The sequence below is a fragment of the Eumetopias jubatus genome, unplaced genomic scaffold, assembly GCF_037043125.1.
Source record: "Eumetopias jubatus isolate StellerSeaLion01/CBP00866 unplaced genomic scaffold, mEumJub1_p1.0 scaffold_13, whole genome shotgun sequence".
Taxonomy (NCBI): domain Eukaryota; kingdom Metazoa; phylum Chordata; class Mammalia; order Carnivora; family Otariidae; genus Eumetopias; species Eumetopias jubatus.
This window is the reverse complement of record NW_028274819.1, coordinates 73,462,037-74,615,469: the sequence shown is the minus strand read 5'-3', so window position 1 is coordinate 74,615,469 and position 1,153,433 is coordinate 73,462,037. Positions and strand designations below refer to the sequence as shown.

General features: G+C 41.2%; 3 protein-coding genes and 2 pseudogenes across 5 annotated transcripts; 2 read left to right on the top strand and 3 right to left on the bottom strand.

Annotated features, from left to right (window-relative positions):
- The first annotated feature begins 10,095 nt into the window (after positions 1 to 10,095).
- On the top strand, positions 10,096 to 11,447 carry LOC114221510 (serine/arginine-rich splicing factor 10 pseudogene; annotated as a pseudogene).
- Positions 11,448 to 87,083: 75,636 nt separating this feature from the next.
- Positions 87,084 to 87,591, bottom strand: LOC114221578 (translationally-controlled tumor protein-like; annotated as a pseudogene).
- Positions 87,592 to 100,995: 13,404 nt separating this feature from the next.
- On the bottom strand, positions 100,996 to 130,866 carry MTNR1B (melatonin receptor 1B). Its single transcript, XM_028119636.1, has 7 exons — positions 130,644 to 130,866; positions 119,362 to 120,196; positions 119,158 to 119,238; positions 105,434 to 105,582; positions 104,163 to 104,303; positions 101,254 to 101,415; positions 100,996 to 101,120 (listed from the first exon to the last, which is right to left on the bottom strand). Exons 1-7 carry the CDS (start codon positions 130,864 to 130,866, stop codon positions 100,996 to 100,998), a joined length of 1,716 nt encoding a protein of 571 aa, XP_027975437.1.
- A 29,481-nt stretch (positions 130,867 to 160,347) lies between these two features.
- Positions 160,348 to 162,696, top strand: LOC114221541 (elongation factor 1-alpha, oocyte form-like). The gene is made up of 6 exons (XM_088017546.1): positions 160,348 to 160,494; positions 160,673 to 160,837; positions 161,099 to 161,390; positions 161,483 to 161,635; positions 161,974 to 162,453; positions 162,575 to 162,696. The coding sequence occupies exons 2-6, from the start codon at positions 160,817 to 160,819 to the stop codon at positions 162,694 to 162,696; spliced, it is 1,068 nt and encodes a 355-aa protein (XP_087873672.1). The 5' UTR covers positions 160,348 to 160,494; positions 160,673 to 160,816.
- Positions 162,697 to 191,056: 28,360 nt separating this feature from the next.
- FAT3 (FAT atypical cadherin 3) lies at positions 191,057 to 690,526 on the bottom strand. 3 transcript variants are annotated; one of them, XM_088017597.1, is made up of 28 exons: positions 687,226 to 690,526; positions 528,753 to 529,067; positions 366,991 to 367,052; positions 311,671 to 311,985; positions 308,901 to 309,111; positions 308,367 to 308,435; positions 299,814 to 299,953; positions 286,947 to 287,222; positions 284,301 to 284,511; positions 275,255 to 279,328; positions 271,725 to 271,921; positions 270,561 to 270,714; positions 267,958 to 268,191; positions 247,899 to 248,288; positions 245,104 to 245,318; positions 244,458 to 244,595; positions 243,349 to 243,492; positions 240,318 to 240,515; positions 236,369 to 237,167; positions 224,549 to 224,683; positions 222,567 to 222,724; positions 214,941 to 215,409; positions 201,326 to 201,479; positions 198,554 to 199,209; positions 195,048 to 195,161; positions 192,890 to 192,949; positions 192,327 to 192,362; positions 191,057 to 191,679 (listed from the first exon to the last, which is right to left on the bottom strand). In XM_088017597.1, exons 1-28 carry the CDS (start codon positions 690,515 to 690,517, stop codon positions 191,057 to 191,059), a joined length of 13,839 nt encoding a protein of 4,612 aa, XP_087873723.1. In that variant the 5' UTR covers positions 690,518 to 690,526. The 3 variants fall into 3 exon arrangements, with proteins under 3 accessions (XP_087873723.1, XP_027975420.1, XP_027975421.1); XM_028119619.2 differs by lacking the exon at positions 308,367 to 308,435 and having other exon boundaries at positions 687,226 to 690,517; XM_028119620.2 differs by lacking the exons at positions 192,327 to 192,362; positions 192,890 to 192,949; positions 308,367 to 308,435 and having other exon boundaries at positions 687,226 to 690,517.
- Between the last annotated feature and the right edge of the window lie 462,907 nt (positions 690,527 to 1,153,433).

Below are 1,153,433 nucleotides of genomic sequence, written 5' to 3'. Positions count from 1 at the left end.
CCTCTCCCCTATTCCCAGTGAGTTGTGTCTTCTTTCACGCGAGCAGATGACCTTGGGTTTATGGTCACACTTTCCACATGGTTTGGTAATCCAGTTTCTGTGTCTGTCTCTCTGCTACACTGGGAGTCCCGCAAGTATGCTATATGTATTCATTGCTTGGTTTCTTCTCTGTCCACCTTTAGAGAATATAAGCTCCACAGAGGAGGTGATTTTGGCAATTGTCTTCACTCCTGAAAATCCAGTGCCAAGAGGAGGGCTGGACACATAGTAGATGCCTGAAAAATATTTGTTGAATGAATGTATGAATTGAAAAAAATAACAAGGAAAAGCCTGTATTAGAGCCCTGGCACATACTAAACTCTTCAAGCAGAGGAGTAAACTCAGGCTTTTTATACAGACCTCTGCACCCATGCCTATTTGTTTAATGACTGGAGCCAGCCATCTTCCATATGCTAACCCAGCAGGCTGCAATACTGTAAAACAAAGACCACCAAGTCTGAGCGTCTTGTAAAAAAACCTATGAGTCAGTCAAACCTTAAAACCATATTCAGGAGCTCCTGGTAGTACATGTGAAGTCTAATAAAAAGGAAAAAACTGGAAATCTTTTCTCACAAGACTTGATGTATTCATATTTTATACAAACAGATTGTTTTATAGAAAAAAAATCAGAGGTTATACTTTCTATCCATTGTTTAAAAAATTATGTAAGTCCTAGAATGCAAATAGTCCATTTCTGTCTAAAAAGTATAAAAAGAAGTATCTGTCTAAAGTATAACATCTAGTCCTGATGTCTGAGAGTACTTTCCTAAATTTTTGATGCCTAAACGTTCCCTGCTTATAAAAGAGTCATACATTCAGTAGTTTGGGGGGACCCTCTCACAAAGGAGAGCATTCTCTAGCTCTTCTGAGAAGCTACCTATTGTCAAAGTGCGTCACCGTATATGCCATAAATGGACCTCAGTAAAAATCAAGAATGGGAATCTATAACTGTCTGGAAAAGTGACTGTCAAGATGATCATTTTGCAGAACTAGCTAGGAATGAAAAGTGAAAATAAGATTAGCAATGGATATCTGGAAATTGGAATTAATTTAAAGGAAGATCCATTGCTCCATACATTGTTTTTCATGAGACCTCACCCATGTGTGTTCTTTGCAGAGTGTGCTCTAGGACCAACCACGGTCATAGTTTTCACTATAAAATCAATGACTTTTGCCACTGGGGAAGGTAAGACCCCTCAAGTTTATATTCCTCATGTTGTCCAGATCACCTTCCTTAGGATGTGCTTGTACTGGTAGTCATCCAATGTTAATGACTCAATATTTGTATTAAAAGAAAGTGTCAGAACATGAAAAACTGCCCAACATCGCTTGGCATCAGGGAAATACAAATCAAAACCTCAATGACATATCACCTCACACCAGTCAGAATGGCTAAAATTAACAAGTCAGGAAATGACAGACGTTGGCGGGGATGTGGAGAAAGGGGAACCCTCCTACACTGTTGGTGGGAATGCAAGCTGGTGCAGCCACTCTGGAAAACAGTATGGAGGTTCCTCAAAAAATTCAAAATAGAGCTACCCTATGACCCAGCAATCACACTACTGGGTATTTACCCCAAAGATACAAATGTAGTGATCCAAAGGGGTACGTGCATCCCAATGTTTATAGCAGCAATGTCCACAATAGCCAAACTGTGGGAAGAGCCAAGATGTCCATCGACAGATGAATGGATAAAGAAGGTGTGGTGTATATACACAATAGAATATTATGCAGCCATCAAAAAAACACAAAATCTTGCCATTTATAACAACATGGATAGAACTAGAGGGTATTAGGCTAAGCAAAATAAGTCAATCAGAGAAAGACAAGTATATGATCTCACTGATATGAGGAATTCTTAATCTCAGGAAACAAACTGAGAATTGCTGTAGTGGTTGGGGGTGGGAGGGATGGGGTGGCTGGGTGATAGACATTAGTGAGGGTATGTGCTATGGTGAGCACTGTGAATTGTGTAAGACGGATGAATCACAGACATGTACCTCTGAAACAAATAATACATTATATATTTAAAAAAAAGATAGTAGGAAGGGAAAAATGAAGGAGGGGTTATTGGAGGGGGAGACGAACCATGAGAGACTATGGACTCTGAGAAACAAACTGAGGGTTTTAGAGGGGAGGGGGTGGGGGGATGGATGAGCCTGGTGATGGGTAATAAGGAGAGCACATATTGCATGGAGCACTGGGTATTATATGCCAACAATGAATCATGGAACACTACATCAGAAACTAATGATGTAGAAGGAGGAGCAAGATGGCAGAGGAGTAGGAGAGCTAAATTTCGTCTGGTCCCAGGAATTCAGCTAGATAGGGGTCAAACCATTCTGAACACCTACGAACTCAACAGGAGATCAAAGAAAAGAACAGCAGCAACTCTTTGAACAGAAAAGCGACCACTTTCTGGAAGGTAGGACATGCAGAGAAGTGAATCCAAGGCGATATTCGGGAGGATAGACGGCGGGGGAGGGGGGCTCCGTCGGCCGCTACCGGCAAGTGATAGAGCCACAGAGCACAAAATCGGAACTTTTAAAGAAGTCAGCTACGCTGAGGGATGTCGCTCCAGTGGCTAAGTGGGGGGTGGTACCCTCGTGGGACAGTGTGGTCTCAGGACCCTCGGGGTCACAGAAAGACCAGGGGTGCCCGAGTGCGGCAGAGCTCCCGGGTATCAGAGCAGGGAAGCCGGCTACAGAGATGGAGCCAAGGCGCGGGCTCTCAGCTCGGGGTTGCCATAAACTGTGATCCGCGGCCCAGTCGGGCCACTGCTCCTCCAGCAGGGACCCAACAAGTGGCAGATCCGGGGAGACTCCCCTTCCTCCCCTGGGAGGAGCGGCGTGGGAGCACACCGCAGGGATCTGCTGGGTTTGGAGACTCCACACGGGGTCGGGTGCCAGACATAGAAATGCTCGATCACAGGCCAGGTGAGCACGGAGTGCGGCCGGAGACCAGGGAGATGGGAGTGACTGGCTTCTTTTCTCTGGGGGCGCAATGAGGAGAGGGGCCCCGAGTTCTTGGCTCCTCCGGGGCGGAGATTCTGAGGCCGCCATTTTCACCCTCATCCTCCAAAGCTGTACGGAAAGCTTGCAGGGAACAAAAGGTCCCGAGAGCAAACCCAAGCAGATTACTTAGCCTGGACCGACAAGAGCGGGGCAATTCCATCTCTGGCAAAGGCATTTGGGAACCACGGCAACAGGCCCTCCCCCAGAAGATCAGCAAGAACAGCCAGCCAAGAACAAGTTTACCCATCAATGAGAATGGCAGAACTCCAGCGCTAGGGGAATGCTGCATATAGAATTCATGGCTTTTTTCCCCTGACTCTTTAGTCTTTCAAAATTAATTTTTTTTTAATTTTTCTTTTTCCCTTTTTCATCCAACATCTTGTCAATCCCTTTTTTAAAAAATCTTTCTTATTTTTCATTTTTAGACTCATATTCTATCCCTTCATTGTAGTTAACCTTATTTTTGGTATATATATATATCGTTCTCTCTTTAAAATTTTGGGATACAGTTTCTTCTAACAGACCAAAATATACCCTAAATCTCTAGTGTGTGGCTTTGTTCTAGTCTCCTGCCTGATCACATTCTCTCCCTTTTTTTTTTTAAATTTCTTTCTTTTTCAACCAACTTCTTATCAATTCCTTTTATAAAATCTTTTATAATGTTCTTCTACAGTCATATTCTATCCCTTCATTGTATTTACCTTATTTTTGTACATATATGTTTTTTTTCTTTAAAATTTTGTTAGGCAGTTTCTTCTAACAAACGAAAATACGCCCAAAATCTAATGTGTGGCACTGATCTATTCATCAGGCTGATCATATTTGATCATATTCTTTTTTTTTCTTTCTTTCCCCCTGGTTTCAGGTCTCTTCTGATTTCTTTAGTGTATATTTTCCTGGAGTCATTGTTACCCTGTTAGCATTTAGTTCTCTCATTCATCTGTCTCCTATGGAAAAAATGACAAGATGGAAAAACTCACCTCAAAAAAAGAAAAAAAAAATAAGAGGCAGTACCAACTGCCAGGGACCTAATCAATATGGACATTGGTAAGATGTTGGAACTAGAGTTCAGAATGATGATTACAAAGATACTAGCTGGGCTTGAAAAAAGCATGGAAGATACTAGAGAAACCCATTCTGGAGAAATGAGAGAACTAAAATCTAAACAAGTCGAAATTAGAAAGGCTATTAATGAGGTGCAATAAAAAATGGAGGCTATAACTGCTAGGATAAATGAGGGAGAAGAGAGAATTAGTGATATAGAAGATCAAATGATGGAGAATAAACAAGCTGAGAAAAAGAGATAAACAACTACTGGATCACGAGGGCAGAATTCGAGAGATAGTGATACCATAAGATGAAACAATATTAGAATAATTGGGATCCCAGAAGAAGAAGAAAGAGAGAGAGGGGCAGAAGGTATATTGGAGCAAATCATAGCAGAGAACTTCCCTAATGTGGGGAAGGAAACAGGCATCAAAATCCAGGAGGCACAGAGAACCCCCCTCAAAATCAATAAAAATAGGTCAACATCCTGACATCTAATAGTAAAACTTACAAGTCTCAGAAACAAAGAGAAAATCCTGAAAGCAGCTCAGGACAAGAGGTCTGTAACCTACAATGGTAGAAACATTAGATTGGCAACAGACTTATCCACAGAGACCTGGCAGGCCAGAAAGGCCTGGCATGATATATTAAAAGCACCAAATGAGAAAAATATGCAGCCAAGAATACTATATCCAGCTAGGCTGTCATTGAAAATAGAAGGAGAGATCAAAAGCTTCCAGGACAAACAAAAACTAAAAGAATTTGCAAACACAAAACGAGCCCTACAAGAAATATTGAAAGAGGTCCTCTAAGCAAAGAGAGAGCCTAAGAGTAACATAGACCAGAAAGGAACAGAGACACCATACAGTAACAATCACCTTACAGGCAATACAATGGCACTAAATTTCTATCTATCAATAGTTACCCTGAACGTAAATGAGCTAAATACCCCAATCAAAAGACACAGGCTATCAGATTGGATAAAAAAACAAGACCCATCAATATGCTGTCTGCAAGAGACTCATTTTAGACGCAAAGACACCTCCACATTGAAAGTGAGGAGGTGGAAAACCATTTATCATGCTAATGGACACCAAAAGAAAGCTGGGGTGGCAATTCTTATATCAGACAAATTAGATTTTAAATCAAAGACTACAATAAGAGATAAGGAAGGACACAATACCATACTTGAAGGGTCTGTCCAACAAGAGGATCTAACAATTGTAAATATATGCCCCTAACATGGGAGCAGCCAATTATATAAGGCAATTAATAACAAAAGCAAAGAAACACATTGACAACAATACAATAATAGTGGGGGACTTTAACACCCCCTGACTGAAATGGACAGATCATCTAAGCAAAAGATCAACAAGGAAATAAAGACTTTAAATGACACACTGGACCAAATGGACTTCACAGACATATTCAGAACATTCCATCCCAAAGCAATGGAATACTTTCTTCTCTAGTGCCCATGGAACATTCTCCAGAATAGATCACATCCTAGGTCACAAATCAGGTCTCAACCGATACCAAAAGATTGGGATTGTTCCCTGCATATTTTCAGACCACAATGCTTTGAAACTAGAACTCAATCACAAGAGGAAAGTCAGAAAGAACTCAAATATATGGAGGCTAAAGAGCATCCTACTCAAGAATGAATGGGTCCACCAGGAAATTAAAGAAGAATTAAAAAATTCATGGAAACCAATGAAAATAAAAACACAACTGTTCAAAATCTTTGGGACATAGCAAAGGCAGTCCTAAGAGGAAAGTATAGAGCAATACAAGCCATTCTCAAGAAACAAGAAAGGTCTCAAATACACAACCTAACTCTACACCTAAAGGAGCTAGAGAAAAACAGCAAATAAAGCCTAAACCCAGCAGGAGAAGAGAAATAATAAAGATCAGAGCAGAAATCAATGAAATAGAAACCAAAAGAACAGAAGAACAGATCAACGAAACTAGGAGCTGGTTCTTCGAAAGAATTAACAAGATTGATAAACCCCTGGCCAGACTTATCCAAAAGAAAAGAGAAATGACCCAAATCAACAAAATCATGAATGAAAGAGGAGAGATCACAACCAACACCAAAGACATACAAACAATTATAAGAACATATTATGAGCAACTCTATGCCAGCAAATTAGATAACCTGGAAGAAATGGATGCATTCCTAGACATGTATCAACTACCAAAAGTGAACCAGGAAGAAATAGAAAACCTGAACAGACCTATAACCACTAAGGAAATTGAAGCAGTCATCAAAAATCTCGCAACAAACAAGAACCCAGGGCCAGATGGCTTCCCAGGGGAATTCTACCAAACATTTTAAGAAGAATTAATACCTATTCTTCTGAAACAGTTCCAAAAAATAGAAATGGAAGGAAACCTTCCAAACTCGTTTTATGAGGCCAGCATTACCTTTTTCCCAAAATCAGACAAAGACCCCATCAAAAAGGAGAATTACAGACCAATATCCCTGAAGAACATGGATGCAAAAATTCACACGAAAATCCTAGCCAATAGGCTCCAACAGTACATTAAAAGGATTATTCACCAAGACCAAGTGGAATTTATCCCTGGGCTGCAAGGTTGGTTCAACATCCACAAATCAATCAATGTGATACAATACATTAATAAAAGAAAGAACAAGAACCATATGATCCTCTCAATAGATGCAGAAAAAGCATTTGACAAAGTACAGCATCCTTTCTTGATTAAAACTCTTCAGAGTATAGGGATAGAGGATACATACCTCAATATTATAAAAACCATCTATGAAAAGCCCACAGCGAATATCATTCTCAATGGGGAAAAACTGAGAGCTTTCCCCCTAAGGTCAGGAATGCGGCAGGAATGTCCACCATCACCACTGCTATTCAGCATGGTATTAGAAGTCCTAGCCACATCAATCAGACAACAAAAAGAAATCAAAGGCATCCAAATTGGCAAAGAAGTCAAACGCTCACTCTTTGCAGTTGATACGATACTTTATGTGGAAAACCCAAAAGACTCCACCTCAAAACTGCTATAACTCATACAGGAATTCAGTCAAGTGGCAGGATATAAAAGCAATGCACAGAAATCAGTGGCATTCCTATACACCAACAACAAGACAGAAGAGAGAGAAATTAAGGAGTCGATCCCATTTACAATTGCACCCAAAACCATAAGATACCTAGGAATAAATCTAACCAAATAGGCAAAGGATCTCTACTCAGAAAACCATAAAATACTCATGAAAGAATTGAGGAAGACACAAAGAAATGGAAAAACGTTCCATGCTCATGGATTAGAAGAACAAATATTGTGAAGATGCCAATGCTACCTGGAGCAATCTACACATTCAATGCAATCCCCATCAAAATACCATCCACTTTTTTCAAAGAAATGGAACAAACAATCCTCAAATTTGTATGGAACCAGAAAAGACCCCGAATAGCCAGAGGAATGTTGAAAAAGAAAAGCAAAGCTGGCAGCATCACAGTTCCGGACATCAAGCTCTATTACAAAGCTGTCATCATCAAAACAGTATGGTACTTGCACAAAAACAGACACATAGATCAGTGGAACAGAATAGAGAGCCCAGAAATGGACCCTCAACTCTATGGCCAACTCATCTTCGACAAAGCAGGAAAGAATGTCCAATGGAATAAAGACAGTCTCTTCAACAAATGGTGTTGGGAAAATTGGATAGCCACATGTAGAAGAATGAAACTGGACCATTTCCTTACACCACACATAAAAGTAGACTCAAAATGGCTGAAAGACCTAAATGTGAGACAGGAGTCCTTCAAAATTCTATAGGAGAACACAGGCAGCAACCTCTTCGACCTCAGCCACAGCAACTTCTTCCTAGAAACATCGCCAAAGGCAAGGGAAGCAAGGGCAAAAATGAACTATTGGGACTTCATCAAGATAAAAAGCTTTTGCACAGCAAAGGAAACAGTCAACAAAACCCAAAGACAACTGACAGAATGGGAGAAAATATTTGCAAATGACATATCAGATGTCATTTGTCAAAGGGCTTGTATCCAAAATCTATAAAGAACTTATCAAACTCAACACCCAAAGAACAAATGATCCAATCAAGAAATGGGCAGAAGACATGAACAGACATTTTTCCAAAGAAGACATCCAAATGGCCAACAGACACATGAAAAAGTGCTCCACATCGCTTGGCATCAGGGAAATCCAAATCAAAACCTCAATGAGCTACCACCTCACACCAGTCAAAATGGCTAAAATTAACAAGTCAGGAAATGACGGATGTTGGTGAGGATGTGGAGTAAGGGGAGCCCTCCTACACTGTTGGTGGGAATGCAAGCTGGAGCAATCACTCTGGAAAACAGTATGGAGGTTCCTCAAAAAGTTGAAAATAGAGCTACCCTATGATCTAGCAGTTGTACTACTGGGTATTTACCCCAATGGTACAAATGTAGTGATCCGAAGGGGTATGTGCATCCCAATGTTTATAGCAGCAATGTCCACAATAGCCAAACTGTGGAAAGAGCCTAGATGTCCATCAACAGATGAATGGATAAAGAAGGTGTGGTATATATACACAATGGAATATTATGCAGCCATCAAAAAAACCCTGAAATCTTGCCATTTGCAATGATGTGGATGGAACTAGAGGGTATTAGGCTAAGCGAAATAAGTCAATCAGAGAAAGACATGTACCATATGATCTCACTGATATGAGGAGTTCTTAATCTCAGGAAACAAACTGAGAGTTGCTGGAGTGGTGGGGCTGTGGGAGGGATGGGGTGGCTGGGTGATAGACATTAGTGAGGGTATGTGCTATGGTGAGCACTGTGAATTGTGTAAGATGGATGAATCACAGACATGTACCTCTGAAACAAATAATACATTATATGTTTAAAAAAAAAGATAGTAGGAAGGGAAAAATGAAGGAGGGGATATTGGAGGGGGAGACGAACCATGAGTGACTAGGGACTCTGAGAAACAAACTGAGGGTTCTGGGGGGTGGGAATGAGTTAGCCTGGTGATGGGTATTAAGGAGGGCATGTATTCAATGGAGCACTGTGTGTTAATATGCAACAATGAATCATGGAACACTACATCAAAAGCTAATGATGTATGGTGATTAACATAACATAATAAAATAAAATTTAAAAAAAGAAAAAAATCTAATGATATAATGTATGTTGCCTAACATAACATAATAAAATAAAATAAAAGTGTCAGAAATCACATAGTACCAGTGGTGTACGATGTGGAAGATATCCATCAAACAAGTTCACTATACAGCACTGCTGTATAGTGCATATATGAAGGAAGTACTTGATGACCTTTGGTTATTGTAATACAGAAAACTCGTAACAGAAGAGATCTTTAAATTAATTGGGGGACGCCTGGGTGGCTCAGTCAGTTAAGGGTCTGCCTTCAGCTCAGGTCATGATCCCAGGGTCCTGGGATCGAGTCCCACATCCAGCTCCCTGCTCAATGGGAGACCTGCTGCCCCCTCTGCCTGCTGCTCCCCCTGCTTGTGCTCTCTCTCTCTGTCTCTCTCTGATAAATAAATAAAATCTTTATAAATGAATGAATGAATGAATAAATAAATAAATAAATAATTTTGGAGCCATTATATAGCCTGGAGATACGTTGTGCTTAATTCTGACAGAGGCCCAGATTCTTACAAGATTAGAAGAGTAGCCCCCAAAGGCAAATCCACACACTTGCTTGGTTTTCAGAGATTAATTAGCCGTCTACCATAGGGCCTCCTGATTGCAATTTTACGTTTAAGGAAATAGTGAAAATTATATTATGATCAACTTGCAGTTACTGAGTGTACACATTGCTAGCATGTTCTGTCAAGAAGTGGGCAGTGAATATAAGACCCTGATTTTCTCCACTGACAAATGCAGAGGGAAATGTGCTCCTGTCCCTCCATGACATTGATAATGCCAATAAAAATCATTTCTATAACCGGATCCGCGGACGGTTTACTGAGCGAGTTAGTACCTCTGCCGAGACTCAGGTTGCCGTCATGTCCCGATACCTGCGCCCCCCGAACACGTCTCTGTTCGTAAGGAACGTGGCGGACGACACCAGGTCCGAAGATTTACGAAGAGAATTTGGTCATTATGGTCCCATAGTTGATGTGTATGTTCCACTTGATTTCTACACGCGCCGTCCAAGAGGATTTGCTTATGTTCAATTTGAGGATGTCCATGATGCCGAAGACGCTTTACATAATTTGGACAGAAAGTGGATTTGTGGACGCCAAATTGAAATACAGTTTGCACAGGGGGATCGAAAGACTCCAAATCAAATGAAAGCCAAGGAAGGGAGGAATGTATACAGCTCTTCACGCTATGATGATTATGACAGATACAGACGTTCTAGAAGCCGGAGTTATGAAAGAAGAAGATCAAGAAGCCGGTCCTTTGATTACAACTATAGAAGATCTTATAGTCCTAGAAACAGTAGACCGGCTGGAAGACCACGGCGTAGCAGAAGCCATTCCGACAATGATAGACCAAACTGCAGCTGGAATACCCAGTACAGGTCTGCTTACTACACTTCAAGAAAGATCTGAGAAAGCGGAAAAAGAACCAAAGAAGGGCAGTTCAAGCGACCAAAGGGTGGGTGGAAGGTGCTGCAGTATGAATACTGTACGAATATTTTGACTCTGGTCTGAAAAGATAAAAGAATGTTATCGAAACTACATGGAATAATTGAAGTCCCTTCAAGTTTGAAAGTAAGCATTTTAGGACAAATAAAAGGAAATTCAACTTTGTACTTGTGGAAACTAATCCCTAAATCTGAATAGGTTTATATTGATTCATGGGTAACAGGTCCATAATAAATGAATGGAAACTAGGATGTCTGAATATCAAGGAAGACAGCCATAGTCTCTTACAGTGCCTCTATTGGTCTGTCTCAAACTGAATTGGGTGAGAAAAGGTATGGTCCAATATAAACTTTTTCTTGGTTATCTCTTAAAATCAGTTCCATTTTTGCTATTGGCAAATCTTGCCTTTGTTTATTCCAGTGCCAGTGTTTTTCTGCTTAATGATTTGCTTTGTTGGCATCTGAGTTTATTTACTTGTATGCCATGTGCAGTTTACATCTTCCTTATGTTCTCTTTCCCAGGTAAATTCCAATTATAATACTTGACATCTAGCTAAGAGGGTCCATCTTGTCTCACCTCTGTCCTAAGTCAGTATATTCAACAAACATTTATTTACTGAGCCCTTACTGTGGGCAAAAATTGTACTGGGTAATTGGGGAGAAAATTCACTTATTTAATAAATGTCTACTGAGCACAATCTAGTGAATCATTACAGTATGGCCTCATTGTTTTGAGGTGTATTCATAACTCTTTTACACCATTCATATCTTAATGTAATTATAAAACCCAGAATACTATCAAAGATAATTTTGTGATTATCTGCCATTTAAAAGTATCCAGTATTTCTGTTTGCATCCCATTAATACAAATAATGAAAAAATGTTTTAATCTGTAATAAACTGATTTATTGTGCAGTGACTGTAATATACTAGAGTTATATTAAATTGTTAACTCTGCCTCCTCAAACACATATTAGGAAATAATCCCCAAAATAAGTATTTAACTTTGCATTAGATATAAAGGAGACTCTGGGTGCTATAATTAGATTATTTTGAGGCAGACAGAGAGCTGTTATCCCAACTGATTTAGTATGTTCTGTAATTGAGAAAATGTTCACCAGATTATACTTTTTAGTGATTTACATGTACATTTTATAGGGGACATGTTCTGTGTATAGTGAATAAATAACTTTTATAGTATCACAAAAATGTTTTGGATTCCTTAGTTCCTTATTAGGATATGAAGTTTATTATATGTTGACTCTTCCATCACTCACATTTGATTTTTGTCCTATTTCTGCCACACATTTTAAGCTTTTTGTGTAAAGTTATTCATCTAAAAATACAGAAGTGTTTAAGCCTTTATAAAAAAATGTTGAAAATATTGCAGAATACACATAACTATGGGAGATACGAAATGGAGGCATTTTTACCCCCGTTTGATTAAAAAAATTTTTTCAAACCTGCCTAAGATCAACAGCAAATAAGTGGCAGATCCAGGTTAGAGTTCATGGTTTTTTCATTTGGTGGTTCCTTTTTACTGTTTTGTGCCTTTTTTTTTAATCAAATGGGAAATTTTTTTATAACAGAAGTAATATAATGGACAATTCACGACGAAGGAAGATTTAATAGACTTAAGAAAAACTTAATACCAGAAAGTATTTTGTTTGTAATCTTTCTGGATGAAAAAGAGTTTAAATAGAAATCAAGATCTCACAGCTATTGCGACTCAGTCTCTCCATCCTGGCTTTCCAAATTTCAATCTCCTTGTATTGCGTTTTGGCCATATTCTTGTTTACAAAATCCTGAGATACTTTGAAAAAGGGAGGCTATGACTTAAGACAGTACAGTGATAGCTGAGGAATAATCTTAACAGCATTTCTACCAGAAGGTCAGAGCTTTTTAGGAGTAAACGTTTTCATTGATAAATGAAGTAAGCAGCCTATTTTCATTCAACTATTGACATCTATAAGATGGAGGTAGTTGCTAGAGAAAAGTTTCCTTCTCTTGGGTTTTTTTCCTCTGCCCCTCTCCTCCAACAGTGTTGGTTATGTTTATTGCATTTGTGTTTCTATGTATCCCTAACAGTTGTTTCACCCTATTGGAAGTCGGGACTCTTTTATTTGGAATAAAAAGCAAGGCATGTAAAAAAAAAAAAATCATTTCTATCATTTCAAATATGTGGGGCATCTCAGTAATACCCTCAATTATCTTGACAAGCTTGAATTTATCACCGCAGGGATGAACCATTGCCAGTTTTCAATGGTGAAGATAAGGTGTGAGGATTAAAACAAATCAAAACAAGCTGTAGTCCAAATGCCTTGGTCACTAGGAATTGGACTCATTCCCAATATTTGAAGATTCTCTTTCTCATTAGAAAAAAACAAAGTGAAGAAATCATGCATATGTTTAAAAACCACATCAAGATGCTGCAATGAGACATGAAGAATAGTTCAACAGAATGCAATGTAATCAAAGAGCAGATTAGGAATTTATCTGTCACTACCCCTAACTAGACCCAGTCAAACCACCAGGTTTTGATTCCCTTGTGGATTTAAGCGTTTTCAAGGTCCTATACTCATTAAATCTCTCCATTAAGTTCTGGGCCCATATTTGACCTGAATATCCAGAATTATCAGATGGAGCCATCAAACACTTGCTGGAATTCTCAATCATCCATAATTTTAGTTTTAATCCTTCAATTTAGTAACAATAAAGAGGCAGGGAAGAAACATACCACATGTAGAAGCTAATGCTTGAATTACTGAGCCAACGCTTAGTGAAAGGTTAGCAGTGAGATCATCCTTCTTCCACTGACATGAAACAATTATTTTTACCATTAATAGTATGTTCTTTTATAATTTAAATACTTATCATGTCTCTTTCTATTCACTTAGAATTAATGGTCTAAGACTACACTGAGTAAGCCATTAAGTAGTTTGGGGATAACGAAAATTTGAGAAATGCTGCTGAGAGATTGTTGGTAGAATGAGTGGCTAAGCGAATTGTCTAGGATACACAAAGCCTGAAAATGGCAAAAGAGAGCCCTCAAGGGTTTCTTTCTTGTCATGGCCATAGAAAATTGGGAATAAATATTGAGAACTTCTGTAAAGGAAAGTGTTACAAATCCTAGGATTTATGTTTGATAAATATGGTGATAATTGACTCTTTTCAGACTCTTAAAATACAGTAGTTCCTCTACCCCCACCTATCCGTGGAAGATATGTTCCAAGACCCCCAGGGGATGCATGAAAGCATGGAAAGTGCTGAACCCTATATATACTATGTATTTTTTCCTATACATGCATACATATGATGAAGTTCAATTTATAAGTTAGGCACAATAAAAGATTAACAACAATAACTAATGATAAAATGGAACAATATACTGTAATACAAATTATATGAATGTAATTTCTCTCTTAAAATATCTTATTGTAATGTAGTCACCCTGCTTGTGACGATGTGGGATGGTAACATGCCTTCGTGATAAGATGCAGTGAGGTGAATGATGTAGGCACTGTGATACAGTGTGCGCTACTCTGACCTTCTGACCATGTGTCAAGATCACTTGCTTCCAGGCCATGGTAGATTGCAGGTAACTGAAACACTGGAAAGCGAAACTGTGGACAAGAGGGACAACTATGTAAAGGATGGAAATGATCATATTAGCATAAAATAAATTGCATCATTTGTCATCACCTTTCAATAAAAAATGAGACCCTAACAGGATGACAACAGGTCAGAAACTCTTTAAATCCTAACCTCTTGGCCAAAATTTCAACCCAAACTATTGCAATTTTGCAGTGTTCTGGGCATCTTCTCTCATGATTACTCTAATAGAACTCAGTGAACTTTGGGGGAAAAGAAAGAAATAAAAGAACAACAATTTTTGGTATCCACATATTTTTGTGATCTTGAGGTCTAGAAGTATTGCAGCAGCAAGAAAGAAGAGAGAGATGGCCTAGATACTAAATCTGAAAATGTTGTCATTCTTCAATTCAGTCCATTCTCAAAATTAACTTCATGAAACTACACCTTGATGAATACAGTTGGCAGAAGAATATTGTTCTCATGGTGCATTAGTCAGGACAAATACTATAGCTGCTGTAACAAGCTACCCCTAATGTCTTAGTGACTTCACATAATAAAAATTTATTTCTTGTCCAAGTCACAGAACGCTGTACATCGGGCCCTCTCCCCCAGGTGGAGATTCCGGGGTCCTGGCTCTTTGCATCTTGTGTCACTATCATACTAAATGCATAACTTCCATGGTCACCCTGGAAGGGAAAGAGAAAGCATGGGCAACTGTGTATTTTTTTTTTTTTTTTTTAGATTTTATTTATTTATTTGAGAGAGGGAAGGAGAGTGAGTGAGAGAGAGCACAAGCAGGGTGAAGGGCAGAGGGAGAAGCAGACTCCCCACTGAGCAAGGAGCGTGATGTGAGACTCAATCCTGGGACTCTGGGATCATGACCTGAGCCAAAGGCAGATGCTTAACTGACTGAGCTACCCAGGCACCCCGCAACTGTGTATTTTTTAAGTTTTATGGCCAGACCTTTATCACTGCCGCCCACAACCCATTGCCTGGAATCTAATCAATTGGCCCTATGTTACTAATTGCACGAAATGCTCAGAAATCGAGAATTTCTGTATGCCCAAGAAACAGAAATGGGATTGGTAAACATCTAGCAAGTCTCAGCTGGAGATGGTAACTGAAAATACTATTTTATATTAAAAAAATATTATGCTATAAGATCCAAAAAAACATGTGAATTTTTAAAATATAGCACAATACCTTCAGGAAATTTTGAGTTTAAAGATTTCAAATTGGGTTAAACTACAGATACCTGAGAAAACACACTCACACTCTGCTGTCCTCACAGGTGTTTTGATAAAGAAGTTGGGGAAGTCAGTAGCCATGTTTTCAGACTGAGCTATCCACACATTGTCATTTTCAGCTCGGTGATCAACGTCAGAGAGAATCAGATACACAATCTGCACACTTTGGACAAAATTTCTTCTCACACATTCCTCCTCATTCCCTTAATGGAGATCCTTGACGCCTACAAGAGACCCAAGCAGCTGAGCTGCTGATCTGATTAGCACTGTGCTCAGAACCAGGGGGCCTCAACATGGGAACATAAAAAGAGACAGTGATTGAGGATTAACTGCCGTTATAAAAAGGGTGAGGGCGCCTGGGTGGCTCAGTCCGGTGGGCGGCTGCCTTCAGCTCAGGTCATGACCCTAGGGTCCTGGGATCGAGTCCCACGTCCGGCTCCCTGCTCAGCAGAGAGCCTGCTTCTCCCTCTCCCTCTGCCTGCCACTCTGCCTACTTGTGCTCTCTATCTATCTGTCAAATAAATAAATAAAATCTTAAAAAAAAAAGGGTGAAAGGAATCCAGTCTGTTCAGCTGTTAACATTAAACAAGGAGTGGAGATACATCAGCAATGGGAAGAATATGGAATGATATTTCACTTCTGAAATTTGCATGTACTTTTTCTCTTCCGACCTTAAGAGTCAGAACTGAGCAAACATCATGCATCGAAATGCGGCCACTGAACTAAATTAAAAAGTACCTTCTGAACACAGCAAGGTATCAAAAAGAATTTGATGGATTGAGGAACAGAAGTAAAGAATGATATTGCTGTACCAACAACTCCTGAATATAGCACCCTATCATTTTTCATTAAAAAGATAAAGTTAGTAATTAAATTCACGAAAGGAGAAATAATTTCCTGAAATGGCAATAGCATTAATATGTAATTATGATTTGATTATAAGGAAATAGTTATCAAAGCTTTGTATTTTTAAGCAAAAAGCATAGCTTAGTACAATATGAGTAAAAGTCTCTGCACATAATAGATAAAAACAAAAAAGCTACCAAACCTTCATAACAGAGTGCAGACCTCACCAAATCAGATTAACCCTAGGTGATTTGCACAGACTTTTCCCCCAGACTGTATGTTGCTTTTTCATCCTTTTAACAGGGTATTTTGCAGAGTAAAGTTTTTATTTTGATGAGGGCTAATTTATAAACTTTTTATTTTATAGATCATGCTTCCGGCCTCAAGTCTAATCACTCCTTGCCTAGACCTAAATCCTAAGGGCTTTCTCCTACCTTTTAAAAAAAGTTTAAAAATAAATAAATAAACAAAAAGTAAAAAAGTTTTCTATTTTTATGTTTTACATTTACATCCATGATCCATTTCGAGTTAACTTTTATTTAAGGTGCAACACTTAGGTTATGATTCATTTCCCCCCGTGGATGTTTAATTGCTCCGGCACCATTTAATGAAAAGGCTGTCTTCTTTCCTCCACTGATTTGTTTTTGCATCTTTATTAAACATCATTTGGGGTTATCTGTGGGTCTGTTTCTGGGTTCTCTATTCTGTTCCACTAATCTATGCATCTATTCGTCCACCAACACTCACACTGCCCTGATTTTTGTAGCTATGCAATATGTCTTGAAATTTGGTATACTAATTTCTACCACTTTATTTTCTTGTACAAAATTGTTTTAGCTATTTTACTACCTTTACTTTTCTATGCAAATTTTAGAATAATATTGTCTATGTCTACTAAAAATCCTTTAGATTTTTTAGCTCAGTTGTCTGTTCACAATTTCAGAAACAACAAATGTGAGAGGCCATTGTACAATCATTTTATGTTTATGTTGATTATGTTCCCTTATTTCTGGAGGGTTCCAGTTTTACTTTCTGGTTGCCAAGCTGGGCAGCTGTTATTATCAGAACATAAGCAACCCATCTCTGTGAGAGCACAGAGTGGCACCAGCAGAAAGAGATGGAGTTCCTCATTTTTGCTTCCAGTGTCCTCTCACCACCAAGAATTTGCCTCCTTTGGCAGCCTGACTATAGTGCTGTCTCATCCCTTGGATTTGTATCTTCCTTGCCACTCTATACTCCTACCTTGCCTCTCTACTAGGCTCCATTAACAGACATCCAATGCAGAGAAAAAAAATATTCTAAGAATTATTCCAATTTCTTCTGGTAGCTACTTTGTCAATGGTATCTGACAGTTGCTACCCAAAGAGCATCAATGCCTGATCTTTCACAGTGAGGCTCAGCAAGACTTAAGGTCATTTGACTTCTGTGAAATGAGCAGAGCCAGAAGTAATTGAGAATAAAAATTGCTTAAAGTTTGGGGCACCTGGGTGGCTCAGTCAGTTAAGCATCTGCCTTTGGCTCAGGTCATGCTTCCAGGGTCCCAGGATCAAGCACCACATGGGGCTTGCTGTTCAGTGGGGAGTCTGCTTTTCCTTCTGGCCCTCCCCCTTCTTGTGCTCTCTCTCTCTCTTGCTCACTCTCTCTCAAATAAATAAATAAAATCTTTTTAAAAAATTGCTTAAAGTTTGTAAAGACACTCAATGTATTCTCTCTTCTTCTGGACTTACATATTTTAAAAATAAATAAATAAACAAAATCCCCATCATTACGTTCAAGTTTGGCCACATGGAGTAACAAGAATGACAGATTTTCTCTTAGATAATTCAAAAGGATAATTATCTATTACATAATATCTCATTGCTCAGCTTTAATAAAATAGGTCTACTGTAGTTAATAAACAATAAAAACAAATAGTTATGGGCACCTAATATGTGTGGGGCCCTTTTTATAGGCAGTATCTTGTTTAAATCTCATAGCCATACAAGGGAGGCAGCATTATTATCCCAATTCACAAAAGAGGAAACTGAGTCCTAAGAAAATTAAGCAAAATACCTCAGGAGACATAGCTAGCAAGTGGCTGAAGCTAGGATGGAGATCCAGGTCTGACCAACATGAAACCCCATGCTTCCAACCAATATAGTACATATTATATTTGATTGCTTCTTTGTGGAAGGAAATGACACTGAACAGTTAAGGATCAAATTAATTATCATCTGACATTATTCAACTTTAATGATAATAGCTCTTGGCATCTTTTAAAAGTCAGACAATGAAGTAGTAACTTCTTTAGGTAATTATGTGAATGCTTCCAGGCTGTTCTACTCTCCTTAAAAATGTCAGGAGACAAAAGAAAGGAGACAAGCTCAAAGTGGAACAGGTCGGATGTAAAAAAGAAATTCCCAATAGTGTAATAGGTATGGAAATATTTTACTGAGAGAGGAAGTGCATAATCTTAAGATGTCCACAAAAGGTTTAAAGATTTCAGCCCAGAGCAAGAGGAATTGAGTTAATTACTTCTAAAAATCTTAAAGGGCTTTCATTATTAAGGACATTCTTAACCAAAGTTCAAATCCTTGGAAACATATGCCTAAAATTTTTTTTTTAGAGATTTTTTTTTTAGAGATTTATTTAATTTACTTATTTTAGAGAGAGAGAGAGAAAGAGAGAGCAAAAGTGAGGGGGAGGAACAGAGAGAGATCCTTAAGAAGACTCCCCACGGAGTGCAGAGTTCAATGTGGGGCTTGATCCCACAACCCTGAGATCATGACCTGAGCCAAAATCAAGAGTTGGATGCTCAACTGACTGAGCCATCCAGGTGCCTCTTTTTTTGTTGTTGTTATAATAAGGGAAGACCAAACAGTTCCAAATCTCTCTGAATTTGAGGATTATTTAGACAATTAAGATTTTGGTAACATTTTATTACTAATTAAGACCTCCAAAGAAGAGTGAAAAGTAAGTTTTGCAATAAGAATGTCTTTTTTTTTTTGGAACATTTCCATCTTTTTTATTGTTATGTTAATCACCATACATTACATCATTAGTTTTTGTTGTAGTGTTCCATGATTCATTGTTTGTGCATAACACCCAGTGCTCCACACAGAATGTGCCCTCTTTAATACCCATCACCAGGCTAACCCATCCCCCCCACCCCTCTAGAACCCTGTTTTTTAAAGTCCATCGTCTCTCATAGTTTGTCTCCCCCTCCGACTTACTCCCCTTCATTCTTCCCCTCCTGCTATCTTCTTCTTCTTTTTTTTTCTTAACATATATTGCATTATTTGTTTCAGAAGTACAGATCTGTGATTCAACAGTCTTGCACAATTCACACCACTCACCATAGCACATACCCTCCCCAATGTCTATCACCCAGCCACCCTATCCCTCCCACCCCCCACAACTCCAGCAACCCTCACTTTGTTTCCTGAGATTAAGAATTCCTCATATCAGTGAGGTCCTATGATACATGTCTTTCTCTGATTGACTTATTTCACTCAGCATAACACCCTCCGGTTCCATCCATGTCGTTGCAAATGGCAAGATCTCATTCCTTTTGATGGCTGCATAATATTCCATTGTGTATATATACCACAACTTCTTTATCCATTCATCTGTCGATGGACATCTTGGCTCTTTCCACAGTTTGGCTATTGTGGACATCACTGCTCTAAACATTGGGGTGCATGTACCCCTTCGGATCCCTACATTTGTATCTTTGTGGTAAATACCGAGTTGGAACACTTCCGTCTTAATGAAAGAAGATATTGGTTGAAAGAAGCTTTCTACACAGTGTTGTTTCAGAGTTAAGCATGTGGCCCTTTATGCAATAAGAATTTCAATGTTAATTCAATATGGCTACAACATCTTGGACACACACACAGAAATAAAGAGAAAGAATTTCCTTAAATAAATCGAAGGAACATTCTGGAAAGAATACTGCCACCTCGGTAGCCCTCTTCATTCTGATACTTGGTAAGCAAGCCAAATAGCCAGATCCTTGCCTAAGAACTGAGATTTGGGGGAGAATTGAATAGTACAAGACTTTGCAAACAAAACAAAACAAAACAAAACCCCCCAAAACCAAGATAAAACCAACGCTAATCTCAGATTACTGCCCTTCTTAGATGGCCTGCTCACATACGCAGAGCTCCCAGATAGTCTTCCCATTCAAGGGAGACACTTATTAGAAAAATGAATCTCCTATACAATGGCAAAGAAACTCACACCATCTACCTCAAGGAATCATTCTTAAATATGAGTGGACAACCAAGAGTCATCAAATGAGAAAAACATCAAGATGGAAGAAAAAGGCCAACATAAATAAAAGGGGGAAAAATGAACCTAGAAGACAGACAGAATTCTGAGAACAGATTATACTTAAAAAAAAAAAAAACTAGTCAGTGTTCTTTAGAAAGATTTAAAATACCACTGCCACAAATTGAGAACAGGATGTTATGAAAGATGACAAAGAAAAAATAAATTAAAAAATGATTGCCAAAATAAAATAATTCATCAGAAGGACTGCTAACGTCCAGTAAATCTCCCAGGCTATGAAGCAAAAAAAGATAAGAATATGGGAAATATAAGAGAAAAAATAAAATACATAAAAGAATTTACCCAAGGGCACTTGGCTTTCCCCACCAGGGACCCTGAGACTGAACAAAGCAGGTGATGCAGAGCTAGTTGGCATTCTCGATCCCACCATTCCCACCCCCATCAGAGAGGCCCATTGGAGAGCAGAACTTCTACCCTTCCCCAAAGGCAGTGAGGCAGTGAGAGTCAAGGCTTCAGTGTCACCAAGAGGTATCAGTGGAGCCAAACAGGGAGCTGAACTTCCAGCCCCACCTAGACTTTTACACTACACCTGAATGAGATGACTGCCTCCAAAGAAGAAAAATGGGATCCAGGATCTCATAACATAATAGCCAAACTGTCTAGAGTACAATAAAATCACTTGTCCAATCAAGAACCATCTCAACTTGAATTGGAAAAGACAATCAAGAAATGCCACACTGAGATGATACAGATGTTGGCATTAGCCAAGAAGGATCATTGAGCAGCTATTATAAAACGAACAATTACAGTCATGCTTGAAACAAAAGATAAAACAGCCTCAGCAAAGAAATAGAAGGTATGAGGAGAACAAATTGGCAGTTTTAGAACAGAAATATGTAACTGACATTTGAAAAACTCGCTGGATGGATTCAATAGCAGAATGAAAATGACAGAGGAAAGAATCAGTGAACTTGAAGACATAACAGAAATGACCGAAGCTGAACAAAGGAGAGGAAATAGATGGAAAACAAGTGAACAGAACCTCAGGGGCCCGGGGAACAATAGAGCTAACATTTGTATAACTGAGACCGAGAAGAGAAGGAAGAGTGGGGCTCAGAAGAGTTGAAGAAATAATAATTCAGACTTTTTTGAGTAAAATATTTCTCTTTTAAAACATCAAAAATTGGGGCACCTGGGTGGCTCAGTTGTTAAGCGTCTGCCTTCAGCTCAGGTCATGATCCCAGGGTCCTGGGATCGAGCCCCACATTGGGGTCACTGCTCAGCGGGAAGCCTGCTTCTCCCTCTCCCAATCCCCCTGCTTGTGTTCCCTCTCTCGCTGTGTCTCTCTCTGTCAAATAAATAAATAAAATCTTTAAAAAAAATCAAAAATTTCAGAGGCCACCTCCTTATAATTGCCATATTTCTTTTATCCACAGGGAAAATGCAAACAGCAAAAAACTACAGTAAATTCAGCCTTCTTAAGTATATTCAGATTGTGTTACCACAACTACCCAGGAAATTTGCAGACATGCATAGATGTGTGAAACACTTAGCCTTCCAAACCCTAGTGGATTGCACACCATGACTTGCCGATCCCATGACATAACTGACTTCTGAGGATGGTCACTGGTTTGTTCACTTGTTCTTCAATCAACAAATACTTCCTGTTCCTTATTCTGGCCCACATACTGGGAAGTGCTGTACTATAGCAAGATTTCTGCATTCAATCTTGCTGTTTAGCATCCTACTCAGTGTGTTCTGCTGTTCTAGAAAATGTCTCCTCTTGGTTCTGACCAGCCTCAGTTCATCAGAGTATAGCTTGCTGGAGAACTTACTTAGCCTTTTGTGTTTTTGTTTTCTGAAGTGCTATAAATCTTTTTGTATGGTAAGAACCATTTTTGCTCTCTGCTATTAAATGTTTTGTAACCAAGCTAACCTTAGAGTTGGTTTTATCTTTGTTTTGGGGGGGGTTGTTTTGTTTTGTTGCAAAGTCTTGTACTTATTCAACTCTCCCCCAAATCTCAGTCTCATTCTGAATGGCTTTTTGTTACATAAGCTCTTTCTAGCTCCCCATGACAATTGCTGCCTACTTAGCTGTTAGCATCACCGGATGGTACCATAGGCTTAACAGACAAGCCTGTGAATTACTATCAAATAAATTGGAAATTTGGGTGAAAGGAACTTGTCACTACTTGGACTGAATTTTAGCCAGCATCTTCCAGCTTTCAAGTTCTAAATATTTTGTGCCTATCTTGCTATGCCAACCAAAGTGGCAAAAGGCCACATTTCTATTTCACACCTTACTAATTACTGAACTCACAATTCGGTACAATTACTAGTTAGCTGAAAATCTGTGCAAATTAAATGTGATGTCAAATGATAATTTTCAAAAATTGATAATCATGGCTTTCAGATATAAGATGAACATGTGTCAAAGATTTTAACTCATTGTATGCACAAATTATAATGCAGTAAATAAGTGCTGAGATGAGTTTGCAAAACTTGTTCTGTGCATAGAGCAATAGTCAATTTTATTCCAATGGGGCACTTCTAATTTATGTTTTTATAGACAAGAACTGTTTGCATTGCTGTCAGTCTGCTATTAAGTTAACTTCTACCTCTCCAGAGTTGTAAAATAGCCAGTCACCTCCATATGGAATTAAGTGATTCCGGAGCCTTCAACCTTTCATTGAAAGGATATTCAGTAGTCTCTTGCTACTTCCAAAATCCTAAGTTTTTCTCTACAGTGATAAAAACTATAATGCTGCCTTAGCACAGTTATGGAAAGTACACAGAAAGAAATTGCATCTCTTTTTTCAATTTTAATTCCAGTATAGTTAGCATAAAATGTTATATTAGTTTCAAGTATACAATATAGTGATTCAACACTTCCACACGTCACTCTGTGCTCATCATGACAAGTGCTCTCCTTCATCCCCATCACCTATGTCACCCATCCCCTCACCTACCTCCCCTCTGGGAAATCACATCTCTTTATAGCTTGTGCTTAACTATTTTTTTTAACACATAAACAGAATAAAACAAATAAATGTTAATAATCATGAACAGGATATTGTAAATATCACCTCACCTTGGTTATCTAAGATAACAAACAAATGTAGTAACTATTAACTAAATGCAAAATGGAAACATGGTAAATATCATATATCATCTAGCAAATGAAAATAGGGATTTTTTTTTAATGATATGAATTATTCCCATCAACTATTTCCCCCTATAACGAAAAAACATGCTCTCCCATGTCAGTGAGTCAAGCCACAGAAGTGTAGGAAGGTGGACTGGGAAGGTGGACTGTTCTAATTTAATGTAAGTAGCCTAAAGAGGACATTCAATGGCATCTGAGAAGCAATTTCCTTAAACTACTGACATGCGGCTGACTTACTTGTTTTAGGATGAATTTATTCCTTTGTCTGCAATACAAGTCCAATGCATTTTAATTTTCAAACAGTAGTTTGTTCAGCAAGCGTTTATTTATGTCCTGACTGTGTGCCCAGAACCACGCTAACCAGTATTATCTTCTATCATTCAGTACTCTAAAAAATCCTACTATTAAATCTGATTGTAAGCAGATTTAGACCTCAAACATGAGCAGGAGTTGGGGGGGCTGCAAGAGCTAAGATCAAGGCACAGTGTTGTAGCTCAGCTGGTGGGAGAGCCAAGTGGGTAAGGCGGGGCTTGGACTCAGATTTCCAAAAAGGATCAAAATCTAAGCAGTTCTGTCTCTCCTGGTATCCTGACATACCAGGTCACAAGCTACATAAAGTTCTTTGTATAGTTCAGACAAATGTTTATTCACTGTTCCATAATTGTACCCAAACAGAATCCCAGAATCCCAAACCTTGTTGCATTAATTTCCACTGTCTGAATCCTACCACTACCTCCTCTAACATCCTTCCCTACCAGACTGAATTGTTTTGAGGGCAAGATTTGCATCTTGCACCTACGTAAACCCCTATATATATTCTTAGCACCTAAGGTAGCTGTGGTAGGTACAATGTTGACTGAAGGGTGAAAAAAAAGAAGAAAGAAGAAATTTTTTAAAAAATAAGCAATTAGAGATTTTTCTGGGTTATTAAATATCTTCCATAAAAACTCAAACTTCATGGAAAAAATTAGAGGTCCCTCAATGACTGATGCCTAACTGATTCTTTTCTAACACCTGGGTAAAATCAAGAAGACATTGGAGTTTTGAGAGAAGAGCCTGGAGAAGGTTGGAGATGTGATTTCCAAGCTGGGGGCAGGAAGGAAAAGATATCCTGAGAGAGGAGAGAACGAGAGAGAGAGAGGGAGAGACAGATGGGAAACTTTTGAGAAACAATCTTTCCTTCATAGCTCTGCCACTTACCCACCTGCCAGGGAGCTGATGGGGAACTATTTCTGCTTTGGACACCTGTGCCCAGCAGTAATGAAAGAAAGCTCCACTGTTACTCATCAGCCCATCATCCAACCTAGGAGCGCCAAGGAGGCCAGTGCAAAGACTAGGTTCTTGCAGCCTGTGTGAGGAACTGATTCTCTGGACCCTTCTCTTCCCATGGTTCCTGTCACCTGTGGTGGGGTGGGGATGGGATGGGGGGATGTCATCCACTAGGAAGAGCATGGATCAGCTATGCTGGGAAAGGAGCCCCCCCGAATTGTCAGCTTGTGTCTCGCAGGCAGGTTTGCCTCAGACTTCACTGACAACATGGAAATACCACGTGGGAACTCCCTCGGGTTCCCTCTCCTCCCTTCTTTACGCTCCTCACAGCAGCACTCTGCTGTGTTTCTTTCTCTCCTGGGTGTGCACGAGTTCTAGGCATGACAAATGCTGAATCTTGCAACCAAGATGTGCTTCAATAGGAGACTGGATAAATAAACTGGTACATCCAGACAAGGAGATATTCTTGGGCACTAAAAAGAAATGAGCTAGGAAGCTAGGAAAAGACATAGAGAAACTTTAAATGCATGTTACTAAGTGAAAGAAGCCAGTCTGAAAAGCCTACATCCTGTATGATTCCACCCATGGGACATTCTAGAAAAGGCAAAACGATGGAGACAGTAAAAAGATCAGTGGTTGCCAGGGTTTGGGGGTTGAGGGAGAAGACTAGGTGGAGCTGTATCAGGCAGGTATCTGTATGGTACCTCATGATGGCTACATGTCATTATACATTCACAAAACCCACAGAATGCACAACACCCAGAGTGAACATCAATGTAAACGTGGACTCTGGGTGATGATGATGTGTCAACGCAGGTTCAGCAATTGTTGAGAATGGGGAGGCTATGCCTGTATGGGAATCTGTGCACAGAGGGTGTGGAACTGAGGCACTCGGGCCAGGGTTTCCCAGGGTGCTTTGTGCAGAGGGCACCCTGTAGGGGACAGCTGGAGGACAAGTGGTGCAGGCCTGGAGTGTTCCAGATGCTCTGCCCCTGTCCCGTTGGTGCAACTGCTGGAGCTGTATGTAGCGAGTACTGACCAGGGGTGTCCTGGCAGGCACTGTGCTGAAGTCATCTTGGCGGGATGGCTTGAGCTGTTGTGGGCTAGGGACCCTGGGGCTCACTGAGGCTATGGTGCCTGGAACCCTGCTGGGTTGGGATTTCTCCCTCCAGTAGGGCCCCAGGACACACTTTGGTCCTTATTTTGGTGAGCATCAGTGGCACAAAGGGGTGGACACCATAGCTCGCTCTTCTCTTCCAGACAGCATTGAAGTTCAAGTTCAAATGTCTATCTTTAACATTATCTCAGAGGCCTGTGAAAAAATGCCAACAGGAAAGGAAAATTTATGTCCCCACAAAAACTTATGCATGAGTGTTTGTTCAGAGCAGCATTATTTAAAAGAGGCCCAAAGTGGAAACAACCTACATGTCCATCAACTGAGGAATGGATACATGACCTGTGGTGCAGCCTGACAGTGGGATATTATTTGTCAACAACAAGAAGTGAAGTACAGGGTACACGCAAGGATGAGCCTTGAACACACGATGCTAACTGAAAGAAGTCAGTCATAAAAAGTCACATATTGTACGATTCCATTTGTATGAAGTGTCCAGAAGGCAAAATCACAGAAAAGAAAGTAAATTAGTGGTTGCCTCGATCTGTAGGGATGGAGGAGCCAGGGGGATGATGACGAAGGTACAAGAAGTTTTCTTTTGGGGGGAAATGAAATTGTTCTAAAATTCGAAGGTGTGGTTGTATAAGTCTGTGAATATACTGAAAGTCTTGCAATCCTATGCAGCAAAGGGGTGAAGTAGAGGGTATGTGAGTTCTATCCCAACAAAGCTGTTGGGGGAAATGCCCGTTGGGAGGCCTCCTTAGCCCTTTCATTCTGGCCTGAAGTGGCTGAGAGGTGTCAGGATGTGAGCCCTTCCAGGCAACCCTGCTGGGCCATCTCAGGCCCTATCCGGATGCTTTTAAGACCTCGGACAAGTTACTTTGCTTCCCTGGGCTGTGTTTCCTTCTCTGTGATATGGGGACGGTGTTATACCTTCCCCATTGTGAGATAACACATAACATTTGCACGGTGCCTGGCAGATGGAAAAATTTGGATACACGTGGGCTAGCATTATTAGATGTGAAATGAGGATAATGATGCCTACCTCACAAAGTTGCTACGATGACAAAATGAGTTAATGTAAGGAAATTACTGAAATTTGCCTGACACATAGACAGTGATCAATAATGGTGGGCAGGAGAAGTAGCTATCATTAGCGTTGATCAGATTACTGTTTTCGTGTGCTTTAGGAACAGGGAGCATATGGGGAGAAGGAGCTTCAAAATTTCAGTCCTCACACACATATGCAAAATCTGTGTGAACAGTCCCAACAAAGAACCATGGTTGTGGTTAGCTTTAAAAGAGGGCCCCGGCATCATCCCACCCCCAGAGTCATGGCCAGTGATGAGTGCTCCTGGCTGCCCTGGAGCTCGGGGGCAAGAGCAACAGTGCTGAGGGTGCTTCTTTCTCCAGTAGTTCTTGGGTGGGAGCAGGGAGGTGAAAGCCTGGCCCTCATTTGGCTCCCATTGCCCTAGCCCAAATGAGCACTACTGGCCTGCAGACCAAGGAGTCAGAGCACCCTCAGAAGGCTCTCAAGTGGCTTTGAACTTGACCAAGCAGTTCTTCAAGGTAAGGTAGCCTGGCCTCCCCTCCTGAACTTGTTTAGCTGTGTTGGTTTGGAGGGTTTGTTTTGGCTTTTACTCTTCCTTTCTCTGCTTATACGACTCAAAAACCTGATTACTTAGTGAATTATTTATTAGAAAAAATGAAAAGATTCTTTTTCTGCCTCTTATTTCTGAATCTTCATTTTTCTCCTCTGTTTCCACTCCCATGGCACGGAATCAGAGCGAAGCCCTCCCCCCCCCCCCCCCCCCCGCCAGGGAGAGGGTTCAAGCTTCTCTGAGGGCTGCTGGAGGGGGGTGCTGAGATGCACATGTGGAACTGAGGTCCCAAGAAGCCCGGGCTTCTCTTCCAGCCCCTGATACACGGGGTCTCTGCGGGGCCTCTTATAACCCCAGAGCACAGGCATGGCGGGGTTGGAAGGGTCTAGAGAAATGAGCCTCCCCTGCCTCCCAAGCAGCCCTGCTTCTCTCTAAGTCTGGGCCATGTCCATTTGTTTGTATTTTGGTCCCTATACTCAACCATATGCAGTTCCTATTAGCTGCACTTAAAAACATGGCCCACATGTGGCCCCCTCTCAGCCACTGCGGTCTCACCAACCCACACTACCATCTCCACTCGCTTGGATTTCAAAATAGACTCATGAGGGGCACCTGGGTGGCTCTGTGGGTTAAGTCTCCGAATCTTGATTTCGGCTCAGGTCATGATCAAAGTGTGGTGAGATTGAGCCCAGCGTCAGGCTCCCTGCTGAGCATGGAGATGCCCTAAGAGTCTCTCTCTTCCTGTTCCTTTGCCCCTCCCTATGTTCACATGCACTAAATATAAATAAATAAATAAATAAATAAATAAATAAATAAATAAATAAATAAATAAATAAATAAAAATAGTCTCATGAGTTTCCCAGGATCAATTTTGCCCTCCAACAGTGGATCATCCAGTTACCAGAGCATTTTTTAAAAATCTGTATTATAGGGGAAGGGAGCAAGATGGCAGAGGAGTAGGAGACCTGGATTTCGTCTGGTCTCAGGAATTCAGCTGAATAGGGATCAAACCATTCTGAACACCTACGAACTCAACAGGAGATTGAAGAAAAGAATAGCAACAACTCTCTGAACAGAAAAGCGACCACTTTCTGGAAGGTAGGACATGCGGAGAAATGAATCTGAGGCGATATTCGGGAGGATAGACAGCGGGGGAGGGGGCCTCCCTCGGCCGCTTCTGGCAAGTGATAGAGCCGCGGAGCACAAAATCGGAACTTTTAGAAGTCGGCTCCGTGGAGGGATGTCGCTGCAGTGGCTAAGCGGGGGGTGGAACCCTCGCAGGACAGTGTGGTCTCAGGACCCTCGGGGTCACAGAAAGACCAGGGGTGCCTGAGTGCGGCAGAGCTCCCAGGTATCGGAGAGGGGAAGCCAGCTGCAGAGACGGAGCCAAGGCGCAGGCTCTCAGCTCGGGGTTGCCATAAACTGTGATCGGTGACAGTTGGGCCACTGCTCCTCCAGCAGGGACCCAACAAGTGGCAGATCCGGGGAGACTCCCCTTCCTCCCCTGGGAGGAGCAGCACGGGAGTGCACCTCAGGGATCTGCTGGGTTTGGAGACTCCACACGGGGTCGGGTGTCAGAGATACAAATGCTCGGTCACAGGCCGGGTGAGCACGGAGGGCAGCCGGAGACCAGGGAGACGGGAGTGACTGCTTTTCTCTGGGGGCGCACTGAGGAGCGGGGCCCCTAGTTCTCGGCTCCTCCCGGGTGGAGATTGGGAGGCTGCCATTTTCACTCTCGTCCTCCAAAGTTGTATGGAGAGCTTGCAGGGAAAAAAAGCTCCTGAGAGCAAACCCAAGCTGATTACTTAGCCGGGACCAGCAAGGGCGGGGCAATTCCGCCTCCGGCAAAGACATTTGGGAACCATGGCAACAGGCCCCTTCCCCAGAAGATCAGCAGAACAGCCAGCAAGCCAAGACCAAGTTTACCGATCAAGGAGAATGGGAGAACTCCAGCGCTAGGGGAATATTGCACACAGAATTCATGGCTTTTTTACCATGATTCATTAGTCTTTCAAAGTTAATTTTTTTAACTGTCTTTTTTTTTTTAATTTTTCTTTTTCCCTTTTTCAACCAACATCTTATTAATCCCTTTTAAAATTTTTTTTTTTATTTTTCATTTTTAGAGTCATATTCTATCCCTTCATAGTAGTTACCCTTATTTTCGGCATATATATATAAGTTGATTTCTCTTTAAAATTTTGAGATAACAGTTTCTTCTAACATATCAAAATATACCCTAAATCTCTAGGGTATGGCTTTGTTCTAGTCTCCTGCCTGATCACATTCTCTCCCCTTTTTTTCTTTCTTTCTTTCTTTCTTTTTTTAATCCTCTTCTTTCTTTTTTCAAACACCTTCTTAGCAATTCCTTTTTAAAAATTTTTTATAATTTTCGTCGTTACAGTCATATTCCATCCCTTTATCATATCAACCCTTATTTTGTACATATTTAAGTCTTTCTTTCTTAAAATTTTAGGAGGCACTTTCTTCTAACAGACCAAAATACACCCAAAATCTAGTGTGTGGCACTGATCTATGCACCAGGCTTATCATATTTGATCATATACTGGTTTTTTTATTTTGTTCTGTTTTTGTTTGTTTTTATCTATATCTTTTTTTTTTCTTTCTTTTTTCTTTCTTTCCCTTTCTTTTCCCCTGGTTTCAGGTCTTCTCTGATTTGTTTAGAGTATATTTTCTGGGAACGTTGTTAACCTGTTAGTATTTTGTTCTCTCATTCATCTGTTCTCCTCTGGACAGAATGACAAGACGAAAAAAATCACCTCAACAAAAAGAACAAGAGGTAGTACCGTCTGCCAGGGACCTACTCAACACGGACATTAGTACGATGTTGGACCTAGAGTTCAGAATCATGATTTTATAGATACTAGCTGGGCTTGAAAAAAGCATGGAAGTTATTAGAGAAACCCTCTCTGGAAAAATAAAAGAACTAAAATCTAACCAAGTCGAAATCAAAAAGGCTATTAATGAGGTGCAATAAAAAAATAGGGGCACTAACTGCTAGGATAAATGAGGCAGAAGAGAGAATCAGCAATATAGAAGACCAAATGATGGAAAATAAAGATGAGAAAAAGAGAGATAAACAACTACTGGATCACGAGGGCAGAATTCGAGAGATAAGTGATACGATAACACAAAACAACATTAGAATAATTGGGATCCCAGAAGAAGAAGAAAGAGAGAGAGGGGCAGAAGGTATGTTGGAGCAAATTATAGCAGACAACTTCCCTAATGTAGGGAAGGAAACAGGCATCAAAATCCAGGAGGCACAGAGAACCCCTCTCAAAATCAATAAAAATAGGTCAACACCCCGACATCTAATAGTAAAACTTACGAGTCTCAGAGACAAAGAGAAAATCTTGAAAGCAGCTCGGGAGAAGAGAGATGTAACCTATAACGGTAGAAACATTAGGTTGGCAACAGACCTATCCACAGAGACCTGGCAGGCCAGAAAGGACTGGCAAGATATCTTCAGAGCACTAAATGAGAAAAATTGCAGCCAAGAATACTATATCCAGCTAGGCCGTCATTGAAAATAGAAGGAGAGATAAAAAGCTTCCAGGACAAACAAAAACTAAAGGAATTTGCAAACACGAAACCAGCCCTACAAGAAATCTTGAAAGGGGTCCTCTAAGCAAAGAGAGAGCCTAAAAGCAGCATAGACCAGAAAGGAACACAGACAATATACAGTAACAGTCACCTTAAGGCAATACAGTGGCACTAAATTTCTATCTTTCAATAGTTACCCTGAATGTAAATGGGCTAAATGCCCCAATCAAAAGACATAGGCTATTGGATTGGATTAAAAAATAAGACCCATCGATATGCTGTCTGCAAGAGACTCATTTTAGACCCAAAGGCACCTCCACATTGAAAGTGAGGGGGTGGAAAACCATTTACCATGCTAATGGACACCAAAAGAAAGCTGGGGTGGCAATCCTTATATCAGACAAATTAGATTTTAAAACACAGACTGTAATAAGGGATGAGGAAGGACACTATATCCTACTTAAAGGGTTTATCCAACAAGAAGATCTAACAATGTAAATATCTATGCCCCTAACATGGGAGCAGCCAATTATATAAGGCAATTAATAACAAAAGCAAAGAAACACATTGACAACAATACAATAATAGTGGGGGACTTTAACACCCCCTGACTGAAATGGACAGATCATCTAAGCAAAAGATCAACAAGGAAATAAAGACTTTAAATGAAACACTGGACCAAATGGACTTCACAGACATATTCAGAACATTCTGTCCCAAAGCAACAGAACACATTCTTCTCTAGTGCCCATAGAACATTCTCCAGAATAGATCACATCCTAGGTCACAAATCAGGTCTCAACCGATACCAAAAGATTGGGATTGTTCCCTGCATATTTTCAGACCACAGTGCTTTGAAACTAGAACTCAATCACAAGAGGAAAGTCAGAAAGAACTCAAATATATGGAGGCTAAAGAGCATCCTACTCAAGAATGAATGGGTCCACCAGGAAATTAAAGAAGAATTAAAAAAATTCATGGGAACGAATGAAAATAAAAACACAACTGTTCAAAATCTTTGGGATGCAGCAAAGGCAGTCCTAAGAGGAAAGTATAGAGCAATACAAGCCATTCTCAAGAAACAAGAAAGGTCTCAAATACACAACCTAACTCTACACCTAAAGGAGCTAGAGAAAAAACAGCAAATAAAGCCTAAACCCAGCAGGAGAAGAGAAATAATAAAGATCAGAGCAGAAATCAATGAAATAGAAACCAAAAGAACAGAAGAACAGATCAATGAAACTAGGAGCTGGTTCTTCGAAAGAATTAACAAGATTGATAAACCCCTGGCCAGACTTATCCAAAAGAAAAGAGAAATGACCCAAATCAACAAAATCATGAATGAAAGAGGAGAGATCACAACCAACACCAAAGACATACAAACAATTATAAGAACATATTATGAGCAACTCTATGCCAGCAAATTAGATAACCTGGAAGAAATGGATGCATTCCTAGACATGTATCAACTACCAAAAGTGAACCAGGAAGAAATAGAAAACCTGAACAGACCTATAACCACTAAGGAAATTGAAGCAGTCATCAAAAATCTCCCAAAAACAAAAGCCCAGGGCCAGATGGCTTCCCAGGGGAATTCTACCAAACATTTCAAGAAGAATTAATACCTATTCTCCTGAAACAGTTCCAAAAAATAGAAATGGAAGGAAACCTTCCAAACTCATTTTATGAGGCCACCATTACCTTGATCCCCAAACCAGACAAAGACCCAATCAAAAAGAATTACAGACCAATATCCTTGATGAACACGGATGCAAAAATTCTCACCAAAATACAAGCCAATAGGATCCAACAATACATTAAAAGGATTATTCACCATGACCAAGTGGGATTTATCCCTGGGCTGCAAGGTTGGTTCAACATCTGCAAATCAATCAATGTGATACGATACATTAACAAAAGAAAGAACAAGAATCATATGATCCTCTCAATAGATGCAGAAAAAGCATTTGACAAAGTACAGCATCCTTTCTTGATCAAAACTCTTCAGAGGATAGGGATAGAAGGTTCATACCTCAATATCATAAAAACCATCTATGAAAAACCGACAGTGAATATCATTCTCAATGGGGAAAAACTGAGAGCTTTCCCCCTAAGGTCAGGAATGCGGCAGGGATGTCCACTATCACCATTGCTATTCAACATAGTATTAGAAGTCCTGGCCACAGCAATCAGACAACAAAAAGAAATCAAAGGCATCCAAATCAGCAAAGAAGTCAAACTCTCACTCTTTGCAGATGATATGATACTTTATGTGGAAAACCGAAAAGGCTCCACCTTAAAACTGCTAGAACTCATACAGGAATTCAGTAAAGTGGCAGGATATAAAAGCAATGCACAGAAATCAGTGACATTCCCATACATCAACAACAAGACAGAAGAGAGAGAAATTAAGGAGTCGATCCCATTTACAATTGCACCCAAAACCATAAGATACCTAGGAATAAATCTAACCTAAGAGGCAAAGAATCGGTACTCAGAAAACTATAAAATACTCATGAAAGAAATTGAGGAAGACACAAAGAAATGGAAAAACGTTCCATGCTCATGGATTGGAAGAACAAACATTGTGAAGATGTCAATGCTACCTGGAGCAATCTACACATTCAATGCAATCCCCATCAAAATACCATCCACTTTTTTCAAAGAAATGGAACCAATAATCCTCAAATTTGTATGGAACCGGAAAAGACCCTGAATAGCCAGAGGAATGTTGAAAAAGAAAAGCAAACCTGGAGGCATCACAATTCCAGACTTCCAGCTCTATTACAAAGCTGTCATCATCAAAACAGTATGGTATTGGCACAAAAACAGACACATAGATCAATGGAACAGAATAGAGAGCCCAGAAATGGACCCTGAACTGTATGGTCAACTCCTCTTTGACAAAGCATGAAAGAATGTCTAATGGAAAAAAGACAGTCTCTTCAACAAATGGTGTTGGGAAAATTGGACAGCCACATGCAGAAGAATGAAACTGGACCATTTTCTTACACCACACATAAAAGTAGACTCAAAATGGTTGAAAGACCTAAATGTGAGACAGGAGTCCTTCAAAATCCTAAAGGAGAACACAGGCAGCAACTTCTTCGACATCAGCTGCAGCAACTTCTTCCTAGATACATCACCAAAGAGAAGGGAAGCAAGGGCAAAAATGAACTATTGAGATTTCATGAAGATAGAAAGCTTTTGCACAACAAAAGAAACAGTCAACAAAACCAAAAGACAACCGACAGAATGGGAGAAGATATTTGCAAATGACATATCAGATAAAGGGCTAGTATCCAAAATCTATAAAGAACTTATCAAACTCAACCCCCAAAGAACAAATAATCCAATCAAGAAATGGGCAGAAGACATGAACAGACATTTTTCCAAAGAAGACATCCAAATGGACAACAGGCACATGAAAAAGTGCTCCACATCGCTCGGCATCAGGGAAATCCAAATCAAAACCTCAATGAGATACCACCTCACAACAGTCAGAATGGCTAAAATTAACAAGTCAGGAAACGACAGATGTTGGCGGGGATGCAGAGAAAGGGGAACCCTCCTACACTGTTGATGGGAATGCAAGCTGGTGCAACCACTCTGGAAAACAGTATGGAGATTCCTCAAAAAGTTGAAAATAGAGCTACCATAGTATCCAGCAATTGCACTACTGGGTATTTACCACAAAGATACAAATGTAGGGATCCGAAGGGGTACGTGCACCCCGATGTTTATAGCAGCAATGTCCACAATAGCCAAACTGTGGAAAGAGCCAAGATGTCCATCGACAGATGAATGGATAAAGTAGATATTGTATATATACAAAATGGAATATTATGCAGCCATCAAAAGGAATGAGATCTTGCCATTTGCAACGACATGGATGGAACTGGAGGGTGTTATGCTGAGTGAAATAAATCAATCAGAGAAAGACATGTATCATATGACCTCACTGATATGAGGAATTCTTAATCTCAGGAAACAAACTGAGGGTTGCTGGAATGGTGGGGGGTGGGAGGGATGGGGTTGTTGGCTGATAGACATTGCGGAGGGTATGTGCTATGGTAAGCACTGTGAATCATGGAAGACTGTTGAATCATAGATCTGTACCTCTGAAACAAATAATGCAATATATGTCAAGAAAGAAAAAGAAGAAGAAGATAGCAGGAGGGGAAGAATGAGGTGGGTAAATCAGAGGGGGAGACGAATCGTGAGAGATGACGAACTCTGGAAAACAAACTGAAAGTTCTAGAGGGGAGGTGGGTGGGGGGATGGGTTAGCCTGGTGATGGGTATTAAAGAGGGCACGTTCTGCGTAGAGCACTGGGTGTTATGCACAAACAATGAATCATGGAACACTACATCAAAAACTAATGATGTAATGTATGTTGATTAACATAACAATACAAAAATTTAAAAAATTTGTATTATATTAGGGGGCACGTGGGTATCTCAGTCGACTAAGTGGCTGCCTTCAGCTCAGTTCATGATCTCAGGGTCCTGGGATTGAGCCCCACGTTGGGCTCCCTGCTCAATGGGGAGTCTGCTTCTCGGTCTCCCTCTGCCCCTCCCTGGCTTGTGCGTGCATGCACGTTCTCTCAAATAAATAAAGAAAATATTTTTAAACATTTTGTATTATAATTTTTTAAAATGTGTATTATAGGGGCTGCTGGGTGGCTCAGTTGGCTAATTGGCCAGCTCTTGATTTTGGCTCAGGTCAGATCTCAGGGTCCTGGGATCAAGACTTGCATCAGGTTCTGCCCTCAGTGGGGAGTCTGCTTGAGGATTCTTTCTCTCCCTCTCCCTCTGCACTCCCCAAACTTGCACTCTCTCTCTTTAAAATGAATAAATAAATCTTTAAAAAAATTGTATTATAAAATCTATCATAAGAGTATGTATGACTTAAAGAATAATAATGAACTAAATACCTCATAGATACCACCCAGCTTAAAAAATAGAATAACCAACACTCTAGATGTCCCCTGTGTCCCCTCCCAAATTGCCTCCCCCACCTTTGAGATAACCTGCATCCTAAATTTTGTGTTAAGCATTTCTTTGCTTTTTATTTTTTTAAAATAAAATTGCATCTCTAAATAATAGATCCATTAGTATTGATTGTTTTTTAAATTAATTAATTTATTTATTTGAGAGAGAGAGAGTGAGCACAAGCAGGGTGGGGAGGGGCAGAGGGAGACGGAGAAGCAGGCTCTGCTGAGTAGGAAGCCACATGCGGCACTCAATCCCAAAGCCCTGGGATCATGACCTAAGCCGAAGGCAGACGCTTAACCGACTAAGCCACCCAGGCGCCCCTGTATTGTTCGTGTTGGACTCATTAATTCTTCCCTGATTTGTTTCTTTTTCAACGTTATGTTTTTGGGATTCATCCATGTTGATGCATTTTATTTTATTTTTATTTTTTTAAGATTTTATTTATTTATTTGAGAGAGAAAGAATGAGAGATAGAGAGCACGAGAGGGAAGAGGGTCAGAGGGAGAAGCAGACTCCCTGCTGAGCAGGGAGCCCGATGTGGGACTTGATCCCGGGACTCCAGGATCATGACCTGAGCCGAAGGCAGTTGCTTAACCAACTGAGCCACCCAGGCGCCCATGTTCATGCATTTTAAAGCTTAAATCAGATTGCATTATTCACCAGTTCAAAACCCGTCAATGGCTGCCCACCGCACTTAGGAATTAAGTCCAATCTCCTTTCTTGTGCCAGAAGGTCGTACATGATTAGCCATTGTTTGTTTCTCTTGCCTCGTTTCCTATACTCACGCCGTCACTTATTCTGTTCCAGCTCCACTGACTTTCTCATTTCTCAAACATGCCAACACTTTCCCTGCCTCAGAGTCTTTGCGCTGACTGTTCCCTTTGCCTGGGATTCCCTTCCCTATTTCATTTGACTTGCTCCCTTACTTTGTTCAGTTGTCTTCTCAAATGTCACCTCTCAGAGGGCCCCTATTTAATTTATTCTACTCACATGCTTCCTGCCACTCTCTCTACTATCTGTCTCCTTACCTTGATTTATTTTTACTTACAATATGTCACCATTTGTTCTTATGTTATATATTAATTTGTTTATGATCAATTTCCCCCATCAAAAGTTTGAGGGCAATTACCTTGTCTTGTTGCTTACCTATCAGGACCTTGCATATTTTAGGCAGTCAATACTAATTTTGTATTAAATGATTGAATGACTGGAGGAAGCATAATCTCTATTAGACCACACCTCAAATCACCCAAATGTAAGCAATCTAAATGTAAATATTGTGTTTGCTTTATAAATGCAGCTTTAACATAGACACCTGCTCCAGTCCAGGGCCCACCCAGTGTAGTTGTGCACATTGCACACTGCACAATGTTAGGGGTCACCATGAATATACACTAGCAATTTTGGAAGGGCCATCGTCTCATTATTCACTAGCATAGTTGCTAGTTGTTTCACATTCGTATTTTGCACTCATGTATCTTTAGTTGCACATGACAGAAAATGCGATCCAAACTAGGATCAATAAGAAGGGGAATTTGTTAGGGTCTGTGTCCCTGGAAAGTCCAGCAGAAGAGCAGGTATCAGGCTTGACTGATCCAGCAGCTCTACAAGGTTATTGCACTTTCTTTGGTTGCACTTTCTTTCTGCTCTGCCGCTAAGGGTGCAGGCTCCAGTTATGAGCGAATCACAAAGAGTTAGAAGCTCATTCAAGACTTGAAGGAGCAAAGACACAGCTTCTGCCCCACCATTCCAGCTGGAATCCTGATTGGTCTATAGTAGATCACGTGCAAAGTCTCAAGAAAATGAGCATGGTGAAGACCGTCTCACAGGTGCCTGTGCTGCTGAGCCTTATTACCCAGCCTCCCGGTGTCCTGGAGGCTAGTCTTCCCGCGTATTGAGTCTGCAAGGGGGCCCAGCACAGTAAGCAAGAAGGAAGGGTAGAGGGAGGGGCTACAACAGGTGCCGGGTGGACCCCCATAAATGTCCATTAAGTCGCCTGTATGGAAACTGTGAGATTGAGGGAGATCATAGATCTGGGAGTGCCTGAATGAAGCAGTGAGTATAGATAGAAAAACTCTGGCTGCGAGTTTTGTGAGCATTTCTCTCTAGAGTTGAGGGCAGCCGCTAGGCTGAGGGCAAAATCTTCGTTTTCAGGAGTCAGAGCTGAAACCGTGCCTTAGCTGAGTATGAACTTCGCTCCTGATGGGGTAGTTTCCTTCTGGGCTTTACACGCCTTGGATGAGAATGAGGAGGAAAAGAACGTTGTGCTCTCGGGGCTTTGATGCTGTCTGTGTTGGCTGATTTGCGTTCCTGGGACAGATCCTGCCTCTCTGTAGCGAAGTAGCTCACAAGAGGATCTCAGCAGTCAGAGAAGTACGTTTGCTAAGGGTCTGGCAATATCCTGACCTGGGAGAAGAAGCTGTGACCTGACCTTGGGGAAGGTATTTTTTCAAGAAGCTCGGGGCTCCTCCACCTGGTACCCACCTTTCTGCTTTGGGTCACTTGGGTTCCCTGAGAAGGACTTCACTCTGTCATGACTTCTGGGCTTCCTCATTGTCCTTTACTAATACATGAGGAGTTGCTGCAGAGGAGGGATGTTAATAAACGTGAAGAAAAGAAAAGCAAAGAATGGTTGGAGCGTGTGCCGGCACGTGCCCCTGTGTTTGTGTCTGTGTGTGTGTGCCAGTGTGCATGTGTACATTTCACTTGTGTGTGAGTTGTGTATGCATGTGTGCAGGTGGATATGTGTGCATGTGTGACTGTGTGTGGGTGTGATTGAATCAATAGAAGTAAATTGATAAATGACTTCTCTGCATCTACTTCTCAGCATATTCCAGAAAGTTCCTTGAGACTTTGTGTTTCCTTGGTCCTCTTCTGTCTGTCTGAAGAATCTGGTCTGCATATCTGAGTCCCCTGAACTTTAAGTTTCTAGAAGGGTGAACAGGAAGGAAGCAGATGGGGTACACCCCGTGGCGCCCACATGCACACAGTGCCCGCTGCGCACCATCACAAACCTGTGGAGGCTCCCGCCTTTCAGACCCAGCCAGAAAGCTGAACCATGCTGCCAGCCTTGAAGTCCCACCATGCAGGGAGGAGGCTTAGTCAGGACTTGGCCTACAAGGAGCGGGAACTCTCTCAAGTTTGCGTAAATAAGGAGGAATCCTCTGGATGCTAATGTAACAAGCACGGCTGTACCTTGTGGGGTCTGGAAGTTGCTGGACAGCTGCCCTCTCCAGCTTGCTGTCTGTGACCTCATGACCTCTTACCTGAGTTTGCTCTGCACTTCAACCCCTCTCCGCAAACAGTGTTTTCTACCCTCCCATAAATTCAGCTTGTAGATGTTTTCAGCTTATAGATGGTTTGGTGAACCACGGTGCTGCTTCTGATCCCAGCTCCGATGCCCAACACCCTTTGCCCACACTTTCCACGCCGTTAGTTAGTTAGTTAGCTAGCTAGCTAGTTTGTTATAGAAAGCAAGAGAACAAGTATGTGTGGCCTCAGTGGAGTCTCCTGGCACAAATGTGGCCACTTTGGCCCATCTTTTCAATATGGGCTATGGGGATAAGGTTGTCATGCAATATTTGGGGACATACTTATACTAAAAACTAACTTCTTATTTCCCTGAAATCCAAGTTAAATTGGATGATCTATATGTTTCTTTGCTAAGTCTCACAGCGCTCTCTGGGGGCACTCTGAAGGAATCCACTCTGGGGGCCAAGGAAGTGATAATGATTAACCAGCACCTTTTTGGTCTTTCGGTCCAGCCCTCAAATACCAGCTTTCCCATTCAGAACAAGTGTGAATCGTGTAATCTGAATATAAATTTCTAAGTGGGAATGATTATCTTATTGATTAAAAACAGAGAAGGTTATTATTTACATCCTGCTTTGTTCCAAAATAAAATATGAAATGGAGTGGCAAATAAAGCTAGTTATACCAGGTGCAGTAAGTCAGGCTCTTGACCGAAGGTGGAGACTTGGTGATTTTTGGTTCCCTTGATGGCTTCATTTTCCCCCTTTGTTAATCCACCCTTTAGAAGGAACAATTCTCATGGCTCTCTGATAAGTACCCACCACTTTTTTGGGGGAGCTTCTGATCAGTAACTTGAGAAATACTAGTTCATTGTTAAGTGCAGTTAATGTGTCTATGGATGATGGCTACCATGTTTTAAAAACTGCTTATAGGAATTACAAAGAAGATGCAAAAACTGTTAAGGTAATGGGATCAAGGGGGATTTCTTTTCTTTATAATTTCATTGTGGTTCATATAATGTTGTATGTGCAATAAAAATGTGAATTATAAAATGCCTTTCTAGGGGCATTGTATAAGACAGGACTGTTTATTCAAAACAAACAAACAAAAAAACCAACAAATTCTCTGTGTGCTCTCGTTTCTGCCAGTCAGTAGCAGCTAGTTTGACAGATAGAAATGCAGAAATTGGCAAGCAATGCCTTTACTTACAAAAAAAGATAGACTCCGCAGTTGTAAGACCAGAGCTGGAACAGGGACATGAGGAGGTCACTCCTGAGGCAGCTTATAACATCTGAGCAAACACAAGGCTGCAAGATGAGGAAACTTGCCTTTCAATCTCTCTGACTTTCACAGGAAGGGCAGGGATCTGGCGAGGCATTGGAAACATCCAGAGCCAGGGACTCAAACAACAACAGGACTTGCTGTCTTTGTCTCAAGGTTGTGGTAGAATTAGTGAGTTGATGTACATAGTGCTTTAAACAGACAAGTGTGTAGTAAGCATTGTGTAAGTATTAGCTATTCTTAATAATTACTGTATTGTGGACTTCATGTCAACCTTATTTTCTGGTGAGAACTGTATTTCTACATGGCAGGGATAGTTCTTTGGTTTTATATCTTATTATTTCACTGGAAGGAATTTGTGTCAAGTTCTGAATCCATTTAGGAAAATTCCACAGGTATAAGAATCAGAAAGAGGTAAACCAACCCTTGCAGGGGTTGAACACCAAATCCAAACCAACTGGATGACAAAGATATATTAATCTATGGAGTTGGATTAAGATGATCCTGATTACTAATGTCACCTGACACCTGACAGAAGCAAACAAAATTCTTCTCTGGAGGAAGATAACATGAGTCTAGGCTGTAAAATATTACTCAAATTTTTTTTCAAATACTATGCCTGGCACATCATCAATGCTAACCAGACATTCAAGACCACATGATGAGAACAAACACCAACTTAACAGTAGACAATAGAGACAGGCAGTGATTCCAGGCACTAGAGTTGATGCAAATGTTAAATTATGCTTACTATGTTCACAAAGATAAAAGACAAGTTCAAAAGTTTCAGCCAAGAGCTGGGAACTACAAAAAGTGACATAACCATTTAAAAAGGACCTTTGGGTCACCTGGGTGGCTTGTTTGGTTAAGAGTCCAACTCTTACTTTTGGCCCAGGTCACATCTCAGGGTTGTGGGATCAAGCCCCGAGTAGGGCTCCATGCTCAGAGGGGAGTCTGCTTGAGATTCTCTTTCTCCCTCTCCCTCTACCCCTCCCACCCCTCACTCTCTCTCTCTCTCAAATAAATAAATAAATCTTAAAAAAAAAATAAAAAGGACATCTACGTTTGGGTGGGATGAAATAACTAGCAATAGACCAGCAGCCCCATCCAGAACTGGGAAATGAAGATAAAATTCAAAAGTCATCTCCTGAAGGCAATAGGGAGCTGTGGAAGCAGAGAATTGGCAGGCCTAAGACTGAGGGTTGACTTCTCAAAAAAAACACTGAAAGTCAAAATAGGGAATTGGCAGAAAGAAAAGCTGTCAGTCTAGCATTCTATACCTAACACAAATTTCCTTCAAGGATGAAAGCAAAATAAAGGCATTTCAGATAAACAAAATGGAAAGAACAAATCACCAGCAGACTCTAAAGGCAAAAAGAATATCATCCCTGAAAGAAGTTTACAAATACTGGAATAAAAATGAGCAATGGGAAAAGGCAAATATATCATTAAATCTAAATGAATATTGTTTGTATAAAGTAATAATAATAGTAATATATTATGATATATATCCATGGGAGTGGAGAGGAAGCCTAAAAGGGAGGGAAGGGAAGAGAAAGGGGAAGGAGGAGAAAGGAGGTTAGATGGACAGAAACAATTTAAACATACAATAGCATATATACCAGCAAAAGCACAGAACTTGGGAGAGGATAAATAAAGTTAAATTATTTTAAGCTCCTTGCTTTATTGGGGAAGAAGATTACTATTAATTAACATTTGATTTTGAAAATTTAAGGATTCATAGTATAGTTTCTGAAAGACTAGTAAGAGTATATTACTTCTAAATGAACACAGGAAAATGAAAGAATTATAAAAAATAATGAATTCAAAAAAAGGAAAAAAGGGGAAAAATGAAGGAACATTGAATAGAAGGACAAATAGAAAATACATGCATATGTGTGTATATTAAATATATATGGATAGATATAAATTTGAATATATAAGGAAGTACATTTAATGTAAGTAGCCTAACCTCTACTAAAGGCAAAAAATTCAGACATTAAAGAAAAAATTCAAACACATGCTGCTTACCAGTGGCATAACTTAATATGTGCATGCAGAAGGTTGAATGTAAAAAACAAACAAAAAACAGAAAAAAGATGTGACTATACTAATATCAGACAAAACTGATTTTAAGGCTGCAAACATGACTAGAGATGAGAGACCTTTCATGATGATGGAAGGTTCAATTCACCAAAATATAGCAATTCTAAATTTGTATGGATGAAATAACATGGCCTCCAAAATACATAAAACAAACACTGATAGAACTACAGCAGAAACTGGTAAATTAATTATAATGGAAGATTTAGAATACTTCTTTCAGTAACAGGTAGAACAGACACTAATTATTAAGGCTATCAAAGATTTGAACATGATAAATGACTTAATGGACCTATCTAGAATGTTGCACATGACAGTGGCAGAGAGACCTTCTAATGGGTAGTATAGCAAGTTGCAACAAACTTTAGAGTGAAAATCATACAGCAATTCTTTCTCCACAGTTCCTAGGAACCCTGCTTCCACAACCCTGAGAATTTCCTAAGTGTTGAGAATGATAAAAGGTGTCTTTTGTTATGTTATCGAGGTGACTTTTGGAAAGTACCTAAGGATGGGGGCTGTTTGCCAGTGGAGTGAACCATAGGATTAGAGGATTATGACTTTCAATTTTACCCCTGACTTCTGGGAGGGGGGAGAGAGACTGGAGATTGAGTTCATCCACCAGTGGTCTATGATTTAATCATCATGCTCATATAAAAAATCCTCCATAAAAAGCCCAAAAAGACAGGGTTCAGAGAGCTTCTGGGTTGGTGAACACGTGGAGATTTGGGGAGAGTGGTTTTATACCCATCCCCTAAACCGTACTCTATGCATCTTTTCATCTGGCTATTCCTAAGTTATATCCTTTATAATAAACTGGTGATCTAATAAGTAAAAACTTTGTCTGAGTTCTGTAAGCTTCTCATTCTAGCAAATTAATCGAGCCCAAGGAGGAGGTTTGGGGAAGCTCTGATTTATAGCCGTTGGTCAGAAATATGGCTAACAACCTGGGCTTGTAGGACTGAACCCTTAACTTGTATAACCTGATGCTATCTCCAGGTAGCTAGTGTCAGAATGGAGTTGAATTGTAAGACACCCAGCTGGTGTCCAGAGAATTGCTTGGTGTTGTAGAGGGAACCCCACCACCACACACACATACACATCAGAATTGAAAGATATATATTGTATTTTCTGACCACAATGCAATCAAGCTAAAAATCAATAACAAAATACAAGTAGAAAATTATTTTATGTTCTGAAAGAAATAAACATATCTCCAAACATTTAGGATGTCAAATGCTAAATAAGGAATATTTTGAACTGCATAATAAAAATAGTACATATTGAAGCATGGGACTATATAGCTAAAGCAATGCTTAAAGAAAAATGTTTCTTAAATGCATATATTTGAAATGAAGAAAAGTTGAAAATCAATGAGCTCAGGATTAATCTAAAAAAGTTGGGGAAAGAACTGCAAATTAAAACAAAAGAAATAAAAGAAAAGAAATCATGATGAGAATGGAAATAAATGAAATAGAAAAAAAGTACTCCAGATCAACAAAACCAGCATGGTTTATGACAGCCCAGGGGAAAGGAACTGAAATATGCCTCATGCCTGTTATGCGCTTTACAATCTGTAGGGTCTTTAAAAATGCTATTTAATTTTATTCTTTTTAAATAGCCTTATTAAGATATAATTCACATGCCATAAAACTCCTCTACTTAAAGGATATAATTCAATGATTTTAGTATATTCACAGGGTTGCATAACCCTAATGACCATCTAATTTTAGAACATTTTGGTCCCTACATAAAGAAACCCCACCCTTTTGAGCAGTTGCTCCCCATTCTTTTTCATATTCCCCTCCGCCACCAAGCTTGGCTACCAGTAATGGACTTTTCTCTTTCTTTCTTCTTTTTTTTTCTTCTTGCCTTTTCCTGACATTTCATGTAAACAAAATCTTACAATATGTGGTCTTTTGTGTCTGGCTCCTTTCACTTACCATTATGTTTCCAAGTTTCATTCATGTCATAGCATGGGTCAGTACTTCATTCCTTTTTATGGTTGAATAATATTCTGTTATCTGGATGTGCCACATTTTGTGTATCTTTTCATCAGTTGAATGACATTTGCTTGTTTTCACTTTCTGGCTTTTATAAATAATGCTGCTGTGGAACCGCTTGTGCAAGTTTTTGTGGATGCATATTTTCATTTCTTGAGTTGAAAGGGTTCTTTATATATCCTGGGTACATGTCCCTTATTATATGTATAATTTGCAAATATTTTTTTCCCCATTCTGTGTGTTGTTTCTTGCTTTCTTGACAGTATTGTTTATAAAACAAAAGTTTTTAATTTTGACATAGTCCTAAGAATTGTTTCATTTATTTTGTGTATAATGTAATGTTTACATCAGCTGTGTAAGATGAGTACTGTTATAGTCATTTTATATGAAAAATAACTGTGACTCAGAGTCTAAATGAATTCCCCAAGATCAAATCAATATGCACTGAAACTGGGATTTAGATGTAAATTTCAGACCTAACCTAGACACAAATTTTACTTTATCACAAAGCCTAGCATTTCTATCACATGAAATCTGTCACTTTTGAAGCTGGAATTTGATTCAACAGTATATTCATTTAATGAAATGCTGTTTCATTAGGTATTTGGATTTGGAAAAAAAAATAGTTTGGCAAACATCTTCTGGGGCTACAGTTCATTAAAAAGACATGTATTATGAGATGAAAATACACATCAGAAGACCAACTAGACCCTCTAGAGCAAGTTTAATGAGTCTCATAAACCATATTCCATTACATTTCATCTCCTAATTAAATGCTACATAAACTATTAAAATACAGCATTTCTACTGTATAGTTAGCAAGTTCACTAATATCAAAGAATAGTAGATAGATCTCTTAAGCCAGCTTCCCCAAGGCATCAAGTAGCTGATGTTTTCTCTGGGTGAAGAAAACTCAAATGGAGCATGAATGAATAATAGTTAACAGAGGAAAGACAAAAAAAATAAGTGGGGGAGAAAAGAGTAATCATTTATTTTTGAAGGCAAATGATCTAAACAATGCTTGTTTATGAAACTGTCAACCTGAAATGAGAGTCAAGTGACCTGGCCACTTGGGGATACATTTTGCTAGAAAGTTTCAAAGTTCAGAAAAAAGTATGGGAAATTGTTAGTGTGTCACTTCTGGGGAAGAGGGCAGAGTAGGAGGACCCTAAGCTCACTTCCTCCTGTGAATAAACTAGATAACACTCACATTAGTGTAAATAACCCAGAAAATGACCTGGAGGCTGGTAGAATAAAATCCCCAGCTAAATGTAGAGAAGAGGACACACTGAAGAGGGCAGGGAGGGCAGAGATGTGGTTGGGAGCTATAGGGACTGGTCAGACTGTCCCAAGGAGGGAGGGACACTGTGGGCATGGAGAGAGGAGAGAAGTAAACCCCATGCTGGGTTTTACAAGGAAGATGAATCTCTATAACATCTGTCTTTGAAAACCGGATTTTCTGAGTTCTTACAACTAGGGGGACTTAAAACCTGGAATTTTTAAAAAATCAGCAGCTCAGCTCTGGGAGAGCTGGTGGGCTGGAGAAAACTGAGTCCCCACCCTTAAACAGACAGCACCACAAATAGCCCATAAAGGTACAGCATCAAAGCAGCAGTTTGAAAAGTGCCTGGGACATATGGGTGGAAGAGTTGTTTACTATTCTAGGAGAAGAGCATGTCCTGGAGGGAAAGAAATCACTGGGGAACTCCTTCAGGAAGGAAGGATCTGGCAGGCACTGTTTCCCTCCCATACCCCCCAGCATAAACACACAGACACTTGCAGGACTCACTACCTAACTTGCTAGCATTACCACCCTGCCCCCCACACTGTGCTTTCACTGATCCACACCTCTGTGTAGCCCACCTCAGTCCCAGTGCTTAAGAGCCCCTTCTACAGAGGAACAGCAGTGTTCAAAGCTTGCTAGCACCACTGCCCTGAGGCCCCACCCCCCATGCTTCAAATAAATTCTCTGCCCCCTTTTCTTTCTCTTCTCCTTCTGGGATCCCTATATTGCAAATGTTGTTACGTTTGATAGTGACACTGAGCTCTCAAAGTATATTCTCATTTTGCATAATTTTTTTTCTCTCACCAGCTCAGCTGGACTACTTTCCATTACTCTGCCCTCCAGGTCACTGATTTGTTCTTCTTTTTGTCTAGTCTACTATTTGTTCCATCTAGTGTATTTTTAATTTCATTTATTGTGTTCTTCATCTCTGATTGGTTCTTTTTTATCTCATTGTTAAGGGTCCCACTGAAGTCCTCCACATTTTCCTTAAGTCCAGGGAGTTTCTTTATGATCATTATTTTAAATTTTCTATCAGGAATGTGACTTATCTCCATTTTGCTTTGATCTCTTGCTATGATTTGGTCCTATTCTTTCATTTGGGACATATTCCTCTGTCCCTTCATGTTGTCTAACTCTCTGTGTCTGTTTCTCTGTGTTCAGAAAGACAACTACATCTCCAGCACTTGAAAGTATTAGCTTTATGAAGAAGTCCTATAGTGCCCTGCCATGCAGAGTCCCCTGTTCACTAGAATCTGGCACTTCAGGGGTGTCTCCTATTTTTGATGCATATGCCCTGCTTTGTGGTTGAGCTACATTTTCCTTCAGTCATTTGCTATAGTTCTCTTTGCCGGTTGTGGGCAGTGTTGGGTCTCTATGGTGTTAGTGGGCAGTGTTGGGTCTGCCTTGGGCTTGAGTTGAGTCAGATCAGGCGTTTGCCAAAGATAAAGTAGCCCCAGACCACAGAGTACTTTCCCTGTGTTATCCCCTGAGAAGATTTCATTGTTGGGCAGGGCCTGTAGTGAGACCAGTTGTCTGCCTCCAGCCCACTGATGGGGTCTCCATCTGACTGATGTGTGTGTGGTTATCTTTCTTCAAGACAGGAGTCACTTTGGAGTGGTACTGGCCACTATAGGAGATGCTTGCACACTGCTAGGCCTGTGGTGCTGCCCTGTATGTGCTCTGGCCAAGAGAGTATTAGAGGGTGAATCCACTGAAATATAGCAGAAGTAATAGCAGTAAACTTCCCAAATCTGGGGAAGGAAACAGAAATCCAGATCCAGGGGGCACAGAGATCCCCCAACAAAATCAACCAAGGAGGTCCACAGCAAGACACATGGTAATTAAGATGGCAAAAAGTAGTGATAGAGAATTTTAAAAGCAGCAAAAGAAAAGAATGCAGCCAGATACAAAGGAAACCCCATAAAGCTACAAGTGGATTTTTCAGCAGATACTTTGCCGGCAAGTAGGGAGTGGCATGATAAATTCAAAGTGCTGAAAGGAAAAAGTCTTCAGCCAAGAATACTCTATCCAGCAAGGCTATCATTCAGAATAGAAGGAGAACTAAATAGTTTCCCAGGCAAACAAAAGGTAAAAGAATTCATGACCACTAAGCCAGCCCTACAAGAAATGTTAAAGCAGACTCTTTGAGTGGAAAGGAAAGGGCCCAAGCAAGAGTAAGGAAAGTGGGAAGCACAAAAACAGTAAAAAAAAAAAAGCAAATACATATATCTGCAAAAATCAGTCTAGGGATTCACAAAATAAAAGGATATAAAGTACAACACCATATACCTAAAACATGGGGAGGAGAGAGGTAAAGAATGGGTTCAAATTTAAGTGACCATCAGCTTCATACACACTGCAATATACAGAAGATATTATATGAAAACTGAATTGTAACCACAAAGCAAAAACCAGTAAGGGATGTGCAAAGAATCATGAGAAAGGAATCCAAGTATATCACTGAGGAAAGCCAGCTACTCATGATAGAAGAGAGCAAGAGAAGAAAGAAATGGAGAATAATTACAAAAATGACCATAAAAGAAGTAATAAAATGGCAATAAATGCATACCTATCAATAATTACTTTGAATGTAAATGGACTACATGCTCCAATCAAAAGACATAGGGTGATGGAATGGATTAAAAAAACAAGACCCATCTATATGTTGCCTATAAGAGACAAGACTCATTTCAGACCCAAAGATGCATGCAGATTGAAAGTGAGGGGATGGAGAAACATTTATCACACAAATGGATGTGAAAAGAAAGCCAGGGTAGCAATGATTACATCAGACAAAATAGACTTTAAAATAAAGACTGTAAGAAGAGGCAAAGAAGGACACTATATAATCATTCAAGGGACAATCCAACAAGAAGATATAACAATTATAAATATTTATGTACCCAACATGGGAGCACCCAAATACTTAAAGCAGTTAATAACAAACAAAATACATAAAGCAGTTAATAACAAATAATTGATTGATGCAATCAATAATAATACAATAATAGTAGGGGACTGGAACATCCCACTTACATCAATGGACAGATCATTCAAACAGAAAATTAACAAGGAAACGGTACCTTTGAATGACATATTGGACCAGATGGATTTAACAGACATATTCAGAACATTCCATCCTAAAAAAGCAAAATACACATTTTTATTATGTGCATATGCAACATTCTCCTGAATAGATCACATATTTGACCACAAAACCAGTCTTAACAAATTAAAAAAGATCAAAGTCATAACCATGCGTCTTTTCTGACCACAGAGCTATGAGACTGGAAATCAACAACACACACAGACACACAAATCTGGAAAGAGCACAAATACATGGAGTTTAAATAACATACTATTAAACAATGAATGAGTCAACCAAGAAATCAAGAGGAAAATCAAAAAATACATGGAGACAAATGAGAATGAAAACACAATGGTTCAAAGTCTTTGGAATGCAGCAAAAGCTGTTCTAAGAGCAAAGTTTATAGCAATACAGGCTTACCTCAAGAAGCAAGAAAAATCTTAAATAAACAACCTAACCTTACACCTAAAGGAAGTAGAAAAAGAACAAACAAAACCCAAACCCAGCAGAAGGAAGGAAATAATAAAGATTAGAGCAGAAATAAATTATATAGAAAATTAAAAAAAACAATAGAACAGATCAATGAAACCAGGAGTTGGTTCTTTGAAAAGATCAATAAAATTGATAAAACTTTAGCCAGGCACATTAAAAGAAAGAGAAGGTGGACTCAAATAAATAAAATCAGAAATGAAAGAGGAGAAATAACAACCAACACCACAGAAAGACAAAGGATTATAAGACAATATCATGAAAAATGATATGCCAATAAATTGGACAAACTAGAAGAAATGGAGAAAATTCTAGAAACATCTAACCTCCCAAAATTAAATCAGAAAGAAAGAGAAAATTTGAACTGACCAATTACCAGCAATGAAACTAAATCAGTAATCCAAAAATTCCCAACAAACTAAAGTTTAGGACCAGATGGCTTCATAGGTGAATGCTATCAAATATTTCAAAAAGAGTTCATACCTATTCTTCTCAAACTGTTCCAAAACATAGAAGAGGAAGGAAAGCTTCCAAATTCAGTTTATGAAGCCTGCATTACCCTGATACCAAAACCAGATAAAGACACTAAAAAAGAGAGAGAGACAGAGAGAGTTACAGGCTAATATCTTTGATGAACATAGATGCAAAGCTCTTCAACAAAATGTTAGCAAACTGAATCCAACAATACATTAAAAAATCATACACCATGATCAAGTGGGATTCATTACCTAGATGCAGGGGTGGTTCAATATTCATAAATCAATCAATGTGATACATAATATCAACAAGAGAAATGATAAAAACTGTATGATTATCTCAATAGATGAAGAATAAGCATTCAAAACAATATAACATCCATTCATGATAAAAACCCCCCACAAAGTGGGTTTAGAGGGAACATAAACATACTTCAATGTAATAAAGGCCATATATGAAAAACCCACAGCTAACGTCATACTCAGTGGTGAAAAACTGAGAGCTTTTTCCTCTAAGGTCAGATAGGAGACAGGAATGCCCACTCTCACCACTTTTATTCAACATAGTACTGAAAGTCCTAGCCACAGCAATCCAAAAAGAAAAAGAAACAAAACCATCCAAATTGGTAAGGAAAAAAAAAGAAAGTAAAATTTCACTTATTTGCAGATGACATATTATATATAGAAGACCCTAAAGACTCCACCAAAAAACTACTAGAACTGATCAATGAATCCAGTAAGGTCACAGGATACAAAATCAATGTACAGAAATCTTGCATTTCGACACACTAATAATGAAGCAACAGAAGAGAAATTAAGAAAGCAATCTGATTTACAATTGCACCAAAAATAATAAAATACCTAGGAATAAACTTAACCAATTAGGTGAAAGATCTATACTCTGAAAACTATAAAACACTGATGAAAAAAATTAAAGACAACACCAACAATGAAGAGATATTCCATGCTCATGAATTGGAAGAACAATTATTAAAATGTCTTTACTACCCAAACCAATCTACAGATTTAAAGGAATCTCTATCAAATACCAATAGCATTTTTCATAGAACTGGGACAAATAATCCTAAAATTTGTATGGAACCACAAAAGACCCCAAATAGCCAAAACAATCTTGAAGAAGAGAAACAAAGCTGGAGGTATCCAGATTTCAAGTAATACTACAAAGCTGTAGTAAACAAAAGAGTATGGTTCTGGCACAAAAATAGACACATAGATCAATGCCCAGAAACAAACCCATGATTACATGGTCAATTAATCTTTGACAAAAGAGGTAAGACAATGCAATGGAAAAAAGACGGTTTCTTTAACAAATGGTGTTGAGAACACTGGACAGCTATATGCAAAAGAATGAAACTGGACCACTTCCTTTCACCATACACAAAAATAAACTCAGAATGGATTAAAGACCTAAATTTGAGTCCTGAAACCATAAAAATCCTAGAAGAGAACACAGGCAGTAATTTCTCTGACATTGGCCATAGCAACATTTTTCTAGATATGTCTCCTGAGATGAGGGAAACAAAAGCAAAATTAAACTATTGGGATTACACTAAAATAAAAAGCTTTGGCACAGCAAAGGAAACAGTCAACAAAACTAAAAGACAACTTACTGAATGGAAGAAGGTATTTATAAATGACGTATCTGATAAAGGGTTAGTGTCCAAGATATATAAAGAATTTACACAACTCAATACCAAAAACAAATAATCCAGTTTAAAATTGGACAGAAGACATGAACAGATATTTCTCCAGAGAAAACATACAGATGGCCATTAGCACATAAAAAGATGCTCAGCATCACTCATCATCAGGGAGATACAAATCAAAACTGCAATGAGATATCACCTCACACTAGTGAGAATGGCTAATTTCAAAAACACAAGAAACAACAGGTGTTGGCAAAGATGTGGAGAAAAAGGAACTCTCATGCGTTGTTGGTGGAAATGCAAAGTGGAGCAGTCACCGTGGAAAACAGTATGGAGGGTCCTGAGAAAATTAAATGTAGGACTATGCTATGATCCAGCAATCATACTACTGGGTATTTACTTGAAAAATAAAAAACACTAATTCAAAGAGATACATGAACCCCTTTATAGCAGCATTGTTTACAATAACCAAACTATTGAGCCCTAAAAAAGAATGAAATCTTGCCATTTGGAACAACATGGATGGAACTAGAGTGTATCATGCTAATCGAAACAAGTCAGTCAGAAAAAGACAATTATCATCTGATGTCATTCATGTGGAATTTAAGAAACAAAACAAATGAACAAAGAGGAAAAAAATAGACAAATCAAGAAACAGACTCTTAACTATAGAGAACAAGCTGATGGTTACCAGAGGGGAGGTAGGTAGGAGGTTGAGTGAAATTGATGAAGGGGATTAAGGAGTGCACAGGGTGATGTATGGAAGTATTGAATCACTATAGTGTACTCCTGAAACTAACATAACAGGATTTGTTAACTATATTGGAATTAAACATAATAAAATTTTTAAAAAGATTTTATTTCTTTATTTGAGAGAGAGAAAGTGCTCAAGAAAGCATGAGCAAGGGGAGGAGCAGGGGGAGCCTGATGTGGGGCTCGATCTCAGGACCTCTGAGATTGTGACCTGAAGCCAAGGCAGACGCTTAACCAACTGAGCCACCAAGGTGCCCCCATAATAAAATATGTTTAAAAGGTCAATACAAAGTACTGAGAAAGAGAGAGATAGAGAAGTTCGTAAAGGATGACTGTTTTCCCTGGTATGGAAAATTCAACCACTAAATCCTTGTTCCCTGATTTAGAGGTGGCCCGTAACTCAGGCCTCTTACGGCTCTCCCAAGAGATTAACTAGAATGAGAAATTGGCAAGGATGGGAGAAACGCGCCAGGCAGTGTGTGCGGACATGCCAAGTGCATTAGCAAGGACGCTACAGGAGAACTCTGCTTTGGGATTACTGTCTTAGTTCAGGCTATTTTAACAAAATACCAGAGACTGTGGGCTTAAACAACAAGCGTTTATTTCTCACTCTTCTGAAGGCTCTGGAGTCCAAGATGAAGGTAACAGCAGGCTTGGTTCCTGGTCAGAGCTCTCTTCCTGGTTTGCAGAGCAGATGTCTTCTCGCTGTGTCTTCACAGAGGGGAGAGATTTCACCTCTCTGGTGTCTCTTCTTTTCAGCGAACTAATTCCATTCAAGAGGCCTCCACCTATAGGACCCGATGGCCTCCCAAAGGCCCCATCTCCAAATACCATCACACTAGGGATTAGGGCTTTAACATAAGAATCTGGGGGAGACACTAACCTTCAGTTTATAGCACTTACTAATACATGAACAGCATAATATAAGGAGACACATAGGACAAATTGATGTAGATTTTGGAGTAGTATTGTTGGGGTCCGGAGCTGATGCCTAACAATTCTTGAGACGTCTTTGGTGCAAAAAGGTGGTTTTATTAAAGCACAGGGACAGAACCTGTGGGCAGAAAGAGCGGCTGCTTCCCATGCTGCCTGCCGCCCCAGGATTGTGAAGAGCAAGTGACTATATACCTTGGCTTTGAAGGAATTAAAGATAAAGGAAGTTCCAAAAGGACTTTCATATGCTAAAGAACACTCCCAGGATCCCAGAGGCCTTGCTATAATGTCAAGCCAAGGTCGTTTTTCCCTCTAGCAAAGCATTAACTTCAGACAGTTGGGAGTTCCCTGGAGGAAAGTTCTACTCTGCCTGCCTCAAGTATTTGTCAATGGGCTGCAGGTTACAAGGACATTTAATTTTATCTACATTTCCTTCTGCCTTTGTTTCCCATGTCAAAATTACTCAAGACGGATTTAGTGAGTTTCTTGCAAGTATCCTAGAGCAGTGGCCAGTGGCGGTCAAGGGATGTTTTGCTGTCGCTGTTTTAGTAGCAAACATCCAGATTTTCTAACAAAATCTTTCAATCTTTCCCAGAACTCCCACCCTGTATGTGCAATGAAGAAATGCAGTGCCTATCCGGTCTTAGTGAAGACAGTGGCCCAGAACCCATACGGCTCTGCCTTCTTCGCTTCCATCCTGGGATGCCTTCTGTAAAGCATATTGCTGAAACTGATGCCACTCAGAGCAAGACAATTTTTAAGCATCAAATATGTTTTAAATAAAATGATGGAATTAATGGACAACTGTTATTTTTTATTTAAGGCTTGGCTTGGCAAAAATCAAAACAAAAACTGGCAACTTGACATCAGTTTCTCAAATTAAAACCGTGCAAAACAAAACCTATCAAATTGTTATGGGTTGAGTTGTACATTCCCCACTCGCCCCCCCTCAAAGATGCTGAAGTCTTAACTTCTAGGACCTCAGAATGTGACCTTATTTGGAAATAGGGCCTTCAGGGAGGTAATCAAATTAGAATGAGATTATTAGGATGGATACTAATCCAATATGACTGTCCTTATAAAAAGGACATCCGCAAGCAAGGAATGCCTGAGCCTAGGAGAGTGGCTTGCACCAGAATTCCCTCCGAGCTCTCCGAAGATACCAACCTGCCAATGCCTTGAATACAGACTTCCTGCCTCCGGAACCGTGAGACAAGGGATGCCCGGTATAAGTCATGCAGTCTGTGACACCTTGCTGTGGCAGCCCTGGCAAAGTAATACACAAATAAAGGAGAAACTATTGATGCCTGAAATCTGAGTCCAAGGAATACTGGAGAAGCAGATTCAGAAGAAAAATAAGACCCTGTATTTTCCCCAGAGAAGGAAGATGATCAACCTTAGTGGAGTCCCTGCCAGGTACCAGGCACTGGGCAAGTTTGGTTTGACCCATTAGCTCATCTAATTCTCACTGCAGGGCTAAGACATTGGATATTGATCCATGTGTGGATGAGGAAATTAAAGTTCGGAGAGAATCATTTGACCTCATCCAAGATCGTACTAAGTGGCGAGTCTGATTCCCAAAAATTATGATAGCTAATATTATTGAGTACTTCCTATGTCTGGAGCTGCTATAAAGGCTTCACACATATTAACTCATTCAATCTTTTCTTTTTAAGGATTTTATTTATTTATTTGATACACATAGAGAGAGAACAAGCATGGGGAATGACAGAGGGAGAGGGAGAAGCAGGCTCCCTGCTGAGCAAGGAGCCTGATGCAGGGTTAGATCCCAGGACCCTGGGATCATGACCTGAGTCAAAGGCAGACACTGAGCCACCCAGGCGCCACTAAGTCATTCAATCTTAATAATAACCCTGTGAGGTAGCATCCATGAACGTGAACTGTTTCTCATTTTAGTCATTTTTAAGATTTTTAAAAAACAGAATTATCTTCAAGAACTTTTCTCCATAGTTATCTTTTAATTCTTTCTTGGATTAATTCCTCTAACCAATAGCTATGCGTCTGTTAATAACATTTTCCAGCTGGTTATTACTGGTAGAAATGAATTGTTGTAAGTTACATAACACTGTGGTTAGAGTCTGGGCTCTAAATCTACACTATCTCCAGTTTACCCCTTGCTCCATGACCTTGGGCAAGGTATTGAATCTCAGCTTTGTGCATTAGCCACTTTATCTGTATAATGGGGGTAATAATAGCACCCACCTCATGGGGTTGGTGTGAGAATTCAATGAATTAATATATTTATTAATATTAATATATTTAGATCATTAAAACAGGTCTAATTATAATAAGTATTAGCTCTCAGCATTGTTACTTATTGTTATTTTTTAGATTTTTAATTATTTTTTATTTTTTTATTATTTATATGAGAGAGAGAGAAGGAGAGACAGTGAGAAAATACAAGCGGGGAGGAGAGGGAGGAGCGAGCCCCCCGCAGAGCAAGGAGCCCAATGTGGGGCTTGATCCCAGGACCCTGGGATCATGACCTGAGCCAAAGGCAGATGCTTAACCAACTGAGCCACCCAGGTGCCCCTGTGATTTACTGTTATCATCCCATTTTACAAGATGATAAATTCTGTAAAATATAGGCTTTGCTTTTTTGTCCTGAAACATAGGTTTTCAAGTCAGGCTGACCTGGGTTTAAACTGCAAATCTCACCTACTATGTGACTTTGTCAAAATTTTTCTCCGCATCTTGGTTTCTTCGATTGTGTAATTTTAACTCTGTTTAAGAAGAAACAAAATTTTGTGCTGCCTTAGATTTTTGCAGATTTCCAGAGCAGAGATAATCAAATGGCTGTTATCTAAAATACCAAGATTATTTTGAGTTCCTTATGTTTTTTTTTTAATTTTATTATGTTATGTTAATCACCATACATTACACCATTAGCTTTTGATGTAGTGTTCCATGATTCATTGTTTGCGTGTAACACCCAGTGCTCCATGCAGTACGTGCGCTCTTTAATGCCCATCACACCCTCCCCTCTAAAACCCTCCCATCTAGAACCCTCAGTTTAGTTCAGCTTTAGGCAGGAAAGGGAAGGGAGAAGTAGAGAGACAGAGACAGAGAGAGAGAAAAGAAAGCCCAATAAATTCAGTTTAAGTTCAGTTACATCTAAAGGGATTGATAATATATACAACTTATTAATGACTTCCTACAATGATTAAAAAGTGTTCTACAATTCTTGACATCTTGTCAAACATGGATAAGGGCAGATTTTTTAATAAAACCATTTCAAGCTTTGCGTTGACCAGGAGGAAAGCATGAGGGTCAAATGTCCCATTGATAGAAGGAATGGTGTAGCCAGTTCAGTCCTACTTGGGATCAGCAAATAGGTTCTAGATCTCCAGCTTTGATTCAGCTGCTTGTCTGCACTCAGTAAGACCGTTAGAGCACTGACGGAATCTGTATGAGCTATGTACTCTCAGGAATTATTTTCCTCTATAGTTTTCCTTTATTTATTTATTTGTTTGTATAAAGATTTTATTTATTTGAGAGAGAGCACAAGCAGGGGGAGAGAGAAGCAGACTCCCCACTGAGCAGGGAACCCAACGTGGGGCTCGATCCCAGGACCCGGGGATCATGACCCAGGCTAAAGGCAGATGCTAAACCAACTGAGCCAGCCGAGTACCCCTAGTTTTCCTTTATTTAAAGCTGATTCCTTTCATAAAAGAACATTGCTATTTGAGATTGCACATTTTCCTTCCTCAAAAAGAGGCCTTATTTTACTCTCTTACACTTTATGGACTTGTTATAAGGATTAAATGAGATAAGTGTTTGCAAAGTTCTTAGCACATGGCTGGCAATGAGAAAACAATAACTCTCATAATCATTATACTTCTCTGGAAACCAAACTATTGACTTTCTATGAGAAGGAACACAAAGATGATTCTGTATTAGCAGCCAGTGTTTTTTTTTGGCAAATGTGTCCTTCTATTTCTCTACCTTTCTAACTATGAGCTTTAAAGCTTTTTTTTTTTTTTTTTTTATGGCTATGACAAGGTCCTTAGAGATTTTCAAAGCTTGAATTTTCATAAGCTTATTTTCAAATATAAAACAGGGAATAAAAAAAACAGAAGAAGGCTGAAAGATATTTGAAACAGTATTTGACAGTTTGATCATCAAAAATAGCAATGTGTTTGATTCATTTCTGAGTTGGGAAAATAAATGTCATTTATTGATGTTAGTATAGACTTGTTCTCTAGAAAAATCACATAAAAATCTCGGAGCTCAACTCTGCAGGGAGCCACCCCACCATCTCAGCTCATCACTTCTGGGGAAGTTTGCGATGCTATCTCCTGAATGACAAACGTGAAAGAACAGATGGCTTAAAAAGGAAGTTTCACAGAGTAATAAGAACAGTTCCTATTATTTTGAAGCAGCCCCTCAAAAAGGACTGCAGCCACCTCAAATTATTGTGTAATCATAACCAAACTCTGTATGAAAAAAATGTGGTTATACTCCACCTATTTCTTCAAAGGATTTTAAAGTAGCTCATAGTAGAGGATTTTCAAAAAGAATAATAAAATGAGAATAGGAAAAAAATTAATGATATAGGAAGAAAACTATTACCAATTCTCAGGAAATAGCACTGTTACTGTAATAAGCATAAAAGTTTGTTCTAAATTTCTTGGAAGCCAGGACAAAAAGGGAGCCTTATTTCAGAAAGAAAGGACCATTGCAAAGCTGTTAGAATTGAAGAATGGAAGAAACAGAAGCCACTGATGATTGCACGGTGCTCTGGGCTGGACCCTGTCATCCACTCATCAATCCTGGAAGGTCAAATACAATCCCTGGGTGCCCACTCACAACCAACTCCACACAACATGGCCAAAGACTGAAATAAAAAGGTGTGTATAGCTGCTCAATGAAGTGTTCACACAACAAATTTGTTTTATCCGTTTAGTTGATGGGGCTTTTTTCGGCTGAACTGAATTGACCAATTCATTTTATATGGCCAGAACCATATTCTCATTTTTGCTGATACATCTGCTTGCATGTAACAGGAACACAACTTACCCAACTAGTCTTATCCCCCCTCTCTAAAATAAAATAAAATAACATAAAATAAAATAAAATAAGGAAAAAGAAGTTTTGTTTGGAATTCTTATTCAAGGAAGATTAGTCTCTTCTCCCTTCTTTATTTATTCAATCATTCATTTGTATCATTATGGACTCATGGATATTTATGTTATACTTTGGGCTTATAATCCAATACTACTTTATTTTGTTGCTCAAATTCATTGGGACTTCTTCCGGTTGGCTCCTATGTCCCTTTCACATATCCCAACAATGCAGTTGTTTGCTGGTTGGTTGGTTTGTTTTGAGTACTTTCTTATTTTCTGATACTACAAAACATTACAAGCTCATCTTATTTCCTGCTCTAGGCTTAGAGTCAGCCATTTCTCCAAGGAAGGAGGGCAGGACTTTTAAGATATTTCTCCGACTTTACAACGGAGTTAATTGAGGCAGATTAGGTAGCTCACTGAAGTTTCCAGAACTAACTGGTAATAGTATTAGTAAAAGAACCCCAGGCCCTTTCCTCTAGACCATGATTTTTAACCGTTTATTTAATAAATCTTATTAGAATCACTGCAGAAATTTCAAGTAAGCACAGATTTCCACAGACTTTGGTCCTTAGTATAGAACCCCAGAGAACTGTCAAGTTGTAAACATTGAAACCTAGTGAATGGCATGCTCTAAAGGAAAAGAAGAAATATTGTGGGAATATTGAGAAGATGTGGGGGAAAACCTTGCCTAATCCACCGAGAAGCTATCCTTTTTCAAAGAAACAGGGTCTCTGTGGGCATCTGAGTAGTCATTGAAGCTGCAAAGGGCCCCTGATGGGAAGGCAATCTCTGTGGGCTGCCGGGACCCTGAAACTCAAGTCAGAGGGGCTGGGGTCACCCCTCAGGAAGCCGGATCCTCCTATACAGGATTCTTAGTCCTACAGGGAGCTTCTGGAAACCCTTGAGAGCGGCTAACATAAAAATGGCTCAAGAAAATTTAGGATGTTTGGGGCATAAGTTTAGCCTTTTGAATCAAGATGGGAATTATTACAAAAAACTGTGTGATTGAAGCCCTCGGAACTTTGGGGGGCACAGGCCAGTACCTGGAAAAGATATTAAAACTGCCACGCTGGGGATATAAGTGTGAAGTATGCTCTTTCCATGACTAAAACTCATTAATGTTCACATCCTATCACTGGGGGGAGAAAGCATTTGTTAATCAAAATGGACTGGTGGGATTTATCATCCTAGACTTTTCTCCATTGATTTCTTTTCTTAAAGAAATTCCCCAGTGTGCTGATCCAGAGTTCCCCCAAGGAACTCAATTTAATTTCCTGCCAGTCATTTATTGCTATACTTAATGTACTTTTCCTTTTTTTTTTAAGTTCATTTCATACAAATTCAGCTGCCCTCCTCAGTGTGCTGTGTTTGCCTGTTGCCTGCATCTTCAAAGACCCCACAGGAAAAGTGGGATAAAATTAGATGATAAATCATTTCCATCTTTGCTTGTACCATAGTCTCTATTTTATTTCCATCCATGATTTCACCATACACAAAAAAGTCAGATATGTTAACATTCTTGATAAATGTTACAGTTCCAGGAGGCACTTTCAAAGCTCTGAATGCATGTGATAATCATCTGAGTTATGTAGAATAAATATGCTCTGTTCTGCCTTTTCCTCTGGGGGTATTTAGCGATGAACTTTGTTAAGTACTGGGAGCATCTGTATTGATCAGGGTCTAGTCAAGACACAGAAACTGCACCAGTTACATCTTATAATAGAATTTTATATAAAGGATTGCTGGTTAGGCATCAAGAATTGTTTTTTTTTAAAGATTTTATTTATTTATTTATTTGTTAGAGAGAGAGAGAGAGACAGAGGGAGAAGTAGGCTACCTGCCCGACGCAGGACTCGATCCCAGGGCCCTGGGATCATGACCTGAGCCAAAGACAGATGCTTAACCAACTTAGCCACCTGGGCATCCTTAGGCATCAAAAATTGTTAACTAGGCTACTAAAAAGTCAGAAAGAGAACCATAAGGTATCCCAGAGGTAGCAAATACAGGAAGCAGCTATTACCTTGGTAGGGGGAACAAAGGGAAGAAGTTGGGATGCTTAAAATTTGGAAGCTTGAGGAAGAGCTCCTGCAAAGCCGTGACTTTGATCTCTGAGGAGGGGACACCGCTCAGCTGATCCTGGCATGTCTGAGTGTAGCAGAGGGACCCCATGGATCTGAGGCCCACGCCTCAGAGGAGTGGGAACTGGCCGACTGGTGCTAGAAGCTGAGGTGGTACAATAAGGTGGCTCTGGGAGTGTTGGAAAAGCTGCTGCTTCTGGAAAAAACTGCCCCTGCCAGGGACAAGAAGACACATGGCTAAGGGGACACTGGCAGGCAGGGAGACCAGGCTGTGTAGAATGGAGATTATGAGTAACTGCCCTAAAGTCAGAATGGCGGCTTTTGCATCCCTGCTCCACCACTTTTTAGCTCTGTGACCTTGGCAAGTTAGCTTCAATGTTCCCATACATAAAATGGGGCTAGTATTCTTTATCTGGTATTCCCTATCTGAGGATCAAGAGTGATCATCTATGGAAAGTGCTTGGCGAAGTACCTAGTACATAAACTCCCAATGCACTATTGCTGCTATTGCTATGAATGAGTGTTTATTTTATTTTCTTTAGTTCTTTTTAAAGATTTTATTTTAAGGAGTCTCCACACACGACACAGGCCTTGAACTCAGAATCCTGTGTCAATAGAGTCGCACACTCTATTGACAGAGCCAACCAGGTGCCCCAATGTACGAGAGTTTAAATCAGTGCCTCTTGATCCAGGGTGATTTTGTTTCCCAAGGGACATTCAGCAATGCCTGGAAATATTTTTGATTGTCATGACTTGGAAGCAGTGCTCGGGCATCTAGTGGAGAGAGGCCAAGAATGCTGCTGGCTATCCTATACTGCACAGGACAACAAAGAAGTATGTAGCCCAAATAGTGAACAGTGCTGAGGTTAAGAAACCCTGTTTTAATAAAAAAAAAACAAAAGCTATGTTCCAAGAACTATGAAGGAACAGTAATTCAGAGGGAGGAATGCTCAGCGAAGACCAGAGTAGTATGAGCACATTGTGGAGAAAGACACCCTGGAAGGATGAATAAATTTAGCTCAATGAGTAGAGGAAGGAGGGCATTCCAAGCAGAGGAATCACATAAGAAAATGCTTGACGGTGAGACCTTGTCGTCTTCTTCTTCTTCTTTAAAAGATTTTATTTTATTTTTTTAAAGTAATCTCTACAACCCAGTGGAGGGCTCAAACTCACAATCTTGAGATCAAGAGTCACACACTCCACCGACTGACCCAGCCAGGCACCCCAGGACCTTGTCTTCTTCACTACTTTTATTACTAAGGTGCACATCCAAACCCTCACAGAGATGGTGTAAATCAGTGACTCGGAGAGAGAATGCCAAGTATGAGTCTCCATTCAGGTTGCTTTTCTAACAGAAATCTCGCACAACCTCCTGTCATGATTATGAGGAAGAAGATGTCCTCACAGGTTATAGCCCAGACTTATCTGTCATGTCACTCAGCGTTTCATACAACCTACATTGCAGTCAGAAAAAACTCAGATGATGAGGCTGATGAACTACACAGAAGATGCTGCTACCTTTCAGAGTGCTACCTTCTAGATTCGTTTCTCCTCCAGAAACTAGGTGACCTTCTAGAGCATTGACCTTAACAGGAAGCCAATCATTCTACCTAAACCACAGCTTGGCAAATCAGCTGGGCTTTGGACTCCATACTTGAACTCATGCAAGTAACCTTACACAGTCAGTATTAAATAGGTTTAGTCTCACTTGTCTATTTTTGCTTTCATTGCCTTTGCTTTTTGTGTCACATCCAAAAAATCATTGCCAAGTCCAATGTCAAAGAGATTGTTCTCTATGTTTTATTCTAGGAGTTTCATTGTGTCAGGTCTTCTGTTCAAGGCTTTAATCCACTTTGAGTTGATTTTATCTGCACCCCCATGTTCAGGGCAGTGTTATTCACAATAGCCAAGATATGGAAACAACCAAAGTGTCCATCAATGGATGAATGGATAAAGAGGAGGCAATATGTATATATATATATATATATATATATATATATATACACACACATATATACATATATATACATATATATACTATATATATATAGTGTATATTGTATATATATGTGATATATACAATAGAATACTATTCAGCCACAAGAAAGAAGGTAATCCTGCCATTTGCAGCAACATGGATAGAAGTTAAGGGCCTTATGCTAACTGAAACAAGTCAGACAGACAAAGACAAATACCATGATATGAATTATATGTAGAATCTAAAAAAGCTGAACTCACAGAAATAGAGATTAGAATGGTGGTCATCAAAGCCTGGGGAGTGGGGGGAATAGGGAGATTTTGGTCAAAAAATACGAACTTCCAGCTCTATGATGAATAAGTTCTGTTGAACTCATGTAGAGCATGCTCCTTGTAGTTCATAATCCTGTATCATATACTTGAAAGTTCCTAAAAGAGTAGATAAGCAATGTTGTCACCACAAAAAAGAAATGTTAATAATATGACATGATAAACGTGTTAGCTACTGCCACAGTGGTCATCATTTTGAAACACATGAGTACCAAATCAACATGTTGTATGTCTTAAACACACACAGTGTTATATGTCAATTTTTCTGAAAAAAAAAAAAAGAAAAGATCTTGATCACAGTCAAGGTTATACCATAAATGAATTGCCCTAGAGTTGTCATGTTTTAGAAGAATTGAGGCAACACTCAACCAGGAGTCAGGAATGGGGATGAGGATCCAGCTCTGCTCCCAATAAACCATGTGACTTTCCTTGAACTATTCCATACACATCTCTTTGCCTTTGGTTTCCTTGCAATGAAAACAAAGTCATGAGAAAAGGTGTCCTCGGATTCATTCAGGGTGCAAATTTTGAAAGTTTTATCTTGCTTCTTTTCAGAATCTAAAATTCCCAGATCTTTTTAACTAATGTTAGGAAACATTATACAGTTGTTTGCTTGCTTGTTTGTTTGCTTGTTTGTCTGTTTGTTTTAACCAGGCTTTCCCAGCTAAAATGGAGACTCCATGAGGACAGGGATTTATTTGTTCACGACTGTATCCTTAGTACCTAGAGTAATTCCTGGCTGATGATGGGGACTCAATAAATATTTGTTGAATGTTCAAAGGTCTCAAGTCTCTGATAGTCTTGGGGTAAAGACAAACAAAACAAGGAAAGAATTAGGTGTTTGAGGATTCAGACTAGAGAGAGGGTAAAACAAGGAAAAGCTTAAAGAGATGTTACTTGAGCTGAGTCTTACAGCATGAGTAGGAGTTTACAGGGGACAAAGCAAGGAAGAAACATTTCTGAACAGAGTATTAGGTATGCAAAAGCATGAAAGAACAAAGTTCTTTCAAAAACTGCACCTTGCTGTAGTTTAGCTCTGGCTGGGCCAAAGATACAGGAGTGCAGACATCAGAAGATAATCTGAGAGAGGGGCCAAACAAGAGAGAGCCTTGTGTGCCTACTGGCTGACCATTGACAAAGAATGGGAAGGAACCAAAGAGTTGTGTCATGATGACCAGACTGAGATGTGACAAAGCTTTTACTGACAGCCAAGGGGAAGACAATGGGGGCCGAACAAGAGGTAGGGAGTGTGATGAGTCACAATGTCTGCCTGTGGCCGAGAGACTGAGAGTGGAGAGAATATGACGATCTTTCTAATCTATCAGATCATATGAATTAGGTTAGGTAGATCAAATTAACCATTCACCAGGGATTTCTCTGCTTGTCAAGACAATATATGCAGTTCTTAAAATGTTCGAGACTCAAAACACCCTGTGGTTAGATTAATTATTGGGCATATTCTGCTAAATTCATGTGAGATTATTAGTTGGTATTTCCATCACTTAGACTTCCCTGTTTGTAATGTGTTCCCTGGTTTTGAAGGAGTCTTACAACAGGTGGGTTTCTGTATTTAGGTCATTTTCTATACATTTCCTTGGAAATTTCAGTAGGGACATCCTGTTCATCACCACCATCAAATTGTCAGGTAGGTTTTTATAGAAGTGTATATGTGAACACTTGTTTTGAAATTTGAAATGATGGGGTAATTTTCTCTGCTACTCTCATCATTTTCAGAAAAGCAATATTTGCAATATAATCACTTTTTACCAGGCAATATTGATATTACCAAATGGGCTCAGGTGAAAAATAATGAAGAAAAGTTTCCTAGTTTTCTCTTTATTCTGAGACTAGACTTGTCCTTCTGGACAAAGGCATTCATGTTGCTTTTTAAAGCTTTATGTTTTCTTTTTCCTTTCACAAATACACTCAGGTCATTTTCAAGGTCTTTGTGTTCTCCCATTTCCATTTAACTTGTTTGTTATCTTTCCATATACACCTGTGTTCATATCAAAAAGGGAAGATTGGCCATTAGGGCCCAAATACCACTCCCATTTTCAGATTTATTCACTTTATGGACAGGAGGAGGCAGCAAGTTTACCTTCTTCTTTCAACATTTTCTTCCTGGGTGCATAATTGTGATGTTTTTATAATAAAAATGGTAGAACCCCTTTGTATTTAGAGTAAATGCTCTTCCCTGATCACAGATGAGACACAAAGGGCACCATTGAATGGATAACAATGAGTACCATACCATTTGTGTTTGGTTACCTCATTACTCTGTTTTAATTAGCCCCCTACTTACTTCCAGCTGCTGCTAATGAGCTTCAACTGTGGAAAGAAACACACACACCTCCCTTCCCCCAGTAAACATACTGAAAACTACAACTGCTCACCTCTTCGGGTCAGTGGAGGAGGTATATTAGCAGGTTTATGGGCAGTAGAAGTCATGGTGACTTTTCCCTTGTGGATCCAGTTAATCACATTGAACTTTTTATCAAACTGATCACTCCACCTTTTGGCTCTGGTTTTCCACGAGTTTTCTCTATTCATGGAGAAAGAGGTCTCAATCTATAGCTGAAATGCAGCCTTAGTTTGACTTCATTCCGTTCACAAAGATCTGGAGAGGTTTTAGCTGAAAGAATAATTCTCCTCCCTGGTGAGAACCTCCAGCTCATACTTTCTGAATGATTGTGTAGATTCTTTACAGACTTGGTAAAGCACAGGAGATATGAATAGTGTTTTCTTTACTAAAAGTACCCCCTTTCACCCCATTCTTTGGCTATTCCCTCCATATTTACTATTTGCTTTATCACATCACATGCCTATCAAAAATTTCTTGGTGGTGTTTCATTGCTTGTAGAATCCAGATCCAGACCCCTGAGTCTAGTATTGTAGGCCCTGCCAGGGTGGTTCCATTCCTCATCTTCCCTCAATTCCTACCAACACACACATACACGCATGCACACACACGCACATACACGCACACACACTCCAAACATGAATACCATTGCTTCTTTAGGATCTTTGCTTATGCTCGAGCTACTACATAGAGTCCCCCTCAAATCCCTGTATATCCTGTGTATACGGATCTTCACTATCTTTCAGAGACACCTATCACAAGGAAGCTGTAGTGTGCTGGTAAATATTTCACAACCAGCTTCCCAGGAACACACACACAAGCAAGCAGGCAAACTGATCTGTGACCTTTACTGATTTCCATAGAGTAAATATTCTCACTATGGCCAATTTCAGTCTATCAGTGTGATGTCACTGAATGAAGAGTAGGAAGAGACAAGTAGTAGCACATAGCTATAAATTATTCCTATCATCAGATACAATAAAATTAGGCAACCTCAAGAGCATAGACAATAGTAAAAGAAAGTGAAATAAGTCCTGTATTTATTACCTTTATTTTCAGTATAGTTGAGCTGTAACTTTCTTTAGCTTAATTTTTAATAATGGCTGCATTTAACAACTGAAAATTAGACAACTGTCTACTGTGGGCTGGTTTAAGCCAGCTCCAGCCGGCACACCCGTGCACAGACCCCACCGTTACTTCCCTAGCCTACAGAAACCTCCTCTCTGTGCAGGTAGTAGCTATAGAACTATTTTGACCATTCATTCAAGCAAGCGTGTGTTGAGTGCCTACTGTGCGTCAGACATTCTAGTTCAGGGATTTAGGCAAAAAGCACATAAGAAAATAAAAACTCAATTTCAGGTGTAATCAGTTCCACCAAGAGGACAGTGACTAGGGGTGAGTGGTACCATTTACAGGGAAGTGAAACGGATGAGCAGAAATCGGGAGGTGGGGCAGAGGGGCTGAGGCTCAGTTTTGGATAAATTAGGTGCAGATGACTGTTAGACATCCAAAGAAGAGATGCAATTAGACCATTTCATTATAGATTCTATAACATTTAGAAGCCAGGAGTTATAAGATGAATCATGTCAACCCTTCTCCCTCTAGAATTTTTATGTTGAAGTCCCCACCTCCAGTACTCCAGAACATGACTCTATTTGGAGGCAGGGTCTTTAAAGACATGATTCAGTTAAAACGAGGTCATAAAATGAGTGGTGAGAAAGTAACTTTCTCTTGTTTAAATCCCCCTGTCTGTGGTACTTAGTCACAGCAGCCCTAGCAAACTAATACACCAGGCAAAGACATCAACCAGGTTCCACCTGCTACGAACTTTCACATACGTGTATCTTCGTTCCTCAGCGGAACACTGTGCCCCTTGAGTGCAAGAACCACGTATCCCCCCAGCGTCTGTCACACAGTCATGGCCCACCATGGTTGCCCTTGCAGGGGTTTAATTGGGCCCGAGGGCAGCAGAAGGGGGCCTGGAGCCATTTTTTTAAAGCCCCAAAGGAGCTGAGAACACTGTATCTTGGTTCCATACAAAGCAGCTCCTAGGTATTCATATCATCCCCTGGGCAGTGAGCTGGTGTTGTAGGAATACTGGAGTACCTTTCGTCTGCATTCCACACTCACCACCCTGTCCCCCCGCCACGAACAGCCTGTGAGGCAGGCCCAGTAAGGATCATTGCTCCCATTCTGCAGCATAGCAAGCAAGCCCCGAGAGGGGTAGAGAGCAACGTTAAGGCCAGGTCACGTGCAGGGTGGGGACTGACCTTGGGTCTCCTTGTCCCCTTGCCTGTTCAGGCTCCTGGGGAGTTCTTGGTACAAAGGCCAATTGCTCAAGGGAACCACAGGACCCAAGAAAGTATTGAACTAAAAGTATCTTCCCGATTGTAGGGCAAAGACTTCCCCAGAGAACAGACAATGCTTAAACCCAGGAAGAAAAAGACAGTCTTGGTCCCAGAGTCGGAAGTGAACAAGTTTGTGTAATGCATTATTCAGAAAAGACATCCCTTATCCTGACCCAGAGTGTCATTTTACTTTACCAGGCTAGGAATTTATCATTTTAATAATAGCCTCTGGGATTCCAGAGGCAAGAACACTTTCCGCATTTGTAAACACAGCATTTCCTTTCTTCTAAAAAGGACTGAGCCACCGACTTTGGGCACCAACAAGGAAATGAATATAATTTGCTCATACAGTCTTTTTCTCCAAGGACAAGCCTAGAATACATACTCTGACACTGCTCCTGACCCACAGCCTCTCCCGACACTCCGAAGGCTGAAGGCTGGCTGACCTGGAGAGCAGGTTTCCTCACAGGTTCCTTTTTCATCTTCATCTGCTCACAGAATGAAATTCCTGCTCAGTGGGTGGACTCGCCAGTGCTCCTTGGGCTTCCGAATCCAGCCCTCCGAGCCTCTGTATTCCGTTCCACGGGGAGGACAACCCAGCCACCCGGAAGCCATGGTGCGAAACTGCCCACGAAACTGGTGTGACCATTTTAAGAAAGAACTGAATGTGCATTTACATTTTTGATGCAGTTTTTATTTATTTTTTAAGGCCATCCGAAGTTTGGTTTTATTTACTTGTCATCAAAAGCATCTTAAAAACAAACATAATTTGTAAACATGTTCTCCCTTCCCGTCTATTATGTACTTCTGTAACATGTGATTCTTTTTTTTCAATTTTTTTATTGTTGCAAAATACACATAACATAAAATTTACTCTCTTAACCATTTTTAAGTGTACAGTTGCGTGGTGGTATGTACATTCATATCATCCTGCAACCATCACCACCATCTACATGTGTGGATTTATATGTATTTTTATATTCTTTTCAATCAGCAAATGAGTCTTTCAATCAACAAGTCAGACATCAGCAGTCCACATAATGATCCACATACCTGCAGGAACAGAGGGGAAGGAGAAGTCTGTACTGTCCGAGGGGAGCTGCCAGATGAGGGGAAAGGCAGACCCAGTTCCCTGGGAGGCCTCCAAGTGTTGTGAGTGAGGAAGAGAGCAAGAGTATGGGCAGGGCAGAAGTTTGTGTTTAATTAGGAAGGATATGCAGTTTGAGATAATAGAGAGGGACAATTTCAGAAGAAAATGGAGCTGTGGCCTGAGAGGAGGTAGCTGAAGTAGAACAGAGGTGACAGTTACAGAATGGAGGAAGTCATGTAGCAAACTGAAAAGATAGAAAAATGCTGTACTGCCTGTTTTGGGGGGGACTCGCAGGGCTGTCCTCCTAGCTGTATAGACGAGCCCCTCCTGGGGTCCAGCCTCAAGGCTTTGTCAAAGTGCCACTTCCATCCATTGGCCTATGGCCTGTAATCAGCAAACGACGCTCAGGTTGCTAATCCCACCAAGTGGTGCCTCAGCCGTCCTTTGGACAGAGGTCTGGCGTGAGGTGCCAGGAAGATGCACAAGTCTGGGAAATCTTGACACAAGGACCCAAGGCCATAAAGAAGTCATGTTGGCCCACAGTCAAAACACACACTTCACCACATCGTGATTCCTGTAATGGTATCAAGTGCACTCGAGGTAATTGGCTTAGTGTCTGTGAGGCCTCTGACCAAACTTATTACAGCCCTTGAGTAATACTTGGAGCAATTTTAGGGTGAGGAAACAGGTCGAATATGAAAAGAGTATGTTGCTGGATACCTCATGGTTCACCCATAGGACACAGTCTTTTATATGCACAACTACAGTCTGAACAAGGCTCATATGTTTTTGAAATGAAATCTCCAGTCTCAAAATTTAGACCAGTGATAGGGGGTATGATACAGGGTGGGAGGGAAGAGGAGAACAGGGAGCCTGACCTAGTCTGAGGAAGCAGGGATCTTTCTCTGAGGAGATGACGCTTGAGCTGATATCTGAAGGATGAGTAGGTCCTGAGTAGTAAAAGGGAGGGTGGAGAATAGTCCAAGCAAAGGCCAAAGCACATGCAAAAGTCCTGAGGTGAAAGAGAGAATTAAAAATAAGTTCTAGGCACTTCGAATGGCTAGTTTGGCTGGAATCTAATGACGAACATCTAGAGTGACTAATCTTGAAGGGCAGATAGGTCTCGGAGTCTGCTAGGGCATCTTTGGCTGCAAGTAACAAAAGGCCCTCAGTCACTTTAGCAGAAGTCTGGAGGTAGAACAGGAGGCATGACACAAACTTTAAGGTCATAAAGGGCCCAGAGACCTTTCATCGACCTCATCCACATCAGGACCCAAACTGGGTCACATGCTCACCCCTACACGGGACCCTGCCAAGGGAATGGAAATTGTCATAATTCGCAGGATCAGGACGTACCTTGGAGCCATTAATGGAATCCTCTTCCCAGAAGTCAGGTTGAGAACTAGTAGACAGTAAATGAAATTGAGGTTCTGCTAGCAAGAAGTAAAGGGAAAATGCCAGAAGGCTACAGGTGGTATTTGACATAGCTTTGAGGCCACAATGAAACAACATCTTTAAGGCAGAAGGTGTTTGTGTAAACAATCTCCAATCTCCTTCTCTTCGGGAAACACCCCAGTTAGATTGCCGTGAGGCTCAAGATTGCTTTAAAAACGAATGAGCTTGTTCTGACTGAGGAGAATTGTGTTTCTGGAGAATTACGGCAAAATGAAGGCAATCTTTAAAACGTTTCTACATTTGCAAAAACTTCCTTTAGTAGGCACCAACTCCACTATGTAGATTTTTATTGCTTTTTAAAAAAACTATTTTGTATCACAGGTACAAATAATACAGTAAAATGTGCTAATCTTAAGTGTGTAGCTTATTAAATTATTCCACGTATAAATGCCCATGTAACCACCTTCTAGATCAAGATATAAAACATCTTCAGCACTCTATAAAATTCCATTGTTCTTTTCCTAGTCAGTGCTCCCACTCTTGCAAGCAGTACCATTGTTCTGACTGCTATAAGCTTTTATTAATTTCATCTGTTCTTGACCTTCATACAAATGGAATCTTACTGTGTGTTCTTTTTTGTTTGGCTTGTTTCATTCAACATAGTGTTTGTGAGATTCAGCCAACTTGTGTGTAGTCCCTCTTTGTTTTTTCCTCACTATGTAGTATTCCATACAATGAATATACACAATTACCCTTTTGCCTGATGATGGACATTTGTATTGTTTCCAGTTTGGGGAAATATGAATGTTCTTGTTGCTCTACATCTTCATCAACAACTGAAATTCTCAGGTTTTTTGTTTTGGTTTTTTTGTTTGTTTGATTTTAGTTTTAGTTATTGTGGTGGATGTGTAGTTGTATCTCATTATGATGCATTTCTCTAAAAAGTCATGAAGCTGAGTCTCTTTTTGTGTTTATGGGCCATTTGGATACCCGTTCTGTGAAGAGCTGAAGTCGTTGCTCATTTTTTTATGTGGAGGTGTGTGTTTTTTCCTTATCGACTTGTAGAAGTTCTTTATGTGTTCTGAATATAAGCCTTTGGTTGGGTATCACGATCCAAGTAAATGGCTTGCCTATTGCAGGACCATTAAGTGTGACAGTCAAGAAAGAATTCTTGAGATGTTTTACGGTGCAACTGAGTAAGTTTATTTAAGTAGCATGGGGACAGGACCTGTGGGCAGAAGCTGCACTTCTTGCTGTGTGAGGCTGAAGGTTATATACTCAGTGCTCAAGGGGGAGGGGACATGTAGGGAATAGTGGCTCATAAATGCCTTTGAATTTCTACTCATAAAATTACTTTCTCAAGATGTTTCTGGTGCTTATCATTTAGCTTGATATTAACTATGGGTGAGATGTACAGGCTGCCATGAGACCCTTTAAGAATGTAGCAACCAGCCCCTATTTGATCCTTCTGGAAACCATGCAGGCTATAGATCAGCCTTCTGGGCTAAAGGTGAACACTTTTCTGCTTCTATCCCTCATCATGCCTTTTCACTTTAATAGGGTTTTTTAAGAAACAGAAGTTCCTAATTTTAATGATGTTCCATTAATAAATCTTTTCTTCTATGGTTAGTACTCTTATGGATTATTTAAGAAATTTTTGTCTACCCCAAGGTCATGAAATTATTTTCTTCTAAAATTTTTATTGTTTTACCTTTAGAATTTAGGACTATGAACCATATGAAATTAATGTTTGTGTACAGTGTAAAGAATAGATCAGAGATCCAGGAACATTTATTTCAAGGACCATACTTTTATCCTCAATTGCTGTAGTATCTTTATTATAAAGTGACTATATAAGGATAATTTTTTTTCTGAACTCTCTCTTCTATTCTATTTGTCTGTTTGTCTGTCCTCGCACCAGTACATACTGTGTTCTGATGGCTTTATAATGAGCTTTGGAAGTTGGTAGGCAAGTCCTTTAGGTTTCTTTGTTCTTTTTTTTCTTCCAAAAAATTCTTTGCAATTCTCAATCTCTGCATTTCCATAAATACTTTATTTTTTTAAATAGCCTCCGCAACCAATGTGGGGCTTGAACTCAGGACCCCGAGATCAAGAGTTGCATGCTCTACCGAGCCAGCCAGGCACCCCTCCGTAAATATTTCAGAATCAACTTTTAAATTTTCAATAAAATACCTGCTGAGATTTTGATGAGGTTGTACTGAATCTATAGATCAATTTGAAGGTAATTAACATCTTAACAATATTGAATACTCCCACTGCTGATACTTTGGCACCATGCAAATATCCTGTTCCCCAACCAAAGTTCACCTACTGATTTTAACAACCACTGTCGATGCTTGCCTATATGAATTATCATAATGGAGGCTGGAAATTACTGGCTCTAATTCCATTTCTTTTTTTAGAGCGGTAGAAAGAGAGAGTGGGGGGGTAGGGGCAGAGGGAGAGTGAAAGAGAGAGAGAGAATCTTAAGCAGGCTCCATGCCTAGCACAGAGCCCTAAGATCATGACCCGAACTGAAATCAAGAGTCAGATGCTTAATCAACTGAGTCACCCAGGCGCCTCAATTCCATTATTTTTTCTACATTCATTAACTTTATATCTGTAAAGAAGACCTTATCTTATCCTTACTCCCCTTTTTGAGGGAATCTCTCCACTGAGTTAGATATAGAAATTTCTTTCATTATTGGTCAATAGTTTTCAGTCCAGTGGTATTGCCTATCTTTCATTAGATTTATTCCTAATTATTCGGTGGGTTTCCATGCTATTATAAATGGTATTTTCATTTTCCAATCATTCATTTTCCAATCATTTATTCCAATCATTCATTTCCAATCAGAAAACCATTAATTTTATATACTCTCCTGTGTTCAGTGACTATGCTAAAATCCCTAGTTAATTTTGATAACATGTCTAATTATATATTTATTTTGGATTTTTATGAAGAATTATTTCATCCATGATAATGAAAGCTTTCCTCTTTCTTCATGATCTTTACACTGTGTATATATTCCCTTGCCTCACTGCACTGGCTAGGAGCCCCATGTCGATGCGGAAGAGACAAAGTGTCATTTTCTCATTCTCATTGTGAAGATGACCCTGTGACTCCTGAGAGATGGGAATATTTCAGAGAAACAGATGGTTTTCTAAAACGAGGATGGGAATTGAAAACTGTAGCAAGGTGAGAGAGAGAGGACTCATGTTGGTTCCGAATGAATACAACTTCATGGAACCTCAGGGGTGACTGGGGCAAAGATGGGGAAGAAACTTCTGAGGCTTATTTTGAAAAGCTGTATCTCTTTTGAAAGGCATGTTATTTTTAGGCCTCACATGAGGACAGTTAGAAATTATGGGTATGAGTGGGGGACTGAGGAATGCTAAAAGACTGTGTTCCGTCAAGAAATTGATCAAAAGAGGAGGGACTTCTACAGAATGTGAAAGGAAACCTTATTAAAGGAAAAAAAAAAACAAAACACCTCAAACAAACAATGCATCAGCAAAAGAAGAAAGTGACAGTAAGCTATAGAGAATTGCCATGGAGGGCCACACCGTCATGCCATGGATTTTTTTCAGGATGCTTTGCACACACATGCACACACATCACAAATAGTGATTATAGTTTTTAAATGCATTACAGCTCAACAAATGAACCAAGTCAGAGGGACCTCTTGGAGAGAGTGCACACATACGTGCATTGAGGAAAGCATCTGGAAAGTACGACCTCCAGGGAGATCTGACCCTCCCGTCTTGAACTGTATGTAACTGGCAATGATAAATGTTTATTGCAATATGGATCTGTTCTTCCTGTCTTGTAAAATCAGGAAGATTTTAATGGAAGAGGTTCTGTGGGCCTGATCAATAACTCCATCTCTTAATTAAATGTGAGCCTGACCTATCAGCCAAAGCAACAGTTACCACCCTTAGGGACCTTTACTGAGCTGTCACTTAATTCCAGGGATCATCTATGCCCAGGTCTGTTGAGAGTGACGTGAATGCCAATTTTTAAGTTGGTAAGACTCTTGAAGTATTGAAATTTGGTACAACAGTACAAAGTTTAAGGCTACTCCTTTAAAAAGCAAAATAAAACAGGGGAAATTAATTTTAATAACATGTTTCATTTAACCTGGTGTATTCAAAATGTTATCATTTTAACATGTAATCAATATGAGATACTTTATTTATTTTTTATTTTTTTAAATGTTTTTTAAAGATTTTATTTATTTATTTGAGAGAGAGAATGAGAGAGAGAGAAAGCACATGGGGGGGGGAAGGGTCAGATGGAGAAGCAGACTCCCTGCTGAGCAGGGAGCCCGATGCGAGACTCGATCCCGGGACTCCAGGATCATGACCTGAGCCGAAGGCAGTCGCTTAACCAACTGAGCCACCCAGGCGCCCCCTTTATTTATTTTTTAAAAGATTTTATTTACTTATTTGGGAGAGAGAGTGAGAGAGAGAGAGCGATCATGAGCAGAGGGAAGGGTAGAGGGAGAAGCAGACTCCCCGCTGAGCAGGGAGCCCCAATGCAGAACTCCATCCTAGGACCCTGAGATCATGACCTGAGCCGAAGGCAGATGCTTAACCAACTAAGCAACCCAGGTGCCCCAATATGAGATAGTTTATACTCTTATCTCATATAAAGTCTTCAAAATCCAGTATTTTACATTTACTGCACATCTGAATTCAGATTAGCCTTATCTCAATTGTTCATCAGCCACATGTGGTGAGTATTGGAGAGTATAGTTCTAAGCTTGATTGGATATAAACATTTTTGGCCAGAATAGGTCATAGACGGTATTGTATTCTTCATATTTTATACTTTCATGTTGCATGACCGGGATGTCATGGCATCCCATGATTGATGATGTAAGCTTTATCATTTGATGAAGGGGGCAGATTCCTTCATTACAAAGGCATGTTTTCATCTTTACGTTAGCGAGGAATCTGTGGGCTGACACTTCGGCACCATGCAAATATCCTGTTCCCCAACCAAATTTCACCTATTAATTTTCGCAACCGTTGCTGATGCTTGCCTGAGCCAGTTATTATAATGAAAGCTGGAAACTACTGATTCTAATTCCATTGCTCCTTTCATATTCATTAACATATCTGTAAGGAGAGTTTTTTTTACCCCTCCCTCCTTTTTTGAGGGTCATTAGTGTTTATGGATTTTTTTTTACCTGATGTGTTATGATTAATTGGTTTTTTATATTAAAATTATTTCCAATTTTGGCACCTGCACGCTCATTTCTATAAAACAACTGGTAAATTTGTTTTTTTTACTTCTTTAGATGCTTGCCTAAATAATAGCTTCCCAAAAGATTTCATAATCTATGTTCAAGTAAAATACCGTTAACATTTCAGAATAGGAATATGTCACAATCTGTAACATGTGGCCACATCACAGTTGTTCTTAAAAAAATTTTTTTGAAGGTTTTATTTATTCACTTGACAGAGACATAGCGAGAGAGGGAACACAAGCAGGGGGAGTGGGAGAGGGAGAAGCAGGCTTCCTGCGTAACAGGGAGCCCAATGTGGGGCTCGATCTCAGGACCCTGGGACCATGACCTGAGCTGAAGGCAGACGCTTAACAACTGAGCCACCCAGACACCCCAAAAATGTTGATTTCTCATACTAACATTGGCAGGAATTATCTCTTATCCAAAATGTAAAAATATATTCCATCTTCCTCTGTCTAGATAGCAGGATGGTTATTTATTTATAAATCAAACAAGTGGTTTTGGTGCAAGAGTAGACTACGACTGCCAATCTTCCGCTCTCTACGGATACGGATCTCCAGAGAGGAGTTCCATCAACCACGGTAATAAAGGAGATTACAATCCATCAGTCATAAACTGACTCGTGGCATTTTGTTTGTGTTTCCATACGGGTGATTTTTCACCCTCTTCTCAAGCTCATGCATTCCCCCATGTTAATAAACTAAGTGTATTTCACTTTGTTTTAAGAAAAAAGAAAACCAGGTTGAATAGAAATTCTCTCCTTCCTCTGATAAAATGCAGGCTTTTCTTATATTAGCAGTTGTACTCTTTCCACATCAGAATCATTTTTAATTCTCCAGATTCATCAGACGAGCGTACTTGGGAAGCTGCACATCTCCTCCATGCCTCCGTGTTTCCTCAGGATAAACGATGGAATGTGTCAGATGATAAAACCATGACGGAAATGTCTGCACCTTGGGCAGGTGCCTGCCTGTGCCAGGTTGCATGGCAAAGCAATCCAGGTCAGTAATGACGTCCCCGATGCACTCCCAGAACCCCCTCCACCCCCCTACCTCACGGCTTACTTTGCTCACGTTGCTTATGGTGCTGCATCTAATTCGGCAAGAGCCTGGGGGTTTCTCTGCGGCCTTAGTTCCTGTTGTCCGACGTTTCTGCGCATGCTGTCCCAGTGTGGTTCTTCTACCATGCCCAGCTGGGCAGGAGGTCCTCTGGCCCCTGGAAAGGACTAGCTGAAGCATCTCCTCTTTTTGACCACGCTGCTAGAGCAGATAAGGTTTGAGAGTTTCCCCTGGCTGTTTTATCAGAGCAGGATGAAATTTCTTCACTGGTGCTGTGCAGGAAAATTTAATACGAGATACAAATGCAAGTAATAGATGGAATTTAAAGTTTGCTGAGAGTCATATTTTAAAAGCAAAAAGAAGGGGGAAAAATTCTTAAAAAGCAAAAAGAAACAGGCGATTAGGTGTAATGATATGGTTTAATTAATAAATATACCAAAAATTGTAGTTGAGCATATTATAAATATAAAAATTCATTAGTGGGGTATTTTATACTTTTAAAAAGCTGTATTTTTGAAATCTCATGTGCATTTTGCACTTCTATCTCATCTCACTTTGGACCAGCCACATTTCAAGGACCCAGTGGCCCCATGTGCTGAGGGGTTACGGCATGGACCAGCGCATGTCTAGACGGTAGGCAGAAATAACCACAAGGTTTTCCTCTGAAGAGGAAATAGAGGTATATTCTTCATTTGTTCCATATGATGACAGTTCGGATACAACTTCTTGTTATAGTCCACTCACAACCGGTCAGAATTCTCAGAACCAGAGAAATAACAGAACATGCTGACATATAAAGAATCTTATTTATTATAATTTTAGTCAGCATCTGCCTTTGTTTAAAATGTTGATCTTGGGGGCGCCTGGGTGGCTCAGTTGGTTAAGTGTCTGCGTTCGGCTCAGGTCATGATCCCGAGGTCCTAGGATCGAGTCCCACATGGGGCTTCCTGCTCAGCGGGGAATCTGCTTCTCCCTCTGCATCTGCCCCTCCCCCTGCTTTGCTCCCTCTATCAAATACGTAAATGAAATCTTTAAAAAAATAAAATGCAGATCTGGTTTGGGTTGATAGAAGTATTTTCTCCTTCAGGGTATCCAGGGCAATCCCCAAGATGATGGGAACTGGATTATTTGTGGTTTTGCTTTGTTTGGGGGAAGCCCACGTCAGTAAACGTCAATAAGTTCGGATCTCATAGCATGCCACTGGACATGGCCAAGGCTGCACAGTGTGGATGTGTGTGGCCACAGATTGCTACAGGATTACCCTCCGTGCAGGTTTCCCGACCGAGCACTTCCTTGAGATGCTCAGAAGCAGCCAAGTGGGTACAGACACTCCCGCTTTCAGTGGGACTTTGTTAAGCAATCCATATGTCGAGGAGACTCAATTGCATCTACTTCACCCAGAGGCCTCTGCAGAGACAACTAGGCAGCACCGTGGAAGCTTCCAGAAGGAAACACATATGGATGGAGTACATCTATCTGGCTTCTTTAGGTATCTGTAATTCATCTTAGGCAGATGATAGAACTTTGTATCTTATGATTACATTGACAGTGTAATTTTTCTTGCCCTGGTCAGAATACATTCGGAGTAAGTTTAAGGACCATGACAATAGCTAGCATGACATATTTGGTGAGACCTTTTTCTGACCTTCACTATTGTCCTACCAACCTGCTCCCAGAGCCCCTGCCTCTCTTCCTTTAATATTAAGGGAAGGCCTCCATAGATCAGATGAGTGGGAAAGAGTGGGCCACTCACTGTATAAAGACAGCCAGCTCCAAGCAAGTTTTAAGATACTTCTGATAACACCTTGACTCTCCATTCCAGTAGTTTTCTCTCTCACACACACAGAGTTTTTCCCAGATTTAAAGGGCCTAGCTAGTGTATCACTGCCTATCAAAGGACTTAGCAGCCACAAAGACAGGCTTTGAAGTCATCAGTGATCACACGCATGGGGCCACCTTGCCGTTTCTTTTCCACCTTTTTCCCTCATCCCGCACAGTCGTCAGTGCAAATGATGGCCTCGTGCTGCACAGCAAACTTGAGGGTTCATTTTCCCCTTTGGCAATAATTAAACCTGGGGTCCTTTCACCTGTCAAAATCAACTTTGCCGCTCTTCCCGAGGCCCTGTGTGATGCCACTGTCTCTGGCACTGTCATGTCTTCGAGTTGTAACACTCGGGGCCTGCAGAAATCATCTTGGAGTGTGACGCCCAGGCGGCAATTCCCTACGGTGTTCTCCTGAGTTATTACCTGGAGATGGGTCCTCCTCTAAGATGCCGAAGATCTCAGGGCCACACCTGCCAAAGATGCCTGCTCTGGAATTCATGCCCCAGGACAGCAGGCCCTGAAGATGTTTGCTCTCGTCCATGTGGGGGGTTTAGCATCCTTCAGACACCTCTGAATTTTCAAGAGGACATCCCCTAAGGAGGTGAAAACTGATCGTGGCGAGCTCCCAGACTTCTCACTTAAGTGATATTGGAGGGCTGGGACTGTGGTTCAAATCTGCCCCTCCAGCAGCAGTCTTATTAATATGCTGGGGGTTCAACGCAAATACTCTCTAAGGCGACAGTCCTCGGGGCGCCTGAGTGGCTCAGGCGGTTAAGCGCCTGCTTTCGGCTCAGGTCATGATCCCAGGGTCCTGGGATTGACCCCCACGTCAGGCTCCCTGCTCAGCGGAGAGCATGCTTCTTCCTCTCCCTCTCCCTGCTGTTCTGCCTACTTGTGCTCTCTCTCTGTCAAATAAATAAATAAAATCTTTAAAAAAAATAAAAAAAATAAAGCGACAGTCCTCAATATGTTATATCTACCGTCTGATAATCTCAGCCCAGCTGGAACGCTAGTGCCTCCTGCTGGTGAAGGAGGTGGTGCACGTAATCATCACAAAGCTCATTCCCACAAAGTGGGAATGCCTTTAAAATGCCAAACTCCACAAATTTCAGGAGCTTTATCTGTCCCTTCCAGCACTGCACTTTCTCCGACAGTATCCTACAGTACACCAAGAACCTTCTATGGCTTTATATACATAGAGAGGTAGAGCACACATGTTAGCCTTCCACCCCTCCCCCTCCCCAAGAGCAGGGCAGGAAAGCATATCCATGAGAGTGAAAACAGTTTCACCTTTTTCAGATCAAACTATGTTTTTCAGTATCTGCACAATGATCATAATTAATCCCTGTGTGTATTTCACCTTCTTCCTATAAGTAATATAAATGAGTGCTGTTGGAATGGACACGATCTCTCCAGGCTTCAAACTGTGGTGTCTGCAGGTAGCATTCATTCAACCTCCTGACCTCAGTCCCCAAAGAGGAATCCTTGGGCTCCAGAAGTCATGCTGCTCCAGAAGGCCCATGCTGAAGGGAACCCCGCTAGAGAATGTAATTATTGACCACCGTCCTGGTGTAAGTCATCCCACAGGTTCCTCCAACCACAGCACTGTGCTCACCCCTGAAGCCAGTGAAGCAGGCATGCAAGAGAATATCCATTATATTCACGGGTCACCTGGGCTCCTGTGATCGCAGCTCCCACTGCAGCAGAGGGACACGTCAAAGTGTCCTACTAGAGCACCCAAACCTCTGTGCTTGATCATCACGGAATGATGCTTCCGGCAGAGGTGGCCATCCAGGGGTCTCAGAGTCAGTGTATATATCTTTTTTCTTTTTTTTTTTTTTTTGAGATTTTATTTATTTGTTTGACAGAGAGAGAGACAGCAAGAGAGGGAACACAAGCAGGGGGAGGAGTGGGAGAGGGAGAAGCAAGCTTCCCACTGAGCAGAGAGCCCGATGCGCAGCTCGATCCCAGGACTCTGGGATCATGACCTGAGCCGAAGGCAGACGCCTAACGAGTGAGCCACCCAGGCACCCCTCGGTGTGTATGGCTTAACAGTGGAAACGGCTCTGCGGCACACACAGAAGCCAGGTGGAACAGAGAGAGAGATGACAAGGTGCCTCCCGAGAGGGTCGTGCTCACTGCGTCTGTATTTGAAAAGATATATGCAAGTTGTCAGAGTTGTCTTTACAACACATAATATCAGCCCTCTTCCGAAGCTGTGTGTTCTTACAGAGATGCCGTAACTCTGTCCATGGATCAAACAATGTATTCTCTTCATTTCACTGCAAAAATTCTGCTCTGTCAGCTGACAACGTCTGCTTGAGCACTACTATTTCAGAGCTATCATGGACCTGTATCTTTCTGCTTCTGAAACATTTTCTTAGAATGGGAGACTTGTCCCATATTCTCGGGAAGCCCCGAGCTCGGAGGCTTTTTCAGCAGGAGGCCATCTGCGGTAATGTACTGACCCTAAGCCTTGAGTTGTGGGTGATAAGTAGTCTTGAAAATCAGCAGTGATAAATTTGTTTAAGTATTATTAAAATCGGTCCCCAAGTTCTTTCTTGATTTTGAACACGTGTGCTGCCTAATTTAATATGAAACATGTAGCTTGGGTTCTTGTGTACATTCTAAGTATTTTGAGGGTCTAAAACAGATAGATACTTACCCTTCAAAACAACCTTCCATGATTCCACAGCAAAGCCTAACATTCATATTTCTTTAAGGAAACACATCAGAGGCACTGACCACTCTGTGTCTTTTCTTGAAAGCTAATCTGTGGGGTATTGTCTTTCAATGTGCCTTTCTGAAAGAGCTCAGGGAGGGGAGCAGGCTAAGTCACTCCTCACGCTGTAATGATGGACAGCTGCTAGAAGAATATGTTTACGATCACGTTGATGTTTATTCTTTTTAAAAAATTTTTTTAAATATTTATTTATTTATTTAGAGAGCATGAGCGCGAGGGGCAAAAGGAGAGGGAGAGAGAATCTCAAGCAGACACCACGCTGAGTGCAGACCCCAACATGGGGCTTGATGTGGAGCCAGATCTCACCACCCTGGGGTCACAAACTGAGCCAAAACCGAGAGTTGGACGCTTCACCGAATTATACAGCATTGGCAACAGATCTGAGTCAATCCAGAAACGTCCCCATATTTGTCATTCTGTTATAATGATCAGAGTATAAATGTATCAAAACAATTTGGGGCATTGCTGACACCCCCAGAAATGAAGTGTTCCCATTCACCATGGTCACGTGGGAGCCACATCCAAATGTTCATCAAATAACTCTCCACCTCTCTGCTGTGTCACTCTCTGGAAGGAAGACCCCCCGGACCTTGTGACATGCCCCTGCTGGGACCCAGGCAGTATCTTCCTTTTCTGTGGGAGTTGCGTTAAGAGCGGCACCAAAAGTACACGTGAGCCTCCAAGTGATGAAAATCACCAGGTACTGATCATTTGAGGACAAAGAACAGACTGAAAATTTCTCTGCACCCTTTCCCTCTTGCTTTTTACCACCATCACGATATCTTCACAATCTAAAACCAAAGAGGTCATGTTAGTCTGCAACAAGGAGACTCATAGCATTCTGGCTTACATGAGGATGGTGGCTATTGAACCTCTCTTAACAGTTGGCGGTGGGTCTAAACTTCCAGGCTCTGTTCTGCTGATGAGTCTGTAAATTCCCAATGGGCTCTGTAAAAAATAGTGTCCGGTTTGGAGAAAGGAATTCGTGAGTATATTTAACACTATGAAAATGTCACATAGGAATTCTCTGTTTCTTTAAGAACAAAAATCTTTTAAGGCTCCCCACCATTACTCTTGGCTGCTTTGGACTCCCAACGTGTTCTCGGGTCCCTGTACTTTCTCTGCACAGAGCAGGTCCCCAGAGTACCTTAGGAAGGCTGGCCAGCCCTAGGGCAGCTGGTGCTGCTACAGGCTGTATCTGTCTGAGGAAGATCTGTGTGATTCAGAGACACCCTCTTTGTTCTGGGAGCTCAGGGCTCTAGGGGATCAAAAAATAAAATAAAATAGTTAGCAGCTGTGCCCCAACCAAATCCTTGGGACTCTTGGACAAACACTTCCCAGACACTGCCATATTCTTTTTTTTTGAAGATGTTATTTATTTATTTGAGAGAGAGAGTGAGAGTGAGAGAGAGAGAGAGAGCACTAGAGGGGGGAGGCACAGAGGGAGAAGCAGACTCCCTGCTGAGCAAGGAGCCTAATGCAGCCTCCATCCTGGGACCCCGGGATCATGACTTGAGCCAAAAGCAGATGCTTAACTGACTGAGCCGCCCAGGCACCCATGCCATATTCTTAATAATCTGTGTTTCTAACTTCAGTTCTGTTGTTGTAAGCATCTAAGCACTTCCTTCAAGATGGATGATAGCCATGCTATGCTAATAGTACAGTGTCTGGGGTTTTTTTTTTGGTTGTTTCTTGTTTTACTTTCAGCCATAGTACACCGATTTTACAATCTACATACATACATTATATACATACATATGTTATATATACATATTTGTAACATTAAAATTTCCAATAACACATGCCTGTGTCACAATTTCAAACTCGTAACAGGCTACAAAAATGTGGCACCTCAAGGAAGGTTAGAGGCGGTATTCGTAATCTTTCCCATCTTTATTACAGCTTCTCATACGTTATATTCAAACGTTAACCACCCCTATTACACCGACAACAGGAATATATGTCAAAAAACATGGTTTCTTAAAAAAAGTATACATAACGGATTTTAAACTTATTTTCCTACTGACCCACAAAAATAAAATATTTTCACGTACCTTGTGTGGTAGGTATAATCAGATGGGTGAAAAAGTATAACAAACCAACCTCCCACCATTTCCCACCATGCATTATTCAAACATATAAGAACGGTCCCATATTCCTTCCCAAATGTTTGCTTCATGGGCACCTAGGTGGCTCAGTCGGTTAAGCATCTGCCTTCGGCTCAGGTCATGATCCCAGTGTCCTGGGACCGAGTCCCACATCGGGCTCTTTGCTTAGTGGGGAGCCTGCTTCTCCCTCTGCTTGCCACGCCTCCTGCTTGTGCTCTCTCTCTTCTCTGATAAGTAAATAAACTAAAATCTTAAAAAATAATAAAAATAAATAAATAAATAAATAAATAAAATCTTTAAAAAAAAGTTTGCTTCAGATTGCTGGCTGGTGAGATTCAGGAATTAATTGGGATGATGTGGTGGGATTACGAGGAAGGCACGCTGCCTCTAAAGTGGAGAGAAAAGGATTGGGCTCAAGTTTGCCCCATGAAGGCAAAAATGAAACATAAGTTGAGAGACACAGGGACACCTGGGTAACTCAGCTGGTTGGGCATCCATTTCTTGATTTTGGCTCAGGTCATGATCTCAGGGTTATGAAATCAAACCCTGCATCAGGCTCTGTGCTCAGTGCAGTCTGCTTTAGATTTTCTCTCTCCCTCTCCCTCTGTCTCTCTTACCCTCCCCCCAATAAATATAAATAAATAAATAAATAAATCTTTTAAAAAATTGAGAGGCATATCTCTCTTTCTAAAGGATACTATCTATGCTCACACGTTGACAAGTTACCCCTACATACTGTTGACAAAACATATTAATAAAAATTACTACTCCTTCCCCCCCAAAGTTGAGAAAAACAGTACTTAGGGTAGCAGAAATGAGACTCTTGGTAATGATTAATACTGTTGATGGAGTTAATGATGGATTAATCCTGCTGATGGAGTTGGTGGATTTCTATGTCAGGATCTATAGATTCCAAAACCATGTCTAAAATGATGTGTATGCTGATGGAATGTTTTGTTGGGTTGTCTCATTCTTTCTTTTTTGGAACATTTTAATCTTTTAGTGCTGTGGGAACAGGGAGGTACATGCTTGCACTGACAGCTGTGGCCAGAATCATCAAAGGTCCGAGGTGAGAACTTTTGAGTTTCACTTTGTGAACATGTTATACTTTGAAAAAATCCAGTATGTTTTCTATATGGTAATTTATTTTAAAATACTTCAGTACTAACAGTATGGTATAAATCCATTTGCAGTTAACCTTGCATCAGCCAGAAAAAATGTGTTTCCCTGACGGTGTCACTCATTCCAACCGCTTAAAGGCAGAACTGCCCCACTCCCCTGACCCCAATGGGAGAAAGAATATCTTCAGAAGTTTGTCCAGCTCCCGGCCTGATTCCCTCTCTCCACCAGGCCTCACAGCTAAGTGCTGGTTTCTTGCATCTCCTGGTGTTTGAAGACAGCTGTTCTCATTAGGACTTACTAGCTGTGATGTGAGTCAGAGGCCACAGGTCCCCTGAGTGCTCAGACGCTGGTAATGAAAGGGAAGAGGCACTCCATATTTCCAAAGGAGATATGTACCTTCTAGTACAGCTCATAGGGCAGCAAAAAGCATTTTTCAGAATAGATAACACTCTCAGAATTAAAGATCCAGGACACCACACTAGGACTCTGCCCATCAGCTCTGTATCTAGAGGGAAGAGAAATCTGCTTTGTGGGCCTTCCCATTCACCAACAGCTTTAATGACCTTTAGAATAATGACAACTCCAGATCTAGCCTCCCCAGCTGGGAACTCTCACCTGAGCTCCAGACAGGTCCAGCTGTTGTCGACCAGCTCCAATGTCTCACACATGTTCATTATGCTGTCTCCAAAACCTGTTGCTTGGTGCTGCCCCCCTCCCCTGCATCTGTCCCACCCAGTGTATCATTATATCATCTGCCATCTGGAAGTCACAGTGTGAGTCCACATACTAAAATGTGAGCAGCTTAATTCAATAAAATTGTTTAATACTGTGTTGTATATTTGAAACTTACTAAGAAAGTAGATCTTATCACAAGTTCTCATCACAAGAAAAAAATTTGTGACTGTGTGATAGTAGGCATTAACTAAACTAATTGTGGTGATCATTTCACAATATACACAAATATTAATCATTATGTTGTACACGTAAACTAATATAATGTTGTGTGTCAATTATATCTCAATTTAAAAAAGAAAGAAGGTACAAATAACAAATAATAGTAATAGAAAGAGATATTACTACAGATGCTGCAGATATTAAAATATAATAAGAAAATACTATGAATAATTTTAGGACAGTAAATTTTATATGAAATAGACAAATTTCTTTTTTTTAAGATTTTTATTTATTTATTGAGAGAGAGAGAATGAGAGATAGAGAGCACGAGAGGGAAGAAGGTCAGAGGGAGAAGCAGACTCTCTGCTGAGCAGGGAGCCTGATGCGGGACTCGATCCTGGGACTCCAGGATCATGACCTGAGCCGAAGGCAGTTGCTTAACCAACTGAGCCACCCAGGCACCCTGAAATAGACAAATTTCTAAAGAAATGCAATTTATCAAACCGACAAGAAGTAAGACATTTGGGTGAAGTGAAAATAATTTAACAAATTGAATCAGGTAGCAAAAATTTCCCACACAAAAAACTCAAGCCTAGATGATTCCAGGTGCAAATTCTACACAATATTTAAAGAAAAAAGAGAGAAGGGAGGGGAAGGGAAAAAGAAAGGAAGAAGAGGAGAAGGAAGAAGAGAAGGTAGGAGAGAGGAAAGAGAGTATAAAGATTGGAAAGAAATAAAATGGTTGTTATTTGAAGATAATATATTTATTAAAAATCTCAATGAAATCTACTGACATTGATGAAAGAATTTAGAAAGGTTGCCAAATTAAAAAAAAAAATCAATATAGAAGAGTGAGCTACATTTCTACATGTTAGCAAGAAAACTTTAGAAAATGACATTTTAAAAAATATTCAATTTACCATAGGATCAGGGTGTTAGGTGCGAACAACAGAACTGACTGCAGAGACTGGGCGGAGTTGGGAGGGCTCATGCTGATGCTAGGTTTCTAGAAACAAGCAGCAGACTGCCCTGAGGGAGAAAGGAATTCAACCACTACCATCCCACTGATGACAGCTCTGCTCTGAAACTCGACCACCTGCCGCCCTCTGACGCTGAGTGATTCTGCCCCAGCCCCCACCAGCCAGTCATTTCCCACATGGGGCCCCTTGCCTCAAGTTGTTCACTTCCTTCCCCGCCCCCACCCCGCAACTGTATTAGTCTCTTTTTATTCTTTTGGTAATCTCTTCCAGAGTTAACTACTTCCATTTGTAGGTGATGAATTGTATGAGGAATCCACTTCAAATGTTGGCCCAGCTATGAGCATGGTCTTTCCCTTTAGTTGAACTCAGAATGAAGACTTGTGGTTCTTGTTTTTTTATATTCCAGTTCCACAGAAGTTTTCACCCTAGAAGTTAGCTGTAGGCAGGCTTCTGCTTCCTAGCAGTAATCTCCAACCAGGCTCTAGCTTCTCCAGGACACTACGCAGGATGGATTTAAATATGTGTTAAACTAAGAGGCATTTTATTTTAGGCAATCTACATGACATGTTTTTTCTTTAAAACAATGCCTCCACTCCAAATAAATCAAGGTCAAAATGAAGTGCTCAAGAGGACATCAGTCCCATCTGTCTAAGTCCTGGTGTCGTGTGGATGAAGAGCAGCAACCGGTTCTGACAACAGGTGATACATCCAAAGTCATAGCCAAATTCATCAACATTTTTCCATTTCGAAACCATCCTTAAAGAAAATCACCTATGGGGCCACACCATCCTCGTGGGAGTCCAGCAGGACAACCCTGCCATCTGGATTCATGTTTTCACCAATGAAGAACTGGTAGTGTTTGAAATTAGCAAGGATGTGCTTGATGTGTTCTGCAGTCCCTGTCATAAAAGGTTTTAGTCTTTCTGGCCTCTGTTCTTCAAGTTTGCCTTTGATTGCTTTCATGTAATCTTTGATGTATTTCTTGTAAGCTTCTTTTGTGAAGCTGGTTTCCTGCAAGTGATGGTTTTTGAAAATATCAACACCAGTGATGACTGCTTTTGGTACCTTCGCCTTCCTGGCCTTCAGCGGGAGCTGAAGTGAGTCATCAGTGTTACCCTCTGTTCTACTGACCATCTTCCCTCTCCACCTCCAGGCACAGCCCGTCCACCATCTCCTGGATCTTGTAGATGTCGGAGAACATCTCATCCTGGCTGAGGAGGTCCCTGTAGATGATCATGGCGATGGCTGGAGAGAGAAAAGGCGGTACTATTTTAGCAGGAGCCGGGAGCTTTGAGCAAGCACGGTGCAGCCCGAATGGCCCTGAGGGGAGGGGTGAACTGGAGGAGGAAAAAAAGCTCAAGTTGTTCACTTCTAAATTAAAATCTCATGTAAGTGAATCTGGTGGGTGGCCTGGGTCACCTGTGCCAGTCCCAGGGGCAAAGGACACCGTGGAGCAGAATTTTCTGGGTTTTCCTCCTTCAGAAATATGAAGTATCTTGGAAAAAATAAACAACAACAAATAAACTGTGTTCAAGAATTTACAGAGAAAAGAATGAATGTTACTGAAAGAAATGAAAACAAACCTAAATAAATTGAAAAATCATACATGCAAAGACTCGGTATTGTTACATAGTAAATTCTTCCACAAACTTACCTAGACATTTTTGTAATTCTAAAGTCCTAACAAGATTTTTGTAGGATTCAACAAAATGATTCTAAGATTTTTATGGAAATTGCTAAGAGCCCCAAATGGTTAAGAATAGTGTAGAGAATTTGGTCTGCCAGAAATCAAGGCTCACTTTAAAGCTACAGTAGTTAAGAAAATGTGGTTTAGTGCAGGGAGAGATAAATAGATCAGTAAAACAGAGTAGAGAGCTCTGAAACAAATCTACTAATATATGGGCAGAGAAACAGCTGCAGAAAAGGTACTGCGGATTCATGGAGCAAGGTCAGTCTTTAGAGTAAATGGTGCTCAGACAACAAGATATTGTATATGGATAAAAATGCAGTTGCATTCCTACATTATACCATACACAAAGTCAATTCCGTGGGGAAGGCAAGATTCTAAAGAATATAGGATGATTCTTTCAAGAGGTGATAAAAGTAATAATAAAGGAAAAGTTTGATAAATTGGACCACATTAAATGAAGAACTTAAAAAAAAAACCCAGAAAACAACAAAGAGAAACAGACAAAAACCCCACAAAATAACAACAACAAAACACCGTAAAGAGATTAAAAAGGCAAGCCACAGAGAGGAAAAAGATATTTGTGTCACATAAAACCAATAACACACTAGAATGCAGAATATATGGTAAACTCCTACAAATCAATAAGACTAGATAAACAACAGCCCAATAGAAGACGAGATAAAAATCCTCAATAGGTACTTTGCAAAAGGGAAGATCCAAATGCAGAATAAATGCTTATCCTTCAACATATTAGTCTTTAGGGCAATGCAAATTAAGGAGGTAACATTGCATATCCTCCTGATTGGCAGAATTAATATCTTACACTACCAAACGGTGGCCAGGGCAGGGAGTATAAATTGGCACCACCACTCTGAAAACAACTGGATACTATTCAGTGAGTTTGAAGATGCACATAAACCTAAGACTCCACAGCTCCGCTCCTAGCTGTATTCTCTAGTAAAATATGCACACATGTAAACCAGGATACATGGATGATCACGGCATAAAAGACAACACACAGTATGATGCTTTCATAGTAGATTCAAAATAGGCAAAACTAAATAATGGTATTTGGGTTATATGCATTGGTCATAAAATGATAAAAGTAAACAAATAATTATTTACACAATTTAATGTAGTAGTTAACTCCTTGGGTGGAGAAGTTTGTGATGGAGAATGGGCACGAGGAGAGCTTCTAGAGTGTTGACAAGATTTTTTTCTTGACTAGAGTGGCAGTTACATGGATATTTGCCTTATAATTATAACTCAGTCATGCATGTATGCTTTATGCACTTCTTGGGCTGTGTTACGTTTCACAACTGAAAGAGGAGCAGGGCTTGCAATGTTTTCAATTTAAGCAATAAATTATTTTCTCTATAAAATATCATGGTAACATAATTTCCTTTAATATTTTTAAAGACTGATTCAAAGTCTAGGCTTATCATTTAATTCCACATATAGTAGGTGCTCAAATTTGTAGAACGGATGCATAGCCTGATATGGGAAACAAAGGCAGAAGAAAAATTATTAAATTTCCTTATTACCTACAGTCCATTGACAGGTCCTTGAAACAGGCAGAGTGACATTCCTCTAGGGACTCAACTGCTTGGATGTCGATGTCAACACCTTGCTAAGGGCAAAAGGCCCACCTAGCCTGAACCCCCCGTTCCCCCGCCCAGGATAATGTAAGTTTACTTTAATGTATAAAAATTCCTTTAGAAACTTCTTTTATCTCTAAATCCCCCAAGATACATGTTGGCAATTATCTGCCAAGCATATGGCCCACTGATATACAACTGAAGGTTCTCATGACTAAGGTTTTATTAGACGGTAATAAATGACCTTCCCCCTCCCCCCCAAAAAAATAAATGACCTTTTCCCAACAACAGCTAACCCTTTCAAGGTCCTGGAAACCTTGCTTCCAAAATTCCTTGGAGAGACTTAACGTATCCCTAAACCCCTCCCAACTTGAAAGTATATAATGAGCCACTCCTCATGACCGTGGTGCAACTCTTTCTGCCCACGGGTCCTGTTCCTGTGCTTTAATAAAATCACCTTTTTGCACCAAAGATGTCTCAAGAATTCTTTCTTAGCCATCGGCTTCAAACCCTAACGTCTTTCCTACATCATAGCCCATGCATATAATCCTTTTCAGTAAGAAGAGTCAGTGTCTTTTTTTCTTCTAGAAATTGCCCCTGTGATTTTAAGTAGCACCTGAGGCATCTTTGCAGACTTGTAAAATTGTTGAAAGTACTAGAAACCAGATGAATTAATTCCACTTTTTATGCAGAGGAAGAAAGTGGATTATGCAGGCCTCCAACAAGTATGAGGTGAATTCCAAGCAAGATTCTGGGAAAGTGTTGAAGGTGAGCATATTTGCTTTTAGTACTCTTAACAAAACAGGATGTGAATATTTTCTTATAAAACTGAATACTAAAACAAGGCTTTTTTCCTCCTGAGTACCCAACATGAACTTTTTTCCCCATTGTGATAAGAACTTTGTCATGTCTCAAACAGCTTTGGGCTCAACCTTATCAACTGTGAAAACCTTTACAGTCTGCATAGTTGGATTTTATTTTCTGCCCCTGGTCGGTTTTCCTATTCTGATTTAAAACTCCTCGGTCCTGCTGAATAGTGCTTATTTGTGCCTTACCATTATGTTGTAGGTTTCCCCTATAAGACACCTCAAATCCTTAATAAAACAAGACAAGGAAGAGAGAGGGAGGCAGGGAATATATACTTGGAAGAGGAAACCTGATGATAAGTTTCAGCATGGTTTTTCTTTAAGTAACAAGACATGGTGGACAAATCTAACGCCCTTCTTTAACAGAGGAGTTAGGTTGAACCAATAGATAAGGAGGGTAAGGGTTAGAGGTACCTCTGTTTGGGCAAGACCCTACATGAAATGCCATGACACCTTTCTACTCAACATGGAGAAATCTGTAGGAAGAGCCAAGTGCCAGGGAGGTTCAGAATGCCGCTAGGCCAAGAACGTGACCCAGAGGAAGCTTCCGAATAGCAGGGCTTATGCTCAGTCCCAGGCCCTGGCCCCAGGCTCAGTATCTCCATTAGTGGCTTGAATGGAGACCTCAAAGGTATCCTCATCAAAGTGGCTAATGCAGTGTATTATAATCTGGACAAGGATGGGCTGGGAGTGAAATATACTTGTGTCAAACTCTACCTCTAGTATGTCATCTTGGGTGAGCCGTTGATGAGCCTTAGTTTCATAGCCTATAAAATTAAGATGTAAATAATACTTACCTTTGAGTTTGTTATGAAATTAAAGGCGATCCACAAAGTACCTGGCAAGGAGTAGACACTCAGTAAATGTTGACTATTTTATTGCTTAATTAGGATCAGAAAAGATTTGGCAGGCTGGAGATGAATCGGATCTAATAAAATAACACTAGATGGTTTTATTTTATAATTTTGAATTTGGTTTGAACAAATAAAGAATAAATGAACAAAAATAAATTGCAAGAGTCCAGGGAGGAGAAGCTGTGGGAATAGCTCTCTCTACAAACCTGTCTGCACCAGACTCTGACGGTTCATGTTGCACACACCTTTTAGCCAAAACAGATCCTATGAGGAAACTGGGAGATTTTAGGCAAAAGCAACCCCCACTCCCGTGTGTCATTTGTGATCTTGCACTGTCCCCAACAACATGAGCTGGTGGTTTTAATGCTCTAGTAGTCACTACATGGCAACGTTCCAGTGGTTGAGCCCACGATCCTACCCAGTAAGTTACAGACCCCCGCCCCCAGCCAACAAATAGGAAGTATTCCATTTTTCTTAAATCTGTCGCTTGACTGCTTTGAGCATATCTGAGGAAAATTCTGGCCCCCTTTAAAGAAGTAGAACTTATTCTTCCTGAGAACCAGAGATATTTTAGATTCTTCTTGTACCTCGGAAGATTAACAACAGCCCCCAGTGCATAAAGAAAAGAATAAAAATAATCTCTTGAATGTCTTTCTTTATGCCTGTAGTGGCTAGGAGGGATAAGAACTTCCCACCAGTTCTCAGGAGAAACATCAAGTTGATTCTTTGGCTCACTAGACTAATCCATTCACTCAACAGAATTTGGTGAGTAGCCACCATGTATCAGGCACCACGTTGGAAACGTAAAAATAAATAACGCTCTCTCTTTTTGGTTCCTCAGCTGGTCATGGCTCAGTCTTGCCAGAGGCCACAGACATCCCTTAAAAAAGTTACTGCTCATACCTGAATTCTGGCTCCAAGTCTCCGAGTTCCTCTTCCCTCCATCCACTGTGCTACCGCATGCTGGTTCTCTGAAATTCCCCACCTGCTTGCTTTTTAACCCCTCACCCATTCTCATCTGATTTATGGCTTAGGCCCAGACTGCTACCGAGGCTCTGAGCCGGAAGCCCACAGAAGGTTGCATCTAGTGGTTGCCTCTCCATTCCGCATGCTGTTCCATAGGCCAGTTGAAGACAGACCTGGATCATTGCAGGCCCAGCCAGCAGCCTCCCACCCCTTTCCCACCCAGGAAGAGGGAAGGGGCAAACCTTGGGGGATCTGTCCACTTGCCAGGCCCTCCTAGCCCCTGCCCATCCCACAGCCAGCACCACGTGAGGGCCTCTTCGCACACCTCCCAGGACCCCCACGGGCAGAGCGGGTGGTCTCTCTGAACTCCCCCGGGGAAATAATCTATGCAAATGCACAGTCATATAATGGTGGGGTGAACAGTATTCCAGGACCTGAGCGACACAGAGAACCTGTTGGATCCCCGCTTGTCTTCAACTGCTGTCTGATGCATGACAAGCCTCTGCCCTGCCGCCTTCAAATTCAGCCTTGCCCCTGCTCTTGACATCCCACAGCTTGGCAGCTCGGCTAACTTATGGTCCACACAGCTGGGCCCCCGGCTTCCAGGTGACTTCGGCTGTGAGCGAGCCGCAGCTGCATATGCTCCTGCCAGAACTGAGGAGCCCTTCATAGGAGTTCAAATTGTGCCTGCATTTCCCAGCCAGGAACTGTTCTGTCATCAACATAGCTCGTCAAAAATGAGAGTGTTATTCCCCGGGCTGGAAGGGGCTCGGATATTTCTGTTAAGAGAAACAGCAGAGTGTGGCCACAAGACCTCTAAATTGACGGGTGAAAACGAAAATTTGCGGAGCATCTAGTCTTTTCTGCTGATCTTCACCAAACCCAATTAGCTAAATACTTTTATCTTCATTTCACAGCTTATGAAACTCAGAAAATTAAATAACTTACTCCATGCCCAGTGGTGAATAAATGGCAAAATCAGGATTCGTACCCAGACCCATCTGGAAAACCCGTGCACCTCCTATACCAGCAGCCTCATGGGAGCAGGGGCCCGTCGTGGTCACTTGCTGAGCCCAGAGCCTCCTCTCTCAAATGGGAGTACCTGACCTCACAGTAGACATGATGATCAAATGTGGAAGTGGATGTGAAGGCATTTTGACAACCCTAAAGCCACTTGGCCTGAACTACACACGTGAGATCAAGGAGGTTAGCTCCAAGGAATCTGCATGTGCCTTCAGGGGCTGGAAAGTGGGCCACAATTTAGAATTGAAAGACAAGTTTCTGGGCACCTGGGTGGCTCAGTCAGTTAAGTGTCTGATGATCTCAGGGTCCGGGATCGAGCCCTGCATCAGGCTCCCTGCTCAGTGGGGAGTCTGCTTCTTCCTCTCTCACTCCCCCTGCTTGTGCTCTGTCTTTCTCAAATAAGTAAATAAAATCTTTAAAAAAAAAATAAAAGGCAAGTTCCCCACAGAATGGGCACAGTGAGGGACAGTGTGAGAAGCTTCCATGTTTTCTTCCCACCTGCTGTGGATGTATCTCAGCATGAGGACTGGAGTCTGTGACTCAGAGTCCTTCTTGCCTTAGCTCCTGGGCTAAGCAGCTCAGAAATAGCTGATGTTACTGAGGTCTGAGGATGAGCCTTAGGGACAGTGATTTTTTTCCTTTCTGAGAAAGGGGGAAAGAGGGCCCTGTAATCTTCGGGAGAGGACAGTGGCAGTGGTGAAGGCCAATGGCACTACAAAGGCAGTGGGCAAAACCAGAAGGAGCCTCTTGCCCGCGAGAGCCAGGAATCGTGGTGGTCCAGGAGAGCAGACCCCGGCATGAGGTCCTTCCGGGAGTAGCTGCGGAAGGAGTGAAAGTAGTGAAACATAGGAACCCTGCTAGGGACTCCCAAAAGGGGACCATTGAGACCCCACAGTGTCTGGGGCAAGGGCACAGGAAGGACTGAAGGGTCACCTTTGGATTGGACTCTCCAGCTTAACTATGCAGAAGAAATTCTACTCATTAAGGTTGGTTAGGACTCACCTGTAGGTTAATTTGTTGGGGAAACTGGACTTTTCTTTTTTACAGCACCAAGGTTCACTTTATGTCTACACTTCATGTCCTGGACATGAACGAGGTCAACCTGGACATGAACGAGGTTGTGAGGGTAGCAACCAGTTTGCATACAAGTATAGGACACCAAAATGAAACAGCACCTCCATCTTTTCAAAACAACAACCTTGCGCTAGCATAAAAACAGAATGCTGTGTATACATTCCAGATTACCCCCAAATATTTCTGGGTTTCTACCTGACATAAATCTTCAAATTGGCATTTTAAACAACCCCTCTCTTTCCTTTAATGATTGGTTAAAATTCCTGGACTAGAGGAAAATTATGGTCAACTATCAATGGGCGTTTTTATCAGGCTTTTTTTTTTTTTTTTAGATTTTATTTATTTGAGAGAGAGAGAGAGGGAACACTAGCAGGGGAAGGCAGAGAGAGAAGCAGACTCCCCACTGAGCAGGGAGCCCCAGGGGGGGCTCAACCCCTCAGGACCTGAGCCCAAGGCAGATGCTTAACCGACTAAGCCACCCAGGTGCCCTTTTCTTTTTCTCTTATTAATCTTATTTTGTTGTCTTTTCCTGTGTCTCCCTGACTGATACCAAGACTCCTTCGATGACATAACTTCCAGCTGATGGATGATCCTTTCTACTCTAGAAGGTTCATATATGTTGTCTGTGTTGGACTCAGCTGCCTCTGCCTTCATAACTCCCCTATATGTTCCCCAACTGACCAATATTGACCCATAGGTAGGGACATCTCTATATCCCTATTCCGCACGAATACATTACAGAAGATTAAACCTTCCACCTTCAACAACCTTAAGGATTTAAGGGTCAAAATTGTTCAGGGGGGAAATGATGAGGGAGCTAAAGGCTAGCTGAAGACAAAGCATAAGCTGACACACTGCAGCCTCCCCCACACTCCCCAGTCCTGGGTGGGGTATGTATGATAATCCTCCAGGAAGCTCCCAACTGTCTTAACGTTATTGCTTTGCTAGAGGGAAAAACAGCTTTAACTTGACAATGGTAAGGCCTCGGGTATCTTGTAGGTCCTCTTTAGCATATGAAAGTTCTTTTGACAACCTCTCCTTACCTCTCCCAACCCCGTAGTATATGATCAATTGTTCCTCACAGCCCCAGTGTAGCTCTTTCTGCCCAGGGTCCTGTCGCCATGTTTTAATAAACCACCTTTTTCACCAAAAACAAAGTCAGTGCATATTCATTGAAGAAAATTAGGAAATGCAGACAAGTAAAAAGAAGGAAAAAATACTACTATTCAATGACCCAGAAATAGCCCCATGGTGGAATTTCTTGTGGAATTATCCTTCCACATATTTTTCTACACACGTTTTCTAAAAATAAGATCGGTCTACTCCTGCTGATTTATTATGTGCTTTTTATTCACTTGGCTAGGTTTTTAAAAAAATACTGATAATATTCATTTCCAACATAATTTTTGATGGTGAAATAGTATTCCATAGTATTGATGTAACTATTGGTTGAATATTTAGTTAGTTGACAATTGAATTCTATAATTTGGGGGGCATGTTTAAAATAGATCTAAAAATATAAAGAATAGCACAAAAATATCCATGTAAAAATTACATTTTGACTACTATAAAAAAGGATAATAAAAATTCTTGTAGCTCTTAAAAAAAAAATGGGGCGCTTGGGTGGTGCAGTTGGTTAAGCATCCAACTCTTGGTTTCAGCTCAGGCCATGATCTCAGGGTCCAAGACTGAGCCCTACATCTGGCTCCACACTCAGTACAGAGTCTGCTTAAGACTCTCCCTCTCCCTCTGTCCCTCCCCACTGTGCTCTCTTTCTCTCCAAAATAAATAAATAAATCTTAATTTTTTTTTTTTTTTTGTAGTTACATCTTTGTGCTTATCTCTGGTTACTAGAGGCCAGTTGAACCCAGACCTGGGTTCTGTCAGACTTAGGATAAATCCTTGGAAGGTAATTGCTGGCTCAAGTTGCATGCCCATTTCCTCCCAAATTTTTATTTTAAAAATATTCAAATATATAAAAAAAACCAAAGGAATAAAACAATAAACACCTAACCACCAAAATTCATTTCATCACATTTGCTTTATCTCTTTCCATAAATTTATGTTGAAAAATATTAAATAGTACAAACATCATGACATTTCGCCAAACTACTCCAGCTTGCATCTCCTAAGAACAAAGTCATTAACCCCCTTAACCACAATGCCATTATCACACCCAAAAACTTTAACATTGATTCAAAAATGTTATCCAAATTTCCCCAACCATGTTCCAAATAAATATCTTGTTAGCGGTGCCCCCACTTCCAGGATTCAATGAAAAGCAATACCTTACCCTTGGTTGTCATGTTCCTTTAGTTCTCCTTTAATCTAGAATCATCCTTTTGCCTTTTATTTTCTTTCATGTTGTATTAGCCATCTATTGCTGTCTAATCAAATAATAAATTGCTGCATAACCACAAAACTTAGTGGTTGAAAACAACTCTAAACATTTATTAGCCTGTAGTTGCTGTGGGTTGGGAATTTGAGAAAGGCTCAGTTGTGCGGTTCTGATTTGGGGTCTGTCATGATGCAGTCAATAGTTCACCTGAGAATTCAGTTACCTGAAGGCTTGTTTGAGGCTGGGGGATCACTTCCAAGGTGGCTTACTCAAATGGCTGACCAGATGGTTCTAGCTGCTGGCAGGAGAGTTCCTCACCAACAGACCTCTCCACAGGAATATTTACGCATGTGTCCTTCTCAGGTCATGATGATTAGCTTCTTCCAGAGCAACTGATCCAGGAAGGTGCAAGGCAGAAGCCACAATGTCCTTTATGACCTAGCCTCAGAAGCCATACACAGTTTATTCTGCAAAACCCTAGTCAATGTGGGAAGGCACTATACAAGGGTGTGAGTACCAGAAGGCTAAGATCATTATGGAGCCATCTTGGAAGATATATACCATACTTACCATTGACATTTTTTTAAAAGTCCAGGCCAGTTGTCTTGTAGGATGCCCAGGTTCCAGGTTCATCTGATTGTTTCCTACTAACTAGATGCAGATAATGCATATTTTCCATTGGATTATGCCAAGAGGTACTTCTTGTCAGTTTGGTCTGTTATTGATCATGCTAAGTTTGGCCACTTAGTTCAGGTAGTCTGGTTTGCATACCAAGTTTTGGATTCACTATTACCACTGGGATGATAATAGTGGCCTGGGATGATTTCTCCAGAGAGAAACGGAAGGTTTTATTGCAGTTTTACACTACCAGTCTTTTAGCGACAACAGCTATGTGTGTGTGTGTGTGTGTGTGTGTGTCTGCATGTGTATGCACATTTGATGTTAATACTGATAGACATTCTGAACTGCAGAACGCAAATTCAATAGGCAGGAGGGAAAGGGCATGCAAAAGGATGAACTCATTGAGGACAGAAACTGTCTTATTCTTCTATGCGTTCTGATTGCCTTACACAACGTGGAACAAATAATAGGCATTTAACAAATAGGTGTTGGGTAAATGAAAGAAAAAACCAAAAAGGAAAGAAAGCCAAAAGAGTAGAGGGGCACTTTCTAATTTATAAAAATGTAGAAACCAAAATACTACTTTCTGTCAAAATAAATGTGTAAGTCCCTGGGAATCTCCTGCCCTCCCAGTCACCTCTCGGGGTGGCCTTGGGGGCTTCTGGTCCTGTTGTCTTCAGGTTTTGTTGCCACAAGGCTCCTGACAGTCAAAATCTCCAGTCTCCTTGGTTCCTTAGAAAGCATGTTATATTCTAAACCAAACTTTTCTCTTTCTTACCATGTTGATAAACTGCTTGCATGACAACTTGAGCCTTGCTCATCCACTTAGTCATTCTAGGAAGGAAGTGAAGTCCGGAGGAATGATACTTTGCTGATGGTGAGGGCCGTGCTAAATGGAATTGCCTGAGCTAATCTGAGTGCATTTCTGTAGAGCCTCTCACATTCAATTCCATCTTCACTTTGTTTTCTCTCTGCCATATTGATTCATGAGCCCTCCCTCTGAGATGCATGAAACTGTGGTAATGTGTCCCCTGGTGAACAAATAATTAAAACAATGGGTCTCATTTTTTAACTGCCTTTTCTAATATAGCAAAAGGGCTTGGAAAAGCACTGGGCACCATGGAGGTAAATGCCCCCCTCTTCAAGCCTGCCTCAGTGAACACCCTATTTATCCAGCTAAGCCAGGACAGAGTAGAAAGAGGAAAGGAGAAGGAGGGTGGGAGGGAGAGGGATTTATGGGGAGCCCACTGTGGCCGGATATGGGCCAAGCACTGTCCCACAGGCAGCCAGGAAGTATTGGGTGGGATTCTAAAGCTAGGTGAAATAAGCTAGATACAAATACAAATATTGCATGATCTCACTTTTCTGTGGAACATAAAATCATCAAACTCATAGAAATAGAGTAGAACTGGTGGTTGCCAGCCTTTAAGGGGAGAATGGGGACGTGTTGGCTGTAGAGTACAGAGTTTCAGTTATGCACAGTGACTAAGTTCTGCAGATCTAACATATAGAAAATGTGACTCTAATTACCAGTCCTGTTTTACACACATGAAATTCGCTGAGACGGTAGATTTTAATGGTTCTCACAACAGAAAGTAAAAAAAAAAAAGAAGGAACCCACCTCCCAGTTTCTCTGTGCTGAGGCAACCCATGTGTAACTTTCTTGTGCTTTTTCAGAGACATTTTTTTGCATACATTACTGAACGTTTATATTTATTTTTTAGTCTGCGTTGTCCACTTTATTTATAGTAGTCTTCCATACCTGCTGCTCTGTAGCTTGTGCTTTTCCTTAGTAATACATGTTGGGGATCAAGAGCCTTCTCGTTCTTTCCTGCTACCACAGTGTTGCATTGTGAGACTCTGCTGAAGTCTATTTGCCTGGTCCCCTGTGACACACACTTCAACTCTTTCTAATAGTTGGCTAGCGCAAACGATGCTACAATGATTGACATACTACAATTTGCCCGAGGATGAGTATATCTCTAGGACAACTTCCTAAAAGAGGAATTGCTAGGTTACACACAGGTGCATTTGTGATCATGAGGATCCATCTGCCCAGCTGTCCTCAACAGGGCTTGGACCAGCCTCCACTCCAACCAGCACTCTAACACTGTTACCCACACAGTATCTTGTACATCTTTTAATCGTTGACAATCTGATAGGCAAAGAATCAGACTATGCATTCCAGGCCTCTCCTCGTTTCCTTTGCATTTCCGCACCTCACTCACCCTTCTCCCTCTGATCAGTGACCTTCTATCTAATCTGAGCACTGCCTGAAGGCGTTGTTTCTGGGGGGACATCTACAGTTCCCACAAGCTTGCGAAACACTCCCACAGCACTTTGTTCTTGATCTGTTACTGTACCTTCCACATTCTCTGTTTAAGTGTCTATCTCCCTGACCATGAATCTCTCCAGGACCAGAATCTTGACTTGCTCACCTTGGTGTCCTCAACACCTACTAAGCTTGGCAGCTATGTACTTGTTTAATGAATTCGAAAAATATTTCAGTTGCATATCCATTGGTAACAAAATTAGCAAACTAGATTTTTGCAGTCTGAAGGAACTTCTCCTCTCTGACATACTTGGGTGATGCCCTGCATTCTGAAATCTCTCTAAGTCAGGACGCTTCTCTGCTTTGCCACGAACACCCATTCCTCACAGAGAACAGGGAGATGGTGACTAGGAAAAAACTGTGGACTTGATCATCAGACCGGACTCTGTACTTCCTAGGGATGGTTTGGCTTTGACTTCAGCATGCACATGAGCCAAGATGGAAAAATACCAAATCAACTGCTGTCATGTGCCAAGCTTCAAGGGAGCTCATTCCATCCAGGACTTGACTAGAAAGGTGTTAAAGCTTTAATATCTCAGCCATTGAAAACTTCCTCTGATCTTCCATGCAAATTTGTGTTGCTAAAATAAAGGGTTATATTATTGCCAGATAGAACAAGCCAGATTGCTTTTAAATGAAATTGTGGAGCTTGTTTGTACACTAAATATGAATTTTAGGTTCATGAAAACAACTCCTGACAACTCTGAAAAGGAAATGAATGTAAATGTATTACCAACTCTGCCCATTTTTCTCATTTATGCAATGTGTCTTCCTCTGGCCCACCTTTCAGCTGGATTAAATGAAGAGGAATGATGATGTATCACATCTACTTTCCTTAATTTCATTGTTTCTCATCATAAGCAATTTATATGAGGACTGACATTAATTAATTCAGCTTCATTTATCATGTAGTTCAACATTTAATCTAGTCCCGTGCATCAGATAAGAATATAGTATTCTGAATTCTGGAGTTCTTACCTTGAGTGAAAAAAGAGGTCATAAATCTAAAACAGCACTTGTGTCTCTTTTGCTTGCTACTCCATCAATTACAGGTAGATACTGGCTTCCGGAAAGTTCAGGAGAGACAACCATCAAGATTGATGGGCTTAGACCTAACGTGGAGATGTGTGACCAGTCTCTCAATGCCTAATGACCCTCAAAATAAGAAGCTTCTTCTGAGGAGTATTTATCAGAAATTCTAGAAATCTTCCATTTGAGTCAGCACTAGTTCTAATATTTCTTCTGATTGTGTTGTGGAGTTCTGTTTTTGATCCCCAATCTATACCAACACATTCTGATTGTACAGCTTTGGAGGGCCAGCTAAGGGGCCAGGGTCCACAGCACTTTCTGTTACTTGGAATGGCACCAACACCGGCCCGTTTGCCTTCTCCACAGTCTTCTCACCTAGAGTTCAGAACGTGTGGCCGAGTGGTCATGTTTTATGTGAACGGATAGCTTACCAATGTTCTAATACTGGAGTCTGCCTTTCTCTTTACTTTTTTTTTATGGGTCCATAGCTTTGGCTTTGTCACCCCACCTGACTCAGGTTGATGTATACTCGCAAGGTTCTCCTTCGCTCTTGCGATCTGCCATGGTTCCACGTTAGGGTCTGAGGCCCACCCCCTGTACTCCAGGCTTTTGGCTAGGCCTCTGATTTCTGCTGCCAGCCACATTCCAGTTTCCTTTCCTAATTTGCCACCTGGGGAGAGGATATCCTCTAAATCTCTGAGACCGTGGACACTGGCTGTTAGCCTTGACCTGTATCTCTCACCATTGTCCCTGAACACCTGGTTCTAGGTGTTGGGTGTACTTCTTCCCAATCTTAATGTAACAATGTCTGCCTCTCTCTGCCCCTCCTTAGCACCAATAGCCTCAGAGTTCATCCAGACCCTGTTCTGTTCATCTTCTTTTGCTGAGGTTAAGCCATCTTTGTTCAGTGATACTGTGATAGATGACAAGAGTCCTAGCTAGTGGTACACTTACTAAAATTTTTTATCTTTAACTGTTATTCCCCCAAATAAGACATGTTCAATTTGAAAACAAAAAACAATAAAGGGGTAGATAAAGTAAAACATGGAGGGTCTCTCCCTACAATAACAGTCCATCCGTTTCCCCAAAGGTAAAAATTAGGTAAAAGTATCTGCAGACCTTGTATTATGTATATACAGAATATAAATAGATGAACATACATACATAGAAGATATAATATGGGGGGATCTTCAATCTGTTGTTTCTCACTTAAACCTGTGTAACAATCCATGAACACTAGTATCCCATAATTTCTATGTACTGCTTTCTATGTAACCATGATTCTGTTGATATATTTAAACTGAATCCAGTTTTTCAGCACTGCAAATAAGGAGGTGTTATATATTATTATGTCAAATGGTACAGATATTTCCACAAGTTAAATTGTTAGGTATACACGTTTAAAATTTTGATAAGCACTAAAAAAATTATTTTACAAACATTTTATAAAAACTTGCATTTCGGGGCTCCTGGGTGGCTCAATTGATTAAGAGTCTGCCTTCGGCTTAGGTCATGATCCCAGGGTCTTGGGATCGAGTCCCGCATCAGGCTCCCTGCTCAGCGGGGAGCCTGCTTATCCCTCTACCTCTGCTGCTCCCCCTGCTTGTTCTGTGTGTGTGTGTGTGTGTGTGTGTGTGTGTGTAAAATAAATAAATTAAATCTTTAAAAAAAAAAACCTTGCATTTCTACAATAGTGAATGGCAATGTTCATACCCTCCCCAATATTGAATACTTTCAATCTTTTATCAGTTCACCAATCTAGTGGGTGAAAAATGATATCACATTGGCATTTTTTTAAATTTTGGGGTGAATATTTTTTCAAATGTTTAACAGTCATTTCTATTTCTTCTTCTGTGCATTATGTCTATTTGACCTTTATTTTTACATTTTTATATTGTAAGTTTTTTTATAAACCATAATTTGGATATTATTACTTTTTAAGATATTACAAAGATTTTCTGCTAATCTGTTGTTCGCTTTTTAAAACTTTATTCAGAATATATTTTGCCAAGTAGTGGCTTTAAATCTTTACGTAGTTAAATCTGTTAATCTTCATTTGAGGCTCCTGGATTTCATACCATTCTTTAGAAAAGCTGTTCCTGCCCCAAATTATAAAAATGTTCTTTATTTCCTCTAGACCTCATAGTTGTGTTGTATGTTTTGTGCTATAATTCATATTTGTATATAGTGTGAGTAAGGGATCTTACTTTACTTCTTCCAGAATGAAGAGATCGCTATCCAAGTACAATTTACTAAATACACTGTTTCCGTACTGATTTGTAATAACAGATTTTGTATTCTAAATTCTAAATATATATGACTCTGTCTTTGGACTTGTTTCTGGTCCATGAATCTACTTACATATTACTACAGTGTGCTTTATGTGAACCCAAGATTAAATGGTTCATGCTGTATTAAGAGATATTAAGGTTGCCCTTCATTTATATTTATATCATACTAATGAATACAAGTTTAGTACTCTGCAAAAATTTTTAAAAGAGGGTTTGAAAGTGGTTTTCCTTAACACTAGTCCTTTGGGATCTATATTAACTTCAGTAGAGCATCAAGAAAATAAGTTTTGTGAATCTAAAATTTGAGGACGATTTAAAAGATTTATTGTCCAGATGCCCTAGAGTCTATCAAAAGATCCTCAAGACATGTATCATATGACCTCACTGATATGAGGAATTCTTAATCTCAGGAAACAAACTGAGTGTTGCTGGAGTGGTGGGGGGTGGGAGGGATGGGGTGGCTGGGTGATAGACATTGGGGAGGGTATGTGCTATGGTGAGCGCTGTGAATTGTGCAAGACTGTTGAATCACAGATCTGTACCTCTGAAACAAATAGTACATTATATGTTAAAAAAAAAAAAAGACGAAGAAGATAGCAGGAGGGGAAGAATGAAGGGGGTAAATTGGAGGGGTAGATGAACCATGAGATGGACTCTGAAAAACAAACTGAGGGTTCTAGAGGGGAGGGGGGTGGGAGGATGGGTTAGCCTGGTGATGGGTGTTAAAGAGGGCACGTTCTGCATGGAGCACTGGGTGTTATATGCAAACAATGAGTCATGGAACACTACATCAAGAACTAATGATGTAATGTATGGTGATTAACATAACATAAAAAAAAGATCCTCAAGAGTTCCATTCATTTATTCATTCAGTTTACATATATTGCACATTTACTATATACCATGTATACTGTATTAAGCACAGGAGAGACAAAACTAGACATAGACCCTGCCCCCAAACAATTTACAGCCTCATTAGGGGACACAGAAATATAAATAAGTGTTGGTTTAAAAGGTATGATGAAGGTAAATACAAGATAGAGTGGTGACCCGAAGTGAGAGTGGATGAGCCCAGGGGAGGGGAAAGGGGACATAGCTGGGTCCTAAAGGGTGAACATGAGCTCACCTGGTGGCCGAAGGCAGGCCAGGTGATCCAGCAGAGCCAGCGTGGACACAGGGACAGGCCACTGGAGCCCTGAGGTAATGGCGAGGGCTCCCAGGGGCTGGAGGAGAGAGGAAGAGTGGGCTGGAGCAGCGGATGATGCTGCTGGAGAGAAAAGCAAAGACAAAAATCATGAAGGGCTTTTGAACCTCAACAATGTAAAGAGACACAAGAATTATTTTCACAGGATGATGAAAGTACCATTTTTACATTTTGAAAAAATCACTTTGGTTGAAGTATGGACAATAGATTAAACGAGAGTGAGATTAGAACCATGGAGACATTCGAGAGATCTTCGCAACATCCGGGCAATTGTGAGATGATAGATAGATAGATGGATAGATAGTTAGATAGATAGATGATGCAGTGATAGATCTATGTATGAAGTGATGTATCTATGTATACGGTATATCTATACATGTATCTGTAGATAGAGAGTTGTTTACACATCATGTAATGGGTTAAATAGCCACGTTGTTTTCCCTTCAAGCCACCTTAATAATGATTCATTAATTAAAAAGGCAAAATAATCCATACATACTCTGATAGCCTATTAAGACATTTTTATTGATGATGGGAGAAACCAGCCAACAGAGTATGTACATTAAACAGAAAGTTGGGCAATAAAAGTGGCTTACAAATAAATTCCAAGAAAGATTTTTCTGAGTTATTAAAATAAGGGAGACTTAATCTTGGGCTACATTTTAAAGTCCATCCAACTTAATCTTCTCCCTGACTAAAATTTTGAGAGAGGCCATCTATCCTTTTGAGGACTAAAACATGATTTTAGGTCTAACCAGTTCCAAGCGATGGCTCTAACTGTGGTATGGGGTAACTGGTGAGGTAAACAGTATTCTTCAAGTAAGGAACTCCAATCAATCAGATAGGGGGTAGGGAGTGTTTCCCACTTACACAGCAGAGGTCTGGAAGCCAAGATGCTTAGAAAGAGTTCGTCCCTATTTCTCCCAGGACACAACCCACTGTCCCTCTGCATTTCCTTATGGGCTGAAAAAGAACATGTGCATTTCCTATTCTCTTAGAAATTTTCATCTTTGTCTTTATCCAAATTTATCTTGTATATTCATTTAGTATCGAGTTGATCAATTAATATTTGGAGAGGATCAAAGAAACACCCCTGATCTGGTTGTAAGACATAGAAGAAAGCCCAGATCCTGCTGGAAAGTTCTCAGTGGTCCACGGGCAGGTGTCATCTATCTCAAGATACAGAAGCTCACAGAAATAGACTGAGACTGGGAATTCCAGGCTAAAATGAACTGGGGAGTCATTGGGTCCATCTGGTTCTTCTGTCTTTCCCGAAGATGGCTCTGTCCCTTGTCCTAGGATGTTGTTGTTATAGTGATAGTGTGGAGGAGGAGGAGGGGAACTGTGACAATAGAGTGAAATACCAGGTAAGAGAGCTCTGGGCATGTTTGTTTGTGCTTATTTATCTTGTTCAAGTCTTGAGACGAGCATAGCCTGCTGCCGCCATGAGGCCAAGATCTGGTGTTGGCTCTTGTCCTCCATGTCCCCGGCTCTCAGGCATTCTTGCTGAGTCTGTACCATGGTGTCTGACTCATTGTACTCACTTTTGATGGTTTTTCTTTCAAGGTCCATCATCCCCTGATGCTATCTCGCTTCCATCATGAAACAATCCATCAATCTTTGTCTGTTTATGCCTAAACCCTATTTAGAAACAGAGTGTCTGTGCAAAATAAGGAATCCGCCTGGATACTGGTGATGTTCTGTCCTCCGCGCTCCCCCAGCAGCATGTCCAAACCTGCGCTTCACCCAGACAGGATCTCCACCATGTGCACAGAGCACCCAGCACAGCTCCTGGGGCACGTTTTTAGTAGATTCTAGGATAAGGGAAAGAAGTAGATAAATGTCTCAAAACACCAAACCGAAGATACAGAAGACAAAAGAGAGAAAGAAGACAGCTGTACCAACAAGGAAGGACAGTTCCAGTACACCTAAGCTCACATGCTTTGATGTGTGTGTGTGTGTGTGTGTGTGCGTGCGTGTGTGTGTATACTCATATGCACAGATGTGTGTGGGCTATACAAAAGGGACCAAAAAATAACCATCAAGCACTCTGAAAAAAACTAGAAGGAGCTTATTTTGCAAAGCCAAACACAACCCTAAATTATACCTGAGATCTTGCTTTTAGAATTTTGCCTTAAGGGAAAAAAGTTCATATTTTGCATTTCTTTTGACTTGTTCTCCTTAAATGCTTTGGAAATCTGTAAAAACACTTTTAGAATGAGCTTGGTGTGTCCCAGTCACGTGCAAGGCACAGTATTGGCATCTTTACCTGAAATATAGAGGGTACTACAAGCAGCAATAAAACAAATATGTAATACAGCTCTAGTCTGAGGCAAAAGAAAGTAAGTAACACCAAGAGCATGTGGGGGTGGGGGGGCAGGTGGTCAGAGAAGGGAGCGGTCTCAGCTCGAGGGCAACAGATATGACCATGCATGACCATGGTCTCCGAGAACAGCAGGGCTCAAGCAGGCAGTGCCGGCAAAACAGGAGGACTTGTATGTGACTGTGGACCTCAGTTGGTGGGTTTGGCTTGATGCTTGTCAGCTCTGCAGAAGGTCCCCAAAAAGCCTCTTGGCCCAAGTTGGTTATCAGGCTGGCTGCAGGAAGGGAGAATTCCTACTGAGTCTTGGTACTATCTCAGATGAGGGATCAGGGAGGGTATTTGCAAGGTGTGGGGGTCTGGTTTTAAGTAATTTAAGGTAGTCTTTTATGATGGATAACTAATTTTGGGTAATACGTTTTGTGACACAGTGGTTCAGAATGAACAATTCTTGAGAAGTAAACTTGGCTAGTAAGAAGCCGTTTGCCCAGATGAGCAAAATCTCTCCTTCCATAGCAGAGCTGTTCATCTGGATAAACACACTCTTTGTCTTAAACCAATCAGTTGATCAGTGTCTAAGGATTTGTGTTGTTACAGGTGGACTCAGCTCTGTGCTTCACAGGTGAGCCAAGAGGAGGCAGGGATGTCAGTTCCTTTGTTGGCGCTTTGGGACGGGGTGGAAGGTAATGGGACCTGAAGCCTGAGGGTGGGTTGTTCCAAGGCATGATAACATAACTTCCGGGTGGCAGAATGAACTAGTTATAACCTATCTGAAATCTGTAGATTTGATCCCTGCCATGTTGCTAGCTTTGACCACTTGCTCTCGATTTACACTGCTACTACCCCAAGTAGAGTTTTCTCTGTGCTTTTCCTGGAACTGAAGTCTTTCAAATGGTCCCTTGCTCTCCGGGCTTTCTCTTCCACATGTCCTACTAGAACACCCAGATTAATTGTGTCAACATATAACTTGGGCCATATCACCCCCTGCCCACCAGCTTAACACAGCTATTGAACTCCAGTAAGTAACCTCTGCTAGGTCCTGACCCTCCCCAGCTCCTGCACTGCCCTATGTGTCCATAGGCACCTGTCATGCCTTCAGATCTCACCCTGAGGTCTGACGCCTGGCCTTCAGACTCGGTGAAGCCTCAGAGCTGGAGGACACTGTAGACAGGGCCTGGCCTCCAAGTTAAGAGGAAGGGCGTAATTTACAAAGGCACACTCTATCAAAGTCTGTGAAAGAGTCTAAAATAGAAATCAGAGCAAGACGCTTAGGGTTTAGTGGACTTTAGATTTTGTTTTCTTTCTTTCTTTCTTTTTTTTATTTATTTGAGAGAGAGAGCGTGCACACACAGCAGGGGGATGGGAGCAGGGGAGGGCCAGAGGGAGAGGGAGAAGCAGACTCCCTGCTCAGCAGGGAGCCCAACATGGGACTGGATCCCAGGACCCCAAGATCATGCCCTGAGCCGAAGGCAGATGCTTAACTGACTGAGCCACCCAGACGCCCCAGATTTTGTTTTCTTTAAAAGTGGCTTTCTAAGCCATGTGGTCTCAACGTATTTAAAACAACAACAACCTGGTTTCAAGAAAGGTTGTGAAGCGCATGAATTTGCTTTTGATCTTGTCTACCTCAGTTTCTCCCTCAGTATATATGAAATTCTAGGGGTGAGACAACTACTTTGCTGAGCAAGGACTTTTTGCCAGCCACTTGACCAGGTGCAGTCATTCAGTGCCCTCTGGGACCAGTATAGGTGGCTATTACCCTCTGCATGTCACAGATAGGGAGCCCGGGAGTATGAGAATTTAGACAATGAGGCTAAGTTGTCTAGCCTGCCAGCGAGTGCCCTGCTGCCTTTGGGAAGCTACATTGGCAACCCCAAACTGTAGAGGGTCCCGTGGCACCTCCACCTCACTCCATAGCAACTTGCCCCCAACCTCTTCTTCCTGTGCCTTCCTCGGGGGACCAGCTTGCTCGTGTTGACCGGCTATGGCGCCTTGGAGAGGCCCTCCATTCACAGCTCTTCTCCCCCAGCTCAGCAATATCGCTATCAGACCGCTAACCACTACCAACACACTACTGAGACGGTTCCTCTCTCTTCCGCCACCGCCACCACCACCTTTGGCCCCAGTGATGAACACCTTATCTGGTGTTCAGCAAAGTCAGGCTCAGCAAAGCGCTCAACAAACATGACGACATTGAATGTTCGCAGCAAGCCTTGTGCGCGTGGCGCTGGTGAGGCATTTAGAGACGTATTTCCGTTTAAGCCATTAATGGGTTGAATTCTTCCATTTTTCTTGCAAGCATTTAACTTCATTTGCACAGAAGCTAAGTGTACTGTTTCTGGTTCTGACAGATCTTGCATCTCAAAGTTTTCTTGCTGCTTTCCCTTGCATCAGTGGATTTTCCCTAACCCTAGGGAAAGCACAGGCCCACTTTACTTTGGAGAGCCTGATTTGGACATAATCTTTGCGCAATCATGAACGGTTCCTTCTTTCATTTCCAAAAGCATTGGGTCATTCTACCTAAACCCGCCATTGCAGCTAAGGAGAAAGAGCACATGTTTTGCAAGGTGGTAAGACTCAACGCTGCTCCCAGAAAGCCTTGCCCAGAGGGGCACCTCTGCAGCCAGCAAGTACATCCGGCTTGCTTTCTTCTCCTGGCCCAGGTGGGGCTTTTTTCCTAGGAGTGATGTTGGCTGTGTATGTTGAGTGGCTTCCTCCATTCCTAGTGGGTCACACCAGCCCAGGATAGGAGGGGGCTATAATTTCTCTTTGTAGGATGAAGAAGAAAATGATGTGATTTGCTAATCCATACTAAGCAAGACAAATAGCCAAAGAAACACGGGAGTTTTCATGGCCCAGATCAAGATGGATTTCCCTGCTGAAGTAAAGCCTTCCTTAGAATGCATTCATCAACAGCAGTGTGCAGGCTCCTTCTGTGGGGTGAGGGAGATACAGGACTTGATTTGGAAATTGCAGTTTAGGCAAACATTAAGAAGGTTCTGTTTTTTAAACTTCCATATGCAATTAGAAAAATGTGGTATTGTGCTATTGAAGAGAAATTACTCCCTGATTAGGGGTTCTGGGGAAGAAAGGGTTCCCTTAGAGATGCTCTGATTGGATAATAAAGCAAAGTCAAAAATATTTTGAGGAAAAAAATGCTCGCTTGGAGACGATCTAAATGGATACTAGTATCACTATGTGCGTGTCAAACAAATAGGTATATTATGAGACGTTTACACAATGGGGCTTCCCATGACACAGACTTTCTTCTCAGGAGTCACCTGCTACCTCATAACGGATGCATGTCTAATTAGTGTGGTCTTAACACCAGCTCCTGCGGTATCGGGCAGATACAGTTGTTCTGTTTCATAGATGGGGAAACTGAGGCTTGGAGAGAATCCCAGATTCTCCACTGTGAACTCAGTTAGGGAGGGATCCATGTAGACACTGAAGCAAGTTACTTGAGCTTCTGTTTCTTCATCCATAAAATGGCCATTTATAACACCTACCCCGTGGAAATAATAAAGGTGATGAGTGGCTTAAAGCCCTCCCATGGGATCTGTCCTGCGAGGGTGTGGGTACTCAAGCACTGGTAATTGACTTTGTAACTATCTCTGTGGTCCTCCCCTCCTCTCCTTCACCATCACTGACCTTCTGTGGTAGAGAGCAAAATTATCCCGGGTCTAGCAGGAAAGCCTAGAAAAGAAGAGTTTTCTCCTGGCTTTGAAGTCCCTCCCCCAGGATGGTGAGCTGCTCAGAGGGAAGGGACCACATGTGACCCCCATCTGCATGTCCTTCTCCAAGCCCAGGTAAGGCAGAAAGAATCGCTGAGTGCAGCTGACTTGTTATGTGGCAAATCAATGCCACCATCCCTCCCTCTGGCCTGGCCTGTTGTTTGGCTGTGCACACTGGCCACCCAAAGTAGGTCAAGGGCAGACTCCTTCATTTAGCCAGGCTCTCTGTTGACCTCATTTCAGGTTGGGGTCAGACATCACTCACAGTTCGGCCTCATCCAAGAGCATTTCAAATGGCTTGTCGATCTCCAAGCTTATACCTTACTACTATAAAAGAAATTACACTGGTGCTCTATGGGTACATTTCAGAACATTTTTCAGATTTCAGATTACAACTTGTCACCATGAGATTTCCCAAAGAGAAGAAATAGAGAACTGTATTATTAGTTATAGTCTTTTTCATTGCCCCAAACCAGAAAAACAAAGAATTGTTATTACTTAGCCTACCTTAGAAAAACAGAAATGCATTTTTGAAACTTTTATATTTAACCACTTGAACTTATTTGCTAAGGAAATTAGGCCAGTCAAGTAGATCCTTTACATTTACATTGGCCCTCTGCTGTGTCTATAAATAAATAGGCAAACATTTGTCAGGAAATGCTCTAAAATGCAGACATTCAAATGTACATTATTCTTCACAATAGTCCTCTTGAGACACCGGACACTGGTTCCTTCAACCCTGTGGTCCCAGGGATGTGTGGAAATCCCTTTCTTGGGATCTACCTTAGAAGTCAGTCTATAAATTGCACAAGAAAATCAACCTCAATTCCAGCCTTAGTTTTTAACTCTGTCTGCAGTTCAGATCTACTGGGGAGCTTTAAAACCCAAACCAGGGGCGCCTGGTGGCTCAGTCAGCTAAGCGTTTGCCTTCGGCTCAGGTCATGGTCTTGGGGTCCTGGGATCGAGCCCTGCATCTGGCTCCCCACTCAGCAGGGAGTGTGCTTCTCCCTCTGCCTCTCCCCTACCTCCATTCGTGTTATCTCTTTCTCAAATAAATAAATAAAATCTTTAAAAAAAAAGATTAAGTATTTAAAAAACAAAACAAAACAAAGCCAATGACTATCTCACCGCAAAGCAATTAAGTAAGCATGGCTGGGCATTCACAACTTAGTTTCTAACTTCTCAGGTGATGTTAATGTGCAGCAAGGATTGAAAATTACACCTCTTCTTTTAACAAACAGATACACCCAGTTTCTCTTTGAATGATTTTTCACACTTCCAAAATTTAAATCTATCACCAAAAGACAGAAATGTATACCTTAGAAAATGCACACCAAAAAAAAAAAAAAAAAAAAAAAGTGCTATAGTTTTCCGAAAGCAACTCCCAAATTGTTTGGAACCATGGGATCTTATTAGAATAAACACGTACCTTCTTAGGGGACCATTTAGAAAAATACAAAACCTGTCACTTGCTCATTCATTCTTCCATTAATGAGCATTTGAGTTGTTAAGTTTTTGGTAATTGTAAATAAAGCTGCTATAAACATTTGTGTGCAAGTCTTTGTACAGACATATGTTTTCATTTATTTGCATGAATACCAAGGAGGAGAATAGCTGAGTCATAAGACCAATTATGATAAAAAATAAAAGCTATGTGTATTAATGTACGATTACAAGAAATTGTCGAATTGCTCTGCAAAATTTAATTTTACTCTCCATCTTGCAGTGTATGAGAGTTTCAGGAACTCTACTTCCTTGTCGACATTAGATACTTTTAGGCTTTTTGATTTTAGCCACTCTTAAAAGTATAAAATTTGATGTGATTATGGTTTAAATTGACAGTTCCATGATGATTAATGATACTGAACATTTTTTCTTGTTTTTATAAGCCATTCATGTATCTTCTTTTGCAAAGTGGCCAAATCTTTTGCTCGTTTCTTAGGTAAACTTTTTATTTTGAGATAATTGTGGATTCACATGCAGTAGTAAGAAAGAATACAGACGCCACATGTAACTTTTACCTAGTGCACCCCACGGTAACATCTTGTAAAAATATAGTACAATATCACAGCCAGCTACCAACATGGCTACAGTCCTCCCATCATATTCATTTGTGTGTATGTATTAGCTATACATGATTTTATAACACACATGGGTTCCTGTATCCAGTGTCACGGTCAAGACCCAGAATAGTTCCATCATCATGAGGATCCCTCATAACCATATCCAGCCATCCCTAAACTCTGCAACCATGAATTAGTCTCCATTTATAAAATTTGTCATTTAAAAAATATCGCAGAAATGGAATCATACAGAATATAACCTTTGGGGATTTTTTTTTTTTTTTCACTCAGCATAATTCCCTAGAGATTCATCCAGATTGTTGCTTCTAGGGATGCCTGGGTGGCTCAGTCAGTTAAGCCTCTGCCTTGGGCTCAGGTCATGATCTCGGAGTCCTGGGATTGAGTCCCGCATCGGGCTCCCACTCAGCGGGGAGCCTGCTTCTCCCTCTGCCTGCTGCTCCCCCATTTGTGCTTGCGTGCACACTCTATCTCTGACAAATAAATAAATAAAATCTTTTTAAAAAAAATTTTTGCTTGTATCTATAGTTTGTTCCTTTTTTTTTTTCTTTTGTTAAGTGGCATCCATGACGTGGATGTACCACAGTTTGATTAACCATTTACTAACTGAAAGATATCTGGGTTGTTTATGGTTTTTCACTATTCTGAACAAAGCTGAATGGATGATCATTCGTGTACAGGTTTTTTGCCAGGTCATATGGTCATTGTATGGCTAGCTTATAAGGAACTATAAACTGTTTCCAGAGTGGTGGTATCATTTTACATTCCCACTAGCAATGCAGTTTCTCTGCACATTCACCGACATTAGGTGTTAACCATTTTTTATTTTAACTATTCTGATAGGTATGTGGTGATATATAATTGTGGCTTTAGTTTAATTTCTCTAATGGTTAATGATGTTGAACATTTTTTCATGTGCTTATTTTCCATCTGTATATCCTCCTCAGTGAAATTTCTGGGTATTTTTTTTCCCCTACGTTTTAATGGAAATGTTTAGGCTTTTGTTGTTGAGTTTGGAAAATTCTTCATATATGTTCTAGATAGTAGTTCTTTGTCAGATGTGTGATTTACAGATATTTTCTCCCAGTCCATAGCTTGTCTTTTTGTCCTCTTAGCAGGGTCTGTTACAGAGCAAAACTTTTTCACTTCGATGAGGTCCAATTAACCCATTTTTTCTTTTATGGATTGTGCTCTTATTGTCAAGTCTAAGAACTCTTTACTTAGCCCTACATCTCAAATAGTTCCTATTTTTTCCTAAAAATAGTTTTACATTATATATTTAAATCTGTGATCAATTGACTTAATTTTTATGTAAGTAATGAAGTTTAAGTCAAGATTCATTATTTTCTTTTGTCGTTTTTTATTGAGTTGTTCATTTTTTCTTGTTGAATTGTATGTGTTCTTTATGTATTCTGGATACAACTCCTCTGTTAGATATATGTATTGTGGATATAATTCCCAATCTATTTTTTTTAAGATTTTATTTATTTATTTGACAGAGAGAGAGACACAGCGAGAGAGGGAACACAAGCAGGGGGAGTGGGAGAGGGAGAAGCAGGCTTCCCGCGGAGCAGGGAGCCTGATGCGGGGCTTGATCCCAGGACCCTGGGATCATGACCTGAGCCAAAGGCAGATGCTTAATGACTAAGCCACCCAGGCGCCCCCCCAATCTATTTTTTTAACAGTATCTTTTGATGAACAGAAAATTTTAATTTCGATAAGGTCTGATGTACCATGATGAAGACTATGGTTAGTTTTTATTCAGCTAAGAAATCTTAACTTACTACAAGAGCATGAAGACATTCTCTTGTGCAGTCTTCTAGAATATTTATCATTATGTCTTTTATATTTAAGGCTATAATCTATTTTGATTTATTTTTGAGTGTGGAGTAAGGGAGGGATTGAAGAGGGTTTTCCCCTCCTTTTGATATCCAGTTTTTCCAGCACCATTTGTTAAAACTAGTCTACTTTCCTAAATTATTTTTTAAGGACTTATTTATTTACTTACTTTAGAGAGAGAGAAAGAGAGAGCAGGGGAGGGGCAGAGGGAGAGGGAGAGAATCTCAAGCAGACCTCCTGCTGAGTGTGGAGCCTGACACGGGGCTCAGTCTCACAGCCCTGAGATCATGACACAAGCCAAACCAAAAAGCTGGACACTTAACCAAGTGAGCCACCCAGATGCCCCAAACTAGTCTACTTTCCTATTGAACTGACTTGGTGGTGGTTTGGTTAAAAATCAATTGACCGTATATGTATGGGTTTATTTCTCGATTCTAGTCTGTTCTATTGATTTATTTGCTTATCCTTATGCCAAAACCACACTGCCTCTATTAATGTAGCTTTATAATACATCTTGAAATAGATCTTGTTAGTTCTCCAACTTAGTTCGTTTTCAAGATTATTTTGGTTATTCCATATCATCTGCATTTATATATGTTTTATAAACAGATAGCCAGTATCTTCAAAAAAATCTTTCTAGAATTTTGATTGACATTCCATTGACTCCGTAGATGAATTTAGGAAAATAGGTATTTTAATAATATTCTTCTAAACCATGACATGGTATTTCTCTTCATTGATTTTGGTCTTCTTTAATTTCTCTCTGCCGTCTTTTGTAATGTTCAGTAGACAGGCTTTGTACATCTTTTGGTTGATTAATCCTATTTTTGGTTATTTTTGTGGTATTGGCATTGTTTTTAAATTTTATTTTAAATTTATTATTACTAGTGTTACAGAAAAACTATAGATTTTTAAAATTTACCCTGCATCCTGTGACCTTACTAAATTCACTTACTAATTCTGGTAGCTTTGTTGTTGTTGTTTTTTAAGATTTTATAAGGTTTTCTACATACAGAATCATATAATCTGAGAATAAAGAGAGTTTTACTTTTTTTTTTTACAGTATGTGTCCTTTGTTTCTTTTTCTTTTTTTTTCAACAATTATTTTATTGGAGACTTATTTTTATAAAAGAGACAGCAAGAGCATTGATTACAATAGAGTGAAAGACATATACATTTTTCAAGTAAGTAGCATTAATTACCTCTCTGAAACTATATTATCTTATTTTACTTTTAAGAGATGATTTGTTTATTCTATTAGCCTAAGAGATCATAGGTTATAACACATTCTCTCATCACTTACAATTTCAATTGCTTCACTTTCTGGCAAAACTTAGGATCAAGAAATACAAGCATTGATACTGCAATAGTGGTGTATGATGACAGATGGTAACTACACTTGTGGTGAACCCAGCATAAGGTGTAGAGATGAGTTGAATCATTATATTGCACATCTGAAACTAATGTAACATTGTGTGTCAACTGTACTCAAAAAAAAATTTTTTTAGGACATGTAAGTATTCTTGGAGTGCTTGGCTAGCATGCAACTCTTGACCTCCAGTTTGTGAGTCCAAGCCCCATGTTGAGTGTAGAGATAACTTACAAATAAAAATCCAACACCCTCTTCAGCCCTTTAGGAAGCTAGACTTCAGAAAACGGACTCTCTTTCATAATGGGTCTTCTCATAAAGAGTCCAGTGGAAGACCTTCAACCCCCGCCCAAGCCCAGGCAACTGAGCTGAGATCTCATGCACTTTTTTTTTTAAAGGTTTTATTTATTTATTTGACAGAGAGAGACACAGCGAGAGAGGGAACACAAGCAGGGGGAGTGGGAGAGGGAGAAGCAGGCTTCCCGCGGAGCAGGGAGCCCGGTGCGGGGCTCGATCCCAGGACCCTGGGATCACCACCCGAGCCGAAGGCCGCCGCTTAACGACCGAGCCCCCCAGGCGCCCCGTGAGATCTCATGCACTTCACTGGCAACCTGCTCTAGGCATCCTTCTGTTTCTTTTTCTTATTATAATGCTAGGACTTCCAGTAAAATATTGAAAGAAACGGTGAGAGCAAACATCTTTTTTTTCATCTCAAGGAAAAAAAAAATCCATGATTTCACCATTAAACATGCTATCATTTGGAGGTTTTTCAAAGATACTCTTTACCAGATTGAGGAAATTTCCTTCTATTTCTAGTTTCCCCCCACATTTTTTTTATCATGAATGAAGGTTGAATGGTGTAAAATGATTTCTTTTTGCAAATATTGAAGTAATTTTTCTCTCTTATTCTGTTAAAATTTTAAATTACAGGGGCACCTGGGTGGTTCAGTTGGTTAAGCATCTGACTCCTGATTTCGGCTCCGGTCATGATCTCAGGGTTGTGAGATCAAACCCCATGCTTAGCACAGAGTCTGCTTGGGATTCTCTCCTTCTCTCTGTGCACCCCCCACCCCAGCTCATGCTCTCTAAATCAATCAATCAATCAATCAATCAATAACACTGATCAAATTTTCAAATGTCAAATTAACCTTATATTCCCAGGGAACCCCCTCCCCCACCTTGGTCATGATGCAGAATCCTTTTTGTATATTTTTGGCATCAATTTTCTCACATATCATTACAAATTTTTGCATCTTTGTTTGTGAGGAACATAATTGTTCTTTTTTTTATGTGTAATTTTTCTTTCATTTAAATGACATTGCAATGCTCTAAGGAGGGGTTATGCTGATTCCACGAAATATGTTGAGAATTGTTTTTTCTTCCTCTATTTTCTGAGTGTGTGTAAAGTCAGTATTATTTCTTTCTTAAATGTTTGATAAAATTCATAAGTTAAATTATGTGGTTATCGTTGTGGGAAGTTGTCTTTGTGGGAAGATTTTTCATTACAAATTCAAGTTCTTTAATAGATATAGAGGGGGGAGGTAGAGGATGGATAGAGTTCCTGCAATATTGCAACAAAAGTGTCTTTATTTAAAATCAAGGCCTGTAGCTTGAGGCCACTCCATATGAGTATATACATGGCCTAATGTCAAGAGTTCTCCCTATGACCTTTCATTCTGTTGCTTCCTGGATCATCACCAAAACCTATGGAAACAAGAAAATGTCCCAGTTAGCGAATTGTCAGAATTGGCAAATCAGGTAACATCTGTGGGTCCAGCACACTGAAGGGAGCTTTTGTTTCTTCAATCCATATTTACCGAGCCTTTACCATGCACTCAGTTCAGAGTTAACAGATAGAAATAAGGGGAGCAGTGGGGGACACCCCGTTGCTTCTGAGTCAAGAATGAAAGGCAAATCCCTATTGTTGGTGTCTGGGGAGAGGAGGCAGAGAGAACAGAAAGCAAACATATGCCTGACCTGACGAGCTCAGGCTCTGCGCAGAGCCAAGAAAAGTGGCTGAAGCTCAGGGAGGAGCCTTATGTCTCTTGTCTTTCCCTCTCAGATTGAGGTCTGAACTGGGAGTCCTCCCTGGATGGGACTCTCCACACCCAGCAACGAGATCCCAATAAGCAGGCAACCAGGGCTGGAACCCCTGCATTCCTAACAGTTTGGTAAAGGACCTCCAGGGTCAGAATCAGACTCCCAGGCCCTTCCCCGGATCTCCACACTCAAAATGTTCTCGGTGGAGCCCAAGAGCACTTGCATGTTTAACAAGCTCCCACGTGACCAGGTGACTAGGCACAGCACCCAACCTAACTCCTCAAATGACAAGGGGAGGGAGAGCATCCAGAATAACGCTAAGAGGTCAGTATTCTGGGCCGGCTGGCTGGGGTAACTTTTCTCTCTTTTTGGAACCCCCCAGGCACCCTGTGTACTTGGGGTACTCACTCTACCCCATTTTGTTCCTGCCACACATTCCAGGGTGTGGGTTGTGAGGCAGAAATGGGGTGCTGCCGTTGGACAGACTTGGGCTCCGTGAACTCAGGAAGTCATTTCACTTCTTTGAGTTTTAGTTTCTTACTACAAATATAGATAAAGATCCCTTTTCAAAGAGTTTTGTAAGGATTACATGAGATAATGCTTATCAAGCATTTACCACAGTGCGTGGTACAAAGCAAACACCCAATGAGCATCAGCCGATACTATTCATTAACAGACTATGACCTCCAAGAGGGCAGGCAACACGCCTTTTGTTTCTCCTGCTGGACCTGGTTACAGACTAGTCAGTCATGTTTGTGGAGCTGAAGAAGGAAGCTAAATCTCTTGGGGTTGAATAAAGACCTGAGGTGAATGCACATACAAAGCGTGTAGGTATACGTGCCCTTCCCCCACCTCCATACACACCTTCCCACTCGCTTCCCTCCACTTCCTGTCTTTGTGCGTCACCCCTTCTCTCCTTCAAGATTATCTTTCATTCTGTGTAGTAGGAATAATAACACAGTTAGTGATTACTGAGGGCTGGCCATGGGTCCGGCACTGTCCTCAGAGGCTCTGCAGTTTATCATCCCAGTGAATCCTCACAACAGCCCTGGGAGGCAGCACTGGCATGATCTCCATTGTAAGGTGAGTCAACCGAGGGAGACAGAAGTCAGGGGCCTGCCCCAAGTCACACAGCTTGAACATGGTGGAGGAGCCAGGCCGACTTCGTGCTCCAGATACCTGAGGCGTGCACACGTGCATGTGTGTGCGTGTGTATGCTGGTGTAGGGAGAGTAGAGAACACGTGCCCTCTGCACCACACCAGCCTCCTGTGGCCCCCGCAGAGCTACTCAGCTCCCAGCACCACAGAGCTCATTCTCTCACACTTGCCAACAAGAAGCTATCCATTCTGGCTGCCCTTTGGGGAAGAGAGAAAAAGCAGCAAGGAGGCCCAAGCAGGAGGAGAGAGCAGCTCATAGGAAGTCATTGACTTCTTCTGCCCCAAGCCTGTCCTCATTCTGTCGCTTCCTTGGCTGAGTATGCACCAAGCCCCCCAGCGCACCGAGAGAGTCTGCCAGGGCCGGGGCTGTGCTCACCTGTAGGCCTCCCCTGAACAGCCTGAACCCATGGTGCTGACGAGCTTCTTGTCCACCCGATGAAGTTCCACAAACTGTGGGCTGTCACGTCAAGAGGACAGCGTAGTCCAACGGGCTGCCCGATCTCACCCTTGGAGCAGATCTCCTCCTACCGTTTCATGAATCTGGTGCTCTGCCAGTGACCCAGGCTAGAGAGTGTCTAACTGGACAGGGTGCTGGGCATTCCCCACAGGTGGAGCTTGGCTGCCCTTGGAAGCATTCTGAACACAGTACCGAGGGTTCCAGAGGGCTGAGACTATCTTTTTGTATTCCCTGTGGAAGTTCTGGTTCAGGAGCCCATAGACTAAGGCATTAAGGCAGCTGTTGAAATAAGCCAGGAAGTAGCTAGCCACAAAGAGCCCCTCCGGGACCTGGGGAGGTATTTCTTCTGGGTCGATGGCCACAGTGAGGCTAATGCCATTCAGTGGGGCCCAGCAGATAGCGAAGATCACAAACACCACGAACGTGGTCAGAAAGCTCCAGATGTCGCTGGGCTTCGGGCGCAGCTTGGTGTCTGACCTGGCCCTCCTGCAGGCCTGAAGCACCAGCGCCCAGATGCGCAGGTAACAGAAGGACATGACAGTGATGGGGAGGAAGAAATGAATGACCACCACTGCCATTGTGTACCGGGTGCTGGCCACCTGGATGAAGGTGCAGGAGTAGACACGCGGGTCATACTCCAGGGACCCCATGAAAAAGTTGGGCACCAAGGCCCCCACAGTGAGGAGCGAGACAAGGCAGATGTAGAAGGGCATGTGCCAGGGCTGGCAGATCTGGTGGTAGACCATGCTGTGGCAGACATAGCAGCAGCAGTTAATGGCAATGGCAGTGATGTTGAAGACGGAGCCAATGACACTCAGGCCCATCACGAAGGCACTGGCCTTGCAGTGCGCCTCGGCCAGGGCCCAGCCGTCATGGAAGATGGCCGCGAGGATTAGTGGGTACGGGTACAAGGCCGCCGCCAGGTCAGCCGATGCCAGACTCACCAAGAACAAATTGCCTGGAGCAGGAAAGAGGGGGCAAGAGTCAATAGGAGACCCCCCAATTCCTAGCCTGTAGAATATTCTACCCTTTATCCAGTTACCTTTATCTAGTCATGTAAAAGGAACCACGTTACCGTCAGCATTGGGGTTGGAGACCTAGTGGCTTTTCGAGACGCGGAGTTCAAGGCTCAGACTGCATTTCTGCTACTCACTGTGTGGCTCAGGCAAGTTACCCAGGCACTCCAACACTCCAAGCCTCATTTTTCTCATTTGTGGAATGGGAATAATGCCTCATACTTTATACTACAGCTGTGAGGATCAAATAATGGGACAAAGTCCTGGGGGCATCGTGGGTGCTCACGAATGATAACTATTTTCACCATAAACACAGATGCTCAGGAGCTTTGCATCACTCACACTCCGGCAAGGATTCTAAGGGAGAAGCATTTGAAAATCAGGAAAGTGGCTTCACTAGAACCTCTCCCCGCCCATACTCCCACCTTCCTACAAATCTCTCTGACAGTCTCTTTTTGCACCTTCTCCCACACTGGTCAACACGCTACTTTTTTTTTCTTTTTTAAAAGATCTTATTTATTTATTTGACAGAGAGAGCAAGAGAGCACAATCAGGGAGAGCAGCAGAGGGAGAGGGAGAAGCAGGCTCCCCACTAAGCAGGGAGCCCGACGTGGGACTCTATCCCAGGACCCTGGGCTCATGACCTGAGCTGAAGGCAGACGCTTAACCATCCAAGCTACCCAGGCACCCCAACAGGCTACTTTCTAAGTGTCTTTACTTCAGTTTTCTAAATGTGAATTGCATTTTGCAAGTGGGATGGAAGAAAGGTTTGGGAGTAGGAACCATGTGTTCTGGCATTCCCCGGCCTCCCTCATCTGGGGCCTACACTCACAGCCAGGCTGCCACGTTGGCAGAGAGTCTGGTCCTGTGGGGCCTCACAGCCTCCTGTGTTGCCTTACACCTTCTCCAGCTTTCTGAACTGCCTCCCTCCTCTGAATGGAGTGTTCTCTAGCCCGAAAGTGCCTCAGGAGCCAGAGGGACAGCCTATGGAAACCGCAACATCCATTGATTAATATGCTTCTGGCATGTTCTGGGCCAGAATCCTAGGGAAGAGCTGGGACTAAAGCCAAATTTAGAAATCCAGTATTTCTATTTCTAAAGCACTTGGATTCTAAAACACTGCCTCATGAAGAAGGCACCAAGAATCCAAAAGTGTGGCCAAAATAGAGCTCAGAGCATGAGAAGCTCCATCCCTGATGCTGCTCGTTCCATTCACCAAGGGTATGCTTTGAGCGCCTACTACATGCCCAAGAGCTGCTATCCTTTCTAGCCAGCAGAGGCCCCCAGGCATGCAGTAGGCACCAGCCATCGTCTTTCAAGTCTTCTGGCCTCTTGCCGCGTGGTAAAGTACGAGCTGCCAGCCCTACAGTGGCTGGACCCAGAGGGCAGGTGGAATGATTTGCAGGAGGGACTTCTCGGGGAGCTAAGGACGTTGGCTCCACCACCACCAGGCATGTGCTCTGCATACTGCATTGGCTGATGTGACCACTTCGGGGTCACAGCATCAGGCAGACGGAAAGGGTCCAAAAGACGCAGCAATTGGAGAGGCCAGGCTGCGGCCTGGCTTCAAGCGGGCAGAGAAAAAGGGAGGCTCAGAGCCACCCTGCTGGGGGTCCCCCCGAGTCAGGCCTTCAGGTGAGGTAGACTCCACGATTACAGTTATAAACCCACAAGGCAGAGAAAGGGCTGCTTCCAGCCCTCCCCTGTTCGCGCACACATTCATTCACCACACCTCAAAGAAGATTCCACAAGATGCACTCCATGTGGGGGTGGGAACGTGGAAGACCCCCCAGGCAGCCTTGGTTTGGACAATTAAAGTGCTTACAAGGTGGTGAGCTCTCCTGTCTCTCAAGACATTCATATAGAGATGGGGTGTGAAGGAGTCTGGCTTCAGGTTAAAATGTTGAATTCCTTCCCCTTCAACTATGTTTGAGATCTATTTACTGAGTGGGGTAAAGCCCCCTCACATTCTTTCTGTCGGGGACAGCCAGGCAAGAAACGCACATCTGAGGACCTATGCAAGGTACGGAGGGGGTCTCCCGCTTTTCCATTGAATTCCCAGTCTTGTTTGTTACCTCCACTGGTGGATGTCAGTCTCTGACTCTCCTACGCAGACCTCACCTGGTCTCAAGATGGGGGGCATTTCCTCTCTCAGAGTTCTTGTTCTCAGCTGGATCAGGAGCCCTTGCCTCTTCCCAGAATTGTAAGTGTCTTTCTGACATTGGGAAGTGGTGCTTGAAGGTGGGATGACCTGGGTAATCTCAGTTCTGCCACTTTGAAGTTGGGCAAGTTCCTGAAACTTCTTTCTCCATGACTGTTCCTTAATTGGTTCCCTCCTGTTCTTTGGGGGCCCTCCTTCCTTTTCTTTACACACATTCCACTTGGTTGTTTCTGGGAAGAAAATCACTTCTTTCGGATACAGGAATATTGGTCCCTGCAGGGCCCTCTGGCCTCCTGGTTGAGCAGCAAACAAGCTGTTGGCACTGGCAAGCGCGTGCGGAGAAAGTCAAGGGCTGCTGGGAGCGGGTGCTAGATCAGCCAGCTGTTTCCCCCGAAAGCCAGTCCAGCTCTGTGTGTTAATGTGGCTCATCTCCTGATAATGCCCCAGAGGCTGGCAAGCAGCTTGTAAATAGTGGGAAGAACACATTCAACTCCACGTAGAGAGTGATTCAATTACCCTCCCCTATTTCTCAGGTTGTTTCTAGAAGGCTGAAATCAGCCAGTTCCTGCTGTAGGTTCGTCTGCCCAGACATCGTACTGTCTCCCAGATTTCTTGACACCAATCCAAATTAGGCAAATAAAATTCTTGTTTTGTCTCCCATCTGTAAGAAGCCAGGTCCTGTCTGGATGGTAGTCAAGGGAGGTCTAGTTCTCTATCCATTTCTTCCCCAGACAGGTGAGAAACCCATCAGGATGCGCACAGCACTGCTCATCCCGCTATGCACAGGCGTCTAATGAATATTCATGTCATACATCCTGGCATGACTTATTTCCATCTGCCTCCACCAGACAGGGTGTATTAGTGGAGACAGCCTTCAACAAAAGGCCTTTGTTCACTAATACGTAATTCCCTTTTAACATTCCTACACAAAGCACATCCTTCCACAATCCACTCCCTCCTTGCTTCCTCTTTCCTTTTTTTCCAGGAAATCTATTTCTTGAGAAGGATCTGGTAACCCTGGGTTGGGGGGGGGGAGCCAACAAGCCTTGAGTGATCTAGTCTTCATCAGATAGGAGAATTCCAGAAGTTCAAGCCACCCTTGCCCCTCCTCCCTGTGCCCACCCAGCAGGCCCAGAAAAAGAGTCTGTTGAATTTAAATTGTCCTTGGTCACTGAGCTAAAAGCCAGTGTAGAAATAGTTAAGGAGTCATTTCTTCAACAAATATTTCTGAGTATCTACTAGGGACTAGATCTGCCTTTGTTTGCCAAGGCCGAAGGAAACATGGTGAGCAAGAGGCATACCCCCCTCCCCTTACAAAGCTCCTGGTCTCAGAGGAGTCAATTAAACAAATAAAAATAAGATGTGGCGAAGGTTAAAATCGGGAATTCAACAGATAAGCTATCATTTCTAACAGGGGTAAACTTCCTGTGCCTTGGGGTCTTCTTCCATCCTTTACCTATTCAAACATACTGAGTGCCTACCTTGTCTGGGCAGGGCACAGGGATGGGTCAAAGACATGGCCCCCACTGGTGAGATGCCAACAAGGCTGTTGGGTCAAAAGACAAGAGAATCAGCAGCTAGCTAGCCCTTCAGTGTGCTGAGAGCCAGGAGAGAGGCCAGGACAAGGGAACAGTGGGGAAGAGCTAAGAGGGCCTGGTGATGGGGCTGGCCAGGCAGGAAAGTTCACCAAGGGGCAGGACAACATCACAAAGACCCTTGCCACCGGCCTGCGTCCTTCTTAGAATGCTGTTTTTCTCAAAAGGGATTCGTATGGGAAAGGAAGGGCATAAGAAATACTAGTAATCTCCAAATGAAAGTGAAATATTTTTATCAGTTACTTTCTGGAAATAAGCACTGGAAATCAGTAGGCAGATTATTTGTTAAGAACTTGATTTCCTTACAAACACTAAAAACAAGGCACTTTTATATTAAAGTAAGCTCCTAATTTGATTCCCAAATTCCTTGAGGGCAGAGATTGTTTTCCACTAAAATCACATTATTTGTGAAAATCTTAGAGAGTGCAGATGAATCATATAAGAGCCGAGTTGAAATGTAACTCTGCTTTAATTAAAAACAAAAAGGCCTGCAAAGCAAGCTAATCGTGTAAACAAAAACAGGATGGGAGTATTTCAACCACTTAAAAGAAGAGAACGTATTTAAGAGCATAATTATCTATTTTTTTTTAAACTAACTGCCTATTACAAAATATCTTTCCATAATCATCACCAGAGATCATTTGGAGACTCTTACCGTAGCATTTTATTACTTCAATTACACTTAGCACTAACAACAAAACCACAATTGGTATAGCACTTTAAAGTTTATATAATGTGCCTTTACATAAATTGACTGAATTGTTTCTCACAAGAATCCTTTAAGGTTGATCCCGTGATTTCCATTTCAAGAAACTGACAGATTATGTGAATTGCCTATGGCCATAACAGAGAAAGAAGAGAAACAGGAGGAAATCAGGAAAAAGAAATGTCAAGGGCAAGGGTGTAGAGTTTGGGCAAGGGTGTAGAGTTTCTTAGTCATCCCCCAAAGCGAGAAAGAACAGGAAAGCGTGCCCATTAAACCTGGCAGTTAGAAGGTCAGGAGTGATATTAGCAAGGGCATGGTTCTGCCCAGTGTTGGAGGATAAACTTTTGTACTGTAGGTTGCTCTCCCAGTCGGCTTTGGCTTCAAGAGAAGGAAAGAAATGGAGTGGTACTTGCAAAGGGATATCCCTTTGGTGGGGGGTGGGGTGGTGTACAGAGTCTTTTTTCTTTTCTCTTTCTTCTAAATGGGAGAGATTTTATCCGGCACGTAATAAGCACACAGTAATATTAGCTATTATTTATTACTGCTGCTTTTATTAGTTGTGTCGAAAGAACAAGAAAGAGAATCCGAACATTGGACTACAATCCCTGGGAGATAAGATAGGAGAAGTCAGAGTGCAGGGCGGACCCTGAAGAAGGTAGGATGTTGCCTCTAGGGTGGAAACTCCCTGAATACTGGGGACTCTACTTCTCAACTCCCTAAATTCTACTCTTTCAATAAGAAGTATTTTAAATCGTAAGACCTAATTGTGGCAATGGTATCTTCAGAGTTTTGTGATATATTATGCTAAATACAGACCCCAATTTCTGGAGGAAAAAAGGGCAGTCAAACACGAAAGTCTTCATACCCCTGGGCTACTGAGAGCTACAGGGGAGGAACTGAAGAGGATTATGAGCTTTTCTGATTGTTCAGCTAAAGACATAATTATGGGATTTAAAATGTGTTCATCTTTGCTTGGTGAAGAGATAAGAAAGTATTCAGTGCAGAAACCTGAAGTTGGAGAGCTCAAGCCACGTCAGGGAGGGAGTCTAAGTTAGCCCAGTTTGGTCTTCAGCTGATAACAAGCACTACAAACCCGGCCAGCTGAGCGGGTCAAAAGACACCCGTCACCAAATGGCGTCTCCATGAAAACCCAAACGACGTGAGTTCCACCTTACCCTACAACGCCTGGAGCACAGGGACTGTGGGTCTATTAGGTATTTCCTCCAAGCCTTCCAAGAGCCTTTATCCGGAAAGAGTCTATTCATTCATCATTTACACCCTCAATCAGCTAGTCGAGGGAGAAGGTGGGCTCTGCTCCAATCTGACTGGGGATGCAAAACACCTGCTGGGCTGAAAATTCCCATCAGGAAGCCTGCAATGTAGTCGCTGCTTCCGGGCAAAAGATGGTGCAGACCGAGCATCACTGGGTTGCCCAGAGAACAGGGCAGACTCTGGACGAGGACCTGTGTGTTCAGCAACCAAATCCTCCACGTTTTTCTGGGCAATCCCAATGTCAAGTATTTCATATCCTTTCTCTTTACATATCACCCAACTGTCCGAGGTATGGCTTCGCATCCACTCACTCACAACACCTCCCCGACAGCCTGGGAAATCGGGCACTGTGCCCAAGGGCCAGGAATACCTGATACTCTTTGGGCTTTCCCCTCTGCTAACAGAGATTACCTCGGCCTTTCAGTAAGGACATGTTTCTCTCAGCTCTCTTCTGTGTGGCCAGCTCTCTGGATGGCGAAGGTAAGAGCGGGAGGCTCACATTCTACAGGCAGCCCAAACGAAAAGCAATCTCAGACCAGACCAACAGGGGGCAAACTCCCTAAGGCGGCAGGGAGGCACAATCTGGGGGAGGCCAGGAAGAGCTGGAGACCGCTATCCCCACGGGAGCAACAGGAACAGGCACACCTCTGTGCAAGGACAAGAGTGAAGTGTGCCGTGGGATTTCAGTTCCGTGAGGACTCTACTGGTCGCATGAGCAGTGCTGAGTGCTGTAGCTGAGTCCGCCCCACCTCGTGACGCACGATTCATTCCTTCTGTCCCGTGGCTCTCCTGGTGTCTTGTCGGTTTTCAGTTTGTCTCCACAGACCGGTGTTTATTTCTTACTATGTACTCGGCTCTGTGGACCGAAAGGGAATCAAAGCCTCGGGTCTCAGCAGACTCGCGGTGCGGTGGGCAGAGAGGGAAATGGACAAGCCCGGTGAGGCGGGTGCTGCTGGGGAGGGCACGGGGAAGCCGGAGGCGGGAGACGGTCCCCACGCTCTGCTTGCCATTACTAAGCGACATCAACCACCTCAGAGGGACGTTGAGGAAGGGGTCTGGAGGAGGTTCACTGGCAGAAAAGAGGCAGGGAGCTCCTCATCTTGGGCAGTGGCAGCAGCTCACAAGCAGGATGAGAGGAGGGAGACGAAGCTGTGGTGCTGGGCGGGTGCGCCGGGGCAGGGCTGTGTGAGCAGTGCTCTGAGTCCCATGCTGTACACACAGAGGGCAGCCACAGATGGGATGGCATCAGCCGCTGGAGGAGGGAGCAGGGAAAGCCGTCTGGACACTCCGGACAGAGTTTGTCCCAGAGATGGTGAGCATGGGGCACCTGGGTGGCTCAGTTGTTAAGCGGCTGCCTTTGGCTCAGGTCGTGATCCCCGGGTCCTGGGATCGAGTCCCGCGTCTGCTCCTTGCTCAGTGGGGATCCTGCTTCTCCCTCTGCTCCTCCCCTGGCTTGTGCTCCTTCTTGTTCTCTCTGTCACATAATCTTTTTTTTTTTTTTAAGAGAGATGGTGAACGTGTAAAATGGGGCAGCGAGAGGAGAGAGGGGAGGAAAGGGGAATATTGAGAAATATCAGACGGCAAACATCATGGGAACTTGGGGAATTAAGGAACCAGGAATGACGCCCAGGGGTCAGGTGTCTAGGAGAGGAAAAGAAGGCGACCCAAAAACTAGCATTAGGTAAGCCAAAGGAATGGAAGTTTTCGAGGGGGGAGTGGGCCTGAGGCTCACACACTGCACAGAGGGACATTTTGGAGGCCAGTCTCCAGAGCACTGAAGAGGAAATGGGAAGCAAGGAGGTAGTCAGTGCATGGAAATTGATGTCTGGCTGTGAAGGGAAGGAGAGAGTAGTGATGAACTCATAAACAGACATAAAATCCGGGCGTCTGGGTGGCTCATTCGGTTGAGCGTCTGCCTTCTGCTCCCATCATGATCTTGGGGTCCACTGATCGAGCCCGAGGTGGGCTCCTTGCTCAGTGTGGAGTTTGCTTTTCCCTCCCATCTCCCCCTCTACCCCGCTGCCCTGCGCTCCCTAGCTAGAGCTCTCTCTCTCTCAAGTAAATAAAATCTTAAAAAAAAAAGACATAAAATCAAGGAAAGATTTTTTTTTTAACACCAGAGACCCTTGTGTGTGTGTGCCTGTGTGTGTGGGTGTACATGTGTGGGCTAAAGGGAAAGAGACAGCGAAAACACAGAAGAGAGAGAAAGAACTTGATGGGGGAAGGTTCCAGAAAAGCAGGGAAAGGAAGAGATAAAAACCAGAAACACAGAGAGTATTATTGGCTATGTCTAGACCAGGGCAAGTGTGGCCATGGCAGGCACAGGAAATGTCCTCAGATGCTGTCAGGAGAGCCCTAAATACGACAGGTCCCCAGGAAGCACACATTAAAGAGTGAAACGCACACCTGGTCTTACCTTCCAAGTTGGGTCAATACCCTGAATCTGGCTCCCACCTTCCCTCCATCCCTCCCTCTCTTTCTCTAGTGCCATCTCTGAAAAAGTCAACCCAACACATGCAGCAACAGAAGCTACAGACAGGGGGTAGTCCTGGGAAAAAGGACGATTCATCTAACCACTCACCCAGCTATCAGTTTCACCCCTGTCATGGATGACAAGAGGAAATGCATTTGTCATAGTCAAGTGAAGGATACTGATGTCTGCTAAGAAGGGTCTATGATCTTAATATGGGCTGTGTGCCTTGGTTATGTGTCCTTCGCCACAGTCTTATCTCCTTATTAGCGATGAATTAAGGAACCAGACTTAATTACAGAAAGGTTTCAGATGAGGGTTTCTTAAAGTCACTCTAAACTCTCCGTAGAGCGGCTTGATTCCTAGCGGAATGAGTGCAAATTCCGAGGGCTCTCAGTTTTTAAGCATCTTTTGAAATCTCACTCTGCCAAGGTTTAACGGAAGTCAACAGTAGATTTTTCATGAATGTTATCAATAAAGCCAGCGGTCAAATAAAAGCTGGATAAATTGCATGACTGGAGCGGCCACCAATGTGTCAGGAATTAATGTCATTTAGCTCTAGTGTTAGCATTTGTTTCTGGTGCTGGGCTGTAGCAGACTCAACAGGAGGCAGGAAGGATAGAACAGGGGATGGGCCAGCAATTGAAAGCTCAGTACCCACCCAGGCCACGCTCCCAAATCAGTAAGGTTTCTGTGCCGCCCGCTAAGAGCACAGAAGAGGCCAGCCCTCCTGGGATGAAGGAGGGGAGAAGCTGCTTATCTGCCTCAGGTAAAAGGAAGCTGCACTCACCCCACTCAGCCACCTCTCCAACCTCAGGCAGCTCAAATTTTACTGACCAGGGAACCATAGCCTACCCCAACCGGTTAGTCAGGGAGAGAAGAGGCTGGGTGTCAGAATATGGGGGGCCCAGCCCTGCCTCTTCCCTGCCTCTGTGCAGTAGATGCGTGTTTGTGGCTGCTGCAAAGGGGCGATTCAATCGAAAATATCAACTACAACTTTCCCCTCGCCGTAACCTGCTCTTCCTTAATATATAAGCTTTTAGTCAAAGGACATGACAATATCTTAAAAAAGGTATTCCAGATGATACTAACCACCACTACTGAAATGACCGAGTTAGAAAGCTTGTTTCTACTTGATAGTGTTGTTTCCCATATTATAAACAGAAGCTCATATTTTTATTTTTTGTTTGTTCTGTAGATAAATATACTGGAGTCAGAGAGCCACACAAAGTATACATGCCCATTTACTACAATTGGCCTTTCTGAATGGTCTGGGGCTCCTTAGAAAAGCCTGGTTAAAGACAAGACAAGCCTGGCTTTCTGCTGTTGTCTTTTCATTGTAATTCACTCTAATATTTGAGTTGTCCCTAAGGCCCAAATTAGAAAATTACAAATTAGCAAACAAGCCATGAGCCTCCCACGTTGAAATGGTCAGCATGCTCCTGTGACCGCTCAGGGTCAGAGTTCAGAGACTCCCTCCCTCTGGTTTTGTTCCCTTGCAGACCTAAGGAATGGAAAAATTGAAAGGAGAGTGCACAGAAAGGGGAAAAATACTTTTCCCGATTGCAACACTATTTTGCCAAATCCTTATTTTAATCTTCATTTAATCCCACGAATTCCCTATCTTCAGAAAAGACCACGTTATCCCAAAGCAATGTAGTTCCATCTGCAAGCAGAGCCTGCAGATTTCTGCGTCTGCACTCTCTTGGTTGGAAATGGGTCTTCAGATCACCTGGAGGTAAGTTTCCGACACAGAACTCCCCCGGGGGCTTCATTGTCTCAGCACCCACTGCAGGGGGAGGGAGAGAGGTGTTAAAGATCCTGAGATTCCTGTGGCCGGATAGGGGCACCCTCTGCACCCGCACAAACTGGAGCGCCTTGGATGACGGAAGCTTCCAGCCGCGTGGGTTCCCACAGAGCGGGCGCCCCGCCAAAAAGTGCGCAGAAAAACTGCTCAATTCACGCGGCACAGACGCGCCCAGTGCGCCCCGGGCAGCGGCGAGAGGCGGGCGCCAGAGCCGCACGTCGGGGAAAGGCAGCAGCTCTGCCAAACTTTTGAGCACAGGACCCAACTTGGGGACGAGGTTCGAGAAAACGGAACGGGGCCCCAGGGACCGACCGCGGAGTCAGGATCGGGACCGGACGCCAGGGAAGGGTCCGCCCCAGCAGCGGGCGTGGCGCTCACCCGCGTTCCGGAGCTTGCGGTTCCTGAGCACTGACAGGATGACTAGGAGGTTGTCCACGACGTCCACTGCTGTGGTGACGATGAGCACGGCGGACAGCGCGGGCGCCACCCAGGGAGGACGGGCGGTCCCGGAGGACCGCGCGCTACCCGCCCCCGGCCAGCCCGGGCGCACAGCCGGCTCGCCCGCCTCGCAGCAGTTGGAGAAGGAGCCGTTCTCCAGCATCGTGGACCGTCCGGCGCCGCGCGCCAGCCACCGCGCCAAGCCCTGTCGCCGCAGGAAGCGCGCTGTCGTGCCCAGAGTTCTTGCCACCCGCACGGGTGCCCCGACCAGTAGGGAGGGACCTAGAGGAAGTAATTAAGCGTGGGCAGGGGGCGGAGAAAAACATCAGAATGGGAGGAGGACTTGGGGTGCAGGCGTTGCCAAAAGGAGTGCATCCCTCTCTCTCCCTCCCTGCGGGGCTGGCTCAGGAACATCTGAGACCCAGAGCCCAAAACTGCCTGGCCCAGTTCAGCCCTCAATTCCTGAGCGCACCTCCACGCCCAGATTCCCAGATTCCCTCCTCCCCCACCCCCAAGAGAAGCTGTGCCCAGGAAGGGACACCCAGATATGCGGACTGGAGAAGGTGTTGTTCGTGGAGACCTGCAGACCTGTTGTCAGAAGGGCAAGGTTTGAGGCCCCCATGGGGGCTGCGCAGCTCCAAAGAGAGTAGTCCCCAGGGTATGGGGACAGATCCCAGGGCAAAGTCTGGTGGAGGGTTACACTCCTGGCAGCTGCAGGAGAAAAGCAAACCCCTATTTATTGAGCACTTGTTGTTTACCCTGGGAGACACTGATGATGTCTCTGCCTTGTCCTCGTCATAAAACCAAGACATCTATTGATATATGAACATCTATTTAAATATGACAATTCTTAAATAGATGTGTGGTCAATACTGGGGGTTATTATAATGTGGTTTTGGAGGGCTTTTGAACAAAAAGAGTGAAATATGACTACTGGAAAGAAGGAACTTAGATGCCCTTTATTTAAAAGGTTTGAGCACTTGCTCTGATAACAGCAACAGCTAACCTCTTCTGAGGGTGAATTTTATGCCAAGCACTGTCCTAGCACCTTTCACATCACTAGAACCACTAAAATCAAACTGACGGACAATTTTAAATTTGAGGAGGAGGTAAAACGCCTGGATACATTGCTTTCATGAGAATGCAAAATGGTACAGCCACTTTATAGAGTTGTTTGGTAGCTTCTTATGGAGTTAAACATATATCATCCTACAACCAGAAATGAGATAAAAATGAAACATATGTCCACAAAAAAAAACTTGTGCCGGAATGTCCAGAACAGCCTTATTGATAGTAGCCCAATCCTGGAAACAGCCCAAATATCCATGAGAGGGTAAACAAATTGTGGTATATTCCTACATGGAATACCACTCAGCAATAAAAACTACTGATCTACACAACATGGATTAATCTAAAAAAATATTATATTGAACAAACGAAGCCAGGCACAAAAGAGTACATACTATACAATTCATTTATATGAAGTCAAAAAAATAGGAAAAATTAATCTACGGTGATAGACAATTAGAACAATGGTTGCCTATGGGGGTGAGGATGGACCAGGATAGAGCACAAAATACATTTCTGGGGTGTTATTTCATGTTATTTTATGTAAATATGATATGTGTATTTCATGTAAATTATACTCTCCCACCTCCTTCCTATCCCAGGCCCCAAGAAACAAAAACAAAAAGGAAGAGTGCAGTGGAGAGGAGTGATGATTCCGGAGAAGGATGTGTTAGAGAACAAACCCCTGGAGAAGTGAGCCTATCCTGAGCCCAGGGAAGGAATATTGTTGTTAGCAAGGAGAGGCTTCACCCCTATGGTAGAAGGGAAGCAGAAGCTGGGAGCCGAATTCAAAGTGTTTCTAGATTGGCGTGAGCAAATGAGGGAGCTGCCTTCTGGCTGCTCTGATCTCAAGGAGCTTGAGCCTACCTCGTTAGCTGGGACTGGGGGAAAGAATGTGGGAGGTTTGAAGACAGGAGAAGGTATGAAACGTCATTTCAGAAAATAGGTACACTAACTAGGATCCGTGGCAGATTTGTCAGGAGAGCAAGTACCCCTGAACAGTTTCAGATCGTGGCTCTGAGTGAAGCCAGTCAGCCTCATGGTGTGGTTGTCAGTCAGCCAACTTGGATCTGCTCAGGACAGGCACTGACGAGGCAGGAGGATCTTCAGCCAGGATTGGGGTTTGCCGGGGAGGAGTAAATAACGGAAGGAAGTGCAAGGCATGATGGGAAGATGGACCCTAGGATCTATATTAAATGAGGCATGCTGAGAAAACGGGAGGGGGCTGATGGATCATGAGATACAGATGGGATCAAGGGATCAGAGGGGCTGAATTCAAAGGATTGTGGTGGGTGAATGTGAACAAATAGGCTTTGATATTGAGAGAGTGACTTGTTTGAAACTTGTTTGAGATTTCTTAGGACGGCAGATTCTGTTGAAGTGGGGCCTCTGAGTGGGATGATGGGAATGGGTGGCTGGAGAGGGGCGAGGGGAAGTTCATCAGAAACGAGAAGGTCAAGGACCTGAGAAGCCCAAGCGTGGGTCTTGTGGTGGTGAGAGAAAAGGGAAACTGAGTCAGGGGGCAAATCCCAGTGAATAGAGAGGAATGACCAGCCAGTTGGTAAGAGCGATGCAGGAGTGAGGAGAAGGAGAGACAGTGGGATGGTGTGAAAATGTCACAGGCTGTTTCCAAAGAAGAGACAACTTTCCCTGTTCTTACACACACACGTGTGCAAACATACAGCGGCACTTCTGTGGCTTTCAGTGGCCCTCAGAACAGCAGGTGAGTCGGGTGCAAAACAAATGGCCCCCGTTCAGCACACCAGTAACACACATTTGGTTAACTGAGTACGAACCAGAGGAAGCAGCCCTGGGATGTGGTCATGCACACATCCACAGCAGTGTATCTCAGACCTTTGGGCACGAGCAAGTGGGCTGCTCTCCGCCTAAGCAGTCGGCATTATGTCCTAGCACAGTGGACCAGGCTGTGACTTAAAAGGGCAGGGGAAGGGTACTGCAGCTTTGGAAGACACTTTGCTGGTTTCTTACAAAACTAAGCATACTATTGCCATCTGATATGGTGACCACACTCTTGGTATTTACCCAAAGGAGTTGAAGTTATCTCCATACTAAAACCTACACATGGATGTTTATAGCAGCTTTATTCATAATTTCCAAAAACTGGAAGCAACCAAGATATCCTTCAGTAGGTTAATGGATAAATAAACTGTGGTAATCCAGACAATGGAATATTATTCCTCACTAAAAAGAAATGCACCGTCAAGCCACAAAAAGACATGGAAGAACCTTAACTACATATTCCTAAGTGAAAGAAGTCAATCTAAAAAGGCTACATATGATATGATTGATTCCAATTATATAACATTCTGGAAAGGCAAAATTATGGAGACAGTAAAAAGATCAGTGGTTGCCAGGGGTTAGGGGAGATAGAGAGAGAGATGAATAGGCAGAGCACAAAGGATGTTTAGGGCAGTGAAACAACTCTATATGATACCATAGTGATGAATTGGTGTCATTATACATTTGTTCAAACTCATACAACACCAAGAGTGAACCCCAATATAAACCAGGGGCTTTGGGTGATGATAATGCATCAGTGTAAGTTCAACGGCAACAAATGTACCATTCTGGGGTGGGGGCGGATATTGATAATGGGGGAGGTCATGCATATGGCAATGTGTGGGAACTCTTTGTACTTCCCCTCAATTTCGCTGTGAACTTAAAACTGCTCTAAAAAGTAGTCTACTTAAAAGGGGGAAGGAAAGGAAAGAAGGAGTATTGTTGCCAGGGAAGGTGAAAATGTCCCCAGGACTCATACAGCCTCAGCCAAAAGAGAATCCACACCACTTACTAGCAACAAGACCAAATAAGCAACCCTAGAAAGAAAAAATCCCAATGGTGAAGAGGTTGGAGCTAGGATACCGATGGTGTTGGGGGGGGGTGCCCTGATTTAAGAGAGAGGGTATCACATTGGAGAAACTGAGAAGACATCCCCAGAAGGAGTGAACTCAAGGCTGAGAGGCTAGACCGGGCTGGAGAAGTGGGCAGGAACTGGTCCAGGTAGGCCCCAAAGCCAGGAATCGAAGACTCTGGACTCATCCCCTCGTGGTGAAGTCTGTTGAAGGGTCAGACATCTGTGCTCTGCCCTCCTTTGCAGGCTGCCCTTCCAATGCAGAGTGGATGTCTGCCGCAGAAAGCAGTTCCCATGCTGACTCCTCCAAGTAGAGAAGAGTGGTGATTGCTTCAGTGTTCCAGGCTGATGGCCTCTTAACGGAGCAGATTCTTCTCACGATAGGCGAAACCCACAGTGGCTGCCAACAGTGAAATGAAATTATGGAGGAGGAAGGGGAGAGAGACAAAGGAGAGAGGTTCAAGATTCCCAGCTGGTTTCTCAACAAAATAAATCAACATATTGAACACCTACAGAACGTTCTAGTGTTACAAAAATGAGCAGGACTGGTGGCTCTTACACCTGGCCCCAAGTCCAAATGCAAATCAAAATATGCTCACAGAAGCTCAGCTTCCCACAGACCAACAATAATACCTTTCAATTTGGATAGTACTTGAAACCTTTTCTAAACCACTTTACACGGGCCATCTCGTGTCCCCTTTCAACAGCTCAGTGAGACCCGGGAGGCAGGTATGATTGGTCCAGCTGGAAAAGAGACGAACAGGCTCTCGGAGATAAGTCACTTGCCAAGGTTGGTGGCTGATGAGTGGCCAAGATGAGTCTGTAAACCAGCTGTCTAACAGAATCCATTTCTTTTATTGGATGTATAATGGCTCTTACTCCCTCTATATGAAATATACAAAGAATGTAATCAAAATTTTGTGCAGGTCATCAGTTTGCCACATGACTAAAGCAACCACTTTCCCTTTTAATAATACTATACATGCTAATGATAGCACCACAGCTAATAGGGAGTGTTTACTCTGTGCTCCACACATAAGACATGGATTTCTCACTTAACCCTTACATATCTATGAGATGGAGACCGTCGCTGTGCACCGTGAAGGAACTGAGACTCAGAGAGGTTAAGAAATCTGCCTTAGGTTGCCCAGCTAGTGGATCTAGGAGCTAAAATTAGGATCGGGGCTGATTCCAACACTGGGTGCAGTCTTGCTACGGCATCAGTGAATATTAAAACCTCTGGACTCTTCTCCATCTCAGGAGAAGGATGGGGAAGCTTGATGACGTTGGGTAGGTTGAACCTTGGGAGAGAATGGTTCTGTCAGTTTTGAAAAGGATGGGTTTTACATAGATCACTTAGAAGATATACCACCACCTAGCATCGGGAAGCTGCCCTAATCTTTTCCTGACATGAAGAATAGTCTGGAAAGATGGATATTGTGCAAGAAAAGAGTATAAAATAAACAATCTTCTGGGCAGTCTTCCTCCTGTTACCCAGCATGCAGAGACCAGTTGGGGACCCAGTGACCTCGCAAGGCGGGGCAGGGTCAGAGCCTCAAATTTTCTCTACTGCTGGTCGCATGATCTTTACCTTTTCTGACTTTTTCATTCCCTTCAGGGGAAACCTCAGAGTGAGAGTTGGTGCCCTGGTTATTTCAGACATGAATCTAATCTAACAGTTCAATGTTCAAGCACAAGGGGCTGACCCTTCCCTTAGAATCTGCTGAACACTAGTTCAGTGCTTTTTTTGTTATCATACACTGTCAAGAATAGATTATTTAGGGGAATATATATATATATATATATAATTTCCCCCTAAATATGTATATATATTTCCCCTATATATATATATATACACATAGACAGTTAAAATTGTTTAATATTTTTGCTTTATTAGAAGTTTTTTGTTCATGGTTTACAGTTTACCAGAACAGTATACTTTCCTAGCAAAGATACGTAATTATAAGCTGCAGATCATAAGCAGAAAGATTCGGGGGTAAGAGCTGCACCAAGGTTGTGATGGTTTTTTACAGAAGGAAATTTATTTTGGAATCTTAGTGCTTGTTTCTAAAACCTAGGGATGAGGGGACCCCGTCATAGGGAAATCAGTCCAAAGACAAGGTATTTGGGAAGGGAGGCTCTGGCCAGAACAGTCAGGTCCAGGGGCCAACAAGAACTCTGTCCCCCAGAGTAGAGGGTATCACCATATGGTCCTGGAGCCTCAGCTGGATTGGATGTGTAACCAGCCTCCTGCCTCCAGGGAGCACATTCATTACCAAAAAATACCCAGTGTCTTGCAGAGATGCTGGTATCAGCACAGGCCTTTTCCCCAGAGACTGGCTGTTATCAGTCCACAAGGGCCTCAGTCAATAATGTTGCACTTTTGTCTTTAAGGCCAATGAATAATAACCTTAGCCTAGGGCAGAATTTCATTTATTTAATTATTTAATTTTTTAAGAGAGGGAGTGGGGGAGGGGTGGAGGGAGAGGGAGAGAGAGAATCTTAAGCAGGCTCCTTGCCCACCACAGAGCCCATTGCAGGGCTCGATCTCACCACCCTGAGATCATGACTTGAGCCAAAATCAAGAGTCGGACACTAAACCGTCAGAGTTACCCAGGTGCCCCTAGGGCAGAATTTTGAACATGAGTGATTCATTCTAAGTTCTCCTTGTGTTTGCTTAACTAGAGCTAATTTTTTTTTCTAGCCAAGTTAATTTGCCAGGACCTAGCTTGGCCTGGTCCCCACACTAATGTCCACATCCACGCTGAAGCTTCTTTATTGTAGATTTGAGTCTGTTGCTCTGCTTGGAGGAGCCATTCTTAATAATGCCCGATGGGAATGTCTGTAACTTTGGCCCCAAAGCCACCTATCCCGGACGAGCTCTGTGAGTCACTGAGGAAGGTGTGGATTGAACATGGAAAGCCAGCTGGTCCATAAGGGCCTGTCATCACCTGCACCATCAGCCAGGAGCCAGAGCGTCACCACCCATGCATCGGTTGGTTGACTGCCTCAGATCTGACATTGAAGGTATGGATGGTTAGATGTGCAAAATGGTCCATCCTCAGAGGAACTGACCTCTTCATCCAGGCCCCGGGACACCATAGCAGTAGAGGAGCACTTGCTGAAGTCACTGAGGATTCGCTGCATGCTGTTTCATCCACCATGCCTGTGGCCCATCTGTGCCCGCCTCCGATCCTCTGGCATCCAGGACCTCCCTTCACCGTTAGGAGGAAGCAAAACGAGGTTGGTTCTCTTGCAGGCACTCTCTACCACACCTTTTCTTTTTCCTTCTGCACCCATGATCCCTGGCCTGGCTTCATCTAATCATAACCATTGTTTGTTGAGCACATCCAGATAATGTGTTACCACTTCCTCTCCATTACCTCAAAACAATCCTCTAAGGTTGATAAATTCATGATCCATATTTTACAGTTGAGGAAACAGGCATAGAGATGTTAGTTAACTTTCCCAAGGCCAGAGAGTTAAGAAGGGGGTTTGTCTGATTGCTCTTGACCATGACTGTCTTCCTGGTAATAACATCTCTGAGATACACAGTGTAGCTCTGAAGCCAGATTACTAGATGTGTGACCCTGGGCCAGCTGCTTAACCTCCCTGTTACTGGGGTGCCTGGGTGCCTCAGTCGGTTAAGCGACTGCCTTTGGCTCAGGTCATGGTCCCAGGGTCCTGGGATCGAGCCCCACATCGGACTCCCTGCTCCACACGGAGTCTGCTTCTCCCTCTCCCACTCCCCCTGCTTGTGCTTTCTCCCTTGCTGTCTCTCTGTCAAATAAATAAAATATTAAAAAAAAAACCCAAAAAACAAAACCTCCCTGTTACTTAGTTCCCTCATGTGCAAAATAGGGATAGTAAAGCTGAAATCACAAAGATGTTGTGAGGATGAAATGAAGCAAGATAGTGCCTGGCTCATAAGTTAGCACTAAGTAAATTTGGGGTATTACTGTTACATCTTCAAGGGCTTTCACATCTATAGCTCATTGCATCCTCAGATGCAGAGACAGGAATGTTCTCATTTTACACTGAGGTCCCTGGAGATGAGTTGGCCTGCCCAGGCCTTGACAGCCAGTGGGGAAGCCAGGAGCAAAACCAGATTTCCAGACCCCTCTGCTGGACCTCCCCTTTCTCACCTTTGGGAGCGCACCGAGATAGGTGGCCCACCCTGACTTCGAAAACATCTCCTCAGGATCCAACCTTGTGAGTCTGCCATGTGCTAGGTTCACAAGATAACCAAGTCAGCAGAACAGGCTGGCTCCTGCATCGATCGTCCAGACCCACATTCTACAGGCATGAAAAAGTACAACCAGTAAAGTTACAGATGCCCATGGCACACCTAAAAATGTTTCTGGAATCCAAACCTTGGAGTGATCTTGTCAGACGTGATGTTGAGGGTCTTGCCTACGGTAGGTCCCCCTTCTCACCTGAAAAGAAGACATATTCTCAGCATAAAGCTTCTGCTGAACCCCCACCATGCACCTGCCAGTTATTCTTCATTTTTCTAGGTATAACAAGGGTATAATGGTTATGTATCTTAAGTCTTAATCTTTTAGAGATACATATTAAAATATTTAATACTAATGAAAAGATACAATATCTGAAAATTGCTTTAAAATAAATGAGGGCAGGGGTACTTGGGTGGCTCAGTTGGTTAAGTGACTGCCTTCGGCTCATGTCATGATCCCAGGGTCCTGGGATCAAGTCCCACATCAGGCTCCTTGCTCAGAGGGGAGCCTGCTTCTCCCTCTGCCTGCCACTCCCCCTGCTTGTGCTCTCTCTCTCTCTCTCGCTGACAAATAAAATATTTTTAAAAATAAATAAGTAAAATAAAATAAAATAAGTGAGGGCAGGGCAATTGGGGAGAGAAATTGTGTGAGTGTTGATGAATTGGCTGTAAGTTGATCATTATTAAAGTTGAGTAATACACGGGAGTTCATTACAACAGTTTTTCTACACCTATACGTGTTTGAAATTGTCCATAATGAAAAGTACGAAAGAAAAAAATTCTTACATTTTCAGAGATCTGTCCTAGACATAAATTCTCTTTCCTGTAGACAGACACACACTGTATGCATTTCAGATCATGTCAACTCAAGCTCATCCTTGGACTGGGCTATGGACACCCTTTAGCCGCTGGCAAAGATGCACGACCCCCCTCCAGAATGTATGCACATGAGAGCAGGGAACTTAGGTGTAGGGCTCATGGATGTGCTCCAGGCCCCCGGACCAATGCCTGGGGAAAAACATGCACTCAATAAATACTGATAAACACATAAACAAATTACTCATCATGGTTCATGTCTTCCTTTCTTCCCAGTCACTAAGACTACAAGTTCAGGGTCATCACTGCAGCCTTCTTCTCTACACCCCCTCGCACGTGGGGTTCCCTTCTGTCTATCCCCACTGCCAATGCCCTTCATCTGCTTAGCTCCGCCCCTACAACAACCCAGTTGGGTCTCTTTATTCCAGCCTCCCCTCTCTAGAGCATGTTTTATATGCCACCAGAGAGCTCTTTCTAAAGCATGTTGAAAATTTTACTTGAAAACTTGGTTCCTCATTCTGGCCCCTTATTAGTAATAAGCTTATTTTATATTTTCACAATGTTTTATAGATGGCAAAGCTCTCTTCTGTGTCTTTTGATTTGATCCTTATGGCCCTTTGAGGCAGAAATTTTTCTCTTCATTTTACAGATGAAGAAACTGAAACTCAAAGACCAGAAATTAAAGAGCTAGTAAGTGACAGCTTGAACAAGCATTCAGTGCTCTGCAGAATAAAGAGATAAGGGGAAGGAAGCGATCTAATTTAATGCAATCCCTATCAAAATACCACTTTTCACAGAACTAAAACAAAGAATCCTAAAATCTGTAGGACACCACAAAAGACCCTGAATAGCTAGAGCAATCTTGAAAAAGAAGAAAAAAACTGGACAAATCACAATCCCAGATTTCAAGATATGCTACAAAGCTGTAGAAATCAAAACAGTATCGTACTGGCAAAAAAAATAGACACATAGACCAATGGAACAGAATAGAAAGTCCAGAAATAAACCCACACCTATACGGTTAATTAATCTTCCACAAAGGAGGCAAGAATATGCAATGGGAAAAGACAGTCTCTTCAACAAATGGTGTTGGGAAAACTGGACAACAACATGCAGAAGAATAAAACTGGACCATTATCTTACACCATACACAAAAATAAACTCAAAATGGACTAAGGACCTAAATGTGAGACCTGAGACCATAAAAATCCTAGAGGGAAACACAGGCAGTAATTTCTCTGACATTGACCATAACAACATTTTTCTAGATATGTCTCCTGAGACAAGGGAAACAAAAGTGAAAATAAATTATTGGGACTACCTTAAAAAAAAAAAGCTTCTGCACAACAAAGGAAACAATCAACAAAACTAAAAGACAACCTCCCAAATGGGAGAATATATTTGCAAATGACATAGCTGATAAAAAGTAGTATCCAAAATATATAAAGAACTTATACAACTCAATACCCAAAAAACAAATAATGCAATCTAAAAATAGGCAGAAGACATCCAGATGGCCAATGGACATATGAACAGATTCTCAACAGATGATGCATATCATCAGGGAAATGCAAGTCAAAACCACAATGAGATATCACCTCACACTTGTCAGAATGGCTGAAATCAAAAACACAAGAAACAACAGGTGTTGGTGAGGCTGTGGAGAAAAAGGAACTCTCATGCACTGTTGGTGGGAATGCAAACTGGTGCAGCCACTGTGGAAGGCAGTGTGGAGGTTCCTCAAAAAATTAAAAATAGAACTACCATATAATCCAGTAATTGCACTACTTACCCAAAAAATATGAAAGCATTAATTCAGAAAGATATATGCACCCCTGTGTTTATTGCAGCACTATTTACAATAGCCAAGGTATAGAAGCAGCCCAAGTGTCCACCAATAGATGAATGGATAAAGAAGAAGAAGAGAGAGAGAGAAAGAGAAACAATGGAATATTATTCAGCCATAAAAAGGGAGGAGATCTTGCCATTTGCAAAAATATGAATGGATCTAGAGAGTATAATGCTAAGCAAAATAAGTTGTCAGAGAAGGACAAATACCATATGATTTCACTCATATGTGGAATTTAAGAAACAAGACAAATGAGCAAAGATAAAAAAAGAGACAAACCAAAACATAGACTCTTATCTATAGAGAACAAACAGATAGTTACTAGAAGGGGGGGGTGGGTGGGCGAAACAGGTGAAGGGAATTAAGAGCACTCTTATTGAGATGAGCACTGAGGAATGTATAATTGCTGAATTCTCACGGAGCCATGTGGTTGCAGAACTCTTCAGGTTGTTGATAGTACCATAGTATATCATCAATGATTGTATATTCTCTGTTTGTAAAATGCATGTGTAAAAGAGAAAAAGAATCATCTAGTACTCTTTCTGCCGGTCCAGTAATGCCTGACTGCACTTCTACCTTATGTCCCAACACACCTCTCTGGACTCAGGCACACCGGCGGGGCCCATCCTCTCCCCTTGTCCCTGTCTCTGAGTTAAGAACATCCTTCCTACCCACTGAAAGCCACAAGAGTCGGGACGAAGTCAGATTCATCTTTATACCCCTTGTGTCATTTCCAACTCATTTAGACGCACATCCATATATGGTTCTTTCTAACCTAAATGGGGTCACATTTTATTTTATTTATTTTATTATTTTATTTTATTTTATTTTATTTTATTTTATTTTATTTTTGAGAGAGAGAGAGAGAGAGAGAGACAGAGCATGCAAGAGTGTGAGGGGGAGGGACAGAGGAAGAGAGAGAATCTTAAGCAGGCTGCACACCCAGCACGGAGCCCAACTCAGGGCTCAATCCCGTGACACTGAGATCATGACCTGAGCCGAAACCAAGAGTCAGATGCTCATGACTAAGCTACCCAGGTGCCCCTGGGGTCACATTTTTTTTAAACATTAATCTTCAACTATGATGTGAACCCCCCGAGGGCAGGAATTTTGCCTGAATTGCTCACTGCCATATTTCTTGCATTGATATCAGAGTTTGAAATACAGGTGCTCAGTAAATATTTGTTCTATGAGTAAAATGAATCAGTAAATTGGTTTTCTTGCTTATAATGTCTTAGAGATCTTTCCATGCCAGTATACCTATAGATCTATCAGATCCTTGTGAAAGGCTACTTAGCAGTTGATGGTATCAGTGGGCCATAATCAACACCCTATGGCATTTATAGTCTTTCTGATTTTTCGTATTTTAAACAGCATCATAATGATCATCTCCGTTTATATAAAATACACATTTATGCTTGTAATTCTTGTAGAAATAATTCCTGGAAGTGGACTTTATGGGGTCAAATGACATATTTTTAAAATTTTGAAATGTAACCACATGGTCCTCTTAAAAGACTATACCAATTTGTAGTTCCAACACCAGAGTATGAAAGTGTCTTTTTCTCTTTTGCCTTGCTAACCTTAAAAACTATCTATCTTACTTGGCCAAATGGATCTTAGCCCCCCTCTTTTTCAGGGGAAGAAAGGGAGGACAGACAGAAAGAAGGTGGGAAAAGAGGAAAGGAAAGTGGCACGTGAAGGAAGTGAAGATGTCCCTGGTTGGGTCCTCCAAGGGAAAACAGGCAAGAGGCATTTCATTTACTTTTATAAATTTTATAAGGTTAATGCTAAATCTAAAACATTTTGGGGGCTAATTGTGCTTTTCTCTGAAATACTTGTGGGAAAGTTATTGGAACACAGGAAATTGTTGCCAGGAAAAAAAGAAGGGAAATTATAATTTGATCTCCATTATATTGCAAGATTATCAACACATATGTGAGGAACAAAACATTTGTCAAGGCATTTCCACCTATATTGTCGTCATATTCACAAGAACTCTGTTGGCATGTTTCTCCATTATTATTGATTCTCTGAGGTACAAAAAAATCTAAGTGATTAGCCCAACATCACTCAGTCAAAGGCAAAGACAAGATTTAGCCCCCTACTTCTGGCTCTCAGCCTGATTCTCTTTCTTGCAGGGTTTGCACGGATAGTAAAGTGACCTTGAGTCAAATGGGGTCCACAGAAGCCCATCAGACACTTTTCAATGAATCTGTCCCAACAAGACACATTTGACACATCGCTGGGAGCTGATCATGCTGACCTTATGTTACGGCTCTTAAAAGGAGAAAATGGTTACTAAGAAAATAGCTTCTGTGTGTGCACTTGACTCAAATCTATCACATCTTAAAGGGCACAGAGCCTCTGGAATGATCATTGCTATCAGTGCAAGGAATCCATGTAGCCCTCAGATGCAAGGACTTCTCAACCTGGGGCCCTGTTTTAAAACAAAAACGAAAACAGAAACACTTGACTAGACTATGTTCTCAAGAGCAAAATGATTTTATTCACCTACATCTTGCCAGTGCCTGGCATGGTGCATGGCATATAAAAGGAGCTTATGTATCTGTCGGATAATTACAATGATAGCATGCATGTGTTTAAAAACATAAGAAGCAATTAACTTCTCCAGAGTTGTTGAAGACGAACACAAATATTTGCATAAAGATTCTCACATATGTGCAGAATCTCTGCATTTCCTGAGAGGCATGGAAAGTACAGTAATTAAGAGCAGCGACCTCGAAGCCCAGATTTCTACAAAAAGCCTGCTCAAGGCAATCTATAATTTCTCTCAAATCCTTCCAGGCTTCTGCATTGTCTATATTTCTACTTCTCTAGGAATATGTTACAGTCACACCTCATTTTTTAGGTACACACACCTCTGTTAGCTACCTGTTGCTGCCTAACGATTTTATCATAAAATCAACATCTTACAATAACAAACATTGATTATGTCACCGTTTCTGTGGGGCAGGAGTCCAGCGTTGTAAGCTGGGTGTCTCCGACTTGGGGTTTCTCAGAAGGCTGCGGCAGAGATGCTGGCTGAGGCTGCGGTCCTGGCAAGGTGTGGGAAGGCGTGGGAAGACCTGCTTCCAAGCTCACGTGCCCGCTTGTTGACAGACTCAGTTCTTCAGCTGTGGCCAGAGACTTGCTGCTGGGTCCTCCCTGTGGAGCAGCCCACAACCTGGCACCTTGCTTCCCTCAAAGCAAGAGTCAGAGAACAAGAAACGGTACTCAAGACAGACATGACAGCCTTTTGGTACCTAATCTTGGAAGTGACTCCCCATCACTTTTCCATATTCATTTTTTTAAAGGTTTATTTATTTGTTTTGGGGGGGAAAGGGCAGAGGGAGAGAGAGAATCTCAAGCAGACTCGATGTTGAGCTTGGAGCCCGACATGGGGCTTGATCTCATAACCCTGAGATCATGACCTGAGCTGAAATCAAGAGTTGGAGGCCTAAGTGACTGAGCCACCTAGGCTCCCCTTTTTCCATATTCTGTTTATTAGAAGTGAGTCACTAGGACTAGCCCACAGTCAAGGTGGGGGAGTTACACAAAGTCATGGACAGTAGAAGATGGAACTCACTGGGGGCCATCTTCCACAAACACTGTCTTACTACACATACTTTCCTTCTTTTCTGTCTCCTGTCCTTCCTCCATTCCCTCCCTACTTCTTTCTAGCACTCTCCGTGGGTCTACCAGGGTCCAGGCACTACACCGGGCACTGGGCATACAAAGCCCCAGAACACTGAGGTCCCAACCTAGTGAAGGAGAAAGGTCCAATAAAATAAAGGTTTCCCACAGTTCAGTCACTTACACTTTGGCCATAGACATGGATTTCCTAAACCCTTTCTTACTCCATGTTTTTAAGTCTATTTGCCTCTAAAATATGACTTCATCCTAAGCCAGTTCTTAACCCTGGCTGCCCATTAGCAGCACATAGGGAGGCTATTTAGCCTGCAGGGGAAAGAGATGGGGTTAACGTCCTCCGTGCAGTTCTTTCCACTGGCCTACAGGTGCTTTTTCAATATTCCCAAGTGATCATCAGGTGGTAGGTGGCAGTTTCCCAGGGAGGAACAAAGTCTCTTATGGTTTGCCTCCCCCTCTCTCTTTTGTTTTTTCCTTCTCACATGTTCATCTGTTTTGTTTCCCAAGCTCCAGCCCTGTGGCTTCAAGCTCTGCCTCTTTGTTATTTCCCCTCCCCACCCCCACCCCCCTCCCCACCCCCACTCCCCTCCCCACCCACCAGACCTGGCAGGGCCCTTACCCCTTCCACTAACAAAGAGGCCGAAGGACCTTGCTCCAGCCAAAAGGTAACTTCTCCGCTTTCTTGAAAAGAGATGGAGCATTATTGTGGGTACTTGTGACCCCCGGTGGTACAGAAGGGAAATACATGCGGTGAGGTCTGCGAGGTGGGAACGAAGAAGCTCTCACCAAAGCCAGGAGTCACCGCTTACACTCTATACAAAACAGTGTCTATGGGGAGCAAAAACAACACACAACATACAGTGATAAGACACCTCTGCATCTCACCTCAGGTCCCGAGCGTATTCACATCTAAGCAATCAGCACCTCCACCAGTACAAAAACAACCGGAAGATACAAATGCCCTTGCTGTCTCTGCATTTTGTCCCTCGGATCCTGGTGCAGGACGGAGGAGCTTCTCAAGCTTCCTAAGTACCCCTCTGGGCTGAGAGGGCTAATCTATGTCCCTGGGGGCCTGGGGATGGTCCTAAGCTGCAGTAGCAAAGACAAAGTTGTTTTGTTGAAGTTTTCATGTTTTATTAGAAACACTTACGTGAATGCTGCATTCCAGTGTGCTAATATCACTATGTTTAACATAAACATGATATATTACCCAAATCTCTGAATAAAATCAATACTGTAGAAGGATACACCATTTTTATGCAGAGCACCTTAGCCAGTACCCTGAACCTACGTGTCCCCTGTGTAAGGGACACGGAGACCATGGTCACCACCATGGGGCAGGACTCACTGCTTCCAATCCCAGCTCTCCTGCTTCCGGTGTGACCTTGGCAAATGAACTCACTGCTCTGAAACTGTTTTCCGACCAGTAAGGCAATGGTACCCTGCGAGCTCTGGAGAGGGCCAGAACTTCTGAGAAAGCTAACACCCTTGTCATTGTCGTAGAGAGTTTTGCAAGTTGTCAAGCATGTCCTTGTGCTACCTTATTTTGACAGGGCACTTTGGTGTGGAAGGAAGAGAGAGCAAGCTTTGGAAGCCATAAACCTCAGCGTCCACCCAGCTCGGCCACAGAGCAGCTCTGTGCTCTTATGCAAGTGACTGAACTTTCGAGAGCATCCGCAGGCTCATGCAAAAGAGAGATGTGATAATGATGTTGCAGGTCATTGGGATAATTAAGTATAATGATTATAAGGCGGGCAGTCCACAATATGTGGTAAATCTCCCTGGTGGCTGGAGGCTGCTGCGGTGGGTGGGTGAGCATACCAGTTCTGTATTCAGAGACTCAGCTCTTTTTTTTTTCTTTTCAAATTTTTATTTTAAGTCCTAGTTAGTTAACATATAGTATAATATTGGTTTTAGGAGTAGAATTTAGTGATTCATCATTTACATAGTGCTCATCCTAACAGGTGCCCTCCTTTTATTTTTTAAAGATTTATTTATTTATTTGAGAGAGAGAGAGAGAGCAAGCATGTGAGTGAGGGGAGGGGCAGAGGGAGAGGGAGAGAGAAAATCTTAAGCAGGTTTCACGCCCAGCAGAGCCTGACATGGGGCTGGATCTCACAACCCTGAGATCATGACCTGAACTGAAATCAAGGGTTGGATGCTTAAGCAACTGAGCCACCCAGGCACCCACTAACAAGTACCCTCCTTAATACTCACCACCCATCTAGCCCATCCCCCACCCACCTCCCTCCAGCAACCCTTAGTTTGTTCTCTATCATTGAGTCTCTTATGATTACCCCAGCCTCTCTATTTTTTTCCTTCTCATATGTTCATCTGTTTTGTTTCCTAAATTCCACATATGAGTGAGATCATATGGTATTTGTCTTTCTCTGACTTATTTTGCTTAGCATAATACAGTCTAGCTCCATCCATGTCATTGCAAATGGCAAGATTTCATTCTTTTTGATGACTGAGTAATATTCCATTGTGTGTGCGTGTGTGTGTGTGTGTGTGTGTGTGTATCACCTCTTCTTTATCCATTCATCAGTCAATAGACATTTGGGCTCTCCCCATAGTTTGGCAGACTGACTCAGCTCTTACTAGCTGGGTGACCTTGGGCAAGTTATTTAATATCTTTGTGCCTGTTTCTTCAACTGTCAAAGAAGGATGAAAATAGAACCCTCTCAGAGGGTTGTGAAGATAAGATGACTTAATATAAGATATGCTCCCAGTAGTGACTGACTCATAGAATATTAAGGATCCCATTAAGTATCTGTGTGTAGTTGACTTGCCATACTATTGTCCTCCTTAGTTAGGGAAGCAGAGGCTCAGAAAAGGTCCCCTCCATCAGCATGACTTCTCTTTCCCAAGTGGCAGATCTAGGATTTGGACCCAGATTGTAACTCCAGACCTGGTCATTTTTTCACTGTGCTCCAGCAGCGTCTCTTGGGAATAGGGGCTGTGCACGTCACTGCAATGTATCCTCCACTGGAAGCCTCGAATTCCTGGGACCACCCATGGAGGCCAATGCCCACACACTCTTCCCAAATGTAAACAGCAAAGATTCTCAGGCTGATTTTTTCCAGTTCATAAAATAATGCATTGTTGTTTCCTAGAGAGGTTGGGAAAAAGACAAAAGCCCTGTGTCTAATGGAATTTCTTTCTGGAAGTAAACAGATATCTCAGTTATCTTAAGATGTTATAAAGAGCCCACATCATTGTTCTGATACCTGCACGGGCCCAACAGAGTTATAAAATGTTGATCAGGAAATTGAGGTCATGTAGGAATGTAAAGATCACATTTCAGTCTTCACTTTATTTCAGCTTCGGTGGAAGCAGATCACTCACTCACTTTTGAAATATCTTGTCCTGGGCATCATTGTTCTTAAATGCCTGATACATCTCAGCTTCCTTTGAAGTTTTAATTTTTTTCCTTCATTTTTTTTCATTCAACAAATTGTACTGAAGACCAAGTATGTGCCAGGGACTCTTTTCGGTGCTGGGAAACCACAGTACTAAATAAAAAGATAAAAATCTCTGCCCTCACAGAGCTTACAGTCTAGTAGGAAGTTACATGGAGAGCGCACGATGTGAGCTAGAGTTGCTTCACGGAGAAGGTGACATGGATCTGAGGAGGCAAGCCATGCGATATCTGAGAGCAGAGCATTTCAGACAGAAGGATTATCCAGTGCAAATGCTCTGATGCCGAATAAAAGGGTGAGCAGTTAGGCATCGGGTGAGAGTGGCAATGGGGTGGAGGGAGGACAGACCCTGTGGTCCACCACAAGGACTTCGGCTTTCCCTCTGAGTGAGCTCAGGACTGTTGGGGGGGTTTGAGCCAAGGAGAGACATGATCTCACGTGTTCTTCTTTTTTTTTTTTTTAAGATTTTATTTATTTATTTGACAGAGAGAGACACAGCAAGAGAGGGAACACAAGCAGGGGCAGTGGGAGAGGGAGAAGCAGACTTCCCGAGGAGCAGGGAGCCCGATGTGGGACTCAATCCCAGGACCCTGGGAGCTGAAGGCAGACACTTAACGACTGAGCCACCCAGGTGCCCCTGATCTCACGTGTTCTAAAAGGATCACTCTGACTGCCTTGTGGGGAGCAGAGATGATGGTGGCTTGGACCAGGATGATGGAGGTTAAAGGATAAGAAGTCATGGAGTCCAACAGGGCATTGTGGAATTTTCCAGGGCTCAGCCAACTCTAGTCTCTTCTCCCTGAGGAGAGAGCCCTGTAGTGAGACATCACTGAGGGGACCCCCATCTCCTCCTATGGCTCCACTGCCTTCTACCTGCCAACAGGTCCAACCCAGGCATTGTCTCTCAGTTCCCTCTCCATGTCTCGACCTGGTTTCTCACCATCACTTAAAACTTGATATGGCTTGCCCCACTAGCCATGCACCACCCACCCAGTTGCTCAGCCAGACACTTGAAATTCATCTCGCATGTTTCCCCTGCTTTACCTCCACATTCACTTAGCTCCATGCCTTGGAGGTCAGGCTCAGTGTCAGAATGATATACACCCTCCCCAGGGGACATTCAGAAGCCACTGGAGGAATACAGGCTAGTTTCAGGCAGTGTCAATGTTAATCAACAATTTAGATCAATATTTTTGCATGACAGAATGTTTTTTATTTCAGTGTTATTCTCTGCAGTATATTTCAGAATAGCAAAAAATGGGAAACACCTTTTGAATTCTCAACCAATGTCAGTTCTCCTTTCCTCTGTCACTCTCATCCTGATCTTCCACTTCCAAATTTACAAACCCATATTTCACACGGTTGATATGAAAATGAGATAAAACATTTAACCCCTCAACACATTTGCCATTTACTAGTAATGACGATTGGGTGAAATGATGTCATGAGAAAGTTCCCAACACATGGTAAATGTTTAACACATTTGCTAAGGGGCACCTGGGTGGCTCAGTCGGTTGAGCGTCTGCCTTAGGCTCAGGTCATGATCCCGGAGTCCTGGGATCGAGCCCCGCATCGGGCTCCTTGCTCAGGGGGGAGTCTGCTTCTCCCTCTGCCTGCCGCTCCCCCTGCTTGTGCTCTCTCTCTCTCTCATAAGAGAGACAAATAAATAAATAAGATCTTTAAAGAAAAATAACATATTCACTAAAACCAAACCAAACATAAATGGTTGGAAACTGGCTTAACTGAAAAGGATGACACTCTCCCCTTCCAGGCTTCCACAGATGGGTTCCAAACCAAACCCTAGTGGTAGAAATAAGCCAGACTGCAAACTTGGGATATCCCCAGTGACTTCCAAGCAGGTAACAACATCCAGGCTTTGGCATCAGTTCTTCTAAAATGCAAACAGCACAAAGTTCTCAGAAGAGTAACTTCCAGTCCATAAAGAAATTGCCTACGTTCTCTCATGTCATTCAGAAGTCACATTTGTCCTGCCCCAGCGAGCACTCTGAGTTTCTACTCCTAGTGGCTATTTCCATAACTGAAACAGATCTACTCCTTGGCACAGTCACCTTACCTTTCTAGACTTGTTCTCAGATTTGTTGAGAAGGGAGGCATAATAAAACTATCATTTATTGAGAGTTTAATATATGCTAGACACCATTCTACGGATTCTTCCATGAAAGCATCAGAGTAAACGTAAGGGGGTAGATAACAGTATTGTTTCAACTTTCTGGTACAAACCAAGGCTTATGAGGTTCCGGTTCAAAGTCATTTCGCTAGGAAGTAGTAGAGTGAGGTTTTGACCCAGGCAGACTGACGCCTCCTAACTTCTAACAATTCTGCCCTGCAATCTGGAAGCCACAAGTGCATCTCACCCTTTACCCACCATCATTGTAAAGTACTAGCTAAGTCCCCTCATCCTTTTCCTTTATGTTTTTTAAATATTGCTTTATTTTTCCATATTCATTTAAAACTTCCTTTTTTCTCCCACTATTGCCAAGGCATTTTCTCCTTCTTTTGTTATGACCTTGAAATTGAAATCATTTTGTCAGGCGCCTGGGTGGCTCAGTCAGTTAGGCATCTGCCTTCGGCTCAGGTCATGATCTCAGGGTCCTGGGATCGAGTCCCGTGTTGGGCTCCCTGCTCAGTGGGGAGCCTGCTTCTCCCTCCTCCTGCTACTCCCCCTGCTTGTGCTCTCTCTCTGACAAATAAATAAATAAAATCTTAAAAAAAAAAGAAAAGAGAAAAGAATAATTTTGTCAGTTCTGTACCACAAATTGATAAAAGCATAGAGGGCAGAGGACTATTGAGAAAGTTCCCAAAGTTGACTTGATGACATTCATTTCAAGCTCAGAGGGTATTTTAAAGCTCCTTTTGCTTAGAGTCTTGGCCCATCCATTATGATTAAAAATATCCAATGTTCTCTTCTAGACCAAGAGGAAATTCCACCTCTAGCAGATAAGGAGATGCCCTTGCACTGTACCAGGATACTGGTATTCCAATGGGACTTCTGTATCTCAGTTGCTTCAGCTGTGAAATAGGGCTATTATAACTGTACCCAGCTCATAGGGCTATAGTGAGGATGAAACAAAGCAATACATGGAAAGTGCTTGAAACTGTGTCAGAAGGTCAACACATACTCTTAGTGACTCTTGCTATTTTGCAGGTAGCCAAGTCTTTGGGGGTGGCGACTATAGTGATGATCTTTGCAGTTTACAGTCGGGCTCTTGCTTTGTTCAATCCTCATCACAATCTGTGGGAATTATTAAGTCTTTTATATTCCCAGTCCAAACTCCAGGAGGCCAAGTGATGTGTGGTACTCACAGGTCGGTCCAGCCACAATCCCCATCAGTCCAACAGCCCAGTGTGTTTTAATGGTGTGAAAAAATGACAGTAATAAGTTTTTTTTAAAAGATTTTATTTATATATTCATAAGAGACAGAGAGAGAGAGAGAGAGAGAGGCAGAGGGAGAAGCAGGCTCCCCGCTGAACAGGGAGCCTGATGCGAGGCTCAATCCCAGGACCCTGGGATCACAACCTGAGCTGAAGGCAGAGGCTTAACCCACTGAGCTACCCAGGCACCCCAGCAATAGTTTTAATAAAAAGACTTAATCCTGTTGAAAGAATCACCGAGGACTAAAGAGGTCATTTGAATGTTCCAGTTGTATTCTTACTATGTTCTGTAGAAGAAATGATAGGCCATAGGTGGTCAGAAATCTAGGGATTCAAGGTCTGGGGACATCTCTCTTTTTTAAAGATTTTATTTATTTATTTGACAGAGAGAGACACAGCGAGAGAGGGAACACAAGCAGGGGGCGTGGGAGAGGGAGAAGCAGGCTTCCCGCCGAGCAGGGAGCCTGATGTGGGGCTCCATCCCAGGACTCTGGGACCATGACCTGAGCGGAAGGCAGACACTTAATGACTGAGCCACCCAGGTGCCCCCTGGAGACATCTCTTGCGATTAAGTGCCAAAGATAAACAGGAGCCTGATTTGTTTCTTTTCTTTCTTTCTTTTTTTGTAAGATTTTATTTATTTATTTGACAGAGAGAGAGAGAGCAAGCATGGGCAGGGAGTGATTTGTTTCTTATGAGAAATATGACCACTGTGGGACCACTCTTCTTTCCTATTTTTCTATGCTCTAAACCAGTATTTTCCAAAACACATTCCTCAGCACATTGGTTCCATGAGTGGTTAATAGTGTGCTTCTAAAAATGGGCTCCCCAACCAAATGTAGGTGGTGAACTCCAAGATGAGTTTTCTTTCTATAAAACCAGATTCCTGCAGAACTAAAGAGTGGATTGCTCTCTTCACATAGCTGATGAGCCTGCTGCCCTCTCCATGCTAATGAAGACACGATTCTCTCAAGATTACATTTTTATTGGCTTCTCAGGCACTTAAGATGTACAGATTATTGCTCAGTTGGGGTTGCTTCTCCAGAACATTAACCTCACCAATTACTAGTGAATTTTCTCATCCTTTCTTCTCTTCCAGTTTCACTTTCTGAGGGTTAGAAAAATAGATTTTTCGCCATGCGCTGATGGTAGCCTCAACTCATCTTCCTAACCTTAGCCCTTGCCAAGTCTTCTGACTTCTTCAGTGCTTCATCAGATGTTGTGACCTTGACCTTTTCTACTTCATGACTGCCTCCCTACCCTCATTCTCTGGATAAAAGCTACAAAACATTTATGGGCCTTGTTAAAATGCCACATCATTCATTCATTTGGTTGTTAAACATTGAGGACCTTTCATGAATTAGGCATTGTTGCAGGATCTGATTGAAGGGATTAGTGAATGAATGGATTTACTCGTCCCTGGGAGCTGGGAAGGTCTGTTAAACAGTACAAGGCTAGGTATGCTTATCTTTTGGGGAGACAAGTGATCTATAAATCAGGGAACTATTCTAGTATTTACATGCTGGTCCCATGAAAAATGATATAAGCAGTTTTCACTATGCTACAAATCCTGATAATTTGCATTTATATAGCACATTATTGGCACAACAACTCTGTCCCTTGGAGTAGCTTCATTTAAACTTGTTTTGCTTTCATTATCTCTCACAGAACAACCATAAAATGATTGTAAAACAATTTGCAAGTATGTGTGTTATCCATAAATGCTAAATAACAGTTAAATCATCAAACGCTGCGCAGTGGAAACTGACATTTCTCTGGATAATATTTTAAATTGCTCACCCGATGTATTGTCAACCCTGGAGCAGGGACATCTGGATTAGGGTACGTACGTGTGTGGGGGAGAGGTGAGCGTGAGCAGTGTACTTGCCTTTAAAAAGCATCCCAGAGGAAGGAGAACCGTGTTTCGCCTTACAATTTTTTTCCCTGTATCTTACTCTCTCTCAATAGACCAAATAAAAGTTATCTCAAAAGCAAACCGAAGTATTCATGAAACATGCATGTGTTCATGGGCTAACAGCAACAAGTTCAGATATATATATATATCTAGGTGCTTTAAATATTAACCAATGTATGGACACTGAATAGACATTCTGAGCACTTCATTGGTCTTTCATGAATGGACTTTGTGCAAATCACTGTGAATGGCGTCTTGGAAACAGCCATGGCTAAGTCTGTCATGATCCCTGAGCATCCATCAAATAAAGGAAGTCCCTGGTCCGACTTACATAGTCACTTTTCTCCTCCAGTGCTCTGGGTGTAATGTCCATTCTTGCCAGCACAGCAGAGTTCATTTCAAAGCTCTCGGTCTACTCCCTTTGATTATAGTTGCTCTGTGGGTCCCTCATGGAGCCCATGGATTCACTTCCGACTCCTTATCTGATTCTCCTAAGGACTGGTAGAGGGACGGGGCAGGAATGGTTATCAGTCCTGTTCTACAGGTGAAGAGCCTGTGATTCAGAGTATCGGTGGTGTATGGAAAGTCACACAGGGATACATGAAAGGCAGAAACTGAACTGAAATTTCTAGAATCAAAGGAGGGAAGGGTGCAGAAAAATATGGGATATCTACAAACTGATTTTCCCCATATCATATGCTTTACAGTGAGAAAAGGTAGAACTGGAAATATGTACTTTCCCATTGCTAAATGGATGAATGAATGAATGAATGAATGGGCAATTCTATGCTGACTTCCCTCTCCCGACTTCCAGACACTTGCCGTTTTCAAAAGGAAAAGCCCTGGGACATTTAACTTTAACTGTGTCCTTAGCATCCTCTTCTTACTGCCACCTACTACCATCCTCGCCTCATCCTACTTCCTTCTCTCTCCTCTTGAAACGCAAAGGAAAGGAGCCTCTCCTTTGCTCCAGTTCGTCCCCTGACAGATGCTTCTCTGGGCTGGAGGAGGGGCAGCCTTGACAGTTTTATCCTGGGCCCTGCCCTGCCTCTGGGCTGAAGTTCAAAATCCACTCACTTTTGGATTTATACTCCTACCTGGCCTGTGATCCAATGTGAATAGAGATTGGGAGCCCTAAAATTAACTGCAGTCTTGGCAGAAAGAGATGTTAACTCTAGAGCACCAGAGAAGGAAAATAATCATGTAAGTATTACCAGGGGCTTCCTTGGTTGGATGGATGCTGGCTCAGTTGAGGCACCTGTGGTTAAGTGACTAGGCAGAGTTCCCTGAAGGCCTGTGCTACCCCTTCCTGCGGACAGACCTCTGTACTGCAAGAGCATACGGAGTAGGGGTGCGAGGGCATCACCTTCGCTGGCCGGGGATTTTCTAGAAGCATGGATCCTCCTTGCTCGGTGCCTGGCACATAAATGTTTATGGTCTCAAATCAGATTGAATTACCCTTGCCCTGAACCTCAGTTTCCACATCTAAGATGGAGGTGCTGTACTAGAATAATGCCTAGGGGACTTCTAAAGAGGCAGTGTGCCCCAGCTGGGGTAAGAATGGTGTTGTTAAAAGGGAGCACATGGTGGTTTAAAGGTCATACCCCCACACCCCCACACTCCCATCTACATACTAGTTACGTGGTTTGGACAATTTGTTTTACTTCTCTGAACCATCTGTAAAAGGAAGGTTCGGCAAAAATACCCATCCACAGCACTGGGGTGGGGGTTCAATAGTGCAAAGTGCTCAAGAAATTTTTGTTTAATGAATGATGCTTGGATAGTTCACAGGAAAAGCTTTCTACTTTATTCGGGCTTGGCTAGAACTTCTCACATTGCCATGTTCCCCTGAAGCTGTCAAGCTCTGGGACATAAAGGAAAGACCCTCTTCCTTTGTTCCAGACCTGAGCAAGAGTTATTTGAGCAGAAAGATCACCAAATTAAGAGTCACTACAACATTGAGTGCTTTGTTTCCTCTAGGGCTTTGACTTCAGCTCCCGGGTATGGTGGGGACCGAGCCTGTTGACTCAGTGGAAGCAGATAATCAAGGTCCATCTCCTATTTCAAGGCCACCACAGAAAAGGCGTTTTATAGATATTCATTGCAAAGAAGTAACTCCTTCCTACTTAGGATTTGATTTCCTATTTTTGCAGGTCTAAAAACTAGATATCTCTTTGTTCAGATGATCAGACCCTGGGAACAAGTTGGCTTTAATCTACCTGTTCACACACTTGAAAACTCGGCTGAACTAAATTAAAACAATTGTGAAGTTGGGAAAATTCCATTTTATAAATTAGAATACCAGGAGCCCGGTCAGTAGAAGGAATCAGAAAAGGAGCCTTCCCCATATCTGCCTCAGTCTAACCCCTCATAGAAGACACCCATAATCTCACCAAAACTTCCCCCAAAGAGAATGGCTTTATACCTACCAGGGACACAGAAGATAGATCTATGATGAAGTGAATCCATTTTGTTCAAATTAGATCTAATTCCATGGCCCACCAAAACCAAACGGCTGGTGGTTCTTCTGACTTGTCGGTATTAGGTGTTAAACTTTTATCTTTAAAGCTCCCCATTGCTAACTGGTTCATTTCATTTGTTTGTCAATATACTGGCGCCATGCACAGACTTGGTCTGTATCTGCAATGCATTCTGTGTCTAGAAATTTGGACAAAGTAGAGGAATCTTTTTTGTTTTTGTTTTTTAAGATTTTATTTATTTATTTGACACACACAGAGAGAGAGAGAGAGAGCACAAGCAAGGGGAGCATTAGGCAGAGGGAGAGGGAGAAGCAGGCTCCACGTTGAGCAGAGAGCCTGACATGGGAATCGATCCCAGGACTCCAGGATCATGACCAGAGCCGAAGGCAGACGCTCAACCGACTGAACGACCCAGGCACCCAAAGTAGGGCAATCTGATAGCTATAATCTGCTCACTAGCTATAGAGACCAAGGGGATTTGTTTAATAGTTATCTAGATAGATAAATTACTTGATAAAGTATTTACTTCACATGCCCAAATTGGAGACATCTTCTAGTCCTTTAGGAATTAACCCTTTCGGCGTGGTGTTCCCCAAAGTCACCTCTCTCTGTTTACACAGTTGCCCAGCAAGCACATCTTGACCATAGAACTTCATTTATCTGCACCTCCTCACTGCATTGCGCTTGTCAATCTAAGTGATTTTATTTCATCCCATCGGAAGGCTGCATGATGGTCACTATAGATTCATTTCTAATTCATAACCATCCCATTCCAGAAACTCTGATGACTTTGTGCTTATGAATTGTAAATACTATTTCCAATAAACTGATAATGAATTGCCGGGTCCCTTCAAATTTGTAAATAAGGGGGATATTTCCCCTAGCAATGGCCAATTACATGAGGCAGGAAAAGTCATTCTATCAGGAACACTTACCCTTCAGCTTATTTCAGTCAGAAGACCTCTTAATTCTAATTATTCCTCCAGTTCTGAGTCAGCCAACACCACAGAGATACTATGTAAGTGGTTCAAATGGAAGAAGGGTAACAATAATTCTTAATGAGGAGACAATCTGGCTCAGAAGCCTGGAAGCCCAGAGACTGAGAGGTATCAACCTGTTTCTTCATTAATGTATTCTGTGACTTTGGGCAAATCATTTTGTCTATATAGGAGTGCTTCCCCTCTCAGTCAGAGGAGTCTGGCCACCCAAGAGAGGAAGAGGAAGACAGGACGCTAGTAGGTACCCATCATTTATCACTTGCCGTGCGCCAGGCACTCTGCAAGATGATCTCACGTAATTCTCTCAAGAAGCAGGAGGTAGGTATGTTCCCCACTTTAAAGATAAGGAAACTGAAGCTCAGAAAAGCTAGTTCACATAGCTCATATGAGTCGGGGAGGCAGGATTTAGACTCAGGCCTGACTCTGAAGTGGACTTACCTTATATGCTGAATTTGCCTCTGTGCTACTGCAAGGAGGCTGAAATGAGATGTCATTATGGTTTCCCGTTAAAGCTGGGGAATTTCATGTAGGGAGGGATCACTTCTGTCGCACCTGTGCACGGGCTGCTGCGTCAGGAAGGGGTCTAGACTCTGACTCCCTAGAGCTCACAGCACAGTCCTCCAGGAGCTGCTTCGAGGGTGTGAGCCTAACTCTGGGAGGAGGGAAAAGACACTGACCAAGTTGTGCTCCCCATCCTGATGGCAAGTGCTCCCAGGAGCACTCCTGGACTCCCTCCCTCCCTTCTGATCCCCTTTCAACTTGCATCAAATGCACATCAACCGCTTGGCGTGGCTAGGGCCCCACCACCTCCCTCCAGGACTCCTGCATTAGCCTCCTAAGGGGCCCCCTGCCTCCAGTCTCAGTCTCATGTAATGAACGGGTAATTTTCCCCCCGAGGGCAATAAAGAGTAATCAAGAGATTCAAGCAGGGGGATTACATAATTAGATTTACAGTTTAGGAAAATTAAATGCTGAGGAGTTACTGCATAATGATCTTTCCCTCTTTATCTCTTTAGCTACCATCTTCTCCAATCCGTTCCCTGCCCTCTGGGCAAATGGAGTATGGGCCTGGGTTCAGTGGATTCCTCTGCTTGGGAGTCATCCTCCCTACTACTCCCCACCCCCACTCCACTGCCGTGGGCCACTCGCTCACTGTCTAAAACCTGATAAAGTCTCTCCTCTATGAAGCGGTCCTCACCTCCCCACATGCCTGGACTCTCCTAAACCAGCCAGCCCTACTGACGGCACTCCTAGTCCTGTATCCTTACATCGAAAGAGCTTCTTGTGGTCTGTCTCCCTTACCAGAGTGTGAGCCCCTCAAACACTCAAAGACAGGGGCGGTATCATTCATATTTGCATCTATAGCTCCCGGGGCAAAGCCAAGCAGTGGTTACTCCTAGATGTTAGTGGAATGGATAAATGGGCTCTATAGCTCTGCTTCTTTCCTTCTAGAAGGTGAATGGATGAGGAAAATATACTGAGAGTGCTGAACAAGGGGTTGCTGAATCTTTGAAGAAGAATTTTATCACTTTAGACCTTAGATGCTTCTGCAAAATGGGGAAAGGGAAGATTTCGATGTTTCCTAGGGACCTTGCTTCTCTGACATTCTAGTTGCTTGGTTCTTTAGGAGCCAAGGTGGAAAATGGTGACTTAAAAAATGAGAAGTGGGCAGTACTCAGGGAGGTGGGCCTCAGTGGGACCAGGAACCCTGGAAGTCCAGACTCCCCATAGCCCTCCTGTCCTCCTGGACCCAAGCAGGAGCTGAGGCAAGGGGGTGGGGAAAGGAGTGAGCATTTACTGTGTGTGACTGATCTCTGCCAAGGACTTCCCAGGGGAAGGATGAGGGCATACTTGGCCGCAGAGAAGCCTCCAAATAGCCACAGCCAGTCTCAACTCAATCCAAGCAGCTCTCTAAGTGATTCTGGACTGCTGACTTGGAGGAGACCCAGAAGGGATTGCCATCTCTCCAGGGGCCTGAGAACTTCTCAAAAGAGAGGCCATGACTGTTTCCTAATTTGGGGGTCCTCATCCTCCTGCATAGTGTTGGGTGCTATACTCCTCAATAAATGCTGAATGAATGAATGAATGGCCATGACCACTCTGCACCTCAGTCTTGAGGGAGCACCAGCACAAAGTCTGGTACTATGCATATGTATTCTATATTTTCTTTTTTCTTATAACCAGTCCCTCCCTCCTCCTACTCCACACATCCAGCAAGTTTACTTAAAAAAGTGTTAGTGAGCCTCACACACCCTCTCTTCATCCAAACACCCAATCAATCAAGATAGATCAATCAAGATAGAAGTCTCCCAAATTGGGCCTGGGGTTAAGGAGTGGCATTTTCTAACCAGTTAGCTCTGGTTTCAGATTTGGTGGGAACCAGAAGGAGGGTCCAGAGCTAGCTTTATAAAAGCAAGAGGCAAGACGTTCTCTGTCTTAATAGCTGCTGTTGTTCTCACTGGTCCTTGGATCAAGTTTGCCTCTTTTTCTTTAAGGTGAGGCTTTAAGGGCACTGGCTGCAAACTACAGAGCGTCAGGGTCTCTTGCACTAGAAGTGAGCCAGAGGGAGGGGGGATTGGAAGGGTAGAGATTGGTTGAGACTTGGTGTTCTGGGGAAGGCCCACATAGGAGGAAGGATGAGCAATCCTAGGATTGCTTGGAAACATCCACCAGGTCTTAGACAGTGAGCATATCCACATCAAAATCTTCCCTTTCCCCATTTTGCAGAATACCCACCAGTCCCAGTGTGTGAGCCTAGGTGCGTCAGTGTTACTTGTCAGCTTATGCCTGCCATGTCCTGGACTCTGGGCTAGGCACTGAGGTGGAAAGGGGTGCTCTACCCAAGCAGTGTTGGAGGGAAATAAAGGAAGGAGGCAGGCTTGGAATGCTTTGGCCTCACCCACTCCCACTGTCTGTCCAGCAGTGACTTGAGAAGCTTCAGCCATGGGCAAAGAGAAGACCCATATCACTATTGTTGTCATCAGCCATGTGGACTCCAGCAATTCTACCACCACCGGGCACCTCATCTACAAGTGTGGGGGTACCAATAAGAGAACCATTGAAGTTCAAGAAGGAGGCAGCTGAGGTAAGGCACCCACTGTGGCTGGGAGTGGCAGAGGTTGGGGTCCGGCCCGTTTTGGGGTGGGTCTAGTTGCAGAGTGCAGAAAGCAAGGTGCACGCTGCAGGTCAAAGTCCGCTGAAGTTTTCTGTAATTTGTCTACTTGCCATCCGTGCACTCTACCCCTTAACCCCTCCCCGGGTGGGCAAGGGCTCCTTCAAATATGCCTGGGTGCTCGACAAGCTGAAGTCGGAGAGAGAGCGTGGCATCACCATCGACATCTCCCTGTAGAAGTTTGAGACGGGCGAATACTATATCATCGATGCCCCAGGCCACAGGGACTTCATCAAGAACATGATCACTGGCACGTCCCAGGTAAAGCAGTCTGCCCCCAGGGGCCTCCCTGGGCTCCAGGAAGGACTAGAAGCTCATTTGTGGGACTAGAGGAGAGTTTCACTGGGAGGCAGGACCTGTGGGGCTGGGCGGTGGGGCCTCCGTGAGTCCCCATGGGCAGTCTTTGTAAGTTTCTGGGGCGGGCTCCTCAGCTTTACCAGGGGATCTGGGCCTGCCTCAAGTGCTGGCCGGCTGGAGGGCCTGTCTGAGGCCCTGTGCCCCACCTGCTCGTCCGGCCAGTAGGCCAACTGCGCCATGCTCCTGGTGGCGGGCAGCATGGGCGAGTTCGAAGCCGGCATCTCCAAGAACGGGCAGACCCGCGAGCACCTGCTGCTGGCCCACACGCTGGGCGTGAAGCAGCTCATCGTGGTGGTCAACAAGATGGACTCCACCGAGCCCACCTACAGCGTCACGCGCTTCCAGGAGATCACCAAGGAAGTGAGAGCCTACATCAAGATCGGCTACAACCCAGCCTACGTGGCGTTCGTGCCCATCTCAGTCTGGCATAGCAACAACATGCTGGAGCCCAGCAGCAATGAGTGCGGGCTGGGTGGGCGGGTGCCGTGGGTCCTGGATGGGGCATGCCATGAACCGTGCCCCAGAATCACCTGTGCTCTGCATCCCCACAGATGCCCTGGTTCATGGGCTGGAAGGTGGAGGGCAAGGAGGGAAACGCCACCGTGGTGATTCTGCTGGAAGGTCTGAACGCCATCCTCCTGTCAACTCACCCAGTCAACAAGCCCCCGAGGCTCCCTGTGCAGAATGTGTACAGGATTGGAGGTGACAGGGCTGGGGGTGGGGGGAAGGGAGGGGAGACTGTTCACTCCGGAATGAGGAAAAAAGTTAGGAAGGAGCTCTGGTGTGTGACGGCCAGGGTTCGAATCCTGACTTGGAATCCACAGCTTCTGAGCTAGGATTCAAAGTGCAAAAGCACCCAGCATTTCCAACTTATGCAATAGGTCGTTTATTAGATAGATCCCGATCCATTCGGTGCTTCATACCGGTTCTGTAGGTGGCCCTTTGTCCTTAAATGCAGAACCAAGGGACCTTCTGAGAAGTCAGTTCTGGAGGCGGTGGGGGGGAGGTGTGGGGGAACAACTCTGACTTCTCTCCGACAGGCATTGGCACCATGCCTGTGGGCGGTGTGGAGAGGGGCTTCCTGAAGCCTAGGATGGTGGTCACCTCTGCCCCCATGAACTTTACCACAGAGGTCAAATCTGTGGAGATGCATCATGAGGCCCTACCTGGTGACAACGTGGGCTTCAATGTGAAGAACGTGTCCATAAAGGACATTCGCTGTGGATTCGTGATGGGAGACAGCAAGAACGACCCCTCCCCCATGGAGGCTGCCAGCTTTCTAGCACAGGTGATTGTCTTAAATCGCCCCGGGCAGATCCACGCTGGCTATAGCCCCGTACTGGACTGCCATACAGGTCACATCGCCTGCAAGTTCACTGAGCTGAGGGAAAAGATGGACCGGCGCTCAGGCAAGAAGCTAGAGGACAACCCCAAGGCCCTGAAGTCCGATGACACAGCCTTTGTGCAGATGGTCCCCGGCAAGGCCAGGTGTGTAGAAACCTCGGAGTACCCATCTCTAGGTAAGCCAGGGGTGGCTCCTGAGTCACGGGAAGAAAGCATTAGCTCCTTTGGGCGAGGCACAGGCTAAGGAACATTTCCTTCTGTACCACTTGCCAGAAACCTCCTTTCTCCCTCTTCCAGGCGGCTTTGCCGTGCAGGACATGAGACAAACAGTGGCCGTGGGAGTTATTAAGGTGGTGGATAAGAAGTCACCTACGGCTGGCAAGGTCACCAAGTCAGCAGTAAAGGCCAGCAAGAAGTAAGCATGCAGTTTCTACAGCAATCTTCCACTAGAAAAATAAAACTTTATGTATTTACTGAATAAGATTAATAAACTAACGTCACTGTCCTGGTTACTTATTTCTTCCAAAGAGGTGAACAGGGAACCTCTAGGTATGCTAATGAACTATAATTTAAGGCCCATTGGCTTCAAAGCATCTATGCTCCGGGCTGTGAAGATGATTCAGGGTCTCCTACCTCATTCTCAGCCATGGCTCTATCCCATCCTTTCTCATTTCCCTCAAACTTTAGTCACTTCCGGCCTGTCCTTCCTCTGGGGAAGCTGAACTGTTCTGGCACATGATAAGTACACCTACAATGGCGTAGGACAGGATCTCAGTAGTGCCAGTGGGTTCATCCCCCAACATGACTGTGTGGCTCGTGCTGCTAGGTGCTCTATTACCCAGGCCCTGATAGGACAGTACAGGTCAAGATCACTCAGCCAAGAGTGGGGTGGTAACTCCAAGCAGCTCACTCGGAAGCTTGGGCTCAAGCTGTTGCCCAACATGGTAGTCTAGGTCTGATTAATAATATGCCTGGAGGGTGAGGAGTGAACAGATAGAACTGTGGCCTTTGTTCCCTAACTTTTACGTGGAACAGGAAAACACTTCATGGACCCTAAGCTAAATTATATGCTCATTCAACATACACTGGGAGTTAGGTCCCCAAGGTCTGCTGGTGATGTGTTCCTTGTCCATTTATCACATACCAGCACTTAACCACATGTTGGATGCTCTTCTCACCCCATGGACTTAACTTTGTTAGAGATACAGGCAAACATCAAGTGATAAATGCATAAAGTGAGCCAAGAGAATGGTAGAGGTGGGGAGGAGACCATGAAAGACAGAATGCAGTAGAGGCTGTTCCAACAATCCAAGCAAGATGGTGACTTGGACCAGGGGGGTAGTTAAGTGGTGAGAAGTTCTGAATATTTTGTAGAAGTTCCAAAAATCTTTACAAACATGGCATTTCTAAAGACTGTATGTGAGGGATGTAGAAGTCAAAGCTGATATCTGGATTTGGGGCCTGAGGAGTTGGAATGGTAGAGCTTCTGTGAGAGGTGGGGGTGGATTTCAAGATGCTGTTGTGGAGAGAAGGGAGAGGCTCAAGTAATCTGGGGAGTCCTTACATGGAAGCAGAATCCCTTGCCCATAAGCATCTACTGGGAGGAGCTAGGACAAGTATATGGACCTTGCCTGCTGGAGGGAAGTAGTCAACTGCGTGACTGCAATCAATTCTCTATTGGAAAAAGCATTAGTCTTACACTTAAAATGTGTCAAGGCCTGAGAGTACTGGGGAGTCTTATTTTAATTCCAGTATAGTTAATATACCGTGCTATATTTTAGGTGTACGGTGTGATTCAACACTTGTATACATTACTCGGTGGTCATCACAGTAAATTACTATTAATCCCCTTCAGCTATTTCCCCCATCCCTCACCACCTTCCCTTCTGGTAACCAATAGTTTGTTCTCTGTAGTTTAGAATCTGTTTCTTGGTTTGTTTTGTTTCTTAAATTCCATATATGAGTGAAATCATATGGTGTTTACCTTCTCTGATGGACTTACTTCACTTAGCATTAAACTCTAGATCCATCCATGTTGTTGCATGTGGCAAGATTTCATTATTTTTTATGGCTGAATAATATTCCATTGTGTATATGTATATATGCCACATCTTTATCCATTCATCAATTGATGGACACTGGGCTGCTTCCATAGTTTGGTTATTGTAAATAATGCTGCAATAAACATAGGGGTGCAGGTATCTTCTTTGGGTAAATATCCAGTACTGGAATTACTGGATCATATGGTAGTTCTATTTTTTTATTTTTTTGAGAAATGTCCATCCTGTTTTTCCACAGGGGCTGCACCAATTTGCATTCCCACCAACAGTGCACGAGGGTTCCTACTTCCATCCTGACCCACAGTTGTTTCTTGAGTTTTTTATTTTAGCCATTCTGTCAGATGTGAGGTGATCTCATTGTGGCTTTGATTTGCATTTCCCTGATGAGTGATGTTGAGCATCTTTTCATGTGTCTGTTGGCCATCTGGTTGTCTTTGAAAAAATGTCTGTTCATGTCTTCTGCCCATTTTTTAATTGCATTATTTGTTTTTTGGTGTTGAGTTATATAAGCTCTTTACATATTTTGGATATTAACTCTTTATCAGATATGTCATTTGCAAATATCTTCTCCCATTCTGTAGGTTGTCTTTTAGTTTTGTTGATTGTTTCCTTTGTTGTGCAGAAGCTTATGTTGAGTCTCAATAGCTTATTTTTACATTTGTTTCCCTTGCCTCAGGAGACATATCTAGAAAGAAGTTGCTACCGTCAATGTCAGAGAAGTTACTGCGGATGCTCTCCTCTATGGTTTTAGGTCTCACATTTAGGTCTTTAACCCATTTTGAGTTTATTTTTGTGTACGGTGTAAGAAAGTGGTTCAATTTTATTCTTCTGCCCGTTGCTGTCCAGTTTTCCCAACACCATTTGTTGAGGAGACTCTCTTTTTCCTCTTGCATATTCTTGCCTGTTTTGTCATAGATTAATTGACCACAGAAGCATGGGTTTATTTCTGGGCTTTCTGTTCTGCTCTGTTCTATGTGTCTTTTTGTGTCAGTACCAGACTGGTTTTTTTGTAGTGTATCTTGAAATCTGGGATTGTGATACTTCCAGTGTTCTTTTTCAAGATTGCTTTGGCTGTTCAAGGTCTTTTGTTCCATACAAATTTTAGGATTCTTTGTTCTTCTTTGTTCTAGTTCTGTGAAAGATGCTGGGGATTGCATTAAATCTGTAGATGGCTTTGGGTAGTATGGACATTTTAACAGCATTTGCTCTTCTAATCCATGAGCATGGAATATCTTTCCATTTGTTTGTGTCACCCAATTTCTTTCATTAATGTTTTATAGTTCTTGGAGTACAGGTGTTTTACCTCCTTGGTTAAGTTTATTCCGAAGTATTTTATTTTTGTTGTAGTTATAAATGGAATTGTTGATTTCTTTTTATACTGCTTCATTATTAGTGTATAGAAATGCAATGGATTTCTATGTACTGATTTTGTATCCTGTGACCTTACTGAATTCATTGATCAGTTCCAGTAGTTTGGTGGAGTCTTGAGGGTTTTCTATATATCGTGTCATCTGCAAACAGTGAAAGTTTTACTTCTTCCCATCCAGTCCTTTCTGAAGCCAGGTTGGGAATATCTCTTCCTGCTCTTTCCTGAGACTTTGATGTCCAAGATTTAGACTAGGAGTGCAGTGGCCTCTTCTCCCTGATCAATAATATGGCCTGTCCATGCCTGTTGAGTTGGCTTCCTCTCAAGTGTGAATATCCAGGGAAACCCCAGACCCTGCACAAACCTAGAAATAATGGCAGGATGGCATATCGGAGCTGTCACCACATTGGGCATCAAGAAACTCGCTTGTCTGCAAGGCTGGGGAAGCTGTCAAGTTCTAGCTGTTGTCAGCACGGGACCTGGACCAAGCTCTGGAGCACCTCAAGCCTGTCAGTGTCATCAAAGGCCACCCTGCCTGGCTTGGGGAGGCAGGCATCTTCCGAAGCTGTGGTGGCGAGAGAATGCAGATCTGCCTGCCTGTCATTCCCCACCCCCTCCTGCGACCTTGCAAAATGACTAGTCCCTATTGTCCTCAGAACTCTTAAGAATTCTATAAATCGCAACCACCACTTTGCTTAAAGTGATCAGGGAACTGAGGTTGTAACTTTGCAGTGTCTGGGTCCCTGATAAGTACTCAATAAATATTCGTTGAAGAGTGATTGAATGAGCATCAACATGTTTGTCGAAATCAGTGAATGACTGTGAGTGCCAATTTACTCTTCATTCTCAAGAATAATCATGGTTCTGAAGCTAGTTTTTTAAGAATGCCTTGAAAAATTCGATTTGAAAAATTCAATTTGGAAAGAAAACTAAAAATATCATAATTAACCCTCCCAAGTGTTGTGTTCTCTACCCAGTAATTCCTCACCGGGTTGGGAGGAAATGTGGCTGGTAGGAGAGGGAATCTCGTCTCATTAGAAACTCCAAGAACATTTCTGTGCGGCACCGCCAAGAGCTGCCAGAATTAGCTGAGGTTTTGCACCTAAGCCTGGCTGTCGCAGTTCAGATCAGTATGTAAGAGCTGTGGCATTTGACCTGAGAAGTATTCTTGCTGGTCTAGGCCCCCCTCCTTTAGTCCTTAACACAATGTTGCAAAGGGATCTGAGGCACAACGACGAGGTTCTTTGTTGGCAGGTGTGGCAGGCGTCCCCTTGTTAGATCTCCCCGCGCCCAACCCTGAGACAGGTGGGTACAGTGAGGCAAGCCTCAGGCAGAATTCTCCCCCACATACTTCCGTTGGCAGGCCTAGAGCAGGCATGACCCCTGTGCGGTTTGGATTCTTAGCACTCTGCCCTTGCAATCTCCGACAAGCAGCTTGCACACAGGAAGATGATAGCATCTGGTGGTGGGCAAGGCTTCTAGTGGGAGACAGGATCCCCTGAAAATGACTCCATGTACGATGGATTCATGAGGCCCTGGCTGCCACTTCAAAGGGTAAACACTTCTGGGCTCCCCTGTTCAACCAGGAAAGTGCTTAGGTAGTAGCTCATATATGTTATGAGGCATCAGCTCGACTCATTTCACCGAAAAATCTTTACTAAAATCCCTTACTACAGACTCTCTGGTGCTAACTGGAGATAAATAGGGTTGAGGCCGGCCCGAGGCTCCTGGTGACAGCCATCCCACCCCCCCACCCACACCACCTCCGCCCCTGTGGGGGCCTCTGAGTACTCTTCCAGACGTTAAATAACCACCTTTAGAGGGCATCGTCCCAATTAGGGGACTTCAGATATTAAACAACCCATTCCGTTGTGTAGACTAAAACTATCCCACAGACCACAGATCACATCAGAACACGCCGTGAAGTCCTTGGGCCCACTCTCTCCTGGGCGATGATGCTGCCCGATTCAGCGTCCCCACCTGCTTCCGGGGAAATCCTGACTCGCTTTGCTGGTAGCAGCTTTCCCTCTAGGGGGAGATCTGTGCTGGGGAAGTTTCCTCGCTGTCCCTAGATCACCCTCTCAGGTGGAAGCCGGCTGCACCTCACACCTGTCTCTGTTCCCGGCAGCCCCCGCTGCAGAGCTGACCCAAGGTCTTAGACACACCGGGAGGCACCCTGGCTCCCAGATTTCAGTCTGTTCCTCCGTCAGACTCTTCCCGTCTGGGAGTCTGAAAGCCCATCTCCCCAGGCCCATTAGGGGAGGCTCTGCAGCTCCCGTCCTACTTCCTAGGAGGTCTGTGGTGCTTGAGGGAGGCTGCTTCTGGGCTGACACAGGGAGCTTACTGGGCCCGGCCACTCAGCAGCCTGGGCTGTAGCTGGTCGCTCTGGATCCTGCAGAATCCTTGCTTACCTCACCTACTAAGGCTGGGAGGGCAGGGAGTCACCTATTCATTTATTCCTCTTGTCTTTTACCAGTTGTTCACTGATGACAGACGTGGTTGAACTGGATGAAACAGTTAGTCCAGCTCACCCAGATCTCATGGTCTAGCAAGGAAGATAAGTAGACAGAACACTGTAATATCATGTGAGAAATCTGTGATATGGCTAACTCAGGAGGCTATGGAAGAATGCAAGGGGGCAACAACAGAGCTTGAGGGGTCAAAAATGCTTCTTGGAACTACAAAGCTCTAAAGAAAAGCATGTGCAAAGGCCCAGATGGGAGCAGGAGACAGGAGGACAGTATGGAGGGCGTGTGGATGGGGAATGCCAAGATGGCAGGCCTTGATGTGATGAGGGCAGTGGGGGGCCATAATGGGCATGTGTGAATGCCTTTCTTCTAAATGAGAAATGTAGGCTTTGAGCTGACTCAGAAACTTAAGTTGGGCCCTAATGCAAAACCTGTCAGTGGGTAGATGTGACCTGATACTGCCATTTGCTGCTAGGTGGCCAGGGTACTCTGCCACTTTCACTAGAGTTCAGAGGGCCTAGCAGTGAAGGCATTATGTCACTGACATGGAAATAAATGATCGAGACTCCACCAGATTGAGATGGTCCGGTCCCTGGGTAGAAGCTAAACTGAAATTCTAAAACGACCCTATTGTCGTTTGTCTGAACACAGAATCGATTTCTTCTGGTTTTATTAAACCGAGGCCCAGATTCCAGAAACAGAAATCCAAGCTGTCATTGCCCATTCATTTAAACAATTGGTATTTTGGCCTTGTAGGGAGAGGCACCAGCTCATGTTTACAGAGCTGTTTGCATTTGATGATGACAACACAATGCAACTGAGAGAAGTCACCCCCCAGAAAAATCTGCTTGCCTTCTGTTCTGAAAAGAAATACCTTACCCCACCAGACAGAGCAAGCATGTCCGTCATTCAGAGAAAGCGGTAGACTCAGACCCTCCCAGAAAAATCTGCCTTCCTCCTGTTTACCTATAGGCCACCTGGGGCTTGGAAATATTTTCAGAGGAAAAACTTCATCCCTTATGCACATTCCCATTTCCCGTCATTAAGCCAAGTCCTAATCATTCCCTGTATTGTCTCTGCCACATTAGCTTTGTGAGAAAATGGTATGTAAGACAATGGTGCATAACTCAAACACAGGGCCAGTCTAAATGAAAAACCGGCAGAGGGCTCCCGGGACGATTGCATTATTCATGAAAAGACATGAGAACAATTGGAGGATAGCATTAGATTTTAAATCACAGCAGCAATTACAAGACAATTATCCAAAATGGTGTAATTGCCACAGCTACAGGGTGGGTGGCAGAACCTACACAGCGTTTGTGCCACTTTCCTTTAATACCATGATGAAAACTGGTGTGTTCATTGTAAGAGGAAATTGTACAGAAGAAAACATTTGTGTTCTTCCCTCTGTGCCACATAAAGCTAGCAACCAGAACCTCGGTAACAAAAATGGAGCCCGAGGCCACCCTCAAGTCTTTTGGGATCCCTTGTCTGGCTTGCTCCAGAATGTGCTGTTCTCAGGTACTTGACCCTGTCCTTGTGTGAATTTCAATCCAAGCACAGAGGCTGAATCCCATTTTTTCCGGATGGTGTCTGTCAGCCAAGGACACCCCATACAAAGCAATGGGAGGTCACTTGCTCTGCAGGCAGCAAACTGGGGTTTACTCACTATTCCAATACTTAGTGACAGCATAATTTAGTATCTGCTATTACAAAAGCAGGTACCATGTACTGAGTGCCTAAGACGTGCAATATACTTTTCATATCTTATTTGCCTTAAACTCAGTGGGTCTTGGTTTTCTTTGTACCATTATCCAACAAATATTTATCTATCTGGCATCTTCTTTTTATCAGGCTCAGCTGGGTTGTATCAAGGATGAAACAACCCTGTCTTCTCATAGCTTACCTCATGGATACAATGTATCGTCTACAGCACCAGCTCAGCCAAATGCAATTGGTATCAAAACATTGTCTACCATCTTTCTTAATCTCTCTTCTTTCTTTCTCCTTCCTTTTCTCTTTCCTTTCCTTCTCTGCTGGTCTTTGCTTTAGAACTGAGTCTTTTCAAATCAACTCAACGAGCACTTCTTAAACATCTATTAATTTGACAATATCCAGCAATATCTCAAATGGGTATATCCTTTGATATAACGTTTTCACTATTAGATCTTTACTGTACAATATGCTTGCACAGGACTGCTAAGATATGCTCAACAATATACACTGCATTGTTGTTTGTGATGGTCCCAAACTGCAAATAATGCAAAATATCCATCAATAAGAGGGCTACTAAGTAAATTAGGGTGCTTCCATACAGCAAGATAGTATGCACCTGCTAAAAGAATGTGCTGATTATGGGAAGATGTCCAGGGACTCCCATGAAATGGAAAAGGCAAGTTTCAGAAGAGTGTATTACAAATTTCACACATTTACATTTCATTATAGGAAAAAGGCTGGAAGGATATGCATCAAATTATTATATTTGGGATTATTATTATATATTAATATATATCTGGGAAGTATGTTGGGGATAGGAAAGATTTTAGCTTTCTTCTTTGTCTTCTGATTTAAAACATGTATAGATTACTTTTACCATTAAAATAAAAATATATTTGGTCAAACATTATTTTAGTTAAATATTATTTTCTTTTTAAAAAAAATTTATTTTTAAGTAATCTCTACACCCACTGTGGGGCTCAAACTCACAACCTAGAGATCAAGAGTTGCATGCTCTACCAACTAAGACAGCCACGTGTTCCTCAAATATTATGTTCTGAAGGTGTTTTTGGATGAGGTTAACATTTAAATCAGTGGACTTGGAGTAAAACAGATTGCCTGCCATAATATGGGTGGGTCTCATCTAACCAGTTGAAGGCCTTAATAGAACAAAGACTGATCTCCCCAGAGCAAGAAGGAATTCTGCCAGCACACTGCATTTGGACTTGAACAGAAACTCTTCCCTGAGTCTCCAGACTCCTGGCCTATCCTACCCCCACCTCATAAGACTTTGGATCCACTAAACCTCCACAGTCACGTGAGCCAATTCCTTAAAATAAATCTCTATCTCTCTCTCTCTATATATATATATATACACATTCTGTTGGTTCTGTTTCTCTGGATAACCCTGACTAATAGAAGGAGCCTGTGGGTTTGTGGTCTAGTGACACTCCCAGGAAAGGGGTGGTTCCTCCAGACAGCCCCTGAAGCTACACAGGTGATTGGTGGGCACACCAAGGGGTGACTTAGGGGGTGTTTTGGAGCTCCATAACTTCCTTCTGCCACCCCCAGTAAACCGAAAACCTAAGAGTGTGCTGTGCTTTTTCAGCAAAAGCAGCTTCAAGAAAGTCCTCATAGGACAGCGATTGCCTCTGGAGAACAAGGCGTGACGTTTTGGAAAGCACCCATTCCTTGTGACCAGCAAGGACCGGGCCCTGGCCTTTAAGTCTTCCAAGGCCTTTCATTCTCTAACACAAGACCTCCCCTCCTGGTGGACAGGCCCACCATCTGGGGATGTCCCGGGCGAAGGGGTATTCCTTGATGCCAGCCTCAGCAGGTGAAGTATTCCCATCTTCTCCCCCATCAGCTCTCCAAGCTTAGAAGAAGCTCCATCTGCCTTGAATGCATCCATGGCCCTCAAATATAAAGAAAGCAAATCATTCCAACTTAAATATGATGACTTATAAAAGTAAGAAAAATACCTAAATACACAGAGTGAAAGAATAAGATTAGAATATAAAAATGATGTCAATACTGTGATTACAGCTGTGAAAAATTATGCAAATGAATGACTGTATTCCTGTAAAGTAATAATGGAAAATAAAATAAACGGAAAATAAAAACAGAAATCACTAGGGTGGTAGAAGGATGGTGACGTCTCCTCTTATTTAGTATTATCCCCTCTTATCTAGAGCTTATTCAGTACTGTTTTTGTTGCTTGTGAGTCAAAAAGTGTCAGTCAAAATGGAAAAATGGATGAAGCCTTTTTTTCAGAGAAGGACAGGGCTGTTTATCTCTACTGGGCTTCTTACGTCTAGGCCTCCTTGAACTGACGCTAGAAGCAGCACGCAGCAACACTTAGACTATCTGCACCTGTTGGAGGTGTCTCGCACAACAGCAACCCAGCTCTGTAAAGTAGATTCAGTTTGTTAAAGCCAGTTTTCAAAATCCAAGTGTCAGCAGGGTTGGTTTCTCCTGGAGTTTCTGAGGGAAGATCTGTTCTGACCCTCTCTCCTAGTTTCTAATAATTACAACAATCCCTGGGGTTCCTTGGCCTGAGACCCACCCCTTCAATCTGTCTCTACCTTCATATGGCATTCTCCCTCGTGTGTGTGTGTGTGTGTGTGTGTGTGTGTGTGTGTGTGTGTGTTCTTCTTCCTCTTATAAGGACAATAGTTACTTTGGATTAGGGGCCACCCTAATCCAGCGTCACTTTGTTTTAACTTGCTTATATCTGTAATGACCCTATTTCCAAATAAGTTCACTTTCATAGGTTCCCAAGGCTAGGACTTTTTTTTTTTGTTTAGATTTATTTATCTATTAGAGAGGGGGCAGTGAGCAGGCAGGGAAGGGCAGAGGAAGATGGAGAGAGAGAATCTCAAGCAGACTCCCCACTGAGCGCAGAGCCTGATGCAGGGTTTGATCCCAGGACGATGATCATGACCTGAGTCAAAATCAAGAGTCGGACACTGAACCGACTGAGCCACCCAGGCACCCCAAGGCTAGGACTTTAACATATCTTTTTAGGGAACAAAATTCAACCCACAAGAGGGGGAGTCAAACTCAGTCTCTCTGAAACCAAAACTAGGCTTTGGGTGAGGCCTTCGGAAATCTTGATAACACAATTAAAGTAGGGATTTTATGGTACAAAATGAGGCAATAGATATTTGGGAAATCACTGTAATAGCTGAAAATGCACACTGAATAATTGATGCATTAATAAAAAGCATCACAAGTGCACTTGGAAATATTTAAATAAGCAATGCCTGAAATACTGTGAAAAATGGATAATTCAAGAGCAGTAGATTGCAGCACATCTTCTATGAAGGCTGGGTTCATCAAAAAGTAAATTCAGCCCTTCACTTTTAACTCTATGAGTACTAATTGGTGACTAAAAAGTGTTGACAGTCTCTTCCTGTCAAAGAAAGTGAATGTAATTTGTTGGTAGCTTGACATCACCTCCATTATGTATAGGAATAATATATTCATCCCCCTTGCCCCAGAACATAACATCAAATAATGCAATAGATTCTCACACACACACACACACACACACACACACACACACTAATTACAAAAGGAGCAACATGGGCAGCTTAGTGTTAAGATGCAAGACTCAACTGGAATTTGTACATTTTTCTCTCAAATATCTTCCAGCTCTGACAATCATTTCCATGATTTAGATTCAATCATGTGATCCTGATTTTTGCTGGAAAATCAAAATCAAAAGAAATAGTTTAATTTGCTGACTGCACGGTATGAACACTCCTCTTCACATTACCCAAATTTAAAATCTATGCCACATGATGGGAAAATTAAATTTTCTCATTGTTAAAAATGATCAGAATAATTCAGCAGCATGCCTCCAGGTTACAGTTCCTCTAATTACCTTGTATCCTGAATTCTTAATTAATTATATTATGGGATGTGAAAAAGTCCCTTTGTGCTCAGAGCCTGAGCCTTTTCCTGTTCTAGGTGAATTATTTACACAGTAAATATTATTACGGCCTTTCAGTTTTGTCCCTGAAGTTGCTGCCCTTTTGGTCATTTTAATCTCATTCTTCTCGGAGTCAATTTTGTACCATTTAGAACAAGCATGCCCACCGTTAGCCTTCCCCCACACCAAGGTCTCGTCACCTGTCACTAAATTCCTCTGTGGCCCAGTTAAATGCCATTTCTTTCTGGGTCACAGGAATGATAGAGCCTTAAAATCTCTGCCTCAAGAAGTAGGACCTGGCATTGATCAGGGACTTAGTTTCATTAGGAAATGCCAGGACAAGAGGGATGATGAACCTTGGTACCGATAGGCGGCTGCATCAAAGCCCCGTCCCTCCTATCTGTGCAAAACACATTTATTTAAACAAGATGCTTGATCATGCCCCGAAGAGTGTTCTCAGAAAGCATGACTCCAGAGAACACCTGAGCTTGAACTCAAAGGATTTTTATTTTTATTAACAGTTTTAATCATTATGAACTGAACTGTTTCTCCAGTAGCCAGGCGACATGGGACCCCTGGAAATGATTATAGCCCCTTTTGCACGGTGGAACCTGGATGAAAATTAGGAAAAATAATATGTGGCTACCCTTTGAGTGCTTACTATTTGTCAGACTCTGTACAAAGCTCTTTGCATGCACTGCCTCACTGTTTTCTTGTAACCTACCTATCTTCTAGATTATGCAACTGAAGTACAGAGAGATTAAGTAACTCAGTCAAGTTCACATGGCTAGTATGTTTCAGAGTCCAAGTCAAGAATCCAGCTGTGCTTCTCAGACATTAATGTGCATACATATGAATTGCCCAGAGATCTTATTAATATGCGATTCCGACTCAGTGGGTCTGGGATTCTGTATTTCTAGCACACTCTCTGGTGAGATCGATGCTGCTGGCCTGTGGACCACAATTTAAGGAGCAAGGAGGTAGACCCTAAGTCCACAGCGTCCAAAGTGATCCATTACGGTTCCCCTCAGTGGTCCTTTGTTTTCGACTGATGAAAGCTCATATGGAAGGATTCCTTTGAGTTTTTCTGCAGCACAGAGATAAACAATTTCAAGTTTCAAGGTAAACAAATTTCAACAGTTGTGGAATAATGATCATTCAGACATGACCTGTTGTTACAAGACCCTCAGCATTCAATCTCTATAGAGTCTGCTTATGTTTTTCTTGGTAACGTCTGTCTTTCCTGGACAATCTTGTCCAAATGTAGGGCCTGAGAGCTGGACATTTAGTATCTCAGAGAAATGAGTTCTTAGTGGTTCTACCAGCCAGCTGTCTAGTTCTCCTCTGTGAGCCCTTCCCTGCAGATGAGTAGCACACGTGACAGTGTCTATGGAAGTAGAGACTTACAAGGTCAGTTCTCATGGTGGTGGCAACCTGCCATAGCAGTCTTCAACCTAGGATCTCCAGACAATCTAGAGCAGCAGTATGGCTTCTGGAACATGGAGCCAGCCCCATGGACTTGGTGGAGAGAGTGAGTTATATTGTTTTCTACATACTATGTACAACTACTGATAGGATTATCATTTGGTGAAACCATTTTGAAGGCAATTAAAATAGGAGAAATGCTCAGATTTCAAAAGGGACATACTGTTTGACTTAAAAATTCTGCTTTCAGTAATCTCTCCTTCAGAAATACTAACACATGGTCACATTGCAACAAGGATGTACATGGCAGCATTATCTGTAGTATCCAAACAGCAAAACAGTCCATCAATAAGGGCATGATTAAATAAATTATGGAATGACCATCATATGGAAAACAATGCAGCCATTAAGAACATAACAGTAGGAGGGGGCGGAGCAAGATGGTGGAGGAGTAGGAGACCTGGATTTTGTCTGGTCTCAGGAATTCAGCTGGATAAGGATCAAACCATTCTGAACACTTACGAAATCAACAGGAGATCGAAGAAAAGAACAGCAGCAACTCTCTGAACAGAAAAGCGACCACTTTCTGGAAGGTAGGATGTGTGGAGAAGTGAATCCGAGGTGATATTCGAGAGGATAGATGGCGGGGGAGGGGGCCTCCGTCAGCAACTTCTGGCAAGTGATAGAGCCCCGGAGCACAAAATCGGAACTTTTAGAAGTTGGCTCCGCTGAGGGACGTCGCTCCAGTGGCTAATCTGGGGGTGGAACCCTCGTGGGACAGTGTGCTCTCAGGACCCTCTGGGTCACAGAAATACTGGGGTGCCTGAGTGCGGCAGAGCTCCCAGGTATCAGAGCGGGGAAGCCGGCTACAGAGACGGAGCCGAGGCACGGGCTCTCAGCTCGGGGTTGCCATAAACCATGATCCGTGGCACACTCAGGCCACTGCTCCTCCAGCAGGGACCCAACAAGCGGCAGATCCAGGGAGACTCCCCTTCCTCCCCCAGGAGGAGTGGCACGGGAGCGCACCACAGGGATCTGCTGGGTTTGGAGACTCCACACGGGGTCGGGTGCCAGAGATAGAAACGCTCGGTCACAGGCCAGGTGAGCACAGAGTGTGGCCAGAGACCGGGGAGACGGGAGTGATTGACTGCTTTTCTCTGGGGGTGCACTGAGGAGCGGGGCCCCGAATTCTCGGCTACTCTGGGGCAGAGATTGGGAGGCTGCCATTTTCACTCTCATCCTCCAAAGCCGTGCGGAAAGCTTGCAGGGAACAAAAGGTCCCGAGAGCAAACCCGAGCAGATTGCTTAGCCCGGCCCAGCAAGGGCGGGGCAATTTCGCCTCCGGCAGACATTTGGGAACCACGGCAACAGGCCCCTCCCCCAGAAGATCAACAAGAACAGCCAGCCAAGACCAAGTTTACGGATCAATGAGAACGGCAGAACTCCAGAGCTAGGGGAGTACTGTACATAGAATTCATGGCTTTTTTACCATGACTCTTTAGTCTTTCAAAGTTAATTTTTTTAACTGTCTTTTTTTTTTAATTTTTCTTTTTCCCTTATTCAACCAACATCTTATCAATTCCTTTTTTAAAAAACATTTTTATTTTTCATTTTTAGAGTCATAGTCTATCCCTTCATAGTAGTTACCCTTATTTTTAACATATATATATATACGTTGTTCTCTCTTTAAAATTTTGAGATACAGTTTCTTCTCACAGATCAAAATATACTCTAAATCTCTAGTGTATGGCTTTGTTCTAGTCTCCTGCCTGATCACATTCTCTCCCTTTTTCTTTTTTCTTTTTTTTAATCCTCTTCTTTCTTTTTTCAAACAACTTCTTATTTTATCAATTTCTTTTATAAAATTTTTTATAATTTTTATCTTTACATTCATATTCCATCCCTTCATCATGTCAACCCTTATTTTTGTACATATATAAGTTTTTCTTTCTTTAAAATTTTGGGAGGTACTTTCTTCTAACAGACCAAAAGACACCCACAATCTAGTGTGTGGCACTGATCTATGCACCAGCCTGATCATATTTGATCCTATTCTGTTTTTTTTTGTTTTGTTCTGTTTTTGTTTGTTTTTATCTGTTTCTTTTTTTCTTTTTCTTTTTCTTTTTTCTTTCTTTCCCTTTCTTCCCCCCCGGTTTCAGGTCTTTTCTGATTTGTTTAGAGTATATTTTCTGGGGACATTGTTACCCTATTAGCATTTTGTTCTCTCATTCATCTCTTCTCCTCTGGACAAAATGACAAGGTGGAAAAAAAATCACCTCAACAAAAAGAACAAGAGGTAGTACCGACTGCCAGGGACCTACTCAATATGGACATTAGCACGATGTTGGACCTAGAGTTCAGAATGATGATTTTAAAGATACAGGGTGAGCTTGAAAAAAGCATGGAAGTTATTAGAGAAACGCTTTCTGGAGAAATAAAAGAACTAAAATCTAACCACCTCGAAATCAAAAAGGCTATTAATGAGGTGCAATCAAAAATGGGGGCGCTAACTGCTAGGATAAATGAGGCAGAAGAGAGAATCAGTGATACAGAAGACCAAATGATGGAAAATAAAAATGAGAAAAAGAGAGATAAACAACTACTGGATCATGAGGGCAGAACTCGAGAGATAAGTGATACCATAAGATGAAACAACATTAGAATAATTGGGATCCCAGAAGAAGAAGAAAGAGAGAGAGGGGCAGAAGGTATATTGGAGCAAATTATAGCAGACAAGTTCCCTAATTTGGGGAAGGAAACAGGCATCAAAATCCAGGAGGCACAGAGAACCCCTCTCAAAATCAATAAAAATAGGTCAAAACCCCGACATCTAATAGTAAAACTTACGAGTCTCAGAGACAAAAAGAAAATCCTGAAAGCAGCTTGGGAGAAGTGATATGTAACGTACAATGGTAGAAACATTAGATTGGCAACAGACCTGTCCACAGAGACCTGGCAGGCCAGAAAGGACTGGCATGATATATTCAGAGCACTAAATGAGAAAAATATGCAGCCAAGAATACTATATCCAGGTAGGCTGTCATTGAAAATAGGGGGAGAGATAAAAAGCTTCCAGGACAAACAAAAACTAAAGGAATTTGCAACCACAAAACCAGCCCTCCAAGAAATATGGAAAGGGGTCCTCTAAGCAAAGAGAGAGCCTAAAAGCAGCATAGACCAGAAAGGAACACAGAAAATATACAGTAACAGTCCCCTTACAGGCAATACAATGGCACTAAATTCCTATCTTTCAATAGTTACCCTGAATGTAAATGGGCTCAATGCCCCAATCAAAAGACACAGGCTATCAGATTGGATTAAAAAACAAGACCCATCGATATGCTGTCTGCAAGAGACTCATTTTAGACCCAAAGACACCCCCAGATTGAAAGTGAGGGGGTGGAAAACAATTTACCATGCTAATGGACACCAAAAGAAAGCTTGGGTGGCAATCCTTATATCAGACAAATTAGATTTTAAGCCAAAGACTGTAATAAGAGATGAGGAAGGACACTATACCATACCTGAAGGGTCTATGCAACAAGAAGATCTAATAATTGTAAATATCTATGCCCCTAACATGGGAGCAGCCAATTATGTAAGGCAATTAATAACAAAAGCAAAGAAACACATTGACAACAAAACAATAATAGTGGGGGACTTTAACACTCCCCTGACTGAAATGGACAGATCATCTAAGCAAAAGATCAACAAGGAAATAAAGACTTTAAATGACACACTGGACCAAATGGACTTCACAGACATACTCAGAACATTCCATCCCAAAGTAATGGAATACACATTCTTCTCTAGTGCCCATGGAACATTCTCTAGAATAGATCACATCCTCGGTCACAAATCAGGTCTCAACCAGTACTAAAAGATTGGGATTATTCCCTGCATATTTTCAGACCACAGTGCTTTGAAACTAGAACTCAATCACAAGAGGAAAGTCGGAAAGAACTCAAATACATGGAGGCTAAAGAGCATCCTACTCAAGAATGAATGGGTCAACCAGGAAATTTAAAAAATTCATGGAAACCAATGAAAATGAAAGCACAACTGTTCAAACTCTTTGGGATACAGCAAAGGCAGTCCTGAGAGGAAAGTATATAGCAATACAAGCCTTTCTCAAGAAACAAGAAAGGTCTCTAATACACAACCTAACCCTACACCTAAAGGAGCTAGAGAAAAAACAGCAAATAAAGCCTAAACCCAGCAGGAGAAGAGAAATAATAAAGATCAGAGCAGAAATCAATGAAATAGAAACCAAAAGAACAGGAGGACAGATCAACGAAACTAGGAGCTGGTTCTTTGAAAGAATTAACAAGATTGATAAACCCCTGGCCAGCCTTATCAAAAAGAAAAGAAAAATGACCCAAATCAACAAAATCATGAATGAAAGAGGAGAGATCACAACCAGCACCAAAGAAATACAAACAATTATAAGAACATATTATTAGCAACTCTATGCCAGCAAATTAGATAACCTGGCAGAAATGGATGCATTCCTAGAGATGTATCAACTACCAAAATGGAACCAGGAAGAAGTAGAAAACCTGAACAGACCTATAACTGGTAAGTAAATTGAAGCAGTCATCAAAAATCTCCCAAGAAACAAAAGCCCAGGGCCAGATGGCTTCCCAGGGGAATTCTACCAAACATTTTAAGAAGAATTAATACCTATTCTTCTGAAACAGTTCCAAAAAATAGAAATGGAAGCAAAACTTCCAAACTCGTTTTATGAGGCCACCATTACCTTGATCCCCAAACCAGACAAAGACCCCATCAAAAAGGAGAATTACAGACCAATATCCTTGATGAACATGGATGCAAAAATTCTCACCAAAATAGTAGCCAATAGGATCCAACAGTACATTAAAAGGATTATTCACCACGAGCAAGCGGGATTTATCCCTGGGTTACAAGGTTGGTTCAACATCCGCAAATCAATCAACGTGATACAATACATTAACAAAAGAATGAACAAGAATCATATGATCCTCTCAATAGATGCAGAAAAAGCATTTGACAAAGTACAACATCCTTTCTTGATCAAAACTCTTCAGAGTATAGGGATAGAGGGTATATATCTCAATATCATAAAAGCCATCTATGAAAAACCTACAGCGAATATCATTCTTAATGGGGAAAAACTGAGAGCTTTCCCCCTGAGGTCAGGAATGCGGCAGGGATGTCCACTATCACCACTGCAATTCCACATAGTATTAGAAGTCCTAGCCACAGCAAGCAGACAACAAAAAGAAATCAAAGGCATCCAAATTGGCAAAGAAGAAGTCAAACTCTCACTGTTTGCAGATGATATGATACTTTATGTGGAAAACCCAAAAGACTCCACCCCAAAACTGCTAGAACTCATACAGGAATTTAGTAAAGTGGCAGGGTATAAAATCAATGCACAGAAATCAGTGGCATTCCTATACACCAACAACAAGACAGAAGAGAGAGAAATTAAGGAGTCGATCCCATTTACAATTGCACCCAAAACCATAAGATACCTAGGAATAAATCTAACCTAAGAGGAAAAGAATCAGTACTCAGAAAACTATAAAATACTCATGAAAGAAATTGAGGAAGACACAAAGAAATGGAAAAATGTTCCATGCTCATGGATTGGAAGGACAATTATGGTGGAAGATGTCAATGCTACCTCGAGCAATCTACACATTCAATGCAATCCCCATCAAAATACCAACCACTTTTTTCAAAGAAATGGAACAGCTAATCCTAAAATTTGTATGGAACCAGAAAAGACCCCGAATAGCCAGAGGAATGTTGAAAAAGAAAAGCAAAGCTGGCAGCATCACAATTCTGGACTTCCAGCTCTATTACAAAGCTGTCATCATCAAGACACTATGGTACTGACACAAAAACAGACACATAGATCAATGGAACAGAATAGAGAGCCCAGAAATGGACCCTCAACTCTATGGGCAACTAATCTTCAACAAAGCAGGAAAGAATGTCCAATGGAAAAAAGACAGTCTCTTCAACAAATGGTGTTGGGAAAATTGGACAGCCACATGCAGAAGAATGAAACGGGACCATTTCCTTACACCACACAAAAAATAGACTCAAAATGGTTGAAAGACCTAAATGTGAGACAGGAGTCCACCAAAATCCTAAAAGAGAACACAGACAGCAACCTCTTCGACCTCAGCTGCAGCAAATTCTTCCTAGAAACATCATCCAAGGCAAGGGAAGCAAGGGCAAAAATGGACTATTGGGACTTCATCAAGATAAAAAGCTTTTGCACAGCAAAAGGAACAGTCAACAAGTCCAAAAGACAACTGACAGAATGGTAGAAGATATTTGCAAATGACATATCAGATAAAGGGCTAGTATCCAAAATTGATAAAGAACTTATCAAACTCAAAACCCTAAGAACAAATGATCCAATCAAGAAATGGGCAGAAGACATGAACAGACAGTTTTCCAAAGAAGACATCCAAATGGCCAACAGAGAGATGACAAAGTGCTCAATATCGCTCGGCATCAGGGAAATCCAAATCAAAACCTCAATGAGATACCACCTCACACTAGTCAGAATGGTTAAAATTAACAAGTCAGGAAATGATGGATGTTGGCAGGGATGCGGAGAAAGGGGAACCCTTCTACACTGTTGGTGGGAATGCAAGCTGGTGCAACCACTCCGGAAAACAGTATGGAGGTTCCTCAAAAAGTTGAAAAGAGAGTTACCATACGATCCAGCATTTGCACTACTGGGCATTTATCCCAAAGGTACAAATGTAATGATCTGAAGGGGTATGTGCACCCCAGTGTTTATAGCAGCAATGTCCACAATAGCCACACTCTGGAAAGAGCCAAGATGTCCATCGACAGATGAATGGATAAGGAAGCTGTGGTATATATATACAATGGAATATTATGCAGCCATTAAAAGGAAGGTGATCTTGCCATTTGCAAGGACGTGGATGGAACTGGAGGGTGTTATGCTGAGCGAAATAAGTCAATCAGAGAAAGACATGTATCATATGACCTCACTGATATGAGGAATTCTTAATCTCAGGAAACAAACTGAGGGCTGCTGGAGTGGGGGTGGTGGGAGGGATGGGGTGGCTGGGTGATGGACATTGGGGAGGGTATGTGCTATGGTGAGTGCTGTGAATTGTGCAAGACTGTTGAATCACAGACCTGTACCTCTGAAACAAATAACGCAATATATGTTAAGAAAAAAAAAAGAAAAAGATAGGGGAAGAATGAAGGGGGGAATCGGAGGGGGAGACAAACCATGAGAGATGATGGACTCTGAAAAACAAACTGAGGATTCTAGAGGGGAAGGTGGTGGGGGGATGGGTTAGCCTGGTGATGGGTATTAAAGAGGGCACGTTCTGCATGGAGCACTGGGTGTTATGCACAAACAATGAATCATGGAAAACTGCATCAAAAACTAATGATGTAATGTCTGGTGATTAACATAATAAAAATTTTAAAAAAAAGAACATAAGAGTAACCAATAAGATGTCTAAGGTAGATTGTTAGGCAAACAGAGCAAGTTTCGGGACAATTGGATCCCATTATGGCATTTCCTCCCATCTACATATATGTATTTGTACATATACAGGGAATCTTCATCATCTGAATCTTTTACCATGAGGAGGTTGAGCGGGGAAGAAAAGGTATTCATGCTAAGAATATATTCACCAGTGAACTGTAAATTCTCTCTTCCAATGTCTCTTCCTGCTTGGCACTATAGTTAAAATCTGTGCTGCTCTGGCTCGAGCTGATTGTGGGTCCCCTAAACTTACTGCGAATTCAGTGTCAGGCAGGAAGGGCATAAAACAAAAGGGCGCATTTGGCAAAGAGTGTAGGATTTCCTGAAGCCTGAGAAGGTGACAGGGGAAAGGTGCTTAATCTTGTAGAATCCCATGGGCCAACAGGGGGTTGCCAGATCAGAAAACATAAAAAAGAAATCATCAGGGAACATCACAAAAGGGCACTCAATAGAGGATAATTTGCCTATAAGGGGCTAAAAAATGCCCCCTACACATTTAAGGAAATGATATTTTGAAGGTAGAAGAGATGGGAATGTCAGTTGTGAAGTGAAGGGAACTTTCATGCTTTGCTTTGGATGCCTTTGTATTGTTTCTGTCTTTTCATGAGAAAGTAGTCATCTATTACTTGGAGTGATATTTTTAAAAAATTCCCAAAAGTTTATTCATAAAGACTTCCCTTTTAAAAAACATGTTAATGGGTATCTACATAGAATGGTCTGAAAGAATATACTCTGATAGAATACTTCCATTGTTTCTGGAGACATATATAGGGATTCTTTATGACCTTCCTTTCCTTGTCTTCATTTTCTTGTTTGTAATGAATTGCACTGGTTTGGAGTAAGAGAAAATGAGGAAGGGAGGAAGGAAGGTAGGGCAGTACAAATGATTAAAGGAACACTAAAAAAATGTTCTAGAATTTTCTATTTTTTTAAGATTTTATTTATTTATTTGAGAGAGAGAGAATGAGAGATAGAGAGCATGAGAGGGAAGAGGGTCAGAGGGAGAAACAGACTCCCTGCTGAGCAGGGAGCCTGATGTGGGACTCGATCCCAGGACTCCAGGATCATGACCTGAGCCAAAGGCAGTCACTTAACCAACTGAGCCACCCAGGCACCCTAGAATCTTCTATTTTTAAGCCACTTGTACCTGCTTAGCTTGTAGGCTGTTTTAATTTTTGTGTGTTTATTCAAATTATTGTTTATTGTTAGGTATTTAGGCTGTTCCAAATCTTCTTTTTAAAACAGTATAAAATAGGCATAATTGGCTAAAAATTCATTAGAATTTAACAAGTAAAAGAATGGACACAAGGGGTGCCTGGCTGGCTTAGCAGAGCATGTGACTCTTGATCTCAGGGTCATGAGTTCAAGCCCCACATTGCCGGTGGAGCCTACTAAAAAAAAAAAAAAAAGAATGGAGACAAAAATGGAAGAATTTTGAGAAATGGGCCAAAATGCTTCAAGATGAAGATGTAGGTGGGAAAGCTGCCCTGCTGTGCATCCAAACTAGCAGTTATCCAAAGCTAGTGAGTGGTGATGATAATTTTTGCTCAAATCGTTGAACAGCATCATTCTAATGACCAGCTTGCATTCACCCAGGATGTTGTGGCAGAATTTATGTTGGTTCAATCCAACATAATCCAATTCTTTTCAAAAAGAAAAGGCCCTTTTCTTTTCCTGTTTCCCCAACAGACCAGTGCTATTTCTTAAGTGACATCTCTGGATTGCTCTGTCATTTTTGAGGCATGGATGGAGATGTAAACAAATTCTCTTTCTCTTAAGGGTGGCCACATGAAAGGTACGGACATGAATAGTTTCCTGGTGCTCAATTCATGACCCTGTCACTGTGCCATTGGGTTAAAAGGCAGGAGACTTGGAGCATTTTCAACACCTGCCTCTCTGGAAATCCTTCTCATTGCAGTTACCAAATTCAGCAAAATGAGGGAGGATTGATGAGGTTCAGGGGATTTAGCGGTAGACATCATCGATGAAATTTTCAATCAGGAACATTCAGCAGAGGGCTGGTACTACACTGGGAACCTGGGAACCAAAGACAATGAAGACATGACTTGGCTCTCAAGTAGCTCATGGTCTAGTCGGGGGGTCAGAGATATGCTGGATTGGCTCAGACTGGCTTGCAAGAGCCATGGTTGGCTAGACTTTCAGGAACTTGTGAGCCCCTTTATATTACCTGAGTAGGTTGAAATCAGCCATGATAGGAGTATTACCACGGAAGTGGCCTAATGCACTAAATTGGTGCTCCCTTTCTCTTATCCAGTTGTTTAGCATTTACCCTTGGGGGAGCGGTAACCAGAGGATCACAGGACACCTAGCTCTGCCGGTGCACTGAGGAGAAACTGAATGCCTAGCCAGGGCCCATTCTACAAATGGCTCTGGGGTCCTGGTGAGGGTGGGGTAGGCAGTTATTGCAGGAGCAGGCAGGCCGGCAGGGTCGACTCCAATCCCACGGACCACGGAGGGGAGGGGCCTTGTTGCTGCTGGGGCTCAGACAGGGCTGATCTGCCAACAGGCCCCGGAGGTCCTCCCTCACCAAGGCAAGGAAGAGGGTGCCCTTCTGGAGTCCTTCCTGGTCTCAAGCTAACTTCTGGTAAGGTCACTGCCTCTTCAAAATATCAATTTGTCCTCCACCCCCAACTTCTGTATATATTTTGACTTTTGCTCGGTATGGAAAATTTTCTAGAGCTTTCTGGAGGAAAACTCAACTGCTAATTGTGTTCTGAACTCTAGGATTTTTTCTTTGTTTGTTTTTGTTTTTGTTTGGGGAGCCCAGTACTGGAGAAACTGCCTAGAAGGCGTGGGGAGGTGTTTAGGGGACATTTCTGCAGAGGTGGGGGGCTCCACGGCCCCTGTTTTTCCAAGCCTCCAGGACTGTGTTCATTCTCATCAGGGCAAATCCCTACAGGGTATGTGCCCAGTAAGAAGCTACCTAGGATTCCAACACATGTGCACCAGAACCAATAGAACTCTTTCTGGAGGTAGGAAGTCTCTGGAGAAACCACCATCCCCCGCAAAGATAGGACCACCCAAGTTCCACAGGAGTGATTAACTGAAGGCGAATAAAAGAAAACACTTAAAAAGGTCAACACAATTGCTAGTTTCATTTTTTTTCTTTTTACTTGAAAACTTGTTTTAACCATCAAATTTTGGCAATTACAAACCTGTACACTGTTGGTTTTTTTGTTTTTTGTTTTTTTTGGCCGTCCTTTTGTTGTTGTTGTTTTTCTTTCTTTTCTCATTTTTTTTTTTTAGAAAAAGAACACAAGACTGAATACTGCCAACAGCAATATATGCAGGAACAATCCAAGTCTGTAAGGGACAAGATTCACTTGAAGTGTTAGCTTTCCCCTTTGCATAAGGTTTGGTGTGCGGTGTGTGTGCAAGTTTAGGGGAGTTCTCAGGGGTGTGTGTGTGTGTGGGTGTGTGTAAAGAAACAACATACTTTATCTGAATCCGAAATGGCATAAAAATCAGGTACCTAGTAACTGGGCAAAGCACACTTGTTTTAAAAAATGTCAATACAAACATTTTCTTGGAAACAGAGAAAATTAAATGAAAACAGTAGAACCCAAAAAAGATTACAGTACATTTTGAAATGATTAAAAAACATCCTTTTCAAATCTAAGGTCCTGTGTGTGTGTGTGTGTGCGTGCGTGCATGGAGTTACCTCAAAAGTTTGTAGACCAACAGCATGGGTGACTTAGAATTATACTTGACCCCCCAAATTAAAGCATCCTGATAGGCATCAAATACAGTATCTACAAAAAGCCTGGAAAATTGAAACCATTATATACAATTTTATAAACATTTTAAACACCAAAACATACATCTTTTACAAACCAGCCTGTTTGTAACAGGTAAATTTACAAGACAATCTCTCTGATACAGTGCTTCCATTTCCGGAACACATTTGTCACCTCCTGAAATGCAGTAGTAAGGGCTCAGAAAGTTGTTAAGTAGTAGCAATTGTGGTATTTGTTTGCCGGAAGGGTGCTACAGTCCATACCAATGGGTCCAAACACGCTTCGAATGGACTGTACGATTCTCTAGTGCATCTTCAACACTGGAAGAGACTAATTATGGCCTTTGTGTAATATTACATACTTGTAATTATTGCTTTTCATTATTACATAAGGAAAGAAAATCTTACTCGTTTCCCAGCTCTTAGCCAGCTGGCTAAGTATTAACTGATGCCAAACCCACAAATAGTGACTTTAAACCCTAGAATTATGCAACCAGAAGCTTAAAGCCATTGTGGATTTCCACCAGAAAAATGTGCAGTTGAATGTTGCGGGACAAACACCAGCATAAACACGTAACCGCCTTCTCACAGACCACACAAAATGAGAACTCCAAAGCAGCTCCTCTTCAAATCTCCATTTCTCATGGTTTGAAACGAAAAACATAAAACATGCAAGCCTCACTACTTTTAGCGATATCTGTGCACTGGGGAGGGCAGAAGTGTGAAGAAACCAGGCCATTATCTGGGCAGCCCATGCAAAATGAACACTAGATCTTCCTGAACTCGTTCACAGGGAAGTGTTTTCTGGGTCTCACGTGATTCCTTGTGGTAATCTTGTTTCTCACTTCCCGACTTTGATTACGTAGACACGGCGTTAGTGGGGGCAGTGGGTGGGGGCGGGGGGCGGGGTGGGAAGTAAGTAGGCGTTGGCCAGTGGTGTATATCTTTTACTTGCTTCTTTTCCAGGTTGTGCTGGTGATTCCCAAGGGCAGTTCCAGGTAAGTCCCAGGAATGTATCCTAAAGGCCCTTTCCGGGCCTTCCGACTGATTGTCTGCTAGGGTAAACCTCAAATGCATAGACTTGACCTGCTCTTCCCACTGTCTTCTACAATGGCATTTCATGAATGGGCAGGATATGAGTAAATGGAAAGCTGGTGTGGAATGGAGCTCAGCAGCAAAATGCTTGCAGAAGAAAGCAACTGAACACCTGCTTTATTCATCTTTGATGGCCCCGTAGCTTCTGCTTGCGACATGACACACATCAACAGTCCAGTCCAACTACTCTCAGCCTTACAGGAATGTGTGTCATACAGGTAAAATGCCCACAACAGGCTACGGAAAACGACTCCCAGGAGGTAGCATGTACATGATCAAAAAAAGGGCAAGACACTTATCGGCTTCTATACTTTCCATGTGGTTCATCATGGCAGAGGGGAGAAGAACAAACACCAGGACCGGGAGGGAGGAAAAAAAAAAAAAGAAAAACAAAACTGCATCCAGTAGGTAACATTATAATCCAAGTTTCACTATAATTGATGCCTGGTCTGAGTTCCGTTCTGTAATTATCATTCTATCCTCATTTTAGAAAACATTCATTTGGTAAAAGCAGCATTTTGGTAAGTGTCCAAAGAAATGTGTGAATTCTGAAACTGCCTCCTTCCTAGGGGTGGCTACAAGGAAACTTGGGATCCTAAGGCTTCCAGAGAAATAATCTCCATGAATTCTCTTTTCTAGCATTTTCCAAAGCAGGAATGTGGGATGTCAGAAGGTCCAGCAGATACAGGCAGATACCATGTCCCAGGAAGGTCAGTGGAACAATGTTATATAGAAAGAATATCAGCCAAATGATGGGTTCTAATCCCTGTTTAGCTACTTCACTTCCTGCGTGAGCTTGGGCAAGTCCCTTCCCTTCTCTGGTCATGTTTCCTCTTTTATTAAAAAAAGGGGATTAGAAGCAGATCTTAAGGACCCTTCCAGCTCTTTGGCTCATCAGTGACCCCACTCAGTTCCACCCTGGCCTGACTGCAATCGTTTTGTAACCTACAGGGAAAACCAGCTATCCCCAAAGTGAAAAGATATCCTGTGTTTAAAGGTAATGAATCAAAACATAACACATGCTCGTCTGGTATACATTTAGCTGCAGAACTCTTCTGCAGAAACTCAGGGGAAGACATGCTGAAGAAAGAGGTATGTTAGATAGGTCAGGGCAAAAAGAGTGCGCACAGTTTTCTTGGGTGACTTCACAACTGCATTAGGGATCTATTTATTCCTTCATTACCGTGTCAGGCAGGCATTCTCCCTCGAGGAGATGCTGTGTAAGCAGCATCGGCATTAATCTCGTTCTAATATTTCCTGGGGGCAAGAGATGAATTGTTGGTTTTACTTTGATGGTTTTTATGTCATTGCATTATTAAAAGTGTAGCAGTGATTCTATTCTAGACCATTAGTTCATCATTTTCTCCGTGATTCTTGCACACGTGCTTCTTACATAAGAAAAATACCAGAGACTCTATTCTCAAAAGCAGCCTCAGTGAAATTTCATTTATTTCAAGACCACAGTGCGGGTAATGCTTCCACAAGGAGGTCCGACCAAGAGACAGGGAGAGGAGAAAAGCTGGAAAATCTGTGAAGTGTACCCTGAACTCTGGAAGCTTGGGAATGAAAAAGAATTTTTTTTGTTTTGTTTTGTTACAACGAGCTTCAGAAACACTGACTCCTACAAAGCAGTGGACTAAACACAACGGAAGCAACTAAAAATATGTCTGAGTGGATGATACACAGAATCAGGACAGACTAGTCGACACACCAATGCCAAATGTCACCAGAAACCGTGGACACAGAGATTTGCTCATGAAGCAGATAGTGCAAATATGCATTTATTTACCATGGCCACTGTGCACGCAGCCATAATCTGACTGAAGCAAAAGAGCGGAGTCACTCAACTTGGTAACTTTCAGCTTTGAGGACTGGGTTATTGTATTTCTGGTGAAGTGATTCTCCTGTCAATTTGTGAAACTCTGGGCCAAAGCCCACACGTCAGGAGAGAGAAGAACCCCGGGGTGTAATTAAACATTACACATCTTTCAAATAAGAGTTTAGTTCTGGAAAACTATAATAAAATATCATTTTTTCAAAAGCACAGTTTTGTTTTAAGTCACTATAAATGGCAGTACCAAAATAAAGTTAAGTGAACCAGAGCAAAATATGGCATTTGGTGTTTCTCTAACATTGTAGAGATCAGAGAAATTGGAAAGTCTGCCTCGCTGGCAGGATTTTTCAACACAGTCCATATCCTAAAACCTTCACGTTAGCTTTCCTCAAGAGCAGCCTTATTGAGTGCAAGCACATATTTGTACATAGGCCCAGACACATACGCTATTATAATTTATACACAAGAACTACTCTACTTTCTTCTTTTTTCAAACATAATTGCATTTATAGTGATGATGCTACCAATTTAAAATAACACTTAGATTTTATCTGCATTATCAAGAATTGTGATCATCCAGCTGAAAGTTTTGAAAGTATATTTCCCTTTTTTTCTCCCTGAATTTGAATTCTGCTTAAACCTCTAAATTCCTCTCATTGTAGAGAACAACGTGCCAAAGTACAACTTTTTTTTTCTTTTTCTTCCCTGATTCTCAGAACAAAAGCCAATTTCTGCAGTAATATTAAAATTGTAGCTATGGCCAGGAATATTTACTGGAAAACACAAAAACAGATAATCACATTCTTTCTAATGTTTGAATAACGTCAACCTTCTCCCCAGCCCCCAAAAGTGAGCCCAAATATCCTCACATTCCTCTCCAATGATACCCTTCTCAAAGATCATAAAGCCCAGCTATATTATATTGGATGATTAACACAAACAAACAAACAAAAATAACTAAGCATACAAACCATGTTACCCAAATCTAATTTTATAGCTGAAAACTGGACAGCTTATTAAAGAAAAATAGAGTTGATTTTGAAGGCTTCAGCCCATTTTCTTGTTTGTTTTTTTTTTTTAATAATATTTGTTTCTCTTTTCTTTCGCCTAAGAGACTAACTTTTCCAACCATCATAACTACTATTTTCATCCCCTCCCCCCCATTGGCTCAAAATGACATGCAACAATGCCTCTTGGCTTGTTGCCAGTTATTAATACTGCCGCCTTGGCCGCTATAACCCTTCCTGGGTCCTGATACTGCACAAAGCCATACAGGACGGGCTGTATAACCTAGCAGGTGGAGTTTATTCTGCCTGTAGAAACTCAGTGCCCCATCTTGGTTGTGAATGCAGGTACCTACTGCAAGGCTATCGACCCATCACCGCTAAGAAACAATCGGAAACTTTCCTTTGCACCCAGCATGACAGGAGCTTGCCCGTGACAGCAGGACTTGTAAAGAAGTTCCCCAGGGGACAAGTCTGTGTTCCCTTCGGGCCGCTGGCCGCGCAGACGCACGACCCCCGCCAGCCTCCTTCCCGCAGTTCAGCCACGGACAGCGCCAAGGGCCCGGGGCAGATGCGCCATCTACACCTGGGTCTGGTGCTGAGTCTCGATGAAGGGAATGTGCAGGCTGGCGAGGCTGAGCTCTCCCACGCTCTCGTAGTCACTCATGGCTGCTTCAGAATCGTCAAAGCCACAGCTGGCCGACACATCCGAGGACGAGGTGCCTCTGGAATTGTGCAAGGAGAGAGACACGCTGTCGGTGGGGCCGGCCGTCTCTGCGCCCTGGTTCATGCTCACGGCAAAAGTACTAAATTCACAGGCGGCCGGCGGGCCCGCCAAATCCGTGTCGTTGGGGAATGGGTGGGGAGGAAGGTACTGGCTGGGGTGGAACTGGGGCCTTCTCCTGCAGTCGGGGCTCAGCGTGCTGGCCAGCGACACAGGCTGGGAGGGCGGCAGGGCCTCGTACTGGTCTGGGAAGTCCTCTGGCAGGGGAGGGGGCAGCTGGTCCTGGTTCAGGAACTCCTCTTCATGGGGGGGTGGGTACTCGCTGTCGATGTCATAGCCGCCCAGGTAGTAATCGCTCTCCAGCTCCCGCGTGCTGCCCTGGTGTACAGACCCTCCCTCCTGGTTCTCATAGTTGGGCACTTCCTCTATGTCCGACAGCCGGGCCCCAGGCATCCAGTCGGAGGTGTCCCAGTGATAGGCTGTGGGAGAAAAGCTGTGACAGTCAATTTCCTCCAGACTGGAGCTGGGGCAGGGCTTGGAAAAGGAGCGGATTGGGCGGGAGGGGGGGGGGGCTGACATGCAATTAACATCCAAGAGACCCTAAGGTGCCGGGGTCATGTGCATGCTCCTTACAGGGCTCCCTCAGGGACCAGCCATGCTCTGGCCCCCGGGAGAATGAGGCGATGGTGACTCTGAGAGAGGGTGCCCGGTTGCTGCAGAGCCTCACACTCAGCCATGCCACAAGGGATGGCTAGCCAGGGCATGCGGAGTAAACCCAGTTCCAGCAGCCCCTCCCTGCTAGTCCTTCTTCCTTTCTATACACTAAATGCAGAGCCAGGCTGGCAACATGCTCCCGGAGAGAGGGCAAGGTATGGGCCGTACTGTGGTCCCCGGAAGGTAGGAGGACGCGCTGCAAATGAATGACCGACACACGCGGTGGGGAGGCTGGGGGAGGGATGCTGGGGGGACTTTCGCTTCCAATGCCAAGCACACAAGACACCTGGAACATGCAAAATGCAGATCAAAGAAACCCAGAAAGGACGGAGGGAGAGGGACCGGGTAAGAACGGACTCAGCAATTCAAAACGTGGAAGAAAAACGTTATGCTGGGGTTGTGGCAGAGTCACCTCGGTTGTAGTTCTGTCCTTGGTCCATGATAGACACTGTTTAAATACAAAGGGAGAGGTAAACCTGATAATCTAAGCTACGCGAAGAGGGTAAAACAGAACATTTTAGATAACTTAAAAACACCTGCTCCTGTTTCTCCTCCTTGTTCTTTGGGAAATAAAAAGATAAATCCCATGTATACCTGGTCCTAATTGTATTAAGTCACTAATAAAAGTTACCTGATTAAAATCAATCCCCATAAGAGTATAGCCTTGAATGCTTTCTTAAGTATGTTAAATATAAGAACAAATTTAGTAGTAACCTGGATTCCAGCTGATTGGGAACTCTTGTCTTAGAAGGGCTTTTATAAAAAAGAGTACCCCACCTATTTAACAAATTATGAACTAGGTTTTTTTTTTTCCTTTAAAATTGTAAAATTCACTCCAACCCCTAGAGAAACAGCCGGTGTCCCCTAGGTTTCTAGCTGATTAAAAGCAACCCCAGATCAAGTGACACAGAAGCCATACTTCCAAAAGGATAACTCTTTACACAAAGAAATGCTATGGAAGAAAAAAGTAAATACCTTCATTCTCTATAGTGTCAACTACATTGTTGACAAGCTGAATGACAGTCACAATGGACGCTTGTGGCCAGGAAAAGAAGACAGAGGAGAAGGGAAGGAGATTTTCTGGTTAGTCACGTAGTTCAGATAGAAGAGAACGTCTCTTCACAACGATGGCAACATCAAAGGTGCAGCATGCAAACACCCAAAGCCTCCCCAGTCTGCCTGTGAAGCAGCGCTCTGGTGAACGCTTTTATCTGAGGGTCCTGGGGGTCCTTGGAACAGAAGGGCCAGGGCAGCAAACCCAGGACCAGGCATGATCGGCAGGGAGTACTGGCTCATAAATTCACACCTCATGGCCCAGTGAAATCAATCTAGGAAGGCAGTGGCTCATCAAGCTCAGGCTAATTTCTCATTAATAACTCCCAAAGGCTCCCAGGGGAAGACCTCACTATTCCCACGGATAATTATTTGTCGGTCAGCCATGCTGCTCCAAGCCAAATGTCAGAGATGGAGGATCACCTTGCAGGGCTGATGGCCTCACACTCCCATGATGCCACTGATAGCCTAGAACAAACCCAAGGCCTGGCTTCTACCGGTAAAGCACAGACAAAAGTCAGCATCTGGCCTCTGAAATCTGGGAAGGAGAATTTTGTGCTCTATATGGGGTTGATTTAGCACCCGATACCAGCAGCTTGTGGAGAGGTGATCAGGCTTAAAATTTGTTTGTTGAAAATTCCTAACACTACCCACTTTCGTCAGGACCAACCCAGAAAGGTTAAGCATGAAAGGCCAAATGTGTGAGCTTAAGGGCACACATAGCAGAGCCCGTGAGAATAGTCAGCTAGGTAGCATTGCCAGACCCCTGCCCGGAGTGGAAACTACGTGTTCTCGGGTGTTTCTATATAAAAAGCCAAGGAGCAACAGCTTTTCTTCTGGTTGGGGATGAGGGAAGGAGTAAGTATCACGGCAAACAGATCTGGAGGTATGTCCCTGACCTTCCGAGAATGGTCAGAAGAAAGCCACTGTTATATGGTTTGTTACCCCAGCAGTCAGATACAAGTAGGCTTCTGCACCTCTCTGGAATGCCGGGTACTGGGGTGAAAGAGATTTGGGGATGAGGGTGCCGAAGGTAGACTATTTTACTTCCATGATTGCTTCTATGGCCTTGGAGCTCACCTGTTCCTCTATTTACCTGGGGGGCAAAGACTGTATCATTTTCGTTTTGTACTTCTGGGTACAAAACACTCAGCACGGGGTTCAGCATGTAGGAGAAACTTGGCATGCATTTATGGGTTGTATGATTACATTAATTGATACATATTCGATTTTTGCCAGTGGCTTACATATGGGGAAATGAAATAAGGTATTGACTAAGGGAATGCTAACTGTCTCTGTGGATGACTATTGGAAATGATTCTTGATTCACCGCTATACAGTAAACTCTCACTGTTTTGTGACCATTTCTGCTCCACCTCCTGCCCTGGGGAGACCAATCCATCCTCCAGAGCTGGTTCCTCAGCTCAGAAAACCCATTCCGGCATTTAGTACTCTCTCCATAAAGATAAGTTCACAAGAGTTGGTGGTAGCAGCTTTGGAGTGTCAATGAAGTCCAGGAACCATATGGAAATCGCATGCCACATTTTGGGTATATGTGCATTTTTCTACGGAATGGATCCATAGTCACAGTATTTATAGATTCTCCAAAGGCCCATGACCCCAGATGCTTATAAGGGGACTTCAGCTGAATGACGATGCCACTTCTAGGGGAAGGAGGTTCTATGGGAAGGAGGTCTTACCCCTAAATGAATTTTCTGACGATGGGGAAATTGGATATACAGTGAAGAGTGAAGAGATCACCAGTTGTAAAATAAAAAAAAGAAAGACCACAGTTTTCTAGAGTATCATTTGGGATGAGGTGGTTCCCGTAGGAGAAGAAGATGCATTATTGGAGGTCAGGGACCTTGGTCCACCTTTGACACAGACCCCTGGCCAGCCCACAGTGGCAGCTCAGCGATGACACCCAACAGCAGGGCTAGCCAAAAAGCTGGTGAACATGCTCCAAAGTCCATGATCAGGCCCAGAAACAGAACTGGTCACATCACCCTCCTCCCTACCCATGGACTTCTAGCACAGGAGGCAAAACCCACACAGGGGAACACAGCTGCCGAGTGCTTACCATTGTCATCGCCAGAATCCGACTGGAAGGAGCTCAGGGACTGAACCTCAGAGTTGCTGCCTTTATTACTGCCTGCAAAACAGGTCACTTCTCCGGGATCATCAACCCCTTTGTCTTTGTGGACAGCCAGAGAGAAAGCAGAAATGACACCGGTTACCTTGTGCATATGCCTAGCCCTCCCACCCCCAGAGTTCACTTCTCAGAGCTCTTTCATTTGCTTCGAGAAAATAATTTAGCTCCACAATAGAAAATTGATTGTACCACTGGGGGCAAAGGTCTGTCAATCAAGTGATTTACATTATGGATTCGAAACCCTTAACCCGTGGTAAATGAGCTTCCAGATAGCTGACAGCCGAAAGGAGCTCTTCCCTCCTCAAAGTAAGGCGACGAAGTGAAGAGTGAAGGCAGGATGAAGTGGCTGGGCTGCTCTTTGCCATTCAGAGTTAATTTAAATCATTTACATGAACCGACGTGGTGTCAACACCAGGTTAAATGAGATTACTTATAAAATAGGGGTATAAATATTTTATAGGCAAGAATGCCATTACATTCATCCCAACTTCCATCTCTGGGGAGCCAGTGGAGTTCTCCGCCTTGCCTTCTAGAGGGCAGCGTCACACCATTTTTGGGAATGACAGTGATCGGAGCTCTGTGTGGTAGGAGGGCAATCGGCAGTGTGGACGTGCTCTTGTCTCCCCACTTCCTTCTTTTGGCTCTGCAAAGACAGCCTGAACAACACACTCTCTCTCTCTCTCTCTCTCTCTCTCTCCAGGGCTATTTTCTTATTTGATGGACTAAAGGAAGCAATAAAAACAAGCCATATCTTGAAGTTGTCAAGTAAAAAAATGAATGAGTCGCCTAAAGATTGTCTCGCCAGCTAACTCTGCCTTGCTTAACAAAGAAGGAAATCTACTCAATAAAAGCATAACAATACTTTGGGGGGAAATGGGAGTTTTGGCGTGAGGTAGATTCTGGAAATTAAGTTGTCACATTATGAAGCAAGTGGAGGAAAAGGATCACCGGGAAAAGCTTCAAATCATCGCGTAACATGATGGGGAGAAGAGACAGGGACTTGTGATTAAGGGGACAGGTGTTCCTCTTTGTGACGGTGGAAATCACTGTTTCCTCCACAAAGGGTGAGGTCAGTACCGGGCACTGTGGCTCTACATCTGCTGTCAGATGCCAAAGCCACAGTGGGACCATGAACTGGATAAACAATTGATCTAGGTAGAGAGATGCCTGAGAGGAGTTCACCTCCTAATGGCCACACTGCCCCAAATACGAAGATGTGTCTCAGAAAAGCACCAGGTGAGGGCCGGGCTGAGCCCTGAACACTAGGAAAGAAACAACAAATGATCCACCCCGGTGAATGCCGTGCATAAAACTCCTTTCTCCACTTCATTTATTAGGCCCTCTCTTTTTTCACTGCTAAATAAAAGAAGAGCCTTTCGAAGAGCTGCTGGATTGGCAAGGCTTTAGTAAAGTCACTGGACAGGGAATGCATTTATGGTGAAAATCCAAGGGCGACGACTTACAAGAGTGTCTACAGAAAGACTCGGCAGATAGCATGGTGGAGGCGGCCCCAGAGAAGAACAGAGACCCTCCTCTGTCATCAGGGTTCCCTCTCCCTCCATCCTGCTAAAGCCCCCAAGAGCAGTGTTGGTAAGAGCACAGGCTGTGGACCCTGAAGGGCCAGGTTCTAGTCCTCACCCCTCCTTCTACTAGCTACTTGCTCTTAAGCTGCTACCTCACCCATCTGCTCCTCCACTTGGTGCCCACATGGGCGGCTGGGAGGATTTAAGAAGATCCAACATACAGCAAACGTTCATCTTCTGCTTCTGTTGTCTCCCCAAATCTCTTTGTCCCTAATGTTTGTGTTCTGGATTCTGTCTTGACGACTCACTGAAACACTCTCCAGATGACCAAAAATCTTCTAGGTGTCAAGCACAGTACTGTTGTTGTTTTTGTTTTTTTTCTTAAGCCTGTGTCCTTCCAGACAGTTTTACAGTACTCAAACCTGCTAACCTTATCAATAGCCTTGGCTTCTGCACAGCTGCCCTGTCCTCTGTCCCTGCTCTTTTTGTTGGCAACTGTTTGCCTCCATTCCTGGCCTCTCCCTTCTGCCCACCTCCCATACATATGCATCTCCAAGTTCTTTTGGAGGTCCAGTCTGGCCATCCTTTCTTTATTCTTGCTCCTCAGTGAGCTCATCCCCGCCCCCACCCCCTACCCCCGGCCACTCGAGATTCAACCATTGTGCATCCAGATGATGTCCAAACTTTCATCTCTAGCCTCCCCTTTCTCCTGAACAAGAGAACCTGTCAGGTAACCCTCATGTGCCCCCTACCCTCATCAAGCTGCTTCCTGCTTCTAGAAGGCCCTCTCCGATAGTTTCCTACCAAAATTGTACTTATCCTTGAAGACACAGCAGGAATTCCCCCTTTCTCCACAAAGATGCCCTTCACCTCCTCTGCTCATATGCTTTCCAGTTCCATTTGAAAGCAGCTTCCCCCGGATCCTCTACCCCAACACATATCATAGTACTAAAGCTCCAGCCTTTGGAAACTCCTGCTACCAGGGCATCTCTCCTGCTGAAATATAAAGCCGTTCGGCCTAACGGAAAGTCACAGGTTACTACAGAGCTTGCCTTAGCTTCATGCTGACCCGTGTTAGGACAGGGAAAGCAATCATCATTGCTCAATTAGATGTTCATGGAACCTAGCTAACAGCTCTGCTTTTTTTCCTCTTTGGTCCTTTTTAATCTGTCCTCCATGGATCAATCTGAACCATCTTTTGAAAATGTAAATTTGATCATGCTACTCCCCTGCTTAAAAACCTGCACTCATGTTGCCATTAAAATGCATTCATTTTCCCTTGTTGCTCACCAATCTCCAACTACCTTGACCTCCTTTCTGTTCTTCAACATGTCAAGGTCCTTCCCACCACAGGGCCTTTGCACCTGTGGTTCTTTGGCTAGGATGCTGGCCCATGAGGCCTGAAGGAGAGGGAAATACCACTATCTGGACTGTACTTTTCCTGCCTTAAGTCTCACCCTCTTGTTTCATGGACCCTGCATTCCAGCTCTCAAGTCTTCACCTTAGGTCTAGAAATACTCTCTTCTTCTGACCTTCCAGAACATGCTCTCAGTATATCACTTCTGTCACCACACTGCTTTTATTACCACCGATGGTGTGCTGTTGTGAGTAGAGCATGGGTTTTTAGAGCTGGCAGCTCTGGATTGGCCCACCTGCTTTGCTGCCTCTTCCTAGCATTGTGACCTTGGACACCTGATGCAAGCTCTCTGAGCCTCATTTTCCCCATCTGTAAATGGGGATAAGAATCAGAGCAAGTTTTCTGGACATTCAATGCCAGAACATGTCACAAGGAGTGCCCTGCCCAGGCGGTTTCTCTCTCCTCTCCCCGATTTCCTTCCCCAGTGCCAGGCACACCACAGCTCCCCAGCGACAGTAAAGGCACAAGCAGACACACTATGGCCTCCTACTCACTGTCGGTTCCTGCGTCCCAGCCATTCTTCCGGATGGAATCGCAGTCTGAGCGACAGGGCGACACGGCGGGCAGGTTGGGAGCCACGCTGCACACGACCACACCGCGCCTGGCCGTCAGGATGCGCGGGGACTCGGGGTGGAACGTGGTCATCTCCTGGTGCTCACCCCCCAGCCCGTCCACGATCTTATCCAGGTTGCTCCTGGAGTCGCTCTGGAAGCATGGCGTGTAGGCCATGGGGCGCACGGGCACCTGCGGGGGCCCCACCTCCTGGTAGACGTTGCGGCCGTCGCCGCCGCCACGCAGGTTCCGGAACGGGATGCCGTTGCTCTTGTTGAGCAGGGCGGCAGTGGCAGGGTCCTGCACCAGCGTGATGTTGTTGCGCGAGTAGTTCTTGCGGAAGACCTTCTTGCGGAAGACGATGAAGAGGATGACCAGGATGAAGATGACGAAGAGGACCACCGCGATGCCGATGAGCTCCTCCTTGCCCACGTATGAGTGGCCGGCCTGGATGTTGGGCACGACCACGGGGCGCAGCCCGCAGTACTGGCCCACGTAGCCTGGCGTGCAGTTGCACACGAAGGAGCCGAACACGTTGACGCAGGAGCCCCCATTCTCACACTCCTCCCGCTCGCACTCGTTGACGTCCTCCTCGCACCTTCGTGACAAAACACAAAGCCCCTCTCAGACAGCAGGCCCCGCAGCGCCATTCACGGCCTTCTTGACGAGGAGACACAGCACCCCAAGGGCACGTGAAGCGTGACAAAGAGTGATGGCGTGCATGAGTGCGTGTGTGTGTGTTGGGAGTGGGGGGTGGGTGGGTGGGCACCTCGGCAGGTGGCCCGAGTTGTCACGGTGAGTTAAGGTACTTCTCGCAATCAACAGGATCACTCCCAGATAGTCTGACCCCCTCCAGACGGAAGTAAGGCAAAGATTGGCGGGAGGGAAGAGAAGGAGCAGGAAGAGAAAAAGCAGATGCTGTTGGAGAGGAACTGGTCTCCAAATCCTCGGGGTCGGATGCATTTCAGGGATTAAATTCTTGCAATTTTAGAAACATCATATAGTACACGTCTTTCCTTTTCTGGAACATACCTGCCCTACTGCTCAAACGGGAGCTGCCATAGGACCCCAGAATCAAACTATACCAGTGCTTCTATAATAAAACACATGGATATTCACACTAAATCAGAGAAATAAAGACTAGAAATAGTCTCAGAGCAGTTTTGGCTGGTTTTGCCACCGAATTAGTTTGCCACGAAGTTATCCGGAACCCTTTTGGTTCTCCGAGCTTCTGGGATTGGAGAATTGCAGAGAAAAAGCAGTGAACCTATACACCTTATATAGGCTTTCCCGAGAGGAGGAAATCTTTGGTTCTGACATTTTCCTCCCAAGAGTTCCTGTAATTTTTGGTCTCTCTGGGAACTGGGTGTGTGTGTGTGTGCGTGTGCGTGTGTGCGTGTGTGTGTGCGTGCGCGCGCGTGTGTGTGCGTGTGCGTGCGCGTATGTGTGTGTGCGTGTGTGTACGTGTGTGTGCGTGCGCGCGCGTGTGTGTGCGTGTGCGCGCGTATGTGTGTGTGTGCGTGTGTGTGTGCGTGCGTGTGTGCGTGCGCGCGTGTGTGCGTGTGCGTGTGTGTGTGCGTGTGCGCGCACACGCACATGTGTGCAGGGTGGGGTAACAGAGTAAGCGGATAGCTGGAGGGCTAAAGATATATATATTTTACAGATTCTGTGCTACCACAAAGGTTAATACTAATGCAGATTATCAGGAAAGAATGATTAAAGCATTCTAATGAAAAATAATTAAATCATTTTTATTCTCTTTAAAGCAATCCATGACTCACATTGAGTATAATTATAAGGCAAAGATTTAAGTCTTATTCTTTCTTACTTTATCATTACGTGAGAACATAGGCCTTCTTTCTCCTTCACTTTTCTCTACTTCAGCAATTGCTCTGATGTGTTCATTTAAAAAGCGCAATCACTTATATCTTTGGCAATCCACCTTTTAAAATGTAGTCAAACATCCCTAATTTGAACAGATTGAGGCCAAGTCATTTGGAAATTAGAATCACAGAGTATTTAAAAATAAATGCAGCTTTATTACTTTAAATTACATCCAACGATTCAAAGTCCACTAAGTATTTCCTGGTAAAGTCCTCGGGAGATTTGCTTTAATGAATCCATAAGACTGATCTGTAATTAGAATATCACTTGCTTGAGATTACATATATATACTTCTCCAATGATCAAGGGTGGTTGGAAGTGGCATTTTACCAAGAGCTTAAAACATTCCCTTTCCATTTGGCTAACACTTTAATTTCCCTCATTTCTTGGGGGAAAAAGGGTTTGCAAAGTAAAGGTAGGTTTTAGTTTCTCAGAATGATCGTAAAACGTTAGGCGGTAGAGTCCAGTTAATGAGTTCTGGGGAAACGGGTAGTATGTCTGCCTCAAAATTATACTGAAAATATTAGGGCTCATAGATGATTTTCTTCAAAAACTGTTTTCCTAACTACAGAACACATAGTAATTATATAAAAATTTGCAAATGTAGAGAAGTATAAAGTAAGAAAGTATAAATAACCAATAACTCCATTACCCAGAGATGATCCCTGTTAACATTTAAGTCATTTGTAAGACTTCTTTTTGTAAAGATATTAACCCTTTGCCTGTTCCACTAGTGGCAAATCTTTTATCCCCATTAGTCGTTTACTGTTTTGCTTTCTTAGCAACAAGAAGCAGAGGAGAGAAAGACTTGGTTGCATAATCTCACTTACGTGACTCCAGTGAGCCCAGCTTTGCAATTGCAGATGAAAGTGTTCCCTATCGGGTCGCAGGAGCCTCCGTTCTGGCAGGGGTTTGGGAAGCAAGCTGTGATCTCCGACTCACAGTTTCTCCCGGTGAACTGTGAGAGACAGGTACACTGATAGCCTAGGGAGACAGAGGTCCTCATGAGCCACAGTGCCCTTGGCAATGCTCGGAGTGCAGGGACTCGGCCATCACGTGCCCTCCTGATTCCTCCTAAACCAAATCTTTGGCAGGGCCCAGATTCCAAAGATGATTATCAGATTGGTTATTTTGAACTTGGGACACATTTGCCACAAAGATGCCGAGTAATGGTTTGGATCCCCTGCTAGTCCACAAAAATGCACCTAATTAACCACATGTCTAAATGCGAGTGAGACTGGTAAGAGGCACCCAAGGAACAGACTCCAAGAGCAGAGGCCAAGATGGGGAGAAGATGCTTTCCCCAGCACATTCTTACCTAAAAGGCAGGATGCTTCCAGGGAGGAGCAGTTTACCATAGGTACCACATTAGTTCCTTTTCTGAACCCCCTCTCACCCCCATGCCCTTTCTCTCCTTAGGTGAGAACCTCAATTCCCGCCTGGAGGGGAAAAGAGAGGATGACAGGTAAAATGTGGATATATATCAACTCAAATGAGCCTCAGTTTGGCAGACGCACAGGGAAATGGAAGAATCCCAGCCTTCACCCAGCTCCTGTATTTGGATCCTGATTTTCACATCTTTGTCAGCTTTCTCTACTCATGAACGCATCATGAGGAAACAGGTAGTAGCATCCTTACTGCAAAGAATATTAAGTATCAGAGTAGGTAAGAGGACAATGGTATTATTTACCTCTCAGAGATGGAAGGGATGAATAAGGAGTAAGGGTTTTCTTTTGCCCTACTTTAAAAAAAATTTAAAATTCCTTTTCCTATTAAAGGAATTCCTATTACAGTTTGATACTGTAAATGTATTTTCTCTTCCCTATGATTTTCTTAATAACATTTTCTTTTCTCTAGCTTTATTGTAAGAATATAGTATATTATACGTAGAACATACAGAACATGTGTTAATCGACTGTTTGTTATCAGTAATGCCTCTGGTCAATAGTGGGCTATATTCGGGTGTTAAGTTTTGGGGAGTCAAAAGGTATACACAGATTTTTGACTCTGCAGGGGGTCGGCATCCCTAAGCCCCACATTCTTCAAGAGTCAACTGTACATATTGTTGATTAAGCACTGAACTCTTCATGGACTAGGTCTCCCTGGGTGTTGCTGTTTTGCCTGGTATTTTATATTTTCATACCCGGGAGAAATCTTTCCTCTAAGGCTTTCTGACTGGATCTACCCTGAGTAGTGCACTCTCGTCCTGCTGTGGGGCTACTGTCCCTGGGAATGCCCTCTCTGCTCTCCTGGGCTGGATCTAGTGTTTTTGGTATCCCCTATCTTCCTAATTTCTTGGCTTACTCTCTATTTCCTTAGGATCCATTCTACAGTAGCTTTCTGAGAAAGGGTTTGCAGGTCAATGTTGTGAGACCCTGCATAGCTGGATGTGTCTCTACTTCACCCTTACCCCCTCTTTTGTAGGCTGTGTCCAGAATTCTGAGCAGTACCTTCCATGTGGCCTTTGAGAAATCCAAGGCCTTTTGGTTCCTGAAGTTTGTACGTGACCTTGTTTCTTTTCCTCTCCAACAATGTGGAGGATCTTCTTTTGGCCCCCAGTTTTCTGAGATTTCACCATGATATGCTTTAATGTGGGCTTATTTCAACCAGCCCTGGGCACTCTGGAAATTCTTGTCCTTTTACTTTCTTGGGAAATTTAATTATTTCATTGATAATTTCCATTCCTTTGTTTTCCCTGTTCTGTCTTTATGGAAGTTTTATGATTTGGTCTCAGATCTCCTGGACCTTCCTCTAATTATTTTTCTTAGATTACATCTCCATGGGTTTTTTTCTGTACTTTCTGAGATTCTCATCTTCTGAAACTTTTATTGAGGTTTTCATTTATGTTGTCATTTTCCAAGGGCTCTTTTTTGTTCACTAAGTTTTCGTGTGTGTGTGTGTTTAAACAATAGCATCCTGCTCATGTTTTGCGGTTACAGTATCTTCTCTTATCTCTCTGAGGATATTAATATTTTTATGAAGTTTTCTCCAGGTAGTTTTTGTTCTGTTACTTTGCTTTGGTCTCTGCGATGGTGAATTTTATGTGTCAGTTTTCAGGCTATGGTGTCCAACTGTTGGACAAACACCAGTCCAGATGATGCTGTGAGGGTATCTGTGGATGTGATTAACACTTACAATCAGCTGACTTGAACCAAAGCAGATTACCCTCCATGATACAGGTGGACCTTATTTATTTGTTTGCTGGCCTTAAGAAGGAGGAATTCTGCAGCAACAAAGAAATTTTGCCTGAGTTTCCAGCCTGCTGACCTGCTCTGCAATTTCAAATTCAAGACTACAAAATCAATTCTTACCTGAATTTCCAGCATCCTGGCCTGCCCCATAAATAGCCGACTTGCCAGCCCCACAAATGTATGAGTCAACTCCTTAAAACCTATCCATCTGTCTGTCTATCTATTTATCATCTATCTATCCATCCTATTGGTTCTGTTTCTCCGAAGAAGCTTAATACATTCTTTATCTTCCAAATTAGAGGATTTCCTACCTTGTCTGGCAATCCTTCCTTATCACCTCAGATTGCAAAGTGGGGTGGTAGGAAATTAGAAATCTGATGGGAAGCTCTGAGCACATGAGTGGGGTTTGTCAACTGTGATACTGTGATACTGTTTCAGTTCCACTGGGTTGGTAAATTTCCCCACTAATGACCCTTATCACCTGCCCAGAGGGACAGCGAAAGCCTGCTTTCTAACATTCGAGAGACTGGGTTCTGGTAGAGGAGCGATGGTTGTGGGTCTCAGCATCCAATGACGACATGAGATTCACCTCTACCTGCCCCAGCACTGGCCGAGTGCAGGGCAGTGCTGGCGCTCCCTGTCTTCTCACCCCTGTAATCCACCATCACCTGCAGGCGTGGGGGGCGTGGTTGCCTGGCTGTGCAGAGAGAAGGTGGGACTCTAGGGTTCTGACTGCCTCTCAAAAAGATGTTTGACCAATTCTTATTTTAAGCCCTTCTCCCCATCGCTTCCCCTTTTAGCAGTGACTAAGGCCTCCAGTTCCTGAGCCTTCTGGGGATTCAGTTCCCAGATTCCCTTCTCCTGGTCAACATTTCAGCCTCTCGAAGCTTCACTTCTCTCTTCCTGACTACCAGTTAATTGGCCTCCCACCTCCAACCTTGGCTGGTGTTGTCTCCTTCTCAAGTCCCCTCACTCCTCGGGGTTTATGGCTTTATGAAAATGCCTTTACTCATGAGGTAGTGGGATTGTGTCAGCGAGCTGCCACCATTACCCGGAAGTGACCAATGAGACTTTCCTCATTTCTAAGATCTTTTGTAAATGCTGTAAATGACCACTCTCACTTTTAGTTGAAGGGTTCTTGGGCTAATCTCTGCTCCCCAGGGACTGATGTTGGGATTTTATAGGTTGATTTTTTTTTAAGTTTATTTATTTATTTTAGTAATCTCTACACCCAACATGGGGCTTGAACTCATGACCTCAGAGGTCAAGAGTCACATGCCCTTCTTATTGAGGCACCCAGGTGCTCCTATAGACTGATTTCTACAGGCATAACATAGTTAAAAAATCTCTAGATTGAAATAGCGTATGTGCTCATTTATGTGTACTCAACTCACACTACAGAGATCTCTGACGTCCAAGGGGACATTATGACTGTCTGGGTTGTTCATAGGTTCAGAGAAAGAAAGACTCACCTTTGGGAGGCAGGTGCAGGAGGCAAGAGAGAACTCTTTACATTCACAAAAGGAGGGGGGCGTGGGGTGCCAACCTCCCCAGCATCAGGAAACACAAAGGGCCAGAGATTGAGGCTCCGAGAGAGACACGGTGCTCTCGAATGCAATAACATTGAAACACCAGGGAACTAACTCTTAAGGAAAGACTGTTGTTGATGCAAACTGTGTCCAAAGGCAGCCAGCCTGATGTCTGTGGACAGGATGCAGGAGTCTGAGGTATGCTTGCTTTAAATTCTGCTGACTTGGAGTTGTTTTTTTCCAATTTGGGAAGCTGCTTGCCTTAATGGAATCGAATGGGATTGATGAAAGCAGTTAGAACTGGGAAAAATGCATCTTTGTGTCACCTGGCTAGTCGTTGGCCAGAAAAGCATGTCAGTTAGAGGTAGAGTAACTTGTGAGGATGAATTAGACTCCCTTCTTGACTAAAGGGAGGGGTGATACAATCACAGGAGGGGACTTGAAGGCACATCAATGAGGAGGTGGGAGGGAAGCCAGGAAGGGGAAATCTACGGCAAGGTGGGTCGGGGCAAGTAAAAATCTCACTCTCCAGCTCCTATTTGGCAAGCTTCGGACAATTTCCCAAATAATGCCATAGCAGAAGACATTGGGGGGAAGGACACACAAGGAAGGCCTGTCTGGAAATAAGGGGCATTTGAATTACTATCATGGAAACTGGATTCTAACTAAGGTCATGGGTTTGATTTCTTTGATTTGATGTCTCGGTGCCTTGGAAATCAGAATTTAAAATGAGGCAATACCTCTAGTGCACTATTTTACTCACACATTTCCTTCTGTGTTTTGTCATTTTCATTATCTTTTGTGGGCTCTCTAGTGTTGATGCGGCCGCCTGCCTGACTGATTCACCTCATCACTGACTTAGTGCCTAAGCCATAGGCAGTGGTGGGCTGGAGCGAGCTCACAGGGCTGTGAGAACGGAATGTGGCAGGCAAGTTTTAAAACCACTGGTAGCCTGACACGAGCCACAGTGGGAGTATTTACATCACAGAAATCAACAAACACTATAAATTGGGGCTTTGATTTTTAGAGAGCTGGTTCCCAGTACACCCTGGAAGAGGGACTAAGACAAAAATACACCGCCTACAAATGCAGAGACAGCTACAAAACCACCATGAGAGCAGGCACGGGTGTGGCAGGAGGGAGCTCGGAGCGGGCACGTTGGATCTAGGCTAGAGCAAACCAAGCCCGACCGAGGAGCTCTGCTCTACATTATCTGAAGATGATGGTGTCGATGACGGTGATGGCAGCTGACACTTGTATGTTTTATTTATTTATTCTGTGCCCAAAACAGTTCTCAACACTTCACATGTACTAACTCATCTAATTCTGAAAATAAGCCTCTGTCAGAGGTACTATTGTTATTCCCATTTTCTAGACAAGGAAACTAGGGTACAGAGAAGTTGATTTACTTATTCAAGGTCATGGAGCTAGTATGGATCTGGCTCCAGAGTCCTTAAACTATTCAATATCCTTTAATAATTGTACTTCATTACACTCTCTTTCTGGATTCTCTGCTTATCCAGAGACAGAAGGAAGCTGTCTAATATCTGTTCTCAGGATCTCAAGCCCATGGGGCAAAGGAGGCAGAGAATGTTTGGAAAAAATGTTGCTTGTAGAACTTTAAATTTGGAGTTTTTATGTTAACATGATGAGAGGGAAAAGCGACTGGATCTTATTTTGAAGTGGTCAGATTTTTCTTTAAATGAAAGAAGAGTGATATCTATTGTGAAAGAGGTTTGTTGATCAAGAGTAACCTGTTATCACAGAGTTTTCTTTATGATCTCATTCTCCTGGCCTGGGCCCTAATTAATAATTTTAGAATATCAGTAAGTCTGCCACAGTGATATGAGGGATCTACTGCTGTAGAGGTTTAAAGTCACTTTGAATCATTTTATGAAGGACCACAATAATCCTATAAAGGAAAAATGAAAAGCCCCATTAACATCTCAACTCCATGGAGGTTGGAGACATTAGTGGCTCGTTCGAGAACATATAACCGGTAAGTGATTGAGTTTGAGCTTGAATCCAGGCTTTCAGATTCTCAAACATTTCTACAAGATGGTATTGGCATTGAAACTCGTCAGTGAGTGGAAACTTATCACTTGCTAGGAATGAGGAGGGGATTGTACTTAATCAATGCTCCAGGGGGGTATGGAGATAAGGAAGATGGACAACATCAGACACCCCTCTGGGAGCCAACTCATCATTAAATAGTGAGATACTGGCATCATAAAGTTTCTGCTCTTCCCAAGCATTACCGTATGTTGATCTAAAACACAAATCAAGGGGGGCACCTGGGTGGCTCAGTTGGTTAAGCATCTGCCTTCGGCTCAGGTCATGATCCTGGAGTCCTGGGTTGGAGCCCCATGTCGGGCTCCCTGCTCAGCGGGGAGTCGGCTTCTCCCTCTGCCCCTCCCCCCTCCGCTTGTGTGCACACGTGCTCTCTCTCAAATAAACAAATAAAATCTTTTTTAAAAACCCACTAATCAAGGAAAGAACTTCAAGAGCTATCCAGGCATTATCTGACCACAAATAGTATTTTAACACTTTGTAAATGTGAAAGAAAAATAAAACACTGTGGATAATACCCAAGTGTTATAAAAAAGAGTAGGTTCTTTTTTCGGGGTTAGGGGAGAAGGTCAAATAAGGAAATTATTAGTAAGAACAACAGCTCAGGGGTGCCTGGGTGGCGCAGTCGGTTGGTTAAAGAATTGACTCTTGGTTTCAGCTCAGGACCTGATCTCAGGGTCGTGAGATCGAGCCCCGTGTCGGGTTCCGTGCTTAGCATGGAATTTGCTTCACATTGTCGCTCCCTCTTGTCCTACTCCTGCTTCTGCTCTCTCTCTAAAATAAATAAATCTTTTAAGAAATTTTTAAAAAGAACAACAGCTTATTATGCACTAGGAAAAATGCGAAGAACGTTCTATGCGTTATCTCATTTATTGTGAGTACTATTATTATAGTTATTTAGTTATAGTTATTTTAGACATACGGGAACTGAGGCTTAAATAAGATGGTTTGCCTAAAGTTACATAGTCAATAAGTGACAGACACCGCTTAAAGTAGTTCCCAGGTTGAAAACAGACAGTCATATTCTTAGCATTGAAATACATGTTACAAAAAAATAATACTGTTACAGCTTCTCTCCCCTGGAATCCTGTCAAAGTGAGAAGTGTATTTTTAAGCCTTGCCTCAAAGCTGTGCTCTTGTTTACAATCCTTCTAGTTATAGCAGATGCAGATGGCTTTGAAATCTGCACCCGGACCAACTTAAAATGCCCCCTCCTTTCCTCGTTCAAAGAACAATGCAAAACTTATTAAATGCAAAAAAATAGAAACGGTTTAAGCAATTACAGAGTGAATGTGGGCTGGGTAAGCAAATTATCAAGATCGTTTCTATCGGACTCCTTTGACTTATTAGTCGTTTTCGAAGCTAATTCATCCAGGTAGTGGTCTCAACCCTCGGCCCTGCTCCCCAGTGCAGGTGACATGATTCTGATCAGGTTTGGCTGCCTCGATAAGGCAACATCTGCCTTGTGCACAAAGGTGGAAGTAATGACAAATGTGAACTGGCATTTGGGATCTGAAGTCAGCATCAATCACTGCGCTTGCTGGATTATGGATTACATTTAGAGACTCCAAGAGCTCACATGATCTGGGGAGGCAGCTGTGAGGTTGTTTAGGGAAGTCCTGGGTCCTTTTGAGTTCTGGCTGTTACCCACCAGCCGGGTATGATCACAGCCGAGCCGCCTGGCCTCCAGGAACCTCCCTATTTTTATCTGGTAATTGAACCTCACTAATACCCACTTCATAGAGGATAATAAGGCTTTTGGATTCATCAGCCACAATGTAGCACACAAACATTAGGTGCTTTATTGTTGTAATTATTGTAATTACTATGGATTCTGAAATCAGCTTCGTTTCTGTGTTGCCCATCAACCAAATGACTGAAAGCCATGGGAGTTTCTTACTCTGACTTTTAGGCTGAATCTTGGGAAATCCTGAAACGTCTGGTCTGTGTGAATCTCAATAAGTATGAGAAAGCTGGTTGGGCCCATTATTGCACGAGATGCTGATCACAAGTAGGGGAAGCTTGGCTGTAGAGCATGGCTTCTGTCCTTACTTCCCATCTTTCACCAAGCAGGGTGCAGAACGACCTTTGAAGGTGAGACCTGTAACTTTCCCTAGGACAGCTTGCTCACATTTCATACATTGTATATTGGGCTGAGCCTCTAGCATTTTCTTTGAGGATCTGGAAACATGGAATGTGTTAACAACATCAGGCACACAGTAAATTCTCACCTTCTGGCATGTTCTTTTGTGTTTGCAAGTAACCTGACTGCTTTAGAGTTTTGAGGGTTTTTTGTTTTGTTTTGTTTTTTAGCAGAATCTAGATGATTAATGCTGTTACCGTGAGGCTTTTTCCAAAGTACCAAAAACAAGGTACCTCAGTATTTAGAAGAAAGTCACTCAGAAAAAAAAAGTTTCCCCATAAGCTGCAAAGCTCAGGGAAATTATGTCCACAGTAAGGGTGCCTGGTTGGCTCAGTCGGTAGAGCACGTGAGCCTTAATCTCAAGGCTGTGAGTTGGAGGTCCACGCTGGGTGAAGAAATTACTTAAAAATAAAATATTTTTTAAAAATGATGTCCACAGTATATCCACTGGGTGTCTGGCTCCTCCCTTCTCTGTCCCACTTTGCTCAGTGGGCCAGTGGGCTGAGCTCATACAGGAGCCCTGTTCAATTCCCATAAGCCAGCTGTGAGGGGAGGGAGGCCACAGAGTGGAATCTGCTGGTCACAGAGACAGCAGTGGGGCCCCAGAATCAAAGTTGGAAGGCCTGATTTTATCTAAACCCTTACCAGTTAGGGATGCAAAAGACTCAGTAAAACATCAGCCAAAGTATCTCGGGCAGCTTTGTTGCTGAAAACACTTCTATGCCCAACTATTGGCAACACCCAAGACCTTGTTGTTGCGCACAACTTACTTAGAGGGAGTAGGTAGACACTATCACTTTTCGGTGGGGAGCTCAGGGGGACCTCAAACTCCTGGCTGTCTGGGGAACAAAGTTCAAGCTTTACACTAAAACAGTGACAACAAAACCAGGTCGCGCACCTGACATTCACTTCCTGAACATCCCATGTCTGCTTACCTCTCCTGGACATCACTGACTCACATTCCGGGAAACAGAGTTTATTGGCATTCCCAAACTCCGGTGGTTCGCAAACTCAGATGTGCATAGAACTACCTTGGAGGCTTGTTAAATACAGAGATGTCTGAACTCCCCCCCTTGCAGATTCTGAGATTCCGATTTGTAGATTTGGGTAGTTCCCCCCACCCCGCAAACTTTGACTGAGAAATTCTTCTTGGTAGTAAGTTGAGCAATTTGTGACTATGACTCGGTGATCTACCAGAAGGTTCCTTTGACGTGGGCAGTGAATGATGGAGGCAAGTAGAGAGATTCTCCTTTTCCCTTTAACAATTGAGAGACTCTTCTATAACAAGGTTTCATTTTAATAAGGTCCTCAGGTGATGCAGATGCCTCTCAGAGATTGAGAACCACTATATATATATACATGTATATATGAAAACAAAAAAAGAACTAGTTTCCTTAGGTTTCAGGGCAGTTCAGAGACAGAGAAAGATATCAGTATATCACCTAGAGATCTTGTTAAAATACAGACTTGGATTCAGTGGGTTTGGGGTGGGATCTAAGATGCTACAGTCTTAACATTTGCAGTGATGCCGATATGGTTGGCTCCTGGAACATACTTTAAGTAACAAGGGTTTCAAGAGCACAGGCTGGAGGTGGGGGGGGGTTCCACAAACCTGGATCAAATCCTGGCTTCCCCACTGTACTAACTGTGTGACACTGGGCTAGTTACTTAATCTCTCTGGCCTGTGTTTTTAATCTGTAAAATGGGGTGGGGGAAGGGAAGACTCGGACTGACCCCAGCGTATTGTGAGAATTGTCGCAGTGCTTAAGCACTTACAAGGTAAGCACTTATCTCAGTACCAAGCACAAGGTAAGGGTCTAATAAACGGTAACACTTACCCATGTACAAATTTACCAGGTTTTCACTTTAAGAGTTAGGCTTCTAGTCTCATGCTGAGCTGACAGAATGGTTATTTCTGGCCTGGTGACTGCTGGCTTGCTGCATTGCTTTACCAAATTATAGCTTAGCTTCAACTAGGTTTTTCCAGGAATGGGCTTAATCTGAGCAGGATAAGGCAGGGAGGACGGAGGACTCCTCATCCAGACTGTGGGTGCTCAGTGGGCTGTTCCCCGCCCACGGGGCCTGGAAATGTAGGGGTCAGAATGGGACGAGGCCGTTTCTTCTCCACAGTGGCTGCTATTTCCAGCTCATGTTTATGAAATATATATAATTTCGAGGCTTTAACAAGAGAGAGCCTTCCCTCTGTGGTTGATTTACAGAGTCATATTTACACTCTTATTACAAGTTAGCATTCTGGGCTCGAACTCCCCTGGGGTTCCCGTGGCTCGTTCTCGGGACAGCCAGAGTTATAACACTGGTCAAACCCGCTGACCGTGTCATTCCCAGCTAGCAGACACGGCTTGCTGGCCGCTTCGTGCCAAGGGGTTTGATTGGGTTTGGAGGTGGTTAGAGCAGAATCCTGCCTCTTGCTGGGAATTGCCTGCTTAAAACACTCCAAATGCTCTGGAACAATGAGCTAGGATAGCCACAGTCTGAGAGTGAAGTCTGTCCCCAGGAGAGCCGATGACCAAAACTCCAGCATTCTTCCGTGGTCAAGGGGGTCATTATGCTTGAATAAAGTGTCTGGAATTTTAAAGCAACACACAGCACAGGGTTCAAATGGCAGCAAGATGTTCAGTCAATTAACTTTTGTCACCAGCATTCTCGTTTGCATGGAGTCACACCGGAAGCACCTCACTCCACTTTCTCTAGCCCTATTCCCCTCTTTGAATACTGCCTGCATCCCAGCCTTTGATCTGGGGAAGCCGGACTCTCTCTCTGTGATTAGACACCCCTGCAGCCAGAGGGCATTCTTCAAGGCATGAATATTCTTTCATTAATGACTGAGTCTTATTGTTCTTTTTAAACCATCACTCACAACTAGAATGATTTTTCCTTTCTTTTAAATACTCTTACAATTAGCTGCAGAATTTCACAGATAGGAGTTAAAGGCCAAATTATTGGTTGTTTCTTTCCTTGCTTTTATCCCCCAATTTTGGGCATTCGCAGAGAGGATACAGGGGCCTGGCAAAAATTCCTCTTATATTAACAGATAATGTGGCAAGAAAATGGATTCCCTCTCCTCTTTTTTAGAAGCCGAGGTCTCAGTCCTGATAGCCTGGAGTAGGTAGATACCTTCTCATACATCAGAGGAGGAATTCTGTGCCTTTGATTCCCTAGGGAAGAAAGAGAAACCCAGTTCTTGGATTTCCTGGCAGGTGGTGAGGAGTCCGCTTGCCCTATGTTCAGTACTGCTGTGCATGAGACCCTCAGATTGTCCCATGGGGGTCGCTAAGAACCACTGGGCCTCCTCAACTCAAGAGAAATAGTAGGCTCGAGAAAAGAGAGTTTTATAGGTGGAGATGAGGAAAGATACTTTGTTTTAGGAAAACATGAGCCTCCAGGCACAAAGGAGACATTTGAACTGATGGAAGGCTCTATTGCCTTGGAAGAAAGAGCATCTGTTGTGGAATCCCAGTCCCAAACCCAATCAGAGGGGGAAGCGGGGAGCAGGGGACAAAGAATATGAGAGAGAATGTAACCTGTAGGCCAGGTTGGGCCTCTGGGGAGAGGAAAGCAAGCTCCTGAGGCCATGTGAAAAGTATACAGCAGGTGGGTCCTCAGTGCTGAAATTTGGTTAAACCAAATGAGATTAAAAAAAAAAAAAAAAGGAGAGGACAATTGCTGTGCTGACATGAGTCACACTCACCTAATGAACATACCTGCACTGAATACTTTGCTCACGGATTTCAGGCAATTAAAAAACATTAAAATGCACGCCGAGGAGCAAGATTCCTTGTCTTTTTCCTTAATACGGTGATTATTATTGTTATTATTATTTTAAAGATAACCCATCATGGAAGCCCGTAGCTTTGCCAGCAAAAACAATGTCCTGCCATCGTTAAAAGTATGTTACAATTTGTGGCTAGGTACCCAGCATTTGACATGGAGTGGTGTTCTATTTCAACCCAATTTAATTATATGCTCCTTTTATATATCGTGGATGGCTCACACTAGCAGAATTGTTTTGCCTGGTGAAAAACTGGCCATGACTTGTCATAATGGGCTGGTTTATGGAACCACTGAAGTATAGTTACTGCCCATCATTCGGGAATTATGGCACCATAACAACCCTTTATTTACATATACTGCTGAGACAGTAAAAACAGCAAATAGATTTCTTAAATCGAGACGGCAGAAATTTCCCCCCAGGGCACTTGGCCCTCATTGTGGCAGTAACATATGCAAGTCTAAATAACTTTGGTGTCTGTATTTCAGCAGTGCATCATTTTATGGACAGTTTATAACATTCTAATAATAAAATGGACTCTAAATTTGGAGTTGGGCTTCACGAACATTAGATGGTAATGTGCACAGCAGAATCTCTAAGTGATTTGTGAGGAAGGTTTAAATTTGCTAATCACACTACTGCTGAGAGACTCTGCAAAGGGGCTCAAGTGTGATCAGTGGCTGGGCTGTTGGAAGGCAGCAGGGCCTTCAACTAGCGGAGTGCCTGACCTAGTTTATGTTAGCACAGAGACCGCATCTGGGGGAAGTCAGGGATTCTTTTATTTCCAGACTCCAAGGACTCAGATGATCTTGGCTTTGCCCTCAAACAATAGAAGCTCTCTATTCCCTTCCCCCGCCTTTTTCACCTACCTTGTTTTCTTTCTTTCTTTTTTCTTTCTTTCTTTTCTTTCTTTCTTTCTTTCTTTCTTTCTTTCTTTCTTTCTTTCTCTCTCTCTCTCTCTCTCTCTCTCTCTCTCTTTCCTTCCTTCCTTCCTTCCTTCCTTCCTTCCTTCCTTCCTTCCTTCCTTCCTTCCTTCCTTCCTTCTTTCTTCATGATATATGCTTGGGGAAAAGATTTATTGGCATAGAGCATCCTGCCCTCATTGACTGTTCATCTGTCCTGAGATTTCATGTAAATTGCCCTCTCTTTATTCCTGACCCTCTACCCCTTTATAGAATTGTCTCTAGATTTATTCTTAATGCGTACGTTTTAAAAGCATGCTGCAAAGCATCTCCACTGTATTTCCATTCCTGGAGTGGTGGGTTCAACTCTCCCCTCCCTTTAGCTTCTAGTGAAGTTACATGATGTGTGACAAAGGATTGTGTGGGGAAGTCATGATTCAGACTGCCACCAATTCTGCGGTGACACACAGGTGGCTCAAGAGGGCAGATACCTAAAAGGGGGTCTTATTCCTCCCCAGGCCTGGAAGAGTGGGGGGGGGGACAGGGGAGGGGGCCGCTGTGACAGCCATCTCTGGACTCCTGAGGTCACCGCCCTGCGCCGGTGGCTTGCTGCGAAAAGGACTGGTGAAACTGGACACTCCTCAAGCTCCCGGACCTTCCTACAGGGCAGTAGGAAGCCCGGCCAGCATCTGGGGCGACTACGCCTCCCAGCGAGAGCACTCGAGTGGGTGAGGCTTGTAAAAGCCAGTCCCTCGCAGGTCGATCCAGCCCCTCCGCCTCCCACCCCTGCCTGGCAGGTGCCCAGGCGCAGTGCACTCACCCCCGGAGGGCAGGCCGGCGCAGCTGCCCCCGTGCTGACATGGACTGCGCTCGCAGGCGTCGGGGTAGAGCACGCAGCCCAGCTTCAGCTCGGTCAGGCCCACCACCTCGGCGAAGCTGCTGCGCTTGTTCTGCAGCGGGAGCTCGTTGTTGTTCAGCACCACCGAGTCCAGGCAGCCTTGGAAGCCGCTCAGCACTTGCGTGACCCGCGTGTCCGTCAGGCTGCGGATGTTATCCGCCTGCACCAGCGCCCCGAAGTAGATGGTGCTCTCCGTGCTCAGCGTCTGGAAGTAGAGGGGCGCCCGGCGCCGCTCCACGTAGCTGTCGTCCAGGGACAGGCTCGTGAAATTGCGGTTGAGCTCCAGGAAGACCGAGTGCCAGCTCCCATCGTTGACCGCGCGGCCCGAGATGCCCAAGATCCCCGGGCCATTGCCGCAGTCCAGCTGGAACCACAGCTTGCCGTCCACAATCTGTGTGGGGAACCAGCACCGGAGCGCTTTTCAGTATGCATCTGGCAGCATGTGCCCGGACTCCCTGTTCCCACCCTGTGCACTGGAAGCCTCTAGGATGGACGTTTCTTTTGAGCCAGTCCTAAGTCTGGGGTGGTTTGATCTCTCCCCATTATGTGCTATGCAAATGCATGCCTGAAATGTCCCAAATCTTGTAATTAGTAACACCAGCACAGCTGTACAGATCCACAATTATATTTAAGAATGTTCCTATTCTTTGGATCTTCGCCCTTTGAAAGGTCACAGCAATATCTTGTTTAGGGGTCTGTTCATTCTCTGCACCCTTCTTCATTATTACTACCACAGGAATGATTTCTGTGAATTCAATATTTATTTATAAATATTTATTGAACATCTATGTGCTAAGCAGTGCTCTAGGTGCTATGGAAACCACTGTGAGCAAAAAGTTCTCTCTGACCTCAGGGGGCTTATGTTTTGGCGGGGGTGGAGTGGGGTGGGTGGAGATGGCCATAAATCAGATAAGCATAGAAATACATATGTACTCCACAAGTAAGTCTTGTGAGTGTGCTAAAAGGGAAGAAAGAGGCCAGGTAGAAATAAATGATCTTTTACTTCCAGCTTCACATATAGCTAAGATTTTAAAACCCTTCTATATTAAACACTAGCATATTCCTAAAGTGGTTCTTTAGGACGGCTGCTCATCATTTAGGTTACAATTATCCCACAAAGCGCCCAGGGCTTGGCCATTTGCTTAGAATATAGTTATGTATCTTTAATGACATCTGGGATTTTCTGGGTAACTGTTTCTGCCTTGTAGATGCTCCCAGCCCCCCATCTAGGGTCAGCTACAACACAGACCTGTCTGCTTTGATTGCACTGAGCAGTGCCTCCGAGGGGAGGGCATCCAAGTCCGTTCCGGGAGGCTAATGAACTGCAGGGGGACATTAAACTCAGAAAGTGTGTGCTGTTGGGTGATGGTGGCTGGCCAGGATCTGTTGGCCAGGGACTGGTCCTCCACAGAGACCCAGGTTCAACTCTTGCTGAGGAGTCGGGCTGGCTTTTGAATCCCCTGGGGTCCACCCTCCTCTGCATTTCTCAGAAACGCAAGGTGGCTGAGGATCCGGGGAATGATGCTGGACCCTGGTCCTGCCAACAAACCGATACTGGGCCATGAGAGGATTGGCAGCCAGCGACTGCGAAACAAAAGGTACTCTGCTGGCCTTTTTGTATGACCCAGCAAAGGGGTCTTGTGCGGGCCGGCATCTGAGTCATGCAAGGGCAGCAGGCCTTCATTTAGGATCTGCTGACATTGGTAGTCCTGTACCAGAACCTGGGAAGAGAACACAAACTTTGGAGAGTGGGAAGGGGAAGGGAAGGGAAGGCAGACCTAGATCTCTAAGAACGAAGGAGGTATACATGCCAAATGAATTCACAGATACAGGCAGACCCACTCTTTCCAACATGCGTTTGCTTTAGGACAGCCTGATAGGGATTTTTCACAGAATCACTCATTCTCACGAATGATGTATTTCTCTCCCTATGCTTCAGTATGTTCCACAGACAACTAATTCTTAGGGACTCTCATTTCTGCCTCTGTGGATTCTCTAGCACCTTCTCTTCCTGCATATAAAGTTATGCCATGGGAGCACGCGTACATGGAAGGCGGGGGGCTGTGTGAACCAGGCAGAACCCTGGGAACATACGAAAGAGGACTTTAACTCGGGCTTTGTTGTGTCCCACCCAGGCGACCTGGAGAGAACAGGCTGACCTCTCTGGGCTTGGGACCCCTTACATGGCGAGCAGAGATCGTGGCTATGGCTCATTTTCCAAGGAGCCTGGGTCCACTGCAGAATGGTTAGCTGCCCTGTACGCAGTATGTACATACTCCCACTCTGAAATCCAAGTGTATACATGTAAAGAGACCGGAGGCAAATATTTATGTTTTTCTCAAAGAGCTTTCTTATATGATCTATGCTATTGCCTTGGTCAGTTTCTTGGTTCCACAAAATGGACTGAATGGATATTGTAAATCATACCAGCAGACTTGTTCAGGAACAACTCCTGGGTAATATCCATATTTTTATTTCAATGTAAGTAATAAAATGATCAAATGCGACTTTGGGGACTTCCTTCCTCCGACACAGTCCATCTGCTGTTATGCTCCGTGGCTACAAAGCGGTGTCCCCAGACTAGCAAGGAAGATCTGGCGGTGAGGGTGCAACTCATCGAAGGTTTTATAAAAGGATGCAGTCAATTAATAGATTCCTCGGTCCATTCCCCTCTCCAACCCCACTCCCTACCTCTTGGGCTAATAGCCAAGTTGCAAATTCATCTGGGAGAACCGATGTAGCTCTAAGGTACTCAGGTACATTGAAGTTCCATAACTAAGGGACATAAAATGATCCCACAGTAACAGCGAGTACAGTTCAGTTTGCTTTCCTGTTGAGAAAAGTAAGAGCAGCAACCTGCCGAATAAGTAGGAAGCCTGGTGCCTTTGGAAAACAAAAGTGATTTATGTCCTCAAAATTCTAGGAGTTTGGAATGATGAGCCTTGTTTAGGTGACACACCAGAGTGCTGATGTCAGAGGCAACTTTGCAAAAGTTAATCTCTTCCTATGTCACAAGCATATTATGCTGAGGAGAGAAGAGAATAGTTTCATGTCTGAGTCTGTTCACACTGGAAACTCATGTTCTGATCATATTTAGTTTTTCTCTGTCTCCAAAATAGGGTAGACCCAGTTTGAAAGGATCTCTCTTAAGAGGACAATGCTTTCTCAAGTCAGAGGGCAAACTGTTTTAATAGAAATTCAGCTGTGCATCAAACTGTAAAAAAAGAAAGAAAAAAAGTCTGCAGCAATGATCTGAAATTATGTGCTGGGTTGGGGGAGGAAGGTAGGCAATTTGTTCAATGAAATGCATAATTCTGAGAGCAGGGCTCTAACATCACGAGGTATTTAAGTCCTCAGTTTTGTCTTAAATCAGCGATGGGCTTTAACGCGGTCTTGAGTGGCTTGGAAGACAAGATATCAGAGCTGTAAGAAGTCATCTTGTAGGAAAGTAGGATTTTGAGTGAAAAGGTAGAAATGATGGCACAAAGTCTTACTGCTTCAGATCCTTGGTGTGTGGCTCTAGCAAATGCACTAATGCCCCAAAACTTGTAAGAGGGTTATGAACTATTCTTTGTAAAGGAACTTTTTGAAAACCTGTTTTCAAGGCTGCCATCAGTGGTTATCTGGCTCAAAAAATATGCCTTAAGGGCGCCTGGCTGGCTCAGTTGGTTAAGTGTCTGCCTTCGGCTCAGGTTATGATCTCAAGGTCCTGGGATCGAGCCCTGCCTCTTTGGGGTCCCCGCTCAGTGGGGAATCTGCTTCTCCCTCTCCCTCTGCCCCTACTCTTACTCGTGTTCTCTTGCTCTCTCAAATAAGCAAATAAAATCTTTTAAAAAATTTTATTTTGTTAGTCACCATATAGTACATCATTAGTTTTTGATATAGTGTTTCATGATTCATTGTAAATAAAATCTTAAAAAAGATACCTTATCATATGGTTTCACTCATACGTGGAACATAAGGAATTGCATGGAGGACCGCAGGGGTAGGGAGGGAAAACTGAATGGGAAGAAATCGGAGATGGAGACAAACCATGCGAGACTCTGGACCCTGGGAAACAAACAGGATTACAGAAGGGGGGGGTGGGGGGATGGGTAACCTGATGGGTATTAAGGAGGGCCCGTGTGGTGATGAGCACTGGGTGTTATATGCAACTGATGAATCGTTGTACATCAAAAACTAATGATGTACTATATGCTGGCTAATTGAACATAAAAAAAAAAAAACCTTATATAAATAAATAAATAAATAAATGATCATCCCAGCCCTCTAAAACTCTTCTTTTGATAACACCTGTAGTACCCCTGACCTGCTTGCCCTGGTTAGAGGGCCAGATCCACTACTGACTAGTTACGTTTGGGCAAGCCCATCCATTCTCTCTGAACCTGTTTCCTCACAAGCAAAAAAGGATGCACTCCTGTCTGGGCACAGGAGAGTATAAGAATACATGCATGTATTTTGTAAAGTACTTTGTAAACTCTTAGGTATCTTATTATTATCATCCTGCAATTATTATCAGTTAACTCACTTCTCAGTGGTACTCTTACACAGATCCTTGAAACTCTGGAATCCTGTGGGGGCTTCCTTGTTGCTTTTCTATGTCAGAAAGATCTGGCTACTCCAAGTGGGCTGTTTTATAAACCAAATGAGCTTTCCCTGACCATCTTCTTTTTATCCCTGGGGTTTTAAGTTAGCTGTGTCTGAGAATCATCGAAATGAAGCCATGTGTTATCTATAACTTCCCCACAACATGAAATCATAACATTTCTAGATTAACAAGCAAGAACTTCTCGTGCTTTCACCATAATATTGGACCCGAAATACGGATAGAGGGAAAACGTTATAAATCTCTCCTGGTGATCTGACAGGTTTCTTTTACAGGTTTGAGAAGAGCCAGAGAACCTATCCCATCGTTTTTATTCTTGTTTTGGCTGCCTGAAAATTCAGAGTCATGGTTTGTGTTCAACTGATACAGCAACCCTTGGTCTAGATTTTTTAATGATGATATTATTCTTGTCCCCACTTCATTGGTTGGGTCTTAACCTTCTATTTTCATCTTAGTGGTATCCTGATCTTACTGCATTTTGGTGTTTATGGTAAGCCTGGAATCTCTTCTGGAAGAAGACAGGGCGTCAGTGGTCAACAGAAGAATGAGCGCCTTTGCTGCTGCTAAGAAAGAGTGGTGCTCCTTGTCCATGAGCATTTTCAATCCTTGAGGTCCCAAGCAATTCTTCAACTGTCTTCAAGGGGTGCCCTTCACCCCTATTGATTTTCTCAATACTTTTTAGAGAACGTGCTCTAACTGGGAAAATCTAAACAACCAGGAGGTGCAACTTAAACAAAGCATTTCAGTCTAGTCGTTGAACCTGAGTACAAGGCACATACTGTACCTAAAGTCAATGAAAAATCTTGCATGAGGCTGGAAATGTTAAGCAAACAGATTCAAATCCCCTAAGTGGATATTCCTGGCGACTGTAGGAGAATATCTGCTATAGTTCAGTACAGCTGTGTCCTGCTTTAGGCTAACTCAACATATGAAAAGCAAACGTACCAAACAGACAGACTGGGGGTGATTATTCACATCACAAAGGGATTAATGGAAGGGTTCCTTCAAATAGTGACCGTCCACCGTTTATTAGAATTCCATTTACAGAGATTCAATTTACACAACTTTCAGAAACACGCTTGTTTCGTGAAATACAATATACCTTAGGAGCCAGAGCCGCCTAAAAGGTTTAATTATTCTTCTTTCCCATCCCCAGGGACCTGCACGTTTTAGACCTTTGCCAGGAAAGTGTCAAATGACAAGCTCCGGTTTTAGGATCTGGCCATTCAGGCCCAAGAGTTTTGTTCTCTCTCAGATTTAATGCTAAAGGAGAGATTTGCTAGTAGAAAGTGCCTCCTAAGGAAGGTCTGCAAACCAGCGGTCCTGTTAGACCTTGAAGGAGGAGAGGAGGGTCAGTGACATTTCAGCTGAGCCCCGGGAGCTGGCAGCTCGGAAGGGCCAGAGCCCTTCCCCAGCGAGTATACAAAACCCCACCTCTCAGGGCTATTTAGAAAGAAGCCACCCAAGGCAGGTGGCTTCAGGGGCCAGGAGGTTAGAAAGACAGCACTTAGGTCTTTGCCTGTGTCTTCTTCTACCACGAATATCTAACTTGAATTCAGTTTGCTAAAACTGTGCCTCCAGAACTTCTCCTGTTTTCTTTCCCAGAGCTGAAATGATTCTCTGAGTTGAATGAGTGGAGGTAGCAGGCGAGTCCCCACGAAAGTTTTAAACCCCAATTGCCTGCTCGCTCCCTCTGGCCACCACGTGGTGCCTGGCAATTCCAGAAGCAGGTGAGTAAAAGTCTGTGTGATAGAAGCCACGGGCATTTAATGTCCTACATCCTTTTCTCCCTCAGGATGAAAGCCTGGGGCACCTCATCAACTTGGATGTGACCTATCAAATAATCAAAGGACAGAAGCTCTAAAGGCCCACCATGATCCCCATTAAGCCCAGTGATGTAACCCTAGGAAGGAAAAAACTGCCAGCCATTTCCACTTGCATGGGCACTTCCTAGGGGTCAGACTGCGTCTGCCTCTGAACGCACTTACAATGGGCTGGTACAGGAACCTTGCGGGAACGGGAGAACAGCCTCAGATTAAACATCTCCCTCCTTGTCCTCCTGTGCTGGAAGGCTTCCTTGGGTCGACAGATGCCCAGAATGTGACTTTGGATGAAATGATGATAGCAGCAAGACTGAGAGCTGGGGGAGAGTGTGCAGAACAGCAGAATGTAGCCAGAGAGACTGGAATGCAGGTCCTGGCCTGGGCGCTTGTGAGCTGGCCCACCCCGGGTAATGAACTTGACCTTTCTGAATCTCTGTTCTCTCCTTGATCAGATGGTGCTGATCGTATATAATAAATGTATCATATTAACTTTATAAGAGAAAACAAATGAGGTGCATAAAGCTGTTAGTATTTGTGTTGTCGTTGGTTTCACGAAGGCGCCAGGAGCTCTGAGCCGCATACAAATGCTAGACTTGCTCTCCAGGAGATCCGGCTGCTTCGGAGCCTTTCTGAGGCTGGCAGTGATTGCACAAGTGGGCGACTAGGGGCCATGACAGGACATATGGAGTCTCCTCTACCCTAGATCTCCAACTTCCTCCCCAAGTAAGAACAGAAGTCACCTTCAGGGGTCAGTGGGGCTAGGCCCGCGTGGGAGAACAGGACACAACCAATCTTTTTAAAGGACCACCCCTGCCGTGGAATTGATTAGGAAGTGCATCCTAATGAACTGTTGCATGATTACAGCTCCAAGGAGGGCAGCCCTTGAACCCACTCTAGAGAGAGATGCCCCAATATCCGAAGAGCCAATTCTGAAGCCGAATGTACAAAAGGAAATGGGGTGTTGGCACACCTCCCAGTACTGCGGCTGCCCGTCTTTGCCCTCAAGCCAGTTTCTGGTCTTCTGAACTTAAAAGACAAAAAAGATTTCAGGCCCCAATCTGAGAGCCAAAATATTAACATGAGAACTGACTGCAGGAAAAGATAACCCATTTTAATTACCTTCAGAATTATGCAGGGATTTGCTCTGGTGTACATTATAATCCCGTTGCTTTGCAGGGTTCGCAGACGCAGAGCTAGCCGGAAGTCCTCTTCTTTGCTATTTTCAGACAGCCGGTATTTGATGTAACTGTTTCCAGCAAAGCTGAGAGAAGTGTGCCCTGAAAAGACCATTAGGAGAAGACAGATATACTGGGAACATCCAGAAATGGTCAGGGACACATGACATCACCCAACAACCCACCAAGCCAGTTGATGAAAGACCATGGGAAGTTAATGAAGGCATTGAGGAGAAGCCGCTTTTGATTAAAAACGGGTTCTCTCCACTTCAGGCCACACTCTAATTCCGAAGTGAAAAAAATATTAATTCATCAGATACCAAAAAATCTCAGTGGTCTCATGCCAGGGGAAACTTGGTAAATTCTATAACCTGAATTTTCTTAGAGTCTCAACGCCCACTTTCTAAAATGAGCACTGTTAACGGATATGCCCTTCCTGCCCACCACCAGTCACTTAGACACTTAAACACTTGCCACTCCATGAAACAAAGAAGAGAGAAAGCCATTTGCAAAGAGTAGCCACCTTCCCCGAGTATCTTAATGCCAAATAGCCAACTGATGTCATTTGCACTAATGTTGAAAGAAGTAAGTTCATGTCTTGCTCATGTGTTGTCGCAATTCTACTTTTTGACCATGAATTTCAAGGCTTGCTTTTCCAGCATCCATAGTCCTATCTACATCACCCCATTTTGAGTTCACTGTCTTTTGTACTAACTCCAACTTTATGTTCTAACAAGCAAAATGATGCTGAAAAGCTGTCTTGCTGGGGCAACAGGTGGCAAGTGTGAAAATACAACCAGTGGATGAAACTCATGGACAATCACAAGTTTTCTACATAGAAAAGAGAAGGAAGATGGGCGGAAAGTGACATCTGAAGTCAGGAGACTTGTTGGCTTTGTTGTCACCCCTACAGACCCACCTGCTGTGTGCACAGGGTGTGTGTAGGGGTAGGGCCAGCCTAAGTATCTTTCAACTCTAAGCCCTAGATGACCGCAAAGGCAAGTATGCCAGGGATCTCTTCACTTCACGGGCAGCTCTGTTCTTAAAATCACCTATGAGAGAGCTTTGGCTTCCATGTTCGAGAACAGTGCTGCTGAATTTCTAGAACCCAAGGCTTAGCAAAGTGCCTTGCATATAGCAGACCTCATTGTTTTGTGTTCTCCCTATAATTGCTGTTATAATCACCACTTCATAAATATTTCTTGGGATTCCAAGAAGGGTATCAGTGTACCTGTATTTTAAATACATCCTCTACCAAAAAGAGAGGTCTATTGGTACCCAAAATGAATACTTCTTCTAGAGTTTAGATGTGATAGGGAATATGTGAATCATATTCTGCAGTTGAGGGAGATCAGAAACAGGATCATTTGGATCAATATAACATAAACAGGTTTCTTTCTCTTTTTTTTCCCTTTAGGACACAGAGGTGAGACATGCAGCACGTATATATCTCCAGCGGAGAGTCTGCTCACTTGGTGCTCTAGGCTTGGGTTTACCCTATGGAAGGTCAACTGGACTGGCTCAGCTGTACCTTCTGGTGAGCTCTGTTTTGTGGCTCTGGGTTGTGCAGCCCTCTGACCATCAAAGGCCATGCCACGGATACTCTTGACTCCTCTGCCTAACCAATGGCCTTCTATTTTCCATTTTACACTCTTAACATCCATGAGACACCATTGAAAACACATGTTGTGGTCTTCCTGTTATATAAGGAGTCCACGGTCATTATGGGTTTCCTGAGCACAGGCTGAAGCTGTAATGAATCCCAAGCACATGTGAGGGCGGATGTTAGCTGTGGTCCCTCCTGAAGGTAAATGTGGCATGCAGACAGAAATGCCTTTCGGAAGAGCTAGGGCAGAGTCATTTACCCAAGGGCAAGTGCTTCAGGAATATGAATTTAGACCCACATAATTCCACTCCCCTCTGCACCTGAGCACTCTCCGAGCTTCCCTGGTGGACACTGGCAGAGGTAGGGTCTCCTGCTGGCTTCATAACCGACACACTGCATGTCCCCTGGACATGGCTTCTCCATGCAAGGATCGCTTGACCCTGGGCACAGTCCTCCTGTGACAAAAGGGAACACACATGATCAGTATGCAGAGAATCACCTTACATTCTAGGGGACACTGGAATAGTTCCAGAGCGGGGCTCTACAGGCTCTGGGCTGAGAGACAAAAGGGCCACCCAGAAGCAGGAGCACCCGAATGGGCTTTACCTGGTGTGAGTGCCCATCAAATGTCCCTGCATCGGCCAAAAGCTCACCGCCAGCCTGAAGTAGTTTGGCTTCAAAGCATAAACAGAGCTCTTCGTTTTAGGTTCAGATATGCTAAGGTTGTAACTGGATCAGTATTAGCTGAAAGAAGATCACACTGCACAGGCTCTGGTCGTATTTACTGGAGTGGCTTCTGCACATGAATGCATTGCTGGAGTTTCCATTTGTCTTACACCCTTTTTCTTTCCTGCCCTGAAAAACTTCGGGGGTAGACTTCGGAAGATGTTAGCTGTTGTTTTTCAGAGGGGAAAGAAAAAGACATTTCTAAAGAAAAGTATGACGAATTCTAAGTCATGCAAGCACAATTCCCATTGTTTCCTAATCCCTTCTGCTACCTGCTCTTGTATCGATTAGCCATAAAGGTGTCCTACCACCTATCAAAAACAGTTGAATGATCGCTGGCAAAGGCAGTTTTCTTGCTACCTGTTCGATGCTCACAGCACAGTGAGATGAAAGGTTAATGCCTCAGAAAGAAAAATCCTGGAAAGCAGATTAACTGATTAAGGCAAAATTCAGGACCCAAGTGAGTCATTTCTGAACCGTGGTGAGGGCAAATGGGGGTCCACCCAAGGAAGTACAGGTTTCAGAAGTCCTGGATATTTCAAATGTGAGTAGGCCACTTTCCACGTAGTGAGAGTTTAAGCGGTAAGGATGATAGGAAAGGACACACAAATGAAAAATCGCCCACAAATGGGTTAGCGGTGGCCTAAAGGAGCACCTCCTCTGCGAACCAAGAATGTGCAGACATCAGCAGCTTCCTTCCTCAGGAGGATCTGACCCATTACCAAACTCCCATCCGTCCTAACTCTTTCCTCATCATTAAGCATACTGTCCCATTATACAGTCAATTCTTTGTCCAGGGGAAAGCAGACATTTAATGCTAACTACATGTAAACATTTAAAAACTGTAATCCTTGAGAAGAGCAATATAAGTGGCACCAGCACACTCAGAATTCATAAATCCTATTTTCCACCGGTTTAGAGCTCAGGCATGAAAGATACTCTTGGCAATGATCCAGCTTACAAAGTCTTAGAAGATGAAGGGATTTTCAACTGAAAACTTGGAATGATCTCTACAAATGGTTCTAAAAGACATTAAGTGCCCCAAAATACATCTTCTTATTTTCATCCCAAGAAATTTTTACTCCTGCCATGTATTTCTCAATATTTATGCATTTAAAACAGCTGTTCTACCACCTTATGATCTGCTTCAAAGTGCTTTTGATAACCAGTTTTAAGATAATTTTTGGTGCATTCATTCAGCAAATAATTTTTTTTAGGGTCAAAGAAGTGATAAGCCTGGACATATAGATTATTTGTTTATTTATTTGAAAGAAAGTAAAAGAGAGAAAGGGAAAGAGGGAGAGAGGGAGAAGCAGACTTTGCTGAGCAGGGAGCCCGTTGCGGGGCTCGATCCCAGGACCCTGAGATGACCTGAGCCGAAGGCAGACGCTTAACTGACTGAGCCACCCAGGCGCCCCAAGCCTGGACATACATAGATGACAGGAAACAAGGCCACCTCTTCCTCCCTCCGGGAAACAACCAGCAAACACATGAGGACTATACAATAAGGTAAGCGCCTTGATAGAGGTCCCAGAGAAGGGACAATTGTGTTTCCTGGGAGAATGTCAGAAGTCCTCACCAAAGAAGGGAACATTTTAAATTCAGGCTTGAAGGCTGAGATCCTTTTAGGAACAAGGGGTTGTGTTTCATGGGAATGAGCCAGCCATAGCAAGTGGCTCGACTGTTGTGTGGGTTAATGCTCATTCATGAAAAGTTCACAACTCTACCAGCTGACTCTTCACTGTCTCCATGCATGGCTACATGTCAGTTTCTGATGGTCTTGCACACTTCCAGGTTGCTCCTAAATGTGGACTCATTAGTATGTGCTCAAAGATGCTAACTCAGCCCAACACTAAACTTGGCCACATGAAGGTGGCCATGTGCATAGATAATCACAAAATGCATTCTATCCAATAGATGTAGTTCTGAATTACCTGGGCATCACCTTCCAATTAGACACAGAAACAGTAATTTACATAGTTAAGAAATCTATTTCTTCCCATTACACAGACATGACTTTTTCCGTGTCCTGCTTTCGCCAGCTGAAGGATATCTTTCTCTACATTTCTGTTTCTGAGACACAGCGGCATAGACCCCATTTCTGCTGTAGTGCAAGGCTCTATTGTTAAGAAACTGTGCATTATTAAAAGTCCAGTTTAAAAGCCACTAATTCAAAGGGGGAAAAGAGGGCTAGATAATTTCAGACTCATGACAGTAAAGGTATTTTCTCCTGGAGGAATTATGGTAAGATTAAAAAAAACAAAAACAGCTGTAAGCGTATATAATAAAAACGAAACACAGTATTTCATATTAAAACAGCATTTGACTTCCTGCTATCTTCTTCTTCTTTTTTTTAACATATAATGTATTATTTGTTTCAGAGGTACAGATCTGTGATTCAAAGGGCGGGGGAATTGGAGGGGGAGACGAACCATGAGAGACTATGGACTCTGAGAAACAAACTGGGCGTTCTAGAGGGGAGGGGGGTGTGGGGATGGGTTAGCCTGGTGATGGGTATTAAAGAGGGCACGTACTGAATGGAGCACTGGGTGTTATATGCAAACAATGAATCATGGAACACTAAAAAAAAAAAAAAAAACACACAAAAAAAATCCCAGCATTTGAGTACTTCTCCCTTTTATCCACATTTTTTTTACGGTTTCTCTTACCATCAGCCCTGCCCTGGTAGCTGGCACATGCTTCTTATTCTGTCACCATCTCTCTTATCTTGGGGTAAAGCCAAAGCCATTCAGACCAGCAGCTGGGATTCAAACTCAAAGCTTTTTCTTTTTTCCTCATGTCATAACCATAGAACCCATACAATTACATCCACTAAGTTAATGGATTATGTTAGATCCAGTGCCCATTATAAAAACTCTAGCTGGAGGATATGTAAAAAAAAATACATTAGTGTAAGTATTATAATATGTGCATTTAAAAAGTAATAATATTAATATACATATTAGATATATAATAAGTATATTTCTAGTCATTCTAGCAGCCATTGAGTTTGATAGGTTTACTTTTCTTTCTTTTTATTTTTAATAGGCTTTTTAAGGCAAAGGGGACAGTTCTTGGCAAGTGATCTATCTCTTGATGCGTTAAAAATCCTCCCGGGCCTCCCCCACCAAGTCTCAGCCCGGGCTGGGAACAGTCGTAAACATTCAGACTCCAGCTGCTTCTGTCAGCTCACTCTGCTCATGGTCGGTCCGCTCTCCCGTGGCTCAAGAGAGCAGGAAGGCAGATTAGAATCCAGAGGTCAGTGTAAAACGTAATGTCGTCCTTAGCTGGGGACAGATGTGAGCATGTGCGCAAAATGCGGTCTATTCCAAATAGAGAAAGACTTCTGGCTACGAGAAACAGGTTTCCCCAAACTAAATATTCCCCATGTACAATACTGTAGTTTTTCCTTCCCTATTAATTAGGAAAAGATATTAGGTCCTTTCTGACATATATGTTGTCAGAGGGACTTGACCTTTGTATGCCAATGCTGAACAATGTTGTGTGTCCTTTGACCTCAGATACACCTAGACGTTTGGGTCCTGGGGACACTTTCCTGGGAATAATAAGCCTCTTTCCAGCCAAAGCCCTACATTCTCTAGCAACATGAAACCCAGTGTGCTTTAAATGGATGCTGAGGGGTTAACTTGTTTTTAGAAATCCCACGTTTATATCATCCCCCTCTCATGGAAGTATAGACACCTACTATTTTAAGTCTGAAAGACCATGTGTTTCACGGGAATGGGAATGAGCCAGCTGTAGTGAGTGGCTCGATTGCTTGTGTGTGTTAATGCTCATTTTAAAAAATAAAATAAAAATTGCTTTCACATACATTAGCCGTAGCGCGTGGCTCGACTGCTTGCATGTGTTAATGCTCATCTTTCTGATGGCAGACGGTGCCTTATCATAGTAATAGTTACGAGACAACAGTGTCAAGTCCCATTGCCCTCTGGGAGGAAGTTTATCTTATTAACTATCATTAAATAATCCAGGTTTAATTAACTTGCGCTGTGATCAGCGACAACTTGGGGGGTGGAGGGTCTAGACCGACACGTTCTGCATCTCCCGGCATCCATCAGTTTGGTGCCAGAGTTAGCATGAAGGGAGAAGGGGCCCGCTTTATCCAAATGACCGATGCCATTTGTTGTGGCAGGATAGAAGGATCGGATGTTTTTAGCAACTCCGAGAACACGGAACAGGCAGAGAAAGTCTGTGCCCCACGCCCAGGTCCCCTCAAGAAGCTAGTGTATCGTAACAGGAAAGGATCTGCAGTGACAAGCTGCAGGCCTAGATCTTGGCTCTGAGCAGTTATTCCACTTATTTACTGTGTGGCTCTGAACAGGTCACTTGACTTCTCTGAGTCTTGATTTCTTTTTCTGAAAAATGAGGATAATAACTGTTCATAGAGTTGTGAGGATTAAATGGGCTAATGTATGTGAAAGCAATTTTTTATTTTTTAAAGATTTTATTTATTATTTGTGTGTGTGTGAGAGAGAGAGAGAGAGGAAAGAGCACACAAGCAGGGGGAGGGGCAGAGGGAGAAGCAGGCTCCCTGCTGAGCAGGGAACCTCATTGGGACTCGATCCCAGGACCCTGGGATCATGACCTGAGCCGAAGGCAGATGCTTAACCGACTGAGCCACCCAGGTGTCCCGTGGAAGCAATTTTTAAAGGGAAAAACAAAGTAAAAACAAATTATTACAAGGTCTCAAAACTGGAGACACTAGTTTGACTCAGCCCCATGGCAGAAACCTGAACTCAACTGTAATCTTTTTCTTGCTGTTTTTTTTTGGTCAAATTCGTGGTTTGTAAACTGATAGATGATATGAAATACTGTGTGCCTGGGAGGTACAAGCTAAAGCCTGGGCCATTTTATTCGTCTGCGTCCCAGGCCCCTGTGGGGTCAGCCCCTTGGCCACCTTGTCTCGGGCAGAGGTGGTCTTTCTAGACAGCCCTGTACGCAGCCTCGCACGGGAGAAAGGTGCACAGGATGTGGCTATTCTCCGAAAGAAGGTTTCCACGTTCTGAAGCGTTGCTCAGGTGGAAATTTAGGCCACTTTCTACAGAGCTGACAATGTACATTTCACTGGAGCAGCAGCTTCAGAGCTTTGGAACCTGCACAGAGGGGAACGGTGATCCTCTTGGGGTCTTGGAGGGTCTCGCTGCCATTCCTGCAGCCCCCGGGATTAAGTCTATGCCTTGAGAGAATACATCAGTATCTACCTGTCATTATTATCACCATCACTTGGAGCTGATTCAACCTCTTCATGTACATTTCTGCCTCATTACACTGTGGATCTGATAACTAACGGTAAATATCCTACACCCTGAATTCACACACTTTGCCAAGATGCCATGTCTTAGCAAATGCTGCACAAGTCAATAAGCTTTCCTCTTAATTCTTGGCCTGCATGAAGTTTTAAAACATATTCTCCAGAGGTCTCTTTGGTTTGAAGTGGTCTCTTAAGTGGTTCTCCCACAAGCACAGAATCATCTGGAATGGTGTTTGCTTGGCTCAGCCATATTTTCTGGATGTTTAGCTTAAATTTCATTTAAGACATCCTCTCTGGGGCGGTTGTGTGTGGGTGGAATAGATAAGGGAAGATCCACACATTGAGAAGCTGGTGTCATGGCTAGGCTAGACACCTCTAAACCTCTCCTGGCATGTTGGGACTTGTGTACTGGAGATGAAGATCTGCAGAGACATAGCTGTTATGAATGTAAAATAGAAACTTCCCAGTTTGCAGGTTAAGATTCAGAGACTACACTGAAGGTTATTTGAGGTGAGGACTATTGGCTTTCTTCTCTGAGCATTAGCCTTAACAAACCCCAGCCCAAGGCAAACCCAATCTCAGATTTTTCTCTGCTTTTTAAAAACTCATCAAGGCTAAGTTTTAAGTGTCTTACTGAATCACAGAAGGCTTCGTCATTTTATTTTATGATGCTTATTAGAAGTGCTTTCCGGGGCGCCTGGGTCACTCAGCCGGTTAAGTCTGCCTTTCACCTGAGGTCATGATCCCAGGGTCCTAGAACCGAGCCCTGCATCGGGCTCCCTGCTCAGCGGGGAGTCTGCTTCTCCCTCTACCCTCTGCCCCTCCTCCTGATCTCTTTCTCTCAGGCTCTCTCTCTCAAATAAATAAATAAAATCTTAAAAAAAAAAAAAAGAAGTGCACTGCCATGGCTGCCTATCACAGACTCCATTTACCTGTCCCCTGGTAATCCTCCCCAGGACTATCCTGACCCCTCAGCATCCTTGTCATTTGTCCAGTGTATGATGCTGGCTCGTCGTGCTCCCTGAGGACGAGAACGATGGCAGCCTCACCTACCTCTATACCTCCAGCACCCTGCACCCTGCCCAGGGCCTGGCAACGTATCCACATCACTGCTGAGTGAATGAGCAGATGAACGGATACCCCAAATCTCTGGGCTTTTCTCTTCAGTGCTCTCTCTGCTGACAGTGCATCCCCTGCCTGGCAAAGACCCAGGAGGACAAGCTTCACTGCTTCCAGTGCCTCTCATGGACTCCTCCAATAGGACTGAGGACTCCCTCCTTTGTCCCTCCTCTGTGCCCTAACTACACCACCTACAACTGTTTATAGCTTCTGTTTGTTTGCAGCCAAGGAACAAAGGAACTTCTGCAGTTTGCGTAGGAAAAGAGGATTCAAGGGGTCACAACAACTGCCCTTTAGTATCTGGAGGGCAGCTTGTATAGGAGGAGTTAGACGAGTCAGGTTCTGGGTGGCTCTAATGGATGAGCTGGGTGACGTTACAAGGAGGTGGATTTTGGTGCACTAGAAGGGAGAAGATTGTCTTGGTCCATCTTGGGAGGTTGTGAGGCTGGCTAAATTACTGTGCCAGGAATGTAGTTAACAGGATGTCTGTCGTGGGTGAGAGGTTGGATTGGAAACTTTGAAGGTCCTTTCACATGGGTGCGGAAGTAGTAGGGCGCCATGCTTGAGGCTACCCGCTGGGAATCATGGCGCCGGCCATTTGCATAGCTCTGTGACTTTGAGCAAGTCTGCTGAGCTTCCCAAGTCTTAGTCTCCTTAACTTCTGAGGAAGGTTAATGATACCCTGCCTTTATGGTTATTAGAAGGGTTAAATGCAATTATGTATGTTGGACAAACAGTGCAGTCACTGGTCACCGCTCAGTAAATGTTCATTGTTAAGCCTGTCCCTGCTTCTCCCCTGCAGGCCTTGGCTCTCGTGCTCCTCGGCCTAGAGCACGTGCCGGATTCTACGTACCCTTTCAGAGCTAGCTCAGTGGGCATCACCCTCAGTGATGTGCTGCAGTGTTGCTCTCCCCTCCCCGAGCGAACTCTGGTGACAGTGCCATAGGCCATGGCTGAGGGCAGGGCAGCTGTTGCTCACACTCTGCTTGGCCCCCACCCTGCTCCCCCACTGCCGATGCTCCCTTCAGCTCTGGCTGTCACCACCATCAACACCCTGGGCTTAACCTCTGATGGTCTCCTAGGGAGTCCATTCTCCTGGACAATGGGCTCTTTTTTTGATAGATTTTTATGACAGACTTTGGTCTCTTGTTTTTGCTTTTTTAAAGACTTCGATTTTTTGTCAGAGAGAGAGGGTGAGAGGGAACACAAGTAGCGGGAGTGGCCGGCAGAGAGAGAAGCAGGCTCCCCACTGAGCAGGAAGCCCGATGCGGGACTCGATCCCAGGACCCTGGGATCATGCCCTGAGCTGAAGGCAGACGCTTAATGACTGAGCCACCCAGGCGCCCCTACATTGGACTTTTGAAAACTCAATGACATTTTTACAAAAGGGACAATCAGCACAGCCCGGTGGGACAACAAGAGGACAGAGCATCAAGGACAGCCCACAGAGCACCCTTCATTCCCTGTGCGTTTAAATTGGCATGAGGCTTTCTTCCTGAAGTGCTGAAGTTCACTAAACTTGTGAAGTTTACCAGGAGTCATCTTGTGACATCAGAACTTTGTATCTCTTGAAGTTCAGTTCAAACATGATGCTCGACGGTGGCTGGAATTTAATGAGCCTATTTGGCACTAAAATTCAAGTCTGCTTCCATTTTGTCAAAGCAACTCAGCATTTTGGTTCAAGATGCTAATTTTGTTAATTGGACCCAAAAAACTGTGCAGGAGAGAAAGAGGAGTTGGAAGTGGGGAGGAGCATATCAAGGCCAGATCTGTATAAATATTGCTACACAGTTCAGAATAGGCAGCTACCTCTATTTATCATCGTAATTATTCCACCAAGTGGTGGAAAAGTCCATTTATTGTATCTGCCAAGCTCCCAGGGCAAACCGAGGCGCAGTCAATACTAGTTGTGCATGTGTGTGCGCACACACGTGTGCGCGTGTTTTTAGGCGGGCAATTACTGAATTCAATTACCTCTCCGTCCAATAAATGAGAAAATGCCTGAAATGCCTACTGCTTTCCTTAACAGTTCCTCACTGTATTTTCATTAGAGGACACTTGAAAAGAAGTGAGAGCTATTTCTATTTCTAACTAAGAGTTTGCCCCTGAACTTGCAGGAAATCTTTCCTATTTTATCTTGCTGTGGGATTTCTCCAAGTTTGTTTTCCTTGACTACCAGCATTAGAATCACCCAGGGCTACGTATATAGACTCCTAAGCTTCACCTGAATCTTACTGTTATATTTGCATGTGGGGCCGGCTGTGGGCATTTCTGGTAAGCCCCATTCATGCATGCTGGCATCTGGGAGCCCCTCGGCTGTCCTGTGACGGTACTGTGATGCTGGTCAGCAGTCTGCCGGGGAAAACAAGGCTATCTGAGTATTCCTACAAAGCATATAGCACTGGGGTTGTGATTCACATAAGAAATGGAAAAGCCCCTATTCTTAAGATGCAGATAATAAAAGAGGGGCCCAAGAAAAGCCTGAATTGAATCTGCATGCCACCCTCACCAGCCACACAGCCCTGGGCAGGGCACGGAGCTACCACATTCATCAAATGGAGATGGTCGTACATCACCTGCTGAAGATGGGACAGGGCCAGATGACTTTTCCAAGTCTTTTTACTACTAGAATCTAGTATTTTGTTTTACAGCTTAGTTACAAGAGTGACTTGAAGGTGAGAAGAGGCTCCAGGATGAGCCTGAATCTACACATACAGCATTCTTTGAGGAATTGTTCACTTTTCAAACCAAGAAGGCCTCTTTGTGGGATGTCTGGGGGTTGAATCATAAAAGCTTCTGGCAGGGCCACCCGGGTGGCTCAGTCATTAAAGCAGCTGCCTTGACTCAGGTCACGATCCCAGGGTCCTGGGATGGAGCCCCACATCGGGCTCCCTGCTCCGCGGGGAGCCTGCTTCTCCCTCTGCCGCTCTCCCTGCTTGTGCTCTCTTCTCTCTCAAATAAATGAATGAATGAATGAATGAATGAATAAATAAATAAAAGCTCCCGGCATCCTGGGTTTACCAGGAATCAATGGTTTATGGGGACCAGAGACTAGGAGTCCTGGGCAGAGACCCCCAACTCGAAACTCACTGCATTTAAAATATTAGTGTCTCATGAAAAACCTCCCTCTCTCCAACACAAATCACCTCTCTGATTTCCTACTTTGGAGAAATTCTGTCACGTCAGCCCTCCTCTGACTCCTCCTGATGAACTCATACTCATCCCTCAAGACCCAGGACACAGATGGTCTGTGGTGTAGAAACGTCACAGAAAGCCTCCCTTTGGCCGACCATATCAGGGATCTTGTCCTTTCTCTGCCTTAACATTTATTATAACCTTATTATTGCAAATAGGCTCTTACAAGCTGACCTCATAATAGCCCGCTCCTAAGGGCAGGGGTGGGCGGTGTCTTTTCCACGTTGAAGCTTTAGCGCTTAGCACATTGCTGCCACCACAGAGGTCTGCTGACTGAAATGCGTTCTCGGAGCACAGGGATTAATTAGCTGGTTTAGTTTCTCCTGCAGGCTCTGCCCTGCCCTATAGTGAACCTCTTTTGAACCCTGCTGTGAGTCGCTGCAGGAAGGCCCTAGCTGAGCTTTGGTGCATAAATCAGTTTGCCCACAACGGAGATCTAGGTAAAGCCCAGACAGCAGGCACTCATAAATCCTGCATGCTGGTGGCATCTGCCAGAAAGGCATAGCGTCTAGCTTGAATGCTTTGAGTTACTTTGGAGCTAATTTACATATTCAGCAGGTCCGACACCACTGCATCTACCTGATCAAAACACAGAATTCACTGGTACGGCAGGGTGAGTGGCAATCACTTTCTAGGCTTCTCAGAGGATGTCAAAATGTCCCTGGTGGGGTGGGCGGAAGCTGTGGTCTCAGGAGCCCTGCTCTGATGAGCTTATTTTCCAAGCCGCAACCAAGAACTTTCTATAATGGAAAGAGGCCAGGGGCCCTTCCTGTCCCCAGTTACCTAAAGGGATGCTTTACAAATGGCCTCTCTTCTGGCCACAGTCCCTTTGGGCCAAGTTCACACTGGTTAGAAAAACTCCGGGAGCAATTTTCTTGGAAGAGGGAAGTGAATTTATGGCTCCACATGTCAGAAAGGAAAAAAGGCAGAGAGCAATACTTCTCACTGACCACCATGGGCATGGGACTCTGGACAGCTATGGCCTCTGACCGGGAAAGGTCAAGGTTCAGCGACTCTCGTTACCTCAACAAACTCAAGCCATTCCATCTCCTCTGCTCTGAGGGCTGAATCCCTCCGAGTGGCCCGTTTTTCACTGAAGCAAATCGAACTGCCCTTACCCTCAGCAGTAGCTTCCTAACTTGTTGGCCTGCCTCTGGCCTGGCCCCAGCTAATCCATTCCCTTCTGCAGCCAGCACGCTCTTTGTGAAAGACAGCTGATTCTGTCACTTCTTCACTTCACATCAGCACACCACAGCTCCTCCTGCCTTGGGGCAATTTCTACAATTTTCATCCTGGCTAATGGCCCTTGTGTGAACCCTGGCCCGCTCACAGGTCTCATCTGTCATCATGCACGCCCTCCCCCCTGCTTCCAGTGACAGAAGATCTCTGTCACTCCCCTGGTATGGGCTTCTCTCCTACTCTGGACCTTCCTCATACAAGCTGCCCTCTGGCCTGGAATGTTCTTCCTCCCCTACCTGTTCTCATGTGTCTGATTCCTACTTATCCTTTATCCCAACCTGTCAGGAGACCTTCCCTCTTGGTGTGTCCTCCTGCGGGATTTTGTACTTCCCCTAGCAATACTTAATGCATGGGCTCATGCTAGCCTGCTGGTCTGTGCTGCTCGGTGAGCTGTACGCTCCACGGGAAGAGGGGCTCCCCTTGTCTTGCTTACCCCCAGCCCGGCATCTCTCATGGTAGCTTGGCCCGTCCTGGGTGGTCAGTAAACATTTTGCTGAATGAGCGAACAAACGAATGCATGCTTATCAGGAACGGCGGCCCGGTCTACCCAGATCACGGGTGGCACGAGGGAACTCCAACCCAGACTCACCGTTACAGGTGCAGCGCACATTCCTGTAGAAACGCGGGCACACGAAGCTGATGCGCGCCGTGCTGTAGGTCAGGAGTGCATGGGAATCCAGGGACAAGCCCTGCTCGCAGTGCTGCTCCTGACAGTCTAGACCTGAGCAGTTTTTCTCCAGGATGGCTGAGATGCGCATGACGTTCTCCAGATGTCTCCTGGCATTGGACAGCTTCTGGATCAGGTAGGCCGGCTTGTAGAACTCACTGCTGTGCATTTCCACGGCAAACAGCATGTCCAGCTGGTTGGTCCCCGCCACGGGCTGGATGCTGATGATGCGCAGGGTGTCCTGCTTCTGGGTGAGGACAGCGTTGCGCAGGGTGCGCCGGAAGCCATGCATGTGCAGCCCCACGAAGTCCTCGGGGGACACATTCTCAAAGCGGATGGTGACGGTGTTCTGCAGCATCTCATGCACCAGCTGCTCCACGTGCACGACCACATCGATGGGCACCTGGAAGCGGCCATCGCTCACGGACACGTTCAGCACGTACTTGCCGCTGTCCAGACCCCCCAGGGCGATGATCTTCCCGTCGTGACTGTTCACTTTGAACAAGCTTTTCTGCTCCGATTTCAGGGCAAACGTGAGCACGTCATACATATCTTGATCCGTAGCATGGATCTTCCCAATGACCCCCCCGGGAAAATCGTCCTCCATGGTGACAATGTAAATCTCCAGAGGGATGGCCGTGGGCTTGTGGATACTTTCCTCAATGACCCGCACGCGGATGTAGGAGTGAGAGACCTGCTGGGGTTTGCCCGAGTCTTTTGCCTAAAACAACCAAGAGGGAGAAAGGCAAGGAACTCAGAAAAAGCAGAATCATTTAAAAACCAACACAACTCAGAGAGGAGATGTTTATTCCTTTACCCTCGTTTGCTTCTTCCTCCATCCCCTGCTCCTGTTCGGTGAAATGCCAAAGATGTGCACCGCAGGCAGAGGAGTGATTTATCACCCGCGGTCCCCACGTATACACTCGGTTATGGACAATAAAACGTGTCCACACAATCTAGCCATTGGGGGTGAACAGGAAGGGGGACAGAGGGTGCTATGAGATCTGATATGCCTGCAACACGCTGGCCTGGTTTTCTTCTTGAACAGAAGCCGCCGGGGAACGTCATGCATAAAGTGGTGTTCTCACTCGGAGGAGTAATCTTTGCCCTCTTTGCATTCTTTCCTTTGGATTGGGCCAGGGAACACCTTTCTGTACATTCAAGAAATACCATGAGCTGTGAATTACACAATATGAAGGTTTAGAATAAAAGAAAATGGGATGTAGAAACGGGAAAAATAGGTAGCCTGAGAAAAACTTTGTCTTCCTTCTATATATAAGAATTGATAGGGGCGCCTGTGTGGCTCGGTGGGTTAAGCATTTGCCTTCCACTCAGGTCATGATCCCAGGGTCCTGGGATCAAGCCCTGTGTCAGGTTCCCTGCTCAAGCTGGAGCGGGCTTCTCCCTCTCCCTCTGCCCCTCCTCCCTGCTCATGTGCTTTCTCTTGCTCTGCTCTCTCAAATAAATAAATAAAATCTTAAAAAAAAAAAGAATTGATAGAAGAACCACTCTGACAGCAGATGTTTGCTGAACACCTGCCATGGGCAACACGGTGGTAGGCCGTGCTGTAGAGCTTCCGAGATGGGCAGATTGAGATTCCCATGGACTGGGTCCCCAGGGGAGGTGTCTGAGGATGGAGGGACGAGGTGGACCTTGCTGGTCAGATGGGGTTGGAGGAGATATGTCCTCGTAGGTGGAAGCCAGTGTAAAAGCAGGGACCTGGGCGTCACACAGACCTGAGTTTGAATCTCGACTCTGGCCCCAAGGAAGTGACTTAACATTTCTGAACTTCGATTTTTGTACCTTTCATCTGCGTATACGAGTAGTACCTCCTTCACAGGATTCTGGTATTGTGGGGATTAAAAGACACGGTGATGGCAAAGTGCTTAGCACAGGTCTGACCCCGGAAGTACTTAGTACATCAGAGTTAATGTGATCCACTATGGGAGCCAGAGATGCTGACAGGGAAAAGCCATGTAGGAGGAGAGAAGTCTAGCAAATGAGGTTGACCTTGAAGTCAAACTGTGGAGGGCCTCGAAGGACAGTGATGAGTGTGAACTTCATAGGCCAGAGGTTGCTCACTCAAATGTCAGAGAGCAGACAGGTGACAGAAAGGCATGAAGCCACTGGGTGTGAGGTGACAGATCAGTGGGCCTGTGGACTGAGCGGGACTGGAGAACCATGTTTGCTGAAGGACCCCGAGATTCAAAATCGGAGAGTATGGGCCTGGAGACCCCACGTTTTCAGGCACTGGGGAGCCACAGAGGCTCTAGCTCAGGGCAGGAGTTGGCACATCTATTCTGTAAAGGGCTAGGTAAGAAATCGTTTTAGGCTTTGGGGTTATACGATGTCTATCAACTAATCAACTATGTTTCCAGTGTGGAGGCAGCCGGAGCATATGTAAACAAACGGGTAAGGCCACATTCCAGTAAAATTTCATGTATAAAAACAGGCTGAGGGCAAGATGTGGTCCTGGGGCTGTAGCTGATCGACCCCTGGTCTAGGGGACTGATATAACCGAAGTGGAGTGATTAACCTGGGCGGGGAGGCGGGATGTATCAGAAAAGAATGAGGCTGAGGCCAGAGGAGTCACCCGGGGCTCCTGCAACAGTGAGCGTACGGGGCGGTACAGGATGAAGTGGGGAAAGGACAAAGGAAATGTCACTGATGCACGTGGGGACCTTATGAAGCCAGAAACTCAGCATGTGGTGGTAGTGTAACTTTAGGCACGAGGATGAGAAAGCTTTCTGTGGTGTTCCCGAAGTCTGAGATGCAGAATCTACTCTCTACTCCACGGGCCACACGGTGGCAGGCCGTGCTGTACAGCTTCCGAGATGGGCAGATTCCCACGGACTGAGTCCCCAGGGGTTGTGTCTGCGGATGGAAGGACGAGGCGGCAGGCAAGGAACCATACTAGCTTCTATGGGAAGGCACTAAACATCTCTCCTTGTTCTTGGTACCTATTCTGTGATCTAAAATTATTTACATAGTATCGTTGGAGGAGTGGGAGGCAACTGGAGCGTTCACTGACATGCTCAGAGCCAAAAGTCATTAATCTGGAAAGTTTCTTGGAGCACAGTTAGCCATAACTTACCCAAAGAAGTAAAGAACCCAGTGAAATGCTACCCAAATATAAATAATAATAATTATTATTACTGCTACCATTAATAATGACTTGGGTTGCCCTCTGTGGCAATTGTGAGTAAAAAAAAGTCACTTTGTCTCACAGATGGGACCCAAATCTTGGTGCGGGCAAAATTAATTCCTGGGAACTCTCTTCCTGCTCCTAGCCACACTCATTCCATAGCTGCCACTTTTGCCTCTTCGTCTTATTTCATTTTACACAGGCCACTGCTCTTGGGGAAGCTGAGATGTTGGGAGGCCATGGCCATCCGAGGGCTTGGCCCCCTCCTGCCTCCCTGGGACAACTCATCAAACTAAGGTCTCTTCAGAAGCAGAGCCCACGATACGCCTCAGTCACATTGGGACAAAGATCAGTAGCTCTGATAGGTGGAGAAATGTGGCAACTTCTACTCGGTATAGGGCAGCAAGCCTTGATCAATGAGCTGTCTCTGAGGGTCAGGTAGAAGCCCAGGAATTCAGAGAATGCAGATTCCGGCCCAGAGACTGTCTGCCTGGCACACTACAGGAATGTCCCTTCTGAACAATGATGCTTCCCTTCCTTCCTGTTCAAATTTCACACAAAGAGGCCGCTTTTATTGGTGTGAAATTGAATTTGAGATTAAAAGGGGAACATGCCTGCACGGTAATGAATTATGTTGACTCGCTCACCAAAGAAAACCCATCCAATGGGCGCAGAAACCAGCACAAGGGAAAGGTGGCCTGACGCGGCCAGAGGACGGGGCCGTACCTGGACACACAGCACGTACTCCGGGGACTCCGTGTGCCTGAAGACCACGGCGGACCGCAGGATCCCGTGCGGGTCCAAGACGAACTCCTCCTCTTCATTTCCCGACAAAATTGAGAAGGAGAAAGGAGGCCCATTGTGGAAGGAGTCTCTGTCTGTCACCACCAGCTGCAAGATGCTGGTGCCTACTGGCTTGTTTTCCTGCATGCAAAAGGATATTAAAAAGGAAGATAAAATTACACCTCTCTTCACATTGAAAAAAAACCCCATCATTACGGCTAGAAAACAGGGCATTCAGCAGAAGGGGTTCCCTGTGGTATTATCTTGTCTTCTGACAGTATGCTGGCGTCCACAGGCGTCATGCTCTGCATCCTTAGCTGCCTCCTCACAATCACCCCGTGAGACAGTGAGCTGCAGGTGAGCACAGGAGGGCCTCCCAGGAGGTGCCGGCTTCATCTTGTCCTTCACAGAATGGTAAGGCCCTGAGTTCACCTAAATGGCTCTCACCAGCCTTTTGTGAGTAGGTCGGAAACCCTCTCCGGCCAAGAAAACATCACCCTTTCGGGATGGGAAGGCACTTTGTCACACCCATCACAACACGATCACACTGAGGCCCAACGCTGTGACACAGTGTCACAACATGGAACTTTCTGGGGTGAGGGTGGGGAGACATCCTGGCAACTTCCCAGGAAGTACACAAAGGCATATGCCAGGTGGAAAATGGGCCTTTACACCTCACCCCTCAGAACACAGTTTTGCCGTGTTTCTGGAGGAAAGGGAAAGGGGGTGGACTGTTTCCCAAACTGAGAATGAAGAGAATGAAAATCCTTAAAGTCATCAGAATTTTGGGGAACGCTGATGTTATCATTCAAGCATTATTTTGCAGAACCTCTCTGCCTTTTCCCCAAAATAGAAACACAAAGGCTTTTGTCACTCCTCCTTGGGTCGAAGGTTCTCCTCACTCCGATAACGCCAAATTAAATTTCTCTGTAGCTCAGGCGAATTGGTTTTCTTGCCCCCCTCTGTTTAGACTTCAGCAAGACCACAGCTTGGGCCTGAAGTCAGTTTCATTAGTCAGGCCTGCTGATGACATCGATTCAGCATTAAATAAGTTAGGGTCAAAGAGATGGAGACCACGATACAGTGCCGTGTGGACGGGAGTCACGCACGGGGCAGGCACACTCAAGTTCTAAGTGCTGAATTCGTCTTATGAAAACCATGTGTTGGAATAAGGAAATCATCCTGGGTTGGAAAAAGGGAGGAACATTCCTTGAAGGAGAAAGAGAAAAGGACCTAAGACCTGTGATTTTGCTCCTTCTCTCAACTGGCCTTTTGGTCATCAAGGACTAGACACCGTTTCCCCCTCCCGTCAGCCACAGCACCCCCTTAGCCCAGCATAGATTTACTATTTCACGGTGACAACACACTCAGCACCACACAAAATAGAAGATTTATTGATTTGTTTGCTCACTTTATAAAGGCCATTTCCTGCACTGGAGAGAGAGAGAGGCGGAGAGAGAGAATGTGTGCCCCAGGGGTCAGCATCCAAGAAGGAAGCGAGAGAGAGAGAGAGAGAGAGAGAGAGAGAGAGAGAGTAGACAGGCCCCGGCGCTGATATGAGCCACGGTCACTGCTCATGGCTGCAGTTGTTTCTTTCACTGCTGACTTCCTGTGGTGCGTGTGAAACAGTCTGTCAAGCTGATTGATGTGTGTCATAAACCCGAATGTTGAGTAGGCAAAGCCCATTTTGTTTTGGGGCGAGCACGCAGAGGCTGGGCAAGGCAGACAGTGCCACCGTGGGAGGCAGACCAGGAGGACAGTGATCTTCGAGAAAGGAAAATGCAGGAAGGGGCAGACCCTGGGGCGGGGGCGGGGGTAGGGTGGGGGTAAGTTTGGTGGAAGCCAGAGAGGGAGAAGAAGGCAGGACTGCTGGAAAGAGCATCAGAGAGGAGAGGAAGACCGAAATACCACTGGGGAAGGAATCTGATTTCGCTAAGTGGGAGGCGAGAAGCAGAGGGGCTGCCTGCTCTCTGAGCAAGCCTCCTCTCTGGGCCTGACTTCTGGACACCTCAGCGGTGGAGGCAGGGAGCCGGCTGTAGATGGCCAGACTCACAGTCCTGATGTTATTCCAAAGAAGTCCCTCGAGAGCCCCGGCTCACTCTCACCTCTCCTTCTACCCACAAAGCCTGCAGACCCCGTGGGAGGTGATTCTGAGGCCAAACCGGATCAGGCAAGAGCTGGTGCTTGGGACTCTCTGAGGCCCCTCACAACACGTGTATCAATCCCTGTTGCCTCTAGCTCTTCCATGCCCACAGCATTCCTGGACTGGATTCCCTGACCCTCCTGGAGTTGGGAAGAAGAAGTAGCTGCCCCCCAGCACTGAGCTCATGAAACATCTTTTGAAAAAAAAATGGATGGGAAGAAGAGTCATGCCCCACCGAGAGCTGACTAACAGCCGTAAGCTACTCCATCCTGCATGTGGATCTAAAGTGCTAAACAAATTGCTTCTGGAAGATTGATTTTAATGCGTAGCAGCCCTTTCCTGATGCCCAACCTGTCTTGGACAGGTGAGACGGTTTGGAGCAATCGCCCCCCACCCCGATGACGGGACAGCATGGAGTGGCAGAAAGGCAGCCTGCCGCTGGGGTAAAAAGAGGGCGGTTTCTGCAGAAGACTGACCTGAGTTCAAATCCTCACTCTGCCACTTACCAGCTGCAGGATCGTGGGTGAGCTACTGAACCCCTCAGGCCCTCGGCTCCCTTACTGTAAAGTGGGGGCTGCCTCACCCTCCCACTTCACTGGGCTGTGGTGCATGCAAAGTGCCCGGCACTTGAAAGAACCCCACTGGCAACAGCGCTCATCAGTGGTTATCAGTCAGCTGCTGCTGTGGAAGTCAGGCTCTTGTCATCCCAGCCTCATGACGGGATGAGTTGATAAGAAAAAAAAAAAAAATGAAAAAATGATGAGTAAACCATAGCAGAGGAAGAAGGCTGAGTGTGTAAGGCCCAGTGCCTGGTGGGCGAGTTTTGCTCACCTGGATCACAGCGGTATAGTTAGCAGGCGTAAAGACTGGGCTGTTGTCATTCACGTCAGAAATGTCAATGTTGACAGTGGCCGTTGACGACATTGCAGGAATGCCGCTGTCTACTGCCTGGACCAGCAGGGAGTATCCAGACACCTGCCAAAGCACAAAGGACTGACAGTAACGAAGGGCAGCCTTTCCCTGCCGCTGCCCACACTCAGAGGAGCTGCAAGCTCGGCTGTGCTCTGCTGAAGATCAGCCACCCTCACTCTTGGTTCTCTAGATTGGGGTTTCTCAACCTCGGCACCCCCGACATGTGGGCCTGAGGTAATTCTTGGCTGCCAGGGCTGACTTGTGCCCTGTAGGATGTTTGGAGGCATGCCTGGTCTCTACCCACTAGAAGCCAATGTCATTTTCTGCCCATCTGAGACAACCAAAACTGTCCCCAAACATTGCCAAGCGTCCCCAGGAGGGGCAAACCCACCCCTGGTTAGAACCACAGCTCTTGGTCTTTGTTCAAACACAGCAGCTGTCACCCTGATCTTATTTCTCTGTTCCGATCCTTCAGAAGGTACGGGGATATACCACCTGGGAGGTTTTTCTGCTTTTCAGCACAACCACTGTGACATTTTTTCCTGTATTGAATTTTACTCTGAAGACATATATTTTTAGTCAAAACACACAATGTTTAGAAACTTAGTTTAACCTTGGCAGAGGAGGAGTTTTCTGGGTCATTCTTTCTGACCTAAATACCTTCAAATGATCCTTTTGTATCTGCACATCTAGGCCTAAAGCTGCCGATGAGACCAGGACCACAGGATGCCAATGCTGAAGGTACTTTCTTGCCTCCTTGCTTTAGGAAGGACTGAAATTCAAAGCATCCAGAAAGACACATCTTTGCTCTTTCTTTAAAACACCCATAAATAAGAAACTGCCAGTATCTATTGGCAGAAAATTCTTTCTAAGGCTTAGCCCAAATATGTCATGCTGTATTTCAGCCCATCCTATTTATTGTCGTTATTTGGAATGGAGAATCTTCTACTTTTATTCAGGGAGCCTGCATTCAATTCCAGTGAAGGGACTGGTGTCTACAGGAGGGGAACTGGCCCAAACTAGCTTACCCGTTCCCGGTCTAACTTCTTCTTAACCTTTACAAGTCCTAGGACAGGCTCCACAGCAAATTCATTGTCCCGATCTCCATTCACAATGGAAAAACGAATCTGTCCATTGGGCTGGCTATCTGCATCTTCTGCTACTAGCTTCATGGGACACAAGCAAAAAAAGAAGAAAAAAAAAGAAAGACATAAGAGACAAAGAAAAGATTTATTCTTAGGGTCCCAGGTCTTACAAATGGGCATAACTGTCCTACTGTCTGTGCGTGCGTGAGTACATGTGTGCATGTGCAGGGGGTTGGGGGGCGGATTTATTTTATCCTTAGCCACCTAATAACCTATCTAAGGTCAGAAACTGGTGAGAGTTATCATTAGAAATGTATTCCATGGTCTGTTTTGTTTTCTTGAAAAACATACACTCCAAGGAAGAAAGTAATTATTGGTCACTTATACCTTGCAATAGATGAATTTATCAGACCCTTCCAATGTACAAAAGAAGAAACAGTTGAAAGATTGGTGACTGACTAGCGTTCTTGGGGACAAAAAGACCCTGAAAAGAGAAAGTGTGACGAGAATCCAGGATAGATTTTGCTCACTTTTTCGCTCTCTTTAGGATTATGGGTCCCAGACATCTGGACCTCCCACTGGCACCTACCAAAATGACAGAGTCTCCGACCAAAGCATCTTCACTGATGACAGCGCTGTAGACATCCTGGCTGAACCTGGGAGGATTGTCATTCACATCTGTGAGGTTGATGCTGACGGTGGCCACGGCACTGAGAGCGGGTGTGCCCCCATCTTTGGCTTCCACGACCAGGAAAAACTTTTTGCATAATTCATAGTCCAGGACCTCAGAGACAGAAATACCCCCTTTGAAGAAAAATGGGAAGTTTTAGATTTGATTAGGGAAAAAAACACTGGTCAGCAGTTCCATAATCATGGAAATATTTACATCATCTCCAGCCAAGAATTGTAGATATTCAGGAATCTGTTTATTTAATGCCCCGCAGAAAGCATCTCAGAATCTGATTAATACTGTCAGTTAAAACACAGCCATCCATCAGATGCAACACTGAAGAAATAAAGTCTTTGACGGTTTCTCCAACAGTTTCTGAACTTCTCTCAAGCATCCCGAAACTCTCTGGCATCATTCGCCCATATGCTTCTAGGGAGAAGGGACAGAAACAAGCTTCCATGATAAATGTCTCCCGATGATCCCTTAATTGGACCCAGGCAGACAGAGAATGAGCTGAGATGTGGGGATGTGATTGCATGACCCCACCTCCCTGTCGGCAAGTCAATACCTGCAGACTTCGCTGATTTCAATTAACCACTTATGTGCCTTGCCAAGTTATAATGTGCTTATCTAAAACTATTACAGCACAAAGAGGGCAAAGAGCTCAGACAGCTCAAGGTACAGTGATCTAATGAAAAGGAAATACCTGGGATTAGTGGTCAAACAGAAAGTGTGAGTTGAGTGTCCGCGACTATAGGACGTGGTGTCCATGCCACAATGCGATTTAAGTTAAGCAATTAGAAAAGATGAAAACCCCTGGCTGGGTGCCACCCCTAGGAGGGGCTCTGTGAGTGCTTCTCCCTCCCACTCGATCCCTTTCTAGCGAGGTGACCCAATCCTGCACCCTGCAATTGGAAGCTGGTCATAGTCCTGCCTGCAGTGCCGTTCTCAAGGGCATTCACCTCTCTCCCCACTGGAAAACAATCATTAGGACCAAGGTCAGTATGTCACATCCATTCCCATCTCCAGACAGGCACCTTCCCTAGATGCTAAAGCTGCCCTTCTATTTAAGGTGAGAAACCAAAGTCATGCCTATGACCAGAGCCTCTTTCTCCCCATAATTAAGTTTTCTTAGCAATTACCACCCTTAGTGCTTTGTTTTGTATCCCAGTCTCGTTATCCAGTGCCAAATTTAAACAGCACTTAACCATTTCCCCATGGTGTTCATATACAATGGCCGTAACTAGACAGACCAAGTCTAACATGTATTTAAATGAGGGAAGCCCCATACATTTTAATTTGAAGTAACGACCTTAATAAATGGAGTTACTGCTAGGAGAAGATGCTAATGCAATTCTTCCATCAATATTTCCACCTTCCTAAACCTAAGGGCGGGGACCGTATCTCCTTCCCTTTTTTGCACATCCCCGCACCCAGCAGAGCAGTGCTCTATGAAGTGAGAGCGGGTATTCCAGAATCAGGAAGATCTGGGCTCAAATCCTGGATCCCCCACTGACTCTCAGTGGGCACTGGAGAACTTACTTAACGAAGCTCTGTTTTTCTCATATGGAAAAGGAGAGAAATAACTAACAATTTAATAAGAATCTGGCGTATTCACCATGTCAAGTAAATGTTGCTAATTATGATAGTTTCCTGTTCATGTTAACTGAACTGTCCAAAGGAGAATGCACCTCCTTTTGCCACCTTGCTCAGCAAGTGCATTTTCCTTGTGTGATGAGGGAACTATGTCCAACGGACAGGAAATGGGAGAGACTTACCTTTCTTATCTGAAAAATGGGCCTGCCTTTGACTATGACTATTTATAGGGGAATAGGTAAACGAAGGAGAATATCCATGAAAGTGCTTTGAACACATTAATACAAACACTATAAATACATAGTGGAAAGGTATATTTACTCTTCAAAGAATATCCAAATTTGTTTCTTGAATTACTATCTTTTTTTTATCACCATCTTTATGACCCAAAGTGCCCCCGATAGTCAACTCCCTAGTGAAAAGAAAGCCCTAGGGTTCTCTTTCTGTTCTCTTGATTTCTTTCTAGACGTGTTTTCCCTGGGTGACGCCACACTGTCCCTGAGTTTTGCAAAGGGCGTGGTGAGACACGGCAGTGTTCTGATGGAGAGTAGCGGACAGGACCCAAACACGGTGCCAGTTCCAGCCGACCGTGGTGCTGAGTTGATGAGACCTACGTGCCACCATGCACACCACTTCTCAGTGTCTACTTTGGTAGGTGACCAGAGAGTGGCAGCCTGAGCGTGGACAGGCACAGGTGCATGCTAATGTCTAGGGGCACTTCCACATACATAAACACATGATCCAGATAAAACAACACAAGATGAAACAAAGCCAAAATGGAAAAGACAGGGAAAGAAAGAGACCCTTATGCTCAGTATGCAAATACTCCTTCCTGTCCCCATCTATAAGCCACCTTGCTGCTCCTGAGTCTTCCTCCAAGACATCCTGGAGCCCACCTGGAGGTCAAGTGTTTGCCGAGTGAGCCCACAGCTAGGGGCTTTAATACTTGGCAGGGGGGCATCTGCAGAAGCAGGTGCCAGAAAGGCCCAGCCGTGAGAAGATGTGCTTCCGGTGGGAGGGAGGGAGGAGGAAAAAGAGCCCACCCAGAGGGCAGTTAGATGGAAGAGAAGCAGGATATACTGAAGCCATGAGTTCTAAGTGGGTTGCCGTGTACGCACCTGTCCTTGGGTTGATTCTAAATTGCCCTTGTTCATTCCCAGACCGGATGAGATATGTAATCTCAGCGTTGGTGCCGATATCTTTGCTGGTGGCAAAAACAGCGAGCACTTGGGTGCCTGGGGAGGTGTCCTCAGGCACGGTCACCAGGTAGTCCCTCCTCTCGAACACAGGGGGGTTGTCGTTAATGTCCAGGACGGTGATGGTGACCGTGGCAAGAGAGGACAGAGCCTGGCCGGGGCTCTGGTCGGTGGCCTGGACGCTGATGTTGTAGGAGGGCCGCTGTTCTCGGTCCAGCGGCTGCTCCAGGATGATGATGCCCGATGAGCTGTCGATGGAGAAGAAACCGTCGGCAGAGTCAGCCAGGGAGTACACCACCTTCCTGTTGATGCCTGTGGGAGATTCGAGAAGGTGAGTGACGAGAGCGTGGCTGGACGCTCTGCACTAGAATAGTACGGCTCTGCTGAATTAGGGGGCCACACACAGAAGAGCAGTGGTGACAGAAACCAACAGCTTTGGCCTTACAAAAGTTTAAAAAATGTATAACTAAATTAAATGGGAAGGAAATATTGGCAAGAAATATCATAAACAGTTGGGTATTCTTCACATATTAAAGAACACACATCTTTTAAGAAAAACTCTAAGATGCTGATAGATATGTGGGTAAAGATGTGCCACAGAAAGAGTAATACAAATTAATCCATTCCTTCAACAAATGTGTATCTGGAATTGATGAGGCAGTATTCTAGGTGCTAGAGATTTTAGCAATGGACAAGAGTCAAACATTTTTTGAGGAAATTATTACACTTAGTGGGAGTAAGCAAGAAATTAACAAACAATAAAGAGTCAGTAAAATAAATGGCATGTTACGGGGTAAAAAGGAAGAAAAATAAAGCTGTTAAGGGGGGTGGATGGGAGTATTGGGGTGGTGGGGAGAGAGAGCATGGGAGGTGGAGGGAAGGGTGGTAACTTTAAATAAAGTGATCAGGGAAGGCCTTGACATTTGCATAAAAACCCAAAGGAGGGGAGGGAGTGAACAGCGCAGATATCTGGGAGGAGAACAGGGCCAGCAGAGGGACCCACAAGGGCAGAGGTGGAAGTCCCTCTGGTGTGTTGGAGGGCACCGTCGAGAGGGCCCACGTGACCACAGTCAGGAAGAAAGAAGTGAAAGATGGTTTCCGGATGACAGCAGGCTGGGGAGCAGACCGTGTGGGGTTGTGGTGCTGAGGTGGGAAGGCAGCCGAGGGCTCTGGGGCGGGCAGTCAGGACACGGGAGTCGGATTTGAGCAGGATCACTCGGGCTGCTGGTTGCGAAGAGCCGGAGGAGCCGCGAGTGCGGAAGCCGAGACCGCTGGTGGACTCCCGCGGGAGGGCAGGCGTGGGGAAGCCGCGGCTTGCTCAGGCGCTGGCCTCCGAAGCCGTGAGACGTGGTCGGTGCCGGCCTGTTCTGAACACGGACGTGGTGAGAAAAGACTGTTTGCTGATGGTGGGGCTGGCAGGATACCGGGTGTGAGAGAGAGGATCCGGGATAACTGAGCGGCTGAAAAGAGGGAGCTGCGATCAGGTGGGATACAGGAGGACGGAGATGACAGGCCAGGAGCCCCATTTTGGACAGATTAAATTCCAGATGGGCATTTTGACACGTGAGTGGAGATTCACAGAGGGAGCTAGCACAGGAGGCTGGAGATCAAAGGAGAGGTCCACACTGAGCTATGAATGTGAGGGCTGCTGGTGCTCAGGTGCCTCGCAGCGCCAAGAGAATGGGTGAGGCCGTAAGGGAATGTACAGAGAAAAAGGAAATCCAGTGGCCAGTGAGCCTGGAGCACTCCATCAAAAAGAAGGGAGAAGATCTGCTCAGAGGGTGACCTCTAGCTCTGTGATTTAAAAAAATGCACTTACTTACCAAAAGACCATTTTACCTTGATATACACAAAAGCTAAAACATATCATCCAGGAAATGTCTACCAACAACCAACAAATTAGTGAATGATGATCAGATTGACTTCTGGTTCTGGAGATCGATACTCTTTTCATCAGAGTATCTTAGCACTTCAAAATGGTTTATGCACCCCAAATTCAGCAGGTATTAATATTTATAAGAGGCAAAAGGTAACAACTTTGTAGGCTGAAAAAGCATTATTTTGATCCTAAATGCTCTTAATGAAGACAGCCATGAATCAAGGGTCTTTAGCTGGGACCACCATGTGAAAATGCCTCTTGGGAATCATGGACTCCTAGAATGTAAACTCTTAGAGGGGAGAGCCTCAGTCTGCGTTGTTTTCCACTATAACACCTCACCATGGGGTCAGGCATTTGCAGTAATAAGAGTTAAGCACTTTATTCTCCCAATGTGTAATTTCCCTTAAGCCAAAATTCCCGCAAACCAATAAAATCATATATCTGGAGGGAATGACATAAATTGTATTATGTGGCTTTAACCAAAAGGTCAACACTGAGAGCTTGTTCTTGGTTCCATTCCAGAGAGTCCATTTTTCCAAAGTTTCATCATTTACTTTTATTTCTCTTTCAAAACAACTACCCTGTGATATATAAACATCAACTTCTGATTTTATTGGTGTGGGGATTAAAAACAAGAAGGCTTTCCTCTTCCCTTGCTGCCCCTTGACATAAGGCCCCAGAGGAGAGGTTTCAGGGATGCTTTCTGGCTCTTTGCGGGGTGGCTCCAAGATTAAATTCTTCAACAATTCCAGGGGTGAATAGACATAGGGTTGCATGAGCCCTGGCTGGGTGTCAGAGCTGGCTGTGTTGCCTCAGAAGCTGCCTTGCCTGCTTAGCTGCTCTCAGGACACCTCTCAAAGTCACAAACACAGGTTTATGGAAACACATCCGCGACTGACATTAATGCACCACACAGGTTTTCAAATCCCACACATTGCCTGCGGATTTGACCTCCATGCCCGGCATCTGGAACACCAACCACTCTCACCACTGATAAGACGGGGCAGGAAATTCCTGCAGGGTCTCTCATCTGAGCCTCTGCTGACAACTACAAGACCCACTTCGCTGAGGCGGAAACCCAGGACGGACGGATTTGCCTGCTGCCACTACTAGCATCTTCAGGCAAGCATGAGGGACAAAGTCCTGGGCTCCCCAGGCAAAGCCCCTTCAGGATTTCCAGAGATGTGCTCCCGGACATGCTGTTTCTTCAGACCCAGAGATCATTTAGGAAGCCGGGGATTTGTGACTCACTGTCCAGACGGCAGTGGCGCTCGGGACAAGCCGAGTGAGGGGAGGAAGGGGTTGGAGCTGCACACTGTTGCTGTCTGTGGCAGCAAGGCCTGAAGGGAAGGTGCCTCTCATGGCTGCCTTGTGTCTCCTTCACTGGGACAGACAGCTGGAATCTAATTAAAACTATCACCTATGTTCCCGGTCTGCCACTTTCTCTTCCAGCCCTATTCAGAGGCACCGGGCTTTGCTCCCATCCCCAAGCAGAAGATGCTGTGTTCTCCCAGCTTCCTGCTCAGCAGGCTAGCCTTGTGGTTGGAGCACTGCGTTTACAAGGCTGACATTAATCAGCCACACAAAGACCACAGCTCCCCTCTGGGCAGAGTCTGTTAATTTAAATTCGGTGACAGAGTTTTTCTGTTTTACCACAGCAGAAAACTATCCCCTCCCCTGCCCCCCACCGCCACCAAGTTGCTGACCCAAACTCCCCCCACCCCACTTCCCATACATTTTGCTTCTGACAGTATATTGGGCATTCACACCAGGAGGAACTGGGAGATTTATTGTTTCCTTCTCCTTTCTGTTACCAATCAGGCTGATATGGAAGCGAGACCAGAAAAGGGGGAGGGGGGAAAAAAAAACCCTCAAACCTACAAACCTGCTAAATGGCATCACTTATGATTTGGCAGCTCTCAAGAAAAGAGCAGAATATATTTTTGGAATATATTATAATTCCCATTTAGACCCAGTTGCAATGGATTTCAATGATTTCTAGAAATAAAGTCCGATGGGTAAATGCCAATTTGGAGGCAGAACTTTTGGCGTAGCACTTGGATCTTTGCTGTGTTACCAGGTGATGGGTGCTATCTTTGTTAAATGAATGCAGGTCATGTCACTAAAGAGGTAACTTTCTACCCAAGGGCGTATGATAAATGCCATGCTTCAAATCACCATCCCTTTGCTATATTCCCCAGCAGAAAAGATGAACCCGAGTAGAAAACTTGCTTGCTAATTGGTCTAATGCTCTTACTGCATGTCACCATGTGTTATATTAAGGTATAACATTAATCTATCATTTTGTGTCTGTGTTTTTAAGTATGTAATTCTCTTCTCCAATTTGAGCCTAATTTAATGAGGACAGAGCTACTTAGCTTCTCAAAATGCTGAAATGACAGGTTACCAAGAGAAGTATGACTTTCATTGCAAGTGAAGTTTCTGCATGTTAACTGTGGCAAATGCAGCAGGCAGGTCTTCAGAGGATAAAAATCAAGGAAAAGGAATGATTAAAATCCTGATTTGCTCAAAGGAAGTAAGAGGTAGTGGCATTTTGTGGGGTGGGTTGGAGGGAAAAAATAGCACATAAAAATTCCCAGTCTGGGAATGCTATGAAACTGTGGGCGGGGGTGGCCAAAGGTATCTATGTTCCCTTCCTTGGAAGGTTTCTAAATGGAGGTTAGTTTCCTCCAAATTCAGCCAAATGGAAAGACAGACCTTTTGGGCATGGGACAGCACATAAAAGTCAAAGTTGTGAAAGCTTTCAAATAAAGGCAGTGGGGTCCGGTTCTGGAAGGAGATCTTGCCTCTGGCCCACGGTTTGCCCAAACTATACAAGTGTACTTGGGCAGGTCACTTAACTTCTTCCCTGGGTCTCAGGTCTCTTCATTTTAAAAATGACAGAACCCGGGTCAGCTGAGGCCCAAGACGATCTTCCAGATTGTGCTTCATGTCCAAATTAAACCAAGAGAGCTAGTTTCATTTATATTTCCAAAAGATCATCCCCCACCCTCAAAATGCTCATTAAGTTGCCAGGCTTGGGCATATGTGGGCTTCATCACCAAAGTCCAAAGTAAGCCTCATCATGATGAGCTACTGGAATCTTCTGGATGGGAGGAAAACTTAGCACAGCCATTCATACCATTCAGTTAAGTGTTCAGAGTTCACATATACGGCTTAGAGCAAGGCTTTATTACCTCAGTGAGAAATAACTCACTGTTGGATCATTCCCAGGGATCTAACCCAGTGTCAGAAGAACTCAGCTTTATGTTTGAGATTGTTAAAGGTGTTAGAATCAGCACCAAAACTGAATGGCAAGAACAGTCAAACGCAGCAAGTACACAGATTTTTGTAACCTGGAAAAAATGTTTTCTGCTCTCCTCCTAACACCAAGCTCTCTAAGCTTAAGGAAACTGCAAGAGCTCTGTTATGTCTGCTTTGGGGTTTTAGGTTGGCGGCTGCTATGACTCTGTCAGGGCCTTGTTGGTGACATTCACGCTCATACCACCCCCAGCAAATGCACAGCATCTGGCCTCTAGGTGGCCCAGTAAAAATGGGGGCTCTGCTCAATTCCTATAAACTGGCTTTTATAAAGGGATTTGAATTCCTATGGAATAGATATCTGGGGAAGAAATGATCTGAAACAGTCTCAACAATCAGACTCTAGTAACCCTCTTAATTTTGGTTCTCATCACTTATTTTTTTTTTTTATCAACTTTACTGCTACCCTGAGGTGTCATAATTTATGTATCATCACAGGAAGACATTTTTAAGTGTCCAGCTCATAAATTCTGACACATGTATACCCCCATGGAACCATGGCCCTCATTGGCATCTAGAACAGTTCTATCACCCCTGAAAGTTCCTTCATGTCCCATTTCGGTCAGTCCCCAAATCCCACACCCCAGGCAATCTAGTAACTTGGTTTTGAACCAACACTTTTCCTGCTTTTGTTAATGCCTATTCATCAGTGCCAGAAATCCCACAAGTATATTTAATTTTCACAGTCTTTATGGCCCAGACTTGGTGACTAAGGCACGCTCTTATTTAAGCTAGAAGGATTATCCTTTGAAGAAAAATGATAAACAAAGTTTTGTTTCTTGAGTACGTCATTGCATTCTTTTGTGACGGCCTTATCCTTAAAAGACAGTAGTGACTTCTGAGAAGTTTCTCACAGGAGACACTGGACATGACCCTTCCATTTTATAAGGTTTTGCCAAGTGCCACCTGTTTGACTACTCTGGGCACTGCTCTGAGGGGAAGGGGACACAAAAGACACCATCTCTAAACCTAGGAGTGTTAACAACTTGATGAGGAATTATTTAAACTAGACCATTTAGAGTTTCCTGCATGTCTGCCCTCAGTTTCTGTCTCCCATCTGAATCAGAATGGTGGGTTCTTTTGATTCTGCCTTGGAGACATCTCTTGATGTCTTGTGGCCAGGTCTCACCGCCAGGTGAGGCTCCCCTCACTCTCACCTAGACTGTTGCAAGAGACTCCTGATGGCAAACTGCCTCACTTTCCCATCCTGGCCAAACCCAACCAGAGGTTAGCTCCTAAAACTCTTGATCCAGTTTTGCCTCAGCTGCTCAAAATAGTCACTGACTTCTTTTTAGGAGAATGTTTTTTTATTTAAAGATTTTATTTATTTGAGAGAGAGAGAGAGAAATAACAAGAAATAACGAGAGAGAGCACGAGCAGGGAGGAGAGGGAGAAGCAGGCTCCCCGCTGACAGGGAGCCCAATGTGGGACTCGATCGCAGGACCCTGGGATCATGACCTGAGCTGAAGGCTGATGCTCAACCGACTGAGGCACCCAGGCGCCTTGACTGCTCAGGTCTTATAGTCAGAGGTAGAGATGTTTGAGGATGGCTTTCCAATCCTTTGCCCTTTAGTCTCAGCCACCCTTTGAGCGTCATCTCCTGCTCCTTCCATTGTGTGCTGTCTACCCTGGCTACCCCTGAAGACTCCACACACACTTACCTCTCCAGGCCTCTGCTCATGCCTGTTCTTGTACTCAGAATGTTCTCTTCCCCTCCTTCCCTTGTCAAAATCCTACAAAGTCTTTGTAGGGTCTCCTCTGGACAGCTTCCTTCATTTCCCCAGTTACTCCTTTCTCTGTGCTCCCTTAACAGGATTTTTATAGTATCATTAGTTACGTCCTCTGTTCCACTTGATTAATGTAGCTTTTAGGCAGAGGGATTGTGTCTTCTGATTTCTGTAGCTCAGTGCTGAGTCCAGGGCCCCGCACACAGTTAGAAAGCAATGAACACTGAACTGCAGAAGGAGCAACCAGGGGACCAAAGGAAGAGTATGAGCTAACACAACACATGTAGGTGATATGCACACTGCACATAATGCCCACTGCAAATACATGTGTTAAAGAACTGAAGAACCCCAAAAGGGCACAACATGGAGAAGTCGGGAAGATTTAATATTAAAAATGTACTGGGTGGCTCAGTCAGTTAAGCATCCAACTCTTGATTTCAGCTCAAGTTATGATCTCAGGGTTGTGAGATCGAGCCCTGTGTTGGGCTCCACACTCAGTGGGGGGTTGAGTCTGCTTGAGATTCTCTCTCTCCCTCTGCCCCTCCCCTGTGCTTGCTCTCATGCGTGTGTGCACACACACACCCTTTCTCTCTCTAAAATAAATAAATAAATAAAATCTTTAAAAATGTACAGGAAACATTCACAGATATATAAAAAACTGTGGGGCGCCTGAGTGGCTCAGACAGTTAAGCGTCTGCCTTTGGCTCAGGTCATCCCTGCTCCATGGGAAGCCTGCTTCTTCCTCTCCTTCTGCTTGCTGCTTCCCCTGCTTGTACACACACTCTCTCTCTCTGTCAAAAATAAATAAAATCTTAAAAAAAACTGTTGCTAAATGGATATTTGTATTTATGAATAAAATTGGTAACTGCCCAATTTTCCAAGAATGAGGACTGGTTGAATAAGTTATAGTACATTCATATCACAGAATACTATATATGTCACCATGTAAAAGTGTAAAAGAATATATAGTGACACAGAAATATGTTTGTGAGCCAGTGAAAAAAAGAGGTTACAAAACAATATCTGGTTTTTGAGTCCATTTTTGTAAAGAAAAAATGTGGAAGGGACTTCATCCAAATGGCAACAGTGGTTAGAATTGACTTGTTTTTCCTTTTGCCTATCTTTCTAGGTTTTATATAGTGGACATAGATCACGTTTCTAGCAAGTGAAAGGACTATTATAAAAATCGCGTAATGGAAAATTTATTGCCAATTTGGGGAGCAGTCAAATTTCCGAGTTATTTTCCAGGCCAGTTTAATTCTCAACATACATGCCATTTGAAGTAACTGTAGAAAAGAATATTTATATATTGTATGAGCATTCTTTTTCTGGATATTTCCATTTCTCATTTTTTTCTTGTGCTCCTAAAGACTCTGACTTTATTTAGAAAATATTTTTTTTGTCAAGGTTTCATATAACATTATTTCAAGTGATACATTGTTTTGAACTATTTTGTATCCTTAAATTAAGCTGTGGAAGAAAATGGTTAGCCTCAAATCTCCTTTCATTATCTGCTGGAGGCAAGTAAAATCCCATTACAGCGAAAGACCTCAAACTGACCGCTTTTTTCTATCTTTAAAATTAAGGCCTTCAGATAATAGAAAATAAAAGAAAGTTGCCTTTAGGAGGTCCATAGAATTGCAATTACTTTTCAAGTTGGACTTTAGACTCTGATTATTTCCGTTTCAAGTGCCTTTTACAAGTTTTTCACTGGGTGATGACTAACCCTGGAGCATCTCCCCAGGCAAAATACCAACTGTGGGGTCAGGAATCCTGGAGCTTTTTGATTCCTCAAAAAGGACAGAAGGCAGCCCCGGTCACAGAGTTGGGGAGATGCTCCGCTGGGCAGCACTGGCAATATGATTATGAGGTTCTATGACAGATAAAAATGCAGGGCCCATTGTTTTAAAAAAAGTTGTGAAGTTCAGCATAATCCCAGCAGAGAGTTAAACCAACATGGTGCCCTTCTAAGCAAGGGGCCTATACACCTGCAAAGGCTGCACTCCCCTATAGCAAGCCCTGCTGGTGTGTGACACCACCTTCCATGATACCTCAAAGACTGCAACTCATCTGGACATAAACCCTCTCAACCATTTATGGCTTGGCAGTTTGCTAAGCCCGGGAGAGTCAAGTGTAGGTAGAATTCATCAAAGTACTCAAAACTCCACCTTTTTGGTGCATAGAACTTTTGTGCTGGACTACGCAGCAATAATACTAAAAACATTTCCTAAGTGGGTCGTTATGTATGACCACTGGATCAATCATTCATCTATCCAATAATTCACTTCCATCCAATAAATCCTCACAGGACCCCCACCACATCGCAGACACTGGGGATGCACAGAAGAATCACAGCCCTTCAATGTCCCCCATCCCTCAGGAGACAAACATGGATCTAGTTGATTATTGGAGAGGGACAGCCAAAGGACATTTCCCAGGGAAGGAAACAACTCAGTTGAGTCTAGAAGGAAAGGTGGGAGTTGTCAGGGGTACCAAGGTGGAAAAGTGATGAGAAGAAGGGGCATTTCTGTGATGCTAACACAAATGAAGTAAAGAATGATGATATTGGGTGCTCGGAGAAGGGCAAAGTGTTCAGTATTGCTAAATAAATTTAGAAGGGCAGGAGCTAAAGCTGTCTATTTTCAGGACCACTAGCAAATTACCAAAGCTGTTATAAACAGTTAGTGCTAGAGTAAGTGAAAAGTTGGGTGTAAGTGAAAAATTGGGTGTAAGTGAAAAGTTGGGCGTAAGTGAATGGACGAATTAGCAGAGAGAGAAGAAGGAAGACTGGAGGAGTAGGATGAAGAGGCTGTCCAAGTGGGAAGCATTTTGTAATATGTGAGAAGTTATTTAAAGAGCTCCCCACAGATGATGGATAACATAATTGCACCTGTCGAGGAGGCTTCACAGGGTGAAATGATAGTGAGTATCCTGTGGCAAAGCTGATGAACACACTCCACTGAGGCTCAACATACCCTGCAGAGGCAAGAAGCCAAAGCAGGGGGTCCATGGTGTCTGCACAAAATGCCCAGCCATAGGTGGAAATTCCCCAGGACACCAGCACTCCCGTAAACCCATCCTCCGAGTTGCTGCATGTTGGATCAGGACTGACCCACGGAGGAGCTCAGAAGCTGTTAACCAACCTCGTGGCACCCAGGAGCGAAGCAGTGTGTGAATGGGTGAGTGAGTGGGAATGAATCACTACTATCAACTGTTAGAAATCAGAATTCCCTGCATGTAGGGGGCGGTGCTAAAACCCTTCACTAAGATATTCTTTTCTGGAAGGAATTAGCTGTTTTGTTTGTTTTGATCCCCTACTTGGAAGAAATTGATTTTATTTTATTATTTATTCATTTATTTTTTTAAAAAGAGAGCATCTGTGAGCGGGGGTGGGTGGAGGGGCAGAGAGAGAAGGAGAGAGAGAGAATCTTAAGCAGGCTCCCTGCACAGGTTCCTGACACAGGGCTCGATTGATTCTCATGCTCCCATGATACTGAGCTGAAATCAAGAGTTGGATGCTTAACTGACTGAACCACCCAGGCGCCCCTGGAAGAAACTGGATTTTTAAAAAGCATAATAATGATAACAACTTATACGTGGCAAGTGCAAAGGCTTCTAAACCAGGCAAGGCATCACATTCAAAATGAGGGGAAAAAAATGTTTATCGAGCCCTACCCCAGTCTTTCTGAATCAGATTTTGGGGATGGAGCACTCGCCTGTCTTATCTATTTTTGTCTGTTTATTTTTAAAAACTCCCAAAGGGATTCTAATGCACAGCCAGGACTGATAACCAGTTTGTCTGATTCTTGTGCATTATTTTTCCTCTGGTGTTGGGTCCTGGAATTTGGGAGGGGGTAGTTCGTAGGGCTCTAATCAACTGAAGGGATCTTAATTTCTTAGGCATAGAGGGTCATTTCATGTTCCCAGAATAAGCCCTGTGTGACAGAAAGCACTCACATTCTCCCCAGTGGACACGGAGAGAGTAATCTCCAGCATCTGAAGCTTCCTCCATGGGGGAGTCCAGGATCTGTGAGTGAAAGCCCACATACGCACTAGACATGACGTTAGGAGTTAACGTGGAATGTCTCATGTTGTTCTCCCAACAACTTAACAGTTCAGCAGACAGGTATGGCACATGTATCGGGTGGGTGGTCCATGCCAGTGCTGGCGACACAGAAGGCTGGTGACCCAGCCCTCCAAGAACTCATGGTCTGGTGGGAAAACAAGGAATTTGTATCTCCATTTTTCCAGGGAGGAAGTGGAGTTCAAAAGGGCCGGGAAACTTATTTAAGGTGAGACAGTTAGTAGAGGCCGGAACTGGAATATTTAATCTGGTCTCCTCCCAAAACCAGTGTAGGGTGTTGCTTCCCAAAGTGACAGGCAAATGTGACAAGGAGGGCATGGGGTGGCACAGTCCACCATTGAGCCACTGGTACTGCAGAAGGTGTCCTGATGCTGGTGGGAGGGCAAGAATTCAGGGGTTTATGGGGCCATGAAACCTTTGCTCAGGACCACCCTCCATGTACCAAATGGCTTGAGAGAGCCACCTAACCTTTTTGAACCCCGTTTCTTTGTCTGAGGTGAGACTATCAATAGCTCTTCTGCCATAATAAAATCACATGTGTTGGTGTTTGAGGATCTCTGGAGAGAGGCTTCAAACATAACATTATATTTTTTGATATCCTCAAGAGATAACACAAAGGGTTTCAGCCACAACATGCTCCAGAAACGGCTTATGTCTTGAAGTCTTTAGGGGGATTATTTAATTTTTACAAAAATTTTAATAGTCCCTCAGCCACCTTCAATGATTCAATACTTTAGAGAATAACAGAGCTTTGGGGAAGAAAAAAAAAACATTAAATCACTGACCTAAACAGCTTAGAGGTGACAAGTTCTAAAGCATTAGGAAAGACATAGAAAAATGGTACTTAAGAGCAGACAGGCTGAGTCGGAATTGAATTCCTCTTGAATCATCTTCTGGTAGAAATTACTAGAATACAGAAAAGAGCCTTGGACTGAGATGTCAGGATATCCTCTTTTTAGATCTCACTCTGCCTCTAAGAAAGTCATCTTGGAGAAGTCTCTTTAACTAAGGGCCTCAGTTTCTTCCTCGGGAAAAGAAAGGTTTTGACTGGATTTTGTTTCAGGGCCTTTCCAGTGCAATATCCCAAGATTTGCTAGGGTACGATGCACAGCAGTGGGCCTACTGCCCCAGGAGGAATCCAGGAAGCCACGAGAACAGCAACAATAAGCAGCCAATGCTCTGGCATTACCACTCACCCCGCCACATCAAAGCAGCATGTTCCCAGCTTGGCTGAACCACTTTTCCTTGAGGGAGGGCCCTGTTTTAATTGTCACCGCTCTGCATGAGAGCCCTTCTTCCTCAGAGAGTAGAGCCTGTGGGAGGGTAATGGCTATGGCAGGGAATTCTTAAGGATATGTGGACAGAATTTAGAAGGCCCATACACTTGAGTTATTGTGCTAGTTCTCTATTGCTCCATGCCAAATTACTTGATAACTTAGCATGAAAAAACAAATATTTAGTATCTCATGGGTTCTGTGGGGGCAGGAATCCAGGCATGGCTTAGCTGTCTGGCTCTGGCCCAAGGTTTCTCATTTCCCTGTTGAGCGGGGCTGCAGCTTCATCTGAAGGCTCAAACGGACGTGGGTATCCACTTTCAAGCTCCCTCATCTAGTTGCTAATAGAGACTCAGTCCCTCATCATGTGGGCCTCTAACAAGCCTGCCTCACAATATCATAGCTCTCTTCCCCATGGTGAGTGACCCAAAGGAGAGTGACAGAGTGCTATGCACTGAATTGTGTCCCCGCCCCATTCATATGTTGATGCCCTAAACCTGAGGTGACTGTATCTGGAGATGGGGCTTTTAGGAGATATTAAGTTAAGAGGTCATAAGGATGGGGTCCTAATCTAATAAGATTCATGGTCTATAAGAAGAGGAAGACAGAGAGGACTCTTTCTCTCTACTGCACACACCAAGGAAAGGCCATGTGAGCACTCAGTGAGGTCCTTATAGATTGGTGTGAATGACACTCCCTCAGAGTTTGTCCCATGAAGATGCAGGAACCCACTAGCCTGGAGCTCTCGGCGTGCTCTTCTGTCATAGTTCCAGCACCTAATCCACAACACTTCGCTGAGAACTTATCTCCTCTCTTTGCTTTTCTTCCCAAGTCCCTTTTCATGGCTCTCAGTAAGTGGCACATACACAAGGCTAGGATGAGTCAGAAGAGATAAAAAAAACAACTGGAGAGATTCATTTAATGTGGTTTGGTCAGAAAGATCTCTGTTTAACAACCCTCACGGGTTATTTTTATGAACATTACTCTCAGATAAATAATCTCTTGCTCATTCATAAGGAGCTACCCTCTCAGAGCAAATAATGCTCCAAGATACTGGGCCAGCCATTCATTTCCTCTGACAAGGCTGGTGCTTTGGAAAATCAAGTTCATTCCAGCAACTGGTCCATGAGAGCACAGCACAGGAGTCATGATACCAACTCCCTCATTAAATACTCAGAAAATGAACCTCCCACACAGACAGCAAGTTTACATTATTACAGTGAATGACAGTGCAAAATTAAGAATTCTGAGGGCTGTGGCAATACAAACATTTGGGTAAAAATGGGAAAGTTCTGCCACAAGATCACTTTTCTCTGTCTCTTTCCTGTTCTTTGTTAATATGAGGACCTAACTATTCACTTTTGAGGGAAAGGCATCATTCCAGAAGACTCTGAGAGAGAATTTCTGTATTTTCTAACAATTCACTCTACCAGTTGCATCCACTCATTAATGTAATGCACTACTTACAGAGCCCTCAGTGAATGAGGCATTTCTCCTCCTCATTTCTTGGTGACTTCCTCTCATGTTTCTTCTAGCCCTTGAAGCAAACTCTCTGCATATTTCAATTATTATGTGTCATGGTGTGGACCTCTTTGGGTTCATCTTGTTGGGGGCTTTCTGTGCCTCCTGGACCTGGATGTCTGTTTCCTTCCCTAGGTTAGAGAAGTTTTTAGCTATTATTTCTTCAAATCAGTTTTCTACCCCTTTCTCTGTCTCTTCTCTTTCTGAGTCCCCTATAATGCAAATGTTATATGCAACATGTTTGATGTTGTCCCAGAGGTTGCTTAAACTACCCGCATTCTTTAAAATTCTTTTTTCTTTTTGGCTGTTCAGCTTGGGTGCTTTTCATTACCCTGTCTTGTAGCTCACCAATCCATTTCTCTGCATCATCTAATTTGGTGTTGATTCCCTCTAGAGTATTTTTCATTTCAGTTATTGTAGTCTTCAACTCTGATTGGTTCTTTTTTATATTTTATATTTCTTTCTTAAAGTTCTCACTCTGTTCATCCACTCTTCAGTCCAGTGAGGATTTTTTCAACCATTACTTTGAACTCTTTATCAGGTAATTGCTTATCTCTGCTTCTTTTAATTTTGAGGTTTTGTTTTATTCTTTCATTTGGAACATATTCCCTGGCATCTCATTTGTCGGGATCTCTTTTTTTTTTTTTAAGATTTTATTTATTTATTTGAGAGAGAGAAAGAGCATGAGCGGGGGGGAGGGGCAGAGAGAGAGGGAGAAGCAGACTCCCCGCTGAGCAGGAAGCCTGATGTAAAGCTCAATCCCAGGATGCCAGGATCATGACGTGAGCAAAAGGCAGCTACTTAACCAACTGAGCCACCCATGCACCCCTCTCTGTGTTTGTTCTTATGTTAGGTGGCTCAGCTGTGTCTCCCAGTCTTGAAGGAGTGGCCTTATGTAGAGGGTCTCCCACTGGTGCCTAGAGCCAGGCACTCCAGGGGTGTCCCCTGTGTGGGCTGTGTGGCTGGGCCGTGACAGCTGTGGGTGCACTGGTGTGGCTGGCTGAGAGGTCCAGCTGTGGCTTCTGCTGGTGTGCTGGTAGGCAGGGCTGCTTTCCTTTCACCCCTCCCCATTTCACCCCACCCCATGGGAGCTGCTTTGGGTGATGGCCATGCTCCTTCCTTTTAAATCCCAAAGCCACCACTCTAATTTTGGCCCTTGTGGTCTTTTTCAATACCTTCCTGGGAGCTTCCTTCACCCTCATTTTAGAGGCTTCTATCAGATTAGCATTTCCCAAACCCAGAATTGATGAGTTCTTTTCTCAAAAGTGCTCAGTGGCTCTTTTCCACTTATTGGTTTAAGTACATAATCCCTGGCCTGTGTGAACCACCACAGTCAGGCCCAGAAGACTTTTCTCATCTCATTTACTTCTCTCCATCCCAGATGACATGATACTCTCCCAGTTATTGAGTTGGGTCCACATGTTACAGCATTACAACTTTATCTTCATGGTTCCTGTCTTCCTGAATGCTTTCTTATCTCTGCCTGTTGAAATCCTATTCATTCTGGGAGCTCTGCCTTTTTTTATAGGTGTGTGTGTTCCTGCTTCATGTTCTTCACTCCTGCATATGACCTGAGGTCTGTCACTGCACATTCCTCATGTTTGAGAATCTTGCAGTACCTTCTGTAGTGTCTTCTACCTAGCTACTCACTAAATTTCTGTTAAATTGAGTGGAAAATAATTGTAACATGTGTTATGAGCCCCCAAGTTTTTCTGAAACCCCTGAAAGAAGTTCCAAACCTTGCAGGAAATATTTTATAGGCAAGAAGTAAGTGAGTTGCTTATTAGAACATTTCCTTGCTTTATGTCCCTGGTCCATAAGAGGAAAAATATGTCCTCTTGGATCTCAAATATCTGGAAATTGTCCTCTCAATAAATCATGAGCTATAGCATATTTTGCAGAGCATGTTTACATTTTATTTTCATATAACTTTGCCTAAAATGGTCACAGACTTTAGCTCTGATCTTCATCACTGCATATTTCCCTTGCTAGCTTAGAAAACCCTCAAAATTAGGAAGCTGGACACAAATCCTACCTATAAGAGGTAGACTAAATAGTAAGATATTAAACCCAATGAGGGAGTACAACAAAAGGTCCCCTAATCTTTACTCAAAGGATTACATTTTTAAGCATGTTAGGTCATAAAGTCATGTCATTAGTTTATGGGATTGAGGATATTTCTATTTTACAGGAAGACTAAGACTTAATTGCTAAAATCTAGACAGTTGCCATGCTATTTCTTAGAGCTCATAAAATGGGTGTTGAATTTATCTTGTCCTCTTCTGTTTTGATTTTGTTCCTAACTTAGGCAGTTACTCTAACATTAGTGTGGTTTTATTATGAATAATGAATTCAGCATAGGAAAGAGCTGTTTGGCTAAAAGCAGTAATAGTTTTTCAAATGAGAAAATCAGGATATGTAAGTTTAGCAAGTCCTTATAAGAGCTCTGAATTCATGAAGTTATGGAATCAGATTTCAGAGGAATATAGCCTTGTCTTTTCTCTGTAATTTATAGTGACTTAGTATATGCTGTAGCTAAATGGTGATGAAATAATTAATAATTTCAGGTAAGGGAATATGCTTAACAAAAGAAGTTTCATGAACCAAATAGTCCTGTTATTTACACAAATGGAGCCAATGTTCTTCACTAGGAACAAAAACCAATTGGGGTGAATCTCAAGGGAATGGACAACTGGGATGGATCTTTGTTCAGTGAAAAAAGCCAACCTCAAAAATGATAAACTATATAATTCCTTTTAAATAATGTTTTTGAAATAATAAAATTATAGATATGGAGATTAGTGGTTGCTGGGGATTAAAGATTGGGAAGGAAGTGCCAGGAGGAGGTTGGTGTGGCTATGATGGGGTGGCAGGAGGGAGCTCTGTGATGGAGGTTGGACAAGTCCTCACTGGACATGAAGCCGCACAAGTGATAAAATTGTATAGAACTACATACACGTGAATGCACACACACACACACACACACACACACCAAATCAGATAGTGTACTACAGTTACGCAAGATGTCCTCATTGGGGGAAAGTGCTGGGTGAAAGGTACATGACTTTCTGCACATTCTTTTTTTTTTTTTTTTTTTTGCAACTACCTGTGAACCTATTATTATTTCAAAATAAAAGTTTTTAAAAAATCAGCTATTTTCTTGTCCCAAAGGGGCCCAGGGGGTCAGGCAGTAACATAAATAAATGAAGTGGCTGGAAATAGGGTGGGTGAGCACTGGTCGTCATCAAAAAGGCACCTGCCGCTCTTTCAGCTCCTGCCACTGTGGGACTGTTGTACCTGAAATTGCTGAGTCTTCTGAGGGCTGTTGCTGTTTTTTAGAATGCCAGAATTTGAAATTTTTAATAAAAATCTCACTTACTGACGACTAAATCAAACTTTTGGAACACTATGTAAGCCAAAGTAAAGATACAAGAGCGCCAGATTCAGTCTAATGATGCGTGTGCAAACTCAGCTTCAGGCCAGAGGTTCAATTTGGCCCCAAGAGGAACTGCCCACTTGATGAGCTGGTAATCTCAGTACGCAGCCTCATGCTCCTCTGTGGTCCCTTACGAAAGACCGAGAAAGGAAGTGTTCTGATTGGGCTGCTAATGAAAATAGTGTAGGCCACCAGTCACTGATACCTGGGGACTCTGGAGGATGTTGGTTTGATGACAGCTGGGACTGATGCCTCTGTCATTGGAATCCCCCTGCAAGCTCTGGCCAGGACCGGCCTACCCACTTCCTCAGCATGGTGCCCGGGAAATCGTTAAGGGGGGGTGTCTAGTTTGCATTTTTATGGGTTCATTTGTTCTTCCTAGCTATCTTAGTTCTTTAATTTTTTTAAAGATTTTATTTATTTGAGAGATAAAGAATGAGACAGAAAGAGAGCATGAGGGGGGTGAGGGTCAGAGGGAGAAGCAGACTCCCTGCTGAGCAGGGAGCCCGATGCGGGACAAAACCCCGGACTCCAGGATCATGACCTGAGCCGAAGGCAGTTGCCCAACCAACTGAACCACCCAGGCTCCCCAGTTCTTTTATTTTTTAAAGCTAAACGAGTTGTATAAAAACTGAGAAAAGGAACCAGGATCTGATATCCTATGCTAGAATTTTCTGAGGCAGATACAATGGCCTGGGAAATGCACTTTATATGAGCAGCACTCACAACCTCTGTGTCTACTTGAAGCTCTGAACGTAAGCCTTTGGCTAATGAGTGCAAATAAGCAGAGGCAGGTGCTGATGAGATCATTATTTTGGTTTTGGTCCTTTCAAGGCTTTATCATCTCTGCCCAGCTGAAGGCCCAGAGTCTAGTTATCCCTTCTTCCCCAAATCCCAACCTGGACAGCTGACTCAGAAGAACTGAAAAGGATGATGGAGCTAACTGCATGTTCTTCACCACAAGCCACATCTGTGAGCCAGTAACATCTCCCTCTCCTCCACTGGCCACAACACCATGTACACTAATCAGGCTCCTTCTGTCTTCAATCTCTGGGAGACCCAACTCCTTCATGAAGGAGGTGAGTAGAAAAATTTCAATTTTTTAAAATTAGGATTTTAATTTAATTTAAATAAAAAATTAATCTTTAAATATCATCTGTGGCTCAATTACACATTCTCAAATTTAAATTATTAACAGATTTATTTGCATAATTTGTTTTCCCCCCTCAAAAGTCTGCTAATAAGAGTCCAGAGAATGTTTTCCTTCCTTCCATCTTTCTTTCAAGATTTTATTTATTTTACTTGAGAGAGAGAGAGAGGGAGAGAGCACAAGCAGGGGGAGCAGCAGAGGGAGAGGGAGAAGCAGGCTCCCCATTGAGCAGGGAGCCTGACACGGGGCTCAATCACAGGATCCCAGGATTATGACCTGAGCGGAAAGCAGACGTTTAACTGACTGAGCCACCCACACACCCCCAGAGAATGTTTTCTAATGCTCCTTTAAAAAATATTTGTACAAGACAGTGGTGGACCAAGCTCAGGGACATACATGAACCTGGGTGATCCTGGGGCCTATTTTGGAAGGAACTTGAAATACAGTTACAAAGAAAAAAAAAAGAGTATCTGTAGGTATTCCATAATTATAAATCAATAAATGACTCTTTTCCTGCTCACTGTTTTTTTTTTTTTTTTAATGAAGCTTTACATAATATGCAGACTTTTAAAGCATTGGTTTTCAGCCTGGAAAATTATGCTAATGAGATAAGAGCAATAATTTAAAGTAGCCACTGATTTCTTGAAAGGGAAATATGCAGAGAACCTGGGCTCTACGTTTGTTTTCAACTAATTATCATGTATTTACTTTTACATTAGTCCAATAATTTTTCTTTCAATTCAGAATTAAGCAATAAGACACTGAATTATATAAAGGCCTGTTTAGCATAGCAGACACACCCCATCATTCTCTAGTCCTCTGATTTACAGCTCTTAAAATGCACAACCAAGAGGCTGTCTATATGCCCTTTTGTATTTACATTCCATCATGCAGTCACCTCGATAACTTATGCATTCTGAAAAGGACTACCTAACAATTAACTCCAGTCATTTCTAACTCACCATCTCATTATGCAAAGTGGATTTGAACAAAAACTTTATTAGCAACTTTTAGTTTGAATTCCTTCTTATTTCCACCACCCTCATTCTGCTTAGTAACATCAGGATCTATGTGACCAAAAGACTATGGAAAATGGCAGTTAAGAAAAATTGACATTGGACTGGCAGCCCATTTAGTAATTGTTCTTTGCACTATGGGGCACTCCCATAAATTGAGATTGTCATATTTCAGCTGAAGCATGTGATGTAATTCTTTATAGAAATGGAAATGAATTCTCCCTGTCACACGACACAGCATTTTAACTATGTTCAGGAGGAATGGGCAAGTAAGAAAGCTATTATTTTTATTCTAAAGGTTAAAAAGGAACAAACAAACCCCAAACTCTTTGTTAAAAGGCAAGGAAATTCATCTTATCACCTCTTTAAACCCTAGAAAGAGGGGGGAGGACATCTTGCAGAGTTCTCTCACGCATGTGAAGTGTATCAGCGGAAGAGTTGACACGTGGTCATTGGTTGAATGCACATGCTCTCGTGCTAAGGAACCCAGGTGGGATGGTGACACCAAAGGAAAGGTGAAGATATGTCAAGTGCATGAAACATGGAAGCATCCCATCAATGCAACTGACTTACCAACATCAGGATCCACAGCTTGAACTCTGGTCAACAGAGCCTTGGTGGCTGTGTTCTCATAGACACAGGCATTGTAGTGGTCTGAAGAAAACACAGGCGGGTTATCGTTCACGTCCTCCAGGATCAGGTGGATGTTGGATTGGCAGAACCTGCCACCTCCGTCAGTGGCCCTGGCAATCAGGCTGTACATAGGGACCTTTTCCCGGTCCAAAAGAGCCAAGGTTTTTAACTCACCTGTGAAAATAAATGGCCTGGATTTTCAAAAAACTGTCTTTCTTTGAAGAGCAGAGAATCAAGTATATAAAGAATCCCCAACACAGGAAAGACCAATGACATTTAGTTCAAGTGCCTCATACTTTAAAAAACAGAACAAATTCAATGTCAAGCATCAGGGAAAAATTTATGGGATTCTCGATGCAACAACAAATCAACTGTGTGGCCTTCAAATTAATTAATCCCACTGTGAAACCTCTGTTTTCAGGATTTCCTTCTTTTGGCTACCTTGGAAGGCTCCATTACCCTTATGACCTTTCAAGACCTCAAGAACTAAGGGTACTTGTCCATTCTCTAGGCTTTTTCTGGAGATCGAGCAGAAATCCAGAGACATATATACCTGCTCTGGAGACCAGCTACTGGATTTCTGCTCGATCTCCAGAAAAAGCCTGGAGAATGGACAAGTACCTTTAGTTCTCTGATGGTCAGTCATGCCAATGATCCACAGACCCAGAAGGGGCAGTCTCTCTGCTTCCAGAGACTCAACATCTTTTTACTCCATCATTTAGAGGAAAACAATCAAAGCAGAGGCTGGGCTTTGGCAGAAAAAGGTCTCGAAGGAATCCTGTTGTGCCAAGGTAAATCGACTTGCCTGGCTATGGAAGGGCCTATGGTTGCTGGGGGAAGATCCTGGCAGGGAAATATTTGAGAAGTTTGGATCAGCAGGAGTTTAGCAAGGTGAGGTGGTAAGTCATGTCTGTACTTTAACCCCCGGGCGTCAGCCCCTGTGGAGATTGGCGGTGGTTGTTTAAATTTCAGACAATGGCAACCAGCAGTGACAGACCTGAATAAACGCGATTTGGTGAAAAGTATGACTCATGAAATATTATTATTCTTAAATGCAATTAGTAGACATTCTTCAGACCAAGCCATCTATGCTTTATAAAGCATTTCCTTCTATGGCCTCCTTGCTGCTGCCAGTTGTCAAACACAGCTTGGACTATTTCTTTCTCCTGCTCAGAAACCTCCAGGGGTTTTTCAGTGGGGCCTCTGAGACCCTCCATGACCGGCTTGAAGTCCTGTCTCCCGCCACGTTTCTCACCAGCCATTCCCCAGCTCTTCTCACCAGTGACAATATCGTATGCAGCCCTCCTCGGCTGTGCTGTGCTGGGCTCTCTGCTCCTGCTGCCTCCACAGCCTGCAGGAACCTGCTTTAGCTACTAGAATCCTGCCTCTGTTCAGATGCTAGCTCTTCTTTAAAAGTTTCCTCTTCCCCTTTGTCAGAATACTAGCTCCTTTTTCCCTTGTGCCCAGATATAACTCCCCTGATATCCTTCTTGGGCACTCATTTCATTCTGCCTTTTATTATTATTATTATTATTATTATTATTATTATTGTTATCATTATTATTATTAGCTTACTGGTCTGTCTTCCCCACTGGCTTACAATATCCCATGGGCATGGCTTGTTTTACTCATCTTACTACCACAAATATCCCATAAAGTGCTTTTACGTCTACTAATTACTCAATGAATGTTAGCTATTGAATAAATAATTGCTAGGTCTATGTAGCCAAGTAGTATATTTCTGTGTAGCTAAGTGCTTCCCAGTAGGACCCAGCTGACATGGGAGTGGGACAGGGAGGATCCATCATCTTTGGAGACTTCAAGAGTTAGTCATTATTCATTAGGACCAAACACAACATTGGAGATATGCAAATTATTCGATCTTTACACTTCATTTAAAAATTGCCATTAGATGAACCATCCAGTACACAACACTGAAATAATGTACCTCCATAAGAAATGTCTTTTCCATTAGCTCTGGCCTTCAACGTGGGCATCTGCCTTTAGCATACCTAGCCTTTGACCTGATAAATTTTGCCTGAATATAAAGGCTAATCTCAGGGCTCACAGCTTTGGGGAAACTAGGCAGGAAAATTTAATAAAAAACAGACAAGTGTATTAATAAGCATCGGGAAGACCCAAAAGGGATTTCGAGAGAGAAAAACTCCCCTTCCTATGCCCTGCTGTCTGGTTTGAAACTTACATTTATGATGTAACTCTATATTCTTTACAGAGCAGATGCTTAAATCACAGATATGAAAAACAGGAGAACCAAATAGACACATCTGATTACTTGATGCTAGTAAGTGTAAGTAAAGTCAAGGCAAATTTTACAGGCCAAATACAGTTTGTGTGCTCCAGAGCACCCATCTTCAGACACCATGTGTGATTAGTATTTCTTAGAGTCCTAGAGAGCAGGGCATCATACCGAGGATCTTGTACACTAACTACCCACAGGTGATGAGACCATGAAATGGTCTTCTTCTCTAACTTCTCTCATGGATTAACAATGGCATTTACCCAAAGAATAGATTTCACCTTACCACTTTCTGGATCTAGAAAAAATTCATCGTTTCCAGATCCGTAGAGTGAGTATCGTATATCTCCATTGGATCCAATGTCAGCATCCTTGGCACTGACTTTCAAGATGATTTTATTTGATGGAATGTCTTCGGGAAATAATGCTGTATATGCAACCTGGCAAAGGTAAAGAAAGGTAATGAAGTCATTAGTATTTGTGAGGGGATTGCCATATTTCACATTATAAATGATTTCTTTAAAAATGCATTCATGTAATTTAGCTCTGGCTATTTTTCCCTTCACCACAGAACCATCTTACAATATATGATGAAATGTGGTATGTCTCTTGCCCTGCTCCCCCTCCCCTCCGGCCAATCTCATTCATTCAACAAATACTGATGGAGTCCCTCTATGTGCTAGGTATGATTTAGATGCCAGGAGTACAACGTGAAGAAAACAGACCAAGGTCCCGCTTCTGTGGAACCATGACATGTGTTATGGGTTGATCGTGATCTTCTGTTCTGTTAAGCACCAGTGAGTCCTTGAGGCCCTTTCACTCTTTAAAGAGCCCCTACTCACATCTGGCATTTGTATGATAGATTCAATCTATTTGCAATACTTTTCTAAGCTACAGAATACCGATATTGTCTCTTGGTCCACATAGTAAGGAAAAGGTAAATTAACAGTGATTTAATTTCATTAAGGATGAAAATAAAATTTGCTCTTGGCACCTTGCACTGGCTGTCATGTTTTGTATTGTGATGGACAAGCTACTTTGTGAGTTGCCTGGAGACCTGGGTTCATTACCAACATTGCCACTAACCAGGTGTGTAAACTTATGAAAAAAAAAAACAATTTATGCTTTTGAGTGGTCCATTTTTCTTTTTATGAAATCAGTGATTTAGACAGAATAAGTTCTAAGGTCCTTTATGACTCCTTAAACATTATTTAATTTTAAGACTTATGGTTTGTTTTTGTTTTTTGGGGGGCGGGCAAAATTAGGTACCTGAACTTGCTACCTATGTCTTTTCCTACCCTCTTGCATCCAAATGGAGTTCACTAATTTAAGGAGAGAAGAGCAGAAAGGAGCCTGGCCCTAAGGAGAAAAATGAAATGGGTTCTGATTTAACTTTAGAGGGGTAGAGTAAAAAGTATCCATATATAGGAGATATATGTGCAAATCTCACCTGGTCACACACTGGGCTATTGTCATTCACATCACTGACGGTCACTTCCACCATGGCCTGTGTGACAAAAAGCCCATCGGTGGCAGTGATATTGAGCAAGTAAATGTCTTGTTCTTCTCTATCTAGAGGTCTCTTCACATAGACCTTCCATTCACTCTGCACCAGGCCCAGGGCAAACCTTCCTCGGGGGTTCCCTCCTGTAATGAAAGAAGCGTTTTTGAAGATGTGCAATGAAAAGCTTTGATCTACACCTCCAGTGAGAGGCCTGTATGGGGTCATCCAGCTGGTCCTCCGACTGTATCATTTACAAAACTGAAAAAAAAAAATTGGCAGTCACTTCCTTCTGATTCTCTTGCAACAAAGCATGATATTTATATGCTTGGCTTGTGAGGAATGTAAAACAGTAACTTTCCAAGAGAACAGAATGCACTTAGAGAAGCTGGAGATGATCTCTTGTTTAGTCCCCTTGAAGGACAATCAAATTCAAACTGCGAACAATGAATCCTCTTCCCGGGATGATACAATTGTCTTTCCACTTTGTCTCAAGAGAGGATGTAATACACTACAGCTCTTGTTACCAAGACAATTCCATTAGCTGTTGATTATGCAATCAAGGGAAGGCAGTGAGTTCTATTAAGGACTCGTTTAATGAAGGCTCTCTCATATAGCTGCCTGTGTCTTACAAGCACGGGGGTTTGGGGGAGAAAAGTTTGTATGACAAAGGAAGACCCATCAGCATTAAACGGCCCTAACGAGGGGTCACGGAATGAGCGAAGCTGGTGGTAGAAGAAGAAAAGGAGAAGAGATGAAGTAGGAAAGCTTCTCATGATAGGAAACCACTGACAGTGGTCCCAGCAATATTACTCCCCCACATCATTACATTACCTGGAGACAAAAGCTGCGTGGACAAGACAAGAAGAGGAGGGGAGAAGAGAGCTGCCTTGACCTAATCCTGAAGAGGGAAACAGTGTCTCTTGCAACATGGAGGAAGACTGGACAAGACAACTGGCAGGAAGCCCGGGATCCGGTTAGATCACTGCCGTTTCATTGGGCATTCAACAAGTATCTACCCCCTGCTCCGGGCCAGGCACTGTTCCAGGCAGTAGGGCTGAAGCAGCAGGCAAAACTGACACACATCCCCACTCCTGGGGTGGAGCGCACATTCTAGTGGGGGAAGACCAACCTTAAACAAATAAATCAGGAAAGCATACTGCATCCTGACTGCTTTTCCGCCAAAAAGGTAGAGCCATCTCAGCTTCTTACAGTGAATCTCTCAAAGAGCAGAGGGCAAAGACTCGGGTCCGACCAGAAGGACTGAGAGTGAAGTAGGGGAATTTTCGTGGCCAGGCTGCACTTTCACTTCTAAGGCGTGGGGGCGGGGTCAGTCCAGGGGCCTCAGCCATGGGGGACAGCCATGAGATAAATGGACCATACTGGGGGCAGATGGTGCAGAAATGATGAGGGTGGCATATTCCTCTAGGGCAGTGGTTCTCAGCTGGGAGTGGCTGTGTAACCCCCCACCCTCCAACCGGGACATATGTCAGCATCTGGAGATATTTTTGAATGTCACATCAGGGGTGGGGGTGGTGCTACTGGAGTCTCTTGGGTAGAGGCCAGAGATGCCGCCAGTCATCCATCCTACAATGCACAGAATGGCCACCTATAACAAAGACTCATCCAGTCCCAAATGCCAATAGTGTGGAGGTCGAGAAACCTGCTCTGGCGAGGCTCTGGGTCCTCCCTGGGATATCGCTTTCCTCCACCACTGGCTAGGATTCAATTATGCCTCAGTTGAATATTACTTTAGCATGCACAAATTTAACCTCTTTATTAAATGCTTTCAGTGCAGGCCCACATCTTTTGTTAAATAAAATGATTAATGGTCCTTTGTTAAACTGCGGTAGCACAGCCAAATTGTGTTACATCAAGAGCAAAAGTTAAATCTAATTAAAATCAGTTGGTGGTTGGCACTGCAATAGTAATGGTAGCTTTAAGCTACTCTGTTCTCATTACTTTGGTAAAGTTGATGGGAGGGTCCCTTTAAATCATCCATTGACAATTCAGAGACAAAGTATAAATAATTAAAGCTGAATATTCAGCAAGCCTTTCAAATAGAAAGTATCCCTCAGAATCTCTAAAAAGCTTTTTGTCTGGAACTGAATGCAAATAAATGTAAGTGAGGCTTTACTTAAGTTTCTTCCCTTGCGACTAGACTATCGCTCATGTCTTTTCTGCAGAAATATACATTTTAATGAAAAAAAGGGAAGGCATCAGATAACGCACAGATGCATACAGAGTTTAAACAGAAAACACCATCAGGAAAACGTTCCACGAAGAAACAGGAGAGGAGTAATGCGGAAGAGTGGCGCTCCCAAGCACTGACACATATGCTCTCCTGTGGATCTTATTCTGCAGTGATTAATTAACTTTCCCACTAACGTACTTAAGCAGATTCTGTGTCCTGAGGGCATTCTAATTAATTCATTTTTCACTTTGAATAATGTAGTTTTTCTAAAGGGAAGCCACCTGACTACAAGTATTGATGGATTCTTTAAAATCTTTTGGCACTTTGCTTATGTTCTGCCTTTGAATGTCACAACATCAAAATATTAGCTTTAAAACACTTAAATCGTTTTTAGGAAGACTGCTCCTGTCCCACCAACCTTCCCACCTGCAGTTTAAAGCCAGTCACCCCCCAGGAAGCTACCCCTGATGAGTGACACCGACACGAAATCCTCTGCCCCTCAGCAATAGTGACAGTTCTTTTTGGTCCACTCTGACTTCCTTGGTCTATTTTGGCTTTTCCACTGAACCACTACTTACTATCAGGAAAGGCCAAAAAGGGATCCAAGTAAACTGAGTTGTTGGGAGAAATACTCTTTGGTTTAGAGTTATAACTTAAGATTTTTAGCAAAAGGTCAAATCATGCCCTTTAATTTGGTACAGGTGTGTACGTGTGCATGCATAGGAATTTTCACTACCAGGCAAAACTTGTAAGTCAAGCTTAGTGGGCTCAGCTGGTTATTTATTTATTTACTTATTTATTAAAAAAATTTTTGAAGATGTTATTTATTTGAGAGAGAGAGAGTGCGAGAGAGCATGGTTGGGGGGAGGGCAGAGGAAGAGGGAGACGCAGACTCCCCACTGAGCCGGGAGCGCTATGTAGGTCTCAATCCCAGGACTGTGAGATCATGACCTGAGCCGAAGGCAGCTGCTTAAGCGACTGAGCAATGCAGGCGCCCAGGCTGGACTCCTTTTTAAATGATACAGTGGCTCAAGGTCTGTGTACAAATCTGGGTAATCTGTCACAGGCAAAGGAATGAACTCCAAACTAAGGCTGAGTTAGCCAACAACCAACAATTGAAAAACTGTGCCTACTCAGAGATCTTCTACCCAGCCCTAGAGAGCTCTTATTACTCTCAACCCCCATCTCATCTCCCTTCTTTTCTCTGACTCTTACCTCTTGCCACTTCCCGCCTTTCTTGAGAAAGCAGAGCACACGGAGTGAAAGCCAAGTGTGGCTGACTTACCCGTAATATGGTAGCTCACTTGGCGATTAATGTCGGAAGTGTCTCTGTCCCATGTGCTGAGGACAGCTACCACCTCGCCAGGAGGGTCACTCTCTTTCACATTCCCTCGGTACACCTCGTGGGCAAAGACTGGTGCATTGTCGTTTATATCCGTCACCCTGACAGAGACCAAAGCAGTGGACGAAAGAGAGAAGGCCTCTCCGAGGTCGGAAGCCACCACAGAGAAGGTGAAGGTGGGATCTGTCTCATGATCCAGGTCCTTCAAGGTACTGATCCAGCCTGTATTGCTGTCAATGTTAAAGGCTTCCATTACCTTTTCAGGCTGGGAATCTGAGTGCAGGGAGTAAGTGACCTGCCCATTCGCTCCCCAATCCATGTCGATGGCTCTCACCTGTGTGAGTTTGGTGCCCACAGGCATCCCTTCCATTATGATCGTCTCATAGTTGGAAGTTTCAAAGACTGGCTTGTTGTCATTCAAGTCCAGTACCTTGATATCTACATCCACGGTAAACACAATGTCTACCTTGTCCAGGGGTATAGTGGCTGCTACTTTAAAGTGGAATGCTGGGCTGACTTCATGATCGAGGCGTTTATCAAGCTTGATTGTGCCTGTTTCCTGCTCTATGATGAAGACACCCCCTTTGTTATTTTCTAGCCGGTCCCCATTAACTGTGCTGAACCTGACATTCTGACTGGGCAAAATCCTCAGGGTGTCCACTGTGCTCCCAATGGCTGTGTCTTCTGAAACAGTGAAGGAATACTGAGACTGGGTGAATGAAGGCAAGAAAGTTTCAGGGGGCAGGACATGAATATAGACAGGAATGAGGGAGTGCTTCACTGGAATGCCCCCATCCACTGCTTTGACAAAGAATGACAGCACTGTGTTTTTCAGTTGGTTAAAATTGCCCTTAGTGACCATCCAGCCATTGTCAGGATCAATTTCTAGGAGGTCAGCCACTGAGACCGAGGCCTCGCTATACAGAGAATAAGTAATCCTTGAGTTTGGTCCATCATCTGGATCCATGGCTTGAACCTGAGTGACCAAGTGGCCCCTTCCAACGTCTGCCCTGACACTGGCTCTGTATTCCACTGTCATGAACTGGGGAGCATTGTCATTTTCATCCACAACAATCACTCTCACGGTGCAAAAAGTCGTTCTCCCTCCGCCATCGAGGGCCCTCAAAAAAATACTAATGTCTCCCTCCAGAGGGTTTTCCCGGTCAAGCCTTTCCGTTGTGATGACTTGTCCATTGCTGTCTATGAGGAATCGATCCTTGGCAAAGTCATTGATGATGGCATAGCTGATCTGTCCATATGTCCCGGGATCCCCATCCGTGGCTCGAACGTGAATGACCTTTGTCCCAGCGGCTGCGTTCTCTCTCACCTCAGCTACGTAGGTACTTTGGGAAAAGGCAGGGCTGTACAGGTTAGCCCCGAGTACCCTGATATGCACCTGTGCGGTGCTAGTGAACAACCCATCAGAGACTGATACATTGAGACTGTACAGAGGCTCCATCCGCTGCTTCCGGTGGTTGGACAGGGTGATGACGCCGCTCTTGCTGTCCATCAGAAAGCTTGTCCGGTCATTCCCAGATAAAATGCTATATTCCAGGCGGTCAAAATCAGAGCTGTCTGCATCAGAGGCTTGAACGCAGGTTACAAAATGGCCCCGGGGGGCTAATTCACTCACATATGATTCATAAATGAGCTGATTAAAAACGGGAGGATTGTCATTTATGTCCGAGATATAGATATGAACCAGGACCTCACTGCTCAGCGATGGAAAGCCATTATCTGTCGCTCTGACTTTCAAAATGCAGTGTTGCACTAACTCGTGGTCCAGCATCCGCGCCGTCAGGATCAAGCCACTTGCACTGTCTATGTGAAAATAATCTGTGCTGTTGTAAGTATCCTGGACAATCTGATAATGCACCAATTTACTGTTTTCCGAGTCTGCATCAGTAGAGACAACTTGCAAAACAGGAGTCCCAATGAGAGAGGCTTCTGATAATGTTGTATTGTATGCGGGTTGATCGAAAATAGGGGGGTTGTCATTTACATCATTAACTAGCAAGTCAACGGTGACTTCAGCCCTGGCACCAGTAAGGGCATCACTGGCTCTTACTGTCAACTTGTAAACAGAGGTAATTTCATAATCCAAAGGGCTAACGACTTTCAGGACCCCAGTGTCAAAGTCAATGTTAAACTGTTTATAAAGATCCCCATCAATAATGATATATATGATGCCTTGGCCTTCTGGACTGGTGGCATTGATGCTTAGAATGGGGGTATCCATTCTGATGTCTTCATTGACTGATGCTGTATAAAAGGGCTTATCAAACACGGGCATTGCTTTGTTGACAATTGTGATGGGAAGTTCTACAGATGTGGATAAAGAGGGTTTTCCACCATCTTTGGCTAGGACGGTGACTCCATACTCAATGTTGGACAAGTCAGAGTTGAATGTTTCTTTTAAAATAACATTCCCTGAATTAGGGTTAATCTCAAAATGGCCATAGTCATCCTGTAGGATGTAGGTCACTTCTCCATTTGCACCTTTATCTTTGTCAATGGCTGTCACCTGGTAAATCAGTGTCCCGGGCTCAGCATCAACTTGCACAGCAGCATAGTAAGGGAGGCCCACAAAGACTGGAGAATTGTCATTTATGTCTTCAATGTTAACTCTGACCACCACTCTAGCCACACGCAGATGGTCCAGCTCACGGCTGGCTTCCACCACCAGCTCGTACAACTCTTGTTCTTCACGGTCAAAGGGGACTCCAGTGGTCTGAATGACCCCTGAGGTAGATTTTATCTTGAACTTATTTCCTGGGTTTAAGATGCTGTATTTTAAGGGCTCATTAAGGCGATTTCCAATGGCATTGACAATAGCAACTTTGGTTATATTAGTGTTGTTCTCTGAGATCGAGGTCGAGTAAAAGCTTTGAGTAAAGTGGAGGCCGCTATCCATGGCTTCTTTAACCAGGATGGTGACCATGGATGTACTGTAGAACTTTCCATCGGACACTTTAGCTATCAACATGTAGTGGTCTTTGGAGAGGTTATTGTTTTTTATGGTGAGCACACCACTATTTGAGTCAATTAAGAAATGATCCAAGCTACCTTCCATTAGGCTGTATGTCAGTTCTGGGGGCACCTCAGAGTCAGGATCCGTGGCACTAACTCTCAGAACCTCCACTCCAACATAGGTGGGTAGAAGTAAGACAGTCTCAAACACAGCCTGGGTGAAAACAGGTGGGTTATCATTCACATCCGTCACCTCTATGTTGACTTCAACGGGACTCTCTGCCGTCAGCTGGGGGCTGCCGCTGTCTCTCACATGGACATGGAAATGGAAATGGGCAATAGTTTCATGGTCCAGGTTGGCAATTGTTCTGATTGCACCAGTACTGGAGTCCACTGTGAAGAATTTCTTGGCCGTGGACTCCACAATCTGATACACCAGCAGAGCATTCCGGTTGCTGTCGGCATCAGTGGCTCGAATCACCAGAGGGCTGTTATCCAAGCTCCTGACGATGCTATTGACTGGGGCAGCCTCGCTGAGGCTGCCCGAATATTGAGAAAAGAGAAAAACTGGGGCATTATCGTTTTCATCAACAATCTGAATGTTGACTGTGGCATTGGAAGCCATACCTGCCATGTTAGTGGCCTGAACGATGAGCTGATAGGAGGAAGTACGCTCGTAATCCAGTGCCTTCCGGGTGGTGACAACACCAGAATACGGATTTATGGTAAATATCCCATCAATGTTTCCATCCTTGACTTCGTAAATGAGGGTAGATTGACTGATGGCAGAGATTAGAATGACTGATGTTCCAATATCAACATTTTCATTTACTTCTGCTTGGTAGTCCTTGTGAGTGAACTTGGGGTGAGAATTATCAGACATGGTAACAGAAATGCGCACAATTGCAGTGGCAGACATTGGCGGGGAACCCTGATCCGTGACTTTGACTGACAGGACAAACTGACCCGTTGTCATCATGTCTGGTTCTTTGGAAACAGTAATGATGCCCAGGACTGGTTCAATCTTAAATGTGTTCCCAGTGTTCCCTACAATATAGAGATAAATGGAGAAATGAGTTACATGTCATGTTTTGAAGATTAATTCTTCATCTAAAGGCTACTTTGCTGCAACATTGGCAAGTCGAAAGCAATTATTTGTATTCGTTCCATCTCATTCTGAAATAGAATGAAAGACTTCTCTTTTAGGGGTATTCAAAAGCAACAGAAGTCGAGTTTTTCAGTAAAACTGTGAATTTCAGATCAGTATCCTTTTAATTCACGTTAACACCACCACCACCACCACCACCACAAGATTGTGTACAATGCCAAAAAAAAGGAAGGGGGATTTTTACCTAAACCAGTGCCACAGTCTGTGTTCTGTGTTATGAGAAAGATGGTTGTAGGAGCTGTTTCAGAATATTATACCACAGATTATCCCAAAGGTAGGCTTTGCTACATTTCACCCTATCAAAACTGACTTCACTCTAAACACTACTTTGGCGAAGGGGGTCTTTAGGCCTGAAGAATTCTTCCCAAGTCACCATTTGCTCTGTAAGTTGTGAGGATACTTTCTGACCACTCTTCTGTTGTTCATTCCCTTTTACGCCAAGAGACACGTGCATACACAGACTTAAAACTAGGCATAAAAATTATGAGGCAGTCCCTCCAATCTGTAACCATCCCATTCACTAAGTACTGGAGAGGTTTCTGGTGAAGTAGTGAACTGCTGATCATCTGAACCAGCCTTAAAACCAAAAACCGGAGGCATCACCTTTCTGAGACCGAGGAACTGGCACCCCACCTTGATGTATCTGGAACGGGAAGGGCTGGGAACTGCAACACCCCAGAAGTTTAGAGCCTTGCCTCTGAAACATGCAGTGGTGTGAAATTTGAGATTGCTGAGGACGAGGATAATACAAGAGGAATAAAGAATGGGGAACACAAGGCTTGAAGAATGGAAAAGAATCTGGCTGAAAACTAGTGGACAGTGTGAAGCAGAATCCTTCACCAAGTTGCTTTTTGCTTCTCTCATCAGGCTTTCGGATACTTCTCAAAGAGCACACATGCTTGCCTGTCTAGATTCTTCAAAAGCAAAGTTCAAGATCTTGGTCATTCAGTTATATCCGCATTTTTCTTTCTGCTTGAAGTACTGCAGAATGGCAGACATAGAAACAGTTTAAATGTCATTATTGTTGAGACAGGCTCCCACACCAATAGGCACTTACACGTGTCTCCTGAAATGTGCAGCAAATACAGCTGTATACATACTACTTCTTACTACGTATTCATTAAATTTTTCCAAGTATAAGAATAAGAAATTCATGTTCCTATAAAATCTGCTTATTTTTAAACAATTTATTTTATTTTTTAAAAAGATTTATTTATTTTAGAGAGTGAGAGCATGAGCAGGGGGAGGGGCGGAGGGAGAGGGAGAGGGAGTGAAAGAGAGAGAGAATCCTCAAGCAGACTTCCCGCTGAGTGTGGAGTCCGACTCTCAATCCCAGGACCCTGAGATCATGATCTGAGCTGAAATTCAGAATCAGCTGCTTAACCAACTGAGCCACCCAGGCATCCCCAAGAATTAATTTAATAAGGAAGTAAAGAATTTGATTCCAACCCCCAAATGTGAGTATTGAACAATGTCATCTTTGGTGTCAGCATGATTTTTTTTCCTTGCCACCTAAACATGAGCACTTTGTGAGGTCAACATGAAGTTCAGTGATCTCATGAGCAAGACTGCAAATTTTCAATAAATAATGCAATTGAGCGTGAGTTTAACGTTTGATTCATAGGCCCTCGAAAGGAGTCAGGAATCATTTTACATCAGCATCTCTGAGGAGGAAAATGTAGAGATTGTAGAGATAATGGGGGCCAACCGGCAACGCCAAGTGATGACTGCAAGAGAGTCAAGTGTCTCTGTGTTCCTTGATGTGGAGTCCCACCGTGGAGTCTCCAGCCAAGTCCTCCCTTGCTGCAGACCCAGCACATTCCTTCATGCCCAGGAGGATATAATGGCAGGGACAAAGGGGAGCCAGCTTCTGGTCTCGACAGAACTTCATAACCCTGCTGTCCCACAACTGCTCACCTGCCCTTCACACCACTCTGGGATGCTGCGCTTGTATAGCAGGTCAAAAGTGGGCTTTTGGCTTCTTTCCCTCTTCAGCATACTCCCTGCCCATTTTCTTAGAATCCACCTCTTGCTTATTCTCTCCGGCTATCCTTGAAGCCCTGGAAACTAACCTCTGCTTATTTCCTTGGAATCTACAGCTTCTCGTAGACTTTTGGCAACTGAGCAAAGCTGTGCTTATCTTACATATCATGATTTATCTAGAACATAGCACAGCCTGGCATAAAGAAGGTGTTCAGTAAATATGTATTAAATGATTGAGAGAAGATGTAGATCTAAAAAAAGATTTTTAGTTCTCTATCTGTATATGCCCCTTGGGGTCCAAGAGACCCCCATTGTAACTCAATTCTTAGTCCTTGTCTCTCCTGTTTCGGAGCCACTCATGAGCCATTGTGGCACCGAACAGAAACCTGAACCAAAGATAGGAACTGAAGCTCCACACTCAAATATCACCTCAGTTCTTTGGGCCCAGATAAAAGCTTCCATAGTTACTTCAGAGGCCAGGCAGGGGCTAAGAAATGTACGGCCCACCAGTAAGCAGAGGAAAACCTTGCTTATCTGAAGTTTGGAAGAGAACCTACGTCCAATATGTCCACTCTACACAACCACCTGTCATTTGCTTCACAATGTTGCAGCATCTGGGTCCTCCCTCTCTCCTACCAGGATCCGGGAAGGAACTGACTTGGCCAAGAGCAGTCCAGGGCTTGTGGAGGTCTGTCTGTCCACAAAGGAGCCCCATGACCACTTGTGAATTACTGTGCACACACCGAAATCCTCATTAGCTTCTCACACAGACAATCAGAGGTCATTTTTTTTGAGATATCAGATCATTTCTGGGTTTCTGGATATTTCTGTTTCTGGAAATTCAAGTTTTTATATAAAAGATGTTTTAAGAAAATAACTTTTCTCTCTGTTTTTAGTCAGTGTTTAAAGGCACGACGGAATCCCTGGTCTACCCATAGCACCGGGCTACAGTGTGTGGCCGTTGAAAGATAAGGAAAGTGGTCTTGTCAGCAGGATGGGAAATGGCTCTCGTGTGACTCCTCAGAACCTCCAAATTGGCTTAGAAGTTATCGGCCTACCTAGGAGAGTGGAAGTAGTCGCTGTAACGACAAACACAAAAAGGAGGTAGACACCTCAGACAATGCTGAGAAAATGTTAAGTAAAAAAAAACAGAAATAAAACTCCCTACCTAGATGATCACAGATAGATGGAATAGTGTATGTACGTGGATGAACACTGGGAAAAGAAAAATATATGTAAAATTAGGAAAAAACTGTAGAAAGAGTCTGAAGAGTTGTTGGATCAGGAGACACTTTCTGTGGTGTTATTTAAATATTTGTGTTTTGAAAAAAAGAACCTTCCCTACGTTATTTGTGGAACTAGAAGAACAAGAATTATATAATTAAATACTTAAAATTTCCTGTGGTAAACAACAGATGCAAAACAGCACTTAAAAAAAGTACTGGTCAGGGGCACCTGGGAGGCTCAGTTGGTTGAGCGTCTGCCTTTGGCTCAGGTCATGATCCTGGAGTCCCGGGATCGAGTCCCGCGTCGGGCTCCCTGCTCCGTGGGGAGTCTGCTTCTCCCTCTGACCCTCCCCCTTCTCGTGTTCTCTCTCTCTCTCTCTCTCTCTCAAATAAATAAATAAATAAATAAAATCTTTTAAAAAATAAATAAATAAATAAAATCTTTAAAAAAAGATACTGGTCAGGCTTTAGGTTAGAAGAAAATTCCATAAATATCTAGGAAAGAAACAGGTGAAGTTTCTTGGGGCCCCTCGCTTTTACGAAACTAATGTCTTTTATTTCTTTATCTTATTATTTTTTTTTGTATAGATCTTAGCTTCGACTCCTATAAAATGTGGGCGCCTAATATGGGAAATAGTTTTAGATTATCATTCGTTGCAGTGGCTTTTGTATAAAGAAGATTGTTGGCTTTTCTTTCTCTAATATTTTTTAGTCCCAAACTGTCATTCTAGCATTCATATTTTAATTCAACCACTCACAAAAATGCTCCACATTTAAATCACGGGAAAGAAGTCTTTCCAGTGCTGGCATAAAAGGAGACAGCATTTGGCATTATGCACGACAGACATAATGTTGCAGAACAGTTTGGAAATATGTGGCTTGAATATTCAAAAAAAAAAAAGACAGAAGAGGGGAAGGGAAAATACAGCAGATAAGGGATATTGGTAATTGTTAGGTTCACAGTCCTATCCCTCACTTGGACAATCATCTATTCTGTTATAAATATTTTCTTCCTTTCAGTCTTCAAACCATCAGTGAAGTATGGTCTGACCTTATAGATGTCAAAATTGATTTTTAAAAGTCTCAAATTTAACAGGATGTGAGCCTGTATGTATTTATCTGTCTGGTTAAGCAGGCGGTTCATTATCTCCTACCCACTCTGCAACTCTCAATCACCTCCACGGAAATGCATTTGTGTTAACTGTGGGGTATAGATATTTTCGAAGCCCACAGCTCGCCCACTGACAGCTAAACAAAGACACGTAGGATTCAATTCACAGAACAGGCTGGCAGCCCTCAAGAGAAGGGAGACTTTGGTTATTTTAGTCTGAGGCCACAGCTTGTTGACCCATTAGGAAAAGCCACTGAGTTTACCACACACTTCTTCTCTCTCCTCCATTCCAGAACAATCCGAGAACACCACAACAAAAGGGAACTCCTTCCTCACTGTCAGTGATGGAAAACGTATTACCAAAAATGCCAAGAACTTGATAGAGCATCATCACGCAAATAGGGCAGTTGTTTGGCCAAACCATGCTTTTGGAGCCATTCCAGGGGTAACTGTGTGAATTTCACATGGTGACAAACACTGCTAAGGGTCAAAGGCCATGCATTATATTGCGATCTGTGCAACACCTCTCACCTGCTTCTATGGTATATATGAGTTCTGCATTTTCCCCTTTGTCTTTGTCCAGAGCCGTCACTTGCAGAACAGCTGATCCCAGAGCAGCCGATTCAAACACTGATGCTTCATACAATGGGTTGGTAAAATAAGGACTGTGATCATTAGCATCTTCCACGTTCACAATGACTCGGGCCAAGTTTCTTCGATAAGGAAACTCCTGATCTCTGACCTTTAGGCAAAATACAAGAAGCGGTAGGACTAAGATCTGAAGTTGCAAGGAACTCTCACACGGCTATGTCTGTGGCAAAGAGAAAATGAGGTAACTCACACAAAGTGCTTGATGCTGCTCCAGGCACAGGGTAGGGGCTCGGTAAGTGATGGTGCTATTGAGTGAGGACACTAATGGTGAACAGACTGAGAGTCGGGGCCACATCCATTTTACTGCTCAGCATGATGACTGGCCTATGGTTTGTGTTCAGCCTGTGTTCGTGATGCTGCCTGCCTAAGTATCTTTCCTCTGCATCACCGCCCACAGCTGCTCCCCCCTCATTTGTATATACAGCTGCTAATGGGATGGTGGATGGACGTTCTTCTGAAGGGGAAACTAAAATGTTCAGTGAAAAGAATTCATAAATGCAAAGCAGGCAATGCCTTCTATTCATTCATTCAACAAATATTTGTTGTCACCTATTATCTGTCAAGTCCTGCCTTCGCTCTGGGGGTTCAGCAGTGACTCAGATCTGGTCCTTGCCCTCCAGATGCTAAAAGGTGAGTGGGGGACGGAAATAAGCAAATAGGTAGGAGGCCTGGTGGTGAGTGCCAGAAAGTGAGTGAGTTGTAAGAAGCAGCTAACCCGGCCCCCAGCTTCTTTGAAGAGGTAACAAAAATAAGTAGAAATGGTCCAAGGGTGGCGTGGGCTTCATGTTTCAGGCAAGGAGAGCCACCGGAGGCAAAGGCTCAGGACTGAGAGAGAACCCTGATTCCCAGGAAAATAAACCAAACCTTCGTTTCTAAAATGCCAGAGCCCTCCTTGTGACTTCCCCGAGCAACCTGCTTTAAAGTTTCCCCTGGTTTGCATATGCCAGAAGCTTGCAAATAATCAATTCTTTAACCCTCACCGCATGATTTTGCTATAATTTTATGTAGCGCTAGTCAAATGTGTGCTTTGCGTTTGTTCAATTTTAGACTCCGTAACTTCAGAGAGATGTGGAGAAATTAGAAAATAGACCGAGGAGAGCCATCAAAGGGAAAGGGCTTTTCAAAAATAGTACCCGCAAGGAATGAGCAAAAGGACTAAAATGGCTTAGCTTGGAGAAAGGCAGCATAAAGGACATGTTTGCTCTAAATAATCAATTACAGCAATGATGAATGATACAGGGTGACCAAACTGAATTTTGAGTTTGTTAAGGAAAGAATGAACAGGAAATGACTTGAGTCATGAGAATGGAGTTGGTCTAAGGTTTCTGCCCCTGAATAAAACGCATGCAAAAGCAACCGGGTGAACGTGCTCAATCTTCCCACCCGTAGACTGGCCTGCCACATCCAGGGACCAAGCTGAACTCTGTATTTCCGGATTATTGAAAACTAGGTCTGTTCCAGTGGAATGTCCAAGGGTAGAGGAGCTTTGTCTCTTTTGCATCCTCAGTGCCTAGAATGGTGCTTGGTACACAGAAGGTGCTGATGAAATATCTGTTGTGAGGGTAGATCTGATGGTTCCTAAGAGTCCCTCTTCCTCCCCGGAGCGGGGGATGGGGTCTCAGCTGGAAACTGCCAAGGACATGGCCCTGGGGCTTCCTCTGGCCCAGGAGTGTTGCCAGACTTGGGAAGAAGGAAGAGTAGCACTTAGCGGAACATCACTTTCAGCTGCTAGGAAACTGGTAGCATCTTAATGTGTTTTAAAGGCAGTCAGTACCCAAGATTTAGTCTGTGTCTTAAGAAACTCAGGGGGTCTGTGAGGCAGGGGCTGTGCAATTACCCCCAGGGTTCTTGGATAGTCAAAGGGCCAGGTTTTAGGCCTTAAACTAATCAAGGATGTTTCTTACTAATCCCTACTTCCCAATGATGTGAACTAGGAAAACTCCACTTTAAAATTAAAGCAACTTCCACATAATTTGGAGGTCCCATGAACCTAAGTTCAGACCTGACGGACACTCTGCAGGCTGTGGTGTGTTTTGAGATCTGTTTTGGGTGGCAGTATTTACTACTAGGTCCAACGCCAGTGCAGTAAGTAATAAATTAGTCCTCTAAATGCTTCCAAGGACTGAACACTGAATATTTTGAGTAAATGATTGCCCTTGTGATTAACTTCTCAAGGAACTTCTTTTAAACTTTTCTACAGAATCTTCTGGATGTGAACCAATATCATAGCTTGGGAGATTTACTGAAACATGGCCTGTTCCTTCCCTCCCAAGTCAGCCTGTCAGCAGCCACTGTCTGCAGAACTCATCTACTACTTCAGTCTGGCAAAAATATTGGGTCACTCTGGAACAAAAGCAATTTTCCTCATGGAAATAAAAAAGCAGAAACAAAGACGACCCTGCTTTGAGAAGACCAAATTTGCTCCTACTCACAACATTTAAGGGCCCTGTACTTCTGAAGACCAAGGAGTGTGTCTTGAATGGTCACCAGCTGTGCTAGGAGAGCACATTAGCAGGGCGGTCCTACCATGACGTTGAGGATGTGCTTGTCCTGGGCCTCGTGGTCCAGCCTCTCGGCAGTGTAGAGCACGCCCGTGCTGGGGTCAATCCGGAACTTCCTCACGCTGGCCGAGTCGATGCTACTGTGGACAGTGTAGCTCAGCTTGTGCTTCTCATCTCTATCTGTGGCTTCAATCTGCAAGATCTCTGTATCTGGAAGCACGTCCTCAGAGATTGTGACATCGTAATTTGGCTGAGAGAATTCTGGGCCATTATCATTATTATCCAGCACTTTGATAAATACCTATAGTTAAAAGAAGACAAGAGTGATGACGAATGCCAATTCCACTCATTGCTAATAAAGAGCCCCCCCACCCCTCCCTCCACGTCCTTGGAGCCCAGCTTCCAGGAGCTATCTCAATATGTAGGAAGATCTCATATGAGAACACATTGTAATTAGAGGCTGACAATAAACCAGTAGTTCACGTTAGCAGGAACATAAACTATGAGCTAATCAATATTCCCACTATTAATTGAACAGCTGAGACAGCCCCCTGGGGGTCATAACGGCACAGACTATCTGAGGCATAATATAAGAGATCCCAAGGTGACCTTAGCTTGGTACGCTTCTATTAACTTAAGTTCTGTTATGAGCTTCTTCGAGTGGAGGCAGTGTGGAAGCTGTGATAGGATGGGAAGAGTAACAAAGAGGCAGAGAAACGGGACGCATGAACTCAGGTGTGAGCAATCAGAGCTCAGCTGCAGGGGCCCCACACAGTGGCTCTCCTTCAGATGGCAGATGTCTGGCGAAGAACATGGTACTGATGATGGCGAAAATACGATGTTCCCAAGTTGTTTTCTTTCTTTCTTTTTTTTTTAAGATTTTATTTATTTACTTGACAGAGCGAGACAGAGTGAGCACAAGCAGGGGGAGCAGGAGAGGGAGAAGCAGGCTCAATCCCAGGACTCCGGGATCATGACCTGAGCCGAAGGCAGATGCTTAACCAACTGAGCCCCCCACGTGCCCAAATTGTTTTCTTTTATAAGGCATTTTCTTATAAAACATTTCAGGCAGATATAAATAAGTAACAGTAATAAAATAACCAACTCATAGTTTAATGAACCCTCACATATTCATAACTCAGCTTTGGCAGTGACCAATTTATGGCTAATCTTGTTTTATATATGTAGCCATTCATCCAACATCTGCTCCCCATTTTAGTTTGAAGCAAATCCCATCATTTCAGTACGTATCTCTAAAAGATAGGGACGCTTACAATAAACACACACACACACACACACACACACACACACACACACACTATCGTTACTGCACCTAAACAAAGAAAACAATAATTCCTTAATATTAAATATTCAGGGTGTTCATATTCCTATAGTTTTTTAGGGTGTTATGTATGTTTATAAAAAGAAACATTTTAAAAAATCAGGACATGCAAATAAGGTCCAACCATTACATTTGGTTCATATGTCCTTTAATTATCTTTTAAGTTCTCCTTCTGTCTCCTTTTATTTCCTTGCAATTTTTATGTCGTTGCTGGTGGTGGTAAACAAACTGCACCATTTTCTCTTTAGGTGCCACAACCCAGATTTTGCTCATTGCTTCCCCTTGGTTTTGTTCTCCATGTCCCTCTGTTTCCTGTATTTCTTATAAACTGGTAGTTTGATCTAGGAAACTTGAAAGATTTCCTTTTTCGTCCCTTTTTTTTTTGACAAAAAAAATATCTCTAATGGGTGAGACAGTATATTTCCAACTGGATATATATAAATCTAGTTCTCACCCTTGTTATGTGGTATTAGCAACCACTGACTATCATTACATAAATAACATTTATTCATTAAAAATATGAAATGGTAATGTTTTAATTCTATGATTTATTTCATATTTGTTAGCTAGAGTAGTCCTAAAAGGAAACTTCTCTCCAATTGTGTGGTCACTCTGAAAGACAATTATGTAGTAAAGTCATAATTAATATTTCATTCTTTCCCTTTATTTACTATTTCAAAATAATGAGTTGGTTCTCCAGCTCCTCCTAAAGTGACCAATGAAGTATTTTTTTTCAAGCACCGGTACGAACTCATGAATTTAATCACAGATGATATATTTCTGTCTGTTGCAGGTACTATACTTCCTGATGCACAAATGGCCCCTCCTTGGCCAGTGGGAGACTCTTCAAGTCGACTCTTGAGATCTTTTGACACAATTCTTATAGTCTTTGATAGCTTCTTTGCTTCTAATAATTGCTACCGGTGATTTTTTCCAGGGTCATCTTGTACATTTTCTGAAGCAGTCTTATATTATCCATTTCTCTCTCCAAAAAGCATTGATTTCTTTTTAGTTAGAAATTGGTGCTAGGAATGATCATTGCTATTGGATTTGCTATTGTGTTTAGTTTTTTTTCAGTGGATGGTCAGCAAAGGTTTTTTGTTGTTAGTAATCATTTCATGAGTTCATACTGACACTTCCAATTCAAAATTAGGGCATCATGTTTTTTACTTAATCTCATTCTTTTTTATATCTGTATCCTGTGCTGAAACCCCATGCTGAAATTTCTCATGCTCAATTACATCATCACAATTATTTATTGTTTTATATGAAATACATACACACGAGTCTCAGAATTACAATACAATATTGATATTGCAATTATATTACAACTATGATCATTCAACAGCAATTTAATGTTATTTTTATTTCTTTTGGTCCTTGAGATTTATCCCACTAGGGATATACAGTCCCATTAATATGTTTAAAGTCATAGAAGAGTTCTTCTCTGTGTAGCTATGCCACCAACACATATAAGTTCATTTGCTTCCATTTACTTTCAAATTTCAAACTTGTTTTAATATTTAATTTTGTTTTATATTGTATGTAAAAGTACCGATGTCAAATTTACAAAAACGGTATAATTCAAGTAGTTTAGCTTCTATCTCTTTCCCCTTCATCTTATTCCTTCTTTTCTTACAGGTAATGATTTTTTTTTAAGATTTATTTATTTATTTGAGAGATAGAAGGGTGGGAGGGGGCAGGGGCAGAGGGAGAGAGAATCTCAAGCAGACTCTGCACTGAGCATAGAGCCCTGCTCAATCTCATGACCCTGAGCCAAAACCAAGAGTCGGTTGCTTAATTGACTGGCCACCCAGGTGCCCCCAAGTAATGATTTTTTAAGGATTAATGTTACATTTCATCCATCTTTAGTTAATATAAACATACCATATACATTTCCTCAACCCCTGACATACCCCGTCCCGCCCTCTGACATGCCATGTCATTTAACATCATATCAATGATTCTCAATTGAGGGTGACTGTCCCTAAGGGGATATTTGTCAATATCTGGAGATAGTTTTCGTTGTCACAACTGGGAGTTGGGGTGTTCCTGGAATCTAATGTGTAAGGGGCAGGGATGCTGCTAAACATCCTACAATGCACAGGATTGTCCCTCGCAACAAAGAACTATCTGACCTAAAACATCAATAGTGTCACTGTTGAGAAACTCTGCATTCTCATATTCTGAAGACCAACCCACAACAGTATAGAGATACTCTTTCAGTGGGTAGGTGGATCACAGTTAATTCAACCATTCCTCTATTGATATTCATGTAAGATGTTTCCAGTTTTCACTCTTAGAAAGAATGAGCACAGATGAGCTTTGTGCCCAGGTCTTTTTATATTATATTGTGAGTGCTGGATCAAAGGATAAGTGCTTATATAGTTTTGTTAGTTATTTCCCTATTCCTCTTCCCAAAAGTTTTATTAATTTGTATTCCCGTAGCAATATATAAGAATGGCTGTCTTCCATAGCTTTGCCAACAGAGTATGTACTCAAACTTTTGTATTTTTTGCCAATCTGATAGATAAAAAATAGCATTTCAGTGTACTTGTAATTTGCCTTTTGCTTATTATGAGCGAGGATGAGCATCTTTTCATATGTTTAAGAGTCATTTGCATTTCTTTTCCTGTGAAAATTATTTATATCAGTTCATTCTTTTATGGGTTAGATGGCCTTTTCCTTCTTTATTTTTGGAAGCATGGTGATATAAATTGCAAATATGTTTTTAATTTTGTCATTTAATTTTATTTTGCTTTTTTTTTTTTGGCCATGCAAAAACTTTTATTTTTATTTTCATGAAATTTAATACATCAATCTTTTCCCTTATTGTTTCTGGACACTGAGTCATAGTTTAGAACATTTTCTACACTTCCAGGTTATAGGTGAATATACTCATTTTTTAAAAATAGCCTTTACATGTTTCCTTTTCTAACATTTACATCTCTACTCCATTTGGAATTTTTCCTGTATCATGTGAGGAATGGATCCAGTTTTATTTTTTTCCACATGGCTTTGCCTTTATTTTAATGCCACTTTTTTTTTTTTTTTTTACAAGACCATCAATTCCCCACTGATTTGAGAGGCTTTTCTTGTATGTGAAAGTTTATTTCTGGATTTTCTATTGTGTTCCATCGGTTTATTTGTCTTTTCATATGTCAATATAAAAATGTTTCAATTACAAAGGCTTTACAGTATGTCTTAATTGGAAAAGTTAGGCCTTTCTGTGTTCCTTTTAAGAAGGTTTCCAGGCCAGGCTTGCTTGTTGTTCTTCAAAATGAATTTTATAATCAACTGGTATAGCACCTGACAAAAATTTGATAGCGTTTTAAATTGCATTATGGCAAAAGTAGAAGTTAGGAAAACTGATCCTTTATGATGGAATCTTCCTATCCAAGGACATAGTTTGTGTTTCTTCATTTGTTCAGATCTATGGTCTCATTTTTCAGGGATGTTTTAGTTTTCCCCAAATAGGTATTTTTTTCTTTTTAAGCTTTATTTATTTATTTGAGAGAGAGACTGCGTGTGCATGCGCGTGCAGGCGGACGGGCAGAGGGAGAAGAGGGAGAGAATCTCCAGCCAACAGTACTATAATACCTGAATGAAGCTCATCGAACACACATATTTTCTCTGTAAGGCACATCACATCCTTCTTGTACTTGAGAACACTAGATTGCACTTCAGTACTACATTTTGGGGTCTTTCAAATCATGAGATTACCAACAAAGAACACAATGCAAAAAAAAAAGTAGTACTAAATAGATTGCAAACAGGACACTTATATATAGTACGAGAGCTGAGACAAGAAGGTGGAGCATCACCTTGTTCAACAATAGCAGGGACAATATTTTGCTGCTCTGTGCATGTCAGGGATTGAACACAAGGGTGCTGAGAGCATTGATTTTGGGATTATAGATAAATTTCAGAGATCATCAATGTATACCCAGCATCTAGCTCAGGGCTGGACACTTTGCAGGCACTCAATATATGTCATAGTTAAATATTTAGTATCTTGGTATACGGAGTTTAGACATCGGTGATACCACAGATTTTATTCTATTATGCCATGATCCAGGCAAAATGATGATTATGAAGAAGATGATGATCATAATATTAATAGTATAATTTAACAATAACTACAATGACGACAATAAAACTATTAGACATTGTAGTAATAATAATAGTAGCAGCAACTAGATCAATGATGACATATTCCTTATATTTTTATAGTACTTAAAAAAAGCTCCTTTATTTTTCTTGAATTTTCTTGAATGTGAGGACCATCTTAATTATTAAAAGCATGTAGGGGTGCCTAGGTGGATCAGGTGGTTAAGTGTCTGACCCTTGATTTTGGCTGGTTGTGGGACCCGGTCCCGTGTCTGGCTCTGCGCTGGGCATGGAGCCTGCTTGGGATTCTCTCTCTCCCTCTCTCCCTCTGCCCCTCCCCTGCCTCCAGCTCTTGCATGGGACTGCAAGCACTCTCTGTCTCTCAAAAAAAAACCAAAAACCAAAAAACAAAAACCCACCCAAACTCATATATCCAAAATGCACAAACCCCAGGGAGTCCATGTTGAAGAATTACATTTGTTTTGCCATTTTCTTTATAAATTTTATAACACAAATTGCTTTATCTCATCTATTTGCACTGGCTAATACTTAGAGCACAATGTTAAATAGTAGTGAAGATGGTGACCTTCTTATTACTGACTAATGGGAAAGCTTTTACCAATTCTCCTCTAAGTAATATGCAGGCATTTGGCTGCCTTCTAGAAAATTATTCACTTTTTAAAATAAATGTGGTCAGACCACAGCTCTTCTTATAAATAGCTGCACAGTGATTCACTTTGGTGCAGATGAACTTTCCTGAGGAAGAGAAAAGGGCAGTGCTATGACCTCTGTGCCAGGAAGACTTGCCCAAAGAGTGAGTCTGGCATGGGAACAAGATTGGCCTGGAGTTTATGGTAACAGAAAAAGGGCTGAGAAGTGTGCCTGTGAGTTTTAGGCATTGTTTTGAATCTTCACTGTATCTGGAAGGTCATACTAAATTCTTTGATTGCCAATTCTTCCTTTTAAAAAGTTCAAGTTAACTTAGTCAAGATGCTAAAATATTTGTGTTCACAGAAGCAGTTATATTAACGGGATAAAAAAGCCTTTCCAGCCAGCAAGGCTGCCCTGACCTTCATGAAGTTTCTAAGTTGATGTGCTCCTGAAAAGCTTGCCTCTTTCTGCTTGCTTTGTCTTGAGCCTAATCTACAGTCAGAACAAGCGTTTCTCTGTCAAAGACTTCCTTTTCCTCATTTGCTTTTTATTTCCCACAGTTGGGGCCATTTGTGAGCTCCTGAACTAACAAACAAAGCAAAGTAACTCTCAAAGATGTTGTGCTCCAAATGGTAATTGAAAGGCCTAAGGAAGTACAATGGAATCAAAGCGGGAGGGAACCTGAATGTAGGAAGTCTCTTCAGAGCTGGATTCAATGCTGCCCACCACAAACACTTTGGGTTTTGCAGGCTCATCGAAGCTAAGTCTGGGTAGGTGCCAAGCCTGGCTTTACAAAGGCTCATGGAATGAAGTGTCCATGGAACGTGTTAGAGGGTAAGGCCTCCGTCTTTTATTAGAACCAATTAAGCCCTAAATTACTGAAACTCTGTTCTGCCTCTGCTGGCATTTCAAAACCATTCTTAAAATATTCTATGATTGTGATGTCAAGGGTAATGCCCCTTGTATATTCCCCAGGCTTACAAGTTTTGTTTTGAACATATAAGTAGAAAAAAATCATGTCGGTTTGTGTTTATTTAACAATGTGTAAATCCATATCATATACGTTTCTTAAACTTTATGGTCTCCAGTGTATCAATGGGAAAAATGAGAATCAGAGAAGTTAAGGGGTGTGCCCAAGGTACCAATGGCAAGGCCAGACTTAAACTAGGTCATATGGAGACAAATTCTATACTCATTCCATTATACTATTTCTATATGCACTTAAATTATATACACATTAATTACAAATGCAACTAACATGTATGTGAACAATTAAGTGTGCAAATATTATATGCCTTGCTATCCAGAAATCCTAATTGGCACAAGAGATAAGTGACATGACCATTGTCATTTCGGGAACATTAATCATAGGATTATTCTAAATAGAAAGTTCCCTGCTGCCTTTAAAATTGGAATCCATTTTCCAAAATTGATTTACTTGTAAGTTGTTAGGCACAAATCTATGACATACAGTGAAGTCTTATCATCATTATTTTTTTAACAGAAAGTCCCGCGTAGAGTTGGCTTGCTGCCTTATTTTATCTCTATATAATTGTACTAGTTCCAGCATTTTCCTAACGTAAATGTACAAGGGGGCTTGGGGCTTCTTCCTTTTTCACCTACTAAGAGGTAGGTGATGCTAAAGAAGATAAACGAAAACCCTTGACAAAGGATGTATACCTTGGGAGTTCCTTCATCTAGGGGATCATAGAGCAGCTTTGGCTAAAGTGATTCACTCTTACCCTCACCTGCCTTTAAGCAGGTGCAAGATGGAGGGAAAGGATAAGACAGAATCCAAATCTCCAAGACAAAGTCTGCTTTTTGAGGAAGGAGGCCAGTTAGGAACTCCCAACACATCCCTTAGAGACAAAAGAATGGAATCGCCATGGCTGGGGAGGGCAAGGCAAACCTGAGGAATTCAGGTCCCAGACCTCTCAGCCCCCATGCATACACATGCTTTGGCAGAAAACCTCTGTGGCTCATTAACTCAATTAACTGCTTTTGTGGGGCTGAAGAATTTTGGAGATTATCTGAAAGAGATTTTTAATCTCAGGTTTGGCTGTGGAGCATACAAATACAAGCTGATTTTCATATCTTTATAAATCAAAGCAAGACCTGAATAAGAAAGGCATACTGAAATCGCAAAAGCACATATCACGAGTCCCTGAATCAAATCAATGTAATTTTTAGATTTTTATTTGGGCATGAATATCTCTGCTGTCTTTCATGAATAACAATGAAAGGGACACACACAGTATTTTATAGTTATCAGGTATATTATTCCAATTTTAAGTTGAGGATGAGACTAATAATAAAAGCTGCATGTGTACAGCACATCACAGATCTCAAGATATCTTAAAAGATCTTATTTTATTCTTATAATAACCCAGGAAGTATGGAAGGTGTTATCCAAATTCTACAGAAGAAGTTGAGTCTCACAGAGACAGAGCTACCTTTCATGGTAACATAGACAGGAACCGGTTAACTGCTGACTTGAATTAGGGTCACGTGATTCAAGGTCAATCCTCCTTCCTTTATACCAAATGCTTCCCCTAATGAAGCATATATTCTATAGATATATAGACGTGTAGGGGAAAGTTTCTGAAATCTATTTGATTTTGAGAAGGAAAAAGTGGGTTGGGACCTCTTTACCTGTGTACACCCAGGATGGCCACCCAACCCATCTGTGTGCCAATTTCTCACTAGAAAAGTGAGTGTAGTGATAATACTTGATTTAATTATTCTCAGTAAGACAGGAAAATAAAACAAGAAAGAAGCTTGATTAAGTCTCATTATGCAACTATCAGGCATTATATATTACTATATATTTCCATCCATTGGTTCTTTGGAAGAGCCATGCTCTAGATTTATTTAAATTTGCTATGAAGACACAGTAGCTCCTATGGGTTTGATAGGTGTGTGGGGAAAGTTGTTAAAACCAGTAATTTCTCATCCTTGGTAATGTGTGTCCTTGTGGTGCATCTGGCTGAGCAGAGGCTCTGAGGAGATTGGGGTATTTTGCCCAGCATGTATGGTTGGCTCTGAGACATTCTAACAGCCACAGGTGATGCTATGTTCCCCGGGAACACTCTTAAAAAGTGTCCCCTTCATAACCAGTAGAACCAGGTAGGTTTCTCTTCCTGCCTTAGATTTACCCTTGCTTTTGAGAGGTGGTACAGCACAGTGGTTGAGAGAGCAGGCTCTGGAATCCAGCTATCTACCTCTGAACCCTGATCAAACCTCACTTTGCCTCAATTTCCTTTTCTGTAAAATGAAGATGACAACAGTTTCCTATTTCTAACATAACAAATGACCACTAACTTGGTTTAAAACAACACCCGTTTGTTATCGCCTAACTCCGTAAGTCAAAAGTTTGAGTACAGGGTGGCTCACTTGTGTTCTCTACTTAAGAGTCTCACAAAGCCAAAATCAAGGGGTTAGTGGGGATGTGTTCCCTTCTGGAAGTTCTGGGGGTGAGTCAGCTCCAGGCTCATTCAGGTTGTTAACCAAATTTAGTTCCTTGAGGTGAGAGGGCTGAGGTCCCCGTTTCCTTGCGGGCTGTCAGCTGGAACCCCTTTCAGCACCTCAAGGCTACCTGCATTCCTTGCCATGTTGTCCCTGCTGTACCTGAACTAGCAATAAGGTTTCAAATCATCTCACATTTGGACTCTCTGACATCCCTTTTTGCTGCCTCTCTTCCTACACCAGCTGGAGAAAGTCATCTGCTTACATGCTCATTCAGTACATCTGAATCTTTAGAACGTGAAATCCGCAGAACCTTTTTATACTCTGTACTCATGCTAGGGAATCTCAGTAAAGAAAAGGATGTTTATTTGCCACCAGATATTGTAGCTCTGAGGCACAAGAATCCTACAAGTTGGGACAACAGAACAAAAATGAAGATGAAGGAAGGGTTTTCATGTAGACACTGAGATCCCCGAGGCTCTGATATATTTGACATTTGTGAAGTGAAATTCAACATGTTGTTTCTGGCTGATTTGAAGCCCTTGTCATAGATGTTTTATGATTCCAAAGGAACAAAGTAGAGAAAAGTTCCCAAAGGAAAACTGAACAGGTGTTTTTGGGCTACAAAACATTTATTTAGTTATATGGTGAAGGGTATCTGTTTGATGGTAGAATCATTAAGTTGCATAGGGTCATGGGTTGGAGCATGCTTTAGTGATTTCTAAAAGAAACCTAGAATGCCTTTTCTTTACCAAAACATCTTTTTGTAATAATGTCCTTGATACTGAGGGCTTTGACTAAATGAGAGAACTGCTTCTGTCTTTGTTGTGAGCGGAGCTGTGGCAAATGTGAGCAGAGGCCTGGATTGACAGAGGCTGGGGGCAGAGGGTGGGTATTCAGGCCCGAACATAGCCTGACAGACAGAGTAATGGTGTTCTGGTGGTAATAATGACACGCACGTTTATACTTTGGAAATGGTTAGTTCTCACTTCTTGAGAAGCTCATGGCCCTGGAGACAGAGTGACTTGGAAGCTTTTGACAAGAAAATCTCTTGCTACCCTTCATTAACCTACTTAGCTTGGCCTTGCCAAAGGAAACCTCCTTCACCCCAATTCTTCCACTCTTCCTATCTGCTCTGGAGATAAGTCTAATTGTACATTAGCCCAAAATAAAATCAACCAAAGTAGCACTTGAACAATGTGTACATTCAAAGTCTTATAATACATGCTTCCAAGTTAACTTTTAAAGAGTATGTGCATATCAGTCATCTGGTTTTAAAACTCTGGATCACTGTGACCTCAGGCATCTAGCATAGCTCCTAGCACATGGTATGAACCCAAGAAATACTTGTGGAATACATACTGTTAAATGATTTCTCATCTGGTCCTAATGAAAGTCTAAAAGAAAAGTTTCACTGATAATTTTTTTTTTTTTTTTTTTTGGTTAACACAAATCAGTTGTGTGCTTTGAAGATCCAGCATATCTGCCATAGAAGCCCTGCTGACTATGTCCCACCTACTATTCATTCACTCACTGCAAACATATTTCATGTGTGTCTATAACATTCTGGGCACACTGACTTACTGTTTCATTCAATTGTTATAAAACCCTGGAGAAAAGTATGGAAATGAATATGGCTCCATGCTTTATTTGTATTTTACTCAAATACATCTCATGTTTTTAAGTGGTGCCAAAAAGTTCAGGTTGGCTATGCTAAGAACTGGCCAACTCCAAAAGTGAATGAGCAATAGAGACTTAGCAGTACAGCAAGTGGGTTGTTTTATATTAGTCTTTGGGGCTTGCTTTTAGATTGTGCAAGTCCCATAGGATCTCAACCATGGTGTCCTTTCCAGGCATCTGTATTTTAGTCTTGAAAGTCCCCTGAAGCAGTACAAATTTAAGTAGGGCGGCCAAATAATTTATTGTCCCAACTGGGGCAATTTTAAGAGTGAATGGGACAACTATTAAGAGTTACACGGGTGCAACAGGTGTAAATGGGCCTCTCACAGGTAGTTATAGCTGTATAGTCATCCTAGGAGAGGACATGGGTTGAAGGATCAGGAGTCACCACACACTGGCTGCCGTTGTCTCGTGCACATGATGTCCCCCTTCTGGGTTTCAGTTTATTTGAATGAAAAGGAAAAGGTAAAGTAAACAAAGGCAAAAAGTAAAGAAGTAAAAGTAGAAACAAACCCTACTGTTTCTTTAAAATTCCACCATTTTATGATTATGCACAGCCTCAAAGGAGAAAATCTCATCGTATTTTTGAAACCACTTCAAACTAAGAGCCAGCACATGAAACAATCCTCTTCTTTCCTTTTTGAGCCTACATAGTTACAAGAGCTTACATCACATTTTAAACAAATTGACACTTGCTAACTTTGGGGTTGGCAAAAATTTCATCTTCACGTCCTGAACCACTGTGTTGAGGAGTCTCAGGGCAAATTTGGGCTGAGCAGGAAAAAAGACCATGGTTGATGAGTGATGGCTTCTGGGGTCGTGAGAACAGGAGAGAGAAGTAGGGAGAATGGAAGAGGTATAGGGCAGGCATGTATGCCTGTCCTAAAATAGAAAACAACAAAAAAAATCTTCTCATATTTGGGGTAAATCCTGTTGGTCTCACCCAGAGATTTTCTCCTCGTCCTTGCTATCAATGCCCTTTCATCAACATTCACATGCCAGAGTCCAAGCAATGGTCCTTACCCCTGGCTGCTTGTTAGAGTCATGTAGGATCTCTGCTGGTGGGGCCCAGGCTTCAGTGGTTTTAACACCCCAGGCCCCATGACCAGGGGATTCCACAATGCAGATGAAGGCCCACTGGCATAGAGGCTAGAACGAGAGATGGGACGCACGGCATCTAAATCTCAGTCCCTGTTCTTAATGAAGGCTGTGTGACCTTGAACATATCACCCATCTGAGTCTGTGAAATGAACTTGGACTCCTAGGTGTGTCTAGCTCTAACTCTGAGACTGACAAGTGAAAAGGTGAAGAATATAATGGTGTGTTGACTCAGACAATATACACATCCTCTTCTTTGTAAATTCAAGGAAAGTTGACTTTGTTGTCAAAGAGATAAATCTACAGTCAATGATCAGGAAGCAAATACATATCACTCTTCCATGCATGAACAGTCACCGCTAAGTTATACAGTATCATTGATAGAATCCTTTTCCTAGGTTGTTCTCTCAAATGCTTTAAAAAAAAAAAAAACAGTAGAAATCCATGGACATCATTTACTACTTCCAACACATTCTTTAATCACTTGCACCATTGACATTAGCAGATCGTTGGGCATTCTCACCATTTAGTAATTTGACATCTTACCTGAGTAACAGCAACATTTGTTCCATCGGTGACTTCCACACTCATATTATAGATGGACCTCTGTTCTGCATCCAAAGGTTTTGCAATGACAATGGTCCCAACACCCTTCTCTGCGTCAAAAGAGCTGTCAAAATTCCCCCCTGATGATTTCACAAAAACAACATGAAATTAGCATATCTGAGAAGTTATTACATCTATTGAAACATATAGCTTTAAAGGGAGCTCTTAAATAGAAATACTTTTTTTGACAGGCATCCCTATGGCTCAATTTTGTACATCTTAAATGGGACCTCTTTATTTCCAACTTGATTTATATTTCCAAACATAGCCTCTACAATGCATAACAAATGTCACAAAAAGAATGTATTGCAAAGAAAAATCTCAGCACTAATGTTAAAGAAGTAAAGCATAAACTGACTTAGTAAAATATTTAGAAAGCTTAGGGGCCTCCAACCCCTTGTGGTTTTTCTGCTAATAATTTGTTGACCTTTCTGCTTTTCCAAAATAGATTAAATTCTAAGTAAACAAATAGTCCAATTATTATCCAAAATGTGTAGACACTCTTAAATCTAGGATTGATGGTAAACATTTGGTTGGTAAAGTTCAGATTCCCTCCAATAGATGTCAGAAATAAAAGTATAAATACTAGAAAATAAGAAAAAGCAAAAAAAAATTGAGTTTCATATCAAAAATTCTGTATCTGCAAGTTGGGATGTTTATAGAAAAAAAAATTCTTTTTTGCCATCTTGACAGTGTGAATTATTTTTCTCCCAAAAAGGTAGCAAGTTTATGGGAGAGTTACAAAATGAAATCTGGAAAGAAGTAGAACAACACATCAGTTTATGTGTCATCACTCATAAAGCAGTAAGTATGAAAGTTTAAAAAACTTTCCTCCCCCTCTGTTGGACCAAGTATAGCCCACAATCTGTGAATAATATGCCAGGACAACACAGGCTATTTTGAAATTATGTAGCTCTTTCCATCTCTGTGAACTAAAATGTGGTTTATGATCTTTCCCAAAATGGAAGTTTTTTTTTTTCTTTCTTTTTAAGGGAGAGAGAAGATAATGGTACAAACGCTGGACTGATTTTAATTAAATATCAGTACATGTTCACAAGCTCTATTTATTTTAGTCTGAAATTCCATGATGTCAATTAATTTTGTTCTTAGATAGTAATTTTATTTAGCCACAGCACATAGGGCAATGCGTTTATTGAATTTCATATTTTAGAAAAGAAATCTTGGCTTCTCTTACATTCACCATACTCTGCATTTCATTTTGCTGATCAGTGAACAATACTATATACAATTTCTATGATATTACAATTATAAATGAGTGAATGACTTAAGGGAAAGGAAGATTTTACCTGAATTAGTAGAATGTGATGTACAGTGACACAAAATAAATCATATGGTTTACTTAAAAAAAAAAAACCTGGTCATATATATTTCAAATACTTATTGCTTGCAGCTGTCATATACACTTACGATTATTTAATTGCTAGAGAGAACATAATTGCCCCTGACATTTAATTAAAGTTATGGAGATATGGGGGGACCACAGAATTACTTGGAGATGATATATTTTTCAAAATTTTCATCTAAAAAGAGACTCATCTTCCAATTAATATCTTTAACTGATTTACTGTGGAGCACTTAATGTTAACTCCAAAAAAAAAAAAATCTTTTGAAGAACAGGAGAAGGAGAAAGGAGAGGAAATCGGGCTGAATAGGGAAGCAAACCTCAGGTCACTGTGTCTCTTTCAAAGGGAGTGCTTCTGGTTGATAACTACATGAAATAAAACGTTAGGCTGATTCAAGCAGCTTGAATCACCATCCTAATAAGCAAAAATCATTTGCTATCAACTGGTACATTCTGAAAAGAAACTTTGCCATGGAAAGTTTCAAAGAAAGAACATAAAAGACGTCAGACCTGTGTGGAAGGGTAGAATGCCATTTCCTTGCTGTTTTGGGTGTTACTTCATATTTTAAATCACATTTAAAATCATTTTTTCGAATGCTTTCCTATGCATTCACTTTCTTAAATATGAGAACACTATTTTTTTTTTGGGTGTGGGCAGGTGTAGGATATAGGAAAAGGTCCTCTTTCAATGTCAATTATTTCAGAAGGTGGAAATTTGTAGGTCAAGGCAAAATAGAACTTATGCAAATTATAAAACTTTGGTTTGCTCCCATTTAAAGATGAATGAAAATGAAATGTAGAGAACGTGCAAGCAAAGATTTCCAGTTTCAGTTCCTGTTTAAATGGGGCAATCCTATGTGCTCTCTCTCACTGCCTGAGACTCACCTTTTCCTCAGGGCCCTCTGCTGAAATACCTAATCATTTCATGGACCGAGTGGCATAAAATTTACATATTTTACAAATGGCATAGAGGTTGTGTTTTCTTATTAGTCATTTTTCATATGAAAAAACATTTTTTGGCTACTTTTATGGTTGTGATTTTTTCGAGCTCTCTTCTTGCCTGTGTGTGTGTGTGTGTGTGTGTGTGTGTGTGTGTGTGTGTGTATCTCCCTCATCCACTGTTGCTGTTTCCAATACTCTGGACTAGAAACCTCTAAAGAGGTGGGGAGATAGACAAATGGAAAGCAGGTCAAGAGGAGCTTGAGAGACAGAGTCTGTGAGGTGTCTCTCAGTCTGTCAGTATGGTGAGCAGCCTCTGATAGTTGCTTCCAGGGCATGTGCTCCTAGTTAAACCACGATTTCACGTGAAACAAGGTTCCCAAAATCTTCCCTCAGTTTTAAAATGAATTTCTGACAAGGGACACAGAACCTAGACCAGCAGTTCACCATCAACCCTCACGCAATTTAATAACCTACCACTTAGGCATCCCATTTCATAAACGACTCCATATCTCTCCCCCAGGGCTCATTTCTCAGGCTCCCTTTTAGCCTGAAATGTGAGTTCATTTCATAGGAAACCATGTCCAATTCATCTGGGGTGAGACTATCAAATGGAAGGAGTCCATTTTGGCTAGCAGCATTCCGTTTAAACAAGATGTGCTTCCTCAGAGCCAGTAACACAACATGCAAAGCCAGAGTGTGCTAGGGCAGCAGCGTTAGGCTAAACAAAAGGTGGGGACAGGGGTGGACACTGCCGACCTGGTCGGAGTTTCAACAAAGTGGGAAATTAGAAAAGTCACAGCCTGAGCATTGCTGCGGGGGTGTGCGGCAGAGATGGTTAAAAGCAAGGTTGTGAACAGCCCACATAACAGATAGTTCATGTCAGGGACATTGCTCTGTGACCATTTTTGGTCAAGATGGGTGTAATAGAGTAAACAAAGGGCAGAAGAGGAGGGTTGGGTTTCTATCAGATTCTCAAGTTAAATGTAACAAGTCCGAATGTCCTAAAAAGCTTCAAAGATGGGACAAGAGTGAAAATACTTGAAGCCAGCAGCTACTGCTTGAATATGCTGGGCAGCAGGGCACTGGATCGTGATCTGGTCAAGTCTTTCTTTAAAGAAGGGTACAGAGTGTCACCATGTCTCCATAATGAGATCCAGTGGCGAGTACCCCACTGCTTCCCCTTTAGAGAAGCTTCCAGGCCCCTCCCCTAGCATATGATTCTGTTCTACTCTGTGTGTAATTGTAAAAACACCAACCAAAATCTAGTAGTCACCAAGGGGGAAGTGTTATGCGAGAAGCTTCCAAAACACTGAGCTGCTGAATCTCAATGAATTAAGGGAGTCGTTCACAAGCTGTTCATTCAAGTTCAGCATGTACATCGAACTTAAGGAAAAATGCTAAACACCGATTATGGTTTGATCATGAATAATTTTCTGTCTTGGAATGAAGCAAGCACAATATGGGGCTGAAAAGGATATTTACATGGAAGGCAGGAGATGCTGGGTAGAGGTCAGGAAACAGTGGGAAGGAAAATCCCTTCTAGAATCTGGTTAAAAATTCATTTTCTTAAAACAATGATGTACAAGGTACTTTTTAGGCTTTTTATTATTTCCCTGAAACCTCTTCAGATGTGCTCCTATGGTCTGTATTGTCGCTGTGGAGAAAAGGGAGGGCTTTTGGGGATCAAATTAGGGACAGAGTGCAGAGTAGGAGAAATGAAGTATTTGAAGTCAGTTGAATGTCCTTGAGCAAATGCCACTCTAATGGTTAAGCAAGTGTGTTAGAAATGGTACACAGACATGGCTTCTCTCAGGAAGGGTGGGTAAGAGTTTTGTGATAAGGAAACATGATCACTTGATTAGAAAAGACTCAATCTATAGTCAGAGACCAGGCCTGCTGCTAGTGCTACCAAAGAGTTTCACTTACCCACTTGATCCAACCCTAAGGAATGGCTCCACTTGGGGACAAGGTTCTAGAAGGACAGGTGTAAGCTTATGTGACAGAAGCAGCCCAGACCCCAAAGTCTGTAGGAACCTATGAGCACCTAAGAGCCAAGGTGATCTTTATATACCTGCAACATGGACAGATCTTTTGGCTAGAGCTGGACCTATGTGCTAGCTGGTACCATCAGAGAATTGTTTTCAAGGAAAATAAGCAAAGATATTGTAAGTACTTACCATCTACAAGAAAAACCATTTTTCTAACCGAAGTATCAGGTAAAAAGCTAGAAAAGTGGGTGGCAGCGTCCGCCATCAAACCCTGGGTGAAGAGGAATTGTTTAAAGTGTGTAATAAATGGTGGTCTTTACAATACAAATATTTGCCATTGGGATAAAGATATGGGGAATGAGCTGCGAACCAGATTGCGTGCACATTAAAAAGAATGTAAATCAAGGAGCTGCTGGGTTGAATCATAGTCTCTTGAGAAGTGTGAAGATATGTGATAAAGCCACAAAGGATTATGGGTTATTTTTGTTCCCTTCGTTTTCTTTCCCTTTCAACACAGAGAAGGAACATGCTGTGCATTGGGCTGTTTAAACACAGAACAGCTGAACTTTATTATGTTTCCTTTTAATTACAGCTTTCTTAACTGGGTTACTAGTCGGGCTTCTGTTTCTAGAAGCTTGAAGAGGGTCTCGCTACATAATATTGTAAACAGTGGTCTCTTTGGAGGAACAGGAAAGTGACTGGCAGATCCGTGGTACAGGGGTCCAGACTTGGGAATAAGATCTTGCTTGCCACAGTTTTCATGAATTTATATTACGGTGGGGGGAAAAGGAATGCAGTTAAACAAGAATCGGGTAGATCTGGAAATATGGAAATGAGGAGACTATACTCCCGGGGGGAAAAAGCATGCAGAAACACTATTTCCGCTTACTTAATGAGAATTCATTTGTAATGGCATCTGTAAACTTTGAGTGCTAGGCCAGGATGCTATATGCTCTGTAACCTGGAATGTCTGTATAGGTGTCTAAATGCCCTAGGTCTATAATGCAACAAAATCTTGACTTCCTTGGAAGCGTCACAGAGTATTTACCTAAGCAAGGCCACAACTTAAACCTGAGATCTCATTTCAGATACGTGCCGACGGTATACACCAGCATTCGACTATAATATACTGCCAAGTTTCTTAAGCATTGGGAAGCACTGTTCCCTATCTTTTCCCTCTGAGTTAGCTTGGCCAAGGAAGATGCTCAGTTACCAAAGGGAAGAGAGGAGAGTCTGGATGGCCAAGGATAACTTGCTTGAAATCTTGAAAGCGAGAACGAAACATCTGAATATGATAAAGAAAACAATAGATTTTTAGAGAAGGGGAAAGACACTGTCAGCAGATTGAAAAAAAAATGACTGTTCAATTAGAAAGCATTCTCAAAAGGGGGATTTGGTGGAAGGGGGACCATATTGATCCTGAGAGCAACCCCAGCAACTGGGGAAAAGATTTAACATCTGCGGTGAAACAGAGTCGGTGTTTCAAGATGTTGTTGGCTAGATGTGGGGATGGAAATAAAATCACGTTCTGTTTGGGCATCGGGCCCAGTAAGTTCAATTTGTAGGAGAAGCTCAGCAAGATGTTACCAGATCTACAGTGAAATCTCTCTGATGGAAGCATCTAGACTAGGGGGACAACGCTGTAGGTCTTCATTAAGAGAACTACTCCATGCGCTGACACCAAGAGGATTAGGAAGAGTGCAGCACTTAGAAGTATGAAGGTGGAGAAACATGGTAACTGGTGCTATGTTTTTGATAATGATTCCTGGATATGTATTTGGAGCAGCCCAAAGGGATTCCATCCAGAGAGGGTTGTCATCTGTAAACTGACCCCTCTTCTTGGACTGGTTCTCATTTTGTCAAAGGTGCCATCGTTGCTATGGCTGGGAATACAGTGGAAGGTCGTGCTGACTCTGGGCTGGTCTCAAGAGGCATTACTGGGGTTAATGCATTGGCTGCCTCCATTGGTTGCCACTGTTTATTCCACTCACCCTGAAGCAATCAACAGAAGCATGGGCAGGAGGAAGGAATGAGGGGACAAAGGCCTTGACCTTAAGGGTTAAGAATGGAGATTGGATCAACACAAATGAAAATACACAATAGCACTAATAATGCTAACAGGAAAACATGAAGGTAAGATTACATGCAGCATTACCAGGCATGCTTATCTACACACAGTCACACACACACACACACACACACACACGCACGCACACACACGCACACACACGCATGCAGGAATGCTGAGGAATTGCAAACTGGCTTGGATATCTGGGGTCAAATGGCTGGTTGGACTGAATGTCAAAAGGATTTTTGAAGTGGGGTACAAATGAGGGCTTCCTGCGGCAGGTGGGGATGGTAGTGGGCCGTGCCACGGGGCAGGAGGCTGCATGCATGGATCACACAAGGGCAAGAAGCAGTGCTGTTGGGTGTAGAGGAGCTTGCAAACTAAAGTGTCAGGGGAGGAGGGAGATAAACGGGTGGCTGATGAGAGACAGCAAATCCTCACATAGCTCAGGACAGCACGCCAGGAGCCCTGCTGCCTGCTGGGTTTTGACTGCACTCTTCTCTGGGCTATTTATTGTTTAAAAGATTTATTTATTTATTTCAGAGAGAGAGAAACAGTGAAAGAGAATGGGGGGAGGGGCAGAGAGAGAAGAGAATCTTAAGTAGACTCTTCGCTGTGCACGGAGCCTGATGTGGGGCTCGATCCCACCAGCCTGAGATTACAACCTGAGCTAAAACCAAGAGTCAGACACTTGACTGACTGAGCCACCCAGGCACCCCTGGGCCATTTAGTAGAAATCACTATTGCACATACCCCTGGAGGCCTGGCACCAGGGACATATGTAGAAAGTGAGATGCGTTTTCTATGACTCCAATCGGGAGTGACAGTGAAGGAACCACCAAAGGCCATAGTACAGACAACGAGGTGATGCACGCGTGACACTTTTGTTTTGCTAAGAAAGAAGCTGCATCAGATAAAAACTTAATGGGCTGAAAACTACTGAGAAGATACAGACTCAAAGACATCTTTCACGGATCAGAAGAGGTTCCATTTCAAATGCCTTAAGTGGAGATGAAGAAGGAGTTGAAAGCTCGGAATGAGGATGGCCACGTACAGGGATGGTATGATTAATGCCAACTAAGTAAAACAAAGATGTTCTACTGGCATTCCAGCAAAAGAAATATGCAGAAAACACACCCATTTTGGGGGAGTTCAGAAGACCTTCTACAGAGGTTTGACTGGAGGCCAGGGGGCATTCTTTTTCTGTGCCTCACTAAAACAGATGTGGACTGTTCTAAATGCTTTCTCCAGATCCAGCCATTCCTGGGAAGAGGGGTGGGTTCTTGCCCATCTGATCCAGGCAGGGACATATGGAAGGAAATGATTCCTGCAGACCAGGTCTCTGGATTCCTGGCCTCCCACAAAGAGTGGTGGGAAGTCAGCTCCAGCTCAACCCAGTGTCAGGTCTGGGGGCTGGCACACTCTCCCAGCTCTCCCCTCTGAGCTACAGCCTGTTTTGTTTCCTGGTCCTCGGCACTTATTTGCCCTGCCCCACCTCTCCCTGCCTGTGTGTGTGTGTGGGGGGGGGGCAGGGGTGCTGTTTTGCCCTCTCCTTTTGCAGCCTGCCGTGCTTGCTTGCTTGCTTTCAAGGAATGTAAAGGTTGGCTCCCAAGGTCTGTCCTGCACGCTTCCATCTGCTTTCTCTATTCCGTTCTTGTAGAAAGCGCTCACTGGCTATATATCTAGGTTCCATTTCCTGCCTTTCCTTTTGTGGAAGGCAGCCAGGGACCCTCTTGGTGGAGCTTTCTGGTCTATGAATGGCAATACTGCTGCAAAATAGAGGTGTTGGGATAAATTTCTCAATTGGAAAAGGCCCCGTCACATAACCCAACCTACAGAATGATAAGAACAAAACAACCAAAAGCCCATATACCTCAAAAGCAGAGAAAAAAAAATTTAAGTAAATCAAAACAACCCCTCCCCCAAATCCAAACCCCATCAAACCTCAAACAAAGGAGTCAGTGGATTCGAGTAATGCAATAGTTGTTAGAGGCATTGTATGAAATCTGTGGGCTGCACTTGAGCCTGTCACAGGCAGTTATGAAAGATGTAATTTAATTTGCTTAAAAAAAAAACCGTAAAAGGCAGATTGGATAGCTGTATTTTAGCAAATGTGTTTGCACTAAGGGTACCTTCTGTTGAACAGTTCTGCCCACAAGCTGTCTGTAGAATATAGAACATCTCTCGAGCATGCTTGCCACCTTGAAGCAGGGCAGTCGGGAGCAGAAAAAAAAAAGAACAGAATGCAGAAAAAAGGTGAAGAAAAAGAGAGAAATGAAGGACAGCAAGTCTAGTACCATCAATACATTTAGAAATGAGATTAGCCAAGTGTGACAATAGAATTTAAATGACACACAGAAAGACATTAAGATTGCAGTAAATAACATACTATGGAAAATCCAGCCAGAGAGCACTTTCTGTTCAGCTTAGCTACAGAGTTGGAACGAAAGCACAGGTCGATTATTCATTTTACTGGCTCTTTTGCATTCCAGCACTATACATCTTTTCATCTTAGCACTAGTCGTTAGTGGGTTGTTTTTTTATTTTTATTTTTTTGGTATTTTTTGTATTTTCTTTTTTTGTATTATTTATTTATTTATTTATTTGCTAGTTATTCCAGTCAATGATTACATTGCCCAGTACTGCTCTGGAGGACTCAAACTTACCAACTATGTCAAACCACAGAGGGGTGTTGGCTGGTTGCACAGACACCACCCCCACAATCTCGGTGACTCTATCACTTTCCATGACTGTGAAGTTATAAAACGGCTCATCAAAAGTCAGCGGTATAGGTGAAGGGGGTGGTTTCTTAATCCATTCAATGTGGAGGCGGGCCGTGGAGGATTTCTGTGGGCGCCCATTGTCCACTGCCTTTATCTACTCACACATGGAGAGAACATAGAAAGAAGTCTTAGAGCTCAGATCCCTGTGGAAATTTGGGTCTGTCACTCATCTGTTGTTGGCCCAAGAATCCATCCTCATCACAGTGCCAGCCAAGGGAAGGGAGAGTGGAGATCTGGGTAGAATGTACTCAGGAATCAGGGGACACAACTGAGTCATATGGGGGGTCCCATACAGCATTCACTGGAAGGTGATCTGAACCACCACCAACTTTACAGATGTGGAAAACTTGAAAAACAAAAGATGCACTTACCATTTTTAGTGTTTTATAGGCATGACTGATAGCTACATAAATAGGAATAGCTAATTTGATTCTTTGTACCTCTGGTGGTAATGCTTGAAGGGAATAAAGTGCACTGTGAATCCTTAAGTGTGAATGATGAGAGCGTGTGTGTGGTCATGTTGTGCAGCTCCTTCCTTCTGCTTTATTCTGGGGGAAGCACTGTGTTCACTCAGAATCCCAGGAAGGTGATGGGACAGGTATGGGAAAGGCAGCAGCCTTGCTTGAACTGTCTCAGAAGCCCCTCAGTCATGCCAACTCTGAAGGAGCAAAGAACTCTCTTGGTGAAAGCATGGGCTCCTGGAGACAGAGGGTTGGGGAGGAGGGTACTAATGACTCTCCTCTATGGTCTTTTTTTTTAAGACTTTTTTTTTAAATTTATTAGAGAGAGAGCAGGGAGAGAGGGAGAAGCAGACTCCCCACTGAGAGGAAGCCCGATGCGGGACTCGATCCTAGGCCCTGGGAGCAGGACCTGAGCCAAAAGCAGACACTTAACAGCCTGAGCCACCCAGGCGCCCGACTCTCCTCTATGGTCTTATATAAGAACTGAAGAAAGCATGTTTCCTCACTCAGCTGTGCAGGGTGAACTGCTATGTCGTCCTGGACTTCAATGATGGTTCAAGTTCAACAAGCAAAAACCACGGAGAGAAAAATTTTAAAAATCAATGAAAAAAAAAGGATTTTTAAAATACCACATCTTAAAAATAACATGTATAGGTGCAAGGCTAATTGTTATAGCCTTTAAAAAGAGTGACTACTCACAGCACCCAAATGCTATGTGATCGTGAATGACCACTTTGCTCCAGAAAATTCCTGTGAGATGGAAGACCCTTGGAGATACATGTCTTAGGTCAGGTTTCCTAGGAGCAGAGTCTGAGACAGGGATTTGAGTATCATTTTGGGGGTGAGGGAACTATTCTCAGGAGAAAGGGACTGGATGAAGCAGGATGAACAGGAGAAAGATAGTAAGCAAGGGTGTGGTCTCAGCTGAAGTTTAATCTCAGCCTGATGCCATGGGGGGGTTCTGAATCCTCAATTGCACTGCTGGGTTGGATCCACCTAGAGGCAAGGGGTTGGCCTTTTGTGTCAGTTAGTCATCGGCTATGCGCTGCTGGCCTGGGGTGGGAGTGGTCAAGAAGTTCAGCCAAGGATGGTTCTCTCCAGAAGGGGGCAGATGTGAGCTCTTAGCAGCCAACACTCACAGCTGTTGGGGCATAGCTGCATCAGCCTGGTAAAGGGGATCTGGGTGGAGCACAAACAATACCCACTATAGTCTGTCCATCCAGTCCTCAAAGACTCCCATTGTCACACAACTATAGTAGCATATATTACCTCAGAGCTGCTAATGGCAGAAACAGGGCCAGTTTTTTATTATCTTCTTTTCTCTGCCCACTGTTCTGGATATGTTACTGAGTAGGGAAAGAAGCCCAAGTCCAGACCATAAGAATGAAAAGACAAATCAAGGGACTCAGACCATCCTTTAAAATAATACAGGATACTCTGCATACTCTATATACAGCAGAGAAGGCTACAAACTAAGAGCAGGACAGCAGATGGAGCTGACTCTTGACAGCTGTTGGGACCCTGGCAAGTGCCCATCACTTGTAAGGATGACCAATCCCCTTTCTGACATAGGTGCTACCTTTCTAAAGTGGTTGGGGTTGGTGGGAGCATACGGCACCTTAGATATGGGAATTTTAAGTCTCTATTTGAGATAGTGTGCATTTTTTTTCTTTTAATTCTCTAACAATGAAAAATGTAGTCATTTTTTACTTAAGTTTTTTTCACTTTTGCAGTTTATGCAGAATAAGCATAGTTGAGATTTCTGTCTCACAATTTTCACAGCTAAATTCATGTCTTATCACACTGTCAACAATTACAAGAGTTGTTTTCTTTGGGAAGTCTTGGGGAAATAGTGAATGATAATGTTGGGTGGTGGTCACTCTGGTATTCTCCTACCCACAGTTTTCATCTATGCTGAGTACCTTGAAATAATTTAAGGCTGCAGGAAGTGTGGTTGGGTATGTGATGGAGCAGGCTGTGTACTGGGAACAGAGGAGGTTTGCTGATAGGACACAACCAAAGGAAATGGTCTCATTATTTAAAAATATCACTGAAGCAGAAAGTAGCCTTCCACAGCTGTGTGGCTACACTTATTACTCTAAAGATAAATTATGCAAATGAATATACATGAGTAAGAAAGTAACTCCCACCACCACCCCCATGAATGTTAATGAGGTTCAGAAAAATCTTACCGTTAGGATGTCATAACTTCCTGCTGTAAACTGCTTTCTGGAAGAAACCATGCCAGTTTTAGGGTCAATAAAAAACTTTCCGTCATCATTCCCATCCACGATACTGTAGGAGATTTCTGCATTGGGGCCTTCATCTCTGTCAAATGCAAAAGCCCTATAAATGGGTTCTCCCCTCTTTTTTCGGTCACGTTCTGGCAGCTTGATCTGGTAGACCTTCTCTGGGAACTGGGGTTTATTGTCATTTTCGTCCAAAACCTGAACCACCACCCAAATGGTGGACTGTTTTGGAGAGGAACCGCCATCTGTCACAGTCACCTGAGTTTTGAAAGAGAAAGCATTTTGCAATCAGAATGGAGAAGAACTTTTCTTGCCACTCCTCCCTTTGCTGCCCCACAAAAGGCCTATTCTGTGCCTTAGGGCATCTCAACTTTTCTTATTCCTGTAGTTCATGGTCAATGCGTAACTCTTCATAGTTCATCTGTAAAGGCAGGGAATGCCCTATATCCAGTAATGGAAATCACTGCTGAAAGGTTAGGAGGGAAACAGAGCTCTCCTTGTGCTGTGGAGTGGAGAGGGAGAGAAAAAGAGGATTGACGTTACAAAATGTACTAGCTCATGTAAACTTAGTGGACATAAAGTATGCCCCTCAGCAGACACAAAAAACAATATAATCATTATTATATGTTAAACAGTGGGCATTTCTTCTAATTCTTGGACAATGATATCACCATTTAAATTCTTTCAGTATTCATTTTCTTTTCCTTTCCATTCTCCTGTAAAATTTGTGAGTACATTGTTAATGTACAAAAGGAAAACTGAGATATATGCTTCAGAATTTTGATGGCTCATTGTAAGTACATTTGACAGTTTTAATACATTTTCAACAGTAACAAAATAATCCCCCCCACCCCCGCCCCGGGAAACTCAAGAGGGGATGGACACTTCTTCCTGAATCTCTGAAGTGCTATTCTTATGAGTGTCTGGGAAAACTGAGAGAGAGGAGAGAAATGAAGAGGAGACTCAGTGTGGGTAATCTTCTTGGTCATAGTGATAATAATTACTATCATAGAAATACTTGTACATGAGGATGGTTTCACTGTTTATAAAGCACTCCTCCATGCATTGTATCATTCACTTTCCAAAATACCCTCTTCACTCAGTGGAGGCTTATTTGTTCCCATTTTACAGATGAGTAAACAGAGGCACAGAGGTCTCCTTGTTACCAAGTGCTAAAGCCAGGTATTATTAAGTTTTTGGCAATTCTTAATGTTCTGTGTGACCACAAACCTGGAAGAACATGTATTTTATCTTTAAATCATTACCCGGAATAAGACAGCTTATTCCTACAAAATATATATTTGGAGGCTAGAAGGAACATAAAGACGTACTTGGCACCAACAGGAGAAAAACAACAGTGAATTCCAATACCTGGTCATCCAGTTTTTCACCTAATAAAGCAATCTGACAGGAATAATGGAAACAAAGGCCAAAAATGTGGGAAAACAAATTAAAGGCTTTTTGCAAAATGGAACTGCAATGCAGTTTAGTTTCTCTTACAAGCCGCCTAGGAGAATGGCTTTAATAGACTTAAGATAAATTTTCATAGGAGTCCTTGCTTTCTTTGAGAAATCAATCAAGTTTCCTTCTAAAGTTATTTTCCCAATTGGTTTGTTATGTTTCACAAAAGAAACACATAGGGACCAATATGTGCCAGGGCTGGATTTTGACTCCTGAGATTTTCCCAGACAGGCTGAGCTCTGAAGAGGCACATTCTGCTGTTGCTGCTGAAGTAAAATGTTATACTCCCAGGTGAGTTGTGTTGACCAGAACACATTGATTTCTTGGCTGCTCTACTTCCTTGCCTCTCTTTTCTCCTTGAACAGCCTCTTTCCGAATCCGGACAACTCTTGCTGTCTTCACCACGCACAATATCACCTCCTCATCGCTTCTCAATAAATGCCTCATGGTGGGCTCAGAGATGGGGTCCTGGGGCTGCTCAGGGCCACGTGGCTGCCAAGGAAAGGACCCTGGGCTGCAGTTCACCACTCACTCAAGGATCTTGCTGCTGTAAAGTGCTTTCTTTTGGGGCTGCCTGGGTGGCTCAGTCAGTTAGGCATCTGCCTTTGGCTCGGGTCATGATCTCGGGGTCCTGGGATCGAGCCCTGGATCAAGTCTGCTTCTCCCTCTGCTCCTCACCCCTCTCGTGCTGTCTCTCACTCTCTCTCTCAAATAAAAAATGAAATATTTAAAAAAAATGCTTTCTTTTGGAGTAGAGCTGGATTTACACACCCAGGTCCTTCAGGTGTCTGCTTAGCAGGGAAAGGTGGCAGTCGCACAGCTGCTCCCAGGTGTGTTATGGGGAGCTGGGTCCCTCATGGCCCCACCTCACCTCAAGCACCCAGCTTGGTTTTGCTCTCTCAGGCTACATAGGCGTCCTCAGGTCCTCAAGAGCGAGCGACAACTCTTCCCTCCAGGGCTTTTGCACACCCTACCCTCTCTCCCTGGAGGGCGCTCTCCATCCCTTCTCCTGGGTCTTGCCTCCTCATCCTTGAGGTCCAGCTGAAATGTCTTTTCTTCAGGGGTGCCTTCTCTGAGCCCACAGACCAAGCGCCAGCCCCCACACCTCATGCCCCTCCTGTAGTACACGCTTTACATTACCTGATACTTTTCTTTTGTAGCGTTTACTCTTGTGGAAAGTAACTAAATACATGACCCTTCATCTGAGCTGATAAAGCTGTGCAAGGGCAAAAACAGACTTTGCCTGATCTGTTCGCTGCTCTCACTCCTGTGTCAAGCTACACAGGTAGAACACGCACCACAAATGCTTATTTACTGAATTAGCCTCTGATACAGGTCTTACTTGGGCAACCTCTTGAGCCAAAGCAGTCTTACCTTATAAAACCTGCACAGACCATTAGAGGCCCTTTTTACAACAGAGGCCCTTTTTACAACAGAGCCCCCGGCTGCCTTTCCTGCCTTTTGGCCTGTGACTCCTCCATCTTATCCATGATTTCCAACACCACCTACAGCTGATCATTCCCCAACGTGTACTCTTGTGCCCGAAGCTCACTCTCCATACCAAACCAGTATGTCCAACTATGTACCAGGAATTTATTCTCTGGACCTCTCATGTCACAGACTGGAAAGCATTACCCTCAAACCTCCCCCTTCTCCTGTTTTGATTCTCTATGAAGGACACCCCCACCTACTGCCACACTGGTCTGTCCCAGAACCCTGGGCATCTACCTAGAGCCCCTGTTCTCACTATCTGCATCCAACCAAACTCAGAGGCCAATGGTGCACCTTCTCTAGTCACACTGCCCCAGGACAGGCCTCCTCTGAATCTTGTTTGGATTGCAACAGTAGCCTCCTGGGCTCCCTGCCTCCAGCCTTCATCTTTGTTGTAAAGTTATTTCTTCCTTAAAAATCGGATCATGTCACTGACCTTATATAACACCCTTCCGGCGCTCCTTGAGGACAAGGATCTGGCCAGACTTATTTATCACTGCACCTTATCCACACCTTTCCAGCCTCCATACCCAGTTACACTGTGAGCCTGGGAAGTTCTGAGTATGTTATGTTCTTACACCCTAATTCCACTGTACAGCTGTTTGTCTCCATGGAATGCCTTCTCTTGGGAATACACCTGACTCATTCTAGAAGCTTCAATTCAAACACTCCTTCTCCAAAGTCAATCCTGCCTCCTGCAGACAGATGGAGGCGCCCTCACCACGTTCCCCCTCCACTGTGTGCATAACTCCAGGACACTAATTACCATCTGCATTTTTCAGTGTCTGTATGCTTGTTGGTCTCCACTCAAACTTTCCAGAACAACCCTAGATCAGGGATTGTCTCTTACTCATTTTTAAGTTTGGTACCTGGTACAGCCCTAAATGTCAAATAAATGTTGTTAAATGAAATTAAGAATTAATTTACGCAAAACTCTTCCCTATATAAGTGGAGGGAACATTCAAACACTGAAGAATCTGTTTCTTCATCTATAAGAAATTAAGAGACTGATAACATACAATCCCTAAGTGCTTCTTGCATTATGAATCTATGAATAGGGGTTAGACAGAGCTAGTACAACTTTAACCCTGAACTATGGGGTTCACGCCCACCTGACATCATGGAGAAGATTACCAATCCCATGATTACTCATAATGATTTCTAGCCACTTCCCAAACTGTGCTGGCCATTGTGGACACTTACCTACAATCTACTGAAGTGATCTATTCATGTGTTTGGCTCTTTCAACAGGCTGTGAGCTACTCAGAGGCAGGGACCTTGACTTTTTCATCTCTGCTGGAACTCCGCTGGAACTGTACTCTCAATAAATGCTTCCTGAACTGAACTACGTCATTTCTGACCTCAGAGTCTTCATTTCCATTTTTATTTCTCTAGACCCACTCATGTGTCCAGCTATGTTTGTACCTGGAATATCAATCATTAAGAATGAAGTCTAAAAATCTGATGAAATCATTAATGGAGACTAGAACCACAACCACTGAAAATACAGTAGAGCCCATTTCATTTTTCCATGGTGTCCTTGGGGTCTGTGACTATCAGGCAGAACCAGAGGAAATCAACATGACCCAGTGGATTAGAACGATAAAACAACAAAGAGGAACATGTTTATACGCCTGTCCCTGGAAGATGCAAAAGCTTTATAAGACCAAAAATGGATGGGCATGGATAATTCCGGAGTTATGGCAGCTGGTGGAGGCTGCACTTCTTACTCACTGAAATTTTCTGATGTATTTATATTTGTGGTCTCTTTCCCTGTAGTAGAATAGAAGCATGGAAGCTGCCAGAGAGCGGAGACCTTGTGTCTTGTCCACGGCCTTGTCCCCAGGGATTATTGAGAGTATTTGAAAATATATTAAATATTTCTAGAATGGAGAGTTCAATTCTGGCATTCTCCTTAACCATTAATTCATTGTAGATGGCTATTTCCAGACCATTACACTTAGCGTTGTAAACCTCTCTTCAGGGATTACATATACATATTTATCCTTGACATTTTACCATTTTCAGACATATATTTAACTCATAATCTTATTTACTGCCTGTCTTCCTCTTTAGAATATGAGCTCCATAGAGCATCGGCTTTTGTCTATTTTGTTCACCGATGTATTCCTAGAACCTATGACAGCAGATGCAGTAAGCATTCAACAAATATCTGTTAAATAAATGAAATATTCAAGTGCCTGTATTTACAAAACTCTTTTCGAAGCAAATTAGGTGATACACCAACCAACAAACCACCCCCAAAAAAACCTGAATTCATACTACATTCACCCTTCCCCCATGCCCCAAATCTTCTGTAATATTCCTGACTTGCAATCCATTTGGCCTCAGTTTAGATACTTTCAATAAGACACACTCACTGCCTTAGGAAGCAGCCCAGTGGTTGACGGGTTCAATGTTCTCAAAGCTCTTTTTAATACTGCACCTGCATCTACCTGCCTGTCATTAGCTCAGGCTGCCTGTCGCTTCCCAGAGACTGGTTTTACTTTTTGTAACTATACAGAAAAAGTCAAATTTCTCTCACACCTTGTGTCAGTTATCTACTGCTGTGTAACCCAAAACTAAGTGGCTTAAATAACCCGTAATACTTTTATTATCTCTCCCGGCTTCAGAAGCTGAATGGGGAAAGTTCTTCCTTGGGGTCTCTCACGCAATTGCAGTCCCAGGGAGCTGGGTCTGCAGTCACTGGACATGTCTGTTGGTTGATAGTAGCCACTGGCTGGGACCATAGTTGGGGCTGAGCCTATGCTTCCTTGCAGCATGGTGGCTGGGTTCCTTTCATTATTTCCTTTAATTCCTTTAATTGTTCGAACAGTCTCGTGAGATAGGCACTATGATCGCACCTATTTGATAAAGAAATTGAATTTAAGAACTTGTCTTAGGTCACAGTGCTCCTAAGTGGAAGAGCTTGTTTTAACCCTGGCAGTTTGGTTCTAAACCAGGGATTGGCAAACTATAGCCCATGGGCCAAACCTGGCCGCTTGGGATGCAGCCACGCCCATGCATTAATATATTACCTAGAGCTGCTCTCCTGCTATAAAGACAAGAGTGGAGTGGTGGAGGCAGAGACCATATGAGTCACAAAGCCTAAAATACTTACTATTTGGCTCTCTACATAAAAAATCTGCTGACCTCACTTATTGCATGCCTGCTTTGCTTGGTCCTTTGCATGGTGATTTACATTGTCACTATTTTTCACAGGAACCTGGTAGACATTGCCACTTCGATTCTACAGCTAGAGAGATAGACAGTGGGGCTCAGTAGTTAAGGAAGGAATTTTTGCAAGGCCACTCAGCCAGTAAGTGACAAAACACAGGTTCGCACCCAAGTCAATTTGGCGTTACAGCTCATGCTCTTTTCCCCACCCTGCACAGCCTATGTAGAAGCATCTGTTAACCATCTGTTTCAAACTCCCTCCCCAAACGTGGCTCCGGATCAACATCGAGCTCAGAGCGGTGCTTCTAGAATCAAGCTTTTTCCTCCTTTGAAAATTGGGACCATCTTTGACAGGCTCTGGTCTTTTGGCACCTTTCCTGTTTTCCTCAATTGCTGAAAAACTGCCACCAGGACTTGGGCGGCAGCTGCGACTTCTTTCAGCTCTCTGACTTGAGACCCAACCTTCTTTAGCGCAGCTCTATCTCCTGCTATTTTCTTACACTTCTAGGTCGTCAGTTCCCGCTCAAAATCTGCTCTCCCCTCTTCTGTGATAAAGGAGCTGAGAGGTGGGGGGTGGGGTGGGGGGGCTTCAGCTTCCCTGTTATCTCTTATTTATTGGGCGCTCAGTGATTTTAACTCTGTGCAGGCACTCTTCCAAGTGCTTAACAGATAACTAACCCCTTTTTCCTCACATCAGTCCTAGGAGAAGGAAGGAGGGGGGATGATCCCCCTACTACAGGTTGGAAACAGGCAGGGATAGGTGAAGTAAAGTGGAGTCCACCTGGACCAGGGTCTGTGTCTCCAGTCACGACCCTCTGCTGCCGGTCCCCTAAATGCTTGCCCCAACTCGTGCCCCAACTCGTGGGTGTGGCCACATTCTCCTTCCCCTGAACACCATTCGAACGTACCATTCCAATGGCCTCAGCACTTCCGAGATGGAGTGCTTTTACTACCAGTCCATTGGCCACAGTCTAGGCTGATCACACCTCAAATACCACGTATCTCTGTATTCACACGTGGCTGCCACGTACTTTCTCCCCGTCCTGGCAATGCCCCTTCTTCTTCCCGAGTACTTGGTGGCCTTATTCTGAGTCTCCTGATTTCTAGGAGCTATTTTTGCACATGAAACTCTTCTAAGGCAGAAGACAAAGCTCAAAGGAGATTTATGTTTCCTTCCTCCATCTCATTATTGAAAGTCTCAGGAACCAGCTAATAGATTTGTATGAGGAAGAATTCTAAAGACAAAGCCTTTTAAACTAAGGCAGAGCTTCCAACCACAGGAGACAAGTAGGTTTCAGATACGCTGTGACATTGAACCTCCTAACTCTTGGGTAGATGAGTGTGACCTCATATAGCTGGACCCCCAGGGCTGGTCATCTCTGGCTGGGGTTAGCCTTTCTCTTTACCTGAAAGTACTGTACAAATATTATCATCTTCCGTGTGCACCATAATGGGACAAAGGTTATGAAGCCTGTAATAAATCACTAATAATGTTACCCTTGTCTTAGCTCTGATTACATTTTAAACAATATGCCTAGGGAGGTTACTGGATCCAAAGCATTCTGAACAATACCGAAATTAAAACCTCTCCAATATTGAAATCTCCATGCGTAGGACACTCTCCATGTGTAGGATTATAGATGCTATGGATGTTGACAATTCATTCCAGTGAGGATACCTATCTATTTTCACTCTTTTTCTCACAAGCCCAGCGTGGATAGCAGTGCTCTTACCCTTTGTCTCTATTCTTGGTCACTGCACAGGTAGGCAAACAGATGAAGGGGACCCACTATTGGGTATTTACTTTTCTCTATGACATTCTCATATGCGCTGAAGAACCTCAGAATAAAGGAGAACTGCCCTTCTCTACCCTTAGACTCAGCAAAGCACAGTCACTAGACATTAAGAGAACTCACGAGTAAGTGGGAATTTAGACATCATTCTGGTTCATTCCCCCTGCTTTGCAGATGAGGAAACAGGTCTAGACAGATGAGCTTCTTAGACCAACATCATATTACTGGCAATAACCTTAATCTTTCCAAGACATTGGCTCCAGAATTCCAAGCTGCCTTTTGAGCTTCAAATGACGCCTCGTGTTCATAACTTCTCAGCTGTGTGATTTCAATATTGCGGAGGTTTTAATTTTGGTATTTTTCAGAATGCTGCACGCTTAAGAAAGAAGAAATGTGTTTAGAGTAGATGCTCTGTTTACTTTTTATCTTCAAAAATGTTTCACAAACATTAAAAACTTAATCCTCTCAAGATAGCTGAGAAGTTGAAAACAACTTTATCTCCTCCCACAAATAGAGAAACAGGGAGAAATGACCTTCTCCAAGTATACTCTGGGGCTGATATTAATGTGGGGGCTGGAATTCAGACCTGTCTGCTCGTGGGCTCAGATGATTGCACTGCTGGGAAGACAAGTGCTTCCTGCCATTTCTGGAAAGAAAACTATGTACAAACACTAAATTAAAGGGTAGGTCTCAAAGGAGGAACAGCTCTTGAAGATAAACCTTCTGAAAGGTAAAATCATTGAGCTAAAATTAACTTGTACTATCACCCATATTTTCCATGGAGGGAAAGAAATAAAATGCCAGCTTTAAACCACCTGCCCTTGGTTTTATTACATGTAATTTCTTGGATTTGACCTATCAGTTGGCATTAAGAAATCACCTGGAGATGGGTAGGTGTTCTAGTCACTCACCATCCTGCCTTACCCAGCCCGTGCTGCTGTCTCCTAGGTACAGTTGAGGGACATATTCTCTGGACTGTAGAAGACTCGTGTCCCTGTTCTTTCTAGTTTTCGGGAAGTTAGATATTTCAAGAGGTGTATACTTAAGGGGTTGAATAACTTTGTGGAATGGTTTACTTTATATGGGAAAAGTCTTCATTTGAAATAAGAAAAAGGAGTGAATGAGGAATGAAAGGAAACAAGGGAAGAAGGAAGAGATGAGAGGAAGGAAACAGGAAAGGAGAGAAAAGGAACTACGGAGTGAGATAGGGAAGAAAAGAAACGAAGGCTATAGGAAAACAGGCACGTAGGTAACATCTTGGGAAGAGGTGAATCTAGGAGGCACGGGGCAGCTTTCTGAAGGGAATGGGGTGCATTCCCTTCCATATAACGAAGGCCATATACAAAGGCATGGAAACAAGAAAATATATTCACTAAGTGTTAGGATTAGCAATCTTTGGGGGGAACAGATGATATTAATCTGATGAGCGTTCACTCTAAACTATCTTCCAGAACGTTCGTTCGTCCTGAAAAGTTAAAAGCACAAACCAGAGGGGCGCCATGATCCATGGAACCTAGGTCTTGGGGCCAAGGAATCATGCCATTCATTTTTGTAATCTCTCTCTTTGCCCAAAGATGTCACACTACTGGGGAGCCCTAGGATAAATCTGCTCATGATCCACGCAGAGACCCCTTGTGAGCACTTTCGGTCTGTCTTCTGCAGAGCGTGGATTCCCACAAGTCTGTGAGCCACTCCAGGGGCTGGCCCACATTAGCACATAGTGGGCCCTTAATAAATATTTGTTGATTGGATGCATGTGGGAACCTTGCATCTCAGGACAACGAAGGTACCTTTTCTTTGCCATGTTTAGACCTAGCAATTTCTAAATGGCAGCTTTTTTAGAAAGATCCTTGACCAATTCACTTTGGCAGTGGCTGCTAAGATTATATAGCTTTGTCCAAATCTCTTCTTTGCACTTCAGGAAATAAAGTATTTCCCAGACTGACATCTCTTAAAGATTTTTTTCCCTGCAGAGAGGTACACATCAGCTACTAATCTCATCACATTTCCATTTCCTTCCAGGCTCATCTGCTCATCATTTTCTATTCATAAAACTTGCTTGATTCTAATCTTCCCGATCAGCAGGAACTAAACACCTCCTCAAAGTTTCTTTAGAATGATGGTGATTACCACACATGTGCCTACTCCCCCTTTCAAACAGATGGGTCCAATCTAGATGCTCACATGTGGGCCATTATGAAAGTTCTGCTATGAACGAAGATGTGACATCATATCAGCCCCAGGACTAAATCCCCCTGTACTATTTCGTAATTCCCCTGACATCAAGGCCTTAGTCCATATACTAGTCCACATTCCCCTCTCTGTGAAACAGAATCCACCAGGTATGAATTACAATGTGAGGTCTATATTGGTAGGCTCCCCTACTTCCCAGCACTGGACCTCACACTTTATGTTACTTCTATCCAGACAGACTCTCATGCCTTTGGCTCCACTGATGATGCTTTTTGGATTTCAACACTAACACTTCCACCAGACACCAGATTTTTGTCATTCTATCCACAATCAAGTCTTACTGCAAGAATATAAATACACTGTTCTAGTTACTAGCTCAGGAAAAAGCTTTGCTCCTCTCGCTCGGTAATTCAACATGGGTTTGTATGGCAACTCAGCAGGTCCTTTAACACCTTATCTACCTAAAAATATGAATTTTAAATATACCCACTTAAAAAAATTAGGCCTATGGGTACAGATGAGAGCACATGTAGACTAAGGCAAAATTCATGGAAAAATTGGTGGCCCAGAGATAGGCTTTGCCTGGGCCCATGCAGTGTAGTATAAAAATTTCTGCCAAAATTTATAACTAGATAGGTTTCATATAAAAATTCAAATTCCCAGCTTCTCCTGAAAACTCAGAAGGACTGGCCTACCCGTCTCTTGTGTTCCTGATGCTTCAGCCATGTCAGCATCATTCGTCAACAATACTGTGCAGAAATTTTTCTTGGCATGGAGAAATACTTCTCACTGTCCATATTCTTATCAAAAATGGTTATAAAAGATAGACGGAGAAGTCTTCATATTCAAAGACAAATGGAAGAGAGCACATTTCTTTTTGTAAGTGATTACATTCCTGTAAGCGTCGTATGCAAACACTCGGCCTGCTATCCCTCGCTCATTTATGATGCCGGAGTGGGCTCTGCAGACATTGGAGCCTGTAACACTGGGTTCAAGGTCTTGGTAAAAATCTCTCTGTAATGATAGGATGTATATTTTAATGTGTGGTAGAGATAAAACTGTAGCTTTTGGCAGAGACCATTCAGAGCAAGTGGAGTTGTACATATATCATTTCTACTCCAGGTATGATGATTTCATGTACCATGATTTTATAAAAATCAGAAGTTTCAAAAAGAAAAAAAACTGAAAGCATCTTTCGCCCTACAGTCATCTAAACAACAAATATGAGCCATCTCGAACACTTCTCTGGCCCTCCTCCCACATCTCATCAGTCATTAACAAGGGGAAATACCAGCTGTGAATCAGAAATAGGTGAAGATGGAAGCAGTTCTTCGCCGGGATGCAGAGCTTAGCATCAAAGAGCATGGGCTGGCTTTGGTGCTCTGTGACCTCCTCAGCCAGGTGTCCCTGAGTGGGCCACCACCTATGTCATTCTAACGGCAGCCCTGAGAATTCTACCTCTGAAGTGTCAGTTGTAGCTCTTGGTTCTTTTCTTCTCTCTTCTTGGGGTCAGGCTCTCATTATCTTCTGCCTAACCCGTTGTGTGGGTCTTCAACCTGGTTTCCCGGCCTCTGGTCTGGCCTTATCTCAGTCCATTTTTTAGAAAACCAGAGACCGGAGAATCTTCGAATATGAAATTCAGATGATGTCAGTCCCCTGCTGAGAGGACCTCACGGGTTGCCCACTGCTTAAAGCAAATCTTAGAAAATGTGTCATGGAGAACATCAGTCCTGAATGTGCTTGCCTTAAAAAGAGAGGGTCCAGGATCCCAGAAGTCTGAAGAACACTGTAGATAGATGTTTCCTGGAGTTTTACAATGCACATAAATCAGAGTAAAGCAAAAGCAAGGAATTTGATTTAATTTTGTTTAAATCAGTATTTGCCAAGCTTATGTTGACTACAAGACCCTTTTGTTGAGTGATGCTTATTAACATCCTTTAGATTTGCTATTTTAAGGAACATACTTTGGGAAATGCTGAATTACAAGATAAAGCCCACATTCTTCATTATTAACCTGTAAGATTCTTTAGTATTGATATAGCCTGTCCACTGGGTTACTCTCAGCCTCTAGTTTCTATCCAGACTATACCCAAAGTTTTAATCACAATCAGATCACTTAGTTCAACACACATATACCAGTGTTTTACAATGTGCCGTGTTTTAGACACTGGATATAAGGTGGTGAGCAACATGGGCTCCCTTCTCTCGGGAAGCTCATAGTCTACTTCTTCTTCCAACAAAAGACATGCACTTCAATGCCCTTTCACCTCTGATTGGAATTCCCACTGCATAGAATCCCCTTTATTCCCTTATTCTTATAATTCTTTTAAAATCCTCCAAGGCCAGATGCAAATGTCTGTTTCTTTATGACACCTTCTCAGAGACCACGTTCAGAATCCTTCCTTTTTATGATTCACTTGTCTTTATTCATATACTAACATCTCACTGATCACATATCTAATTATTATGTTTGTCCTCTTTAACACCCTTGCACTGAAAGAGCTTGTAAGCTCCCTGGCGGTGAAGACGATGTCACATCAATCACTATATTGGCAGCACTAGGCAAGATGTCCCAATACATAATAAATGCTAAACTAACATCAGTTCCCTTAGGTTTCACAAGAGGCATCAGGAATACAGCTCTGAATTGGTGAAGGAATTATTTATCCTGCCTTGTTTTCCTACTTCTAACAGTATGTTATTTTAATTTTAAGTCATAGTAAGGATCTTAGATTGCTAATAAATTAGAATAAATTAGGTAGATATCCTGTTGGTTGAAACAAACATTATTCATTATCCCATTAACAGAGCTATTAAAAATCCTGTGTACTCTTGTATTAATCACATAACAGATAAGGTTTGTTCTTTGCACATAATAAAATTAAAATCCCTGGGGAAACATGTCTCAGGATACAGCTACTAAAAGAGAAAGATGGGTCATCTTAGATACTTAGTATCTTAATCACTTTCACAAGACAAAAGGGAGTATATGTAGGTTTTAAATAAAGATCAATTCAGTAGACTTACATAGATTCGGAAAGACAAACTTGAGGATGACCATAATGGTCAATATGCAATATTTAGGAAGTATTTATGATGTATCCATATTCAGCAAATTTATCAGATGTGTATTTATATTCATCCAGTTCTTGCCTTCCAGGAGAATGTAAACATAGCTACCCAGTCCCAGGTCTAAACTACATTCTACTTCAGAATTTATGCTCATTTCTATCAAACTGCCTGAAAACTGTTTGTGAGTTCCCTGAGGGCAGGAATTTCTTTCCAATCTCAGGACCTAGAACGGGATGGATGAAAGCAATGTAGGGAAAAGTAAAGTGCCAAAGATTTGAAAACTCAGATATCACAAACATTAGCAATGAAATAATTCCATGCTGTATGCAGAAAAGGAAACCTACCACAAATATAAAATATAGATCCTACCCATCAAATGAAAAGCCTGGAAATGTTAATAATGTAGTAAGGAATTTAAAAAGCAATGGCATGGGTGCTCTAGGACCCCTTTTGTTAAAAATTCTCGAATACTTGAATCACTGGAGCAAAATAAAAAGTGCGACAGTTTTCTTTTTAATCATTTACATGTTTTGTTTTTTTCTTAAAACTCTTTTCCCAGAAATAAAGGGAGGGAAAAAAAGCCAAATTATCTTTTGACCCTGAAATCAAATAGACTCAGAAATCCAATAACTACAAGAATAGTTAGAAAAAATAAAAGCCTAAAACTTGGACTCTACTCCCAGTCAACACTCATCTGTTTAAATTCCATTTAAAATGATTCTTCACTTTTTACTTTTTCAACATTGGAGGCAGAGGGCTCAGCAAGTACATTCTCATCATCATGCCCCAGAGGCAGCCCTCACCGCCAAGCCTAAGTAATGTAAAAACAGTGGCTGGTGAACTTTCTGCCCACATCAAAAGCAAAATAGATTAAATGTGTTAAATCATGGAAGATAAATGAGAGTCACACTGCCCCAGGAGTCAATTAAAAATGTATAACTCAAGTTGTGTATCTGTAAACTCTAGAAATAGTCATTTTGCTCAGACAAAAATATTGAAAAGTCATTTGAAATGAAAGACCTTCCATAAGTACTCAGTTTCTATGCTGGATGAAAATGTAATACAGTAGTTTTTACAGATGACACTCTACAATCTTGAATTTTTATTCTCAGAGTATGATTATGATGATCAAATATGACTTCCTACTATGTGTTACATTCACACAGGCCAGAGTTGTCCCCGTGCTTAACAGATATACCCTCCCTGTTCATGTTATGAACCAGGGCGTAACATTGCCAGGACATTTCTCCCTCCCCTTCCTCCCTCCCTCCCTCCCACCTTCCTTCCTTCCTTCCTTCCTTCCTTCCTTCCTTCCTTCCTTCCTTCCTTCCACATCTCTCTCTCTCCTCCCAAAACTTTCTTCTCAGAAGATCAGGCTGACAAGCACCTATGTGTGAAAGAGATCCCTGGTGGGCAGCACTGGAAAAAAGTGAGTAATGAATAATGAATACCTCTTTGTAAGACTCTACTTAGCGGGCAGTGGAAACTATTTTGACTTTATGGCAAAAGCTCTTGGGGAGAAATATTCCCAAACCATGTTTAAATGCGTGAGAGGCAGCAGAGATTGCCAAGCACTTGGCAAGATTTACTACCACAACGCACACACAGGGAAGGCTGAGTTATTTGCTCCAATCATCCCAAAAAATCTCATTCCAGATTTTAACATGTAACTTTGTGAATGAGCATCTTTCTTTTCCTCTGGCTTTGTCAAAGGAGTATGTCAGGGATTCCAATAGTCGACCAATGTAAGAAACAATAATTCACTAAAACATACGGAGAATGTCCTAGGAAGCCTTCTATGACAGTAAGAGGAACCAGTTTATAAAGCTTCCAAACTGAGTAGATTTTTACCAGAATGAAAAACTCTGCAGAAAGCTTATGATAAAAATGGTTTTTGAATCGACTTAAAAGCGATGAGGACTTCTATTGATCATAAAGAGTTATTGGTTTCCAAGCTCCAAAGAACAGGCCCATTACCAAAACATATAGGCTCACAGCCTTCCCCAGAAATCTCTAGAAATGATACAAATAAAAGATGACATGAGACATCAGGTAATTGTGTTGGCTGCAGCTGAAGGCTACCTGGCAATGACATATGGCTGTTATCGAGGTTCTTTTCGGTTTTGAAATCCAATGTTCAGGGGCCCAGGACTCACCACTGCAATCAGGGCAGGCTCACTGTGGACGACCCGTGTGCCCTCACCCAGCTGCTCCCCTGACACACTTCAGATCCTCAGGCCAGCTCGTCTTAGTGCTTTCTCAGTGCTTTTGAGTTTGTGGGTCTGCCACCACAGGTGATCTATTACTGAAAACTACAGGGTGACAGGGACCTTTCATATTCTGGGCCCCCAACCCATTTCAGTAATAATATTGAGGCCACCTCATTCATGCCATGCCTTCAGAGCACTTTCATATCTGTGATCTCATTTGATTCTCCCAACAAATTGATGAAGGAAGTTGGTCAAGCAGGATTAATCCATTTGATACCTGATGGAAGACCCAGCAAGGTCAAAAGCTTTTCCTAAAGTCACTCGGCTCGTGGGTGACAGAGTGGTCTCAAAAGACATAGCCTTTTGTAAAATCCAGGCTAATGCTCCCACACCCTCCTAGACTCAGAGGGCATGAACTCAAGCTCACGGACACTCCTTAGAAAAACCAGCTAACAGTAAGGAATTAGCATGTCTTCACATATGAAAGTATTATATTGTTTATAGCAGAATACTTTGAATTCACTAGTCTCAATCTGAAATATGTATTTTTTTAAAGATTTCATTTATTTATTAGGGAAAGAGAGAGAGAGATCACGAGCAGGGGGAGGGACAGAGGGAGAAGCAGACTCCCCACTGGGCATGGAGCCCAATGCGGGACTCCATCCCAGGACCTGGGATCATGACCGGAGCTGAAGGCAGACACTTAACCGACTCAGCCACCCAGGTGCCCTGAAATATGTATTTTATGTTCAATAATTACTTCTTGGGGACCTGCAATGTGAAAGCACTGTGGGGGAGAGAGGGATGAACATGACCGAAAAGATGGTCTCTACCCCTACTTGAGGTAGAGGCATGCTTACAAATAAGGTAGGGATAATGGAAGTGGGAGAAGCTCTATATGTGGGTTGTGTACCAAAGTCCTCAGTCTAAAAATTCCTAATGGCATCATTGATGCTATGGTGCCATTTTAAATGCCACCCAAGTGTCCTGGGGAACCTGGTGTTTTAAAGGAACACCCTTTCCTTTTGGAAAATCAAAGTCCTGGAAAAGGAATCTGTATCATTGACTTCTCTTTTTATAAGGTGATTATGGAATTCAACCTCATAAAATGGGATGTTTTTAAATCTATCTGGAGTGATGTATTTGTGTTGTTTTGGAGGGCTGCCCAGAGGATTTCTCAAGGTTTTGCTTATCCTTAGGACCTATATTTCTCACAAAATGCTACGGAAGAAAAGATCATAGGTTTTACACATCTTTTTTCTGGGTTTATAGGATGCCAGGTTTATCTGCCACTTATTCTCTGCACCCCTGCCCCTCCCCCATCCCGGTGTCGATGCGAACAAGGGACCACGTAGTTCCAGTTGTTTCTCTTAGCCTTCTTAGAACCAAGGGGGATGCCGGCTTCTGGGTGACCTGACACCGAGGACAGCAGGGCAGAAGCACCAGGGTTCTCGGCATTGTCACACAGCTGAGCAATTCCTAACCCTGCATGGCTCCTGGACTTCAGTTATGTGAGTTATGTGAGTAATGCATATTCTGACTTTGAGTTTATTCTTCCCAAACTTCAGTAACTAATTCTACAGAATTTTAAAAAGCTGACTGAGACAGGCTGGGGATTCTGACTGCTTATATTTAGTAATTCTGTGTAAAAATTAAGTTAACCAGGTAAATTCTTATCTAATGTCTGGGTCATCCACTTCTGTTATTCACATGACTACCTTGTGTGTTCCTTTATGAATAACTTTCCTACACACACAGTGATGTAGGCGTGTACATATCCTCATGGTGGTTGAGGAAGATGCTTTGGATGAGGTCCTTAACCTGCTTTTGCATTGCTGTAGGTAGGGATTAGAATCAAATTACTTGCCTCTGACATCACCACATTATAAAAGAACAAAATGCCCTTTGCTCTTCTTTAGACCACCAGTCCTGTGGCTACCCACACAGAAAACCTGTTTGTAATGAAAGGACCCCATCTGAATGGAAATCAGAGACTAAAATTACGGGCTGGTCTATCCTCTTTGTTACAGAGTGTAATCAGTAGACCCCGCGGATTACTCGAAATTCCAATTTCTTCCCCCTCTGCTGACAGTACACTTCATCTTCTGCTTTTCCAAACATTTTGAATTGTGACAGAGAATTCGGTGAGGCATTACTGTTTCAGTCTTCTGAAAGTTGCAATTAAATACCCTGTAAATGGATGTCACTTTGCCGCCTTTTTGGAAAGGTATAAGAGAAAAAAAATTAGACATCAGAGGAAAAGAATTCATAGTTAAGACTCTTTCTTCTTCCTTAACCACATTTTGTTGTCTCTTTATTGCAACAAAGATTTGTAATCAGAGTCTGGTTCCAGCATTCTAAAGACATTGATGACATGGGCAGGGATGGGGGGGACTGAATCTCCGTTTTTCATGTAGGAAAGAAGGAAAAAATAAAAGACCACCCTAGAAGTGACTGAAATTGCATCTGAGTGACAGATCTTTTAAATAAATGGGACATTATAGCTCAAACACTAGGAATCTTTCCATTTCAAAAGAGGATGGTGTTGCTATATGTATGATTCTATTCATAAAGACAAAATTTCTACAGTATCAGTAGCTAAATGAGGCCTGGGCACTTTCTGGACAGGACAATGCTAATAACTTCTAGCAGCAATTCAGAGACAGAGGTGCAGGTCTCTGAAAATGAATTTGTTCTTTTAGCAGTCTTCTGAGGGGTCTGGCCAAACACCTAAAGGGTCAATTGGCATGATTTATTTTCTATTACTTAACAATTTTGCCTCCAAATGCCATTATTCTACTCCCTTTCACTCTTCTGCAGTGTATTGGGGTTCCACTGAATCAATGGAAACCACTTTCATGGATATCTGAATGCAGTCTGGTGGCCTGTGGGTGAAGAATTATGGGGTTTTCGGCAGAGGGTGCACATCTGGGCTTGGTGAGCAACTTGCCAGGCTGGGGTCAGGAAAGTCACTGTCTTGTTTATTTCACAAAGCAGGTGGGCTGGGGCTGCCTCAGCTCAGGCTCTCTGCTGGTGCTTCTCAAACGGCAGCTCCAGATGGAGACAGGAAACGTTGGAGTCAGCACAGACTAGCTGTGGCCAAAAAATGATGAGGCTTCTCCATGACCTGAAAGAGTAACTCGGTCCCCAACTAGGGGACTGTGCAGAAGTGTTAAGTGGGATCACTCAGTACCTTCAAAGAACCATGTTGGAGAAAGAAAACAATGCTTCTGGATCGTGTGGGTTTGTGTTCCATTCCGAGTTTTCCCACTATGTCCAAGCTGCACCACCCTTCGGCAAATTATTTAAATTATGCCTCAATATCAATGGCTGTTAAATGGGAAGAGCAAACATCACCTCTCAGAGAGTTTTCTAGAATTAATGAAATATTGTGTTCATTATTCAGCAAACATTTTTTAGAGTACCAACTACCTTCCAGGTAGGCACTGGGGACACAAAGGTTGCAAGATCCTCCATCTCTGCTCCCAGGAGCCTTTCCCCATTGGAAAATGATTACCACCATAGCTTAACCGCCCCCCCCATCACATCACATAATTACCATTTCTTTTTTGTGGTGGGAACATTTAAATTTTAGTCTCTCAGCAACTTTCAAGTATATAATACACTATTTCCAGAGAAAACACTCAAATGGCCAACAGGTGCATGAAAAGGTGCTCACTAATCATCAGGAAAATGCAAATCAGAACCAGAAGGAGCTATCACCCCATGCCTGTTGGAATGGCTACAATCAAAAAGACAAGAGATAACAAGTGTTGTCAAGGGTGTGGAGAGAAGGGAATGCTTGTGCGCTGTTGGTGGAAATGTCAACTGGTGCTGCCAAGAACTATGAGTCTAGTAATGTATGTAAGTGTCTAAAACAGTACCTTGGATGTAGCTGATGTTTAATAAATATAAGTTCAGGGGCGCCTGGATGGCTAAGCATCTGACTTTGGCTCAGGTCATGATCTCGGGGTCCTAGGATCAAACCCAGAGCGGGGCTTCCCACTAGATGGGGAGTCTCTGCTTCTCCCTCTCCCTCTGCCTCTCCCCCACTTCGTGCTCACTCTAACTCTCTCTCTCTCAAGTAAATAAAAAAATCTTAAAAAAATAAATGTAAGTTCACTTTTTACCAAATAATTTTCCTTTAAAAATATTTAAAAAATTTTTTTAAATTATTATTTTTATAATTTCCCTTTAAAATTGTTGACATGTCTATGGAAACAGAGCACTAACTTCTATTATTAATTTCTGTCTATCTCTATCTATCTATCATCTATCATCTATCTATCTATCTATCTATCTATCTATCTATCTATCTATCTATCTCCATCCATACATCCTTCTAATCATTCATTCATGTGTCCACCGGTTTAACACACAATCTCTGGAATGAACAGAAGATTTAGTATTCAGTGGACCTCTGGGGTGGGTGGCTAAGAATCTGAGAGCAAAGGCTGTATATATATAACGTTTTTGATGATAGTGGCCTCATGGAATGTTCTTAATGCAAATGGCTTTGTCCTTATAAGAGAGTGAAATCCTCTTCCAAGAAAGAATCCCGTGCCAACTGCGTGATTATTCTCAGAACTGCAATTCAATTTTACAGTCATAAAAATGGCTATAATTAGCCCCCTAGTGACCTGAAAGTGTTAATGCTACTTCCCAAAGTGTCAAGCAAACAATCTAGGAGAGTGTTGTGGTGCTGGAAAAATCCAGCAGTCGGGTGGGGTCAGACATGCATGCCCCAAGTCACACATGACTTGCTCAGACTCCACTGGGCGATCCTAAATGGTGGCACTCTAGAATCCTTGCCTGTTTATTCACACATTCCATCAGACACCAAGTTCTTTTCATTCTACCATCAAAATCTACCTCAAAGGCATCTCCATTTCCCTATCCCTACCTTAGGTCAGAGCCCCTTCATTCTCTTTTAGACGAGGGCCACAGCCTTCTGACTTGTCTGTTTCAGTTTGGTTTTGCTCCAGCTGTAATCCATACTCCTCATCCGAGGCTCAGGGAGCATTGTGTAAAACAGATATGATCATTCGCTTGCCAATGTTTTCAGCACGATCGCCCAGCAAACCTACACACCATGCCCACTCTTCCTCTCTGTTTTTGTACCCATAGCTTATTCCTTCTTTGTGTGATAAATGCACCATATTCTTTTTTCTCCTTGCCTACCTGGCAAACTTTTTTTTTTTTCATTTTTGAGTACTTACAATGTTTCAAGGAAATGAGTGTGTTGTTTTAAAAAAAAGAGTAGCCTTTACTTTTTTTACAGTAATGTTAGGCTTACAGAAAAGTTGAGAAAAGTATAGTTTTCACATACTCCCAGTTTCCCCTATTATTTGTATCTTTTATTAGTGTGGTGCATTTGTTACACGTGATGCAACAATATTGGTATATTACTATTAACTAAAGAACCTAGTTTCCATTAGAATTCACTCTTTGTGTTGTGTATTTTATGCATTGACAGATGAATAATGACATGTGTCCACTGTTACAATATTGTATAGATTAGTCTCACTGTCCTAAAACTTTCCTACGTTCTACCTACCCATCCCTCTCTCCTTCCCTGCAAGATCCTGCCAACCACTGGACATTTTCTGTCTGCAAAGTTCTGCCTTTTCTAGAAGGTCCTATAGTTGGAATCATATAGCATATAGCCTCTTCAGATTGGCTTCTTTCTCTCAGCAATGTGCTTTCAAGTTTCCTCCATCTGTTTTTGTGACTTGTTAGCTCATTTCTTTTTATCTCTGAATAATATTCCATTGTCAGGATGTACTACAGTTTGTTTATCCAGTCACCTATTGAAGGGTATATTGATTGCTTCAAAGTTGGGGCAATTATGAATAAAGCTGCTATAAATAGCCATGTGCAGGTTTTTGTGTGGCCATAAGTTTTCAACTCAATTGGGTAAATACTAAGAAGTGTGATTGCTGGATCCTATGTTTAATTTTGTAAGAAGCTTCCAAACGGTCTTCCCAAGTGGCTGTCCTATATTGCATTCCCACCAGCAATGAACGAGAGTTCCGGTTGCTCCACACTCTCACCAACAAACAGTGGTGTCAGTGTTTTGGATTTTAGTCATTCTGAAAGGTGTGTAGGGGTATCCCAATGTTGTTTACCTGCTCTTTTTCCCAGCTCAAGTGTTCTACTTTTGTGATGCCCTCAGAATTCTCTTATACCAAGTGTTGATGTTCCTGAACCATAACCTCTATGATTACTATGGGTTTCAGAAATTTGTATGCAATGCAACTACCATTTCTGTGCTGAATGAAGATTTTGTCAATCATGACATTGTCAACCAAGTTAGGTCAATAAGTTTACTAAGTACACTCAGATATAGCCTAGATGCTATTTATGACAGATAAACCCAGATTAGACATCACCAATAACTGTAACACCTCTGAATCTCAGTTTCAAACATAATTATCACCTCCTGTGTGATTATTACCTCCTCCCCCAGATGACTTCCTGCGTACTCCTGCTCAAACAGCCCTGTGACTCATGAGGCCACATCCATGGATCCTCTGCACATGCTTGCTCACTAGCTGCCCCTCCTTACTCAGCTTGGACTCCCCCCTCACCCACTCAAGGGCTTTGCTCCTGCAATTTCCTCTTCTTTCTCCTGAAGCACAAATGTTAACTCCTTCCATACTGGATCATTCACTTAGAAACAAAAATATGCCTTCATAGTAGACACCTCAAAAAAACAAAACCAAAAAAACCCCGAAATTTCCTTAACTCAAACCTTTTTGCTGTTTTTGTTGTTGTCATTGCCTCATTTGTTCACGCTCCTTCATAGCAAAACACCTTGAAAGATAGGTCTACTTGTTACCTCTACTTCCCAACTCTCCTGCCCTACCCCCTACCATTTAACTGGGCTTTTGCTTCCACAATTCCATGTTAACAGATCTTATCAATGTCACCAATGCCCTATACTAGCCAAAGCCAATGGTCTGTTCTGTCTTCATCTTACTTGACTTCTCACCACTTCTGACACTTCCGACCACACCCATTTCAAAACACTGTCTTCTCTGGGTTTCCAAGGCACCACTGCTTGCATATTCTCCTCCTGCCTTCACTACCTCCATCTCTGCAGTCTTATTAAGATGTTGGACTGCCCAGGGGCACTGGGGTGGCTCCATCGTTAGGCATTGGACTTCGGTTTTAGGTCATAATCTTAAGGTCCTGGGAGGGAGCCCCACATTGGGCTCTGAGCTCAATGGGGAGTCTGCTTCTCCCTCTCCCTCTGCCCCTCCTCCCACTGCTCATGCTCTCAATCTCTCTCAAATAAATAAATAAAACCTTTTTAAAAAAAGATTTTGAACTGCCCAAAGCTTTTAGTTCTTTCCTCTATTCTATCTACATACTTTGTCTCAAGGCTTCAAAACTTATCCATGGAGTAATGACTCCCAGCTTTAGATCTCCAGCCCAGGATCTTTCTATAGAGTGCCAATTCCCAGTGTAAAATCATTTAATGCCTTCCCATTACATCTGAAGTACAATACAGAGTTTTTCTACACCATGTCTCCTAAGGCCCCTACATACACTGTTAGTCCTTTACTGCTTCCCCAGCTCCATCACCTGCTGCTGTCTTACCCACTTACTTGTTTCTGGCCACTCACCATGGCCGTCTTTCTTCTTCACCCCTGAAACATACCAAATTCAGTCCTGGTTGGAGCCTTTGTTGCGTCAGCTTGTAAATCTTCTCTCCTACCTGCCTTCTTCTTTTCATTTAGGTCTTAATTTAGATAGGACCTCCTCAGAGAGGCCATCTGCTGACTACATTTGCTAAAGCAACTCCCCTGGTCACTCCAATACACCATTCTACCATTTTTTTTTAAGATTTTATTTATTTATTTATTTATTTATTTATTTATTTATTTATTTATTTGAGAGAGAGCAAGCTCCAGCGAGCACATGTGCAGGGGGAGGGGCAGAGGGAGAAGCAGACTCTTCACTGAGCCTGGAGCCCGACTCAGGGTTTAATCCCAGGACCCGGGGATCAGGACCTGAGCCAAAGGCAGTTGCTTAACCCACTGAGCCACCCAGGCGCTCCTACATTGTTCTACTTCTTAACATGTTTCCTGTTCATCTCATCCTACTTCAACCCAAGCGACATGAAGACAGGCATTGTGACTGTCTCATATCCACTATACCCTCAGTGCCCCAACAGTGCCTGGCAGAGACTAGATGCTCAGCATATGCATTCGGTGCCAGCTGACAGTATCTCATTTAACTGTTAAAGCACATGTTACTTAGCCTCGAGGGTTCAGGTCAAATGTTGATTTTTCTACCCCCCTTTCCCGGACAAGGGCGGCCTCTGCTTCCTCTGGTGCTTCTAAAGCCTTTGGCTCAGACCTCTCTTTGAGCCCTTATCCATGCCCATTGTGATTGCTTGCTTGCCTTGGCCCCATAAGAACTTGCTGTATCCTCAATGTTTAATCCAGCATCTAATCCATATAAAGCTCTCAAAAATGCTAGGGTTCCACTGACATAAGTGACACCAAAGGGAACCTCAGTGTGTTTCTCTCTCCCCACCAGAGATTGTCCTTTTTCCAGAAGAGGCAGGTCAATTCCCCTACACAGGGTCCTGTTACCAAGAGCTCTCACCACAATTAAACTAGTGACATTCCCTATGCATTAAAACATCTAACACTCAGGCAGGGCTTTGGAGGCTCGGACATTTCACACAGCTCCCAAAGGTGTCAATGTATCATGAGGGAGTTACATAAGGTAGTAGCGCTTACAGAAAGGACACTTCCAAGTGTTGCTCTAATAATCAAACACCAGCCTAAAGCAGCTATTGAACACTAGAAAAACTTCTTTTAAAAACTGCCATGAAGAACAGGAAGAAGCGTTTACTTACTCTTAATACAATCACCTATGATTTGATGATTCCTAAGCCGTAACTCCAGCTTCCATTTCTTGCACATATTCCTGCACATTCCAGGGCCAAATGGGAAGTTTCCCTTTTTTGGCTGTCTTGCTTCTAAAACATAATGCATCAAACTCAACTCACTAGCCTCTCTCTCAAACCAACCCACGTGTGCTTAGGTCACCCAGTAATCACCATGCTCTCATTCACCTCAGCTGAGAGGTACGTGTAGGTTCTTCCTTCTCCTCTTCAAGCTGTCAGTTCTTCCTTCAGGGAAGACTGCTAGCCATCCTTTCATTTGTTTCTGTTGCTCTCCCCTGCACCTGGTTTATGGTTTGATAAGTAAATCACCTATCCGGTGTCAAGCTCCACATCCGTTCTTCATCTAGGACATCATGCACATGGTGCTATAATGCTCTATAGCTTTGCAGCTAAGAGGCCACCATGACCACAAATTATATCACAGTCTTATCTCTGCTACTTATTCAAATCAGTTTCCCGAACTTTCAAACATGAGCCCAGGACCAACAATCCCAGAATATACCAAGTTCACCTGAGTCTTCATCCTGAACTTTCTGGAACACAGAATTATTTATTTATCTACTAGGTGCTTACCAGGCAGTCTGTTTCTTCCAGTGGCTCCCAGTTGTATTCTCTCTCATTGGCACACAAATCCTGTTGACATAGAGCTTTGCTCCTCTCTTCATTACTCTTGTGTTCCTGCTGTCCCTATCCTTTCCTGCACCTCGTGTTTCTCCTTCCTCTAGCTTCTTGTCAACTACCTACCCCTCAACAAACCTGCTCGGTTTTTTTTTTTAAGATCTTATTTATTTATTTGAGAGAGCATGAGTGGGGAGATGAGCAGAGGGAGAGGGAGAAGCAGACTCCCCACTGAGCAGGGAGCCCGATGTGGAACTCGATCCCAGGACCCTGAAATCATGACCTGAGCTGGAGGCAGACGCTTAACAGACTGAGCCACCCAGGCATCCCAAACCTGCTGCTTTTTTATGCCTGGAACACTCTGCTCAGTTTCTTCCTGGGACTGACTTCCGATCATTTTAAACAATAAATTCAGTACTTTTCTCCTCTGGGAAGCTGTCCTTCATCAGCTTTCCACCAGTCAAGCAAACCTGCTCTGTAATCCCTTGGATGGAACTTATCAAACTATACTGGGAGGATTATTTACTGTCCATTTTTTTCCTCACTAAATCATAAGCTCTTTTATTCACCTTTGTATCTCTAGACACATGGCAGGCACTCAAAACATGCTTACCTAATGAGTAAAATGAGTGAATGATGGACGAAAAGATACCTGTTCCAATCCCACCTCCCTTCCAGGAGTGTAGACTGAGTCCTTTCACTTTCACAAACTCCTCTGTGATTCAAATTCTGTTTCAGTCTTTCAGTGAATAGATTCCTATAGCATCCAGACATTCTCTATGTAATTGAGTTATATATTGTCTTTACTCGAATTTGCTTCCACATTCACGAAAGACAGGTCTCTTGCACCTTTCTGGCAATGCTGCCAGCACCTATCACAAGAAATAATTAGTAAATTGATGAATGGACTAACTGGGTGAAAAATAGATCCCCAGATGACAAAAATAAAACCAGTGGAAAAAGTAAAATTGAGTTCAGAAGACAGAATAATTCTGAGGAAGGTGACAGGAAACTATAGGCAACTGGAATTTATGATCTATAACTTGTATACAAAACTCTGAACAATACAATTAAAGTCATCCATTCAACAAACATTTATTATGTGATTTTTATGTGCTGTCATTATGCTAGGTACTGGCATTATGCTTTAATTTAATTTATGGAGGAGGAGACAAAAATGCCACCCTTAAATTATATATATATAAAAGCAAACCTCTATTCAACTAGAGATACAAAGAGAAGATACAGATGAAGGAGCAACCAACTGTACTCTTGGGGATCTTCTTATTGTCCTTGATGCTTTTCTTTTCCCCCAGAAGGCTGAAGCTAAGGGCTCACAGAAATCCTTGAACCACCAGAGAGGGAGAGCAAGCCACTTTTGTTACCCTAGATTGGAGATGATATGAAAGTCTTTTGCTATGCGAAGGTCACCAAGAAGTAAGAGTGAATCTGGATCACTGGAATAATACTGGACCTCCTGGTCTAAATGCACATGCTATAAAGCCTGTATCTCTATGCCCTTCAGTGAGAAAAGAGCTGGGAACATCTGCAAGATAGAAGTGAAAGATGGGGGCTGCTGACTTCTGCCTGTGTGTTTTTTTTTTAAGATTTTATTTATTTATTTGAGAGAGAGAGAGCTAGAGAGAGCACAAGCAGGGTGAAGGGCAGAGGGAGAAACAGACTCCCCGCTGAGCAGGGAGCCCAAGGCGGGACTCGATTCTGGGACTCCAGGATCATGACCCAAGCCGAAGGCAGACGCTTAACTGGCTGAACCACCCAGGCGCCCTCTGTCTGCGTTTCTTAAGGTAGGCAGTATTGACTTCTGAGCTCCATAAATCTCCATTGTGGGGGGGCTATCTTCTGAATTTGGGGATGTTTAGCAGCATTTCTAGCCTCTAACCACTAGACATCCATCCCCTCCAGGTTCCCACCACCCTTCAGTATGGTGACAACCAAAAAATGTCTCCTGAATCTGGTTGAGAACCAGTGATCTATGCCATGCTTCGGAAATATTTCTAGGCTTGAGAACAACTGGAAAGCAAACCATCAATTAGTTTTCTCACACACATTTCCATATTCAATAAAAATATTTTTCTTCTCAATGATTTTGACTAGGAGTTTTTTTTTTTTTTGGACATAGTTATTTATAGATAGGTATGGCTTAATCACACTGTACATATAATTTTATCTTTGGTCTTTCATTTATCTTTTCTCCCAACAGATCCTGAATATTCAAGACTACTCTTTTTTCCTTTTTTAAGATTTTATCTGTTTATTTTTAGAGAGAGAGTGTGCAAATGGGGGGAGGAGTAGAGTGGGAGGGAGAGAGTCTCCAACAGACTCTGTGCTGAGTGTGGAGCCCTACTCGGCACTCGATTCCACGACCCCAAGATCATGACCTGAGCCGAAATCAAGAGTTGGTCGCCCAATCGACTGAGCCACCCAGGAACCCCAAGACTTCTCTTAATGATATGGATAACTTGTCTTCTAGTATTAGTTAAGGTCAAATGTTCGTGTCCTCAAATCTAGATACTGACAATCCTCAGATTTCTAAAAAAGATTACCTGGGAATAAAAGCTCTAGAACACTGTAGTAACATGAAAACACTCCCTGGAAAGTGTCAGAGATCCAAAGGCTACATTTAATGAATTTTAGGGTTCCAATCCTCCTGTCTAGAGGCATGGCAATGGCCAAGGCCAGCATGTTCTCTCAAAGGCCGAGAACCCAGAGAAGTGCACTAGGTGACAGGTAGAGAAGAGCAAGAATAAAAACAGGGAGGACAAGGAAAGGGCAGTGGAGAGCAGCCTCAGTGGGGGTGATGGCAGGTGATCTCAGTGGGGGTGACGGCGGGTATTCTCAGTGGGGGTGATGGCGGGTGGTCTCAGTGGGGGTGATGGCCGGTGGTCTCAGTGGGGGTGACAGTGAGTGGTCTCAGTGGGGGTGATGACCGCATTTCCTATTTTACAGAATTTCCAATTGCAAGCCAATTAAAAATAAAAAGTTCTATCTACCAGGGCTTCCTCTATAACCCTCTCATTTCACACCCTGCCTTTAAAACAACAACAACAACAGCACTTATTACAACTCCAGCTAAATAATTATTTGTGTGACACTTATTTGATGACTATTTTTAACATTTTGACTTAAGCAGCATTTTTGCAAATGTTCTTTTTATTTTATTTTATTTTACTTATTTGAGAGACAGAACATGAGTAGGGGGAGGGGTGAGGCAGAGTGGGGAGCCTGACACAGGGCTTGATCCCAGGACCCTGAGATCATGACCTGAGCCAAAGTCAGGCACTTAACCAACTGGCATCACCCAGGCATCTCTAGTGAATGTACATTTTATTGGGAGTTTAGAACCAGAGTGATTTAGACTTCCACTGAATAGATTTACTATTAAGATAAGTTTGATAGTGTCCTGATATTTTGAGCAATCCCATCCTTATTTCCTTTCTACTGCATTGGACAGTTTTTACTTTTCATGTTGAATCTGTTTGCCCACTGCTACCGAGTTAATACATTCCATTTATTATATATCCCAGTTGCTAGATAATAACGAATGAGCTTATCATTTGAGAGGAAATGGCTTTAGACATTCTAGAGTTCTTTAGTTGTTTTTGAATGTCATCTTCTATTATTTCAGAGTTTAACGATTCTTCTATTTTCAACCAGAATGACTTATCAGCTCTAATTTGGTGCTTCTGGCAACTCACTTGTTAAATTTTATCATATCATGTGTCAAGAGGTTGTTCTGGGCATCTGAATATCTTCCTCCCACTGTCATTAAAAATATTTCAAATGTTAGGCATTTCATCACTCTTTTGTTCAAAGGGTAAATCAGCTGAAGATTTGTATTTCTAACAATAAGTAACCAAAACATCACCATTTTCCTATTGATATGGTTGCTCTGGATCTTTCCTCAGCAAATTCATATTCATGATGATTATATGGGAAACTAGTATCATCTTGAAACTGTAGTTGTGACTATAAAATATGTTTCTGAAGATTAAACATATTGATAAGAAATATTGATAAGAAAATTAAACCACCTGTAAAACTACTTTTAGAAGTTAAATATCCTTAAAATCCTGGATATAGAAAAGAAAAACAATGAACTAGAACTTCCTAGAATTTGTCAAAGCTTTTACAACAATTCCATCCAATGTGAAGTTCTGTAAACTTTATAGTTGGTATTTTAGTAAATTTGGTGAAGTGACTTCAAGCTCTAGACAGCAGAATTATTTTGGTAATTGATTAATTAAAAATTTTTACAAATAGAAATTTTTAAAAATTGAAAAAAATAAACTGTCTACTTGTAGAGGGATAATGGAGAGATGGCAAGTCTCTCCAGTGTGGTACCCTGGCAAAACTTTTGTCATTACTGTACTCTTTTTTTTTTTTTTTTTGGTGGACAGCAAAGCAAGGTTTATTGAGCAATAGCAAAGTGATAGTACAAAGCTCCCGAGGAGGGAGGGGGCCCGAGAGGGTTGCCCACTATTGCACTCTTGACTTGGGAGAGAGACATGTTGAAAAGGAGTCTCTATATAAATCTATTCACCCAAAGATTAGAGCACAGAAAAGGAATTTCTGTTTTGAAGGAAAAAAATAAAAGCTTTTTATAACCCTAAATTAACATGCTACTTAGAAACTTGCCTACTGCTTCTATTAGAAAAATCACAACCATATCTGAGATAAAAAGAAAATGGCCTTTAAGATACCTTTTAAAATACTAGACTTCCATAGCTGTAGAATCAGTTAAAAATTTTTCTGAAGGGCGCCTGGGTGGCTCAGTTGGTTAAGCGACTGCCTTCAGCTCAGGTCATGATCCTGGAGTCCCTGGATCAAGTCCCGCATTGGGCTCCCTGCTGGGCAGGGAGTCTGCTTCTCCCTCTGACCCTCCCCTCACATGTGCTTTCTCTCTCTCTCATTCTCTCTCTCTCAAAAATAAATAAATAAAAAAATCTTTAAAAAAATTTTTTTTTCTGAAATAAGAAGATTCCTTTTTAAAAATATTTCCCCCCCTTTATCATATAGCTTGGAAGCAGGCATTTAATTTGACACCATTAGGTTGGGAGTGGTGTTTATAGAAAATGGATGCCTAGGGATAGGAAATCAAACTGAACACTATACTTTAATGGGGCACCTGAGTGGCTCAGTCAGTTACGTGTCTGATTTTGATTTTGGCTCAGGTCATGATTTTGGGGTCCTGGGACTGAGCCCTGAGTAGGGCTCAGCGCTCAGTGGGGAGTCTGCTTTCTTCCCTCTCTCTCTGCCCCTCCCCCTGCTCCTGTTCTCTCTCTCTCTAAAATCAATGAATAATCTCAAAAAAAAAAAATTGAACACTATATTTTAAGTAGTTGGAAGATGGATTCTCCTGAGACTCAAACTTCAATGAATAGAATTTTCAGAGTTTGACTATAGAACCTGCTAATGGCTGTGGACACAGATGTTTGGTTCTGATGTAGCTAATGTCAAACATTTGTGGAGTTGAGTGGTTTTTCTGGCTAGACCCAGGAACTCTGCCCTTCACCTACAGATTGTCCTCTCTCAGGGACGACTGGCAGCGGGATGATGATCTCATGTCTTTAACAAGGTTGTGAGATCATATTTGACAATTTCCTACTACCTGCTGCTGATGTGCCTTATGATGGGATTTTATTAATTTCTTTTCTCACATTAGTCAATAGGGCTTAGGGTGTTATTTCCCACTCTTGTCTTGTGTTTCTTCTTGTATTCATATGAATGCTTTGGAACTACTCCTTAACTTTTCCCATTGCTGGGAGAAAAGTCCTAGCTGGCAAATGACCAGAATCGGAACATAAATCATAATGCAGTCAGTCCTCAATAACCCAATGTGTACTAACCACAGTGTAATTTTAATCACATCTTGAATTCCCCTTGCTCCTCTGGCTTTAGGCTCCTATTTAATGATGTGCAGTTTAGGAACACAAAGAAGCCTTGTTAGATAAATCGTTGGCAAAACTCAAAGGCAAAATGTAAACAATGTTAGCAATAGCTGCTATTATTACTGCCACTTCCGGGGGGGGTGATTAATCCAAAATTTAATACATGTGTAATATTATGACTATATTTTAACAACACTCAGGGCCAAATCATCTTTATCCAGACTTACTTTAATTAAAATGGATATGGTAAACTGGATAGCACCAAACTAGATTCAGCTAGATTGCTTGTCATGGCAGATTATAAACAGCCCCAAAACATTGCAGCTCCTTACATCAAGAGGGGAATCCTATTTCCCTACTTTTTGCAGTTGGGCTGGCTTGGTGTTCTAGATTGAATGTTTATGTCCTCCCAAATTCATATGTTGAAATCTAACCCCCGTGTGATGGTATTAAGAGGTGGGGCCTTTGGAAGGTATTTAGGGTGGAGAGCTCATGAATGGGATTAGCGACCTTATAAGAAGAGCCCAGAGAGCTAGTTGGCTCCATTTCCTTTACGTGAGGGTACAATGAGAAGTTGGCAGTCTGCAACCTGGGAGAGGGCTCCCACCAGACCCCAACCATGCTGGCACCCTGATCTTGGACTTTATAACCAGCCTATGACACTTTGTTATAGCAGTTCAAACTAAGACATTTGGTGACTTGGTTTGGCTAAAAAAATGCAGTGGCAGTGACACTGTGTAAGTTCTGATCCTGAGCCTCAAGATGCTCTGTGTTTTCCGCCCTTGCTACACTTAAATCCTGAGATCATTATGTGACCAAGCTCGAGGATGAAAGGTCATGTGGAGGAGGATTGAGCACTGAGCATCGAGCACCTGAGATGCCAGCCTGTCAACTGCCAGACATGCACGTGAATCTACCCTAGGTCGCCAGTCTTCTCATCAGCTGTCCACAATCTTTGGAAAAAGGCCAGCAGAGATCAAACGAGCCAGCCCAGGCAAGTAGAACAACCCAGCGATGCAAAACATTGTGAGCCAAATAAGTTGGTCATTGGTTTAAGCCACAAAGTTTTGTTATGGGGAAATAGGTAACTGATGCAATTATGTTTTATATTTTATACCTTTGGTTCTCCAGGAGCAGCTCCTACCTGTCTCAGTGGCTCGCAATAAATACCTGCCACTGGCATGAGCATCAAGGATGCAGCATCTGTATGTCATAAGATAACAACCACAGCCAAAGACAAGACACAACTTTAAGAAAATTCCTTGGGCAGTTGATGTTTACACCTTTAATGTTGCAATGACTAGTTGTTTCACCTGAAGGTTTATTGGGCTCCCTGATGACCTATATGTAAATTCTATGTATGTAAACATATGTGTAAAATATGTATATGTAAATGAGAGCATTATTTCAGGGGCGCCTGGGTGACTCAGTTGGTTAAGCAGCTGACTCTTGATTTTGGGTTCAGGTCATGATCTCGGAGGGTGCTGGAATGGAGCCCTGCATCGAGCTCCCTGCTCAGAGGGGAGCTTGCTTCAGGATTCTCTCCCTCCCTCTGCCTTTCCCCCACTTAAATAAATAAATAAATCTTAAAAAAAAAAGCATTATTTCATTCCTTTACCAGGACATAGCTTTTTAAAAAATCAGATTTACTGAGATATAATTTATATGCCATTGAGGTCACCTGTTTCAAGTGTGCAGTGAAATGGTTTTTAGTATATTTACAGAGTTGTACGATCACCAAAATCTAATTTTGAGTATTTTCATTCCCCAAAAAGGAACTTAGCTTTTTACTTCATATTTTTCTGTCATTAATAGCTGATAAGATACTTTAACATCCCACTTAATTTGTGCTAATGTATTTCCTGTATTAGCCCAATTAGCCCATATTGCAACACATGCAGGTCTCATTACTAAGCAATGCCACAGCATTTAGAATCCTGGACTCTTACACAGAAATCCTAAGAGGATAACAAATGCCTGAGTTTAAATATTTGCCTTAAAGAACTTATTTAGCAGATTTTGAATTTGAAGCCCTGGTATAGTTTATTTTTATTCAATGCAAAAAATTTAAGCAAACTTAGATGGCTATCAAGAAACTTGAAATTGCTGTGAAGGCGGAGAAGAGTTAGGCTCCAGAAGCTGGGGTGTGGAATCTAGAAATGAGGATGAAGAAAAACGGTCGCAGGAGCAGAGTGAGGGATGTGCTGCAGATTGTCAAGGTGTCAGGGACCCTTCTACTGCCCCCTTGTCCCCCAGGCTGCAACCTTGCCAAACCGCGACTCCTTCTTCACCGAAGGCTTCACAGTCCAGCATCTTAAGACATGTTTTTAATGAAAACGTATCTCCAACTATATGGTAAGAAATAGCAGGCAAACAGATTCATTTTATGGACACTATCTCTATAGTTCACTGTATATGTACCCAACTATTTCCTAAAGAAAAGGTTAACTGGATTATCTTTTTCACACATTTTAAATTATAGGTTAAAACAACTACATTAGGGGCGCCTGGGTGACTCAGTCAGTTAAGCGTCTGCCTTCGGCTCAGGTCATGATCCCAGGGTCCCGGGATTGAGCCCCACGTCGGGCTCCCTGCTCAGCGGGGAGTCTGCTTCTCCCTCTTCCTCTGCCCCTCCCATCCTCCCAGTCCTGTGTGCCTGCGTGCACTCTCTATCTCAAATAAATAAATAAAATCTTTAAAAACAACAACAACAACAACATCTACATTAGCAGTGAATTCTTGTTTCATTTTCAGTGTATCAAGCTGTAGGTAAAAGAAGACAACCAATCCCAAAGTTTCAAAGATATTAAAGTACTCCTGAAGCTCAATAAATAATGACTCCACAACAGCTTTTAGGGCCTAAGAGTCAGGCATTGTGTTCAGTAGTGACAAGATACAGATGAAAATCAACCTCTATGCTACTCAGAAGAGAGCCTCTGAAAGATCTCTGGAACATGGATGTATTTTAAATTCTAGATCCCTACATTTTATACATTCTGGCCATCAATGATGTTAATTCAGCCCCTATGGGATAGACAAAACCTCAAGGCAGAGTAATGCAGTAAACATTTATTGACCACTTAAAATGTGCTATGGGAGACAGAAGGGTGAATCACACCTTCCACCACAATGGACTGACCTGACAGAATTGCGCTCGGCTTCTCCCTAAGCACCAGGCTTCCCTGAAACAGAGGAAGGGCAATGGAAAGTGAAGTCTCTCTTGGACTTCTTTCCAGTACGTCTCCAGAGTAAGTGTCCATTTATTATATATATATGATATATATTACACATATGTTATATACATTTTATATATATATATATATATGATAATAGAAAGGTACAAAGACAAGAGCTGGGGGTATAAGCGTGGTAGGGATAATACTATGAGGAAATCTAGATTAAGAGAAGCTACTACCACTAGCACAGCAGCGAGTTTTATAACTCCTCATGTAATAGAGGAGATGCCCCTTAGCCCCACTGGTAAACTCTGAGATCCTGCTGCAAGGGTCTTTTCTAGGAAATAGTAAATAACTTGGAGGGCAGTGTTCAGAGCAGCACTTCTACAAAATATTCAGTGACAGGTGGATATGGCTGTGTAACATAACAACTTCAATATAAACCAAGAATGTAATGCTGCAAAAGTATTTCCATGGTAAGCTGGAGTAACCTGCTCCAAGTATATAGTGTTCTGGTAATCTGACTCGATACTAGGACATGGCTCAAAGCATTGAGAAGAACCAAAGACTAACATTTCTTAACCATTCCTTTGGGGGGTATCAACTTACCAGAGATGCAGAGCAGGATATTCAAACTTAAGATTGTTAAAATTACCTGCAGTACAACTGTTCTCCGATAAGGCTCTAAGCATCAGCATTGGATGCAGAGAAACTAATGTTCACTTAAAGAAGTTCGTTCAGACACAAATGTTTATTGAGCATCTACTATATGTCAAGCACCCATCTAGAGGTGGTAAGAGTCAGTGGAGAACGATACAGACTTGGTTCCAGCCATTACTCAGTTCATAATCTGTAGACAGTAGATACAGGAATAATAAATTACAAAGAAAAAGTAATTTCAGGTGTGAAGTGCTATGAGGACATCTACACTAAGGAGGAATAAAGAATTTGATTGCATTTTTCAGTTTGACTGCTGACAGCTTTCAGGCCCCACCACACTCTTGTCCCCTTCTGCTCCACATCCAGGCAAGCTGATAAGAAAGCTCAGGTACTCCTGCCTTTGGTGCTGGCAAGAAGTTCAAATCATGTTGCCCAGCTCCAGGGCAGAAGAGCTCAGCCCAGCCCCAACCACCATATAACCCCAAACCAGTCTCCTTTCCCTAACTTTCTCAAGCCACTTGTGACCCAGCTTGGGAGTTCATCCTGCTCTCCCCAGAAAGTGCATTACTCGAGTAATAAACCCTTTTATACCCTCTTGGTGTGTATGTGTGGCATCATGGGTTGATGTTCAAAGTTTGGATGGAAGGTCCATCTGGCCTCTGAAAAGTGATCACATCACTAAAACAAGCAAAGTCTCAAGATATACAAACACAGTAAAGATAGAAGCAAGGTCTCTTGGGGGCTAAGCTCAGACTGCACACCACTTCTGCTGGATGCTTTTAGTCCCAGCAAGTCACCTAGCCATGTCTCCACCTCTTGATAGAGAGGAACTGCAAACATCTCTGGCCATTTTCACAACCCACCATGACCATCTAGCTGAATCCATTTTGGCACTGCCTAGTTTACCCCTTTATAATGTGAGTAAAAATCTTTTGACGATAATCATGACTGATAATTTTGTCCTGATAGAGGGCTCCCCTACTCTGCAAGAGATGAGAGCTGGGGGCCCCAATGGGCCAAGTCTTATTCACCTTCTGGCCCTATCACACAGAGCACAGAAACTGTCTATCCTAGGCACTTAAGGAATTATTGCAGAAGTGAACTAAAACCAATTTTAAGTTAAAGAATAATGTAATAGCTAAAGCATAGGAGTAAAAGAAGGAAGTCTGTCATAAAACATTTTGAAAAAAATCTTCCATATATGTTCATACATCATTTCATACATCATTCACATTTTTTAGGCATTTTGAACACAGCTATATCAAACTTACTTCTCTTGTTAGGTGGGTGACAGAGCCATTCCAGATAATTCTGACATCCTAATAACATAATTAGCCCCCTGATCTGTAGGAGGGTGAGTCATCATGAGTCTCCTGACAGACCTGTGAGATGGGATAAGACGGCTCACCTCTAGAAGTGCAATACATACACCCACAATTATATAGGTGCACGTTAGCTGAAGTGCTGAACTAGGTTTCCTCGTTGGAAGGCAAATAGGGATATTTGACTATGGATACTGCTGCTCTTCCTAGTCCTCGAAATGCCCTTCTGCTTTTGTAACCATTGAGCAAAAATACCAGGACTGTGCTAGGTATGAAGGACAATGAAATATGCAGACATTTTTGCCTTAAAGGAGGAAACTAATAATAGTTGCTATATTGCTCTATGCAAGGCATTTTGCTATTCTCTCTACATAGGCTTTCTACACAGCCCTTACAACAAGCCAACGAGGTGGCTGTTATTATCCCCACTTGACAGCTGAGGATACAGAAACTATGATAGACTATGAATTTGCTCTAGATCGTTCAGCAAATATATGGCAGAATCTTGATTCAGACGCTGGTCAGCCTGAACTTACGTCCCGGCTCTTTCTAGCCTATAGCAATGGGCTACTTCCAGTTAAGCAAATGCACCATCGGTTTCTCTTCTCCATTAAGTTAGACCATTACTACAGTTACAAAAGGGAAACTTCCCTGCCTTCCCTCAGTGAATCTCTCTCTAGATTCCATCTCTAAACCACCACGATTCAGTTGGGATGATGGGTTCATCAGACAAAGTGGCTGTGGTGAGAGAACTGTCTATACCTCAGGGTCTAACCCCAAGTACACATGCAGCGAGAAAGAAAATTAAAACACTTGGACCCTAAGTCAAACTCATCTGTGCTCGAAACACTGCAGTTGTCAGAGTGGTCACAATGTGCAGAGTCAAGAACTTTATGGAAATGAGTAAAGCTGAAATATATGTAAATTTACAATAAAAAAGGAGGGACTCACTATTTCTTTTCAGAAAATGCTTATGAAAATCTTCTCTTTGTACAAGACAAGAGCAGATCAAGCCTGAGATCATATCTGATGGTGAATGAGAAGGGGCTAACCAAGCCTGGCAATGATGGCACGTCACTTCATCTAAAGGGAGGAAACACAGATGAAGCCAACCTTACGATATATCTACGGGTCTGCTACTGAATACCAGCTTTGGATATCTGTGGGAAATAACTACCCTTGTTCCTCCCCTAGGTCTCCCATTCAGTCCCCAAGTTTTGCCCATGTTCCCATGTCTCTTTTATCTTCCTGATTACCCCCAACTGTGATTGGGTCACAATTCCCTCACACCTGGACCCACCTCCCAACTGGCTGGCCTGATCCCAGTCTCTTTCTTATTCCAAGGACCCCTCCTACCAGATCAATTATCTCTGTATACAACTTGTAGCATGTCATCACTCTGCTCAGAAACCTTTCATTGCTCTGTACTCCCTCATGTTTCTAGTCAACACTACTACACCTCAGTCTCCCTGCTCCACTGCTCTCCAAATCCTATTTCCCTTGGCAGATAGGCTGCTCTTGTCATAGTCAGCCAAGGGTGCTATATGTAACCCACTCTATGTCTGCATGTGGCTCATGCATGTTCTCTTCTTTTACATTGCTCCCCCTCTGATCCAAAGCCCAGGCCATGTCTCTTGTCTTCCATGATGTCCTTTCTGATAAATCCAGCCCTTAACTCTTAAAGGACATATATGTTGTTTCTCACAATTAGGAATGGAATTTTATTATGTACTGCCCTACGGTTAATTACTGTTTCATGCGCTAGTCTGGTGTCTCCCAACTGCTTTAGGGTAACCTTGAGTCTCATTACCATGTTGTATGTAAGTATTCACATGTGCGTGTGTACGCACGTGCACATATGTATCTCTAGGTATTTATTGTATTAGCCACGGGCTGTTAAATAAATCTCATACCAAATATTTGCATATTCTCACAAATGATAATTTATGAAGATTTATTATCAATTTAGATATTCTTAGACCATTTTATTGCATTTATTGATAAAGTAGATTTCTAAAAAGTAGGCATTGAGCCTCAAATGAGATATAAGAAAAAATTAAGGATTTTGTCAGGAAACCCCAACAGTTTTCTCCTTTTAAAGAAGCAATAAAACAACCAAGACCAGGGTTCCTAGAACAGTTGGGAACTTCCCTTTATGGATGATTCATTCATTCATTCAACTAAAGAGATCCAGAATGCCTATCAGATACCAAGTACTGTGTCAGATATAAAGGATATTATTGGTATCAGAACTATCTGTGGATAGGTTCTATTAAGCCTAAAGGAAATGAAATTTCATAGGAAAAAAATATGTGGAAACTGTCAGATATTCCAAAGTCTAGTAATAGCTGAATTAGGCTGAGGGACAAGCTTAGTTGTCCTGATAAAAACTAAATTCATTCCAGTTTCATTTGACTTCTATTTCAACCTCTACCATGGGCACAGCTTGATTGAAGTTGGTCAGAGCTACTTAATTGTCATAGATATATTTATATTTTCTCTTTCTCTCTCTCTCTTTTTTTTTTTGGTCTGTCGGGGAATTATGATGTGGATGGCTTAGAAGGTAGAGACTGGAAAAGCCAGTACACTGAGCCCCTGAATTTTAGTGTGGGAAGTAAGATTTCTCTGCTTTTTAATGAATTCTGGAACAACCCAATGGCTTTGCTCCAAAACTGTCCTGCTGGAATGGAAGATTATCTCACATGGGTCATTACACTTCCAAGCTTTAAGCCTCAGAATGAGCATTAAATTAAAATTCCCTGCACCTAGTAGGCAGAACATTGTGACACTTAAAAGATGTGAAAGCGCTAAATGAATTCTGAGCAATAATGTTATCACCACCGCATATTTATTGAGTTCAACAGGGTGCTAAGTACTGTAGGGACAGATAATACAAGCAGCCAATACAAAAAAGCAACAGCAATACTCTTATAAAAACTCCCCCATTCATCTGCTTTAGGAACAGAGAGTGTAACTAGACTTGTTAGAAATAGTCTCCTCTTTTCAAAAGTATCCTCAAGGTTCTCTATGCTTTTGTTTGATTTGAAAGTGGCCGATTTTCTACAGTTACCATCTATGAATGTGGCCAAGTCTCCCAATTTCAAAATTACCATAAGAATGCTGCAGGCATTACACTGAAGAACTTCATCCTCTTGCAACTGGAAATTACAAATGGAGTTTTCTGAGAAATCTTAAATAAATCTGTTGTAAAATATGATACACATACCATTGTGTTTTTTATTCAACTGGGGAGTATGCATTTTCAAAATTAGTATTACTGTTCTTTTTAACTAGCCTTCAATTTTCCGGGAAAATAATGCATACATTTGAATGCCAAAAAAATTTAAATAGTTTAGTCTAAAATTAAAGAGCGCAACTATTCAACCCTGAGGCATGAAACAAATTTCCCATTTTTAACAAATCTAGACCTAAATGGAGGAAGAGTTAATGTACAATATATCCAGCATGTCTGTGCAAGATCCAGTATGCATGTGGATGAGCACAAAGAATAACTCTGCATATACAAAAACTAATTGAATTTCAGAATCCTGACTTTCTTTATTTAAATGCCAGCCTATCAGGCTTATAAGAAAAAAAATTAAGCACTTTAGAGAAAATGGGTTATAAACTGTCATTGTTGAGTTTAGGGTTCTGACAACTTTGAAAGTAACTATAATGTAATTTCCCAAGTTGGTAGCTAAAATAATGGAACATCTGGATGCCATTGAAATGGATGACAATCAAGGAAAGAGCAGAAAAGCAGAGGGAACAATGCTCTTCCTTTGCCTATCATTCTTCGCGGTTTTGAACTCTGGCTTCAAACCTCCATTGTGGCAGTCAAGGGCAACTCCCTTTGAGAAGGGAGTTCCGTCCTGGTCGTGGATCCATCCCCAGGCCGACCTACTGCTTCCGGCGGCGACTCTTTTCCCGGACTCGCATTATTACCTGCTGTTGGAGCTTACACCCGAACACCTGCATGAGGTAAGCAGCCTGCAATGTCATATGCACACAGGGCAGAGGGCTGCTGATGGCAATCTTGCACACTGTGTCTGGCCCTTTGGAAATGGAGGCATTTTCACATAATATTTATTAAGCAACCAGAGTCTACCACGTTCTGTCCTTCTGGGGACAAGTGACCCTATCGTGGACAACATAATGAAGTTGAACTGTGTAGCGACAAATGAGCAACATACATTTGTCTTTCCAACTGGCAGCCTCATATATGGTACCTTCGCGTACAGTTTCTGGGCTGGCCTTGACATTTGTCAGATGTTTAACATTACATATTACGTCACGGGAAATAGCCAGACATGGGCCTTATATTATAACTGAAGTTCCCCCTGGATAAGAACTCACTGTAACTGAGTTGGGATTCCTCTTCTCTGTCCTCTGTCTAAGCACAACAAAGAGAAGGGGCAAGAACAGTTTTTCAATCCAGTCCAGCCAGGAATTACTGTGAGTCTAGTAAGTATAACCTCAGTGTCAGGAGGAAGACAAAAACGGTCATTAAGGACTTTGTACTCTCTGGTCTCACAACAGATGCATATTCATTGATTGTATATTTATTTACATTTTTACCCTCAACATGGGATATTTCAGGGAAGCAGATTGTTTTTCCTGCCCTCTCTTACCAACCACCACATTTCAAGGTTGTTGGAAAATGGAGTCTTTCTGAGGACAGAGCTGACTGGTTCTTGGCACGCACGTTAGAGACTTTCCAGAGTCCCTTTTACAGAATGGCTCCAGGTTGGTTCTGCTGTGCTATGGGTAAGGGCTGCTCTGCTTGCCACTAGGTCTGTGTGCACATCTGATGGGAGTCTGCTTTTCAACATGGGAAGGCATATGTGCCCTCTCAAAGACATGTCAAGCCTGAGCCAGTTTGCTTTGGATTCTTTCCCTCTTTTTACACCGCACTTCGTCACCAGTGGAGAATGCAAGACAGCTATGCCAAATGTGAATGTTGCCCGCATGCCCACATTTGGCAAATGTTTGCTCAGATCTTTAATTTCGGATCTAAATAGTCCGTCATCCAGTAGACGATTTCCAAGGTACTATTTAATGCTGACATTTCAGGATTCTGTGGGATTTACTTGCACTTTTGTGAAAAGATGTTCACAATGTATCATCTTGCTTTCAGTGAGAAAGTGTTGGAAGGTCAAATATTAATCTGCAGTGCAAGAGAAGAAAGTAGTTCATATGTGTGGGTAAAATGTTCTGATGTCTACGATTCCATCTCAGGTTTTCACGATCAGGCTTCTCATGTAATTTTCCAAATGACATGAGTTAATATGCAGTAGGCCTTTTTCAAGTGTTTCAGAGATATTTATGTGAGGGTTTTCCTACATGGTATAATTTTTCCTTTAGTAAGTGAATGCTCTAAGGTAGAAGATCACAACTCCAGCCAAAGGAAGGATTTCTGTTCATATTTGTGTGTAGTCTGGTCAAGCACATGAAATAATCTGCTAAATGACATTAGATCATGTACAGGGTTTTTTGTTTCTTTTTTCAGTGGATCTACAAGCAGAGGGAAGTAAGTGAATACCTGCCTGAAAGTGGGCACCAAACCAACTTAGAGAAGTATGAACAGGGGAGCTAGGGGGCTGGGCTGTAGCCATGCAGTCTTCCAGAAAAAGGGACGGATGGTCCATTACTTGAGGTCATTAAAAACCAACCACAGACTGCTGTTTAATGCGATCTCACACAAGCAAAAAGGAAATTAATAATAACACATGGAATACAGAAAAATGCCCACAACAAATTGAAAAATGAAAAAAGGAGGTTATAAAACAATATGTATAGTGTTATTTTAATCTTTCTGACAGATTTTATACAGGATTATATGATCTCAAATATACATAAATGCAAAAAATGTTCTGAAAGTTCATACTCCAAAATGTAAAAAGGGACCGGCATGGCACGAGTAAATTATGAGTGTGAAATTCTTCTTCTGTTTTGCATATCTTGATGTCTCTTTATCTCTCTCTGTCCCTTCCTCTCCCCCTCCCTCCCTCCCTCCTTCCCTCCCTGTCTCTCTCTTTGTTTTACAGTGAATATGTATTATATATTACATGCTTCTACACACACAAATATGAATAATTAGCAATAACTATATTAAAAATTCTACTATTTTAGTAGGCTCTATTTAATTTCTAAAATAAGAGTTTTAAAATAGACCCAAATTTTCTTCTTTTCACTGAGGTGCATATACACATGCTTTAAACCATTAGACATTGAGTTCATTCTTCCTTACATACTGATATCCTTGTGATATGACAGGAACTTTTAAATGATTTGCTCCTGGAAGCATCATTTTTGAAGATGGGTAAATGGTTTTGTGCATGTATCAAGGCACACACCATGGGTCTGTCACGGCCTTGCACAGAGAGATTTGTAATTCTTCATTCCAACGTGGGGCAAGCATGTCTTGGCTACCGCTGATAGAGACAGAACAACATCTCCTGTTGTAAAAATGCTAAATAAAACACCCTCATATTCTCTAGCTGAAATCAACTGAACGCATCTCTAGTTCCTGCATTCCACAAGAGTATCTGCTGCAAAGGCTACAATGTTACCTAAAATTTAACTGCAGACTTTCTGACGTTGCTTTCATCTAATGAGAAGAGGTCTGAGGTCTTTGAACATAACGATGGAAAATATAAAGGTGAGGCTTTGTCAAACTTACTCTCAAAGTGGCAAAGAGGCTGTCCCCACACCGAGAAGAGAAAAATTCCGTCATAAGCCAAGGGATAGCAACAGTTGCTTTCACAGCATTCAAATTAAAAATAAGACAAGAACAAATGAGGCCCCTCTCTATATGGAGAAAGTTAGAAGAACACACGGCTTGATTGGTCAGAAGCCCCTTGCTCTGCAGGTACTAATTGTCTACTTTAGACCGTCTTTATAGAGCTTCTTAAGAAGGTTATTAATGAGCAGTCATACATTTTAAAAAATATTGAACTTTTAAAATTTTATTCGAAAGAAGTGTCCTAGAGGTAAGGGTTATCTCAATTACATAACAGCAAAGTATACATTAGCACGGAGCTTAGCCCCACATCCAATTTTAAGATTTATCAGCATCTTTAAAAGTGTATAGTGGCATGCCAGGAATTATAACAGGGCACCTTATGAAAAATCTATGATCTTCCTTCTGAATTATATATTTACGACCTAATGAGGATGATATATTTCAGGTAGGTAAATGTGATTTAGGAACTGCTTTTAGGCTCTGAGCACACTGGGGATGGCCAGCAGGGCCTCTGTAGGGACGGGAATGCAGTGGGGTGAAGCCCCTCCCCTTTCTGCATGCTGGCTGGCACGGCGGGAGGGCTGCCAACCTCTTGCCTGGGTGCAGACTTTCTGTGAATTTCTGGGCAGTACAGATCACTGTAACCTGGCAGGCATGGATTATCTGGTTTGTGGGTTACCTGTAGCCTTCAACTGAAAGTTTAACCCATTCACAGAGTGGCTATGATGTCCCAGGTATTGTTCTAGATGCTGGGAGTACAAAGAGCAATACTCCTCAGCTGTGGCCCTCCAGCCTACCACGGATCTTCACCAAAGGGAGGGCCAGGCAGGGAAAAGATGCAGACTCTCTGGGGAGCTCATCCTGCAGCTTGCTAACAGAGTTGAGGATAGCCTGAAGGAGGGGCAGAGCTTGAAATGTCTAAGGGCAATGAATTTTGAATTATGGTATCTGTCAACTGTGTCTTTTCTTGACGTCTCACGACCAGTTTACTATTTCCTATAATTGAGGTGTTGACATGCGAATAAAACAGGAAAAAAAAATCCCAGTTTGTGTTTAAATATTAAACACGCTTACTCTATTAGCAACTAAGCCCAATTTAAAGCCTTAAAATGGTTATAATTCTGGGGAAAGCTTGGGAGTTAGTGACAATACTAGGGGGGCCTAGAGGTAACTAACTGGAGAAATTAGCTTTCTGTCACATGCTAGTCTCAAGGATGATCACTTTATTGAGTCCTTGGATCCTTGGGAATGCTACAGCTCTGCCATATGAGTTTGGATGCCTCAGTTTCCTCTCAGATCCTGACTCAGAAAGCCAGGGAGACTGCAGAGCCTCCAGGAGAGGCTCAATGACCTTCTTCATGGCTGGGCCAGACCCATGGTTGACTTCTCATTCAGCCTACCTTAGGAGAATGAGCTGTTCCAACTTACTTGGTCACAACCCATTTAAATGGATATTGGCAAACAGAAGACAAGAAATCTCTGAGGCTTTGGGCTCTTCAGAAAAGAAAGGAAGGAATTAATACTCTCTTAAGTGCATACCATGTACCCAGGAGCTATGTTAGGTACATTTATAGATGCCATCTCATTAAAGAACCATAAGTATATTCAACAACTATGAGAAAAATTCAAAATACAATGCATAATACAATGCACTATGTGTTCTGAATTCTTCCATAAGAACACCACTTCAGGAATCCCAAGGAAAAATCTTAAGCTTCTCATCATAATAGCTAACATACATTAAACACCTAACAAGTGGAATATATATGCAACATGCATAGATGAGGTTAGATAGAGAAAGACAGCGCAGCTGGTGAGTAGTGAGGTCTGTCTCCAAATCCTGTGCTTTAACTGTCTCTATCTACATCTGCAGTACAAAGGACATTGTTTTATGAGACATGTTTTATTTCTAAGTCAGATTGAGGAACTGTAAAAATATGTACAGTGCTACATCCCCAAAGATGGAATAACCAAATTTACGACAGGTTTTCTCAATTTCAAAGGGACTGATGGTATTTGTCCTCACATACCAGCTTATTTTCCTTGGTTCTGACATCGAGGACTGCCCCCACTGACCTTCCTCACAGTGACCTGCATCCTGCTGGCAACACCTCTCAGCATTTCCCTAAAACGGTCTTGCCCCAAAATAGATGAGGTTGGTAGGCCCCGATCTGCCACCCAAGCAAGTTGCTCGGAAGGTCTTGCAACAGCTCACTTGAACAAAGCTGTGTGCAGCCAGCAGGAAGCAAGCCAGAGTATTTTTTGTTTTTTTATTAATAGAGGCACTTGAGTTGGAATCTCATGTTCTGAACCTGCTGTCATATTTTTATTTTCCCACAGACAGACTTAACGTGCTCAACTGGGTCATACGCATCTGGCATTAGGCACGAGCTTGGATGATTTCTGAAGGACCCAAATGAAATCAGACTGGACAGATCATTCTGTGGCTCAGAGAGCGGGCTGCACAAAATAAACTAGGAAAGCAACACAGGGGAAAACGAGAGAAAAGGAGCTGTGGAAGCCCAGGGCAGAGGGTCAATTTATCATCACTGCACTAGGGGGAGAAGTCAGCCTCAGCTTCTGGGAGGTGGGATTCGCAGTGGGGAGTCCTCATGATTGTGCAGAGCCATGCAAGGAATCTGGACCTCTTCTCTGAGAAGGGATAAGCCACCGATGGGACACCAGACCCTCGGGGTGAGAGGTTCTCGCCCACACCTCCCCTCTCCCCCAGGACCCAATCAGCACTCGCCCAGGAAGGAAGCAGCCACATAGCACCCCGTTCAGAAAGTATTCACAAGTGAAAAACAAAAGCAGAGCCTCAGCTCCCTGCAGCCTGTGTGCCCAGCTCAACAAGCTGTGACACCCCTGGAGCAGCTTATCTGCCCACCAGCACCACCAGCCAGCAGGCAGCAAAAGCCGGCTCATTTCCATTTCCAGGCGGGGCCACTGGATGGAAGGACCTTTCCAGGTCCAAGGGAACAGGTTTCATTTACTGTTGCTCCACTAATTAGTGTTCAGCTTTAAGGAGAAAGAAAACAAACGCCATCTTTCACAAACCGATAAATTAGAGGCGGCTATTTATAGAATCAAGGACTCATTCCAGACAACTCTCCCAGCGTCTAGGAGTGACTGCAGATTATTCATGGGGAGGCTAACCAGGGACACAGACAAGCAAAGCTAAAAAGTACAAGACTGCCAGGGACAGACAAAGCAGGCATGACGCCCTCGAGACTCTATGTCATCCAAGGGGCCAAAGCAACGCTTTCCTACCTTGGTTTGGGTGGAGACAGGGTGGGCGGGGGCCCTCAGCTGAGAGCCTAACCAAGTCCTCACATGCTGACATTCCCAACCTCAACAGGGTCTCTTCAGATACAGTCCTGGGCTCATTTCTTGTATTTCGAGGGATTCCAAAGGGTACATTGTGAAAAAAGTGTAGGGCAGAGAGACGATGAGAAACAAACTGCGTTTTACAATATATGTAAATTTCTCTACTGTGAGAGGATTACAAATTATGGGGCAGTAAGAAACAAAATATTCCCTCCTATCAGATCTTCTAAAACAGGAGCTCATTGGCTCATTATGGTATTAAAAAAAATGCAGGTGTCAACATTAGTGTAGGGAGGTTTGACACATAACTCTGATTTGGGTTTTTTTGTTTTGTTTTGTTTTGGAAAAAATAAGGCTTTCTGAGGAAACCAGGCCCGCCTACTTCCACATCTGCCACTGGCAGAGCCTCTGCAGAAGGGGCGGGCGAGACCTGCCATATTTCCCCTCTACACCCCCACCCATATCCATGGTCCTCCTCTGAGTTACCAGCCTGCAGTTCTCTTGTAATTTCTGTTTGGAGCAAACTATCTCTGAGAATTGATATTTGCTTGGAAAAATGTGTATGTGTCTGATTCAATATTTACTGTTTGGTCAGTTGGGAAAATAAAGTGGTATATATATGTGATATATATATATATATATATATGCAATTCATACCGCTGGGAAAATCTCACAAAATATCATTCTTCAGAGCTCACACCAACCTGGACTGTTCTGCAGGAACTGGAATGGCAACCCTTGCTCTTACCTCAGACACACATATTCCCACACACAAGTACCCACGCATGCCCACCACTCACCACTACCACCACCATCACCACCACCTTCACCGCCACCCCAGGACCACTACCACCACCATGACCACTACCATCACAATTACTACCACCACCATCATGATCATCACCACCACCACCACCACCACCACCACCATCACCACCACCTTCACCACCACCCCAGGACCGCTACCACTACCATGACCACTACCATCAGAATTACTACCACCACCATCATGATCATCACCACCACCACCACCACCACCACCACCATCACCACCACCTTCACCACCACCCCAGGACCACTACTACTACCATGACCACTACCATCAGAATTACTACCACCACCATCATGATCATCACCACCACCACCGCCACCACCACCACCACCATGATCACCACCACCATCACTATCATGATCACCACCATCACCACCATCATGATCACCACCACCATCACCACCACCTTCACCAGCACCCCAGGACCACTACCATCACAATTACTACCACCACCATCATGATCATCACCACCACCACCACCACCACCACCATCATGATCACCACCACCTTCACCACCACCCCAGGACCACTACCGCTACCATGACCACTACCATCACAATTACTACCACCACCATCATGATCATCACCACCACCACCACCACCACCACCACCACCATCACCACCACCTTCACCACCACCCCAGGACCACTACTACTACCATGACCACTACCATCAGAATTACTACCACCACCATCATGATCATCACCACCACCACCGCCACCACCACCACCACCATGATCACCACCACCATCACTATCATGATCACCACCATCACCACCATCATGATCACCACCACCATCACCACCACCTTCACCACCACCCCAGGACCACTACCATCACAATTACTACCACCACCATCATGATCATCACCACCACCACCATCATGATCACCACCACCTTCACCACCACCCCAGGACCACTACCGCTACCATGACCACTACCATCACAATTACTACCACCACCATCATGATCATCATCACCACCACCATCATGATCACCACCACCATCACCATTATGATCACCACCACCATCAACACCATCATCATGATCACCACCACCATCAACACCACCATCATGATCATCACCACCAATCCTCCTTATTTAACTGGAGTTGTAGTGCCAAAGGCCACCCCTGGCTGGCCTGCTTTAGTGCTCTTGGGGCATTATTTCAAACGTAAGAATGACACTGATTTAGAAAAATCTAAAGGGAGGGGTTAGTTCCTGAGTCAAGTGACAGGATTTCTGGGAAAGATGGGCTGGAAACCCTCACTGAAGAGAGTGGAGGAAGCAGGCCCTCAGAAAAGTAGGCACTTGAGGGGAGAGAAGCAGTTAGAAACCAGTGTACACTGTGAGGGAGCCTTCTGTGAAGAATTTTAGCTTGGGGATACTTTTCATTCATAGTTATGGAGTGTGGAACATGGAAATAACCAGATTTAGGTGGAGGTTTTTTCCTGCTATACTGTATTTGTAGTTGCCCCATCCTTCAGTAAATAAAGTTGGATCTGTTTCTATAGCCTTGTGAGGGGGCAGTATGAGGAGAAAGGGGCAGGGGTGGGCCCGTGAATGAAGTCTGCCTGCTGCAGTAGTGAGCTCGGATGGCCATGACAAATTACAACAGAAATTTATTTTCTCACAATCCTTGAAGCTAGAAATCTGAGGTCAAGGTGTTGACAGGGTTGGTTTCTTGAGGCCTCTCTCCCTAGCTCATAGATGGCTGTGTTCTCCTGGGTCTTCACATGATTTTCCCTCTGAATGCATCTGCATCCAAATTTCCTTTTCTGATAAGAACACCAGTCATACTGGATTAGGGCCCACCCTCATGGCTTCATTTCAACTAAGTACCTCTTTAAAGACTCCAAATATAGTCACCTTCTGAGATCCTGGAGTTTAGGACTTCAACATATGGCTTTCAACATAGGCGACTCAGCCTGTAACACCTGGTCTATTCTTCCACTGGTGTCCAAGCTGGTGCACACAGTGTGGCCACAGCATCCTCTCAGGTGGACTTGGCCCTGGAGCTTGGGGTGGTAGCCAGCAGGGCGAAGCCCTGTCCAGAGCTGGGCAGGTGGTGAAGGGCAGAGGAGTGGGTAAGGAGGAGCAGCTGAGGGAGTGGTAAATGAATAACCAAAGAGTCTAAGAGAAAACCTCCTCTTTTCATACCCATCCATGCTGATGCTTAAGGGTGGGCTGACCTGACACCTGGGTAAATCTGCTATGAACCAAGAGTGGGAAAAGATGATTCCATTAGCCACATTTCAATGTGCTGATGTATGTGTTGGGCCATACTGCTCTGTGAAGAGAAGAAGACCTATCCTGGACACTACTATGAAGTGATTGTGTGACCTTGGCTCTCTCTTATCTTTCCTGTCTCAGTTTCTGCATCTGTATAATGCGGGAGAAGTGTCTGGATGATATGAATGAAAAACAGCCCCTTGATAACAAGACAGCAGCCAACTACAGTAGCTCATGAATAAACAGCAGGTTAGACTCTAATGACCTCACTGTGAAAGGCGAAGAAAAAAATGTTCAGTGGGCAAAACATACTCGCTGTAGGAACAGAAGCTTGGTGTCTTGCCTGATGCCAGGCCCAGAATCAGCACATAATAAAGCTTTTAAGACAGGAAGAAAAAACAGTGAATTTACATGAACTCTGTCAAAGTAGGTACAACACAGGAAGAAACAGAAGTGAGGACCGACTCTCCATCTGATGCCAGTGTCTGCCACAAGTGCTGTTTATGTGCATGGGTGGACCATCTTTTTTCAAGGCCTCTTGGTACTTTCTGCAAAGTTTCTTGAAGGTGGCAGAAAGAAGAACCTAATGAGAGAAACTTCCATTTCTCTTGTAGTTAAATCATTAAACTATGGACTGCTTAATGGGTTGAAATAGGTCTGCAATTCTTCACCACCAGAAATTACCATCATTTCAAGAACAGAGGCTTACCAAAGGAAGAAACCACTAAGGATGTGCACTCACCGAAGAATTCAATTTACATCCTAAGGCAAGAGGAAATGTTATGAAAACTTACCAAAGAACAGTATTTTTTTTCCTCAGAAAATAAGACTATAAAAGGGATGAGAATTTCAAACAGGGAGGAGAGTCATTTGAGACGTACCTTACAGAGGACAATGAATGATATGCTAAAGGGACAGATAGTAAATAATTTACATTCTTATAGCTCTAGTGTATATCCCTCTGTAATGTGTTTTGTTATTTATACCCCTGCACTCTAAAATCTCGCCATGCTCTCTGAACTACTTCAAGTTATACACACACACACAACAAAATTTCCCATCCCGTCTTTATGCTGGTTACTGGGCCTTGTCATCTTTTCTGATTTGCAAATAAAATCACGCTCTCTGTTCTCTCTGGAAGACTTTTATCAGAACCATCCAGCCCTGAACAGAGAAGCATTTCAAGATCAAAAGGGAGGCAAATAATACTCTTTCAGCATGCAAGATAAAGATTCACACATAATTAAGCCGGAACTATAGGATTATTTAAGTGGCTATATCTTCTAAGAATAACTGAACTGCTCTAAGCTATTCAAAATACTGGGGCCAGGACTGAAAAAGAAAGGAAACTGACAAGGTGTTTGCTGAGGACAAGGGGAGAAGGGCAGGGACGGGAAAGAGGGAGGGACAGACAACGGTTTAGCAGTGTCTATGTGTGCCAGGCCCTCTGTGTGATTCATCGATGAGGTAGGGATCACTGACCCCTGCTTTACAGATAAGGAAATGGGGATCAAAGTTAACTTGGCAAGGTGGATGGAAAGAGGCAGCGTATTCCATTATTTCTGTCTCCAAGCCTATGAACTTCATGGTGTCCTAAACTGCTGTCCATCACCTCATCTAGGGTAGAATAAGGGTCTCTTAGAGTAGTCACTCATTCACAGGACACTTCTTGAGTACCCTGTGTACCAGGTACTAGAACAAATACTCTGAAGACAGAGAGAAGGAAGGCAGAGAACTGACAACAGCCGCCCCCGTTCACAGAACACTCGCTGTCTGACCGTCGGCGTCCTGAGCACTTTTCATCTGTCATCCCATAACTCTTCACACCAAGTCTGTGTTAGGGATTGTTATCCCCACCTTGCAGATGCGGGAACGGTCAACGATCCCTGCATTTATTGCCTGCAATGATTCCTTTTTTGCAGCTATCTTCTCTGATAGTGAGGGGGGCTAAAATCATAACTGTTAAGCTAAAACATTAATTCACTATTTAGTTTATGCATTTGTTATCACTTCCTGCATCTATTTGCCCGAATTAGCCTTCTACCTCTGCTATAATCATAAAAGGCTATCAAGGAATGTATATAACTTAGAGTAAGTGAGCTAAAAATCCCATATTTTTGGATTTTATGGTAGGGACAGAAGACACTCCGATGTTTACACATAACAGACTTCAAATTAGGCAAGAGTGAACACTTAGAATTCACCAAAAAAGAGTAAGCTGTACTTGTGGATCTTTCTACAGTTCTTCACTGCTCTTCTTTCTTTGGTAAATCCCTTGGATTCTGATAGTGACCACTGTCCTCCTATCATCAGAGATGGAAAGTGAATGCTTACAGATTCAAAATCCCTTACAGCCCATACCTGGTCATGCTAAATATCTTAATTCAATGTACAGGCAGAGTACCAGTGGTATACAATTAAAGCGCCTCCTATCATGGGGATAGCAAACCAGAAACAAATCATTAATGCCCTTCTGGGTACCCATTCAGAAGTGTACCTACCAGGTCAGCCTCTAAATGGGTCCTTTCAAGAAGAGTCAATTTTGTTTTATTGGGAAGGAGAGATATGAAATAGAGCCAGAAGGTTAATATGAGTTTAAGGGGAGTGCACGGTTATCTTGACAATTAAAGGCTCTCCAGGAGGTTAATTACCCACACCCAGCATTTAAAACTCACACAATACAATATACCAGCCGTTACAAAAGTCTGTGTACCTCAGAGAACTCTAGTCCGCATTCTGAATGATATTATTTTGCTCAGTTTTTGGAGGACTGAGTTAAAGCAATATCCTTTCCATGATCCATCCAGAAAAAAAGAAATGAATGTCACAGCAAAGTTATGTAGGAAAAAATAGCGTGACAAGGAACTGTACAATTCAGAAGGTGAGAGCAAGAGTTAGTGTGCATGTGAGAGACAGAGAGAGCAAGGGAGATGGAGAGACTGGGGGAGAGAGAGGGAGACTGAGATTAGCTGGTGTTTGAAAACCTCAGCCTCAGAGGTGACTAAAAGAAAGAGCACAAATGATGAAGATCCTGGGAGACGTTCAGAGCGATGGTGGGTGCTCGGGGCCAGTCAGATTGGTTCTGCTGACCCACGGTGTTTCAAAGCTCCATTCTGAGAATTCAGAAAAGCCAGCATGCTGCCTGTTAGCCAGAATCATGATGGGGTTTGTATCAGACCCCTTCCTTAGACCCACTGCCTTTACTGTGGTTAAAATAAATTTCTAGGCCCAAGATGGAACCACTGCTTTCTGAGGTGCCACCTCAGCAAACCGAAACTTAGATAACTTTTGTGCCTCCGGAAATGCTCTGCTTGACCAGAACCAAAGGATATCCAGTCAGTCAATCCCCAAATGCCAAGCCAACTCTGGGCTCTATCCTTACTTCTTTGTTCTTTCTCACCCCAAACAAGGTTGGCTATGTGGCCCCAGCCAGTCAGATATTTTTCAGTTTTTCTCTTCTTTGTTCTTTACTCTTCACCCTGTGAAAGCTTCCTGCCTTCCACCCCATTTTGCAGCTACTGAGTGGAGGCAGTCTGCTTTGTGAAGTGTCGAAGTTTGTTTCTAGAACCTTAACTGTCTTCTCTAGTTATTTTGTTAACAGCCTTCATCTGAACCCATCATCATGTCTCACATGGATCCTTCTAGAAAGCCCCCCGAGTCTCCCCACTACCTGTGCCCTGCCCCAGCCCATTTCTGCTCAGCTGAGTAGCTCACACTGGCAAGCATATCACATCACCCTGGCTTACTGGCTTTCTACTGCACTCATGGAAAAATGCATCATCCTTACTACAGCCCTGTTTGCCTTGTGCAACTTCACTTCCTATCATCTTTACCCACCTCCACCTTTACACCCTTAAATCACATGGGCCTGGGTGATCACATTGGCCTTGAACAGAATCTTGGCTTCATGTCACCAAACGTCACCTACTCAAAGGAGCCGTCCTGACCAGTCTATTGGATGTTGTCTACCATCCCCACTTTCAGGCACTATCCTGGAAATGTCTTTGAGTGGCCTCAGAGAGCTTGTATCTGAACTTACAGCCTTTATTCATTTATTATGTGCCCCCTGCCCCTCCCTGTTTACTCTGTATCCCCAGCACGCAGGGCAGACCCTGGGACCCAGGCCAAGTCCACTGTCAGAGCCTCCTTTCTGCACATCAGCTGCCTAGGAGCTACTCTCTGTCCTGGAGTGTGGAGATGAAGTTGAATGTTTGGGAGGTTTAGGTATCATGACACTATATGATAATAATTAAAACCGCAACAGGTACACACTTTACTGAGCACCTCCTTAGTGCCAGATCCCAGACCAGATGTTAGACACATTTTTCTCCCAACAACTCTCAGAGGTGGCTAGCGGCTATTTGGCACCACTTTCCTAGGCAGATTAATACCAGGTACTGAGAAATGATGAGCCAGATGCATTGGTGTTACCCTAAAAGATGGAAATATTTGGTCAGTATTTATGTAAGTCTGTAAAGGATGCAAAACAGTTAAGGATTCTTCTGGGAAGTAAATTCAAATGCCTGGAAAACATTCTTCCCTAGAGTCACACTCTGCACCACCCCCCCTCCCCCAAGAAACCACCCTTTCCAGGGACAAGGCATTAAGTGATCTTGGGCAGATTCCCCAGCTAATGAGACGCCCTCCTTTTCCCTGCGGGCAGGTAATGAGTTCAACTATCGGAGAACACCACTTTCCCAGAAGTCCTGGCCTCTGTTGCAAAGAAAAGGAGCACATAAATATATATAAGGTGTTATTGTTCTGGCAAATGTCCTCTAATTCTGGACTGGATATGAACTGCAGTCCAGTAGTATGATTTCGAAAAAAGAATTATAATAATTATTTTTTTGGCAGCCTGGAGTCTTTCATCTTTATGAGATGATAGCAATGTTTTAAAAGGATTATCACAGTACTACATGATAATAATAATACTCCTTTATTACGTATAATGCTTTAAGAGTTTTAAAAGTACTTTGATATAAAATATAAGGGTTGATCCTAATAGCAATCCTTTGAAGTATATGGAGTGGTAATTATTTGCCACATTTCACAGTAGGGGAAACTGAGGTCCAGGGCAATTAAACAGCTTTTAGTCACGCAAGCTAATCATGGCAGGGAAGCTCCAGGGTCCTTAGACACCACTCCCTAGTCCAGTGCTTGTTAAATAAATCACTGCTGGTGAACTGATTTAAAGGAAAACAACAGGAGAGATTTGAAGTGTGTGTGTGTGTGTGTGTGTGTGTGTGCGCGCGCGCACACACGCACGCGCACATATGTATGTGCGTGTGCATAGGACCTGTGGATTCCAGTAAGTGATTCTTCCGGACTAACAGACCATTTTAGAAGTGCGGATGTGTGAAAAAATCTTAACAAAGCCCTAACTTCCAAGCATTGTCATCTGTTCCGTATCAGACTGTCACACTGAAATCCCAGTGCCATACATACCATCCAGACTTCAAACTTCCCAATAAATATACTCGATATGTATAGAAAGAATGTTCCATGAAGCTCTTTCCTATCTATTTTCTCATCTCTTGCCTTACGGTGTTTTTTTTTTCCCCTCCAGAAATAACACTCTTACAGTTTATATTGTTGCTGTTTCTGTCTTAATGAATTATAGGAGTACATTTTATGGTTTCAGACACAGTCATCTCGAGCAGTGAATCACCTAGCAGGCTTCTCTTCCTCAACCCTCTCCCCAGAAAGGAAATGAGAAGCAAAGCAACTTGCGTCTCCACAAATGATGTACTTCACTCTGATCACAGTGCTTTTGCTTTCTCTCTTCGCATCCCAGAGCCTGGGAGGCTCCCAGGGCTCTGTTCCTGAATCTTCTTTTCTGATGATTGACAAAGGGGCCTGAAGTCAAGGCAGAGATGTTGATGCAACTGCTTGTTTTCAGAGGAAGGCAAAGGCTGCTCGTCCACCCCTGCTCGGCACAGACGAGCGTGTCCGGAGGGATGCACCAGAAATCACCACCTTCAGAACCAATCAGCCCAAGAGAGATATCTTCATTTTGGAATCCACAGTTCAAATATGTTGAAGTTCTAATTTATACTGAAGGTTAAAGAAGTTTAGTGAAAGTTGGTGTTCATGAATGTGCATTCCCTCTCCGCACTTACCTCCAGAAAATGTTCTGCCTGCTGTTCTCGATCCAATTTCCGTGACGTTGTTGTAATCAGACCTGCGTAGAAATGAGAATATTGACTTTTAAATATCCGGGGCAAGTAGCTTACTGAGCATGGGAAGCAAATCCAGTTAAAGGAAAAACAAAAATAACAGGGAAGAGTAACTCTCCCATCCCCAGTGACCATCAAGATGGTCTCTGAATTATTCTTAAAACAAAATAAAATTTACAAAGAAAACCTGAAAAATTTGTTTTGGTTCTGCTTACCTCAGTTAGGTACTGTAATCACTCCGGGGATGTAAAAACTCACTGAAGGACCATTGTTCTCCTGATAATGAGGAATTTCAATGATTCATTTGCATATGACAGAAATTCTACAGCAAGAACCTCATTAAAGATTTCAGAGTTCTTGAACACTAATGGGTTGTTGATGCTGATCAGAATTAGGCTATGAAACAGCACTTTCTTATTTAACTTTTTAACGCTGATATAATTTTTTGTTATCCTTGACAAAGAAGGTTACTTTGGTAATAGCTACTTGTACACATAATTATTTCAAATTTAATAACTTCTATACCGAAGACCTCACACTGTAATTTTATCATTTTGTTTTATGTGTTGAAATCTTTACACAAAATCAGTCCCACATGGGAAATATCTCTGTATCTTTCCTTCAAATGGTGTTTCCCATAAATGAATCGCCCCTTTGAGTACAAAGACAAAGAAAAGACAATGAGAAGACATAACCTTCAAGGCTGCCCAGCTTATTGCACCAATTTGTCTTTTGCAGGTTTTATTATTATTATTGTCAAATGGCAATTAGGAGGTCAAATTTATATTCCATTTCTGGATGCTATACTGTCCCTGAAGACAAAAGACTACGGATGGGGCTGATTTTGCCACCTGTGCTGACGGACGGAAAAGAGCAGGGAATATCACATGTCAAGCTCACTCCCCACACTAGTGAGGTATGGGAAGTATGGAAAAGGCATTTTACCAAGATCTGCTGAGGAACTCATGACCTTCAGCTTTTGTTTTACACGTATGTGGTGGGTGGGAGCACATGGACTTTAGAGAAAGCCAAGAAGAGGCCCCAGGAAGTGAAATGGCTTTCCAAATAAAATCCCACTGGGGGTAGCATGGCTCCTTACAAAGTGGCCCCAGTCCCCTTCACTCTCATCTGTCCACACTCCCCATGGGAGGGAAAGTTGTGTTCCCACTGTGCAAATGATCTGCCTTTCCATGAATTCTTTCTGGAACATGCCCCACACCCACTGCTTCACCTCTAGATGGTTCAAACTTAGCTCAGATGTTAGAGAGGTGACCTGTCTTCCAGGGTTAGGTGCCCATCTGGTGTGTCCCAACACAACCAGTGTTCTCCTCCATCATGGTTCTTTGCTCTGTGCTATAATCCATTGTTCACGTGTGTGTATTTCCCCACTAGACAAGTTGACAGAGTTCCTACATGGGAAGGGTCTGCCTTGTCATCCTGAAGCCCTGCCACCCTCCTAGCCACTGGCCTACAACAAAGAATAGGAACTTCATTAATGCTCAGTTGACAAAAGTTGCTGTAGAGGAGATTATTTATATTTTAGTTTTCAGTTTTGCTGCAGACTTAGAATGTGTTTGTTCAGGAAGGTACTGTTTTGTGTGCCAGGAGAGTATCTGTAGGTGGATCAGGGGTGCATGCTTCTTGTATTCATTTGAAACCACTTACTGAGTGCCTCTGCGCGAATGGCGCAGTGCTAGGTACTCTGGGATACAGAGATGAGCTACTGTCTGAGATTTCGGGGAGGAGACTGGTATCAAGAATTTCAAGTGGGAGAATCAGTAACTTCTCTTCCCTAGCTGCCCATAAGAATCCCCCCAGGGAAACTCAAACACTCAAATTCTGTGCCCCACTCCATTCCTCATTTACTGTGTCCAAGTCTCTTGGGTTGATGCCTGAACAGGTTCTCTAATCCTAAAAGAAGGCTCTGTGCCATTTCACTCTCCTTTGTTAAGTCTCAGCATGACTTTTTATTGACATTAATTTTTCTGCCCAGCCACATCCAGGAGTGAAATGCATCGAGCTACTTTAGCATCTGGCTCAGTGTGTACGGGGGGTCGGGGATGAATGAGGGGGAGACAGAGATGGTGTGAGTGCCCCGGTGGCTGAGGTGATAAAGGAGGAATAAAGGGGAGCACAGCTCTCTGGTTTGGATTGACTAAGGGTCAGTGTGGTCACACCAAGGGGCGTCTCACACACAAATCTGATGCCTTCACTTCCAGGCCGTTCTATCCGACAGGGTCACATATCATGATGGCACTTTCCAAGTGAGAAGTAACTGTCTTCTCAGAAAGGGAAGGGAGGCTTTCATGAACCTCCCCACCTCCTCAGGGGGCATGCTCTGTGAGAGGTCACAATGAGAATGAGAAACACTTGTTAGAGGGAAGCTATACATGGATGAAAGGGACATCAGCCTTCACTCTGTTGGGTGTCTGTTGCTCTTCCAGGCACAAAAGACCAGAAGCCCTTTGCCCTCTGTCCCTCCGAGGACACTTGTGTCCCATCCTCACTGGGTCAGGCAGCCGTGGCCCCCTGTGCACAGGGAAAAGGTCAGCCTTCCTCTCCTGATTCGTCTTAGGGTGATTTCTTTTCTTTCTTTCTTTTTTTTTTTAAGGAAAGCCACTTATTTGCACAATGCTTATGTGGGACCAAGAGAGCAGTGTGGCTCCCCTGTCATCGGCATCCTGTGACCAGGATGCGTTTTTCACATATTTATCAGCCAACTGAGAAAGAGACAGCCTTCCTGAAAAGTCTGAAACACACACAACTGTGAACCTGGAGCCATGAGAAAGCCAAGCAGTCTCTCTTCCTGGAAGAAAGGCAGGAAAACCTCTGTAGGTTTTAGTTCTCTGTGTTTCCGTTATATTTATTTTCACAGATCGATGATAAAAGGCAGGTAAAAAAAAATCTAAGTCAAAAGTGAAAATTGGTGGGAAATCAGATGAGGTGAGGTAGAGGGCAGGAAATGCTGTTTGTGGGGACAAGGTTTCTTCCAGGATGATGAAAATGCTCTAAAATTACAGACTGAGGTGATGGTTGCACAGTTCCATACACATCCTGAAAACCATTGAATTGTATACTTCAAATGGGTGGATGTCTTTGCATGTAAATTACATGTTGGTAAAGCCATTTAAAAATCAGGAGGAGATCATAAACTCTGCCTTTTAGATTTTAACAAGCCCCTCATGTTTGGAGAAGACAGACATTTAAAAATAAATTAATGAACGGACGGATAAGTTAGTTTAGGAATCAGGCATGAAGAGGGGTTGGGATGAATGGGGTAATCAGGTTTGTCCACAGGGAGTCAGGGACATAAAAATAATGAACAGGACGTTTTGGGGTTAAAGCCACAACTGGTAGTTATTTGTACTAGGAAATAATCCTTGTTATCAAGACAGGACCAGCTACACCAAGAAGGGGCAAGAGCTCTCTTCTCCTAAAGGGACACACTTAAATGAGCTCTGGTACTCAGCAGCTCTGGTTTTCAGTCAGAAAGGAATGCAGTGAGCCATCCTCATGGTCCACAGGAAATCGTCAAAATAGCCAATGCTGCATCTTCTTTTTTAACAATTCCGTGGTAGCTGAATGTAGCTGGGCCTTCAAAGAGGGGAGAGAAGAAAACAGAGCACCCTCTCTCTCTCTTCAGCTCTTCTGATGCATCACTGTGGAAGACAACCCGATTGTGTAATCTCTACAGGAGAGAAGGACTGTACATCACACATGTAACTGAAGACCCACTGGGCATAGTAAATTGGGGACTGACATGATGAAATTGAATTTCAAAGATAAATCATAGGCGAGCTTTTGAACGTGGTTTGGAGATATAAACAAACACATCATTTGATATAATTACATATGCAAACCTCCAATTTAGGAGGGGAATTATGCCAATCCTAAGTGAATGATACTCACTAAGGGGGGGGGGAGCATATGGCTGGAACCATGCAATTACTTTAAAAATGACTAGTTTTGATTTTTTGTTGTGGAGACAGGGGCTCTCACAATCTCTCTGAGAAACAGCCTGAGCACGAAAATGTCACTGCCTGTTCAAAAGAGAACTTAGAGTGTTCTAAGTAGTTATGGTCAGAGAAGCCATACTTGTGAGATGACATCTTCCCCTGGCTTTTTCTCCCTGTGGGTGTCCTGGGTCGCAGCTGTGTAATCTAACTGCCGTGACATTCACATTTTCTTTAAGTGCTACTTGAAGCAATGCAGGTCTTAGCTGCTTCAGCATAATTTTCCAGGACTGTTGGAAGCTGAGTTTAGTATCAAAAAAACACAACTAGAATTATCAACCCTGTGAGCTATAATTCGTACTTAGTCTGTCTTTCTCACTTTCATTTCCTCTGCTCTCCACTTCTCAGCGCCTACCCCCAGCTATCAGGTAAACCCCTCACTGTCCTTCCAGACAATTCACACGTTGCCTCTCACTGAAGCGTTCTCTGACTTTCCCTCTAGCGTGTTTCAGGTAACCCATCTGTGGCCAGGATCCCCTTCTAGACCACAGTTTCAAGAAGGCAGAGATTTTGGGGAGTTTACCAGTTGACCTCAGGAACCTAGAGGAGTACTTGTCATAGCTGTTAAACATATAAATACTATCATGGCACCCAATATGTGGCTCTGTTTATTAGTGAACTGTTCCTAATATAAGTAAAAAGGTAAAAAACAGATCTTATTCACTTCATGGTCTTGGTACGTAACACAGAAGCTAGCACCTTGTAAGCAAAACTTGTTTGAATGAACCTTCCAGAATGCTCAATGCTGTTTTATACAGAGTGGCCATAATGGTCCCAAACCATGGGAGCTGACGTGACCTGAATGCTCTATTTCATTCTTTGAATAATTTCAAGGTCTTCCCAATTTTTGGAATTCTCTTTCATGCTGAATGTTGGAGGTGTTTAGAACAATTCCTGACAGACTTTTATTTATTTTTTTATTTTTTGGCTGTTGATGACAGCTTTTTAATCTTTAATGTTATGCACAGGGGCTTTGTGACTATTCCACGGTCTTCCACATCCTGGTTTCTATCTAATTTATGCAGAAAGGTGGGCAAATGATCATCTTATAGTATCCCACATTTGTTGAGTACTATGTGCCAGCCACTGTACGAAACAGCTCACATGCACGCTCTCATTGAATCTCATAGTGACGAGAGACAAGAACTATTCTGACTCCATTTATAGGAGGAAATTGACTTAAATTAAGTTGCCCAAGGTCACCAACGATTAAGCCATCATTCCTATCAAGGATGCTAATTCTGAAGCCTCTCCACTGTCTCCCTAGCAGATGAGTATGTGCAGTGGTGGCAAAGCCCCCTGCCAAAACCAAAGCCAGGAGACCTGGGTCTTGGTCTCAGGCTGTCAGTTATTGGGTATGAGATTCCAGGCAATGACATGGTTTCTCTAGGCCCCTATTTCCTTACCTGGAAATGTCCTAAGTCTCTTTTCAGTGTAAGGAGTCTATAATAACACAAAAATATTAAAAGGAGATCATTCTATGATCTCTCACTGACCCCACTTTCTTCTTAGTGGACCTGAGCCCAGCTGAGCAGAACGTGGGTGAGTCACCCAAGCAGGAACAGGAGGGGCTGCATTCTGATTTTTATTTATCCACAACATTTTTATACATTTTGAATATTATCCCCTTATTAGATATATCATTTGTAAATATCTTCTCTCATTCAGTAGATTGCCTTTTTGTTTTGTTTATGGTTTTCGTTTGCTGCACAAAATCAACACTTAAGCACACATGTGTCTCTCAAAAGGAGGAAAATGAAAACATCAGTTAATTATGAGTGTGTGTTTTTAAGTGAAAAAAAAAAAACCCTTAGTTATTCTCATGTTTATCATCTCTCCATAAGATCCCAACTTCTAGAACTTCCGTTTCCACCTTTCAATTCAGCCCATCAGGAAGCCTTGAAATGTTGCCCACATTATTTACATATGGACATAAGACTGTGAACTGAATTTGGAGAATGAAATGGACACAGAATACGTGCAAATTTCAGTGCAAATGCAAATTCAAATGCAAAGATTTTTATAGGAAAAATTAAAGTAGGAGTGAAGACATCTATTAAGTTTGTTTTAAAGAAACAACCAGATAATATGTGTTCTGAGACTAAAGAATATTTCTTTTTTTTTAAAGATTTATTTATTTGAGAGAGCGCGGGAGAGAGTGTGGTGGGGAGGGGCAGAGGAAGAGGGAGAGAAAGAAGCTCAAGCAGACTCCCCGCTGAGAGCAGAGCCCAAGGCGGGGCTCGATCTCATGACTCTGAGATCATGACTTGAGCTGAAATCAAGAGCTAGACACTTAACTGAGTCACCCAGGTGCCCCTAACCAATATTTCTTTAAAAAGAAAAGAACCACCAGAAATAAAAAATACACAAGAGCTAAAGCATCGGTTATGACAGGGTTAAAAAAAAAGGTCTGGAAACTGGCTGGAGCAGACAAGCTTTTTAAGTAAGAGTTGCTTCATGAGGTGTAAAGATTTGGAGTTGCTTGATGGAGTACACAGTGCTACTATTAAATTTCCTTAAGAAAATCTGACAGGGAAATCTTGGATGTAGCTTTACTCTGCAACTTGAGCTTTTCTTTATAAATAGTGACTTCGAAGATGCCAGTAGAAGCTTTAAAACTGCATAAGTGAGGGTGCATCCTGAACCAAGTATGAAGACCCTGTGGGTCACACATGGTTCGGAGCTGGTAGTTTTCTGTAACAGATAAGTTTCAGTTTCTTTCTTTGCAAGCCAATGGATGGCATTTCTCAAGTCTGCCTGAGCAGCAGGGAAATCGCAGGCAGGATTCTTCTGCCAGAAATACTTTCCCCCTTGGATACAGGACGTGTAGTTGCCACAGGTAGAAAAGGGGGAAAAGCCAGCTTGTGCAGGAAGAATGTTGAGGCTGGTACATACCCTTGTACCTTCACTTCAGGCCCAGTTGACAGAGGGAGTTGCCCATAGCCTGGAGGGAGAGTTCTGAGGTTCAGGCAAGCCCTGCTCCCTTGCTGTACCACTCATTCCAGATGAGATCGATTAGGGGATCAGGGTCAAGGTAACTTGTCATCAGGGTGAAGGATAAGACAGTGGCCAACGAGGGAGGCATAACGAAGAAGATGTTGTATGGTTGAGAATATTCCAAAGACCTCTTCTCTGAATAATTCTCTCCTGTTCCACGTGTTCCTGCCACACACACCCACACATGCATGCACACACATGCACACATACATGTACACTCACACAGGACTAGAGATGCTGTGTATGAGTCTACTTTTGCCAGAATACCTGGATACTTACCAGTCCCATCTGTTCTTCCCTGAGTTTCTCTCCTCATCACCAATCCTCATGGTTCTCCCTCCTAATCTCACATAGCCCTCTGGCTCTACCTTCTGGTTTGGCCTAGATGAAGAATTTATGCACCTGAAGAAGTCTCTAGGGGGTTTAGTTAAACCTTGAATGCCATATTGGATTTCTTCAGAGAAATTAAGCTACAGATGGTGAACCAATATTAAGGATGTCGTATGAAATGATGCCATCTTTAGGTGCCATTAACATACCGCTGATGTGTGCGCTCAGATGTGCAATATGGTGCACATCTCCCCCTTTCTCTTTCTGCCAAGATTTTTCTTTGCATAATTCTGAATATTAGATGATCAAAATAAGAAGGAAGAAGTCGTGGCTGGAAATCTAGATGACACTATTATGGATGGGTCTCCGAGATGATCTAGTCTGGGAAGCATTACGGGGTACTGGTTAGCAGTGCACTGACCACCACTCAGGCTTTGACATTAGACTGGCCTTGCCTCTCAGTCCCACCTCCAGGCAACTGCATGGTCTTCAACAAGTTACTTGGCTTCTCTAAACAGCATCTTCCTTTTCAGTAACATGAGGCTTCTTAAATAATTGATTTAAAATGCTTAGTTTGGTTCCTGGTGCATATTAAATGCTCAAATAATGTAACTCTATGATGAGCTCCAAAAATAATGCCTGTTGTATCGTATGTGTTCAAGGGTCTAATCTGCTTCCTCCCCATCTTGAGATTTCCCTTCAAATGTGTCTAAACACCTGGGCCACAAAAACTGTAAAATGTCTACTACTCACGATGTCACCTGACAGATAAGGAAACTGATGCTTCCAGTTTAAGTAACTTGTTTAAAGACTTATCCATCAGGAGTCCTTCATCCACGCATTGTTAAATTTTATCGAGAAGGTATGATATATACTTGCTGCTCAAAGTGTGGCATGGATTAGAAGCATCAGCATCACCTAGGAGCTGCAGGCTCCTCCCAGACCTAGGTGATCTGTATGTACACTACATTTTGAGAAGTCTGGCTCTAGACCAAGGTTGGTTTTCACACTTGGCTGTGCTTTGGGAAGCATTAACATACACTGGTGCAGCGTCCCACAGCCAGAAGTTCTGAATATTTGGGATGGGCAGAGGTCAGAGCATAGAGATTTTTAAAAAGCTCCAGGTGATTCCGATCTTCAACCAAGGGTGAGAATCACTCTATAGACAGTTGTTATTGCTGGGTGATGGGGCTAAGGTAATTGATTTTTTTTTTTTTTGACTTATCCAAATGGTCTAGTTCTCCCACAATGAAAAATAATGCATTTTAAAATACAAAAGAAAACAATGAATCATGGATCACTACATCAAAACTAATGATGTATTGTATGGTGACTAACACAACATAATAAAATAAAAAAAATACAGAAGAATTTAAAGGCCAATAAAATGGGGGGGCCCTGACCCATAGTCTCCTGTGTGTCTTCAAAATTCTACAAAGTTCTCTTTAAAAAAAATATTTAACTTATTTATTTGAGAGAGAGAGAGAGAGAGCATGACCAGGGTCGGGGTTGGGGAGAGAAGGAGAAGCAGACTCCCCATTGAGGAGCCTGATGCGAGGCTCGATCCCAGGAGTCTGAGATCATGACCTGAGCCGAAGGCAGACGCTTAACTGACTGAGCCACCCAGGAGCCCCTGAATGCTATGAAGTTCTGTTCTGAATCCACCCAGCAAAAGACTAAACCCCATGGTTGCCAGATTTATTCTGATTTTAGATAGGACACATGCCTTTTATCTACCCCTAATACAATGGTTTATCTCAGCTACAGTTTGACTTCTTCATTCTGGCAATTTTCTTGTACTGTGTTATGCCTCTCGTGGCTCCATCTGGCCCTCAGGCAGCAGAGGTAAACATCCCCTCTGTGGCAACGCTATCTCTTCACTACAGAAGCATATCTGGACACAAGGCACATTGGGAAGAGACAAGAGGATACAACAATCAGCCTTTATGTTGGTCCCCACGGCATTCAGTGAGGGAGACAGACACATATGCAAATAGCGATGATACACAGTGTGATCTAATACATACCCTGGACAAGTCCAGGTGCCCCGAAGAAGGAAAGATGAATGCTGAATCGTGCAACTGGAAAATTTAAGGGAATAAACTGAATAATTGAATTTGTACTGGGCCCTAAACAGTGAACAAGATTCCAACAGACAGAGAAAATGGAAAAAGTTAAAGTAGCAAATTTGTAGCTGGGCCTGAGATAGATTAATGAGAAAGGTGAGTCTGGTTTTAAATCCTGGCTCTCTGATTTCTTAGCTGCGTGACCAAGGACAAGTTATACAATTTCTCTGATCTAAGTCTTGTGGTCTCTGAAATGGGGATAGATCTAACTCCCTCACAGGCTCTGGGTAGCAAACAGAAGAGAGGAAGTGCTTGGCATAGGACCTTGCACTTTAGCAGGGCTGTTTAAAAACAGAAGTACCATCTATAAAAAGCAGTACATTAGCTTTTATTTTTATTAGAAGTCCTAACAGCACTGGGATGTTATTTATAATTACATTCAAGAGGGACACCTTATTGTTTTCAGATGCATCACCTCCGACAATGTCTGAAAATGTAATAACCAAGTCCGTGAGAGTTAAGTTTCCTTCTATTCATTCAAATGAACACTATGAAGTTCTTTAATTCCTATACACTCCAGAGGTGTGAAAACCACTGCTGCACTCCCCTTAGAAATGATTTCACTGCAAATAATTTGTTTCTACATCTGTTTTCATGTGACAGATAAAATCAGAAGGTTGGAGAAAGTGCAAATTACTCAGAGGATGTGCAAAGTCTTGAAAACACATTTGTGCTTTGTAGGCATGCCATTCTCTTAAGATCATCTTTGCTCTGTGATCTATCCATGGTCTTGGGTAGGAGCAATGTTTTACAACTCAATTTTTAAAAAAATCTGGGAAAATCACTTGTTACGGAGAGCTTTGACTGTTATCAGAAGACTGACAACCCTCCCCCCTTTTTATATCACACATTTTCCAGTTAATTTCGACATAATTCAATTCTTCCCTTTTGTCCTAAATTTATGTATACACTATAAAATCTCATTATTTTTCATCCCACCTATCTGAGAATTTGTTATAGTTCTGGGGCTGGTTGAAGTTTGCCTTTGTTCTACCTAGGTAAATTAATAGGTTGGAAAGGTCCCAGGGGAATATTTAATGTACTTGAGACAAACCATTTGCAAAGCACTTTAATTTTAACAACCACCATTTTGATGTTCTAATTGCAAATAGCCTATGTAACTATTCATTAGAGTCTGACCAACCAGGTCTTTTGTTTGGCAACACTTTAATAGTTTGCATTAACCTTATGTGTTGATTTGAAAGCAGTAAACGCGTGTTTCCTGAAATATTCTAGAATCTGCATTTTCAACCGCTGTAAAATCCTCTTCAATGATAGTCTGAATTAGTGGAATTTCATGGTCTTTCTGTGCTTTGGGAAGAAGTACCACCTCTCTCAAGAATGAAGAAATTTGTGCTTAATCATTTATGAATGCAGCAACTTTGTGCAAGTCTCTAAAAATGTTGCATGTCTCCATTTCTTCCTCTATAACACAGTAATGATTCAATGGGGGAGCAATCCCCTTTTCCTCACTAGGAGTAACACATAAAATTTTTTTTCCTTTATAACTATAAGCGGAAATAAAGGAGAAGTTAGAATCTTTTAGAACTCCATGGGAAAAATTGCTGTATCAAATAAGTGAAGAGTTATATACTCCTTATGGTCTTTTATAGAGGACTTTATAAATAATTGCATTATAGCTTTATCACTGTATTCTGTTTACATGTTTGTCTCCTTCAGTAGACTGTGACCTCTCCAGGACAACTATGTTTTTATTAATTTAGTGTTCATTAAAAGAATATAGGAACCTAGGCCAATCTTTGTATCTTCCATGCCTAGCAAAGTGCCTGGCATATGGATGGGGATCAATCAATATTAGTCTATTGGATGGTAAAACTCTACGACTGAAAATGTGTATGGAAGTGTGTGTGAATGCATCTACACATACCACCACCCAAAGTAGGTGATGGCCCATATCTATGGGAATGATCACTCAGCATTTATATTACAGCTTGAAAAGCTCCCATTCTTTTGGAAAAAGCTTCCAAATAAATTCAAAATGGAATTATGTGCTGTGATAATTATTATTTTGGGTTTTTAACACAAAATGTTACAAGTTCATACAGCCATGTTTTTTGGTATCATATATCAGAGTCTGCAGTCCGTGTGGTTCATTGAGGTTCATGGGGGGAAATGGCAGATTGCCAATGCTAATGAGTTTTTCTTGACTCTTTCTAATATGTATTTTATTTCTCTTTTGCCTTTACTTTTTGTTTAACTAAATTATGTTATTTATCCAAGAACCTGTCACATATAAGTAGGGTTGCTCACTGCCTGTCAGAGAGGGCTCAGCCCATGTTTCAATTCCCAAAGAAGATTACAAGTGTCTATGTGGGGGGAAGCAGTCAGCCTCTGACTTTGCTGGGTCCACAAGGTGCTCCACAGTGAATATCAAAATGGAGGACAAGTCAAAGGGCCTTGTAGGATCACACTCCCAGCTAGAATCTGATGAATTAATTCTTCCAACATGCAACCAATAATCTAGTAAGGAGTGTGCTAAGGGGCTACCTCCGCCATGTCTTATCATGAGGGTGACTTAGGTGGCCATTTTAGCTTCTTGTTCAGAAAGAATCACTGAAAGAGTAAGGTTGGGGAAAAATCAGAGAGCAGCAAATACTGGCTCGTGGGATGGGGGATGGTGTGGCGAGGTGGAGGAGGTGGGCAGCCTTGAAGACACCACAGAATCTGTCTCTAGATCTTCTTTGTTCCATATTTACCCAGAAAATCAACATAAATACGTATCATTTATTGAGAGCTACACGACCAAGTGACCAGCTCTGTGGGACTCCTAAATTTGTGCCCTTCACCAGCATCCTGTAATTATTTGCTTGGTTTTCCTTTACTGGTTCCTTTAGGAGAGGTGGCAGAAGCTTGTGGAAGTTTTCCTCCTACTTGAGGGATGAGAAAGAGATGGCTGACCCTGGCAAACTGAAAATTAAGGGCTGCAGCTGCTGGGGGGTGTGCTGGGCACTTATATTCAAGTTCCTCTGTCTGTCTTTCTCTCCTCCTTTCCTTGATATCCCAATGTTGACCTCCAAGCCCTCCCACGAAGGCAGCAGAGGGGGCCAGAAGCACAGTTGCAAACGTTTCCTCCACATTTTTAGAAGTTTTGCATTCCGTCTTTGGGGATAACAGTTTGTAATGGGTGGGTACACAAGAGGGACCCCTTTAAAAACCCACTAGGCAAATAAACATGCCACCAAGCTTAAAAGAAAATGTCATCTTCTTTGTTGGAACTCTGAGAAATTCAGTATCTCCTGAAAAAAATGGCTGGGCCTACGGAGTCTGAGAGTAGGTTTTTAAGCCATTCACAACACCATGTCAGTCCTTTCTCAGTGAAAATGAGCTCAATTCTACTGTGGTTGTAATTAGTGGATAATTAGTACTTGTACATTTCGATGGTACATGTCACGGAACTGGCGCCTGGTTTAGCATCCATTCCACAAGATTATTTAGTTTTGCTGCAATTTTAATTCTTTTGAGTCACATTGGTGTCCTGGCGCTAGAGAACCTGGGGCTCATGCTAGAGAGACTAGGTTTGAAATGATATTAAAGGGTTTCAATTTCCCATGGAAAAGAAAATTGTCGGGAAGGCTTTGCATTAACGAACCAAAGCAGCGGACAGGAGAGTGTGCAGGATGAATTCCACAGTCTCAGCAGCCATTCTGGGCTCCGGGTTTTTAATATGACGTGAGGTACTGGCACCAACTGTTATTGGTGCTATTCCCACTGCTGACTTGGCACCAACACACCTGCCTTCAGAGAAGGATGGGAGTAAACGGGAGTGCAGGCAGGGAATACGTCATTATAGCCAAGCAGTTAAAGACTCAGGTAGAATTATGCAAAAAGGTAACATGGGACCCAGAGGGGTCTGCCTTGAACTCCTCCCGGGGGTACAAAGAGAGGCTTCCCAGGATGGGGTATCTTGGGTTGGAAGGAGGTCTGTCGGGTAGACGAGGAGGAGAAGGGCCTTTCACCATATTCTGGTGGAACAAGGACAACACGCAGCCTTTTGGTGGACTACGGTTCTGTCCCAAAGTTACTTCAGGAGGCCTTTGGGGAAACTTTGGAATTTTGTGTTATTTACGATACCTTTCCCCTAGGGACACTCAGCACCGCAATCATTAACATGGAAGTGTTTTTCATTTCTACACGCCATGAAATAGCACGGCAGATGCCGATGGCAACAGTCAGCTCTCCATTCCTGCAAGGCTCACAGCAAAGAAACCAAGAGGACATGATAAGCATGTACCTGAGCCTAACACATAAACAGGTAGGGGACGCCAGGAGAATTCCAGTCGGCCACCTCTGAAACAGAGCCCTTCCTCACCACTTCCTTTGCTCCCTCTTGGAAACAACACTTTTGTACGGCGAACCACCATCCCAGTTTGCCAGAGATTGTTCTTTTGCAGCACCGGAAATCCTAGTTCTCTGTTCCATAGAAATCCTCAGTGTTGGTCAAACCAGGATGATCGGTGACCCTAGATCATAACTGGATGCCAGGTCTCTGGCATTAACTTACCAAGCAGATCTTTGAGGCTGGGTGCCTGCGAGAGCGTTTGCAATCTTGCCCCGGCATCCAGTTTGGCTGGCAGATGGGGAAACCGAGGCACAGAGAGGGACAGCTCCTTGTCAGATTCCACAGTGCTTAGCTCTGATTGGTGTTCAGGCCTGTTCAAAAACACTCAGAACTGCTTTTTGACTTCTTTTTGGCTTCCTCAGGTAATCACAGATTTCTAAACACTCCCCTCAGCTTCTCCCTGACCTAGCTAACAGCTGATGCCATTTTCTGATTATTCTCTATGCAACCAGGGGTACGCTGAACACTTTACAGGCAACACTTCATTTAATCCTCCCCAAAATTCTAAATTTCTGTTACCGAATTGCTAAATACGGTTATTACCCCCCTTCCATTTTTCAGATGGAAGAGACTGAGTCTTAGCACGACCAGGAAAACTTGCTAGAGGTTACACAGCTAGTGAGAAAGATTTGAAACTTGATCCAACTGTCCGATTCCAGAATCCTTATTCTTACCACGAGGATACAAGACTCCTCTTCCTATTCAATTTGATCTTCTGCTATTTCATTTAAGATTACTCCATCATTTAACCAAAATATTTGAAAAAGGTACAGGAATGGCTTTCTCATTTTCCACATTTTATTCTATCTCCCACTGATCATTTCATTCCACTGGAGAGACGTCTTCAGGTAAGAGTCTCTACTTGCTTTTCAGTTCCCAATGGGCCTGGGGCCGCATCAAACCTTCCCAGTACAATACTGCTTCAGAAAAAAGCAAATTTGATGTGTGGACAGTGTTTTTGTCTTAAGCCATTGAGCTACTGTAGGATCAATCCAATTAAATGTCAATGAGTCCCCCATCAACTGATCCTAAAGGAATCCAACCGCCATGCTTCCCTTAACAACTCTGCCAAGACCTTCACCATTTGGATTTCCTAGTTCTTCTCTGAGCTCTTCTCTCCTTAGGTTATGTCTTCCTCCAGCTCTCCTCTTGCTAATCTTCCTTTTGAAAGTCTTCCTACTTAACAAATTCAATTCAGTTCATCAAAGTATTGATATTTATCACCAGATTCCAGCTATTCTGCAATTTTTTCTGTTCCTAGAGCATGTAAAACTTACTTCTGCTTTAGGCCTTTGTCTTTGGCCTTTCCTTGGCAACATTTTTTTCCATGCACCCCACTCCCATTTCTGCATGGCTAATCCCTTCTTTATCACATAGACCTCAGTTCAAATATCCCCTCTTGAGAGAGAACACTTCCTCTCTCTGGTCACCCTGCCGCAAGTCTCTCCCTCCTGGTTTTATTTTCTTCTGACCCTCTCTGTCTGAAATTATCCTGTTTGCATACCTGCTCATTTATTGACCATCTACCACCTTCTGTAGAATGTAAGCCTTACAAATATAGGAGCTTCATATGCACCTGCCATATCTGCGGTACCTAGAAGTGTGCCTGGCACATAGTTGGCCCTCAACAAATGACTGTTTAATGGAGAAGGAGTGACTTTATACAAAATTCTTATAAACATTATCGAAGTCCTCCTGTCCTTGCATTTAAATATTTTTAATGCTTTTTATTCTTTTATAATTTTCACAATAAATGTTTTCAATATTGCTTTTGACTCGATGACTAAAAGTTTCTAGAAGCTCTTCCATCTGGGAACTAGTCTGGAAGGACAGTCAAGGAAGATCCAGGTTTGTTTCCAATCCTCCCTGCTTCCCAGCTGAATGATCTTGAGCAGGTAACTCCAACTTCCTTGCCCATAAACTAGGAATGCTCCTATCTGTCTCATGGGACCACTGTGAATACGAAATGAGATGCACACCAAGGCACCTACCATGCAATAAGGATCTTCTCATGTCATTATTAAGTATATTTCACTTTTATAATTTCACCTAATAACCTGTAACTACTACACAATTAATTTGTTAATTTGAAAAATAGAGAGCTTGGAATATGTGGAAGTTCAGGAAAACCTTAGATTTCTCTATGCTTTTTCAAAAACCCAGAAGCCTTTAAGGATGGGGAAGGCAGTTAGAGGTTTGGTTGCATGGCAATGCAGGGAGGTCAGTGCCCTGCTGGCAGGAAATTCCAGGGAGATGGATGTTACTTCTACCACCAGACCAAAGAGGTTAGGTGAAGGTTAAGAGATCTAATCTTATTTGAGCCAATGGACCGAATTCAAATCTCAGAGTTGATTTCAATCCCTTGTAAATGAGATCATGAGAACAGCTCTCTGCTCCTCAGGGCAAGCATCTCTTGCTTCCATGTCCCTTTTGCTCAGTTGTATTCTTCCACCTGGATAGATGAGGCTCTTTTGTGGCAAGTCAACAGGCAGAAGTTTCTAGCTCTCTTCTTTTACCCTGTCCCTGTTTTGTGGCAAGGAATTTGTGGCATTTGGTAAGAAAGATGGCAGCTGAAGGTAGTGGAGAAAGCTCTAGAGTCCGGAGAACGAGGCTCTATGCCACTTTGTCTCCTTAGATACTCTGTGGTCTTATGCAAGTCACAAAACCACTCTGTGACTCCATGTCTGCACCTGCAACGGGATAACAATAACTACCCAACCACACGGCTCATCCATTTATCACCATCCGTGGTTGCCCTACCACCATGTCTTAGTAGCCTGTTGAGTAAAATCCCAGTTCAACCTGATGTCCAGGGCCTTTTGTGATTACGTCCCAGACTTTTTCTAGCCTTCGCTCTCCTGTGCCCTGTGCCTGGACATAGTGTTTTCACAGATACCAGTGGAGAGAATGAATGAAAATGAGAGGACAACTTTGAAAGAGCTATTTCGAATAATAAAAAGTACTTTAACAAAAATAGGATAATGATGAGAGTCACTCCTATTTCAGGTCTCAGTACAGAGATGTAAATAAAAAAGGTTGTATAATGATAAACTCTCCATCTGTTCCACAATTAGTCATGATTTGACTGATACCTACTTCTCAACCTTGCCCATTTCAAAACCCAGTTTAAATTTCGTCCCATTCATTGATTCAACAAAATGTCCTGAACGTATTGAATGATTTCAGACTACCACGAGAGATCATTATCTTTGGGAATTTTTCATGTGTGACCCTTTGGGTGTAATGCCTGCTGTTTTATGTGCCTGAGTGTGAAATGCCGTTATGGCAATCATGTTGACCTTAGCCAGCTCTACATTAAGATGACCAGAATCAGACAGACTAGATTCCCACCCAAGCTTTGCTGTTCGCTTTCTATGGGACATTGGACAGATTCCCTTTCCTCATCTGTTAGGTGGGGAAGAATACCAACCTAATATGATTATTAGACATATACATTACAGTCATACATATAAAAGCCTGTAGCATGAGGGTTGGAGCATCGTGGGGGATGAGCCCATGTGAATATCTGCTTTATCCTCGCCTTGGTTGGACCAAAACAAAACCATTCCTAGTTGTAGTAGAGTCTATCTTGGTGAAACACATTGTATTACAGCAAAGGTAACAGTTATTGTAAGCCGGTACATATATTTGCTACTCACTGCTCCACAGGCATTCCCTATTTCTTTTTTCTGGCCCCTGTGGCCTCAATCTCTACCCTCTTTGCCCCCACTCCTGTTATCATAACCTCTAAGGAATCTCCCAAAAGGCTGCTCCTCTCAAGTGATATCAGGATGAAAACAGAAAAGATCAGACAGCAGCAGGATATCCTTTTTACAGTTTTCTCATCAGGACAAGTGAGAGGCTGATGGCATCACCCCGAATTACCCAATCAACTGAAAGGGGGAGATCATTTGTTTTTCTCCGGCAGAAACTTTAAACAAGGAATAGTATGAGAGAAATGAATCTTGCTTTCCTCCTCTAGGAATGGTTCTTAGCAGAGAACCATCAAGTGAAATTTAAGTTCAATTTGACCCAAGTTCTTGTAAGATAAACACACCTCAAATGGAGGGTGATGGGAACCTCATTACTTAGAATTGGACAAATAACCCGAGGCAGTATGATTATAACCTGGCAGCAGCAATGGTTTGCTCAGCAAACTGCCTGAGCATCTACTGGGAACATTTAACACCACTTGTATTTTGAAATCACCGGCTACATCTACAGGCAATAAAGACTGTTATCTCTCCGATTCATTGCTGTTGCACAAACACCCAGTTAATTCAGCTACAACACATCTGCTCAGAGAAATATTTACTTTTGGAGCCTCCCAGGTATGCTTTAAATTTCTCCTAATTGCTATCCACTGAGTTCTAAGTTTAAGTGCTGTTGAGATGGACTTCAGGTCCTTATTCTGTACTGAGAAGTTCACCACTATACAAATGCAACGAGCATGTTCTTGAATGACCCAACTGTGCATTTAGGAACTACTTCCTTTCTCCAATTGAACAGATGAGATTCTCTCTGAACCTAAGAAGATGAGTTTTTCTCACTGCTCATTTGGCTTCTCAGTAGAGCAAATGGATGATAAGTGTTTCTCAAGGATCACAAAGAGAGTAACATTCATGCTTCTGGCCTGAGAATTACATTTCATGACTACTCAGGCTCTAGGAAATAAATTCTCAGGTCACCTCTTTACATTGTGAGGGTAACAAGCATTCTATACCATTAAAATGATAAGAAAACTTGAGTCAATAGAAGGCCAATTTCAGAGCAGGAAAAAGGAATAAAACCTAGCAGATCTCATTCCCAGAGGGAGGTGCTAAATATAAAGATATCTTAATGAACATAACTTATCTATCTTGCTTCTTCCAAAACCCTTAGTTATATATATTTTTCAGATCCTTTTGTGCCTTTAAGAAGCAAGGTAAAGTAACCTAATTCAGAACCAAGAGGCAGGGTTGGGTGGCTAAGGGGGAAAAGAGAGAGAGAGAGGTCACATATTGACTCTAGGTTTGCAATGTTTTTGCACTAAGATCCACATTTCCCTGTACACCACAGCACACACCAGTAAATCTCGTCCTTTCTTTCCTTGTCCTAAATCTTAGGAGCTCACAGTCCTTGGGAACACCAGTGTCAAGTGCTCTATGCTCTACATCTCCAAGTTCCTCGCCAATCCTCCCATCACAGCCCGCATCCCCTCTGGACAACAAGAAGTGTTTCTACTGGTAAATGTGGAAGAGTCTGGGAGAAGTCAAGGGATGCTCCTCACACCGCACCCCCCGCCCCCGGCTCTGCCTGGTTTCATAGCAATCTTCAGATTTGGGGCCGCACCCATCCCATCCCAGATTCTTAAGAATTTTTTTATTGCAAGACTGGAGTCCAGGCTAGGTTGAAAGATAATATACAGTGATTACATCATAGCTCAGAAAGGAAGGTGATAGTCCAACACAAAGAACTAACATAACACCTTGTGAATATTTAGGCATCTTCTGGATAAAATACCAATTTAATCATGGAGGGAAAAAACATGTCTCAGCCTTCTTTTCATCTGGGTACCAAGCAGTTCACCTCTACTTGCAAGCTTTCTTAACGTCGTATTCTCACACAGAGTGACTTCTATGCTGTTCTTTGCAAGCACATAGTGCCAGGGGCAAAAGTCTATCATAGCAATTACCACAGGGATTGTTACTGCTGACATACTTGTATGAACTTGACCTTGAGTTCCTAATGACAAGGTCTATGTTCTCATTGTCTAATACAATCTGGCCTATAGTCAAAATGCAATAAAGGTTTGTAGGATGAATGCACATAGTAGGTATTCATTAGCATTTGTTTAACCGAACATAATTGAATACTTAATAGTAATGGTACAAATAAAAATGACACTTGGAAAAAGATTTTTGGGTTATGATTTGTTTGTAGAGAACAGAGTATGAGCTGTTTACATAAAACTGAAGAAATAATCTAATTCCAATTTAATTCCCCTTTTAAATTAGTTTAGAAAACTGGCCTGACCTTCTGATCCTAAGGCCTAAATTAACTTAAATCCAAAGCTAAATCAAACTAATGGATGTTTTTAATAATAACCCCAAGCCAAATAAGAATTACTAACTCCTCAAGCTAGAAAGACCTCTAGAGCTCATCTCAGGATCAATACATGAATACTTTTTGCTATATCCCAACCAGACGGTCAACCAATCTCTATCCGAATTATCATGACAGTCATCCTTCACTTCTGAATCCACAAAGGGGCCATAAGTTCCTCCTTGTAGTGACTGAAATGCATATCCCTACCATGTTTTCCTCATTTGGCCCTCCAGCAAAACACAGGAAGATCTTCTTCTGTCCTACATACTCCTCTTTGAATGCTTAATGACAAACACTGGTTCCTCCTTTGTCTTTCAGGAATAATCCTTATGCTCTAGTTCCTCACTTTGATTCAAGGATTTCAGACCATGTTCCATTGTGGTCATCTTCCTCTTAACAAGCTCCCCAGTCTGAATATCTGGTAGATCACAAAAAGGCAAAGAAATGGGAACAACTGTGCTGACTGGCATTTTTTGTTTGTTTGTTTGCTATTTTAATTAGTACTGAGACCTGCCTTCCTGCTTGTAGGTATGTCTGTCACTGGGGACTAGACAGCAATATGGTTGCCAGAGACTTTCCGTCCATCATAAATCACAAGTGTTTAAAACAAAGGGCAGCCTTTGCAGTATTTACTTTCTTCAAGGTTTCCAATGTTTGGAAACACTGCAAAATCCATTTCTGCTATAAAGATGCTTGCTTCTGTTAGATTTTCCATCTAACAATGGGCAGGTTGTAGACAGGTGGATGGACAGCCTGACTCTAAAAAGTGTCTCTGAAATATAATAATGACACCAGGTCAAGTGAACCATGAGTAGATGGATGATAAGTCTGGAGATAAGGGGGTGCCCCTACATATTTCGTCCTGTTTGCTTCACAGTTAGCCCTGCCAAACACCTCATTCATTCATTAATTCATTCCAAGAGTTACTAATAAGCCATTATTGCTATAAGTGCTTTATTCAGATACAAAAGGGATATGATGAGGAGCAAAACTGATACAATTCCTGCCCTCAGAGAAAATGCAGTCTAGTAGGGAAGACACACATTAAATAAATAAGCACACAAATACAGGATTGGAAACCACAGTCAGTGCTTTGAAAGGAAACCAATGAGTGCATTACAATGGATAAAAGAGAACCAAATTTCAGTTGGAATGTACCAGGGAGGAAGATCAGTTTGAGTAAGAGGCCTTAGAGGTGAGTTCCGGAGGATGGGCTCAGTTTAGTCAACCTGAGTAGGGAGAAAACATCCTAGGCAGTAACCAGCATGTGGTAACAAGCTGGGGAGGGGGCAGGGGGGCAGTGGTGAGACCTTGCTGAACCAGTGGAAATTAAAGAAGGCAGTGTGGCTTCAGAAGAAAGAGCCAATGACTAATGGGCTGGGATGAGGCTAGAGGGCAGGCAGGGACTTTGTATGCTGAGCTTAGAATTTTTTTTTTTTTTTTAATAATTTACTTTTACAGCAATGGAAAGCTACTTAAGGGTTTTGGAGGAAGAGAGTGACATGATTGATTATCAGCATGGGATCTGGAGGCTTCCTGATCCTTCCTGTTGTCCTATGAGTAAGCTAGACTAGACACGGAGTGTTTCTGCATCCAGACACTTTGTCCACCCCAACCTGTCTAGCTTTCCTGCCACAGGTGTGACCCATTTATAAAAACCACTTTTTCTCTTTTGAAATCCAAGCCATTTCTTCTGCAGATGTTATCACAGTGTAAATAATCTAGTTCCCGCTTTGCTACAGAAACTTTCAGGCAATGGAATTCAGGAAACCTGTGTCATGAACCACAAGTCTGGCCCCAATTCCCAGGCACTAGGGCACACTGGCTCAAAAGGATATCTGATATGTCAACACAACTCATCCTCCTAAGCTCCTAAGCTCCTAAGCGAGGCAGTTCGGCTCATTAACAAAGTACTTCCTCCCAGAGGTAATTCGAGTATCCTCTAAAAGGATGCGATTTGCCGTGTTTCATTAATAAAGAAACATGCGAAGCGTTCGCAGATCCCTATCTAGAGAAGGCTGCACAGTGTTTCCGACTAATAGCGCAGGGGGAGCCACGGGTGTTGGTACTGATCAGCCTCGAGTCAAATGAAATTTGTGAATGGGACATCGGCTTTTAAGGAATGCTCCAGGATGGAAAGCAGTTATTTCAACCAAAATGACTGAAACATCCCTATAACAAACAAACTCACCGAAGGTAAGCTGGAGACTGCCCACGCCTCAAGAGCGTGTCTATAAAGCAGATGCCAAGCCATTAGGAACAAAAGCCATTTCTGGGCAGTGTCAAGAAGAATAATTAGAACATTAATAAGAATACTGACACCACGTTTCTGTTATTTCCTTTTAGCCAGAAAACACCACTATGGTACCCCTATGAGAAGAATTCTTATGCCTTTTGCCAGCTGAGAGAACAGATACGGAGGGGTTGAATGGCTCCTCTCTAGTCAGGTGGCCAGATGTCAGTAAAATTGAGTCTTGGATTTCTGATCCATTTTCCGTCTATAACCCATGCTGCCTTTTTGAACGACAGTAATACCAGCTGCCTTGCCATTCATTTACACGTTCTTACGTAATCTCCACAATCATACTGCAAGGCTGGCATGATTATTCCCACCTTATGGGTCAGGAACAGAGTTAAATGATTTGCCCTAAGGCCGGTAGCCAGTAAGTGATGGGTCTTGTTGGTCTCCAAAGCACATGCTCTCAACACTGTCATATTGCCCCCCAGCCTCTCTATAAGAAGGCTCGCCATCTTATCCTCAGCCACAATGGGCAAATGGGCTACTTGCTCATGTGGGCCATAACAAAGACAGGTTCAGTACTGAGGAACTGGTGATCAGTGGGTCCAAAGTGTAAATTCTGTGTAAGACAGACAGATCTGGGAGCAACGGGCACAAAAAGGGATGTGGTCAAAACCTCTATATTCACAATAAACATGGGCTTGCCTATGAAGTTAAGAAGGGGACTGTTGTATGCTGAGTTCTCCAACACAATGTGCTTGCAGAGGACAGGACACAATTATTTCATTTAATTACACAATAACTGGCCAATGTAGATTTTGTGCTCAGCACTCTAGAGGCTCAGCATATTGAGTGGCTATGTGAGATCACACGTGTCTGTCTGAAACCGAGCTCAAGCTCTGAAGGATGAAAGAATGAGTTCTACAGTAAGTAAAAGAAAGTATTATTTGAGATGGCAAGAGTCAACATAGACCCTTTATCCCAGGGCACAGAATACATCAAACCATAAGAAAGCTGACAAAGGATCTAGATAAATCATGGTTTGTTGGGACTGCAAAAGGTGTCTTGGAGTGCCAAGAATGTTTTACAGGACTGCCTATAATCTTATAAATTAAAGTCACTGAAGACAATTAGGTCAGCATGCAGATGGCTTCTGGTGCTGATGTCTCACTGGCCTATTTGGTTCATGACTTCCACATTTCACTCTAGCCAAGGGATGCCTTCCCGGGCTGGGGAATGTTTCATGCTTCTTGGACACAACCTCCTTTGAAAGTTGACACCAGGGCCAGAGGAGCACCATGGACGGTTAAAGCTTAGAAGGTGCTTAGAAGTCATGTGGTCCAACTCTCCCATTTTACAGAGAAGAGATTGAAGAAATAGGCCTCGTGTAAAGACAGACCTACTTTCTAAGCAATTTACACTACGTCAGGCACAGGGCTAGGAGCTCAACACACATATATTCTAAACCTCCCAATGATCCCCGAGGAAGGGACTATTTTCCTTGTTTATAGATAATGGAAAGCCATGTTCAGGAGAGTCAGATGACTTGATAGGGTCACACAGCTTGCTGGCGGTAGAGTCCAGATTCAAACACTTACTGTTTGAGTCCAAGGCCCATGGTATTTTCCATCCCGACCGCAATCTCTGTTTCTACCCAGGAGGCCCAGACCACTTGCTGAGGCTAGTGTGAATGAGAACCACTCGGATCACTGTAAATATACAGATTCCCAGGCCTACACACAAAATCTGACGTATCTGTCTTACTCTTCCCTGGGTCCTCCTGAGTATGCAGAATGTATTAAGGATGCACATTTGTAAAAGGCTCCAGTGTAACAGGATTGAGAGCTATCAATTTAGGTCATGTTCAGCCAACCTCAATCTTAATACAGGTTACTATGAGGAAGTCCTGATTGGTGACTTTCTAGGTTAACTCTGTTGTCTTGCCACCCAGTCATGAAAACACGCTGTGCTCCCAAACCAGAAAAGACGAAAAGGCAAAATAACCAGCCCAGCAATCACTGCGAGTCTCATGCTGCCCTGATGATCTTTCCTAATGGGGAGCCCAAGGCAGGCTCATGTCCCACTACCCTTCCCAGAGGCGGGTTCACTTCTGTTTGCGCAAGGAAAGCACACACATCACTATGCTGCTATTGAAGGGGCCTCGGTGGCGAAAGTTGCTCGTGATCGACTGTTATACGAGCGTCTGACATTTGGGCAGTAGAGAAAAAGAAATCAGTTCAAGCCAATGACATTTCTATGGGAAAGGCCCCAGCTCCACAAAAGAGCAAGTGAAAGTGGCAGTTAACCCTGTGGTCGCCTTATTGTTCCTCATTCATGACTGGAACACTAGGACCTTCTCAAGGAGCGCTCAGAGAAAGAGGGCTGCCACCTGTTGCTAGGGATGACATCACCACCCCAGCAAGAGCCAACATTCTTTGGGCAGCTTGTGTGTACGTCGTTAATCAGCACTGGCTCCTCTGCAGGCCCATTCACTAAGGTCTCAACTGTCAGCATCTCCCGCTTCAAAATTCCAAAGGGATCTGCCAAAACGCCTGGCCTCCATCCTAAAGGGAGTTGGCCTGCATTCAGAATTACCTTGGAGGGGAGGGGTGACGGCGACGTGCCGACGTCCTTTTGGTTTTCTGTTTCTGCTGTGTTTGTTTACAAGGCTGCTGGAGTTAAGTAGAAAAGGGGAAAGGGCAGAAGGGGTTGGAGGGAAGAGCAAGAAAAGCCCACCTCATCCCACGTGTTGGGAATAGGAAAGAGGTCAGATGGGACACTTCCTTTTAACACAAGTGCTGTTAGCCCACTTCTCACCAGTTCTTCTTCTTCTTCCCCTTCTCCTTCTTCTTCTTCTTCAATTTAAATATTTGAAAATTCTTCTAAGAATTAACTGCAAATGGCATGGCAAAATCAAGATTTTTCACTGAATTGGAATCACGGATGTTAGAGTTACAAGCAGAATCTTAGACATCACCCCTTTATCTTACAGGTGCGTGAACTGAAGCCCAGAGATGATGTGTCTTGGCCCGGGTCCTGTGTTGACAAGAGCTAGCTGCTCACCATAGCTGGTCTCCTCTTCTTCCTGGGCACAGAGTTGGGCTAGACATCTCAGCTTCCCTTGCAGCTGAGGGTGGCCATGGCATAGAGCACATGGCATGTGTGCAACTTCCAGGCTGACCCAGAATGACTTTTGTGCCACGCTCTGGACTCCTTCCCTTTCTGCAGGCAATGATAAGGCTGGACTATCACTCAGCTCTCCTACCTTCCCCCACCCTCCCCTCAGTGCTATGTCATGCTGCTATCTCTCGCTTTAGCAGAACAATTTACACCAGCAACCTGCCCCTTAAGGATGTATCTTGAATGACCTTCAGATTCCTCTTTAACTATGGATCAGGAATAAAATACGGATAAATTAACCTCCCAAGTCTTATCTATTTCTCGCCAAATTAGCATGTTTATCGATTACATCATCACACATAGACGTTTTACCCAGACTCCTCTCACCCTTGATGTTCCCGGTTCACTATTTTTACTATCTTCATAACTCAACTTTTTTTTGAGCCTCTTTTTAGCAGCAAGTTGCCAACAGGCAATGTCATAAAACTTGCATCAAATGAGGCAGGGAAGGTGTTTTAGAATAAAGTGCTAAAAGGTAAAAGATAAGCTTGGAGTGCAAGTGATTTTGAAGTGGAAGAAAAGAAAGACCCAATTAGAGCAACCCGTATCTCCCCACCACAGAAACTGCCAGCATCCTCATGAGATCAGGGATATACAACAGCACAGATGGCAGGTTCTCAGGGTGGCCTGGAGGAGAAGAACAGAAGGGAGGGCCATAATGAGTCAGAAAGGAGAATATGTCCCTACAGACCATCCCCCTGGGAGTCTGGAGCTCACACCAGGAAGTGAGGACCACTGAGCTCACGCTTGACTGATCTCTGGTCATTCTCTTAATTTTTAGGTTTCAGGGACCAGCAACTGAGATGACACCACTTCTGCTACAATTCAGCTCAGGCAAGTTACTAAAACTCTCTCAGAGGCTCTTTGAGAAACGTAGCTATTGCTATCACTAGCCTTTCCTATTTGGGGCATTTTCTTTCCTCTTTCTATTAATTAAAAAAGAGAAACCTTGCTGTCAGTACAACCAGATGAAACTAACTACAGCTGGTACTTGTTAAATTTTCAAAAATCTGTTATTTTTACTGGAGTCATTCTTCTGTACTTGACAACATCACGTCGTGAGACGCATCTGGTCAACCATTCCTCTCTGGCAATAGCACAACGGCAATGATGTGAGGTCAGGTACAGCAGGGCCACAGTGTTCAAACCAAGTGCCAACATGCATTCATGGGATGTTCAGGGGGAATCTTAATTTATTTCTGAGGCAAACAGAGACTCTTTAAGCTCTTCTGTGTCACAGTATTAAAATGATTTTGACTGTAGAACATAATTGGATAAAAATGACCTAACAGGCTCTTGGAGGAGTTTGAGCACAAATCAGCATGGCAACTGTCATGGATGACAAATGAGACAAATGTAACTCCTTGCTGGGGATTTTTAAGGTAGAAATTTCAGACCGAAAATATGACCAAATGCAAACGGTTCCCTCTTCATTAAATCTAAGACCACAAACAAGATCAAAACAAATAAGAAATCCACCCTCATTGGGAGTGAAGGGGGTAGTTGGAAAGGTTGGGGAAAGAACACTAACTACAGGAAAAGGATTAATAAAAATGCCCACATCAAATGGCAAGCAGATAAATAAACATTCAAATATTTGAGTATTTTATATAAGAAAGATACTTTCCTAAAGGCTCAAAAGTCAATCTAATGTTTAAAATTCTGGAATGGAAATATATATCAAATTTATTACATATTTCATGTTCTCTTTCATAAGCTACATTGGTCAATTGTTATTCTTTAGAGAAATATAAATTATCTCTTAAAAATATGTGCGTGTGCATGTTGGTGGAAATGACATGTTCACCAAGTGCAGACAATGTATCAGATTTTTTTAAAGATTTTATTTATTTTAGAGAGAGGGGTGGTGGGGAGCATGAGTGGGAGGGGCAAAGGGAGAGGGAGAGAGAATCTCCAGCAGACTAAGTGCTGAGCCCAGAGCCCGGCACGGGGCTCGATCCCATGACCCTGAGACCGCAACCTGAGCCAAAATCAAGAGTCAGATGCCCAAACGACTATGCCACCCAGGCGCCCCCAATGTGTGAGATGTTTGATTCTAATTCATTTGACAGAAAAATTTAAAATGTAGATTTCAAGGAGATTTGAGAACCTAGTTAAGAAACGGGACATCAATAATTATTCACACACCAAGATTCTGACTGTGGCCGTCCCTGTCCTTCATTCATTCCACATACATTGATTAGTGTCTCCTTCGTATTTGATTACAAAAGGAGCACTAATATCACTCAGACTGAGTCACTACCATAAAGCGGCTTACAGCCTGGTGGGAGAGACAGATATGGAAAACTAGTTTGTTAAATGCAACAGATTTAAAATGCTGAACTATCCACTCTGTGCACTATGCACTACTGGAGCATAGAGCAGTAAACGGATCACTGTCAAGAGGAAACAAAGGAAAGGATCCAGTTGGGTTTTGAAGGATGGGTAAGAGTTCGCCAAGCAGGGAAAGGATATGCCATGCTCAGCATGCATTTTATACAGAAGCAGGAAGATGAAAACAAGCATGTGCATATGGAAAACACAAGGCCAGACAAGTGTGTGTGCTGGTGGGGCGTGGGTTGATTAGAGGTGTCAGGCTTAAAAAGAGAAGAGGTAGAGGAGGCCACATTGGGCTGGCTCTTTCTGATACCCTATGAAGCATGATTTTATCCTTTGGTAGTGGAGAGCCAACAGTGATTTTAGAATCTCCAAGTTATATGAGCTTATCTCTGTTTTCAAATAATAACTAGCAGCCACACAAAGTTAGGACTGGGGAGGAAAACAAACAAACAAACAAACAAAAAGCAGGACTGAATTGGCTGATGTGGGCCTGCTTAAAGGCAGTGGGTTGGCAATGAGTAAGAGGAAATAAACAGATTCATGAAGTGGGAGTGAGCATCTAACAGATGTGATGACTGGTCCGATGTGGGAAGTGGGAGACAGGACACTTAAGGATGATGGGATTTTTTTTTCTTTTAGTTTGACCAACTGAATGGGTAGATGTGCTGTTTCTCATAAAGGAGGATTAAGTTTAGATTGGTCAAAAGTTTTGGATATGCTGGATGCGAGATTTTACATGAGAAATCCAGGTAGGGCTACTCCAGAGGCAGTTGGGTATTTCGATCTCAAGCACAGGAGAGAAGGCGGGGGTGGGGGTGGGGGTGGTGTATCTGGGAGTCCACCAGCAACTACTCTCTTCATGAACTGAAGGTCTGTCCCTCCCGTGCACTAACTCCTTTTAGCTCCTTCACTGCCCATAGAATCCAGTGCAGACTCCTTATCCAGGCCTTCTTAGGCCACTGTGGTCTAGCCTCGACCTCTCTTCCCAGCCTAGCACCCTCACCCTGGATACTCAAGCCAAATAAACCACACATCCCTTCCTGAACACATCCTTAGGATCAGCTGCCACTTCCTCAGCTTATCCTTCCCTTCTGGCCCACATTCACTCCACTGGTTGAAATCTGACCCATTACAGGTTTCAGCCCAAATTCCATCTTGGCCTTAAGTGCTCCCCCAAGGCACCCCCTCAATGATAAACAACTCCTCCTCCAGGTTCTCGGGACATGCAGCTCCCACCTCCGAAGCACGGCCTTACCTCCTCCAGCCTGCCCCACCATCATCTCCATAAGTCACTGTCTTGCGCTACACTGGGGCTTTATCTGGAGCAGGACCATCCCTAGAGGACATGCTCAAGAAAGGCAGGCTGAGTGGAAATGGTTCTCTCCTTGGGCTTAGAATATATAACATCCACACTCCGATCCTGGGTACACAGTCTCACCATCACCTCGGACGCTAAAAGCTTCAGGGCTGATCACTTGGGCCCCAGCGGGGAAGCAGAGAACTCAGGGTGATGTGATGGAACACGACAAATGACTTAGTGAGCTGACAAAATGGCACAGATTAGACCTTCCTTCTTTTCTGGTGTCATCCGGCTTTTCTACTTGTCACGACCCCTCCTGCCAAGCCCGAGGATCAAGACTTCCATGGGCAGAGCCCATGAAGAGAGGACATGTGTTTTCTTTGGCAACTTAATTGTGAGGTTTTCATGTTTCTGGACTTATTACACTTTTTAAAAATGATTATTGCTACTTTCATGAAAACACAAGCCTCTGTAATCCTGATTACGGCTAAATTCAGGCTGTAACCTCAGCTGTCGACAGTTTCCGATCTTTCCAGGCAGACAGCACAATTCGACCTCTAATTATAAAGGAAGGAATCAGGTTAAACTGGAGGGGACCTCAGAGTAGAGGCAGCTTCTTCTTTGTGAATTCTCTCACCACCCAGGAGCTAGAGATGCAGGAACAAGTAGGGAGATGCACTCTATCCCCCCGACTGTTTGCCTCTAGTTTCTGTTGTTTGCAAGGCTGATACCACACTTGTACCTGCTCCTGATAATGGCTCCTGGCATATGATGCCCTTCCCACTCCACGTTCGTTGACATGGCACTAGCAACTTGGATTCTAAGTGTCAACATGAATAGATAGGTCCTTAGATTATGCTCACAAAATACAACTCCTTTTATATTGATACGTTAATGTCATTCTAAAAATCACAGCAACAGCACTAAATAACATCAGTACAGGGGTAAGAGAAACACAGATCATCTTCCTGGATACCAAGAGAGCCACTTTTCTGTATAATAATAATCACCCACACTCACAGATGTGTAACGCATGCATCCTACATCTGCTTGAAGATCTTCCGGCTGTCAAACAAAATACAAAGATTCTTTGTATCTCTCCATCTTCTAATTCCTTTCTCACAATCTCCCCCTGGATTACATAAATAGCCAGGGCTTATTTTAGTAAAAAAATTAGATGCTGATTTATTGATCATTTGTAAAACGCCTCTCCCGTCTCTCCAGTTCTTTCTGAGACATTCGCTTTTTCCATTTCTAAAGACAAATGAGCTTTCCCCCCACGTGAATTTCTCGATGCTTCCAAACAGAGCAGTGGAGATGGGAACATTTATTTATTTGAGTGGACATGTGTCAACATGCTCTAAAAGAGAAAAGAAAAAAAAAGACACCAGTGCATTGTAGGAGGCTTGCCAACCACACACTTTAATGCCCATCCATTATGCCTTGGAACCCATATGTGAAACTGTCTTCATGACTCTAGGGGGTCCTTGCAAGCAGGATGTGGATCTTGGAATTGCATTCATTTCAAGGCTTTACCACATATGGTAACAGCATCTCCCCTCAGAGCGGCGGGGCAGTTCCGGACACATTATGGACCACGACTAAGGTTCAAAAGACCACACATCTTTCTGTCCCCTTAATGTGACCACATTTCATCAAATTTATTCCATGAATATTTCTTCATACCCTTGACTCGGATGTCATTGTGTACTGAATGTGAACATGGACAAGCTGGGTCTGAATAGCTTACCGGCTCCTCTTGGGTTCCCAGGCATTTCCGACACCACTCAGCACATTTCTCTGGCTCAATCTCATGACCGTTTCTGCTTCGTTATCAAGTACTTACATAACGAAGTGCCCGGATTAAAATACAGATGTGGAGATAGAGAAGTAGAATAACGTTTTTTAAAAGATTAACTTTTACCAGGTCTGTTGATACTACTCTTCTTGCCACTGGACCTAAAGGTGAAAGAAGCCCCACCGTGAAGACAGCTGTTGCAGTTTAAGACATAATCTAGAACAAGAGATACTTTATGTGTTTATGATTTTGGGGCAAATTTTAGGTGAAAGCTATATGATGAAAGCCTTTCACCCCATAAGGTCAGTGACAGCTGACTTTGTTATTTACCTTTGTCTACACACTGCCGAACCCAGAGCAACGGAAGGCTAAATCCACAGTTGAAGACCACAATTTAAGTCACAGCACGAGAGACCCAAACTTCTCATCCCCCATTCTCCTCTCGCATAATGCAAACTCACAATAATTACAGTGACTACCATGGGACACCCCTCTGTCATGTTTAAAACATGATTTCATTAGCACCTGGGATGCAGTCTGGGGCAAGCGGGACTGGTCTTGGGTGTAGGACTGGTTATCGCTCTTGGACATCCTCGAGGACAGACCTCTGCTCTGAGCCCCGAAGGATAAGGCCTGCTTATCTCATCACCCACCCCTGCTGGCTGCTGCCATCTTGTGAGATGTCAAAGAAGATGAAATGCTCTGGGAATCTTTATTCAGTCAGGGCTCTAACATTAGTTTAGGAGATGATCTCTTTCATGGATTTAAAGACACCTTTATAAACCCTGCCAGCCCCACCCCCACCCTCAGCACAAATATTCATCTATTTCAAAGCAGCAATTTACACCTAGGTTGGATGCTAAAACACTTTGTAAAAATAAATAAAACAGCAGTAGAAATCCAACGAGTTCTTTGGGATCTTATTACAGTATGCTACATCTATGTGGAGCTCCCTACAGTTTATCAGACCCAAAACAAAACAAAACAACAACAAAAAAACAGTCTGAAGTGGTGCACATCACTGCTACACAAAGCCTTGCCTCATTTTCCTCTCCTGTCTTTCCTGTCTGCCGCCTAGAAAGTATGACTACGCTCTTAACATGTGGCTTGAGTAAAAGCCCCAAGAAAGGGCTCTATGTCTTGGCAGCTGCTTCTGATTTTTTTTCCCCTAGAACATTCCAGTTCCTCAACCAGTTACTCTGTAAGAGCAGCATGTGTACATGGTTGGTGTCTACACAACCAGGAGGCCCAGTGTGATATTTCTGAGTGCTCCTGGCAGGTGCTCCATCATCTTTCCGGCTTGGCTGCTCCCTGCAGTGTGTCTTCATCACTGTCAATCAGCACGCGTCACTCACGTTTTGGGAAAAAGGCCATCTTCTACCATCGGCTTCATACTTTTTTCTGTTATGCTCCTGACTTTACAATAGGGAGTCTGAACCTAGGCAGCAAGCAGCCCTCCTGAGAGAGTATGTCTCCAGAAACCAATGTTCCCTCATTAACACTCGACTGTTTGTCCTCTCAGAAACTTCCTGAATTTTTCATGAGCAAAACTGGGGTGATTACGAGGAAACGATGAGGATAACCATGGGATAATATTTGTGAGCATTCTTAGGAAGAGAAAGTGAGAGCAGAGTCCTTATTTGATGCTCAAGGGTGTGACTTTATAACAAAGGGGTGGGAAGGTAATTTTGCCAGCAGCTCTGTCGTCTAATGGCCACACCCTCATGTGGGAGTAGAAACTCAGGGTGCAACACAATTGTGTGACAATGACGACTGGATATATTATTACTTTCCCTCAGAGTTATTCACCAATAGGGATGAATAACAGAAATGGCATGGACTCTTGGAGTTAATCTGAGCCCTGCTGTGTGGTCTGGGGTGAGCTAGTTCCCCATTGTGAATTTCAATTTTCTCAACTGTTCGAAAAGAGGGAGGGGAGAGCTAACCAGCCTTCCCTCCATGAGGGTTATGTAAGAATACCTAGTACCTTTTGTTTCTTGTCTCTTTTCCATCAACTCCGTAGTTGGGGAGGTGGTATGAGAGTCTAGTTTCCTTCACCCCAGAACAGGCGCTCCAGTTGGATAGGGAGGGCTCGACAGACTGAAAGGGAGAGAAAGGGAAGATGGCAACACTGATGACCATGAGAACGAGGAGGAGGAAGAGGAGGCGGATGAGGACAATGGCCAAGACAAGAACAACTCTTAGCCCCTTTACCTACAAGGTGCTCACAACTCCCTGAATAAGGTGTAGGCTCAGCTGATGGAACAGATCTAGCCAGCCGTCTCTCCAGAAGAGGGTTTATCTATTCAGAAAACGCAATGGGTCTTGAGGAGTGATAATCATGTCTACTTTTAGAGAAGAACTTGAGAAGACAAGTGGCATAGTAACATGCTCAGGCCCCGTTTTATTCACTTAACACTGAGGCAACGCCTCTGGGAAGGCAGCAAGTGAGGACCACTGGATGGGGGCTCTGCCAAACTGGATAAACTTGGAGAAAGGTAGCGGTCATTTAACTCAGTTTCCTTCCACTGTGTCCCGGATGGATGTCAAACAACTCCTTCTGCTCTGCCTTCTGTTCCTGATTAAGACCTTGCCTCATGGTGATGCCCATCCTGGAAAGGATTATGCATCTAGCCCTCGCTGTCCAAGAGGCGGGCCACCATCGTCACGTGGCTACTGAGCATGGGACATGTAGCCAGCGTAGTGGAGAAGTGGACTTTTAAATTCTACTCAATTTTTTTTTTAAGATTTTATTTATTTGAGAGAGAAAGAATGAGACACAGAGAGAGCATGAGGGGGGGAAGGGTCAGAGGGAGAAGCAGACTCCCTGCTGAGCAGGGAGCCCGATGCGGGACTCAATCCCGGGACTCTAGGATCATGACCTGAGCTGAAGGCAGTTGCTTAACCAACCGAGCCACCCAGGCACCCAAATTCTACTCAATTTTAAATAGTTTCAACTTAAATTTAAAAGCTGTCATTTGATTCCATTTTGGGAAAACTTTTAAAATACGTTTCGAACAACTTGGATGCATGAATCTATTTTTTTCAACTGTAAATTTTATGAATCCAAATAGAGTTGAAGCATTTCTTATGAAAACAGCACTGAAATTGAGATGTGCCACTAATGTAAAATGCACATTGAATTTTGAAGATTTAGCATGAAAAAGAAAGTAGAACTCATTAGTATTTTTATATACATTATATATCAAACTTGTGTTTTGCACGTTAAGTTAAATAAAATTAATTAATTACATTGTTATTAAATTCATTTTGTCTGTTTATTTTTACCTTTCTAATGTAGTTAGTTCAAATTTTTAAATTACATATAGAATTCATATTATATTTCTACTTGAGAGCACTGGTCTATGCACTCCAGAAATGGACATAAAATTTCAGATATTGTCTCATTACTAAAAATGTGCTGGGAATATCATATCCTTTGTGATGGATTTATCAGGTCTTACAGCATACAAGCTTTGGAGCCAAGAGCTGAATTTGAATCTGCCTTCTGCTAATTTGGATATCATCTGCCTCTTCTTGCTGTCCGAGATCTCCCTGAACTCTGATGCAATATTCAAAAGTATGTGCTTTCCCTTTTATCCTTATACCCTCTGAAAATTTGATAAATATGTCTTCTACTCTTTGGTTCAATGACAAAATGCTATGAAATTCATCTGGGAAGGCTTCAAAGAAGACGGGCAAATACCACAGCACATTCCAACTTCCCGCCATCATTTGTAACCGTGAAGACGTCTCCTCTCATAGTCGCACTGAAGGGGCTTTTCTGTATTCTGGATGTTGATTTCACAGCCCTCACCATAAACTCACCATAAACCTCAAAGCCCAGGGCTACACCCACCATTTCCTTTCTCTGTGCCCACAGTGCAAATAATAATCAAATGTTGCCTACTGAACTTTTACCATCAAAATTATTACTCAAGAAACATTAAATGAATAAATTTACCGTTTCAGGATTACCTTTACTCAGCAAAATTTACTTACTCTGCTTAACTGGAGGCACTACCAAAGATGTATTTTGGGGATGGTCAAAAAGGATCAGCCCAATCCCATTCTGGGGGTAGTAGTGGGTCTTTCGGTGATACCACTGGGAAACAGTGGTATCACAAAGAAACCTGAAAAAGGCTTAACAATGTGACTTCCCTGTGGAAATAGGGCCCTTGTTTCAACCCATCTTCTCTCTTAGGGCATGGTCTTCTCTAACTTTATTCTTGGGGTGGTCATCAAGTTTTCTGCCATAGTTACTCCTTACCTTTCTCCCTGTCCTATCACATGCACACATACACACACACATACACACACACACCCACAAACACACACCCCCACATACACACGCTGCAATCTGTAAGCCAGGTGTTTAGGAGGAGGAAACGTGGTAAACTAAGCAGCGGAAGAGGGAGTAGAGAAATAAATGGTAAGTGACGGAGCTCCAAGGGGCAAGTCTGAGTCAATCTGTTTCATTACCTCCAACTATAACATGGAATCCAGGCTGATAAAGTCTTCCACACAGGGATGCTGTATTAATTGGCTAATTAATGACTGTGATTCACTCTCAAAATTCCAAAGAATGCCATTAATGCTAAGTATTTCTTACACAGAAACCATTTAAAGTAAATAGCAAAACTATGATTGCTCTGAATTAGAAAGTAAATCTAAACTGGAGAATCCATTATGGGGATGGCAAAAAAAAAAAAAAAATAGCAGAATTAATGGTGGTCTAAGCCATCATAGTGGGAATTTTATGTCAGTATCTGGTGGTTTGGTTGGCTCATGACATCAAAAAGAGGGGCTATATGCAATGAGCACAGGGCTTGGGCTATAAAAACAAATACACAGGAAAAAATGCATGCATGCAAGGTGCAAAGAATAAAGTGAAAAAGAAGGCGTCTGTATGTTGGAGGCTGATGACCTAGCTCAGGGCAAGGAATCACTTCTGAGTCACCAGGTCACTAGACTGGATTTTAATGGAGCAAAGCAAATCATCAGTAGTTGGTCCTCTGTATACTACAATTGAGGCAAAGATAAATTTAACAACCAAGATCCATCTTCATACCACTGAGCACTACAATTTTGTTTCTATACCCAAGATGATCTAGCGATCCATGAAACATTCTATGTTTCCCAGTAGAAACATCTGTCAAAGGGAGGAGAGCAAATGGCTTGAATCAAATGTGCGGTCAAGCAACTCAATTCCAAACCCAAAATTCAGAGGTCTGTGGGCCTTTGCCAGTATGTGGGCAAAGATTTCAAGCATCTCACAGCCCAGTGCCTCCTGAGTTCCCAATAAATGCAGTGACGGACAGGAGGGAATAGATTTAGTGCATCTAGTTCCTTAAGATTCAGTTAAGACGATTCACTCATCCATCTATTAATTTAATATATATGAAATGAGGACTAAATGCAAGGTGTAATGCAGCACAGTGAGAGGTTACAGTGCTGGATCTGACCTACTTTCAAGGAACTTCCAGTCAAGCTTCAGAAAGAAAGCAAACAATAACCTACAAAAATAAATACCTTTGTACCCAGCACAGTGCTCAGTACACTGTGGGCACTAAAAGAACACTGAGTAACTGAATGCGAAGCAGAGAGGTAAATACCATGTTCAAGGTAAACACCCTGGGAAGTCAGAGTCCAGAGAGAGCATTTCCCATCTAACATGACAGCTGAGCCTGAACAAACCAGAGTAGACAGATGGAATGATGAGAAAAAAATGCTTCCAGAAATAACAGCAGAAATAACAAACATTTATTATTGCTTATTTTGCCAAGAGGTTTGTACAATTATTCCACTTTGTCCTGACAAGAGTCCCATTTATAGATAAAGAAACAAATGTAGTAGAAGTAAGCAATATATCCATGGGCACCAAGTGATAGAGCCAGTACTCCTTCATTGATTCTTTCGTTCATTCATCCAATATTTACCGAGTGTCTACAAAGTACCAGAAATTGTTCTAGGTGCTGGATATAAATACCTTTATGAAATGGATACTGTTGCTGCCCTTCTGGTGGGTTGGAATTCTGAAGGAAATATATAATAAGTTCATTCCTTATCAGTTTATCTCTTGAACGCTACAGAGGGTATAATACCTAGAGTTCCTTAAGTAAGTGGATTTTTGCCATCGTTGGCAAGGAAAGATATCCAAATTAATTTGAAAATATGCCACAGGAAAAGAAAGAAACGATGGCTTAAAATGGAATTATTTAGTAATTTATAAGCAATTTTAAACATAAAATATAAAAAGGCTTGGAAATACTGCAATATCTCCATAAGATTTATTGGAAAGCTTTGAGTACTGGTGGGCATTCTGTGTAGGAGTCATTTTTCTAGGGCCACCAGAGGCCTGTTTTAGAGGCAGCACAAATAATCTATTTTAGTGAAAAATAAAGAAAAGTGGATACATTTAAAATTCGCCGATGACTTAATGGTAATTAGGCCCCTACTTTGGCAACCAAGAAGAGGAGATGTAATTCGTTCGTTACGTTTGCTCACAGCAAGAAGGAGTAACAAGGAACCGGACTTTCCAACCACAATATATGGAAACAGTGACCAATGTAATGATTTAAGATCAATTGTGAACCAGACCCCAACGCTTCTTAATACTGTCAGAGCAACCAATGGCTTTAAAAGAGTTCTGGATGCTCTCCAACACATTTATATTTCAGTGCATTTTTGGAAAGCAGAGATCTGATCTGATAGCTTTACTGACCACTAATATATACAAGCATCATATTGGTGGGAAGAGGAGCTGCATAGATGATTCGGGACTCCTGCCTCTAAGGAGCTTACTCATCAGTTTAGAGTGGTGTTCAGGAATGAGCCATAACCCCATTGTTAATACCACAAGGCAGCAGATGAGGGCCCCGGGGGCACAGAAGCAGGTTCAGTAAAATCTGGCTTGGGGATGAGAATAAGCTGCATGAACAAGGAACAATTTAATAGGATCCTGAAAGACATATACACACACCCACACTTTATGACAAATAGAGAAGGAGACTGTAAGGGGCCTGTGTGCCCAAATATAGGACATGAGCACAGGAAATGAGGTAGGAGCCAGGACCAGAGAAAGTGGTTGTACTTCTGGGAGCATTTTCCCAACTCTTCTGTTTAAACGGAAGATGCAAAGCCACTACATCAATTCAAATATATCCAGGAGAACAGCTATCATTTCCCAGCCAAGCGCCTTCAGATCCCCACACCCAGTTTTTCTTTTCTGTTTCTGAGGAGCAGTGAGAGCAAAGGGAAGCTTTCATGTGAAGAAGACAGGCTCTTGGGGAACCGGGAGAGAACAGGAGAAGCCTGGCATTTGGATGTTCCTGATCGCAGGTAGGCTAGTCGTTTCTGAGTTTTAATCAAAGCCTTGTTCGTAGCTCTGAGGGACACGGGAAGGGTTTTATTGGAAAATGTGGGCCTGAGTTTTGCATAAGCTCCCCTCTTCAAAGCGGCTTAGGAAATTCTTGAAAGCAAAATCAGTTTGATTGCCTTATGAGCACAGTGAAATTAAATATTTAAAAATTAAGTTAATTTGAATATCTGACCTCCTTAACTAGACAGGCGAATGTCTGTGTATGGATGTCGGCTCTGATGAGAACCCAAGTCCGTCCGGTCTGGATCTGAGCAGCCACAGGCGGCCGAGTGGGACGGAGGTGGTCAAAGCACAGGCCTTGCGAGCCGGGCTTTGCGGTTTGGCCGCGCTGGCTTCGCCCCTGCAGAAACCACGGCAACTCTGGAGCTTTGGTGAGGACCTGGAGCCTGGTTTGTTGGCCTGTGAGAGGCATCACAACAGCACCACTACACGGGACTGCTGCAGAGGCCGCGGAGAGCCCACGTGTTCGTTAATGGCTGCTCTCCTTGGGGACCCGGCAAATCCGAGCTCGCTTGCCTACTCTCTAAGTGTTTCCGGTCCAGACAGGAAGACAGACCATTAAAATGAATAGATGATGCAAATTATCAGTTTCCATTTCTTTAAACCAGAGCATCCCCTGAATGCCAGATACCACATTTGCTGTCTCAAGAAATTCGAGAGTTGGGGTAGAAAAAAGCTACACGGACAGCTTTGGCATGGCCTAAGGGAGACAAATGCTGACCTGCTAGAGGTTCTTTCCCTGCACAACACGGACGAGGTGAACAGACCCGAGGAGAGCCTGGGGAAGTGTGCAGGGAGCCGCCTACTCTCTCTGCAGAGGCATCTCCTCTCATCCTCAGCATCATTTTGGCATCGTTTGTGTGCACCTCTTGACTCCAATAGGCTGGAATGGAACTCTTAGGGGTCGGGGCCGTGTGGTTCAATTCTGAACGAAAACAACAGTCCTCATTCACATTAAAAGACACCACCGCGTCTCTAGTCTGAAGCAATATACAACCCTGGATTGTAGGATTAGAAGAGCAGTGGGCCTTTTCCACTTCACACTGAGGCGGGGCTCCCACACCGGCAAAGCCCAGTCCACACTTTGCCTGTCTCTGAAGATGGGTGGGTTGACCAAGCCTGGCAGTCCTTTTGGAGAAGTCATCCCGCAGCACGGAGAGTGCTGCTCTGACTTCACTCAGCCCAGCTGGCTCCCCAGTTCTGTGTTGCTTGTACATATCTGCCTCCTTCCACTAGGCTGTAAACTGAGAGAGGTCTGCACCTGCTCAGTTATTCCTCCTCACATTATCTAGCACCGTATACTCTTTTGTGAAGAGCAATCGTTTAATAACCAAGAATTGGTTATTAAACAACATGATGGAGCTGCAGGAGATGAGCAGGGATGCCAGCCCCACTTGCTACGTGTCTCCCCTAAGCCAAGGGAGTTCAGTCCCTTTCCTCAACTGAAACAAACATCATGAACTGGGTTGGTTTACACTGGAAAGTTCCACAGAAGGAATGCTTATTCCAGAGAGAGAGAGAGAGAGCTGGATTACTGATGAGGTTAAGGGGCCCAGTGTACCTAGCTGACCAGGGATTCCTCACTGGATGATTAGGACATTCCCCTCCCAAGCTAAGTTCTATATATGAATTATTATCGAATCTCTCAATACCCCTTTAGGGCCATATTTTCATACCACCTCCATGTCACACATGAGGAAGCTGAGAATTAGAGAGGATAAGTAATGTTCCCCAGGGTTGGCAAGGGTTGGATCCCTCATGAGAAACAATTGCTCTCCTCTTTTCCCAGTTCTGTGTTCAGTGATTTCACTTTAGCAGCACGGATGTGGCCATGGGGGGAGTATTTATACCATGGAAATCAGGAAACACTACAAATCAGAGCTTCGTGTGTGTGTGTGTGTGTGTGTGTGTTAGAGAGAGAGAGAGAGAGAGAGAGAGAGAGAGAGAGAGAGAGATCCAGCTCTTACCACTGCACGCACCACCTAGGCCTGTCTGATTCTGACGTCCCTCTGCTCATGAACCACTACTTCACACATAATCAACAAATAATAGTACATGGATTTAGCAATAGCTGTCCATTGAAACAAGAAGGGAAATGTGTACTGGGTACAAACAGAAGGACGGAGGTATGTGGGGAGCCTAGACAAAAGAACACTGAGTATTAACATTTGTCAGGAAGTCCCCAGCACACAGCACACAAACATAGTATCTGGAGGGCCCAAGCCAACGGAAAGTTATGTTCTCATAAAGCAGAAGCAATAGTTCATTAGTTTTCACCAGAGGCTGGAACAAATCTCTCTCAAGATCATCCAGTGCCCCTTCTCTGTTTCCTAGCAGCCTTCTGATACCTGGGAGGAAGGGCAGACACCCGCTTCCAGCTCATTAGAAAAGTATGTACTCAATTGTAATGACAGAAAATGACATTTATCAGCTCCTTATGGATCTGGTCACTAGGTTGCTAATGTTTGATCTCTCCTCAGTGAACTAATAAAACTGCTCTTCTCCAAAAACAAAGATAAGAATCTAGAAGTCTCCTTGGAAGGGCCTGACTTCCTTCTCATTTATGTGCTGTGGAAGTGAAGGAAGAAGGGAGAAAGCAGAGGGCAAGACAAGGAAAGGAAGGACATCTATATGATGATACAAAGTGGGTGTTCAACAAATGCTTGATGAATAAATGCAGTAAGGTAATGAAGAAAGAACCCATGATTTTAATTTAATCGTTAACCATCTAATATCTGGATCTCTCGCATCAAGACAGACCAACCTGGCTTTATTGGGACGTTTTAAGGCCCATTTCCCATGTTTGGATATCCCTTGCATCACACCGCAATCTGTGTAGCTGTCTGCGATGAGGGCCTAACAAGTGCTCAGCTGAGATGCCAACATCTGCCTTGTGGCTTTGGAGAGGGTCCTCCCAAAACATGGGTGATGGATGCTCAGAACAGGAAGCTCCTGGCAATAGGACAAGGAGATAATTCTTCAACAACAGCTACAAGAGGGGAGTGAAGGAAGACAACAGCCAAATTTAGGAGAGTTCTAGAGCTCTGCATTAAACTCAGTAGTAGCCTCTGCCTCAATCAGGCTGGTATTGCAAAGTATGACTGGAGAACATTTGCAGAGAAAGCCCAAGCAATTTTTTAAGCTATAAACCCTCCAACGAGCATCAAAAGCTGATTTTTATGGCATGCTCTAGAGTCCTGCTGTAAAACACTGTCCCAAGGTATCTATACCTGTGCACTTCCACTGTAAGATTCATAGCTCTGCACAAGTTAATGGAAATCAATAGATCCAGCGATCTTCTATTCTTTCTAATTAGTGAGAAATGCCGGTCTTCATCACAATCCAGAATGAGACCCGTTTCATCATGTGTCCAGACACTTTTCCACACACTAGATATGAAAGACAAATATCACCTTTTATGCCTCACTGGGCAGGTACATGAAGCTGAATTATAAAGACAAATAGCGGTGGAGAGACTCAGAACACGACTGCCGAGAAAAGAGGATGGGAGACAGAAAGAAAGGAGAGCCGTGGTTCATTTCCGGAGAAAGTCACCCAGAGATGCTTGCAGCATTCCTGGCTGATCCCTGTTGTTTCTTGACAGCTTCAGACAGTGGAGTCGCCTCAGGCCTCACTGAAATGTGCATCTTCATGCCTGCCATGAGTCCCTGGCACAAAGCATAGGCTTTATCTTTGTTGGCTGGATCCTAGTTGTGGGACACCGTTTTGAAGACAGCCCATGTTTTGGGCTCAGCTCCCCCAGGAAGCAGACCAAGATAAAGAGCGGCATGTAGGGAGTTCACTGAGGCGCATGGTGAGATCAACAGTCGTGGGGCTGTGACAGGAGCAGGATTAGGCAGATGGAGGAACAGAAATGCAACAGAAGCCTCTGCTGATCCAGAGAGTGCTCTGGAGCTAGGATGACCCTGCAGAGTTGTTCGTCCTGAAGGGGGGCAGGCCTTTGTATGCCCTGGATGGGGACTGTCCCTGAAGAGGATGAGGTGGCCCTCTTCAGCTAAGACTATTCCCAGGGCTGGAATCAACTGAGAGTCATCAGCTGCCAGGCCTCCCAGAAGCAGGAGGAATGCTGTCTCAACCCGGAAGGGGCTGCAACAACACACCATAGCATTGGCCAGAGGCCGTAGTTGAGAGTAGTCAAAGATGTCACCCATGTGCAGTGCTATTAAAGTACCTCGTCTGGTTTTCAGTGGTGTCACTGACTACAGTTACCCTTCAAGTAACCATCTTCCTGTACTTTCTTTGCAGAAAGTCACATTCCTCCAAACTAACATATGGCTACTTGCCTCATCTGCTGTTTACTCTACAAGCCAGAAAGAATTTTCCGATTGCCCTACCCCCTCACTACTCCACTCACCAGAATACAGTATGGCAGACCAAACCATCAGAATGAAGATAGAAATGCCTTCTCTACCTCTAATATCCACCCTCCCCCCTCCCCAGCACCCCCTGGTCTCTTGATCGCTTCCTCTTCCTGGGACACAGCTAGGGTGAGTTTCTACTGAAATCTCCGTTCAGGCCATTCTATGCCTGGGAGGTGAAAGTAACCTACTGAAATTCGGGTGTCCCAGTGGAATAAGACTGGGCATACTTTGTCCCAGGGTGAATGCACAGTGTGGGAAATAAGCACATTATCATTTCATTTAGTAATTTCCTGTTCTGTACATGTAACATTAAGAACCCCTGCTCATGCTGGAGCAGTCTATTTCCCCCATCAAACCTACAATGAATGTCTATGATTTCCTGTGCTCCTTGTTTAGAAAGCCAGAGGAATGAAGCTCCAGAAATAGGATAGGGGAAATACAGCTCGATAGGCTGCCGGTTGCTAATAAACTACAGGGTTGTCTCCCCAACTCTACAATAAGCTTGCTGGAAGTATAAAATGTATTTTGCTGCTCCTGATGTTTCCCAGACCCCCCAGCAGAGGTTGCTGTTCATGTTGGGCCCTTAAGGCTGATGAACTGAAAAATGTTAAAAGAATTCTGACCTACTCTCTGAATGAGGAAACAATTTAGAAGAAAATATCCACTAAAAATTCAACTCCTGAGAAAAGGACATGTATCATTTTGAAATACTTTGTCATATTGATGTCAGAATTTTTTCAATTTTCCAATTAAGACAGGATCTTTAGTCTAGCACGCAAGAACTCAGGTGACCACAACTCACCTTGTTCATCTTATTTTGAGAAATGACCTCGTTGGAAGTCCACTCCTCAAATCTACTATTGTTCTTAACATCCTCCTGGATCCCTAGTTAAACTACGTAACTATGTAATTCTCTTTAGATAAGGATGTATATCGCTGGTTCCTAATTATTTATGTATCTTTTTTCTAACTCTAAGGATTAGCATAAACGCTCAGTAAATGTTTGCTGAATTTATTTGGTGGACTGTTTTGAGGTAGAGTAAAGAAAAACTTCATACAATGAGCTAGCAAAACAGGAGGATAATTAAAACATTAGGATCGAAGACAAGGAGATGCTGCAAAAATGCCAAATGGACGGTTCAACATAATTGCCTGAGTTTCAATTGTGGGTCTAAGCCTCCCAGAAGCCAATAGGAAAAATAAAATAGGAATTGTCTTTGTTCTTATCAGAGGAGGAAAGCAGAACAGACCTAACAAAGTTTATTCTTAGCACGATTCCGAAAGATAACTCTCAGCAAGGGATTCTATAAGGAGAAATGCAATCAGCATTTCACAAGAATGGCAATTGGAAATTGCTTCTAACCATGCCTTCCCCCCAAAATGGTGATGGTCACATTCTTTATCTCTAATTTACTGCGAACCAACAGCTGATCAACAAATGCCATCGGTGTTGACAATCCTGGTTCTACTCCCATATTGAAGCACAAAATCCTTTTCTGAGAACACCCTCCCTTCCATTAGCTTCAGGTTTGGAAATCTTATCCTTTCTTCTAGGCTCAGTTCAAAACTCATGCGTGACTTCCACAAAGCCTTCCTTCAGCATGCAGATGTTCTTACTCTGCATCCATGTGATAGTTACATATAAGAGATTCTCCATTCTTGTCTAAATAGTGCCTTAAGGTTGTTCAGTTAGCGGGCCTTTCTCTTCAATTCGATGGGATGGTATATTAAAGATGGCTGCGATTATTTTTGCTACTTCTGCCATTGAGAGGAAGAGTTAAATTATCCTCTCATTGAATCCGAGCTGGCTTTAGTGACATGCTTAAATGACAAAATATGGTGGAAATGACCTTATGCCTATTCCAGTCCTATCCTCTCAAATACTTGGCAAGTTTTGTCTTGCCCTCTTGGAACTCGGGGTTGCCGTTCTGTGGGCAGCCTAAGCCACATGGAAAGGTGAGGTTGGTGTTCTGATCAATAGTCCCAGTTGATCCCAGCCTTCTACCCATCTCTGTCAAGGACTAGGCATGTGATGAAGCTGTCTTGGACCCTCTAGATCAGTTTATCTGTCCACTGGACACCACCAAGTATGCTCCACCAACATTCATTCCCAGATGAGTCCTGCCCAAATGCCTCACCAACAAAATACTGAGATCCCACTCATGAAATGTTAGTTGTTTTAAGCCACTTAATTTTGGGGGTGGTTTATTATGTAACAATTGATAGCAAATCACAATCATCCTGAGGCTGAAATAATGTATTCTACTTCATTTATTTCAACAAATCACCTTGGAGTATCTACCATGTATCAGGTGCTATTGTAGGAGCTGGAGATACAGTAAAATGAATAAGACAAAATCTCTGCCCCTTTTAAGCTGACATTCTAGTGGGGAAGATGGGCACCGAACATGAAAACAAATAACATTACTTTTGTAATATCCAAATTGCCAGGGACAGTGCTAACTATAGAAAGTGACAAATAAATGCTATGCTTCTGTGTTCGTACCACACAGCTAAATGTGTCATTCTCAATTTTACCTAAAACAAAAGAACAACAACAACAAACTTAAGGGAATCCAAGTACCTGGAAGACTAAGTTACTAACAAGACAAGTCAGATAAGCCAGAGAAGTTGATAAACAACACATTTCTGGAACAATGGGTAAAATGAAAGGATGTTTACCTGTGTCTCCAAAGCAGTGTCTCTTTTGCCTGTGGAGTCCTAAAACTTCTATTACGAAAAAGGGGGCAAAGCCCCAGGTTTTCAGAAATGTAGGTTATTCCCTAACCAGGGTAGAACGTATTGCTCCATAAAATGTCAACATCAAAACAATATAGAAAAAATAATTACAGACAGAGTTAATGTTGTAAGCTGATAAGGACCAGATGGTCTTTTGTATTTATGGTTTTCCTTGTGCATACAAATGCTTTGGGGATCTAATTAGCCTTCTACAAAACTCAAACTGGGTAATTACTATCATTATCCCCTTTTCAAATAAATCTGAAGTCTAAACTGCAATTATGTTTTTTATCTTACATTTGGTATTCACACATTTTAAGAATTGTTCTTTGCCATCTACTCGGAAAACTTCTTCACATGGACCAAAGTAAATAAAGTGCAGGAGGATGATAAAAAACATTTTTTAAAAATGGATCACTCTGTTCGAGGCCAGTGCTGACACCCACTGACGCGCTTTCTAAGCGAAAGTCCTGTTTCTGTCACATTTTCACTCCAATCAAGAATAAAGTCCCATTCCCTGAGACTTTATATTTCCACTTATGCTTTGCACAGCAAAAGAGAAGAACTTCTACGTGGAGGCATAACCAGTCACGCACCAGTCACGGATTCTCTGCAAGATGCAATGTGGCAGCCATTTCAATTAACTTCCAACTCTGCCCCCAAAGTGCAATACCTGGGCTGTGGGAAAGTAGTGATGCACATAACAAGGCTGCTATGTCATCTTTATTGGATTTTTGGCCTCAGGACAGTCAAGTCACATGGTAACAACATCTCTGCACTGCAGGGCGAAGGAGACGTAATCGCATGCTAGTGAATTCATAATGGAGAATTCATCAAAATCTATCTCCAGTGAGAGGTCAGTGAGAAGGGGGGTTAGGAAGCGATCGTTTTATTTCAGGTGCAAGGCCAAGGATTAGAGGTTATTGGGGAATACATGTGTCTTCCTTGACAGGACAAACCATGGGCAGTGACAGGTATCCGAAATCACCTCTTCTGCAATAGCTCCCAGCGAGGAGGGTCAAGAATACGCAGAACGTCTGGCTGACATCTTGAAAGGTAGCATCCTGATGACTGGTCCAGAGGGCAAACTCCAAAAATAGTTGAGAGGGAGAAATCCAAGTGATAAACTGAAGGTGAGTTGGGTGCTTGGCTCTGGGGAGGCACTTTACTACAGAGGGATGCTAGATGTCAACACGGGCTTCAGGGGTGCCCCACCCCCACCCCTGGTCTGCCTGACAGAAGGCAGGCTCTAAGGCTGCTACCTTGGCCCTCCACCCCAGAGACCGCCCTGAGCTGACCTGGCAGGCAGCAGCTCAGGCGCCCAAGGCACTCACAAGGATGGCTGCAAGGTCAGCATGTTTTCCTCCCTGACAGGATCACCATAACTTCACAGCTCACTGACAAGAATCTCGGAGGCATGCACTCATTCTTCCATTCATTCAACAAATAGTTCCTAGGCATCGACTTAATGCTATGCCATATGTAAGGTGATTTATGCAAGCTTGGGTGTCAAGAAAACATTGGCCTTACAAACACCATCGTCCGGTTCCCACCGTAAAAGGCGTTAGAGACCCAGCCCAACACGGTGCCAGGGTCAGAGTGCATGGAGCGGGGCTGATGGCCTGGAAGGGTGTGTGCACAGCAGTGGGATGCCTTCTGCATCTTGGGCTTCTGGGCCAGCCCGGCGTGCTCACAGCTGCGATCGTGATTGGGGGATTTGTAATGCACCAGACTCTATGAGTTCACGCAACTCCTTATAATAGCACTTTAACATTTGTCCAGCAATGTTTATCTTGTATCTATACCACCATCATCTCTTGTTGGAAGCATGGAAGATGGTATTCTTCTAATTTTACAGATGCACAAGACCAGTCGCAGACATTGAGGGCCTTGGCCAAAGCCATACAGCAAGTAAGAAGCCTAAGCAGGACGCACACCCAGGTCTTTGCACTATAAACCCAGATTTTCCAGACACTGCACCGCTAATGGGGGCTTTTGCTAAAGCCTCTGAACAGAAGTTTGGGTGCCGAGGCAGCTTGCTGCAGGGTTTTTTTGCTGACTTAGGCTGTTTGACATCTCGAATGTCCCTCCTGCTTCTGAGGTTGAAGATCCAGAGTCCAGGAATCTGAGTCAGGACAGGCCCAACATGTCTGAATTCATTAACCCACAACCTGATACAGCAGAAAGAGCCAAGAATTTCAGTCGGCAAGCACAGGTTCAGTCTTAGCCTGGCCCAGGAGAGCTTCATCAGGTAACTTAACCTCTCTGGGACTTGGCTTCCTCACAGGTAATCATACCTGAGGGTAGGTAGCAATTGGTAGTAAATCAGTAAATCATAAGCACCCTGCTGCTGACATCATACAATTCGTACCACCCCACAGGGCCACTATGAGGATGGAATCGATAACACACAGGTGCAAAGCCTGGCACAGAGTAAGGGTTAATTTTGTTCCTCTCTCCATCAGACTCTCAGGTGGGTTTTGTTCTCCTCTGTAAAGGGGGAGGAGAATGTTCTTAAGAGGTCCCCCCATGGAAATATCCCTGGAACTCTAGGCATCTAGGGAAAGCCTTGTTCTGGCTCACTGGCAGGGAAGGTTCCAGAAGGAAATGCCAGGTATCATGAAGTCTGCTGCGTCCCAAGGAGTGAAGTGAGAGAAGCCATGGCCCAGGGCCATCCAGACATGTTCAGCCAATCCTCAAAGAGTCAGTACTGCTTCACTGCATGCCCCTTATTTAAAGATGTGAGGGAAAGGGGAAAAAATAATAGCAACCATCTCTGCAATGTGATCAGCATTTCTTGTCGGTTTAAATATAGTCTCAGTTCTCTGGTTAGAATGAAATCCAAATAACCTTCTAACATCCGCTGAGCAGAGTGGGCTTCCTGCCAGTCAGGGGGTTGTGTGAGGCCCCGGACAATAATTGAGATGACAGTCCAGTTTTGCACGGGAGGTTCAAGTATCCAATTGTATCAGCTCTGTGTCCTGATGGTGATGCACCCTGTCAACATGCTGGGTTTTGCTGAAAATAACTGAGGGGGCAGGCTGGCCTTGCTCCTGCACGAGGGTCTCCTTGAGTTGGGGTCCACATTGGCCCAAAGGCAGTCATGGTATATGATGAAGATGGGAAAAAGGATGAAGTTTACAGCCAGGGTGGATCTGGAGGGAACCTTTTCTCTGCCTGCATACTATGGCTGCCTCAGATCGGTTCCTGAGTTTCACAAGGGCAAATCACAGACTCATAGCCCCTGTATCAGATCTGTGCATCTCATGCCTTTCTATAGCTGCTCCCACTTGGGAGGACAGACATGTGGTCCCAGCTGGACTAGTGCCTTTCATAAGAATTCAGTCTTCCTCCAAGGACTCAAAGAGTGTGTTTTGTGATCTTCTTTAACCCCATGTTTTTCAGATCTCAGCATCTCAGTAGTAATCAGTAGGTTGAGACACTTTTTCAGTCAACTTAACAGCTATCTTATTTGTGCTTTAATGTAGTAATACACGTCACTGCCAAACTGAACACAAATGATAGAGTAACAGAATGCTTATAACGGGTATGAAGAATGGGTTAGAATGTGGATATACTAGGTTGAAGGCTGGCTCCCCAAAAGTTAGGTCCATATCCTACCCCTCAAAATATGTCCAGGGGACCTTATTTGTGAAAAGAATCTTTGCAACTATAATGAAGGATCTTGAGATGAGGGGCGCCTGCGTGGCTCAGTCATTAAGCGTCTGCCTTCGGCTCAGGTCATGATCCCAGGGTCCTGGGATTGAGCCCCACATCGGGCTCCCTGCTATGCAGAGAGCCTGCTTCTCCCTCTCCCACTTCCCCTGCTTGTGTTCCCTCTCTTGCTATGTCTCTCTCTGTCAAATAAATAAACAAAAATCTTTAAAAAAAAAAAAAGGATCTTGAGATGAGATCATCCTGGCTTACCTGAACCTTAAATCCAATGACAGGTGTCCATATAAGGAAAAGGTAGAGGGAGATGTGAACCACAGGAGGGAGGGCCATCTGAGAATGGGGGCAGAGATCAGAGTGATGTAGCCATAAGCCAAGGAGCTCTGGGAACCACCAGAAGCTGAAGGAAGCCAGGGAGAATTCTCTGCTAGAGCCTTCAGAGAGAACATGGTCCTACCACACCTTGCTTTTAGACCTCTGGCCTTTAGAACTATGGAGAGTAAATTTCTGGTGCTTTAAGCCATCAGATACGTGATAATTTGTTACAACAGTCCTTGGAAGCTAACACAGTATGTTTATAACATGTATATGTTCAATCTATATTTATGTCTCCATCTTTGTCTGCCTAGTATACATGTGTATTACATGGTGAATGTGTTGATTTATCACATAGGATATAAATTCTTCATCACCCTGGCTGGCATGAGGGGCTGAAAAAGAAGAGGTTGTATCCCACTGACCAACCACATTCTACAGCTGAGGCTTATGTGGGGGAAAGAACTAATTACATTGGGGCTCTAAACTGGGAATGGAGTAGAAAGAAAATAATATAGGGCTATCTTTCATTCAGAAAGAATCATTAAATACTAAACTAGCTTAGGCTACCTAAAAAAATTTGAGCTAGCGATATTAATAAAATATACATTCAAATGCAAAGGTGTAGTATGCTCAGTATTCAAAGACAGATGTGGCATGAAACATAGAGTAATGGTTCATATCATCTATTTTGCAATCCTGTGTCCTTATTTTATATGAGAATGAATTTAGAGTAAAACTTTCTTATATATTTCTAACCTGTTCTATAAATAACAATAAAATAAATAGCCATAATGTTTATAATTAATAATCACTGAGCATTTACTATGATTCTGGCACCAGGGGAAACCATTTATGTATGTATCTCGTTTACCAAGTCCAAGTAGAATTCCCGCAAGGAATGTATCATTATATCTGTTTTTCAGATACAGAAGCAAATGTCATGTTTAGTGAGATGAAGGGACTCACCCAAGCTGGTATTTGTTATAACAAGTAGGAGTGATAGGCATCTGCCCCTCAGCTGTTAGGCTCCAAAGCTCCTGACCCTAACAAGTACATAGCAGGCCTGCGGGCAGGTAGAGCTTAAAATCTGTTACAGAATTCTCTTGTGCACTCATAGTCGGTGACAGGACCCTGATGTGGTCTCTCCAAACTCCCTGTCCCAATTTATTTGCAGACAGAAAAGGACAAAAAAAAATCACAATACTAAAATGAAGACTTCCAGCAATGGGGAGGTATTAAAGAGATGAATAGAGTTTGGACAGGGGGAGTGGTGGAATGGACATTCCAAGAAGGAGGGATATGGAAGTGGAGTGTGCAGGCATGTCGGGAGTCTGTCCTGGCATCGACCATGGAAGCTTCCAATGCCAAAGTCATGAGTCTGAGTATAGCCAGGTCCTTTCCTAGAAGATGATTAAACTTCCACTCTAGAAAACACACTTGTAAAGTGGATAAGTGTGAGTAAAATCCATGTAGCTCATAAGGCAAAGTGGTAATTCTCAACAGCAACAGAGTCTACCTGTAAATAAACACCACTACTGGCTGGAAAAGAACTGAAGAGTATAATATATTCAGAAGCAGAAGTCTCCCCACAACCCTCCACCTCCAAGGCCCTCAAACTCATCCTCCTTTCTGGTAGAGAAGATTCACACAACTCTTAGACATTTCTGTTGCAGGGTTATTTCTATTTTCAGGTATATCATCAGGTACCATGCCCTGACATCTAATGGCTCCCAGCACAGTGGGGAGGCCAGGTGGGTTAGGGAGGGAGAGGGAGAGAGAGAGAGAGGAAGGAAGATGGGGAGGGGGAGAAAGAGAGAGGGAGAAAGAGAAGTGATACTGATTTAATTTTTTAAATTGTTTTAACTTCCAGTTAGTTAATGTAAATGTTATATTCATTTCAGGCGTACAATATAGTGTTCAACCCTTCCATACATCACCCAGTGCTCCTCACAGCAAGTGCCTTCCTTAATCTCCATCACATATTTCACCCATCCCCCCACCTACCTCCCCTCTGGTAACCACCAGTTTGTTCTCTATGCTTAAGAGTCTGTTTCTTGACTTGCCTCCCTCCCTTTTTTTGTCCCTTTGCTTGTTTGTTTTGTTTCTTATATTCCACATATGAGTGAAATCGTATGGTATTTGTCTTTCTCTGACTTATTTCGCTTAGCATTATACTCTCTAACTCCATCTGTGTCATTGCAAATGGCAAGTTTTCATTCTATTCTATGGCTGAATAATATTGTGCTGTATGCATGCACGTGCACGTGCGCGCGTGCACACACACACACACACACACACACATTTGTCCATTCATCAGTTGATGGACACTTGGGCAGCTTCCTTATCTTGGCTATTGTAAATAATGCTGCAATAAACATAGGGGTGCATATGTTCCTTTGAATTAGTGTTTTTGTATTCTTTGGGTAAATAGTAGTGTGATTGCTGGATCAGGGGATAGTTCTATTTTTAACTTGAGGAATCTCCATACTGTTTTCCACAGTGGCTGCACAAGTTTATATTCCCACAAACAGTGCATGAGTGTTCCTTTTTCTCCACATCCTTGCCAACTCTTGTTGTTTGTTGTATTTTTAAAGACTTTAGCTATTCTGATAGGTGTGAGTTGATATCTCATTGTAGTTTTGATTTGTATTTCCCTGATGATGGGTGATGTGGAACACCTTTTCATGTGTCTATTGGCCATCTGTATGTCTTCTTTGAATAAATATCTGTTCATGTTCTCTGTCCATTTTTAATTGGATTATTTGCTTTTTGAATGTTGAGTTTTATAACTTGTTTATATATTTTGGATACTAACCTTTTATTGGATATGTCACCTGCAAGTATCTTCTCCCATTCTGTAGGCTGCCTTTTAGTTTTGTTGATTGTTTCCTTTGCTCAATAGAAGCTTTTTATTTTGATGTCATCCCAGGAGTTTCTTTTTGCTTTTATTTTCCTTGCCTCTGGAGACATAACTAGAAAAAAGCTGCTATGGCCAATGTCAAAAAGGTTACTGCCTGTGTTCTCTTCTAGGATTTTTATGGCTTCAGGTTTCACATTTAGGTCTTTAATCCATTTTGAATTTATTTTTGTGTATGGTGTAAGAAAGGGATCCGGTTTCTTTCTTTTGCATGTTGCTATCTAGTTTTTCCAGCACCGAGGAGTGATACTGGCTTTTTCACAACCACACTGCAGAGCTATTTGCTGAGAACTACAGGTTGCTGTGGTGCCATGTGAATTGCAGGAAGAGGTCTATCCATCATTCTGTGTATTCATGATCCTTAGAGTAGAATTTATTAGATCAGAACAATTAGGTTCATTTGTTCCCCAACAGAAAGAGAACGGGGGCAACATTAAAGACAATGTCAGAGAATCTCGCTCTGGAGTAGCAGACACTAAATCTGAAGCTCCTGAGATTCTGTGATGGCAATTGCTGTGATGGCATTGCTGTTACTATCTCTCACCCCCACGTGCATATGCTGATTCACATATTAGGAGGGTGGATTCCAGGACGAGAGGGGATTTGATCAGGAAGGTACTCTGTGCCCCAGGCAATTAGCATAAATATACTTACCATGTTACAATAGCTAATTAATGAGATAATCTGAAGAAATGTTGGTACAGGGGGAATAAAATGTTGTGTTTGGGAGTATAAGATCTGCACCTTCTCAATTTGACACAGTTTATGTCCTACTAGTTGGGGGTCTAGGAGATTAATAATGAATCAATGAGTAAGTACCATTATAGTCTGAAACATACTAATGTCACTACCAGACCAATCATCATTGAGTTGCTTTAGTGTATCAGGTTGAACTTTGGGATGAAGGATTAAGGAGTATTAGAAACCAGGTATGTTGTACACAATTGGTTAAGTTTCCCTTACTCCTTCATGTAGATAATCCAGGAAAGCAAAATTCACATCAGAATGTCTTCATGACTTCTGAAAACTGTTATTGACACTGACATTTGCGGTGATGCATGTTAACAGGTTTCCAATTCAACTGCCAAGTCAACAGTGGGTCCAAATGTGTACAAAGAGGTAGAAGAAACCAGACTTCAGAACTGATGTTTGCTTGGATTTACACACCACAGTGCAGAACATCGCTTTCCTTATTTATAAAATATGAACTCCATGAAGTCCAAACTTATGAAAAGGCATAACTTACTCCATTCAGTTAGAGGTAAAGGGAGAATCACAGAGATGTTATCAAGGCTGACAGTCACCATGGGGCACACTTGAGACCTTAGCACAGGCAAACTGACATGGAAACAAGAGTTAAGAATGCTCAAGAACCAAAGTTCTGTGTTAGGATTCTGATTACCTTATGGCATTGAGGTCAAGATCATGTTCAATAGATCATGAAAAGACATAGGAGTTCAGGGTCATGTATACACTTGCATATACATGCCTATTTGTGGTCCATATTATTTAATGTAGCTTAAATTTAATAGGCAAATAGCCACCTTATCACCTAGTCAGATGAGTACCTCTCAACCTTTCAGAAAAGCATTTTAGTGATATCAATTGCAAACCGAAGACAATAAAATATAACGAGATTCTTATTTTCACATGACTGTGATCTGTGCCACCAGATGTGCCAAATATCACATGAAGCACATGGACTTCCCAACTCTCAACACTACCTGTTACCTGAAGGAGGAATTTGCAATATATTAAGGGAAAAAAAGGTAATATTCCTCCAACATGCAGCTTTTTTTTTTAAATTGCAGGTTTTGCTCAGAGTCACATTTATTTCCAGTTGCTTCCTATCCCTGACATGCTAGTTCATTTATATTAAAAACAAAAGCTCCATGTTCAATAAGGAGATACCATTATCTAGACACATAATAGAGTTTGAATTATTTCCACGGTATAGAAAATATTCCGAAGCTCAGCAAGGTAAGATAAACCCCATTATTCACAGGTACCTTGCTCTTGGTTTCTTGGGAGATTTTCATAACCACATGGAGGTGAACACTCACAAAATGCCTACAGCTCTTATGGTGCTTAACAACATATGCTGATACCAGACAGTCAGTTACTCGGCTCCCCAGTGAACATGAAAATTGTGTTGTTATTTGTCAAGCCCTGCTGTGAGGAAAGCATTGGTGACCCCAGTGCCATTCGTGAGAGATATCATACAGTCATCATCATTTTTTGCAATGATTCATTGCAAAAGTGAGAGAAAGTAACAATCTTTCCAGCAAGATAGGAGGCAGGGTACATGGTCATTATTTTGTTGTTAGTAAAACAAACGTCTTTACTCTCTTTTAAGATGACAGGACAACAGATTTGGATGGGGCTTTAAGAAGAAAGGACGTGCAAGAAATTTGGTATTTTGTCTTACTAGGATTCAGGGAACGTTGGTTGTTCAATCGAGCATTCCATACCTCACACCACCTACTCAGCAGGCTGTCAGCTTCACCAGAGCAGAGGCTATCTTTTCCTTTTCATGTCTCTTGCTTGGTGCCCTATCCCTTTTCTCACTTTGGTCCTGACTCTCCCAACATCACACCTGGCTCTGAATATGTGGACTCAGTAAGGGTTTGCTGTAGTTGAAGGAGAGATCCTTTGAATGCTGACAGAAATGGCCAGGTTGGAGAAATCACTCTGAGGAGAATATGTGGAATGGGTTGGCACATGCTGAGTTTGCTGTGACAGCCAGATGCCCAAGTAGAGAGACTAGAAAGGACGACCACTGAAGTCCTGGGTGATACTGATATTTGTAGCCAAGATAACTTAATTTTACTCAGGAATGGTCAGTAAGGCATTTGAAGAATGAAAAGGATACAGCTGAAATATCATTGTGGTTCTTCGAGAGAAAAAGGCTTATGAACAACCCAGTTTGCACCCTTTACCCAAACAAAAGGAAGAGGTTCAGAAGCCTGAAGTCTGTCCGGTTCAAGCACAGTCTTCAGTGAATTCCAAATTGTGCTATCAATAGAAACCCCAAGAGCTGTGTGAATCTTGCTGACATTATTATTTTTTTTTTATAACTCAATGATATCACCTTCATTGTTGGATCTTTGTTTCTCAGAAACTAGTACATGCCCAAGGATGCTTGTGAGAGCCACTAAGACTCACTGCCCAATACTTAGGATGATCTAATTGTTTCAATTCTACCTGAACCTCTCCAAGCCATAGTTGGCCCTGATGCAGTAAGTGCTTTAAGAAGATGTGATGACTAAAAGGAATGGTAATTTCTGAAGAACCCTGACAGGAATATGGATTATGGATAAGGTAATGACAAGCCTCTGATTTATAAAAAGAAGAGTCTCTGGTTATAACTTAGCTTCACCTTTTGCTGCTCAATCATGTATCACGACCAAAGTCAAAGGACACCTTTGCATCTTTTAAGAACAAAGAGTCCTCTAGGTACCGCTTAACATCTGTCTCTAAGGCTTTGTTACCAAACACCCGGTGACCCAATACACTCTTCCTAACGAAATTATAGCCACTTCATATTGAAATATTTATTTTGAGCTGTAAGACAGAACACTTTTCTCCAACGCTTTAATCTTCCCCAACACAAAAGACTGTAAGTATTTAAGTCACTCTAGTTACATCAAAAGAGAATAATCAGTTTCTGTTCAGTACTAGCTGAGTTAAATAGCAGCTCTGTTTCCAGAAAGATAATGTCAAAAATTAGAGCGAAAACAGCAGGCATTCTGGGGAATTTAACTGTTGAACAAATGGCTGGAAGGTGCTTCAATTTAAATAAATTTTTTAAAATTACACCCTGACTCTTTCTCCATATATAATTAAAACATAATGCTGAAGACTCATCAGACAGTGATTCCTGATATTTTAATAATAAAGTAGAACGCCCTCATGATATGGCTTACTATGAAATACATGTGAAGGGACTTTGGATTAAGCCAATTCCAGTGGAAAACTAACAACAGCATCCAGTAAAAGCCTGGTTCAACGAACTCTTCCATGTGATAGATTCCTCAATATCAATGACATGAAAATGTCCTGCTGAAGATTTTGTCTTCAATAGTCTGCTGGGGAAGTGGGTCAGAATGACAGGGAGAAGAAATCTAAGCGTCATGGTAGGCTCACTTGGGGACAAACTCTGTGAGGGTTGAGGCACAGACATGCGGTACAAAGACTGCCCAAGAAGTGCTTGTATCTCCCACTCAGGCTGCCATCAAAGGACCGCAGACTGGTTGGCTTAAACAACAAAAATGTATTTTCTCACAGTTCTGGAGGCTGGAGGTCTGAGATCAAGGTGCTGGCAGATTCTGTTTCTGGTGAGGACTCTCATCTTGGCTTGCAGATGGTCGACTTCTCACTGTGTCCTCACACGGCCTTTCTCCAGTGCCTGTGAGTGGAGAGAGCACAAGCTCTCTGGGGTTTCCTCTTATCAGGGTATTAATCCTACCAGATCAAGACTCTACCTTATGACCTCATTTAACCATATTACCTTCTTGAGGCCCCATCTCCACATTGTGTCACATGGAGAGTAGGATGCCGACATATGGGTTGTGAGAGAGCACACACATCTAGTCCGTAATGCTGCGCATCTCATTCCTGTTCTGTGTGGGGTGCCAGGTCCTCGGAGTGTGTATGACTGGCCCCAGCTGGAGAGGGCCTGAGAAAGATCTCCCCTGGCTTGCTGAGGCCCTGGAGAGCCCTGCAACTCTACTCCCTGGGGTCGATGAGCAATACACAATTCAAGGATTAGAAAATGAAACTTGTTTTTTTTTTTTTAAGATTTTATTTATTTATTTGACAGAGAGAGAGAAAGGGAGAGCACAAGCAAGGGGAGCAGCAGACAGAGGGAGAGGGAGAAGCAGTTTACCTCCTGCTCAGCAAGGAGCCTGACACGGGGCTTGATCCCAGAACCCTGGGATCATGACCTAAGCTTAACCAACTGAGCCACCCAGGTGCCCCAGAAAATGAAACTTCTGAGGAAAGATCAAAGGAACATGAATTGTATAGCTGACAGAAGATAGAGATGATTGACTGCTAAGCTTCAATACAGGAAGAGATACCACGCACAGAATTCTGACCAGCAATTCCCTACTGCTAAGGGTGTGTGTGTGGGGGGGGCAGCCAGGAGAAAATAAGCATAAGCTACAAAACTGGTAGAGATTTGAATGAGATATAATGGAGAGAGCCCTTGACAGTACAAGTTTGTTGCCTGACCGTGAGGATTACAAGGTAGGAAAACAGATCATAAAGGGGGACTTGAGCTCTCAGGAGGTGTAAGAAATAGGCAGGGGTCCAGAATGGCAGGAAGAACTAGTGGTAGGTCAGAAACAAAACAGAGTCTGTTATGCCAGCTCTTATCTAAGACACTGTCGTACTGAAATGCCATCTATTTAAGACTTTACTGTTAGGATCTCGGCATTTCCAAATCTGTCCTGGACTGTGCAGGGCTGCCATGGTCAAGAAGATGGCTGTTGATAATATTCTAGAAAGCAGGGAACAGAGGGCCTCAATTCCTTGGCAGAGGTATAAAAGGTTATGGGTATACCATGATCATTACATGCTCTTGTACCCGTCTCTGTTTTAGTCCAAGCTCCCTGAGAGAAGGAACAGTCCATTTAATGCCTGTATTCACAGCACTTGGCACAGTACTCCATATATCCAAAGAGAAATCTATCTTTCCCTCTGGGAGTAAAAACAGTGACCCCTACAGGCAGAGGATGAACACAACTGAACCCTGACATGTTCAATTTTACTCCATTTTAACCTTGCGCATTGAAGATCTCTTTGGGAAAACACCATTGGAAACGAGATCACCAGATCAAATTCCTATTTATCAAGTGATATATTTCCTTGTTTACCTCCAAGGCTAATAAGCAGCAGGATGAGCAAAAGCCTGATAGAACATGGTTTGCTGACCAATGTATTCTTTAAAAGGGGGAGCTATTCATTGCCTTTCATCCTTATGCCTAAAAATTAAACCTTTTGTTCTCCTTCCCCCATGTCAGTCTCCCAAATCTGAGCACAAAGAGAAAGAATGACACACTGTGGAACCATTCAACATTCTATAGACTATGTTGACCCTCCACTCAATCGTTGACGTTTGTAGAGTTCACAGGGGCATTATCCTGATTTTTAGGATGCTGGAAAATGAAGTATGCATTTAAAGTCACTCTCTGAAAACACATTTGTCTTATCTTGGTCTGGAAAATCTAACCATCACATTGACTATTATCTAGAAATACCCATCAGACAAAAAATGGCTGTCTGAGACCACATGGAGCCACGACTCCCTTATATCCAGCCTGTAGAAACTCTCTCTTTTAGATTAAAAACTCTTGACCCATGAGGGATTAAAACCCCCTCAACTGTCATCCTCTTATGGAGTGAAAAGTTCCTTTTGTTCGTGAAGCTACTTATGTATAGAGTTGGCAACACTGAGTCTAGCCACAAATGTGTCATAAAGTATCAGAGAAAGAAAGAAAATAAGCAGGAACATATACAACTAATTTATTAAGGAAACCCAGTAAATTGTAAAAACAAAGATTTCAGCTAATTACGATAAGTGAAGGCAGCAGGGACAAAAAAAGGAAGGATGTGGAGAGGATGAGCTGGTAATGTGCCGTAAAACATAAGACACGTGCTCAGGGGCAGTACAAGTAACTGTATATACTTAGCAGGCTGGTGCTACCACGTGCTCTAAGACATGTGTTTCTCCAAAGACTGAGGAATAAGCACTTGCTTTCTGACTTTAGGCCCAGAATAGGAATTAACCTCTGATTACACAACCACAGTGAAATTTGGAAGAATAAATTTACAGGCCAGAAGGTGAAATCCCATCAAGGCTTCTCTGCCTCCTGCCTCTGAACCCGTAGTACATGAAACTTCCCTTATGACACTGATCAGGGGCTGTGTTCTATTATAGGAATTTGTGTACAGTTTTGTGTATGTCTTGTTTACCTTCTTGACGTCTCTCCTCCTGGGTGCCCCTGACGGAACCTGGCTCTTAGGTGGCCTCAGTTAATGCTTTGTGGAACAGAAGTGACTGCCTCGCTTTCAGGAGCAGTCAAGATGAGTTTAATAATGCTTTTTGAAGCCGATTTTCAGGAGCTGATTATCCAGTTGTTGCCTTAGCTCATCCCCCGGCTACAGCTCCTTCCCCAGTAACCCGCCTGCCTCTTGGCCATTTTGCCTCTCATTAGCGCCTTTCATGAAAGCCTACTGGGAAGGAAGAGAATGTGAAATTCAAATGACTGCCTATTTGACAGCAGGAAATGAGAGATAATACTGAGTGACTCAAGATTTTTACATTATCTGTAGGTTTAAATTATCCATACCATGCCTAGTCCTCATTAGCATGGATAGTCAAGGTCTTGCTAGAATGGTTCTATTTACAACATGGCAGGTAATGCAGCAAACTATCCTACATGTCTTCACAGATGTTCCACGTTGATGCTCTTTCATAAGGAGTGGCCAAAACCAAGAAAAATACTGCAAATAGAATCTTAAAAACAGCAGCTGTAAACACAGATTTTAAATGTCACCCATCACCCATGGCTGTACTAATCATCACTTACTCTGGTTGGCATATTTCCTCCAAGAAACTACAAATGCTTTTATACATAATGCAGCTATCCAGTTGAAGGGCCAGAAAAGCCAGCAGGTTTTACTGATGGTGACACAGAGTCAGAGGGAAGCTGAGCGGGTTCCATAATGTCGAAAAAGAAGATGGAAACTCGCAGTGCTCCCAAGTCACCAGCGGATCGGGCAAGTGCCTACTGCCCCAAGCTCTGCTTTCCACCTGTGTGTGGTATATGGTAGGAACACGGAATGACGGCTTTTAATTTTTCTATGATATTTTATTACAGCAAGTATTCCTACTTTGTGAAAGATCTAACAGGAAAATCAGAGACTCACTTGAGGAGACTGTGATAGTGACCCTCTATGACAGAGAAGGCCCAAGCCACACTGAGCAGGCCTGCGATTCACTGCTAATATGAATAGGGCAGGAAAGAATATACAAAACTGTAAGGTGGAGAGTGGCGGCAATGAAGCCACACCTTCTCTGAAGTTAACTTTGTCACTTTTAGATGAAATAGCTGGCTCTTTCAGTGGGAAGGAAAGATCCAGCTGACCTAGTTTGGTGCTCAAGGCCTAAAGGAAGGAAATAAATTGCAAAATTCTCAGCTTAATACCAATACCAACCTGGTTGCTGGCAATTTGGGGTTTAAACACTATAGCCCTCAAGCTCACTGCTTTATATGTTTGATCTGTAAGTAAGAATTTCCAAAGAAGCTGTGTGCTGGAAGGCTCATGCTTTCATTTATCTCACTCTATTGATCACCTGCCAGGCATTCAGCTAGATGTTGAGAATAGAGCATGAAGAAGCCATATTTTCTAACTTCACAGAGCTAACCATCCAACAGGGGTAGCGAGAACATAAATTCCTGCTAGCTATCTGGGAGAACCTGTTAGAAGATTGTCACAGGGGTAATAAAGGGCTGAAGTCTGGAGGAAACACACACACATACACACACATATGGAGAAAAATTGCAAGGATTTGGTAATATTTAATGTCGGCGGTAAGAAAAATTATATAAGGGTGAGTTCAAGTTGTTGGCTTGATTGACAGTGGGATCTCACCTGGAAGAAATGCTGTGCAAGGTTTAGTGAGGAAGACAACGGGTTCAGGTTTGAACAAGCTGAACGCAAGGAGCTTACAAGGCCTTAGGACACAGTGTCCAGGACATAAAGGTTATCTTTATGAATCTGAAGCTTAGGTAAGAGATGGTCAGGTCAGAGACACATCAACATATCTGGTACTTAAGCCATAAGAATGGATGAAACTGCTCAGCATCTGTAGGGAAATAAGATTAGAAGGCTGAGCATAATATTCTGGGAAAAACAACAACAACAACATTTAAGGATAGGATGAGGAATCAGAATCCACAAAGGATACCAAGAAGGAACTGTCAAAGAGGTAGGGGGTATGATTGGGCAAGAACAGTGTCACAAGCACCAAATGGAGAGAGAGTTCCAAAGAGGAAGTGGCCCACCATGCCCAGCGCTCCACAGCAGGCTACCATGCCACTGAGCTCTGCAGTTGGGAAGGACCACGGTGACCTTGGCAGAAAAACAAAAACAAAAAACAAACTTTCGCTGACATGAGAGGGATGAAAGCCAGACGGTGGAGGGCTGATGAGTGAATAGGAAGAGAGGGGTAAAAGGCAATGAGAAAAGATGAGCGTTCCAATACCGGACAGCACAGCAGAATTACCCAGGGAGCTTGCTAAAAAAGAAACCAGATACCTGAGCCATACTCCAGATCTTCTGACTCAAAACCTGGAATCCATATTTTATCAGGCCCCCACCTCCAGTGATTCTGATGTAAAAGTTGGTTGGGAACAGTATACTATCCTTTCAAGACACATGGCCCCAAACAGAATGAGCGAGATAGGGCAGGAGTCTAATTTAGACGGGAGCTGGAAGCAGCGATCAACATGAGAGACACTCGAGCTTCTTTATAGGCTGGTGTCTCGGGGAGAGGAAGGAGAGGTCATGGTGCCAGGAGAGCAGAGGCAGAAGATCCTGGGCATGTGAACAGCTTATCACGTAGTAAGAACTCAATAAAATGTTAGTTCTTTCTCCTTTCATTTTCGCATTTGGAGAATGAAATTTCTAGCAGAGTTATGAGTAAGTGAATTCTCTCACTGCTACCACATCTCAATTCATTTCCAGTTACACTGATGAATAAAGAATGACCAGCTTGTAAGGAAAGATCTGGGTGCATGCTACAAATTAATCGGGTCTGCTACAGAGTGCTGCAGTTTTAGTAGCATCTTATGTAAGAAAAGCTGTACATCCTTCCTCTTGTCACTATTTTAATCCTGAATGATTGAGAAGCCAAGCTGAGAGCAGAGTATAAGTTCGACTAAATTATGAAAAGAAGACCGGATGCACTTTTCCCTTCAAAAAAGTCTTTGATAGGATCATTTCGAGGAAGATCTCTGCAGTGCAGTGTGTGTGTGTGTGTGTGTGTGTGTGTGTGCGTGCGCGCGTGCGCGTGTGTGCATTCGCCTCCTCGTTTCAGAAGATCTGGCTGCTAAGTCACCACTTTAAATAATAGCTCCACACACATGACATCATAATAGTCTCCACAGCAACCGTGAGTGATATTACAAACCTGTCTGGGATTAAATGGGAAAGATAAGCAAGAAGACAAGACTGGACAATCTCCTAAGCAACAAATGCACTTTTTCCATGGAAACACCACCTTGTGGAAAAGAGATGGAAACACAGACAATAGATATAGGTACACAATAGTTCCTAAATACAGCATTTCACTAAGCACTCTGTCAATTGCAATTTAAAGAACATTCAACCTGTGAGAATAATCGCTGGAAGAAAAGCTTCCCCTAGTTTAATGTTTCAAGAGAGGCGGGCAGAGGCATTTTTCTTGAAGTCAGTCATCACATATCACAGCTGCTCACAAAAGAGGGCAAATGTGAATGGAGCAAGATATTAGGAAGCTTTCAGGCTTGCTTCACATTAAGAAAACACTAAAGAACAGAAGCCAAACTTAATAAGCCAGATAAATTATGAATAGGTAATCAGCACTATAAAAATCCCCTTCTGAAGAGAACCGAGCTAGAGTCCTTTGAAAGAGTAAGCTCCCTAGTGAACATATGATAAAATTTACACTCCAAGACTTATTTAAACCCCAATCTTAGGGGCTATTTGCTAAACATGCCAATGACACAGGGCACATTCGCATTACTCGGAAGTTAAAAGCCCACTGCTGATGGCAGGCTAGGTGCAGACACCATGCTGTGCCCTGGGCATCCAACAGCTGAACTGTCCCAGTCAACAACCAAATGAGGAAGAGTGTGACCTAATTCTTGTTATTTATCATTGATAAATTATTTTCCCACGTGGGCATCTCTATCCCTTCTTCCTTCCCCTCTCTTCACCCCTTTCAGCTATAAATTCCTAGAGATTTAGGAGCCATTTTCTATGATAAAAGTTGAAATCCCAGGGAGCGGTTTCACAAAGGACTGCTTCCACTCTGCCGACTGCTATCCAGGAGGGGTTCAGAGGAGGCAGCTGCCTCTTCCCAGCCCTCCCCAGCCCATCTCAGAGTCGTACCTCTCAGGTTGTATTTCTCTTCTGGAAAGCAACAGAACCTTCCCCTCTGAAGTAAGCCACTGACTTTATTTGCTCATCGAGGGCCACTGAAATCACTGTTTGTGTCTTCCTCACCAACCTTTATTTTATTTATTTTGTTTTTTAAAAATATTTTATTAACTTATTTATTTGAGAGAGAGAGAGAGAACATGAGCTTGTGATAGGGGGTGGGGAAAAGCAGAAGGAGAGGGACAAGCAGATTCCCGGAGCTGGATCCTACAACCCTGAGATCATGACCTGAGCCGAAATCAAGAGTGGGATGCTTAACCAACTGAGCCACTTCCTTACCCATCTTTATATAAAGACGTTTCTCTTATTAATCTGTGATGAGCACTGATTCATGTTAACATGAGTTACATGCGTATCAAAAAGGACCCCAAAGATTCCACAGCATTCAGTTTTCTCTGAGGGCCTTTAAAAAGTAAGACATCAGTATATTACCTATCACTAATAAATGGGGATTTGCAGGCTGATTAAAATTCACAAGGTCAGGAAATCTATGCCTATTCCAACAATGTTGCAGCTTCATTAGTAAAACTCACTCATTTTCTTCCTAAGTATATGTCACTGGGTGAATTAAAAGTGTAGTCGTATCAAGTAACTCTTACCAGGATGGAGAGCATTAGTGATGGGGCGTCCTCTGTACCAGAGCAAGTACCATGCATAGTTCATGAGAAGTAAAATAAGCAACCTTAATATGTGGCAGAGCCAACGGAACAGAGGAGATCTGCCTTGACAGCCTTGTGACAGCCGTCCCATTTCCTCCACACTCTCCCTAGGGCTTTGTCCGCCTGGGGAGAAAACCCAAACCTCTTCACAATCATCCCAGCTCCTTGTGAAAACTCACTTCATTCCTCCATCAAGAGAAAGTTCCAGAACTATTGCCCATTCATTCTGAAGCTGCCACATATGAGAAACTTGAGTGTCTTCTGGGATCTAATAATCAGCCCAATAAAGGACCCAAGCAAGTATGAGAAACAGAAGTCATCTGGCAAATGTACTCATTAAGGAAAGCCTAAGGTTCTTTTTTTGAAGAACCAAAAAATTGGGCTATGCCATGACAATGTCAAACTCCCTTTTCCTTGACCTAAAAACACTTTCTGCCTAGCCAAAAATAAAACTAAAAGATAAAAAAGATACACATACGTTCTTTTTTGGGGGTACCTCTCCTAAAAAGTCCCAGAATGTTCTTTTTCTAAATTTCCTGATCAACTCAGGGAATTAAACCAGGTTACCAAATTTAATCCCAACTTTTGAAACTACTATCTCAGTTGTCTTTCTTTAAAATGAACTCTCAATAACAATAATTTAAGCAAATACAACTCCAGTGCCTTTTTTCAGCTGTGGAGAAAAACGACCTTAGATACATCCAGTTCAGGCTTCAGGGCTGCTCCAGGGGCTATCATAAAAAGAGTTTTCCAGAGTAATACTTGGTCATTTTCCAAACCTCAGGCATCTTCCAGCTAATCCTCCATTAGGACGTCATTTGTTTGGTTCACTTCAAAGCTCTAACTACTTTCTTGGATTTTTCTGAAAACAAGGAGTTATCTGTGGAAATCATTTTGTCAGGTAATTTGGCAAGTCACTTACCAATGCTCATCAATTTCAGTGCTTTAATCAAATCCAGGCAGTCCCTCTGCCCGATGTGATTCTCCTCTTTGGGTCACAATTCATCTCTGCCTTCGGCAGGACCCAATGTTTCAAAGTGACAGAGGAGAGGAATCACAGGCCTGGGGTTAACTAAGTATGCCTCCGGATTTGGGCAATACTGAGTATCTTGCTTTAAAACAAAACAAAACAAAACAAAACAAAACAAAACAAAACAAACCCAAAAATAACTGAAGAGCAGATACTTGGTTTACTGACTTAGGGGCTGACAATCTACCCATCCTACCTAGCCCCATAGAGCATCAAATGACCATAGCCAATGACAACACTGGGGAAAATAAATAATCAGTTTGGTGTCTGAGTATATTTAACTGCTAAATTTGACAGCAACATCTTTGCTCTCTGGGCTATCGTTGCAGGTTTTGTTGGGGGCTCCAGCTGACAATATGATTGTGGAGAGCTTCTAGAGGCTGGTTTTGCTGGCCTCAGGTGTCATTCTCAGCAATGACAGCCACTATCCTGAGGAGGGGGGATTTGAAACATGGATTAACGTCATCCAAGAAGAATGTCTCCAACGCCATAGAATCTGACAGCCCATGTGTAAGCTGGACAGCCTGTGGTTTTTCCACAGCACCACTCCTTTAGGCACTGTCAGAAGACTAAGCCAATAAAGCCAGATAAACACAGAAACGAAGATGCTGCATAGGCATAAAGTAAAAGTTGCAAAAGCAAGCAGCTTCTGTGACTACCATACTATAATATATTTAAACAAAATGTGGCATGGGCAGAGTAGCATGAAACCAATTTCATCCCCTTACTCCGGCTCCCACCGAATCTCCTTCTCCTCATTCTCAGCTCATGGCTCCACATCCACTGCTATGGGTTGAATTATGCCCACCCCCAAAAAATATGTTAGGGTTTCAACACCTAATACTTCAAAATGTGATCTTATTTAGAGGTAGGGTCTTTGCAGAGGTTATCAAGTTAAAATGAGGTCATTAGGGTGGCCCCTCACTCAATAGGATTGATGTTCTTTATTTATTTATTTTTATTTTTTTTTTAAAGATTTTACTTATTTATTCATGAGAGACAGAGAGAGAGAGAGAGAGGCAGAGGGAGAAGCAGGCTCCCAAGGAGCAGGGAGCCCGATGAGGGACTTGATCGCAGGACTCTGGGACTGTGACCTGAGCCGAAGGCAGACGCCCAACCATCTGAGCCACCCAGGCGCCCAGGATTGATGTTCTTTAAAAAGAGAGAAATTTGGATACAGAGACAGACATAGAGGAAAGACCATGAGAAAGGACAAAAGGGAAGATGGCCGACTACACACCAAGGAGAGAGGCTTTGAACAGATCCTTCCCTCAGAGCCCTGCTGACTCCTTGGTTTCAGACTTCTAGCCCCCAGAACTACCAGACAATAAATTTCTGTTTAAATCATCCAGTTTGTGGTACTTTTTACAGCAGTCTTAGCAAACTAAAACACTCACCAAGCCAAACATTGACATTTCCTCTCTCACACACTCTCTCTCTCTTTCTATCTTAAGTGTGCGCACACATGTGCGCATGCTAACTAGGAGCTAATGACAAGGACAGAATTGCTCCTTACAACAGAGCACCTATGAGAGAGAGAGAGAGACAGACAGAGAGATTTTCAGACTCCGTTCACTTTTCTCTACCTCACTGTCGGATTTCAGTTCAGATCACATCGTCTTTCCTGGGGATCACCACCACAGGCCTCCAGCTGTTCAGCTGGCCTCAAATCTCACTGTCTTCCAATTCTCCCTGTTGCCAAGGTGGTCTTTCTACAACACAAATCTGTTTCTCAACCTTCAATGCATATGTCCTGGTGTCAGGATAGAGAAAGTGCTTAGCCTATACTCTGCGTGCCAGACCCTTCAGGATCTGACTCAGACAACTTCTCCTGGACTTTCGTGTGGCTAATTTTACCTCCCTCAAATCCATGGGCCCAGACTTACCTGGTTTCCTAAACCTGCCAGGCTCATCCACCTCCATGCATTTTTTTTGTGTTGTTCTCTCTGCAGGGAACACCCTTCCCCTTATTCCTCACCTAGAAAATTTTGCCCAACCCCAGCCTGCTGTCATCGCTTCCAAGGACTTCTTTGGGAAGCTTTCTCTGACCCCATTTGGGCTTAGTTCCTACCCCAAACTGTTCCCATAGCACCTATGCCTGCCTCTGTCAAAAGACTTACTAGATTGTACAGTAATAGGGTCTTGCTTGTGAACAATTTAGGAGCAGGGGGCATGTCTTGTGTGCCTTTGTATCCCTTTTTATGTAGCACGGTGCTGGGCACATAGTAAGACCTTCATACATATCTGTTCCATATGGCAGAAAGTTTCAATACTTAAAAGCAGGTGATACTAATTCTACAACACTCTAAGTGTTATAATTCCAAAATAATCACAGTATCTTTCTCCCCCCACCACAATTTTGTATGCTTTGTAAAGCAGTGATACATTATTTTACTCTCACACAATATTGATATGGCATATACCCATTCTCTTACAGTATACATAACAAAAAACCCGAGTTCACATATCCTCTGCTAATCCATCTGACTTAAGGCTAATTAAGACCAATCTGGTTTAAGTCAATTCAGTGCAATTCTAACCAGCACATATGTATGGTGAGTCTTGCTGTATGTTGTACATTAAGGCACTGGAGGGTGTGGGAGTGAGGAAGGCAGGTGGTATGGGGAAGATTAAAAATACTAAAATGAATAAGACGAGATCCTCATCTTCAGTAAGCTCACGGATCATGCGGGAAGTGTACTTCCTTCTCTGCAATATTTAATTAGGCTGCTACGTGGAACCATGGAGGGTCAGCATGACAGAAACGGATTATATTTGGGTTCTTTTCTATGTTTTTAAGATGATGGCAGGGCTGAACACCAAGGCTTTCAAGAGCGAGTAGTGAAAGATACTCAGACTCCCTGGGACAGCCTTGTTATGTGAGGTGCCTTGAATCCAAACTTGTTGGGAGGCTGCTATTGGAGAGCACTCGGTGGGTGTCCTACAGATCACAGAACCACCCAGGAACAGGGCCGTAATTCTTTAAGAGGAAGCTTGTTCCCACAGCAAAAGCAGACATGCTTTTGCCGCCAAAATTCTTACAGGGAGTATCTGGGAAGAAGAGCCTAATTTCAGGCAGAAGATTTAAACTCCTCTTTATTAACCTTGGTGGCTTCACTCTGCAAGTAGTAGGGCTCAAATGAGAACTCTATGTGACCCTGCTCTCGAGAAGCCCTCCCTCCTCTTCTTTTAGCTGATTGTTCACTACTTCTTCCTAAATCTCAGGAAAACAGGTCACGTGTAACTTCTGACGTGTGATGCTTCCACTTGAAGGTTGATATATAAATACACACAGCAGGCCTGCTTCTTATCACAAAGGAAAACCTCAAATGCTCAGGAGTCAAGACCGAGGAAACAGCAAGATGGATTCACAACCAAATCTCACTCGACAACGATCTCACCCTCTGTCTCTCTGTTTGCTTGTGTAAACACGTGGTGTGGTACATACTCTGCCGCCTCCAAAGAACTGCTCAGCAAGGAAGTTTGGGGTATACTGTCTATGACCAATAAATAATATTTAGCACAAAAGATAACTGCCTTCATACGAGATGCCAATCTCAGGAACTCTTTCATACTTAAGTTTTACCAGGTTTTTTAAGGTGCTGGGCGAAAACTAACCAGGGGCCACTGATAAGGACATAATTGTTACTTACAATAGAGGACCTCCTCAACAAGCCCCTAAATCCATGGATTAGGAAAATTTCAATACCTGAGAATTATGTGGGTTATTAAAATGCAGATTCCTGGGCCACACACAAGCCAGAGCTACTGTGCCAAAATCTGATTTTTAAACAAGCATCCCAGGGGTTCTACAGATCAAGCTGTGAGAAACAACACCGACTATTCATTCAGGTTGGCTTTTAGTACATGCTCATACAAATTTAATGCCATTCTTATCATATGAACTCAACTCAAAGAACAGACTTTCGGAATCACAACATTCACACAATAGCATGGATTAAAAGGATGCAAGTAGAGGAACAATCCTGATCATTAATGGTAAAAGAAAGAAGATGGTCATGAGCTACATGTGTAACTAATGATGAATGTCACGAACTACAATTTGAAACTAATGATGTTGCAGCAGCATCTGGAGGGGTGAGCCAGCTCACACAGGGAAGCTTCTGCCAGAAGTCTTTGTGGGACACTTGATTCTCTCCATCTCCCCAAAAGAATTTATCTGGTTGAATGGGCTTCAACATCTCAAGGAGGAGGATTTGGGAATGAAATACAAGCCTGAAGGATAAGCAAGCAGTGCTGGTGACATAATCCATTGGGAAATAGTTGTTTTTCAAAGATCTTAACACTAATTTTTCTTTTCTTCTGACATTTTGCATAAGACAGAGTTTTTCTGCTCTTTCCATTTTTCTTTGTTTGGATACTCTTGCTTCCCTGATGAACCTACAGCAGATGTAAATGCATTCTCTGGTTGACTGGGAAGGAAGCGTTCTGATAGGGATAAAAGGCAGAGTTAAATTTTGGGACCAAATCAGGAAGTAGTTTTCAAGATAAAGCCTTGATTTAGGATGGTAATTGTCATCAATTGCACATTTGTATCCATCCCCCCCGAAAACTGCTATGTTGAAACCCTAATGCCCAATGTGATATTTGGAGATGGAGCCTTTGGGAGATGATGAGGTTATGAGCACGGAACCCTCGTGATGGGATTAGTGCCCTTATAAAAAGAGACACATGAGAGCCTGTTTCCTCTCTCTCTATTGTCTACCTTGTGAGGATACAAAGAGAAGATAGCTATCTGCAAACCAAAAGAGGGCTTTTACCACACAATGAATCTGCCAGCACCTCGATCTTGGACTTCCCAGCCTCCAGAACCATGAGAAATAAGTGTTTGTTGTTTCAGCCGTCCAGTTCATGGCACTGTTCCAGAAGCCCAAAATGAGTAAAGCAGTGATGGAGGGAAAAACCAAAAAAAGAGAAAAGTCAAAGTCTTTGATGGAAATAAAACCAGTAGACTCAATCTTTAATTAAAAATGTAAGCTGCAAAAAAAAATTTTTTTTTTAAATAATTGGGAATAAAGCTATAGGAGAGTATACTGAATAAAAGAAAATGACTAAATTTTCCCTAATTACCTTAGGAGATGGTCTTATTGAAATTTGGTTAAAAAAAAAGCTAAGACTATTGCTACAGGAAGATACTGGAGAGAAAAGTGAAAAATTTTAAAACGTGGGCCTTAAGTCAGTATGAAATTTATACTATTGAGATTTCTATGTCAAACACACACTCCATGGAGCAACAAGGCAAAAGATCAACCAGGAAACAGAAGACTTGAACAACACTATAATGCAAATAGATCAAAGGGACACCTATATAGTACTCGGCAACAGATTTCCAGAACACATGGAACATTCTTCAGGATAGGCCATACAAAATTTGATAAATTTAAAAATATTAGAATCATGCAAAATATGTTCTCTCACCAAAATGGAATGAAATTAGAAAACAATAATAGAAGGAAATTTTGGAACTCCTTCTATATGTGGAAAATCACAGGGAAGATTAGAAATACTTTGAGATAAATGAGAGCAAAAGCATAACATACCAAAATGTATGAGATGAAGCTAAGGAGTGCCTTAAAAGGGAAATTTATAGCTGTACAGATCAATAACCTAAACTTCCTACCTTAAGGAGCTGGAAAAAGAAGAGCAAACTAAACCTAAAACCAGAAGGAAGGCAACAACAAAGATAATAATGGAAATTAACAAAATAGAGAAAAAAACAAATTGTTTTTTGAAAAGATCAACAAAATGGGCAAACCATTAGCTAGAGTGACCAAAAACAAGAAGAAAGAAGGCTCAAATTACAAAATTCAGGAATGAAATGGGGAGAGCACATTACTATTGAACTTACAAAAACAAAAGGGCTTATAAAGGCAAATTATGAAGATTTTCAAAAAATTTCCAAAATTAAAGAAAAAAAATAATCCCCCAAATAGATAACTTAGAACAAACAAACAAAAATTCCTTGAAGGAAACTACAAAAATCTGACACAAGAGGAAACAGGCAACCTAAACAGACCTACAACAATTATAAAGATTGAATTAATAATAATAATAATTAAAAAAAAACCCTCATAATAAATAAAAGCCCAATTGCTCCACTGATAAATTCTACCCAAATTCTAATTGCTCCATTGATGAATTCTACCAACATTCAAAAAGTGATGTAATACCAATCTTTACAAACTCTTCCAAAAAATATGGGAGAAGGGAAAACTTCCCAATTTATTCTATGAGGGTATTATTACCCTGATACCAGACCATCATTAAGAAACCATTTACCCACCTCTTTTATGAATATATTTGCAAAAACTCTCAACAAAATACTAGCAAATTGAATCCGGCAAAGTATAAAAGTGATTATGCAACATGCCCAACTGAGATTTATCCCAGGAATACAAGGTTGGTTTAACATCTAATAATTAATTAATAAATACTCTATTTCAATAGATCAAAGGAAAAATATCACAGGACCATCCTAATAGACTAAAAAAAAGGGGGTTTGACAAAATCCAACAACCCTTTCATAATTAAAACACTGAACAAATTACGAATAGAAAACTTCCTCTACTTGATAAAGGGCATCTATAAAAATGCCTCACAAACTAACACAATACTTAATGGTGAAAGACTAGATGTTTTCTTTCTAAGTTCAGGAGCAAGACAAGGACATATGCTCTTGCCACTTCAACTAAACTTTGTATCGGAGGTTCTAGCCAGAGCAATTAGCCAAGAAGAAGAAATAAAAGACATCAAGGTTGGAAAAGAAGTAAAACTATCTCTATTTGTAAATGACATGATCTTATTTATAGATAACCTTAAGAAATCCACAAAGAAACATTAGCACTAATGAGTTCAGCAAAGTTGCAGGGTACAAGATCAACATACAAAAAAAAAAAAATTCTCTCTCTTTTTTTTTAAAGATTTTATTTATTCATTTGAGACACAGAGATACAGAGAGAGAGAGAGCACGAGCAGGGAAAGGAAGAAGCAGGCTCCCCGCCGAGCCAGGAGCCCGACGCAGGGCTCAATCCCAGAACCCTGGGGTCATGACCCAAGCCAAAAGCAGACACCTAACCATCTGAGCCACCCAGGTGCCCCTCAATTCTCTTTATATGCACTGCAAATGAACAATCCAACAATGAAATTAAGAAAGTAATTCCATCTACAGTAGCATCAAAAAGAATGAAATACATAGGAATTAATTTAACAAATAAGCGTATGACTTATACTCTGAAAACTACAAAATATTGTTGAAATAAATTAAAGAAAACAAACAAATGGAAAGATACATACTGTGTTCATAGATCAGAAGACTAAATATTGTTAAGATGGCAATACTCCCCAAATTGACCTAAAGATTCAAACAGTCCTTACCAAAATCCCATCTGGCTTATTTCTTTTCTTTTTTTTTTTTATGAAATTAACAAGCTGATCTTAAAATTCACATGGAAATGCAAGGGACAAAAAACCAACACAATCTTGAAGAAAAAGAACAAAGCTGGATAAATCAGTTCCCGATTTCAAAGCTTACTATATAGCTACAGTAATTAAAACTGTGGTAATAGCATTAGGATAGACTTACCCTTATATGGAATAGAATTGAGAACCTAGAAATAAACCCTTACATTTATGATCAACTGATTTTCAGCAAAAGTGTCAAGACAGGGGGTCTTAGGGAAGACGATGGGTTAAGAGTACACTAACTAATGGATACAACTACGTAACACTCACATCAGTGTAAATAACCCAGAAAAAGACCTGAAGACTCGCAAACAGATCCTCTACAGCTAAATGTAGAGAACAGGTGGCATAGAGGAAGGCAGAAAGAGTAGAGATGTGGTTGGGGGCTAAATGGACCTATCACACTGTCCTGTCCAGGGGAGGGAGGGATGCCTTGGGTGGGGAGAGGGGAGAGAAACAACTTCTTATGCTGGGGAGGCCACACAGGAAAGACAAATCCCCATAACATTCGGCTTTGAAAACCAAACTCCCAAATTTGGGGAGTTCTTACAACCAGCAAACTTAAAACCTGAAACTTTAAAAATTAGCAAGCTGAACTCAGGATGAGCCAAGAGGGCAAGAGGAAATTGAATCTCCACCCTTAAAAGGAGCCCAACAAACAGCTCTGGGGAGGTATAACCATAGAAGCAGCACTTTGAAAAATGCCTGGGGCTTACAGGAGGGAGATTTATTTACTAATCTCACAAACTGTGCTGGAAGGGCAGGGCATCTCTAAGAGACTTCTCCAGGAACAAAGGGAGCTGGAAGCACCATTTCTTTCCAACCCCCCCAACCCTAAGCACACAGCCTGTGCTGATACTCCTTACCTAACTTGCTGAATCACAGCCCTGCCCTTGCATTCTCCTGTGGACACACCCCCTCCAGCCAGGCCTCAGCTCCAGGTCTCCTCCCACAGAAGATCAGCTCAACATTGCTACCACCCTGAGGTCTCCTGCGTTCTGTGTGCTTCTGCAGATCCACCTCCTCCAATATACTCTTGCCCAGAGCCCATCCCAAGTGGTACTACAACCCTGGCAGTGTGCAATCAGCCATGACAGTGACCAGCACCACTCCAAAGTGACTCTCACTGCACAGAAAGGGAAAGATAACCACACATACAAGTCAGACTATGGCCCCAGTAGTGGGCTGGGGGAAGAAAGCTGTCTGACTGCAGGTCCCACCCATCCATGAAAGCTTCTTAGGGGACAAAATAGGGAAAGCTCCCCACATTCAGTGTTACTGTATCACGGGCAAATACCTGGTCTGACTCCACTCCAGACTGGCGAAGTAACAGCACAGGGACCAAACCCTGCCCATAGGAGGGAAGGAGAGTCACTGCAGATGACTGGACTAAAGGTAAAAGCAACTCAGTCACAAAAGTAGGGTGCATGCCACACACATAGGAGATCTCTCTGAAGTGCGAGGTTCTGGGGAACAGGGGACACTGCACTGCAGGGCACTACAGGACCTCTTCTTCATAAGGCCACTACTTTCAAGTGCAGGAGACATATCGACTTTCCTAACACACAGAAACACAGAGAGTTAGCCCAAATGAGGAGAGAAAGAAGGATATGTCCCCAATGAAAGAATGGGACAAAAATCACAGCAAGAAAGCTAAATGAAATGGAGATAAGTAGATGCCCGATAGAGAATTTAAAATAATGGTCATAAAGATACTCACTGGACTTTAGAAAAGAGGAAAGGACAGGACTGACACCCTTAACGAAGAGATAGGACACATAAAAAAGAACCCATCCGAGTGGTGCCTGGGTGGCTCAGTCATTAAGCGTCTGCCTTCGGCTCAGGTCATGATCCCAGGGTCCTGGGATCGAGCCCCGCATCGGGCTCCCTGCTCAGCGGGAAGCCTGCTTCTTCCTCTCCCGCTCCCTCTGCTTGTGTTCCCTCTCTCACTGTGTCTCTCTCTGTCAAATAAATAAATAAAATCTTTAAAAAAAAAAAAAACCCATCAGAGAATTAAAATACATTAGATGGAGTAAATAGTAGACTAGAAGAAGCAAAATGGATCAGTGATCTGGAGAAGAGAGTAATGAAAAGCAGTCAAGCTGAACAGGAGAGGAAAAAAAATGAAAATAGTCTTAGGGAACTCAGTGACTCCATCACTGATTTTACATTTATATTTTACATTACATTTACATGGCAGGGATCCTAGAAGGAGAAGAGAAAGAGGGGACGAACATTTATTTAAAGAAATAATAGCTGAAAACATCCTGAATCTGGGGAAGGAAAAAGCAAGCCAGATGCAGGAGGCACAAAGAATCCCCAACAAAATCAATCCAAGGAGTTCCACACCAAGACATATGGTAATTAAAATGGCAAAAAGTAGTGATAAAGAGAGAAGTTTTAAAAGCAGCAAGAGAAAACAGTTACATGCAAGGAAAACCCCATAAGGCTATCAGCTTATTTTTCAGCAGAAACTATGCAGGCCAAGAAGAAAGTGGCATGATATATTCAAAGTGCTGAAATGTAAAAACTGAAGCCATGAATATTCTATCCAGCAACACTATCATTCAGAATAGGAGCAAAAAATGTTTCCCTGATAAACAAAAGGTAAAGGAGTTCATGACGATTAAACCAGGCCTACAAGAAATATTAAAAGGGACTCTTTGAGTAGAAAGGAAAGACCATAAGTAGGAATAGGAAAAGTAGGAAACACAAAAGCAGTAAAAATAAGCATATCTATAAAAATCAATTAAAAGATTCACAAAATAAAAGGATGCAAATTATGACACCATACGTCTAAAATGTGAGGGGGAGAGGAGTAAAGAATGGGTTCCAATTGAAGCAATAATCACTTAATACAGACTGCTATTGCTGAAGATGTAATATACAAACCGAATGATAAGCACAAATCAAAAATCAGTAATTGATATGCAAAAAATATAGAGAAAGGAATCCAAGTATATCACTAAAGAAGATCAACTAATTGTGAGAGAAAAGAACAAGAGAAGAAAGGTCAGAGAGGAACTACAAAAACAACCATAAAACAAGTAACAAATGGCAATAAGTTCATACTTATCAATAATTATTTTAAATATAAATAGACAAAACACTGCAATCAAAAGACATTGATTGACAGAATAGATATAAAACAAAACTCATTTATACGCTACCTATAAGACACTCATTTCAGACCTAAAGACACATGCAGATTGAAAGTGAAGGGATGGAAAAACATTTATCATGTAAATGAATATGAAAAGAAAGTTGGAGTAACAATATTCATATCAGATAAAACAGACTGTGAAACAAAGACTATAACAAGAGACATAGGACACTATATCATAAAGGGAACAATCCAACAAAAAGATAAAACAGTTGTAAATATTTATGCAAACAACATGGGAGCACCCAGATACATAAAATAACTAATAACAAACAAAAAGGAATTGATAGTAACACAATAATAGTAAGGGACTTTAACACCCCACTTACATCAATGGACAGATCATCCAAACAGATAATCAACAAGGAAACAGTAACTTTGAATGACACACTGGACCAGATTGATCTAACAGATACACTCAGAACATTCCATCCCGAAACAGCAGAATATACATTCAAATGCCCATGGGACATTCTCCAGAGTAGATTACATACTAGGCCACAAATCATCTCAACGAATTCAAAAAGATTGAAATCATATGATAAATCTTTTCTGACCACAACACTATGAAACTAGAAATAAGCCACAAGAAAAAATCTGGAAAAAAAACACAAATCCATGGAGGTTAAATAATATGCTACTAGATAATGAATGGATCAACCAAGAAATCAAAGAGGAAATCACAAAATACATAGAAACAAATTAAAATGAAAACATAGTGGTCCAAAATCTTTGGGATGCAGCAAAAGTAGTTCTAAGAGGGGAGTTCATCACAATACAGGTCTACCTCAAGAAGCAAGAAAAATCTCAAATAAATGACCTAATTTTGTACCTAAAGGAACTAGAAAAAGAACAACAAACAAAACATGAAAGAAGCAACAGGAAGGACATAATAAAGATTAGAGTAGAAATAAATGATATAGAAACTAAAAAACCCCAATAGAATAGATCAATGAAACCATGAGCTGGTTCTTCAGAGAGATCAGCAAAATTGAAAAACCTTTAGCCAGATTCATAAAAGAGAGAGAGAGAGGGAAAAGTCAAATAAATTCAGAAACAAAAGAGAAATAACAACTGACATCACAGAAATACAAAGGATTATAACAAAATATTATAAAAAATTATATGCCAACAAATTGGGCAATTTAGAAGAAATAGATAAATTCCTAGACACGTATATCCTCCCAAAACTGAATCAGGAAGAAATAGAAAACTTGAAGAGACTGATTACCAGCAATGAAATTGAATCAGTAATCAAAAAAGCTCTCAACAAAAAAAAGTCCAGTCTCTTTCACAGGAGAATTCTATCAAACATTTAAAGAGTTAACACTTATTCTTCTGAAACTATTTCAAAAAATTAGGAGAGGAAGAAAAGCTTCTAAATTCATTCTATGAGGCCAGGATTACCCTGATACCAAAAGCAAAGACCCCACTATAAAGGAGAACTACAGACCAATATCTCTGATTAACATAGATGCAAAAATCCTCAACAAAATATTAGCAAACTAAATCTAATTATACGCTTAAAAAATCATTCACTCCAATGCAGTGGAATTCATTCCTGAGATGCAAAGGTGGTTCAATATTTGTAAATCCATCAACATCATACATCACATCAACATGAGAAAGAATAAAAACCATATGATCAGGGGTGCCTGGGTGGCTCAGATGGTTAAGTGTCTGCCTTCGGCTCAGGTCATGATCCCAGGGTCCTGGGACTGAGCCCCACATCCGGCTCCTGGCTCAGCAGGGAGCCTGCTTCTCCCTCTCTCTCTGCCTCTCCCCCTGCTCATGCTCTCTCTCTGTATCTCTGTGTCTCGAAAGAATAAATAAAATCTTTAAAAAAAAAGTTAAAAAACCATATGATCATTTCAACAGACAGAAAAAGTATTTGACAAAGTACAACATCCATTCATGATAAAATCCCTTAACAAAGTAGGTTTAGAGAGAACATACCTCAACATAATAAAAGCCATATTTGAAAAACCCACAGCTAACATCATACTCAATGGGGAAAACCTGAGAGTTTTTCCTTTAAGATCAGGAACCAGACAAAGATGTCCACTCTCACCAGTTTTATTCCACATAGTACTGCAAGTCCTGGCACAGCAATCAGACAACAAAAAGGAATAAAAGGCAGCCAAATTGGTAAGGAAGAAGTAAAACATTCACTATTAGTAGTTGACATGATACTCTATATAGAAAACCCTAAAGACTCCACCAAAACCTACTAGAACTGATAAATGGATTCAGTAAGGATGCAGGATACAAAAATCAATATACAGAAATCCATTGCGTTTCTGTATACTAATAATGAAGTAGCTGAAAGAGAAATTAAGAAAACAACTCCACTTACATTTGCCCCAAAAAGAATACCTAGGAATAAACTTAACCAAGGTGGTGAAAAACCCGTACTGTGAAAACTATAAAATGCTGATGAAGAAAGAAATTGAAGATGATACAAACAAAGGAAAGGAGACTCCATGCTCACGGATTAGAAGAACCAATACTGTTAAAATGTCCACATTACCCAAAGCAATCTACAGATTTAATGCAATCTCTATCAGAATACCAACAAGATTTTTCACAGAACTAGAACATACAATCCTAAAATTTGTATGGACCCACAAAAGACTTTGAATGGCCAAAGCAATCTTGAAAAAGAAAAACAAAACTGGAGGTATCACAATCTCAGATTTCAAGTTGTATTATAAAGCTATAGTAATTGAAACAGTATGGTACTGGCACCAAAACAAACATATAGATCAATGGAACAGAACAGAGAGCCCAGACATAAACCCATGACTATATGGTCAATCAATCTTTGACAAAGGAGGCAAGAATATGTAATCAGAAATCATTTCTTTAATGAATGCTGTTGGAAAAGCTGGATGGGTATATGCAAAAGAATGAAACTTGACCACTTCCTTATACCATACACAAAGGTAAACACAAAATGGATTAAGGAACTAAATGTGAGACCTGAAATCATAAAAATCCTAGAAGACAGCACAGGCAGTATTACCTCTGACATGAGCTGTAACAACATCTTTTTTTATATGTCTCCCAAGGCAAGGGAAACAAAAGCAAGAATAAACTATTGGCACTACATCAAAATAAAAAGCTGCTGCACAGCAAAGGAAACAGCTAACAAAACTAAATGACAACTTAGCGAGTGAGAGAAGATATTTGTAGATGACATATCCTATAAAGCTTAGTATCCAAAATACATAAAAAACTTCTATATCTCAACACCCAAAAACCAAATAATCCAATTAAAAATGGGCAGAAGACATAAATTGACCATTTCTCTAAAGAAGAAATGAAAATGGGCAGCAGAAACATGAAAAGATGTTCAACATCACTCATCATCAGGGAGATGCAAATCAAAACTACAATGAGATATCATCTTACACCTATCAAAATGGCTAAAATCAACAATATAAGAAGTGTTGGTGAGGATGTAGAGAAAAGGAACCCTTGTGCACTGTTGTTGGGAATGCATACTGGTGCAGCCACTGTGGGAAATAGTATGGAGTTCCTCAAAAAATTAAAAACAGAACTATGATATGATCCAGTAATTCCACAACTAAATATTTACCCAAAGAACACGAAAACACTAATTCGAAAACCCTTATGTTTATTGCAGCATTATTTACAGTAGACAAAAAAAGGAAGCAGCCCAAGTGTCCATTGATACATGAGTGGATAAAGAAGTCGTATATACATACAATGGAATATTATTCAGCCATTAAAAAGAATGAAATCTTGCCATTTGCAACAACATGTGTGGATCTAGAGAGTATTATGCTAAGTGAAATAGAGAAAGACAAATACCATATGATTTCACTCATTTGTGGAATTTAAGAAACAAAATGAACCAAAAAAAAAAAGAGAGAGACAAACCAAACTCTGTAGTACACTTTTTTTTTTTTAAAGATTTTATTTATTTATTTGACAGAGAGAGACACAGCGAGAGAGGGAACACAAGCAGGGGGAGGGTCAGAGGGAGAAGCAGGCTCCCCGCAGAGCAGGGAGCCCGATGCAGGGCTCGATCCCAGGACCCTGGGATCACAACCTGAGCCGAAGGCAGACGCTTAACAACTGAGCCACCCAGGCGCCCTCTGTAGTACACTCTTAACTACAGAGAACAAACTGGTGGTTATCAGAGGTGAGGTGGGCGGGGGATGAGTGAAATTGGTGAAGGGGATTAAGAATACACTTATCTTGATGAGCAATGAGTAATGTAAGGAATTGTTGAATCACTGTATTTACCCCAGAAACTAATATAACACTTTATGTTAACTACACTGGATTTAACAGGAAAATAAATAAATAAGTATAATTAATCTCCACATCAGTAAAAAAAAAAAAAAGGTATCAAGACAATTCAGTGGGAACAGAACAGTCGATTTAACAGATGGTTCTAGGCCAACCGGATCTCCACAAGCAAATTAATAATGTTGGCTCTCTAGTCACACTATCTAAAAAAAAAAAGGAAAAAAGACTCAAATGGAATCTTAGAATAAAACACAAAATTAAATCTTTGTGACCCTGGATCAGGTGAAGCCTTCTTAGATACAATATCAAAAGCACATGTGACAAAACAAAAAAGATAAATTGGAGATCATAAAAAAATTTTTTTAAAGATTTTATTTATTTGACAAAGACAGACATAGCAAGAGAGGGAACACAAGCAGGGGGAGTGGGAGAGGGAGAAGCAGGCTTCCCGCTGAGCAGGGAGCCTGATGCGGGGCTCAATCCCAGGACCCTAGGATCATGACTTGAGCCGAAGGCAGACGCTTAATGACTGAGCCACCCGGGCACCCAAGAGATCATAAAAATTTTAAACATTTGTTCTCCAAAGAACACAATCAAGGAAGTGAAAATGTAGTCTGGTGATTAGGAGAAAACATTTGCAAATTATGTACTTGAACTTGTATCCAGAATACCTAAAAAGCTCTTACAACTCAGTAATAAAATAACAAACAATGCAATTTAAAATAATAAAGAATCCAAATTGACATTTCTCCAAGAAAGAAATACATCAGTCAATGAGCACATACAATGACCCTTAACATCACTGGCCATGAGGGAAATGCAAATGAAAACCACAATAAGACACCACTCCAAATTCAGTATGGCTAGAATCAAAATAAACAGATAATGACCAGTGTCTGTGAGGATGTGGGGAAACTGGAACTCTCCTCATATACTTGTTATAGGAATGTAAAATGGCATAGCACCTTTGGTAATCAGTGTAACAGTTACTCAAATGTGTAAAGACAGTAACCATATGATCATATCCACTCCTAGGTATATTCCTAAGAGATGTGATAATACATATTCACACAAAAAGTTGTACATGGACTATTCGTTATAACAAAAATGTGGATACAACCCAAATGTCCATCTACTGATAAATGGATAAATATAATATTCCATACAATGAAATATTATTCTGCAATAAAAAGAAATTAAGAGCTGATACATGCTCTAATGTGGATGACCCTTAAACACATTTTGCTAACTGAAAAAAGCCAGTCACAGAAACCATATATTGCATGATTCCATTTATATGAAATGTTCAGAGCAGGTAAAAGTATAAAGATAGAAAGTAGATATGTGGTTACTGAAGACGGGATTTGAAGGAGGTAGGGAGTGACTGACAATGGGTATAAGGTTTCTTTTGGGGGTGATGAAAATGTTTTAAAACTGATTGTGGTGACAGGTACACAACTCTGTGAATACACTGAAGACAATCAAATTGTACAACTTAAAAAACAAACAAGGCACATACTCTATCATTCATTTTATGCCAAGAGTAGCAATTACCAGCTTCTTAGTGAAGTTGTCTGACTCCTCAATGACGAAAGTTCTTAGGGAATCAGCTTCCTCATTTTTCTTGGCCAGTTCCCAAACAGAGGCTTAAAGATAGGGTTTGAAGAGTAATCCCAAGGAGTAAAGAGAGAGAAGAGTTGGTGCATATTTAAATATGAGTGTGTGTGTGTGCATGCACACACATGCTTATGGGGTTTTTAAAAAAATGAATACTGAAAAACACTGATTAAAAGAAGAGTCATAAGCATTTTTTTCTTCTCATTGCTTTTAAAATCAATCCAAGTTTGTTTAGAAGTTAACTGCAATATTTGTAAACTCAGTTCATTTTTTTACAGTTCATTACTTTTGGACTAAATGTTTTCATCCGCAATGAGGGAATTTTGAAATAAACTTCCTTAAGTCCTGAACATGATAGCTAGAATGATTCCTGAATTCCACAAATGAGGAGAACTGAAGAAGTCAGAGGTAACAACGGAGAATGAACTTGTCTCGTGAGTTCCAAAGTCCTCCTGCCCAAAGAAGGCCAGGGAACATTATTTAAAAAAAACAAAAACAAAAACATTTAAGATGGACGGACTAGAAAGGCTGCACATACAGACCCAATTATATACTCAACATGACCTGCAGGAAACTGTTTTAGGATTGAAGAAGGTGATCCTTGACTTTGATAGACTATGACTTTCATTTAAATCACTTTAATGAGTCCAGATTTAGGAGATACTTTCAGTGTGGGAAGTAAGGACTCCATCTTACATTTTAAGCTCTATTACTCCGTCTTTTGCTCCCGACTCCTGCATAGTATACACCCATGCTTAATGGAAACATCGCTAACCCTCATATATCTTCCCAACTTTATGCCTGTGCTCACACTACTCCCTCTGTCTGTAGAGATTCCTCAGTTTTATCTTCAGCTGTCAAAACCGCATCCATCAGCCCCGGTCCATTTTCAAAGCCATTACCTATCAGGAAGCTTCTCCTGATTTCTCTAACCACTGCCATCACTCCACTTGTGAACTTGACACAGAACTCTATTTGCACATCTCTGATTTAATTTTGCGTTACAGAAAGTATGTACTTCAACTGTCCCTTCACTAGCCTGGAGGTTAGCGAGGGGTTTGGGGGTCTGGTTCAGAGCAGGCTCTCAGACATTTGTGAAATGGGAAAAACTGCCATCATGTCTCCAGCAGGATCTGTGTCATTTCTCTTCAATGAATCTTTATCAATTCAATGCCCCACATTAAGGCAGGCCTTCTGACAGAATTGCATTTAAATCCTGGCTTTATTCAGATAAAAGAAGGCCCTGCTCTCATTTCTTCCTGTTTTTCTTATCCTGCTGTGTCCCTATTCCCCAATTACCCAGAGTCAAAGTCCTGTTAGTCTCCAGCTTTCTCCCATTCCTCTAATTGAGCAACAATTCCACTGGTAAAACTATATAAAATCACTCCTTGCCACTGTCATTTTCTTAGGTGTGGACCCAGAGTCAATTTGCAAAATGGGGGTTTTTGTGGGGGTGGGGCAGGGAGCTAAGTAACTGGTTGTCATTTTTATGGTTCTTTTGGGACAAAGAAAATAATTGTTTATTATAAAATTGAAATGGTTTTGTACAGAAAAACCCTATGGTAGGTCAAACAAGGAAAGAAAGAGGTGGCGATGCTCTCACTGTGGGTGAATTCTAAATAGCTGGAAACAATACCACAGCTAATATTTCTTGACTGTCCCTGATGGACCCAGTATTGTGTTAATTAAGCACGTTTCAGGTATTATCTCTTTTACTCTTTTAACAATCCTATTAAGTAGGCCCTTTTGTTTTCCCCCATTTTGGAGATAACGAAATTTAGACACAGGAACGTTAAGAAACATGTTGAACGTCACGCAGGGAGAGCAAATGTGCTCCTCAAGCTTTCTCACACAGTCTCAGCTAATTCCTCAGCCCTTCTCTGTTAGGGGTGGGTACAGATGTTTGGCTTTTGGGGCCCCTTCACAATATTTTCTGAATAACCTCTGTTGAGACCATTGCAATGTGATCTCTTCCCTCTCCAAATTATTCCTACCCTATGGGAATATATCAAAAAGCAGAAAAGAAGGCAGTCACTCAACAGTCTTGTTTGGATGGTTACTACTTTTTCCTTGAATTAAGAAAAAAACCCATTAAAGATCTGAAGCAAAAAAAAAAAAAAGTCCAGCAGAATCGGACATATTGGAAATTCAAAGTCAAAGAGTAAAATGTGGTTCAATCCATTCTTAATTCTGGATTTGAAATACTCTCCTACTCAATGTGTTCAGACAAGAACATCTCCTGTGAAGGAGGCGGGGAAGCAAAGCCCATGACTGTCTTTGCACATTTATTCTCCCCCATAAATATCCATTAGGGGCCTACTACGTGGCAGGTCCTGTCAGTGAGCAAAATAAACAGGGTCCTTGTCCTGTGAAGCTTTTAGGATGGAGGGGAGGGAGCACCAAAGAAATACCTTTCATTATGTAATTTCCATCATGATAAGTGCTATAAAGAAACCGAGGGTGCTTTGAAATGGTGAAGAGGGAAACCCCACCTGACCTAAGATGCCAAAGAACACTTCCCTGAGGGCGAGACACTTGTACCGAGAATTTCATGGATACAAAGAGGAAGATCTGAAGGCTGTAGTGTAAAAAGAACAAAATTTAAAAAGATACTAAATAGGGGCACCTGGGTGGCTCGGTCGTTAAGCGTCTGCCTTCGGCTCAGGTCCTGATCCCAGGGTCCTGGGATGGAGCCTTACATCGGGCTCCCCGCTCCGCGGGGAAGCCTGCTTCTCCCTCCCCTACTCCCCCTGCTAGTGTTCCCTCTCTCGCTATGTCTCTCTCTGTCAAATAAATAAATAAAATCTTAAAAAAAAAAGATACTAAATAGAAGAGAAACAAGAGAAATTGGGCCTAACTCCTGGTCTGAAATACAGAAATGAATGGACTTTAGAATATTTTTAAAGGAGCACAGCTTAATACTTTTCAAATACCTATTACAGCATAAGTAAATGTCACCAGAGTGTTTTCAGAGACAGCACAGACTTGTTCTACGGACTAGAGAGAACTCATTCGAATTACTTTACAGAACCCCATTAGTATCTAAAACAAAATTTAAAAGATAACGTCTTTAGGAAGAATCTGTGCCTGACAAAAGGCTGTACACAGACTAGCTGCTCAGTAAATACCTCCTGAAAGGGTGCCTGAAACACCCCTTCTCATATGGTTTTTACTACTTAGTGTAATAATTTTAGTCAGCAATCCTTTATGCCAGTGCGATCATAAATGTCAGTTCAATCACAATGAAATTACCTCAAATTTTCACTCAACTTTGACTTACTAGAGTTTATATTACATGATGAAAAGAAATTCAAAATGAATCTGCTTTAAAATACTTTGTGCACTGTTAATATGGAAAAATAAGAATGAATGGGAATTTATTTCTAGAATTATTGACAGTTTCAAACTTAATAAATACTTTTTTGTTTCACTTACTAACACGAAGGGACAACTTTAGTCTGCCAATTTTAAGTATAATTCTATGTCAATTACCCAATGTCTGAACCTACAAACTGATAACAAATGAAATAGCTTCCAGATCCCTTTGTAACAGAGCAACTGAAAAAGATATCACTAGGACAGATGTGCTTAAATGGTAGACACACACACAAATACACACACACACTCTTATCTTTCTGGTGTGTCTTTTATTCACAAGATGAACAATATTTTATTTGCATCCCTGATAATTGTTGGTTTTCACTTGTGCATCTGATCTCTAGTCTTTTTTTAATCCCCAAACAAGCTTTGATATTAAAATATATTGTTTTGCCCACCACTGCATTCAGCTTTGACAGTACCTGAGCTATGATGAGCTTTTGGTGCACTTGTGCTTCATGAGTTCATAAAGCAAATCCAAATTTAGATTCAACCAGGGATTTGTGAAGTGCACATATAAAGCAGAGTTTACAAACACATGTGCATCACTCCAAACATATACACACTCTCGCTGACAGAAAACACATACAGCTGCCTGCAAGTTCCAAACAGGTCTTAACCCACACTAATTATTAACTAGAAACTCTCCCACCCCCATTTTGTGCCTCTGTACATGCTTTGCTATTATCGAGGAATTACTTCAAAGTTTATTTCTGCTCTGGAAGAGGCGGCAAGACACCGTGAAGCGAGAGGTGTACACAGTGCATTAGAATTCTGAGCCCCGAACGACCCACCGTTAATTATTCAGCAATCACAGACATCAGTGGGAAAGAAAGAACCTCCTTGCTCAGTCAGTGCTCAAGGATACACCCACCGTTCAAACTGTATGCAAAACAAAACAGCCATGTTCACAAACAGCGGCATTCATAAACCCACAGATACAAAAATGAAAAATCAGGAAGTGTCTCTGTCTCCCTTCCTTGCTCTGTGCCATGAAGCTGGGGCCTTGGCAACAGTTGGCTTCCCATCTTTCTACCAGGCTCCCGCAAAGGGGAGGTTTTCAAATGTCTGCTGTCTGGCTGGCTCTCTAAGATCACTTCCATGCTCCCTGGCAGAGATGCTGTTCCCCAGGCATTGATTGCTACACTGAAACACAGCCGGGTTGCATATGAGGCCTTTTTAATTCCTGAACTCAGGACTGTATTTTCATGGAGAACATTATCTCACTACCAGGTTCTTTTTAATTCTCTGATTGTTACAGGCATAATTACCCAGGAATACGACTGTGCAATCAGCTAGCCCATTCTAAAAGCTATATCCTGTTTCATTGTGCTGTCGGAAGAGAGGGGATAGGCTGGAGAAGTTTCAAGGTATGATAAAAGGAGAAGAAACAGGTCGAAAATATGTAACCTGCAAATTCACATATTTCACACCCAAGCAGGATTTTTTTCACTTAGTTTTCTATTAAAAGCTGAGTAATTGCAATATGAAAGCGTGAATGCAAGATTGAAAAGTAACAACTAACAGCATTTCATTCCGTAAGGAGTAGAAAATGAAAAGTAAATTAACTGAGCGTTGGCAAGTGTCAATGTCCTGGTAATATAAAACCCATCAGAACCCATGTGTGCAATACTGCCTCAAACAACTCACTGGAAATAGAAATAAAATACATTAACTTAACGTTTGAAGATTTTAAGGTCAGGGAATTGGTATTTGTTCACATCAAAAAGCCAGTGATGACTCAGCTCTTTCAGACAGATGTAGAAATTTGTTACACTTATCACCCATGGATCATTATCTTATGGTTCCTGCAGGGATGTCAGTTTTTAATTTCCTGAGCACACCTTAAAACCTCAACCGCGATGTTCGATGTCATGGTATTTCATTTTAGGGTGAAAGAAATAAGTGTTCAAAAACGGACAGCACTCTGTTTACTTGACCAACATACCTAAGGAAATTTGGGTAGATATGAGAGATGTGGTCCAAAGTCTTATCAGGATAAAGGAAATTGGACAGAGCTATAGAGAGTGGAGGCCAGTAATATTAAGGGTGACCAAACACATACTCATGTTTAGGCATAGCTATGTAGAAAGCTTGCCTCAAAAATGAATCAGCAAGAAAAGTAACCTGTTGCTTTTCCCCTTTAAAGGCAAATGAGAAACTGGTAATAATTTTTTGACTAAATAACATGACTCGTGTGCAAAGACAAGAATATAATAATATATAGTACATGAAATATCAGGACAATTTTAATCACGTGGTATTCAAAAGCATTCTCAACATCTGAATTGTTTATCTTACAGTTAAATACATGTTTAAAATATAGTTCTGCTTGGTTAATTTGTTTTCAGATCGAACAGCAAAGCAGTAATTATCCCTTCATATATACAAGAAATTCCTAAACATTTCCTTTGAAGCTGGTTGGAAAATAGTGGGGGAAAAACAGCTAAAGGTCCTGAAGGAGACAAAATTTCCTGTTATTAACCAAATGTTATATTCAATGTTCTCTAGAAGTTAATTTTAAGAAAATCGATGTAATTGCTGCCATGTTTCTTTGATCAAATGGATAACAAGCCAGTCAGCCCGTTGCATGAGTTGGGGCAAGTCATTTTCCCTGTCTTTCTGAGTCTCCTTTGTCAGCAGCCACCCTGCCCTGCTCACCAGAGTGGAGCAGGAGGAGGTGAGAGAGTGCAAGAGAAAGAACAGGTTTCTGTGGGAAAATATCACGAGGCAAATTCCAGTGAGTCCTTTCACTGATCACCAACGAAAATTCCTAACATCACAGAAAAGTCACTTGTACCAAAAATACGAACTGGGCTCTCCACTGAAATCTCTCAACCAAGAGGGAAATAAAACATTACGACAGACTACACAGGTGAAAATTACGGACATCAGTGGGATGTGATGGTTATGTGTCACCTCTTCATTGCTAATGGCAGGGTGGCTTGGAACAGAAAGGATGAAGACGTAGGAAGCTGCTAGAGCTGCTCTATAATATCAATGTGGTGGGTCCACTGTTATACCTTCCATTCTCCCTGCTTCACCATCTGGCTGGGAAGCGGTACCCTCGGTGACCCAGACGACAAGAAATCGCAGTGAGGTATGGATGGGTGGGTATTTCCCACTCCTATCTGCTCCAAAGCCCACACAAACCGACTGGGAACCAGGCTTGGGATTCAGACACAGCCAGGTTTGAGTTGTGAGCAAATCAGCCGAACCCCTTGAGTCTCAGTGCCCTCAACTCTAATGTGTGGTTTAATCAATAGTGACTTCAGAAAACTGTGGTGAGGCGTCAGTGAAACCACGCATATAAAGCAGCTAACAGAAGGACTGACAGAGAGAAAGCACTCAACAAATGGAAATGGTTGCATTATTCCTATTATCATCTTCAGCAAATGTTTCCTCATTGGTGAGCTAGAAAGAAGAGCTGGGAAGGCTGAAGCAGCCCACAGCAGACCACCTCCCCTGCCTGCCAGGGGTCCAGGCCATGCCCAGCTCCTGGGCCCTACGGGGTGCTACGTCTCTAACCTCCAGAAGTTTCCAATCTCCTGCAAGGACGGGTGGGTTGCACTCTGGTCCCGGTAGGAGGAGAGATGGTACGGTTCCGTCTGGATGAGAAGGAACAGATGAGAACAGAATTTTCCACTTGGTAATTTTTTAAAAAATAAAACCTCATTAGGAAACTCCTGGGACAGAATTAGGAGGCGCATACACGGCCATCACAGAAATCGTACAACTGGTTTGACGGAGAAAACACGGTGATGCTTTCTTGACTTTACAGAAGGAAGTCAACAGGAGGGAGTGGAGGACTGGGGATCAATCGCCAGTGGTTGACGGCCTAATGAGGGGAGAAAGCAGAAGCCTCATCACAGGACTAACTCACTCAGCTTGTAAATGGGGAGAGAACAAGTGTTCCTGGTTAAAGGATGACACTCGGGGCTCACTCAATTTCCCGTCTGCCCCACTCCAGCCTGCTTCCCTGGCTGGTCACCCATTCCAAAAACCGATGCTTGCCGGCAAGGTAGTGAGGGTCCCTGGCAAGGAGCATTACAGACTGATGGCTGACCCATGGGCCCATGGGCCCAGGACTTCACAGAGGTTGACTTCGGTAAGAAAGACTCTCCCTAAAGTTTCAGTTTTCTCATTTGTGAAAGGGGGATGATAGTAGCTCTTTGATTGCCTTACTCTGAGGTTTAATTTCTGTGATGTGTACAGAATACACCAAGTAACCTCCAAGTCATTTCAACTGTTGGTCTCCCATGTGTACCATTCAGGGGCGATTTGCTTGAATTTCCAAACCATACTCGTCCCCTCTCCCCTTATTCTTTCTCAAGGCACCCTCTTCTTTTCCTCAATATATACGTTAATATGTGATACTGAAGCACATTTCCCCCAGATGGTAACCTGTCTGAGGGCAGAGGCCGTGCCTGTTCCTTTCCCCACGGCTTTGCGGGGCCACACCCATGACTGGTGAGAGTCAGTGCCTGGTCAGTCCTGTGGGGTGAGGCCCAAGGGCCCCAGTCACTGCATAGCCTACCCCAGCGGTCAGAGAAACACAGCGACAGGTCCTCCAGAATGGCCTCCTTAGACACACAGGCTGCTGATATATCCCTGGCAAGAAGAGGTAGGATCACTTTTGTCATTTAGATAAGAGTCTGCAAGTTATTTGTCAAGTCCCTCTTGTCTGTCAGACAAGGGGGCATGTGGGAATTCAAAAGGAGACAAAATTCAGGCTTCTGCCTGTTAGGAAGTCCATGACTCAGATTCCGAGTGTGGGAGGGAGTTGGAGGGAGAACACACTAATGATGCTGGAGGCGCTGGGGAAGCCTTCACAAGCTGGAGCTTTAGATGCCAAGCACGGACGGTGGGCCAGGCACTGTGTTTGACGCTTTACATACTTACCTCATTTCCATCTTCATAAACATCTTGTAGGAGGCACCACATTTACAGATGAGGAGAACCAAGTTCAAAATGTTTAAATAACTTTTCACAGGCACTCAACTAGGAATAACAGAGCCCAGATGTGAACCCAGACCTGCCTGACTTCTGAATCCTCTGCTCTAACCACACCTTACCGCACCTCAGCATTTCCTCAGCTTGTCTGGGGAATGAGGCTGCCCTGTCAGTGAGGGGTGAAGGGGAGCAGAGTGAGATGATGTAGGATGGGTATGTATGTATGTATATAGGGGCCAATTGCCACACAGCAGTGAAAGTCAAAATCCCCACATCAGGTTTAAGTCATGGAAGGAAATTTCCTTCTTGGAACAGCGATGTGGTTATGAAGTATAGCATGGTTTGGCTTGGGGGAAAGACCGTGGGACTGGAGGCCCCCCAGGGAGGATTATAAACTAATCACTTGCAAAAAGGACAATTCTTGTTGTCATTGGTTTCTTCATGATTCTCAGCCTAGTACGGTAGGTGTAGAAGATATTAAAGTATAATTAAATATAATTAAGTTTATAAGGTTATTCTGCATTCCTCAGGCACAAAGTCATAATAAAAATGAAGAAAATAATCCTTAACCAGCAATTTGGTCCATATATATTAACACTTGCATTTTTACAAAGCATTGTTTCAACATTTTACTATCTTTTCAGCAGTGTTAATCTGGGAGATATACTCTAGTGGGAATATTGAAAACTCATCAGTACTGCTGATGGGCACACTCACAGGACAAAACAGAACCCTGAGCATATACAAACACTGAGGGGCACCTCAAGGAAATATGCACATGACCTCCATTTACTGTAAATGAAAACTGTGTTGGCCTCTTCCACATAGGAAAATTCTGGTGCATATCACAGCATTTTAAATACAAGTGGTTGGAAGGGTACTGGGCATTAAGGAAGAAATGAGATAATGTATCTCGGTTTGTTTTCAGGAGGCAGAATCTAAGAATCTAGTCCATGTGAAAACAGAGATCTAGGAAGAGCTAAAAGTCCGGAAGGAAAATGTATGTTGAAAGCCTAAACTGCACCTCTTTTGGGTACGACGTGTCCAATGCCAGTTATTTAAGTGCTGGTGAACTGCTCAAAGGTGTTCAATTTCACAAACATGTAGTAGATATGTACTAGGTCCCAAGCTTGGCGTTAGTTCCTGTGAGAGTCCAAAGATGAAGCAAGAACAGGGTGCTCAGAGAGATCAAGGAGGCCGTAGTAGACCCCAGTGAGGGCTCTGAGGGGAAAAACAAAAAGCTTTCAAACCAGATGTCTAATTTGACTTAAATTCAATGTATACCTTTATGAGAAACGTGGAACTTCTGAAATTCCAACTCCTTGTTGAAAATGAGGCACAAGTTTCTCTCATGGAGCTCTGATAAAAAGCAAAAGCCTTTTACAGAAATGACCAAGGAATTAACCTTGAGAACAGCAGATGAACACACACGGTGCATTGTTCTCCTGTCGTTTAGAGTCTGATGAGTTGAGGGCTCTTGGCCTAATTCATTCATATACAATCGAGTCATTCGGAAGGAAGCAGAAGTTACTATGGAAGTGTGCAGTCTTGGAAATGTTTTTCCCAGGGCAGCATGTGACAAGCATATAGTTATCCCAGGGGCTGAATGGTAGCAAGCAGAGTGCTGGGGAGAGCCGGCAATTCTCACTAAGGACTTGGAAGCTCAGTGAAGCTTACCTTCACTCCGGGAATTATTGAAATAACACAAGCCACTGCACCATGACTTCTGTACATTTAGTCTGATTAGCAAAGTTTGGGTTCATGATTTATCACCCCCTCTCACAGTGTGCACATTGAAAGTAATGAAGTCTTTGCAATATGAACTTTCCTTAGAGCACAAGGCTATTAAATCCTTGGTGAAAAGCAGGTAGAAGCTGCCAGGATGATTACTTTTATTTTTTGGCTGATAGCTGGCAGTTGCAACAAATATATGAAATTAAAACTCCCCAACCCTGGGTCTACTGAAACTTTTGTTCAAGGGGTCCAGAAAGTTTGCTCTATATTCTTCTTCTTTTTTTTAAATAAACCCAACAATGAACAGCTATCATACTTCTATTAAGGAAGAAGCCACGTTGGGGCCAGAGTGGATTACAGTAGTTGTTTAGCAACGAGAAAAACTCCCGCTCGTGCTCTCTCTCCCTCTCTCTACAATAAATGAAAAAATCTTAAACAAAACAAAGCAAAACAAAAACAAACAAACAAAAAAACTAGGGCACCTGGGTGGCACCGTTGGTTAAGTGTCTGACTCTTGGTTTTGGCTTCAGGGTCGTGAGATGGAGTCAGGCTTCATGCTCAGTGCGGAGTCTTCTTGAGATTCTCTCTCCCTCTCCCTCTGCCCCTCCTGCTCGTGCTCTCTCTCTCTCAAATAAATAAATAAGTCTTAAAAAGCAAACAAACAAAAAAAAAAAAGGAGAAAAACAAGCAGATGGGGGTTGAGCTGAATAGCAAGCCCTTCTCCAGAGCACTGAGTGGCAGCTCATGTGCATCTCTTGGATTTCCCACATGCTTTATCTACATTTGTATCCCTAAATATTATCACAGAAACATACCATCAGCCCATGAGGCCTGCGACTAGCATGGACTCAGAAGTCAAGCTGGCTGGGTTCAAATCCTGGCACACCCCTCATTTTCTGTCACCTTGAACAAGCTAACTAGCTGACTGTGCGGTCTCAACTCCTCATCTGCAAAACCAGGATAAAAGGGGATGTGAATATAAAACAAAATAATACACATAAGCACATGGGACTGTGCCTTGTACAACAGCATGAACTCAGTAAATGTAAGCTATTCTTATGGAGGGAGATGCAGAATCAAGTGTGTTCCCAATACCTGGCTGGAATTGGCCCAGATTCATTTTCCAAAGCCCCATATTCACATGCCAGCAGAGTTTAATAGTTGGCTATTTTGGAATGAAAACTGCGTGCAGTGTCATTTCTTTTATGTGAACTTTCAGAGGCAATCCAGTCTTGGTGCTAATGGCGTGAAGACCAACCCTACGCTGTTTTGCAGAAGGCTCAACAGAGACATGTGGCCCTGTGAGCTACTGAAGTTTATTCCACATGTAACAGATTCCATTCCAAGATTCTACATGCTGATGCCCCTCCTTCCAACTTTATATTCTTTGCCATTCTTCTCAGACTATCTGCCCACAACTCACACTTTCTCTCTCTTCCGCACACACACCTCATACCTTCCATGCTTTCTATGCTTTATTTCCTTGAAGATGCCTGCTTGGAATGGCTGTTTGTCTTTACACACATCTCCACTCCTGCTCCCATCCCCACCTCCTTCTCCTCACCGCAACCAGGCGACCTTTTACCAAAATAGTTGGTTTGCCTCTCTCCCACGTAAAACCTTCTGGCTTCTTGCTGCATTCATAATAAAATCTAAACCCGTATGTGCTCTAGACATCCCTCCCCTCCCCATCTCCTGTCTCAGCAGCTTTCACTCTGGTCCTGAACATTGCTAGATTTGCTTCACCCTCAAGGCCTTTGCATCTCTGTTCCCTCTGCTGGAATTCTGTGTCTCTGTTCTTCCCATGGCCTGCTCCTTCTGACCATCCAAGTTTCAGCTAGAACCTTACCTCTGCTGTGGCCTTTCCCAGCCACCTCCCTTAAAGTAGCCCATGAGGCCCTCAACTAGTCTATCATTATCTTTCCTAGTTGTCTACCCTATTTGTTTCTAGCAACGATGCCCCTCTGATACGCTCTTGTTTCTTTTTTGTGTACTTGTCTATTGTTTTTTTTTTTTTCTTACCTATAAGTTCCATGAGAACAGAAACTGAGGAATAGAGCTTAGTCCTGACTAAGGTTAGCCAGTGGTAAATACAGGAGCCAAGGAACAGAAACCTTCCATTGTCTGGGGAAGCTAAGCAAGGTTTCTGCACCTACAACACCAGCTTGCCCCTAAAGGCACTCTGTGGTTATTGAAGGAATGAATGAGTGAGTGAGCACAAGAGTGAATATACCACTCTAAGTGGTTCTTTGGGCTCTAGCTTAGGTTGACCTTATTCTACAAAGCCTTCTCCAATGGGTTCACTTAATCTGAACTCCTAATATACTTACTATCAAAATATAAACATATTTGTCCAATTTCAGCTGTAGAAATATGTCTTCTCGACCCAACTGGCTTTTACTCCCTTGAGAGCAGCAACCTTGACCATCTCAAATGCAGGGTAAGTCAGAAGGAGCCAAAAGTTCATGCACTTAAGTTGGAAGCGAGGCTGCCTGGGCCTCACTAAGCTCCTGCATATTCTTATTTTAGGAACAATTCCAGCAACTCAGCAGATTCTGACAACAAAAAGTGATAGCTAAGAATAGAGGTAAGGAAAACAGTTATAAAAAGCAAAAAGTGGGGTGTCTGGGTGGCTCAGTTGGTTAAGTGTCTGATTCTTGATCTCAGCTCAGGTCTTGATCTCAGGGTCAAAAACAAGTTCAAGCCCTGCATTGGATTCCATGCTAGGCATAGAGCCTACTTGAAAAAAAGAAAGAAAGAAAAGAGTAAGCATAAGAAGTTAAAGGCACAACTGTGTGTAGGGGGACAGCAATTCCTGGTCAGGGCCCACATCCTACCTACTGCAAGGATGCCTAAAGTGTCATGAAAGCTACTTTGTTACAGCAAAGTGTGATCCTTGATGTGCTTAATCATCATGATGAGTTTTAAAGAGCCCAGGAAAGTATCATATATCTTGGAAAAGTTTATAATCAAAGAAGATTCTCTGAAGAATAAGCAATTAAAGGTATAGATTTCCATTGTCTAGATTTCTTCCCTTTGTGTGGGGCACCTCTTTCCCAGTGAGGTCAAATAAATAGGGCATTCTTATGTTGTATGCTTAGCACAGACCTGGACACATAATTTTTACTGATGGAAGTATTTATTTGGGAAACCAGCCTAGAAAGTTAAATTTAATTCCTGTAATCAATAGTTCATGTTGCTAGGGGACAACAGTTTGGTCTGGTATTTACTGGGACAGTGATGGGCTGATGCTTGGTGATTGGAACTTCTGAACTTTATACTAAATGTTTCTTCCTGGGATTTTGAGACCATTCCCTTGGGCAAGAAATTAACTCCCTGGATAGTAACACCAAGCAGAGAGGTAAGAAATAGCAGAGGACTATTCTCATCTCTAGATATGAAGCAGTCCAGAGGGGATGTCTTGGAAGTGTCTTCTATAGCAAGCACGTGCAGGATGGTATGGAGGAACGCGCACAGAGTTAGGAGTCAAAACCACTGTAAGAGGAGCTGATATTCATTGTGTATTTTGTGCTAGGGACTGTGCTGAGTACTTTTTGATCCCTACCTCACCTAAGAATAGCTGTATTAGGTCTTGTCTATCACCATCATCATTATTATCGCATATAGAGGAAGAAACTGAGGGAGAGAGCTTAGTCCTGACTAAGGTTAGCCAATGGTAAATACAGGAGCCAAGCTCCACTCCACACTGTGTAATCCCAAAGTCCTTCAGTATACCTATTATATCACAATACCTTGTAAGGTCTGGCTTCTATTGTTCCTGCCTCTTTCTAGCTGGATGTCTTATGAATCACATAAACTTTCTGGGCCTCAGGGTTCTCAGCTATAATGTGGAAATAAGTATATACATTGTCTCTCCTTCACAGAGTTGTGTGAAGCTCAAATAATGTCTCAAATCCCTGTGGAAACTTACACATGGTACACAAAAGTGAGCTCTATAGATCTCATTATGCAGATGATTTTTTTTTAAAGATTGATTGATTGATTTTAGAGAGACCACGAGTGGGGGAGGGAGGGGCAGAGGCAGAGAGAAACTCAAGCATGAAGCCAGACTCGGAGCTCGATCTCACCACCCTGAGATCAAAACCTGAGCCAAAACCAAGAGTCGGATGTTTAACCAACTGCACCACCCAGGTGCCCCATTATGCAAATAATTTCTATGTGAACACCTACACAGCACAGAAAAAACACGTTTTTCTGAAACCTCAGAAACCCATTTAAAAAAGGAAAGTGCTACCCAGCCTTTAGACCACAAGTTCACATGCTTGACTATTTCCCCCCATCTGATTCTTCAATATGGATTTTCTTTTTTTTTTTAAAGATTTTATTTATTTACTTGACAGAGAGAGACACAGGGAGAGAGGGAACACAAGCAGAGGGAGTAGGAGAGGGAGAAGCAGGCTTCCTGCAGAGCAGGGAGCCCAATGCAGGCCTCGATCCCAGGACCTTGGGATCATGACCTGAGCCGAAGGCAGACGCTTAACGACTGAGCCACCCAGGAGCCCCTTCAATATGGATTTTCTTTTTTTTAAATTTTTTTAAAGATTTTATTTATTTATTTATTTGAGAGAGCGAGAATGAGAGAGAGAGAGAGCGCACATGAGAGGGGGGAGGGTCAGAGGGAGAAGCGGACTCCCCGCTGAGCAGGGAGCCTGATGCGGGACTCGATCCCAGGACTCCAGGATCATGACCTGAGCCGAAGGCAGTCACTCAACCAACTGAGCCACCCAGGCGCCCCTCAATATGGATTTTTAAAGTTGTACTTCAACTATGAGCTTCTAAGAAAAAGTTTTCCTGCAGAGATTGTTCTCTTATGAAACTCCAAATAAAATACAAATGTTTTAAATGAATGAGGCCACTTTTATTCCCATGGGTTACTGATGCATTTTTCTTTTTTTGCTTTAATATTTCAAACATTTTCCCAAAGGCCTTTCTCCTTTTGATTCCTATCAGTCTGGCATGTTGGACTTAGTTATAAACTTGAGACTAGTCATGCACCCCTGGGTCATTTAGTTTTGTATCCTGTTATCAATAATATATAATAGGAGCTACTTCAGATGAAAAGCCTACATTTCTCAGAATACAGTTTGAGTCTACCTTTTCCGCAGTCTCCCGGGAAGGCAAAGAATATGCCAAACTCTTTACTCCTATTTCCCATGCAACTAAGCAGTTAAGGAAGATTGCTTGAGAAATAGTCAATGGGCTTCTAAAAACCAAGAATTCTCCATCCATGAAGGGGCCTCTGTAACACAAATGGTAGGGCTTGTCTAAAGCCATAAAGACCAGAGTTTAAATCATGGCACTGTCTCCTCACCACTAGTTCTAGTCTAGGAAAAAGATTTAAACTCGGAGTCTCAGTTTCTTCAGCTGTAAAATGGAAATAAAGATATCCTATACGTTGCCTGTTACCTGTAGGTTCTCAATAAAATGTTAACATTTTATTGAGAAAAGGGGGCATTTATTCACTTCAAAAAGATCTGATGGATCATCATGTAAAGGCTATCAGTTAAGCTATAGCTTGAATTAGCTACAGACTCCCACAGAGTCTATTTTTAACCAGAACACTACCCATAAATGACCCAGGTATATGAGACATTAGACAAGTTTTTAACAATCGAGCTAATTTATGAAAACACTCTGAAAACCATCAGTATATCCAAGAGGATGCAATGAGACAGGTTTAAGGAAAAAGAATGTTGAGGAGGTTGTAGAAGGTGATAGAAGGGACGGAGGGAAGTAAGGAACAGGCACAGGGAGGAAAAGAAGAGCTAAGCTAAAAAGTGAAGGGAGAAAAAGCCACACAAATGTGAAGATTGGTCATTCAAGTGAGGGGAGGAGTGTTGGGGGGAAAAACTCACAAAACCTTAATAACACAGGGTGGGCACATGAGGAGAGACCTAGATGGTGACTGTGATCAGGCTTGTGAGAACTCAGTTGGCTTGACTGGGGGGAACAGGGCACCAGCAGCCAGTACTGTGACAGGCTAGATGCCTGACAGTTTTGAGGCCTGACCTAGGTTGTTTTGTCAAACCCTTTTGATAATCATGAGCACTAAGAAGTTTGGGAGGAAAGCAAGTTTGTTGTTCTTATAATTGGATACCAAAGAGCATGGTCTCTGACTCCATAGAATAGAGAAAGAAGCTCATTCTCACTGTACCCAGGGCTCAGTCTCTTGCACTGCACACGAGAGGGTCTACAGCAAGATGGCAATCTCTATCATTAGAGAGGTAATGGGTGGTGGCCTGGTATGCTGAGGCACGGTATCCGCAGACCACTCAGTTCAGAAGAGAGCTTCACCAAAACATGGTGCCCCACACCCTCCATCAGCCCCCTGAGTTGCCTTGAAGGTAATGCAATCTGAACAAAACATTGTGTTGGTTTCTAAAAATGTGTCCCAAGGCAAGTCCCCGGAGTCCCTACCAATCTGACTGCTCCCCCCAACGCATCCTATATCAAAATTCTAGAGCTGCTACTGGTGTTCCTCAGAAAGTGAGATTTGGTGGTGGGAGTGGGGTTGGAGATGGAGTTAGGTTCTTCAGTTCCCTCGAGGGGGAAGGCCTCATAAAGCATGCACAAACCATGACCTAACATGGTCAGGCTCGCCCCATAAAGTTTTAAAGACGAATATACGTTGAAATATAGTGGGTTTTTTTTTTTAAGATTTATTTACTTATTTATTTGTCAGAGAGAGAGAAAGAGAGAGAGAGGGACACAGCACAAACAGGGGAAGCAGCAGGCAGAGGGAGAAAGCAGGCTCCCCACCAAGCAGGGAGTCTGATGGCAGGGATCAATCCCAGGACCCCGGGATCATGACCCGAGCCGAAGGCACATGCTTAACCGACTGAACCACCCAGGTGTCCCATAATATAGTATATTTCTTATCCAAAAAGTGGTTGCCTTGTGGGAATTGTGTATTGAGAATGACCTGAGAAACATCATTCTCATAAGCCTTCTCACGCCAACAAGCTCCCCACCACCCTGAACCCCCAGTCTTTCCTGGGCCGCACACACAAACATTGCTCAATGCTCTCTTTTTCTGAGCTAATCAATAAAAAGTGAGTGTTGACTACCCTTCCAGACCCCAGGAACGTGGATTACAAGCATGAGAGAACGATAGTGGGGTGGGGGAGTTAGTCTAGGAGTTCCGACCAGCAATGTTACTTTATAACATTAACAGCATTTGAGAATAGGCTTGTATGTACATAAGGTGTCCATCTTAGGGGCGAGGCTTCCTATGAATGAGGTCATATTTATTCTTTCTAATGCCTGGTACACTACCACTAAGTACTTAAAATGCCCCCTAATGAGAAAGTATGTCCCGTACCTTGGAATCAGATGTGGGAATAAGCCTGCCTTTATAAAGGACTTAATTATAACTTCGTTATTTGGGTTACAAAGGTCTTGTTCTTTTCTTTCTTCATTCACAAACCAACAAAAGAGAGACCAAATTCAACAACCATGGAAATCCTGGGCCAGGAAGTACCCCTATAATGTTCAAGAAGGAAAGCAATTTGTGTTGTGGACAGAATGCATTTCTCTCCCATTATAACCCAGCCTGTTCAAAGTCTGTCAGGAAATAAATAAAACACTTTTTGTTCAGTTGCCCACATCCCTGTACTCAATTCAACAGATTCCAGCCTTCTCAGAAATTCAATCTAAGGTGAAGCCAAAGAGGACACACAGGCTGGGGCCTGGAAGCTTCTCAGAGGAGGCTCAATAGGGACATTGGCTCTGCCTTCACCACCCTCTTCTGAGCTCACCCTCTTCTGAGCTCATGTGCTGTTAAAAGTGGAATCAACCGAGAGGTTTGTGTCCCTGTCAAGTCCCATCCTTCCCAAAGAGAAGCATTCATCTTACAAGGGGATGGGGGAGTGAAATTAAAGAACCCACATGGTTTATGTGGAGTACACGTGGACATCAAGATGATCCTTATTCCTAGCTCCAAAGAAATAATAAATATATGAATGAGTACTTTAATCAAAGAAATAATAAATATATGAATGAGTACTTTAATATGGATGCTTTTTCTAATGCTATACTTCAAGTGAATCCTACTATATATATATATGTATATGTATTTTTTCTTCCTGTAAGCAATTCCCCTCACACCCATTTAGAAACACTACCAAAATAGAAAGCGTTCTGAAGTATACTGTGGATTTTGGCAGCAAATATCAAGGGTGGGGAAAGGGGGGCTGGGTTTTATGGTAAAGCAATCTGGGGTACTACCGCAAAATGTACAGGCAGTCTTTCAACTAAGAGGCTCTCTCTTATGAATAACCCATAAGCACTAGGAGATCCTAAGTGACATCGTGAGTTCAGACACTGTTATCTTTTTCACGACCATATCATCCATGCCCAGCACAGTGCCTGACCAAAAAGACATGTTCACCACAGCCTGGCACACTGACTAAGTGAAGGATGACTAAGGTATGAGGGGGAATTAGTACACAGAGGTGAAAAGTGGCCTTAGTTTCACATTCTGAACACCTAGGGAACAAGGAAGACTAGTAGAGCATTCTTTTATGCAGATATACAATGAAATGATCGGGATCTGGAAGTTCCCACAGCGCACACTCCCCCCACCCCCCCAGCTCCTTGACTCCTGCCTCTACACTCTTTGGGGCTCTAGTGCTGATCCCTCCCTGTGACACACAGCACTGCTTAAAAATAGGTGAAAGGAGAGTCAGGGAAAGGGGCTCCAGCTCTTCTTGTTTTTGTCAAGTGTGTGCATGCGACTCAAGCAGGGACATCCTGTTTCTGACATCACAACCTGCAAGTGGGAACACACATGACTGAAAGAATGCTTTACAATAAAACCTACCATACCTGATTATCATTTTTTGCTCTAGTAGGCTTTTCTGGCCTCTCCAGGCAATCAAATCATATGTAATATGTTCCCGTAAGAGATGAGGAAATACAGTTTAAGTATAATCTGCTCATCATGTTAGGACTCCTTTTTTTTTTTTTTTTTAGATTTTATTTATTTATTTGAGGGAGACAGAGAGATAGCAAGAGAGCACAAGCAGGGGGAGCACCATAGGGAGAGGGAGAAGCAGACTCTCTGTTGAGCAGGGAGCCCGATGTGGGGTTCGATCCCAGGACCCCAGGATCATGACCTGAGCCGAAGGCAGATGCTTAACTGACTGAGCCACCCACGCGCCCCAGGACTCCTTTCCCATGAAGTCTTGAGATGGGGTGTTAGTTCTTGTAACAGGGTCAGTGTTGCAGACCCCCTTAACCTTGTGTTAGTTACCCTTCTAGAATGTTCTAGCATGTAGAAGGTACACAATCCTGACTGTTGGCAGCTGCCACTAGGTAACTGTGAATCAGTCAACTGACTATAAAGGAAACATTCTCAGAGCTCCAGACGTCCCAGCCCAGGGTCTTTTGCCCAGTAGGCACTCCATAAACATTTGCTAAATGGCTAACTCAAATCAAATCAGACCACCTCACACCCATTATGATGGCTACTATAAAAAAAAAAAAAACACAGAAAATAACAACTATTGGCAAGGATGTAGAGAAATTGGACCCCTTGTGTACTGTTAGTGGGAATATAAAATGGTACAGCTGCTATAGAAAACAATGGTAGTTCTTCAAAAAAATTGAAAATAGAATTGCCATATGATCCACAAGTCCCATTCCTGGGGATATACCTAAAATAACTGAAAGCAGGGTTTTAAAGAGATATTTGTACACCCAAGTTCATAGCAACATTATTGATGATAGCCAAAATGTGGAGGCAGCCCAGGCGTCAATACACACATGAATAGATAAGCAAAATGTGGTATGCACAGACAGTGGAATAGTATTCAGCCATAAAATGGAAGGAAAGTCTGACTCTACATTCTGATGCTACAACATGGATAAATTTTGAGTACATGATGCTATGTTAAATAAGCCTGTCATAAAAAGACAAACACTGTATGATTCTGTTTATATGAGGTCTCTAGAATAGTAAAATATAGGAGACAGGAAGTAAAATAGTGGTTGCTGAGGGCCTGAAGGCAATTGAGACCCGCTTCGTGGGTATAAAGTTTCAGTTTTTCAGGATGAAAAGAGTTCTAGACATTGGGACCAAACAATGTGAACGCACTTAACACTCCTGAACTCTACACTTAAACATGTTTAAGATGGTGACATTTATGTTCCTGTATTTTGCCACAATTAAAAAAATAAACTCCATAGAAACAAAAAAGATATCAATAATACCTACAGACACAGAATTCCTTAATATCATCAAATATGTATCAGTAGCCAAATGTTCAATTGTCCCATAAATACAACGAATGTTTGAAATATAGCTATTCTTCAAAAGACATAATTATAATATTCCTGATCTGTTGCAGGCAATATTGCTGTCTACAAAAGAGTTAGTAATGAGACAAGTTTAAAAATGATACTCGTTCCTTGAGCACAAAGACTATAAAAGACTTGAAGGCAGGGGCTGTGTCTTATTTACTCTTGTGTCCCCGAAGCCTAAGGAACAATGCTGAATAAATGACCAGATCGTGCACTCTCTTTTCATTTAACTACTGTTGAAACAAGACAAGTCCAAAGAAACACAGAGAGAAAATGTTCATTTTCCTTTGCAACAATTCATATGTCACAAGCTAGATGTTTGCTATTCTGCCTGCAGCTAAAATGATAAAATTCTATGCCTTTTCAGGAGTAAAAATATTTTAAGCCCCTGTCACGGACTTTGTGAAACAGCTGGTATGCTTAGAGTATAGCAAAAACTGACTTGGTATTCCTTCTAGTCTCTGCAATAGTGAAACGGCTTTAAGCATTTAAATTCGGAGATGACGTTATAGGTGAAATAAGGAGATTAAGAGTGACGTCATTAACACGTTTACTGTCCCGGCCGCTCGGCTTCTGTCGCGGTGATGCGGCTGTTTATGTTAAGCTAATGGATTCTTTGAATTGTTGGAAACACAGGGATATGTTCCACAGTGTTCCTGAATATTTCCAAAACCACCTCTCCTGGAATGTTCCTCTCTGACAGTGCTCCGTTTCTGGAAGGCCGGTACTGCGGAAACCAGCCCAATGCGGAAGCCCATTTGTGCAAGCGTAAGGGCCCGTTCGGAACCAGCAATCATTCTGGCACTTCTTTCAGAGTTGAGGGATATTGAATTTACTCCTAAGAGGATCTGAGGTCACCCAAACAACATTTTCAAAGCCAGGTACTTCAGTGAGTTTTATCGTTTTGTTGCTACGGGCAGGTAAATTTACATTTGGCTTCGTAATAGAATTCTTTCAAAGGGTCCTGTGAATTAGCATTCTGGAGACTCCACCATAAAACGTCCAGGCCTTTGGCTTCCCCTCTTTTGTTTTTGATTTAGAACACACACAGAGGTAAGCTAAGTTGGGGCTTGTGGTGGAATTTTCTAACAGTGGAAATGGTGGGGTGGATGAGGGCCCCCAAAAGTGGGGCAACGGTCAGGTGGAAGGTGGTGAAAGAATTCACTGGAGGCAGAATAAAGGAGATAGAAGTTTACTGGATACACCACAAGGGAACAGGGGACAGGACAGCAGAGAGAGGCTGTCTGCAAGGAGGCTGTTTTTAACGGGGGAAGATGAGGAGGTATGAGGATGTATGGAATTCTCCTGTTGGTACCTGTGCCTGGCGGTAAGTAGCCCATTGGTCAGTTAGGGCCTCTGGATATTTTGAGGTGGGTCGCCCAATGGGCCTGTCTTTATTCAGCCAGGGGGTCGCTGTGGGCCCTCACTACCTTCCATCACTCAAGCCTGTTGCCTAAAAGTGGCCTCTCCAAATGGGTTGTGTTGATTCCTTCCCAATTTCTAGCCCATGTTACCTTGACACCAACATAGCACACTTAGGCTCTGTGTCAAAATCCTAGCGCTTCTGACCACAGAAATGGAGATGGAGAGAAGGATTGTCATTAAAAGATTAAGGAAAAGAAAGGACATAGGGAAAAAGCAAAAAAAAAAAAAAGAAAAGAAAATTTTTTTTTTACCTCATCAGCATACCATGCCCAGCATACACAGAGTGACAAGAAGCTTGCAGTGAATGTTCAATAGGCAAATGCTTTTGAAACATCTGCACCTGACCAAGCTAGAAGATTACGGTACAACACAGAGGACTAGTCTATTGATAAATAAAGATCAGTTTTCGAGTGCTCTTTACTCTAACCATTCTACATAAAGTCAGCTGTGTGTAGGGTAGCACAGAAGTAGCAATGGCCAGATACAATCCGAATTGGATTTTAAGATGAGAAATTGTACTTTTAGGAAGCTGACCACTTCGTCATACAACTTGTCAGATACTTGCCCATTTACAATCTGGCCTCTACCTACTTATGTAGTGTTTCTCACTGACCCTTTGCCACCACCGAACACACGAGAGCACTGTCCTTCTGCATGTTTGCATCTCTGTGGCTCATTCAGTCAGGCCAGTTACAGCCGACCTACTATATGTGCTCCTCTAAGGTTTAAAGGTCAAGTTCAAATCTTCCTCCCAAGAAACTTCTGCCACTTTCTCACTTTGAATTAATCTGTCTCTCCTCCATACTCCTATAGTACATTGTTTATATTCTGATTATAGCACTTATGGGTAAATTCCCTGCATTAAAAACAAGTTCTTTATGTGGTGGCCTTCATGGACGAAATACTGGAATCATACATGGCACCTGAATCATAGAAGCTGCTTTAAGAATATGTATTGAAATGATATGAAATGGCACCAAAACCCCACGATGAAGGAAAAGGTGAGGTTCCATAGGGAGAGTTTGTTCCAACTTAAAAACCTTATGGAATTTAATTTGGGATACATAGGAGCATCTAGGCATCCATTTATATTGGTCTGATGCAGCAGGCTGGTATTCCATGTGCTTGCTGATGGTACAAGATTGATTTCCTATATTTAAGCATCCTTTTTATGACAAACGGTGCTTGATATAGAGGTAGACAGCAGCCTTACAATATGAATAGCCTCAATTAGGCCTCAGTTATACGTGTCACATCTTTGTTACTGAGATCTGAGGGGAAGAACACCGTTTATGTGACCAAAGAGAAAGAGAGAGACCACCAAAAGTCGTTTGAAAAGATAAGCTTACTCGGGTAGAGCAAATATGATGTGTCCACTTTGCTGAGTAAGTGAGCAGATTTAGGCTTAAGGAAGCAACACAAATACATTAGGAGAAAATTGTGCCTAGATGATGTGTTTGCACATGGCAGGAGGGTTAGGACTTGGTACCTGTAGAGTAGAACTTGCCATACTTCTTCATACCTGAATCAGCTCATCCAGGGAAAATATATTGGGCGCCAATAAGCCCTAGTTATATGACATTTGACAAAACTTTCAATGGTCAAGGAGAAGTGCTCTAGGAAACGAATCAGTGGTGGGGATTACCACTGTCCACGACTATCTCTTCTCTTCCACAGTAATGGAAAATCATGGTCACTCGGCTGGAAACCACATACATTTCTCAGCCTCCCTTGCAGCTCGGTATGGCTAGTGCAGGCCTATGGGATGCAAATTCCAGGTCATCCCCAATGTTATAAAAAAAAGTCAAGCCATATGTCCTCAAGTTCCTGTCTTTCCTTTTTCCGTGAGCTAGAACATGGGCTTGGCATCAACCACGGAGATAAAGAATATACCCAAGGAGATGGTGGGTCATAAGATGGAAGATTCCTAGTTCCTGATTTATGACATGGAACAGAGCCACCCCATCTACCTGGACTGTCATCATCCCTGTTACATTAAAGAGAATGTAACTTCCTGTCTTCCTTATGCCACTGCACTTGGGAGTTTCTTTGTTATGACAGCTTAATTTGTATCCTAACTAATATAATTCCCCATTAACTCCCTAATACAAATTGCCCTAGAACTACTGGAAGGTGGCTGCATTTAGCCTTTCCATCTAGACTCAGAATGGGGACCAAGTTATGGTCATGTTTTATGGGAAATGCACCACATACTATTTGCTCTTCTGTAGATCTTCGTCTGCCTTCACCCATACTCATCTGATGGGTACCAGTGATTTGCTGAATGGTCTGGAATAAGTCTCTTAAACCTTTTCATCTGTGACAGAATACATACCCATTTTCCTCATTGTTTTGTTAATTAATGGCTTTGTTAATTAATGTTGGTAGAGCAGAAAGTGTTCCAAAGCAGGACTATTACTGTAAGACTCCTTCACTCCAACTGCATAAGCAACATTGGAACTAATCACTCAGGAAGTAAAATCAGTAGGAAGTTCTCAAGAGGGTCGGCCTGTAATTAATCAATGAGGTCACTGCCAATAACAATAGCAGATGTATAACTGGACTTAAGAGATGTACTTCACTAGCAAGTTACTGGAAAAAGAAAACATTTCATGTTTGTCCTGGGATAGCATCTTATTGCAAAAAAGCAAATGAAAAATCTGTGAGTCTAAATAAGAATTGAGACTTCTTCGAAAATGACATAAAAAAATAGCAATAGAGGCCATCCTCAGAAACACTGTATTCTAAAAATGGACTCAAGGTAAAGCAAAAAAAGCGTTCTCTAAGTCTTGAGCACAAATCTACTGGAAAAGACCAGAACACAGAGATCTTAGACCTCGATGGTCATCCTCTCAAGGATGATGCAAAGTGGGAAGCTGACTGCCAAAAGTCCTGGGAATCTTTAGGTGACTCAGAAAAGTAGTGAGGGATTTTCCAACAGACTTTGAGTAAGTGGAGGGTTGTTAGTCAGTGCTGCTGGACAACTCTGCTCCAATTCCAATGTTGGGGAAAAATAAAAATTTGTCCCTTATTGAGATTTGGCTTTAGAGAGACCTAGGTGAAGGCTTAAAATGGAAAGGGGGAGATTTGGCCTCTAATTTTAGGCCTATAACTACAAGAACAAAAAAGCAAAGACTTGGCAATAAGTGCCAAGTGTTTCTTTTTTTTTTTAAATTAACATAATGTATTATTTTTTCAGGGGTACAGGTCTGTGAATCAACAGTCTTACACAATTCACAGCGCTCAACATAGCACACACCTTCCCCAATGTCCATTACCCAGCCACCCCATCCCTCCCACCCCCCTCCACTCCAGCAACTCTCAATTTGTTTCCTGAGATTAAGAGTCTCTTATGGTTTGTCTCCCTCTCTGGTTTTGTCTTGTTTCCCTCCCTTCCCCTATGATACTCTGTCTTGCGTCTCAAATTCCTCATCTCAGTGAGATCATACGATAATTGTCTTTCTCTGATTGGCTTATTTTGCTTAGCATCATACCCTCTAGTTCCATCCACATCGTTGCAAATGGCAAGATTTTGGGGGTTTTTTGATGGCTGCATAATATTCCATTGTATATATACCACATCTTCTTTATCCATTTATCTGTTGATGGACATCTAGGCTCTTTCCATAGTTTGGCTATTGAGGACATTGCAGCTATGAACACTGGGGTGCACATGACCCTTTGGATCACTACATTTGTATCTTTGGGGTAAATAGTGCAATTGCTGGGTCATAGGGTAGCTCTATTTTCAACTTTTTGAGGAACCTCCATACTATTTTCCAGAGTAGCTGCACAAGCTTGCGTTCCTACCAACAGTGTAGGAGGGTTCCCCTTTCTCCGCATCCTTGCCAACATCTGTCATTTCCTGACCTGTTAATTTTAGCCATTCTGACTGGTGTGAGGTGGTATCTCATTGAGGTTTTGATTTGGATTTCCCTGATGTTGAGTGATGTTGAGCACTTTTTCATGTGTCTGTTAAGAAGTGCCAAGTATTTCTTAAAGGAAGGAGAATCAAACACACATGAGTCCTCTGGAGCCCTCTTCAGGAGTCGGAGCCTGCACTCCCAACTTCTCTGAAGCCTCCCCAGGAATGAGTTCTCTTCTCCAGCACTGTGATGTGATCTGGGTCACCAGACAGACTCCCCATTATAAGAACATGATGGAACATTCAAAATCAAGGTTTTATTTTGGTGAGTTAAATATGCTACACTTTAGCACTTTTAATATTGAAAATAATATAAATAGCTAACCTGAATGGGAGGCATTTTAGTTTTCATGACTACAAATAATTTTGCAACATTTATCAAAAGCCTCAAACAGGTGCATTTCTTTGACCTGCAGGTCTGTTTCTAGGAATTTATTCTAAAGGGAAAATAAAAACAGATTAGTTTACAAAGGTGATGATCACAGCACCTTTTTAATAAGAAATTAGGGGTGCCTGGGTGGCTCAGTCGGTTAAGCATCTGACTCTTGATTTCAGTTCAGGTCATGATCTCAGGGTTGTGAGACTGAGCTCCGTGTTGGGCTCTATGCTGGGCATGGAGTCTGCTTAAGATTCTCTCTCTCTCCCTCTGCTCCCCCCCTCCACTCTCACTCTCTTTCCCTCTCTAAAATAAAATAAAATAAAATAAAATAAAATAAAATAAAATAAAATAAATTTTAGAAAATAGTAAAAAGTTTAAAAACAAAACAGAACCAATGCTGGCTCTTGGATACAACACAAAAGGTGATACACGGGCTCTGCTATAATAAAATTCTATGAATAACCAATTTAGTATAATTAAATATTCCACTCTTTGCAGATTAAGATCCCTGCCTTGAGGATCCTAAATATAATTTAATGAATTCACTTGAATTTAAGAGGATTGTAAAAGTGAGCCCAATTTAACATCAAATAAAAAGATCCTTAAAAGTGAAGTAAAGAAAAGAAAACCAGATGTAAGATTCTCATAGCTACTAATCCAGGTAAACATATACTAACAGGAAATCAGTTGTGTAGCTTAGTACAATTCACTTCTTCCATCCCTCTTATATTTGAAATTATTCTAAGACAAGGAAAACACCTTTCCCTTAATTACCTGGAGCCTCTGTTCTAAAAAAATTGTGCAGTTAGTATCATTCAGAAACATGTTTTTATAAAAGTGATTCAAGGAAAGAAATTGCTGAAATGCAGCCCATTTCTTAAAAGCATGGTATTTCAGTGAATCAAAGTATGTTCCCAAAAGAGAGCATATAAAAATATTGCCATTTTCAGACTCATTGTTTTTAATTAACAGAAACTCATTGTAATCCACAATTAGTGGAGTTTAATAATCTCTGATTCTGGGGATTGGGTTAAGTTCTAAAATTTTAAATTTACTGACAAAAAGAACTAGAAAGTAACAACTATTACCCTGGCCATTATACTTTTTTTCCTTCTTTCAATTTTTATTTCAAAATTATTTCTAATTTACGGAAAAGAAGCAAGAAGAGTATGAAAAACTCTCACATATCCTTCATTTAGAGACCTCATTCAAATTTGACTAGTTGTCCTAATTATTTCCTTTATAGTAAAAGGATCCAATCCAGGATTACATATGGCACTTAGTGGCCATGACTCCGTCATCTTCTTCAATCAGGAAGACATTCTTCAGTCCTTCTTGACCTTCATTTCCTTATCATTTTTGATGATGTAGGCTGGGTATGCTTATTGCTACAGAGATGTCCCTCCTCCCAAGTTTTTTTTTACTGGACAGAACTAAGAAATATCGGGACAAATACATATACACACATCCTCGCATCTGTATTTTTTTCTGTAACTAACTATATACCTTGAAAACATACTGATACTTCTCATTACAACCCAACATCATAAGTCAGTCTAGCCCTCTTCTCTTATTCACAACACCTTCTTCTCTGACAGTATAAAAACAAAAACAAAAAGAAACAAACAACACCACAAAACAAAACTGGCTTCCTTTATCCACTTACTTATTTGTTCAATAACCTGATACATCACCAATCTCATCTACTGACTTGGCCGCCACTGATTTTCTCAGCACCTCCCTCCTTCCATCTTTGATCCCCTGGGGGATCTTGCTCAGGAACTTTCCTTGAGTGAGCTCAGCCCCACCCAGTCACCTCCCTTCACATGGGCCTGCTCGCTTTCAACTGAAATAGGAAGGAGGAAAGGAGGGAAGGAGGGAGGGAAGTAGGGAGGGAGGGAAGGAAGGAAAGAAGGAAGGAAGGAAGGAAGGAAAGAAGGAAGGAAGGAAGGAAGAAAAAAATTTGAAGCAGTAAGAATGGTGCATTTAATGTGGGAAGAGAAGGAAAAGAAAAAAGCTGAGAAAGAGAAAAGACGCAGCGGAGGATAATGACTAAGAGCATGGGTTCTGGAATCAACCTTCCTGGGCTTGAATCTTGATTCTGCTACTTACTAGCTATAAAAATGTGGGCAATTGGAGCACCTGGGTGGCCCAGTCGTTAAGCGTCTGCCTTCGGCTCAGGTCATGATCCCAGGGTCCTGGGATCAAGCCCCGCATCAGGATCCCTGCTCGGCGGGAAGCCTGCTTCTCCCTCTCCCACTCCCCCTGCTTGTGTTCCCTCTCTCGCTGTGTCTCTCTCTGTCAAATACATAAATAAAATCTTTAAAAAAAAATGTGGGCAATTGACTTTGCCTCTTTGAGCCTCTGTTTTCCCTTATCCTTAAAACACAAATCATGTACCTATTTTAGAAGACTAATGTGTTATATATGTAAAGCATTTAGAAGAGCATCTAGCACTTTGTAAGAACAATTGAACACTAAAGACTTCATTACTTATCTATAGAAGTTCATAATTTCTCTCTTTAAGATAGTACTATAAAAGATGTCACTGTGAGACAACCAGTTTTAGACACAAATCAGTTCAACCAGGCTTCCTACTGTACGATGTCCTGGCAAGAGTGCTGCTGATAGGAACCTCAGAAAGACAGAGCAAAATTAAATTACAGTCAGCAGAATTTGAAACACTGGAAATGAAACTCATTATGCTATCCACCCCTAACTCCTTCTTCTCCAACCTCTCATTTCTATAGAATGTCCACACCATAAGAATAGAGTCTGGCTTATCTTGGTTATCAAAGATTCGCAACTATTAATTACTCTCCCAATAACTTCCCCGTCAATGACTGCTATTACTATTTCCATCATTTTCTTTCCTACAGGATAAGGTGTATTTCAACAGTTAGTATTCCTAAGATGGAAAACTTTCACATAAGTACAAAGGAGTATCATTTTAAATTACAAATCTCTAGCTCAAATAATCTAAGTAAATTCCACAGACTATTCACAACACAGCTCAAGGCAAAATACTGTCCTCCAGCTGAGATAATGACTTAATTTTCCAATCAGTCTTTTTTTCCCCCCCAGTCTACTGAAACGATTCCTCGGCATGTTTAAAAAACGAAGTGGTCCCTAAAGAAATAGTCTAATTTATAAATAGTTACTGCTTACACCTCTGTGAAGATCATGGACTATCAAAGAATCAACATACATCCGTTCCCATGCCTTTCTAACATTTCCTTTGTACCATCAGCACCACCGTGCCGGTAGCCCATTGAAGACCTGTTTCAGCTTTTGTTTCATATTCCTGGACAAAACTGCTTCATAAAGCCACAGCACCAGCATGCCCACAGAGTGGAACCCTACCTAACCCAGCATACGCTCTCCCCTTTTGGTCCACAGATGGGCTCAGGGGCCGCTACTGACTGAACGTTTGTGTGCCCCCCAAATTCACATGTTGAAACCTACTCCCTCAGTGTGTTGGTATTCAGTTTGGTTGGTGATTAGGTCATGTGGGCAGAGTCTCATGAAAGGGATTAGTGACCGAATAGGAAGAGATATGAGAGACACCTTGTGAGGTTGCAGCAAGAAGATGGTTGACTATGGAAATGGGCTCTAACCAGACACTGAATCCACTGGCGCCATGATCTGTGAACTCGCATATTTTTTTCCTCCAAACTGTGAGAAATAAATATCCGCTGTTTATAAGTCATCCAGTTCATCATATTCCGTTACAGCAGCCCAAGCAGACTAAGACAAGCACATTCAGGTGATAAAATGACAAGGCAAGAAAGCCCCTAAATGTATTGCTTAGCCTTCAGAAACTGACTTAGCTCCATGTCAAGTGGCAAAAGAGGCTTTCTTTACCATAAAAACCAATCACTAGATTCCACAAATCACAGATAAGCCGATTTTTAAAAATGATTGAAAATACAAAGATTGGGTCTTCACAGAATCCCAGGACCACCACCACGATCACCCATGTTGTGAAAGTAGCGTAGCTGGGTCCTGGGCAGGAGGAGATGAGGCTGTGGCCGAATGCTGCTGAAGTGAATGGCATCCCACGTAATACATACAATAATGACAGCTATTATTTATGAGAGGCAAAACTAACCGAGCCTCCTTTAATATTCTCAGAACTCCAGAAAGGCAGCTGCACTGCCTCACAATTTTCTAGACAAGGAAAGGAGAATCAAAGAGTTTATAAAAATTGCCTGAGGCCACCCAGATAGCGCGAGGCAGAGCTGGAATTCAAACCCTTTTTTAATCTAAGGGTGATCCTAATAAGAATTGCATTTTTCTTTGCCTAGTACCAGTAAGAATTTTGTCTAACCTCGATGTCTCAATTAAAGTATTTCATCTACTGACTCTCTGGTTTTCAGTATGCTGTTTGAAACTGTATTCTGTAGGCAAGTAGTGTCAGGTAACCTCAGTTCCAAAATTCCTTCCAATGAAAGGAAGGAAGGAAGGAAAAAGGGAAGGAAGGAAGGAAGGAGGGATGGAGGGAGGGGGAGACTCTTCAGATGCTGAACTGCCTGGGATTAATTAAAACTTCAGACAAATGAGTCAGAACATCAGCTTCCGATATGGCTGATGACAGTGACAGTGGGGGTATGGTCTGAGTTTGAACAGTACATGAGGTCCTTTTGGAGCTTTAGAGACAGGACTGGGTAAATTGGGTAACTTTCCAAACCAAAAGTCATCACCAGAGCTGCTGGCAAAAAGAGGGGCAAAGAAGGGAGAAAGACTCAGAAGAGGACGAAGAATGCCAAAACAGGCATATCATTTACACTCTGCATTTTTGTTAAAGATCCTAAAGGCAGACTATGTGTCAGATGAACGCTGTCTTAGGTTGGTCACATCTGAGCTTATATATTAGTATCTTAGTTTCAGAGGCTCCAGATCTCCGTTTCTACAGACCAGCCCAGAGCAAAGCTTTCCACCAAATTCCTGCCTTCAGTCAACAGAAAAGAGGGAAAGACAAAGAAAGGAGAAGCCTATCTTGTAAAGCTCCCTAGACTTTTCCCCTGTTTTTCTTCGTTAAAAGAGAAAAGAGTTTCTCTATTCAAGGGGAATATTCTAAGCCCCCTCCATTAATGGGAAAGGTCTACGTAATGCTAATCAGATCCACTAAATGCAATGATATTTTCTCTTAGACAAGGGAGCCAGAATTTAATTTAATTTAATGTAATTGTAGGAGAAGGGTGGTTTTTTAAAAAATACCCTGCAAAGTGCTAATGTGATTTCACTATAATAACAGTCTAAGGAAACCGATATTTACCGGAAATATATTAAATGAAACACAAAATTGTTAAAGAGTATTTAAAAATGCCTTGTCATATATGATATGTATTATCTCCACTGCTTTCTATGGTACCTCTTGTGGCTAAGTTTTAGACCTAGGTTTTGCTTTCATGCTCACAAGAGGTCCATTCCAATGTTAAAATAATAATTATGGAAATGAATTTTCCAACTACTGAAAAGGCCTGTAATCTTTGCAACAGAAGATCTGAAGATGATTCAGAACTTATATAATTCATTCCTTTAAAATAAAGTGGAATTTAGGTAATCCTGAAGGGTGTCATGTCATTTTATGCACCATCACATCACTTCCCATTTACTAAGCTAAGAATAACACTTAGAGAACACATGCCTTTGTAGCCAACAGATTTCACCTGAAATCTAGCTTGGGGCAAATTACTAAATGTCACTGAGCCTCAATTTCCTCATTTACTAAATAATGGATGTGGTAAATACTGATCTTTCAGGTATGTGTGTAGAGGGTTGCTAGATCTAGCAATCTAGAATACAGGATGCTCAGTTAAACTTGAATATCAGATAAACAACAAATAATATTTGGGATAATCATTTAGTATTTACAGATTTTAATATTTGTATCCTATATTTTATCTGGCAACCCTAGTCGTGTAGTTTAAGTTAAATAATTCATGTAGAACATCTAGTATCATGAAGAAGATACAATGGCAAATGAGAAGTTCAGTGCATTATCTCCCCTGTGGGAGACTTTATAAACAAGCTGGTAAGATGAGTACCCTTTCCTGGAACAAACATAGGATGGCAAGTCAGTCAAGGCCAAAATCAAAAATGTGATGTGTAGGTGAGAATGGGGGAAAAATCAGATGGCCTGAATTGTTGGACAAAAAAAATCAGAGAGATCTTGAATTGAGTCCTAAAGGAATCGTTACGAAAAAGGGAGAGTGAGGAGGAGAATGTTCTAGAGGAGAGACCATGTCAGTGTAAGCAACTGCCCCAAGGGGAAATGAGGCTGCCATCCTGAAGGGCTACCAGAGTAGCCCAGCTGAGAGAAGGGGGCTGTTTGACAGAAAATGGCAGAGAAGCTTCCCCAGATAGGGTGAGAGCAGATTATACAGGGTTTTGGATGCCAATGTAAGAAGCTGACTTGCTACATCTGTGGGGGCCATAATTCCCCTTCCTGTAAGGAGGACAGTCAACCTCTGTGCCCCTGCTAGGATTTGGGGAATGCTAGGTGGTGACTTGTACTTGGGCTGAAACAAATGCAGGGAAAAGTAGAGCCAAGAGCAGTTGCTGGGCAGAACTGAAATGGAAAACAGAGCCAAGAGCTGTCCAGCAATAGCAATGACATGGCGGAATCAGCTGGTGGGGCCAAGCCTAAGCATGTGGGAACAGATTAGAAACTAGGAACCTCAAAGCAAACACAGGAAGATGGAATAGAGTGAAGAAGGCAATGGGTGGAAAAGTTCCCCGAGCTACTAAATTGTTGCTGTGGGGTTTTGATGGGCTCCCAAAGCTTAGCAGGAGGGCAAGACTGCCAGGGAATCCAAACATACTCAGATGAGGTAACTGGGGCAGGAATTCAGCTGTGAATCACCAAGAGAAGCCTAGACCACAAAAGTAAAAGTGAGAATGGCCAGAAGACATCCAGTTCAAAGTCATAAAGGACTGTAGAGATAGTGGGTAAAGAGGAGGCAGGACGAGTAGATTCAACAAATAGTTAGTGACCCAGTATGTACAAGATAACGTTCCTGGCTTTGCACAGAAGGTAAAGAGAAGTAAGACATCAAAGCCTTCCACATGCTCCTGATGAAAAAGAGAAAGACTGAGAGTAAGAGCGAGAACAATCAACCACCACATTCTGATAAGGCCAGGAGAGGGCATGAGCTAGGTACCATGGCCGTACGCAAGGCAGGAAACTGTCTTAACCAAGTTGGGGGTGAGGAGGAAACTGGAGAAAGGTTTTTTGAGTTGGATCTGAAAGATGGACTAAAATCCTACAAAGATTTTAATAGGTGTAGCTGGTGCTGGGGGAAGGCATTTCAAACAAAGGTGACATCAAAAAGTCACAGTAGTGTCAGTGGATGAAATGGCACATTGTGTCCAGGATATACTGAGGCAGCTAAGTAAAGAGGCTCTGGAATTGGCTGGAAAAACAAAACTAGAGGTAAGGAGAGAAGCAGAAACCTCAGTGAGAGAGATGAGTCATTATTCAGTCTGACCTAATCTTTTTCTTAACACCAGGCATAAAGCTTAAATATATATTTTTTCCATGCTAAAAAAAAAAACAAGATTACAACCCAGGCTGCTTTGAATGCCTTAAGCAATTCAAGCAGTTATTAGGTATATAATGTACCCTGAATAACTATGCTTATGTAATAGTCTAGTCTATGCCAAATTATTTGTTTACCCTAACTACTGGTGCATTTAAAGCATATTAATTATATTGAAATATTCAGAGATTATATAATTACTGCTTTTTATAAACTTGTGGTGATTTTCAAAGAAGGCATCCAAAACTCTTTGCCATCTGAGGTACAAAGTTGTTTCATAAGGTGATACCATATAATCAGTCCCCAGTATCTTTCCATAACAGGTGCTTATCACTGGGGGACTCTTCTGGAGCCATTGCTAACATAGAATTCTGTAGCTATGAGAAAGAGCACCTGTATTATTTTTTCTTGAAAATGAAGCATAGATCCACTTAATTAATGCTGAGTAGGATTTGATTGGGGTCCTGAAATCTTGAGCTCTTCTAGTGACAGACTCCACATACAGAAGCACTCTGTCCCCAAATTTAATTATCTTAGGGCATAACCACACTCCATGATAGACCGTACCCTCTTATCCACAGCTTCTAGCAATTTGCTGAGATGGAAAGGTGACCTGTTATTAAATACATCTCCAGAAAAAAAAAAAAAAGAGATTCCACGAATTCCATCAATAGGACATTCCAGTAGCTTACAATATTCTGATGCATCAGGCTCTCCCCTGGGCACTAGCTATAATTCTCTAGTCATAATTTAAACCAATTTCTTTTCATTCTGTCCTCCCGTCACCATCAGCCTCTCATATTTCTCTCATCCTTCAGCCTTGTCTTCTGTTTTATTCTCTCCTTCCAACCTTTCCCTAAGAATCTTCTGCTTCCTTGTTCTGGAATCATTTTCACTGATCTATTCCTGACCTTTCCAAATATTTCATTTGTTGTAGGGTCCTGACACAGCAATTTAATAAGACCAGAGCACTGATCTTTATGTTACAAATCTGACTCCCAGATTAGTCTGGATTTTAGCTTGCAACACAATTAATGGAGCCACAGACACTCATCGGGTTTTTAATAAAGAACTGTCTTAGGGAACCAAGGGCTCAGAAATGCCCTTATAAGGCAATAACCGCTTCAGTCACCATGAAAACTATTTTTATTTTCATCAGTTTTTCATTCCTTTCAACTCCTCTGTCAAAGCCACATACTTAATTACCTTTCCAGCATTGGTTTTTATGACATATTAGACAATTACGGTGAAAAATGTTACTTCGCCATGTACTTTTCTTCTAAAGAACATAAAGCTTCTTTCCTAAGTGATCTAATGTGTCCTTATAACACTCATCCCTGAGAGATGGAAGGTTTTATTACTCCTTATTTTATAAACAGGGAAAGTGAGGCCTCAGAAGATAGCGTGATTAAGGCTTGACAGACTGCTAAAACAGGGGCAAGAATTGGGGTGTGTATCCCGGGCTCTCTGTTGCCTAATGTGGCTGGAGTATGGCACTGTGTAATAACTCTCTCAAATTTGCAGTCCATTATCAAAATGGGAAATCCCGTGTCACTGGTGCAGGCAGCATTGCCTGGTGGAAAGCCCACGTGGTCTGTAGTCTGAAGAAACGGGTTACCACTTCTTAGATGTGTGACTCCTATCACTTATGTTTTCTGGGTTTTTGTTTTGCAAAACAGTTTTGATGACAATCTGTGACCCACAGGGTAAATCGGGGAGTCATATCAACACTTCCCAACTGGGTGCAGAAGTTATCAGTATGAATCAGCAAACCACCCTAAAACCCTTGAACTGTTAATGCACTGTATGACTAAAGTTACTTAGCAGACACAGAATCTGTTAATAAAGAGAACCAAGTAATTCTACGAATACTACTAGTCATGTTGGTGATGTAATCCCGTGAACAGCTGCAGCTAGTCGGGTGTTGGTCAAATTGTCATTTTTTCTTCTTTTTTTCTTCTCCTTGACATTTAATATTCAAATTGTTATTTTCTGGCAACTATTTCGGCATCTCTGAGTCAACAGCTTATTAGCCTGCACATAATTTTATTTTTTTTTAAGATTTTATTTATTTATTTGACAGAGAAAGACACAGCGAGAGAGGGAACACAAGCGGGGGGAGTGAGAGAGGGAGAAGCAGGCTTCCCGCGGAGCAGGGAGCCCGATGCGGGGCTCGATCCCAGGACCCTGGGATCATGATCTGAGCCGAAGGCTGACACTTAACGACTGAGCCACCCAGGCACCCCAGCCTGCACATAATTTTTAAAAAGCAAAGCTTAGAGTTTACAAACTAGCTATTTGTCCCATCACGCTACGCATCCTGTAAGTGTACCACCAGCATCTGTTGACTTAATTTCTAATACATACATTACTTGGGAGTGGTTTAATTTTCAGTGTGTGTTCTCTAGTTCCGTGTTCTCTCTTTTCTCTCTCTAAATCTCAATTTCTTTCTCTCCAGCTTTCCCACAAGACACAACTGAAGGAAGTAAAACAAGCCAAAAATTATATCAGAAAAAGAAAAAAAAACTGTATATTGCAAATCGACCTGCGTTCTCCTTTGTAAATGGCTGGTTATCTCCTAATATTCTGAAGCCTATGGATTTCTTTGTTGAGCTCAAGGAAGCCTGCTTACAGGAGTAGTAATTTTTGTGCCACGATATTAATTTTTTTTCAAAAGCACCTTCTCTTTCTTGAGGAAGTGAAACATTTTATTGTAATAAGTGTACTGCTTCTTTCTCTTCTGGCTGGTTATCAAAAGCAAAATCCAAGAGAAAAAAGCTTTTATTTATTTACTTATTTTTTACCATGCACAGAAAGGTGCACTTCTTCCTACTTTTCTCCTTCCTCCACGTGACAAAGACTCAACTGATTGGAACTTTTGAAGTTATTGCCAACTTTCAGAGGAGATAGTCCTCCGAGTATATAAACCTAGTGTGCTTTGCCCAAATCTGCAATGTTTAACATTTGATCACAGAGGCTAGAATTTGGGTGGATTATCCCAATGGCATAAAAGTGTTTCACACACTGTACTTAACTGACATAAGAACAGTGACTACCTCCTTCTTGAGAATGAACACATGATCTATAACACAGAAATATGACCTCTCCTCTCAGGCGGCAGATTTATAAATTTACTAGTGATACAATCCACCTCTTTGTACCAATGTCCACAAGAATTCCCCACAGGAGGCTGTTTCTCGACACACGCAAGGTCACGATACGGTTGAGACCAACAAGTAACTGGATCCTAACCAGGTAACTGAATATTCTCCAGGAACTAGCTGTAGGGAGTCCTCAGTCACAGAGAGGGGGCTGTAGCTCTGGGACAAAGCTGCCACCTGGGAAGAGAGCTGCCTCCTTCCTCACCACTTCAGCACCTCAAGTCCTTCCTTTAGACGCTCCTCCTGCTAATTGGCATGTGCTGCAGCATCTAATGCCAGGTCTAAGCAATTACCTACATTGGCAGAGATGGTACTTAGGATCAGTGCACATTTTTAAAATCCCAATTAATAATTCATTTTATGACAGCTAATTATTAGACTAAAGTAATTAGTATGTAAACCTCAAACTCAGTATGGCATACTTTAGTACAACCTAAAAGGCAAGATCTCTGATTCTTCAAAGTATCTTTCTTTTATTCCAAACTTTAACTTTTCATTTCTTGTCTCAAAAACCTGCTAATAGCCCTGAAGACAAGCCTTCTTCCTTCTGCTTATTAACACATATGAATTTAAAAAACAATTAATTCTTTAATTTTTTTAAACTGCCTTGTTTAATTGTTGAGGAGGAGGAGGGTAGGAGACACTCTAAGGGAAGGAGCGAGGTAAGTTATGTCCATATTGTTTGTAAAACTGTACTATTTAGAAGCACCAAGCAAGGAGTTAGCATATGCTCTTAGCATAATAGTAATTATTATCAATCCCATTTACAGATTGGAAACTGAGGCCTAATAATGGAAGAGAAATGTTAATACTGCCAAAGGGAAAACCCCTCCACCTACACTCCAAAAAAAAAAAAAAAAATTCTTTTGCAAGGTTCTTTTTCGAAGGGCGTTTTGTATTTTATATTTAGATAATTAAGTTGTATGAGAGACAAAATACAGAAATAGTGTAAATGTAAATTTGATTCATTTTAGGACGTCTAATTACAGACTCACACAATAATGATACAATGTATCATTATTATTATTGTTTCTGCCACATGATTTGCAATCAAATCAATTTATCATGTTGCCTGAGAAGAAGAAACTGAATGGGAGGAAGGGCAGGCACGGAATGGGAAACCAAAGAAATAGTGTTTATTATGTGCCTTTAATGTGCTAGAAACTGGGTTAGAGCTTCCCTGTATTACCTCAAGTAATCCTTACATCACCTGTATTAGTCTTACATGTTGTCCCTCAAAATTCATGAAGTAGCTGAAAGATATACATGGAAAACAACAGTAGAAATAATAGATGAGAAAAATCAAGGTACAAAGATAGCAATGATAGGGCAGTTTTTTAAAAAAAGCAAGTAGTAGGCATAATAATAATAATAATAATAATAATAAACAATAATCTGTTCCCTGTGGCTGGAAGCTGTGCTCTGAAGCCACCAGATTGGAACCCGAGGGCAGGCCAGCAACTCCGTTCCCTTCATGGGGGGTGTGATCTGGAGTTAATGACAGAAAACGCTCAAAGCCTGTTGCCTTTTCTGCAAAGTAGAGATGACAAAGAGAGCATCGCTTCCCCACACCGGGCTGCTGGAAGATATAAAATCAAGACTGTATATTAAATACTTAGCACAGTGCCTAAAATGAAGCAATGTTCCACAAACGCTAGCCATCAATGCTAAAAATAGTACACAAGGCACGGGACACAAAGAGGTATATGCCAAAGACCCGGCGCATTTAGTATAAGCTCACCGTGATTTGGCTCAGTCTCAAACCCATTAAAGTTAGAGGAAAAAAGATCTGCTTCAAGATTTACAGGTTGTATTAGAAAAAAACAAGTCAACCGTTGAGGAGAAGAAATATGGCTGCCTTCCCCTCCTGTTAAGTAGGCTGGTGGGCAACATTCCCTGGGGTGGGCCTTCCAATCCCCATTTTACTGACAAAGCAGCGAAGCCCTGCAACGTTAAACTCCAGGTTCAGGGGCACACATGAGAGGCTGAGCAAGGCCAAGGACTCGTTGCGTGTGAGCCCACAGCCAGTGGAAGGCACTCAGAGGCCACTGAGAGACAGGGGCGCGCACCATTGCAGGAGCAGAAACTTCTGTCATCTCTGGCATGCTCCAGGAACGCATTTCAAATTCTCTTTGAAGTTTGAGGTGGGAATGGGATTTTTATCTACTGTTTCTCAGATATTTCTGTTCAACTTTGGTTGTCTGAGACCATAACACTTTGAAACAGGTGTGTGGCACTGCTCGGTGACAACCAGCCTCCCCCACTGCCCCACCGTTGTCAACCTGCACGGAGACATAAATCAAACTTCTCTTTCCTCCAAAGGCCCTGGGGATAGATATCTCGAGGCATGTCAGCCTTGTAAAGAAGTGTTTGCTCTTTTATTACAAGTGCCTTGAGAGGAATGTGCCCTGTATGTGCTGCACGAGGAACTTCCATTGCAGATGATTTCAATTTTCTTTATTAGTTTTTTTAATTGACCTGTGTGTTCGTTTTCTAGGGCTGTTGTGACAGAGTACCACGAACTTGGAGGCTTAAAACAAAAGTGTATTCTCTCACAGATCCAGGGGCTAAATTCCAAAATCAAGGTGTGGGCAGGGTTGGTTTCCTTGGGAGGCTCTGAGTGAGAATTTGTTCTGTGGCTCTCTCCTAGCTTCCAGTGGCAGCCTTTGGCTTTCACTGGTGTGGCGCTGCGTTAACTTCAATCTCTGCCTCTGTCTTCACATGGCCTTCTTCTCTCTGGATGTGTCTATGCTTTCTCCTTTTCTATCTCTCTTAAGAATACTCCACTGGACTTAGAGCCCACCCTAAATGCAGGATGATCTCATCTCAAAGTCCTTAATTTAATTATATCTGCAAAGACTCTATTTCCAAATAAGGTCACATTCATAGGTACAGGGGTCAGGACTTGGACATACCTTTTTGGGCACTACTATGCAACCCACTACAACCAGTAATGATTGTGGTTGTTGGTGTTCACTTCCAACAGAAAGCAGAGGGATGTTTCTAAGAGTTCTGGAGAATCTTCCTGCTGGGATTAGGTGTAAGCTCTTTGGGAAACTTTCTATTCACCACCAGTGTAGTCACCCTGGGGGGGGGCAGGGAGGAGAGGCAGAGTTGGCCACTCCTTCAGGGATCCTCCCACAGCACAGATGTTTAAACATCAGTGACCCAAGATAGTAATGGAGCTGCTGCTCCATAAAGCACCCCACTGGTCTGGTGCTTTATGAGAAATGGGGACATTCTTTTTCGTCTCTGTAACTTTACTACCAGCATAGGTCCCGGAACAAAATAATTAAGAGTTAAGCTACAGGGAAGGTGGGGAAAAGTTAAAGGAACTGGAATAGAAGATAGAAGAAGATAAAATAACTTCAATTTGGATGATTCATTGTTGCCAAAACGAAGTCATGGCATTTCTCAATTTTGACATGAATTAATTTCCAACAACCTGTTTTTTCTTTTTCACTACATTCTAGGCACTTTTACATGGCCTCAGTTTCTTAATTAGGTTAGCAAGACACTGCATGCTTATTGGTTAACTCATGAGCAAATCAAATGCTTAAATTATAAGGACTAAGAACTCGAGGTATATTAGGGAAGAGGAAGGGTTTTGTTGTCATGGGAACAGAACAGGCTGAACAAGGACAACTCACCCATTCAGCAATTAGCTGCTTCAATCACTAGTTAACTAGTTAAAAGCACCTCAGTGTACACAGTCATTTTAATTCTTTTCGTTCCTGTGAAATCTTTAATTTTTAGACCTCTCCTGACATGTCAGTAGTTATAATGAGGCATTGCCACACGCCGTTGTTCATTTAACTGTATTATTAAGGTTGCAATATTGACAGATTTTTTTAAAAACCACGGTCAGATTTTCATACTCTGCTCCAGCAGCACAGAGAGCCGTACTCTTGAAAATATCCCTTGACATTTAGTGCGTGGATGAGAAAATGCTGAACTATCTGTAGTGCTTATTTCATTTTATTTTCATCGTCAGATGCTCAGGGTTATCTTTTCATCCTGACTGGCTTCAGGCTGAATCTCATTTCAGAATCTATCAGCTTTTGGCCCATAAAAATTACCCATGAAACTTATTGATAGAATGATATAGTAACTTAAGTAAATAATATCCTTAAAATTGTAGAGGTCCAGTATGAGCATTCAATTTAAATTTTACAAGGAATGATGTCTTTTGAGGGCACGCTGTTTCACCGTAAGACCTTATGGGGTGGTGAGCCCCATAAGGGTAGGGGCTGTGTTATCCTTCACGCCCATCCATCTGAATCTCCAGTGCCAGGGACACGGGAGATAGTCAACTCTGAACGAACAAGGGAATTTATGGTCAGGTACCTTATTAGGGCAGTAAGAGCCAAGCATCAGTTTAAGGCTGAGACTTCAGGCTCTCCTTCCACCCCAAATATACGACAGGCAATGCTGACATTCTCAGCCATTTTCAGACATGCAGAAATGCTCCATCCCTGAATGCTTTCACACAGTCACCCAAGGTAAAAGCCAGGAGAAAACAGGAAGAGGGATGGGGAGAGAAAAGAAAGAAATTAAATGAGGAAGCAAGTGACAATGGGGAAGGAACAACAAAAGAAAAGTGAGATTCAGAGAAAGAAAACCAAGAACCAGGAAAGAAGAGCTAAGTACTGAAGAAGAAGAGACAGAAATGGAGGTGGGAGGGATGACAGGGGCGATGTGCTCCTCTGACCTTGCTGGGGCAAAAGACACAGGAGGGAGTTTGCAACAGTATCAACGTATTCAAATCTCAAATGTGACATTTCACAAAATTTATCTTAAGTCGTGGTGAAAACTGCAAAGAGAAACAAGATGCTACTGAACAGTGGTGTTATTCACTCTATTAAAGGGCAACCTGTATGTTCAGGCTCTGCAGGCACTTGCTGATGGTTAGTTAGGTTTGGGGTACAGGTCCTGTGGGCAGTGGCTGCCCCCTGTCAGAGCCATTGGCCACCTGTGCCTCTTAGCCCTGACTGCCTGTGTCTCAGGAACGAGCAGCACAGGTTTGGACAAGGATGCTTCATCCTTAAGGAACAGCCGAGGGAATTCTTCGGACCCCCCTCCAACTACACCTAGCTTGTTCTTCCAGTTCCCTTTTCTACACTCTAGGTCATTATCTCTTCCCCCTGCTTTCAGTCTTCCTTTCTAGGCTCTCATGATAGAATCTAAAAGTTCCTAATTTTCTAGCTACAGAGTTTTAGAAAGGGCTAAGAAGCTTGCTTTTAAATTTGAGCACCCAGGACAGCCCTTGGCATAGAATAATTACAAATCAACAGCCTCTATTGAACACTCAGAGAATGAATGAATGAACAAATTAATGAGCTTCCAGGCTCTGACACTGAAATTATACCTCGCTGGTCGTTTAGTCCCACTAGCGATTCAACAATGAGAATCTTAAGAAACCCTGGAAAAGACTGGTTCTGTCTGGTCAAACAGGGACCAAATAGATAGGAATTGTGCCTCTATGAACCAGTGGCATTAATATGCCATGCAGAGCTTGCTCTTGGCAAATATCCCTTGAAAGCTGACAATGCAAAATAAGTTGTGTATTTATTGAATTTACTAAATTATCTGCACATAAGTGTCAAAATCTTTCCTACACGTTTTTTGCAAAATAGTCTGATGGGAGAAAGGAATGCTAGGGGTATAGATAAAACAAGATTAGCCAAGGGTTGATGGCTGCTGAAGCTGGATGATGGGTACGTCGGAGTTCATTATACTATTCTCTTTCCTTCTATACATGTTTGCCAATTTTCATAATCAAATCTTTATGAAAATTTCCCAAGATAAATCACTAATTACCATCCAACACCATGCTCATGCAGTCCACCATCAGACATTTATGGAGGGGTAATATACGCTGAAATTGTTTTATGTTCAAGGCCAAGGCTGACCAAGGACCAGGCCTGCCTAGAGGGAGCTTACAGTCTAGAGGAGAGATACAACACGTGCATCCATGATTATGATTACATGGCAGACGCTGAAAAGTGCTGATGGCAAATACGGGGTTAACAAATGCATTCAACTTAAATCGATTATAGTTTTTAACTCCAGTCAATTATTGCAAATTCACTTTGTCCTTTACTCAAGAGCCAAAACCCAATTTTACTACATGATGCCGAAACGCCCGATAAGGACACCTGGACCACAATGCCCATCACCAGCCAAAATGACGGATTTCAGGATATCAGATACCTGGCTGTCCGCGAATATACATATTATACAGGAATATATATAGCCAGACAAAAGAGAGTGATAGCTCATCACGGGCTGCCGGTGAGGCCTGTGGTGAGATGAAATGCTCAGTCGTGGCTCCAGAAAGCAGGAGCTGCTGGAAATCACTTTTCCAACCCATTATTACAATGAACCACTGAGATGGTAAAGGCTTGTGATTCCCACAGCAGACACCAGGCTCCTGATGAAGCAGCGAGCATTCTAGCTTTATTAAATATGCAAAATGATCAAATGGAAGGGGGGACTTTAATTGAGCAGGGATGTGGCCACTAAATTTCTCAGGAAGACAACAGCAAAGTTAACCATCTCTTTAGGGTAATACAACAACTGTGACAACAAATGTTACATGAGCTGCAGCATTTCAGCTAAACTTCCCACCAGTACAGCAGGAAAATGGGGGCAATCGTGTTTTTGAGGTCCCAGTCGCACATTTCCTTACTTTTCTTCCTGTGGTTGACATTCCCTTCCTCCTTATTCAAAACAAGCAAGAACATAATGACATCATTGCTATGTCATTTATACTTTGACTGATGGCTAAGTAGGCTGACATAGACTTTGCATTTTCATAGTAGTAGTTATATTTAGGGGCGCCTGGGTGGCTCAGTTGGTTAAGCATCTGCCTTCGGCTTCAGTTGTGATCCCAGGGTCCTGGGATCGAGTCCCACATCAGGCTCCCTGCTCAGAGGAGAGCCTGCTTCTTCATCTTCCCCTCCCCCAAACATCCTCTCTCAAATAAATATATAAAATCTTTTTAAAAATAGTAGTTACATTTATTGAATGTTCTAAGAGCTTTGCCTTTGATATCACATTCCTCCTACCACATAAAAGCACTATAAAGTAGGTATGCCTGTTACATTCATTTTACAGAAAAGGAAACTGAGGCATGTAGAAGTTAGGTAACAAGATCACAGAGTAGTATGAGGGAGAGCTAGGATCCTTCCCAGACTGACTAACATCCCCCCCCCAACCCGCCCCCCTTAGCCCCTGGCCGTACTGCATCCATTAGAAGCTTCTACTTCATTTTCAAACAGAGGGCTTGGATATCTGCTCAGTGAACTTCAGCCAAATGACAGCTAATGGGGAAGACATACTGGGGGTAGAAAAAAAGATCTTTTAACTCTTGACAATCAGGCTATCTCCAGAATGCTGCCCAAAGCAAGACTACTTTAGTTTTCCTGTGAAGAAGGTGGCACCCCTCATTCACAGTTGAGCAAGAGGAAGAGAAAAGATCCTTAGAATACAGGGACTTGAGGGTTGACAGGCCTCGGGGTGGAGATGCCGCCAGAGGTCAGAGCACCGTGTGCGGAACCGTCTAGAAGGGTCTGGATGACATCACAGAGGAGAAGATCTTTCCACAGAGTTTCGAAGGACAACTTGGAAACCATCATGTCAACAGGGTGAGGATGACATTTTCAAGCCACGTACAAGTGTAAAAAAACAGCTAACAAGACAAGAAAGCAGGCAGAGGCCAGAGGGTGAAGGTTCCTGGACGCCAGGCCAAGGAGCAGAGATGATAGCCTGTCAGCAGCGGACAGCGACGCAGGGCGTTCACGACTACATTAGCATCAGTTTGGCCACAAGGACGGACCATCCTAACATTCTGTTGCAGCTTTGTGTATGTGGGCCTACTAGGGACACATTTTCTGTGCTTTGCGTCGCTGGCATTAATCCCAACTAGGCATCGTCACATACTTTCTTGGCTCCATCTAAAGCATATACACAATATAAAAACTGCTCCACAGTCCACTTCCTCAGCATCTGAGGATGTCTTCAGGACACTGATTGCTAATCCTGGCAGGTCACCACCTAACTCGTGGATAGGGAGTGGTGCCAAGGTGAATCTGCATATTAAATATCAGTAAAACTTCAATTCTTCTGATCTGAGGCGCCTGGAGGGCACAGTCAGTTAAGCGTTTGACTCTGATTCCGGCTCAGGTCATGATCTGGGGTCCAAAGATCGAGCCCTGCATCAGGCTCCATGCTCAATGGGGAATTTGCTTGAGATTCCTCTCTTTCCCTCTGTCCCTCCCCACCTCTAAAATAAATAAATAAATCTCTAAAATAAAATAGATTCTTCTGATCTTGGGGGACGTTACAATAAATGCATTTGGAAATTACAAAATGCATTTTGCTTGCCTCACCCTGTTGCTGCAGTACTAACTGGTTGATTTGCTTAAGGACAGATACTGTATTTATTGGTGCCTTGCTGTATTCTCAGTTCCAAGAATAGTGACAAATGGCCAAGAAGACATTTAATAATATTTTGTATTGACTGAATGGGCTGAATTTTAAGCTGCATTTCAGAGTAGGTTAGGTTGAGGGAAAGTCAGTCTCAGGAATTCTTCAATTTCTCAGTTAAAATGAGTAATTTATCATGATGTCTATCCTTGTTCATATCTCTTGGTTGAAACTTAAAGAATACTGAGACTTCTACTACTGTTAATAACAAAAAAACAATGTATTTGGTTAACCCTTTAGGTTTTGAAGTTGATTGACATGTTTTCAACCAGTCACAAAATATTGGGGTGCCTGCTCAAAAACATTTACTGAGAAGAATACACGATCAAAACTTAGAAGACCATCATGTTAGCAATTCATGATGATTACTTCTGGTCCCTCCCTCTGTCTCACAGATTTTCTGTTGCTTCTCTATAGCCAGTATTATGTACAGAGGAATATTCTTATAGTCAGAGAATAAAGTAAACTCCAAGAAACCCATCAGAAAATATTTCCTGGGCAATTACTCTGCAGATGACATTGGACTTGGGAGAGAAGGATCTATGGGTGGAAGACAGCAGAGGCAGAACCTACAAGAAACAAGATGCAGAAGACCCATTCTTCAGCTCTTTCCAGATATAGTTCAGGAATCAAAGCTGTTCATAGGAATTCTCTCAGTTTATTCTCAGCATAGCACTGGAGTAACTGGGAGATCAGGAAGTAAAATAAGAAGTAAATATTTATCTCATACAAGACGCAGCCATTTATACACATTCCATATGAATATAAATATCCAAGAACTAACTCATATATGTAAGAACTTAATGTTAGCCAGTGAAAGGCTGAAAAGTGATAATCAGAGTTAAACAGAGCGAGGTAGGGACCAACTGATACTGCTGGGAGGAGGTGAAAGCATGCAGATAAAAGGGCAGAGGGGTAGAATGTGAAAACTACCCTGAACAGGGGATTTAATGATGCAACTTAGTGAATGAATATAGACAATATGAAATCAGCATCCCCAAATACTCTTTCTTCATGGGCAAGAAACATTTAAATTATCAAATGGTTGATTCCAATTGGAAACAAATTTACTACTCCCTCTGAGAAAACAAAAGCACAAAGTTGTGGGAATTCTGAGAGACAAGCTCTTTTTATGGGGTTGGATAAAGTCCTATATGGGAAGAAATATTCCAACACTCTAAAATACTTTAAACTGTATGGATTTTGGTGGAAAATTTATGACTGTTAAACAAATAATTGACTTTTCCTTGTGTAAATGCCATACCTTCCTTCAAAGAGCTTATTAATACATAAGGCAGATAATGTGATTAATAAATAAAAGGCAGATAAAAGTGCATGATGGAAACAAACATGAAATAGAAGGATCTGAAAAACTGTCAATACTGAAGGAGCATAGCTATAAAAGTGTCAGCCACACTGTATACACTAGGGTACTATAGTGACAAAAACCTCTCTGAAACTTGGAGAATCTTCCTTACAAGTGCTTCAGATAGGCTATTAAGTAACTGAAAGAGAAATTTTCCTTCCTACTGATAAGTGCTACCTAACTAGTCTTAAATCACCTTTTAAGTATTCTGTCAAAAAAGTTGACAATATAAGAAGGTAGCACATTGATAGGTATTCTTCCTTTTCTAAAAGCTTCTTTCAGAACTTTTAAAGCATGAAAACTTTTTGCAGTAAATACTCTCATATTTCTGCAAAAGTTTTTATAAGACCCATCTGTGAGAGCAGTAGAATAATAGCAAACACGCAAACAAAAAACATAAACATAGATAAAACACAGAAGCTAAAATATATAATTCATTCACAAATGGACCCATGAACAGCAGCAAAAGCCCCAACCAGAGGACTCCTGGCACATGTAAAGAACAAAAGTGATGTTTGACTGGGAGCAAAGAGACCTTTAGAAAGCCCAAGGCCAAAACTGGACAACGGAAGTTTCTATGATCATCTGTGCAGAACAGTATTTAAAAAAAATTCCAGTATTCCAGAACCAGGGAACATACCCATCAAAAAATATGTTTTAGACCAATAAAAGTAAGTAGGAAAACATAGGAGTAAATTTTTGTGACCCTGGATTTGGCAATGGGGTTCTTAAATATGACACCAACAAAGTGGGCAAAGGGCTTGAGTAAACATCTCTAAAGAAGATATACAAATAGGCAGGCAGCACATAAGAAGATGCTCAACACCATTAGCCATTAAGCAAATATAAATCAAAACCACAATGAGATACCACTTAATACCCAGCTGGATGGCTAAAAACAAAAAGATAATAATAACTATTGACAAGGATGTAGAGAAATTGGCACTTCCACACACTGCTGGTGGGAATGTGAAATGGTGCAGCCATTTTGGAAAAGAATAGGGCATTCTTCAAGGAGTTCAAGAGTAACCATATGACCTAGCAATTCCATTCCTAGGTATATTCTCAAGAGAGTGAAAATATATATTGATGCAAAAATGTGTGCATCGATAGTAGCATTGTTCACGATGGCCAGAACAACACAATTGTTCATCCACCAATGAATGGATACGTAAAATGTGGTATATGCATATAATATTCAGCCAAAAAAGAAATGAAATGCCAGTAAAAATTACATTAATGAACCTTGAAAACATTATGTTCAGTGAAAGAAGTCCATCACGAAAGACCATACATGATATGATTTAATTTATATGAAATGTCCAGAATACACAAATACATACTGACAGGAAGTCAGTCAGTTGTTGCTTAGAGGAGGGGGTATGAAGGGACGGGGTGGGGGGGTGATAGTTACAAGGTACAGGGTTTCTTCTTGAGGTGATGTAAATATTCTAAAATTGATTGTGGTAATAGTTGGGTGACTCTGCGAATACATCAAAAACACTGATTGTACACAACAACAGAAGTAACTTCCCTGGTTTTGTTAGGAAGATTAAGTAAGACGTATGGGAAGAACAGAGCACAACACCTAGAGTGCAATAGCATTTTGAAAGATTTCTTTAAATCACTGGCAGAAGCCAGAAAATTATGCTGGAAAATGAAGACTCTGGTTCAGTGTTACTATGCATCAAAGACTACTCACTGATATGTGTTTTAATACTCTCTGAAATCCTCCTTGACCCACATTAAACGGGGCTTGGAGGTGTGTGAAGGTGAAGGAATAGACACTGGAAGGTTTCCAAAAGTTAGCTCTTTGTCATCGAGGAGAGTAGATTTCCAGCCAGGTGCAAAGCAGTTATTTGGAAAGCCTCCTAAAAAATTCTTCTTTGGGTAATCAAAAATATAAAAACACCATGCAGACAATTTTGTCCCTGTATTATTAATTACCTTTTGGGACAGAAACAAAACAAAACAAATTACCCCTGCTGAGTAGCATGATAACCAGAGACGGCACCAGATGAGCTAAGCCTGTTTCATGCCAGAGACAAATAGGGCTTGCTCAGTGCCAGAGATAAATTGGACAGGCTCATCTCCTACTAGAAATAACCCTCAAAATACAAAAGCGGGTTTAAGCACTCAGCAGCTTAGACACAGACACACACACACACACACACAGACACACACACACACACACACACACACACATGCACTCACACAACACTTGCACATATGAACCCATCACACTGCATTCACACTTTGGCTTCTGAGAGACCATTTGAAATGTAATTTAATGCTGGTTAGTCAAGAGCTTATCTCCAGAAAAAGAAAATTCCCTCCTACCTAAACAAACATTTTCTGAAGTTATTAAAATAAATTCCTATCAGTGGTTAGTAATTATGCTTCCTGGAATAAGCACCCTGACAACCTAGTGCTTCTGAGAGGACAGAAAACACCCCCTCTCCTCCAGAGATGCAAGTCTTATGCACACCCATGCAAGCCCAGGCCTATCTTAGAGAATGATGGCACTTTATGGGAGGCTTCATATCTTCAAGAGTTTCTCACAAGCCAGAGGCCAGCAGCAAATGCTTGATATGATAGCATGAGACATCTACCCTGGCCAAATAAAAGAAGCCATTACAAAATAAGGCCCATAAAATATGTAGTAAGAGCCTTTAGGCCTATGAAACTTTCACATTTTGTCAAAGGCAATCCTGGAGAATCTTCACCCCAAAATAAGTCACCCCTCAGGAATAGAGGATAAGCTTTTTTATTTTCTGCATTAAATTCAGAACATTTCTAGGTTCTTAACACATCAGAGGCCAAGATTTCAAGCCCTCTTAAGCCATCATATGATTCTATTTTCTTCCCTTCCAAAACAGAACGGCCTTACCAAAGCACACGTTTTATCACCCACTGTACTGCTCAGGAATTTACAAAGGTTTCCTGCAGTCTGACTGGGGCAGAGAGCTGCAGACTTTCACCACACCATGGCTGGATTCAGGGTAGGCCTGACATCAGCACTTGATGTTCAGTTGATCAAGACTGAACCAATCCCATTTTGGCAGGTTTAGGGGAGTGGAGATAAGGGAACTGGGGTTAAATAGGAGAAAAATCAAGACAGACTTCTGGCTTAAGGGTTGCTCACAGCCCACAAAGCCCAAACCAGGCAGCGAAGATGCAGAGATTCAAAGTGCGAACCCACAGTGCCAACTTTAGGTGCTTTGAGGTCAGTATTCTGGACAGCAACTTGGGAAGGAAATTAAACGGTTAAACACAACAAATTTCCTTTTTTTATATTTAAATTCAATTAATTAACATATAGTGTATTATTAGTTTCAGAGGTAGAGTTTAATAATTATTCAGTTGCTTATAATGCCCAGGGCAACAAACTTCCTTTGAGCCTATGCTATTTTGCAGATCTAGGCACATCAGGAAGCATAGGTAGAGGGGAGTCCTGGGAGGAAGAAGGACCCCATGATCTCTCCCACTTCCTTTCCTAATGGGTGGTACAGTACAGGTAGAAGGGAAGGTGAGGGAAGCTGAGGGAACTCACATAAGTGATATCAACACCCTTGATAAAATACGAGCCAAACTCTCCTGCAAAAATTGAGATGGAGGAGTGGAGAGTGCAGGGCAGTGGAAAAGTTTGAAAGCAAAACTAGGAGGAATATGAGAGAGTAAAAGAAAGATAAGAAATGTAAAAAATGGATTTGCCAAGCAGCAGTTAGAGACTAGTTACAAAGTTGAAAGTGAGAAATGCATTAATTGGCATGAATTCAACAAATATTAATTGAATCCCTACTTTAAGCCAAATTTGGCTCAGGGGCACAGAGACATATGAAACGGTATATGGAGCTCTGAGCTTAGTTGGGAGACAGATACGTAAATAGAAAGTTACAATTCAGTGCGAGGTGAGTGCTCTGATGGTGCCAAGCACTAGGCATTTGTGAATAATGATCTGTAATGGAGTTTATTAGCAACTCTGTGACTTTTCCCTTCCCCTAATGGGGCTCGGAAGCCTAAAAGTAGCAGACAAATCCAACAGCTTCAGTGAATCGGAGTTATAAATTGAAAAATTGGACATGGAAACAGTGTCTTCATGAAATGATCATATTGTTCCTTGTCGTGTTTCAGCACCATGGAGAACACCAGGCTCTCTGTATGACCTCCATACTTTACTTTTGTTTTGTTTTGTTTTGGGAATTAGAAGGTGAAAACATGAATTAAGTAATAAACCACCATGGCTTTTCCCGGAGTAGGAAGGCATGTGAACAGAGAAAGCAGACCCAAGGATTATGAGAATTCAGTTTCAGGGGTAGGACGTCATTAGAACACACTAGCTTTGCCATGTAAATGAACTAAAGAGTAGAGAAATGGTTTCATTTGAAATGATGAACTTTTGGGATGCCTGGGTGGTTGAGTCGGTTAAGCATCTGCCTGCAGCTCAGGTCATGATCCCAGGGTCCTGGGATCGAGTCCTACATTGGGCTCCTTGCTCAGCGGGGAGCCTGCTTCTCCCTTGGCCTGCCGCTCCCCCTGCTTGTGCTCTCTCCCTCTGATAAATAAATAAAATCCTAAAAAGAAAAAAAACAAAACATGAAATGACGAACTTTTGATAATCATCCATGAAGATACTGTAGGCCCTGAGAGTAATGGTGGGGCAAGGATAGAGAAGATGATGGTAAGCTAGGTATAGAGCACATGATTTGTAAGAAAACATCTGTGAGGCTGAGACAACAGCTAAAAAAAAAAAAAGGCAGTTTTGGGCAAAAGACTGAGTATAAGTTACCTTCAATCGTCCTCCTCCGTGCTATGCAGTATAGGAGAATAACCTCTATGTGAGACGGTTTCCAGAAAAGTGAGGGCCTCTTCAGTGAGCTGAGCTGCCTATGGCTAAACTCATAAAAGCAATAATCCTAGCTAACATTTGCTTAGTATTTACTACATCCCAGGTGTCGAATTAATCACTATTGATGCATTACCCCACTTAATCTTCACCATAACCCAGCATGGACAATATTATTATTAGTCTCATTTTTAAACGAGCAGACTGAGCCTCTCAGGGTTTATGTTTCACTTGCCCCATCACAAGCCGAACCAGGTTGTCCACACAAAGTACAAACTCTTAACCAACAGGCTATAGAAAAGGATGATAAAATGTTGGGTTTTAGGGGTGAATGTGGCAATTTATGTGTGTTTGTGTGCTTTTGAGTAAAAACATAAAATGGCATAAACTCAAATGAATCTGTGAATACTGCTGATTCTGCCAATGACCAAGCTGAGTTTTGCTCTGGAGCGGCCTTGAGGAGGATGAGAGGCTGCCAGGTTAGTCAACACAGGCCACTGCTCTCCCTCTCTGCTCAGAACACAAGGCACAAAGGGGCAGCGATAAGGGAGCAGCATCCCTGCTCCGCTGGCCTCTGGGTGTTAGCTGAGAATGAACTGACCAGCAGGTGGCCTAGACACGCCTGAATGAACAAAACAATACAAGCCTTAAAGAAAAAACAAATTTGTCTCAGTTGTTAAAAAACAAATTTGTCCCCAAACTATTATCCCAGACGACACTTGGCTTAATAATAAAGGAAAATATCTTCAAACAACCACAGCTTCCCATTTCCATTTAAAACTAATTTTATGGTATGCGGTTCGTTATTTCCAATGTAAAGTTGGGCTAGAACACTATTCCTAACTATAACCAAAGGAAACCCAATGAAAAAAGAATGTTTTTGTTTTTGTTTTTTTCAGCTACTTAAATCATTAAGGCAGCAGTACAATCCCTATTTCATTGTGGTAGTGACAATCACAGAATCTCGAAATCATCTTATCAAGCTGTCTTGTTTTCCAGGTAGAGACAATGTGTCTGGGTTGGTGGTATCTCTGCAAATTTTCAACATAGAGAAACAACCACTTCTAGAAACCACAGGAAAAAATTAAAATGGTAATTATTTTTAAGTCTCAAAGCTTTCTTTTAAAAGGTTTTATTTATTTATTCATGAGAGTCAGAGAGAGAGAGAGAGAGAGGCAGAGGCAGAGGGAGAAGCAGGCTCCCCACCTAGGAGGGAGCCTGATGCAGGACTCGATCCCAGGACCCTGGGATCATGACCTGAGCCGAAGACAGATGCTTAACCATCTGAGCCACCCAGGCACCCTAGTCTCAAAGCTTTTGTTATGACCACAGGATTGAAAACATGCCTCTGGAATATCAGATATTCTCTTTCTAAGACACTAGTGAATTAGCACGGCCAGGTGAATTAATAAAAAGGTGCCACCAGCTCTATAAACCCCCAGTGGCATCATTCCCCCCATTTACGAGCCTCTGTGCAACAGATATGCCAAATCAGAAAGTTCAGAGAAGGTGTTTCACTCTTTCTCCAGTGACAGCCGTGGAAGTACACACAGCCTGCAAAAACACACCATGACACATAACAGTATGTGGTTCCTCTTAAGGAAATGGGACTTCTTTGTCTTGTAACCAGCACACAAGGGCCATAGGAAATATAAGGTCTGGCACAAAAGCAGGGCCTAGGAGGACATCGTTCTGGACTTGTAGATTACATTTAGTGGCGGTGGAATTAGAGTTAGTCTGTAGATGTTACGAGCACTGATATGGTTCACTAAGCCAGTGGTTACTTCCTTCCTTCTGCTCACACCATACTTAACTGCCTCTTCTAGCTACGGGTTTAAAATACACAATGCTGCCAAGTCCTCCACCTCCTTTCTTTCCTGAACCAAATCCTATCACACCCTGCCTTTCACAATGGTAAAGAAATCGTGGATTCTAGAACTGATGTCCTCAGTGTTGCCATCAGTGTCCCTCGAGGGCTTAGATCTGCTCCTCGGGTGGCAAAAAGCCCAGTTTCACTCATTGTTTTGCACATAAACCTCTGGTGTTCATGTGTAATATCAGCATTCCCACATTCTAAAGCTGAACGGATGCCTGGTAACTCTCAGAGTATTCCTGCCATGAATTCCTTCTTTCTGGAAGAATCAACCTCTTCAAATTCTCAGTTCTTTGAAGCCAGTACTTGTGTCTCATTCATCTTGGTAATTCACAAAGCTCTTGGCACAGAGTAGGAAGTCCACAAACATTATTATTACCCCAAGAAGAAACAGTGGAAAACGTCTGGTAAGTGAGCAAGATCTAGCCTTCGACCTAAGTATAAAGAGGTGATGCTCATAGTTGCAAAAGTACAGCAGGAATGTTAATTTTTAGTTATAATATTATAAAAAAACCACAAAGTGGTCATTGAAGACTGCTTTGTTGTCAATTTCTTTCTCTTTCTGTCTTCATCTTCTCTTATGCCCTTCCATGTTTCCAATTCTTCTTCATCAGTAAACTTTTATTAAGACATTAGGAGGAGGGTACCTGCGTGGCTCAGTTGGTTAAGGGTCTGCCTTCAGCTCAGATCATGATCTCAGGGTCCTGGGATCGAGCCCAGTGTTGGGCTCCCTGCTCAGCAGGATGTCTGCTTGTCTCTCTCCCTCTGCCCCTCCCCCTGCTCATGTACATGCATGCGCTCTCTCTCTCTCTCAAATAAATAAATAAATAAATAAATAATAAAATCTTAAAAAAAAAGACATTAGAAGGGTGTTAGGTACTATGTTAGATATTGTTAAAAGAAAAGAGTAGCCAGTACAGTAAAATACCAACAAATCCTGAGACTTCAGGATTAAGGGATTTGCTCTAAGTTATTCATCTTATAAATAGCAGACCATGGACTTGAATCCAGAACCCATTAATCTAAAACCTGAGCTTATTTCACCATATGATTCTGTCTCTCCCTCTCTCTCAACAAGAAATGAAGTTCATTCCTTATATTTATTGGCAATATTAAATGAGAGTGCTGTCCTTGATTTTAAAAACAGAAAATAGAGGGGCACCTGGCTGGCTCAGTCAGTAAAACATGTGACTCTTAATCTCAGGGTTGTAAGTCTGAGCCCCATCATGGGTGTAGAGATTACTTAAAAATAAAATCTTTAAAAAAAACAGAAAATAAAATATTTTGGTTTTGTCTCTGTAAGAATCTTAAAGTGAGCTTGTATTTACTAATATGATTCTTAAATTTGATTTCTTCCATTTGAGCGTGTGCCTTGTTAAAAAAATTAAATTATTTAAAATTACTTGTTTTAATTAGTTTTTTAATTAACTAGTTAAAAACATCACATTTTTATGTTAAAGAAAGAGTGTTCCTTTAAGTGGTTTTGCCATGATTTTCTACTATAATTCAATAACTGCTTAGTGCTGAGGAGGCTGAAATTTTCATTTAAATTTTTATATTTAAATTTTTACATCACTGGCTGCAACCCCAGGGTATGGGCAATTTGTAATGTTAGCAATCCTTTAGATGCTGAATATTAAAATCTACTTTTGTATTTCAAGGGTTATTTTTAATTACATGCACAATTGCTGATCCATCTGCCTACTACATAGATGTCTGTAGTTATATATGCTTGAATAATTATTGAAAATTAAATAACATCATAAACAGTCAAATTAATTTCTTTGAACATACAAAAGGCAGGAAGGCACTTAGACAAAATATGATTTGCCCTGAGAAGCAAAAATAAGCTTCTCTTATACTCACTAAATTTGTCAGATTCTATTCTTACTTGGTTGAGTTTAAGAAAAATCCTAAAATTTGAAACAAGGAACACCTTGAGAAGTATTATTGAACAGCAACAAACCTTAGCTGCATGAGTAATTTAAACTTTTAGTCCAAAGATGCCTCACCGTCAACACAACAAGCCCATAATGTGCTTCCCGTAATAACATGACCAAGTATAGCAGTTTCACTAAAAATGGTTTCCTTGAGTGTTCCAACATAACACAAAATTGGAAAAGACAAAAGCCCAGCCTGCCTTGCTTCCACAATACCAGGCAGTCATTGCAAAATATGGGAAAATATGGGAGGCTGGACTGCAAGCTGACCTCATTTGGTCTGTAGAAACCACTGGGGCCTGGCCCTGCCCCCGATGAATCAGGTGGGAGGCACAGATAGAGGATAATGAGTGGACAGGGAAACGTCTGAGGTTCAGCCCTATATCTGGGCCACTGAATTTAAGAATCTGGAGGACAGGCCGGGTTCAAAGACTGAGGCTTGTGCACTTCCCAGAGCAGGGAGGGGCAGAGGTCAGGTCAAAATGGCAGCTCAGTGAGGGGGAAAGAGCAGGACAGAAGCACTGGTTCATGGAGCAGGTGACACGCAATCCAGGATGGGGAAGGACCTCAGCACTGCAGAAGCAGCTTAGCTGCAACGCGAGCGAGAGAGGCCCGAGGGGCAAGCAGAGGCTACCAGCACTCAAGGGCACTCTACAGTTGGGGCCAAAATGACTGTCTCCTGGGTCATCTAGGGTCCCGGATACCTGGGTGGGCCACTATCTTAGACACATCATCATACCAAGACGTGTTTAAAACCTCATTTCAAATGTTCACTCAAATCCCTTTCCATACGTGTTTCTTAAGCGTACAACTCTACATCATAACAGACCTAAGACAGAATCTTGCTCCTCCATCTGCTGGCCATGTAACCTTAGGCAAGTCAGTTGACTTTAGTTGACAATACACATACCACTTAACATTGTTGTGAGAATTAAAACAGATACTGTATGGAAAGGGTTTAGCACAGTGCCCAACACATGGCTCTTCCCCAGACATTTCATGTTCTCTTCCTCTCTCTGCTAGCTCCCTCCCAGAACACCTTCCATCACACCTCCATTGGTTTATACACAACTCATCCCCAGCCCCCTGGAATCTGGGTTCACTGCTCTCCAACCCTGCAGTTACACAGACCCTATCTTGTCAGAGTACTCATTATACTGTGCTGTTTATTCCCATCTAGCTGTGTGCCCCTCCGGACCTCGATCTCCATAATGGCAGCAACCACATGTATCTTTTGGCTGGGCTAACCTCAAAATCTGAGAAGTGCCTGGCCCATGGTAAGCTTCCGGTACATCTTTGCTGAGTTAATAAATGATTGAATGAGCTCAGATTCTAGATCTTCCGTGATCTCTCAGACCACGAGCTCTCCTTTTCTCAATTAAATTAACTATAATCCATCATAATATTTTATTTCTCAATTACACCCAGATTTATGCTATTATTTATGTCCTGAATGTATATAGGTATATCATGTACAAAATATTTTTATTTTATTGCCTCAATGCTACCCTGTTCCACACATAGCGGGGGGGGGGGGTGGTTAACGAACACCCAATAAATTAAATTAGGTTCATGACTTTTGATGGATCAATTAAACTTTGTGTATCTCAGTTCCCTTCTCCGTAACATGGGGAGGCTATGTTACATAAGCTCTGAATACCTTTGATTCTATGCTTGCACTACAAGGGAAAATCAAGTATGACTTACCACTTGATATGTTGATATATAGCAGGGACCCACATAGATAATCTATCTTCTTATCATTTTCAATTAAGGCACCAATAAAATATCAAAAAGCAAGGACTCCCAAATCAAATCCTATACCCAAGGAAAGAACTGAATTTCAATATGGAAAGGCACTCATTTTCTAAGCATTTGCAAAGACCCAAATCTGCCTGTGTCAAGGACAGTTTCAACATGAAAGATACAAAGTAACATACTTACACACACAAAGCCTACTTTTTTAAAAGAGAGAAGTGTGGCAACCAGGTGAAAGGAACAAGGTAATTTCAAAAGTCCTAGCTTTCTCTTGGCAGGGGATTTGGGTAATCGCTTGCCAATTGCTGGTTACTACTGCCAAGGACCAGGACTGCTGTGTTCAAAATTGCTGGCAATGGCCACCTATTGTTTGTGAATTTCTGTCTTAGCAGGGACTCTGCAGAGAGGCTACTCAGGTCAGCAGGGAAGCAGATTTGGCCAATATTCCCAGTGGTCATCACTGCTTAATGCAGAGAAATCACAAGAGAGCAACAGTGAGAAAGAGGACACCCATGAAAATTTCCCTGAAAAACTGCCTGAATCCTTAGCCAGTATGTGTGTGTGTAGATAAATACAGAGATCCTCTGAAAAATAAATCATAAAATAATATTAATACCTATCCACTCTTATCACTGAACATTTACAAAACCACTGGCTCTTCTTGCTTAGTGGGCAGTCTGTTCATTTAAGCTGGGTGGTCATGCACCGTACAACAGCTCACACAACTAGATAAAAGAACCCACTGGGAAATTTTGGTTTGGTGAGCTCAAATACAAACACTTTGGCATCTCTCTTATGGCTTAATTCCCTAGTGTTATCTGCTAAAATACCATAGGAAGTGATTTAAGACAAAAATTGTTCTTAATTCTTGAAGCTTTTTCCACTTTCTGGTCAAAAGGCAAAGCAATCTAGAGGCTCTGGAGTATATCCCAACTCTTGAATTTACAAGCTGTATTTGTAAAACTCTGAGCTTCAGTGTCCTCATCTATAAAAAGCAGCTAATCATAATACCCTTCTCTGGCTTGTTGGAATTGAATGAAATGAGAGCATATGTGTAAAGCAGTTCCTATTACTAAAAAATGTTGGCTGTCATTTATCTCTCTGTCCAGGGTGTACTGGACAAAAAACACAGGTTCTGGAGGCAGTGAATCTGACCTTGAGTCCTGATCCTACCGTTTACTAACTCAGTGACTCTGGAAAGGTAGATGCCTGAACATCATTTTCTTCAGTGATAAATTGAGAACGATAATATTAATATCACAAACTTGAGTGTGTTATTGTGAGTCTAAAATAACTGCTGGTAAGTATGCTTGGCAAAGATATACCAGAATATAAATTGCCATACCATCATCACGATCATCAACCTATACTTTCATTAAATCCCCAAATCGTAACATTCTCATGTATCTTCTTCTCCCATTATCTGAGATCCACAACATTATCCATCTTCCAACCCACTGGAGCCATAACCCATCTTCCAACTGATGAAGAGAGAAAGGTACTTCAATGATAGGCTGACGGTGAGTGAAAATAAAATCTTAATCTCTAATATAATAAAACTAAGTGGTTTCTCTACAATTAAAGCAGCAAAAAACACTGTGAATGGGTCTCTTGGTTTGAAATAGTCTTCTACACAACTAGATCTTCTGCTTGTACCAGAAAATGGTGTATTGCATGTCCTAAATCAAAATGTCCTGATAGGGGAACAATGCTTAAGGATAAGAAAAATGTGAATGAGTCTATGAGGAAGTGGGCATCCAATAATATCTATTACTTTTCTGAGATGAAAAGGCAATGATGACATTTTTAGGCATTTATGACTGTTCTGCACATAAAAGAAGTATTCTCTAATGGGGTTTTCAGGAGTATACAGCCTTAGAACCAGACAGTTAGCATTATGATCTTGGCAGGCTAATTAGCCAGACTTTCCTTTTTAAGCAATTGACTTAATATACTACATAAAAGAGAATATAAGCTTGATGCCAACACTCACTGGCCATTGCTGTTGGCCAATGGAAGCTGCCAATGGCAACTTCTCTCACTTCAGTAATAAATCCTAAGTTCCACACATAAGTAGCCTGTCTTATACTTTAAGAAAAGCTTTGGTTTAAATTGTGCTTAAAATATTTTCCTTTTAGTAAAGAAAGCTTTTCTCCTTCTCTTCTCTCCTTCCTTCCTAAAACAAAACCAAAAATGCTGTCTTTGAAAAAAATCTCTTGCTGAAGTGATTCCAAAAAGTTACCTGAGTATAAGTTTCCAGGGAAATTTAGGCAAGAATCTACATGCCATGTCTTGTGAACAAATTAATTTTAGAAATTACATATAGCTTTGAAAATAAAGACTCTAAAAACTGAAGTTATGACCATCAGATTCAGAGAGAAGATGTGAACTTTTTCAAGTTTAAACAATGTTGTCTTGGTAATTTCCTTTCTCTGTTGTTCTTTTTCTGATGGGAAAGCGAAAGATAATTCAAGAACTAGAAAGGCAGACTAAGATCGTCCTTGTATTTAACCAAAAGTGCATAAGCAAACAACTGTAACTGAGAGGGTTCCACGAAATCTATTCCCCAGGGTGCAGTTCTGTTAGGATGAACCTGTATCCAAAGGTCATAACCACCATCAATCAGAAAAGCCCTTGATATGCCAGAATAAAATGTATTTCATCTCCATTTTCCTGAGGAGCAAACCAGGGCTAAGTTACATGTCACGGATCCACAAGTGTTTGGACATGAGATTCAATTCAGATGTATCCGATATGTCCAACTAAAAAGCCTGTGATTCGAGAAGAATATACACTGCCTCTCATAGCATGGGACTATTAAGGTGATCTCTAAGATCTCATTGGGAGCAAATATTCTATAATTCAAGGGCCCAAATACTGCCCTTAGAGCCCAGCCACCAAGGCCTCTGTCCCACAACGCAGAAGGCACCCCTGGCCCTTCTTTTGCTATTCCTCTCCCCACAAGACCGGGAGACTGAGGAGCCAAGGAGACTGCCCACTTGGTATCTGCGCACAGCCATCCACACACATCCTAGAATCGAGATTCTAGACCAAGCACTAGCTCCAGAATTCTCTGCCTAGATGACCACTTGGCCTGTTTCTAGGGCCTGAGTGAGTGTCTTTGCTGGATCTACTCTCTCTAGGACAGGCTGTGGCTGCCCAGAGCTCAAGACTGAGGACTGGTTAAGGGGAAACTGTTGACAGAGGGGTGGAGACTGGGCAAGCAGGAGACCAGAGTTTGGACATGTGGCCTAGGCTGTCCACACACATGCACATGGGAGAGAGCCGGGGGTGAGAAGAGAAGCTGGGCAGGAGTAGGCGGGTAGGCAGGGTCTGCCCTCCCCACTCTGCCTCATCTAGTACTTACAGGACTTAGAGAACTCTAGTTTCAAATCTGGCCTTTCAGATTTGAGTATCTGTCAGAGTGGAGGATGAAACACATTAACAGTTTTGTTAACTTGACTTACTACTTTTCAGTATTTATCCTTGTACGTGGCTTCTATTTGCTCTTGATCGCAGACCTTCTGACCTTAATACCTTTGGCGTTTCATGGGCTAGTGCGAAGGACTGCTGCCTTTGGTTTGAATTAACACTCTGGAGCAATCAGGGGACTTTGCAGGAAAACAGTAATTTGCCAGTTCAATTGAAGGAAGAGATCTGGCCATCCCAGGGCAACATGCTGGACTCAGTCATCCTTTGGGATTAAACAGCAGTAGCCCCCTTTTAAATAGGGAGGGAATGCCCACTTGGCCACCTTCAGCGGTTGAAAGGAAAACTTCACTGGACCTGCATGGCCAATGTCCTGTTTTGCACACAGCCCTTTGACTAGGGCCCATTTCACTCCCCTACATTAGCTATCTGCCCGTGTAGACTTTGGAGCACCGGACCCCTGATCTGAGGAAACAGTCAGGTATTAGCTGAATCACCTCATCTACCATGATCATCCAGGGAAATTAATCTAACTGAGCTGGTTTTGTGAACAAGTCAGTGTCATTTGGCGTGACTGAGGATCTAACTCAAGTCCTCACTACTCCCTCACTTTAGACAAGAACATGTGGTAATCACTTGAAGTGGGAGAGAAGTCTCTTTAACTGTCTGTCTTTCTTCCATTCAGGGCATTTCAGACAAGCAGTTAGTGAAGGGAGTTCTTCCTGATGGTACTCACAGGAAGAAAATGACCCCCCTTAAAAATCCTTGTGGAAAAATAATGAATCCAAACAATGAGAATATCATTTGTTCCCTCATGTTGAAAGGTTAGTCTTTAAAAGACGGGCAATGCTATTTGTGCCTCACTGTGTACAATAATTTTTTTTCCCTTAATATTGAAAACTCGACGGTGACTCTAATTTCAGTTAAGATCAGAAAGCACGAGCATATGGTGTCTGAAAGCAAAATTAATTATGGCCTCAACATCTTTTCTGAGTTCCTTCTCTTCATCATGTATTAATCTTCTGGGTACTGTTCTACATGTTAAAATACAGAAAATGAATTGTTGTTAATATGCTGTTGCCAGGTTAAAGTACTAGAGAATGTGAAGATGTCAGAAAACAAATCCCAGAGAGGAATGAAACACTGTTTTCCTTAGCTTATGATTACCATACAAATAGACTCCTTCTGAATTTAAATTAAAATGACAAAAAAAAAAAGGAAAACCCTTTACATTCACTTATACACACTGACAAGGATGGAAGGGGGGACGTTCTGCACACCACAGCTCGGTGGGTACTTTCAACCATGGCTAGGGTTTCCCATGCAAAAACACAATCCAACAACACACTCTTCGCTTTGAAACTTGGAAAGTGCCTTGTTGCACAACATTACAGCAGATGACATTTCTTGAATTAAAAGCAAAAATCTGTTATCTTCAACCACAGGGAAAAGTTATTATAAACAACGTATGGAAAAATCTAACAGGCACGTGGAAAGAGGAGCAGGGGAAAAAAAAAACAATTTCTCTAAGTAGAGCTGTGAATGTTCCCAGGATGGGAAGCTTAATTTGGAAAATGCCTGGTCACATTCAACTACCAGTTCTTATCTCAAGATGGGAAGGTTATTTTCTAAGCCACTACACGTCCAAGAGCAGGCTCTGTAATGACTTTGCTCTATGGTGATGGAACACCCATGACTGAGCAGGGAATGGGGTATCCTTCTAGGGAGGCTTGGCAAGGCGAATTCCCAAAGCTGGAACCCAAGACAGCGGAGAAAGGTATGTGTCCAGCTGCCTCTGCTCCCAGGCCTTTGTGTGCACCTTGTATTTTGTGTCCCTGACCAACTTGCCAACATCTACACAACATTCAAGACTGAGTTCCAGTTCATAATCTTACCTACGCCTTGACCTCTTGGTTTGGAAGGTTAATATACAGCTTCTAGACAGAGTGAGTCAAATTGGGATGCCATTGCTTGTCATCTCTGAGTGAGAATTTGGGCAGATTGACTCTTTCACTAGTTCATCCATCCATTCACGTATTCATTCAACGAATACTGGCTAAATTCCTACTACTTGCCAATCCCTGTTCAAAGCAGAATATACAACGGTCAACAAAAGACAAAAGCCCTGTCTTCATGGAGATTCCATTCTAGCAGGGGAAATAAAGAGCCAGGAAAATAAACAGATCGCAGATATACTTTGTTAGCTAGCGATCAGCGCTAAAGAGAGCGCTAAAGCAAGGGAGGGGCACCAAAGAACAGCAAGTTAGAATACGGGGTGACCAGGAAAGGCTGTGTTGGAGGATGACACACAAGGAAGACCCTGAAGGGAGCTAGCGATCCAGTCACGTGGAGATAGAGGGGAAGAGCGTTCCTGGCAGCACAGCCAGCAGGAGCCTTGGCCCAGAATGTGGCCCAGTGCTCAGCGGACATAAGGAGGGTGGTGAAGAGGGAGATGTGAAGGGGGCAAAGAGGGAGCAGATGGGACCTGTCCTTAGCAGTTGAGGGAAGAGCTTGGGCGTTGCCAGAGTGATACCCAACTTCTTTGAGTATCGGTAGAACTCTACACATTAATTATAGTGCATGCCTCTGACAGTTGTGAAGATTGGTTATGACCTTCGCAGAGAGTGTGGCACATAACAGCCTCAAAACCAGTCAGGAGAGCCTAACCACATGAATTGCCATCTACTCTTGACCAGGAGCTCCCTGAGGGCTGACAAAGCTGGTTAGTCCCTCCTGCACTTAGAGGAGGGCTCTGTGCCCTGGAAGCACCTGGAGTCTTTGCCAATCCTAAGAGATTTCCTGGATGGGGACGGGCCTCCAAGCACCTCTACTAAGGGCGAGCCTCTTAAAAGACTAGCTCTCACAATGCGATTTACTTCCTAAGTTGGGGGAGGCAGGTCAGTGATGACAGGCACCGTCTGTCCTTGTCATGTTTGATTGACACTTATAACAGACTGATGGCTCTACATTTATCTTTGAAAAGAAACACAGTGTGTCCCCACCAGCATCCTTGCAGAAATGTGTACATTTTAATGTTTAACTGGGCACTGTGTACCCTAAAACAGAACCATCTGAGATTCTTCTCTTCACAAAAGGGCTAACAATGGGATTCACACACAGAGGAGGCTCCCTGAGTACATCACGGTGTTGGCTTACAATCTTTCCTGTCTTGACAGAACCTAGGATGCAAGGGAAATTAAAGCCATAATGCGTAAGGAGGCATTTGCTCAGGATGAATAAAAAAAAACAAGATGAAGTACCTCAAAAACTGTACCAAAAGTCCACAGGAAGCAAGTTGTGATGGACAGACCCTGCCTACCTTGAGATATGACATGTCCCTGCTCTTGTATTCCCAGCACCTAGCCCAGGCCCTGATGTAGAGTTTTTCATACGTGTTTGTTGAATCAATTAGTTTGTAGTTAATACATAAGACAAGGCACAATATCATCAACTCATTAAAGGCCAGAGAATGTTGAATTTATTGATGATGAGTTCATAATACAGACTGAATTCATAAGGACACAACTCACTACTTTGAAAATTTTGTTCTTAATAAGGTTCATAGACATCTGGCCCTCCTTTTACCCCTTCCTTTATTTTAACTATCAATACATGGTTGACCTTCCTTAAAAATAAAGGATCTCAAGAGGGTAATTTCATAGCCTTGATTTGTCTGCTGCTTTTTATTCTGAGGTATAAAATTCTAATTCTAGAGAACTTTTCTACAGGTTCCCTAGGTAAACTTTCATTTTGTAAAAGATATTATTCTAGAGCTATCACAGATAAAGTATGTGAGAGCTTTAATATTGTGAAGTAGCATATAAATTATAAGTATGGTTGCAATTAGTATTCTGATATCTATTAGCAAAGACCAACTCCCATGTTTTTCCTTTTTATGAAAGTAGAAGGTGTTTCCCCAATAATTGCCTGCTTTCTCCCCCACATATCAAGTCACATTAATATCAAACATCATAGAAGGACAGTGGCAAGGCAGTAGAACGTCACCATGACATTGTTTTAACCATGTCCACACCTTTAACCATTTCAGTTAACGTTAAGTAAGACTTGGCCCGGACCTGATGCTGTCATATCCAAAGTGCTGTCATAACCTAGGATAAACTGATTTAAAAAGCAACTAATGACCCCTTCATTTTCCTCTATGAACATTTTAGGAAATTTCCAGTACTGTGTACATTCTGACAACTTGCAGACTATGTCAATATAAAATGTTTTAATTCCTCAGAGGCAAGTAAATTCAGAGATGACATTTTGGAAAATAGTTCAAATGTTAAATGGGAGTTTAAACAAAAGCAACTAGTTAAGAAATTTCAGGCATGTTTGGATTTCAGAAAGCTGTAAGCACTTTTTTGTTACAAAAAGAATTCAGCAATCCCAGTGCAGTATCAATAAGTGACACACATTATCCAAAGCACATATTCTCTTTTTTTCTTCCTTCCTTCCTTCCTTCCTTCCTTCCTTCCTTCCTTCCTTCCTTCCTTCCTTCCTTCCTTCCTTCCTTCCCTCCTTCCTTCCTCCCTTCCTTCTTTCGAGCATTGCTGTGTGGAAAGCATTGATCTTGGAATGAATAACAACTGTCTTATTCCCTACTGTATCCAAGTGCCTATCTTAGTGCCTGGCACACAGTAAGTGCTCAATAAGCAACACTGAATGTTGAATACATAAATAAGTAAATAGATGATGAATTAGTAGCAACCTTTCCCCACTCTGAAGATTCTTATTTTCTTTGAATACAAATGCCAGCACATTTCCTATACTATGAATGGCCTAAAAATTAACAAAACATTTATTTGGTTTTGCTTCCTTTTGCTGCAGGCAGCCTGGATGTGGAAGGCAGAAAAGTACACCAGAGAAATAAATAAATGGATAAAAGTCACTGCAGAGCAAATGTCTACTTTACTTAGCTGATAGGAGTCTAAGTAGACAGTGGAAAATGAAGTTGTGCAATTGTAGAGAAAACCTAGCCACTGTGACCTGTGTCAGGAAGGTATGCCACGGTTTCTTTCAGAACAAGGGGACGCCCAGTGCGAACACTACCTTGAAAGATACATGAACAATTTGAAGGGACACAAATTACTGGAATCCAAAAGGTTCTCTAAATGGTCAACGAAAAAACCTTCACAGCTTATAGAAATTATGTCAACAGGTATCTTACCGAAAGAAATTTCACTTACCTTTTTACCGTCTAATGATTAATTTTTTTAAAAAAGTGGGCTTTTTAAATAGCTTATTTACAGCAATGTTCCTTAAGGGAAATGGGTCAGAACCGTATGCCCTCTCCCCACCGGGTATTTATACAAAGAGCCTCTTCACCAACACAGTCAGGGCAGAAGAGAAAAATGAGCATATGACCCCAGAAAGAAATGCCACAAAGCCTGGCAACGGATGCTGTGGCACTTTTCCTCCGTGGGAGGAGCCTTCAAGGTCACCCTTCAAAGCCTACTGGTTCTCAACCTACTTACTATTCTAATACCTTATTTATAGGATGTCTCAGCCGATGAGAAACAGCAAATTAGAAGGCAGAGCCCTGGAAGAGAGAGGTGTACCGATAACAGAAGTGAGAGCCAGCAAGCTGAGTGCAAGTAAGGAGACCCAAACAGGGCTGCATTTGATGGCCCCAGACAGTAATTAACAGTCCAAATGGAAACCCTGTGTCCATGACAAGTGACATAATTTGCAGAGCCCAGTGCAAAATGAAAATGCCAAGCCCCTCGTTCAAAAAATTATTACGAATTTCCAGACAATGACAGCAGAGCATTAAACCGAGCAGGTGGCCCTTCTGAGGACGGGTCCTACATGACTGCAGAGGTAGGCGGCCTAGGAAGCCAGACCCGCTTGTATCATCGTGTTCAGCATGCTAGGCTGGAACAGTGAAAGACACACATAATCCACTATGGAAAGTGGCACAGAAATATAGTTGCATTTTTAAATTGTTGTTTTGGCACTTAAAATGTTGAATTTCAGTTATCTGGGAAAACCACTTGTATATAATTACTCCATCTCAGGAGGTACCGGATATCATTACAATTCCAACATGCACCCTCAGTGACAACCTCAGGATTCACCCTCGACCCAGGTTTTTGTTTTGTTGAAGTGTTTTTGTCTTGTAAACAGTCTGTTTGTTCTTTTAGGTCTGAGAAGTTTCCTATTTCCTTATGCTTCTCCCATGCCGATGCGCAGACTCCAAAATCCATAAAGGCTTATTAAATCAGAGAGAGATGAAAGCACAAGATAATTTAAGTCATTCACTAGTCATTATAACCCAGGAATGCACTAATGGAGATCCACTGAAAACATCTCCAATATTTCTAAGCATATGCATGTAAATATAAATCCACCAACTCTATTTGATTAAAGTCTAAGAGTGAGACTTTGGAGACTGATTAGCAAAGCCCACATTACACTGAAAGTCATTTCATTGGGCACTAAAACTACTTAAATACAAAAATTATAGAAATATGTCTAAATCTAGTTTTGTAATAAACCATTTTAATAAATATCCCTATTTCCCGTGCATGAACATCATTTCTTCAAAAGGAAAGCATTTCTCACTATGACAGAAAACAATATAACTAAGTAAAAAATGAACAATTTAGTATGTACATAGCCAAGATGAAGTATGTCTTTATAAAATGGGAAATTTTACAGAGAAGAGAAATTAACTTAAGTGGTAGGAGGTAAAATTGGATTTGTCTTGCTTAACTGCAATGGCACCATATTTAAAAATGGTGCACTGGCAAAGGTCGGCCTGTAATAGTCTGTTTCTAATGTGATGGATTTATTTTACATCTCCTTGCTCATGTTCTCAGATGTTTTCCTTCCTAAAACAACCAATAAATATTATAACCATTTATTATTGCCAGAAAAAAGTCCCATAAAGAACCTTAATATTATTTACTTAATCTCTTCATTTTAAAGCTGTGTGACAATAGCAATAAATAACAGTTGATGGTGACATAATTCTGGACTATGAGATATTAAAGGGTAGGGTCCTTGTGTTATCAGCCCTGGACGTTCTCTGCTTAGCACAGTACCTGGTATACAGTAGGCACTCATGAAACATAAACATGTAATATATATCTGAGACTTTCAACACATTTAATCTTCATCAATTTTCAAGAAAGCAAATTCCATTGAAAGGCAAGAATGTTGAATGTATTTAATATTAACTCTAATAGTTAATATTAATAACTACAGTAGTTAATATGTGTTGAACACTTCATATGGACAAGGCTAAACTAAATGCTTTATAAAACAGTTAGTATCCCCATTTTACTGATGGGGAACCCCAAGCCATAAGAAGTTAAAACCCTGTCCACTGCCATACGGTTGGTATGTGAATGATATGGAGCACCAACCCAGAAGTAATCCATGCTTCTGATGGATGTACTGAGTGAATTTCACAGAGTGAATTCCTAGAGGACAGGTGGTTATCATGCACAACTTGTTCAATAGGTTAAGGATAAGCAGAGTTGTCGAAAATAGTATAATTCACCTTTAACAGAATTGTTGGCCAATTTTCCTATGGAATCCTGTAGATAAAATTTAAAACATATCTATCTAAGAAGTATTCATAAAGAGAGACAGGGCTTAATCCCAGCACGTGCTGGAGACCACATAGATTTTAGGTTATGACCCACAGAATTTCATAAATGAAAGAGAAAAAGTGATGGTCAACGTTCAAGTTAATGTAGATGAAAACTCCCAGCAATAACGTGACTTATAAAGACAAATACCGTTCACTGATCTCCCCTCCAATGACCTAATCTACAGGCCTCTTGTAGTTTTCAACCTTTCTGCAGCAACCATGATCAGAGAACATTTCTTCCTTCCGAGCCTCTCTCCTGACTGGCTTTTTACAGCAACAGCTTCTTACTGGCCCTTTCTTTGCATAAAGAGAAGCCCATTTCAAGCTTTGATAACAAAGTTATGTGTTATTACCACAAGGTATGTTAGAGCACCTTGTAGTGCAAAGAGCAAAGAGCACAGCTGGGTTTCACTGATGCCAGAACCAGCCATTGGAAAGTCTGAAGGATCAAGCCCATCAGAGCTGGTCTGTCTGTCTGTATCTCAGCTATTTCATGCACACAGCCACTGTCTTAGTCCATTCAGGCTCTTATAACAAAATACCATAGACTGGGTGGCTCGTAAGCAACAGACATTTATTTCTCCTAGCTCTGGAGTCTGGAAGCCCAAGGTCAAGATGCCAGCAGATTCGGTGTCTAGTGAAGGCCCACTTCCTTGGTTGAAGACTGCATCTTCCAACCGTGTCCTTGTGGGACAGAAAGGGAGAGGAATCTCTCTGAAGTCTCTTTTACATTGACCTATTATGAGACTAGGTCAAGCCTATCCTGAGGGCAGGGCTCCACCCTCATGACTTAATGATTTCCCAAAGGCCCCACATTCAAATACCATCACGTTGGGGATTTGGTTTCAACATGAATTTTGGAGGGACACAAACATTCACCTACAGTTCTCAAGTCCACCATAGCCAGAGATTATCTCTGAATCCCGACAACAAATTCTTGGAAGACAGAATCTTGATCCTGGTATCAAGGAAGGAAGGATTGAGGGTTTTAATGCTCAAAATGATGATGTTGGAGGGTGGTGAGATATCTTCAAAGTTACTTACAACAGAGTTACCTTCTCTGTGAAGACTGTCTTCACCTCTCAAGTTCTCAGGGTCACCAAGTCCTGGGTAATTATTTCTACACAGTCTCTCCAATTAGCACCCCCTTTCCTTCTCTACAGAGCCAGGGTCCTCTATAGACTCCAGGACTTAGTCAGAGGTAGAGACGGTTTCAGGGCCCTCAACAGCAAATAAATATCCTTTCTCATACTAGCTCCACATCGATGTTAGGTTGAAATGGATGCTAAGTGTGGGCATAATACGAAAGACTGTTATCATCGATTAATGATGTCTCCATGGTGGGAAAAAACTGATTCAACACGTGAGTCAGGTATTGATGCTTTTGACTCTTGTTCCAACTCTTTGATTTATAGGTGAGGATTCCGAAGCCTCTAGAAAGGAAGTAAACTTGTTATAAGAGGAGTTAGTGGCAGGAGCTGGGCAAAAATCTGGATAACCCAACCACTGCTATTAGTGCTCTTTCCAAGGCATCTTGCTATTTTATTCTTGGAAAGTAGACATATCTAAAATAGGGAGAGAGGCTTCTAGGAGCCTAAGAGAAGCCCCCCTCATCGCAGTCCACTTTTCAGCCACAACTTAGATAGTCACATATAGGGAAGTCAACAGGGCAGAGAGACACAGTCTCATAAGACAACAACTTAATGAATCTATAGGTAAAGTGTTATACTTATTTGTACTTTGAAAACACCAACTGCCTCAGGCCTTAATCATACAATGTGGATCCCGACTTAGTTAAAAAACTCTATGCGTGAAAACATCATTTAACGTTTATTGAGAACTTACTACATGCTGAGTACTTTTTATACTTCTTTACATATACTAACTCATTTAATCTTGGTGGCAAGCCAATTCATTACTTACTATAATTACTTCTATTTTCACAGAGCAGGAAACTGAAGCTCCAAGAGGCTATATAATGCGCTCAATATCACATTGCTAAGAAGTGGTCAAGCTGGGATTCAGATGCAAAGACACCTGATTCTAGTGTTCAGACTCTTGAGCACCACTCCACGTAGCTTCTCTCCTCCCCAGCATTATTGTAAAGCCTAACTATGACTATGCATGGCGAAGTGCTCAACAAACATCTGTCAGTTTGCTCCAACATAATAAGACTGCTATCAATAACTTACTGCATGTTGGTTTTGGAATTTTGTTAGAGTTCCATGTGATTTCCTAGAATAACCTACCTCTAGGTGAATAAAATTTATAGATTTCTGGAACACGTATACCTTTTTGTAAGAATGTCAAGAAGCTAGGAACGAAGTCTTACAAAGATGACAGAAAATGACAAGACCAGAATATAAAGTAGTAACAATACCAAAACTGGACTTTAGGCTCTCAAGGTTAATGGTGAGACTACATTTCATCTAGTAGTAAATTTGCATATAGAAATTTTCAGTACTTTGAAAGAACCGTGCTTCCAGAGAATCAGCTTTAAAAGACTGAGAAATGACAAAACAAGTAAGACCAATGAGATCCAATTTGTGAGGGACACCGAATGCCAGTCAACAGCAACTTCCAGGTGGTCCCACGGGGCCTGAGGAGCAAGACAGCACCATTAGAGGATGATCTTCTGGAAGTCCTGAAATGCTTAGAGTGATGTAATGTCACACCAGTCTCTCATCAAAACCCCTATCCCTTTCCGAACTACCCAAATAAATAAACTGAACGAGATCACAAGTACTGCAAAATAAATGAAAAACTATCTAACTAAAGCCAGGCTTGATTAGCATAAAAATTGCTAGAAGTCTTAATAGTTGGTCTAGTAAGCAGAGCACTGCACTAGGACTCAGTGACCTTTGGCTCTGCACACTACCTAGGAGAGCTCAATCTTCCCATCTGTACCCCAAGACAGCACCTTATAGTAGATTCCTAGGGCTGCTGTAACAAAGTATCACAAACTGGATAGCTTTAAACAGTAGAGATTTATTCACCTATAGCTCTGGAAGCTAGAAGTCCAAAATTAGGGTGTAGTCAGGGTCACGCTCCCTCTGAAGGTTCTAGGCCTTGTCTTCTCCTAGTTCCCAGTGGTTGCTGGCAGTCCTCGGCATCACTTGGTTTGTGGTGTCATTACTCCTATGTCTCCATCTTCACATGGCTGCCTTCTGTATTAGTGTCTCTGTGTCCAGACTTCCCTCTCCTAATAAGGACACTAGGTACTGAATTAGGGTCCACCCTAATCCAGTATGACTGAATTTTAACTTGATTACATCTGCAAAGACCTTGTTTCTAAATAAGATCCCATTCATGAGCACAGGGGAAATAGGACTTCAACATCTTCTGGGGGTGGGGGCACAATTCAACCCGTAATACACCTGTTTTGACAATGTGCACACAATCATCTGAAAAATTTCCCAGATCCAAAGTTCCAGGCTCATTAAAGTGTTTATTGAATTTGCTCCCATTTTTTCAAATTAGATAGCCTTTGTCTTTAGCATTAGGGATCACTAATCAGACAAACCCTAGCTCTATGCCGACCAGCTGGGTGACCCTGGCAAATTGCCTAGGAGCCCAGAGCCCAGTTTCTTTCCCGGATTGCAGTGCAAGCTACAGGAGAAAACACCAGCAGGCTGGGGCACAGAGCAGCCCCATGCTCTGGCAGAAGGTTCCTCGTCCCACCTTCCTGTCTTACGTGGGAGAGAAAGGCACAGAACCAGGCAGTACCCAGGATTCTCCCTAATAATGGCGGGGAAGAACGTAGAGAAGCAAGCGTGGTTTCAATTAAAATTCACTCTTGCTCTCAGAACAGAAGAAAGTAATAAACCAATGCAATAAATTAGTGCTGTGGGATTAATGCCCAGATAGAAGAAATAAAAGAGAAATTTATGACCTTAATCAATCTCTTAATACATATATGTATACACACAAACACACACACACACACACACACACACACACACACACACACACAACTCCATCAACTGCTTTATTTACACCCTCCTAAATAATTCTCAGTAATCTTCAGCAGCGGCTATACCAGCAACTGAGCCCCAGGGGCAGGCTGGATATCTAGGAGCACCACCTCTCCTCTCCACCCCTCCTCCGGGGGTTAGCAGGAAGCGGGAGCAGCACGGAAGGCTGAGCACCAGCCACACTGAATGACCAGAGCCCCGCCCCTTGGGAGACATCTCTGAGCCACTGACACAGCTGGGCTCGGCATCATCCTCTTTCCTCCAGGGGTGCCCACTCAGTCTTCTCTCCCTTTTGCGAAAGTTCCCCATTCCTGTCATTCGGTTTTATAAAATCCTTTTTCAAGTAACAGTTGTATTGACGCAAAGATCTGAATCTCATAAATGGGTAGAAACACATACTGTTGCCCAACTAGCAATCCTGTACATTGTAACTTGACTTAATTTGGGGGGTTTCAAAGATTTCCTTCCTATAACTGATGGAGGCACCAGTTCCCACTGAGCTACGTCTTTCCAATCCTATGTTGTATCCAAAAATGGTGAGCTGGGCCACCGGTCTAAGTCCCCACAAATCTGCCAATCGGCTGGGGCTTGTGAGTGAACACTGCATCTTATTAGGGATGCCAAAGACCTCAGAGAGCCTTCATCTAAGTACATGACTACAGAATCCTCAGTGGAGGTCAAAAGGATTTTTTTTTCCTTTTTCATCCACCTTTATCCCAGGAAAGGAACAATCCCCGTATTTATCCATCAGAAGGCTGACATTAAGCAGAAACAGGATTTGGAGCTGTGTAAGCATTTCAAGGGAATAAACCCAGGAACCCTCAAAATAATCTCTCCATGCCATCTTCTGAAGAATGCTGTTCAAAACTGACTCTGATGACAATTCTGTTACAGCCAAATCCTCTCCAAATGCTAAAAGTAGAGAAAAGGATAACTTTATCCACACTCATTCTGTTTGAAGTTTTGTTATTATTTTGTTCTTCTTTTCCTAATGGATTTGATTTCAAGTATTTGCAGAGCCTTTAAAATACAAAGAACCTGGAGTCTGAGGGAAGTAAGTGGCAGCTCTAGATTTCTTCCCATTTTATTTCATTTTATTATTGATGATCCATATGTATGCATATATATCTATATGTAGGTATAGGTATAGATGCACACACTTTTTTGGGGGGTTAACTATGCCATCACACCTTCATAACCATTCACTTTGTACAGGATGCTTTGGTAAGGGCCATATGGAAAAGAGTCCTACAAAATGTTCCATATTCATTCATTGGTTCTCAACGGGGATAATTTTACCCCCAGGAGGCATTCAACAATGCCAGGAGGTATTTTGACTGTCATACTCTTGTCCTACTCAGTTAATGCATAGGGCAGCCCCCACATGAGACTTGTCCAGTTCAAAATGTTGATAGTACCGAAGTTGAGAAACTCTGAAATTAGCACTTATAATCATAACCAGCATGCAGACAAAATCGAGCCACAGGAAAGAGAGGCACAGTCCACAACGGGAAAGAGAATATTCTTCTCCCTTGCTATGGCCAGCCCTGACCAAGCCCTCTGCCCCCTCAGGACCCCACCCCCATCCCTCCAGCCTATAGTGGTGAGTTGATCAAATGGGGAAACCCACAGCCTCCCAGGGAACATAATGACAGTGCAGAAAAGTTCCCTTTGTCCTTGTTCATTTGGAGCACATTCACAGGGATGCAAAGGTCACTGCTGAATTTAAATAACCCCCCTGTGATAAATCTGCATGAGCCCGATTTGTTCTACTGGACTTGTTGGATTAAATGAACACAATTTAACGTTCTATAGGACAAGGCCTCCTTTCATGGCTGAAAGAAGGAGCGAGGGTGATTTACAGTTTCATACATACTCATTCGCTACATTATCTGCTTTGTGCCTGTACTTAAGAATATCAACTCATCATCTAGTGGCCACTTCTACCCATTCAGGAGAATTTAGTTTTCCATTAGGAAGGAATAGGGAAAAAGAGACAGTAACAAGAGATTTACACAGTGTGCACGCTGAAGAAAAAGCACCAATATTTGTACCCTCACCTTGTGTGTTTTTTTCTTTTTAATCTCTGGTTTTATACATAAAACAAGATTTCCTTCTGGTTTCCAGTAAAAGGTAGTTTCCTAAGCAAATTACCACCAAACAGGGCTGTGCATCAACATAAGGATTAGGTTACTGACCACTATCTTACAAACTAACCCTTTTTTATAATGACATACTAATATCAAATGTTTGTTTATTCATTAAATAGGTCTGACCTCCACTTAGTAACAACTTCTGCTTCATTCTATATATTTGGAAATAATACAAGGGCATCCAAACATTATATAAACCAGATTTTTATTAACCACAAGTCTTTGGAATCAGTGATGTTTTCCTCATGGATGATTGAAAAGACTGGATTTTCATTTGTCTCCACTTCATAAAACACAAAGTATAAGCAAGGTTATGAGAGCTGGTTTTGGGGGTGGGTAAAAGAGAGCACTTTGAATTCATAGTCACACCTCAAAACTCCCGCATTGTGAGGCAAGAGTGTTTGGATAAACTGTAAGGTGGGCTACCTTGTCCTCAGGTTTGTGTCTCAGCACCGCGTTATCTCCCTCTTCTGTTTCTTGTGGGTACTAAAGTCTAGAGTCTTGCTAATGAGGCTCTCTAGGGAAGCAACATCAGCCCTCCCCCCACCCCCGGAACTTGCTGGAAATGCAAGTCATCAGGCTGCCCCTCAGCGATCTGCAGCCTAACAGATCACCAGGTGATCATGCCGAAATGTGGTCTTGACTTTTCCCTCTGTTACCCAGCCTGCTGACTTACCCACTATGTCTTATACATACACCAAAAAGCACGCTAGTAGTATCTGGAGTTGATTTAAAAACAGAAGACACCCAGTGTCTAATAAGCTACCCCTCCAATTTTAATAGGGAAAAAAATGCCTAAATCCAAAGATACCACTGGATGAAGGTAGAATTTGAGGTGTCCCTGCAGCAGACACACGTTTGAAGAAGATCTCTGCCTCTCTACCCACCTGGTGGACAGGGCAGCTGGTCTACCCACACATAAAGCATCTTTTGGTCAGGTTTATCCCAAGATGCTCACAGAAAGTAAAAGAAAGTTGGGCTTCATCACCACTCAAACACAGGTGGAGATGCCAGTGACCAAAGCATGGGTCAAAAGGAGACGTCACAATCGCAGGAAAGAAATCAGAAAGTCTACGCCGTAGATAATCGACCAGCAGAAGATCGGGAGGAAGCAAGGATTACTTTCACAGACACAGGCTCTCAAGGCAGCATATGCCAATCTTGGTTGTATATTTAATAGAAGCAAAGGAAAACATAGAGGGGTCTTTCTTTATGTATGTTTTTTTCCCTCTGAAAGTATTGGCCTCTCAAAAGGAAGAGATACAACCCAAGGCTTTTAAAAATCCAAATATCACTAAACCCAAAAAAAAGAGAGAGAGAGAGAGAGAAGAGATACACATATTTGTTACTTCTAATATCTTACAACACTCCAGACATTTATGAGTCTTTTAAAAATTCCTTTTCTAATGGTATAATGCCTCTCAAACTAGCTTAAGTAGCAGCAGATGGGCTTTCAAGGTCAGCTTAACTTGTTTATATTCCCTGGGTAGTTTTCTGGCTCTCTTTCTCTCTCTGCAGATGGATCCATTCTTCAGGGCCCACTTCAGATCTGGGGAGTCCTTGCCCCAGCCCCCCTCTGACATGTTACCCTGTTCACAAACTCCACAGAGTTTGACGATTTCTTTGTTTTTTTTTTAAGATTTTATTTATTTATTTATTTGACGGAGAGAGACACAGCGAGAGAGGAAACAAGCAGGGGGAGTGGGAGAGGGAGAAGCAGGCTTCCCACGGAGCAGGGAGCCCGATGCGGGGCTCGATCCCAGGACCCTGGGATCATGACCTGAGCCTAAGGCAGGCGCTTAACGACTGAGCCACCCAGGTGCCCCTGACCATTTATTTCTTATAAGCTGCCTTACATTGTATTGTGTGACGGTGCTATTTTTCCCAGGAGAATAAATTCCCTGAATCAGAAATGATCTCATGACTCTGTTATATCTGCCATCCCACAACACCTGGGATCTAAAACAGCAGCGGGAGACAATAGTGCATAATACACTTTATAAACCTGAATGGAAGGTTCCAGTGCTATACCCCATGTAGTGAGGAAAAACGTTCCTGCCTTTCAAGTACACCTTCCTCAAAGACAGTGCTGTGAAGACTATGCATGCAACTTACATAAACTTTATTCTAGGGGGGAATACAGGATGATTAATAATAGTAACAACAACAGCTAACATCTACTGAGTGCTCTACTAAATGCCGGTGTGCTTGCACTCTGCTAAGTGGTTTCCATACTATAGATACAGCTAAAACAAACATTCTAAAACCCCAGAGGAACTTCTCACACCTGTTCCCCAATTGAGCCTGGATGACTAGTCCATGGGCAGCTTGGATTTTGTGACAAGGTCTGGAAGCAAGCATTTGAGTACCTGGTCACCCAAAGAGGGCAGCCTGTTGGGTGACTCCAGCTCAGAACGCGTTGGTAGTGCTCCTGTTACTCACAAGCTGAGGCAGACGTACACAAAGATGCTGCACTGGGTTGAGTTTAACTGCTCAGCCTGGAGTTAATCAAGGGTTCTCTGCACAGGTCAGAAAGGACCTCAGAGGTACAGTTTTTGTTTTTACTCTTAAGCCACAGAAATTACTGAAGAAGGTACCCAGACTTTTGATTTTATGTGGTTTTAGGTCTGGTAGGAAAAAAAAATGGCATTTTGGGTAGGGAACACTGTTCAACAGAGAAATTTCTCTCCCTTCTTGGGTCTGGGACATCTATTATCTGCTGCAAGCTGTGGGCCATAAGCATTGACATTATTTGAGCATGCATTAATCATTTAAATCTTATTTATGATGGAGCACATTGCCAAAACAAGGCAAAACTCTTTAAATTTCAACTCTACCACAAAGGAAGTAATGAAAGGTCAGTTTATTAGAATCTACATCTGGTTGAAAAAAATCTAAAGCAAAGATCTTTAATAAATATACTGGTTGGGTGCATCTCCCACTTCATTACTAAAAAATGTTACATTAACTTAACTATTTCAGACAAATGGCTTTAGAAAGACAGAAAGAAATGCTAAAGCATAAAGTGTCCCTGAAGAGAGTTTGTAGAGTTGGGTAAAGATTGTTCCATAGGCAGCATTATATTAGAGCAACAAGCTTCAAAAGAATTACCCCAGGCTTGCGGTTCTGTGAATCTCCATAGAAAGAACTAGAGTGATAACATGATTCTTACAGAGCTCTGTAGTTTACCAACCACTTTCAAACACATCACGACTTTCAGTCTTCATGAGTAACCCCCCTGTGAAGTAAGCAACGTCATTTTCATTCTACAGATAAGAACCTGAGGTCCAAACAGAGTGAATGATGTGTCTGTAATCAGAGGTAAGACAGTCAGGATGGGGTATTGCCTTTTGTTGTGGTTTCAGTGTCCCAGACACTGTGCTAAGCATTTCACAGAGGACTCCTATATTCCTTGCAACAATCCTTGCTCGGTAAAAACAAATTTCAGAGAGGTTCCCATAATTTTCCCAAGTTCGCAAAAGCTGGTGAGATCAGGAGTGTCTGATTTGGTGTTTCCCCCTGGTGTGGTCAGTGATGTTTCCCAGCAAGGAAGTGCAGCACAGGGACTTAAAAACCAGGACTTCTAACCCCAAATATTACCCTCCTCCATGAAGCACTCCCTGACCATCACTCTCACCAAGGCCATGTTGAGTGAAATTCCCCCACCCTAATCAATTATTCTACTTTTTCACTGTGTAATAAACATGAGTTATTTTGTTAATTTCATGTACCTTTGGGTCCCAGGAAGGTTTGGACCGTATCTTAAGTTTATAACTGTTACTAGATTTTGTTTGGAAACTAGTAGGCACAATAATAAGTGTTTGGTGAGTGAATAAGTGAATCAATAAAATCCAGTGTTTTCTTACCATGTGCTTGAGAATTAAAAAGTAATGCTCTGTATTTCTTTTAGATAATTAGAAAAGTGAGTCTAAAATACTGTTCCTGACACAAATGGTTTTTTAAAATCTATGGCAAGGACAGAGAAATTATAAATATAATTAAGGCTCTTCTTATGTATTATAGGCTAAATTGTGACAGTATAAGTTTCAGAAAATTCACGCAAGCTTCTAAGATCTGCATAAAAGACAGCTTTAGTTACATGTTCTTTTCTGCACATAAGGTACAGCCAACGTTCTTCACATCCAACCCAAATCCTTCCCTGTGACTTTATTCTAAAATATTTTCAGTCATCAAAGGAGAAAGGAGTTGAAACTGCCCTTCTGCAGTGTCTTTTAACTTCTCAAAAAGAGGGTGGTGGGCTCATTCTGAATGACTTAAGTGGCAATGGAATTAGAAGGAAGGCTGAAGGTGACTGGGGGTGTTTCATATTCCACAGGGGCTGTGAAATGTGAAGATATTTGTGCCCTCAACTTCTTTACTGTGACATTTTTTTTTGTCTTCGTCCTCTCTCTCTCTCTCTCTCCTTTCTAAAGTATCTGAATTCATATGTCACCATATTCCACAGAGCCCTCAGCTCCAGTGAGAAAGTGTATCAGGAGGAGCTTTCTAGCACAGCTGAGGGGACCCTCAGGTCCTTGAGCAGTTTCCCCTACTTAACACGGCTCTGAAAGGTTGAGCTAGCCTCCAAATCTCTGAGTCTTCTCTTTCAAATTCCAGCAGGTTTCAGTCAGACAGTGATAGAAGACGACCACTCTTTGTCTAATAATGAAATGCAAGTGAAATCCCGATTCAACACTGTTAGCATGTGAGACTCTGCCTAACAAGATGACTGACCCACTTATAATTAGAGAAAATCAATTATTTCCAAAAAAACACGGCATTCTCTCCAAAGTATGTTCATGGAATCTGACATTTATAAAAATCCATGGGGTCGGCTGTATGTTTCCTCTTTAGCAAACACAGGCAGGAGAAATAACTATCAACTCCACCACATAGTTTGTTAGGAAAACTGAGTATGTCCACACCAGCAAATACCAACTAGCCTAACTTTGACCACTGTCAATTCACTTGCCTGGGGTGAAACAGCAATAGTATCTTCTTTGCATTCTTCTAACTTTCAATTAATTCAAACTCTATCCACCACCACTCTCACTCTCATTGACTTTCTTGTTTAGACCTAAACAAGGCAAATCACAAGAAAGCAAGGAACCTCTGAGACCTTCCCAGTGTATGTACTTCTCTCAGAATGCATCCCACCAAACTCCACACCTGCCCCTCCTGAGCCTTAGCCAACAAATTGTCAGTACAGTCTCTAGAAATTTTTTTTAAGCAAAAGACCTGAAAATTTAAAGGTGGTACATGTTATGTAAAAATCGAAACACTGGAAGTTCTTCTAAACACTGACACTACACTCAAGGGTACGACAGGAATCACAAAAAATCTGGGACTTAAATTTAAGGTTTAAAGGAGATCATTTACAACAAGCTAGATGCAGGTCAAGCAAAGGAGAAGCTCCCGGAAGTACAGGTGTCACAAAGCCATCTTACCCACAGAACCCAACATTGGCAGGTTACTCCCTCCCAAGAAGGACAAAGGGGGCACGTGGCCTTCTGAGTGGCCTGGGAACCACTTTTTATTATTACGAGGAAAGCAAATCTAAAGCTTTCTGTGAAAACCTCTAATTTCTATTAGATCACTCCACCTTGGTTCAGCTAAAGTTAAAACATACCAACTAGAACATACCACGTAGAATGCTCACCTTTTCAGAAACTACCCCCAGAAAAAAAAGAAAAAAGAATGTTGTCCTTCACACCATAAAATAAGTCAGGGGGAAAATAAAATGATATAAATAAGCAAGTGTCAGACTGATGGATTTAAAAGCTGGACAAACAATGGGAAAAAAAAGTCTTATAAGCATTCCCTTACCTGTTTTGGTATTGATGGCAAAAAAATTCTGGGGATTCCCACTTGTAATCCTGTATGTCAGTTTCTCATTAGAAATGGAGTCGGGATCCTCAGCCTGGATCTGAATGACAGATACATCCTTTGGAGAGTTTTCCATGACAACAGGGTAATAAATAGGTTCCGAGGTCAGGGGGGCATTGTCATTCACATCTTCAATTTCAATGTAGACCTCAATAGTGGAATAAAGTGGAACGACGCCCCGGTCTGTGGCGTACACGGTCAGCCAATAGGACCCTGTTGTCTCTCGATCAAGAATGTCTGCAGTAGAGATGACTCCTAAAAGAAAAGAAGAGAGAACATGACTGCTACAGCAAAACTGGAAGACATTAAGTAAATTGTCTGTAATTCAGGGGGGCTGCGCTAAGTAATCTCAGCATATAAAAAAAATCCTTAATACAAATGCAATTAAGATGTTTCTCTTTATGTAAGAAAATTATTTTCTGCAAAACCATATTAAATAGCTCTCCTACCATTTGAGAAGTATAATTACATTCACAAATACTTTATTTGAATTTGGGGAAAAAGACATACCTCAATACGCATACACATACACATGCGCACAGACACACACACACAGACACACACACACAGAAAAGACAATAGGGAGCAAAGGGAAGAGAGTAGGCCAGAGGTCAAAACACTTCCCGAGATGCATGGGAAATCAGGGCAATGTCAGGTCAGTATCTCCATTTGACCTGATATTGAGTTCATTTCCTATACAATAGAAAGCTCTCCCAGGGCAAATTATTTTATCTGTTCATTCAAAAAAATGAAAAAGACTTTCAAACGTTCTTTTGCCAGTTAGGATGGATAATGTTTTGTATGCAAAGATGTAAGCTTCTTTCACACTGTTTCCCTAAAAATCCAATGTCACAGTTTTTCCAAAAGAATGAGAGAAGAAGCCATACCCACATGCTTTCTGAATGATCTTTACCCCATCAAGAACCCTACAGAGGGCTCTAAATAAATTCTGAGCCACTCTGAGAGCTACTTGTGGACAATCATTTTAAATTAGGAGCAGAAAAATGCCTGATCTCCTCCCTTCACCCTTCACATTTCATGGTCGAAAAAGTGCCAACCAAGAAATCTGATGTGCCCCAGAAAAGCCAGAGAGAAAACATAGTGGCCTAGAATATCTTCACAGCACTCACCCAAAACAACCCAGGCTACAGAAACTTGCTACAGGAGCTCTTAAGCACTTTCACTGGGGTGGGAAAACTTGGGCTTAGCTTATAAAATTTCTTATGGGAGTCAGAGTACTTGTGGAACTCATGAAATTTCTTTAAATCCTTATATCCGAAAAGACAGCCATGGAAAAAGTCAAGAAATAGATCTCCAATTCTGAACTAAATCCTCTATCCTCTGCATTCCCATCAGACTTTAGATTGTATTAGGCACATAGTTTGGCCTACAGACCCTGGATAAGCAAAATGCCAAGTATGGCAATTGGAAGGGAGGAGGGCATTATCTACTGAGAAACAGGCTGGAATACTCAAAGTTGTCTCAAACTCAGAATGGCGAATATTCTAGAACCTAGCTGATGGTGAAGTTCCAGCTCCAAAGTTATCCAGCAAAGAACCCTGCATAGTGTTATGCAATGGGACAAAAGATAATCTTTTTTTCTTTTTTAAGATTTTAATTTATTTATTTAACAGAGATAGAGAACACAAGTAGGCAGAGTGGCAGACAGAGGTAGAGGGAGAAGCAGGCTCTCCACCGAGCAGGGAGCCCAACGTGGGGTTCGATCCCAGGACCCTGGGATCAGGACCTGAGCCTAAGGCAGCTGCTTAACTGACTGAGCCACCCAGGCGCCCCAAAGATTTTACTTTTAAATAATCTCTACACCCAACGTGGGGCTCGAATTTACAATCCTGAGATCAGGAGTCACGTGCTCTACTGACTGAGCTAGCCAGGCACCCCAACAAAAGATAATCTTAAATATTCTCAATACAAATATGTAAAACATTATGGGTTTCATGTAGATTCATGGGTGTTAACTAGAAGTCAAAATAGGGATAGATAACAGATAACAGGGTAGGAAGAAAAACAAGAAGAACGAAGCACAGTGATTATAAACATACTGGTATATGTCCATTGACTAAATGAGTAATAGATACCCTTATAAACTGGGCTGAGACAGGGTAGAATGTCAACATGACATTAAGGTCCAGAGAGGCTGAAGGCCCAGAGACCTGGCCAGGTGTGAGCACATCCACAGGGCTCAGGCATATCCCACACACCATGGCCAGTTTTCTGGAACACTCACAGCAGTGAAAGCCATGAACCACCATACAGACATGGGTGGCAGAGCTCTTCAAGTCAGGACAGTTAAGTGACATGAAACCAAGCAGAATGAAGACAAAGAGTAGTCTGGCAAGATCTGAGATGCAGGGTATGGGTTGCAAACAGTGCTCTAGAGATGCTGGGAAGCACATCTTACATGAGATCTGTCAATTCAATTCATAAGCATCTATTGGTCCCTGTGCTGGGCATTGCAGGAATAGTAATAACTGAGAGAAGATCTCTGTCTTCAGAGGACTCACAGTCTACAGTCTTGCTGAGAAGACATATCTCTAATGAGGAGATCTGCTCTGAGGGGAAAACTGCACAGCCAACAGCCAGGAGGACTCGGTCTCAACTGGTTTGGACTGACATACTAGGAAGGGCAAAGAACTTAGCAGAAGACGGTGGGAGGCAAGTAAAATAGCATTGACTGAGCAATTATAATGTGCAATACAACTTCTCTATGAGCTTTATAAATCTCTTCTATGGATGAGCCATTAAGTCTCAAATGTGAGTAGGTAACTTGCCCAAGGTCTCATGGCCTTCTACAATTATAGAAGAACTTAAGTCTGCCTCAATGCTCCAATTTCAAATCCAGACTCCATTACTTGGACAATGTGTTTAAACGAAGCTAGTTTAGTTTTACTACCCATATCTCAGTGTTGTGGTGATCATGTAATTAAATGTATGTCAAGAGCTTGGCAAAATACTTGCAGTGTAGTAAACGTTGAACATTATGTTCTATCAGCGTGAATCAAAGGTCTTTACAAGACCTTGTAAAAAGTCACCACACTCCAAAGCAAGGGACAATTTTGAGAGGAGAGAAGTTTGGGATGGACTATTGTGTTAGATTTTTTCTCTTCTCTTGTCGTGTGACATTCCCGCATCGTCTTTGTGGCTTACTCATAATATACCCTTATGTGACAATAACTGGCCTATTCAGGAAACAGCAAAATAAGTCCACTAAAAAGAGAACATAATACAATAAGCAACCAAATCAAAGAAGTTGGGTCAGCTTTGTTTATACCTTGCCCGACCGCCTACCACACATGCACTCATTGCACTCATATGTACCCATGAGCACGTGCGTGCACGTGCACTCACACACTCACACACACACACATACACAGATTTGCAGAATTGTTTTGTGATCCCTGGAAGTCACTTAATTCCCTTTTCTTGAACCTGTCAAACTGGAAGATGGTATATTACAGGCTTTGGACATTAAATGATTTTGAGAAGTCCTTGGATGAAAGGCATCCACTAACACCAATTAAAATATATGAGTGCAATTTTACTCTATTTTTAAATAAAGGACCAGACATGTCCCTGGAAATTAGAATTCTTTCTCATTAAAATAAAATGTGTATGGCTATATTTACTCACTAACTAGAAGTACGAATGAGTATCTTGGAACATAGTGTTCAGGTATCAGTCTCATGGACCAAAAATGTGAGAACAAAAATGAATGTGTTAACAACAGTTACTCTAAGGTTCATCCAAGGCTCCATAGTAATCAGACTAATAGAACCAATGCCCAGTGACAACATTTCCTCACTTCCTACTATGCTCTCATACCTAATTATGACCTATATGGTCATAATTAAAAATGTAAACCCACATGATATTTTCTATTAAGCAAAAACTCACTTTGGAGGTTGCCCAAAGATCACCAAAATCATATCGTGAGCCTTTAGTGTTGTGACAACCATCACATATTACTTTTTTAAAATTGAGATGTAACTGACCAACAGTAAACTATACATATGAAAAATAAACAATTTGGTAGGTTTTGATACCCATGCAACCACTGCCACAATCAAGATAACAAACATAATCATTATCCCCCAAAGTATTGTCCTTCTCATTTTTAATCCCAATTAAAAATGTTCACAATTCTCTCTACTCCCAGGCAACCAGATTAGCTTTCTGTCACAACAGATCAATTTGCATTTACTAGAATTTTATGGAAATGGAACCATGCAGTATGGACTCTTTTTGAATGGCTTCTTTCACTCAGAATAATAATCTCTTTTGAGATACATCCATGTTGTGATATATATACACACACACCAATGCATCATTCCTCTTTATATTTGAGTAGTATTCCATTGAGTATATTTGTTTCAACCATTGACTTGATGGGCATTTTGGTTGCTTTCAGTTTTTAGATATTACAAATAAAACTGCTAACAACATTTATATGCAAGTTTTATGCATAAGTACTTTCATTAGTCTTGAATAATTACCTAGGAGTAGAATGGCTATAGTACATGGCAGGTATATGAACGCACCATTTTACATTCCCGCTAGCAGTCAATATGGAACATTCCAATTGCTATACATCCTTACTTGTGGCATACCTCGCATGGTCAGTTACTTTAATTTTAGACATTCAAATGCTACATAGTGATAGCTTGTAGTTTTAATTTGCATCCTCCTGATGAGGTTGAGCATCTTTAAAAGTGCTTGTTTTCAATCTGCATGTCTTGTTTGGTTAAATGTTCAGATTGTTTATCCATTTTTCAGACTGGGGTTTGTTTTCTTATTACTGAGATTTAAGAGTTCTTTATATATAGCTAAAAGTCCTTTATCAGAGATGTGATTTGTAAATATTTTCTTCCAGGCTGCAGCTTGTCTTTTCATTCTCTAAATTATAGCTTTTGAAGAGCAGAAAATTTTGATTTTAATGGTATCCAATTTTTTAAATTTTTCTTTTATACATTCATGCTTTTGGTGCTTCTAGGAAATCATTGTCTAATCTAAGGTCACAAAGATTTTCTCCTACATTTTCTTCTATAATTTAATAGTCTTAGGTTTTATATTTACATCTATAATCAGTTTTGAATTAATGCTTATATATGGTGAAAGGTACAGATTGGAGTTCTTTTTTTTTTTTTTGTATGTAGATGTTCAGGGTTCCAATGCCATTTGTTGAAAAGATGATCTTTCCTCCATTGAATTGCCTTTGCATCTTTGTCCAAAATCAATTGATCATGTATGTATGAGTCTATTTCTGGACTCTCCATTCTGTTCCATCAATCTATTTTGCTATGTTTGCATCAATATCACATTGCCCTAATTAATGTAACTTCATAGGAAGTATAACTCTTGCAATTTTGCTTTTCTTTTTCAAAGTTGTCTGGGCTACTCCAGATCCTTTGTGTTTCCATATGAAATGAAGAATCAGCTTTAGAGTCCATCTAAAATTTAGGAATACCTATTAGCATTTTAACTGGGATTGTGTTAACTCTATAGATCAATTTGGAAAGAAATGACATCTTAACAACTTTGAGTCCATTGATCCATGAAAATGGTGTAGTTCTCCATTTATTTATGTCTTCTTTTATTTCTCTAAACAATGCTTTATAGTTCCAGTATACTGATCTTGCACATGTTTTGCCCAATTTATCCATAGGCATTTCATATTTTTTATTGCTATTGTAATAATATTATTTTAATTTCAATTTCCATTTGCTGTTTGTGTATAAAATATGATTGATTTTTGTACATTGATCTTATATCCTGCAGCCTTGTTAAAGTCACTTATTAGTTGAAGTGGAGTTTATACAAATTCCATAGAGTTTTCTATATAGATGATCATATTATCTCCAAATAGGAACAGTTTCACAACCACTGTCATCACAACCAACACCTCCACACCCATCACTATTTAATCATGGTGTGCCTGGTACTATGACAGGTACAATGAATGCATTCTTCATTAACATTTCTAAACCCTTTCATTCATTCAGCAAGTAAGTGTCAAGCACTTATGAAGTCGTTACTATTTTTATCCCCTTATTACAGATAAGGAAGCAGATTTAGGTTAAGTAACTTGCCAGTGGTCACTCAGCCAGTAAATAGAAAATCGAGTTCTCCAACCTTGATCAGTCAAACTCAAGACCCGTTGTTAACCAAAACATTATATTGTCTTCTTAATTCATATAGATATCAAATCCACATAGTATTTCATGCCCATTTTTCCCCTCTCATAGAGTTATTAATTGAGCAAACAATATTAAGTTACTTTTCTATTTGACTTCTCCATATTGATTGTAAAAAAAACCTTAAGAAAGGTGCTTCTGGGTCTATCCTTTTAGAATATTAAAAAAAAAAAAACAGTATTGATTCTCTGAAAAGAGTCTGTTTTGAGGTATAAAAATATGCGTATTCTTAGTCCATTAGCTAACACAGTTCTGGAGTATGGCTCTCCAGAAAGAAGCCTCCTTCCATCTGCCCATTACAGAAAATAGGCTCTATAAGTAGAGTCTCTATCTGGTTGCTTAACTGCTATATAGTCTCATTGCCCACCACAGTGCCTGGCATATAGTAGGCACACAATAAATATGTTTTCATGAAGGCATTTAGTTACTGACACCGAATCAATAGTAAGTTAGTTTACCTACTAATGAGATAAGTCAGCCTTACTTGACCAGACCCAAAAGGGACTTCAAAGACCACTAGTGAAAACAGCCTTCCCACAATATCTCTGACCCAACACCCAGCCTCTGCTCAGAATCTGGTGACAAGGCTCTCACCATTTACTAAGGAGTTTCAGGTAATAGGAAGTTCTTCACACTGAGGCAAAAGTCCATCTCGCTCTAGTTTTGAATGCTCTTTCTCCCTGCAGCCCTGCTCACATCCCAGAATAAAACAGAACAAGTCTGCAAACCACCATTCACCTGTGATAGGTCTTTGGATAGCAGAAGATGACCCTCTCTGGGGTTTCTCCTCTCCAGTCTAAGATTTCTGTCCTCACATATCAGGTAGGCCTCTGGTCCTTTCTTCCTCCCCATCTCTGCCTCTGAATCAAGAAGACATGAAGCTCTGTCCATTCACAAATGTGTATTGAGTGGGGGTAGAAATCGGTGATTAATAAATCTTATTTAGAAGATAAACCATCCACTGTGAGCTTTTCTCATGTTCCAGATAGTGGAAAGGACTCGGTGGAAAGGACTCAGGTAAAATATTCCAGATGGGAACACATCTTATCCCTCACATTTTCATCTACTGTGGAAATGCTCCAAGTAGATGTAATTGAGATGTTCAAATTTTATGCTGATATTTATGAAAATGTCATTTTAAAAAGTCTTGTAAAAATACAGTTGGGGGCGCCTGAGTGGCTCAGTCAGTTAAGCTTTCGACTCTTGATTTCGTCTCAGGTTATGATCTCTGTTGTGAGATGGAGCTCGGTGTCAGGCTCTGAGCTCAGCAGGGAGTCTGCTTCAGATTTTTTCCCTCTCCCTCTGCCCCTCTCCTCTGTGTGCACTCTCGCTCTCTCTCACTCTCTCAAATAAAATAAATAAATAAATAAAATCTTTTAAAAAAATACAGTTGGGATTTTTAAGTGATTTTTTATTTTTGAGATATGCTTACATTTATAAATTCTTTTCCTATTTCATCTTTATTTGCTGTATAATAAAGGCAATGGAGGACTAGAATTCTTTGGGCAAATTAACATTTAATTGTATAGGCAGAAACACAAACAGTAATTAATTGCTACAGAACCATGTACAGCTTAAAATGGAATTAGTTCACCCCAGCATGAAGCACATGTTAGCTGTAATTGTTCCTTTTTAGTCACAAATATTAGAAAAAAATATATGTACATTGTTCTCATTGAATAAGCTCTAAATACTTGATATGAAAGGAAAAACTGTTTGTAGCTGTTTATAATCAGGTGGCCATTACAGGCTGGCCATTACAGACTACTCACTTTATGGACTTTCCAGCCATATCACCATATGCCAAAGCCTAGGTCTCAAATGACATCTTGCCCCAAAGCAATGACACCCCAAAACCCCCCAGTAGCTCTAAAACAACTGTCAAATGGTTCAGGGAATGCTTTGGGGGTGGTGAGCTTATCACATGATGAAAATTCCCTTACCAAGGTAAGTAATATAAATTCTGAGGCAGTTAAAAACAAACAAACAAAACAACTATTTTTTTTAAAAGATTTTATTTATTTATTGGAGAGAGAGAAAGAGGGAGAATGCGGGGTGGGGGGCAGAGGGAGAAGCAGGGAGCCCAATGTGGGACTTGATCCCAGGACCCCGGGATCATGACCTGAGCTGAAGGCAGACGCTTAACCGACTGAGGTACCCAGGTGCCCCAGAAAGAACAATTAAAAAACAACAACAACAACAACAACAAAAAACCCTGGGTGGCTCAGTGGCCATCTCTTGGTTTCGGCTCAGATTATGATCTCAGGGTCTTGGGATTTAGCCCCCGGTTGAGCCCCGCATCTAGCTCTGCGCTCAGTCAGGAGTCTGCTTGAGGATTCTCTCTCCCCCTCCCCCCACTCGTGCTTGCTCTGGCTCTCTCTCTCAAATAAATAAATCTTAAAAAAAACAAACAAACAACCTTGATGGCATATTCATTTTAGATGCCCTTAATAGAGTCTTTTGTGCATATATATTTAATTAGTATTATTATTATTATTTTTAAGATTTTATTTACTCATTTGAGACACAGAAATACAGAGAAAGAGAGAGAGAGAGAGAGAGAGAGCACGAGCCGGGAGAGAGGCAGAGGGAGAGGGAGAAGCAGACTACCCGCTGAACCAGGAGCCCGATGCGGGACTCAATCCCAAGACCCTGGGATCATGACCAGAGCCTAAGGCAGACGCCCAACCATCTGAGCCACCCAGGCGCCCCTAATTATTATTTTTAATTAGTCAAAATATTAACTGCCAATTCTCAGTGCATTGAAAACTTTCATTAACTTTTTATTTTGCAGTAATGATCGATTCACAAGAAGGTGTAAGGAAATATACAGGGTGTTCTCATGCACCCTTCAGCCAGCCTCCCTTGTTGTTGGCATCTAAGGGCATTTTTAAATTGCTTATTGCTTCAAGAATCAGATTCTCACTAGAGTTATTTCTGAGAACACATGGAATTCCTTCATGGGATCCATAACCACTTTTATCCAACCCTTGCTTGCCTGCAGCACGATCACACAGATACTATTTTTCTTTCTGTTCCTATTTATCTCTGGACTTGTATAAGGCTCTTAATGCCTTAATAGGCGTCATTGTTCTGAGCAGAGGCGGGTAATAATTAAGGAAGAATGGGGATTTTATCCTCATAGGCCTGGCCAGGGTCACTCAATGCACTCCTGTGGTTATATCTATAATTGTTACCAGTCTGAAATATATGGCACAACCGCAATGAGCTGAAATGGGACGAGACAAGATGAACAGAGAAATTGTGAGTGGAGAGATTCTTAAATTCTATGCTTACAATTCTTCGAATACATTTTTAGTGTGGACATAGTATATATACATATATTTTATAACCCTCTGTATCACATACTTGGTATATATTTAAACATATACTTTAATGTATTTTTTAAATTGGGGATTTTAAGTGAATTGCCCAGCAATCATGTGGCAGTCAGGCCTGGAATCCAGAGCACTGAATAGGAGTCACACACTCTTTTCATTATAGAAGTTGCCCACTGATCTATCCACATGTGTCCATTATCATGAAAAAGAAGGCAATTCCGTGCCCCTGTGCTCCTCACAGTGGGTTGGTATCAACTCTTTGGTAATAGGAAATTCAATAGTTTCATTACTTTCCTCAATTTCTAAAAGTTGCGGCAATGTATTATTCAGTATTCATGTTTATGTCTTCTCAGGAGATTCTAGGATGTTGGATTGGTTTGAGACCAGGCTATTGGAGGATGGAGTCTTCCTGAAAGGTCATCACGCCTTTGCTTTTGTGCACATCTGCACATGCGTGCTGCTCCTTGGGTCCCTGTCTCCCCAAAAAGACCTCTCTGTTCCTCATGTTCCAAGGAGGGTTCAGATTCAGAGAAAACCCACTCACTCAGACAGCCAGGGCTGGGACTTAACCCCTTTTGCCTCTCTTCCTTAGCACATTCTTTTTGTACCTTTATCCTAGGGAATACTATAAACGTTGAGTAAGTAAATGAAGGATGGCATCATAACGTTTGGCAAAGGAGGGCAAGTTGGGATATCTAGACAAGCACCCTGAAAAATACCTACATTACAAAAACAGTAACAAACAAAACCTAAGGCAACTGGATTTTTGCTACCCTGGGGTCAGGGGGCAAAATAAAATGGGAATCGCTTGGGTTTGTCATCGAGACTTCTCTAATGTATATACAGAATTGATGGCCAGCTGATTCTGAAATTCAACGCTCCGTCTGTGAATTATCCTGTTTAAAAGACAAATTTTCTTAGAACCTACAACCAGTTTGGAGTAGTCCCTTTGCTACAACCCAGAATGCAGATGGTGTCATGTTAGTATCCCCAAGACTTGAAGCAAAGACAAAGCTTGATGAAGACATCAGTTGATTTCATCACGCCCTTAAACGCTGCACTGCTCCCAACTACACACTGCAGGCAGTCAGAATCAAAGCTTCTGGGCTCCCAGATGAAACATCAGCAAGGCGCGCCCTCTCCGTGGGCTCTCGTCCATGGATTCTCATCCACCCTGGACACTTTTGTTCTACTCTGTTCCCTCCTCTTCCCGCCGACTCCTATTGATCAGACATCTTTCATCTTTGCAGGAGGAGAAGAAAAACCCACAACACAGTTGTTGGGAACAATTATGTACTGAAATGCAAGCGGCCTTCACTCCACGTTCTTTCCCAAGCCTGGAAGCTGGAGAGCAGCTCCTAAGATTAAGGCAAAGGGCTGCAGGCTGAATTCAAGCTTTTGTTTCGAGTTAATGAAAACGGGCAGCTCTCCTTGTCTGTTTGGAACTCAGGAATTCTAAACCTTAGCTACAAAAGCTTGAAAGCCTCCCTCACCATGAATTTCTGGAGGCTCAGTAAACATACGCTTGGTGCTTGATTTAAAAAAACAAACAAACAAACATTTTGGGACCAGTTTTTAATAGACTCAAAATGTATTCCTGGTCTCTCTTTACAGTAATTCTAGTCCGGGTAGTGGGCACCCAGCACCAGCAGCCTGAAAACAGGAAGCAGACAGAGTATCAGGTTGTAAGCAACCATCAGCTTGCATTGGGTTGTTTTTGTTTTGTTCTGGTTTTTTTTTTTTTTTCCTTTCTTGTAACCCAGATTATTCTCTGCCCCAAACCCTTTCTGTGATCTGTGCTAATTGGCCTAACCACCATACACAGTGCGTAATCTAGATCCTCACTAGACCTCCCCTAGCTGACTAGAAAGGAAGGTTGAAATCTAAAGCAGCGGCAAAATGTTCAGACGACCTAGGAAATAAAGTGAAGAAGTGGTTTTGTTAAGTGTCTGAAAACATGGAGGTTATTACCTTTATGTGAATGGTAGCAATTAGCTAGATTCTAATCCTTTAGAAGAAGAAAGAAGCACAAACTTCAGTACAAGGGATTTGGGTTAGATATCTAGAACTATTTTCCATTAACAATGGTAGGTCAACAAAGGAATAGTTATCTGAGGGGAAGCGAAGTTCTTTTCTGTTCCTATGTTTCAGTGATGGATAGCAGGTAGGTAGGTAGGCAGATAGATGGGTAGATGGATCCAAAGGAGCGGGGGAGGCAGGAAAGAAGGGAAGAAGGCTCTTTGGCCTAGCAGGAAGTTTGGGAGCATTCACATTTGGTAATTAGGTAAATTTTAGGTTTTAAATAAATGCTTAAGACTTCATTAAAGAAGAAATTAGACAATATAAATAAATTTTTTAAAATCCCACACATTCACTCATGGCCCAGAGATAATGACTGTTAATATTCTTGGTGCATTGCCTTTGTTTTATATTACTGTCACCTTAAACTAGCATATTTCTCTGTAATTGTCGATCCTCACTGACCACTGCTTACTGAACGTCTTTCCACATCAATACCTGCAGTCCCATGTGATTGCCTTTTAATGACTATGTAAAGGCAATGCCCACTTGGAACTAGGCCACAGACAAGAAAATGTAAGTTCCCTAGGTGCAAGAATTTTCTCTGTTACATCACTGTTGCATATCCTAGTACACACTAGATGCTCAAAAAAATATTTGTTAAAATGACCTTATGATGTTAATCCTTTACAAAGTGAAGCTCCTCTTGTTAGGTCATTTGTTGGGTCATATTTTGTTTTTCACTATGATAATTCATGTATAGATGAATAACCTTGTAACACTATCTTTTTTCAATTATTTTTAGGATAAATTCTTAAAAGTAGAGTTGATGGGACAAAGTGTATACACATTTTTGAAGCATTTGAATCACTGCCTTCCAGAAAGTTTCTACCAATTATACTCCCACCAGTGATTTCTGATCCACATCTTCGATTAAATCTTTACAAGATTTGTATTATTGTTGAGAAGAATAAAAAAATAAAAAACCATACTACAATTTTCCATGTATGGAGATAACAGTAGACCTCGTAAATAAAAATCTTTAAACCATCCCTCATTGTATTTTAATTATTGTTTTTAAAGATTTTATTTATTTGACAGAGGGAGATAGACAACGAGAGAGGGAACACAAGCAGGGGGAGTGGGAGATGGAGAAGCAGGCTTCCCACTGAGCAGGGAGCCTGATGCAGGGCTCGATCCCAACACCCTGGGACCATGACCCGAGCTGAAGGCAGGCGCTTAACGACTGAGCCACCCAGGCACCCCGTATTTTAATCATTTGACTTGACGACAAAATGGCATGTTTTTGTGGTAAGGCAAAACACTGCTGACAGGGAGATGGGTGTTGAAAATTGTGTTGAAAAGACAGACTGTACATAAGGCATAACTTTAATTAAATTAAAATTTGTCCATAAAATCAAATTCTGCAGGCTTGAAGAGTACTGTGAGAATTTTCAGTGAAATGTCAGGACATAACGTTTAGCTCTTCAAGTAAGAAAATTTTCAGGTGGAGGTGCTGTCGGATGTTGGTCATACTTTAATCCAATACTGAGACTTATTTACTACTAACTCTAACTCAGCACAAAGAGTATTTGGGGTCTTTGAGAAGACTAGCTCTCCCGAGTCTTCATCTGGACAGGGAATTTGAGTTTTGTTTGGAAAAGGCTTTTCACCGTCAAGAAATTAGACTCCAGGAAAGACTCCCTACATCAAGATGACTGGGGTTAGAGGCGTGGAGAGTGTGTGCACCCTCACGGATCCACAAAAGTTCATGCGTTTACTCCGAAAGCAATGCAGGGTGGTACAAGGTCCACTTTGTTAAATGGGACTGATCCACTGCAATTTCTCTCCTTTTATGCTAAAGCTTTGTGGACATTTTCCTTTTGGGGGAACTGTTTCTCCAAGTCAAAGAGAACACTTTTCTTATTTTGTTTTGATCTCTCCCATATCAGAATATAAAACCCGAGGAAAGAGGCATCCACCCAGACAGAAATCTCATACCTACTACCCCAGAAGAAGCAGCCACTCTCAGAACCTCCTAATAAAATAATGAAAGCATACAGCTCACTTACGCTTTTCTCAAGCGAATGTACTCCTGACTTTCACAGCTGATTTGATGTTTACCAAGAAGATATTTTTACTGAGGTTACACAGATAACTGCACATCTGATACCAAAAGCGCTGAATTTATTCCCTTGGCTAAAACACATTCTAGGTGATAAAAGGGAAACACACACCAAACAAAGGAAGATGGATCTGAGTCTAAGTTTAGTATTGTTGCTTTTCCTATTTGTGAGCTACAAACCCGTACTCGCATTTATTATGACAAGTTTATAAAAGCTTATCATGGGAATAGAACTTCTGTTCTCTTCCACCCTTTCAGGTTATAGCTCACACAATTGCTTTTTCCTTCGACCAGTGTTGTCAAAATCACACAGACAATGCCATACTTAGGTAATTAAGTTAGGCTGATTAGGTTATAGAGACTATACATAAGCATTAGAGCACATGAATGAAATCCTTGAAACCACCTTACCTTTCTTCACAATGGAAACAATAAACTCTTTGCTTTCCCATTTAAAACCAAATAAGCAACTACAATAGGGCAAAGAAACCGGGGCCCAGAAGGAGGAAAGTGTATGGTTTTCTCTAATTGAGTTTCTCCCTTTCTCATCTTCTATAGATATCTTGGATTGTTTTCCAATTTTCATTCGCATTTCATCCTATTAAATGGCTCTAACCTCTGACACACACACACTACCCTGTATTCATCTTCTATTCGTAATTGAGATGAAATGTGTCTGCTTGCTCTGTGGACAGTACCAGAGGCACTGACAAGACACAGACAAATACTAACTCACTCTGGTAGCCCAAGCTTTGACAAGAAAACAAAAGACAAACCCTCATCTAGTTTCAGCCCTTAAATTCAGGGCGTGTACGCACAAGGCTGGTATTTTGGGGCAATACGGAGCTGTTGACTTGCTCTGAGAAAGTAAAACAGCAGAGGAAAACCCGTTGTGAGACTATTTTGTTGCACTTTCAGGCTGCAGATAGGATAGCTCTTTCCAAATGTCTATGTTTAAATGTGCTTAGCAGTTCTAAGCTCTGTAAATAGCAATACAGGTAAATGTTAGTTTTAGAACAAATCATTGAGCTTCGTGAACAAATTGTTGTGCCGTTTCCTCAAGACGGAGATGAAAAATCATGTCGAATTTTCTCCCCTTGGTAAGAACATTAATTGAGACATGGCCCATGATTTGAAGCAAGTAATATGCATTCGAGTCAGAAAGAACTATTTTAGGAACTCTAAAAAAAAGGGAGCCATAATGGGGTATCTGAATTACTGTTGGAATTCAAGACAATATGAAAAGCACACTATTATATTCTATCAGCATACTGTTTAAAGTGTGTGCGAATGGTTGAATGAAGAGTTCTGATGGTAGGCATAGACAATGTACGTACACTATTGATAAATATCCAATACCTACAGGAAAGCTATTTCTCTACAATAAAAATGTATGAGACTGGCATTTGGAAGGTATGGCTCAACATAAACAGTTTTAGGTTAAACTCAGGATAGCATCTTGGTCAGATAATATGGATAAACTAGAATCAAAGAGAAAAGAGGGAAGGAATCCAGAAAGGATGGCTCCTGGGTTCTCCCAGGACATTGCTATATCCACCTTTCCTCTTTTCGTGCGTCTACACTTCAGGTCCAACAGAGATGAAAGTCCAGGTACCTATGGAAGGTTGCCAACACAGGAAAGGCAGTATTTAAAAGAGAATGCAGGAATATCCTGGAGTTTCAGGAGATTATTCCAGACTGTAGGTTGCATGAGGAGTTTTTGATTTAAGGTTTAGTTCTGACCAGCTGCCTGCTCAAAATCTTAGGCATGCTCTATAGCCACAGAAGTATTTCTGAGCAGTGGGTTTCGTCATATGGATCTTGATTATGGGGTTAATTTTAATATTAATGTCCTTTCTCCCCCACTAGACTGTAGTATCCCTCAAGGCAGAGAGGATCCTACCTGTCCTACTCAACAGATCTCAGCACCTACAGAGCACTCGACAGCTTGTAGACATAGTACATGAACAATAAATATTTGTTCAATGAGTGCATGGTGTTTCTACCTCCAATGGAGTTTTGGTGACTGTGCAGGAAGAGCCCAGCCGAGAATTATTATAATTTGTTACATCCATTAACAGTGTCCAACATGTGGCAATGAGTTGAAAAGCCAAAAAAAAAATGCACCTAGTTATCCCCAGGAGAGTGGAAACAGGAAAGCTGCTAAAAGCAAAGTTTAATTAAAATAGCAGGAGGCCCAGCTGAGAAAATCTAAGCTTCTCCCCAGTTGGCACAGTATGCACATAACCCATAAGCTGCAGTAGATGGAGATCTGTAACCTCTCCCCACTGCAGAGACAGCCCAGAGAAGGCAATGGTGCACACTTTCAGCTTTGGCTCCTCGAAAATGTATCTGCTGCACAAACAGGAGCTGGGAACAGAAATGGAAACAGACACCCAACGTCATGAGTCAGTGGAAGGTCTGCTCAGTCTCCAACAGAAAGTCTCAGCAAGTCCAAGAACAACTGCAGAGGGAGGGCCAGACAGAGTCAGCCTCTGCAGAAAACCTGGCCTGAGAACGATCAAATGGGTGCTCCAGCATCCAGAGTCGGTTCAGACAAGGTAGCGAGGGAACCTGGACAATCTCCATTGCACACCCATGGCCATCTCCATGATGCGTCCATTCCTCTCTCCACCCTCCCCTCCTTCCACACCCTGTCTCACTACCTGGATACTCCAGACACCCCAAAATTGCTCTCTGTCGTTCTCTCTGCCTGGAATAACCACCCTTCCCCACCTTGAAGACCCAAATTGAGCACTTCCTGCTTTGTGAAGCAATCAACCTCCCAAACAGATGTGGCCACTATTTCACACTATATTTATATCTACCATTATTATGGCACTTAACACACTACTTTGCAGTTTTCTTTAAATGTTTGACACCTCTGTGAGTGTCTTTTTTTTTTTTAATAATTTTTTAAAGTAAACTCTATACCCAATGTGGGGCTCGAACTCACGACCCCAAGATCAAGAGTTGCCTGCTCTACCGTCTGAGCCAGTCAGGCGGCCTGCCGTGTCTTAAAGGGGGCCAATGTCTTAGGTATCTTCTGTGCTTTCTGTCCCTGACACACATAATCCAAATCCACACATCATCACCCAGAAAATGTGTGTTGGATGAAAAGGAAACGTTCTTGAATTGCAGCCATTTTTTAAAATTTTTTTATTGTTGTTAATCACCATACATGACATCATTAGTTTTTGATGTAGTGTTCCATGATTCATTGTTTGTGCATAACACCCAGTGCTCCACGCAGAACATGCCCTCTTTAATACCCATCACCAGGCTAACCCATCCCCCCACCCCCCCTCCCTCTAGAACCCTCAGTTTGTTTCTCAGAGTCCATCCTCTCTCATGGTTCGTCTCCCCCTCCGATTTCGCTCCTTCATTCTTCCCCTCCTGCTATCTTCTTCTTTTTTTTTTTTTTTTTGTCCTGCCAGGCAACACAACAGGTAAATCTTTTTTTTTTTTAAGTGAGGGAGACGGAAGGAAAGGGAGAGGGACAGAGAGACTCCCAAGCAGGCTCCATGCCCAGCGCAGAGTCCTGCGTGGGGCTCGATCCCACGACCCTGAGCTTGAAATCTGAGTCGAAATCAAGAGTCAGACACTTAACCAACTGAACCATCCAGGCGCCCCCAGGTAAATCTTGTCAGGAAGACTGTAGAGCCCACCAGGATGTTCTTGTACTAAAAGAAATGGAGCAAGGAAGAAAAGGCAAAAATGTAATATATTTATTCCTAGCCAGTTAAAGAAATGCTTCAAAGACATGGCCAACATATGATTTTAAAATCAGCTATAAAAATGGTTTATTTTATTGCACGGAGCCAATCAGCCATTTGCATGATTTCCTGCAGAGAACCAACATTAAAGTCCTAAGTAACAGTTGTTCACAACCCATGGACCTTTGGAATACCTTACTTCTGTTTCTGCTATCAGAGCCGGGCCCTGAGCAGAGACCAGAAAGGTTTCAAATGCCCCTTAAACAAACAGGCGTAGTCACTGGGAAGCATCCAAAAGAGATGGATGGGAAAAAAATCACGAAAATAAGTGAGACCTGTTCCCTCCATGCCTGGGTCTGAGGACTGACCTCCCAAGAAGTCTGGCTCGTTCATGGAATCTGTGTGGCTCTCTGGCCCTCACACGGTATTTTTCATGGCACAACTTGGCTTTTGAGTATGATCTGGACCTGACAGCTATGGCTGTTTTAAAATGAAAAACTACAACTATTTAGCTTCCATTACATAATAATTCACAATCTCCAATGGAAATGTTCAAGTCACTTAGGACTCTGATTTGGAACAACGTATCTGTTTTAATTCAGATGACAGCGGTAATTCATTTGGACAGCAAGATTCATATAATATCCTTCTCCTTCACCATAACCTCTGCTGTTAGGAAATGATACCATTTCATGGGACCTTCTCAAAAGAGTAAAAAGTAAATCCTTTTTACATACATGAGTACTATAATTTATCCCAATGCATAGAATTTTTATTCCTACAGGAAGAGAAAGAACAAGTGTGCATTATTTTTTAGATTATAGTTAATAAGGATCACTTAGTAAGATATAAAATCAGTTTAATAGGTCTGACCCGTGTATTTTTTAAAACGAAATACAACAGAATAGGAAATTCGGAATGGGTTCTCTGTAATCAGGATAAATGGTGCTTTGTAAAGAGAGAGTGCTGTGTCCTGTGATACAAAATGTATTTCTTACTGAGGCTCATGGCCAAAAAAGGTGGAAACACATGCTGAACTCAGGAAGCACAGTGAAAATTCAGGTGAAAAATACCTAATTTTATCTCTGACATTTATTAGTGATGTGCCCTTGGGCAAGTAACAACTTCTCTACCTGTTTCCTTGTCTACAAAATAGGGAAGGCACCTCATAAAGTTACTTGAGGTTTAAAGAATATCATGTGTTTAATTCACCTGTTATAATGATAATATAGGGAACACTAATTGTTTACTGTTGAAATGCTTTAGCACAATGCCTGGTACAAACAAGCACTCACTAAGTGTTAGCAACTATTGTTGTTAATGTTATTGTTTTAAAATTGTTACTATTATTTTATAAGGCAACATAAATATTATAATCAGGAATTTTCCTAAATAGAAGAATCAAATATTACTTTCCAAGTCCTATGGACATAACTAAGCAAAATAGACTGGAACTTTTTTGTTGTTGCCCCACTTTCTGATTCAAACTTCTTGATATTCAGCTGAGAAATTAATCAAGAGTTTACCAGCTTGTCTTTTTTTTTTTTAAGATTTTATTTATTTATTTATTTGAGAGAGAGCGAGAGTGCGCGTGCGTCCGAGCGGGGGGGGAGGGGCAGAGGGAGAAGGAGAAACAGGTTTCCCACTGAGCAGGGAGCCCAAAGTGGGGCTCAGTCTCGGGACCCCGGGATCTTGACTCAAGCCGAAGGCAGACGCTTAATGACTAAGCCACCCACGCATACCTCACCAGCTGATCCTAACCTCACTTCTCAGGCTAAAGCAAAGAAGGAAGAGTTGGTATATAAGGTGAGAGCAATAATAGCTACCTTCTACTGAGTGCTTATTACACTGTACTTAAGGCACTGTATTAAATCTCTTTAAAAGATGAGGAAAGAGGTTTGAAGTTTAAGTGACCTTTTCATGGTCACATTATTAATAAGCATTTGGCATGTCTTGAGAACATTAACACAGGAGGTATATCATGATCATCAAAGGCAAGCATCCACCTATGGCAGGCCTCAACTTTTAGCATCCTTTTGGTCTGGGTTGAAGGCTCAAACCCCCTGAGCTCCCTACTTCCCAAGCCTTTCTGCTCTACCAATAGGCTGTTGAGATTGTTAGGTTCTTTTTTGGAGTCAGCCCCTGTATTTGCCTGCCTGCACTTTGACCCCTTGAAACAGCACAGATTATGTATTCAGCTTCTGCCACTCGACAGGTCCTAAAACAATGAAAGGATGTATCTCCTTTCTCCCTTTTCTTTTTTGGAGTCCAGATTCTGAGTTGTCTTTGGACCTCATTCTCATGAGATGGCTCTTACCCATTTCTTCCCATATTGTTCATTTTCTCCTGGATGGTACTCAGTCTGAACATTTCCCTTAATGGAATACCCCTGATGCGTGCGGCTGGTTCAGACAGAGTATTGGAAAACCAGTTCATTTAAAACCCATACTTATCTATCACTGTCCTCAGAGTGCATCAGGCTTCTCGGAAACAAACTACCTCACACTCTGCTTCACCTCCAGGTTTTGGTCACTAAAACATCAAGGTATTTTTTCAAATGAACTGCCAGGCTAATCTTTCCATCCTGCATTTCTATAATCATATTTTTGGACCTCAATTAAAGTTTTATTTTTATCCCTGTGATATTTTCTTGCTTTGCTCTTGGCTCAGCTTTACAGCCTAGAGAGGTCACTTCAATTCTTAATTCTGCCTCCCATAAAATTAACTATTATTCTCGGGAGTATATCACATGCAAATGTAAAAAGCATGAGGTTACACTACACTATAATAAGTTGATAGACTATGAGAGACAGGTGGAAAAATATATAACACACATAAAAGCATACATTTTTGCTTCTCTCATTAAATTGTAAATTCCTTGAGTTCATGAGCACCACATACTTCTCCTTTTAGAACACTGTGTGGGCACAAAGGTCACCATATTCATTTTGACTGAATGATTATTAATTTGCACATGTCAAAATTCACTGCAAGAACTGATGATAAGCCAAAAGGCAGGAGAGGAAATAAAACGCCACACATCTGAAGCGCAGGTTCAAAGGCAATGACTGGCACGTGTTGCTTCCCTGAACCCAATCAATCATGGAGTTGACAGAAAATAGAAATTCATAGTAGAAAAGAGCCCAACAGAAAACACAAAGAAGAGAGAAAGAGACCCAAAGAAAACACACATGGGCACACGCATACACACACGCACACACGCAATTGACGGGTGACATTCCTTATGGTAGTTACTAGAAGGCTTTCACACATGAATACCACCATTTAATGGCATGAGGTCCTTGACTTTGTATTACTATTAATAGACAGCCTATTAGAGCATCGCTATTTACGGGTTTCCACAAGGCAACATGATTTCCCAGTAGTATATTACCATTAATTGGTAAAAGGCACTCTAGGAATACCAGTCTAAGACAATAGCTCAGCCACAATTAAAACAGAATTGCATTTGCTGACCTACACGACAAAGCAGAGTGTGCCTGGGAAACTCTCTGCGATATTTTATATCCTGAACTAATTAAAGATCACATTCCCCATACAGCCAGAACGCAAACACGAGAAATACCCCCGGCTGAAGACTTTCTACTTTGATGGTTACTATAATGAGTTCAGTCCCAAAGGTACAAGACAATGGAAAGCAGCTTCTGTCTGAAGGTTGTGGAATGAGGCCTTGACTCCCCTTCCTTTTGGAGCAATTCCTTTCTGTGCTGTATCAGCCCCATCCAAAGGCCACAGTCCAATTTGTAAAGGAAATATAGGGGGGAAACTGATCTCATTCTAGTCTGCTAAATTTTTCTAACAGATTTAATGTTGACAAAGATTAAGAATAGCATATCATCATTGCCAGACTGTATGCTGAATGAATTTTATTTATTAACTTGGGAGAGTCTTCCCTCATCTAAAGCAGACAGCAGACTAAAAATGTTTTTACTATATGATTAAAGTATCTTTACACAGGCAGCCCTAGGCACCCCAAGTTATTGCTCTATTGCCTAGAGGTAAATTAAGGTGATACTTTTCCTTCTCCCCATCTCTAATAGGATTGTACATTCTGCTGCTGGCAAAACCGATTACATTATTACCTATTGCAAAAACCTCATTCCTTGAATGTTGATGTGCGTTCTGTCACATTTGGCTTGAAAAAATTACCTCTTACTACTTTGTTCTGATAAGGGGAAAACTTGCGGGAAGGATATTTTCAGGGAGAGAGAGAGAAACATAAAGGAAAAATGCACAGTAGGCACTGAATGTGAGCTAACAGATGTCACTATTTTGAAATATTTCATCATATTTTTCCTCCAAATTTCTTTTACAATCAGCTTAATCATGTTGGCCAGCATTTTAGAGAATCAATGCTGTCCTGACAGATACAGGCATTTTCATCTCCAACACAAACATGTTGCTAAAAGAAAACAAATACCTTATAGATAATAAGATACCTCAAATTAAACTAATTTATATCATAAATTCATCTAAAGTCATGCTATGCAGCCCAATAAAAATCTCTGGGAATTGATCCTTAAAGGAAAAAATAAATATGTAATGTGTTTGATGAGTGTTAATTAGTATTTTAGTCCATAAGACTTTGTAATTCCAGACAACAAATATATATTGAGTATTTACTACATTATAGGTACTTTCTCAGTCCATGGATATAGTGTGGAATATGAAAGCCCAAGGAGGTTTAAAAGTATTTTGAATTTTACAACATTATTTACCCTCTTATAGCATATTAGTTAGGACAGTCTCAATCTAACAAGAAACATTTCTGTATCTTTTGGCCCCCTGACATTATAATGTGAAGGGAATGGATACTCTGCAACAGTATCCCAAGTCTCAGGTGATTTTATAGGCTCTTCTAGTTCCATGCTATCACTTTTCTGAGAGGAGACATTCCTTGTGCATCCTCTTCTAACACAAGTTAGCTACCTTTCTAAATTTCTCAAGATGTAATATTTCAAATGATGGTCACTTCCAACAAAGCAATCAAGGCTTTGCTGGTAGCGTACAAGATGATTCAAGATGACATGGAGACGGGCGCCTGGGTGGCTCAGTCGGTTAAGTGACCAACTCTAGGTTTCAGCTCAGGTCCCGATCTCAGGGTCATGAGTTCAAGCCCTATGTTAGGCTCCATGCTCAGCTGGGAGTGTGCTTGAGATTCTTTCTCCCTCTGCCCCTCCCCACTGCACGCACATGCACACTCTCTCTCTAAAATAAACAAATAAAGCTTAAAAAACAAAAAGATTATATGGAGAACAACAAAGCCAAGTTCAGGTGTGACAGCTGGGCAGTGGGCTAGACTCACTCATTCTACAAATCCTTTGCTTCCACGAAGCATTCCAAAGCCAAGTGCTTAAAAGCAGATTCTCAGCAAAATTAGGAACTGCTCATATCAAGAACCTTCAAAATAGTTCTTGAATACTCAAAACCGTGGATGTTAAACGCATGAATACTAAAGGTATATACTCTGCTGGATATCATTTACCAAGATTTCACTCAGTTATCACGTAAAATTAACATCGGAATAGTAGATGACAGTTGCACTTTATATAACATGATAAATTATATGGTCCTGAGCTACCACTCTGAAAATGAACTTAAATGATTGGGTCAGCTTACACTATTTGGGGACTTTCCCAATTCCTGTCCTGCCTCCCCCCAGTCGAATTCGTAACTCCATCCACTCGACCCCCAAAATAAATTTGCATACCACTAATACAGCGCTCACATACTCTCCAGCAATTTTCCTTTTGAACATATCTATTCAAGGTCACAGGTCATGTAGTCATCACTTCTGCATGTCAAGAAGACAGTCTTCAACAAATGTTTGCTGGCTGAATGATACCAAAACAGCACAAAAAGAATAGCACAGATGACTGTACTCTATAAACATGGGAAGTTTAATGGTATTTTTTTACCAGCAGGTTTTTCAGGTACAGCAAGTGAAACGTTAGAGGGCAAGTTCTTTGACGGCAGAAGCAGGTCTGTCCTTTTCTGCTGCACAGCTATGCTCCCGGGACTAGGCAGAGTGCTCCCCGCACAGCAAAGGCTCTTCGTAAACAGCTGTGGAATGAACTTCGAAGTATTAAAACCAGATTCTCCTGTGCTCATGTGTGTTTTACCTTTAGAAGAGTCTCCTTGATAGGCACACTACCTGTATTCAAGATTACAAGTCACACAAAGCTGTATGGAATTGCAGAGCCAGGAAGGAGAGAGGAAACTTAAAAAACAAAAGAAAACAAAACAAAAACCCCAAAAAACCTTATTCCACCTTTTGCTTTTAAGCAAGACCTTTTAAAAATGACCACAAACTAGATTCCTTTATATAGTACCCTTGTCCTACTGATCGATGGTTTCCGACCAATTTAAGCTGTATCACCTTAATAATTACCAGATGATGTCATATCATAAAATCTGGAGACAGACTTGGGTCAAGGTCTGATGCTGTCATTAACCAGCTGTGTGACCTCCAGCCAATGACTAAATTTCTCCAGAGCATCCTCAGTTTCCTCCTTCATGAAATTGAAAGGGGAATGGCACCCAACTCACAGGGGAGGTAAGAGAGAAATGTGTGTGCAAAAGATACAACCGCTTTAGTTTTTATTTGTGTAAAATTTTCCATGCTACAATATTTTTTTTTTTTCCAACCAAAGTTCTGCACTAGGCACCTCCTGGTGGCATTTAAAATGCATGGACATTGACAGGGATTGGAATCCTCTCTGTAAAAATAGCCTTCCCTACACAGATTCATTTATGGAACAAAAACGCTCTCAGACTTCAGGGCCAGACAGCAGAGAGCTCACTGTGGTCCCTCCTCTGATGCAGTGAAAAGACTGGGGGGCGGGGCGGGGGGCATTGGGAGGGGCTGGGGAGAGTTGCTGGGCAGAAACTAAGCTACTGAAGTCTATCACCAAAGTCAGTTTCTGTGCAGAGCATGCTCAAACCAAGCGAGGAAGCTGAACAGCGCCCAGCTTGTGGCACACTAAGGGTTAAAATAACCACTGCAATGGCTATGGAATATGGAGTAGATGTGAATCATTCTTACAATTATCACCGTGAGTGTCAGGCAGAATCTTCAGGGTTTCCCCAGCTCTGGAGTGTTGTTGCCTTCAGTGCTCTCTGAAGACTCTCTCCAACAACATAGAAGGGTCTCTTCAAATTCAACTCTCGGAATTTAAAAGACTGAATCCCTTTCCTCTTTCCATAAAGTTGTTTGCAAGACTAATACCTTTGGGCTGCATGCAGTGTTCCTTCCTTCTTTCAACACAACCAGGAATTACCAAGTGTCTACTGTGTGCCCACCACTGCTGGAAATAGCACTCCAGTGTGAGGAAAACAGAGGCCCTGCACTGGGGATGACAGCCTGAGAACTCGGAGCTCCTGTTAGAGGACACACAGTTAGCTAGGTTCTAGCAGGATGCCTGGAGGCCAGCAGTGGGAAGTCATGGCCAACTATGAGGAAGTTAGAGGCCTGTCGTGGCAGCATTCCACAGCAAAACCACAGGAAACCAGATCAAGCCGGAGAGGCCCAAGATGGCCGACAAAGTAGGCCAAAGTTCACATTATTGTCATACTATATTAAGATACTAAAATCTCCTCCCTAAGGGTGCCATGACAGGAAACCCTTGACCAAATAAGGAAAAGAAAGCCTATTGACCTTACTTCCAAGAAATCCCTGTCTCAGGTAATGAATATTCTATTCCCTTGTTAATACCTGTCAATAAAAGATAGAAACCCAAACCCTAGGGGGTACATCTCTCCCCTGAGCTCATCTGCCCTCACATCTCAAGAGTGTACTTTCATTTTAATAAACTTTCCTTCTTGTGCTACTCCTCCACCGTGGTCTGTCCTTGAATTCTTTCTCCTGATGAGACCAAGGACCTCTGGTGACATCTCTGGGATGGGCTGGGGGGAGACCTCATGGCCCAAAGTCTCCCCAGTCTACCCGGCAACACCACTACAGGTACAGGACAATGAGCTGTGTCAGTTATGACCATGGAAGTGTGTCCCCCAGGAAGGGGAGGCACAAAGAGAGGCACGCTGTGAACTCTGACTTGAGTAGGTATCACAGAAGCTCTCACAGAGGAAAAACAGATGATCTGGGTTCATAGGATGAATAAGATCACCAAGTTGGAGATGGGCGGCAAGAGAAGAGGCTTTCCAAGAAGCAGCAGAAAGGATGGCATGCTTGTAATGGAGAGTAACAGTATTAAAAGGTGGGCAGGGGGTAGCACAGGTGAAGTGGAGAGGCAGGGGGAGCAGGAGGTGAAGCTCTACAATGTTACACTGCATTCATACAACAAAAATTTACTGACTACTGTGTGTCGGGCACCGGGATAGAATCATGAGCAGAATCTCAATTCAGCCTGAATATTCTTTAAGCAAAAAGCCACATATGCTCTATAATCCATTGGTTTGTATTGAATATCCATTTGGTAGATGGGACAGGGGACAGCGGACAGTGTGGTTACATACTGGCAGAGAGACCCTAAACCAAACCTTCACTGATACTCTGCACAACAGATTTAATCAATCTACAGTCCCCAGATTTTTGCACGGAAAATCATTAGTGCTCATTTTTTGGATGGATTGACACCAGAGAAAATGGACATCTAATGAAGATTTTATAGATTACCAAAAAAAAAAAAAAAAAAAACCACCACAAAACTTGGAAATGTCTCTTGAACTCTGATTTAAACCAGCTAATTTGGGTTCAAATAGCTAAGCTCTAATGACCAAATCATCCCTAGCTCATGTGGCTTGCACTACAAAGAACTCTGTTAAATTATTCTTTTTTTTTCTTTAAGATTTTTTTATTTATTCATAAATAAGAGAGAGAGAGAGAGAGCACAAGCAGGGGGAGAGGCAGAGGGAGAGGGAGAGGGAGAAGCTGACTCCCTGCTGAGCAGGAAGCCCGATGTGGAGCTCGATCCCAGGACCCTGAGATCATGACCTGAGCCCAAGGCAGAAGTTGAACCAACCACCCAGGCACACGTCTGTTAAATTTTCCATCAAGGATCTGAAAAAACAGTATACTGTGTACTTAGTTTTATTACTCTCTCAGAACCTTCTAGTGAGTGTTATGTCTCAGAAGTCCTTGGGGTTGAATGGGCGTCCCCTCCAATATGAAGCTGGACTCCACTGTATCAGCTATAGGGAGATTATTCCTATGATGACTAAAGAGAGGCAAGTCTGTGATACAGTGGCATCAGGAAAATGCCCTCGACAGAAACAGCAAACTTCCCTGCTCTGAAAACTTTTCAGATGTCTGAAGAAACAACTTTTAAGACTGATCAACGGTTTGCTTTCTGCTTCTTTCCTGCACATAGGCAAACTACAGATAATGCATTCCTCAGCTGCTTTAGAGAAACAATGGAAATCATAGTGAAAAATATCTTCAATTGTTTTGAGCCAAATCAGCCAGTCAACATTTGCTGAAGATTTCATTGTGTACAAATTGTTGCAGCTGTCTGATCTCACTCCAAGAGGCATTTGGGAGAAGATGCACACTGAGCCAAGAGACCTGGATTCTAGCCCCAGCTCCATCACCCATTACTTGTGTGACCTAGGATAACTCCCCTCACTAAGAGCCTCCACCACCTCATCTATTCGTGAAGAAGAATGTCCTCTGCCCTGCCTACCTTGCTGGTTTGCTAGGAGAATCAAATGAGATAAGTTTATAAAAGCATTTTGGAAAGTATAATTTGCTAGACAAATACAATGATTTATTATTAAATGGAACATGCTACCTCTCCTTGAGGAGGTTATGGATCAGTAGAAAAAAAATACTAGATTGTTGATTTTTTTTTTCATTGAAAAACAGCATAGATTTCCTTTAAACCTGGAAACTTCAAAGAAAGACATCAAAAATCCATCTTCTAAACCAGTTTTTATGCTGCCTTGAAATTATGCTCAGTGGTCTCATTATTTAAGCATATAATTTATGTATTAGGGCTATTAATGTATTAGAATTACCTGGCCCTGTGGTCCATTACTGAGTAGATCTGGAAACCTGAAATATAGAGTTTTTTTAATATAGAAATTGTAATTTCCACGTGTTCTGTTAAGGCTTCCAGAGTCAGGACAACTTCACAGAAACACATAGGTGTTTCCCAATAATGCAGAAGAGAAGATAGAGGATGGTGGCAAGGAATATAGGTTCAGCAGTAGGACTGGCTGGCTTTAAATCCCAATTACCTATTATAGGAAATACTGGGCAAGTCACTTACTTTCTCCAACCCTCAGTTTCTTTATCTGTATAATATGTATGACAAGAGAACCTCTCATCTTACAAGATTATTGAGGAAAACATTAAAGGAGAAAATGTATGGAAAGTGGCCACCACAGTGCTTAGCACACTAATGGCAACAATAAGGTAGATGCAATATACTCAGACAATGCAACAGATGCTCCAAGGGACACTCAAGTCACTCACACATTGGATATGCTAATAAGGACAATTCATTGAGTGTCTACTGTGAGCCAAATGCATTGTCTCTAAGTAGAAGATACTAACCACGTTGCTACCCAAACTGAAGTTGAGCATCAGAGAACCGAAACCATTTGCAGGAGATCACAGAGCTACTAAGTGTTGGCATGAAGATTGGCCCCCAGGTCCGTGTGCTCCTACTCTTTCCACGAGGCCAGTGTCCCAGTCTACGGCTGATTCTGGCTCAGCCTCTGAAAACTCTGGACTTCCTGGGATCTTTACTCCCCATATGGTCAGTTTCCAGTGGCACCAAGAGCGTGAAACCTGAGGAATCTACTCATAGTCCCATTCCTGCCATTATCCTTCAGCATGTTTGCAAGGCCTTTGGCTTCCTCCCCCTGCTTCCTTAACAATATGCATTGGGACACATCCACTCTATGCATTACATTATATCAGTTGCCCTGGATTCAATGCAGATTAATTCTCCATGGCCCCTGTGCCCTAAGAACTCAGAACTTTCCTGGGTACACACATGAAACTAACAATGCAATGTAAGTATTCCAATAAAGATGATCGCCAACGCTATGATTAGAGGAGGGAGCAAAGTTCTCTTGGGTTGAGGCTTGGAAGTAACATCCTAGTCGGTGGAAGGATGATACAATCAGAATGAAAGTTAGCATTTGCATATTCAAGGAACAGTAAACAGTGTAGGGTATGTGAAGAAATAAAAGATTGGGAAGAAGCTTACTTAAGAGATCTGAACTCCAGGGGATCTCTCAGGGCTTGAGGCAGGAAACTACACACCCTCAGTAAAGTGCCAAGACAGTATCTACAGCTCAGAATAAGGGTAGGAGCTCTGGGCATAAACAGGAAAATTCTGTCTATCTCCTGGGCGTCTAGTGCAAGCAGACACCCACAGGCCAGGGCAGAAGTGACTGATCCAGAGAAGAAATTCTAGGAATTCAAGCTGGGATTGGAGGGGGCGTAACCAGGATCGGTGCAGACAGAGTTGAGACATCTCCATCCAAGGTCAAAGCCATCTATGAGAAATGTCTAGAGATGTCTAGAGATCAAAGCAGAAAAATAAATTTCACCTTGGAGAATGACAAGTCATCTGAAATCCACTGAAGGTTAAAGGAGAGAAGAATCTGAATATTTTGTGAAACTTAAAGAAAACAAAGCCAAAGAAAACAAAAACTCTGTAATTCCCCTTATTTTCACCCCTGACTTTTATTTAACCTCCTTTGTTTTTGCCAGCAGTAAAATCCACAGAACATCTTGATGATGACTTCCTCAGGGAGAAGGGAACCAGCATTCGCTCTGTGTCTACTGTGTGCCAAGAATTTTAAATGTTTTCTTTCATTTAGTTCTTGCAAATCACTCAGTGACGCTCAGAGAAGTTAAATAACTTACCCAAGGTCACAAGGCTCAGTCTTACCACCATGGCCGTAGGGTTGTTAAGGGACCGAGAGGGTGGGATTATGTAGTAACAACACTTCGGGTGCGCTGGTGAGAGCGTGTCTTCACCGTGAGCACCAATGGACAGGAAGGCATCTTGTCGGCCTTCCTGTCTTCCACACCTCAGATTCCAATGCTATGACATTGTCATTACCATTGTCATAACAGCAGTAATAATGAACCTAATATTTATTTAGTGTATCTACTATCACTGTTTTAGATTCTTGGCATCCTAGCTCTAATCCTGAATACAACTTTGCTAGGTGCTATGATGTCCACTTTAGAGATGTGCAAGTTGGAGCTTAGAGAGGTGAAGGCATGGGCCGGAAGTCACACAGCAAGCAAAAGCCAAAGCCGGGATTCGAACCAAGGTCTGCCAGCGCATGCCCACATGTACCCATGGTTAATGAATACATTGAAAAGAATTAATTTTAACCAAATTGAAGGTGTGGCATAATACAAAGGAGGAAAATCTTCTGTGGTGTGCAGTGTGTGTGTTCAAAAGCACATAAGGCTAGCAAATTGCATTGGCTAGAGATCCAGAGCCCTGAATTACTACGTAAGAACACTCTGAGAACCACTTCTGCATGCTGCCCCATCAAATTTCCCTGGCACTGAGACCACGCAGGAGACACTGTACAGGGGCCAAGGATACAAAAGCAAGGAAAGAAGTGTTCCGCGCAGGTGTTCAAGTGTTCACTTACTTGTGATTCAATTCTTACAGACACCCACCAAGGAGCAACAAGCACAGGTCTGTGAAGACCTGCGACTGGGCTTGATTATCTGTCTGTATCATTACTGGACAGTAATCTCTTCATGATCCTCTTGAGAACTGGTGATGATATTCACAGGCTGTCTGGCAGAAAGAATTATTCTGGGGAACAAGATAAGTTTACAATCCAACTCTCAATGTGAATTACTGTTGGAAAAAAGAACTCAGCACACGGCTCTAGTGTCACCCTGCTACTTCTCCCAGAGATGCTACAAAAATGCAAAAGAGCAAAGAAATTCCTACATATGAGGCACAACTACAGGCCTTTGTACTTAGGCAAACGTGATGCCCCTTGTTTGGAATGCCCTTCCCTTCCCTTGTCTGCCTGGAGAAATTTTAATTATAGGTTATACCCAGCTCTGGTACCACCTCTTCCAGGGAGCCATCCTTGACTCCTCCAGCTACAGTGAGGTTTCTCAGCCTTGGCACTATTGGCATTGGGGGCCATATAATTCCTTGTTGTGAAAGGTAGGCGAGTTCTACACATCATAGTGTTTGGTGGCATCTGTATTCTATAACCAACTTAGCTGTCAATAGCACCTAGCCAGTTGCAACAATAAAAGATGTCTCCAGATACAGTCAAATGTTGAGGCAGGAGCAGGGGCAATCATCACCAGGTGAGAACACTGAGCTAGTCTATCCTCAGGCTAGTTCTGCATCTTGGTTACCTTGGCCCAACCGTCGATTTAAGTAGAGCAAGAAACTCTTTTTTTATTTTTTAAAGATTTTTTTTAAGGAATCTCTACACCCAACATGGGGCTCAAACTTACAACCCCAAGATCAAAAGTCACATGCGCTACCAACTGAGCCAGACAGGCGTCCCTTGGGTAATAAATTCTCGGAGGTACTTTCTTAGTTCCATGTTTCTCTGCTAATATAAGTGAAGGTTAAGATCTAAAGAGCAGAATTTGTACAGTGAGTGGTCCACTCTGGCAAACTCAAGTCCCTGCCCTGTATTATTTGCAACCTTCTCCACAGAAGAGAACTATGTCTAAGGACAAGAGAACAATTCATGATAGAGACCTGAGTTCAAGCTGTATAACCCTGATCTTAAGTTTTCTTATCTAAAATGCGGACCTAATGTTGGCTTTCTCACAAGGTTTCTGGATTAAGTGAAATATATACATCAAGCTGCCTAGCAAGAATCCTTTTTTCCTTCCACCAGAAGGTGTGAGAAAATGCTTGGTAAATTCTGAGAGCTAAACAGCTGTAAAGTGTTACTATCGGATTTTTAGAAATCGGTAATAAAAAATTGAGCTTTTTTTCTGTATTCAAGGAAATTCAAAAAATCACTGTGAGGATGATATGAATTAGAAATAATAATCAGGGTATAAAGAACACTTCACAGTTTATAAAGTCCACTCACACACATGATATCTTTCAGTGACCCCCCACTGCTCAAGGTAGGGTTACCTGAAAGGGGAAGAGTCAGCCTAGGGGACCAGCAGAATCTCCCCACATTCCCAGAGCCAGCAAGCAGAGACTCAAATCCAGTTTGCAATAACAGACCTCTTTCCAATGAACAGTGCAGTAATGTTTTAAACACAGAACAAAGAACCATTCAGCCCAGGCTTTCTGAAATTTGAATTACATTCTTATATGCAAAACTAGGTAGACAGTGGAGACCATTAGAACTGATTATGTCGACGGCTATCATCATTAGTTGCATATAAGCCGGCATTAAGGATTTGAAGATATAAAAAAAGAGCTATTTCTTTTGTCAAAAGCAATTATAATTAATTCTCAAAAAATGTATACGTTCAACCCAAATCAGATGAAGGAATAAACCAAGGGGAGAGATGGGCTTTTTTTTCCAGTTTTGCATTCAAAAACTCTTAATTAAACCCAGGCATGCAAAAGTAGTTTCAGAAGAAAGGTTAATGAAATGGGTAAGGAGGGAAAACGTCTCCAGAGAACCTTGCAAACTTTAGTTTTCTGGGCCAGCTCTTTGGTTGCTCTCAGGATAAAGTAAAAAAAAAAATCTACAAAATGCATTTCTCTTTTTAGAATCAAGAATGGATTGGGGCTACCCTTCCGCACACTGCAAAGAGAACTGTGGTGTGTAATGTATGTTCCAGGACTCTGACCAGCCCTGATTAAGAGAAGCCAAGCTCTGGACACACAGTACTCGACCTCAGAGAGATGCTAATATAGTTTGGTTTAGAGCGATGATGTCCTCTTGGCATCCGGTGCATATTACAACTTTAGAAGGCATTGAAGTAAGAAGGAAAATCTCAAGAAGTGAAGATGCTCCTGTGTTTAAGCATAATTATTCAAGACTAGCTCTTCTCTAAGCTCCATGACAAAAGCCACTTATACCTGATGGCAGAGTCCAATGGAACCCAAGATCAAGGACAAGCTTAACAGACTCTCCATATGATCTCACCACAACCCAGCAGGTGAAGGGTGGGGCTCAAGGACTGGTACAATTAGAGACCGAAAAGCATTACGAAAGTTATTCCACCCAAGTGGAAAGAATACATATTGGTCTGAGACTAGGCCTCCTGGAATGGGGTCCTGACCTGTTACCATTCATTCATTCATTCATTCATCAAATATACACTGTATCTTCTGACCGTTCATGCTGTACCAGGTACTGCATGAAGCCCAGGGACTAAAATGAGAAGCAAGAGTGGTTCCTACTCTCATGAAGCTTATAATCTAGAAGGCACGATGGACATTCACATTACCACATGCAGAATGTCAAGTAGTGAAGTAAAGGAATATAGTTCTCTAAGAAATCACGACAGTAGTAACAAAAAGCAGCTACCGTCACCATTTACTGAGCACATACTAGGTGCCCAACGTGCATTTAAATAATTTGACTTTTCCAACTTAATGAAGTAACCTACTATCACACCTCATTTTAATGTAGACGGTATTAATTTTCCTCATATGATGAAGCAACCACACTCATTAGTGTTGCCCTTACTGTTGAGGAAGTGCAGACAGAGAGAGGTTAATTTGTCCAAGGTTCCAGAGATGACAAATGGTGGAGCTGAGATCCAAACCCAGACAGATGGAGTTTAGAGCCCATACTTTTAACCCCCAAGTCAATGTATTACAGAAACTCCTCATCCAGGCTGAGGTCGGAGAAGGCTTTGCTGAGGAGGGAACACTTGAGCTCAATGTGAGTAGGAGTCCATCAAAAGAGAGCACAGAATTAATCTGTAGGAATGGAGTGGTTTGAAGCAGAGGAGGGAAAGTGGGCAAAGGAGAGGAGGCCCCTGTTCTTGCGGGGAGAGTGAGGGAACGCTGGGAGATGGGCTTGAGTGGTTACAGGAGCAGAGCATTTAGTCTTCATCTTACAGCAGTGGGAGGGTACTGAAAGGCTTTTAGACAGCAGTAATATGACTTGTGATGTAAGAACTTCTCTGGCTTCAGTATGGAAAATGGAGCAGAGAGGTTCAGAGGGCATATGAAAATAAGTTGGATATAACGCAATTGTCTAGGGTCTAGGCCAATGGTTCTCAAAGTGCGGTCTCCAAACCAGCAGCATGACTGGCCCCAAAAAGGTTTTTATAAATTCAAATTCTTGGGACTTACTCCAAACCCACTGAATCAGAAAGTCGGGGAATGTATTAGTTAGTTACCTATCACTATGGAAAAACCACCATAAACTTAGCAGCTTAACGCAGCTTATATTTATTGTTTTGTAGTTCTGCGGGTCAGGAGTCTTGGCACTGCTGGGTGGGTCCTCTGCTCAGGATTTCATAAGGTTGCAATCAAGGTGTTGGACAAGCAGTGTTGTCATCTGGAGGCTCAAGGGGGGAAAATCTGCCGCCAAGATCGAGTTTGTTAGCAGAATTAATTTACTTGTGACTGTAGAACTGAGGGCCCCAGCTTCTTGCTAGCTATTATCTGGATGATGCTCCCAGGTCCTGCCTGGCACCTGCAGCTCCCAGAAGCTACCCAGAGTTCCTTGTCACATGAGCTTGCTCAACATGGCTGCTTACTTCATTAGGTCAGCGGTGTCTCTGGAGCAAATCTGTTAGCAGGACAGAGTCTCGTATAATGTACCATAATCACGGGAGTGACACCCCATCATTGTTGCCATATTCTACTGGTTAGAAGCAAGTCACAGATCCCTTGCCCAAAGGGAGAGGATTATATCAAGGTATGAACACCAGGAAGCAAGGATTGTGGGGACCACCTTAGAGTCAGTCCACATAGACCCTGTACTCTGGGTTTTAACAAGTCTTCCAGATAACTGTGTTGTATACTCAAGTTTAAGAACCACTAGTCTAGATTATGGATTTGACAGACATTTCGGAGGCAAGACCAAAAGAACGAGGAGCTCTAGTGGCTGTATTGCATTGTGCAAATTAGCGGTGTGGTCATGAGCATGGGCTTTGGAGCCATTATGATCCAGGTTCAAGTCTCTACCACTTTCTAGATTGTGTGACCTTGGGCAAGTTATTGAACCTCACACAGCTTCAGCTACTTTATGTGTATCATGGCATTCCCATGGAAACTACTTCTTAGAATTTAGGGTTTTGTGATCATCAGTGTAAACTATGTCTGGATATCGGACACAAAGAATGTGCTCAATAAATGTAGGCTACTGTTACAAACATCTGCAGGATTCAGTCTCTTCTGTAAAATGAGATTAGACTGTGTAATATGAATGACTCTTGATTCAAGAATTCAAATATTATAGTTAAAAAAATCTTGCTTTTGAGAAGGGTGTATTTTTTTTCTCTGATACCAAGAACAGTAATGGCAACACTGAGATTATGAGTTGCTTTTTTTGTTTTTCAGTTGTTTTTTTGTTGTGTTTTTAGTCTCCCATAGTACTGGAAGTGAGCCACCATCAGCCTCCTTTCATTTGCTAGAAAACCAACCTCCATATGGAACTTCCTGAATGGTTGGTATATCCTCCAAGGCTCCAGTAACTATATTTGCTTCCCTTGAAATACAAAATATGAAAAAGATTAAACTGAGTCATTACAAACACTTAAGGGAAGTTTTTAAACACTTATTAAGTGGGGATCCCAATCTATGGATACTTAACGTTTTTGGCACTTCTCACACAACATTGTAATTGTGGACTTATTTTTCTATCTTCCTCATTAGAATAAAAATGCCTGGCAGTCATGGACCATATCTTACTGTCCTGGGTAAGGGGAGGAGAAGTTTCTTCTGGAAAAAGGCAATGACTGTTTTATTCCCCACCCTTCTCTCTCCTTTGTTCTCTCTTGTCCCCTTCCTCTTCTCCAATCAAGGTTATACTCCCCAACATTTGGGAAGAGCTCTGCACTTAAGAGAATGCCCGCCAGTAGGAATCAGATCGAGCCCCGCATCGGGCTCCCTGCTCAGCGGGAGGCCTGCTTCTCCCTCTCCCACCCTCCCTGCTTGTGTTCCTGCTCTGGCTGTCTCTCTATCAAATAAATAAATAAAATCTTAAAAAAAAAAAAATAAAGGAGCTGGACACTGGGGCAAGATCTTGGTAGAATATACAGGAAAACTAATGTCAAGCCCTTCTCTAGCTCTCTGTGCTTTTCAAGGTAAAGGTCAGGGTTCATCTTTGTGTAAAGAAAGTCTGTTTAGGTAAATCACGTGAATGGGCTTTGCAAAAGCAAAACAAAGACTCAGAGAATAGGGATGAAGATACAACAGAGGAAGACAAGACGAAACTTCTGGAGGATACCAAGCTTACAGTTACTGGTTGTAGAATTCAGGTCATGTTATTTGGGTAGGGCAAAGAGGAAAGACAGAATATGTGGGATTTTTTTTTTTTTATGGCACTTGATTACAGAATCTGGAACAAAGAAAGTGCTTAATAATTGCCTATAGAATAAATGAATGAAACTAAATTCTTTATTATTTCCCCTGTACTTTGTAATGTGATCTCTCATTACTGATTACTGAAATAGGAGGACAGGTCCCCCAAAACCAGCAGACTCATGTGTTAAAAAAAAAAACAAAAAAAACCCCAGCACAGCAAAATGTCTCTCCGAAACAGGCACCGCCATCTGCCTAGGTTGGAAAGTATAATTTAGTAAAGAAACAGGCAGAACACGTAGTTCAGAGAATGTTAATACACAGTCAATAAAGTAACTAACCAATCCGTAGTAACAGCCCCCCAAAGGACAATTCTGGAGTGTTTTATTCTGAGAGCAAATTAAAGCAAAACAAAGACGAGTCTACCAAAAGAACAGCAGACTCTCCTCTATTTCACATATGAGTCCTTAGAGGAATTCATGGAAATTATCCATATCTTTCCCATATCTCCTACCTACAGTGTACAGTATCAACCTAAAAACCCCTTTGTTCACATACAGCTACAGTGTATGAAATCGGGGCTAAGAGCTTTACCTTTTCTAGTCCCTGCATGCAGAATATGTTCAGACTTAACTATTCATGAGCAGTACGCATCTAAGAACAGATCCAGAGTTTTGATAAGGCTGAAATTAGCCAGTTATGCAATCAGAAGTCCTTTCATCAACTCATTAATGATTATTTTAAAACAGTACAATTCTTAGGGTACATAAAAGCTGGTATTTTATTCTTCATAATTGAGAACTATTTCCATGCCTTTCTGGTTTGCTCCAGCAACTGCCGAGAATTCCCATGGGACTTGTGGTTGCTCAGCCCATATGAATTTGTGTGCTTATGAGGGGGGAGGTGGCAGGATGGGGACAAATGTTTTCATTCACATAATACATGCATGGCCATATAATTAGCTGTTCAGACGCTAATTTGGTGTTTAGGTTCTTTCATTTCTGTGCAATTTATTGGATTTGGTGTCCTCATTAAGTTGATTAAAATAAGCCAGTCTATCAATATGTGGTTCAATTAGTTCAAATGTCTAACTACAGCTTTAGTTTGGTCCTTTTCTGTCTCCAGGGCAGCATTACTTTGGAGATCTCTTTTCTGGACTTTTCTCAGGACACTTGGGATTCTCCTGCCTCTCTTATGTCATCCAAAATGAAATCTCCCAATGAGCCGATGGGGTGGTGAGGAGACAAGTCAATTTCTTCAGTCCTCAACATTTATTTAATGACTACTACATGCCACAGTTTCCAGAGGGTAAATAGTGAGCACACATATAACCTAACACTAGGATTCCAAGGAGTTAAAATGCCCCATTTTCATTACACTATTGACTACCCATGACACCGGCAAGCTTCTTTTTAATTTGAAGAATTGTTTTATTTGAAGTCAATTGAGATTAAAAATGATCTGTTTTTTTCTTAGAGAGACCCACATATAAGCTTATTTCTGTATTTTTGAAACTGTAAATCTGTTTTTTTTTCTAAAAATTGCATGTGGAATAAATCATTAGGTTGTATAAATATATATGTGAACACTCACTCATTTCCATAGACATTTCTCAAAAATTACTTGTCCAATTAACTTCTTTATGAACAAATAAATTCTGTTCACCTAGAGACAAGCTACAGTTACAGTCTAGCAACCCGGGTGTCTGATTTCAGAATATTATTAACAGTGGTTATTAGCTGGAGAAGCAATGTAGACGAGAACAGATAGGGTGAAATTTACAGTTATTGCTCTGCAAAGAGATAGCAAGAATGACTCAGTCATCTAATAGAACTTACAACAAATAAGCTGTAGGGTTTAGGTTAAATGACTTGATTTTTTTTTTCTGTAGTTCAATAATTTACAAAAGATAAAATTGATGCAGCTTTATTATCGGCTTCTATCATCCAACATTTTAAATTGTTGTTTTTCCTTCTCTGAGGATGCTTAATGAAGGCTACATCCCATTGTTCTCAAGTAATTTTCCTTTTCTTCCAGGTCTATTTCCGTGTGAGTTGCATGCGATCCCTGTTTTTATGCACCCAGTGCAAACAGGTGCCCTTGTCAACAACGTCCTTTGAGCAGTATCTTCCAGAGGTTTCTCTCTTCCTTACACCGGTCAAATACTAGTAAAGTTACCAGACATGGGTAAACGCTGCCCAGTGTGAGCAACTACTTTGTGATAACAGCTCTAAGCATAAGAAAGTAAATAAAATCTAAAACAAAGAAAAACATAAAACTGCTATGGGTGAAAATACCACAGTGGAACTTGTGAAGTGACAAGAATTCTTTTTATGATTTACAGAGCCTAGACACAGGGCCAGTTTGGGGGCTCTATGCCAAGACGACATACCTTGGGACAAAAGATAATCTTTTAGAAAATTCATTCAGTTCTCACAACAAGTGAAGGAACTACGTATGGCCCCTGACCAACTATCTGCCTCGCAAGCTAATTATTAGGATCATTAGCACTGATTACACGTGGCATACCACCCTCCTCTTAGTGTACAGCAGTAATAGTGGCCTTAACTGGGCAGATCAGCTGGAAACTGCATCATGGCGACCGACAATGGCAACCCACGTCCTATGACTGAGTGGACAAGTCAGTTAATAACCGTGAGTCAGTTTCCTTATCGGTAGATACTTAACAAATAAATAAGCATTTACTGAGTTCCTGTGTCAGACACTATGCAAGAATCTAGGTTTTCCTAGAAGAAAACTTCTTATCAGATTATGAATTGGTGAGAGAAGAAGCAGTATCTTCCACACATATCATTGCACCTCTACGGGCATGATGGGCTTGACACAGAAAAGGTGAGCAACAGACTTGAATGGAAGAAAGGAAGCAAATATTGGGGAGGAAAATATAGGTGAGGAGAAACAGGTAAATGACAAATGAGATAGGATTCATACCCACGCAGACCTTGCCATCTAATAGACAGTGAGCCAAAAAAATGAATGTTAGAAAACAACTTTGTTTAAAAGTAGTAAAAGAAAATAAAAGATAGAAGACGTGTTTGCTGCAGAAAGTGGGGAAAGATTAAGAAGGAGCTGGGATCTGAGGCACATACGGAAAATTTCCAGACCAATGTACTCCTCCCACACGATGCCCAGAAGTCATTCAAAGAGTGTATTTTCTGTATACCGTAGTTCACGTAGGTTGTCTAAGCATCAGCACTGGATGCTAGTTATTTCTGCAATACAAATTTTACCAAATGAGATGCCAGCACCTTCCAGTTCATTTACTTGGCTGCCCCCACTACCTGGTTATACCCGTGTAGTTCAAAGCACCGAAGCGTATCTATGATCCTTCCCGTCCTGTACATGCAATAATGTTTCCGCACCCCCCCACCCCTGCCACCATTTTTGATGATAGCTGCTCTTTGTGACCACTTCAGAGGCTGCTGGTCAGCTGGAATCTGTTGGTTCACAGCAAAGGCATTACAAATCCAGGAAGCCCAGAAGAAACTCTCCTTTCTCCCTCTCTTAGACCTAGGTAGGCTGTGCCTTTCTGCCAGGAATGCAGTCTCGGCAACGTAGCCCGAGATGGAGTTCAGGAAGGAGCAAAGGAGAGAAGAACTGGCTGCTTCTGGCCTGTCTCCAGATAGGAGGGCGAAAGGAGAGGTCTTGGAGATCTCTATACCAGGGTGCCAGAACAGCAGAGCAGAGAGGAATCTGGAACAGAAGCTCCAGCTGAGAAAAGAGAAGGCATTTGGACAGAGCAAGTTAAATACTTGGTATAGACATGGCCATGGGGGCCAGAAGGACAGTGATCATGGACTGTAAAGTCAGAAAGATCTGGATTTAAGTCTAGATTCTGTTTCTTATTTGCTACATAACTTTGGGGAGCTACTTAATCTCTGTATGGCTTGGTTTCCTCAGCTATAAAGTGGGGAAATACAAAAGAACCTGCTTAATAGTGTTGTTGTAAGGATTAAGAGGAATACTGTACATTCCCAGCAGAATGACTGTCACATGGTAAGGACCCCAAAGTTGCCAACAGCTCGGCAATTATTATTAAATGTATAATATTTACTCTTAAGAATTTTAATGCACAGAAATACACTCATAGGGGGAAAAGACTTACCCCTGTAATAATGTTGGAAATTATGAAAAATGGAAAACCATCCAAATGTTCACTAACAAAAGCAGGGTTTATGGTACTGCTATTGTTTTAAAATGAATGAGATCTATTTATGTGCACGGTCACGGCAGACGTCCAAATGTGTAATTAAGTAAAAAGACCAAGTTCATGACAGATGTTGGCAAGGATGTGGAGAAAGGGGAACCCTCTCACACTGCTGGGGGAATGCAAGCTGGTGCAGCCACTCTGGAAAACAGTATGGAGGTTCCTCAAAAAGTTGAAAATAGAGCTACCCTATGACCCAGCAATTGCACTGCTAGGTATTTACCCCAAAGATACAAATGTAGTGATCCGAAGGGGCACCTGCACCCAATGTTTATAGCAGCAAAGTCCACAACAGTCAAAATAAGGAAAGAGCCCAGATGACCACTGACAGATGAATGGATAAAGAAGATGTGGTATATGTGTATACACACACACACACACACACACACACACACACACACACACACACACACACTGGAATATTATGCAGCCATCAAAAAATGAAATCTTACCATTTGCAATGACATGGATGGAACTAGAGGGTATTAAGCTAAGTGAAATAAGTCAATCAGGGAAAAACAATTATCATATGATCTCACTCATCTGTAGAATTTAAGAAACGGGATTATAGGGGAAGGGAAGGAAAAATAAAAGAAGATGGAATCAGGGAGGGAGACAAGCCATAAGAGACTCTTAATCATATGAAACAAACTGACAGTTGCTGGAGGGGAAAGGAGTGGGGGGATGGGGTAACTGGGTGACGCACATTAAGGAGGGCACCTGATGGAATGAGCACTGGGTATTGTATGCAACTGATGAATCACTGAGCTCTACCTCTGAAACTAATAATACACTATATGTTAATTAATTGAATTTAAATTAAAAATACCAAGTTCAATAATACTCAGAGTATCATCCCATTTCTCTAAGTAAAATTAATTTTTAAAAATCTTAAAAATATAAGCCTTGAGTAATTAAAAGTTGTTATATCTGTGGAACAAAATAAAGTAAAAATTACACTTTGCCTATTTGTTTGTTTTAACAAATTATTTGTAATAATTATTTTTACTATTATTTTCAAGTGGCAGATTTTTAGATGACTGAGATTTTTCTTCACAGTCTAATTCCCAAAAGTCCGATTCCTACATGGTGTCCCACTGGGCACTAGAATCCAATATCTGGTATTTTTTTACTTCCTAGTCAGCAGCTTAAAGCCTCCTGTGCTCTGAAATCTCACAAAGGAGAGAAATCAAAAGGGTGCAATAATCGAGAGGACAAGAGTTGCAAGCATGAGACACTTATGTTTTAGAAGCTGACTCTATTTATTTCATTAGTCAATTTGTCCCTTACAATCCTGAGAAATTATCAGAACTAAGATAAAATTACTCTGTAGTAGTCCTAGAATAATACCAAGTAAACAAGCCAAAATCCACCTCCAATTAGAAATGCTCTTCAAAAAAATTTTCTAAATAAGATAAACTGGATTTATGCACAAATGCACTAAGACAGGTAAATACTTTTCCCTTGAATGTATAAACTTCCTATAGCCTTGTAGCTTATGCTCTGATTGGTTTTTGTTTTGTTTTGTTTTTGTTTTTTGTTTTGTTTTGTTTTTTACAACTTTGGGATTTGATTTCTAAAGCTATAATGCAAAGCCTAAAACATCACTAGGATCCCAATATATAATATGAAGAGGTAAATATTCTACACAAGCATAATTTTTCAAACTATATAAAATTTAAATATCATCAGTGCCCAGATATTTTATTTAGATGAGCAATGGGTGGAAACATGACTCCAGTTTAACTGATTGGAGTAATTTAGTATTTTCTTTGCAATGCTCACAGCTGGGACATCAATTTAACAAATGCTAAAATGAAGCACAGATTAAATTGACAATCCAGGTCTTCCTTCCCGATCATCAGTTCAGCTTCTTATCCATAAGGCACCCTTAGTCATCTTTTTAAAGAAGAAACTCCTAAGGGGTGCAACAGTGTCTTATCACTGATCTGAATTAACAAAAGGGACTAGATAGAAGAGCAGTTTAGCAGCTTCCCTAAGATCCACTCAACAACAAATGTTTTCAGGAACTCCTTAAAAATCTTCCCTTAGTGCCTTATCCAGGAAGTTATAATTTCACTCCACATGGCTTATTTATTTATGTTTTGGTTATGCAGCATTCAGTGAAAGTATTTTGTTAAAGTCAAAACCAACAACTGGTTGTCTCCCCTTGCGTGTATAACTAAGCACTTACATTCACTTATAGTCACAATAAAATGTGCATTGCTTCCCTTTACCTGACCCTGGAGCCTTTCTGATCTCCCAGGAAAATCCACCTATATCATGGAATGTTGCTGAAAGAGAATGCATGGTGGATTGGGCACCTTTTGCTGGTAATCTTTGCAGAAACTACAAAGTCTGTTTCACGTGTTCTAAGCAGGGACACAGAACATAAATTCAGTTGTTCCTCTTGCCTTTCACCTTGGGGGCTGCATTCAAACAACAACAAAAACAACTCACACCTATAGTTTTGGTAGTAGGAGGCCTTTGAGGCAAATGCTTTCCTTAACTCCAGAGCAAAAGTTCTAGTATTGGTTTGCTTCATAATAAAAGGTATGCAAAGGGAGCTGATGCCAAAATATATCAACTCTTTAAACATACTCCCTTTAAAATTTGTGTTTCTCGCACGGTTTTAATGGCCTCCTAGTCACCATGTTGGTAAGGGAAGAATTCCTACCTTAGGGTCATGGACATGGCTGGTACATGACACTCAATACTAGACAGATGAAATAGACAACATTTCATTAGTCACATGAACTCACAGTCCAGGAGAGGAGGATAATGCATACCATGCAGAGCCACATGGGGTTGTTCTTGGGAACACAAGGAACAGCTGTGGGAAGGCAGGCTTTGCAGCGCCAAGGGGGTGGAGTGCCCCATTTCTCATGGCACAATGTGACTGGCTTATCTGAACAATTTGGCAGGTTGCTGGGGATAAGCAGCAACTGTGCCTGGTCCCTTTGCTAAGGAGGGTCTGTCTTACCCTGGGACCTTATCGGCATGAACAGAGTAGGATGGGAACGGAAAGTGAGGCCATTTAAGGTCTTCCTGATTTTACCACATGTTATGAGTTCAGCATGTAATACTGAACCTTAATTGTAGGCCTTACACCAGAGGCCTAAACACATAAGTATTTGCCAAATGAGAGCGAATGAATGAATGAATGAATGGGTTGAAAGTGGGAGCATTCTAAAACTTGAGAGTATACCATGACCTTGGGCAAGACACTGAACATTTTAGCTATACTGCAGTCATTTATAAAACCTATAAAATGGGGATTGTGATATCTTTTCTGTTTATCTCAGGAGGTTGTTTGAGAGAATAAAATCATTAACATATTTGGGCAACATCATAATTCCTTCAAAAGACCTGCAAGGCCTGCCACTGACTACCTGTCACACTTTATACCCATCGCCCTCCTACTTCAGACATACTGGCCTTCTTCCAATAGAAGGCTTCGTGGAGTCCATGCGTGAGCAACATAAGGTAAGATACACTCTTTATATGCTTCCAAAGCACCCCCAACTTTTTCCACAATTCAAGCTCAAATTGTTTCTTTGATGTCTGTCTCCCAAATGCCTGGCACACAGTAAGTGCTCAACAAATGTCTGGGGGGTGGAGTAAGTGAAAACAATGTGATAACAATCATAAAAGCATACTCAGAAGTTAAAAGCACTGCACACAATTGACTTTTGCCTCCCTTTTTAATTGTGAGGAGAGGAGAGCCCACTATACCCTCCTCCATCCTGCCTCCCCTCTCCAAGCCTCATAGCTGTGGGGGTGTCAGCCTTCTAGAGGAGGAAGTTAACAGACATCTCCATGAAGCCTCAGCTAGTATATGGTAACATGCCAGATCTACAGGCTACCTCCTAAGCAAGGAGATTAGGATTCATGGTGTAGGTAATAATAGGTAGTCACTAGGACCAGCTGGGCCAAAGGACAACAATGGTAGAACTGGAAGAAAGAGAGAAATACCAAGCCACATGCTTAACTTAAACTTACAGGATTTGGCACCTGACAAAATAAGAAATTTTAGTAAGATTTTTTATTTTTAAAGAGAAAAAAGGACTCCAGTATGTCGAGTTTGGATAACTAGGGAGAATGACGTTGTCATCTGTAGAAACTTTAGAATCAAGAGTAAAGCTGGTTCTAGAGAGAGCTCAGGTGATGGTTACTGGCTCAAAATGTTCTCTTTGAAATAAGTATCTTGAATACATTACTATCCTGAATAGTATTTTCCAGGCCTAAGAAAGCATTTTAAGATGTTTGCCTGGCCTCACATAGCCAGTGTTTAACCTACAGCTAGCTTAAACTACCTTTATACGCTGTAATTTTTCCCCCAAGGACACTTCAGGAAAGTAATGTGCCTTGCTAGCTTATTCATAGGTATACAAGGCCTTCTGGCTTCTGTACTAAAGGCTATCACCAGGGACAGTATTACTGACTTCCAATGAGCCACATGGTTTCACAGACCCATGCCATGGTGCCATTTTGACAGATCTCCCAGAGCATGCGCTTGTAAGTTAGCCAAGGTCAAGGCCAACTGTGACTTGCATACCCTGAGCTGTCTAACTGACCTCATGTTCTAATACAGACATAGAAAAACTCAGTGAACCTTGAACAAATTCAAGTTCCACATTTACTGGGCATCTGTTCTGGGGTCTGGTACCAGCTGTGTTAAGTATAAGAGCCACAGAGCTGAATAAACATTTTCTGCCTTCAGGAAGCCCCCATCCAAGCCCAAACACAGACAATAAAAGAAATCAGTACACTAACACACATTAAGTGCTAGAGGAGATATAGATTTAAGGAGTGAGAAAGCAATTGATTCCATTGAGATAATAAATAAGCTCAGGGTAAGAACATTTAAACCAAAGTAGAACATTTAAAGTAAAGATGTATCTGTAAGAGCAAGTGCTTACAAAAGGACAGCTACAAAATTACCCAGAAAAAGAGGCACACTCTGTTTTGGGGATTAGGGGGCATCCCCTTTTGGACCTTTTTATTTGAATGCCCTGAACTAAAAGACTGATAGTTTATATTTTTAGAATGTTACATTTGCCACCTACATAAAGCATGGACAAAAATATGCTTCACACCAGAAGCCCCCAAATAGTGAAATCTACATTGTCATCTGCTATACAGAACAAATAGTCTCAAATTACCACAGAAATCCCCACTCTCTTCTGTGGGAAAGTATTTTAAATACAGCTGTCAGACAGTCTCAATTAAAAATAATAAACGAAAGACCAATCATGGTCCCTTTGGATTCACTAATAAAGTTCATCAATGAACTTTCCATCAGGTATTCAGAAACAAAAAAAGGTAGCATATGGAGGAATTTTCAGTGCAATTAAAGTACACCATTTACATTTTACATTACCACCTTTGGCCACCAGCAGTCTGAACAAAATTAAATAACTGGTTACACAAAAGGCCTCAAGTGGTGGTTGAGGTGGCAGAAGAAATAAACAAGTAGAGGGGGAGGTCACAGCAAATATACTTGAAATGGGCAATTTTCTACAACTTTCCAGAACGAATTTAATTAGATTTTAGCCCCTCTGTACCACTTTCTTCAACTTGATCCTCCAGTGTGAAGTACTCAGAATACTGGCACATTTTAGCAAGTGTGAGTTTACCTTCTCTACACCCCAAGCTCTTTTTTTTCCCCCTTAAGATTTATTTACTGGAGAGAAAGAGAAAGAGAGAGAGAGAGAGAGACAGTGCATGAGCAGGAGGGACAGAGGGAGAGGGAGAGATAATCTCAAGCAGACTCTGCACTAAGCATGGAGCCCGACGTGTGGCTCCATCTCAGGACCCGGAGATCAGGACTTGAGCCAAATTAAGAGTCCGTTGCTTAACCGACTGCGCCACCCAGGCACCCCACCCCAAGCTCTTTGGGCGTCCTTGTTTATAAAGCTTATGGACTTCAGGAGGGCAGGGGTTAGGTTTCATTCTCACAGAGCTCAGCAATTACCACACAGCCCATTCAAGATGTTTTGATAGAGTCTGAGTATTTACATGTCCTTCGTGCCACTCAAAGGGAATCATCTGCTCTCCATTTCCTACAGTATTTCATGTTACTCCCTTGTTTTGTGCATTCTGCATGCTCATAGGTATGGAGTGGGTGGTATATGGACTGCTCTGCTGGTAAGTTCCATAAAATGCCAAACCCTCATTCTGCTTGTGCCCTAAGAGAGAGTCTCTGGTACATACAGACAGACTTGACTTTTACGTCATTTTGCTTATGACCCAAACGTACTCAGATGGCTTTGACGAATTGTTCTGAAACAGGGTTTGCACAAATCAGAGACATCATCAGTCCAACACTGCCGTCTGATCAATGGCCTTCAGCTGGTCAGGTGACTGCAACAAAAAGATGGTGATCTAGCCAACACAGAAGAAGCTAAAGGCTGTCCCCTTGCTACCCGTTTTCCAAGTCATATGCTCACTACTTTGTAGACACCTCTTTACCGCCCAGTCGTCCAGTCCTGGAGCCCTCTTCCCTCCCCCACACATACACGCACACACACTTGTACACACACACACTCACTGATCTGCTGTTGGTGGCTGGTGCCTCCATTCAACATGCGAACCTAGAAAGGGAGTTGATTTCTCTCACTTGAGTTGTCTCATAAATCACTTAACCTTCTTCCTTTGCTCCACATTAACCTTTGGTCTTTACTTTCTTCCTTTTCACTTGATTTTATGACCTGTTCTCTCAATAAAGTCTTTTGATAAGGATTTGTAGGGAGGCAACTCCCTGAAAATAAATTTCATTTTATATTTGACTATGGTGAGTCTAGCTCATAACTTTAGATTTGAAATAACATGCTTCAAATGCACTGGCATAAAGAAGTACACTAGTGATAATCAAAATTTTTAAGAACTTGGGATATGCTCATATACTTTTTGGTATGCTAAGGTTTTTTGTTTCCTTGTTTTGCCTTCCTCTGGTCAACAAGTGATTGCTGGAAAACTAACAAAGAATGTCAGTATTTTGTAAAGTCAGGCTTTGTCTCTGGGTGGGCATATAGCCAGCTTTTCACATGGATAAATGTAGGTTCTCTCTGACCTCTTTCACCATCCCACTGACCCGGGACTCCCCACAAAGAGAAAGGGTCCAAAGAGGCATTCTAGGGTATGTCCATGTCTTTTGTTCATCAGTGACCCAAAGACAAAAAATAGACAGCCCACACAAAATAGCCAGCAGAGTGCTATTGGTAGATGGAGTCCTCTGCCAGGAGATGAACAAAATGGCTTGGGAGAGGTCACTAAAAACATCACAAGACTAAAAGTGATGCAGAGAATCCCAGAATCTCCACAGAGACAGGATTGAGTATCCCAGAAACTAGAGGAAAGACACAATCCCCACATTCAAGGACCTTGCCGTGAAAATGGTGAAACATACACATACAAAAATGTCTTGAATCAAGACCCACAATGATAAACAGCCATCCATTTCAAGTGGGGGATGGAAAAGGGAAAAGGACTTAAGACCAGTGGATGTCCAGGGAGGGCAATGTTCCTAGTGCCGGTCACAGTGGTGACATGACTGTTTGTACTTTTCTACGAGAACCAACAATGAATAGAATCAGTGAGGAACAATGCATCATGAAGACAGCAAAGCACATTTTTAAGCATTTCTGGCATTTCCCCACCTTCTAACTTTTTTATTTTTTTTAAAGATTTTTATTTATTTATTCATGAGAAACAGAGAGAGAGAGAGAGAGAGAGGCAGAGGGAGAAGCAGGCTCCCAAGGAGCAGGGAGCCCGACGCAGGACCCGATCCCAGGACTCTGGGATCATGACCTGAGCCAAAGGCAGACACTTAACCATCTGAGCCACCCAGGCGTCCCCACCTTCCAACTTTTTAACTGTCTTTTGTCACCAGCCTAGGAGTCATCTGATATCTGTACCCTCAGCACTACCTAAATTGAAAGAAATACTCTTCTCTTCACCTCTTCAGTTGACAACTCCCCACTCAGACCTCAGGTTTTAGCTTTGATTTCTGCCTTCTGCCTCAGAAAGCCTTCCTAGGGTCCCTGGTTTACAGGAGTCATGCTGCGCTAGGCATCTGGAGTCTCCTCTTCCCACAGAGACAATCGTCATGTCCTGACCCTGTATCTAAAGCCTCTGGCTTCGACCACACCTCTCTAAGCACCTGCAGGGCAGAGGTGACACCTAGCCCATTCATCCCTGTGTTCCCAGCATACAGAACACATTCGCTCACGAGTTCTGACCAATTAAGGTAGACTCTGTCCAAAAAGCCTACAAAGAACCCATATTACTCGGGACTAGGACAGCAGAAATGGCATATATTCTTTATCTATATGAAAAAAAAAATTCCAAATTTCTTGCCAGACCCTAAGTTCACATAATGTTGCCGCTGTGAGGGGCTTGCTACCAAAAAACTCTTCATCTCCTGGATGAGGCATAAAATACGTCATTACTGGGATCCTGGCTTCAGGACTTGGTTTCTAACCTCAGCCAAAACCAATGAGAGCAAATGTCTCACAAGCACTTGGAACTGCAGGCCTAAAATATAAGCTATTTCTGCCTATACTGATGCCTAAGATGAAGGAATCCAAGATGTGGTTATTAAATGTGTGGAGGGCGTTAAATTAGGTGACATTCCAACACTACAAACGAGCGGATAAAACTTCAGCATAATCGTAATCCACCAAGAAAAGATCCTAATGGAAAAAGGTGAATGCAAAAGATACATAGAAGTGGTGGAAATATAATAAGATGGTGGCTGGCTGATTTGATCTCCCCCCTCTTTTTCTTCTATCTCTTCCATACCCAGCCTCCTCCTCTGCACATCCTCCGTCTCATACACACACAACTGAGATTATTGCTAATTCCAATTAAGTTAACAAACATTTACTGAGTACCTGCTCTATGGTACGTACTGCACCAATTAAGTACACAAACACGAAGAACATAGTCTCTGACTCTAAGAAGCTTATAAGCCTAATTAGGGAGATAGATACGCATGCCAAGAGTCACAAGTGAGGGACAAATTGTGCAGATGGTGATATGCACCGGGACTCAGGAATACACAGGAGACACTGAGGATCCAGGAAGACTTTCCCCAGGAATTTACATTTAAGCTAAATCTTCAAGGGTAAGTGGGGTTTGTCAAATAGATAAAATCAGAAGAAATTTCCAAACGTGCAGAAGAACAAACTGGAAGAGACCAACAAACAGAGGCCTTCTCAAAACCATACAATGGGGCCTGTAGAGTGTGCGAGCTGGGTAGGAGTGTGGGGAGGGCGTAGATGGTGACAGGCGTCCAATGGCAAGCTACGTCGCTGACCATCATCTAGCATCTTGAGAAGAGTACACCATAGACATTCAGAAACACGCATTGACTTGAGTTATTAGCTTGGCCAGAAATAATTTGGCAATCTCCCAGGTCCAGTGAAAAAATATGTTCTACTGCCTTAGAAAATACCCTGACTCTTGCCAGTACCTTCAAAATGCTTGGTGGTTATCATTAGGCAGACTCAACTAGGTTTTGTGGATCTACCCATGAGGTCAAACCTCTCGTTACCAGTAGAAAATATTCCAAATCACATGATGGAGACCAAGTTACCAAACTGCCATCAGCAATGGGGTGGCCCATGCAGGGAAGAGCAGGAGTGGACACTCATTTATAGTGCTGGGGGAAGTAAAATTGTTCATTTACATTTTGGAACGCTAAAAAATGTAGAGGAATAATATAAGGTACGCTACGTACTGCTCATTTAGCTTAAAAGCTAAAACTTCACAGATAGAACTGAAAGCCATTTGCAGACAGTTCCACTCCATTTCCCTCCATACATCACTACCACTTACTGATATATTTACTCCATGTGAATATCTCCAAAGATAATATAAAATAATTTCTGTATGTTTTAAGTATTTTTCAAATGATATACATAACGTACAAAAAGCAGGCTTTTTTGAAGACTCCTTTTTCTCTCAACAACATGTTTTTTAAGATTTGTACTTATAAATGTAGCTCTGGCTTATTCATTTCACAAATCTAGACTATTCAACCGCATGAATATGCTACACTATGCTTATCCATTCTTCCAGAGGTTTGAAGATGTTTCCAGCTTCTTGCTATGAGAAGCAACACTGTAATAAATTTGCAAGCACTTGCAGGAGAATCTACTCCAGTATTGATTAGCGTAAGTGTATCTTCTACTCTCCCTTAGGAGATCTTGGTGAATTGTTCTCCAAAGTTGAAGCAATTGACACCCTGTGCAACAGTGCATGAGTTTCTTTACAGGCTCAAAACCACTTGGTGAAAGCCAAATTTAATTTCTGCCAAACTTATGGATGTGAAATGGTTCTTGTAGTTTTAATTTGTTTCCCTGATTACTACTAAAGGTGAGCATCTTCTCACATTTACTGCATATTTTGGCTTACTGTTCTATTAAATTCTTAGTCAAGACGTTTGCCAAGTTTTCTATTGGACTGGTTTTTGTAGAATTTCTTTTTACATGTTGATAACTGATCCTTTGCTGAAAAAATTAAAGAAAACAAATTATTGCTATGTATTAGGCTTTTATACTGCTCATACCCCTTGATCAAATAATCACACTTAAATGGATTAAAGCTAAGAAAGGAATAAAAGTAGGTTAGAAGATTTAAGGTTCCAAAGATGTTCATCAAAGCATTGTTTATAATAACAAATACAACAAACCGTATACTTAAATAATAGGCGTGAAAAGAAAAAAACATGAAATTCTCCAACAGAAAAAAGGGATTGACATACCCGTAAAGTAGACTGCTATACAGACATTAAAACAGCATTTATAGAAGAATGTTTAACGTATAGAAGAATGTTAAAAATATATTAAATGAAAAAAGCAGGCTGCAAAAAATTCTTAAGGAAAAAATATGACAGTAAGTGAAGTTATGCTAGTTTATGGGATTATATTTCCTTCTTTTTATTCCTATATTTTTCCTCTAAAATTTCTATAAAGTATATGAAATGCTTTTTTAAAAGCTATGCCTATGAGTATAGTGGAGATAGTCTCAGAATTAGACTCACAGGAAGAAAATTAATCTAAGAGACAGAATTTTGAAAAGCACCAGATTGCAAGGGCCACTGAAAGCTACAAATAAGACCGGTGTGTACACGTATGCAGCACTTGCGTTCCCATGGCCAGACATTTCAGCCAAACCCACAAAAAATGATCATTCTTAGATCACTGCTGTCTCACCTAATGGAAAATAATAACCCAAGAAGTTCTGTGGGTTCCATACACAGCAAGGCTTGGTGTTTCCCAAAGGGCTTACAATCTAAGTAAGACAGATGAGACAATTAAGACAAACAGACAAGGAATGGGAAAGGCAATTTGTACCCCAGTCATGGAGTAGGCATATGGTTTCTATGTCTATGATTACATTTTAGGATGGTTTAAGGAGAGTCAAGACAGATTTAAGTGGAAAATATAGCCAGAACTGAATTCTGATGGTTAGAAAATTATGTAGCTGATAGTAGAAGACATCAACTCAGAACGAGAAGACTGATTTTAAAACACCCTGATCCCAAAGTCTGATGGTCTAGACCACAGGTATAACTATTTTAGTTTATAAAATATTTGCTTACAATTACCCAAATTTTTCAAAGAATCAAGGTGAGGTGTGGAACAGAAGAGAGAGAGAATATCCTTCAGAGTCAGACAGAGCTGGGTGCAGTCTTGGGCCCAATCCTCAGCCCCTTCATCCTCAATTTCCTGTTTATCAGCATGGCGATATAACACATTCTCAACCCTGCATGGCTACTGGACCTTTAGAGACAGTAAAAATAACCACAATGTGGGCATGACGGAGGCCCTCAATCAATGGATAAATATTAATCCTGGGGAACACAGAAGTTTCTTCTGCATCTAGAACTGGAGCATCATCAGATAATATGCCCCAGATATTTAATTGCTATGGTGTGTAAACTGAATGAAACTTTAAACACTTTGGTTAAAAGCTCACTAATGGGCGCCTGGGTGGCTCAGTCGGTTGAGCTTCCGGCTCTTGATTTCGGCTCAGGTCATAATCTCAGGGTTCCGGGATTGGGCCCCAGGTCGGCCACCATCCAGCCCCAGGTCAGGCCCCACATTGGGCTCTGCACTCAGCAGGGAATCAGCTTGAGGATTCTCTCTCTCTTTCTCTGTCCCTCCCCGCCATCTCTCAAATAAAAATAAATATATCTTTAAAAAAAAAAAAAGCTCACTAACAACACCATTTGTTTTCAAGCTTTATTTTTTCTTTTTAGAGTACATTTTTTCATCTTAACTAGTCACAAAGTAGAGCAACTTAAAAGATACTTTATAAAAAGGAGTCACCTATAGTCAAAGGCAAAACTACTACCTCCTCCTGTTTCTTGTTCATGTAAAATATACAATTAATACCTTAATCTAGCTCCTAAAATTGTACCCAACCATTTCTCCTGTTTTGGCAAGAAGAGACAGAGGGTGAATCAGCTTATAAATCAGCCCCCAAAATTCGTGAAGGCAAATAAGTGCTTTATAAATCAGGGTTTTAAAAAGGGCTCATTTTTATAACAGTTATTACTTTGAAGCAATCTTTCCCTAATTATCTTTATAAACATTAAACAGGGCTAATTTATGAGTTCCTGAACAATTTTGGGTTTTTCAATGAAACAATCAAGATCCCACACACCGGCCTTTTCTTTTTTAATCTTCACTAACATATACAATGACCTTGATCGGCCCTCTGCTCCGTTAAGCTATGACCTGAATAGACAGTGAAACCATGCTGAGAAATTACTATTCAGTGTTAAAACTCAGAATATATTTGAAAATGACTTTGGAATGATAAGACACCTTGGTAGTTTGGCTGTGGCCTCACATCCAAGAAAAAGAAATAATCGGGGGAGAAAAATGTTCTACAAGGATTGGCACAAAGCCTCTGAAACCCCTCACAACCTCCAAAACATTTTTGCCTTTGTGCTGACCCTTCCTCAGTTGCTCAGATAAAAAGGGTAAGGGTGATTATGCTACACCTCCTTTGAATATACCAGATACTGTAAGAAAGGGTATATAAGCAATAGCACGGAGGACCATAGGGGAAGGGAGGGAAATCTGAAGGGGGAGAAATCAGAGAGGGAGACGAACCATGAGAGACTATGGACCCCGGGAAACAAACTGAGGGTTTCAGAGGGGAGGGGGATGGGGTAACAGGGTGATGCGTACTAAGGAGGGCACATGTTGTGATGAGCACTGGGTGTTATATGCAACTAATGAATCATTGAACACTACATCAAAAACTAATGATGTACTATACAGTGGCTAACTGAACATAACTTAAAAAAGGGCATATAGACAAAAACGTTCTAAGACTTCTATCAAGTATATAAAGCACTAAATTAGACGAACCATATTCTAACTCAGTGCATTTAATTATAAGAAAGTATGTACTGCTTTCCAACTAGAAAAGTCAAATTTCTATAACAAGGCACAATGGCATGGAGAGTTATTTTACACAGTGACTCTTCTGTTATTACAGGGCTACAATCCCTGATCTATCCTCAGTTCGAAAATCCCCAAAGCACTGAAAACTCATTTAACTGCAAAACCTGGTCCAACCAGAAACCATTTAATGATTAAACCCAACCTGGCCCAATGTGAGGCTATTATACTCAGCCCACCAGAGTATCTCTCCATATGTTTTGCAGCTGAAACAGTAAAAGTATTTGATTACAAGCTACTGCCCCAGACCCTGCTGAGGATGTCATGCATATGTTACAGTATATGCCTCCTCCCATTGCATTTTAAAAATTGTCGAGTATTCTGAATTCCGACCCCAAGGGTTTTTGACACAGGACAATGAGCCTGTGTTAACATTTGTATATTCTTTTCTTCCAACAGGGAAAGAGAAAGAAGTTAATGCTTCCATCCTAGGGTTGGAGAAACTGTGGGATCCAGGCCAATGTTAACAGATTTGTTAACAGAATTAAATGAGGCGATACATATGAAAGTGCTTCCCAAACTTACTAACACCAACACCCTATAACTAGTGCTTGTAACCACGGCGATTACATCTGTGACCTTGGTCATTCACGGTTTACTCTTAGGAGTTATCTCCAAACCTTTCTCTCCTCTTCTACCAAGCCACAATTCATTTTTGAAAGCAGTGCTTTATAACATGGCCCAAGCCAGTACTAGGACGCCTCGATTCAATTTTCACTTTAAAAATAATTCTGATAATTGCATTGGCTTACTCTGAACTTCCTGGCATAAAGTAAACCGTATTCTAGCAAGACACTCAACATTTAAAATGCAATTCCATTAGCTTGCAATTAGTAGTTTTCACACGTATTGGAAAAATAAATTGATTTAGCACCTTTCTCCTGTCCACAGTAATACTGAAGATTTTTTTCCTTGCTCTTATTGTACCCTAGCTGCAAATATTAGTTACCCTAACAGCATATCACGTAAATCAAATAAATGCTTTCCCCCTATTCTCTCCCACCCTTAATCACATCGGCAGCTGCGCCAGTATGTTTCAATGGCCATCCGCTGGAACTCATTAAGAAAGCATTATGTATAGTAAATTAAAATGCAAGGTCTATGATCTGCAGACAAAAAGATGACAAAGCTTATCAAATGTATGCTTTGGCCTTCTCATTAGCTCTCAAGGTTTAAATGGCATTGTCTTCTCAAACAGGTCCCAGAGCGTTTTCATTTGTTATGAGTAGAACAAAGTCAGACGAGCTTTCCATGCTAGAGAGATTTCAACATCCCAAAGAAATAACTCTAAACAGAAATTGGAGCCTTAGAATGAGGCTCGGGGATATTCTAAGAACTGTTCAGAAGCACTTATTTTTCCTATCCATCTTTTCAATGTTCTTCCACAATAATCAGATTCATCCACCTTAGCATTATTGGTCAATCCACGATTATCAAAGGCAATGGTATATTTCTATGAGAAATAGTTCCCACATGGGCCTTTTAAGAGGCTCTACATCTACTTCTGCTATGCATCCATGCCATGATAGATGTTCCCTGAGCTTCCCTCCTGGGTGAAGGTATTCCTGCTAATGGGAGCCGAATGTAGGTATGGGGGAAGTCCCAAATCATCCTATATGAGAAACAACTGGAGTAGTTGGGGATACTGACTTGGGAAATTAAAATCAGAGGGAACATGATATCTTCCTCAGACATTTCAAGATGGCAACTTTAACCAAGGATGTGACTCACTCTGCAGAGACCCAGAGGAACCTATATGCAAGGATCAATAATTAGAATACACGATGAGGCGGGCTTTGGCTTGCTTTAAGAGACAGCCCTGTTGACAGAGTTATGTGCCATTTAGATAACCACCACTCGCAGGGAGTGTTAAAGGAGTAATCCATCCACCACATGGGACTAGATGATTTTAAAATGCCCTTCCAATTATTACACCCTTTCAACTATTGGGTGTTATTGTTCATTAAAGCACTAGTCATTCTTTATCCTTTTTAAAAAAAGATTTTATTTATTACTTATTTCAGAGATAGCGAGAGAGTGCATGAGCAGGCAGGAGAGAGAGAAGCAGACTCCCCATTGAGCAGGAAGCCCAACGCAGGGCTCTATCCCAGGGTCCTGAGATCATGACCCAAGCCTAAGGCAGACGCTTAACCGACTGAGCCACCCAGGAGCCCCCTTTATACTTCTAACTGGAAACTTGAAGATGACTATTGTCTTCATATCCCCAGCATCTAACACAGCAGGTAGCACACGCTTGTGAGACCAATGGCCATGCTTTATTGAGCACTTACTATGTGCTAAGTATGTGAATTCATTGTATTGTGACATTCATGTGGTTTCACCAAAACACTGGTACATACTACCTCTTTATTACAAGTTAGGAAACAAGGGCCACAGAATTTAGGCCGTTGCCCAAAGGAAGATGTTGAAAACGGTAATTCAAGCCCCTGTTTTTCTAACTGGAAAGTCCTGGAGTTGACAAACCCCAGTACAGATATGGCTACCAATGGTCTGTGTAAAAGTAACCTGGGGTGCTTGTTGGAAACACAGATTCTAGAAATTACCTAGAAAAGCTGACAGAATGAGTCTCTGTGGGACACAAGGGCTGGTATATTTTAACAAAATCCCCATGTCAATTCTGACACTAATAAAAATAACTACCAATTATTGAGCACATTAATTGCCAGTGACTACCCTAAGTGCTTTACATGGGCCATTTCATTTATTTTCATAGGAACTCTGTGAGGCAGCTTCTAGTATTATCCCCTTTTTTTTTTTAAGATTTTATGTATTTATTTGACAGAGAGAGAGAGCACAAGCAGGGGGAAGAGTAGAGGGAGAGGGAGAAGCAGATTCCCCACTGAGTAGGGAGTCCAATGCGGGGCTCGATCCCAGGACCCTGGGATCATGACCTGAGCTGAAGGCAGGCGCTTAACCATCTGAGTCACCCAGACACCCCTAGTATTATCCCCATTTTAAAGTTAAGGGACCTGAATTTGAGGGATTCAGAGTCTTCTGTGAGGTTACACATCCTGTCAGCTAGCAGAGCTGAAAATTGTACATAGGCCATTTTGTTCCAGAACCAGAACTCTTTTTTTTTTTTTTTTTTTACCATTTATTTACTTATTTTAGAAAGAGAGAGAGTGATTGAGAAGCACGGCGGGGCAGAGGGAGAGGAAGAGAGAAAATCTTGAGCAGACTCCCTGCTGAGTGTGAAGCGGGACTCGGGGCACAACATCACAACCCCGAGATCAGGACCTGAGCTGAGACCAAGAGTTAGATGCTCAACTGACAGAGCCACACCGGCACCCCCAGAACCAGGACTCTTAACCGTTGTGCTACATTATCTATTCCACAGACTATACTTAGCCAACAGTGCATAAATTTGGTCAGTCTTATGCAATTGTTAGCGATCTTTTAAGTGCTGGCACAGATATTTGCTCTTCTGTGAAGCTTCCCAAAATATTCATGAAAAATAACCTTCTCACTCTACCATGCTTCTCAAAATCACATCGAAACACCCTCTGTCACCCCATGAACAAGCAAGGATGAGGCAGGCTTCTCCACACAGGCCATTGGATTCATGATCTTGGTGCTTAGCACAGTTCTCAGCCCACAGCAGACACCGGCATGTGCTCATCGAAGGAAAAAATAATGGGCATAAAAGGTGCCAAATGGACAAAAGATTTTGCCATAGGATAGTAGTATTTCTCTGAGACAAAAGAGAACATGAAGTGTTGGAAGTTGTGTTGGCCAGGGAATAAGACAAATACTCTTTTAACCTCTTATAATTTGTCACCATCTCAATTCCTAAAGCACAATTCTTTCTTTTTCAGCTTTACTGAGGTATAATTGCAATGTAGTATTGTGGAAGTTTGAGGTGTACAACATGATGATTTGATATATGTTATATATTGTGAAATGATCACCACAATAAGGTTAGTTAACACATCCCTACGGCATATATTTACTTGTGTGAGTGTGTGTGTGTGTGTGTGTGTGTGTGTGTGTGTGTGGTGAGAAGTTTTAAGATCTACTCTCTTAGCAACTTTCTCAAGTATACAATACAGTATTGTTAACTATAGTTACCATGCTATACATTAGATCTTCAAAACTAGTTGATTTTAAAACTAGGAGTTTGTACCCTTTGACCAACATCTCTCCATTTCCCCCACCCCAAAGCCCCTGGCAACCACCAACCTCTTCTGTTTCTATGAGTTTGTTTTTTTAGATTCCTTATATAAGTGAGATCATACAGTATTTGTTTGCCTATGTTTGACTTATTTCACTTAACATAATGCCCTTAAGGTCTATCCATGTTGTGGCCAATGGCAGGATTTCCTTCTTTTTTATGGATGAATAATATTCCATTGTCTATATGTATTTTCTGTATATATACAATTTCTTTACCCACCAGTCTTTTCTGATCAACAGACATTCAGGTTGTTTCCATGTCCTGGCTATAAAACACAATTCCTAATGAAAAGCATTAACAAAGGAGAATCAGTCACTGCCCGGGATGTTAACACTTGAAAGCAAATGAATAATTTAGATTGTGAACTCTCCAGCATGAGCAAAAGCATGACTGGCAAGATATTCACCAATCATCCTGGGCTTTCTTGCTAAAGAAAAAGGGAGGAAGCTCTACTTTGTGGGGGTTCTGTAAGTGGCCCCCAGTTGGCCCCCTGCTTTCCCTGGGTTGTCTTCCCCTTGGTGTTTGTTCACTTTGCTTTCGCCTTCCCCCTCCATTTCTAAACACAGAAGGATGATGAGTCTGCCTTAACACTCCAGATAAAATCTCCCTAAAGCTGAAATGAGCTGGCATTTTCTTTATAAGCCAAGGGAAAGAAGATTAACTAAGAAAACATATACAGTACAAAAACACTCACTATGCAGAGTATGGGATTCTGGTCCTAAGACTCCTGGTGATACAGCAAGGAGATTTCCTGAGCCCCAACTCTCTTTTGGGGCAGACTGCCTCAGTCTCAAAGGGTGAAGGTATCATCAAGGCATCCCCCTTCTTTTTCCCCAGCCAGGTTGATTTGTCGCCACCACCATGTCACTAAGGCTTAGTTTATGTCACAATATTTACTGAGCCCCATGCCAGGCACAGGAAATACAAGCGAACAGTCAAGACCCATTCCTGTCCTTGTGGACTTTTCCAACTAGAAGGGGATTTCAATACATAAACAAGTATTCACTACACTGTAAATGATCAGGGGAAGATGTAGATGCACCAAGGTGGAGAGTAGGAGAGGGAAAGCCACTCAGAGAAGATGGCTTCTATACTCCCCTCACTAGACTTCTGAGCTCAACCTTCAAAGGCCTTCATAACCTGGCCCTTGCCCCTGACTTGGCCCCTCTCTTGTGCACCACCTCCTTCACTACACCCCTGCCCACTTGCCACCCATCTGCTCATTGAAACAGCCAACCTTTTTTTTTTTTTTTTCCTACCTTTGGCTCTTCACCCACATACCACACAGTGTCCTTTGCTGGGAGTTCTCCCCCATCTCATCTTGTGGACACTTTTTCCCATCAGTTGTCAAGGTGAACACCAGCTCCTTCATCAGGCTGTTTTTAACCATTCTGAGTAAGGTTCTCCATCACCACGCCTGCCATGCTTTGTCACTTCATCATAATGCACTTGTTTTTCTTTTTTAAGATTTTGTTTATTTATTTTGAAGAGAAAGAGAGAGAGCACGAACAGGGGGGAGAGCAGAGGAAGAGGGAGACTGAGAGAATCTCTAGTAGACTCCGTGCTGAACACAGAGACCAATGCAGGGCTTGATCCCACAATCCTGAGAGCATGACCTGAGCCAAAACCAAGAGTGGGATGCTCAACTGCCACCCAAGTGCCCCCATAATGTGCTTGTTTTTTAATGGTGTTTTGCATTTTGTAAAAAAAAAAATTATAAATGTGTTTACACTATTTCTTATAAATGTGTTTACTCTGATTTTATAAATACGTTTAATCATTACTTCCAGACCATTAACTCCGTGACTGTGGGGACTATATGTGATTCAGTTATATCACATAACCAGGCTTAGTGGGGAGAAGAGAGTGTGCTAGGCAGCAGGGACAGGTGGGTGATGTTCCTAGCTGTGTCCTCTCACCTCACAGACAAATGCAAAGAACCCTCTGAGGAGCCGGGAAGGGTGAGGCAAGTAAGGTATCTGCCCCAGATGCAAAAGTGAAGAGGACGCAAAAAACAAAAATAAAAACAAAACAAAATTAAGACAAAGCCATCATCTAGATAGATAATATCATAATGCAATGTTTAAAAGTTTTTGAATCCATGATAAACAAAAGATCAAATTTTAACTAAGGATAGGGTCAGTCTTGCTGGTTTTTCCTTGAGCCACAGGCTCCTATATATATGGCTAGCACAGTATGGCCCTTCAAACATTTCCCTGGTTCATACAGCTCAGAACAAAAAAGGATCTCCTTTCTGGTTTCTTAATGACTTCACGACATAACTGCAGGGCAGCAGCTGATGGCTTATCAGGAGCGGAGTGCCCTTCCCTACTCAGAAACGTTTTCTATCATAAAGCTTCCCATTATATGTCTATAACATAATGATACTTTAGCTAGATGACATCCACAACATACATCTAATGAGCGTCGAGGTACGGGTGCATGTTGTGCGTGTAGGAATGAGGACGTTTCTGCAGGGTATAAATGTCACTGTCTTTCAGCATGATTCTAAATTTCCTTTATTTGTCTTACCAGCCATGGTGGCTTTAGGCTGGGAGCAAGCTCTGTATCGTTGGGCCACACGTATGTACAAATATACTTTCTAATGCTATTTTCAGAAAGTTTCCAATTGCATATGAATGCTCTCTTGCCTGCGAAAATACTACCTTTGGAAGAGTGAAATCCAAAGCAACTAACTGTCACAGATAAGGAAACGGCACTCCCAGTCCATTCATTTGTGGGATTCTGACAGCTGTGTAATTAGTCCAGCCCTGCCGCCTGCCTGTGGGTTAGAGCCGGACCTGTGCGGAACATGACAATGCAGGGATCACTGCTATGCTTCAGCAGAGATCTGATTTCCCACATGGCACCCCCTTTGAAAAACATCACTCATTCACTAGAAAATAAAAACACATCAACAAGCTGCCAGGGACCAGGCGAGAGCTTAATTACCTGCCCTCTCTTTAATATGTGGATTCAATATTTACACTTCCGTTTCTCCAACCTCTGATAGAGATAAAAAATCTATTTCCCAGGACTCATTTTTACAGAGCATTGCTAAAATTAAGCTGTGCTCAAATATCCAAAGTAGGCATCATTGGAGGGAAAATGAAGACAGAGAACAGCTGCTTTTTAAAAACTGGCTAATAAATAGGTCTCTGGTAGCAATAAAACCTGGGCTAAAGACAAAACAAAGGAAAACATATTTTTTCTTTGCCTTGCACCAACCATAGCTCCTCTTGCTCAATATTACACTTTGAAGGGGCTCCAGGCATGCAGACAAAGCATGCAAAGTGAAAGATCAACCAGCATTTGAAGCAACGGCAAAAACACGTCATGCCCTCCAACAGCTAGATTCCCGTTCTCCATCCCCAGGGAAACGTGGGTTTGATGTTTGGCCAGATAGAGGCATGGTGACATCAAACCACGGCTGGCTGTTGCCCCAATGAAGCCAGTGAGGCAACTGTTCTACCCTCAAAGGAGCAGGAAGTGAACGAGATGACATCTGCTCGAATTCGAACAGGTTTGACCCAAATCATCCACGTAGTAGTTCACATTCATTCAGTCATCAAATGCTTCTGAGCACCTCCTCTGCTCCAGGCACAGACAGTGAAGTCAGAGATAAGTTTCGGAGAACGTGAGGCGCTTCCTTAATGGAACTTGACAACAGCCCGGAACACAGGCAAGCATAGAGGATTACTACCATAATAGGGACGACCCTATACTCTAAGGCTCAGAGATGCGTTCAGATTTAACCAAGCTGCAAAGCTAGCAAGGAGCTGAGCCAGGCATGGAAAGCCGCTCTTCCCTTTCCATCACTCCATGCTCTGCGACCTTGTGAGCACTATAGGAGCCCCAACTGTAAGGCCCCAGGGCATAGGGATGCGCCCAGCCCTCTAGTAGGCTCTCTGAAGGTTGAACATACCCACCCTACCTGCTCACAGGCACCCGCACCGCCTCCTTCAGGCCCCCAGCCTTCCTGGGCAGTGCCCTCACACAATCCTCACACAGTCCTTGCTGAAGGACTGCACGTCAGCAGACCAGGCTGCAGGGAAGGGTCAAAGGATTGTAACACAGGACTGTCTGCATTTCAAAGTTGTCAGCGGATGCCTTTTGGATATGGGGAAGCAGAATCAACTGTCTTAACACATGCTAAAAGGCAGATGCAAATTTTGCTTGAATTCAAATTTTGCAAACCACAGTCAGGTGTGTGTGTGTTTGAACCCTGGAAGGCAGGTACAGCGGTGGCTGACGAATCTTGTTGAATGAAGGCTCCTTTCCAAGGCTAACCCCTGGAAACAAAGCAAGGACTCCCGTGTTCTCTGTGGGACTGGGCACCGCTCTGTCTCACAGTCTGTTCAGGTTCAAGACCATGCAAAATGGAGCTGCCTCTTGTCATTTCTCTCGGCAGTATATCACGCACTATAAAAGCCTACCACGTAAAACATCTTTCGAGAAGCCAATGCAAAGCCCTCCATCCTTAAAATGACAGTCATGATGGTCCACGCCACTTGGGGAACCTAGCAGGTGAGGGACATAAACGAAGACAAAAGGTCACTCCGCTGTGGCTGGGAAGGAGGGTGGCAGAGACAAGGAGTGCAGATCACAGCACGCGGTTTCTCAAAGTTTCCTGACAAATTACAGGAAACAAGCGGGACCTCACTCTTAAACAAACATTCTCCCTGTTGACTAAATGGAAGAGAAAATATATGTTTATGGGTCTGGAAATTTAAAGAAAATGTTTCCACGGAAAATGGAGCTGTATAAACCTATGTACACAGGGGCTAAAGTACAAGTAAATATCAGAACCTAGAAAGAGCAAGGGAAACACTGCTGCTAAATATAGATTAATGGGCATTAGGACCTTTATTATTTATCAGTTAGCCCTGCATGGTTCTACCTACTGCTTCAAGTCCCCAGGGCAAAAAATACAATAAAATTCCATTAGTTAAAATGTCTAAAAACAACTGAGCTGGAATACGACAGTCTCATCATAGCGCTGCTTACGATAGAAGAACAAGAAATTGGAAACCACCTAGAAATTCCCAATAGGTGCCGTGTTGGGAAAAAATCAAGATTTTCTTCTGGTCGTTAGTAGGAGGCTTTGAAGAGGAAGGCGATGCTTTTTACCTCAGCCACGAGCCAGGTGAGAGGCAGGTGGACGGCTGGCTTCCTTCTGACCCAGTGGTCTGAGATGTTTCAGCTGTTCATTTTAATGTATAATTACATTAAATAGAGTCTTATTCTGGGAGATTAGACTGATTTGGATAAGGCCATTTTAGATGAACTGTTTTTTAAGGCAAGAGATCCACTGATGTTCCCTGATTAGCTTTTCTCCCCCATTTCTCTGGGCAACCTTGGTGGGCCAGGCTCCTGTTCACAAAGCAGCTCACAGGCAACTACCAGAAGCTCTCTAGAGGAACTGCAACCATGAAGATGCACTAGCAGCTTCTCAGAGCTCATGGGTCCAAGCCACATCAGACCACCCGTGGAGCTTTCTCCCCCATCTGGAACACCCTTCTATCGTACCGCTATTAATTTTTTTATTCCTGTCACACAAAGCTGAACTAGAGTACCATGTTTTTCAAGAAGCTTTTCCATAATTGTAAGTAAAAAACAGGCATTGATACATATTTACTAAATGATAGTAACGGAAGTTAATAAATTTTCTGAGTAGTTATTGGGGTAAGAGTTTGCTGCTCTATTATTACTCCATCATGCAGGTAAAAACTTTGAGAGGTTAAGTCACTTCAAGACCCCAAAGGAAGGAGTGGGCTAGATTTACATCATGTTAAATCTCTCTCAAGAGTTCATGTTTAATACTACCATTCAAGTAAAAGAATTCCTGCTGAGGAGTGGCTCAGTGAAAAGGACCATATTCACCAAATGGTATTCTTTCCTCCCCCAAACATGTCATATAACCAAGCTAGCAGAAGCAAGACAGTGGTCAATGTTTTCCTTGCCTCCTTGATTTGATTTCCCAGATCACTACCTACAGGAAGCCTTGCTGCAGTCTGGAAGACATCAGCCCATGAATTAACAGCATAACTACTGCATGATATCAGCCAACACAGCACAGTAGTGAACAGGTGTCCTGCTAGAGTCAGATTAATGAAGTGACTGCAGCAGAAGCTTGTCAGAGCCACAATTTCTTGGGAACAGAGATCGTCATCATGTTGAAATTGCAAGGCTTGGATAAACTGAAGCTACACCGAGAGAATAATTTTGACTCTCCAGGACCAGTTTCAAACTATCCCCTAATTTTAAAATAGAAATGCTATCACCTTTACATTCACAAAAACGAAGAAAGCATTTGAACACCATCCTAGTGTCAAGGATGTTCAGAGATAGTCCCCTCAAGGGCTCATTCTCCTTGAATGGTTAGTCTACAGCCATCCCACCTTGTCTGTGCCCAATGTTAGCTGATTCCGGAAGGTTGTGGGTTCTTGGATGCAGAGGTACATGGGAATCCCGTGCTCTGTAAGAGCACAGGCTCTAGCATTAAACAAAGCTGACAACTGTGGAAACCTAGTCAAATTTTCCTAGATTTCCAAAGTCTTATTTTCCTCAACCATACAGTGAGGCAATTCATGGAACGGTAAGGATGAAAAGATGATGCATATTAAATAGGCCTTGCCATATGGAGATGTTAAGCATTGCTATTATCATCCGTTTCCTAATGAAGACATGCGCAATTACCTATTCTAAGTATACCGTATTTGAAATTTCTCTGGCCTTCAAAGATCAGTCCAGTGTTCATCTAGTAAGTCTCAATCTTTTTCTCTTTTTTAACCATATCCACATACTATCAGGGTTCCAACATGGAGAAAGTCAACTCAAGGGTCTACCCTAAATAAAATTAAATTTTATCCTGGTATGTTAAATTAGGTTTCCGGACGTCTGCCTGTTGACTTTCATTAAATCATGAAGACTTCTACCAATTGTGTTCCCTTTTAAGGAAACTTGACATTGGAGCTGACGAAACAGAAATATCAAAGAAATATAAGTGTTGTGTGCCGAAATGTCTTACCAACCAATTCACAGAGGCTAGCCTAATTCCAGATGATGCTGTTGGGATGAAATGAGAACTGACAGCATTACACTCCTGGAAGGAAGGGCAGACAAGACTTTTCCTTGAGTCATCTTTGTGTGGACCTCCATGGTTCAGAATAGTAGCCACTGGTCACATATGGCTACTGGAGTTCTTGAAATGGAGTTAATATGAGTTGAAGTATGTTGTAAGTGCAAAATATGCCCTGGACTTTGAGAAAATATGTAACATATCTTATTAATAATTTTTATACTTCAGATATAGTGGGTTAATAAAATATATTACTAAAATTATTTTCACCTGGTTGTTTTTTTTTTTTTTTTGCCCATTTCACTAGAAAATTTACAACCACATATGTGGTTAGCATTGGATACTGCCAAGTTAGACCATGAAGTCTAACTTCACAAAATGTCCACTGGCCTAGCTTAATGGACACTGTACATGGTACATAATGGCACATGATCAATATTTAACTTACAGCACTAGGTTTTACTAGCGAACATATGAGAAGCAGCATTTGAGCAATAATGTTTCTTACTCTAACTTATTCACTGAACCCGGGCCTCAGAACATCTTTTGGGTAATTTTTTAATATTCAAATCCTCTCAATGCCTATTCGTTCTGGGAGAGAAGAAGTGGAGCCAATCGGCAACAATGTGAGTGGTAGTGGGGAGAGATCAATAACAAAAATGGGCATTATCGATTTACGTTGCCATGATGGATGTTTACAGACAGTTAATCCTCCTGCCCTTGTTTTCATCATTTCTACCAAAGAATTAATACATACTTGTTCCCTTAAGCACTGGCTGAATCACGGTATTACAAGGTCATTAGAGCACTGTCCCTATGGATATGTGTTCCCATCACAGTACTTGAGCAATCCTTCCATGCTTTCCAGAAAATCTCTTCTCTGCCATATTCTTTACCAGCTACCACTCCTAAGTTACTGTTCAAACCCTCCTCAGTGGCAAAGGTGTTTATGATACTTTTCATAATGGCAAAAGACTTCTAGTAATCTCTAATCGCCTGTTGGTCCTACTACTGCATGCCTGGATCATTTACTTGCAGGTGTCTGAGGTCACTATAAAATCCAGGTTTTTCCTGTCAGATGGATATTCTTTATCTTCATGAACAGTCAGGCACTATCACTGGCGTACATTTTGGCATGAGTTCCAAGATGAAATAAAGAATAGAACAAATCCAGCAGAAGAACACATCATTACAAGAGCTCATCAGCAGACAGCCTTTAGAGATGGAATGCTGATGTCCACTGGCTGCGAGTGTAGCTACCGTCTGATCTTTTAACTCCCATTGGCTGAAAGCAAACACCCATACTCAGAGCAACCGACAGGTTAAACAAATGGGTTGTCCTACCTCTTTCTCCCCTGCCCTTCCTCCCTCCCTTCCTGCCTCGCTCCCTCTCTCTCTCTCTTTTTCTCCCTGTAGTTCAGTTTACCTATCTGTGTATAATTTAAGAAAATTTTAAAGAAAACAGCGCTATAAAAAATCAGAGTTGTTTGAAAAAGTGTTTAAAAAGAGATACATTCAATGGGGGCGCCTGGGTGGCTCAGTCACTTAAATGTCTACCTTCAGCTCAGGTCATGATCTCAGGGTCCTGGGATCCAGTCCCACCTCAGGCTCCCTGCTCTGTGGGGAGTCTGCTTCTCCCTCTCCTTCTGCCCCCCACCCCGTGCCTCGTGCTCTTTCTCTCACTCACTCTCTCCCAAATAAATTAAAAAAAATCTTAATTAAAAAAAAAGAGAGATACACTCAAAAATATTTGTTGCACGTTTCTTAGGCATGTACTTGTGACCAGTTCCTGCTAGGCACGGTCCCGGGTGAGGAACATAAAAGGCAAATACACAATGACCATGGTCTAAAAATTGTTTTTGTTGCAAAAAAGTTAATGTATCCTTCAACTAACTTTTTTTCTCCCCTATAGTTCTTCAGATCCTGCCTCTGTTCTTTAATTCGGTTGCCAATTAGTCACTTTCCCTCTTTCATATCATATGTGCTACCAAGAAAAATAAAGGGAAAATGCATTACTAAATTTCAGAGAAACATCTATGTGCATGTGAGTAACATCCAAATACTGCCGTGCTAACATAACTAATGTTCACTTCCCCTCATTCAAAAAGGTTTGCTTCTTCCTCCTTTAATGTCGTCCATAAATTTGGTCTCCAGGGACTGCAGGCTGCTGTTAATTACGCATATCAAGTCCCGCTGTGCCAGAGGAAACTTAATTATTCTAATTTTCAAGGTCACAGACATACCAAAGGTGCTAGTTTGACAGTCCAGAGAATAACGCTAGCTCAAGGGAATCAGAGGCAGGACGTGTTATGGAAGGCTGGTTACAACCTTATCCACGACACTGTGCTGAACGTTCACCAGCTTCCCAACCCGAATTAAATGGCTTAGGACAAGCTCCCCCAGAGTGACCGGGACAATGAACCTGGCCATAAATAGGAAACACTTCTTCACCACATTAGGGGGGCAACTCTCTTTTCTGAGTCCCTCAAGCTGCAGCTTCTTCCTGACAGGCCAGTGCTGACAAGGTCTCTTTCAAAACCACTTAAACCTTCCTGCTTATCCAATGGGGTTTCATCCATGAGGACAAGAGAAAAGGTAAGAAACAAAGTCCTTAGTAGAATTTTAAATAAAAGCTGTTCTACAATTGCTGGGAAAACTATTTTCAGGGTAAATTTCAAGAGACTGACCAGCAGGGATTGGAATTCTATTTTAAGACTTCATGGCTTCTTAAGGAAGCCCAAATTTAGAGGATTTTCGATACTGCAACTAAAATGGGCCATACTGAAGGACCCGTTTCTAAACAATGTAAACCTATCTCGTTAATAAATATTTCGAGTATATAACCTATAAAATGTATATTATCAGCTTATCAGAACCACAAAGGCGAAGGATATTTTTGGTTCCTAAAATCATCACCTAAGAAGTAAGCAGAGTTTGGGATTTCATGGCTTCTGGAATACAACGTCTGATTCACAGGAAGAAGACACCATTCCAAATTCCCGTGTCTGACTCTGGGTACAAGATTTACCTCTTTCCCCCTTACTTTCCAAATCTTGCAGTTGCTAATTATTTCCAGCTGTGTATGGTTCATAAAGCTTGTATGGGAACCAGAGGCTGTGATACTATGTCTCCTTCAGGACCTCTATGTAGCTCATTCAGAACGATCTTCCAGGAAGTCTCCTAGCAGGATTGCACCCATAAATCCCTCCATACACACACACACACTCTCCCAAACACACACACAGCCACAAGGAAGCCAAACTCTGAATATGAATACAATTTGAAAGCAGGGTTCCAAGCCTGCAGAAAGCTAAGCAAGCTGTCCTTAAAGAAAATGCCATTGAGCCATCCAATTCCAAAAGTTTAAAAATGCAATTAAAATTTTTAAATATTAAACACTTTGAAGAAGGAGTTTGTTTTAAAAACAAGGCCTCAAGGGACACCTGGGTAGCTCAGTCGGTTAAGCATCCAACTCTTGATTTCGGCTCAGGTCATGATCTCAGGGTCATGAGATGGGGCCCCACATCAGGCTCCACACTGGCGTGGAGCCTGCTTAAGATTCTCTCTCTCCCTCGACCCCTGCCCCATGCACATGCACACCCTCTCTCTCTCGCAAAAAAAACGAAACAAAACAAACAAAAAACACAAAAAAACCCACGAACAAAAACAAAAAACAAAAAACCCCACAAACAAACAAACCCAAGCCCTCAAGAAGGTTAGCAGGCCCTCAGCTGGACTGCCAAGGCTGAGTACATCAGGGCAGGTAGGAATTGTACAGAGAGTTCTCGCAGCCCCTAGCATGGGGAAGGAAGCTGGTTTCGAAATAGTCAGTGGTCTGAAAGCAAGTTTTTCAGGACACGGACTATGGTGTCCCACCAGGTCAAAGTCAGTTTTAGGAGGAAGAAGTCCAGTGGCCAGTATATCTTCATGAGAAGAAAGTGACCCATACCGTGAAAGATGAGGCCACTAGAACTTTCAACAGAGAGTTAACAAAAGTACAGAGGTTTTAGCAAACCTAGGGGAGAAAAAAACCTGCCTATCATTCTTGGATAGTTTATGTAAACTCTTGTTTCGGATTCTAGAGGATATGACCTTTCACGGCTCTTTCTTGGGTCAAAATTCTAATTTTTCATTTGCAGAAAAGCTCTCCCTCAGTCTCCAGTGGAAGAGAGCAAAAACGATACTCAAATTTCAGCTCCACTGCTATGGAGCTGTTGAAGATTTTTGCAAGTTACTGGGTTTCTCCGTGCTCCCGTTTCCTCATCTGAACTTTCCTCCACACTGGTTTTCATAAAGACATATTTTCTGTAAACAAACTCCTGGCCTCTCTCCAACACTTGACTCATTCCATTCAGCTCCAGGAGGGGTGATTCACTGGCTTAGTACATATGGGGAGAATAACTAGGCAAGCTCCATTCAGCTCCATACTTCTTCCTCTTGTGAATAAGCTGCCCACAGGGAAGCCCATTTTGATGGCCTGACCGAGAGTTCAGACATAGCTGGGGTCTGGAGAGCAGGTGAGGAGGCTCCCACTGATGTTGTAACTGGTGTGTACATCTGCCTAATTTGGGATTCAACCTTTGCAAGCTCATTTGGCTCTGACACTGTCTTACACCTGCCAACTTCCCTTCTCCACAATGAAGCTGACGTTTTGGCCTCCATGTTTGCTCTTTTGCTTTCTTTCTTAGATTGTTCAGAACTCAGGCTGAGAGGGTGTGTCTCCCTCAGGCAGCCTCAACAATCTGCAAAATAGGGACCAGGATGCTGCAAGGATAAACGAGGAGGCATGTGAAGCTGCCTAGCATTAAGCCCCGCCCAGTGTAAAAACCCCAGTACATGTTGGCCGAATGGAATCCTGTACTCCTCGCTGAACAGGTGACCTGAGTGGGCTCGGCGCCAGTATGCCAACCGGCCACACACATCTCCAGATTCAAGACAGAGGCTGGTTCCTGAGCAACTCCACGCTGCCCCTGGGAACTGCCTGGGTAGCAACATCTGTGAGCCTTGTAGTACATTCTGGAGTTAACAGCACAAAAAACTTAGCAGAATTCAGAGATCAGTGGCTCTACACTGGGCTTAGTGACAAGTCGAATCCCTGAGACTCTGAATGCAAAAGAGCAGAGAGAAAGGAAGCGTGAAAGCACAGTCGTGTTCTGCCAATGCACTTTCAGCAGGCAGCAAGGACAAGAAATTAATGAAGGTGGAGGGACAGGCCCGCCCCAAACTCCAGCTGTGGTTAGATGAATTCATCACAGAGCACAAGAAATGCAATTGGAATCCAGAGCAAACACCTTTGCTAAGAACTAGTGTTCTAATCTCAGAAGTGTGGGGACTGTTTAGAACTTTATCCTGCCTGAAAATGTGTTCCTTGCTACCCAGGCCTATCAGAGTACAGATTTTGCCTCTTAAAGATCGGTAAGGATGATAAACAATTCCTAATATATAAAGTAACTGTGCCCACAACTCTAATTTAATAACAGAACAGGCTCAGGAATTATCATTCATAATGTCATACATTTATCTGCCCCCGGAAAATCAGAAACCTCTTAAATAAAAATGCACATAAATCCAGGTGCAATTATGAAAAAAAAGAAAAAATCTTGGCAACAACAAAAGTGACCATTCAGCCCTCCGAAGGTAGGTAGATGATAACAGCTAACATTTCCTGAATGCTTTTTTTTTTTGCCATATATTGTCCTAAGCAGTTTCATAAATTAATTTACTTAATCTTCACAACAACCCTAGAAAGTAAGTGCTATTTTTATCCCCACTTTACATTTAAAGGAATTGGCCTCAGAAAAGCAAACGGACTTGTCCAAGGTCATACAACTAAGGGGCTGACCCAGGAGTCAAACCTGGGCCATGTGGTCCCAGAATGCCTTCATTGGACCCTCTTCCACAAGCCCTCCCCCCAACTCTAGAATGAACTTTTACAGCTTTAAGTTGATGTGAACCTATTTCTGAATCTCGCCTTCCAGGCACTGTGTCTGCAAGATTTTCCACCCTTCAGCAAATGTAAAATTGCTCTAAGTAGACCCACATAACCTCCCCTCCGATGCTCACGGGATTAGCCTTGGATGAAAGAAGTCATTCTGGTTCTTTTCTTTCCACTTTTCCTCCAGAAACATTTCCACGTCCCTGACTAGTGGTCCTGGCTCACGGCAGTAGATGGACACACTGACAAGAACACACTTGTTCGGGTAATGTACACAGGGAAACCTCACCCAGATTCACCAAAAGAAGAGCGCTTCGGTCTCTTTCCAAGTAGGACCAGACTCTCATTGTAAGACTCTCACATACATGTGTTACCTTGCTTCATACAATGACTGTATTTTAGATTGCAGTGAATCAAATTTGCATTACAACGCTGCTGAGCTATTCCTGGGTATTTAGTGGGTCGGGCTGGCACCACCTTTACTTTGCCATCTAATCTCTTCCTCCAAGTAGGTATTCTTGTCCCCACTTTGGAGGAAAGAAAACTGGGACTCAAAAAGGTTAAGCAGCTTCCTCTGTAGTGACTTGGGGAGTGAAGAGTAGAGGAGCAAAGATATTCAGTTCAAAAAAAAGTTCAAATCTGTGTAATTCTGAAACACGTGCTTGAAACCACTGCCTATACTTATATATACGTATACACACAGAGCATTAAAACAAATTTGTTTTGCAGTATGCCAAGCTCTGCAGATTAAGAGAAGAATTTTAGAGTAAGGGTAATCCACTTCGGAAGGCTTACAATCTAGGTGATTTTAAGAGACAGAAAGCATTGTGCCAAGGCATGAGACTGTAAATCCAGATCTATCAGCTCAAGGGACCATGTGCAGATATTTACTTTGATGACTACCTAGAACTACTTGGAACTATGTAAAAAACTGAATATGAGAAGTATATATGCCAATCTGCAATGATACAAAAACGCCAGGAGGTTGAAGACGAGAAGATAGGAGGCAAAAGAAAAAGAGCTTTTGCGTCGGGATGAGATTATGAATATTGTCGATGGACACGTAGCTATCTTTATAATATTATACATGAGAAGATTATTACAAAACCCACTATAGTCAAGGAAATCACAGTGTATTACTTTTTTGTAAGTGAAAACAAGAGAACTGTGAAAAGGGACCAATTACCCTACAAACATCTATTTCTATCTAATATCTAATATCATTTCTGGCTTTGGCATTTTGATCAGGAAGCTTATTCTAACCTGATATTGGTTAGGAAACCTAAAAATCAAACTCGCTAGAATTAGGTCCAAAAGAGTATAAAAAATTTTAGAAAAGGGCTCAGGGAGGAGTTGCCAGGTAAAGTCAGGGTCAGTTAGGGAAGAATAACTTAAGAGCATGGGCTCTTGAGTCAAAATGATTCTGCCACTTCCTGGCCCAGGAACTCTGGGAGAGTTACCCAACACCTATGACCTGGCTTCAATTTCCTCATCTGTAAAGCAGGGATAGTGGCACACCACAAGGGGATGTTTTAAAATTATGAATATAAGCACTTAGTATTATTCCTGACACATGTCAGTTATTATTTTAACATTGCCTTTTCATATTTTTTTTCTTCTAACCTGATCTTAACTTGTTGGGCTGGAGATCAGTGACTTCAGGTCAATGAAATGTTGTGTGTATATATGGCTGCAGAGGTGAATTCCCCAAAGAGGCTGATTAGTGTATTCATAAGGAGGAATGGGTAGCAGACAAATGAATTAGAAATTCAATTTACACTTCAATTGTGAACCCCATAATTTGTTAGCATCAGACCTTTTGCCCTAACAGCAGGTTTTGAAAAGAGAAAATACTGGGGCGCCTGGGTGGCTCAGTTGTTAAGCGTCTGCCTTCGGCTCAGGTCATGATCCCAGGGTCCTGGGATCAAGCCCCGCATCGGGCTCCCCGCTCAGCGGGAAGCCTGCTTCTCCCTCTCCCAATCCCCCTGCTTGTGTTCCTGCTCTCACTATCTCTCTGTGAAATAAGTAAATAAAATCTTAAAAAAAAAGAAAAGAGAAAATACTGATTAACCTAGGATCATTACTACAAAACACTGAACAGTGAAATTCCACCTCTAATTGTGAAAGTCATTCCCAGTATCCTTGACACTCCCATCTTGAAATGTCTACTGAAGGAAAAAGACCTGAGGAAACAATCACAGACCAGAAGTATGAACGAGCTCCTAGTTGGTGGCATTACAGGTAATTTTCCTTGTTGAAGATAATATGCACATACACACGCACATACTGCACACACGGACGCATAAAAACAAATGTGAGGCCATTCTCAATCTGAAGTATCATCAGAATCACAGATAGACTTAAACATTTCTATCCCCTGTCCCAGAGATCCAAAGACTACTTAACGAATCATACTTACGAATCAGAATTTCTATGAAATTTTGGAGTGCCTGGGTGTCTCAGTCAGTTAAGCGTCTATCTTCAGCTCAGGTCATGATCTCAGGGTTTCTCTGGCTTCCTGCTCAGGGGAGTCTGCTTCTCCCTCTTCTTCTGCCCCTCCCCCTGCTTGTGCCTTTTCTCTCTTGCTCCCTCTCAAATAAATAAAATCTTAAAAAAAAAAAAAGAATTTCTGTGAAATTTTAAAAAGATACTCAGATGATTCTAAGGATCAGCCAGGTTGGATCGTTACTGACCCATGTGGGATGTCTTCCTTTACTCTGTGAATAAGGAGCTTCAGCCACTCAGTAGATGAAAGATTTGTTTTCCCTCCCTGAAAGGTCCTCAACTTAAAATTTTACTAGAATCTCCTGCAAAGTTTTGAAAAACACAGCCATCCAGGCCCTGTCCCCAGTAATTCTGACCCCACCACTCTGGGATGGTGTCCTGAGCATCGATATTGTTGAAAAGAGGAAAGTAATTCTAAAATGCAGCCACACGTGAGAGCCACTGACTCAAAACAGTGTATTAGTTTACTAGAGCTGCTACAGCAAAGTAGCACAGACTGGCTTCCACAACGCATTTTCTTTTCTCAGAGTTCTGGAAGCTGGGAAGTCCATACTCAAGGTGTCAGCACAACTGGTTTCTTCTGAAGCTTTACCCCCTTAATTGTAGTCGGCCATCTTCCCCCTGTGTTTTCACACTGTCTTTCCTTTATGTACATCTGAGTCTAAATTTCCCCTTTTTATAAAGACACCAGTTTGTACTAGGGACCATCTCATTTGCCCCATTTTAATTTAATTACCTCTAAAGACCCTATCTCTCAATACAGTTACATTCTGAGATACTAGAGGTTAGGACTTCAACATATGAATGGGGTCGGGGAGCAGAATTCAGACCATAACAGGTTGTGACTTTTGAAATTATATTGTGTGCCATCAGAGTGGTAGAACCTTTTCCTTCTAAGAGAGAAGCCATTGAAAGGGTGCAGTCATTACATTTCAATTATGTAGTTTCTGCCAATTTCTTGTCAATGTGTCTTTCAGAAGGGAAAGGGCTTGTTCATTGACAGATGTCATAGTCAGATATATGGAGCAGTCCTCTGTAAAATTGCGTCCTCCATTCTTAAAATCAGTGTGATTCTAAGCAATAACACAAACTCTATTTTGCGTTGTTTTTTCCAATAATATTCATTAACACATTAAAGTATTTTACTTCTTGGGACCTTGGAGGACATTTTCCCCCTATGTTTGAGATGGACTTTAACAATTAGCTACGCTTTATTCTTTCTTCTCATGACAAAAATGTTATTTCATTTATTTATCAAATTTCAATATAGCACCCACACTGTACAGGACACTGGTTCAAGCTTTTTTGCGAATAGATTAACTTACACTGTAAGCTCCATGTTTCACATGTAGAGCAATGAATGCAGATAAAGAATCAACTGTTTGGTAGAAAAAATGTCAGACTTTGAATCAGAAGTTCAAGTTTTAAATTATATGATGCATAGGAAATTGTGTCTTTAAAAAAGGCTATGTGGGGATCCTGGGTGGCTCAGTCGCCTGAGTGTCTGACTCTTGTTTTCTGCTCAAGTCATGATCTAGGGTTGTGAGATCAAACCCAGCATCAGGCTCTGAGCTCAGCAGCCAGTCTGCTTGAGATTCTCTCCCTCTCTCTCTCTGTCCCTTCCCCTGCTCTCTCTCTCTCCCTCTTAAATAAAGTAAATAAAAATACAATTTTTTTAAGAAGTTACATTTCCTCATGTATGAAATTAATGATCTCAATGAGGTGTTTTAAGTATTATGAAGAAATGTGGAAATTAGATACTAACACATAAAATCACTTCATAAAATATAATAGAATAAACAATTCCTAACTCTTTTTTCATCTTTTGCTCCTTCTTCTTCTCATACCACCAACATCGGTAAGACACTTTGGAACAAGGGATTAAAAGTAAGGAGCTCATTGAGAGATAGCCATCTGCCCACATACTATGGATTGATTTCTCGCAAAAGCCCTTCTGGAAATATCTCAAAATGTAATGTTTTAGAACAAAAATAAAATACATGCTTCCTGCTAGCCTGGCCTTTGTGGCTTGAAATATTAACTGGACAACTCTCACGTGTAAGAGTCCACATGGCTATTCATCTTTGGTTTTCAACTTCTGTTCTCAGGACCAAGTCAAAGGCTTAAATCATAAATTGGCAACAGTTCAAAAGACTCCAGGAGAACCTGAACATTTCTATAAAAACAAAATAAAAAAAAAAGCATGCTGTGTTACGTTGTTAGAACAAAACACATATGCCAGGGATTTTCTCAGTAGCTCTGCAAACATTTGACCATACTGTGCATGCAGCATGCACTTGGGGACTTTTGGCTACTGACATCCCAGCTCTGCTTCCCAACAGCTGTGCCAAATTAGGAAACCTTATTTTTAGAAACAATAAACTAGAAAGAACTTCTACTCTGTCAAAAGACTGGTTTGCTCACGTGATCTGCCTCTCACTGATGAAGGAGATTTCAGAATCACCTCTCCAGGTTTGAAAACACAAACTGGTGCGAACATACATGACACGAAAATATTACTTGCCTAAACCTTTTAAACAGTAATGTTTACAATTACAATAAAACCAAAAAGGACACAAGAGAGGAATCAACTTCTGGCAGGTCCATTGAGAGGCAGCCCCTTAATTGTGTTTGCACATGGCTATAGAGTTTTCAAAGGGTGTTTATATATATCACACTCTTTCATTTGTGACTAGAAATATTTTTTGAAAACAGAAAAGAAAGGAAGTGTCATCTCCATTTTATTTTATTTTTTTTAAAGATTTTATTTATTCATTTGACAGAGAGAGACACAGCAAGAGAAGGAACACAAGCAGGGGAAGTGGGAGAGGGAGAAGGAGGCCCCCCGCTGAGCAGGGAGCCCTATGTGGGGCTCAATCCCAGGACCCCGGGATCATGACCTGAGCCGAAGGCAGACGCCCAATGACTGAGCCACCCAGGCACCCCTCATCTCCATTTTAAAGGATGCTGAGGCTCAGTGGGGTTGAGCACTTTAGTTCAAGTATCTCAGCTAAAAGGTAGCATCCAGGGAAAACTGAACCTCAGGATTTTTAAAGATGCAGCTTGAGTTTCTTTTGACTACATGAGACATGGACAAGTGCCTGATGAACTTCATCAGAGAAGGGGGATGCATCCTGGTTTTTGGTTCAGTGGTGTGAAAATATGGCCGCCCCCGGTACCCTGGTAGCAGGCAGATAGAAACATATTAAGGCACATTATATGCAAGTGGATGTACAGAGTGAAGAAGCTTGACCACAGTCAGGTCTCTTTCCCCTTGCCATCAGCTTTTCAGGAAACTCAATGCATCGCTGCCTGACCACTGCTTGGTAAAGTACGTTATCTATATTTGCCAAATCTTAAGTTTCTTCAAGACAGCGAGAGTATAGATGTATTTGTCTTATTTATTTACCATTTGGGGTGGCATTACACATAGCAATCTGAATACCACAGATGTGAAAATATGTTTCCTAGGTTTTGTGTCTAAAAAAAGCCAATCATTTATTTTAGGATATCAATACCTCATAGAATGCCTGATTAAAGAGGTACACTCACTAACTTCCAAAACATCTCATTTGTAAAGTAACTCCTGGGTCATGAAGGTGGCTGCAGAAGGTGGGAAGTTATAAAGTAAGCTTCTGAGGGATCTTTCTAGAGTTTGGTCAAGTTTTGCATTAATACCCCAGAAACTGATGAGGTTGTGGATAAGATATGTCCGGAGGAGTTTCCCTGCCCAATGATGTCCGGATCTAGAATTAATTTGGTTGTTACTATTTATATTTCAAATCCCAACCCAGGTCCACTTAAGTCTATGTGATGGTAAAGGGACAGAAAGAGACAGTTACATGGCGGTTTAAACACAGATACCTCTAATTGGCATGAGATGCCACTTCTAGTTTTAAATCAGCAGGACAAGGAGCAGATTCTCTGGCTTCTCGGGGAACAATGAAATGAATCAAGCAGCTGAAGACTGATATTAAAGGCCCGCACCCACTGTGGAATCCCAATTGGTCATATTCACCCCTCCCGATGTGGGTGTCAGCCACAATTCACAGTCAATGCTAAAATGCTTTAAGACGTATTTATTATCTTCCAGACACAATTTACTGCCTTTGATTATTCATTTTTCATTACTATGGAAAGCAAGATTAAATTGTTTCAGAAGCAACTGCTTATATTAATCTTTCAAACACATGCTCCACGTAAAACCCTCTGTCAGGAAAATGGATATAATTCCTGCTGCCAAAACAGCCATAGATAAAAGTAAACCAACACTAAATAAAAATAGTTCTAGAGTCCAAAATGTGGTGGAAAACCAGGAGCAGACAGAGAGAGAAGATACAAAGTAGACGATTGCAGGGCGGGTGGGGGTGGGGAGGAATGCTTGAGAGTTCATTTATTAGACTCCGCAAATTTATTCTATGAACATTTTCATTTCAAAAGTAATTTAAATTAGGTCTTTATTTAACTGTGAAATTAGATTACTTCTCTGTTTAACATGCAATACACTTAGGAACTTAATAAACGACAAGTAGTGAGGTAGGAGTCACACCACATCTTGGAATCTAAACAAATTGCATCTTAGTGCTGGGAGAAATTGGAAATAACCACCTCCCTTGACACAACAGGAGCCTGGGACCCATAAAGGTGATGGCACCTGTCTGAACGGCAGAAGGGGTTGGCTCACACAGCTAGATAAGAGCAAAGCCAGAGCTGGAACCAACTTACAGAGCAATTCCATTCCACTATCCACTCAGGTTAACACATATTTGGACAGCTTGGAGTTTGAAAGCCCAACAATTACTATCCTTTGGTAAAATATTACTTTCCTTTTGGCTTTCTCTCCTTATTGAAACTCTCCCTCCTATTGACTCCCAAGACACCGATGGCACTCTACTGTCTCTCTCTGTCCTTAGTTTGGTCAGTGGACACCTCCACCACTGACCGCTAAGGTAATGGAGGCACTTCAACATTCTATTCTCTTCCTGCTCTACATGCTGAAGGCTGTAATTATGAACACCACATGTTGCCGGAGAGTTTTTTATTCTAGTCACAGAAGCACACTCTGCCTGTGCAGGCCAAGCTGGAAGGGCCAGCATCAGGGCCCCTGAAAGCCGTTCTCAACCAGTGATGGTCTGGGAGGTGTGGACATGGGTTCCGGGTTCCTTGGCCCTCAGGTGAGATAAATCTGAGGTCATTGCAAACTATTTCCCAGAGCTCCCTCCATGGGGCTGAACGTTATGGCCCAGAGGGGTTACTGGCTTCATAATACAACCTTTACTGACTTACTTCCCTTCTTGACCTCACTTCCTCACCCTCCTCCTAATGTTTCCCAGGATCACCGTCTAATAAACAACTTGCATTCAAAATCCTTGTCTCCTGCTTCTAGGGGAACTCAAGACACGACATTATCTAAACACCATGCTGTACATCTCCAATTCTGCACTTTGACTGGGGCCATTCTCTCTATCCAGAACGTATCTGTCATGTATTATCTACCCTTATCAAAGTTACCCACCCTTCAAGGCTCAAGGCCAGGCTCACCGCTACCAATACTCCTAAGACATTCACCCAGGAAGACCACCCAACTCCAGAAATGTGTACCTTTCAACAGTACACTCCAGCACATCTCATATGAAAATGTTTACATGTGTATTTACTTTGACTACAATCCAGGAACTAAATTATGAGCCCCCGGAGGGCAGACACCCTGTCATCTCTGTTCTCACCTCCAATAGAGCAAATGTGCTTCCATGTGGTAAGCATTCATTAATTGTCTGCTGAACAAAGGTGAACTTTAGAAATGTCTCTAAATAAAACCATGTGTTTCTTATTAAAAGAGTCTTCCTTAGGGAGTTATTTTCTTATCTTACAGGGAACTCTGGCTTTAACATTTTAGAATGAATACGCCTAATAAGGCAGAGTAGATGAGAGAAAAATGCTAAAATGGTCTCAATTCTCTTAGTTTTGGATCAGAGGCACTGGAGCCTACCTGTTATAGAGAATTTAAAAAAATACACTTACATCAATGGATAGATCATCCAGACAGAAAATCAATAGGGAAACATTGGCCTTAAAGGACATGTTAGGCCAAATGGACTTAAAAAATATTTACAGAATATTCTATTCTAAAGCAACAGAATATACATTCTTCTCAAGTTCACATGGAAAATTGTCTAAGATAGATCATACACTAGGCAATAAAACAAATCTTAAATTTAAGAGGACTGAAATCATATCAAGCATCTTTTCTGACCAAAATGGTATGAAACTAGACACTACATGAAGAAAATTGGAGAATTCACAAATATGTAGGGATTAAACAACATACTACTGAACAACCAATGGTTCAAAGAATGAATCCAAAGAGAAATTTTTAAAACATACCTTAAAAATAAAATTTATGGGATGCAGCAAAAGCAGTTCTAAGAGGGAAGTTCATAGATATCCATGCCTAGAAACAAGGAAAGTCTCAAGTGAACAATCTAACCTCACACTTCAAGGGACTAGGAAAGGGAGAAAAAACAAAGCCCAAAGTTAATAGAAGGAAGGAAATAGCAAAGATTAGAGCAGAAATAAATGAAATAAAGAGTAAAACAAAAGATCAATGAAACGAACAGCTGGTTCTTTGGAAAGATAAGATTGACAAACCTCTAGCTAGACTCACCAATAAAAAAAGAGAGAGGACTCAAATAAATAAAATTAAAGCTGAAAGAGAAGATGTTATAACTGATACCACAGAAATACAAAGGATCATAAGAGACTACTGTGAAGAATTATATGCCAACAAACTGGACAACCTAGAAGATATTAATAAAGTCCTAGAAACATACAACCTACCAAGACTGAATCATGATGAAATAGAAAATCTGAACAGATCAATTACTGGTAATGGGATTGAATCAGTAATCAAAAACTTCCCAATAAACAGAAGTCTGGGAACAGAGAGCTTCACTGGTGAATTCTACCAAACATTTAAAGAATTATTAATACCAACACTTCTCAAACTCTTCCAAGAAAACAGAAGAGTGGGAAGTCTTCCAAACTCATTTTACAACACCAGCATTATTCTGATAACAAATCCAGACAAGGATGCTACAAGAAAAGAAAATTATAGGCCAGTATCCCTGATGAACATAGATTAAAAAAATCCTGAAATGAATGCAAACTGCATTCAACAATACATTAAAAGGATCATTCACCAAGGCCACTTGGGATTCATTCCAACAATGCACATATGATTCAACATCTGAAAATCAGTAAATGTGATACACCACATTTAAAAAATGAAGGATATAAATCATACAGTCATCTTAATAGATGCATAAAAAGCATGTGTTAAAATTCAACACCATTTATAATAAAAACTCTCAACAAAGAAGGTGTAGAGGGAACATATCTCAATATAATAAAGGTCATATATGACAACCTCATAGCTAACAACATACTCAATGGTAAAATGTTGAAGGCTGTTCCCCCAAGTTCAGGAACAAGATGAAGATATCACTGTTGTCACTTTTATTAAACATAGTATTGGAAATCCTAGCCAGAGCAATTAGGCAAGAAAAAGAAAAAAAAAAAAACCACCCAAAGTGGAAAGAAAGAAGTAAAGCTGTCATTATTTGCAGATGACATGATATTATATATATATAAACCCTAAAGACTCCACCAAAAACTGTTAGAATTAATAAACAAATTTGGGTAACATTATAGGATACAAAATCAATATACACAAAATTCTGTTGCACTTCTATACACCAATAAGGAACTATCAGAAAGAGAAATTAAGAAAACAATCTCATTTATAATTTCATCAAAAAGAATAACATATCGAGGAATAAATTTAACCAAGGAGGTAAAAAACCTTGTATTGAAAATATAAGACTATAAAGAAACTAACTGAAGAAGACATAAATAAATTCTATTTTCATGGAGTGTAAGAATTAATATTGTTAAAATGTCTATACTACTCAAAGTAACCAAAGAGTCAATGAGACCCTTACCTAAATTCCCTTTTTTCCACAGACATAGAACAAATAATCTTAAAATTCGTATGGAACCATAAAAGACCCTGAATAACCAAAGTAATCTTGAGAAAGAAGAATAAAGCTAGAAGCATCACACTTCCTGATTTCAAACTATATCACAAAGCTCTAGTAATTAAAACAGCATGGTACTGTCCTAAGAACAGGCAGATAGATCAATGGAGCAAATAAATGTCCCAGAAATAAAACCACATTTATATGGCCAATAAATTTATGACAAAGAAGCCAAGAATATACAATATTGAAAGGAGAGTCTCTTCAGTAAATAGTGTTGGGAAAATTAAACAGACACATGAAGAAGAATGAAACTGGACCACTACTTTATACCACACACAAAAATGAACTCAAACTGGATTAAAGACTTGAATGTAAGACCTGAAACCATAAAATAATTATACAAAAACATAGGCAGTAACCTTCTTGACATAGGTCTTGGTGATGATTTTTTTTTAATCTGACACCAAAACCAAAAGCAACAAAAGCAAAACTAAACAAGTAGGACCACATCAAACTAAAAAGCTTCTGCACAGCAAAAGAAACTACCAACAAAATTAAAAGGCAACTTAATGAATGGAAGAAAATACTGCAAATCATATATTTGATAAGGAGTTAATATCCAAAATGTATAAATAACTCATAACTCAATAGCAAAAAAGACAATCCAATTAAAAAATGGGCAGAAGATCTGAATAGACATTTTTTCCAAAGAAGATGTACAGATGGATCAACAAGTATGTGAAAAGATGCTCTACATTGTTAATCATCAGGGAAATGCAAATCAAAACCACATTGAGATATCACTTCACACCAGTCAGAACGGCTAGTATCAAAACAGACAATAACAATAGTGAAGATGTGGAGAAAAGGGAACCTTAGTGCAATGTTGGTGGTAATGTAAATTAGTATAGCTATAAAGGAAAACAGTATAGAAATATCTTAAAAAATTAAAAATAGAACTACTACATAATCCAACAATCCCACTGGTATTTATCTGAAAAAAATTAAAACACTAACTCAAAAAGATATATGCACCCCCGTGTTCACTGCATCCTTATTTCCAATAGCCACGACACAGAAACAACCTAAGTGTCCATTAATGGATGAATGGGTTAATAAAGTATGATATATCTATAGAATGGAATATGATTCAGTCATAAAAAAGAAGGCACTCTTGCCAACTGTGACAACGTGGATGGGCCTGGAGGGCATTATCATAAAGGAAATAAGTCAGAGAGAGAGAGACAAATAGTGTATGATCTCTTTTACGTATGGAACCTAAAACTAACTAACTAAATAAATAACCAAGCTAACAGGTATGGAGAGTGGAGTGGTGGTTGCCACAAGCAGGAGGTGGGGGATGAGGGAAACAAGTGAACTGTTTTTATGGTTTTGTTTTTTTAGTTGAAATAAATTGACTTATTCTTTAAAAAAAAATAATTACATCACGTATGCAGTATGCGGTATCTGGCATGTTATGGGAATCTCATGATGGTTGGTTCCATCCTCAGATGCCAGCTGAGGCTCATACGAGACCTTGGTCTATGTCCCTCCACGACGTGACTTTTACAACTTGCCAACGGTCCACCCAATTCCCAACCATTGTCTGTCTGAGATCATTTACCAGGGATGTGTGAGAAGAAAAGGGGAGAAGAGAGGCATGCAGGAGGATTTATTCCTAGAGCCTCTGGATAGAGGTCCCATCTCCTCCTGCATCCATACCACGCAGACTCCGTTTAGATGCGGAAGAGTAGGATTGAGTTTCTGGGGAGAGAGGCTTCCTAAAACTAAAACAGTTCTGTTTTGTTACGTTGAGACTTTTTGTTGATGTTGTGCAATCAAGGCTCCCGTAAGTGAAGGAATTTAGACATCAGAGAATCTAATTATACAGCACGAAATTGATGTTGAGATTCTTTTTTTTTTTAAGATTTACTTTTTTAATTTATTTATTTGAGAGAGAGAGAGAGAGTGTGCACACAAGTGGGAGGAGGGACAGAGCGAGAGGGAGAGAGAATCCTCAAGCCACGTTCTCACTGAGTGCAGAGCCCAATGCGGGGCTCGATCTCAGGACCTCAAGATCATGACCTGAGCTAAAATCAAGAGTCGCCCGCTTGACCGACTGAGCCCGGAGGAGCCCCCGATGTTCAGATTCTTGGATGCTAAAACCAAGAAATGCTCTCCCACAGCCAGCCACATGCCAAAGCAAGGACTTTTGCCTCTAACTGTGTTTTCCTCATATACACAACCTTAACCAATTTGGGTCTTTTGGTTTCCTGAAGTTGGAAGGACTGTACCCACCAGCTTGGTTATGGATCTGGTGGTTTAGCCACACTTTCCATGGTGCTACGCTCTCCTGGCTCACACCAGAAGCCTGCAGGTCCTCAATAGCTCCTCAGTGCCATTACTATGAACTTGGCAGCCCGCGTTTATCTCCGGGAAAAGCACCATCTAATCCAGTGCGATTAAACCCTGTGAACGAAAACATTAGGACAACTTGGCCTTCTCAGTTCCGGCACTTCCTTTCTATTCCAACTGTGTGATCCTGAGTTAGGATACGATTTCTGCATAACAGCAATAATATCCTAGCTAGCCTCAAGTCTTCGTTTTGTATTTTTAAACTAAAATTGTGTTTTGGCTACAAAATTTAAAAATTCAAACAACACGTAAAATATTAAGAATACAAAAAAAAAAAAGCCTATATTTGAGAGATGGAGAATGCAAATGCTTGCACAGCAATATAAATATACTTACCACCACAGAGCTGTACACTTAAAAATGGTTAAATCGTAAATTTTGTTATGTATATTTTACTATAATTTAAAAAAAAAGTCACCTATGACACAACCACCCAAAGACAAGCACTGTTTGCACTTGGGTGTAAATCCTTTCTGGATGACTGAATGAAGGCATAGGCCTTTACACATACACATATATTTTTAAAATGAAATCACACTAATGTAATATTTTATACCTTCCAAATTATTTCAGCACTATCTTGGTGATCTGTTGATAAATGACACCATTTTTACTGGATAGATAATATTAAATTATATAGATGTATCAGTATTTAACGAAACCCCCATTATCGATATTCAAGTTGTTAGTTTTAAACAATCATTTCTGCATACTTTTGTAAAATTAGAATTGCCAGGCCAAAGGAAGGTACATTTTTAAGTTTTCAACATAGATAGCCAGATTACAAGCATAATTCCCCTTTTCAAAAAGAAAACCTCCCCCTCCTGTACATCATCACCCGAAAACTCGCCCTCAGCCTCGGTCTAACCTCCTGTGTGTCTGTCTATCTGTCTCACTCTCACATGCTCACCAATTAAAGTCAGCCAGCACCCTCCTCCTTTCCCCCAGATTAATCACTGAAGTTAAATTCCACATCCTGGCATCCAGGACCAAAGGTGATCAGGTTTCAACTACTTTGTCAGAGTTTACCTCTCCCTTCTTGCATGCAGGCCCCACACAGCAGAGCCAAGCTGGATTACTCCCAGTGTTCTCATTAAGACCCCCAATTGCCCGCCTCTGTGTCCTTCCTTCCTGGAATATCCTCACCCACCATTAACACCTGTTGAAAATGTTTTCCTTTTTCACAGCTCAGCTCAGAGTGGATTTGCTCCTGCCCTTCTACAAGTTCTGTCACCGCAACAGCTAACATGTACCAGAGGGCACTAACCAGTGCAAAGCACCTCTCAGTTAACTGGACAACAGCTTTATAAGCTATACTGAGATAACTCCCCCTTTCATATAGATGAGGAATATGAAGCTTAGAGACATAAAATAACTTGCCCAAGGTCACACAGTTAATAAGAGGGGGAGCGGGAGTCAAACTCAGTCCTTCTGCCTCCAGTTAATCACTATGCAGTTCACAACTAGGCAAAACTTCAACTTGGTTTTAAGTTTTCTCCCTGTTAAAATGAGTGAAGGTAGGGGAGCCTGGGTGGCTCAGTCAGTTAAGTTACTGCTTTTGGCTCCAGTGTGATCCCCTGGGGCTCCCTGCTCAGCGGGGAGTCGGCTTCTCCCTCTCCCTCTGCCTCCGCCGCCCCCCACTCTCTCTATCGGTCTCTCACTCTCTCAAATAAATAAATAAAGTCTCCAAAAAAATGAGTGAAGGTTAAATAACCATGGACATATTTTCAACCCTAATATGCTATGAGATTTTAAGAGTTTCTTAAATACTTCATGCATCTGAGTTCAAGTCCTTTGCATCCCGCAAAATAAGGATGAGAGTTTATTTGTTGCCTGCTCAAAACATTACTTAAATAAATAAGATTTTGTCCTCTAAGTTCACTGGAGACAAGACAGAAAATCAGAACACACTGATTAAATGCCATTGCTATTACAACTTTTCAGTGATCAATCCAATGACGAAAATGGCAGCATAAATATTAACCAAAAATGCAAAGACAGGACTGAAAAAAGCATTGGGAAGCTAGTGTCAGGAAACTACTTTTCATGCAAGACTGAAGTTTCCAGAGGCTTCCATAGCAAGTGCAAAAATATGCCTCCTCTTGATTTTTTTCATTTGAGGGCTGCTGTGCTCAGGAAGCAAAGCAACACAAAACAGGAACCTGAATATCAAAGTGGATCTGTCAGAAATTGGGAACTCAGAGGCCAAAATGGAACAGATGGGCCTCAAAGCTGGCTCAGGGCATCAGGCCAGAAGCTTCTCTTGATGGGACCTTGCTCCAGGATGTGAGAAGCAGATGTTCATCTTTGCCCATAAGAAGAGTGGTGGTGCCTGATGTCAGCCCAGTCACTCAAGTGGGAACCGGGCTATGAAGAGCCAAGTCCTGGAAATTAGGCTCAGCTGACGGACCGTGTCTTAACTCTCAAAGGTGGGAACTCACTCCCTTCAAGAGGCATGCTTGTCAAAGCTTTGAGTATTAAAGGGAGGACAAAGAGCCCTTCAGAACCGTGAATAGTTAGGGCGTGTCACAGGTGAATGAGAATAGCATCAGATTGCTTTAATTTATGCATTTATATGTTCGTAATCTGGGAACCAGTGGATTGCAAAAATGACATGAGGTCAGAAATGGTGTTTTACTCAACTTTAAATCCCCAGCATGTACCACAGTACTAGACAGAGTAGATCATGAAAATACAAATAAAATACGAAGGGAGAGAACGTCCTAAAGAATAAAGTCCTTAAGAGCTGTGTTTCACCTTTGGCTGTTTCTTATGATTCTTAATGATTTACTTATTTATTTTAGAGGGAGGGGGCAGAGGGAGAGAGAATCTCAAGCGGACTCCCCACTGAGCACGGAGCCTGACTGGGGCTCGATCTCACAACCCTGAGATCATGACCTGTGCTGAAACCAAGAGTTGGACACTGAACCAACTGGGCCACCCAGCCGCCCGTTTCTTGTTTCTAACTAATAACAGTTAGTACCAGTCACAGTACAGACACTGGGGAAGAGCCACCCACTGTGGGTGGCACTGATTTAAAAATCATTTGGGCCATTCATTAATAAAAATACAAACAGCTTCATTTAATGAATACTCAGCAATATACCAAATAATGTGTGAACTGCTAGAGGTACATTATGTTACTACAATCCCCAAACAACTCTGAGAAGTAGATGTTACATTGCCATGCAACAGAGGAGAAAACAGAGTCCCGGGGCATCAGGCAGTTGTGTTACGCAGCTAGTCAGTAATGGAGGCTGATTTGAAGTCGAAATCTTTCTGGTTCTAGAACCAGTGCCACGAACCAGCATCAGAGTCTCCAGAATGGGACAGTCCCTACAATGGCAGAAGCAGGAGAGATTCACATTAACTAAACTTACTGTAGTAATCAGTTTGCAATATATATAAATATAGAATCACTATGTTGTAGGCCTAAAACTAATACAATGTTATATGTCAGTTATACCCCAAGAAAAAGAAACAGCCACAGGAGGAATAGGTGGGCGAGATTCCAAGACCCTGAATCTTGCTCAAGGTCTTCCCACATTGCATCAGGATCACAGGCTTCTAGAGTGGTAATACAAGCTTGTCTGATGACATTTGATTTAGAAATATACAGGGGCGCCTGGGTGGCTCAGTCGGTTAAGCAGCTGCCTTCTGCTCAGGTCCTGATCCTGGGGTCCTGGGATCGAGCCCCACATCGGGGTCCCTGCTCGGTTGGGAGCCTGCTTCTCCCTCTCCCTCTGCCGCTCCCCCCACTCGTGCTTGCTTGCTCTCTCTGTCAAATAAATAAGTAAAATCTCTAAAAGACAAAACAAAACAAAAAAAACAGACATATGCATAAGATTCTAAGAAAGTATGGTCCCCCTTCTTCCTCCTTGCTAACATCACATTTGTGATACACTGCCAGGGAGGTCCACGAGCTCTCCCAGCAAGGTAGTTCCACTGCACTGTACCTTACTTTCCTGCACTATGAGTTCTCCAAGTGCTGGACTCACCAGCCTCCATTAATCCATTGTGAGGTGAGATACTCCAGGACGGACAGTGCCTCTCCTTGGAAGTTCAACCTTCTCCACCCCAGTTAACGGCTCCACTTAGGAAGTAGCTTTTTGTTGCCAATTAAAAGTAGCTGGGCCTTCCTTGAAGGTCTCCAAGGATGCTAAGTGTTGGGCCTTCTCTGGCCAACCTCAGGACCCAAAACAAGCAGGGCCCAGTAGTAATGCTATGTTCCTAATGTTCGAAAGCAACCACAAAGATCTTTTAAAAAATCCAAAAAACAGAAAAGCTTCATTCACAAAGCTGTTTGCTGTAGCATTATTTCCAACAATGGTAAATACTTAGAAAACAACCTGAAGGTCCAACAGGGAAGAACTCTACACAACTTAAGTGTGACAGGTCCATACAACACAATATTATACAGACTATCAACATAATGTTTATAAAGTACTTATCATCATTGGGAAGTGTTAACTTTATTAAGTCACCTGACAAAAACACAAGGCAGAGCAAGTATGCCATCAATGAGATCTTAAATACATTCATAGAAAAAAGAAGGAAAATACGCAAAAGTGAATGACCACACTGCAATATGATCAGAGTTATCATTTTCAACTTCTCCGTCTTCATACTTCAATAGCTTCCCAGTTTTCTATAATTGGCAAGAAATCCTTCTAAAACTAGAAAAAAATGCAAACCTTAAGGAATTCAGCAGTAGGTTGACAAATAGGTCAGCAAAGATTAAAGGACAAGGGTTTCACTTTGACATTTTTTTGGTATGGAAATGTGTGGACTTCTTTCTCCTCTTTGAAGATCCTACCAAGGTCAAGTTTCTGCTGAGTACTTCCAGCTACTCTGTGGCAGTCTCAAACAGGGAAAAGATACCTAGTGGTTAGTTCCTGCCACTGTGTAAGGATCAAAGCTTTCACGAACTCCCTGATCACTTTGCAGACCCTTCCCAGTTTAACTGGGAGCAAGAAAAATGGCAAGTTGCTGAATACTTATAAAGTATTCTTGTGGCAGGACACCTGGATGGCTTAGTCAGTTAGCAGCTGCCTTCCACTCAGGCCATGATCTCAGGGTCCTGGGATTGAGCCCCTTGTCTGGCTCCCTGCTCTGCAGGGAGTCTGCTTCTCCCTCTGCCCCTCCCCCTGCTCATGTTCTCTCTCTCTCTCTCTCACTCTGTCTCTCTTTCAAATAAATAAATAAAATCTTTAAAAAAAAAGTATTATGGCAATTTCTGTAGGATAAACTGTGTCCCCAGTACACAAGCTATTCAGGAACATTCTTCTCCAAACATTTCATAAAATATTTCATAAAAACATTTCACAAAATATTCAAACAGCTTTAAATACATTTACATATAACTCACATCTAATTAAAAAGCTATCTAAATTAACAAAGTGAGATGTGAGACTTTTTTTTTAATTGTATTAAGAAGCCACAAGGTCACAAGGACAGTATTGAACAAGCTCACTGCTAATAACAAGGAATGAAAGTAAACAGCACAACAGAAGTCCTGACAAAGTGTCCAGCCTCAGCAATCTCTGGACACTAAAGAAAGTTCTGTACCTGTGCTCATCCACCACCTGTCCTCCTTAAATGTGTGATGGTTAACTTCATATGACAATTCGGCTAAGTTACAGTGGGCAATTGTCTGGTCAAACACCAGTCTTAATGTGGCTGTGAAGGTATTTTTTTTATATATGATAAACAGTTAAATCAAACTTTGAGTAAAGCCGATAACCCTCCATATGTGTGTGGACCTCATTCAATCCACTGAAAGCCTTGTAAGCAAAGGCTGAGGTTTCCCCAAGGAGGAATTTTCTTCAAGTCTGCGACACAGAAACCTTGCCTGAGTTTCCAGCCTGTTGCCCTGCAGCAAAATTTGATTCAAGACAACAGCATCAACTTTTAACCTGAGTCTCTAGCTTCTTGCTGGCCTGCTTTATGGATTTCAGACGTGCTAGCCCTACATTCATGAGAGCCAATTCCTTAAAATGAATATCTCTTTGGGGCACCTGGGTGGCTCAGTCGGTTAGGCAGGTGTCTGACTCTTGGTTTCTGCTTAGATCAAGATCTCAGGGTTGTGAGATCAAGCCCTGCAACAGGCGCCACGCTCAGCGGGATATCTGCTTGAGATTCTCTCCCTCTGCCCCTCCCTGTCCCCCCCTCTAAAAATAAATAAATAAATCTTTTTAAAAAATGAATATCTCTTTCTCTCTCGCTCAGTGGGAATGGGATATATAGCTATATCTAGATAGATAGGTAGATATCTCATAGGTTCTGTTTCTTTAGAGAACCCTGGCTAATACAGGAAGAGTGACCATATTTCTTAGTAGCTTGAGACAGTCCTGGTTTATACCTGTTGTTTCATGTAGTTAAGAACCACCTCTTTCCCTCTGAAATGTGTCCTGGTTGGGATGATAAATTACATGATCACTTTACATACAGAGTTAAAGACAGATTTATGGTATTCCAAAGTCATGAGCTCCTTTCACTTAACAATGCTGTTTTTCAAACTTCTGGGGATACACATAATAAGAAATATACTTTATGTCACAAAACAAAACTGACCTTAATATGTGCAATACCCTGGGCTGTTTTATATTTTATAATGTGTCCTTTCCAGTGCTCCCTGCAACCCACGAATTTCATTGCATGATCCATGGATGGGAGCGCCACTCAGTTTGAAAAGCACCGATTTAGGGGAATCCAGGGCTGACGGATTGATGCAGTGTTCATTCCTATCTCAGGACACACTGGTGAGAGGTTGGGGAAAGGGAGAGGCATGTGGATCAGAGATTTTACTCTGTACTCCATAGACTCTTTGGTAGTATTTCTCGTAAATGCCAATGAACTAGTAGTAAACATAAAGATGGCATATAGGAATATGACTCTAAAGTGTTTTCCTGTAGTGTATCTCCAGTTTCCGAGGACTCCCACACACAGAGAAGAGGGAGAATGAGCCACAACAGCATCCCATTGGGTTGTGCTGCCCCTAGCTTCACTCCCCTCCAGTCCCACTTACTTCCCTGGGAGGAGGACTCATAACATCCAGGCATAAGCAAGGCACAGCTTCCCGGGCCACTAAGTCCCTGCAGCTCTCGGCTGCAAACAGAATAAACTCCAGATCCCATGTTTGCATTACAGACTCCATCCACAGAGCCCAGCGTCAACCTCCTTTTCAGCCTTTTCTTCTCTCTCTCTCCTCACCCTACTGTGCCCAATGCTCATCCACACACCCTTGCCTCCACTCCTTAACCTCCTGCCTAGAGCCTCTGGCCAGCCCTTTCCTCTGCCACCCCCATGTGTCCTGCTGAGGTTCTCCTTTTCAAAACCCCACTCAAACCCTATTACCTTCCCAGGGCCTTCCAGATGCTACCAGGGACAGGAGAGATCCCACAGCTTCAAGATGGGATTTGGCTCGAGCCCAAGGGGCCCAAGTTTGATAAAAGCACTTCCTCCTCAAAAGTTGTGATTACTGAGGGGCGCCTGGGTGGCTCAGTCTGTTGAGCCTCCGACTCGATTTCGGCTCAGGTCTTGATCTCAGGGTCCTGGGATCAAGCCCCACACCCGACTCCCTCTCCCTCTGCCCCTCCCCACTCTCTCCCTCTCCAAAAAAAAGAAAGTTGTTCTTACTGAGAAAGTGAAGGAAGGCCAAGGTAGCACAAGCGAGAAACAGGGGGCGGGAATGGGGCTGGAGGTGGCAAGGGTGAGGGGCCGGAGACAGCACAGTGGAGCTCAGGAATGAATGGGCTGGTACTCAAACAAGGAGGCACTATCGCTGTGAAAAGAGGCTATGAAAGAGAACTAGGTGGCTCTCCGGATGGCACAATCAAATGTGACCCGAACACCCCAAGAAAACATGAACTAAAGGTTTGCTACAGGTGGGCAAGTAGCACAGAGCAGCTCAAGGCCTTGGATGTCTGGTAGATCTGCCTTCAAAACGTTGACCTGTCACACTTGTGGGGTGACTCAGACAAGGGTCCCTTCACCCTCTGAGCTCAGGACCTTCATTTGTCAAACAGGGAGGACAAAGCAGCAGCTATCGGAAAAGAGAAGAGGGAAAATCCCATGATGCTTGTGGGGGCTTGGCTCTCTGTGGGCCCTCTGCCCAGGGGCTCAGGGAACACTTTCCTTCTCATCTGTGTTTCACTCCAAACCCCCACCTCCCTTACAAATGGAAGCCTCGGCTTCAAGAACACAAAAACACAAGGGATGGCCAAGAGAAAAGGGAAATACATCTTCAGTGTTTTGAGGTAGACTGTCACTCAATAAAACGCAAAATCTATTTTTAACCAAAAGATGGCATTTCAGAAAGCTTCCTCGTCAAGTCTGTCTAGAGGCAAAAATCTCAGATCTCCAAAAGTTGCGGATGCAAATTCCATAAACCCATGTAAGCACACAATTGCTCAATTACCATACACATGGTCACTTGCCAATAAAACAGGAGGAAGCTAAAAAAAAATAATGCAGATGCCTTACGCAGGCTGAGACTACTCCAGTAACAGACTGGAAGGGGCTCACCAGAGATTTATGCATCAAGCTGAAACTTATTAATATAGGACCAGACATTTTTTTTCTAATTAATTTTGTAGACTAGGCGAGCCGAGTGAATGCAAACTGAATCATATCTTCCTATCTAAAATATAGAAAATAATTTTTTTTAATGGCTAGGCTCTCAGCAATAAGAAATTATTAAATACATGCCACAAAAATTAATGCAATTAAATTCAAAATGATAGTCAAGTTACAGCATAAGCAGTGAACTTTGACAAACAAAAACTGAAGAATTATTCTTTGAGATATACTCAGATAAAATCAGCTTATCAAAACCTCAAAGAATATTTTGTTTGTTCTTTTGAAAGGCACATTTCTATTGAGTTATGCAATATCAACAGGCAGGAAAATGATCTGAGACAGGAAAACATTGGTTAATGGAAAATGAGAAAGTTAATAAACGAAGTCAAACTGGGTATTTTATGAGCGCTGCTGAAAATACAATTCATAGAAGTAAAATACCATCGTTATGACTGAGAATAATAAAACCGATTACTTGTCTTAAAGGCTATGTGTGATAGGAATCATTTAAATCAATTGAGTTACTGTTTCTTAGCAATTTGATAAAAAGGAAAAACAGAGTAATTGGAAATCAAGTGCTCCTTTGGGAGCATAAAAACAAGCCAGCTGGGTTTGTAAGTGCACTTTAATCTGTTTGTGTATTTTTCCCTTGTTTAAAAAAAGGAAAGACAGGAAAGATTTACTGAATCAAGCTGCCAAAGTCCTGGAATTTGTAGAATTTAAATTATTAGTAAGGATTTAGTTATAGTTCACTGTACCCCCACACCCCATCAAAGAGGAGAGAGACTGATCAGAGCTTATTCTAGTCACATCTTCTGAACTGCTGAGTCCTCCAGGACCAAGAACTTGGATGTGAAATCCTACTTGATGTAAAACTGGGTGAGCGACAAGAACAGGGGCTCTAAGATGGGTTCCTGAACTCAGACTAGGCACAGCTACACACATGCAATCTTGGTTCAGCCTTTTCTAACATTGCATCCTTGTGGAGTGGTCAAAAAAAGTTCAAACGCTTTTTGACAAAGCAGCAAACATAACGTATGGACTTATGGACAAAACACCTTCTCTTTACAACTTATAATTATCAGCTAAATTATCCAATAAATATTGAGCACTAGCAATACTCTAAGGCAGGATTTGGCAAACTCTTTCTCAAAGGTCAAATAATAAGTATTTTAGGTTTTGTGAATCACCTAGTTTTCTATGGAAACTCCTCACCTCTGCCTTTGTATGGCAAAAGATGTGTGCCATTAAAACATTCCAGAACCAGGCAGCCAGCCTGCAGATTGGACTTTGTCCACCCCTGCGCTTACAGTCAACTCCAGAAATCAGAATGGGCTTAAAATATAAATGAACTTTCCATGTTTCTCCTTGTTGTTCCTGCCTCAGACACCGGTAAGGGAATGATCTTTTATGAAAACAAAGTTTCCCCCTTCTTTCAAGAGGCAAGTATCCCTTGAGCCAACCTGTGATTCTGTCATTTAGCCGGAGGGATGGCATGAAGTCTTTCAAATAAATTGAAATGAGTGCCATTAAAATTGACTCACTAAGCTCCAGACTGTCACTTACCTCATTTAAGACTGATAAGGAGCCCTGGCTTTAGCGACTGGTAAACTGTCGGAAAGGAACAAATCTACAACAGTAACATCAACCACAAACAGTTACTGAAAAGGCAGAACATGGAAATTCAAAATTCCTCCATTTGTTTGCTAATCCAAACACGAAGGCAAGCACTATCCCAGCCCACCTAAGGATTAAAGAAATTCGAGGTCTAAAAGAAATATAATACACTCCTTCTATCTCTGCTTTATATCTTATACTTAATCTCCGTAGTGATCTTCAGTGTGTTTCAGCCCCAAACGCTCTGCTTCAGGCACCCTTATAATGCGATTCACAAAAACTGGGGCCTCATGAATTTCCTGGATCTTTGTAGGTCACTATAAATGCCCATAGCCTGCAAATTATTACAAAGTTTCCCTGGAAGCCAGATCTATTTAGAAATGTGAAAGACCCTTAAACTTTTAAGAATGCTACATAGATATGTAAATAACAACCTGAGCACACCACCAAGAAACATAAGAGCATTTAACAGCATTAAAAACATGAAGTTTGGGGGCGGAGCAAGATGGCGGAGGAGTAGGAGACCTGGATTTCATCTAGTCTCAGGAATTCAGCTGGGCAGGGATCAAACCATTTGAACACCTATGAACTCAAGAGGAGATCGAAGAAAAGAATAGCAACAACTCTCTGAACAGAAAAGCAACTACTTTCTGGAAGGTAGGATGTGCGGAGAAATGAATCTGAGGCGATATTCGGGAGGATAGATGTCGGGGGAGGGGGCCTCCGTCAGCTGCTTCTGGCAAGTGATAGAGCAGCAGAGCACAAAATCAGAACTTTCAGAAGTCGGCTCCTATGAGGGACGTCGCTCCAGTGGCTAAGCGAGGGGTAGAACCCTCGTGGGACAGTGTGGTCTCAGGACCCTCGGGGTCACAGAAAGACCGGCAGTGCCTGAGTGCAACAGAGCTCCCAGGTATTAGAGCGGGGAAGTCGGCTGCAGAGACGGAGCCAAGGCGCGGGCTCTCAGCTCAGGGTTGCCATAAACTGTGATCGGTGACACAGTCGGAGCACTGCTCCTCCAGCAGGGACCAAACAAGCAGCAGATCTGGGGAGACTTCCCTTCCTCCCATGGGAGGAGCAGTGTGGGAGCGCACCGCAGGGATCTGCTGGTTTGGAGACTCCACACCGAGTCTGGTGCCAGAGATAGAAAAACTCGGTCACAAGCCGGGTGAGCACAGAGTGCGGCAGAAGACCAGGGAGAAGGGAGAGATTGACTGCTTTTCTCTGGGGGTGCACTGAGGAGTGGGGCCCCGAGATCTCGGCTCCTCCGGGGCGGAGATTGGGAGGCCACCATTTTCACTCTCATCCTCCAAAGCAGTACCGAAAACTTGCAGGGAACAAAAGCTCCCAAGAGCAAATCCAAGCCGATTACTTAGCCCAGACTGACAAGGGAGGGGCAATTCCACCTCCAGCAAAGACATTTGGGAACCATGGCAACAGGCCCCTCCCCCAAAAGATCAGCAAGAACAACCAGTCAAAACCAAGTTTCCAATCAATGAGAACGGCAGAACTCCAGTGCAAGGGGAATACTGCACATAAAATTCATGGCTTTTCTACCATGATTCTTTAGTCTTTCAAAGTTAATTCTTTTAACTGTCTTTTTTTTTATTTTTCTTTTTCCCTTTCTCAACCAACATCTTATCAATCCCTTTTTAAAAAAAAAATTTATTTTTCATTTTTAGAGCCATATTCTATCTCTTCATAGTAGTTACCCGTATTTTTGGCATATACATATAAATTGCTCTCCTTAAAATTTTGAGATACAGTTTCTTCTAACAGATCAAAATATACCCTAAATCTCTAGTGTATGGCTTTGTTCTAGTCTCCTCCCTGATCACATTCTCTCCCCTTTTTTCCTTCTTTTTTTAAATCCTCTTCTTTCTTTATTCAAACACCTTATCAATTCTTTTTATAAATTTTTTTATAATTTTCATCTTTACATTCATATTCCATCCCTTCATCATATCAATGGTTATTTTGTACATATATAAGTCTTTCTTTCTTTAAAATTTTGGCAGGCATTTTCTTCTAACACACCAAAATACACCCAAAATCTAGTGTGTGGCAATGATCTATGCACCAGCCTGATCATATTTGATCATATTCTGTTTTTTTTGTCTTGTTCTGTTTTTGTTTGTTTTTATCTTTTTCTTTTTCTTTTTTTTTTCCTCCTTCTTCTTTCTTTCTTTCCCTTTCTTTTCCCCTGGTTTCAGGTCTTTTCTGATTTGTTTAGAGTATATTTTCTGGGGACGTTGTTACCCTGTTAGCATTTTGTTCTCTCATTAATCTATTCTCCTCTGGACAAAATAACAAGATGGAAAAAATCACCTCAACTAAAAGAACAAGAGGTAGTGCCATCTGCCAGGGACCTACTCAGTATGGACGTTAGTATGATGTAGGACTTAGAGTTCAGAATCATGATTTAGAAGATACTAGCTGGGCTTGAAAAAACCATGGAAGTTATTAGAGAAACCCTTTCTGGAGAAATGAAAGAACTAAAATTTAACCAAATCGAAATCAAAAAGGCTATTAATGAGGTGCAATCAAAAAATCGGGGCACTAACTGCTAGGATAAATGAGGTAGAAGAGAGAATCAGCGATATAGAAGACCAAATGATGGAAAATAAAGAAGCTGAGAAAAAGAGAGATAAACAACTACTGGATCACGAGGGCAGAATTTGAGAGATAAGTGATACCATAAGAAGAAACAACATTAGAATAATTGGGATCCCAGAAGAAGAAGAAACAGAGAGAGGGACAGAAGGAATATTGGAGCAAATTATAACAGAGAATTTCCCTAATGTGGGGAAGGAAACCGGCATTAAATCCGGGAGGCACAGAGAATCCCTCTCAAAATCAATAAAAATAGGTCAACACCCCAACATCTAATAGTAAAACTTACCAGACAGAGACAAAGAGAGAATCCTGAAAGCACCTCGGGAGAAGAGATATGTAACCTATAATGGTAGAAACATTAGATTGGCAACAGACCTATCCACAGAGACCTGGCAGGCCAGAAAGGCCTGGCATGATATATTCAGAGCACTAAACGAGAAAAATATGCAGCCAAGAATACTATATCCAGCTAGGTTGTCATTGAAAATAGAAGGAGAAATCAAAAGCTTCCAGGGCAAACAAAAACTAAAGAAATTTGCAAACATGAAACCAGCCCTACAGAGAAATATGGAAAGGGGTCCTCTAAGCAAAGAGAGAGCCTAAAAGCAGCATAAACCAGAAAGGAACACAGACAATATAAAGTAACAGTCACCTTACAGGCAATACAAGGGCACTAAATTCATATCTTTCAATAGTTACCCTGAATGTAAATGGGCTAAATGCCCCAATGAAAAGACACAGGCTATCAGATTGGATTAAAAAACAAGACCCATCGATATGCTGTCTGCAAGAGACTCATTTTAGACCCAAAGACACCCCCAGATTGAAAGTGAGGGGGTGGAAAACCATTTACCATGCTAATGGACACCAAAAGAAAGCTGGGGTGGCAATCCTTATATCAGACAAATTAGATTTTAAACCAAAGACTGTAATAAGAGATGAGGAAGGATGCTATATCCTACTTAAACAGTCTATCCAATAAGAAGATCTAACAATTGTAAATATCTATGCCCCTAACATGAGAGCAGGCAATTATATAAGGCAATTAATAACAAAAGAAAAGAAACACATCGACAACAATACAATAATAGTGGGGGACTTTAACACCCCCGTCACTGAAATGGACAGATCATCCAAGCAAAAGATCAACAAGGAAAAAAAGACTTTAAATGACACACTGGACCAAATGGACTTCACAAATACAGTCAGAACATTCCATCGCAAAGCAACGGAATACACATTCTTCTCTAGTGCCCATGGAACATTCTCCAGAATAGATCACATCCTAGGTCACAAATCAGGTCTCAATCGGTACCAAAAGACTGGGACTATTCCCTGCATATTTTCAGACCACAATGCTTTGAAACTAGAACTCAATCACAAGAGGAAAGTCGGGAAGAACTCGAATACATTGAGGCTAAAGAGCATCCTACTAAAGAATGAATGGGTCAACCAGGAAATTAAAGAAGAATTAAAAAAATTCATGGAAACCAATGAAAATGAAACACAACTGTTCAAAATCTTTGGGATGCAGCAAAGGTAGTCCTAAGAGGAAAGTATAGAGCAATACAAGCCTTTCTCAAGAAACAAGAAAGGTCTCAAATACACAAGTTAACCCTACACCTAAAGGTGCTAGAGAAAAAACAGCAAATAAAGCCTAAAACCAGCAGAAGAAGAGAAATAATAAAGATCAGAGCAGAAATCAATGAAATAGGAACCAAAAGAAGAGTAGAACAGATCAACGAAACTAGGAGCTGGTTCTTTGAAAGAATTAACAAGATTGATAAACCCCTGGCCAGACTTATCAAAAAGAAAAGAGAAAGGACCCAAATCAACAAAATCATGAATGAAAGAGGACAGATCACAACCAACACCAAAGAAATACAAATAATTATAAGAACACATTATGAGCAACTATATGCCAGCATATTAGATAACCTGGAAGAAATGGATGCATTCCTAGAGATGTATCAACTACCAAAACTGAACCAGGAAGAAATAGAAAGCCTGAACAGACCTATAATCACTGAGGAAATTGAAGCAGTCATCAAAAGTCTCCCAAGAAACAAAAGCCCAGGGCGAGATGGCTTCCCAGGGGAATTCTACCAAACATTTAAAGAAGAATTAATACCTATTCTTCTGAAACTGTTCCAAAAAATAGAAAAGGAAGGAAAACTTCCAAACTCCTTTTATGAGGCCACCATTACCTTGATCCCCAAACCAGACAAAGACCACATCAAAAAGGAGAATTACAGACCAATATCCTTGATGAACATGGATGCAAAAAAATCTCACCAAAATACTAGCCAATAGGATCCAACAGTACATTAAAAGGATTATTCACCATGACCAAGTAGGATTTATCCCTGGGCTGCAAGGTTGGTTCAACATCCACAGATCAATCCACGTGATACAATACATTAACAAAAGAATGAACAAGAATCATATGATCCTCTCAATAGATGCAGAAAAAGCATTTGACAAAGTACAGCATCCTTTCTTGATCAAAACTCTTCAGAGTATAGGGATAGAGGGTACATACCTCAATATCATAAAAGCCATCTATGAAAAACCTACAGCGAATATCCTTCTCAATGGGGAAAACCTAAGAGCTTTCCCCCTAAGGTCAGGAATGCAGCAGGGATGTCCTCTATCACCACTGCTATTCAACATAGTATTAGAAATCCTAGCCACAGCAATCAGACAACAAAAAGAAATCAAAGGCATCCAAATCGGCAAAGAGGAAGTCAAACTCTCACTCTTTGCAGATGATATGATACTGTATATGGAAAACCCAAAAGACTCCACCCCAAAACTGCTAGAACTCATACAGGAATTCAGTGAAGTAGCAGGATATAAAATCAATGCACAGAAATCAGTGGCATTCCTATACACCAACAACAAGACAGAAGACAGACAAATCAAGGAGTCGATCCCATTTACAATTGCACCCAAAACCATAAGATACCTAGGAATAAATTTAACCAAAGAGGCAAAGGATCTGTACTCAGAAAACTAAAAATACTCATGAAAGAAATTGAAGAAGACACAAAGAAATGGAAAAACGTTCCATGCTCATGGATTGGAAGAACCAACATTGTGAAGATGTCAATGCTACCTAGAGCAATCTACACATTCAATGCAATCCCCATCAAAATACCATCCACTTTTTTCAAAGAAATGGAACAAATAATCCTAAAATTTGTATGGGACCAGAAAAGACCCCGGATAGCCAGAGGAATGTTGAAAAAGAAAAGCAAAGCTGGCGGCATCACAATTCCGGACTTCCAGCTCTATTACAAAGCTGTCATCATCAAGACAGTATGGTACCAGCACAAAAACAGACACATAGATCAATAGAACAGAATCGAGAGCCCAGAAATGGACCCTCAACTCTATGGTCACCTCATCTTTGACAAAGCAGGAAAGAATGTCCAATGGAAAAAAGACAGTCTCTTCAACAAATGGTGTTGGGAAAATTGGACAGCCACATGCAGAAGAATGAAATGGGACCATTTCCTTACACCACACACAAAAATAGACTCCAAATGGTTGAAAGACCTAAACGTGAGACAGGAGTCCATCAAAATCCTAAAGGAGAACACAGGCAGCAACCTCTTCGACCTCAGCCACAGCAACTTCTTCCTAGAAACATCGCCAAAGGCAAGGGAAGCAAGGGCAAAAATGAACTATTGGGATTTCATCAAGACAAAAAGCTTTTGCACAGCCAAAGAAACAGTCCACAAAACCAAAAGACAACCAACAGAATGGCAGAAGATATTTGCAAATGACCTATCAGATAAAGGGCTAGTATCCAAAATCTATAAAGAACTTATCAAACTCAACAGCCAAAGAACAAATGATCCAATCAAGAAATGGGCAGAAGACATGAACAGACAGTTTTCCAACGAAGACATCCAAATGGCCAAAAGAGACATGAAAAAGTGCTCAACATCACTTGGCATCAGGGAAATCCAAATCAAAACCTCAATCAGATACCACCTCACACTAGTCAGAATGGCTAAAATGAACAAGTCAGGAAATGAGAGATGTTGGCGGGGATGCGGAGAATGGGGAACCCTCCTACACTGTTGGTGGGAAGGCAAGCTGGTGCAACCACTCTGGAAAACAGTATGGAGGTTCCTCAAACAGTTGAAAATAGAGCTACCATACGATCCAGCAATTGCAATACTGGGTATTTACCCCAAAGACACAAATGTAGGGATCCAAAGGGCTACATGCACCCCAATGTTTATAGCAGCAATGTCCACAATAGCTAAACTGTGGAGAGAACCAAAATGTCCATCGATAGATGAATGGATAAAGAAGGTGTGGCATACATATATATATATATATATATATATATATAATGGAATATTATGCAGCCATCAAAAGGAATTTGATCTTGCCATTTGCAACGACGTGGTTGGAACTGGAGTGTGTTATGCCGAGTGAAATAAGTCAATCAGAGAAAGACATGTATCATATGACCTCAATGATATGAGGAATTCTTTCTTAATCTCAGGAAAGAAACTGAGGGTTGCTGGAGTTGGGGGTGGAGTGGGAGGGATGGCGTGGCTGGGTGATAGACATTGGGGAGGGTATGTGCTATGGTGAGTGCTGTGAATTGGGCAAGACTGTTGAATCACAGATCTGTACCTCTGAAACAATTAATGCAATATATGTTAAGAAAAAAAAAAGAAGATAGCAGGAGAGGAAGAATGAAGAGGGGAATTCAGAGAGGGAGACGAACCTTGAGAGATGATGGACTCTGAAAAACAAACTGAGGGTTCTAGAGGGGAGGGGGTGGGGGGATGGGTTAGCCTGGTGATGGGTATTAAAGAGGGCACGTTCTGCATGGAGCCCTGGGTGTTATACACAAACAGTGAATCATGGAACACTACATCAGAAACTAATGATGTAATGTATGGTGATTAACATAACAATAAAAAAATTTAAAGCCAAAATAATTAAGTTTTCATGAAAGCTGTTTTATAATTAGAATACTTCCATAAGGAAAATTAAACCTTTGGGCTTTATTTTCCATAAAAATGGTTTTGGTTTCCTGAGGAGTTTCCATGGAGAGTGCTAATAATTTAAGATAGAATACTAACTGGAGGTAGGGGAGCAATAAGCCTGTACCTGAGAGCTTTCTTTCATTCAGTGACTATGCCAGTAGTCTGGTGAGAAAGGCCGAAGTCTCTTCTGAAAACTCCTTTGCTTTGTTGGTAATTTTTAAAAACTAGATTGATGTTTTTGACCAATAGGTCCAGATAGTATAAAAACATTTTTCTCTCCAGGCCCAGTATGTCCTAAAAACTACAATAGGCACGTCTTTGTTTTGCAAAGACTCAAAGCATTGTGAGAGCAGTGGCTCTATGTTTGTTTGGCACTTGTATCATGACGGCAATTTCCCCCAAAGTTAGGTCAATTAAAAAAACCCAGTTTTTTGAAACAGAACTTTGATTCAAAAAAGGATCCAACCAAATTTCCTAAGCAAATTATATTCTGCGTCTGTCATCTGCAGGTAGGGATGAGCACTCTTGGCTGGAGAGCTCCCCAGGGCAGCAAGGTCAATGAGCACTTCAGATGGGTCCTGGGGAACCTTCAGGCACAGGGAGGCTGACTTGCTCTAAGTTGTGTTTTTGCCAAAGATAGTCATTCCCTCTGCTGACTTGGTATGCAGAACCACACGTGGAGAGTGACTGAGGATTGCAGCGAGGCACAGAGCCTAAGGGATGCCTGGTGGTATTAGGATGGAAAGGTTTGTTTTCTCTTTTTGATGGAGGGGCAGGCTGTTGAACTCTTTCACCGATGTTTGTTGTTATAATTGTACCTATTACTAAACATTATTTTTTAAACCAGTGTCTCCCTCTAGCCTAGTAAAAGCTGCCTTCCTTGGGCTATGAGATTACCATTGCATATAATACATTTGCTAAGTGATGGATTTACTAAGTGATATGGAATAATACCTCAGTTATCCAGTAGGAGGGAATTTTCTAGACACATGAATTATCCTCTTTTATGTGTCAAAATTTATTAAGAGGTATTTTGATAGGTGATGAAATCAGATTTGGAAGAATGTAGATACTATACATACAAACAGCTCATTTTGATCAAGAGGCAGGCTACATGCTTAAGACTACGACCCCAGTTAGGGACTGACTGAAAGGAGGCCACACTTCTTGCTTCAGAATCCTCCAGCTACCTATGCAATCAGTATTCACCGTTTACCTGCTAAACCCGCTATTGTCTCCTCTCTTAAATTAAAAAATGGTTCTTACCTAAGTTTAAGGACAGCTATCTCTTAAAGGTCAGCAGGGAGCATAAATGGAGTTGTACACCATTATCACTAAAATCATTCTATTACTTTAGTTGTTTTTTTTTTATTTTATTTTAAAATATTCTTAGTCAATTCTTCTCCATCAAGAGTAATTTAAGGGGCACCTGGGTGGCTCAGCTAAGCGGCTGACTGGATTTCAGCTCAGGTCTTAAGCTCAGAGTCCTGGGATCAAGCCCCACGGGGGGCTCTGCACTCAGCAGGGAGTCTGCTTGAGATTCTCTTTCTTCCTCTGCCCCTCCTCCCACTCACGTTATCTTGTTCTCTCTCTCAAATAAATAAAAAAATCTTTTTTTAAAAAAAGAGTGATTTAAGACTGAGCCACGTCATAACCCCATCTATACAACTTTACTCACGCTATGGGTCTGACCAGCAAGTTCTCCCTTACGTATCTCTTTCCCTTCTGGTGAATTCCTATCTACCTGTCAAATCGAGTCAGATATCACTTCCTCCCCAAAGACATCCCTGGTTCACACATTCCCTCAGGAAATTTAATCATGACCTCTTCCATGCTAATTGTTTACTTTACAGATTTCTGAGGCTACCCTTGCTCATCACACTTTTGTATTTTTTTGCATTGTATTATTTCACTGTAGGAGTATATTGTTGGCTTACCTATCTGTCTTCCTACTTCATGGTCCATTCTAGAACAGAGTCCATTTCTTCACATTTTGGTATCCCCAGAATCAGCATAGTACCAAAGAAGTATAAAATATATAAATATTTTTATGATGAATTTGAGAATGTGCAACTCAACATCGAATCCCTAGAATGGGTTTAATTATCTGAGAAACACAACGCTGTTATCAGCTGACATTGTATTCTTCCCCACAGCTGTGATTTAGAAATAACTTTCATAATAGGTTAGCATTTTTAAAGGAGGAACTTAACAACCACAACAAAATCATGAAGGATTCTTAAGAACTATCAAAACAGCAGGTCATACAAAAGCAGTAATGACTAGAAGGTCATTTCTAAACCTATGGAATCAAACAATTGCCTCAATATCTTTTTTATCCTCCATTCCTTTGCACCAGCCCCAAGACTGTTCTGCATGGCTGGTATTTTCCAAGGCACACATCCAAGCTGCCTTGGCCAAGTTCCCCAGGACACTGCCTAACCTCCAGCATCTGTCCTGGTACCATCGTTTGCTCCAGCCGAAGCTCAGCCACATCAATCTTTCTCAGCAGGATGTGGACAGAGCCGCACCTGTGAAGGACATTGGAGGAGCCGGCAAGAGAGTCTTGTTATTTTTTGGGTGTTTTTCCTCTGAACTGGGACCTAATAAACAAGGGCACCCCCCAGGTGACCTCATTCCCCACTAAAATCTCATCCATTGGGCAAAATTTCTGGGCGGGTTGCTTTCTAGGGACCAGGGACAGCTTTTTATGTGAATTATTTTAATCTCAAGAGAAGGCAGAGTTGTGTAATGGATAAAGCACTATCAAAATTTAGGGGGTGCCTGGGTGGCTCAGTCAGTTAAGCGCCTGCCTTCGGCTCAGGTAATGATCCTGGGGTCCTGGGATGAGACCCTCATTGAGACTCCCATCAGGCTCCCTGCACAGCAGGGAGTCTGCTTCTTCCTCTCCCTCTACCCCTCCTCTTGCTTGTGCACATGCTCTCTCTCTCTCAAATAAATAAATAATATCTTAAAAAAAAAAGCACTAACAAAATCTAGAAATAATCTGATGCAGGTGGTTTTGCTTTTCTTACATACCCTTAAGAAAACACAGCATATCCACTTTCTTAATTAGAGAAAAATGTATAAGAAACACTAATTTGAATGTCATATAAATTAATTAATGTTAACATGGAAAGCTTAAAAAATAAGGCTTTAAGGAATCCTGTCTGTGTAGAGATGGCTTGCTTGAATTTTAAGGAACAAGGTTCAAAACAAAACAAAAACTCGACACTAGAAGATGAATACATTCACCCATATGGTTACTCACACTCTTTCTCACCTTCCAAGTGGTAGAGGCTACCACTAAGCACATTTCAGGGGCATTGCAAAAGCCAATGGTACCAGGGGAGCCCCCAAAGTTACTACCAGACATCCGATGCTCTGAACCATCTGCTGGCACGTAGACTGATGCCTGGTGACACTTTTGTTCACTTATGACAATGGAGGTCTTCCTGTTCTCAACTACGACAGCCTCTTCCTAAACCACGGCCAATGATATTTGAAGCACAGAGGTAGAAAACGGTCTAGCGAGACTTCACTCTCCTGAAACTGTGGCCAACATGAGATAAATACAATGCAATTCTGCTCATCTGGTGATGCAAGAGAACAGATTAACGAATGGCCTTGTTCCCCTTCTGCTTCAGACATGCCAAGAACACACAACCATCTAAGAATGCAGTACCCAAGGCATATAACAAACCGAGAGGCTGATCATTCTGTGGAATGCCATCAGCACTCACTGCTGAATAAATTAGATCAAATGAGAACGCATTCTAAATTGTGAAATGGCAGAATTATTCTAGGCTTGTAACTCACAAAGAGAACAAGTTGAACAGGCACCACAGTTATTCATGCTGAAATTGGCAGGAGTAACCAGTTTTTCCCCAGCACATCAGGAAAAGAAAGTTTGGTATTTTTCAATTGGAAATGTTCTAAAGCAAAGATGTCACTGCGAAAATATTAAAACACAAGCCAAATTTATCTAAGTAAGTGTATTCTTTGGATATTTTTAAAGCCCAGTTGAGAGAGGGTAATGGGTTTTGTTCTCCTGCTGAGAAAATTGTGCTTTTATTATATGCAGCTTTGTCAACCATGTTTCCAAGAAAGAAAATCACCTAAGCCCATGTGTTGTATTTCTCATAGGCCAAGAGGTAGCAGAGAAATACAAAACTGATGTAATGTTTTAAAAAGGCGAAATTAGAAAAGACAAGCTAAAGTTAAGATAAGATTCTATGAAAGGAACTACATTTTATTTTGCAATGGAAAGCCAACATGCCAGGACTTGACAAAGCGGAAATCATCTAGAAGGTCTAACTTTCCTTTTTTTTTTTTTAAGATTTTATTTATTTATTTGAGAGAGAAAAGTAGAGAGAGAGAGAGCATGATCAGGGTGAGGGACAGAGGGAGAAGCGGACTCCCCGCGGAACAGGGAGACCAATGCGGGACTCGATCACAGGACCCCGGGATCATGACCTGAGCTGAAGGCAGACACTTAACCAACTGAGCCAGCCAGGCACCCCTCCCCTCTTTTTCTTTCTTTTTTAAAGACTGTATTTATTTATTTATTTGAGAAAGAGCGCACACACGTGGGGAAGGAGCAGAGGGAGAGGGACAAACAGAGCTCAAAGCCCAACTCAGGAGCCCACGACCCTGAGATCATAACCTGAGCTGAAATCAAGAGTCAGACGCTTAACTGACTGAGCCACCCAGGTGTCCCTAGAAGGTCCAACTTTCTAATCAACTTCAAGTATCCTGTATTGGCCAGATCCCCAAACCCAAGGAGTCTCTCTTGTTCACTAGTTTCCAGGGCAGTCTTGGTTTCCTAAGACGTCTTAGTGAATTGAAGCATGGAGAATGAATAGCTCTCCCAGCTTTTTTTTTTTTTTTATAGATTTTTATTTATTTATTCATGAGAGACAGAGAGAGAGGCAGAGAGAGAAGCAGGTTCCCAAGGACCAGGGAGCCTGATGCGGGACTCGATCCCAGGACTCTGGGATCATGACCTGAGCCGAAGGCAGATGCCCAACCATCTGAGCCACCCAGGCGCCCCCCAGCTTGTTTTTAAATCAGTGAATTTTGCAAAGCCTAAGGGTAGAAGACAAGGAGAAATGACAAAGATAGGCAATAGTATTCCAACACACAGAACAAAGAATCGTAAGAAGTGAGCATCACTAACTGAGCAGTCACTCATCAAAGAAGCATGCATGCAAGGGCATCATCAGATCTTCTCACACAAAATGCAAGGCAGACAGAGAAGGCAGGTGTGGTGTCATCTATTTCTACAGTGACCACTGAAAGGACAATGGATGCCGACATTACCAGCAGACACACAGATCCCACAGTGTCAGGGAGACTGGACCAAGAAAATGGCATCTCCCTCACAACCAGCCACACCTTCACCTCAGTGTATTAAGAACATTTATTTAGTCTTCAGCACGTTTAAGCTCCTGGGTCAGAAATTTCCCTCTACTGGCTGTCAACATAAATGGAAATAATGTTCTTGGCAACAAGTCCAATGATTATATAGAAAAGTGTCTTAAACTTTCAACTTTGTGCTATTCAGCAAACCCACCCGATACTATTTCTTTCACGGCTTTTAGTTCAAGAGGGAAAAGAGCAATTCTAGACATTCAGTGGAGTATGAAGGGGCCTCTTATGGCAAGATACAGCATGGGGAAGGCCAACTCAGATGGAGGAAACTGGCAGAAAGGAACCCTTCCTCCATCCCGCTACCCACAGAAACTTAAACACAAGAAGGTGCTGAGACAGACAGGAAGTTGGAGAAAAATGTGGCCCCATTTGACAGTTACTGTCTACATATTCTAGGGCTAGCTGAGCAAGGAATCATGGTGGATTAAAAAGAACAACTGAGACAAAAGTCAATACACACAAATACTAATAACTACTATTTGCTAAACACCTACTATGTTCTTATACATACAGTAACCACTTTACCATTACAATCAATAGCATGAAAGACAGATACTTTTCTCCCTTCTTGCACAGATGAGCACAAGCCATCATGCTCACTGACTGGCCTGTTGCCACAACAAATGTGCTTTCAAACACAGAAGGGCTCCTTTGTTGACATAAAAAATTGCATAGATTCCCACTGGGACTGTTGGACTCTTACTGTGTTAAGAAAACACAAGAAGATAAAACAACAGATTTTGAATTTTAGTCCCTATTACAGCTAAGTACATTAAGAAACAAAAAGAAATGCATTTATGTGGGAATCATTAGAGTTACTGAGTCTCCAGACAATGGCCGGTACCTATATGGATCTAAGATCTAACAATCTCCAGTCCCCCACGAATCCAACGACAATACATTCAATATACCACCCTATACTCTGCTACTTCTCAGGTAAATTCTCATAAAGGAAAAGAACATGTAGGGGCTAAAATATCCATTCATTCTGTCCCGCAGAAAGAGACAAAGACCTCAACACAACACCAGCGTAAGTTTTGGTCTTTGTAACTTTGGAGAAATATGGAAAATTTGGGGAAAGCCCAGACAAGGGCAATGAAAATGATGAAAGTGTTGGAAGTAAGAGAAGAGGCTGAAGAATAAGGATTAATTAGCCTGAGGAAGAAAAGAGAGTGGGGAACTTAATATTCTCCTTGATATATATAGCAAAGGCATAAAAAATATGATCACCATGAGTCACTATTCCACAAGAACGAAAAGAGAGGAAAGAGCATTGTGGAAAAGCATGACGAATCTAGATTAAATATAAGATAAATCTTTCATTCTAAGAGTTGGCGGCACTAAACTTGGAGGCAGCTTAAGGGACTATGCAAACTTCGCTTTTGGCTCCTCTTGCCCAATTTAATGCCACCTTCCCCAAGAACCCCTTTATTTTCTCTTTCTATGCTGAACAGAACAAATACTTCTCAAATTTTAGTGGGCATCAGCATCCCCTGATGGCACTTAACAAAATACAGATTCCTGGACCCCAGCCCAGAACAGCTTCCCGTGGGGCCCGTGAAACTGCATATCCAGCAAGTGGTATGTCTGCAGACACATTTTCAGAAGCAATGACCGAGACACCATCGCTCCCTACACTTACTTCTCATAAAAATGCATCTGTATTTCTCAGGGCATTTGTCACTGTTCCTATACCACAGCATTTTATGTACTTTCCTAGTAGATATGGGTCTTTTTCAACCTTGACGTCTCTATGGTGCCTAACACAATGCCAGTAACACGCAGGGCTCAAGAAAGACCATCATTAACGTGTTCCCTTAGAAGTGGGTCATTCCAACTTGCCCACATGTTTGCCCTGACTTTATCATTTTTATTTCTTTATCCTGTTTCCTTGCCTAAGTGACTCCATAGCTTGAAGACCTGCTGCTGATCGATGCACATGAAATTGTCACATGTACCAACTGTACCTAATGTTCAAAATTAAGGAAAAAAAATCTGGTGTGATGTATGAAAATTTCCTTCCCATAAGGTTTATTTTTCCTCATTAGAGTAGAATTTTGGCTTATGTTCCCAAGACTATATTCCAGGAAAATGGCAGGAAAAGAGCCGTATTTTTTATTTATTGTTTATTTTGCCTGATTCTGGCAGGGAGGCCGGCAAGGTCAATGAGCAAATAAAGGACCTGGCATGTCTGAAATCACGCTGGGTGCAGCTGAAGTCTGAGCCAGAAACTGATCTGGAAAATTATGCAGTAAAACTCACCTCTCCTTCCCATCAGCTACCAAGCTTACTTATTGGCTAAGAACTAAAAGCAAAAAAATAAAGAAAAATGACACAAGAATTTACACAATAGCAAAAACAAGGATCCCCTAATGAAAAAGAAAAATGGGGGAATGTCTCTTGGGCTTCAGGTTAACTCAAGGCTACTCAACAAAGGTAAACGTCAGACTGTATGCCCAGCTCTGAGACATCACCATCCCTCAGATACCTCCAAAGCATGGTGAGAACTCCACTCTCCCACCAAACTAGTGCCAGAGGGATTATTCACATACACACACACACACACAGACACACACAGACACACACACACACACACACACACACACACACACCATTAAAAAAAAATTCAAGTACGACAAACTTTTAAAAGACCAGATATTGGAATTCTCATGCAGGTGAGGAAGCCAGGTCAGTTAACAGTACAAAGGATTTTTGGATTTGTGGAATCCCACACCTGCAGCACATCTGATGATTAAAAAAGAAATCACTGACCACCTTCCACAGAGCAGGTATAGTCATAAGGCGAAAAGATCCTCAAGAAAGATAATCTATAAAGTGGACCTTTTAAAAATTATTATTATTCTCTACTTCCTTTTTTTAAAAAAAGATTTTATTTATTTATTTGAGTGAGAGAGAGAACACAAGCAGGGGGAATGGCAGGCAGAGGGAGAAATAGGCTCCCCGGTAAGTGGGGAGCTGGATGAGGGGCTTGATCCCAGGACGCTGGGATTATGACCTGAGCCAAAGGCAGACGCTTAACCGACTGAGCCACCCAGACGCCCCTATTCCCTACTTCCTGACCCTTGTTTATTCCATGTAATTTTTTTTCTTTTCCTAGAGGCAAACAATGCACGCTCTTTGTTACCTCTTCTTACCAAGGAGGAGATAAACCAACGCTTCAGCACGATTTAACATTCAGAAAGATTATGCCCATTCCACTACACTCTCTATTCAGGAAAATTAAAGATCTGGTATCCCAACTGACGGTATAAAATGCTGTCTGAGGCTGGCAAAACACAAAAGAAAATAAAAACTACGAGGACACTTCATCTGGAAACTACCACAAGGAGCGATTCTAAGCCGTAAGCACTACCCAGCACTCACACTGGCTCATAACTGTGAAATATGGTCATTATCTTACGGAACTGATCTAATTTTGTACTCAGTGCCCTAAAATAAAGGGTTTCTTCTGAATACCAGATACGAGGACTGGGACCCAAAAAAAAAAGGATAATAATTTGACAGCATTTTAAAGCACAGCTTACTTTCCTCCCTCCTGACACACTAAATAGCACCAACTGACAGCTACTTCACAGGCTGAATGAATGAAAGAAGGTGCATGTGCTGAGCTGAGGAAAAGCCACAGATAAACTGTAGCAGAGGACTGATATTAGCTCATGAGAGGGCTTAATACACAGGACACAAACAGTATATTTAACGAAAAACTACAAAGGTATTAGAAGGCAGCTGGGAAAACACATGATGAAATTCTTTCTCCAACACAAAGGAAAGGAGAAAAAATAGGCTTATCTCTTTAAAAGTGTCAGGGTTCAGATGGTAGTGTATACATTATATATATGTACATATATATATATGAATACCTCGTTAATTCAGGTTAATAAAGAAAGCAAATATACTGTAGTGACATTTACTAACACCCATGCTCAAATCATGAATAAGAATTATATATAACACTTGGTCAGAGGAATTTAATTTGAAATACCACAAAAAGAAAGCCCAGAGAAGATGCAGAATCTTTTCTCATGAGACTTATTTGCAGTGCAGGAAATAAAAACAACACTTCCACACATAATGTTTAATTCATTAACAGTTGACAGGATTATTAAAGAAAAATATTTAAAGACGAGCATAATTTTAAAATGGAATTTTGCTGAAAATTATTCCATTTTATTTTCTCATCAAAGAGATCCCTTAGCCTAATCCCATAATTTGAAAGAATGGAATTAAGGTCACTCTCTCATTTACTCGAGTCATTAAAAATACCTTCCATGGCATCATGATTCCATAATTTCCTTTGGAGTTAATGTGCTTGCTAATCCTCTCATTTTCTCAACATCACCACTTACTCAGATAGTCACACATTCCATATTGGATCCATGCTTCTGAACAGTTTCTGCTCTTCTGGACTATGATCCACTAACCACTGAGAGGGACCTCAACACCAAAATGTGCCTGCAAACCCAGAACCCAGCCTTCCCAAACAAAGGACAAAATCGGAGTGCGCATAACAGGGTAAAGGAGAAGGCAGAGGGCTGGCGCTTGGGGAGTGGTCACTATGGGCCCTTGCCGAGGTCTTCCATACACTCATTTAATTCACTGTCATCTCCCAACTCAGGCTGTGATTATCGTGATCTCATGGTATTTGTGGTTAGGGGAAATAAGACTCCGGGAGCCTATACAACTGGCCAGAGTCCAAAGAGCTACACAGACAAGAACTGCAGTTCAAACCTGAACATATCTCACTGCTGAGGACTGAATTGGGTCCCCCAAATTCCTTTGTTGAAGTCCTCATCTACAGTGTGACTGCATTTGGAGACACAGCCTCTAAGGAAGTAATTAAGATTAAGTGAGATCATCAGGGTGGGGCCCTGATCTAATGGTGCTGGTGTCCAAATGAGATGTGAGAGCTCGCTCTCTCTGTCTCTCTGTCTCTCTGTGCTTAGAAAAAAGGTCATGTGAGGACTAATCAACAATCTACAAGCCAAGAAGGGAGCTCTCACCAGAAACTCAATCCTGCTGAAACCTTGATCTTGACTTTCCAGTTTTGGGAACTGTGAAAAAATAAATGTCTGTTGTTTAAGCCCACAGTCTGTGACGTTTCCTTACAGCAGCCCAAGCTGACTAAGACAACCATTCAAAAGCTCTTCCCTGCCACCTTGCCTCCTGGGTTCAAAAGGTTCATTCCTCCTCGATTTCTGCAATAACGGCCTCCTTCTGATCCTCCTGGTCTTTCATTGTCTCCTTATTAGCTGCATCCATATGAATAAAATGTATGATTCTGCAGGAGGCTCATCATAATTTAACAGGAATTAATGTCCTCTTATTATAAAGGACCCTACAAGCCACTGCATAACAGTCAGCAACAACTGGAATTAATTCGTGTCAGATGAACATCAAGAAAAATCCATTTATGACCCCAAAGTCATGAAATTTAGCATAATTACACATGCTCTTGTTTGGGTAATTTTTTCTCTCCTCATTAAATTAGGTGCCTACATTAGATTTCAATCTGATCAGTCCTGACTTGTTATGTCTCTAATCAAGGGCATTTCCTCTCAAATCAACCAAGGATTATGCAGGCAAGCTACACCAAACATAGGAACGAAAGCTAAGATACAAGCACTGAAAAACTTAAAAGATAGCACATTGCTGACATCGGGGGAATTTATTCTTAATATTTATTCATGCTTTATGTCAATAAATATTTATTGAGTACCTACTATGTGCTAGGCAGAGTTTTGGAGACATATGAATAACAACGTGTAAGCGTTATTTCTTCTCGCCCCTGCATCTCCATATCCCACACTTGATATTTGTTCCATCACCAACGGGGAATGAATGAACACATTTTCTCAAAAAATATCCCTTACGTGTTACTAGCCAATCTCCATCACCTCTTTCTCTCTCAAACACCCGATCTACTTCTCTTCCTCTCTTGAAATATCTCCCAAATAATTTTTCTATCAAATAACATCACCTGGCTTAAGCCTGAACAGAGACAGTACCCATGAGACTGGTCTCTGGCAGCTAGAATAATTGTCAACTTCAAAAAGTTTAGCCTTCCATAGCCCCTTTCTCTGCTTGTCTCCATGAGTCGATCCCAAGGTCATGTGACAATGTGATGAAGACACAGAGGCCTCTCCAGGCTCTGCAGGGTGCTCAGGTAAAAGGCACAAGCCTGCAGAAGTCTGCTGCTGCCTCTGTGGATGCATCTATGTAATCCCCGTTTGATGTTTCAGTCACTTAGATTCTAGAGGCACACGGAACCAGCACACGGGAGATCTACTATGATGTGCTATTTCTGGTTCCTGGAAAGGGGCTGAAATCAAAGTGTTCCTCCAGGCCAGGCTCACACGGAGCACATGTTTGGAAGGACTCCACGTAAGTTATCTTTCCTTTTGGAAACAATTCTGGAAGTCTGCGGCAGCCTGTACAGCTTTCAGGCCAGCAAATTAATCAGGTTCACAAAGCAAGGAAATCAGATTATGTTTGGGGAAATGAGATGCTGTTCTCTTGCTTACTCTAATGTCAGAGGCACTAGGGTCCTTATTTGAGAAAGGGAACCATTAGTTACAAAGGAATTTGTAAGGATTCCTTAGGTGTTAAAAATACAATTAGAAAGGAAGTGTATAAACTGCTACTAAAATGTGCTTTTATCAGAGACTAGGGTAACACAAGGAAACCAGGAATAAAATAGTTCCAGTTTTCTAGACTACTAACTCCTAAAATGGTTTATTTCTCAAGGAACAAGACAATCTCCATAGAAATATTAAGACGAAGTCATTCTATGGTCATAGGATGTATGGCTCAAGTGGTAAGAGAATCCTTTTAAGATTCTACTGCTGCCGAATTAAAAACCAAAAATGGAGTTCATAGCAGAGACTATGAAGGATCTATAAGCAGCACTATATAAATCAAGCAATATGCACTCATGAACCAAGGGAATGAACCTTTCTTTTTTTAGCTTTTACAATAACAAGGCATATTTCAAATTTCAAGAATATTTCTTGAAATATTCAAACTTTTGAAATGTTAATATGTTTAACTAAGAAACTGGGAGAAGTCCCAAGCGAAAAAGAACAAACTGCCACTGGTCAGAGCAAATTTTAAATCTCTGCAAACTACCTAAGGATAAAACATTTCTAGCCACTCCCATTCCCTACTTTCTTTACCCCTCCAATATAGACTTTTTCTAAAAGTTCTCCATCTGTTGAGTGGATCTTAATGTATCAATGGGAGCCTCATGCTGATGCCATCCTTAGATACCACTCCAAAGAATATTTGATGAGCTCACGTTATATAGCAAGTGCTTGCCAAATAATAGATAGACCTCTTCGGTTGGATAAGGTCTTGAGAGAGGCTGGCCACAATGTATTTCATATTACAGCAGGTACTGTGCCCAACAATGCTCCCAGGTGCACCCCCTGCTTCTCTAGAGCATCATGAGGACGCATCAGGAAGACACCCACCATAAGGAAAACAGGAAAGTTCTGCTTGGGGAGAAATGGCCACGAGGAAAAACACAGAAAGGGGCAGTGAATAAGAGATGTTTGGGAACAACTTGCAAGCCAGCCAACTTCATGTACCTGCCATATTGGGTTCTGATGCCATGACCCACACACAGTGGGGTCAGGCTCTGACCAAACACAGATGGAAGACCTCCAACATCCACCAAGCACTTAGTGAGAAATAGTGCTAAGGATTTAACAAAGATGGATCACCTACTCTGAGTTATCCAGGGTAGTTTACATGAGATTACATTCTCTCAGCTCTTTGTTATTCTTCCTCTTGCCTGACAAAATGAATCACTCCTTCTTCTGGGCCTCCCATCCCTGGTCATATACCCCACCGGTATAGCACCTGTCACAGTGTATTTTATTTAGACACATCTGTCTTTCGAGTTGCAAAGCTCCTTAAAAGCAGGAACCAAGTCCTTTTAATATTTGTACTTTGGATGGCAGCACAGGGACTGGCATAGAAGAGATGATCCATATTTGTTGAATGAAGGAAGGACTGAATAAATTCACAGATGAAAGTTTCATTACCTTTATTTGTTTTTCTTTATAGTATAAAATCTGTAACAAACTTATTTTCCACAACTCCTCAATACAAACCTTTCTCTCCACCTGGAGCAGACTGAGCAGGACCTACAAATGCCCACCCTAGGCTTTGAACAGTTCTGTGGCCCTGACCTAGAGCACCCTTATAAATCAACTCTACCTCTGCAAATGGAAACACTAAATTTTAGGTCTAATTCAAATCTCACTCCTTTATTCTATCTTCCTAGACCACATTCCCCACTTTCATCTCTAAACTCCTACTGTACTTATGGTCTGTAATATCTACAAGACAATCACATATTATAATGCTTTGTATTTAACTTGCTTTGTCTGGGAGCCTTCTCTGCATTCCAAAGGGCAACCCTTCTTTTTATGGAAGGAGACGGAGTAAGACTGGTTCAGGGAAACCCAGTTCATCAGTGAGGAACTGAGGAATGGAATAATTTAAGAAGACACCAAGGGTGGAAATTTAGAGACTGTATAAAATGAAAAGAAGAAACAAAAACCCAAAAAGGAGATCAATGTAATGAGACATCTTGCTCAGCGATCATAGTCTTTTTCCACTTGTTGCCATTACTGCTTTCAGTGTCCCCCATCCTTACCTTTTCTTGTCTCTCTTCAGAGACAGAGTAGTGGGTAAGAGCTCAGGTTCTGGAGGAGGCCAGCTGAAACCACACTGCTACCAATTAATAGCTACATGACTGAGCAAACCACCTAACTAACTAGAACATCATGGGAAGGCATGATGCTCTTTTCTTTTCTTCCATCTGTTAATCAGTTTTTTTAATTGACATATTTCTTAACGTTGAACTATCTGCTAGGAGAAATCCTGTTTGGACATACTGTTTTGTTTTGTTTTGTTTCCAGTTACACTGTTGGATTCAGTCACTAATATTTTGTTTAGAATTTTCACATTTATATTTACAAATGAGAAATGCCTGTACTTTTCTTATTCTGTGCTCATCCAGTTTTGGTAAAAAGGTTAACCTTATAAAACAAATTGTGGGGGCACTGGGTGGCTCAGTCAGTTAAGTATCCAACTCTTGATTTCAGCTCAAGACATGATCTCAGGGTCCTGGGATCAAGCCCCACATCGGACTCTGTGCTCAGCAGGGAGTCTGCTTGAGATTCTCCCTCTCCTCCTTCCTTTGCCCCTCCCCTGCTTGCAGCATGCACTCTCTCTCTCTCTCTCTCTTTCTGTTTGGAAAAAAAAAAGCAAATTGTATACTTTCCTTCACTTCCCTCCACCCTCCCTTTGTTCATTTCCTGGAAGACTGAATAAAATATGATTTATGTATATCTTGAAAGTATGGTAAACTTGCATGTAAAACATGGGTCTGGTAACTTGTTAATGAAGGAGGCAAGGTTGGAGGTGGGAAGAGACTGGAAGAGTTTTGACTTCTGATTCTACTTCCTGATGTTCTCACCACCCTAACCTGCTTCAAGATTTTCACTCACATTGGGGTGCCTGGGTGGCTCAGTCAGTTAAGCATCTGCCTTCGGCTCAGGTCATGATCTCGGGGTCCTGGGGTTGAGCTCTGCATCAGGCTCTATGCTCAGCAAGGAATCTGCTTCTGTCTCTGTGCTCTCCCCCTCTCTCTCTCCAATAATTAAATAAAATCTTAAAAAAAAAAGATTTTTCTCTCACTGTCTTTGGTTTCCTGCAGTTTGAATGTGACATATGTAGGTACACATTTTTGATATCTTGTTCATTTGTTGGTTTGGTTGGTTGTAATTTGGTATTTAACCTGCTTAGTATTCTCTGAGTTTCCTGGATCTATGGTTTTGTGTCTGTCATTAATTTTGGAAATTTCTCAACCATTATTACTTCAAATATTTCTGTCCTGTTCTCTTTCTTCTTCTCTTAAAAGATATGTTACATCTTTTATACTGTCCCATAGATTTTGGACATTCTGACTATCTTTTTTTTTCTAATTTTTTTTCTCTTTACATTTCAGTTTTAGAAGTTTTATTGAATTATTTTCAGATTCAGTGATTCCTTTTGGCTATGTTTCATGTTTCTGAGTCTATCAAAGGCATTCTTTATTTCTGTTACTGCCTGTTTTATTCCTATCATTTCCTTTTGACTCTTCCTTAGAGTTTCTACCTCTCTGCTTATATTATACACATGAACTTGCATGTTGTCTACTTTTTCATCAGAACCTTTAACATATTAACCATAATTATTTTAAAATCTCTGATCATTGGAGAATCTGTGTCATATCTGGGTCTGGTTCTGATGCCTGCTCTGTCTCTTCAAAAGGTGTGTGTGTGTGTGTGTGTGTGTGTGTGTGTGATTTTATTTTCTTGCCTTTCAGCATGACTTGTAATTTCTCATTGAAAGCCAGACACATTGTATAGTATAATATGTACTGAAGTAAACAAGCACCTTTAGTGAGAGAATTATATTAACCTGGCTAGGAGATGAGCTGCATTTAATGCTTGTTGTGGCTATAGGGTTCTGACACTTCAAATTCCTAGAGTGGGCTTCTTTGTTCCTCCCCCTCTTGGCTTTGGGGATTGCTTTGTTTCTGCTTCTCAGACACTGTCTGTGTTGCGCTGTTTTTCAGCTACAGTCCACTGTTATTACTATTGGAGGCTTGTTAGAGTGGCAGAATGGTGTGGGGAACGGGGTGTTCTCAAATCTTCTAATTAAGTCCTAGTCTTAGAGGCCTGTGTCTCGGGGTGTGACTTTCAGAAGTGTTTTGTTCCCCTCCAGGAGCAGAGCTTTCTTTCTATCCTGCCCCCAGGAAAGAGTAACATTTCCTGGCTATAATATTCTCAGTATATTTCCTTGAGACTCTCTCCCCTGTTGACAATAGCTTCTATTTATTGATTTTCCCCTTAGGTAAGACAGGAAGGCTGGAGGCAGCTCCAGTGGGGTGAGTTCTATTTCCTCAGCTGGGATAAGGTTTCAGAATTGCCCTCTGGACAAGTTATTTCCCCTGGAGATGAGAGCTTTGTTAGGGAGAAGAATCTGAGAAGGTTTCATGACCAGAGCCATGAGGGGAGTTTTCTTGGACCCTCTCCCTGAGCACCTGGTGGGATTCCAGGCATAAAGCTTGTGAAAGTGTAGTGACCCACTTAGACCACTGTCCCCAGGAGGTTTTTCAATCTCCCACTTGTCTGCATTCAGCATCCAGTAATTTCCCCAAAATTCCAGTTAAAAACTGCCTCCCAGTTATGGCATCTGGTGGTTTCTATGCCAGGTAACCAAATCTCAAAAATACCAATTTTTCCAGTTTCGCCTGGTATTTTGTTGTTGTAATGTTGGGAGTAACAACTTCCACATGTTAGAGCTAGAGCTAGAAATCTTTTTCTATCAGGATTTCTATTTCTTCTTGGGTCAATTTTAGTAATCTATATATTTTCAAGACTTTTGTCCATTTCATTTAGATATAAAAAATTCTATGCGGGGGCGCCTGGGTGGCTCAGTCTGTTAAGTGTCCAACTCTTGATTTCAGCTCAGGTCATGACCTTAGGGTTGTATGAGATGGAGCCCCATGTCAGGCTCCAAGCTGGGCATGGAGCCTGCTTAAGATTCTCTCTCTCTCCCTCTGCCACCCCCGGGCCCCCCCCAGCTAGAAATAATTTTTAAAAATTCTATGTAGTTTCACTGAACAGATTAAAAGGAACTGCTTGCAATTTCCCACTCACTTTTACTTTGTTTTTACTATATTTAATGTACCAAGTACCTTTTCATATTTCCTTCTTAATTCTCACTATAAGCCTGGAAAGTAAGGATTATAACCTCCATTTTTTAAAAGAGAAAACTGAAGATCAGAGAAGACATGGTTCAAATTCAGAACTATTGTCCTAAACTAGTATTTTCAAACTGCCATGAAATCAATTTAGTGAGACACAATCAACATTTTTTAATGAGAGAATGGAATAGACATTGAGGCATCATTTAAAGGTTAGTATCTGTTATGAATTGAATTGTGATCCCCAAAATGGTATGGGGGCTAATTGAGGGTATCCCCCACTGAGTACCTCAGAACGTGACCTTATTTGGATTTAATGCCATTCCAGAGGTAGTCAAGTTAAAATGCAGAGAAAGTCAATTATATGGTTTCACTTATTTGTGGAACATAAGGAATAGCGTGGAGGACATTAGGAGAAGGAAGGGAAAAATGAAGGGGGGGAATCGGAGGGAGAGATGAACCATGAGAGACTATGGACTCTGAGAAACAAACTGAGGGTTTTAGAGGGGGATGGGTTAGCCTGGTGATGGGTATTAAGGAGGGCATGTATTGCATGGAGCACTGGGTGTTATATGCAAACAATGAATCACGGAACACTACATAAAAAACTAATGACATACTGCATGGTGATGTAATATAATTTAAAAAAAGGAAAAAAAAGTTAAAAAATAAATTAAAAAGTAAAAAATAAAAAGTTTTCCAGAGCAGGCAAAAAAATAAAATAAAATAAAATAGTTACTAGGGTGAGCCTTAATCTCATATGACTGGTGTCCTTATAAAGAAAGGGAAATCTGACACAAGGGCGGATCAGCACAGAGAGAAGATGATGAGAAGACATGAGGGAGAAGACCGCCATGAACTGGAGTGATGCATCTACAAGCCACAAAACACCAGAAGATAGGCAGAAGCAAGCAAAGAGTCTCCCCTGGAGTCATCAGAGAGAATACAGCCCAAGCCAGCCTTGATTTCAGACTTCTGACGTCCAGCACCGTGAGACAATAAATTGCTATTATTTTAAGCCACTCAGTTTTTGGCACACTGTTAGAGCAGCCCTAGGAAACTAATACAGTATTGTTTTGTGAAAGTCTCTGCAGAGTGGGTGTGGACGAAGGTGCGGGTGTGTATGCCGGGTCACAAGGTAAACTTCATTCCTACTGTGGATTGTAGTCAGAAGCAGTCTGCGAAACAGTGTTCTGTAACACAGGCAAATCCGCCACTAAAATCTATCCTGGCCATCCCCTTAAGACAGGAGGCAGGCAAAACAAAATATTCTGGGCAAAGAAAAGAGAGGTGGGGTGTTTGCGGGGTGGGGGATGGAGGGCAGTTCCCGAACAAAACGCGCTTTTCTGGGAGGAAGGGTGGAAAGAGCGGCACAATTAGACAGACTAGCTGGTGATCAGGAAACACACTGTGTGAGACAACAAAAGTAGCCCTTTGGGGGCAGGTTTTTGGGGGGGAGGAAAGATTTTAGCCAATCCACTTTGCATAAGTAAGATGATTTAACCCAGCCCAAGCTTCAAAAGAAACTATGTGAGGCGTGTTAATGATATTGGGAATTCTATCCAGACAGAGAGAAAAATCAGGGTAATGGAAAAGCAGACCTTAAGGGACCCATGGGCTGTTGACAGCAGACGGCAGAAGATTGCTTAATATTCTTACACAATTAAACTAATTCCCTTTAAGCTTCCTTCACATACCATAAACAAGATCTCCCCATCCCTCAGAAATTAACTTTCAACATATGGGCAAATGTATTGTTGAATGCCCAAATCCCCAAAAATCCTAGTTAATTTTTTTTTTTTTAAGAGAAACCAAACCAACAAGCCCTTTGTTAGCGGTGTTACCCTTGCTACTGGAATGCATATTGTGACATAAGGTATGGGACACAAAATTCCTGTAAGCGAGGATCATATGATATCATTAATTAAAGAAAAACTGCATTATTAGCAAATCTCATTTATTTGTCAACGTGTGTAGCCAATAAAGGTGTCAAAGGGACAACAACATGAAACCGAATGGCTTATTCTGTTACTAAGAACAGGATGCTGAGATGAAGAATGCAGGCACCATTTTCTCATGCTGCAGGTTCTCATCTAAGCATGGGATTTCCACAAGTTCCCCTGGTTGTTGGTTCTGGGCTAGGAGAGGGAGCCAATTCATACCGCACCCCAATACCCAGTCCTCACTGGCGATAAACCACTCCGTGCCCTATCCCTGCATGTGAACTGCCTCTCCCCTTGCCAGGTTGAATGAGAACACACAGCTGGGCTTTTAAATTCTGCCCCTCTGGCCCATATAACATACTTGTCTATGAGATAGCAAGGTGGCAAAGCAAGAGGGGTGACAAGGGTTTGGATAAGTAAACAAACCACTCATGTTCCAACACTCTCCTCAGTAACTCCAGTGTCTCCAGTTCCTCAGAAATAAAGTGGATTTGTGATCATCCTCGTGTCACAGAGTTTTTGAGAATTAAATGAGATTGTAACTGTAAAGTGCATGGCTTCTGGATGTGCTTTGTTCCCCTGGGATTTATTACATGCAACTCTAGTTTAAACTTACCCCTGTATGTGAGGGAAGTTAGCATCCGTTTCTTTTATAAACACTGACAGTGTCTCCAGTGTGCTGGGGACTGATTACATGTCAGGGTGGGATGGCTGTCAGGGAAGGGGGACAGGGGAGGCTACAAAGGTGAAAAAGCTAGCTTCTCTGGGCTGCCCAGGCATGACACCTAAAGGGAGAGACACCAGGGCAGTATATACTACAGTACAGTTGGTTAAATATTACCACTGAAGGAGGAACAGGAGTCAAGGATGCCCCGGACTAGAGAAGGTGATGCTGAATCTGGGTCATAAAGATGCAAAGTAAGGAGGAAAAAGAAGGCATGAATAAAGGGCATCTTTGTAGGACAGTGAGAAATGTGGTAAAGTGGGCATCCAGGACTCTCAGCAAGCAATGGTAAGGTGTAAAGCTAGCATCAAAGGCCTGGGCCTACTTGCATAGAGCCTTGCTTTCTAAATACTAATGAGCAAAAAGGTGTCCATACATACAAGAGAACTGACAGTCAGTCAGACAGGCTGCAATGTTCCAACAAATATTTGCCGAGCACCCACGATATGATAGGTGGGACTCCACGTGCTCACTAATGTCAATACTACCAAACAGTTCAAGAATGTCTTTAAGCTCTAAATCTTATTTAAAAAAAAAGACAAAACAAGAAGTTGGTAAAGGACAAAAAGGGGCTAGATCTAGAGAAATTATAAAGAAAAAGTATTTAGTACTATTGACAATATTTTTATTAATAGCATTAAACTAAAAAAATTGTTACTTATACCACTCTCGACTGGTTTTAGAAAGGATTTGGGCTTCAGTCATGCATCCAGCAAATATTCAATACCTTCCACACCCTTCTAGCCAATGAGTGTTCCAGAAAAACAAAACACAAGCATCCATGCTCTAATGGGAGTTGAATTCTAGAGATATATTTATTTATTGTGTTTTAATTTTAAAAATTGGGGAAAAGTAGAAAAATACTAAAAAAAAATTTTTTATGACTCTTAAAGATTCCAATAGCCAAATAAATAAATAAAGAGTCCTACAGCCTTCAACTGTATAGGTAGTTACAAATACTCCATGGCATATATATTAAAAAATAAAACATTTTTTTTCCAATTCTTGCAGATTGTCCAAGAAACTCTGGAAGGACTGTCCATCGAATCCTAGTGAAAAAGTTTTCTGCTTTAATTCTTTTTACGTGTAGATCATTCAATAAAAGTTTTAAGTGTTTATAATCTGTTGGTGACTTAACCATATTGTAATAATGCCTCCCCAAATGAGTCTTATCTGTCAATGTTATTCTTTCATTGAGTGACTTTTTGGGGACCTCCTCAGCCCAATGCTATATGGGTTTCTAGGAGTGGAAGGCAAGAAAATATGTAGCCCATACCCTTAACATTGTTTTTAGGAGGAAGATGGGGTGGAAAATAAAACATACACATCCAAAACACCTAGAAAGCAACCAAGAGGAATTCTTGAAATACTGCAAGGTAATAAGTCAGTAGCACATAAAATTTATGCGTTAATGCCGATGGAAAGTGGAATCTTCCCCAACTGGAAGTTAAGAAATGCTCTTCTGGGGATCCCAGGGTGGCTCAGTCGTTTAGCATCTGCCTTCGGCTCAGGTCATGATTCCGGGGTCCTGGGATCGAGCCCCACATCAGGCTCCATGCTTGGTGGGAAGCTTGCTTCTCCCTCTCTCACTCCCCCTGCTTGTGCTCCTGCTCTCACTATCTCTCTCTCTGTCAAATTAATAAATAAAATCTTAAAAAAAAAAAAAGAAAGAAATGTTCTTCTGCCACTTAGCAAAACACGGCTTCCAAGCAAAGTCCTTCAATGCTATTCTGTTGAATGATGCTTCCCACTACAACGGGCCCGTAGATTAGGGCCTTGGAAAAATACTGCACTATTTGTAATTAATTAATCCACTAATTACATTGTCAATTATTGTAGATCAGAAATAAATTCAACATTATCTTTAAAACCTATTATTTCTGAAATCAAAATGGCAAGGCATCCCCCCCACCACCCCACCCAAGGATCTAAGCCAAGTGCAAGCTGTGTGCTTCTCCCGCCCAAGATGTCGGTCACTGATCTACGATGCCTCACCCCTAAGAGGCTTGGGGACACGGGTATTACTGGTGATGAGCACACATAGTTTGGGTGGTTTGGTAGGTGAAATCCTGGCAAGAGAGTCTCGAAGCATCAGCAGATGCTGCCATGCACAGACATCCAAATGCTGGTTGCGCTGATGCCCCATGTTTCCCTGTGAAGACAGCAACACCTCTTCCCTGAGAGGCTGGTGGCAAAACAGAACCCTCGCCGAGCCCCACAGACAAACACACACGAGTGTGAACATGCACGCGCATGCACACACACGCCCGGTCAGGTGAGCTCTGCATCCCAGTGGTCTCTTTCATCTGTCTCTTGTGGTATAAACCCAGCTGGAAAGAACTATCCTGTTCTTCACCAACACAGCTCTGAGATTTCAGTTCCATGCAGACAACAGGAAGTCACCACCAGCCTTCCACCGAACTCACAGTCAAAGAAAAGATGGCCTGCTGGCAACGGAGGGCTGGGATCAGAACCCCCGGGTCTCCCTGGCAGCCCTTGGCACTCCGAGGTCCCAAAAGATCAGGTCACAGATTGCTCAGATTCATCCTCATCAGACTCATTCATTAGGTCAACAAATATTTATTGATCACTCTCTGGGCCAGGAGGGGCGGAGGCTTCACAACCTCAAAATAGCTGAGGGGTGCTGTGGAACATTCTCCTTCCATATCTGCCACACCGACTTCATTTTCATTCCACCTTTACTGAGCAATGACAATCTGGCCCTAGACCGAGCCTGGAAACACAATACCAAGCAAGACGGATGTGGTCCCTGACTTTAGTGAAGGAGTTATCCAGAGAAGCCGGCCAACACTGTGCAGTGGGCATCATCTACAGTAGGGTAGAGGCTGGTGTAAAAATACTGTGAGTGTGTGTGTGTGTGTGTGTGTGTGTGTGTGTGTGGCAGGGGGCAGGGGAAGGCAGCACACTGAGTCTCAAAGATAAACTGTGGTTACACAGTTGACTAGGGAGAAACAGAACCGAGGCAGGGAGAACAGCTTTAGAGTCAGAAATTTGTTCTGGCTCATCAAATGCTCTAAGCCTTAGCTTTCTGTTTCTTAAATAGGAAAATAATAATACTCAATGAGAAAATGTGAGTGAAGAACTTAGGACTCAATAATTGATAGTCATCATTGTCATTACTACTGTTGTTATTAAAACAACAATAATAGCAACATCTGCTGATGCTTAGAGGTAAAAAAACATATGGAACATTCTGGAAAATTAACATGGTTCAATTTGGCTGGAATATAATGTATGTGTGAGAGGGAGAGAAAGGAAGAGAGAGAAGGGGGAAGGAAGGAGAAAGAGTAGGATTATCTGATGGTAGAAGTCTGAGTTATTTCTGACTTGAGCAGGATGTTGAAAGTCAATGGAATGGACACAGCTGGGTCTTCCATGGAACCATCCCCGCTCCACTGGACAGCAGTGTAACTTCTGTGTACTGTGTATTCCTTGTCTATGGAAAGAGTACTAGCACACTTGTCCCGTCAATCTCAAAGACGGTTGATGTTAAGGGATCCCATTCCTAACCCTGAGGTGCCAAGGAAAACTCCAGAAAGGACAGGTACAAGTACAAGAAAAGGCAACCACTGTCATGCTCATTTAGATAAATCTCCAAGTTGCAGTGAGTAAATGATCTAAAAGCACAAAACTGCTGAGCTGTCTGTTTTGAATGTCAAACACTTTCATAGTCCACACTTGTCATTAACTGAACGAGAACTAGACAAATTAATGAACTGACAGAATACGGATCTGAACCACATACAAATAATCAGAACTTACAGGTAAGCATTCAAATTGTCCTCCACTGGAACTAAGTTTCTCTGAAGAAGCAAGAAGAGAAAACAACACACTCAGATCTTTCACAAAGCACAGATCCAGAAACTAAGAAAGTCCAGATAAAGAGCTATATGCCCACAGCCTTGGGGCCAAAGCTTATGTGTGACCTGCACTGATCTCACTTTTCAGTCAAAATAGAAATGAGGAGAATGAGGGGCCACACAACCTGGTAATAACCAGAGCAGAACAACTTCTGGGGGACAGGAGTGTTGGGAACTCACATTCACTTGCAACATTACAGGAACACACTGGGATCTTCAATGGTCTGTCCCCTTGGAGGAGAGTCTGGAGTCTGACTACTTGTGAGTCAAGCATTACCAAGGGTGGTGGAGGGGTTGAGAACTCCTTGATAGAGTTGGAAAGGTGTAAGATTTTGTCTCATGCAGACAAATCCAGAATTCCAATCTGCTGGGTTCTACCTCTTCCTAGAAATGCAGCCTTAGGCCAATTACATAAGCTCTGGAGTTGTTTTTGAATATCAAGTGAGTCTTACATCTCCATAAAATGTTTAGTAAAGGGTTTCATCAGGCCATTATAAAGATCAAAGGACAACCAAAATCCAGCCTCAATGACTCCCCAGTGCCCACAAGCTGAAGTCTGAACTCTAACCTCATATTCAAGACTCCCTATGCCAGATTCTAGCCCCAACCTATAACTATAGGATTTAAATACTTCCACAGCACTAATTGTGCTTTTTGACGGCCATGCCTCCAACAGCCTTGCTCTGTTCTACCTCCTCACAAGCTCCCCTTAACTCTTCAGCCCTTCGGGCTCCTACCCATTCTGCAAGGTCCTGCTTTTTTGTCTCTCCTGCTCCCAGGAGCCATCATAGAGTATTCCTCACTTCTCTTTTTGAAATACAATCCGTCCTCCCCAGGTAAGAATTAGGTCTCCTTTGTGAGGTTTTGACTATCTTGGGTCTTAAAAGAGGGAATGTCCAAACTTGGTGGTTCAAATCAAACCTCAGGGAATCTCAGGACACAGGGAGGAAATATGGTTCTAGTGGAGGACCGATAAACAGCATGCATTTGAGCCATTAGTGAAGGCCTGAGAAGCAGTGGTGAGCAGCCCCCGGGGCTCTATGATGCACATGACAAATGGTGCCCATTCCAAAGGTGAAAGAGGTTTGGGCTTGGCTCCCAGAAATGGCCATGGTTGGCACTTGGCACACTCTCCACACTTGGCTCTGCTTCCTTCTTTGTGGGCTGGTCTAGGTCCAGCCCCATCACTGCAGACTCCAGACCCCTCCTCCCTGCTCAAGACCCAACTCACTCTCCTCCTCCACAAGCTCAAGGAGCATCAGCCAGTCTTGGGAGGACTTAGTGGGGAAGGAAAGTTCCTAAATCTCCATCCAGCCTCTTTCCAGTCTATTTTCAAGGCATAAATGCTAGGGCTAGCTTTTCACAGACCTTCATCTTTTATTCTCAGGGGACTTTTCTTCTCCCAACAAAACTTGGCTCTTAAGATCAGAAACTTTGCTTTTAAAACTGTCATTTTTGATGTGGACTTCAAAAGCTTATTTTGGAAGTAAAAAAAAAAAAAAAGCATTTTTTTCCTTTGCTTTATTTGCTTTTCTATGGACATGCCTCCTGCTTACTCTGCTCCCTGCCTAGAATGCTCCTAATTTTCCACAAGGCAATGTGAAGACCACCAGCTGGTCAGAAAGACCAGACATTAGACAGTGTGAGAAAAAGAAAAACTCCCAAGTTTAATATCTCAGGGTGTTACACTGCTGTAATCCCATAGTATTTAAGAGAATAAGCACTGGAAACAAACAGACCTGACATTTATTCTGACACTTACTAATATGTGATCATTGGCATTTAACTTCTCAGTGCTGATTTCATCATCAGGAGAAGAGAAAAGTAATAGTAGTCACTTCTAACTGCTGCTGTGAAGTGTAAATTATTATAAAGTGCTTCACCAAGACTGTCACATCCATAACACTCAATAAATAGTAGTTTTTATTATGTACCATGCCATTTAACAATTGAGCATGTTCTGCCTTGAGGTATATCTAATATCATGAATCTTTATTATTTAAATCTATTTTTATTTTACTTCCCTTGCATGTAAGCCTTCTCTCCTAAGCTAGACTTTAAGTTCATTCACTATTTTCTCATTTGTGAAATAAGAATAGGAATAACCTGCTTTGTGAAGTTGTAAGCATTAATGAGGGTGGTTATGAGTGTTCAGTCCAATTTTAGGACAGGGTACAGCAGCCATTACTCTTATATCCCTTATGCAAAAACCAAGTGTCGAAGAAACACATCTATGAGTTTGGACCAATGCAAGGAAAGAGGCAGACCTAAGAGATACTGACAGTACCCCCACCTAGTGACTTGGCCATTTCATAATGCTTTGGATGACTTCCTGCTACATCTCTGGGCCTGAGGTTTTTTCTGGAACTAAAGAAGATCATTGTGCCCACATCATGGCAGACTCAATGTGCCAGGCAATTAATCTCCCCCATCCCCAGCAGCCCCCAACTAATGATTGAATGAACATGGCACCCAAATACCTCAACTCCCTCGCCCCTTGAACAGAATAATTCTGAAATGTTTCATACTATTTCCCAGAGTTTCTCTTCACAATCAGCCCTAGTTATTCACTGTGGTCAATGGGTAATAACGTCCTTTATTGGCTACCTGCCTTTCTTGAATTTCTTCCCTCTCCCCACCAGCACTCTTTGCTCCCCTCAAATAACCTCCCTGACTTCAGATTCTGGGAAACCCAAGCCAAGACAGTAGAGGCTCCTATGTGTGTTGGCCCACTGTTCATAGAGCTTCCACAAGGATAGTCCCACACCTCTCTTTGAGGATGGTGATGCCACAGAATGGGGTGGTTTAGTGAAAAGAGGCTAAGAATTAAAGCCAGAAGATCTAGATTTGGTCTTGTCTTTCACGTAACTAGCTGTGTCATCTTTATGCTACGGACTGACTGTGTCCTCCTGAAATTCATATGCTGACACCCTAATCCCCAATGGGATGGTATCTGCAGATGGGACGTTGGGAGATAATTAGGTTCTGAGGGTGGAGCTGCCATAATGGGAATGGGTGTTAGTGGTATAAAACACAGGAGAAAGCTTTCTTCCTGTTTCTCACCTTCCCTGACGCTGCCATGTGAGAACACACAGAGAAGACAAACCAGAAAAGGGGCTCTCACCAGAACCCGATCATCCTGGATGCTGATCTCAGATTTCCAGCTTCCAGAATGGTGAGAAAATAAACTTCTCTTGTTGAAGCCACCCAGTCTATGGTATTTTGCTTTGAGAGCCCAAATGAAGACACCTTGAGAAAAGTTTTCAACCCTCTGAATTTTAATTTTCTTATCTATAAAAATGGGACTAATAATAATAATAACATCTGTGCCACAGTGCCAATCTGAGAATAAGATGAAAAATTTCATGTGTTACTATGCACTTGCTGGGCATGACAGGGAATAGAAAGTTGAACAGATAGGAATCTTGCCCTGAAGAGGCTTCAGGATAGTGTAGGAGAAAAGACTCATAATAAAATTAAAAAAAAAAAAATGCAATACAAAGCCAAAGCAGCCAATGCATTTGAAAAAGTACAAATAAAATACAAAGAAAAGTCCAGTTCAGGGAAAGGGACATGACCTTCAACAAATTTGCCATTTGGTTCAAACGAGGTAAAAGAGCATGTAGACTGCCCAGATAGCGCTCTTGCTGTAAAGAATTTCTTAGCCCTTTCCAGGCAGTTATGCCCCGAACCCCCAAACTATTCTGGATATACATCTATTCCAGTACTTTTTCATTGCTTTGCATTTATTTGCTTGGAAAGCCATGTTCCACAGGAAATTAATAAGCTTCTTCAGGTCAGGACCACTAGGTCCTACGATTTGACAGATGCACATATATAGTTTACATATCCCCCGACCAGAAAACTTACCCCAATAACTGGTACACAATAAGAAGTCCTAAATAGGGCACCTGGGTGGCTCAGTTGGTTAAGCGACTGCCTTCGGCTCAGGTCATGATCCTGAAGTCCCGGGATCGAGTCCCACATCAGGCTCCCTGCTCAGCAGGGAGTCTGCTTCTCCCTCTGACCCTCTTCCCTCTCGTGCTCTCTATCTCTCATTCTCTCTCTCTCTCAAATAAATAAATAAAATCTTAAAAAAAAAAGAAGTCCTAAATAAATGCTGTTGAAAGATTAACCCAATTCTCTATCCTGCCATATCTGAAATATCCGAAATATGTGACTTTCTAATAGTTAAGAAATAAAATCTAGGGGCACCTGGGTGGCTCAGTCGTTAAGTGTCTGCCTTCAGTTCAGGCCATGATCCCAGGGTCCTGGGATTAAGCCCTGCGTAGGGCTCCCTGCTCAGCAGGAAGCCTGCTTCTCCCTCTCCCACCCCCCTGCTTGTGTTCCCTCTTTCTCTGTCTTTCTCTGTCAAATAAATAAATAAAATCTTAAAAAAAAAGAAATAAAATCTAGCCCCATTTTCATTTTTCTCAATATTGCATCCCCATCATTTTCTCTTCCAGGAAATATCTTGAACAGGGGCACACAGCACTAGAAAGCAAACGGGCAGTATTACTTTCTACCCTCTCGGTGAGGGTCAGGAGATGAGGAGGCAACTCCCCTGAAGAGTGTATTAAAATGACCTGATAAAATGTTGGGGGGTAAAGGACAGCACCCGGTCCAGCAACTACAAGATGAAAGCACAGTTCCCTCTAAGAACTGGTATTTCCTTCACTTTCAAAAAACAGATAAATAATTGTGACACATCCACAAAACCATGCTGAAATCATAAAAATTTCATTACTTTATCAGCTTGGAGCCAAAGCATCAAAAACTGTAGTCAGGGCTAATCTATTTCTCTCTGCTTCTAAAAGCTGCCTCAAATAGTCTGGCAAAAAAGCCCAAAAATGAAAATTAGTTGTTCAGATTAATTCCCTTCCCCAGAAAAGATCTTTGTACTGTACTTAAAACAAGGACAGTGTACCATGGTTCTTTATTGACAGGACAATTACTCTAAGAAGACAGAACTTAATGTAAGCTGGTAACTCCCAAAGCTACTTAATGAGGAAAAATCAAGAGATAATATATTGATCTAACTAGAAGAAGATAATCTGCACGAAGAAATCCGTGCTCTCCAGCATGGACTCCACGCTTTTTCTTCCTCTATGCTGTTCCTCCTCAGAAGCTCCAACTGGTGTGTCAGAGGCTCCTCACAATCCACTGGGACATTATCTTCCCACCTTAACCTTGGCCTTTCTCCTATATTCTTAATCTAAATAAAAGGTCTCTGTTGGAGAGGTTGCAGAGAAAGGGGAACCCTCTCACACTGTTGGTGGGAATGCAATTGGTATAGCCACTTTGGAAAACAGTGTGGAGGTTCCTCAAAAATTTAAAAATAGAGCTATCCTATGACCCAGCAATTGCACTCCTGGGTGTTTACCCCAAAGACACAGATGTAGTGAAAAGAAGGGCCATATGCACCCCAATGTTCATAGCAGCAATGTCTGCAATAGCCAAACTGTGGAAAGAGCCTAGATGTCCTTCAACAGATGAATGGATAAAGAAGATGTGGTCCATATATACAATGGAATATTACTCAGCCATCAGAAAGGATGAATACCCAACTTTTGCATCAACATGGATGGGACTGGAGGAGATTATGCTAAGTGAAATAAGTCAAGCAGAGAAAGTCAATTATCATATGGTTTCACTTATTTGTGGAACATAAGGAATAGCCTGGAGGACATTAGGAGAAGGAAGGGAAAAATGAAGGGGAGGAAATCGGAGGGAGAGATGAACTGTGAGAGACTATGGACTCTGAGAAACAAACTGAGGGTTTTAGAGAGGAGGAGTCGGGGGGATGGGTTAGCCTGGTGCTGGGCATCAAGGAGGGCACATACTGCTTGGAGCACTGGGTGTTATACGAAAACAATGGATTGTGGATCACTACATCAAAAACTAATGATGTAATGTATGGTGATTAACATAACATAATAACATAAAATTAAAAAAAAAAAGGTCTCATCATTCCATGCATACCAGGACAAGCCAAATGTTGAATACTATCATTACTTCCTTCTTAATCACCCCTCCACCACTCTCCCTGCCCCCCAACATAGATACATCCATTGGTTGTGTCTGTGAATTCTCCTTCCTCAGTATCTTGCAAATCAGTTCCTTCACACCACCCTTACTCCAGCCCCTTCTGTCTGGATTTCCTACAACTAGTCTTCCCGTCTCCAGTCCATACATACATGGCTTTGGGCTAGTTTTCTAAAATGCAGCTCTGATCGTGTCATTCTCTGCTTAAAAATCATTCAATGGCTACCAACCCCATTCAGCATTAAACTTGAAGACCCATCCACACCCTTCCTCACTTTACAGCTCTAGTCCTGCTGAACTAAGGATGAGTGTTCACCTTCCCAGCTTTCCCATTCTCCTCAATCCTTACAAATGCTCATCTTGTGTCCTCGGTTTTCCAATGAGCCCCATCTACCACGTGAAGCTAAAACTTAGTCCCTGGTTGGGACTTGACCCCAACAGGACCTTCTTAGGGAAAGGATGCTCTGGTACCCCTCCCTCCAACACACACACACACACACACACACACACACACATACACACACACACACACCAGCTCCCACACCCCGGGCATTGTTGGCTAACATCATATATCACATTACATTATAATTCCCCTTTGAGTCACAGGTCTCCCTAACAAGACTATGTCCTCTGCCAGTGTCTTTGGATCTGCTGAATCTGACATAGTTTCTGCTACTCAGTAAGCACTCGGGAAATGCTTGTTGAAAAAAGAAAACAAAAAGTTTGAATGAATGAATTTCCCACTCCGTGATGGAATGCACTGGTTCCAGATCTGGTTCCCGATCTAACAATCAGGCTGTAATGGGAGCAGTTTAATCCACTGGACACAAGGAAACCTCCCAAACAGCTCTCCCAGACAGCTCTCCCCTCAAACTAGATACCAAGTGGCTTACAATTTATTTGTTTCACAAATCTCCTCTTTCTTCTCTCTCAAGTTTAAACTACCCAAGGACAGTGACTGACCTCCACTCATTCAACAAATACCTAACGAAACTAGAAATGTGCCAGTCAGTAATAATAACTTAACACTTACAGAGTACTTACTGTGCACTCACTGGGTTGAGGCAAGTTCCATGATGTTTTTAGTGTTGCAGTGCGCAATTGACTAGGGACCAGATACACAAACAACTTCATACTGCATGGGAAATATTCTACCTAAGCATTCATTCAATATCTTCTCCAACACTTACTCAATGTTCGCTATATTCAAAGTCTTTTAAGTGTATCAAGGTATTCTCCTGAGGAAGGCATCCCTATTTTATCAAAGAAGAAACTGAGATACAAAGACACCAATTAATTTTCCCAAATCCCATAGCTGAGAGTTGGCAGAGCCGGGATTTCAATCCTGGTAGCTGGTTCCAGAGCCCCCTTCCCTTTTCTAAAAGTTTTTATTTAAATTCCAGTTAGTGGGGTGCCTGGGTGGCTCAGATGGTTAAGCGTCTGACTTCGAGGTCCTGGGATCAAGCCCAGCATTGGGCTCCCAGCTCAGCGGGGAGTCTGCTTCTCCCTCTGCCTCTCCCCCTGCTTGTGCTCTGTCTCTGTCTCTCTCTCAAGTGAATAAATCTTTAAAAAAATAAATAAATAAATTCCAGGTAGTTAACATATAGTGTGATACTAGTTTCAGCTGTATAATAGAGTGAATCAACACTTCCATACAACACCCGGTGCACAGCCCCCTTTTTTAAAAAAATTTTTTATTGTTATGTTAATCACCATATATTACATCATTTGTTTTGGTGTAGTGTTCCATGATTCATTGTTTGTTCATAACACCCAGTGCTCCATGCAGAATGTGCCCTCTTTAATACCCATCACCAGGCTAACCCATCCCCCTACCCTCCTCCCCTCTAGAAACCTCAGTTTATTTTTCAGAGTCCATCATCTCTCCTGGTTCGTCTCCCCCTCTGACTTACTCCCCTTCATTCTTCCTCTCCTGCTATCTTCTTCTTTTTCTTTTTTCTTAAAATATGTTGCATTATTTGTTTCAGAAGTACAGATCTGTGATTCAACAGTCTTACACAATTCACAGCGCTCACCATAGCACATACCCTCCCCAATGTCTATCACCCAGCCACCCCATCCCTCCCACCCCCGACCACTCCAGCAACCCTCAGTTTGTTCCTGAGATTAAGAATTCCTCATATCAGTGAGGTCATATGATACATGTCTTTCTCTGATTGACTTATTTCACTCAGCATAACACGCTCCAGTTCCATCCACGTCATTGCAAATGGCAAGATCTCATTCCCTTTGATGGCTGCATAATATTCCATTGTGTATATATACCACCTCTTCTTTATCCATTCATCTGTCGATGGACATCTTGGCTCTTTCCACAGTTTGGCTATTGTGGACATTGCTGCTATAAACATTGGGGTGCACGTACCCCTTCGGGTCCCTACATCTGTATCTTTGGGGTAAATACCCAGTAGTGCAATTGCTGGATCGAATGGTAGCTCTAATTTCAACTGTTTGAGGAACCTCCATACTGTTTTCCAGAGGGGTTGCACCAGCTTGCATTCCCACCAACAGTGTAGGAGGGTTCCCCTTTCTCCACATCCCCGCCAACATCTGTCGCTCCCTGACTTGTTAATTTTAGCCATTCTGACGGGTGTGAGGTGGTATCTCATTGAGGTTTTGATTTGGATTTCCCTGATGCTGAGCGACGTTGAGCACTTTTTCATGTGCCTGTTCAGCCCCCTTTTTTTTTAAACCATTAAACAAAACTATCTTCTTGCTCATTGCCTCAAAATAATGAGAATGTTTATCTCTGAGTGGTAGCCATAAGAATGAGTTTTCTTTTCTCACTTTCGAATTTTCCTCTTTTTTTTTTGCTTATTCATGTTTTCTAGTTTTTCCACTTTGAAGCATGCAATCTTGAACATAATTTATAACAACAAAATATTTGGCTGACCATGCAGTGAAAACAGTTGCTACATTATAGAGAAAATGTGCAGAGAGATAATAAAATGCTAATGCGATGAGCTGTCTAAACTCAGCATGAGTCCACTTCCAGACTCTCTGCTGATGGACACTCGGGGACACGAGTGGACACGAGCCCCTCCCCATGCTGCCAGCTCTCCTAGCTACAGCCACAGCCAATAAAGATGCTCCCATAATTTAAATGCTTGTAAGATCTCTTCATGAATTTAGAAGGAGACGTGATCGAGAATAAACAGGAAGACCTGGTGGCTGGTGTTGCTTTCTTAGGAGGAAACTACAACATGGTTTCCAAGGGAAAACATTCAGGGTCCAGCTCTGCTGTCAGCACACGCACGGCGTAGGCACACTAGGTGCACCTCATGCTGGGCTGTGCAGCCTGGAGCTGGCAGTCTTTGGATGTCTGCAGGAATCTAGGTCACTCCATCACATGGCTGACCCACATTTACAGAAACCCAGCCTTCCCATCCTATTAGAGAAACAGCAGCTCGGTGGAAGCAAGCTTTATGAATAACTAAATTTACAGATAAGTTCATTTCAATTAGCTAGAGAAGAGGACCCCCCCAATTCCTTCTTCCAGACAAAGCCAACGCCATTTTTGCTACATCAGCACATCTGTAAACAGCTCCACTGCGCTGATGAGTCCACTTGAAATTCCTTTTGAATATCATTAATTTGCTTTCCCCACTTCTAAAAAGGGCAGAAGGGCAGTGCTTTTGAACCCTCAGTTTTTGAGGAATGACGGCAGTGCACTGTCTCCCAGATGCCTGGTTCTCCAGGTCCTGTGCCTGCTGAAATTCCGCTTCCTTCAGATTTTTACAATGAATCACCACATCAAGGGGTTGGGGCTCCGGGAGGAATAGTTGAAACCAGTCATGACTGGTCAAAGTTCTTTGCTGTGGGTTCATGGTCAGAATTCCAAGACACAGGTATCCCTGCTCCCCGCTTGCCTTTTTCTAGGACTAAACTCTCCAAGAAATAGAATTTTGTCATTCAAAGGTGCTACAGGAACTTCTCTTTCTCTCCCAGGCAGCAACCCTCTACCTGTTTCCTCCCCCATGCACAAGAGAGACACAGGTAAAGTATCAGCGCCATTTAGCAAGAACAGGAGGAGGGAGCATTCGGGTAAGAAAGTGAGAGATAGCCACTTTGAAGTGTTCCGAGATGTTTTCAGGAGAATGTCCATCTCCGTACCCTTCCCAAGAATACATGCTGCAGGGTTAAAGATGCCCACCTCCCCCGCTTGCCATCACACAAAGAGGGATGCTGGCCTTAATGACTCGTCCCACTTATATCTGCACAGGTTCCTCTCGGATGGGGGAGCCTCTCTGTAAAATGCATGTGCGTGTGTCAGGCTAAAGCGATGCCCGGGAAGTATCTTACCATCTGAGATAATACCCCAAACAAATTTCTGGTTCAAATCTGCATCTTGGGATCAACAGGACAAGGGATAGCTTGCTTAATTAATCTTATTTTTCCTCTCCCTTTTAAAACATTTTATTTTCCCTTCTCCTTTCCTTTTTAAAAATGTGTTTGCTAACCTGGTGGATTGGGGGAATTCTGTAGATCTAGCATAGCTGGCTGTCAGCAAGGCATTTGATAAAATCTCTCATGAGATCTCAGAGGACGAGACAGGGAAAATGTGGGCTGAATGACAAGCCAGGAAAAGGGGGTTTAAAACTGATTGAATTTCAGTACACACAAGGCAGTGTCAACCTGGAGACAAGTCTCCAGAGTGGCTTGCCTCAGGGCTCTGAATTCAGTCTTGTATCTATCAACATTTTTACTAATGACTGGGATTAGGTCATGGGCATCTCACCAAATTTTTACATGACTCAAAACCGAGAGGGACAACAAACATGTTGGATGGCGAAGAGAGGCCCGAAATGACTTCAGTAGGGTTGGGTCGTGTTTCTCAACGTGTGGTATATACATCACCTGTATCAGAGTTTAAAATGCAAATGCTTGTCCCCCAACTCGTCCCCCCCCCCCCCCCGCACACCTGCTGACTCATGGCAGACCACTCTAAGAAACGCCAAACCAGAACAGTCACTTAAAATAGGAGATCCAGGCCTGTAATTTGGTGTGTCCATTGAACATCCTTCTGGATACACACACAAAAAAGGCCATCAGACTATGGCTATCTGGAGATTAGCAGAACCTGAAGAAGGAAAAAACCCTCCAGAAAGTATGTTGTTGCTGTTGTTTTAAAATGGAAAAGACCAAGGAGTGGCTATTGAAATAAATTCAAGCTGGAGGTTGACAGGCATCTGGGTGGTGGCAGAAGGATTAAAGCCAAGTGATGCTCAGGAAGAATGGAGGAAAGTGGCAGTTCAACCCTTCCGGGTCCCCGCTATGAGGCAGGGGCTCATACTGGTCTCCCCTCCGTAAACGAAAGTTTCCCTTCTGGGAGAGGGCACCTGATCACCTAACTACAAGAACTTTGCCACTTTCACACCAACCAGATTTACCAAATGAAAACTGAAGAAAATACTGAACAAAGAACAATGTAAATATTGCTTATTCCTGAAAATGATACTCTAGCCGACCCTCCACTAAGAGTTCCAGTGATTTGTATATTTTCAATATCAGCTCTGAAATCCACTTGTAAGTTTAAGTTGAAATCCACTAAGCCAGTTTAAGACTCATGCAACTTTCAAACTTGAGGACATTAAAAATACATGTGAAGCCAAGTCTTTTTACTATTAAATACCGGAAGGTGATATTAAAACCTGAAATCAAAGGAAAACCCACAGCCCCTGCTCCTTCACAAGAGGCATTTTTGTGAAGTCTCTTGTCTCCTAACATAATTCTCAATTGACTTGAGCCAAAGAGTTCAATTTTCTCCTTGATATTCTGGCATTTTATGACATCTGGCCCTCTGAATGTAACTAATACTACAATGAAGAAGCAGTGAAAACTCATAAAGCATAAAGTCTGCTGAAAGGACACAAACTCCAATGTTTGAGAAAAAGACAGCATCTCATGTTTCCTTCCTTCTTTTTTTAATGCCTGCTACACTCATCTTCCCATAATGAACATTCACTGGTTCAAAAATATTTCCCTTAAAGAAAAAAAAAATGGAATGGGATACTTAAAAAGCGAGGCTAATCCATAAATATCCCAGACTGTCACTAGGATTCAACAAAAGAAATTTACAATTTTTAAAATGAAAAAAAATAGTTCATCAATTAATTATCTTTCAGCTAGCTGCCTATCTGCTTGAACAAAAATATATGGGTTTACTTCTTAAAAGTCAGATCAAAGGTGCTTTAGAAACTTAACATCTTTCTTTCATTATAAAAGGGAAAATAAATCAAAATGTAGTTTTATTCTTGAAACTCACCTCCTGGATTTATGATAACATAAAAGAAATCCCAGTCCCTAAGATCCTACCTTCTCTTTTAACATTGGGGTAACTGAATCATGTTGCACCCTGTTCTTTGGCTGTCCTCTATGCTCATAAAAGGCACAGACAGAAGACAGAAAATAGACCGGTGGTTGCCAGGTGCTGGGGAGAATGGGGAATGGGGAGCTTGGAACTCGACAGAGGGGGTAGGTGTGTGGTAGTACATTCACAATGTTGAAGGTACCATTGTGAATATACTAAATGCCACTGAACTGAGCACTTTACAATGGTTAATTTTATGTTATGTGAATTTCACCTCAACAAAACCAAAAACAAAAAAAAGGACAACTCCAAGGTTGCCCTAAGGACAACATCCCATCAGCTGCTCACTGACAGCGAGAAGTCAGTTAGGAGCAGGAGGGCGTGCAATGGGACTCTATGCTACAGCACCCACTCGTGAAAAGGTCATCCTGTATCTTTCCCAGCCTATAGAAGAATTCTAGCTGCTAAACCAAAGACTGACGCACCACCAAGAGGTTCTTCCTCAAAAGAGAGTTGACCTAAGGGTGAAGGAATCTGGGTTTGGTCTCAGCTCTATGAAGAGAGCTAAATTATGCTATGTATCCTTGTGTCTGAAGTGGGGATAATTATGCCTCATAAGGTAGCTTGGAAGGTCACGGGACACCCCACATGATGGAGCACACACAACATGATTTCTTTTGGGATGCTCAAAAAAGAAGAAAAGAAACAGCTACATAAATGACAGTTGGCAGATCAAGCCGACAGCCATGTCTGTCTACAGGAGGATGACAGGGGACACAGACTGATTAAGGACCACCAAACACTGAGGGCCACAGAGCAAGTGGAATGTTCATGTACCAGCTCCAAACTGTTCACTCCAGCCATGAGCAAGATGCACCATAAATATCAAACGTTAACTACAAGAGGGAATTTTGAAGACGAGACACTCTGTACGTGACAGGTGCATTCACATTTGCTTTCCAATTTAACATTTCCTACACATAATCCAGGTTATAAAATTTAACAACATTTATCTTGAGAACAGAACCTCACCTGTAACCAGTTTCCTTACACACACACACACACACACACACACACACACACACACACACACACACGAGATTCTGATTACATGATGGAATTCCAACCCAACAACATCATCAAGCGATAGCACTATCCATCTTGTCTCTCTCACAGTTACTTCCTCTAAATGTTCTCCCAGTTAATGACCTAGCCAGCCCCTTTAAGCTGGCCTTCAACCTCACCTAACCTCACAGCACCATGCTAGGACATCAATCTTCCAGAACCTGGTCTGATTCTCCTTGAGTTTCTTCCTCATATGGATAGAACTAAGAAGCTCACATTTTTACGCTCCAGAGACCCTGTTCTGGTCATGTTAGCAATTCTGAAACAGTAACAAACATAAAGTTCGAACCTAAATGAAAAAAGCTTGATTTTTTTTTTCTTCAGTACTTAGGATATTTTGATCACATCTGTGGAAGATTCTGGCCCGGAATATGAACAGATATGGACACCAAAGCCAAGAGCTGACCTGCAAATCTTTCTTATTTATTCATAAGAGTCTCCTAGCTATCAGAGAATAAACAGTACCAGTCCAGAGTGGCAGGCTATTTTCTCATCTACAGTCCAACAAAGTGATTTTGACAAAGGCAAAGACAGAATGATCCCCCTTGGTCTGGATTACCACCAAAGAGTCTTAGAACTGCCTGATACATACAAAAGAGATAATTTCTGCTTATGGGGGCCCTTTTCCTGGTCCCCCCAATAGGGTAACCCATCAAAAGTAGCGTGTGCTACCTGCCAGAAGAAAAATGAGGCCATGCAGAAATGTGGGACAGCTGAATGCTTTTGTGTTTACATTTATGAATGTCTGACTGTATGGGGCCAGTGCTGCCGATCCTCAGTAATGCCCGTTACATTCCTTTTGCAGTGAGGAAGCTGAAATAAATATATGAGGAATAGAAACATTGTCCTCTGTGCTGTATATAAAACAACTCACTTAGTATAAATTATTTGTGGAGAAAGCTTTAAAACTATGCTTTCTCAAGGAGAAAGACAATATTTCTTAGTGAAAAAGAAGACTGAATGAAAGAGAAGATAGAATATATTTTTTAAAGATTTTATTTATTTTAGAGAGAGTGCAAGCAGGGGGAGGGGCCAAGAGAGAATCCCAAGCAGACTCTGTGCTGAGCGTGGAACCCAATGCAGGGCTCGATCTCACGCCCCTGAGATCATGATCTGAGCCAAAATCAAGAGTCAGACACATAACCAACTGAGCCACCCAGGTCCCCTGAAGATAGAATATTTCTGAAGTAGTCAAAAAAGTATTACCTACTGAAAGCATATGGATGGGAGGGCAGTAGGGAGGTGACAAGGCCAAAGACCTAACTTGGAAAGACACTAAAGTACTTCGGCAAAGAAATACCAAAAGAGGTCAATGTATTATAAAATAGAAATTGAAGGACCTGAAGATTAATATATTCACATCTTTAAGAAAGGAGTGAAATTCGAGGCCCTTGGCACATTCCAAATAGCATGGAACACCTTATATGGAAAACTGTTGCCTGAAATCCAAACAGGATCTGGGAGGCAGCACCTGCTGGATGAGCTGCTTGGTGAGCTGAACTTCTTAGTAAGAGGTTTATGGGGCTTGACTAAAAGATAGAAGAGAAGAAAGATAATAAAAAAATTATGTTGAGGACGAAGTCCATCAGAAAATAGAAATATAGAGTCAGACTAAGAAGGGGCCAAGAGAGCATTAAACACACTGTCTCTAAGAGAAGAACAAGCCAGGTGACAACAAAGCACTGGAGGGGATGCCTGCGTGGCTCAGTCGGTTAACCCGACTCTTAGTTTTGGCTCAGGTCATGATCTCATGGGTTGTGAGACCAGGCCCTGGCACTGGACTCTGTGCTCAGCAGGGAGTCTGCTTGGGGAGTCTCTCCCTCTGCCCCACACCCACGCGTGTGTGTGCTCTCTCCCTCTCTCTCCCTCTAAAATAAATAAATAAATCTTTAAAATAATAAGAAAACACTGGAAATCTCAGATGACCGCATTTATAAAAAGTGATAGGCAGCTCTTCGGACATTTTATCAGCTCTGTTAGGGCAGGAAGAAAGAAGCCATAAGCTACTTACTATGGGGTCAATGAGAAGTACTGAAAATTATTGAAAATTAAATAAATTTTTAAATGTAAGCTATTATCATTATTTTTGTTATTACCTTAAATGGCTGGGGAAAAAAATAAACCTCAAACTCCAGTATTTGACAAAAGCTCCTCGTAGATCATCTGTGTCTCAATTTCCTTTGTCTACACATACATTATTCAAAGCTTTGAACCACAGAAGAACAAAGAAGGTTATGGAACAAATCTCCACATGCTCAGAGTTCACACGAAGCTGATGGCCAGGAAACATGTCTCCATCTAATCCAACTTCTGGAAAGGAATGGGACAGAGATAGAGAGTGGCATTTGGCTATACACAGCCAGCCCTTCCTTCTCTTCCTCCTTTCAAAAGTACCTACTGAGCAGTGATCCTATCCCAAACTCTGACCCAGAAAGGCACAGGACACAATGGGGCATATTTATTTAGAGAAATAAATCCTGCCTTCAAGGAGGCTACGATCAAGCAGAAGGAGTAAGACAAATATGCAGCTAACATTGAACAAAGATAAAGTATTGCCAGGGCGTGAATAGCAGGGCTATACACCCACATCTTGGGCATGCGCAGCAATTCTAACAAAACCAGCGGATTGCACAGGGCTAGTTGGAAACAGCCAGTTAGATACTTTGGTAGCATGAATGTCAGCTGGAAAAGTTCTATCATTTGCTCTCTGAGCAGCTGAACAGAATCTTAATACAGACAGAATACAGAGCACATAGCTTAAATGTGATTTCAAGTAACTGGACAATGGTTTTTATTTCCCAGCTATATGTGGAGCCCAGCTGAATTTTTAAAAATCATCCTGTATAAACAAGTAAGTTTAACCATTGGCAATAACTCTTGTTCCTAGACGAATATTCCTGAAAGAAAAATTTATTCAGACTTTGAAGACAAATTACTCAAATTGCTAGTCCTAAAAATCACACATTCATAAACACAAGAAGAGGCAGTCTGATATGTTGGAAAGATGAGGTATTTGGACAAATCCCTAAACCCCCCTGTGCCTGTTTTCTCATTTACAAAATGGGGAAAGGGCAGATCACTCAGAGGGTGCCTGTAACAATAAAATAAGATGATGCATGTGACAATCCTTTTAAAACTATTAACTGTTATACCATTATATGTTCTCTCCAAGTTGCTGTTGCACGGTCATAAACATCTGTTCCTGCACGTGAGCTCTTGCTGGGTTTCATCCATTTCCTCATATTCATATGGTGCAGGATGCACAGGTTTAAAATTTTGTAAACTCAATATTCTGAAGCCTTTAGAGCTGCTTCCAATTGAAAGTCATCTTTTTAATGTCCACTGAAGGGAATTTACACTGTATTCATGGCCTGGACATAATCATTACCTTCCAATAAAAATGACTCATTAAATAAAAAGGAATTTTCACCCATGAGCTCTTAGGATATATTTGCTTACTTATGGAAATCCAATAGCCTCTTGCTCAATAATTTCTGCATTTCTCAGTACAATTATTTGGGGTTCATATGTCGGTTCAGGAGTTACCAAATCAGAGCAACTCAGAAACACTAAAAGACAGAAAACAATAACAACAAACAGCCAAGTGAACAAAAACACACTTTACTATCCAAAATGAGAAATTCTAGGATCCATCTGAGAAATAGAGAAAAATCCTGATCTTTATTTACCTTCTGGTAAGAAGCGAAAGCACAGCAAGGCTAGTGTTTCCAACCTCTTTATTAAGAATCCCATGTGCCAACTAGGAAATATTCCCCTGCAACAGAGAGCAACCTTCAGGCCATCAGAGAGAAACCTTCAGACTCAAGCCTGGTTACCAAGCTCTGCATGTTACATTAGCATCCGAGGTCCCCAGAATGATTCACTTTTTGCCCAAGAGCCAACCCCACATGCATGTTCCCAACATGGGTTGCTTCCCCACTGTAGATCTGTCTGTCTGCCTGAAAACAGAACTGCCTGAAACAGTATTAGACAAAGCAGACAATTTAAGTTTACAAAAGGGCTGGAAATTTGGCCTCACGGCTGGAGAAACTGCATTGTTTTGAACAGAACAAAAGAATGCAGAAGCCTCTCTTTCCCACCCACCCTTGGCTAAGTGGCCTGGCCAGTCATTCCTAGTAGAGAATTTCCAACAACCCGGAGTTCACACGTGGAAGAGAGAGTACCAGGGGGCATCGCTTTGCTCAACACGCCTGCCAGGAGCCACAGGGAGGTGGTTTGTATTTGCTCATGTTTTTAATAGCTCCCTAATATTTTATAATGGCAATGCTACTGTTTCTCATTTCAGTGTCTAATGTTTTAATGTTGGGTTAATTTATCTTACCCAAAACAACATAATAATTGCAGAGTAGAAAAACCACTTTGGGAAAAGGAGTGTTGTTTGCATATGCTAATGACTTAATTTAAAGAGTTCTGTGACTAAAAACGGAGGATGTGGGATTAAAAAAAAAAGTGCGCTTTCATCCTTGCTTCAAATGTGAGGTATGATGTTTTTAGGTCAGTAAACAACAGAATTTAAAATACTCAGTTGTAAAACGCCATAAAGGACAGTCATCTAAAAACCTCCCACATATGAAATGCACACATAGTCAACTCGGACATCAGCCATTTTAGTAAAAAGTGATGTTTCTTACAGCCAAGCCAGTAATCATACCTTTCGGTAACAAATATGGTTAATGATGACAACCCATAACATAAAAAACATCTTCTGAATCATCAAGACAGCTCTGAGCAAAACAGGACTCATGCTTATAAGTCCTGAGTTCAAGGCTCCCTGACCACCTGTGGGCCGTGGAAAATTCACTTATCTCAGTAAGTCTCACCTTCCTTGATTGTCATCTCAGGGCACTGGGCTAACTGTGCCCCAAAGAATCATCAGAGAGTTTTTACTTTTTTATTTTTTTAAAGATTTATTTATTTGGGAGAGCACGAGTGGGAAGGGCAGAGAGAGAGGGAGAGAGAATCTCAAGCCGACTTCGCACTGAGCATGCAAGGAGCCCCAACGCAGGGCTGATTTCACGACCCTGAGGATCACGACCTGAGCCAAAACCAAGAGTCAGATGCTTAACTGACTGGGCCACCCAGGCATCCCCTCCAGTGCTTTCCTGTCACCTGTTCAAGTCAAACTGGATTGAACCGCCAATCCAGTTCAAGCCCCACCCCCACCACCCCACCCTTGCCCCAGCGTGGGCACACGTGTCCAGGTGCAGGAGAGGTTGAGTGGGGAAGGATCCTCAACAAGGTGATCCTCATCCTCAACAGCTAAGGGAAGCCACACTCCCCAAGTTCTATCATGTACAAAATGATGGAGTCATTTCAAGTGTGGTATTTCTCTTTCTTTTCTAAACTGTATTCCTATGCCCACCTAGGGTACGCCTCTATGTATTGGCTACTACAGTATTTCAAAAAGGATTTGAAACATTTCTTTAAATTATGTACAATCCAAAATGCCAGGGTTTAGTATGGATCACGAGTGCAGCATGGCATAATTCCTTGCTATTTGTCACAACTGTTAAAGAACCAAGTACGTACTGCATGCAAACATTATGACTTTTTTTCTCTTAGTTTAAATAAACTCCAAGGTAACTAGACTTCTAAGAGAATCCAGTTCAATTATTATTTTACAGAAAATATATTAAATTACTGTAATTCCTTGAAAATCAATAATTTACATATAGGATGTGTATGTATTTCCACTTTTCCTACCTGCATGCCTTATCCTCCCCATTAGAACGGAAATCCTGTGAGCGAGGGACCAACCTCTGTGCTCAGCAGCTAGGACATCACACCTGACACAGCAGACACTCAATCCAATAGGTTTAAAGACAATACAATTGACGATAACAAAAGTACAATTGCTACAAAACAGGACTCAGAAAAATGGGATTCCAGAAGGAAGATGGGAAATAAGTATAATTAATAAGAGAGGGGGCAGCAAAAAAGTTGTTCCTCTTGTGGGGTAGGCATGCTAGAGTTAAAGGAAATTTGAGATGGGGTACATTTACATTAAGCCTTTTGATTAACTGGAAAATACTTTTAAACAGAAGACTTCTGCATTTAGCAAATCTGCATTTATACTAATTGTGTCTTTTATATTATATTCTGCCTACAGTTAGTTCATAGTGGTTTTTGTTAGTCACAAAGAGCACTTACCTAAGTTTGTATGTGGCAATCAACCAAGTTTGCTCCCCATTTTTATTGTCCTCCTGCACGTTAAATAACCAGTTTACAAATCTAAAATTCCTTCAGTATGTTATCTAGAGGTCATCTTAGTGATGCATTCTTTGGAATCCACTACCACCTGCGTCACTTTCTTTCTCCCTTACTTGCATGATTTTTCCGCTTAGCACTTAAACCCATCTAACATATTACGTATTATACTTATCTTGACTATTACCTATTTCCCCATTAGAATATTACAAAGAAAAGGACTCTTGTCCATTTGGCTCACTGGTCTAACTCAGTGTTTAGAACAATGCCTGGCACACAGTTGGTGCTCAACATGTATAATATATATGCTATAACATAACTTATGACATATATAATATCAACCATATAACATAACTTATGTGTAAAATATATATTATTATATTATATGTTATTTTATATTATGTATTTTATATTATAAAGTGAATTATATATTGTGCATTTGTTTTATTGAATACATTTACTTGGTCTATATTATATGTTCATTATGTTATATAATATAATATACAATGTATATTAAAATAAATGATTGTATACTGCAGATATTCCCCTTAAGCTCCTAGCAATAAAGACACATGAAAAAATGGGATGCCCAGAGTGGGGTGGGGGTGGCATTTTTCTGGGAGGGCCCAAACATGCAGACCCCAGGAGCAACATATGGTCAGGACAAGAGCAAGGGCTATGGAGTAAGGCAATGTGAGTTGAAGCCTGGCTCTGTTACTTACTAGCTCTGTGCAACTGGGCAAGTTATTTAACCTCTCTAAACTTCAGTTACCACACCCATAAATCTGGGATAATAACAGTACCTGCCTCATAAGTTTAATGCGAGCATTGAGTGAGCTCAAGTACGGGAAACAGCCTGCAGAGTATCTAGCAGAAAGCAGACTCTCCTTAAGTGCGAGATGATAGTGGGGATGGTGCTGATGAGGAGGATAAGGAAGGTGATTATTACTCTGTGACAAGGAGTGAAGATGGGAAAGTCAGTTCTGCAGACAAAACTCTCAAAAAACCCCCACCCCTAGCTCCTCTTCTACCTCCCTATGCATTTCCAGCCCATGAATTCATGCACATGCATTTCATAAAACAGCACTTAGATGTCCCAGGCTCACAAGAAAGGAGAGGTACTAAAAAGACGTTTGCCCAAATCAATCAAAGACTACAAAGTGCAAGCACTTTCCCCTTGTACTTCTAAGCAGTACAGGGCCAGAGAAACAGGAATCATAATGCTTTGACAAATCAGAGCCTTTGGGAAATGTGTCATTTTGTGTAGCTGAGTTTTCTAAGGAGTTGAGCATCTGCCCGGTGACGGATCACAATTTCATGGGCGGAGTTTTGCTTTGTTTAGCTTTTGTGGTTTTGATGAAATATCTTACCCCAATACATTGAACTTCTCTGCCCAGATCCAGTGTGTGTGGTGGCAAGATTCGCTCAGCCCAGCCTGCTCCACTACCCTTGGGCCTCAGCTTGTTCCCTAGCTTCCTGATAGGAATGCCCACTGCTACAACAGAAAAATGAGCCTCCCCCCGCCCCCACCGCCCCGGAGCACGGGCTGGTAAGAGAGACGTGCCAACGAAGTCCAGCCTCCACTAGTTGCCCAGGCACACCAAGCACAACCCAGAAGAGTGGAGTTAACTCCCCAGGTGGCGAAGCTGATCAGTAAGGGTCAAAAATGGGAAAGAGCCAACAGAAGGAAGGCTCGCCTCCCCTCCAACCCGGAGATGCAGCGTTCCTATGTGGCCTCCCTGGAGACACATGCAGAGACTGAGAAACATGCTGGAGTTTGTTGTGAAGCTGTAGCCAATTTAATGATGTACCAATTTATATTTGGTTTCCCTTCCTTCAGGCCTGGCTTCCTTCCCTGCCCCTCATCTGCGTTCCCCTAGGATCGCACCCTTAATAAAACATTAGCCTGCTCTGTAACTTTCGCCCCAGGCTCTGTTTTCTAGGGAACCTGGGCCTTTACAATGATTGGGCCTCTTCCATAATGATCAGCTATTACACCATGTGGTAATGAAGCGATTGGGCTCCCTCTGGGTTCCAGCCCTAAAGGAGACACTTAGGGCTGTTTATCCAGTGTCTAAAGTGTAGTGTTTAAGAGCTCAGACTCTGGTGCTGGCCTACCTCATTTAAATCCCAGCTCTCCCAGGGCAGTGAAACCGTGGACAGTCATTTAAAATCTAGCTTTTGTTTCCTCATCCATAAGATGCGGGTAGTCAGAGTACCCACCTCATGGAATCCTTGTGAGAAGTAAATGACGTAGTACTTATTTAATGCCTGGCATATGACAAACACACAATGTGGGTTAGCTACTTATTCCTCTTGTTGTCTGATTACAGACAGGATTAACAGGGTTACTTCTCACTGTTGTTATGAAGCCTTTCTTATATCAATATCTCTGCTTTGTGATTTCTAAAATACAGTAGGATAGGTATCGGGAAGTCTAGCTTATTAGAATTATGTGCAGAGTAAAAGTAAATAAGGTCTGGGCAAAAAAAGCCAAAAGTTCAGGTATGTCAGTACAAATTCCTTTTAAAGGCTATTTATAAGGTCCCCAACAGCAATTTTTGCTTCCATCCTAATTCTTGAATGTATCCTACCAAATTATGAAGTTCTCAATTAGCATGGTATTATTATATACATTTTGCAGTCATGCCATGTGACCATGGAATATAGAATTCTGACTTAGCATGAACACCCCTTGGACTGTCTATACTATCCTACTTCAGAAACAACAATTTAGTGACCCATAAACGCAATTCTCACGCACTCCAATCTTGATTATTTGCCCTCTAGGCTAAAACTACAGACAAATAGGACTACACCTGCACTTTTCACAACTAGAACAATGTTTAATGAAATTGTTATCCCAAACTGAATCACTGTTTTCCTTTCCAAGCTCATTCAGTTTAGCCGTGTGGTAAAGATTCCTTTAGAAATGTCCTCAAGGGATGAGAAAGACACAGATTAACTCTACCCAAGTCTGAGGAAAGATGTGTGATCTGCATGAGGGCAGGTGTGACCTTTCAGGAGAAGACTTGAACTTGAAGCTCCATCCCCACGACCTCATTCAGGATCTCAGGGCCTCATACTGGCTCGAGTCTGATATATGATATCCCACGGATACAATTCCCTATCAAAGCTGACCTCAAGTAAATGTGTATTTTTAATAATTACAGGACTTTATCAGGTTCCAGCCCATGAAATCAGAAACATCCTACCAACTCCAGCAGCCCAGGGACAGGGTAATTACTGGGAGATGCACTACAGATATATTCATTAGAACAGTCATAAATTAGATTATCTATAATAAATTTTAATAATAATGTGGACATGATGGTTCAGCAAAACCCCTCAAGATTTAGGGGAAATCCCCAAGTCATGCTTTTAGTGTACAGATAATGAGTCTAAATGAAAGAACTCCAACAGTTACTAGGACAGCCCTTAGAGGCCCTTTTTATCTGTTTCTGGATAGTGGTGTATCATACTGTTGAATTCCCAAATGGGTGTTATAAAAGAGAGTGGGCCCAAGGAACAGTGCAATTCTCTCACCAGCTAGCTACTCCAAAAAGGCAGTGAGCCCAAACTTCTTGACCTTGCAGATTTCTTAGTCTCCAAGTGCTGAACTTCCAGAACACTTCCTTGAGATACTCGGATGCACCAAGGAGCCGGATCCATTCACATGCAGCTTAAGTCTTGAATCCTTTGCACTGTCCGTCTGCTGGTTCAATAATACCCGAGAGCGATAAGGACCTTAAACCTGGGGCAGGTGTCTCTGGCACCACTCTTCAATTCAAGGACCAGTCTTTGAAGCCTGGTCCAGCTCAGCCACTCCCTCCATTGACCTTGAAGATTACTTCTCTCTGAAAAAATGTTCATTTACTAGCAGTGCTAGGCAGATGCCAATCTAACATGAAGCTATCAGACTCCAAGCTTCCAAGCCCCAGGGAGCAACCTAGCAATGTTTACGTGGTTGTACATTTTTATACATTTTTTTGCAAAAGTAATATATTTCAACCACAATAATTTAAAACTTCTTTCTCTTTCCCCTCCAACTTCCCCTCTATTACATTTTGCATCATCAGGTAGAATGGCTGCAGGCATAAGGCAGAATTGAGTTAAGGATACATTTAGCTTGCATTCACTGGCATATATTTATGTGGTTCTCCATCAACGCCAGTCATAGGCAAATTGTTGTTAGCTGTCCCAGTGCAGGAATGGTTTCCAAAAGCACTCCTACTACCTACTGCACTGAGAGACCCAGCATTGTAGCATGGACATGAAAGACTAGAACTTATATCATTATATGAATGTATCCTGTAGTGGTCAGAATGATGATGACCATTATAGCCGGCGGGAATTGGGGGAGGGGGGGACACGGGGAACCAAGCTCAAATGTATGGAGCCAGAAGCTAGTCTGTGGAAAATTCCCCCATCATTACATATGTACATTTGTAACTGGAAGACTTGGTTCTTGCCTCCAGAGTCAAAAATGAAAGTTGTCTCCTGAAATGCAATGTACAAATTATAAACACACATGATTTTTTTCTTTTGTTGATTAGATTCCCTGAAATGGACATTACTGGACTCTTTTTGTTTACAGAGCACAGACAAGTAACAGTATTAGCAGCAAAGATGTCTGTTACAGCTCATACGAGAAAGAAACTCAATAGAGATTTTTTTCAAATTTGACACCAACGTAGAAAATTTACATAGCATTACCAATAACAAGCCACAACCATGGAGTAACATGTCTAAACTCTCAACAATAAAAAACAAATTTCAATCAACCAGCACTGGAGGAAAATGAAATAATCTTTCTGTACTTTCTACAGAAACAATTGCAAAATTGTTGTCCCATGAACAGGCAATCAAACCAAAAATGTAACGAAAAAATGTAGGAGAAAGAAAGTATTAGAGAAGTAGGTTAGGAATTTAATCAACAAAATATATTATTTTTCTGAGTTTTGTGATATTTGTGGTGTTTCCTGATTTTTAAACTTAAGAGTTGCTGTGAATTCCTTCCTCAGTTCAAACAAATACAGTAATTTTGTAGTCATAAACTTTTATGCTTTTTCTCAAAGCAGGGACCCAAGATGATACAAGGTATGTACTTCAAGCCTCACAAAACCTGGATCTGTTTCTGGGGTTAGACATTCCTTGACAATTAAGCCCGGCTTATATATCATCATCAACTCACTTTAATGCTCCGTTTATCTCTCATACTGTCTTGTCTCCAGTTGGAATTTGTAAAAATCATCCCATGATGCCAAAGGGTGATGCTGGGGCCACAATAAACATGATGAATGGTGAGCACAAGGCACTCACTTTGTCACTTATGCATCACACAGTTTGTAATTACATGCTTTTCTGTCTTCACTGCTAGCCCTTGACTTAATCATCTGTGCATCCTTTTCAGTGCAAAGTACCCTGCCTACAGGGAATCAGTGAACTGCAAATGTGGGAATGAGGGAAGAAAGAGGTGGCAAGAAAAAAGGAAGAAGGGAAACAGAGGGAGAAAATGCAGACTTTTAGGAAGCAAGTGGAGAAAAAGCTATGAAAATTATTTAAGCTCTATTTTATAAGATCTTGGGGGTAAACCACATTATGTTTTCACCATAATATCTTTTAGGGTGTTTATGTGTGTGTGTGTGTGTGTGACACCTCAATTTTTCAGCTTAATTCCTTCAATTTTTATTCACTTTTTGACTCAAGACATTTGATATTCAATATGTTATTTTAGCTCGTATTATTCTCACCAGCACACTGCTTTTTAAAAGCAACTAGAATATTAACTATGTTATGCAAATGAAAATGCGGATTTAATCAGAAAGAGTGGCCCTAGAGGAGCCACTAAAGCCTCCAACATCCAAAGAGAAAATTGGAGACTCCTATTATATTCAATAATTCGTATACCGGTGCCCCGAATTTAATATAAATTGAATTGAATCCTAAACACAACTCTTTGTAGATTCTGTTGATAAGACATGCTTTCATAAAAACCAGCAAGCTAAAAACACAAACTACAGCCCATTTTCATTTTCATTTCATTTTCTTTTCAATGAAACATTGTGAATGCAGTGGCATCACATAAATATTTATCAAACCCTATAATTCTTCCAAATGTAACGATAAATGAAAGTACCCTTCAAGGTGCACACAAAACACCTGCAAAAAACATTTTTTAGAAGATTGAAATAAGATGTAAGCTATCCGAAATCAGAACCGCTAATAGATGAAGTAATCATTTGATAGTCTTTGTAACCTCTGCTTACTGGACCTCTGAGGTTTTACTCTCTCTTAACCGAAGAAATAAAACCAATTCAGTATCACTCAGCACTGGGGGCCCTGACACGAAGGGCCAGGTAAGCCACTGAAACTTCCCTTATTGATATAAAAGGAAGACGGATTTCAGAGAAAAGAACCACACAAGTTTTCAGGTTGTTGGCTTGCCACACTATTTTTTTAAGATTTTATTTATTTATTTGAGAGAGAGAATGAGAGACAGAGAGCATGAGAGGGAAGAGGTCAGAGGGAGAAGCAGAACCCCCGCTGAGCAGGGAGCCCGATGTGGGACTCTATCTTGGGACTTCAGGATCATGACCTGAGCCAAAGGCAGTCGCTCAACCAACTGAGCCACCCAGGTGCCCTTGCTACACTATTTGTACTTCCTCTTCATGGTAGTCATTATTTTTAACATTTACTAGTTGCACAGGGATAATAACAGCTCAAACTTGATATACAGTGCAGACATAATTATAGATTTTAGCCAACAATCCTCTACTAAAACCTAAAGTACCTTCAGCCAACAGTTAAGAAAAGATCAAGAAGAAGGCACCTGCTGAAAAGAGTCATAAAAGCATGCTGTTCATTATTTTCCAGAAGCTTCTAATTGTCTCTCCCAACTGGCTTACATGATAACTACTAAGTTCATCTGAATGTTGTGCAGTGTTCAGGGCCCCTCTGGGAAACATTATTTTTCCCTTAAATAATTATGATCCAAAGTCTAGAGCTAAGGTTAAAAATCCAGAGCCAAGAAAAGTTTCTGCTGTCACTTGATCATAACTTCATTCTTCTGGTCCCAAGTGCAAACTTTAAGGGCAAGCGTGGGCCAAAATTCAATGAGTCTCTTTTGACAGATAGGTGGAGGTAAAACTATTGCCTTGAAAAAGAATGAGGATGGAGAATGACTTTTAGTCTGGAATTGTCAGGAATTGCACCAAAGCTGCCAAAAAACATCTGTCTTACTCCTCAGCCTGTCAAAGAGGAGTTAAGAGGCAAGTTTGGGGAAAAGAAGCTGGAATGATTAACAGCCATCCATAAGATAAAATAGGATTTCTGGCATCTCTGAATATAAGAAAAAGGAAGCTTGTGTATTATTACACTATGCAAGAGATATGCTACTGTGGGAATCATCCACCCCTTTAAATACCTGGGTTAGCACTAACAGTTTCTGCAATGACAGAAAGCTCTTCATTTTTCTCAAAACACAGATTTTCCTGTGCCTAGTTGTCGTTCTCCCCTCCTGACTCTCCGATGATTAGAGACTACAAATAAAAGAGTACTGGACTCAGCACTAGCACTAGTAAACAACTCTTCAGTTGAACTAACTAAATAAAAACTAGTCAGTTGTAGGACTTTACTCTTTCCTTGGCCACCAGCTGAAATGTGTCCTTCACCCTGTAGAAGATCAAGGTAGAGCATCACAACATCTGAGAGCTTGAAAGATCCTGGTACCACACCATCCAGCCAAATCCCTCTTCTTCCCATGTCTGGTGGGAGAGGGTCTTCAGCAAGGCAAAAATTGTCTTCTCATTGTAAACCATACATGGAAAGTATACACTAGATGGAGACACAAAGTCCCTTGGTTTCACTTTCTTTCCTTGCAAAATGAAAGCAGTGGATAATTATGATCTCTTTACTCTTTCTCCCAGACTCTGGTGGAATGTGCCAACACACAGGGCAGCACCGCAGAAATTGGAGTTAATAGGATTTGCTGGAAAACATCAGCCTTACAAATATTTTTAAACTTAAAATCTGTTTTAGAAATATTCCCGTAAAAAATATTTTATCATTCAGGATCCTGACAGAGAAGAGACGGCACACTCCCAACTGGGTCATTGAGAAGTATGTAATAAACAGACTATTTACAAAGGTGTGGACAGGGTTTAGAGAAAACGATGCAGTACTCCAGGGTTGGTAACAGTGGGGAACTGTTTCTATCCCTAAGAGGATACAGCCAGACCACAGTAACCAGTATGGAAAGAATCAAATGGATAAATACCCTGACCTAATTCTCTTCTTCTCTACATTCCCAGTGGCAGAACTGACAGATGTCAGGGAATAAAGGAGCCCACAGGCCAAGGAACTCAGGCATCTGGACACAAAGCAGAAAGAAGGGTGGAAAATGGATCTGGAGAGGTAAATGGGAGAGAGCTAGCACAGATACTGAACACAATTATAAAGTTACATTCATTTATTGTTGGAACAGCATGTTCACTGAAAATAATAATTAGCTTTACAGTGTTTAGTAAGTGTGAGATGCCTCTTTTGGGTGTCTGTGTGAACCCAAATGTACTGTAGGTCTCCTAAGCCTCTGCCAGTCGTACCAAAACATTTGGGATAAAGAGAGCATCCTATGCTTACATGTGTTGGAGAAATGCTGCCTGCAGCTTCAATTTATAGAAAGGTAAATATAAATGCACATGTGTTGTGCATGTGAGCTCTCTCTCTTAAGACACCAAATGTGTGAAAAAAAAGGACACAACTGTGCCCACCTCGTGCGACGCCAGAATGAGACATGGGTAGAAAACATTTCACACAGAAACTGGCACACAGCGCTTGGTGAATGGTAACCACGGCCACCATTGCTGCCAGCATCACCACCTGCAGCTGCCTCTGACCTCTCGGATGGCCCAGGAAACTTCCCACCGTGGAAGGCTAAGTCTTCCACCTGTAGCTCTCTGATCACTAGTGCCGGACCCCAGCCCTGCACACAGGGAGCGCAAAGAGAGCAGTCTAGGCTCGCATATGCTGGAGAAATGCCCGCTGCAGCTTCAATTTAAAGAAAGGTAAAAATGAATGTATGCTCTGCCAGGCTGTATTAGTATGCAGGAATTATTTACTCCTCACCATTCCTCCATAAGAGAAATATTCTCTGCCCCACCTCAATGTTGAGCTTGGCCCCATGGCCCGCTTCAGCTAATGGAATGTGGGCCAGGTCTGAGGAGGGGCTTTAAGAGGTACCACACACTTCCATCAGCCCTCCTGAGCTTCTGACCTCTACAGTGAGAACAGTATCATGTCCCAGACAGTGGATACTCCTTCAGCCTGGGTCCTGGAATGGCTAGGCCTGTGGGGCAGGTTAAAATTCAAACCACAGTTGTCGACTGTTCCCCCAGACTTGGGAGCAAGGAGAAAAACTGTTTCCATAACCTACCTTGCTGGAATTCCTGTGACAATCAGAAAGAGCACCCCCCAAGCACCTAGCACAGTGCCCAGCACAAGACAGACACTTGGTAAATGAAAGAAATAATATAATTAGCAGTAATGGATAACCAAGATATCTTCCCAATTATCCACGATGCATTTGCTGAACGAGAAGCCGTTTATCCCAATTAAAATATTTAAAATATTTCTTTAACTTCAGGTAAATAAAACAATGAAATCATTGCTCAAGTTGGCAGCCTACAAAAGAATCTAACAGAAAATCACAGTTTAAAAAAATACAACCCACTCTTTCTAAACCTTCTAAAACTTCTGGGTAGTCAAGAATATGAATTCCTGTTGTGTCAGAATAAGAATGCATTCTTTGTGAAGGAAGAATGATTAAATTGCATCTTCCAGACTAGTAATTTAAATTGTGATCAAATCCACTGTAGCTGGGGGCCTCCCAGTTAATCCATTTACTGTGAACATTATTAAACATTTATTAAATGCCTGTGCATGGTAAAAAAAATTTTTCAAAGGTAAGGTTTTGTTCGCTGAGCACCCTCCCCACCAAAAATCAAGAACATAAAAACTACTAAATGGATCAACTACTCCCAGTATAAGCAGTTTCACAAAACAGGAGCACGGCAATTACTGAAGCACAGAAAGAGATTTTTGATCCATCGGGAAGGCATTCAGAAAACTATCACCACCAATGAATAATAGAAGATTTATTTGGAGAGTAAAATCTGACTAGAAAAGAAATTTATAAAATATGAGCTCCATTTCCTGCCTTTCAAAAGAATAAGGAAAAGGACTTTACAGAAAAGATATAATCTGGTAGGCATTCTCTAAGGAACCCAAGTAAGATTCAGGCTGGTGTTTCCAAGCCCCCATATAGAAGGAAAGCTTGGAGGGCTTAAATGAAGATCCCCCTGGGGCTCTTACCCCACACCTACTGACTCGGAATCTTTGGGGAAAGGGCCCAGGAATCTGCATTTGTTAACAAACTCTCCAGCGATTCATGAGCACTCCTAGGTTTGAGAACCACTAGACAATGGAAGCCATTAAATAATCTTTGACCGCTGACTTAAAGGTTCTTGAAAGACAAAAAGAAAAACAAACAAACAAACAAGCTGAGTCCATCTTATGCCAAAGGACCACACGAAGACAGCAGAGTCTGGACTTGAGACTCAGTAACGGCTGCAGGGCTAAATAGCCATTCATTCTGCCAGCAGATCAAGCCATGATTTTCAGCACTTGGAGGCAAAGAGCTGATGGACGCTGCCACAGTAATGCAAGCCCAACAGCACCATGGTGATGGCTTCTCCTGGGGGACATACATTTGCCAACATTCTCCTCAACCCCAGCATCCGGCTGGCACAAGTCCTGGCGATCATTCCTCATCAGTTTCCTGGGCTTGCAGATTAAAATATACAGAAGACGAGAGGGGAGGAAGTCAGATGGTTCCGGATATTATTACATGGAAATTCTGAACTTCATAAAAAATGTCAACCTCCAGTCCTACAATGTACCTAGAGAAAAACAGTTTTGCTTTCTAAGAGAAGGTAAAAACGATATGTAAAGAGGGTAAAAAAATTGCTACTATAGTTTTAAAAAGTAAAAATCCTCTGGGGAAGTAAATCACAATGTGTAGTGAGTGCAAAGAAAGGGGCACCAGGTTAAGACAGAGGAGACAGGTGGGTTCTAGACACATCTATGTCCTCCAGTGGGTGTGTGACCTCACATAACGCACTTGGCTATGCTTTCACCTAAAAGAGTTAATGTTTATCAGAATGGGCATTTTAAGCCACAAAGCAATGTCAAAATGTAAGTGGTGTTATTATCATCCATGGCAAAATTTATTTTATACAGTCCAGAATCTAACAACAAAGTCAAAGCAGTGAATTGTTTTTTTTTTTTTTAACAGAGGCAAAAGATATCAAACTCTTGGCATCAAGAATTATAAGGGAAGCTATATCATCAGATGAAACTATACACACATTTTCTGAAATCACACCCAAGATGAGACCAAATTCTATGGTACAAATAAGGAAAATCCAGGCACTCTCACCTAGTTGCTCCTGCTCTTCCCTGCACCAAGCTACACCAACATGAAACTTCCAAATAAAACCAACTCAATGTGGCTGATGCAGTCCTCTATGTAGCAGTGGCTAATGAGTCCACCTGACACCTTCCTGTTTGGCCTACCTTACCCACATCCACCCGAGTCCCGAGGAGAAGCTTCTCTCACTGGAGAGCCACGAAAAATGAGATGAGGAGGAAAAAGGAAGGGTGACTAATGGCCAGTGCCATCAGTCAATGGACTGTAAGGGCTTTGAAAACTGTTTAACACTTATTGCCTAACAGATTTTAGATCAACACCAAATTCAAGTGTATCTGGAAACATGAGGAAGCCCATATGTCTCTTTAGGTGGGAGATAGCATACTATTCTGCAGTTACTTTGAGTTGAGTTTGAAACGAGGCTTCAAGTTATCCATCTTCTCTGCGTATCAGTTTATGACTTGATGATTATTAGTTCTACCTCCTGGGGCAGTTGGGATCATTAAACAAGACCCTACTATAAGTGTGGTGCCCACCTTAAGTACTCCATGAGGTCATTAGCAGTGGCAAAGTATTAGCACAGAGTAGACACTCAGTAAACATACTTTCCTTCTCATTCTGTATTTCAGAGATGAATATATACTCCAGTCAAATGAAAAATGATACATAATAAAATAGAGTGTGTGGCCAAATCAGATCCTTGACATTTATCTTTTCCTTCATTATGGCTATGGAGACCAATTTTACAATTTACACTAGCCATAATTAAGGCATGTGTATATAAAAATTACAGTGTAAGTTTGTGATGGTACATACAGTTTTGTAACTTCCATCCAGTAGTTAATACAATTTCTCAAGTCCTTCCTCCACCACTGTAATAATACCCCCCCCCCCACTACCTGTTTTAATCATCATTATTATCCCTGGGAACAAAGCACCCTGTGAGTGTTGCAGAAAATGAGTTAATACATATAAATGTACCTTGAAAACTGTGAACAGCTAATATTACTATCTACTTAGAGTAAAGAAGACACAGCCCCTGTGTTGAGATGACTACAATCCAAAGAAAATGCACAGTGTTAATCAAGGAACACAACACACACATAGGCACATTTCCGTTTAAAGATAAATAACAATAACAAGAATAGAAAAATGTGTGTGTGTGTGTCTGTATCTATGATGAAAAGTAAATAAATAGGTGAGGGACAATGAAAATACTGGAGCAATTTTGCCCCATATTTTAAAATGTTTCTATAAAACAATCAGTTCTTACAAATAAAATCTTAAAATCCATTTTTTTATGAGTACAATCCACAACATGCCCCCCCAGCCTCTCATGACAACATTTGTAGAAGCACACTGCCATATATTAACTGCATATCTCCAGTGCAAATCCCTGTCGTTCAAAGGCCAGATGTGCCTGTGAAACATGAAAGGCCAAGCAACTGCTGCAAAACCACTTCAGCAAAGCTTTACTGGAAAGGGAAAGATTGGTGTGTAAGACCCATTTGAAAATCCATTTCACACTTCTAATTTAAAGCCAATTCAAATGTAATTTACTTTATCAGGGCCCTTAACTTTGTGAAGGTCAGAAGTATAATCAACAGAGGTGAAAATTACTTACGCTTATCAAAAGATAACCCGGTAATAGTGCTGAACAAGAAAAACAAAAACCAGGAAACAAGACTCCCATTGAAAACCATGGTGAGAACCACCGTATAACACATCTTCTTACAAACCAATGCATATGCGTTCTGACATAATGCTTTCACCTGAGTCATCTCTGCACCAAATGCAAACTCATTTGTCATTCTATTTCAGTGGGAGAAGATTCCTCTTCTCCTCCAATGTTAAAATTCGGGAGATGGGACACAACACTTCTGGCACAAACTAGTGAACTTACCGCTCTCGTCATCTATGTTGAACCTTCCGAGACCACTGCCGTCCCTGATGGAGTACTGGATCTCTCCATCCCTCCCAGAGTCGTCATCTTGGGCAGCCACTTGCAGTACACTTGTTCCGATGCGTGAGTTTTCTTTTACAGACCCAACAACAGCAAAGTCTGGGAAGTAGGGAGTATGGAGGTTTTCGTTGACATCCACCACCTCCACTTCAACAAAGGAAACAGATGACAGAGACACCGGTCGCCCTTTGTCTTTGGCCCGAACCGTGAGGTTATAGAACTGCTGCTTTTCATAGTCCAGCTCTTTGCTCAAGCGAATGGCACCACTTGCTTTATCTATTTCAAATCTCCCATTATAGTCATTGACCAAAGAATAGCGCACTTGACCCCCTAGCCCAAGATCCGGATCGTGGGTCTCCAGCCAAGCAATGACAGTGCCAATGGGGAGATCTTCAAGAATCTTCACACTGTAGCTACTGGGAATGAAAGCCGGGGAACAGTCATTGACATCATCCAAGAAAACCTTAAGAGTGACAACTGAAAACAGCTGATGGCCACTCTCTGCCTTGTCTCTGGCTTCTATTTTCAAAGAGTAGTTCGCTTTAGATTCCCGGTCCAATTGGTCGGCTACATAGACGATTCCAGTTGAGCTGTTGATAGCAAACTGCTGTGTATCTGTCAACACTGAGTAAGTCACTTCACCATTAGAACCCAAGTCTTTGTCTCTGGCTTCCACTTGAATTATCTCAGTGCCAATACTTGAACTTTCGAGAATGTTAACTGAGTAACTGTCTTGGAGAAAAACTGGGCTGTTGTCATTAGCATCCTCCACATTGATGGTCAGCAACCTCCATGAAGATTTTTGTGGATTACCTAAGTCATAGATGGTGATATTAAGGAGATAGAGGTCTGTGTGCTCTCGGTCCATTGGCAGAAGGACTTTAAGTTGCCCTGTCTCCATATCGATATTAAAACAACTGTCCGTATTCCCATCAGATATCGTAAACAGCACCTTTCCATTGAAGCCAGAGTCGGCATCATAGGCTTTAATCTTCAGGATGTTGGCCCCAATGGGCAGATTCTCCTTCACAGCCACATCAGAAGGAAATGACTTGTCAAAATGTGGTCCTTGCCTATTAACTGAATAAAAGTCAAGAAATCCATCTTCCAGGTTCAGTTTCCCATTTGCTTTTGCCTTAATGAGTAGTTTCTCTGCCAGCTTTTGAGCCACACGAGTTTCTCTGCAACTGAAGCTCTTTGAAGACACCTTCCCGTGTAGGACTGAAATGTTAACAGACATGGGGTCCGCAAAATTCTCTCCATCGGTTGCTGTAATCCTGAGGGCAAAATTACCATTTTTGATGCCAGAATTCATCAATGACTTTTTAAGCTGTAAAATACCGGAGTCTGGGTTTAAATAAAAGAAACCAAGTTCATTTCCAGAGATGATTTTGTACTTTACAAGTTCGAGTTCATCAATATCAATTGCTGAGACAGCTGTGATGTGACCCCCAACTGGAAAGTCATAGGAAATAACTCCCTGGCAACCCACTTTCTCAAAGAGAGGGCTGTTGTCATTGACATTTCCTATTCGAATAGTCACATTTACTTCACTTTCATGGCGGTATGGCGAACCCCAGTCAGAGGCTCTTACTATGAATCTGTAAGTTTCTGGGGAGGATTCAAAATCCAATTCTTCAGTTGTGCTAATAACACCTGTAAACTGGTTAATGGCAAATGGTAACAAATTCAGACTGGCAATGCTATAGGTGATGTACCCATTTTCTCCTTTATCCTTATCAGAAGCCGAAACCATCAGAACACTTGTGCCCACTGGGACACTTTCATTCACAAAAGCATCATACAGCGGCTGCTGAAATTCTGGGGTGTGGTCATTTGCATCTTCTATGCCAATGACGACTTGTGCTTTCAAATCTCCTTCCTTGTTTGTCACTCCCAGCTTATACACCTCCTTCTTAATAGTATTCAGTGGCTGTGCTGTGACAATCAGACCTGACCGAGGATTAATTTTGAAGTACTGTGCATCCTCACCAGGAGATAATTTGTATTCCACATCAAGCGGTTCAGGACTTAATTTTACTATAGCAACCACGACACCAGGAGGGGAGAATTCACTAATGCTCACATCATACATTTCTTTTTCAAATCTAACTGGGTTGGTGTCTTTTTGGGGGTTGGCAATGTGGACGATCTTTGCTGCTGAAAATTTCTGAGGTGACCCCTTGTCTTTTGCTTGAAGAGTGAGGTTGTAGCCATAAGGAAAGTTCCCCCAGTCGACCTTCTTTCTCTCCTTAATCTTGTACTCGTTCATCCACCTGCCTTCCTTAGCCAGGAAGAACTGATCTAGAGGATCCCCAGCCACAATGGAAACAGACTCAATCTCTCCATTGGCCCCCTCATCTAGGTCATCGACTGTCACCACCGCGTATGTCGGCTCTTTGTCCAGCGAGAAAGGAATGTGAGTGACCACGTGGAGAGTTGGGGCGTGTTCATTTACACGTTCAATGTGAACATAAAGCTTCGCGGTACTGCTTACTCCATTGTTTCCGTAGAGTTTCATCCCCCGGTCCACAGCCAAAATCTCCAGATCGTACCTATTCTTTTCATCATAATTTAACCGCCCACTTAAAGAGATGACACCACTCGTGGGGTGAACTGAAAAGAGATCAACTTTGTTTTTAAAGTAGTAGTAGAATTCTCCATTGGAGCCAATATCGGCATCTGTGGCGGTCACCTGGGCAACACTAGTCCTTAAAGGTGTGCTTTCTGCTATTGTAACAGAGTACGTTGTGGGTGAAAACAAGGGTCGCAGATCATTCATATCTAAAACCTGTATGTTCACTTTGGTCCATGCTTCCAGATCCTCTCCTCTGACAGAACCTTTTACTACCAATAAATAATTGTCCTGAATCTCCCGATTCAATATAGCCGAATTGCCACCTTTAGTTCTTATTCTGAGGAAACAGAAGTCTGCAATGATGACTTCCTCCGCTTTGAAGAAGCCTTCCTCATCTCCAGATACAATTCTGTATTTGACATCCCAGGACAGATCTATTAAGGTGATGCCCATTCTACCCTGGCTGTGGACGTAGGTCCTTGCGGCTGAGTTCTCACACACGGTAGCATTGTACACAGGGTGCGTGAAGTGGAAGCCGAGGGGCCCGGTCCCCGGCAGCCCCTGGGACACCGTGGCCAGAAGCTTGAGAAGCAGGAGGATGAGGCAAGAAGGGGGAGGCCGTGTACCCACACAGTATCCCATAGTTATATCCATTGTATCATACCTCCATCCTGGAAGGGGAGGGGGGAGAAAGAGAGAGAAAAGATAAATTAACCTACAGGAAAGTGGGAGAAGGTGTAGGAACTCGCTGCGATGAAACAGCGGTTTTTACAAACCTCATTATAAAACCTCCTTACCAAAACATCAATGCAAGAAAAAAAAAATTAGAGACCTCACCATACTAGATGGCAAGGAGTTCAAAATCACTAGGATTTAACTTTACATTGTTTGATTTTTTTTAAATCACACTTTTAAACTGCTGCTGGAATTGTTCATTGGTACAGGATTTCTTGCATTCTGAAGGTCAATTTAGAAATATGTACTAGAAGCCTGAAAAAAATGCATCTACCTTTCAGTTAGAATTACCTTCTAGGCAGTTACCCAGTGGAAGTAATTAGACAAGTGTACATATAAGGTACAGTTTAAAAGACAAAAGAATTGAAAAGATACTAGCTGCCTATCAGTAGAAAATCAAATAATTTCGTTGACTACTACATCAAAAACTAATGATGTACTATATGCGGGCTAACTGAACATAATAAAAAAAAGAGAAAAAAAGAAAATCAAATAATTTACGGTGCATTCATAAAGTGAAATACTGTGCAGCCATTAAAAATAATTATTTTTAAAATGTACATTTTCAAATGTGGTAAGATGTAATGCTGAGTGGAAAAAAGATCATAAAACAGTATGGGTGGTTATGATTGTATTATTACTTAAACATCTCAATGCACAACTGCAATTTTACATTTAAAAAGGATTAACTGTGTTGTGGGATCTGGGGGATTATTTGCATTTTCTACTATTTTTCCAAGTAAAGTTCATCAATGGTTATATAATTACCTTTATAACTATGAACTTTTAAAGAAATGCTTATAAGGCATTAACATCTTTTGTTGTGCTGACTTTAAAACTGACCATGATTTATACAGAATCCAATATCATGAGGCTGAGAATTCAGGCCCCTAGAAGCACACATGACATAATTTAATTCTGTCGAACTAGTCACCATTTATCATTAATAAACGATAAATTTATGGTGTCTCTACGTGGTTATCTCCTTTCTGGTTTAAATTAGTTCCAATTACTGGCTATCAGCTGAAAAATCTCCTACAACAGTTTAACATCTTAAAATATTATCAATTGTTTTTGTAGTTTATAAAACACTTTCATACCCAGGGTTGACAAGGCACACGTTATTTTATCCTTTTAGTAGATGCAACTAGACAACTTCATTCTCCTAGTAGCAGAGTCGGGATTAGAACCCAAGCACTCTGCACACCCTCCGAGGCTTTCTCATTTCTTTTTTCCAACTCTGCCTTACTCTAAAGCAGATTTCTGGGCACACATTGGCTTGGTTCCAACCGAGGATGAAATATGTCTTGCTGCTGTCATCTGTTGAAGCAACTCAGGAAACAGGAGTAGCAAATAGAAAGAGTACAGTTTAATATAGGGATTTCATAAGCAGAACAGACAGTACAAATGAAAAGTGGAAAGATGAGATAACTTTTTATAAAAGGAAAGGAGTTAATTTCACATGCAATTGCTTTGGCTGTCCGTCCTTAGGAAGCGGCTCACATGCTAAGTGTGCGAAGCTGTAAGTCAGATGTAGTAGGCTCAAACAGCCTGCCCAGGCAAATGGAGAACCCCAAGGGACCAGTGCATTTAGAGCTGCCTCTTCGAGGAGCACACTTGGCTGACACATGGGAGTGACAGAGCCCTCTTTAGGGACCACAGATATAAACCAGCAGAAGCTTTATTAATACCGCATATAACTCAATAGACTCTTATTTCATCATCTGAGAACGCTCCAAAGTAGAGGAGGGATTTTTAGGTTCACTATGAACATAATGGAATGAGACAACACTCTTACAGGGAATGACCAGAGGCCATGGATAGCCTCTCAACTGAGAAAACTGGGATTACTCCCAGCATCTCCAGGGAAATGCAAATTCAGTCTCTGCCTCATTTCCCACTGGCCCTTCTATGCTGAGGGCACAGCCTACAAGCATGGTTTTGCTGATACTTTGCCCACGGAGTCTGGACTCTGGTCATCAGGGAAGAAAACCGCCCTGATGGTAAAGTCAGCTCAAATGAACTTTTCTTAGTCCATCTCACATACCCATTTTCAACCCTGACTGAACAGAGGAGCTGCATCTGTGCATCAATCTATTACCAGCACCCAGCACCAAACATCCCACGCAGGAGACACACAGGACATCATGGTACTGATGTAACCAGGGGCCCAGAAGCCTTTAACATGCTCAGTTTCCAAATTCCAGAAAATACGCACATCTCACTTCCGTAAACAGAATCAAGAAATTACATGAACTCAAAGAAGCCTTAAAGATCATCTGGTTTGATCTCCTGACTTTACAGATGAGGACACCGAGACCCATAAAGATAAAGAGACTCACTAACACCAGGTCTCAGGACTCCCAGGCTCAGAGCTGATACCACACGGAAACGTGTGTCAACTGAATTAGTTTTTCTTTGAGTTATGTAACAATTTTAAGGCTGTGGTTTATCATCACTTTGCAGGGATCGTTGTCTTCTGACACCTTGTTAATCTCCTGGGTGCCACTCCCTCCTCTAAGTAGTTAACTGTAAGTAAACATTTAAGTGCCCCAGGGCACAGTTACTTCTATAAGCCCTTCCGGTGAATCCTTCACAGCACAGAATGCTGTCATAACATGAAAAAACATCATTCGATTTAACTCTTTGAAAGTTGGAATGTTTGCATGCTGAGTTTTTCTTTCAGCAAGATACACTGCTGCAATTTTTTTTTCTTATAACACAGAGTCAGGAGTCTTACATGCAATAGAAAACACTACAAACCACACTGAAATGGGACAGTATTGTTCTGTACAGAAATTTGGATTTAACTCCAAAAACCTGAGCAGGACTAAGCTTGTCAGCTTTGGTTGAGACCAAAATATGTCATCAAGTTTCGGTATCTTTATTTTGGAAAAAAGAAAGTCCTATTTGGCACCAACTATTTTAAAAAACCTGCAGTTTTCTTCATTGACTTAGAAAATAAATCAGTGCTAAAAGTGAGGAATTCTGTAAAATTCTGAAAGTAAACACTAGAATAAGATTTTGGCTCCTTCTTTTTTTAGCATGCTAAGACAACTGTTAAGTTGTTTTTTTAAAAAAAATAGTATGCTTTTCCACACTGAAGCCAAGCTATTTGTGAAGCCAATATGATAGTTACGGTGTTTTAGATGCTCCACACATTGATTTATTCTACTGCTTCTGGATTATTTTAAACAAAGCACTTAGTTCCCAACCTCAGAGCCTATTTTCTATGACTTAGTAACATAATCAATATTTTTTGATATAATCTCCAAAGAAATCATCAAGCCATCAATCTTGGAGACATTATTTTTCAGAGCAGTTGGCTGTGCCTCCCCCATCCTGCCCTGTGAGCTCAGAGAGAGAGTGGAACTTAGCCTGAGACTCAGAAGGGCATGGGGATTTTTCTTTCCAGAGATGAATAAATATGGGTGACCTTGGGGGCAGCTCACAGCTCTTACAAAGGCCATCTCTCTGAGCGAGCCTGGACTCTGCAGCGTACCTCTACTTGCTTGGGTAACCTGGGGAAGCTCTTTTCTGCCATCATTAAATGGGCCTCCTTAAATCGCTGGGATTTCTGAACGCTAGAAAAGGCATCTTGCAAGAACATTCTATTTTCATTCCATCTCTTATCTTGTATATTTTGAAAGGGTTTTACTGGCAGACAGGGTGCTTGAGAAATGTGCTATGATAGGTTGTAAAACAAAGAACAAAGTCAGTCTCTGAAGGGCCTCCCCTTCCCTGGCATCCTTGATGAAGACGACTTGTGTTAGAAGCTGCGCGCGGGCGCAGTGACTGAGTCAGAGGCTCACACGTGGGCTGTATGCACAGTGAGTCCCGGACACATGCTCTGGAGCCTGACTGCCCGGGTTTGGATCCCAGCTCTGCTATTTCCTAGCAGTGTTACATCGGGCAGGTTATTTAACCTCTCTGTGCCTCAGTTTCTTCTGCTCGCAAATGGGAACGATAATGCTGACCAAATAAGATCTGAGTTAATAAATATAAGCATTTAAAACAGTTCATGTCACATGGTAAGTATACAGTTGTTAGCTACTCATATCACTAACTAAGGCAGTTTTTAGAGAAGACAAAATCTGTGAGTCACACGATAGGGATGGTGGGGGGTTTACAATCTCCTCTGACACTTCCTTTTCTAGTAGCAAAAGGCAGATCAAAGGTAAAAATCTTTACTGAAAGCGAATGATTACCACAGTAGACCCCAAGGTCAGAGAAACTGGACTTGAATCCAGGCTTTGTCACTGACTGGCTGGGTGACATTGGGATAACACTTAAACCTTTTTAAGTCTCAGCTTAGGGATAATAAGAGCTCCCACTGTCATGTCTAACAGACAAACGTTCCATAAATATTAACTGACATTACAATGATGAAGGTGCTCAGAAAAGGGGATACAAGACAGAAAACAAATGAAAACTGGGCTAAGGAGAAAGGGTCAAGAGGGAGACCATCCCTGGGGTAGCCCGGCCCTAACAGGAAAGCCACCCTTTCACAGACCCCAGGTGCCCACCCCGGCTTGGGGTCAGTGCCAGAGAAGGCGTGTGCCTGGGGGCATGGGTCGAGGGCTGTGGCCACAGCTCTGTAACGGACTCCAACGCCTACACGTTTACTTTACAACTCAGGAAACTACAGCTGCAATAGGGAGCTACTCCTCAGACCTGGCATTTAATTCCTGAGGAGTTCTAGCAGGATTCCTCCTTGCCGTGATGAGTCCCAGAACAGCCAGATACTGCTAAACCCTATCTTCCTGAGCAGCCTATTCTGATACTGCTCGAATTACCATCCTCGTGGCACTACTTTATGTTCTGGGCCTTTGCTCCTGAAATCAGTTATAGACTGTCTGTATGACACATTTGGGAATAAAGTTTTGCTCTCTGGCTAACGCTAATGGCTGCCTGAAGAGAAGAAAAAATGTTTACTCTGTAGTTTTCTTAATACAAACCGTTGTAGCTAGAGAGTGCAGAGGATAATATACTAGGCAGTCAGGTCACAAATAATTCATGTCATGCCATTATTCAGATTATATCATGATATACTGAACCAGGGCCATGTAAACTCACTGAGTTTTACAGTCAAAAGGATCATAAAATCATCTAGTGCAACACCCTAGTTTTAAAGTGGAGGGAACACGTTGGGGAAGGTTAAGTGATTTGGACAGGGTCACACAGCTTGCCAGTAAAAAAGCTAAAATTGGACCTCAGGTCTCTTCTGTGAATGCGGCTCACTGCTGCCGCCTCATTTAAGAATACAGGTCTCTACTTGTTCATCTCTACACATTTTACTCATCTTCTTAGATTTAACTAAAATGCCACCTACTCTGTGAAGCAATCTCAGAGATTTCCATTCAAAAGTGAGCTCCAGTCCTTTTTTTTTTAGATTTTATTTATTTATTTTAAAGAGATTATGTGAGTCAGGGGAGAAGCAGAGGGAAAGGGAGAAAGAGAGCATCTCAAGTGGATTCCACGCTGACCACAGAGCCCCACACATGACCCTGACTGAGATCATGCCCCGAGCCAAAATCAAGAGTTGGTCGCTCAACCAACTGAGCCACCCAGGCGCCCCCAAAGTGAGCTCCAGTTCTAAAGCTGTGATTCTTAAGCTTTAGCAAACATCGGAATCACAGTGGGGCTGGGCTCCCTCCCAGAGTTTCTGGATCAGTTGGAGGAAAATTTATAATTCTAGCAAGTTCCCAAGAGATGCTGGTCCGGGCACAACCATACTCTGAAAACCTGCTCTGAACTTGTCTGTATTTTACCTCTATGTTCCTCTCTGATAGCACTTTCTTCCCTTAAGTTACTTATGTGTGTTTTTAAATTACGTGCTGGACAATAATCTCTCTTATTTCTTCCTCTCACAGTATCTATCTAACAAAGTGCTTGGAAAAGGCAAAAATTTGATAAATGTTTGTGGAGTAAAATTTGTCTGGTCAGCATCCACTATAACATGCTTCAGAGAGAAGATCTAAATGAATCATCAGACAAATCAGGAATTATGATTATAAAACTTATAGACCCTGAGTAAATAGCTAGTCCACCATTTCCCAAACCATGTCCCATGACACATGACTTTATGACACAGGAATAGGTGTGCAACTAAAACATTTTAGGAAATTCAGGTTGAACAAACAGATTTGTCACTTTCAAACTTCTTGGAGCGTTTTGTATGCTCCAAAATAAACGTCCCCCTTTTCCTGTCCTTAGTCACCCCTAATAACTTACCCTGCCTTGCTGTCTCCTTATGAAAGCATGGTGTCTGTTGTCTATCTCCACAAGCAGAAGTAAAGTTCTCTGGCACTTAGTCAGGATTCAGTGAATACCTGTTGCACACGCAAATATACTACTGGAACTGTGATTCTAAGGTGTATAATAACATGCACAACTTCTAAAATCTATTTCACCATGAATTTCCTCCCCGTCCCCCCACCCCCCACAACAGCCACCCACAAGAGAAGAAAGGGTATTTTCTGGAATACAGCTGGAGAGACACCGATTGAGCCCAAGTTAGACACTGTGGCCCACACAGGTCAGACAGCTGCCTGGAAAACTTCGGAGGTGGAATGTAATCCCAGGCTTCTTCAGACACGTTCATTATTCTTCCTACACCCTATCACTGGGTACAGATTCTCATTTCAACTAAGCTGGGAGTTATCCCTGAAGAAATGGCTTCAGTACTTGTTATATAAGCACATCTACGTGTTCCAACTGAAGAATGAGACAACTGTTCCGTAGCTGGCTATGCTCTTCTCTTTTCTCATTAAAAAGAAAAACAAATGGGTGCCTGGCTGACTCAGTCGGTGGAGCGTGCAACTCTTGATCTGGGAGTCGTGAGTTTGAGCCCCACATTGGGCATAGAGATCACTTAAAAATAAAATCCTTAAAAAAAAAACCCAGAAGTTTCAAAATCTATAAATAACAAAGACTGGCAAGAGGGGTAAAACCTTATTAATGTTAAATAATCACCCACATAATCTCATAGTTTTTGTTATCTATTTTCACTGAAGTCAACGGTGAAAAGCAGTTTGCCAAATCCAAAATACTCTTGAGACGTAAAACCTAAAACCAAGTTCATTTTTCACTCCTCCCAGGAAAATCCTGCTTGTCTGCTTGAGCCCCAAGTCTAAGCAGAGCTTTACAAGCAAAAAGAGTATTTCATCGACAAGGATATGATATCACTCTTATCAGTCTAAATAAGGACAAAAATCCCAAACCAAAGTCTGCAGTTGGTTCTGCCAACCAGACAAGCAGACCATTACCTAAACCCAATCTTTTTCATTATTATAATACTGTAAATTCTAATTTTTTCTAGTGGTGCAAATCTTTCTATTGTCTAAAAGTGTCTCTCAGGAGAAAAGTTAATCAGCATGAAGCAAGTGTAATTCACGGTGGTTCTGAGAAAAATGGAAGATTCAGCCACACAGAGGCAGTGTTATGAATACCCTCCTTTATTTTCTCCCCAGGTGCTAGAAATATTTCCATACAACACTGGTTAATGTCAAGTATCATTTCATCAGTAAATGCTTCAAATTCAGGGGTAATTCAACCAGGGGCTATCAGAAGGAAAGATTAGCATGTTGTTCAAGTCTTTTAAAAAATCACTTCTCCCTCTGGAGAAAAAAATTCGTCATGGAGTTAAAGGAAAAAAAAAATGTATGGAGAGGATATAATTTGCTCCTATGCTTGGCTGTCTAAGAAAATGTTCCAGAAAAATGCATGATTTCAATTTTTCTCTGGTGGGCCTTGCTTCCAGAAACCAAAGGGTAAATACATTAGTATTCACTTATTTCAAGATTTCTTGAAAAGTATTCACTTAAATTCAAGATTTCTTTAAAAAAGAAGAAAAGCAAGGAAAAAGAAAAAAACCTTTTCCAAATAACAGCATTTACTATGGAATAACCGCCTGAAAGAGAATATGAATATGAATATGAAAACAGTTTCAAACAGAACAATGTCTTTAAACAGTGTTCAATCCAAGAGTTAGGAGGGCAGAATGCAGGTGAGGGAAAAAGCTGCCCTCTGCTTGCGACATTCTGATACAATCCACATTGACTGCCGTGCTAAGTCCCTGGGGCCTGTCCTACTTCCAAACGTTAACATCCTTTTAGCTGTCCTGGTGGCCATTCTCCTTTAAAAAAGTGATTCTCCTTCGAGGTAAAGGGTATTCTACATAGTAAAATCAGGAATCAGGAAAGCAGGATGAGGGGGAACTTCCCACAGCCCATCCCTCTCCTGCTGTGGTAAGTGGTGATAATGTCAGGGCAAGAGGAAGTGAATACATCCGTGAAAGGGCAACGGTGGGGGGTGATGGGACACAGAGATCCAGGACCTAAATGAGGGAGAGGGGGTATCAGGCTTCCCTTTTCTGAAAGACCTGAATGGCTAAAGGAAGATTTGATAAATGACAAAACATCCTCAAGACTGCGGATGACTTTTGGGAGAATATAATTCAATTCCAAATTTCTCCAAGGTTACACGTGGGACCAGGTCTTACTCTGGACAAAGTGGACCACAAACTCCTGATGGCAGTTCCGGAAATATCTCTATGTTTGGCTGCATGTCTCCCCAGAAGGTAAGGCAGCAGCATGGAGCCCTCTATACTGTACACAATATAGAATTGCTGAACGATTCTAATGAGAAAAGAGATCCACACGGAGCTCTGGACAACAGATTAATACTGATGGGTCACCTCGTGAAGGCTGGGCAACGGGCAGATAAGGATGGGGGAAAAAAGAATACAAGGAATGGGTGTGCAAGAAATAAGGAAACAATATATCAGGAAATTGGTGAGAACTGAAAAAAGTATCTCAGGCAGCAATCCTGATAAACTCAAAAAGGAGAAGAGATAACAAAACAGCTTGACATATGGAAGAGGGACACACTACGGAGAGAGGTAGGAAATACATTATAAGAGGAGGCAAAGAAGATTCTTTGGGACTAGGCAACAATAAGCGTCGCCAGGATTTCAAAGAGCTCACATGTGGGTTAAGAAATGCAGTCTGGAAGTTTTGCTGACAGCCCAGAAACCTTGTCAGTCATGTCTCCTCACATCGCCATCGCTGACCAATATGTCTTAGCAAACAAGGCAAAAATGCAAATTGGGTTCCTTCAGCTCTCCCACACTCCCCATTAAGGCTATTTATTATTGACTGATGGGTTGATGCTGACGTGGCCTGGATTAGTACCCAGCGCTAATGAGACCAGGGTCGCAGGTTCAATCCCACAGGGGGCTACACACAGGTCTACTGAGAACAGGTCAACAAGAACAGGTGAGCATCCGCTACTCTCCATCTCCACTCAACAGTCGAGGCTGCAGAATCAGACATAAATGGGGTCTCGATGTTCACTTAAGAAAACAAATTCCTTGAGAGGGGCAGAAGACATCTGGAGACATTTCTGTAGATAGAGGATGAAGGAGTGATCAAAGACCCTCCAAAGAGTTAGCGATTCTCAGCATAGCCACCCTGAGCTCTCTCTACTAGGTCCAGGAACAGGCTTCCTCTCCCAAAGCGGCCAGCCATAAATGGATTCAGTGGGGGACCACTCAGCGCATCAGAGCCTGCCTGACAGGAGCTCTGGCCCCCAGAGGCGCTGCCACAGAGAAAAGGCAAAGGCCAAGGTCAGAGCCTATCTCCAGAGAACACCCACCAAGCACAGACAGACAAGGCTGATCAAGTGAGCTCAGCCTGAGATGCTGAAGGACTTTCTGCACCTCTGTGAATACTACCACACAAAATGCAATTTTGACAGAATTAGGAGCCAGCACGCTGGGGTATGGCTAATGAGGTGGCTTCCTGAGATACTCCCAGACCCTCCTTCCTGGAATCCTGATATCCTTTTTGAAACTGAAAGCCAGACCTAAGAAAGCAGTCAAACGTACTAGGTTCAAAAAGAAAATGAGTATATAAGAACTCGGTGAGTTCAAATCCAGGGTTTTCTGGAGGTAGAGTTGATCAAAGTTCATGGCCAATGAGGAAAAGGAGGGTGTCACTAAGGTCCAGGCGCTGGTTGTCTGTGAAGAGATGACAGGAACCCTATAGTGTCAACCTCCTGACTGGCCTGACACATAACGCTTGCCCCTCCACAGCGTTCTAATACAACCAGCCCATCACATACCTAAAACCTGGCAATCTCCTACCCCCACTGGGAAACTGCAACATCTTCCCTTTCAGGATAACAAAACTGTCAAAATGGAGAAGGTTCTGCCAGACTTGGCCCTGACTGCTTTCCTATCATCTCTAACCAATTTGCTTTCCAGCCACACTGGCCTTTTTGCAGTTCCTGTCAGATCACATCAGGTGCTCCCCTCATGCTGTTACACCTGAGTTCTGCTCTCTTCCCATTCCTGGTTCCCCATCATGGAAACACATGCACACAGTCAGAAACCCCGAGCTTCTGTATCCTTCGGGACACATGTCTTTGATCCCCAAGACTAGCTGTGGCCTCTTGTGGTATGTCCTTACTGCATTCAGAACATTTCCTTCATGTGCTTATTACCATTATAATTGTATTTTAGCAAGACTATTCGATTAATATCTGTGATCCCAACCTGACTATAAACTATCTGAAGGAAGGGACTGTCTCCTATGGTCACCATTGTCACTCCACACCAAATGTATTGCGTGGCACATAGTAAGTGCCCGATAAATAATTTGCTGCTGGATGCACTATAAATGTCTTATGACACCCCAAGAAGATGTAGAATTAAAGCAGTGATTCCCAACTGTCCTCAACAGAGGACATCTGGCAATGTCTGCAGATATTTTGTGTCATGATAAGGAGAGGGTGACTACTGGCATCTAGTGGGTACAGGCTGGTAGGATGCTGGTAAACATCCTACAAGGCACAAGACAGCCTCCCAAGCTAAGAATGATCTGGCCTAAAATGTCAATAGTGCTGACATTGCAGCTGGATTACAGGAACTAGGGCAATTCTTTCAAGAAGGGTAGAGCCAAGTGTGTAGAAAGAAATGCTTCCCAAGTGCATGGTTCACAGCAGTGACACAGCACAGAGTTCCTCTGCTGCCTGAGATGGTCCCCAGATAAGGCCCAGGGAGATCAGCGATGCGTATTTGGTGCTAAGAACTGGGCTCCCCTCCGCTAGGGCTGGGATGGCTTCCATCCCCACAATATGAACCTGGCTACATTCTGAGCTCTCCATCCACAACACAGAATGAAGAAACCTTCACCTTTCCGTGGTAGAGCCATGTGACCTGATTTCTCCAGGAAGTATTCACGTGTGGCAAGGCCATCAGTCACCCTGACAGCTAGAATCTCTGTTTGCTCCCAAGGACTAATGTTCTCCAGTTTTCCACCACCCTGACTTGGATCTCACTCTTTACGGAAGCGGATCTCACTCTTTAAGGAAGCATTTATTCTGCCAACAAAATCAAGACCCTGCAAGATTGATCTTTCCAGGTCAATAGAGGGCCACCTCTCTAGAGGTTTACATGATTTTCTCTGCATGGCTACTAAGACCACAGCCTCCCAAGTATTCGAACAGTCTCACCTCTTCCATGGCTTTGGGGGGATCATTTCCCTCTAAAGCCTAGTGAACAAGGCAGGGATATCATACCCCGCCCTGCATCAAGAGCCCAAGCACAGCTCCCACGGTTGTGCCACAAGCTACAAGAACCTACACAGATTTTTAAACACCCCTTAATATCCACAGCTACTGGCAAGTAAATGTGACTGTTACTCCGACAAGCCTTAAACCAAATCCTCTTATTCCACATACACAGAGTTTTCTCTGGTCCACCCCTGAGTCTATGTACTTAAGAACCAAGTATACTTTGCCACTAATTATGTATTACAAATAAATAGTTTACACAAGCATATGTAAACTGTGAAAGGGGGAAGCAACCATTCTGAGCATCTATAGCAGATGTTTAGGGAGAGCTGTACAGGGAAGCTGACAAGAATGTAGATGTAATTTATTTTAAAGTCCCCCAAGAGTGAGAGAAGGTTTGTTTAACCTTTACCAAACCATTCCACCTAAGGGGTTCAAATCTGCATTTTCCTTTAGAACAGATTTCTACTGCTGTGCTTAACAGGACTTTCTCACTTCCTTTTTTTTTTTTTTTTAACTAAAGAAATAAGCCCTAGTGGTTTGACCATTTAGAGCAAACGTCATTTCGCCATTACAAATGAAAGCCCAGAAGTTTGCTTTTCAGTGTCCATGTGTTATTAGTAAATGCTAACAGACAAGAGTAAACATTATTCACAAAGAATTTAGCAACAGAAAAGTCTGTATACCAAGCACTTTAAGTTCTGAGCTTCAAGAATCCACTAGGCTACACTACTGTTTTCAAGAACTCCTGTCTTTCACGTCAAAAAGAAAGATATTGGGACACCTGGGCGGCTTAGTTGGTTAAGCATCTGCCTTCAGCTCAGTTCATGAACTCAGGATCCTGAGATAAAGCCCCACATACTGCTCCCTGCTCAGCAGGGAGTCTGCTTCTCACTCTGCCCCTCCCCCCTGCTCGTGCTCCCACACTCTCTCTCTCAGATTAATTAATTAATTAAAAAGATGCTAGTTCTCGGCCTCACGAGAGTAACAATACCATTCTTCCATTTCTTCTGTGTTTTTCGGTAAAAGAACAAATGATATGATTAGTGAAAAATGACTTAATTATCCCCAACCAGAATTTTAGACATCAACCTACCCTTTGCCTCTCATGTAATCTGCAAGATCAAATACCATTCCTTCAATCAATACTTGTTGAATTGGGAAATAGGAATAATAAACAATGCAGAAGGAGGGCTCACCCCGTTTCCACACCCCGTGCATTGCTATGTTATCTCAGGTGACTTGAAGTTTGGTGTTTCCAGAGTTAGGGAAATGAAGAGGAAGGGATTTCATTCAGTAGTAGTTTAGTTCAGCAGCCTTGCCATGGATGGTGGAATGATGGTGCTCAGAACTCAGCACTCATCCCACGTGCTAGCTGATAGCAGGGCCAGGATGAGAACACAAGCTCCAGACCAAAAGCAACAGTTATAGCACCATTATATTTTAAAAATAAGTTTCTGGAAGTACAAAGAGAATGCTTATTTACCATACTCTCATAGAATCTTTGATGAAAGCCATAGAGATTATGACCCTACCTCTCCCACTCAAGGGTTTACTTGGATTCAACACATCATTAGGAAGCAACCAGAAAATGTTATTTGGCAGTTTAAGATTATTTGGTTTTGCAACCAAATAGTAACTGGTTATTTTATTCTATTTTTTTTAAAGATTTATTTACTTGAGAGAGAGAGAGAGAGAGAGAATGTGAGCAGAGGAGGGACAGAGGGAGAGGGAGAGAGAGAGAATCTCAAGCAGACCCCGTGCTGAGTGTGGAGCCAGCTGTGGGGCTCGATTCCAGGACCCTGAGATCATGACCTGAGCTGAAATCAAGAGTCAGATGCCCAACCGACTGACCTACCCAGGTGCCCCTGGTTATTTGACTTTATAAAAAATGGCAAAAAAAAAAAAAAAAAATCAGCTCTGGTCTAGATCATCATAATCCCTCCACTAAGTAAAAGTGAGGCAAATGAATAAATTATTTGTATAATTTTGCCCTTCACAGTTCATGTACAGATTATATAGAACATATACCTATATGATTCAACACATATCGATCCTCTTTTGAAAATTTGTGTCTATCTCATTTTGGAGGAGATTTTGGAATGACCTTCTTGCTCTAGCTACTTCTTCCTTCTCCATTGTTTCAACTTTAATTTAGTTCCAAACCATTTTTTTTCTATCACATATTCACAATTTATGTGGCACAGTGTGTCCACTGGATTCTGCACTAGGACCACCCCAAAAACATTAGCCTACAGCTGGAAAACTGTGAATATACTTAACATTACTGACCTTAACATTACTGAACACTACACTTAAAAATGGATAAAATGGTAAATTTTATATTACATGTTATTTATCACAATTTAAAATAAAATATTTTAAAAAACACTGGTCTTCTTCAAGGTCAGGGCTTTTATGTTTTTTATATCAAATTTATATGTTGGCATACAATGCAGAACATCTGAGATTTTCAGCAAAGCCACAATTTTTTGGAGGGATGAAGGAGTAGTTATGGCAGACTACATAACTGTGAACAGTTACCTTACTCAGGCCACTAGGAAGTACACAATAACTCCAATACATCACCTTCTGTCCATCATCCGATCGATTTCAAAACTCCCCTGCCTGTCAAGCAAACCATAATCAACTACTTACACCTAAATAAAAACTTCAAGGAGTGAAACCTTCAATTTCAAGTCATTTGGGAATTTTGCATACATTCAGTGTCTAAGTGGGGAGGGAGACACTTTTTGCCTTTTGGGGACTTTTTGTCTTTTTTTAACAAAAACAAGTATGTAGATCAACCGAAGATGGATCCAGCACACGGGATGGGAGGAAATGGGCTAAAGCTAACTCTAGGGGATAGTCACAGTAAGCAGATGACAGAGATGGCTTTGTGTCTAATGCTCCTGCTGAGGCATCATCAGACTTTTACCATGGTAAGCGCTTCTCCTTTCTAATATATGCAGAGTTCATCAAGATCCTGGCACAAAGTCCCTTCAGGATAAGAATTTCCACAGGTCTAATCAATGGTGAACATACAGGTCAGTCCCTCCAGCTTGACATTCCCTCACATAAGCCTAATTTAATTGTGACCAATTCTTATCTGAGTCAGCTCTTCACTGACAGAAGAGAGGAGCTCTGAATAGGTTTCACAAATGCTTGCCTGGGGCGGTTTCAAAGTCTTTCCATAATGGAAGCCGCTATCTTTTCTCCTCAAGGTGGTGTTTTCATATCCTACCAGGGAAAGAATTATAAGCTAGAGATGAATGGCATTATTTGAACATAGGCTGTGCCCTCCTAACTCACAGAAAGAATCATGCCTTTATCAACAGCACTCTGTGGAATCTCTCTACAGATGACTGAAATTAAAAAATGAAGAGAGAAAGAAAATCATCGGTAACATAACAGCCTCTTACGTGGGGGTATAAAATGAAGCCCACTAAAAGTGGGTCCTGACAAGGTCATAGGGCATTCGTAAGACAGTTCTCACAATCTACCAAATAAAATGGCATAAAATACTTCCTTTAAGTTATGACTCTCCTATCTGCATGATGTCACTCAAACGAGAAGAAAAGGCAATACGTAAATACTGGAATACTGGTCAACTACTTTGCTTAGAAACTCCACTTTCAACCTCAGGCTCCTACCAGTTGTAATCTACTTAACTGGGGGCAAAATTAAAAAGTTTTTCTCCCTTTTCACTGTTTTTGAGGGGGAACAGGGACCAGGGAAGGGTCATGATTAAAGAGACCCTTTAGGAAGAGTATTAATGCTTTGTAGCTCAAGTGTGTGAAATATAACTGGGGACCACTCCTGACATCTTGTCCTGTCTTCAAAATGGTCTCGCTGCTGCCTCAGTGGAGAAAAAAATACCATTACATTAGGACATATATTTATGAGGTAGAAGTAGGGAGGGTGATAATTTGAACACAATTAAAGTTGGAAAGAAACTTTCATGGCTTTCCTTGTCTTTGATACTTCAAGGTGAGAATCTGGAGGATTCTGATTATGTTCTAAGACTGGTGGCCCTAAACTCCCCACCAGATAAGGGGATTTGGAGAGAAACCACATCCATACAAAGAGGAGGAGGAGAGGCACAGAGTGACCGCTAAACACCCAAACACCGAGCCCTCACTACAACTTCTCCTGGTCACAGACAGGTGCCGGCTGCTGCCTTACCTGATGGCTTAACTCTGCTAATAGGATTTCAGTGATTCGGGTAAGCCAACGGTTACAGTTAATAGAAAGTTAACATTGCTCATATGATTTAATGAGAATCTAAAACACAGAGAAATCACTGTTATAATAATCCTTGTGACTTTAAAACCAGTGATGCCGAAGTCCAAACACCCCTGACATGTTTCCACATTGAATGACTTCCTGTCAGCTATTTGGCCTCTACAGACCTCCCAGCTAGTTCCAATTTAAGTATCTGGCCTTCAATTCTGTTTATTTTCAGCTTGATTTCCAGTTATTATACTATAAAGATATGATTCTTGAGTTTGGGGCATGACCTAGGACCATTAATTATCTAAAACTCCTCATTTTTTAATAATGAAATAATTTAAATCCCACTGTTATTAAGTACACTGGTGCAGCAACCCAGCTTAATTCAACGACGTTTGTGAAACACCTAGCAGAGACAAACTTCCAGGAGTAAAAGGAATAGAACACGGCAAGTGATACAGAGTAAGGCTACAACAGGTTAGGGGGATCGCAGAGGGAGCACTAATTGTTGTGTGGTTGTAGGAAGACAGAGAAACATCATGGAGGAGGAGGCGTTTAATAAGATCTTACTGAGTGCCTAATAAAGGCTAGGCACTGGGATCATATATGCTTTACATTTATTATTTTATTTAATTCTTACAATAAATTCATTAAGTATCCCTATGTCCATTTTACAGATGAGGAAACTGAGGTTTCCAGAGTTCAAGGTTCTTGCCCATGTTCTCACTCACTTATGACAGAGATACAATTCCAACCTGGGTTTGTCTAACTTCAATGCCCAGGCTCTCACCCAGCAATGGTGATACACTCATCTGAGGCGAGTCACAGAAGGCAGAAAGAATTGTAATGACTGATTAGAATCTTTTTGGTCCCAAATCCAAAGGAAACAAAGGAAGCAAAAACACAGATGTGGGAAAGGCCGCGGTCACTGAATCAGGGACCCAGGTGAGCTGGCCTGGAGGTTAGCACGAGGATACAATGAAGAAAGAGGTATATAAAGCTTCAAAGGTAGGTCTTCAAACCTCAAATATCAACCTGAGGACCATGAACTTTACTCAGAGGCAATTCTGGAATCCACTCCCTACCCTGTTTTGTTGACCATGGAAGCTTCATGATGGATGAGCTGCCTGAGGAAAATTATAGCTTTGTAGCTAATGCTTATGGGATATAATTGAGGAGATAGATGTCTAAGAGGCAGGGAGGTCTGATATGGAACAACAAACTAGGAAGAGACCATCTTAAAAAAAGATAATGGCCTTTAGTCAAGTTAATTCATCCCACCTTCAGTATTTTCTATACACATTATTGCTTAATGTATTATTTTTCCATGTATCAATCCCCCTTGTTGTATTTCAATATTATCTTTAATCCTCAAATTTAAAAATGATGGAGTCTGAAAAACAAAGGGTAGAAAATTCCATTTTTCTAAAGCACAGTTCAAATTCAGTTTTTCATTCACTTGGTATTCATCGTATTATGAATTTTACAAAGCCAGAAAAAAGAAAGTTAGCATCTCACTACTGGAGGATCTCAGCCCATGATCAAGGCAAAGAAGTGAGGATGTAGTTTTTACGGCCACTTTGGTTCAAAAGAACATCAGTTTCTTCTAAAGCCCTGTGACAGAGACTTTAATAAGGAAGGGTTCACTGCTAAAATAACACTCTGCACCTGCCCTGGGGGGCAATGTCCACTGCTATTTTACCATTTTCTGCATTTCATATGCCTCTGCCACAAGCTTTTATTTTGTTAAACAAATGATAACATATGACCTGCCTGAAAAGAAAATATTTATTCAGATCAGAGAAGTACTTTTAATATCTTAGAGAGGCTTCAATGGAACTCTCATTTAGAAAAAAAGGGAAGAAAGAAAACATACCTTATGTGCACTGCATTTCATTATCCATTCAACCATAGATAATGTTTAACTGTGCAACAGGAGTGCTAAATAATGTTAAATTACTCATGATCTACAACATCTCGAGATAGGCTGAAAACTTATCTCAAATAGCACTAAGTATACATTTTATTTAACATGAAAAAGTATTTTATTATAGGCTTTATTTTCTTAACATTTATTTACACAACCATGTATAGTGTTCAGTAACAGCATCTGAGAAGCTGGTAAATGTAGTTGTAGATATTTTACACACACACATACACACACACACACACACACACACACTATACTCCTGTCAGTCCCACTAACGAGAAATCCCTTCCTTTACTACATTACCATAATTTGCAAACTAAAGTCAATGGAAACTCATTAAAATACTTCACATTATTCAATATTTGCTATGTTTATCAGATATTTAAAGCCTTCCTTCCAAAAGTGCTAATGTTCTCAATAATAAAACAATTACACATTTGGAGGCACAATAGCAACATTCAAATGAATATTTACTCAAGTAACAATGAAGCAATAAAGTATTCCATTTATTTGCATATTTTTGTCCATTACTCAATGTCATGTCCTTACCTTTTATCATAAACCCCAGGAAAGCAGTGGAGCTGAAGAACCTGAACTTGGAAAGTAAATGTCAGTTGTACTCCTGCTCACCTTGCGACCTTGGACAACACGTTTCAACTCTCATGTGTTTATTTTTGTTTTTGTTGCCTTTGTTTTTGGAGCCAGGTCCAAAAAAATCATCACCAACACCAATGTCAAGCGTATTGCCTAGGTTCTCTACATCAAACTAAAAAGCTTCTGCACAGCAAAGCTAACCATCAACAAAATTAAAAGGCAACCTGTGAATGAATGAAAATATTTGCAAATCGTATATATATGGTAAGGGTTAATAACCAAAATATATAAGAACTCATAAAACTCAATAGCAAAAAAATCCAATTAAAAAACAGGCAGAGGACTTAAATAAACGTTTTTCCAAAGAAGACATACAGCTGCCCAACAGGCACATAAAAAGATGTTCCACGTCACTAATCACCAGGGAAACACAACTCAAAACCACAGGGAGATACCACTTCACACCTGTTAGAAGGGTTATCATCAAAAAGACAAGAAATAACAAGTGTTGGCAAGGATGTGGAGAAAAGAGGATCCTTCTGCATTGGTGGTGGGAATGTAAATTGGTGCAGCCACAATGGAAAAGAGTAAGGTGGTTCTTCAAAAAATTAAAAATAGAACTACCATGTAATCCAGCAGTTCTGAAAATGAAAACACCAACTCAAAAAGATATGTTCATTATGTTCATTGCTTCATTATCATAATAGCCAAGCTATGGAAACAATGTAAGTGTCCACTGATGAATGAATGGATAAAAAAGATGCGATACACACACACATACACACTATGGAATACTACTTAGCCATTAAAAAGAATGAAATCTTGCCATTTGTGACAACATGGATGGGCTTTGAGGGAATTATACTAAGTGAAATGAGTCAGACAAAGACAAATACCATATATTTGGAACCTAAAGAACAAAACAAATGAACAAATAAACAAAACTCATAGGTACAGAGAACAGAATGGCAGTTGCTAAAGCAGAGGAAGGATGGGGGTTGGGCACAAAAGTGAAGGGGGATCAAGGGGTACAAACTTCCAGTTATAAAATAAGTCATGGGGATATAATATACAGCATGATGACTACAGTCAAAATGGTGTAGTGCATACCTTAAAGTTGCCAAGAGAATAAATCCTAAAAGTTCTCATCACAAGAAAAAAAAATTGTAACTGTACAGTAACTGATGGTAACTAGACTTATTGTGATCATTTCACAGTGTTTACAAATAACAAATCATTATGTTATACACCTGAAACTAATACAATGTTATGGGTCAATCATACCTCAATTTAAAAAAAAAAAAAAAAATGTTTTTTTCCACTCTTTGACCTTATTCCTCCCTCTTCACCTATCTCATGGAGCTATTATGAAATCATGTATCCAAAAACACGCTATAATTTAATGCATAAACTGTCTCACGTCGTTGCCGATAAGAAAGCCAAGGACAAGAGAAATGTCTTGCCCAGAGTCAAAAGCCAGAGGGCAACAAAACCAAGATAGCTGTGCTAGATTCCCCTATAGGCCGACTCAGAATTGTCAGGACATCAACAAAGCAGAGAAGGGGAGAGAGCTTCCATGAGTTCATGTCAAATTCTGCAATCATACCATCTAGAAATACTTATTTTAATTTCAACATACATGGAGTCTTGTGAGATTCTGAAAAATAGCCTTCTATTGCTCTTTACAGACAGGCAGTACACCATGATCTTTCCATGTTCAGGGCAGCTGAAGGCTTAAGTCGTCTCTAGGAAAGTAATTCAGGTCTTCTACTTTTTCCTTCAGCTCTCCTTCCTCTACCCTACAACTGCTTTTGGGTTTGTCTGTTACTTTTCTTCTCACGCTGAGAATTTTCAACCTTTGCTCTAAAACATTAAAAGTACAAAGCTATTTTAATGTGTGACTTTCAGAACATGCCTGATGTTTAGCAACTGTGAAAAATATGTTCAAATAAAGCTGAAGTTTATAAGCACAGGTGAGAACAGTCTGCAAAATCACCAAGTGTACAAGTTTCAATCCTACCCAGCAGTTTATTACTGCAGAAACTGTCAAGCTAGAATATGAAAGGCTTTTGTTTTTCTTTTATTTTGTTTATTTGTTTTTTGGGGGGTTTTTTGTTTGTTTTTTGTTTTTTTGTGGTTTGGGGGCTTTTTTAGGTTTTGTTTTGTTTTGTTTTGTTTTGGATTCAACAATAGTCTCCCTTTAGCAACCTGTTCAGAACTCCTTGCATGAAGCTCCCAGGCTATCACAAAAGAACTGGATGCTTGTGCAACCATTACCCTCTGTTTACTGTCTCAGACAAGAAACAAAGATAGGTGCCCAGCAACAGAAGCACAGCAGGAAGAATTCCGTCAGCCCCCAACTTCCCGCGGCTGAAGTTAAAACAGCAAGCAGGCAGTTTTCCACCTCCCAGCAACTCCCTGAATCCTCACAGCTCAGATGGCTTGAAGTTTTAACTGTCAAGATTGTGTTAGGTACGAATAATTCTTAAGAACATCTGAAAGTAGAAAGTGAAAAAACTAGGACCCATTCAGAAATTGCCTGCAAAGATCCATTTCCCAGAGTTCTCCAAGGTCTAGTTTTTGGAAATGCGAGCTCTGGAGCAAATGAGGAGTCACAGGCTGTTGCAGCAGGTAGCTGAGAATGCACCAAAGTCTGGATGGATGCTCTAGCACCTGTCTCTAAACAGCCTTTCATGTCCCCAAATGAGAGGTGGAGGGAGACTTTTTGACAATCCCTCTGGAAGTCTAGCATTTTCATTTGAGCTCCAACAGGGATACCTATACCTCAACTCTCCTGTTGCAGGTACATTTGGAGCAGAGTTCAGTGATGATCTGTGACCATCACCAAACTCTCTTTAGTGTCCTCTATGGACACAGCACTATACCAGCTGGACACTGAGGGATAAACAAGAGCAGACAATGGGAACTTTGCCCTAGAAAGCTTAATTCACCACACCCTCCTCTACAGCACAGAAAATGCAATTCCAATTTCCCTTCTAATGTCACATTTTTTAAAAAATGTATTTATAATGTCAAATGCTTCAGGGCGCAATGAGTCAAGAGAAATGCTTTACTGACATCAGAAGAAACTTGACCTGTATCAGAAAGATGTCCAAAAAAGGTTCTCAACCATTTATAGCACTACTATGTTTTATAACTTCTCCCTCTGTACAGGGATTTCCAGCTTTTTCTCCACAGCAACTCTCTGAAGCTGGCATTATTTCTCCTTTTAAGGTGGGGAAGGCTCAGGAGAGGTTAAGTGAGTTGGGCAAATCAGTGAGCCCATAGGGCCCTGAGCAAGGACTCAACATCCCGGGTTCTTCCTCACAATGGCCACAATTATTATAGATACCAAACAAAATAACCTCCACTATGCTTCGAGACTGAAAAGACAAGCATTAATTCATGAAGAAGGTTACGTTCTCTTCGATAGATTTTAGTTCACGTCATAACTGGTGTAGTAAAAATTTAATCTTGGGAAACTTAAGAAAAATTTTGAATGGCCTTTTGTGATGTACCACACATCCGTGTGTGGCTGTTCCACTCTGACAGAGACAAGGTAACACTCTTGGGTTTCTCCCTGCTTTACCTCTGACCTTTGGAATGACCATGTCTATCACATCCCAATATCCTTTTCTGCTCTCTTTCATGGATCGAAAGGTATCTCAAGGATAATGGGACTCAAAATAGGTCGAAATATCACAACTGATCTTCAACTACCTTGCAGCCCACCATCCTAACCTAAGATCTGGTTTCTGTATTTTTAAGAAAGTCTTGCTGAGGATAAATTCCTGCCACGTAGATTTCTTCCTGACCCCATTACCTCTACAAACAATCTTCTAAGCCAATCATCTATGTATGTTCCCTAAGCCACTAGGCACTCACATTATTTGCACACATTTTCCATGAATTTAGCTGGCTTCCCATTCTGTGTGGTAAACAATGCATCTACTTATTGGTGGGGTTCTCTTCCACGTGAAATGAAATAAAAATTCTGTAATCCAGCCTAAATGCAGTACTCCACTCAACTTCCTTCTTTGGCTCAAAGAGCTGCCTCTTTGCAGCATCTTCTCGGTCATCAAGGCTGTTCTTTTGCACTGTCTTCAAAGGAACCAATTCAAATGACTGACTTGTTATCTCTCATTAATCATTAAACCCATGGACCAGTACAAAAATATGCCTTGATGGATTTAAAACAGGGGCAGGAAATAGTCTACAGCTTCTTGAGATCTCAGTAGGCAAATGACATCAGGGGATTCCAGCACTTTGCAGGTGATCTGGATCCTCAACTCCCACCTGAATGGTTCTCCAAATCCTGGGCTACCAGAAGTTCACTCGGTTTTCTGGGGAATTTGGGATCTTAGTTTCTTCCCTAAAGTAGTCCAGTTTTAGGACTTCAGAGTTAAATTAGAAGTCTCCCTGGAGTCATACATCAATCAGGAATCTAACAAACAAACAAAAGTTTAAAAAACAAAAACTGTAAAAGTACCGGAAGAAATATTTCACATTTCTATCATCTTGACAGGGAGAACTCCTCCTTAAAGATGACTCAATGCTTAGAAGCCATAAAGAAAAAAGCTAACATATTTGACCACATACAAATTTAAAACCTCTGAGCAGCAAAAGATGTTATAAACAAAATCAAGAATAACAACAGACCAGGAAGAACTTTTACTTACCACTAAGAGGAAAACAAATACCTCAAAAAAAAAAAAAAACCCTATAAAAATGATGTACAACCTTCACATGACCAGGAAAATATAAATTTAAGAGTGAGCCTATTTTTGTTTATAAAATTGGCAAAAACAAAACAGGCTTATATTCCTCAGTGTTGGCAATGGTGAGGGGAATTGGGTATACTCAAACACTGCTAGAAGAAGAAGAATTTGGGATGATAGTTTTGAAGAATAATAGAGTAGCTCTTATTAATATTTTAAATGGGACATAGTCTTTGACCCTGCAATTTCACTTCTTTGACTCTACCTACATAAATACTTTCATAATGCTTTCATTTTTTAAAGAGTTATTTATTTGAGAGAGAGAGAGAGAGAGAGATTATGAGTGGGAGGGGCAGATGGAGAGGGAGAGAGAATCTCAAGCAGACTCCATGCGGAGTGTAGAGCCCAACACAGGGCTTGATCTCATGACTCTAGATCACAACCTGAGCCGACACACCAAGAGTTGGACGCTTAACTGACTGAGCCACCCAGGCGCCCCTCATAATACTTTTACAAGATTATTTATAATAATGATGAACTGAAGACAGCCTAAATGTTTTTCAGCAAAGAAAAGGTGAATGCCTTTCGGTGAGTCCATCCAATGAACATCAGGTACCCATTAAGAAGAATCAAGTAAGTCTCCTTTTACCAACAGGGAAAGATCTTCTCTTAAAGCCACTAGGATTTGTTATTTAAAATACGTACATACATACATACATCTGCATGGTAGAAAAAAAGGTCTGGAAGATTATGCACTCAAAAGTAACCCTAAAGAGAGGGGCCCAAATGGGGTAAAAAAGAGATTTTACATTTTATTTTCTATTCTCTCTTGTTTGAGGAATAAAGAATAGCTTGAAGGTTACTATTTGAAGAAGGAAGAATTGTCATTTATGACCTGGTGATTTAAACACAGTCTTCTAAAGCATGAAGACAGGTGCTGGTCCTGCACCACCCCACTGAATGCCCTTCTTTGTCACATTAAATACTGTCAGCAGGTGGACAACTGCCCAGGTCATGGTATAAGATATCCTCACTTCTCTCTGCCGTACAGTTCTACACCTGTCTTCACTGAATCCACTTTTAAAAGATGGGGAAAGCCGAAAAAGCAGATGGTCACAGATGTTTTACAGCTGCAAAGCCAAGCCTACATTGAGCTAAGTCTAAGTCAGTAGTCATCTTCTAAAGTCAGTATGTCTGTGAAATTCATAGTGGTCCTGAGCCAGTACACTTGACTCAACAGGGAAAAAGAAGATGAGGAGTAGGAAGTGGGGCTTGTGAAGAGGTGGCGCCTACAAAAGCCAGAGCCCTAGATGGGAAGCCTTGGTGCAAGTTCTTGATTTTTCACTTTGTAGCCAGATGACTTTGAATAATTTCTACTCACTTCTCAGAATCTCAACGGTTAAAATGAAATAGATAAAATCCCAAAGGGGTGTGAAGATTATAATAAATGTGATGAGGAAAGTGAAAACCTTTGCAGTGGACAAAGCATTATTTTTTTTATAATTCGAGTATATATAACATACAGTGTAATATTAGCCTCAAGTATACAATATAGTGATTCAACAATTCTATACATTACTCAGTGCTCATCACGATAAATGTACTCTTAATCCCCATCACCTGTTTCACCCATCCCCCACCCACCTCCTCTCTGATAACCATCAGTTTGTTCTCTATAGTGAAGAATCTGGTTGAGTTTTATTATTTATTTATTTATTTTTTGGGGGGGGGTCTCTTTTTCCCTTGTTTGTTTTGTTTCTTAAAGTCCACATCTGAGTGAAATCATACAGTATTTGTCTTTCTCTGACTGATTTATTTCACTTAGCATTATACGACAGGGTGTTATTTTCATCTCTTCCACATATCCCAACTGGAGATCCTTTTCAGGGAAACACGATGCTCTTTAAAAAGGCAAATACCGGGGCGCTTGGGTGGCTCAGTTGGTTCCATGTCTGCCTTCGGCTCAGGTCATGATCTTGGGGTCCTGGAATTGAGCCCCATATCCGGCTCTGGCTCAGCGGATAGTCAGTTTCTCCCTCTCCTTCTCCTTCTGCCCCTCACCCCCCTGCTCATTCTCTCCCTCTCTCTCTCAAATAAATAAATGAAATCTTGCAAAAAAAAAAAAAGGCAAATAGCCCTGCTGAAGTTCAGCACCATCCGACAACCTAATGGCCATCACTTTCATCAAATAATCTGGCAACTAGCTGACTTTGGCTTGGTGTCTGGAGAGTGGAGAAGCTGCCAGGAGGCGGGGAGTGGCATTTTGCCTCAGGAGGGCATGCCTGGTGGGTTAGAGGAGTTCAAAGCACTTCATCTCTGGGCAGAACTGAGAAGAAAGGCAGAGGGAACAATGTCCCTAACTCCCAGATGGAGAGATGGCAAGAAGGAGACAGGAACTGGAGGCACACTGAGACCATGACAGATTGAAAAATCACAGTCTTCCCAGGTACCACCCTGTCCTCCTTTGCGAAAGAAGAAAAGAAAGGTAGAGACAGGGTCCCAAGGAAGCTTCCACTGCTTCTCTCCCTGTTTTTACTATCTCTTTAGGGCCAGAGCAATAACCCAAGAATTCCCGGATTATCCTGAAACCTCACACCCCACAGAGAAAGCAAACCCTGATTTTAGAAGCTGAAGAGACCGAACAGCCCCATTGTTTTATTGGTGGAAACTTTCAGGTGAAGTGACTTCCTCAAAGTCACTGCCAAACGGCTGGTAATGTAGCTGGCAAAACTGGTGGCTAGGACCCACAGCTCTGGGCTAAGGGCACTGCTGCTATCTCCCTGTCCTGAGCAGGTAAGAGCTCGTGATGGCTCAAAATCACTCAAGGGCTGAGTGCAACTGCAGAGACATGTTTAACCCACCTTCTAATAATCCTGGCAAAAGCCACTTGGCTCTTTTTGACAAATGATTTTTTAAAATTGCCAAATAATTTCCTTTTACTGGGAAAAAAAAAAAGATGTTTTGCAGGATGCCATACACTATATATCTTGGCTTCTGACTTTTCCAAAACATTCTTCCCCCAAAGAAGAATCCACCAGAGCCTGACCACTCCGAGAAATTCCTCATTGTCCTGGTCTTGCAAACACAATGTAACCTATTTCTGTCCATTCCCTGCTTCCCTCTGCTTGAACTATAAAGAAACTTGAATTCTCTGATTCTATGGTTTTGACTCCTGGCTTTGCAAGTAGAAAAAATACTAATAAAAGGAAATCTTCCATTCAGCCCAGGTGCCTTAATAGGAAGCCTACAGAAGTCTTACTCTTTTTCTTTTTATGCAGAAAAGAAAAAGTCAGTAGCAAGCTGCATGATAAGCAAAAGCAACTCCGTATCTTTTCATAAATATTACTGGAAAGCTAGCTGCACGGCACAAGGGATATCTGAAATTTTTGGTTATGCCTATTTCACCTTGAACAGTGACTGAGTAAAGGAAAGTGAACTTCGAGTTTGCATTTCAAATGCAGTATCAGGATAAGAAAGCAGCTACTTTGTACTGGGCTAGTCCATGCTGATTCAAAGAAAGCTTTAGTCCATAAAAATATTACAGAATTATTCAACTTTGATGAATCTAGATATTAACTGAGTCAATATAGGCCCCTATTTCTAAGTGAGTCTTGCGAATAAATAAACCAATAAGAAATAAGTTGCCAGTTTCTGATGAAGTAAGGGTAGGGGTGATGGTGGGAGGGGTGCAGGTGGAAAGGGGGTGGGGAAAAAAGGAGGGAATAGGGATGGTGGGCTCTCACCTTGATGACTTCAGACTATGCAGTAACACACCAGGGCCTGTGCCTGGTCCCAAGAGTTTGGGTCAAGAAAAACAGGCTTCATGTTTGTTTGTTTAGATGCCTTTTGGTGAGCACCCAGCCATCATCAAACATGGTCCAACATCATATCCATTATATCCACCACCAACTGTAACCATCCTGATAGATGTGACGAAGGGAAGAGAAACCATCCTGAGGCCAAGGATGGAGACCAGGACAAGACAACTGGCTGGTTCAAACGTTTCCTTTTTGCCCATGGCACCAAATAAATAATACAGAGATTAAGCATGTTCAAGTCACAGGAAGGAAAGCTAGAAGGATTGGGATCAGCCATTCCCCCTCCCGTTTACGTCCTCTCATTCAGAAGGCAGTCTGCACAAAAACTGAGTTGGGGTCTACAATATTGTGACTATTTTTGTCCACCCAATATTCATTATTCTATTGCTGCTTAAATAACACCATATATCTTTTGATAGTGTATGCCCAACCCCAGGTGATGACAATTGTTGTTCTCCTTTGCAGCCAGGGTGTGATTCAGTTTAGGTCAGTGAAACTAGCAGAAATATGGAGGACGGAGGAAAGGGTGTGAATTTTTCTGTTTTTCAGATACTGGGTAGCAGAAAGCATGGCCCTTCCCTCTGCTGTCCTTCTTCCTGCCTTGAATGAGGATGTGCTATCTGGACTGCAGTAGACATTTTGCAACCATGTGGGAGAAAAAAAATGAGGGAAATGTACAACAATCACGGAAACATTAACCTTATGTTTCTGAGGCCCTGAACCAAAGTTAGCGACCTCTCATCTCTGGACTACTGTTAAATTAGAATGATAAACCTCTATCTGTTTAAGATGCTGCAGCTGGGTTTTCTATTACTTGTTGCCAAATGCATTTCTAAACAATGCAAACATTTTCTTTTTTTTTAAGCATTTTTTTAAAATTTTATTTATTTATTTGACAGAGAGAGACACAGCGAGAGAGGGAACACAAGCAGGGGGAGTGGGAGAAGGAGAAGCAGGCTCTCCACTGAGCAGGGAGTCCGATGCGGGGCTCGATCCCAGGACCCTGGGATCATGACCAGAGCCAAAGGCAGACGCTTAACAACTGAGCCACCCAGGCACCCCAATACAAACATTTTCTACCTTCTTGCAAAATGAGGCATCAGATAAAATATATTTATATATAACTAAGGAGGAAAAGAACTCTAATAATAGCCAAAGTAAAAGAGAAGTTAAGGAATACCAAAGACTTAAGAATATGAGTGCTCCAGTAATTTAAACCTTGCTTATGTGACAAGTGCCAGTGTTTTTATTCTGTTCCATTTTTTTTAAGATTTTTTATTTGTTCCTTTGAGAGAGAGATAGAGAGAGAAAGAGGGCCAGAGGGAGCACAAGCAGGAGGGAGGGTCAGAGGAAGAGGGAGAAGCAGACTCCCCGTTGAGCAGGGAGCCTGATGAGAGGCTCCATCCCAGGACCTTGAGATCATGACTTGAGCCAATGCTTAACCGACTGAGCCACTCAAGAGCCCCTCTTTATTCTTTTTTCAATCATAGCCAGCAACGTAAGATAATTTCCTGAGAAGAGATGTGTTAATTCAGAAATTCTAGTCCATGTTCAAATCCATATCATTTATCACAAAGGAAGTCAATAAAAGACCCGTTTTCCAAGATGATAGAAAATACATATATTTTATGTTAGTGCAGTTAACTCCAAGCAATAATTATAGTATCATTTATAAAGTACTTACTATGTACCTGACACTGGTGTTTTAAATCACTGTCTCATTCCATCTTAAGCTAACCCTATGGGGTAGGTTTAACTAGCCAGTTTTCTCAGATGGGCAGATGGGGAAATTGAGGTTTAGAAGCTAAATTACTTGTTCTAAATCACATAGTTATGTGACCCCTGTGCTCAGTGATCACAGTAATATTATGTTGCCCATTTGAGAAGCACCATTTGTTTTAAACTCTTTTGCCAGGGCACCTGGGTGGCTCAGTCGGTTAAGCAGCTGGCTCTTGATTTCAGCTCAGGTCATGATGTCAGGGTCCTGGGATGGAGCCCCAAATCTGGCTCTGCGCTCAGTGGGGAGTCTGCCCCCGAGCATTCTCTCTCCCTCTCCCCCTCCCCCCACTCTCTCTCTTGCACTCTCTCTTGCTCTGAAATAAATAACCTTTAAAAAAAATTAAATAAATTAACTGTTTTGCCAACAATGGATATGGCTTGGAAGCTAGACCCTAAGTTACAATGGCTTAGGCATGCACAAAAGAAATGGACACAGCCCCACAAATAAAGAATGACCCTTAATCTATGTCACTCAAGCTGCTGCAGACACGCTCTAGTCCTGCATCCCAAAGGCACCACTTCAGCCACATGGCAAATGAGAGCCCAGATAAGGAGTTACCTGTCAGAATGAGAAAAATGTCTGCCTTCAATTAAAGCATAAGTAAAAAGAGAAAGAAAAAGAAGAAGAAGAAAAGGAATTATACCCATTTTGTACACCTAAGGAGTCATGGATAATAGGGCCCAGGCTTCTAACTTAAGTGCAGCTGTCAACCTGAGAGCCTTCCACCTGTTCTCAGCGAAAATTTCTTTCATGCGGCGTTAGCTACAGGGAGCAGAATGTTTTCACTGTCTGTGCTACAGGGAGTCAGCGAAGAAGTGTCTTCAGGTCCCTACAGCTGTTTGGAGCTAAAAAGGCTGGCAGGCAAATCAGAAAGGCTCAAGTCAAGCCTATCATCACTGTACCTAATGACTTCACAAGGCATAGGACTCTCACCTGCCCCAACTGTCAGACAACAATTCCCAGAGAATGTTCGGATTCCGGAGACACCTCCCCAGAGCCTTAACATAATTTACCGAACATGCTTGAAATGCGTTTTAAATGTTAGCAGATCAAAGGTCCCTGTTCCTAGAACATCTCTGCGAGAATCATCTTCCAATTCCTGGTGGCAGTCTTCCGTGAGGGCCTCCGTCTCACCTACCCAGAGATCCAGCCTGCACGACAGTCGGAGATAATTGGTCTTTCCTTCAGAGGCTCTTTAGATCTATTATAATCATCACACCACAGGTTAGAGACCACCATTCCTATACTCCTGTGGCACCGTGTTATCTGCCATTCACGTGGTTTCCTCGGGCCTGAAGACAAGGCTCACACTTAGCCTGAGTCTGCACGTCAGCAATTACAGATTCTGATAACTGTACAGAAATTTTCACAGCCCTCCTATCCACCTATGATCTCAGAGGTCCAGCCCCTTGAACAAAAGTGGTAATCTGGTTTATTGTGTCTTAGAAGGAAGGGAGCCGAAACTCTAATGTGGGTTTAACTAGAAAGTTTCCCACACAGAAGAACATTCAAAATGAAAAGCAGGTTGTATTTAGGTTTCGTCTGATGCTGATGCCTATGACCAGAGTGACCACTGGAGCTTACTATCGCCGCTCCACATACAGCCATGCCCCATGCCGTGGTGGCTGCCCACACAGAACCCGGAAGTCTGAGGGGAGCACACATGCCACTCCACAGCCCCCTTCCCAAATGTGGCATCAGGTGTGTATGAAGAGAAAATTAAACCTCTGTGGAGGGCTTTCCCACTTTTTTTTTTTTTCTCAGAAAAATTATCTTCTTTTCAGGACTGGTATTTTTCATATTATATTTGTCTACTTTTATCACTTTAATTATGCCACTGCAGCATAATAAATTAACGATCTAGAATCCAGTCCTAAAAAAATCAAGAATTTTTTAAAAAATGAGATGCTCCACTCTCTCCTCACTTTGAAGACGAGTCTATTTAACGCCAAGACTAGCAAATAACTCCTTAATTACAAAATTTCCTATCTCTGGGGATTTGGGTTTTATAAATGAAACCTTTTTAAGTATTACTCCCTAGCAAAGTGAGAGGACAGAACAAAGTTTACGACATGTTGCTTTCAACCTCTGTGGGAATGCCTGTTGTAAAACAGAAAAAAAAAAAGTCTAAGGATAATATAATGAAATAAGTACCACTTATAAAACTAATAAATAACACATCAATGTGGGTTCAGAAAAGGAGCTTGATCTTTAGTGCTATTGGAAAAACCACCACAAGCGAAATACACAACTCAAAGGAAAGTCCCAAACCAATAAACTTGCAAAGGATCATTTTTTTCTTTCAGCCTTTAATAAGAGAATGAGTGGGCCAGCATTTTCTAAACTGTCAGTTCCATAAATGTCAACATGTATTCCTTTTTTTTTTTAAGATTTTATTTATTTATTTGACAGAGACACAGCAAGAGAGGGAACACAAGCAGGGAGAATGGGAGAGGCAGAAGCAGGCGTCGCACTGGGCAGGGAGCCCGAGATGCCAGGCTTGATCCCAGGACCCCGGGATCATGACCTGAGCTGAAGGCAGAAGCTTAACGACTGAGCCACCCAGGCGCCCTGTCAACATGTATTTCTTGGATAAAAGGAGTTCTGGTACTAAATAAGCTGGGGAGGGCTGCATCCTGCACTTCTAAGGTGCCTGAGACCACTGCTGGAACAGAAGAATTCCCTGCCTAAAGGTAGTCTCCCAAATGTGTTTTAAATTAAAGTCCCCAGTTCCCACCTCCCCAAATAGTGATTCTGTAAGTCTGTGGAGCCCTGGAATTTGTGATTAAGATGCCAGATTTGGAAACTACTGCAAAAAGCCATGTTGGAGATTCACAATGCATATCAGCAAATTAAAGATTACAGAAAAATCCTGCTTCCTTCCTTTGGCCCAATGTTTGCCACTCACATGACATGAAAACACCTTCTCTCCTCCCACTTTCTCTCCCTCCCCCATAACTGTCAACATTCTCCCACTGAATAAAGTTCAGAAAACACTAATATAAGGAAATCCAGTGATTCCATAACCCTCATATTCTCAGAATCTCATTTTTATATATACTTGATTAGAAATGGTAAGTGACACTAGTAGACATATTTATAGTAGAAATTTATTGCAAAAGGATGCCCTGGATACTGGGTGGTTCATATTCAGAACTCAGTTTCCCTATCTCCTACACCTACTCCTATAGAACTATGCCAAGATAAATAAATAAATAAATAAATAAATAAATAAATAAATAAATAAATAAATAACTTTCAGAAGCAGATTTCCACAATACTTCCAAACCCTCATTTTATAAGCCCTTAGAGCTAGGGATCATTTCTTATTTATTTTTGTATCAGCAACACTTTGCACAGAGTATGAAGTGAATCAGTGTTTGTTGCTGGAGATGTTAAAATGAAGTTTCACACTATTACACTTACTGAACACAGGATTAAAACAGTTTACAAAGGCTTTTTTAAACAGCGTGAGTTAAAGCACAAATGGTTCATCATTGCCTAAAATCTCAGGAAACAAAAAAAAAATGTGCAAAGACTACAACTTCGCATTTTTCCCATCATGTCATGTCACCTGTTGAACACGTATGGTTCACTACTTGCCACCCTGACCCATTCCAAATTAATAACCAATTATACCCTATCAAGGAAGGTAGAAGGAAAACTAATATATACCCAGAGGAAGGCTTTTTTGATAGTCTACCCCTTATTTGTGAAACATGCGGATTACATGGGGGCAGAGATCCCGTTTTCCTTGCCCAGTGCTTTTCCTCAAGGTGTCCAGTAACCATTTAGAGTACATCCCGTTTTAGACTGTGTGTATGTATATATATATATATATATATATATATATATATATATATATATATATACATAAGCAAGTGACCAAAGTTCTCCCACTAGAATGAAGTCCCAAGAGAGGAGGAGTTTTCTTTTATTGACTGATGCAGCAGCTCCAGTGGTAAGAGAGAGCCAGCATAGAGCTCCACAAACCATGGGGAATAGATGAGCGAATTAAGGAATGCCACACTGATCCCATGCACTTGCTGGGGATGCAGTTGCAGGCACCCAGCATCCACCTCCTTGGCCTGCTTTCACCATAGTCCTCTTTTGCTGGCTAATCAAGATTTGAAACTACCAGATCTCCCAATGGTGTCCCCAAACATTGAGCCTCCACTGAGACCTCCCAGAGCTTGTGTTCATTCAGGAATGACTTGTGCATTGGTCACTGGTGTTGAAAACCTCTATGAAAAATAATGCTTCCAGCACTTAGGTGGCTCAGTTGGTTGGGCATCTACCTTTGGCTCAGATCATGATCCCAGGGTCCTGGGATCGAGTCCCACATTGGGCTCCCTGCTCAGCAGGGAGTCTGCTTCTCCTTCTCACCCTGCCCTTCCTCACTGTGCACTTGTTCTCTTTCTCTCACTGTCAAATAAATAATAAATAAAATCTTTAAAAAAAAGAAAAGAAAAATAATGCTTCTACTTTATGGATCTCTCAACTGCAAGAAACTACAATGTCTTCATTCTCTGAGCAAAGGAATTCCTCTCCATAAGCTGGACTTCTTCTTCAGTGAGCTTGTCTACCAGGAGTCTGAGTAGCAAAGGGGAATTAGATAATTAGGGCTAAAATAAACCACCTGAAAAAAAAAAAAAAGGAGGAATCTTCTCTTAGAATTATATACACTCTGAAATACAAATCTCACTGGATTAAAAGTCTCTCCATGTCTTCCTCTTTCCGTATATCCCTTATTTTCAAAAAACACCACCATTGTTAAGGACAATACTCATAATGTTAGAGCTGCAAAATTGGGAGAATGCTTATAAATGACTAAGTGAGAGGAAGAGGAGGGGAGTGGGGAAAAGACAAAAGAGTGGAGGCACAGAAGGCTCTCATCATTCCTGGGGAAAGGCGAACTTTTCTTCTGCAACCTCAGAGAGGAGACTGCTTCCTACCTCGCCAGCAGGTCACTACAGGATGAGACATTAAGGCTGCCACGTACCTGTCTCTCTCTCTGTTTGCCCATTTAGAGAAATCAGTGCCCAATATGATGATTCCTCTATACTATAGGATCTGATATGAGTTGGGGTTCGCAAAGTATTTTCAAGGTAAAAGGAAACAATTGTTGTTCACAAAAAAGCATGGCAGATGACTTGGACTAACTCTTTCCCTCCCAGTCACTTCAGGCCAACTTCCATACATGCAGGAGCTTCCAGGGAACTTAATAAATGCAAACAGAAAAGTAAGGACTATTAGAATCAAGGCACCATATAGTAAAGTTTAATGAGGCTGAGGTCACTTAGGGAAAAGGAACTGCTCGAGAGCAGTCCAGAAGAGTAGTGATGGCACCCAAGGGCCAATCTCCTGACTCTGGCTAGAACTCTTTCTTCCTACCACATCCCCTACACATCTTACACATCATACAATTCAAGAAGTTTGAAGACAGGAAGAGATCTGAAAAAGTTTTGATTACTACAAATGTATAAGGCTTCACTAGTTGGGCTCGAGCATCCATTTACTGACAACCATGAAGAAGCCACAGGCACTTGCAAAAGACTTCACTCCAAATCAAGAAAGAGAACTTGCTATTCAGCAATACTGAAAAGCAAGGCTTTATTTATTTATTGCTCAACAATGAAACAAAGACTCTCTAGCACTCTGAAATTCCCTCACCACCAGCCCAGCCTCTTTCTGCAAGGTTACCTTCAGCGAGCACACCAGGCAACCTTCCTTTCTGATGCTAATGTCTTTCAAACAACCAAATCCTTTGGTTTCCAAGTTAAATAGCCTAAGGTCACTCAGCTGTAGCAGGCAAAATAAAAGAATTTACATTTAAGGAAATAAATAACCATTATATTCCTTAGAACAAAACAATACAACTAAAAGAGAGGAGGGATTTACCTGAATTTCTGTGTCCCCAGTGTGGAGGAAGAAGAGAGAAACATTTTGAACTCGCAAGCTCTTAGTTTTCTTCATCCATCCATCCTTCCTTCCTTCCTTCCTTCCTTCCTTCCTACCCACCTGCTTACCTTCAGAATCTTCAGTACTGAAGTCTCAATTCCTCAATGGCTACCTTCTTGGTAGCACAGCTCTATCTTCCCTATGTCCTAGGATTACTTGGAATGATGACTGGTTAATTCTGTCTTTATTCAGATTAAACCCTGGTCTCCCTTTTCCCAAGGAGCCTGGTTCGAGTGGAGAAAGACTGCAATGTGGGAAATCATTGCCTGGAAGCTCCAATGAGGCTATTAAGTGGTTTACTCAGCTAGCACATAGGTCCCACCTACTAACCCCTGACAAGATCTATGATCAAGAGGTTGATTGAAATAGAATGATTCCAAAGAGTGATATAATCACTTCCCCCCTCAACACAAAGAGAACATGGGTGCCCTGAAATTCCAGCTGCAATTTCCTTTGTATGAATTTTTTCAGCATAATTTTGTAGAGACATTAGAAAACAGATCAACAATTTGGTTATGTAATTTGCCAAGACTAACCAAAACAGTTAATTGTGAAGTACTCAAGATGTAAACCATCTCCGATTCAACTGGCTAAGCACGGATAGCTGGGGCATATTTTTGGCATGACATTAAGAGGACCATTGTGAATAGAAAAACAGACATTTAGATTAGTTTTGTTTTTAATCAAAGAGACTAATAAATATGTATTTTGTATATATTTCTTCAAAAACCAACAGTTCTATTGCTGCCAACAAGCATGTTATCTTATGATGCAGACTGTGTCTGAGAACTGAAACTTCACTCTTTTTCAGCTAAATGAGGCCTTCTGTACTTACTGAGCTCCAAGTGGAGTGTCTTGTTTACACTTCCTAAGTAATCTCTTCTTCCTATCCATTTTTGTATTTCTAAATCTGCTTTGTTCAAGAGATAACTGAGAATTGTAGCCTCTACAAAGAGGCCTTCAGGAATCTTTCAGCCTAGCATTGTGTATTCATTTTTTACTCAGAAACCCTTTTTTCACTATCATGTATAATCACTGGAAACCCCTTAGGAAATCCTTTAATCATTTCATCCTCTTTGCATGGTATATGATAAGGGATTTAAATTATAAAGCATTCATTTGAGATCAATACATTATTAAAGATGTTATCATAAAGTTCGTTTAATACAATTTTAATAATATTCATTATGTATAAAGACAAATTTCAACCTTTCCCCATTTAATAAGTGATCCATGCTGTTTAATTTACTTTAAATTTATAAGAAAAATAATGATATGCTTAGAATTTAAATTTAAAAGTAATATTATACATATTACAAAGGTGTAGTAATCAAAACAGTATGACACTGGCACAAAAATAGACACATGGATCAATAGAACAGAATAGAAAGCCCAGAAATTAACCCAAAACTATATGGCCAATTAATCTTCCACAAAGTAGGAAAGAATATCCAATGGGAAAAAGACAGTCTCTTCAACAAATGGTGTTGGGAAAACTTGACAGTAATATGCAAAAGACAAACTGAACCACTATATTACACCATACACAAAAAGAAATTCAAAATGGATTAAAGACCTAAATATGAGACAGGAAACCATTAAAATCCTCGAAGAGAGCACAGGCAGTAACCTCTTTGAAATCAACCATAGCAACTTTTTTCTAGAAATGTCTCCTGAGGCAAGACAAACAAAAGCAAAAATAAACTGCTGGGATGACATCAAAATAAAAAGCTTCTGTACAGTGAAGAAAACAATCAACAAAACTAAAAGGCAACCTACTGAATGAGAGAAGATATTTGCAAATGACATATCCAATAAAGGGTTAGTATCCAAAACATAAAGAACTTGTACATCTCAACACCCAAAAAACAATCCTATTAAAATGGGCTGAAGACATGAACAGACATTTCTCCAAAGAAGAAATACAGATGACCAGAAGATAACATGAAAAGATGCTCAACATCACTCTTAATCAGGGAAATGCAAATCAAAACTACAATGAAGTATCACCTCACACCTGTCAAAATGGCTAAAGTCAACAACACAAGAAACAATAGGTATTGGTGAGGATGTGGAGAAAAAGGAACACTCATGCACTGGTGATGGGAATGCAAACTGGTGCAGTCACGGTGGAAAAGAGTATGGAGATGCCTCAAGAAGTTAAAAATAGAGCTACCCTACAACCCAGGAATTGCACTACTGGGTATTTAACCAAAGAATACAAAAATAATAATTCAAAGGAATACTTGCACCCCTATGTTTATTGTACCATTATATACAATAGCCAAGATATGGAAGCTGCCCAAGTGTCCATCAACAGATAAATGGATAAAGAAGATGTTATATATAAACACAATGGAATATGATTCAGCTGTAAAACAGAATGAAATCTTGCCATTTGCAATGACATGGATGGAACTAAGAGTATAATGCTAAGCTAAATAAGTCAATCAGAGAAAAACAAACATATGATGTCACTCATATGTGGAAGTTAAGAAACAAAACAAATGAGCAATGGGGAAAAAAAGAAAGCAAGACAAACCAAGAAACAGACTCTTAATTATAAAGAGCAAACTGATGGTTACCAGGGGTAGGGGGAGGGTTGAAATAGGTGATGGAGATTAGGAGTGCATTTGTTGTGATGAGCACTGGGTGATGTATGGAATTGTTGAATCACCATATTGAACACCCAAAACTGATATAACACTGTAAAAAATAATATAAATAGAAACATAATGAAAAAAGAAATATAACTAGTACAAAAATTTAATTGTAAGAAACAGTCCTGAAATAAAAATTAAAAAAAAAAAAACGAAACTACATAATAAAAGAGCATACCACATGCTTCATATGAGAATTTTGACCTAGAAAAGTCTATTTCAATACCTATTTTGACAAAATTACTGGCCTTTAAGGACAAGAAAAAAAATTTCAGGAAGGGGATATTTAGGCAGGAACAGCAGTGAATTATAAACAAAAGAAAATTAGGTTATCATTAGGCTCTTTGACAGCAATGCTTCATTATAGATCAAAATGGAGTATTATGTTTCAAATAGTCAATGAAAAAAAAGTTGACCAAGGAGTTAATATCTCACAGCAATTACTTTCAAGTATAAAGTTCACAAAATCTTAATTCAGGAAATATTGTTACAATGAGATCTTTTTTTTTTAAAGATTTTATTTATTTATTTGTTTATTTATTCATTTATTTATTTATTTGAGAGAGAGAGCGTGCAAGCGAGCAGGGGAGGGGCAGAGGGAGAGGGACAAGCAGACTCCCCACTGAGCATGGAGCCCAAGTCATATTATACGTGTTATATATATATATATATATAAACAAAGTAGACAAAGTACGAGTATAAAAGAGTTTGGGAACATCATAAACAAAATTAAAAAATTAACTGTTTTCAGTAAATATTTTGGTGGTAGTAGTATTATTACTGCTACTCTGTGTGTGTAAGTAATTGAGCTATGAGATAAAATAAGTGATTATGAGATAATATGAGATAAAGTAAGTGATTAATCATGAAAAAAGTAACATTTATCAGGTTTATTTTAAGATTAAGCACATATGAACATATACCTTGAGGTTTAACTAAACAATATTATTTCAAAAATTAACTTTGTGATCTGATAGGTGAAACGTTTGCATCGTATGCTTAAACAATTTTTTTTGTAATTTTCATGGTTTCAGGTTTCTATCTGTGCACACACCTTGACAAATAAACTATACAGTGGGTATGAATAATTTTTATTCTCAGTAAATTAAGAGCCTAAGCAGATGGAGTAGACACTGTGCTTTATATTCTTAGCAACTGATATGCGATATGAGAAACCTATGAACTCAGCTTTAGATCTATCTGTCCAGGACAATCTCGAGGTTATTAGAAGGATTTTCATTTCATGCTCCTTGTTAACATTTGTCTTCCAACATCAATGTTTCATACGTTTCCTCTCTTCAATCAGAAGTCCATTAAGGTTATAAATGAAACTATGTATGTATATGAGTATGCTTGGGCTGCACTAACAAAATGCCACAGGCTGGATGGCTTGAACAATAGAAATTTATTTCTCACGGTTCTAGGGGATGGGGAGTTCAAGATCAAAGTGCCGGCCATTTCCACTCCTAGTGAGAACTCTCTCCTGGGCTTGTAGACAGCTACAAGCTTTTCACTGTGTCCTCACATGAGGGGAAAGAGATCTCTGGTGTCTCTTCCTCTTTTCACAAGGACACCAGCCCTATGGAATTTGAGCTCCATGCTTATGAGTTCATTTAACTTTTACCAATCTCTTCACAGGCCCTGTCTCCACAAATAGTCACATCGGGGGTTAGAACTTCAACACATGAATTTGGGGAGTACACTGTCACTAACTATATGTTTAAGAATAAACATGGGTTTGGGGTGCCTGGCGGCTCAGTCAGTTAAGCATCTGACTCTTGATTTGGCTCAGCTCGTGATCTTAGGGTTGTGAGATCGAGCCCCAAGATAGGCTTTGTGCTGGCTGTGGAGTCTGCTTGGGGTTCTCTTTCTCCCTCTATCTTGGCCCTTCTCCTGCCTTCCTCTATTAAAAAAAAAAAAAAAAAAAGAATAAACATGGGTTAAGTATATAGAATGCTCCAGGCAGCAACCTTGTGAATAAGTTCTGAGCATGATTATCTGACCTTCCCTAACTACCTTGATGTACCCAGGAAGCTTTCAACCAGCTGCACTTTAAAGGGAAAAATCTAGTGAAGGAGCTAAAGAGGAGCTCCATTTTACAACTTGGGACAAAAGATTTGGGCCACGTGGCCTGACAGATAACACAGCTAGGACAGTTCAGCCCCAGTTCAGCTCCAAACTCCAGCCCAACCATATTCAATTCTCTGGAGGATTATGCAGTGTTCTAGAGGGCACATGGTGGTGAAACAAACATCATCCCAGCAGGGAGTAGGCAAGAGGATACCCAGAAGAGCATCAGGCTGGAACTCCTCAGAACCCTGAGGAGAATCAGAAACAAAAACACGAACTCCAGTTCCCAGGCCCACCAAAAGCAGACACGAAGAACGAATAAACAAGCTTGCAGTCTATACTACCTCTCTTTCACTTCTGAAGATTAAAATCTCCTTTCCCTTCTGCCAAACCAGACCAGCATTCTTCCTGGTTTCATACAATGAAGAGTTAGTGACTTTTTTTGGGTGTTTTTTTTTTTTTTGGTAAATGTAAAAATGATCACATTTGGATTCATTTGACAAAGTTTTATACCAAAAAAGTATGATACCATCCCCACGGTTTTTTGTTTTGTTTTGTTTTAATTTTTTAAGTAAACTCCACACCACACCTGGGGGTTGAAGTCACAAATCTGATATCAAGGATCATGGTCTACTGACTGAGCTAGCCAGGTATGCCACCATCTCCATGTTTTAATCTTAGAATCTGTTAAAAATTATATGATCCAATGACCTTAATTATTAATTAGCCAAGAAAACAAAATTCTTATTTCTAGGACTGGACCAAATATCTAATCATTTGCAGTGGTCTTCAGTTTTGAGAACATCATATAACTTTCCCTAAGGTTTTGAGGTTTGAGAAATGATTATTCCAAGGCAATCCTATAGAGCCACTGGAAAAATGCAAAGTAGGAAGAAGCATGCTAAGCACAACATTCACATAAACCAATGCTAGGATATGCCAAATGTCCTCTGCACCTTGCCTCCAAGAATTTTATCATGCCAAAATCCATTACCGCCAGTTCTGCTACAACAAAACATATGTGTTCCTAAAAATCTCTATGCTATGCAAATTGTGCAATAAAAACCAAAGGGTATATAGGAAACGTGGTTAGGGGCACAGCACTCCAAAAGGATACCAATGTTTTTGTTTTTTTTTTTAAAAAGCAGGAGCTCAATAAAAATGGTAGCAGTTTTATACGTGTTATATGGTTAAGATATACATCAAAACTACAATCGGGGGTGCCTGGGTGGCTCAGTTGGTTGAACGACTGCCTTCGGTTCAGGTCATGATCCTAGAGCCCTGGGACTGAGTCCCACATCGGGCTCCCTGCTCAGCAGGAAGTCTCCTTCTCCTTCTGACCCTAGCCCCTCTTGTGCTCTCTATCTCACTCTCACTCTTTCTCAAATAAATAAATAAAATCTTTAAAACAAAACAAAAAACTACAATCAGTATGGCACTTTACCTCATTAAAAAAACCTAGAGTTTGACTAGAATTGGGTGCAGAAAGGGATGCATCTTGTGAGTTCTTGTGAAACTCACTCTTGTGAAGCATGGTACGAGGGTGATCTGATATTAAACAGAAAGTTGTAACACCAAATGTGGATTGGTGCAGCTCATAATACACAGATAAATTAAGCTATAGGTGACTGGGATGTGTACACGTGTGCATTTTGGGGAGTCCTAAGTGGTTTTCAGCTGGCTGCACTTTTCTGCATTCATCTAATGTTTCTCTAGAAAGAAATGGCACATAAGTAAATGCACCATTTGCTTTATGTTTGTTCTCTAATATATATATTATATACATTAGCATATAATAAAAATTCTCATTTTCAAAACAAGTGTTAGAGCAGAACTGACTCTCCTGAGAGCTGATTAAACTTGTAAAAAAATAAAGACTAAAATTCAGAGATTAGAAATACAGGAATGATTTAAGGATTACCTATTCTAATTCAAGTCCTTATATTACAGACAATATTAAGAGTATCTTGTTTGAATTTTCTTTTTTAAAAAAGTTATTCTTCATTTTTTTTATTAAGGAAGTATAGTTGACAGTGCATTAGTTTCATGTGTACAATACAGTGATTAGACAACTTATATATTATACAATTCTCACCATGATAAGTATAGTTACTACCTGTCACCATACAGTATTGCAGTTTTATTGATTATATTCCCTATGCTGTACTTTCCCCCCACTGTGACTTACTTGTTTTGTAATTGGAAGTTTGTACCTCTTAACTCCCTTCACCTATTTCATCCATCCTTCAATCCTCCTTCCTTCTGGCAACCACCAGTTTGTTCTCTGTATTTATGAGTCTGTTTCTGGGTTGTTGTTTTTTTTTTTAGAGATTTTATTTATTTATTATTTATTTGAGAGAGACAATGAGAGAGAGAGACCACATGAGAGGGGGGAGGGTCAGAGGGAGAAGCAGACTCCCTGCTGAGCAGGGAGCCCAATGCGGGACTCGATCCCAGGATTCCGGGATCATGACCTTCCATTGTATAGAATATCATATTGTCTTTATCCATTCATGCATCTATCAATGGACACTTGGGTTGCTTCCGTATCTTGGTTATTGTAAATATGCTGCAATAAACATAGTACTGAACTCTCTTTTTTAAGGGTCTTGCTCCTGGGGTGCCTGGGTGGCTAAGTTGGTTAAGCATTCTGCCTTCAGCTCAGGTCATGATCCCCGGGTCCTGGGATCAAGCTCCACATCAGGCTCCTTGCTCAGAGAGGAGCCTGCTTCTCCTTCTCCCACCCCTGCTCCCTCTACTGTTGCTCTCTAGCTCTCAAGCTCTCTCTCTCAAATAAATAAATAAAATCCTTTAAAAAATAAAAATAAAAAAATAAAGGTCTTGCTCCTATAGCTTAGGGAGTAGTAATTTTTCAAGACTCTCTCTAAGGTAGAGAAGATACAAGAGGAAAGAAGCTTTGATAGGAAAAACAAAGGCTTAGGACACAGACCAATTCCAGATCCATGGATATAGTCCCTCATCTGATATGCAATGTCAACCTGAGTACCTTAAGAGCTGTTTAGTAGGAGACATGTAATAATCAGTATCCAAGAAGCACATTCCTACTGGTTCAAGTGGAAAATACACCTATCTCAAAAACATACATGTGAGAAGACAATGTTTTCAATCTGTTAATTTCTCCATTATATCATTTTGAGATTCATAAGTCAGTCATGGGACTGGGGTACACAGTAATTTCTAAGAGTTTTGTCATTAGTATTACTGCTATAGGACTATTTGCCTGGGTGGTGGAAAATGATTAGAGGGCCTTACTAGCCTTTTTAAGGGTGATTCATTTGCTTTTAGAGTTTTGAAAACATCTGCAAAAGAAGCCCATCCTTTCAAAAAGAAACGCTGTTTTTCTCAATATACAAGTAGGAAGCATAGAAGTCAGAAAGTACCCCTCTCCAATTTCAACTAAAGAGAAAGAGGAAAAGATTTTGCAGTGTCTTATCCAATGTGGCCTGTTAGAATCTACTTGGAAATCATTTCAGTAACTAACATTCAGTGACTATTACTGAACACCTACCATGTACCAGGCATGGATACAGACTTCCAGAACAAACTCCCTTGGGGTGGCAGCTAGAGCCTGCATTATTTAAATACTTTACAGGTGAGTCCTTTGAATACCCCCTTGGTTGACAGTCACCAATTTAACACATGAAAAGGTATCACATTTTATGTAAGGGATAAATCCAATTGAAATTTTATAAAGTTTGGAAAGTGGGAAGAGAAGAGAAATTGCCTATGAAGAAGTATCTGGTGTGTTTTTCTTTCCTTGTGTATTTTTTCTTCGTACTAAGCGTGGGATAAAACAGGGGAGGGAGCAACTTTTAAGGTCTCCCTGAGTATGTGCTCATCTGAACTACCTCCTACCGATTTTGAAAAGAATGGAAAGCCATCCTGCTGACACATAAAGAAACCAGGGGGGGCGTAATGACAGACACTAGGTAACAGGGGATGTAGGTGATGGAAATCTGTGGGAGAGAAACAGACCCTAATCTAGACTCGACTCTACCTACTCAGTAAGAACCTTTGAGTCAGAGTCAAAGAAATAAAGCTTATACCCTTCACAGAAACCTATCTTTCCTCAGTATCCACATGACTTCTTGACTCTTCTCAATGTCGAATCACTGAAAAAAAATCCAGTTTGTTTTGTTAATATCAGTAGGTTGTTTAAGCAGATGCATCCACATGTCCTTTTGGAAGAAACATGTCCCACATGCTCTTTGACCCAAATTGTATAAAGTAATAAATAGAATAAGCTGGCTTAAATTGGGTATGCAAACATACACCTTTCCTTCACATATGGCTCATGAGACAGACTGATAAACAGAACCAGATCCCAACACACCACATGCCCTGAACAGAAGCCATAAAGGAAAATACCGTTAAAGGGATCCGCCATCTCCAGTAAAGTACCTCCTACACTCCTACCGAAGAATCTCCATGAATTATCACCATTAAGAAAATAAAGTGTAATCATTTTTTTCAATAAAGCTCAGCTGGTTTCCAACTGTATAAATTTCATAGTGATGTACAATCTGTTTTTGAAATTATGCTTCTTAACCAAAGGTAAGTTTTTCCCAGAGATAATGGGCAATTGATATTCTAGTTTCAATTACTTTAAGTAGGTAAGTTTAAAAACATAAATTTAAAGTCTACATACATTTTTGGGGTGTCTGGGTGGCTCAGTCGGCAGATCACGATCTCAGGGTTATAAGATCAAGGCCCTCATAGAGCTCTGTGATCAGCAGGGAATCTGCTTGGGATTCTTTCTCTCCCTGTCTTCCCCTCCCTCCCTCTCTAAAATAAAATAAATAAATCTTTAAAAAAAAGGTCTATATACTTCTATGTAGTTCTTATTACTAAGATTCTTTTGCCTGTAGTTCAGTCAGAATTCTAAACAGATGCAGAAAATTTCCTCTAAACATATATAAAACATGAGGCATAAATGGTGACTTATATTTACCAATATGTATTTATCCATGCTAGAGTAACTGACCAATCAGTGTAAATGTTACTACTCATCTAAATAGTCTCAAACTTTCCTTACTCTGACTACTCAAATGCACTATAATTTTTAATTGGTAAAAATGAAACCTGCTGAATTAAAATATTCTTATCTTGCTTGGGATGATATCATAATTCCTATACCCAAAGTTTACAGAAATCATTGAAAATATTGACCACATATATACCACATCTTTTCATTGGTAAATGAAAAGTTTTAAATGAAAAGAAAGGAACATCATGGAATCAAAAGTTGGGTTTTCTTCCTTGAAGACATGTAAATAGACATTCCATCCATGACCCTAAGATTGCCAAAATTATTTTTCCTTCAGACATTCAAAAAATCAGAGCGATCTAATAGGATAAGCTACAGAAGTCAAGCAAAAACTCTCATTCCAGTCTTCTCTCAAGAGCCAATTAGTTGAAGCCCTTAGAAATAGAACAATGTACCAATTCTCTGCAGCCGCAAATTACAGAAGCCCTTACCTTTTAGTCAGAATAAGTGACAGATAACAAGCATAATAAACTCAGCAGGCATGCCTGCAATGCCCATTTCTCAGTGGACTCCATCTGCAGCCCCCAAACAAACAACTGTGCACAAAACCCCAGCCTGCCTTGCTCCATCCTTCACTGTCTGAGATACTGGCTACCAAGGTAACAAGAGAGGGCAGAAGGAAGCAGCAATCCTAAGTTTCTTAAAAACCTTTGTCCTGGAAAAAGAGAGGAGAAAAGAGCAAGGGGTGGGAACAGGGAAAAAGGGAGAGGAACAGAGTAATTACTTTCACCACGGTGAAGTGGTGTTTGCCTAAAAGTAAATGCACAGCAACTAGCTTTTTAAGTTTCAATGGCTATGCTTGCAAAGCTCCTGAAAGAATCTGGCCCGTACTTCTGCCTCTTGAGAGGAGAAAAGTGTGTGTGTGTGTGTGTGTGTGTGTGTGTGTGTGTGTGTGTGTGAGAGAGAGAGAGAGAGAGAGAGAAAGAAAGAGAGAGAGAGAGAGAGAAACTGGGAGCGGGGGAAGGAGAATGAGAGCCAGAGAACCAATGCAGGGACAGGGAAGGGAAGGGGAGGGGAGGTGGCTGGAGGGATAGGAGGGAGGTGGAGGGGTGTGGGGGAGAGCGCCAGTATGTGACCCACATATGGAATGAGCATTAGAACAATGAGGGCAGGACAGCCAAACCAGTGCACTCTGGGGCAGCAGTTTTCAAAACAAGGCTTCACGGCTTTGCAGGAAAGGGAGCTGTGCGGAAACATAACACAAAACAAGCTAATTGAAATAAGCGACTGGATACAAAATGAGCTGGCCAAATCACCAGCAACTGGGACATTGCAGGCTCCTGGATTTCATTTTTACGCAGCTCGTGGGTTTTTCCCCCTCCTTCCTAGAAAGCTTTTGGTCCCAGGGGTTTAGAATTCCAGAGGACCCAATTAACACCATACTTGGCTAGCTTGCTGGTATGATCAATATGAAATAAGCTGCCTTTTAGCATCTCCATAAAATGAAACAGCCAGGAAACTGGGTCTGCTGTTTTTTTATTTCCTCTGTAGAGTGACAGCCAAATTGGGGAGGCTAGGGATGGCGGGAGCCACACGCGGATCAGACATGAAGTGAGCGCAGAGAAGGGCATGAAGACTTGGTTGAACATATTTTAAAACCTTAAGTATAACAGAGCTCTGAAGTCAATGAAACCATCTCTCCTGTATCCTCAGGTCTTTGATGGCCAGCAGGCTGTTTCTCCTGTGAGGTTTTCTAAGCTTTAACTCACAAGGGACTTTGATGATTGCTGGGTTCTTCCTAACATAATTCGGGTGCTCTAGCATTTGACTCACTCATACACATTTTGGAGTATTTTGCCTGGTAAACCTGACTTGAGGTTTCCTCCAGTAACTTTCATAACACATCTTTCTTAAAAATGGTATTCTCTTTAGTTCAGATTTCATTTTATTATCAAACAACTGGGGTTTTTTTCCCCAAAGCCCAGAGATAAAACAATATCAAAAATGACATTCCTAGATTTAATTATTTCATTAAAAAAAGGGGAGGAACCATTCTCAAGTGAGGTTTCCACCCCAGTAGCTCCTCACTTAACTATATTTTCTTTCTGGTCCAACTAGTTTAATTTTTTATCTCGAACCACTTCTACATTCTGTCCTCTGCTTATTCTGGAAACAAATTCAACCAACTTGTGAAAGAAAGAGATGGTGGTAAAACTTTCCACACACACGTACACACACACAAAAAAAAAAAACTGTGAAAGTTGGGAAACAAGAAGTCAACTTCAAAATGAATGCCCTGTTTCTCGTGTTGTAACTCCAAACTTTCTGACTTCAGAAGTGCATGACCAGAAAAATAAAATGTCCATGATAAATTCAGGGCTGGAATAGCTAGATTTACAGCTAGCAAAAAAAAAAAAAAAAAAAATCCTCTAATAAAATTACTAAAGATCACATTTCCATAAGAATAAGCTCAATTTAAACTGTTCAGAGAGAAAGAGATCATTAATTCCCTTGTGTTACAAAAGGTCTTAGAGTTAAATCACAGAATATGTAAACCTGTGTTTAAATAATTTATAGGCAATGACACAAGCTGAGGAGGGAAATAAAATTAATAAGTGATAGGAATGAGGGGTTGTCAACACCAACTCCAAATTTCATGCTCCTTGGCTTGATCCTGTATTTTATTTAACACAGATTTCTGCATACAAATAATTGGACTCTTCTTGTGAGGTCTGGTACTTTAAAATCTAAGGCAAAAGAATCTTGGGCTGTTAACATATCTGAGGGATATAAGGCAGAGGGGTGAGCTGGTGGCCTCACTGAGGGGTGGCAGTTGCAAGTGTTCGGCTGCAACTTGAGTCACAGTCTAAGCAATGTTGCTTCCAAGTGTCCCAAAGGGTGCTCCTCTGCACAGTGACCTTTTTAGATGTGGCAAAGCAGGTCTTCTGACTAAATGTGCTCCATCTCAGACTGCTTACAAAGATGCTTTCCATTTGCATTTACTTTGGCTTTATTTGATTGTAATTTTGCGTGGCCAGGTAGTGAGCCAAATCAAACAAAGGGAAACTTTGGGAAAATATTCTAGTCTAGCTTCCGCTTGATGTTGTTTTCTTCTTTGCTGTTCTGAAATAGGAAGCAGCATGTAAATGGCTATGTTGTCTTATAAGGGGCTGCCTTAGGTGAAATAGTCCCAGTAAGTAGAGGCATTCTAGGTATCCCGTGGGGCCTGAGGCTTAAACCATTTGGAGGGCTCTTTTTAAAAAAAGAATATAAAATTATGAATCCAAAACTAAGTAGAGAGCTTGGAAGAAGCCCCTGAGAGTGAAGGGGTCTGAAGCATCAGATTCAATAACTTCGCAGTAAATATGCCTGTTATCAATGCCCTCCTTGATAGCACCTCAAGGGTGGGAAGACCCAGGTCTTGGGCAAAAGTGACACTTCCTTCTGCCTACAGCGGACCTGCACCTTTTCTTATTGGTTGTGATAAGAGGAGAGAGCTCTTTTGAGAAGCTAAAAAATGCAGTCTGAATATTCAAAATGATAACATCAAAGGGAAGCGTCCACCTACTTTTATTTTCTCAGCAAGGTGACTAGGTGTGTGCAGAGACAAGATAGGAGGGAGTTAATGAATCCATAATATCCGGGGAAGCTTAAGGTCTCTTAAAGAAAGGAGAGTTTTGCTTTTTTTTTTTAATAATTTCAAGGCTACAAAAAACAGGTGAAAAACTAGTTCAAAGAGTTTGCATATACTTGTCACGCAGCTTTTCCAGATGTTGACATCTTATACAACCATATGCCAATTCCAGGAAATTAACATTGATGCTATATTATTAACTAATCAACAGACTACTCATTTTTTGCCAACTATCTCAGGATGTCATTTTGCTGGTCCAGAATCCAGTTCAAGAACCCATGCATTTAGTTGTCAGGTCTCCTTAGTCTCCTTTAGTCTGTGACATTTCCTCAATCTTCCTTTGTCTTTCATGACCTAACGAGGTGGGTCATGGAGAGTACTAGCTAGTTATTTTGTAAAAGGGCTCTCAATTTGGGTTTATCGATGTCTTCTCATGATTAATTCAGGATGTGCATTTTCAGAAAGAATGTCATAGAAGTGATATTCTCCTTTCTCCTGCATCATAACAACAGGTATATAATATTGGCAAGTCCCATTAGTGGTAATATTAGTTTTGATCATTTGGTTAAAGTGATAGTTGCTAGGTTTCTCCACTATACAATTACTATTTTCACTTTTTAACTTAGACATTTCTTGTAGGGAGATAGTTTGGGACTATGCAAATATACTGTTTCTTATCATACTTTTACCCACAAATTTTAGCACCCATTGATGATTTTTGCCTGTGACAATTACTGCTGTGGTGTTTGCTAAATGGTGATTTTCTCTTTCCATTATTCCTTGTACATTTGAATGTACTGTAAGAATGCTACTGTAAGAAGGAACTCTCCCTTCTAGAATAGGGGCTTTTAAAAGAAAAAAAATTATAAAAATTAAGTTACCTCCAAATCGACAGAGTCGATTTAACTATAAAAGAGCACCTCTCTGGGCCAACTGATTTTTTTGATGATATGAAAATTCTGAACCTTCCTCTTGCAACATTCTGGTGGCATTTCAAGATTCTTCAGCAGCTCCACTGCAGTAAAAAAGAGGGCACAATGAAATACAAGACAGAGAAATGCCATCAGTTTCCCTGTAGCAACTATGGCTTATAATGAGAAAACTTTGAAACAAATGGATAACTTTTCTTACAAATGTCTATTGAGCAAACTTAGCCAATATGTACCATTTATGTCTTTTTTTCCAGTCCAGAATTGCATTCAGCAACCCACACTGCACTTAGGTGTCATGCTTGGGTTGGTCTCACCCATTGAAAGGATCGGCATGATGCACCTGCCCTGACAAAAGGACCCACAGGATGGCCACTCCTGACACCTCATATCTGCTGATCAGCTCTCCGTGAACTTGTGACCTCCATGTCCATGCTTCCTCTGGGCCCTGCCTCATGTCACCCCTTCCAGGTCAATGAAAGTCTCAGACTGAGGCTGTCCTCTTAACTTTCATTCTTCAAATAATGTCCTCCCAATTCGAACAGGGCAGACCTCATTTTTCCCACTGTAGTGTGTCAGGATCACAGGCAGGACTCAGATCCTGGCCATCTTTGCCCCTTCACATCTCCAACCAGCAGGGATAACTGATCTAACATACTAGCCGGAGACTGAAATTTCAGTCATGCAAACTACACGAATATAAATAAACTCAGCGAAGGGGAAATTCTGTGAGAGCAGAGGGTGGATATACACTCTAGAAAGAGACGGCCATGCTGTTACCAAGATCAGGGCACGTTCTCCTCTGGTGCCCAAGTCCTCAACCAATCCTTTCTCCCCACATCTGTAAAGCAGACGGACAGGCCCTGAGGTTTGGGGCCTCTCTCACACTCTGCTGGAAAGGGAAAGAAGGGGACGAAGAAGCATAACATGGGTTCAGTCACTTCCCAGAGAAGTCATTCTGGAATTGACATCCCAACCCAGGAGGGACCTTGATTTATTATGCAGGAAGAAAGCTGGAGAACACCAAGGGAACTACCTGGACCCCTTCTGGGCACTGATGGAGACGTGTACTGAGGCATACTCCTCAAGCAAGCATGCCTCAGAGGACCAGAAAACCACCTGGAAAGGATTAAGGAAGGAAAATGTCTTAAGGGGAAAAGGTTAGAGATGGCTGGAAAACCACATTATACAGCTCCCTACTTACCAGGTAAATAATCTACAAACACCCTTTAAAATCACTAAAACACCAGAGTATAACATCAAATCCCATGGGCTTTCAATTGAAATTTTATATAACCATACAATTGCTAAAGAGAAGTCTGTATTTATTATTTATTATTGGAATCTGAAACCCTCTAAACTACACTTTAATGGGCTGTCAACATTTACTCAAGGTTTGCACCACCAGGTGTGAAATTTTCATCCAAAATGAAATGATTGTGGGATAAGGTGAATCTAACCCACTCCCTGTTACAATACCATTGTTCCTCTGCCCACCAACCCAAACTATAAATATTTCATAATGGAAAAAAATTTGAAAAGTAGTACAGCACCTAAGCTCTATTACCAGAGCTTTGAGTTAAACAATAAATTTCTTTTTCTTAAATTTCTTTCTATGGACAGATTTTCAAAGACTACCTAGACTCTGTAAGAGCAAAATACTTAAGCAGTGCCTACCACTTGGTTCAATGTAGAGGACTCAATTCTTCAAATCCTAGAGTGATCAAGACTATATTAGTCCCTCAAAGCATTAAATATCCAGATGGCTTTTTTTTTTAAAGATTTATTTATTTATTTATTTATTAGAGAGAGAAAGGGAGAGAGAAAGGGGAGAGGCAGAAGGAGAGGATCTTCAAGCTGACTCTCCTCTGAGTGTGGAGCTGGACTCTGGGCACAGTCCCATGACCCATGAGATCATGACCTGACCTGAAACCAAGAGTCAGACGCTTAACCTACTGAGTCACCCAGGCACCCCCAGATGGTACTTATTTTAAGATACTCGCAAAATGTACCCACAAGGGCTAGAATAAAAGATCTGGATCTTCATTCTGACAAATAGGTTAAAAAAAATAAACAAAAAACTCCCATCATCATGCAATAAAAAGAGGAAAAAAAGTGGAACACAAAACAATACGACAATTTAAAAACTAGCACCAACAGATCAATTCTGGTTTAAAAATAAATTTTTACTTCCAAATTTATAAATTCTTCAATAAACTGATTTCCACTTAAAGGGATTTCCTCATCTGTGCATTAAGAATCAGCACAAATTTAAAATTACACAGGGGTTCTCCATCCTCCCCATTAATTCACTTCGACCAAGCATCCATGGACACATCACACTATGGTAGAAGCTAAACATATTTGATCCAAACTGCAAACACTCTAATGAGGCCAGAATGCACCCCTGTGACTCATACCCTGTTTAGCTCTACCAACCTATTTTTCCGCAAGCACCCACTCTGTTCATTAGCTCTGCACTAAAACAGAAGATGACAAAGCCCGAATCTGTGCTTATTTCCATAGTTGTTATTAAGTAAATACCATTTTGGTGAATAAAATTAAACCAAACCCACATATGTGAAATGACTTCTTTCCCTTCCCTGAAGTCTTATTAACATAACGCCGCCAGATAATTAATCAACACTATACAATTGTTAAATGATTAATAAAAACAGTGATTATAATAATAAATTCCAACTTGAGACTATTTCTCATTCAAAGTAGGTCTATGAGTTCTGTTTGGATTTTCTTGCCAGCATAAAAAAAATGTTTATAAATGTAGAGACTGTTTGTAAATGCAGCGCCTTCTACGCTACTATAGAGGTTAGATAACGTTCCACAAAGGGGTGATTTCTACCAATTGGCTTTAGCAATTTTTTCTTCTTTTCCCTAAATTAAACTTAATATACACATAAATGGTGCAAGACTGAAGGAAAAAAAACTTAGGAAATAAAGCAACCTTTTCAATAACAAGCTTAACATGAGAAAAGGCTAGGTAGATAATTATAATCTACATCTACACAATAAACTGCCAGAGTTTTTCAGCTGACTAAATGCTACTCTAGTTCATTATGTAGCCTTGCTACAGACAAAGGCCATTTCTTCCTTAGAATTTCAGTTTCTGTGACATAAAACCACCAGGAGATTTGAATACCATCCAATAGTATTTTAAAACTTCACAGAAAAATACTTTGGCCTTTTGTTAGGCAGTTTGTACCACTAACTAATGATCACCAGCGAAAAACAAGGCAACCATTTTTTCTTAGGGTGAGAGGATTATGGTACGTACATATCTATGTATCTGTGTTTGTGTGTGTGTATCTCCATCCCCAAAGCAGAGACTAGAGAAGTTCACACAGACATTTCATTAGGATGTGCCAATGGAATTCTAGAAGGTTCCACAGAGTTGGCTGTACACTGAGGGATTTAGCACTTCTTTGGGCTATCTATGGGAAGAGGTGGGGGATTTTGTGGATTCTTGTACTTACAGCTTAACCTAAAATACACGTGTGTGTGCACACACACACACAACATACTATGAGGCCCACAAAGATGATCCAGTTATGACATCTGACATTTTAATCATTGTGATTCCCTATTCCCCTGTAACTGCAGCACATTATAAGTTCTCTCAGCAGAGGGATACAATAATAATAGCGTAACTGGCTTGTTAAGTTGTTGAGTCCCAAGGCTGAGAACAGTAGGTATAACTGCCCCCACTGAAGAGTGGCACTGGATTCAACATCCAGCAAAGCTGGTTCCGTACCCTTTACCCCACTGCCCATCTCTAGACTACATAGAAAAGGGTAGTCAAACTAAGGATGACTGGTTGGCAGAGAGCTGCAGACCCAGAATTGGGGCAAAGTGAGCAGGGCCTTCTGTACTCACTACACTCAAGTGGTTGGCACCCCAGCATTTCCCAGGCACATGCTTATCCATTACAGTATTCTCTCTCCCCTTGCCATCTACCCATCCTCTCTCCTCAACTCCATGCCCTTATTCCCTAAGAAGCAGTTAGAGGTCCTTGAGGAAAGAAGAAATTTTTTCTCTTCCTTCTCAAATGTAATTCATATATCAGGGTTGGCCAGCTGACTCAATGGAGATAAACAGCTGAGAAAGACAAAGGCATTTAAGAAGCCCAACCTTGACACCAGGCTGCCAGCCACCAAAAGCAGAGGAGGGGAGGGTTAAGGCCTCCATGATTCAGAAAGAACTCATTTTCTGTGGGGCACTTGCTCAGAAAAACTCCACGAACGGTCAGTGGCACAGAGCTGAATGTGGCCAAAGAGAAACATCATCTGGCCACCACTATCTTCAAGGAAGCAGAAGAACTCAAGCCCAGAGAGAGAAGAAAACACTCTGAAAAACTGTGAGGAGCTCATTTTTTAATAATAAAAACACAGAAACACAAACCAGGTAAAAAGGAAATGAAATGTCTTTTATGTATTACACAAATACATACTGAAGCCTTTCTATGGGTCTGTCACTACTCTGGGCGCAAGTAACCCAGCAGTGAACCAGACAAACAAGATCCCTGCTCTTAGAGAGCAGACATTTGGTAGCAAAAGAAAAAAGCAAATAAGAGATAGTTTTCACATAGAGACGCATGCTATGAAACAACATAGCTCACAAAGTGATAAAGAGAAACTTGGATAAAGAGAAGGCTCTATTTTATTTTATTTTATTTTATTTTATTTTATTTTATTTTATTTTATTTTATTTTATTTTAAGGGTTTATTTATTTGAGAGAGACAGAGCAGGGGAAGGGGGAGAGGGAGAGAGAGAATCTCAAGCAGACTCCACGCTGGGCACAGAACCTGAGGGGCTCGATTCCATGACCCTGGGATCATGACCTGAGCTGAAATCAAGAGTCGGATGCTTAACCAACTGAGCCAGCCAGGCACCCCAAGAAGGCTCTGTTTTAGATAAGGGAGTCAGAGGCCTCTCTGAAACTGAGCCATTAATTCAGAGTTAGGAGGACGTATTCTAGTCAGAGGGCACAGCAATTGCCAAGTCTGCCATAACAGCCTGCCTGCACTCCTGCAAACTCTCATTAAGCTCCTACTCTTCACAAAAGTGAACAAGACAAATCCTCTGCCTTGGAAGTCCCCACATGTAGTGGGGAACACTGACCTAGTGACACAGAAAGTGCACACCCAAACTCCCACACAAACACCAATGGGAAGAGTCCACGACAATTTCTAAAAAGTCACCTTCGGACTTAAGTGTGGACTTGATTGAAAAGTTGGATTTTGCTGCAAGAGAAACAACATTCTGGGCATAGGACATACAATGAGCAAAGGAACTTGAAAATGTATGACATGTCTATGAATCACATTTTCACCTTGTAGGAATCACTCTTACAACATTTCAGCATTAATTGTATGGATTTGTTTCATGTTTTCCTCCACTGTTAGAATGTTCATTCACTGACAACAGGAAACTTAATCTCTTTTAATCTGAATCTTGAGCTTCTTGTACAAGACCTAGCACGTAGCACATAGAGTCAGTTAATATCTATTGAATGAATGGGATGAGGAGTAGAAAGACAGGTTAATGACAGTTTGTGAAGGTTGAAATGGGCCAGGCTATGGAGCTGGACTTCTTTCTGTAGATATGGGGGCCATCAAAGGCTTTACATATCACAACAAATCTTAAGGATGACAAAAATGAACTTAACCTACCACTGAACCCGGAAGCCTTCCCATATAAGGCCTGTATTTGTAGAGCTGACAGCTGCCACTGATGTTGTTTCAATGAAGATGTGGCTTTTTGTTTCCTTCACTGAAGAGACATATATTAATTACAGTGCTTTTTAAGACATGAAACATGGTTTTAAAAGCTTGATAATCACTTCTACTAAAGGTTTCTTGCTGTGATTGTCAAATATAAGTCTTCACCCATTCCTTGTTATCCAACCCCCCACCGCCATTATCTCGTTCCACACTGAATCAAGTCAATCCATATGTATCTATTGTGTACTTCCTCTGTGCACAGCAAGGAGCATTGTGTGAGATAACATATTCTTCACACATCAGAATCGTAAAGTAGCCTTAATAGCCTTTGGAAAAGGCAAGAAAGTTTATGGCATTTTCATCCCTACTATACTTTATTATCTAGTCCAACCCTTTCCCAACTCATCTTAAAAATCTAGTTCAATCCAGGTAACTAAGTTGGCTCCTAGAAGAGCTCACACAATAACCTTGGCTTCCTGGCTTCTGGTCATCAAGGACCACTGTTTGTCCTTCTTGGGTATTTCGAAGGATGCATAACACAAGTAAACACTTCCAAGACTCAATGCATTCCGTCAGATTGATTAACCCATTCTATACCCCACCATCATAACTACTCATTTCTGTCTGTGTACCCAAGTGTACCTCTCCAATCTTTACTCCCCTTTTTAGGCCTCAGCCAGATGTCAAGGCAGTATGTTCATGGAAGCTGAGAAGTCATCTAAGGAGCTGGCCCCCTACAGTGTAGCTCTGTTCACCAGCAGGAACTCTGGCATTGCAACAGATGCAACACTTTGCCAGCCAGAAATAACACAGATGTGGCCACATATCTTCCAGCATACAAGACACCAAGATTAGATAAGTGTCTTCATATTAACAAAAATGGAGCAGAGACAGTGGAAGCCCAGCTGATAAAAATATATTCATTCCTTTCAAAGACCCATCCCACTTACAGAAAAGAGTAAGTTCAGATACAAAGTGGACACTCTGAGGTTGCCAATCTCATTCATACTCTGACAAATCCAAAGCGCTCCACTTTGTTGGGATTAAAAAATTTTAATCATGTATGCTCTTTGGGGTGGTCTGACTTAGAAAAAGAAAATTAGAAGGGCTAACTTAATCACTATCTTTAATAGGCTAATGGGTTATCATGAGGTCAAGATAATGAAAGGTAGCTGTCCAGCTCAAAGACATTGAACCAAAAATTGAACCATCAGAAAAAGCATGAGACTTCAACAAGTATGGCAAATGTCCCTTACACTATGCTATTTTTAATCCACATTACTTGCTAATGATCTAATGCCACCTCATTTTATAAAACACTAGTTTGGAAATTAGAAAGCTAAGACACATAAAGGAGACATCACTGTACACAGAGTAACCAGAAACCCATCAAAAGAGGAGGAAACAAAGGAAGGGGACCCGTGGGAAGGGATTGTGTATTCTAAGTAAACTAACAAATGAAGAACTTCTCTAACAGTTCTATAGATTCCCATTTACTTCGCACAGAGTCATTTCCTTAAGCAGAATGCGTTTATCTCTCCAAGACAGAAAACCATAATTTAATTAAAGTTAAAATGAAGAACTTAAAGATTTGCTACATTATTAGATCCTTTTGAAAGAGTTAAATGTTCCCATGCTCAGATCTCCTCTCTTCCTGTGCTTCAAGATAAGTGTTGGGAGATTTATGTGCCATGAATTTCCAATTACCCATCTCCACCAGCTGGGCTGTCAATCACCACTTGTCTTATCCTGGATGTCTTCACCACCTCCATTTCCTTGTTGTGCACACAAAAACAAGCTTATCCTTCCAAAAAGAGCTTACCACCAGGCAGGCATATGCTCATTTTTTATGTCCAGCTTCTGCTGGACAGAATTTCTAACTCAAATTACTGCCATCCCATCATCCCAACATATTAAAATAAAGCAAGCATTGCCACAGATTGTGAACAATTTAAGATTTCAAAAGAAAATTTACATCATGCATCTTTCCAGAGTCCACTGAAGCAGAATTGATGAGCTCTCAAGAGCAATCCACCTCCCTCTTTTGACATCTGGAAGCAGGTGGGAGAATTCTAAATGATAACTACACTCAAACACCAGCAGAACACAGAAAACAGTATGTTTGCAAATGCATGCTTATATACCAGCTGTGAATTTGGAAGGAAAAAAAGTAAAAGTGGACACTATCCATTGCTCTTGGTCATAGTTTTTTCTAGAGGATGGACATTTAAAAAGTAACATATCGAAGACTCTTAAAAGGAATCTAAAAGGTCTCATTGTCAGTATTGCCATTAAATATCTGAAGAATAAATAACAGTTGTCATTCACTGGTCAGGATTATAGTAATGAGTCTTGATGGTACACATTCATTTCTTGTGATTGTGTCCAAAACATATACCTCTTTAGTTGACAAACACTGAGTACTTACTACATAAAAGGTTTTATTAGATGTTAAGGGAGACACAAAAATAATACAAAGCCTCTCCTGTAAGAGGTTTGTAGAAATATGTACATAAAGACTTTCAAAAAAAGAAAAACTGGCATCAAATTGTCAGCAAAACATTGGAGGAGACAATCTCTTGCATCTGGCTGAAGGACAGGAATTTGAGGAGAACTTCATGGAGGAGAAGGATTTACCAATGATGTACATCCAGTCAACTATTATTCCAGGGCCATGGACCACCCAGCTTTTGGTTGCTCCTCATACTTTGCTTCACTTGTTTCTAGAGAACAGGGCAGAAGCAAGATAACTAAAATTCAAGCTCAATTTTGTTGCCTATTTTGTTGCCTACCTCAAATAGGCAACAAAATTGAGTCTTTAATTACTATAGAGTCTTTAATTACTAAAACAAAATTTAGAGATCACTTAAAAAATATATATTATATATTAAAAAAATATAGAGTCTTTAATTACTAAAACAAAATTTAGAGATCACTTAATACTCACTGCATTGGGTCAATAAGTGGTCTAAATATTTAGCACAGAAAGCACACTCAAATCCAGGAAAGAAGTCAGCCCTTCTTTGCAGGTTCTGAGCCTGGAGAATGCTATGCCATTGGAACTGTCATTACTCAGGGCAGCATGTGCAATGAAACCATCCCTTCATGCACCATCCTAACAAACAGGGAGGTCAATGACGAGGTGGAAAAGGAAGGCTAACCACTGAGATCACCTCCATTTCATTCTGGGCTTTGAAACATCTATTAATTATTTCATCCATTTATTCCACTGATTGTTAAAGGTCTATGAAACACATGGGCTATGACAAGTCGGACCTGATGTGCACTTAACCACTAGCAGGTTCTTGAACTTGTTTTCCACTCCTAGGTCATTAGATAGATTGTAGTACCCCAGCATTGCTAGTGCTGTGGTGGTACCCATGGTCCAAGATCTATGGTTGACTCTCAAACTACATATGTAACTACCATGATAATCAATGTTTAGTGAGCCTTCCCTGTATATTTGGTATGGGTAAAGTGTTATGGGCACAGTCTCATTTAACCATTATACAATCCTTAAACACATGTGTTATTCCACCATTTTTTAGAGGCAGAAACTAAGCCAGAATAACATTAAGCAACTTGCTTAGGCCACACACCTGATAAGTATAAAAATCAGGATTTGAATTAACTTCTTTCCAGATCCAAAGCCTATGGTCTTAACCACATGCTCTTAGGCACAACTCTGTACTGCTTCCCAAAGACTGCATGAGAATTAGAGGTGGAATTCTGACCCTTTAACTCAAGGGGACACTTTCAAAATTGCGGGTCTAGCTGGATGAAAATATCTCAACTATACTTATTTACTGTGAGTTTGTCCCTGACCAGTGAACCAGGAGAAAACACTAACATGGCCTCCTCCCTCTACTCCTTCTGTCCTATCCCCACCATTTGCCAGGAGCAACTGCACCAGACCGGTATCCAAGCAACCAAAACCTGGTGGAGGCTGAACTTCACCGGGTAGGATGGTGGCTCTCAACCTTGCATGCACTTTAGAATCTCATCTCTGGGGTACCCAGAGAGTCTCTTAATCTGGGGTAGGATCTGGGGTTTTTTTTTTTAATTATCTAAAGGATCCAAGAATAGTAATTATTGTGTTAAAAGAAAAAAAAAATCAAGGGTTTGGAGGCCCTTTCATTCCAGTCCGCAGAACAACTGTCTTCTTCTCATGCTTTTGTGGAACACGTTAATATATATCCCTGCTGACAATGGATTGCTCTCTCAAGAAGAAAACAATTTCCCAACTGTAACCAAAAATTTAAAGAGGAAGGGGAGAAAAAGCAATAGAGGTAAAACTTTTCAGAAGACTAAAATACATTTCTAACCAAAAGTTAAACATAAAATAACTGATTATAATGGGAGACTTCTTTTTCCAACTGAGAGGAAGCATTTTCTTTCTTTTTTTTTTTTTAAAGATTTTATTTATTTGAGAGAAAGAGCACAAGCGGGGAGGAGGATAAGAGGGAGAGGGAGAAGTAGACTCCCCGCTCCCCAATGTGGGGCTCCCTCCCAGGACCTGAGCTGAAGGCAGATGCTTAATCAATTGAGCCATCCAGGTGCCCTGCATTTTCTTGACTCTGCATCCATAATTCAGTGAAAGAACTGTTTTTAGATATTTCCCAGCACAGGATGGCAAATATACAACATGACTATCCACTGCTAAACTCCTTGCCCTGGCCCATAGTGGCCCCACTAACCCAGCACAACCTCTTGGCCAAGTCTGAATGCAGCCTTAGAAACTTTAAACATAGGTGTTCCTAGCAGCCTTGGAACCAAGTTTGTGTATGAGCTGAACATTATTTTCCATTCCTGTGCTAGCCTACACACATACTCAGGTGAAGAATTGTTTTATGCTGCCTGGCACCCACAGTTTCATCTAGAAGAGTTTATGTAAAGTAGTAAAAGCTCAGTAAATGTGAGTTGAATGAGTAAATGAGACAGCGACACAGAAAATGCATTTTACAGAAAATCTCCAGCTCTCTGATGTCCTTTTCTTAGCAAACTGAGATTCCAGGTTTGCTTCTAACAAGGTAATCAGAAATACCCTGAGAGAAGAAACCATGCCTATGGCCACTGAATAAAGCAAGCAAACTACACTACAAAGGATCAATAGAGATTGACCGAGATTATGCAAGCTCTACTAAATATTTCAACTTAGAAGAAAGAAACAGACAGGAGTAGATGCCTGGAATTAACATCATGATGACCACCTGACTCCAGGCTCTGCATTGTATTTATTCATATTGCACCTTTCCAAAATTGGGGGGTAGGGGGAGATAAGGTAAAAGATTTGCATGACTTACAAAATTTCATATAATCTAGCAAGATGATGTTAAATAAGATAAAATAAGAAAGAAGAGGCAAAATAAAACTGAGTTCTATTTCTTTGTGCTAGAGACAGAAAGCAACATAGAATCAACCCTTGATTGCTGTACCTTCTTCTGCCTGAGATCTACTTGTCTCTCAAGGTATAGTTCACATGTTACTTCCCAATGGATGCTCTACCTGATGTATATTCCTTTGTGGGTTCACACTTAATTCCACTATAACATGATATGGTAATTGCTTATGGATACTGTGTCTTCCAGATTTTTTCCTTGTGACCCTTTTGTATAATAGCAGTAGGTACCTAATGTTTGTTCAGCAAGTGTCATGGACTGAATGTTGTATTTCCTCAAGTTCATACAATTCCTTAACCCTCGGTGTGGCCATATTTGGAGATGGAGCCTCTAAGGAAGTAATTAACATTAAATGAGATCATAAGGGTGGGGCTGATCCAGAATTAGTGTTCTTATACGAAGAGACACTAGAGAACTCACAACTTTCCTCCCCTCACCCCTCTGTCCTCTCCATGTACACTCATCAAGGAAAGGCCATGTGAGAACACAAGGAGAGGCCACGTGAGAACACAGGGAGAGGCCACGTGAGAACACAGGGAGAGGCCACGTGAGAACACAGGGAGAGGCCACGTGAGAACACAGGGAGAGGCCACCTGAGAACACAGGGAGAGGCCACGTGAGAACACAGGGAGAGGCCACGTGAGAATACAGGGAGAGGCCATCTGAGAACACAGGGAGAGGCCACGTGAGAACACAGGGAGAGGCCACGTGAGAACACAGGGAGAGGCCATCTGAGAACTCAGGGAGAGGCCACGTGAGAACACAGTGCGAGGCCACGTGAGAACACAGGGAGAGGCCACGTGAGAACACAGTGCGAGGCCATCTGAGAACACAGCAAGAGGCAGCCATCTGCAAGGGAGGAAATGGCTCTTATCAGAAACTGATTTACCTCAAACTTTCACCTTGACTTCTAGCCTCCAGACCCGTGAGAAAATTAATTTCTGTTGTCTGTGGTATTTTGTTATGGCAGCCTAAGCTGATTAAGACAGCAAGAAATTGATGAGCTTAATAATGCAGTGGGAAAAGCTGCTTCATTGGAAACCTGTATCTCTATCCCACTATGTACTTAGAAGTAAGTGGCTATAGCCCAGTACCTCATTTCCTCATCTCTAACATGGACAAGAAAGAACCTCCTTGATTGACTCTTAGTGACACTACAAGAATCAGAGACCCTCTGAAGGACGAAAGAGCCATGAAGGCAGGGCTGTGTGGCATTATTGTTATAAACACAGCTACAGCCCTTTCTTATGTGTCCTGACAGTCTCCAGGGGCCATGACCACCCGAATGGCTCCCAATCCTCTTCTTGAGTCCCCTCTCTAGCCACACAGACATTTTTTTTTTCCAAGAATAACCGTAAATGGTTTATCAGCAAGGTTCATTTTTTCACATTTTATTGAGAAACATTTGACATATATCACTTTATAAATTTAAGACATAGAGCATGAAGATTTGATTTACATTCATTGTGAAACTGGCACAGTCGTCAGCTAACATCCATCTTCTCATATATAAAAGAAATATTAAATAAAAGGAAATTTCATAAAGATATATATGAAAGAAAGAAATAAAAAGAAAATTAAGAAGAAAAATTTTCTCCTTGTGATAAGAACTCACAGGCTTTACTCTCTTAACAACTTCCCTATACACAATACAGCAGTGTTAACTCTAGTCATCATCACCAAGCCCCATGTCAAGCTTTATTCCTTCAGTTTCTTCTAAAAGTTTTCATGGTTTCAGGTCTTACATTTAAGTCTTTAATCCATTTTGAGTTAATTTCTGTGAGTGATGTAAGATACTGTTCCAGTTTCTTTTTTTTTTTATGTGAATATCCAATATCCTAGCACTATTTATTAAGAGACTGTCTTTTCTCCATGTTTTCTTTGATTAATCTTGACTCCCTTGTCAAAATTAGTTGACCTTATATCCTTTAGTTTATTTCTGGGCTCTCCATTCTGTTCCATTGGTCTATTTGTCTTTTTTTATGCCAGTATCATACTGTTTTGATGACTGAAGCTTTATAGTATAGCCCGAAATCAGGAAGTATGATGCCTCCTGCTTTGTTCTTCTTTCTCATGATTTCTTTGGTGATTCAGGGTCTTTTGTGGTTCCATGTGAATTTTAAGAGTCTTTTTCCTTCTTTAAAAAATTGTCATTGGAATGACAGATTTTTTTTTTTTTGGTTGAGTCTTTAAGACTTTCTATATATACATGCCATCTACAAATAGAGAAAATTTTACTTCTTCCTTTCCAATTCTGATACCTTTTATTTATTTTTCTTACCTGATTGCTCTAGCTAGGACTTCCAATACTATGCTGAATAAGAATGGTGAGAATGAGTATGCTGTCTTGCTCCTGATCTTAGAGGAAACGTTTTCAACCTTTCAACATTAACTATGATGTTAGCTGTGGGTTTGTCATATGTGCCTTTTATTATGTTGAGATATATTCTTTCTCCACATAATTTGTTGAGTTTTTATCATGAATGGATGTTGAATTTTATGAACTTTTTTCCTGTATCTATTAGGATAACCATAGGATTCTTTTCTTTCATTCTATTAATGTGATGTATCATATTGACTGATTGAGGTATGTTGATCTATCTTTGCATTCCAGAATAAACCCCACTTAACCCACAGTGAATGATTCTTTTAATGTGCTGAATTTAGTCTGCTAGTATTTTATTGAGAAATTTGCATCTATACTCATCAGGAAAATTGGCCTATAGCTTTCTTTTCTACTAATGTCCTTTTCTGATGTTGGTATCAGATAATGCTGGCCTTGGAAAATGAGTTTGGGAGTGTTCCCTTCTTGATTTTTTTGAAGAGTTTTAGAAGGATTGATGGTTATTCTTCAGATATTTGGTAAAATTTGTCAATGAAGCTATCTGGTCCTGGGCTTTTGTTCATTAGGAGATTTTTAATTACTGAATTATTCTCCTTACTAGTAATTGGTCTAATCATATTTTCTATTTCTTTCTGATTCAGTCTTGGTAGTTGCATGTTTCTAAGAATTTTTCCATTTCTTCTAGGTTGTCTAGTTTGTTGTCATATAGTTAGTTGTTCATAATAGCCTCTTAACGATGTTTTGAATTTCTGTGGTATCAGTTGTAATGTCTCATTTTCATTTATAATTTTGCTGATTTGGACCCCTTCTCCTTTTATTTTGGTTAGCCTAGCTAAAGGTTTATCAATTTGTTTACCCTTTCAAAGACTCTTAGTTTGGTTAATCTTTTATATTGTCTTTCTGTTCTTTATTTCATTTATTTCTGCTCTAATCTGTATTATTTCCTTTCTTATGCTAACCTTGGGCTCTTTATTCTTCTTTTTCTAGTTCCCAAGGTATACAGTTAGGTCATTTATTTGGGATTTTTCCTTGCTTCATAATATAGTCACTTATTACTATGAACTTTCCTTTAAAAACTGCTTTTGCTGCATCCCATAAGGTTTGATATGTTATATTTACATTTTTGTTTGTTTCAAGAAACACTTATTTCTACTTTAGCTTCTTCTTTGATCCATGGGTTATTCAGAAGAGTATTGTTTAACTTCCATGTGTTGGTGAATTTTCCAGTTTTCCTCTTGTTTTTGATTTTTAGTTTTATGCCATTGCAGTCAGAGAAGACACTTGATATGATTTCATTCTTCTTTTGAATTTGCTAAATCTTGTTTTGTGGTCTAACATATGATATCCTAGAAAATATTCCATGTGCACTTGAGAAGAATGTGTATTCTGCTGCTAGATAGAATGTTATGTATATGCATGTGAGGTCCATTTGGTCTACAGTATTGTTCAAATCCACTGTTTCCTTATTGATCTGCTGTCTGCATTATCTATCCATTATTGAGAGTAGGGTATTAAAGTTCCAAACTATTATTGTATTACTGCTTATTTCTCTTTTTAAAGTTTTTGCTTTATGTATTTAGGTGTTCTGATGTTGGGTACATAAACATTTACAAATGCTATATCTTCTTGATGTATTAACCACTATATCATTATATAATAACCTTTGTCTCTTTTTACCATTTTTAAAGTCTATTTTGTCTGATATAAGTATACTACCCTTGCTTTTCTTTTATTACCATTTGTTTGAAATGTCTTTTCCCAACCCTTTACTCTCAGTCTATGTGTGTCTTTAAGGCTAAAGTGAGTCCCTTGTAAGCAAAATATTGTTGGAATTTAATCTTTTTATGTTTAAAGTGATTATTGATAGGTAAGGACTTACTGTTGCCATTGTGTTAAATTTTTCTGGTTGTTCTGTAGATCCATTGTTCTTTGTTTCTTATCCTGCTGTAATTTTTGTGTGTTTTGATGTCTTCGGGTACCAGTATGCTTTGACTTCTTTATCATATTCTTTTGTGTAATTACTACAGGATTTTCCCTTCTGGGAAAGCCATGGGGCTTACATAAAATATCTTGAACTTACAACACCCTATTTTAAACTGATAACAATTTAATTTCAAGAGAATCCATAAACTTTACACTTTTACATTTCCTCTGCCTCACATTTTGGGTTGCTGCTGTTAAAATTTACATGTTTTTACCTTCTGTATCTAATAACAGATTATTGTAGCTATGGTTATTTTTTCTATGTTCTTTTTTTAAACTTTTGAGCTAGAGCTGTAAATAAATTATGCACCACTATCGCCATATTGCAGAATCTAACTCTGACCATACACTTAACATTGCCAGTGAGATTCACACTACTTTTAAAATATTTTTATGATGTTAGCTAGTGCTCTTTTACTTCCACTCAGAGAATTCCTTTTAGCATTTCTTCTAAGGCAGGTATAGTGGTAATGAACTTCCTCAGCTTCTGTTTGTTTGGGAGTCTGTATCCCTCCTTCATTTCTGAAGGACAGCTTCACCAGGTATTGAATTCTTAGGTGATGGTTACTTTCTTTCAATATTTTGAATATGTCATCCCATTCTCTCCTGACCTGAAAAGTTTCTGTTGAGAAAGCCGCCAATATTCTTATGGGAGTTTCCTCATATATAACTTCTCCCTTTTCTCTTGCTGTTCTTAAAATTATTTGTCTTTGACTTTTGACAACTGAATTATAATGTCTTGGTGCAGCCCTATTCAGGATCAATCTATTTGGCATCCTTTGGGCCTCATAGAAATGGATGTCCGATTCTCTCCAAACTCTAGAAAATTTTCAGGCATTATTTCTTTACATATAATTCCTGTCCCTTTTCTTCCTCTTCTCTTTCTGCAAATCCCATATTGAAAATATTGTTTCTTTTCCTTGTGTCCCATAATTCTGGAGGCTTTTTTCACTCTTTTTTGTTCTTTTTTCTTTTTGTTCTGCTGAGTATAATGAATTCCTCTGAGGGTTATTCTAATGTCTTATCATCCAGGTCACCAATTCTTTTTCTGCATAGTTGAGTCTACCTTTGAAACTCTATTGCATTCTTCAGTTCATTTACTGTATTTCTCAACCCTAGGAGTTCTGTTTTAGTATTTGTTTACTTGATGGGTTGCTATTTCCTCGTCAAACTTCTTGTTTTGTTCATGCATTGTTTTCCTAATTTCATTTGGTTTTCTGTGTTTTCTTGTAGTTCATTAAACTTCCTTTAGAGGATTATTTTGAATTCTTTGTCTGATCTCTATTTCTTCAGGGTCAGTTATTGGAGTTTTATTAGTTTCCTTTGGTGGTGTCGTATTTACCTAAATTTTTGTGATCATTGATTCCTTATGTTGATATTTGTGCAATATGAGTAATCAGACACCTCTTTCACACTTTATAGGTTTGCTTTGGCAGAAACAATTTTTCACCAGTCAGCTCGGTTTGGGTTTCTCAGTGTGTCTGTTGGTAATGTCCTTGGACAAGTGGAACATGCTTCTATGATCTATTTTGGGGTGAGGCAACTGTTTGAATTCTGAGGATGGGTTGGGGGAGTGCACACCTGGCTGAGAACAGCTGGTTGGATAGGACTGCTGGCTTGGTTCCCTACCCAAGTGAGGATGTAGGATGGGCTCTGCAGTAGGATGGATTCTCTGGTCAGGCTTACTAGGTGGTTGGAATTGGGTACTATATTCAGCAATAGTTGTGTCTGTGAATTAGCTTCCCTGACCTGGCAGGCAACACGATGGGACCCAGAGCTCATATAGCTCACTGTTTGGGAGCCCCAATCAGGCCAGAGTGCGCACTTAATTCCCTGATCAGGTGAGGTCACTGATTTTGCCTTGCAGATAAGGGAATCCATGAGTTTTGCTCTTTGTTCAAGTGCCACTGTATGTAGGGCTATGAATGGACAGCTTCCCATGTGCTCTGGTTAGGTTCTCTGGTCAGACAGGCTTAAGGCTGTCTTCAGCAATGAGTGGGGCTACAAATTAGACTCCTTGCCTGGGTGCAATTTTCCAAACAGTCTCTCTGGTTGGAAGGGGATGAGAGCTACAGTTATGGCTATGAATTAATCCCCTTGCTTGGGCATAGCATAGGGACCCACCATGCCTGGTATCAACTTGGCTCTGGGGGTGATCAGCTCTGCCCACCCACCTCTTGGCTGGATCATCACCAGGCCACACAGCTTCCAGTTGTCACCACCCTTTCTGGTGGAAGATAGGGCTGGAAGATGGGGCTGGAAGACACTCTCCACAGGGGGTAGGGCTGTGATTCAGCTCCTTGTCTGGGTGTAGACAAACCAGGTTGTAGGGCTGGCAAAACTGATTCAAGGATCAGAATCGGGCATATCTGCACCCCACCAAGTCTCTTGGTCAGAGTGAGCCTCTGACTTGGTTCTACAGATGAGCAAAACCAGTGGTTGGGATTACTATTGGGTACTTCAGGTATGAACCCCATTTGCCAAGACCCACATGCTGGTTGTTATAAGTGCCATTCCTCTGCTCACCCCCCCCACCCCTTCTCTGTTACAGTCAGATTCCCAGTGGTTGTTCCCCTGCAATCTCCAACATGCAAGATCAGAGTAGTGGCTCCCAAAGCAAACCCAATGCTGGAAAGCAGGGGCTGGTTGTCCCCCCCCACCCCCCACGGGGTTCTCTTCCCCCACTGGAGGAGCCAGAGGCTCAGGGAACATCTCTTTGCCTGGTGCTGCACTGGTCTGGGGTAGGGGCAATGTGGTCAATGTGAAGCTGCTTCTCTTACCCTTCTAATGAAGTCTGTCTGGGTGTCTGCAGCACAGGGGGTGCTTCAGCCTCCCCACCATGCTCCAGGATTCTCTCAGTGGTATCACATTCCTGAATACTTATTAGTTGTTCTTCAGATGGGGAATGAAGTCAGGAACAACGTACTTCACCATTTCTGTGATATCACTCTCTGGCCATTATTTTTTAATTGCTCAATTAAGAAAACTGATAGCCAAAAAAAAACAAAAAAGAAAAAAAAAGAAAACTGATAGCCAATATGTTAAGTAAAAGGGTATACACTGTATATTCAAATTTGATAAGAAAAAAATTATTTATGCAATATTTTAGTCTCCATTTCAAAATGATAACAGTCATATCAGGGTCAGGTGGTGATGGGGATAATTACAATCTGCTTTATATTCCCTGAATTTTCAACAAATAATTGAATTACTTTTGAATTAAGAGAAAGAAAAAAAAAACACAGGGTAAAGGCTGTTGACTTTCCCAAAGAAAAGACTGATACCCTGCCCAGCAACCTCCCAGCTGCTCCCTCCCTCCTGCAAGAACAGAGAAGAGAGTGAGCCCTCACCCCTCCTCCATGCCCTTACCGTCATCTCTTCTTTCTACCTACACCCTCTCTCAGAAAACCGAAAAGGTCCTAGGAAATCACCTGCCATGGTTCCCAAATTGCTGTTCTCCCCCATCAGTTCAGGTCACCAGAAGCTGATTTTACCCAGAAGCGTTCAGGATGTCCCAACCCCATCACTCTGCCCTTCGTAAAATACCTTTGATTTCGGAGTTCAGAAGGAAATGCGTCCTCCCCCCACCTCACCCCCACCCCGTACACAAAGCATGCATCTAACCCACTGCCAAGTGTAAAGGAGGCTCTCAAATGTCAGTTCCCTTCCTTCCTACTGCCCACCTCCCACCACTTACACATACGTCCCCTTTAAATAAAAGTGTCATCTCCGGTGCATAGATATTTGCCATATGTAGTACAGTCTAAAACCTTTTACACAGAGCCACACAGATATGCAAGGACATAAACTGGATTTGCTTATAATAAACACTGTAGCATCTCCATTCTGTGTTTTAAAACTATGCATGCTAATTTCCTAGAAGACAGAAGGCAAGTGTCACACAAATTAAGTTTCCTCACAGACAAAAGCAGCTGTCTCACCTCACTTACCATCCCCATGGTCATGTTCAACAGCCCCAGCTTTAAAACTACCACTGGAGGTATGTTTAAATTTGAGGGAAAATGCAGTTCTGGACATCTGGATTCATTAAAAAATAACCTAACCCCCTCTTCTCCCTAAGGATAATATTGATAAATCCATATAATATAGTCACACCCTTATGCTAGAGATACACACCTGGCATATATCAAAAATTATTCTTCTGTTTATTATTAATCTAAGAATATGTTTAACCAACAGGCTGTGCCTTAATTACAGGCCATCGATATGCATTAATAAATAGATTAGTCGGGGTTTCACATCCATGGTTAAATTCTGCCATGTAATAAATAAGAGGGATTAAAAGTTGCACCAAACTTTCCTATGATAGCATCCACATAGGGTATTACTTAGGCAAACTGATATTTTGTTTCAGGGAATAAACTGCAAATGTAAAAGCCAACCATGATACTACTAACTGTCCTCACTTACTCTAGAAAAAATAATTGCCAATTTTCAATAGTATTCTTGCTCCCAGGCTGAATCTTAAAGCGTAACTTAAGTTTGTCATGGAACACGGAAGGAAAATTTGACAGGAGAGGGGAGAGAGCTTGCCAAGGCCCAGAGTGAGGAAGAGAACTTCGGGGTGGAGAACTCGCATGCCTTCGTCATGGCTGGAGTGCACGTGGGAAGAGAAGTGCTGTGCAATCTCTAAAATCCATTTCAGTTCCGAAATTCTCTGATTTTGGTGATCAGAATACGCTGGGGTTTTCTCTGTGGCTCAGATCTAGGGAAGCAGAAATAACATTTGGCCGTCAAAGCAGAAGATGCATTTAGACCAAATTTCTTTGTCCAGATGGAGGAAGTATGCACCCCCTATACCCCTGTCCGGGGGAAAAAGAAAGACTCTTGGTTCCTTTTTCTTTTTTCTTTTTTTTTTTTAACTTTTTATTTATTTATTCATGAGAGACAGAGAGAGAGAGAGAGTGAGGCAAAGGGAGAAGCAGGCTCCCAAGGAGCAGGGAGCCTGATGCGGTACTCGATCCCAGGACCCTGGGATCATGACCTGAGCCGAAGGCAGACACTTAACCATCTGAGCCACCCAGGCGCCCTCTTGGTTCCTTTTTCTAAAGGAACCAAGAATCTTTCTTTTTCCATCTGGGTTTCTATCTAGCTAATGTTCCTCTCCACTCCCCCATCCCCCCGCCCCCAGCCAGAAGCACCAAAGCTGAAGGTACAGATTGGTACTATCCTAATCCTTGGTACTTACTAACCTCACCCTGCCCCCTCTCTACCCTCCTGGGTGGAACTGATTTCCCAAGTGCAAGCGTGAGGTCCCCATAAAAACACAGAAGCACCCCCGTGGTGAGAAAGGAAAGATTCCCTCAGTGAATCTTTGGAGGGTCAATCCCTCCAACAGAGCATAGTGGGTCAGATACCTCCTGACTTTGCCACCTACTAAACCTCTGAACTTAATGAGTTACATAAGCCTTTAAAATTCAGGCTCTTCATGTACAAAATGGAGAAAACACTCACCTGCCTTGCAGGTGTGTGTGTGTGTACGTGTGTGTGAGAGAGAGACAGAGAGAGATAATAAAAAGCATTTAGCAAAGTATAACCCAGAGTAAATGCTCAGGAAATGTTAGATATTTTTGCTCTGTTTCCTTAAAAAGACAGCTGAGGGGATCCAGCTTCTCATCTATCTTTGCAACTAAGTCCAAGCCCTTCAAGTGAGTATTTATAAGGTCACTACAGTAATTATGTGAAAATTCTCTGATTAGTTACACAAGAGAAATCACATTGGTGTTCCGCGGTGGCTGCTGTGCAGCTGAAGAAAGCCATGTAAACTAAATCCATTCCTTCTGCTGGTAAGCTTGGAATATCTCTCATTAAATACTAACACCACAGAAAACAGAACATTTGGGCCATGAAAAGGCAGATTTTGTTGGAAAGGTTTACCTCATTTATTTGTGTACTGATGGCTTATTATATAAGGAGCCAGTGACACAGGATCAGACAAACAAAAGATGATAATCTTTGCTCCCAAGGGGTTTCCATTCTAGGAGAGGGAGAATGAAAAGAAATGAAGATAAGAGCTAAAAATAAATGATAATGAGTATAGAAAGAGGGCAGTAAAAGGTGATAGGCAGCACTGTGGGCAGGTAACAATTTTCAATAGGCCATTCAGGCAGGTAAGCGTCACTGAGAAAGCCACACTTGAATAAATATCTGAAGGAGGTAAGGGAGTGAGGGTGTAGACACGTAGAGGGAAGAGCACACCAGGCTGATGGAGCAAACGGGCCTCCAGGGGGAACAGGCGGGTGCACTCAAGGAACAAGAATGAGGGCAGTGTGGCGAGAGTCAACGAGCTAGAGAATAGTACAGATAAAGTCGGAGAAAAACGAGGGACCAAGATTCTGTAGAGTCTTTGTGAAGTTAGGTGCAGAGGAAAAATAGGATATAATATAATATATTACATAATATATAATATAGTATATATTATATATAATATACATATAATAATATATAATATAATATATTACAACTATATATAATTAACTATTATTTACAACATATTGTAGTATGTCTATACCATGGAGACTCCGAGCAGTGCCATCCTTGAGATGAGACAAGGAAGATGGTAGGAGAAGCCAGTGTGTGGGCTGAAGACCCAGAGACCCACCCTGGGCACGTGAAGATGTAGATGCCCTTTACAGATCCCATTTGGGTGTTGAATAAACTGCTGAGTATACGAGTCTGGGGCATGAGGGAGAGTCAGGCTAGAGCTCTACATTTAGGATGTCCAGATGGCATTATAAGCCATGTGAGTGGAGGAGATCGCTATGTGAGGGAGTCTTGTTTTAGAAGAGAAGACGTTCGAGAACTGATCCCAGGGCACTCCCTGGTCAGCGAGAAGGGGGAGGAGACAGCAGCCAGGAAGGCTGAGCAGGACCGTGCAGAATATGGGAAAGGAACACCAGGATGTCCTTCGATGAAGAATGTGTCTCACCGAAGACAGAAGGAATGATTGGTGGTGTCAAATGCCGCCAGCAGCTCAAACAACGAGGGCTGAGTTCTGACCACTGCATATGGTAATGAGGGTCACTGACGACACAGCCAAGAACAGTTCCAAAAACCTGACTGGCTTGGAGCTAGGAGAATGTGGATGGAAAGGAAGGGAGGGAAATAAGGGTAAGCGATGCTTTCAAGGAGTCTTACTGAAGAAGAGAGCATAAAACGAGGCAGTATCTGCAGGGAGATGTGAAATCAAATGAAGGATGTTTCTTAACGATGAGAGGGATTACAACACACATGCATGCCATTAGGAAGTAATAGAAAGCAGAGAATGATGCAAGAGAGAGACAGTGCAACAGGAATTTCCTCTTAGAATCAAGAGAGCCAGAAATAGGCCCCCAAACCTGAGCCTGGAACAAAACACAGGGAAGAGGCAGGGAAAAGGGACTCTCCCCACTTTGACAAGCACAGGAGTCGGACCTGCAGGATTAACCCTTCAAACACTGGAAGTTTCCAGACTGCCAGCCAACCTGTGTGACTAAAACCACCAAAGAGATCACTTAGAGAACGCAGGCTCTTAGGGGGACCCCAGAAGGGCTATGGATGATTGTTTCCACAGTCCTGCACCTCTGCCTCAGGGCCTGACCTAGCCCTCTGACTCCTGAGCCCTGCAAGGCTGAAGCCAACAGCAGATTATTGTTCAGGCTCCAGTAGTTCTGAGACAGAGGTGTCAGCACATTCCCAAGGAACAGAAAAGGAGGCAGTAACATGGGACACCAACTACCCTTCGCCAAAGAGCTAACCCGGTGTGGTCCAGCAAACCTGGAAAATAAAAAAAGTGCAAATATCTGATTTATGATACTCATTCCCTAGGAACATTTTTCAAGACTTCACAGACACATGATGAAATCTTAGACGCTGTAGGTTTGTTTTCGTTTAAACAAGGTTCTCGTCTTCATGGGACTCCAAATTTGATGGGTAGAGAAGGGAAGGCAAGCAAGATAGGCAAACGTGCAGATTTATAATACGGATAAACAAACAGATTGATAAGAATGAACGTGTTAAAACACAGAATGCATGAATTCATTCACTTCTTTATGTGCTGCCTTGTTCCAGGAAAGATTTAAGACGAGGTAATGCATACATAAGAGAGCATGCAGAGAGCTAAAGGACAGGAGATGCAAGAAGCGGACTTGGGTACTGATTAGCTCTAGGCTCCAGGGATGCCCTAATCACTCTGGGCCACTATTTCCTCATCTCCAAAACAGGGGACAGAACCAGAGGATCTCAGGGCCTCCTCTACCCCAACACCCCTTTGATTTTGCAATTCATCTCATTTCCCAAAAGGCATTTCTCAGCCCAGCAGTGACTCTGCTTTACAAATGCATGCCTCCATGCACGCGTCTCTATCTTAGACAACTCATTTGCCCTGCAGCTCATCTGTGCCTGCCAAATGGCTCCACAATCAGGCCACTTTAACAAATGCCCCCGATTCCACTGTCCCCTGGCGCATGTGGGACTTCTGAGCCAACGGACTCTTTCCAAGCAGGCCCCACAAGGCTGGAGAAGCTGAGAGCATGAGTCAATGGTCACAAAAACCAGCAGCTTAGAAAACTCAATTCAACAAGGCAACTCGTGGAGAGCAGCGCTTGCTTCTTAAATAAATACCATGGCTGCTGAAGGGAAGATTAAAAGAAAGAAGGCACGAGGATGGCTTAGAGAGGAGCACAAGTATTTGGAAGGGTGAAGAGAGATCTTGGCCAATTTGCAAACAATGCGAAATAGGAGATTTAGAAGGTTTGGAATTAGCTTATTATTTCTGCATACAATTCTCCTTCTTAACAGAGGCATTTCTGATTCAAGCAGCAAGATAGGAAACACAGGTCCAAAATAAGAGCTAAATATGGCTATAGTACACCATATTATAATGTACACTGAGTCAGAAGAGAACAGTTTTAAAGGACCCTTAGTGTTTCTGAACAAGTTTCTCAACCACACTATACATTTACTACCTTAGATATCACAGCAGGTTTTCACTCTAAACCACCTAAGTAGGTAGATTTTTAAACATCACTTAAATGATCTTCTCCCCAAAGAATTAAATTACCATTTATAGCCTATTCCTCTATTAAAAATTAATGAGTTTACTGGCTCCTAGGATAGAGACCTTCATTTGTTTTATAATGAAAAAAGCTTCGATCTGCAATTCTCCAAGGCTGTGATTGTTTTTATTCTTCAGTTCTTCTCATTAAAAATAAATACCTCCATTCTCTAAGATACACCTGCAAAGCACTTAAAACACCCATTTGAACAATAGGAAACCTATTTTTGTCTCCCCGCAAAATAATCTACTGTTTAAAGTGCTTCTGTAGTGGGAAAAGCACTTTTCTTCACTACCCAGGCACCGTTCTGGGTGGTGAAGGACCAAAATTGAAGGTTTGCAACTAATCAGTATTTACAGAGCAAGCTCAAAGGGCAACTTCTTAAAGCTGAAGATCTGAACTGTAATCAGAATTCTTCACATATTGTCTTTTGCTCAAGAGGGAGTAACAAGCCAACTTGAAGTCACAGTCTGATTCATTGAATACTTCAGGCTACACCCCTTATTGAAGTCCAAACCACCAGGAGCATCTTCTCTAGAACAGATGCCACGAGCCTTAATAGCAAAAGGAAAATGAGTTCTTAGTGCAGAACCAAAAATGGCTTATTTTCTTCTCCCACGCTATTACTATAGTAAAATGCTCACAACCAGGTCCTAGGTGTTTTATGTATTATTAAGACAAGGGAATAGGGAGGCCTTTCAAAATGAACTTATTTTCAGAGACTGTTGCTAATTCAACTGTGGCCATTCAGGAAAACAGTTACCCCAAAACACATTCTATATTTGAATAACATGACCCATTCCACTCCAGTTAACTATTTGCTGATTACACAAAGGACTCCATGAACAAATGGAGTCATAAGTTCCCTCTGTGTGTAGAGGGGAAGGTTTCTCAAAGCTATTTCCAGGATCTGGGCATTCACACTCATGACTCACCGCTAGCTTATCCAGGCTTTGGCGACACGAGATTTAGAATAATCAAAAACCCTGGGCTGATCCTGTCACTGGCAGTGATTGCCTGCCTAGAAGTCGATAAAACAGTCTTGAACCCTGAATTTTTCCAATCCACAGACACCGCATACTGAATCTCTACAATCAATCAGCCACTAGAATGACAAAGCATCACCAGCAATGTGTATCCCCACTGCCAAAACCGGGGAGCGTTTCCCATTAGGAACAACGTTTCTGATCTAATGCCCCAAGCCAACGGCAAAGGGAAGCAGGCAGTCTCCGGGGAGAGGAGGGGAGTCTTGCTGCTGTTATGCAGCAATTTTTGCCAACACTCTCATCCTGGGGAAGAGCATTAGCAGTGGCACTCAAGAGTGCTGCCAACCTGTTTACCCACTGCCTGCCATCCTGCCCACCACACCCATTCTCCTCTGGGGAGGGGAAGGGAAGCAAGGTGTAACATTCTAGAAAACAAAACATAGAATCCCCCAAAAAAGTTACGCTGCCATTTCCATCCTCTACTACCTCAATTAAACACACATACAAAAATACATAAGTGATTAAGAAGATTGTTTTCTTAATTTTGGCACTGAATTGTAAATATGCAAACGACTCCTCTAGGAGACAAAACACTGACATGCACAACAGAACCAGATAGGATTGTTCTGCCAAGATGACTGCTTTCCCCGAAGTATAAAGGAAATAATTTCAAATTTGGCTAAGATAGATAATTTCATAAAAACAGCGGAGACCTAACTGCCTGTCCCCAGATGTCACACAGATGATCAGCCACTTGAGTAGAAACCGCAAGTGAGCTGCACTGGAGCTGCAAGAAGGGGGTGACCCTCTGAACAGAACATGGTCAGCACTTCTCCATCAGCAGTGTGTCTTCACTTCTACCGGATACCCTAACTCCTCACATCCCACCACACATAAAAGCTTGGGCAGCATAGTCAATTAATGTCCACCCTCGAAAGCCTAACCATTTGGCAAAATAATAATAATAATAATAATAATAATACCACCATGTTAATAGATAACAGCCTGCCCTTAGTAAAAGCAGTACATGCATACACGTGTGTGCCTAATTAGAAAAACAAAGAGACTGGATGTGTTTTCAGAAGTTGTGATCTTAGCTGTACCCGTGCAACTCATAAACAGAGCCCACAGAGCTGTCTGAAATACTCTACACTCTCCCATTCCTACCCTATTAAAAATGGAAGACACTTCACCAGGCAACCTCAACTTTCCTAAACATTCCCTAATTTGTGTCCCAGAGGTACCCACTAACTCAAGAGCCCACTGCCCTCCTGCTTCTGCTCCCTCCCATTCCCACTGCATAAAGAAACCAGGATAATACCTGTAATGTTATTTTCCTAATAGAAAATTCTATCACCCGTGGGCTATGAGCATCTAACTCTAATCTAGATGAGATCTCCTGTTTTCTGATGTCCCCGAGGTGAGTAATACTATCTCTGGCTACATTTCAGCAGTTCAGTTCCACTCAGATGATATTTATAGAGGTTCTTCCATGTGCCAGCACCACACTCCATCTGGGGAAATGAAGAGCATCAGCCAGTTGCAGCCATCTGTGGAGAAGACTGACCTGCAGGCATTCCTAAGCGACAGCTGAGGTACTATGCTAAAAGCAAATGGAAAGAGCTAAGGGGTAGAGCAATGAAGTCCTCCTAGCACTCAGCCTCTGCAAAGTTCATCTAAAAAAGTCCAACACAGGTTTGTTCAAACACGGCGTGCCCAGGAATGAACAACTGAAAACTATACACAGAACCCTAAGGTAAGATGGGCCTATTCCAGGAGCCCTGGCTACATTCCCATCTTAGCCATACCCAGTCCTGAGCTATGGGAAGGGTTTTCCAGGCTCGAATCCTCATAACATGATATTCCCATTCTTCCCCTTACCTTTCTTTACCTTAAAACCCAAGAGATGGAACCTTTACAGGTGGTGCAAAGGCCTGCGAGCAGCAACATCATGGCCTATTCATGACCTATTCATGGCTTCTCTGCAAAACCCGTATCAGACCCTAACCTCCTTTTTCACCATTATTTCCATGTTCTTACTTTCGCGCACCCCACAGTCCATCCAAAAGGAATCACTTCTGGAATCACAGAGGCTTTATGCCTTTCCATTTCCAGGCTGTGATGCCTTCCCCCCTTTTCCATATGTCTACCCTTCAACATCAGCTCAAATGCCACCTCCTCTACCATCCTCCCAGAGTTATCCTGTATCTAACTTTCTTACTTATTATTTATTTACTTACCCACCACACGGCTATTAAAAACCTATCCTGTGCTGTATTTGGTACTAGGGAAGTAGAGACAAATGAATAGAATTTGCTCCAAGCCCTCAGGGCACTCCCAGAGACATGGAAGTACAGAAATGCAACACAAGAGGATGAGAGATTTCATAAAGTCCCAAAAAACCTTTTGTGTCCCAAAACACAAAACGAAAGAATACCATTTGCTCGGATGGGTCAATAGAGGCTTCAAGAAAGAGGTCTTACCACCCCTTCTAGTTTTTAAGCTACTTTAGGGCAAGGTCTGTATCATTCCTGCCCCTCTGGGTGGACCAGCCCAATAAATAGTCTGAAATAAAGGAATAAAGGCATGGAAAAGTGAATGACATATCAAATTCACCCTGTGGCTCTCACTTTATGTAAGGCCATTTTTATTTTTTATTTTTTAATATATTATGTTAGTCCCCATACAGTACATCATTAGTTTTTGAGGTAGTGTTCCATGATTCATTCTTTGCATATAACACCCAGTGCTCCATGCAATACATGCCCTCCTCAATACCCATCCCCCCACCCTACGCAAGGCCATTTTAACAAAAACTTCCAGAAAGCACCAGGATTCCAATCTCAATGACAAGGGGTAGGAGAAGTACATCACTTAGCTGTTCTTGAATGGAAGGTTAGACCAGAAGCTTATTCAAGTGAATAGGCCATCATTAACTGTAAAAGCTGCAAAAGAAACTGGATTCAACTCTTTTGGGCATTCACTGAACTGCTAGCTAAAAAGTGTGAAACCCAAACCACAAAAACTAATGAGTAGAGAATCTAGGAGGTGTTACAGAGCAAGTGTCCTGATAGAACCAGGCTTACCTGACTGTCATAGCACAGAGGATGCTTTAGAAAATGATTTAAGGTTTAACGCTTGAAGTGGCAGTTTCATGTCAAAAATTTTGACTGATGAACTTTATAATACTCCAAACTACATGTCAAGTAGAAAACCTGACTGCCTCTCAACTCATGGGCAAAGCTTACTACTGATAAGTAAGTCTCAGATTTGATTCTGTTTTAATAGGAATAATATAGTTAGTGGTATGATCTTTTCTGGGGCAATAACACCAAGATGATTTCCCAGAGAATTAGTCTAGGTTGTAGACTGCACTGAACTGGAATTTGCACATGAGTAGGATTCCAAAGACCAGGTTCTAGTACCAGCCTGTAACTTAATTGTTATGTGAGTATGGAGAAATCATTCAACCTCTATACCTTAGTTTTCTCATCTATAAAACAAGAATAGGCACCTTGACTGGCTCATCTTGTAGAAGTCAAATCAGATTGTAAATTTCAGGTCAATGCAATGGGTAAAAGACAGAGCTGGTTATTGAAGTCCCATTCAATGCTGAGATTACCTACCTTCCTGCAAAAGTTAATGTTCAACAAGGATTAATTTATATTTTCTAAATAGCCTCATTAGAGTAGGCCAAACAGAATTACTATTCTTGTTCTACAAATGAAGAAACAGTAAGAAGAGGAGTTGTACGGGTTCTAGCTTCAAAATGTCTCTTTGCAGCACTTTACGTGGTAAACTCTCAAGCTTCACGGATATAATACCCATGGCCACCAAATCCAGCCCCTAATCATTTAACTTTAGGGGGGTTTCAGAAGATTCCCATGAGATCTCTGCTCTCCGTATCTCCCCAACTCCAGTTTTTCCTTACTACAAATAACCTTTCACAAGACTTAACATTGCCCTGCTCAATATCCACAGCGATGCAGGTGAGTTTAAGTAAAATTCCAAACTGTTTCCTTTGCCATCCCTTTCTTTATGAGTACGGCAAATGACCTCTTTACTGTCTTCAAAATTCATTTCATCAGCTCCTGCTTTTCTCACTCCAACCATTAACATGTCCACCATTTTCTCTACTGTTCTCCAGATCTTATCCATGTTTCAAGACTCAACTCGTGTTTCACAGCCTCTAAGAAGCCACTACACATAAAGCTAATGGGAGTCAAGTTTTCTATTCCTCAAACTCCCTCTGGACTCTGTCAATCATTTTATCATTGCATTTACCAAAGTTCATGCTGCATCCTGTCTGCGGTATTTTCTCTTATATGAGACTGAAAAATAATTTTGTGGACGAGAAGCCATGTTTTGTCATCTTTGAGTTATCTGAAGTTCTTTCTGTCATACTTTACAAATAGTAAGCATTTAGTACCTGCTTGTTGGAAGTTATAGAACTGAACTTGTTTATCCTTCAACTATTTATTCCACAAATATTTACTGGCCACCTTATGAGCCAGGCACTGTCATAGGCTCTGGGGATACAGTGTTAACAAAACTAATATTCATCTCTACTATCTGTTGGAGGTTACAATAAAGAAATAAGTAAATAAACTATTTAGTATATCTGATGGTGGTGATGATCACTTTATAGCAAAATAAAATAAAATAAAATAAAATAAAATAAAATAAAATAAAAACCAGATCTGAGACATGTGCTTTCAATTTCAAATTGACTGGTCAGGGAAGGCCCAAGTGAGAAAAATTCATAAGGCAGAATTGGTGATACAAGGTAACGATCATTTACAGAGTACCAGCTATGTTCAAAAATATCATCAGGCACTGTTAAATACTGAAATCTAAACAAGACATGCTTCCTATCCTTGAGGATCCTTCCAGTCTCGTAACGGAGCAGGTATGGGCAAAAATAACTAATACACAGCAGGAGGCGAGGAGTCCTGCCAAAGAGACTTAAAATCTCTTATGAGACGAGAGACATCAGGAAGAGCTGCAAGGAGCTGATGACATCTGAAACAGACCTGAAAGAAGGGGCACAGTTTATACAGGTCAGAGGGTGGGGATGAGAATTTGAAGAGTAGGACCCTTGATATGAAGATGCTAGTTTAAGTTCTAGGAAAAGGAGTGATCCAGACATGCAACCCCTTCTCCCAGGTCTCGGTGCTCCCTGGGTCTCCTGTTATCATACAGTGGCCCAGTGAATGATTAGAGTGTCTACCTGACTCAAGAAGAGGCTTCATTTCTCGTTTATTTATTCATTTACCTTTGATTGAGCACTCACCGCAGAGCAGTTACTGTGCTGGGCACCGAGAAAAAGTCATTTAAGCCTTTTGAAGATGCGTCCCAGTTGGTAGTTTACGGAAGATTGCCAGGTGGGGGGATCCCTGAACCCACTTGCATGTGTCTAATTAGAAATGTTTTCTTGATTGTAAAATACACAGAGCCTTGTGGAAACTTGGAAAACATAAAAAATTATAATATAAAGAAAAAATAAAATAATCCTACCACCCAAAGAGCTTCTATTAATTTTAAGACTGTTTCTTTCCAATGATTTTTTTTCGTTTTTTGTAAGTAATCTCTACCCCCAATGTGGGGATTGAACTCACAACTTTGAGATAAAGGGTCGCATGCTCTACCAACTGAGCCAGGCAGGCAGCCCTCTTTCTAGTGATATTTTGCAATCTCTCTCTTCTTTTTCTTATGACATATAATAAACACTAAAATGTATAAATGATAATATATATATGTGTTTGTGCTTCACATGTGCTTTTAATTAAATATTATCTTATAGATCTCTTATGTTATCAAAAATCTATGAAAATATAAATCTAACAGCTATGCAATATTGCATGGTATTTACTAAGCCATTTCTCTATTGGATATTTAAGTTGCTTCAAATACAGTATTTTTGCTATTATAAATAATTGCAATAAACATATTTACAAATAAATATTTGTTTCATTAAAAGAAACTCTTAGAAGCGGACTTATTAGGTCAAAGAGAACATGCATATTTTCAATAGGCTTGAGTTCTAAAGAACAAATAGAAGTAAACTAATAGGAAAAGGAGGGCAGTGTTGGCACAAGAAAAAGTATGGATGAAGATTCATGGACAGAGAACAGCACGACAGCTTCCAGGAACTTCAAGTAATTTGGTGAGGCGAGATCAAAGGGGTGTGTACATTGGGGGTGAGGGAGTGGCTGAACTGAGATGAAGCTCAAGAGATGGACAAGAAGCAAATCATAAATAGTCTTAGAAGCTGCATTGCAGGGATTTGCCCCCCTCGTGGAGTTAGTTATGAGAAACTGAAATATTTTAAGGAAAAGAGGAACATGATCAAATCTGATTTAGAGAGGCCACACTTACGGCAATGACAGATGGGGATACACTGAAGCAGAAAAGAAGCCCTTGAGAGCTCCTGTAATAATCCAGGAGCGAAGTAAGAATGGCTCGAAGCAAGGCGACAGTGATGTACAAAAAGGGATACATACAAAGGATATTAAACCACTTGAATGAACACAAAATGTGGTGACTGAATGATTTCAAAGACAGTGAAGTACCCCCATCAGGGAGAACTGTAGTTGACTCTTCCCATTTAAGATGGACTGATGTAAGTTCTGGAGGGAATCTACACGCCCTTCGTTGTCAAATATGCTCTTTAGGTTCTCCCCAAAAATGTCAACATTTATCTGTGTTCCCGCTTACTTTTGACAGATGGTATGTCCTCAGTACCTTAAAGTTTTGTCTCTAAATGGACCTACACTTGCCCTTTGTGCACCTATGGAGGGCATGATGGCCTCAGCAGGGTCTAGTGAAGGGAGAGGTTGAGCCACACACTGGGGCAGGTCCCACCAAGGATAGGAGGCAGGTGGGCCCTGATGGGTATTTAGACAAACCTGCAGGCCCTAAGGTCATCTTATGTACAGTATAAAGTCTTACATAAAAGATACAGTTGTATGATTTTAAATGGTATTACTTTTCTTTGGACCCATCTCTACACTACTCATGCTAGGATTTCATCTACCTGATACGCGCATGTCCTCATTCAGACCTATTGTTTTTCTTTCCTCTTCTCCTGGCATTCCTGTGGTTCTTAGAATCCAACACACCCACACACAGAGGAGAGGAAGCCACTCACAATGGAAAACACGCAGGAGTGAACAGGGCACACTTCATCAACAAACACTACTATACTTATCGTACTGGAGATAGACTGTCTCCTGAGATGGGCTGGTCTCCAGAAAAAGTCCTTCACTCTATCTCCATATCTTTTCTAATTGGCACTTATGGCTGAGTCATTGCATGTTGCAAATTAACTTTGTGCAAACAAGATTCAAAACTAAAGAGTTGAGTCACACTTTGTTTTTATTCTTCCATCTACTTTCACAGTTTTGCTTATAATTTGCTTATATAGGGAAAATATATATAGATAGATAAACTTTATGAAGTATATACATATGAGTGTATATGTATATATACACATGTACATGTACTTCATGAAGAATATATAGAGAATATAAGTTTATATGTATTTAATTGTCCACCTACTATAGCTTCCAGCTTCTGTTAGTCAGATGACATGTGTATTTCTAGATATAACAACCAAAAAAAAGATACCCTTAAAATTGAATCTGGGAAATCCAAAGGGACCCAGCAACTTCTAAATGTGCAGAACATCCAAATATATGCTGACCTATCAGGGTTACAATGAAACACAAACATGAGAAATACAGTCAAAACATTTCATGAATGTCCCAACATATTTTTACAGGGAGCAAACTCCAATGGAATATCCCAAACATAGCTGCTCTTTAATCCAATAGTTGGTCAATTAATCAAAAAAGGTGAATTAAAGTAAAAAATAATGCCTTAAACATGTAATTTTAACATAAAATACATAAATATGTGTATTCACCAATCATTTGACAAAGGCCAACTCCTGTTTCAGCTCTTGGACACAGCACACATAGGTCATGCCCTGTGATTCCCAGTTAGGCATTCTTTAATGTAAATTAAACTTACACAACAACTTCTAGATGTTACAATTTTTTGACAGAAATATTTTGGAAAATATCTTTTCCCCAGCATTTCACTTAGTTCCCCAGAAACAACTACCTTTACAGAGACATTTAACACTAATTTACATAATATTTACTTAAAATATTTAAGTCCAACTGGTATCAGCAAGTTTGAGCACAACCGAAATATTTTCTTATAAGCACCTAACAGCCAGTGAGAGCAGATGTGGGCACACCAAAGAGTAAGCTACCAGCTGCAGACAATTAATGAGTCATGAGCATCAGTCTGACTATTCCACAGTGGGAGGGATTGTCTATGAACCCAGAAAGGAACTTAAGTGGCAAACAGAAATTATTTAATACCAAATATGGTTGTCCTATGAGACTAATTAGTTAGTTATGGCTGTAATAATGTTACATAACCACCCAAATCCAATGACATACAATAATAAGCATCTTATTCCTCATGCTCATGAGTACCCAAGTCAGCTTTGATCAAGACAGGTGAGCACCCCTGATTCAAGCTGTGGGTCAGCTAAGCCTGATTCCTCATTGCAGATTGGGTTGCGTCTGCTTTACACATACCTATGCAGGCATCCAGGCACCAAGAGGAAGTATCCAAAGGGAAGTTCTGCTCATGACAATGGCAAAGCCTAAGACACCTCACAAGCCCCTTCTTGACACATCATGAATGCTAATACCCCACTGGCCAAAGGAAGTCACGTGACCATAGGCCTCAAGGTAGCAGACACCAACCTTGAGGTCAAAATAAGTCATTATGGCCAAGTCTGAGACTAAGAAAATACACTTCTCCTTTGGAGATGAGGGGAGGGAGTGAATATTTTCAGCAATAATCTCATCTATCCCACAGACCAAAGTGAAATACTGACGTAGGGTCTTGAATATGTTAAAATTCTGGTTAAAATTGATTTTCAAAGTCACTTTTAGCTCCTTCTATGGTGTCACAATTTTGTGGCTACTCTGATAAAAATGTACTGCTAGATTAATTGATAGTGTTGATTAGTGTTTCAGATATTGTTTTGTTAAACAGTTTGAACTAAAGAAAACATTTTTGTTCAGGCCTAGCTGCCCATGCAGATTTGAACACAGAGAACTAAAATTTAGCAGAAAAAAATATTCCATCAGAGAACAGCAAAGTAGCCTCCTTTTCGCATTCAAAACTTGATTTAATGAGATGTGGGGTTCTTTTTGAAAACACTGCTACTTTCATATACCTATGACATCATAAACCTATGACAAACTATGCACTCTTAAATTTGGTTCAAATTTTAATTATGAAAATATTCTAAAGAGGAGACACCCAATCCAACTTCTTCATTTTATAGGTTAGGAAGGTTACTAAAAAAACTGGCATTAGGAAATTTTATAAAAGGTTGTGATTAATAAGCATAAATGTATATAAATCTCAATTTTAAGAATCATTACCATCAAAACGAATATTTAAAGGTATTTCTTACTTTATGCTGCACAGGTGCTCCTCAAAAATAAAGCAATCAATTAGTAGATAAATATTAAATTGGTGGCACAGAGGTGTTGTCTTCCAAAGTGAGGAAAAGCAGTGATTTGGGATACATGATGAAGGTAGGAATCAAGTTGGACTTTGGAGGATAAATAGGTTTTGATAAAGTGAAGAATAAGGAAATACATTCTGGAAAAGCGGGGGAAAGGGAGTCATACTAAATATTGTGGAAACAAGAAGCATGGTGTATTTGCCAATCAGTGGAACCAGAGATGAACAGGAAGTACTGTAGGCATTTAGGGGAAAAAAAAGACTGAATTCAGAGATTGAGGTCAATCATGGCAGCATTTGAAATCCAGACACAGGAGTTTGAATTTGATATAGTGAGGAAGTAAAATGTTGAGGGGCACCTGGGTGGCTCAGTTGATTAAGCGTCTGGCTCTTGATTTCCGTTCAGGTCATGATCTCAGGGCTCTGGAATTGAGCCCTGCATCAGGCTCTGCCTAGCAGGGAGTGTACTCCCCTCTCCCTCTGCTCCTCGCCCCCCATCCCTGCTCTTGCTCACTCGTTCTCTCTTTTTAAAATAAATAAATAAATCTTAAAAAAAAAAAAGAAAGTTAAATGTTGAAAGTGGCTGAAGGTGAGAAGTTTCATGGATGGATTGCTAGGAAGAAAGGAAAAAGGTAAGTCTTGGGGAGGGCAACGGTCTTAACATAGCATGAGACAAAGAGAGGAAGGTCTGGTCTAGCATTATAGCACCCTTCCTGGACAGGTGGAGGGATGGAAAGGCTCCTGCTTGCAGGGTGTCGCCCGGAAGACTGGAGCAGCAAGGGCTTAGAAATCATGGCCCATCCTGCAGCACAATTTCCCTCTTATCATGGCTGTGTTTATGTGTACTGTATTAAATACCTAACACACGCACTAAGATATGCAAGTAACCTTCACATGGGTGTGCAAATGGGCCCCTGTTTGAAAGATGTCTCTTAACAATCCCCATTTACCAAGTTTGTCATATGTCTTTCATATGGATCTAAGGGCATCCAACAGCTGTGAAAAGCTCTTTATATTAAACACTCATAAAAGCAAATAGCACAGCAAGATAAACATATTAGAAAGGCTAGACAAATGTGGGTGCTCACAGAGTCATAGGAAAGATCAAGAACTCAGTGTTCTGTTTTCCTCTGGTTTTAAAGAAATGAGTAAAATTAGACTGTTACAATGATATTAAGATCAATATATAGTTCTGTCCCTAAACTTATAAAGAAAGCACAAAAATCTAATGAAATAACATAAAGCTTTTCACTAACTATAAAATATTTTTAAAAATATATGTCCACTCTTAGACAAAATATTTCCTAGAAGAACAAGTCCTGTATAGTTTAATTATTCAAGAATGCTTTATAACTGACATATCATATTCACAGAAGATAAGATTTGAAAATAAACCTGAAGTGGTCAAGTAAATTAATGTTTCAAAAGTGCTCAAAAATCTGGGTCTCTAACTTTAAAACTAATATTTGCAATCTTTTCATTGCAATTTTTTGCAAAACTATTTAATTTCTTAGAAAACCCTCCCTTGTATCAGTAACTCAAAATCAAACATTAGTGACCCTCCAAGTTATTAGAAAATTTTAATTGAAGACCAAATCCAAGGTTTTACAATATTGGGATAATAACAAAAAGAGCTGCTTTGTGAAATAACAGAAAATACATATATTGGTCTCTGCCACTGGTCCCTGGCACAGCGCTCCTACAACCTTTCTAATTTCCTAAGCCATCAAAACACTAAGAATATCTTTGGTTCTAATATTTGGTCTTTGGTCCTGGTTCCTGACACAGAATTCTTAAATCCCTTATAATTTTCTGGGTGATGGGGTGTCTTTTGTTCTAATGAGGCAAATCTTGGTGGGTTCCTGGATGGCTTTGGGCTGGTTACCAAAGAAACCAAACCATGATTAGAAGCTTGAAATTTACCACCCCACACCCCCATCCTCCAAGAAGGGAAGAAAGACTGGAGACTGAGTTAATAATTCATCATACCTATGTGATGAAGCCTCCATAAAAATCCCCAGAGCATGGGGTTTGGAGAGCTTCCGGGGTTGTGAACACGTGGAGGTTCTGGGAAGATGGTGTACCCAGAGAAGGCGCAGGAGCTCCACGTCCCTTTCCTACAATCCTGCCTTGCATCTCTTCCATCTGGATGTTCATCCATATCCTTTATTATCTAATAAACCAGTAAACACGAGTACATAGTTCCCTGAGTTCTCTGAGTCATTCTAACAAATTATGGAACCCAAGGAGGGGGTCATGGGAACCCTGATTTATATTGCCAGTAGGTCAGGACAGGTGACAATCTGAGACTTATAATTGGCATCTGAAGAGTGGACTGTCTTGTGGGACTGAGTCCTTCAACCTATATGAATTGAATTGTAAGACACACAGCTTGGTGTCAGAGAATGACTTGATGTGTGGAAATCCCACATCTGGTGTCAGAAGTGAAGCAAAGGGCAGTAGTTATGTGAGGGTAAAGGAAAGCAGGGAGATTGTTCTTTCCAACTTATGCTTATTTTCCAAAAAAAGAAAGGCAAATCTTAATTATGCTCAACAAATTCTCTATCTATAATCATGATCTAGATTATGCCCGTGAAGAAAGGATATTAAAAGAAATGTGAAATTTCAAAAATTTTAGTGCCCAAGAAAGATAATGGGAGTATAACTGATTAAAGTAATAATGGAAGTTTTAGAAATACTGAGACCTGAGTTTTTAATAAGGAAGCTGAGAAATACCATCATAATTTTCATTAAATTTTTGATAACAGTAGACATTTCATTATGGGCTATAAAAACCAATGTGTCGAACTATGCACTAACTTGCAACCTGCTGATATAGCAGACCCCTCATAAAGTCGGTTTATTACAACAGAAATGTTCTAATAAACATAATCATATTCTACAAATCAAACAACTTTGTGTGCTAACTTCTGTCAGCTCAGAAGAATAATAATGGCTAAAGCAAATGAGGGAATGAAGGCATTGTTTTTTGCCCTCTGTAGAATAACAGGATCTAAGAGAGTCAAAGCCCCATGTAAGCATTTACTTAATCCTCAGAAATCTTTTCTGGTTACAGAGTTTTATAATCTTCCCCTAATTTTGTCCTATAGGCCTTTCTGTTCTTCCTCCTTCACCATTTTCTAGACCCTCTGACTTTCATTTCATTTTATACGGAGGCTCCTTAACAACTTCATTTGCTGGCTTTTAAATTATTTTGATAAAGTGTATGATATTATACAGTTATTACAACTAGGACCACAAGAAACATTACCAGATCGATATCACCATCTCCCATTAAATGGCGATTCAGTGTGTCAGTAATTTCCTTTCATTGCACTTCAAATCCTAAAATACCCAAGATCTTTTTTATTATGTCCTCTATGATCCCTGCAGGCTCAGAATGTTACAGAATCTGGAAGCTGTGGGGGTGGGGGATGAGCTGGGAGGGAGATGAAGAAGAAGGTCTTAATAGGACTGCTAAAAAGATGTTGAAGAAGTAATTTTATTTTTCCCCAAAAGCCGAAAATGATTCAAAGGCAGAAGATACAAGTTCTCTACAAACAAATAAAACACGTTAATATAAACAAAGAGCATAAAATACACGAGGTAAATGTAGGTAGTATATAATTTGGGAAAACACAACATTGGACATCAGACTCATGACTTCACAGATACTATTGTTTGGGATGGGATTTATTTAAGTAAAACAGAGGATCAATTTAATAAATATATGTATATATGTATATGATAAGTAGTGGTACAGGGGGTACCAAGCAATGGCATGTCAATAGAAGGTGAGGTATGAAAATCTGATGAACCTGTGGGGTGGGTTTCCCTGGTTTCCCTGTGACAAACAACACTGGACAAGTTGCGGGTCAGATCCCCATCTGGCAGTCACAGAGCAGGTTTGCAGATGAATGGTTTATTTGGCTCAACAGACCTTACTTTTACAAAAAGTCTAGCCAGTTTCCTTGGCAATCTTTTTCTTAATAAGGTTGTCCAAGGTCATGGACCAGAACAGAAGTGAAGGAGGCCTGGGGATGACCCTTTCTTTCACATTTCAGTCATTTGGAGCACATTTTCCCTGGGTTATCCAACCCTAGAGGACTTGTGCGCCTCATATAACCTGTCTTTCATGTAGTCCCCCCTCTTCATTCTCTCCTACCCCCCCCACCCTACATGTGATATCACACCTCTCCACCCCTTAAACACTCACTGCCTTGTGCTTCTTTCTTTCTTCTGGCCTAAATTACATTCTGCCTCTTATGTTGGCTATTTTCATATTTATTAATTAAGAGCTCCTTAAGCACATGGTCCATGTCTTATCCATCTTCCCAATCACTATCACCACCACTACTGAGTAACTCACAAAACATCACATGTGTATTAGGGACTCAAGACAGTAGTTTAGTCATGCCACAGGAACGCAAAGTCTATGCTGGAATAGAGAATCCTTAACTAGAAAGCTGGCACAGACTTACCTGCCAGATTTCTATGCTGCTTGGTGATCTGCAACCAGGTGGATCTCCCATTGAAGCAAAGCACAACGAACAATAGCAACTTCCCCGCCAATTTCCCCTCCAGTGCCTTTTCAGTGGCTTCACTGCTCCTTCCCATCATCACCTCCACATCTGGCATGTGCAGGAATTTAGAACATCAATAAAAGAGCTCTCTTTGATGAATAAGTCACAGATTTTTCCTTCTGCAACCCTGCAGAAGTAAGGTGGAGGACAATGACTGCTCGGGAGAGCTGATCTAAATCGTCATACAGCCATATAACGAAACAGATGCATTCTCATGGTAAACCGCTCCCAATCCAAGAGAGAAGTAAAAGGAATCAGTGTACACTTCTTCCAAGAGTTGTCACTCATGGGTTAAAAAAATGGGACAACAGTTTTTCAACATACATAAAGTAAATCTACTTCCAAAATGGGTACCTAGAGGAAGACAGAAAAAGCCAAGTTACATTAAAAAGATTAATGAGATCTGGCAAAATATTTTCTTCAGATGAATGGAGCAAATCCAATTCACTCAGCCCAGCATATCAAAGGGAACTGTTACCTCTCTCTTTAAAGGATAAATCAAAAGAGCTATAAAAACAAAGAGGCAAACACAGTCAACCAGTGTTTATTGAGCAGCTACTGTGCCAAGCACTGTTGTGGGCCCTGAGGGTACAGCAGTGAATACAATAGACATATTCCCTGCCCCCAAGGACAGAAAGTTCTTGTGATGAAAGATACAGTAGAATACCTAAACATGATCATTTAAAGTATTGAAATGTACGTGAAAAGGAAATAGGACCATCCTAAGGACAAAGAAGCAGAAGCATCAGCAGAGACAAGGGTCATGAGGTAGGACATTTGGGAGGTTTAAGGTTCAGAGAGAAGACCAGTGTGTCACAGTAACCAAAGGGACAGTGGAGGGAGATGAAATCAGAGAGATCAACAGGGACCAGGTCACGTGGAACCTTGAGGCTATGGGAAGGAGTTTAAATTTTAGACTACAGGGAGCCACTGGAAGGCCTTAAGCAAGAGAGTGGTGTGGCCTGATAAGCACTCTGGCTCAGGGTGGAAGATGGACTATAAAAGTACAAGACTGGAGGCAGGTAGTCCATGCCAGGACTGGAGCCACTGCAACCCTCCAGGAGAGAGACACAGATGGCTTGAACAAGGCTTGTCACAACAGAGATGGTGAGCAGTGGTTACGTTTGGGATATAGTTTGGAAGTAAAACAGACAGGATTTGTTAATGTGTTAGATATGGGAAATAATGAAAAGAGAGGAATTGAGGATGACACCTAGCGTTTTAGCCTGAGAGACTGGGTGGATGGTGGTGCCATTTATGAAGATTGGAAAGACGAGTGAACATAGGTTTCAGGATGGTGATGGAAAGAACATTAGTTCTCCTTAGACATGTGGGTATATGATATCCCTTAGACATCCAATTGGAGGTCAATTGGATATATAAACTTAAGAGTAATTAACCTACAGATGGTATCAAAACCAATGGACTAAATGATATCAGTAGAGGTAAGGGAAGAGAACGTAGACAAAGAGAGAAGAGGATCCAAGTTCAAGCCCTGAGATACCCTCAATATTTACAGGTGGGTAGGAGGGTCCATAAAGAACAGAATAAAGACCTCCTCAGAATGGCCAGTAAGGTGGGAGGAAAACCAGAGCAGGATAAAGTAACTGAAGACGAAAAATCAAAGTGTTTCAAGATGAAGAAAGTGGTCATCTATACCAAATGCTGCTGAGAAATCTCATTCCCTCTGGCAGCTTAGAATCAACAAGATGTCATCAATCACCTAGAGAAAAAGAGTCTTAATGGAGAAAAAAGTGGCCACAGCCAAAGTAGTAAGTGAACATCTTATTCCTCAGATGGCTCCACCATCAATTATTTCTGAAGTGTCCAAACCAATACTAACTTAACACATGTTAAAAGAAGTGGACTTTGGGGCACCTGGGTGGCTCAGTCGGTTGGGTGTCTGCCCTCAGCTGGGGTGGTGATCCTGGGTTCCTAGGCTCAAGCCCCTCCACAAGCCCCATGGGGGGCTCCCTGCTTGGCGGGGAGCCTGCTTCTTTCCCTGCCCCTCCCCCTTCCCCTGCTTGGGCTCTCTTGCACTCTCTCTCTCTCAAATAAATAAATGAAATCTTAAAAAAAAAAAGAAGAAGTGGACTTCAACAGATAGCAAAAAGGTGAATTCTCCAGTGGCATTAGAGAATGTAAGGTAGAACACTTCCCGAAGCCCAACTTCCCTGCTGGGTTGCCAAATGGGAGGGGGGTGTGGGGCACAGTGAGTACACTGGAGTCGAGAGAACAAGTTCGTTCACGGGTTTTTTTTCTGAAAATCATCTTCTCCATTGCTGATATGATGATACTCAATACTAAGTGCCCTTGATATACACATGAATTAGGAAGAAGGTGGGCAAATGTTTCATTACTCAAGAGCGCTTGGTACTCGGCACGGGCCCAGTACTGCTATCCCTCATCATGCCATCACTTCTAACAAGAAATCCACTTCATCTAGTTCCCATCCTCTGACTTCACGCCATGGGCTCTTCTGACAAATAACCCAGAGATTAATTGAAGAGCACCAAGTTCTGTTTGTTCAAATGATATGACCCAGATTCATGTTTTCGTGGGATGTGGATAAAATCAAGAAAACGAAAATACATCAAGGGGATAATTTCCACTCTCATCTAAATATCCTGTGAAAAGAACCAGGAGGGGTCTTACCCAGTACACACATGCCTATAGATCCGAACACAGACCAAAATGACTTGAATTCAGGGCACCTCGGCGTGGATGGGGGCTAACTGGCTAGGTGAAAGAGGGTTTCTCGCTCATTAAGGCCACACATCTCTCAGCTCCTGCTGCCCTTCTGGTATCTGTCAACATTGCGAGTTCTATCATAACGATAAGGAAATGTTTTTAACTTAACTTATGACCTTTAGTCTAATGAATCCTCTAATTCTACCCGTTCAAACTGGGTTGAATAATTCTACAAACAGTGTTCTGACCCAAGGCAATTTAAGATATGGTGGTATTTTTGCTGTGAGATGAAGAGGAAAAAAAGAGCTGATTCTGCTTCCTGTTCCAGCGCATCATGTTAAAAACACCTGAATACAATCATTTTTTAATTTTTCCCATGCAGAGTAAAAGGCTGAAGTGGAAAAAAATAATGGTTTCAAACCACAGTCTCTCTTTACTGTAACCAAAATCTCCCTTAAAAACATCTTCTCTCTCTTCTCCACTCCTCCCCCTTCCTTAAAAGGAAGAAAATTTTAAGTTGGAACACTATTCAACAAGGGGTATACTTTGTGCATGTTTCTAAATGCCAGAAGTTTCTGAAGCCAAGGGTAACTTATATTTTAGTCAATTCTCTACGAATGCCTGGGGAAATATGTAACACATTAATCAGGGTAACCGCAATTGCATACTTACCATCTGAACGGAAAAGAAATATACACAGAAGAGTGACCAGAGATTAAAATTGAGTTAGTGATGGGTCTGAAAGTTCAATTAGCTTCTATGCAAAGAACCAAACTTTTTTACAAAGAGGAGAGGGAATTGTGAACTTGTAGTCTCAAGGAAAATCATTTTTACTTTTTAAGAAATCAAGAAAAGGAATGCTATATGAATCTCTTTTATAATTGGCATGAATGTTCAAACTCTTCCAAGTTAAGTAGTATGATGTATGGAAAAGATCACTGCTTAGGGGAGTAAGAGACCTAGGTTCTAGTCCCTTCTCTTTATCACTAACTAGCCGAACGGCCTTAACTTGGGTAGTAGAAAGAGCATGAGCATTGGCACTAGACAGATCCAAACTTAAAAACTCACCTCTGCCTGGTGCTATGTTTCCCTGAGTAAGCTCCTTAACCTCTCTGAATGTCAGTTTCCCCACATGTGAAATGGAGATAATAGCTGTCACCTGGGGCTAGGATTACATAAGTTAATGATCTGAAAGTGATGAGCACAGAGCGTGTACCAGGATTTCTTCCTCTTTCCTTTCTTTCTCTGAACCGATTACTGTGTGTGGGGTGTGTGTGTGAGTGTGTGTGTGTGTGTGTTTAACGAAGAATTTAGGGCAGATAACTAAACTCCATTTATACTCTGAAAGCCTGTAATGGTAGTAATGTACACCGAGGGAAGAACCTCAACCTTCAGTCATCTAAGCAACTGCAGAAAGTGCTACCTCATTGAATCTGAAGACGCAGCTCCCCAGATGCTAACAAATAAATGCTCAGGTATGTCATTCTGCAAAGGACATACGCACGTGCAGTTCTAGAAAGGATTTTCACAGACCCGGATTACTTAAGAATTTTAAGATGCTGGCCTAAAAAAGGAATATCTCCAAATAAGTCATGTTAAGCAATGGCTTCTGTTGAGAAGTGTCAGAATTAAACATGACTTTTTTACTTTCTTTTAATATACTTACTTCTAGGTGAAACTCTGTTTTAGCCACTTAATCAGAAGGTATAAAAAATGGACAGCAGGTGAGAGGTTCAACTGATAGATCTATTCCTTTGGGATCATTTCCCATAACCATCACTGCTTTTTTCCATACGTTCAAACCCTTTGGTTGTGCATTCCTAAAAGCAATGGTTCCCAAGCTGCCCCTCTCAGCCAAGGGACCCTCTCCCAAACTCTGTGCACCTTCCAAGCTGCTGAGAAGACCTTCAGCTCTGTGTTCTCGTTCCCCTGCCCTCAGTCAAAACAAATCTACCATTTCTTCTTATACTTAAGGTTAACTCAGTAGAACTAATTAACTAATTAGATTTCTGGTAGGAGATTTCAGCATTTACATAGAAATTCTTCACAAACGTGAAGGAATGTCCCTACGATGACAATCTGTACACTGTTTTCATCTTTGAGAAGTATAGGTGCAGACAAAAAAAATGAATTTCTTTTCTGTCCCATTTCTTACTTCCTGAATAACAAATAATATGATAAACTCACAGATGCCAAGTAGATTTCTTTTCCAGTAAATGTTTTCAATAAGCAAGTTGGTATAAAGAGTTGGCATGGTGGGAACGGAGGGAGCAGTGGTGGGTGACGGGCATTGCAGTATCACGCAGCCTTTCTACACCCGAGCAGGGCTGGGGCAAAGTCCAAAGTTCTCGCAGCAGGTATCCACCAGCACAGGGCAGCACGCAGACACATGCCATTTGCTCATGGAATACAAGTCTGTGGGCAATGTGCGAGCATTAACAGAGAACTATGAACATGAATCACAGAGAATGAAAATCATCAGGTAGAATCAAGATGAGGCACCCAAAATGCATACCCAGATTTTCAAATGGTGTCTCCATAAAACTTCTGGCAAAGCATCACTCAACAAATAGAAGATACATTCCCTCTATGAAACAGAAACAAGGTAAGTCTTGAAGAACAATTCAGGCTGTCCCAGAGGGTGGGCAAAAATGGCTCTTTCAGCCACAACCACCAGACAGAGCTGAGGTCGTTGGAGTGGAAAGGGACATACATATCTCCAAGGCAAAAAGTTGTACTACATTCCCTAATATAAAATGTACCCACTCGAGTTAATAAAGAAGTGAAAGCACCCTAGATTGTACTTAATTTTCTGACACGGACAGTGATAAAGGCCAAAAAGTACCAATCAACCAAGGCCACACAGCTCAATATGCCTCCCTAATGACATTTTAACAAGGAGGATTTGTACGTGTCAAACAGGGAATAAATAGCATTTGGGGTCTGAAGATACTTCTTTAGCTCCTGCCCATGCTAAAGAGAAAATACAGTTTCAAGGGTATTTGGACATAATTTTTCATTGTGAGGCCAGGTTCCCAAACTAGAGAATGAAATAAACAGCATGAATTGCTCAGGGGCTACTTTGATGAATCTTGAAAAGAAACGTAGCTTATTTATGACCCCTTTCTCTTAATGAAAACTTGTCGGTATTTCTTTAAAAGAGACGTTTAGAACCTGAGATAAATCTCCTTCCAAGTTAAAGATTTGGCGGAGAATATTACAAACCGTGTCTTAGGTTTAATAATAAAAAGTAGTTATTGAAACCATAATTTCAGCTGCAACAACTGCTAAAGTTAATCCCAGAAAACAAGAAGAATTGATGGAGGGAAAGGGAAAGGAAGGAGGGAGGAGAGGGAAAGTGACGCTGGCACCTCCTGCCCTGCCCCCAACCTTAGCCATTCCCAGGGAAGCCTTCCAGGCACCAGAGGGGTTCCCCAGAGGTGTTGTTCCCCAGAGGTGTTGCACCCATTGCCCTCTCTGATAAATCTCAGCACTGGGCTGTAATCTCCTGTTTACTCACTGCTCTTCCCCATGATACTGGGGCCCTATGAAGGCAGAGAAAAAGGTCCACCCCATCCCCCATTTTATCTGCAATGCCCAACACAGTGCCTGGCATTCAGTCAATATGGGAGGGCAGAGAAGGAAGGAGAAAAAGAAGAGAGTGTAGTGGAGGGAGAGGATATATGAAAGCACAAGGCAGAGTTGTTTCTTTTTAATCTCTAACAATTTTTGTTGTTAGCCTGGTGGAGCAGAAGGCAGTTACATTTTCCATCTTTCAAGTAAATATGCGGTTTCGGCTCCTGGACGACCCACAACTTGCTGAACCATCTATAGCTCTCTGACTCTTGAGCGGTCATCTTCACTCATACTGTGGGTCCCAAAGAAGCGCTGAATCCTCTTTACTCAAGGAGACTGAGGTTTCAAACCCAAGTTGAAATAAACACATGGTAATAACTGAATTATAATAGTAAGGGAAGATGTCTGATCTCTCTCCATAACCGCCCTTAAGATGTCAGCGTAGCCTAGCGACAGCCACACTACACGCCAGGACAGCCACCAGGAGCTGGGAGTGAAAGGGAGAGAACTGCACGACTCTGAAGAAGCACGGCTAGTGTCTTCCTCACATCTTTGCCTTTCTAACATGAAGTCAGAAAAGATAAATATAAAATGCAAAGGTAAGCAATATTCAAGCTTCACGTGTTTATACTCTAAAAAGAAGAAATGAAAATATTTCTATTGTCATAGCAACCTGGATTTACCCACAGTATGTGTACGGTATGTGATAGTGGGCATGCTAAATTACTACTTAAACTCCTTCTAAATGCAGTTTGTTCTACAGGGCAAGGGACAGAGAGGATATTAATGTCCTTAAAACAACCCAAGATCGACTTCTACAATTTAACCATTTCAAAACACATTTCACTTACACTATAGATGACCATATTTGTGTTCTGTTCCTAGGTGGGAACCAGTGCAGTAAGCCCCACTATCCTGAAACACGTACAACAAGAAAACAAGGCTTAGAAATAACTGTTGGCAAGGACATGGAGAAAAGAAAACCGTCCTGCACTCTTGCTGGGAATGTGAAGTGGTGCAGCCACTATGGGAAACAGCATGGTGGTTCCTCAAACAATTAAAGAGAACTGCCATGTGATCCAGCATTTCCACTTCTGGATATTTATGCAAAGAAAACAAAACAATAACTCCAAAAGATACATGCACCCCTATGTTCACTGCAGCATAATTTACAATAGCCAAGATATGGAAGTAAGTTAAGTGTCTATCAGGAGATGACTGGATAGGGGCGCCTGGGGGGCACAGTTGGGTAAGCGTCCAACTCTTGGTTTCAGCTCAGGTCATGATGTCAGGGTTGTAAGATCGAGCCCCATGTCAAGCTCCCCACTCAGCACAGTGTCTGCAGGAGAATCTCCCTCTCCCTCTCCCTCTGCCCCTCCCACTCATGCTCACCCACACTCTCTCTCTCTCCCCCTCTAATTCTCTCAAATAAATAAATAAATCTTTTAGAAAAAGAGATGACTGGATAAAGAAGCTGAGGTATATATATATGCAATGGAATATTACTCAGCCATAAAAAGGAATGAAATCTTGCTATTTGCAATGACACAGATGGACCTTGAGGCTAAGTAAAATAAGTCAGAGAAATACAGATACCATATGATTTCATTCATGTGTAGAATCTAAGAAAACAAAAGAAAGAAAGAAACAAAACAAAACCCGACTCATAGATACAGAGAACAGACTGGTGGCTGTCAGAGAAGGGGGTTATTGGGGGGGGTGGGCAAAATGGGTGAAGGGGATCAAGAGGTATAAACTTCCAGTTATAAAATAAGTAAGTCACAGGGATGTAATGCACAGCACAGGGAAAATAAACAATAAAACTGTACTAATTTTGTATGGTGACAGATGGTATTATGGTGGTCATTTCACAATATATATATAAATATCAAATCACTATGCTGCACACTTGAAGCTAATATAATACTGTATATCAATTATACTTCAATTTAGAATACACAAGGTAAAGAGGCATAATGGTAAATCTAAATGAAGCTGTGGGCTTGGCAGTGATGGGTGAGTAGCTCAGACCTATGTGCTCTAGTACTTAACCACTCTGCCTCTCAGTTTCTCTATCTGTAAAATGGACATGCTGATACCTGCCTTGTCACACTTCCCTGAGCACTGCCTCCTAGCACAACACTTAGAACACAGTGGTTGTTCAGTCAATGTCTGCTTTCTTTCATCCTAAACGCCAGTAACAAATGCAGACCCCTGCTCTTGGGGACCTGAGAGATATCACCAGAAAAGTTGTCAAGACGAAAAAAAAGAGAGAAGAATAAAAGCAATAGAATTTGATCAATGTTAACAGATGACACACTGGGGAAATGTTGCACGATTTGTTCACTTTCAAGCATTTAGAATTAAAAATTAAAATTATAACATGCATATATACTTATATTCAAATACACTTAGCACACACTTTAGAATACATGGAATTCTACTTAGCAGATCCAATCTTCACAACTTGTGCAGACATGAACAAGGAAATTTTGGAAGAAGACTCAACAGTTTTTTGCAAACCCTTAAAATCTTTATATGCAGTGATATATTTTTTGCTACCACAATACTGATGATATGAAATCTTTTCCAAGAAATCAATTTCATGTATATATGAAAAATTCCAGACTCTTATATGACCCAAAAACGCTGAGGAAGACCAAGTTAAATGAATTGAAAAAGAAAACAATGGGCAGAACCCGTATCTATGCACTGGGAACACTGGGAACAAGGCCATCGAGGATTCCCAAGTGCATGTGACCAATACTCCATTTATTATAATGAACAATGTGAGGCATAGTCACCAGCTACGAAGTAAGGAGAATCAAGAAGGAAAAGAAAAGGAAGATAAAAGACGTCACTCCCGGGGCACAAGGGCCCGAAGAGGAATATCTGCATTTCAGTAGCTACTTTGACCACAGTAACTGCCTCTGTTTCTCTAGACTTCTATTATCCTGTTCTCTGTGGGGCAAAACGGGCAATCATCCTTCAGAAGTATTTACAATCCCTCACATTTTGGCCAGGTGTTGCAGCTTCAGAGACATAGATATTGCTCTCCTGACCCTTTTTCCTGGGATGTTTTCTCATCCTGGTCTTATCACAGTCCCATGTGGAATAATCGCATTTTCTCAAGAAGGGTATGGACTAAATTCCGAAATAATTATAAAAAATAAAGCTTGTTTCTATTCTTTAACTAAATTCTTTAAAACATACCATGCTCTGCCCTACTCATAAAGCACCGGCAAAAATGCCACTGGATGAGGAAAGAGATTTGTCTGATTTCTTGAGATCTTGGATGTATCACTAAAGGGTCTGATGACCTTTTCTGAGCTCTGACAAGGGCCATGCCAAGAATGCCTTACAAGTATCTCATAACCATTCAGGGACTGGATTCTCCAAATTCTGAGCTAAGGTTTCATCAGCTGATGGAAAGAGCTTGATATGTCAAGCAACTCCTTTGAACTCAAGTACAAGTGGGTGTACACTTGTTCTTCCTACTCAAAAGATTCACTGAAACTACTTCTTGACACCTATTTTCAAGAAAATATAAGAGAAGGAAAGACACAAGGATTTCTGAAGGCTATTAGAACCACCCACAAGCAGTTATTACCAACTAAGGCAGCTAAAGAGGCCTCCTATTTTATAATCTGTTCAATAGTAGAATTTCTAATTAAATGTTCCATCTCAGAAGGTTCTTATCACTATTTCATCATTTCAGATGCCTCTAGTAAGCAAAAGCTAATCTAATATGGTGGCCTTCGTCCAAGTCTCTTTAGGTCACATGGAAGCACATTAATGCTGAGTCCATTTACTCTTCCAGAGACAGGCATTAAAATTTTTTTCAATTCAAAAAAAAATTAAGAAAAAAAGTCAATATATATTAAAGAAGCAATATAGGAATAAGATAACCTGGGATTCAGGGGGTAAAGGAAAGAGTAAATGTAACTGGATATTAATTAGAAGGCATTAATTGAAGAATCTTTAATAAAAGGAATGGCTAAAATGCCTCAGCATCCAGCCAGCATGGGCAGGTCAAAAAGCTAATGGTTTGGAGATTCAAAATACATTGCACTTAACTCTCAGTTGCAGCATTTTTCCGCTTTTAGAAAGAAATATCTTGAGGAATCAGGTATTAATATATGTTATGTAGCCACCAAGGGGCTGGAATAACACAAATGTTTGGAAGCTACAAGGCCCTTAGGTTCTATGTTGCACTGAACTGGACCCAATCGGTGGCTGTAACTCGGCTGTGCTACTCTGAGCTGGGCTAAAATGTCACATAGTAAGATTCTAAGATAAAATTTCACAAATAAGAAAATAACCAAATTAAAAGACAAAAAGAGTAAGAGCAAATCGAAGCTTTGTTCTTAAAAATACCTCACCTTAGAGAAAAATTCTCAACCCTTGTAGGTATGAGGTCATTTTAATACCCAAAATGTAGAGAGGAATCCAGATTTTTATTTTCCTTCAGTCTACAAACATAAAGGTCTGTCACACACTCCAATTACCCAGAGGTCTGAGACCCCAGGTTGGGGAGAGTTGCTTTACGATATCTTTAAACTGGACCTGTTCCTCCTTACCTTTCCTATTGAATGATATGAACTCATTAAATGGCTTTCTTGCTTGGGTGAATTCCTCCTTACATTCTGAAATTCCTCCCATGAAGAAATTGAAATAATTTTGCCTCTGAAAATACTGTCTTTTCAAAAATCCCCTGAGTACAGGGATTTGAGATGATTTATGGAAACAACATTCATCTGAAGTAGTACATTGTCATAGCATTTTTTAATATGAGTAATGATACAGCTCTTTCTCTTTCAGTAACTGTGCCCTATAATAAACTATCACCACACTACCCACAGAAAATGACATAACAATTTTTTCCCAGCTATTCATACTACTTAATATGTGCAGACAAAAAGCGAATAGGATACCCACTACTTAAGTTATTTTGCTGTCTATCTGATGTCCTACATGTTGGCATACTCAGCTTGCAATTCTCAAATCTTCTGTACTCTTCTTTTGAAGGGTATTCTAATGTCTACTTTAACTTATCAAAGACAGGCCATCTATTGCATCTACCCCCTCAAGTATAACCTAAGGTGGTAACCACACTATCTCAACTTCAGGACAGATTAAGAGTCCAGGGGATATATTAACTTTACCATCTATTTATTAGAGATACATCAAATAGCCTTCTTGGTCTAGATACTGGGTCCTGAATGAGTTTATAGCCTATTTCCTGTAACATACCCGGATGAGAGCTTGCTACACTGATACATTTACCCACAGGGCCTTAATGACCCTAAAAGAACTATTGAAAGGGGAGTTTACAAAGATTTTTTTTTTCTTTAATTGTCAGCAAAATTCAACTAAAGGTGGTAAGTCTGGCTATTTTTATGCCATCTGTTCCAATTTCATGCCTTACCACTTTTATAACCAAATAAGAAAACTGATAAGGATTTCTGCTCTTCCTTTTCCCTATAGGGCAAAATTTCCAGAACGCTGCGTCAATTTTTTCATATGCGACTCCTGGAAGACAAATAGGAGTCTGAGTTCAAGCACATAAATGAATATTCTTAACACACACACACACACACACACACACACACACACACACATCTTCTAAGCTGCTAAATCTGGAACATTCCTAACAGGAAATAAAACTGAAGAAGAGGGGTAGCAGGGAAAGAGGCTACAGCCAAAGGCTGCATCCGCCCAAGAAACCGGGTCACACTGACAGGTTTTATAAAATGGGTGCTTAGAATTCTGCATGACAGCTGTACAAAGCTCTTCAGCTTCACCTCCCTGCCTCAAAAATAGCAGGGGCTCGGGGTGTAATAGATCCTATCCTTGGTAAGTAAAACTGTCTTATCCTTGAAAGACTTGAAGACAAACTGCAGTCCCACCTTAGAAACACCCTGACCACATCTTCTGCTCTCCATCCCTTATGTGAAAAATAGCCCAAGGAAGAGGAGATGAAAGCATGCTGAAAACCTTCTCCTTTAAAGACTGGGCAGGCCATTTAGGTCTCCTGCAGCATTTAGGAGAACTCAGTCCATTAGTTTTCAATGATAGGTCTGGTTCCTTTCCAATTTATTTCAACTCAACAAAATTTCAAGTCATTTAGATGCTCTAAGATTATGTGCAAGTGATAACTTATGTAGAAAAAGATTTCAGTTCTTCTGGAAGTGCTGAGGTTCGAACACTAAATACACCTATACCCCCACTCCAAAGTAGACGTCTTCTTGTATCATCTACCATATATAAAGGTAGGACAGGAATATGACCTATAGTTCTCTTTTTATAGCTAGTAATATTCATTACATGGCCATTAGTGTGGACTCTTTAGAAATTTCAACCTATTTCCTATTTATTACCCATTGAACAATTAGCCTTGATTATAAACATGGCCAGTGTAGGCACCACCCAAATTATTGCCATCTTAAGTGTCAAAGGGGAGAAATTCCTCTTCACTAATTAGCATACCCTCCTGTCATTCATTTGAATTGTATTTTTCTGCTTTAAATGTCAAGAGTCTAAATCTTATGCAGCAGCAGAAAGTTCAGAAGATTTCCATATTGTATTTCCTGTCCTTCCCTTTTACTTTCTGAGAACTACTTGAACAATTCTGTTCTCTACTTTTCTTACACAAATAATATTTGGAATAGTGAGTCATATGAATTAAAGATGCATTTTACAGGTGTGGAAGCATGCTCAGAGGGGTAAGGCTGCTTGCCCAAGATTACACAGCTGAGAGGGAGTCTTTCCTGCCCAACATCCCCCAGCCACACATGCACACACACGCGTGTGCACATGCATCTCAACTGCATTCCTCCTTTCTCACCTAATTCTATTGACACCACTTTCTTTTTGTCATCCAAACTCTAATCCTCGTCCCCCATACCTCATCAGTGCTTCAACTATTGGTTCCCCCTCCAAATGTCCTTGGTCTCTGGTCCCTGTCTCCATCTCACCTGCTGTAGGTCCATCTCCTAGTATCCTCATCCTAACCCACCTTCCTCTTTGGTGTCTGTTTCCTTCTGCCCTCATGCCCTTCCAAAGCACAGTTCACACTGCACTACCTCCAAATAACTCTACACTCCTCACGGTTCTCATAATGATGCCAAAATGTTCACATTTTTTCAGTGAAGCTCCACTGCCTAATGAATCAAGTCCAAGCTTCCCTCTCTGACATCCAGGACTCTTCAAAATCTGGCTCCAGTTTATTCCCCTACTGCCATCCTTCACACAATCAACACTCCAATCAAATGAAACCATGCACGGTCCCCTGCCAGTCCCCTCTGTGCTCCCCAGTCCTGGGCCTCCACTCATGCTGCTGCACCCAGCTGGAACAGCCCCTCCTGGCCCGGCCAAGACTGGAGCTAATTCAATGATCTCTCCCGTGATCCCTCAAGCCAGGATGAAATCTCCTCTGTCCAAATTTCATAGCATTTTTGATCCCTTACAGCTCTTACCATAGTATACCTGGTGTTTTCCTTTCTTCTATAACCAACTTACTTCTCCCACTCAAGAAAGCAGTGAGTCATTGCTTATTTCACTGTGGGTCCACCTCAGACTGAACATAACATCAGGAACACAGCGAGCACTCACATGTACTGCTCCAGGGAATGCATTTGGGACCCCAGAGGCTGGCTTCCTCTATTAGAGCATATTTATTCCTGGAGCCAAGCACAGTCTTACACACATCAGCCAGTAATAATAAAAGCCAGAGAAACAGAAGAGCGAGGAGACACTTTGTCATCCTGGGGCAACCCGAATTAAAACACACACACACACACACACACACACACACATTAAAATAGAAAAGGTATTGGGAGTATCTGGGGGTGGGATGAAGGGGGCTGGCTATAATGTTCCTGGTTCCACATATAATTTCTAAGCAAGGTGGGAGTGGAGGGGGGGGTGTTCTGGGTTAAAACTGATTACATAGTGGGCCCCTTTGACCAGGATACCATGATACGCAAACAGCAAAGACAACAGATACCTTTACAGCCCATGGAAAAATAAAATGCTCAATCATAATTAGGTTATACTGTTCATTAAAATATCGTTCCAGCTGCACCCAAAGCAAGCCTGAAAGGAGCTGAATCTCAGCATTCAGTAATGATTTAGAGGGAAATGGGGCTATGCAATTTGTGAGTTTTCAATCACACATCAATCTGATTTATCTTCCACATGTCTTTCCTGGCTTGTCTCTATTCCTCCACACATCCATTCTTCAAAGGCTAGACAAGAGGGTAGAAGGTGGAAGAGGTAGTAGGTTTCACTTTTTCTGTTGTTATTTTTTTAAAGGGGACTTTTTTTTGCCTTCCTAAAATTTCGAGAGATGGAAAATCCATTAGGTAATTAGGACCAACCCAAGAGACCAATTCAAGACTGTTCCCTACAGTTCACTCTCCAGAAATTTTCCAGTCCACTTCCCTAGGGAAATGTTAAAGTTGCCTCCCCCACAGCCACTTTCAAATGTAGCCTGAACCTGGTACCACTGTAAGGCTTTAAATGTAAACTTTATAACAAGACCTGAGCTGAAACTGCAAGCAGCTATGAAAACCAGGATCTCTGCTTTTTGCAAGGGGGCAAAACAATCCTAGGCACAAGTAGAAAAGACCACATCAGGTTTGCATGCATTTTTTTTTTAAAGGTTTTATTTATTTATTTGAGAGAGAGAGAATGAGAGATAGAGAGCACGAGAGGGAAGAGGGTCAGAAGGAGAAGCAGACTCCCTGCTGAGCAGGGACCCCCGATGTGGGACTCGATCCCGGGACTCCAGGATCATGACCTGAGCCAAAGGCAGTCGCTTAACCAACTGCGCCACCCAGGCGCCCTTTTTTTTTTTTTTAAGATTTTATTTATTTATTTGAGAGAGAAAGAATGAGAGATAGACAGCATGAGAGGGAAGAGGGTCAGAAGGAGAAGCAGAATCCCTGCTTAGCAGGGAGCCCCATGCATGCATTTCTGAGTTAACCTCATGATAGCTGTTCTCCCCAGAAAGCTTCAACATGTGGTAACTTTAGTATTGTCAGTCTCAGAAGTCACAACTTCTGAGCTAGGGCACAATGTTTCCATTTGGAATTTCTCTCCACCACTAGAATGGTCAAAAGCAGCCTGCCAACTTCTAAAGTTCTCAATTAGTAAGGTAGAGGAGCAACCTTACCAACCTAGGACCCGTTGCTAGTGTTACAAGGAATCCACATTGCCCCTGAGATTGTATGATTTACAGCTTAACTGTAGTCAAGAGCAAAGCCCTGGGATCATGGCAGATCTGGGTTCCAATCCTGACTCCACAGTTTATTAGCTTTTATAAATCCCAAATTAAGTGATGTCTCTAAACCTGTTTCTCAACCATAAAATAGACATAATAGTACCTACTTCATAGAACTCTGATGATCTTGGCACAACACATGTAAAAATGCTTTGCACGAAGCATCCTGTGGCCCCCAGAAAATCCATAGTAAATGTTAATGGTAATAAATGCACTTAAATTACTATTAACACGAATAGAACCACAGTACCTTTCATTAAGAAAAGACACGATTTACACATGCCAAATGATGCCTGGGTTGTTGTTTTGTTGCTTTTCGTGTTTTGGTTTGTTTGTTTAAATTTTTACTGAGTTTTCTTATTCCTCATTCCTTTTTATTTCTTTATCTCCTCATTTGTTTATAATATTAACAACCTTAGATGTGGAGGACATCTTTTATCTTATGACCCCAAATGCTTTTTTGAAGGCGCCCCCCCAATGCTTTATATAAAGCTTACAAATGAGTCATTTATAATCTTGCTCACTTGTAAATACCCTAAATGTAAGTTCCAAACATTTAAAGGATTCCCTCTGTAGCTAAGGGACACCATGAACGTTTTAGCAGTATGTGTGAATTAAATGTGCACTCTTCTAGGGTAGTCTCTACCAGTTATCCACATTCTTCCTGAAGCAAGACGCCCTGCTCCATAAAGGATCTATTTGCATGCCAACGGATGGATGCCAAATCTTTTCAAAGTAGAATGGGGAAAGGTGAAACAAAACCACCAACATTTAGTCATGTCATTTAGGCTCAACAACAAAATGTATCCATTATCACACATCAATATCTAGAAGAGAATGATAGATTTTTGTATTTTTTAGATCAATGTCTGACAATTATATTTACATCAGACCTCAACTACTTTCTATTTTTACTTGATTTCCTCTGCTATAATGGGGTAGATGTCACCTCTACATTTCAGTTACTTGGGCAATGCATGCTTCTCTGGTTTTACCCACTCCTGATATCTTTGTCGTAGTGAAGGCCTTGTTTCTAGTTGGTGACAGTGCAAAATATATATGACAGTGAAATTTCTCCTTTACTTAGTCTTAAAGGAGGTTCATTCATACTTACCCCACTTCTTACATGTTGAACACCCACTGTGTGCCAAATGCCTAATTCATAGTCATAAAATTCTTAAAGGTAGGTGCTACTAGTATCACCCATTTACAAAGAAGAACTTTAAGGCACAGAAAGGTTAAATAAATTCCCAATCTCCTAAGAGTCGGGGAGTTGCAGAGCCAGACTCAACTCAGAGCAGCATGTACTTAATTACTCCACTAGACTTCCTCCTTAATCTCCAAGTGCCCATAATAGCTCCTCCTCACTGATGAACATGTAAAAATCTGACTGTTTCAGCCTTCCTGCCTGCCTTCCTTCCTTCCTTCCTTCAATATGCTTTTTAATTGAGTCCCTACTTTATGGCAGGAACTGTGCTAGGTAGTAGGAATCCAGTAATGAAAAAGACAAACATTGTATCTGCCCACAAGGTGTTTATAAAGTTAATGAGAAACTTTTATTTTAAAAACCCTAAAATTAAAAATTATCCAAATTAAATAAAATTTACCAAAGAATACCCTAAAATTAAAAATGATGTAAGTAATTAGTTAAATAAAGGCAGGATCATTGCTACAACCCCTTGGAAGACCCTGTGAAAGGAGATAGCAAGGGACCCATCCCAACCCATCTCCGATGTTGCTGAAGGGGCTATTAGCCAGGGTGAACTTTAGCCATGACTTATATAAATGCAAAGGGGCCACTAGCTCTGTTTCTATAATACGTGGATTCCTGAGTCCTGCCCAGTGAAATTGTGCAGCCAACTGCTTATTTTTTTTAATAATACAAGATGGCTGTCAATAAAGTTTCCAAATGTCAACCATCCTTCCACCTCTCCCTGGCTGTCTGTATATGCCTAGAAATTGAATAAGTTCCTATAAAATTTCAATAGGGTAACATGTCATAAAACGCTTCCCCCAGCCCTAAAATCTCAAGCAGTTCTCTGCCTGCTAGTCTGGCATCCAACACTGGTTTGGAGTTTACCTAAGACTCCTCCCTGCATAATAATTAAAAAGGTTTTTATATATAAATTTTTAAATATAGGAATGCCTTACTTTTCTCAAATGCTTAGTGACAAGGGTTAATATTTCCAGCCAATCAGGACTTAATTGTTTGAAATTTATTTTTCTACACTTTGTCCCTCAAAATCTTTCTAAAATGCATTAATATAATGTTTTATCTTAGTAGCAGTCTGGTGAGTAAAATAAAACTCACGCTCTTGGATCCTTCTGCAAGATTTCTCAGGATATCAACATTTCTTTAATCTTGTCTCGATTCCATATTTGGATGTGGAGAATAGGGCCCTTGGCATGGATAATGCAGTTTAGCTTTAAGAGATGACAGAGAGAAGGCAGAGTCACTGGATTTCTACTTTGCCTCTACCTTCCATCTCTCGGCAAAAAGCACGGTATACCAGGGGTGCTTGGGTGGCTCAGTTGTTTAAGCGACTGACTTCAGCTCAGGTCATGATCTCAGGGTCCTGGGATCAAGCCCCACATCGAGCCCCATGTCGAGCTCCACACTCAGCAAGGAGTCTGCTTGTCCCTCTCCCTCTGCCCCTCCCCAGGTCGTGCTCTCTCTCTCTCTCTCTCAAATAAATAAAATCTTAAAAAAAAAAAAAAGCATGGTATACCAGATAGAAAGGAAATGGGGATAACATAAGAACGCTTAATCCAGAACCCACCAGAGTATAGAGCTCTTTCTCCCTACAACCAGAGAAGCTTCGTTTTTATCTATTTCAAATCTGGAGCTTCCATGGAGAATTTCAATGTCAAGAAAAGATGTCACTGCTTTAAAGGTTAAAGAATTACTAATTCCTGATTTGAATTAGTTCAAGTATCCAAGCCCAAATGAATTAAATCTCAGAGTGATCTAGGAATTTGCAATGTGATCTTTTCAGTCCAGACTTCATCAATAGTAGAAGACCGGGAATTTTTTCTAATCTCTTCCAATTTGAGATTCTATAATTCAGTGAATCTGCTGTCAGCCTGGACCACTACCTTGGACATCTCTGCAGTAAACAAATTCCTCACAAAAGCTGACTTTCTTAAGATTTGCCTCTTATAAAAGAACTGGGAGGGAAAATATGGCCAAATCATTGTTACAATTTGGTCTAAGAACAGAATTACTTCACATTAAAAGAAACCTGAGTTACTGTGAAGAAATATTCTCTATAAATCCCAAGTACTGAATAATTATCCTTAAGCTTTTCAGTGAAAGAGCCAATAAATATGTTCTAGGTGCCCTTGGCAAATGAGCCCCATTCCAAAGAGGAAAAACTCAGAGCAGAAAGCAAGGAAATAAGCAGGAAGAACGAATAAGAATGAAGGACAATGCTGTCAACTGTGAAGTTAGTGTTTTACATGATGGGTTTAAATATACCAAGGAAAAGACAGATCAACTAACAAGATACTTGAAGAAAGAGGAGGGCCCAAATCTGCAGTGCTTTAGTAAGAGACAGGGAAGCAGAAGCTGTCCAGGGGATGAGGAAGGAGAGGAATACAGCCCTATTCTCTTGTGATGAACCACTCTTGCTCCCTGTGAGTGCATTTATTACCCAGATCCACTAGGCAACAGGAAACGGGGAGAACCAGCTTGGGTATTACAGTGAAAAACTTGGCCAAACTTGTGAAGGTCCTGCCCAGAGCCTCCCCACACCGCCTCCAGAGAAGAAAAGATACACTGCAAGGCTGTTCCCAGGGCACTGGGGAAGAGGTGAGACAGTCTACAACGGCCCTGGTTCCTGTAAAACACTGCTTGATCCAGGCAAAAAGGCAGCAGTAGAAGGAAAGTATGGCCATAATTACAGAAGGAGCTAGAGGTACTTAGGTTTGACTGCTGATCTCAGAGTGTTAGTCAGATCCCTGGGAAAAGCAACATGGATAGTCAGTCAACTTACTCCCCCCTACCAAAAGTTCTACAGGACAAGACTTACTCCTCCCCACGCCAAGCTCTACAGGACAGGAGAGGAGGAAGGGGGCGGGTGAAGAGAGGTCTTTCCAGCAGATTCAAGGTGCAGAGTTCAGAAAGAATGACTATAGACTGCTGCTGGAAGAAGGTTTACCAGCACTTACTTGCTTCTTCTTTGCCAAGTAAGTGGCCTAAGTCAGCAGGACCTAGGAATCTGTATATTATCGCTGCCCTGATCCTAAGGCACAGCCGGGTTTGGGAGTCACAGCTCAGGAAACAGCTTTCACTAGCACGTGAGAGACTAAAGTGGATAGAGTCAAGAACCATCAGTAGGAAGGAAAGAAAATGACACATGGTCCCAGTGCAGTGCTTGTGGCCAAGTAAATTCGTTGAGATGTTCAGTTGGCATGATTTAGAGGAAGACTGTTCTCTCCTTGATGTCACCTCAAAGAAGAGCCATCCAGAGGCACAGGATTCCTGAAAAATAGTCATAACGTTCCAGTCCTTGCTCTGCTGCTGTTTGATCATCTTACTTTGGGGCAACAGAGTTGGCTAGTATGGTTGAGATGGTCACAGGGGTAGATGAACCTACACGAGTTCCGTCCATCTGATTCCATTTCATTTACCCAACACGGACACAGATGCACAACTTAGTAAGAAGAGCTCTCGGTTCCAAGGACTGGGCAACAAAGCTGATCTGAATCAAGAGCTGCTACATTTATCTTCTTCATCCTTCTCCCTGGCACTCCGTGCTTCTCCTCAGAGACCGTTCTCGGTTCCCTGGGCCTGTTCAGAAGCTCAACCCAGCCAAGCAGCTTCTGATCCCTTTACACATTTCTGATCAGGCCAAGGAGAGCCCTGATATTTCATAAAGTGATAATGGTTGAAAATGAAATAATATAGAACCCCAGATAACCTAATCACATTTTTAAAAGTAACCACTGAGTTACTTGTGTGGAACTTTCAAGTTTGTTAAGGCAAAATAGGAGAGAACATATGGTTTTCCAAGTAATCCAATAGTACTTTCAACACATCAGTTTGTTCATAGGGACTTTCTAGGTCACAGAGAATTAAAAAATGGAAAAAAAAAAATTAGCTATCTTTCCCCCCAAACATAATTTTCATGAAGGCAGAAACTTGCCTGTCTTTGTCTCTTACATATCACTTGCTCCTTCAAAAAGCCTGGCACAGAGTAGGCACTCATTTCTTATTTATTCAACAAACTGATGAAAAAAGTAATTTACAATTATTAAATATAATTCGTGGGCCTTAACCCAGCAGATTTATTTTTTTTAATTAGATTTCTCCTTTAATTAATACTAAAATAAATATGAATTCTTTAAGTATATTACTGAAGAAGTAAGAAGTAAGGAAAATAGGATAGGAAAAATATCTGGTTGTGGAAAACCTACAATGAGAACATCATGAGGTAATTTTAGTTCAACAATTTTGTCAACTGATTTTCATTGTCTTTAAGAACTAAGCGCCTGCTTTTTTGTCTAAATGTAACATTCTCTATGTCCCTAAAGAGGGGCGCCTGGGTGGCTCAGTCAGTTAAGCATCTGCCTTCAGCTCACATCATGATCCCGGGGTCCTGGGGTAGAGTCCCGCATCGATTCAGGCTCCCTGCTCTGCGGGAAGCTTGCTTCTCCCTCTCCCTCTGCCGCTCCCCCTGCTTGTGCTGTCTTGGTCTCTCTCAAATAAATCTTTAAAAAAATAAAACAGATGTTCTTAAAGAAATTAAGACAAATCATTCGATGAATTCAATTAGTGTAAATGACACATACCCCAGTTGTTAAAGGAAAACTATGATCTCCAACATACTTGGGGGTTCCATTACTTATTGTGTGTGTAACCATCAACAAGTTACTTCGCCTTGCTGAGGATCAGGCTGCTCACCTGTACCTACCTCAAAAGCCAGAGGTGAGGAAGTTTCCATGAGACCATCTATGCAGTACTTAGCACAGTACTGGCTCTCAATAAACACTGATGCTTCCTGTTACTAAAGAGCTTGAAATATATTTCATTTGGGTTTTTGAAATTGTGGTTTAAAGGGAATTTTTCTAGATCTGTGTATTTACTAAAACTGTCTCAAGAAAACACCACATGTACTGTAGAAATTGACTGATCCACAGCAAATATGGCTATCTTTATCACATCACTTTGTTTGATTTGACTTTCTGTAGCAACATTGTGAAAGTTAATGTCACTTTCCTAAACTAGTGAAAAAGACACACTTAAGCCTGTAAATTCTGTTTGCAAACTCTGTTGAGAAATGACAGCTACTCCCAGAACCGTTCCTGTCCTCCCCCTGCCTCATCCTCACAGAGAACATGTAAGCACTGGCTCTGAATCACTGAAATCAAAATTGGTTCAGAGACCCTCTCCTCCAGCTTCAACTGTTTTGTTCTTTCAAAGCACAGGCCCTTCAGAATAAGCCACTTCTCACATATAAGGGTTTGGTAGTCTGGACTTCTTCAGAAGTCATCTCTATTAATTACAGACATCCTCAAATGCAGCTTTTCTTTCTTTTTCCCTTTTGACATATTAAACTGGTTGTCAGAAATTAAATTAATTCAGAAAGGGATGACTGAATTATCTCTAAATTGAATCAACTGTTAAAAACTTCCTGGAAAATGATTTTTTGTTGCTAACGCTAGACTTACCAACCTACAAAGTTGACTTACTTGTTATTTAAGAGGACAATGGGCATTAATATTGTATAACTGCATAGGTCTTGCCAAAAATGTCTCACATAACTGGTTTACATTATAATAAAAAATGCTTAGATGTCAAAAATAGAAAACCATCCTTTCAGTGTTCATATATGTCTGCTTTGTAAACAGGAAAAAAAACAAATGTTTTAGGATTCATCTATAAAACAAGAATTTAAAATGTCATAAAACTAGTTTATATTATAACCAGAAACACTTAGATACTAAAAATAGAGTTTATGTATCAGTTTGTATCCCAAAACAATAAGAAATGCATGTATCAGGACCCAGGAATTTAGAATGTCTATAGCAGAGAAAACAATGAACTTTTTCATGGAAATAATGATAACAAAACTTCATTTCCTAAGATTTATGTACCCAGAAAATTTTAGGAGCAGAAGAAATCTCAGGTATCAACTCATCAATCATTCTACTGCAGGCAATATAAAACATAACCCTGCAAGACAGATGAGAATCTATTCTCATCTGTATCAGGATTATAGATTTGCAATTGAGTAATAATCTGTCATAATTTGCGAGGGTGGCATATCATTATGTAATGAATATTAAAACTTCTTCCTGGTTGTAAAGTCTCTCCAGCCCTCTCCAAAGACTTCCATGCATGCAAGTCAAGAGCTTCCATCAAACCGAGGAGAGCGGGCTCCTAGCACCCCAGGTTTCTATAAGGTGTTTGCACTGCTTTCAAATCTGTTTCATCATAAGGACACTGTCTTTTGATGCCTCCCTCCTGCATACGAAGCTGAAGGAGGGAAGATGAAGTTCTTTGTTACTGTGATTCGAGTATCCATCTTTTCCAGTACTCCCGATCTACACACACAAAAGCCAAAAAGCCTCTTAAAAGAAGGTGATTTATAAACTTGTAAAACCCAAGAAGTCGATCAATATATAATGGAGTAAAGAGAAAAAGAAAGAAAAGCAGGCAGGTGTGACAGAACGCTTGGTCGATGGCAATTACTGACATGCCTGGATTGAAAGCATTCAGTTCACTTACTAAGACCTCCAATTCTGATAAACACTGATTGATGAGTGAGAGACACATTTCAGATTGCATGCGCCTCTCTGTGCGTTCACTTCTAAGTCACAGGTGGCAGGTCTGTACTTACAAACACCGCCTGCCTTGTTACAATCTCCCATTTCCCCCCTCAGTTCATCATTTTTATCTAAATTACTCCTACAAGTTCACCAGAGGTGATAATGTTTGTTTCTAAAGTGACGCAGCTGTCAAAATGTTTCCGTTTTCACAAGCAAAATGCAGGTACTTTAACTTACTTTTAAGCCACAAAGAAGTCTTTCAAAGTGCCCACTACAACCTTAAAATACAGCCTTAGATGCTGAAAACGCTGAGGTGTTTAAATCTAGATGGCTAATTGCCGATGGAGCACAGAATTTGGACTTTAGAATACTGGATTCTAGCACCTCACTAGGTCCCTAATTGATCCTGGGCAATTCATTCGAGCTCTCTCTGTACCTCAGTTCATCTGTAAAAAAAAGATTAAATCAGATTCACTCTAAAGTTTCCTCCAGCCCTAACACCCCGTGATTCTTGTATCTTTTCAGAATCATTAATTTAGTTATGTTACTGAAATTCATTCTGCCCCTTAGAAACTATCTAGAGGTTATTTAAATACAAAACTATACGTCTCACCAAAATGTATGTGAAAATGTCATTGTCATACGGTAAGGTTTGAGATCCTTTGTCTGACTGCCAAGTACTACCCCATCAGCTGTTTCTCTTTTACCACTATCTATTATTTCATGGGGTGCCTGGTTAGCCTAGTTGGTTAACCAATATCTATTATGTCCCACAATGACAATATCAACAAAGTTGGGCTAGAGTTTTTTAAAAGAAAGAGTTTAAATTTGTTTTTAATGTTTTAGTTTTCACAATACTGATGGATGTCAAGTACATGGTCAACTTTTCTCCACAGATTTAGTCAAAAGGTAAATTTGTATACATTCCAGGAAAACAGATAGGGTATTCATAATATCTGACAGCTATTCTAATCATCTTTCTCCAACATCCATTACCTTTCATATTTACATGTTTCCTTTGACAATTCCAAACTGGAGGGAAAATATGCAGAGGGTAATGCCATCTGCATGAGATATGAAATCTAGTGTGAGATGCGTTGATTCAAATACAAAAAAAGATACACTCTTCCAATTCATTTTCTCTGATTTTTTTCAACTGATACATGAGTGTATGAGATATAAATCAACCCATTCCTGTTAAAAAAAAAAAGGAAAAAAAAGGAAAGCTTCAAAAACAAAGACAAATTTAAAACCTAGTCCTCTTTTCTGTAGGTAAAAGAATATGGTTGCATAGTAAAAGGCAGAGAGGAAAGGAAGGAAGGATTGGAGCAATGGGGAGATAATCCTTTTGAAGCATGGATCCTCTATGGTAAAGCCATTTTAACCATTTGTTCTAAATTCTTCTTAAATTTCCATTTGAACGGTATCCTTATTTCATTTATTAAAGTTGTCATCTACATGAGCTTGAACTTTTAATGGAAAGGGTTCCAGTTTGCTTTTAGAAGAATCTGAAATCAGAAGCATGAATATAAAAAGACAGGTGAGTCCAAATCTTTTATGACAGACAGGCTTCCTCAGAGAAGTCAGCCATAATATAGACTGGAAGTTATCAGCAACACACAACAACTCGTAATCCTTGGTAGAGAGGGAGACTTGTTCTCTCTTGTATGGAAGAAACCGGAAAATGACTCCCTTCTGATTTAGAATGGACACTCACAGCAGTTCAAATTACCAATAGAGAGGTAGCCTATGTGTCTGAAATATTTCTTCATGCTTCTGCCAGGTAGAAAAAAATGAGGAAAGAGGGGCGCCTGGGTGGCTCAGTCGTTAAGCGTGTGCCTTTGGCTCAGGTCATGATCCCAGGGCCCTGGGATCGAGCCCCACATCGGGCTCCCTGTTTGGCGGTGCTTCTCCCTCTCCCTCTACTGCTCCCCCTGCTCATGCTCTCTCTCTCTCTCTCTGTCAAATAAAATCTTCTTTAAAAATTTTTAATTAAAAGAAAAAAATGAGGAAAGAGAGTGAAAACATGTGGTGAATTGCTTCAGTAGTCACAGAAAGAGGTATGTCACACCTAGCAAGGGCAGAGCAGACAAAAATGAGCAAGAAATAGAAGCCCTGAAAAAAACAAAACAAAAAACAAGGTTTCGAGGCTCAGCTAGGTAACAAAGGTTAAGGCAGGTGGAGGATTAAGTCTCTTCTGCGTGGCAAGAGCTTTGTCCTCTCCTGCCATCATGTCACGTGACTTCGAGGTCCACTCTGCTCACCTCCCCACGAGACTCCCCTCAATGCCAGACAACACTGTCTTCAACTCCACTCCAGAGTCTAATGCCACAGCCACCGCCTAGCTCTCTGTCATTCCTTGGAACGGCCCCATCTCTGAAATCCTATGAAATGCCAATACCTCTAATAATTTCCAATCTTCTCCAACCCCCTTACATCTCTCTCTAAACCTCTCCTTCATCTTCCCCAAGGCTCCGTGTGATACACAGACCACTCTTGTTTTCATTCTCTCCTTCACTTAGTTTTTTTTAACCTTCCCATTCATGGGCATCCGAAATTCTATCACTCCATGTCCTTCCGACCCATCTCTCTGGGCAATCTGTAATTCTGAATCACCCCTCCATCTGTTTGGCTTTCTACAGTTCCCAGGCTGCTCCGGACCATGGGAGAGTTCCACATAACAGGAACATCTGTACGTGCCCTGGTGGATGAGCTTCAGCCCCAGCAGGGCCCTCAGTGCTGCCTGGCAAGCTTGGTACTCAGCTTTGGCACACTCCGCCTCATCGCCTATTCTAAGCCTTCACCGATTTCCTTAAGATCCCTACTTTGTCCGCCAGCTCTTCACTCTAGCCTCTCTTCCAATTTCCCCAAAGGAAGAGAGGCAGTCCTCCAGGAACTCCCTTGCTTCCCTTCACCTGAATGGAGTGATCCTCACCCACTCTTGTCTTGGAAGGACTTCACCTTTTGCAGTCCAACAGGAAATCCCTCAGGCTGTCTTCATCCCTTCCCAACCTGAGTCTTGTGAGAACTTTTTCTTCATTAATTCTCCCCCCTCTCCTGTATTTGCATCTGATCCCTTTTCAGTGCATGCTACACAACTCCTGGGCCACCATTTTCTTAGGAGACGGTGTGTGTGCGGGCCAGGTTTCTGTTTCTACTGGCCTGATCTCTCTGCCCATAAACAAACTTGTTTTCCTCTATCTTCATTAAAAACAAAACAAAACAAAACCTCCTCAGACCCAACTTCCCAACTTTCTCCTTAGGCTTCAGCCCCAACCCTTTCCTTTCCTTCATTGCCAAACTTACTGAAAGAGTATTCAAAATTTGCAGCCACCACCTCTTCCCTCACTTCAGCCCACTGCCATCTGGCAGGCATCCCCCTCCACTGCTCTGTTCCACAGGCAGCATCACATCCTAACAGCCAAATCCAACGGCCTTTTTCAGCAGCCAACCACTCCTGCATCCCCAATGGCCCCGCCAACAGTGCGAGAGTCACTCATGCTCTCGTTCTTGAAAATCGGATTCCTTGGCTTTGGGGGTACGCCCCTCTTCTGGGTGGTCCACCACTGCTCAGACTGCTCTTTCTCTGGTTTCTTCTCCTCTGCCCAATTCTTAAAACTGGATGACCTCAACTCTCGCCTTTTCTCACCCTACCACAGGGGTTACAAACCATAGCTGGCTTGTGGGCCAAATGGGGCCAGTCACATGTTATTGTAAATAAAATTTGGTTGAAACATACCTGCACCCTATTCATTTACATACCCTCCTACGGCTGTTTTCAGACTAAGAGTTGAGTGAGTGGTTGTGGCAGAGAGTATGCCCTGCACAGCCGCAAATACTTACCGTCTGGTCCTTTCCATAAAACATTTGGTGGTCCCTCTCTAGATGGTCTACACAGTGACTCCCAAAGTGCGGTCCCAGACCAGCAGCATTGACATTACCTGGGAATGCGTTAGAAATGTAGTCCTTGAGCTCCACCTGAAGCCTAATAAATAATGGAAGGAAGCACAGAAATCTCTGTTTTACAAATCTTCCAAGTGATTGATGTTCAACTGCAGTTTAAGAACCACTGGCCCAGGGGCGCCTGGGTGACTCAGTCAGTTAAGCATCCAACTCTTGGTTTCGGCTCAGGTCATGATCTCGTGGGTCTTGAGATCGAGCCTCACATCGGGCTCCATGCTCAGCAGGGTGTCTGCTTGAGGATTCTCTCCCTCTGCCCCTCCCTGCACTCAGGCTCTCACTCTCTCTCTCTCTCAAATAAATAAATAAATCTTAAAAAAAAAAAAATAGAACCACTGGTCCACATGATGACACTGGACAATCTCGAGGGCTTCAAGTACCACCCATGCAGGTGCTTGGGTGGCTCAGTCGGTTAAGTGTCTGCCTTCAGCTCAGGTCATGATCCCAGGGTCCTGGGTTTGAGGCCCGCAGAGCAGGGAGCCTGCTTCTTCTTCTCCCCTTGCTCCTCCCCTCTGCTCATGCTCTCTCTCTGTCAAATAAATAAATACAACCTTTAAAAAAAAGTACTACCCACGCATGTGATGCTGACTCTTGAATTAAGCTTTACTGTGCTCTACATTAGTATTTTCAACTACTGGATATTTCCAACCAAAGGTTCCTTCCTCCTCATTCAACAAACACTTTCTCAACACCCTCTATAGGATAAGCTGCAGTCTGTGCAGGAGTCGAGCTGCCAGATAAAAATGTGTCTTATGCAATATTTGAGACATACTGAAGAATTGTTCACTGTTTATCTGCAATTTAAATTTCACTGGAGATCTGTATTTTTATTTAGTCAACCTAGCAATGCTATGCAGGCCATAAAGTGAACATGAAAAGAGTTTTTACCCCAAAGTGGTAGAGTTCATTCAGGGAGCCAATGATATAAACACAGTGCAGAACAATATGATAACCTCAAAATCTCACATTTCAAAACTCTCTCTCCCCTCTTCCCATGTCAGTTAACAGCTGCAAGGTCTTTTGGGGCTAGGCTACTTCAAAAGCCTGTTCTAAATACCCAGAAAAGGGGATTCAGACCCTCAAGTGGTGGGAAAAGTTATAAGGCAGAGAGGAACATTCTAATCAAGTGTGTGTATGAGAAACAGATTGCGATATGAATCACAATGGAATGATAAGACAGACATTAAATATACTTAGATGCTCATTTCTCTAAACTTTGATCTTTATCAACTGTTAGATATAACGAGCAGTCACATAGCTAAAGTTTACTATTTTAAGGTATGTTAATAAAAATTGGGTCCATTGTTTAAAAAACGATACCCAGTGAAAAGTTCATGGTTTGGAATCTGGATCTAAAATTAAAGTCCTTGGCTTATGGTCTAGACCACAAACCAAACCCTGAGGCTCATCTGGTAACATTTTACCCCATTAACAAGCCAGGAAGAACTCTTCCACGATGGGTTTGTGAAGTCCGATGACAGCAGTGAGACTAAAGCATTGTATTAACTGGCATTCTTCGTAACAAGAAAGTAGATTTTTAAAACAATAAATTGGGTGGGATGCAAAATGTCTGACCTACCAATTAAAAAAAAAAATTCTGACAGTTTTCTAATTAGAAAAAAAAAACAATTTCTTAAAACATAGAGCAAGGCCATTTTTGTTGTTGTTGTTGTTGTTGTTGTTTTATCAAGGCTTCCGGCAAAAAACATTTCCATCTCACTCTGAGCAAACTCATATTTAAAACTTTCTCCAAAGGCCTCAAAAGAAAGCTTACTGCTATTTTAAGTCACCCACGCCTGAACACAGTCCATGGAATCAGCTGTGGACATGGAAAACAATGACAGCAGAGACAAATGAAATTCAGACTTTCTCTCATTTTAGCTAATACATACTCGCTCACTTCGTCTCCTCTTCTCATTTTAATCAATACTGGTTGATTTCAAGTCAACGAGTCTTGCACTCAACATCCGGTTTAGGTGGAAAAAAGAAGACGAGAGAAGAGGCAGCTGCCCAGCACCAAGATAATAGGCAAACTGAATACAACTTTCCCCTGATTTTAAATTCCCAACATAGTTTTAGTAAATCCAAATTTGTAACTCATAAATGACATTTGTTTCTTTATGCAAATATAACTCAGAGGGCTTCGTGAAGAGATCTCATCACAATTTTGTTTTTAAAAACACACCTCTGAAAACTACACATCCAGTTTCTCAGAACACATCTACTAGATAAAATAGCATTTCCTTCTGCTTCTTCCTTGAATAAATAAGAACTGCCAGCATAGATCAGAAGCATCAAGTTGAGAACCTTGACTCTTCAAGTGGTAAATTACTGAGTAATGAGCCACCCTCAGCTCCGGTGCCCAGATGCACCAGCATCGACTGGGGAGTCCTGCTTTCACAGAAGTGACTGGAAGACTCAGGTGAGTTCAGAGAGGACACTGCCACGTCCAAACCAGCAGAGCACACCCACTACAGAAATACCCCTTTCTACTCCTCAGTGGTTACCAGCAGCCCTTACCTCATCCCCACACCTTCAGTTCCCTGAGGTCAAGAATGGTGTTGTATTTATCTCCTTGACCATACCAGCAGCCAGCAAGATGTCACAGAATAACAGCGTCTCCGTGAATATGTATGAACAGGACAGGAGGTGGGGAACCGCACAAAGGTGGTTCAAAGCCTTCACTTGGAAGTTGCACTTAACTGGCCCTTCAAAAAATACCATTCCACTATTTTAACTACTCATAGTTTCCCCCTGCCCTTGATCCAAATCATAAGGAGTAATGCCTCTCTCAGCACAATTCAAGATAACCCGTCGTTATCAGATGTCTGAGCAGTCCCTCACGCCAGTAGGCAGTCAGATAAGGCACTGCTAGTCAGGTGCTGGTTTATAAAAGGCCAAAGTAGCATCTTTTAAAAGGATTTGTATTTGATTCAATACCTTAATCCAGAGACACCTTCTTAATCCTTGAAAGGAGTCAAGCCCTCGTTCTAGAGTTCTCAGTATTAAAACACAAAGTTGCTCAAATTCCCCCGTCTAGCAAAGCCATCATTTCAATTCTTAATGTGTAGTATGAATGTTCTTCTCCACAGTTCCTAAGCCTCTACATCGTGTGAGGTGTGTTTCCTTTGAGTTAGTATTTATTTTTGCCAAAGTCACAGAACAAACTCAGTATCTAAACAGCACTGTATCTGCGGGTGTGCAAAGAAAATCCACTGAACTGAAATAGACACTAAAAGAACAATTACTCAGTGAGTTAACCATTTAAATAATGACCACTTGCTCAAACTGTAAAAGGCTCATTCATAACTGTAATTATAAAAAAAATGGGTATTTTTATAACCACATTAAAAAAATACCTAGCACACTAGTGAGTTAAGAAAAAATCCTTTAACCAAGCAAATGAAACACCAGCAATAATCTGTACTCATTAAAGATAGTTGGTTCTTACTGAATCAAAATCAGGTTCCTTCACCTTCAGTAACTACTTACTATTAACACAGCTGTGAAATCAGATGAAATCAAATTTGAATTGCAGACAATTAATTTTAAAATAAGTATTACCTGAACACTTAGCAATGCAGACCTACATTTTCTATGAAATATTCCCAAGAACTTGACACAGATGCAAGTGAATAAAACATCTATCTAAAAATACCGCAATGATAAAAAATACTTGAGACAGCAAAGGAAACACATCACAAATAAGCTTTCCCAACATGTCTTGGCATACAAACAAGTGTATCTTGCAAACAGTTGAGTATTAAGTTTCCTGAGGTCCCCACAGTGCCCAGAGGCAGAAGGGAGAAGCAAGGAGGTCCCTAAAATGAAGACATCCACAGAAGGAGGAGCCATTCAGCTCAACAGCCTTGGAATAGCAGGTTCAAAGCCAACAAAGAGTTAAACACCTAGGCTAGCTCTGTAATGAATGCTTAGTAAGTTTGGCCAAGGAATATCAAGTAGATACCAGGGCTAGAGCAACTGCTAAAGGGATGACCTCCTTGAATCTTATTTGCATAGCAATGAGATGTCACAAAGGCATTAAGTCTGAAACTGCAATGCTGTTTCTAATCCATGCTTTATTTTGTTGTGACATGAAGCAAACTGCTTTTTAAAGTAAAACAGAAATGATTCCAGCAATTCAGGCATGGGGGAGGGCGGAGGGAAGGGGAAACAAGTATAGATTATAAAATAGACTGGAAAGGAGCTATGCAAAGAGCTACTAAGTCACTCTGGGAGCAAAACCAGCTGGGGAAAACAAAAACAAAAACAAAACAAAACAGTAAAATAGTAACTTTCAAGGATATTTCCAAAGTGAGACCAGGTAAGTAAGTTGCTGGCTTTTGTAAACTAATATATGTTACTTGGGCCAAGAATAATGCATGTCTGCTCACAACAGACAAAATATCAATAAAATGAGCCAAACTCAAAGTGTATCTGTTACAGCCTCAGGCTGTTGCCTATAATGATGCAAAAGCCTTCAGTTACAGTTTGGCGTTTGTTTTTGTTTTGTCTTATGTTGTTCTCAGGAATTGTGCTTGCAAGTATTATTATCATTAGCTAATACTAGGGGAGACTGGGGGACTTTTTCCTTTACCATGGAAGAATGCAACTTCTTTTTGATATACTGGATAAAATTACACATACATACAGCTAAGGCTGCAAAGGGAACAACGAGAAAAATGGCATTGAAATCAAGCTTTTGTGTTAAAGCAGTTACAAAATGAAAAGGCATTCAACGAAATCATGACTACTCAAGGTCTACCTATATTTCTTTTTAAAAAAGGAGAATACTTCTAAACTTCAAATGTCGTAAGTTCATTTCTCTCCCAGAATCTTACACATCAAATTCAAACCCAGTCACAGTGCAATTAAATGAAAACAAAATAAAACAAACAAACAAAAATCTCCTCCATGATGTCTTGAACGTGCAACTTACCCAGCTACGGTTGTTTTCCTGCCGTAATTACCAAAGAACATCGAGATTTTTACTCATTTCTGTCACAAAGATAGGCAAAATGAAGTTTTAGCTGCCTGTTACTCAAATCCCCGAACCACCTTTCCGAAGGCATAAAAAATAACTCTCTTATTTTGTGATTCTCAAAGAACCTCAAGTTATTCACCAGACCATATGAATCTACTTCGGGCAATGAAATTAATATTTCAGTAAGTCTTTTTCCATGAAACAGAAAGCCTTTTAGTAATGACCTTGGACCAGATAATAGGAAAGGCAAGAAAAGCAGGGTCCAAAGCCAGAGGGTAATTGTGATTCAAAGACTCTTTTATGCAAATAAGACCCCTAATCATGCTAATGCAATTTTCTACATTTTACCTTCCATCTTTTTATTTACATTCAGCTCAGAAGCCAAAATCAGAAAAGAGCAGATTTCTGGCTTCTTGATCCAACCTGTCCTGTGCAAGCACAGCCCTGGCGAGAGCTGCAGGACCATCACTGGGCATCTGACAGCCCACTCCCAGAAGTAACATGACAACTCAGAACATCCCGAGTATGCTGAAGTTAGTTCCAGCAAGTGGTAAATGACTCCGGCAGGGTGCGATAACCCACACTGATTGCGCACTGGTTAACATTTCCATTTCCTTTTGTATTATCAGACTTGCCTGAAAGGGAAAAGTCATTTCTAAGAGGGAGCATGCATAGTGTTGCCCTGACTCTCTGGACGCACTCAACGTGCTTCCTGCTGACCTGGGTGCACACTCCTACTTGCCATGTACTGGCAGGTGTTTTCAGGGGCAGTGTGGTCTGGAGATGGCTGCACACTTCCAGCAGGATCACTTATGGGGTCACGGTAACTATGAGTAAGGCTGGGGACAGGCCAGGAGCTCAGAACTCCACTCAGGAGACAAATAGCTGTTAGGCGAGCAGAGGCATAAGGAGCACAAGTTGTAAAGTCAGACAAGGCCAAGTTAGAATCCTGACTCTCACACCTCCTGAACTACGTCACCTTGGACAAGTCACTTACCAGCTCTGTGCCTCAATTTATTCATCTGTAAAGTAGAAATAATAATAGTACTTGTCTCAGAGAGTTGTTGGGGGATAAATGAGAAAATATATGGAAACCTCGTATCAGTGTTCGTTATTAACAAATACAAAAACACATAAAGAAATTGTATAAACAAACTCAAGTTACTATTACCAATATTGTCAATAATTTCTTTTTAATAGTCTATCAATTCTATCAATTCAATGCCTACTGACCAGCAAGAAGTTTGGGAGTGTTCTGTTTTTCAGAATTCTTTATCCATATTTTCCTTTTTTCAAGTTTCTCCCATAAACTTGATTATCCATACAGTAAAACTGGGATAATAAAACAGCCCATTGTACCTAACCTTATGCAGGGTATTTGTCATTGTCGTCCTTGTGATTATCCAAATGATGAAAGGCAGTATGGCTCTGTGCCTGCTTCTCAAACTTGGATTAACAGCAGTTTCATCAATGGTCCTCAAAGCGCCTGAATAAACAGGATGAAATCATGGGGAGTTTTAGCACGTTCCCCATCTCTAACAGGTCAGGCCATGGCAAATAAGCATACAATCTAAGTAAAAAACTACACCTGCTATGGAAATAAAACTTCAAAATACGTGCCCTAGTCTCTCTTCCAACCCAGTTTCCACCTCTGATTCTCTCTCCATGGAAATTCTAAAGATGTCCCAGAGGATATAGTTGGAGCAACTTTTAGGTGTGTCAATTTTATTTTTTTGAAAGTTTTACTTATTTATTTTAGAGAGACAGCACGAGCAGGAGGGGCAGAGGGAGAGAGAGAATCTCAAGCAGACTACAAGCTGAGTGCAGAGCCCAACGTGGGGCTCCATCCCAGGACCCAGAGATCATGACCTGAGCTGAAATTAGAGTCAGACGCTGAACCAACTGTGCCACCCAGGTGCCCCAGTGTGTCAATTATAATTAAAGATTTTGGGGAGAAAATTTAAGTATACTGATAGCTAAGTAATTTAAAATATTATTTCATGTTTAAATAAACACATCAAGAATAGACTGTAAAAGTCACATAAAGCTTTAGAAAAAGCACTCAGCCCTCAAAGAAATCTGACTGATACCCATGGCCATCTTTGCTCTCCACCACCATGCTCTGAGAGTATGAGACCATCCTCCTCTTTTGGTACAAGGATTTGGATGGCTACATTTGAGAAGCCCTGGTTGTAGACAAGAGCTGTGGGTTCAAATCCCGGTTCTGCCAATTAAAGTCCATGACCTCGGTTAAATTCCTAACCATATCTTTGTTACCTATGAAATAATGATGCTGAGGTGCATGGGTGGCTCAGCCGGTTAAGTATCTGCCTTCGGCTCAGGTCATGATCCCAGGGTCTTGGGATTGAGCCTCACATCGGGCTCCTTGATCAGCGGGGAACTTGCTTCTCCCTCTCCCTCTGCCTGCCACTGCCCCTGCTTCTTCTCTGTCAAATAAATAAATAAAATTTAAAAAAAAATTTTTTTTAGTAGTGGATGCTAACATCCACCTACTAGAACACAGTGGATGCTGGAACAAAAGTATATATAGAAAGAGCCTGATGCAGTAGATGCTCAACAAATCTTAGCCATTTTCTTCTCCCCCTGCCATTTCCCCTTTCCTACTGTTTATTTAGGATCTGAGATGGTAACGATGCTTGGAACTCCACCAGCCATCACCTATAATTTCTCAAGGATGCTAAATCAGGGGCGCCTGGATGGCGCAGTCGGTTCAACATCCAACTCTTGGTTTCAGCTCAAGTCATGATCTCAGGGTCATGAGATCGAGCCCCGTGACAGACTAGGCACTCAGTGTGGCATCTGCCTGAGATTCTCCCCTCCCTCTCCTCTGCCCCTCCCACTCATGCTCTCTCTCTCTCTCTCTCTCTAAAATAAAAGATAATAATAATTTAAATAAATAAATAATCAAAATAAAATCAAAATAAGAAAATGAAGAGAGACTAAATCAGTCCAGCATTGAAAATCTATATATCTCATTCGTTTATCCATTTGACAAATATTCCTTAAGCATCTATTTATTGTCAGACACTGTCTATGCATGAAAGGGTTCAGGAGGCAAGAAAGAGTGTGAAAATACACCATTCCAGGTCATCATTTCACAGATGAAGTGTTTTCCATGACACCAAATGGCTACAGAACCTTCTCAGTTGGGGGAAGGAGAAGCAATGACAAAACACACTGGCATCCCAAGTAATTCCAGCATAGTTTAATGTTCTCACCAGTATTCACTAGGACACCAGGGTCCCAATTCAGTTCCCATCAGGGATATTAATAATAACCAAAAGCTATTAGTGAGGCCAAGAAAAAGAATGAAAAGCCCACAGACCCAAACAAAGAAGGCTTCCAGTAGCAAAGAGCTACCAAGAAGAAACTGCTGGAACTTGGTCACCAGTGATTCACCTCTGCAGCCTGCCCATTTACTCTCTTTCCAGTTCAGTGGTAACAGCGATCACACCATTTAGACTCAGCACTCAGACTGCTCCAGCCTGCCCGGAAATCTGCATGGAAGCAAAGGATCAAAATGCCTTTTCATCTAAAGAACTGTGAATTAACTCTCTGCCTTTTTAATTACTCTCAATTACTTTCCCACTATTTACAAGGATTTTTTTTTTTTTTTTTTTTTTTGCCTAACAAAATCCAACTCTAATCAATATATGCAGTATATCCCAGCTGATTAGTGTAATTCTTGCCCCACCATGATGCTGGAGTTTTGCCAGCCTTACCTAGCACACAATTAAATGTCTGGTAATGCCTGCTGTTACGCAGCAGGCCTCACGAGTTAATAGGGAAAAAACGGGATTCACATTTGCCTCTACCAGCCCCTAAGTGCCCTCGCTCTTTCTCATCTGCTTGTAGACACGTACGAAGTATGCCTGGAGAAATAAAGGCCTGGAATGATCACACAAACCTAAAAGACACAGGAGCATAAGAAAAGGATCTCCAGAGTCTAACTCGTCATCTCCTCATTTCAGTAAATCCTTCCAGGAATAAGCCATCACTCTTCCCACCCTCTATTCTGATACTGAACTGTGAGAGCACATTCTATGTACAGAAAAGATTCAGGTATCTGGACCCACCTAAATCCAATATTATGAATTATGTTCAGTGTACCTTCAAGCCAATTTTCAATAAACACAAATCACTTAATAAGAAATTAAGAGCATTACACACTTCTCATGCTCCTGTGGATTTGGTGTTAAAGAGATTTTGTTTGTTAAGCTCACAGAATGACAAAGTGTCCTAAAAGACAGACACAGCATTTTCCAATTTCCATTCATTCAAGAAAGTAATCGAGCATTTTTTGTAATATGACATTCCCAACACACACACCTGTTTACATGCTGATTTTGACAGGCTGCCCCTGAAATAATGCTTTACTGCAGTATAATTGGAAAAAAAAAAAAAACTAGGAATTTGGAATTTTACAAGACATTTTAATCTATTCTATGACTATCAGCCAGGTAATCTCATACATTCATTCATACACACTATGTGCCTGACGCTGTAAATCCAATGCTTTAAAGCAAGATTCTCTAGCCCACAAAGGTCAGAACTGAGTAAGCAGTACCCGTGGGAACTTCCATGTCTCAGTGTACACTGGAATGGTGTGTTAATTGTAGGTTAGTATAACAATAGATATAGCACACGTGTTTACAAATGATGATTTTTAAATGTAAATTAGAAAGACTTCAAGGATCCTCGTAATAACATTCTTAGGTACATATGTATTCTATGCTTTCTGGAGACAGGAAAGACTCAGCATTGAAGTGTGTTCCTACCTCCCAGTGTATTTTACCTTTGACTGTGAACATTAATTTCCACGCAGTTGTACCATTCCATACAAATTTCTCTATAAGGACCTCCTCGAAAACAAAGTGGTGCCCCTAAAAGGTAACCAGATTTTTGGATGTGTCCATGATGCCTTTTTGGTGTATTCACCACACTCCTTGAAAACTTACAGGAAAGAGCCACACCTTTGACAGGTCAGCCAATCAAGAACCGGGGTGTGTCCATGCCTGGAGGATCTTTCCTTGGACTAGAAAATGTGGACCTCAGATATATTACATCCCACGAATACCAGAATCATAATGCAGCCCCAATACCTCAGAGAGATCTTTCAATATTTGGCCATGGATTTTCCATTGTGAAGGTCAATGATACACTATTCAAGTTGAACATAAACAGATATGGTCATTCAGTTTTAAATATTAAACACTGGTAAAATCCAGCAATGATAAGAGTGGAGGAGTGAAGGTTAATGTAAAAAAATAGGAATTTGGAATTTTACAAGACATTTTATTTATTTATTTTAATATTTTATTTATTTATTTGCCAGAGAGAGAGATAGGGAGAGAGGGAACACAAGCAGGGGGAGTGGGAGAGGGAGAAGCAGGCTTCCCATGGAACAGGGAGCTGATGTGGGGCTCAATCCCAGGACCCTGGGACCATGACCTGAGCCGAAGGCAGATGCTTAACGACTGAGCCACCCAGGCGCCCCTACAAGACATTTTAATCTATCAAATGCAGGAATGGGAAAACTGTGGGAAAGCTGAAATCACCTGTGCAGGTGTGTCTCCCCCCCACCCCCCAGAGACCATCATTCTCAGGGCTGACGGTCTCTAGGGGGAGAGAGACACCTGCACAGGTAATTTCATTACAAGGCCTATGGTATTAGGTGCCGTAGCAGTAATACAAACTGTAGTGGGGACGTTGACTACAGCAACGTGGAAAAGCAATGCAGGAGGTAAGGTTTGAGCAAACCTGCAGGATGGCATAGGGCTCCAACTAGTGACTGCAGGGGTTGGGCAGGGTGATCACATATAGAGGGGCCAAGCAGCCACCAAGGAGACCAGAAAGTAGGAGGGGGCCCTGCAGCAAGTGAGAAGCTCTGAGTGATCACGTCCACTTCTCTGGATGTTACCAAGTCTGGGAACAGGAGTGATCCTTATTCAGTATCTTCCCACAAGAGCTGATATTGTCAGAGGTGTGATTCTGGGTGGGAGTGGCCTAAGCCCACTGCCCCAGAAACTCTTCAGCTTTCCCATTTCTGCAACCTCTCCGTAAATGAGGTGGATTTTTCTCTCCTAACCCCAGTCCCGCTCTGACTTGCCCCTCCCACTTGCCCTCTGATGCTTCTCCTCAAAGTAGTGCTGAAGGAAAAGGTCACACTCTGACTTTCAGACTGTCACATATTTGAAATAAAATATATTCCCCAGATGTGTACCTTCTTGCCTTTCTCTAAGAAATCGAATATATGAAAATTTAAAGTTAAAAAACAGACAAATTAAAGAGAAACAAAATATTCTTTAGAAAAGAATGTGCCCCAGGATCTGCTTAAATAGTGAGTTTTCCCTAATTGAATGCATTTAAAATGTGATTTGCTTTGAAAAATGTGATTTACACTCACATTTAAAAACTTTATCTATTGTATAAGAGCAATCTGGGCTTATTCACTTTGATTATTATAATAACCACTGATGAGCTGTATGAAAATGGCATATTTCATAAAATACCTGTATCTCCCTCTTTCTCTTTGAAGAGGAAGTAGAATATGTCATTAATCCTACCTATTTAACAGAAATACAGAAAGTATAAATTGAAAAGACTGTGCGCACTACTGAAAAAAACTTGGGAAAAAAGTGACACACGTAAATAATTACACATACAAAATCCACACTTCCAAAGTAAAAGATTATCTAATTATTGGCTAATTCAGGAAGATCTAGGAAATTGATCTGACTATATAATATGTTTTCATCTTACATTTCCCAATCAATTGCCTGCCTTGCATAATTTCCTCATCATAGTAGTTGTCTTCTGAATGTAAATGAGGTATTACGGTCTCATTGTTAATCCAGGCACTTCCAAGCAGATGAGGTCACTTCAACTCAATAAAAGATTGCTTGTGTCATCTTTCTGACTTAGGGCACACATGTTTCTGTCCTTTTCTGGACCTACCTAGGTAAACATCATTCATTCGAGAAAGCTAAATTTTCAAGGGTCAGGCACCACATTTGTTTAATATGCTTTCATGCAAAATCAGTCCAAGATCATTAGAGCACTCAGTACATTTTTGCCAAAAAAACGGCATGGATCTGAAGAACGAACGAAGACCCTCAGAAAGACTAACAGTGTAATGTGTACCCTGTACTTACACCCAGGCTGTGAAGGATCAGCTGCTATGTCTACAGGAGAGATGGAATGGTCGATTATTTTAGACAGCTCCTAAAGAAACATGCTTATGAAGATGAAGAATTAAGAAGTCTTATAAAACTAGTTGTTTACATTAATACCGTAGCAAGAGAGAGCTAAAATTTAAATTGTAAACAGGTAGTGACAAATCCTCAAGGATTTGGCAAGCTGTGTTTCTCGCATCTTCACTTGTTGTCAACATTCCCAATTTATTTCTTTACTAATTGTGGCACTTTCAAGCATTTATAATCATCAAAAGCAGTTCAAAAAGAAATCTATCCCACCATAAGGATATTTAAAAAGAAAAGAATTTCTCAGTCTCTTATATGATTGGAAACTTTTCTATGGCAACAATCTGGAGTCAAAAGGATCTATATATCATTAAACCATCAACCATAAAACTGAAAAGGACACTGAGAAATGCAGATGTCAGATAAATACAACATAGTGCTGACGGTTACAAAGAAAAATTACTTTTTAATTGCTAGAGCAAAAATTCCACTATGACTTTCACTTCCTCATCCTTGTTTTTCAGAGGTACAAAGCCCTGCCTGATGTTTTGGTGACACTTCATAATGTTAGGAAATATCATGACCTCATTCCATGGGGATGGCCATCGATGAGAGAAGCAAAATCATCCTAATCAGTTGCAAAGTCAAAAAAAAAAGCACACACCTCTGAAGTCAAGAAGCACGAAATGGCAAATGATCAAGTTCCAACAGCTAAAAAGATCCAAGACATTATGAGCTTTTAATGAGTGAAACATGCCATGAGAAAGAGACCTTCTGTCAATAAATCCAGATCCTGGTTCACTAATTAAACCATCTAATACAGTGTCTGAATATGTAGACACCAGACTTCAACATTTCTTAATTATATTCAATTCCAGGCATATTTTTCCATTTAATTGACATTCTGAAATGCCTTTACAGTCCTATCAGATAGGTACCAAATTCTCAAAGGAGATTACTGCACACTTCTGAATTCTGATTCATCTGATTGAAATTGTTATTCTGAAACTTTTCTTTGAAATGTGGAAAAGACTCACACCCCATTTTGTCCATAACTCTAGCAACATTAAGGTCATCTATCTGCATCTGGCCCACTTTCTTGTGCACATTTCTTGCCAGTGGGGATCTCCAGAGCCAGGCCAATCTCACGAAACCATGGCTACAAACCCTGGCCTGTCATGTGACCATAACCATGGTGTTACACACAACACACCATTCAACCAATCACAGCACCAACCGCCATCATCTAGCCACCACTTAGAGCCAAACACAAAATCTCAAACTGCAGCCTTGAAATAGACTTTAGATGTCTCAAATATTTTTCAGATGCCCAAAATATTAATCATATACTTAGACTTAAAAAAAAATCAACAAAATGTCATTTGCAATAGATGGTCTAGGTTTCAGAAAAGACCAACCTACCCCTCTACCACTCCTTCCAAGACGCAATCTCATTCTGCTTTTGAAGAACACACACACACGTGCACACACACATGCATGCCGTGTTTACCTGATAGAAAAAAAATGACATTTATACTATCATTAAGCACATTTGTCACTAGATTTAATCTATTATTTGGCATGCTTTCAGATGTTTACGAGCGTTAAGTAACGTTCAATATTTTGTAGCATTAATAATTTGGGGTTTATTTCAAAATGTGAAACGTAATCGCTGCTCCAACATGCTCACTTTTTTTTAAAGATTTATTTATTTATTTATTTTGAGAGTGAAGATGAGAGAGAGAGAGAGAAAGAGAGAGAGTACATGAGAGCAGAGAGGGTTAGAGGAAGAAGCAGGTCCCTCGCCAAGCAGGGAGCCCGATGCGGGACTTGATCCTGGGACTCCAGGATCATGACCTGAGCCGAAGGCAGTTGCTTAACCACCTGAGCCACCCAGGCGCCCCCAACATGCTCACTTTTTAACTTTCCACAGTACTGAAAGGTTATTATTTTATCAGATTGTTTGGAATTTAATTTAGTTGAAGTCCTGAAGTTACAATTAAACTTCTAGTTAACCTTTCATATCTGTGCCTCATTCAACAGCTGGCCTTATCTCCAACATCTCAAAAAAAGAAAAGAAATAAAGAATAATTGAAGTATCATTTGCAATTGCTCTGCAAAGTACAGATATCAGCAAGTCATGGTGAACAGCCACGGTAAAAGTTCGAGCCTTTTCACACACGTTCTGGAAGCCAGCATTACCATGCATACTACTGACTCTCTCTCTCTCTCTCTCTCTCTATATATATATATATATATGGGCTATAAAGCAAGCAAGAGACATGAATGCTGAATTCCCAAAGGACAAAACATCTCAAAGTTCTCTGTGCCAAAGCTAATTCATAACTAAGCCTCAGAGGAAAACAGGGAACTAAGAATATTCCAAGTACATCAGCCTGTAGGAATGAAGCTGCTTCCTAGCACGTCACAGAAGCATGCCTGCCAAACTTAGTAGGTTCCTTCAACCACCAACATTAAAAGGTGCTGTGATTTTCTTTTCCTTAAGTGTACACATCTTTAGCCACGACTAGACTGTAAGCTCCTGGAGAACATGATTCATTTTTCTATGCAACACATCTCTTGTAACTCCTACATATAAAAAGAAAATTGAGCAAATGTTGATGGATTAGATTGAATTCATTCTTTGAATTCAGAAGTACATAAAAAGAAACCCCAGAGCAAGAGTCCAACGTGGAAAGGGGAAGAATTTTTATTCCTGGAGATGTTTGAAGCCTTTGAAATTTCATTTATCAGCTCCTGGACCAGCTGTGATTACTATCTGGAGAAGGAACTGAGGCAAAGTCTAGGAAAACGAAAGATAAACTGACATTAGGCCACAGAAGGAATGTTCCAGCTCAACCTCTACTCCCTGTAGAATCCCAGGGGCTACCTTCACAGCAGGAGAATGCAGAGCACAAGTGCTCCAGGTTTTCATTAAAACTCACTGAGGTCTGGAAGTTTTGGCCAGGACTCAAACTCCATACCCGATGCACAACTTTGTAGCTGCGCTTCTCAGGCCTGGGGACCTAATGAAATCTGCTGGGAGGCTTTTAAAAGATACTGATGCCTGGATCCTCCCGCTGGAGATTCTGATTTAAATGGTCTGGATACAACTTGATTCTAAAGTACAGTCAAGGCTGAGAACTGCTTTAGGGCCACTTTTGGGAGCCTTGGGTGGTGTGAAACACCACAAGGAGTTAATGGTGAATAATAATATGTAGTGCCTTAAACAACCCATTAAAGTTTATGAAAACAGCAAAAATGAATGATTCTTTAAAGGGCCTACTAAAGAGTGGTTTATTTACAATGATACTTTTTAGGTACTGCCAACAGTCAACTAAAAAATCCCAGAATTGTTGATATAACCACTAGAAAGCCGGGATGTATATATGTCTGGGAGGAAGTGGGGGCCTGCGCATGCACCTGCAGGCAAGGCTCCCAGACATCATTAAAACACCGAAGGGTCCTCTTCAAAGTTGGGGGTGGAGGGACCACAAAAGGATAATAAAGAAAAGGGCCTGAATAAATTCTGGTATCTTCCCAAAATACAGAATAACATTCCAACAGCCTATTTGGCCTATTCTGTGAATATGTTCTTCCAGAAAAGAAGCCCTGTCCTAAAGAAATTAAAGAACTAATTTTGTAATATCTTGCCCATGTAAGGTTTCACAAGAATTACTAAATTGGATTATATTCACTCTATATTCCTCCTAAAGTTGACCTCTGCTCCTATTAATCTCTCCCTTGTCCTCTAGGACCCTTTTGTCAATTAACAAATATAGCCATGTGTTGATTTCTAGTTTGCATACATGGGTAGCTCCCACCTTCCCAACAGAACAGTAAGCACATAGAAGCAAAGGATATATTTTACTTTGACAAAGGCTATATCTGAATCGTGCCCACAGCCTTGCAAAGGGAGGTAGGTTGAGCAAATATTACAGAAAAGAAATTTAAAAGAAATGCATTTTTAAAGAGATAAAAGAAACAAATTAAAAGAAAAAAGTGAAGCTTTCCTTAAAGAAACAAAAATAAAGGAAATGACTTTAAATTCCATGTGACTTTACAGAATAAACACAAAGAAGTAAAATTTAAGACATACAAGGGCAAGAGTTAATTAAACAAATTTCCTTTATTAAATAGAGGCGAAAATCCAGTCTTGAAAGCCTGTAAGTTCAGAAAGGTGAAATACTAAAATCTGCTCAAGGATCCTTCTCAAGGTTCCCTACACAACTTTTCTGCCCAGCAAGGCCACACTCTCATAAAACATCATCGAAGGGAGGACAATCCTACAACCCTCCTCCCAGGCCTCCCATTCATACATATCTACCCAGTGAAGGAAGCAACACACTTCCATTAGATGAAGCGTTTGTTGCTAAGTTTTGAAATTTGTGCTCTATTTTCTCTGACCATCATCAGGCCAGTAAATCCATTCTCAAATTTTTACCCCTTCTACTTAATACGATTGTATCTCAATCCTAGAATAGGCTAAAGTTAAGACTAACCTAGGAGTGCCAGTTCAATCTAGAGCTACTAGAATGGTCATTTGTCACTGTTACATGTAACTGACAGACTATTTTAGTTGACCAGAAACTGGCTGGAAGCCACTAGACAAGTGTCAAATATGTTCTCAATAAATTCAATCTATGGCATTCAGCTGAATCTTTTCATTTTTGTTTCTTTAAGGAAAGGCAAACTGTCCTAAAATTAGTCTTAGAAATTTGGGGGAAAGGAGGCAATGTAAACAAAGACAAGAGCTTATTAGAGGAGTAGATACTCCTCAACTGACAGAAAATCAGTGCGTTTGAGAAGCCTGTAGAATCAAATTGGCCAAAACACAGAAAAGACATTTACCCTCAAGGTATTCACCCAGGAAGTCACCTAAGCCACAAGAATCTATTTGTGCCTCTTAGGCAGCAGGCACTGTGGTCAACCTCAAGAGGACAAACTTATAAAACACAGACCCAACCCCCACAATTGGGTAGAAGGATTCCCACAATGACATATTCAACAACTACAGAATGAAAAGTATCTCAGAAAAGTTTATCAATAAGCAAGGCAATATACACAGGGGGTGCATTTCTGCCTTTAACATCTATGGAAATCAGGGGCTCTCTTCTCTGCAGGAAGGAATTAAGCAGGAGACATGGCCCTCCCTCTAGGTCTGTCAGATCCCTTTCTTTTAAATTTCCATTCCTCCCTGGTGTTTGTCACAATCAGCAAAGACAAGGGTTCATCAATAGTCCTTCCCCAGCAATCAAAGGAAATCAATCGGAATGGCCCAGCCCACCTGATCCCATCAGATGATCCCCACTCAATGCTCCTCCTGCCCTAGGAAAAAAGCCTACGAATGACCCACAATGGAAGAAACCACCTCCAATATTATCCTTTCCCTCTGGCCCCAGAGGAAAAAGCCCACCCACCAGTTAACCAGACAGATGTGGGGTATCATCAAATGCCACACCCAACTCCACAAAGGGTAAGATAAAACTACCTTGGTCCTATTTGCATTATGAGCTATAAATATAGCATAACACAACAGCCACTGGGAGCACCCCTCGGACCAGCTGGTAATGACTAAATACCTTCTCCTCACTGGTAATTGCCTACTTCTTTCTATTTGACATAATTCATCAACCAGATTACAGCAGGTCATTCTGCAACATACGAAGAAAGCAAGGATAACATAACCTGACACATCAAAATGTTCTTCTGCGAGCAGCCTGAAGAGCTGCTTTACAAAAAGCTGTGAACTGGCAAAATAACCATATAGCATACAGGTCAGTGGGCATCCACTCTGCTTATTGCTACTCATTTCATTTTTGAGTAGCTCAGCACAACTGTAATTGCTAGTTAACAGATAGAATGGGTCCTGACTATTTAAAAAAATTCCCAAAATGACTCTGCCAGGAACCAAAATATAAATAAAATGCGGGGGGGGGGGGAGCAGGGGCGAGGGGCTGAGAGCCCGTCACTGGTCAAGGTACACTGGCTGTGAAAATCCTGCAGCTACAAGAGATGGAGCCAGCCCAGCAGCCACTGATTTCTGATCTCCGAGTCAGCTGCCTTTCATGTGGAGTTCTCTGTGTGGTTAAGATATGAAGACATTATAACCGGACAGTTCTGGGAACTTTCTCATCCCAGTGCACTGTGTATAGAAACTGGCCCCAGCACCATTCATTGTCCAAGTTCCAAAAAGGCAACCACACGGATTCATGATTAAATATCAGCATTCGGTTTAATTCTAAGAGACAACTTTTCTCCTTGTAAAATGTTAAAAACCCTTCCCCCACTCCAACCCTATTAGGGGAAAAAAAAGCACATCAAAGCGCTGAAGTTATGCATTTTTTGTCTTTGTCTCTTGGCGCCCTGGTTTTCTTGGCTGTTCTTTATTCTCTCACTGCTCAACTGCTCCAATTTAGGAATAAGAACTTAAAAAAGAAAAAAAAAAAACAAAAAAAAGAAAGAAAGAAAAGCAGGAGCAGTGGCCTCTGCAATTCCCAGGATTCCGCAGAATCTCCATCTCTCAATCTCTTCTCCCTCCTTCTTCTTCCTCCACCCCCTCCCTTCCTTGCCTTCTCAGATTCAAATCTTCACGTCACAAACCAGAACAGCATTCAAACGTTAAAAGAAGTTCAGTGCCTGAAGGTAGAGGCAAAATCTGGGCTGTCCTTGGTCGACACTGACAAGGGGGCACCTCAAGTCCTCAATTCCTAGATGGCGGGCTTCCCCATTCCACCACCTGAACTTGCCGCCTGGATCCCAGGCAAAGTCGTCTGCAGTCTTTCTGGCCGGTTCTCAGTCTCTGCATTTATTTTACCTCGGCCCGGGCGCAATCAGAGAATCTAATCCTAGCAACAAAGCCGGGAGCCCAAATCCACCGCGAAGAACTGGTCGGCCTGCTCCCCCGCCCCCTTCCTCCCACCGCCCCCTTCCTCCCACCGCCTGCGACTCGCCTTTTAAAGACAAGTGTTGGGGCCAGAAAATTAATACGTCCGAAGCTAGGTGGAGAAAGCGGCGGAATATAAAGTGGTCAGGAGTGATCTGGGTTTCGTGGTTTGTTTACGTGTTATCTTTTTAAACAAGGACTCACCGAGGTGAACCCAAGGATTCCTGGTCAATCCCTGGGTGGGAAGCGTCGAACAGCCCCGGGCGCCGCGCAGACAGCTCGCCCCCCGCCCCCTCTCCCGCCTGGCTGGGGCCGGGGTGAGTGGGGGAGGTTCGCGCGGGTTTGTCTGACACTTGTAAATGGAAGTGGGATCCAACTTGGAAAACAAACGCGCCAGAGTCTGGGGGCGGGGAGGAGAAAGGACTCTTCAATCAGTTGCGCGGTCCGCTATCGCCTCCCTCCCGCCCCCGCTGCCGCAGGTTCGCCCAAACCGGAAGCGGAGTCCCAGTGGGCGCGGGGCGGCGGTGAGACGGGGCAGACCACCGAGGCAGGCCGAGGCCGTCAGCCGCCAGCCGCCAGCCGCCGCCGCCACCAACCACCGCCGCCGACCGCCCACACTCCGGGCCGCAGGGGCCTCTCCCGCCCGGGAGCCTCTCCTAGTCCCCCAAGGCGACCTCGCCCGGTCGCCGCAGGCTCGCTGTCTCCTCACATCCACTCAGGGACCCCTTCCACTGCCCGGTTGGCCCCCATTATTACGAGGAGCTGCAGCCGCAGGATGCCATCACCACCACCACACACACACACACACACACACACACACACACACACACACACACATCCCGGGGGTGCCCCCCTTTCCTCTTGTCGCAGGCTACCCTACAGGCTTCCTCAGCTCACGGCCAAACTCCCGCCACCCCCGCATCACAGCCCCAAGCCCGCCGCCGCCCACGACAGCTGAGCAGGGGAAAGTGCACAATAAAAGTTGCTTTCCGCGAAGCCTAATCCAGGTCAATGTTTCACCATCTCGGAAAGCACGCGCGACAAAAGTCAGCGGGAGAGGAGAGGGAGGACTAGACCGCAGCACCGCTAAAAATACCCGGGCTCGCCGCTCACGCACGCCCGGGGGCCGGATGCACTTTAGCTCAGCGACCCCCACTGGCGGAATCCTGGCGCGCATGGCGCGCCGCGCGAAAACGGTCCCCGCCGTCTCGGCTGCCTCCTGGCCGCTCCCCCTTCAGACCCCGGCCCCGGCCCTGGCCACGGCCCCGGCCCCGCACCCACACTCGTCCCGGCTAGGGGGTCCATCCACACCCTCCCGGGAAGGGGCCCCCAGCGCAGAGCGGGCTCGCCCTCGCGTTCCCGCCGCCCGACCCAGAGAGGGAGGCAAAGCACCCCCGGGGCGGTGAGACCCGCGCCGCTTTCTTTTCAAAGACAAGCAACCTTCACGCGTGCAAGCCCGCCCGCCAAAAATCATGCACTCTCCCTAGGCGCTCCGTTTGCTTCTCCCTGTGAAGGTAGCAGGAAAAATCCTCCCTCCCCGCCGCTCTGTTAAAAGCTGTCGCCCCAGTCCGAGAGCCGCTGCCTCTCAGAACATTTCACCCTGCCCATGACCCCCGCAAGCCGGAGTCAAGCGTGGAGCTGACCGGCAGACAATCCAGAAACCCCTTCCCCTCCCTGGCGAAAGTGGAGTCTGGGCCCCCTGCTCCGCCCTGCGCCTCGCCAAGCAACGACCCAACTTGAGCCTCCAGGTCGCCTAAGTGCATCCATCGGCATCTGGACATCCCCGCTGCGCCCGACAGGCACCAGCTACGAAACAGGCTAGCCGCCTGGATCCTCTCATACACCTGCAACCGGCGGCCGGGGCTTGGGGGACCCAGGGATAGGTGCACCGATCCGCAAGCCCCCTCGCGGCCCTCCCCAAATCCTTAGCCTCAAACTTGGCCAACTCTCCATGCCAACCTCCCGGCTACTGCCGCAGGACCGAGCCTCGCTTTCCTCCTGGCGGCGGCGGCAGCGGCGGCTCGGAGCCTTGCCGAGGCAGGAACTTTACAAGGTGAAAAGTTTCCCCACGCGCTCCGCCGGCTCTCGCCTCCCCGAGCCCACCTCGCAGCCCATTTGCACCCGGCAGCTGGAGCTGTGCTCCTGGAGGCGCGCTACGGCCGGTGCACCCGGCAGCCAAATAATCACGCTAAAATCCCCACGCACCCTTGCCTTCGCCGGCGATCCACGGCTCCACCAGGCGCTGCCTCCGTGGTCTTCCTCTCCAAGCGCTCCAAGCCCAAGACGAGCCGGCCTCCCGGCCGCCGCCGCCGCCGCCGCAGTGCCCGCCGCGCGCCCTCCCGGACTGGAGCCGCGGGCAGAAGCGCTCGGCGTTCGGAGGTTCGCAGGCGGAGGAGGGGAGCCGGGAGGAGGAGAACGGCCGCGGGAGGAGGGGGACGGGGCGCGAGATCCCCAATCCGCAGCCCAGATCACAGCGCAGCCTGCAGGGAGCAGCGCCGGCTCTCGTGTCTGCTCCGTGCTGCCGCCGCCGCCGCTACTGCTCGCCGCCTGGCTGCTCCCAGCTCCCCATCACAGCCGACGCCGACGCACAGCCAAGCCCCTCTCTCGTCGCCCCCTCTCGCTTTTCTCTCGCTGTCTCCTCCTCCCAAACCGCGAGCGAAAAGGGCGAGGTGGAGAGAAGCCTCGGCGTCCGGGCTGACTCGCGATCTCGGAGCGCCGCGCGGGGGGGAGAGGGGGCGGGCGGGGAGGGGGTTGTGGGAGAGGCGCGGCGAGCTGGAGGGCTCTCCCGGCGCCGGGCCTGGAAGCTGGACTAATTTTAGAGCGCGAGTCTTCCCCCACCAGTCTCTCGGGGCTCGAGGATAACACCGCCGTGCCTTCCTGCCTCGCCTAGATCGTGGTGCCGGCTTCAGGGAGCGCACACACACCGCTCTCAGCCGGATCAGCACCACGGGCCCCGCGCAGGGATCAAGCTCACGTTACTTTCCGAGAACAGATGAGGAAACTGAGGCACGTCGAGGTTAAAATGGCTTTTCTAAGATCCTAAGGTTAGTTTGTAGCATGAAGACTAAACCATCAAACGTTGCGCCTGGATTCCAAATGTGCTCCCCCGACAGGGCTTCTCCCTACTACTTTGAGCATGTTTGAATCCTGGGGTCATCTGATTCCCTGTGGAGAACGGGGTGGTATTTGACTAAAAAGGTAACGGGGTGCAATCTCTTCCCTCCTTCTCTGACCCGAAATGGTTTTAAACATTTTTGTCGAAATGAAGGAGAGGTACTCTGAAGAGAATGAGTGATTCATTTGCGGTTTGAGTTGCTGCTCCAACTTGTCATACTCCTGTTCCAGTACCTTCCGCGCCCGCACCCCTCCTAGTACTCGCAGACCACACCCACACGTCCACACTCTGTGCAGTGACACCTACACTGGTCTCGGCTCTGTGTATCCTCGCACTTCTGCCTCTCTTCCCCAGAAAGTCTTAGCACCCGCCTCCCGCTCCCCAGCTACTCCCCCACGCACAGCAACGCACATCTGTACGGTAAAGCTGCACACAAGCAGGCGCGTGGCCTCAGATGCGCTCTCCCAGGCGCTTTCTCCTCCACCCTACCATTGGCACCGGGGGGAGAGGCACGCTGGGCCTGCAGAACTATTCTCCAGAAGAAATCCCTGCTCTTTTTGAACCGCGAAATTCTCTCTGGGGAGCGAGGTGGGGGTTGTTCCTGGGGGATTTTGTGCTCCCTCACTAGAGCGAGCCCCTTGAAGAGCCAGTCGAGTTTATCTGTCTGTCCTTCCAGCTCGCAGCCTGGGGCCTCTGCCCTGGTGCCATCACACAATGGCCCCAGTACTCCCCACAGGTGGAAAGTTCCCCTTGAAAGCCTCCAGCAGCCTCGCTGCCTAGACTGCTCCATAAAGCACCGGCATGCTCTGGTCACTCTGCCCGGGAGAGTTTAATGTGAATACTAAAGAACACTGACAGCTCCCCATACATCAGCTAATTCAGAGGTAATCGGCATGATGTAACCTCGGGCTTCATTGTCACAGAAGGCTAGAAGATGGGTCTCCAGTGAGGAAAGCCGCTCTCAGGGCTAGGCAAGCTTATGTGCCCTCCAAAATGTGATCATTTGAATAATTTTATTCTGGTTTTATTTTTATTTCAGCATCTTCCGAAGGCATTGAAAACTTTATTATCATATAAATATGTCTCTGGCATGGCATTTTCCTCTCAACACCAGGATGCGGCTGTGTATCCGAGATGTTAATGAATCAATGTATTTCCCACCTGAGTGCTTCTGTGGAAGGGCTGAAACAAGTTGGCTCCTGAAACCAGGCATTTTGGGTAGAGTCAGCTGGTGGTTGTTTGGCCAGTGGGATGCTCAAGAAAAGAGCGCTGGCAACGAGACAGGGCATCTTCCACCTTCTGCCTGGGAAGATTGCCAGGTGCGTGTAGGTGTGGTCTCTGCTGCCGCTGCTGGTGATGCTCCTGGATTCCAGCTCCTCAGACTGTTCTCTTATGCCTAGGAGTCACCTTACGGATAAGTACAGAAATCTGTCTAAATTTCAGCCTCCCCTATCCCAAGGCAGTACATTGATAATAAAGTAAACAGTCTTTACTCCCAGGGCAGACATAAGCCATTATAGCCATTGGGTAAGAGATTGCCTGCAAGGATGACAGAGTGTTTTATTTAGTGGGACATCCCTCTGGTCATTTAAGACCTCCATAGTACTTCATACTCATTTACTACTGATTCTATTAGAAGACTCTTTTCTTCCCTTAAAAAAATGCCTACTGTGTGCTAGTACTGTGGTAGGCACAGACTTGATAATGCCATAGGCTGTGTGACAGCAGAGAATCTCTTTATCATTTTCATATTTCTATCCCCAGTTCCCTACACAAGCCTGACACACTCAATGAATATTCATCACAAGAATGAACAGATAATGAAAGCTGGAGACTCCTCTGCTAGACCCAGTGAATAGGATATACGGGACATTAAAGTCCATGTAGGAAAGGAGGCCAGCAAATGAAAAACTGTGAGTCTATGAAAAAATAATGTTACTTTCTATCTCGCACCTCCCATGTACCATTTCAAATCCTCGGAGCCTACCTGTCTATTTTAGGCACTGCAAGAGCAATCAGTTCTAAGTGGCTCCAGCCAGCTTCATACAGGTACAGTCTGACAGTGCCTCGCTCTAGGCCTCTCTTGCATCTTTCCTCCCACCCAGAGGCTTCTTGGTTGAAGTTTCAGTGTAGACTAAAACCCACAAAGAATCATGAGAGATTAAACACCCCGTGGCAAATAAATCTTTGTCTAATGGGAGATAGGGGCCCACGGATAAATGCTCCCCTTTTTATCTGCCGACAACGGATCTTGAAATGTGTAACAAAGAGCTCTGTAGTTGGTCTTGCTGAATTAAGCAGCCAGTCACCTAAATCAGTGGCCAGCTTGATAACCCATCCTTGTACTGATTCTTCATCCTTTGCTTGTTCCATCCCTGGAATCACACTCCCGAGGAAAGTATGTTCAGTAAGTCCTTGTGTCAGGCAGGCTCTACTTTCTGGCAGCCCCAAGCTGAACACCTGACTGCTGCCACCAATCCAAAATATTTACATCAAGAAAAAAAAAATACTTACATCAAGGAATAGTCAAATGATTTTTCAAAATGCCCTACAGCATACACACACACACACACACACACACACACAGACACACACACACACACACACATACACACACACACGGGCTCCTCTTTATGATCACTTATATCCTGCCCACATTTGTTCTTATTAATCCCAATCATTTTGTTTTTGTGTTCATAAAGTCAATGATCTGGGAAGTAATTGTCTAGTGTAATACTTGAGGCAGTGCCCATTTTACTGTTAACCTTCCACAAACATTCAATAATGGTTTCCTTTACAGAAAAGTTTGTTTCCACAGTGGGCTATTGAGGAAAGTGGTAGAATTTCCTTCACTGGAAGTATTTAATCAAAAGATAGGTGCTTATCAACTTGGGATAGGACTGGTTCTGTCAAACTCTGGTAATACAAATTTTTGAAAGCAGATAAAGTAAAGTTCTATTGTAACAGGGAGTCAGTTTAAGGTGGTCATTAAGTGAACCGGCCCTGGAGGGAGGGAGACTGAGTTAGAATTCTCATTTTCCACCTTCAACCTGTTTTATCTGGGTTAAGTTACCTTCCCTAAGTCTCAGTTCCTTGTATGTAATATAGGACGTATAATGGTATCTATCTGGTAAGATTATTTTAAGAATAAATGAGATAATTCATAAAAGCATGTGTTCAACATATGGTAAGCACCTAATGCATTTCAACTATTATTATTCTTTTAGAGACAAATCATAAAGCAACTATTTTATATCTTCTGAGCTTAAAGTCAGTGCTAGAAGCCAGAACAAAATTTCAGACTCTACCACTATCCCTTCCATGCTAAAATTTTATGATTCTAATCCCAGATCTGATATGACATTTTCATATCCACATAGTTACAGGGCAGACTTTTATTCAAATACAGCAAAATGATGATGTTCCAGATATTCAGTATCATGCAATCCATTATATATATATATGTATAGATATGGATATATATATATATATATAGTGAGTGGGAACATTTATCCTTTTTTGCTCTTCTTTTTACACCTCCTTAGATTTCAAATTTTGCAAAATGACGTTGTATAATGAAGATGACATATACCATATACTTCATATATGACCATAATTGTAACTCAAATATTTTTATAGAAAACTGTTTCTGCTCATTCCTTCTCATTACAAAACATGGAAGAATGTAAAAGATACATTGGATACACTTTGTCCCTGTGGCTCTTAATGTTTTTGGAGTCACAGACCTCTTTGATGAAACTTATGGAACCTCTTGTTAAAAATACACACACACACACACACACACATTTTTGCATTTGTTTCAGTAGGTTCTGAGTTCCTCTGAAGTCCCCTCCATAGAATCCAGATTAAGGAAAATATTGTGCATGGAAAAACTTTAGCCCATAACTCAAGTTCTGTTTCTTCAAGTTGTTACTGTGTTAACATTGCTTTTTCAAAATCTGCTATTTAAAGGAAGGAATATGTAGAACTGCAGGGGTTCCTGTAGTGAACTTGGAAAATCCCAAACTCTTAAGAACTCACTCTTAAAACAAGTATTTGTAGGCAAGGCCACCTTAGTTGAGGACCCAGTATGCAACTAGAAGTTCTCTGAATTAACCTCCACTTAGACTACAAAGTTTTTTAAAAGATAAGTAATTAAAAATTCAACACTGAGACACCTGGGTGGCCCAGTCAGTTAACCGTCTGCCTTAGGCTCAGGTCATGATCCCCAGGTCCTGGTATTGAGCCCCACATCGGGCTCCTTGCTCAGCAGGGAGCCTGCTTCTCCCTCTCCCTCTGCTGCTCTCCCTGTTTGTGCTCTCTCTCTCCTTCTCTGACAAATAAATAAAATCTTTAAAAAAATAAATTAAAAATAAAAATTCAACAGTAAGTAAATTAAAACAACAGTAACTGCAGAATTTTTTAGTATTTAGACCAAAAAGGATCTTGTTACTGAGGAATATTTTATTACTGATGTTTTTTAGAATTGTAGGTATATAGTAATACTAAAAAGCAGAATGACTTTTCAAATTGTCTTTTTTAATTCTCTACAGATAATGCTTCCACCCAAGTTATTACTTGTACACTGTGCAGACTTCTGCTCAGCCATTGGTATGCGCACCTCTGATTATACCTGTATGGGGCCTTCTTTGCCCCTTAACTATCCTAAAGGCTGATGGATCCCTATCCCCCTTATTTTAAAGCAACAACTAAATGTGCTTGGACAGACCTAAGTACTTGATTTTCACCAAATAAACTGTCTTACCAACTGTTCTTGTCCTTGGGGAAATTTATTTTTATACCCCAATCTTTGGCTATGACTCTCCCCTCTTTGGCTACATGGAGACTAATAATAAATGTAATTTCAGCCATTCATTTTTAAAACATCTATATTTTTAACACAATTCTGTATTCTTTAAGCCAATCCTTTTTTTTTCTTTTTCATTCATTCATTCATTCATTCATTCATTCATTCAAAAATACTCTCAAGCAGCTATGTAGTTTGCTTTCCACTAAGTGCTGGGGATACAGTGGTTAGCAAAATCTTATAAGATATCTGCCCTCTTGGGTCTTTGGACCAGTGGAGAAGTCACCGTTTATCGGATGATCATATAAAGACATGTAACAGAGAGAAGGGCTACAAATGAATGCTTCAAGTTGTTTGTTTGATGATCACCACCACCTCAAAAAGGAGGACTTTTCATTCCTCTCTCTATAAAGTGTATTTATAAACTATACTAAGCTAAAGTTCAACACTCACCATGGCCAATACATAAAACAGGATATTTAATGCTACACCAGATACATGTTTTGACATAATCGTATAAATGACAAATGTCATCAAATACTAAGGTATTAAGAGTTTCAGGATCCCACTTAAACATCTTCACCAAACGTTTTCATCTACCCTTTTGACCTCTTATGAGACCTTCTTTCCCTCAAGTATCCTGAGATGAAACTTTAGAGTTTTTTATTCAAAATCACCGCTTTTAAAATTATTTATACATTATGGGTACTTATTATCTGCCCCTATATTTCAGTACAATAGATAAGTTGTGAATGAAATATGCTTATGTGGGCTAATCTGGGTAGACCACAATTTATAACATATTTCTGTGGGAAAAGCATTCTGAGTTTGAAATAACTGGCTTACAGACTTTTAGAACATTACTTCTTTGTAAATTAGGACGTTCCTTTACCAATCAAAGGTTAAGTTGCTATGTAATATAAAAGTGAGGTAATCATTTATTGTAAGTTCCATAAAATCTTAGAGTTAGAAAAGTAGAGTTTATCTGCCTGTCTTTTAAATTGCCTACATGTCACAGCTGCTTATTATTTCTGTCTTGGCACAGAATGGAGAGTTTTGTCTCCTTGCTAAAAGGAAGAAGTATGTGGTCTTCTTTATTCTTTGACTAATGAAGAAAGGAAACTTAAAAAGAAATCCGTCTAAACTAAGGAGCCCAAACCAAAGGAAAAAGCCTTTCTAAGAGGTTGGTGAACAACTTATAGCAATTGATTTCTTTAAACTTGATCTTAATTGAATCAGCAAAGTATTATTAAAAATAAATATTGGCATATTGTCCTAAATGAAGGAACATAGGACCCCCCTTTTTCATTTTGAATTCATGAAAAGATCTATTTATGTTTATTTTTTAATACTCTCTAAGCAAGCTAGTAACTATTCCATTTCACCAGGCCACGTGTTAGCCATGAATGTGAGTGTAGTTTTTCAAAAATGAGCTGCATGGGACTATTTGCATAACAAAAATGCCACTTTGAACCAGCACCTTGCTGCCCAGGGCTGTTGTCAGAGGAAGCTGGAAGAACGTCATCTATTTTCATACCTGATAACTTTGTTCACCCGAAAATAACTACTCCCCCAATACAGTTGCTTTTCAGTAAAGTGAAAAAGCTACTGAATATGAGGAAGTAGCAGGTTCAAGGAGTTGATAATAGGATTCAGTTTTGTTTTTTTTTTTTTCATTTCAAAATCTGCCAGCCTAAATTCAAACCAGATTTATGGTGATTAAAAGTTCTTTTCCTTTGGCTCCGATTCAGGAGTCAATTTGAAATGAGCTACTTCTTCAGTACATTTTCCATTGGGCAGATTGGGTCACTATAGAGTACCTCTATAATGGCTGATTCGAAGCAATGCTTTTATACACTGAAAACCTACTATGTGCAGAAGGGCAGATGACCTCCAGCCCAGATGGAGCTTCTGTGTTCCCAACGGCACCCGGGCTTTACTTCTGTGGTATCCCTTCTCACACTGCTTCATCCTCATCTTCATCTGGTTGTGCCCATCTCTCCACCAGACTGAGAGTCCCTTTAAGGATAAAGACTGGTCTTTATCCCTGTATCACCAAGATAAGCATCACACACTGGATGCTCAACAAACTGCTTATTTGTTGAATGAACATCTTAGTAATAGTTTGGATTTTTGAGAGATGGGAGGAAATGTAATTGCCATAGGAAGCCTCACATTGCTTTCATCTTCCTGAGACAGAGGGAGAGAGAGAGAGAGAAGACTAATTCAGTTGTTCCCAAAATGTGGTCCCTGGACCAGCAGCATTTGCAGCAATTGGGAACTTGTTAGAAATGCACATTCCGGGGCGTCTGGGCGGCTCAGTTGGTTAAGTGTCTGATTTTGGCTCAGGCTGTGATCTTGGGGTTCTGGGACAGAGCCCTGCATCAGGCTCCATGCTCAGCAGGGAGTCTGCTTGTCCCTCTGTCCCTCCCCCTGCTCCTGCTCACTTGCTTACTCTCTCTCAAATAAATAAATAATTAAAAATCTTTAAAAATGTACATTCCCAGGCCATACACTAGACCTAGTGCACCAGAAATTCTGGAGGTGGAGCAATTTGAGTTTTAACAAACTCTACTGGTGATTCTGATGCTTGTTAAAATTTGAGAACCACTAACCTAGATCTTCCTCTTTTTTTTTTTTTAATTCCAGTGTAGTTAACATGCAGTGTTATATTTCAGGTGTACCTTTTTAAAAAAATTTTAATTCTAATTTATAGGTCTTCCTTACTCTTTTTTTTTGTAAAGATTTTATTTATTTGTCAGAGAGAGAGAGCACAAACGGGGGGGGGGGCAGTGGCAGGCAGAGGGAGAAGCAGGCTCCACACTGAGCAAGGAGCCTGATGGGAGACTCGATCCCAGAACCCTAGGATCATGACCTGAGCCGAAGGCAGCCGCTTAACTGACTGAGCCAACCAGGTGTCCCAGATCTTCCTTACTCTTAACATATACACATGTGCTCATAGTTCAGAGTGAGTCCATGTAAATTGTGTCCCCCAAAGACAGAAGTGCCACACCCCTTTAACTCAACCTTTCAATCGTCTTCAGGATGTATTCAGTTAGCCTAATTTGGCAAAAACTCCAAATTATCCTCCTCTGCTTCTCACAGGGAGGTATTTGGGCTTGAATTGCCAGGTAATTGCTTCAATTAACCAATTCATTTTGCTTAGGTAAGCACAGCTGGTGGTAAAACCATCCATAGGCTCCTACAAGTGTTCTAGCCTATTCCCCTCCAGCTGAAGCCAACCAGAGAACTGCCAGGCAGGGCAAATTAACCACAAGGGGAGGGAAGAGGAGCAGAGTCTGCATCGTACTTCGCCCTCTCACAGGTTTCTTTTCTAACACCCGGGTTCGTAGGATTTCATGCCACTGACATCTGGCACGTGAATAATAGAAGGAAGTGCTTCCCAGTGCTTTCTGAGTACACTGTGGGTGCATTTGCCCATCATTAGAATCACACACACTAGGACAAGCAGGGCAGGTTCTCCGGCCTGTTGCCTCAGCGGCTTTGATTTTCCTGTCCCATTAAGTGCAGCTGTGCACGGATGTGAACTGGAAGTTAAGTCTGTTCATCGTACGTAGGTTGTCGCCATCGTAGTCGCAGGGCACACGATTTCTGAAACCTTTAGATGGGAATTTTGAGGCAAGTGATTATAAGTAATCCTTCTGGTTTTAAGAAGTAATCAGATTACCGACCCGGATTAGGGCACCTCCAGAAACGAAAGAATGCTTAAGGAGTTACATGGAAAGTATTTTTGTTTTCTTCAAGTTGTACCTAAAACCAGTAACCTTTTTTGTTTGGGTTTGTTTTTTGTTTTTTAGCCATGCTACAGGTATTACTTTCCCTGAGATACTGGAAACTTCATGCCAATAACTTTTTATTTGCCTTTAAGACAAAATTGACTTGCTTGATAGAACCTTCTATCTTTCTGAGTTGGAAGGCTCAGATGAAGGAATGTCTGAAGAAAATTTCATTTCTCAGTACATATTTCTGAGCTTGTTTGGGAATGACAGTCATAGCATTACAAGGTATTGGAGCACTGCTCCTGGAAGCTAGCGGAGAGCCCAGAGCAGTGTGAAAATCTCCCGCAAATGACAGTCAATAGCATTACAAGGTATCGGAGCACTGCTCCTGGAAGCTAGCGGAGAGCCCAGAGCAGTGTGAAAATCTCCCGCAAATCTGTCGCACATCCTCCAGCTCCTGAAGGTAGTAGCACAGATCGTTTTTTATGAGCGGTCACAGTCAAGGAAGCCGACCCAGTCTTGGTATTGACAAAGAACATTTAGAGGTCATATTATAATCGTGTAGTGTTTTGTTTTTCTTTTAGTGGGGGGCAGCATGTTTTATTTTAAAACTCTGAGTAAACATGCATGCTTTAGTCCATTATGGTTAGAGTATTTGGAAGCTATAGAGAATTTAGGAAACATTAAGTTTTAATTACGGTAAATTTGAGTGTTACAGTAGAGGATTTGTAACAATATTCTGATAATCTTGGGCTAATATTCAAGGAGAACCAAGACAGAAAAAGACAACCACTTTTGTTCATTTATTAGCCCATTTATTGACGTGTGCAAGCATAAATGCATTCCATAACCACTCCAGAGTGTCAATTATGTTCCAGAAGCAGAGGGCATAGAGGTTAACAGGATGTAGCTCCTGCCTCAAAGAGCTTGCATCCTGCTTTCCTTGTAGCTAGTTCTCTTCACTGGGCCCAAGAACACAAGTCAGCAGTAATTGAATGCAGTATACTACTTAAACTTGCTTCCATTCCAGAAGGGCTTTCCCTGTCAGAGTATCCCTAGGTCCCTAACTTACTTTTATTGTTCAGAGAAAAGGAAACCACTTTTTTTTTTTTAAGTGAATGACTAATTGAACAGCATTTCCAGAGCAGCTATTAGGATCTCAGGTGTGTCTCTGTTTCACATGGTGTAGGACCCCCATCTGCTTCCTGAACAGTCTTTAGGGGATTATTCCCAGTGGTATTCCCCGCCCCCCCTTGGAGCAACTGGATTCCCCTGGGAATAGAAGCAGCTGCTGCTGAGCGACTGCTCAGCACAAATCATTCTCTTACCCCAAAAGGGTTAGAAACGGCCCTCCTGAGAACGGACTTGGGCAGCTTTATATCTGTTGTGGTAGCAGGTGTGGTGCAGGGAAGAGATAGCTTCTCCTTACCGCCACTCTAACACAGCACGTATTTAGCCAGATTCATTAGCATTTCCCCAACAACTGATTAACTTGGAAGAAACCATAGTATTTAGTCTGAATGATCCTCCCATCTTGAGTATAAGAAGAGTATCATTGTGGTTTTGCATTAACAAGGATGGATAAATAACAATCTTTTCTAAGCCTTGCTTTTCACAGTGCCAGTCCCCAACTTGGCTGGCATGTTGAGTGGCATTCCATCATGTCCTTGTTGAAGTCACTGAGAAACTGCATCAGTGGTAATCTTGCAGCAAAATCTGCCACTCGGAAGTCCATAGTTCTTGAAGGGAGCCAGCTTGAAATCTTGGCCAGGATCTTTGAATTCCAGTCCAGCCTCAAGGCTGATGTGACCCTGCATTTGTCTCACTTTTGTCTCTGACCCTGCATGCTAGCTTCCAACACCGACAGTCTCTGCTCTGCAAGAGGGACTCAAAATGACCCTCCCAACAGAAAAGGATGAGGAGGCAAAGGAAGAGGAAAGGGAAGGGATATTTTACTGTATCAAGATATAAGAGTTAGCCCTTTTCTGTTCTAAACCAATACCCTCATATATATAAATGTTATGTGTATATATATATATGTTATGAGATATTTAGCCCTTTTTTATTCTAAATCAACCTCATATATATAAATGTTATGTACATATATATATATGTATGTCATCTAGCTAGCATAACCTAAAATACTTAGTTGCATTAACCATTCAACCAATAATTCTTATATGCTAAATATAGTGTTCGTTTTGCTTGCTTCTGGCCATGTTCCTTGCTCTCAGTAGAAGGAGAGTTGAGTCGTAGAGACATGGGAATATCATAAAGACCAGGAATCATAAGGAACATTATCTAACTGCCTAGAGAGTAGGATACATAATGATAAATTATTGCATGCTGAGATAGTCAGAAAAGCTTCACCGAAGAGGTACACCTTTTGCCTTAAGGGCGGGAGGGGATCCAGAGAGGTGGGCGGGATGAATTGGTAATTTCCAATGACATATATAAAGGGAGTAAGATCGAGGACAGAAATGTATAAGCCCTGTTCCAGGGATAGTGAGAATACCGGGCTTGAGGTTTTCTGTGGGAAATAACATGAAGACCAGATTTTAAAGGTCTTGGAATGCTAGGCAAGGGAGTCTGAAACGTCATCTTAAGGCAGCTGAGAGACACTGAGGATTTTTAGTTGAGAAGTGACAAGATGAAGATAGTGTTTAGAGCACTAATGGTGGTGGTATACCATCTACTTTGAAACAGGAAGACAGGGAAACCAGTAAGAGTGGCTGAGAGGGCACTACTTGTGATCTGATGGATCTGGGTTCCAGTCTCTGCCTCCCTCCCCTGTTTCCTAGCATGTGCAAGTCACTTAACCCTTCTGAGCCATAGGTTTGTATAATGTTCTCTACTCTTTTCATACATTCAGCAAAAACTACTGAGAAGCTACTTTTTCAGGTGCTGTTTTAGGCACAGGGGATAATAATAGTGAGCAAAACAAATTCCCTACCTTGAGCTCCAGTGCTCCAGGCAAGTAAGAGAATTGGGAGGATTAAATGAGGTAATGTATATACAGTCCATAGCATACAGTAGATACTCAACAAATGGTGACTAGAAAGTCCACCGTAGCAATACTCAGGTTACGAAATAGAAAAATTCCAACCGTGTGCTTTTCCAAAACCATTATTTGCCAGAGAATAAGCACAGGTAAACATTTCAGGGTATGGATTCCATCCCACTGGCTCTTTCTCAGGGAAGCACCTGTCCTTCTCCAGTTGGGCTGGATTTCTGTACCTTTTCCCACCTGCAGGGATGTACCATGCTTGCTGCAGATCCACTGAGTCAGAACCTGGTGATCCAGGGCCTGCTGCCCCTTCCCAGATGCCTGGGCTCTGGAGTTAGCCATAGGCCTTTCCTTAGCCCGAAGCAAAAAAGCCTTTGCTTCCCTCAGCCACTCCCATCACTCCCTGCTTTCCACCTGATTAGCTGATGAGAACCGGAATTATCTCCTCAACATCTCTGGGCTCAGGCCCAGTCTGCTCAAGCAAAATGTGTCCTTGAAGGATTTGTTCATGATCTGAGCACCTACAGTTTCTGTCACCAGATGGTTGACCAAGAGAACAAACTATGTTTGGGATCTTTAATATTCTCCAAAGCAATGCCAAGCAAAGCACAGAAATACATTTTATTTTTATTATACATTAGCAACTCTATAATTTGACTTGGAGTCTGCTGCCAGTTCATTATTCAACAGTATTTACTGACTATCCATTACATGCAGAATGTTGTGCTAGATGTTAGGGTTGAAAGTCTGGAGTTAGGATCCATACTCTTCACGGTTATATCTCAGAGGAAATTTCGCTAGACTGGGAAGCAGAAAACAAGAGCTCTAGTCTTGGGTGTGGCATATGATCCTGAACAATGCATTTAAATTCAACGTGAAATCAGAACAATATAGACAGTTAACATTCACTGAATTACTATATGTTTGGCAATGTACTAAGTGCTTCACATATATTATTTTGTTCTCTTGGCAACCCAACGAAGTTCATATTATCCCTATTTTCCTTTCTATGTGAGTGGAGTGAGGCTTGGCATACCCCCCCCAACCCCACTACCACTGGTGGAAAAACCGAAGTTGAAACTACATCTCTCTTAATCCAGAGCTCCAAGGCTTACCCTCCATTCCCCAGGGTTATTTATTATAAACATCTAATTAAGTTAATATCAATTAAAGAGCACTTTGAGTTTGTAACAAATGCAGAGAATGCTCTTTTTTCAACTGTAAAACCTTTGAAATAAAGGGTTGTACCTGATTCTTGTGTATATCTCACTCATGCTTAGCATGAATGAATAGGTGATCAAACGTATTTGTTGGATAAAACATTTGTATATTTGTGCTACCTTATTCCCAGCCCCACTGCCGTATCAAATTTTATCTCCTGTCCACAGAACTGCCCCAAGTGTTGATATTTACAGAATGGGGATTTGATACTATTTATGTATTGAAATGAAGTGTCCCTAGCTCTGCAATTCTGTTTTAGATTACTTCACAGTTTTGAGTACATACATACATATAAAAGGCTAAACAGTCATACTTGGGAATTTCTACCCTGTTAAACTGAGAATCCATCCTACAATATTGTCATGCCTGCAATATGAAGACAGTGCAAAAATGCCAAGGGAGCACCAGGCAAACCGTGCTCATTCAGGGAGAATAAATAAAGAAAGGCATCCCAGAGCGGTTATTTTTAGGAGGATTTTGAAGGAAAGGAATGGTAGGCGGTTGTGAATGCTCTACTCGGCTATGATACACCAAACCCTCTTCTCTGGTTTTCTTCCCCCCTGCCCTTCATCTCCTAACATTGTAAGACTAACAGTAAAATATTTCTTTTAAACATTTATTGGGGCTTTCTTTATATTTGTTTTGTGTTTTAAATAGTCATAAAGTTGCAAACACAGAGTAGATGAAGCATTATAGCAGACCCCTCTTCTGCATCGCTTCAGATCTGCCTGTCTCTTTTCCAGATGCCCCTCTGCACCAGCTCCCACGACTTCATGCAGACCCAGCCTGACCAGGCCTTGCCTCACGCCAGTGACAAGACACTCCACCTGGTGTCCATGTGTGTGCAACCCCGAAGTGCCGGAGAATTAACACTCTGTGTTGTGAATCTTTGTCCAATGAGAGGCAGGTACCTATGGACAAAGTCTCTTCTTTCTGTCTTCCTATGGATGATCTTGAGGTTCTGATTATACAGGTTCCTGGACAACACTGTGGGGACCAGCTTGATAATGCATTTTGTGTGGGCTCTCCTTCCTTCCCTGCTTCTCTCACCTTGGCCCCCTCCCCACACCTGCACCCCCGACTCTCACTTTCTTGGAATTTTGTTTCCAATAAATAAGTAGCACACATACCCTCTTGCCACAGGCTCTACTTTCTTGGGGACACGGGTTATGGCAAACACTGAGAATGGAAGGTTAACATTTTAGCAATGAATATCCTTAAAATGAGGTCTTTATTTTTTTTCCTTTTTTTATTATGTTATGTTGGTCACCATACAGTACATCATTTAGTTTTTGACGCAGTGTTCCATGAGTCATTTTTTGCGTACAACACCCAGTGCTCCATACAGAACATGCCCACCTTAATACCTATCCCTGGGCTCACCCATCCCCCACCCCCCTCCCCTCTAAAACCCTCAGTTTGTTTCTCAGAGTCCATAGTCTCTCATGGTTCATCTCCCCCTTCGATCCCCCCCCTTCATTTTTCCTCAAGAATATTTAATGAAAATGACCTGCGTTAATGCCCACAATATTAAGGGTGAATAAAAGTAATGCATCTGTTCTCTGTGATCTAATTTTATGTAAAATATGTTTTTATGTACATGTAAGAATAACATGATAAAATCCCACTACCATGTTAACTGTGATTATCTCCAGGTAGTGGTATTATAGATGGTCTTTATTCTTTTTTTATGTCTTTCTGGAATTTTCCTAATTGTCTATGACCATGCTTTACTTTTAAAATTAGAGGAAAAAATTACAGTTATTAGAGATGAACATAAAAATTCATTTATTCCTTCTTTCAAATTTTTTGCTCCATGAAAGCAAATGTGTGTGTCTGCCTGATAAAACACAGTGGCATCCAGATCCTTGTCTTTTTCATAGATCAAGAGTTGGTATGGCTTATGCTGTAATTCGATTGCCAGTGGAAGCCCAGAAATGGCTTCACACTTCAGGTCTGTGGGAGCTGCCATGGCAGTGAGGCTGAGTACACATTTGCTAGTGGGAGGATGATATTAATGACAATAATGATGGGGAAGAGCACTGAGTGAGTCCTGACAGCATAAAGATGTTGTCAGAGCACAGAGGTGGACATGGTCCCAAAGTCTAGATTTAATCACCATTTCTATAAGGCATCCTGGCAGCCCTTAACATCACCCTCCCATTGGTGATGATTGATAAGGAGAAAGAAGTACAGAGACTCTTTTGTATTCTTAGCATCATAATTGCTTCACATACAGGTAAAGTAGGTGACTGCCTATGTAGGGCAGCGAGAAGATTATGCCTAACCTCCAGTCTGTCACAGATGCCTGAAGATCCACCATCATTACCTCACTGTGATGGATTAAGTAATATCCACCACCCAGGCTAGACAGAATCCTTCAGTGTGTTCCTGGGAAAATATTATACCATTATCAGTCCTTACCATTATATATTAAATGTCAGATTTTTACTTCTTTGACAACAAATTTTTAATTTGTTGATTAAAAGGACAGCAGATTAAAATGACAAGGAGGAAAGAAAGGAGAGAATTTGACATCAGACACTCAACAGAAGCAAGTTATTGGAAGTAAAGTGGATATGTACTAGCTAATATCTATCTATCTGCCTGCCTACCTACCTACCTGTTTATCTCTCCGTCCTTCCATCCATCTAATCTCCATCCATCCATCAAACATGACCTCAGGTCTATTTGACTGCAAAGTTCATTTGGTAAATTGCCCCCAATTCTTCACCTTTTCTATATTTGCTCCCCTTGCCATGTGACTTTATAGTTGTTCCCTCTAAGCTTTGAGCTCAGCCATAAATCTTGCTTGGGCCAGTGATGAATGAATGGAAGTAACACCCTTGCTTATTTCCATTTGTTCCACACCATTGTCATGAGAAGAGCAAGTCCCAACTGGCCCACTGATCCAAGAAGGATGAGAGATACTTGAAACAGAGCCTCCCCAAGTGAATGCAGACTAGATCAGCTGACCCTCAGGTGACCCACAGATGCATAATCAATAATTAGTGATTCCTATTTTAAACCACCAAGTTTGGAGTGATCAATGACAGAGCAATAGCTGAGTGATACACTGCTCTTTGAGTTTCTACACTCTAAGTTCATTGCATCATAGCTCAAATAATTTTGAGCATCTTGTGGACAGGAACTATTTTTTTCTCCAGCAAAATATTCAGCACATGGTATATGACCGACAATGTTTATTGAATGAATGATTCTTTGCAATAGTTCCCAACCTCCTTTCCCTGCCTTGATGTTGTGGATTAAATTGGATCTCCCCCCCAAAAAGGTATGTTGAAGTCCTAACCCCCTAGTACTTCAGAATGTACATTTATTTAGAAATAGGATCTTTTTAATAGTGATCAAGTTAAAATAAAATCATTAGGGTAGATTGTAACCCAATAGGACTGATGTCCTTATAAAAAAGGGGGAATTTGGATTCAGAGGCAGGCACAGAGGGAGACAACGTGTAGACACAAGGGAGAGGATGGTCATGTGATGAGGCTGAAGGGACGACATGTTAAGGAACACCAGGGGTTACCTGCAGCCACCAGAAGCTAGGGAGATTCAAGGAGAGATCCTCCCCCTTGAGACTATGGAGTGTCACCCTGGTAACCCTTGATGCCGACTTGTAGCCTGCAGCACTATGAGACGAGGCGTTTCGGTGGTTGGGGGCCACCCAGTGTTTGGTACTTCATTACGACAGTCACAGGAAACCAATGCGCTTCACTGCTCTGCTGCACACTGTCTACTTCGGCCATGCCACACCGCTCCCTGCCTGTTTACTCCTCTCTGCCCTTATCCCCACAACTCCTCCATTGAGGAATTCTTTCCTCTCTCTTCCTCAGCTATTTAACTTATTATTCAACCTTCAAAACCCAATAGAAAGCTCACCTCCTCTGAGAAGCCTGGTCCAAATACCACAGGGAGAGTTCATTTCTAGCTCTTCTGTGTTCTCATTTTTCCTTGCATCACAGTGCTCCTAAGGTATGTGTTACTTTGTAGTTAACTCCCTGTTTGGATGCCTCCTCCCACCACCGAGACTGTAAACTCCTAGAGGACAGGAACTATGTATTATTTCTCTCTCCTTACATCTTCCTTTTCTACTATGGTTCCTGGCTTGTATAGACCTTTGGTAAATATCTGCTGACTGACCACAGACTGACCTCATTCTTTAAACAGAATGAGGCTTTCCTGGGCGCCTGGGTGGCTCAGATGGTTAAGCGTCAGCCTTCGGCTCAGGTCATGATCCCAGGGTCCTGGGATCGGGTCCCACATCAGGCTCCCTGCTCCTTGGGAGCCTGCTTCTCCCTCTGCCTCTCTCTCTGTCTCTCTCTGTCTCTCATGAATAAATAAATAAAATCTTAAAAAAAATAAAGAATGAGGCTTTCCTTTGAGAATAAAAACCTGAGAGGTGGACAGGGGACCGCCTGGATGGTGGTAGGAGGACACTGCTGTCGTGGGGAGAGGGCAGTCCACAGGGCTGGTGAACTGGACTAACAGGAGGATAAAGAATGGCTACTTATGCTCTTTCTCAAGGAGAGTCCAACTCTCCCCACGGCAAAGCTGTGAGTTAAAGTGCACTCCTGGTTCAAGTCCACACACTGAGCATCTGCTCTTTGTCTTTGGAAGTTTGTAACAGAAAGAAAAAGAACAAAGACAGCTCAACACCTCCTTCTAACCACCCCACTCAGAGCCCTCATATTGAAGAATGAAGATCTTGTGGGGTCTTTGAAGTCAAGAAGATCAGGCTTGGAATTTCCTTCCTACTAATTGTGTGACCTTGGGCAAGTTTTTCCACCACTCTGAGCCCATGCTTCCTTATTTATAAAGATGGAGACAGTGCTTCCCACTTCATAAGGCAGTTGTAAAGATCAAATGATTCACACAGCCTGGAAAAGCGTGGTGCATGGTAGGCATTCTTAAATGCCAGCTTCCCTGCTTTAGGCCTACTCAACTAATAATTCAACCCAGAATGGGAGTGTTGCCTCTGTTGCAACACAGGCAAGTGATTAGAACATTCTGATCTTCAGAGCACACTGGCTTATTCTGCGGTAATCACAGTAAAATATATGAAAGTGATTAAAGGGCAAACCCTACACTTCTGAAGAATTTATGTCAAGTTCAACCCTTTATACAATTTTATAGATGAAAAATTTACAGAAATCAGGGTGAAGATGACAGTGGATAGAACCTTAACTCAAGCAATAAAAGGAATCTCTCTTTGTAATGATGGAAGTATAATAACTCTTAGTTAAATTTATCAGGGTTCATAGCTTTTTAACTGTTGGATAAAAATCACAGTATGGTACCTGGGTTCAGGAAAGAATATAAACAATATATTTATAAATGCCAACAATTCTGTGGTCTCATTTCATACCTATCACCTCACATTAGGAAATACATCTTTCTGTGAGTATTCAAACACACTCACCTTCCTTTCGTCTTTAGAACTATTTCAATTTTCATTATCAAAGCCTCTTCAGAGGCAAATTCTTATTCTTGAAAATGGCAGTTCGTGAAAACCCTCTTCAAACTGAGCAAGATTATTTCCATAGTGTCTGGTTCCTCCATGTACGCATTTATTTTTATTTATTAGAAGAGATATTCTGGCAGCCAAACATAGATTTAGCAACAGGTTGGCAGGTATGCCAAGTGCCCGACACCGCTGTTCTTATAGCCCTGGGTAAGCCTCTACTCAGAACAGCCACCCCAAAGACACTTCCTGCATGGCGACTCTTCTCAGGCTCAAAGACGGAGTAGAGACAACTGGAGCTTTGCCTTACGGTGAATACAAATATACTTAAAATATATTTACCCCTGGAGGATTAAGTTTTACTGTGTGTAAAAAACAGAATGTGAGTTTTAGTGCCTTTCCGAACCAAGTTCTCCTATTAAACTCTTTAAATTACATATGAGAAAAATACAATTAAAGAAAAGCAATATAAATAACCGAATTGTAGAGCATGTATCATAAACACCTCTAAATCAGAAGGACTCATGAAAAGAATATTTTGAAGCTTTTACTAATAATATTAATATAAAAACACTTAAAGATTAATATACCCTGTGCTGCCCTTTTTCCCTCCAGGAAGCTGAAAATGCTTCACGGGTAGTCTCAGCCAACCTTTAACATGTGGTATGGGTTGTGGGCAGCACACACTTTCTCTCTCCCGATTTATGTATGGGTATAGACCAGACCACAGGGAGGTTAGGTAAGTCTCCTGATTGCTAACACCCACATCACCGATTTAGGATTATACTTTTGTGAATTCTTTTACCTAGTACATCTCCCTTTATGTTAGCCCAGAAGATCTGGCTTTAGCCTTCCCACACCGCCTTCTCCCATCCCAGAGTCAGGCGGCTTCCTTTATAAGTCTGGTGTTCATGCCTCCCTCCCAATTATGAAGTCACTTAACTCCTCTCCCAAAATCTGCCCTCAGGCAGAAGCCAGCTCAGATTAGAAAGGTTTTGTGCAATCTTTCCTCCCACAAACTCCTGTCTAACAATGAGACATTCCTCAGGGTACGAACTCAGATAGTATAAAGCTAGCTTAAAAATATGAAAACCAAAGGCAAGAGTCAGAGCCGATTACTTTTTAAGCCTCAAGACAGTCCTGTACAGTAGGCGTTATTTTCTCCTTGAATGGAGTCATGCATGTTTGCATTGATGCATCAATCACTCATGCAGGAGCTGTGCTCATTACTGGGAATACAAAGATAAGAGAACTTATGTCAGGGTATTGTTGTAAATTGTGCATGTAAATACTACCTCCTCCCCCAGATAGAAAGAAAAACATATAATGAGAAATGTTTAGAGAAATTTTTGTGCTCTACAACAAGGCAAGTGTCAGGGCACCAGGATGGCTCAGTCAATTAAGGTCTGACTCCTGGTTTCAGCTCAGGTCATGATCTCAGGGTCGTGAGATTGAGCCCAATGTCAGGCTCCACGCTCAGAGCAGAGTCTGCTTAGAATTCTTTCCCCCTCTCTCTTCCTCCCTCTCTGCTCCTCCCCCTGCTCAATCTCTCTTTCTCTAAAATAAATAAATAAACTCTTTACAAAATAAATAAAATAAGGTAAGTCTCTTCATACATCAGAAATGAAATAAATGAAAAGTAAAGCTAAAGGGAACAAAGCTCAAAGGATCTCCTGTTGGCCTCCCGGCCTCTGGTTCAGAAATTGGCAGGGTCAGGCAGGAGTCCAGTTTATGCAGGACAGCTGGACTGAAAATGTTTCTCAAAGAGGTGAAGGCCTGAGCCAGGCTCACTGCTTGAAACCAGTGGCAGGGGTGCATCTCCCACTGGTGAAATAATGTGGAAAAGGCATGTCACCTGCCTGCTAGGCTGGAATTTATATGCAGCTACAGAGCTATGGAAGCCGGAAGACATTGTCCCAGCTGCGGGACCAAGAATGGAGTCAAGCTGGCTACCAGTCCTGCAAAAGGTTGAGAGAAAATAAGTTCAAAGGCTTGACAGGGAGAGGTGGGAAGCGGAGGAGAGAGAGAGAAGGGAGAAGGAACAAGAAAGGAAGTAGAAGAAGGAGAGGGAGAAAAAGTGGGAGAGAGTTACAGAAACCTCTCCTGAGATTAGTCTGCCACCCCAAATCTAAAATACATTTAAAATAAACAGAACAAATAACAAGGACATCCCCAAAGTCCACAGATGGAGGAGGGATTTACCACAGAATAAAGAGGAGTAACAGAAGAATTTGAATAAAGGTTATATAAGTATGTTCATTGTTTTTAAAGGAGCAAATGAAAAAATATCTCTATTATGAAGAAAAGATCAGGAAGATATTTTTAAAGCACAGTAGAAATAAAACAAAAATAAGTGGATATGAAAATAATTTACAGCAAATATCTTACTTTATAGTAAAATAGTAAGATACTCTTTTAAAAATATGGAATAGAAAAAAGATGCCACTATGGAGAGAGTAGCCAGTAAGATGAGATTAAACAAATATTGAAATTAAAAGCTTATTTTTAAAATTCAAAGACAGCATTGAAAAAATGAAAAGAATAGTCATGAACTGGGAGAAAGTATGAACAACAAATCCACAAAGGTCTAAAATTAAGAATGCATAAAGAATTCACACAAATCAATAAGAAAACTGCAACCACTCAGCAGAAACATAAGCAAAAGTCATGAACAGGTTCCACTAAAGAAGAAACCTACAAAGAACAGATGAAGAGATGTCAACCTCATCAGTAATTCAGGAAAATGAAAAATATGTGATTTCACACCTATCATATTAGCAAAAATTAAAATGGCTTATGATACGAAATGTGGGTGAGGATATAGGTCACTGGAATACTAATGTACTACTGGTGTGATAGTTTAATTCTAAGGCGTATATACATTAGAAAAACCCCTCACACGTTCACTACAATAATACTTACAGCAGCAATGTTTGCAACAGCATATGATCCAAATGTACTTTGATGGGAAAAAAGAGAAATTGTGATATATTTATATAATGAAGTATTATACAGCAGTGAAAATGAATGAACTAAAGATACACTCATCACTGTGAATGTATGTCACAAATAATTATATTAAGTAAAAGAAAACGCAAGATAGAGACGAATACTACCTAGGGTATACCATCTGTATGCATTTTTGAAATGTGCAGAACTATTGTACGGGTATATAAATCTATAGTAAAACTATAAAGAAAAACCAAGAATTTATGTATACAAAATTTAGAATACTAGTTTACTTCTTGTGGGAGATGGGAAAAAAATTGGGAAAGGCTATAACAGAAGGTTTTAAAGGCTTATTTCTTTTCTTTTTTTTTAAGATTTATTTATTTGAGAGAAAGAGAGCACAAGTGGGAGGGATCGGGAGAGAGGGAGAGAAAATCTCCAGCTGACTCCACGCTGAGCTCTGAGCCTGAGGTGGGGCTCGATCCCACGACCCTGAGATCACGAACAAAGCCAAAACCGAGAGTCAGATGCTTAACTGACTGTGCCACCCAGGCGTCCCTGTCTTCTTTTGTTCAAGCAAATTATTTAATACATGAATACCAATAAATTATACCTGTATATAATGTATACATTGTAATATTCTTTTGTATGTATGACATTCCTAATAATAATAAATGACTAAAAGAAAACATGTAAGGAAGATAGAGGATAGATCATGAAGCCCCAAAGTATGTCTAAAAGAGGGGCACCTGGCTGGCTCAGTAGTGCACGCACACTAAATAAATAAATAAATAAATAAATAAAATCCTTAAAAAATAATAAAAGGATGTAGAAAAATGTATCACTTCAAACAGAAGGCAGAACAGCTAAATAAGAACAAAGGAAAAAGATGGTAAAAACCAGAAGATGGTAAGAATAATTTCAATTATATCAAGAATCATGGTAAATATAAATGTATAAAGTTCCAACTGCCTACTGCAAATGAGAAATTTCATATATCCATAAATGAATTCCTGATCTTCACAGCACCACTCCCACTCCCAACGGAAACCTATACCTAAGGTATTCTTCACCTTATTTATGGCAACTCCATCCCTTCAGTGGCTCAGTCCAAACCTTGAAATCATCTTTGATTCCTTCTTGTATTCCAGTCCCATATTTAATCCATTAGCAAATATATATATGTACATATAATATGTATATATAATATGTAAGACATTATATACAATATATGTAATATATAAGACATTATATAATACACACACAAACATGCATAGATGAAGCAGAATAAAATTGTTAAGAATAAGACGGGATTGGAAGTCCTAATACCTGGGTTCAAATCCCAAAACTATCACTTGCTAAGGGTGTGACCGTAGCCAAGTTAATTAACTTTTCAGTGCCTCAGGTTCTTTATCTATAAACTGGGAGTAATAACAATATCCACCTTGTAGTTTTCTTGTGCAGATTAACTAATAAAGGTAACCATATTTGGCTGTTTATTATTATTGAAATAATAATAATCCTGATTGAACTGAAGAAAACATGGCCTTTGTCTTCCAGGAACTTGTCCAGAGCAGCAGTCCTCTGAAGGAGAGGGAGACGTTTATTATTATTTTTTATCTAAAGGAGGACATGCATCAGGTTGTCACAGTTGCTGGCTCGACTCTCCCTGGGCCCTCAGTCGGGAGTGTGTTGTGGGAATAGCAGTAGTTCTGCAACCTGTAAGGAGGGGTTCTTTCCTTGCTTATTTACCATCCCTTCCATTTACTGTGTCAAATGTGTCTGTTAAGTGGATTTATGACTGTCTAACCCTCACAAAATGGAGAAATGGCTGAAAAAGATCCCTTCAAAGAAAGAATGGATTGAAGATAATACTAATAACACAAACATAAGCAAACAGCAAAAAATGGCAAGGCAGACATTTTTCTTGTCAGCCACGTTAGGAGGTAAAAACAACACCAAACTGATCTGATCTGTTGAGAAGCCACATAAAAATATATCAAGATGACTATTTGAAATATTGATTTATTTCCACTCTCTCAATGATCAACTTTGCCCCAAGGATACACTGTGTCCTAAACTATTAGCAAATTGGCAGTCTGAAGACATGATAATTATCAAGATATTGAGCACATCATTAAAATTTGTTTCTCATATTACGGTTTTATATTTCCTATATGATTTTATAATATACATCAGAAAGATACTACTGCAAATGATTTTTTAAAAGATTTATTTATTTGAGGGAGAGACAGAGAGAGAGAACATGTGAGTAGGGAGGGACAGAGGGAGAAGGAGAGAGAGAATCTCAAGCAGACTCCCCACTGAGCGTAGAGCCCAACCCGGGGCTCAATCTCACGACCCCAAGATCATGACCTGGGCTGAAATAAAAAATCACGAGTCAGTCACTTAACCGACTGAGTCACCCAGGCACCCCTGCAAATGATTTATATATATATATTTTTGATCTACATCAAAACATGTCTTACTGATAGGATGCTGGTATCAAATCAATGTGGACATCATGCAGGGGCAGAGACGCTTACAGTGCATTCTGATGGGGCACCTGAGAGAGGTGAGCATAGAGACATACAGCCTAGAGGAAATCAGGGCTGAAGGCTGAAGGGCAGGTAGTTCTTAGCTAAGCATGGAGTGGACGGGAGGGCACTCCAGGCAGAAGGAGCAGACAGCAAGGACATGGCAGACTCCGAGAACTGCATGTGCTACAGGAAGTTAATGGTGAGTCTGAGAGGGTGAATGAAATCCAAATCCACAGTGCAAATACATAGTTGAATAGAGGTTTTAGCTCAGGTCTTCTGGTATAGAATTTCCAGTATTTCCCTTGGGAAGAAATGAGATTCACAGGTTAAACAAAGAAATAAGAAGAAAAAGAAAACCCCACAGGCTTTGGAATCAGACAGATGGAGGTTTGAATCCAAACAATGTCACTTGCTCTGTGACCTTGACTAAGATGCTTCTCTTTTATAACCACGGATCCCTAATCTGCAAATGATAATAATAGTAATTATCAGCTATGACCACTCTGAGGTTCATCCGAGATGGCATGCTCTACCAAACACAGTAGCTGGCCTATGGCAAATGCTCAGTAACTGCTGTAAGGTAAGGAGTTTCTAGGCAAGAAGAGCACAGGGGCAGCATCGGTCTGGAGCCACCACGGGCAGCCTGCAAACGGCACTGCCAGCGAGGAGACGTTTTGCTTGCACATTCTTCAGTGAACCTTGAACGGCAATAGAAGGAAGGCCTCAATACTGTGAGGCCAGGAGGAGACCTTTAGAATGAGTCGTGTTGGAATCGGACAAAATTGAATAGGTGAGAGATGCTTAGAGAAACTCCTGTGGAAAGTGCTTTTGGAAGGAGCATTCTGAGCAGGAGAAAAGGAAGGACCCTTCCCTTTGGAAGAAATATCTAGCATAAACTGTGGCCACGCTCCATGGTCAGGGATTGCATGCGGCTGGGGACAGAGATAGGCAAGGTTTTCCACTGGTTGGCTCCAGGTGCATGTCTTCAGCAATGCTCTAAGGAAGGCAGGGATGCACAAGTAGGATCTTGGACGAAGCAAAGTCTGGAAGAATTTCCATTACCAAGCGGAGAAAGGGGAACAAAGGACAGGGGAAATCGAGCTCTGTGTGTGTGTGTGCACACGCACATGCAGAGGGGGTGATGTTTTATTTTTATATTTTGAAGAATTCATTAGATGAGAATTCACTCATTTTATCTCAGGAAAACCTAATCCAAAAGAATAACATTAGAAATCGGAAGAGGAGGCTGAGTTCTCAACTTCATGGGATACCCCACAGCGTGCTGCAACTCAGTCACAGCATCTGTCACAGTTCCTTGTGTCACTGGTTTTCAACCACGTGGCTGTCTGGACCACTGGCAGCTCTAGAGGGCACAGACTGAGAACACAGGGAACAGCCTGGATTTGCTTTGAATCCTTATGTGCAACCTTCAGGTTCTCTTCCCCCAACATGTGTATCTGGTGACACAGCCTAGCAATTAGACGGTGGCAGCTCTTGTCACAGCTGAAGAGTGGACACATTTCAAGCCAGTACTTCATCTCTTCTAGGCAGTGAGAGGGCTAGACTTGGCCTCTCCCCAGTTCTGCTCTCGCCATAGGAACACCCATCTTCTTTGCTGGGGGAAAGAAGGCTTCTCCAGCTACTGGGCAGTTTTCACTTTCATGGAGATCATTCCGTGGTATGATGGAAAGAGTTCTTTTCATTCTTGACCTGCCAATTACTGGTAATTTGGTTTTGGGCAAGTAACTTCTCTGAATCTGAAATATCTCATCTACAAATGAAAAGATAATATTCATCTCAAAAGATGGTTACAAAGATTGAATAAGATAATATGGCTGAAGTACCAGGCACAGTGCCTTGCATATACTACCAATGCAACAAATGATCATTTCTTCATTTAATTAGAAGTTACTGAATTCCCTGGCGAGGCTTTCTCCACGTGGTGGGGAAGAGGACTCTTAGCCCCGAACTGAAGTCTCTGCTAGTGATCCCAAACACAAGAGGGTGATCTCCTCCCTTGGCATCAATATCAATCTTCAAAGAACACAGATCAGCTCTGCTTTGGTCCCATGTACACCCTCGGACCATGACAATGTCCAGAGTGATGGGATACTTTGACAGCCTGTGTCACTAGACCACTCCTAAATGGGCAGGGTAGAGAAACAAAAATAGCAACAATGCAGAGGTGCCCATTACTCGAGTATAAATGACATAAAGTGGTAGAGAGGCGAGAGAGATTCACAGTGGAAACTCTGCAATGCCATACACAACTTCCAATGAGAGCCTCAGCTTCTCAGTCTGTCAGGTTCTTCCCATTCCTTTAATTCCACAATTATAAAACAATTGGCCATTTGTTCTAAAAATACATCAAGTAGAAATAACAGTATATATTTAGTATTAAGAAGAATGAAGAAGGAAACAAAATAAGGAACAGTAAATTATCAGGAAAAACATTCTCTAGGTGGCAAGAACTTGAGAAACACTCATGACAGATCTATTGGGCTTTAGAAAAATCTAACTGCACAAAATCCTGGAAGACGTGCTACCTGGATACCACTAGTGGGCTAAATATCTGTTTCTAATTTCTATGAGGTGGCTGGCCAGTGAGTCCTGGAGAAATCTGGATGAAGCAACAAGAAAGAAATCAGAGAAGAAAACACAGCTAGGCAAGATGGCCTGCCATAAAGTTATAAGCTAGACAGCAAAAGTGTAGCTTGGGAAGACACCAGGTGGTACAGAGCTGACATCAAGTTTTCATAGTCAATATGTGTAATAATAATAATATAGCAGGATCTCTATAGTGTGTGTTGTGTGCTGTTCTAAGCATTCCATATATCATTTAATCTGGGTGAGAGTCCTGTGAGGTAAGGATGTGATATTGATCTCATTTTGACACCAATTAGAGGTAACAAAAATAATGAGAGGGTAAAAAGGCCACTTACTAAAAGAAATAACAGTTTCCCTGGTGAGCTGCAACCTTCCTTTACCTATAGGAATGTCAACTTGACAACTATCTTCATCTAGCACTGCAGTTATTTTAAAACATTGCCACCAATTTATTTTATGTAAAGACTGTATGTGAGAAATCAAGTGTCATTACACTAGGAGAGACCTTCTGGATTTCTCAGAGCAATGAGAAGACTCACATCCCCTGATGTCACTTCTGGAGATTTTGCTTGTTACTCTTGGCCTTGTGAAATGAACAAATTGGTATCTTTGTTGCTACAGAGTACAAAACATTTGATTTATAAGGTTGCCAATTTAGGAAATAAAGCACTTTCTATAATTAACAGTCTCATTAGAATGCATTTCTTACTTTTGAAGTTAATGGCAGAGATGACACTTAGGCGAATTAATGAAGGATTGTCCAGAGACAGATCATAGATATTTCAAAGCATCAGATTTGATAAAGAATGTAAACTGAGCACCAAGGAAACAGTTTTGTTTTTTTTTAAGATTTTATTTATTTTTTGAGAGAGAGAGACACAGTAAGAGAGGCAACACAAGCAGGGAGATGGGAGAGGGAGAAGCAGGCTCCCCGATGAGCAGGGAGCCCGATGCGGGGCTTGATCCCAGGACCCCGGGATCATGACCTGAGCTGAAGGCAGACGCTTAATGACTGAGCCACCCAGGCACCCCAAGGAAACATAGATTTAAGTACAGTTTAGCTTTACCTCTAGTTATTTCTATAATACAGAGTGTTCTTTACTCCATGTATCATTCTTTTAAGAAACTGTGGTGCCAAGCTACTGCATTGCTTACTCTTCATAGTTACCTGGTGAGCCAGATCGCGATTTTATTCCTCGGAGATGAGAAACAGAATCAGTGAGGCCAAACTATTTAGCCCATATTAGTTACAAGTTAAGAGCTACACCTCGTCTTCTGGATTTGCATATTTCTTAATTCTATGAGCCAACTGGTTTTTTTTAAATCATGTATTTATTATGTTTCATATGTTTTTAAGATAATTAAAAAACCTTTAAAATAAAAGAGAAAAGAATCACTCACAAACCCACCAATCTATATTTCATGATTTTAATTACTCCCTAGTCCCAGTTTATATGCATATATATTTTATGTAAAAGTAATACAAGTGTACCCGATAGTGTCAGGCTTCAGGAATTACTTGTACCTTTAATCCCCAAATACCAATAGCTGGGGTTCTCATCTCTGTTGTAGGAAGGGCAGTGTGTTGTTAGGGTCTCCTCAAAAGTTTCTATGTATCCCAAAGAATGCTTAGTGTTTCACAATTTCCATTCTCTTACAGAAGTGGCCTAGACCCAGTGATGTGCTGTTTCACAACTCGCTCTCCAGAAGAAAAAAAAAGTGTATTATATATTATATATATAAATTTACCATTAACTTTACTGATATAAAGGATATGTAACACAATTTACCATTATAATAAAATATACAATAGTTTTTAGAGTAAATTCCATATAGCAGTTGATTCTTACAGAATGATTTCACTGATTTTTGCAGAACTTTTGTGGCCCTAGAAAACATATGGTTGCAATTGACAAAAAAGTGCAGTTCCAACATAAATGCTGGCTGATATTTTGGGTTACATAAAGGAATACAGGAAGAGTGAGACAATGAAAACATGTCAGAGCTTTATTCATTCTGCTTTCAGGAGCATTTTGTGCTATTCACAATGTAGCAGCTACAGACATGATACGATTTTAAGTTTAATCTGGATTTTTAACGTTTTCTGTATCACTGGAGATTTTGCTCGTTACTCTTGGCCTTGTGAAATGAACAAATTGGTATCTTTGTTGCTACGGAGTTTCTTAAGTCTAGTCAACGAAGTAATAAATCAAGCCCTGTTTTGTAGCATTTGCCCATTTCCATGGCTGATTTCAAGCTATCAACATGACATTATCAAACGTGGAGTTCAGAAGAGTTACGCAGTAGCATTCTGTTGTACAGTATTTCCACCCTCCTGATACAGGAGACGTAAGTAGGGGCGCCTGGGTGGCGCAGTCGGTTAAGTGTCCGACTCTTGGTTTTGGCTCAGGTCATGATCCAAGCATCCTGGGATCGAGCCCCACTTGGGGTTCCGCACTCAGCACGGAGTCAGCTTGAGATTCTCTCTCTCTCCATTCCTAACCCGCTTCTCTCTCTCTCTCTCTCTCTAAATAAATAAATCTTAAAAAAAAAAGAGAGCTGTAACTTGAAAAGCGTAAGTGATAGTACAATATAATAAAACAGGAATTGATGAGTTTTGAATATTTGTTAACTTTTTTTTTTAAAAGATTTTATTTATTTGACAGAGAGAGACACAGCAGCGGGAGAGGGAACACAAGCAGGGGGAGTGGGAGAAGGAGAAGCAGGCTCCCTGATGAGCAGAGAGCCCAATGCAGGGCTTGATCCCAAGACCCTGGGATCATGACCTGAGCTGAAGGCAGACGCTTAATGACTCTTAACGAGCCACCCAGGTGCCCCTGTTAACTTTGTTTTAGTAGTCTTAGAAGCTGTCATGGGCTGCCTTCAGCACACTATTTCCTAAGGCCATGTTTCTACACAGTTCATGTTCCAGAATCTTAGAAAGACCCTACCACTCATTGCTACCCACAGGGGAGGAGAGGAGGGTAAAGCTCAGGAGGTTTTTCAAAAAGGAAAGGCAATCCACAGAAATGCACCTCTACATACATCAAAGGCAAACTCATTATTATGAAGAGCTTAAGTTCCACATATCTTCCTATTTCAGGGAAGGATTTTTGCTTAACTCAGTGTAACCAAAAGGGCCACCAGAAAATTTCCTTCCAAACAAAGGAATCATCTGCTCGAAAGACAAAGTCTAGTTTCTACCTCAGAAGGCAGACTATTCTTATAATTTTTTAAATAGATCTCTCTCTTTGTAAAACCAGGATTGTTTTAAAAGATATGCAAGTCTACTCTATGTTCTAAGGGGCTCAATCATATTATAAATATTATATATACCTACAACATATACATGCTGTAAATATTATGTTCATCATACTGTAAATGTTACATACAACTGTATTTTATGTTTCTTATTCTGATTTTCCCACATAATATATTATAAACATTTCCCTATTGTGTTTGTAATTTCCATTTTACTAGTGGCATATAATATAATACTTCCTATTGATTATAGCGATTTTTACTTAACCTTATTTACTCATTTAATAAAAATTATATAGAAACTACATGAGGTGTTTTGGTACAGGCAAATGATCAATGATGCATAAAACCATTAGGGTCCCCCTTCATGCAACACACAGTCTAGTAGGGGAGAGAAACATTACACCAAACATACAAATTGGGATAAAAGCTGGGTGGAAAGGTCAGCATATGATTGGAGGGATTAACAGAGGCAAGACCATATAGGGTCTTGTGGGCAATTTTAAGAAGATTAGATTTTATTCTGACTACAATAAGAAGTCTTTGAAGGTTCTAAATCGCGGTGCATGGAATAATGCAGTACATATTTTTAATAGCTCTGTATGGCTGTTTTTTGGAGAATGGATTGGATGGGGCAAGGACAAAAGTGAAGGGATCATTTTAATGGTTGGGAAGATGCTGGTGGTTTGAACCAGGGTATTTTCTGTTATGATAGAGGTAAATGGAGACATCTGAGATGTCCTTTGGTATGGAGGTGACTTGATTGAGTGGTTTGAGCCATTAGGTGGATGGAACCATTCTAGTTCAGAGGGGAGGAATCAAGGCGTGGAGGCGCCCGTTGCAGGGACTAGTGGGTACCTGGCTTTGGAGGATCAAGGCTTCTGTGTGTGTGTATGTGTGTGTATTTTAATTTATTTAAACATATTCAGTGCTTCAAAGTGTGGTAAGATGAGGTTAACCTCTGCATATTTTCTGGTGACTAACATAAAAAGTAAATTTAAAGTCTCAGAGAGCAAATTAAAGAATATATCTGATAGGCAACAAGATACATGAGAAACAAAAGAGCCTTGGAAACTACTAGAGGGAAGAAAGAAGGAAAATTCAGAGTTTCTGTCAAGTCACAAAGAACCTTTGGAAACATCACGTTATGAAATTCTTCAAGGACTAGCTAGTTATTGGCATAAAATGATTAGAGGCTTATAAGTTTCATGTATGTGATTTTTTCCCCTATTTATTAAAAATGGCTTTTGCTTAAACCATGAAAGAGGCTAGGGGCTAAATAGTGTCATAAATGGGGAAAAACCTGGTTATAAGTGATTTAGCTTATATTGAAGTTAGATCTTAGATGATCTGAGTTATGAGGCCTCTGAATAAGTTATGAAGATACTTTCAGTTTCTTGTCTAAAAATAAAAGTCCTTTTGCAGTGTGACACCTCAATTATAGATAGACCTGATTTAGTTACTATCTGGTTGCTGGAGCTTTTAATCTGACCTGTGCACTCTGGGCTCCAGAACGTTGATTGTGATTGTCATTTAGGTCTGACAAATGCAGTCTTCCCTTTAATAATATCTTGAAGTGCTCTTTTTGGGGAACTTCAGGAGGGCATCCAATATGTATGCTTAAATAGATAGATGTCAACAAACTACACATAATAGCATGGAGGTAGGTATATCCTTGGAAAAGTTACTTGGCCTCTCTCAGCCTTGGTTTCCTTATGTGAATTGTAGAGACAATAATATTTAATATATAGGGTTGCTTGAGGATTAAAAGAGATCCTGTTTATAAAGTGTTTCTCACTGGGCTTGGCATAGACTAAACCTCTAATAACTAGTAACTATTATTACTTTATTTACTAAGGTCAGTGTCATCATTCTGTTGTTATCTCAAGACTTCCCCAAGAGGGTTTGTTGAAATACTTTTCTTTGCCTTACTACATTTTTACCTTCCTGTCATTTTATTTCATAGTGTCTGCTTATTTTGTATTGAGAATTTCTCCCACACAAATTGCTGCCAGACAATCATTTAACTGAGTCTCCACTACAGGTCGCAGAATGTTTACAAAGGACCATTTTTACCCCAGTTTTGGCTGAGGCCCCAAATCAGCAGGGGTAAGCAGGTGCATTATATTTCTATAATGGAGTGAAGTACCAGGTCACCTATTCAGGATTTGCAAAAGAGTTGTCAAACTCCAGTTGTGTGACTTTTGAATCAACACCCACCTTTAGAAGAGAGCGTATGTGGAAAAAGTGTTCCAGCACTAAGGCATTTTCTCTTACATCACTCCCCAATCCATCGACACTCACTCCAAGTTGAGTGAAAGTTGCTTCAAGGAAACCATGCAGAGAAATTGAGCTGTGTCTTCTGTAGGTCCTAGCTCAAGCCTAAAAGGCCTACAGTTATGAGGCTATCGTTGATTACCTGTGTTCATAGCAGAGTGAGGAGAGGCACCTGTGATAGTTTGCTCAGTTTATCCAAGCAAAAGGATGGGTGAGGATTGTTTCATGAGCAGATGTGGGACAATAAGAGACAAAATCTACCCAGAGCTTTTTTTTTTATTTTGTTTGTTTGTTTGTTTTTAAAGATTTTATTTATTTGACAGAGAGAGACATGGCGAGAGAGAGAACACAAGCAGAGGGAGAGGGAGAAGCCGGCTTCCCGCCAAGCAGGGAGCCCGATGTCGGGCTCGATCTCAGGATCCTGGGATCATGACTTGAGCTGAAGGCAGACGCTTAACGACTGAGCCACCTCGGCACCCCTACCCAGAGCTGTTTTGAAATGACTTAAGAAGGAAGAGTGATGTGTCCTCAAAGGGGAGAGTCTGTACAGCATAGATCACCCAGATGGGGAGGATTTTAAGGGAACAAGCAGATGAGGCATTTGCTTCAGTTGTAGGAACTGAAGTGAAAGATCCCAGCAATGACAAAGAATCTGCAAAGAATCCAGAAAAATGTCTAAACTTCTGCCACGCCCAAAGATACTTAGTTTAAGGCTTGCAACAAATCCAGAGGAAACCAAAGATAGATTGGTGATGTCAGAGAGTAACACCTTTCCTGCTCGATACCTCTTTTCTCTTCCTTGGCTTTTGACTTGGAAGAGCATGTGAGGCCCAGGACTGGTAGAAAAGAGGTGGGAAAGTAAGAAGGAGCTCACCTCCTTTTTGGAGGAGGTTATCAAGAGGTTATGACCACGAGTTGTCCCTGGCAATTGGAGGCTCCTCCTCCCTCCTCTGTCCCTGGAATGTGCGCTCCACCCACAACTGGAGCCATTTTGAAGGACTTGAGAGAGCAATGTGCTGTTGAGCCCCTCTGGATGGGATAGCTGATGGAACCCCATTAAGGTCTCTATATAAACTTTCAAGATTCCGACTGGCAGGTGTCGAGACCTACTCATCTTGCAGCTGCCCAGGACAGGGCTCCTAAGTCAGTTCTCTTGATTACCGAACCTGTCACCTACCAGTCTGGAGTGGCCGGCCTTTTTCTTTGGTGTCTCCTGGCCCTATGTGTTCTTGGTTGCTTGGTTTCCAATTTTACCCCGGAGCTCCCTAGGTTGTGAACCAACACCCATCCTCCTGAATGAGGACATATTGATTACTGAAAGAAGACTAGTTTTTTGGATGGCCAGTAACCAGTGTATGTAATATGTGTGTATATACGTACATATTATTTAAGTGGGGGTGAACAAGTTATGGAGACTGTCTAGATTTCATCTAATGGCAGGGGAAGAACAAACTCCATGGAATGGGTTGCTAACTGTCCAGCTGGAGGGCAGGGGCTCCTTCATTGCCTTTGAGTGCTGTTCAGTCAATCTACTGGTTACATTTGTACCTGGGACCATACCAAGTGTTTGAATAATATTTGCTACCACTTTCTGAGCAACCACCACATGCCAGACACATTAGGTTCCATCTGCCTCTAATACACTTTTCCTGACCTATTCTACTTCTCATACTTTTATACATTCTATCCCCATCAAAATAAGATTCCCTTAATTTCTGCTCCCATGTATCCCTAGAATTCCCCAATCTAGAGATTTTTATGGACATTTGTTTATTTTTTTAACTTAAATTCAATTAGCCAACATATAGTACATCATTAGTTTCAGATGTAGAGTTCAACAATTCATCAGTGGCATATAACACCCAGTGTGCATCACATTTTTTTTTTTTTTAGTTTAAATAATTCCCTATTTAATAGTCTGTCCTCTTCAATAAACTTTAAAATGGCGACTGACAGTAAGGTATTTTCAAAATTATCTCAATCAGTTGTCATAATAATCTAAGGCATTATTCTGTAAGTAAGGAATGTGAAGTTCGTAGGTAATAATGTGCCCATATTCAGTCAGTTGGGGGGTGGTGGAGTTAGAATGCAAACCTTGGGTTGGAGCTGGTCTCTCTAACTCCAAGGAGTGTGAGAATTTATACGATCCATTGTCCTCTGACAGGACCAGCTTGACTGCAGTCTAAACATCTCTTGGCATTGAAAAACTCAAAATTTTAAACAACAATAAAAAAGTGATGATAAAGGATTCTGCCCATGGATTGCACTATGCTACCTAAAATAGTAACATAGAAACTCAATAGTGTCTTTTCAAAAATTCCAGTGTATTGAAAATTAAATGTAAATTCAATAACTTGTTGGTCATTACTTTTGTTTACCACCTCTTTATTAAAGAGCTAAATGTTTTAATGTTTTGTACGTTTTAAGTCAATAAATAGAATATACATACATACTTCGTCCTAATTAAAAAATTTAAAAAAATCCCTTGGGGTTTTTTTCTGTTATCAGCGTGGATATCAAAGCAGAACTGCAGAAGTGAAAGAAAAGGAAATGGCTACTGCAAGCCTTTCTCTTCTAAATTCTCTCGATTAAACACTGTACAGCAACAAACACTGATACTGAAAATTGTTTAGACTTAATTCAATTGAGAACTCATTTTCCCAGTGCCATTCATGTTCAAGCGACTGTGCTGGGTGCCAGAGGAGACAGAAAGGTAAGTAATTTGTGGATTCTGCCCTCAAGAAGTTTACAGTTTGGTGAAGATAACAAAAAGTGAAGTGTTGAAGAAGGAGAAAATAAAGTGTTCAAAAACCAAAGGGAAAAATGAGAGGAGGGTTATAAAAGAAATGAAACAGTAGGACACAACTTCCCAGAGTTGAGGTGGGACAAGTATTTTATTTTATATTTTTCTTTAAATTTTTTTATTGTTATGTTAATCACCACACATTACATCATTAGTTTGTGATGTAGTGTTCCATGATTCATTGTTTGTGCATAACACCCAGTGCTCCATGCAGAACATGCCCTCTTTAATACCCATCACCCGGCTAACCCATCCCCTCAAGAACCCTCAGTTTGTTTGTCAGAGTCCATCATCTCTCATGATTCGTCTCCCACTCCGATTTACCCCCCTTCATTCTTCACCTCCTGCTCTCTTCTTCTTCTTCTTTTTTTTCTTAACATATATTGCATTAATTGTTTCAGAGGTACAGATCTGTGATTCAACAGTCTTCCACAATTCACAGTGCTCACCATAGCGCATACCCTCCCCAATGTCTATCACCCAGCCACCCCATCCCTCCCACCTCACCCCCACTCCAGCAAACCTCAGTATGTTTCCTGAGATTAAGAATTCCTCAAATCAGTGAGGTCATATGATACATATCTTTCACTGATTGACTTATTTCACTCAGCATAACACCCTCCAGTTCCATCCATGTCGATTCAAATTGCAAATTCTCATTCCTTTTGAGGGCTGCCTAATATTCCATTATATATATATATATATATATATATATATATATATATATATATATATATACCACTTCTTCTTTATCCATTCATCTGTTGATGGACATAATGGCTTTTTCCACAGTTTGGCTATTGTGGACATTGCTGCTATAAACATCGGGGTGCATGTACCTCTTCGGATCCCTACATTTTTATCTTTGGAGTAAATACCCAGTAGTGCAATTGCTGGACCATATAGTAGCTCTATTTTCAACTTTTTGGGAAACTCCATACTGTTTTCAGAGTGGTTGCATCAGCTTGCATTCCCACCAACAGTGTAGGAAGGTTCCCCTTTCTCCGCATCCCCGCCAACATCTGTCATTTCCTGACTTGTTCATTTTAGCCATTCTGACTGGTGTGAGGTGGTATCTGATTGAGGTTTTGATTTGGATTTCCCTGATGCCGAGTGATGTTGAGCACTTTTTCATGTGTCTGTTGGCCATTTGGATGTCTTCTTTGGAAAAATGTCTGTTCATGTCTTCTGCCCATTTCTTGATTGGATTATTTATTCTTTGGGTGTTGAGCTTGATAAGTTCTTTACAGATTTTGGATACTAGCCCTTTATCTATGTCATTTGCAAATATCTTCTCCCATTCTGTCGGTTGTCTTTTGGTTTTGTGGACTGTTTCTTTTGCTGTGCAAAAGCTTTTTATCTTGATGAAATCCCAATAGTTCATTTTTGCCCTTGCTTTCCTTGCCTTTGGCGATGTTTCTAGGAAGAAGTTGCTATGGCTGAGGTCGAAGAGGTTGCTGCCTGTGTTCTCCTTTAGGATTTTGATGGACTCCTGTCTCACATTGAGGTCTTTCAACCATTTGGAGTCTATTTTTGTGTGTGGTGTAAGGAAATGGTCCAGTTTCATTCTTTTGCATGTGGCTGTCCAATTTTCCCAACACCATTTGTTGAAGAGCCTGTCTTTTTTCCATTGGACATTCTTTCCTCCTTTGTCAAAGATGAGTTGACCATAGAGTTGAGGGTCCATTTCTGGGCTCTCTATTCTTTTCCATTGATCTTTGTGTCTGTTTTTATGCCAGTACCATACTGTCTTGATGATGACAGCTTTGTAATAGAGCTGGAAGTCCAGAATTGTGATGCCGCCAGCTTTGCTTTTCTTTTTCAACATTTCTCTGGCTATTCGGGGTCTTTTCTGGTTCCATACAAATTTTAGGATTATTGGTTCCATTTCCTGGAAAAAAGTGGATGGTATTTTGATGGGGATTGCATTGAATATGTAGATTGCTCTAGGTAGCATTGACATCTTCACCATAATTGTTCTTACAATCCATGAGCATGGAACGTTTTTCCATTTCTTTGTGTCTTCCTCAATTTTGTTCTTTTATAGTTTTCGGAGTACAGATCCTTTGCCTCTTTGGTTAGATTTATTCCTAGGTATCTTATGGTTTTGGGTGCAATTGTAAGTGGGATCGACTCCTTAATTTCTCTCTCTTCTGTCTTGTTGTTGGTGTATAGGAATGCCACTGATTTCTGTGCGTTGATTTTATATCCTGCCACTTTACTGAATTCCAGTATGAGTTCTAGCAGTTTTGAGGTGGAGTCTTTTGGGTTTTCCACCTAAAGTATCATCATCTGCCAACAGTGAGAGTTTGACTTCTTTGCCGATTTGGATGCCTTTGATTTCTTTTTCTTGTCTGATTGCTGTGGCTAGGACTTCTAATACTATGTTGAATAGTAGTGGTGATAGTGGACATCCCTGCCGCATTCCTGACCTCAGGGGGAAAGCTCTCAGTTTTCCCCATTGAGAATGATATTCGCTGTAGGTTTTTCATAGATGGCTTTTATGATATTGAGGTATGTACCCTCTCTCCCTATATTCTGAAGAGTTTTGATCAAGAAAGGATGCTGTACTTTGTCAAATGCTTTTTCTGCATCTACTGAGAGGATCATATGATTCTTGTTCTTTCTTTTGTTAATGTATTGTATCACGTTGATTGATCTGCGGATGTTGAACCAACGTTGCAGCCCAGGGATAAATCCCACTTGGTTGTGGTGAATAATCCTTTTAATGTACTGTTGGAGCCTATTGGCTAGTATTTTGGTGAGAATTTTTGCATCCATGTTCATCAAGAATATTGGTCTGTAATTCTTTTTGATGGGGTCTTTATCCGGTTTTGGGATCAAGGTAATGGTGGCCTCATAAAACGAGTTTGGAAGTTTTCCTTCCATTTCTATTTTTGGAACAGTTTCAGGAGAATAGGTATTAATTCTTGAAATGTTTGGTAGAATTCCCCTGGGAAGCCATCTGACCCTGGGCTTTTGTTTGTTGGGAGATTTCTGATGACTGCTTCATTTCCTTAATGGTTATAGGTCTGTTCAGGTTTTCTATTTCTTCCTGGTTCAGTTTTGGTAGTTGATACATCTCTAGAAATGCATCCATTTCTTCTAGGTTGTCTAATTTGCTGGCATAGAGTTGCTCATAATATGTTCTTATAATTGTTTGTATTTCTTTGGTGTTGGTTATGACCTTTCCTCTTTATTCATGATTCTGTTGATTTGGGTCATTTATTTCTCTTTTCTTTTTGATAAGTCTGGCCAGGGGTTTATCAATCTTGTTAATTCTTTCAAAGAACCAGCTCCTAGTTTCAATGATCTGTTCTCCTGTTCTTTTGGGTTCTGGTTCATTGATTTCTGCTTTGATCTTTATTATTTCTCTTCTCCTGCTGGGTTTAGGCTTTATTTGCTGTTTTTTCTCTAGCTCCTCTGGGTGTAGGGTTAGGTTGTATATTTGAGACCTTTCTTGTTTCTTGAGAAAGGCTTGTATTGCTCTATACTTTCCTCTTAGGACTACCTTTGCTGCATCCCAAAGATTTTGAACAGTTGTGTTTTCATTTTCATTGGTTTCCACGAATTTTTTTAATTCTTCTTTAATTTCCTGGTTGACCCAGTCATTCTTTAGTAGGATGCTCTTTAGCCTCCATGTATTCAAGTTCTTTCTGACTTTCCTCTTGTGATTGAGTTCTAGTTTCAAAGCACTGTGGTCTGAAAATACACAGGGAATAATCCCAATCTTTTGGTACTGGTTGAGACCTGATTTGTGATCTAGGATGTGATCTATTCTGGAGAATGTTCCATGGACAGTAGAGAAGAATGTGTATTCTGTTGCTTTGGGATGGAATGTTCTGAGTATGTCTGTGAAGTCCATTTGGTCCAGTGTGTCATTTAAAGTCTTTATTTCCTTGTTGATCTTTTGCTTAGATGATCTATCCATTTCAGTCAGGGGGGTGTTAAAGTCCCCCACTATTATTGTATTGTTGTCAATGTGTTTCTTTGCTTTTGTAACTATTTGCCTTATATAATTGGCTGCTCCCATGTTCGGGGCATAGATATTTACAATTGTTAGATCTTCTTGTTGGATAGACCCATTAAGTAGGATATAGTGTCCTCCTCATCTCTTATTACAGTTTTTGGTTTAAAATCTAATTTGTCTGATATAAGGGTTGCCACCCCAGCTTTCTTTTGGAGTTCATTAGCATAGTAAATGATTTTCCACCCCTTCACTTTCAATATGGGGGTGACTTTGGGTCTAAAATGAGTCTCTTGCAGACAGCATATTGATGGCTCTTGTTTTTTTAATCCAATCTGATAGCCTGTGTCTTTTGATTGGGGCATTTAGCCCATTTACATTCAGGATAACTATTAAAAGATATGAATTTAGTGCCATTTTCTTGCTTGTAAGGGGACTGTTACTGTATATTGTCTGTGTTCCTTTCTGGTCTATGCTGCTTTTAGGCTCTCTCTTTGCTTAGAGGACTCCTTTCCATATTTCTTGTAGGGCTGGTTTTGTGTTTGCATATTCCTTTAGTTTTTGTTTGTCCTGGAAGGTTTTTATCTCTCCTTCTATTTTCATTGACAGCCTAGCTAGATATAGTATTCTTGGCTGCATATTTTTCTCGTTTAGTGCTCTGAATATATCATGACGGGCCTTTCTGGCTTGCCAGGTCTCTGTGGATAGGTCCGTTGCCAACTTAATATTTCTACCATCATAGGTTACTTGTCTCTTTTCCTGAGCTGCTTTCAGGATTTTCTCTTTGTCTCTGAGACTCATAAGTTTTACTATTAGATGTCGGGGTGTTGACCTATTTTTATTGATTTTGAGAAGGGTTCTCTGTGCCTCCTGGATTTTGATGCCTGTTTCCTTCCCACATTAGGGAAGTGTTCTGTTATAATGTGCTCCAATATTCCTTCTGCCCCTCTCTCTTTCTCCTTCTTCTGGGATCCCAATTATTCTAATGTTGTTTCATCTTATGGTATTGCTTATGTCTCGAATTCTGCCCTTGTGACCCAGTAGTTGTTTATCTCTCTTTTTCTCAGCTCGTCTATTTTCCGTCATTTGTTCTTCTATATTGCTGATTCTCTCTTTTGCCTCATTTATCCTAGCAGTTAGTGCCCCCATTTTTGATTACACCTCATTAATAGCTTTTTTGATTTCGACGTGGTTAGATTTTAGTTCTTTTATTTCTCCAGAAATGGTTTCTCTAATAACTTCCATGTTTTTTTCAAGCCCAGCTAGTATCTTTAAAATCATGATTCTGAACTTGAGATCCAACATTTTACTTATGTCCATATTAAGTAGGTCCCTGGTAGATGGTACTCCCTCTTTTTTTTTTTTGAGGTGATTTTTTCTGTCTTGTCATTTGACCAGAGGAGAACAGATGAATGAGAGAACAAAATGCTTACAGGGTAACAACGTCCCCAGAAAATATACTCTAAACAAATCAGAAAATACCTGAAACCAGGGGAAAAGAAAGGGAAAGAAAGAAGAAAGAAAGAGAGGAAAAAAAAAGAAAAAGAACAAGGAAAAAGCAAACAAAAACAACAAAACAAAAAAACAAAATATGATCAAATATGATCAGGCTGGTGCATAGATCGGGGCCACACACTAGATTTTGGGTGTATTTTGGTGTGTTAGAAGAAAGTGCCTCCTAAAATTTTAAGGAAAGAAAGACTTATATATGTACAAAATAAGGGTTGATACAATGAAGGGATGGAATATGACTGTAAAGAAAAAAATTATAAAAAATTTTATAAAAGGAATTGATAAGATAAGAAGTTGTTTGAAGAAAGAAGAGGATTTAAAAAAAAAGAAAAAAAAGGGACAGAACGTGATCAGGCAGGAGACTAGAACAAAGCCATACACTAGAGATTTAGGGTATATTTTGATCTGTTGGAAGAAACTCTGTCTCAAAATTTTAAAGAGAGAACAACTTATATATATATGCCAAAAATAAGAGTAACCACTATGAAGGGATAAAATATGACTCTAAAAATGAAAAATAAAAAAATTTTTTTAAAAAAGGAATTGATAAGCTGTTGGTTGAAAACGGGAAAAAGAAAAAGTAAAAAAAAAACAACTTTGAAAGACTAAAGAATCATGGTAAAAAAGCCATGAATTCTATGTGCAGTATTCCCCTAGCACTCAATTTCTGCCGTTCTCCTTGATCGGTAAACTTGGTCTTGGCTGGCTGTTCCTGCTGATCTTCTGGGGGAGGGTCCTGTTGCCGTGGCTCCCAAACGTCTTTGCCGGAGGTGGAATTGCCCTGCCCTTGTTGGTCCAGGCTAAGTAATCTGCTCAGGTTTGCTCTCGGGAGCTTTTGTTCCCTGCAAGCTTACCGTACAGCTTTGGAGGACGAGAGTGAAAATGGCAGCCTCCCAATCTCTGCCCCAGAGGAGCCGAGAACTCGGCACCCCTGCTTCTCAGTGTGCCCCAAGAGAAAAGCAGTCAATTACTCCCATCTCCCCGGTCTCCGGCCACACTCTGTGCTCACCCAGCCTGTGACCGAGCGTTTTTATCTCTGGCACCTGACTCCGTGTGGAGTCTGCAAACCCAGCAGATCCCTGCGGTGCGCTCCTGCACCACTCATCCCAGTGGAGGAAGGGGAGTCTCCCCGGATCTGCCGCTTGTTGGGTCCCTGCTGTAGGAGCAGTGGCCCAACTGTGTCGCCGATCACAGTTTATGGCAACCCCTAGCTGGGAGCCCATGCCTTGGCTCCGTCTCTGCAGCCAGCTTCCCTGCTCTGATACCCAGGAGTTCTGCTGCACTCAGGCACCCCTGGTCTTTCTGTGACCCCAAGGGTCCTGAGACCACACTGTTCTGCGAGGGTTCCACCCCCACTTAGCCACTGGAGCGATGTCCCTCAGCAAAGCCGACTTCTAAAAGTTCTGATTTTGTGCTCTGCTGCTGTATCACTTGCCAGAAGCAGCTGACGGAGGCCCCCTTCCCCGCTGTCTATCCTCCCGAATATCGCCTCGAATTCACTTCTCCGCACGTCCTACCTTCCAGAAAGTGGTCGCTTTTCTGTTCAGAGAGTTGTTGCTATTCTTTTCTTCGATCTCCTGTTGAGTTCGTAGGTGTTCAGAATGGTTTGATCCCTGTCCAGCTGAATTCCTGAGACCAGACGAAATCCAGGTCTCCTACTCCTCCGCCATCTTACTCCACTCCCCCCCCACAACCGGTACAAGTATTTTAATTGAAGGAACCCATATAGTACCGAGCAAGAAAAATGAAAAGCATCATACTTGGGGTGCGGGTTACCTTTTTTTGCTGTCTCCCTTCACTGTCCACCATTTACCATTTTCTGACATGATAGATAATAACATCTCTTTCCCAACCCCTGGGCCTTTGAGTGACTTTGGCCATCGAGAGTCTTAGTTAGAAATGGGAAGGAGGCAGACGGGTGGGCTCAGTGTGTTTTTCCCACAGGTCCCTCTTAGGAGTCTTTGCAGGCTGATTATGCACTTTATTTTTTTTTTTTTAATTTTTTATTGTTATGTTAATCACCATACATTACATCATTAGTTTTTGATGCAGTGTTCCATGATTCATTGTTTGTTCATAACACCCAGTGCTCCATGCAGAACGTGCCCTCCTCAATACCCATCACCAGGCTAACCCATCCCCCTACCCTCCTCCCCTCTAGAACCCTCAGTTTGTTTTTCAGAGTCCATTGTCTCTCATGGTTCATCTCCCCCTCTGACTTGATTATGCACTTTAAAGACAAGTCACTGATGCTCTCAAGATGGTTTTCTGTATGACTCCCTGGCAATCCTGTCTTTCCCTGTCTCTTTGAGCTTAGAAGTGGTAACAGCTCTGCAATTACTAATCTTGACTTATGTCTGGCACTCTCTCTAGTGGTTCTCCTACACCTCCCACCCCAAACACCTTTGTAAATATCCTCCATATTAAATCCTCCTGAACACTGTTATTCACTGGAATATGCCATTATTTGAGGAGGACCATCAAGAGGTAATCAGGACTCTCAGTTGAGCCTTGAGCTGGACCTGAGAAACAGAAGGTCCTCACGCATTCCTCTGTCCTTAGAATGTATGTTGCTCCCACAGTTCCCATAGCTTGAGCCATTTTCAAGGATGCAGCCTTGAGAGAGTTATGTGTTGTTGAGGCCATGTGGATGGTATATGTGATTAAACCCAGTTAAGGCCCTACATAAATTTTTAAGATTCTGGCAGGTAGGTGCAGAAATCTACTTGTCTTTTGAGTGCCCAAGATAAGCATCCTCTGTGAGTTCCCTTGCTTATTAAACCTGCCAACTATCAATCTTCATTCTTGGGTTTCTCCTTGCCCTCCATATGTGGGGGCAGTTTCAGATTCGATGTAGGAACCCCCAAGATTGCAAATCATCAATCATCCATTTTTATGGGAACCCTGACTGATAAACTGAACTAAATCATCATGAAGTTTCAAAATATCAAGGAAAAATAAGTGTACTTTAAAGTTTCTATAGAGAAAACAACAACAGTTATCTACAAGGAAATAAGAGCCCAACAAGCAGAAACTCTCTTTAGCAACACTGACAGATGATAACAGAATGACACTTAAATATTATTCTAAGAGAAAACTATTTTGAATCTAGAATTCCATTCCCAGCCAATCTATTTTGAGGGCAAAATATAAATATTTCATTCAAGGATTATACCCTTCCCACTCCCTCTCTATTCACCCTTTCTAGGAATGGAACTCTAGTGAAATTTTGGTAATTATCGAGAAAGAAGATAAAGAATTCAAGAAATTGTGCAATTAAACCAAGAATATGATTAAAATACATCTGTAATGATAACTTGTGCAGAGGTGTTGTATATTGCCAAAGGCAGCTGAAGGCTTTGCTCGAAAATCCTCATGAGAAAGATATGGAACAGATTAGATTATAGGCAGTAGAGACAATTATCAGAGGGCTGAAAAACTGGCAATATAGTGAAATAATAATATCACTCTGTCATGAAGAAAAAAGAAAGGCAATTAGAAATGTCTGAAAAAATTAAACAAAAAGTTATACCAGAAGTCCTTGTCCAAATATGAAGGAAATAAAAGGTATTGTCTGAATTAACAATAAATGGGGTAAAACAGTAGTGTTTTACTAATCAGTTAGTAATTAGTAATAAACTAATAAACTTGATTTTGATAGTAGAAGCAATCTCTTGGGAGGGAAGAGAGGTGGAATTAAATGTAGGAGCATTAATATCTTCATTGTACATAACTTTGAGTCAAGGTATACTTTCCGAAGTTGGTGAAACAAGATTGGTTTAAAAAAAAAAAAGAAATAAAAAATTGGGAGGGGACTAAGAATATGGAAAACAAGGTAAAGAAGTTGAAATCTATTCTTTCATAGCAGGAACCAAGATATAATACCTTAAGTTTATAACAAAAAATAAAATAGCTAATATCTATAAGTGCTAGTATCTACAAATTACTAAAAAAGCAGTTAGCTTTAGAGAGTGGGACAGTTGGGAGGGGCTATCCAGCAAAATAAGGGAAACAGAGACTGTTGCTCTTCATGATTATTCCTTTTGTGTGATACATTTTATCATTTTTATATGATTATTAACATATAGTTATATTTTCTTGATACTTAATAAAATAAAAAACTTCAAAAGGTACTCACAAAGATATACAGTAAGAGATAGACATAATGTGTTGTAAGTGAAAGACAAATGGTAAAATATTCTTAGGGAATACAGGAGAGAGAGGTCATCCTGAACTTAAGAGAACTGGAGAAAACTTCAAGGAGAAGGTGATTTTATTTATTTATTTTTTAAAGATTTTATTTATTTATTTAAGAGAGAGAGAGAGAGAGAGAGAGAAAGCATGCACATGAGCAGGTGGTGGGGAGGAGGGGCAGAGGGAGAGAGAGAAGACTCTCCGCTGAGCAGGGAGCCGGGTGTGTGCCTTGATTCCAGGACCCTGAGATCATGTCCTGAGCCAAAGGAGACATTTAAGCAACTGAGTCACCCAGGTGACCTAAAAAGGTGATTTTAAATCAAAGTATAGGGGCGCCTGGGTGGCTCAGTCGTTAAGCGTCTGCCTTCGGCTCAGGTCATGATCCCAGGGTCCTGGGATCGAGCCCTGCATTGGGCTCCCTGCTCGGCGGGAAGCCTGCTTCTCCCTCTCCCACTCCCCCTGCTTGTGTTCCTGCTCTCACTATCTCTCTCTCTGTCAAATAAATAAAATCTTTATTAAAAAATAAAATAAATCAAAATATATTTTTGACAAGAAAAAATTAGGAACAAGCTATTTAAGTTGTGTGTGTAGACTATGAGATTTGTATGTAGTAATTACACTAATAAAGCTTTCAGCTTGAAAAAAAACTACAATACATTTTGCTTTCATCAGAGACAGCTATAAAAGACAAATGAAATTAAAATAATGATAAATGACCATTTTTGTTCCTCTGACACCTAACAGTGTGTGTTGGGTAGATGCTTGGTAAATGCAGGTGAGGTAATTAGTAAATGAGTCAATGAATTGCAAATGATTAAGAAATTATTTATTTTTTAAAAAAGATTTAATTTACTTATCTGAGAGAGAACGAGAGAGCGAGATAGCAAGAGAACATGAGCGGGGGGCGGAGAAACGGAGGCTCCCTGCCGAGCAAGGAGCCCCACATGGGGCTCGATCTCAGGACCCCAGGATCATGACCTGAGCTGAAGACAGATGCTTAACCAACTAAGCCACCCAGACACCTGATTAGGAAATTATTTAAGGAGAGCATGCATGCAATTGCTTAAGGAGATATGCAAAAGAAAATTATGGCTTGGCATACAAAATATATCAATATTCAATATGACAAATCTGTCATAGAGTGCGAAAAGTTTTCAGATAGAGTGTAAAAACTATAGGACAAAGTCATTACTGGGTTTGTGTTCCATAAACCAAGTGCAGATGAGACTTAGTAAGAGCAGAGGTATGACGAACTGCTTATGTCTGGTCTTTGTACTCACATCATTTCAATTACTAATTGAGAGGAGTTTAAGGTAATAAGCAACCATGCTGAGAAGTCCAGATTTAGTATCCAAGACACAAAAAGAAAACAAAACAGAACAAAACTTATCTGAATTCTAGGCATAGGCAGTTAATCAGATTTTGGCTGCCTTCTCATGATCATGGCTACCTGGGGGTTTCCTGAACATAATTAAAATAAGACAGGAAGTGTTGTTCTCTGCATTTCTACTTTCCTAGCTATAGGTTTTGCAGTTTGGAGAAAAAAGGGCTTAGTTTCATAACTTTAACGAGGTCTTTGTTAAGCTGGAAACACAGCTATCTGTTTACTGTCATATTACCATGACTCTACAGTCCTTGGCCCGGAGTAAGGGCTTTATTGATATTCTTTAGGGGGGAGGGAGGAAACAATTCCTAAAGTTCTGACTTATTAAGTCACTTCAAAATTGATCTCAATGTTCTCTACTTGAACAGAGTGACAGTGAATTCTCCACTGTTTGGAAAAAGGTCATTCAAGGTAGATAGTGGTACTTGGTTCATATCCGTCCTACCACCTGGGTCCAGATTTGAATTTTTGCCCCAGAAGAATCTCAGTAGTACAGAATAATAGGGTACTACTCCCTGCCTTATTTTGAATTATATGCATCTGTTAAGTGTTAAATGACTTTTGGGGCGTCTGGGTGGCTCAGTCGGTTAAGTGTCTGCCTTAGGCTCAGGTCATGATCCCGGGTTCCCTGCTCAGCAGGGAGTCTGCTTCTCCCTCTCCCTCTGCCCCTTCCCCCACTCGTGCTCTCTCTCTCTCAAATAAATAAATAAAATCTTTAAAAAAAAAGAGTTAAACGACTTTTGGTCAACCATGCCAAGGTATTTATTCATATTGAATTTATAATTATTTCTTGTGCTTTTCTACATCAGTGTACATTAAGCCATATCTTCCTCATTTTTGTATTTATGAATTTTATGAATCAAAATATTTTATAGTTGTCCCTATTATATTTAGGGGGACTTTTTCCATTAAAAAATTTAGGCATAATTTGCATATAGTAAAATTTGTTCTTTTTATGGTACAGTTCTGCAAGTTTTGACAATTTTATATAGCCATGTGACTACTACCACAGTCAAGATAAAGAAAAGTTTTATTGCTCCAAAATATTCCCCAGAGCAGTTTTGTAGACGTCTCCCACTCCCACCTCTGGGAACCACTGCTGTTTCTGTCTCTGTAGTTTTGCCTTTGCAAGAATGTCATTTCAACGAAATCATTCAGACTTTTCACTATGGCTTCTTTCATTAAATAGAATGCATTGGAGATTCAGTTACATCTCGTTGCATGTATCAGGTGTTTGTTCCTTTTCATTGCTATTATTCCATCATACAGATATACTACAATCAAGTTTATCCATTCCTCAGCTGAGAGATACTTGTGCTCTTTCTAGATTTTGGCAGTTAGAGATAAAGCTGCTTTAAACATTTTTGACCATCTTTTTGTTTGAACCTAGGTTTTTGTTCACTTGGAGAAATATCTGGTAGTGGGATTTCTACGTTACTTGTTAAGCATATGTTGAATTTACAAGGAATCGCCAAAATGTTTCCAAAAAGTAGCTGTACTATTTTGCATTCCTCCCTGCAATGTATGAGAGTTCCAGTTGCTCTCCATCCTGTTAGCACTTGGTATTGTCAGATTTTTTTTAATTAGATTTAACAGGTATATTGTTGTATCCTACTGTGGTTTTACCTTGCTTTTCTCTAGTGACTATTGATATTAAGTATCTTTGCATGTATTTATTTGAAATCTTTATATCTTCTTTGATGAAGTGTTTATTCAAATATCTCCCCCATTTATTATTGAATTTTGAGAGTTCTTTATAAAATGCTCTTTATTAGAAATGTGATTTGCAAACATTTTCTCCCTTTCTGTGGTTTGTCTTTTCATTCTTCTGATATTGTCTTTTGAAGAGTAAATATTCTTAATTTTGATGAAGTCCATTTTAATCAAATGTTTTCTTTTATGGATTGTGCTTTGGAGTTATATCTAAGAAACTAATGTTTAACTCAAAAATGTAGATTTTCCTTTATGTTTTCTTTTAGAAATGTTATAGTTTTAGGTTTGACATTTAGGTCATAATACAATTTGAATTAATTTTTGTATAGAGTGAGAAGTATGGATTGAGTTTCATTACAAAATAACCCATTTTTCTCCAATTTTCCTTCACTGTTATCCAACTGTCTCAGCATCATTTGTTGAAATGACTTTCCTTTCTCCACTGACTGAATTGTCTTTGCAACTTCATAAAAAATTAATTGATACTGGGACGCCTGGGTAGCTCAGTGGGTTAAGCGGCTGCCTTTGGCTCAGGTCACGATCCCAGGGTCCTGGGATTGAGTCCCGCATTGGGCTCCCTGCTCAGTGGGGAGCCTGCTTCTCCCTCTGCCTGCCACTCCCCCTGTTTGTGCTTACTCTCTGTCTCTCTCTTCCTCTCTCTCTGACAAATAAATAAATAAAATCTTAAAAAAAATTAATTGATACTATGTGTGTGCTTCTATTTCTGGACTCTTCTGTTCCACTTATTTATACTATGTCCTCTCTCCATCAGACTGTCGACTTGTATAGTGTGATATTGTGATTTAAAAGAAATATATATTTGGTCATTTAGATGACTAAAATATATTTCTCATATATATTTGGTTTTCCTCCCCAGTTCTTGGCTCACAGCTCCCCAAATCTTTGGAATTTCCTAAGGGTTGAGAAAGATAAAGGTGTCTTTTGTTATGTTAATGAGGTGACTTTTGGAATGTCCCTAGGTCACCTGAGAATGGGGGCTGGGCACCAGAGGAACCAACCATAAGATTTAGAGAGTTGGAATTTTTAGTCCCACCCCCACTGCCCCCAGACCTTCAGGGAGGGAGAGGGCCTGGAGGCTCAATCAGTTGTCAATGGCCAATTATTTAATCAATTGTGCCTGTGTAATGAAGCCTTCATAAAAACCCAAAAGGTCTGGGCTTGGCGATCTCCTGGGCTGGTGAACCTAGGGAGGTGCTGGGAGAGCGTCACACTTGGAGAGGGCAAGGGATCCCCATGCCTCACACTTTGCCCTATGCATCTCTTTCATCTGGCCTTCTGAGTCATAGCCTTCTGTAATTAACTAGTGATCTAGTAAAGTAAAACATAGGTAAAATGTTTCTGATATTTCTAGTAAGTAAAATGTTTCTTTGAGTTCTGTGAACTACTCTAGTAAATGAATCAAATTTGAGGAGGGGGTCTTGGGAATCTCTTATTTATAGTCAGTGGGTCAGAAGTATAGGGACCAACCTGGATTTGGGACTTGTATGTGAAGTGCATGTGTGGGGCAGTCTTGTAGGACTGAGCCCTCCATCTGTGGGGTCTGATGCTATCTCTGGGTAGATAGTGTCAGAATTGAGTTCAATTGGAGGATGCTCAGTTGGTGTCAGCACACTGCTTGTTGCATGTGCAGGGCCCCTGATAACCACATTGGAATTGGTACCAGAACCTAAAGATATAGTTTGATAGTAAGTTTGGAAATCAGGTAATGTGAAACTTCAACTTTGTTCTCTTTATTTAAAATGTTTTGACTATTCTAGGTGATTTGCCTATCTACATAAATTTTAGAATGAGTTTGTCAATTTCTAAAAAAAAACTTTCTGGGATTTTGACTGGGATTATATTTGAATCTACAGATCAGTTTGGGGAGAATTGACATATTAACAATTTTAAACCTTCCATTCTGTGAACTGGTGTATCTCTTCACTTATTTAGATCTTCTTTGATTTCTTTCATCAATGTTTTGTAATTTTCAGCATAGAGATCTTGCACTTCCTTTGTAAGACCTGTACATAAATATTTCAGTTTTTGGGTACTATTGAAAATAGTACTTCAAAAAATTTAAATTTCTGATTATTCACTGCTACTATATAGAAATGATTAAATTTTATATTGGGCAAGATGGCGGAGGAGTAGGAGACCTAGATTTCGTCTGGTCTCAGGAATTTAGCTGAATAGGGATCAAACCATTCTGAACACCTACGAACTCAACAGGAGATCAAAGAGGAGAGTAGCAACAACTATCTGAACAGAGAAGCAACCACTTACTGGAAGGTAGGACGTGCGGAGAAGTGAATCCGAGGCGATATTCGGGAGGATAGACGGCGGGGGAGGGGCCTCCGTCGGCCGCTTCTGGCAAGTGATAGAGCCGCGGAGCACAAAATCGGAACTGTTAGAAGTCCGCTCCGCTGAGGGACGTCGCTGCAGTGGCTAAGCTGGGGGTGGAACCCTCCCGGGACAGTGTGGTCTCAGGACCCTTGGGGTCACAGAAAGACCGGGGGAGCCTGAGTGCGCCAGAGCTCCCAGGTATCGGAGCGGGGAAGCCGGCTGCAGAGACGGAGCTGAGGCGTGGGCTCTCAGCTTGGGGTTGCCATAAACTGTGATCCGCGGCCCAGTCGGGCCACTGCTCCTCCAGCAGGGACCCAACAGGCGGCAGATCCGGGGAGACTCCCCTTCCTTCCGGGGAGAAGCGGCGCCGAAATGCACCACAGGGATCTGCTGGGTTTGGAGACTCCACACGGGGTTGGGTCAGAGATAGCAATGCTCGGTCACAGGCCAGGTGAGCACGGAGAGCGGCCGGAGACCGGGGACAAGGGAGTGACTGCTTTTCTCTGTGGGCGCACTGAGGAGCGGGGCCCCAAGTTCTCAGCTCCTCCGGGTGGAGATTGGGAGGCCACCATTTTTGCCCTGGTCCTCCAAGGCTGTACGGAGAGCTTGCAGGGAACAAAAGCTCCTGAGATCAAACCCGAGCAGCTTTCTTAGCCCGGACCGACAAGGGCGGGGCAATTCAGCCTCCGGCAAAGACATTTGGAAACCACAGCAACAGGCCCCTCCTCCAGAAGATCAGCCCGAACAGCCAGCAAGCCAAGACCAAGTTTACCGATCAAGGAGAACGGGAGAACTCCAGCGCTAGGGGAATACTGCACATAGAATTCATGGCTTTTTTTTACCATGATTCATTAGTTCATCAAAGTTAATTTTTGTTAACTGTTTTTTTTTCTTTTTCCCTTTTTCAACCAACATCTTATCAATCTCTTTTTAAAAAAAAAAAAAACATTTTTTATTTTTCATTTTTAGAGTCATATTTTATCCCTTCATAGTAGTTACCCTTATTTTTGGCATATATATATAAGTTGTTCTCTCTTTAAAATTTTGAGATACAGTTTCTTCTAACAGATGAAAATATACCCTAAATCACTAGTGTATGGCTCTGTTCTAGTCTCCTGCCTGATCACATTCTCTCCCTTTTTTCTTTTCTTTTTTATAAATCTTCTTTCTTTTTTCAAACAACTTCTTATCTTATCAAGTCCTTTTATAAAATCTTTTTTAATTTTCATCTTTACAGTCATCTTCTATCCCTTCATTGTATCAACCCTTATTTTGTACATATATGTCTTTCTTCCTTTAAAATTTTAGGAGGCACTTTTTTCTAACAGACCAAAATACACCCAAAATCTAGTGTGTGGCACTGATCTATGCACTAGCCTGATCATATTTGATCACATTCTGCTTTTTTTGTATTGTTCTGTTTTTGTTTTTATCTTTTTTCTTTTTTTTTTTTTTCTCTTTCTTTTTTCTTTCTTTCCCTTTCTTGTCCCCTGGTTTCAGGTCTTTTCTGATTTGTATACAGTATATTTGCTGGGGACGTTATAAACCTGTTAGCATTTTGTTCTCTCATTCATCTATTCTCCTCTGGACAAAATGACAAGACGAAAAAAATCACCTCAGCAAAAAGAACAAGAGGTAGTACCGTCAGCCAGGGACCTACTCAATACGGACATTAGTACGATGTCGGACCTAGAGTTCAGAATCATGACTTTAAAGATACTAGCTGGGCTTGAAAAAAGCGTGGAAGTTATTAGAGAAACTGTTTCTGGAGAAATAAAAGAACTAAAATCTAACCAAGTCGAAATCAAAAAGGCTATTGATGAGGTGCAATCAAAAATGGGGGCACTAAATGCTAGGATAAATGAGGCAGAAGAGAGAATCAGTGATATAGAAGACCAAATGATGGAAAATAAAGAGGCTGAGAAAAAGAGGGAGAAACAACTACAGGATCACGAGGGCAGAATTCGAGAGATAAGCGATACGATAAGACGAAACAACATTAGAATAATTGGGATCCCAGAAGAAGAAGAAAGAGAGAGAGGGGCAGAAGGTATATTGGAGCAAATAATAGCAGAGAACATCCCTAATGTGAGGAAGGAAACAGGCCTCAAAATCCAGGAGGCACAGAGAACCCCTCTCAAAATCAATAATAATAGGTCAACACCCTGACATCTAATAGTAAAACTTACGAGTCTCAGAGACAAAGAGAAAATCCTGAAAGCAGCTTGGGAGAAGAGATATGTAACCTACAATGGTAAAAATATTAGATTGGCAACAGACCTATCCACAGAGACCTGGCAGGCCAGAAAAGACTGGCAAGATATCTTCAGAGCACTAAATGAGAAAAATATGCAGCCAAGAATCCTATATCCAGCTAGGCTGTCATTGAAAATAGAAGGAGAGATAAAAAGCTTCCAGAACAAACAAAAACTAAAGGACTTTGCAAACACGAAACCAGCCCTCCAAGAAATATTGAAAGGGGTCCTCTAAGCAAAGAGAGAGCCTAAAAGCAGCAAAGATCAGAAAGGAACACAGACAATATACAGTAACAGTCACTTTACAGGCAATACAATGGCACTAAATTCATACCTTTCAATAGTTACCCTGAATGTAAATGGGATAAATGCCCCAATCAAAAGACACAGGCTATCAGATTGGATTAAAAAACAAGACCCATCGATATGCTGTCTGCAAAAGACTCATTTTAGACCCAAAGACACCCCCAGATTGAAAGTGAGGGGGTGGAAAACCATTGACCATGCTAATGGACACCAAAAGAAAGCTGGGGTGGCAATCCTTATATCAGACAAACTAGATTTTAAAACAAAGACTGTAATAAGAGATGAGGAAGGACACTATATCCTACTTAAAGGGTCTATCCAACAAGAAGATCTAACAATTGTAAATATCTATGCCCCGAACATGGGAGCAGCCAATTATATAAGGCGATTAATAACAAAAGCGAAGAAACACATTGACAACAATACAATAATAGTGGGGGACTTTAACACCCCCCTGACTGAAATGGACAGATCATCTAAGCAAAAGATCAACAAGGAAATAAAGACTTTAAATGACACACTGGACCAAATGGACTTCACAGACATATTCAGAACATTCCATCCCAAAGCAACAGAATACACATTCTTCTCTAGTGCCCATGGAACATTCTCCAGAATAGATCACATCCTAGGTCACAAATCAGGTCTCAACCAGTACCAAAAGATTGGGATTATTCCCTGCGTATTTTCAGACCACAATGCTTTGAAACTCGAACTCAATCACAAGAGGAAAGTCGGAAAGAACTCAAATACATGGAGGCTAAAGAGCATCCTACTAAAGAATGAATGGGTCAACCAGGAAATTAAAGAAGAATTAAAAAAATTCATGGAAACCAATGAAAATGAAAACACAACTGTCCAAAATCTTTGGGATACAGCAAAGGCAGTCCTGAGAGGAAAGTATATAGCAATACAGCCTTTCTCAAGAAACAAGAAAGGTCTCAAATACACAACCTAACCCTACACCTAAAGGAGCTGGAGAAAGAACAGCAAATAAAGCCTAAACCCAGCAGGAGAAGAGAAATAATAAAGATCAGAGCAGAAATCAATGAAATAGAAACCAAAAGAACAGTAGAACAGATCCACGAAACTAGGAGCTGGTTCTTTGAAAGAATTAAGAAGATTGATAAACCCCTGGCCAGACTTATCAAAAAGAAAAGAAAAATGACCCAAATCAACAAAATCATGAATGAAAGAGGAGAGATCACAACCAACACCAAAGAAATACAACCAATTATAAGAACATATTATGAGCCACTCTATGCCAGCAAATTAGATAATCTGGAAGAAATGGGTGCATTCCTAGAGATGTATCAACTACCAAAACTGAACCAGGAAGAAATAGAAAACCTGAGCAGACCTATAACCACTAAGGAAATTGAAGCAGTCATCAAAAATCTCCCAAGAAACAAAATCCCAGGGCCAGATGGCTTCCCAGGGGAATTCTATCAGACATTTAAAGAAGAATTAATACCTATTCTCCTGAAACTGTTCCAAAAAATAGAAATGGAAGGAAAACTTCCAAATTCATTTTATGAGGCCACCATTACCTTGATCCCAAAACCAGACAAAGATCCCATCAAAAAGGAGAATTACAGACCAATATCCTTGATGAACATGGATGCAAAAATTCTCACCAAAATACTAGCCAATAGGATCCAACAGTACGTTAAAAGGATTATTCACCACGACCAAGTGGGATTTATCCCTGGGCTGCAAGGCTGGTTCAACATCCGCAAATCAATCAACGTGATACAATACATTAACAAAAGAATGAACAAGAATCATATGATCCTCTCAATAGATGCAGAGAAAGCATTTGACAAAGTACAGCATCCTTTCTTGATCAAAACTCTTCAGAGTATAGGGATAGAGGGTACATACCTCAATATCATAAAAGCCATCTACAAAACACCTACAGCGAATATCATTCTCAATGGGGAAAAGCTGAGAGCTTTTCCCCTAAGGTCAGGAACGCGGCAGGGATGTCCACTCTCACCACTGCTATTCAACATAGTATTGGAAGTCCTAGCCACAGCAATCAGACAACAAAAAGAAATCAAAGGCATCCAAATCGGCAAAGAGGGAGTCAAACTCTCACTGTTTGCAGATGATATGATACTTTATGTGGAAAACCCAAAAGACTCCACCCCAAAACTGCTAGAACTCATACAGGAATTCAGTCAAGTAGCAGGGTATAAAATCAATGCACAGAAATCAGTGGCATTCCTATACACCAACAACAAGACAGAAGAGAGACAAATCAAGGAGTCGATCCCATTCACAATTGCACCCAAAACCATAAGATACCTAGGAATAAATCTAACCAAAGAGGCAAAGGATCTGTACTCAGAAAACTATAAAATACTCAGGAAAGAAATTGAAGAAGACACAAAGAAATGGAAAAACGTTCCATGCTCATGTATTGGGAGAACCAACATTGTGAAGATGTCAATGCTACCTAGAGCAATCTACACATTCAATGCAATCCCCATCAAAATACCATCCACTTTTTTCAAAGAAATGGAACAAATAATCCTAAAATTTGTATGGAACCAGAAGAGACCCCGAATAGCCAGAGGAATATTGCAAAAGAAAAGCAAAGCTGGCGGCATCACAATTCCGGACTTCCAGCTCTCTTACAAAGCTGTCATCATCAAGACAGTATGGTACTGGCACAAAAACAGACACATAGATCAATGGAACAGAATCGAGAGCCCAGAAATGGACCCTCAACTCTATGGTCAACTTATCTTTGACAAAGCAGGAAAGAATGTCCAATGGAAAAAAGACAGTCTCTTCAACAAATGGTGTTGGGAAAATTGGACAGCCACATGCAGAAGAATGAAACTGGACCATTTCCTTACACCATACACAAAAATAGACTCCAAATGGTTGAAAGACCTAAACGTGAGACAGGAGTCCATCAAATCCTAATGGAGAACACAGGTAGCAACCTCTTCGACCTCAGCCGCAGCAACTTCTTCCTAGAAACATCGCCAAAGGCACGGGAAGCCAGGTCAAAATGAACTATTGGGATTTCATCAAGATAAAAAGCTTTTGCACAGCAAAAGAAACAGCCCACAAAACCAAAAGACAACCGACAGAATGGGAGAAAATATTTGCAAATGACATATCAGATAAAGGGCTAGTATCCAAAATCTATAAATAACTTATCAAACTCAACACCCAAAGAACAAATAATCCAATCAAGAAATGGGCAGAATACATGAACAGAGATTTTTCCAAAGAAGACCTCCAAATGGCCAACAGGCACATGAAAAAGTGCTCCACATCGCTCGGCATCAGGGAAATCCAAACCAAAACCTCAATCAGATACCACCTCACACCAGTCAGAATGGCTAAAATTAACAAGTCAGGGAATGACAGATGTTGGCGGGGATGTGGAGAAAGGGGAACCCTCCTACACTGTTGGTGGGAATGCAAGCTGGTGCAACCCCTCTGGAAAACAGTATGGAGGTTCCTGAAACAGTTGAAATTAGAGCTACCATTCGATCCAGCAATTGCACTACTGGGTATTTACCCCTAAGATACAAATGTAGGGACCCGAAGGGGTACGTGCACCCCGATGTTTATAGCAGCAATGTCCACAATAGCCAAACTGTGGAAAGAGCCAAGATGTCCATCGACAGATGAATGGATAAGAAAAAGTGGTATATATACACAATGGAATATTATGCAGCCATCAAAAAGAATGAGATCTTGCCATTTGCAACGACGTGGATGGAACTGCAGGGTGTTATGCTTAGTGAAATAAGTCAATCAGAGAAAGACATGTATCATATGACCTCACTGATATGAGGAATTCTTAATCTCAGGAACAAACTGAGTGTTACTGGAGTGGTTGGGGGTGGGAGGGATGGGGTGGCTGGGTGATAGACATTGGGGAGGGTATGTGCTATGGTGAGCGCTGTGAATTGTGCAAGACTGTTGAATCACAGATCTGTACTTCTGAAACAAATAACGCAACATATTTTAAGAAAAAAGAAAAAGAAGGAGGTAGGAGGAGAGGAAGAATGAAGGGGAGTAAGTCATAGGGGGAGACGAACCAGGAGAAATGATGGACTCTGAAAAACAAACTGAGGGTTCTAGAGGGCAGGAGGGTAGGGGGATGGGTTAGCCTGGTGATGGGTATTAAAGAGGGCACATTCTGCGTGGAGCACTGGGTGTTATGCACAAACAATGAATCATGGAACACTACATCAAAAACTAATGATGTAATATATGGTGATTAACATAACAATAAAAAATTAAAAAAAATTTAAATTGACATTATATTCTTCAACAGTGCTAGGCACTAATTAATAGCTTTTTTTTGAAGCTTTGAGTTTTTTTTTTAAAGATTTTTATTTATTTATTTGACAGAGAGACAGTGAGAGAGGGAACACAAGCAGGTGGAGTGGGAGGGGGAGAAGCAGGCTTCCCGCCAAGCAGGGAGCCTGATGCGGGGCTCGATCCCAGGACCCTGGGATCATGACCTGAGCCGAAGGCAGACGCTTAATGACTGAGCCACCCAGGCGCCCTGAAACTTTGAGATTTTTTACATAAACAATCATGTCGTTTGCAAGTAGAGACAATTTTATGTCTTCCTTTCCAATGCATGTAACTTTTATTTCTTTTTCTTGCATCTCTATTATATTTTTTCTTCTTTTATTTAGCCTATTGTTCTAGCCTGTCAAGAAGTTCAGAATCATGAAACCGTTACCTTGTTTTTTCACTGTTGATCAAAAAGTTCACCAATTCCTCATCTTATTTTTAATGTAAAATTATGGAACCAGATAGTTTTTGTAAAACAAACAGAACAAAACCACCTTTTATTAGGAGAAATTTCGAACATATATAGATGTGGAAAAATAGATTCATGAACAACCCGTACCTACCACAGAGCTTCAAAAGTTGTCAGCTCATGGCCAATCTTACCTCATCTGTATCTTCACTGACTCCCTCTTTGTGTCTGACCACTGAGTTATTTTCAGGCATATCCAAACAACATATTATTTTCAGATAGAGATTTGACAATCAACTGCTCTACTCTGCTCTAACTTGCTGAAATTTGGGAATGATTTCTTATTCAAAATTTTATATCCATTGCATAGCTTAGCACCTTGTAGATGGAATATATGTTCAAAAAATTGTTGTTGAACTAAATTTTTATGGGATCTCTCACTTCAGTATAGTTCTAGAACCCCCCCCCCCTTTTCTTTAAATCAGTCTACCTTACTTTGAGGTCCCTTTCTATATTTAGTTGTTTATACAACCTTCTGTTTCAAAGTATTTTATTTAACACACATGAAAAAATATAGGAATGCGTATGTGAGTATCAAAGCACAGTAAATGTATACTCAACATCCAACTCAAGAACCAGAATTTTACTCTATCACTGAAGCTGCTGTTCTTCCTTCAAATTCTGTGTTCTTGATCTCTTTCTATAAGTAATCTCTATTGTGAATTTTATTATTCATATTTTAAGTATGTATACATATAAACACATCCTTAAGAAGAATATCATTTAGGGGCACCTGGGTGGCTCAGTTGGTTAAGTGACTGCCTTCAGTTCAGGTCATGATCCTGGAGTCCCAGGATCGAGCCCCACAACTGGCTCCCTGCTTGGTGGAGAGCCTGCTTCTCCCTCTGCCCTTCACCCTGCTCATTGCTCTCTCTTTCTCGTTCTCTCTCTCAAATAAATAAATAAAATAAAAAAGAAGGGTATTGTTTAGTTTTGCTCATTTTTGAGGCTTATAAAAATGCTACCACACTGTAGTTAAATTTTTGTGCATTATCGTTCTTTAATTAGACCATTAAGACAATTTACAGTTTATGTAATAATTGGTATGGTTTGATTTGAATATACTATCTTACTTTCTATCTGTCCAATCTCTTTTTTGTTCCTTTTTTTCTGCTTTTCCTGACTTCTTTGGATTAACTGAACATTTTTTGGATTGTACTTCACTTCCACTTGGTTTTTTAGTTAAATCACCTTAGCAATGTTTTTGGTGATTACTCTAAGGTTTATGATATATGACTTTAACTTATCGTGTATCTTCACATAATATTATATTACTTCATGTGGAGTGTATGAACCTTATAACAATTTCTTTCCTCCCACCCTTTGTTGTGCTATTGTTGTAATACATTTTAGTTCTTTTTTTTTTTTTAAAGATTTTATTTATTTATTTGACAGCGAGAGAGGGAACACAAGCAGGGGGAGTGGGAGAGGGAGAAGCAGGCTTCCCGCTGAGCAAGAAGCCTGATGTGGGGCTTGATCCCAGCACCCTGGGATCACGACCTGAGCTGAAGGCAGACACTTAACGACTGAGCCACCCAGGCGCCCCATACATTTTAGTTCTTAGATGCAAACCATTCAATATATTGTTATTCTTTATGCCTTGGACAATATATATATTTGAGGTGATTAAAAATAAGAAAAAACCCTTTATATGTATTCTCATTTTTACCATTTCTGATGCTTTACATTTCTTCACACAGATTCAAATTCATATTTGATACCATCCTTCTTCTGCCTAAAGAACTTAAAATTAGTGCCAACCAAATCTGCTGGCAATATATTATCTTAGCTTTTGTTTTTCTGAAAAAATTTTTGTTTTGCCTTCCTTTTTGATGGATAACTTTGCTGAGTATAGAATTCTGGAATGACAGATTTTTTTCTTTCAGTGCTTTAATTATGCTTTTCTATCCTCTTCTAGGTCACAATGTTTCTGATGAGAAGCTGGCTCTTCTCATTCTAGAGCTCCAACTCTATATGTTATACTTTGTTAGATATATATTTAGACTATTTGAGATATTTTACCATAGCACTTAGATGCTCTGTTCTGATTCTCTCTCTCTCATCTTTGTCTTTAAGTTTCGCTAATTTCTATTGACTTATCCCAAGTCTTCCCTCAGCCATATGCAGTCTACTGATAAGTCTGTTGAAAGAATTATCTCTGATATCAAGTTTTTATTTATAGCTTTTCTTTTTCTTTCTTTCTTTCTTTCTTTCTTTCTTTCTTTCTTTCTTTCTTTCTTTCTTTCTTTCTTTCTTTCTTTCTTTCTTTTTCTTTCTTTCTTTCTTTCTTCCTTTCTTTCTTTTTTTCAGAGAGGGAGGGGGATAAGGGCAGAGGAAGAGGGAGAGAACGAATCCTAAGCAGGCTCCATGTCCAGCACAGAGCCAGACATGGGGCTTGATCTCACGAGCCTGAAATCATGACCTGAGCCAAAATCAAGAGCCAGACGCTTAATGGAGTGAGCCACTGAGGTGCCCCTATTTGTAGCTTTTCTGTTTGATATTTTTAATAGTTTCCATCTCTCTGTTATAATCCCCATTTTTAAATGTATGTTGTCAATATTTTTTGTTAGGTCTTTTAGCATATTAATCATAATTAAAGTTGCTATCTTTGAGTTCTAACACCTGAATTTTCTCTAATCTGATTCTATTTATTACTATTGTCTTTTGACAATAGTTCTTTTTTTTCTTGTTTTTTTGATCTGGTTCATAATTTCTTTTTATGATTGTTTTTATTTTTAAGTAATATCTACACCCAATGTGGCGCTTGAACTCACAACCTTAAGATCAAGAGTTGAGATCAAGAGTCACATGATCTACCAACTGAGGCAACCAGGTGGTCCTCATAATTTTTGATTGAATGTGCTACATCGTTTGTAGACAGTAGAGACTGGAGTAAATGCATTTATTCCTGGAAATAGACTTGTATCTTCTCAGGCTGTTAATGTTGGGGGTTGAGTCAATCTAGTCTTTAGTTCAACTGGGCTTCTGTTATATGGTTGCTATAGTTACTGATAGTATATCATAAGCTTCAAGTTCCTCCAGCAATGAACAGCCATTACCTTCATCTTACAGTGTGACCTGGAGTTCTAGGTTATTCCTTGTGCCTCAGTTCTACCTTCAGTTTTTAGGAGTCCCTATATGCTTACATTACAAGATTCTCTTTCCACACTCTTTTTCCTTTCCTCAGGGGTAGATTGCTATTGCTTGTTACCTGTTGCTAGGTTTTTTTGTGGGACAAGGGGATATTTTGATTTTCTGGACCAGTCTCCTCTTTAGCCAGACCTATGTGCCTGGGCTTTCAGGATAGGATATTTTTAGTATGCCTCTCAATTCCACCATAGCAACCAGACTCTGTCTTGTGTCTGTGACAGGTATTGGGCAGAAGGGTTTCCTGACCCTCCCCTAAGGTAGCAGACTTCTGCTGTGTATTGGTGAAGGACCCTGGACACAAAGATTTTCCTTTCTCTCTCCTGGGGAAGACAACTTTGTTTCTACTCTTCACCAAGAAGGTTTCTGGTGGAAGGAAGGGAAGTGTCATATTCTTCCTTCAGAGGCAGATGGGTTTTGCTTCTGCCTCTTCCCTTGTGACCCCAAGGAATAGAGAGGGTTTTCTGCCCTTCCCTAAGTGGTTTAAGGGTTTTACTTTTTATAAAAGATGGGTCCAGGGAAGTGGATGGTTTTGTGCCTTAACCCAAGCAGATTATTTTTTTAATAATTACTTATTCTAAAGTTATATGCTGCCTATATTTGGTCTTTAGGAATTTGTTAATATTTTAGCTAATTTATTCTTACCTTCTTCTGGAGTGGTTCCCTGTTTCTCTTGTGCTCTGGCAAAGGTAAAATAATTTCCATGTCTTGTTTCTCCTTGGAGGGCCTTGCTTCTTTTTGAAATTCAGTTCTTGTGGTTGCCTTATGACCTCAGCTCCCTGATGGGTTCAAGAAAATTTATGATTTTGTATATTTTATTATTGTTATCAGGACAGGAAGAACATTCTCTTGCAGCTTAAGTGGAAGCAGGATTTATATGCTTTCTTCACTCAGCATTATATTTTTAGGATTCATTTATGTTATTGCATGGAGCTGCAGGTCATTTATTTCCCCTGATATATAATATTCTATTATGTGAACATAGCATCATTTATCCATTTTCCTGTAAATAGGCATTTGGGTTGTTTCTAATTATTTATTTTTATGAATAACCTTGTTTCGAACACTCTTATTCATACCTATTGGTGCACCTTGGTAAGTTTCTCTAGCTTATACATCTATAAGTGGTGCTGCTGGATCGTAAAGTAGATATGCTGATGTTTGACCTGACAAATAATGCCTTCTCTTTGATTTTTCATTTAGGTCTTCGTACCTTCTGGACAATAAAGAAAAGCTGCATGTGTCACTAGTACTTTTCCTATTTTCTTTTGGTCATCACCTATGTCTATCCTTCCTTTCTTTATGACCTCTTAAGTTCTAATTCCTCCCGGTTTTTTATTTGAATCTTGGCTTCATCTGTGGTTTATGACCCAGCTCTTTTTCTCTTGATATTATTAGTTCCCATTGCTTGATATTTGACCCTTGGTGTTTCTTAAAATATTTTGGCTGGACTTACTACTGTAGTTTGTATGGCTTTATCCAATGGACTACAATATCCCACATTTTATTCAGCTCCTCAACTCCCCATTTCTAGCTCTGGCTAAATGAGCCAGCATCCTAAGTCAGTAGTTACTCCCTGGCCTATTGTATTTGTGTGTTATTATTTGAAAACTTGAGGTTGAAATAATAACTTTATCAAGCCTTATCCTTTAGGTAGACTTAACTTCACTTTAGAAACTGCTTAAGTAGTTAGCTAGTTGCAACACCAAGCCTCATCTCTTTACTTTATCTTCAAGGATAGTAAGAAAAATAAAGTCAAGATTTAGATACACAGTTCATGATACACAGTGGTCTATACTTTGCCCTCAAACTAATGGCTTCAGAGAACTTACTTCATAAGGCACAAATTAAGGTTTTTCTTTCTGCTTTGGTCTCTTGGCAATGAATCTATGAGCCATAATTAAAGTACTCACGGAAGACATTAATACTTGGCCCATAATATATATCAGGACAAATTTAGTGAGAGATTCAGTGTTTATACTTTTAATGTCAATTGTCTGGGGATATGTTTTATGATAACAGAAATAATAGGTTAAGAATAAGAAGTTATGAGAGGAATTAAATAAAGAAACCCTTATTTTCTATATGCTCTGAGTTTTATTTTCCCTAGGGAAATACTGATTCAAAGCAGCCAGGAAGTGCATAGAATTCTTTTCCCTTGATAGCTATAAAATTAGGAGAAAACATGGTCTGTGCTCTTGAGGAGATTAGAATTATCAAAGATTAGTATGCCAACCAATACCAATGAATGCATCAATAAACACATGGTAGAAAATACATATAAATAAGTGAAATACCCAGGTGGATATAACTTAGTCTCAAGAATTAGTTGGATGAGAATTGGTTAGGTAAAGACAGTTCAGGAATGAGCAGCCTCATCAAAAAGAGAATGGTCATGAGTAAAAATTTCCTTATTCAGAGGTACATTTTAAAAAGTCTGTATCTTTCCTGATGCAAACTTGTCAAAGTATTGTACCAGATGCTATTGATGCCCTACTGAGATACCTTCCACTAGGTCAGTGCATCAGGCATTTAGCTGTTTAGAGTGTTGTTTGCAAAAGCCTCACAACTGCTCTTCCTCTGGAGAACTGCCTGAAGTTCATGATCCTAAGGATCCTAAAAGATCCTTAGGATCCTATCCTACAAGTAGCATTAACCTCCCTGGGAAACTTGCTACAATTGCAAATTCTCAGACTAGTCCAGAACTACCGAATCTGACACTCTATGTGTGGGGCCCAGAAATGTGTGCTCTCTAGAACACCATGTGATTCTGATTCAGTGTGAAGTTTGGGAATTACTGTCCTAGTTGATGGGAACCACCTTGTCTTGGGGGGTTAGGCAGCACCCCTGCTCCAGGTCCACAGCTGATGACTGACAATATGAGACCAAAGGCCAAACTCCTTGCCTCTGAGGTGGGGAGAAGGAGACAGGCAATTCTGTGGTGTGATTTATACTCTAGAGAATGAATCATCAAACCATGGCCTCAGGGGCCAAATCTAGCCCACTCAATATTTCTGTAAATAAAGTTTTATTGGAACAAAGCCAGACTCATGTATTTTATTGCCTGTGGCTGCTCTCATGCTACAATGGACAGAGTTGGGTAGTTGTAAGAGAGGCTATCTGACCATTTACAGAAAAATCCTGCCAAGTTTTGTTCTACAGTCTCACCTAATGTTAACGCACCAGGCCAATACTAGACTTCACTTGACACCATGTCCTTGCTTGGTTCTCTCTTTTCCATTTTGCTCCTGTCTGTGCCTTGCAGATTGCATCCAAATCTCTGCCTCAGGCTCTGCTTCCTGACAAGGGGACCTGTCAAGTATACTCACACACTTCCTTATTTTTTTGGCTATTTTTCTGCATGTGTATTGGCTTTGGGGGAGTAGTTTCCCAAACTGATGTGCCAACATTGCTCAATAGGCAGTCCCTTGTAGATGGTCTTTTGGATCAGACATACTTCTCAGAAAGGGATGGCACTTCTCTCTGCAACCCCAACTTTTCTTCTACCACTTCTCTAACAGACTGTCAGCCACTGCCTAGAATTGTCTTTGTTACCCTGATTTAAGGACCATATGTTATTATTATTTCATTTATATTTATAATTTATAGAGCATCAGGAGCTTCTGTGACACATCTCACCCCATAATATCTGATTTGGCAGATGTCCAAGGACCTCTAAAAATACAAATAAAAGTAAGACAAAAATATGTACGCCAACCACCAGTGATGATAAAGTATGCGCAAGAGTTAGGTGAGGATATTCTTGTAATTCATTAAGTTAAAAATAAAATAGAGAAAATACTTTGTCTGTAGTTTGCTAAATGTCCCACAGAAAGAATTAAGCTTTTTGTAAATATGAGCCAGTCCTGCAGTCTACTTCCTGAGTTGTTTACCTTCTTAATAATGAAACAGCACCAGAATCTTCCCAATATAGTGATGTTCTCATTGTGCTGTTCTTGCAGTTGATGCTTAGAAAAATATTCATGGTTTGTGATGCAATTTGTTTTAAAATATTTTCTTACTGACAAGCCAAAGGAAGTAGGACTAACATACAAAATGAAAAATATAGTTAGTATCCAGAGTTGAAATAGCAAAAGTCGTTTTCTGGAAGGATAAAGTGCTGACATGAGAAGAGAGAGAGAGGCATTAATGAAATAAGATCAAACATGATGAGGTTGTACTTTATTGGCTGAGGAATCGGACTGGGGTAAAGAATGAATGGACTGTTCTTGTCTGTGTGTAGAGATGTTTGATCATTTCATAAATTCTGAGGCTGTTTCTTAGGACATAGGAAAATATAGTTTCTTTACATCTCTTCTTTGAAATAGCTATTTGCAGGTCAGAGGACCACTGTAGGATTTTCAAATGGATGGTTTCATATGGCTTATAGGAAGGTGCTATATGTATGGTATAAGAATAATTTCTTTACCAGAATAGGAATTTTATGAGCTGAAGTTTAATTTAGAATGTCATTTGTTAATGAATTTCAGTAAAGTATTTTACATCTGAGGGACTTTTTTCACAGCTCTTTTCAGCTTTCCCCTTGATTAAAAATCATTGTTGAATACTACAGTTGACTCTTGAACAATGTGGGGGTTAGAAGTGCCAATCCCCCTTGCAGATGAAAATCCACATATAACTCTTGACTCCCAGAACTTAGCTACTAATAGCCTACTGTTGACTGGAAGCCTTACCAATAACATAAACAGTCAATTAAAATGCATATTTTGTGTATGTGTTATATGCTGTATTCTTACAGTAAAGTAAGCTAGAGAAAAGAAAATATCATTAAGAAAATCATAAGGAAAATACATTTACAATATTGTATTTATTGAAGAAAACATCCATGGGGGTGCCTGGGTGTCTCAGTCGGTTAAGTGTCTGCCTTTGGCTCAGGTCATGATCCCAGGGTCCTGGGATCGAGTCCTGCATCGGGCTCCCTGTTCAGTGGGGAGTCTGCTTCTCCCTCTCGCTTCCCCCCTGCTCGTCTCTCTCTTTCTCACTCTCTCTCTCAAATAAACAACATCTTTTAAAAAAAAGAAAAAAGAAAAAATCCATATATAAGTGGACCTGCACGATTCAAACCCATATTGTTCAAGGGTCATCTGTAATAGAGTAAACAGTGGAGCAATCAAGATTTAGAGTTGCATACTTAAACACACAACCCTTAGATTTTAATATAGTGATTCAAATCTTACAAAGATCAGTATAATGCAGTAAGAGATTATAAGACATTTCACATTTGTGTACCATTTTAAAATTTTTTCAAAGTACTTTCATGCTTTAACTTTATTTTACCCTCATAACATATTGCAAAGGAGAGTAATTAATTAGCTCAATAATCATGCTCAAAATAAGCTTATTTTAAAAACTAGTGTTTAATAAATAGAGTCTTAAATAGGAGCATGTACTTTGGACAAACCCCGAAAAGATCTTGGTTCAAATATCAGCTCCACTCTTACTGGCTTTGTCACATTGATTATGTTATTTGACATATCCGAACTTCATCTTTAAAACAGATTACGGTATTTGTGAATGTCACCTAAGGTTATACATGTAACTACGTGGCACAGAGTAAATGTTCAGTGAATTGTGGTGCTTTTTCTATTTATCCTCAGCCATACGCCTTCAAAATTTGAAAAAGATAGAAAGCAACTTCCAACTTAATCATTTAAAATGGATAGCTGATGACTAGAACAGAAGAAATGCTATCTAAACCATGCTCCCCCCCACCCCCAAATAGTGTCATAAACCCAGGGTGAGTTAATTGCTAAAGTATGTCTGAATTTAGCTCTAAAAGGAAACCTCATTAGCTCCTTAATGTTCACTACAGACAAATGAAATGGTACACATTTACAGACAGAAACAAACCTTTTCTTAGAATTAAGTTAAATGAGGTGAATTTCTGTGGGGCCTTTTAAAACTGATATTTGCAAGCATAGTAGACACTGCCTGGCTACAGCTTTACAAAAACAACAGAAATACTGATGAGACAGTTTTCATATCGACCCTCTGTAAAGTCTCAGGGCAAAACCTTGCATCATCAATCAGTAAAGGCATTTCTACAGAGAACTGAGATAATTTGGTCCAAGTACATTGCTTCTTGGTGGTCTAACTTAAAATGCAGCAAGCTTGGAATCTGGGAGAAAGAGAATTTACCAAGCCCATTAGACTGTCTTTTTCAAATATCAGATGTCTTAAGCCAGCTTTTGGCAGGGGCTGGCTCACAGATAATTCATGATTGAATTCCCTGACAACTACCTATAGTGCAGCCATTCCACAATATTGACTAATGTGAAACCCTTATGCTTTAGACACTAGACATGAGGGATGCAGAGTCATCATTATATTATGAAAGGCAAAAACTTTACTTATATTTTTGCTAAGTCAGGGGACCAACCCATAGAAGCTTGGGAAGTAGGAGTATTTTTAGGTGGGGATGCTATTTCCTTTATGAAAGAGCTCTGACTTTTCTCAAGTGTTTGCAAGAAATCCTTGGTTGCATTCCTCAAGTTCTGTGCTTTACAATGCATAAGGACAAGTGTCATCCTTGTATACCAGAGGTGAAATGTCTTTCCTGTCTGCAGTCAGCAACATAGGCATTACCAGAACTTTCAGTCTCTGAGTCCTTGGACTAGAGTTGTTTACAATAGAATGCACTATGTAAGCTATGAAACAACATAATCATGATTCTACTTCAGCATGTTGCTTCTGCCATTTCTTCTGGTTGAATCCATTACAGATTAAACTGTCAGTTATCTTGTTTCATGTTACAAAATCCTGTTTTGGATGTGTGTTTCCATCAACTCAGCTAGTTTCCCTGATTATCAGTATATGTTTTCAAGGACTTTGGCCCAGTCATGTAGACTGGACTTGGTTGTGAAAAAAAAATCTATTTCACATTATTTATGTTGTTCTTACAAATATTTCCATGTATATTTTTATGGTTCTTCTTTTAAGAGGCCATAATTCTAAGATCTGGAGAACAGAATGTGCCTTGGAGGCTCACATGTTTGACTCATCAATGGAGTGATGTCTGTGCAGGTGGCGTTTGCTTGGGAGATTAAACTGATGTTTGTACAATATCTGCTCACTTATTTTTAAGATTGTTTTACTGACGATGTTGCAGCTTGCATGTGCTGTTCCTCTGACACCCACAGCAAAGGGGGATTATGGCAATAACACATGAGCTTAATTTTCAATCCAATGTTGCACCTGGACTCTTAGTTAATGTTAGTATTTCTTTATCATTATCTGTTTTGTAAGAGAAAATTTCTCAGGCATGGAAATATATCATATTCTCTTGGGTCTCTTGGGTCACAATTTGGCAGTTATAGCCTCCATCTTTATTGCATTTTGCATTAGAAAAAAGAAACCCTAACTTCTGAAATGTTCAAAGTAGAAAATGGAGCTCATCGTCATCTCAAAACTATTCCCTTGGGGGTAACCCAAGTAAACACTTTGTTAGGCAACCCTTTTGAAAAATTTTGATTAATGTTTAGTCTCAACAATTTAAAGGTCCATCCCAAACAGAATATGTTCATAAATATATTGATTTTGTGCTGGGAACAATGGCAGCTGTAGAAAGAAGTATTTTTAAATGGGCATGCCTGATTTTTAAGCTGTGACTAAAAGCCAAAAAAGAAAAAAAGAAAAGAAAAACAAACAAAATAAAAATAACATTAAAACCCTCCTATAGAAAAACATGAAGTATGTCCATGCCAACACCTTTGCATTCCAGAACCAATCAGTAAGGATATTGATAAGTAATCTTAGTCTCAGTTTTCCAGGTTCACTCAACTGGGCACAAGTAGATACACATTTCTGGGGGTGAAACAAAAACTTTTATGCCTCAGAAGTTTAGAGAAGAGGTCTGTGGTCCTAATGAAGAATATCTTCAACAATAAGTTTGCATGAATGAAGCATTTGCATGTTTTTATTTACTCTGTAAACACTGCAGTTGGGACTGGTGTTCATTTAGCAACACTATCACACATGTGAGCCAATGACATCAAGCTCTGCTCTGTGCCTTTACAATACATCTCCATTTATCTGAGGAGAGGATCACCAGAACCTCTACAGTACACAGTTCATGTAGAGGGATGTGCCACAGAAGTCTGAGTTAACCAAGGGCAAATGCAAGATAGGGTCCTAAGCCTTCTTCTAATTCTTTCAAGATTGAGTGTAGAAGCTGACTTGAACAAGGAGCTTTCCATAATCCCCTCAAACCTGGGTTAACTGCCCCTTCCCACTTCCATGGTATTCTGTGCACATGGAACACTCTATTATAATTGAAGTTTACTTGAATTTCTAAATGGTAAGCCCTTTGATGGTAGGGCTTACATCTCATTCATGACTGTCTCTCTATGTCCTAGAACATTTCCTGACACACAGTAGTTTCCCCATAAGTGTTTATCGAATGAATAAATACATAAAGGCATGGATAAATGTTGACTAAATTCTCCATCCCCATCGAAGGCTTCTAAGCTCCAGCTTCAAGGTTTTATTAACTGCCACACTAGTTGGTTAACACACTTAAGAAAGCTAACCTGCTCTTTTCTGAGGCATGCCTCAGTTGTCACCACTTTTGTGATTCTTAGAGAGGGGAGCTATTGTTCTGAGCTATGCACTGAGTTGAACCAGGGCCTGATAACTCTGGCATTCTTCTAAACAAGTATACATTTAAGAGTTTGAGGGGGGTGCCTCCCGTTTGAGTACCCTAAAATTCTATCCCAAGAACTAAACATCCTTTTAACAGATAATCCCATTAAGGCGGTGCCTGCACCTTGCTTGTTTTGCTTTGTGGTTGAAGGGCTAAAACATACCTGTTAATGATCGCTTCCAGGGCACTGGCAGGCACCTCTGCTTGGGGCACAGGGCAGAGATCAGCATTGGAATGGTGGAGTTCCACTTCTGGTGGACTTGGGCACCTCAGCTCCCTGCCCTTGGGACCCCAGGTGAGAAAGTAACTCTTTGGTGTGAGTTACAACATCTTCCACAACTGAGCTGTAGTTGTCTGGTTTCTAGACTTATTTCTTCACAAATATACACACCCCTTGAAGGCAGGATTATATCCGGTTCATCGTGGTGTTACAGCTCCTCTTATACTAATGGAATACAAGAAATAAGGTAGAGGTAATTATTTCTGCTCTGTGGAGGAGATTTCTCAAGTAGGATTAAAGTTGGAAGTTTATCAGGAAGCCCAGAATGTGTTTTTGGTCCTTTCTCTCCACAACTGAACAGAGAGAAAATTAAAGCGAGTAGTTTCACCATGTATGTATTAGAGAGGAGAGTCATATGTTCTTGCATTACACAGACCGACCCAGTAGAAAATTAAGTACAGCCACGTGCAGAGCTAATGAAAAGGATGTAACAGAGACCATCCTGAAGTTAACTTGTGGAATTAGTTTTAAAACCCATACAAAAAGTGGGAGGAGAAAGGTACCATACTCATATGTGAAGTAAATGAACAGTGTGGAAAAAAGGAAGCAAGAACAGGTCAGAGAGCTTTAGCTTAGTCACTCCTGCCTAAGAACTGAAAGTTTCTTAAGTTAGAAGTGAACAAGAATGTCTTATTCATTCATTCATCAGCTATCTGCCGGGACATGTATTAGGTTTAAGGAACGTAAACAACAAACAAATAACAGTTCCTGCTTTCATGGAGCTAACTGTCTAGTCTCAGGCAACCGTGAGCAGGTTGTTTAGTCCTGGGTGTTTACATTTCAAAGACAAGATAAGGTTTACATCTTTAAGGGACAGGAAAAGAATGCAAATCTTCTCCTAGGAGTTTTGGGGTATATTTCTCTCTGATTAGAAGTCAACGGTAATTGCTATTTCAAATTGTCCTTTGTATTACGGGTCCAATGGCACAGGGTCCTTCCTCGGCATCACTTTCAATCACAATATCCTTCCTTTGGTTCTCCTCCCTTCCTCAGAGATTCCTCATTTTGGCGGCTCACTCAAACTTCATCCCAAGCGCGCACACCTTAATCCCCAGCAGTTTGCACCCTCCTAGCTCTGCGAAACCACACGCTAAGTTCTCCAACTGAAGATCCTGCTCTCCCGGCTTGCCCGCCAGCCCCACAGCCAGCAGAGAGGCAGACGCCTGCACGTCCTTCTCTAAAACCTCAGGTCGTCCAACTTCCTAACTCGAGCGCCAGCCTCTAGTTGGGCAGACGGAGCCCGCGGAACTGCCCCCAGGAGAGGCCAACCCACCGTGCCCGCCACGTGCTTCCCTCGTCTGAGGCTGCGCGCTAGTCGCACGACCTCAAACAAGCGCATTCAAACCTGCAGGTGTTTTCGGGGGGCACGTGGTGGTCCACAGCCTCCAGGCCACCCCTCCCCACACAGAGGTCGATGGCCCGCTCGGGGTGTTCCCCGCAGATGCCTCTTCCCCAAGAGTCATTTCTTCCCACCGGCTGGCTCACCCATTGTTGGTTTGGAAACCAGTCCCGCACGCTGAGGGCAAGGACGGACTAAAGGAAGAGGCAGGCCACTCCAGATAGTAGGTGGCAGGTTTAATGAGTAAGGAACTTGCTCACCAGACTGGTCTTGGGCAGCGGCAAGATGAGTAGCTCTCTGCACCTGCCGACAAGAATCTTAAAAGTTTATGCAGAGGCTTTAATGGGGGTGAGTCACGTGTCCGTCCAGTTGGCCTCAACCTCGCATTGCTGTCTAAAGACTGTGCTCTGGAAAATGGCTCCGGCTGCAGGAACTGTGAGCGGAAGGACATCTCGAGGGCAGGGGAGGGGGCAAGGGGCCAAGGGGGCAAGGGGGCAAGGGGGCGAGGAGCCTCGGATGGCCCGGGTCCTGGTCCCAGTCCTGTTCTCGGCTCCACCACAGTCCTGTCCTCTCCGTGACCTCCCCCCACAAGAGACGAAACCAGGAAACAGTAATGGGACAAGAATAATGCAAGATCTAAGTACAAGGTAGTCAAGAATACGAGGAAGGAAAGCCTTCGAGATGAGAGAAGTCTTTATAGAGAAGAAGACGTGAGTTCGGTCTTGAAATCTCAAAGGCTAAGATGAAAGAATTCTGAGGAAAGGTCCCAGAAATTTAAAAAAATCCAAACAAAACAAACAAAAACCGTCATGCTCTGTGAAAAGGAGTAGAAGTACTTGGTGTTTTGGAATGCAAAGGGTAAGACATGGAGTTGCTGGAGATGAGACTGAAAGGTAAGCAGGAAAGCTTCTTTCCTGCCATGTTAAGGAGCTTGACCCTGTCATACAAGTAATGTGCACTCATTGAAGGGTTCTAAACCAAGGAAACATTGGGATTTTAGAGAAACCGTGGTGGTAACTGGTTGGAGGACAGATTCTAGAGAGAAAATAATGTTCAGGAGTTGTGTGAGTGATTCAGGAGAGAGGATGGGGGTTTAAGCCAAGGAAGTAGTTGTAGGGACATAATAAAGGGCATCTTCTGGGAAACATTTGGGAGGGCAAGTTGGAATTACTTAGTAATTCACTGCTTTGTGGGGAGGAGTGGGAAATGGAGAAGTGTGGATGACTTTTGCTGGTTCACTGGGTAGCTATTGACTTGAACAGGGAGAGGGCTTTAGGGGGAGGAGAAAGATGAAAAATATAGTTTTGTGGTTGTTGTTTGAAGTTCCAGGTGAATATATGGGTGTAGTACTAACAGGAGGAAAATAAAATGCAGGTATGAATTTGTATTTATCATCAATATATAGTTTGAAATCATGAGAGGAACCTCATTTTACATTGTTTTATGTGTATATATTATTTATATATTTATATGTACCATAAATATTTATTTAATATATATTTGTATATTAAATGAATACATGACTTAATATATTATATAGTACTATTTAAGTAAATGAATACATGACAATATATGTTAATATAAAAATATATATTTATAAACACGTACCTATATATTTACAATTATATAAATATATACTTAAATATTTAAATATATAAGATATCAATATTAAATAAATGTACTATAAAATGGGTTTATATAATATGTAAATATTTATATATTAATATACATAACTATAAATTTGTATTTATGTTTAAGCTACTTTGCTGATGGAGCATGTTTTAGAAGGCAATTACACTGTATTTTAAAAAACAGTGATGCAATATGGTCATTAACACTTATGCCTTACTCCCAATATTTCTATGGTCAAAAATGAATGATTGGGTTTCGTGACTTTGGGCCTAGTGCTTATTAACTCTTTCTCTAGTACACAAAATCTCAAATTTTCAGGACCAAGAAGTTGTCTGTGAAACTCAAGGCCATCCAACATTTTACTTTCTGGATACAATGAAGAAATACATTATGCTTGAAAATTAGAATTGTAGGGGCACCTGGGTGGCTCAGTTGTTAGGTGTCTGCCTTCGGCTCAGGTCACGATCCCAGGGTCCTGGGATCGAGCCCAGCATTGGGGTCCCTGCTCCATGGGAAGCCTGCTTCTCCCTCTCCCTCTCCCCCTAATTGTGTTCCCTCTCTCGCTATCTCTCTCTGTCAAATAAATAAATAAAAAATCTTAAAAAAAAAAAGAAAATTAGAATTGTAACCATCCCTGAGTGATCAAATGAATCCACTTTTAATTTACCAGACTATTCTGTACGAAGAGTCTCAAAAAAGAATCAATAATCTTAACAGGCATTTTAATTCTTTAACATAAACAGGATTTAACACCCATGCAGTCCTATTTTAACACTATTAACCAAGGAGTATGCAAATCAGCAGTGTTCTGGTCTGTCCTGACACTTTGTTAACACTTCACTAAAAAAGTCAGCTCTTGGTACTTTAGGTTGTGCCAGGGATGGGATATTTCTTTTCCTTTAAGTCCACAGATATTTCCCCAAAGCCCCAGAGCTTGGAATATCTGTCTATTTATCTATCTGTTGTAATTCAAAAAAACTTATGGCTTCTCCTAACATCCCTAAACCCATGGGGGGTTAGATGTCCTCAGAGTGTCCTTTTAAAGATTAACTTTAGATCCAAAGTAAATTGGCTCCACTTGAGGATGGTTGTCCTGATAGGTGACCCTTGTGGTGGGGCTATGAAATAATCTAGGATGGGTTACATTTGTTCCATTCAACCATGTTTTTATTTATTCAGTATTTATTAATCACTTTACCTTGTGAAGCTTTGTGGCAAAAAGATAGATAGGTGTCAGTCTCTATCCTTGAGGAATTCATTGATTAGTTGGGGAACCTGGATGTAAATATTTATCTTACCATATAATGTGTTAAATTTCAAAATGGAATTATGAACAGCATGATAGGGGAGCTCTGCCCATAGGACATTGACACAGAAGAGCACATATTTGGTCTGAGCCCTTAAGGATAATTAAGAATTTTACATAGAAAAAAAAGTGTGTGTGTATGTATGTGTATGTTTTGGATTCATAGTGGTGGTAATGGGACAGGGTTTAATAAACCCCAAATGTGTCCTGAATTACAAGAGGGCATGGTATATTGAGAAGATAAGTGCTATTGGAGCATAGCATATTTGGCCATAGAAATAGGCCATCCTTGGTAATTTTAACAGGACAGTTGGACTTCAGTGATTTTCACCTCCTGGAGTCCAGTTGGAAGGCCTAGGGGAATTTCCAATATCTTAAGCTATAATAGGCCTCTGAGTCTGAAATATCTGGGATCTGAGACTGTTGGGCCTCAACAATGAAGCCCAGAGGAGGCCCCCAAGTTATAATCCTAGTAACTTGAAGTCCTAGGATTAATTGTATAGATGGATGATCAATTGCTCATGACTTTTAGGCTCATGTTTGTCTACAGTACAATTCAGACTTCTTTGTTTTTCCTTCTGTATGGGACTATAATGCCACCCAGAAAGAACAGGCAAATAAACTTTCTGCATGCTGAGTAGTGCATGTTTACTTACACTTTTAGTAAGTTAACCTGTGTGCACCTTGCAGCCAGTGTGCTGAGACAAAGTGTCACTTTGATATGAAAAGATCGAAAAATGTAGGCCACATTTAAATAGTGGCATTTCTGGAGTACTGAGTCCAGTTTCAGGAGGGACTGATTATTCTTTATCATCAATTAACCATTGGTGAGCTTCTCCTATGGGATTAACATTGGATGAGATGGGTTTTCCTTATAGGAAGCAGGCAGGTTGGGAAAATCTTTTACTTCTTTTAAGATCCTGGAGACAAACTATTAGCGTGCTGCTTGAGGGCAGTGGCGGGGTCTCTCTTGTTCATCTTTATTTCCCTGGCACTTACAAAAGTATTCATTATTTATGGAATGGGTAAATGTGTCCTGTATAGTGTTATATAAAACGTTTATTAGATATTTTTGAAGTTCTGTTTACAAGTATTTAAACTTAGAGGATGAGAAAAAGCAATATAAGTATCAGTCTGTATATTGAGAATTTCCTTATAAAGTATTCCTATGATCTTTCTTTAGAAACAAAGTAAAAGAAGTTGTAAATACTATATTTAGGGTTCAAATAGTGTGCCTGCCTTGACTTCAGATGATTAGAACAAAAAAACCCCCCAGATTTATTCATATTGGTCAGCATGACCTAACTGGAATAATGTTTAACTTACTATATTCTTTAGTAAGACAGAGCAGTTGAGCTAATAGTAGTAACCTTTTTGACCTAGGTTTTGGAGGAGTTAATACTAAGGGGAAGGCCCCTATGTCTGAGCTAATAGCCTTGGGGAAAGGGACCAGTTAAGTCAGGAGGTGGTGAGTGAGTCCTCTATGAAGCTCTAAGCCCTTGTCACAGCCTGGAACTGACATTCACAGTTGTTGTTACATTCATTCAGATTATCCCCAGAGACCTAACACTACATTTCTATTTTTCCTCAGGACAGGAAAAGCGAGACAGCACAGCTGAACCCAGTCCAGAAAGAGTCATCAAAGCTACATAGGCTTTAAGCAGTATCTACCCTGTGGCCTCATACTCAAAGGGAAGAGTTTTCTAGGGTTACCATGTGGTAAGGCTCCTGGAAGGGCCATTCGTACTGGTGACCATTGGAAGGTTTCCTTGAGTTGTGCAGTGAGCAGTATGGCCATGGGGTGGCCCTGATATTCTGTGCTGGAAATAGGATTAGAAACATGGGAGCCATGGAGCTGGTACAACTCCTCTCATTGTAACTCAAAATATACTTGGTATATTGCTTACATGACATGAAACAGACAGGTAAATTAGAGACAACAGAAAAGATTGTAAATAAATCAATTTGGTACAGTAGACTTTCTGTGATTCTATTAATCTTTATTTTAACTATCTATCGATTAACTTAGCACTGTCTTTAAGCCATACACTGTGTAAATGCTTAATAAATGACCTCTTGCTAGAGAAAAGTGCTCAACCATCATGGCAAGAGATATCCAAAACAAAGCTTTCTTCTCTTCTTTTCCTCTCTCTCTTTTGTGTTTATTTATTTTTTTACTTTTATTGTTTCTTATTTTGATTCCAGTATAGTTAACATACAGTGTTATATTCATTCCAGGTGCACAATATTCAGCAATTCCATGTATTACTCAGTGCTCATTAAGGTAAGTGTACTGTTACTCTCCTTCATTCCCCCACCCACTTCCCCTCTGATAACCATCAGTTTGCTCTCCATAGTCAAGAATCTAGTTTTTGGTTTGTCTCTCTCTATCACTCTCTCCCCCCTTTTTTCCTTGCTTGTTTGTTTTATTTCTTAAATTCCACATATGAGTGAAAGCATATGGTATTTGTCTTTCTCTGACTGACTTATTTCACTTAGCGTTATACTCTGCAGCTCCATCAATGCCCATGTAAATGGCAAGATTTACCTGTTTTTTTATGGCTGAATAATATTCCATATATATATATGTATATATATATATCTCACTTCTTTATCCATTCATCTATGGAAGGACAGTTGGACTGCTTCCATATGTTGGCTATTGTAAATAATGCTGCAATAAGCATAGGGGTGCATGTATCCCATTGAATTAGTGTTTTTGTATTTTGGGGGTAAATACTGAGTAGTGTGATTACTGCATCACAGGGTAGTTCCATTTTTAACTTTCTCAGGATGCTCCATATTGTTTTTCACAGTGGCTGCAGCAGTTTGTACTTCTATCAACAGTGCATGAGGGTTCCTGTTTCTCCACATTCTCTCCAACACTTGTTTCTTGTGTTTTTGATTTTAGTCATTCTGACAGGTGTGAGGTGATATTTCATTGTAGTTTTGATTTGCATTTCCCTGATGGTGAGTAATGTTGAGCATCTTTTCATGTGTCTGCTGGCCATCTGTATTTCTTCTTTGGAGAAATGTATGTTCATGTCTTCTGCCCATTTTTAATTGTATTATTTGTTTTTTGGGTGTTGAGTTTTTAAGTTCTTTATATATTTTGGATACTAACCCTTTATCAGATATGTCATTTGCAAATATCTTCTCCCATTCAGTAGACCGCTTTTAGTTTTTTTGTTGTCTCTTTTGCTGTGCAGAAGCTTTTTATTTTGATGTACCCCTAATAGTTTATTTCTGCTTTTGTTTCCATTGCCTCAGGAGACATAGCTAGAAAAAAGTGACTATGTTCAATGTTGGAGAGATTACTGCCTGTGCTCTCTTCTATGATTTTTATGGTTTCAGGTTTCACATTTAGGTGTTTAATCCATTTTTTTAATTTAATTTAATTTTATTATGCTATGTTAGTCACCATAAAATACATCATTTGCTTTTGATGTAGTGATCCGCGATTCATTGTTTTTGTATAAACCCAGTGCCCCATGCAGTATGTGCCCTGTTTAATCCATTTTGAATTTACCTTTGTGTATGGTGTAAGCCATGATCCGATTTCGTTTTTTTTTTTTTTTGCATGTTGCTGTCCAGTTTTCCCAACATCATTTGGTGAAGAGGCTTTATTTTTCCCATTGTATATTCTTTCCTACTTTGTCAGAGATTAATTGATCATATAAACGTGGGTTTATTTCTCGAGCTTTCAATTCCATTTCATTGATCCATATGCCTATTTTTGTGCCAGTGCCATACTGTTTTGATTATTATAGCTTTGTAGTATAATTTGAAACCTGGAATAATATCCCTAGCTTTGTTTTTCTTTTTCAAGACTGTTTAGGCTATTCAGAGTCTTCTGTGGTTCCATGCAAATTTTATGATTGTTTGTTCCTGTTCTGTGAAAAATGTTGTTACTATTTTGAAAAGTGTGGTTGCATTAAATCTGTAGGTTGCTTTGGGTACTATGAACATTTTAACAATGTTTGTTCTTCCAGTCGATGAGCCTGAATATCTTTCCAGTTGTTTGTGTTGTCTTCAATATCTTTCAACAATGTTTTAGTTTTCAGAGTACAGGTCTTTTGCCTTTTTGGTTACGTTTATAACTTAGGTATTTTATTATCTTTGGTGCAGTTGTAGTTGGTATTGCTCTTTTAATTTCTCTTTCATTATTTTTTTAAAGATTATTTGTATTTTTTTAAAGATTTTTTATTATTTTTTAATTTTTATTATTATTTTTAAAGATTTTTTAATTTATTTTTTGACAGAGACAGCAAGAGAGGGAACACAAGAGGAGGGAGTGGGAGAAGGTAGCGAGCAGGGACCCCAATGTGGGGCTTGATCCCAAGACCCTGGGATCATGACCTGAGCCGAAGGCAGACGCTTAATGACCGAGCCACCCAAGTGCTCCTATTGCTTCATTATTAATATATAAAAATGCCACACATTTCTGTACATCAATTTTGTATCCTGCAACCTTACTGAATTCATTTATCAGTTCTAGTAGTTTTTTGGCAGACTCGTTAGGGTTTCCTCTATATAGTATCATGTCATCCACAAATAGTGAAAGTTTTACTTCTTTATTTTTTTGAAAGATTTATTTATTTGAGATAGAGAGAGAGACAGAGAGCAGGGGGAGGGGCAGAGGGAGAGAAAGAGAGGGAGAAGTAGACTCTCCACTGAGCATGGAGCCCAAAATGGGGCTCAATTTCATGACCCCAAGATCATGACCTGAGTTGAAATCAAGAGTCAGACACTTAGCCAGCTAAGCCACCCAGACACCCTAAAAATTTTACTTCTTTCTTACTAATTTGGATATCTTTTATTCCTTCCTTTTGTCTGATTATTGTGGCTAGGACCTCCAGTGCTATGTCAAATAATAATGGTGAGAGTGGACATCCATCACTGTCTTGTTCCTGACCTTAGAGTAAAGGCTCTCAGTTTTTCACCACCAAGTATGATGTTAGCTGTGGGGTTATCATATATGGCCTTAAAATGTTGAGGTATGTTCACTCTAATCCTACTTTGTTGAGGGTTTTTATCATGAATGGATGTTGTACTTGGTCAAATGCTTTTTCTGCCTCTATTGAACTGATCCTATGATTTTTACCTCTTCCTTTTTTTATAAGATTTTATTTATTTAGAGAGAGTGTGTGAATGGGGGGGACAGAGGGAGAGAGAGAGAGAGAGAGAGAGAGAGAGAATCTCAAGCAGACTCCCTGCTGAGTGTAGAGCCCAATGTAGGGCTTGATCCCATGACCCTGAGATCATGACCTAAGCTGAAATCAAGAGTTGGACACTTAACTGACTGAGCCACACCCTCACACTGTCTTTTATTGCTGTGATGTATCACATTAATTGACTTGCAAATATTGAATCATACTTGCATCTTAGGGATAAATCCCACTTGATCATGATGAATGATTTTCTAAATGTAGAGTTGGATTTAGTTTGCTAATATTGTGTTGAGGATTTTTACATCTGTGTTCATCAGAGATATTGGCCTTTTTTGTAGAGTCTTTATCTGATTTTGGTATCAGGGTAATGCTGGCTTTATTGAATGAATTTGGAAGATATCCTTCCTTTTCTAATTTTTGGAATAGTTTGAGAAAAATAGGTATTAACTCTTCTTTAAATGTTTGGTAGCATTCACCTGGGAAGCCATCTGGTCCTGGACTTTTGTTTGTTGGGACTTTTTTGATTACTGATCAATTTCATTGCTGGTAATCAGTCTGTTCAATTTTTTTTAATTTATTCCTGATTCAATTTTGAGAGGTTATATGTCTCGAGGAATTTATCCATTTCTCCTAGGTTTTCCAATTTATTGGCATATAATTTTTCATAATATTGTCTTTTAATCCTTAGTATTTCTGTGGTACTGGTTCTTATTTCTCCCTTTTCATTTCTGATTTTGTTCATACAAGTCCTCTCTCTCTTTTCTGTCTTTTTTTTTTTTTTTCTGAGGAGTCTGGCTAAAAGTTTATCGATTTTATTAATCTTTTCAAAGAACCAGCTCCTGGTTTTATTGATCTTTTTTTTTTTTTAAGCTTCTCTTTGGTTTATATCTCCTCCAATATTTATTTTTTCCTTCCTTCTACTGCTCTTGGGTTTTGTTTGTTGTTCTGTTTCTATTTCCTTTAGATATAAGATTAGGTTATTTTGAGATTTTTTTTAATGAGATATAGGCCTATATTGCTATAAACTTTGCTCTTAGAACAGCTTTTGCTGTATCCCAAAGATTTTGGACTATTATGTTTTCATTTTCACTGGTCTCCGTGCATTTTTTTTGATTTTATTGTTTATTTCTTGGTTGGCCTACTCATCATTTAGTAGCATGTTATTTAACCTCCATGTATTTGTGTGCTTTCCAGGTTTATTCTTGTGGTTGACTTCTAGTTTCATAGTGTTATGTTCTGAAAAGATGCATAGTATGACTTCAGTCTTTTTTAATTTGTTGAGACTTGTTTTGTGGCCTAAAATGTGGTCTGTTCTGGTGACTAGTCCATGTGCACTTGAAAAGAATGCATATTCTGCTGTTTTAGGATGGAATGTTCTAAATATATCTGTTAAATCCATCTGGTCCAATGTGTCATTCAAAGCCACTGTTTCCCAGGTGATTTTCTGTTTGCACGGTCTATCCACTGATTTAAATGGGGTGTTAAAGTCCCCTACTATTATTGTATGACTATCAATTAATTCCCTTATATTTGTTATTAGCTCCTCTATTTTGGGGGGTGGTCCCATATTGGGTGCATAAACATTTACAATTGTTATATCTTCCTGTTGGATTATACCATATATGATTACATAGTGTCCTTCTTTGTCCCTTGTTATAGTCTTTGTTTTAAGGTCTGTTTGTCTGATAAAAGTATTGCTACTCTGGCTTTCTTTTTACTACCATTTGCATGATGAATGTTTCTCCATCCCTTCACTTTTAGTCCCTTCACTCTTGTAGGCAGCATATACATGGGTCTTGTCATGTATATGACACCCTACGTCTTTTGATTGTAGCGTTTAGTCCATTTACATTCAAAGTAATTATTGATATGTATGTCCTTATTGCCATTTTTTTACTTGTTTTATGGTGGTTTTGTATTTCTTCTCTGTTCCTTTCTTCCCTTGTTCTCTTTTCTCATGATTAGTTGACTTTCTTTAGTGAAGTACTTGGATTCCTTACTCTATTTTTGGTATATTTATTATTGATTTTTGATTTGTGGTTACCATTCAGTTTATTTGTAATATCTGGATATAGCAGTCTACATAAAGCTGATGGTTGCTTAATTTTGAACTCATTCTTTACTCTTGTCCCCTCCACAGTTTGGATATTTGACATCATCTTTTACATCCTTTTATTTTGTGCTTCTCTTGACTGATTTTTACAGGTATACTTATTTTTTTTTTCTTTTGTGCTTCCTAGTTTTCTTCTCTTACTTATGGTTTTGTTTTCCAGTCAACAGAATCCCCCTTAACATTTCTTGTAGGACAGGTTTAGTGGTTATGAAGTATTTAACTTTTTTTTTCCTGGAAAACTCTTTAGCTCTCCTTCTATTCTGAATGATAGCCTTTCTTGGTAGAGTATTCTTGGCTGCAGACTTTCCTTTTCAACACTTTGAATATATCATCTTACTCCCTTCTGACCTGTAAGGTTTCTGCTGAAAAATCGGCTGATAGGGTTATGGAGTTTCCCCTGTATGTAACTGCCTTCTTTTCTTTTGCAACCTTTCAAATTCTTGCTTTATCACAATTTATTTTTACCATTTTATTGTTTTATTTATTTTTATTTATTTATTTTTTAATTGAATACACCACAAGGGAGTGGCGGAAGGACAGCAAAGGAGAGACTATCTGCCTCAAGATAGTGCCATTTTAATTATTCTGTGTCTTGGTGTGGACCTCCTTGAATCGAATTTTTTGGGGGTTGTCTGTGCCTCCTAAATCTGCCTCTCTGTTTCCCTTCCCAGATTTGGGAAGTTTTCAGCTATTCTTTCTTCAAATACATTTTTCATTCCTGTTCCTCTCTCTTCTTCTTCTGGGACCCATATAATAATAAGAATATTATGCTTGATGGTGTTACTGAGTTCTCCAAGTCTATTCTCATTATTAGTGCTTGTTTTTCTCTCACCTCTTCAACTTGATTTTTTTCCATTTCTCTATCCTCTAAGTCCCTTAATATGTTCCTCTGTTTCATGTAGCCTACATTTATTCTATCTGTTGTATTTTTCATTTCATTTTATTGAGTTCTTTCACTCTGATATGTTTTTTTGTCTCTTTATAAGGGTCTTACCCGTGTTCTTCATCCTTTTCTGAAGTCCAGAAAATTAAATTCTCTACTGGGCATTTTTTCCTGTTCTTTCTTTTGGGATATGTTTCTCTGTCTCCTCATTTTGTCCATCTCTGTCTTTTTCTTTGTTAAGACAGTCAGCTACATCTTCTGCTTTTGAGAGTAGTGGCTTTATGAAGTAGAGGTCCTGGGGTGCCTTGCAGTGCTGTGTTCCCTGTTCACCAGAACCTGGCCCTTCAGTAGAGTCTCTAGGTGTGTTTCTTGTGTCCTATTGTGTTTGAGTCACTTTTTCTTTCAGTCCAGACGTCTTCACTGACTCTTTGCCTGTTGTGGGCTGTGCTTGCTCTGTGGTATTAGTGAGTACCAGGCAGGCCAGCCCTGGGGGCGTCTGACCATAGGATGGCTAGGAGGCAGGGCAGTGGTGGTAGCAAAATTTACACTGAGCCACTACTCCTCGGTCAGGTTTCAGGGAAGCACTATGGCTGGGGTCACAGCATTTGGTGGCTGGGGTCATGTGTACAGGGGCTGGGAAGGGTGTGTGGGAACATGGCATTAGCAAAATCTGTGCTCAGCGCAGAGCCAAGGCCGTCAGGCTTGGAGTGGGAAGGTTCTCGGGAGAATACGTGGGTGAGGTGCACTGCCAGCAGGTCAGGTAGCAAGTGTCCGTGTAGTGCTGCCTCCTGCAGGAGGCTCAGTATTTATGCTGGGTGGCAGGGGAGAAGAATGGTGCCTGACAACTAGTTCCTTTGTTCTGGGAGAAGTCCCCTGACATGCTTCAAAATCAGTATAAACAGACCTTCCTCCCATTTGCCCCAGGCGTGCAAACTGTCCATTCTGTGTTGCCTCTCCATGGGTTGCTGTTTAAGGGTGGGGACCCAGCTATCACCCTCTTGGCTCACCCAGAGCTGAGTCAGCTTTCTTTTAAAACTCCAGGCTCCTTGCCTCACTCATTATACAGACTCATGGAATTTAGCCCCTCTGGTTTTCAAAGCCAAATGTTATGGGGATTCGTCTTCCCTGGGTGATCCCCCTGCCACAATCGACCATTTCCTTCCTTTCTCCATGCTTGCAGGTCTCTCCCTCTGCGGGCACCTCCCAACCACTGTTTCTGCCCTTCCTAACCTCTCAGATGTGGCTTCTTCTCTACATTTAATTGTGGAGTTCTGCCAGGCTTTGGATTGCTTCCCAGTTCATTTATATGGATGTGCATGATAATCTCATTGTAAATGTGGGTATCGGGTGAGCTTAGGGTCCTCTTATTCCACCATCGTTCCAAGTTCCTCTCCAAAGTTCTGTGTTTCAGTGAACTATAAGGGGGGAAAATAACCCAGTAGTTCTGCTTTTAGCATTGGGAGCTTCATTAGGAATATGCAATTGATAAATTTACTAGTTTGAAAATTGCATCCCATACATTACTGACCTACCATCTGTGGCTGGTGACTGTATTTTGGTGATACATTGGCAGGACAGTTGGTTTCATAGCAAGAATATTTCCTTGTTCTTAGTAAAACAAAGTTTCTGTCACACATGACTTCAGATATCCTAATTTCTAGATGAGAACCCAGCATTTCCAAGGAAGTTTCTGGCAGTTGCTTGAAGAAGTCTAAATTAAGCATGAATACAAGGTTAATATTTGTTTCCTTTGATAAAATTGCAAAGAAAGTAAAGCTCTAGACTTCTGAGACTACCTTTCAGGATTACTTGCAGAAAAACCATTATCCCAGTATTGGAAATTTTTTGTGCTTTTATCTACATAGTGTTTTTAGAATATTAATGTGTGATAAAAATATGAGTTTTGATTTCTGCTAAGTAAAAGAATTTCAGAAGGAGTAGATTACTTATTTACTTGAGGTCTTTGTTTTATTGTTAAAATCAGGGTATAACTGACTCATCTCATGTAGGGGTTGAATAGCAGCTTTAGATAGAATGACTATAAAGAGAACTGTGAATATTGTAGTGGCACAGAAATGCTTATTATAAATAATAATAGCAATAAGCAGTGAGGTATTCAGCTGAAGAAGTTGAAGGCAAGACGTTACATTGTTTTTCTTAGGATTTTAAAAAACTTTGACTTTCTTGTGCATATGACACTTTCAATTGTGTTGGAGAGAATAAGAGCTCTAAATGTAGTACTTGGTTGTCTAAGGAATTCTTGATAGAGACAGACTTCATATGAAGTCTAAATTGTATCACTCACTGTATGAGTTGTAGCATTAAGATATTTAGAAGATAAGGGGCGCCTGGTGGCTGAGTCGTTAAGCGTCTGCCTTCAGCTTGGGTCATGATCCCAGGGTCCTGGGATCTAGCCCTGCATTGGGTTCCCTGCTCAGCGGGAAGCCTGCTTCTCCCTCTCCCGCTCCCCCCTGCTTGTGTTCCCTCTCTTGCTGTCTCTCTCTCTCTGTCAAATAAATAAATAAATAAATCTTAAAAAAAAAGATCTTTAGAAGATAATTTGTTTATTCTTAATGTAACCTCAGGCTGAATTCTCTTAGGTTATCATAGAAGAAATGTCACATGAAAGTGGAAAATATCCCTGAGATTGCTTCAGGCTTGAGCACATTTTTCTTGTCAAAAAATTAAGTCCAATCTTGAAGGTTACTAGTATTTGCATATATACCCCATTCTTTTGGGTTCCCAGGGAATAAAGGATGAAGTGACTAAAAGTGGGAGGAAAAGAGATTATTCTTACACTGAAAAATACTAAAACATGGTTGAGAGTATATTCCAAGACTGAATACAGTAAAGAGCTCTGTGTATCTGCTTGATATATCCCTGAGTCTCTGCAAAAAATCGTAAGCTTTTGGCTATATGGACAGGATCCCAAAAACAATAGCTTATATTCAAATCCTTTCACCATTTCCTCTCCAAATATCAGTTTATTTATTTTTTTCCTTTAAATTTTTTATTGTTATGTTAATCACCATACATTACATCATTAGTTTGTGATGTAGTGTTCCATGATTCATTATTTTTGGACAACACCCAGTGCTCCATGCAGAACGTGCCCTCTTTAATACCCATCACCAGGCTAACCCATCCCCCCACGCCCTCCCCTCTAGAACCCTCAGTTTGTTTTTCAGAGTCCATCATCTCTCATGGTTCGTCTCCCCGACCAACTTATTCCCCTTCATTCTTCCCCTCCTGCTATCTTCTTCTTTTTTTTCTTAACATATATTGCAATATTTGTTTCAGAAGTACAGATCTGTGATTCAACAGTCTTCCACAATTCACAGCGCTCACCATAGCACATACTCTCACCAACGTCTATCACCCAGTCACCATATCCCTCCAACCCGCCCCCCCACACTCCAGCAACCCTCAGTTTGTTTCCTGAGATTAAGAATTCCTCATATCAGTGAGGTCATATGATACATGTCTTTCTCTGACTGACTTATTTCACTAAGCATAACACCCTCCAGTTCCATCCACATCATTGCAAATGGCAAGATCTCATTCCTTTTGATGGCTGCATAATATTCAATTGTATATATACATACCACTTCTTCTTTATCCATTTGTCTGTCAATGAACATCTTGGCTCTTTCCACAGTTTGGCTATTGTGGACATTGCTGCTATAAACATTGGGGTACACGTACCCCTTTGGATCCCTACATTTGTATCATTGGGGTAAATACCCAGTAGTGCAATTCCTGGATTGTATGGTAGCTCTATTTTCAACTTTTTGAGAAAACTTCATACTGTTTTCCAGAGTGGTTGCACCAGCTTGCATTCCCACCAACAGTGTAGGAGGGTTCCCCTTTCTCCACATCCCCGCCAACATCTGTCGTTCCCTGACTTGTTCATTTTAGCCATTCTGATGGGTGTGAGGTGGTATCTCATTGAGGTTTTGATTTGGATTTCCCTGATGCCAAGTGATGTTGAGCACTTTTTCATGTGTCTGTTGGCCATTTGGATGTCTTCTTTGGAAAAATGTCCATTCATGTCTTCTGCCCATTTCTTGATTGGATTATTTGTTCTTTGGGTGTTGAGTTTGATAAGTTCTTTATAGATTTTGGATACTAGCCCTTTATCTGATATGTCATTTGCAAATATCTTCTCCCATTCTGTCGGTTGTCTTTTGGTTTTGTGGACTGTTTCTTTTGCTGTGCAAAAGCTTTTTATCTTGTTGAAATCCCAATAGCTCATTTTTGCCCTTGCTTCCCTTGCCTTTGGTGATGTGTCTAGGAAGAAGTTGCTATGGCTGAGGTCGAAGAGGTTGCTGCCTGTGTTCTCCTTTAGGATTTTGATGGACTCCTGTCTCACATTGAAGTCTTTCAACCATTTTGAGTCTATTTTTGTGTGTGGTGTAAGGAAATGGTCCAGTTTCATTCTTCTGCATGTGGTTGTCCAGTTTTCCCCACACCATTTGTTGAAGAGACTGTCTTTTTCCATTGGACATTCTTTCCTGCTTTGTCAAAGATGAGTTGACCATAGAGTTGAGGGTCCATTTCTGGGCTCTCTATTCTTTTCCATTGATCTTTGTGTCTGTTTTTGTGCCAGTACCATACTGTCTTGATGATGACAGCTTTGTAAAAGAGCTGGAAGTCCGGAATTGTGACGCCGCCAGCTTTGCTTTTCTTTTTCAACATTTCTCTGGCTATTCGGGGTCTTTTCTGGTTCCATACAAATTTTAGGATTATTGGTTCAATTTCTTTGAAATAAGTGGATGGTATTTTGATGAGGATTGCATTGAATGTGTAGATTGCTCTAGGTAGCATTGACATCTTCACCATATTTGTCCTTCCAATCCATGAGCATGGAACATTTTTCCATTTCTTTGTGTCTTCCTCAATTTCTTTCATGAGTATTTTATAATTTTCAGAGTACAGATCCTTTGCCTCTTTGGTTAGATTTATTCCTAGGTATCTTATGGTTTTGGGTGCAATTGTAAATGGGATCAACTGCTTAATTTCTCTCTCTTCTGTCTTGTTGTTTGGTGTATAGGAATGCCACTGATTTCTTTGCTTTGATTTTATATCCTGCTACTTGACTGAATTCCTGGATGAGTTCTAGCAGTTTTGGGGTGGAGTCTTTTGGGTTTTCCACATAAAGTATCATATCATCTGCAAAGAGTGAGAGTTTGACTTCCTCTTTGCCAATTTGGATGCCTTTGATTTCTTTTTGTTGTCTGATTGCTGTGGCTAGGACTTCTACTACTATGTTGAATAGTAGTGGTGATAGTGGACATCCCTGCTGCGTTCCTGACCTTAGGGGGAAAGCTCTCAGCTTTTCCCCATTGAGAATGATATTTGCTGTAGGTTTTTCATAGATGGCTTTTATGATCTTGAGGTATGTACCCTCTATCCCTATACTCTGAAGAGTTTTGATCAAGAAAGGATGCTGTACTTTGTCAAATGCTTTTTTGCATCTATTGAGAGGATCATATGATTCTTGTTCTTTATTTTGGTAATGTATTGTATCACCTTGGTTGATCTGCAGATGTTGAACCAACCTTGCAGCCCAGGGATAAAACCCACTTGGTCGTGGTGAATAATCCTTTTAATGTACTGTTGGAGCCTATTGGCTAATATTTCAGTGAGAATTGTTGCATGCATGTTCATCAAGGATATTGGTCTGTAATTCTCCTTTTTGATGGGGTTTTTGTCTGGTTTTCGGATCAAGGTAATGGCGGCGTCATAAAATGAGTTTGGAAGTTTTCCTTCCATTTCTATTTTTTGGAACAGTTTCAGGAGAATAGGTATTAATTCTTCTTGAAATGTTTGGTAGAATTCCCCTGGGAAGCCATCTGGCCCTGGGCTTTGTTTGTTGGGAGATTTTTGATGACTGCTACAATTTCCTTAGTGGTTATAGGTCTGTTCAGGTTTTCTATTTCTTCCTGCTTCAGTTTTGGTAGTTGATACATCTCTAGAAATGCATCCATTTCTTCCAGGTTATCTAATTTGCTGGCATATAGTTGCTCATAATATATTCTTATAATTGTTTGTATTTCTTTGCTGTTGGTTGTGAACTCTCCACTTTCATTCATGATTCTGTTGATTTGGATCATTTCTCTTTTCTTTTTGATAAGTCTGGCCAGGGGTTTATCAATCTTCTTAATTCTTTCAAAGAACCAGCTCCTAGTTTCGATGATCTATTCTACTGTTCTTTTGGTTTCTATTTCATTGATTTCTGCTCTGATCTTTATTATTTCTCTTCTCCTGCTGGATTAGGCTTTATTTGCTGTTTTTTCTCTAGCTCCTCTGGGTGTAGGGTTAGGTTGTATATTTGAGACCTTTCTTGTTTCTTGAGAAAGGCTTGTATTGCTCTGTACTTTCCTCTTAGGACTACCTTTGCTGCATCCCAAAGATTTTGGACAGTTGTGTTTTCATTTTCATTGGTTTCCATGAATTTTTTAAATTCTTCTTTAATTTCCTGGTTGACCCATTCATTCTTTAGTAAGATGCCTCCATGTATTTGAGTTCTTTCCGACTTTCCTCTTGTGATTGAGTTCCAATTTCAAAGCATTGTGGTCTGAAAATATGCAGGGAATAATACCAATCTTTTGGTACTGGTTGAGACCTGATTTTTGACCTAGGATGTGATCTATTCTGGAGAATGTTCCATGGGCACTAGAGAAGAATGTGTATTCTGTTGCTTTGTGATGGAATGTTCTGAATATGTCTGTGAAGTCCATTTGGTCCAGTGTGTCATTTAAAGTATTTCCTTGTTGATCTTTTGCTTAGATGATCTATCCATTTCAGTCAGGGGGGTGTTAAAGTCCCCCATTATTATTGTATTGTTGTCGATGTGTTTCTTTGCTTTTGTTATTAATTGCCTTATATAATTGGCTGCTCCCATATTAGGGCCATAAATATTTACAATTGTTAGATCTTCTTGTTGGGTAGACCCTTTAAGTAGGATATAGTGTCCTCCTCATCTCTTATTACAGTCTTTGGTTAAAATCTAATTTGTCTGATATAAGGATTGCCACCCCAGCTTTCTTTTGGATGTCCATTAGCATGGTAAATGGTTTTCCACCCCCTCACTTTCAATGTGGGGTTGTCTTTGGGTCTAAAATGAGTCTTTTGCAGACAGCATATTGATGGGTCTTGTTTTTTAATCCAATCTGATAGCCTGTGTCTTTTGATTCGGGCCTTTAGCCCATTTACATTCAGGGTAACTATTGAAAGATATGAATTTAGTGCCATTGTATTGCCTGTAATGTGACTGTTACTGTATATTGTCTGTGTTCCTTTCGATCTTTGCTGCTTTTAGGCTCTCTCTTTGCTTAGAGGATCCCTTTCAATATTTCTTGTAGGGCTGTTTTTGTGTTTGCAAATTCCTTTAGTTTTTGTTTGTCCTGGAAGGTTTTTATCTCTCCTTCTATTTTCAATGACAGCCTAGCTGGATATAGTATTCTTGGCTGCATATTTTTCTCGTTTAGTGCTCTGAATATATCATGCCAGTCCTTTCTGGCTTGCCAGGTCTCTGTGGATAGGTCTGTTGCCAATCTAATGTTTCTACCATTGTAGTTTACATATCTCTTCTCCCGAGCTGCTTTCAGGATTTTCTCTTTTTCTCTGAGACTCATAAGTTTTACTATTAGATGTCGGGGTGTTGACCTATTTTTATTGATTTTGAGAGGGGTTCTCTGTGCCTCCTGGATTTTGAGGCCTGTTTCCTTCCCCACATTAGGGAAGATCTCTGTTATAATGTGCTCCAATATTCCTTCTGCCCCTCTCTCTTTCTTCTTCTTCTGGGATCCCAATTATTCTAATGTTGTTTCATCTTATGGTATCACTTATCTCTCGAATTCTGCCCTCGTGATCCAGTAGTTGGTTTATCTCTCTTTTTCTCAGCTTCTTTATTTTCTGTCATTTGGTGTTCTATATCTCTGATTCTGTCTTCTGCCTCATTTATCCTAGCAGTTGGTGCCCCCATTTTTGATTGAACCTCATTAATAGCCGTTTTGATTTCAACGTGGTTAGATTTTGGTTCTTTTATTTCTCCAGAAACAGTTTCTCTAATAACTTCCATGCTTTTTTCAAGCCCAGGTAGTATCTTTAAAATCATGATTCTGAACTCTAGGTCCGACATCATACTAACGTCCATATTGAGTAGGTCCTTGGCAGATGGTAGTACCTCTTGTTCTTTTTGTTGAGGTGATTTTTTCCATCTTGTCATTCTGTCCAGAGGAGAATAGATGAATGAGAGAACGAAATGCTAACGGGGTAACAATGTCTCCGGAAAATATACTCTAAACAAATCAGAAAAGATCTGAAACCAGGGGAAAAGAAAGGGAAAGAAAGAAAAAAAAGAAAAAAAAAGAAAAAGAAAAAGATAAAAGCAAACAAAAAGAGAAGAAAAGAGAAAAAACAGAATATGTTCAAATATGATCAGGCTGGTGCATAGATCAGTGCGACACACTAGTTTTTGGGTGTTATTTTGGTCTGTTAGAAGAAAATGCCTCCCAAAATTTTAAAGAAAGAAAGGCTTATGTATGTATAAAATAATGGTTGATACAATGAAGAGATGGAATATGACTGTAAAGGTGAAAATTATAAAAAATTTTATAAAAGGAATTGATAAGAAATTGTTTGAAAAAAGAAAGAAGAGGATTTAAAAAAAAGAAAGAATGAAAAAAAAAGGGAGAGAATGTGATCAGACAGGAGACTAGAAAAAAGCCATACACTAGAGATTTAGGGTGTATTTTGATCTGTTAGAAGAAACTGTATCTCAAAATTTTAAAGAGGAACAACTTATATTTATATGCCAAAAATAAGGGTAACTACTATGAAGGGATAGAATATGACTCTAAAAATGAAAAATAAAATTTTTTTTTTAAAAAAGGGATTGATAAGATGTTGGTTGATAAAGGAAAAAGAAAAATTCAAAAAAAAAGTTAAAAAAATTAACTTTGAAAGACTAAAGAATCATGGTAAAAAAGCCATGAATTCTATGTGCAGTATTCCCCTAGTGCTGGAGTTCTGCCATTCTCATTGATCGGTAAACTTGGTTTTGGCTGGCTGTTCTTGCTGATCTTCTGGGGGAGGGGCCTGTTGCCGTGGTTCCCAAATGTCTTTGCTGGAGGCGGAATTGCCCTGCCCTTGTTGGTCTGGGCTAAGTAATCTGCTCAGGTTTGCTTTTGGGAGCTTTTATTCCCTGCAAGCTTTAGGTAAGGCTTTGGAGGACGAGAGTGAAAATGGCGGCCTCCCAGTCTCTGCCCCGGAGGAGCTGAGAACTCGGGGCCTGCTCCTCAGTGAGCCCCCAGAGAAAAGCAGTCAGTCACTCCCGTGTCCCTGGTCTCTGGCCGCACTCTGTGCTCACCCGGCCTGTGACCAAGCGTTTCTATCTCTGGCACCCGACACGGTGTGGAGTCTCCAAACCCAGCAGATCCCTGCATTGCGCTCCTGCACTGCTCCTCCCGGGGGAGGAAGGGGAGTCTCCCCGGATCTGCCACTTGTTGGGTCCCTCCTGGAGGAGCAGTGGCCCGACTGTGTTGCTGATCACAGTTTATGGCAACCCCAAACTGAGAGCCCACACATCGGTTCCATCTCTGCAGCCAGCTTCCCTGCTCTGATACCCAGAAGCTCTGCCACAGTCAGGCACCCCAGATCTTTCTGTGACCCTGAGGGTCCTGAGACCACACTATCCCGTGAGGGTTCCAGCCCCCACTTAGCCACTGTAGCGACGTCTCTCAGCGGAGCCGACTTCTAAATTTTTGGATTTTGTGCTCCACTGCTCTATCACTTGCCAGAAGCGGCCGACGGAGGCCCCCTCCCCTGCTGTCTGTCCTCCCGAATATCGCCTTGGATTCGCTTTTCCACACATCCTACCATCCAGGAAGTGTTCATTTTTCTCTTCAGAGAGTTGTTGCTATTCTTTTCTTCAATCTCCTGTTGAGTTCGTAGGTGTTCAGAATGGTCTGATCCTTCTTCAGCTGAATTCCTGAGACCAGATGAAATCTAGGTCTCCTACTCCTCCGCCATCTTGCTCCACCCCCCCCAAATATCAGTTTATTTTAAGGATTAGGTACTTTTAAAGTATATATGAAATTACATAGGTAGCTTTTTTATGGAATACATGAAATTACAGATCTTCCTTGACTTATGGTGGCGTTATAGCCCAATAAACCCATCATAAACTGAAAATATTGTATGTTGAACATACATTTAGTACACATAACCTACTGAACAGCACAGCTCATATAGCTTACCTTAAATGTGCTTAGAAGACTCATATTATCTTCCAGGTGGGAGGTGGGCAAAATCCTCTAACACAAAGTTTACTTTATAATATAATGTTGACTCTCTCACGTAATTTATTGAATATCATACTGAAAGTGGAAAAGAGAATGACTATATGGGTACAGAATAGTTATATTAGTTGTTTACCCTTGTGATCACGGGGCTGAATTGGAGCTGTAGCTTGCTGCCACGCCCCAGTATTGCAAGAGAGGATTGTCCTACATATTGCTGGCCTGGGAAAATAGCAAAATTCAAAATTAGAACTACAGTTTCTACTGAATGCGTATCACTTGGCACCATTGTAAAGTTGAAAAATTTTGAAGTCAAACCATCGTAAGTTGGGGCCTGTCTATATTGCAAAGGGCAAATCCATGATATTTTATTTATATAGTGTGTTTTTGTGTGCTTTCCATGTGGAGATTAGAAAGGCAACATTCACAGTAAATTCATTTGACCTAACAGTATTCTTTCACTCATGAAAAGCGGCCTTGGTACACATTCTGTACTCTCGGTACAGAGGAGTACATATTTTGGATAATTAGAAAGAAAAGGGCAAGAGAACAGAGCCTGGAGAGCCACTGAGAGGGTGTGGGACTCAAAGCCCACCCTTTACCTCCTGAACAGAGGGGAATGGATTGGTTTCATTCTGTAATTATAGTGTGGGGCTTGCTAATGCTCCCATGAGTGCTAGAGTCCAAGACATCTTGATGAAGATCAGAAATCAAGTTACCCTAGAGGAATTTTGTTTTTGTTTTTAAGCAGATGTTCACAGGGCTACAATCTTTATTAAGCAACAGCACCAGGGAAATGTTACAGACAGGAATGCTTCCTGTCTATCACAGTTTAGATTGGCTTGGCAAAGGATTACTAATGACTTGGAAAATTCCAGAACTAGTTTGATATCAGAATGTTAGGAATACTTTATGCGAAGGCCAGAAAGGTGACTTTGTACCTCTGGGGGTAGTCAATTACCTAACCAATTGGGTTGGGTAATTGCCTACCCAAGATGTTTTATTCAAGACACTATCCTAGGCCTTTAGAGGGGCACATAAATTATATCCTATAGTCTCTCTTCCAAAAGAGCTTGCATTTATTTGCAGAAAAATTCAGAGATGTATGAAAAATTAATGGGATAAGGCAGTATATGTAAAGTGTCCAGTGAAAGGTACAGAAAGTAAAGGTTAAAGGGAAGAATATGTTTAAGTTAGGGTTCTTTGATTCAGATCAACATTATTGCTCTCAATAACTTGAACAAAAGAGAATTTGTTTGAAGACTTTTAGGAACTCACAGACTTGAGAGTCTGGCTGTAAGGCCTTAGGGGACATGCTTGCAGGAGCTGTCCAAAAAGTCTGAGGTGCCATGGATCCTGGGGTTGGAAGAAATTGTGTTAGGTCACTCCAAGTTGTGGAAATTATTTGACCATTTTTTAATATGCTACCATGGATGTAGAAGGATGTATATAGTGTGCTTGGGATAACGCACAAATTCTTCTGCTTGCAATGAATGATAAATGCATGAAGAAAGGGATCAGTTAGCAAAGTAAGTGGGAACCAGATTATGGAGTGCCTTGCTAAAATTATCTTACTGGCAGTGGAGAACACTTTGTAATGTTTAGCAAGAGTATAACATGGTAATAATAGTAATATTTTAACTCTGTTCATTACCGTGGTGAAATTTCAAAGAAAATAGCCCCTCCCTTCCCTATTCCCGAGGTTTTTGAATTAGCCTATGGGTGGTCTGTTTCTGAACTGCTTCCTTTCTTTACAGCAGTCTTTATTATGCGTTTCCTAGGGCAGTGTTTCTCAAAAGAGCAACCAAAGTCTACCTGTATCAGAAATGACTGGGGAGAGATGCCCTGGTGACTCCATCAATTTAAGCATCTGACTCTTGGTTTCGGCTCAGTTTGAGATCTTAGGTTCACGAGATGGAGCCCCGCTTCCAGCTCTGTGCTCAACATGGAGTCAGCTTGAGATTCTCTCTCCCTCTCCTGCTCATGCTCTCTCTCTCAAATAAATAAATAAATCTTAAAAAAAAATGACTGGGGAGATTTGTTAAAATGCCTATTCTTAGAGCCCTACTGAATTAGAATAATGGGAGTGGGGGCAAGAACCTGCGTTTTCAGCATGTTTCCCGAGTGATTCTTCTGCACGGAGGTTCAAGAACCACTGCCCTGAGCAGTGCTTAAATAGACAGATAGGCACAGGAACAAGGGTAAGTCCTTCCTTTCTGCCTTTCCTTCTCCCTTATCTTCTCTTTCTCGCCATCTCCCCTCATTCTGTATGTTTTGCTCCTCTTCTGTCTTCTCTTTCATTTAAGAAATCACTCACTGAGCACTCACTGTGTTCAAAACACTGCTAAATGCCTTTCTGAATGCTGGAGACTTAAAGAAATACCTGAGGAGCTTAAGTATATGTCTGTTCAAAATAGGCATTGGCAGGAAATCAGTTCTATTTCAGGGTGAGCCTTTTTGGGAAGACGTTTAGAATTTGCTTTAAGTTAAGGCTCACTTTGATTTGCAAGTATGGTAGGGCTCGAATCAGGAAGATCTAAGGATTTTCAGCTGTTGATAAAGGGGTAGCAGCTGATGAAATCAAATGGTAGGCATCAGGGTGAGAATCTCCTCCATATCAATTCAGAACATCAGTGAAAGTGTAGGGCCAGACACTAATGCTTGGCTGGATTCTCTCTTCCCTTATCCACTGCTCTTGTTTGAGATATAAAGAGAACATTTATTTAGCATACCTAATGCTTTGTAGATATCATCTCATTTATTATTTATAGGAATCCAGTTACTAGAACAATACCTAGCACAAGGAGGTTTTGAGTGAATATTATTATTGACTTGTTCATTTAGTAAATGCTAGGCAGTGTTCTAGACACTGAGATGCAGCATTGAAGAAAAACAAAAGAAGAATCTTTGCCTCATGTGACTTATATTCTAGTGTTGTGTATTATTTTATATCAACCTTATTATGTAGATAATATAATTCCCACATTACAGATGAAAAACTGGAGCTTAGGTGAATTTATGAGATCAGATAGCTAGGAATCTGTAAGGTTTAGCTCTAGGAAATGGATTCCCACACCTGTCTGGCTTCCAAACTCATATTTTCTATGACACTATTACAGCTTCAGGTAGATTTTTTAAAATAAAAAACTATCTTCCTTCGTTTGGATATGTTGGTCACCCTCTGAAATTGAAGTGAATTTCCTAGAGAACAGCCTTTATGCAACAAGATGCTAAAGAGATCTGAAAAGACCCCAAACAATGCATTGTCCCAGTCTCTTGCCCCTGTGCAGAAATCAGAAGACTCCAGTTAAGCTTCTCTAAACTGACTCTAGAACTGAAAACTTAGATGCTGTTTGGGAATATCCTATCACATATCTAACATATACCCCGGCTTCTGATATTTCAGCCCATTACTTTTGGGAAGGGTGTTGTGCCCCTGCCAAGAAAGCGGTGGGTCATCTGCTCCACGTGAATAGCCCTGCATGATGGCGAAGTAGTTGAAGGTTCCCACTGTGCCTCTCACTTCTGTGTGGTTTCCTGCTTCCTTCCTGTACTGGTGCTCCTTTCCTCTGAGGGCCCTGTGTGCTGACAGTCTCAGAGCCTGCTGACGCAGCTGAAAATGATCTAAAATAATGACTGTGTAAGAGATGTAATACCTTTCTCCTCCAGGAAGGGCTGTTTGCATTTTAGAAAAGGGCACTGCTTTGCCCAAAGGGATGACCCCCCTATCAGGGATGGCTTAGAGAGGGTACTATCTCTGAGGCTCACTCAGATGCACTTTCCACTCTGCATTTCCCTCTTCTTCCAAGCAGAATTAATTGCTTTTCCTTTGGGTCCATAAAATTTTGCTAATACTTCTTTAATAATGCTTAGCTCAGTCTAACCTGTTTGTTCATTAGCTGTAACTGTGTCCTTGTTATAAGACAGGACTGGACCTGCATCTCCAAAACACTGGTATGCCTGAAGTGCCTGGAACAGTCTTTGTACTCTGCACGAGCTCCATAATGGTTTGGTGCATTGAATGGAATTGGAGTTTTTCTGGAGAGGGCAAATTTTAAGGGTAGAGTGTGTACCTTCACTTTGAATCTACTCAGAATAATTTGCCAGAGATGTAAATAGGCGTGGGGAGATGAGATGGGCATCCCAAGTCATTCTGTAAAGAGATCAACTAAATACCATTTGTTTGGTCCAACTATACACTTAACCACTACAAATATGGGTACTGTGTACTTTCTGTCACTTATTAACTGCCCAGTAGCCTTGGACATGTCACTTTCTGTTTTAGGGATTCTAGTTTCTTCACCTGGTAAAATGATATGTTTACCCTTAGGATACAGTGAGATCATATGTGTAAAGCACTGTTCACATTCCCCAGCACATGGTACCTCCTCATTACCTGTTCTTTATTATTATTTTTATTTTCACAATGCTTTGAAGTTGATGATACCTCCATTTTACAGAATATAACAATGACTAGCATGTATTGGATGCAATCTTCCATTGGATTTTTACAACAAGCTTGTGGGGAGGTACCATTATCACTCCCACTTGTACAAAAAGGAACCAGATTGGGTTTGGGGGTCACTCAGCTGGGTAAGTTGTGGAGCTGGAATTCATGCTTAGCTCTGATGAACTCCTGAGACTTCATTCTTTCCACTATGACAAGCTGCCTATAAGGAATGATTGCCACTTCAAAATTGCACTCAGCCTTCTTAAAATACTTCTGTTCTTCAAATGAAATACCTCACGTCAGTTCTAAATCTGTAATACTTGGGGAATTAGGGCCTCATCCCATGTAATGCTGCAGTGTGCTCTCCGTGCTGCTAAAACCTCAGACACGAGGGTTTTCACCCTTGAGGCATCTGCTGGTGGGCGGCTGATTCTTATGCCATCTATGAGGTGCCGTGAGAGCACTCTAGGTGAAGAATGCTTGTAAATGCAAGCCGGTGTTTCTGCACAAGACCTATTTGTTGCTACTACTGAATATATTAGTTCATTACACTTCTTCCAAATAATTAGAAAGAATGTGCAGCAAGCGTTATAGAATGTATGTATTTCAAACCCTGTGCTGGCATGTTATTAACGTGTGAATTTTAACTATTGTTCCCTGTCAGAGGTAACTGATGGCAGAATGAAAATTGTCCAATATAACTTCAACATTCAATCAAATGTGAATGGATAGGGCCAAAGGAAAATCTTCTGATTAGAAACTGGACCCTTTCCAGTTCTTGAGGTCTGAGGGAGATCTGAGACCTGGTGAGAAATAGCCAAGTTATAAATTATGATTTCCTTTTGCTTTCCCTTTGTTTCTTCAAATGTAACATTCCCATGTAGTCCATAGTTATGTTTGATCACATCAAAGCTAGGTTAGATACATCTTCTGAAACACTCAAAATATTTTGCTAAGTAACCTAGAGAGGTTATTTTCACTTTGGTATGAACAAAATCCAGATCTATTAGAAATGATTACTAAGCTCTTTTTTCTTTAATTCAAGATTTGTACTGGTTCTTGACAAAATTTTCACAAATTTTTAGCAAAATGAAAAAAATGAAGGGCAATGTGGTTTATTTTCCATGAAGCTAAATTCATTTAATTGTAAGTGCTGATATTCTATTTTGAGATTCAGTCATTGCAAGTTTTTCTGTGTTGCAGTGTCCCTTTTATTATGAAATGGTGGTAATAGTAGACTGAAGTTTCTACATTTAATGTTTTTGGCAATATCTGAAGTTGCTAGCTTTATTTCTGTTTGCCAATTTTTTGTTTGTCTTTAATTTACTGACCTGTGTAATGTAAGTCTGGGAACCACCGGTATGGTAGAAAGAGCACAGGCTTTGAAATCAGAAGCCCCTGAATTTCCTTCCTTGCTAAATCTACTACAAGCCAGATGGCTGGGCTATTATGGGTGCTCCTAGAATCTCAGCTTCTCCATTTGTAATGTAAAGGCGCAGGGTTGTTGAGAGAATTCAATGTGATCGAATATACAAAATGTCTAGCTCACAGGCCTACTTAATAAACAATCATTTTTCCTCTTTATTTTTTTTCTTCTGGAAGTACAATTCATGAGAAGTGTGTGACCATTGTCTGAGATTTGGGAGAGGAGCAGATAAGGGAGACAAATCACAAAATAGAGAATGGTGGTCCCAAAGGCAGGACATATTTGAGGTAAGCCTTTCTTTCTATTCCTTGTAACATTTTCTTATATTAAAGTCTTGGAGGGCAGTGATTTAACTTATTGTCTATGATTCCCCAGTATAGGGCACACAGGGCAGGCTCAGAGAGGCCCCTGCTACAAGTGGTGTGACCCAGGAAGTAGACTGATTTGGCTATTTGCATGCAGGAAATTTATTGGGGTGTATTTGCCAGTTTAATGGCTATAGAGGAAGTGAAGGAAGAAGGGCCAGGCAGAGATCTCTGCCAACACTATAGGGAGTTTTGGAGCGAGGATAACCCTGCAGTTGTCTTGAATTGGGGCAGGGGATTCAGACTTTTTTACTTCCTGCATCAATCAATCATAGGATGTGGGTTGAAATAGGGAAGGGGGCATGACTTGGGAGAGGTCCCTTTCTTCAGCTGAGGGCAATCTCAGGAGGGGTTTTAGCGGCAAGCTCTCTGTTGTTGTTATGGATAGAATTGTGTCCCTCCTGAAGTTGTTGAAGTCTTAACTCCTGATACCTGTGAATGTGACCTTATTTGGAAACAGAATCTTCGGAGAGGATCAAAGTGATCAAGTTAAGATGAGATGATTAGGGTGGGTTCTAATCCAATATAACTGTGTCCTAATAAAAAGGGCGACATTTTGACACAGACATAGACATGTGTAGAGAGAAGACAATGTGAAGGCCCATTAAGATTGCCATCTGCAAACCAAAGAATGCCTGAGGCTACCAGAAGCTAGGCTACCAGAGGCTAGGACCAGATCTTCCCTCAGAGCCCTCAGGAGGAACCTGCCCACACACACCTTGATTTTGAACTTCCACACTCCAGAACTTTGAGACAATACATTCTGTTACTTAAGCTGCCTGATGTGTGGTGCTTTGTTACAGTAGCCCTGGGAAACAAATATAGTTGCCAATGCTCTGACAGTAGGGCTATATGTGCCTGAGTTCTGAAGTGGGTGGGGGGAGCATGGAACATCATAGTGTTACTAACAGAACTCCATGATGTTTGTGGGGTGAAGGAGCCTTCATGTTTTAGCTTTGACCAAAGTGGAGTCATGTTTCTCCCTACAAGAATTCTACTAAGTAGATAGTAGACTGGTCCTTCCATCTAATGATGTCGACACACTTCAATGCAATGAAATGCCCGACTCTATAAGGCTGCCTTCAGACTAACTGTGTCCAGAAACTGACAAAGGAAGAGGGCTCTGCATGTGCTCAGAAAACACTCTGAATCTGAGGTGCCCTAGAAACCAGGTATATATATGGATTTGGACCTCAAGGTAGGCTCGAACTGTTCTGAGGCTTATTACTGCTCCCTGTTTAAGGAAATGAGATTTTAAAATATAACAACAGTCCTGGCTATGGAGGAGCAAGGAGTTATCAAAAAGTAACAATAAGGAATTTTTATATCATAATATGGCTCAGAGTAAATGCTAATTTAATGAGCTGAGCAATTCTCTCAGGATAGAAGAGAAATAGTGATGGATTCACATAATTTTAGATTGATGTTTGCTGGTACTCTGTGTTTCTGTATTACCTTTGGATTTTGTCCAGCCTATCAGAGGCAGGGGTTGTGTCTTAATTAATCTCTGTAGTCTCAGCACCAAACAGGATGGACAATTCTGGGGACTGAATATGTATTTAGAGTTGGGGAGTTATGAAATCTGCCTGTGTAATCCCCTTGTCTTTTTCCTGCAAGTTGTGAGTGTTAGCTATATTCTTCTTCCATCAATAGAACAGTAGGAGCAGAAAAATCCATTATCGCACTCATGCCAATGACTAAACTGTTATCAGAGTTTGCTTTGCAAAATCTTTATTTTTGATCAGAGGCAGGAAGAAAACAATCTGCTTTCTACCGAACTCCAGGTAAATACTCAGGGCTTGAGGTTGAAAAAAAATGATTGTTGAATGGATATTGAAAGCATGAGTAAAGCCCTTCAATACTTAAAAGTTTTTGTCTTTGAATTGTATATGACAAGTTTATGTCCATTATGGAAACTACATGGCTTACTGCAGAAAGGCCCCAGACTCCGTCCTTGCCTGCAGATCAACACTGAGGATTCATAACAAGCATGTAATAGATGCTCAGTAAATATCTTTGGAATGAAATTCCATGCTGCAAAACAGAGACAGGTTCCCACAGAGTCTATGTCAGGTCTCCACTGTCCTCTCTTTCAGGAGAGGACAGCCATCTCTTAGATGGTGCACTTCTCAGCTTTCCTCCCTCCCTCTCTCCTGCCCTCCCTCCCGCCCTCCCTCCCTCCCTCCCGCCCTCCCTCCCTCCCTCCCTCCCTCCTTCCTTCCTCCCTTCCTCCCTTCCTCCCTCCCTTCCTCCCTTCCTCCCTTCCTCCCTTCCTCCCTTCCTTCCTTCCTTCCTTCCTTCCTTCCTTCCTTTCTTCCTTCCTTCCTTCCTTCCTCTGTCTCTCTCTCTCTCTTTCTTTTTTTGGTGAGCTCCCCCTCTTACTTTCCTGCTCTTTTACTTCTAATGTCTTCTCAGAAATCCAGAAATGCTTGGAATTTATTTGCAGTTTGAGGAGAGGGCAGTTGGTGGGGGTGATTGTGAGAGGCCAGCATCCCCTGCTTCAGGTTTGGAGAGCTCTGAAGGTAGCTTATACCGCACAGTTCCCCTGATGCATTAGGCAGAAGCTGTTCCCAGCAGGACCTTGTCAGAGATCCCACCTTTGCTGGACCTCCTCTTCTCCCCATTTTGTTTCTCCCATTCCCTTACTAGTATCCCAGGGGACCCTATCTTCATAAATTACTCATACATGGGGCCCCTGGGAGGCTCAGTGGGTTGAGTGTCTGCCTTCGGCTCCGGTCATGATCTTGGGGTCTTGGGAGTGAGCCAGCATTGGTCTCCCTGCTTGGTGGGAAGTCTGCTTCTTCCTCTCTCTGCTCCTCCCCTAGGCTTGTGTGCTCACTCTCTCTCTTTCTCTCTCTCTCAAATAAATAAATAAATCTTTAAAAAAATAAATAAATTACTCATACATGAATTCTCATCTCAGGGAAACCTAACTTTAGGCTTTCCACATTGAGGGGAGAAAGGCCTACTCTCTTGATTGAGGCCCATCTCTAAAAACTGCCCCATTTCTCTGCTCCCTTTCAAAGCAGAACTTCTCAAAAGAGTCTCATTCTTCTTTATTTCCTTCCTCCAACTATTCTAATTAGGCTTCCATACCAAACACTCCATAGAAACCTCTCTTTTCAATATCACCAGTGACCTCTATCTGGCCAAATTCAATAGCTACCTCTTGTTCTCATTTTACAGGAATTCTCAGCAGTATATAACTCATCTGACCCTTCCTATAGAGACCCTCTCTTTTCTTGGCTTTCCTGACAAAACACTCCTAATTTTCTTCGTACCTCATAGGTCATTCCTTCCTAACTTTTGAGCTTATTCCCTCTTCTCTGTTTGGCCTATTATATGTTGACATACCTCATGGCTTAGATCTTGGACCACTTCTTTTATCTATTTATGCTTCTCCCTGTATGTGATGAAAATTTGTGCCTTTTGCCCCAATTTCTCCATTAAATTTTAACTTATATGCCCTACTGTCTATTAGACATCTCCACTAGTGTATTTAATTAATGCATCTCAACCTAAAACATCCAAGAGAGAACTGTCATTTCTGTATGCTAACAACTTAATGAAAACTTGTGTTTCTCACCTACTCCTCCCGGTCTTAGTAAATACATCACTTTGCACTGCATTGCTCACACTAGAGACAGAGCAGTCATCCTCCATTTCTCTGCTCTCCCTACCACATCTAATTGATGAGACAGTCCCATTGACTATGCCATTGCTCTGTTCTTTATCTGAACTTCTCATTGTCTCTATTGCCACTACCAGTCTTAGCTATCATCTTTTATCACTTGGGCTACTGAATCCATCAACTAACTGCTCTCTTATTTCCTCTGTCTACCCTTTTCCCCACCTGCCATAAACCATTCTTGGAACACATGATGAGATCACATCATTCTCCTGCTTAAAACTCTGTATGGCTTCTTATTGCACTTAGTATGAAATCTAAAATCCTTGCTACAATTTACAATCCATGCTTAACCTTCTGATTCTTCCCTTTTCTTAGATTCAGCCATTCCAGACTTCTGTCTTTCCTAGCACATGACAAGCCTTAGAGTTTTGTGCTTGTGGTTCTTCTTTCTGCCTACAATACTTTGGCCCTTGGTCTTTTCTTCATTTTTGCATGAGATAGATCTCCTTTTTTTTTTTTTTTTTTTTTGTAGCTCAACTCAATTCCTATTCCTTTTAAAAATTTCTATTTTTCCAACTTTATTGAGGCCTAATTGGCAAATATAATTTTATGTATTTAGGGTGTACAACAGGATGATTTGATATACATATTCACTGTGATGATTACCAAGATCAAGATAATACATGTATTACCTCACATGCTTACCTCTTTTTTTTGTTGTTTATGGTAAGAACACTTAAGATCTACTCCTCTCAGCAATTTTCAAATATACAACACAGTATTATTAACTGTAGTCAGCATGTTGTACATTAGAGCCTCAGGATTTATTCTTATAACCAGAAGTTTGTAACTCTTAACCTACATTTCCGATTTCCCCATCCCCTCAACCCCTGGCAACCACTGTTCTATTTGCTGTCTCTATAAAATTGGTTTTTGTTTTTTTTTTTTTTTTTTTTTTTTTGGTAAATTCTACATATATGTGATACCATACAGTATTTGGTTTTCTTTCTCTGTCTGGCTTATCTCACTTAGCATAATGCCCTCCACTTTCACCCATGTTGTCGCAAATGTTAGAATTTCCTTCTTGTGGCTAAATAACACTCCATTTTACCCATTCTTTTATCCATTTTTTCTTTATCCACTCATCTGTCGAAGGGCATTAAAGTTGTTTCAATATCTTGGCTATTGTGACTAATGCTGCAGATAATCTTTTTGGGATACTGATTTCATTTCCTTGAGATATATAAACCCAGGAGTGGGATTGCTGGATCATATGGTTGTTCTAGTTTTAATTTTTTGAAGAACCATCATATTGTTTTCCATAATGGCTATACCAGTTTACATCCCCAGCAACAGTGTATAAGTGTACCTCATTCCCTACATCCTTATCAACATTGGTTATCTCTTGTCTTTTTGATGATAGCTGTACTGATAGGTGTGAACTAATATCTTATGTGGTTTTGATTTGGATTTCCCTGATAATTAGTGATGTTGAATACCTTTTCATGTACCTATTGGCCATCTGTCTGTCTTCTTTGGGAAAATGTCTATTCAGGTTCTTTGTCCATTTAAAGTGGATTATTTGCGGGGTGAATGGTTTCTCAGTGGGTTGAGCATCTGCCTTCAGCTCAGGTCGTGATCTTGGGGCCCTGGGATGGCATCCCATGTTGAGCTCCCTGCTCAGCCGGGAGTCTGCTTCTCCCTCTGCCCCCTCCAACTTGTGCTCTCTCTCTCATTCTCAAATAAATAAGTAAAATCTTTAAAAAATGGATTATTTGCTTTTTTTCTATTGAGTTGTATGAATTCTTTTTTTGGGGAGGGAGGGGCAGAGGGAAAGGGAGAGAGAGAATCTTAGGCAGTCTCCACGCCCAGTGCAGAGCTACACTTGGGGCTCAATCTCATAACCCTGAGATCCCGATCTAAGCCAAAATCAAGAGTCAGGTGCTTAACCAACTTAGCCACCCAGGCGCCCCTGAGTTCTTTTTTTTTTTTAATTTTTAAATTTTTAAAAATTTTTAAAGATTTTATTTATTTTATTTGACAGAGAGTGAGAGACAGTGAGAGAGGGAACACCAGCAGGGGGAGTGGGAGAGGGAGAAGCAGGCTTCCCACAGAGCAAGGAGCCCGACATGGGGCTCAATCCCAGGACTCGGATCATGACCTGAGCCAAAGGCAGACGCTTAATGACTGAGACACGCAGACACCCCTCTTTTTTTTAATTAAGTTTTTATTTAAATTCCACTTAGTTAACATACAGTGTAATATTAGTTTCAGGTGTATAATTTAATGATTCAGCGCATCCATACAATACCTAGTGCTCATCACAAGTGCCCTCCTCAATCCCCATCACTTGGTGATGTTTAATCCATTCCCTTATCCCCCCTCCCCTTCCCTCTGATAACCATGAGTTTGTTCTCTATAGTTTCTGACTCTATAGAGTCAGTTTCTTGGTTTGCCTCTCTTTTTTTTTTTCTGCTATGTTCATTTCTTTTGAGTGAAGTCATATGGTATTTGTCTTTCTCTGATTGACTTACTTCGCTTAGTATTATACTCTCTAGCTCCATCCACATCATTGCAAATGGTGAGATTTCATTCTTTTTTATGGCTGAATAACATTCCATTGTATTCATATACCACCTCTTTTTTTTTAAAGATTTTATTTATTTATTTATTTTACAGAGAGAGAGAGAGAGCGCACAAGCGGGGGAGCAGCAGAGGGAGAGAGAGAAGCAGGCTTTTTGCTGAGCAGGAAGCCTGATGTGGGGCTTGATTCCAGGACCCTGGGATCATGACCTGAGCCTAAGGCAGATTTACTGACTGAGCCACCCAGGTGCCCCATATACCACGTCTTCTTTATCCATTAATCAGTTGATGGACATTTAGGCTCTTCCCATAATTTGGCTATTATAGATAATGCTGCTAGAAACATTGGTGTGCTTGTAATCCTTTGAGAGTTGTAGGAGTACTTTATGTATTTTGGACATTAACCCCTTATCAGATATATGGTTTGCAAATATTTTTTCCCATTGTGTAAGTTGCTTTTTCATTTTGTTGATGGCTTCCTTTGCTGTACAGAAGCTCTTTCGTTTGATGTAGTCCTACATGTTTATTTTAACTTTGTTGCCCGTGCTTTTGGTGTCTTACCTAGGAAATTTATTGCCAGACCAATATCAGGGAGATTTTCCCCTATGTTTTCTTCTAGAAGTTTTATGTTTTCAGATGTTACATTTAAGTTTTTAGTCCATTTTGAGTTAGTTTTTGTGAATGGTGTAAGATTGGTGTCTAGCTTCATTCTTTTGCATGTGGATTTCCAGCTTCCCTAATACCATTTATTTAAGAGACTATCCTTTCCCCAAGGTGTGTTCTTGGTGCCCTTGTCAAAGATTAGTTGACCATATACAAGTGGGTTTATTTCCAGGCTCTCTATTTAGTTTTACAAGGTCTATGTTTCTGTTTTTATGCCTGTACCTACTGTCTTGGTTACTATAGCTCTATAATACAGTTTGAAATCAGGAATTGTGATACCTCAAGATTTGTTTCTCTTTCTCAAGATTGCTTAGGCTATTCAAGACCTTTTAAGGTCCATAGAAATTTTAGGATAGTTTTTCTATATCTGTGAAAAATGCCATTGGAATTTTGATAGAAATTGCATTCAGTCTATAAACTGATTTGTTAGTATAGACATTTTATCAATATTCTTCCAATCTAAGAACACAAGATAAACTTCCATTTATTTGTGTCTTCAGTTTCTTTCCTCAGTATCTTATAGTTTTTAGGGTGCAGGCCTTTTACCTCTATGGTTAAATGTATTCCTAAATATTTTATTATTTTTGATGCTATTGTAAATGTGATTAATTTCTGAATTTCTCTTTCAGATATTTCATTGTTAGTGTATAGAAACACAACTGAGTTTTGTATGTTAATTTTGTATCCTGCTACTTTACTGAATTATTAGTTCTAATAAGGTTTTTTTGGGGGTTGAGTCTTTAAGGTTTTCTATATATAGGATCATATAATCTGTAAACATAATTTTATTTCTTTCCCCAATTTGGATGCCTTTTATTTCTTTTCCTTGTGTAATTTCTGTGTCTAGAACTTCCAGTACTCTGTTGAATAGAAGTGGCAAGAGTGGGCATCCCTGTCTTTCCTGATCTTAGAGGAAAGGTTTTTAACTTTTCACCAGAGAGTATGATGGTAACTACAGGCTTGTCACATATGGTCTTTGTTATGGTGAGGTACATTTCTTCTATACCTAATTTCTTGATAGTTTTTATCATGAAAGGGTGTTCGATTTTGTCAAATGCTTTTTTTTTTTTGAAGGATTTTTATCCTTCATCCTGTTAATGTGGTAAATCACATTTATTGATTTGCATACGTTGAACCACCCTTGTGTCCCAGGGATAAGTCCCGCTTGATCATGGTGTATCATCCTTTTAATATGCTCTTGAAGCTCTTGCATTTGGTTTCCTAACATTTTTTTGAGGATTTTTGCATATATGTTCATCAGGGATATTGGCTTGTAATTTTCTTTTCTTGTAGTGTCCTTGTCTGGTTTTGTTATAAGGTTAAGGCTGACCTTCTAAAAAGAGTGTGGAAATATTCCTTCCTCTTCAATTTTTTGGGAGAGGATTAGTATTAATTCTTCTTTAAATGTTTGGTAGAATCCGTCAGTGAAGGCATATGGTCCTGGACTTTTATCTGTTGGGAGAGTTTCGATTACTGATTGAAACTCCTTGCTAGTTATTGGTCTATTGAGATTTTCTATTACTTCATGATTCAATCTTGTTAAGTTGTATGTCCCTAGGAACTTATCCATTTCTTTAAATTAGCTAAATTTTGGCATTAATTTTTTATAGTAGTATCTTATAACCCTGTGTATTTCTGTGATATCCATTGTAATGTCTCCTCTTTTGCTTATAATTTTATTAATTTGATTCATCTCTTTTTATTTCTTAGTTTAGATAAAAGTTTAGCATATTTGTTTATCTTCAATAAAAACTCTGAGGGGCACGTGAGTGGCACGTGAGTGGCACAGTTGGTTAAGTGTCTGACTCTTGGTCATGATCTCCGGGTCATGATATCAAGCCTGGGATTTCTGTCTCTATCCCCCACTGCCCTGCCTGCCTTGTGCTCTCTCTCTCAAATAAATAAATAAATCTTTAAAAAAAAAAACCTCTGATTTTTCTTGATCTTTTCTATTGTCTTTCTAGTCTTTATTTAATTTGTTTAATTTATTTCTACTCTAATCTTAATTTTTCCTCCCTTTTGTTAACTTTGGGCTTAGCTTGTTCTTTTTCTGGTTCCTTGAGGGTATAAGGTTAGATTATTTGAGATCATTGTTTTTTCTTTTTTTTTTTAAGATTTTTATTTATTTGAGAGAGAGAGAATGAGAGATAGAGAGCATGAGAGGGAAGAGGGTCAGAGGGAGAAGCAGACTCCCCGCCGAGCAGGGAGCCCAATGCGGGACTCGATCCGGGACTCCAGGATCATGACCTGAGCCGAAGACAGTTGCTCAACCAACTGAGCCACCCAGGCGCCCTGAGATCATTCTTTTTTCTTAATGTAGGCATTTATTACTGTACATTTTCATCTTAGAAATGCTTTTGCTGCATCCCATAAATTTTAGTGTGCTTCCATTTTTGTTGGTCTCAAATTATTTTTGATGTTCCTTTTGATTTCTTTTTGGGCCCATTGGTTGTTCAGAAGCATTCTGTTTAATTTCCACATATTTGGGATTTTTTATCTCTCTTCCAGTTATTGATTTCTAATGCCATGCCAGTGGGGTCAGAAAGGATGCTTGATCTGATTTCAATCTTTGTAAATTTGTTAGGACTTGTTCTGTGACCCTGAAAATATTTTATGTGTGCTTGAAAAGAGTGTGTATTTTGCTACTGTTGGTTGGAAAGTTCTGTATGTCTGTTAGGTCCATTTGGTCTGTGGTGATATTCAAGTCTACTCTTCCTGTAATGATTTTCCTGTCTGGACAGTCTACCTATTGTTGAAAGTGTGGTGTTGAAGTCTCCCACTATTATTGCATTACTGTCTATTTCTGCCTTCAGATCTGTTTAGTATCTTTAGGTGCTGTGATACTGGGTGTGTATATATTTGTATTTGTTATATACTCTTGATGAATTGACCCCATTGTCATTATATAGTGAAATTTGTCTCTTGTTACAGTTTTTGACTTAAAGCCCATTTTGTCTGATATAACTGTAGCTATGCGTGCTCTCTTTTGGTTTCCATTTGAATGAAATATATTTTTCCATCTCTTCACTTTCAGCCTATGAATCTTAAAGCTTAAGGAAGTCTTTTGTAGGCAGCATATAGTTGGGTTTTTTATTTTTATTTATTTTTTTATCCATTCAGCCACTCTATATCTTTTAATTGGAGAATTTAAACAATTAACATTTAGGGTAATTACTGATAAGTAAGGACTTACTATCACCATTTTATTAATCGTTTTCTGATTGTTTTGTAGTTCCTTCGGTCCTTTCTTCCTCTTTTGCTGTCTTTATGTATTGATGATTTTGTTTTCATTAGTGGTCTGCTTTTATTCCTTTTTCTTTTTCATTTGTACATCTAATAGATTTTTGCTTCATAGTTATCATGAGGCTTTATTAATACATCTTACAGTCATGAGCTATTTTAAACGGGTAACAACTTAACTTCAGTTATATTCAAAAGTTCTACACATTTACTTGCCCACTCCCCACATTTATGTTGTTGATATCACAATTTACATCTTTTTATATTGTGTGTCCATGAACAAAATATAGCAGTTGTGGTTATTTTTAACCATTCTGTCATTTCACTTACATGCTAGAGTTCAAAGTGTTTTACACACCACCACTGCAGTATCAGAGTATGTTTTATGTTGCTAATTAGTGTCCCTTCATTTCAGTTTAAAGAACTTTTCGTATTTCTTGTGACAAATGTCCTCAACTTTGTCTCAAAAGCCTTTATCTCTCTTTTATTTCTAAAGGACAACTTTGCTGGGTTAAGTATTCTAGGTTGCCAGTTTTTTCTTTGAGCACTTTGAGTATATTATCCTACTCTCTCTTGGCCTGTAAGTTTTCTGCCAAGAAATCTGCTGATAGCCTTATTGGGGTTCCTTTGTACTTGATGAGTCTTTTTTTTCACTTACTGCTTTTGAAATTGTCTTAGGTCTTTGATTTTTGAGTTTAATTATAATGTGTCTCAGTGAAGATTTCTTTGGGTTAAATATTTTTGGAGATTGCTGAGCTTCCTGTATCTAGAAGGTTTTATCTCTCCCCAGATTTTTTAAAGTGAGTTTTCTGACCCTTTCTCCCTCTTCTCCTTCTGGGACTTCCATAATGCAAATATAATTTCTTTTGATGGTGCCCCCTAACCCATGTAGGCTTTCTTCACTCTTTTTCATTCTTATTTATTTTTCCTCTTCTGATTGGGCAATCTCAAGATATCTGTCTTCAAGCTTGCAGAGTTTTTCTTCTGCTTGATTGAGCCTACTGTTGAAGCTCTCTATTGCATTTTTAATTTCATTTATTATATTCTTCATGTCCAGAATTTCTGTTTGGTTCTTTTTAATAATTTCTCTCTATTTTGAAATTTTAGCTTTGTTCATACATTGTTTTCCTGAGTTCATTGAATTGTCTGTTCTCTTGAGTCTCACTGAGCTTCCATAAAATAAGTATTTTGAATTCTCTTTGAGGTAACTCACAGGTCTTTATTTCTTTGGGGTCAGTTACTAGAAAATTATTTTGTTCTTTTGGGAGTGTCATTTTTTTAAAACTCTTTTATATTTCTAGTGACTTTGTGTTGATGTCTGCACAGTTGAGGGGCAGTCACCTCTTCCAGCCTTCTTGGACTGGCTTTAGTGGGGAAAGATTTTCACCTGAAAGTGGTTGTGGGGATGCTGGCTGGGTAGGGTGCAGTGTTTCTGGTTCTGGGGAGAACATAGCAGTATTGTCTCCATGTAGCTCTATCAGCTGAGGTCAGTGTTGGCAAAGATGATGGGTGTCTTTAGTGGCCAGTCTGTGGAGGTCCTGTATGTGGCAGTGGCAGCCTAAGGCTATTAGTATCCTCAGTGGTGAAGGCTGCTGGGTCCTTCTGTTCATCTTTATTGCCCATGGCAGGCAGGAAGTTCTAACTTTGGGCATCTCTCTTGGTGCCAGGTCTGATGTGCTAGTACTCAGAGTAGCAGTGGGGTTAGGATCCTAGGCTCAGGCACATGTGGAACTACCATAGTGCCTGGAGCCTGGGGCATTGGTACACTTGCTGCAGTGGTGGTGCTGGTGCCAGAGGTGCAGGCATGTGCAGATCTCCTGGGAACTGGGGTCTGCATCTCTGGGGCTTTCTGCAGTGACCAGACTCTGAGAGAAAGGTGCAGCAGCAGTGTGGACCCTGGAATGACAGAGTGCAGTAGCAGCCTAGGCCTATGAGCAGGGTGCAAGGCAGCAGCAACTTGGCCCTAGTGATACTGGCCAGAGCCCCAGCTCAGGACTCAGAAAGTGGGGTCCAGAGCAGCAACAGCACAGGCCATGGATGCTAGGCTATGCATCAACTCAGGGCCCAGGAAAATGACCACAGAGCTGGAATAGCACACCTCAGTGAGAGTGGGTTAATGCCACAACTTAAGACCCAGTGAGTTGGGCACAGAGCACCGGCAAAACAGCACAGTCTTTATGATGGGGGTTCAAAGCAGCAGCCGGGGGGCACAGGCCAGTGGTAGCTTTCCCTGGCGGTGATGGCTCAGAGCTGCCACTTTGGACTCAGGGTGGGGCACTGAACTGCCCCATGCAGCCTGGTGATGCCGTGTCAAAGCTGTGACTTAGGATCCAGGGGCAGTCACAGAATAGCAGCAGCATGGCCCAGACAGTGGCCCATGGAAGCCTCATGTCAGGATTCCGAGGACAGGGTACAGAGCAGGGGCAACTTGGATCTACTTTTGGCATGTTAAAGCCTTGACTTAGTATTCAAAGGGTGGGCTGCTGAGCAGTGGCAGCTCTGGTCCTGTAGATGGTGAGGTGCTGTGGTGTCCTGATCCTGAAGAATGGTTCACTGCAGCAGCTAGTGTCTCTGGGAGCAGGTCTCCCTATAGCTACAACTCCAGCCCCAGGGAGGAGATCCAGTGAGGGGCACTCTGGGCAGCTCCGTCAGCGGGATTCTGCATTGGTGAAGACTGTCGGGGTCCTCAGTAGCAAAGGCTACAAATGTTCACAGTGGTGATGGGACTTGCTGTGTTTCTCCTGCTCTCCTTTTCCTTTTGGTGTTAAATCTCCTTGAGGAAATCCTTCTGGGCACTGAGCTGCTCTGGACTCAGGGCTGGGGTGATGCAGGTAAAATGTTTTCTAAGCTTGTCTATGCAGCCATCCTTATTGTTTGAGCTTTGCAGGATATCTGCTGCTTCTTCATTGTAGTCCAGAGCTTTCCCAAAGCTATTTTTTGCCAGTTTGTGGTTTATTTATTGTTTTTGTTTTTGTAGGAGAGACAAGAATTGGGGCCTCCTAGCCCATCATCTTGCTGATGTCTGCTGTAGGTCTTTTCAAAACTGACCCTAATAGCTGTGGGAAACATTGACCTCAGTTAAATATCTCTAGATTGAGAGAAAGCTGAGTAACACATGAACCCTACATCCAAAAAACTTCTATCAACAGTCTAAAGAATTGAGAGACATTCTACCCAACATAGAATAAACTCCTAATTTTATTCTGAAACTCAGAGACTGGTTTCTATTATATGGACTTCTCTAAACTGTGAGGCTAGATTCTATCCTATTGTCAAATAAATCTGTTATAATTTTTTAAAGGATTATTTATTTATTTTGGGGGGGTGGGAGAGAGCAAAGGGCAAAGGGAGAGAGAGTCTGAAGCAGACTCCTTGCTGAGCACAGAGCCTGACCCGGGACTCAATTTCACAACGCTGAGATCAGACCTGAGCAAAAACCAAGAGTTGGACGTTCAATTGACTGTGCCACCCAGGTGTCCCTAAATCTTTTATAATTTATTATGAGGTTCTGGAGAGCAGAGACTATACATCACTTACTCAGACAACTGGCACAGTATATGGCATCTCTTCGTAAAGTACTCAACAAATGTTTGCTTGATGATGTAATTACCAGTGAGGACTGGATTTTGCTATTAGCTTTGAAAATTTAGGCAACTTTCAAAATCACTCTGAGCCTAGTTTTCTTTATACCTACTAGATAGGATTGTGGTAAAGAGCAAAAGAGCAAGTGAAAGCCCCAAACACATGCTTGGTACATAGTAGGCATTGCAGGTATCTTTATTTTTCTTTCTCCCTCCATCTCTCTTCTCAATCCCTCCTTCTGACTATAGATTTACCTATGATTCCAAGTTCAACCCTAGGCACAGTCCCTACATTCTTTTTGTCTTCCTTTATTCCTCCCTCAAATCCTCCCTTCTTTCTCAACTGTTTCTCCCTTCGCCTCTTTCTTTATCATAACTCCTCTCCCTCTTCTATCCTTCCCAACTACTCAACTTTCAGCCCAACCTGTACTTTTCTCATCTGCCTTTCTTAAAGTTTAGCATGAATACCTAATCTCTCTAGCCTACCAAAAAGTCAATAAAGGAGGCTGCTTTTTAGTCAGACCTAAATACTCATTCTCAAATTGTCTCTACAGGAAAAAGACCTTCTATGGAGCTTGTCTTCTGCTCCCTACTGAGACAAAAGGGCCTCCCAAGCCCATGCAACCCAAGTGCTGAAATATTAATAGGAAAAGATAGCAAGGCAAGGGCTCGGCAGTTTGGGTGCGAGACCAGCAGGTCTTCTGGAGCTCTCTTCTGTGTGGAGCCTGCGGGAGGGCTGACATTCAGCCTGCCTCCACACGGAGATGCAGATGGCTGCTAAGCTTATTTCAGCGAGCATACAAGGAAGGGGGTGGGAGAGACTGGCAGATCAGAGCCACAATTCCTATCCATGGCATCAAGATGCCAAGATCTGAAGACAATTAAAAATGGATAACTTGAGGGAAACTTACAGGGAGACAGTTTAAGCCTTATTAAAATGCATTGAAAACTTTTTTTTAAAGGAGAAAAAAATACTCTGATTTGTTTTTGAGTTTTAAAAAATAAACATCCCTCAAGATTGGCCTCTTCTAAATAGGGTTGGTAGGGGTATGGCTATATAAAAATAAATCCAATCGGACTTCCCACAGTATTTTCCTTAAAAAACATGCCAATAAGTTTGTAATACTGCCAAGTTCCAAAAGAACAGATTGAAATACCCAAGATTAAATATTCAAATTTTTTCCCCATTGAAGTGGCATTTTAATTTCCTTCCCTAGAATACCCTGGTCGGAGGGGGAGAGAGTCACTGTCTTTAGGTACTTTCTTGTTTTCATTTTCTTTTGAGTGGTGGGTTCTAGTTGAAAGAGGTACAAATACTTAGGTAGATTTATTTAGAAATCGCTTTGGGATTCCCCAGTGAAGCCCCAAATGGGGAGAATGTCTGTATGTGAGGGTGACAAGACTTTAGCTAAATGTAGTTTATTATTTTCTGATAATGCATTCAGGGCCAAGCAAAGCCCATATACTCAGTTTCATTGATAGGTTGTTAAAGAGCCATGCATTTATAAAAGTATGCTTTTCTTTTATTGTTGGACCTTTCTTTATGATTATAAAGTTCACTAGCTCATCTTTGTAGTATAGTGCTTAAAAGCCTAAGCTCAAGATCTGGGTTTCATTTTAGGCCCTATCCTATCCATCACTTACTGTTGAGTGACTCTGAGAAAATTGCTTCATTGCTTTGAGCCTTGGCATGTTCATCTATAGGATGGGGATGTTAATGCCTGCCCTTTGAGCTCTTTGTGAGAATGACAAGGGACTCAGTTTATAAAGCACTGAGCACAGTGTCTGGCATGTGTGTGAGGAGTCAGTATTTGTTAACTAGTATTATTTCTGCTGCCTCCAGAATTTATTGCACTGACATAATAACTTCAGATGTTTTCATAGCACTTTGCAAATTTCAAAGCATTTCCACTTACATTATGTCATGCATCCTGTGAAGATGGTAAGGCAAGAATAACCTAACCTTATTTAACATATTATATTTAGGCACTTCCCAAACTCATGCAGTTAGAAAGTATTATGTCAGGACTTGAACCTTAGTGCTTTTTGAGCGCATTGCTACATCTATGAAATACTAATAATACATTTAGAATTTAGTGAGTCCTTATTATTTCAGGCACTGTTCTAAGTGATTTACATGAATAATCTCATTTAATCCTCACAATAGTATGATTTAGGTTCTATTATATCCCCCATTTTACAGATGAACAAACTGATGTTTGAACATTAACATCTGGTCTCTTAGCATAGTAGCTAGCTTTTAGGTAAAAACACTCAGGACTACCTTAAGGATGCCTGAATTTTCAGCTGTGTAATCTTGGGCACAATCACTGAATTTTTCTGCATTCTCATCTGTAAATTGGGAATAGTAATTCAAGCCCACTTCCCGAGTTGTGAGGATAAAACATTTGAATGTCCTTTGGAAAGGTAACATGCATGTACTAATTACTATAATATGGTAATAAGCCATTTATGTGGATATGTGTAGCTAAAATGATCACCAATGATCTGGGTGTAATTATTTTTTACTTTTTAAAATGCTGTGTTGGCAATATGTAGACACAGATATGAAAGGAGCTCACTAAGAGCACGTCAGCCTAATCACAATTATAGAACTGTGGTTTCTTCAAGAAATGACTAAATTAGCAACATTTTCACAGTTCACATAAGCTGATTTTCTAAGCCCAAATTGTCCACAGCTGGATCTGTGTTGGTGCTGGTGTTTCCAGCTTGTGGTTTCTGGACTGGTGGCCAGTGAATTCCAGACACCACTCTTTGGATTAGAAGTTAATTCTAAATTCACGGAAGGTATTTTAATATTTGTGCAGATAGCCTATGTGGACTCTGCAACTCCAGTTGATTTTGGCTGTTCATGCCTTCCCTCGAAGTTTACTTAATACAATTGTTTGAGGGATGGTGACTGAGTCAACATCTGTGTGGATAGACCTGGGAGCCTCTTCACCAGTGTTGCTTACCTTAGTATTAAAAAAAAATAAATCAAACAATGCTGAATTGAAACACAGGACAATGTACTGTCTTCTTGGAGCTGGTTTCCAGGCTCATAGGATGTCATGTCTTCCTAAATGGGATATCATTGGTAAAGCCTGGATATAGGAGCACCCAATAATGATAGTTCTCACTGCTCTCCCTTTGTCTGTATTTCCTCACAGCCTAGCACAGAGCAGGGCTTGAGGATGTGATGCTAACTCCCCACTACCCCAGTGTAGGGGAATGGAATGGCCAAAGCTCTGCAACCTGGCACCTTGGTGGAACTCCAGACTCTAGTGCATATTGACATTGCAAACTTGAGTAAGTTCCTTAACTTTCCCGACACTGTTTTCCTCATCTGTAAAATTCGTTTGATAGTAGACACAGTTTTGGATTGAGGATAATGAAGATGATAGAGGTAAAAGTGAATACACTGTGTAAAAATAATATAATCATTAATTTTCTGTGAGTTCTTACTACTTACCCTCTTCTCTCACTATGTGAATAAATGGGTATTCTAAATGAAAGGCTTTCAGGGAAAGGGTCATGGGAGGTGGGGTGTTTCTGAAATGTGAGGGGCTTTACGCTCATTGTTTTGCTTTGTCCTCATACAGTTCTATGCCATGGGTATGCTATTGTTGTCACTTTCCAGATAAGGAAATGAGTCCACAGAGAGGTTAAGTTACATGTCCAAAATGCCCCATTTAGTAGGTGAAATATTCAGAATTTGAATCCTGTGTTCTTTACTGAGCAGAATACTGAATTCAGAGCCAGGTGACTTTTGTTTAAATGACAACAATGGGTCTAATATTGTTAACTATGCCTTCACCATATACCAGGTCTGGGCTAAGCAATTTTAAGAACTTGTTACATCTGCAATAACATGATGCCCCCTTTACAGGTGAGTAAACTGGGAGGTTACCTGGTCTGCCGCATGTCAGCAAGTAAGCAGCAGAGTTAGGATTTGGCCCAAGACAACCTAGTTTAAGAATCCCCACTCTCGGGCGCCTGGGTGGCTCAGTTGGTTAAGCGACTGCCTTCGGCTCAGGTCATGATCCTGGAGTCCCTGGATCGAGTCCCGCATCGGGCTCCCTGCTCAGCAGGGAGTCTGCTTCTCCCTCTGACCCTCCCCCCCTTCATGTGCTTTCTCTCTCTCATTCTCTCTCTTTCAAATAAATAAATAAAATCTTAAAAAAAAAAAAAAGAATCCCCACTCTCTTTTCTGTGCAGTATTATCTGGGGCTAAGTTCACCTTTGCCACTCTCAAGCATGACACTTCTCTGCTCTGGGCCTCAGCTTGTTAATTGGTAAAATGAAGAAGTTGTTTAGATAAACCATAAAATCCCTTCCATAGTCTATCCAATAGAGCGAATCAATGTTGTCATAATAAAAATCACACAAGGGCATGTCCTGCAGGTCAGACCCATCCTCACTGCTGAATCATGAAGTGGGACTGCTCAGCAAATAACAAGGACTGCATGCTTTTTCCTGTTTTTGTGAGCTGTTGACAAGGAGCCGAGGTTTATTGGATTCCGGAGAAATATGTTATCTCCACAGTATGACTTTTCTTTCCTTTGAGGCGATTCCTCCTTGTTCTCCTTGTAGTTTTCTTCCCAAACTTGAACTTTCTCTCACTAGAGTCAGAATCAAAATATATGTGGCAAAGGCATGGGTTATGATAGGGTTGTGACAGTCACCAGGAATGGCTTCACTTTAGGCTATTACAAATGAGGTTTCTTCAGTTACTTTGGTTTCCTTTTTTCCATTGGAGGACTAGCCCTGCAAAATGTCAGTTGAAAACTTGTAAGCTGTATAGCAGAATGATATGTACAGTCTTTATTCTCTGGTTTTTTGATTTCAATTTCCTCTTACAGAAATTCAATTAATGCATTTTCAAAACAGTACAAGGAAAACTCAGCCATGGATATGTAAGGAGTTCTCAGTGAGGGATTTTTGCTTCTCTGAGAAGGACCCTTTCTCTCTCACTTAATTCTGTTTATAGCACAGACCCTTTAGAGAATACGATGAAAGCTACAGACTATTTTCCTAGCAAAAAGCACACTCCCATTCACACAGAATTTCACAAATTCAGGGGTTCACAAGCACCCCAAACTTGTCCGTGGTCAGTGGTTCCAGCTAAATACCCTCTTCTCTAGGGCCTTGATTTTTTTTTTCTTTCAGCCTCTCTTTTTCCCTCATTCATTTTCTTAACTCCTTTCCCCACCACTGAAGTACAATAATAGCATATCAGATGTGGAATGGACCTCAAAGCCCAGCAGACTGACTTGTCACCAGTTCCAAATGACCAGCTAGCTCAGATCATACCTCTCTAGTGATAAGGAATTCACCCCATACTGGTGACTGCTCAATGAATTTTAAAAATGAATTAATTAATAACTAAATAATTCAATTAGAAGTGTTCACATTTTCTTGAGCAGACTTCTTGCCTGTGTAGTGGATGCTGTCTGGCCCAGCCTAGAATGCTCTACCCTTTACCTCATTGCCCACACGCATTCCCCAGCTGCTGTGAGTGTTGGCTGATTACCGTTTGCAGCTGTTCTCTCCCTAGAGAAGTACCATTGGCTCAGCGTAAGCTGCGGTTGCTGTGTGCTCCCCCGCATACCTACTGTACACTGCAGACAGGGATAGACTGGCATAGGTGCTTAAGAGGCTGGGCCACTTGCCTCAGGGTAGGATTGCATCTGTGGTGCAGTTTGTGTTCCAGGATGTGCCTGTGGGATCAGATCTATGCTTCCCTTTAGCTGTGATTACATTCTTGCTTAGACTATTCCTGACCCTGCTTCCCTTGCTCTTCTTTTGAGAGCACTCCTATCTTTGCTGTTGGGCTCTGCTTCTGGACCTGAGGCAGTTTGTACTGCAAATGGTCCTGGGATGGGATTCTGGAGTTGGATCCCTCTCTGGCTGGATGGCAGTGAGGACCCCTGTCACTATCAAGTGGGGTCTTGATAGTCTCTGCCATGGGCAGCAGTGCAGTTGCTAAGAAATTTCCCTGAGTTGAACTGGGGTTAGGATAGATATGGAAGACTTGCTTTAGCTGATGCATTGTATTGGGCATTTGAGATGTGCAGGGAAATAGTAACCCAAAGACTGTGGGATTAGGTAGCTGTTCTTAGCATCATTACTTCACTCAAGAGGGAAAATGACAGTCTCAGATGTAGCTATCAACAATTTAAAGCCAAGTGAGAGGCAGGGAATTTTGTTGGAAGTTTTCAAAAATTGCCTTATCTCCAACAGCTAGAGGGGAAGCATAGCTGAGGGTCAGGAACAAGACTTACTCAGAAGAGGGCAGAACTTCAGAGAGGCCTGAAGTCTCAGCCAAGGCAAGTCTTCTATGCCAAAATGAAGGCCCTCATAGGGAATGACTGAGACGGTGAGACTTGGGTTGGGGATAGCTGGTAAGATGCACTTAAGAACCCAGAATCACCAAATTCCCTGGAACCCACTGGGGTGGCAGAAGTAGCTTCTGGAGACAGAGTACTGCCACCCTGCCCCCTTGCTTGAAGACTATGAGACTTACAAGACATTTTGGGATCTGTCCTACCTCCTCTGGTCCCATGTGTGCAATTAAGGTCAAATTGCAACAAAACCTAACCATCCTGTTGAGACAGGACAGGACTGTGTGTGGAAATAGCTGCAGGACTGGACGAACATGCACTGGCCTGAATGGGAGAGTGTATCGGTGAGTGAATCGTTGCTAGGTCATGGGGAGTAGAATATAAGGTTAGATAAGGGAGAGTTTATCTGTATTGGGAGCAGTCTCTTGTGACATAGGATTAAGCACCTTGGGAAGGACCCTGAGCACTGGGATGGCTTGCAAAAGCTTACAAATAAGCAGCACATGGCTAGGGCATCCATTGCTCCTACCTCATACTGTACCATCCAGAAGATTACAGCTTAGTAGAACAATGAAAATAGGCTCCTTCTGTCATAGCTGAAGCACCAGGTGTCTTTGAGAAGAGACCATGCAAAGCTGGAGTGCTATCAGTGCTTACCTTAAACCAGTAAGCATTACATGATATTATGTTCTCAATTGGTAGAATATTGGGCCTGAGAACCAAAGAGTGGAAGTAGAAATGGGACCATTCATTTTGACTCCCTGTAAGCCATTTATGGAATTTTTGCAAACATTTTCTGCAAAATTAGGCTCCATAGGTTTAGAGATCTTAGGTCCCAGAGGGGATTGTTTCCACCAGGTGATGTAGTAAGAATATTCCTAATCTAAAGTGATGGCTGCCATATGGACACCTTGGGATCCTCAAGCTAGTTGACCATCAACCAAACTAGGGAGTCACCCTAGTGGCAGAGGTATTAAACCTGATCATCAAGAGGTGGTAAGATTGCTCATACATAATGAAGGCAAGGAGGAATATGTCTAACATAGAGATAATCCACTTAAGCATCTCTTGTACTCTCATGCCCACTTGTAATTTCAAATTGACACAGAGCAACCATTGTCTAATAAGAGCATAGCAAGCAGGGTTTCAGACCCTTAGGGATGAGAATTTGTGGTAACCTATCAGACAAGCCACCTAAACTAGAAGTCTGGTCCAAGGGGAGGGAAATCTAACACAGACATTAGAAGTTAGGACTGATGAGTATCAGTTAGGTGTGAGCAGCAGTGGTAGCAGCAGGGGATGTAGTTCATCCCAATTCCCCATCTTCCCAGAAGTTCTCCAAGAAACTGAGACACATGAGAATTCTAAACGCTATACTCAGAAAGAGTGAACTTATGTAGGAAACAAATGGATCTCAGTGCTGTAAGCAGTAAACTGAAGTGAATACAGGTGGGGCCTTGCCCAAATACTTTTAATCAACAAGGGTACTCAAAACCCACCTGCTCAGAGTGTTGGCTGGAAATAGTTCATAGCTATTCCCTTCTTTGGGAGAATTACCTTAGACTATGGAGCATTTCCCTTGGAGGCTATCCCTCCTTCCCTCTTTTGGGGCAGAAGTCTCACTGCATGGTCATATAAAGGCCATCTCACATGCTGCAAGGTGGAGCTAACTTTGTGGTGCAATTTGTTCTCCAGAGCTTTCCTGTGACAATGAAGCTAGTCTCTAGATGAAACCATTTGGCTTTCCCCCCTTCATTCACCCTTTCTCCTGAGCATGCTTCCTGAATAAATCACTTGAAGAAATTTTTAGGGAACCTATCTAACACGCCCTATAGCTTTCATTCCTTATTTCTTTTGTAGCCATGGTTCTTTGTACAACACAATGGCTAAAAGATAAGGGAAAAGAAGAAAGCAAGCCATGGTAATGACAAAGTAAGTTCTGTCTTTTCAGTTTTACACACTCCAAAACTGAGGCCTCTTGACACCCAATTCAAAGTTTATTTCCTCACTAGTCTCTCAGAACAATCGGTTTAATTTCAGGATGGTTTAAAGAGGGATAGCTAAGAAACGACTAGAGCATGTCATCACATTTTATATTTTGAAGGTTTCTTTCTATTAGGCATTGTTCTGCTCTGACCACTTTGAATGGTCATTGTCTCCCAGTCTCATTGCCCATACTTGAGTTCCTGCTTTGCTGTCCTTCCTGGTACTTAAGTTCCTTCAAGACTGTGCCTCGTCGTAGTTTATATGAGCTCTGCTAGGATCTATAGTTTTGGCCCAGAGAGAGGTTTACATGACTTGAAAGGACTGGGGAAAGAAGATTAGGAGGTCTGCTGTTGGATTTCAGAACACAATGATTTTCAGGTAGGGAAGCCACGACCTGTGGTCTCAGCTGCCAGCATCATGGAGGTGGAGGATTATAAGGTATTTGCCAGAGAGCATTTGGGAAAATGCTGTACTGTCCATGCCCACATGCCGGCGCATAGCTGAATACAATGACTTCCTTTCTTATGTTTTACAAATCTTATGCAAGTAAAGGGAATCTACTGAGAGGGAAGTCAGAGGATATGTTAACTGAAGGTGGGCACCACAGCCTTTCTCGAGAATTTTGAGTTGGATGCATAGTTGGATGATCTGTAGGGAGGAATGGGCAAGTTCCAAAACAGAATTCAATGATTGACTTTGATAAGGACATGCCAAAAGCTTGGACATAGACATTCTTGGACAGTTTATTGCTAAGCCTTTCAAAGCAGATAAAAAAAGAAAAACAGAGATACACCTGTTGGAGAGGACATCATCTCATGTACTTTTACTGCTGACAGTACATCCCATTTCATCTCATCACACTTGGCTCCAGCAGTGATGCTTCTCTCTGTTGCATTCAGTGCTGGCATTGCCTACACAGAGATCCAGACACAAGGTATTATCAGTCACAACACTAATGCTGGGAACTGGGTGTAGGAAGGGCTAATGGCAAGTGGCTCCTGTATTTCCAGTGGTTTATACTGTGCCTGTCATTTAGAAAGTTTGTTAAATGAATGAAAAGTATTTAATCCAACTACCCACACCTTGTAGAGGCAGCTCATTTCACTAAGGGTTCTGATTAGTTACAGGAAAACTAAGTAGCAACGTAAGCTTTTGTGGGTTGTGACCGCGAAGTTAGGGAACATTGAATTGGGAATTCCAAGGAGCTGCTTGGATAGCTCTCAGTCTATCTTGCCTAAAAAAATAGTGAATTTGAGGTCACTGCATACATGCTGAACAAGTAAATAATGTGAGGGGCTGTCTGGGCTCTAAGGAAGGAAGAAAATGCCCTTTGGGAATGCTGAAGGGCCTGGCTAAGTGCTCTTCATGATACTTCAGGAGAGTGGAAACTAAACCCAAAGGATCCTTAGACTACTTCTGCACTTAACAGAGGATAAGCAAACAGATCCCTTTCATACATCCTAGGGTCACAGAATTTCAGAGTCAGAAGGAGTCTTGGAGGCTACCTGGCTGTACTCTTATCTGGTAACTAAATTCCTTTTTTAATAATTTTCCAAAAAGTGAATGTTCAGAGACTATTTGAGTCCTTACATGGACAGAGAGCTCACTGCTTTCCTACTCATTTAATTTCCTTTCTTTATTTATTTGGATCTAACATCTCCCCTAGAGTCACCAGTGTTTCTATTTTTTACTCCATGGAGTTTCCAATGCCCTCACCTCTATTTCTCTCCCTTCTTATATCTTAGCTAGAGAAGACCTGTTGTCCAGTCCACTTTTACCCTCCCTTTGTAGGGTCCCATGCAATTAACAAGTGATAAAATCAAAATAGGATACCAGGGTTGTTTGACACCCAAGCCTGGGTTCTTTCTTAACATTGCATTATGGTATTGGGCAAACATGCACGTATGTGTGCTCACACAAATGAAGTTGCCTATCTTTGTATCAAGTCAGTGCTCCTAGTTAAATTTTGGTCCCCAGAAACATCCTTCACATGAACCTTATGGAACAGAAGTAGTTCTTTAAAGAAGAGTCAAAACTTGAGGGCTGCTTGCGTGACTCTTTACCTTCCTTGTAGACTCATTAACTAGACCATCTGAGCCTTGGTGAGTGTTAACTAAAACTCCCTCATTTTATTAAAGGGGAATATAAGGACCACAGTTGGCCCAAGTTCTCTCAGCTAAATGGCTGAAGAGTGAGGCCTTAACCTCAGGGCTCCAAAATCTTGCTTGCATGAGCGCCAATGCCTAGCACTGTGCTGGTCAGAGTGAGTGGGCAAATCACACACACTGAAAAACTGAAAGACTGATTGATACATGTTTTTAAAAGGTCTGTAATTTGGCTTTTAAGCTTTTTTTTTTTTTTTTTAACCCTAGACTGATATATCACTATACTTTCTTTTGGTTCAACAGCTCACATCATTCACAGCTATCTCTGGGAATACAAATTATTGCCAAACAAGAGAGCAGAGGTAGAGAAATAGATGGGGGGGATCCCTGCTACTAAGTGAAGACAACACGGACCCTGGTTAGAACTATGCTTCCTTTGTAACAAGAGACCAGATCCCCCAAGATCTCAGGAAGTCAGAAGGTGACATTGATAAGAGTCATGCATGTCTGGATTCAAATCCTACTTCTACAACTTTCTAACTGTGTGCCCTTGGATGAGTTTCCTACTCCTCCTGGGCCTTACTTTTCTTAGCAGTAACATGGGGTTTTGTAAGGATAATGAGAAGCCTATACATAAAAGTACTTTGCCCGGTAACTGGGACATAATAAATTCTCAGTAGATATCATACCTTATTATTATTATTACAGCTTATTTTACCCCTTGTTCTTTTCCCATAAAGTCAGTATTCAATAGATTTCTGTAGAATTAATGTATAAGATTCACAAGATCTTGTTTTTACAATAAGGGAAGAAAGATGATACCTTTCATTCTCACCCTGATAATAAGAGGAAGTAGGCTTCTAAGATCAGGAGTAGGGAAGACCCATCTATCTAGACCAGACTTTGGTAAACTATGGCCCACTGGCCAAATCCAGATCACTGCCTGTTTTTGTAAATAAAGTTTTATTGGAACACAGCCACTCTTACTTGTTTCCCTGTTGTCTAAGGCTGCTTTTGCACTACAGTGAGAGTTGAGTAGTTGCTACAAGAGACCATATAGCCTTCAAAGCCTAAACTAAAGTATTCACTATTTTGCCCTTTCCAGAAAAAGTTTTCTGGCCCTTGATCTAAACAGATAGAAACCAGTTGAATGCATGATAGAGCTCTCAGAATGCCCACATCTATGAGCTAAGGCATGTGAAGGACAAAAAGAAACAGGGCAATTGGTGTGCATGGTTTAGTGGAGCAATTGTAGCTTAAAGTCAGGAGACTTGGGTGATAGTCTCAACCTCACAAAGTCATTAGCTGAATGACCTTGGGTAATTTCATTCCTTTAGGTCTTTATCTGCAAAATGAAGGAGTTGGATTAAATCAGCCCTATGGTCACTTTATCACTAACATTCTGTGATTCTTTGGAACCTGAGGCTAGGCCATTATCTCTTTAGTGTGTAGGAAAGTCTGGAAAGGGATCCTGGATTGATACTGGGATGGACTTGACTTCAGGAAGAATTAAAAAATATTCTTACTTCCCCCCAAAATGGAAGTGAGTGAAACTTTTTATTAAGACTTTCCAAATTCTAGGGAATAAAAAGGCTGCATTTTATGAAGCTATTTTTGGCTTTTGTCAACTACAATAACCTCATGTTTCAGATGTAAGAGCCAAGCACTAAAAGCATTAGAGGAAATTCCTTTCCACAGAGCACTGCTAACATGAGATTGTGGCAACAGGGCAGTCAGGTTGAAAAGTTTAAAAAGCCTTTTAGAAAGTTGCTCAAGAGAAATAGATTTTAGTATTTAAAAAATTTATATATATATTAAATATGTATATATACCCACATTTATTTCAATATGTCATTACCTGGTACCTAGCCTGATACTTAGTAGTAGTTGAATAAATACTTTCAAATGAATGAATAAAACCCATTGGCACCTCTGCATTATACTACTTACCAATTTAATTCAACAAACATTCTGTGGCTATTATTTAGATCATTGGGTCCTTTTTCACTTTACAGAGAGTAATGAGTTACTTTTAACACTCCTGATGTTACTAATAATGTTCCTGAGATGAAATCCAAGAAGGGAATCCCAGCGTCATAGTTTTAGAGCTAAAAGGGACTGGATGAAACCCTTTGCTTGCAGATGTATTCTTCCTCAGGCTCTTATCCAAGGTTTCAGGGATACTGTAGGGCAGTGAGGAATAAAACAATTCTTTAGATTCCTAGTTCAATGTTGTTTCCTATACAGTACCTCAACTTACATTTTAGAATTTTTCTTTCTCTCTTCCTTTCTCCCTCCCGCCCTTCCTTTTTTCTTTTTAAGATTTTATTTATTTATTTGAGAGAGAGAATGCACACAAGCAGGGGGAGGGGCAGAGGGAGAGGGAGAAGCAGACTCCCCAGTGAGTAGGGAGCCCAACCCAGGGCTTGATCCCAGGACCCTGAGATCATGACCTGATCCGAAGGCAGATGCCTAACCGTCTGAGCCACCCAGGTGCCCCACATTTTAGAATTTTATAATGAAATTGTAACATACCATCCTTGATGGTAAGGAATTTTGGTGTTCTAGTTAATGGTAATTTCATTTACTCTTTCATTTACTTCTTCAACAAGTATTTATTAAACACTAATTGTATTGATTGCAATATGCTATGCTCTCCATGGATGAAATGGAACGAGACACAGCCCCTTCTCTGAACTCAGGGGTCTCCTGCAGGAAGATTTCCCTGAACCTCTTCTGCTGCCCCACAGGCTCACTTCCAGCACTGCACCTACCATACTATACTGGAATGTCCTATTGATAATCTGTCCCTTCCATTAGTCTGTAAGATGCTTGAAGGCAGAGACCATGTTTTACTAATCACTGGGCGTATTCTTTCCCCTCTCTCCCAAAATGCATTAGCAGAGCTCATGATATATTTGAGGGAGAAAGTGAATAATACAGAGCTTGCTAGTTCAACACATATGTTATGAAGTAAATATTTATGTGCCCTCCCAAATTCATATATTGAAGATCTGACCCCCAGTGCGATGTTATTTATTTGGAGCTGGGGCCACTGGGAGACAATTAGGTTAGATGAGGTCATGAGGATGAAGCCCTGGTCTGATGGGATTAGTGGCCTTATAAGAAGAGACACCAGAGAGCTTGCTCTTTCTCTCTTACTTACATAGCACCAAGGAAAGACCATGTGAGGACAGCAAGAAGGTGGCCATCTATATGCCAGGAAGAGTCTACCAGAACCTGACCATATTGGCACACTGATCCCAGACTTCCAGCCTCCACAACAAAATTAATTTCTATTGTTTAAGCCACCCTAACTTTACTATTTTGTTTTGGTAGCCTGAACCAACTAATAGCTGGTCTGTGCTCCCTCTGAAACCTCTATGGGATGAACCTTCTTTGCCTCTTCCAGCATCCTCAGGGACTTCATAATTCCATCTCTGTCTCCAGCTTCACATGGTCATCTTCTCTCTGTGTGTCTCTTTACTGTCTTTCCTCTGTGTATGTCTGTCTCTGTTTCTTCTCTTGTCATAATGACTCCAGTTATACTGGATTAGGGCCCACCTTAATGATCTCATATTCACTTGATTGTATCTGCAAAGACTCTATTTACAAATAAGATCACATTCACAGATATCAGGGGTTAGGAGTTCAATGTATATTTTTTGGGGGAGGGGGGCACAGTTCAACCCATAATGATTACCTGGCCTAAAATTGTATTTTTTCTCTTCCTCACAATAGTAGCATCAACTTCTACCATTTGGGACCATGCATTACATGCTAATTGTGGTTCTAGACATTTAGTGATTTTATTTTATCTTCTCAACAAGGCTGAGAGGTGGGAACTGTTAGCATTGTTAACAGCTATGAAACTGAGACTCAAGGAGGTTGAATTCCTCACCAGGACCTATACTAAATGGTGGAGTGGGATTTAACTCAGATCTCACTTATATGAAGGTTCATGTTCTAAACCACAATGCAAGTATTTTTCTTTTTATACTTATGAGCCTATTAACCATTCTGGGACTCCCTGTATCTTAAAACTTCAGAAAACTTTTTCCTAATGTCTGCATTGAGCATTGTTCTATTATATATTCAGCTGCAAGCTAACTGTAGTGAGACACATAGGTTTATATATACTGTGGCCTGGCTAGGTTTGCTAAGACTGATTCACCCCTTTTTTAGGTTGGCTCATCTGTCAGTGTCCCTTCTCTTTTTTCCCTTTGTCCTGGTAATCCATATCATCCCTGAAGCCATTCCTAAATGCTAGGTCAGGCCCAAAGAGAAACTCTATGATTCTTGTATATGCTCTGTTATTCCAACCTTAGCCTGAAGTCAGTTTCTGTATTGAGAGAGTCTAACATTCATAATGCTGTGTTCAGTCCCTGCATCTTCAAAACTGACGTCAAACACGAGTTCAATCAATTTGCCCTGGATTTGGAACCCCAACATGCATTGTGCTGGCTTCCTCATCCCTTTGCCTCAGCCAGAGGCACATCCATGTACCAGCCCCACTTAGTTCTGCATGGATTTTCCCAAGGTGCTTGGAAAAGTCATCAAATTATTTGCAATTGTATTTCTACAGTTTGCAGCTGTTTGAAAAATTCCAGATTGATTTTCAGCCGAGCAATGCAGCCTCAATCCTAATAAGGTTCAAGCGCTGAAAAAGTACAGTGATGAACCATTGATTAAGTTGACACTGCAATCTATTTTCCCTGCCCCTGGTAGACTGAACTGGCTGCTTACGCTGCTTACACTTGCATTTGTTAAATGTTCCAGGCTTTTGTCTTTGTGAATAATCTTATCTGAAACCAGAGATGGTTCAGTGGTTGGTTGCTCTGTCTGGATACTTGTGAGTGCCTCTTTCCAGGGGTGTGAAAATGAAAGCTGAGGAAATTAAGGGAAGTGCACAGGGAATTCAGCAATCTAAAAATCTAGGGTCCTGCCTTGCTACTGTGTACAGTCCCAGTTTTAGAGCTGAAAAGGAAGACTAGTTGGAAAATGAACATGTCCACAGGGAAATAACAGAGCAGGAATGTGTACTACTGAGCGAGTGTCAAGTTTAGAGCACGAATGGCCTTTCCACATAGACAAGTGTCCCTAGACAGTAGCAGTTCTGCTGCAAACATAAATCATTAAGAGATACAACATCAGATTCTCTTCCCTCCATCCTAATTCACCCACTTCCCCAGCTTCTTTGAAATGATGTGCTTCATATGGAACCAGTCTTAAAACTTACTGCTGTGGGATCTTTGGAAAGAACTTAACTTATCTCAGCTTTAATATCCTCATCTCTAAAATGGGTATGTTACTGGTACTGCTTGTGTATGGCATTGTCATGATCAAATAAGCTAAAGGATAGAATGAGCCTAGTATACAATAAGCATTCAATTAATAACAATGAAGCAAGGTTTACATTTGAGGCAGATAAAAGCACATTGAAAATCAACCTATTTCAATAAAGACTTTTTTCCTTATCATTACACTGGTATTTAAATAGGTTGATTGGGGCACTTGGGTAGTTCAGTTGGTTAAGCATCTGCCTTCAACTCAGGTCACGATCCTGGGGTCCTAGGATCGAGCCCCGCATTGGGCTCCCTGCTCAGCAGGGAGTCTGCTTCTCCCTATCCCTGCTTGCCCCCCCCACTCATGCTCTCTGACTCTTTCTCTCAAATAAATAAAAAAAAATCTTTAAAAAATATAAATGGGTTGAAAAAAAAAGTGGTGTGGTTCATTCTTACAATGGGAATGGGTAGGAAGGAGAGCCTGTCAATCAGAGAGATCCCCCGATGAAGGAGACAGCAGGACTCAGCAGTGTCATAGCGATGAATCTCTGCATCAGCAGTGGCTGGATGGAAGAAAAAAAAATGACTGGAGAAAAGGCATATTGCTCACTAGCCGCACACCCCTGGCTGTTCTGTCTCGGCAAAGGCATCCTCCCTGCTCTCGTTCCTTCAGAATGATTTCTAGTTGCATAACAGTTGTTCTAGTATGGCAAACATTAGGTCTTTGAAATCTAATGTAGATGAATTTTAACCATATGCATAGAATAAATATACATATACATCTATACATATATATTATCTTCTATAAATATTTATGGGGAGCATATAAATGATTCACACACAATGCCTTACATCCTAGGAGAAGAATAGAGAGACGCACTGTTTTGTGACCTGACCCCATCAACCCCATCAGAATGCAAATCATCTAACCCTGGACATGTAATTGCTCAAATAGCACACGTCCTAGGAAGCTGATTCTCATGTGGGGCATAGTCACATAGACACGTTCATCAGTCTGCTCCTTTACCAATAGTCCCCTAGACATTTTCTACCAGCTCTGTGCCTGCCTCCAGATTATTCTGAGAAACAGCAGCAGTCATGTGTGTGCATTACATAGATGTATGCTGGGGGAAGCTTGAGTCAGACTCTTGATAAAGATGTTAAGAGCTGAGGGCAGAAGGAGGTCTTCCAAGCAGCACCACCCAAGAGAACTTTCAGTGAGGATGGAAATGTTCTCTATCTGTGCTGTCTGTATAGTGGCCATTAGCCCCATGAGGCTATTGGCCACTGAAATGAAGCAAGTGGGAGGGAAGTATTGAATCTTAAATGTTAACTAGTTTAAATGTAAACAGGCGTTTGTGACTAGAGGCTACTGTACTAGAAAGTACAGCTTTAGAAAATAAGCAGCCCAGTCTGCTTAAGAAGATGAACAGGAAGTGGGTAGAGAAGATTGGATGGTTTGGGGTAGGAGCAACGGGGAAGAAGCTGGCAACAGGTTAAAGCCCATTTTTTCTTTAGACTAAAATACTCAATCTCTAAATACTCTAGATTTGGTAGCATGAGGAAAAATGGAATAAAGTTTACTTAACTTATCAATTTCTCAGTCATTTACTGAGAGTTTTCATGTGCCTTTTTATATCTTTATTGTGCAAGAAAGTAGGGATGAACGAATAAATAACATTTCAAAAGCAACATGCCTTTGCCCATAAAGTGTGTATATTCAGAACGTCAGACAGGCACATGCCAGAATACACTTATATAGTGTATGGTACAGGAAGGCCGTGAGGGATAATGAAAGTGGTACTACATTTTCTTTGAGAGGTAAAATTCATTCTAATTGATGTTAACAATTCAAATTCACAATGGTCTTGAAGAAATAGAAAATATGACTTCATGGAATTAAAATGCTTTTTTTAAAAAAAAATGATAATCAAATACCATTGTTTCTATTTTCTAACTCTTCGGTCATTCCTCTGACCTGCGTTTTCTGTGTTGCCCTGACTGGCTAAGGTCAGCTGGAATGGAAAGCCATTGCTTTATGATGCAGACCTGGTCTCAGAATCCTGGGCTGTTTGGGGTGAGCTAAGTCACCCAGGAGTGCTTTCTCTGAGTAGCCTCTGGACTGTCACCACACTGCTATTATTTATAGACCAAAGAAATATATAGGATTGAAGGACTGAATACAGTTGTGTATTCAGGCTGTCCTCTTTAAGATAAATCAGAACTCCAAATATGTACAAATATATTGCCCTTCGATGACTGTTTCTTGGCTGTAACAGTCCTACCACTACTGCAAGCCACAGCAATCTATCATCCTGCTTTTCTGACGGATGATTTTTTCTTCTCTTTTTTTAAATTTTATTTTATTATGTTATTTTTTCTAAGTCAAAGAGCCTCCTTTCTTTTCTCCCTTTCTATCTTATTTTTATCCCCTAGTAATTATTGAGTGCTTGGTGTTTGCCATGCATGCTGTAAGTGCTGGAGATATAAAACTAAATTAAATTAAGCCTTAATTTCTTCATTTGCAGAGTGGGCAGTGTCTTCTGTTGTTTAGGATTATAGGCTTTGAGGTTGGCGGACTCATCTTTAACTACCTGGGTGATCCTGAGAAAGCTTGTTCGCCCCTTTATGCTTTAGTTTCTTCTGCCATAAAATGAAGGTAGGGAAGTATGTTCTTTATATGGGTTCTTTATCAGGGTTACTCTGATAATTAAGGAGATAATCCATGTAAAGCACCCAGCACTTTATCATGGTGAGTACCCAGTGTTAGTGTATATTATTGTGGTTATTACTATGATTAATGTCCCAGGGTTTTTTTTCCGATATTATGTTAATTAGACCATGTTTGTGAAAGCTTACATTTGCTCCACACTTTTGTTTCAATTCACCATATTTTCATAATTCTGGTATAGCACTTAAGAGGTTATTTGCTCGTTACTATTTATATTTCCAGTCTCCCAAGTAGTCAGTTTGCTACTTGAAGGCAGGTACCTTAAGTCATTCATCTTTGTTTAGTGACACAATGGCCCTTGGTCAGTGCTTAAGAGGTATTTGTTGAATATTCCTTGCTAGTTTCAAGAATCTTACAACGAATTAGGAGAGACAGAACTTTATGATCCATTTTAATGACGCTGGGCATGCAGAGCCACCCTTCTCTCTCTTTGGATGTGAGATGCCCAGTGGAGGCATGCAATCCTCTCTCATCCTTCCTGTGAGACAAGCCCCCATCCAGTGCTGCTGCCACCTGCATAGATAAGTTAGAATAATTTAGAAGTTCAGTATACATGTTCAATCTCTCCTTCAAAACTCACCAATCAGGTGGGTCACCCCCCTTGCCTGGCATGAAAGGAACTGGAGAGACAAGCAAGGACTGACATGTTAATGAAGCTACTTTGACACAGAAAGAAACATCAGAATTGGGGAAGACCATTTACTTCCAACAGGAATAATTAAATTATCCATATCAGAGATAATAAATCTAAAGGAGTTTTAAGACCTTGCCTAAGCTGCTAAGTGGCAGGTGTAGAATGTGAACTTAGGACTGAGAGAATCCATATCTGAACTAATGTAGGGAACAACTGTACTATACCCATCTTTGCATTAGCGACTCCTTCATTCATAGGCTAAATATTCTTTGAAATGTCTACTGTGTGCCAGGCACTTTCATAACATACAAAATACTTGCAGAACAAGGAATGGTTTCTGGGGTTCTGTTCTGTCAAGGTGAGGTAGCCTCATTCCTCCAAGGTCCTCCCTTTTACAACTAAAAACCCTGGCCATAACATAACAAACAAGGTCAGGAAGACTCTCAAAGTGGAAAGAAGAAGATGGGCTGCCTAGGGACATTAGGACTCGAAGAATGGCATTGTGGTAAGTTCCCTGGGTTTCCTTAGTACCTCTAATGTATAGAAGCCTCCATCTCAGAACTACCAAAGGGCACAGCCAGAAATCTCCAAGCAAGGCCTCTTCTCCCAGCCAAAGGACCAGGAAAAGGGTGGCCTAAAAGTAGGAAATCTTTTTGGCAATACCCACCTTACTCCAGTCAAATGCCAACAGAAAAACCATACTACTCCTTCCCTACAGTTTCAGTCTACCAGAGAGGAGCTGATGTTTCATTCTACCTCTCAGCCCCTTCCCTGTGGAAGCAGATATTGTGCACAAATTTCCCACTGGCTGAGTGGAGCAGAGACCTTCTCGTCCATTCTCTACTTGGCAGAAGCAGGTGGCAGTACTCTACCTCCCTCACCAGATGGTATTGATGGACTGAGTGGGCAGGCAGCTGGTCTTCCATCCCCCACCCAGTAGAACCAGGAAGGACTCTGGTTCTCCCACCAGATTGGTGTCATTGGAGCTATTGCTGAGGTGAGCCCCCACCTCAGCATCAGTGCTGGCATCAGTGACACTGAACAAGATGGTGCAAGTTGAGGGTAGTAAGGACTTCATTCTCCCCTATTCCCCACCCCATGTCAGTGGGACCCATCAGGGAGCTGAGCCTCTACCCCACTCTGCAGCAACAAAGTATGAGTCAGTCCTCTGCTTACCCCTACTTGATGGCAGCAGGGCCCAAGTTGGGACTTAATCTTTACTCCCACTTGAAGACAGTAAGGCAGTTGACTATTAATGCATCATTTTTTTTAAGAAAAGGAGTCAGCAGAGACTAAGGGGGAGCTGAATGTTCACTCCACTGGTCTGTTATGGGGCATTGTGAGTCAGGGACCCTCTTTTGCTGGGTGGTATTGGTGGGGCCCATTTGGTCCTCATGCTGCACCTTAATAGAGGTACTGAATAAAAAAAGAAAAAGATTAAATAGGATCCAGAGTCCTATAATATAATATCCAATATGTCAGAATACAATAGAAAATCACTCATCATACCAAGAACCAGAAAAATCACAGCATGAATGAGAAAAGATACTCAACAGACACCAATACCAAGATGAATCAGATGTCAGAATTACCTGATAAGTATTTTATTTTATTTATTTATATTTTGAGAGAAAGAGAGCATGCGTGTGTTGTTTGAGTCGGGGGGAGGGTGCAGAGGGAGAGGGAGAGAGAGAATCTTAAACAGGCTCCACGGAGCCTGAGTGACACAGGGCTCAGTCTCACCACCCTGAGATCATGACCTGAGCTGAAATCAAGAGTTGGATGCTTAACTGACTGAGCCATCCAGGTACCCCACTTGACAAGTGTTTTAAAGCAGCCATCAAAAAATGCCTCAACAAACAAACAAACAAAAAGCAGAAACAGAACAAATCAGTAGTTGCCAGTAGGGAGGGGGATGAGGAGTTAGGCAAAAAGGGTGAAGGGGGGTGGGAGGTACAGGCTTCTAATTATGGCATGAATAAGTTATGGAGATGAAAGTACAGCATAGGGAATATAGTCAGTGGTCCTATAATAGTGTATGGTGGCAGATGGTAACTACACTTGTGGTAAGCACAATATAACATATAGAGCTGTCTAATCACTGTGTTGTATACCTGAAATGAATGTAGCATTGTGTGCTAACCATACTTCAATTAAAAAAAAGTCTCAACAATTATCTTGAAATATATGAAGAAAATAGAAAATCTCAGCAAAGAAATAAACCTTATAAAAAAAGAACCAAATGGAAATTAGAGAGCTGAAAATACAAACTGAAATTAAAAAAAAAAAAAATCACCGATGGGCTCAGAAAGTGGAATGGAGATTACCGAACAGAATCAGTGAACTTGAAGACAGCTCAATAGAATTTACCTAATCTGAAGAGAGAAAGTAGACTGACTGAAAATGAGCAGTCTCAGGCAAACTGTGGTGTAATAACAAAACTGCTAGCATCCATATCATGGAGTTCCAGCAGAGGAAAGAGTGGTATTAAAGAAGGATTTAAAGAAATAATGGATGAAAATTTGCCAAGTTTGACAAAAGACAAAAATGTATAGGTTCAAGGTGAGCAACCCTCAAATAGGATAAACCCAAAGAAATCTATGCAAAGGAACATCATAATTAAACTTCTAAAAATAAAGACAAAAACTGAAAGCAACAGAGAGAAATTCTGCATTCATTACTAAAAGGGAGCACTAATTAGAATAACAGTAGATTACTCCTCTAGAGCCAGGAGGGCCAGAAGGAAGTAGTGCAAGTCTTCAAGTACTGAAAGAAAAGAACTGTTAAGCGTGAGTTCTGCATTCCGTGAAAATATCCTCTAGGAAGGAAGGAGGAAAGAAAGACATTTTCAGATGAAGGAAAACAGAATTTGTTGCTAGAAAACCTCTCCTTGAAGAATGGCTAAAGGAAGTTCTCTAAACAGAAAGAAAATGATAGCAGAAGAAGGTTGGGAGCTTCAGAAAGAAAAAAAACAACAACATCAGAATGGGTACAAATAGACAAGAATATAATAGAGTATCCTCATGAGATTTTCTAAAATAGTATTTGATGATTGAAGTAAAAATTATAAACATCTGTTGTGGTTCTCAGTGTATGCAGAGGAAATACTTAAAACAATTATATTTAACAAGGGGGAAATGAAAAGAGACCTATATGAAAATAGATTTCTGTATGTCACTTGAAGTGGTAAAATGTGGATACCAGTAGACCAAGAGAAATTATGTATGTATATTATAATACCTAAAACAGACACTGGGAAAACTAAACCAGGTGATAAACTCAAAAACACTAAAAATGAAAAAACAAAAAAACAAAACAAAAAAGCCCAAAACACTAAAAATGAATCAAGATGGAATCCTAAAAATAATTTGAATAACCTATAGGAAGGTAGAAATGGATTAAGGAACAGAAGAAACAAACAGAAAACAAAGGGATGAAATGGCAGACTTCAACTCTACCATATCAGTAATGAATGTGAATAGTTTAAACTTAATTTAATAGTTTAAACTAAATTAAAAGACAAAAATTGCCAGAGTGGATAAAAAACATGACCCAACAATACACTGCCTACAGGAAATTCATGTCAAATATAATAACACAGGTAAGTTAAAAGGGCAAGATGGAAAAGTTACGCCATGCAAACATTGATTAAAAAAAAGAAAAACAGGAGCAGTACTAATATGGGATAGATTTTAGAGCAAAGAAACAGTCTCTGCTCTCAGAGAGCTTAACAGTTTACATGTTATTTGAATGTAACATTTTCAGTTTTTATTTTTAATTTTTATCTTTTTAAGGTTTTATTTATTTGAGAGAGAGCATGGGGGGTGGGGCAGAGGGAGAGAGAGAGAGAGAGAGAGAGAGGCAGACTCCCCACTGAGCAGGGAGCCCGATGCGGGGCTCGACCCCAGGACCCTGGGACCATGACCTGAGCCGAAGGCAGACGCTTAACGAATGAGCCACCCAGGTGCCCCATACATTTTCAATTCTTAGAAGGAAACTATAGTAACTGCCTCCAACGCCAGGTTATGGGGTTGCAGAATGTAATTAAGTGGTGATTTCAAAGTTAATTTCTTTTCAAATATAATTGACCCACAGTATTTACTTCTCCTGTGTATGGAGCATTCTGCTTTGGGCTCTTGGGTGATGAAACTGATAGGGAAATTCCATGTAAAATGCTGTGTAATGGGATTTTGAGCAATGGGAATATTTTGAGTGGCAGACCCTTTCAGGTGATTTATTAGAGCATAGATGAACAAGACAGACATGGTCCCTGCCCTCATAGAAATTAGGGTGAGGTTGATTAGGCAGTGATGTACTTGCAAGGTTGGGAAGTCGGATAACGCTGAGGTCAGATTCAGGGGCATTAGGAAAGGGATTGGTAAGAGATTGCCCATTGCCTTGAGTTTGTCTCTTGCCAAATTCATAGTGAAAATGGACTATATTTAATGATGGAATTCTATTCTAGTAACTGCTCAATCTTAGTGATTCTTTAGAGATATGTTAAAAATTATCCTGTAATATTAAGTAAAATAAAAGTATTTTTTACTGTACCATAGTTACAACTATGTAAAAAATGTTCATGCATAAGAACAAAGGGATATCAGACCTACAAAAATAGCTAATCTCCTAGGGTGATGGGATCGAGGGTGATTTATGATTCCTTCTAAATGACCTTTATTGGTATAATGTGATCTTTGGAATAAGTAGAAATCGGCAGGAAATGGGTATGCTGAACTCAGAGGAGGAACAGAAGGCTCCACGTATGTGGCTGAGATCTGAAGACAGGAGGGAGAGCAGAGACCCTTTTCTCACAGGAGCCTGGACTCCTGGCTGATGCCTACTGGGGGATGCGGCTCTAATTGGTAGAGCTTGTTTTTGTTTTGCTTCTTTTTAAGATTTTATTTTTAATTAATATCTACCCCCAACATGGGGCTCGAACTTACAACCCAGAGATCAAGAGTTGCATGCTCTACTGACTGAGTCAGGGAGGCGCCCCAGTAGCGCCTGTTGTTGGCTGAAGATCACACTTTAGAACCTGTTTTCTGACACTGCATGAACATTGGTCTGTCTTTTACTCCCCTTATCAAAAGGACAGATATAATATCAAAGATTCTTCATATTTGTACTTTTCCAAGCATTTTTAAAAATATTTATTTGAGAGAGAGAGAGGGAGAGAAAGAGAGCAAGCGAGCGTGAGCAGCGGGGAGGGGCAGCGGCAGACCCCCTGGCAGAGCAGGGAGCCCAATGCGAGACTTGATCCCAGGACCCTGAGATCATGACCTGAGCCAAAGGCAGATGCTTAACCAACTGAACCACCTAGGTGCCCCAGCCCAGCATTTTTATTATTTCTTTATCAATCTTTATGAAAGTGCTGTGAGGTAAGCATGAAAGGAGTTATGTCTACATTTGACAGATAGGTAGACTGAGGTGAAGACTCTGCCACTTAGTACCTGTGGAACCTTTGGTAGTAAACCTCTGTGCCTCAGTTTCCTCATCTATAAAGTAGTGATGATGATACTACCTAAATCATAAAGGAACTTCTGTAATTAAAGAAATTACTTATAAATTAATTTGAACAGAGTCTGGCATGTAGTAAGGCCTTAACAAATGTTATCTGTTATTATTATTTAATAATAATTATTATTATATTACCTAACTTCCACTGTTTATTTAATCCACCAGTGCAGTTAGGACTACAACCCTGTTTTCCAGGTTTCCTACATCCTATACTTCTTGAAAAAGTATCATGGTGGAAAAGGAAAAAAAAAAAGCGAACTTTGTAGTTGAGGAAAAATTCTATTTCAGGGGCACCTGGGTGGCTCAGTTGGTTCAGCATCTGATTCTTGGTTTTGGCTTAGGTCATGGTCTCGGGGTTGTGAGATCGAGCCCTGCATTGGGCTCCGTGCTTGGCGGGTTAGTTTGCTCAGGATTCTCTGGGTTCCTCTCCCTCTGCCCCTCCCCCCATTTGTGTGCATGCCCTCTCTCTCTCAAAATAAATAAATAAATCTTTTTAAAAATCCTTATTTCAAATATTGTTTTTCACTCAGCCATGAGATACTGGAAAATTCTCTGAATCTTAGTTTCCTTGAATTTAAAATGAAGACGATGATGAGAATATAAATGGTTTCAGTCTTAGCCTAGGTTCTTTAAAATACAGAGCCTGGGTAAAGGATTAGTTGCTGTGTGTTATTTGGGAGATGTCATCCCAGGGCATTGAGAGTGAAAAAGGAAGTGTATCGGGTAAGAAAAGGAACTGATGAAACAGGCCCCAGTACTCTGCCAGCCACTACAGCATGACCTGCAGAGATGCAGTCAGTGCCGTGCGTGGCAGGTGACGCAGTTTGGCCTTGCAGAATTTCTCCAGACAAACAATGCTGTGCTTCCAGACTGACCGTCAGTGGGACGAAGGGAGAGGGAATTTATCTGCTGGTTGCCTTCTGTATCCTGTCTGCAATTGGTCACAGTTTGTCCCACAGGGAATTAACTTCAGCAGTCACTCAGAGAGTCAGATCCCATATCCTGTTGCATGGCAGTTTATTGGAGTCTGGAAGTAGAAGTGGTGGGAGGAGTTAGCAACTGGAGGAATGAGGCACATCAACTTGTGGAGGCAGAACCTCCCAGATCTGCATATTTGTTTTTGCTACAGCAGTACCAGGTGACGACAAAGGAGGCTGGAGTCCAGGAATCTGAGGAGGTCCACAAGATGTGGCTATTATAGCCTCAGAGGGTAAAATAGAATATAGGGATTGTCTTAGTTTGAGCTGCCGCAACAATATACCAAAAGACTGGGTGGTTTATAAACTACAGAAACTTATTTTTCACCATTTTGGAGGCTGAGAAGTCCAAGATCAAGGATCTGATAGGTTATTTGTGAGGGCCTGTTTCCTGGTTCATAGACGTCTGTCTGCTGGCTGTGTGCTCAAATGGCAAGAGAATCAAGGGAGCTTTCTGGGGTCTCTAAATGGGCACTAATTTCATTCATGAAGCCTCAGCCTGGTGACACACTCTCCTCCAAACAGCTCCACCTCCTAATACACCTCCTAATCACATGGAAGATTGGATTCCAACATATGAATTTGGAGGAGACACAAGCATACAGTATATAGCTGTGCTGTATTAATATTAGTTATTAAATTTGGCCATCCTGTATTGAATAGGGGTGGCAACAGAGAGAGCTGCTGCGTGGAATTCTGGAATGCACTTCTAAAACTACAGTAAGTCACATATGTCATCTGAGACACAACATCATCTACCAACGTGCATCCTGAAGACAAGGCCATTCCAATGTTTATGTGCAATGCTTTATTTCCTTAGCAGGGGCACCTAGTGGTCTGGCACAAAAAGAACAGTCGCTGGTAGCTAGTAGCTATTAGTAAGAGCATAAAACATTTCTACTATTAAAAAAATGCTTATAAATTTAGAAACCTCTTATCTCCTATAGTGCAGATTATATTTCCTGTGATGGCTGCACCAATATATATCTTATCCCAGATGATCTACTTACAACTAATATGCCTGACATTAATATGCCTCTGTAAGGGCCTTGAGTCTATATTCCCTTAAAACTGGGGGGAACTTTGTAAATGCCTCAGCCAATAGAATGCAACAGAAGTGATGGTTCCTTTTTTTCCAAGACTGGGTCATAAAAGGCAAAATGGCTTCCCCCAGCTCTCCTTCTTGGGACATGCACGTTGAGAGCATAGGCTAACATTAAGAAGTCTGGCTCCCTAGCAGTTTCCTGCTGGGGCACTTATGCAGAGAAACCAAAGAGAGAGCAGGTGTGCATGAAAGGGAGAGACCGAGACAGGGAGAGAGATGGAGAGAGAGGGAAAGAGAGAAGAAGAAAGATGCCCAAGTTGCTGTAGCTGTTTCAGCCCCAGCTGTTGGGTTCTTCCAGCCCAGGTCCCGGACACGTGTATGAAGTCTTGGAGTTGACCCCAGCCCCGACAACCATCTGACTGCACCAGATTCCCGGCCCATAGAAACCTTGAGTGAAAAGAAATGATTGTTGTTTTAAGCTGCTAAGTTTTGGAGTGATTTGCTTGCAGCTATAAAAACTGGAACACCTGTGGAGCCCCAGGTGCTTTGATTAAAAGGTTGTCATGACAGTTTTAAGTTTTGCCTTGTCTTTCATTTTGTTTAAAACTTTTAACGCTAATCACTTTGTTAATAAATAAAATATTTACTGAGTGCCTACTTATTGCCCAAACGATGTAGTTCTAAGAGGTGCAGAGTGAACAGTGACAGTCCCTGACTTCCTGAGGTTTAGAGCTCAGTTAGGAGGGAGGCCAGCCTGTATATGAAGAAGAACAAGGATGGGGACTAAGACACCAGCTAATGCGTGATGCAGAGGTGCCATGCACTTTTTCAAAACTATTTTCTGCTCGAGGAAAAACAAAACATTAGTGCACTACCCAGAGGCTGATTTACATTAAACTAATGAAGCTTAAGCTTCAGAGCCCTTGACTTTCAAGGGCCTGGTTGCAATCACCTGGTTGCAATACACCTTTTATAGACCTCATGAAGTCAGGGACTATTACTACTTCCTCTCACAACCAGATCAGTTTTGAGCAATGAGTAGGTACTTAATAAATATTTTATTTATTAACAAAATGATTAAGGTTAAATGTTTTACACAAAATGAAAGACAAGGCAACACTTAACAAAACTGTCCTGACAGCCTTCTAATCAGAGCACCTGGGGCTCCATAGGTGTTCCAGCTTTTATATACTATACTACATATAAGAGAACTTTGAAAAGTAAGATATCTTTAGCTAAAAGCATTTGTATCCTTTTAGATACTTTGACCAAAAGCGTTTCTGCTCCAGCTTACCCTCTGTATTGCTTGCCCTCTTGTCCAGGGATATTGGAGAGGCCATGACATTTTTGGTATCTTGTTAAGAGGAGGTTAAGTTGAGGATACTTTTGGTTTAATTTAGTGGGTCATATATATGTGGTTCACAGTTAATTCTCTGTAAAGCCAAGTTATTGCCAGTCACCCTGGTGTGGGAACAGTTCCCAGGAATTCTCCTGCTGCCACAGTGCTGATTCAACTGGTGTCATGAAACCAAATCTCAGAACTATAAGTGGTCTTGTAAGAGCACACCCCAAATACCCAGTATCCACCACTGGAAGTACATGGGAGTGGAAAAGAAGCAAGGCTTAATAGGCATGGGACCAGGAGCTGGTCTGTGGAAAATTCTAAACATGAGCCATATGAAATTATAAATAGAGGATTCTGTTCTCACTGATACCCAGTCAAAAGAGAAAGCCTCTCCTATTGGAAAGATTCCTAATAATGCGGTTTATACAATTTTAAGCACTAAAAGCTGAGAAATAGCTCAAGCATTACAAAATCCAGAAAAAAATAGCGTGATAGTTTTGTTATTTAAGTATCAAATCAGCAGGAAATTAAAATCTTTTGCCAATGTTTTCATATGATTCACTCCTCTTCATTAATTGGATTATCAAACAATCCAGAAGTCTATTTATTGCTGCTATTCAAAATTCATCTCTTTCTCTTAATAAATTATTGCCTTGGGTATGATCTGAAAAAAATAAATTTTCAATTTTCTTCTCCATGTCAAAACAGTTTCTGTTGATTTCAGTGCTTATCTTGTTTGCTTTACTTTTCTATTTCATTAACTTTTAATTTGATTTTCTCCATTCTTTAATAAGTAAATATAAGAAAACAAAGAAGGTATGCTTCCATGTTGACCAAATTGTATATAATTTCTGACTTGCTTTAAATTTGTAATGATTGTGATTATTTTTCTCATTGTATATAGTCACTTTTGTAGCTATTAAAGAAGGGCATCCAAATTATAGAAGCTTAGGGCCTCATACGCCTGGATTCATTCCTGACTATACCTTGGGAAGGGGTGAATGGGCCTGTTGAATCTTGTCTTCTTTTGGGAATTTTGTCCTGATATCCCACGTCTGAATTAAGCAGCCCCTTGATTCCCAGATTGCCCTGTGCCAATCTTGAGAGCTTACCACCTTGAATGAGATGCACAATTTTTCTTCTAAAGCTAACAAAAACTCTGTGAAGTAGCATGATAATCAGTTTTATGTGTCAGCTTGGCTAGGATTTGGTGCCCAATTCTTTGGTCATATACTAGTCTAGATGTTACTGTGAAGGAATTTTGTAGATGTGCTTATCATCTACAGTCAGTTAATTTTGAGTAAAGGAGAGTTCCCTCAATAATGTGAGTGGAACTCGTTCAATCAGTTGAATGCTTTAAGAGCAAAACTGGTTTCCTGGAGTTGAAGGAATTCCACCTGGTTTTCCAGCCCACTGCCCTACCCTGTAGATTTAGGACTTGCAGGCCCCCACAGTTGTGTGAGCCTATTCATTAAAATAAATCTATCATTCTCTCAACACACACCCATGTCCACACCCTCCACACCCCCTGCATCTTCATAACCTGTTGGTTATGTTTCTCTGGAGTACCCTGACTGGGAAAGGTAGTATTTATCAGTATTTTATGGAAAGTAAACAAGGTTAGCAAGTAACTTATCTCAGGACACACAGCTTGTATGTGGCAAACCAGGTATGTAGACACACCATGTTCTTTCTACTCTGCAGCTCTTTCTGGAGTTAGGAAATCTTTCTAGTTGAGTTTTGTTTCATTGGGTTGCATGATCTTGGAGGTTTGATACCCACCCTCCCTCAATCTCTCTTTCCTTTTGTGTCCAGTGTGGTAACAATGAATCTTGACCTACATACATCGTAGGACTCTTTCGAGATTCAGTGGAGAAGTGTAGGTGAAAGCAAAACAACCACAGAGATATAATTCATTGTTAAGTAAAAATTAATTTCATGACTTTTCCCAAAGAAAAGGGCAGGCTTTCCTCTCCTGAGTAGTAGTTTCTTTCTCTTCCTCTTGCCACCTGTATCCCCCATGCCCCTTATCTTTTTCAGTGGTAATTATACTAAAACCTTTATACTCTCATATACTGTATTTAATCATCAGAGCACACTTGGTTAGATAAAATTATACCCATTTCACAGATGAGGAATTGACATGTAGACTTGTCCAAAGTAATGTGGCCAGATAACAATAGAGCTGGAGCATTCTCTCACTATATCAAAGTGGAAGAAAAAATGCTATAAAATTTTAATCAATCTGAACCCTGAGACCATTGCCATAAAAAATGAATCCCTTACTTTGCAGGAAGATATGTCTTTAATTCAGGTCCCCTTCCTGCCCTAAAGGGAGCAAATTATAATTTCAGTGATTAAGCTTTTAGAGTCAGTATTTCCATTGGAAGACTCTGTGTCTGATTCACCTGCCAGTACAAAACTGAAGCTATCAAGCATTTGGTGCCCAGCTGGCTGAAGAAGATTAAACTCGGAAAGTATTTAAATAAAATTTTAATAATTCATAATTTGCCTCCCTCTGAAGTCCTCTCTAGTGCAAGGGGAAGTAGTGGTAACATCTTTAATAGAAGGCTGAGTTATGACGGGAAGAGTATCTGGGATCTGATTTTCTATGTAGATTGTGGCAAACAAGAGGAGCTGATATCTTTCCTTTATAAATTGGTAAACTAACTACTCTTACAAACTAATTTAAAGTACCCAGAGAGTGCAGTTTATATTGAGACTAGAATTTGGTTGTCATATTTTCAGGGGGATATTGACAAATCAGAGCAGTTTAGGATTGTGAAGAGACTGTTGAGGAGAAACAGTTGAGAAGCTGGGGATGCTCAACCTGATGAAGGGTTAGAGAAAATAAACTCCTTTTCATTATTTGAAGGGTCAGTGTTAAGCTCCAGAGGGCTGGTGGGTAGAGTATAAAGGGAACTAGATGAAAATTCTTTGTAACAAGGAGCACTGTCCAAACATGGAACCAGACTGGTTTGTGGGGCTGATCTTCATGGTGCTAAAGATGGTGACCCGGATGGTGACGAGTTGATGCTGATGTTTGAATTCCTACATTAGGGTATGCGGTGTTAGAATTTAAGGTCTCTTCTATTACTAACATTCAAAGGTAAAATGTTGATTAGAATAGTTTTTCCATTAAAAATATGCACTGACTTGCATCTGTTCAGATAAAAAATCATAACTTAGTCATCAGATTTGTCTTAAGAAGAATTGGTATGTATTGAAGGTCTCTTATTCATCTCTACAAATCTTACTCAATTTATTTATTTATTTATTTTAGAGAGAGAAAGAGAGACCGAGACCGAGACCGAGAGTGGGGTAGGGAGGGGTATAGGGAGAGGGAGAAAAGGAGAATCTTAAGCAAGTTCCATGCTCAGCCTGGAGCCTGATAAGGGGCTCTGTCTCACGACCCTGAGCCGAAATCAAGAGTCGGCTGCTTAACCAACTGAGCCACCCAGGCACCCCAACAAATCTTACTTCTAAGTGTCAGATTCTTAATATATGGAATGGGATAAATATGGTGCCTACTTCATGAGGCTATCATGAAGATTGGTTTGAGATGATGCACGTAAAGTGTTGAGTTCCAGGCACATAGTAAATCCCAATGAATATTAATCACTATTATTATTGTTGTTGTTGCTATATGTAAATTCATTCTACTTTATGACCTTGTGAGGTTGATGATGTCATCCACATTTTAGAAACAAGGCATCAGAGGTCAAATAAATTGCTTGAGTTCCCGTTATTGGAAAGATGTGGCAATGGAAGTCATCTCTGTGTCCTGCTCACACCAAAGCTACAGCAGTTTCTTTAGTACTCTATGTGGCTATAGAGCCCTCTCTTGCTTTCTCAAACATTTACTATGAAAATGACCCTGTTGTTTCATTTTGATGTTTAATCATTCTGCATTCCAACAGAAGCAAAACTGTGGCTTTGTTGTTACATGCATACACACACATCCATACCCATACATACAGCCTCAGGGACTAGAGTAGAAACTGTAGGCATCACTGTGACTTTATTATTTGAAACATCATTTACTGATGGCTCCAGCAAAGCTTTTGATCATGCCAAGCTGTGTGGCTCAATGAAATCCATGTATAGAATCCTATCTAGCTGCAGAAAGATTGCATCAGAGAAGGCTGAATGGTTCAATTGCTGTTATTCTAAAGCCAGCATTCTGGGGAGAGCATTAGTATTCACAAACTTCAAAAGAGTCGCTAGAATGGAAATTGACCCTGTCTTGTAATATAAACAGGTCAGCTGTTTGAGAGTTTTCAAAGAGAGTTATGATGTAATAGCCTATATACAGTACTCAGAGTCTAATCTGTTTTAAGCTTCTCCTCTGGCATTTCTCTTTCCCAGGAATGAAATAAAAGGAAAAGTGAATACAGATAAAGAAGAGAGCTCATCCCTTTTGCCATTTAAGAAACAGCCTATTGTCCAGCCTCCGTAGGGATATGGCATGGCTGGTAAATTCAATATTTACATCACTGGGGCTGTTTTCTCAGAGACTTTCTTTTCATGTGAGATGTTATCATCTTATGATTTATGATCTGTGTCTCTTTGCTGGCATATTTTTTTTAAAGTTTTCATTGTTCATAAATGTACATGACACCAAACAAATAACTAATACTGATCAAGTCAGCTGCAGGTGCAGTAGACATTTTAAATAAGAATACAATTAAATGGAAATCTGAATGCTAGCCAGCAGGATGTTAACAATAATATAGCACACTGGGGTGCCCTGCAATATTGATCCTGTGGTGTCTCTATATGCAACAACTCACAGTGCATTTGCCACAAAAAGATGTATGTGTTTCAATAGAGCCATCTCCTACTCATTGGGGTACATTGCAAGAGGACTTGAGTTGGGGCAATCCATTCAGATGTAAAATATGAGTCAGGGATGAAATTATATTTGGTTTTATCTAGGTTTTCCTTTCCCTTTAAATTTGTGTATTTCATTTCATTTCTCTTGACAATCCCTCTCCCCACAAAATCCTAACAACTATTGGTGAGCATAAAAATTAAGAGTGAAGAATTAATTTGCACCAAAATATATAAAATCACAGTTTTTCCTCAAAGTGACTTTTTCTAAAATTGAAGGTGAAAAGCCACCAGAAATGCTTTTGGCAAAAATGCAGACTGATGTAACGCATCCCTATTGAAGGAATTAAAGTTGAACACATAGCTATAACATCATGTGGGTTTTGCCCAGGCCAGTCTTTTCTGGGGCATGTTTGATCTGTAAGACTCAGATCAAATGTCACATATCATTCAGAAACAGGTTCAGAGGTTTATGATTCCAAATCAGATCAAAAGGCTGGTGAATTTTTCATATGGCTGGAGACTTTTCAATTCTGCCTTCATAATCCATACTGTAGACTTCTAAAGTTTTTTACCCCCATAAACACTTCATAATGGATGGTGTACAAACATGTTAACAATTTGGGAAAATCTCTCAATGTATGGGCTTAAAAACAAAAGTTAAGTGGAGAGAAGATAGTACCTTAGTATATTCATTTTTCTAATATATGATTTATTGTGTGTATGAGAAGCAGCATTTGTTAGCAAGCATCATCTTCCAAATTAACTACCCATAAGCCATGCTATAGTCACTTGGCCTAGAGCATTCTGTGGCCAATGAGTTTGGTAACCACTCCCCTTTCTCTTAGAATCCCCTTCCATCCCCCCAGATGCCCACTGGCAGTTCAGTCATAGCCCTGCCCCTCACTTTGGTGTGCCATGTCATTCCTGTATTACAGTGTCATGTACCCCCTTTCCTCTTACAACTCCATTCTCTCAATGATGAAGCAGCATAAAAAAGTAGAAAGAGCTGTTGAATCAGAAATACCAAATCCAGAATCCCAGCTCTATTATTTCCTGTTTGATTTTGTCCAATTTCTTATCTCCTTTGAATTTTGAGTTTCTTGTCTGTAAATAAAGAAATATTTCGCAGAGTTGTGAATAATAAATGAAATAATGTGTGCCGAGTGCCTAGTACAATGCCTGATGTGTAGATGTTGGTCTACAAATATTAGTTTGCTTCTTCCCTGCACAGAAAAGATAAAAGAGATGCAAGGGATCACTTAAGGTTTTGCTTTCCCTGACATGAGGCATTTGCATTTTAGAAGGGAGCCCTTGCTGACCCAAAGAAATAAGATATAGATGCTGGAATTTTATTGAGTTGAAAAGGCTGGTGTGAGAGTTATTTTTATTTATTTATTTATTTATTTTTTAAAGGTTTTATTTATTTGATAGAGAGAGAGAGAGACAACAAGAGTGGGAACACAAGCAGCGGCAGCAGCAGAGGAAGAGGGAGAAGCAGGCTTCCCGCTGAGCAGGGAGCCCGATGTGGGGCTCGATCCCAGGACCCTGGGACCATGACCTGAGCCAAAGGCAGACGCTTAATGACTGAGCCACACAGGCGCCCTGAGAGTTATTTTTAAATAGATTTCCCAGTTCCACTAAATCTCACAGTGAGGAGACCTAGTCCATCCATGTCTCCTTTAACACAGAAATAAGAACATCGTCATAAAATCGCATTAAATAAGGCCTCATATGCTCAATGATACCGATTTTAGGAAATTAAAGATCATTATTATTTGATTAAATTTAATTAAAGGGAACCTACCACCTTAGAGCTCCTGGGCTTCTATAAAGAGAGTATGAATGCTGTGATTAAATTAAGTCACAACCAATAAAGATTCTCATCAGAAAAGAAAATGGGAGGAATTATCTGATTGAGAATGCTGAGTCAATTATATTCTTTGGGTGTTTCATGAAAAGTCACTGAAATTTACCTGTGCCCAAATGGAGAGTAGACCACTTACCAAATGCTACTCAATCCTTCATCCACCCATCCATTCATTCTATATTTACCAGGCCTCTTGTCTGGATAGAGAGTGTGCTGGCCATCTTGTGAGAAATACAAGGATAAATGAGATGCATTTCCTGCTTCCCCACCCCAAACTTGGAGCAGGACATACTCCCAAATGAATATAATGCATAGAATTGGGATGCCAAAAAATATATCAGTTTCGGGCGCCTGGGTGGCTCAGTTGGTTAAGCGACTGCCTTCGGCTCAGGTCATGATCCTGGAGTCCCGGGCTCCCTCAGGCTCCCTGCTCAGCAGGGAGTCTGCTTCTCCCTCTGACCCTCCCCCCCGATGTGCTCTCTCTCTCTCTCTCATTCTCACTCTCTCAAATAAATAAATAAAATCTAAATATATATATATATATCAGTTTCGACCTGAAAAGACTTTTTGAATAGATGGTATGGAAACTAGGCCTCAGACTTGAGATGGTTCAACAAAAGCCATTCACCCATTTTTTTTCTTTTTTTTAAGATTTTTTTTTTTTTTAATTTAATTGACAGAGAGAGGGAACACAAGAAGGGGGAATGAGAGATGGAGAAGCAGGCTTCCTGCCAAGCAGGGACCTTGATGCGGGGCTGGAACCCTGGAACCATGACCTGAGCCGAAGGCAGTCACTTAGCCAACTGAGCCACCCAGGTACCCCACATTCATCCATTTTTTATTAGATCCTTACCATATGTTAGGAGCTATCCTAAGTACTGGAGATACAATTTCAGAGGGAATGGGATTGTGTTCCAACTCTGCTATTTTCTAGCTGTGAGCCATAGTAAAATTTAGTCAGTCTCTCAAATGCTTAGTTCCTTAACTCAGATCAAATAAGCTTTGACCTCATGGGTGAATGTTGAATGAAATAGTGTACGTAACAGTAATTATGTGTTCCATAAAAGTTAGCCATTGTTATTAACGACATTCCATTGATCTTCTCTCTTCCATTGTCTTTCTCTAAACTTTCCTATCTCTGGCTGCCAGTTTCAGTCTCATTAAGCAAAACTTTAATCAACAAAATCCAAGCAAAAACACTGGTAGCTTTTCAGCATCTCTTGAGAAATTCTAAATAAACAATTTGCTTTTGTTTTCAAGGAGTTTCATGCTCTCCTTCTACCCCCTCCTGTCATGTGTACCATCTAAAACCTAGATAAAATAAATCCCAGGATGTTGTTAGGATGTGCCCTGGGCTCTGCTGCCTTTGTGTCTTTACTCATCTTTGAGGGAAGGGGCTTCGCCTTTCTTTTGATTAGTGTTCTTATTTTCTGAAATAGTATTCACAGCAGCTAAAAAGTCACCTCCTCTGTTAAGCCCTCCCTGGTTTTCCTCGCTCATTTCTTTTGAATATAGTGTTGATCATGTTAAGACGCTGCTTAAAATCTTTGCTGGCTTTTCATTCCCTCATGAATCAAGGCTAAACATTTTAGCATGACATGCTAGCATGACTTCCTAATTAAGTCTTCCACATGATTTTTCGCACATACTATAAACTTCTGTGCCTTTCTTATGCTATCTTGTCTACATGGAATGTCCTGCACTGCTTTTCAGTCTTTGGCCTTTTTCCTGTCCAGATTTGGGAAGCTATTCTGGATGTTTCAGTAGGGACTAATCTGTCCATCCTTTAGGTTGCCTTCCCACCCCATTTTCATTCTATTACAACCCTCAGCAACATCTCAACCCAGAGAGCTAGTTGTGTATTCATACCTCATTAAAAGAGTCTGAATTCCTTAAGACACAAACTAATTTTTATCGATCATTAAATGCCCCATTTGTATCACAATGCCTGACGCACTGTAGAACTCAGTAAATATTAACTGAATGGTGTAGAGAGCATAGACTGTCCTGAGGACGGAATAGTGACTCTTGATATGGTGCTCATTTTGCTGGTTTCATGGAGTGGCTCATTTGGGGTTCTGTGCTTCATTTTGGTGTTACAAGCATGCACAAGGAATTCCTCTTGGATTTCTTCATCTCAGAATTGGAGCTCTTGTTAGGTTGCTTACGTAAGTCATTTTGCTTGCAATGGCTTTAAGACAAGAGACCTCCAGGAGCCAGGGGGTGGCTGACACCAGTTGGTCTGACTGGTCCCTCTGGGGATAGTGAGCACTTGAGAGCACTTCATAACTAAGCAGATTCTTGGGTTTTGGCTCAGTGCCCAGGCCTCAGTTCCACCTCTAGGTTTAGTCACTGCTTTTGTGAGGAATGAATAAATGGTATGGCACCAGGCCTGGCATATTGTAGTTTCTCAGTAAAAATGAGATTGATTTCTCTTTTCTTTCCTTCCACTCAACCAGTTTAGGACCATTTAATATAAGGTATAATTAAAGAAATAATCTCCCTCTCGCCCAATCTAAATGAAATCCTGAAACACGGGTGATACACTGTGTCATAGCTCGGGATCTTCTCTGGGGCTCATGCATGGGCTGCCCCACATCTCCTCAAGGCCTCCTCTCAAGGGCAGAGGCTGGATTGCAGTCAGCCTTCTGAGTCCTGCTACTCACACCAGCAGGAAGTCAGAGCCTGGTGCCTTCTGTTTCTTGGATAAATTTTAAAGATTTTATTTATTAATTTATTTCAGAGAGGGGGAGGGGCAGAGGGAGAGAATCTCAAGCAGACTCCCCACTGAGTATGGAGCCTGACGTGGTGCTCAGTCTCAAGACCCTGAGATCATGACCTGAGCCAAAATCAAGAGTCAGATGCTAAACTGGCTGAGCCACCCAGGCACCCCTCTTGGAAAAATTTTAGATGGTAGCAAGCTCCCCCCTTAAGGATGTATGGTGCTCTTTAGCGTTTGCTAACCAGCTGCCCTGCACTATTGTTTGGGCACTTGAATTCAGGGCTTGAGGTGGGAAGAGGGTCTAAGACAGGCTTTCTATCTTTTCTATCTGATCCATGATGCTTTGCTGAGAGGGAGGATGGGAATAATGTCAGAAAGGGAGTCGGGGAAAAATAAAGTAATATTAATGACATGGTAAGAGAGAAAACTACAACTATAGTCTAGACTAGAACATGCTCTTCATTTTAGTTGCATTAATCATGAAACAGGGAATGAAGTTCAAATTATTATTTTTCGTGTAGTGAGCCTCTCATTAGTGGTGCTATGCAAATGAGGGCTAGATAATTTCTTTTGGAGGAGAAATATAAAACTTCATACTTAGTTTTCTCACAACTGTGAGATTCTGTATTTTCATGAAAAGACTCATGTCCCATGAGCCTCTACATGTGCGGACATCACTGAGACCACAGGTGTGCTGAGCACTTTAGAGCTCCAGGTGGTATCATGGAGCTGCCCAAGGGTCTGCAAAATCCATTTCCCCTGGTATCTACCTGTAGTCATTTAGAATCTTAGAATCCATTTGCCTCTCTGTGCTAGTCTTCCCTTTTTCTGCTGAATTGGGTAAAAGAACTGAACATTCTGGGCTCCAAAAAGGATGTTGAGGAAATCAAAGGGTCTATTTCCTCTTTCTTCCCTCCCTGGCAGGTTTTGGCTGATAAGGTGGTAGAGGGTGGAGGGAAGGCTCTGGTTCCTGAGAAAGAGTGAAGGTTGGAAAGATCCTAGTGTCCTTCAAATTTTAATTTTTAAAGCTCTCCCCACTGATGTAGTTAATGAAAACTAAGATGGGAGATTAGAGTTAGTTTGAAATTGACAGTAGATGTGTTTTTTTCAAAATACAATTTTCCTGGTAGTCCTGAAAGGATTTGAGCATTGATGTAGAAAGAAAAAACAGGTACTCTCACTGTAGGCAAAGAGTTTAAAAAACTGCAAGGAAAATGTTAAAGATATTTGATTAAAGAACATAAGGTCCTCCCTTTTTAGCTTTCAGGTCTGTCTAATCTGATCCTGTGACCTCCCCAGGCCAGTTCATAATGGGCAATATTGCTAAAGATGTGGCCTCTTGAGGAAAGCAAACGAGTACCTAACTCTGTGAACAGCAGAGCGGGAAATCTTGCCTAGGCTGTAGTCCTAAGTGGGCAGGCAAAGTCGCCCTCAGAATCCGTGCCCTCTAGTCACAAAATCTCTAAATGAATTAGTAATCACTCTATTACCTATTCAAAGATAAACAATAATACTTTGAAGATACAGTACCAAGAACAACGTGAATAATAACGGAGCCCATCAGTGAAGGAAGTAAAATACTTTAAATGTCTTTCTTTAGTAATAGCTTTGCTGAGATATAATTTGGATACCTTGAAATCCCTTTAAGGTATACGATTCGGTGTTTTCTGGTATATTGACAAAGTTGTGCAACCATCAGCACCATCTAGTTTTAGGACATTTTCATTACCCCCCAAAAAGAAACACATTCCTATTTGCAGTCACTCCTCATTCCCTCTTCCCCAGCCCTTAGCACCCATGAATCTACGTGGACTTACTTGTTCTGGACATTTCACATAAATGGTGTCCTTTCTGGTCTGGCTTTTTTCAATTAGAATAATGATTTCAAGATTCATCAATGTTGTTGCGTATATGGTACATTTTCACTTTATATGGCTGAAAAATATTCCATTGTATGGATATACCACATTAAAGAAATCATTCATCAGTTGCAAATATCTGGGTCCACCCGCACTCTTTGGCAATTTGAATAGTGCTGCTGTGAATATTTATGTACAGGCTTTTGTGTGGACATATGTTTTCAGTTCTCTTGGGTATATACCTAGGAGTGGAATGACTGGGTCACATGACTCTGTTTAGCCTCTTGAGAAACTGATAAACCACTTTTCAAAGTGACTGTGCCATTTTACATAACATCTTTTTTTTTTAAAGATTTTATTTATTTATTTGAGAGAGAGAGAATGAGAGATAGAGAGCACGAGAGGGAGGAGGGTCAGAAGGAGAAGCAGACTCCCTGCCGAGCAGGGAGCCCGATGCGGGACTTGATCCCGGGACTCCAGGATCACGACATAACATCCTTTTAATCGCCAGTGTAGATGAAGAAGTTTATTCTGCTCTGGAGATCATGTTGTCGCTATAGTTGTATTTTTATTTTTTAAAAAGATTTTATTTATTTATTTTTGTGAGAAAGAGAGAGAAGGAGAGAGAGAATGAGCAGGGGAAAGGGCAGAGGGAGAAGTAGACTCCCCACTGATCAGGGAGCCCCATGCAGGACTCTGTCTCAGGACCCGGGTATCATGACCTGAGCCGAAGGCAGACGCTTAGCCGACTGAGCCACCCAGGAACCCAACTATAGTTGTATTTTTGAAAAAACCATCACATTTTGAGGATTTTATATCTTACCATCTTGGCTTTCTTCATTCTGTCTTGGCAAGGTCCCCCTCATGAACATTTACAGGCAGTCTGATTATGAAGAGAAAAGGTCCGTGCCAGAGCATGAGACATGGACTACTGCATGCCACTTGGCCTTGAAATTATTTCCCATACTCTTTCTCCACTGCATGTCCCTGATTCCCTTTATCATATTTGTACTGCCTGATTTCAATAGCAATAATCACACATGATAACTGAGCATCTTCTTTGTGCCATGTACTGTATTCACTCCTGGAGAGAGTAAACAATTTGGCAGAAAACCACCATTTAATGGTTTCACAATTCCCTACAGATGCTGAGAAGTGCATCAGTTGAGATGCAAAAAAAAGTATATATATATTTTTCTTTTTCAAAGGCAGAATGGTGTAAAGCAGCGTTTTTCAATTTCAGCACTATTGATACTTTGGGTCTGATAATTCTTTGTTGTAACTTTCTGCCCTATGCATTATAGGACGTTTTTCAGCATCTTGGGCCCCTGCTCACTAGATGTCAATAGTTGTAATGACCAAAAGTGTCTCCAGACATTGCCAGATATTCCCCTGAGGGCAAAATTGGCCCTGGATGAGAATCACTGGTGTAAAGATAGAGCATAGGCTTAGGTTTCAGGACTTTGGTAAGGTAACTAAATCTTTCTGTTCCTTATCTTAAAAATTAGGAGGAATAATATCTACCTTGTAGGGTTGTTGTATGGATTAAATAATATAATGTATATAAAAGCCCAAAACAAGTTGCTTGGCACACTGCTCTGTAGTGTGATGGTGGTAGTACAGGAAGGTTCATAGCTCAGTTTGAAGACATTGGAGAGGATGGCTCTGTTTTTTTTTTTCCCTCTCTCTAATTTTTCCACTTCCTAATTTAAACAAATTTTATTTTTTAAAAATATTTTATTTATTTATTTATCAGAGAGAGTGCACGTGTGAGCACAAGCAGGGGGAGTGGCAGGCAGAGGGAGAAGCAGACTCCCCGCTGAGCAGGGAGCCCAATGCAGGACTCGATCCCAGGATCCTAGGATCATTAGCTGAGCTGAAGGCAGACGCTTAACCCACTGAGCCACCCAGGCATCCCTAAACTTGAATTTTAAAAAAGTAGACTGGGAGAAGTCAAAAGGACTAAGCAAGTAGAATTTACTTGAGTATCCTTTTGTGAATGAATGGCTGAAATGCTGGATGCTTATGTAACTGGACACCTATTCATTCATGTGTTCACTCATCCATTATCTGTTCACTAGAAACATTTACTGAGTGTCTGCTCTGGATTCCTTTCTGCCTTTCTGCTCTCCAGTCCCTCGGGTCAGTTCCTTGACTGTCCCACGCTCCTTCCTATCTCAAGGCTTTTCTATACTCACTTTCCTCTGCCTGGGGGCACTCATCCTACATCACTCCTATTCTTTATTGAGATCTTGGTTCAAATTTAGCTTTTTCAGAGCTAGATTTGCTGACGATCCCCACATGCACTCCATCCCAGATGGAAGTAGAGCCCACAGTCCTGAGCACTCAAAACCCCTGAATTATTTTACTAGATCGGTACCTGTTGATCCCACTCATCTGTAAGCCCTGTCAGGGTAGCAGTCGTGTCTGTGTTTCTCACCATGCTTCAGCACAGTGCCAAGCACATAATGAGTGTTTGGTACATGTTTTCAGGTGAATTATCTGCTGCCTGGCTGGCTGACTGAATGAACAGGTGTTGGGCACAGTTTAGGTTTCCTCTGGCTGTTCTTTCAGTGTTTTGAAAAATGCTGGACCAACGGTGACTCTGCCCTGTCTCAAGAATGATCAGTGCTCCCTATCTCAGGAATGAGGAGTGCTTGCTGGGCAGGTTGTCTCAGGTTGATGAGTCAGGTCCTCTGATTATAGGAGGGAGGGTGAGGTGGCACCGAGAGGGTGGACAGGAAGGCCTAGTCTTCTGCTAAAGGGGGGCCTACAAGCATCTTTGAAGGGAACTGCCACCTCCACCATCAGGTGCTTCAACAACTTTGGCTATGGAATACAGATTGATCCTTTGCTGCCCAACTGACACATGCACTTTTTGTTTTGCCATTTGAAGCTAAAATCCTTCTTTATCACCTTCTGGTTTTTTTGCCTTAGGATGTGGTGATTTTTAATTCTTGAACATATTTTTCTATGCAAAATAACTTTCCCTAAACTGGTCAGTGGTTAGGTTAGCCTTTGTGTTGGCTTCTCAGTAAAGGCATGGTTATAGTTGGTGGGAATCGATGGCCAAATATGTTTTTAATGTACATAGAATTTATTCTCTAAGTCTATAAAAAGCAGATTTAAAATATGCATATTGTTAAACAGTCCTTGGGTTACTGAGAAGATTGGAATTAAAAAAAAATAAATGAAAGCAAGAAGACTTTATCTGGGTTTGCAGTGTGCACAGTGAAATATCAACCACTCGTCTCCTGTGAATACTTGCCTTGCTCTGCATGGGCTGAGAGTTTCTGCTGATTTGTGGCAGTGACACTCCCGGGTTCACCAAAAGAGAGGTGTCTTGCTTGTTTCTCTGGTGAATGTGAAGCAAGGCCTCGTTCCCATTTTCCCTGCTGCCCACCAACTCTGAAAATACATCTTGTTGCACTGGGCCGGAGGCCAGTGGTGCAGCATAATGTGGCACATTGTAAAGCTAAAGACTGCAACTCAGTGTGAATATTTATTTGTCATTTTGGAAAGCTCACTCCTTTTTCCTGTGTCTGAGGTTGGAAACAAAGACTGAAGACCGGCCTAGAGTGGGACAGTGAGGAGGGAGAGGAGAGATGGAGAGAGAGGTGATATATGTATGCCTTCATCCATTCCCTTGATTGCTGATGCAATTCAGATGAATGGGTCTACTTCCCACCCCTTTCCCAGAGGCCAGTGACTGTGAGGTGAAGGTAACTACAAGTTAATCTCCAAGGCCACTTTCAGCATCATATATTAGAGGTATCATCTGTGGTTGAAATTTTCATTTCTCTGTTTATAGCAACCTGGAATTAGACTTGTTTCGTTATTCACAACAGTTGTTTGTACAGTGGTCTCAATAATTAAACCAAAATGTCACTACATCCATATGCCTTTCCATATCCTATTTCCTTCTGAAAGGTTTATCCCATAGGAAATACCCCAGTTTCAGTCAAGTTCTGCTTTGCTTTGGGGAAAAACGACACAAAGCAATTTGTCTTTTCAAATGTTTCACATAAACTGTAAAACAATTAAAATTATTTATATACAACTATGACACAGAAGTAATGAGATGATTAAAATATTCTTAATGAGTTTGCATTTTCCAATTGTTTGACTTGATGTAGCAATACATATTTATGATTTTAATTATTGTTTTGGCCTCAGAAAATGTCTGTTTTTTAAAGATCACCTGGGTTCATGGGAGAGTTTATATGTTGACTTGTTGCCTTCTTGATTCTTTCCTTAGACTATTAGCAATTAGAATAACATGCTGTGGCTAGGAAGTAATTTAACAAATTTATTTACACACGTTATGGGCTTTAGAAAATTATAATACTAAGCTCTCTTCTTTTTTCTTTTTTAAGTAATCTTTAAGCCCACAGGGTCTGGTGAGTATAGTACAATCCATGGAACATTAGAGGCAGTTAACTTGTATATGGGGCAAGAGTCTTTATCTGTCTCCTCCCCTCTCTTTATTTCATTCTCATCTTGGTAGATGAGAATGGACTCCAAGAAGTAGAGGCTAACCCCCCGTTTGTGCTCTGGCACCTGTTTCCCCCAGAGACTCAATTCATCACTTATTCCTCTGGTCTGTTTCTCCAACATCTGCCACTCCTTTTCTTTAGTAAAAAACTTCAGTCTCTCCATGAGTATAAAACAAAATCATAAGAAACTCCTTCCTTTACCCTGTTTTGCTAATTCTCTATCTCTTGCCCTCTCTCTTTCCCTTCACTTCTTTTTAAAAATATTTTATTTATTTATTTGAGAGAGAGAGCACAAGCAGGGGGAGCAGCAGAGGCAAAGGGAGAAGCAGGCTCCCCACTGAGCAAGGACCCCAATGCAGGACTCAGTCCCAGAACCCTGGGATCATGACTTGAGACAAAGGCAGATACTCAACTGACCAAGCCACCTAGGCACCCCTTTCCCTTCACTTCTGAGTTGTCTTTCCTCCCTTCATTTATTCCTCAACCTGCAGCAATCTGCCTTTCATCCCTGTTCTCCGTGGAAAGGGCCCTCCCCAGGTCACAGTGGTCTCCATCCAAGGGAGACGTCTCAGTCCTAATGTTACTGCTTTCTGTGGCAAGAGTTCTTATAGAAACCCTAAAACTCTTCATAGAAACCCTAAAGCTCTTTGTGTTTGTGAAACCACATCTTCCTGGTTTCCCTTCTCTTCTTTTCTGTATTTCCTCCACTCGGCTTTAAATGTTGATGTTCCTCAGGATTCTCATTTATGTCTTCTTCTCTTTTGCCATTTATGTATATTTCATAAATGATTTAATCAGGCTAAGAGTTACTTGGTCATGATAGCATGACTGAGAGTGAGAATGTTTGGAAGGAAGAATATAACATTTGGAGTCAAATCTATCTGTCTTTGAATTTTGGTTCTACCATTTACAGGGCTAGTAGTAGATTTATCAACCTTTACTCTACTAACTCCCAGCATCTTTTGTACATAATATTCTCCTGAAATCTAGCTGTGCATAGCTGTCATTGAAAATCTCCAGTAAGATGACCCACAGCCATGTAAACTAATCATATATGAACCAATACTCAGTTCTTGGTCCAGCTCCACCTTCAGTTCTTCTCTTTATTCTGTTTCCCGTCCCTTAATGAAGGGTACTATCAGATGTTTAGGAACCATGTTGCCCATTCCATATTTCTCTCCTTTTTTGCTAATTTTATATAATGTTAATCAATATGTCTATTTCTTTCCATCTTTATCTCCACTTTAGGTCATCTTCACCACTTTAGGTCCAGCCTCATTAACCAACCCTGGATTATTGACTTGATGTAGCAATACATATTTATGATTTTAGTTATTGTTTTGGCCTCAGAAAATGTTAAAGATCAGCAGGGTTCATGAGAGAGTTGATTTGTTGACTTGTTGACTTCTTGATTCTTTCCTTAGACTATTAGCAATTAGAATAACATGCTGTGGTTAGGAAATAATATAACAAATTTATTTACACACGTTATGGGCTTTAGAAAATTATAATGCTAAGCTCTCTTCTTTAAGTAATCCTTAAGTCCACGGAGTCTGGTATTCATAAAGGTCTATCTGTCTACATTCTAAGTTTCCCCCCAGTCTCTACAATTCTCTACAAAATTGACAAAATAGTATTTCTTTTTTTTAATTTCTTTTTTTTAATTATGTTATGTTAAAATAGTATTTCTAAAGCACACATCTTTCAAAATATCTCATTTACTTTGTGGAAACAATTTAAGTTCCTTAGTAAGAGCACAGCACTATTCATGAATGCTCTTTGCCTTTTTCTATAGCCATTCCTTAACTGTTGCCTGGTGGTGATTGTCTATATTGAACTCCATGTGTTTCCAAGAATTTCCATACTTTCTTTCATCTTTGTGGCTTTACACTGAAATCTACTTTTATCAGGAATGTCCTCCCACTCATTTTTCACCCGCCTAATGCCTGCTTGTATTTCAAAATTCAGTTACTTTGTGGGAATGTAAAATGCTGCAGCCTCAACACAAAACAGGTTGGTGGGTCCTCAAATAGTTAAACGTAAAATTACCATGTGGCCCAACAATTCCACTCCTATGTATATATATCATAAGAATTGAAAACGGACTCAAACAGTACTTGTACAGGAATGTTCATTGAAACATTATTCACCATAGAGGAAAGGTAGAAACTACCCAAGTGTCCATTCAACAGATGAATGAAAAATTAAACTGGCATATCCATACAATGGAGCATTATTCAGCCATAAAAAGGAATGAAGTTCTAGTACATGCTGCAGCATGGATGAACCTTAAAAACACTGTGCTAAGTGAAATGAGCTAGTCACAGAAGGACAAGTGTTGTATGTATATTTCTAGATATAAAATTCTAGAATAAGCAAATTCATAGAGAAGAAAGTAAATCCAAATTTCCTAGAGACTTAGGGAGGAGAAATGGGAAGTTATTGCTTAATGGGTACAATGTTTCTGTTTGGGGTGATGAAAAAATTTAGGAAATAGATAAGGGTTGGCGATGGCTGAACAAAAATGTGGTTGCATTAATGCCACCGAATTTCGCTAAAATTTGTCTCCTAGAAATTCTCATTCATTGCTAGTAGGAATGCAAAGATGGTACAGCCACTTTGGAAGACAGTTTGGCAGTTCCTTTTTTTTTTCTCTTTAAAGATTTTATTTATTTGAGAGTGAGAGAGAGAGAGCACGAGAGTTAGGAGGGTCAGAGGGAGAAGCAGACTCCTGCTGAACAGGGAGCCCGACGTGGGGCTCAATCCTGGGACTCTGGGATCAGCACTCGAGCTGAAGGCAGACACTTAACCGACTGAACCACCCGGGTGCCCCCAGTTTGTCAGTTTCTTACAAAACTTTCTTTCCTACCATATGATCCAGCAGTTGTACTCCTTGACTCAAATGAGTTGAAAATTTATGTCCACACAAATGTTAATTGCAGATTTATTCATAATTGCCAAAACCTGAAAGCAACCAAAATGTTCTACAAAAGGTAAATGGATTAATAAACTGTGGTACATCCAACCACTGGAATATTATTTATCACTGAAAAGAAGTTATCAAGCCATGAAAAGACATGGAAGAACTTTAAGTGCATATTACTAAGTAAAAGAAGCAGTCTGAGGCCCTGTGTACTTCATGAATCTAACCATATGACATTCTGGAAATGGTGCAATTATGGAGATAGTAAAAGGAGCAGTGGTTTCCTGGGGTTATGGAGGAGAGAGTGATGAATAGGTGGAGCTCAGAGAATTTTTAGGACCGTGAAACTACTGTGGTGGATACATATTATTATATATTTGTCAAAACCCGTATAATGTACAATCAAAGAGTAAACCCAAAAGCAAACAATGGACTTTGGGTGATAGATTCATCACTTGTAACAAATATACCACTCTGGTTCAGGATTTTGATAGAGGGGGAGACTTTCTATATGTGGGGGGCAGGGAGTATGTGGGAAATTTCTGTATCTTCTGCTCAATATTGCTCTGAAGCCAAAACAGATCCAAAAAAATGAAGTCTATTAAAAAATTATTTCCTTCCTTCAGCTTCTACCCTCTGCCTTTAGATTAGCTCCTTCTCTCCAACTAGAACCTTTTCTCAGTCCAGTCCAGTGAGACAAACCAGCAAAACCCCTGCTACTACTATCCTACCTTACTGGTTTATCTCACTCTCCTCTTTCTTAGGCAAACATCTTAGTAGTAGGAGTCTCTGTGCTCCTTGGCTTCACTTCCTCCTTTCCCTTTGAATCCTCAGTCCTCATCAGTGTGGTTTCCATCCTTTCTACACTGACAGTGCAGTCAACAATGACTTCATGTTGTCAGATTTAGTGGGCATAGTTTGGTCCTTACCTTACCTGACCTCTTGTCAAAATGGTGCTTTGTACTATCTTCTTAGAACTGCCTTTGCCTTGTGTTTTTGGTAACTTCTCTCCCCCAACTCATTGACTCTTCCTTTGCAGTGTCCTTAAAAATTCTCTGCCGCATCCCTCTAATGTTGTTACTTCACCCAAGGCTCCGTCTGTAACCCACCTTATTTCACACTACATGTTTCACCCACATTAGCAACAACTTGAACATCGTTTTTTTAAGGAATCCTTATGTACAAATTATTCTCAAATCTACATCTTTACCCCTAATTTCTCCTCTCAGTGTAAGACTTCAGCTTCCTCCTGATGATGGACCTTTCCATCTGGAGGCTCTGTATTTACTTTGAACTCAACATGTTTGAACCTGATTTCAATGTCTGCTCCTCCCACGCAGCCTGTTCACCTACCTCTAATCACTATCTCCTAACATCTCAGCATCACCCTGGCTCATAAGCTTGTTGTGAGGGTTCAGTGAGTCATATGTAAAAAGTCATATAGCACAGGTCCTGGCAAATATTTAGATTTCAAGAAATGTACACTATTATTACTATTGTTATTCTTATCTCAGTGAGGGGTTTCACTGAACCACATACACAAGCCAGGTTATTGAAAATCATCCCAGATCTCACCATCTGTCCCAAGCCCCTCCTTCTCTTCCATAATCAAGTAACTACAATATCTGGCCTTTGCCTACTTGTCCAGGCTGCATCCCCATCACTACCTGCATCATGAATTATGTTCTAGCAGGACTCAGATGTTTGTCTTTTTAAAAATTCCCTCTCTCTCTCTCTTTCTCTCTCTCTTTTTTTCTTGTGCAGTCCCCTATGCCTGGAGTGATCTTCTTTTTCTCTTTACCTGCTTCATTTTCTATTGATTCTTCAGTTCAGCATCATCTCCTTCAGGAAATCTTCTTTACCTCTCATACTTAGTATGATTTGGCTGCCTGTTTTCTGATTTAACACAGTGTCTTTTGCTTTCCTGTAGTATACACAGCCTTCCACACTGGACTGTGAGTTTCAAGGACTATGTCTTATTCATGTTTGTTTTCCTTTCACCCAGCAGAGTGCCTGGCATATATTGTGTATTCAGTAAATATTGGTTGAATTAAACTAAACTGTTGATTCAACTTAGACATTGAGTGATAACCTCGAAACCTTATGCCATATCTCCTCATACATTTCAGGTCCCATCTCTTCTGAGTTATAGAACTATAGATAAATCCTCATTACATGTTCATGTTAGAGTCCATGTGTATTTTGACAATTAAGAAGAAGGCCTTTCCAGATGTGATAGTCCCATTTTGAACTTGGTGATTAAAGCATCAAAATGTGTCTTTAACCTGGTGCAAAATTTGACAAGTTCTAGAAGAGAGTACCCAGAATCGATATATTCCTTTAATCAATAAGTACTACCGGGTGTGGCCTCTTTACAAAATGTGGTTTGCAGTTTTTCCCTGATTACAACTATATTAAAGCTCAATATGATAATATTAGAAAACCTGGAGATCTACAAAGGAAATAAAAATCAGCTATAATTCTACCACCAAAGATAACTACTGTTAAAGTTTACTGTATGATCTCTCAGGATTTTCTGTAGTTTTTCTTTATAAAAATACTACAATTTAAGTACCATTTGAAGCCTGTTTTATTTTACTCTTAGCAATATAAGAAAAACATTTTCCATGTTAGTAAAGATTTGGCTCTAATGCTAATTGTATTTTATTGTATGGATATAATCCCTTACTGTTAAATATTAAAGTCATTTCCAAAAATTGTAATGAAAAATTTTATGCACATATTTTTGCTGTATTATCTATATAGATATTTGTGTGATAGGATACTTATATACATATATTAGGTATGGAGTTTAACCATACAAATATATTTTAAAATGTTCTCTTGTTTCTGTGGATGTGTGGCTTGGAATACTGACAAGAAAAAGGGACACAATGATTTCATGTCTTCCAGTTTGCAGCTGAGATGCAGATTTCTGGTGCTAATTTACAAGTGATTCATTTATGTAGGATTGTTAAGACTTGTGACTTTATGGTCCTCAAGGTTTTACCCATAAAATGGAATTAATAATACTTACTCTGACCTTTGTGGAAGATAAGGTGTCTTAAAGCATTTGAAGAATGATGCCACATATAGTTTTCATGGCTATCATTTTCTGATTTTTCTTATTGTTCTTCCTTATTGTGATTTTGTTTGGTATTATTATCTTTCCCCCCGCCCCCCACCCATCTTATCATAAATGAATGGTGACTCTTAAGTACAACTTCCTTTTTCTTGGTGCCTGTAGTGTGGGGTTCTTTGTGTATATATATATATATATATATATATATACACATATGTATATAAAGCAACATTTTGTGCTACACAGAAACATAATAATAAATATATTTCTAAATTACATTTCAAAATGAGCTATTGTTTCAAAGTGAAACTTAAGATATGGGAAGTCTCTGAAGTGGAGGAAAAGATGAAACGGATGGCTTAAATGAGATGTGGCCACCACAGGGGACATTCCACTTCATAGAAGTCCCAGAAATCTCAATGAAATCACTACATAATTTACACATGTTCATAAATAATCCATCTCAACCTTTTTCTTTAAGGATCCACTTTTCAAGTGCATGAACTAAGCAATCCTGGTGACCCACCTCCAGCATGAGATGGGGGAAATATATTTCAAGTTTAAAAAATGATTTCATGGGTTGTGGTTAATGGAATATTTGCCAGTTTCTTTATTGAGGCCAAAGGGACATTAGAAAATGCACACCCTTTGATCATTTATTAATGCACCACACTCTGCGCCTGTTCAAATAATTTTAGCATTCAGGAATTGGCTTAAGAAAGTGGAAGAAGCCTGAGAGAATGGCTGACTTTATTTTGAAAAATGCTTTTACCATCCTGGTTGAACTGTGCTACATAATCCTAGTCCTTGCTATAATTAGACACAGGTATCACGATTACAACTCCAGTTTTATTAGTGGGCTAAAAAGTAGCAGAGGAGATAAAGGGTAGTGTTTTTTCCTTGAATGATGGAGAGTCTGCATAAGGGGTTGGAACACTGGGGTCTGATGCAGAATCCTAGCCGTCCCACCATCCTGCATTCCAAGCTTCAGAAGTAACTTCACGTATTAAAGAACACAGATTTCCCTCCATTGATGGATGAGGGTCTTGCCTTAGCCAAGAAAGGAGCCTCACATATGCCTAAAAACTGGGGAGTAGCCCTGTGATGACCAGACATGCTCGTTCCTATCTTCCGTGTGAGTTATTCCATGGGTGAAGAGATCATTCATCATCAGTGAAAACACAGTTCACTTCAGTCTTCCAACACACAGGATTGGTCTCCCAAATGTGCACATCTGGAAATCTTATCTCGGCCTGCATAATGACCAGTGTTTAAGCATAATCTGTGTAAGTGAATTCAGCTGAGAGGGAGTTTGCCTTTCAGCTTTTGCTGTCTGAAGCCTTGGCACTATCGAGCTCTCTTCTGTTTTATTGTCTGCACAAGAAAATTAATAGGTGCTGGACAACAGGCTCTAAACCGATGATTTTTACAAAGAATATGGCTATGCTTCTTGCCATAAAATTGTATAGAGTGTGTAGTACCACTGGATAGCTCAGCAGCTTTCAAGGCTGTGAGTCAGGTTTTGTGGACTTCCGGACTAGAATGTCTTCTGATTTCAGGGAAGCACATTCATGAGAAAGGATGGCTATTGCAGGAGGGCTCAGGATTTGTGTTCTTTGTGTGTGATGGGCAAAGAGTGTTCCAGCTGTCTTGTGTAGATTATCTCAATCCTGCACAGCCTTGAGAGGGGCATTGTTGCCCAGATTTATAGATGACAAACCTGATATTCAAAGGGTGAAGTGATGTGCGTAGGAAGTGGTATAAAAGAGATTGAAGCCCACTTCTATAACTTCATGAGCTTTCCTTGTCATTTCTTTCACAAACATTGTCTGTGGAGCTCAAGACAGTGGGCATTTGTTGACTTTTTTCTTCTGTTAAACTGCTGGAGAAAATGATTGGAAGACCATCTCTGCCAATGTAGAGAACTGGTATGTATGGAAAGACCACGTGGAAATCCGTGGGGGGCAGCTTCTGGCTTGCCTGGTAGTAGATGATGTCATTGAGGAGCCAAACTGAAGGAATCACTCTCTGTGCAGGAGAGTTCCAGGGGGCTGTTCCTTGGGGACAGTTATTGGTGGTCTTATTGTCGTTTGAAGCGGTGCTGTGGGTTGTTTCCATCGCAAGCCCCTTTCTCACCAGAGCTTCTTGTCATCTTGTCTGTGGTTTGCAGAGGTCCTGGGCCTTTATTGGAAGTGCAGAGTCCCTGAATAATGACAGGTTAAAATGGAAAGAAATACCACTTCTGGAGGGAGTCCTGTTACTTCTTGCTGTCTCTGCACCTTTTAGAAAACTGAGAATGTTTTAGTGTTATCAGAATGTTAATCAATGTATTGCTTTAGTTAAGAGCTTGGGCTCTACAGTCAGGCAGATCTGAGTTTAAATTGTGGCTCTGCTATGTATAAGTGCTATGACCATGGCAAGTTGTTTAACCTCCTGGAGCTTGTTCCTTTATCTATAAAATGGAGATATTCATAATTCCTTACCTCACAGGATGATTTTGAAGGTCAAATAAGAGAGTGATGATAAAGGAGTTAGCACAGTGCCTGGCAATGTTGATGTTGTTTGTTATTTTTATTTTTAAATATGAATTCCAGTGCCTCCAGAAAATGTTTATGAAAATATTAAGCAAAAAAAGCAGAATCTCATGCTCACTGTTCTTGAAACTATGTAAAAAATATGAATGACTATAGATGAATGCCGAATAGCTCAAACATTTATACCCTGGCCTTTAGAATCTGACAGGCCTGGGTTCAAAACTTGGCCCAAGTTATCTCTGTGTGGTTTTGGAGATTTTCTTCCTCTGCCACTCTAAGCCTCACTTTTCCTTTGTAAGGTGGAGTTAATTATAATTCTAGGATCCTCAGGATGCTCTAAGGATTAAATGAGATAGGTCCTATGAAGTTCTTAGCACAGGGCCTGACATAGCAAGGCATCAATACACGTTAAATACTGCAAGGCAATAAATATATTTGTGCCAGTGCAATGAGATTATCAGCATTTTAATTTAAACAAAATTTCTCAAATACTATTTTTACACATATCATTTCAGTATAAATGTGGGAACCCTTTCCCAGAAATAGTGCGAATCAAGTCTGCCCTTAGAATTAGGATTCAAAATGTTATTTATGATTTCGATATTTACAACCCCTGACTCTTGTGATCATTTTTAGTGGATATGGCCTGAAAATATTCAAGGAAGTCTACCCTGTGACAACCCAGACTGAAGATGACAAATCAAAGGAAGCAAAAAGAGGAAATGAATTATTCTTTGTACATATGGAAACATGATTGGTGTTTGGGAGTATACTTTTCCAGATGAGGAAGGTGAATTATAATGAGAACCTCATTCAGTTTCCTTTGGGAAGAGGGATGACAGCACCATCCTTGTGAATGGAAAAGTGAAGGAAGCAGGGTGATGATCCCAGTAATGTCATCACTATCGGTTAGGCCCACTGAGGTCCCATGAGATGCATGTGCCTCTCTGTCTCCAAGCCTGTCACATGGGTTCCTTGTGTCAGAGCCAGGAGTGACCTTAACAAACACCTCGTCAGCCCTTCTCACTTACAGAGTGGTGAAGTGAACTGCCCCTTTGTGCAGCTGATAAGTGGGAGTAACCACTGCTTAAACTGTCTCTCAAGGCTCCTCGTCCACTTCTCTGTCCACGCTTCGGGGGCCTCCCAGCTCTAGGCAGGTTTGACGAAAGTCCTTATGGAGGAAGGCGCAATCCATAAAGAAATTAAGATAGTGTGAGAACCTAGGACACTTCCCTGACTTCTCTGAATTTCAGTTGCCTCAACTGCTCTGGGCTGAAAGGATTGCGTTAGAGAAGTCTCCATATAGCATTAGCTATGTAACAATAAAAATGAACAAATGTTGAGTGCTTACCACGGGCTGGGTATTACTCTAAATGCTATTTTACATAAGCATCTCATTTAATCTTCACAACAACTCTGCAAAATAGGTACTATCGTTATTCCCATATCATAACCAAAGCTTAAAGAAGTACAATCAATCTTCTGGAGTCATATAGTTAGAAGGTGGTGGAGTAAAATTTTAAAAGGGTTCTGACTCCAAATTCCACATTCCCTATTCCTGTGGAATTCTACCTCCCTCACCTGTACTCCATACATGGAAGGCACTCCTATCACGACCCCCTCCACACAAGTACTCTCACAATCTGAATGATAATGGCATTGCTTTCTGGTGGGGGCTTTTTCAGTGTCTCTGATATAGTCAAGACAGGATGGGCGATGTCTCTAACAGCTAACCAGAAAAGTCACCCTGGTTGTTTGGGTTGTTAATGTAGTTCTTAATGACTAAGTAATGGCAAAAATGGCTCTAGATAAATGGAGAGGAGAAGCCTCCCAAATTAAGGAGCATACTAGCAAGGGATGTTTCCCCTTTCATCAGGGATAAAAAGGAAAGTAAGTCACTAGTGTTTGTGAAGAACCAAGTACTTTGCCATTAGATTGCATAATTCTCTCCATTAAATCTTACCATAACCCAGGAAGGTACATGCAATTGATCTATTTCACAGATAAGTTCACTTAAACCCAGAGAAATGAAGTAACCTGTCCAAGGTTATATGACAAAATGTCCGAGGTAAGACTTAAACTTAAGCCTGTTGATCACCAAAGTCCATGCTTCTTCTGTATCGCATTACATTTACGACGTTTATTTTTTCCTTTTTACCTCTCTTGAACACGTTGAAACTAACACTCCCCAATGCGCACACACACTTTTCCCCACACATACACACCCTGCCTGTCAACTTTCCCTTACTGCCCCCCTCCCCCATTTTCTTTCACATCGGGTGGGTCCTCTGCTTCCTCACCATGACAGTTAAATTGATGCTTAGGAATTGATGGGGCGGAGAGACAGCATGTGCTGATGGAGGTTCTGAATCACTGCACTAATGCACTACATCATTTATTCATCTGCGCTGATCTGTAGACTAGATATGCATAGACAGAAAGCAGTGACTCCTTCTAATAAAACCCAGATGAGCTTGCAGAGCATACTCGTGGCCGATGGGTATTTAAATTCTGAGGCAGGCATCAAGGCCGCCCTTTGAACAGGTGCTGCAGCTGAGCCCTGGGAAAATTATATGGAGATACTGAATTCACCTGGAAAACTGTGGGTGTTCCCAGGAGGTAAATATAGGAGCTTCTCCATCAGAGTCAAGGGCTTACTCTGAAGCCCACCCTCTGGCCTGAGATCGTCAGACTAAGAAATAAAGACCTGACTTATAATTTGCTTTGAGGTATATGGATTTTTGTATGCTGCTGTCATTCATTTATTCCTTCATTCATTTCTTCAACAAGTACTGAAAATCTGTTGTGTGAAGACACTGTGTTAGGTGCTGAGCTTACACCAGTAAACCAGGCACAGACCCCAGACTTGCACACAGAGCTAACAGTTGAGATGCAGTGTTTCACCACCTTTTCATCTGTTGTGACTCATGTGATGGACAATTTTATGTTCAACTCTGATTGCCATTGCTGCACTTCTTTGTGTAATTAGAGCTACTCCAGTGTGTTACCACACTTGGGGCAAGGAAGGATGGCAAGTTAGCACATGAGGTCCATCTTTTAGCCACCAACTTCTTTCATACACCTTGTAGGGCATGGTCCTGTATTAAGGTTTTGAGTCACTCAAGCTACTTGACTGTCTTTTCTGCTGTAGCCAATTAGATCAACTTACTGTGTCTATCCTTGGAAGCAGGACTGAGAATTCTCCTTCCCAGAAGCTCAGATACTGTTAAAACACAGCTTGATATTCATACCGTTAATGGGGAGCCACGTGGTACAACAGAAGGAACCAAGCTTTGAAATCAGAAGTATCTGGTAAGCATCCTGGGCCTGCCACATATTAGCAGGTGATGAGGGACAATTTTTTATCCATGGAGTCTCTATTACTTCCTCTATAGAAGGCGATAACAATTCTGCCTCAGGTTTGCTGGGAGAATGAAATAAGTTATATAAATGTTTGTTCCCCACACCTCAAGTAATTACTCAGTTTTACATCAGTTCTTTTACTACCTAGGGAAGCATATTTGGAAATATGTGACTCATGGTATAAAAATCCTCCTGAACGGGGCCCAGTTTACTCTCCATCCTCAGGTATAGACAGTGTATTGTACACCTCCAATCCTGTCTACCACACTGGTAATTCTTGAGGGCTGGAGTTATGGCCAGTTGGTTCTTGTATCTCTTGAGTCTAGTTCAGTTCTGGCCTGCAATGTTTAGGCACTTAATAAATGCTTGTTAAATCAAAGGGTATCTCAATCTCAGGAGACCACTGCTATATGCCAAGTACCTCAGTGACTTTATTTTTAGGAAGACATTTGAATCTCTTCACCATCAGATTAGATCTTATCTTGAGTATCTTATTTTCAGAGCTGTTATCTTTTAAAAAATAATAATTTAGAAAGACTTTATATTAAGAATGCCTTTTAAAACGGCTTGACTGTCTTAGGTTATAACCATTCGATTAGACAGCTAAAAGTGATACTATGAAATCTTGCAGCTTGCTGGGAAAACCCATAAGACTAATACTTGATTATAAAATCAAGTTTGCCACAATTGGAACAGAGCTTATGTCAGCAGAGTATCTTTAATGAGAAGGTAATTTTAACTGAAATGTCTGTATTATTTTGTTTACTCAAGGTCTAAGTGTATGACTGTTTCTTCATGCCTCATTCAGTCACATTAAACTTACTGTAAAGCATCTTATTCAAACACAGCATTTTGTTTCTTATTTGGGGGTTTTCAAGTGCCAGGAAATAAACACTGTTCCATTATTCTTATTTTTGGGATAAGAAAACAGAGGCTGTGATTAAAATGAGTATAGATCAAAGAAAAACCCATGAATCAATACATTATTTAGGATTAACTAGGGCCCAGGTAAATAAGTGAAAAGTCTGAATATCTATTATGAAAATACAGTATTATTATTTCCAGTGACATACAATTATACGGAAAAAATCTTTCCTTAATATGTTCTACATTGTAAATTATTTGATAATAAGAAAGAAGGATTTAAAATTAGTTTTTATACAACATGGTTCCTATGAGAGCAGTCATTAAAATCATAAAATATGTAGATAAGCTAAATTCCTGAGTTTCCCCTCATATCAAAGAACTTAAGAATGGGAGACAAATAGTGGATTAATAATTGTAACAGATAGTGAAATAATTGTGAAGGTCATTATGGTGATCTCTGGCCAAATACTAAGGATTACATGGCTTCAGCTTTGGTTCAGCCTTGCTTCCTTGGTGTAAAGTCTCTGAGGGAGGTCCGTGTACAAAGAAGTCAAAGCAGGGCACACTAATCCTTTATTACTCAGGACTTTGGTCCAATATGTTGGGCTGGACCATAAGGAGGGCTGTTTCTTTCCTAAGCTATTTAAGACTAAGTAGCCGAGAAAGAAAACAATGCAAGACTTGTTCTTGCTACTTTCTGCAAGCCCAAACCAGAGCTTTCTATCTTTCTTATGGTTGGGTGGGGGGGGGGGCGGTGGAGAACATCCAAAACAAATTAGGCAGGCACAGGAAGTGGTGCTAGAGACAAATCAAGAGAGTTGGCATCCCCAGCTTCCAGAGCTGAACTGGCCTGGGCTTATTCCCTCATCCTTGCAGCATGCAGGAGAATAGGATGGTGGTGGGAGGGAGAGAGGGAGAGAGGGGGAGAATGAGAGAGACAGAGAGAGGGAGAGAGAGGGAGAGAGAGGGAGAGAGGAAGGGGGAGAGGGAGGAGGGCGGGTGAGAGGGGAGAGGAAAATAGTGGGAAGAGAAAGAGGGAGAGGGAGGGAGGCAGTGAGAGAGGAACAGGGAGAGGGGGAGAGAGAGAGACGGAGGGAGAGAAAGAGAGGGAGGGAGCGAGAAAGGAGACAGAGAGAGAGGGAGGGAGGGAGAGAATAATAAGAACAGGTAAACCTTGGGTATCCTTCCCACTCAGATACAATGGAAGAAATAAAGAAGAGACTGAGGTCGAACTGGGAAGAAGGATCATTTAATTCTAAGTGACTCCACTCAGTGGCTCAGTGCCAGAAAAAAAAATGTTGTAAAACTGATCTAACAACAGTGGGTCTCCTTCCTCTTGGGATGCAATAAATGGAAGGGTTCCTAGAATTCCCCTTGAAGGCCACCACTAGAACCATTTATGTACATTTTCTCACCAGGTATGCAGTGGGTACTATTATTAAACCCATTTTACAGATGATTAAACTGAGTCTCAAAAGATTTAGGAAGTTTGCTCAATTCACCAAGTTAGTAACCCAGGGATATTCTAACACAAGTCTGACTCCAAAACCAGATCTGGCAACAATTTCAACTATTCATTGTGTGACCTCCAGCAAAACAGACAAATAAATAGTTGTCAAATGAATAAATTCCCAGATGAAGCTGTCTGGTTTTTCAGCCTGAGGATACTTAATCTGTATTTTTTTAGGGTTACTGGAAGGATTAAGTGAAATAGTTAAATGATGAGTTATGGATGAAAATATAATAGGACTCTTAAAGGGATGAAAGAAATTCTTACTGAATTAGAAAAAACAGCCAGGACCCCCTTTTTTTTCCCCCTTACTCCATCAACTTTGAGGTAGATATCAGAAGGAGCGAGTTATTTTTTTACTGTCTATTCTTAGTAATCTAATGAGGAGTGAGACTGGACATTCCTCCTTGAGTTGACTGTGACCACTCTGACATTCTTATGTTAATGTACAAATGGGTGCTTTTAAAGTGCTTGCAAGCATTTAGTTCCCTAGAGTAAAATAAAAATTCTTTCTTGCTATTTTATGCACATGATTATTTTACCTGCCTGATTCTTTTCTTTATTAAGTACAAAGATCCCAATTCAAAGATGAATAGTCACACATTCAAAATAAGTAATGAAGGGGTGAATTTTTGCTTCCTCTGTAAGTAGAAGTTTACCCAGCACTTACTTGCAAACAAAAGACATGATTCCCAGATGAAGCACTATGGAACTGCTCAGGAGGTCAGGTTGATCTCAAGCAAACCTCTTGTGTATGAAACCTCATTGAGATTCTTGGCAAGGGTCAGTCAGAGTCAGCTTACTTTGAACCCCTTCAGTGAGACTTAGTGCCTTTTGAAATCGCTAGCTTCTCTGTAGTGTTTAAAATATGACTGAATTTGGTGAGATTTCGCAAAATTGTTCAAAAATACGTAAAGCTTCATCAAAGCTTATCTAGATAATTAAACCCAGGAGTCTAAACATATATTCTGTATGTTAAACTTAACATTCCCTCGATTTCTGTAGAGCAGTATTCAACTTTTTTCTCTACCCACCACATGTAATCCCAACAAATTTCCATGCCTCACTCCCTCTAAGTAAAACCAAGAATATATCTTGGTCCAAAGAAGAATTTGATTTTAACCAAAATATCCTCTCTTTTCACTTGCCACACTTCTGTCTCTTGAAAAGACCTATTTTATCTTCCCTTTTTTTCTTATCTTCTGTTCTATTAGACACACCTCCATCTTCACAACTGAACTCCAAGAAAACACAGAAAAATTAACACATTTTATTTGGATCCAACTGATAACAATGTCAACAAAATTCAACCAATGTGCTAATCTGCTCTTCTCTCCTTTTTTAAATCAGTATCATTATTCATCTATGTCACCCAAGGTGGGAATGCCACCTCTGAGAGTGCATTTAGTCTGCAGACTTGATAAGAGAACTTTGTAACTTGCAATCCCAATTCTCATATTTTTATTCACGATTTTGATACTCCTGGTCATTATTTCAGTAACCTTCCATTCAAGGCAGCAGATTAATACATATGATAAATTTGTCTGCTAATGGCTGTACTAAATTGAGTGGCATGGGTGGAGGTTGTCTCTGGCAAACAGTATTAGGTTCTTCTTGGTTGGAGATACAATTGTATATATAGCCTAATTCAAAGGGACTTAAACTCTTTGAGAGAAGGTGCTCAACGAAGTTACATTTCTAAAATGTGAATTGTAAGGATCAGAATTAAGCTCACTTTAAACATTGTAGTTCATAACCTTGCTTTTGTAGCATTTTAGATAGATAGATATGAATTCATTTTATTGAGATAAATGGAGCATTCTTACATATAAAATATTGAGTTGTAATCACTGGCCTGTAAGGCCTATATTAGACTCTATTATACCAGTAATGATCTGTGTGACCTTAATTAATTTAATTAATTTCCTTGGGTCTTAGTTTCCAGATAATGGTTTGCATGTTTTGAAAATAGATTCTCAACAATTGCTGCTGAGTGAATGTGCTAGAATTTAAGATCTCCTGTACAGCCAAACTTCTGTTTGGCAATGGTCCAAACTTGTGGGATCTCTCTTATCTGTTACCTTTATTCCTGTTCTCATTCTTTTTCTTCAGACCATCATCATTTCTCTCTAAGATTGTGTTAGCTGTTACCTGTTTTCCTGCTTCTGATCTTGCCCCTCTATTAGTGTCTTCTACAGTGTTATGAGTGTGATCTTTCTGAAACACACACTGGGTTGTTCACTTTCAGGCTTCAGGTTTCTTCCAGGGACTGAATATTTATGTTCCCCCTGAATTCCTATGTTGAAATCCTAACCCCAAGGTGATGATATTTGGAGCTAGAGCCTCTGGGAAGTGATTAGGTCATGAGGGTGGAGCCCACATGAATAGAATTAGGGACCTTATAAAAGGGACTCCAGAGAGCTTCCTTGCCCCTTCTTCCACATGAGGGCACAGAGGGAAGATGGCCGTTTCTGAAACAGGAAACCAGCCCTCACTGAACACCAAATCTGCAGGTGCCTTCATCTTGAACTTCCTGGTCTCTGGAACTATGAGAAATAAGTGCTTGTTGTTTAACCCCCCTAGTCTCTGGTAGTTTTGTTACAGCATCCTGAACAGACTAAGATGGTTTCTCTGTTGTTCTTACTATCAAGTGCAGGCCCTTTGCCCTATCTTAGAATTGGCCCCAGTTTGCTTCTTTTCCTTACCACTTTTTGAACACTCTGAACTTCCAGGGTGTTTTAGATGTTCTTTCACCTCTGGGTCTTTGCATATGACATTCCTGTCCTTAGAACAATAGTCTCTTTTCCCTGACACACTGGCTCTTGCAAGTTGCTTTCTCTAAGAGGCCTTTGCTGACATCTTCAAGTCAGCGTTCCTGTGACACTCTGTTCCTTACCTATCTCAGCAGATCTTAAATTGTAGTAAATAGACTATTTTCTTGTCTGTAGCTGTCCCTAGACTAAGTTGTACTGAGGGACAGAAGCCAAATCTGCCTTGACTACTGTCGAATCATCAGTGCCTAGCAAAGTACCTGGCATATTGTGTATGTTGGTTGAATGGATTAGAACATGGAAGTGAGGGGTGCCTGGGTGGCTCAGTCATTAAGTGTCTGCCTTCAGCTCAGGTCATGATCCCAGGGTCCTGGGATTGAGCCCCACTTCAGGCTCCCTGCTCAGCGAGAGGCCTGCTTCTCCCTCTCCCACTCCCCCTGCTTGTGTTCCCTTTCTCGCTGCATCTCTCTCTGTCAAATAAATAAATAAAATCTTAAAAAAAAAAAGAACATGGAAGTGAATTTGTTACTATACACTGTTTTCAATTTTGTACCCCTATCTGATGAAAATGTGTTTTATACATACAGAGAAAACAGGAAAAAGAGAGAAAGGAGAAATATGTAAGTAGTAAGAGATGGAAACAAATGAATGATTTCTTCCTTACTAATTATCATGCATGCACACTAAGCTAAAAATGGTATGCCCTTGATTATCTTTACATACCTTAAATTGTATTAATAGGCTCTCTGGAGTGCCAAATGAATAGTATGCTCTTCTGGGAGAAAAAAAATAGTCAATTTCTAATAATGAACTAACTGTGGGACATTAGCATCTGTGGAGAAAGGTATTTAGAAAAAAATAAAGCAGAAATTAAACCAAAACTTAATTTTCTTTTGTTTAGCATGTTCAGAGAAAAAACTCAAAAACAATAGTTTCAGGTGACATATGCATTTTGTTTACTAGGTTCATTACATGGTATAGAAATCCATGTGACCATGGGCATAGAGTGATGCTTAAATTATATTTCACTACTATGAACTATGTTTTTTCCCCATAGATATTTCTGGAATATTTGGTTCTCTGGATTAATATTTTGAAGGTAGAGCCAAAAAGATTGGCTGATTAATTGAATGTCAGAGCCAGAGAAAGAAATCAGTCAAAGATGCCTCTAAGTTCTGGTCTGAGCAAATGGACAGATGGCACTGCTAACAACAGGGAGAGAGAAGTCTGGAGATAAAATAGATTTTGGGGAGAAGATCAGAGATTCAGCTGTAGTCATGTGAAGTTGACATTTTTATTAGACTTATGCAAGGGATATGTTGAGTAGGCAGGGGATAGATGAGTCTGGACTTTGGGAAAGAAGTTTGTGCCATGATTACAGTGTTTGTGCATGCTTGAGACTCAGTGGCATGCAGGTAGTAAATAGAGCTCTGAGACTAGGTAAGATCACCAAAGGAATGAGAGTAAATAGGGGAAGAGGAGTAAAGACTGATAAGTACCTGGAGCACTCCAATGACAAAGGCTAGTGAGGAGGAGTAGCCAGAAAGGAGAACGAGAAGGAGAGACCAGTAAGGGAGAAGGAACACCGGGAGAGAGTGGTGTCCAGGAAGTAAGGTGAAGGAAGTATATCAAGGAGGAGAAAGTGATCAGCTATGTCTAACACTGTTGGTAAATCTGTAAGATGAAGATTGAGAATTGACCACTAGATGTGGAAACATGGAGGTCATTGGTTACTTAGAGAAGAATTGAAGAGAACAGAGCAAGATTTTTTTTTTTTTTTTTTTGAGTGGAGTGGGTTTAAGAGAGAGTGGGAGGAAAGGGATTATAGACTGAGAGTGTAGACAACTCTCTGTAATCAGAGATACACATGATAAATATAGGATATCATATGTTTAAAGGAATTTCTGACCCAATTCTTAATGATCTTTTTTCTGGGTTTTTACATATCAAAAATTCCATGGAACTAGGGTCACTTTTCCTTCAATGAAAAAAAATTCCTAGTAACAAAAATACAATGTACATGAGCAGCAGTGAGGAAGCATATGGACTTGAAGGATTGCTAAAATTCCCACGGCCCCACCTACAAGCTTGCTGGCTATAGGTATCTTTTTTTTTAAATATTTTATTTGTTTATTTGAGAGAGAGAGAGAGACAGAGACAGAGACAGAGCACAAGCAGGGGGAGCTGCAGGCAGAGGGAGAAGCAGACTCCCCACTGAGCAAGGACCCTGGGATCATGACCTGAGCCAAAGGCAGATGCTCAACCAACTGAGCCACCCAGGCATCCCTGGCTTAGGGATCTTATTTCAAATAGGATTTGCCATGAACATATAGGCAGAAAAAAATACCAGGGTCTCCATGAAAATTGTAGGTCTCTTACTTTCCTTAGTCGATTTCCATTGAAATCTGGTAACTAAATGGTTTGTTCTGTCAGCTCAACTCTTAATGACTTATATATCCTAGAGAGGACAACATGGTCTGTTACAGGAATGGAAAACTGCTGTAAGTTTTCATTAGTTTTTATAATAGTTTTGAAATAGACACACACTTTTATTAGTCAGTTCCGTGTGCCATGATCACAGTTTAATGATTTTGTTTGACCCAGGGCTGGAACTTCATCCTTAGATTATTTTATACATATCAATCTCTGTCTATTATATCTCTAATTAACTGCCCAGAGTGAAAAATCTGAAATTAGTCTGCAGCCCTCATTTCCATTGTATAGTGTTCTTGGAAGTAAACTGAACACATGAGTACCTCTTTGAGTATTAACTGTGGTTTTTTCCCTACATGTTTCAGTTTGTATAATGGACTACCCTGTTATTTGCTCCCATTCCAGCAAGGAAACCTGGTTTCATTCTCAAGAAAAGGGTCTAGGCAAGAAAATAGAAATAAGTCTTTTTCTTCCCCCAGGGACTCCTACCCTACTTAAAGTCCAGAGCAGTTAAAGATACTTCGGTTGAGGACCTTATTAAATGAATTAATTCATCTTTCTTAAGTCTCTTTTATCATTGAATTCATAATCAACAAAGCCCAAGGACACATATATGTAAGAATATTGTATACTAGGGACTGTGATAGAGGTTGTGAAAATGCTCTGGGAGCATAGAGGAGGTAACGATGTGCTGTTAGACACTTGAATTTGATATTAAAGCAACTTTGGTGCACTGTTGGTGGGAATGCAAACTGGTGCAACCACTCTGGAGAATAGTTTGGAGGTTCCTCAAAAAGTTAAAAATAGAACTACCCTACAACCCAGTAATTGCACTACTGGGTACTTACCCAGAGGATACAAAAATACAGGTTCGAAGGGGTACACACACCCCGGCATTTATATAGCAGCATTATCAACAATAGCCAAACTAGAGAGAGAACCCAAATGTCCATTAGCTGATGAATGGAAAGAAGATGTGATATATATATACATAATGGAATATTATTCAGCCATCAAAAAGAATGAAATCTTGCTATTTGCAATGACATGGATGGAGCTAGGGTATATTATGCTAAGTAAAATAAGTCAGAGAAAGAGAAATACCATATTATCTCACTCGTATGTGGAATTTAAGTAAGAAAACAGATGAACATATGGGAAGGGGGAAAAGAAAAAAAGGAGAGAGGGAAATAAGCTATAAGTGACTCTTAACAATAGAGAGCAAACTGAGGTGGGTGGGGAAAGGGCTAGATGGCTGATGGGTATTAAGGAGGGCACTTGTTATGATGAACACTGAGTGTTGCATGTAAGTGGTGAATCACTGAATTCTACTCCAGAAATCAGTATTGCACTTTATGTTAACTAAAATTTAAGTAAAAAACAAGATATTAAAGCAAGATTTGGAATTGATCAGGTGGCCAAGAGCCACAGGAGCACGTCTGGCAAAGAACTAGCAGCCGGCATGAGCAAAGGCTTGGAGGTGGAGACAAGCCTATGTGCTTGAGCAACGTAAAATGTCCAGTGTGGCTGGAACACTGGGTCGGTAAGATGACTGTGTGCAGTAGGAAGACTCATGGTCTTATTGCTCGATTCATACTGAGTGAGAGTCCTATCTGGTTGAGGCTTGTGTTGTCACTTCTTAAAATCTTTTGTCCTCAGTTAACTATTTTATTTAACAGGTCATTTGTTAAATAAGAGACTAAACAATTTTTAGCATCGATCAGTAAAGAAGATAGAATCCTAAGTACTATAGATCAGGAAAGATGAGAGGGCGCCATGTCTGAGACTTAGTAGGCAAGACCCTATTCAGTGAGCATGGCAGCCAGCCTCTGATGCTCTGTCTTCCTATCAGGCTTCCACCTCCCAGTGTTGGCTGCATGTCTCTGTGACCAAACTACATGTGTAATTTAAATAGGAAGAGTGGCAGGTGACCTATTTTTAACTCCTTAGCTCAGTTCCAGTGGAAGAAACTCCCAATATGGTGTCACATCTTCCCACAGACTATCTAGCTTTAGCTCTGCCTGGGTAGTTTCCCTCACACTAGATCTACCGTCTCTCTGAACTGGCTCTGTCCCTCACACGCATGTAGCGCATCTCCTCTCCTTTGTAGTCAGAGGGCAAGTGTGAATAGAGGCTGTGAAAACCTTGATTCATGTCCTTCTTACTACCCAGGGCAAAACTGTAGAAACTTTGGCTCTATCTTCCAATTTAACCTCCTGTCTCTTGCTCCAACGTCTGATCTTCTTTTACTAAAACTTTATTTTTGTTATTAATAAATTATATTTAAAAGGGTCTGATAAAAACTAGTAATGCATAAGAGAAGGTTCTCCTTTGCCTATATTTCCAGAGAATATTTTATTTTAAAAATATTTGTTAGCTTTCTGGGAAATGAGTCAGTCAATGTGACTAACCTGGAATGTAGCTTTTATCTCTGGTTTAAAATTCATAATATAATTAAGTCATGGTTTCCTATGTTGATATTTGCTCCACAGTAATTCTGATAGCTGATAGTTTAATTGAATTTTCATGTGTCTGAAACAGATGCTATAAGCTAACTCTCCCATCAAAGTGGAAATGTTAGTCATGCAGATTTAGAGAGGGCTCCTTCATTGTTCATGCCCACATTTCAGGGCTATAGCTGATTTAACAATCGACTCATGTAGCCACGAACATTGACAATAATCGTAGGAGTTGTGTGTTTAATTATGTGGCCACCAAAAGAGACATTTCAGAAAAAGATTCAAGCCAAGAATGTGATATAAACTGCTTTAAAAATTGTTTTCTATAAGGGGTGCCTGGGTGGCTCAGTCAGTTAAGCGCCTTCGGATCAGGTCATGATCTCAGGGTCCTGGGATCGAGCCCCATGTCAGGCTCCCTGGAGCTCCCTGCTCAGCAGGGGGCCTGCTTCTTCCTCTCTGCCCTGCTTGTGCTTCTCTCTCTTTCTCTCAAATAAATAAATAAAATCTTTAAAAAAATGTTTAAAATTGTTTTCCATAAGAAAAGAGAGAGAATGAAAGTAACTATGCTTTTAACTATCCTATACACTTTTCAAAAAATTTTGGTATGCCAAAAATTATTTAGCTCTTTCTCTTGATTAGTGTCAAAGCATACTGTGTATATTTTTGGTTTAATGACTGAAATTTTGGGGGGAACAGATGCATACATCAGGAAGATCTAAAATAACATTACCATGAATTCTATTATAATATACAAAACACCTAGAATTTATAGTAATTACATACAAACTTATAAATAATGGAAGAGACTTAATCACGTTGACCTTGCTCAATCATAAATAACAAGCCTGCCTTAAACTCACTCTAATTGCCCCCTCATTATACAGAAAAACTTTTCTAATCCTTTCCAGTCATGGGAACCTGTATAACAAGCTGCAATGTTCCTTTGGGTTGTTGGTGTTATCTCAAAATAATTGAGAAATTATTTTCTAGTTCTACCTTTTTCCTTAAACCTTCCACCCCTCCAGTTCTGTGCACATACTTTCCCACTGTGATCTCTACCTTATTGATATAAGTGATTCTCCATGTGTCCCTCACAGGATCTCTGCAGGTCTTGCCTACCCATGTGGAAATTTAGCCAATGTTCTCTAGCTTTAAACAATGGCACACATGGAAGTGCAAGATTTCATATTGAAATTGCTACTGCTGTGTAGGCAATTATGTGAATGATTTTTCTCCCCAATGTTGTTAAGTAATGTCTTTTGAGAAATAGGATCTATTGCTGACCTGAGGATGAAATCTACTTTAAAAAAAATAAAGTTACATGTGTTTTGGGGATATAATGTATTACTAAAAGGGCATAGTAAAATTCTATGGCGTTTTTTATACAATAAGAAGAATAAACATATGAAGAAAGAGCAAAATAAAAAAAAAAATTGTAGGTAGAACAAGGGTATTCCCTGAGCTTCCAGTCAAACACTTGGAAGATATGGCCAGAATATGCTAGATGGGGAAAATTTTTTTCTTAAAATTGTGTATGTGGTCAGACTACAACTAGACATACCTCTCCACACCTGTATTTATATAAATGTGTGTATGGGAAACAAACCACGGACATTCAAAAATATTTGCAATACACTAAAATATTAATAGTGAGTATTTTTTGGAGGGATGTGAAATAATAGATTTTTTTTTCTGTTAACCCTGGCAACTAGTGTGAAGTGAGTTACACTGTGTGTATATTTGATTCCAACAATATTGACATTAGAAGTCAGAAACTCTGCTCTTATCTCCACCCCTATGCCCTGGAGGAGGAGTCCCCAAACTACCGTTTGTTTGCTGCATGCAGCACGCTATGGAATGAATGGTAAAGAAAGCAATGGCACAATTATCATAAAAGATTGCTGTTCTGGTGTTAATGGTTAGTATTTTTCATCCATGTGACTTGGCATGAATAAATAATGGACACAGATATATTGTTTTCCACTCCCTATGACTTTGTTGTGAGTTTGCCATTCTTATCCGTGGAATAAATTGATAAGTGCCTGGAACACAGGCTGTAGAATGAACAATGTGAGCTGGATCCACATTAGTTTTGCCTGTTATTCCTGCCAGCTGGTAAGGTTTGTCCTGTAAAGATTCCCTAGGCTTGCTACTAGCCACTGAACAAATATTTCTGGCTAACAGCAAAATTCATCAATAAGCAAATGGAAGACAAATCAGCTTAGCAATAAAGTTGAAAACTAAGCACAGCCTCGTAGAGGAAACCTGCAAGGTGACTTTACAGTAAGAGTGATAGCAAAATTGCTGGGATGTGACTCGAATTTACACTACAAATGGCTGTCATGGGCCATACCACAGAATGCCAAATGACGGTGATTTGATTGCTGTGCAAAAACATATTTGTGCTTTCCAGTTACAGACAGGAATGCCAAGAGCTTTCTGAAAGTAGAACCTCCAGGTACTTAGTCATGTAGTATTTCAGGGTACAAAGAGTGTTCTTACCCTTCGTGCACTCACACCATATAAACAGAGAGCAAACATCATCTTATTTCCAAGTGGTTTCTTGGGCAATTGATGAAGATGATGAAAAAAAAATAGATATATTTTTGCATACTTCTATGTGCCAGGCACCATATTAACACTCCTAATATGCCTTGTTTACTGACCACAAATGCCTGTGAGCTCTTTGGCACTTCCCCAGTTGTCTCATTGTCTTGGGACTAACTTTCCATCATAGATACATGCTTTATTCTTATTATTTGATTGATAGGCCTGACCTTCTGGATCTACTTCTTGTTTCTCATGATTTCCCTGTCCTGTACTTAATATTCTCTAGGTATGTATAATAATAATGCTAGGAAAGACTTTAAAACACTCTCTGTGATATGCCCAGCAGGCTGAGTGGGCACTATCCTTCTCTCTGACTCGCATCCATCTATCATCAGTGCCCTTCAGCCAAAGACCCCAGGAACACCAGAAGTTGAACAACTTGAGTTTATTACTAGTTGCCAAGAGGGAGAACACATGAGAACATGAGAAGGGAACTGTAAGGTGTCTCAGTGCTAGGGTGTTAGAAAAAACTTAAGGGATTTAGGATCCATTTGAGAGATTTGGGGGAAGAACTAAGGAAGCAGGAATTTCTGCTAAATTGAATGCTATCAATATCAGGGGCAATTTTATGATCTAGTATCTCATTAAATTTTATCTTTGGGGAGTGGAGATTAGAGCCAGAATAAAGCTGTCATTGGTAAAGAAGTAGCAGTTACTCATTTTACCCAAAGGTGGTGGTGGTGGTGGGGATTTTTAGCATTTTATGGGCAGCACAGTGACCTTGTTTTTGTCTGTTCTTAGCAGCTTTGCTTTGTCTTTCTTTATTATGGTCTGAGAGTAACTTTGTCTGAAGTTAGTATTCTGGGAGATTTTTTATGTCCGGCACGAGAATAACATAGCTTAGCTATGAGTGCCAGGCCAGCTTCCAAATGTTAAGGAGTGTTCCTTTTTATTATCTATCATCTATCTATCTATCTATCTATCTATCTATCTATCTATCTATCTATCTATCTATATCTCTCTATCTATCTATCATCTATCTATCATGCTTTTTAAATAATCACAGCAACCCTGTATTATAGATATCTTCATTTTACAAATGGTGAACCTGAGAAACAGAAGTATCATGCTCAGAAATGCTAATAAATAAAGATCTGGGATTCAAACTGAGGCAGTCTGACTCGATAATCCATTTTATTTATCATTATACTGTAATGGTTGACAATGAACCAATCTATTAAGTAGTCCATCCTTCCATCACAAATTGCATGGATCTTTCTATAATGATCTTTTACATTGTTGCTTCAGGGACTGAATGATAGAGTATTAGCTAGTTAGGAGGAGAGCATACTGTCATGGCCACTTGATGGGCAAAGATTTCTGTGAAGCAGAGGTTTAAGAAAATCCCAATTTCATCAGGAGGATAGCCGCCTAATTTGCCCATGCTTTGATCTGAATGGGGGAAACAAGTTAGGAGAGGTGAACAACAGAGATCTGGAAAGACAACTGCACCAACCTGTGCTTCCCAGCCCCTGGGAGGAGAGGAATGTCTGGGAACAGGGAGACGAATGCACTCACTCTGGGCAGGAGGAAGAAAGAGAAAGAAAGTAAAGAGCATGAAACGGTGGAGGAGGGAGGAGAAAGGTAGGGGACATGGAATGAGAAAAAGGGGGAAGCAGGCTCTGGTACTTGCCTTATTCTCCTAGGCTTGTAAGAGCAGAGGAGGCCCCAGAGTGCAGAAGCCGGAGAAGAAGAGAGGTGGCCAGAACATCCCTTGTGTTCTGTTACTGCTTTGGCCCATGGAGGTGTTTGCCTAATAGGGGCTGATGGCTGTGCTCCTATATAGGGTTTTTCTTTCTGGAAACATGGCCCTGTTTCCATTGTTGGGGGAGAGAGAAGAGATAACATAGAGGAACAGAGAGAAGCCTGAAAGTCCTGCTGGAGACTAATAGCAGGGGGGACAAAAATACCACATTTATGATGTCTGCCCTCTGCTCTAATCTAAAAATCAAAACAGAGAAAAACCTCTTAACATCTGAACTTACAGTTTAGCAAGTTAGACAAAATGGAAAGTCAAAACAGAAAAAAACAAAAAACAAACAATCAGAATCCTAATTAAATAGAAGTAAGTGACATACAGCACATATTGATAATAATTTTGGCTTTAATTTATTTTATTTTCCCTTTTTCTTTCCTTCATTCATCACATACTTACTAAGACTCTACTGTGTTTTAGGCACAGTGCCAGATATGGGGACACAATGATGAATGAGACAGTCAGGATCTCTGCTGGTCAGAAAGTAGGCCGCAGACACTAGGTCATAGACAAGAAGCCTCAGAATCTTAAATGTATTCTGAGGGCATACATGAATTAGAGTTGTAATGTGTTAGATTTCCACAAATCAGGCTACTGCATGGTAGCTTGCTTATCTACTTGGAAGAAAAGTAAGTTTAATTTTGAATTGCTGTATTTCCACACTAGGTCATTTATACATCTTGCACCTTGGGGAAGCAGACAAAAGGTGGGCTCTCCATGGCTTACCTAGGGTTCTTGGATGATCAGGTAGACTGGATTTACATGTTCTCATCTTTCTGTACCTTTGCTTTCTGCCTCCTTTTTATGATTTATGAGCTGAAATCTCAGTTGGGTCAATGCTGGATCAGTTGCTTGTGGAGGGCAGTTGCTCAATAAACGAAAATAGGTATCATCAAGGTAAAGCAATCTCTGAACCCAGGTGAATAGCACTTCCTAAAGGCTGAGTATCAGTGTTCACTCTCTTCTTCCTTTTGAACTCTCCCTGAGGGAGGATGGGTTAGCTGACAGATCCCAACCTTCCTCACCTGAATTGAGTCTTCTAAACAGTCCTGTAAAGAAATTCCCCCAAGCCTCCAGAAATGGTCAATAAGTCCAATCACAAAAGAGTATTCAGGGATTTTGTTTCTCAAGCAAAAGAAAGTAGGGGCAGGGGGAAATCTTTCTGATACTATCACTCTTTCAGCTTTAATTTCTCATTAGAGAGATATTTCCAAAAGTCTGAAGAACTCTTTCAATAGCCTGACATCTTGTGAATATAAGCTATTGTGCTGCTAAAGTGTCTGTTCGTGTCAGAAAACATGAGGTATGGGTGTGCCTGTACTGTTGATCCACTTTAGATACCTTTCATGGTCTCTAAGAAACCTTTCTTCACAGACCTTTACTTCCCCTTCCCAGTGGAGTTGACAGCAGTTAGGCTTAAAGTGTAGCTCACTTTCTGATAAAAATGAGTCATCTGGTTCAGTGTTAATTTTTGTCCTAAGTTGACAGAGGATAGGCCTATGGGAAATGCTGAAGGACACCACCTCCTGGAGGTGGACTGTGAAATTTCTGAGAAAAACCCTCGGCAAACCTAAACCAAAACCCCAATCAAAAACTCACCACAACAGAAAGAAACAGAGGAACAAGAGCAAAAAAAAAATTTAAACCTCAATAAAGGGCAATTTCCTCTGTCTCAGGCAAAAATTTTCACGAAAGCATATGTGATCTTCATCGTAAATGTGCATGTGCTTTAAAATACAGGAATCAGGACATGTTCTTATAATGCCTGAGATTGCAACTGGAAAATGTGCGGGACGAAGTCAGGGTGGCAAAATTGTGGGAAATCAGCAATTTATCAGCCATTCATGCAGGTAACATCTGTGGCTCCGTTTGAAGTTAGCAAAGAAATGAACTTCTATATTTGTTTTTATTGGATTTTAATGGGCAGTCCTCTTTTTGATGAGTGAGACAGGGTGAGAATGAGACATTATTGAATTGTCACTAGATTCCACAGGGGACAATGTGGTGTCATTTCTCCTGCCTGTGCTTATACCAGCTGGTCTCTCCTCTGATCAAAATTCCAAACACTATGGCTTCAAATCTGATTATTATGTATTGTAAGTGACCTAAGAAGAATGTGGAATGGCCTTCTGAATGGGATACTATGATGTATAGCTCTAAGACTTTTTGGCTAAGGAGTTGCTTACTCCCAAATATCAAATGGGAACCTACCATTCTCAATGATTTCTTTGAAGTTATTTAATGAATCACGTGCATTATCTCAGCCTTTCACATTAGGTATTGAATTCTTTGTGGGCTTGTTAATACCTATATTTATAGATCTTAGCATGATGCCTGGTGCATAGTTGGTGCTCAGTAGTTATCAGAAAACAAGAGTAAATGAACAAATGAGTGAAGGAGTATGTGGATTTGAAAGGGTTTTGGTCTTTGAATTCCTAATTTGAGTGCAGAGGGAACCATATCATCCTGTTTTTTAAAAAAAAATTATTTATTTATTTGAGAAAGAGAGAGAGAGAGAGCATGAGCAGGGGGAGGGAAGAGGGAGAGGGAGGAGCAGACTCCATCCTGAGCACAGATCCCAACATGGGGCTTGATTCTAGGACCCTGAGATCATGATGTGAGCCAAAGTCAGCCACTTAACCAACTTTGCCACCCGAGAGCCTCTGGATGGAGCCATATCTTGAGTAGATAAGAGTAAACTTTTTTTCATATGCTGTGAAATGAGATAATTCAGTAGTTTCTGGCACACAGCAGCTACTCCATAAAGACCAGCTCTCTTTTCCAGCACACACCTTGGTGGTGGTTGGTTTGAAGTCTGAAGAGAACAGGATCTTGAAGGACATGGAAGAGGACTGGCCTTGAGTATGGAAGGGCAGAGAGGGCTGCCAAAAAGAAAGTGGGATGATACCAAAACCACACTTTACCAAACACATAGTTTTCCATACACTGTGCCTGAAGGCCTACCTCAATTACCAATATTCCCTCCTATTCAAGGATTTTGACTTAGTAAACTACCTTGGTTAGAACTTCCACTAAGTGATGTCAAGATTTCTTGGATAATAATGTTTAAATTTCTATTTGTGACCTTATATACTGTATAGAAACTAACTTGAAGTGAATCAAAGACCTAAATGTAAGGTTTAAAGCTACAGAAATCCTAGAAAAAAAAAAAAAAAACAGGAAAAGCTTCATGACAGTGGATTTAGCAAGGATTCCTTAGATATGACATTAAAAGCACAGACAATGAAACAATAACAAAAAAATAGATAAATTGGACTACTCCAAAATTTCTGTTTGTGGCAGGTCTAAATGCCACCAAGGAGTGCTCTTTCCTGTGTGAGACTGAAGAACAGTTGGAGTTTCTGCCTTGCAAAGATGGGCATGTTTACTTTCAGATTGTCTCCTTAGTTAAAGGCACAAAGGAAAATATATCAACAACAGTTGGTCCCACAAAGTCTTACACTTGACTGAAATAATTTCCTCTGAGTACCACAAGGTTGGGGTATCATGGCATTTTTTGTTTTTGCTTATTTTGGGGTGTTTGTTTTAGTTTTGGTTTCTGACAACAGAAACCCATTCTAGCTAATTGAAACAGAGGTTGTTTAATGAAAATGTCTGAGTTGTCTCATAGAACCAAAGGGACATTTGAGGAACCACAGTAGGAAGGGTTTGTAAACAAGAGAGCTCTTGGAAAATCAAGTAGCACGAGTTAATCACAGTCTCATCAGTTAACACTGCAGGATGAGGTCAGGTGCAGCCCTCTTTTCGAGTCCTTTGTCTTTACACTCACTGTCTCATTGGCCAAGCTTGAATCATGAACCACCGAACCTTCCCTTCAAGAAGGAAATAATACCGTTTTAAGATTTACCAAGACTACACAGAGTCAAACAGCCAATTCTACCAAAGAAAATAGGTGTGCTCTTTCTAGGGAAAGGGAGCATGTCATGCAGCAAACAAACACAATAAAAAGATATAAACAAGCAAACAAATAAACAATCCAAGAATCCATGTACTGTGAATTTGTTGTTATCACCATCCGATTCATGGGGGAAACTGAGGTTTAAAAATTAGATTTAAAAGGAACCTAAAGAGTGATAAAGCTTCTGTTTAAGTCACCATTTCTCCACCGAATTCTATTTTCTTGTTAAACTCCTTGAGTCATACTGCAACACTCAAGGCTGTTGGAGTTAAAACGGAGCTTGTTTCTCATTAAAGAACAGTCAGTCTTTAATTATGTTTCACTGTCCTGTTTCAGGTTTGTAGCCATATTTGTCAAATAGAAATGATGAGTTCGAAGTGCATATGGGGAATCTGAAACTCTGGAACGTAGCCTGATGGCATCAGATCTCGCTCTCTCTCTTTGAGCTAAAGTCTTAATTGTAATTTCTGCAGGAAAATATAGTTTCCCAAATATTCTTCATCATGATTATTGCTCTGCTGCTCCCTCGTTCATGCTTCAAATATCAATAGGTAGTAGCATAAGTTTGCATTCCCTGATGGAGGCTGTGAATTGTTATCCTATCAATATTTGTACCAGCCCATCTGTGAACAGAATCACACTAACAGCTCACATATCATAGTATATTTTCAAAGATGCTTTCTCAATTAATTTTCATCAGAAGTCTGGGAAGATAGAAATTTATCATTCCCATTTTATAGATGAGGAAAAATGAGCCTCAAATCGGCCATATCCTTAACCAAAAAAATCCAGAATAAGTCAAGTAAATAGTAAGGCAACCAGGTCTTCTGCCTCCATATTGTAACAGGAAGTACTTGGTGAGGTTAGGATCAGTTTTCGTACTACTTCTTATTATTTTTTAAATTTTTTGATAACATGTAGCCTTAAATTGGGTATAAAGATGTTACTCTTCGATGCAAAAGGCAGAACATTTTCTTCTCTAAAGGTGTTTGTTTCTCTCATTCACTTTTTTCTTCATATTTCATATATCTTGCTTTGTTTTAGTCAATTGCTCTCTCAACTCCAGCTGATATTTACATTCACTCATGTATTTTTAAGTACTGGAAGGTATAACAATATCTGTATTTGTATAGCACCTTGTTATATATAAAGGACATTGTTCTATATCAGCTCATCTGATTTGTCTGATTCTCTTACCATTCCTGTGAAGTAGCTATTATTCTTAGTTTCCAGATGAGATAAAAGAGACAGAGAGCTTAAGTTTCTACTTTACCTTAACGTAGTTAGTGAGACCTGGAACAAATTGTGTACTGAGATTTGAATTTAGATGTTTTTAAACTCTACACTGTTCATTTTCTGTTGCTCATATTGTCTCTCACCAGCCCATCAAAATGCAAGACATGGCACACCAGAGACCACAGGCTTTGCGGGCTCATTCACCTGTCCCCAGCTGTTTGCTGGCTAGGATACTTCCTCATTGGGAAATTATTAAATCATGTACCAGTAACCATGAATGGAAGACAATATTTTTATGCTCCCAAACAATATTATTGCCTAGATGTTTCCTAAACATAATATTTCTTCAGTCTAATTTTATAATGGAACAGTGCTTTATGCCATGAAAGTATGAAGGCTAACATTTTTATAGCACTTGATTTGATGCAGATTTGCTTTGTTGAGGACTTTCTGCGAATGGAATGCCTGCCTGAGAATAAACAAGTTCTCCAATGCTTGGAATAGTCAAACAATGGATAGATAACTATGTAGTAATGTTATAGAAAGGAGTAATGTTTCATGTCTGCAGTTAAGTTTGATTAGGCCAAAGGTCACTTCTGTAAGCTTTACTGAGGTTCTCTTGGAGACTGGTTACATATAGATTAGAAAAAAAGACAAAGCTGCGAAGTTCTGACACCCATCTATGCTAGGCATGCATACTGGTATATGACTATCATAATTGTAAACAGCAAATAAATGAACCACAGAAACCATACTGTTTATGCACCTAGCTTTTCTCAAGCATTCACTCTTTCACAAAACTTTCCTTTCAGAAAACCAAATTCTTCTTAGCATTTTTTTGGGTATGCAGGCATGACTGGCTTCATGGGTGTGCAACCTGTGCAGTTTCACTGGACACCATGCTCACAGGGCCCAGTGATCGGTTTAATGCTCTGCTGTCACCATCCTCAAGTTTCTTAGTAATTTTATTCTTCATCCTGTAATCATAGATGAAGTCCACTGGGACAATAGAGAATGCAGATGTGCAGGGGAGCCACACAAAATAATGCACATCCACGGCCCCTTGCTGACCCAATTGCATATAGTGTTTGTGTTGCATCATAAAGCATAGAATTCTGGTATACCAACCATATGTGGGGGTTCAGTGAGACTCAGAGCAAGTATAAGACAAATGCGTTACATCTATGACTACGGAAGCTGACAACCTTGAGAGGCCACCTTGGGACACCCTTTGAACCTGAACTTGCTTTGAAAGCAGAAGGCGGTGATATCCTAAGAAACATAAATGACAAAGAAACACTATCATATCATTTCTTACTCATGTTACTTCCTTCTATTAGCCAACCACTTACACTGAAAATGATGATGTGAAAGGAAAGGAAAGATAGGGTGACCCAGAGTGACTTTTACTTTTGGTTCTTCCTTACTCACCAGTAAGCTGAAGGTAGAGTGTTGGCAGAATGTATCAAGAAGTGAAATAAAAGTAGTTGAGTTTGTTTTGCACAACGTTTCCATTGTTCTGCTAAGAACAAAATATGCATACTTAAGCTATAAAAAACAATTGTGAAATTTAGTGATTCCACATATGAATTAAATACTCATATTTGCATCAAAAGATGCATAATACAAAGATGAATAGCAAAATTCAGGCTAATAATCTAAAATTTTAATTCTTAGAATAACATTCAATATTAAATAAAAAAACCACCATGGCAAATTGAGACAGAGACCATATTAAAAAGATAAAAGTTTATATTTTAGTATCTTTAGCAGTACATTTTTCCTGCTTTTTGAACAAGAATTCCCTCATTTTCATTTTGAGCAGGGTCCTGTTAATTATGTAATCAGTCCTGTGGCTAGAATATGTTTTTCACTCTTGATTGTGGTTAGGTATAGCTATGTGACTGAGTCCCAGCCAACAGAATTTGAGAAAGAGATGTGTGCTACTTCCAGATACATAAAACTTGCACACATGAAAAAATTTCCTCTAATGGAATATCAAAGTCCAAGAAGACCTAGGAAAACATGTATTAAAGAATGTAAAACCTCTGTCTGGATTCCTAAATGACTATGTGATATCGGTCTTCCAACTGATACGGAAGCTCTTTGGATTGTATGCATAGCATATATGAGTAATCAACACATCCATCTGTGTTTTTGCCTGTGTATAATTCTGGGTCTATGTGTTGGCTTATAGTAACCATCTGACTTATAATGCTCTTGCCTTTCTCTAAACTCTTATACCATTTTTTTTTTTTTTGCTCCTACGGTAAAGTTGATAAGTACAACATAAAATCTTCTATTTGTTGTTTGATTTTTATATTTCCATTCTCTCTAATTAAAGTGGCTTAGAACTAGAAACTGTCTAGTTCTTTGGCACTCACCATTTCTGTTCATTCCAACGAACATCATGCCCGTCTACTATATTAATGACATCAAGTTAATCTGACTTGGTGAGTAGGAAGTGGCAAGCAGTATGAATTCCCACGTAAGGAACCAGAGAGTAGAAAGTAAACTTTAATCTTTCAGAGACCTGCACAATGATAAAGTAGTCTAGGGCAAATCAAGACATCTTTTTAAAGATAAGGTTATTGGCCCCTCACCTACAACCATTAGGAATGAAGTATAGAAGCTGTATATAAAACCTGTAATTCCAGTATAGTTAACATACAGTATTATATTAGTTTCAGGTATACAATATAGTGATTTAGCAGTTGTACACAGTGCTCATCCTGATAAATGTACTGTTAATCCCCTTCACCTATTTCATTCATCCTCCCCTTACCTTCCCTTTGGTATCCATGAGTTTGTTCTCTATGGGTAAGACTCTGTTTTTTTGGTTTGTCTCTCTTTCCTTTGTTCTGTTGTTTTGTTTCTTAAATTCCATATATAAGTGAAATCACATAGTATTTGTCTTCCTTTGACTGACTTATTTGACTTAGCATTATACTCTCTAGCCCCATCGATTTTGTTGCAAATGGCGAGATTTCATTCTTTATTATGGATGAGTAATATCCCATTGTATATATATACCATGTCTTCTTTATGCATCTCTCGGTGCACACCTGTGATGCTTCCATAATTTAGCTATCGTAAATAAGTCTACAATAAACATAGGGTATATATGTCTTTTTGAATTACTCTTTTTGTATTCCTTGGATGAATAACCAGTAGTGGAATTACTAGATCACATGATAGTTCTATTTTTAACATTTTTTTTAAATTTTTTATTGTTATGTTAATCACCATATATTACATCATTAGTTTTTGATGCAGTGTTCCATGATTCATTGTTTGTTCATAACACCCAGTGCTCCATGCAGAACGTGCCCTCCTCAATACCCATCACCAGGCTAACCCATCCCCCTACCCCCCTCCCCTCTAGAACCCTCAGTTTGTTTTTCAGAGTCCATCATCTCTCATGGTTCGTCTCCCCCTCTGACATACTCCCCTTTTCTTCCTCTCCTGTTATCTTCTTCTTTTTCTTTTTTCTTAAAATATGTTGCATTATTTGTTTCAGAAGTACAGATCTGTGATTCAACAGTCTTGCACAATTCACAGCGCTCACCGTAGCACATACCCTCCCCAATGTCTATCACCCAGCCACCCCATCCCTCCCACCCCCAACCACTCCAGTAACACTCAGTTTGTTTCCTGAGATTAAGAATTCCTCATATCAGTGAGGTCATGTGATACATGTCTTTCTCTGATTGACTTATTTCACTCAGCATAACACCCTCCAGTTCCATCCACGTCGTTGCAAATGGCAAGATCTCATTCCTTTTGATGGCTGCATAATATTCCATTGTGTATATATACCACTGCTTCTTTATCCATTCATCTGTCGATGGGCATCTTGGCTCTTTCCACAGTTTGGCTATTGTGGACATTGGTGCTATAAACATTGGGGTACACGTACCCCTTCGGGTCCCTACATTGGTATCTTTGTGGTAAATACCCAGTAGTGCAATTGCTGGATCGAACGGTAGCTCTAATTTCAACTGTTTGAGGAACCTCCATACTGTTTTCCAGAGTGGTTGCACCAGCTTGCATTCCCACCAACAGTGTAGGAGGGTTCCCCTTTCTCCACATCCCCGCCAACATCTGTCGTTCTCTGACTTGTTAATTTTAGCCATTCTGACGGGTGTGAGGTGGTATCTGATTGAGGTTTTGATTTGGATTTCCCTGATGCCGAGCGATGTGGAGCACTTTTTCATGTGCCTGTTGGCCATTTGGATGTCTTCTTTGGAGAAATGTCTGTTCATGTCTTCTGCCCATTTCTTGATTGGATTATTTGTTCTTTGGGTGTTGAGTTTGATAAGTTCTTTATAGATTTTGGATACTAGCCCTTTATCTGATATGTCATTTGCAAATATTTTCTCCCATTCCGTCGGTTGTCTTTTGGTTTTGTGGACTGTTTCTTCTGCTGTGCAAAAGCTTTTTATCTTGATGAAATCCCAATAGTTCATTTTTGCCCGGGCTTCCCGTGCCTTTGGCGATGTTTCTAGGAAGAAGTTGCTGCGGCTAAGGTCGAAAAGGTTGCTACCTGTGTTCTCCTTTAGGATTTGGATGGACTCCTGTCTCACGTTTAGGTCTTTCAACCATTTGGAGTCTATTTTTGTGTGTGGTGTAAGGAAATGGTCCAGTTTCATTCTTCTGCATGTGGCTGTCCAATTTTCCCAACACCATTTGTTGAAGAGACTGTCTTTTTGCCATTGGACATTCTTTCCTGCTTTGTCAAAAATAAGTTGACCATAGAGTTGAGGGTCCATTTCTGGGCTCTCGATTCTGTTCCATTGATCTATGTGTCTGTTTTTGTGCCAGTACCATACTGTCTTGATGATGACAGCTTTGTAATAGAGCTGGAAGTCCGGAATTGTGATGCCGCCAGCTTTGGTTTTCTTTTTCAGTATTCCTCTGGCTATTCTGGGTCTCTTCTGGTTCCATACAAATTTTAGGATTATTTGTTCCATTTCTTTGAAAAAAGTGGATGGTATTTTGATGGGGATTGCATTGAATGTGTAGATTGCTCTAGGTAGCATTGACATCTTCACAATGTTGATTCTCCCAATCCATGAGCATGGAACGTTTTTCCATTTCTTTGTGTCTTCTTCAATTTCTTTCCTGAGTATTTTATAGTTTTCTGAGTACAGATCCTTTGCCTCTTTGGTTAGATTTATTCCTAGGTATCTAATGGTTTTGGGTGCAATTGTAAATGGGATCGACTCCTTGATTTGTCTCTCTTCTGTCTTGTTGTTGGTGTATAGGAATGCCACTGATTTCTGTGCATTGATTTTATATCCTGCTACTTTACTGAATTCCTGTATGAGTTCTAGCAGTTTTGGGGTGGAGTCTTTTGGGTTTTCCACATACAGTATCATATCATCTGCAAAGAGTGAGAGTTTGACTTCCTCTTTGCTGATTTGGATGCCTTGGATTTCTTTTTGTTGTCTGATTGCTGTGGCTAGGACTTCTAATACTGTGTTGAATAGCAGTGGTGAGAGTGGACATCCCTGCCGCGTTCCTGACCTTAGGGGAAAAGCTCTCAGCCTTTCCCCATTGAGAATGATATTCGCTGTAGGTTTTTCATAGATGGCTTTTATGATATTGAGGTATGTACCCTCTATCCCTATACTCTGAAGAGTTTTGATCAAGAAAGGATGTTGTACTTTGTCAAATGCTTTTTCTGCATCTATTGAGAGGATCATAGGATTCTTGTTCTTTCTTTTGTTAATGTATTGTATCACGTTGATTGATTTGCGGATGTTGAACCAGCCTTGCAGCCCAGGAATAAATCCCACTTGGTCATGGTGAATAATCCTTTAATGTACTGTTGGATCCTATTGGCTAGTATTTTGGTGAGAATTTTTGCATCCATGTTCATCAAGGATACTGGTCTGTAATTCTCTTTTTTGATGGGGTCTTTGTCTGGTTTTGGGATCAAGGTAATGGTGGCCTCATAAAATGAGTTTGGAAGTTTCCCTTCCATTTCTATTTTTTGGAACAGTTTCAGGAGAATAGGTATTAATTCTTCTTGAAATGTCTGATAGAATTCCCCTGGGAAGCCATCTGGCCCTGGGCTTTTGTTTCTTGGGAGATTTTTGATGACTGTTTCAATTTCCTCAGTGGTTATAGGTCTGTTCAGGTTTTCTATTTCTTCCTGGTTCAATTTTGGTAGTTGATACATCTCTAGGAATGCACCCATTTCTTCCAGGTTATCTAATTTGCTGGCATAGAGTTGCTCATAATATGTTCTTATAATTGTTTGTATTTCTTTGGTGTTGGTTGTGATCTCTCCTCTTTCATTCATGATTTTGTTGATTTGGGTCATTTCTCTTTTCTTTTTGATCAGTCTGGCCAGGGGTTTATCAATCTTGTTAATTCTTTCAAAGAACCAGCTCCTAGTTTCGTTGATGTGTTCTACTGTTCTTTTGGTTTCTAGTTCATTGATTTCTGCTCTGATCTTAATGATTTCTCTTCTCCTGCTAGGTTTAGGCTTTATTTGCTGTTCTTTCTCCAGCTCCTTTAGGTGTAGGGTTAGGTTATGTATTTGAGACCTTTCTTGTTTCTTGAGAAAGGCTTGTATTGCTATATACTTTCCTCTCAGGACTGCCTTTGCTGTATCCCAAAGATTTTGAACAGTTGTGTTTTCATTTTCATTGGTTTCCATGAATTTTTTTAATTCTTCTTTAATTTCTTGGTTGACCCATTCATTCTTTAGTAGGATGCTCTTTAGCCTCCATGTATTTGAGTTCTTTCCGACTTTCCTCTTGTGGTTGAGTTCTAGTTTCAAAGCATTGTGGTCTGAAAATATGCAGGGAATGATCCCAATCTTTTGGTACCGGTTGAGACCTGATTTGTGACCTAGGATGTGATCAATTCTGGAGAATGTTCCATGGGCACTAGAGAAGAATGTGTATTCCGTTGCTTTGGGATGGAATGTTCTGAATATGTCCGTGAAGTCCATTTGGTCCAGTGTGTCATTTAAAGTCTTTATTTCCTTGTTGATCTTTTGCTTAGATGATCTGTCCATTTCAGTCAGGGGGGTGTTAAAGTCCCCCACTATTATTGTATTGTTGTCAATGTGTTTCTTTGCTTTTGTTATTAATCGCCTTATATAATTGGCTGCTCCCATGTTCGGGGCATAGATATTTACAATTGTTAGATCTTCTTGTTGGATAGACCCTTTAAGTAGGATATAGTGTCCTTCCTCATCTCTTATTACAGTCTTTGTTTTAAAATCTAGTTTGTCTGATATAAGGATTGCCACCCCAGCTTTCTTTTGGTGTCCATTAGCATGGTAAATGGTTTTCCACCCCCTCACTTTCAATCTGGGGGTGTCTTTGGGTCTAAAATGAGTCTCTTGCAGACAGCATATTGATGGGTCTTGTTTTTTAATCCAATCTGATAGCCTGTGTCTTTTGATTGGGGCATTTAGCCCATTTACATTCAGGGTAACTATTGAAAGGTATGAATTTAGTGCCATTGTATTACCTGTAAGGTGACTGTTAACTGTCTGTTGTCTGTGTTCGTTTCTGCTCTTTGCTGCTTTTAGGTTCTCTCTTTGCTTAGAGGACCCCTCTCAATATTTCTTGGAGGGCTGGTTTCGTGTTTGCAAATTCCTTTAGTTTTTGTTTGTTCTGGAAGCTTTTTATCTCTCCTTCTATTTTCAATGATAGCCTAGCTGGATATAGTATTCTTGGCTGCATATTTTTCTCGTTTAGTGCTCTGAAGATATCTTGCCAGTCCTTTCTGGCCTGCCAGGTCTCTGTGGATAGGTCTGTTGCCAATCTAATGTTTCTACCATTGTAGGTTACATATCTCTTCTCCCGAGCTGCTTTCAGGATTTTCTCTTTGTCTCTGAGACTCGTAAGTTTTACTATTAGATGTTGGGGTGTTGACCTATTATTATTGATTTTGAGAGGGGTTCTCTGTGCCTCCTGGATTTTAATGCCTGTTTCCTTCCTCACATTAGGGAAGTTCTCTGCTATAATTTGCTCCAATATACCTTCTGCCCCCCTCTCTCTCTCTTCTTCTTCTGGGATCCCAATTATTCTAATGTTGTTTCGTCTTATCGTATCACTTATCTCTCGAATTCTGCCCTCCTGATCCTGTAGTTGTTTCTCTCTCTTTTTCTCAGCCTCTTTATTTTCCATCATTTGGTCTTCTATATCACTGATTCTCTCTTCTGCCTCATTTATCCTAGCATTTATTGCCCCCATTGTTGATTGCACCTCATCAATAGCCTTTTTGATTTCGATTTGGTTAGATTTTAGTTCTTTTATTTCTCCAGAAAGGGTTTCTCTAATAACTTCCACGCTTTTTTCAAGCCCAGCTAGTATCTTTAAAGTCATGATTCTGAACTCTAGGTCTGACATCGTACTAATGTCCGTATTGAGTAGGTCCCTGGCTGACGGTACTACCTCTTGTTCTTTTTGCTGAGGTGATTTCTTTCGTCTTGTCATTTTGTCCAGAGGAGAATAGATGAATAAGAGAACAAAATGCTAACAGGTTTACAACGTCCCCAGCAAATATACTGTATACAAATCCGAAAAGACCTGAAACCAGGGGACAAGAAAGGGAAAGAAAGAAAAAAGAAAGAGAAAAAAAAAAAAGAAAAAAAAGATAAAAACAAAAACAAAACAATACAAAAAAAGCAGAATATGATCAAATATGATCAGGCTAGTGCATAGATCAGTGCCACACACTAGATTTTGGGCATATTTTGGTCTGTTAGAAAAAAGTGCCTCCTAAAATTTTAAAGGAAGAAAGACATATATGTACAAAATAAGGGTTGATACGATGAAGGGATGGAAGATGACTGTAAAGATGAAAATTATAAAAGATTTTATAAAAGGACTTGGTAAGATAAGTTGTTTGAAAAAGGAAAGAAGATTTAAGAAAAAAAAAAAGAAAAAGGGAGAGAATGTGATCAGGCCGGAGACTAGAACAAAGCCATACACTAGTGATTTAGGGTATATTTTGATCTGTTAGAAGAAACTGTATGTCAAAATTTTAAAGAGAGAACAACTTATATATATATGCCAAAAATAAGGGTAACTACTATGAAGGGATAAAATATGACTCTAAAAATGAAAAATAAAAAATGTTTGTTTTTTTTTTTTTAAAAGGGGATTGATAAGATGTTGGTTGAAAAAGGGAAAAAGAAAAATAAAAAAAATAGTCAACAAAAATTAACTTTGATGAAATAATGAATCATGGTAAAAAAAAAAAGCCATGAATCTATGGGCAGTATTCCCCTAGCGCTGGAGTTCTCCCATTCTCCTTGATCGATCAACTTGGTCTTGGCTTGCTGGCTGTTTGTGCTGATCTTCTGGGGGAGGGGCCTGTTGCTGTGGTTTCCAAATGTCTTTGCCGGAGGCAGAATTGCCCCGCCCTTGTCGGTCTGGGCTAAGGAAGCTGCTCCGGTTTGCTCTCAGGAGCTTTTGTTCCCTGCAAGCTCTTGGTACAGCTTTGGAGGACCAGGGCAGAAATGGTGGCCTCCCAATCTCCACCCGGAGGAGCTGAGAACTCGGGGCCCCGCTCCTCAGTGTGCCCCCAGAGAAAAGCAGTCACTTCCGTGTCCCCGGTCTCCGGCCGCACTCCGTGCTCACCCGGCCTGTGACCAAGCGTTGCTATCTCTGGCACCTGACCCCGCGCGGAGTCTCCAAACCCAGCAGATCCCTGCAGTGCGCTCCCGCACCGCTCCTCCCCGGGAAGGAAGGGGAGTCTCCCCGGATCTGCTGCTTGTTGGGTCCCTGCTGGAGGAGCCGTGCCCCGACTGGGCCGCAGATCACAGTTTATGGCAACCCCAAGCTGAGAGCCCGCGACTCTGCTCCGTCTCTGCAGCCGGCTTCCCCGCTCTGATACCTGGGAGCTCTGGCGCACTCAGGCACCCCTGGTCTCTCTGTGACCCCAAGGGTCCTGAGACCACACTGTCCCGGGAGGACTCCACCCCCCGCTTAGCCACTGCAGCGACGTCCCTCCGCCGAGCCAACTTCTAAAAGGTCCGATTTTGTGCTCCGCGGCTCTATCACTTGCCAGAAGCGGCTGGCGGAGGCCCCTCCCCCGCCATCTCTCCTCCCGAATATCGCCTCGGATTCACTTCTCCGCACGCCCTACCTTCCAGTAAGTGGTCGCTTCTCTGTTCAGAGAGTTGTTGCTACTCTCCTCTTCGATCTCCTGTTGAGTTCGTAGGTGTTCAGAATGGTTTTGATCCCTATTCAGCTGAATTCCTGAGACCAGACGAAATCTAGGTCTCCTACTCCTCCGCCATCTTGCTCCGCCCCCTCTATTTTTAACATTTTGAGGAACCTCCATACTATTTTCCACAGTGGCTTCACCATTTCCATTCCCACCAGTGGTGCACGAGTGTTCCTTTTTCTCTGCACCCTCGCCAACACTTGTTTCTTGTGTTTTTGATTTTAGTCATTCTGACAGCTGTGAGATGATATCTCATCATGGATTTGATTTGTATTTCCCTGGTGATAAATGATGTTGAGCATCTTTTCATTTGTCTGTTGGTCAACTGCATATCTTCTTTGGAGAAATGTCTGTTCATGTCTTCTGCCCATTTTTAATTGGGTTATTTGTTTTTTGGGCATTGAGTTGTATATGTTCTTTAGATATTTTGGACACTATAAACTTTTATCAGATATGTCATTTGTAAATATCTTCTCCCAGTTCAGGAGGTCATCTTTTAGATTTGATAATTCTTTCCTTTTTATTTTGATGTCATCCCAATAGTTTATTTTTGCTTTTGGTTCCCTTCCCTCAGGGAACATATCTAGAAACCTATTGCTACAGCTGATCAGAGAAATTACTTCCTGTCCTCTCTTCCAGGATCTTTATGGTTTCAGGTCTCATATTTGGGTCTTTAATCCATTTTGAGTTTATTTTTGTGTATGCTGTAAAAAACGAGTCCAGTTTCATTCTTTTGCATGTTATTGTCCAGTTTTCCCAACACTATTTGTTGAAGAGACTGTCTTATTCCCATTGCATATTCTTGCCTCTCTTGTCAAAGATTAATTGACTATATAATTATGGGTTTATTTCTGGGTTTTCTATTCTGTTCTGTTGATCTATGTGTCTGTTTTTGTGCCAGTATCATACTGTCTTGATTACTATAGATTTGTAGGGTATCTTGAAATCTGGGATTGTGATATCTACAGTTTCGTTCTTCTTTTTTCAAGATTGCTTTGGCTATTTGGGGCCTTTTGTGGTTCCATACAAATTTTGGGATTGTTTGTTGTGTTCTGTGAAAAATGTTGTTGCTATTATGATAGGGATTGCATTAAATCTGTAGATTGCTTTGGGTAGTAGGGACATTTTCACATTATGTGTTTTTCCAATCCAGGACCATGGAATATCTTTCCATTTGTTTGTGTTGTTTTCAGTTTCTTTCATCAGTGTTTTATAGTTTATAGGTCTTTCACCTCCTTGGTTAAGTTTATTCCTAAATATTTTGTTATTTTTGTTACACTTGTAAATGGGATTGTTTTCTTAATTTCTCTTTCTGCTGATTGATTATTGGTGTAAAAAAATGTAACAGATTTCTGTATGTTGATTTTGTATCCTGCGACCTTACTGAATTAATTTATCAGTTATAATAGTTTTTTGGGGGGATACTTTAGGGTTTTCTATATATAGTATCATGTCATCTGCAAAATAGTGAATGTTTTACCTTTTCCTTACCGATTTGGATACTTTTTATTTCTTTTTGTTGTCTGATTGCAGTGACTAGGACTTTTAGTACTATGTGGAATAAAACTGGTGAGAGTGGACATCTTTGTTTTGTTCTTGACCTTAGGGGAAAGGCTCTGTTTTTCACTATTGAGTATGATGTTATCTTTTTCATATATGGCCTTTATTATGTTCAGGTATGTTCTCTCTAAACTTACTTTCTTGAGAATTTTTATGAATGGATGGTGTACTTGGTCAAATGCTTTTTCTGCATCTACTGAAATGATCATATGGTTTTTATCCTTTTTCTTGTTGATGTGATATATCATGTTGATTGATGTGTGAATATTGAACTGTCCTTGCATCCCAGGAATAAATCCCACTTCACTGTAGTGAATGATTTTTTTAATATATTGTTGGATTCAGTTTGCTAATATTTTGTTGAGGATTTTTACATCTGTGTTCATCAAAGCTATTGGCCTGTAATTCCCCCCCCCCCCCCCAGATAGGTGACCTTATCTGGTTTCAGTATTAGGGTAATGTTAGCCTCATAGAATGAATTCTGATGCTTTTCTCTGTCTTCTATTTTTTGGAATAGCTTGAGAATAGGTATTAACTCTTCCTTAAATGTTTGTCAGAATTCACTTGTGAAACTGTCTGGTCCTGGACTTTTGTTTGTTGGGAGTTTTTTGATTACTGATTCAGTTTATTGCTGGTAATCCATCTGTTCCAATTTTCTGTTTCTTCCTAATTTAGTCTTGTGAGGTTATATGTTTCTAGGAATTTATCCATTTCTTGTAGGTTGCCCAATTTGTTGGCATATAGTTTTTCATAATATTCTCTTCTAATCCTTTGTATTTCTGTGGTGTCAGTTGTTATTTCTCCTCTTTCATTTCTGATTTTGTTTGAGTGCTGTCTCTCTCTCTTTTTTTGTGATTCTGGCTAAAAGCTTATCAATTTTGTTGATCTTTTTCAAAGAACCAGTTCCTGGTTTCATTTCCTCTTTGATTTCTTGGTTGACCCATTCATTATTTAGTAGCATATTATTTAGTCTCTGTGTATTTGGTGTTTCTGATTTTTTCTTGTGGCTTATTTTTAGTTTCATAGCTTTGTGGTCAGAAAAGATGCATGGTATGACTTCCATCTTTTTTAATATATTGAGGACTTACTTTGTGGCTTAATCTGTGATATTTTCTGGAGAATGTTCCATGCGCACCTCAGAAAAATTTGTGTTGTGCTATTTTAAGATGGAATGTTTTGAATGTATCTGTTAAGTCCTTCTGGTCCAGTGTGTCATTCAAAGCCACTGTTTCCTTATTGACTTTCTGTTTGCACAATCTATCCATTGATATAAGTGGGGTGTTACAGTCCCCTACTCTTATTGTATTACTATAAATTGGTGCCTTAATGTTTGTTATTAGCTGCTTTATACATTTGGGTGCTTCCATGTTGGGTGGGTAAATATTTACAATTGTTATATCTTCTTGTTGGGTTGTTCCCTTTATGGTGATGATAAAGTGTCCTTCTTTGTCTCTTGTTACAGTCTTTGTTTCAAAGGCTAGTTTGTATAAGTATTGCTACTCTGGCTTTCTTTTCACCTCTGTTTGCATGATAACTGCTTTTCCATCCCTTCCCTTTCAACTTGCTTGTGTCTTTAGGTCTGTAATGGGTCTCTTATAGGCAGCATATAGATTGGTCTTGCTATTCTGTCACCCTGTGTTTTGATTGGAGCATTTTGTCCATCTACTTTGAAAGTAATTATTGATAGTTATGTCCTTACTGCCATTTTGTTACTTGTTTTATGATTGTTTTTCTAGTTCTTCTCTGTACCTTTCTTCTCTTACTCTCCTCTCACAGTTTGTTGTCTTTCTGTAGTGACATACTTGGATTCCTTTCTCTTTATTCTTTGCATATCTATTACTGGTTTTTGATTTGTGGTCACCATTAGGTTTCTATATAACATCTTCTGCATTTAGCAGTCTGTATAAAGTTGATGATTATTTACTTTTGAACCCATTCTTTACTCCTTTTCCCCTATTGTTTTAGGTTATGGTATCATACTTTACATCTTTTTATTTTGTGTATCTCTTGACTGATTTTTATAGATGTATTGCTTTTGTGTTTCCTACTTTTCTTACTCCTACTTATGATCCACTTATTTCCACTCAAAGAGTCCCCTTTAACATTTCTTTTAAGGTTGGGTTAATGGCCATGAATTCCTTTAACTTTTGTTTGTCTGGGAAACTGTTTATCTCTCCATCTATTCTGACTGATAGCCTTGCTGGATAGACTATTTTGGTGGCGCGTTTTTCCTTTCAGCACTTTGTATCATGCTACTCTCTTCTGGCCTGCAAAGTTTCTTCTGAAAATCAGCTTATAGGCTTATGGGGTTTCCCTAGTATGTAACTGTTTTCTTTCTCTTGCTAGTCTTAAAATTCTCTTTATCACTACATTTGCAATTTTAATTACTATGTGTCTTAGTGTGGACCTCCCTGGGTTGATTTTGTTAGAGGATCTCTGTGCCTTCTGGATCTAGATTCCTGTTCCTTTCCCACATTCAGGAAGTTTTCAGCTACTATTTCTTCAGATAAATTTTCTGGCCTCTTTTGTCTCTCTTCTCCTTCTAGGATCCCTATTATATGAATGTTATTATGCTTGATGGTGTTGCTGAATTCCCTATGTCTATTTTCATTTATTCTTAATTTTTTCTCTCTCCTCTTCAGACTGATTGCTTTCCAGTTCACTGGTCTATTCTTTTGCTTCCTCTAGTCTACTACTTATTCCATCTGGTGTATTTTAAATTTCATTTATTGAGTTCTTCATCTCTGATTAGTTCTTTTTTATGTATTCTATCTCTTTGTTAAGGATCTCAATGAGGTTCTTCATTCCTTTTTCAAGTCCAGTGAGTATCTTTATGACCATTACTTACTTACTTACTTACTTACTTACTTACTTACTTACTTACCTTATTCATTTACTTACTTACTTATTTCTTTTTTATAACCACTACTTTAAATCTCTATCAGGTGTGATACTTATCTCCATTTTGTTTAGCTCCCTTGCTATAATTTTGTCCTGTTCTTTCATTTGGGACATATTTCTCTATTCATTCTGTCTAACTCTCTGTGTTTGTTTCTGTTTGTTAGAAAAGTCAGCTATATTTCCAGCTCTTGAAAGTAGTAGCCTTATGAAGAAGAGGTCCAGCAGTGCCCTGTAGTGCAATGTCCTCTCTTCACCAAAACCTAACACTTCAGGGGAGTCTCCTATGTGTGTTACATTTGCACTGCTGTTGTGGCTGAGCCACTTCTGCCTTCATTCCAGTCATCTGCAATGACTCTCTTTGTCTGTTGTGAGCAGGATTTGGTGTCTGTGTTGTTAGTGGGTCAGTCTGGGGCCTCCTTGGGCTTGAGTCAGACCAAATATTCACCAGAAATGTAGTACCACAGAACTGCAGAAGAATGTGTGGGTGGGACATGCTGCTCCAACAACATCTGAGGTGGAGGGAGGGGACTTGCAGCTGCAGGGACCAAGGCAGGCTGGGTTGGAGGGGTGGATCCATAGAAGCATGCAGGGGTTGGACATCTGGTATTAGCAAGGTTTATGTGGAATGGAACCTGGAACTGAGGCCTGGCTGGAGGGGGTGTGTCCATAGGAGAACATGGGGGTAGGGTGAGCTGTTAGCAAGTAAGTAGGGGGTGTTGGCACTGTGTTGGTTTCCACAGGTGTCCATGTGTCTAGGCTTGTTGGGTGGAGGAAGGAAATGGTGCCTGGCAGCATCTTTGTGCCTAGAGAAGTCTCACAACAACCTCTGCCCCTCCAGCATGAGAGCTCTGAGATTAATAAACAAATCTTGCTGTCTTCCCCAGGTATTTTTCAAAAAGCTGTTTTTATGCTGAATCTCTGCAAGGCTGTTTGTTGTGCTTTCTCTTTAAGGGCAAGGACTCAGTTTCCTGTCACCCTCCTGGCTTTCCCATGAGTCTGCTGATTTTTAAAGTTCCAGGTTTTAAGACCTGCTGATTGTAAGAACTCAAGAAATTCAGCCCCGCTGGTTTTCAAAGCCAAATGTTTTGCAGGCTCCCTGGTGTGAGAATATGTTTTTCTCCCCTCTCTGTTCCTGCAGCATTTCTTACTCCCAGAGACAGTCCTGGTGGTCCATTTAGCTTCTGACTGATTGTCTGCCCTTCCTGCCCTCTTGCATTTGGCCTCTTCTCTATATGTAGCTGTGGAGAGTTCATTCTGCCAGTCTTTGGGTCATTTTCTGGGTTTTTTTTACACTGATGTGGCTGTTATCTAAGTGTATCCATGGGACAATTAGGGGCCTCCTACTCCACCATCTTCCCGAGAAGGTTCAAGCTTATAACATTTTTGGACTTTAGAAACAGCATATGCCATACTTGAAAATACTGTTCCAACCCATTTATGAAGTGACTCAGAAGACTGTCAGTTTTGAGTCAGACCCAGAGCAACAGAGGGCTTTCCAACAAGGTAAGAACAGTTCTACCTTTTGGACCATAACACCTAGTAGATCCAGTGGTGCTAAAGGTATCAGCCTTAGATGAGAAAGCTGAGGGGAATCTCTGGCAAGGCCTGAGTTGAAAGTCAAAGCACATGCTGCTGAGTTTTAAAGCAAGATCATGTCATCTATGGCAAGAACTGATCACTGCTCAAAAGGTGGTTCCTGCTGTGCTGTTGGGTCTTAATAGAGACTAAGTGCTTGATCACCAGATGTTAAGTGGCCATATAGCTGGAGTTGCCTGTTATGAGTATTGTCAGAACAAGTCGTGAGTTTGGGTAGGTAAAGTGGCAATCCATTATATGATAGAAATGATAATTAGTGCTCAGACCTAAGCAGGTCTGGAAGGTGTGGTAACTTACATGAATAGGAACACAGAATCCCAAATTACCTACATCTGTTGACCTGACATTTCTCCCTCAGTTTATGCCTGTAGCCTGGCAAACTCTCTATGGCGTGAAGGAAAAGTAAAAAATCTGGGCTTTACACATTTTTCCTTGCCCTGTGTAATAAAGTTCTTTGTCTTTGTTCTAGGAGTTAGGTCTTCTGCCTGTATCCATGAAACAATAGTAGTCAAATCAAATACCAGATCCAATAACATGTATATGTAATATGTATATATGCATCTACATATTTGCAAATATGTGTAATAAATATTTATGTATTTGTATATGTATATACACAGACATGAATATCTCTAAATTGTAGTGTCACAAGTAGTAATTTCCATTGTTTTAGCCTTATTTTCCATATTTTCACAATTGACATGTTATTTGCAATCAGGAATAAAGCAATAAAAAAGTATTTTTAAAACTAAGAACAAAAATTCTAAAACAAAACTTGGGCCTAGTTCATGAATAATTTAGCTTAATATGTTTAGTATGAGCTAAAAATAGAGTGCTCTGCCCCCACTCAGAGGTTAAAGACAATGGTGAAGGGAAATCCTCTTAGTGGTCAGAGCTTTGAAATTGCCTGGCCATCAACTTTTTGTTGAGCATGGTCAGAGGTAAGGATAATACTATACCTATTCCTGGGAAGTAGCAAATGACTCAGCTAGTTGGTCAGCAGCCTGGAAAGAGCAATATAGAAAGATAAGAGTCAAGCAGGTCTAGGGAAGAGGTAAGTGGATGGTCCTATAGGAGTGGGCACAAAATTTGTGAATCTTTGTGTTTCATGAAAATATCCATTGGAGATTGTGGCAGGCAGATTCTAAGATGGCCCCAGTGATATCTCTCTCCTGTTATCCATGTCCTGTATAATCCCCTTCTCTTTACTGTGGGCTGGCCTGGCTACTACAGCTAGCCAATATATTGTGGCAAAGATGATGCATTGTCACTTCCAGATTATGTCATGTAAGAAAATTACTTCCATCTTGCTAGCAGTTTCTGTCTATCTTGCTGTTTTTGATGAAGCAAACCACCATAGTGGGAAAGTCCATTGGCAGGACTGAAGGCAGTCTCTAACCAACAGCCCACAAAGAATCAAGACCTTAGTGTGACAACTGCAAGGTATTGAGTCCTATCAACAACCAATGGAGCTTAGAAGCAGATCCTTTCCTATTTGTGCCTTCAGATGAGATTGCTGCCCTGGGAGACACTTTGTTGTGGTGGACCCATTTGTGACACAGAGGACCCATATAAACAGTGTCCAGATACATAACTACAGAAGGTAGAATAACAAATGTATATTGTTTTAAGTTGCTAAGTTTTGGGATAATTTGTTATGCAGCAAATTACTAATACAGAGAACATATATCACTTAGGAAGCATTGAAAAACCGGGTGGATAGTTATGGCTTTTCTTGGTAATGCCAGCCAGCTTCTGTCCTCAGCCACCCAAAATTCACAATGGGGCAATGACAGAGTAGTCAGGGTGGCACAGATAGAGAATATGCATGAGCTCAACAGCATGGGCTCCCCTTCACCATAGCTGACCTGACTACTACTAGTGCTTGATATCTGATCTGTCATAGCAGAGGCAATGAAGACTGAGACTTCAATATGGTACTGTTCCTAATGGAAGCCAAATGGCTACTCAAGCCATCTGAACTGAGAGTGCTGAATTACATACCCATGCCTTGCATCCAAAGTTTTTAAGTTTTGAGCGATTTCTATAAAACTTAGCTAATAGCAAGACTAATAACGAAGTATGCCTCCTACTTATTATATTCATCCTTTGTTCCCTGAAACTTTGCTATTAAAATGTTTTGGCCTCTTAACTTTTACTGACAGATTGGCCCTATAATTGGAATCACTTTCCTAAAGGCATCACAGAATTTCTATTCCTTCAGTTTAATTAAGCAGCTATGAAATCCCAGCAACTCTAATTAAGGAGGAGTACAAATACAACTATTTGGATTGAAAGAACCTAGAAGAATGGATAGAATGTGTTTTTGTCATATTTGTACAGACCTCTCTGGAGCACTGAGCTATTGATTAATTCTGCTCAGTAAAGAGCAATACTTTGTTCTTTTGTGGCCATTACCCTAAGCAAAACCCTTTGGAAACCAGCTAGAGGTACAGGTGTTATTTCTGATTCTAAGTCTGAAGAATTTAACTTTCAAAGGCCCCATGTTAGAGGCTAAAGGCTATCTATGTAATTCTAGAGTTGATAATAGATGATAGGAGTCTGGTTCCTCACTGTATCCATTAGTCACATTGCTTTCACCCTCAATTTATTCACCATCAATTCCCATTGACATAAGCACTATACAAAACATACATCAAAATGGGGCCTTGCTCTCAAGGACCTACCTTGGCAGCATGTAGAATCTATATCAAATAAATTGCAGGAATCATTTTCCATATCATCTAGGTCCTAAGGCAGTGTTCCTTATTTTTATTTCTTTATACGTCTTAACAAGGAAAAGAGCAGCCTCAAATGCTTTCAGGAATAGAGTATTAAAAATTAATTAATACCTATTATTCACAAAACACTATGTTAGAGATACATAAAATGTGAAATCTTCCCTCAAGAAAATTTTAGGCAGGCCAGCAACCTAGTACAATAGAAGACAGGTGAAGTAAGCTCTGTTAGAATCTCTACCCAGAGGCTCTAGAAAGAGAAAATGACAGATGAATTAGAGAACCATAGAAAATGAAAACTGTCTTGACATCTAGAGAGCATCTTGACTAGTAGTGCCCATATTTTCACTGTCAGTGATGTGCTTTATTGTATTTTTTCTTTGCCTCAGCTCACATTTTTGAAAAAAACTTGCTTATCAAGCAGAGTAATTTACAAGTGATTATTGAATGCAGTATTGTTGTTTGGCAATCAAATACAGCTTAAGCAAAACTTGTTTGTAAGATGGGGGAATGTTTGATGGCCAGGGAGAAGAAGTGGACATGGAGGTCATGAGAGGAAGAGAGAGAAAGGGTAATTAAGGAGATAAGTCCCCTCAGGAAATGAGAGGGATTCTATACAATGTTTGGAAGTGGTACAGTAAAGATCTCTGGCAGGTGGTCTTTTGGGAAAAATGAGAAGAAGGTGGAGAGAGGGAAGCTGAGGAAGTTAGAATCTGATGGCCACAATCTCCTTAGGCAGGAGACAATTCTATTTGAGAAAATGAAGGAAGAAGAGTGTAAGCTAGGGACTCAAATCAAATAGATAAGGTCTAGGAAGCCAGTTGAGAGCACTTGGTACAAGAGCATTCAGGAGAAAGAAAAGGGATCAGCAGAGACCAGCAGAGATGGGATATTATAATTCTGGAGCCAGTCCACTGAGTACTTTGATTTTTGTTGATAGCCCTGAGCATTCTGGGAGCAGGACTGGAAGATCAGCTGCCTGGGGTCTGGGGAGGCAGCAGTTGCTGAATGCCTAGAGCATAAGAGAATCTGAGGTGATGCTGAATATTTGCAGGAAATGGGGGGTCTTGGGGCCCAGGCAAGTTCTGGAGAGGCACAGTGTGGGAAGGGAGTTGATAGAATGGGATGACAGGGAAGTGACAAGAGAGGAATTCACCATGGTGGTGGAGTTTGGGTTCCGAGAGTAGGAAAAGTAGAAGAGTAGGATGTTTGGAGTATTTATAGCAGACATGTCCTGTCTCATAGGGGCATGTATGGGTGGCCAGCATGAAGTGGAGAGGGAGATCTCTGAAGTTCAGCAAGTTCATGAATTGTGAGACTAGGGTGCTTTTAAGAGGATCATTTACAAGGACGTTGAGTTTGCTCAGGTGGCTGGCAAGATAGAGAGACAAATGGACATCATTTTCATAAGTCCCTGTATTTTTCCCTATGTTTCTTATCACACTTTGCAGTTATGTATCAATTTGTGTAATTATGTTATTAGTGTCTGCTTAAATCAGTAAGCTATAAGAGACCGTGTTAAAGGTCTATGTTCTTTATGTTCTCACCATTATATTCATAGCATTGAGCACACCCTATAGCATATGGAGTTAAAAATGAATGGAATACTGAAAGAGCTATGCTGTGGAAGAGAGCTAGAGAAAATTATTTATCTCTCTTTAGAACAACAGAATCCATAAGTTTAAAGAAGGGCAGCCTTTGATTCAAAACAAATAAGTTTCTTATTGCAACTTATTTCCACCTTAGAAATGGTCCTGATCATGGAGTAGTGAGCTCCTTTTCACTGTAAAGGTTAATATAGAAAATTATCTTTCATTAGTGCCTGCAGAGGGACTTATTATATTGATGTAGAATGCCTAACTGGGGCATCGCTATGTTTTCTTTCAACAGTGTGATATCGTGGAATATAACAAAATGAAGAAATCAAATAGATCTGGATTGTATCTTTCCTGTACTACTTTCTTGCTCTGTGACCCTGGGCAAGTGCCTTATCTTTGCTGAACCTCAGATTTCTCATTCGTAAAATGGGGATAATAACATTACTCATAGTTGGGTCAGAGTGAGGACTAAATTACAGGATATGTATGAAATGTGTAGCGGGCAAGTGTTTGATTAAGAGTAGCCATTATTATGAAGCATATAGAAACTAATAAGTAGCACAGAATTTAGAGACAGGCACATGTGGTTTTGAATTTCTACTGCAATTTGCCAGCTATCTTGTTTTAGCCAAGTTACCTATACTCTCTAAGCCTCAGTTTCCTTAGCTGTAAACATACTATTATTTTGAAAGGTTCTTTAGAGGAAGAAGTATAAACATGGATTGAACTTGTCCCTGCACTCAAAGTATGCTTGTGTGCCAGATGACTTGGATGTCCTTGAAGGGCATGACCAAGGAACACAGGTGTTTGTTGGCGACCTCTGCTTTGTTTAGTGGGACATGCAAATTGAGGGTGAGAAATGAATGGCTTGGTACAAAAGAGAGGGTATATTCTAGAGACTGAACAAAGGGAGAATGATTCTCAGGGAGATGAGTATCTTGGATGAGGAAGTACATCGTGAGAGGGAAGAGATATTAAATAGTGATGTTAATGATGTTTTGGTGTGGTGTAAATTTCTCTTTTGATTTCCTAAGAAATAGTCCATGAAATCTGTATTATTTATTAATTCTTTTGAATTTGGATTTTTTTTTTCTTGAGAAGGAATACATTGGTGAGTCTGCCCTTGAGGTGGACCCAAAGTAAGAGGAGGGTTTGCCCGGGGCCTGGTCCCATCCAGATTGCTCTAATTCTTCTCCTTCCCCCTCTAATTCTTGGTTTCTGAGATTCTAATGTCTGTTATGGCATATTTGTTTCTGTGAGAATAGGATGAAATAAAGATCTGGAAAAACCACTAAAATATAAATTGATAAATATATGTAAATAAATAATTCTTCCTTAGTACTTACATGAAGACCCAGAAAATTCAGAATCATAGAATACTGATAGATCATAGTAAAACATTCTGAAAATTTCTAGCCACTCCCTTACCTGAACTGTGTCTCATCTTATCAACTTGCTCAACTATCTCTTAACATAGGACTGTCATGAGGATAGGACAGTGCCACTCATTTAATCAATCAACAAATATTGATTGCCTACTATATGGCAGAAACCAATCTAGTGCCAAGGGTTACAATGATGAACAAGATTTACAGAGCATTGATTGAGTTTCCATTCCAGTGTTTGCTGATGGTGTTGAGTGGAAGAAATAGGCAACAACTAAACAGACAAATGGACAAGATAATATAGATTACTAATCATCACTGTGCCTTGTACATTAACGTATTTCCTAGCACAATGTGTGGTTTGTGGTACGTACTCAATAATTATCTGCTGACTAAAATGTATAAATGCATATTTGGAAACTCATTTCCTCTGAGCTTGATACTCTGCTTTTCCCATCTAATAACAAACTTGAGCTATGTTTTTTGTCTCAAACATGTATTTTAACAGTGGGTTTTTGGCTAATGCTGGACCATAAGGAAAGACTGAAATGGAGCATTGGTAAAACCAGTGGGAAGTGTTTTGGGGATCAAAACCTAGGGGCCCCTTTTTAGCTTACATTTACTATGGCACCTCCTCTTTTTGAACTCAACGTCCATTTTTCAAGCAGGTGAGGTAATATAGTGTTAGTAATAAGTGAAGGGAATTATAAGTTTATTTTATGATCGCTAATTCTGAATTGTTTGAACACCACTCAGGTCATTATTTAATCTAACACAAGCTTGCCAAAGATTTAATTCAACTATGTAGACAACTCAGTCAGATAAATTATTTGCTTAAATGCCTGCTAAGTAAGATTGTAAAAATAAAACCTTAAGGGACCTCTTGAAGAGATCAGATATTTTATAAGGACTTAAGATTCTTGATAAAAAATGTAATTCTTTGCAAATTCCCCATGGGCTCAAATAATAATAATATTTTCTAAGACTTTAACTCAATGTAATACTGTATAGTGCTAAAAAGTGGACAGGGGAAACCAATGGTTTTTGAAAAATATATCTCTTTCTCACTTCCTTTCCACCATAATTTGGCTGCTCAATTTTTGTAAAAGCACCATAATTTGGCTGCTCGATTTTTGTAAAAGTAATAATTGTCTATAAAGGAAGATATGTAGTAGAATTTAATCTAGTATTTGCTTAATTAAAAGTTTAATGATAATACAGACTAAGGATAATTGAAAAATAATTCTAATTTTTAGAAAGATAACAAACTGTTTATATTGATTAGTTTTACAGCACTAAATACTTTGGTACACTCTAAATTTTGAGGGAGGAGGGAATAAAGCCTGTGTGGTACAGGAGACTGGGGATCAGGTATTATCAGCAATTCCAATAACAAGCCACGTTGCTTTGGGTGAATGAAAAAGTGATTTAACTTCTCTGACTCTACATTCCAAAGCTGTAAAATGTGAGGTTTGGAAGGTGTGGTGCATAATTTCCTCCTAGTTCTAATATTGGATGATCTTTTTGATACCTTTTTTAGTATTTTAATTGCAGAACTAGGAAAGAGCCATTTCTTTAATATAGAAGTAAGTATTTCTGATAAATTAAACACAATATGATATTACTCATTATGTGTCCTGAGTCAATTGTTCTTAAAATATTCTGACTTAATTTAAGCTTTTTCCTCCTCAAATGATATGCATGCAATTTGTCTTCTGGCTATTAAATACCAATTTGTTAGAGACTTCTCATTTTTAAATTCTTATGAATTAATTATCATTCTCTTAATAAATTATTGGAAAGTAATGACTCAGAAATATAAAAACAGGCCTAAAGTATCCACATAAATTTTCTAGTTTAGCATTTCCCAGAATTGCACAGGATGAGATTTTTGCTGCTTACCATGAAGGAAAAACTGATATAGGACTTGCCATTCCACTGTAAACAACGAGAACACTGGGTGAAATCCATGAAACAATTATGTTCAGCCATTGGACAAGAAAGAGGCTTTGCAGGCTGTGCCTCCTGAGAGAAGGGGGACACATGAGGGGTATCCTGTGATTGATGTGGCTTTCTGCCTGGGGGCAATTCAGGAGCCATGGAATAGGGAGGGAGAAGTCAGGCACAACATGTCTTGCTGAGTTGTGAAATGAAAACTTTACTGGATGGACTTAATGAAAGATTAGATTCTACAGAGGAAAAGGTTGCCGAACTGGAAGTCAGTAACAACAACAACAATAAAAATTCAAAAGATAGCATAGAGAGAAAAATAATTAAAAATTTTAAGAGGTACCCAGTAATCTGGTAGACAATACCAAGGCGTTTCACTTTGCCAATGTATATTGAAATTCAAGGAGGAGGGTGTATAAAAGAATATTAGAGGGGCGCCTGGGTGGCTCAGATGGTTAAGCATCTGCCTTCGCCTCAGGTCATGATTCCAGGGTCCTAGGATTGAGTCCTGCGTCCGGCTCCTGGCTCAGTGGGGAGCCTGCTCCTCCCTCTCCCTCTGCCCCTCCCCCTGCTCATGCTCTCTCTCTCTCTCTGTATCTCTGTGTCTCAAATGAATAAATAAAATCTTAAAAAAAAGAATATTAGAGAAAAACAGTTGAAAATATTTCCATATTTGATGAAATAAACACACGAATCCAAAAGTTTCAATGGAGTCCCAGCAGGATATACACCAGAAACCCAAACAAAGACAAATTACATACAGGAAAAGAAAAGATAAGAATGTCTTCATACTACCTGCCCAAAACAAAGGAAGCCAGAAAACAATAGAAAGACATTTTTAAAGCTATTAAGGAAAAAAACAATTTCAACCTAGAAATCTATATCCGATGAAACTATATTTCAAAAATGGGGCAAAATAAAAAGCTTTTTCAGACAACCGGAGCTGAGAGAATCCATTGTTGGCAGATCTGCACTATAAAAAATATTAAAGGAAGTTCTTCAGACAGATGGAAAATAATACCAGATGGAAGACTAGATCTATAGAAAAAAAACACAACAGAAATAGTAAATATTAGGGATTCTTCTTTTTCTTAAAAAGATAATTCACTGTTTACTACAAAAAATACCAATATATCATAGGGTTGGTAACATAAGCAAAAGTAAAATATATGACAATAATAACACAAAGAACAGCAGATGGGGAGGTGAACATTTTAACATATATGTGAAGTGGCATAATATTTGATAAGCTAAGGATGTAAATGTAAACTCTGGAACACCCACTTAAAAAAAAAAAGGACATATATAGCTAATAAACCAATAGCAGAGATAAAATAGAATCATAAAAAGGTTCACTTAACCCAAAAAGAAGACAGAAAAGAAAAAAGGAATAAAAATAGAAAGGATAAATGGAAAACAAATAACAATAGATTGAGATCAATCATATTGATAATTACATTAACTATATGTTGTGTAAACATACATTAACTATGTGTTGTGTAAACATAACATTTAAAAACAGACTCTCAGCATGCATAAAAATATACTATCTGCAATAACACTTAAATATGAATTCATAGATGGCTTAAAAGTAAATAAAAGTATTGAAGGAAAGTAGGAATAGCCATATTAGTATCAGACAAAGTATTCTCCAAAGCAGAGAATATTACTCATAATAATGAGGGTATTTTCCTAATGATTAAGAGGTTAAATCATCATTCAGACCTTACACTTCAATATATCTAATAATAGAGCTTTGAAATACATGATGCAGAAATGGGCAGAGCTGAAAATAGAAATAAATTAAAGCTAACATTATACTTAAAGATTTCAAAATCCTCTCTCAGAAACTGATAAATTAAAAGTAGAGATACTTTCAGGATGAATATTGACTGGAACTATCAAGGAACATGACCTGACAGTTACAGAGTACTCTACCTAGTGAGAACAGAATACATATTCTGGGTAATTGTGTAAGGAATAGTCACCAAGATAGACTATATGCTGGTCCATAAGACAAAGATAGACTATATGCTGGTCTGTAAAACAAGTCTCAGTTCATTTAAAAAAGATTGAAATCTTAGAGTCTGCTTTCTCACCAAAACAGAATTAAATGAGAAATTAATAATAGAACAATGCATGGTAAAACTCTGAATAACTAGCGATTAAACAACATACAACTCTAAAATTAAAACACTGTCCACACCAATTGTTGGTAAAGACTGAAGCAACTAGATCACTCATGTATGTAAAATGTAAAGGAGTGTGAAATGGTTTAACCCATTTTGAAAAATAAACTGACAATTTCTTTGAAGTTAAACACACCTAATATATGACTCAGTAATTCTATTCCCTGGTATTTACTCAAGAAACTGAAAGCATATGTCTACACAATATCTTTTTTTTTTTTAAGATTTTATTTATTTATTTATTTGAGAGAGAGAGAGAGCAAGAGCACAGTTTGGGTGTTGGGGGGAGGTGCAGAGGGAGAGGGAGAAGTGAACTCCCCACTAAGCATGGAGCCTGATGCAGGGCTCCATCCCAGGACCCTGAGATCATTACCTGAGTCTAAGTCAGATGCTCAAAGGATTGAGCCACCCAGGAATCCTTCTACACAAAATCTTATACACAAATATACATAGCAGCTTTATTAATAATAATTGAGGGGCACCTGGGTGGCTCAGTCGTTAAGCATCTGCCTTCGGCTTGGGTCATGATCCCAGGGTCCTGGGATCGAGCCCCACATCGGGCTCCCTGCTCCGCGGGAAGCCTGCTTCTCCCTCTCCCACTCCCCTTGCTTGTGTTCCCTCTCTCGCTGTGTCTCTGTCAAATAAATAAACAAAATCTTTAAAAAATAATAATAATAATAACTGAAAAATGCAAACAATGTAAATGTCTATTTAGAGGTGAATGGATAAATTCTGGGATATCCATATGATGAAATACTAAAGATAATTCTGTAGCAAAGGAAGGAATGAGCTACCAGTACATATAAAATCATGACTGAATCTTTAAAACATGCTGAGTAAAGACACCAGAAACAAAAGAGTTTATACCATATGATTTTCTTTACATAGAGTTCTAGAAAAAGGAAATCAAATTAATAGTTGCCTGAAGCTGTGGTGCTTTCAGAGACTGAGTAAAGGGGCATAAGACAAATTTTTTAGGTATTTCAAATATTCTTTGTCTTTATTGTGGTGGTACTTACACATGAGTGCATATATTTGTCAGAACTAATCCAACTTTATACTTAAAATAGCTATCTTTTATTTTATGAGGGAGGTTTATTCCTCAATACCTTTGATTTTAAAAAGTTTTAAGAGATATTTCCATATGTGCCCTAAGGAGAATAATTTTGTGACTAAATATATTGAGGAACATTCACTTTCAACAAATTGAAATTTTTTTCTATAAGAATTCTTAGAGTCTTTAGTAAGTTTTTTAAATTTAAAATCTCCAAGACATTCTAATGTTTTTAGCCATTCCCAAACTGTTAAATGGAGCATCTTCCTAGAATAATTTTCTCTGTGATGTATATTTGAAAAATACTTCTCTATCTTAACTAGACATTCTGTGAAAGTGGTATGTGAAGTAATTTTTTTCTTATAATCCCTCAGTTTCATGTTAGTGACAGAGAGGCTTTTTTTTTTTCAATTCTGGGCAGGAATTGAAAAGGCATTATTGGGAAGAGATATTGTAAGTAAATGGACAAAAATACTGTGGACAATGAGATATTATTCTGTGCTAAAAAAAATGAAATATCAAGGCATTAAAAGACTTGGAGGAAACTAAAATTCATATCACCAAGTAAAAGAAACCAATGTGAAAAGGCTACATGCTATATCATTTCAGCCATATGACTTTCTGGAAATGTCGAAAATGTGGAGACAGTAAAAAGGTCAGTGGTTACCAGAGGCTGGGGTAGGGAAGGGATACATAGGTGGAGCATGGAAGATTTTTAGTGCAGTAAAATACTCTGTATGATACTGCAATGGTAGATACCTGTCAACATACATTCGTCCAAATCCATACAGTGTACAACACCAAGAATGAATCCTGAGGAAAACTAACGACTTCCAGTTATTAGGATGTGTCAACTATAAATTGTTGCAAACAATAGTTGTAACGAATGTACGACCCTGGTTGGGGATATTGATAATGAGGGAGGCTATCAGGACAGGAGGTATGTGGGAAAACTGTACTTTCCTCATAATTTTGCTATGAATCTAAAGCTGCTCAAAACAAATAGAATCTTTAAAGAGAAAGGGGAGATGTAAGCATTTAGAAAAGGAAGTCATGATCCAAATGGCCAACAGACACATGAAAAAGTGCTCAACATCACTCGGCATCAGGGAAATCCAAATCAAAACCTCAATGAGATATCACCTCACACCAGTCAGAATGGCTAAAATTAACATGTCAGGAAATGACAGATGTTGGCGGGGATGTGGAGAAAGGGGAACCCTCCTACACTGTTGGTGGGAATGCAAGCTGGTGCAACCACTCTGGAAAACAGTATGGAGGTTCCTCAAACAGTTGAAAATAGAGCTACCCTCTGACCCAGCAATTGCGCTACTGGGTATTTACCCCAAAGATACAAATGTAGTGCTCCAAAGGGGTATGTGCACCCCAATGTCTATAGCAGCAATGTCCCCAATAGCCAAACTATGGAAAGAGCCAAGATGTCCATCGACAGATGAATGGATAAAGAAGAAGTGGTATATATATATACAGTGGAATATTATGCAGCCATCAAAAGGAATGAAATCTTGCCGTTTGCAACGACGTGGATGGAACTGGAGGGTGTTATGCTGAGTGAAATAAGTCAATCAGAGAAAGACATATATCATATGACCTCACTGATATGAGGAATTCTTAATCTCAGGAAACAAACTGAGGGTTGCTGGAGTGGTGGGGGGGTGGGAGGGATGGGGTGGCTGCGTGATAGACATTGGGGAGGGTATGTGCTATGGTGAGCACTGTGAATTGTGTAAGACTGTTGAATCACAGCCCTGTACTCCTGGAACAAATAATACATTATATGTTAAAAAGAAGAAGAAGAAGAAGAAGAAGAAGAAGTAGAAGAAGAAGACGACGACGACAGCAGGAAGGGAAGAATGAAGGGGAGGAAATCGGAGGGGGAGATGAACCATGAGAGACGATGGACTCTGAGAAACAAACTGAGGGTTCTAGAGGGGAGGGGTGGGGGGATGGGTTAGCCCGGTGATGGGTATTAAAGAGGGCACGTTCTGCATGGAGCACTGGGTGTTATACACAAACAATGAATCATGGAACATTACATCAAAAACTAATGATGTGATGTATGGTAATTAACATAACATAATAAAAAAATTCCTCTTAATACTTGGAGTTTAATTTTATAGAAACAGCAGTAAATTAACTGGGTGGAAGCTAACATGAATTTCTTAAAAAGTAATTTTGTTGAATACCTTCATTATGAAACTAATTTAAAACCGAAACAAGCAACAACACACCTGCAAGTTAAAAGCTGGCAGGCAGTTGTTGGTAAAGAGAGAACAGGATTTATGTATTGTCCTGTCCACTATTGTAAACACTACCAAACAATAATTATTTACTTTTGGACAAAGCTCCCTTGTGTGTATTTTCAGCCTTCTTTAAGATGCTGACTGCAAAATGTTTTCATCTCCATCTCCAGTACCAAATCTTTGAGTCTTGGCAAAGGAAGAAGCCAGGGAAACCTTTACTCTATAGAAGGTTAATGTTCTTGGCTGTGATAGAAGTAACTCGACAGTTACATGGGCCTCATTCTTTCCATCTCACACATTGAAAAGACCTCCCAGGAGAGCTGCCAAGACATCCAGAGTCCCTGTGTCCTCTGCAAGCAGCACTCAGGACACTTTGTTGAAGGCATGGCTGGCCTTCATGCAGTACTCAAAAAAAATAAGATGCATCCAACCCCTCAACACACACACCTTCAAATCTTCCAGTTTTCTTTATTGATCTCTTACATAGTCATCTGTAATAATAGCCATCTGTCTAAAAGCATCTCAAAAATCTCCCTTTTGCATTTTAAACCCTTGCTATTCAAAGTGTGGTCTGTGGACCAACATCAGCATCAGCGTCACAGGGAGCTAGTTAGAAATGCAGGTTCTTAGGCCTCAACTAGGCCTAGTTAACCAGAATCCACATTTTAATAAAATTCCTGTGATTTGTATGCACATTGAAATTTGAGAAGCACTATTTTAGACTACCTGCTCACAATGTTACATATTTTATAAACATACTGTACAGTTTAGTACTTTCTCACATTGGTCTAATTGTATTTTTTAATGCTTCAAGATGTATCCCTTAGTTTGAGGATAATGAGCTTCCTGGAACTATTGCCTAAACTAGAATTTTCAACTCATCCTTTACTCTTAAGCCTCTTAACTCAATTGGCCATCAGGTATAGAACTTTCAATCCTGCCTCCACATTGTCCCTCTTCCACCTGCCATATAGACCTGGATTTGGCTCCATCAGCTCAGTCTGGACTGTACTTATGGCCCCTCTGTTTCTGGTTTCTCTCAGCTCTCATCATTCTCCAGACTATTGGAATAGGTAATTTTTTTCTCTCTTTTTAAAATTTTTTTTATTAATATATAATATATTATTTGTTTCAGGGGTACAGGTCTGTGATTCATCAGTCTGACACAACTCACAGTGCTCACCATAGCACCTACTCTCCCCATTGTCCATCACCCAGCCACCCCATCCCTCCCACCCCCCCTCCACTCCAGCAACCCTCAGTTTGTTTCCTGAGATTAAGAGTCTCTTATGGTTTGTCTCCCTCTCTGGTTTCGTATTGTTTCATTTTTCCCTCCCTTCCCCTATGATCCTCTGTTTTGTTTCTCAAATTCCTCTTATCAGTGAGATCATATGATAATTGTCTTTCTTTGATTGACTTATTTTGGGGACAAGGTAATTTTTAGTGAAAGCATCATTCTAGGACAATGTCCTGACTTCTTAGTGTGAATTCACATTCTTCTCTAATCAGTCTCCAGTAATCTTTTATCTTCTGTTGTCTCAGTCCTACCAAACACCTTAATTCTAACCATAAACTACTACTGGCCATTTGTGCATTTCTTTTTTCTTGAATGCTCATCCTCATGCTTCTTCCCCCTCTTTTTTTTTTTTTAGAGTCATCATAAAAATAAGTCTCTCCCCCCACCAGGAAGAATGGATTTCTTCTTCCTCAGCTAACGTAAGACAGTTTACATGTATGTGTCATCACATACCAGTGTTACTTATTTTCTTATCTCCATACACTGTTAGATTATGAGTATCTGCAAGGCAGGAATAAGGGAGACATTATAGTGCTTAGTTTAAAAGAATAGGTTCTGGGGCACCTGGGTAGCTCAGTCGTTAAGCGTCTGCCTTTGGCTTAGGTCGTGGTTCCAGGATCCTGGGATAGAGCCCCACATCGGGCTCTCTGCTCCACAGGAAGCCTGCTTCTCCCTCTCCCACTCCCCCTGCTTGTGTTCCCTCTCTCGCTGTATCTCTCTCTGTCAAATAAATAAATAAATAAAGTTAAAAAAATAAATAAAAGAATAGGTTCTGGAGTGAAAAATAATGTCAAATTCTATTCTGTCCTTACTACTGCATGACCCTAGATGAGTTACACCTCTCTTCAGTTTCCTTTTTATAATTACACTATAATGAATGGATTCTGTAAGGATTAAAATGAAATATGAAATGTTTAGTTTTCATGATGTTTAGTTCATAATAATAACTTTGTTCTAGAAGAATGGTATATTGGGTGGTAGTCAAGAAAGGGCAGGGAGGGGGCGGAGCAAGATGGCGGAGGAGTAGGAGACCTAGATTTCGTCTGGTCTCAGGAATCCAGCTGAATAGGGATCAAACCATTCTGAACACCTACGAACTCAACAGGAGATCAAAGAGGAGAGTAGCAACAACTATCTGAACAGAGAAGCGACCACTTACTGGAAGGTAGGACGTGCGGAGAAGTGAATCCGAGGCGATATTCGGGAGGATAGACGGCGGGGGAGGGGCCTCTGTCGGCCGCTTCTGGCAAGTGCTAGAGCCGCGGAGCACAAAATCGGACCTTTTAGAAGTCGGCTCCACTGAGGGACGTCGCTCCAGTGGCTAAGCGGGGGTGGAATCCTCCCGGGACAGTGTGGTCTCAGGACCCTCGGGGTCACAGAAAGACCGGGGGAGCCTGAGTGCGCCAGAGCTCCCAGGTATCGGAGCAGGGAAGCCGGCTGCAGAGACGGAGCTGAGGCGCGGGCTCTCAGCTTGGGGTTGCCATAAACTGTGATCCGCGGCCCAGTCGGGCCACTGCTCCTGCAGCAGGGACCCAACAAGCGGCAAATCCGGGGAGATTCCCCTTCCTTCCCGGGGAGGAGCGGCGCGGGAACGCACCGCAGGGATCTGCTGGGTTTGGAGACTCCACACGGGGTCGGGTGCCAGAGATACAAACGCTCGGTCACAGGCCGGGTGAGCACGGAGAGCGGCCGGAGACCAGGGACAAGGGAGTGACTGCTTTTCTCTGGGGGCGCACTGAGGAGCGGGGCCCCGAGTTCTCAGCTCCTCCGGGTGGAGATTGGGAGGCCACCATTTTTGCCCTGGTCCTCCAAGGCTGTACGGAGAGCTTGCAGGGAACAAAAGCTCCTGAGATCAAACCCGAGCAGCTTGCTTAGCCCGGACCGACAAGGGCGGGGCAATTCAGCCTCCAGCAAAGACATTTGGAAACCACAGCAACAGGCCCCTCCCCCAGAAGATCAGCCCGAACAGCCAGCAAGCCAAGACCAAGTTTACCGATCAAGGAGAACGGGAGAACTCCAGCGCTAGGGGAATACTGCACATAGAATTCATGGCTTTTTTTTACCATGATTCATTAGTTCATCAAAGTTAATTTTTGTTAACTATTTTTTTTCTTTTTCTTTTTCCCTTTTTCAACCAACATCTTATCAATCTCTTTTAAAAAAAAAAAAAAAACTTTTTATTTTTCATTTTTAGAGTCATATTTTATCCCTTCATAGTAGTTACCCTTATTTTTGACATATATATATAAGTTGTTCTCTCTTTAAAATTTTGACATACAGTTTCTTCTAACAGATAAAAATATACCCTAAATCACTAGTGTATGGTTCTGTTCTAGTCTCCTGCCTGATCACATTCTCTCCCTTTTTTCTTTTTTTTTTTAAATCTTCTTTCTTTTTTCAAACAACTTCTTATCTTATCAAGTCCTTTTATAAAATCTTTTATAATTTTCACCTTTACAGTCATCTCCTATCCCTTCATTGTATCAACCCTTATTTTGTACATATATGTCTTTCTTCCTTTAAAATTTTAGGAGGCACTTTTTTCTAACAGACCAAAATATGCCCAAAATCTAGTGTGTGCAACTGATCTATGCACTAGCCTGATTATATTTGATCACATTCTGCTTTTTTTGTATTGTTCTGTTTTTGTTTTTATCTCTTTTTTTGTTTTTTTTCTTTTTTCTCTTTCTTTTTTCTTTCTTTCCCTTTCTTTTCCCCTGGTTTCAGGTCTTTTCTGATTTGTATACAATATATTTGCTGGGGACGTTGTAAACCTGTTAGCATTTTGTTCTCTCATTCATCTATTCTCCTCTGGACAAAATGACAAGACGAAAGAAATCACCTCAGCAAAAAGAACAAGAGGTAGTACCGTCAGCCAGGGACCTACTCAATATGGACATTAGTATGATGTCGGACCTAGAGTTCAGAATCATGACTTTAAAGATACTAGCTGGGCTTGAAAAAAGCGTGGAAGTTATTAGAGAAACCCTTTCTGGAGAAATAAAAGAACTAAAATCTAACCAAGTCGAAATCAAAAAGGCTCTTCATGAGGTGCAATCAAAAATGGGGGCACTAACTGCTAGGATAAATGAGGCAGAAGAGAGAATCAGTGATATAGAAGACCAAATGATGGAAAATAAAGAGGCTGAGAAAAAGAGGGAGAAACAACTACAGGATCACGAGGGCAGAATTCGAGAGATAAGTGATTCGATAAGACGAAACAACATTAGAATAATTGGGATCCCAGAAGAAGAAGAAAGAGAGAGAGGGGCAGGAGGTATATTGGAGCAAATAATAGCAGAGAACTTCCCTAATGTGGGGAACGAAACAGGCATCAAAATCCAGGAGGCACAGAGAACCCCTCTCAAAATCAATAAAAATAGGTCAACACCCCGACATCTAATAATAAAACTTACGAATCTCAGAGACAAAGAGAAAATCCTGAAAGCAGCTCGGGAGAAGAGATATGTAACCTACAATGGTAAAAATATTAGATTGGCAACAGACCTATCCACAGAGACCTGGCAGGCCAGAAAGCACTGGCAAGATATCTTCAGAGCACTAAACGAGAAAAATATGCAGCCAAGAATCCTATATCCAGCTAGGCTGTCATTGAAAATAGAAGGAGAGATAAAAAGCTTCCAGAACAAACAAAAACTAAAGGAATTTGCAAACACGAAACCAGCCCTCTAAGAAATATTGAAAGGGGTCCTCTAAGCAAAGAGAGAGCCTAAAAGCAGCAAAGATCAGAAAGGAACACGGACAACATACAGTAACAGTCACCTTACAGGCAATACAATGGCACTAAATTCATACCTTTCAATAGTTACCCTGAATGTAAATGGGCTCAATGCCCCAATCAAAAGACACAGGCTATCAGATTGGATTAAAAAAAAATACCCACCCATATGCTGTCTGCAAGAGACTCATTTTAGACCCAAAGACACCCCCAGATTGAAAGTGAGGGGGTGGAAAACCATTTACCATGCTAATGGACACCAAAAGAAAGCTGGGGTGGCAATCCTTATATCAGACAAACTAGATTTTAAAACAAAGACTGTAATAAGAGATGAGAAAGGACACTATATCCTACTTAAAGGGTCTATCCAACAAGAAGATCTAACAATTGTAAATATCTATGCCCCGAACATGGGAGCAGCCAATTATATAAGGCAATTAATAGCAAAAGTGAAGAAACACATTGACAACAATACAATAATAGTGGGGGACTTTAACACCCCCCTGACTGAAATGGACAGATCATCTAAGCAAAAGATCAACAAGGAAATAAAGACTTTAAATGACACACTGGACCAAATGGACTTCACGGACATATTCAGAACATTCCATCCCAAAGCAACGGAATACACATTCTTCTCTAGTGCCCATGGAACATTCCCCAGAATTGATCACATCCTAGGTCACAAATCAGGTCTCAACCGGTACCAAAAGATTGGGATCATTCCCTGCATATTTTCAGACCACAATGCTTTGAAACTAGAACTCAATCACAAGAGGAAAGTCGGAAAGAATTCAAATACATGGAGGCTAAAGAGCATCCTCCTGAAGAATGAATGGGTCAACCAGGAAATTAAAGAAGAATTAAAAAAATTCATGGAAACCAATGAAAATGAAAACACAACTGTCCAAAATCTTTGGGATACAGCAAAGGCAGTCCTGAGAGGAAAGTATATAGCAATACAAGCCTTTCTCAAGAAACAAGAAAGGTCTCAAATACACAACCTAACCCTACACCTAAAGGAGCTGGAGAAAGAACAGCAAAGAAAGCCTAAACCTAGCAGGAGAAGAGAAATCATAAAGATCAGAGCAGAAATCAATGAAATAGAAACCAAAAGAACAGTAGAACAGATCAACGAAACTAGGAGCTGGTTCTTTGAAAGAATTAACAAGATTGATAAACCCCTGGCCAGACTGATTAAAAAGAAAAGAGAAATGACCCAAATCAACAAAATCATGAATGAAAGAGGAGAGATCACAACCAACACCAAAGAAATACAAACAATTATAAGAACATATTATGAGCAAGTCTATGCCAGCAAATTAGATAACCTGGAAGAAATGGGTGCATTCCTAGAGATGTATCAACTACCAAAATTGAACCAGGAAGAAATAGAAAACCTGAACAGACCTATAACCACTAAGGAAATTGAAGCAGTCATCAAAAATCTCCCAAGAAACAAAAGCCCAGGGCCAGATGGCTTCCCAGGGGAATTCTGTCAGACATTTCAAGAAGAATTAATACCTATTCTCCTGAAACTGTTCCAAAAAATAGAAATGGAAGGAAAACTTCCAAATTCATTTTATGAGGCCACCATTACCTTGATCCCAAAACCAGACAAAGATCCCATCAAAAAGGAGAATTCCAGACCAATATCCTTGATGAACATGGATGCAAAAATTCTCACCAAAATACTAGCCAATAGGTTCCAACAGTACATTAAAAGGATTATTCACCACGACCAAGTGGGATTTATCCCTGGGCTGCAAGGCTGGTTCAACATCCGCAAATCAATCAACGTGATACAATACATTAACAAAAGAAAGAACAAGAATCATATGATCCTCTCAATAGATGCAGAAAAAGAATTTGACAAAGTACAGCATCCTTTCTTGATCAAAACTCTTCAGAGTATAGGGATAGAGGGTACATACCTCAATATCATAAAAGCCATCTACGAAAAACCTACAGCGAATATCATTCTCAATGGGGAAAAGCTGAGAGCTTTTCAGGTCAGGAACACGGCAGGGATGTCCACTCTCACCACTGCTATTCAACATAGTATTAGAAGTCCTAGCCACAGCAATCAGACAACAAAAAGAAATCAAAGGCATCCAAATTGGCAAAGAGGAAGTCAAACTCTCACTCTTTGCAGATGATATGATACTTTATGTGGAAAACCCAAAAGACTCCACCCCAAAACTGCTAGAACTCATACAGGAAATCAGTCAAGTAGCAGCCTATAAAATCAATGCACAGAAATCAGTGGCATTCCTATACACCAACAACAAGACAGAAGAGAGACAAATCAAGGAGTCGATCCCATTCACAATTGCACCCAAAACCATAAGATACCTAGGAATAAATTTAACCAAAGAGGCAAAGGATCTGTACTCAGAAAACTATCAAATACTCAGGAAAGAAATTGAAGAAGACACAAAGAAATGGAAAAACGTTCCATGCTCATGGATTGGAAGAAGCAACATTGTGAAGATGTCAATGCTACCTAGAGCAATCTACACATTCAATGCAATCCCCATCAAAATACCATCCACTTTTTTCAAAGAAATGGAACAAATAATCCTAAAATTTGTATGGAACCAGAAGAGACCCCGAATAGCCAGAGGAATATTGAAAAAGAAAAGCAAAGCTGGCGGCATCACAATTCCGGACTTCCAGCTCTATTACAAAGCTGTCATCATCAAGACAGTATGGTACTGGCACAAAAACAGACACATAGATCAATGGAACAGAATCGAGAGCCCAGAATTGGACCCTCAACTCTATGGTCAACTTATCTTTGACAAAGCAGGAAAGAATGTCCAGTGGAAAAAAGACAGTCTCTTCAACAAATGGTGTTGGGAAAATTGGACAGCCACAGGCAGAAGAATGAAACTGGACCATTTCCTTACACCACACACAAAAATAGACTCCAAATGGTTGAAAGACCTAAACGTGAGACAGGAGTCCATCCAAATCCTAAAGGAGAACACAGGCAGCAACCTCTTCGACCTCAGCCGCAGCAACTTCTTCCTAGAAACATCGCCAAAGGCACGGGAAGCCAAGGCAAAAATGAACTATTGGGATTTCTTCAAGATAAAAAGCTTTTGCACAGCAGAAGAAACAGTTCACAAAACCAAAAGACAACCGACAGAATGGGAGAAAATATTTGCAAATGACATATCAGATAAAGGGCTAGTATCCAAAATCTATAAAGAACTTATCAAACTCAACACCCGAAGAACAAATAATCCAATCAAGAAATGGGCAGAAGACATGAACAGACATTTCTCCAAAGAAGACATCCAAATGGCCAACAGGCACATGAAAAAGTGCTCCACATCGCTCGGCATCAGGGAAATCCAAATCAAAACCTCAATGAGATACCACCTCACACCCGTCAGAATGGCTAAAATGAACAAGTCGGGGAACGACAGATGTTGGCGGGGATGTGGAGAAAGGGGAACCCTCCTACACTGTTGGTGGGAATGCAAGCTGGTGCAACCACTCTGGAAAACAGTATGGAGGTTCCTCAAACAGTTGAAATTAGAGCTACCATTCGATCCAGCAAATGCACTACTGGGTATTTACCCCAAAGATACAAATGTAAGGACCCGAAGGGGTACGTGCACCCCGATGTTTATAGCAGCAATGTCCACAATAGCCAAACTATGGAAAGAGCCAAGATGTCCATCGACAGATGAATGGATAAAGAAGAGGTGGTATATATACACAATGGAATATTATGCAGCCATCAAAAGGAATGAGATCTTGCCATTTGCAACGCCGTGGATGGAACTGGAGGGTGTTATGCTGAGTGAAATAAGTCAATCAGAGAAAGACATATATCATATGACCTCACTGATATGAGGAATTCTTAATCTCAGGAACAAACTGAGGGTTGCTGGAGTGGTCGGGGGTGGGAGGGATGGGTGGCTGGGTGATAGACATTGGGGAAGATATGTGCTACGGTGAGCGCTGTGAATTGTGTAAGACTGTTTAATCACAGATCTGTACTTCTGAAACAAATAACGCAACATATTTTAAGAAAAAAAAAAAAGAAGAAGATTGCAGGAGAGGAAGAATGAAGGGGAGTAAGTTAGAGGGGGAGTAAGCCAGGAGAGATGATGGACTGTGAAAAACAAACTGAGGTTTCTAGAGGGGAGGAGGGTAGGGGGATGGGTTAGCCTGGTGATGGGTATTAAAGAGGGCACATTCTGCATGGAGCACTGGGTGTTATGAACAACACTACACGAAAACTATGTAATATATGGTGAATCATGGAACACTACACCAAAACAAATTATGTAATATATGGTGATTAACATAACAATAAAAAATTAAAAAGAAAAAAGAAAGGGCAGGGATTTAACCATGGAAAATGATATGAATCTAAATTGTAGAATTAGAAGGCAAGAGTGGGGGTTCATCATGGGGAGAAGAAAGAAGCCTAATAATTAGAACTATGATATAGGATTAGAGGGTTCATAGTGACCTGCTTTATTGCTGAGTTCCCTGGCCTAGAGTTTCTGAGGATTGACCCCAGTGGCCCCAAAGGGTGGGGGGGTGGCCCTTCCATCCTTCCTTCCTTCCTTCCTTCCTTCCTTTTCTGTCTCTCTTTCTTCCTGCCCTCCTTCTTTCCTCCTTCTGCTCTTTTGTTTTTGTCTTCATTCTCCCTGCTGAAAAAGCCAGAAAGGTCAAGCAGAATTAGTTTAGTGACAATGAATATTTGTTCAATATACACTCAATTAAAACCAACAGACAGAGCACACACAGTTGGAGACAATCTCCTGTCATTATCAGCACAGACAGTTTTGAACTAATATCCTAGAAAGGAAAGAGTGGCCTGACACTTTCTATGAGTCAAATGCAGTGATTCTGATTGAAGAGGTCAGTGTTAAGTTGGAGACATAATCCATATAATAAAAAAACAAATCTTAAATCTTAATTCCTAACATGTGTTCCGAGAAGACTTTAGTCTTGAAGTACTTTTTTAAAAATCATACAACACATTCTTACTCATTTTGAAGAAAAGTAGGAAGTGGAAAGAGGTGCATTTCTTGGCTTCCAGCCTAGGACTCAGACAGACAGCAGGATTTGGGAGTGGAAGAGCAGGGAACTCCAGACTTGGACTTTTGAACCATCTGGAGCCCAGTAGCAGATTAAGCCCAGTAGCAGGCTGGTCCTAGCCATGTACCAGGTTGTTTTCATAGGTGTACAGCCACATTTGAATTAATGCACATTAATTTTTCTACACCTGACTATATATATTGTATTAGGGAGTCAAGGAATGTGGTATAGGATTAAGTGGAAATTTTTGCAAGAAAAAAATAAGAGGAAGACTATGAGGCCAAGCTGTGCTGAAGAAGAGTGGTATTGACTGAATTGCATGAGAACTTGGTGTTATGAGTGTGTGATGAGCATAGTTAGGACAGTAAATAGTTGTACTCATATGGGGACGTGGTGCTGATGGGCATATGACAACATGAGTAAATAATGTGGTTACTGTGGATGTTTTTATATGAATTTTTTATGCTAAAGTAGTGACCAGATTGTGTATTTTGTGTAGATATCTAACACTGTTTTGAGTCTTTGTTTCTTTCAAGTGTGACCTACAATTCTAGGATTTAAATGTGCTGAAAAAAAAAAAGGTAATAAGCACTGCAACAATGCTGTTAACGCTTTTTGTTTTTTCCTTAAATTTGTAAGAATTGAGGGGAAAAATTGAATTCTTTTTGCATGGCTACTATGTGCCAGGCTGTGCCAGATATTTTGCCTATGTTTCATTAAATCCTCAAAATCCTTAAGGTGGGGATTAATATTCCCATTTTGTAAATAAGGAAACCAACGTTTCAAGGGATTGAATAGTATTTTTCACAATCATAAATCAAGTGAAGAAAGATTTAAATCCAGATACCTGGCTTTAAATTCTAGACCTTTCCTTGTTATTATACATGTTTGCTTTATCTTGTCACCCCTTTAGATGGAAACAATAGACACAACATTGTCTGGTTGAAATGTATGCATATTCTATTTGTTTCTATAACTCTTAGTTTACAAGACTCAGAATCTCAAGATATCCTGAAACAGACATAGGCCTGGACTGTTACTATTTTCACTACTATGTGACTTTAAACAAATACTCTTAACCCCTCAGTGACTTAGTTTCCTAATCTGTAACATTAGAGGTTTTGGACCATTTGCTTTCAGTAACCCTTTCAAAACTAATCTCTGTGTCTACATAAAGCTTAAGAAGTTCTACTTTAAATTCTGTTTGGGTATCCGAGGGAAAACAAAAAGAAAAAAAAAAAAAAAGAGAGAGTAAATGGAGAATTGAGTACTACCAGTGAATATCTTTAGGGAGCAGGGTCCATGGCCTGATTTGGTTCAAACTAGCCAAGTCTAGTTGGAGTACCATGTGCTTCATGGTGGGTGAGCAGGAATGGGGCAAGTTTCTTTAGAAATAATTACGGCTGGGGCAGTGTTGGACTTGGTAAAGCAGAAAAAGTGTGGGGTTTGGAGTAACAGATACCTGAATTGAATCCTGATTTGGTCAATTACTAGTTACATACTTGAGCATCATTCTGAACCTCAGTCTTCCTCTGTGTAACTTGGAAGTAATTGTGATGCTCTTGGAAGAATGGAGTGAGATATTGGGAACTAATCACCTAGCGCATGATATAGAACATGGTTCTATGGTTGGTACTCAAGTGCTAGCTTCCTTCTCTTCTCTCATACATGGTGACTGGCACAAACTTACAGAACAAAAAGCTGAACCATGTCAGTACAGAGTTCCCCTTATGACATTTCTGGGTCATCAAACATTTACAGGAAGATCAGAATTGCAGAAGAGTCTAGACTGACTCCATTCCAACTTCATGTTCCAGAAGAATCCCTTTCCCTGGTCTTTCTATTTGGTAACAGTCCCTCAGTAATCCCTTTTGCATTTTTGAGGAAAGTTTGATGTGTGCAGATGTGGAGGCCTGGCCACACACCATGGATGTTTGATTTTCCTTGTCCCTCCTTCTCCCACCATCTCTCATGAGGAAGCCTTAATCCGAGCTGTTGCCAGGTGATGAGATCTCTACATTCCTTCCAGCAGCTGCTATTTATGTATGGTGTCTGCTGGTGTTTTAACACCTGGTTCAATATTTACCTGTGAGGGCTTCACTTTACTCTCTGACCTTATTCACAGAATGGAGTTGTCCAGAAAATGACACCTTGGGGATTGTTATTAAGTATGCCCAAAGCTGACCACTCAGTATCCTCCCATCTTTCTGGAAAGATTCTTCCAGGTAGCAGGTACTGACATGAAATCAGGTATTTGGGCTCTTGAAGCTGTGAGCACTAGGAACATCTAGGAACATGATGAATTAATTAAAAGAAGTACATCCCAAGTTTGTGGGTAACTAAAAGTTAGAACAATGGGAATGAAGTGTTTAATTTGTCTTCACTTTACTCTCTTATGAGTGAAGAGAGGAAATAAAATAAAACTTGTGATTCTTAAACTCTTCCTCAGCTGCAAAGCTTACTTGCAAAGTCATATTGGTATAGCACCTAACAATAAATAGTTATCAGATCCAGTATTTCATTCCATCAACCCCATGTGCTAGCACAAGGCTGGTGTTATTTGAAGATGGAAAATGGAGGCCTGGAGCAGTTAGATAGCTTGTCAAGGCATTTCTAAAACTCTGTTGAAGGAAATGGAGAATAAGCAAAATAAAACGGATGTATAAAGAAGTACACATGACCACTTAACAACCAGATGTTATGATGGGACTGTTATCATGAACCCATTTTACAGATGGCTAACAGTCATGTCTTGATTTGCCCAATTATATCAAATACTTTGTGGAGTGATGTACAGGATGCATTCATACACTGTTAAATAGAAAATATTATGGTAAGAACTGTGTCCCTCAGTTGGGAGCGTGGACATGGGTTCAGATAAGCCTGTCTTTGAAACTTTGTTCTACTATGGGCCAGCAACTTAACCCTTCTGGCTTTTATACTAGTTGCTAAACATTATGTACCTCAGTTTCCTGATTTTTAAAATGGGAATGAATAATGTCTAGTTAGCACCACTGTAAGAATTAAAGTCAAAAGCATCCCTAGTGTTGCTGGAGTGGGGGTGGGGTGGGAGGGATGGGGTGGCTGGGTGATAGACATTGGGGAGGGTATGTGCTGTGGTGAGTGCTGTGAATTGTGCAAGACTGTTGAATCACAGATCTGTACCTCTGAAACAAATAATGCAATATATGTTAAGAAAAAAAAAAAGAAGATAGCAGGAGGGGAAGAATGAAGGGGGGAAATCGGAGGGGGAGATGAACCATGAGAGACTATGGACTCTGAAAAACAAACTGAGGGTTCTAGAGGGGAGGGAGGTGGGGAGATAGGTTAGCCTGGTGATGGGTATTAAAGAGGGCACGTTCTGTGTGGAGCACTGGGTGTTATGCACAAACAATGAATCATGGGACACTACATCAAAAATTAATGATGTAATGTATGGTGATTAACATGACAATAAAAATTTTAAAGAAAAAAAAAAGCATCCCTAGTATACGGTAGAGACTCAGCACTGGTTCACACATTGGAGAGTTTGTTGTCAGTGTTTGCAATTCCAGGAAGGTGCTCACACAACTGTGGTTTGTCTCAGTTCTTGGCTAGGCCTCTGGGAATTGAGGAGAGAGAATAACTGGCTTGAAGCAAACTACCCCTGCATGTACATAGTCCTGGCTTGCTTGCCAGGTCTACGTCCTATGTAATTACAATGACATCTCAATATGTTCTTGTGTCTCAAGGAGTCTTGCTTGTATCACATTTGCATTTGAAAGTTACAGCTCCGGAACCATAAATGATGAACAGTGTCCAGGTAACTTGATGCAATGTGGAGCAAAGAGCTCGCCTTCAAAATGCTGCCGGGAAGATTCACTTTTTATAGCACTTTTTATAGGAATTCCCATGGAGGAGAATTCTCAGGAGAAGAATTTGGCCTCTTGGTTTGAAGCACATCTGGTTCTTTGAGTTGTCAAAGAGCAAGTAGTCCATAACAATTGAGAGAATGAGGTAAATGTGAAATTGGAGCTGGACAAAGTCAGGAGAAATTCAAATTGCAGACAGCTTTGTTTATCTTTCAAAACATCCTGCCAGTTCATAAATTAGATGATTTTTCAAATTAATCAAAAATGAAAAACCAGTGGAATCCCAATGGAGATATGTTGATCTAATTAATTCAGAGGCTACTTACTAATTTGTGGATTTTGTAGGACTCTTGCTTTCCCCACGCACACCCAGTTGTCTACCGTTTTGCCAGTTCTCTGCCTAACCATGTCTCCTGTAATGTCTGAGTAGAGAAGGCAAAAGGAATCCGGTAAGTTAACTATGAGTGGAATCTAATATCTTTGTCTCAGCGTTAGATTGGCACTTAAGAAATGTTTACTAGATGAAGGAAGTCTGCTACCTATTAAGCAGTTCTGAGTTAATTGAGTTCTGGAGCAGCCGTGGATTTTGTTGATCCATTTTATTCTCACTCTCTATGTAGGTAGTTGATTGAGACATCAGAAGTCATACTTAGAGGTTTTCTTTTGGGCTCCAGCAGTTCTTCATATTTCCATATGGGTTAGAGAAAATATTCAGATTTGGAATTTTATGAAAATTCAGTTGTAATCAAACCAGTAAAGATATCCAATTATCCTAGTCAGAAGAAATTTTTGTCTTCTGTAAACTCTTAAGTAACAGTATTTGTGTGTCCCCCTTTGGCAGTTGTCACATGCCTTGCATTGTACTGCTATGCAGTCACCTTGAGGGCATCTTTCTACCCACCTTCATAATCTCCAGAGCAATCCAATAAAACTATAATGCCAGCCCAATTTGTAATTTATAGTTTTCTAGTAGCCACATTAATTAAAATAAAACCAGAAAACCAGATCAAATTAATTTTGATAACATACTTACTTAAGCCAGTACTCCCAAATTATTATTTTTTATATGTAAGTGATATGAGAAATTATTAAAGATATTTTACATTTTAAAGAATATGAAGTCTTCAACATCTTGTATGTATTTTACACTGGTGGCACATTGCTTTCAGACAAGCCAGATTTCAGGTGCTCAATAGCCACATGTAGCTAGTGGTAGCACATTGGACAGCCTAGCTTTAGAACACTTCACTGTGGGAGATTATATAGTGCTCTGCTATCAGACTGCAGATCATGTGGGTTCAAATCCCAGCTCTGCTGATCTCTACATCTCAACTTCTTCATCTGTGAGAGTAATATTAATAATGAGAGCAACACCTAGCGCATGGTAGGTATTCAAAAGGCATTTATTTGTTAAATGAATCAAAATATTTTTCATAGGGGATTGTTTGAGGGTTGAATGAAATAATGCACATAAAGCCCTTAGCACAGTGTATGGCACATGGAATCTCTTCAATAAGAATTCGCTCTTACTGTTATATTATATATAGGTAGTGTCTAGATGTTAGAACATATTTGGTAGACATTTTCTTATTTCTGCTAGCCAAACTTTTATCCATCCTTTATATGCATCTCATAGTGGATCTTCTCTGTGAAGCCTTCATCCATCCCAGCCAAGTCCATATGAATCTGTTCTTCCTCTGTTCTTTTGGAGAACTTGATTCATCTTTTATAAAATTTCTTATCACATTATAATTTAAATATTTTTGCATTTTAATTTTCCTGTAGATTATAAGCCCCCACATGCAGGGGCATTGTCTATTTATATAGGTATCACTAATTATGCACCACATATTAACTGGACATGGTAAGTGCTCAGTATACCTTTAATGTATAAGGAATGAACAAATTCATTTCTCTGTAGCAGGAGAGGTTGAGATCTCTCCCAGAAGAAAGCTTGTTGGATTGTTTTTCTGATCTGAACTGTTCTTAGAAGTAAAAAATATGGTGTCAGCTTTGAGTTTCCTCTTAAACATTTATTGAGCTGATGGAGATTTCCTGAGATATTAAAACTCATAATTGGTTTTAATAGGACAAATATGGGCCCTGAGGAGAAGATAAAGTATCTATGATTGCCAGGAGATGGAAATTTTATAAAAAGCCACTGAAACTAATATAACCGACACATCTAAACTGAAGATAATAAGTCCCTTTTTCACTGTGGGTCACAGCTGTGTAGGGCACCAGCTAATTCATGGAGGGTGTATAGTTACCCAGGATTTAAACTTAGATAAACTTCAAATCTGCAGCTGCCAGTCACAGAACATTCTTAGTATTGGTCAGCACAGAGCTGTCACATGAGGTTTCCTTCTGCTCCTAGGGTTTGGTCCTTAGAGGCACATCTGCTTGGCCCCAAGAAGCTTCTCTCTGGGGCTAATGTTCATTCCTTACCTTCCATAAGATAAAGCAGAGGTGGGGTTGAAGTCAGAATCACTACCATTAGGCCAATTAGTTTTAAGTATGGTAAGATTGTGTAGAAGATTTAAATTTTGATTTTTATTGCTGTTCATTATGTCTGCCCTTCACTTTCATTCACATCTTCTTAGTTTTCTGGTACAGTTTAAGCAAAGGTAAAGAGTTAATTCAATGAACAAGTGTTTATTTATTCCACTGAAGTTGGTATCACCGTGTCAGGCACTGGGGCACAGACATAAATAAGTGGCCTGCATTCTCCTGTGTGGCAGGAAAGATGGACAAATACAATTGCAAAAGTGTTATAAAGGCAGTGGTAGAAGTTTGTACAGATTGCTATGGGAGAATAGAGTAAGGACAATTAACACTTATGGTTAGTTGGCCAAGAAAAAAAAGAGCAACATGATTTTTTTCTATTGTTACCCAGAATCGCTGTTTCTCCCCACTCCATGTTCTTTCTCTAAGGGAGTTCTTTCAGTTTTCTGAATATGCTGTGCTGTGTCCTACCTGCTGGACTTGACTTTATTATTATTTTATCTGTATGCTCTGTTTCTCTTCTCCACACTCACCTCCATCCCTCAACCCGAAATGTTGCTTAATAAACCAGTTTAACCTTCATTTCTTGTACGTTATACAACGTTAAACACCTTTTCTGTAGGATTGCATGGCATTCTGAAATTTTCCTTTAATAACATCCTCACATGCTCTGTGAATTGTGTAGGACTATTGAATCACAGACCTGGACCTCTGAAACAAATAATACATTATATGTTAAAAAAAAGAAGAAGATAGTAGGAAGGGAAAAATGAAGTGGGGGAAATCGGAGGGGGAGACGAACCATGAGAGACTGTGGACTCTGAGAAACAAACTGAGGGTTCTAGAGAGGAGAGGGTGGGGGATGGGTTAGCCTGGTGATGGGTAGTAAAGAGGGCATGTATTGAATGGAGCACTGGGTGTTATATGCAAACAATGAATCATGGAACACTACATCAAAAACTAATGATGTAATGTATGGTGACTAACATAACATAATAAAATAAAAAAAAATAACATCCTCACACATATAACCGTAAGTTAGTATTGGTCACCTCAGTGCACTATAGCTTATGTAACAGCAGAGCCTGTGTCTGTCTGGCTTACTGCTGTTACCCTAGTATCTGATCATTGCTTGACACATATTGGGCACTCAGAAACTACTAGACCAAGTGAAAAAACCAAGGGAAATAGAGATTTGATTAGATAAAAATTAAAACAAAACAAAACAAAAAACCTTTGTGCTATTATAAATCATTGCGGAAGATAAATGATTTCAAAATGGTTGAATAAAGCACTTTCCACTTTTTTCCTCTACTCATAAATTACACCCAAAGTAAGGAGAACTAAAGGCAAAACACAAACATCATCTTCAATGGAACTCTATCTATGGCACAGAGGAAAATTAGAGGTAAATGCCTACAGACTGTGGCACCAATGGGAAACCCTTTGATTTACCCCACAAACTTTTCAGTAAGGTCCTGGGATTGGAGGCACCAAACACAAGGATAAAATGTGTGGGTATTTGTGGGTATGTGTCTGGGAGGTTTGTTGGAAAGGGGGTTTGCTTGAAAGTCTTTTTAAAGAGCAATTAGATCCCTAGATGTTCACTCCCTACCCAGAATAAGCTAGTGATTAGAGTGGAATGAAGCCAGAGAGGCTAGAGAAAATAGCATGAATGGAGAAATGGGGAGCTGGGACCTGGGCTAGCAAATAGATGGACTAATGCAAATCTTCTTGTTGAGCAGCACCCAGTTCTAGAGCTTAGTAGCCAGGCTGATATTTCTCAGGAAGAGTTGAGAGGAAACTTCCCTGGGCAACTGGGACTGCCACAGTGAAAAGACTAGCAGAACTTTGGCCATTCCCATTGAGAAGGATGCTGGCCACCAGATCACCTCACACCGACGTATACCAGTTGACAGGCCTTGCTTTCCATCCTCCTCCAGAACCTCCAGTTAGCATTTTTGTGTCCCACTCAGAAAAATGTAGTGTGGCAAGGCATTTGAGGAAGTTTGTAACATGAAACAAGGAGATTAAGATAGTAAATGAATGAATGAATAAATAAAGATAACATAGGTGATGAGAGGAAGGTTTGGAGTAATAGGAAATTTAGGAAGAATAAAATATTAAAAAACAAATGAAAATTACCATTAATCTTTTGAAAAGTCATGAAACAAAAACAGGATGCTGTAAAAAAAAGATGATTTAGCAAACAAAAAAAGACTCTTAAAAATTAAAAATTTTATGTTTTAAACTAACATTTTAAATTAAAATGAACTACCATTCATTTAGTCGACAAATACATATCGAGTGCTGATGATATTCAGGGAACTGGCCTAGGCACTGATGGAATAAAGGTCTTACTTTTTGGTAGCTTATTCTCCAATTGGCAGAGATAGATCATAAGCAAATACATATACAAGTAAAACCTAGATACTGTCAGCTGGGTTGATAAATGTTTTGGAGAAGTAAGATAAGGTAAGAAAGAAAGCACTGGGAAGTCCTTACTGCTCAGGTGACATTTGTGCAGAGATCGGAAGTAATTCAGAGGGAGAGCCATGTCAACACATATGAGGGGAGAGCATTTCAGGCAGAAAGAAAAACCAGTGCAAAGGCCCTGAGATGAGACCCTACTTGGATTGCTAATAAGGAGGCTAGTGGAGATGGAGGTGATGGGGCCTTGGGGACCACACAAGTGACATAGGCCAGATTACATAAAGTGAACCTGTCAGACCCAGTGGCTCATACCATAGAAAATGTTTTGTAATGCCCTCTATACTTTCCTGAAACTAAATCCATAGATAATATGACCTACTTATACATATAATTTTTAAAAACTCATATAATTTCCTAAGGGTAAAATATGTGAGAAATTTCTAAAAATACATGTAAACTCTAGTGTATGATTACATCAGAAGACATAATGAAGTCATCAGATGCTTCACCTTTAGCCAGAATCACCACAAACATGTCATAAAAATGTAGATTGATACAAATGTGATATTGTGACTCAACCATCATGAGTGGCATTGTCACTGATGACAGGACTTCATGAAAAGAACAATTCTTGATAAAGTTCCAAATGAAGTGAGGTATAATGTTGAGCAAGGACACCAGAAAGTCATGTCAGAGGCAAGGAGATTCGTCACTGTGCTGTGTGTCGCAGAACATCTACCAATCCTACCCTGCTCACTAGATGGGGAGAGTGCCACTTGTGGAAACAGTAAAATTCCCCTGGAGAATTTTATAAAAGGCCCCCTTCATTGCATTACCACCTTCACTGAGAAACACTGACTGAAGGCCTTGAAAACTATTTTAAGGGTTTTTGACGTTTAATAGTGATATGGAGAGACACTGGAGTGATATGGAAGTGATATGGAAAGACACTGGAAGATTTTTATCAGAGTAATGATATGATCCAACTCATATTTTAAAAGAAGATCTGTGTTGCAAATAGGCTATAATGAGGAAGGGCAGAAGCTAAAGTTTTGTTAGGAGACTCTGCAGTCAGCCAAGGTGGGTCTAGCTCAGAGTGTTGGTAAGAAGTGACTGGATTTTGGATATATATATATATTTTATGTAGATGAAACAGGATTTGCTATGAATTGCAAGTGAAAATGATAAAAAAAAGATGGGTTAAGAATGGCAAATGATAAAAAGAGATAAGTTAATGGCTTCTCTGAGGCAGTGTTCTAACACACTGTGATTCTTTTGTAGTGCTTTCTTGGCATGGAGGCCAATCCACAGTTGTTAGATTTTACAAAGATATGCAATTATTTGTCAGTAGTCTCCTAAGTTGAAGGTTCTTCATTTTTGCCTTTCACATGTCACCCAGAGCCATCAATGGGGACTGGAGCTATTGCTATATTAGAATGGATACTCATTTCAAGTTTCTTTAATGAAGGTGCATGCATGGTCCAATACTGTAAATCTCATTAACCTGATCAACATAACCTCATTTCACTACTTGATCATCTTACCACTACACAGATGGTAAACTGGAGAGAGAAGTGAAATGAGTTTTCTACCCCCCAAGGGAATAGGGTCAAAGCAACACAAAACTTCTGTTTTTCATGGACAATATCCTTCAAGCCTAGAGGCTAATCACTAAAAACAGAAATCAAATTAAGAAATTAAGGTGAGCTATTGTAAAGGTAGTTAGGGTTTACATCTTATAGTACTGACAAACCAACTTGTCCCGGTGGCTGGATACAAGAATCAGGGAGTGAAGCTAAAAATGACCTTCAGTGGGTTATAAACTTCCTTCAAATCATAAGTTTTGTCTGTAAAAATCATGTGAATTTTGCATTCTACTCCACATTATTTCTCTGCTTTCTTAAAATGGAAAAATATTTAAAACTATTTTCTGTTAAGTAAAATTTATATATTATTTTTGTCTCGTGGCTTCCCTATATGTGTTACTCGCATGTATGCTGCAAAGTTACCAAAGCACATTTTTATTAGATTGGATCAAAGAGATGGAACAGACAAGCAGAGTAATTGAGGAAAATCCAATGAAGGTATTATTGTTACTATTTTTTGAAGGCATTATTTTAAACCAGAACAGGCAGAGTTAAGGAAAACAAGCCCACTACAGTGGGCTGAATGGTACCCCCAAAATACTGCATCCCAATTCCCAGAACTAAAAATTGCCTTATATAGCAGAAGAGTGAATATTACTTTGTAAGGTAACAGATGTGTTTAAGGATGTTGAAATGAGGATCTTATCTGGGATTATTCAGGTGGACCCTAAATGCCTTCACAAGTGTCCTTATAAAAAAGAGATAGTGAGGTGCACTACTGGGTATTTACCCCAAAGATACAAATGTAGGGATCTGAAGGGGTACATGCACCCCAATGTTTATAGCAGCAATGTCCCCAATAGCCAAACTGTGGAAAGAGCTAAGATGTCCATCAGCAGATGAATGGATAAAGAAGAGGTGGTATAGATATATACAATGGAATATTATGCAGCCATCAAAAGGAATGAAATCTTGCCATTTGCAACGACATGGATAGAACTGGAGAGTGTTATGCTGAGCGAAATAAGTCAATCAGAGAAAGACATGTATCATATGACCTCACTGATACGAGGAATTCTTAATCTCAGGAAACAAACTGAGGGTTGCTGGAGGTGGGGGGGTGGGAGGGATGGGGTGGCTGGGTGATAGACATTGGGGAGAGTATGTGCTATGGTGAGTGCTGTGAATTGTGCAAGACTGTTGAATCACAGATCTGTACCTCTGAAACAAATAATACATTATATGTTAAAAAAAAGAAGAAGATAGCAGGAGGGGAAGAATGAAGGGGGGAATTGGACAGGGAGGTGAACCATGGGAGATGATGGACTCTGAAAAACAAACAGGGTTCTAGAGGAGAGGGGGGTGGGAGGATGGGTTAGCCTGGTGATGGGTATTAAAGAGGGCACGCTCTGCATGGAGCACTGGGTGTTATACGCAAATAATGAATCATGGAACACTACATCAAAAAACTAATGATGTAATGTATGGTGATTAACATAACATAATAAAAAAAAAAAAGAGAGAGAGTTAGTGAGGGGGTGGGTAACACAGCCAGGAGAGGAAGAGGGAATGTGAAGATTAAGGCAAAGCTTGGAGTGCTAGGCTTTAAGCCAAGGAATGTAGACAGTCACCTAACGCTTGAAAAGGCAAAGAGTCTATTTTCCCCTAGAGCCTCTGGAGTGTAACCTTACTGATAACCTTGATTTCAGACTCTAGGCTCTGAAACTGTGAGAAATACTTTTCTGTTGTTCTAAGCCATCCAGTGTTGTGGTGATCTTGGGGCGGCTACAAGAATGCAACAAAGGCATCTTTGTGCTAGCAATCATGCGAAGCCATTAACACCACTAGGTCTGGAGTGACTACCAGCCCTTGGAGAGAAGCAGTAGCTCTAGAGGGAGATCCCTGACTAGTGCTGTGGCCTTTGGTGGAGGAGTCTTCCCAACAGGAAGGGAGCCAGAGTTGTGAATATCCTGGCTTCTGCTTCCCTTGAGCTTCTTCTCTTACTTCCATGACTCCCATTGAATCAGGTCGAACCTTGGCAGCAGGGCGGCTTGGCTGATGCCGTTCCTAGAAATCAGCCTCCCTGGAGAGGGAAGAGGGGAACAGAATGGATAAGGGTGAACAGAGAATATCCAGCCTCATATCTGTACTCTAGGTTGGTGACTTCAGGATGGTGAAAAGATTATTGGCTCAAGCAAGAGTCAGGAGACTTAGATTCTAGTCTTTATGTCATTAGCTATCTGTGCATTTAGTTATCTCTGAGTTTCACTTTTCAATCTATCAGAAAATAATATTTGTTTTAATACTTTAGAAGTTGACTGTTAACCACAAAGACCGAGCAAGAGGAGGGGACTTAGGTGTGCCCCTTGACTGAGCAGGTCAAAATAGGGATGCCACCTCACATGTTTCTGTGCTTGTGATAATTATCTAGGCTTTGTGGAAGAGCCTACTGTTAGACACTGAGAGAAGAGGGAAGTGCTCCCAAGTATGAGGTGAGGGAAAGAAAACTCCCTTGTTGGAGTGGGGACTCTCATCTTTGGAAACACTGTGTGACTTTCTTTCTGTGTCCTGCCTGTGCTGTTTTCTGTGCTTCTTGCCCCATCCTCCTCTCCACTTCACCCCAGGCCTCAGAAAATCAAGTCAAAAGTCTGTTCCTCAGGGATGCCTTTCCTGACTACCCAAAGTAGACCGAATCTTAAAATTCTTTGGGTCACTTGTGCACTTTGTACATTTCTCTGTTATTTCACCGTATTTGTTACCACATTACATGTTTGACTCCGCTTTTTGACAATAAGCCCTTGAGGGCAAGAAAAGTATATCTCTTTCTTTTCAATTCTTAGCACAGTGTCTGGCACCTAGTAGATCTTTACTATTATTTATTAAGGAATGAATGAATTAGCAAAAAACAAAACAAAACAAAACAAAACAAAAAACAACCCTGACATTTTCTAAGGGGATTAGATGTACCCAACTTCCTCAGTTGGGTATTCCTCAGAATCTAGATGCACCCAACTATTTATATTATGTGCCTAGATTCACTCTAGAATTCAAAAAAAGGTCAGTCCAGACTTATGAATCCAGGCTGACTCCTTGACTGTCCCAGTGTTTTCCACCTACCAAACTGTTCCCATAGCATCTCGGACAAGTATCAATGCGGAATATTTCCCAGTGTATGAAATCATCTTCTTTGTGTAAGTGTCCCAACTATATTGGGAGCCCCTGAGGATGGAAACTATGTCTTGCTATATTCCTAGCACATATCACAATGTCTGTCACAGAATAGATAATCAATTAAAATGTATTAAAACTATGAATGTCTACATAATTGAAGTTAATTTTATTATTTTTGACAATTGCCACAGCATATAAAATGGATAGATGGATTTTTACCAGTTTTTGACAGTATGTTTGGAATTGTATGATGTGAATTTAAAGAGATATGTAGCATATGCAAGATTTATTTTTGGTGGAGTCCCAGGAAGCAACTGGAGTGGTTGAAACTGAGAAACAATGAAGAGCCCATAGGATTTGGGACCCTGAGAGACATGGCATATGCATGAGAAAACAGTGTTTTCAAACAGAGCCCCAAAGCAAAAGTCACTAGGGTAGATGCTTTAAATAGTCAGCATTGATTTGTGTCGAGCTGCTTCTGAATTGGACATCTCTGTGTTGCTTGCTCCAGGGTGACTAGCAGTAGGGATTTTTAATTTAACTACAGGTAATGAGTCTCTCCAGCAACAGGAAACAGCCAGCTAATCTTTATGATGGCAAGTGTTTTACAAGAACCTTCTCATACTGTAGTCTATTTGCTCCTCCCAATAGTTCTGTTAGGAAGTTATTTTATCCTTAATTTATATGAGGAAGCCAATGGCCATTAAGTGATGTGTCCAAGCTCACAGGACTAACATATAGTCAGCTAGAATGCCTACCAACATTTCCTAATGACAAAGATAAAGATTATTTCACTAAATTACACTCTCTTCCCCAATAAAAGTTGTTAAAGAATGTCAGTCTTCCAGCGGGTTCAGTGCTCTGATGGCTCAAGATCTTCCTTCTCCCTCCTATTGATGATGGATACAAACGTTAATAAGCAGGAAGCCAGGTAACCCAGGGCTTAAGGTCCTGCATGACTGCCCCAAGGTTTTTGATGTAGCCCTTTGTCTCTTAGCAAGTTTTTAATTTAGTTTTATGATGGGGAGTAAAGACACAGAGATATAGAAAGAACCTTCTGAGATGAAGCTCAGGGAGAAGTTTTCTGAATGTAGCTGGGTCCTTAAAATTTTTTTCTCTGACCACATCTGCATTAGAGAATGAACAGGAATTAGAGTGAACTGGGCCAGGGAGACTCAGATACTTAATGACAGGTGCTAGAAAAAATGACAGGTGCATACTGTCAGGCAATGTGTCTTCTACCCTCAGCTTCTTGCCAGGGTTGGACATTAATCAATTGCTTCCCAGTTCTGAGTCTCTCTGACATGGCGACTGTCATTCAGTCTTATTTGCCACCAGTTCCCTTCCCCTTGCCCTTCCTCCTGCCAAGTATATTTGGAGTGACAATGAGTGGTTCCAAATGGTAATTTTTGATGGATCCATTGGGCAGTATGGTTGAAAGGAATGAAGTGGTGGGCAATGGTGATCGGCAAGCACGGTCTGAGAAGACTAGGAAGAAATCTAGTCTGTTTGGGTCTCTGCTAGTGAAATACCTGAGAATTTTGTCACCTCCAAGTCTGAGCTAGCCTGGAATTTTGATCTTTTTATCTGGCTTAGCTCCTTTTAGGAACAAAGTGGGATGACTGTTGACATCGTACTTTGGGTATGATGCTAACAATTCATAGAAGAAGTGGTCTAACTTTGAGAGGAGCAAGGAAGTGCCATGCAGTGTAATAAGAATGGCTTGTGGACCCTGTACTTTGACATCATTAGCTTGTGTCTGCCAGCTTGGTCTTAAAAGGCAGAGACCCAAATTCAAATCTCTATAATCTCATTTTATAGCTTCATGACTTTGGAGAAATTATTTCTTTGAGTCTCAATTTCTTCATGAGTAAAATAGTAGCACTTGCCATGTAGCATTGTAAGGATTAAATGCTTTATAATGTAACAATGCTTAGCATCTACAAGTGCTCATTAACACTGGCTTTTAACATACTACAGTCTTAACATTGGCTGCACCTTAGAATTATATGGGGAGCTTTTAAAAATCTCAATGCCCAGGCCACACCCCAAGTCAATCAAATGTGAATCTCTGGTGTTGGGTATCAGCAATTTTTAAAGTCTCCCTTGGTGATTCTAATGTGTGACCAAGGATGAGAACTACTGTTAAAATGTATTTTAGCCTATAAAATTTCATCTTGTGCAGACTCCATCTGGATAAAAATGAATAATGGAATGAAATTAAATGCTATTTAAGTTCAGTCACATGCCAGGTGCCTTTGATAATATTCCCATTTTATAAGTGAGCAAACTGAGGGGTTCTAGGGTATGGAGCTGGGATTCTGATGCAGGGACTCTAAATTTCAGTAAGTGCAGTTTCTTTTACACTTGGGCCACATACTTTCTAAGGTAGTCTTGTGGCCTGGTGCTTGAATTTAGTTCAGAATCTGCTTTTCTTGTTAAGTTCTGGAATAAGCCCTGTAAGAAGCAGCCAGGTAAGTGTTATGAAGTATTAAATTGCTCTTTCCCCATTATCACACAGTTAAAGGAGTTTGCAGCTGATAGCAGGTCATTACCTGATTGAGCAGAGGCTGGGGAACCAGATGTGCATACAGATTCTGTTCTTACTACCTAGGTGGTGTTAGGCAAGTCACATATTCTCTCTAAGCCTTCCATGCCTCATCTGTAAAATGGCAATAGACTATGTCCAAACAAAAACCTGCACATGGATGTTTATTAGTAGCTTTATTCATAACTGCCAAAACTTGGAAGCAACTAAGATGTCCTTCAGCAGGTGAATGGATAAACTGTAATACGTTTAGACAATGAAATATTCTTCACTGAAAAAAAAAATGAACTATCATACCATGAAAAGACATGGAGAAAACTTAAATGCATATTACCAAGTAAAATAACTAATGTGAAAAGGCTATATACTATATGATTCCAATGATATGACATTTTAGAAAAAGCAAAACTGTGAAGACAGTAAAAAGATCAGTAGTTGCCAGGGGTTGGGAAGAGGAAGGAATGAATCTGCAGAGCACAGAGGATTTTTAGGGCAGTGAAACTACTCTGTGTGATATTATAATAGTACATGTCATTGTATATTTGTCCAAACCCATAGAATGTACAATACCAAGAGTGAACCTTAATGTAAACTGTGGACTTTGGATGATTATGGTGTGTCAATGTAGGTTCATCAACTGTAACAAATGTACTACTTTGGTCGGGGATGTTGATACTAGGGAAGCAATGTGTGTATGGAAGCAGAGAGTATGTGGGAAATCTCTGTGTCTTCTGCGCAATATTGCTATAAACCTGAAACTACTCCAAGAAAATAAAGTCTATTAGAGAAAAAGGGCAATAGATTTTAAAATTCTGAATATTTCTTCCTTATTTTTTGAAGGTAAAATTAGGGAAGTGTGTTGAAATCTCATGCCGGACTCCGTATACCCCTTATGCTCTTTCCCAAACAAATTCACGGCAAGCCAGACATAAACCAAGGAGTAGTCTTCTCTGATCATCATGACTAGGTTAGGTCTCCAAGGCCACAGAATAAAAAGTGTATTGGAGAGAAATAACAGTAATGGCTAGTGTTGGGGACCTGCAAATTCTCCACCATGAGCTTCCCAACCAGTGACCTAGAAGAGTGACAGGTATAGAAAGACATTGACTTCCTCTGTTCCTGAGGCAGCCAAGAAGGGTCTAAGATGGCCAGAGCCATAGGCTGTCCCCTCTCGCCCACAGAGCCTAGTCCATATCCCGTTGTGGGATATGATCACACTCTTTGTGGAGTAGGATGAGAAGAAGACATGATAAGCACTGCTTTTGTCTGTCTTGTTTCCTCACTCACCTCCACTGAAGTCTGTCCTGGTAGTTAGGCACCAAGGAGGCTTGGGGAAGAATATTCACCATAGCACTCTGTTGTCAGTTCTAGCCACAGGATCCTGGTAAACTGAGATGACTTAGCAGTGACCTTGGGAGCCACAGAAGATCCACTGAGGGCTGAGGTGATACTAATCCAAGGAGCCCTTCTGCTGGGTAGTATTGGCGCTGCCCAGGTATCTTAATCCAGGCCCAGATCTGCAAAGAATGCTATGGAAGATAGTGGCTTTTAAAGTCACAGTGGAGGTTTTGTGCTTAAAACCTTTTATTAGTATATAAGGAAGGACAAAGAACTGGCGCCTGGAGTCTGCCCTTCTAAAGGAAAAATGGCACATTTTTAATAGGTTTAGCCACATTGAAAAAGAATTCGGAGACATTAAATCAACTGTACTAGATGTTAGACTGAGAACCAAGTTTCAGTTCTAGCAAACATAGAGACCATGAATAAAGAGCTTAAAAGCTAAACCTCTTTACTTTGTCTTAAAATAAATTCTTATAAGAAAGCATAGAAAGAAGAGAAATCTAAATGTTTACAACAAGTTTGGCTGGTGACTGACACTGCAGGTAAGACTCAGCCCTCAGAAGACTCAATAAAGTGAAATAAACATCAAGTATTTGCAAACAAAATATCCCTTAAACCCATCAGAGAAAGGGAGAAGTGATTTGGACAACACCAGCAGAGGTTTTGGAAGAAATTTCTAATGTTCAGAGAAGCATAAATGTGCTTTCATAAGAACTTCAAAAATGGAAGGGAAGAGCAGGGATACTTATTAAAGGGGCCGGGGGGGAGTTTCAGAAAACCCTAACTGCCTATGGAGCAAGTTCCTAATAGAGAAAGTCAGGTCAAGCCTCTAGGTGAACCTCGCTAAAGATGAGTGTCTGGGCTGCTATTTTGGCAGAATACAACATGAATCATGGGAACTTGGAATCAGATATAATCAAGGCATCTAATGAAGATCTCTTACAGGATAAATTTAGGGAGTTTTGAATGTGGTGGAGTTACATAGTTATTTATAACATTTTGGAAAAAGGTAACCAAATGCACAAGAAATTAACTGGAGTAGCTGAAATAATCTATCTACTTAAATATCATATGAAAAGGTTCCAAGCCAAGAAATGTTGGCTTCAGTAGAAAGCACCCAGTTAGAAAGGGAGAGGTAAAAGCTCCAGAAAGAACACCCAAGTACTACTGCATTAAGAAAAACAAATGTGTATCTCATACTCAATTTACTGAGAATTTACCCTGAAAAGAGAAGGAGAATTTTTCCAAAAGAGAGGAAACATCATTAAGTGCTTGTGAAGACTGCACACTTATAAAATTCCACTAGAAATTACTTCAGGAAAATTCGGAAGCATCAGTATTATTAAATTAAATTATTCAGTATTATTAAGTAATTCTGATTTCTCAGGAGGCAAAGGTCATGATACTGGGATGACAGCTGTCAGCTGAGAAACTTTGAGAACATACCCTGCCCCCAAAATACATACATCACTCAAAAATTGGTTGAAGGAGGCTGTAAAGGCACTGAAAAGTATCGTTCCATTCTTGATATTCCAAATGGCACATTTGGCAGAGGCCTGAGAGGAACACTAGGAATTTTCTGGATGACCAGATCTCCAAGGCAGGGGAGCATCAGGCTGACAAGGTGTGGCCTGAAGGGGCCGGTGCCCATTGTGGATCACCTGCCTCCAGTTTGACTGGCTCCCTCCTGAGGTAGCAAATCTTCTGCAAGGGCAAGGCAGAGCTTGTCTTGGTGCGACTCCTCATGCAGGCAGAAGCTCAACAGCTTCATTTGATTCAACCCTCCCATGTCATAGGGGAGCAATTGGCACAGGCTCTGGTTCTCCATACTGTTCTCTAGTCAGAGGTCAGGTGTAGAAAAGGGTTCCAGGAGGAAGGCCATAGGAAGAGAATACCCTGTCCTTCCCCTCTTGTGGAAAGTAAGGACAAATCTCCCTGAGTCCGCTCTACAAGAGGTTATCCCTCACGCAGCACTATTCTCCACTGGTGATATGGACTCTCAGAACATCAACCACCAGATCTGCCTGATGTCCACACAACCTGGAAACACAAGAAGATCACATCCAAGTTGATCTGCTTCCCCTGAGTCTACTTTGAAGACCTAGAATAACAGTGGGATGTTTTTGTCTCCCTACCAAATATTCTTTCGTCTCTTTTAGTATTATTCTGTTAAGGAACTATACAGTGGCTCAATTTGAAATATGATAGGTTGTAATTGTTAGTATAATATACTAGAGCTTTAGAATATAATATGAGGGGCACCTGGGTGGCTCAGTTGGTTAGGTGTCTTCCTTCAGCTCAGGTCATGATCCCAGGGTCCTGAGATGGAGCCAGGCGTCGGGCTCCCTGCTCAGCGGGGAGTCTGTTTCTCCCTTTCCCTCTGCCGCTCCTCCTGCTTGTGCTCTCTCTCTCTCTCTCTATCTCTCTGTCAAATAAATAAATAAAATCTTAAAAAATAGAATATAATATGAATCTTATAGGTTAATTGATTTCATTTTATTCAATTCACATATAGTACAATTAGAATATTTTTGTTGTCATTAACTAAAATGAGCCAGATACATATACACAGTATATGTATTCTTGTTTAGCATGTCTCCCATAAGATCAAGTATAGTAAGAGCTTTACATGAAAAGTTTCACCAGTAGAAACATTTCTAATTCAAGGTTTATTTCTGTATAACAAGGGCTCATTACCCTGTGGCTATAAGATTTACCATTGTAAATTTGGTTTATCAAAAAGCCAAAAAAGTTTTTTTTTAAAGATTTTATTTATTTATTTGACAGATAGAGACACAGCGAGAGAGGGAACACAAGCAGGAGTGGGAGAGGGAGAAGCAGGCTTCCCGCTGAGCAGGGAGCCCGATGCAGGGCTTGATCCCAGGACCCTGGGATCATGACCTGAAGGCAGACGCTTAATGACTGAGCCACCCAGGTGCCCCCAAAGAAGTTTTTAATAAAAGGCATAGACCGACATTTCTTAACTTACTTTTGTTTCTCACTGGTTATGTGCATAATTAATTATCTGGCATTACTAAGTTATTGTGGAAATCAGTAGATAGAAGGTCCGTTGTAGAATTCCACACTGTTGTCTGTTTTTATAATGATCTAGTTCCATTTTGTAGTTACTAGTAAACATGCAGCCCAGAGAAGTGTTAGCTTTCTTAGCAAGGTAGGAGGTTCATGTCAGGGGTGGAAACATATCCCAGAATTCCTGAATCCTGATACTGTTCTTTTTCAGGTAAGTGATCGTCTCTATTCTCCATCTATTGAGGTGCCTGCTAGTCATGAAATATGTCCTGTACTTAATATCATTATTAGCAACTAGAAAAATAACTCATAGTGGACATATACATTTCTATAATTGGAAGATTCAGCATCAGTTACTGTGTTGAAGGCTCTTGTAGAGTACCAGCCTGTTAGATCACCTAAATAATTCTATTATACTTACAGATTATTGTAGTCACTGTATCATTTGGTTTATATGGGGGTTATATAGTTAATATGTGGTATGGGCTGGGAAGGAAATATTTAAGTCAATGCTTATTTGTACCCAGGCTTAAAATGTTGAGTGATAATTGAGACTTGAATTGGAAGGCTTATAGAATATTTAATTTTAGGATTTGAGAACTTATAATAAAGTCATTTTGTTTTTTCAGCTAAATGTGTCTGCAAAGTCAGTGATTGTTATTGAGAGCTGCAATTTCTGATAATCTCCATGGTTTGGCAGAGAATTCATTCCAGAGTGCATACCCATGCATACCTTCAGAAGAAAATAGCCTGGCATGGATTTCTGTATGTGTGATGTGTGACCAGGGACCTGAATTACTTTAGTGAGTGTATGGAAGCTGAATGACTATTATATTTCCTATTTTACGCAGTCACTGTTCATCAAATACATTGCAGTGCTTCAAAAAGGACAGGGGCTTTGTGCTGAAGTGCAGTGGGGGCTCTACATGGAAAAGTCTTATGAAGGAACCCAAAGAGGTCAGTAACAGGAGTAGGAATTGATAGAATGGGATTCAGTTTTGGCAAATGCAGCTTGATACATATGGGGCAAAATAATGTGTGATACAGATATTAAATGGATTAGAAAAACCTAGAAAGTACTGATGGTAAAAAAAAGACCTGGAGTCTTGCTAGTGGATGATAAATTAGATCTGGATTCATAAGGGGCAAGAAAAATAAGCTTACGCTATTGTTGGCAATGGGGAATAAGTCAAGTATCACATTATTTGAGATCTAAATCTTGTATCTTTTTTTTTAAACTATTATTCTTATTCTACTCTTCCCTTTTCCTTAATTTACGAAGCCCACCTACCCTGGATTTTTCTGTAGTGTTGGAAGTATTGCTTGGTTTTTGGGGGAAAGGCCTGCAGAGCGTGGGGTTTTATTTCTGAGACATCTCATTCCACAGCTACATGTAGCCTTTAATGAAGTAAAAATGACTTCATAGTTAACAAAAATGAAATAAAAGAAAGCGGATCTATCTTTTCTGAAGTAAGTCATTTCCATTTCCCTACTAATTAGATGTGAAGAAATAGTCTTCTCCTGAGTAAGAAAAAACCAGCTTCTGTAGAAGGCCCGACATGAGCCCACCAACATTGCATATACATCGGAGTGCCAGTTGGCAGTAGAAGAGATTTAGGATTTTGTGTTTGTGGCCAAGACCAAAGGCTGTGTAAATGGTTGATCTAGTGCTCTCGCGTGTCTTAAGGAATTAACGATTGGATTTAGAAAGTTGAGAGCACAAATTCTGATTTGACTAAAAAGAGCCAGGTAATTCATTTATCAGCTGTACCCTGACACCTGCAGATTGTTTTTGATAATGGATAGCTTATAAACAATTATTTATTGGGCCATTTCTAGTATATACATGTGCAATAATAAATGTAGAAATTGTTCTCTAAAGTCTAAAGGATTGCTATATTTAAGCGTAAGAATTCTGAACAAAGTTTCCATAGGAGGGTAAAAGATAATGAAGCAATTATATACTGAATCTCTCTAAGGATTTCGATTTATTCAAGAAAGGTGACCGCCAAGATTGAGTTTTAGATAATTTAAAAACAATAGAGCCCCCTAAAATATGTTGGTAGGAGAATCACCATTGCAGTAAAATAACTTTTCTTCCCCTTCACCTGCTGTATTTTATGGCGTGCTTGCACTGCATTCATTTATCGCTCCATTTGTTGAGTGTCTTTCACATAAATGATGTTGATGTTGTACTAGACACTATGGTGAATATAGAAAAAGAGAAAACCTGGGTTTTTTTTACTGGAAGAAAAAAAGTGGTAAAATGATGTGCTGACCAGTGGAATTTGCTAGTGTTTATTAAACACTCTGACCGTAGCAAGTTATTTAACCTCTCCAAGATTCAGTTTCTTCATCTGTAAATGGAATAGCAGTGTCTGCAAAAAAAGATTTTTTCTTGCAATTAATTTTGTGATGTGTCTATATGCTCATACAGTGCCTTATACCTAGTAAGCACTCCATTAATTTAAATTCTCTTCTCTCTTTTAAGTGATACTATGTGACAATACATGGTGATTGCTAAAAGTGCTCGGAAGGGAAAGGTTTGAGTGTAATGAAATAGAGAGAAATGGCTTTGCTAAAGATACGGGCTTTTAAGAAGAGAAAGATGAGCTTAGTATTATACATTTTTGGAAAGATCTTTAAAACAAAAGAGATCCCTAATAACTAGACCTGACACTTTCTTCCTTCGATAAACCAGTGAAGCTCTGTAGCGGAAAAGGGCAGGTATAGAGAGTGTAGGATAGTGACTAAAGGTCTATGCTTTAGCATCAGAAAGAACTGCGTTGTTACCTGGCTCCATCAGTTACTTTCTTTGTGATCTCAGGAAAGTTACATAAACTCTGAGCATCAGTTACCTCACCTATTAAGTGGGATAATGATACCTTCCTCAGTGAGAGACGGTGAGAAGTAAAACAATTGATTATCTAGTAGGTGCTCAGAACACAGCCTGGCTGTCACTGTATAAGCCTTAGTTCATGCTAACATCTCTGAACTCAGAATGCACCTTACAATCAATAACGTATCCCAGTTCTCTCAGCTAGAGTATCCTAGAAAACAGAGCCTTTGGGTGGGGAGGGGGTGAGAGGTGTAGATGGCAGTCCCAAAGAGTGAGAGAGAAAAGAATGTGTCAGAAAAGGAGATAAGTAAAAGCAAAAATAGGGGCTCCATTACCATGCTGGCTACAGCTTCACAGAATACCCAGATAGTTCCAGGTCAGAACGGACATGACTGGAAAAGCCATATGGCTTTTGATATGTCTCACAGCATTTTGATATGTGTGGGGAAATGGTGAACAATTTCCTTCCTCTGTCCTGTTTTTCACTGGTCAAAGTTTGGTTTAATTCCCCCCATGCCTGGGGTTTGCTATCTAATGTCTCCACTGGGAAAAAGAGCTTGAAGGGATCTGAGTGGATTGGACGTCAGTGCTGGAGCTATGGAGGCCACACCACAGTGAGCATGATGGAGGCCATGCTGACGCTGGATGTTTCTGTATTGGAAAACTGATTCACTTTCCGGCCTGCCTGTCCCACTAGGTTCAGATGGTCACATCTTTATAACAGGGAACTGCTAGAGATGTCAGTGGATCTGGAAGCAGGACAAGCAGCCTGGGCTTGGGAGGCAGGTGAGACTGAGCATATCTGATGAAGAACACAACCGGGTCCAGTGTACATTAATTTACGGGTCTTAGCTTCAGTTAAATACCAGAATATTAGCACCAACTTCTTTGGGTTGTTTTAAGGACTAAATGAGCTTAGCACAGAGTTGGCATATGACAATTTCTTACTCAATTTTTTTTCTCATGCTACTAATATTATAGTTCTTATTCTTAAAAACTTATGGAGACAAAAAAAGGTTAAGGTAAGTGATAGAAAAAAACAAAAAACAAAGCTTTAAGACTGATTAAAAAAACCCGGACAGGAAAGTAAAGGTGGCCTACTTGTTCTTGAATTTGCACTGTCTTTATTTCCTACCTTGGGTATAGTCAGTCTTTCAAGCCTGTCTCAGCAAGCTTATTATTATTTTCTTCTTCTTTAAACCAATGCTATATTCATTTTAATTTTAGGGGGAAAGGCAGTTCTCTTCAGTTAGTACATCCCCCACTTAATTATGTGAAAATTATTTGAAAATCAATAATTTTCACTCAATCTTTTTCAGCAAGTGTGTATTTGCTCAGTGTACCAAGTTGTATTGATGGCATAAAAAAACAGTGCAAGAGACTTGCAATTTTCATAGCAAATTCCCAAGAATGTCCACATGCAAATTGATTTTAATTTCATGCTACTCAGTTTGGGAGCATGCTTCATTGAAACCCAGCATGAACCTGAAGAACTTTTTTGGAAGAGAATGGCCCTTGATGAACCATACATTTTTCAGTGTTTAAAAGCTAAACTGGTTTTAATTTTATGTAGTTCCATGGTTGTGTTCTAGTTTGCAAGGTAGTCCTGAGTATCAGAGCTCATTAATGTCTTTCATTCCTTTCTCTTTACAACTGAATTAAATCTCCATAAATTAGATGTTCATACTGTCCAATGATATGATTCCTCTTCTCAACTTGTATAGACCCATAATCACAGTGCATCAAAGAGATCTGTGATCTATAAAGACTATGTTGAGTATAGAAATGCCTGATATTAAAAACCTTTGTGTATATAATGTTTTTCCAGATTCTTTTCAAGCCATTTTATGGATAATGTGATATTTCTTTAATTTAGGGAGCATACAACATATGCTGATGAGATACTTCTTATGTAGACTGAATATTAAGAACTAGGAATAAGCATTTCCAGGTTTTGCTGTATATACAAGCTCAAGTATATGTCAAATTATTTGCAAAGGACATGTAATTTTTTATGCACATACATTTAAAAATATCATTCCATGGCTGCAAGGCAAAAACTCTGAATCTTGAACTCAATCCATTTGGAAAAGTCAACTCCCAGTATCTGCCTTATCATACATGTGCCAGATAATTTATAATGGTAGCTTTCCCTTTATCATCAGTTGTCAGGTTTTTTTGTGTGTGCATGTGAAATGATATTTAATTCAAGCTTAATGCCAAAATAACACACAGATCCCAATTAGGAGCAGGGCACAATAAAAAATTTATAGAGGAGCCAAAGCAGAATTCAAGTGACTGAAGATGCTGCTGACAGGTGGAGAGAACTTTGCTTCACCTTCCATTTGGGTAAGAGTGCCCTTGACTACATTGCTGACTTACCTTTTCTTTGAAATTATACTGAACTCCTCTTCAAAATATATAAATATTATATCCTGGGTGGGAAGGAATAAGAAGAGGACTGTTAGTCATTGCCCCTTTATTAAAATCTTTCAACAATCCCCGATTTCCTTTAGGGTAAAAGATAAACTCTGTAGCACAATACTAGGAACCAAATTTTGTCCTCCCCAATTCATATATTGAAGCCCTAACTCCCAGTGTGAAGGTATTTGAAGATAGGATCTTTAAGATCTTTAAGATTAAATAAATAAATAAATCTTTAAGATTAAATAAAATTAAATATAGTCATAAGGGTGGGGCCTTAATTTAGTAGGATTGATGAGTAAGAAGAGACACCATATCTCGTTCAAAATAAAACCTACTATGCCAACACTTTGATCTCAGGATTCTAGCTTCCATTTCTGAGAAGAAAAAAAATAGTCTGTTGTTTAAGCCACCTAAGTCTATGGTATTGTGTATGTGAATGGCAGCCTGAGCTGGCTAAAACAAGTTGGGACTATACAGGATCTGGCTACCTCTGTAGTCTTTTTCTTTTTCTGTTTTTTTTTTTTTTCTTTTTCTCTTCTTTTTCTTTCTTTTTTTTTTTTAAGAGAGAGAGTAGGGGGGAGGGAGAGAGAGAGAGGGAGCGTGGGGGAAGGGGCATAGGGCGAGAGACAAGCGGACTCCCCACCAAGCTGAGTGCAGAGCACGACGTGGGGTTTGATCTCATGACCCTGAGATCATGACCTGAGCCAAAATTAAGAGTCAGCCACTTAACTGAGTCACCCAGGCGCCCCATCTCTGTAGTTTTTCAAACTTATCTCTCTACTTTGCCCATTCACCCCAAACCCCACTCACTGGTGCCATTCCTTTTCTATTTAGCTCATTCTCACTTATTATGAAAGGCACACCTGAAATGGAATTTGGAATAGAAACTTTCTCTATCATTCCAGGAGGAGTTCTAGTGTCTTACCTCTGTGTTCTTTTAGAACTTGTACATAAATAAGAGCCATTTTCACCCAATTCTATAATTATTGACTCGTACTGACTCTGAAGGCAAAAATTTCCTTCTCTTGTTATTTAAATTCCTGAACCCTAGGGAAGCATGGTTTAATGGTTAAGGTTTAGGACTTCAGAGTTAGCACCTAGATCTTTTGCTTATTATTTGTAAAATGGGGACAATTAAAAAAATCGTGACTGGAGGGCTCATTAAAACACAAATGGCTGGTCCACACTGGGATTTCAAATTTGGTAGATCTGGGTGAGTTGGGGTACAGGAATTACGTTTCTTTTTTTTTCTTCTTTTTCTTTAATATTTTTTATTTATTTATTTGACAGAGAGACAGCGAGAGAGGGAACACAAGCAGGGGCGAGTGGGAGAGGGAGAAGCAGGCTTCCCGCTGGGCAGGGAGCTCGATGCAGGGCTCGATCTCAGGACCCCAGGATCATGACCTGAGCCGAAGAAGGCAGACGCTTAATGACTGAGCCACCCAGGTGCCCCCAGGAACTGTGTTTCTAATATGTTCCCAGGCTGTGAGAATATGACTATTTGAGATTCACAACAAAGTGATTCATATACTCTTTAAGCACATATTTATTAAATATCTTTGCATTTCGAGTTGTGAATCGGCATTAGGGGTACAGGAGTGAGTAAGTCGAAATTTATTTCCTCAGAGACCTTAAAAATCTGTTGGAAATAGATGTAAAACACTAAACAATAAAACCAACAATAATACTTCAAATGGTGGTCAATGTGAGAGTGATAAGATAGAGAGCTTTTTGAGGAGTCTTTAATTAGATTTTGGTGAGGAAAGGCTTGTCTTGAGTAGGCGATACTTAAGACCTGTGGATAGGAAGGAGTCTAGTATATTTGAGAGTGGGGAAAAGAGGTTTGTAGGCAGAGGGGAAAGCAAGTATAAAGTCTCAGAGGCAGGGCAGAGCCTGGATTCTTCAAGAAGCACAAAGAAATCCTATTCAGGATATCCTTCAGGATAGTACGTGCAAAGGAAATAGGAGATAAAGTGAGATAGGCAGGAGCCAGATCACCTACTGTCTGACAGACTATGAAGTGTTTGGATTTTATTCAGAGTACAACATGTTTAAGCGGAAGAGGGGAATCATCTACTTTATGTTTGAAAAGATGATTGGCTGCTATGTAAAAGGTTATAGAGTGTAAGAATAAAAGTTGTCATCAAGCTTTGCAAAAGTTCAGGGAAGAAATGGATATGAAGATCACTGGACAAGATTTGAGAAGGAGTTTGAAAGAGCTTATAGGACTTTGTGATGGATTAGGTGTGGTGATTAGGGGAAGAGGGTGTTCAATAGAAATTAGATTTTCAGTAAGAGAAGTATAAATGATTGAAATGCTTTCAAAAATGCCTTTTGGTTCTATGCCTGACATTTAGTTTATTAAAAATTGTAAGTCATCATGGATAGCATATTTATTTATTTATTTTCCTAGATAGGAAACTGCTGACTTAAGCTGCCAAGATATTTCAGTCCTTGTATGAGGAAGTGGGCACACATCAGGAACAGTCATGAGCTCATTAGAGGAGGTTCTGATGGAATCTCCAATGAACACATTTCTACCCCGAATTCTTAACTGCGCTGCAAACCAAGGCTCCAATAGTAAGGACAGTGAATCATCTGGAAGAGAAAGGGGGCTGAGCAGTGGCACAGGCTTTTTCTCCTACCTGATCTTTCTATCTTTTCTCTATAAGCCCTGGTTTCTGGTCCTCTTAAAATTCCCTTTTTGAACTTAAAACATAATAATAATTTTAAAAAATGGGTAGAAACTGACATGCCCAACAATAGGATATTAGTTAAACACATTTTGGTACATGAAAACAATGTCATACTTAAAGCCAAATGCTGTTTGACATGTGACCAAATGCATTTTCTCTTCTTGGCTCTTTCTGCCCCTGCCCTTCCTCCATTACTACTGTGCCTTCAGGCTTCTGGCCCCTTTGAAGAAAATAGAGACATAAGAAGTCATTGCTTTAAGTTTCAAACAATTCTGTTTTAAGATTAGTTGCTAGACTTTCAACTCGGGTAGGATTTTATATATGAAAAACCAATGCCTATAAGGTTGACTATAAAGAAAATCAAAGAAAAACTGAGAGGAAGATGTAATATAAAAGAGATTTCTGCCATCTATTAAAGGGAAATTTGCTTCCTGGAATTGCAGGTGGGTAGGATAAAGCCAAAAGGGAGAAGAGTAGGTCAAAAATAGAGAAGCAAATGTTATGGCTTTTTTTTTTTTCCTTTGTAGTTGAATCCTTGTAGTGGAGGAAGAAACACTTGTAAATTTGGGGGAATTCAAAGAACATCAGGGCTGGTATCCTAAATCATCTGGCATAGTCTGGGAAGGATGAAAACTTCTCAGAGGCATTCCCATTCAACACAGTCCTTTTCCAACATGCCATTAGAATGATAAAACAACGACTATGGGAGGTGCCGAGGCATGTGGGGCTGAGGAAATCTCAGTGTCGTGAACACTCTAGCATAAAGTAGAATGAACAGCTGAGAATTCTCAGGCTTTTTAAGCAAGATGTAGTTATGCTGAGAAGACCATTGGAATTTAAGAATTTGAGATTTAGGACTAGAAGGGTATAATGATGCAATTGAGAGTGGAGCTAAGGGCAAGGTTTACAGTCACTGGCAGTGGGTCATAACATGACTCCCAAAAGGTCAGATGGTACCAGCCATACTCAAGGATACCAGTGAAAGGCAATTAGTGACCAATCAGGCTAAGCTGCGCTCTAGTGAATGAATACTGCAAGCATCTGAAAGACATCATGGAGTCCAGATGCCCCTTGTGTAATAATACCAGAATGCCATCATTGCATTGAGACACCATCTTGGGAAGGAGAAACCCAAGAAAAATGGGAGAAACCCTGAGAGACAAAGGACTTACCTGGAAGTGAGTGTTTTTAGATAGGAAGATAGCAGTACTTACACTTGACAGATTTAATGTTTAATCTTCAGTGGGAATGAGAGCTCAACAATACAAAGGGATAATGGGAACTAGAAGAAGCACCCTCCCCCCCTTTTTTTTAGGTGGCAGAGCTGGGATAGAAGTCTTTCTGATACTCATTGCTGTATTTAAGATTTTTGTACATTTGTGCAAGCCTTTAATCCAGCTACATTTATACTATGTAATCATTTATAAATTACTGGAACAGAACACTTACTGATACAAAACACTTTTACCATTGCTTAAGTTTAAAATGAAAAGAAGGCCACAGAATGCTATTTATAATGTGAAAAATTTGTGTAAAAAGAGAGTACAAAAATATTATTCATCAACATTTAAATTATTACCTGTGGGTGATAGGATTATGAGTAATTTTTCCTTTTCTCTTAGTTTCTTCAATATTTACAAAGTGTTTTTTTTTTAAATCAACTTTACAGAGATACAACTTACATATAATGAAGTGCAGAGATTTTAGGTGCATAGTTTATAATCAGTTTAGACAAACTTATATACCTGTGAAAACATCACTCCTATCAATGTCCTAGAATATTCACTTGTGTTCTTTTGGAGTCAAAGTTCCCCTCTGCCCCAAGCAAATACAGATCTGATTTTTATCACCACAGGCTTTACAGAATTTATGTTTGGCTTATTTGGGTGAATAATGTTTATAAAGTTGATCCAGGCTGTTTTGTGAACCAGAAATTCATTCAATTTTAATTTCTAACATTCAGTTATTGAATATATCATGGTTTGTTTATCCATTAACCTATCAAAGGATATTTGGACTGCTTCTAGCTTTTTAATTAGTTTCTCTAAAAATTACAATATAAAATCTTAAATTGTCACAGTCTCCTTAGAAATTTACATTGAAACACTTTACACTTCACTCTTCAAAAATTGTATTTCATGAATGTATAAATCTTGTAATAGTTTAATTCCACTTATCCCATCCTTTGTGCTATTGTTTCCATATACTTTAATTCCTCATACATTAAAAGACACACAGTACAATGTTATTTTTGTTTCAAACAGTCATTTGCCTTTTAAAGAAGTTAAAATTAGGGGGCGCCTGGGTGGCTCAGTCGTTAAGCGTCTGCCTTCGCTCAGGTCATGGTCCTGGGATCGAGCCCCGCGTCGGGCTCCCTGCTCGGCGGGAAGCCTGCTTCTCCCTCTCCCGCTCCCCCTGCTTGTGTTCCTGCTCTTGCTCTCTCTCTCTCTGTCAGATAAATAAATAAAAATATTAAAAAAATAGAAGTTAAAATAAGAAAAATGCTAATCTTTTATTTCGGCACAAATTACTCTTGTCTGAGTTCTTCTTTCCTTTATGTAGATCAGTTTCCAACCTCTGTCATTTTCTTTCAGCCTGAAAAAATTCCTTTGGCACTTCTTGTGGTATAGATATGTTGGCAATCCATTCTTTGAACTTTCATTCATCTGGAAATGTCTTTATTTTATTCTTACTTTCGTGGGATATGTTCAATGGACATATAGTTTTGGGCGGACTATCCCTTCTTCTATTCCCTCTCCCCTTCCCCAAATTCCAGTTCTTTAAAGGTATCATTCTTTTGTTTTCTGACCTGCATTATTTCTTGTCCATCATCACTATTTTTTTGCTCTTGCATATAGTGTGCCATTTGCCTGTGGAGGCATTTACAGTTTTTCTCTTTATATTTAATTTTCAGTGGTATGACTGTGATGGGAATATCCCTGGAAGTTAGGTAAACTTTTTGAATCTTTACATTAATATTTTTCACCAAATTTGGGAAAAAGTCAACCACAGCTCCTTTAAATATTTTTTTCTGCCTCATTTTCTCTCTTCTTGTATTATGGAATTTTAATTACACGTATGTAAACTCCTTGATGTCTTCCCACAGATCAGTGAGGCTCTTATTTATTCTATCCTGTTCCTTTCTTTTTCAGTCAGAGTGATGAATTTCTGTGAATATGTCTAAAGTTTATTGGCTCTTCCTACTGCTATTTCCAATAATTTATTAATGCCAAACAGTGAATATTTAAAAATTTCAGACACTCTAATTTTTAGTATATCTATTCAGCTTTCAAAAAATAATTTCTGTTTCCCTATCCAGGCTCTTACAAAGACCATCTTTTTTTGTTTTAACCCTTCAACATATTTAATAGCCACTTTAAAGTCATCATCTATTAATGATAACATCTGGGATATTTCATAGTCTTTTTCTTTTGATTGATATTTTTCTTGTTTATGGATCACATTTTCCTTCATCTTTGCATGGAAAGGTTTTTTATTTTTTTAATTGTATGCTGGACATAATGGATAATATATTGTGCAGAGTTTGGATATGTTGTCTTCCTTAAAAGAGCATGAGTTTTGTTCTGACAGGCAACTGATTACTGGAAGGTTTCCTTTTTACTATTAAAGCTCTGTCTAGTGTTTGTCAGGGCAGGTCTACAGTAGCTTTATGCTAGAATGTACTTCTTACTTCTGAGGTGTGGCCATTCTGGTGTTTTAGCTCTGACTGAAACTCTCCTAAAATGTATCCGTACCACTATCAACCTTATAGCAGCCACTCTCTGATAGGCTTACAGAGTCTGATCATGTGCAGCCTGAACACATCATTGTCCAGGGATCTGTAGCAGTGCAGTGCTCTGTCCCTTCACCTTCACCCAACCATGGTATCCTGTTGCTTCCTACCGCACAGCTTCTTCCTCTGTGCTAATTTGCACTGCAGCTTCCAGATGTTTCAGGAGCCCAGCTCTGATCTTTACCTCCTCAGCTCAGAGTGACCTCTGGGCTGTGCTTGGGTTCTGCTTATTTGTGCTATGGTTAGGAAATTGCATTTACCCAGGCAGAGAACAGTGTAGATCACGAGGCTTACCTCGTTTGTTTCCCTTCTCTCAAGAATTGCAGTACTGTGTTGTCCATTATCCAATGCCTGAAAATAGCAGCCTTACATATTTCACCCGGTTTTTGTTGGTTCGTGGCAGGGAGGTAAGTCTGGTATTAGTTAATCCAATATAGCAGGCAGGGAAAATTGTTCAAGTAAGTACTATTGTTGATGATAGGAATTCATATAAACATTAATTCACTTTATGTGCCACTTTGTTATATGTTAGCTTTGAGTTCAAGGGTAAAAAAAAAAAAAACAATGTTAGTTCAAGTTCTGTGGCACACAGTGAGTGCTCAAAAATATCTGTGACCAACTGAATGAAGTTTTTCATAGTTGATATGAATTGTGTTCCCAAATTCAGATCCTTTCTCTTCTATTTCCACATTACACAACTATCTTCATTCTGTGACAGATTTTTGCATGCACAATTCAGGATCAAGCCAGGAAATGGCCAGTATGTTTTGTCACCTATCACAGGGATAGCTTACTTCATTTTGCTCATTGTGAATGGTTGAGGAAAGAAATGAAAGAGAAACATTGTTTTAAACTTTAAACTGCCAACCTATATGAACTAGTCAATCCTTTCCTTGCCCCCTCTTGCTCTTCCCTCTAATTATTTTCTTTGTCACATGTGTTTATTTTTCTTTTGATCTACCTTTAATATCAATCATTAGAAACACACTGGTACAGAATTTGCTTTATTTCTCCTTGCTTTATATACTCTATTCTACCTTCACCAGCCATTAGATCAAGGATCTTAACACTTGTAAATTTTAGCACTTCTGAATCAGTTTCCAAATCAACTGTAAAATGTTTTTCCTTCTGACAAGTTATTTGAAGGATACATCTAGTTAAGCCTCTAAATCAGATCTAGAAGAGCAGCACCTAAAAAAAGAAAAATATCTGTTTATTTTTAAATATTAAATCAAACATGTCTATGCAGTTGACTTTCAAGGCATACACAGGATACCTATTTGTCGTTTTGTTGGTCTGTTTCTTCTGAAAATTTATACAGAATTTTGCTCTTTTTGAATGAAGTATTTATTATTTCATATTACAGTACTTTGTATCTTTGCCCATAAACCTCTGGGCAAGGAAGCATTGAAAAACAAAAGCTATGAATTACTGATTTTCATTTTTTTAAAAATTAATATAACTCTTTTGCCTCTGTTCTCTTAGCATACTAATAAATCTGGTGTCCTCCCCACACACCCCCATTTCTAAAAGATAAATGACTCTAGGATCTACCAACTAACATGCCAGCAAAACTTTCTGTCCTGAAACGTTCTTGGAAAAAAATCTATTTAGTGCTGCATGCTGACTCAGCACTGCACGTTGATCATTAAGCCTCACGACTAAATTTTTCTCTCCTACACACATTTACACAACTCCTATTCTCAGTCATATCACATTTTAAATGGTACTTGAAACTTCTGATTCTGTAAGGTACAGTGGAAAGTGCACTGAAGACGGAATCAGATATACCTGATTTGATTCTCAGCTTCGTTACTTAGAAGCTGTATAATGTCTCTCAAGGACACATTCCTCACTTGTAACATTCAAATCATAAATATCATTCATATATACCTCGCAGGTAGGTACCTTGCGGGATTTATGAGCCAAAGTAGGAACTCTTAGTAAGTGTATAGTATTTGTAATTTGTTATAAATTCTAGTCACTTAACTGTCAGGACACCTGGAAATAATGGATTCTTTTTTCACCAGAGTTGATTTATAAAACAATTAAAATTTTTTGTAATCAATTCATCTCATTTTGAGAAGAGACCCCACACCACCATTTAAGAGCCAATAGACCATTCCATATTAACCAAGTCACGTGGGAGCGTAAGTTATTTATACCTAACCTGACAATGGATGTTTCTCAAAGAAAAAAAAAATGGTTTTGCAAGAAGTTTAAATTCATTACCCTCTGCAATAGATCTCATTTAAAGTTCACGTCTTACTAGGTTTTTGTTAATGGCCCAGGCCCTGCCGCCAAAGAGAGTTGAGTAAAATTCTGGAAGTTTTTGCTTACTACTCTCATGACACTGCTCAGGTCACATATGCTTTATGAGTCTCACCTTTCTTATTTATTAAATGGGAATAACAACGCTTACCTTTCAGGTTGTTTGTCATGATTAAATGAGTTAGCCTGTGTAAAGTTCTCTACCTTGGCTGTCATCAAATTATTAAGTCCCTTTCCATTTTTCCATTTGGCTCTGATATATGCTGCTGAATAATGACTTTAAAAATCTGCTGAATTTTAGAAGCCAACTTGTTCAGTCTTATGACCAAAAAAGTAGCCTTGTACTTTGGCCACTTGTTTTGGTCTAACAGCCCATAGAATTTCTGAATCTCAATTTTACATCAAAGAGTTTTAGCATAAAAACATACATGTGATTGATATTGTACAGATAGAATAATTTTAAACCATTTGACATTTCTCTTAATATTACTAAAAGGAATACTAAAACTTTTGTTGGCGAAATTGTGAAGCCCAAAATGATTTCTACACTCAGTTTGGTCACAAACCGGGGATAATCCATGTTATACCTAGATCTTTACTCATGTATCAAGGTGACCCTGTGTGATATGAATGACATTAGAGGTTCAATGTTTTTGAATCAATAACGCAGAGAGACTGAAAAGAACTAGATGGATATTAGGGCAACACACATCCCATTAGGCTAATAATTTAAATAATATATTTAAAGCATGATAATAAATACCTTGGTAAATGTGCAGATTTGAGATTATTGTGTGACTTTCTTTGGCATTCCAAAGGACCAAACTATATCTATTGTTAATCATTCGTAAAGGAAGTGAATTTTTACATGGGAAATGAGGACTCAGGAGCCAGTTTTGTGATGAAATAAGAGAACAAAGTTTTTTCCTTTCCCTGGGCCTGAGAGAGAATTTGATCGAGATACTGAGCCAGAGAGATGACCTGAGCCTTTCTGGCAATGGGGATGGGAAACTGCACTTGGTTACAGGGAAGCAGCTGTGGTGGGGGGCGGGGGGAGGGGGGCAGGGAGATGGCCCTTTAAGAAACACTGGGATTGTCTGGAATCGTGCATGCAGTTTGTTGTAACTCATTCTATGTCTTACTTGCTGCCTTCCCTTTATTCCTGGACCATCCATTAAGTTTCATTAAGAGTTACAGGAGGATCTTTCCTCTTTTGTGAGATTAAGGGGAAGGGCATGTTCTGTAGCTGGAGCCACATAAAGAAGGAATGGCTGTATCATATCTCCTGCGTAAGCAGTGAGGACAGCTGTGCACACCATGCAGTGAGCCCTCAGGGGCTGTTGGCAACAAAGGTAGTCAGTGGTGCTCAGCCAGCAGGGCAGAGGGTCTGGGTCAAAGGAACACAGGGAAATCTGTCTAAAGACGGTGCCCTGCAAATCCCTCTGACAAACCTGTACACATTTTCAGGGGTCTAATTATAAGCAAGGAAAGCAGTGAAAGCTCTTAGTTTTGGAACTTGAATTATACATTGACTAATATAATTTATTCATAGGCTATTTTGAATGAACATTTTAACATTTATAGAAAGAATTAAGAACTCAAATAATTCAGTTATAGGCATTTTTATATTAATCTTGGAAGTTGACGTGTGGTAAGCAAGGTTATAAAGATTTGTAATACCTTGCCATTAGGAAAAGGAAATGACTTTCCAGATTAGGAAATTGCATAAAAAGTTTGAGAAGAAGAGATGGAAGAAATGGAATTATAAGACTTTTATTTCTATACAGGGAGCATGGGAACTTCAGGGAGAGGAAATTCCAGAACAGTTCTTTTGTGAAGGTCACAGAAGACAGTGTGCAAAGATTTTTGATCTAAAGAGAAAGTACACCCTTGAAGCATTTGAGCTGCATAATTAATATCACTTACAAAAAGCAAAATTTGTTCATTCTTCCTTAAACAGTTTATTTTCCAGCCCATGTGATAGTGTTTCTCCAACAAATGTGTACTGCTTTATTTGGCCAATATTGATTATTTTCCTCTCTTTCCAACAGAGCTTGAAATAAACATTTTTTGTTAGAACTTTTGTATATGCTAAGGCATCAGGATGTTAGCCACCTTTTACTTCTAGGATTTAACATTAAACCAACAGAGAGTTACAAAGTCTACTTAGAGTTGCATGTTGATCCTTAAGAAAATATCTCACTAGTTTAAACCTTTTATTTGTATTGGCTCTCTTCTGGGTATAGAAGCTCAAATGACTGAGATATATGTAAAATTTTAGCTTTGGAAGTTATCTTAGATGTCATCTTGTCTGATACTCTTAACCATTCAGGAATGTTTTCTGTATTATCTCTAACATTTCTCCTGTTAAATGTTCCATTCTTATTCCTAATAAGTAATATATTCCATCTGGGACAACTTTAGTAAAATATGACTTTCATAGGTAACTAAAGGCTATGAACTTTCTGAGGTTTAAGCTGTTAACCTTCAAATTACCCATAGGGATAGCCCTGATCAACATTACCACCATCTTACACCTTTTAGAGACTCACCAGTTTCCTCTGAACAATCATGAACCTCTCCCCTTTTTCATGGAGGTTAAACCCCAAGACTTCTAAGATCTTTGCCATCTTCAAAGTTTTTTGGTTATTTGGAAGTCTGTAATCCGTAGTCATGCTCAAACTTTGATATCATTTTATCTCTGCTGTAGCTATGTGAGGTGGTCAACCAATACTGGGAGACACTTATGGGTTATTGAGAGATCCAGAGCTCTTTGTTTACTTTGTGATTCTGTGTTTGGGATGCTGCCTCCATTGCATCTCCATGGTTGGTCAAAACTGATGTGAATGGAAAGAAATCATTAACCACAATGTAGCTAGAAATGTGCTTTAACTGTGCTGAGCACTCAGGAATGCAACTGAATGTAAACTGGAAGCTCTCATCCTAGTGCTCCTAGCTCAAGCAACAGAACACCCTAGGACCGTCAGTAAAATAAGAAAAGCAACAACAGGATTTAATCAGGAAGAATGCTGAATAATCTCTACTGGACTCACGTAGGGTCCTCTTCACGCACTTCTCTATTATCTCTACATCTCTGCTGCCTACTTGACCTGGTGGGGTTCTTAGTCTACTCAACAGGATGTTACATTAAACACCGATGACTTGTTATAAATAACTTTTAGAGTTATGTGTCAACAGTATATGCAGTAACTATTTACTGACTTCCCATTGCTTTCTGGCATGGGGCGGAAGACTCACCTGCTTCATTTTACCATTTTTCTCATGATTAATCTGTAAAGTAAGCATTCTTATATTCAATAAACAGATAAACTGAGTCACTAAGAAGGTTAAGCCATGTGCTCCAATCACACAGCTACAGTGGCACAGTTGTCCTTTAACACAGACAAACTCTTATGCTACTTTCCAGTGCTGTGATAACACACTACACAAACTTAGTGGCTTAAAACAACACCATTTGTTATCTTACATTAGGTCAGGAATCCAACAATGTGCCCCATTGAGCTAAAAATTAAGGTATCTACAGAGCTTCTTAACTTTCTTGGAGGCTCTGGGGGAGAATTGGTTTCCTTGCTTTTTCCAGTTTCTAGAGACTACCTACATTCCTTGACTTGTGGTCCCCTTCATCCATCTTCAAAGCTAGCAACCCAGCATCTCTCTTACCCTGATTCCATTATCATGTCTTTTTCTCTCTACATTTCAGAAAGGTTCTCAGTTTTTAAGGACTCGTGTAAGCAGATGGGCCCAAGATAAACTCTGTACCTCAAAGTTCATAATCCTAGCTGCAAAGTCCCTTCTGCTATGTAAGATAATATCTTTGCAAGTTCCTGAGATTAGGATATAAACATTTGGGGGACATTATTCTGCCTACCACTCCTCTTTTTTATTTTATTTCCATAAACTTACCATTAGACCACATAATAGTTTTGCTTCATAAATTTTGTGTTATTTCCAGCATCTAATCCATTCCTGAAGATGGTGAACACTCAATAAATTTTTTAGAAAATTAATAAATATGCTAAAACACCAGAACTTGGAGGTGGTGTTGCACTGCACACAATGGACTAATCATGATTGATTCAAGAGGTAATTGTTTGTAACATCATTCTAGATTCTTAAATCAGGAGATAAAGGTTAATCAGTTTTGTCAGAGGAACAGAGATGCCTACTTGGTGTGCAGTTGAAGCAACAAGATGTGCTCTTGCTGTACAGTCCTGGCTAATTAGTGGGCAGCATTGCTAATGCCTGTATTATTAGAAGTATTATGGATGCAACTGATCTCTGCTTTAAGGATGATATTTTTGGTCTGCAATCTTGGGAAAAGAGCATTCAGAAGCTTCAATATGCTAAAAACCTCAAACAAAAAGCATTGATGAAGCTTCCCTTATGATAAGGATTTGTTGTTGTTGTTGTTCTTTGTTTTGTTTCTTTGGCCTGGTTAAGTGGAATCTGGGCAGAAGCAATTAGTCAGAATGCCAGAAAGTGAGACCCTTATGGATGCCCATTAATTGGAGTCAGTGGGAATACTGCAGGAATGCTTCCCTGAATTAAACTCTTGGCATTATCTAGCAAAAGAGGGGAAAATTTAAAGCCCGACAATTCAGTAAAAAGTAATGAATTTTGGTATTAGGCCCAACTGGGGGGGGGGAGGTTGGAGGAGGAAGCCTGGAGGAGGACATAGATGAGCAAAGGTGGGTTGTACCTGACACAGTACTAAGACCAGTTATGCTGAGCCCAGAGAAGGGGGTTGGAGCCAGTAGACTCCTTTGGTATTGCTGTAAGCAACTGTAAATCGGTACTAAACCAATTTTTAGACAAAGAGTAAAATTAGATCAAGGATCATTCAGGGTACATAACAAAATAATACCTTGACTAGGATTTGGCACCTTGATGTGACTAAGAAATCCTGTTCGAACAGGGAGTGAAAGATGGCACAGTGCCTTTGGCAGGATTTCAGAATGCCCAATGTTTCTCTTTGGCTTGCCTCAAGTCTCCCCAGTGACAGGTACCTATAGACATTACACAAACTGAAACAGGCAGCTGAGAAAGGTGGGCAAACTACAAAGGGAAGATGAGTGCCTTTAACAAAAAACTGAAGGTGTAAATTCGAGCTTCCCAAAACAGAGACAAATATATGCATTTCTCAGTGGCGCTGAAAAATAACTGGGAACATAACAGCAATGTCACTTCAAATTACTTACTGCTTGTGTTAGAGGAAGCAAATGTTTTATTAATAAACAGGCAGTTAGAGAACTATTTGTTCCCAAATATCAGTCTGGGAGGGCAGGGGAGGCCAAGCTGAAACCTTTGACAAGATAAATGATTTACCGATTTAGTGTGACTGACAGAGCTGGTGATGAAAAGGGACTTTACTGTGTAGCAACAGGGAGCAGCTGAAGGGAGGTGGTCACAGAGCTCCCACATTAGCAGGATGGAGAGCTCCTCACAGGACCAAGCCCCTGACCTGAATGATTAGGATGGACTGGTGGTGGAGATTTGGGGGTCGGGGGAGAGGGAGAGGGTGATGGAAAGAGAGAGAAAGGCAGGAAGGGAGAGGGGAGGAAAGGAGAGAGACACCTACTGCTTTATTTGGTGCAGAGTATAATTTAAGAACCGCATACTCATCTATCACAAGGTGGCTAATAACTAATCAATGATTGCAAAGCTCTTGAAAGGTAGTACATTTTATATAAATGCTAAATAATAAAAATGCTAGAATTTGGTTCAGGATTGCAGCCAAATCTAGCCTGCCAGCAGGAAACTGGAAGGGTTATTTGTTTGGAGAAGGATCTGGGGTCACTCTAGGGCCTTCACTGTAAACCGCAACTGGATTCCCCACTTATGTGTCTGGGGGCGGTATTGGGTAGTGGTGTGGGGAACAAGTGCAGTTAACTGTGCTGTATTAGGGGTATTGCACTCCAGGGGGCACTCCTGACTCTTCTGGATTCTTTGCCACTGCATTAAAACTGGCCGTCTGCAAGGACAAACTCACATGACCCAGTGGTATGAATGAAACTTCCTGATTAGGGGCTGCACTAGATGTGATTCATCATTGTAGAGCTGTCATAACAAAGTCATTGTAAAGACATCCAGCATTTACTACCAACACAAATGCTGCCTCCTGCAAATGGCTTTGCTTTCCCATAGACACCTGCCCCATTTTCCCCTAGGAACAAGACCTCATAATCTGGTAAGCCTTCACCCTGTGACAGCTCTTGGAAGAGTAAAACTTAACATACTTTCTGATTCCCCAAACTCCTTTTGCCATTTTAGAATCTTTGGTATTTCTCCACCTATAATTGTTACTATACTTGTTTCATTTATTTTTTAGGGAGAGAGAAATAGCTCCTCCCACTTAGGAAATTAATTACCCGGGTATTAATCTGTCAATTTTAGGCTGCTCAATGAATTCTTATTGCAAAAACAGCTGTAGCCAACAATATTGCAATAGTGTATTCTTAAACAAACAGCAACGTTCTAGAATGTGTGCACATAAATATTAATTAGGAAGAGAAACAAGACAGCAATGAAACAGTTTCTGTTAATTATTTTGGCTCATTTTCAAATTTGTTACAGTTTATCTGACTTTTTCGGAAGCTCTCAGAACAATCTGTCTTAGCCTATTTATGCAGTGAAGGTGTCTGAAAGTCAGTGACTAAATTTAGTGGTAAGTCCTCCGGAGAAGGAAATTTTTTCTTCTTTGCTAATCTGGGCTCATGATGAAGACAGAAAGGAGATATTTTGATTTTCCCTGGTTTGGCCAGATGGTTCTCCTGGACAAGCTGTCAGGGGATTCCCAGGACTTCTTGGCTCTAATTGGGCCTGTTTCCCAACAATTGTTGACTCAGAACTTCCCAGAGTTCTGTGGTGCTTCAGAGATCAGATAGTTCTAATTAGCAAGAAAGAAAAAGGGGCACAAGCAGCAGTTTCCTGGCCACTCAGATGGATTCACCTGGGAGAATCCATTATGTATAGCACAGTCAAGACCCACAGGTAGGATCTGAAGCTTTTGGAGTGAGTGCCGGATGGCTGCCCAGAGTTAATTTTACAGATTGTTTGGCAAAATTCTAACAAGTTTGATTATCTGGTTTTTTTTTTCCAATTTGTTTATGCATTTACTTATTTTAGTCCCTGGATGATTAGAAGTAAGAGATGAAGAAGGTTACTACAGTGCAATTGCCAGAGATATGTTAAGATGGTAGCCGGAAGTGACAGCTGATGCAAAGTTAAGAGAGATGAAAATGACCAGACTCAGCAAGTCTAAAAGTCAATGCTAAACCATTGACAATATGGAGATGGAAACCTCCATATCCCCTTCACCTGTGAAGACCTCACGGTAGAGTATTCCACATTGTTAACCACCCACCTGTATCATCAAGAACAGAATCTATTTAATTCCCAAAAGAAGAACTGCAAATGGACAATGAACAAATGAGAAAGTGTTTAACCACCGGTAATTAAGAAATGCAAATGAAACATGAAAACAATATTTATTCATCTGTCAGATTGGCAAAGATTTAAAAACCGGGTGATATCTAATGTTGCCAAAGGGGCAAAGAAGCAGGCTGTAAAGGGTACTTGGACAGTGCATGTAAGAAGCTTTAAAAATTTGTACCTTTTTTGACCCAGCATTTCTAAATATAAGACTTTATTCCAAGGAAAACATTAATGTTTTATGTGTGTTCCTAAGGTATCATGCTGCTTTGATATCCATTTTGTTTGGCCAAGTGGTCTGCAGGGGCCTCACACTAACACTACTCCCTATGTACAGCTTGTGCCCTAGCCCACAGAGTCATGGGCAGATGGAAGTTCCTGATATGACTGCCCCAAGAGTCCTTTTGATCATCACAAAAAAATGATAATTATGTGACATGGTGAAGGTACTAGCTAATGCTGTGGTGACAATCATTTTGCAATATGTATGTGTATCAAATCAACAGGTTGTACACCTTAAACTTACACAGTTTTATGTCAATTATACGTCAGTAAAGCTGGGAGAGGAAGTAGGTTCCTACCTTAATGAGACTTCCAGTCTACTTGGGGACATGGACAATACTACAATTACACATAGAAATTAAAAATGGCAACTGTGACAAGTATAAACAAAAGAGCCACAGAGCCCATTGGAGAGAATTAGGATGGGTGCAGGGGGCATGTGGAGGGAGGGGGCCCAGGGAGCATGATGGACCGTGAAGGCTTCTGTGGCAAGTGTAGCAGGTGAGGGGGCTGTTATACAGGGCATGGTTCCAGGGGTAGTATGGGTGATGGGTGTGCAGGGTCTGGAAGTCCATTCTAAGTTTTGCCTTAATCCTCCCAATGGGAAGCTTTGAACACTTGGAGGTATAGATATGAATGATTTGCCTTTTGAAAGGGTAATTCTGACTCTCTTGTGGAGGACACATCAGAGAAAGGCCTGAATGGATGCAGAGATACAAATTAGAATGCTATAAAAATAAAAGAAGCAGAGGGATAGGAGAGGCGGTTGAAACACAGGGTGATGGTGGAGGGAATGGAGAAGCATTATTGCAGAAGTGAATTATGATGTGGGGCTGACGGAGAGTGGGATCAAAGATGACTCCTGTTTTCTTTGTATCATGACTGGCAGGATGGTGATGCCATCCCAGGTAGTAAGAAACAGCAGCTGGCAGCCATCAGATCTGGTAATTGATCTGATTTGGACATGTTAGTCTGAAACGTATTTGAGTTACCCAGGAGGAAATGCCAAATGATAGGTGATAATCCTAGTGGGGAATTAAGAGAAAAGAAAGGCATCATAGAACTTTCACAAGTCTGGCTCTTCATTGAGCCAAAAATCTGTGCTATTTTTTATTTTATTTTTCTCAGGATAACTCTTGCCATAGAGTTTGTGTCCTTTGAAGGGGCCTTGGAGGCATACAGCAAAAGTAGTATTGTTACTCATGAGCTGAAATTTAGTTAAATTCAAGTGCTGGGATCCATACTGGCCACTGTCATGGGAGGTCATAATGAGACCAGTATTCTGGTTGTTTCAGTTTGTGTTGCTATTACAATTTGCTTCGAGAGCAGGTGGTTTATTTGTATACTTTCCTCATTTCTTGAATGATGCTGAGCACTGGGCTGTTATTTCAGTATATAGTTGGTAAAAGCTTGTTCAATAAATAAATCAATGGATAACCGGCTGAATAAATATATGAACTCAATCTATTCCTTCAGTACTTATTTGCTTAGGTACATGTGCCACACATTTGTAGGTGTAACTGGTGTTTCTGAAAACCATGGCAAGGACCTAGAATTCTTGGCTGGTTCCAACCTCTGCCTTGCTGCCTTGCTTGGTTCTTGCACACAGGTCTGGTAATCACATACTCTACTGCTAGCTAGAGTTTAGCCTCTAAGCCTTAGTTGGGCTTGGCCAGAGGACTTCTCTTGTTCCACCAGCATGAAAATAGTCTCAAGGTCTATGTGTCCTTTCCTTTTCTTCAGGCTATAGTGATGGGAAAGTACAGGACAGGAGCCTGAGCATTGCATCCACTTTTGTGGAGTGAAAACAGGCACAACTGACAGCAAGAGATTTTGTAAATCAAAAAAAATAAGTAACTTGAATAGTAAATTCACACACATAAAAAGAAGCATCTATAAATATACAAAAATGCCCCAACCTAAGTGATTAAAGGAATGTTATACTGTTTCTTATCAGATTTATAAAAACTAAAAGATAGATATCATTTAGTACTGACAAGGGAATGAGACATACTATAATCAATTTATCAGCAATATGTGTACTCTTGGATCCAGCTCTATCCCTTCTAGATATTTATCATCTTCCTAGTAATACTGAGTATTTTTGAGCTCTGACCATGGACCAGGTACTACTTTATGCTCTTTACAGGTATGAAGCCGTTTATTGTTCACAAAACTCTATGAGCTAGTTTATATTGTTATCCAGCTTGTAGAAATGAGAAAATTGAGTCATAGAGAGGTTAAATGTTTGTCCAAGGCCACACTGATAATGAGTTACAGAAATCAGATTCAAATCCAGGCGGTTTGGCTCTAGAGCTACTTCTGTGTACCTGTCTTTATTATCTCCTGTACAGAAGGCAGAATGTCATGGTGTTGAAGAGTTCAGGCACTCTGAAGACCGCCCCACCTCCCCTTCTATCTAATAATAGAGCCATGATCAGCATAGTACCACCAGCCCCATTTCGCTGGACTGATAAGCGGGATTCAGAGTCTGTCTGAGTGCAGAAAGTTTGACACTTATGTGTCCTTTCTGATCTACCTGACACCTGACATGGTTCTGCATGAGTCTCCAGGGTACCTGGAACTCCTCTGCACATCCCTATCAAATCCTGCTCCTACAGGGTGTGCGGGTCCCTGCCTCTGGTTTCCCAGGTGAGAGGATAGGCTGAGACTAGCTTTCGGAAGTCTTTAAATAAAAGACTATGTTATTTTACTGTTTACTTTGTAAAAACAACAATAATGACAATGATGATGATGGTGATACCACCAACAGAAATGACAGCCAAGAGTTCATGAGTCCTACCTAGACACTATCTTAAGAACTCTTACATATATAATCTCAGTTAATCCTCGCAAAAACCCCACAAGCTAGCACTAATATTATCTCCATTTTGCAGAGAAGGAGACTGAGCGGCATAGTGGCATTATTTGACTATGCTATAGAAAGGTTTAGGGGAGCCCAAGTGTCAAGGTATATTCAGCACAAAAGGTAATGAAGGCCTGAAATAGTTTGGGAATGAGGGGGAGGGGGACAGATATGGGCAACATCGTGGGGGTAACATCTGTAGGACTTAGTAACTAACAAAATATGGGTGATAAGTGGGAGCAGTTACAAACTCTTCTTGGGCTTTTAAGCCCAGGGAACTGGAAAAAAATAGTGGCATATTTATAAACTAATCTCTACCAGCTAGTTGTGTTGGTACCTTTGAGTTTGTGGGAGTTGGCCTATGCCAAACTACTCTCTCTAGGAAGGGCATAATGTGCCAGTCATTTGGTTACCGAAAGGCTCAAAATAAATTTATTCCTAGGCTAGAAGAAAATTTGTTCAAGTTTAGTCCAAACAATTTTCAGAGAGAAAATGCCATGATATCTATTTTAATACTAGGATCAAAAGGAAGGAATCTGATGTTTATGAGAGTCTGTACTGTTAGATAAATTAATTTATAGTATTTATTTACCCGAGTAGGAATTATTTTCCTGTTATATATAGATGAGAGAAGTACTTTGCCCATGGTCACATAGATGGTAAATGACAGAACCATCTTTTTACTATAATTTCAGTGCATTTCAGACCACCAAAGAGCCTAGCATTGATTTTTTTTCTACCTTTTTCTTTCCTATTTTTTATAAAATAAGATTTCATAAAGATTGAGAGCTCTCCCTGGTTCCTTTAGCAACCCTGTTCTTGTCCAGTGGTCTCACTCTAACACAGACCAAGCATCTGTGAGTTTCTGGTCTGTGACTCCTATAACTCTTATCACTGGGCCTGCCACAGTCTGGTAGTGCTTGTGTCTGAGGCATTTCAGCTTATTTACCACCTTCAGGCTTTACTCCTGGAAAAAGAACATAAAATACTTTGCCTTTGGTGTCCTTTCTGTCCCTCTCTTCCTTTTCCTTGATGCCTTTCACATGCTCAGATATCTGCACTCAGGGCAAATCAGCTTTATTTTATTTATTTTTTTGTTTTTTGTTTTTGTCTTCTCCGTTACACTTATTTATTTTGTGTTCCATTTTTTCAGAACCTAGAGGTCCAAATAGCTAATTTGGTAATGAAATATGATGACTTTTTTCTTCTTTTCTTAATAAAAATTGCCCATATTAGTCATGGTTCTCCAGAGAAATAGAACCAAAGGGGTGTGTGTATGTATGTGTGTGTTGGTGTGTAATTATATATGTGTATGTGTATATTATTATATAAAATATAGAATATATTTATAAATCTCTATAAAGAGATTTGTTATAAAGAATTGACTCATGAAATTATGGAGACTGCAGGGTCCAAATCTGCAGTGTTGGCTGTCAGTCAGCCTAGAGACCCAACAGAGCCAGTGGTAGAGTTCCAGTCTAAAGGATTGCAGGTAAAAACCCAGGATGGCCAATGATGCCAATGAAATCTGAAGGCAGTCTGCTTGAGAATTCCCTCTTGCTCAGGAAGACTGGTCTTTTTGTTCTATTCAGGCCTTTAACTGATTGGATGAGGACCACCCACATTATGGATAGCAATCTGTTTGCTACAAATTTACTGATTCAAATGTTAATCTCATCCAAAAACACCCTCCAAGTTGACCCACAGTAGTAACCATTATATCCTTTACCAGATATTCCTGAATAATGCATTTTAATACTATAATTGGTGACCAATTGGCTAGTTAAAATAAGGATTTTTGAGTAAGGGGTTTTCTACAACCTCCTTCTACTACCCCCCCATCTACTGTATAATTAACTGCCTTTGCTTCTATTTTATGAGCATTGGCTGTTCAGAGGCATCTTTCTAAAGCATCTGTAATCTAAGGTATCATTTATTTTATTCTTTTTTTTAAAGATTTTATTCATTTATTTTAGAGAGGGAGAGCACAAGCAGGGAGAGGGACAGAGGGAGAGAATCTCAAGGAGACTCCCTGCTGAGCAGCACAGAGCCCAGTGCAGGATTTGACGTGGGGCTCCATCTCACAACCCCAAGATCATGACCTGAGCTAAAACCAAGAGTCCAACGTTTAACTGACTGAGCCACCCATGTGCCTCCATTCAAATTCACATGACCATTAGCTCAGCAAACACGTGAGGTGCCTAGGCTGCTGATCCTGAAGACAGAGGGTAGTTTTCCATTTACTTCCTTATTTATTTCCTTAATCCCCATAACTGATAGCTGACTATCATGGTGTAGGCCACAATCTAGCTTCCTTTGATGTCTCTCTGGTTTCCCTAGAACTTAGAAATATTTGCCTGCATCAAGCGTGCCACTTTTGTGAATGGGCTGATAAAAAACACATCACAGCAGTAGCCTCTGGGTACACACATAGAGAAAATACATAAACAAATAAGAGGAAAAAATTGCTAATTTGCAATTGTTATCTAGTGGTATTCTCCATTTTATTCTGTAGAACCAAATTAGACACCTGCATGACATCTCAGCTGTGGTCTCCTTCCCTTTGGTTCAGAGGCCTCTTGAACATTGGGCATCCACTTCTGTGTGAGACCAAGCCATAAGACCTGACGTGCTCTTCCCCGGATTTACAGATGTTGCTGCTGCATCTGTCAGAGATTTCGGCATACTTACTAAAACCAGTAAGATATTTAGGAAACGTAGGTATTTGGGGGACAGGTGCTAAATGGGTATTTAATAGAGTTACAAGACTTGATAATTAGGAGAATGTCCTAGGACAGAATTCCAAACTCCTATGCCTACACGGAGCCAGAAGGGTGAGCAGATGTGTACTAGAGAAGCACTTGGCAAAGTAGAGAGCTATGCTAACACAGTCAGCTACTACCCAGAACAGCTAGAAAGGAATGAGAGTCCAGGATGGGCAGTTCTTTGGATTTACATGTGATTTGTTCAGATGGAATGATAGGTAGAAGGATCAATGGCATTTAAAAACAAATGAGGATAAGGGTGCCTGGGTGGCTCAGATTGTTAAGCGACTGCCTTTGGCTCAGGTTGAGATCTCAGATTCCTGGGATCAAGTCCTGCATCAGGCTCCCTGCTCAGCAGGGAGTCTGCTTCTCCCTCTTCTTCTGCCTCTCCCCCTGCTTGTGCTTTCCCTGTCTCTTTCTCTCTCCCAAATGAATAAATAAAATCTTAAAAAAAAAACAAAAAAACCCCCAAAAAACAAATGAGGATATGTTATTAAAATGATTAGAGTTTTTTTCTTTTTTTAAATTTTTAAATTTTATTATGTTATATTAATCACCATACATTACATCATTAGTTTTTGATATAGTGTTCCATGATTCATTGCTTGTGTATAATACCCAGTGCTCCATTCAGTACGTGCCCTCTTTAATACCCATCACCAGACTAACCCATCCCCCCACCCCCGTTCCCTCTAGAACCCTGTTTGTTTCTCAGAGTCCATAGTCTCTCATGGTTCATCTCCCCCTCCGATGCCCCCCCCTTCACTTTTCCCTTCCTGCTATCTTCTTTTATTTATTTTTTTAACATATAATGTATTATTTGTTTCAGAGGTACAGGTCTGTGATTCAACAGTCTTGCACAATTCACAGCGCTCACCATAGCACATACCCTCCCCAATGTCTATCACCCAGCCACCCCATCCCTCCCACCCCCCACCACTCCAGCAACTCCCAGTTTGTTCCTGAGATTAAGAATTCCTCATATCAGTGAGATCATATGATATATGTCTTTCTCTGATTGACTTATTTTACTCAGCATAATACCCTACGCTTCCATCCATGTTGTTACAAATGGCAAGATTTCATTCTTTTTGAGGGCTGCATAATATTCCGTTGTGTGTGTGTGTGCGTGTGTATGTGTGTATACCACACCTTCTTTATCCATTCATCTGTTGATGGACATCTTGGCTTTTTCCACAGTTTGGCTATTGTTGCTGCTGGCTATTGTTGGCTATTGGACATTGCTGCTATAAATTTTGGTGTGCATGTACCCCTTTGGATCCCTACATTTGTGTCTCTGGGGTAAATACCCAGTAGTGCAATTGCTGGATTGTAGGGTAGCTCTATTTTCAACTTTTTGAGGAACCTCCATACTATTTTCCAGAGTGGCTGCACCAGCTTGCATTCCCACCAACAGTGTAGGAGGGTTCCCCTTTCTCCGCATCCCTGCCAACATCTGCCATTTCCTTACTTGTTCGTTTTAGCCATTCTGACTGGTGTGAGGTGGTATCTCATTGAGGTTTTGATTTAGATTTTCCTGATGCTGAGTGATGTTGAGCACGTTTTCATTTGTCATTTGGATGTCTTCTTTGGAAAACTGTTCATGTCTTCTGACCATTTCTTGATTGGATCATTTGTTCTTTGGGTGTTGAGTTTGATAAGTTCTTTATAGATTTTGGATACTAGCCCTTTATCTGATATGTCATTTGCAAATATCTTCTCCCATTCTATCGGTTGGCTTTTGGTTTTGTTGACTGTTTCTTTTGCTGTGCAAAAGCTTTTTATCTTGATGAAGTCCCAATAGTTCATTTTTGCCCTGCCTTCCCTTGCCTTTGGCGATGTGTCTAGGAAGAAGTTGCTGTGGCTGAGGTCGAAGAGGTTGCTGCCTGTGTTTTCCTTTAGGATTTTGATGGACTCCTGTCTCACATTGAGGTCTTTTAACCATTTTGAGTCTGTTTTTGTGTGTGGTGTAAGGAACTGGTTCAGTTTCATTCTTCTGCATGTGGCTGTCCAATTCTCCCAACACCATTTGTTGAAGACACTGTCTTTTTTCCATTGGACATTCTTTCCTGCTTTGTCAAAGATGAGTTGACCATAGAGTTGAGGGTCCATTTCTGGGCTCTCGATTCTGTTCCACTGATCTATGTGTCTGTTTTTGTGCCAGTACAATACTGCCTTGATGATGACAGCTTTGTAATAGAGCTTGAAGTCCGGAATTGTGATGCCACCAGCTTTGGTTTTCTTTTTCAACCTTCCTCTGGCTATTCGGGGTCTCTTCTGGTTCCATACAAATTTTAGGATTATTTGTTCCATTTCTTTGAAAAAAGTGGATGGTATTTTGATAGGGATTGCATTAAATGTGTAGATTGCTTTAGGTAGCATTGACATCTTCACAATATTTGTTCTTCCAATCCATGAGCATGGAACATTTTTCCATTTCTTTGTGTCTTCTTCAATTTCTTTCCTGAGTATTTTATAGTTTTCTGAGTACCGATTCTTTGCCTCTTCGGTTAGATTTATTCCTAGGTATCTTATGGTTTTGGGTGCAATTGTAAATGGGATCGACTCCTTAATTTCTCTTCCTTCAGTCTTGTTGTTTGTGTATAGGAATGCCACTGATTTCTGTGCATTGATTTTATATCCTGCCACTTCACTGAATTCCTGTATGAGTTCTAGCAGTTTTGGGGTGGAGTCTTTTGGGTTTTCCACATAAAGTATCATATCACCTGCAAACACTGAGAGTTTGACTTCTTCTTTGCTGATCCGGATGCCTTTTATTTCTTCTTGTTGTCTGATTGCTGTGGCTAGGACTTCTAATACTATGTTGAATAGCAGTGGTGATAGTGGGCTTCCCTGCCATGTTCCTGACCCTAGAGGGAAAGCTCTGTTTTTCCCCATTGAGAATGATATTCACTGTGGGTTTTTCATAGATGGCTTTTATGATATTGAGGTATGTACCCTCTATTCCTATACTCTGAAGAGTTTTGATCAAGAAAGGATGCTGTACTTTGTCAAATGCTTTTTCTGCATCTATTGAGAGGATCATATGATTCTTGTTCTTTCTTTTATTAATGTGTCACATTGATTGATTTGCAGATGTTGAACCAACCTTGCAGACCAGGGATAAATCTCACTTGGTCATGGTGAATAATCCTTTTAATGTACTGTTGGAGCCTATTGGCTAGTATTTTGGTGAGAATTTTTACATCCATGTTCATCAAAAATATTGGTCTGTAATTCTCCTTTTTGATGGTGTCTTTGTCTGATTTTGGGTTCAAAGTAATGGTGGCCTCATAAAACGAGTTTGGAAGTTTTCCTTCCATTTCTATTTTTTGGAACAGTTTCAGAAGAATAGGTATGAATTCTTCTTTAAATGTTTGGTAGAATTCCCCTGGGAAGCCATCTGGCCCTGGGCTTTTGTTTGTTGGGAGATTTTTGATGACTACTTCAATTTCCATAGTAGTTATAAGTCTGTTCAGGTTTTCTATTACTTCCTGGTTCAGTTTTGGTAGTTTAAACATCTCTAGGAATGTATCCATTTCTTCCAGATTATCTAATTTGCTGGCATATATTTCCTCATAATATGTTCTTATAATTGTTTGTATTTCTTTGGTGTTGGTTGTGATCTCTCCTCTTTTATTCATGATTCTGTTGATTTGGGTCATTTTTCTTTTCTTCTTGATAAGTCTGGCCAGGGGTTTATCAATCCTATGAATTCGTTCAAAGTACCAGCTCCTAGTTTTGTTGATCTGTCCTCCTGTTCTTTTGGTTTCTATTTCACTGATTTCTGCTCTGATCTTTATGATTTCTCTTCTCCTGCTGGGTTTAGGCTTTATTTGCTGTTCTTTCTCCAGCTCCTTTAGGTGTAGGGTTAGGTTGTGTATTTGAGACCTTTCTTGTTTCTTGAGAAAGGCTTGTATTGCTATATACTTTCCTCTTAGGACTGCCTTTGCTGCATCCCCCAAATTTTGAACAGTTGTGTTTTAATTTTCATTTGTTTCCATGAATTTTTTTAATTCTTTAATTTCCTGGTTGACCCACTTATTCTTTAGTAGGATGCTCTTCAGCCTCCATGTATTTCAGTTTTTTCCTAATTTCCTCTTGTGATTGAGTTCTAGTTTCAAAAGCACTGTGGTCTGAAAATATGCAGGGAATGATCCCAGTCTTTTGGTCCTGGTTGAGACCTGATTTGTGACCTAGGATGTGATCTGTTCTGGAGAATATTCCATGGGCACTAGAGAAGAATGTGTATTCTGTTGCTTTGGGATGGAATGTTCTGAATATATCTTTGAAGTCCATTTGATCCAGTGTGTCATTTAAAGTCTTTATTTCCATGTTGATCTTTTGCTTAGATGATCTGTCCATTACAGTGAGGGGGATGTTAAAGTCCCCTACTATTATTGTGTTGTTGTCGATGTGTTTCTTTGATTTTGTTACTAATTGGCTCATATAATTGGCTGCTCCCTTGTTAGGGGCATAGATATTTACAATTGTTAGATCTTCTTGTTGGATAAACTGTTTAAGTATGATATAGTGTCCTTCCTCATCTCTTATTATAGTCTTTGGTTTAAAATCTAATTTGTCTGATAGCAGGATTGCCACCCCAGCTTTCTTTTGATGTCCATTAGCATGGTAAATGGTTTTCCACCCTCTCACTTTCAATCTGGATTTATCTTTGTGTCTAAAATGAGTGTCTTGCAGACAGCATATCAATGGGTCTTTTTTTTTTATCCAATGATACCCTGTGTCTTTTGATTGGGGCATTTAGCCCATTTACATTCAGAGTAACTATTGAAAGATATGAATTTAGTGCCACTGTATTGCCAGTAAGGTTACTGTTACTGTACATTGTCTGTGTTCCTTTCTGGTCTATGTTACTTTTAGGCTCTCTCTTTGCTTAGCGGACCCCCTTTCCATATTTCTTGTAGGGCTGGTTTTGTGTTTGCAAATTCCTTTAGTTTTTGTTTGTCCTGGAAGCTTTTTATCTCTCCTTCTATTTTCAATGACAGCCTAGCTGGATATAGTATTCTTGGCTGCATATTCTTCTCATTTAGTGCTCTGAATATATCATGCCAGTCTTTTCTGGCCTGCCAGGTCTCTGTGGATAAGTCTGTTGCCAATCTAATGTTTCTACCATTGTAGGTTACAGATCTCTTCTCCTGAGCTGCTTTCAGGATTTTCTCTTTGTCTGTGAGATTCGTTAAGTTTTATTATTAGATGTCGGGGTGTTAACTTATTTTTATTGATTTTGAGGGGGATTCTCTGTGCCTTTTGGATTTTGATGCCTGTTTCCTTCCCCAAATTAGGGAAGTTCTCTGTTATAATTTGCTTCAATATACCTTCTCCTCCTTTCTCTCTTTTTTCTTCTTCTCGGATCCCAATTATTCTAATATTGTTTTGTCTTATGGTATCTCTTATCTCTCGAGTTCTGCCTTTGTGATCCAGTAGTTGTTTATCTCTCTTTTTCTCAGTTTCTTTATTTTCTTCTATATCACTAATTCTCTCTTCTGTCTCATTTATTCTAGCAGTTAGAGCCTCCATTTTTGATTGCAGCTCATTAATAGCCTTTTAGATTTTGACTTTGTTAGATTTTAGTTCTTTTATTTCTCCAGAAAGGGGTTTCTCTAATATCTTCCATGCTTTTTTGAAGCCCAACTAGTATCTCTAAAATTGTCTTTCTGAACTCTAGTTCAGACATCTTACTAATGTCTGTATTGGTTAGGTCCCTGGCAGTTTGTACTGCCTGTTGTTTTTTTTTTTTGAGGTGATTTTTTCCATCTTGTCATTTTGTCCAGAGCAGAATAAATGAATGAGAGAACAAAATGCTAACATGGTAGCAACGACCCCAGAAAAATATACATTAAACAAATCAGAAGAGATCTTAAACCGGGGGAAAAGAAAGGGAAAGAAAGAAAAAAGAAAAAGATAAAAAAAAAATACGATCAATATGATTAGGCTGGTGCATAGATCAGTGCCACATGCTAGATTTTGGGTGTATTTTGGTCTGTTAGAAGAAAGTGCCTACCAAAATCTTAAAGAAAGAAAAACTTATATATGTACAAAAATAAGGGTAAATACGATGAAGCGATGGAATATGACTGTAAAGATGAAAATTACAAAAGATTTTATAAAAGGAATTAATAAGATAAGAAGTTGAATGAAAAAAGAAAGAAGAGGATTTTAAGAAAAAGGGGGAGAGAATGGGAATAGGCAGGAGACTAGAACAAAGCTGTACACTAGAGATTTAGGGTATATATTGGTCTGTTAGAAGAAACTGTATCCCAAAATTTTAAAGAGAGAACAACTTATATATATATATACCAAAAATAAGGTTAACTACTATGAAGGGATAGAATATGACCCTTCCAGAAAGTGGTTGCTTTTCTGTTCAGAGAGTTGCTGCTATTCTTTTCTTTGGTCTCCTGCTGGGTTCGTAGGTGTTCAGAATGGTTTAATCCCTATCTAGCTGAATTCCTGGGACCAGACGAAACTTAGGTCTCCTACTCCTCTGCCACCTTGCCAAAAGGACTAGATTTTTCTAAGAGAAGACTGAAGATTCCTAGTTTATTCCATTTACCAAAATAAATTATAGATACCAAAATATCATTATTAATTAAATTACAATTAATTAAATATTAGGATTTAAAATTCATAGAAGGACCAGGAATTATAATTGAAGATCTCTCTGACACAGGGAGAAAAAAGTTTTCCAAGAGCTCTGTCAAGGCCAGAAACAGAAAACATGAAGGAAAGGATGGATAGATTTGACTACTAAACAACCCACACTTAAAAGTACCATCTCAGATAAAAATATACCATTAAAAAATTATGAAATGATGGTAAACTATTTTTAACATATAGGAGAGAGAAAACTTAATATATTAATTACATGATAAAGTATTTACAAGTATTTAACCTAAAGAAAAATACTTTTAGAATGATGGGCAAAGAATATACATAAGCCGCTCACAAAAAATGGAAAAAATGTTTAGGTTCACGAGTAATAAAAGTTGCAAGTTGCAAATTAAAGTGAGATATGATTATCCATTAACTACATTGGAAATACTTTGAAATGATTAAGTAGGAATCTGAGGTAGTGGGAAATTAGAAATCTTGTATATTGCTGGTGAGAAATGAAACTGGGAAACAATTCTGAAGGTAATTTGGCAAAATGTACTGAAAGCCTTAAAAACCTGTTTACCATTTGACCCAAGAATTTTACATATAGGAATATACCCTAAGATAAATATAACATATATGTATATTTCATATTCCCCTATATGTATTCATATTCCAATATAATATCATGCATATATTCATATTCTAATCTTTCTCTCTCTGTGTTTCTCTCTTCCTCTATCTGTATATTCCTCACTAGAATATAAGCTCCACAAGGTCAAGGGGCTCTGTTTAATTCCCTGTGCTTTTACTCGAGCCTAGGAAATTGCCTGTCATGCAATACATGATCAATAAATATTTATTGGGTTATTATTATTTTTTAATATTTGCAAAGGATCTTGGCATCTTAGAGAATGCCTAGAGGAGAATGACTAGGATATTGAAGAATTTGGAATTAAATCATGAAAAAGCAGGAGGAAAGAACTGTTGGACAAGTAGCCAACAAAGGCTTTGATAATGGTCTTCAGACATTGGAAGGAGTATCATGTGAAAGAGTGATTTGACTCATTCTATACAACTTCTAAGGGCAGAAATATACCAATAGATGGAATTTATAGAAAGGCAATGTGGGGACTCTATTTAAAGAAGTACTTTCACACAACTAGAGCTGTCCAAAATGGAAGTGACTACTTTGGGAAGAAGCAATTCCCTATGGCTAAAAATATTCAAGCATAAGTATTTATAGAAAGATCCATAATGCAGAGTAAGTCCTTGACTGGATAACTGCAAATTTCCTCTGCTTAGAAGACTCACCCCTCTTCCTCCCCAGCATCACCTTCTACACCCTCTCTCCTTTCAACTAGTTACTCCTACTTACTTTTCGGACATCAGACTAAATGTTACCACTCTGGAATCGTTCTCCAGCTACTCAACCCAACATAGTGTTGTTTGTTTATGCCTCTTAGATCCATCTCACTTTCTCTGCATGTAAATTTCCTTTTGTCAGACTGTCCTCCACTAGGTCACAAGCAAGGACTAGTTCTATCTTCTCCAACTTTTTACATCTGGTGTCTAGTACAGTGCCTGTCACATGGTAAGATCAAATCAATCTTAAAGAAGTGTGTACAAAAGTTGAAATAACTTTACATTTCATTTCTTTGGGAACGAGGAACCATTAAATCAGAGAGACATATCTATTTTCTTCCTTATTTTTATTCACTGTTTTCAGTTCCTCATGATTCTGTTTACTTTGTTGGTGCACTGGCCTAAATATATACTTTAGGGGTTGTAAAGGGAGGACTTACAATGGCCTTCCTCCATCCCTGCTCCTGCATGCCTCCAGTCATCTCAGATGGGCCCACTAAGTCATTACCTGCATTTCAGTCCAACCCCAGATGTTGACCTAGATCTTTTACCTGGGAGATTATAAAAAGCTTGGTCAACTTCTGTGGGGGTTCAGCATGCTCAGCTTTGATGCAAGATTTTCTCAGATATAACTCAACATCTGGGAAGGAGCTCTTTTGTTTTCCTAAATTGGAATTAGTTTTACTTTTTTATTATAAATGTCAAATGTAGTTATTATAAAAAATTCAGGTAAGACAGAACATGTGAAGGAAAGAAGTAATATCACCCATAATCCACTTGAAGATTACCTTTGTTAACATTTTGGTGTATATCTTTGTAGACTTTTAAAAAAATAAGCATTTTATAACGAAGTACTATCATAATACAGAAACTATTTTATAACATACTTTTCCATTTGATATATTGTAAAATCCTCTCCATGTCCATAAGTATATATTTATACTATTTCTTTTATCATGTCTGTATAGCTTTCCAGAATATGAATATGCCATAGTTTATTTAAATGATTTTGTTTTAGCGTATTTAGGCTATTTCTATTTTTCACACTTATGAGCTGTGATACACTAAACCTTCTTGGTTGTATATCTGATTGCATGTACTCAATCATTGCATTTGTGTAAATTTGAATGTAAAATCTTAAGATTACTGGATCACAAGGTACCTATAGTATTTTAGCTTTTGGTGTATATTGCCAGGTTGTACTCTAGAAAGCATGTAGTCATTTCCACAGATCCAATTAGCATAATGCTATTGGTGTGAATGACCAGCTTGATGTTTTGTTATTTATTAATACAATAAAGTTCCCTTCAACCTACATGACAGGAAATAGGAAAGTTGATATAGCCCTGAGGCCAGTACTGTTAGTCATGCTATGAGAAGGAAAATTGTTTCTGATAGTTTTTTAAAACCGATGGGGATGAGGAAAAATGCATTCATTAAGTTGAAAGTTACATATCAGAATTAAAAGGCTGTGTTGATTTATTCACTGAAAATTTCACATTCAAAAACACACCTGTAGGGGCGCCTGGGTGGCTCAGTAGGTTTAAACGTCTGCCTTCAGCTCAGGTCTTCATCTCAGGGTCCTGGGATCAGCCCTGCTTTGGGCTCCCAGCTCAGCGGGGAGTCTGCTTCTCCTTCTGCCCCTCTCCCTCATGTGCTCTCTCTCTCAAATACATAAAAATTTAAAAAATCTTTTAAAAAAACCCCACATCTGTAATGCATCATCTCTTGAAAAAAGCCTCCAACCTTCCCTTAGTTGGATGTACCTAGATGTATGAACTGGCTTAGATCTGGAAACTGTGTTATGTAGGCTCTGGATCCTCACTACTGATAGTGAAATTAGATTTCTATGCACCAGACCTCTATGTGTCAAGCTATATCTCAGTGGGCTGCTTATCTATTTTGTTTCTAGGAAACCTGTGATCAATTAACCATTGCCACAGATCCCTTGGGGTCAGAACACTCTGATCACCACTTTCCCTCATCTTATTGTGATAATTGCACTCACCTTCATTCTGAGAATTAAGTGTCATTATCTGGTTTGCTGTTCTAGCACCCCATGATTTCCTCTGAAGTCAGGGACTGTCCAGGGTGACAGTCTCCACCATTTCCTCCAGTCTATGGAGGACAACTACATAAAGCTCTTCCAGAAGACTAGCACTCCCCTTCCCCCCAACACCAATAATACCTTTCATAATAATAAAAAAAAAGGACTTCTGGATCATCCAATGAGATAGAGTTTGGGGGATGGATGAGCACAAAACTGATCTATCCCACTGCTCCCGTTTCCTTGAAGCTTCAGTCTTTATTCTGAAATGCACCTGGGATTTTGTTTTAATCAGGTATGAGATGACAGACATGAGAAAACTTCCTTTAAGGATGATTTTATTACTTACAGTTCCCAAGAGGAAAGGACACATGAGGAAGCACCTAGGTCAGACTGAAGGAGAAGGAGTGAAGGGGAAGCAGGTACAGAACCTCCACTGCGCTTTTCAAATAATTTTTTATTGTTATGTTAATCACCACACATTACATCATTAGTTTTTGATGTAGTGTTCCATGATTCATTGTTTGTGCATAACACCCAGTGCTCCACGCAGAATGTGCCCTCTTTAATACCCATCACCAGGCTAACCCATCCCCCCAACCCAACCCCCTCCCCTCTAGAACCCTCAGTTTGTTTTTCAGAGTCCATCGTCTCTAATGGTCCGTCTCCCCCTCTGACTTACTCCCCTTCATTCTTCCCCTCCTGCTATCTCCTTCTTCTTTTTTTTTCTTAACATATATTGCATTATTTGTTTCAGAAGTACAGATCTGTGATTCAACAGTCTTACACAATTCACAGCGCTCACCACAGGACATACCCTCCCCAATGTCTATCACCCAGCCAAACAATCCCTCCCACCCCACCCCCACTCCAGCAACCCTCAGTTTGTTTCCCGAGATTAAGAATTCCTCATATCAGTGAGGTCATATGATACATGTCTTTCTCTGATTGACTTATTTCACTCAGCATAACACCCTCCAGTTCTATCCACGTCGTTGCAAATGGCAAGATCTCATTCCTTTTGATGGCTGCATAATATTCCATTGTGTATATATACTACATCTTCTTTATCCATTCATCTGTCGATGGACATCTTGGCTCTTTCCACAGTTTGGCTATTGTGGACATTGCTGCTATAAACATCGGGGTGCACGTACCACTTCAGATCCCTACATTTGTATCTTTGTGGTAAATACCCCATAGTGCAATTGCTGGATCGTATGATAGCTCTATTTTCAACTGTTTGAGGAACCTCCATACTGTTTTCCAGAGTGGTTGCACCAGCTTGCATTCCCACCAACAGTGTAGGAGGGTTCCCCTTTCTCCACATCCCCGCCAACATCTGTCGTTTCCTGACTTGTTCATTTTAGCCATTCTGATGGTGTGAGTTGATATCTTACTGAGGTTTTGATTTGGATTTCCCTGATGCCGAGCGATGTTGAGCACTTTTTCATGTGTCTGTTGGCCATTTGGATGTCTTCTTTGGAAAAATGTCTGTTCATGTCTTCTGCCCATTTCTTGATTGGATTATTTGTTCTTTGGGGGTTGAGTTTGATAAGTTCTTTATAGATTTTGGATACTAGCTCTTTATCTGATATCATTTGCAAATATTTTCTCCCATTCTGTCGGTTGTCTTTTGGTTTTGTTGACTGTTTCTTTTGCTGTGCAAAAGCTTTTTATCTTGATGAAATCCCAATAGTTCATTTCTGCCCTGGCTTCCCTTGCCTTTGGGGATGTTTCTAGGAAGAAGTTGCTGTGGCTGAGGTCGAAGAGGTTGCTGCCTGTGTTCTCCTTTAGGATTTTGATGGACTCCTGTCTCACATTGAGGTCTTTCAAACATTTTGAGTCTGTTTTTGTGTGTGGTGTAAGGAAATGGTCCAGTTTCATTCTTCTGCCTGTGGCTGTCCAATTTCCCCAACATCATTTGTTGAAGAGACTGTCTTTTTTCCACTGGACATTCTTTCCTGCTTTGTCAAAGATGAGTTGACCATAGAGTTGAGGGTCCATTTCTGGGCTCTCGATTCTGTTCCATTGATCTATGTGTCTATTTTTGTGCCAGTACCATACTGTCTTGATGATTACAGCTTTGTAATAGAGCTGGAAGTCCGGAATTGTGATGCCGCCAGCTTTGCTTTTCTTTTTCAACATTCCTCTAGCTATTCGGGGTCTCTTCTGGTTCCATACAAATTTTAGGATTATTTGTTCCATTTCTTTGAAAAAAGTGGATGGTATTTTGATGGGGATTGCATTGAATGTGTAGATTGCTCTAGGTAGCATTGACATCTTCACAATGTTTGTTCTTCCAATCCATGAGCATGGAACGTTTTTCCATTTCTTTGTGTCTTCTTCAGTTTCTTTCCTGAGTATTTTATAGTTTTCTGAGTACCGATTCTTTGCCTCTTCGGTTAGATTTATTCCTAGGTATCTTATGGTTTTGGGTGCAATTGTAAATGGGATCGACTCCTTAATTTCTCTTCCTTCAGTCTTGTTGTTTGTGTATAGGAATGCCACTGATTTCTGTGCATTGATTTTATATCCTGCTACTTTACTGAATTCCTGTATGAGTTCTAGCAGTTTTGGGGTGGAGTCTTTTGGGTTTTCCACATACAGTATCATATCATCTGCAAAGAGTGAGAGTTTGACTTCCCCTTTGCCGATTTGGATGCCTTTGATTTCTTTTTGTTGTCTGATTGCTGTGGCTAGGACTTCTAATACTATGTTGAATAGCAGTGGTGAGAGTGGACATCCCTGCCGCGTTCCTGACCTTAGGGGAAAAGCTCTCAGCTTTTCCCCATTGAGAATGATATTTGCTGTAGGTTTTTCATAGATGGCTTTTATGATATTGAGGTATGTACCCTCTATCCCTATACTCTGAAGAGTTTTGATCAAGAAAGGGTGCTGTACTTTGTCAAATGCTTTTTCTGCATCTATTGAGAGGATCATATGATTCTTGTTCTTTCTTTTGTTAATGTATTGTATCACGTTGATTGATTTGTGGATGTTGAACCAGCCTTGCAGCCCAGGGATAAATCCCACTTGGTCATGGTGAATAATCCTTTTAAGGTACTGTTGGATCCTATTGGCTAGTATTTTGGTGAGAATTTTTGCATGCATGTTCATCAAGGATATTGGTCTGTAATTCTCCTTTTTGATGGGGTCTTTTTCTGGTTTTGGGATCAAGGTAATGGTGGCCTCATAAAATGAGTTTGGAAGTTTTCCTTCCATTTCTATTTTTTGGAACAGTTTCAGGAGAATAGGTATTAATTCTTCTTGAAATGTCTGACAGAATTCCCCTGGGAAGCGATCTGGCCCTGGGCTTTTGTTTCTTGGGAGATTTTTGATGACTGCTTCAGTTTCCTTAGTGGTTATAGGTCTGTTCAGGTTTTCTATTTCTTCCTGGTTCAATTTTGGTAGTTTAAACATCTCTAGGAATGCATCCATTTCTTCCAGATTATCTAATTTGCTGGCATAGAGTTGCTCATAATATGTTCTTATAATTGTTTGTATTTCTTTAGTGTTGGTTGTGATCTCTCCTCTTTCATTCATGATTTTGTTGATTTGGGTCATTTTTCTTTTCTTTTTGATAAGTCTGGCCAGGGGTTTATCAATCTTGTTAATTCTTTCAAAGAACCAGCTCCTAGTTTCGTTGATCTGTTCTACTGTTCTTTTAGTTTCTAGTTCATTGATTTCTGCTCTGATCTTTATGATTTCTCTTCTCCTGCTGGGTTTAGGCTTTCTTTGCTGTTCTTTCTCCAGCTTCTTTAGGTGTAGGGTTAGGTTGTGTATTTGAGACCTTTCTTGTTTCTTGAGAAAGGCTTGTATTGCTATATACTTTCCTCTCAGGACTGCCTTTGTTGTATCCCAAAGATTTTGAACAGTTGTGTTTTCATTTTCATTGGTTTTCATGAATTTTTTTAATTCTTCTTTAATTTCCTGGTTGACCCATTCATTCTTTAGTAGGATGCTCTTTAGCCCCCATGTATTTGAGTTCTTTCCGACTTTCCTGTTGTGATTGAGTTCTAGTTTCAAAGCATTGTGGTCTGAATATATGCAGGGAATAATCCCAAACTTTTGGTAGCAGTTGAGACCTGATTTGTGACCTAGGATGTGATCAATTCTGGAGAATGTTCCATGGGCTCTAGAGAAGAATGTGTATTCTGTTGCTTTGGGATGGAATGTTCTGAATATGTCTGTAAAGTCCATTTGGTCCAGTGTTTCATTTAAAGTCTTTATTTCCTTGTTGGTCTTTTGCTTGGATGATCTGTCCATTTCAGTTAGGGAGGTGTTTAAGTCCCCCACTATTAATGTATTGTTGTCAATGTGTTTCTTTGCTTTTGTTATTAATTGCCTTATATAATTAGTTGCTCCCTTGTTAGGGGCATAGATATTTACAATTGTTAGATCTTCTTGTTGGATAGACCCTTTAAGTAGGATATAGTGTCCTTCTTCATCTCTTATTACAGTCTTTGTTTTAAAATCTAATTTGTCTGGTATAAGGATTGCCACCCCAGCTTTCTTTTGGTGTCCATTAGCATGGTAAATTGTTTTCCACCCCCTCACTTTCAATCTGGGGGTGTCTTTGGGTCCAAAATGAGTCTCTTGCAGACAGCATATTGATGGGTCTTGTTTTTTAATCCAATCTGATAGCCTGTGTCTTTTGATTGGGGCATTGAGCCCATTTACATTCAGGGTAACTATTGAAAGGTATGAATTTAGTGCCATTATATTGCCTGTAAGGTGACTGTTACTGTATATCATCCGTGTTCCTTTCTGATCTATGCTGCTTTTAGGCTTTCTTTTTGCTTAGAGGACCTCTTTCAATATTTCTTGGAGGTCTGGTTTTGTGTTTGCAAATTCCTTTAGTTTTTGTTTGTCCTGGAAGCTTTTTATCTCTCCTTCTATTTTCAATGATAGCCTAGCTGGATATAGTATTCTTGGCTGCATATTTTTCTCGTTTAGTGCTCTGAAGATATCATGCCAGTCCTTTCTGGCCCACCAGGTCTCTGTGGATAGGTCTGTTGCCAGTCTAATGTTTATACCATTGTAGGTTACATATCTCTTCTCCTGAGCTGCTTTCAGGATTTTCTCTTTGTCTCTGAGACTCGTAAGTTTTACTATTAGATGTCAGGGTATTGACCTATTTTTATTGATTTTGAGAGGGGTTCTCTGTGCCTCCTGGATTTTGATGCCTGTTTCCTTCCCCACATTAGGGAAGTTCTCTGCTATTATTTGCTCCAATATACCTTCTGTCCCCCTCTCTCTTTCTTCTTCTTCTGGGATCCCAATTATTCTAATGTTGTTTCATCTTATCATATCGCTTATCTCTCGAATTCTGCCCTCCTGATCCTGTAGTTGTTTCTCTCTCTTTTTCTCAGCCTCTTTATTTTCCATCATTTGGTCTTCTATATCGCTGATTCTTTCTTCTGCCTCATTTACCCTAGCAGTTAGTGACCCTATTTTTGATTGCACCTCATTAATAGCCTTTTTGATTTTGACTTGGTTAGATTTTAGTTCTTTTATTTCTCCAGAAAGGGTTTCTCCAATAACCCACGCTTTTTTCAAGCCCAGCTAGTATCTTTAAAGTCATGATTCTGAACTCTAGGTCTGACATCGTACTAATGTCAGTATTGAGTAGGTCCCTGTTAGACGGTACTACCTCTTGTTCTTTTCGCTGAGGTGATTTTTTTCATCTTATCATTTTGTCCAGAGGAGAACAGATGAATGAAAGAAGAGAATGCTAACAGGTTAACAACGTCTCAAGCAAATATACTGTATACAAATCAGAAAAGACCTGAAACCAGGGGACAAGAAAGGGAAAGAAAGAAGAGAAAAAAAAAAGGAAAAAGAAAAAGATAAAAACAAACAAAAACAGAACAAAACAAAGAAAAACAGAATAGGATCAAATATGATCAGGCTAGTGCATAGATCAGTGCCACACTCTAGCTTTTGGGCATATTTTGGTCTGTTAGAAGAAAGTGCCTGCTAAAATTTTAAAGGAAGAAAGACTTATATATGTATAAAATAAGGGTTGATACAATGAAGGGATGGCAGATGACTGTAAAGATGAAAATTATAAAAGATTTTATAAAAGGAATCGATAAGATACGAAGTTGTTTTTAAAAAGAAAGAAGATTTAAATAGAAAAAGAAAAAAGAAAAAAAGAAAAAAAAAGGGAGAGAATATGATCAGGCAGGAGAATAGGACAAAGCCATACACTAGTGATTTAGGGTATATTTTGATCTGTTAGAAGAAATTGTATCTCAATATTTTAAAGAGAGAACAACTTATATATATATGTCAAAAATAAGGGTAACTACTATGAAGGGATAAAAATATGACTCTAAAAATGAAAAATAAAAAAAAATTTAAAAAAGGGATTGATAAGATGTTGTTTGAAAAAGGGAAAAAGAAAAATTCAAAAAAAAAAACAGTTAAAAATTAACTTTGAAAAACTAATTAATCATGGTAAAAAAGCCATGAATTCTATGTGCAGTATTCCCCTAGCGCTGGAGTTCTCCCGTTCTCCTTGATCGGTAAACTTGTTCTTGGCTTGCTGGCTGTTCGTGCTGATCTTCTGGGGGAGGGGCCTGTTGCCGTGGTTCCGAAATGTCTTTGCCGGAGGCAGAATTGCTCTGCCCTTGTGAGTCCGGGCTAAGGAAGCTGCTTCGGTTTGCTCTCAGGAGCTTTTGTTCCCTGCAAGCTCTTGGTACAGCTTTGGAGGACCAGGGTGAAAATGGTGACCTCCCAATCTCCGCCCAGAGGAGCTGAGAACTCGGGGCCCCACTCCTCAGTGTGCCCCCAGAGAAAAGCAGTCACTCCCGTCTCCCCGGTCTCCAGCTGCACTCCGTGCTCACCCGGCCTGTGATCGAGCGTTTCTATGTCTGGCACCCGACCCCGTGTGGAGTCTCCAAACCCAGCAGATCCCTGCGGTGCGCTTCCGCGCCGCTCCTCCCAGGGGAGGAAGGGGAGTCTCCCCAGATCTGCCGCTTGTTGGGTCCCTGCTGGAGAAGCAGTGGCCCGACTGTGTCATTGATCGCAGTTTATGGCAACCCCGAGCTGAGAGCCCACGCCTTGGCTCCGTCTCTGCAGCCGGCTTCCCCGCTCCGATATGTGGGAGCTCTGCCGCACTCAGGCACCCCCGGTCTTTCTGTGACCCCGAGCGTCCTGAGACCACACTGTCCCGCGAGGGTTCCACCCCCCGCTTAGCCACTGGAGTGATGTCCCTCAGCGGAGCTGACTTCTAGAAGTTCTGATTTTGTGCTCCGCGGCTCTATCACTTGCCAGAAGCGGCCGACGGAGGCCCCCTCCCCCGCCGTCTATCCTCCCGAATATCGCCTCGGATTCACTTCTCCGCACGCCCTACCTTCCAGTAAGTGGTCGCTTTTCTGTTCAGAGTATTGTTACTATTCTTATCTTCGATCTCCTGTTGAGTTCGTAGGTGTTCAGAATGGTTTGATCCCTATTCAGCTGAATTCCTGAGACCAGACGAAATCCAGGTCTCCTACTCCTCCGCCATCTTGCTCCACCCCCCTTCCTCCACTGCATTTTTAAGGGAAGAAATGGGCAAGATAGGTAGGTATGCTAAGTACGCGTAGGCTTGGATAATTTGAATATTTTCTGTAGGCTCTGTGCTCTCCCGGTGGTTCCTAGTTGTCAGGCACCTAGCTCTCAGATGACTTAGGGCCAGGGAATATTGATTTGCTGTGTGAGTTTGATAAAGAACGTAGTTGGGTGTTGGTCCTCTGTATTAGTTGGCTTGCATATCAAAGGTATGCTTGAAGGTAACTTATTTGCTATATCTAGGTACTGCCTAACCTTCTGAGGGGCAGTTCCTCCTCAGGTCTGCAAGGCTCTTAGACATCAACGCATGAAATATATGCAAAAATGGACAGGGAAAGAAACAACAAATGTTGGAGAGGTTGTGGAGAAAGGGGAACCCTCTTACACTGTTGGTGGGAATGCAAGTTGGTACAGCCACTTTGGAAAACAGTGTGGAGGTTCCTCAAAAATTTGAAAATAGAGCTACCCTATGACCCAGCAATTGCACTCTCGGGTATTTACCCCAAAGACACAGATGTAGTGAAAAGAAGGGCCATATGCACCCCAATGTTCATAGCAGCAATGTCCACAATAGCCAAACTGTGAAAAGAGCCGAGATGCCCTTCAACAGATGAATAGATAAAGAAGACGTGGTCCATATAGACAACGGAATATTAATCAGCCATCAGAAAGGATAAATACCCAAATTTACATCAACATGGATGGGACTGGAGGAGATTATGCTAAGTGAAATAAGTCAAGCAGAGAAAGTCAATTATCATATGGTTTCACTTATTTGTGGAACATAAGGAATAGCATGGAGGACATTAGGAGAAGGAAGGGAAAAATGAAGGGGGGGAAATTGGAGGGAGAGATGAACCATGAGAGACCATGGACTCTGAGAAACAAACAGAGTTCTAGAGGGGAGGGGAGAGGGGGTCTGGTTAACCCGGTGATGGGTATTAAGGAGGGCACGTACTGCATGGAGCACTGGGTGTTATACGTAAATAATGAATAATGGAACACTACATCAAAAACTAATGATGTATTCTATGGTGACTAAAATAACATAATCAAATTTAAAAAATTTAAAAAAATAAGAAAACATGATTAATACAGTCATCTTCTTCTATAATATATGAGGAAAGTTCTGGCTTTTTTTTTTTTTTTTTTTTTCAGGGAGAGAGCATGCCTGGGCATGATTTGAGGGGAAGAGGCAGAGAATCCCAAACAGACTCTGTGCTCAGTGGGGAACCCTATGTGGCACTCGATTTCAGGACTTGAGATCATGATCTGAGCTGAAATCAAGAGTTGGATGCTTGACCAACTGAGCCATCCAGGTGCCCCTGGAAAGTTCTGGCATTTTGATCTCATTAACTGTAGACCACCTAGCAGTTAATTAATGCTAATCCTATACCTTTGAGCCAATGTTAGGGCTCAAATGAATGAACACCTCTCAGTGAATTGGGGCTACTCATGACTTTAATTTGTCTGTCACTTAATGAACTTAGAATCTACTACCATAACACAAACTCCAGGCTTATGGTGATACAGAATGGTGTGGTTCTAGAAAAATCTTTCTGTTTATGGGCTATCTTATCCCATAGATGGCCATTTATTTCTCAGTGTGGATTCTATTGGAACTTAGGTCTTAAATATAGACCTGGAAGTAATAATGGATGCTGTGTGGAGGAGCCTTCACAAAAATTAGCATCATTTGGTGAGCCACTGTCCCAGCTTTCATGATTGAACAGTTTTTGCAGGGGAATCACGTTCCTTCAAGTGTGTGTTGGGGGAGGAATCACTTGTGCCAATAAAAATGATTCAAACAGATTTAGGAGTTCAGAGTTTTCAGTCTCAGAATCCTACTTTTCCCCAACCAGTATATAAGAGATCTGGTGGAATTCAGCTCTCAATTGGAATGCTATTTTGCACGTCCTACAGTTAGGCCCTGGATTATCGGTCATAGCTGCTCTATGTCCACATATAAGAGGAGAAGGAATCCTTCTGTGCTACCATAAGCTTTGTGATCTTCCTCACTGTGTTTTGTTTTTGTTTGTGATCTTCCTCGCTGTGTTTTTGTTAACACAATTACTTAACACAATTCCTTAACTTAACTTTCGATTTCTTTCTTTCTCTATGTATTCCTTTGGCTGTCTAGGGCCATAAGCAGAAGACAGGTGACTCCATAATTTCTATGATCCACATAGCAACTAGATTAGAGGCCTGTTGATATCCCAAAGCCTTGCCCTCTATTTGCATTTCATCCCATATCACCACTGGAGATAATATGACTAATTTTCTTGCCGCCAATGTTGTGTATTATTCAAGTCCCAGTTGCCCCAACTGGAGATTGTAGATGTTCTCCACAGTTATAGAAGCAACCCAATCCTCAAATACCATATTTTTGGTATGTTTCATGGGATCCTGATCCCAATGACGATACCAGTTAGGATCCTAAGAGGAAATAAATGGCACCCTAAATTAGCACCCTAAAATAACATCCTAAGGCAAAAATACCTAAAATTTAATGAGAAGAGTTTGATAAAGAGACTGCTAATAAAGATATGGGCAGTGTGGGGAAATGACAAGGGATAAAACAGTTCACAAAGCTGGTAATAGTGGAGGCCATTACTATCTCCAGGCTTGCAGGGGTATGGGGAGGGAATGATTGGCAGAATCCGGAGACAGCTCTGTAGAGAGGACTGTTTAACCAAACAGTATGGTTCAGGGACATAGCTGACTGCCAGGCTTCTGGTAAGGGCAGGAGAATATATATCCTTGTCTCATATTCATCCCTTGCTTTGATCTCCTCCTATAGGTGCTCCTCATGGATTAAACTTAACTAACACATGAAAGACTAGGAGTTCAGTGATGTGGTCAGCTTCCTGGAGCATAGGGGAGTTTTCTTGGGTGTACTGTGGATATGGAAGTGCTCAGTTTGTGCCTTGTGGTATATTCTAGCTTAATTTGAGCTGGGCTTGCTCTCTAAAAGGGTTAAATCGAGGACCTGACTCCAGCAATCTATCCATTTGGTGCTGTCACCTAGAGAGAGGCTGGAGGGTTAGGAAATGGAGCCATTTCCTGGGGGGAGTATATAAGAGCAATCCCTAGTGTGTTGAGGCATTTGCTCTGTGTTCTCAAATTTAGGACAATTTTAGTCACTATGACAGGGGCCAGCAAATTTTCTGCAAAGTGCCAGGTAATAAATATTTTAAATTTTGCAGGTTATATGGTCTTTAACACAATTACTTAACTCTCATCGTAGCACAAAAGCATCCCCTAAACAAATGGATGTGACTGGGTTCCTATAAAACTTTATTTATCAAAGTAGGTTAAGAATAGGATTTGGGCCAGGGCCATAGTTTGCATACTTCTACTCTACAGAAGCTGGAATCAGAAACAGGAAATTGAATTGGAAGCCCAGTTATATAGACTGGACCAATTCAGCAGTAATTGGTGAATGCTGTGAGCATTAGTTAGCAATTTTGTGCTCAGGTTTTACCTTCAGGCAAACTGATTTACAGCAGTGAATCTGTGACTGCAAGATTAATTTCTGACATCCCTGGTTGGAGGGTTGATACTGCTAAAATGCTGCTTTTCCAGTTACGTTTGAATCAGGAACCTAGTGGGACCAAGGGTATAGGTAGCAGACACCCTCACTTTTGAGAAAGATTAAGTCAGCTACCCTGTTCTAATGGCACCTGCATGAATGAGCCTCTCTTTCCTATAAGATCTTCCCCTGCATGTTCTTACAAGTAGGCCTTATTTGTTGCTCTGAATTTCACCCCCCTGCTTGTTCCTGGGTCTGCATTCATCCTGTTCAGTGGGCCTTGTCTCCACATTCTACCTTTTCCCCATCTGGCTAATTCTAGTTAGGCAGGACATAGAGTATGATTGCTTGCATTTCCAGCTAGTATTTTTATATATTTTTCATTTACTTTGCATCTAAAACTTTGGTTGTATTTTATTGCTTATTTTCTGAAATTGAGTTGGACTTGGTGCATGTAGTTTTAAGCCATTAAAAGGTTTAATTGGAGATTCAGGAATGTAATCGATTTGGTTCTCTGGATTTATTAGCCCCTGAATCACACACAGCAGAAACCGGAACGTTGACGAGTTCTTGTCCAGATTTTGAATTACTTCGTTGTGGTTTCAAACATAGAAAAGGCACAGTTCAGAGTTTTTAGCTCCAGATTCAAATACTTGACAGTAGAGAGTTCTGGATTGCTTCCAAAAGTTTTGACACTTTAAAAAAGTTACACACTTTTCTTTTATAGTAGTGGGAATGGATTTCCATGTGTGTAACAACCTTCGCTCAGTCCCTCACCTATCAACCTTTCTAAGCAAGGGTGTGCATTTGAGCAAATAGGGGTTGGCTTTGAGAGTGTGGCCACAGGGCAGAGCTATACTAACTGGCCCATGCAGGATTGTGTTGAAGAATTAAGCTTTGTTTTCACCTTGTTAATTGGACTAGGCAGAATTGTGAGTCGGCCTGAAGTGATCTCTAAAACAGACCTGCTCACCACACATCTAGTTTAGCAGCTGTTTGCCATTTATAAGGCAGGATGTGAAAACCAGCGCAGTGGCTGCTAACTCAGCCCTTCTGGAGGGGATCCAGAGCAGCTGGAAGGGAGTATAGACTCAGGGTGGAGGTTCTGTTAGATTACTCGCAAGACGCCAAGTTGGGGTTATGGCTTCATAGTTCCTACCACCATGGAAGAGTCAGGAGAATGGCAGGGAGGAGGTGCCTCTCCTTGGGACTGTCCCATGCATTCTGCTGAGCTTCAGAGGCGCGAGGTTGGGCAGGATTGTAAATTAGAAAGAGTTCTTGATGGAGGAATAAGAAATCAGGATTCCAGTCCTAGTTCTGCCTTTAATTGCTATGTAAGGGAGGGCTAATCACTCAGCCTTTTCTGGAAGTTGGTTTCCTTATCTGTAAAGTAGGGATAATTAGTCCTGCCCTATCTCTGTCAAAGAGATGATGAGTACCAAATGAGAACATTAATGAATGTGAAAGAACTTCAAAATGCTATAAAGCATAAGAGAAAGACATTATTATCATAGCTGCTAATAAAATTGATGGACTCACTAGCACCACAGTGCTTTCTGTATCAAACACAAGCTCCTCCCCCAGGCTTCCAAGTCCGTTTCTCAACTGACCTCCATTTTATGAGGTACTGTTACAAATCCCTTACCTGAACTCTGCTCCAACTAAGCTATTCTCACAATCTTTCTTTCCACATCACAGTTTGCTCCTCCCTACCTTTAGGTTTTTGTGTATTTTGTTTCTGGTTTCCTCCCAATTCTTTTTTTTACCTTCCCTCACAGTGTCACTTTGTCTCTTACAGCATATTCCAGAAGGGCATCGCCGCCTCCCCCCCCCCACCCCAGCTCTCTTCTCACTCAAAATAGTCCTTGGAAGATCCCAGATACTTCCGGGGCATTAACACTATCCGTCTGCTGATAAGCTCTTCTCATTTTAGTTGACGACAACACCATTCTCCCACTGGGAGTTAGACAAGATGATTTCTTTTCCCTCTTCCTCCTCCTTTCCCTCATATCCCACACTTCCTTATCCATCAAATCCTGTACCATCTGTCTCCTGACTCTCGGTAGCATTGCTGTGCTTTACTTTCCATCCCAATCTCTGATAACTTGGATTATTGTTGCAGTTTACTGATTAGAGCCCCTGATTCGAGTCTGTTTCCCTGCCAATATATCTTCTACTCTTCTGCCAAACTGTAATTTCTCAAACACAAATCTGATCATGCCATTTTCCTGCTTCAGATGCTTCAGTGACTCATGCTTTTCAGAATTGAGTTCAAATGTCACCCGGTAACACACACATCTCCTCATGTTCTGCCTCCCACCTTACACTCTCCCCACTGGGTAGAAGCCTTTTTAGGTCTTGAACTGATCTAAGAATCTGAGGAAAAAGAAAATTTTATAGGTAAAGATTTGCAAACGAATGGCCATTTGCTCCTGGAGCTCATTCTTGCCACCCTTATGCATCACCACATTTGTAGTCTCCTTCCAGCCTCACTCCCTGCCGTCTCCCCACACAGACACTTGGCTGCAGGGCACAGAGGTTCCCAATGATGTGTGGCTTTTTCATGCCTCTGTGCCTTCATACTTTGTATCCCCTCTTCTAGGAATTCCCTTCTTACCATCTTTGTCCAGCTGAAGACCACTTGTTCTTCAAAACTTAGTTCAAAAGTTACCACTTCTAGGCCATCTTCTCTCATTGTCTATCTGGTTTATTTATTCCTGCTTTGTGGTTCCAGAATAGCCTGAGTAGTCTTGTATCCCACTTTAACTCAACAGAATTTTGATCTACTGCATGTTTACTTGCTAGATTATTTTCAGGTAAAGATCTTGTCTTAAATAACCATGTATTTCCAGCTCACAAGCCTATTACCTGGCATATAAGAAGCACTCAGTAAAATGTTTGCTGAAAGACATTGAATTGTTCCAATCTAGAATACTCTTTTCCCTCCCTTTATATGCACCTTATAGTTCCCTTAAGATTAACCACAAAGACAATCTCTTTATATAATCTTGCTTCGTTATTGCCATCATTTAATGATCTTCTTTTTGGATTTCTTTATTCCTAGTGTGTGGTTTTAGCGTTGCATGTTAATTTAGAAGTTGCTTTGAAATATATCACCCTAAACCATCACTATTCTTTAAGTATATGGTGCCATGTAGGGTAGAGTGTCCTGGGAAAGGAGTCAGAAGACCTTATTCCAGTTTTAGCTCTGCTGTGAACTAAATGTGTAGCCCTGGGCAAAGTATTGACTTTTCTCCCCTCTTGGTTTATGTTTTCTTATTTTTAAAATGAGGGGTCTGTACAGTCTGTAAGATGGCTGCCTGTTAAAAGGCTATATGCCCCTAATGTCTTTAATTTTTACATATTGTATCTATATATTTCAGTTTTCCAATTATACTGTAGTTTCTGCATGGGAGGGATATCTTGTGCTGCAGTCCTTTTTTTTTGTCTGTGTCACTAACTACACGTCTGTAGATACATCAAATGAGCACTTAGGAAACTCTAAGCATCACCCCGGGAGATTAAGCGTGAAAGAATGATGTAACAAAGGGTTAATAAAATCATTTTTTTGCAACTTCAAATCTCTGGATTACTCAGGAGTTGTGTGTTATTAATGTATCTCATGTATATATCCCTCTAACCAGGACTTTCCCTGAGAAGGAAGGCCAGATTTGAATCTTCAAACCTTCTTTTTGAAGTAGGAATTTCCTTCCATCTTGGGAAAAGATGTATTTTGATTCAAAGTGGGAAAAAGAGCTTTAGGAGACTCTAAAAGAACTTCAAAGGAATTTTTGGAATCCAAATTATGCCAACAAAATTAGCAAAAATAAATCAGAAAAAAATATGACCTTTTTTTTTCTTGCTAATCTAAAGGAAAATGTGCTGCTCTTCAGAGTATAATTTAGGATTTCACCAGACTATGAATTTTTGACTGGTGGTCAGAGACCTGTTTATAATTTCAAAGAAAGGACACAGGTTAGTGGCCTGGGTAATTGGCAGTGACATTCATTACATCCTACTGGCTTTTTTTTTTTTTTTTTTTTAAGAACTCTGTGTTTATCCAGGACAGGTGCTCTTCATCCCCTTTCATCTCAGCTTTTGAAAATCAGCAGCATCCTCCCTCAGTAGTGGCCATATGTGTAGAGGACTCAACCATGGGTTATGGAGGTCAAAAGAGTTGCAGTTGAAGCAATTCTGTATAGCTGAATAGTAAATCCTAAACACCAAACCCTGTCTCACAAAGAATAAATCAAGTTTTTCCTTAACTAATTTAGATTGACTCTGTTGAACAGCCACTAACTACTTAATTCACTTCGATCAGCTGTTTCTTTTCTGTTGGTCCATGTGGGTGGGAAATGGCCTTAATTTTCTAATTAAAGGAGTCAAAATTATACTAACCACACATTTATCATAGATTTGCATTTGTAATTATTTATTTTTATATCTCTACCAACAGCATATCTGGAGCATTTGACACCTAAAGCAGATCAATTTTTAACCCTCCGCTGCTCTAACACAATTATTTCTGTGATGATTATTATTTTCTGTAGTACTTGGTACACTACACCATGAGTTCCTTGGAGTCAGGGACCATGTGTTACTTTTCTTTGACTCTCCAGGGCTAGTATTTTGCCTGATTTTTAGTACATTTCCAAGAAATGTTTATAAATTGAATGAATGAAAGAATGGATGGATCATCATATGCAGCATGGCCAAGATTAATTACCAAGTGACTGTTAACATGCTAGAGATGATATACCACATTAGATAGAAGTCTGCATTTTCTTTGGTGTGCCTAGATAATGACTACAAAATTCTTTAAAGCTGTTATGTAGAATTCTACCAGTGGAAACCTGTGGACTTGATGATAGGTTCTTACATTTCAGTGTCAGGTCTGATCTCTCCAAGTCTTTCAAAACTATAGCTCCTGGCATTTCAAGTGCTCTAGCTATAGGCCAAAAGTGGGTCAGATGCCCAAACTGTCATAGCTAATTTGCCCTTACTATCGAAATTCTGTGCTGGGTATCAGAATCACACTATTGTGTCTCTTACCCTCTAACTGTTATTCAACTTTCGTTTCTCACACTAATTTTGCAAGCACTGAAGTGCAAATTAAGCAGTAATTAGGGAGTAAAAATACACAACTACATGATGCTTCAGTCTTCTATACCATATCAATTGCTGCATAGAAATTCTCAGTAAAGATGCCAAACTGAGTACCACCATTTAAAGAATGTGAGTGCTCTGTCATTCTGAGGGTAATCCATTTTAAAATAACCTTTCTGCTAAGACTCCTGTTTACCTGTGGATACAAAAGTAAGCAAGGATTTAAACAGTCTTAAAAAAGTAACTCCTTTTCCAGTTTTATAACTCTAGCATGAAAAGCAGATCTATATATGCCTAAGATCTTAATATGCTTCCAGATGATACTTTTTTCCCACCCCATGAGCATGTGTTCATTTGTTCAATTAGTAATACCGTAAGTAATTTCAGATCTTAAGAGGCGGTGTGTCATTTTATAATACACTTTAAAAATTCTTCAAAGTGGCCCAGTCTTTAAGGTGAAACCAGGCTGCTGGTAGGAGAACAGGGTCTCTGGGATTTCCCATAGTGTGGGATGCAGAGGGCCGTTCTCCTTCTTGATCAGTGCCCTGACAGTTCAGAACTTTGCATTTGAGGCTTGGCCAGATGATGTGCCAGAAGAAATTTCAATGGCTTAGAATAACTTTTTTATTCTTTTTCTTTTTCACATTTGTTGGGTTTTATTAGTATTTACCTGGCACCATGCTAGGCACCCTTGCTTGAATTATATAATTGACTTTAATTCTCAATCAACCTATGAAATGGCTTTTATTTCTCTTCCTTTATATATGAGGCAACTGCGGTGCTCAGGTAATTAGCCAGTATTTAAAATTAGGTTTTTCTTTTTTTTTTTTTAAAGATTTTATTTATTTATTTGACAGAGAGAGACAGCGAGAGAGGGAACACAAGCAGGGGGAGTGGGAGAGGGAGAAGCAGGCCTCCTGCCGAGCAGGGAGCCTGAAGCAGGGCTAGATCCCAGGATCCTGGGATCATGACCTGAGCCAAAGGCAGACGCCCAATGACTGAGCCACCCAGGCACCCCTAAAATTATGTGTTCTTATTATTTTATGTGCAGTATTCTTTCTATGATACAATAGCAAGGACATTTGGTCAATGGCCACTGGCTTATTTCTCTCCTTCTAGGCTCTTTTTCTGTCCATCTTACTTCAAACATAAGTTGTAACCAAACTGACCATTTTTCTGTTTGTCAGGCTTGCTGTGCATTCTCATGCCTCCTAGCTTCACACAGGTTATTCTCAGAGATCACTATTTCCTTTCTCTGTGCCTGACAAAATTCTCCCTACTGGAGCCCTCATAAAGGTTTTTACCACATCTGGGAATCCTGTGATTTCCCCTAGCACCTGGCATTTCTACAATTATAGCACTGATTACACTGTGTGCTGAGGACTTGCTTATTGTCCTGTCAGAGCTATAAACCTTGTGACGCAGGGTGGGGCCCGTTAGCAGCACTAGTATTGTGCCTGGAGCCTAAAGTTTGCTCAACATGTAACTACTGATTGTTGTTGAGTTTGATTGTAATTCCTCCACTTTCTCTTCAAAATCCCCAGTGTAGAATGTACCAACAACACCAACAATGGTTGTCTTTGGAGTGTGGGACTGGGAGGTAAGTGGGGGGAGGACACATTTCTTTGTATACCTTTGGTGTAAATAACTTACCCTGCTCATGCGTTAACTTGTAAAGAAAAGGAACAAGTATTAAAAGGAAAAACAAAAACTCTGGCCATACGATTTTGAAAGTCTGTGCTTTTTTCCCCACAGTCTTTCTCTAAATTCTTTCTATGTATTGGCAAACCAAAAGCTCTCAACAGAATAACCAGTGGATCTGTGTATTGGTGGTAAAATATTGCTACAGGGGCAAGTGTCAGCCATTTGGCTAATTTAGGCACCCTGGCTGTGAACCATAGTCTGCTGCTACTGAACACAACACAGAAGGCCAAAACTAGGTAGGAAAATTTCTGATATGCAAGACTTATGAAATAGTCATGCCCAGTATATTTGGTAGATCTATAGGAAAACTTTAATTTTCCCAAATATATATTATACATCATAAATCACTTGGAGCTTGAAGAAAACAGAGATATTTTGGTTGAAGTGTAATAGGATATTTTCTCTTGATAAGAAAATAATATAAATGTACTAGATGTGAATCAGCCCCAATAAATAATCCAGGAGATTTTTTAAGGTAGGGAAAAGAAAGTTTTTCAAGGCTATAAATATATAAGGGAACAGACTTCTAGAGTATATATTGAACCAACTGAGAGGCAAACTCCATTAAGGGAAGATTAAATTAAAAGCTTGGAAAAACTTGAAAGTGCCCTTGTTTTGGGGGAAAACATAGAGACTCTCAATTGGAAGTAGTTTGTATAGTAGTTGATCATATATATAATCTGTTAATAAGGAGCACAAATTAAAGTTATTTTAATCCAACAAATGGCTATTAAGTCCTCTTTCTAGGAATGGAACCCTCTCTTAGGAACAGCAAGGGGGTATAGAACATAAGGCTGAGTGCTTTCCTTAAGGAAATTTACAATTTAAAATGGTGGGAATGATAAAACAAGTATTGAAATAACCACGATAACCCTAAAATTAGAATTATCATCTGAGAGGTACACACAACATCCTAAAAATTAGAAGAGGAGAACTTCATGCAATAGAGAGTTGATGAGAGACTTCATTCATGCCAAGTGGCACTAGGGATCTGTAGTGAAGCAGGGAACATTCTAGGAACAAGGAAGAAGCAGGAGCATAGGTTTGGAGGTGAAAGGTAAGGAGTGAAAGGAATAGCAGGGTCTACTCTGGCTGTAGCGGAAGATACATATAGGAAACTGGTGGGAATAAAGTCTGGGAACCTAGTTTTGGATGAACTTGCCTGCCAACTGGCAAAGGAGAGGCAATGTAGAACTTGAAAAGAGCAAAGCACTGGGACTCAGAAGACCTGGACTTAGGTTCTACTTCAACACGTTGACATGATATTCACCCCTCAGGGTGCTCTAAATAATTATTTTATTCTTCACAGAACTGAGAGTTGGTGTGAGGAGCAAATGAGGTAAGTAACGTATGAAGAAACACACATGTAAAAATCATCATTCCCATTGTAGTGAGGGTCCCAGCTTGAGAAATTAAGCTGTGTTCCTCACCCAGAATTCACTCATGCATTTTCTTCTGATTCCAGAAGTATATTTCCATGAGTGCCTAAAGATTTATCTGGAAAAAAACATGTTCTAAAGGAAGAGAGACTTGAGGAATGAAAGCCACTATGGGTTAGTGGGTATGAGTACAAACCGAAGACAGACCTAGAATTGAACCTTGACTTCTTAGCCCTGATAAGCTATGCAACGTCTCTAAGTGATTGAGATAATGATTGATGTAATGTATGTAGAGTGCTTAATAGAGTGCCTGGAAACTATCACAAGTTTAATAAATTATGAATATTATTATTATAATTATTTTTGTGCTTGACTTAAGGGCAGTGGGACAGAGATATTGGTCAGTTGTGTTTTCTGGTATTACAGCTCCACAGAATCATCCCTGGGACCTAGGGAAAGATGTGACAATAATACAATGGGTAAAAATTGAAAGAGTGAATTCATGAGGTAAGGGGAGCACAGGGCGGCACAGGGTCATAGGTCACAGAACAGACTGATGGGACACTTAAAGATGAAGTCCATTGGAACCCACTGGACATGTCCCCCAATGGCCAGAGCCACTGATCTCACATGCTGCATTTGGAACAAGGAAAATGTCATGCATGGCCTTAGGTGGCTCTTACAGCAGCATCACTTCAAGGATCCAGAAGAGAAAGGGAGGAAAATGGTGGAAGGCAGTGTATTGCTGAGGGTAGAATTTGAGAGGTGATGTGTAAATACCTATTTGAAGACTTTGACAACTCTAAGGAGGAATTTGAGGAAGCCAGGGGAGAAGGCCATGAACTATTATTTATTTATTGTTTTGTGCTTCTTTCCCCCCTGCACCTTCTCTCCCACCCGCCAAACTGGTGTGATGTAGGGTACTGCTGATTATACTGAGACGAGGAGGAACACAACTATGCTTAGGAGGAGAGTAGCATGCGATGGCATGGGTTAGGAGAGAAGCTGGAACAGACAGATTCTTCCAAAAATTCACGCTGTTCTCTCCACCCCAGAGGGTGGGCAAGACTGTCCTTTATCAGAAGGAAATAAAATGTTGGAGTTGCTATGTCTACTTCTCTAACAGAAATAAGAAAAAATTTAACTCACCGAACACTTAAGCTCATATTTGACACTGACATCGCAATTTCATTTCTCATATCAAAGGGCAAGAATCCTAATTAAGGCTGACCACAAACTATTAATCATTTTTAATTGGGCCTGCATAATACTATCTGGTGGTTCAACAGCTGAGTCTTTGGTTTATTGCACTTTACAGCGGTTAAAGGCTTTAGACAACTTCTTATTTTAGCTTCTTAATAACGTGTTGCTCTGTCAACATTTACTTTAATATTTAGCAGCACATGCTTTTGATGCCCATGTAGTATTATTCCAGTGCACCCCTTGATTCCTTGCCCCCTCATTTTCCTGAGGTAGTTATAAAATAGGTTTTCATTTCAACCTGTAGGTGACTTTGAAGACATATTGCCATATGGTGCTAAAAACATTATAATACATCACCGCTTGTTTGCCAGATGTTCTCCTCTGCTAGGCAGTGATTCAGATGCTCTGTGACGATTTTGCAAAATGAATCTTGCTAAATTGGAAAGTTTTACTTGTCACATCCCATCTCATTATTATTGGCTGGGTATTTCAAACATACAAGAAAAACACGGTTTGAACGAATCCATTAGATATGCAAATAGCAGTATTTCCTTTTGCCCAGGTGCCTGCCAGCCTTGCATGGGACAGCATCCCCATTGCACAAAGTGGGAAATGGTGTCACAGGATGCTGACTCCGCAGGATAGCTTGGATGTAGATGGGCACTGCCAAGGGTTTATTCAAGGCACTGGGATTTCAAGCTGCTTTCTATGTTGTGCAAGCAGAGACAGGCCTAGCCTTTCTCTAGGTTGAATACCCAGCTGCTTACATAGTGTGATTTGAGAAGGACTGGGAAGGCCCCAGATTTTCTCCTTATTCATTTTCACCATTGTTGATTTAGTATTTGAAGTAAGGGGCTTTACTCCAGATTTTCTCTTTTAAATAGTCATCTATTACAGAGGTGGGGCAGAGTTTGTAGTGTAAGGGGTTAAACTCAATCACTTACCTTTGGTCGCTTTTATCCTATATCCATCTTCAACCTGGTATCTCTAGTACCTGCAAAGCACTCAATGAATATTCATTGAATTAATAAATGAATGAACTAATACATGAACAAAAGAATATGACTAGCCTCCATAGGAAAGAACACTAGTGAAGAATGTATGCAATACCGGAAAGATGCTAGGGATGGGAGGATAGTAAAATGGCAAGTCAGTTGACCACCTTAACATGCCTTGGCATGCCAGGATATGTTTTGGCAGAAAGACTTTCTTGCTAGACCTCATCTCTGTAGAGTTACTGACTGCAGCTTTAGGGCTGAGCCATATACTCCCATTGCTGTGCTCAGTGCAGCGTATTCCTTGTTGGCTGGGCCTTTCCACCCTTAGCGATCGAGAAGGCCTTCTCCACAGTGTTCTGTATTGGTTGTGATATGGCACCAGCGTTTCTCCCAGCCTGGGTCAAGCTTCAGTCTGTCCAGTTCCACTGTCATTGATAGAGCTGCCAATCTGGCGGACAGCAGCTCCATCGCTGGCTTCCTGTCGGATGCTGGCTGTCATGTGTTTTGGCAGCTGGTTCAAAAGGGCTTTTCCTGGCAAAATACCAGATTCTTATAAACATGCCTTTAACAGGGATAACCCTTGGACCTGGAATACATTTGAAATCATTACAGTAGGAGACAGATTCAGTCCAACATTGATATTCACACCACAGTGGAAAAATTCAGACACTGATGGATTTCTGATAGTCCAGAATGAAAACTTAATTCAGGACAAAAAGGCAAAGCTGAGAGAAGGACTGTTCCTCTGGAGGTGATGGCTTCAGTGAATAGCAAGAGGATTATAGGACAAACTTCAAATGTTCACTGTGTGAATTCAAACTATGGTGAGAAAATACTAAGATGTTATATTATAGGGACTGGAAATGATAAGGTTTGAAATTGCTGATGGGTTAAAACAAGTAATTCAACTTCTTTTACTTCACTTTGGAAGGAAATGGGCAAAATTTCCTGTCGACAAGTGTTTAATATATACTTGCTAAGGTAATAACTGCTTGAGCTGTAACTATGTCTAAGCATAGTGCTGAAGACATTTTGTTTCTCCTGTCTCTTGATTCTCATTACTCTCCTATGAAGCTGGTATTATTATGCTCATTTTCTGGATAATGAACTCGGCTTAGAGATAACAAATGATTTGGCTTAAGGGGCTTTTAAAACTGGCTCTACCCTGTGTCCCAACCACTGTGTTCAACCACTTTGCTAGGCCTGTGGAGGCGTAGGAGATACCGAGGTGCCCCACACATATCCCCTTTCACTAGACTGTGCACCGCCCCCCACCCCCAGCTGACGTGTTACCTGCTTATAGCTTGCAGCTGTCCCATCCCCTTTTCCTGCTGCCTTGCTCGGTGTTACTCAACCCTCCCCAGCACCGTGGCACATGACAGATTGGTGCTTCAAGGCAGGCAACTCTGTGATGTGGTTTATGCTCTAGAAAGCCTTATCCCTATGAATACGGCTAAGAATGTATTGCTCTGTGACTACTTTCCACTTCATATCCCATTCTCTTCCCTCCCTCCCAGGTTCATCCTTAAAAGCACTCTGTCAATAAATTACATACACCTAAATGCCCATTTCAGGCTCTGCTTCGAGGCAACCTGAGCAATGGAGAGTTTCTTTTTCTAAGAAGCATACAACCTTAATGTAAGGAAGAGCTTTCAAAATAGCCAATGCCATTCAAAGATGGAATAAATTGTTTGGGTCAATACTGAATTCCCTCTTTCAAGAAATATACAGTATAGGCTGGGTACAAAGATCATCTGGACAGAGTGTTGTATAGGGATTTTAGGCATGAACTAGGAGGAGGCACTAGATAGACTTTAACTTCAAGATTCAATGATGCCATGAACTGAGACTTGTTAATAACATTTTTCTTAGGGCACCTCGGTGGCTCAGTCAGTTAAGCGTATGCCTTCGGTTCAGGTCATAATCTTGGGGTCCTGGGATCCAGCCTTGCATTGGGCTCCCTGCTCAGCAGGGGTCTGCTTCTCTCTCTGCCTTTGCCCCTCCCCTCTACTCATACTCTCTCTCTCACTCTCAAATAAATAAATAAAATCTTTAAAAAATAATATTTTTTCTCGCATATAGTGCCTTATATTTTCTAAGAAAGTGGTATTGCCTCATGGTTAAGAATATGGATGTTACGGCCTGCCTTCTCGGGATCAAAGCCTAGCTCTAGCAATATTTATATGTAGTATAATCTGAGGCAAGTTTCTTGACAACTCTGTACCTTGGTTTCCTTATCTCAATAATGAAGAAATACCTAACTCAAGGTTTGCCATGAGGATTAAATGAGTTGGTAACGTGAAATGCTTAGAACAGTATCTAGCATATAACAAGTGCTCAATAAATATTAACTATTGTTTTATATCTCTCTATATGTATGACACAACCGACTGAAGCTTTTTCTATCGAACAACGAATATGTTTGTTTTGCATTGTAATTAGTTGTTTCTTTCTCCTTCCCACTGTGTTATAAACTCCGCAATTAGAAAGAATCCTGTCTTTTTAAAAAGTTGCAATAAAATTCATATACATTAAATTCATTCTTTGAAAGTATATACTTCTGTGGCTTTTAATATATTCACAAACTTATACTCTCATTGCTATATAATTCCATAACATTTTTACCATTCCCCGCCCCCCCTCCCCCCGCACCAAAAGAAACTCATGCCCATTAATAATCCTTCTGCATTTTCCCTCCTTCCAGGCCCTGGTAACTGCTAATCTACATTCTTTTTTTTTTTTTAAGATTTTATTTATTTATTTAAGAGAGGGAGAGAGAGAGAGAGTGAGCAGGGGGTAGGGGAGGGGCAGAAGCAGGCTCCAAGCTGAGCAGGGAGCCCGATGTGTGTCTCAATCCCAGGACCCTGGGATCATGACCTGAGCCGAAGGCAGTTGCTTAACCAACTGAGCCACCCAGGGCCTCCGCTAATATACATTCTGTGTCTATTTCATGATTTGACTGATGTTTCTCTGTCTATTTCATGATTTGATTCAATAGATTTGCCTATTCTGGATATTTCACTTAAACAGAATGATATAAAATGTGGCCCTTTGTGACAGACTTCTTGCACTTAGCATAATATTTTCAAGGTTCTTCCATACTGTAACATGTATAAGTACTTCATTCCTTTTTTTTTTAGTACTTCATTCCTTTTAATGGCTAAATAATATTCCAAATTTTGTTTACCTATTTGTCAGTTGGTGAAACTTTTCTCCCCCCACTTTTTGGCTATTATGAATAATGCTAATAAGAACATTTGAGTACATGTTTTCGTGTAAATATGTGTTTTCATTTCTTTTGGGCATATACTCAGGAACGGCACTTCTGGGTCATATGATAACTATGTTTAACTTTTTGAGAAACTGGCAAACTGTCTTCCAAAATGGCTAGATCATTGCACATTCCCACCATCAATCTATAAGGGTTCTAATTTCTCCACGTTCTTGCCAATAATTTTTATTGTCCATCTTTTTGATTATATTTATTCTGGTGGGTATGAAGTGGTATGAATCTCATTGAGATTTTGACTTCCATTTCTGTGATGATTAATAATGTTGAGAATATCTTTATATGTTGTTGACTATTTGTATATCTTCTATGGATAAATGTCTATTTAAATCCTTTGCTCATTTTTAATTGCGTTATTTTTCATTTTGTTGAATTGTGATAGTTCATTATATATCTGAATATTAGACCTTATCAGATATATGACTCCCAAATACTTCCTTCCATTTTTTTGGTTGTCTGTTATTTTTATGATAGAGTACTTTGAAAAACAAGTTTTTAACTCTGATGAAGTCTACTTTATCTATTTATCTTATGCTTTTATGTCGTATGTTATTCTAGTCCTGTAGGTTTTATATCTAAGAAACCACTGACAATCCAAAGTCATAAAGATTTATAACTATGTATTCTTCTAACTTGGTGTCTTTTGATTTAGAATCCCTGGTGAAAAGCATGATGTCTGGAATCTAGTAGATTCTCAAAACATGGTGGTGGTCGAGTTAGCGATGGGATGTATCAGAATGCCTGGCTAGACTGTGTGGGCATAGGTTGCAGTATTTTAGTATTTCTGCATTTCCATCTAGCATCTGGCATTGTGTTTGCAGTGTAGGCAATGTTTCAAGTTTCTTAGATGCTTGGTCATTGAAATCAATAAGTCTTATGATATTCTCCCTACAAACTTGATATTGAGGCAAGGAAGACACTATTTGCTCCATTTGATAGATGATAAAACAGAACCAGTGATTAAGAGTTACTCAGGGCCATTCGACTAGTGGCAGAGCTCTATCGCTTCTGCAGGGCTTCCTTATTCAGTGTAGGCTCCTTTTTCTAGGCTTAGCAGTCATCATGGTTTCTTGGCTACTTTTTGTTCAGTCACTCTTTTATGACTGTCCCTGAGACTTCTGAATGAATGCCTAGCCGTATGTGCATTGAGTACACTGAAACTGACAAATACTAAAACAAATAATCCCCAAAGCATTTCTGTCCTCATTCTTATGCTCTCTTCTCTTTGCCTTTGGTAATATTTGCTTCATTCCTTTTCTCTTCGTGGACAAACTTGACTTAAGACCTGCAAAGCTTGTTCTCTGAGCACCATCAGTATTCTGTGGCCTGTGCCACACGATTCACCATTCAATTACTATGTGTGACACCCTAGATTGTTATTCAGTTATTTTGAATTTGTAGTTCTTTGCTACTTAATTTAACTGTAAGGTTCTTGAGCACAGGGGTTATATCTTATGTGTCTCTTACATCTTTCCACAGTAGCAGGCAACATTTTTCCATTCTTATGAGATTTCTACTTTATTTGTTTTATACTTCCATTCTGTTTGTCTATGCATTACTGGATATTGGTCAGTTTATCCACCAACCTCTCTAGGAAGCCTTTGCCACATGCTACCTTCTTTTGATTGCAAATGACTGCTGGTTTGAATAGCTCATGTGTCATTTATTTCACACTGCCTTGTGTCAAGGATATTTACGGTCATGTCTTATTTCTCTTACTACTCCTACTAAATTGTAAGGTTCTTGATTGGAGCCATTATTTATTATCCAGTTTTATGCTTTTCCATTCCCAAGAACAAGATCAGTGACTTGCTCATACAAGGGCTCAAAACAAATATGTGCTTTCTTAGGATCCTTAAAATTATGGGAAATGGACAGGATTTGGAATCATAAGACCTTAAGCTGAATTTCCATCTCTGCCATTGTGCGATCCCCAGCGAGTTATTTCTTAATGGACCTCAGATTCCTCATCTGTGACAAACCCTAGCTCAAATCAGAGTTGGGAGGTTCGTGTAACAAAATACATAAGAAAGCATAATCCAAAGTTTATTACTAGTAGTGATGGTTGTTCATGTCACCATTCTGAAATAACAGACAAGATGTGTTTGTCACCAATAAGCATATATTGCTTAGAAGCAATCTGGTCCCTACCTACAAAGTTAGTACCAGATGCTGAAAACCAGATGAAAAGAAAGAAAACAATTTCAGGAGGTTCCCAGGCATAGGTTCAGTGCTCAAACATGTGCGTTTTGATGCGAGACAGTTTGCTTTTTCCGTAGACCATTTCTAGGCTTAACAAGGTCTGTGCCTTTTTATATAATTCAATTTGCAAGTCTGCCATTTATTTAATTATTCTATTGTTGACCAATATAGCACAGCAACTGAGAAGGAGAATGTGTCCATATGCAGTACAGTTTCTAGCTCACTGTTGGTGCTCAATGAATGTTAATATTAGATACTTCAAATAGAGCGGCTTCTATTGTAAAGAGAAAAATTTTAACAAAAGTCAGCCATTCTCTCTTCTTGTTAACATACAGACACCATTGTTAAAGAATTGCTACAAAATTGAGTTCACTGCCTTGAATGTTCTCTGTGAAGAGAGAGCACACTTAAAAATGTTGGATGATGTACCTAGCACAGAGCTATGTTGACAATGTTAAGGAGCCAATTTCCACTCAGGTCATCATCCATATTAAAAATGAAACTAATAGGTGCCCAGAACTCTCCTAGGAGCTTAAGGGCAAGCCTAGTAATTGATCTTCCATTGAGCACGTATCTAGGAATATAGAACAAAATTGCATTTCATTATTATTTTTTAAGCCAGTAAATGAGAATAGAATGGATCCAGTGTGAACGTATCAGCCATTGTGTAGTAAATGATTTTTTTCCTAGGTTGTGCCTCCAGGATGTTCTTGCTGTGGTCCTGATGGGTGATCACCATAGATCCCTTTGAGCTTCTTTATATACTTCCATGTCTAGGGTCTTTCACTGAAGAATAGGAGAGGGACAGACAAATAATGATCAGAAATATATCAAAGATGCTTCACTTATAGGAAATCAAGTGAGTGGAGTTAGTTCTAACATTACAATGTCCCAAACGGATAATCTGGCAGATGAATTTGCCAAAACACAGTGATATATGTACGTATGTCAGGTGTACTTTAGGAATTAAGAAGCCTACTTCTTAGTGATTATTTTGAAGACTCCAGGTCCAATCTAGAATATTCTGAGAGCTACCAGAGGTAAATGAAATTTTCTCTAGTAGGGAATATGACATTCATTCTTTCAGGCCTTCATTCACAAGCATTTCTAAAATATCTGCTAGGTACCAGGTACTTGGGCTACAGACATGATGCTCTCCCTTTATAAAAGAATTCACAGCCTCTGGTTAACAAGGAAAAGAAATGGTCTCTATCCTCAAAAGAATTACACATCTCTTAAATTGTAGGGCAGAATACAAGTGGAAAAATATGAAAGAGAACTAAATGACTTATTTTGAAGGGTGACTAGAAATTCAAACAAAAAGTTTCTTAACCTTTTTGGTACAAAGATCTCTTTGAGTGTCTAATAAAATATAAGGTTAAATTACATCTACTAGAAAATAGCACATGAATATTTACACATACAAATTTGAATATAGGAGCACCTGGGTGGCTCAGTCAGTTATGTGTCTGCTTTTGGCTCAGGTCATGATCCCAGGGTCCTGGGATGGAGTCCTACATTGGGCTCCTTGCTCAGCAGTGAGGCTCTTTCTTCCACTCCCTCTCTCTGCCACTCCCTCTCCTTGTGTGCTCTCTTTCTCTCTGTCAAATAAATAAAATCTTTAAAAAAATTTGAATATAGTTTCAGGCAAACTTTTTAATTCTTTCGTGACACCAAAGTTAGGAGCTCATATAAGAAGTATCAGCATAGAATAGTGTGTGTATATATATATACACACACACACACACGTATAGTTTAGTATATATATATAGAATACTTTCTTCAAGGCATTGAAGAAATGCATTCTGTGAATGCATTAGGACTTGAACAAAGGGAGGGAGAGAAAGCACAAAATGAGATAGTATGTATTACTGGTGAAATTCTAAGAGGAGTATTATATTATTAACAAAAGAAGATGATTTGATGGGGTGGAGGGTGTGGAGACAGGGATTCTGGCAGGTCAACCTGCTTAAAAGCATAGAGCTGGGGGATAAGCTTGGTGTGTGCGTACTAATTTCCTTTCCTCAATTGGAGGTTCATGCTGAGAAGTTTTGAGGTGCAAGGTTAATGGGTAGTGAGAGATGAATTTGAGAGCCACTGGTGGCCTTTGAACAGGGAGTCATTACAGAATTTTAAAAAAACCTCGAAGTTGTAGGAGCTATTTGAGCTGACTAGATCCAACCTCCTGGCATACCAATACCTCTGGCAAGTGGTCATTTACTTTATGCTCGAGTGAACACATTAGTGGGGAATCACAGTGTAATATGCAAACTATTTCACTGTGGAATGGCTTTAACTGCTAAAAATTACTTCGTCATATCAAGATTAACTTTTTTTTCAAGTTTCACCTTCTGATTCCATGTGGATCATCATGGTTTTGTTCTCTGGAAACACAAAATAAAACTAATCCCTTTTTCACTTGATAGTCCTTCAAGTTATTTAAAATAACTATTATATCACCTTTAAATCTTTTCCTTAAGGGCTACACATCTTCAGGCTTCAATCTGATAAATATATTTTAAGAAGATTAAACTGGCAAACATTTAGGATGGATTGGAGCAGGAGGAAAAAAAACTAAAATTGGGGAGACTAATTGGAATGGTATTGTAATAATGATGGTTAGAAAGCACTAGAAAGAAAATGAAGAATAAAATGAAGTTTTGAATGGAAGAATTATAGTACTGGATGACAAATGGCTATAGGGGATGAAGGAGAGATGTGATCCAAAAGTATCTCAAGGAATTCTGGCCTGGGACACTGGAAGAATAATTATTATAGCCAACAGGTTTCAGGGGTTAGGTTTGGTGTCTTTCTACTTTAATGGGAGGTGTTGTGGTGCAATGGTTAAGAGCATGAGCTCTAACAGCAGGATGAGTAGCAGGTTCCAGTTCTGGATTCATACATACGTTATATGACATCGGGCAAATTACTTGGCAATCTGTATCTTGATTTCATCACCTATAATGTAAATCTTATAATATATATAAAAATTATAGATTGGCAGAGAAGAAGCCCTAAATAGCAATAAGTTGTTAATACTTGTTGTTTTAACTGGAGATGGGTGAAGTCCAAGTCAAGAACTTTATTTATTTATTATTTTTATTATTTTTATTTATTCATTTGAGAGAGAGAGTGAGCACAAGCGGGGCAGGGGGATGGTGGTGGCAGAGGGAGAGGGAGCAGCAGACTTGCCATTGAGCAGGAAGCCCTACACAGGGCTTGTTGCAGGACCTGGGGATCATGACCTCAGCCCAAGGCAAACACTTAACCAACTGAGCCACCCAGGCGCCCCAAGTCAAGAACTTTAAAACAATCTATCTGGGGAGGGAACAATCAGGACCTGTACTCAGGTCATCATGTTAGGGTAGGAATAAACACCACTGACTGAAATGAGATTAGAATACACAAAAGAGCGGAGTTGCTCCCAGGTCAGAAGCACGGGAGGTCAGACTATGGAAATATAGGCAACTTGCCATTTTTTCAAGACACATGGCAGAAACAGGGCAGGTTTGGAAAAGCACTTCTCCATCCCAGGCAAGTAGGCCCTACATTTTAAATACTTGTTTCCCTGTGCACTGTTTTTCTTCACCTAACCCTGGCTCATGGGCTAATCCTTATATATACAGATTACCTATTTCTCCGGGGTGAGGAGGCTAAGAAGGTCACCTAGTTGAGGATGTCAAACTCCAGGCAATGGGCAAACATGCAAGTAGAGGTGTTTTATGAGCAGTCAGAACTCAGCTGGAGATGTAGCTGGTGGCAAATAAAGGTCTGTTTATAGGTGTTGGTGGATGCTTAGGAATGGTTGAGCTCACTATGTATTAATGTGTTCAGATATTGACATCTCCCAGGGAGTCTCTCTGTTTTGGTGTCTGCCCATCCTGAAAGAATCTTTTCCCATCCTTCAAAATTGTAAGATGATTGATTTATAACCAAAGTTGATAAAGTGCATGCAAGTTTTGACAGAGCAATACAGATGATTTTAATCAGGGGCAAGTCAATTACCTTTCTGAGCTTGTTTCTTCATTTGTAAAATGAGAATTAATAATAACACCTACTTTGTACAGTTGTTGCAAGAATCACATGAGATGGCATTTATACAGCTTCCTTGCAAAGCACTTGGCACTTGAAGGTCACCAAATAAATATTAGTTGAAGTGGATGATGACTATCATCAGTTATTTATTGAAACCCATCCTGTGAAAATATATGTGGAGAAATCTATGGCAGAGAAGCTATTTGCTGGTCTAATTTACTTATTTTTTTAACATGATTTTTATTTAGTTCATCTAATTCTCACCTGAAAGTTTCTGGAAACCAGACAAATGTCACCAGCATTTTTTTAACTGCCCTTGGCTCCAAATGCTTGGCCAGAAAAATCATTCCATATGTTTATTCACCTTGAGAAGCTGAGTTTGCTGTATCCAGTTTCCCTGTTTACTCTTCCCGTGCTAATGTTGCTGAGCATGTACAAATATCATTCTTTATCATTCCAAGTAGGTCTTGGGCTTAATTATGGATTATGAGAAATGAGCTGAACGAGCACTTTGGAGCCTGGTGAGACCGATTTGTTCAGAATGGTTAAAGGCATTTCATTCCTTTGGAAGAAAAAATAAGCCTGGTGCAGCTCACTTGTGATTCATGAAGGATGAAGTGTGGCTGAAGTCAAATGATGGGTCCCAGACCTCACTCACTCAAATTGATTCATTAGGACCTGTGTCAACTTCCCCCAAGAGGCACACATGCACTCAGATGCTCAGCGGATTGAGAGGACATATGTGACCTCCCAGGAGGAGAAGTCAGCATGGAGCACTCTCCTCCAAGTCAGCTGAGGAGCGATGAAGTTGTGTGAGTTGATTAGCATCCATTTCCTGGCTTCGTCTTTCTGTGCACCCCAGAGGTGGTGCTTGTTAGGAGGATCTCTGCCCTACAGGGGGATTAGGGCAGTGTGGGAAAGTTGCACTTTGCAGATAATTAAAAATGAACTGGCTTAAGTTAGTATCGAGTCTCCTTCCTGAATGGAGGAACTGAGGAAAGCCAGGAAGATAGGGAAAATATGCAAGCATTTAAAGAAAACCAAATTTATGAATTAATTATAAGAATGCCAAATTTATAAAATAAGAGGTTACACATTCCAATGGGACAAATGGTACTTCTAATTAGAGCAAGTGAAAGTTCAAATTCACTCATTCATTTATTCAGTCTTTCATGCATCAAATATTCCTTGAGTTCTTTTCTGTACTAAGTTCTGTGCTAGCCACAGAGGATTAAATGATGAACAAGACACAGACTTTACCAGGCTTCAAAAGGCTCAGAGTCTAGTGTGAGAGACAGACTGGTGGACAAAGGATTGCAACACAGGGTGAAGGATGCTGTGACAGAGGGGAGCACAGTGGCATGGAGTGCTAGAGAGCAGAGGGTAAAAGTTCAGTCATTTCGAGGAAGAGTCATGAGAAAGCCAGCTGAAGAAGGGCCACGAAGGACTTTCAGGTGCAAAAGCAGGCTGTGAAAGGGCTCAGGGTGTAATGGGGAAGCTGCCAGAGAGGGCGCTGGAGGAGGCAGAGGCTAGTGGCTTCGTTTGAAGTTTTCCTTGTTAAAAGTCTTTGGCCAAAGATGGTTTTCAGTTATGGCGCAAGCGTCCCTCAGAATTTTCTCCACATAGCTAAACCAAGCACAAGGCTTACAAGAACCCTGAGACTTCTGTTATCATCAACGATGAGTCCAGATAATCTAAAATCCCAAAGGCCTTTCTGTCTCAGTAATACATGTTTTACTAGATCAGAATCAATACTTCATCTCCCTCTTTTATTTCCATGCAGTCATCAGCAACCTTGCTCCTCAACAATGATGCCTGGGGGATGATACAAAAGCCTGATGAAACCAGGGATGATCAATAATCCTTGCTAAACCAAAGGATAGCCTTGGTTAAAAACTAATGCTGATGCTTTGTACCTGCTTTTGGCTCTAGCTTCTGAGACATGTGGCCACATAAACAATATAGCATAAATAGAAACAGTAATCAAAACCAAGGTACAGAGTAAGGTTGCTTCCTGCTTCACTGCAGTCCACAGTATTGCTGCAGTGTCTGGGACATGCTTTAGAGCAATCATGAAAAATGTCAGGTCCACAGACACTGGGGATCAGCTTAGGAAAATAGCATATATCAAAGGATAAAGTCCAAAATTGACATAAAAAGGACATTGGCAGATAGGCATATGGATAACTCTGCTACAGGCACATAGAGATAATTGAGATACTTAACTGCTTTGTTGATCATTCCAGGAATATCTGAGATTGTGTCTGTAGTTAGCCCTGTTAGAAAAGTCACAAACTTGAGAATGGTATGCTGTGGCTTAGGTGAGTCAAAGAGGCCAAAAAAAGATAGTTATGATTCCTTAAAATGTGAGGTTTGTGAATCCTCAGGCTATAAAAATTTCCAAAATGTTTTTGTGCATTGGTTTTCACTTTTGCTTTAGATCTACACTACTCAAAATTCACCAGCTTTGACGTATTTAGTGTAAAACGTCATGAGGTTTGCTACTTAATTTAAATGGTTCAATTTAAATATATACAGCTGAGCCTCATTATGCATGGATTCTTTCCTTGAAAATTTGCCTACTCATTAATTTATTTGTAACCCTAAGACCAGTACTCACCGTGCTTTTATGGTCATTGCAGACATATGCCAACTGATGAAAAATTTGTATCTCCTGAAATGCATGTGCCCAGCTCAGGTCAACAAGGCATCTCTCTGCCTTCTTGTTTCAGCTCTCATATTTTATGTAAGTGTCATTTTTGTCATCTGTTTTATGCCACATTTTTTATATATTTTTTGCTTTTTGTTGGTCCTCTTTAAAATGGCCCCCAAGCATAATACTAAAGTGCTGGCTCGTGTTCCTGAATGCAAGAAGGCTGTGATGTGCCTTATGGAGAAAATACCTATGTTAGATAAACTTCCTTCTGGCATGAGTTATAGATCCACTGGCTCTGAGTTCACTGTTATTGAATTTACAATAATATCAAATAAGGTGACTTTATTTATTTAAAAAAAATTTTTTTATTAACATATAATGTATTATTTGTTTCAGGGGTACAGGTCTGTGATTCATCAGTCTTATACAATGCACAACACTCACCATAGTACCTACCCTCCCCAATGTCCATCACCCAGCCACCCCATTCCTCCCATCCCCCTCCACTCCAACAACCCTCAGTTTGTTTCCTGAGATTAAGAGTCTCTTATGGTATTAGGTGACTTTAAACAGAAATACAAATGAAACAAGGTTATATATTGATTGGTTGATGAAAATATTATGACCAGAGGCTCAAAGGAACCTTATCTTGTATTTCCCCTTAGAGCAATGGCTTAGTTTTCACTAATTTAGCATTTGCAGTGACTTTATAGAACACATTTATATCAAGTATCATGAGTTGACTGTACATGCACAAAAAATATGTTTGTATACATATATATACACATGCACACACATACACATGTATACAAACATACTCATATGCAAATACTTAAAGCCAAAGCCCAGTGAGCACAAAAGTAATGTTAGCAACTAGTGGCTCTAGATACTGGATATGTGAGTGTTCATTGTACTATACTTACAAAAAAAATATTTTGATTTAGTTTGGAAAACTTTAAAAAAATGTTGAGGACAAAAGATGTCATTTTGAGAGATTTTATGGTGGATGTAAACTTTTGGAGATAAAGAATTTCACAGGTTCTCAGAAGTACAGGAATGGAGGTCTTGTGAGATCTCAGTGATGAGCTGTCTTAGTGATCTGGACCCACCACTACCTTTACCTCTGTAATTTTAGGCAGGTCAGCTGCCTCTCTGGGCTTTGACTTTCTCAAAGATGAGAGATTAAATTGCTTCTGGAATCTCCTCAAGCTCCACTATCCTATTATTTTAAGTGAGCCCCAGACAGGTTAAAATACCCGTATAATTTAGATATTTAGTAAAGAGTTAGTCATAGGATCCAGTGTGCTGCTAATTATGTGATGCTAAAGTATGGGGTTAAAAACAAAGTGCCTGTTAAAATGAAAGAATAGTAATGCAATTGGCAAATACTCAGGGAATGGAATTCCCCTGTACAAAGTTGGGCATATTAAAGAAATAAAAACCTTCAAATAATATGGGAAGAATCTAGTGACAAGATTACCTTGTCTTTGGGGTGCCTGGGTGGCTCGATGGGTTAAGCGTCTGCCTTTGGTCCGGGTCATGATCCCAGGGTCCTGGGATGGAGTTCTGCATCGGGCTCCTTGCTCGGCAGGGAGTCTGCTTCTCCCTCTCTCTCTGCCCCCTCCCCCCGCTTGTGCTCTCTCTCTCTGTCAAAAACAAATAAAATCTTTAAAGAAAAAAGATCACCGTGTCACTGGAATAGTTTCCATTTATTTCCATTTCTGGTTAAGTCAAAAAGGACTTACCATATTATTCATTTGGAAAAAAATTGTTTTGTATCCATGGCCTTTTCTTTAAGTATCTTGAAGGCACCATTGTATGATAGAAAGAACACAGGATATGGAATATGTGAAACCTAATTCAAATTCTGGTTTCTCCGACTTCCTATTTCTGTGATCTTGGCGGAATTATGTGTCTTCTTTGAGGCCCAGTTTCTTTCTCTGTAAAAATGCTGATAATGTTTTCCCTGCAAGGAGAAGTTTATATGAGATAATTTTATAAAAATGGCAACAAGAGGTATTCAAAACTGTTTGTCTTTTTCAGCCTATAATTAACCATATTTTTTTCTAGAAAGACTTATAGTGGGGGTACCTGTGTGGCTTAGTCAGTGGAGCATCCGACTCTTGGTTATGGCTCAGGTTATGATCTCAGGGTCCTGAGATCAAGCCTGGTGTTGGGCTCTGTGCTCAGTGGGGAGTCTGCCTGAAGATTCTCTCCCCCAGCCCCTTCCCCCACTCACTGTCTCTCGCTCACTTTTTCTCTCTCTCTAAAATAAATAAGTAAATCTTAAAAAAAAAAAAAAAAAAAGAGCACAGTCTTTGGAGCCACACTACCTGAGTCCAAATCCTTGCTCTGCTGTTTATCAACTGGCTGCTTAGAGCACACACAAAGAAGTTCTTCTTTGTGCCTCATTTTCTTTGTCTGTAAACTAGGGATAATAATAATAGTACTTACCTCATAGAGTTGCTGCATGCATTGAATTGTTAGTAATTATACAGTATTTAGAACAGTCGGAGGCATCTTAGTGTTTGTTTTTATTACTTCTGAGAATGGTAAGAAATCCTATCTATGCTGATAAAGGAAGCGAAATTTTAGAGTAATAAAGAGTCCCGAATTGCATAAGGCTATACATGAAGCTAGCGGTCAAGGTAGACTTGATTTTGTACTTTTAGACTGATAGGAGGAAGGAATAATCTTCAGTCACTGATTGCTTAATTGAATTTTACTGTACTGTAGTGTAAAGTGTTGTATTTTAAGACCTTTATCCTTAATTTCAGCTCTTGGAACGTATCCTTAGTTCTTCCTTAGTACATCTTCTCCTGGTAGAGTTGCTGAAGTGTGTACTTTTAAAAATAATAATGGCTGCTTTTGTTGAGCAGTTCCTAGGTGTGAGGTCTGAGATTTAACTCTACTTATTAGTCTGTTTTAATGGATGCTGAGAAGACACACAAGGCTGCTGGATAAGAGACTTTTTATTTTTATTAATTTTTAATTAATTAATTAATTTTACTTTTAATTTTTATTAATTTTAATTTAGTTTAATTTATTTAATTTAATTTTTATTATTAACTCTTTATTACTCATGCCATCGCAAGCATCATGAGCATCAGCAGGTGGGGCAGTTCACCTTGCCCTCCCTGTGTCCCTCAAATCCCACTAGGGCATGGTGATAAGGGCCCACATGGATGCTGTGACCATATTCAGATTTCCTTGCAACTAAGGACCACCAAATTTGGGGAACTCACCATTTTGTAACTAAAAGTAAACAGCGTGCTCTTAATCCCAGAGGGAGACATTTTTTCATCCTTCATGGTTGCTCACTGCAAAACAACTCTGAGAAATGCTTGAGTAAAGAGCATTCAGATTTTGTCTTCTTAGTACACCCAGCTCATGGCAGATTGCCTCTCCCAACATTGGGTTCTAGGACCAATGCCAAACACCTTAATTGGGGCATTTTTTACTGGTAGATCACTCTATAGCTAATATTCTATGTACATTTTACTCCCTATGGCTTCTTAAGGTTTCATGGAGAATTTAGGATGGCTGCCTCTGGGCAGTATTACAAATTGGGTACATTTTGTTTGTGCGCCCCATATTCCTATGGAAATCACTTTTCCCTAAGCAATCTCCCACATTCAGGGCATACACTGTTAATGGTTCTAACCTGATCTTTAACTGCCTTCTTGGTTTACCCCCATGCCATGTTCCAGCCCACTGCTTTCTGCCTCTTTGCTCTGAAACAAGACTTACCTATTCTGCAGCCAATCTCTTAGAGTCCTTCTGTCTTATAAGACTGAGACATAAAATTGGCAATAAAATATGCTAATAGAAGGGTGTAGATGGATGACTCACCAGAGAAAATAAAATTTTATTTTAAGAGAGACCTTTTGAAGACAAGCTGCTTTAACCTAAAGAATAACCTGAATGGTGAGAATTTGGGATTTCAAGAATATATACACAGCTCTGTATGCTTCCTTTGTATATGGTCAACCCTGGGTCTGAGGGATAAATTTAGCTTTGATTTTATATGAAGCATTGATTTTGTGTTCTCTGAACAGGAAAAAGAATATTTCGAGGTATGGATTTAAATGCCATTTTCTTTTCACTCTCTATCGTCCACAGGTTTATGAGACCTAGTTTTTGATCTTAGTGAAAGCTAAGAGCAGTCACGACTAACTCTTTACAAGTCTATATAATATCAGGAGTTGCTCTCCTACTAATAAGCAAACCGTTACCAAAGCCGTACCTTTTAATGGAGGTGCTACCGAGGGACTTCCCATTAGAACATGGAAAATGGAGCTGTACTTAGGCTGCAAAGCAGCCATTCTGTGACCTAACGCTTCTATTGGCACCTGCATTTTGGGTCTGTAATGTTTTCCTAACTGTGCTTTCAAGGCCCAAGTGATTTAAAAAGAAATGACTGCATTCATAAAAACGGGAAACTGTAAACCAGCATAAATGCCAGTTTTTATGTTGATATTTACATTTATCCCATGGAGAGACTGAATTGTTTAGTAATATGATTCAATATTTGGGGTCAAATATTTTGGTAACATTAACAGATCAATAAATTAGACACATTCTATCTCAAATGACCAGAAAGAGCTCAGTTTCCCAACGTGAGGCAAACTTAAATTTTTAGCAGGGAACGTTCCCTGCAGAATTGTTAATTGCACTGATGCTGTAATAGTATTACATTTTAACTACAACTGTGTTAGATTTTCAAGCATCTCAGAGGTTATAAACTAGTCATTAAAATTCATTCCTGTTGGCAATTTGGTCTGCAGAGCCTTTACCCGGAAAAGCACACATCTAATATTTATGTGATTTCCATTTTAACACAACTATTTGAATTACTTGCAATACTGTAGCCTTTGTAATGTGCTCCCTTTCTTATCCCTCTCACATGAGCTCTCACTGTATTAACCTGTTAAGGATAAGATTCCCTACATTAGAGAACTGGTTTGCCCCCTATGATTTCTCCTAGCTAGGGCCCAAGTGATGAAGGCATGTTGCCCAGCATGATAGTGGGGATACCATTTTTACACTGTTCATGAGAAGAAAACATGTAGGGGAAGATATAAGCTGTGTGTACTTCCTTAAAAATGAATCATGGAACACTACATCAGAAACTAATGATGTACTGTATGGCGACTAACATGACATAATAAAATTAAAAAAAAAATAGAATGACCATAAAAAAAATGAATGTCATATAGAAAAAAAAAAAAGAAATCTCATACTATTTATTCCCAGCTCTCTAAAATGTAATAGATCAGGCATCCGCCAGGGAGCTGGCTTAAAGAAAGTCAGCTTGCCTTCCCAAGACATTGATTTGTCTCTCTCTCTCGGTCCATCTTGGTTTTCTGTCCTCGAGCGTGACTTCTTGTTTCTACCTCTCTAATAGTTTTATCCTCACTTGTTTCCCCTTGGAGTGGATGCAGCTAACAGCAGGACCCATACATGTGTGCTTCCCCCCCTTCTTCCTAAGCATCTCACTTAGCGCCTAGCAGTTAGCAGATGTATCATAATGTGTTGTGTGTTAAATTTAAGGATTTAGCTCTAGGCAGGCCTTGACACTTTAATTCCGGTCTATTTGATTAAGTTGGACCCAGCGGAAATAAATATTTATGGATTACCTATTGGGTAAAGAAACTTAAGTATCATAAAAGCTGGGAAAATGTGATGTGGCCTCATATCAAATTACGAATAGTAGGGTGGGAGATAAGAAAATTGAGAGAAATAAGATGTGCCACTTAAAAGTTATAAGCAAAACTAATGAATTTAAAAGGATCACACCCAACTTATATGACATGGGATATATTCATGGAAGATATGATTTATGACTTCTAAAACGAGATGGGATACAGGAGAAATCACTTGGACTAGTTTTGGATAAAAGGTTTTTGATCAGGAGAGTGATGTGATGACATGTTAGGAAGGCATGTTATGTTAGGGATGACATGTTAAGGATGGTGTGTTAATCTGAACATCGTGTAGGGATAGACTTGAGGAACAATGAATTAGAATGCAACGTGGCTAGAAGAGAGGGGAGAGATTAGGAAGCCCTGGTTATAGTTTAAGTGCAGATAGAAGATGGTGTCCTAAACTTAATGTTGGCAATTGGGATGCTTAGAATGGAATGATTTCTGAAGATACTGTGGAAGCAGAATTAGCAGACTTGACAAGGAGGGGAGTTGAACCTGCCTCTGATTTTGAGCCTGCATGACATAGAAAAAAGTCAGTGACATTAACAGGGATAGGAAAGTCAGGATGATGAATGCCATAGGGAGGTAAAGAGGAGAAAGACAGTGACATTGGATGTCAGTGTTTCTAGGTGTTTTGGACACTGAAATCTCTTGGGTCTGGTAAGTAGGGAGCTGTAATAAATTAGGGTAGTTGTGGCTAACAAAGAAGATGCCATTAGTCTGATAGACAAGGAATCCTGTTAGTTGCCAGCTCTGTGACCTAGGGCAGGTTATCATACGACTGCCTCTGATTTTCATTTTCCTTGCCAGT

Coding starts and splice junctions, on each gene's coding strand:
- MTNR1B (XM_028119636.1), bottom strand. CDS start 130,866: ATGCTGGAGAACGGCTCCTTCTCCAACTGCTGCGAGGCGGGCGAGCCG. Junction 101,416..104,162: donor GGCCTGCCTTCGGCCACCAG/GTGAGCTCATGT, acceptor TCCTCTCCCCAG/GTGGCAAATTAGGAAAGGAA. Junction 101,121..101,253: donor TATACATCAACCTGAGTCAG/GTGGGGTGACAA, acceptor TCTGAACTCTAG/GTGAGAAGACTGTGGAGAAG.
- LOC114221541 (XM_088017546.1), top strand. CDS start 160,817: ATGATCACTGGCACGTCCCAG. Junction 161,391..161,482: donor CATGCTGGAGCCCAGCAGCA/ATGAGTGCGGGC, acceptor CTGCATCCCCAC/AGATGCCCTGGTTCATGGGC. Junction 161,636..161,973: donor GAATGTGTACAGGATTGGAG/GTGACAGGGCTG, acceptor TCTCTCCGACAG/GCATTGGCACCATGCCTGTG.
- FAT3 (XM_088017597.1), bottom strand. CDS start 690,517: ATGGATATAACTATGGGATACTGTGTGGGTACACGGCCTCCCCCTTCT. Junction 245,319..247,898: donor TAGAATCAACCCAAGGACAG/GTGCGTACACGG, acceptor TTTTCTTCAAAG/GGGGTATTTCTGTCTCTGAG. Junction 192,363..192,889: donor TGACACTATAGAGAATGAAG/GTATTTACTTTT, acceptor GTATTTAAACAG/TGTCTATCATGGACCAAGGA.